At 39.3% G+C, this 1,035,064-nt stretch overlaps 8 protein-coding genes across 15 annotated transcripts; 2 read left to right on the forward strand and 6 right to left on the reverse strand.

Moving 5' to 3' along the window:
• Positions 1–153,058: 153,058 nt before the first annotated feature.
• On the reverse strand, positions 153,059–670,217 carry CDH13 (cadherin 13). Of its 2 annotated transcripts, XM_030026184.2 has the most exons (14): positions 670,058–670,217; positions 570,829–570,940; positions 494,695–494,903; positions 462,434–462,550; positions 427,788–427,940; positions 372,157–372,301; positions 310,895–311,073; positions 251,285–251,425; positions 218,769–218,951; positions 217,527–217,780; positions 189,143–189,285; positions 175,650–175,883; positions 174,117–174,332; positions 153,059–158,843 (listed from the first exon to the last, which is right to left on the reverse strand). In XM_030026184.2, the coding sequence occupies exons 1-14, from the start codon at positions 670,100–670,102 to the stop codon at positions 158,836–158,838; spliced, it is 2,139 nt and encodes a 712-aa protein (XP_029882044.1). In that variant the 5' UTR covers positions 670,103–670,217; the 3' UTR covers positions 153,059–158,835. The 2 variants fall into 2 exon arrangements, with proteins under 2 accessions (XP_029882044.1, XP_029882043.1); XM_030026183.2 differs by lacking the exon at positions 153,059–158,843 and having other exon boundaries at positions 174,094–174,332.
• Positions 670,218–850,638: 180,421 nt separating this feature from the next.
• Positions 850,639–861,676, forward strand: MPHOSPH6 (M-phase phosphoprotein 6). Its single transcript, XM_030024852.2, has 5 exons — positions 850,639–850,795; positions 855,227–855,339; positions 856,916–857,006; positions 858,038–858,135; positions 858,591–861,676. Exons 1-5 carry the CDS (start codon positions 850,745–850,747, stop codon positions 858,733–858,735), a joined length of 498 nt encoding a protein of 165 aa, XP_029880712.1. The 5' UTR covers positions 850,639–850,744; the 3' UTR covers positions 858,736–861,676.
• Positions 861,677–863,705: 2,029 nt separating this feature from the next.
• Positions 863,706–868,610, reverse strand: LOC115345665 (arylamine N-acetyltransferase, pineal gland isozyme NAT-10). Its single transcript, XM_030024851.2, has 2 exons — positions 868,378–868,610; positions 863,706–865,897 (listed from the first exon to the last, which is right to left on the reverse strand). Exon 2 carries the CDS (start codon positions 865,890–865,892, stop codon positions 865,020–865,022), a length of 873 nt encoding a protein of 290 aa, XP_029880711.1. The 5' UTR covers positions 865,893–865,897; positions 868,378–868,610; the 3' UTR covers positions 863,706–865,019.
• A 635-nt stretch (positions 868,611–869,245) lies between these two features.
• Positions 869,246–881,762, reverse strand: LOC115345664 (arylamine N-acetyltransferase, liver isozyme-like). Of its 4 annotated transcripts, none has more exons than XM_030024848.2 (2): positions 881,652–881,762; positions 869,246–871,193 (listed from the first exon to the last, which is right to left on the reverse strand). In XM_030024848.2, exon 2 carries the CDS (start codon positions 871,186–871,188, stop codon positions 870,298–870,300), a length of 891 nt encoding a protein of 296 aa, XP_029880708.1. In that variant the 5' UTR covers positions 871,189–871,193; positions 881,652–881,762; the 3' UTR covers positions 869,246–870,297. The 4 variants fall into 4 exon arrangements, with proteins under 4 accessions (XP_029880708.1, XP_029880709.1, XP_029880707.1 ...); XM_030024849.2 differs by lacking the exon at positions 881,652–881,762 and adding an exon at positions 874,683–874,752; XM_030024847.2 differs by lacking the exon at positions 881,652–881,762 and adding an exon at positions 873,967–874,002.
• Positions 876,448–881,837, reverse strand: LOC115345663 (arylamine N-acetyltransferase, pineal gland isozyme NAT-3-like). The gene is made up of 2 exons (XM_030024845.2): positions 881,652–881,837; positions 876,448–878,560 (listed from the first exon to the last, which is right to left on the reverse strand). The coding sequence occupies exon 2, from the start codon at positions 878,551–878,553 to the stop codon at positions 877,669–877,671; it is 885 nt and encodes a 294-aa protein (XP_029880705.1). The 5' UTR covers positions 878,554–878,560; positions 881,652–881,837; the 3' UTR covers positions 876,448–877,668.
• A 35,247-nt stretch (positions 881,838–917,084) lies between these two features.
• On the reverse strand, positions 917,085–929,558 carry HSD17B2 (hydroxysteroid 17-beta dehydrogenase 2). The gene is made up of 5 exons (XM_030026782.2): positions 929,253–929,558; positions 924,469–924,681; positions 923,960–924,145; positions 920,704–920,841; positions 917,085–919,063 (listed from the first exon to the last, which is right to left on the reverse strand). The coding sequence occupies exons 1-5, from the start codon at positions 929,527–929,529 to the stop codon at positions 918,705–918,707; spliced, it is 1,173 nt and encodes a 390-aa protein (XP_029882642.1). The 5' UTR covers positions 929,530–929,558; the 3' UTR covers positions 917,085–918,704.
• A 20,654-nt stretch (positions 929,559–950,212) lies between these two features.
• Positions 950,213–955,119, forward strand: SDR42E1 (short chain dehydrogenase/reductase family 42E, member 1). Of its 3 annotated transcripts, none has more exons than XM_030025589.2 (3): positions 950,213–950,598; positions 951,074–951,175; positions 952,555–955,119. In XM_030025589.2, the coding sequence occupies exons 2-3, from the start codon at positions 951,108–951,110 to the stop codon at positions 953,660–953,662; spliced, it is 1,176 nt and encodes a 391-aa protein (XP_029881449.1). In that variant the 5' UTR covers positions 950,213–950,598; positions 951,074–951,107; the 3' UTR covers positions 953,663–955,119. The 3 variants fall into 3 exon arrangements, with proteins under 3 accessions (XP_029881449.1, XP_029881451.1, XP_029881448.1); XM_030025591.1 differs by lacking the exon at positions 950,213–950,598 and adding an exon at positions 950,710–950,860; XM_030025588.2 differs by lacking the exon at positions 950,213–950,598 and having other exon boundaries at positions 950,710–951,175.
• A 3,109-nt stretch (positions 955,120–958,228) lies between these two features.
• On the reverse strand, positions 958,229–1,025,684 carry PLCG2 (phospholipase C gamma 2). 2 transcript variants are annotated; one of them, XM_030025587.2, is made up of 33 exons: positions 1,025,567–1,025,684; positions 1,019,619–1,019,864; positions 1,003,854–1,003,994; positions 1,001,099–1,001,192; positions 999,541–999,588; positions 995,182–995,266; positions 994,349–994,432; positions 992,848–992,891; positions 991,602–991,674; positions 990,463–990,564; positions 990,197–990,315; positions 988,700–988,785; positions 987,617–987,737; positions 985,945–986,113; positions 984,142–984,246; positions 983,832–983,921; positions 982,646–982,824; positions 981,601–981,801; positions 980,182–980,301; positions 978,682–978,862; positions 977,264–977,332; positions 975,902–976,011; positions 975,000–975,096; positions 974,023–974,089; positions 973,609–973,766; positions 970,834–970,936; positions 969,670–969,879; positions 968,915–969,060; positions 967,780–967,894; positions 966,336–966,503; positions 965,629–965,717; positions 961,989–962,173; positions 958,229–961,168 (listed from the first exon to the last, which is right to left on the reverse strand). In XM_030025587.2, exons 2-33 carry the CDS (start codon positions 1,019,812–1,019,814, stop codon positions 961,126–961,128), a joined length of 3,798 nt encoding a protein of 1,265 aa, XP_029881447.1. In that variant the 5' UTR covers positions 1,019,815–1,019,864; positions 1,025,567–1,025,684; the 3' UTR covers positions 958,229–961,125. The 2 variants fall into 2 exon arrangements, with proteins under 2 accessions (XP_029881447.1, XP_040981819.1); XM_041125885.1 differs by lacking the exons at positions 1,001,099–1,001,192; positions 1,003,854–1,003,994; positions 1,019,619–1,019,864; positions 1,025,567–1,025,684 and adding an exon at positions 995,746–995,993.
• Between the last annotated feature and the right edge of the window lie 9,380 nt (positions 1,025,685–1,035,064).

Here is a 1,035,064-nt window from a genome sequence, read left to right on the forward strand (position 1 = left end):
GGTCTGTGCAGATATTCTGTGTCCCCTTGGACAGAAGCTTGGAGGGACAGAGGGACAACGCCGACTACCCCATCCTTCTAAGCCTTTAGGAGTGAGTCCAGGTGGATAATGCAGTCACAGAGCGCAATTCGTCCTCATTCCGGGCTGAAGTGGCACTCAGGTGTGAGACTGATGCTTTGGGCTCTGTGTCAGTAGCACAGGAAACACCTCACTGGCCTTTATCTCCTGCTAGACACCCAAACCATGCCACCATGCTGCTGAGATCTAGGCTTACCTCTTGCCCAGTCTGGTAAATGTCGAAACACAGAGGAGATTTTTTAATGTATGTTAAAGAAAACAGGGTTTGCGGGAATATAAATTATCTTTTGCGAGCTCTCTCAGAGCTCTTAAAAGTAAAAAAAAAAAAAAAAAGGTAAATAACATTAAAATGTTGGTTTAAAAAGTCTTTTCAGTGTCTCTTTAGATCTGAAGAAAATATATCTGTTGTCATTTTCTTTTCTGCTCCTTTGGGTTTTTTGAAAATGTACAGCTGCTTACTCAACAGAGGTAATGGATTTGAGGACAGTTATTCTTGATTATGCTGCAAATAATTGAAGACCTTTCTTCTCATGGTATTCTTACAGGTTCAGTTTTACAGAATCACTATAAATACAGAATCACTGCTTGGGCATTTCATCCAGCAAACAGGAACTCCCATTTCATGGACATATTAAGCAGCAAAATGTAGTTTTAGGAGCATAAGCATGGGAATGATGACTGCTGAGTTCTTTGGCTTACAGGGGCAGGTTGGCATGGGGGTGTTTGTTTCCTCAATTCTTTCAGGCTAATATGTGCTGAGTGATTTTTCAGAAATAATTGAATCTCTTTTGGCTCCTTTGCAAAATGGGTAGCATTCTGTTCTTACTCATATAAATGCTATTTGATGGTACACTGAGATCCTGGAATGAAAGCTGCTACATAACTTCAAAACATTGTTGTTAAGCTAAAAGTGAAGCAGCACCATGAAGTATGGATTCAGCTACTAAAGCTGGAGGCTGAAAAAATACAAAGGACTTTTACTCTGGTATTCTAGATCTAGATGAGTTGTTAGGGCCCTAGCAGATTGTTCCAAACCAGACAATATTCCGGTGCCTTATCCCAGCAGATCCCCAACAAAGCAGGGCAACAGTTTAAGCAGGAGAATTTGAGGTCTTCATCTGCAGCATAGTATTTAGTAGAGATGGTAATTTATTTCTTTTTCTTTGGCTTTCATTCCAGATGGGAAAGTTTTGCCCAGCCAGCTCAGTTTGGCTTTCCAGGTAGTTCTCGCATTGCATTCTTTTGATGGCGGTAAATTGTAGTGCAATTGTAGCTTACACTATATGAGATTACTATTATATTTTGCAATCTTTTGATTTCTAAATTTCATCTCATAGCTGCAAACCAAAAAAATACTGTATTTCTTTTCTTGGGAAGAATTAAACATGCATTTTACTGTATTGTTATTGAATGCCGCTTCTGTTATTCCACTTGTACTAAGCAAAGAATAGACCCTTTTAAAAATAATAATAATAAAAACTAACTTACCCTTGCATCCAACCTATGGGTAATCTATCCTTTACATTACCAAAAATATTTGTAATAATCTTTAAAAAATTTACACATCCCACCAGTATTCTCTTCTGAACCCAAGCTACACTTTTTTCTTGTCACCTATACTTATTTAATACACTTTGGGACTTACAAAACAATATGTCTTAGGCCAACAAGCACACAGCTGTTCAAAGCAGGTTTTAAATTATGTTCTTGGCCTGTAGCTAACAGTACACTTATAATATACAAAAGTAACAGTAAATAAAAGGCAAAGAAATAACCCGGAAATATAATCAAGAAAGAAGAAACTAATCTTCCTTAATAAAAAGGAGATTGTATTACATAGCCATGACTCCAAGTGCCATTAGGATGTTGGGTCTCTGTTATCTATAATACCTGAAATATTTAATTTGCAGCTATGAGCCATCTTTAACACACAAAAAGGCAGGGCTCATGCAAAAGTAATTTGGAAGTAGTCAAATGCCCCAACTTTCAGCCTCTCTTTATTGTCTGAGATATGATTGCTGTATTTTAGAATATATTTTTCACACTGTCAGATCCCTTATTGGCTTTGTTGTGCAACTTTAACTATGTCTTCTTTCCTCCTCCTTCTTTTTTTTGGGTCTATAACAAATTCAGGGCTGGTGAGTTGCCATTAAGGGAAAGACTGCAGTGTCATAAAGAAAACCACTGTGAAGTCAGGGACTCTGTCACAAGATATTAATGACAAGGGTAGGTATAAAATCAGGAGATTCAAATCAATGAAGCCATCTTATAGGATGAATATTGGTACTGTATTTTCCAAGGATGTGTTATCAAGCCCTTCATTTGCACAGCCACGAAAAGCTGCATGCTTACTGAAGTGCTTCATTAAATTCCCACCTGTGGCATCAATATACATGTATTCATCGGCAAGATACAGCTCTGAACAGTAAAACATTCTCACGGGGACCTGGAATTTCTATTGTACTATGATATTCCAGATTTTACAAGCTTAAGTAAATTTGAAGTTAGACATCTTTTGCAGAACTGATAAAGAACACATGCGTGGGAAATAAAGAATAGAATTTCATGCTGCAACACTGAGGCAGACTTACATGATTTGGTGCAACAACTGTGCTAGTTTGTCCTGAGGATCCACAGGCTGGCCTCTAAACTGACATAATACGCCTCATTTCTGTTGATGTCACTTGAATTACGATGGCTTACTCAAGCTGAGGATCTGATCCTGTAAGTTAGAGGAAAGATTATTCCCCTTTGGTGACTTAGAGCCAAAACAGAATAGAACTGTGACAGTGGGAAACTGAATTAGTCATAGGTGATAATTCAGGAGCACCGGCCTGAAGCTCTGCTCAGGGCGCAAGAGGGGATTAGGCGAGATGCTCCCTAGTTCAGGGCATGAACATAAGTCTTTATGCAAGTTACGCTGCTGGGAAATAAAGCTATGCTAGCAATGTTGTATGCTTTTAACCTTCAGAACATTTATGTGAGAAAGCAGGGGGAATGAAAACGTGTAAATGTACCTGTCAGAAACCTTGATCAGTTGGGGAGGTTTATAATATGCTTGTAAAAATATACTATGGTCTATGGCTTTTATGTGGTAGTTTTTGGGACGGAATCACAATTTTTTAAATAACTGATACTTAAGTCATAGGAGAGCGAGTCATAAAGAAAATTGTACTGAGATATTTTTCTCATGTTAAAAGGCTTTGTAACTTTAACAAATGAAATGTTTCAGCCTCCATCAGGCAGCCTCTTATTCTGTACATATTTATTCATATGCTTAACCTTGGACTCTGTGAATTGTCCCATTAACGGCCCCCCGATGCCCTGCCTTAATATCCCTTAGTTAAACTGGGTAACAGCAAGGAACCCTGGAAAGAGATCAGGATGCTATTGCACTAAGTGCTGTACAGACACACAATAAAAAAGACAGTCTCTGCCCCAAAAGTCTTCCAGGTAAAGCCAAGAGAAAACAGATGGATACAGAGAAGCAGGCTCAGAGAGAGTAGAGAAAGAGCCAAGATGTTTTGGTCAGTCTGAAATTCAAAAGTCTAGCCAGGCCTGACTTTTGGCAGGCTTAATGTTATTGAAGGGTTTAAAAGAAGACAAATAAATTGTTTCAGAGTACGTGCCTTAGGGGTGAATCAGGGAGAGGATAAATGAAAGTTCCCCCTGGAAAACTTAAGCCAGTGGGATGAAAATTATGCATATCCACAAATCTTTGCAGGACCGGTGCCTATGTGTTCAGGGTGATTTTTCACACATTTCTTGTTATGCATTTGGATTGTACAGTCAAATCTTATATGCTTAGCTCTGTGGAGCAAAATAATTAAAGATTAATAAACAGATTCAGCACAAGAAAATTCTGATTTTGAATAGGCTGAGTTCTTCAGCTTGGAAAAATGTAAGAACAGATATATAGGAGCTATGTGTGAATAATATCCATAAGACTGGTATTGCTTAAAGGCAAATATAGCTTTCACTATTTATGACTCTTGGATGGTTGCTTTGGTTTTTTAAAAAAAATTGGTATTTCCTTAATTTCTTTCTTTTTCTTCATATTCTCCCTATGCTTGGTTGAGGAATTGCCACCATTAATATTTCATAACCTCCAGAGGACGTGCTAAAAACATGGAAATGTAGAAACAAATCACCCTTTGGTATTCATGCAATATTGCAGAGTGTAGTTCTCAAGGCTGTGCAAAGAAAGGATTATACTTTACGGGGGAAAAACCTAGCAGTAAAAATGTGTCTAGCAAAACACATTGAGAGTTTTTAAACAGTTTAAACAATTTTATCACATCCTGTAGTGACTTATTAACAGTGTCTTCAACCTTTATATATTCCAATAACAACCCGATGTCTTCATCTTATCTTATGGAACTATAATTGGCTGAATCCAGGTACCAGTGCCTGGAGGCCATACAGTCTTATAGACTTTAATGGCTCATTAGGTATTTATTCACTTTAACTTAAACAGCTCAGCCATTTGTGGAAAATGAGCCTTTAAAATAGAACTAGTTTTTTTTTTACCTAAGTGTAGTGTATAACCTGAACTGCCACTGAATTTAAATTTCCAAATCTGCCAGTTTAATTTGGCCTTGCTGTCTTCCCTTTTCAAAATGGGTTATAGCTTTGTAATAACTTCTTATGCTGAAGAAGTATGCTGATGGTACTTATAACTGCTTGAATTAAACAGAATGATTCCTTTAGTTAAAAAACAAACCAAACCCCACTAAATGTGTGGTTAATGTATTTCAATAACTCATGCTGACAGGTGTCATCTCTACAGGCTATCTCTAGCCTTTAATCATCAGAAAGCAGAGACTGGAGGGGTCCTAATTAGTCTGAATTTTAGCCAGGGTGGTGGGTGGTTCTACTTCACTGTTCAAAATAGCACAAGCCTCAACACACATGGTGCACCTTGGGTTATGTCCAAAAAACATAAGCCTGTGAGAGAGAGAGACTGTAAAAGATCACCGAGGATGGGGAGAACGTGATGGTGAGTTGCCTTTGGCAGTTCCAGCTAAAGCCTGCACTTTGCCTGTTGGACAGTTGTCACACAACAGGCAAACCTCGTCTCCTCTTTTGCTTACGGATCTGGAAGGCCTGACACAGAGAAAAATGTGGTTCGTGGGCAGGATTTCATAGCTTTGTGCAGGAGATCACAGAAGGATGCTGGGCTCATGGCACTCCGTGCCTGATGAACCACAGTTCTCTCTGTGAAAATGTAACTGTCGTACAGCAGGTAGGGGCGGGCTGGCTTGCTAAAACTGAACCCGTCCCTATCCAGGAGTGGTTTGGCAGAACAACTCTGCTGGATACACGCTCTCTGTTTTCTCCCCATTCGTGCAGACTCTCTCTGCACATGGTGAAGGTGACTGAGAGTCAGATCCTTCCGTACTGTTTGGAGTCTCTGGGTTTTTCCTGAAAAAATATAGTTAGTTCAATGAAAATGTACCATAGCCATAATGTTGTTGAATGGGTTTGTTGCAAATTACTGTGCAAGGACACATGCTCCTGGGCTTAAAGAAAGTTCATTTCTGTAATGTGGTTAGCTTTATGTAGCAGTCGCTGATTGTTTCTCGGTGCGTGCAAGTTTTGCTGAAGTAGACTCTTGTCCTTCACTGCCCAATGCTGCCATGCTAGGGGCAATGACAACGTGGAAAAAGAGAGAATTATGGGAAGTACACCATGGAATTTATTGCTGCATTAGGCTCTTTGGATCATCAGGGTCTCTGTAGGAAGGATGAGGAAGGCTACGGAGAGTTCTTGCCCCCTAAGATGTTGGCTCTGGTAGATTAGTGATAACAACACGCGAAAATTCTGTTCTAGAGGCAAGCTACCCAATTTTCCATTCTAGTAGGTCTATTTCCTTCAGACACCTATATCATTAGGCTCAGGCTTCACAACCTAAGAGAAATTTTATGAATGCATAACATAATCATATCTGGAAATTGCTTTTAAGCGGCCATTTTTTCATGTTTCCTTTGTTTGTTCATTTCCATCATTTATATGGTTTGAAAATTTCCATATTTGCTCTATTTTGTTGAGAAAGATGCTATATATTTTGCTGGGGGAGGGTTTGGATTGGTTTTGTAAAGGGGAAAATATAAAGCTCTTAAAATGCTTAGGAATCAAAATGGTATCTTTAATATGAACAGATTGTGATGGACTATGCATGCTTCAGACTCATGCAGGCGTGGAGGTGGGGGCTAAAATACAGCATTGTCAGAGTTGTGGTCTAAGGAGCGAACAGGATGAAATCGAGGAAAAGCAGGTGTTGCTTGTTCCTCCGTTTAGAATTAAAGGAGCAGTAAAATACTGAAGGATTCTGTCTCTTCCAAAGCGATCATTAAGGTTAGTTAGTTACTTTAATTCACTTAGAGTGCTGCTTAAGGACAATTTGTTCCTGATTCCCCCCTGCCAGCTGAAGCAAATGGTTTTCTTTTCTTTTCCTGCCTTTTTACCTGGTGAGACCACAAAAGGCATTGTGAAGAGGGACTGGCCGGAGACAGGAGCCTGTTTACTCATGCCATGTCCGCTTTTCATTATCCCGTGCCTGTTTTCTGTATGCTGAACAGTATCTACAACTTTTAATACCCAATTTAAATTGATTGCAAATAAGTGGCACAGGAATGCATAAGCAGTGAACTCTGTTTCATGGCAGGGGAACAGCAGAGATGGTAGCTTGGTGACCCTTTCTTTTAAGCTTCTATAACCTCTGCTGCTCTGAGGCTACCTCCATTGATCAGCACCTTTGACAAATGAGTCCATTATTGTCTATACGAACGGTTTCTATGAATCATTTTTTAAAAAGCAGTATATCTACAAAATTATCCCCTGAACAGCTTTTAAGACAGTCCCTCTCCCCCAATAACATGGTTACACTTAGAAAAGGTGCCTTGATGTTTAATTACTGCAGACAACTGGGATGATGTCCGTTACCTATGCTCTTGGAAAGATGACAGTGCTAGCATCGTCAGGACTGAACGTAGCTATGATGCACAGAAAATGCTGCTATATCCTCTACCCTATCAGAAATTCTGTACCCCACGTCACACAGTGAAAAGAGGGGCCACAGTCCCTCAACCTCTTCTCTTTCCCTCCCAGTACATGCGTCCCAAGAAACATTATTAGGTTAATGGTTCTTCTGGGGCAAGATAGTTACTACTAAATCAACATTACTTCCTAATGAATCGCAGTTTTCCGGGGAGCTCTTGAGCTGGGCCTAGCTCCGCTTAATTTAAAGTAGCTGTGTTGACATAATATATTTAGACTTCTGTAATGTGTTTGACTTAGTACTGCACAACATTCTGATTAAAAACAATTATCGCTATACAAAATCGGTGTTGTACATATTAAACGGCTCCCAAACTGTCTCGACGATAGCTTGCGGAAGGGAGCTCTAAAGCAGGAATTGGCACTCAGGGGAAGTTTCCAGTTCCTCTGGGGTCTCGCCGCGGGTTTGGCACAGAAACTCCAACAAAGGTCTGCCGGCGTAAATGAGGCAAAGGGCTGATTTCAGTACCGAGTCGGGGTCGTGTGGTGGGTGGAAGTCCACCAACGTCTGCTTTCAATATAGCAAGACCCAGGCTCATCATTTAGGCTACGCTTCCCCGGTAAGGGCTGCATAATAGAAGTGGATTAACCTGAGAAGCTGTGGAGGACATCGCGCCTACACAACCGCTTGTGACCGCTCAGAGTGACGCGGTAACCGGGGAGGCTGACGCCTGACTGTGGAGACAAGCAGGATGCGGCAGGTTGTACTGCCAGAGGAACGCCATGTCAGCTTTTGGAAACTGCGCCTCTTTTTTTTTTTTTTTTTTTTGTTTTTTTTTTTAAAGCTCCTGTACAGGGTGTCAGTGTGCGGGTGCTGGCAGCGGGGGCCGGAGGGGCTCTGTGAGGAGAGCTGGGGCTGCCCCACGCTGGCCAGAGCCGGTTCCGGCTGGTTCCAGCCGGTTCCGGCCGGTTCCGGGCGGTTCCGCAGCTGCCTCAGCGCAGGGCACAGCTGAGCTCGTCAGCGAGGCTGGTGGGGCCTCTGTGGAAGCTCGTTTAAGAAAGGGGCAAAACTCTGCCTGGGGGTGAGGGGAAAAAAGCGTGAGAGAGCAGTGTGAACCCCAGGGGCGGAGGAGGAGGAGGAGGAGGAGGAAGGGCCACAGGCGCCACAGCGGCAATTCCCTGCGGCCCCTGGAGGACCCCACACGGAGCAGGGGGATGTCCTGAAGGAACCTGCAGCCCGTGGAGAGGACTCACGCTGGAGCAGGGGAAAGTGCGAGGAGGAAGGAAGCTCGGAGAGCAGCCGTTAGGTACTGACCGTAACCCCCTGTTCCCATCCCGCCGTGCCGCTCGGGGAGAGGAGGCCGGAGGAGTTGGGAAGGAAGGGGTGAAGCTGAGCCTGGGGAAAAGCGGGAGGGAGGGAAGGCGTGGTTTTCATTTTGTCTTTTTCTCACCATCCAAATCTGTTTTAATTGGCAATTGATTAAATTAATTTTCCCCCAGTCACATCTGCTTTGCCTGTGATGGTAATCGGTAAGTGATCTCCCTGTCTTTATCTTGACCCACGAGCTTTTTCATCTTATTTTCCCCCCCAGTAGTGTTGAGGTGGGGGAGTGAGAGAGTGGCTGGGTGGGTGTCGGGATGCAGCCCAAGGTCAACCCACCACAACTTCCTTTCTGAAAAGGTTCAGAATACACATACAAGAATCTGATGTGGAAAACTCAGGGTAATCAACGTATTAATCTGGTTGAAATGAAGGTTTTGATGTACTTTGATTAAAACCTATGTGAGGGAACAGCTTGTATGAGGCACAGCAGACATTTCCTTAATTTAACAAGCAAAGTCAGGATAAGATTCGGTTAACTTTGCTTAAACTATAGTGACTTATTCAAATTGAAGATCTGGCCCTATAGGTCAGTGGAAAAATAACTGACCTGTGTTGACTTTGAGCCAAAATACAGTAACTTAGCAACTGAAAGCAGGATGGGACCCAGTGGCAGACAAGTGGAGCCAGCAGAAATTCAGGTCAGACTTCAGGTGCTAAAATTTCACACAGAAAGTAACCAAACATTGGGATGATTTGCAGAGAGCTATAGAAGAGTTTTCATTATTTCATTTTATTATCTTTCTAAAAATCTGTTCTAACTCCTACCACAAAATGTGATCAGGATGCAGGAGTTACCAAGTGACATATTTTGACCTGGATTATACTGGAAGTCAAACAGATAAACGTAGTATTCCCTTCTGGTATAAAAATTCCATGAGGCTGAGTGAGATCACAGCCTGCAATGATAGTGTTCGCTGTCTCCTAGCACCACAAATGATTAGAAGCAGAATTATAGCATGGTGATTTCATGTCAGAGGACAATGCTTTATTACTGTTTGATTTACTTAGTAATGTAAGTACATTGAATCAGAGCAGGGGAAACTGCTTTAGAATTAATTTTTTCGTTAGCTCAGTTATTTTTGTTTTGTTCTATCTTTCTGGTGACCTTCATCTGAGTGTAAGGAATCCTATAAAACAGGTATGTGACGGATTTCTTTAAGTTATGATTCACCCAAATATGGCATTAGTGAAACAGCAATCTGCCAAGGGGACAAAACAGATTCAAAGGACTTGGCAACAAACTGATGATGTAAATATTAACATAGAATGGATTCTTTTTGTAATTTCCATGAAGATGGTAATAGCTACTGTTGATTATTAGGTAGCCACTGTTGAGTCACATTCATGTACTCAAGTGGGAATTTATACCATTTAATTTTCCAAAGTATAAGGGAAATCTGGTCTAATTTAGGAATAGAGGTTCTCTCTACAGTCCAATGGAAAGAATTAAGCCTCTCCAAAGATGATCATCCCATCATAAGATAAGTTCCTGAGATAGGTGGGCTAGCATAACTTCTAGAAATATCTGTATTACTGCATATCATTAGAAGTATTCTAAACAGGTGCCTAACTTTTAGACTCCAACAGAAAAAATGTTCAGTGCTGGCTTGAACAGCCCTGTCTCGCTACCTATGGTTTCTTATTCCATGCTGCCCATTTAGTAGTGCCAGCTGTTTGTGGAGCTGTGACATGTATCACTGGGGAACTGTCCTACTCCCTGCTGCAAGGGCATGACAGGAGGATGGTGAGATGGTGGGAAATAATTAGAGCAAGAAGACGAGTAGGCGGGAGTTGCTGCCCAGGAAATATTTAACTTTCCATTAAGGCTAAATCATTATTTTTCATGGGCACTTAAATTCACATAAAAATACATTCTTTGTTATTGTATGGTTTCTGTCAAATTAACCCCTGAGTACCCCACCCTCAAAGGTAACACTATTGTATTCCATGCAGCAATATGACATACCACATCTTCAGTGAATGCGTTGCCCTTGGGTACACCAGAGGTTAGTTGAGCAGTATTTCTGGATGTTTGATTACCATGTTGAGTTAATTAATGGGCTGCATGCGATCTCTATTAATTAGACCATGCTCGAGCCTTGATAAAGTGTATGTCCTTATAGTACAGCATAATAGTTTCACAAATCCCCTACAAACTGTGGTTAATTACAAGCTCATCATGAGTTCAGGATTTAAGGGAAGAAAAAAAAGACAAAATACTTTTTTTTTAATGGTTGTAAAATGGTTCTAAGAAAAATCTTCCATGAAGAGAAAGTGAGGATGCTTTTTTGAAGATGAAATGATTTGGTGGAAAGAAACATTTTTTTCTTTTAGAAAGATAGCTTAACAGCTTTCCTCTAACTGCATCATATGTGGGAGGAACAAGCTTAAGAAGGAAAAAAAGACAGGGGGGACACGTTGCTTCAGTGGAGGGGAGGAAAGAAAGTAACCTATAGTTACTGTTTCTTTAAATTTGGTAGTCAGCTCTACTCAGCAGCGTAAACTCCCGGTTCGAAATGCTGTGAGAGCACACCTGCAATTCTCACATCACAAGCTCCCATCATAGAAAACCTTGCTTCACTCCTACAATTAAGATTTCATCCTAGCTGTCCTTGGTTTCAACCCATTTGGCTGCTACACTCTCATGGCTGCTCAGAGGCAAAAACATAAGACCACGCTTGACAGCAGTCTACTGCCTACACTCTCCAGGCAGAAGATCACATATATAGGTTTGGTAAGGCAGCTACTGCTTCTCTGCCAGCTCTAAAGGGTCAAATTCAAGAGTAAGTAAGCAAATTAAACAGAGCTAATTGACTGCCTGCAGTAGGCAATCAGTAGCTGCCGAGCGATTTGTATGTACAATTCTAATGCACTATTGACACATTTCTGAAAATGCACCTTCAAAAAACCCCAACTAATTAACTTTTCACTGATAGTGTGTGTTCCTTTATTTTGATGTACCTACCATTTGAGCTGTAAAGCAGGATTATCAGTTCAATCTCCAGTGTGTGCCAATTTGGCTTTTGGATTTGTGCGCTCCCACAAAGTCCTTATGATTGGTGTGGGGTCCAAAGAGCAGCTTCCTAGCGAACATAATTATTTATGTTGCATCTATAGAAACTTCCACATTTTTTCTGTTTGTATTGATCCAAACCCTGCAGTTCTTTGCCCTTATTTTAGCACAGCTGCCCTTACAGTCTACAAGAGTTTAGGTTGAGCGCAGAGAAGGACTTTGTCCCACTGAGCTCTGTAAAATTCTTTAAAAAAAAGGTAATACTAAATATAATACTTAATATATTTATTATATGCACATATGTATGTTATATAGAATAATTAATAAAATTAGAATTGAAATTTGATGAGCTATGTAGAACTTACTGTGTTTAAATTACAGTTTTGCTCTTTCCTCAGTTATCTGAAGAACAGAGTCCTTCTGCAACATTAATAATTGCATGTTTACACTGATTCACTGCAGCATCATTTGACCTCTTCAACTATTCCTCTCCATAGGATGAAAGCTTATTGCATGGAAACACCAATGCAATGGTAAACTCAAATATAAACTTTAAAATATTGTCAAAGCAGATTAGTGAGTATTTATTCAGTTATTGTCTATCCAAGTCATTTTGCAGGACATGAAAAGCAATCAGCTTCATTTTAGGAGTGCTGTTTCACTTATCAAGCACCTTGATTAAGATAGATGCAAATGCAACTCTGGCTGTCTTTCAAATGGTGGTTGATCATAACTCTTTTAATCTAAGACCTCATTTAAAATTACTACAGGAAATGTAATAGTTGCTGGGGAAAAAGTAGCATGTGCTACCCAGACAAAGCACTTGTCTGGGTAGACAAACAGCTTTCAAAAAGAAAAAGAGGAGAAACCCAGAAAGAAAAGCAGAAAAAAGGAAGAATAAGAAAAAAAACCCCACCTCAGTAGGAGCTGAGATTACTCTATATTTCTTATAACAAAGCAGGAAGAATGATTCTCAGCACTGTTGAATCAAACCATCATAAAAGAAGTTTTAGTGCATTGTAAAAGCAAGATAAACTTTTCCATTTCCCTGTAGAAACAAGCGACAGTCTTGCAGCACAACAAATTTCTCTGGCTTTAACTTCCTTTTCTTAAACTTAAGTGGAGTGTGGCCAGCGGCAGGACATATACCTAAGTAAACTACCCGCTCACAAAAGACAGGGGACTTTATTCCTCTGTAAACCCCGCTGGAACACAGAGATTTCTTACTTTTTCCCGTGCTAGATAGGTGGCAACTAACAACAGAGATTTAGTATTCACCTGTACCTTGCAGCACAAGGAAGGACAGCGAAAAAGAGATGGATGTAAATGTTGAGGGGTTAATTCTGAGGCGGCTGAAAGCAGGTGAGGGAGGTGGAGAAGAGGAGCACACACCGGTAGATGGCTCTGTTAGACACCAGACTGTCCTGCAGCTCCTGCACCTCTCCCCACTGAACCTGCCTTTTGTCTCCAGCAAACCTTGTAGCTCAAAACGGATGCATAGACCTTTGCCTTTTCGTTTGGGCACCAGTGGCAAGCGTAGGTGTCTTTTTTATTATTACTGGTTTCCCCCCCTGGCCCCCCCGATCACAACATGTAATTATGAAACTACCATGACAACAGAAACTTTCACAGTTAAACCCCAGGACGCAGAATAAAACAGCCCTTGGTAAAGCTGATTGATAGGCTGAGTGAGGACTAATAGCTGATGTAGAGAGTTCTACTGAATTATTGGTTGCACATCTATTCAGATAAAATTTAACAAGGCCAATTAAAGCCTTTTGTTTAACGCAAGGTTACTTCACAAATGGTATTTCCAATTTCGGAATTTTTGTTGTTTTGTTTTTTTGCAAAGAGCACAATATGGGATTGATGAGTCTTGTTATTTTGCCTATAAAGAGAGGTCTTAAATGCTTACAAATGCCTGCCAAGTGAGGCCATTCAGTTCTACACCACAGAACTAGATGAGTTTTGCTTGAGTTATAAAATGCATTAATTTAAGATTATACCCCTGTATGCTGTGGAACATATGTAGGTACAGCACAAAGCTGACAATTTGTCAGGCCCTTCTCCAAGCCCTTTTCATGAAGAATGAGATCCCATTTGGATCAATTACAGGCAAATAGACATTATACACTCAAAATCATGCCTTTGTTGCTTAACAGTGCAAAATATTGTTGGTATAATTATTTTTGTGCAGTCCTCTTGCCCTGTGGCATCGATCCAAATGTGATTCCAACTCTACCTGGCTGTAACCCAAGACCACTCCACATAAGGCCCTCAGGATCCTGATTCTCTCATTCAACTAACTATGACCAGTGTGTCTGTGTTTTTGATTCAATGTATAATGGTACGTGCAGGGAAATCCAAACATTTTTCTGGTTGTCAGTGGCCTTCTGCAAAAATTGCTACAACCTTCTTGTACAATACAAGTTCTTCATAGATTTCTCCTATGTATTTGATACACTTTTAAGTTCTATATTCCTGAATGTCTTTATGTGACACTATTTCTCCACTTTGGCCCCTGATATTTTTGGAGCCATTATATCATTCCGATTTTAAACTCCTGATACATCAGTTGCATTACACACAAGCAGCCATGCATACAAATAAAGTAGGTTCCCAAACCACCTTTATTAACTGGGGCACCAAATCCATTTTGAGTAGCACAATTCAGAAGGGAGATGGAGCATATGACATATAAGCAGAGGGTGGGAGAACTGGGTTTGTTTAGCCTGGAGAGGAGAAGGCTGAGGGCATTCCAGCCTTCCAATGCATAAAGGAGGGTTATAAACAAGTCAGAGTCGATTCTTCTCAGAAGTGTACAATAGAACAGCAAGACACAACAGTTACAAATTTTAACATGAAAATTTCCAACTAGATATGAGGAAAAAACCTCTTAACAGTGAGGATTTTTAAGCACTGGGAGAGGGGCCAAAAGAGTCAAAAAGAGAGGGGGCAACATTTCCATTTTGGACATTTTCAGAATTTGGCTGGACAAAGCCCTTGGCAGCCTTACACAACTCCAGACCAAAACCTGCTTGGAGCAGGAGCTTGGATTAGATGACCTCCTGAGGTCCCTTTCATAGAATTTCTCCACAATTCCATGACCAACATCTCTCCTGGCTTGTTTTTTTCACTTCACTTCATAATGAAGGGGTTCCTAATTGATTTTTCTAGAAGTTTTGGGTGAAGAAACCCAGGACAAAACTCCTTGGATTAGAAGGACTTGGAATTTTTGATGCTATTTAGATCTTTGGGAGGGAGGAGGAAGGGAGGCAAAATCTAGGTCTAGGGCTTAGAATAGTTCATTTTTCTACAAAGCTGTGTGTTATCATTATAAAAAATTTTCTTTATGCCAGAGAAGCAATGATGTTTAACTGTGGCAGTCATTCTCATGTCCTCATGTTGGACACAAGCTATTGAATGTGTTGTAGATACTTCCAGTCTAACAAGACTCCATTCTTGCTTCCTGGAATTCTCAAACCCTTATCCATACTTTTATGCCCTTAAAAATCGAGTGGAAAACAAGTCTGATGTCTTATGCTAGACCATGCTACTGAGCTGGGGGGTACAGCTTTCTGTATCCTGAAGTCTGGTAATGGGTTCCTTCCATTCCTGTCCTAGCAAGATCAACTCTGGACCCCTCAGATGGTGCAAACTGACAAATCAGTCTTTGACTAAAGCTAAGGCTAACAGACTAAAGCTAAGGCTAACAGACCCCTCATTCAGGGTCATGTCCTGTACTTTGGTGTGTGTAACAGATCCCACAGAGCTTCTCTGATGTTTTCTAAAGAGTTGGAGAGAGGTGGAGTTGGGCACTGTGGTCGTAGGAAACCCAGAGGTTTGGAGATTTATGCTTCAGTATATATCTTTAGAGGACACAGAGGAAGTACTTTTTACATTTACCTGCAACCTGTTACAGCAACATGGAGGATACTTTCTCTCTTATCAGACATTACGAATAGATAATCGAGTCCAAATTTCCTCAGAAATAACTTGCAAGAAACAGCTCTTCATGCTACATAACATAAACAATTGCTAAAATATGCAGATCAGGAAAACTAATGATGTGTAATACTATAATGTTTTAAATGTCTTCATTTAGTTTATAAGCACTCCAAAAAAAAGCCTCTTAAGGAGCCAAACATCAATAATGTGAGCCTGTGCTAGCTGAGTAATTACCTCTCGGTGCTGAATTCTTAAATATTAATTTGCTATATGCTATTCATCATGTGCAACACTGTAATCTGTGAAGGCAAGGCACAATCAAAGCTCCAAAGTAAAAGGAGACAGTAGCTTTTTCAGCCAAGGTTCAGAGTTGCCAGTTCTCCAGACTTGCACCTCTCACACTTCTTGCCAGACATGCATATGACATAGTTTCCAGTGCCTGTTTTCATGGCAAATACAAATACTGAGATGACATCATTACATACACTTCAAAGCACTGCTGTAGCTTAGTTGCAGAAACCAGCTTGATGTGATGGTTGGTACGGAGAAGGTGTGAATGTCGGAGACTTTTACAAGTTTACCAATTTGCTCCTAAATTACTGCAGCATTACTTTTATTTCCATGTGAGGTGGCCAAAGAAACACTCATGGCTTTATTTTTGCCCTTAGCAAAGAAGTGCAGTTCCTGTTGTTAGTGGGGTCAGTGAATATCTTTGCAGAACAACTTCTATGTAATCAAATCAGGGTATATTTGCATTGCAAAGTGCAGTGTAGTAAAGACACCCAAGCTAAGTTCAAATGAATGAGGTCAGATACTAAAGGCACTTCAGCTGCAGTAGTATACAACAACTAATTTACTCTGTCTTATAGACTGTAAGGAAAAAACCCAAGTATTTAACTTTGAATCCTGAAATGTCATATTTAAAATGGATCTAACATTATATCTCATGCTTTTCCACTAGGAAAACTTCACTTCTTGGACTTCAGCTCTTCCTCGTCCTATGAGAGAGGAGGTCTGTACCTAAAACAGGTAAACAGAGGGAAAATTGATGTACTTCATACACCTTGAAAATAGATAAAATTGATTTGGAGAATTTTCTCCTAGGTTGAACAGGCTGTATTGGTTGAGTAGGCAGTCTTTTCGTGCAAAGCTACGTTCTGCTCCTATGGTTATGGTCATGCTGTGGTCATGCTGTAGTCACGCTTTGTTATGGTTATGCTGTGGTCACTACTGCTAGCTGTAGCACCAGGTTAACAGATTTCTGACTTGAAAGAGCGGGAAACTTCAGCACTGATGGAAGTCTCTAGTTCTACTATTAAGAAGATTGCTACAAGTACACCAGTGTGCCTAACAGACAATGCCAATAAACACTGGGGTGGAAAAAAAAAATATTCTGCTTTTCCTACTTATTTGGTGTAGGATTCTTGATAAGTGACTTCAACCACTTGGGGCCTCCAGGGCCTAATTTAAGTGGCAAGTCTCCAAAGAGCCTGTGAAGTTACAATACTTAGTTGCAGAAATAGGAATAAAAATCACTCATTTTTCATTGTGCTTCATGTTAAAATGTGTTCATTTCACAGGAGAGATCCATCAGGGTGGGTGTTTTCCCTCATTTGGAAAGCAATGGACACCCAAAATTTGGCAGAGAGAACGTTGTCTCCTTTTTTCTCTTTCACAATGGTTTATCCAGTAGTAAAATAAGGATAATTCCACTTACACTCTCACAGGAGTGCTGTGGAGCACAGGAGTTTTCCAAGGTCCTTCATAAATTTCCTGCAGAGTTTTACACTGGGTCTATAAGCCAAGCTATAAAATCCGTGGGCGAGTATTATATGTTTGCAACTGTCTGAAAGGCTATGCCTTGCTTCCCCTTCCAGGTATTATGAAGTTGAGGGTGTTTTTAATCCTATGAGAGGACAAAACTCTAGGTAAAATATACTGGAAAAAAATATCTCTACATGGGTTCAGTTTTAACATCTGTGGACTTTCAGCCAAAAATCAGAACATGTCTGTCCACCTTTGCTTGTGCTTTCCCTGTCTGCTCACGCTTCCTATCACAGCCGCCTTCAACCCGAGCCAGGGAGAGTATCCCAAGAGCATGTACGTGTGTGTGTGCTACACATACATACTCTTATTAAGGAGCAGCTAGTGGAGAAGTAATCATGTTCTAGTTCATCAGTTCCTCAAAGAGCAAAGTCTCTTGGGAACGAAGATTGCGAAGTGAGACAGGGTACTCAGACCTGACCTTTCACTGGCTGATCACAGAGAGACACACGACGTGCTCCTTGGGCTGATCCTTCAGGGAAGCACATTTTACAATCCTGCATTATCCAGTTTGGAAGTTGTTTACCTTTTTTAACATAAAATTCTTAAATGATACTTAATCACACCAAAGAGCTTTCTTTTCCTCAGACAAATTATGTATTTACATACAATTCTCTAATTGCTTACAACATGTTGTCTTCCAAATGTAACACCTGCTTGGGGATGCTGCTAATTTAGATATAACAAGATAAACAGTAGAGTTCTGCATTTTATAAGGCAGGAGAAAAGTAATTTTAAAAATATAATTAATTAAGGTTATATAATGATAGGGATAAAAAGAATGATTTTTTCATATTTCATAGCAGCTTCTATAGAAAGTGATTTATTTTTCTATCGATTAAGGGCATCTTTCTAGGAAAATTTGGCTTCAGTATATGACAGAAATGAAAAGAAAAATCATGCTTCTTATTTAAAAATTAGGATATTTTAAAGACATGCAGCTTTGTAGCAAAAAAGAGTATATTATTTGGCATATGCAAATCAAGGAGGAAGAACTCTTACTCTGAGAAATTGGCTGCAGTTCAGTGCAGGTGCATTACCTTTCTGCAGAGTGGCATCTGCACTTCAGAATCCCACTTCAGAGGTGAGATTTTGTCCTGGGCTTTGCAAAGGCACTGCGTGAAGTTGTTGATTTAGGGCTGGAAGGGTCTTTGCATCCTGCTTCAATGCTCTTGTAGAAGCAGACATCTATGTCTTTGCTGAGTGACAGTGCTGTGATGATTCCCTCAGCATATGCTTGATTTCTGCGTCTGCCACTGTCATTTCACATCCTTGAGTCTTTCTTTATAGCTGCCACTATGCCCACCAGAGCTAAGATGGAACATACTGAGTGTTCTTTGTCTCTTCTTTTTGCTTTCTTTTGCTTTCCCGGGTCTTACTGCAGAGACCTCTCCAAAACCTTTTTCTTCCATTTGCGGCCGCCTGCACAGTACAGTGGGGACTAAATGTTCTTTGACCATGGGGGCTTCAAAGGCAAGGTTAGGTAATTGTTGATAGGTAGAGCTGTGTCTGTCCTAGTGGAAGTCTTGCCGTTCATAGCTGCTTCCTATATTGACAAAAATGAGTTTGTGTTACATTTAGTCTGCTTGTCTTGTTCTGCTCTGTGCGTCATAAACTAAAAGGCCTGTTTGGTTGTGGCTGCAAAAATGTTGGTTGAGATAGAGCACAGGGAAATGACCTGGCCTGAGAAAAGCATTTTGATTTTCACTAACCATGTCTTGAATATTGTCCGAGACCATTCATAGAAAATAATTGTATAGGGATTTTGTGTCATTTTTTTATTCCTACCACTCAGTTTCATTTGCTGTTTTTTATTCCTCACTAGGACATAGCATTTCTTTTCGGAAGATCTGAAAGTGCTTCACGAATTACTGTTTCCTCAAACTTATACGTAGTTAAACATAGTTTGTTTCCTTTTTAAAAATGGAGGCAAAATAGGATGCCTCCTTTGTCCACTGTGTCTAGGCAGATGGGTTCTTGCCTACAAGCTTGGTTTTGGTTCATTCAGTGAGTTTCTGAGTTGCAGCAAGCCCAGTTCCCTATGGCTTCAGAAATGTTTTTCCTTTTTCTCTGTCGCCTGATTAACTGCTCTTCACATTCTTACCATGAGCCGCAGGTTCTCAGCTGTGCTGCAAATCTCCTGCCTACCACCCCTGAAACCCCAAAGAATTCTCAGTTGCCCATCAGAATCCAGCTATGTCCATTCCCTCCCACGCCCCATACTTCACCTGAATTGTTTTTAAAACAAATATAACACAACCTGATAACCAAACAAATCCATCACAGAAAGGCGTTTAACTGATCTTTGTGGACTCGCATATGAGTCCGAACCAGAACTCAGGTCCTGTCCATGCTTTTAGCATTTCGTTTCACTATGGAGCATTCCTGCTTCTGTAAAGATGGCTCTATTAATTTAGTGCAGTGCCTTTGATAACTGTGCTGTGACAAATTGTAACCATGCCACACAATGCAGTGCTCTCTGATTTCTATGGCCTGAGAATATTTACAGAATTGTATAAATTCACTTCAGAATTTTTTTCCTGAGGAACATATTTCATTTTACATTTCAGTCTTACTAAATCCTAAATGAGCATGTATGGAAGGGACAGGAGGGGGGTGTGAAATAATAGAACCTTTTCCTTCATACTTGAAGTCCATTCTGTCCTGCAAGCGCGCAAATAGCTTTGCCACCTGCAGCTGTTTGCAAGCCAAAATGAAATGAGCTGATGTCCTCTATCCTATTCCAAGCATACAGGTGTCCACTGTATGAAAAGTGTTATTGCCATTGGCATCGTTGTTAATTCTGTCAGCACAGAAACCAAATGGCTCTGTTTGGAAATTGCCCTTTACACTGAACTGGAGCATGCTGGCTGGCAGTATGGAAGAGCTTTGTCACAAGGCTGTACCTCGTTAGCAAGGAAACAGGATTTCAGTCTTTAATGTTTGTAGTCCAACACTGGCACCCAGAATATGATTCGAAGTTTGTTAAATCACTGTGGTCTCTTTAGTGAATGCAAAGACCTTTAAACAAGGTCTTGAAGTCCTGTTTAGAAAGGATACAGAGCTTAAATTGCAAGGTAGACCAGACTTCCTCTATCCTCACCCATCTTGTCTCTGATAGCACTGTTACCCACATTTTCTTAGAATCATAGAATGGTTTGGGTTGGAAGGGACCTTTAAAAGTCATCCAGTCCAACCCCCCTGCCATAAGCAGGGACATCTTCAACCAGGTCAGGTTGCTCAGGGCCCCATCCAACCTGACGGTGAATGTTTCCAGGGATGGGGCACCTACCACCTCTCTGGGCAACCTGCTCCAGTGGTTCACCACCCTCATCGTAAAAAATTTCTTCCTTACATCTAGTCAGCAGAACCTGTTGGAGTTTTGCTGTGGCAAAAATGTAGTGCTGTGGAAACAAGTTTTCATGGGAATGTATTTGCTAGTTTTGACAGGAAGGATATCTCAAATCTAAGGTAGAATTTCATTAGTGTATTAGCCTAGTCACAAAAGGAAACAAGGCAGCAATCGGGGCACTCCTTTGCCTGCTTCATCCATCAATCAGGATTCCTCTAATTGTGAGGGCAGGAGGTTACTGTATTGACAGAACACAAAGCTCTATTCATATGTGCTTAATTCATGAGCATATTCACATACCCAGACAACTTGCTTTGCCTCTCTTTTGTTGTATGCAAGAATCTAAGCATTTTCAAAATTTGAAACATTTTCAAAGGGCAATGAAACTGTTCCCCTCAGCATTCCTGCCCCCTGCCCCACCCCAAAAGTCTTGGACTTTTTTACTACTGTTACTATTTTTTTTGAAACCTAAGGGTAATTACTGATTTCAGCTCTAAAAGCCAGGTTTTTAGAAGTCTTATTCTTGTAACTCTTCTAATACTGTTATTAAATCTGTTGAATGGTGACCATAATTTTAGCTTCTGTGTCAAAGTATTGGCTATTTTAGTCTTATTATTGGCTTCTGAGCAACACTGGAGAGCCAATACAGACTCAGCCGAGAGTCAGCTGAGATCCCCTCCACCTGATTTTTGGTCCAGGTCAGAGGTGAGCGTGAGAGAACTGGAAAGTAAAGGCTGTGCAACAGCAAGGGAGTCAGCAAAATAAGAAAGCCTGGCTGAAGCCAGAGGGAAAAAATAACAGCGATGCAAATCAAAGCAGATAGGCAGGTGAAAAACACACACTGAGGCAGTCAAGTTAATAGGGACTCAGAAAAATCATGTTACCATTTGGTTGGAAACCCCATCAAATGTACTTGGCAGAAGAAATTTATTTAGATATAACTTCAGAAAATCCCACAAAGGATCCATTCTGACATGTGAATGCTTCGCATTATCTACGAACACACAGGTGGCTTTTGGATGCAACATGCTGCATAACAGATGCCTTTTCCTGTGTCTCAGGAGCCGCTCTTTGTGCATTCATTTTGAGCCAAAACACTTTGACAATGCAAAAGATTTGAGAAAGGCTGCTTGGCTGGTGCTTATGTTGTGAAGCGAGCATTTGAAACAGAAAATCTGGATTGTTTTCATTGGTCATTAGAGGATAGTTTAACTAGCTTACTGCTTACTGCTTTTATTCCCATAAAACTGCTTAAAATAATTGTGGAGACTGAACCATTGCAAAATAACCCTTGTTTATATGTATGTATATTGACATCACTGTCCAATTTGGTCTTTGGTACAAATTTCATTAGCACAGAATGCATAAACACAAGGCTCAAACAGCAGTCAATACTTCACTAATATGCCATAAAGTGCTATATCATACATTTACATAAATGATTAAAACTTCTGCTTTGCTAATGCATGCAAACTTGGTGCAGTGCAGATAACAATGCTATACACACAGCATTTATTAGCACTGTCTTTGGCATTACTAAAGTTCAGAGATAGGGCTCAAGAAACTGCAGAACTACGGAGCCGTTGAGTAAGAACTCTTGCCTGCGATGAGGGAGTTCTACTCAAAGAAATGCAGTCGGGTTTTTTCCCTCTTAGGGATGACAGTGATTGTGAAAACAAGTCAACCCCCTTGTCAGCTGTTATCAGTTTCTGGGCTCTAAGACTGCTAGGTTTTAGTTACTTGTAACAATTCTTTTGGAAGAACACTTCTGTGGTTATTTCAGTGCTTTAAATGTGTAACGGAAATGACTGTTGTGCTCCTGGCCCACAGAGATGTCTGTAACTTAAACTTTCCCATCTATGATATGGAAATATTGTAGTGATTATTATGGCCTCATGGTCCTATAGTTTGGGTGACACAGGTGGGAATAGATCACATGGGACATTATCAAATGTACCCAGAACTACAGTTCTTTGCATGTATTTCATCAGGATGTGCATTAGCTCCTCAAAAGAAAAGGAGTTTTTCCATCTGTTTGCAGGGTCCCCATCCCCCAAAATTCACAACGTCCCTCTGAAGTATTTGTAAACACTTCAATATTTTCATAGCTATGCTACTGCTTGTCCAGTCTTTTGCAGAAATACATTCTTATTTCCCATTTCTGGAGGGATGTTTGCTTATTTTCTTTCAACTGTCCTGGCCTTCAGGAAATTGAAACAGAAGGGCTAAGACCCTCTGCAAGAGATTTTGTTTCACACTGCTATGGTACTCTTTATTGCTGAATGATGAATACCAATTTAATTATACTTGGGAGCCCTGGTTGTGTTTTCTTTTGTTATGTCAGAAGTGTGGAAATTAGTTTCAGCTACTGTTAAAAAATTGCTGCAATACTACTATAAAATACAGAATTTCCACTGTATCTGGCTTGTTCTACAGGCCTTCTAAATTGAACTCAATTAGGCTGCATGTCTCCTTTATTGTCAAAGATATAAAACTGCTACAGTCACATGTGGGATGTGGGAATGCATTAAATCAGGAGATTTGTCAGTATCTCTAAACCGTTTCCTAAGGTGCCCTTTGCCGAAACTCCTTTTGAATCAGTGCGAATGACTGCAGGTATAATAAATACATCTTCATCTATATTTAAGTTATTTATTATGGAATGGAAGCAAGGGTATGCCATAAGATGAAGAAGAGTTTTGCCACTCTAAGACTTGGGAGCAGTGTTTGTGTGCATAGATGGATAAATGAGTATGATCACTATTAAGTTTCTTCTGTGACATGGGTGAGGAACCTTCATATAGACACATTTTGCTTGAGTTTGGTCTTTCTGTAGAAGTATTATAGACATATTCTTCTGGCTTCAGCTGGTGCATTTCCAGAGATTTCAGTGAAGCTTCATCACTTGAGATTGGCAGAAAATTTGACCTTGTTTTGGAGAAAACAAAACAAAGCAAAACATGGAAGAACCTAATGCAAAATTCCTTTAAGTTTTCAGGAGGTCTCAGTGACCTCCATGGGCACTTCATGAAGCACTAAAATTATTCATAATATCTGCTTTTGAGTAATTTTATCTCTGTTATTGCTGGTTCTTTCCCCACCCCCCTTAAACTTTACTAAGCAACAGTGGTATTGAAGTAATATTTCCTAAAATACGTGCTCTAACTGACAAAATGTCAGCATACTGTTAAACAAAAAAGAAGAAAAAGAAAATGTATTTATTTTTTCCTGAAGTGGAATGAGATGAAAAGCCCCATTGTCAGACACCTATCAGAGAAGGCAATTAAGAAGCAGCAGTATACTATTCACATTCAGAGCATAATTCAATAAATACATACTGCATATTCACATTCCACAACTAGTAATTACAAACAGATGCAATCAACAGGTCTTTTTCAACATTTTTACAAACCTATTCGAACTGTTAAGAAACCTCAAACAAGAGTTAATTCAAAAGTACGCCCACACCACACCCTCTCTGCTCAAATGTGTGTGCTTTTAGCACTCTCGCCCTCCCCTGCCCCCCCCATAAATAAATAAATAAACAAACAAATGTGTGGGCAGGAAGGATTTATATAAGGAGAGAATTGAAAATTCAGTATGATTTCAATTCTAGGAGAGTAATAGATAGAGAAATAGAAATGTGTGGGCAGGAAGGATTTATATAAGGAAAGAATTGAAAATTCAGTATGATTTCAATTCTAGGAAAGTGCCCCAAATGTCAGCTTTTAAAACAGACTGGGCCTAGATTCTCAGTCCCCATCGCTTCCCCTTGTGATATGTAAACTGCAGCACAGGGGTTGCCTTTAGGGAGGATGTAGTTACTGTGTGATGTAAAGGTGGCAAGTCAGAAGCAGTCCCTGCAGCTGAGATGCTCTTTAGCCAAAATACCCAGGAAGAAAGTGTTGAGGAAGAAGATACATGTGAAAGGAGGTTTCCTTCTTCTTCCTCTTGGGTCTAAAGATGTCATTCAGAAATGCCACCTTTGCTTGATGTGGGGGAGTGGCAATGCCTATTCAAAACTAAGTATTATTTTCATACATTTTAACAGCTGTTGAAACACAACTAACACTTGCAGTTCCACCTGCAGTTTGCCTTCTGCACCCTTGGACGACATCAAACAAGAAACTGTGATTACCAGACATGGTGTTTGTTCTTCTGAGTGGTGTAGCAGTTTATGTTGCAAGAGGTATAATCTAAAACACGGGGGAAGTTTTGGAATGAACAGCAAATATTTCCGTAAGTAAGCTCAAAGCATTACATTAATGGATTGTATATACTTCAAATAGAGGACATGGTATGAAAATGCCCTGCACAATATCAACATAGTTATCACTTAACGTTCCAAATATAAAGCAATCACGTACCCTGTAATGCCATTCTGTTTTCCTGCCTTAAGAATAGGATGTCATAGCATTGTCTATCAGCACAGTGAGCAGATCTCTCATGGAGAGTGAGAAATCTCAGATTCCTCATTATGAGAAGAAGGTGAAAGGTGTCCTGGTGACCCTGAGCACACCGGGATGGAATGATCTGGAGGGATTCAGATTTTGTTACAGTTTTCCATGACCTAGTTCTGAAAGTTTGTAACTTCCTTATTGCTTTCTTGGTTCCAAAAAGAGCAGGGAATTTTCCTCCCCTCTACGACTTCATTTGCTGCAGAACTGATAAAACTTTGTAGCTAATAGAAGAGAGGTCTATGGAACATAGATGGATAAGGCACTAGTAGAGCCATCAGGAGCTCTAACACTGATTTATGGGACAAGTGACTTGGGGCCACGTGCAGTAAACAGCTTGAGCATTGTTCGCAATCTTTAAATTACATCCCCAAACTATACCAGCTGAATACTGTAATCACCAGGCTATGTTTTCTAGTGCTCCCGTTTCTGGCTTAATGAATCTTGAATTCCTCTCTGCACAGGGGCCAGCTTTAACAGGACAGTTGGAGGGTAGTGTTCATTTTGTGACAGTCTTTCCTCCTCTCGAATCTCCTCTTTCAGATCCTTTCCCAGTCTAGGATATAGCTGTTCTGGGAAAAATCATTGGACTAAATCTCTGAGAGAAATGGCTAGGGGAGAGCACACCAATACAATCAAAGGGATTGTTGGTGGACATCTAAGTTCTGCATCTGATCATGCTTAGTTGCAAGTGGGAGCTGTTCCTAGGACAGGGGCTGGAAATCTTTCACGGTAACATGCAAGACTATCTTTTTATTTTTCCCAAATTATAGGTAAGGATGGTGTTAGAAACTTACAGGAGCTGGCACATAACGTATCTCAAAGGGATAAGCCACTACCAATCAAGTGATGGGCAGTATCATCACCCTCTCTGCAAGGCAGAAGCTGTCTTGTTGCCAGGTTTCACCGAATTAAAAATTTTGCTGAATGCTGTGTTTGTAATCATATGTGTAAGTTGTTCAGCCTGAACTAGGAGCAAGAAATACATTCCTCTTAAAAAAAAGATGATTCTGCATCATATGCTATGAAATATAATCTTTAGGTAGTCAAGGAAATTTTGAGTATTGTATTACCTCTGGGAAGGATGGTCCTAAAGGACAGGGACAGGGAGCATGAGTATACTTTGTACTTAGGTACCTATATTCTGATTCAGCCTTATTTCATAATCTTCAATAATTGGATATAGTTTTTCTCCATGTCTTGAATGCTCATTTACCTTTGGAAAGGATTTTGCGATCAATGGGTAGAACGTGTTTATTAAACACGAATTATCACTTTATTTAGTTGATGATTGAGCTGAGGGCCTCCTACAGGTTTATAGCAGAGCATAAACCAAGGCAAAGAGAAAGAAACAATCATTCAGCTGAATTACAAATAAAAAGAGGCATGATTTACTCTAGCTGTATGAAATGCACATAATTTTCATTATTTCTGATAACAGAGAAAGGACACTTGCTTTCTTCACATTTTTAAAATATACCAGTCCCAGGGTCTCCTGTAGCCTTCTTCACCCCAACCATCCCAAAGTGCTTTCCATATTAAGACTGTGCAGAGGAATCATTTTCCTGAGAGGAAATTCCCCATAAGACAGAAGGTGGGAATTGCTCATCATGAGCAGGACCGTTCTGGAGCGTGGGAAGCAGGTGGGATGGCCCTGAATCCCAGAGCTACCCAAGGGCAAAACTGGGCCTATTTTAAAAAAGGAACAGTTCGGGAGTTCTTCGATCTTCTCTAAAGAGACCATTGCAGGTTTGATACTGATTTCTTTCTGGGTGATATTCACCAGACCAGCTAGAAGGATGAGAGAGCCTCCAGGGTGCCCGTGGTGATGGCACATGGTCTGATTTCAAAATGGAGCACCAAATCAGCTATATAGCAAGCAAAATTCCCACTGATTTGAATTGTGACAGGACAGGTCCCAAAGGCTTTTTATATAACATGTTTCTGAAATGAGCATCAATCCTCTTCTCCTCACGCTGGCTGTGTGGCCACTGAACCGTCAGCCTTTAATTTGCTGTAGCTCATCTTTTCTCGTCAGATCTGCACATTCATCCAGCGCACTGAAGTTTTCTCATTTCACTTTGTTTCCCTAAATACAGCCAGTCATAAGCTTATAGATTCAGACATACTTTTTTAAGGAACCCCCTACCTATGCTGCTTCTGTATTCAGCTAGACACAAGGGTCAGTAGTTTTCCACACCACCATTTCTTTCTCATCTCTTGCTCTGCTTCTTCAAGCCTGGACCAATTTTTCATTAAGGAGAGCTCAGCAGTACAATGAACACATGTGGCAGCAAAAGCAGAGTGGCTTTTTCCATTTCCTACTGCCATATGATTTTTTATTTTGAAATCTAAGCACAACATGCGGCATGCTGTTCTTCAACTCAATGAATTGGTAACTTGCTTCTCTGTATGTTGTCACTAGCAATCATGAACTGGGGAAAGGCAATCTTTCCCAGTACTGTTCCTTCCTAGGCAAGGGTAATAGAAGCTTTGCCTTCTAGATGAAAGATTATTCATACCCTGCTACTCAGACAGTCTCATATGGTGGTTTTCTTTGGAGAATACAAAAAAAAAGTTAAAATTTGCACCATCAGGATCCTGTCTAAACACTGCAGCTTATTTCATGCCTCTAAGTCAGAACTGTGTTAATCAAAATACTTGCCATAGAATTTCTAACTACCGCTTTACTGGCTAATCTGGGTTGCTCCCTGAAATGTCCACGTGAGGGTTAAATGAAAGAGCAACAGGGCTTAATTTGTCTTTGCAGGTTTTATTTTTCCTTGTGTGAGGATGGTGAATGCTACATTCTTAATTGGGGATGTTTCTTTCAAGTAATCAAGTGCCTCATTTGCAATCAGAGGGACCGGAGTTTGAAGAGGCTCTACAGGTATGGCCAGATGATCAGAAGCACTCGCATTCACAAGCAATGCTGCCCATCTGCTGAGGGTGGTAATTTTCAGCTAATGATTGGTTAGGTCTTAACACACGCTAACTTGGTCTCTTGTGATCATCTGTCCAAATTATTCCTCTTGTTGGAGGTCCAGTGTTGAAGGCTTAATTAAGTCTTAAGTCTCTTAAATATTAGGGAAGGAGTTCTGCTTCCTTCTACAGTCTTTCTACTTCACAGCCCCCAGCGCTGTAGACAGAGAACAAGGCGTCCTTAGTGCAAGTACGACACCGGGTTATGGTAAATGGCCACGTTCAAATTCTAGCATAAGAGGGAGACACGTCAAGAGGTGATCTACAATGGGATGAAGCATAGAATTAATAGTACTATGGAAATGCCAAGCTGTACCAGGCTAGGAGGCAGCCCACAGGCAGAGCCTGAAAATCTTAACAGGAAGAATAGTGATTTCAAAGCACCTCTCATGTACTTTGCTCAGGCCTCCTGGAGAATCCTCTCCCAGAAGTAGATGCTGCCATGGGAACGGAAAGAAAGAGCCCTTTAATATTCTGTGCATTAAGTAGACTTGCTATCAATATGCTTTTAGGATGGTAGCATTTCTGAGTTTAATGATTAAAGATGCAAAAGTACGGTTTGGTTTTGTACTTCCCAATGAAAATTAGACCCTCCAGAGATTATGGATAAATGACTAGATATCCCAGAACGTAATTTGAGCAAGTTCCAGACCACTGACCAGAAGAAAATTCAACTACTGAACACAAAGACATGTTTGCAGTCATGAACACTATCTGACAGGGTAACTAGATTATGTCAGATTTTGCTTACAGGCAGCTGAAAGTAAATAAACCTGAAAAATTACTTTACAGTGTATGACTGTAGGTGGTGAAAAATACCACTCATGAAGAATTATGATCCAAGCCAGAATTACCTTTATGTCCCTAATCTGCTCTCAAGGCTTCCTTTTTGTCTTTAAAATAAAAAAAAGCTACAACCTTAATATTTCTTACATGTCAGCTCAGACCCCCTTGGGTTAATGCATTCCACAGTCTTGTTGTTTACTTCTCATTAAGCTAAATGTTTTATGCAAATCATCTGACATAAAGCCAGACGACCAATCTAGAAAGGCTGTAATTCCATCTGATGAGTTCATTCAACTGAAATCTGTACTTAATTTCCATAATTATACTACCCTATTCTCATAATGTGAACTGATTGCTGCAAAAACACAAAATAACTAAAATGCATTCAGATTTAAAATATGAAAATGATATGTCCCTTTGGGCACAAGAGTTATGTTTTACAAACAGTTTTTCTATGTTCTTTTTTTTCTCCCACAAAATATCTCTTTATTTAAGGCTGTGCCAGCCTAATTTAAAGACTATTAAAATGATAAGAGCTATTTCTAATGCAGTTTTGTCTTGATAGTGAAAAAACATGGAAAAGAAGAAAGGAGGAGGGGAAAAGAAAAATGAGAAAAAAACCTACACCAGGGCATTAACAATTATATTAATGTATTATGCTCAGAAGCCTGAAGATTGCTATCTTCCTTGTCATGGAGCTTAAACTTAGAACAAACTGGCTGTGTTGTTGCTGACAAGTCTAAGTATCTTCTTAATTATAGAATCAGCCAAATTAAGTTACTACCGCACCAATCAGGCTGTAAAAGAGATAGTGTAGCTGCTTTTCACATGGCTTGAAGAAGCTGACAAGGGTCTGAGCTTTCTTCTGGGAAACTCATGCCTTTCAAAACTCATGCCCAAACATCTTGTTTGGTTGCTCAGAACTAGAAAGGAAAGCTGTGCTGCTAACTTTGAATTGGATTTATTGTGGTATTTAAAGGAATCTAGTCTAACAAACAGTGATATCTATTCAGCATGCTTCATCCAACAGGTTCCTAAAGTATTCCAAGGTTTGAGCTCAGCATAACTCCCCTAAAAACTAAGTCACTGAGTAACCAGAAGGCCAGGCTTTTTATCTTTTTTCTGTCTGGTTCTATAACCACAGTCGGCTTATTGAGAGCAACAGTTACAAAAAGTTGTACTTAAAAAAGTGGAGCAATACTCAGAAAACCTGGTTCAAAGGGCAGGGTGCAAAAGAGGCACTTAAAGATGTTGAATGGCATTAACCAGATGGTGTTACCAACCTCTTATGCTGCACAGCCTTCACCATTAGCGATTCAGGAACAGCCTGCAAAATGAAACTTGTGGCTGCTACCCATAGAATAAGAGCAAACGAATTACTCCATCTCACACATGCTGTGTAGAAAGGTACTCTGATATTCAGAAATGTATGCTTCTGTTCAATACAAATCATCTTCTTATCTTTCCGTCTCCTGCGTAGAACTAAATAATTTTTTCCTTGGATTACTCAGAAAGGTAGTGGCTAGAGTCACTGACTCCCTCTCTCAGGTTCTGCCAGTTACCCATGTACTGTGTAGTCTTCCTTCTCCAGTGTCAACTGAGGGTCCTTGAGTATATCATGATTTGTGACTGCCCATTTGTCTGTCATCTAGGATTTGTGTTACCAAGTCAATTTTTTTTTATCTAGGTAGACATCCTTGACTGGTAATCTCTCATTAGGAAGCAACGCTACAGCAATTCAACTCTACTAATGATAATTGTAATACTGTGCTTTGAAACCTAGCCTCCTTCTCTGTGGGGGGAAAAGTGGAAATTGCAGCAGTCTTATTTCTATTATGTTTTTAATCACTCTTGTCTCAGATATTTCTTCTTCATCTAAACTTCTTTTGTGCGTGGTAGCTGGTTTTAGGATTTGCTTGAACTCTGTGTGCTCTTAATTTGCAAGGAGCTGAAAAATGTAGTTCAGTTTTTTGAAATCTTCTGGAGGCTTGAGTGTGAAGTAGACAGTTATATATGATGGATGGTGAAACCAGTTAAATATGCCACACCGCTGTGAGTCTGTGCAATAATATTGCTGCAGGAATTCTATGGAATGCAGATAATTCTGCTGTTACCATGATGACCTTTCTGGGGAAAAAAAGAGAGAGAATCACATTATAGCTTTCTAATAAAAATAAGAAGTAATCCTGTTAAATTCAAGCTCATCCAGCTAAATCACTTTAGCTTTCTCATATCCCTAGTTTAAATATCTTCAGCTGCCTTTCTTGAAATGAGAAACACTTGCAGATAAACAGCATCAGCCATTGCTACGTGGGGAGATGGATGGCAGCCCATCTGTCATCCTTGCCCAATGACGTTGAAATATGCAGACTTACATCCTTTGGTCAGAGAGAAGTTCATAGGGCACCTGCATTTGGGAAGTGATTAAAGAACTGGGGCAAACACGGTACTTCTGTGAAGTTGCCTGAGCCTCCATTTAATGATGTGTTCTAAGAAGATACGTGTAGTTCAACAGAGCTCCTTGCTGGGACACTTGCTGTTTATGCTTCAGAAGAAAGAGTGTCACTTACTTAATTGTCAGCATCACTTCCTGGAGCAACCGGTTATTCTGGAAGAATGAATTCTCGCTTATTCAATTAGTTTAATGGACTGGAAGTGTCTAAACCCAAATGCTCACTCCAGCTAACTGAAAAGCTTTCTGTACTGAATACAAAGGTTGTTCATAGCCTTATGGATTATTAAATTTATACTTTTTAATCAGAACTCAGAAGAAAATATTGTTCCATAAGCCAAGTCTTATGAATTTTACAGTTGAGAGAAGTCCCTTTAAGAAACTAAATTGCATTTTACTTATATGCAGGAAAGGCTAATGAAGCCAATTTGAAAAGGGTGTCATTTGTTCTGAAAAGTGTCGGCCATTGTAGATTCCTTCATCTATTGGAGAGAATGACCTAATTTTACACAAGATGAGCCTAGTTCTGGATCTAGCAGTTTGGATTTGCATGCACTGAATGAATCTACTTTTACTGGGCTTATTTGCATGAAGCAATTTGGATGCAGTTTGGTCATAAAAAGACTCTTGTCTGTATTTCACTGGAGTTTTCTAAGTGGTAAAGCATAGTAATTACTTAATGAGGAATATAAGAATATTTTTTTAGTGTCTGTGGCTCCCAGGAATTTACCTTGGATTGATCTCAGTATGTTACTGCAACAGTGTTCACCAAATACATGTTTTGCTCATTTCTCTCCTCCCTTCCTTATCTTGCCACTCAAAATTACATTAAAACAAATAGATCGGGTTTATATTACATAAAATTTCCATGGGTTGCAGCACTGATTTGCATACCAGTTGAGCAGACTTAACAATTAATAGTATTTTTATTGTAGTTATAAGCACTACCACTTTAATTGACTACACAAATATCACCGCTTTTATTTTTATCTTGAATTCTCTTTTAATGAGATACCTGTGTGCATCACAGAACTTGTTGGTTTGCGCATCTGAGGAATGGAGTAAACTAACCTGCTGTGAGCACTCTATTGCCATTGCTATTCTCCTTCAAGTATCTTGTAACTTGTTTACAGCTACCTTCTCTGTACACTGTTCTACAGGCTATAACACAGGCACACCCAAGGTTGTTTCGCTAGTACAACTTCTCAGCATATTGATACAAAATCTAGCAGACAGAGCATTATAGCTGCAGATGGCTGTTGCTGGAAATACCTTTTCCTTGTTCAGCCAATTTGCAAAGCACCCAGTTAAAGTAATATCCAACAATTAATAACAGAAAATGTGGTTCTTAAGGCTTAGCTGCAGATCTTCTAAGTATCACACCTTGGGAGCAGGGGGAGTTGAAGAGTCATCAAGAAAATGACTCAGAAAAGGATTTTCAGAATGACTGTTCACTGCCTTCAAGACAGCAGTTCCCTAAGCAGAGCCTTCCCACTGAGGATGCCTTGAGCTATTCTCAACCCAGTATTAACCTACGATGATAAAAGACCCAAACTCAATTGGCTTATGGAGACATGCAAGCAAGTTACTTCATTTTCTTGGCCCCAATTCAGCAAAGCAGTTAAGCATGTGCTTCTGCCTCATTAGAGTCCAATGGTGCTTTAAACCCATCCCTTAAAAAGGAGTTTTAATGTTGTTTGCACCAGGTGGAACGAAAATAGTTTGGTTGAAATAAGCAACTAAAGAGAGACTTGAGGGATAGCAGGGGAACACTCTATATAGAGAAAACGTTTAGTATGAAAATAAGTATTTATGAACATGTGCAAATATTATTGCATTGTACATGAAGCACCTCTTGTAACAGCTTAATATTTTTCCAGGCTAAAGGGAAATTCAATAGTAGAATCCTCCCATTGCTAGAAGATCTTTCCGGGAGAAGTGGATAAGGGTGCAGAAGGAGGGGGAAAATAGACCTGCCTCTGGGGAAAGGAATTAAATTGAGGGGTGTGGATGAAAATCTGCTTTGCAGACTCACACCAATTTTACAGACCCCCAAATTAATTGAAGCAATTCAGGGAAGCTTAAACTATTGGAAGTCTTTACTCACTCTTGGTCTAAAAGTTTTAATTGAAAATATACTCCCTGAATACTGGATGAATAATTGGAGTTCATATACTGGCTACCAATTGAATGGCTAATCAAAATCTATGACTGCAGCTCCTCCTAACAAAAAATATGTTCTGGAGCGTGATTCAACTCCAATTATCTACCACGTCCATAGATTCAGCCCTCCTAATCTTCAGAGAAACAATTGTGCAGAACAAATATTGACACATCGTGTACATGTTGCCATCTCCATTGCTCTGTTTTTTTGCATTCCATTTAAAAAATAAACTTGATTTTAATTTTTCTCTAAACCTCATATGATAATCCATGCATGTTTACTTTACAAAGAAGCTGTCTAATTAGTAGACTTCTAATTAAGTTCATATACAAAATGGTTATATTAGGTCAACATTTCAAGCAATAGGCTCTTTGGAGCTCCCAGAATTACCAGTGGCCCTGAGTGGCATCTCCATTTGCATGAAGCAAACAGGTTTTAAAGTACTGACTAAGTTCATGTGCCTTTGCCTAATAGATTTAATAACAAATCTTGCACTGTTGTAACAAGTTTAGCCCAAAGAATCGTGGTCAGGTTAAGCTGCCCAAGATCTTTGGGATGGTTATGAGACATCAAGATCATCGATGGGGTCTCAATCTGGCTGTAACTCACCAAACTAACCCCGTGCATATGATCTTGCAAGCTTATGTAGGTGAAGTTAAACAGCTGCCCACAAGTCATAATCATGGATGCTCTCCTACTAGCTCAAGAATAAAATTAGAATTAGTAATTATTTTTATACTACTAGTACAGCACAAAGAGTGGTACCCTGAGTACTACGCTTTCTTGGTAGAGCACAGCACCAAGTGGATATGGTAGATTAGGTCTTGAAAAAGCACTGTTGACACATCCTTGTGGTGCAATCCCTGTGTTAATACCTAATCTTGCCTATTCACCCTGCTTGAGTGAAATACCTTGCTAGCAGTTTCCTAGTGTCAGAACTTACTCAGTCTCCGCTGCCTGGAGCTGTACATTATGCTGCATTGTGCAGAGTAAAGAAATAAATCCGTTATCTACCTAGTCTCAGTGTTGACAGTATGGACATACATAGTGAGTGCTGAATTTGGTTGTTAATCCTTCATATGCAATTAATTTCTCTTCCAAGTATATGTCCGGTTTCTCCTTGAGTTTATGTAAATTCCTGGCATCTGTAGCATCCTTTTGCAAAGATTTTCCCAGATCTGCTACCTGTAGTGGTAGAAATTACCTCTTTTCAGTAGTTTTGAACATGCCCCCACCTTACTTCACTTGATGCCCCCACTCTTGCATGAATGAGATAGTGAACAGTTAATAAAATGTTACTCCCTCTCCATCCTTTCAGAATTTTGTACACTTCTCTCATATCCCACCAAATGATTCTTTTCCTAGGTTGAATAGTCCCAATTTACTGTATTATTGCTTTTATGGAGAGTTATTGCACAGTCTGGTTTCCACTTTCTGAAATTTTTCCACCGCTAATATATTCCTTTTGAGATGAGAGAACCAGCCCTATGCACCGTATTCAAGGTCTTTTTATAATGCCTCTTTATATGGTGCATCTGATTGTGTCCTCCCTTTTCTCTAGGCCTGAGACGTTCAGGTCACTTAGACCTCCCCTTCAATGGCTTTTAGACTAGCTTTGTGAGAGTTTGGCTTTATTGAGTAATCTTTTTGTTTCCTCCTTTTTTTCTTTGACTTTTATAGGCATCTCAAGAATATTCCAGAAATATGGTTATGTCTCTTTAAAAAATCTGTCTGTATGCTTTTTGTGTTGTGTACCCTTTAACAAATCAACAGGAACCATAAAATAATCACTTGTCCACCATTCAGAGGAGCCAGCAATTCACCTCTTCTCTGTGAATTGCTAAGGAGCACAGTTACTTGGAAACCAGCTGTGTCTCTGGGGCTTTTCCTATTGTTTATATTCACTGAAGGGCAAAAAATTCATGAAAATATGAAACTTATTTTGTTATCAGCCTGAATCTTGGATCTCCTCCTGCTAGTCAGTCCTTGTCATGGATGCAATCCAATGCCATCTAAATTCCAGCTCATCTAAATTTGCAACACCAGCAATGGCAGATGCATTGTGGGAACATCCACCTTCATCTTAATTGGTCGTTTCTGGAGATTTGGCTGCCAGGAGGGCCAACAGTTGTGCCCCAAAAGGTAAAACAAAAATGCATTACTCACTTTTCAGGAGTAGTGTCCAGATTACCTTTGTTATGGTTCTCTGTGATGCTTCATTCACTTTTTGTGAAAGAATGTTCACCTGTGAGACCGTAATGAGCAGGTTATTAGAAGCCAGAAATATTTTACTTTGATTCTTTGGAGAGATGACAAGCTCCCTGCGTAATCAGAATGGCTTGAGCAATCAGCCTCAGCAGGAGCTTATTTTCTAGTTCTAGTCCATTTGTAATCCATATAATATTTCACTGTACTTTCACTAAAGACATATATTCACTTTTATATATATTTTATAGGGACTTTACATTATGGTTTCTTAGATGAGAGTCTTAATGTGAGATCATGCATACATTACCCACATACAAATAAATTATACATGTTCTATTAATTCTACTTTTTCTTTATCACCTATCATGTATGAACCGAGATACCAAAAATATACATTAAATGGCTTGCAGTGCTGCCTAGGATATTCTCACTTTTCTGATATGTTACTTATTTCTATTTATTGGACTAGAATGAAGATTAAAATTGGAAAAGATATTTTCATAGTTTTTCTACTTGGGAAGAGAAATCAGAATGAACTGATTACTGCATCAATGGATACATAGATTTAGTGTTAGCTTGTAGGAGACAGTGGTTGGAATGAGAAATGATTTTGATTGGTAGCTTACATTTATGATGGATTATAAAATACAATGATTTGCTATTTAATGCAGGGGGAAGAACTGTGGCATTCTTAAGCTTTGATTCAGGGAGGGAATAAAATATTCACAAAAATTTCAGCACACAAGTGGTCCATGTTATTCTAAGAAAAGTCCTCATAGGTTGTAAGTCAGGCACCAGTCTTAGTTGTAGGTAAGCCTTTGTAGTAACCATGGTATCACTGACTTTTTAATAGCAGCTGCTGGAGTAAGGACAATCAGGAATTAAAGATGCTAAAGTGAATCATCTGTTGAATGACTGGATAATTAAGCACCCCTTTTCCGAACATAACCTTCTAGAGGACTTTGAAACATTAGAAGGACTTGCTGCAAAAAGGTGAACCGCAGAAAGAGCTTGCAGTTGTGATGAACAGCCTGTAGTAGTTTTCCCTGTAAACACAAATGAGAATCTTGTTTTTCCAATGCTTAGGTTAAAAAAAAAAAAAAAAAAAAAGGTAGATGTCCATAGATTTCAGGTCAGCATTTCCTCCCGGAGCAATGCTCTCATACCAGTAGTTGTAGCCATCTATGAAATGTGACAAGTGCAGAATGACTGTCTCTTCCCAGTAAATGCATTTCAAGATGTTAATTAGAATTCATTAGTGAAGAGCAGTTACACTGCAAATATATATCCTCTCAGTGTGTGTTCTGGGGTTTGGATCAAGAACATTGAGGAAAAATGGCATGATTTTGATGCCTGACTATTCTGCATACTGCACTGAAGGCTGGTAGAATACTTTTCATTTTCCACTCCCGCCATCCCTCTTGAATACTTATTTAAGTTCTGAAAAGAACTTTCATTAAAATTGAGTTCAGTCCTTTTTCAGACTTCATTTCTTGTGAATCTTCCACCAAGCAATTTTAATCAAAATAGCCAACCTAAGAGTAATTTTAACAGAAGGCACATTTGTAACTGTCAGTGTTCATTCCAGAAACCTTGATCTAAATGTTAAATTTTGGGAAACACAAATATACCACAAATTTTATGTATGCAGCTGAAACAATTTATATTCTTAATACTGAATATTTGTAAATGAGCACCCAGCCAATAACTATTCAAGTAAATTTATTGGCACTGAAATAATGTCAGAAACTTATGAGCTGTTCATGTACAATTCAGCAGAAAGAAAGAGGTGAAATAACTTACAACTGTAGCTTGAATTTTCTGTACCAAGACATTCTCTCTTGCTCCCTCTTTTTCCCTCTATCTTGTTCTCTCTCTCCCCCGCCTCCCTCCCCCATTAGTAGCAAAATGATGAATCCTTTTTGGAGAGATTTTCTCAATGCCAGGGTGCTGAATATGTGTGATAATATGCTGAGACATTACTAATAAGAAACCAAGCTGACTCCTTAGATCTGATTCCTTAGTGTTGCAACCAATTTGGGTTGTGTGTCTGGTGTAAAGTAGCTTATTTTCACCCTCTCCCTCTAGAGATGAGTTAGATTATGATGGGAAGGGAAATCCAACTCAGAAGGGGCTTCCTCCAGGGAGATGCTTCATGTTTGCCACTTCATTTTCAACATGGCTTAGAGAAATAGGACTGTGGTTTAGAAAAATATGGTGTGGTCAAACCTCTCCTTCAGGCCAGTTGCCCAGATAAGCTCTAGGTAGCGTGGAGCCAGCACGGTGCTGGCAGACTTAAAACCAGCCAAAGTTCAGGGAATTTCAAACACAACTTAAAACCACCTTTACTCGTCACCTCCTGTGCTGCAGTGTGTTTTTCTCAGCAACAGCTGAGGCTCACATTTCTTCATAAGTTACTTCCAATAAGAGACATTTTGATCTGAATTGATTGTCATCAGTTCCCAAAGCAGTCCTTGAAATAAAGGCCCTCCTCATGCATTCATTCGTGGTTGGCAGCACCCACGCAAGCCCAGCAGCACTCCTCTCCTATTCATCTGCTCTGTGGCATGGCACTGTGGATCTAATCCAAATGCACTGCCACAATTGTTTTCAGGAATAAGCTCATACAATAGTCAAGTAAATAGGAAAAAATGCATTTCTAAGATGGGTTAAAATGCTGTAGATATAAAGTGCATTCCCTTCCTGTAATACCATTCAATAAGAAAACAGTCTTCCAATATATTCCATTGTACTGGATGCAGTACAATGTAGTCGTATACACTGCAGTCCTCATGCACCTACATCCTTTTCCCTGACCTCATTATCTGGATGGCAGCATTCTAGAATTAAATTTTCAGCCTTACAGAAATAGACTGTACTTCTTACAGTGAGCATTCCTTTCCAGTAGAATTGTTGAACACCTTTTCTTTCTTTTTTTGTGCAGTAGTAGCTACGATCAGTCTATTCACATCTGTTCATCCAATGGCCCTAATTTAAAAGGGCTCATCTCCTTGTCAGTAGATAGTATTCCCCTTAAATACTCAAGTCTTTTAAAAGAATAACTGTGTCAATAAGGCCCATAAAATAAACTGGTGTCAAATGCAACATGGAATCTAATGACTTTATTCCAAGCTGCAGGGCAAGGTCAATCGCAGATGAGTGGATTAGTCACACCAAGGTGCAAGCAAACCTACATATTTTCTTAAATTTCTATAAAACCCATGCATAAATCAATTTTTAAATACTCCACTTTTTCCCCAAAGGGTGAAGATAGATGTCATTCAGCCCTGATGCGATTTTTGGATGTTCTACTTCCCCTATTTGTTAGCACAAATAGAAAAGCAGATCAACTGTGAGTGGAGAAAAGCTATTGTGTTGTGTCCCTTTTGAAGGAAGCAAGCTGAAAGAAAGAAATGAATGGCACCTATGATAGTCTCCTATTGGACTCAAGTGTCTAAGAGCAAGGTTTGAATAGTGTCTGCAGGGAGAAGGATTCTTGTCTCCCCAAACTTTAGCCCTGCCACTCAGCCAAAGAGAGAGCATCTGAAAGCAGTTAACATTTAACGCAGCAGGAGTGGAAGCTAGCTTCTTATAGCAGACAAGAAGATCTTTAATAGGAAAACAAGACTTTTCTGAGAGGAGAAGGTTGCAGAAGACCTTGTATAGTGTCTAAAGGTGAAGAAAAAGATACAGCTTTTGACGTTTATGTCAAAATAGGTGTTTGGTTGAAAAATTTATTCTTGGAAAAATATGGCATGATGGCACTAAACCATCACACTTGTTACATACTCCACTTTCAAGTAGAGATATTGCAGATATTTTAAAAGAACATGGAAGTTAACATAGCCTTGGAAACTGTCATACTGCAAGAAGTCATGAGGCAAAGAAAAGTTGCCTGGTTTTGACTCATTTGCAGAGCGTTTGCAGGGGATGCAGTGTAATATCGAGAACACAGGTGCCAATCCCAGTGTAGGGTGACTGACTTCCTCTTCTTAATGCATCTATGGAAGCAGAAGAGGCATCCGAAATACCCAGGTATAACCCAAGAGGTTTTGGCTGCTAGAGCAGTGTCCACTACCTAAAGGAACCTATGTTTACAACCTTTGGAAAAAAGAAGGTAGGCTGGATGGAAGTACCTTGTTAGTTAGATCTGACCTGTGACTGCACCTGGCCTATACTGATTTAAATTTTCCATCTCTAGTATGAAACATCATGGATTTCTCCCATGCTGCTTTTTCTGAGGAGTGTTTTACTAAAACACTCTCTGTAAAGAAACATCCAGACTGAATCTGAAAAAAATTATTTTAATTTTTTGGGCCTCTATTCCATTCTCTTATCTTCCTGTCTTTCACTCCACCAGATTAAAAAACTACAGGACATGGCATTTTTATCTTCTTCTTCGTCCTCAAGACACCTTTTTTCTTTTTTTATGATAAGCTAAATGGAGTGAGCTTTTAAGCACCTTATTGTAAAGCATCTATTTGAATGCAAGAATTTCTCTATCAGACTCTTGAGTGTTCAGTGAGGAGATAAAAATCACATTTCTGTTTCTACTCACATTGCCTCTGTTTATATAAAGATTTCATTAGTTCTTTTTGGTACCGCGTCATCCTCGAAACTCATCCATTCAGCTCCATATCCACTCTGAGCAGCAAATCTTTTTGGAGTAATTTCTTTCCAGGCTATAAATCCTTTGTATGATAGGCATGGCCAGCATTCCTTGTGTTTAGCTATGTCCAGTTGCATTTGGCTGTGTGTAAGTGTCCTTTGCTTGAATTCCCCCAATTTACCAAGCAGTTCTGTTCAGGTTTCTTACCAATTTTTCTCTCAAGCAATAGTTACAGCAGCCACCAATTTTCTCAATAGTGATTTTATATTTAATTCTGGATCACCGATGAAAAGATTGAATTTTAGTAGGCAGTGATGCACTAAAAGTCCATTTTTCCATGACAACTTTCCTTGAAGACAGGTTTGTAAAATCTGCCATATGGCTGGTTATTAATCCAATTAATGTTTAGCTTAAGAAGGTACAATGCTAAATTTAAACAGAATATTGTGCATTACAATACTCTAACATTACATTTATAGGAATATAAGTGCATTACCACCATAAACTGCACTTGTAATTTTACCAGGGTATGAAATTAGGTTAGTTTGGCAAAACTTTCTTCCACAGAACCATGGTGACTCGCAGTCCCTTTCAATTCTGTATCAGATTAGTTCCTTTTCAGATTTTTTTATGATAAGCTAACAAGTCTTTGCTAAGTCATTTCACATTTCACACTTTTACACATTTCCAAAATTTTTCAGTGGTTTACTTGAGAACAGTCCTAAGCCTGTTCTTATCGAACTCTTGAAAGATATCCATGCTTTCTGATCTTTGATTTTCTGATAGACTCTATTGAACACGCTCTTGGAAAGAATTTAATAATCCTTATGACTAGAAAGCACTTCCATGTTTCTTTCACTATGGCATAAAAAACTTACAAAAGTAGAATTTAGGTAGAAAGCCAGTCACTTGCTGTTGAACCCTGCTTGCACTTGTGGGTTTTGTTTTCTTTCTTTTTCAGGACCAACTAAAATGCAAATATAAGAATTTGTTTTGCTGAAAGAACCCTTCTGTCTCTCAGGCTTTCTTCCTGCATGTAAAATTCCACAATACTTGGTTTAGAAAGACTTTTGGGGTATGCTAATTTCAGTAAATTCAGTATATATGTAGTGTTTGAGCTGAAGTCAGCTGGGCACTGGGAATTTAAGAGAGAAGCCACAGGAACCAAACAGTTTGGGAAGGAGAGAAAAAAAATCTCCTTTGAAAAGCAGAAAATTCTTTTCCTGGTTTTCCCTGGATACATTTAATAAGAGGAAAAAGACTCTTGCAGTGACACCTAATTGCTTTTGTTCCTGTATATTCCCTCTGCAAAACATTAAAAGTTGCAGATCTTTTTCTTGATTTGAGGACAGTTGTGAACCACATTTCACTGGCAAAAAGACAAAGGATCACAGGCCCCACTATGCAAAAAAAAAAAATTCATATATTTTCTGTATTTCCTGGCACAGTATTTTTTCATATTTCTGGACATATACTCATTTCATACATCATGTTACCTCCATCATCTGTAGGACTTGCGCCACTGGGTCAAAAAATGCCCCATATTGGATGGTCGCCCTTCAGGTGACAAGATGTGGCAGAAGACGGACTCGCCAGGTGCAATAGTCATCTCATTTGAGCAAATTGATAAGAAAATACTCACAGTTCCCCTGATAACAGGATGCATTTCTTCCTAAAGTTGAATATGATCTTGTTATTAAAGTCTTCTTTACACCTTGGTCTACATGACAATTTTTTCAAGCTTTAATATTGGTCTAGAATTGAAAGGAAAACAATGTTTACTTTCTAATTGCCCTACTTATTTTTAGTTTGATCTCATTTATTTAGCATTAAAATGAAATCTTTCCAAAGCAACCGCTCCATAAACCAAAGTGACAGCACTTAACACTGCTCCAGCACATATGTCTGTCACTCAAATAGACAGCCGTCTGTAAACACATATAAGCAACTTCATTCTTCCATCAGAAACCTTGCTGTTCCTAAGTCAAAACAGAAACATGGGTAGAATATAATTGTTTTGAGAACTTGTTCCACAGTTTCTGTGCTGCGATACTGGCCTAATTTCACTGGGGAAGAATAGAAGTTTTATGGAGCTGGGAAAACCAGTGTTCAAAAATTACTTATAATTTATATGTGCCAAATGGTACTTCTGGCACCTTAATTATTCCTTGTTTCATTATCCCTGGATTCATGATAGCAGACTGAATCATAGCTTTCACTTTTTCTCACTCTAAGATAATATAGGGAGAGGCAAAGCAGCTGCTGTTTGCAGCAGTATCTGTCACGGGGGAGACTCCTGAGCAGTGCCTAGGGGAGTCCTTTGAAGAAGGTCTGTATGATGTGCTGGTCTCTTTGAGGAGTTGTGGAATACTTTGAAAGTCAGTTTAATGATGCTCACTATTTTGTGGGAATGAATCACCTGAAATTCAGCAGCAATAATACCTATATTCATAATGATGTCATTCTGCAATATGTCTCAGAAAATGGACTGCAGGCAAAAGGCAAGGCATACAGGAACACTCTGCCAAAGCCAAGCAAACAAAACACACAGGACCATCACTTTTACCAGCCATTGCTTTTTTTTTCTGGTAGTGAGTGAGCATCATCCATGTGGGCTCAGAGTTCCTCTCTAGTTTGTAATCATATTCTGCGTACAGTGACTCTACATTTTACATATTTGGGAGGAGAGGGACACAGCCACTACAATTACAAAATCATCAGCCTGATGTGATCTCTGTCCCATTTTTCTGACATGTCAGTGCTTTATGAGTCAAACCGCAAGGTTCGGTTTTAAAAGCCAGAGCCTGGGGTAGACACAACCACCCTGTGCATAACAGGAATGGGAGCAAGACAAGATCTCGGTGTGTGGGTCCCTCATGGTGCCAAGGTACTTGCATCAAATCTTCCCCTTGCATTGGTCCAGGAACTCAGAAGATAGTTCATTAGACTGGAATGACTGTGCTTTGGAAAAAAAAAAAAAAGTTCATTTTGAAATTCAGAGTTAGTGAACGACTTCGTCCACCAGATTCTGTTCCGATTCAACAAGATGTGTTAGGTATGCTCCAGGAACTGTGAAGTGTGGTTCCTTAGATCATCATGGCCTTGCCCAGCTTCCACATGTATTAGTCTGCTGTGCTACTTTGTAGGTAGATGAGTGAGAGTTTTCTGGAGGCTCATTATATTTCTGTGGCACTATATAAAAAATTCCACTCATGGCTGTCATAACTCAGCTCAATTTAAACTGAATAACACCTAACTATAGACAGAGTGGCATACTGTACTTAACCAGATCTGGCATTGCATGATGGCATTTGTAATGAATGCCTCTTTTCCTTCATCGCTCACTCCTAAATTCTTTCCTTCTCTAAACATTCTTTTTATTTGCAAAATTGAGTTGAAATGTCAGTGCTTCATGCTGACATGCTTCAGTTTCTGATGGATTCATTTCTTCTGTGCTTCTCTGTGTTTCTTTTCATTTGTTCTATATAAGAAAAAGGGAATAACTAAATTAGATTTCCAGGGTTACCATCTTGTGTGTAATTTATATTTTGAAGGACCTTACATAGTGCTAAATGGGAATAACTCTTTGTGCTGTTTGAAAAGGTTCTCTCATACAACTTTTTATGATTGTTTCCTTTGGTTGTTGTTGGGATTTCTTTGGCAATTACTTTTTCTTTTTTTTTTTAAAAAGCACGTTAGCCAAATATACTAATTTTTGTTGAATACTTTCACTTTCCTGTTAATAAAACACATTCCACCTTTTTAAAAGGAGCCCAAAACCCAGTTAGAATAATGAGAAACAAGAAAAAGTCATTTTTAAAAAAGAACTTCTTAACTGCCTGCCTTACAGCATAGGCATAGCTATGCAGTCTCATTTCAATAATGGTCCTTGAAACCATCCAATGAAAGGTGCTCTAAGAGGGCAGATTATAAAGAAGTTGCAGTTTGCAAGGCCATATTGACACCAAGTATTAATTCACTGTGTGAAGAGTTGGGACCTCAGTAAAACGAGATGAAAGCCAGTCCTTATAATTTCCCTTGTACTTTCTTAGTTATGTCCAGATTCTAGCATTTATTTTTCAATAGCATCTTATATACATCTTGGAGTGTATTGCCAATATCATTCTTTCGCTATCAGAAATTATCCAGGCTTTCTTCTATCCACAATTTAGTTTCATGTTGCAGTTTCAGGAGGCATTGATTCTATGTGATTTACATAAGACGGTTTGTTTTTTTTTTTTCCAGCCTGTACTCAAAATTCTCCCATTTTTAATCAATAGGTAATAGCAAGGACAAAGCATGCTAGGTATTCCTCAAGTTCCTTTAGTAGTCTTAAGTGATTCTGCCCTCCATTTTCATTAATGCATTTAAAAACTGTAAATTTTAGACATAATAGGTAGAAGAGAATATTTTTCTCATTTGCTCTGGTCTGTCACATACAAATGATTTATTTGTAGTTGGACAGTTCCATTTCTAACAGGGTAAAAAATATCGATTACATTATGCATTTCCCTTTTAAGTAGAGGGACAATTTAGATTACAGAAATCCCCAAGACTTTGTATTATGGATGTGTGACCTGGTGAAGAAGATAAAATATGAACCAGACTTTTCCTGGAATGTGAGATGAATCTGGAAGAACAGGTTTAAAACTGCTCAGAGATCTTGCAAGTACTCACTCTTTACAATCCTCTATTTCCTCCTTCTGTGAAGGGCAATGGACCTATTTTTGGGAGCTGCTTAGCACTTGCAACCTTCTTTGTATTCCCTGGGTTTTGAAGTGAAAGGTGAAATTCACCTATATACTGAAAGTCAGCACTTTTTTCATCCTATTTAATGGGAAAAAAAAGGAAAAAAAAAAAAGTCAGATTAACTTTTCAGTAATGTGTATTAGAAATACCACAAGGAAATATGCTTCTTGGTATTAAGGTAGAAAGCAACAATTTAAAAATCTTTTTATGAGCTTTCCAGCCAAGCTGAGTATCCCCAAGATGTCTGCCTAGTTTATACACAGTCTAAACTTTTATAAACAGTAATTATAAGGATTTCATTTATATAATACCATATATGCCCATCTCACTTTGCAGAGACTAAAGACAAGGCACCCTTGCTAATAAACTTACTGCCCAAACGAGCAGGTAACAAGGTTGGATGCAGCTTGTTGATGAAAGGTAGTAGCAGTTTCTCCCATTGCATGACATTTTGCATGCACCTTTTTAAGGCTATGCCAGTTACAGGAATTACATTTCCCTTAATCCCCTGGATAGATTCAGGTCTGAATAACCCATAATATGTAGATGCTCCTGCAAACTGACTCCTGTCTTTCCATGAAATTTGTCCTTCATTAGGCTATGTGCTGTTGTTATACCCAGCAACCAAGTAAACTGACACACAGCCAACTTGTCATGATTTTTAAATTATAATTACTCTCTTCTTGTGTTAACTGAGCCCTACAATATTCACTCACATCAGTAGTCTTCCTCCTTGTACCCAGGAGCAGTGTCAAGCATTTCACTGTCCTAGCAGAAAAATGCTGGAGAATCTGACTTGTGCCTGCTAAAAAATGACACTTTCACTATTCTTTCCTACACAAGAAGAACACAAAGATATGTCATTTTCACTTGCTGCTTAAATTACTTAAAATTTCATTTAGACAATTTAAAAAGGTGCAAAAATGTAATCAAGAGCTGCCAACCCATACTAAATTATTCAGATTCTCGATTGGAAGGGGGATGTGAAAAAATAAGATTTGTTAATGTTTCTAGTTTGTGTTGTCTTGCTGTGGCAATTATACTTTCAAATATGATGTGCCTGGATACGCAAGGACTATGTGCATAACTGATTGATTAGAGAAGCTGTGAATGTGCTACCTGTGCTGTGCTAATTTGAGACAGACAGAAGGCTCCAGAATTGCCCCAGGCTGGGGTTCTCATGGCACGTGCTTGGGCCTGGGGGGCAAATCAGCTCTGACAGATTTGCATATATTTTTATTAGCTTATACTAAGGAGCTTGTGACAGGAAGGAAGTTCTTGCTGGTAGTAAACCAGTTGTACTTCTTGGGACAATTTTTAAAATTTTATTTCATGACTTGTCATGAAGGGATGGGCTCTGCCTTGGATCTCTTTGCCTCTTGTCCTTCAAGCAAGCATACCAAGAACACCAAAAGGGCTTTACAAATTCTAGAGCTAGGTCTGATTAGAAGAGAGCCTAGAATCACGAGCTTTTAAAAACAGAAAATTGCCAAGTGAGACAGAGTAGCAATGTAAACAACTCTTCCCCCTGCATACATACCCTGTGGCTTTGCAGCAGCTGCCCTTCTTTTCAGGTTTGCTGTCAGCCCAGCAATCTCAAGTAGCTTCCTGGTCTGCCACAATCTCAATACACTTTCATACCCTGAGAATTTTTTTCCTTTCCACTGCATCTAAAGCTTGTTTTGAGTCTCCTCTCTCCTTTTCTCAGACATCTGCTTCGGCATACGTTGCAGGCTGCTGGCTGTAACTCTTATTCCCTGCCCACAACATCCTGCACTGCCGTATATTGTTTCCCTGGGCATCGTGGTTTCCTCTCAAAGAAGATGCAGTGGTCTCCCCATGCTGTGTGCAGTAGCCATCACAAGGTAAAAAACAAGGCCTTCTTTTCTGTGGTCCAACCACAAACCCTTTAAAAGAATATTGCACACAGTATAAGCAGTTGCTGTGAGCAGATGCATTAAATCATGACACAGTGTTCTGCGAGCCATGTTCAACGTCAAGATCAAAAGTTCATGTGTTACACAATCAAAAGGAAATGATGGGGTTTAGAGGACTTCCAGCACAGCAATTGAAATTTGGCTCAGTGGTCACCAATAATTTGAGATGCAGTTTGCCAGGAAGAGAAGGAAGGAAGAAAGGAAGAAGCTGTTTTTCTAATAAAGCTCCAGAAAAGGTGACACAGTGAAGTACGGCTTAGAAATGGCCTTGCTTAAAAGTAGCTGGGAAAAGGTACTGGGTGGGGATGGTTTCTGTCTACCCTTCTACCTATTCTGAGGCTTTCGCTCCCCTTCACTGATGGGGAGCTGCACTTGCTTTCCTTTTCTCCGTCATGCAATCACTGCATACATTTCTTTTCTCATGGGTACCATTTCAGTGCCAGGCCTACCTCATATTTTATTCTTAAAAAGGTGTATAAATCCTGGCTAAATATCACAGGTTACATCCCTCTCAAGCTTGGTGAGAATGTGAAACTGGAATACACGCTCTCACATTAAAAGTGTCTTCCTCTTCTTTTATATGTATTCCAGGATGCGTTGCAAGGAGCAGACACGTGTGCTTCTGCCCAAACTAATCAACACATAGGGACAGAGTTTCTTGGACGCTGAGGGGAGCTAAACACCCAGGTCCTCCACAGTGATTTACCTATTTAACACCACTGCTACAGCTCAGGCTGTCTCCGTTTAGTCTTTTCATAATTGTTCCTCAGAATGTTCTTCCAAATGAATATCTCCTGTGGCTTGCATTGAAGACAAGTAACACCTGATTATTTGGCTTTCTATTTGTGAAGGGCCAAATTCAGCTGTTTTGCAAGTGGGTACAATTCTGGAGGTGTTGCTACAGTTCCATTCACCGTCACAAAAAGGAAATTTAGCCCATCATCTCTTTCCTTAGAGAGAAATCACATCCTGGCTTTTGTTCCTCCTTGATGGATTTATTTCCTTTCCTGCCATGTGTCCTGGCAGGTGAGAAGCAGGATTAGGTTATAATGAATACAAATGGATTTACATATTGAGGCTGCTGGACACAGATAGACTCTGCTTTTCCACCTGGCTTTTCAAGCTGCCAAAGGGACTGCAAATGCTGGTTCTGGTTTGTCTCACCACTTTGACCATCCATCCTGGAGGCAGCAGTCATTGAAGGGGTGATGCCACACTTTCAGCTGCCTTGGTTCTGCCAGAGAACTGTGGCTTGTCCCTTATCATTACTGTTAATGTCTGTTTGGGGGGATTTAGCATATCATTTTACACTGTGTTTTTTCCCTTCTCTCAAACTGTCAGGGATCCTCTTAATAGAAATGGAAAGTTAATTTCTGCTTCAGAAGTTGCTTTGAAATAGACAATATACTGCAGTCTGACTTTTGGTATAGCATCTTTCCTACATACTGACTCCACATCTCTTCAGTGATTTCAATATTATAAAAAACAATGGATAATATAGTTTATCCATCCCCCTTTCCCCCCTCCCCAAATCTTTTTAAAACTTAGAAAATAGCCTAAGGAGTTCGTTCCTCATACCCACCATTTAGAATCATTATCATCAAATCTTTTACAGCCTGGACATTATCTCGTCTTAGCATCACTTACCAAGATGTAAACCACTGGGGGGTTAATAGTGTAGAAGAATGTCTTGCCTACCAGAGCTCATGGACAGACTAGTTAAATGACTCAGTTATATTCTCCGTAAAAAGAGATTTTCATGCATTACTCCCAGCACACTGAAACATGAATGTGTCTCACTGTCTACATCTTAAGGTGTCCTTGAGAAAGTTACCTATGACAGGAATGATTTGTTCTATGAGCTTCAAAAATTCACATCCAGGAAAAAAGACAGAAGCAATGGCAACAACGAATACGCACTTGGTATTGAGACAGCAGATACAGCAAATGAGGCTTGTAGTTTCACAGATGCACTATTTTCAAGTAGGTAAAGCTGAGAACTCAGAAATGGAGAGTTGCCCTTTCTAATATTACTATTTCTTTCTTAGCCCTTAGTACTTCAATGCCTAGCCTCAGTTTCTCTGCCAGATGGCAGCAACAGCACTTGCAATTTTTAAAGGTGAACTTGGAAATGGGTCCTTCACAAGACTCCTTAAGAGTACTTGATGGTATGTCCATAAGGAGCATCTTTGCTGGTACTTCTCAGTACCCAGTACTTAGCTGGTTCTAACTAATTTAAAAGACCCAGAAACACTGTGATAGTTCCTGGCACTTCTCTTTCCTTGCAATGTAAGTGAGGATTTTTAAGGTGGCTGTTTATGTATAGGAGAGACAGAAGTGATGGGGAAAGCAAAAGGAACAAAACAAATCCAAGAATTCAAATTCTGCTTGATGTAAAATCATTGTGGATTGGGAGAGCAATAGAAAAAGATGTCCTGAAATCAGAGCTGGCTTTTAGGCATGCAGGAATGAGGATATATTGTAGTATGCATATCTAAAGTGAGACAAATGAAAGAGCAAATCAAATACTTGGCTGAATCATGGGGGAAATTCTGTAGTGTGTGTGACTGTCATTGCACAATGGGTGGGCAGCCCTCAATCAAAGCAGTCAATTCCAGTCAATGCATTGGAAAGAATATTATGGCACTTGAAAAAAGAGGAACATGAGAGTAAAGCGTTGACATTGTTGCCTTCAGCTTTAAAAGAATGAGTTATGAGGACTAGTTTAAAACCTTAACCTCAGAAAAAAAGTTGAATAAGGGAATCTAATTAAAGAGCTCAAACTCTATAATGGTAGAGCTAATGTCAGCATTATTCATAACTCAATGCAGAAAATTTGACAAAAGAGCACAAATGGAATTTAAATTGAAATAAAGACACGAGGGAGCATCTTCTCTGTCTGAAAGTAATAAATGTTTGGAGCAAACTATCTGGCAAGGTTTAGGAGGTGATGACACCAAGGGCATTTTCAAGAAGCACCTAAATTTTGCTCTGTGGAAACAAGGTATTAATATGGATGAGCTCAGATAAGCCAAATAGCCAATTCTCATTCTCATATATTTGCTGCCAGCACCAGCAGCTGCTTGATCTCTAATGAGCAGGAGATTGGCAATGGCAAATGGTGTCCTCTTGCAGGCTGATGGCATGAGCAAGACCCTATAAAGGATAAAGACATGTTTACCTTGGATTCATGTTTGATGGCTTCTTTACTGTAATCTTTATGAAAATGCTTTTCTTCCTGGGGATATACTGTTGTCATGTCCATATGTACGCCCCTGAAATATTTTACAGCCAAGGAAAAAAATTGTTAATTTCTTTCACTTGCCACACAGCTAAAATAAGCCATTTGTTGCTATTTGTTCATAAAATGTAATAAAAATGAAGAAGGAAAAGGGAGGACAATGGTTTGGAGTCAGCTTTACGAAAAGATATTTTAAAGATCAGATTTTACCTTTTGCTGGCCCTTACTAACACCTTTTCTCACACATCAGAGTTCATCATTGATCCCAGATGAAATGCTGCTCATATTGGCATTTGAGCTGTCTCTTGAAATGCATGCCTCTTTCATGGTTTAGTATTTCCCTGCTGTCTCTAGCCTGATGAATCCTGTTCTGGTTTTGATTTTTTTTCTTTTTTTTCCCCAAACTCAGGCCACAGCTAAAATTTTCTCACAGAGGAGTTTAATTCCATATAATGACATGATAGCAGTTGTTTTGACAGCTCTTTGAAGATTCAGTATAAACACATGTGTTCTGAAGGAATTGCACAGTTTCATTTTCATCCATAAATCCAGTGGAAAATAAAAAACTTTAATCAACTGTCACTGGTCATTATGAGTTTCCAAGAGAAAAGGACTGTGTGGACCACAAGCAGATCTCCTTTGTATTTTAAGGTGCACATTGCTGCTTCTAGTTATACCTTGAGAAGATATTTCTGGTGACTCTGATGACTATTTCTGGGTATAGAGTCTGAATTGTGTTCACTGAAAGTGTAAACCTATGTCTTTATGCAAATTTCTATAGAAATGCTCCCAAAAGTCAGCTGTTATTGATATGAAGAAAGGCTATCTACTGATTAGCACAATGCAGCATGAAACAGGTTTTGGGGGTTCCATTCTTGATTTTGCCACCTAACTGTTTTGTAACTGTGGATTGTTTGTGGATTTAGGGACAAACGTCAAAGCCTGGTAAATTCACTTGATGTCTTTCAGTCTATTTCAGAAGGCTCTGAGAATGGGACCTGTTTCCATTTGGTTCAATTGATCTTTTTTACACAGATCCAGATTAATCAAATTCTTTCTATAAACTTATTCTGGATTTCATGCAAAAGCATGAATTCAATGCCTTGAATTTCTCATCTTTTTTTAAAGCACCTTGCATGCTTCATTAAATATTAGACTGTCTAGAGGAAGTTTCATAAGAATCAACAAAATACTTATTTTTGGGGAATTTAGGCATTTACAATGGTAGTTTTTCTGACAAAAATTAACATGCAAGTAGAATACACGTGGTTGTTTTCTCAGCTGCCATAAAAATCATCATTACATCCATCTCTGTGTGTACCAACATTATTTGTTTCAAATAGGCCAATTCTGAACCTATTTTCAAGTCCAGACTCATCTGACATCCATATTGTTTGCATGCAACACATGGACTAGCATACTGCATGCACTTTATGACCAAGCTGCAGCCAGACTAACATGCTGCCACAAAGCCGAATTGCTGCAGGCCACAGTGTCCTGTGCTTAAGTCTTTTCATGAGCCCGTTCCTAATCTTCTAGTATAGAAACAGCCACGAATCTGTAGATACCAAATACATGATCTCCCACAACTCCTGTAAGAAATTAAGGTAGATTTTAATTGGGTCCTCGAGAAGCTTTATATAATTGCATGTCTTGTCGGTATCAGCTAAATTGCATTTATTATGGTGCTTTCAAATTATGTTCTACAGTTCTGCTCTTTTTGGAAAAATTCCCCACAGCCCTAAACACCAAGTTAAATTGTATCTTTGTCATCCAAGTCCTTAGAGGTTGTATGCAATTTCACTACTTTTATAAATTTGGTCCTTTATGAAATACTTTATGTTGCTCAATAGAGTGGGAGACAAGATTGTGTAAGAAACAACTATGTTTTTTAAAAATTGCTCTTTTAAAGTAATTAACTCCCTGCAAGCTGTCTTTGCTGGGCAGGCAAAATGTGTAGAAGTCTAGCTTTCAAAGAAAACAAATTAAGGTCCTGCAGAAAATAAAATATTGCTAAGGGAAGCTCCAAACACAATAGAAGAACAACTTCCTATGACTGATTTCTACTTCTAACAGATTTCTACTTTCAGTTTGCAAGAGTGGAACTGTCAGTTCAACTAGTGCAATACTTTCAATTTAATCACCTCAATTTATTCACATTGACCAGAAACAGAAGTACAGGGTTCTTTAATTAAATAATAGTCCCACAGAATGCAGAAAAAAAGTGATATCCATAGGGGATTATTATTCCACCTTTCCTTCTTTCAATAAGGACTTTCAAAACCCTCAAGAGTCACTTATGGTCCTTTCCTATTAATGAAATGATTAATAGAACATCCTAATTACTCTTTAACAAGGCAAGACATACTTTCCTCTGAGCCAAGGGGAAGAGCAAAGCAAGGATTATTCTAAAAAATTTGGTCAAACAACTGAGAGGTAAAGAGAGGAAGATTAAAAAAAAAAACAACAAAACCCCAGATTGCATTAAACTCAGGTATCAGACCCTTTAAACTGTTCCTTTGCAAATGCCACATGAAGGCAATGATTTCATGCAACCACTTGTATTTCTGCAGGATGACATGAATTATATTGAGGAATTAAATTTTAGCATTTACTGGAAATTATGAAATTTCCCTGTTCTTTCACCTCCATTTTATTTGTTCATTTTCTTATTAAAGTCAGACTATATGACTACTCAAACCTGCGAGCAGTGAATTTGAGCTTTAAAATGATGTTCTGACAACCTTAGAGAACATTTACCTACCATATTGTAGAGCCAAAAGTTTGACCTCTAGAAGTTGTAAGAAGACATAAGCTTGCTCTACCTCACCTACCAGAAGTTGTTACTGCATTAACATAACACTGAGTCCAAGCTAATAAACCTGCCACGTGCTCAGGTATTAAATGTGCCTTTAGTCATGTCAAAGGGTTCCATACTCTGCAAATGCTTTCACTACAGCCAGTGGATCTAATTGCTGCAGCTGTAAATCAGCCCAGCTTCAGGGCAGTCACTGGTACTCTGGCAATTTATATCAGCTGAGGCTTTGATTCATTATATCAGGAAATCACAAGCTTGGTAACAGAGGGCTGTGTAAGAGTTCTTGCAAAGTACCTTTTGCTGCTTGAAGCCTGGAGATCTCCAAGCACAGTCCTGTCCATCCCATGGGTAGCAAAACTCATGCCATGCTACCATTAGCCTCCTCAGAGTTCATAGTGCGGGATCACCCTGTGCCGTGATCTTGCAATATTAGCTATGATGGGCTGTGCTGGATCAATTGTCGAAACTTAATACCAAGATTTTGAAAAGCACCTAACTCTCCTGAGTGCCTCAGAGACTGAGTGTTCTGTGATATACAAGGTAGGACTGCACAGATCTGTAGATCCAAGAAAGTTATAGAGACACCTAGAAGCTGTGATGTGCTAGGCTGAGTGTAGAAATTAGGAGACTTAAGGAATCAGGCAAATTCTCTCGCTGACTCGCTGTGTAATTTTGGGGCAAGTCACTTAACCCCTTCTACCTACTTTTGTCATCCATTGACTGGTAGTTAATAGCATTAAATAAAAAATTCTGGTACAAAGAGTATTATTTAAAATAACACAAGGGAAGAGCAAGTTAGCTCATGCATTTCATGTATTTTATTCCTGGGTGGTGCCCTACAAAAATATCATGTCTAATAGGCAGTCTGTCTCCAGCAGTCACAAATTACTACAGTTAGAATGGATTATAAATCTCAAGTAAAGCCTAGTCAATTCTACAAGTGATATATTTCTTTTATTACTGACCCTTTATTGCTTCTCTCTCTCACATACATCCATCTTTTTTTCTTGGGCAGAGGGGGTGTCATGCTGCATTAATATTCTTCTCAGCAGCATTTCTAGTCAGCCCCATTTTCTTTCCTTCTTGCATCAAGAAACTTGAATCTCTCTCTCTCTCTTTTTTTTTCCCTGCTAGTGCTTGCTTGGCTATGTAACAAAATATAGGGATATGAAAGGTATTTAAAAAGGCAAGCTGGGAAATTCTGACATTTAGAAACCCCACCTTTTCCCAGAACACAAGGATTAATTTACTATCACTATTTTTTAAGGGGGAGGGAGGGGATAGAAGGTCCATTCATTTAATTTTGCATCAGAAAGACAAACCTTTTAAATTAGGGAACACTGATTTAATTGGTCTGGGTTGAAATTACAAGAATGAAATAATTTGCTGTTTCTAAATAAACATTCCTAGAAACACTTAATTCCCTGAAAAGTTTTCCTTTTCCAGTTTTCATCTTGACTCACCTTGGGGAAAAAGAATTGAATCATGTCTAGGTGTTGCAGAGCAGTACCAGTGTCCAAGTCTATTAGCTGCTCATAATGCTTGAAGGAGTGAGTTTCAAGGGAGCTGAGTATGAGTCCAAATCTAAGCATTGAGGATCTAGGATGTGATGGCCTCTCTGGTAACTGTGGTCATGAACAATAAGCTCCGAGTCAGTTACGCATAGTTGTTTAACAGCCAGGTTGGACACTACACCTTCAAGCCTGAGCAATCAGAAAACTGCTAAATTAAATCCACTTAGACACTGAAAAAATGTGTGGAGTCCAATCTCTACCACATAGCAGAGAAATGGGATAGATAAAGCCCCTCATGCCAGGTGCAAGATGTCAAGGGACAATATAGACGCTTTATACTACACAAGGAAAATTTGATCCGCTCCTAGTAACAGACAGGGAAGTTCTGCAGATCTCTAAGTCCACGCTATTTTGATGTCTCAATGTAAAAATCTCTTGAAACAAATATATGAAACATGCTACGCTGGAGAGAGACAAATCTCTCTTCCACCCTCAGGGACTGAATGCAACTTACAACTGCTGAGTGAATAATTAGTGGTAATTAGCACTAGAAATTGATGCCTTTGGAGATAGTCTGCCAAGTTTTTAAGCACTTTAATACTAATGGATTTTTTTTTTTCCCTGGGATAAATCTTTATAGAGGAAGCAAGTGCAAATTGATTTTTAAAGAGCCTGTCCAATGTTGAATTTATCTTACAAAAACATTGGGTTTAAAAACAATTACATTTACCTTCACTGTATTTTAATGCTTTTTCCGGGGGGTTAATTTCTCCTTAAATATTTTTGCTGTCACTTTTTGTCTAGTTTCTTGGAAAATGAGTAGATGGAGTACATTTGCATCTTTAGAAGGTGTTAGGATAAAATATGACACCATGCCAAGCTATTTAGTTCCTAAATCATTCTTCAGTTATGAAATAGTATTCTGCTTTAGTGATAATGGCAATATAATGACACTTTGAATCGTAAGAGTAAAGTTCGCTGAGCAGAGTAGAAGCAAAGACCTAAGTGTTAAGAAAATTGTGCATGCAATTTCATGCCTTCTCTGTCCAAACAGTTGTTGACTGAACTCAGAATCCTTATTTTGATTTCTTTTCAGATCCTTCCAGCTAAAATCAAGTAGTAAGGCAATAGGAGTTGGAACAAGGACTTGAAACCATCCCTCTAACTCATATAGCATATGGGATTTGGGCATTTCCATGGGGAAATAAACATTAAACAAGTAACCAGGGCTTTAGAGTTAGCACACCGACAGGGCAAGGAGTGGCAGATCAGGCTCTTATTGCACTGCCGGCTTTGTGCAGGGATAGGGATGCGGTTAGGTGCAGAGTCTGGTTCCAGTTGCTTACCCAATGAATTAGACTGAAAAGTCAAAGATAAATACAATATCTTGATTTCCAGAAGTTTTGGGCACCTTGACTTCTCCCTGAAGTTTCTGAGAAAGATGTATATTAAAGACCTCAAAACTCTGATCGGAGAAAGCTTAGAGATTTTTGCAGGCACTTGATATGAAAAACTCTAAAATAGCATAGAAAGCAAGCTGTCTTCTTATATTATATGGTAGCCAGGAGTCAGAGCATTGAATCAGTACAGTAGTTTCTTTGTTGTTATTACAAGCAAGGAAGGTTTGAAACATATACATGCTAAATATTAAGTACATTAATTACTGCAAAAGTGTGTAACTTTTATAACAGGTGGTATATGGATGCCAGGTTCAGTGAAGCAGTCTGCTGTAGTTTTTTAACGCTGCTCAAATTGTGCAGACAACATACAAATCAAATTAATTTCCTACAGCAAGAAAGAAGGACCAATTTTTATTTACAGGGGAAAATGGTTCTTTTTCACTGCCATCTTGAGACATCAGAATATTTGTTTACGGCAGTATAAATATGAGAGTTACAAAATGAACAAAGGCAGACAACAGCCTCTTTGCTACTCCCTCCCTTCCACTTTTAGAATAGACATATTTTCTTATAGGTCATGATCCAAAAGCAGCTCAAATCCATTAAATACCACCAGTGATTTCCATAGCCTTTGGATAAAGCTCTCTTTGCAAATGACTGCTTACTCCACAGGAGTAGATAATTCTCTGACCCCGCAGGGGACCTGTGTGGACAGGTTACATTTGCAATTGCTTTAATGACAAATCGAACTTTTGTTCATGAAGTGCATAAAAGGGAGACAACCCACAGAATTTACCTTGTGGACTATAGCAATGTCAGATTAAAACCTGTCACCAAAGTCCAGAGACCATGCTTTACAACCTAGTTTCTAAGCCCACTGCATTTATAAATTGGAGTTTCTTTGGATAAACACGTGTTTTGGTGTTTGTCTTCTAGATGAATATATTGTGCACCACAGTCTGGGTTTCCATCCCAAATCACAAGCATGTGGACCATAATGTGCCTGTGACAGAACAATGAGACAGGGCAAGTAGGTGAGGCATGGAGGAAATATAAATGATGTATAGCTGGCCCAGGCTGTGTGTCATCACTAGGCAAAAGCTAGCGTCGGAAAATTCCATTCAGAACCCTCTGTGCACATTTTCACCCAGAAACACAAACATTTCTCAAGTGGAGAGGCCTTTGAAAGTCTTCAGATTTACAAAAAGGTTTAATTCTGAGATACATTGAGATTCTGTATATTTTTAAATCCTGGAACACCATAATCCTTTGTAAGAATGCGTGTAGTTTTGAGTTGTGTGTATACTTCAGAATAGCACTTGGGCAACTTAGGCAAATAATGCCTTCCTTTCCTGTCTTATTTATTTTCCCTCTTAAGACCTGCGTACAAACAGAAATGACTTGCTTTTACTGTGAATAAAAATTAATTAATGTAAAAGATGTTTTACCCAAATAATCCCTACTTCAGACTGTACACAGTAACAATACGAAGCCTCTGCATACATACCTTGTTCATCTTCACTGTTTATTATCAGGAGATATTTCAGACATACAGTTGTGAAGATGTCCATTTACATTTGTTTGGGCCCAGGTTCTGTAAGTTGTTTAGTTGTGAACAAAACATCGAAGGAGACAAAGAGCAGATATTGAATTATTTTTGTTTATGCCAGCTAACACCAGAGGCTTTTAGGATCACAAATATGTTGTATGTCGATATTAGGAAATTCACTACTTTATCAAAATTTTGAGTTTACAGTCTTCTTGAGAGTATCAGTTTTCCCTATTTTCCAGTGAAAAATTGTACTGAGATCCAATACTCTTTGCTCACACCTTTCCCGCTGCCGCACCCCTCCTTCCCCATTCAGTAATGCCCTTTGCTCTCCAGGTATATTAAGTACAGCATGATTTCTCTAGAGATTATTTTCTCCTTTTTTTATTGCTTTTGACTCTTTATTACTGCTCATTAGAATGTTATTAACTTGGCCTCAGTTATGGCAATATTCAACACCTGCTTCATATAACAAGCACATTTCCTTTCCCTTCCCTAGTATTGCACACCTGGGCCTTGAATTATTCCCTTTGGCTGAGTTGAAAGAAGGAGCGTGTGAGAGTAGGTCCTTGATTTTTCTGAGGTAAGAGGCTTTTAATTTGTGGCTCAACATGGATCCTGTTATTATTGATTCTGCAGTATGTTTTTCATCCTGACTGTATGTAGTGACTGACACTGACGATTATTTTGGAAGAGCAGTGACTTGAGTGGTATTTCAGTGGGAAAGAAAGAGGCAGGATTTAGTCTGTTTTTAACAGAACTGGATTGTTTGCTGAAAAATCTCCATGGTGAGAGCATAGACATGTACAGACCTGGCTGTGGCTTGACTGGAGTATGCAATGTACCAGAGGCCGGCAGTCCTCTGGAGCTCTAGCTATGTTTTACTTCCAGCACTGTTATCAGCAGGTCAGAAACAGAGGGTCACCAACTTTTTTTACTCAGAGAAGGCTAAGCAAAAGCCAGGCTTTCCCTCCTTATGGGTAATGTTTCTGAACCTGAGGCTATTAAATGCTAGTGAAGCAGAGACCTATAAGAGAAAAGAAAAAGCGTGGAAGAAAGGGAAAGCATCAGATAAGATTATCCTCTGATAACATATTTTATCTGAAAACTGAGGAAAGCTGCATTGTTTGGGACTGTATGGCAGAGAAATTCTTCCCCACCTCTCTGGTGATGGTTACAGTTTACAAATAAAAACCACAGGTGTTTTCTCTTCAGGGTTCATGTTTTTCCCTTTATTTAGTCTGGGTTTTTCAGTTTTCAAAAATGGAATGAAATCACAGCAATATCCCACGGAGGGGAGAGCGAGGGCAAGGAACAGGGACAGGATATAAATGTATCCATAGAATTTAAATTTTGTTTTTACCAAATCATGAAGTACCAGAGCTTCTGCACCTCATGCACTGATAATTCTGAACCAGTGCTGTGGGAATAGTCAGCATCTGCAAGGAAATAAGAATAAGAAATTCTATTTTTACCAGTGTGAGACACAAGGCAATTGGAGAGTGAAGGTGTAATAAAGAATAAGTTTCATAGCCCCTTTTATCCATTAAAATTAGCCATTTACTTAAATAGATTTTGGATCAGGTCTGAACTCCAGTATGTAGGAAACTCATATGTCTTTCTTTTTCAAATACAGTTCTTATGTGCCAAAATTCTTTAAATCTGAAAAAAGCTGTACTTCTTCCCAGGCTTTCTGCTATTTTTTTTTGAAAGAAAAAATTGAATCAAATTCAAATATGCAAATAATGGATTGCTAAATGTACGGTTTGATATTGTAAAAGTAGAAAAATAAATGTATTTGGCTGTCTTCTAAAAGGGCCCTGTTGTCAAAAGAAATTTGACAGTTCCTTGGTAAACTGGAAAAGTATCATTTGAAGTCACTGTAGTTTATCTGCTATGAATTAGGTTACCTTTAAGTAATTATAAGAATCTTAACTAATTAACTTTTCTAATTGAAAAATTATTTTGAATTGAAAAATAAAGCATATTTTCAGGGAAATATAGCCACCAAACATGTATATATTTTAGCATTCAGAGTAGAATTGTTGAGGTTGATTCAAGAAGAATTAGCAAAAGGTAATTGTTGTCAGATGTCTTTGTGCCAGTTTGTACCCAACTGCAGAATTTCTCTTAATAGTAAAAGGATATGAAATGTGATCTGTTTCTAAAGTTGAAATAGGGAAAAGCCCAGAGATTCCAAAATGAAGTGCCACTGTGGAATGATTCAGGCAATCTGACTTTGCTTGCGTCAAGAACTCCGTGAAATGTTGAACTTAACCTCATCACTTCTTTTAAAGCCTTTACCAAGTAGGCAGAGTGCCTTTACAACAAACAGCAATACCATATCTTGATGTCCTTACAAAGACCTTAAGTAGAACCCATACATCTTTTGTGGTTATAACAAGCCTTTGAAATCAAGGGGATGGTCCTTTTGTTTGTCCCATTTTCGGAAGAGTTGAGTTTTCAGAACTCAGCTGAATCTACTGATGATTAGGTAACTCTGAAAGTCAGCATCCTGGAAAAACTGCTATAAGGAGGAGGACTACCTAATCTCCTTTTGCTGATATATGGCTTGTTTTCTGGAAGGGGAGTTAGTGGAGTTTACTGCTTGTCTGTTGATGTCATAGAAATGGAAACACCGTGTGTTAAAATACATGATCTCTTTGCGTATATATGAATGTGAATATAGGAATTGATTGAAAGTAGTGAACATGTATACATGGTATCCAGTAGACAGAATTGTAAATTTTATAGCAAGTTACTAGGCAGCTTTTAAACATTCCACTATTTGTGGATGCGTTCATTTTCTAGACACTATAAGATGATAAAAAGATCAGGATTTTTCTTTATAGCCTCAACTCTTTGACCCAATCTGGCTGTATATCTTGATGTCTGGAAGTGTGCAAAGATTCAAGGCAGAATATTTTCATCCTAGGTCAACTTTCCCCAGTACCTAATGCATACAAAGGAGGCCTTTAGGAGATTTCGCACACACTGGAGAGTGATATTGGAAAGTATATGCTTATGACAGCTCTAAATGTAACATTTGTCACTGAGAATCCTTCCCAGCTGTACACTATTTTCTGTTGCATTTCAAAGGAAAAGAAGGAAAGGAAATTCTCAAATGACCAGCCCGAGATGGCACTAATGGTTTCCTCTCCCCTGGGTTTCATGAGAGCAACCGCTGTTGAAGTTACCTATGTAACTGCGTTAGCCATAAGTATTAATCAATATTTGTCCATCTGAACTAAAAAGGAATTAATAGCAGCCTTTAAAATAGAAATCTGTCTCCCATTAAATGCCTTTTTTTATTTTATTTTTGTCATCCCCTGATAGTAATGGGTATTTAAGTACACAGTTTTCTTTGCTTTTCTTACCACCCATCTTTTGCCCCTATTCATTCGCAATAACGTGATTAGTCACAACAATAGCTGGAGTAACTGATTGTGCTGCTGGAATTGAGGCTATACCAATTCTTCTGTAATGAGCTTTTTTTTTTTTTTTTTTTTTTTTCCTCAAGGCTATAAGTCAGCCATGAAATAGCTAAGAATGAGGCAGCAGAAGGTCACAATTCGGGAAAACTTTTTATTTTTAAAGAAAGATTGATACAATGGAATTGATTGTTTTGAAGTTAAAATGAGGCAACAGGCAGATTTTTGTTTGTTTCTTCTTTTGGACGAATTTTGTATCTCAGCCTAATAATGGCTTTTTTCTCCTCAGAAAAAAAAAAGTTACTTTTTCAGCCTGAAGTGCTGTAATGCAGATTGCTTTAAAAATAAAATGGATGTCTGTGGAAGTAAATCTTTTTGGGAGTGATGAATGGAATTATAATGTGATATTATTAAAAAGTACATTTGGAAGCAGGAGAGATGTCTGTATTTAAACATAGTTACACAGCCAGCAATTTGGCAGGGCAAGGCTCTGAAACTCTGGAAGCCTTAGGAATGTGTTTCAGCATGTTTAGAAACCTCTGATTCCCATGCTCTCCCTTTAGAGAGGAAATGCAAAGTTTACTCATTTAGACCTTGGTAGAGCAGCCGCAGGTGTACGATGCTGGGTTGGTTTTGTACTTTCATGATGCAAGGGAGGTTACCCGAATCTCTAAACCCTGGTCCTGATCAGTAGGGCTGGAGTGTGTGAGGTGGGTTACTGTTAGCGGTTACAGCCACATCTGGTGCTCTGTGGTATTACAGCCTTTGTCTTTTTGTCCGTCTTCTTTAAATGCAACTTTTGTAATGCTTTAGTGAAGCCTATAGCTGTAAAAGTTACCAGCTGTTTGCACCAGCTACGTATTCATGGGCAAGCAGAGGAATTGCAGGGGCAGAGCAAGCATGTTACGAGCCGGTCAGTTCTCAACAACGCATACCGAGAGGTTCATGAAGGGAAGGGTAAGGATAATCGTGTGTCTCAGCATGGGTGAATCCTGCTCAGGTGCCCAGTAAAACAGGATTGATGATTTTTTACTCTCTTGAGCATGAACAAAATTCTTGAAGGAGCAAAAATATCAAAGGCAACTTTCAATTTGGAATCAGGCTTTTCTCCATGACTAAACTTGCCAACAATGTGATGATAATTAGACGAAGAATAAGTTGCACTTAAAAAGTTGCTTGGTATCTCCTTTAGCAAAAGAACCTGTCATGGACACATTGTGAAAGTAAAGGATCTGATCTGATAAGTATCATCTATGTTCGTCATAGGAAAAATACAGCAATTGGACAGTAAAACACGTGTCCACACCATGAAATTTGCCTGATTGGTACATGAAAGGCTGAATTTACCTAAATATTTGTTAAGAAAAAAGAAAGAACATTAAATTTGTGTTTTGTAATGCTTGCAGTCCAGGCTGAATAATAAACAGCTGTCATTCTAAAATACGTCTAGGACATGAAAGGCATATTTTATATCCATTCAGTTAGAATTGTATTAGCACTTTTAACTGTGTGCTTGGATCACATATTGACAGATGGATTTGTATTTGATTGGGATAGTTATTCCTGATTTTCATGAAGACACTTTCTGTACCTTATGTCACGTCACATCAGAGGAACAAAAGGACAACCAACTGACTGCTGTTTATTATTTTTTTATTGCTCTTGATGCATAACCCACTTCTTTTTTTGGGGAGTGTGTATGATAAAGTGGTATGTATAATTTTTAATTGGTTTCAGTAATTAATGTATATCATAAAATCATCCTGTTTTTCCTTGCTGTCCTATTATGAAATCCTAGTTTAGGGGAAGCCTTTGGGAGTGATGCTCACTGAAAGGAGATGGGAATTTTATCTAAGGCATCCTGAACTGAATATCTTGCCTAGAGATGCAGCAAGCCTCTCGCCTTCAATTTAAACACCAGTGAACATCTCCCAAGCCTGTCAGACCCAAATAGCCAAGTACTCCAGAGCTGCTGGTTAGATTCCACATTAGGCAATGCATGTACTATGGGGCTAATTACAAAATCTGCAGACTAAAGTGAATGACAGTTATGTGTCATGGGAAAGAGAAAAGAACATGACATATGCAAAAAATTAACTTAAAAAACCAAAAAGGGGGGTAAAATATGAAATAAAATATACTGGAGACACGACTGTTCAGAAATTTCCCAAAAGTGAATCGTTTCTTTTTGCAAAAAGTGTTATCTGATATTTTTTTTTTACTCTTGGAAGATTTTTTCTGTGAGCCAGTTATCTGCCTTTTTTGAAATCCATATGAAAACTGTTTTCCACATATAAACTTTAACCTTTAATACCATGATGTGAATCTGTGTTACCACTACTGACACATCCTAATACAGAGATCAACTTCCAACTTAAGAAAATGGAGAAGTGATTTAGAGAGAGCTGAGCTACCCAGTACACTGAGCTTTGTGCCTCTGTGCTACTGAGGAGCTCCTGGTTTCTTAAGACCTATTGATTTAGACATTGTTCTAAGTTGTGATGTGCTGGATATGTCCCACAAATGGGAATATTTTGCAGTCCCACTTAGTTTTATCACATCCAGGTGTGTTTTTTTAGAAGGCCCAGCTGAAATATTTGAGGTAAAAAGGATGGTTTGCTGTAGGTTGGAATACTGAAGATTTTCTGTTTTTCCTTAGAAAGGACTTAGTACCTTTTAGGACAGCTGGTTTGTTGGCTGGTGCATTGATGCCAAAATATAAAAGTAAATAACAATCTATCCATCTTCAGTTTAAGATGCATTTTTGCTTTCTCACTTGTATTAGTTATGGTGTTTTCCCAAACAACAGGAGATCTCCAGAAGACCACATCCTTCTAACTACTGCCCCTGCGCCTGATGGTGTCTGAATTTCCTTGTTCTTATCTTGAAAATACTTACTTTCAAAGATCATTTTTATATCAGAGATGGGTCATGCAGAAAGCCCTAACGATCTTTTCTGAGGTCAGACTTTAGTCCACCCCATCCTCTGCTTTGTGGGTATTCCGGACTATAGAAATGACTCTTCAGACTTCTGGGTGTTGAGAGCATCAGGTGACATACAGCTGATCCATTTTTCCATTCAGAAAACGTGTTTTGTCTGTGTAGGGTCCCTCCCCGCCCCCCCCCCCCCAATAATTCAGTGGGAAATAATTGGTTTTCTGCATAAAATACCTGCGTATTTCTGAAACAAGCAAAAAATACTTTACAGACCAGAAGGCTTTGCTAATCAGTGTGTAATGTGCAATATAAAAGCATTTGCCAGCTTTTGCTCCTGGAAAACCTGAAGGCTGACAGAATTATGCCATAACTATAGGGCCTGAACAATTTTCTTTATTTTTTCTCTTTTTTAATATATTTCCTTAAGTTTCACGTTATACAGACATGCAGAACAAACCAGGGAAAATGGCTGGAAGCCTAAATCACCAATGGAGAGAAATATTAGTTCTATTTATTCTGTAAAAAAAAAAAAAATAGATGAAGAAGGAACACCTTAAAGATTACATTTTGTTAACGTCTTATTTTTCTCACCGTTCTTCTGTTTCCCTTCTGATTCCACAGAGAAATCTGTTCATTGGTTTTGGTTTTTTTTTTTTTGGTTGGTTTTGTTTTTTAACCTGGAATGTATATCTGTACATAGCTTCACGTACTGTTCACACACAGACAAATCCCACCCCTCCTCCCAGGTACCATTTCTATATCCTTAACTGCATAGTTCATAAAATTAATTTCTACTGCTATATGTGTATTTTCTAATGCTATTTACTGCAGTGATCATAGTACAATAATGCTTTCCCAATAGAAATGTTTATGGCAAACTATATTATTGTTACAGAAACAATCACTCTGTTTTGATTTGTATGAAGAATTGACACATTTCCTGCAGACTTTATTTTCATTTCCCTTAGATATCATGAAAGTCAAATCAAATCAAATCACCCCCAATTTATTACAGCATTTAACACCAACACAGCAGCAACACCCGCTACTCACTTGTTTGAAACTGCTTTTTAAAAAGACAGTAACGTCTCTCCCCCCACCCCCCACCCCTTCCTCCTTTGAATAAAGCAGCAACCATAAAAGAAACAAGGATTCTAGTACAGGAGGCTGATTTGAACAGCTCCTTAGTCTGCTGCCTGAAAATTGGATCCCCAGCCCATTAAAGGGAATTGGAGTCTTCCCAATGCCATTGTGTGCTCTGGGTCAGACCTGAATTTTCTGGAATATGCTGTCTCTGGCAAGCAGGCAGGCTAGATTTGCATGGGAGAGTTTCATTTACTGTGCCTTAACCATATTGTTTGTCAAGCTTAATATTTTTTCCTACATTTTGATATGTTTGAAGTGCTTATCAGACAAACTTACAAATTAAATTTTATCAGTCTTTCAAATGCCAAGACCTTTTGTGTTTTCTCTGCACATGTATACAGAATAAAATTACTGCAGCAAGCAATGCTGGGAGACTAGCCAGAATATAGCTCTGATTAATACTTTGAACCTATTCCTAGATTAAATATATATATATATGAAAACATTTAATAATAACCTTTTTCTGGGCTGAGATGATGTGCTTAGCATTTTACTCTCATCTGTTTGGGGGCTACAGGTTTGATTTCTGAGGTTAGTTTTTGAATGCTGCATTTCTCAAGCCACACAGATACGGACATTATTTTAGTTGATGAGCTATAGGAAAATGTATTTGCAGCTGTACTAGAATGGTTATAGCAGTAACACGGGTTATTATTCACGTGGTCAGGTGTTGATGTGGTAAACATGACTATAAGTTACCGTGCAGTAATCCTTTTTGTCAATGCAGTTAGCTTGGAGACATTAAAGACTCCCTGCAAAAATAATACGTAGCATTTCACAGCAACTAATCTAACTTGCGTGACTTGTATCAGCACTACAGCTCATCTTAGCTTGCTTTCTAGCTGAAATGCTTAGTTGTATTATGACTTTATAGTAAGGCAACCAAGAGAGGAAAGCTCATGATCTGTATGTACTTTACAAACAGCATGTAGCTGGTTGAGGGAACTTGCTGGCACAGGAAATCACGTGTCATTGGATGGATTTAAACGGAAGATTATGTTATCATATGAGAACGTCTTTATAGCAGAAAAGATAGCATTTCATGTAGCATAGTTTAAGCAGGGAACCTGCAAGTACAGTGGATTACCGAGGTGAGCAAGCATTGTCTCAACACAAGGCCACGGTGGAGAGACTTTCCATCTCTGCATCATGAATCAGAGGCCATTTTTGGAGCTGGAATATTCAATGTGACAGACTGTTATCAGAATGACAGGGCAGCAAGGCCATCACTTGGAATATACTACTGCACAACAGGGTTTCTTTTATTAGATATTCTGGCTAAGCAGTGTTGTTATCCTTTAATAAAGCATGCTGATTAATGTCACATAGTAGGAATGTTTGTGCATAACTGTCTGTACATCCAGCTGTAACCCAGGTGACTTGGAGATGCCTAGTGCTGGCAGCATGCAAACTTTACAACTTCTATTCTGCAACTTTTGAAATGTTAAAATATTAGACAAATCCAACTAACACAAGGAGCTCACGGATTTAATATGAAACCTGAAACACTTGCAAGAAAGAAACCTTAACAATATTACTTCTTCACTGATAAGATCCCCAAATCCCTTTCAGTTGAAAAATTACAGAGGATTTAAAAGGCTTCATGCTCCAGGTTATAAATTGACAGTGAGCCAGTCACAGTGAGTTCTGTCTTACAGGGACACTGAACCACTATTACTTCAAGCTTTCTAATTCTCTGCAACCTAAGTCTTGACAGATGACTGCAAAGAGAAGCCAGAAATGTCACTCGTTCCACCCCCTATCATGGTTTAGTTATTTACTTAAATGCTTCCTACACCATCCTCCCAGAGAGATGGCAGAATAATGAAAATGGAAAGGAAATCTGTCTTGAAAACCCAGTGAGCTCCTCCTGAGAATCTTCTCCACTGAAGTGCAAGGGTGATTCCTAAGGGAGAAAACCCATCTGGTTGCTACATTGCTTGGGAAACCACAGAAAAGAGGGTGTTCTGCCTGCTGGGCTGGAGTAGCACAGGCTTTGGGATAGGCAGGCAGAGAGTATAGTCAATGCTATAGGCTGAAGTCAGTCTAAAACTCAGCAGCCACTAAAGGACACAGTCCCACTAAGAGTTTCTGGTGGACCTCTTCCGCCCATTTGATCTTGTGCATTTATGTGGCGATGTCATTTCATTGAAAACCAACCCTGATCTGTTGTGGTGGTGGTTTTATGAGTGCTAGTGCCAGCAAAAGGGGGAAAACAAGAACGCATGGCCAGCGCAGGGAACGGAACACTTCTGCTGGGGGTTGCACAGATGGAGATCAGGTTCCTTTGTACAAGTGCACCCACTGACTGCTCCGGCAGAATTGCCTTAGAGAAGGTATTTTCTCCCTGTTGCTTAGACTGTGCCATTCAGTTACACTGCACAGAACCCAAAGGGCTTTGAGCTAACAATAAACAAATTTCATTGGGATTTTCATATTAATGGGCAAAATCTGTAGTAAAGGCAGAGGACGTTTCTAGGAATAAATAGTTGCTGTAGCTAACTTTCATGCAAGTCTCCTTTTCAGCTCATTCATTTCAGGTCCCAACAGGTTTAATAACAGAGCAGGTCTCTTAAAAGAATTTTTGCAGATATGTAGACTTTTAAAATTCTTTTCAGGCCCTTTATTCCCTGAAATAACATCATCCCCCAACCAGATTAAATGAGTCCATCAGCTGCAGACCCTAAGCAAGAGCTCAGGTGGAGGTAAGCTGTAGTCATTACACTGAAATGAAAGCAGCTGTGCTGACTTGCACCAGCTGAGAATCTAGTGAGGTGCGTTGAAATGGTTTCTTTAATTTAAGCAGTATCTGGGATAGAAAAAAAATCAGTTCCCTGGAGACAGCCTAGAAACTCATGCTAGCATCATTTCTCGCTGTAAGTGCAGGGAGCTGTTCTATACTGCATCCCAGCTGCAGTCCCTAAAGCACAGCAAGATCTTCAGGCAAGGTCTCTGGTGTGTTGAGTCAACACATCAGAACTCATGGATATCTTCAAGAAAGCATAACTTAATGATGCAAAACTCCTAAGTTCTGCTTTTATGAAAAAGGGAATGCTATTTTAATGAGCGCATGTGTCTCATATACCTAGTTTCTGCCATGTTTTTTTTTTTTTTTTCCTATTGATATTAGTTACACTCTAACTGCCTTCTTAAGCTCATTCTTATTGTAAGTCCATCAGGATGGTTTTATTCACAAATGTTTTGCATTTAGCTATTTTGTATGTATATAAAAAACAAACGTAGGCCTCCCCTAAGGAAAATAAGAGCATTATTTTGTCTAACATTCTTTTTCCACATGGCTTACTACCCACATGTAACAGCGCAGCTGACTCATGGTTTCAATACTTTCATAAGGATTTTCAGCACAGCCCACATGTGTAAGTGCTTTCCAGACCTTAATCAAAGCCTCTTAAGAAGTGTTTTCCCCTAATGGAAAAGAGAAAACACATGGATCAGCCACCTGAAATCTATTAATATTTTCTGGAGGGTAATGCTTCTGGTGTAGTTAACAGGCTGCATATGAGACAGGAGGTTATGGGTGTTGTAGCAGGATGGAAGTACTACAAACCTAGAGTGAAATGCTTAGCTAGCAATTCTTCTCCTAAAGACACAATTTCTTTAAGAAGTGTCTGTGCTGTTCTTGGACTTAACACTTCTGTTTCCTGCTACTGGAGGAGGTATCAGATGAAAAAGCAGGTGTTTAGGGAACGGATTTCCTACCTAGCTCTCCATTAGAGGTGAGTGAGATGCTAACTCATAACCTTTACAGATTGTCAGGTCTGTAGTTAATACCAAAATCAGAAAACTGAAACTGGGAGTGAGTGGCAAAATACAGATTAGCCCTTTAACTGTCTGGGTTTTTTCCTTCTCATTTCCCTCAGCTTTTCTGATTTTTTTTTTTTTTTTTTAACTTGGGAGTACAGAAGATAAAGTTATTTATGGATAATTCATGAACTAGAGACTGAATGTTTGGATTAAAGGTTAAGATTTTTCTAAACAATTTAATGAAATGAGCAAATAATATATAAGTATTTTTCTTCCACATGCCAATCATTCTCAAACTGTGTTAGCATCTTAAGGTTTTTTACATGTTAATGACATCTCATTATTCTGTTAATGGTCTGCAGCAGGATTATCTGTATTTATTTTCTATTAGGGCTTATGCATCTTGGTATGCCTGAACAAGTATTGGAAAGTTAAACTTCATCTTTTCTTGGAAACATGGGAGAACTGAAGCTTCTTACAGACGTTTTCTCAATATGCATATTTAAATGTTAAATTCTAATTTTTATTTGCTTTCTACTCCTGTAAGCTTTATTCTTTTAATTTTCCAATCACTTCAGAAGTTAGTGGGAATAAGAGCTGCCCTGGTATCTAACAGCAATTTCCAGGACAGAGTTTTTAAAGTGACATGAATGGTTACACCTCCACTGATGAGTAGAGCTCTGCTTGCTTATACTGGTTGAGAATCTGGCTCCACAGCTTCAGTGAAGCTGTAAATATCCTGCAAGTCCTTAGAATCTGCTGAAGTAGGTTATCTTTATTAGTTATGTCTGTATTATTATGTAATATTATGTTATTTCTATTAGGAAAAGGTGGAATAAAGTCACTAAGTTTGACTTGGGCAGTAAAAAATGGAGCATTTTTCAGTTGTCTTTTGCATTTATTGCTGAAGAAGGCTCTGGAATCCTAGCTTGGCAACTTTGTGGTGTTTTCCCTCCTGATCTCCTGAAAGAGCCCTTTCCTGACTCGGTGCAAGATTTGACAAGATCAAAAAGCTTCTGGAATAGGTGTGTGGATTGAAGTCAGTGTAATCCACTTGAAAATATTTTCTAAGTTGTGAATGAATATCTATTCAGAAACAATTGTGCTAACACATCTGTCACGTGGAGGTATTGAATATATCAAGTGTGACCACTTCAACTTGGCAATACTAATTAATGCTTAAAGATTGTCACGCAAGGAAATCTGAGCCAGGCAGTGACCTGATCTGTCCTGTTGTCACTAAAGCAAAGTAACTTGTCGCTTTAGAAAATAAGGGGCTGGTGGTTTTTCCAAGACTTTAAAGTAATAATGGAATATGACATTTGATAAATGGTTCCCCTGCACGTTGTTTCTGTTTCTTTCATGCTTTTATCACTGTTACTTGCTGTCTTAGTTGTTTTTCCATTCCATAAGGATAAATCTTTTTGTGTAATACAAATTAAAACCTGTGCAATAATTTAAACTTCTCTTAAGCAAGTGGAGACGTAGTCCAGAGAAAAGTTTTTTTTCTCTTGGCTGTTTCTATGTTTGGAGGAGGGTACTACCTCTTGGTTCATGAGGAAATCTTTTGCTTGAGGCAGGAACTGAAGCCAGTGTTGGATGCGTTGTCTAGTCCAAAGCAGTGCATTTCAGTAGTACCTTCTTCATCTTTACTGATTACAAATTGTTTGTTGGATTAAATAGAAATTGCTGCTTTTGATATATAGACTCTTGTATGGGTCGAGACTGCACTACTAAAAACTTCTCTCTTGTGTTGTATTGCAAGCATTGCAATAGGTAGAGAGATTTGCATTGGTTCACTACTGGTTTTGCCTGAAGTGGAGGAAAGGTGGTGTTCTACACTAAGAAGCTTCAGCTGTTAAGTAGGCTTTCACCTTGATTTGCAAAAGCCCAAGCCTGGTGATGTCCCTGTTTGTACTGGATCCTATGTGCTAGGTCTTTGAAAGAATACTAATATATGTGGTCAAGATGAGCTGTATGTCCCGCAGGTGAATTAAATTATTGACCTTGAGCAAGAACACAGACTTTCAGGTAAAGGTTTCTTCAGTAAATTGTTCACATATGACTTATTTTTAGGCTTTTATAAGAATAGGTTCATGACTGGTATGATTCAGTGGTACTGTTACAGGAAATCAGTAGAACACAATATTTTCAATTCCTTTAAAATATTTCTCAGATTGACCTTCTTTCCCTTCCCTGTGTTACACAGTACACTTCCTACAAGCTAACTAGATAGTCATTTACTTTGGCCCAGCTGATTTGTGGTATTTCTACTTTGCGTGTTAGCTGTGAGGTTCCTGTGATGCCTTGGAAAAGCGCACACCTTATTTCTTCTATACATTTATCAAATTAAGCCTGACATGAAGTCATTGGCTTTGACAAAAGGTTTATGGTGGTTTCAGTTGGCTTTGCATGAGCCCCGTGATATTCTTTGACAATGTGTTGAAAAGAATTGGTTAAAGAGACTTTTTTTTTTTTTTAAGGCCTTCTGTCCCATCAGGTTTGTAAACCAGTTCATAGAATATTTGCAGTCCAACCCATCTAACCCGTATTAAATTTATGAATGTAGTATAATACTTTATTGGCTTTCTTTCCAACTTCTGTAAAGCAAGTTCTATAGTTTTTTTACCTACTGCTATTCCTGCTCCCCACCTTGGCACTTGACTACATGAGTTGCTGTTCCCCCGCCTTCACTTTCCTGCTTCTGCTCACGTTTGTCTCCAAAAATGGTTTGAAGCCTTGGAGAAATGCATTTAAAGTAGGATTTTGGCCATAATGAAAAGGAACAAGAAGTTGTAGAGAGAGGGATGGAAAAGAGACAAATATAACAGACGTGGAGAAGAATATGCTTGTTCATATTTAAGTCCTTAACCTTTGGTGACCCTTCTGAAGGAGTGGTCAGCATCATTGTTCTGAGAAAAGATTCACCATGATTCTGATTCTGACCTATGAGACCTTTAAAGCTAAAGTTTGTCTAAGAATAAAATCAGAGATATTAATATTAAACTTCTTTTTAAAGTGTAATCCAAGATGCTTTGACCTTTAGCTTAGAGTAGCCAGATTGGGCCAGTTAATAGGTGATTGTAATAATGCAGCAGTCAGGAGAAAAAAACCCAAAAAACAAAACCCCCAAAATCACCAAAACCCACCATCCCAAAACCAAAAACCCACAAACCACCAACAAAAAACCCCAAACAAACCAAAAACCTTTGGATCTTGAATGTAGACTTTGGGTGCAAAAACTACCCATCAGTGAACTGTTAATATTGACTGCAGTGCTTACAAAATTTCTGTGGTATAAAACTACCTCTGTAACCCCATAGAACATCAAGACTCAGTCTGATGGAGAAGTCATTCTTTCACTAGTGCTTGGGCTAAAGAAGGTCTAAATTTGCTTTCTATATAAGAATGTCAGAGTTGGATCAAGGCAAGCTGATGTATTGTCTGGTGTCTGTCATATTTCTGATAATGTTTCGATCCAGTCTGTCGCTAATTTACCTCCAAGTAAATACTTCCTTCCCTGTAGCATTATATCATATCAGAAAATACTAGGGCTTGCGTTTTCATGTGACCTCGACTTGTACCATAGTTGTGTCCAGTATCTGATTAGGAGGATAGATAATTTGGTTTGGTGGCGACTAAGAGCTACCTCTCCATCATGAGGGTTAGGTGATGTTTTACTGGGTCTCAGTAGAAATTTTGACAGAATGGAAATAAATGTTACTCTGGAGGTGTTGGCTGTGCCAGAATTTACAATGCAAATCTAGTAGTCTAACTAGCCAACTGTTCTCCATGTCTAGTTTTTTCCCCAGTTTTGTTTCCTTCGTCTGCCTACTTACCTATAGGTGTTTTGCTGCAGCATCAGGAACACGTCAAAAAAGAAGCTGCATCAAACCAAAACAAATTCTGCCATGAAAATTTGCAAAACTTTTGGTTTATGCTGAGTCAGATTATAAAGTCATCTTCTGAATGTTGATTTCTTTATTTTCAAAATGATAGAACTGCAAACTATGTCCTACAAGTGAGCACCTTCTGTATCTAAGAATGGTTTCAAAGAGAGATGGCAAAATAGAAATGCACGACAGAGCTACCTAAGGTGGTTCTTTGTGATACAGTAACAGAGCAGGAATACATATGTAGTCAATATAGAAATTAAGAAAAATGATTTCCTGGGGAAAAAAAAAAAAAGTTGCCACTGTCACTACACCACACATGCATCAGCCAAGCCACTGTTTTCAAGAATATCTAGAGGATCTAATGTTAGACTCACCCCTCTCCCAGCTGAATTCATAAGGCAGACTTCCTTCCTCACAATCCCCGTATAGGAAAGCATACTAGAAAATACACAGGAAAATACCTGTAACTCTGTTCCCTTGGTGCAACATTTGAGTAACTCTTCTTGACTACAGTGGAAAACAATCTCAGATTTATTGTACGTTTCAAAAGCACTCACCACATAGCTTTGCAGCATTCACCTTTTCGGTATCAGTAATCAGTTGCACCACAAATTTATTGGTCCATTTTACGTTTCTCTTTCTTTGGCTCTGTTTTACATTACCGCATTGCATTTACTGAGAAATGATTTTTACCCATCAGTTTGCAGAAGGTCCCACACAAGTTGTAAATAAAGAGCAGGCCATAGGGCACTGTGGAATAATTCTACCTTTACCTCCTGAGTAAGGAAGCCAACCTAATTAATGACTTCCCTCCAACTGGGGAGGTTCGGAATAGTAATTTGGATACTGGCAAACCAGGGATTTATTGTCAATTCAGAAGACCATGAGTGCCAACTCTGCAGTTCTCTACATCTCAACTTACAACTGGGATCAATACTGCACTTGCAGCTTCCACTTGTATATTTTATTTATGGAGCACATATTTTGAAACTTTTTTCCCCTGTTGTTTTTAAAGAGTTACTGCCACTACCTACTTTGATTTAGGCTAGCCAGAATTTATTTTGCTTTCTTTTGAAAGTGAGACAACAACTGCTAGTGATAATGGGATGTGTGTTTGAGTATATGTGCATGTTTACTTGTGTGTAGTTAGAGGTAACAGTATATATAAATCTGTCAATATGTCAATTTGAATTTCATTTAACTTAATTTCTCCTTCAACCTCCCCTGGCAGTGCTATTGTCATGAACACATATCATGGCCAGCAGAATGGAATAAAGTCTTTGGTACATGTGCTAATTATGCTTTGGATATATCTGGAAAATTCCAGTGAGCTTTCTATGGGTAACTGCAATCAATGGTATAGAGGTACATTTAAGCCAAGGTCGCAGATCTGAATATCCCTTTCCTCTGGAGCTGAGGTCAGCATCTCTGTTCAAATGCTCCAGCTCTTTCTGTCATGTGCTGACACTTACAGGTTATGCTTGATGTTATATTTACTGAGGAAGTATATGTTAAATGATCCCTAAAATGGGAAGCACTACTTCCAAATCCTCCATGTGCATTTTGTGTGTATGTAATATATATATATAGTGTGCAGAGATATGCTTTGGGTAGACGCTGGAGGTATCTAGGTTCACGGTGCTCTTTTTGAGTTACAGATGCAGTATCACAGTAAAAAGATAACGTAGTTAGTCTAATGGGCAAGGGGATGAGATAATGCATTTTTTTTTTTTTTTTTTTTTTTGGTCTAGCATAAAAATCCCTGGTTAACTATATATAAGCAATGGGAAAACCAGGGAATTTTAATATAGAAGCCAAATGATGTAAACTGTCCAGTCAAATAGCAGAATGACACTTTGAATAAAAGAGGGAAAATACTTTAAATTTTGTCTCGCTTATATTACCTAGCTGTACTTTCTCAATAGTGTCACTGATGCCCAAGTATGTGAGTAGGGATCAAGCTGGAATCATCTACCAGTTTGTCTTTATAGGGACGACTCTTCCTGTTTTGTGGGTAGAGGGTGCTTTGGAGTCCATCTTTAATAGCTGTCACACACCAAGCAGTAAACCTTAGCATTCTGTCTGTCTGCTCAGCTGCCTTCTCTGATGGTTTGCCAACGTAAGATGAAAATTAAAGTGTGTACCGTATACAGAAAGATTAGATAACTCTAAGTATTCACCGTAACAACTTCTCAGGACAGATAAGGCTTGGCTGTAGTCTTCCAGTAAATCACAGGAGCCTATTCGCTCAGGAGCAGGAGTCCCAACTACTAAACTCATTTCATATTTACTGCTGAACAGACACAAAAAAGAATCAACGTAGGCTAGATTTCAAGCAGTAAGACGGAAATGAACCTGTAAACGACTCCATATTCGTCCCCTTTAGTCTCCCATGGGAATCATTTGGAGGACCTAAAATTATTTAACAGTATCTCTGTTTTCCACTTCTCAACCTTAATTTTGCCTTTAAAAAAAAGATTATGCAATTAAAAATTATCTAGTTAACCCTTTTGCAGAAGGGTTTCTTGCATTTTAAGTTAGTTGCATTACCATAGTGTATCTGTGTGAGAGCTTGTATTCCCCGGTTATTGTTCTGTATTAAAAACCTGTGAATTTTGGGGGGTTTTCTTGACCAGGCAGAAAGTACTAACAAGTGAACAAAATGGAAAGCAGGCAGTTTCATTTTTCGTCCTTTGCAGTTAATGCATTCACATTCTCTGGATTTCGTGCTTTACTTGTGACAATGACTGTGTTCAGGCTAGTCACAATATCCTTAGATCTCAGGCCTTCAAGAAAAACAGCTAGAAAACTTTAATTAAATCCCTCTTTTTACCACCAGACAAAGTAGTCTGCATCCCCCCCCCAGCCCCAGTATTTTTGGTTTTCTGTTCTATAAACCACAGACTATCAGCTTAGCTGTTGCCTAAAAGGTAATGTGATGGAAGCCTGGCTATAGATTTGATATATTGTAGGAAGGCTGCATTCATGAATTGTGAATAAGAGCAACAATTTTTAAAATATATATTGTCAAAGCCGTTTTCTCTCCAATAACATTGCACATAAAATGTTACAAGTGTAATGGCTATTTTACTTGCAGTTAAAAAGTGCATGCAATTGTAATATATCAGCTGTTGTTAAAATGACATCTGGGAATATATGAGGGTTTTTTCTTGTCCTGTTTCAGACTTTACGACCGGTATTTCCTGTTAAAGGTATTAGTATTAAAGAATTACTAGAGATAGGACAGCACCTACATACATGCGTGTGTATATATATATATATATGCACACACACACATATATATACATGTGAGTGTATATATCTATATTTGTTCTTGGCAGATCTTAGTACCTGCGTTTAATGTACATCACTGTCTATTGAATGACACAGTAATTTCTCTGTAGTTCAAATAATGGACTTCACTGTATACTTTCATTTGCATCTGTCAAATACTGAGTGACCATAGTTGGCCTATGGTTATCCTGAATAGCTGTTTGTTTACAAATCTCATTGAATTAAATAGTTGATACTTGTTACTGCTCCAAAGATTGCAAAACTGTAGGGATGATCTTGATTCAACTCTTCCAGTAAAGTCAGTTGCAGTAAAATTAATTCTTCAACTGCACTTCAAAGGTATTCTAATACAGGTTGTTAAAAGCTCTAAAGGATCTGACAAAGAAATTCAAAGTGACTTATAAAGAAGGATTTCTCAATTATAAGCAGACAGCATGCAATCCTTGATCAGTTGAGGACAAATGCAAAGCTTTCCTTTTGCTGAGGCCAGGATTTCATCCACAATATGGGATTTTTGAAAAGTTCTCGTCATAGATGTTTGAAGTCTTTAGTAGGAATACCAATGTTGAAAATCCCTCTTAATATGCTGTGCATATGGCACACACAGCATCATGTTCCTTCTACCCATCCTTGAATAAGTCATTGCTTAAAGTTAATGCCTTATTTCTACAGTTTCTTCTTGATCCTACATAGGAGTCTGTACTTGCAGTATACACACCAGAGTTTCTGAAAGGATCTATGTTAGCTACTTCTACTTTGGACCAAGGTTTTAGAAGGCAAATCCTTGAGAGTAGGAAAGTGCATTTGTTCATTTAGAAATCTGTAAAGCTCCTCACTTTAGTTTTAGGACTAGTGTCTGACACTAAGAGATGTGGTCTGGGACTATTGGATTATCTGGAAGATGTTTCTCCAAACTTTCCCTGCTTGACCGGCAATCCTGGACTAGCAAACACAGGTTCTTGCATAAGATGACTGCAACTCCTTTCTGTGATCTGGGATGGAAATGCAACTGAGCTTCCATAATCAACCTTATTTCAAACCCTAGAAATGAGGAAGCTAAAAGCAAGAGTCTGTTAGGGAAGTTAATACAGTTGAATATTCCTGCTTACTCTGAAGTGGCTGCTTTGTCCTTCTGCCTGCATTGCCTAAATGCTTTGATGCTGCAGCATGCACTTTATCAAGCTCTATTCTGAACTGATTACCTCATTAGGTTTAACGTTTGATTAGTGAGTCATTAAATACTATGTAAGTCAGAACAGAAACTGTATCCAGTTCTCCTTTTTTTCCCAGTAATAATCTAAAAACCACTCAGAGTACACGTGATATACCTTTGTCGTGGGCAGGACAGAGGGAATGATAGTTTCTAAAAATCAATTCAAGCCAAATATTTTATAACACGATATGTCATCCAGTATTTGTGGACTGAAATTGCTAATCTAAGGACGTTGTTATTGAATTTCTAATATGATATTTGACAATAAGTTGTAAGTAGACCTTTATACTTTTAGTCTCTGGTGAGTGCCTTTTCTGGTTGTGTCAAACTGAAAAAGTCGACTTTCATAGGATTCAGTCCTAAGAGAGAAGCAGCAGAGTTTGACATAATACCGAGTCAGGGATATGCCTCAAGACAGTTTATCATTGACAGCATTCTTGAGGTTTAATTGTTCTTCACCCTCTTCTTCAGCACCCCCCCCCCCCCCCCAACTGGTTTTCCTCAAAATAGTTTAATACCAGCCATTTCTAATATAATCATGCTGAAATGATGGAAAAATTGAGCAAAGCTATGATCAAAGTCCTGTGAGATTTTTTTTTTTTTTCTCCGAAGCAGACTGTAGGCTACTTCTGATAATATAATTACATGTGCTTCTGTCAAAAGGAGAAGTTGCTATTGTTTTGTGTGATGTTATTCTAATGGTGCCACTTAAAAATTAAATTCTGTTGCTGAAACACTAGCTGTGAATAGTATTTCCTATGCTCCAATATGTCTACCAAAGGTGTACCTCTTGGGAAGTGAGCAGCGGTTAACCTTGAACAGTATGCTTGTTTAAACTGCAGATGGCAAGCTCAAGAAAAATGATCCACTAAATCCAAATGTAATAAAAACAAATGTGTGCTGATGCCAACTAATGTGCATGGTGGCATGTAACTGTATGCATATATATTGTGGATGGGTAAAGGTTCCTCTGCCCCTGCTTTCTGCGGTGAAGGAAAAGCAAGGAGCCTCTGACAGGATCAAAGGTGCTGTGTGCCTGATTTCATCTTGTTGAGCAGCAGTGGCATCTTGTGCTGGGCTATCTTTCACTAGCGGGGCAGCCCTTTAGAGCAGGGGAGAGATTAAACACTCTAACAAATGTGACTAATCCATAAGGTGAGAGAGAAGGGTATATGCCGTCCCATTATTCAAATGCTATTTCCTCTTCCTAAATAGCCACAGTGGCTTTTTCTGGATCATTTGCGGTCGCTTCCCTGTCCACAGTGTTGTCCATTTCTGTCACTATGTTACAGTCGGTGCATGTTTCTCCACAAGCAGTCCAACCAAAATTGTTTGTACCCACCCACTTGGTTTTCTTACTTCAGTGGGAATAGGAACAGCAAAATCTGGATGCTAGTGGGTTGGATAGTGAGTCTCAGTATGAGCATTAATAAAACATGTGCAAAGTGCTAGCTCAGGTCACAGAAAACTCTGGCAATGAAAAGAGTATATTGCCTTGCTGTAGGGGTAGTTGCTGGCTCGGAGAGAAAATTCCATACAGTAATAAACATTCTGAAAAGTTGTTATTGTGTTACTTGCATAAAAGCGAAGCCTGCGAACTACTCTTGTTTGTCATTGCATTGAGAAAAAGAATAGAAGACTCTTGTTCCTGGGCAATTGGGAGGCAATAGGTAATTTGTGGAGGTGACAGAAGAGTTGATGCAGATGAAGCTATGCAGGAGGGGAGCAGGGAAGAAGCATGCCTCAAATTCACAAACAGCAGAGGATCTGAAGAAAAGTGTTATAGCTGGACGTGACAGGATGTCTGTTGGCTTTGTAATTCTGCATAGCAGTCTTTTTCTCTGACTACCCTCTAGCATTTAGTACTGATTCGTTGGCTACCCTCAGAAGTGTCTTACTTATAGGATCAGTGCTCTCCAGCATTTAGTAATGAAGTAAAAACCCCAATCTATGTATTTAACTATGTGTCCTAGAGCAGCTGAAGATAAATGTCAGAAGTTCAAAGGTTCCTATCAAAGGCTCAGTCATAGTGATGGCAATGACAGATTCAGCAAGTATCACACTAGGCTGGTAAAGGGGGAAACCCAAAGCTATGGCTTTGCAGTATATCCTAAAATGAGGCATGAGAGTTGTGAGTGAGGGAAGCAGAGAAAGAATCTTTGTTTAAAAGGAATTTGGCCTAAACCAGTATTTTGCCACTGACTCAGTTTCACTTGGAAAAAAACACATTGAAGTCTCTTGAGAGTTATTCTTAGAGTTTTAATTTGTTGTTAAAAATAGCAGTAAATCCCTTGCTGCTATGGTTGTAAGAAATATTTTCAAAAATGATATGACCAAAGCTGAGGTGTTTCTGAACGTCTGATGAGTATGAATGGCTTCATGTGTTTTGGTCAAAATACCAGGTAATAGTCAACTTTCCCCTGGTTTCAACTTTTTTAGTCTTTACAGAAAAGCATATACTGAGTTATCTTTGTAGTTACCTGAAACTTCTGAATTTTAAGAAAACATGAGGAATCACAGAACTTTACAGTTTTACTATGAATACAACCTCATTTTGGTATGTGTTTGTCCTTCCTTTAGTCTGCTGTTTCTCCAAAGAAAGAGATTTTCCAAGTCTCATGGCATTGTCCAGTCTCACTCACTTGAAAAATTCCAGGTGTTCACGGGGTCTTATGTAGCATGCACTATCTTTTGTTAAACATCTGAGAATTTACTGTGATTATGCTTTCGTGCTGTTGCCTTGCACGGCCACAGGTCTCATCTTAAAGGTCAGCTATACTCCCTTGCTTCAGTCCTTTCCCCCAGTCGAAGCTCTGATTGCATGCTCATCTTTTTCTCATGAAAACTGTTGTTTGTTTATTCCAGATCACTAAAAGATGAAAGCTACAGGTAAAAAAAGGAATAATTCAGTATCCTTCTTAATGTTGTGCTCATGGTGACAGAAGGTCCAGGCAATGGAGGGCAGGGGGGTGAAATTGGTGATAATTTAATCCTCTCTTTTCACTGTAGGAAAGATGTTTTAATTTTATAAGAACTGGCTTCATAAAAAGGAGGAAAAAGTTTGAGTAGGTAAGGGACACAAAATTGCTCTACCTACCACCAGGAGGCAAAGCAGAGATGAGTAGAACATTTCTATGGGGAATCCTTCCAGCAGTAGCAAGTAATGCCAGAAAAAAATAGCCACAACAAATTCAAAAGTAGGTTCTGGTCAAAAAGGAGTAAACACATACTTATGATTGAATGCACGTCCCCAGGAAGATGTGGTTGGGAAAGCATATGAATTGCAGATAAATACTAGAAGAGGATGTAAGGTATATAAGAAAATTGTGATGCTGAGCTAGTAGAAAAGATATTACTAAATATAACTGGGTACAAATATGATGCTGATGCTCTTATTTTACATATTTCATAGACATCACATGGGGAAATGACATGCAGTGGGATAACTGCTGGGTATTTGACAGTCTTATGTTGCATCTTGCTTAAACAAAAAATCCTGTTACAGTCTGCAGGTAAAGGCTGTGCAAAGGGAGTAAGAATTGCAGGAGACATAGCTTGTAATTATGCACCTGGCCCATAAACAGCTGCTTCCTTAGAGGGAAAGAAGAGAGTCATAAACCCAAACTATCTTTCCTTCGCTTTTTTTAAGTTTTGCTGAGGTCTGAATCAAAACTTACTCTTGCTTCCCTATAAATCCCAATGACTTCAGTTTAGTATGCATAGCTGAAAGAGAGAGTAGGTCCACCAGTACCCCCGTTTGTCTTCTGTTCTCTAACTTCCCTCAGGTGGTAATTTTTAATATTTGGAACAACTGCTACTGCTTAACCTGTGCTGCTCTTGATGGATCTAGATGGCGGGTAAGACAACTTCATCTTGATGGAGCCAGAGGAGCTTTAAAGTCCACTGTAATAGCCCTCTGGGGTTGGCAGGAAAGATGCTCTGGGGCTTGGAGTCTGCGTGTGGTGACCGTGAAGGACATGGGTAGATAACTGTTCTGTTCTGTCCTGGTTTCAGCCAGGCGGATGGAGTAGCTAGGGTTGGTAAGGAACTTTCTGAATCGATTCCGTTATGGCAGAGCCCTTCTGGACATAAAAAGTGAAGTAGCAAGAGCAGGGAGGGTGGAGAACTGCCTTGCTCTGTGGGAGGAGAGGGCAGGGTGAAGATCAAAGAGCATCTTGAGACCCTTGTAGCTGTGCATGAGGCCCTGTGACAGATGAACAGTCTTAGGGCTGTCCAGCAGAAAGTAATGTTGGCTCTTGCAGGCTTTCAGGGGGGAGGACTTCCTTATTCTGAGGGACTTCTTGGAGGGATGCTAATTAATTAAAAGGTGAGTTTGCCAGCAATCCACCAAAGGAGCTGTTAATGTTGTTTGTAACTGATTAGGTCTATTTGTACTGTTTCTGCTCTCCCTATGTGTTTATTTTTTTCTGCTAGATTTCTGCAGGCTTCCTGAGCATTAAAGTAGCAGTTTGGTAGGGATATGTTATGGTGCCTGAGCTAGAGAGCAGCAAACTGGCAGCACCAACATTCTTACTCCCTAGCTGAGGCTGCTGTACAGAGTAGGTGAAGTCAACATTAATGTCATAAAAATATTACAAATGCACGTTTGTTGGAACCATCCTGTTGCCTTGATACTAACTTTTTTCTTGCTCTAATGACAGGTGGCTGCACGGCAGCACTCAAATATTCATTTTGATATCATCTTTCTCATGAAGCCTTTTTTAACATCAAAGATTCTTTTTCAGACGCATGCTCAGATTCCAGATTACTACCTTAATCCTTTCCTTTATCATTCTTGAGTGCTAGGGAGTAAGAGCCACTCTTAAGAGACTTGGCCACAAGGGACTGGGATTAATAGAGTCATACTGGTAGGAAGTTCTACTGAGCTCTGGAGGCTGAATATTTCTCATAGTCCTTCTGGTACTGTGTGGCAAACACAACCTAAAGCAGGGGCTGTCTCTTAATTGAGATTGATTTTGATTTTTTTTTTCACCTTCACTTGTTCCTTTTTTAACATTGGTAACTACAATGGAGCAAAGGCATTTCAAGATAAATTCTTCTTGAACTTCCTTTAAGTTCTTGCTTGATGGGAAGTTTGGGCTCTGGGAAAAAGCCAGGGAGATGAGTGAAAGAATCTAAATTGGACTGAAAACACTGCTGATGGGAAAAGAGAGCTAAGAGCCTTTAATTAAGGAAAGGACTTATATTTTGAAAATTTATAATGACAGCTGAATAAGCAATTCTTTCATATCTACCTTAAGTTGAGTGGTAAAGGAAGACACAGGTATTGTGTTGAACAGTGACTTAATAGTACATGGTCTTTTAATATGAATGGTTCTGCATTGTTAGTATTGTGATGTCACATTACAGCTTTCCACTCCAGAAAAACAGAACTTCTGGTGCCTGACAATGCAAATTGTATTCTCAAAAAAAACCCAAAACAACTTTTAGGAGTAATCAGAAAGAAATATAAGCCCAGACTTTTTTTCTTAACGCCCCCCCAAATAACAAAACCAACCAACCAAAAGAAAACAAAGAAAAAGGCTGGACAATATAAACAGAGAAGTACATCTAAAACACCTGCACTGGAAATCTCTGCCTTATTTTTTCTATTACCATAGGTTATGGTTTAAAAAAATCCCCAAAATAAATTTGTGGAAAAAGACCAGTATTTTCACACAGATTTCCATATGAGTGGACTGCTTTTCTTCAAAAATAATCTGATGGCTAACAAGACATTTTGGCTGTCTTACTACCTGAAGTTAAGACTGTTTTATCAAGGCTGTTTTCTCTTTTGATTTTACTATTGATCTTTCTTTTATACAAAGTTTATAACTAACATGATGTTGCTCTTACATTAAACAGTAGCTGAATTTTTTGTGTGGATTGCTGTGCAATCGGTAATGCAGGCTAATGCAGCTACATTCTGGTTCTGAAAAATGATGAGGTCAAGCAGCACGCAAGGGAATCCTCCTTTTAAAATTCTGAATTGCAATACTAACTGGTCAGGTCTGCAAGAGAATATAGAGCAAGTACTGTTAAAGGTGGGGGTTTGGTTGCTTGTTTTCAGGACTCTACAAATTCTGCTGCAGAGATGTTTGCTTAAGGTCAGCTGGGGGAAGGGAAGGACAGGGAACAATATTTCAAATCTCTCTCGCATTGCAGGGAGCATTGATAAGAATACTGAGTGTGAACTTGATAATCTTGGTAGATTTCCGAATGGGACATTACACATGGAAAGGCTTTTCAGTCTCCTAGTTTGATGGATGACTGAGAAGTACTTGTATGAGACTGAGCATACTGGTAGTGCACAAAGATGAGGACAGACAAAGAGGAAGAAATTGTGTTCTTCAGTTTTTTTTCTTTTTGGAAAAAAAAAGAAAAAAATCTAGCACTTCAGTTAAATTATATTTGAAATATTATTTTGAATTGGTCCTGGCTTTGGCAAGAAATACAGGCTGCAGCTAACTGACACTTAAAATACAGATTGGTAAAAGTTTGGATGCTACAGGAGGAAGGATGATCCAACTTACTTTCTTACCCACTTTTCCAAAGCATCTACCATTTGCTGGTAACAGAAAGAAGTTCCTGGGTTATTTGAATCTTCTAAGCAGCTATACAAGAGAAGACCCATCTCATAAAATTGGAAAAAAAATTATTTTTCTGCAACTTTTTTCTTCTTTTGGGTGTGTGGGTGGGTTCATGCCATCCTCTTTCCCCTTTTTCATTTTGATGCCTTGGAGGAGAAATAAAGGGCAAGGAAAATAACACAAATATTGAAAAATCAAACACTTCAAAGGCTTTCCATGGAAAAATAGTTCTTTTTTCATCTTGCTGTAAGTAAGGGACTGAGCTGGTATGAAGTTGGCTCATTCTTGCTTTACTCTGAATCCCTGTCATGGGATCAGGAGCTAATGGCTCTTCTTTACCTGTTGAGATAGTGGCATATTCTATTTACTGTTGTCCCTTGTACAGCTAGGGCAGAAGGGAATGAGAGAGGATGGGATAATCTCTTGGAAGGCAGCGTTTAACACCTGTCTGGTAGGAGATAATTGCTGCATTCCTGGGGGATTAGTGCAGTGGAACTTTATTATACTGTAGTGAAACTGTACCCAGCTATCTCTTACCAGATGGATGCCAGACTATTTTGTTGCAGAAGACACGGAGTACAGAATGAGAGATGCATGAATAAAGCATGTTTGTGCAGATGAAATGTGGTTTGTGCCATCCTCTCTGCTTCAAAACGGATAGAGATTTTTCTTGCTGCTGTCCTACTTCAGAACTGTTTGAGGAGCACTTGGGAATGACTAAAGCGATGTCTATATTGCAGTCGGAGGAGTGATTGTATAGGAGGCACAACTATCTGTCATCTAGCCTGCTGAGCAACAAAAGCAGTGTTTCATAGCAGTGTGGCTTTTGGATAGGTAGCCCAAAAAAGGAACCTCAATTAGAAGTCTGGGTCATTGTGCTTGTGTTGCTTTCCACTGAGCAAGCAAAGTTAAAGATAGCTTGGGAAACATTCACTGCTTCTCTGGCCAGTTCCTGCCGACATCCTTGGGGATTTGTTGATACAGTGAGCTACAGGCCAGTGTACCTGATCCACTTGGGGAAAAATGACTACTCATCATCCGTACCCAAAGTAGTATCCTGGGGGTGTCTCTTCTGCTATGTAGACATAGCTTGGCATTTTTCCACTGACTGTCCTACTTTTCAGTGGTACCTTTTAATGTCTATTGATCTTGTGGTTTACAAATAAAAATAATTATTTTCAAATGCATACCAAGAAACGGGAGCTTTCCTATAAGAAGGAAAGGCCCTTGACATCTGATGCTGTAAATTGGAGGGTGCTTGTGCATTTTCAGTAATTGTAGTTTGCTTATAGTTGGATCCTCAGCATGGAGTTTGAATTGTGTTAGATAATATACTAAGAAGCAAATAAAACATGCAAAAGAGAAAGGGAAAGAAGATGAAAATTTAGCAAAGGGAAATTCAGGAATTGGCATATGCTCTGTAACCTACAAATATGCTCTGCTAGTTGGTCTGAATGCCAGTTCCTTGCATCAGCAGGAAGGACAAGTTGATAGCTTCCTAATTCTGCTGTTCATTTGCTTTTTATTTGAGTCTGTGCTGCACATGGATTATAAAATACTGCATTGCTTTTTCTGTAAGTCTGAATGTAGAATTGCATCACTTGTTACTACACAGCACGCAGGGTATAAGTCTCCCAGGGAATGCTGAGCCCTTAGTCTGATTATTTAATCATACTGTGATATAAAGGAAAACATTTTGTAATTTTACTGTCTGCCCTGTAACACCTCCATGCTTTAAAATTGGGTGCCCAAAATGAGAAACTTCTTAAGACCTTGCTTTGCAGTTCTCTTATTGTCATACTTAATGACCTTCACTATATATAACAGTCTGCGAACTGAAAGTTAGAGAGGTTTGTGATAGCAGCAAATTCCAGGGGAGAGGAAAAATTGTTTACTAGTTTTCTGAAGAATAAACCCAGAGCAACACAATACTTGGTGTGTAGCATTTTAATTTAGCAGTGAAACAAAACTCTGGTAAGATTTACAATTTCCAGTGTAGCTGTGTGACTATTGTCAATATAGAGCACTAATAGTACTGTGTAAGAGTAGTCGTCTTTACCTGCTAAAAGAAACACAGGAATTAAACTTCTGTGTTAATTTGTCCTGTGAGGAGCAGGGAGTTGGACTTGATGATCCTTACAGGTCCCTTCCAACTTGAGATATTCTGTGGTGTTGACTGGCTAATTGCAATAAAAGATAGTCTAGTCTTGTGGACTTTGTCCTGAACTTGATCTGCTATTTATTTTTTATTAGACACAGACTTGTATCATTTTGCAGTGATCCTTGTTGGATGAAGTTATGGCCTTTGAAACATAACGAAAAATCTGAATGCAAATCTCTTACTGTAATAACATCTCGAGTTGAAAAATCTTTAGATATTGGGTAATATGTACATATCATTTCTAATGCCATCTCAAATGAAACTGCAAATAATTGTTGAAAATGTCTCAAGAATAATAATTCTAAATCATCTTCATCCTGGGATCTTTTGAAAATTGTCTTTTATCTTGCTGATGTGTCAGGAATTACCTTGTGTTTAGCAGGCAAGGTAAGTCATGACCCAACGTACTGTCATGGCCTGAAAACACCTGACGTTAGAATAAAGATTTAATCACAGTGGGGAGGCGAAAAAATGAACTGTTTATGTTACAGTTGCTTTACTGTCACACAGTGTGAATGGTGTTAATAGAGAGGGGACCATAACTATCAAAGGTGTTTTCAGCTAATGTGTCCTACTTTGCATTTGTAATAGGCAAGGAATATGCAATAAAAAATGCTTATTGCATCATGACTAAATATAGCTTCTTTAAGTGCTTCAACTTAGTTTCTCATTATCACATGGGCATAAATGGAGAAAAGCCTTATGCCTTTACATGCTTTGAATATGTTGGCTTTTTTTTTTAAACATACCTTCTATCATGTTGGAAACATTCAGGACTAACACTAATTTTCCATGAAACCAAATGATCAGAAAATAGTGAATGATCTAGTAATCAGAATCAGCAAGTGGAGTTTAATTCATTTGCCTGTAGAGTGCTTGCCAACACTGTCATGTAGAGCTCACTGCTGTTCCAAGAGCCACTTGTGCTTATAATAATTAGAGTTCCAATGATCTGGAACTGCTTGATTCAGCTAAAGTTTTGGCAGGTGGTTGACACACTGAAGCATATTTAAACACTGTGCTAGCCTTGAAAAAGTCACTTCAAATTATTTGCATGCCTGTAATACTGTTACAGTCATGAAAAAAAAGGGGGGGGGGCAATCTATCAGCTATGGATGTGTAGTTATCATCTTCTGTCACATAAAACACACCGATTTCTGATTTTGGGGGGATAAATGGATTGGGAAAGCTCAATTGATTAGTTGGATTAAAATTTTTACTATTATAAATTAAATTGTTCCTCTATTTATTTTGATATATGATAGCTCATGTGCATTTAGCACTATTAGTAAGCCTTCATAACTGCAATAGTGCCTGATGAGCAGGTCTAGATGTGGAATTACCAGAAAATGGATGAAATGTCTATACTTCCTCTTCTAATACCAAAAAAGCCATGACAAGCTCATAATAAATCCTCAATTTCTTTTTTGAACCTTCTCAAATTTGCAAAGCCTTATTTATCAGAAAATGTCAAATTTGCCACCAGATGTCAGTTAAGACTTAAGGAGCTACTGTTTTCCTAGACTGCTAAACCCAAAGGTACTAATGAGATAATTTAGTCTGTATCCATTCCAAACAAATGCTAATGGAATTTTCAGAATTATTTTTTGCCTGAATGTTAGAATATCTTTTAGATGAAGTCTGGGATAACACATTTTTTCACATGGTCACTGACCATTAGCTGACTATGCCACTGTGTCTGTGTGAGGTGCTCTCACACAAGCTTTGAGGATTTGCTTGATCTTTTACTTTTTTTTTTTTTTTTTGTGCTAGTTTGGGGAAAAGATGAATGCAGAGCTAATGCTCTGAATGTGTAGCTTGGAACCCATCGAAGTTTTACCTAGGGAAGTTAGATAGGCTCTGAGCATGATGAATTTCACATAGAGTCTAGGAGTTTAATACACATGAACTCACTATCTGCTCAAAGTTCCTGGAAGTTTGTGTTCAGATAATATTGTTTGGGCTCTTTGTGTTCAAATTCCATATTCCAGGGTTAATAAAATATTCGCTACATGGGAAACCATTGCGATGAGCTAAATGAAACAGTGTGTTTCTTTTAAGATAGAAATGTTCGTGCCGGTTATGGAGGGGTAGTTGGCATAAGATGTGGAAAGGGGAGGAAACAGTTGGAAAGGAGCTGAGATGAATTGAGGACTGATGGCTTTTTACTGATCGTTTACTGGCTCTTTTGACACGATCATAAACTTTCTTTTGTTATCACATGGAGTACCTGCATAAAAATGGCTGCTAACAACTCCTATTGACTTAAGAATTGGGGTTTGCAGCCTTAAAGGATCTACCTCCTCCTTGTCAAATTATGTACACCATTCCCTGTGATCAATTCTACTACGTCAAATCATGGTACTGTTTCATTTGCTGTCAACAGCCTTTTGTGATATGTTGCTTATTTGTCGCATGTTCTCTGGGGGGAGAGAACTCCAAGTGCTTTTCGTTTCTCATCTGATTCATTTGTTAGCAGCAGTAGATACTTGTTTAGGAGAAAGATGGGCAGAAAAGAAAATGAAATAAGCTGGCTTGTTTTGTTTTAGGGAGTTTTTTTGTATGTTGTTTTTTTGGTTGGATTTTTTGTTGTTGTTTTGGTTTAAACTCTCAAAACTCAATACTAAGCCAATGTGAAAGCAACTCACATTACTATGTTTCCACCAAGAAAAAAAAAAAAATTACAGGCAGTTTTTCATAACAAATGTTGAACTGCTGAAAGCCAAAAAGCAGTACAAATAAGAACTTGCTATGCAAAGATGCCTGTTTTGTGGCTTTTTGATATTTGAGTCATGACATTATGTCTGCTTTGTGAACTGGTACTGTCCACACTCATTTTATTAAGTTCCAGTAGGAATGTTTCTTGCACCCATTAGCAATATATCTTTAGTAAAATCTGTCCTGATCTACTAATCACAACCTGTCACCATGTAGAAGTCCTCACCACTGAAAACATCATATTGCATTGTGCAGGTGACACTTGTTAAATACGAATTGGCAGCAGCATATAAACACCTTCTGGCCATGTGAGAAGTCTGCACCCAATTTTGCTGCAATGCAAAGCTTTGCAAAACAACATGTCTTGCTCCTATCAATAACCAGGACAAGTCAAAGAGTAGATGTAGATCATAACAAGAGGTACTGCTTTTCATGAATTAACTGCATGGAAAAATTAAAAGTTCAGAAAAGAGCCCCGTGAATGAGACTCTGGGACTCTAGTCCTAATGTTCAGTCTTTCATTTATGAGAAGACGTATGGGGAAGAGACATCTGACAGTAGCCAGTTTGTTAATCTTTGCTGCAAAAGGTATAATGAGATCCAGTGACTGGGGCTGGAAGTAGATAAAGTCAGACATACTTCAGAATGGATGACTTTCTAAAGGGTGTGTTAAAGCTCCAGCTTGGAGTAAATCAATTCAATGTTTTAAGGAGCAATAACTGTGGTTCTGCGGTGGAGAAGCTCAAGGCTCTAGGCTCCTGGATACAGTTCCTATTTTGCTGCAGACCTTCTGGTGATGTTGGACAGATTCTCCATTGAGCTGCACTTCAGGCTTTTCTCTGTAAACTGAGCATAGCATCATCTCTTGGATGTCAGGCTGTGGATTAACTGCTGAAGTTGGATACAGAAATGCCAATGCTGACTCTTTAGGAACCAGTTTTCCTTGGAAAGTAACGCAGCCTCCTATGTGCAGCATGTTATTTGCCATATAAACTTAGATGCTCAAGTCAGTGGTGATGTAGGAATTGCACTTTGCCAGACTCGGCAGTGATGCCGATCTCTATCTTTTTCCTTTTCCTCACTATGTCTTTCCTGCGTGTCTTTCTACTCAAATTTTTGCATTGTCGATGTTTTCCCTTTGTCTAACCCTTTGTCCTAACCCTTCCCTCCCTCACTGGCCTGGATAATAGAGAGTTGACAGAGATGTGAAGTTAACTACAGTAAAGGTCGTGAAGTACTTACACAGCTTCTATTGTGATAGTGTGTAAGTACCTGAGAGTGATAGATAGATACACACAGGCACAAGACCTCATGACATACATACTTATTCTTAGTATCAGTAACATCTAAGCTTCATTCTTTACAAAGCCTGGTTGTATAACACAGTAGTTTCCTCAGTCTTTTATCCATTTTGACTCTAGTACTCTCTGAAAAAGAAGTCGCTTATTCTCTGTCGGTGTCATACCCCCAAAGGAAGAAAATGTAAATCGTGTTTCAGTCTTTTCAGTAATAACATAGAAGTTGCCTAGTAAGACCCGGAAACGAAGTTTGAAAATGGATTCTTTGTAGATGTGTGCGATGATTTTTGTGCACATAAATGTCAGGTTCCACATTACATGAACTGATTTGTGATTTTGCAAATAAAGCACCAATGGGCTTTTCAATGTGCAGAAAGAGGGCTGAAATATCATCTTCTGCAATGATTCATCTCAGCCTTAATATTCAAATGTGAATGCATACAAACCATTCCATGCACTCAGTGCAACAAAATTGGAAGTCAAATGTGCATATAGAAAGCTGCACATGCACAAATAGTCTGAACCAGATCTCTGAATATTCAGCCCTTAATGTGTAACATTTAATCACTAAATACTGAGTTTAAATAGAGCTCTTTTGATGATGAAATGATTAATAAAGTGGTCTGAAATGTAGTTCAGAGCCTCTCTCCAGGGAGTCTTGCTTTGCCAATTTTGGCAAGATGGCCTCCTACAGCAACAGAATCAGAAATGCCAATTGCAATTGAAGTCTTTAATTACATTTCCTGCTTTATTTCAAGGTAAAAAGCGTTTAGGTTTTTTTCCTCCTCTTTGAATTTTGGTAGTGCTGCAAATGTGTATAGGCTTCCCATGAACCCTTGGCTTTCTGAAAATAATGATAACAGATGAATACAAAGAAAAAATAAGTCCCTTCCAGAAACAACTATAGTGTTTTGCAAGCCTTTTCAAAGTTCTGTCAGGCCTTGTCAGGCATGCTACAAGTTTACTGAAATATAATCTTCAAATTTCACTTCATGTTAAAGGAAGATTTGAGCAAGTAGAATGGTACAGCAGAGAAGAATAGTATGTGCACGGGCTCTTCAACCCTCACAGCATGATCCACGTCTTAAATCATAAATCATGAAGAAAGGGCAGGAGGAGACAAACAGCTAAGCCATTTCTTAGCAAGATAACTTCTTTACTTCTTGTAAAAGGTTAATGCTACCATCATCCTTGTCGACACAAAGGAACACAGAAGGGGCACTGAAAGGATGGGTGATGTTACCAGGAACAGACCAGAAGAGTAGAGAAAATAACTAATACTGAGCATCAGGAAAACATTGCAGCCTGGTCACCAGATGCTGAGTGTACGCTGCTTTTAGTACTGCCTGCAGATAGTATTCTGGCCTGGTATCTAGACTATGCTTTGACGCACTTAGTCATAATGTCATGTTTATGCCAAATCATTCCGATGAAGCTATTTGGGATTTGTGCAGCCCTGGAAAAAAAATAGTACAGTAAAAGGCAAGAGACATCTCCCTAAATTGTTTTTCCTTCTGTTGCCTGTTTAAGCAATACATAATTAAATTAGTTACAGTTGCTTTTTGCAGTGATGTTTTTTGCACATCTAACCGTTTTTTTTTTTTTAATGTCCTAATGATTTAAAAAGATCAGTGGGGAAAAATAAAGCAAGTTGTAGTTTTGACATTGAGTAGACTTTCAATATGGAATGTCTCCTCCTCAGCGGACCATCAGTTGGCTTGATGGATGTCAATGGTGCTTACATATGGACATGCTTTATAGATTGCAGCAAGGACCACACTAGCCTCTGCTTGGTATTAAAATCCTGCGAGTTGCATCCTTTTGTTTCCTTTGTGGACAACTGAAGAGGAAGAAAGCAGAAATAAGCCTTTGTTCTGACCTTGCTTTCCCCTGTTTTCTTCCGGTGTATATGAGCTTCCACAGAATCTCTCTACTTCGGAGACATCTGTCATATCTTGTCTTCAGCAGTGGATTTGCTAGTGTTTGTAAGTAGTTGCTCTTCTCCTTCAGATCTGCTTCTGGTCATACTGTTTCTTCTGGAGATTAATATGATTCACTACGGGCATTACCAAGTATAGACCACAATATCTGTAACTGGCTACTGTGATGATTAGCCTTTCAGATGGGTTTATTTCTACTTTTCCTGCTGAAATAAAGCAAGTGAGGCTGAGGCTTTGGCCTGAAGACCTACTGTTTGACACTTTTTGCATTTTATTTTTAAACACGGTTTATTATTATGCTAGATGTCATTCTGACAGATTGTTGGTACATAAAGCTAATGTATGTCTTCCTGAAGAACTCCTGTTAACTTTTGTATTCCAGTTGGCCATGGCTCTCAAACTGAAGATGTGAATTGTTTCCTTAAGGAAATGCAGTGAAAAGAATCACTTCTGTGACGGTTTTGTTTGTTTGCAATAAAGCTGATGGCAATATTTCTTATACATAGCAGGGTCAAATTCCTCCTTCATGTGTCTCCACCTCAGAGATGTTACAGCAGAATTCTCCTTCAGGCTGTGTTGTCAAAAGATCTCCTCTCCTATTGGAGAACCAAAGTTGCCCAATTTTCAGAATATATCAACACAGCAAGGACACTTTGGACACGAAGTATCTGTGAAAACATCTGGAGTTTCTAAAAGTTTGTTAATTTTTGAATCCATAAATCATAGCTTATCCTTTTAGAAAATCTTGTCTTGGCAACGGTGCTGACTGTTAAAGTCCATGTTTGAACATCATAAAAATTAAGCTCTAACTTTAGTCTAATGAAGTTGATAACTGGTTTTTACATCAGAGATTCCTGTAAGTATATGCTCATTTTAAACATCTAATTTAGAAACAGAAATTAGGAATTTCAATAAACTATAAGTGTTCTTTTGCAGGATTCTCATAATGTAATATTTTTGCTTTTAAAATAATTTTTCATTTCCAATTTCCTGCTCTTCTTTAATTTTTACTTTTCAAGAAACTATCTTTAAAGTTTAAACAATTTTTTAGGTAGAACTTAAACTTCTTGATTTTTTTAGATCATGGGGACAAAAAGTGCAAATCTATTTTCAAAAGAAAATTCTAACGTGGAGGGAAAATTAATTTTTGAGTCCTTAACAGGCTTTTAAAACTCCTTTTAAACTCTACCATGTCTGAAAACAACTGTGAAAAATTACTTAGTGCCCCTTTAAGCATGAATTTGTATAACCAGTCTTTTAGCAGGTGATATGGAGAATGTGTTTTCTTCTGTGGACTTGAAATATAAAAACATTTCTATCCTTTTTTTGAGCAGGATTCTAGCTTTTTATTTATTTATTTTTTATGCATTGGTTTATGCTTTGGTTTTGGCTTCATTGAGATGCCAACTGCAGCAGAGGCCCTGGAGTGCTTTGTCTGTGTTTTGTTGGTGCTTGTTTTACAAAAACTGCCTCTTGCATGACAAAGATGATTTGGGTTAAGGCTATGGAAATTCTGTCCCTGGAGAGGTGGTCACTGGAGAAAGTCTTTCTTTATTCTAAGCATATGTGTTTGCTATACATGGCTTCATGTGGATAAACCACATTACCGACTTTAACACTTCCCCTGAAAAACCCTCTTTGCATTCTCACCAGGGAAATAATTAGTGACTGCAGGGGGACATGGTAGTACCTGAAGTACTACATCCAGCAATATCTAAGTTGCTGCTTTCTCATCCTCGCTTTATTCTGCCAAAGGGTGATGCAGCACTTCAGTGTCAGAATAATCCTTGACATGCCTCGCCGCTGCTGTTTCTTTTGCAGCTGTGAGAGGGAGTGTGGGGTGGTTGGAAAGCTAGAGCCCAGGCAGCACACAGCGTTGTCCTTGCTGTGCCGTCAGTGGCCAGGTGCCCAGCAGGTGACTTGGCTGGGTTGTCTGAATTGTGTTAATGAAATCTTCTCCCTACTCTCTTGTGCACACGTGCTACTCTTTTGTGTGTGGGAACATTGCTTACTGCCTCTTTAACATCTAATAAGGAATTTCTCATTTTCAAATGGGAATTTCCTTTGGAGATGAATGAAAACATAGCTACCAGCTTCTTTCTTTCTTGATGATGCAGTAAAGAAATATTCATCAGACAGCAAGAGCTATTTTTATTTGCTCGTGTTCTCCTTTCCCTAGAGTTTGTTGTGCCTCACTTGTGCTGTATACGTAATTATTCTTCAAACTGAAATGAAAAACCAACTTTATTTAAGGAAGTTTCTTCATGTGAACACAATACTCCATCCCAAGGCAACAGTTACAGATTCAGATGTAACTGTGACTTAATGGAAAATGGAAAGAAAGAGGCTGTAGGTTGTAAGATAAACTTATAGTGCTGGTTGCAAAAATGAATGTTTTATAGCTTTTTTTCATAATTTTCCTAAATTCTTATTTTCATACTTAGCTTGAATGCTCACATGCTTTCTCTGTAATGTCTCTGGAACATACAGCCTTTCCTAACCATCCTTGCAGCTAATGCTCTCAAGAAAGTTTGTATATAAGCTGCAGCACCGTCCCTTTCTTTTCCCTTAGTGCTCATGCCTGAATCCATTCTTTTGCAAAGATCTCTTTCCTTATCTGTCCCTTGGACCATGTCACTGCTCTCTTTACATTCCTTCTTTGCCTCTTTCTTTATCACATCAAATCAAATCTCTCAGGTTCACTTTTAAAGCTATTTGCAGCCTCTCATTGCCTTAACCCTTATCTCAAGGCTGGTATCAAAAGTCAGCTCCCCTATCTGATCACCCTTGGATGCCAGCCCTTATATCCCAGCTGTCAAATATTATGAGCAAACAGCTTTGTGCTTCTTCCTCATCTCCCTCATCCTTGGGAAAAGATTCCCATGCCTGCAGCAAAGCCACATCTTGGTTCACTTTCCAATTCCTCTTTTAAAACAAATCTGTCTTCTAAAACTCTATTTTGTTACAATGCCTTCAAAACTCCTGAGTGGTTAGCTGCTGCTGCTGGGACAGACTGTTGGCATATGATGTGGGTTTAGTACTGGCTTGCTGTTTATTTCTGTTTCTATATCTGTCTAAATTCATCTGTTTTCTCATGTGTTAGATTCTTGGCATGGGCCATCTTTTTCTTTTGTCTGTATAGACTCTAATTGGCCCTAAGCTATACAGAAATGCAAATAATGTATGCATGTAATACAAACAGAAAGGTTTATCCTTTTCATGTTATCCTTAAACTCATGTTCCTTAAATATCTGTAACCTTAGAAGGTAAGGATGTTCTTTCCAGCATGAAATTTCTCATGTTTCTTATACAGAGATGTTGAATTTCACTGTTTCAAGTACTTAATTGCTTTTAGCTCCATTTGAAAACACGAGTAGAAAACAATTCATCCACACTGTGTTGGGAAGTTAAATTTGAGCAGCTTTTCTTGGTTTTGCTTTGTTTATTTTCGGGGTGTATAGAGGCAGACAGAAACTGTTAGACAAGTACAGGGGTGAGAAAAGCTGCCTCCTTCCTTTCACCATCACAGGCCATGTGGTTGCGCACAAATAATGGAAATGATCTGGCTGAACACTGACCCAATGACAACAAAAAATAGCAAGTAAAATGAGCAATGGCTACGTAAGCTCTCTGCTGTGACTTGCCAGGAGGTTGTGTGACTGGCACAGGGATGGGGTGGAAGCAGAGCACCAGCCAGAAGGCAGGGGCTAGCTATCTCTCAGCACCAGCCAGCCCTTGGGTTACAGCTATCGTGGATTGCAGCCGCAAACCACAATGCTAAAAATTAGAGAAAATGGAAACAGCGGAGGTACAACAAACAAAAATAGTGGGGTTACGATCTGGATGGTATATCCACCATTGCAGCGCTCCCACAGTGAAAACTAGCTGGAAATGTCCGTCAGCATTTCATTGTCACTTCTGTCTTTTTGACAGAGCAAGGTTACTTGAGAAAGAGCCATATTTCCAGAATTTGTACGTGTGCATGGTCACGGCCTAAGAACATGCTCAGTACAGTATGAGTTTTGATACCAAAACAAAAAAGATTGTACAAACAGGACTGGGTTAATCTCAAATGGGAAACCATTTTAACAGATGAGCAACAACACTTGTGAGAGCTTGAGAAGGTGGAAAGAAAGAATGTTTGAACAGAGGTTGTTGCAGCCTTTTTTTATGTGAGAAACTGTTGTGGTTTTTTTATTTTGGTTGCATATGGAGGTCATCCAAAACAAATCATAAATTAATATCGAGTCTGTAAAAGTGTCTCAGTCTTGATAGGAAAAAGGTTGAGAACAATTCTGAAACATTGAGAAATGTTTAGTTTGACGCTATTTAAAATTTTTATTCTTCTGAATGACAGCTCATGTAATATTTATTTTTTTTTAATGAAACTGTAACAACTGGAAAACAAAATCAATTCATATTTCAAACAGAATAGTGTGAGTTTGGAACCGAACGCTGTGAGTTTGGAGGCTAATGGAAGTATAAGAAAAAATGTTTGGCCTTCATTAGGAGATGTTAAGAAGAACCTTTCTTCTGATCACAGTGGAACACTTCTGGGGAATTGTACAAAGCTGATACAAAACCAGTGCCTATCAGACCTCAGACTACTGCAAAGAAGAGGGAAATTAGGATGCCCCTATGTAACTTTAGACTTAGACTAGCTCTCAAAAGGTCATCCTGTCCATAGTCTTTCCCCATTAGGGTCAAGTATGCTTTCAAGATCTGTCAGACTCTGCCTCTTCCAGAGGCAGATTGTTTCAGTACATTGCTTAGTCTGAGAAGGTATTTATTACCTCATGTGACTTTTCCTTTTTTTCAGTTTAAATCTACTACTTTGTCATAGATGTGGATAGAACATTTCCCTCCCCAGCTTTTATATATTTAAAGATCACCATCAGTTTCCTCTTCTGTGTTGTGTTTTTGGTTTTGTTTTGGTTTTTTTCTTCTTTGGGCTTCACAGCCACGTTTGTCCTCTGAGGAAAGATGGGATGTATTTTTGAGACCTCTGAGCCTCATTGGAAGTTAGTATAGATGATTGTTCTGGTCTTTCTTCATCTTCTGAGCTTGTATAAGACTTCACTCCCTCTTTTCTACTCTGAAGACATACACATACTTAATATGCAGCTTCACAGAAAACTTTTGTGTCTTTACTGAAATCTAAAGCTTTAATGAGGTAAAAAAAAAAAAAGAGAGAGACAAGAAAGTTTGATTTCCATATGCAAAATCAAGAACTTTTCCAAGTCCTGCAATCCTAGATGGAAAAGGATTTCATTGAGGAGAAGAGCTTCTGCAGCAGAGGGACAAATGGGTGATTGAATATTTAGTTAGGAATTCAATCACTGTATAGATTCTCAGTAGGCCTTAATTATACTCTTCCATGCATGATCCTGCAAGCCTTATGCAAGCAAATTTTCATTAAAGTTGAAGAGAGATTTTCTTATTGCTTGAGAATTACAAATTTAGTCTGTTGGCATGCATTGATTTGCTTGTTTAATTTTTGTGTGGTTTAGGTGTATATCTAATACTTAACTTTTTTAAGCTCTGTGTTTCAAACACCCAGACCTGCCCAACTTCTGTGAGGTAAATAAGGACAAAACTGTGCTTTTCAGAGCAGTGAGGTAGAAAAAATTAATATCTGGCTATTGCTGCTGATCGTTAGACTTCGTGCCTTCAGAAAAAAATGCTTGAAAGTATATGACTTTCTAGTTTTGCCAGAAAATTCCTCTGATAGAAGGAGGCAGTAAAGCAGATACAGAAAAATAGTGGGCAAGATTCTGCATAGGTATAAAGGCAACAAAATCTTAACAGAAAGGTAAATCAGATTGCAGAAATGGAACAGTATGTTGTATGCTGTTGGAAAGTTCTTGCTGGTCTTCATACAGGAAGTATGAAGTAGTGGCAAATCTTGCTAAATATTCGACCTCATAGGGGACCCCAAGCCAAGTGCACAAGTTTCCTGACATGAATATCTGCATGAAGCTAGTTGACAAGCTTTCCTTTGCATTCTTATATAAGGCTGGGAAAAAGTATTTGGAAAATATCTTTTCAAAGCTAGAATACTAAAACTCCTGAATATTCTGTATTTTAGCATAGCTTCATTCCCTCCCATCCCCAATATAGAGGTGGCCTTATTTTCTGAAAATGCTGGGGAAAAAATGATAAAAATTCACTGTCTCTACTTTCCATACTGGTGGAAGGGAATATTTTTGCTAATCTGTATACAAATAGGAAAGTTTAGCTTGTATGAGAGAGATGACATTTTTAGACTGAATTTTCAAATCTTCACTCTCAGTGAGTTGGCTATAGAGGATGGCAGGGTGTGCATTCAGGACTCGAGATGAAGTGTTGGGTTTGAATGAGATGATTCTGTTTCTGGTTTCTGATTTGGATATTGCATTTGACTACAGGAGAAGCAGTAACAAATGATATTGAAGTTTGTGGTGGTCTGGTTAAAATTCACTGCCTGTGCTATGGAACGAGTTACACATCCTGTAGCATTTGCAATTGAAATAATTTGGAAATTATTCACCTAAGTAATATCCAAATAATTGTGTATAATTGAATGTATTCAGTAAGGTTGTGATTAGAACTGGGTAATTTGCAAAGGATGAAGAACAGGAAGACGGATAAAGGTTTATCTGTGAGATGCGTGATCCTCTTACAGCATTCACTTCAGAGAAATGAACCTAAGGATGGGGCAAGGGAAGAAAAGTACCTGGTCAGGCAAAGTACATGTCTGGCTGCCCTTGGGTAACAAGTGTGGGTCAAATAACTCTGTGGCTCTGGCACCTTGATTCTGCATTGCTAGCCAGATATGATTCTGCTTTTGTGCCAGCACTTGGGGCTTGTGAAGAACACTTTTATTCCCCCAAGTTTGTGAGGTGCCCCATCGCTTGCCTTACCTGGATATTGTCCGCTCCAAGGAAACCTGTTAGTTTAATTAGCATTGAATCGGCAACTGGTGGTTCTTTCCTGGGACTGGGACTTGAACCAATTAGAGCTAATTGCTATTCTGCCCTATGGAAGCAGAAACACTGCCTGTGAGTCCCTGGTTTATTAAATCAAGCTTCCAGATACTGTTTGATTAGGAGACATACATATGTTTGCTAACTACTAAGAGACATACTGTAAAGTTTGCTATCTCCTATATTCTTTTTTTCCCCTTGGTTGTTAACTTCTGTTCATTGCATTGTTTTTCTTTTCTTGAAATAGATGTTTTCACAAGCATTAAAAAAAATTAGACATTTAAAAAATGAAATGCACCAATTATATATCTAGAGAGAGAACTGCTTGTTTGTTCACCGGTCCCGAGTTTGCGGTTTTTACTAATATTTTACAGCTTAATTCTACTGATTCATCCCCTCTGAGAACAAAAGTATCCTGTGAAGGAAAAAAAATTTCCTGTGTTTGTTTTTAATTGGTTGTAGGTTTAGATCTTTAAGGACAACAGAACAAATGTTTCTTATATACCAAGAAGGAAATACTTTTACTTTTTTACCATTAGGTCAAACCTCAAAGGGCAGGATAAAAACTTGATGTTTCCTTGTGGTTTCTTTTCCCATTGTTTCTTACGTTACCTTTCTAATCTCTGGTAAGCTTTTTGTAGGGCCAACAGCTAACTCTATCACAAAACAACATGACATTTCCTAGGCTCTCATGAGAGCTTGTGTGTAGAGATTTAAACCACGGTATGGGGCTTCAGGCACAAATGGGCATGCAAAATGGTACATAGAAACACCTGACTTCTTTCAAATATCTTCAATATTGCTTAGGTCAGAACTGTTTGGTGCGCTGCGTAGAAAGTCACGGCTACTTAACCTGTATTTTAATATTTTATGCATTTTCATTTGGAATAAGTCAGAGTCTGTTATACATTCTCAAAAGATCCTACGTCTCCAGGTTGGGCAGCAAAAGACTTAATGGTATAAATTTCTTGCAAGATTCAGTCACTGTAAGGTGTATGTGCCTGTGCAATAGGAAAAAGGACATTCAGTCACCACTTGGGTTGGAGTAGAAAGGGAGGAGCAGCTGAGGGGGGAAATGGGAGGAGATAAGAGGTGAAGCCCTGTGGTGTTCAGGCTGGTGTATTCCCTCATGCCCAAAGCAGAGCAGCATGCATCCTACACGCACTATAATACAGCCTGCACGTATAGTAACTAACCTAGGAAGCCCAGCCTAGCAGGGGGCTGCTCACAGAAGTGGTCTTGATTTAGTGCATCACTATAACTCAGTCTTTACAGTACCTTTTTGTTCTAACTACTACTTGAAAGGCACTGGAAATAGGTGTCTGATTTTTCTCACTGGTCTTTCTTGAGGGCTGTTTATTAATCCAACTCTTACTCTCAAACCTCGGGAGACATTAGGCTCTGACTGAAACCTTGTGTTTACTCATTCCTCAGAAAAGGTCCTGATCGACTGTAAGATCAGGCTAGCTCTGACAGATCTGCTTTATTTATGGTTATAGTCATTGACAATTACTTTGGTAACTATAACTACAGACTAATTAGGAAGAAGCACTATTAAAATGCTAAATTGATAAGGGAACTAGAATTCTTTTAGCTTGTCAAATTGGTCCATTAAATCTGTGTGTGTTGTACCTGTAATTGCAAAGCTCCAATTATCATACACTTAGTGAAAGGAGTGATAAGGTTTTCTGGAGTGGGAAGCGATAAGAGATAAAAGTGAAAAGTTGCCTAATAATAAGTTTTACTAAAAGCTATCAATGGCAAATGTATACTTTTGATAAGAACCAGAAGCCAAGAGTTTTAAATCCTGGTATCTCCAAGCAAACGAAATGAGGGAAAGTAGAAGTTGGAAGGAAATGTCATCACCTCGTTCGTACAGGCATTTTAAATGATGTAAGATCCTCTAGTCTTCATGGCCTACTCATGTTTCCTCCTGGTAAGTGCTGTGTTGGTGTCCATGCAGCACTGACATCAAGAGACCGTGGCCTTTGGAGAAGTTTAGTGCTTAATGTTATCTAGGATAGAGTCATCTTCCCTAAAACCATTGGAGAATGAAGGATCTGACTGAAGATGACGTACTTATTCCTTGCTGGGGATCGTTTTTGACTGTAATCATCCCTGGGAGACAGCTAGCTCATAGGGATGGTTATAGTTTGTTTTGAAAATGGTGCTGCCTTACAGGTTCTCTTGAAAGTCTTTGGGGTAAGATGGAGAGGAATCACCAAAATACAGGTATGAATTCAGGCAGCGACAAAGGCTGGAGCTTATGTAGACAAGGGAATTAGAGGTGCTTCTATTTCTGCCATAATTCACAATGGTGGAAAGTTGAATAAAGGTATAGCCTGTCTCAGTACCTTTCTGTTGATCTGAATCTTTGAAGTAGGAGCTGGAGAGGTTTTAGAAAGCCTGGAATCAATTTGTGAAGCGGTATAAAGGTGAAAGATTGTGTGAGGGACCCATAATTTTGGGAAATACATAAAAGGAGGGGAAGGGTGGCCTTAAGAGCAGGCAAGATAGAAAGGATTGTTGTTGTTAAGCAGAACTTACTTCACAGAAAAACAATACTGAACTGACTGCTATTTGTAAGAAGGGGGCAAGAAAAAGAATCATTATTTTCTGAGAACCCAAGAGGCTTTACCCATTTTAAAACCAATTCTGTGCAAAATAAAGGCAAGCGAGCATATGTATTCTAAATGGTACTTCAACCTCTCTCCAAAAAAAGTCATCAGTGTTAAAATAGGTGTCATTACTCTGTGGTGTTGCTTTCTTTCTTTTATTTTCTGTTGGCGGATTGAAAATGACAAGCCTGACTTCTAATTGGTTTTAGAGATATTGTTTGCAAAGTTTTGCATATAAAGGGAAGGAAGCTGAATTTTTCTGCTTCTGTCAAAAGAGAAAAAATGAGGAACTATACAGACAAGACAAGAAAAGGGTGATCGTTTCTGCACTTAGAGTGGCTTTGGAAATTTGACTTTAAATGAAGGAATGTTTTCTTTTGAATGGTTGAGATAAAACCATAAAAAGGTTTTGCCTCTGAGAAATCAAAATGTTTGTTCCAAGTGAAGGAAGGCTGACAGTCAGGTGGTTAAAATTACACTTCTAATGATTTCTTAAGCTGAATTGTATCCATTCAACCAGTGGCAGTCATGCATGATACTGGGGGTTTATAGGCAGTTGGAAGGAGGAGCAGCAGCGAGCTGGGGAAGAAGAAAGGAAAAACATGCAGTCAGATTCTTGTGTTTTCAAGATGTAAAAAGAAATCAGTGTACCATTTCTCCAAGTTTTGTTTTACAGAACCTTGTTCTGAAAGGGATTTATTTTTTGGAAACTTTTAAATTTTGTAATAAGGCTTAAGAAGGAGGAAGAAAGCAACGGTGGCCTCATGCAGAAGGTGTAGTAGATGGCAACAAATGAGTCTGCTGTGTCAGAGAAGGAGGAACGTTCACGCTAACGTTGTCAATTACGGTAATTGCCTTAGACTTTGGTCTTGAAAACCATGTTTGTTAAAATGTAGGGTCTATCTACGAGCTGCAGAGCTGAGGATTTTAAGGGGACAGTCTCTCTCCCAGCTCTTCTGTACTTGAGCCCGTTGGTGTGCTGCCTGGGTCTCCTTGTGACTGCTTTCCCTCTTCAGTGTCAAATGCTGAGAGATGTAAAGCCCTTTATCCGTTTCCTGCAGAAACTGGTGCAAAGGAGAAAGAATAATTAGTTGAATTCACTCTGGAGTATGCATGTTTGAACTGGTACTGACCATCACTGCTGTGGTAGCAGATGTAAGCAGTTTGAGAGGAGGTTTAACAAGACAATCACCATTTAGTTGTTTCAGAGTGATTTTTTGATTGGCACATCAGAACAGTCATTTAGAAAGTAATCTGGCTTCATAATAGGACCGCTTCAATAGCAGTGGTCCTAAAATTATAGTTCAGCTGTCACAATATTTGTCTCCCTGTTCTTGTAAATATATACCATCTTTTCAAAGGTTATTAGTAACAAAACGGGTTAAGAATTATTAGATGGTGAAAACAGTGAAACCTTAAATTTAATTATATTTCCTTAAATGGTGGGAAGATCTGGTCATGTTGTGATTTATGTTTGACAGACTGCTAACATCCTATCTGACAGGACAAAGGGGAAGGCAATTACTCAAATTTAAAAATTTTATGATACCTTTTCTGTATCTTGGAGCATAGCAAATGATTCTTGGGACAATCTAATACCAAATTAATAAATGAAGAACTTAGGCACTGACAGAAGGGATGGGTGGGTGGTAAGAACTGGCTGAAGATTTTTGGCTGTGTGGACATGATCTGAAAAGACACACTTTCCAACACCAAAGACTGTGTCCAGATCCATGCTCCCCAAGAAGCAAATTGGTATTGGAGAAAGGTACAGGCTATAGCTGTTCCAATATTGTCTTGATAGGAAGCTTTCCACATGAAACAAGCTTGCTGAACTTCAATGTGAACAGAAATAACTAAGCAATATCCTTCTGTAAAGGAAAGCAGCAGCTTTCACTCTGGTTACATCAGGAATGTGCTAGCACTTTTGGCTTATGCAAGTATATCTGCTGAAACAGCCCAAGTAATTTCTATGAGGTATTGTAAAATAAGATGTCTCGTTATTCCCTTCCTCACTGTGGTGCCTCAATGCCTCAAAAGCTTTTGGGATCTATGAATGCTGGCTGCTCACCCACTTCTCTTTCATAGTGGGAAGCAATTTGTTTATTTATGTGTTTATATGTTTGGAGATTCTGTGGGATAAAATACAAGAACTTCATAATAAAAATAATAATACCTGAGAGGCCACAAGTATCACTGGGGACTTTGATTTTTATTAGCTAACGTTTATTAAGTGTGAATTAAAAACTAAGCACTGCATCAAACAAAAGTCTGCAGTGACACTTGCAACAAACACTTCTATGGGATAAACTAATCTGTCTTGGCCAATTTTAAAATTAAAAAAGCTTACGTTTAAATCCAGGCACTTTGTTTGTACTTTTTTGAACAATACTTTTTTGCTTGGGAAGTGAAAGATGACTTTTGATCACGTAAAGAGGTTTCTTCAGGGAAATCAAACATTCTTGGAAGACTACAAAATCCCTTCTCTGAAGTGCAGCTGCAAAAGGAGAGCTTCAGACTCCTGTGTCATGTTAAATGTTCACAGCAGGAAGAGAGCCAGGTACTTGAACTGACATGATGGATTCCCCCTTCACCTGCTGCCTCTATCTCATTAAACTGCAGTGATTAAAGAGTTATCAAAATTTAATACTTCAAAATGACTGCACAAAAGCAACTTCTCCTTATGAGAAGCTGACTTTATATACTGTCACCCACATACACAGAATTTCTTCTACAAATTTCTTCCTCTGAACACCCCCCCCCCCCCCACACACACACATTCAGTCCTTAAATTTATGAGGAAGTGGTGAAACCTTTAGCCAGCAAGAGCCACTCCTGAGAACAAATATGGGCTCTAAATTATTTGAGCCCATCAGGCATATTGGTTATTAAACCTCATCTGGTGCAAGAGGGCAGATGGATGTGCTGTGTCATTGCCAGCTGTATTAATTGCATGCTAAAGATTTTCAATTTTTTAGGTAGAAATATAGATCGGAATTATACCAGGATTATTCAGGTGACTCTGACAAGCTGTAGCTTGAGAGATGTATTGAAACAAATTAGGAGCAGCTTAGTTTGATCAGGCATTGAACGTTGTCACCTTGCTGCTTTTTTTCTTTCTCCCTTCTGTGCAGACCATGCGCAGTTAAGATTAGTCCAACAGAATACAGACATTAGAATTTGGTGCTAAACCAAGTAATTCTTAGCATTTTTCCATCAGTAGATCCCAGTGAAGTAGATCTGCCCCCACCCTCGCTGCTCAAGAGGAAATGCTAAGAAGCCAAGTGACTTGCCCAAAGCCACTTGGAGAGAAGTGGTAGTGTTACATACGGAGTCTGTTTATCTTGAATCCCAACACATTGTAATGTTTACTAAGCTATGCTGCTTCCCCGTATATAACCCACTGACATGAAAAAGTACCTTAAGAGAATGGTGCCTGGCCTCAGGATCAGTGCAGATCGTGCCAGCTAGTGGCACGGCCCCTGGACAATATTGTTTGCTCATGCCAATGAGGGCAGCTTGGAGCTCTCTCTGCATCAAGCTGCAGAAGCAAGGGGATGAAAATTTGGGGGGGAAAAAGCTTCGGAGCCTCCAATTCGTCAAGTCTGCCTGCAGCTGACATACTGTGAATTTTTTCCTGGATAGCAATAGAGCCTGTGAATTATGATCTAGCGTCTGGCAAAATTCAGCTATACAACATGGGTACTGATAAAGCTGAGAGTCAGTGTAGGATGGGGTCCCTCAGTGCTGCTCCTTGTGCATTGCGGTTTCACCCTTTTGAGGTTGGATGCCTTCTGTGTTTAGGTATATAGCGTTTTCATTAACTAAGTTCCTGGTGGCAAATAATAAAAGAACAACCTTTGTGTAAGAAGAAAAACTTCCTGCAGAAACCCAAAAGTAAAAAATATTAGAGTACTGCTGTTTTAGGCAGCAAAAGCATCAGTATTCAGCAATTCACGATATTAGTAATGGATGTAAAATATTCAGGGAAATATTTTAAGGTGCAATTTAACAAGGTCTATGTTATATTGCAGGAATTACTGTAAAGGAGACCCATATTTAAATGAAGTTTTTAAAATTAGTGCTCTTCAAGCTACTAGCACCACAATATACTTCTTTGTTTTGTGAGTGTGCTAGGAACCTCACTCAGGCAGTGGGTGGGGGGGGGTGTGCAAAGATCTCTGGCCTTAAAAGCTTGTAGCCTGCGTATAGGAAAAGAAACAACACATCAGTACAGGCAAGCGATGGGGACGAGGGAACAAGGCAGCAGCGTGGGTTAGCCTGATGGACAGTGGTGTCAGTATGTGGCTGCTCAGCTACTTGCAAACTGTCTGAGGCATTACAGAAAGGAAACTCCAGAGAAAGGGTGGTAGTGCTACACTTTCGCTTTGATCGGGGCTGATCCGGCTATCAGAAGTGATGTTAAATACAGAAAAGTCTGAACCATGTCAATCAGCTTAAAGTTGCGTTAATGCCTGTATTAACTACCTGATATGGGTCTGCTTATACTCTAGTTTATACCCCAGTGTAACAAATCCAAATTTATATGCACATTTTCATGTATGTACTGACTATATATTCTCACAGCTTAGTTTTAAGGAGAAGGAAACAATTGCACAATACATTTTAGTTTCTTGAGTGTTGGGGGAAGGAAGGTTATTTAATAAAACTTAGTCAATCTGTGTTCCATCCTCCATCACAGACTTTGTTTAGCAACTCGCTCTTATGTCAGACAAGGAGGATCATACCTCTGCTTTTATATAGGTCATTTACTTACTGAAAGGTTATGTTTAGTTCTTAATTTCCTTTCAGTTTATTAGCATGTCCCCTTGGCTGCCTCTTTGTGTTACATATGCCAAAATGTTATGGCCAGAGCAAATAAAGGTTAATTTAGGAGGGGTAGTGACTGTTGCAGCACTGAGCTTGCTGGTCAAAAGTTCCTAATATAATTTTCAGAGCATAAGAGTGTGTGAAAGACAAAGTAGTTAACTACGATGCTGGTCAGAGACAGCACAGGAGAGCAATGGCTGGGGGATAACTCTAGGACATATGTATCATACAAAAGCTGGTGATATGGTATTTTTTTGACCTGGTGGAGATGGAAACCCTCCCCACCTTCATTACCATATGTCAGCTTACATTAGAAAGTGCCGATGATAGCAGAGACACAAACAGTGGGAATGGAGTTCATTCTATTATTCCTCTCGTGCAAGCTGTTTAGACCCGTGTTATTTGTATAAGTATTAGTAAGCAGCGGAAGGCAAGAAACTTTGGGGAAGCAATAGTTACATCTATAATAAGAATATGAGAGATGACAAGTTTATTTCCAGGTAAGGTCTACAACCGTTTTCAGGATCTGCTATCTCTCTGTGTCACATGGTGGTTTATTATTCTTTTTCGAATTGATTGCACTTATTTGTGGTGCAGGCTTAAATGGCCGCTAGGACAACATGCCCATCCCCTGGAGCTCATAGTCAAGGGGCCTGACCTTGTGTACGCTCAGTCCAATTCAGTTCACTTGCTGCAACTGCAAAGATGAAGAGTTTGATTTGTTTATGCATAGACATCTTTAACACTACTCTGGAAGCATAGAGGACTTTGAATATGAATATAAAGGACCTTGTACACCACATTACACCAATATGCAGATTCTTTTACCCTTGGAGAGATGTAGCTAGTGACAGCTTGTGAAGCTTCTAAAGGCCAACGTTTTCTTCTGTAGTGTGACTGAAAGATGATTACAAATGGCGGCCAAGATGGTTACCCAGAGGTTTGTGTAGATGCAATGCTCCAGTTGCTAAGGATGTTGCCTGCTTGTGTTGTAATTTGTTTTACTCTGACCCAAACTGAAGATGCTGCTGTTAACTGGATATCCCAATGATCTCAGAGCTGTTGACTCTAGATATGAGAGTTGTAGCTCTTCTGTGCAATAAGGAGCTGCACAGAAGCAGGAGTGATAATGATGACATGAATATGCAAGTAGTTCTCAATGCCAGCATCATCATCACAGATGTTCTCATACATCTGGGGTCCATGCACAATTCATTCATTTTGCACATGTTCCCACTCAACCAGCTACTCTGAATATTTTCACCCAATGGGGGATGGCTGATTGTTCAGCCTTTATGATATTTTCCTCAAGTTTACTCTAGTAACATCTGTGTACAGTCATTATAGACCTGGCACTTGTTCTGAGTCAGTACTAATTTTCTCTTCTGGTGACAGGCAATGCTCTCTTTTTCTATCCCATTGAACACGTAGAATAAAGCAACCAATGCTATCAGATACTGTCAGGCTACGTTCATTCCACCGCAACCCTGAAGTGTTAAGTTGTCTTACCGCTTCTGTGATAAGCTGTGGAGCACTGGCAAAGCTGATGACGGCACCTATTCTACCAAGAGTTCTAGGCTGTACTTTGGCTGGTGTTGCCCTCCCACTTGGTTGGCCAGTTGGACATAACACTACGATGTCAGAGCATTTTCTTAGCTCTGAGCATGTGAGACACTCCACCAATATACCAGTCAGAGTTTGCACCGCTTCCTCCATTTCTAGCATAGCGAAAAAAGATGAAAACAGCCTATTAGTCAAACGGTTACAGAAATCTTCTGGGCTGTCTGGTGGAATCAATCCCATTTTGGGTAAGGAAGGCCTAGAACCCTGTTTCCCTTTTTTGATAGTTGATGAGTGATTTACCTGTAAGGTAGTTGTCCAAAAATTGTCTGTTGCTTCTACCACACTATGTGGAGAAGTGAACGTAATAGCTGTCCGCTCAGCGTGACCTTATCCTGCCCATATTTAAGTTTTGAAGTACCTCCAATCATGTTACAGGAGCCTATGACATCTTGCAGTTGAGAAGTCAGGTGCCAAACAAACTGCGATGTTTGTAAGCTCTGACAATGACTGTAAGTAAAAGATTTGCAGCATTTACTTGGATGGTTACTAAGGTACCTGTCTTGCTCTTGGGCAACATAGAAATAGTTTAAATGAAGGAGCTGAACAGCTTTGAGAATTCCCTCTTCCTAGGAGCAGGATTGGGGTGAAGTTATTGAGTATATAGTGCAGTTTAGTTATCAAAATACATTTGCAGTAGTTCGGGTGTTTGGAAAGGAGATTGTTCTTGGCTTGCTTGTTAGTGGTGTGTGCTTTCCATGAGCAATAATTGAGATTAAACATTCTCTAGGGAAGTAAGTAATTTATTTTGTAGTAAACTGATATCTGTTGATATTTTAATGTTGCTTACATTATTTATATGTAGATTTGCATCCATGAACTGGAAAATATAATCTTTTATTTTATAAGAAAAGTAATTTAATGTTAAAAATGTAATAAAATATTAATTACATATGAAAAGGCTTATGTAGCACAGAACACGTACTGTATATTATTACAAATTGTTCATGCCGAATAAATTGCTTTGCAAAGGAAATGGGACTACATTAGCACAAAATAAAAGCAACAGAAGTTGGCTGTTCTGTTTGGTAGATTGGCAGGTATGGTTAAGCAAGTTGCACATCTGGACGTGTCTCCTGTACCTGAAGAGAGCAAAGCAGGAGAGAAATTGGTGTATTGCAGCTACCTATCCTTGTTTCTGAACAGGATCTCCTGGCTAAAAGCTTCCCAACTGCAATGCATTGTATTACTGCAATACATAATAATTTTATGTCTTTTTTTTTTTTCCTCTCCTGTTGGGAGATTTTGGGCTTCCACAGTGCAGTTTTCCAGTTCATCAGAACCCTAATGATTCAAGCAACAGTGTAATTGGGCGAAGAGTTGGATTAATGTTGTGACAATTAATTTAAGACTGTAATTCTTCTCAGGCAAAGGACAAGCTCGGTGGGCGTTGGGGAGAATGGTTAAATCGTGTTGGGGAGATCATTTTGTTTCATTGACAATACCAATATTCTCTATTAGCAACAGATTTCATTGCAAGCACATGATTACCCCTGGATTGTACATTAATTTCTGCGTTGAGTCTTGGCCTCACTTAATGTTTTATGTGCTGAACCAAATGACATCTGAAACAAGGAACTGCTTGCTTAGGTGGATAATCTCCTGGTAGTAAATGCAATACATCTGAAAGTTGTTTGAATAATGTGCATGCTCTCTCAGACAGAAAAACCTACCTGACTTACATATGGTTGAGAAAACTCATGCCTTTTAACTTTGCATTGCTTTTGGTCAAGATGATTTATTCTGAGGAAATACTCTTACGTCATGCACTCTAACCTTTGCGAAGCTCCTTCCGTTACACGTTCGTAGCCTCTTCTACAGGAATGGTAGTTCTTCTAATGTGCTCTGTGGCTTTATAAACGGTAAGGTCACATCTTTGCAGGATTTGCAACAAAGATGAAAGTTCTCTCCAAGCCTCTTTCCTGAGAGCTAAATCCACCACAAAACCAGGGCTTTCAAGATTTTTCTAAGCTGAGAAATGTTGAGCATTCCGATAAAGATCATATATTTTTCATTGCAGCAACGGCAAAAAGACACATGTATTTAATTCACAGACATTCTGCATACATTTGGGACTGTCCTGCAACTCCCATCACTTCTCTCTAACCACTGTAATACTGAGCTAATTTAGAGTAGTTTTTGTTCTTCTTGGGTAAGCTACGTGTTTCTGTGGGCTGGTTGTTGAGTGATTAATAATTAATACTGTGTACATTTCCTCTGAATATCTCAAAGCTGATGATTTTTGCAACATCCATGAGTGCTTTAAATTATCAATTGTCAGTTAAAGCTTGTGCATACAAAGCAATTGTAAAAATTATGGAATGAGGCCCGAATGCTTGGGCTGTAGCTGACTATATTGTAATAATATCCTCCACCAAGTAATACAATAATATATATATTCGGTATGTGTAGCTGTCATTGCATGCCCATTCCTCATGTTTTCCTTATCTTTCAAAGGGCCTTTATGTCAAAGACCCTCTTCGGTGCACGCAGTGATGCATACAATTAAATTCACCGTAGTGAAATGATTTGCCTGGTATTTCTTTGTACACTTGATGGTAAAATCATAGTGCACTACTTAGTATGATTCAGGATGATTCCTGCTTTGTTGTCTCTCAAAACTATCGATATATTTCATCTATATTTCCTCCTTGTCTCTCTGAGCATCCAAGAACAGTGGTGAATTCCACTCTTAAAAATACCCTGTCATCTGGCAACACAAACACACAAAAAACCCCTTTAACTACATAGAACATTATGAGTTTGAGGAGAGTGCTGTTACATGTCACTTGCTGCCCACAAACTATGTGCAGGGCAGCTGTGATGGAAACAGCATATGCCCTTTTAGAGCTGAAGTTCAGCTTCTGTATGGCTACAATGATACTGAGTCACTGCAGACGGAAACAGAAATTCCTTCGTTCTAACATGTGTTCTCATGAACATATTAAATTAATACATACCTCTGAATCAAGATGTTCAGATATTTTCTCACAGGAATGCTATTGGGACTCTATGTGCCTGTCATAACATTGATCCAGGCAGTCTGCTCCAATGGATTTGTTAAACAGGTTTTTACATCAGCACATAAAATCAGGAATTTATGGCTTGCCATAAGGCATACAAAGTGAGATTTCAAATCCCTGTGGTGCACAGCACATCAAGCATCAGGAATGTCACTATTCCTTGTAGCATCTATTACTCCAACCTGCTGCTAAAATGCAATTCTAGGCTGTGCTTCATGTACTTCAGGAGCTAGGATCAGACAGGAAGATGGATAAATTGCTGTGGGGTGATGGCACAGAGGTGGTAAAGCCTGTCATTCGCCAAAACTTTTTGTAATTTTATCTCTGAACATGACCCTTTCTAAAACCACTTTTGATAACTCTGACTGTTCAGATGCCCCAAACCAGGACAAATTAAGTAGAAGTGAAAAGTCAAAGCACGCTTAACACATTATGAAAATCAAAGTGATGGATTTTATAAAGCACAACATGTAAATGATTGATTATCAGTCTGAAATGAACTTTTTCATGCCAACAAACTTCTGCAAGCTCCATTTGGTATATAGTGCCTGATGTTAATTGCTGCTAGGAATACTACTTGGGCTCTCCTCCAGTACCTCTCTGCTGAAGGGCCCATTTCAGTTCTGAAGAGCATTTTTTGTCCCCTGTATAGCCAGCAGCAGTTATCTAGCAAGTCTTTGCAGGGTTTCAAAAGCTTCCACCAAGACTTTACAATTTCCTTTCATCTACTCGTGATCTCTAATCCTAGTGTTCTCAGTGACTATAGCAATTATCAGCAAAGAGCCACGGAGTATGGTTGTGCTTTAACTGTCATACAAAAATACCCAAACTTTAAAACCAGCGATGTGCTGCACAGCAGGTAGTGTTAACACAAGCTTTCAACACAATAGGCACTGCTCCAAGTGGGTTGTACTCTAAGTGAACCTTTTGTTCTCTTCAAAGAGGTAGAGAATCTAGTGGTAGCGATACTTCAGGGTTGATAGGCATAAAGTTACTTTTTAATTTGCAGATTTTAATTACATGTGATCTGTGTTTCTCTGTGAGTCAAAGCACCAAATCCACCTTCACATGTATCCAATGAGCCCTTGAGTTGACTCCTGTTTTGCTGGATGAATTTCAGCCTTGTTTCATTTTCATTTCATGCACCGGTGTACAAATTTCCTATCAGCTTCTTGCCAGAGTAATGCATGTGTTGTGCTAGGAAACTGGATGTCAGGGTAGTAAAAAAACAAAATAGTTTTTCATTGGCTGGGCTTTGGGAATGGATAGGGAACTGAAAAGTCTGTTACATCCTGGCCTCCATTTCATACCCTTCTCATGTAAATAGTGACCTCAATCAAATAGTTGCCTGCTGGCTGCTTGATACCTGGTATGAGGAGGAATAATAGCACTTACTACACTGACAGTTGACAAGTCCTGTGCCTTTTACAGATATGATCATCACTGTCCTTGTAACCACTTATCAATACAAGATGCCAGGGATACTGGTATATATAGTATGCTATGTGTGCTTATACAGTCAGACTGCTCAAGGAAATTGCTACTCAGTCTCTCTCCCGTTGCAACCCATCTCAAGCTTTCAGTCTCCAATTCTTCCACGTGATCCAGTGTAACTCTGGACTGGGGTGGTGGACAGCAATAGGGATGCTGGTTGGGTGCTGTCTGAACTTCATCTAGCCGCCGCCTTCTCAGCCTTCTGGGCTCTTGCAATAACAGAAATTTTCTTGCTTTCAAGATGCCCGCCCCCTCCCTTCTACACTGACAACCCATCTTTCAAGTGGAGGAGAACAGACCTTGAATGGAGTGAGCGCTGGATTTTGTGCTATCTTCTTAAGTGAGTGATGGTCAGTGATTGCAACGGTTGGCTTCCTTTAGATCAGGGCTTCTATCCAAGTGTTAGCAGCCATCCTGCTGAACAGAGAGAGCAGGATCTACCCACACTCCAGACTGGGAATACGTTTTCCCCGCTATATTTATTCTTCCAACTGCATTTGCTAAAAAGGCACAAGGAATTGCAGCTTTGTCCCCTGAACTTTAGCTCCAGCCTCCCACATTAATGGAGAACATGGATTAAAAATGTTTGGGTTTTTTTTTTGTTTTTTTCACCATTGTGTAACTTCTCTCTCCCTCTCATTTATTTTGGCGTTGATAAAAACTCAGGAAAGGCTGCTGTATCACTGTGTTATTAGTTGGCTCAGTTTCAAGAGCAACCTAGTTGATTGAGGTTTCTGTGCTAAAGGCAGCTGGTCTGCCCTGCTCAGAGGAATTTCAGAATAGCCTGCCAGCTTTTGCATGGGTCTATGCTCTGCCTCCCAGACTCCAAGGCCATATTCCAATTGCTCCTTCAGAAGGGCTGATTTAAGAATGAGGATAGGCATGTCAAAAAGGCATTTTTGGCAAAAGGCAAAAAGGCATTTTTTTAGCTTGCTAGCTAAAATCAGCAGGTCTGATGCTGCTTTAGGGCTTTCTGACTATGTGTCACAGAGTAGCTTGCTCCAAGAAGTATCAAATATTTCCTTAGTGCAGCTAACAGGCTGTTTTGTACAAGGCAGGGAATAAAGAGGACTGAGTTCAAGCAGGAATACAGGAGACAGAGAAGAGGGTAAGGTTACCAGTTAGGCTGAATCCTATCAGCCTTGCCTATTCCTATAGTGTAAGCTGCAACATATAGCCAGAATGACCAAAGTCCAGGGCTATAAGCAACAACTAGTTATGCTATATGCTGCTGGTTACTGTTGGCTGCTGCCAGCTGCATACTACTACTAGCTTTTGCAGTGCAACTCATCCTTTTTTTGTTGAACCGATGGTTTTGTATAACTTTTTTAATATTTATACCTTGAGATGGAGCAAGAGTGTAGGACAGAACTGACATAATGAAAGATCAATCAGAACTTTACTGAGCCGCATTTAAATGTCTAAGAGAGCTTGTGAGGGATTGGTGGCTTTCATGTGTCTAGTGCAGCTGCATAAAATCAAAACTTTGTCCAAGATACCATCCATTTGAAAAATGGGAATTCATCCACTTCTCAATCTGTTGGAGCAGTCACTTCAATGCTGCTTTCAGTAAACAGACAGGAGGAGAGAAAGAGAAACTCTGGGAAGTAATGTGCTGGCAGAGGCTGAGAGCCAACATTCCACACTTTATTCCTCAAATTGCTGTTTGCAAAAGTTTGGTCCAAATAACTTCAACAGGTAGCCCTAAGGGTAGAGAAATTAATGAAACCTGCTAACCTGCTTTCCCATGTATTTGCATCGATGGTTCATTGATCTAGACCCCCCCCCCCTTTTTTTTTTTTTTTTAACCACCGCCCTTTAAAGGTTGCAGTGTGGCCACACCCCTGATCAGACATCAGAGCCCACTTGGAGCAAATTCTTGGGGTGCTTTAAATGGTACTGTCAAGGTTTCGCTCTCATTGGAGGTGAGAGAAGCCTTAAGAGTGGATGACCTAGTGTCCAATAAAGGTGTGGCTCACAGTGCAGCATTTTTCTCAGTGGATAACCTATATAACCTCTCTCTTCTCTATGTGCTTCCTCTTTTCATAAAGCTTGCAGGAATTTTGTATCTTTGAGACCTTTCTCCCATCAAATTTGATTGAAACTTGATGGACAGGCTTAAAAGCTGTTTGGTGGAAGAAAGACAAAGTTGTACATGCACTCATATATCTTATTCCCTGATAAGATACCGGGCTAAAATCTATAAATCATAAAAAAGCCACCCTAACTTTTGCAAGTTAGGCTTTGTCACAAGGGGGAAGAAGGGATGAATTTATTTGTTTATTTTCTGGATAATGTTTCAGACATCATTATTCTTGGAACCCTGTAGTTTGCCACATCAAGTGAAGCATCAGTTTCTAGACACCCTGCTGACCACACAAGGAAGAATGCCAAGTCCTTCCCAAACCCAGGACCTTCACGCAGCAAACAGATGTGCTGCCTGCAGTTCTGAGCCACTGAGTATAAAGGTTGGATCAGTTTCTAGGAAATTAACATTATTTAGCTTTTAGCAGAGAAATCCCATCCCTGGTACTCTTTTAATAATTTTTCTAGTAGTCTCTGTTTCATTTGAATACATTCCACAGTGTCACATCTAATTTTTGTATCTGTATAGAATCCATTGCAGAGGATCAAACAGCAGAGGCTGAAAAAGCAAACATGTGAGCATGGGTGATATGGCACAGAAGTGTAGTCTCCTTACTCCACTGGCTACTGCTCTGAGCACAACAAAGAAAATCACTTTCAAAATACAATACAATGATTGTCTGAAGCCTATTCAAACCAATGCAGGACAAACTTCAGAAGGGCCTGAGGTTCTGTTTGGCTCAGATAAGCTTCAGAAAGCATCCAACTGTTTTGATGATTATCGGAAACTCTTGCATCTGTCAGACTATGCTGGAAAACTTGTAAGAAGCTTCCAGCTTTCTTATGAGATTTTTGCTACTACCTGCTTTGGGCCAGATGTGCCTCTGGAAAGGCCTCAGTAGTAAAGAAAAATGGCACACTAGAAAGAACTAAAATGAACAGAAGCATTTGGTCTCCAAGGAATATGGCCCTTCGTTTTCTGATTCCAGCTGGGAAGAGATGATAGAAAACTATGTAGAAAGAGGAACAGCCATTGCCTTTTAGATCTCGGTAACAGCAATAATATCTCCACTCTTCCTTCTGGTTGCAAGACTCTTCATCTTTTTGGGTCAGTTGTATATCTCATGCAGACCAGAGCAGAGAGTACAATCTCCTCCTGCCATCTCTATAAATATAGGTGGAACAAAACACAGATGCTGGCTAGCATTCTTACAAAATACTGCAATATAAGTATGTGGCGTTAATTTAATTGCTCTCTGTTTCTTCCCTTGACTCTGGTCATCTTCATGAGATTCTTAGTCCCATGCAGCTGACTGCTTTTGTGTTGATCCTGCCCTTTTGCTATTTACCACCACCCTTTTCCCTGGTAGCATACGGAGGAATTGACAAGGCAGTAGAAGTCTAAGTGTTAGAAAGGAACATCCTTTTAAGAAAGTACACACAAATATCCTTATCTCATCATGAAGATTCTGAACCTCAGGCAGCATTTGTCTGTGGGAATTGGACATACGCACATTCTTGAGTCAGTGGGAGAGAGAAAGTGTTCTCCAAAGAAATTGTAAACATTTGAAAGTAGCTTTTATCTTTCAAGGCTTTTCTATTCACTGAATTCCAAAACAGTTCTTTCATTAGTTAAGTTTGTTACTAGGCTTCCTAGCTTAGTGAAGTTAGATACTTAAGAAAAAAGGAAAACAGTGAGTTGTCCCTACTGTCTTTCACACGGCATCTCTGTGCTTTATGAAACAGTTCTGATGACTGGATTATCTTTATCTTGTATGTAGCACATCACGTGTGTGGTAATGTATTTTATAGCTGTAAGGCTACCACGGTAAGTCCTGGCCTTCTGCTGTACAACTTGGGTGTAAGACCTATCCAAATGCCTCATGCTGCTCTCTCTGAAGTTGATAACCAAACTACCCTAGGAATTTTGGTGTTACACTGTGAAACTGGAAGATTTACCAAAACTTGGCCTGCTCTGAATAATAACAGACCTTTGTTCCCCATTTCTGAAAGATCCACAAGATCTGAGTTGCGGATCCACAGGTGGCGAGAATGTTCTTTTAAAACAAATACATCTAAATGGGGAGTTTGGGATGCTGACATCCTAAAAACCTTTAGAACAACTTGCTTTCTTAAATGGTTTGAAAAAAATTTGCGAGGATCCATTAACGTTAAAAACTTTATGCTAAAGCTCAAACATTTTGCTTTAAAAAAAAAAAAAAAATAATCAGCAGTTAGCATATTATATTATATTATATGTGGTGAAACTTTAAACAAGCCTAGATCTGAGAAAGAAGTTAGTTATATGCAGGTATGAAACTGAGATGGGTTTGCATTTGGGAGTTTCTCTAGCCTTGCTTGACAGGGACCTGATTCTAGAGGCAGCATTTGCACTGTAGGCTGAAAAATGCATTTTGAGACCCAAATCCCTAAAACATAATGGTCATCAGACCACAAAAACAGTACAAGAGCTATGTGAGTGAATTCTGAAGGAAGCACTCAGTGGATAAACCCCTAGTTTTCATCAAAAGTCATTCGTTATGGTTACTTTCATGTTTCCATTGTATCAATCCTTACTCCAGAGAGAAACCGCTTCCATATTCACATCTAGGTTTGACTGCAGTGAAGTCAAGGTGGTTCTTTCTTTGAGCGGTTCTTTCTTTGAGCTGTCGAAATTGGGGTCCGGTTCCCTATATCCTGTTGTTCTTCTGGTGCCAGCTGAACTGCAGCAAGGGCTATAAGTTTGCAATCTCTCCTTGGTTGTCATCAGTTTAAAATTTTCAGTTTCTTTTTGCAAAGAAAAGACTGTAAGACTGTCAAGTATCTTTAGATTCAAAATGATAAATTGTATTTCTTCTGGTTTTATTCTTTCTAAATCTGAAGGGCCCTTGGCCACAGCTTCATCCTGTGTTTCCCACAAGACCCACTGATTAAGTCAGTGGGAATAGTCAGGGTTCAAAGAAAAAAATGCCATTTCTAGGTAAAAAAGAATGACTCGAGTAGGAGGATTCCACGTTAATGCTTTTCTATCACTATTTGGATATATTTTGGGTACGTGAATTTCTGTATCTTATTCTCTTTGGTGATCTGCAATAATGTATTGCATTTTTAAAAAGAAGCTTTTTTGCCCCCCCCCCCCCCTTTTTTTTTTTTTTAAATTACATGCTTGCTTCAGAGCTGTGGCTGAATTAATTCTTAATATTATCAGGGTTAAAGCATCATCTTTATTTGAATGGCAAGGGAAAACCTCAGGGTTATTCTTTTTATATACAAAAAATATCTCCAGCAATAACATTCACCAGTGGTTTCCATGTTATCTGTGATACTTTAAGTAACTTTTGTGCAAAGGGATATGTTGCTATACCTCTAATTTTGTACCACACAATGGAATTTTATTCCTTATTACTTCCATTGTCTGCATTGCATTACTGGAAGATGACAAACAGATCTGGTTTTTACTCTGTTGTATTCTGGGCAAACACATGATAAGTCACTTGGAGACTTTACAGTGTAAAAGTGATAAGAAGAGGTAGATTAATAAAGAGGAAGGCTAAGGTGAAGAATGGTAACATGAACGGACACATGCTTGTGAGTAATAATTGCATTTTTAGCGTTGCTAATGCTAAAGCTGACTGTTTCTTCTTTTTTATTTTTAGCAACTGTAATAGGGATTTCTGTAGAAGTTACAGTAATGCCATCCTCAAAAATTCAGTTAGGGATTTTCTGCTAGCTCGCTCACAAGGACTGTTTATTTTATTTTTTATTTTTAGCTCTGCAACACATCCTTTATCAACTCGGACTGGAATTAACTGCCAGAAATAAAAATTCTAATTTAGATTCTTAATTACCTGCCTTCAGGTATGCTCATGGATCATTGCAGGTTTTCCTTAGCCTCTGATGATTGTGTCATAATTTTGGACTGGCAGTACGTTAAACAACTGTATTCAGCCACAGAGGTTTACCGAAGCAGTTACCTTGGGGACACGTCCCCAAGCTGCCACCTATGTCTGTAGCCTCAAAGGCACTTGAATTGTTGCAGATCTGTGGACAAGAACAGATATGTGCCCACATAAGAATTTAGTCAAGGGGATACCCTAAACAGGATGCTTGAATGAAGAAGTGCTTTGTAGGTTTTGTTCTGTTAGTGCAGAAGAGAGGCTTTTTCATAACTAGCACATCGCCATGTTCAATTATATCAACCCACTAACCAGTTATGCCCATTCATAACTCTGCTGATAGGTAGATAACATTCTACGCTGCTGTCCCTCAAGGGAAAGCTATTTAATCAGCCTGTCATTTGGGAGACAAATCCGGCTAATTTTGTCCATGCTGATAGCCTCCTTATCTTTAATGGGACAATTTGTGTTGATAATAATCTGGAAGGTTTTTTTGTTTCACCAAGAGAAAGATTGCAATAGCTATTCAGACCTTAGTCCATTTAGTTAACTACAGTAGTACAGTATGTTACAGTTTCTCTTTCATTTTACTGGCAAACTTCTGTTTTGATATATTTAATTTACACACTAATTCTAGTAATTAATTTTCAGCAATCCAGCAAAACTGTGGAATTAAGAGGATCTTAAATCTATTGCTGCAAGCTAGCTGGTAATGCTAGTCACCTGGCAACAAGAACAAATAGTGTGAGAGAAAGCACTGTGCCAGTGGTGGTGCAGCTGAAGAAGGGTCCTTTCTACAGACCAGTGAATTCTCTTTTTGTTTTTCCTAAGAACCAGTCAGATTTGGTGCATGATGTTGGATGAAGGGTTTATGTGTATTTTATGTCTTTTCAAATTTGGCAAAATATTTGAGATACTGCTTTTTGTGGTTTGCTTTATCAAAACAAATCCAACAAATTTTTTTTCTTTCTTTTTTTTTTTTTTCTTTAGAGTTGACTCATTAGCCAGTATATCTCTGCTTCTAGACTACTGTGGTTTGTGCTGGGTCAAATAAGAGTATCTGAAAAGTAAAAGGTTGGGGTGCAGGTTTGCTTTGTTGAGAAATTAAATGAAGCTACAGTGAGATGGGTTACTGTATTTCCTTGTATCTTACATACCCCGCAAGTGCTAAGTTATATGGGGTAATCGGTGAAGATGATGTTCCTGTTTCATAATTGCTGTATGGCACTTCATGAAACTGTAATAGGCTACACAGGATTTTTGTACTGATTTAGTGAAGTACCTTGTAAAACAAGACAGCTGATTAAACCATGTCAGCTTAAATGAAAGCTCATAATGAGGGTCCAAGGTTTAGGATGTACTATTGGATGGTGATTAAATACAATCCAGCCTTGTAGCCCAACCAGGAGTGGGGCAGCCCTGAGGAAATAACGCTCACAAGGACAGATTTCCTCCGAGTCTCTACAGAAAGTCGGCATCCAACGTGCCGAGATGGCTACCCATCATGCTGAACAGCACTCTCTGCTTTTGCTCTGACTCAGCTGTAAGATAACTACATGATGTCTGATTGAATTGTTGTCGGGGTGGGCGAGTTTAGTTTGGCACGGAATAGGAGCAGAGTGAGGTCGCGTGTTGTGCAATGACTATATGTATACCTCTAATCTCTTTGTTCAGCTGTTGTCTTTTTAAAAACTCTCTAGGACTGGAATTAGTGTACTGGGGAGCTGTTTATGATGAGGCTTCCTGACCTTGCTACAATACAGTAATTGTATAGAATAATATTTTACTTGCAAATGCTTCCCCATTGAATCACTTGGCTAAGTTCAAATTAAGCCACTGTTCAGTGTGAACGAGAATGACAGAATTTAACCATCAGAGAATAAAAAAATCCACCACAATTTAAATTGTACTCCCTACCACTTTCCCACTTTTTCTGCAGGAAAATCAGCTTCCCTTGTTGCCAAGAATAGCATGCTCTGTGATATTCCAGCTGAAGCACGTACTGTATGAGTCAGCCTGAGTTTGCCTTTGAACGAAAAGGTTCATTAAAGTGTACAAAGGGGTGCTAAATTTCAAACAAAACCCAAGGAATGAAACAGGGCAAATCTTCAGTTTTGATGAGTTCCACTTTGAATTTTGGGTGCATCTGTAGAGCCTTGGGTATAGGAAACCAGGCAAAAATGAAGGGTACCAGATTAATATGAATCCATTCTTTAATAAGCTTCCCTTAGAGAAGTAATCTTAAAGAAACGTCACCTAATTTAAAAGTTTATCCAAAGGCCATTGGAGTTGATTGGTGTTTTTTCCATTGACTTTAGCAGGCTGAAGTGTCTGAGTGTCTCGGTTTAATCTGAAAATGTGCTTCAGTGAAGCAAGCCATGTCTGCTAATACATGCCAAGTAGCTTTTACCTTGTTAATATAATGAAATATTCAATTTGAACAATAGTTTTGTTTAATTGAGCAGTTATCTGATAATCTGCACTTGCTTAATGGGGTAAATGTGTGAGGCAGGTGCAAAAAAACCCTTCAGTAAATTAAACTAATACAACATTCAATGAACTAATGAGGTGCTGTGGGAGTTGCATTTCAACTAAAAATCTATGAGGATAGAAGCAACTTATGAAAGTTGTTTGTTAGTTTTTCCTGCTTTTGATGGAAGTGAGAATCAGTCAAACGCTCCTTAAACACATGACTGAGTTGGAAATGAAAGCTGAAAATATGTTTTAATGAAGATATAACACTTTCCCTTCCAACTGCATTTGGCAGTCCTACTTCTTAACAACCTGCCTGGCCTCACTTACGTTCCACATAGAGCGACTTGGATTTTCTCATAACACTTTATGAAAGGGCCAACTGTAGAGAATGACCAACATACGTCTCAATTCCTACAGGCACAGTAGAGACTAGCTTTGTGTCTGAGAAAACCATTAGGTTTATAGACCTTAAGAATGAATAACTCCTGATATGCTTGCAATAAGCTAAGGGGGATCGATCTTTAATGGTTTTCCAGATACGTTGAGAGTTATTCAGCAATTTGAAACTCCAGAGGCTGCAGCTGAAGCAGCCAAGAACAGATTTGATTGTCAGCTTTGCGGAGGTCCAATGAGGATATAGATCATTTGTGAGAGTAGCATGTTACAAATGGGCTATTTGAAGAGAAGCAAAGCAATAGAGAGTAGATGTACCAAAGGGAGTGCCATCGGCAGGACTTCTGTGAGCCTGGAACAAAGTTTTTTGATGTTTTTGAGACTCTCTCCTATTAATTTAATGAATGTTAAACCAGCTGTCATCTCTCTTTCGTGGTGGTCTAACAATGCTTTAATGAATTGTAATTGAACCTCTTGAATTGCAATTACAATAACATTAGTTTATCACCAATGTCTATCTCTTTCTGCATCTTCCACAGGAACAGCCAAGGTGAGGCAGAATTTCTCTTGGGCCTTCTGTTTTCCTTATTTTGTAAAATGGGGAAAAATTGTTCCGTTTTGTTAAAATTTGTGACGTGGTGTTGTATGTGCTAAAACATCACAGAGAGCAAAGGGACCCTGATTCAGCCCAGAGATCTAACAAACAATAAACAGAATTAACAAAATTAACGACAATAAACCCCCTTCAGATAGGAAGGCCTTACTAAGAGAGAGGGATGGCCTAGTAGTATCGTAGAACTCAGATTACTGATTTTGATTGCTCTGGTGTTTTGCTAGGGAACAGATCCCCAAATAGTAGTAAAATAATATTCCTGTCTGGTCTCGTCATCTTGGTATGCCTCCAGATATCAAGCCTGTAAGTTTTGATTACAGGTTTGTTCCCAAAATAAAGTAGAATTAATCTTTTACAGGGAATCTAATGAGGGGCTTTCCTCAAAAAGGTTACAAATGTCTTCTAAACCCTCAAAATGATAGGGGCATCATTCTTTACTAGAGTAATTACCAATCATGGGATTAATGAGTTAGGAATTTGCTGTTATTTTGTTAACCTGAATGTTTATACATGACATAGGATTATTCTTGACAGGTGAACCTGTAATTTAGCATATCACTTTCTTTTTCTTGTTATAAAAATAATGCTTTATACCAGGAGGAAATTATTTGTCATACTCAATGTGTCAAAATATTTGGAAAGTTGCCCAGAACATGACTTAACCAAACACCATACAACATTAGTTTTAATGTAAATTACATTAGTTGCTCTACAAATTACACAGTGATTTTATTTCCCATATCTCTACTGGTTTGTCCCAAGGAGCATGTCAGCATGAAGATTGTGTTTTGATGATGCAGTAGACAAGCTGTACAGAGGTACGCAAAAGCTGTGCTTTTGAAGAGGATCAGATTTTGGGCTGCAAATGGTTCCCACCCCATGTTGTGCATAAGCCTATCTCCAAACTCACTGAAATTAAAGGAGAAACTTCTGCTGACTTGTGGCCATTGAATCCACATAACTTTCTGAAAATAGCTCAAACCCCTACTTTTTTTCTGAAATCCAGGGCAGAACTCCCAAAGTCTTCATTATGGCTATTGTTTTAGACTCTGGAGGTTTTTTTCAGCTTGCATGTAGATACAAACTCAAGAATGAATGAGAAGTTCATGTAGCCATCAACATCTCACAGCATATGCTGTTCTGTTTAAAGATTCAGTGTTGCATTTTATTGTAGTCTTTTGTTATTTCTACAAGTGCAGCTATTTCTCTCACCAATTTTTTAATGTCAGATGGGCGTTTGTATTGTTATGCTTAGAATCAACATTTAGTCTTTCTTAATATGTTACATGACAAAAATAGAGTTTAAAATATCGATCGGTTTTGGCATAGTCATTGTCGCAAAGTATTTTAGAGGTACCTGCAAACAGTCTATGAAAATAGGTATTTCAGATAAAGCATAATTCTCTTTGATGAAGTGCTTATTTTAAAGCAAAGACATTATCTGTATTGCAACCTTGTATGCTTTGGAGTTTTGCATAATTTCTAGCAATCTCAGTGTCTGAATTCTTCTCCATTATGTATTCTGCTGGTTAATTTATGAAGTGTGAGGAATAAAGCTGGTTAAAAATAAATTTACTTTGGTGATACTTAATCTTTTTCCACAATACGTGCTGTAATTAACATATTAATCTGTAACAAATGCTAAAAGTTTCTTCTTAATCGCTTTGCCATACATTTCATTTGACATTTCAGTTATAATTCACTGGCTTGCCCTGTGAGTATAAAGCAACAAAAAATTTCAATGAAATCAGACATATTCATACAAAGAATCTGATTTTTGTATAAGATTAATTTGATTTTTGTGAAAAGACTCTGTAGTCGGGAAGAATGTGACTTACATGCACAAAAATACCATTTGCTAAATGCCAAGAGGAGGGAACAGAATAAGAACTTGGAAATGATTATGTAACATTTTAGATACACTCCGAGCTATCTCAGTATAAGTTAAGTGAAAAGCATTACAGAGGCACGTTAAGTTGCATCTTTATGGGGAATAAAAAGCTTACAAATCACAAAACCTGCTACACTCTGGAAATGAATGTATAAATATGCTGGCATCATACCGTGCTGTGGGTCAAATTCCTCTCTCAGCACAACAGCCCTACTCAGTTTAACTTTGGGAATAGTTTGAAGAACTTTAATAAGATTGATTGAGTGATTTGTTTTGTTTCAGTGACAGCAATATTTGGGATTTTAGTTTTTCCTTTCAGCGTTGGGAATTAAATACGGCAGTACTGAGCTTAATCTGTAAGAGTTATAGAAGCAAGGTGATTACAAAAATGTCTCATTTAGTTTCATCAGTGTTGTGTTGTATCAGCTCTTCTCTCTAACGGCTGAGAGCATTTTGGTAGACAAATTATTATGGTTATTTTATTGTTTGTATTGGAGTAGCAACTTAATGTGCTAGTCATGGACAGTGTTCCACAGTGATAGACACAGCAATATAAGATCATGAGGTGGGCCCTGCCTCAAGTAGTTTATAATCTACTATAAAGCAGCAGTAGGAAAACTTACGTTAGAGTACTGAGGTGGTACCTATGGCATAACATTCAACATGTTATACCTAACTAAGCAAACTAATTAATCTATTTATTAATTTTGAACCGATTTCCCCAAAGCCTCTATAGTAGATGTTCCAATTATCGCAGAAGCAAAACCCCTTTTTCCTGGGTTCGCAGGAAAAGTGTTTCATTAAATAGGAGCAACTGAGGGCTAAGGTGCCAAATTCCCTATTGCTGTTTCTGCAGGAAAGTAAGTCCCAAACTCCAGATTCTTGAAATTACTGTTCATCTGTGATCGCATCCTGGCAGCCAGCAATTACGTTTTCATCAGTAAATGATCCATAAGTAAAAGTTGTGATCCTGGGCTGGAGGAGTAGGGTTATGTAGGAAAAGAGTGTGGTTCCAGATCCTGTCAGACCATTGACCTGAGAAGTGAAAACTACAGCACAATATGAATTTGTTCTGTTTGTGGCTCCTCTGTCATCCTTCTCTCTACTTCTCCTGCCTACTCAACTTCTCTTCATGTTGTATTTGTGTGTTTGAATTTTCCTTCCCAAATGAAGCCATTTGTGTTTGTCTTTTTACCAAACTTGATAAACTTTGGAGTATTTCTGTATTTTATTAGCTCGCTGATAACCCTTTTTTCCAAAGTGCTTATTAGTTACCTGTCTTACTTGGTGTCATTTTTACAGTTTATGCCCAGACAAGCCCTTTATGGCCCACTTAACATATGACTGCACTTGGAGCAGGTTTATTCAGCTAATGTCCTCCCTTCTTACTGTAATTGAATGCTGCATGGGAAAATGCACATGGGCTGTCCGTGGCCCACCAGAAGAGTTTGGTGGTCTGTGTGTTCTCCTGAAGCGCTCTTCCCTGAGGAGCTCTACTTGCGGACGCCTGGTGAAGGTGGCACCTGAATGCCAGATAGTGGCATGTCCAGGTGGACATCAAGCAGTATCTGCAGCATAAACCCTTCAACAACAGCTTCAATAATCTATGCTGCTGTGTAGGAATTATTAATCAGAAGCCTTGCTAAATTTAAGATGTGTGACACCTACCGCTCTATCCATTAGGCAAGTTACCTTGCCAGAGATGGAAACCAGACAAGTTTGACATGATAGGTTCTTGAAAAATGTCAGCCATCTCTTGTCAATTATTTATTCCCCAGGCACTGACAAATTAATTCTCTAATAATTTGTTCTAGTATTTTTCTGGGCACTGAAGTTAAACTAGCTTGTCTCCAGTTGTCTGTATCTTCCTTTCCACCTCTTTGTGAAGTTAGGTATGGTATTTGCCCTTCTTATTCTTCTGGGGCCTCCCCTCTTCTTTGAAAGCAAGCCTGCTTATGGGAACAGAGTTAATCATCCCATTTTGGCTTAGAGTTACTGCTGTGGCATGACTGGCATTTGATTCAGCACTTCTCTGATATTAGCATTTGAGAGCATACAGAAGAAACTGCTTGCTCTCTTTTCCTAGTTAGTATTCAAGGAATGACTGGAGCAGAATAGACAGAGATGTCCAGGCTTAGCAGGATTATAATTAGAAGAGAACAAAGAAACTGAGAACAAAGGTGAAAAATAAAAGGGAGGGGTGAGAAAGAAAAAAAGACCTACAGTGTCAAAGAGTAATAAGAACTGGATCTCTTGATTTAAATCACTGATGTGTTTTTAGGTCATTTTTAGCTTAAAGTCTTACTGTCTCTCCCCCTTTTTTGTCTTAAACAGAAAAAGGAAGTTTTACTGTGTGAAGTTGCTAAAAAATACTAACATTGGGATTTCCTTCTGCCAGGACATCAAGGTATGTTGCATATGCCTGTATATATGTGTATTTTATAAATAAATAAATATGTGCGTGTATATATATATATATATATACACACTCACCAAAATGTGACAGTTGCTTATGATAGCGCTAAGCCTCCAACCTATGTAGCAATAGATTTTACTTGGGATACTGGCTGTAGCTCATGGCAGTGACTGCACGTGAGATCCCAATGTTCCTGAATTGTAGTTTAGTCGCTGAAAGAAAAATTCATTGCAGCTTAGCACTGGACAGCTGGTACAACCCTTCTTTGGCAGTATGTTGTTACAAATCTCCTCTAATATTCTGGTTGGAAGATGGCTGCCAATGTACTCGGCATCAGACCAGAGACCAGAAAAAGCTAGGTTTTTAAGTCCTCATCTCTTATGTAATATAACACTTTGTGATAAGTGATTTGGCTCTCTGTGCTTCTGAGGAAGAAAGTTATTCTGTAACTGGTGTATTTGTAACCCAAATGCATTCTAGTGGATTCACCGCTGAAATTCTGCTTTGTTCTTACACTAAGAACACTAAACTGCTGGTTTGGATGGGTTTTGTTTTGATTTTTCTTTTTTGTTTAATGACCCATTTTCTAGACAAAATGAAGTAAATAGCTGCTTCCTATTTTCCAACCTGTTTCATGTGGGTGCAGTAGACAGACTCATTCTTCTAAAACATAGCTGTTGTGGTGGTTTGTTTTTTTTTTTTAATATTTGTTAAGAATTCTAAGACCTTTGCTGTTCTCCCTTTTTTCACTTACAGTACACTGCATTTATCAGTTGAAGGCCACTTGTTCACTATGGTTTAGAGGGAATATGCTGTACGTTTTCAAAAATCCCTATTAAAAAGAAAAAGGGTAACCTTCAAAAGGATTTTGGAAGAGGAGAGTAATGTATATATATAAATTATCCACTTATTCTCTCATCTATGGTCTGCTATTGATTTCTGTTTGAATGCAGAAGGGGTAAATTTAGTTATGTCAAGTATTTCTGTTCTTCTACTTAATGACATCACATGATTTTACTGTAAGCAGTGTAGAGGACCATCTAAGAGCATCCTCCCAGATTTACTTTTGAAATATGCATCATACATCTTCTAACAAGAGATGCTCAAACAGCTTTGGAGACCTGCAATGCCTGAACTCTGCTCTGGCATTTGCATGATGCTTTTGGGTTATTGGCAGAGACGTTTTTGTCAGGCTGATAACATGCCCTTTCGTGTTTGGCAGGGATGAACCCCACTGAAAGAGCAGGAGTGGTTATGGCGAATTTTTAGGAAAGGTGGCTAATCTGAGATGAGCACAGGAAGGAAAGACGTCATGCCAAAAGTCTGTATGTTTAGGAATATGTTATCTGGTGGATAGAGCACGGCACCAGGCAGAGTTGAAGGCAGGTCGCAAGTCATAGAAATGAAGCCTCAAACAGCAACCTCCCACTGGGGATTGGTGCTAGGGTCTGCGAGAAGGGCTGTTCCTTTCTAGGTAGAGCAGGGCTGTAAAGTAAAAAATGCAAAGGTGGAAGCGTGTCACTTGCCACACAAAAGGGAGAGGCTGGAGGTGCTGCTGGCCCAAATCAGAGACTGATATCTAGTCCAAGGTGTGCTCTGCCTGCACAGCCATGCAACGAGTGGCCCTTCCCCAGCAGCGGGGGCCCGCTGTCCAGGGCAGGGTGATGTTTGGGGCCTGAGCAGCGTGTTTGTTTGGGTTCCCTCTGCTCCTTGGTGTCCCAGAAAGAGCAATTGTTTTGCATTCAACTGTCCTGAACCATCTGCTTTTCTGTGTACTCCTGTCACATCCTTTATTACTAAATTGTAGAGTCCTCCCTTATTTAACCATTGTCAGTACAGAAGACAATCTGTGCCTCTGTAGTAGGTGCCCTTCTTTGTACATGTCTTATTCTGCTAAATCCCTCTGGTGGAAAACAAAGCAGGGAACCAACCTGCAAATCAAAGAGGAGAAGATAAAGGATTGATGACAGAATGTCACACTATGGGAATAGATATGAATTATGAGATTATGGCCGTAAAGACAAAAATACCTGAAGGAATGAGGTCTGGTTATTGAATAATGGGGTAGTGCCAAAGGTTTTCATGTAGCTGGAGCAACTCGTACCCTTGGGGGGGGAAGTGCTATAGTGTCTCCTGGGTGGAGAAAGAAAATGAATAAAAATTCTAATGTGATCTGGTTCACAAAAAAAAAAGATGAAAGTTGCACATTACACAGAAATACAGTGAAAACTGGATGTCATTGAAGGTACGGAGAGGAGAAATATCATTATGTAACTCCTGGGAGGGAATAAACAAAAAGCCATTATCCTATTGGATGTGTTCAACAGCTGCTAAAATATATACCAGATGATCAGAGATGAGTATATTATAGTATTGCATATGCTTTCAGATGCTGGTGATAGACTAGGGAATTTATGAAAAGGTTGCTCTATCATCAACAAAAAGAAGCTATAATAAAAGCCAGAGAACTGAATGGACAAGCTTTTAAGGAAATTAGGTGCAAATTTATCAGCATATCTGTGTAATGAGTTTGGAGTGAGGGGAGAATAAAATGAAGTAACCGAAATCTGGAGCAGGGGGAGGATTTACCAGCATCAAGGCATGGTCTGCCCTTTTACATGGTTATACTCTGCACAGTACCTGTGTCACTAGGCAACATTATCACGGCGCTTCGGGCAAGTTAATTCTCATCACCCTCTTAATTCTCATCTCAAAGACATTGCAGAAAGCCTTCAGGCTGTTTGTGAGAACGTTTTTACTTTATTAGGAACTTGAACCAGGGGTGGCAGGATTCTCTAAAATAGTGAATCTCGATATGAGGGTGCTCTGCAGGGATTGCTAAAAGGCAGCTCTCAAGTGGAATCAACAGTTTAAAAAACCCACCCGTCTATCTGACTATACCAAACTGGAGGATGGTGGACAAATGAAAAGCCAACATGTCACTATAAAAATCAGAGTTCTGAAGGCAGAGGAAGATGAAACAAACAAAATATTCTTGCAGGTGATGCAGCATTTGTATGTGGTCTTTGAAGGATATTTTTTATACACCGAGTAATATAAACATAGTTCTACGTTATCTCTTTGATGCATCTGGAAAGCATACACATGAAACTCAACAATTTGTCACACATATATTTATATTGAAGCAGGCCACAGATTTGTAGGTTGCTTAATGTAATAGAAGAAAGTGAAAATGTAGCAAGAGCAGAATTTTATAACAGAGAATTACATCAACAAAGAGTGTAGTTACTAGTAGAAAATAGGCATTTATAGGTGAAGACAAGTAAATGTCCAAGGTAATTTGAAAAAATACTGATGTGAGGATTGTAATATCTAATATATTTTTCTTAGAGAAAGCTCTTAAATGTGAAAAAACTGATGTCTGGGGCAATTTCATATCTAACGTAAATTGCTATACCTCCAATGTTTCAGAAGAACTATGACATCCTATACCAGCTAAAGAATCTGTCTACGTTTGTACTGAAAGTAGCATCTGAAAAGAAAAATAAGACACCCTGATATTCAAACACACTGAAATCAAAGAACTGTTATGATCAAATATTTAGAAATTTAAACTTGCTGCCAAAGTATAGCTCATTAAAACAGTGATTAAAAAACTCTTTCATAGACACTGTTGTAGGATCTGAAATTGATCTGATTTCCTAATTTTGCACAAATTTTTGTTAACTTTTATTACTTTAACCAAACACTTTTATTAGAGTGCATTAAAAATGAAAAAACCACCTTAACTACCCATTTTTTCCCAGAAAAATGAAATTATAATCAATGTTATCAGCGACTGAAAAAATACACGCATACTCATGTATAAGCCCTAATGTCACTGTACTGTATTTTGCAATGTTAAAAATCTGGCAAAAGTTTCTGGCAGCACTGCAAAACTATCAAAGATGTTGCCATTTTCACAAAACATTCAGTATTCAAGGAAAAGCCGTTTATCATAGAAAACACATTGTATAACAAAGTTGCAACCTCTAATTAATACAGGAGATTTTCACTGTGCATTGAATCCCAAATTTGGAATTATCAGAGAGAAAGGTAATTAAGGATAAAGCTGCTGGAGATAAGTAACTCTTCAGCCATCTTCTGGGTGACATATGAAAGCGTCTAAAAACTACTGTGAGCAATTAATCTTCTATAACTCACATAATATGCAGATTAAGAACAGATCTAGTACTGAGCTACGCAACACATCCTGAAGTTTTGAATCTGTACATATAGTCAGCACCACATTTCAAGTTTTGCCTTAGTGGGTCTTCCATAAAAGGTTAGTTCTGTAGACAAGAAAAATAACATATGCTGTTAAATTGTTTATTAGCAGAAGAACTTCACACAGTGGAAGAAATGATTGTTTATTGAAACAAGACCTTCAAGGGACTCTTTAATTATAAAACAGCTTGATATTTTAAAGAAAATGACACAGACAACACAAAGAACAATTTACTGTGGGTAGCAGGTTGAGTATAGCTTGGGGCCTATTAATCAGTCGTGCATAACAAGTATCCTATAAAGAAATTGGAATAAACATACAGAAAACACTGCTTCTGCAAGGGGATTCAAAGAAACATTGTTAGGTTTTAAAATGTACTGAACAGTTGCATCATATTACATTAAGGGGAGCAAAAGCAGTATCCGTCTCACAACAATAGATGAATAAAATGAAGACGTCAGTTCGCCAGCTTTCGAATGCTCTAACAGCAAAATAATTGCAAGTTTGGAAGAAATTTGAGCATGTTAGCTACATCCCATCACCAGCTGCAGGCATTGGTACTGAGACACCAAGCGAAGCTTTGAAGCAGATGGGTTTTTTGCTGGGCATCTCCAATTTCAAAGCCAGAGAGATAGGAACAGAGAATTTTGTCTTGAAGTTTTCTAGGAAGTAAACACAGACCATAGCTGTTATCTTAAAAACCATACACCTGTCAATATGCATAAATGCTTAGTGGAAAGAGGATGTTTTCCCATCAAAATTGCACACCGTGATGTAACAAAAAGAAACGTGGAGGATGGCGGAGTTTTCCAGGTGTGAGCTATTGGTGTGGATTATCTAAATTGCTGTTAGTGCAGGGCCCAACAAGGTTATTCAGCGGGCTGTGGTAAACTCTGGGGTCAGCCTGGCAGAAGCATGAGGTAACTCTTTGCTACTTTTGGGAGACATCAGAGGAGCTTTCCTTTACTCCAGAAAACTATACTGAAAAATCAAAGTCTTCTGAAAAGCATTATCTGCCTGATAATCTTGCCCAAACACAAGACATTGGGCTACACATTGAAAAAAGGGCAGTAAAATTCAGTGCTTTCTTTTTTTAGCGAAGGAGACAAACAGAACAGTGAGGAGGTATGATGACAAGCATATTATTGGACGGATTAGATTAGGTGAGGTAACTGGCATGAGGCCTCTCAAGATATTCAAGGAAATCAAGAGCTACAAATATTTCAGATGTTTTTCAATCTAGTTTTACAGCATTGAAGTTGGTTTCTTTCGTCCCTTGAATTGTAGCTTAGCTATGATTATTTTTGTACCTTGCATGTAATTGTGTCTAGTTTGGCTGTGTTAACACTTAGGTTTTCCTGCCCTTCTATCTTCCCACTGGCTGAGTGGCAGGGCACCTATTATTTACACCAGCAGAACTGGGGTCTGGTTCACTTGTGATTCCCAGCTAGGTAGATAATATTCCAATTAGTATCCTTAAGGGTATAGCGTTTGGTGGCCAACATTAACACAAGAGGTTAGATGGTACATTGAAGTCTCTCCACAAAGTATATAGACAACGCTAAAGAGATTTCCCACGTTGCAGTGGGTGGTAATGGATGCAGAAAGCAATGATCTAACATTTTGCAGTAGTAGGATACATTTCTTCTGGAAATATTTTTGCTATAGCCATCAATAAGCTGGGCAGATAGTCTAACATAGTCAACAGTAAGAAATTGGCCACTGCAAAGGGCAGTTTGTCCTATCCTAAAATAAATTAGATGAAGTGACTCATACTGACTGCAAAAGAAGGCTAGATAATTAGGTTAGATTCAATTCTTGGTTTTTAGTTGTCTGAGTTAAGCTGGGCTGAAAGCCTCAGATATTTTTCTGAAAGGGAACAGAGGCATAGAAAAGCTTCTAACAACAGCTCTCTGTTGATTATCCATGTTCACTGGAAAACAGTGCTAACACGTTGAGCAAGTTGTGAGATTCTGTGGCTTAAGTGTTTAAGTGCTGGCAGGTAAATGCTAAAAATACTATTTCTGCCTGCAATTATACATCCTTCAATAAATCAAACCAGACTAATGCACGCATCAACATGTGTAAAATGTGTAACTGTAGGGGATAATAGCATGCATAGTAAGTTATGTGGCCAAATGTAGAAATAAGGAAGCAGTCATCTTGGTCTCTCCAGATGCAACAGTTGGTCCTTTTTCAAGGCCTTGCAGAATTTTGGAGGTAGAGACCAGACTGCTGGCAGTGGTGCTTACCCTCTGTCAGGCTAGAATTTTAGCCACTCTTGTTTGCAGCATCTCCAAATTAGATGCATTTTACCTCATTAATCACTGCTAGGAAATACCACATTTTATTCACCCTGAACCCAGAGTCTGATCCCCATCGTTAACTGCCATCTGCTACTTTGTGATAAAGTTATCCTCAGGCTTCCCCTATCTGAGTCAGGTAAGAATGTCAAAATGGCATTATTAGAATTGGAAAGACTGTTTTGTCATTAGCATGCCTACAATAAGAGACGGTATGTAAAATTAGGTGGGTTAGGCTGTTTGCAATCTGCAGTTCGGTTTTGTTAGTCAGAGACTGCACTGACAGACGCCCCTGACTTTCAGTCTTTTGCAGACCTGTTGCTGAGGCCAAATCCATGTACAGAACTGCCAGGAAGGGTGATGCTAGGCCTTGTAGTCTGAGGTCTAGACAGACAAAACAAACCAAAGAGGCTGGTAGCACCGTGCTGTGTATCCTTGTAGCCTATTATATACGGTGTTATCATTGGTAGTGACAGACCATATGCCACATTGCTTCATTTCAGCCCAAGGAATTTTCTTGACTCCTCTTGCCTTAGCTGCAGAGCAGTTGGGTAGCTAAGACTAGTAGCAAAAAAAAAAAAGGTTACGTGGTTATTGCTTAATGATGGGTCTCGTTCACTAACCTTTGTCCTTGCAGTTATTTGGACTTGTTTCATTGAATTTTGCGATCTAATGCCTACCTACAGCATATCTGGTAACGTTGAGTGATACCTACGTGGCAAAAGCCTAGCAAAGAGCCTCCAGTGAGCAAAAAATTGTAGTATAACATGAAATTGCTGACCATCAGGAAAGAAAAATGTCGACAGGCAACAAAATAAAAATTACCATAAGCCAACCCCAAAGCAGCACCATCGACACTGATCTCCTGGCAGGAGCGTGGGGTGCTACTAGCATGCCTCAACCCCAAATTCTTCCCTGAGGCATGCATGGCTAACAGCATCAGGAAACCATGGGTGGTGACCCCTCGGGGGGAGAAACCTCAAATAACAGGGACAGGTACTAGGTATCGTACTCTCTATAATAGAGTTTTAATTGCATTATTAATTCTTTGTCCTTTAATCAAACAACTTGTTTTGTTGTGCAGGTGACGTTTTAACTGGGCTAGTAATGTCTTTTGCTTGATTTTATTTGGAGTAGCAATAAATTCTTGCATTCTTGTATAAGCTGGTTTTCCTTTTTGCCTATAGAAAGTTTTTGAATATAACAGCTAGGAGGGCCTTCCTGAGTCCTTTTTTTTAATGTCTCCTGCTACTGCAAACATGTACCATCTCTTTTTAATAAGCTTGCACAATCTCACCTAGAAGTAGTTAGGGTTTATGAGGTTTTTCTGAGCATCTTAGTAAAGAGAGGTTATATTTTCTTTTTTTTTTTTTTTTTTTTTTTTTTTTTTTTTTCCCAAAATGTTCATTTGTAACCATGAGCTGTCTTCTGACAGGAGTGGGATACAGCTTGTCCCTGAAAGGCCTGAGTATGTCCACTGAGCTTCTGAGGTCTCTCCTCAGTTGTCAGAAGTTAGGCACCAACATATGTGGGAGGATCAGGTCCCTGGGCGAGGTAAGTGAACACGTGTAGTGAGTCTACGCAGTGCTTTGAGGGTTTAGCATCGATGCTCTCTTGCAGCTATGCCTCCTGAGAGTTAATGAAGATTAGATCTCATCTAGATATATAGCTCCAACACACTGAAACTTCCTTAATAAATTTTAGGACAGACTTTAGTGCGGAATTACAGTGTAGGTCTCCAGCCATTAAAAAATGAATTATTGTTACTGACGTAACTTAGCAGCAAAGCACCCTGACAGCAATGGCCTGAGCTAATTCCCCCAAAGATTAGTCTCTGTTCCTGGAAGATAAGTGCTCTAGCCTTGTTTCCTTATGTTGGATTTTTATATAGTACCTTGTGTAGCACTGCACCATTTTCATTTGCATGTACTGTACAGGACTGTATCGACAATATCAGAGAAGGTATTATATCATGCCTAATTTGGAAAGACTTGGTGAAGGTTATCTCTGCCTGAAGCAAAGATACTACTAGGCTGAATATAAAGCTGTTAGAGTAATTTCTAATGAATAATGTATTAAACAATTTTACTTCCCCTCCCCCTCTCTCTGTGCATGAATTGTTTGAGATTTCTTTTAAGAAAAAAGGAACTATTTAATAATGAAACTAGAATAATGTTGAATACATAAGTTAGTTATAGGTGGCAGATCCGTAGACAGACTTTAGTCCGGTTAGATACTTTAAATACTTAAACTATTAGCTACTATTCTTTGCTGGTAAGTTTTGATTTTTAGGTCATTGATGAGTGAGATGTTACAGGTATCTGGCACTCCAGTTTCAAGCTATTTTGACTGGATGCTCAATCACCTGTTGTTATTTTTCCTCCCAAAATAGCTAAAGGTGATTCATAGAATCTCATGTTTTGTACCCTTTACTTTTCAGCTTGAAGATGAAATTAAGTTTTTACCAACAAGCTGAAGGTGCTCATTGCTCTGATAGCCATTCCCTTTTTATTGTTTGTACTTTTTAAAGCTGACAGAACCAAAACACAAAATGGGCAAGAGGTGAATTTTTTCCAGAATATGACCCTTTGTGTATGATGATCTTTGTAACACTCAGCTACCTGTTTTCAGGAAGATAAATACAAGAGGTTCAAAGAGAGAAAATGTCTATGGAGAATATTTGTGAAAGTCCTCAAGAATGCGCTACCTTTGGAGAAATTCAATGACATGTAGGAGTAGTCTCTAACGTTCCTGTTTTTATGGTAAGTCTTTTCTTTATCTTTTCATTATGCCATTTTACCATCAATGATGATGTGGTCACCTGAGGTTTTGGTGTCCTGGCAAGTGACAGCTGTGGACTGACTGGTCAGCCAGATCTCTTTCATGCTTAGGTACAGGCTGAGCTGGGTGGCATTGAATCTGCAAGGCAACACGTTCCCTTTCCAGAATTCAGTTCTCTGGAAATGTTTTAGATTCTCTGAATTTCTTTTTGAGGAAAAAATAATAAAAAATAAAAAAGAGAGAAAAGAACTTCATCTGTGAAAAGGGAGAAGCTTATCTCTGCTCATTATTTTGTCAAGCTTGTTCAGATGTAACAACCTCATTGATAGCAAGTTGCTGTAATTTTCTTGAGGAAAGCCAGGAAGGTAACTGCCTTCAAAGAAGTAGGTAAATATATTTTTGTGATATCTTCCAATTCTAGTAGTCTCACCTTTGTTTCATTAGTGGCAGTTTCACAGCAGTCTTTCCTCCTTTACGTTGTTTTTCTTTTCTTTTTTAAAAAAGCAAATTCAAAATTGCTAATGGCACCTCTCCTTGGATGTGTGTGGTATATTTCATAAAGATCAGGTAGATTCAATTAACATAATATGCAGACAAAGCCATAATGTTTGAGCCCCACACACACAGGGGATGCATGCTAAAACTTCTGGCGTTTTTTTAATAAACAGAAAGGCGAATCATTTGTGCAGGGCTGATATCAAAAGAGAAGGACTTAATGCACAATTTAATTGAACGTTTGTTCTTAACTTTACTTAGGGACATTTGACATGACATTCTTACCATATTTGGCAGGAAATCCCACTGATTTCACAGATGCAACCAGTTGCGTGTATCCAGAACTAGATGGTTTAGGGAGCGAGTGGAAGATGATTGCATATTGTACAATCTCCCAGGCTCTCAGGGGCAATTAGAAATGCAAACCTGTTACCCTGGCAACTGCAAAATTTGACAGGACTTGAAACCTCTGATCTCTTTGGGTAAGGCAGCAACATTTATAAATTTTCCTCGTTCACCTTACTATAGTTGTGATGTTGAATTGCATCAGATAGCTTCTTTTCTGCTGAAAAGACCTCATATTACTGTAGAGCTAATATATAACAGCAATTGCACAGAATAGAGGTTCCAAAATTTCACTCCATGGACCACTGGTGAACTGTTGAGTGCCAACTGGCTGCAAGATGGCGGTTCACTCCCTGAGTTTCCAGCTGTTGATATTTCACCAAAAGGCAGCTAAACACATTGTATGTTCTCCTAATAGCTCCAGAGAAAAATAAAACCAATGGCAAACATCTAAACTGCTAATACCAAGCTTGTTCTCTCATAGGTTCTCTCTTCCCCATCCTCTCTTTTGTTGTGGTCACACACTCTCAATTTTATTGAATTTGGAGGCTTGGCTGCACTCGACCACAATAAAGTCATCTTTGCATAGCTGCGCATTTTTGTTGTAAAATTGGAAGTGGGGAATTCTGCCTTGGATGGAGCTGGATTCTCTCTGGAATTCAACACTGCTGAGATTAATACCAAAGAACCCGTTTTAGTTCTGGTGTCTGTATTTTTTCTTTAGGTTTATGGCAAGTTTAGAGACAGCAGCAGAAAAAAAGAGTCCCTAAAACGATTTTTGAGGACTGGAGAGAAATAAAGGTGATAAGTAACATGTAAAGATGACTGACAACGAGCTCAGTTACTACGTAGAAATAATTTAGTGGGGGAAAAGCACAGCAGGTACAAAAAGGTGCTTTTGCTAAGAAAAGAGATAACAGGAACCAAGGTCTATTTAAACACAGAGAAATTGGTTGTAAAATAAAAAAAAATTAACCATAAGACAACCACTGTGCATAGGGAAGCTCTAGGTTCCCGGTCTTTTTGAACCGTTCAAGGAAATCTGAATTTCCTTTTTTGTGGATGGTTGACATTAGTTATTTAAGTCAATACAGGAGTGATATTACAGGGGTTTTCTTATAAAAAGATCTGACAAGATGAATTTATATTCAAAACCTTAGTATGAAAATGTACTTCGCTCTTCCTCTATTTAAAAAAAAATTTAAAAAATTATTCCCAGTTAATACTCAACATCTCTGTAATATTTTTATACAGTTGATTGGCCTACTTTAGAGTATATTTTTGAGGCTGATATGGAAGAGTTCACTGAAAAAAATTGAAATGTTGACTTTTTTGCATATCCCTGAGCTTGAAAAGGGCCTGTGTTCTCTTTGCTTCCTTGAAGCAGCTCCTGTATTAAGAAGCAGTTTCTTAAACATCAGCTAACCTTTGAGTATCCTAGGTGAGATTTCAGAAATGTCAGAATCATTCACCACCACTTAACTAGAGTCTATCTCAGATTGTTAGTCTTGGCTTACCCTCCAATAACTATTAAAAACTCAGCCAGCTGTAAAACACTTATTCTCCTAATTAGTGTTTTGGATTCTACTCATCCTCTTTTCCTTTCAACTTTCAGCAAATTTGGCATTTGTGCCCAGCACTGGTTCATAGCATTAGGAATAAATGCTTCTATGCAGGGAACTGCCCTATTGCCTAATTTTTCCTCCCTGATGGGGAAAGTATTGCCTCCAAACTAAGGTGCCAGTTACGTCATTGGCTCTGTGATACAGCTGCTGACTTCACTTACTCTTCTTAATAACTAGCGCTAACTAATGACTTGGCTGCTATTAAGCTCTGGCTGGCATTAAATGGCAAACTCAGTGAAACGGCTCCACATGCCTGCAGCTATCTAAACCCCTGTAATCTTAAAACTAGATTATACTTTTATCTTCAGAAAGAATTTTCATGTAATGACGTTTACTCTTCTTGCAGATGTCAGTGAAAGAGCTAAAGGATTTCATCCCAGCTGCATCATGGTTTCATTTACTCTTTAGAAAAATACACTTTGGGGATTTAATCTAGTAGCTTTTTCCAGAAGCATTAAGCTTTCTTGTATATAGATTTAGAGATGGAAAATTCTGTTTTAAGGTTTGGTTTTGGTTTGGTTTTGTTTTTTTCATTTGGGGTTCTGTGCTTGTGGTATATCAGCTAATTAGTTTTTAGGCAAATTAATCTTCAAGTGACACTAGGAGGTGGGAAGTTAATTCTCACTCATTCCTTGTTTCTTTATGACTATCTAATTATTCATGAATGTTGTAGGGGTTATGTTCTAGAAAGGCAGCTCAGCATGGGGTTAAGCAGTGCCCAAACAGAGGAAGAAGGGTAAAAAATTTACATATTTGACAGGCATACAGCTGCTTTGAGATTGTCATTCTCCAATTTTCATTTCTGTCCTGTTGGTGTTGTGAATTATTAATCAAACAATGATTACCTGTACAATCCTCTGAATTTCCAAAGAGCTTTATTAATGTGAACTAAGACACCTGTCATGTGCTCAAGAGAAGTTATGATCTCAGAACCAAATTTTTCCTTGCATTATGCTTATGCAACTTGCTTATGAATCAAGGAGTTCAGCATGCAGGAAGAAGCATAATTTTGTTGTGAATTAAATAGGACAAGGAAAGACTTGTGATACAGGTTGGGATAAGGCCTTTTGAGAATAGAGGAAGAAATGCTGGCTCAGGTGGTCATAAAGAATCTGTACAACGCAGAAAAAAAGTGAAAAGAAAATTCTGCAGGTACCATGGTTTAAAGGACAAAACTGAAAGTGGATAAAAATAAGAAGAAAAGAATTTAAAATAAAGTCTTGGGAAGAGCTAGGAGGTATAGAAAAAGTTGGGGAAGAAATAAAGTAAATGAGGCAAAAAAATTGTAAAGTCTTACAAAAGTACAGTTGAATTTCAGGGATATCAGTAAATACAAGAAGTAAACATTTGTGGAGGATAAGTGATGTCATCAGATCATGAAAAAAGGAAGATAGGCTTAGCTGAAATGTCTGAAGGGTCTCTGGAAAGAAGAAAGATGAAGCCAGGCAGGTAGGATTGGGAAAGGTTTGCATTATTTTATCTTTTTCATTTGCGGTTGCTAGAGTTGTATTTGATCTGTGAGGAGTAGAGATGGTCAAATGTGTGCAGCGACTAGCAGAAATAAGGCCCACAACAACACAGGTTCAATATTTACAGTCAGAATGGGGAGGGGAGAAATGCCTCAATATAAAATAACATTTCCCCCAAAGGTAACAGTAAAATAACCTTACTAATTTAAGCAAAAATATGTGATTTATTTGGTTTCTTTGAACTTTTCCAGGGAAATCTTTTACTTTTCTAAAACCAAAATGTATTTTTTAAATTTTGTTCCACGTCAGCCCTGGAGTTCTTCAACACTGAAAGAGCAAATGTAAAAAATGTTTTCCCCTCTCTTCTTCCCTTTTGACCTTTTTGGAGAAGAAAAGGAATCTGTGGCCAGTGATGAGATACCAAAGAGATGAGATGTGTAAGAAAGAGACACCAAGGTTAGCAAAAGGGTTCTAAAACTCAAAAACCAGCTTTTATCTGAATGCAAACCAGAACAGAGCAACATTTGAAACAGAGAAAACTCAGCAAGACAGATTAAAATGACAGATCTCTCACCATTTTCATGCAGGGCCCTTGAGGTCTTTCTCAGTCCAATAAATTTGAGTGCATTTCTTGTTTGCAGCATGTTCTACTTTAACTCCCTCCAGGACATGGCGCTTTCTTCTTTCCATCACTTCTAAAGCTTGACTCTGCATCTGCTCCCTACCAAGATCAACAGACTTGCGTTGCAGGTTTCTTGTTTTCTGCCTGTTTTTTCCACCTTTTACTCCAGAATCTGCATTGATTTCTGCACTTTCAGTTGCTTTACAAGACGTAACAACTTCTGTTTGTGCCAGAGGGTCTCACCTCGGCCTGGGCCACATGGATGTAAATACAAAGCCTTCCTTCCGTCTGCCCCCACGGCAGCCTTTTTAGCAGAACATAGCATACAAACCAAACAGATGCCATCCATCTCAGAAACATTTCCCCTTCCACTACCTCCCACTTCCCTCCTGCCCTCATTTTTACACTACTATGGAAGAAGTTAGAATATTTTGTTAAGGGGGGGGGGGGGGGGGGGGGAAGGACCCAATTAATAAAACTTTCCATTCTTGCTTGGTCAAAAAGCCACTGTTCATTAAATGATTTATACTGTGATAGTTTTGAAGCTGGTTTTAACTGTAAAGATACTGAAGAATAGCCATGTACTGATCACTGTAAAGAAGCAGATGAGTTTGCCCATCTCGGTTTCAAACAAAGGATGTAGGCATTAACAACATATTTGGCTGTTGGTTCAGAGAACAGAGAAGACAACTGGATTTTCAGTGATGACAGAAGAAAAGTTGAGGATCCAGACACAGGAGCTAGGATTAACTAAAATAGGTAAGGAGGTAATTAGCCTTCAAACTTGTCAATATTTCTAAGAACTGTAGATAAGACTACAGAAACAATAAGTACTAGCTTTCTCTGTGTAATTTTATTACGATCCATCCCAGGCAGAATTCAGTTTTCAAATGGTGTGTATCCAGCCAATTTCACTACATCCTCCTCCTCTTGTTAAAATCAAAGCAATATAGCTTTCTCAAAAAAAAGAAGCATAATATCTTGATGATTTCTTAAGAGATCTCTTTTCACAGTTATAGGTATGTTAGAAAGGAAATTGATGTATCTTCCTTTCTTCTTTGCGTGTTCTTGGTACCACAAGCTGTGCACAGCATGCTTTCAATTAATTTAAACTAACTTTCCATCTGCTCCAACAAATGTAGGATTTGAGTGAAAGACAGTATGATGGAGTGACATGAAATACGCTAATAGCAAACACTAATGTGAAAGCCAGTCTTCTGTGGAAAATGTAATATCCATAGTGCACTCTTTCTACTCCATATTAAAGGCTCACTTTAGTGAAAAATGATTATTGTTTTCAATATTTGCCTAATCAAGATGGGAAACGAAAGCTGTAGAGATGGAGATAGAGATTTACATTTTACAGAGCATGGTAATGTGAAGAACAGGATGTATCAGATCGATTCCTTTTTAATTGCCACTTTCATCAAGCTTTATGTTATAGAATTATTTCATTATGTTTCTACACTTAAAACAAAAGAACACAAATGTTGAATACGATTAGAACTTGGAAGGCTTTGGCTTTTTTATCAGTTTGATCAGAATACTGTGTATTTTGCAAATACTCTATTTTTCCCCAACAAATTAATGTTCCAACAAAGGTATTTAAATTACAAATGCCAAGTCCACAGCGAACCAGCTACAATGGCTACATTCAAGTAATGAAACAGACTAAATTATAGTAACTATGTACAACAAAAGCCTCTTGCCACTAAATGTATGCACTTTACAGACATTACTGTAGTCCTTTGTGTGTGGGTTTTGGTGGGAGGTTTTTGTGTTCTTGGGGTTTTGAGGGGGGGGCAGGGTTTGGTGGTTTTTTTTTTTTTTTTTTAGTATAATGTAGGAACCTAACTGTGATTCTGGCACCAGCCTTTCAAGCAATAACCGTTTAAAGCCATGTGGTAATTAAATTCTACCTGCAGCCCAATCTTGTTCCCAATTGAACCCTTGAGAATATGGTTATGGCCTTTTTCCCCAATTTAAATTAGCATGTGAATTTGCAAAGTGGAATTTATTTTGGACCCTGGTTCCTCCTCCCCATATTTCTTCTATTAAGTACTGTACTTTTAAGCCTGGTTTGACCACTTCAACTGATCAAATAAACGCAAATCAAAATTCTAGACTTGGTGAGATGCACAGGGAAGCCTGATGGCAACATTACTGTGAACAATAGCAAATACAATATAATAAGCTTATTCTTGATAATTTGTACCTCAAACTCAATGCCACTTACACTTAAAAGTAGAGTTCCATAGAGGATAATTCTCCATAATCTTGTGCAGATCCATGGAAAGTGATGTCATATTTTCATGACAATTATATACCCAAGTCCAAACTTGCAGTAAAGACAGATACTTCTCAACTGCTGCAGTCTGTACTGCAGTCTATAGCTGCCACCTCTTTCTAGGTTAAAATTCCTCAAGCACTGACAGTTTTTTGGTTTGTGGGGATTTTTTTTGTTTGGTTGGTTGGGTTTTTTTAAGACATGCTTGGGAGGCCTTCATTCTTGGCAAGGCTGAGCGAAAGCTGAATTGCAGGTGTCCTCATAACCTACCCGTAGATCAAACAGTATAAATGTTACCCAGTGGATGTAGGAGAGGGTCCTTCAAAGTGAGAAAATAAACACTGCGTTTCTTTCTTTCCCTGGGACTATATAAGCATTTAGTACCTAATGTCTAGCTTTTCACAGCAGTGCGCCCCCATCACCAATTTATGGGAATTTTGGGGGAGACATCGCTTGCCAGAGCTGTTCTATTCCATTCTGCAGAAAAGAATTAAAGATTTCCCAGGGCACGATATGTGAGTAGAAGCTGTTTAACTTCCTTTAGTTTCTTTTTAGTTTGCCACCAACAGACCCAACCAAAGAGAAGTCTGTTGATCAGATAGCTACTTTTCTTCATTGGATATGCTTTAGATGTAGCAGCAGTTTCAAAGATAGAAGGATATGAGTCAGGAAAGGTTTATAATACTTTTATCTGACCAGCTGAGACAGGTGAGTAAGAAAAAATGGTCATTCTTTTAGACATACAGTAAAATCATTCTTCATTGATATTTAGCAAGGGCTCTGCGTGTCCAAAAGCTTGTCTGTTTTCCCAATTATGTCATACGGTCTAATAAAAAGCATTAACTTCCCCTACAGACCTTTCCTCCCTACTATTCCACAGGACATTTATACACCTACAGCAGATAATGTCCTCAAGAATTTATATGCTCAACCTGAAACCCTTGTAAGAGATGTAATTAGACAGGCTTAATTAGAGCTGGCATGACAAAATATATGTCAGTAAACCTGCACAATTCTGCCCAGAAAGGCATTTTCAAAGGGCTCTGACTGCTGTGTTAGTCATGCTCATTTTTCAGGTAGCTTATACAACAGTATAATATTTAACCACCATTAAATGTTTTTTCCAGTTGGGACTGTTTCATGCGTAACTCGGCCATTTAATCAATCTATCTCATTCATTGTTAGATTACAACTGGTGTGACTGCAGAGAAGTGAGGAGAAAGGAGAAAATGAGATGCTCCATTAGAAAACACCATCCGGAAGTGACAGATTAAGCTATTTGAAATGAAGGCAATCATGAATGATTTTGGGGATATTTTACTTTGCGCGTAAATTGGATCATTGGCTGAAAAATAATCACTCGGTCCATCAAAGATATAACCCAGAAATGAGGTGGAGATAGAAGTTAACAGAGGATGAGTAATAGAGGTAAGAGATCAAGCATGCAGCAAGGCAGGGATGATAATACAAGTTATTTAACATAGGAAACAATGGTAACTAATGGTAATTAGCAGTAAAGCAAACACATTTTCCCCTCATAAATCTGGTGTTGGTGTCAGTGTGACTTGGCTGAATGCAGATTCAGGAGAGAACGTGGATCTGAAATGCTAAGAAGAAAGCAGGAAAGAATTATTAGAGTATCACTTGTTGGGGAAGAGGGGGAAGTCCAAGAAGATTAGGGGAAGAAAAATCAGAGAGAAATGTATCAGGAAAAATGTGCAGTCTACTGGTATATGTGTTTCTAGGTCTTTCCTGTGCCCAGCAGAATAAAAGTCCCTTATGAATATAACTTTAAAGATCAAGCTATGTATTTTTAGTCCGTAGGTTCCAAATTACACATTGATAGTCACTGTTGAAGGAAAGATGTCTCTGTTCTAGGACTAATTGCACTCCCAAATACAATCCCTTACATCTCTTACAAGATGAAAATCATGTCCTTAAAACTATTCCTGTTTTTTTATATGTGTCAGCCAGAACTTCTTATCATGTTATACACAATGTGGTATCTGCAGACATTCACTGTAACATGTGGGTAAGCGTTAAGCTGACAGAGATGAAGCAGTATTTTATTAAAAAATCTCCCTCTTAGAAGCACAGGAAAAAAGATTTCTTCTCTCTCGCGTATGAACATGTATGCCTGTACGTGCAACGGCTATACCTAAGGCCTAACATCAGCAGAGGAGAACTCTTCTAGATTATCCTCATGTTTCATAGCCATAACAGCTCCCTGCTGAACGTTGTTTCTAGCTGTGATGGAAGAAAGACTTTACTTAAGTGCGGTTTCAGCATTTCTTGCATTGTTAATGCAATGATATAGTTTTTCTCTGGAATAGGAGAAAACATCCTGAGTAATAGCTCAGATGTTACTTTCAATTGTATTTTGGGGCATGATAAAGAATAACATATATTTATAATTTAACCTGTCTGTTTATAAGGCAAATTACCTGGATCCATTATCTGGCTTTTCTGCTTGTTTCTTAGAAGCCTAATTTGAAATAAACCATACATATATGGTGTATATACATTTATATATGGGGGGCGTGTGCATACCTGTCAATTATTATTTGAGCAATCTCTGTAAGTGGAAAATATTTTCAGACACAAATTATTCTGTGTAGCATACAAGAGAAAATAATTCAGCTATCAAGTATTCAATATTATTCATTCAGTCATGTGGTGGCAAATTATCTCTCTCACCTCCCCATCCTTAGGAATGCTCATTACTTGAAATAATTTTGTGTCCCAGTCCTGAAGGATAGGATTTAAGATTAAGTACAGCTGTTTGTGACTAGAAAGACATGTCAATCTTGAAGCTTCTAGATTCAATTCAGAAGTTAAATTTGTCTAGTATTATCATAAAATGGAAATACACCATCCTACTGTCAAAGTAGTTAAATATTCAGGAGTAAGTCCATGGCTAATAGGACATTAATCATTAACCATTATTCAGAGACAGTTTGGATTAGGCTGGAGGAATTCTAAAAAGTATAAATGAGCTCTGAAAAAGCCAGCTGAGTTTGGGTGGCCAAGCTATCAAGTGGACAGGAAGAAAAAACGAATCCGTAGCTAGAGAAGACTTGTACAAGTGACAAACCCATGGACTATAATGAATGAACAACTCTCTGGCTGACTGATTTACTCGGCTGTTAATAAAGAGTTCGCTCTCTAGACTTGTCCACCGTTGCAGCACACCACTGGTCTCCTGGGAGTCATTCATTGACAGATTTTGGTCTGTCCTTACGGGAGCAGGCTGGCTGGAGAGGCCACTGTATTTCAGCACAATTCCTTCTTCTGTTTGAGAATGCCTTCTTGAATGGCTTCTTACAGGGAGAATACACTGCCTTACAAGATGATTGCAGGGGCTGCACGGATTTTGTGAAGGTATATATAAAAGCACTCAAATCACAGACCTTGCGTCAGCTCCTGATGAGTGCATGGAACTTCTCCAGAGTAGGAGAGAGAGTTGTTCTGCATTAACGCAATCCAGAAAATGTGTTCCTTCAGAGCTGCCATAGTGTATATAAGAATAAGAGCTGGGTTGGTTTTTTGTTTTTTTTTTTTTTGGGCTGCACATCGTTCCTGGGCCACTAAATGAATATAGATGTCTTTTAGTTTTGTAGTAGGCTATTGATAATACAAATTTATTTATAATGCAGGTAATGGTTTAAAACATGTAACACTCTAAATACTTTTAGATGTTATGTTTTATCTTCACAGACTAAAAATATTGACTATAATTATTAAATGTTTAAGGTATTCCACTCTTACAAGAAAGGCTTGTACTATTTACCATTTTCTTTGTTCAGCTTAATTTCATGGGTTTTTTTTTTTGTTTGTTTGTTTTGTTAAAAAGCAAATCTTTCTTACATGATTATAATACCTTAGAGGCTTATATAAATTGTCATCTCAATTCACATTCAAGGAAACCAGAACTGAGGTTTTTCTAGAATCCTTTTAAAATGCTAAGTTATTTGTGTACTCCAGTTCTTCACATTCTCATTTTTGTCTTGGTTTGTGACGACTGGTTTTAAATTCGTAAACAGGCTTCCAAGGCTCATGGTAGGTCTTAGATAAGGTGCAAAAATGATGCTAAAATATGCAGTGATAATTGAGTGTCGATTCAAAAACATGTTCCCCATTGAACAGGTGCCTGTTGTTTCCTGTGAACTTGAGGTTATTGTTAATACACTGTTAACAGGTTCCCAGGAGTTTCCATGCAGTTCATTTCACACTTGGACGTTGCAATATTTGCAACAATTCACGGAGTTCAGAAATGTCCAGGAGACTTTGGCAGGGACAGCCAAGCAAAATGCTAATAAGGAAAACAGAACAGAAGCCTGAGCCAGGATTCAAGTGTTGCCAGACTCCATCAGCACTACACAATGTTGACATGAAAAAAAAGAGTTCTTTCATCTCTTACAGCCATAAACCAAGGGGGATTTTATTTATTTATTAACAGAGAAATAACAGAATGAAATACAAGGGAAGGCTTGAAAGAAGCCCATTGTGTTAGGCCAGTGACATCTCTCTCAAATGAATGAGTATCTGTGAATGGGTTTTGCTTCATAACACAGCTATATAACATAATGATCTAACAGTCAGATCAGTGTTTGTCATCCTGCAGAGTAATTTACAATTCTACAAAGTGCAAGGAAAATACCAGTGAATCAAAGCTGATCTGATTTATAGTCTTATGCTTTGGTGTAAATGCACCAGTTGTATAAATGCATACAAGGTGGAAAGCAATAGAGAGTCAGCCAACTGGACTTCCAAGACCTTAGGTCAGTCAAACATCAGATGCTAAGAATGTCTCAGACCTACGCTTTTCTTCTGGTTGGAACAGTAAACAGTACCGTTGTGTTACGTAATGAAAGACTGACCTCCAAAGGGCAGAAACCAGAGTAGGCTGGCTTGTGAAGTTCCTACCGAGATAGATACGTAACAAGACCAAGGCTTCTAAGAACACAGCTCATAAGCACCAACACCACCATCAAATTTTAGTTTGGCTTTTAATCTGAAGCCCATCCTGTGTTTGGCTGTAAACAACTATTTTTAGCAAATCTCTGCAACAGGGCCCTCTGCTACTTTACTGTTTGTGTGATGCTAGTACTATCAAAAGTGAGTGGCAAGTTTTCACAGTCTTGACTCATGTGACCTCCTACTTCTAAAAAGGTTAACTTTTGGATCAAGTGCTTAAAAAAAAAAAAAAAAAAAAAAGAGGCCAGCGGGCTCCTTCAATGATGTTTCCTTAGAGATTTGGCATCCTTCTTTCATCTCAATTATAAGAAAGGCAGCAAAGTACTTTCCATGAAAGTCTGGTTTATAACTGGTAAATGTCTTCTGACTCACATGAAATTGGACAGCTTGTAAGAACGGTTCTTGACACAGCGGCCTTTGGTAAGAACAAACTAACGGGGATCTCCCACAGGGGAAAAATGCTACATGACTGAGGAGCTAAGCAGGCTGAGAATTTTATGTTATTAAGTCTTAGGGTATTTGAAATTTATTTGTGTAAAGGAAAGATGCAGAGTGCCAAGAGTGGGCCTCTATAGAAACAAAGTAGGGTTGACTGTGTTGTGGGGGGGTAAGTAATATATGAATCTATTCTCTCATTGTATTTTTTTTTTTTAAAGAGTGTTTTTCCAGACTTTTGTGAAGACCAACATTAGAAAACATTTTTTCCCCCCAGATTTCTTTGAAACTAAAATAAAAAAATAGAACCCTCAGCAAAACCCTATAGTAGCAGAAAATCCATCTGCCAGGCTAATGAAGATGACTGGTACAAGTCCGTGCTGCCTACTGTCCCCACTTCCATCTCTTTAAAGGTATTTGAATTGCCCCAATTCCCATATTAATTAGTCTGTAGTAGAGTTTAATTGCATCGTACTATTTTTTCCCAATGAACTGAGGTTTTAATGAGTATTCACTCTTTAATAACCAATTAAAAAAAAATAGCCTATTATTTTGTGTGTGATAATGAAACTCGTCACCTTAGCTGCTTATATTTATATATACACACACATATTTTAATACTTTGATTTGAACAATAAATCTATTACTTCCACATGTCTATCTTTGCTATAAGTGAGTTATACCTTCACTAAATAACGGCATTTAAATGCACATACTGCCTCCCTCTCTTATTTAGCCTAAGCAGGACAAGAGATGAAAAACTGCTGTAGTAGCAAGAGGACTTTTGTTTAAAATTCAAGAAAGAACAAACTGAGAAATCAAGCCTTGGATTGCGTCCACTCAACTTCAGAAGGCAGAGTTGTGTACAGCACACATTTTCATTGGCTTCAGGTACTCAGGGCCCATTTGCTACAGAACAAAGTAAACGGTGCCAAGGAACAGAAATTAAGAGTGTGAGAAAGTACTGCAGCTCACAAGTTGTACAAATGATGACAGACAACTACAATTAAAAGTAGGTTTATCATGGAACTGATAAAAGAGTAAGCCCTGATGGCTCTTTAATAAGGTGCCAAGCCAGAGCATCAGTGCAAGAATGATGACTGGATGTCAATGGCACAGAAACCAGATGATGAGAACTGTCTTAATTTGAGTGAGAAAGAGGGGGGAAAAAAACAACCAACAAAAAAACCCCAACCCTTCCACATAATACTTGTTTCATTCGCTTGGGCGGGTGGTCTACTCATCTTGTACAAATGCCGACTGGCAGCCCAGCAGTACGTGGAGCCTGGCGTGCCCATCAGGACTGGTAAAAGGTATCACGTCTGGCAGGAGTCTGGGGCAGAGTCTGACAATTGCTCAGCTGCCACGTACCCCCAGGGCTACCTAACCTCCCCGGCCCCGGGTCCGGGTGGCCGAGGTGGTGGTCCCTCCTCTGGGAAGGGTTCAGCTCTCAGGCTGGTGCCTGCCTGAGGTTCTGGCATGAGGTACCTCTGCACCCCGGCTCTTTGGTCGTCATGCCGAGGTGGCTGCGCTTGCCAGGAGGGTAAGTCTCCAACTGGCTGTGCTGCTAGGATGGTTTCGAACCGTGCCCTCTGACTCCGTATTTCTGTCGTTCTATTGCAGTTCCCCCCCTAGCACTGAAACAGAGTGAGAGGAGGGCGCTTTGAGGGCTGATGGGACCAAAGACACGAGAGAACACAGCTTGACGGGTACACATAGGTCAAAATCCTGCAGTCAGCTCTGCCAGTGTGATGGCGAGCAGCTGCACTAAGCCCTTGGCAGGGCTGAGGATATAGGGTTTTTTGCCCAGCTCAAAGAATTTCTCTCTAGAGCCGTTACTGTTTCGACTTTTCTGTGCGGGATCCAAGAGCAAGCCATTTTTGTATGGATTAATGCAGTTTTTGCCATTAGTAACAATGGCAAAACTTGCCAGGCACCGTGACTGGGCTTTCCAACGCTGATCTAGTTCTTACATGATGTAGCTAACAGTCACAGCTTCCACATGTGAATTTTATTGCACCAAAAAAATCTAAATCTTTCCTTTCGACTTACTGTCTCGTAACGAGGGTTATTTGAATTACTACAATATATCGTTTCTACTTTGCTTTATCTGTGGATTCTGTCATGTTCTTTATGATCCCCATATGAATTAAATATCCCCCATCTTGTTGTTTTTTTTTTTTTTTTTCAGCAATCCAGTATATGAAAGGCTGAGTATCTGTTAATTGGGGCACCTGTTCTCTAGAGGTTTTGCTGGTTTTGCTCAATATGAAAGATGATAACAATTAAGTTACCTTGGAGATACAGGAAACATTTCAGTGTGTATTAGCTCATGATGACTTTTAAAAAAAGAAATAGTTTATAGGTATATAATTATTTTATCAGCTGGGGGAAATTTCAGGTCTTAGTCTTCTGGCTTTTTAGTGATGCCAGTGGGAATTAGGTATTCAAATCCCACCAAAGGCTAACTCCCTTGGTACTAGCCAAGTCAATAATACATGCTGTAACCCCAAGGCATGTTATAATCCCTGTTTTATTATAATCCCTGTTTTATGGCTACTTGGAAGGTGTCTTACAGCACCGTTGCTTTACTGCAGCTGATCAAATAGCACAAAGAATGAGACACAGCTGATGTGATTATTTATTTATTTAAGTTTTTTGTGTACAAAGAGGCACTATTTGATTTGCTGTCATTTCCAAGTGCAGACTAGACTTGTTATCTTACCACTGAACCCAGCAGATCAGTTACAGCAGGGGTGAAGTTGGCAAGATAACAGGAATGGCAAAATTAGCCCAGTATAAAATTTGTTCCCAAGTGGCTGCTGGCATGAAGCAAGGTAACAGGTGTAAACAACAATGGACACCTTTATAAAATCTACAATATAAAAAACCCGTTAGTGACATGAAGATTTAATCCAGTCCATAAGCACTGTCTACTTATGTTCCATTACCCTTCTGTTAAAAAAATGTGGGGTCAGTTTGAAAAGACAGCCCTGTGAGAGTTTTATTTTGTTTTTTTGTTTTTTTTTCTTTAAATGTACCACAAAGAGCTGTTTATGAACATCCCCCTTCCCAAATCAATTACTCCAGTATTGTAACTGTATTTCAGAGAACTGTTTGCAAGCAATTCATTAATTATACGTGTCCAGCTATATTTTACATTCTGATTTTTCAGTATGCCTTGCAGGAAACAAGTAAACACTTTTGCTTTTCTTGTTTTGGACAGTTAATCATAAAAAGTACATCCAGCCACAGCAATGATGGTGAGTATCCCACAATTGCATGTGGAAAACAGTAAGTTGCAAAATGAGTCATAAGTAATAAAATAATATTGACGTGTACCAGACTGGAGTAACTTACTTGCTGCTGTAACTACAGGAGCAGCGAAAGGTCATCAGGCACGGGGAGGTGGATGAGTAGAGTCCGGCCAGAGGTGTGGTGGTTGAGGAAGAGCATCCCAATAGTTTTACAGCAGGAGCAATGACCCTTGCTTTGTTTCTGCAGGTAAGGAGGTTGTACTGAAGCCAGAAGGGACTGTTCTGATTTACTATTGCTGGAGAAAAAAACGTAACTGGATTGAACTGTGCAAAGTTACCAAGTAAGAGTAGACTGCAATCCAGAATGTGTGGTGTTAGATGAGACAGAAGAAGGTTGAAAGGGCAACAGAAAACTTCTACCCGACTAAAAAACATTCAGCGTTTTCTCTCTCTGTTAACATTTCCTTGCTTATGATTTAACTTTGTACTGTTTCAAACACCTCTTTTAAGGTACAAGGCACAGCATTAGTTTAGGACAATGTTCTCAACTGAGACGAAAGGAGGTGACGCTTTTTTGCTGTGGCTTTCAGGTAATGACCTTCTGCCCAATTACACCAGAAGTTTCACGTATGCTCTTTCATCCTCTACTTATTACGGACCACATTAAAAAGCCCCCTTTAGATTCAAAGTCTGATAAAGCATCAGCAACAGGCAAAAGCTGGAGGTGGGTCTCGGTGAAAGCAAGTTGCTGTGGCTTGTACTCAAATGTTTCCTTCAAGTGCTGCCCTCCCTCTCCCAGCTTTCTCTATTCTCAGATGTAGTAAAAGGCTATTTTCAGAGATATTCTATCTTTATGTGTCTCTGTCACTTTAGATAACTTCCTAGAAGATCTAAAAAAATAACTTGCAGGAATGTCAGAAAGCCAACAGGCTCAAGCTTTGTGCTGGAAAAAGAATTCCCCGGTAAAGAGGCAATAATGCCATAGTGCTATGGTGCAAATTTGCTGCAGGATTTTCATTCTGCCTAGCCTATTCTTTTTTTTTTCTGCCCTGGATTCTGGGCCAGAATTATTATTTATTTATTTATGTCACCTACCGGGCCCTTCTGCAATGTCTGGGAACAGCTGGCAGCACAGGGAAAGCATACCCCACTTCCTTTCTCCTCATAATCACAGATTATGAGAGCTCAGTAAAAAAAGAAAATAGTATCTTACAAACCTGAATTCCAGCATGCTAAAGCGATAAGCCTTGTCAGTGAAGTCTGCAGTTCCTGGTACAGAAGGGCATTAAAGCAGTGGAAACTTTTTTGGGGTAACCTGGCCCGGAGCAGTTTGGGCTTGAAGGCAAGAAGGGCTCTAAATTTTGGAGTAAGATTTTTCTGAATCAGGGCAACAAGCAGACCGCATCTGCCTACGTATCTTAAGGAGGAGTTAAGCACAGGGAGGGAGCGCATCAGACGTGACTACAGACTATGGCAGTACTAGCTGTTAAAAGCCATCTCGTAATCGGCCGTGACAGCAGGGACAGAAACGCAGTCCTGTAGCATCCCACGGTGGTCCTTGCTGATCGACGTTTGTTCAGCCTGTTTCTGCGTCGTTCACAACGTTCGCTTTTTGTGGCCGTCTGATCTATATAAGCTGAGCTGATGGTGGTAGGTGAGGAAGGTGGCCAGGTGAAGGAGAAAGAAAGTGCAACAAAAATCCATTAAAGCTCCTGCACCCAGTCCAGCCCAGAGACATCTGAGCCAGGTTTGGCTCAATGCAACTCTTTGTAAGGAAAGTGGGGCTTTAGAAGGCAAATCGTTGCTGCCACGTGAAGGGGTGCTAAATAATCTGCTACTGCTTTCTTGTGTGGTCGAACCTTATTTGCCTCTCTAACTTACAGATTCTCATTCTATAACCGTGGCACGGTGATGATGAAGGCTGCAATTTATCTCTTAGAGCAACGTGGGAGTTTCTTGTATTTAGCTCAGGCTATTCCAGCCCTTTGGCAGTCTCAAGGTCATTTTGTGGTCTTCTGCTCCTGCTGTATTGCATCAGGAAGGTCTACACCCAGACAAAAGGTAAAAGCCCATACATCCTTTATTTGAGCATTTCACAAATAAATTACAAGTTTCTTTGCAACCACGTCATAAATCAAAACGTTTATTTACACCTCAGAAACAGCAAGCAATTCAGCAACTAGGGCCCAAAGGAACGATTAACTGGAAAAGTAGCTGAATTAAGTATCTTTAAAATCAAACAAAATATTTTCCTCCTTGCTTGAACTTTAGAAAAAGAACGAAAATCATAAAAAAATATCTTGGTGGTAACTTAAAGAGACAGAGTCTGTTATGGGGCAAATGTGATTTTACAGGAGGGTTCTGTCTGAAATGGCAGTAACACCACAGCTTGTTTGTACTGAATTCACCATCACAGTCCACCAGACGTGCTCTTATCCTACAATCCCAGGCAGCGTGTGTACATACGCATGTACATACACTTAGTCTGTTTTTAGGCTACATTCATTAACCCCAAGCCATCAAATACAGTCATTTGCTGATGCGGAGGAGGAGTGTAATGTTCAAAGGGTGGATGAAACTCCCAAAAAGCTGTCCCACTGAAAGCACAGTAATGCAGAATTCTGGCTATAAACCCTTCCTTTTCCACTACTGGTGACCTGCTGACACATAGACAACTAAAAATGAGTCAGTAGATAATTATGCATATCTTCAAATGATATAATTGTGTTAAGAGGGGACAGCTAAAGGTAGCATAAATACAACATGAGAGTTGGGATAAGCCTGGATTTTAGTGTGTGGGTTTTTTGCCTTTTTTCTTCTATGTAAATCAGACTAGTTTGGCATACGTAACCCATGCTGTCCCTTAACTCATGTGTTCATCCATAATTCATGGAATTAAACTGCTTATTCTAAGTCCCCATGTTGTATTAGTCTCCCTCCACCTGCATATATTATATACATATATATTTATATGTGTATGTGTATATCTCTATATATCTACATATATACACACACATAGCAATTGTGCAACTAGTAACTTTCCACTGAGAGCATATGAGTGTATCCATTTCATTTGGACAAATATAAATCAACTAGCATATCTTGATGTGAGGCAAGAGAACAGTGTAGTCAATGGGTTATGTGTTTTACACAGTAAATTAGTCAGCTATATCTGCTTTAAATAGAATAGTTATGATAATTACTAATGTATTTTGCATGTTAATTCTACAAATTCTAGATCACAGAGTTAATTGAAAGAAAATAATTGCTATTTTAGTTATTTTTCTTTTTGTTAGCATTGGACAGTGTACCTCTCGGACAACAGAGTTTCTAGAGATGCAATAAAGGGAAGATAGGATCAGAGTTTTTTCCTTAGACTTGGTGTTCTCAAGCTGATGTGACTTTAATATGATTTATCTTGTGGGTTTGGTTTTTTTTTTTTTTTAATTAAGACATTATTAAATCCATTCAGAAAGAAACTTATCATTTAGACAAAGAGTGATGTAAAATTATTTGTGTACAAAATTCTGCTATGTTTCAAGTGGCTGAGTGTATTCATAGCAATTGAGAAGAAAATTGGCAGCTTTCTCAGTATTTCAGACAGGAGGTCTTTGCAAAGGAAAGACCAATGATGTAAAAGTTGTTAATGTAAGATATGTCTTTCTTTTTGTAGTGATAAAACATTTAAGCTAGGGCCCTACAAACTGATTGTAAGTCCATAATTTAATAAATGAGGTTTGTATTATGGTAATCCTTAACTTAAATGACTATGCATGAGACCAGGACGAATTATTTGACTACAGGCCACAGCCATTTCAAATAAAGACTAAACCAAATTATGCTGGGTGCCTTAGAGACATGTTAAAGTGGTCAGTGAAGGAAGTCAGTCATCTGTGGGAGGCACCTAAGCTGTAGGTTTCTCTGTATGTCACAGAAGACAGACTTTTGATAACATATAAGCACTCAACAATCCTGTGACAAATATTGCTGCTTTACTGTTCACAGCAGACCAGTAAAAGCAAAATGTGGAGAGGTTTAGATGAAAAATTTCATCTAAATATGATTAACTGAATCTCAAACAATTCTAGTAATGGAGTTGCTTTTCGATTTACACCAGTGTAAATGTGATGAGAACAGGGCTCAGAAAGTGTATTAGCCAGTGTTCCACCCTTACCTAATTTTCCTCGATACCCAGTAGGAAATTCAGCTCATTTCCCTTTGTTTTAATCTTCAGACCTACAGTTACTGAACAAAAAGTACATTAATAAATGCACATAGGCATATTGTAAAAGCACACACATGAGGTGTACAGACAAGAGCTCAATTAGCAAGTACACCACAAATGAGACCTTGGTCTTGCTAATAAACTCCTCTCACTGATTGTTATACCTAATTTGTGTTTGTTTTAACAGCAGATACTTTTTTCAAGTGAAATGACTTTTGCACAAGAAGAAGTTTTGTGCATGTCACAAAATGAAAATCAACAAGTTCACTGCCTTTCTGACTCTAGACAGCTTTATATATCTATAAACATAGACTGAAATAAACGGTTTGTAGTGACCAAAATAGCTAGGTAGAAGTAAGTGCTATGTTATAAAAACAGCAAGCTTGGCTGAACAAATGTTAAACATAATTAACTATTAAAAAAATGACAACCAATTTTGTAACTTCTCTACTTTTTTCATGATATTGTAGAAAAACTAACAAATGATTGTTGCTCCTTTGTTTCAGGAAATGGGCATCGTTTTTTGAGCCAGAGCCGACAATCTTATTCAGGTAGGAAAACTCAGATTCTAACGTGGTTCCTCACTTGTATAACGCTACAGAAAGTGCCACAATCTCGTGTTAAATGGGGTTTGTTCTCAGGTACAGAGAGGGAGAAACATTAACATGGCAGCTTCATCTTCTCTTTGCATGCTTAGGTTGGGCCAGTGATTAGCTCCGTCTGAAGCCTAGAGACACGCAGTAAAGGCTGGGAGGCTGTAATCTAGGTGCAGAAGTAAAGTGATAATGGTGAATGAAGGCTTTGATGCGTCTTGATTCAGAGTTTCAGCCACGATGCTGACCTCTCTACATGTCAAAAGGTTGCAGTATTATCCAAGAAGGTCTCTTGTCCTTGGGCACTAAGTGGTAGAAAGAGTCTTCCCATTGTTAGTGTAGTTCCAGGGAGAAAAGATTTTTCTTTGTTCCTCATTTTGGATGCCCTTGGAATGATCCACCAAGTGCTATGTGAGCCTTGGTTTAAATGAGAAAAGGGTAGCTTTATCTGGTACTTGATAGAAATGACACTAATGTCAGTGGGTATCTTTCCAGAGGTGGGTTTTGCTGGACAGAGAGAGGAAGAAAGTAAGTAGAAAAAGAGTATTTGTTGGGGAGGATATTATAATTTCTTTTATTCATGATAGAGGCTTTGTAGATCAAAGCATAGGGTGCGGTTTATCTTTGGGTGCATTTGGATGCGTTCATTAAATATACATGTTGAAAATCCAGTGGTGTTATGCATTTGTTGATTTTTTTTTTTTTCCTTTTGAAAAATTTGCCTGAAAATTATATATTTTTTTTTTAAAGACATGATTGTTGATGATAAAGCAGCAGCATATGATTTTTACAAGGCATGGGCAGAGAAAGAGAACTAGAAGCATGCCCATGTTAATGTTTGAGATCAGGCACTTTCCTGCTGAAATGCCTGCAGCTGCCTAACAGCCCACTCCTGAAGCCCTTGCTCAACAGAAACTCCCACTAACCTCAAAGTACCACTTTGGTAATTGAAATACCTAGAGCGTGCTGCGAGAGAAAGAAGGGCAGTGGGAGATTTTACTTGGTCAGGACTGCAGGAGTTAAGCTGGAAGAGAAAAACGGGTTCCTGTCTGAAGGCAGCTTGTATCTTATCAAGAAATCTACAACATTAGGAAAGTTCACTACACTAACTAATTTTTCCTCTGTTGCTGTTGTTATTACTCCTTTTGATTAAAAAAAAAAAAAAAAAAAAAAAGACCTGTTTCATATTTGGTACAATACAGGAAGTCAGAGAAAAGCTATTGTACAGCAATTTTTAACTACCAACACACATTTAATATCTAGTGTAGTATTATGGAAAACTAAATGTATGTTTGGACTTTTTAATGCTTCCAAAAAGCTTTACCATTGAAACATATATGTGGCGTGGAAGATATGCTCATAATCTCACTGTAGACATACAGACGTACGGTATGACTCATAAGTACTGTAAAAATGCTAACTAAAGAATGCAGCTGCAAAGTTCTATTGCATAAGGAAGCTTTCTTGTTTAAACTTTAAATAAGCAAGTTTATTAAAATATTCTAAGACACTTACCTTACCCTAGTTACTGGCAAGCTCTAATAAAAGCCACAGTCTGTCACTAGTATACTTTTGTGTCACTTTTATAAAAATTTGGTGTGAGCTTTGATGGATCATTTACAATTTATTAACAAGATGATCATCTCGAAACAGTTAGAAAGGTTTTTTTTTTAACCTTACATGCTCACAGAATAAAAAAGGATTGATATTGATATGTAACGAACACCCTTTTTTTCCATGTCTGCAAACAAGTGTGGTAAGTTTACACACACAAAGAAATGCTCTTGTTACTCTTAACTGGAAACTCTGTGTACATGTGTATGTATGTATATATATATTCAAAACTATATATATGTGTGTGTGAATATATTTATAGAACAGGGCATCTGTTTTCCTCCTAGCGCTTACGTATGTCATGACAACTGCAGAGAGGCTGAGAGAGAGACCAGTGCTTCCAAGAAATACTTTGCTTTTGCTGTTCTAATCAGCTTCTCCTGCGCAGACCTCTACCTACTTAACTGTGTCTGCAGAGCTGACGAAAGACTGAAATTCTGCAGACTGCCCCAGCAAATAATTATCTGCAGGAACATAAAGGAAGCTGACTTGAGCCCCTTTGAAATCAGGCCCAGCGCTCCCACTGCTGGAAATGGTGACCCATGCAGTGTCGGTCGCAGCTGGCTGCTCCCGGCTTTCTCGCAAATCCGAGCTTTGCGGAACCTCCCGGCGCTGCTCCCGCTGAAATGGGGAGCCAAGCGCCGGGCTCCTGCTGGATCGTAAATTCCATTTGGGGCATAAGGAAAGCAGTTCGGATCAGAAACGAGCCGGGGGGACTTGCATTTCTTGTTTGCCGAACCTGAGGTACAAGAAGTGACGCCGCAGAGCCCCGGGCCTGCTTTATTTGTGTCGACAAAGCGGCTGTTGTAGTGGTATGTTTGCAATAGGCTCTCTCCTTCTGGCCACGCTATAAACAGCAAATACAGTAGGTTTAGCCGTGGTAGAATAGTTACGATTCATCTGTGGCTGTATTATTCTGCTTTGTCCCTTGCCCACTCCAGATGAATATTTTATAAAAGCTAAACCTGTTGTATAACTCTTCTCTCTATATAAATATATATATATACATACACTCATACATATACAAATACTAACCCACAGACAAAATATTTTCTGAACAGTTGAATAGCAACAAGTCAACAGATAGAAAAAAATGGAGTCAATCTGTTTTCTGCTCCCCCAAGGTCCAGTTTAGATGTCGTGGTCTTTTGACATTCAGAGCTAATTCGCATAAACCTTGCGTCTTGCAAGAGGAATCCATTAATAAACGGGAGTTAGGGTAGAGGCTGTCAAACACCAATGTATAGTCGGACAGATTAAGTGAGGTTGCAAATTAAACTGAATCTGGAGCAACTGAGGCCTAGTAGTGAAGAACAGTAACTGTAAACTGCAATCTTCAGATCTGACGTTTTCTTTTTTCTCGTTGCCATGGCAACTCGGTAGTACAGCTTCAAATGTCAGGAGCTCTTACAGACCTAAATGATGGGAAATGTGTGTCATTATTACTATGCAGATCACAGTATCTTTTAACTTTTTGGTTTTTTTCCTAATCAAATTACTGATTGAGTGCATGCACATTTGTCAGTAATTAAATATAAATTATCCAGGTTCAGAAGCAATTATTTGTGGAGACAGAAATCTCCAAGAGGAAACCCCAAAATGTCACCTAGGGTATTCAGAGACCTTTGTAGTGCAATTCAGGAGGATGTAGTGCGGAGGTCTGAGCATAAATCTCGAGCCAGGACCTGACTGTCTCCATTTGACACCTTGATCATTTGTGTTAGTGCAAGAGTGCAAGTAAAATTCCAATGAGTCACTCCCTCGCATGCACACACACTGACAAGCTAAGAGCAAACAAACAGTATATTTTTAAAAATAACACATTTACAGTGCCTTATAGTTTGCGACTATACCAGGGAATAAAAGAGCTGGCATATCATATTAATGTTGTTACAGAAACATAAATCTTATGCAGACTAACATCTAACATTGGTTTTGGTTTTTTTTTTTTTATAAAATAAAAGTGAAGGTGGCACAACTTGACTGATTTTACCTATTTTAACCCTGCCTTCCTGGAGATGGCTGAACACCTGCCTGCCGATGGGAAGTAAGTGGTGAATGAATTCTTTATTTTGCTTTGCTTGTGCGTGCAGCTTTTGCTTTACCTATTAAACTGCCTTTATCTCAACCCACGAGTTTTTTCCCTTTTCCCCTTCCGATTCTCCTCCCCATCCCACTGGGGGAGGGAGTGAGTGAGCAGTGGTGTGGTGCTCACCGGCCTACCGGGGTTAAGCTTCAACGATGCATTGAAGGAGTCAAGCTCTCTGCCCTGGGAGGAGACAACTGCTGTATCAAAACCCAAAAATGCAAGTTGAACGTACGCATCAAAACTCACAAACACTCAGGAAATGTTTGTTTAATATATATTGCATTTGTGCAGCTACATGATGCAATATATCAATAGTTTTGTCACAACCACAGACACGTGCAGCGTAAACAGTAACGTAGTGGTCGTTATTAGATGCTGGCTTGTGTTCTTTACTCATTTGTAATTATCTGCTTTTCTTTTGGGGCAAATCAAGTTTAATATAACTATTGATAAGGCTCTTTCCTTTACTTTATCTGTTTCTTTCTTGTTATTATCTTGGTATTATTTGAATTGACTTCAATATTAAACTCTTCCAGCTAGAGGCCTGTCCAGATGGGCTATGCAGCAAGGCAGGCACCCGGATAGCACGCAACAGCCCGTCCTTCCCCCTGCAGCACGACCTCAGTTCTGTTAAACAAAGGTAAGTAAAGCCAATTAAGGAAGTGTAAGAATCCATAGAGGGACCAATGGATGGGCCTTACAGAAGTGAGAAGTATCACTGAGATTTCCACATAAGATAAAATCGGGAATTGCTTGCATGTGGATTCTTAGCATGCTGTTTAAAGAAAAGGTCTGGCCACAAAATTAGGATCCAGACTTACATATAGGAACGCTGTGATCATGACTGCCAAAGTCTGGCTATAGTTGGATTAGGGATTCCAGCTAGGACTACATTCTCTTAAGCAACTTGATCTCCCGGGGTAGTGAAAAGCAAGAGTTCAGGACTCTGATCTCAGACCATCTGAAGAATAGCATTTCCAGATCACAATGAAGCTTAGTATCATTAAAGCACATTTGTTCAATCCTGACTCAAAGGAAACAAGCTTTTGAATTGGCAAAGCTACTCTGAATCTTGAGGAGATCCCTGGAGATCTTCCTGCTAAGGACAGGCACTTGTACATGATGAATGAACAGCAGCTGTAGCACTGAATTTCTGTACAATCCATAGGCTGAAACTTCACCAGAGGAATCTGTCAGCACAAAATTTATAAATATCACACAAATTCAAGCAGCTAGTGACTGCTTCACGAACAGCTTGTAAATAAAGGGCAATATATGTTGATTTGTGTGCAGACCTAGCGAAAAGCTTGTATATTTTACGTTGTATTGACAGATATAATGAATGTTACTACCTTATCATACACCTTGCCTTTTCTGAGCAAACTATATAACTAGTTAGCTCAGCTTTAATTATGAATATGCTTTTTCCTATGCTAGTTTTTATCTATCAAAGGCTAGCTTCTCTCTCTCACAATATAAGCGTGCTTTCTGATTCTCCCTGTTACCCCATCTGCTTCTTCAAGCACCACCGCAGCTCTTCTCCCTTTCATCTTAAAGCTCTACAGTACCTGCCTAGACTTTCTTTCTACTGAAATTGCTTCTCAACTTCAACCTATCAGCTGCCTTCGACCCATTTAATCACATGGCTGGAAATCTGGTGCTTTCCTTGGCTCCCGTGACTCCTCCTGTCATTTTACTATGATTTCTCTAATCACTTATCCAGCATGCCCTTCTGTCTCATTCCCTCCATCCCAGGTTTCTGGGGAAACATTTTTTTCCCCACTTTAATTTCTTCCCCTCCTCCGTGACACCATTCATACATGTTCAGCAATCACTTCAGTGCTGACAGTTCAGAGATCTTATTCCCTTTACCTGCTTTTCCATTTAGACTGAAATGTCGACCTCTAGCTCTGATACCTTCTTCGATGTTTAGCTGACAGCTCTGCCCGGCTAAAACTGAGTTCTTAAATCTTTCCCGTAAAGCACTCCCTTCTAGTTCTTCCTTTGATTGCTCAGGACGGCACTATCATCCTGCCTCTTATTCAAGCCTAAAACCAGAAACAAACTGGAGAAGGTTTTTGTCATAGAATCTTCTTTCTAGGTCTGTATATTTAGGTTATATCTTTAGAAGATTCTTTTTCACACATCATCCCAAAGGGCTTTTTCTAGCCATTCAAACAGCTAAATCTCCTGCCCAGGCTCTCCTCAGTTAACAGTTTTGCAACATCTTTTCACAGCCCTTGACAAATTCAAGCTACTGTGCTCATATCCTGCCAGTCTTTTGCTGTACGGAGAGTTTTCCTAGTCTGCCAGTTTGACAAAACCTCTGTTACTCTGACTCCTTCATGGCCCCTTCCCTACTGCACATATTTTTCTGCATTATCTCTACATGATCTGTTTTTCCTGTCATTCATAGCCCATGATGGCAGCTTTCATTGACATGTTTTCAAAGAAACCTGTTTGGGCTTTTTCCCAGGCTTTCCCATGTAATAGGAGGAGCTCCCTGCAAGGATCCGTAAAATGCTGTCTCCTTAACATCTGCTTTTGCTGACACATCTACAAAACTCTTGGCATTGGCAAAGGGTGCCAAGACTACTATGAATTCAGCTCAGCCCTTTCACCAGCCTTCACCGAAGTTGTGTTAAAAGAATGATCTTATTCCAAACATTGTTTGGAAGGATAGTATATACCCCTCTGCTCATTAATGATGACTTGACCCTTTTGTAAAGGTGGATTTCCAAAGGAGTAGTTTTTGGCTTTTAAAATCAGATTCAACATTCAAAATTATGTGCCGTAAAATTTCAGTAGATGATAATAATCTTTGGTATTTCTAGCAAGAATACTCGCGTTTGTATCTGTCTTTGTTCTTTCTATTGCACACAAAGCTGGTACAAAATCACTTATGTCCAGTAGAGAAGTTAGTCTAACTTTTAGTTTCTATGGTTAATATCAAAGTTTATTAGTTACAAATTTACTTTCTAAAAATACTCTGATATAGTCATATAAGGTGTTATCGGACAAGCATTCTGGCCAGTAACTCCCTTAATACAAAATCTACAGAAATCAAGAACAACCAAAGTATTGTGCAGAAAACTCAATGATGAATGTAAGCGGATCTGCTGCAATCAACAGAACTGCTCTATTATAAATTCTCCGGGGATCTGATAAGCATCTGGCCCATATTTAAAATCTCTCTGTTCTCCCAGCTGGATTTCCAATGTTCATTGTTGTTTTCTGTATAGGATTTGTAGTTTTCTTGTTTGCATTTTTTTTTCTTCTTTATTCTCCCCATAAAGAAGGACCAAATGAAAGTTCCAGAAACACACACACACTGCTAAATTATTAGGGTCTACTTGAGTCCCACCTCTAAACAGCTAACCTAAAGACTACTGACTCCTAGTGTTTACCCACTGACTTCAACGGGGTTGTGTTGATATATTGGGGTTTTTTTGGACCAATTCTTATGTATTTTATATCATGCATGATTTAGAGTTTGCAGCTGGCAACAGCACATAAAAGATGTTAGTATTTAAGGAATAATGTGAGCATAAAATGTGCAAATAATGTGTGTAGGGAGCACATTTGCTGATCCATGCTAACTATCTCTTTTAGGAACTTAACCCCCTGGTAAGCCTGTGCCTGGCAGGTTTAGATCTGTACACTAATGATCATTATGCCTAGTAATTATTTTATTTTCTTTGTATTGGCTGTTAAGAACAACACTGTCTCTATAGCTGGTCTCAGCACTCAAGAATTATTGCACACCATGTGTTGTTCTAAACGTGATTCCTGTCTACCTACAATAAGTAATTTGCTGCATACGGCTCCAGGCACGAAAGCCACGAAGGCGGTGTGTGCATCCTTGTTCTTACGTGGTCACTCCCTACCTTTCCCTTAAGGTATCTGGGGAATGCAGAAGCAGCGTAAAGCTAGCATAGCTATATATAACTTCTTTCTCCAGAAATCACTCTTACTGAAGTCTCTAATGTGATCTTCACCATTTTTATCTCGCAGTTCTTCTCTGCTCTACCTCTTCGCCACTCGAGAGATACATTCAGCCACATTCCTTTTAAGATAACAGTCAAATAGTGAGATAACAGTGAAATAGGCAGGGCTATTTTTATGTGCTTGCGGTCTGAATTATTACTATTAAGGTTAATGGGTCTCAGATAAGAAAGCACAGCCCGTTATCATAAACAGATGGTGTCTGTTGGCATTAGTACTTTGGAGTTGGAAGATGATGTTTGCTTTTGCTGGTCAAGAAAACTGACAACCACTGTACATGTTTATCTGGATCTAATGTACTAATAGTATGGAGTGTAATAACTCTATAGGAATATAGGTCTAATATGCAGTTTAGGGTAGGGAGATTTATGATGTAGAAACTTAAATGGAGCAAAACCCCCGTTCTACTCCCACCAAAGTCTATTGATGTTGACTGTATTTGGAAGGTCAAAAGAGTTGATGTTGGTGGCAAACTCCACAGGACAGATCTGAATTGTCATCTAGTCATGGGGGTTTGGATGCTGAATTGGTTCAGAAAAGGAGCAAGCCACCTAATGCACACTAAATGTTTATAATATTGACTTCTTCAATTACTATATCTACCTGTCTATTTCACAGTGGAGTAATTTAAGGCTTATTCCTTATGCTGATTCATGTGATATTAGAAAATGGAGAAAAAAATGCACATAACTCTTTAAGACAAAGATTTCATAATGCCCTATCCTAGGAAAAAGACAACTGATAGCACGTAGCCTCATTCACTACGGTTCAGGTTGCCAAAAGCTTATATTCCAGCAGAACCCTTCTAATCAGCCAATAAACAGTCTTGTTTGCAAAATGACTTCTGATCTCAGAAAATGTTTTGGCATTTCCCAGGCACTTTAGCTTTCCCTGTTGCAGCCTTAGCTTTCTCTGAACATATTTACATATTGGTGACTCAATTCCCTGCTTATTTTAAAGAAACAAGTCTAAGCTGAGTAATTCAAAGCCTTTGAATGATGTGTTCCTTATGAGACCAAACTCACCCCCCATTACACAGACTCTGCTTCCTCTAGTGCAGTTAAAATCTCATAAAAATTAAAGGCATTTAAGTTTCATGCTGACCCTCTGTACAGGAATGAACTTTACCCAAGATGCATTCATCCTCTAATTCCCATTTAACAGAGAAGAGAGTTAACACAGCTGGAGTTTGGAGTTCAACTCATGCATGCTCCATTTCTTTCAGATTTCTTTCAATTACCCTCTCATCAGAAATATTACATTAATCTTTGCATAATTAAAAGTCTACATGACATCATGGACTTTTTCAAAACCTCAGTAACGTTAAAGAGGTAACATGAAAATGGTAGAAGAGATCAGAACGATGTTTCTGATTAGGCAGCTAATCAACATCCAGGTACTTCTTTCCTGGATTTACCATCTATAAAAGGACATTAATTAGATACACAGTTATTAGTTTAACCTTCACGCAGAACTTAGAAAAACATAAATGGTTTTCGTGTACATCACTGGCTGATTTGTCATGGGTAAGTTTTCAACACCAAAAGTGTCACAGTGTTTGCACTATATGCCTATATTATAATATTTTGCACTTTTGTATAAAATAATCATTTAATAGCTATGCTCTTCTGTGACCTCTTCAGTGGTCCAAAGCACTGGCTAGGCTTTGCTGCAAGTGCCAAAATCTAGCGGTCAATGTTTTTTGACTACCCTGGTATTATTGTTTTCTCAAAAAAAGAAGGGAATCTTTTCACCCCAAATCTCACTGAATTTGAAAGACTGAAACAGCTATTCCCAGACAGATATGTGTCCTTATTCCTGCAATTAAGAAATTCAGTTTTAGCATCAGGAATAGCAGTAGGTATGCTTGTGACTGGAGCAAATTAGTGATCTCACTGAACTTATAAACTTTTCCACATTGTGGAAAAGTTTATAAGGAAGAGAGAAGTAAATGACTTTATCCTGAAAATTTTCAGCTTACAACATCATGTATAATTTGCTTCCCATTTATGTGAGGAAATGATTTCAAAGTTCTTAATGATAGGAAAAACACAGCATGCATTAGTAGTCTGTTTGTGAAATGAGTATCTCATAACTCTACTTGAAGCTCCAGTAGGGTCTCATATACCAATATCAATATTTAACTTCAGGAGCTAAAATGCCAGCATGTACTATGTAATTGGCCAAAATTGGCAAGACAGTGGAGAAAGATGCCAGTCCAAACTAATCAGCTTGCACAGGGGAATAAGTTACTCAGGCTGAAGTCATTTTCAAAGGGTCTCTGTTTGACACCAGCAGATGATATTTCCAAGAGTGTCTCTCACACTGCTAACTTATTTATTATAAGACTTTACTGGCAGATCTGAAACAGTGCTGATTTATGTCAAAGTGCTCTTACTCTTCTGACTCCTGGCAGGGGCTTTGCTCATCGTTGAATCCTTGTTTCTGCTTCACCTCTTCCTTGTCATGTACCCACATATACTCACTATGTAATGGGCTGGTTTTACAAAGTGCAAAACATACATGCATATACGCAGCACCATCTGAGAGAAAAGTTCCTCGGATCAACTGAAAGACTAGCTGTGTCTGCCTAGAAATTCAGAAACATGTACTACCCATTCCAGTGTGCTGCTACATTTATCAAATAAAGCATCTTCTAATAAAATTCCTGTTTACTAGGGACATGAAGTGTCTTACTGGGGGGTGGTGGTGGTAGTTTCTAGGGTAAAGCAGCTAAGATGTCCTAGATTTTTATTTTTGTTTAAGTGATATGAATTTTAGCTGGATACTTTGCCAAAGCAATGTCACCTTCATTCGACCAATAGGAAATAAATGCTTCCTTTCTATTCCAGTTCTTTCAAAACAATTGCAGAGGTGACTGCCTGCAATCTTGAGGTATATTTTCTCATGCTCTAATCTGATAAATTTAGCTGAATAGTTGAAAATATTCAGCAAGTGAAATGAATAAGTACAGTTTTGAAATAGTAGCATTGAACAAGTCTCCTAATTTTTCATATTTATGCTGAAAATGAAATGCATCAACTGTAGCAGCTAGCCAACCTTTTAAAGCAATGTATAACTGCTTAAGCAGTCAGATCTCATCTTCCACAGCAGTACAGTACAGTTTACTATCAGTTTACAGTAAGTAAAACATGAATATAAGTAGTCCAGACACATTCAGATCTGTAGGTATACACTAATCCCAGCTTGAAATACTGAAAGAATCATCTGAAAAAACTCTTATTAAGTAAGAATAAAAATGAGAAGCAAGTATTATGCTTAGAAGCCACGGAAAAGGAAAAACTCAAATTAGAAAATTGCCAGGTTTGGCTATGTTGATATCAACCTGACTATTTCAATATTTTTCAAGAACTCCTCAACAAGCATGGCAGCTTACATAAATAATGACCGACGATGTATACAAATTAAGTGTATGGGTAAAGTAAGGCTTTAAGATGTAGTCTGAAATACTCCAAACGTCAATGGCATTTTAAAGGACTTCATAACTATCAGCTGTCTAGTAGAGCAGCTAAAGCAACATCATCTAACCTTTAGGCACAACAAATCTCCCCCATTCATCTTTAATGTCACATATCACATCTGAAGCCGAATAGCAAGCTGTCTGCATGGAGAGCACATTTTGAGGGGTTTCAATGTTACAGAGTGGGGAAATACCCAAGGACAGAGACAGTTAAAAGAAACAAAAATCCCATGGTGTATAGTGGCCATTAATGACAGAAAAAATATTTGAACTGGTCATCTATTCGGTTCTAGTTTTTAGTTATAGTCCACTCCAGAACAATTCAGATGATAACTATCTGAAGTAATACATTTATGTGATTTTAAGAGGTTGTTCAGAAAAGAAATACAAAATATTATATATCAACAGTTACTGTTGAGAACTGTTGAGAAAATGAAAATATAAAATGTTCATTTGAATTCACAACACCGAATGGTCTATCAAACCAATCTCTTTAAATGTTCATTTCATGTCTACAGAATGACCATCAGGAACAATATTACAGCTCTTAGGGAAGGAGCTGTATTTGCTAGTAACGTTTTTCTCTTTTGCATTCCAAACACGCATCTTCTAAACTGTCGTATTTTTTCATGTCTATACTTCTGGAACATGTTTGGATGGTTTAAAATGTGCGTAAAATGCCATTTCCCACCTAATTGACTCAATAAAATGTAATGTCATTAAGTACATTTTAAATATGCTGATGTACAATTTGAGGGTATTTCTATTTGTCATGTCTATATGACTAGGTATATAAACATCCTGTCTCTAATTATGTACATACATATGGACTTCTGTGCCATTTCAAGCCCCATTAACTTTAGGTGGGCTCCCAAAGCCAACTGCACAACAAATTGCAGACTGAATACACCTGCAGAGAAATTAGAAGACTGGACACAGAGGTCTGTGTTAAAAGCGAGATTCAAATCAAGACTGTCTCAATTTGAATGCAATCGCTTAACCCCCAAACCATTCTTTCCTTACTAGAGTCTAATCAACCAAAATCTTTGAGGAGACAAATAACAATGGTATTTTTCTCATACACACATTTGAGAAAGCATCTATATTCACTGATGATTTAGCAGTAACAACAATAATGTTAATATGGACAAAAGCATCTGTAACAAAGGTAAGTATTAGAAGTAATAGTGGATATTGCTGCTGTTATTATTGGTTTTAGGAAGTGAGATGATTTATATCACCAGAACTCACTAAATGTCAGTAATTTCCATTTACTTGGGTAGCATCATTTAGCTGCCACTTTAAGAACCCACATGGTACGTGCTCTAATGCAAGAATGTAACTTAAATTAGAATAGTGCAAAAAAAACCCCCAACAGACCACCTTTCACTGCGAAACTCTCCCCATCTTAGTAGTTTTTGAAATTCTAGCCAATATTGATTTAATTAGCCACTGCTCTGAAAAGTAGAAAATTGCTATAGAAGATTAAAATATGCTAAGACAACCTAAAAGGTAAAAAAAAAAAAAAAAAAAAAAAAAAAAAAAGGTATTGTTTTTAGCAAATTCACCTATTGGGAATGGTTCCTCTGAAGCATCCTCTTTGGAACTATATGGAACAGGGATGAATTTTTTCTTTTTTTCTTGGCAAAACCAAAAATCCTACTGTAAAAACTAAAGAGTAGTTGAACCCTGAAAAAAATATACTATCTGATTGTCTAAAACTAAGCCAAGTAACTCACATAAAGGCTGAAAACTGTGAATCTGCAGGTAACAAATCTGTACTTGTAATGGAAAGAGCAATGACCTTAAAGGTCTTTTCCATTTGAAACCTGCTATGATTTGTTTTAGTCTTACGCCATTCAAGAATGCATTGCTTCAGTCTTCAGACATTTGATGTTCCTGCACAAATAACATGGGATATACAAGAGACACAGATGCTTCTGTTGCTTTGAAAAATGAACTAGGCAAAAGATAACACTGCAGCTTTAACTCTGGCTGTCTATATTCAGGCACATTCAAATCCACCAATTTATTATAATTTGAATTTTTGTAGTAGTTTAATACCAAACACATAATTTTCAAGGGAAAAAGAAAAGGCATTTTGTCTATTGACCCTGTAGCTTCTTTCCTCAAATCAGAAAAACATCATGGTGGGGGACAGCAGGCATTAAACCAGGAAAAGTTAGTGGAAATTAACAGGAAGTTAAATTCAAGGGTATCTCTAAGGCTTCTTTGCAATCGCAGTACAGACATCTGTGTGCGTCTCTGTTTTTCAACACACCTGAGGCCTTTCACCCTCAGTTTAACAAATTAATTTCAATGTAGAGACCTCCAGCTTATTTAATTTCTTCAGAGCAGTATTTCCTCTCAGTCTTTCACCTTACTTTCTGTTCATAATAATGGAATAGTTTACTTATTGAAGCTCAAGTCAACTTACAACTTTGTAGTCCACTGGCCAGGTTAATAAAAAAAAAGTTTATCAATGTTTTACAGTCAAGTAAGATATCATTATTTTTTTTCCCAACATGAAATGTTTAAAGTCCAGTCTTTTTCTGACAAGGAAATTTAACTAAAATATTACTGCTAGTGTGACTGAGCTACTAATGGAATTGCTCTGAATTCTGCTTGTTCAGGATATGACTACTGTGCCTTTGGTTCTTCTTTTAGTCCCTTGATTCAACACATTTGAATCTAACTTGTTTTTTATGTTGGTAGAATATAAAAGGAAATATGAAATGCAATTATCATTGTATGATTATGCAATTAAGTGAAATAATTATTGTCAAAAGTCCAGAATTCAAATACTCCTTTAAATAATAATAATATAAATAATTTGTAATTGATATAAAGCCTAGTTCTGCCAGCTAAAGTAGTTCTTTCTCAGTCTCCCATAGGGCCTGGGGCAGGTTTTATTGCCAACTTCATTATGACAATATACACAAATTTGTTTTTATCTTGATCTTTTACTTTTTTAGCTTGTTTTGTTTTTTCAGTCACCTGTATGTAACTTAGGAATTAAAAGTTCTTTGATGTATGCCTTTGATTTGGCTTGTTCTGACCAAGTTCCTTATGGAAACTTACTCTGCCATGTCATTGCCAGTGGGCAAAAAGAACGGCTTTACCGACCTCAGTATATCTTAAGAAGAGATCGCTGTTAAATGTTTGTTAAACATATATGTACAATAATTTGTTGTGAAATTGATGATACTTAAGCAAAATTTTCAAGGACAGCTATTCTCCCTTTTAGGTATTGGTTCTCCCTTTTAGGTATTGTTCAACCGATACCTAAATGAAATACCAGCTACCAATTTGTGGGTTGCAAGACAGGGGGCATTTTTTCCCTCTCTCTCCGTCCCTCATCATTATGCAATGTTGTAGATACTCTCTTACGAAAAATGTTCAGAAGCCTTCCAGAGAGAACTTGTTTAAAATTCTAGTGTTGTTGAGCATATCACTTTGGTTATATTCATTCTGAACAGAGCTATTATAGCTGTGTCAGTCGAAAACATGAGATGACTGAGACAATACAGCAGTAAGGGACAACATGGACAATCAACCCAGCACCAGACATGCTGCATGACACGCCTTCTCTTTCTCCCACTTTCTCTCTTCCTCAAGTAACTGATTTCTGTAGTCCTTCTCCCTGACGAGGAACACAGATCTATCTTACGTTCTGTTCTTTTTCCTCAATCTGAATTCCTAAATTCTAAATTATATCTGAAACATTTTGGTCCTATCTTGTCTCCAGGAGTGGCTAGGAAAAGCTGACAGAGGAGAAGATGCCACTACACTAGGTCTCATCTTGAACATGGTGGTGTCTGCCTTAATGACAGATAAGAATATTCTTTCCAATATTTGTTAGCATTAACTATTACAACTTTGGAAAGTCCTCTACCTGTCTGCTATGCATCTTTCCGGCTTGACTTCAGCCGTTCCCGGTGGTAATGAGTTAGGTTAAGTACAAAATATGCAGAGACGCTCCTTTTTTCAATCAACTCTATATTTACCGTCTTTCAATTCCACCGAACACCTTACTGTTTTGTTGTGGAAAACCAGCAATCTGCCCATATACATTGGCATGTTACATTTTCTATTTCTGGCTGACAAGAACTCCTAAATTTTTCTTGTTCCAAGTATATCTACCTTTCCAAAGGCTTCTGGGCAACTCTGTAGTCTGTATCTCATTATCCCTCAATATACTGAACACAGTAGGGCAGCTACAAAATAGGCGAAACTGCTGCTTTTTGCATGCATTACAGTTTTAATCAGGCTCTTCAGTTCTTTGCTCAGATACTTCAGAAATCTACCACATATGACTTCTTCCATGATTTGCAAAGGAGGCACATATTCTAAGTATAGATAATAATTGCACCATTTAAATGATAATACCAAGATGTTTTGTATGGGGAGGAGGTTCATGCAGGGCATTTTTACCACGAACAGCTCTTTCATAGGGCTATCTATCCTCACGCCAGATGTCAAATACAAAAAGAAATACTTTGGCATGAATAACAAAGTTCATTTGACTGAAGGATTTACCTCCTAGGAACAAGAGCCTCATAAAACATAAACATTGGGAGCAAAGTGAGCCACGTAAGGGCTTTTGCAAAAATTAAACCCATAACTTGCCACTAGAAATGGGATATTTCATCTGTTCAATAAGCACTAAAGTTCTCTTTGTTTTTATGGCATCGTAATCTTTGATTACTCTGATAAATATTTGGACTATACAAAACATTGCAATGAAACTAATCGCAGTTATAAAAAAACTGTGAAAATGAATTGGGAATGCAATGATACCAGCACATTTTAGAGAAGTTCAAATACAGAACCACATTATTTTAACTGGCTGCCAGCCTCATTCTTTTATGTCTCCATGTAGTCATTTATACCTGAGGAAAACGGTTATGAAAGTTGTTATGCTTGCTGGCTTTGCAGAAGCACGATTAGGTATCTGTACCAGACATGGAATACCAGCCTCACTCTGTGTGACTGGGTGAACCCAAACCACAGAACTAAAGAGTAGCAAATGTTAGCAAAAACCGCGGTCCTTTGTTGAGGATTAGGTCTCTCTCTGCTGAAGTCTATTTGTGGAAATCGTGCTCTCACTCACAACAACTGTATATAAACCAGCCTCTATCCCAAGAGGGAGATCTTTCCTTCCCCTTCCTTTCAACTCACCCACTACTTCCCTTTGCTTTGGTTTTATTGCTCAGACAACAGACAAGAACATCATACTGCTGGTGGATTATGTGCGTAGTAATCTTACTCCACTCTTTGTTTAAAATTACAACTCTCTCCATACTTATTACAGTACTCTGAATGAATGTAAGGTTGCAGGAAGGCTCTAGGCATGTCTCTATTGTTTCACAGTGTAAAAGACTATTCAGTGCTATTTATTCTTTTACAGTAGGAGAGGGAATCCCTCTGTCATTCAGACCACCATGCACCATTCAGATGCCAGGGGCCTATATTCTGCCCACAGCTGAGCTGGGGAAGATCTGTAGTCAAGAAGAGCAACTCAAGAAGAGCTTTCCAATACCTAGAACTGCTTTTTATAATTCAGTGCAAGGAAAATGATTGGACTCCTTTGGGGGCTAGAAAAAAGCAACATGATTACTTTCAAAAGCAAAAAAGCTTTTCTCTACCTCATTGTATTCTGAGCAGGTGCATTAATGTAAATAAAGTTCAAGTGCAAATCATGTCAGATAAGAAAGTAATTCCAGTGGTGAAAGTCATGCTTAGTATAGCACTAGCAACATTTATGAAGTGGTAACAAGAATATATTTGAATCAGTGGGCTGCATATTTATATCACTGATGCGATAGTGTCACGTACTGTCAAATATTTTTAACATATTACTTCTAACAGATGAAGTCTGCGTTTGGTTCCAGCAGACTAAACCCAGAATAACTGAACCAAAGCCAATGGACATACTTCAGATGTCACTGATTGGAACAAAGAACGTGAATTTCCACTTAGCATTTATATAGTCCTTTTCATCTTCAAAGAGCATCACAAACATTAGCTAGTTCTAATTCTCTCACAATGACCTTCATGCTAACCTTTTGGGATGAAAGTAATATACTATAAGAAAAAACTTGACAAGATGTGTAATCAAGCATACACCAAGCCTCAGATGTGTAAACTAGTCTCTGCCTTGACCTCTATCTCTGCCTCATGGTAGATTTTATCTCATCAAGAATATAAGGCCTTTCACCATGGCTCAAGTATTAATTCACCATACAGTGTATTTTACTAACAGAAGATGACGGTAATAATCCTTGAATAACAGATTTACTATCAAAGTTATAGGATACAGCTATTCCTCTCTAACAGATAAGGAACAATAATAATACTGCATCAAAAAATTTGCTGGAAGCTGTCCCAGGACAAGCCAGGGACACATCTAGGTTAGATGGTGGGATTCCATGGCTTTGAATTCCTACTCTTCAGTCATACTCGGATGTTTTTTTACTCATTCAAATTAGGAATTTTGTAAGTCTCTCTTAGAAAGCTTTCTCAGAAGCAGCAGAACCTTCCTTTATATATCAGGTCTCTCTTCCCTCCTACCCAGACTTGCAATTTCATTATCAATTCTGGGTGGCTCTAAGCCCAGAATCTTGAATAAGTTCCTCACGTTCCAGTTGCTTGTGCACTTTATACAGAGGAATAGATTGAAGCAGACAGTACTCATTTTCATGGTGACCCAGAACAGCTATTGTTACAAGAACACCTTTAATCTCCTGTTTCTGTTTTTGAATTGAATTCAAGTGGGGAGAGATGAAAGAAAGCGTCTCACAAATCTGCTACTACAGCTGGTACTTCTTAGTTTATCATATGCTAGCTCTAATTCTCTTTGATCCTTCTTAAAATTATTGCTTCTATTTCTTAATTTGACAACCAGGCATTTGTTGCTATTTTTTGACTATGGAAAAAAACCTCCCCTCCCTCTTTCTTCTAGCTACTTCCTCAGGAAAAAAGAACCCCAAACTTACTGCATTATGATATCAGTGTATGAATTTAACTTCTCCCTTGGTAGGTTTTCTTATGCAGCGTACAAACGAGCAGCTAAATAATACTTCATTACTTAGAGTTCAGGAAAAGACTTACAAAATAAACTGAAGAGTGAAAGAAGGATAAGGGTCATGCTGATATGAAGGGCATCAGTTGCACTGCAGTCCATTTTGGATTTCTTGCAGGAACACACTTGTAATTTCAGTTCTGTGTTGTTAGTCAGAGGCGGTTTTCCAGAATCTGTCACTGAGATTGGGATGTTGTAATTGGCCTTTTTCAGGTTTTGAAGCAGGACAACCTGGGCATGAGTATCTGCAAAAGATAAGGTGAGAATTAGCCAAATAGCGGTGGTTTGGAAGGAAAGAGGAATCTGCAAACAATATTAGACATGCCACAGTTACTCATGGCAATAAGAAGAAAATGAGAACACTCTAAGGAAAAGATTAAAGAATTGAACTGGAGGTAAGAAGAGACATTACAGAAATTCTTTCATGGGCTGAAAGCTAATTGCAAACTTATTCCAAACCCCACCAAAAGAAAGACTTTTAAGAGCCCCTTTTATTTAAATACATGACTTGTTCTGCAAATTATTGGCAGAATTTGCTTGTGTAAACTAATGTACTAATGAAATGCTAAGACATCATCCGCAAAGCAACACAAGAAGGAAGAATATAGCTATTTACCAAAGGCAAAAAACCCTTCTTGCAAGGAATACAGAAAAAGCTGCTTAACTGCTTCCCCAGTTTGACTGAGAAGGCAGGGAGGGGAAGTAATGCCCCTTCAAATCCACAGATCTCCTCCACCTGAGCAACAGTGGGTCATAACACCTATTGGTACCCAGGTGAGTGTGCTAACTCTTTTAGGGGGTTTAACAGAGTGGTGGTTTGATGTTTGGAGAACAGCAAAGAGAATGATGACTCCATTTTGTCCTGCAGGCGGCTACAGACACCACATCCATCTTTAGTTTTTCTAAGGGGAATATGAAATGAACTGCTAAAAGATTTGATAGTGACAGAGATAAATAATACGTGCTAGAAAACAAATAGAAATAATCTACATTAAAAGGAAATTGAGTACTTTGTGCCCACAGTTTGCCATACAAACCTTCTGCAATTGCATAGCATGTGCTTTGATCCTCTTACCAATAGTGTTTGGTCCCAGTGCATTTGGGTATTTTATTTGTGAAGAGTTCAAATACTTAAAATCAGGAAGTTTTTCAAGTACGTTGCTAAAGCCCATGCAAAAGTTTCATGCTGTCCTATAGCAAAGCCTTGTGCATCTCATGCAAACAAATTCCACGTCATGAAATGTGGTAATCTTTACAGAACTATAAGTCATTAGTAGCTTTTCTTTAATGCAAAGCTAAAAGAGAAAAGTTTGGTCAATGTAATAAGAGGAGGAAAAAAGTTCAGGTTTCAGAGAAAATGAAAACAGAATATTAGTATGTCCCACCAGGCAGCTGGTCCGAGCAAAACCAGCACAGTGTAAAGCAGCAGCAATGGGTCCATCCTGCAAGAATTTAATGCACAACTGCTCCTGAATTCACGTAATGGACAGCCTCAGGGTGAGCGTACTGGGATCTAGAGGCGGGAGGACTCAATGCATAAGAAAAAAAAGTAATAGACTTACTGTTAAGTTTGGTGATTCTCCACAATTTTTCTGGGCCAGATTGCTTACTCAGTTCAAACTTGAATGGGTCTGTGTTGGGGTGAAGGTCTTTGTCTGACGCTCCTAGTACCACTACCCTGAGATCTTTTGCATCGTCACAAACTTTGGCCAGTGTTGGATAAAGGGATGGGACGTTGTCATTGACATCCTCCAAGGTGATGTGTAAAGTTCCTGTACCTGTAGCGGGAGGGTTACCTATATGAAAAAAACCAAACACATGTTTATTAAATCATACTTCCACAAACACTCGCTCTTATCTGTACCTGCATGCTTGCAAAGGGAAATAATTTTTATAGTTCTTACCTCTGTTATATGAAAATTATTCCTTTAAAAAAACTGATGAGTCACTATTATAAATTCATTGCTGTATTTTCAGAATGCGGCCTGTCTGATTCTATACAGAATGCATAATTATTCTAAGGAAACCTCTGGGAGAGGAATATTTTGAAGTTAAAATGAGATTAGGACATGAACAGATATCTGGAGAAGAATCTGTTCATAAACACATACTGAGAGAAACATAGTAGGAAACATCCCCTAGATAGACAGCATGGTATTAAAAGAATCAAGAGCAAGACAAGTAAGAGGAAAAATGACAGCAGAGAGGAATCAATTTGTATAGCGGGTGCCCATAAACAGAACAGGACCAGATCATTCCTTAACAACCCTTAGGGCCACATTTAGTTATGTCAGCAGGAGTGAAACCTGTCAACGGGCAACTCTGGAAAATGAGATCTTTTATTTACCCAGAGCCACCCTGTGTTAGCGGTGGAGTTTCAAGCTTTCTCCAATTATTTGCCAGCCTGCCTGAGCCCTGACCCGAAAGAACCAGCTTCAGAGGTGAGGATGTTGTTTATTCACCGTGGTACCGCTACAAGCCTTTGCGCCAAGGCTGTGACTGACAAACCAGCCGTGGCGTGGGAAGTCTTTGTAATGGAGACGTCTGCCCACTGGGAGCCGGACTGAGACTAGCACCTCATTTCACAGAGGTCAGAGAGGAGCTGACAAGTGGTAATAATTTTCAGTCACTACAGATGTGCGCCATGGATGAGCCAGTACCTACTGCTTTCAGTCCGAAGCTCAATATCTTAGTACAGATCCTTTTGCCATCCCATTTTAACTGATCTCAAAGTTTTCTAAATGCTCGTTACTTCCTTCGTTGCATCGTGTACTTAATAATTTCTCATTTGAAATGCTGCACTTCTGGGTTGTTTGGGTTACTCGTTTTTCTGGTTTAGTACACAAGATCTACGATCTCTGCACTTCCCTTAGCTATAAACCCTTAGCGGGTAGAAAGGATTCAAGAGGTTGCACTTAACCTGTAAAGCACTAGCGCAATGTGTCATGGTAGTTTTAAGTTTAGCACTGAAAGAGGTACACTTTAGCATAATCACCCTGCCTATAGCAGCCCAATAAACTATGGAATTATTGCTACACTGTGAGTGCATCCTAAGGGAGAAGTAAATACCCTGTGGTCTGGATCTGATAAACTACTAACTGTAGCAGAATGCAATTAGTCCTTTCAATAACAAATGTTACTAATGGTGACACTTCATCTGTTTCATGCACACATAAATGCGTAACAAAGGCAGAATTTTATTGGTTCTTTAGCATCCCCTCCCCTCCTCATCTTGCACTTTGTCATCAGAAGGGTTAGGGTTGAGTTCTTTTTAATGAAAAAGAAATTATTTTTCACTTTTTATTGGACTAATTGAATTTGCAGAAAGACTCCAATACATTTTTTGTTCTTGATATATTATTAAGTAAAGTCATACGGCAGAATGGATGAAAAGACATTCGAGTATTTGAAATATGATCATAAAAGCCAGCCTTTCATGCACTTAATTAAACTGCTGTCTTTAATTTTGAATGCATTATTTCCACACTGGACTGATAATGTCTTATGCACTGCCCTTCTTATCTTTCTCTGAAGTCAGTAATATTAAAATCTGCCTTTTGAAATTAAGAAGCCAACAGCATTATGAATGTACTGTTATTTTGTCAAACGCAGATACGGTTGCATTTTCTCTGCCATGCAAATGTTTCACTCTCTTTGTATGGCTTATGGGCCAGTCAACTATTATGCACAAACAGAGAGAAAGGAAATTGCTTCTGTCCATTTCAATGACTTACTTATTCTCTGGTTGGTTTATTTATAATGATTTAAACAAAATCTTTTGGTGATTTATGAAGACCTCCAAAAGAAAAGAAAGGAAATGTCAAGGTCATAAAATGAAGCTTGTTAACTAACACACATGTCATTAAAAAAATACATCAAAAAAATGAATCAAGGGAAAATGGCCACAACATATCCATTGGAAATATATGACTTTCATAAAGTTGACAATATGATGCCTTTGAAATAATTCAGAATTCTCATGATCTCCAGGCAGCTTTGGTTTTGAAATGAAAGATTTCCATAGCATATTTTAATTCTGAAATAAAACTTCTCTTAATTTGTATTGTAAAACCTTGCAGCTGAAAACAGAATTAATGCATAAACCAAGACATAAAGGGCTCTGTCCAACAACCCTTGGGAGCAGCTTTTCAAAAGAGCTCCACTCCCATTTTTGTCACTGAACTGAACTGGCCATTCCTCTGGAGGCTGAATAATTTAAACCTTTAGGTGCATTTAGAGCCATTTGGGATAGAGATAATTTCAAATTCCTGCTAAGGCTCCCACAAGCAGCATAGCTGTGAATATACTAGGACAAACTTATGAACGAAACAGCAGTACTCACGTGTGTAAAAGCTACTAAAACAGAGACTGAAGGATGGCTAATTTTATATGGAAAGAAAGTGAAAGCTTGGTATTGAATCCTGATTTTAATAGGGCAAGACTGAGAACCTTAACAAGTAATCTTCAATGAGACAGATCTTTCAAGTTAGTTAAGGTCTGTGGGACTGGAACTTTGATCAGCAACACTAAAAAAAGTACAGGTTCATTTTAGAACATGCTGCAATTGGAAATGTGTGATACACTTATCTGAATTGGATCAGGACTGGTAATGTCTTCGTATCCTGGCATTAGACTGCATACAAAGCTTCTAATAGCAGTCATCAGTTAGGCAATAGCTACTGCTGTTGTAAGATGCAACAAGTGAAAAATAGACTAACAAAAGTAGTTCTTTGTTCTGAGTTAGAGTGCCATAGAAAGAATAGGATGAGGTCTATTGTCTGGGAACAAGAACCTGTAATGCGAGGGACTGTTACCGCAAGATGTAGAAGTTAAATTGGATTTTAGTGCTATCAGCATAAATGACAATGTTGCTACCTTTAGTTAAAAAAAATACTTCCAAAAGAAATATTATAGAAATAGATATTTTGTATACTTCTGTATACTTGAATTTTAATGAAAAGCCATGCAGAATCACCTTAGAATTATTAGCATAAAGTCTTAAATTATAAGCCCTCTGTAGAAACACACAGCCAAGAAACTTGAAAACTGGCATTCGGTTATGGCCCAAAAAGTTCCTGTAGGAACAATGATGGGATTTAGACATCTAACTACTCAAATAAGACTGCCAATCAGGTAGTTAGTTTCTTAAAAGATACCAATTATGCACGATGATGGCCATGGACTAAGATGACATTTCTCTTAAGTATCAAGACTTGCATAAAATGGCATATCTAACAAGCAATCATACGGTTGAATGGCTGATGATGCATTTAATCTGAGCATAATACTTTTATGGACATGAAGAGCCATTTCATGTTCCACTTTCTAGTTTTTCTACAGAAATGTGATGCTGTTGTGTACAGATTTCTAATATGGCTGAGCTGTGCTCCGTGAAATTAAAGACAGTATCTGAACTGCTTTGAAACTGAATTAAGACCTTCCTAATCAGTTCACATTGAAATAGCAACAGCTTTCATTTATTTGACACGAGAGCAAAAATACAGGGTTAGGAATCCCCACACAGCAGGTGAGATTTTCTGATATGTCTCACACAATAGGCTGCCAAACACCCCTAAAAAGTCAGTGAAAGTCGAGAACTTAAGTTTTAGGGGTATCCAAAGAAAAACTCATAATGTGACTGAGGCTTGCCTACACAGCATCCTATTTCTTTGCATGATGTAAACACACCTGCGCTTCTATCTTGTCTTCCTGCTGTTTGTTAGCATCATAAAAGACTGACAGAAAGATCCACGCTGCATGAATAAGTCCACAGTCACGTCTCAATATCTCACCATACCTTGTGCAGGCATATCTACAGAAGCTTTAAAATAGACAGTGCAGATGCTAATAGCAATGTATCCTCAAATTATTAATATGGAAGTTGTTTTGTTATGTTTTAACTCAAAGTGTGATTTTCATGGAGCATTTTGAGTTCATATATTTTTTTCACTTAATGCTAAGGAAGCCTTGGGGAACACAACGCTGGCTACACTGGTATCTGGGCCATGTCAATCTGCTATTTTCACATTCAGTAGTGTTTTTCTCCACTAACTGAGCTCTGTCAACAACAGCAATAGTAGGAGGAACAATTTAGGCACTTCATTGTTGGAATCACAACAGTTATCATGTTTAGACACTCTATTCTCTTCTAGGAGTACAGCTGAGCATAAGCCTAGTTAAAAGTAGCCATCCATCTACACTAAATTGCCAGTGTGTACTTACAGAAGCTGGTCAGAAACATTGTTCTAAACTGGTAGAACATTTTCAAGATAGAAGAGTCATTTAAATGCGTCTCAAAGTGAAAAAAAAGTCATGAAGATTTAATCCTTTTCTTCCAGCTTTCCCTTTCCAATTTGCAGCAAATCTCAAGAATAAGCTAAGTGACCGTCATTACATTTTCCAAGCATTCAAAAACATACTCAGATCTTAGAAAATGAACAGATTTGGACATTTGAGATTACAGTGAGTTTAGCTTGTCCTTGAAAAATGAAGATGCATGTTCCTTAAAGCAGTGGAAAGGTTCTTAAGAACATATCCAAGTAAAACAATTGCTTGAACATTGCTGCTTAAAACATAAAACCATATTCATTGGTCAACACACCACCCAAGATCAAAAAATTAAACTGATATTGTCCATCCTACCTTGAGCTTTCCGAGTTCTGAAATTTTTAAATCCCTTTTTGGAATAACTGAGGTGTATTTATTTTTTTTTCTTTTAGAATTGGGTATTTAAAATATTTTTATTTAAAGATTCAAAGGATATTATAAACTAAACAAATTGCATATAATAAGAATATTCATTCACGTAAATAAAATTTAATTCAATTTGTGAAAACCAACAGGAAAATCCTCAAGAAATATTTTTCCTTCTAGTTTGATTCTTTTTTTTGTAGTTCAACACCAAACTTGACTTGATCTAAAATAGAACAAGTTGCACAAGGGAGAACAAGCATTATCAAACACAAAAAAGTACATTTCCACATGCTGTGTGAAAATGGGCCTTAAATAAATCAGATGAAAGTCAGTTTACTTGTAAATAATATAATTTTTTTAGTGGCACGGCTAAGGAACAAAGCATTGATAATCAACTAACAAGAAAAATGCCAGACACGCAAATAAAAAAGTGTTAAGAGTGGGAGGCAATGAGACTACGTGTTTTCACTTATATTTAGAAAGTTCACCTAATAGTATCTAAAGCTAAACATAGGAAATCTCCTCTATTTAGAACTCTAATGGTTTTTATCTTGGTCATTACAGCAAAGGAATATTTATGTAAATGCCTTTACATAACAAAATCTAATTAGAAACAAATATGAAAAATGGGAATTTAATTTGAACTGTTATACTTTTTTTTTTTTTTTTTTTTTTTGTAAAGAACATCAGAGACCTTGGATTCTGGCAATAGTTATCAAATTTCCAAAGAAGAAAAGTCAGCCATTCTAGAGAATCCAGCTGCCGCACAGATCTGAGCCACAGTATTGCTGGAAGCCAGAACGGTTTTTAGGAAGAGTGGAGCACGAACCGTCCCTTTTCACATGCTCATTATGAATGGTAAAAAGACTTCTGTAGTCATTTCTTCTTATTAAATTAAGCTCCCAGCACCATCAAATTAATACATATTATCTATGCCCTTCTATGCCATGATGCAGAAATTACAAGGCCATTTAATCCCTAGAGCAAGCAATAGGGTATCCATTGCTGTAGAGATTCCCTTCTCAAGCTGACAGAGTGACAATTAATTTCTTCTAAATTTTACTAGAATATTTATGGTTTACCATTTAGCAGCAGTTTTTAATCTACTTCCGCTATCACTTACGTAACCCAGAAAGCTCAATTCCAACTTTTTTTCCTCGCTTCTACTTTTTTGCTGGCTAACAAAGTTACACAGATACAAAATGAGTGAGCAATTACAGTAAGAACAATTTTTCTTCATATTTGAGCAGGGAAAAAAAAGCCTTTGAGAATGTGCATTTCTTAATTTCTGGCACAATTACCCTTCCTCTGAGCCATCATGAATAAAGCCTTCTCTCTTAAACTTCTATAACCTACGTCTGAATCATAGTCATATTGAGGTCAATTGGGAACTGCAGTGACGACGACAGAATGTCCTGCATTTTATTCCCATGTAACTAACTGTAAAATGTAGGACCGCCTAGGATCTCTCCTTGGATATGGATTTTTCACCAATTTCTCTATTTTCAGCTTTGTATTTGCCTGAAAGAGAATACAGCAAGAAAGGAGGAGAATAAAGAATGAAAAGAGCGTTGCAGAAGTTCCCAAATTGTTTGGAGGGAGCTATGCAGCCGGACTCTGCAGTACGTGGTTAGGCTTAGTAACGTGTTGTCTCTTTAAATTACTATACTTCAAATATGGACCGTGAGAAATAATGCTTCATGCTTTCTAACGATACTGCTAGGGAAATCTAAACACAAATGTCTGTCTCCTCCCTCATGGTTCTTTTTTCTCCCTCCATATGCTGTTTTTCTGATCAGAAAATGTGTGCACACTAGGTGATTCGGCAGCAGGTACCCTCACGGCAGGCATAAATCCCATTCAGACAGGCATATTCTATTACGTTTTGTAAGCTGAACTCTATTAATGGTTCACCCAAAGTAAATGGAACCAGTAGAGTGGGAAGATACCCAGATTTGAGTGTGCTGCTCAGAATGTGACATATTTGAAAACTGGTTTCATAAATGCCATATGCTGACATTTTGTATAAAAGAGGTCCCGAGTTTCCCATGAGCTGAAATTTCCTATGCATTTTCTGTATGTATTGGCATACAGATATTTTTCAAAATTTAGAAAATAAATAGTCTTAAAAAGTTACAATCCTTCATTCATTCACTCAAATAATATATGCAGATCCTATTTTTGAGTAATTACATTTCAAAAGAGCACAGCTCTTTCAGCGTATCAAATTGCTACTGACATATGCCATCCATCTTAAATACTGTTTTCAGCATTCTAATTTCTTTTTCTAATCATGAGTCTGTGATGACAAATTAAAACAATATTTTGTGTGCAATTCATATTTTACTGAAATTTAAAATGGCGAGAAAAGGATGAGTATTCAATTTATTTTCTCTTCTCAATTAATACAGCAATTAAGATAAGGGGTATAAAACTGGCTTAATTGGGTTGCCATGGCAACTAATTGCTGGATTTCTTCAAAAATAGCATGTTTTAGGTGGAATCAATCTGTGGTAATTTAATTATGTACATCATGAAGCAAGAAGACAGGTTAGATACATGTAAGGAAAAGTTCTAATTGCAAATTGTTACACATCTCTTTGTTACTCCAGTTTTTTCTAGATGTTGTCTGTTACTGTTCATTACGCATAGTACAGAATGATAGTTTTTCTTTTTAATGATTAGGAGTATTGAGACTTGCACAATAAATGAGATTTGGAATTGCTTGGGTGTAGTTCAGCTGGTCCTTGGAAACAAGGAAAAAAGTGAAAATTAGACTTTGTCTCACTTCTTCCTCATTTTGCTTTGCATGTGCAACAGGGAAATTGAAATAGTGCCACTCAGTAAGCTAATTTATCCTTATTCAACTGGCCACAGTCATAGAAGCAATATCCAACTTGATTTTTTTTTTTTTTTTTTAAATTGGCCAGTGTAGCTCAAGGCAAACACTGAAATCACCCCAATCTAGAATCACACCTTTTTATAGTCCTCCCTATCTCTTAACCTTTATCTTGCTCAAATACATATGCTCCATTAAATAGAGGTTACTGCTCCTGATGATCATTTCCTGCAGCTCAGCCCTCCTGTTGGACAACCTGCCTGTGACAGTGGATGGCTGCCACGCAAATGCTTATAATGTCGGACACCGGGGAGGGTGATGTCAGGTAGGGAGCAAACCACTTTCAGAAAAGAAAACCAGTTGTTTTCACTCGCGCAGTATTGCTGTAAGAAACAGTGCTTACTGTGATTTAGGGCATTTAAAGCTACGTCAGTTAAAATTTTGAACCCGTAACTCCATCTCTGAGTATCTTTAACATCTGGAAGAGATGCCACATTTTTAATGACATTTTTCCTCCTCTATGTTTAATGTAGTAGAAGTACTTACAGTCCCGATTTTTGTCTCGGTAGTTCCCTGGTGATGAGAAGAGCAGGGGAGGAAGGTGACACACTTACACTAGATGAGAGTATCTGTCTCAGCGAGAGAACATTGCTACCTGGCTTTGTGTGGGTGGTACTCCGCCAGGGTGGCATGAGAAAAGTGAAGTCGATGATAACTACTTTTAACCAAATCAGCAAGACTGGGTATTAGTATTTCATCACTTGTCACCAGGAGCTGACAAACTTGAACAGCATAGGTGGTTTTTCCATGTATCAGCCAAACAAAGGTAACCAAAGTTTTTCTTCTCGAGATAGAAAAAGTTATGCAATGGGGACATTAACTAGGGTATCATGCCCCTCCGCAATGACATGAGCGATTATTGCATAACTAAGGTAAATTTGGATATATTTTATTATTCATCCCTCCTAAAGGAAAGGGAGAAACCAATTTTTAGCTTTTTTAGATTTCACACATTTTCTAGATATTCTTTAGCTTCACCTCAAAAATATTCATGTTTTTCTCCTCCCTTACTTTTTCTAAATTATGACTCAAACTCTCAGAATACAGGGGAAAAAAGACCCTTCCTGGAGAGTTTTTAGCATGACTGACCTTATGAGAAAAACATGCAGGTATTCTTCTTTACAATAGTCATCCCAAATACTCCAGTGTATAGTAGAATCTGTAGGATGACACTACAACATGGTCACGCAGCAAATTTGGAAGGTCTATTCCAAGCAGATTTCTCAAACTCAAATGATTTCTTGTCTGTATTTAACTTATGTGTGTTTTACAGATATATTCCAAATAATTGCACCGTATGCTGTTGATATTGCATTGGTTTTAGTAATTAGAATGTTAAATTCAGGAAATAAAATGATCACAATTATTGGCACTTTTGTTATTTGAATGAAATCTCTGATGTTCCCCAAGTTTGCATACACCAGACTTTGTCCCATTATGAGCTCATTCTCAGATTAAACACAGTTCATGTCACTTTAATGTGTTAACTCTGCTTTATGGTATTTCCTACCAGTGTTTAATTCCTTCTTTAACAGACCATGGACTCTATGTCCACACAAGTCTTTAATAAAAAGTTTTCAAATTCTAAAGACACTATCTTGACGTTTACTGAAATCAAAAGTACAGAGACAATTAGGATATTCATTCAAAAAAGTAATTTTTAAAGTGAAATTTCCCCTAATAAAAGGTCAAACTTTATAAATTTAATACTGTGTCCACCAAATTTGCTCTTACACATTGTTTCAATTATATTTGGGAAGGTACAGGAGCTGTTTAGATTAGAAATAACATAATTCATACTTAACTACCTTCCTCTGCAGTTAATTTGATAATGCTGAAAAAATAATATCATAAAGTTCAAAAAGGATATCATAAACTAAATTGTTTCCTGAAGTGGAATGACTCCATTTTCTATGGTCCATTCATGGTTACTGTCCTACTGGTAAAGAACAGTTTTGTGATTTACTGAAAAAAGATTAAGATGTGATGGATTTATATAAAGAACTACCAAGCATGAAGCTCCTGGTTTTCCTTCTGACAGAAATTTTCAACATTTTACAAATAAGAAAAATGCCCTGGCACTTGTCCCCAGCACTGAAGCGTAATAACAAGAAGCCAGTGCCTGCTGAATCCAATGACAGATTCTCTATTGACATCAGTGAAAGGGTATGAAAAAAGCATCACTGCGAGTTTTGTTTTCAGCTGTCTCCGCTCTCCACCCAAGATAGCACATGAACGTAAGGTCGTTTTAAAAAGAGGTGATCATGGAATATGACGGGACAACAGTAGCTTTTCTGTAATTACATAAATTCTATATGCTATGAATACTAATAGAAGATACAAGTATTTACGGTTTTAGTGTGTGTCTAAGGTCCTTTAGCAAGGTCTAAGGTCCAAGATTTTATTTGATTTGAGAACCTCGCCTTACTATAAATACTATTAAAAATTAACGCACAACTCACATACACCCTTCTACAGTAAGCATCATCTTTGCAGTCCCTTATACTGACAATTAACAACGTTAACACTGCTGAAACTCCTGCTAGTGCTGTCAGAAACTGAACTTGGGGGAAGATGGGTCAGGTGGTGTTGACGTGGCCCCACGGACACGCAGACCTCTAACTGAGCTGGCTTGTCTAGGAAGCCTCGCAAGCACCGCTGTGGTGCTGGGCCTGGACTGAGGTGCTCTGCGTTATGGCTGGAGCCGCGCTGGGTACCAATTCACGCTGCTCTACTGTGCAGTGGACGTTAGCTGAGCTCTTCTCTATTCCCCAGTTAAGAAAAGGAGAGTGTATGGCAGCTCGGACTTCCTCAGCGCATATGCCAACACATCTCAGATTTGACTTAGAGATAAGATGATAGGCCAAAGGAAATAACAACCTACATTGAATGCTTTTGAAAAAGTATCTCTGATTAAGTATGGGGTTTTTTTTCCCCTCTCTGTTTTCGCCCCAAGTCTGTTAGCCCAAGCAAATGACTTGCTCTATCAGAAATGCCTCTGAATTTTCAATTTACCAGCCTATCTCATTTGGCAATTCTTAATCCTGCCTTTGGCTGCCCTCTCATGAAGAAGTCCTAACCGTATTCACTGGTATTAGATAGGCTACACTTACTAACCTGAAAAAGGATTTTGCAGTTTGTGGACCGTGCTGTTTTAAAAAGAACGCCCTGATTTTTTTTCCTTTTTAAGTAAACAGAACCTTCTTTTAAAGTCCTGAAAGAATTCTGCATTCATTTCATACTATTCCGCCGCAATTTGCTTGTCACCTAACATCATGTCCGTTTTCAAGATAGACATTAGCTATGATGGCTAGAAAAATGAAGTGGGTTTCACAGCCTTGCTAGTTAGCATTATCAGTGGCCTGGAAATAAGTCGGGGAACCACTTCCAGGGATATTATCAGTCCCGGTCCTAACTGCAAGGGACAAGGCAGACCCCCAAACCTACCTGTTGAAATCAGTTCTAAAACTTCCTTGGCTGCTTTAGCCACAGGGTCTAGACCGAGACTTCAGACTGGCAGCACCTATGCGCAAAGACAGCTTTGTCCCCTCTGCGGATGGAAGCAATCGAACCGCAGGTGAACTGAAGCTTGCCTGCCTTCTGGCAGGCCTGCCCAAAGCGAAGCGATGCTCTCCAGCAGACGCCGGCACCGCTCTCCCGGCCAGGCGCGACCAGAGGCGAGTACCGGCGTGTGACCGAGGTTGAGGTTGGGGCTCCAGAGGAGCTCCTGCTCCTCTCAGCTCCCACAAATTCCACTCAAACATATTTATACAGACCAGCAGATAATTTTTCCAGTTACCAACCTGCCTCTAAGTTTAATGTGTTTCACAAGCTGTTTGGTAATTAATCCAGGGGTGATACGGACCACAAGGTTAATATCGGCTATTTAAGTTCCGCTATTTATTGCCACTTCCACATGTGGCTGAGCTACATACAGTGAAGTAGTACAATACTCCTGAATGATCATTATTAACACCTTAGCATGACAGTACTAAATGCACACATGTGGTTTCTAATTACTTCATTCAAAGAAGTCAATAATGTTGGAGTAGATTAGCTCCCATGCTAACAGTACTGCAGAATTACAAATAAACACAGTAACAGCCACTTGAATTAGATGCTCAGTACCTCAACTGAACAGGATTCCTTTTCTCTAACCCACATTAAATATCTTCTCTTGCTCTGCTCTTCAGCGCACAGACACCTTTCCCTTGTTTTTCCAGAATGGAAAAAAATCTGGGAATTAAGAGGGGTCACCCAGGAGTGAGATTCTTGGCTTAGAATAGATGAGCAACGCGTGTTACTGCCCTAAGTGCAACGTAAAGGTATATACCCCCAAATCCACTTTCATTCAGACTGGTTTCCACAGCTGGAAATATTCGGCTTCTTGTTCCATCTATTCACTTTGAGGATATTTGACTCCACCTTTAAAACATATGCAACTTTATCCTTTTTGTAATCCCTCAATAATATTATCCTGACTTTTTACTTTCATTGTAAGATGACATTTCCCAGTGTACCAGATTTTAAGATGCAGTTAAAAAAATCTTTATCCAATAGCAAGTAAAAGACAGAAACAAGTTTAGTGCTACATTTTCCCATGGAAATTTCCTAAGAAAAATACATATATGAATATATAAGTAAATCATCACCTCAGCAGAATTTTTTTTCTTCTACACTTAAGGCAATATTTTCTTTTTCCTGTCAGGCCCTGCAAATGTTCCCTGAGTCATGTGGTTACAAAAATGTAGAATTACCCTCCTAAAAAGAACGTTTTACAATTCATCACCAGGACTAAACCAGCTGCAGCTATGAAAAAGTGTTAGCATATTAGCTGTTATATTACAGACAAATCTTTTATTTATTTTGTGCCTTTAGCTCTGGAGATTTGGAATATTCAGGATTTTCTCTTTCTTTCTCTGCTCCAAAGTCACTCACTGAATTTTCACTAGACAGTTTAATTTTGATTATATTTGACAGAAGGAACTTTAATCCACACACTATGTAGAAAATATTGCATTTTAACAAGGGGTTTTACTTATGTTTTTATTGCCATTGTTTTGAATAGAATAGATTTCAGCATATCAGGGATGAGTTGTTATTAGTATTTAGGTGTCTTAGGCTTACTAACTGCTCAAACATTATGGAGAAATTACCTCTGATAAAGATGATTTATTACTTTCCAAGAATGTTCATAGACTATTTGCACCTACCATTAAGATCGCAGTGTAGGAACAAATGTGTGAGATACAACCTTAAATCAAAGCTGTTCCAAGTTTGAAGTTTTAAGCTAATTCCTCTATTTTCTGTTTGTCGCAATGATCTCTAATAGCTTTAGGTGGCCACCTCACAAATTGCTGAAGCATATGCTTAACTTCACACGTGCACATCTCTGAACAGAAGATTTCAAGCATGAAAAAAAGTCATATACTTTAATGAATATGATCCATAATAGTTACTCACCGCTGTCTATTGCCAGAAAGAGAGCAGTGTATATGTTATTCTGAACATAAGGAGATTCCCGATCCAGGATAGCCGTGGTGCCAATGGTACCATTGGTAGGGTTTATTTCTAGCCAGCCTGCTGGATCCTTGTAAACCGAATACCTAAATCAAAAGATAGAAGTTGTTAACAAATTATATATCTAGACATAAAACGATGACATTACTACAAAAGAATATGTCTTTGCACTGACTGGCTTTCATGGGGTGAATCTCTTAATACTTAAAAACCACAATGTAAACCTTGTGCCTTCCCTTTGAGATAGTTCATTATGGTTAGGTTTATTTGACAGATGGAGAAAGAGAGAGAGGTTTGAGGCAATTTCTTTGGATACATATGTCCCAAAGCTGAGCATGGAAATCAATATTTAAAACATTATGTAGGACCCATTTCCTGCTGCTGTGTTATGCAGCCAGAGCACCTGAACCCTTTCAATTATTGCATTGTTGATGCAATGTTTCTGCATCAACACCGGTATTTACAGACTTCATGAACCCTCTCAACAAGCCTCCCGACTCAAAATTCTGGTAGGAGTAAGTGTTATATTTTTTTATTTATTTTCTGACGGTTTTTCCTTTTTTTTTTTCCCTTACAATTAGTTATTTTGGGTGAGGCTGGAAATGTAGTAAATTGTAGGGTATGGTAGCAAAAAGAGAGTTAGACCATGGATTCATTAGGTCTAATGGGAGCTGGTTACATACGGACCAGGTTTGCAAACTTTTGTTCTGCAGTCTGTGATCCGTAGTTTCCTGCTTCTAATGATTTCAAATAGAGGCTCAGAATCTTGGAACAATTCAACCACATACATATTCTCTAAACAAGGATTCAAAATGCTGTCTGTCAAGATCCCTCAATACAAAATTCGCTGTTGTGCTTTCTTTGCGTTAATTAGCACAAATATTTAGACCTTGATACTGGAAACATTTAGGGAGATTGTGGAGTTTATGCACTAAGAAGTAGCCTATTTGACTGAAGTAATAAATATAAGAATGTTCATGATTAGGGCCTACTTCTATACTCAGTTAAATATATTAAGTAATATAACAACACAGAGCTGAATTAACTGGCACCAATTCCTTCTCAAATGAAATGTGTTAAATTTTAAACCAGAACTTCAATCATATATAATCAATACTTAGTATAATAACCCGCTTATCTTTTTTTTGTAGTGAATTGTTATAGGTCATAAACAGCCATACAATCTTCTATAGACATTCTAAATTATAAGTAATTGAATGAAACCTGTTATTGTTTAATGAGTATGCACCTAGCCAGTGCCTCACAGTGGCATTCATCTGAAAGGTGTCCTATGTGATAACGCTGCTAAAAATAATTTATCAGTGCAACTATTTCCTGAGGGAATAATCAAAAATAACAGCTTGTAAGTAAAATGAAATAAAAGGGCAGTTGCTAGAAGAGGAAAGAAGAAATTGCAAGCCAACAAAGAAAGACATGGTCTCATTGAATGCTTATTTCAGAGGCTCGCTTCGGTGTCTTGTGCCCTCTGGGAAGCAGAAAAATAACTTGTGGTTAGTCGCTAGATCCCTCTAGCAGACTGTTAAGGGATGTCCGTTACCATAGCTAACACCGAGGGGACAACGTGCGGCTGTTCTACCCAGCTGCCTCTGACCCCCCAACTCCTTGGTTCAGACCCCTCAGTCCCATATAACTTGTGCTTTTTCCCTGTCCGGTTATTCTGATCAGGCAGAGTTTGAGAACTTTGGACTTTTGCTGGGATCTCAGAAAAGCTAGGCAGAGCCACAGCTCTGAGCTGTTAGATGTCCGAGATGTCTGACATTAGCATAATTCATTATTCATGCAGCAAATTTTATTGTGTTTGAGCAGTGGGTCTGATCATTGGCCAAAGGTAAAAGAAAAACAAAAGCAAGTAACATAGTGCATGGCTGAAGCTTAAATTCAGTCATTAAGACGGCACTGTAAAAAACATTGAATGAACTGAAGAATGGATCTCTTCTGTCCCTCACCCCAGGAACTTCCCCTCCGACATTTGAAATAATGCCATAGGAAGGTGTCATTAAGCAAAGATTTTTTTTTCCCCATGTAAATTAGGATTAGAACAGATTTGACTTATAATAGCCTTTGAATAATAAATTTTGGGTAGGGACACCATGCTATTCAGCAGGAAGAAAACTTAATTGTTAAAAAGGGAAAAGTTCTGGGCAAATTGGTTTCCTCGTGCATAAATGAGGCAGTGCACATACAGGTACCCAAGCCTGAGAAATACAGGACAGAAACACAGACATATTTTTACAGCCCACAGATCAGATATCCATTATAACTGGATTAGCTGGAGACAGAGCAAGACTTGGATTCATGCCTTAGAAAGCACAGGGTTCCTGAATTCCTATGAATTTGCCATGTGACCCGCAGGTACATTTAAATAAACTATTCTATAGATTGACATTATACTTCGAAGACTGATAAAGTACTCTTATTACAAGTTCTTATTACAAAAGAACGAGAGTCCAAGGAAAAAATACTGAGTTTTGTCTTTGAAAAACACGATCACTTTTAGCAGAAAGCCTTCTCTTAATTCATCAGAGAAATACCTCTCACCAAAAAAATCATCTGTTTCCTCAAAATTTCTTTGGGGTACCTCCAGGGGAAATGATATTATCCTACAGACGATGAACGTGGCTAATTTCAGAGGTGGTAACAGACGACACTGTCCACATGACTGCTGTTCTTTACCAAGACTTTGCTTCAGGCTTGAAAAATGCAACCTCCTCAGGGCTGCTGAACCAGATTGACTTTTCCATGGTACACAGGAACACACAGGTGTTCAGGCAGCCAGTTTCAGGATCAAAACTTCAATAGATACAGCCATGAAAAATTCCACAGTTTTATGAGCTATTACTGTGTTAAAATAAAGGACAAATTTGGAAACCAGAACCTTTTGGAATTTATGAGAAAAAGGGACAAACACTGAAAACACTTGGCTTATTCATGCTCCCACAAAAGTCACTCAGAGTTTCGCCACCGGCTTCCCCAGGAGAAGAAATTATCCCTTAGAAATAGGTGGAAGAGAAACAAAGGCAAAAGCTAGCCCATAGTGAGACATTCCATCAACCCAACATGTCCTTCCACTTAATAACCATTTAAACATTAATCAATACTTGAGCTTTATCTCCCGTAAAAATGATTTACTAGAATAGTAACAATGCAGATCATTATTTCATTTCACTTCTTTGTTTCTTTTTTTATTGTTGTTTTTATAACTTTGCAACAAAGGTATGCAGAAAAATATGAAACAAGGGCAGCCTAAACAATTCCTAGTCTATTGTTAAACTGCAAATTCTCAATTAACCCTGAAACAATTTAAGAAGATTCAACACTTCTAAAGTAATGAGAATTTAAAATGGATTGTATTATCTTCCCTGATTGCTCTACAAAGCACTGTTGGCTGTGCAAATAAAAAACTGAATTGTATAACCTGTGATTTGGCACAGGATATTGTAAAAGTAGTACTTTGTCTTTCCCACCACATTTTTTACTTATTGTAAGAGTATATTGCAGTACAGTTAAGATGATTGTTCTTTGTTCATTTTTTTGAGGGCTCTGCTAGCAAACGGTTTAGAATAGACTCATTAAGAAAAGCACTATAAAAAAAATAGAAGTACAGAATACAAAGCTTCACTTCCTACTTTTGACTTTAGTGGGATCTGCTGATTGCACAGCAGTTTTGAAAATCAGACCATTTTTTTAGGTGGTTAAACATGAACTTATGTGCCTGTGTGTACCTACTCAGTTTTGAAAATCATAAGCACGTTGATATATCTGTATGGATGTATACAGGACTACGTTCTCTGGTGTGCCAATTACTGTTTATTTTGGGCTTATTCTACATTGCAGTAGTGAAATTTACAGCTGCTTTGTGGGGATTATTTACCTCATTGGGTTTTTTAAAATTTTAAACCGTGCCACCAGCTTACAGTTCCCAAGGGCTTATATGACAACACGGCATAGGCAAGTGGGTGTAAGCTATTTTGATTGTGACCTCCTTGCATTAGGTTCACGTCCTTGCACTATCTATAAGCCAGGTATTGCAAAGGAAATAGAAAAAACCAATTCCCTTAGACTGGAAATCATCTGCTGCGAAGTTTAAGTATACGCCTTAAATACAGACGTACAAACAGATGCAGAGAGGCTATAGATGCAGTACAAGAGAACACAAATCAAAATGTGCACTTGGCCTATTTGGTGCAGAACTAAAATAAAGTAGCAAATATACAGAAATAGTTTAAAATTTACAAATGGTATCTTTCCCTTCCTGTAACAAAGGAAAATCATTCAGAGAATACCTCCTGGGGTTGCTAGCAGACCTACATGGTGCCAGCGGCTGGCAGCTTGATTAGCACAGAAGATCATTACACAGAACAGTGGTGATAACATGGACATAGAAATCTAATCAGAGCCACAACCTTGCACTAGCCACAAAAAGAATTTCACAGCCGACAGTGCAATAGCCCAGGGTGTCATAGGAGAGCAGCCAGGCATCTAGGCACAGAGTCAGACGCTGCTCTTGGCAAGGACTTCCAGAGCTTGGTAGCTGCCAGCCTTTTCCCATGTGGAGTCAAGGGGTCTCGGCTCTTATGCTTTAACAGAAAGAGAAGGAAGGCAAAATGAAGCGGTGCCAAATCTGTGCTGAATGACACATCTGCGCCCGTTTGCTGTGCAGCATTGACGGGAGTGAAGGGGAGCAATCTAGATAGGCTTGTCAGGGTTGCGGTTCTCAGCCTTGCGCGCCCGGAGACTGCTCAAGTCGTGTTGTAAGAGACCGCGTGACCAGAAAGATGCAACAGAAAAGAAGTGGTACAGTGGCATTGGCTCCGTGAAATATCTGTCTGATTCTGCAGTTAGGCTTTGCTATGATAATGCATGACAGGGTTAGAGACTGTAGGCAGCAAGTTGACGCTGGGGTGGACTAGTGAGCAAGGCTGGTCTGGCTGAATTAGGACCTGGAGAACTGGACTTGGAGTCCCAGCTCTGTCACAATGGAATCTGGGAGGCCTTTTAATTCATGCTATGCCCCCAACTCAGCGTTAAAATGGTGAGGATGTATTTCTGCCTTGAAAAGCTGTTAAAAGGATAAAATCTGTAAATCGTTGCAAAAGGACTGAGAACACATAGCAAAGCAATGAGGGACATCAAAAGTACCGAGATAGACAGAATAGAAAAGAATAATTTGTATAGCTTTCTAAAGATACAGGAGATATTTACTGACATTTTCAAACTGTATGGTTGCTCATCGCCTTAATTTTTTTTAACTATGTTTGAAATAGACTTAAACCCTGATGAGTAAAAATTCATATTCTCTGTGATGCATGCATACGTATGTGTGCGTGTGTACACTTACTGGTCTTGGGTGAAACTGAAAGTGTCAAAATATTGACAGTAACTATTTTCATAGTGTTTCAATCTGACTGTCAGGAGTCAGCATCAGAAATACAACAAAGCTTATTCATACATTAGATTTCCAAATCATATTTGCTGCTTTTATGGATCCTGGTCCCACTGACATAAGTCAAAAACCATCAGTTGAATAGACCCAATATTTCACCTAAGAAGTATAGCCACACATTTGTATTTTGAATGAAAACCATTCACGTTATCCACATTTCTGAATCCATAGCAGTTCACCTAAAATTAGGTAACATATTGAAGTTACCATACCTGTCTTCCACCTGCTGGGACTGCACCATATAATGGCAGTCTCTGAAATTTTTCTATGAGCTCTTCATGAACTATTCAAGTAAAATGATCAGTGGGGAAGGTAACTTTGTATTGTCTGTGCCTAAGAGCCCAGCATGAGAACTCCCTTTTGCCTCTGAGTGAAAAAAATCTCTAAATACAGACATACGTAATCTTTAAATCAAGCCCAGATGAATTTCATCTCATTATATCAAGTCCACCTGAAAAATCAAGAGCGACTACCTCTGGAAAAGATTCACAGGTATTTGGGAGAGACCGGTGTAGCAATTACAGCATAAATATCCGCGCCTATGCAAACAATGGTGGTTCTGAGGGAAAGACAAAAACTCTTCCCAAAATATAAGTGTAACATTAAAAATCTCAATTAGAACTTCATTGTGCTTCATATACTTTATGTAAGGATGACATAATGTAGAGCTTTAGAGATCAACCTGCTTCCCATCATGCTCCATCTTTTCCACTGTGCTATCATTACGTTTTGCCTGCACTAATTATGGCAGCATATGGCACCCGAAAGAGTAGAAAGGAAACCTTATTGCAACGCAGCAATTCTCCAGCTGAAATATACTCCAGACTCATTAATGATGTCACACCGCAATTTTTCTGCTATTTGACTATATGATAACAAAGGTATTCCTGCTCCCATACTGTTCTAGGTTATAAGCTTTGGGAGAGCAACTTACGTTTCACATAGGTATATTCACAGCCTTGCACAGCAGTCTCTAATTGCCAACCCATGCTGAATGCAAACAGTAATAGTAATACTCTAACATATACTGCATCTAACGTTCTGTAATTATATTTGGTTTTGTAAAGATATTTTTAATGCAAGCTCTAAGCTTGTTTTTTTTTATTTTAAAATGTTTGTGTCATTAAAGCCATTGGAAGAATGTCTTTGGAGCAGTTGTGGGTTTTCACTTTTTTCAGATATTGAAAAACAATGTTGATGAATAAAATGTATTAATTTCAAGGTGCAAGTGAATATACAGGTTTGCTTTCTGTTTTATACCCAGATATAAAGCTACTGCCTAAAATCTGCTGCTGCAGGCCCTAAACACTGTGTTGTACAGGTCAGTAACACGTAATCCACGGGCCTTGTGTTTAGTGTGACAAAGCATGTCCTAACAACAGAAAGGAGGCATTATTAGGGATAACTGAAGTCACCATATTAACAAAAAATTCTGGCAATGACATAGAGAGCCAGTAAGACTCGTATTTACCTTATCACATTAGCTTAAAGTATAGTACCAGTAGGCAGTTCTGTGGAAAATCAGTTATTCAAAAGGGCTTTTCATACCTCCTTTCAATACTAATTCCTCACATGCTTTCCCATTTGGACACCCAAATACAGTTTTCTTTTTTCACGACCCTTGAAGAGCTCTGCAATTTCTACTGAGATCCATATGACAGGATGTCTTCACACCCTTCTGTATGAGGTAAGCCGGTAGCTGGCCGTTCAATTTGGAAATGCCTGGATCTGAGCCTGCACGCGAGCATTACGCTGTTGCACATCCATTTCAACAGCCAGCGATGGTCTGTAGTCCGACAAAGTGCCGATGCCCACCGCTCACCGCCGGTGCAGTTGGCACCGGTTTGCCCTGGCAGCCGCGTGCCTTCTTTGCAACTCCTTTTAAATGAGCGCATGCAGTTAGCACGACACCGTTGTCAGAACTATAAAATTACTATTGCGGGCACAAGATCATGACAATTTCAACATAAGTCTGCTGTTGCTTAGAGTGTTCTGTTATGCAGGCATAACCGAGTAATAATTCAAAGCTAAGCCTTTTTTTCGTCATTTATTAGCAATTCAAATATCACTGCCTGAAATAACAAAAGCATGTCAACGGGTAAACGGCTGTGTTAGGAGAGAGGGGCAAAAACTGGTCGGTACTGTTTTTCATACATACACAAGCTACGTTGCCGTTGGCACGCGGGTATGCAACACTACCCTGGCACTTGCTAAATCCCCTATTCCACATTGCTTTCAACACACTGCTGTGTACCTGAGCGTGTGGGCCTTGTGCTTCCTGAGGGAATGCATCAGGCAATTTCACTCTATTTATAGACATATTGACTGCTCAATGTGCTGTTTGCAATAGGTCTATGGTCTGCACGCAGGAGACTTGGCTACTAGGCGATTCAGGTATACATGTGACATTTGAGGATTCAGAAAAATAGTTTGGCAGTTTGGGGGAACTGGGATTATTCGGTATTCATAACAGAGCTAATGAAGATCCCTGTTGCATAATGGCAATAGGTTTGACATCCAACGTACAGGACACTCATAAGATGATATAACAACACATGCAGCCCTACCAAGTCAGCCAGTTGAACTGGTTCTTTAGTTGTAGCATTTTTCTTTTCACCCCTGTAATATGAATCAACAGAAAAAAAAAAATCCTGCGTTAAGCTCAGTGCTATCAATAACAGCCTGTTACTAGTACTAGCTAATTTAAAGCAAGCCCAGATATCTATCCACCGTGCTGCGGACACAACCTAAAAAAACATTTCCATTGCAGGTAAGGATTAAAAAGGAACCGGAGGATTTCATATCACAGGGAAAAGAGAAGCATAACTGCTTCATCACAGAATGTTATTGAGACAAAATGTAAGCATTTATTCATCAAAAAAGCTACAGGTTTTAAGAGAAATGGTAAAGAACAGTAAAGGCAACAGTACTGATAGCTCATTAAAGGGCTTTTTCAGATCTTTTCCGGTCACTTGTGTAAGCGTACATGTTAATTACCGATCCTCAAGGCTTTCGGAAACTGCCTTCCCTATGTCTAACTTTGTGATTTCACAAAATGATCACTGACAGTTTTAAAGACCTGTTTTGAATCTTAAACCTAACTACATCTGGCCAAAACCTTGGCGTACACATATCCCTCGTAAACATGTTCTATTAACACAGAGTTAAGAAGCCCCCAACAGTCTTCAAAAGACACTCTTAAAAAGTCAGAAAGGAAATCTAAACTGTCATCTGTTTGTACTTTCCATTCCCCATATTTGACTTATACACCACAGTTGGCAAACTAAGCGTAGTTAGCCATCTTCTCCCGTTAAATATATGATCATACAAAATGCATGGTTTTGAATTTGGATTGAAATGCCGTTACTAAAAGTGTGGCTATATGCTAAATGTGCAGCAGGCTATAAAATATCTCCTGCAGTGCTATCCTGCAGAGATTTGGACATGCTCAAATTACTTTGGCTAGATTCTTTAAAATAAAAGAATTTAAAATACATAAAGGAAATTTAACTGAAATATACTACTATCAGTCGGAATAAACATACCATTAACAAAATCTAAAACCTGAAATAAATCACATTTTCTGGTGACATTATTGAGAAAGGTATTAGGTCAGATGCATTTTTAAACTTACTGAAGATAGAGGATTTATGCAATAGCCATTTTTCAGCTTCATGGAACAGATTTATGGGCTTGCAGACTGTCTGTATTTTCACAGGCTGGAAATGTCAACTTAGAGTACAATTTAAAAAAATAAATTAAAATCCCCATCAGTGTTCTGCCACAAGTCACTCTGTGCATTTTTGGTCACTGAAAATTCATGTTTCTTTTTGATAAACTGGACATATTCCAGGGTGAATTCATCAGCTACGCGCTAGTGCATAGCTTAGCTCTGCAGGTCGGGCATGACAATCTTTGTAGTAACTCACTGCAGCAGGTTGGGGTTTTTTTTTCCTGTGTGATTCTGAAGCGTCTCTCAAGCTTCTAGGAGTTTATGTACGAACATAAGCATGCACATACTTTATTCTAACCCTATCTGAATAGGCATCATACTTCTCTGGCTTTAATGCCAATCTGGCACATGAAATAATGTAAAAATCCCCTCCCAAGTGCACGCGTATCTGTTAGGATGTACAGTGGACAGGATATATACACTACTAAATTCAGTGGAGCTGCACAAGACTGATATACGTTGCTTTTTAAGGCTTAAGGTTTATACACATTCATGTTTTGGTCAGACGTTTGTTGTTAATATCAGTTTTCCATTGATTCGGTCTCAAGAAAAACTCATTCCAGCTTGTTCTAAAGAAATGTGTACTTACAGAGATCAGAGCAGGAATGCTGTGGTACAACAGGGCTGAGCATACGACTGAAGAAGCTCAGCAATTTTTACTAGAACTCCTCTGTGCTGTATAAACACAGAATATTCTCTAGAACAAGCTTCCATTTGAGCTGCCTTCTTTCAGCCACACTTTCAGTTTATGAGTAATATATAGATATTTACGGCAAGAAAAGGAGCCTGCCCAATCCTTTGGAGGACAACTTGTCTCTGCAACAGCCTTTCCTGGTCAGTATCTGTTTTATATCAAGAAGTCACAGGAAAGTCTGCTGAAAAAGTAAACCAGATTTTTCAAAAATATTTCAGCTTTTTTTCTTTTTACGATTCAAAGTATACTTTTTTGATACGACATATTTAAAAAGGCAGACAAAATAATAAAATGGAAACTCTAGACACTACTTGGTCTATACCAATATGGCATTATACTTAGAAACTTAGTAACATTCTATTTCCAGTTTACAAAAGTGAAATTCCAATTTAAAGTTATAATTAAAAAAAAAAATTCAGCTAGAAAAAAAAAAAATTAAATCCCCCTCCCCCTAAAGTATATTACCTACAAGCAACGAATCTTGGCAGGAACGTTTTTACTTAAACCCAAACCAAACAAACAAAAAGAACAAAAAACTTGCTGACTTCAATCTGTTTTGCAGTTAACCTGGTTGCAATGTAAATATTGTTTTATATGGGTGGGAGGAGATTATAATGCTGAGATATCTCTATTTGTGGAATTTTCTCTTGGCTTCACTCAGAGCCAAGCGCAGACCCAGCAGACAGAATTAAGTAGCACGCCTCTCACAGAAATGGGTTTTGTCTCATTCAAGTAAAAACGAAGCTTTGCCAATACAGGCAAATTGGAGCATGTGGGCCGGCATAAAAGGTCAAACGAGAGCGCTTCAGCTGCTCATCCTTACCGCTGAAGACAGATCGATATATACCCAACGGCGTCTCCTGCTACTCACGGCATCAGAGGGAGCACAGCGGAAATTAGGGGCAGTGTTATCACAAGAAATGTCGGTGCGATTCTGCATCAGACTTAGAAGGCAAAGAGCTCCTTTCTTTGCTCAGCCACTAGTGACCAAGCATTTTTCAGGCTGGGGCTCTAATCTCGTAGATTTTAGCCCTGGAAGTGGTTCCCGTGCCCCGAGGCCCTGAGTGTGCAGGGCTGCGGCCACACCACAGACGGTATTTGCTTCTGTTTCCATCTGCAGGGCACTTTTGAAATTATGCACCCCACCTCCCCATCTGAGCAAAAAGATTCATCGTTTCAGCTTTATTTTGCTTGTCACATCAGTGATTTAGCAGGTTGGCTTTCATCGCAATTCTCTATCTGCAATGATATGATCAAAACAGAATGAAAAATTAGATGAAATTCTATTTCTAGTCCCCTGCCACTGAAAAATATCAGATGAGAAAATGGTTGACAAATTAGTTATTTGTGTGGAGAAACAATAGGAGTAAAACCCTTGGTAAACACGAAGAAAGTAAGAGGAGAGTCATTGCAACTAGAATAATTAAAAAGCCAAACACAAAACCTGCAGCAATTAATCAAATGAAAATACTACAATTGTAATAATGAGGCAGTTAAATAAAATGTTATGAAAAGGAAAATATTTTTTGGTATTATTGTACAGTCTTTCAAACATTTCTGTGTACCAAGATCTAATTTTCTTTTTTTTTTCCTTCAAGGCAAAAACATTCTAGAAGCTGAGGTGTAACAAAAAAAAAAAAAAAAAAAAAAAAAAGCACAAACTCATTTATGTATTTTTTAATCAGAAGTGATTTGGGCTATGGTTAAATGAACCCAGAGGCTATAACTATCTGAATTATTCCTAAAGCTAGGGAATAATACACCATATCTGGGACTAACACACTAGTATAATCAGGTTGTTACTGTTAGAATAATTGTCGACACATGCAAATCAGTAAAAGTTTTTTCATTGTAGCAATTGTGCCTCAAAAGCTAATCAAGGTGAGATGAGCTGGAGGTTCTTTTATAAGCTACCTAGAGAAGGTTTTGGCAGTAAAACTCTATCAAGTTTCTGCACATGCCAGTTCTTTGCAACTGTGCTTCCAGCAAAAGCAGCTTCTCCCCCTGCAAATCCCTTTGCTGCTTCTCTTTCAAGCAGAGGTCCTGGTAGCTCTTGAAAAGATAGGAAATTTTTTATAAGAGCCCAGCAGATTCACTACTAAAATGTCACCGTTGAACACAGCCACGAAAGAACACATTTCTACAGATTCAGTAGACTCATTCTTTTTTTCTAAGGGATGGGCAAAAAAGAGGTGAGAAGTAGCTCACTACTGTGAAGCCTTAGTCTATCCGGATCAATACAAATCCTGTTGGACTGCGGGTCCTACCGCCAGGAACCGGCTGATCTCAGCCAGGGATTACTTCTGCCGGCTGCCACAAAACCTCAGTTTTGCCCTGGCTAATACTAAAATCACAAAGACAACCCCTCACGTGGAAGCGCTCCCCCCAAAAAGCAGGGCAGGGGAGCTGCGAGTCTCGAGTCTCGGCTCCAGCGCAGGTTTGCGACCTGAGCCTGCGCGGTACAACCGTCGTCACGCGATCCAGTCCTGGCCCCTATTAACATCTATTAACTTTGGGACTCGTCTCAGAAGGAAGGAAGGGAATTAACGTTTCTGCAAATTAATTTCCAAAAGGAAACTGTAACAAATTGGTGAACATGCTGAATAATCGTTTCAGCAGTTTATGTCCTGTGCCAATCTAAGGCCTTTGCAATACTGATGCCTTTCAAAGCAGAGGTTAGTGCAGCAGGCATCCCCGGTGCTCTACTTTATCTGTTTCCTTCACACTCATTTGCCTCTTTTGTTGCCTTTTTCTCATCAAAGCTTTTCAAAGAATTACAGTGCAGTATAAATCTAGAAGACACTGGGACTAGGTTATCCCAGAGATGGGGAATTAACTCCTTGTCACTCTGAAAATAATTAAAAAGAAAGTCTAGAACTATCATAGGCCATTCCTCCTCTTGCCAGAGGAGCAAGAAATACCAAGGAGGACGTTTTTTGAATTGGTTCCTGCAGATTTAGCAGAATGACTTTCTTTGATACTAAACATGCACAATTTTCCCATTAATTACCGATGTTCATGGGGAAGTGAAGAATGTTCTCAAATGACACAAATGGAAAGAACGGTGTCTAAATCTGAACGTACACGTGTGGGATCTCTGGGACCACAGCTTCCAGCTATCCTGAAGGCATTCCAAATTATTAATAGCATGACTTTCCTCTATGTTATCCCTTACTACATGTAGCAATTTTTACCTCTTCGCTGCTAGTGAAAACGCTAGGAAAGAATGCTGAAACTATGAATTTCATATGAATTAAAACTGAAATGCTCCCTTGATTTATGCGGAGGATCTACACCGGCATTTGAAAGAGGGAAAAAAATGTGACGTATTTTTGTCATACTCGCTAGTGAAGAAAATAATTACCTCTAGCAGAAGATTAAATTATGATCCTCAAGGTGAAAGATGATGCTTTTGTCAGTGTTTTTCTTTTTTTAAAGACTGCAACTTTTACTAGGGAAAAATGTGCCCAGTATTTATGAACTATAGGCTTGGGTTTTTTTTTTTAATTAATACCTGGAAAAAATAAGGGGCAGGGGGAAGAACTACAGCAGAAGTCAGGAAGTACGTATTAGCCAAAACAGTGCAATTCCAAGTAAAGGAATCTTATGAATTGTTAGCAGAGTTGAAAGAGACTATAAACGTTGCTGAATGGACAGTTACTTAAAAGTTAATGAGACCTTGAAAATGTAGCAGCTCAGTGAAATCTGTTCTACCACAGAAATCTGGATTACAGCCACAAACAGCAAAAATATTAACCAGACAGACATTTTGTTAGAAAATAAGTTCCAGACTCATAAACCTCAACCTTGAAATCACCAGACAACATTAGTTAAAGTTGTAAAAGAGATGCCACGAAGTAAATGTCTACTCAGTATGTCAAGTCAAGGTCAGAAAAGATAAAGTGAAAGGTTCCGAGCAATGAAGAACAAGAGGCTGAGTCTCTGTCTTGGATAAAGTAGGAAATACTCATCCCTTAAACAGGAAAGTGAAGTATCTGCTATGAATAACACATAACTACAGTAAAGGACAGACCCAGTGATTCACAGAAAAGATACCACATCAATCATGTGGCATTTTTCTTATTCCTAAGTAACACAAGTTTCATTATAAAGGCCAAATACTTCAAACAAAGTTACTCGAGACCTGGGTCCTAATTCCATGAAATTTTTCTTCAAGAAAAAAAAAAAAAGTAATTAGGGCTTCCCTGGCTATATCAGGTATTTCAGCCAAAAAATTAACATAAAAGTATATTTACTGTGATGAATCAGCATAAATGTTTTCACTACCTTTTTTCTTAGCTTAGCAACAAAAGACAAAAAAGGGACTAGCATAAGAAAGCACAAAATTTAACACACAATAAATTGACCGTGCAATAAGGAGCAATTCGGAAAGAAAATCTGTAAAGAAGCTGATACTGCCAGAAAAGTAATCGAAGCAGTTTCCTGTGCTGACAGAGCTGGGGCATTCCTGAGTTGGCTGAACTCGCACAGGACTTATTTCTAAGATTCAGCTATTTCTAAGGCGAGCGCCGTAACACAAGAGATGATAGGAGAGCAATAACATTCTGCTGACTTCGAAAAGCCTCTGAGTTTCTTGGCAGGTTGGAGTTAGGGGCCTGGCAGGACAAGCAGTCCCGTTCCTGCTCGTTCCCTCTCCTTTCCCCATCGAGCACGCAACGCTTTCCCCCCAGCTCTGTTTAAACTGCACGTATGTGACAGTTAGCATAAAATATGCAGCTGGGGCAGGTTTCCCTCTCCAGAAGCTCACTTTGGTGAGATATCGGTTGCTAATCCTACGATTATAAGAGTGTATTTTCACTTATTTGACAGGCATAATCTTGAGTGGCAAAGATCCACGCTGGAACCCAGATTTCACAGAAGGAAATCACTGATCCTGGGAGTTGAGCTGAACCTCGTCCAGGCAAAAAAACAGGCTTGAATCTTGTTTTTTCTCACATTAGAGCACTGCCTGAGCCATTATTTGTAGTCTTCGCCGAACGTGGAGCGCATCCCCAGAAGTATATTTCATGTTACCCGTTCACAGTGACAACTGAATTAATAACTGACATCTCTTAGAGAGGATTTGCTCAAGAGGGAGAGCTGTGCGAAGCGCAGCAGTCTGCAGCATCACCCCTCGGCCGCTCCTGCCACCCTAGAGAGCCACGTGCTGCTATCGCTGCCACAGCCTGCGGGCTCCCATCAACCCCGGCCGGCCCCTCGTCCCCGTTCCGCCGACCCGAGCGTACACGTGGACGCGTTGCCCATTCCGTCTGTGTTTCTGTACCTCTGGGACGGGTGCCTTGTGGGTAGAGCTTTATCGGCAAGACCGGACGGTTTCACTGACCGGGCTCCTGTACCCACCGCGGCATCGATGCCGGTTCTTAACGCCACCACATCCCTGAAGCAGGGAGCTCGGCAGAAACAGCAGCGGTGGGCTGGAAATTCAAGTTCCTGCTGGTGCGTGGCACTGGGAGGAGGAGATGGGGAATGAAAGGCTTATCCTGGCTCAAGCCCTTCATATGCACTTCCCAAACGCTACCTCTAGGGAGGAGATATTTGAAGCTCCACACCTAGTCAAAGTATTTTAGAATGAAAGAGAATCAAATCGGAATGATTTTGGTCACAGTTGGGTGCCAACCGACGTGTGAGTTAGAAGTTAGTTAACTCCTTGTTCCCTATTTAATCTACTAAGCACCTATTATGAAGGCTGAATTCTCTAAAGGTCGGTGCAAGAGCAGGAAATAAAGATGTGGGTTTTTTAAAAGAAAAGAGTTAGATTTTTATTACCTTTTTTTAAGTACCCTACATTTTCCTATATTTCCTCTAAATTTCTAGTGTTTCTTCATGAAAAATACTTTATCCACACACAAGTGCATGCAAATAAATTTGTCCAAGAAGGATTTCTCAAGGAAATTCTACGAGTTATTCACACAGGTGAGAGAATTACTCTGTGCAGACATTACTTTTGGAAAATCAGAGGCACTTATGTAAAAACTTGCACTGAATTGATGTCCTAGTAAAAAACATACCCTTACCGTTGCACAGCATCAGATCATGTTTTCAGTTGCATATTACAATACGTGAACATGACAATGTTAATTTTGTGTCAATGTCTATGTGAAAAATACATGCAAGGCTGTCTAATGTTTGATTAATAATCTGACTTTATCCAGAAGAACTGGAAATTCTCATAGGGTTTTATAAATCAGTGAAGAGCCAACAAATTACTAACTTTTTTTCCATAGAAATAGAACTCAACTAATTCCATAAAACATGTCACTCTGGTATTATTATTGCAGCAATTAAGATGCTTTTCCTTTTAGTTCTTTAGTTTAGCTTTGTTTAAAAATAGCTGTATTCATAGTAGCAAAATAGACTGTCTCGATGCTTTTGTATAGTTATGTAGCCCAGAGGAATTAATACCCACTGAGTAAAAATACTTGCCAACCTTCTAGCATTCAATAACAAAGAAGGAAAGGGTAGGTAAGAAATTCAGTGGCATGTGTGATAACGTGAGTATGTAACATTCAAGAAAAATTCACACTACAATCCAATCCGATAATATGAAGAAAAAGGCACATTTATTCCTGGCTAATAATAACACAAATTAAGTTTTCATTTTTTCCAGCTGATTTTGAATACACTATGCACTTCATGGGTGCAGTTCATACAGAAGAAACTTAATTAATTCTCTTTCTTTTTGTAATAATAGGCAATCTCTTATCTGAGGTTTATTTGACTGAGTACACTGAACTATACAAAAGACATGCAACCACTTTCTGTCCTAAATGTTGGACCTATGCGTGATATCATGTCACATCTTTTTCTTTATTTCAGGCCAGTTTCTTTTGTTTGCCTAACTCAGTATCTTTAGTGACCATGACAAATGAAAAGGGAAGTGTGATTTACCTTTCCCAATCTCTATGAATCAGATTCTCAGGCATTCAAGCTGTCCAAATGCACTTTAAAACCCATGGACTTCCCTCTCACTTGTCTGGCCCTTATCACTTTTCAAGATTGTGTACAACCATGTCTTAGTTGTTTTATTTATAATGTCATCAAGTCTAGGTTGTTACATTTGTTACAGGTTGCTGTGCTGAATTTCTACCCCCCCTTCCCCTCTCTCTGCCTGTGCCTTCGAGGGATGTTAGAAAAATGAAATACTACTTTTCACTTGTTGAACAAAAACATTAAAAGTCAGATTCCACACTCAGTTATATTCACTCAGGGAATATTCATTGTAACATCCCTCATCTGACTGATGTTACTGCAAAACAAATCTGGTCCTGTACATGTAAATATTAATAGAGAATGCTGATGGAAATTAAAGTCTGCTAGATATTCTGAAAAGCATGTCACAAGGTATAGCAGGATTGAGAAAATGGCCCTTTCATATATATTTCTAACGTATAATATACGACCTATGAAAAAAACCTGTGTTTTTCAAAGAGATAGAAAATTAAAGGATATTCTTTACAGAGAAAATTATCCTTTATTTGCTGAAAGGCGAGTCCGTGGTGCACACTTCTCAGTAGTATTCCTTTGGAGGTTAGAAAGCATCTTTTTTTTGTTAGGGTACATATCCTGTGTGCATCTGAATGCTTGCTCTGATATACTGCCTACCACAAATCTACTCTATACAGCACAATTTTTGTATCATGTTCATCATCTTAATAGCCAAGCCCCTTTCAGATGTACATTAAGCAACATGACAAATGTGTGTCATTTAAGAAATCTGCTGGCCAATGATGGAAAATGTGAAGAAGTTAGAGGAAAAAGCTCCACATAAGTATTCGTTTATGACACAAGAAGAGCTTTTATTAGATGTTATGGGATTAAGTACTGAAAAGACAGGAAATGGAGGAATTACAGTTGTTTGCTTAACCTTAATTTGCCACACTGACACTTGCTGATAAACTTTGTATCTAGGTCTTGCTTGACTGCAGTGTGGTACCAATGAGGCAAATACTTTACCAACAGTCTTCCACTATTGGGTCATATATAGTTTTATTTCCTGCTTGATATCTATCGCATTCAGTGCACACAATATATAGTGCTCTGTAAATCAAAGGAATTTAATCTTCTCCTAAGCTTCTTACTAACTATTATGTCCTACTTACGCTATGCTATTTAACCCTGGATTGGATGCCCAAGAGTTAAACTTCTCACGCACTTTTCCCTTGTCATTAGGGATCTGAATGTTTTGCCAGCCACCTTCAATGCGTGTCCATAGTATCACTGTGGGATGAATTTTAATGTTTCAATTTGACAGGCAAAAAATGGAAAACTAAAAGTATCTGCTGTTTTTTTCCTGAAATGACAGAAGCTGAAATGAAAATCTCACCTAATGGCACAAAGAAGGACTCATTCAAAGGATTACGGTTATACAATGATTAAAGCCATTATGGGCTTTTTCTTCTTTTTTTCCTTGTACTTAAAAACCTAAACTCTGTAACAGTTTCCATGAGTCAAACTAACTTAACACAATTGACAAGGAGATATGCAAAACTGAGACAGTGTTGTTTTCTTTCTCTACTAAAATGTGTTTTAAGCACTAGTTAATAACTTTAGAAGCTTCCAGGGCCAGAAGCAACTTTTGAGTGCTTCATTTTGAAGATGCAAACCTTGTGCCCTACCAATACAAAAATTTCTTCGTTTAGCCCTGAAGCATTATCAGATAAACTCTGTGGCTGCATTTGTTTTTTTATGTATAAAATGCTACCAATGACCCAGGGCTGAATCTCCAGAGAGGTTGGGCCTTAGGCAGGTACAATTCTATTGGAAATTTCCCATTTGAAAGCAAAAAGAGGAAAAGTTATCCTGACAGGCCCATTAAAATAGGTAAATGTGTAAAAATTCTCCAGGGTTTGGACTATTCAATGAAATCTGGGTGAGACAGGTTAGTATCTCCAAGGCGATGCTATGCTAAGTACTGCCCAATGGAGCTGCCCCAAGGGATCACATGGATACTAATTATCTAGCTATATGTAGAGTAGGCATGCATGTCTCTGTAGGCATATTTACCTAGAGCATAATGGTCATAAAATTAGGAAGAAGTCAGTCCCTAGCAATTCACATTTGAACCAAGAATGAATCTGCAGGCTTACTGCTGCTTAACAAAGTGCATAATTTCACTCTTACTCAGAAACTATTCTACAGAAATTGGCATCCTTATTACTAAGTTAATAGAAAAATCCCAATTGAACTCCACAAGACTTTTTTCCTATTATAGTAACATTGCAGAGCTCCATTTAGTAAAAATGAGTGCTTAAACCTTCTGACAATTTCTTCAGTGAACTTAAATTCCACTCCAAGAATAACCGTCTGCGAGTCTGAAAGAAGATGGGCTTCTTTATGCCTTGCAATGCACAGACTAGGAAAGTCTTGTGGTTGAGCGGTGGCTGTAAACATACAACAGAAATTCTGTGTATTTGGGAGAGCTTCTGCTCTGAGATGAAATCCTACACCCAGTTTCAGTGGGAATTTTGCCACTGAACTTAGTGTGTCCATGGTTTATTCTGTCCTTATTCGGGACATGGCAAATTAATGAAATATAGCCACAACATTAGCACCTCATATCTTCACAGCAGGGCAAAAAACTATGAAAGAATTACAGCAATTCCCTTTTCCAATCAGGACATGAATGCCAGACAACATCTGCTCTAGTGTCATCCAAGATCTATACCTGCTTTAAAGACGTAAGTGCTGAACTCCACAAGAACAACAAGAACGGCTTAATTATATACTTCCACTCGATGAGAGGATTCTGACCTAGATGCATTACCAGTCTTCCTGGAAAACGTTTGAGTGCTTGTTTTTCCAGCTTTTGCCTTCGTGTAAAATAACACCGGTCACTGGACCTACAATCTTACATACTACCAGTCCAAATAAAGTTCTGTCAAAGCACGGCTGAAAGTTGTAATTACATACAGATGTGCACGCGCAATCTAACTTGGCTGAGTGGGACTCAAGAATTCAATGGCTTTAAAATATTAACAGAAATTCATACCACCCCCTTCCCTGTCAACTTGCCTCCTCACACAGTGTCCTCAAACTTGATAGCTAACTTATTATAATCAAGATACTCTTTACTTCTTCCAGAGGCAAAATCCTGCCTTTTCTGAAACTAGAAGAGAACAGTAATGACAAAGTGAGTTATTGTCAAGATGTGACTTCCACTGCAAGCATAACTTGTGACTGATATATCCTATTGTTATATTTCTCAAGAAGATCTGCAATATTGTTTAGTCAGTGACATGAAAAATGTGCCCTATAATTTCACAGTTCACAGCCTTTCATTCTGGGTGCTGACATGGTTGAAATCATAATGTGGCATAATATTGTTATGCAGGATAAAGACAGAGGGTCTAATTAAACTCCCCTTAAATGTTACATTCATCCTTATTAATCAAGAATTTAGGAGTCTTAAGGTAATATCAAGGGAAGTTAAAATTGGTTTCTATGGCTTATTTGATTACATGGAAACAGAGATTCTCAGTTCTATCATCTATAGCTTTAATATCAACATATTAAGTATGATTTGTGCCAACAGATGGAAAATTTTAGGAATATGATCTTCTGACAAGTATTGTCAGGAGTGATAAAGTCTGGCTTCAGGTAGCTGGGTTCCCTGCAAAACTGTGAATCACTGGATTGAGAATTCCTGGGACCCCTGCTTCAGGTAGTCTTTAATAATTTAATTCAGACACTCCTGCTATTTCAGAGACTAATCAAAGAGAAAGGGATTAATCTTTTTTCCTCAGGAAAGAGACACTGTTCTTCAGCAGAACTGCCTCATTCTGTCTGGGTGAAAATTTGCTTTCTGCTCTATCTTCTTTTCTACTAGGGGAGGATAAGGAAAAAATAGGTGCTACAGCTACCTGCTTACGTACATTAATCTTTCCCCCAAACCTTGGCAACTGCTAGGAGTAAAACAAGCAGTAAAACAAGATGTTAGCATAGATAAGACAAAGTAAGTATGGGAGTTCCCGCACGTCCCTACAAGGCAAAAGCCGGCATAGCAAAGTTTAGCACCAACTGCTTAGGTGGGATTGCCCTTAAGCACTAAAAATTAAGATATACAAAAGCAGACAAGGAGACAAGAGGCCTAACATCTGCCCCAACACAGAAACAGAGACTATCAGTAAGAAGAGGGCAAAAAGAAACAAGGGGGGAAACTTAAAGGTGTTCACCATTAGGAAAAACACTAGAAGCAACTGAGAAATCAAAGACTCCTAGGGACTCTTCGAGGTGCTAAAAGGGAGGTGTTGACAGGTTGGCTGTAAATTAAGCAAGCCAGGAAAAGTCTATGAGTAATAACAGGACTGAATAACAGATTTGAGCAAGCAGACTAGCAACATCTGTTCACTACTCTGAGGAAAAGAAGGTCCTGTAATAGTATAGGTCTGATATTGAGGCTGACAGAGTTGAAAGCGGCTTTCCTGAACGGTCAGCGTTAGATACTGTCCACAGCTTTTTTAGGACCTGGCTTCCAGATTTGGCAGATGTTTTAATTCTCTCAGCACTGGGATTTTACTCCAGTCATTTATTCTCTTCAGTCTCATCTCAGTAGTTCCCACCAGAGACTTTTTTTTACCAGCTGCTTCCTCCACATTAATTCAGACTCAGTGATATATCTGCACAGTGCTGGCCAGCTACAAATCATCTTCTGAACACGAAAAATGGGGCCTGATTTTACTCTTAAGCCATTATCACACTTCCAGAGTTACATCAGCGTGGTCATGGGTATGAGAGGAGAATAAAGGAGGTACAGTACCACTCCAGAAACAATTTTCCTTCTTTCCCATCTTGCTGTAGGCCTAAAGAGTTTGCTGTATGGGGAAAGAGGGATTTGTTTACTTTCTTCAGTGAACAAAAAGTGGAAGTCAGTTTGGTCAAACAATGACCAAAACCAAAAAAAGACAATGCATTTTTTCATTATTTTTTCCCTTCGGATATTAATATTATGATAGTAACATATATATGTGTATATATATATATATCTATCTCACAGTGATTACCTACACAGACAGTATTAACACATTCAAGAAACAGTTTCAGTAAAAAGACTGTTGTGTAGAATACTGTTGAGCTAATGGTTGACTAGCGAGTACCTCCAGTTATAGGTGGTAGTTGTGTAGCATAAGGGAATTGGCCGAGTTCATTCTTTCAGAAGTGATTAAATCTCTCCTTTTCTGGCATTGCCTGCTGGATACACCAATAGACTCAGCCCTCTGGAGTTCGGTTTCTGTGTTTCAAAATTTTGCAGGAAAGACAGAAGAGGAAAAACTTTTTGCTTCGAGCAGATTCCCTCTCTACCTGACTTTCCTTCTAACTTAAAAGAGAGAAAGGAAAAGAAAAACAATGTGCACTGTCCAATATACAGCAACTTCAGATCTAGAGATGCGCTACAAATTCCCAGTGGCTGGGTTCAGGCAGGCTGTAAATAAAACTGCAGAGCCAACTTGAGATGCTCTTGGGTGTAACTTACAGTGAAAAACTCTGGCGCCGCATGCTGAGAGCATGGCTCAGCCATTCATTTATAACAATACAACTATTCTTCTGTCTGCACAAGGAAAACAAATCTCCTGTTGTTAGGAATCAAAGACAAGTACTTCAGACTCTAGGAGACATAGTTAACAATGACTAAGTGTGTTACTTCATAAGCATTCACTCTTTAAGACTTTCTATCCCTCTCATTATACAATACCTCTGTAAGTGATTGTAGTGTAACCCAAAAAGCAAGTTTATTGACCTCCACCTGCAACAAAAGTGCTTTAAAACGGCTTGACGTGCAACAAAGTATGCAAAATTGATTCCTTAAGTGTTTGTGAGGAATGTGATTTGAAGCCTTATCCTTGTTCAGAGGGGGTTCAGGATCTCTGAAAAAATCCTGGCAAGAGACATGAAAAAGGCTTTTTGAATTGTCTTTGCAATTCATGGCTTATATATTCACTGCATGTGAGGGTGGTGACTGGCAGCAAAGAGAAGTAACAGAAGTAAACTTGCTTTTTTCCAGTGAATTCTCCTTAGTTTTCTCAAGTATTTGAGATTTGGAAGAAACTCACTGAACCATAAATCCCACTTCAGTGCAATCTCAGCACTACTTTACAGAATTTTAGGCAGTCCTCTTTTTTTGACAAAGAGTATGCAGATCATGGTTGCCACCGGTAAGAGTTTGGAACATTTCCACTGACTTCCACCAACTCCAGAGGCACCAACCCTAAAGTTATGATGATGTAATCTAAAGCAAAACGTGGCCCAGTAGGGAAAGTTCCCATTCCCAGAGTCAATGGCCAGTCCATTGTCCAGTGGCTCTTGGTAAAATGACAAATAAACAAACAGGATCGCTTTTAATTCAGTGTCAGGTTCAGCCTTATCATCCCCGTGGCCTGATGGTCAAGGATGAAGCTTCATTAATAGATTCACTTAGTTTGCAGTATAGAAAAATGCACTTTATGTAAAGAGAAACAGAGTCTATCCACCTTTCAGATAGACCAGTAGCTGTTATTTGGAAATGATGATGATAATAAATATGACTTTGCTCCCATTTCCAGACTAGCAGAGCTGTCAAACACACAGCCAGTACGATGGCAGTGCTCTAGCAGTTGAATGTCCACACTGTGGGTTAACAGGCAGATGGGTAGCTGGATCCATCACAGGCTATTCTAATCTGAAATGATTGATCTCAAATGGAGATTGACTGGTTTCATATTTGTGTAATTCCACTAAATTAATGATACGGGGATATAAGGAGACCAGAATCAAATAAAAGGATGCCAACTTCCAAGCAAGAAATTGGCTTTCAAATTTCTACAGTTGAGACTTCACCACTAAGACAATATACCTGTGCCTCCAAAAGCCACTTATACTATGTGGGGTCAGCTGGATTCACGTGCAGATAATAAAATTACACACACAGAGACACACACACACAAATATACATCTTATTTACGTATATTGCTTCAGATATTTTTGGCAGTCTTTCATATTCCCATGAAACTCGCTGCAGTTTGGGTTCTAAGTTCTCCAGCTTCAAATACTGCATTTTAATTCTACTTAATGAATTAGATATGCTTTAGAGCTATAATAAACTTTTCTTGTGAAGATATTTCTGAAGCATTGAGTCACATTGCTTACTGCGAATAAATACCGCAATAATATATTTACATAAATAATTTAAAATCCAAGAGCACAGTAGGTAATAAAAATATATTGCCATGATAAGCCATGAAACCAGAGAACAATGTTGCTTTAATTAAAAATTACAAATACACTGCAGTAAACAACTTATTTACACGTAGTTAAAAGTCTAACTATTGAATATCCTGGACTTGTTGAACCCAAAAAAGGGAAAAATACTGAAACCAATCTCTTCACGCAGACAAATATTGAGGACCGTAACTGTGTTTAATTAAGATCTACTGTTAATAATGGATTTCAGAGAGTGAGGTGGTTCTTTTAATTTCCCAAGGTAGAAAATGTTATTAAATTTGGCCTTTAACTTCTCATTGACATGTACACTTGAAACTTCTGATTAAAATTTCAGAGGTTGGGAAGAAGCACCCAAAATTAAACTCTTAAATCTGGCACAAAAATAACAATGATCCCTGATTAAGAAATCAAATTTCAGAAACTTCATTACTGTTCTATTAATAAATTGTTGGGTTATAATTAAAATGGGGCCTGCTGGATTTCTTTCATTTTTTAATTCTAAAAAAGTTGGAAACTGTAGAGGGAATTAAATACTTTAAAAAAAAGAAAAATAGGTTAATGAATCTAAGAAATGGGATCCAACTTGAACAGCTTCCTTTTCTTTCTGGGAGTGATCACAGCCGAACAAATATCTTACACCCAAAGGTATGTGTTCAGGAAAAACCACTGGTTCTGTCTGCTCCTTCCTTTCTACAACATCCATAGTCCAAAGCTCACTACGCTCACTGCGGACTTTTCATAAGAAATCACAGATCTGGGTATAGTTGTGAAAGTCAGTGTTAACCTAGTTTTAAACAGGTACAATTTAGAGTAAGATTAAACTTGATGACCACATTATTTAGCTGCTCAATATGAGCATTCGGTTCTTATTTCCAGGATGATGTTTCTACCTCTACCTTGAGTTTCTTTGAAACGTGAACACCGGTAGATCAGAGAAGAGCTGACACCATGAAAGTTCACCGCTAATCGTGTGCAGACAAATAGCTAGAGCTCAAGGTACGTGCTTTTGAGTCTCATGAACACTTGGAGTCATATTTTTTTCAGTGTAATACATTTTTGCCAGCTTGTTTGAGCTTTTAAATGAAATTCTCAGCCTGCAAAAACACTTCAAGCTGAAGAATAAGAAAGAAAATTGCTTCGAAAGTACAGCTGTCTTCAGGAATTTTTACAAAGTAAGCCACGTTTTTCAAAGAGATAAGTAATTTGAATCTGATTCAGATATGCAATGTTCAAAGAATAAATTCAGCCTAGATGTGGACAATGGCACAAATGGTTTCTATACACTATTCATGGTTCTTGAAATGCATTTATGATGCTATATCTAGTAGAGTAACTAAATTTCCTGATTACAAATAATCATCAGCCCCTCCTACAAGATTTATATAGAAAACTATCTAAAAATATCCCTACAGTTAGACATATCTCAGTTGTTATAGGTTGAAAATAAAAGAAAGTAACATTACTAATTCTCTGTTATTCTTTTGTTTGTATCCGTCTGCACATTTTGAACAGATACATACTTTGTTGGGGGTGATGTACATTGATCATACAGCACACACAATACAAATCTGGCATTCACTGCTTCTTGCAGACACAAAACGTTGCTTGCTTGTGGTCATTGATATTTAGTGTAGTATCTTGCTTAAAATTCTGTATTGTGCCTGCTTGGCCTTTATTCTACCAGTATAATCAGAGTAAGGACTCTGATAATATAATTTATAGCAGCTTAGCCTGAGAACCATGTAGTTTGGTATGTATTCTCTATAAAAGTCCTGGACCTAGGCCCAAACTCTAAATACACACCTGACTGTAGGAACTTAGGAGAAAACATTTCGGCCAGACCCAGACTAGTGAGTAGCTTTGGTCTTTATACATGCCATTTTACACTATCCTTAATTGCAGATGCTGTTCTCATAATACTAGTCTTCCTTTTTCACTGCTAGTAGCTATATGTTTCAATAATACCTGTCAGTGTTAAAAGCATCTTTTGAAAATGCTATTTTATACTTCCCTGTTATTTTAGCAAAAGGACATACAGGTAGTCAGATTAACCTTTCTTGAATCATTCCACCATTTCTCAGACTTCCATTACCTTTGCATTATTTTCTTCTAACTTACACAGCCACCGCCTTTTACATAGTTTCCATATATGATCACGCTTCATTCCCAACCCAATCTAGCTTATTTCTGCTCTTCTTTTCTGCACATGCAGGGTAAGAAGAGAAAAATCTTGCTTTCGGCTACAAACCTTCCAGGTTTTGGCCATGCAGATATGGTAAAACTTCTGGGAAAATTCTATTTAGATTATAAGCTAGTTATAGTCAAGATTTGAGAGTTCCTTTGCAGCCAGCTGTGAGATGTGGTGGACTGCAAAAAGCATTTATGTTACTTAACTGGTTACACACAAACCTTAAAGCTAACTTATGGTTTTCAGTGACTCATTGGTACGTCCTATAATTTCCGTGTCAATACGGTTAGGAAAAATTCACCAAAATCAGTAGGTCAAGGGGAAAAATTCAGATAATATTTTCTGGGTTGCTGGTTTTGATAACCAAATCCTTCTATTTTCTTGGCTTTTCTCTTTTAGCATCACAAAATCAACTGTTACATTAATTAATATGACTTTTCTTATCTCTCATGAAAATACATAAAGTTATGGAGAACTTCAATAATTATGTTTCTTAAACTCAGTCCCAATCCCAAAGGGAATAAATATATTTTCCCTACACAAGCCAGGTTCTGAATAATGCTGCTGAGGGTCATGTTGCTGTATCTCACAAGCAATAGAAACTCCATAGGTTTTCCAGCCATAGACACAAATTTGTGTGACCACAGAGAATGAAATAAGGAGTCTTTGGAGCAAAAACAAAAATTCAGAATAAAAATGCATTCTGTAAATAAATACATTTAGAAAACAAGGGGAATGACCTATGCTAAGAATCATCCTTCAGATAAACTGATATTTCAATGGCAGAACTGAAAGGCATTTTTGATAAAGAAAAACTGAAATATTTTTATTCCATTAACTAGGTATTTTTGAGGTGATGCAGAGAATTGGAAGTTTTAATTATCTGCCTTGCCTTTTTCCTCCTTCCTTGGAGATCAGCACGCTCACCTGCTTAAATTCACCTTCTCACTATTCGAATCCAAGGCTGTCAGTGCAGTCCTTTGCAATGGCATGCTTACTAACATTTGTTACCGACAAGAGAACGTCTTCAAGATCAGTAGCTTGCTTTTTTTGTAGAACAGTACGTATGTCAAACCTTCCTTAAAAAGAGCACAATCACTGCTAAACAACCCTGTGATAGTAGAGAAATCTACATCTATGGTATAGATTGACAGCGCACATTGTTCAGGCAAAGCTTTGAAGTCATTCTCACAAAGGTGTTTATGCCCTTTTATATATATACATTGATATCTATAGGAAATTAGACTCACAAGTAAGAACAAAAAATTAAACACAGATGTAGATTTTAGTTGTAGTGCCTAACCTGCAATTCTCAAATGCTGAGAAAAGCTGTCTGGAAAGTCAATTTACTATTAGAGAAGAAAGTAGTTGATCTTTCATTTTTCAAAAACTCTAAAACCAAAGCACCAGATCAGGTGGATCAAAATATAAGATGATGGCACCACTTAATACCTAGGTTTGCTCTTTGCGACATGGCACGCGTGGGGGATTATATTATCATAGTGCAGGAATAATAATTTACTTCCATCTCTCTAGGCAAGGCCAAGTCTTAGCTTACGGTAGCTTCAGTGTTTCACTGGGAAATATTTTCTCACCCCTTGAACATGGATGTATGGTCATTATTTCACTAAGGGACATTATAAGCGATCATAAACTGACTTAAACCGTATGTAAAACAGATAAATTATTTCTACACACATTTTAAATTTTTACACGTTTTCTCTGGCTCTACATGAAAGAAGAGGAATAAGCGAGCAGGTTAAAAGTAATTTTGAAACGCTATGCAAAGCTATGTCTATTGCTTGTCAATTGTTCTACTGCAGTAATTTCATAGCCTGGAAAACTACTGCCCACTGTCCAATGCAGTTCTTTGTCTTCATCAGACTGAATCTCTTCATTGCAGGAAAAAGAAAATGGCCACTTCTTATTATGTAGAGCCCAGACTAATTTAATTCTGTACTGGCAGGCAAATTCTCAGGCACGAAAGACACGCTCACTTTCTGATGGATGAAAATTAGAGGGTACTGCACTCACCTGATAGTCTGATGTTGCAGAGTATCTGGATCAGTGGCATTTACCGTTAACACAACACTGCCAATAGGGATGTTTTCTTGTTTTGTCACTGTCATTGGGTTTGGGTGGAAAACTGGGCCTTCATTCACATCCTCAACAGTGATCTGAACCGTCGCCGTGGAACTGGGGCCATAGGCTATGTCTGGAATCAACGGGTCTTCGTTTTCTACTTTGATCAGCAGCGTGTGAAACGCTGAAATCTCATAGTCTAAAGGCTGTAAAACATATCATAAAATCAGAGTGCAAGGTGCAAAGACAGTACCTAACACTTTTTCCTTGTACCCCACTGCAAACTAGCAGAAGATAGAATTAGCCAGAAAGGCACAACAGCATTCATTGCGTTTGATACGTGGTCAGAGTTTAGCATTAGACACAACGGTAGTTATAAAATGCATTGAAGATAATGAACATAATGGAGTTAATGAAAGATGGAGATGTCCCTCTATCCAAGAGCATACACTTTTTTGTCATAGCTCATACGTATAATTTAATTCTCATATATACATGTTTATTTATGATGTAACATGCATTTGGCTAAAAAATCAGTCATACTTAATAGCTACTTATGATAAGTAACATAAGGCTAATTTCTCAACTCCTACTTGAAATCAAAAGCACCGCCATGGAAATACATGCCATTTGTCTTAAGAATTGAAAATGCCTCTTCTGAAGTCAATCAGAGAAAATTCTGGTACAGGCAGAAACCAGGGCTATTTTTTTTTTAAAGTGTGAGATATAGGATTATCTTCATACAAAGACAGGCAATAAATTTTTTCATGAGTCTTTAGAAATGTGGGACCAAAGACGCCTCTCCAGTTCAGTCTGAAGCCACGTCCCTTACTTCCCTGGTATTTGCATCTGTGCTCTCTAACCGAGAACAAAATGTGGCCCTTGAATTCTAATCGTACCCTCAGTCACAAACAAAACTTTGTTGTAAAGTCTCATTATTAATTGTGATGCTTTCTGCAAAACTAGCTGTTATTTAAGCACAATGGCAATGTAGTTAGCAACAGGCAGGTCCTTATGACTAAAGAAGCAAGGTTACTGAGACAGAAGAAGGGGTTATGCATATTATTTGGACAAGAGCTGGTAGCCAACTATATATTTTTGAGTAACTTATCCTTGCTGTGCCGCCTTTTATGCAGTAAATCCAGTGGGTGCACCTTACAGTACTAATACAGTACAACAGCAAATTGTTCTTACTTTGACAACAGAGAGCATTCCCTCGTTAGTCTGGGGATTGGTATGGATTTCAAAACTCTGCCCTGGATTTCCGTTAATAATGGTGTAGACAGCTCTCCATGCTCCGGTTGCTGGGTCATCTCGGTCACCAACGGTTAAGTTTACTATTACACCTGTGACTCCCTCCTTTACTGTGGCTTGAAACTAGAAAAAAAAAAGTAGAGGAAATTGTTACTATTTTCAATTAATGACCACACACACACATGCAATATCCAAGCCTACATTAATTATTTACCACAACAGGAGAAAGATGTAATCCTTGACTGAAACTGAATGTTATAGGCTCTAAATAATACATTCTCACTCATGAAATATAAGGTAGCACATTACAGCTGCTCTCATTTAATAGATGGCAGATAAGCAGCGATGTGATAGGAACCAAGCTCTGGATGGTTCTGATCACAAGACGACAGTTCATCTCGTGTTACTGGAAAAGTGAATCCTGAAAGAATATGCATGTAGTGTTCCATAGGTGCATATGCTATCAGAAAGGGAACTATACTCATAGCTAAGCAGAAGAGGAAGCTGACTACTATAGCCCATTCTTGCCCTCCAATATACTGTTATTTACAAATAATCCAGTTTTGCATTTCAGACCAGTATTTTCATAAATTACCCCACCCATATTAATTTTTCACTACACTGTCATCAATACATAAAACATTTTTCACAAAAAGTGTTCCCATACCGTTTTTTGGAGGGGTTGCTCTAAAAGACTTAAAAATAATTGGACCTCATGCTACCACTTTGTCTGCGTAACTAAAAGTCAGTGTTACTTTCTTTTTTCAGTGGAAGAATTTTTTATGACCTTGTGAAGTTTATTGCACTGCTGTACTATTCAGCTAGCCAAGCCCTATGAGAAAATTCTAATTTACTACCCAGACAAACAGTGTATAACATCATTCTCATTTATGTAGGAAAAACATTAAGCAAACCATTGAAAAAGCTTGTAAGGGTCAGACTTAATAATACTCCTCACCTTTCAAGTACTTGAAGCTGATGTGCTAAAAGCACCGTATATAAGAGTGATAAGATAATACCTGCTTTATAGGTGGATAAACCAGGATGATAACATACCTAATCCTGAGAAGTGCTGAACATCAGCAGTACCATTATAGATCATTAGGAAATCTTAGCATTTCTAGGGATTAAGCCTTCAAAAGTCCAAAATTACAAACTTTAATGACACAAACAGGGTTTGCCATACGTGCACTGCTTAAAAGCTACATTGTCAGTGACAATATATCACTCAAGGGCAAAAATCCCTCAAGTGACTTCAAGACCTGAATAGACTAAATGTCTTTTGCTCTGTCTTATAGTCATAACACTACAGAAGATTTTGTGAGAATATTGAATCCAGAAAATGGCATTTTATTAATATATAGATTTCACAATCTGGACAAATAGTAGGTAAAATGGATTTCCTCATAGTAAAATACAGAGGAGACAACTATGTCTTTTCTAGTGTTCAAGTATCTTTTTTTCCATTTCATCCAATAGATTTGACTTATGTTTCTAAACCCTTTTTCAATTTAGCTGTATAATTTGAGTGAATGCATTCGGTTCAAGCTTTCCAGCCTCAAACCTGATTTTATAAAAGGATGACATTAATGATTGGCTATTTCTATCTTCTTCGGTATATTTAACAAAGAATTTAAAGATTCTTTTGATTTTGATAGTTAATATGTAACAGGTTGTGATTGAGCTCTGTTTCAGACAGATCATTAAGCTCATTTGCAGTTTAATTAACTCTAAACGATAATATAACAATATTTTTGCTTGCTTTGAAACCAATCAAAAGAAAAGCTCTATTAAGAATCTTGGAAATAACAGAGGAATAATTACCAAGATTGTATTCCTTCCTGCTCAGCAAAATGCTGTCACTGGAAAGCACACTTGGACATCTCTTATTCCAACTGAAAATAAGCGATTAGCCTGATTGATACTTTTGTGTTATTTCATTTGTCTCAGCTTGAGCATGTATGAAATGAGACGTCGGAACCATAAGAGCCAGAATTTTTCCAACAAGTCTCCAGTACCAAACAATTCCTATTTAGCTATGTAAAAAGGTGACCAGACTTCAAGGAACCTAATCCTAAAGAATCTAACCCTTAGATTTGACTGGGCATTTGCTCCTAATTCATATTGATCCTTCTGAAAAATCTTTCCCTTAATCCACTAGTCTGATTCAATTAAGTGTTCAATACTCCCTGGATCACCTTGGGAACAGTAAGACCTGTTAGGGTAAAATATGTAAAGATCTGGCTATTTTATTCAGATACATAATTGTGAAGCCAGTGAGATAAATTCATTATGCTTCCCCCATCAGTGCCAGACTATGAAAGAAAAGGTTGCCATGATGTGCCAGCTAGTTCAAAAAATATTGCATGTCAGTTTAAGGATATCTAATTCAAGGATATCTCAGCTAGGGTTGGCTTTCTTCTGCATTCCTATTTTGTCCTTATTTAGGAAGGGCTCTCAGTAGCTTCGATTGCAGCGAGTTAGTAGTGCAGAAGGGGCACACAGACTTGCTGGGGGCATAAAACTGCAGAGCTTCCGACACCAGCACATCAAGGAAATGACGTCTACGGGCAAAGGCTGTGCCGAGCCAAATAATTCCAAGCATAGTGGTACACTCACTCCTAGCATTTTCTGCATTTTAGAAATGACCATATAAACACAGAGGGTATTTGAAGCTGTCTAGAACATTGGACTAAAATCCGTTCAAGATGGATGAAAAAGCAGAATGATCAAATCACAGAAGTTGTCACATGGGTCTACTCTAAATTTATAATGTGAAAAGTATAATAAATCACAGATTTGTGATTGCAAAAGACAAACATCTACTGTGAAATAGAGAGGCCCAGAAAAATATAACATATATTATCTAGAAGGTGAACTCTTTTGCCTGTCGAGCCACCTTTATATAAAGAATAGACTTCCTAGTATTTGGAAAAATCTGTTATATTTATACTGGGTCTCTTTCAAAAACAAAAGTAAAGAAGGGAATTTAAAAACTATGAAAAGACAAAAATAGGAATTACATTTGGAAATAGAGAAAAGATAACCACAGATTAATCATATTTCAAAATGAAAGGTTTGCATTCTCAAAGCACGGTGCTTAACTGGGAGAGTCTGATCCAGTGCTCTAAAATAAAACCCCATAGTGGCTAACATAAATAATTGGATCACAAGTTAATTGATTTTACTCTTTTTAAATATCTGCACATCCCCTAAGCACCACTATAAATTAAGAATAAAATAGATGAGTTCAGTACTTTATTTAAACTGCTATCATCTAGACCCATATTAAAAAGAATAACTTGGAAGACAAATACCCTGGCCCAGAGTTGCATTTGGCTGGAAGGAGCTATGTTCATTTACTACTACTGAGCATTTGAAATACGTAAGGTTAACTTGCTCCGTGGAGTGATATGCCATATTGTCATTTATTGTGCTTATCATGCATACAGCCTAGAAATTTTAGTAATTTTGTCAAATTTAGAGTTTATAAACATAGTGAAAAAAAGACCTAATGCCCCTTTTTCTGTACCCTAAAGCTTACAAAAAAATACAGAAAGACAGACAACAGACTGATAGCAACTTAGAAGGAAACGATGAGTGAACAGCAGCCAGCATTCTGTGCTTAATCATCAGGTTTTTGTAGGCAAATGAGATTTTTAATGGGGAACTGAAAGACATCAAGGAAATATAGTGATGGATGTAGATGAAGAGTTCCTCTAAGAGTGTGAGGGTAGCTTGTGAGGAAGCACAAACGGACTTGAAAAATGTAATGAGTGAGCAATGTTTGCTGTCGTGATGGACTGACGGGAAGTAGATATCGACCACTGGACATTCTCGTGAGAGATCACAAAGACGGTTCCACTAGACATGGAGGTCCCTGTGAGTGGATATATTTCTTAAAACAAAGGAGTCAGTAAAGGCATGGCAAGCAGATGAGCAACATTCACAATAGCTGCGTTAGAATACAGCCGATGTAACACCACCCAGGGTAGCTCTGAGCAGAAAAGAGAATCTCAGTTCAGCAGTCAAACTCTAGTCCTCCCTTCCCTGGATCTTGCAAGCCTGCTCCAAACTATGTGCAAAGCTTGAGAAGATAACATGAAAAATTAGGGTTCCAAGCTGGCAGGAATTTTGTCTTACCAAGTATAGGACGTTCAAGATGGCAGGTATCTACTGAGAATAATTAAGCCTGCATCAAAGGCTAGTTAAAGGGAAAAGTCAAATGGGGAAACAAATTGAACCATAGCTTAATTGTAGCAGCTGTTTCCTGGTGGAGCCACGATATAATGTAACACAGCCAAATCCCGCTCCACACTGAGCTCTGTGGCAAACTGGTGGGACGCTACAGCGACAGCTCTCACTGAATGGCAAAATGGCTCTCTACGGTCTCAAGAAAAAACAATCTTATCAGATTTCTGCCATGGGGCAGATACATGAAAAGATCACTTTGTAAAATGTTATCACCTGAGAATCCAGGCAGTAACCCCATCTCAGCCTCAAAGAAAACTGGAAATGGTACCTAACCTGTATGAAAATTGGATTCTTACCTGACAGCCTTATTTAAAGCTTCTGTAGTAAGTAAGATTTTATTTACTGGCTTCTCAGAGTACAGAGGAACAAATGAACTCAACTGCATCAGAATCACCTGAATGTCTACTGTCCAGCAACAGCATGAGCATGCAGTAATAACCTTAATACCTTTATGAAGCCACTGAAAAACTCTCTCAGAGCGGGGTACCAATATACCCAAATTAAAGAGCTGCCGCAAGCAGCAAACACGATCCAAGATAAACGTGTCTGGGGTTGGTGATCGCTACCCCATGGCTCATTAAGATTCTGCATGCTGTGATTCCCAGTCAAGAACAAACAAATTAAAACTGCACGTCAGTTTGCATTTATCAGGGCAATATTCCAGTTGAAGGTATTCTGTGCTACTATCACGTGTTTCTTTCCTCATCTGTATATCATAAATGATGAAAAATAATGGGATATATTAATTCACACACCTGTCTCAGAAATTCCCCAGGGAAACTGTATTATTGTATTTGTCCTCTTCCACTGAAGTCCACTGCATTTGCAACCATATTTTGTCTATCTGCGTTCTTGAAAATATGAAGACAAGCTTATAAAATCTCTTGTAATCTGCTTACTCTTTGTCTGTGTCTTTTACTTTGCACATTGTCATTCAGTATGTGTGCACCTGAGTGGCAAATATTTATTTGTTAAGGAAACAATGTCTTTTCCATGCCTCTGTATCTGGAATATCTCCAAGGACAAACGAATTTTTGGAGTGATCACAAAGGTCTGCATGCTCAAGCAATCGGGACTGAGAATCTCATAAATGTCAGTAATGGACATTTCTTGTGGGACACAAAGCCCAGTTTGCCAGCTAAGAATAAATCAAGTTATCTGGCACTTGGAGCTCATCAGACTTCACAAGTCTGGCGAAGTACTAGGTGGAAATACTTAGCATAGCATTTGTGCATTGAGCAAAGCGAAACTGATGGTTCTTCAGTCACCTTTCATCTCGGTACAACGACCAAATGTGCTGGCCTGCTATGGGGGCGGGGCCAGCAGGCTGAAAAACAGGACCTGACCAACTGCAGTTTATACCAAACTCTCCATATGAGCAATTTAATTGCCAATTTTGTGGTCAGGGCAAATTGTTACTTGGTATTACATTCTCCCTAATCTCTTCTACAGATTTTGAAGGTATTTTCCCTCTTAAAACTGTGCATAGCTTTTACTATATGGGCACAAATGGCTGCTGTATTTCACTACAGAGATAGCTGTATTAACGTAATGGATTAAGTTGATGTAAGCGGTACATGAAGCAACACATGAAGCACTTTGGAAGCCATTTAGATGAAAGACACTATGTAAATATAAAACATTATCGTAGTATGACAAGGATTTGATGGTGTAAACTAGATGCAAAACACAAATTAAAGCTATGAGTCACCTAAACAGTCTGTAGTAATTGTCATTGTCTTACTGCCATAATGCTGGCTCGTAGGCACTATATTATTTCTTAACTTAAAGTGTTTCTTTCAGCTTATTCTATATTTTTTTCTAAGTACCTAATATTCTTCCATCTCCCTGGTGAAATTACAGAAAGAATTCAATTGTAGCTTAAAAAAAATATCTTTCCGAATATATGAAATTGACCATAATAATTTTGGATGCATTTTCACTTTTTACTTTTGAATGACTTTCACAGGCTATGTATTGTAAATGCCCTGTGATCTTTCAAGGCACACACCAGGTACTTTACAAAATAAAAGTGCTGCTCAGTAACGAAAGACGGAATGAGTATTTTTGCCCACTATATGCTGCAGCCTGCAACAAATCCAAAAGATTAATTAGCTAAATGGAAGGCCAAATATTAACTTCTGCTCTCTGTAACACGGCTATAATTTCTGTAGGCTCTATAAATTTGTGCCTTTTTACTGAAAAACACAAAGATGCTTAATATCACTGATATTAATCACGAATGATCAAAAAAAGGCAAGTTTCGACATGACTTTATCTTGTTTTGGTGTCATCAGTGCGCTTGGAAAAAATACTTCTAAGGAATACTAGTAATGCAACAAAGAAAGAAGAAAGTATTGATCGGGTTGTTTCCCCATGCTCCAGGTGAAAGTACCTCTGTGAGCAGTTTTCCATTGTGATGAAGCCAAGCTACCTCTGGGATTCAGTAGGACCACTTCAAGAACTCTTTAGGTATTAGGATTCATGATTGAGCAGGGCAGGGACAGAGTACAAAACTGACAAGGTAAAATGGACGGATGGGTAACCTGCTGGGCGCCGCAAGAGTTGCCTGTAAAGTTGCCAGAGTGGCAATGCGCAGAGTCCTTCTATCCCTCTTGCAGACCCCATAAAACTTAGAAAACTTAGGAAGATCTACAGATTAAGATCCTCATAAGACTCACAAATGAATTTAAAGACCTTTCCTTTCTGCTGCTTTCCCACAGTAGTGCTGAAGCCCCATTAGGAGCTGATGTTGTATTCCTATCCTCTCATTTACGTGCTTGCAGAAAACTAAAAAGCCATTCAGGGACTGTAAATAAGTGATAGTGAAGGATACTTGAAAATAGCCACTTGTTTGGAACTGTTTTGAAGACTTTTGTTTACACTAGACTTTGACTCTTTCTTAGCCCAGCTCATGGCCTCACTGAGTGAAGGCAAAAAGATAATTCTAACATGTATTAATCATATGTTGAATGCCTGCTTCAACGCCTGTTACCTCCAGGGCATACATCAAATGTAGTACAGTTGTCTGAAGATTCAGAAGGAAGACAAACATACTCTCTTTTTTTCCAGAATATATAAATAATTTAGAAAAGATTAATTCTTTTTTCACTTTTCCATCTATAAATGCAAGGTGCATTCAATTATTTCTAGAATAAATCAAGTACACACAAATACAATGGACACTTCCAGAATGATGGTCGTATTGTAGAAAAACAAATACTCTTTCTCCAGGTGAACAGAGGACAGTGAAAGGTCACTATAATATTTACTACACTTAAGGTACTTTTGAGAAAAACTCAAAGAAATAATGATGTTATTTTCTTATGTATCAAAAATTCTTTCCCCCCAGGTAGAACAAACCTTATGTTTAAAACAACAGCAACATAGAAAATGACGATCTGACCAAGCCTGAAAGAGGAAGCTACACCTATTCACCTGTTACAACATCAGTGTTGCCTAGGGACCAGGGAGATATCTGCTTTTCACATTTATGAGACCACTTGCGCTGTATTCAACCAACCCAGCTACGTTATTATTTCTTCCTCAGTGCACTTCCCATCAAGAGCACTGTTAAGCCTATCTTCTTTCTAAGATGCTGGATGCTGCCTTTAAATAGAATGAACTTTAAATATAATAGACTTAGCTGGATTTTTTTTTTTTTTCTTTTCTTTTTCATCCACTGCATTTCAGGAGCGGAAAGTTTTACAGGCTTTTCCCCCCATGAATCCACAAAGTTCTCACTTATGCTAATGATGGGCACAAGGGAAGGGAAGGAGGCCTTGTTAAATGCTCCTCTTTCATTTTCAGCAGAGACTTTTTCATGCCCAAACCAACTTTTCTGATGCTGAAGATTAACTTCTGAACAGATATGGTTGAGCTTACTGATACTACCTTACCAACAGAAAAACGTGTGGAAGCCACCTACTCATATTACAAGGAATTTACGCAAACTCTCCTATGCCACTAAGACTGCTTCACATGCCAGTCCCAGTTACAGGTGGGATGCATTTGCTCCATGGGTCAGAACCATAAGCAACAAATTCCTCCTACTAGTTCCCAGACTGTCACATTTTTGAGGTTTGTCTGGACAGGGAATGTGTCTAGAAAAGATTTCCTCTTTAATTGTTGAAGTTGCTGCCTGTACCATTTAGACTTCTTAACAGCAGGACAGATGAATTCACTCCTCTCTGAACATCAGAGTGGTAGATAAAAGGGGAATTTTATCACAACAGAAAGATTGCTTTGATAGCATTAACTGTAACATGCATATGCAGAGACCAGTTAATTTGCTAGAAAGTCTGGGAGATTTAGAGGAATGAAGGAGAAACTACTCTAGTGGCTTTGGTCTCCTCCCAGGTATAAATAAATGCAATGCACCCTCTGTACTGATGGGGAGGGAGCTGGGCAGTGACAAGAGCTTCAGCAGATGAAAGCTACTAATGATTTTTAAATTATTGTCTTGTTTACATTTAGGAAGTAGAGAAGGGATTTTGTGACTTCTCTTTAGGAAGGTAACTTCCAGGATTTCTTTTCATAAGTGTATAAAAACTGTATTTTAGTGTTATACAAAAGCAAACTAATGGAAGAAGTTAAAAAAAAAAAAAAAAAAGCTTTATTCTAAATAGGTCAAAGAACAAAAATTTCCTAGATAAAATTCTAGGGGGATCTTGTTCATCTATATAACTACTACTACAGTTACGAATGAATGTTCTATGAAATCCTAATTTCATGATTTATTACATTTTTATTAACTCAAGTCTGTTCACTCCCCTATTCTATTATTTGAGGTCTTAGCAATGAATAAGATTTTCCTGAATACTTTACCAAATATATGCTTAGAACTGACATGAGCTATGACTGTGCACAGATTTGATGAAAAAATAAAATGCCAAGAAATCCATTCTGACAAGCAAGGGTTTATACATGTCTTGGTGTGGAAAAAGAAAAAGAAAAAATAAAAAGCCGTTTAAGATGATGCTCTTATTACTCAGGAAATCATTACCTAAAATGACGTAGCCTGTTCTGGAGGTGATTTTTCTGTGTGTTTCTCCTGCCTTACATGAACACCTAAGAGGAAATGCATTCAGTTTTCTTGAGTGCACATAGTCTAATTTAAGTGAATTCTGTAATGCTGTTGGCTATTTTAAGTATTTTGGATAGTCATCTCCAGTAACTGAGCATCGATGTTGTCAACTTGAAGTTGAGCACAATTTTCTGAAAAAGCACCAATTCTAGATTTAAAGAACCTAAGCGATAAGAATATTATTAACTTCATTGGCAAGCAGCTCCAATGGTTATTTGTTCTCTGTTTAAAATTATGATGGTGATTACCTCTCAACTGTGTATAAATAAGGAAATAATAAATTAGTCTATAAAGCTCTTACATATAGACACCAACTTCATAGTGACTGTCACAATGTTTTGGAACCCAGCTAGTTCAACATCAGGTTTAAAATGTAGGTTAAATACAATTTGATTATGAAATGGAAGATGGAGCTGAGTCACAATTTAGCAGTATTTCCAAATAAGATTGCACTCTCTAAGGAAATAACAGATTAACGTGGGGCTTTTCAAATCCTTTACGCGCTTTTCAGAACATCATGAAAACACTCTGTTTTGGTACCTTAATATTGCAAGACTGAACCTTACTCTTACCAGGTTGAGACGCCAACATGTCTTTGCAGAGAGGCGGAAATTACAATGTCAATGAGACTTTCTCCATGGCAGAATATTTGGGCTCTTTGATCAAAAGAAGCATATGCATCCAAATGAGAAATCTTGCTTTTTCTGCCCTGAGAGGACATTGCTTCCAAAGACAATAGTTATTCACTGTGCCAGTTTACAGCTGATCATGACCCATGCTGCCAACAACAGATGTTTTGACAGTGGTTAAGCTTCTTCGCATGGTCTTTGGTGAGCAGTGCCTAGCAGCACCATTCGAAGCATTCAAAGTAACTTGTATCTCTAGAATATTTTAGCAATGAATTTCATCAATTCCCCAAACTTCTGGCATTTTAGGTTGTGCCAACTGATGGGGATGAGATGGCCTAGATTTACAAGCCGCTCCAGCTGAGAGCTGTCTGAATTTAGCCCAGTTTGAAAACTCTTTTTTGGAAGCAGATAAGAACTCTGCAAGGTTTCACACTGTTCCAGTGGAGGCAGGAGGTACAGATGGAAGTTTACAGGCAGTATTATCTGCAGCGATACAGAATTTGTCTGAATTTTAAAAATGAAATCTCTAGCCAGCGTTTTGTTTTCTGTGGAAAACTGGGTGGGGAAAGGACAATTTGGGCTGAAGGCTCTGTATGTCAATCCATCCGAACACAGTAAGTCTTCCAAGTCTGCCGGAGAAGTGATGAATGAAGTCTACTGCATGTACTTTCTTCTACTGGATATATATGATTTTTTTCTCAAATTATCTAGCCTACATCCGCTTTGCACAACATTCATTGAGCATAAACATTACTGCTATATCAAAAAGTTATGATACAAGAAGAATCATTTAGAAATCATAGACATAGGTGAACTTTCATGATTAATGGTCGCTTTCCTTTTCTGTTTTCCTCCCATAGCAGAAAAATCTTTATCATATCCTGAACATCCAGTTAAGCACAGAGCTCTCATTACCCTGACAGGGAACAACAAGGTCCTGGGGTCTCCAACCCTATTAGCACAGAAAAATTCTTCTCCCAAGGTCAAGAAGAAAGAATAACAGAAATAAATGCAACCTAATGACTACGGGGTGATCTGAGCCTCCCCATATAGCACGGTGATGGAAGCTTTCAAAAAGGCAGTTTGAGAGGAGTTCACTTGCAGCTGGGGTAGCCTGCTTCGAAAACACATGAGATTTAAGCATATATTGAGACATACAGTGCTGAACAGTGATTGAACGTGCAGCAACAGATGTATGGTTTGGCATTGCACAGATGTGGCAAAGGTCGGGAAAAAGCAAAGCTACGCTAAATAGATTTATTGCTTTCTGCTTTCAGGATACCCATGGTCTCCCATCTCCCACTGCCCAGCTCCTTTTGCCAATGCTCGTTTCATCTTTTCTTGAAAGAAAAATATTTGTGATAAATGAAAATGAAACATTCCTTCATCCTGGTCACAGCTAATGCTATGGTATGCTTGGAAATCCTTCAGCAGCAGCTTAAGTCCTCCAATTCCAAGCAGGCCAAATTTCAAGTGCAAATAAAGGCAATTCCCAGGAAATACAGGTGACACCAATAAGATAAAGAAGCATTTGGTATTATCATTAGTTTATATCAAAAAAGCTTTTCCACAGGGTTGAATGCTTATTAAATCAGCACATGTATGAAGAAAATTAGTTTATTAAGCAGCTGTGCTATTCCTCTCTCTTAAGATTGCTTCCCCTTCTTCTGTAGCAAATCTCTACATAATATGCCAATACATCTGCATCAAAATTGCCACACTGAACTCTTCCTGAGGAGAGCAAGCAAGTACACCAGCAATTAATTGGATCCTAACACACATTACTAGATAGAGATTTTTCAACTGAGCTTGCCAGTTCTAGGGGAAATCATCTAAAGGGACAATAAATACCACTTTATTTCTATACACAGCATTATGATATACTGTAAGCAGCCACCCTTTCTCCCCTTGGAAGGGAGAAAAATGCTGTGCTTGCAGGTAGCTTGAAACATACTATTTCTTGCTTCTGAGTAAGCTCATAATTAGAGTAGAAACATGAAGAACAATTTCAGTGAAGCTGTAAACTCCAACAGGAAGGAAAAAATCTATTTGAGGTTAGAACAAAATCTTTTTTAATCTGGCTAATACTGCTTTTGTGCTGATGCTGATCATTATATTTATTACTAAACAGCAGGACGTTCCAAAGCGTTGACACCTAACTTCACTTACTAGAAAAGCAATCACTTTCAGATATTCAGCTTGATGATTAATATGTAGATACCTAATTTTTAGTGAATTAAACCATGTTGTATCAATTTAGTGGTCTTTAGGATTTATAATCAAACCCTGATGACATCTGATTAATGCCCACATAGGCTCCCTGAACCTTACAATATTCTTGTTCCTTGGGAGCTCAGATCACAGCAGGCTGATTACCCCCCTGATTATCCTGAGTAACTGGGGTCAGAGGTTAGCTAGTACCACAGAACACATTTAATTCAATCAATTCAGTTAGTGAAGCAGTTGGGAAAAAAAAATATTGCAATTGCTGTAACACTGCATTAGAAAATTTGCTCAGGATTTCTGTGCTCCAACTGATGAGCATTTTTGCTTAATTCTAATTTAATATTCTGCTGGGGTTTGCAACTTCAATTACTTGTGATATTTTCACTCATAAAGTCAGGGCATTGAGCTTGGAGGGGGAAAGGAAAACCAGAGGAAGAAGAACTGCCTGTATTAACCTGTATAATAACCTTTTCTCACAGACACACACACTTTCTTAGCTCGGTTGTGGTTTTCCTGGTTACACACTTCAGCCGTGGCTCAGAAAAGTCCTCTTAGTTCTCTCCATTTGTCCCTTTTGTCACTGCCAGATTTTAGTTCTTCTTTTACTTTTGGTAGATTTTTAATATTGTTTAGCTGAGTACCACTTCATTTGTCTTACAAGCAAAGAGACTTTGATCGCTTGTGATACGGCACAGTCCTACATTCAGACAGCCCAGCACCCTTGTGCGTGCTCGGACAGAGTTTGGGCAAGCTCATTAAAGATAACGGCACTGTACTTCAGTCACCTGAAGCACCAAGTGCTGTGTCTAGGATGAAATATAAAAAAGGACCTCTTCCTACTCCCTGAAAGCCTCAAGGCACTTCTCACGTGAATACAAATTCCCAGCAGCTCAGTTTGAGTCCTGCCGGTTAGTTTTGCATCCTATATAACAATCCCGAGTCTGCTGATACACAGCTAACTCTTTATTGGGAGTCCTGAGGCTACCACCACAGCCACTGCCTCCTGACCCAGAGATGGGTTGGTTACCACAGTTTCAGCGGACTAATGACGATGGAGAACTTTCACTGCACTTCAAAAGGAGTCAGTGCACATCACTCACTCGCTTCCACATCAGTCAAGACGTGGGGCCGCGGCTGCACAAAGTCTGCACCAGCCACAATAACTTAAACTGCTTTCTGCTACCTATGGGACCCAAGTGCTGTCCCAATCGTTAAGTGCTAACGGCAGCCTAGAAAACACAGAATGATACAGTAACTGTGTATCTCTGTCCTATGGTATTGCCACTGCTAGTAACAGGCCAGGTTTGGAGTTTGCAAGGCCTCAAACCTCAGGATGGAGGTCTGCCAGGCTTGCTCTGCCTGAACTTTCCTTGCCCTGCCTGCAGCTTTGTTTCACTTGGTTTCACTGTAACAGTATTTAGCTAATTAATTTTTACTCTTCTATCTTTGGACAGTACTACCAAAGTTTCATAACTCTCACACAGTGATATAGTACAGAGAAGTAGGGGCCTTGTATAACAAAAGAGGTTTTGAGCAGTGGTGACACGGGATGCAATACAGAGAAGTACAGTCACAGGATAACGAGATATGAAGCACAGACTGGGCACCGGAGACCCCATGGCTATAAACAACTCACTAATGTTTAGTGAAAGAAATGCAGACCTGGAGCTGGATGAAACTGATTTTAGAGGCAACAAAGAAAAAGTATCTAACAAATGTAAAAGACATCATATATAGTAAATTTGGACGTAACCTGGAGCTTCAGACCAATGAAGAAAGATCAACATGTAGAAGCATGTTAGCAAATACATAAAAATGACCCCAAATGATATCAAAGGGAGGAAGAAGAAATGACCAACAGGAGCATCACGCTTGTCCTGGCAAAGGACTCCAGGTGCTGACAACTTGCCATAACGTCCCTACCACAAACACTGGAATGAAACCACCAACTTTACAACCCAGAGGAACCAGGAAACAGTGAGAATAACAGCAGGAAAAGGGTAGAAGCCAAGAAGGATGCGTACAAAAATTTTATAACTGTCATAGTATCATTACTGAAATTTTTTCTGAATAGAAGAATTATTATTTCTGCAGTAATTCAATGTGGATTAATAATGATTCTTGGATTAGGATGCACTTGGATTAGTTTTCAATTTTACTAACAATAAATTCTTGGCTTTGTATGTATGGTAGGCTTCCTCTTTGCCCATCAACAAGATTTTGAGTGTAGCAATACAACACCAAGGTTAGCCGTTATTTGCAATGCTTCTTCAGAAATTAAAGCAACTTTCCTGAGTAGGATTCTTTAATAAAGGAAACAAAGTCTTACACCTCCATTTTCCCTGCAAGCAGCAGAAAGTTGCAATTTAATCTTCTGCTTGCCCACGGAGAGGATCCTTTTTCCATGTTCCTTTGGGGTCCTTTGGAATGAAAAATACTATATGGTTATAAAACATTCTCTTAATGAAACTCGCTCTGAACTAACTCTGGAATTGATAAAACTCCTCCTAAGCCCCTGTGTACATTTGCCCACGGCACAAAGTCTGACACAGCTGTCAGACTCCCTTACCTTAAGAGAAACCCAAAATAGGAACTGCAGGGTAATTGCATGTCAGAAGTTAGGTGTATTAGCAGAGAGATGTGGAGAAGATCACAGTGTGCCTAAATGGGACGTACAGCTCCCCATCCAGTGCTTATAGACTCTCATTTGTGTATGAAATATCCTCAGCCTGTTCTATAACAAAACCCAAAACAAATAAAAACACCCAAATGATATCATCAAATTCTCCATATTAAACACAAGCCCGCATGTATAGAAGAAAACAAACAGCGGCAAAATCCCATCATATCAAAACGCTCAAAATATATATATTCTTCTCCTCCTGTGGCGAGGGTGAAAAAAGAAGAAACCACATATAGCAGATGTTAGTTTTGTCACTTACTCTGCTACTGGAAAAGAATCGTGGACAATAAAGGCAATTTAATGTTGCGAAAACAGCAAAACTGTGTTGAGATGTGTAAGAAGTAGTACTGTGTGCAAGACAGAAGCAGGAATTCTCCCATCTGCTCAGCACTGGGGAGCCCCAGCTGTATTATAGCACCCGATTCCTGCCCACAGCGTGGAAGGCAAAGAGCAATTGGAGCGGCAGATGTCTAAAGCTCATGGTCTTGAACAAGTCTGCGCAGCAAATGCATACAGGACCGTTGCAGAGAAAAGGATTGTCTTTGCGTCACCTTCATAGTGGACAAGGCCAAGAAGTGATGGGCTTCAGCGGAGGCAAGGAAAGTTCTCATCAGAGATGAGGCAAAACTTGCTACTAGCAGGGTAGCTGAAGTACTGTAGTAGATTGACGGGAGATCACAGAGACTGTATCTTCAAAGCTCTTGAAGGAAAAATAAGCAAATACTGGAAATTATACAAATAGGAGGGAGGGACTTGAGGATATCTTGAGAACTCCTCCCCTGCAGATTTCGTGGTACGCCCAAATCCAAGAGTCTACGCAGAACAGAAAGGGGAACTAAACACTTTTGCAGAGTTTTCTAACATTTTTAAGGTCCATGGTGCTCATTAACTTCCATGAAGCTCAGTGGATTGCCAAAAAAAAAAAAAAAAAAAAAAATTCTGTGCCCAAAACCAAGTGATAGGAAGAATCTTCCTAGGCGAGACTCCAGTCTCAAACGCCCCGTCATACAAGACTCTTCATTACGCTGGATTTGGTGCTGACAGCTAGAATACGGGGTGTAACTGCAAAATCACATTTGCCCTCCCTACTGCAGATAAAAGACGAAAATTATGCCTCTGGCATTTGCTTTCCTAGCTGGTCATATTCTCTTTTGGCAACAAAAACGTAGGGAAAGGGGAGAGGAAAATAATTATCATCTCAGCTTGGGGAAGGATTAAAAGGGAACAAGAACGGCAGAACTAGATACCTAAATTTAATTGTTTTGAGACTGTCTGCAACGTGGCCACTGTAAAAAAATGCCTGCTCCAGTTACAACTCCTCCATTCTTACTAGTGAATTAACAACTCTTTCCTAGCAGTCCCACAGGGGCAAACCGCTCCTGCCACTGCAGAGAAGGTTTCTGAAGAAAAATCATGCTTTTTTACAAATCTCAACCATTACTTCATCATTTTCCTGAATTGCCTGGCAAAGAGGTATTTAACAGCCTGCATTTAAATTCCGGAGCAGCTATGAAATGAAGAAAGCAGATTGATTCACATTCTGTTTCACTACTCTCTTCGCCAAAGTGATTTTTATCAGAGAAAAAAAAAAAAAAACCTAAAAAACCACAATCTGAGCCTGAGAATTCTGTTGTCAACTTCAAACCATTGAAAATTTTTACAGCTTGCTTACAATACAAACCCTTAGAAATAGGGTTTACAGAAGAAATGCTGCCAGAACGCCTAGGGCATATTATCCACTCATTCCTCACATGGAATTAGTGCAAAATATCACCCTTACATTGCCCACAAACCTTGCCAACAAATAAGAACGGCGATAGGCTGAGCGCGCACTGTCTGGGATTTTTATACTCATTTTTTTCCATGGCAACGTGTCTGTTTCATGCGCTTTTAAGCCTCCATAATTTTATTCCATCTAATCTCGGCATTGTCTTGTTTTGTTTGTTTATCACTTCCAGGGAGCACCTGCCATGCTCCTAGGCTGCTGCAAGACAAATAAACACATATTCAGGAGTGGTTGGGGCCAGCAGATGTGTTCCTTAGCTGCAAATTTCACTACAATTACACCCAACCTTCTCACCTCTCCCACTCACCAGTCATTATTTGTCCCTTCTTTGGTTTTTCCCAACTTGTTGCTAAGAAATTGCATAGCCTCCACTAGCATCGTAAATGCCAACCAAAAAGATTAAATGCAGCTGTGTGCCACCTCATTCTGTCAGAGAGAACAGATAGTGTCCTCAGAGTCCACCTGCCAATCTTCAACATAGATGGCAAGGGAGTTTTCCAATCGGATCCTGGGTGTTCCAGTGCCTAGGTTTTGCTGAATAGCCTTGAAAAGATGGGATTTAAATTGTATTGAGGATATTAGTCTAAAGTGAATGAAGTGGAGAGTATACTTCTCGTTTATATCCCCAGAGTGATAAATGTGAGAGCGTAATTTTTTTTTTTTCTAAGGCAAAGAAAATGGGAAACCAACACGGATTTCAGACACATGAGAAATAGCTTATGAATTTAGATGATAGTTCAGCAGAAATAAATTGTACATCTGTTCATTCATTTTAATAAAGCAGGGAAATGACACACTGCTGGAGCCCTTTGAGAACGCTGGTATTTTTAAATTATGATCCTATAATAGTAGCGTTAACATTTGTAATGCTGCCCATACTTTATGAATTTAAGAAAAATAAATTTATGGAATAAGTGAGCTTCACCCTATAGTCTGGGCTCTGGACGTTTAAAAGTAAATAAGGTGCTCCCTGAATACTTACAAATTAGTCCAGGAAAGACATTACAATAGCTTTACTATGTAACACAGACAACCCTCTGTGTGTTGACAAACCATGCTTATTATTTCTGAATAAATAATTCAGATGTGCAACATGTAGCTGAATGCATTTATTTCTGCTGACTAGTACCTAGCGTTTGCATTTATAGGCAGCTACAGTCTAGTACTTCCCTTTGAAAGTAGTCCTTTAAAGAAACAAACTAGATGCTTTTCTTGGCTGTACATATGCATGGAAACACGTACTACCTTCTGCTGAATTCAGGCAGGAATATTACCTTTCTCTTGCATCTCCCGTAACACAAAAATGAGAAATGGAAAAAGTTATGAGCTGAATACAATTGCTTCGTTGCTTCTATTTTACCATTATTTACAAAGACGACATACAAATTTAAGAAATAAACAAGTGAGGCTGCTGGGGATGTCACATTTTAAAAGCTTATGTTTTGATTTTCCAAACTGATCACCATGGGAAATAATAAATTAAGAACTCAATAATAGCTGTCATGTTTCCTTTAAAAGCACAATTAGTAAGATCATTAAAATTCCCTTTTAATCGATTGCATTAAAGCAATTACTACTAAAGAGAATCTAAAACTGATTAGTTGCTCACATATTGCCTCATTGATCAGCTGAGATAATCCTCATTCAAGAAAAGGGAAAACAGGCAAACCTGACATCCTTGAAAAGTGGTGAAGTTCAGCTGAAATCAGATGTCAGAATCTGAAACCTCTTTTTGTAATCCACCCTACACTGTTTCCCACTAACGTGCCAAATGAGTCAAGAGTGCATGCTTAAATATTTAAACGTCCTAAAAGAAAGACTTCACAGAGGCTACGCTGGAACCCAATATTGCTAAAAGAGGTACCTTACTGCTAACATCTATATCTCTATCTACCAGCACGCGGGTGTGTTCCTGTGCTCTGTATTGCTCGCTCCAGTTCCAGCAGGCAGTCCAAAAACAATCTCAACAGGCAGTCTAGGTAAACAAGACTTATTGTACTTTGGTTCTCTCATGAATACAGAAGAACTGAAGAAAAGAAATACCTCTGGGACACAGAAGACCCCTAGGCGAACACTTACCATTGACAGAAACCGTACAGATTTATTGATTGGAACTGCATTTTAATCATATGGCTGGAGGAAAGAAAACACTTCCTAGAGACTGCCAGTCAGCCCCAGCATGGGGCATGATAAAACTGTTTCTGCCGTTAATATCAGGCAGTGGCTACGTTAGAGTAAAAGGACATTAAAGAGTTCAACATCTGCAGGCAAAGTTGAATTTATTTACTCATGGCTTCAATTATTATTTAAGATGGAAAACTTGAAAAGGTCAGAGCTGCTAACTTAGAAAGCATGCCCTTCATTTGTCTTCAAACATACACTTTTTTCTTAGCTTAGTTCAACACTGAATCAATTAATCAGGTGCAATGTTCTCTGTTTTCAAATGCTAGTTGTGTTATTTTCAAGTAGACAAGTAAAACCAAACCAAATTTCAGTTTTGTTTTAATCCATATTAGAAAATGCAATTTTAGGACAACAAAACATCTGGTGCTCTGTTCAGGTAGGCAAGCATCTGTGGGCCTGTGTTTCTATGTACATAGATACGCATATGTATAAAATCCAGATTTACATTATAGTCTAATCCTGCAATCACATCTCCATGGAGCACTCTGGATGGGAGCCATAGCTTGGATACAGGCAGCTAAGAATATCAATACTAGAGATAGATCTTTTTCCTTGATATTATTTCAGCAAAAGACAACTGTTGGTTTAGATTTAAGCTTATTTAGCAGGATTGATTTTTCTTATGTACCTTTTGAAAGTTTCTCACATAACTCCTTAGATTTTTCAAACTTTTTTTGAACTAAAAGATTGCTTTCAACCCTTTAAACTTGTTGAGGACAGCAGCACTCTCCGTACCATCAGTCTTCTAAATGAAGAAAAATCATTGATCTAAGAACATCTGACAGTACTACATAACGTATGGGCACTGCTGGCCTCAGTGACTGAAGGCGGTCAAAACAAATGAGCTGAGGAGGAAGATATAAAGCATAAAAAAAAAAAATAATGAGATGATGTGTGGAAGCAGACAGTGATGGTACTCGATTTATAGAAGGCAGGCAAAGAGCGTACATGGACTTTTGCGAGTCATAAGCAAACAGTCAGTTTAAGTCGTGAAAACAGAAAGCTGGTTCCCAAGGGAAGCAGGCAGTGAGGGGGTGAAGAAGAGTTCACTGGGGGACAGCATCAAGGAATGGAAAAAGGAAGATCTTCCAGAAGTAATACCGAAGGAGCCAAATCGTGGGGACAGATAGAGGATCATAAGATGACAAAGGTCAGAAACATAGCTTTTTATGAAACACTAGAAGAGTTTTCCATATAAGAAGACAGCGGGGAAAGTGACGAAAATAAGAACAGAGAGGGGACATCACGCTCGGCAAAAAGGAGTCAGTGGATACATCACTGAAATTAGTCTTGGTAGATCTGAAGCAGGAACTCGACACAGGAGCAGAGAGGCATTCAAGGGATGCTAGACGTTCAGGGTCCGAGTCAAATGGCAGACTCAAGGAGTTTGGAGAGGAAGGAAAAATGAAAGTTAATTATTAAAATTCAGAAAAGGCTCCTTACAGGCTGCTGACTAAATAGTAGGCTTGAAATGGAGAAAACCCAAAAGATAAGAGTTTTCTCTTTGGTTGGTTGGTTGGTTGGGGGGGGGGGGTGTTTGTTTTTAAAAAAAGAGAATGATGAAGCAGGCAGAAGGGATTTTGAAGGATGATGCAAAAAGACAGTGATAAATTTCAGCACTGGGCAAATTAAATATCAAGAAGACTAGACAAGTAAGTAGCTGGAAGAAATCTTCCACAATATGCAGAGAAGTGAACAAAAAGATCTCTATAAAAGCTGCACCAAGCTAAGTGGAAGAGAAGAACAGGAGTTAGAACACAAACTCAAAAGGACTGGCCATAGAGCAACAGTGTCGGAGGGAAACATAGGGCCAGGTAACCGATTGGGATTCAGGGGTTTTTCATAATGGGGTCAAAGTCTAGAATGGGAAAGTGAGGATAACGTCAATACTGTGTAGTGTTGGATTATACTTCTTCTTGTGACATATGGTCTGAGAACACAGGGGAAAACATTTGTAAAAACAAATAAATATTAAGTGACTGTTAGACAGCCGGCTAGAGAAAGGGCTACCCTTTAAGCAAATAAGCATCTGGGACTCTAAGGCAAACAAGTCCTGGAAATAAGCCAAAGTAGAAAGTACAAGGGTATGAATAAATTACACTCCTGAACCATTTTCCTCAACAGAGACTATAACTGCAAAGAGTTCTGTATGAAGCCCCTAATCTGTTTTTTTCTTAAATGTATCAACACCGTTTTCATTCCAGTAAGTTCAAGAGATGATCAGCCCTATAGAATTTTATTGCTTTCCAAATGAGTCTCTTTCATAGGCACTTACTAACAATTTTACTTGAATAAATGTACAGCTCCTTTTAGCATGTTGATTTTTATCGGTTCACTATTTTAATGTTTCAGAGCAGAAGGAAAAAAGATATTTTGTCTAAATAATCCTGGCATTTTGATTCGTATGCACAGATGGTTAGCAAATTTTGTAGTAGCCAAATCAGTTTTAGTGTTGCTGACAAAAATCTTAAAATCTCACTTGTGAGTGAAGAAATTGATAAACTGATCACAAAACTCATTCCACTCTAGTGGAATGACCTAAGCAGTCGTATAACTATTATTTTTGTATGAATACACTTCAGCTTTATAAATCCCTTCTGCACATATAAACTGCAACTATGATACCAGCTCACACATATTGTGTAATTGCTGTTAAATAGGGTTTTGTCTGGTGCAAATTGAATACGTTAAGATCTATAGTCTGTTATCTTGTTTAATCCTACTTTAAAAATAGAACTCCTACAGATGCTAGAGGCATATTAACAGTGTGGGTTTCTTAACTCATGGGATTAAAGTGATATTTTGCTACACATCTAACAATTCCTCTATTTATTACTCCTCAAATCAGCTGTGCTGTATCAGACAAGGAGATTTAGAGTTCCTGGTATTTCTGTTAAGATTCCACATTCCACATGTGAGGAACTGTAACCCTTTATGTACATAAAATGAAAGTCACTTCAAGGTACAGAAAATTTGTGCTGGCTGCACCGCGAAGGTAATACCTGGTCACCTATTCCCCACTACCTGCCCACCAATTTTCATGCTGTCTAGGCTGAATGAGATAATGAGGATTTAGGAGCCACTCTGCAATGTATGGAAACCGCAGTGTTTCCACGTAGAGTTTAGGATTCCAGTCAACTGGAGGTTACATAGTCAAATGAGGTCTCCTAATACAGAACCCAAAAGTTAATTTGAGGAAAGAGATTGATGCATTCTTTCATATCTTGATCCGAAAATAATTGTGTGAAGTTTCTCTGAAGTCTGGGTGTCACCTGCCTGCACTCAATGTTGAAGGTGGAACTCCTTGGACAGTTAATGAGGTACAACATGCTATAAACCACTCTTGGAGAAGAGTGAAATGAAAGGAAATTTCCATGGAGTGCTCGAGCAGCACATTCAGAGGAAAAAAAAAAATTAATTTCTCAGGCAAGAGACTCCAATTTTAAAATTTATGTTAAAATTGAAATCTGTAGAAAGGAGTCCTAATTTGATGTGAAGGCAAGTGCAAAATTCCAGCTGGAGAGAAAAAGTTTAATTGGAAAATCACATAGCCATTCCTAGCAATGACTCCTAATAATTATGTTTATACAGCTTCCCTGAATAAGTGGTCCAAGACTAGGTCTGGAGACATTACATTATCTTTGTTTAGCTTGTGCTTCTCTCAAGAGCCTTTGTCTGAGCCTTCCATCCTCTTTAATTTCTCCTATCTGGTTACTTACCCAAAAGTATTTGTGCTAGATGTAGTCAAAACTCTTACTGCTACTGTTTGCTTTGTAATTCAGACCTTAATATCTATGGTAAAGTTCACACTTCATAGACCACATTGAGGAAGCGTATTAACCTTCACTTCTTGTAGAAGAGAGCAATAAATTGTGGGTTTATGGCTTTTTTGTTGCTCGCAGTGTTTGGATATTTGCTGTTAGCAGAAGCAGATGGAAGAAGTCTTCAGAGGATAGTCAGCACTGGAATGGTTTTGTGGTGAGAATTTACCAGCTGTAGTGAGAATTGCTGTTATTACCACTGAGTTGCTGCTGACCTTCCAAGCATAACCAAAGGGTTACAAAAGGCAAGGACTCGCACAGAAGCTTGCATCAGGACTGCTCAGATCAGCTGATCATAACAAATCAAGGAAGCTAAACAAAGAGCAGGAAAGGAACACAGAAAATTAGGAGGAAAAAAAAAAAAAAGAAAAGAAAAGGACTGGCAAAACCACAAGTTTACTATGTGAGCTGACTTGGAGAGCAAGAATGCTGGGAAAAAATCAGATCTGGAGAAGCAGTGAAGTGCCTTTGTGTTCCTCCCCAATTTCACAGCGTTTGAATGATCATTTCTATTCATAGAACCTTTCCTGTACTTATACAAGTGTTTCTCAGCTGCTTTCAGATTATAAAGCAGGCACTCTGTTGTTTTATGTACCACTGAAATGTGTTTATCTGGAGATTAAATAGACAACTTCATGTATTTCATGACCTTGGTGGAGAGAAACAAAGCAATGAACTCACCCCTCACAAGAAAGATAAATGTAGAAGTCTGCTGCCTACCGCTATGCAGTGTATCCAGCTCTAATTATGTGATAAGTGGATGGACTCAGTGTTAAACATATTTTGCAAAAGTTCTTGAACAAAGTGCTTACACTGGTTATGCAGATAGCTTGCTGAATGCCACATGAATACAAATCATTATGCACACAGTATGAATCTGGATGCGTACAGGAAACACTGGTCTTCCAAACCCTGTTTTTTGCTGAACGGTCCTCTATTTCAGTCAACGCACAGAATAAGCATATTTGCTTTTCTTTCTCTCTCTAAAATTATTCTATTCTTGCAATGCTATAGCAGAGTATGTGTTTTTAAGGTCATTGGTAATTCAGTCCCGAGTGGTGCTGAACATTTGTCATCACATGAGAAACCTCAAACTAGCTAATTTTGTTAAGAACTGACACACAACACTGAAGAAGAAGAAAAAAAATAACAAAAAGGTGATTTCATTATCCAGATAGCCAGATTGTTTAAGTAAGTCTTCCAGATGTCCTTAGTTTGGTACCACCACAACACAACCCAGAAATATTAACAAACATTCTTCTTGATCACAGGCATTTTTCTAAGTTATTTCAAAGTGGTTAAGCTTAGAAGATAGCTAGACATTTGGGATCCTGGTTGCACTGAGAGTCAAAGCAACCTACGCTCCTAAAACCAGCTTTTTAAACTCCAGTGGGAATGAGATGTCCTTACACCTATTTTTTAAAGTCAAATAAGCTCTTCTTTTTTATCTTTGACATCTAAAATTATTGCCGGGGGGGGGGGGGGGGTGTCTAAATGCCTACGTTATTTAGATACTTAGATTCCTAAACTGCTTATGTGATTTTGAAAACCTGTTCTGCAGCTCATGACAACTAAGAAAACTCTGAATGCCTTGGACTTTAACACAACTGAGAGTAGTGACCAATTATTAACTGTGAAGAAGTGGTAGAGTTAATAGAACTTTACTGAAAATGTCAAATATTGTGTCATTTTTGCAGTGAGAACAGAATGCTCACAGCCTTCATTCAGAAATTAAAATATTCGTCACTATTTAGATGCTTGTTTCCTTTCACATGGATTTAATAAAAAGCTTTTCATTTGACTGATACTCTCTAAACTAAAATAGATACTTTGCAAATGGATTCTAGCAGAAACACATATACATCTACATCTTTGCCTCAGCTTAAACATGAAAGAACACAACTCAGTTATGGGACAACTTGATCTCTTCTGTTTTCACCAAAACTGCTAGGTTAATATTTGTGGGAAAAAACATGAGTATCACAGGTTTAACACTGGAGTTATTTGTTTCGAGAAATAGACAATATATCCTGAGTTGCAAAGTTGTCTTCTTCATGCATGGTCCTGATTATACAAGAATAAAAAAGATATTAAGGGCATCATCTGTCCTCCATATCTATGAGGATAACAGAAGATGTAATGATTTTAAGTTCTAGCAAAGGAATTTCAGATCAGGCTATGCAGAAATTTTCATTGTTAAGATTTGTTCAGGAACAGACTGAGGAGCCTTTTGATTTTCGATCTCTGAATGTTTTAAGAACAGGTGAGACAGATATTTTAAAAGGATGACATAGGAATAGCAATCCTGCCTTGATCCCGTTTCCTCTATTTTCCATGACCAGAGAAATTATCTCTGAATTCTGCCTTTCGCATGTGAAAAATATACCAGGTAATGTCTTTCATTTGTTTTCAAGGAGGCTTTTGGGCACCTGGAACTTCAGATATGTCAAGTGTGTTAGTGAACTGCTACCAGAGTATGAAGTGGAAGTAAAGCTGGGTGAAAAGGTCAGTGCAAATGTTTACCTAGCGTAGGGGTTTCTGAAGGGTAAGATATGCTTCGGGAGCCTTGCTAGCTGTATTTACAGCTCTAGAAAAAACATGGATGTCCAAAGAGCTCATCTCTGGTGATCTCTAGCCATCATGAAGCTGTATCTTTATGCCAAAGTTTACTAACAGCTGTAGAGGCTTTGTCCTGCTCTGTTGAGTTTCTGCACGAATTCTGCTTTCTCTGCATGTAAATTGTCTCACAGTCCAAGAATGGGAGCCAAATGGAAATTCCAATATGCATTTTGTTCATGTGATTTTGCTACAATGGTTTTATCCATTCCAGAAAACTATTTCTCGTGACAAAGCAGTACTGGAGACAGTTTGCTCCAATTTGAGCAGGCTGCTACAATTTAAGACTGGTTCCCATAATATTTAGGCTGTAGTACAGCTCTATTTCTTAACTATTAGCCTGGCAACGGCTTCTTCTCATCTGTCCAGATCTGCTTATCGCTGCTCAAGTACCTCAGCTCAGTCGTCTGGCCTTCCAACATCCAGCGTGAGAGAATGGTACTTGAAATGAGAAAAAGCCAACTCGGCTTGTTCTCACCAGCTTGCTGAGCTGCTTGCTGGCAGCTCCCACTGGTCTTTTGCCTCTGTTCAGTCTGATTTACACACTGACTTCCCTCCCAACAGGAACATGAAAGAGGGCTGGTACCCTGGCCGTGCTCCTGAACTGCATTAGTCAAAGGACAGCACTCTTTTGCTCGGTTTTGCGCACAACTATGGTCCTCACTAGTGATTTCTCCAAATCAGATATAAGGGTCTAGAGGAAGGAGTTGCGGGGGAACTCATCTACCATTAACAGAATTGTTAGTGTCCAAAGGTAGGGTCCAGCTCACTGGCAAGACGCACTGAGAAAGGAATAAGATTAATTAGGAGCCCCAAAGGGCAACATTTTCCCTGTAAGACAAGATAAGAAGGACTGGGGTTGACTTTCAGATCACAGAAAAAGGGGAGGTGAGATTTGTTGCTGTTTTTAAATGTGCAGACTGAATGGACAGATCTAGTCTCTGTTGGTAAGGTATGTCTAGCACGGAAAATAACAATATCACATCTAAGAGAGAAATTTTTGTAAAAGAAGTATGGAAAAGAGGGCCAGGAGGAACCTTAAAAGTGCTTTTAGCTCAGTATTTGGTCCTCAATATGATTTAGCCAATACCAAGAATCAAGACAGGGACTCTCAAAGCTACAAGCGTGTTTCTCAAAAGCCTGAGCTGAAAAATAAATCTCTCCAGATGGTGCTCTGAAAGTCTCATATCCTCTTTGAACCACGAGCAGACGGAGATACATATTGTACTCCAGGGGCTGTTTTACCCCAGTGGGTAGCACAACTGAATCAGAAGACAGTGCTGGAAGTCATCATAAATCATGGTGACAAGCAACCTATTCACTTACAGGTCTCTATAGGAATTGATGAATCATTTATTAAAGCACACATTAGTCATTTATTACTCTTTTATAAACCGTTTTTCAGTAGGTATTCAAAATGTGAGCAAATCATATTTTTCACTTAGGACTCACAGCACTAGTATATCTCAAATTTCACTGTGGTGATGTTTTGTCAAATTACACAAACTTTATTCTGTTCACAGGAGGCAAGCTTTTTTATTTAACTTGAAAATTCATTTCCAGGAACATATATTCAAAAAATCTAAACTAGGAAAAATATTTTCCCAAATCTTACTCTCCCTGATGTGACAGAATTCTTTCTATTTTACATTGCTTTGTCCCAGAAATGGATGAAATTGAAGGTGAGGATGGAAGTGGCAGAAAGAGGAATCGTCTCAAGAACGAGACTGTTCCCTGGCCAAATGAAGTCTTTTTCTTATGTGCAAGTGCGAGCACTCTGACAAGTCCCACTACTTTTCAAGTGTATGACTAGGGATGTGCTGCTGTCCCAAATCTGTGGTGAAGGACAGATGTGAGAACTAGGTGGACTGTAGAAAAATCATCCCCTTAAGTGACATCACTGCATTCTTCTCTCAAGTGCCTGACACCATTTACTAAGGAAAGACAATATATCCGATATTAAGGAAAAATAATATCTTACTAAAGAACAGCAATGAAAGCTTCTTCCTTGGGAACAGATACTTTAAAAAATCAGGGCAGAAGCCAGAAGAGGGAGGCAAATATACTGAGTGGAAACCCATTTTTGAGCATATACTCCACGTTCAGGAATGGCATAAGACCAGAAGTAGGATTTGGTGGACAATATTTTTGGAGGAGGAAGAATAGACAGGAAGGGGTCAAATACCTATCACTGTCATGTTGAAACAATGTTTTTTCCTCCACTGGGTCTTAGGGAAGATCTGGGCAGAACCATGCCTACAGGAACAGATAGAAGTATTTGCCAGCTTGTGGCTTCCAGCAGATGCAACATTGCTAATTTTTCATCACACTTCAACCACAGTGACATTAACTATAGACTAAAATTACTGTTTTGCAGGCATACAACACTGCAGCAGTCTGTCACCAATTGTTCAAGTGACACAAGAAAATAATTCTCATTTTTCTTAATGTGCTAGGTATAAAAACAATACTCAGTACCATTAGCATTCACTCAGTCTAACTCATTCCCACACAGTTTGAATATCCTGCAGGACACAAACCAGGTATCAGATTTTCCAGAATGATCAATTCCAGCTCCTTGCTTTGCTTCATTTCTTACTTTCACGTAAGTAATCCCTCGCTGCTGAACAAAATTTGAGCCTAAGGCCTTAACTTGCTCAAAAGGAAATGCCAAATTGCTCTTTGTGATACAAAATACATGCTGTATTCAGTAATAATTCACAAAATTAATTTAAAAATTCTTTCATATTATAGAAATAGGGTTGTAAATTTTAAAGAGAGGCCACTAACTTTACAAGTATCTCTATTTTCATTCTCTATAATTTAAATCCGGCACAATATCCCAGCCATTGTGACCTTTTAAAAGGTAGACCTTGTTACCTCACCTAGGATTTTTGGAGGATCTCTTAAAACATTGCTCTTTTAGGCATTAAAGATGAAATTATTTAAACCCCTGGAGGGAACAGGGTACTGTTTGCACGTCTGAAGGGATTTTTGCACTGCTCGGAGCCTGTTATGAACAGTAAGGGTAAGTATATATGTGAAATAGAACAAGGCAGATATTTTGGAGGTGTGTAGAGAGATGGGGCAGTAACAAAATAATTAACTGGGCTGAATTCCACAAAGCAGTGTCTCATACATTAACCCATCAAAGTACCTGACACATACTTATAACCTCAAGGGCTTAAACTATTCCTCTGAAGTTAATGGAAGTGCTGTGTTGGATCACAGCCAGGTTGCTCAGCTTCTTCTGTGATTATGCCCTGACACACCATCAATGATTTTTTCCCTGAGCACAAAGGCCACAACTGCATCAGAATGGCATGGGTGTGGTAAGCAGGGGAAAAAAATAACAGGTGGAAGAACAGATTCACTACCTCTTCCAGCAAGATCTACATAAGCCCAGTAGAGCCTACTGCAAAACTGTGTACAGCAACAAAAGAGCATTTAGACCTTTCTGAAAATATCAAATAAAGCCTGTTAATGAGCATTTTGAATAGGTGTGTAAGGACCTGACCTCAAAGGAATAAATATAGAGTAAATAGGAGAACACAGAAGTGTATCATTGCTTAGGGGTAGATCCATAAACTTGTTTCTGAAGGAAAAAAAAGGAAGAGATTGGTCAAGTGTCAAAAGATAAAACTCATCTTCAATGGACAGAGACATCCTCACGCATGGCTAAGATTGCCTTGAGCTGAGGAATCAAAGAAATATCTGTTAACACATGTAAGACTTCTTGGAAACAGAAATACATAGAAATATAAAAATTTTCCACTTTGGAGAAAGCTATGAAAAAATCATTAAACTTCTGTCTCGGCATTAATATTACTGAAATCATATACAACTTTATTAATATATATATATATAAAATGATGCATTCTACATTCTACAAAACACCATTTAGTGCTATCCTGGTTTTGGCTGGGATAGAGTTAATTGTCTTCCTAGTCCCTCGTATAATCCTGTGTTTTGTATTTAGTATGAGAAGAATGTTGTTAACGCACTGATGTTTTAGTTGTTGCTAAGCAGTGCTTATCCCAAGTCAAGGATTTTTCAGTTTCCCATGCTCTGCCAGCAAGGAGATGCGCAAGAAGCTGGGAGGGGACACAGCCAGGACAACCAACCCGACCTAGCCAAAGGGATATTCCATACCATAGGACATCATGCTCAGTATATAAACCGGGAGGAGCTGGCCAGGAGCCCTGGGATGGCTGCTCAGGGACCGACTGGGCATCAGTCAGTGGGTACAGTGGGTGGTGAGCAATTGCGTTGTGCATCACTTGTCTTTTCTTGGGTTTTATTTCTCTCTTTTTTTTTTTTGTTACCTTCCTTTTTATTACAATTTTTATTATTATTTTAGTTTAGTTTAGTTATTAAACTGTTCTTATCTCAACCCACAAGTTTTACTTTTTTTTTTTTCCGATTCTCCTGCCCATCCTACTGGGGGTGGGGCGGAAGGAGTGAGTGAGTGAGCGGCTGCGTGGTGCTTAGTTGCTGTCTGAGGTTAAACCATGACAAGTGCACAGTCTGGGGTACCCAGTGTTGTACTTATACAGCATCCAGACTTTTGAACAAATCCAGCTCTCACAAATTCATTGGCTTTTACTGTGTCAGATCAGGAACGAATTTGGCCCCTGTGGTTATAGATGAAGAGAACGTGTTGAAAAGTTGGCTTAACTGAGCTACATCAACAACATACAACAAATAAAGGCAGAGCTATTTTAGGTAGAAATTATACTGTCAGAAGAAAACATAGGCCAGTAAATAAGCGTTTGTTTTATAAAAGGGAAAAACGCATTGAAAAAAGTATCTTTAAAGAGAAGGAAGGTAGCTGGGAAAACATGTCAATAGCATAAGAACCTAATCCTAAAGCAGCCAATCTCAAAGAAAATAAAAGATGTACTCTGAAATCAAACCTTCAGGTTTACTGAATTTGAGCTTTCTACTTCAAAAGTTATCTTGTAGAATATGTCTCTTTCTTTCAAGTCCTACTCCAATCAATAGTATTGCAGCATGTGGTATGTGACTGGTATTTAAATACAATAACTAAGTAGTTTAAGCAGTAAGCCAAATAAAGTGGCATTAGCTCTATTAATAGCCACTCTCCCTCCTCTTACACTACTTATTTTTAATAAAGCATATGTTTCTAAAGGGGCCTGACACCATATGTCTAAAGACTGATTTTTCCTGCCTTATTCATGGAATAAGAATATCACTTAGCAAGGCAGAGAGAAGATTTCTGAGGTCATTAACTTCTCTAAATAGCGAAAGGTTCAAAACCATGTCACAATGTATTATAAAAAGAGAGATGTCTCTACGGGAAAATTTGTATGTCATATAAAGTAGAAGAAAAACCTGCAAGACCAGCCTTTTCAACAAAAGCTACATAATGTTGTCTCTTCACACCTGCTATTTTATTTCTATACTGAAACCACCAGACTTCCAAGGGTACAGAGTACCTTTCACTATCACTGACTGAACTGAATTTATAAACATTTCTGAATTTCCACACAAATAGAGACTGTCTAACAGTACATTTGGGGCTAAGCAGGCACCCAAGTTTTTTTAACATGCTTGCCTAAATTACCAAACCATTAAGTCAAACAGGACATATAATTATAGAAAGATTTTTTTTTTTTTTAAAAAGAAAGCTCAAAGTTTGGAAATTCAAGTAGGTAGGACTCTGAATGACATGAATTGCTATCAGTATTGATTAATACAATCACTTCCTATTTCTAAATACACTGACTTGTCCTTTTACATTGTTATGTTCCAGAGGGCTAAAAAAATACAATATTTTAAATATATTTCAACTATTGATTGTCGGGAAACAGCTTTCCGAGTATTAAAAGCCTGATCTAACAGGTAATTCTAAGGGAATTAATAGTTTGATCAAAGCCACTTAGTTATCACCTATGTACGTGAAAGGTTTGGAACGGGCTCTCCATGGTAATTTTTAGGTGACTGAAATGCTCTTGCCAAAGCATTTCACTTACGTAATTATAGCTATTGCCACTGATTAGTGAAAAATAATATTCCTGTTAGCAAAATTGCCATTGTTTCTTATTCTTCTTCGGTTTTCTTTAAAAAAACCACCTCCATCCTTTTTCAATCTGGTTATCCAGTTTGCATTTATAAAAGAAATAATTATTCAAGTAAAATTGCAGTAATTTGTTTCAAAATAATCTGTTGTCAAATTGTTAAAATTAGGCCAGAAAAAAAAAAATTAAAAAAGGTAAAAACATACCTTAAGGAGAAACCCAAGACTTTTATAGCAATAGGCTTTCCTTTTCTTCTTCTAAAGTTACCTTAAAATCAGCATCCCTCATGCTTACTTCGCATCTTTTGGGAATATTCCTTAAACTCTGCAGAGCCTCAGGAAACTTTTACAGCAAAATGCAAACTAGCTGTTATTAGGTAAAACTTTTGACACTCTCTAATTGTCTCCAGACACCAGTGGCAAAAATAAAAAAAAATTAAAAAAAAAAAAAAAAAATCAGACTAATAATAAACGTGGGGGGGAAGGGAGCGGTGTGAGAAGGGCAGGAAATTTGGTAGATGCTTTGCCTGAAACCAGAAACTTTGCTGTAGCACTGTTGCACTCTCCTGCAGGCAGTGAATATCTTTTGGTTTGGGTTGGGGATTTTTTGACTTTTCAGCCTTCTTCAGGGGAATTCAACTTGCAGGGAAAAAAAAACTTTCCTTGCAAATTCCACCTGCAGGTTAAATTTAAAGCTTTTAGGACTAGAGCTTTCATTACAGAACTCTCAAGCCAGGACAAAACACGTTGCTTTCATCCATGTTCCTGACCATCAAAAACCCTAAGCTAGAACACAGGCAAGAGGGAATTCTCTATTTTCCCCCATAGGAGCAAAAGGAGAAAGTTACCCCTAGCAAACTTATTTTACAGGTTTTCATCCTGCTAGCCAACCTCTGAATGATATCTCTTGACATAAATGTTTACCTTGTGGATGCATTTTGTTTTGGAAATGATGCATACAAATTTATTAACATACAAGAAGAAAAGAGCAGCTCCAGGAAAGTCTGTCACATTAAGCTAAAAAAAATGCCTTTAAGTATTTTCTTCCATTAAGGAACATTTTTATATTTAGAAACAAGCTAATTACAATTACGTGTACCATTTTGTAGAAGACAGATGGCAAACTCTTACCTCCTTCTTGGTAAATTCTGGTGGATGGTCATTTTTGTCATCAATAAGAATAGTGGCAGTTGCTGTGCCAGTTAGTCCCACATCAAGACCACCCATATCTTTAGCTTCTATAACTAGCTCGTATTTTGGGGTTTCCATAGTCTGAAAAAAATAATAGAAAAGGAAAGGTTTAAAAAAAAAAAAAGACAACAGATTACATACTACTTTTAATTCACATTAAAATAGTAAATTTAAAAAAAATCTAAACCTTAATTTGGCCTAATATAACATAGCATAGAAACAGATCTGTTATCAGTGTTTTACCAAAACAGAAGCACAGCTTTCTATAAGCTTCAGCTGCTACAATGGAAACCTCATTTGGAATACAAGTGAATATTGGTAAACAGTACATAATCTACCCTGTTATTTAAGGAGATTAGGAAAGAGGAAAGAAATTAAAATATACCTGCTCTTTAAGAGTAAGCTCTCACTTCAGTGCACCAATATTTAGCAGCTTGCTTCATCAGTGTTATGATGGGTACATAATTAAATACTAATGTCACAATCTACATATAAATTCACTTTATTTTATTAAATCACATTCATTCTGTGTATTAGCATTTAGAAAGGTAATCTAAGTTTGCTTCACTGTAAGAAACAAGAAAGCAGTTTCTAAAATGGGCAACGAATGCCAGTTATCGCACAAAGCAAATGTGTATAGTAACATTAATGATTTACCTCTATAATGTCCGATTCCTGTGTCATGATTACTTACCTGCCTGCCTACCTATTGTAGAACCAGACAGCATAGGTCCATAGCAAAACCTACCCTTAATTTCCCTCCCCCGAAAGACAGTCATAACTTGGAAAAAAAATCATGGCCACCGTTCTGCAGTGGGAATATGACAGCATTTCTAATTCACCTCTCTTGCATCAGGCATGAAAGCACATCTGTTTGCAAGCTGGACAACAGGGTAGTAACAGGTCCCATCAAAGGCAGCTATTATCAGCATCAGAACCTGCTCCCATGGAATTTGTAGAGAATTTTGACATGGATTTCACTGGAGACAAGACCGGGCACCTAATTAAAATGAGTATTTTCCCCATTTGTATGGCTGCCTTATATGGAACCATCTGCCCGAAGACCATATGTGCTGCATCATCAATGGAGGACACAGATGGGAAAGTGCTGCAGTCACCTTTAAAACTATATGGTAAGAATATCACGTGTGCTCAGGAATGTTTTTTCAAACCTTCCTTGAAAAGTAAGTCTGGATCTCAGGGGCAAAGTGACATAAAGATGCCTGAAAAGGTGGCTAGTGGGCTTTTTTAACCTCAGACCAGCTCTATCAGCCAACTGTGATTACAAGAATGAAGGCTACACATCTTTGACATCACTCATCCTATGTCCTTTATCTAACACTTTTCCAGAGAATTAACATGGAGGGAGACAACTGGTGTTATACAACTTCATATAGCAACACAGTGATCTCTGTTTACCACCCACGCACTGCCTTATAAAGCAGAATCAAGGAAGCTGAGTAGGGCTTATTCCATAGCAGAGAACATAGAATCATAGAATGGTTTGGGTTGGAAGGGACCTTGAAAGGTCATCTAGTCCAACCCCCCTGCCACGAGCAGGGACATCTCCAACCAGATCGGGTTGCTCAGAGCTCCGTCCAACCTGACGGTGAATGTTTCCAGGGATGCGGCACCTACCACCTCTCTGGGCAACCTGCTCCAGTGGTTCACCACCCTCATGGTAAAAAATTTCTTCCTTACATCTAGTCTGAATCTCCCCTCTTTTAATTTAAAACCATTAGCCCTTGTCCTATCAAAACACGCTCTATTAAAAGTTAATCTTAAGCCCCCTTTAAGTATTGAAAGGCTGCAATAAGGTCTTCCCCGGAGCTTTCTCTTCTTCAGGCTGAATAACCCCAACTCCCTCAGCTTTTCCTTATAGGAGAGGTGTTGCATCCCTTTGACCATTTTTGTGGCCCTCCTCTGGACCTGCCCCAACAGGTCCATGTCTTTCCTGTACTGGGGACCCCAGAAGTGGATGCAGTACTCCAGAGGTGGAGTAGAGGGGGAGAATCTCCTCCCTCGACCTGCTGGTCACGCTTCTTTTGATACAGCCCAGGATACAATTGGTTTTCTGGGCTGCGAGCACACATTGCCGGCTCACGTCCAGTTTTTCATCCACCAGTACCCCCAAGTCCTTCTCTGCAGGCCTGCTCCCAATCCATTCATGCCCCGGCCTGTATCTCGCCATGTAAAATTTTAAATGACTTATTTCTCATCTCTAGCTTAGCAAAGCAACCTCTCGGGTCACACAATCTTCTATGTCGCTAAGTGATTTGAAAGCGTTTACTATACAGTGCATTTTTGCATTATGCATTTTCCTGGGTACATCACAACACCTTTCTTGGAGCATGTGCAAGAAGGAGATCCCAATTCCTTAGTACTTAGATCTTGAAGCATTTTTAGGCCATGAGAGAAGCAACCATATCAGTTGCTCATCAGAAGCAATATATTTGCATGCAAAATCAATGAGTCAAGCCAGAAGATATATTTAGTTCTAAAAACATATGGACTACCAGAAAATCAGATGCCACTGCCACACAGGGAATCCTAAGAAATGTATTTCCTTCAGTCTTACAACATTATTTCATGAAATTCATCTCAGAAGGCAGCAAACCAAGAACAGTATTTCGATTTATAACATCATATAAATATACGCAAAGAAATATTACTGACATGTCTCCAACAAAAATTCAGATTACAGAGTGGAACAAAATTCACAGTTTTCATATACTTACTTTTTTAAAATTTATTCGATGTATTCAAACCTGAATGCACCTTCTCTCCCCTCCCTTAGATGCAACTTTTTCATTATTTTGATTAGGAAGTTGTTATTCTTGTATGGAAAACTTGCAAAGCCATTTATCACTTCATGTTTATAAGCCTCTTTGCTCAGAAAGAGGCCCATTTTTACTTACAAATTGGCCTTTTTTCCTTTGAAAACTGTCCCATTTTCTATTGAAAGCAAGCCCATTTATGCTAGAAATTGTGTCTACTGCAGCAGAAATTTCTGTGACAAGAGTCCAATGTTTAAGCTCGCAACGGAATGTGAAAACATTGAATTTTGAGTAGTATTTCATATCATTATGAATACTTCACACTTTCCTGCTATGCAGCACTTTCTACATCTAGTTCTGTCACCAAATATTTGCTTTGTTAGAGAAAGCAACTCCTAACAGATCCAAACCCGAGAGCAGAGGCATGTTCCCATCAGATGCTCTCTTTACACTAGGAGATTGCACGTAAAGAACTTTTTAGCATTTCTCATACTTCTAGCCCAGTTAATTCAGGCACTAGCAGCAATTATTTGCATCTGTGGGATTTATCACACCACCGTAAATCCTGAGACACGGGAGTGGGGATCTGTGGCCGGAGCGTGGGTCCCTGTGCTCTTCCTAAGCCCGTTCCTCAGCTGACGAGGCTGGGGACATCCCCCAGGAATTGCCAGTGCCAGCTGACATGGCAATTCCTCATCTTTTCCCTCTTCGCCGGGCTCAGACCTTTTACCCCAGTGCAGTCTCTCCCTGCGCTTGCTCCCATCTTGTGAGAAATGGGTGTTCCTGGAGGAGGGCAGTGAAGGAGAAAAGCAGCCTTTCTTCACCTTCTCCATCCCTGCTACACCTCGCAGGTTAGGGATAAATGCGGCCCCCACTCTTGGTAGCATTTTGGGACCCCACAGTTGCTCAGACTGGTGTCCCACTGTGACATTGCCCGTCACGAAACCCAGGACCCCCGCTTCTGGAAGCGGTGACCTAGCCCCTGAAGCATACTCTCGCAAAACCAATCCAATTAATACCGTTTGGATAGCGAGCTGCTAGCAATATAAATATGCAATGACTCTCAACAAAGTGGATCTACAGCTAAAAAGGATAATAGATGATTTTAATAAATGAACATTAAGTCGCTGTTTGTGCGGCTTATTATTTATCAACTGTGACTTTGTGGAGTGTAACACTGTTGAGAGGGTTTGTATAATTACAGCAGGAGAACCATTCCTTTCCCCATAAATTTTCACTCCAGTCATTTAGCCACGGCAGGGGTGACACTGGCAAATTGTTTGGTTTGCCAAGGAGGTGAGCTGTGTCTTGAGTGTTTTTCTTTGAAGGTCCACCCACTGCCATTCTCACCAGTGTTAACATTCCTATCAGATTTCACTCCCCTGCCGCCTCGACATAACTGGTTCAGCACTAGTGAGCAACGAGAGGCCAGAACGGCACTTTTTCAGATTTCAGATTCCTGACAAAGCCAGCAGGATCTAATCACAACAGAGGGAAATAAAACAGTTTGGTGTAGATACACACAGGTGGAACAAACCAAGTGATTACTTTTAGGAGGTGCTGAATGAAACCAGATAATGATGGTTTTCTGCTGAGTTTTAATCTTTTAATATTTCCTACAGTTACAATAAAAAACTATCAGTGACTTAAGAGAAGCAAGCCATGGCTAGTATTTCACATCACCAGCAGTAACTGTCCAAGTCTTGGCATAAGCTATCACTTGCAGGCTGTAAGGCATTCACGTGCCGTTTAAATTCAGCTGGGATTGACAGCATCCTCAGTACAGTAGGACTCAAAATGTAAGATGGAACCAAGTGGAACTACTTGCATGATTACAAGAAAGGTTTAGAAGCCTTAGGTGGACATGTTCGAGAATATCAGTGGTCAAGTCCTGAATTTCCAGTTATGTACATGGACTCTCAGAGCCTTGCTATTGCTAGAACAACAACAAATCCCCTCTCTGAAACTTCAGATGCCCAAAGCTTTTAGAAGTGTGACCAATGTGTCTCCCCTTGTTTATTTATCTGGTAAGGAAGTGCAATCACTCAGGAAGCTGAGGTTTTCGCCGCGGCCTGGCTTTTTTTTCCATCTATCTTTAGGCATCCAAATTAAGTGTCTGCTCTTCGGAGCATCACTGCCGTGAAGTCAAAGGACAGAAGCCATTTCTGTATTTGTCTGCACTGATGATCTCAAGAGCTCAGTGCTCCTTAGTGCACATACCTTGGTGCATGACTAAAGCTGGTTGAAGATCTTAATGACTTGATAAAGATTGCAAAAAGTAGCACCAAAGTGAGGAACAGAAATCCCATTCTGGCACTGTATTAAAGAAGTGTATCCAAGCAGCGAATGATTAATTGTTTATCTAGATTCAATGGCCCTGGTAACTTTACCTTTGGTTGTGGGAGGAGGGAGGGAAAAATCTACTTTTGCTTAACTTCTGAAGTTCAAAAATTTCAGTCAGACTTTTTATTTGAATATAAAGAAAAACAGAACAAGTAAAGCAGATTCACAAGAAAGAAGAGCATGAGAAAACTCCTGTAACAAAGACCTCTTTTTGCCATTGATACCTGAAGCAGTCATGACTAAATCTAATCTATAAAGTTGGCATATAGATTGCACACGTATGAAAAGCACTTCATTCTGGCTGAAAATTGAACTCCTGGTCACTGTTAGTGTCAGTCAGATACAATGTACATTGGGAAACCTATTTACTAAAATCATGCTTTCTGTTTTTTCCAATATAACTATGTAGTTATTTTCAGGAGATAATATATTTTCTGGAAGGACACACTATGGGGTATTCGTGACACTGAAGCTAAACTAAGAAGAATTTGGATCAAGGCTTAATCTTCTTTGTAACATGTGTAGATGGACTGGGTTCAGAATTTTAGGCTGCTTTAGTCTTTTAGTTAATCTGTAATTCAAAGATGTTTAAACAGGAGTTCAACATATTTTCTTGTCAATCTTTACAACACTGTTTTTACCACCAGTATTTAAACTATATGTAGGGGGGCTGAAAAAGAATAATTTTGGCAAACGTCATTTTTCCCTTTCGCATTTATTCACATAATCAGCCTGCTACCCAACGCAGTATATTTTGTAGCTTCTCTTTTAGTGAATTTTAGGATCCTGCAAAGGATTTCAGGCTGTGAAACCCTGCCTCCCATCGGCACCCAGCTAAAAGCTGCAGATAGGCACCAAAGTCTGGAAAAAAACAGGACTCTTCAGTGTTTCCTCCTGGCTGGGTGTCCCCCCTGAAGTGTCTTTAGCTAGGTTTTCACCCAGTGCTCTGCAGTCATTGTAAAACACCTATGAATTGCATGTCCAGAAAAGGGCACACTTAGTATCACAACACCCAAGCCTTCGTTTGGTGCTTCAGTGCTTCATCCAAAAAAAAAAAAAAAAAACCCCAAACTGGGGAGAATAGAAACTCCCGAGTATGTACTCAGTTGCTACGATCAAAACAAACACTGTTTAGCAAGCAAACGCTGTACAGAACGGTCAAAACTCTTGCAAGGGTTTTAAGTATCCTTTTAGACTATCTTAACATTTATTACCAATAGAGAGTTTTTTACTGTTTCGTGGATATTAGTATTTTCTACAACAATGCACCCATGCCTCAACACTTCTATTTATAATTCTGTTTATAAATTATGTATTCATGCATAATACTGTATCAGTAGTGTGCTACCATATGATAATTGTTACTAATGCCTTTATAATATAAAGCTAACCAAAAAGAAAAATTAGGATTTAAATAATTTCAGTTCACGCTAAATAAATGCTTGTGTTCATTTAAGATGATAATTGCATACAGTATGTACTGAATGTGTCCTATTAAGACATAATCAATGTTCTTGTTGAGTAACAATATCAACAGTCAATCTAACATTGTTCCAGAGCACGCTGTCAGGATTTTGACAAATGTAGAATAAAAAAAGTGAAGCAGTGTGACTATTAACAGCTCTAACAGACATAATGCTTTTATAATTATAATATCAGCATTTTTTTTAAATGCCAATTGGTGCTGTGTAAAAAGGGCAATCTACACAGAGCCTTTGCATTTGGAGCTTGAATTACAGTTTGATGAATACAAAAACCCAAACAATTTTGTAACGTAAATCCTCTTTAGCTCACCAATTTCCAATTTTTTGTATCATAAAGGAAGGTCTACAGTTTAATCACTGTAATAATGTACTTCTGTTATGAAGAAAATCAATATCTATTTACTACCCACAGGAGACATATAGTTCATAAGTATATCTGGAAGCAAAAGGAAGAGTAAATTTTCTCCTTCAGCAGTTGCTGTTAAAAAAAGGAAAGAAATTGCTCCAAAGTGCTTGTTACGAATAGCTTTCCTGGCCAAAGATATTTTTTTCCCATCAAGAGGAAATCTGTAATTATTTAATATATAGGATGTATAGGATCAAGACTTTAATTCTTCATAATGCTGACATAACTATAGGGCTGATATACATGGATACGTTTGTTATATTTTACATGGAAATACAGGAACTGTATGTGCATGTTTCCAATATTTTGTGTAAAATCAGTTTTGATTGATATGCAAATTAGGATTTAGAGTTGCCATTGAATTCGTATCATTATGGAGAAGGCTGCCAACCATGATGGGGAGACAAGCTTTCCTTCGAGAAATATTAGAAATCTGCAGAGAAAAACTATTTGTTTACTGCTCACTCACTGTACAAACGTGTGCATCTCGGCTCTTCTATATAAGCACCACAATATTTGTGCAGACATTAACTTCATTTAAGGGAGCATCCTTACATTGAGAATGTTATTAATAAGGAATTTCTCCTTGGGTAGAGATCACCAGTTTCTAGGACAGAACAGTGATCGAAGCTCCATTTAGTCTGAGATATTTCCATTTAAATTATTATTGTTAGTTAGGCTTTTTCCAAAATCAAGCCCTGGGAAGAGAGCAAATATTCAGTATTCTAAAGAAAATCCTTAATTATCATAAAAGATATAACACCATTGAAGTTAGTACCCCTACGCTGTTTTTTAGCAGCCAAAGATATTTCCCTGAGTATAATTTGTTTGGAACAGCGTGGCACGTTGATCTGCAACAGCTACTCACTAGATGCTCATGGTTTGGGAAAAGAAACATTTTTCCATGTCCGCTGTGCTAGAAGTATAAAGTACTATAATAAATTTGAATAGCAATGGAGAATAAGAATCACAATGTCCCAAGGAAAATACTTGCTGTCAAATGTCATTAAATCAAACTTTTTTTTTTTTTTTTAAAACACAAGCTATGTTTCAGCTTTCCTTCTGGACAAATGTATGTAATTTCTTTTTTTTTTTTTTCAGGAAAAAAATTCAGTTGTTCCTCATAATTAAACAGTACTGCAGAAACCTTTCATTCCAGTGTGAAAGCATCAATTATTATGTAACTTCTCTTGCTGATTTTAGAACATTTAATCACTCTATTATTATTACATACTCGGAGGTGTCAGAAATACAACTACCACACTCATCTCACGTAAACCTTCTGTCAACAGCAGACAATAGCTATAGCGAGCGTCTACTCCCCAGTCCTAGGTCTGAAGAAAGAGAACTACATTATAGTCTATATGCAACTATAGGTCCTGATATATGCAAACATTCCCTTTGCATTTACATGTCACTAAGACTGTCGTTACTGCTATGCCCTCCCAAAGATTGTCCTGAGTTTAAAGAACACGTATAATCATGCTTGCTAGATCCCAGTTCCTCCAAGCGCTGTGTTATATGGTAGTCCAGCCCGCTACCTCAGAGCTCACTGGAGTTTGCAAACCCTTCCCGCAGTCACAGCCATACCCTTTAGGAGGTGAAGCGTGTAATTCAGAAGGATGTGGGTTTGGAGGCTAAGGCAGCTGTAAGTTCTTTTTGGAATAGCTACACACAAACATAACTTGGCCATGAAGCCTGCCCAGGTTAGAGCATCCTGTCCATTATCCATAATTCTCCAGAGCTCTGACTTTTCACAAAGTGACATGCTGCCCTAACACATCTTCCCATGTGCTGCGTATTCTTAATGTTAGCAGTTCCCCTTTCACAGCGCTTCCACCAAAAAGAACCCTCAACCCTTCTTGTACATGAAGTGCCTAGTATTGTGCTAGCCTGGTCCTTTAACATAGTACCAAAAGAATGCTGAAACCATGGCGCTACATCTATTCCTTATTGACTATATACCTACCAGTGTTTATATTCCGATTTTTGATGCTGGATAGAAAACACTGTATGGTATTCACATTAATTAATTGCACCCAGATAAAAACTATTGACGGAGCAGGTGGTAAACACTTTCCCTGGTGCTTAACACTTTCCAAGCCTTAACACATTGAACACTGTAACAGTGCTAATAAGCAAAGCCTTCCAAGGACTTTTTCATTAAAATCAGAGCACATGATCAGAAATGTTAACAGTCTGACTGACGGGTGTAGGAGCCACCATTCTGCCCAGTCCTGATTAATACACTTGTAAGGGAATACTGAAACTACTATACATTCTGCCAATTTGTACTTATTTTTACAATGGTAACAGTTTGAACAGAGCATATCAGAAAAGCTTTGTCCCAGAATAAATAAAAGTCTGCATCAGCCCACCCCGCTGGGTGAGAGAAGGTAAGATTCAGTTCTCCTGCCTGAACAGGACATTCAACTTGGTTGTCTCGACTGCTTCAGAAAGTACTAAACCTCAAGCTAGCTGTCAGGAGCACAAAAGATAAGAACTCCCTTCTGGATTACAGATATTTCTTTCAGCAAAGCTTTTTTTTTCAAATCACTACGTTTCTGTAACAAATGTTCATTTCGACAAATCAATATATTTCCATAAAAACCGTTCTGTAATACCCAATCGGCTCTATTTGCAGTGTTAATTATATATTTCCTTTTAACAGTCACAATTTGCAATTCAAATAATCTGCAGACCAAAAGATATTTGCTGAAAAAATATTCAAATAATTTTCAGCCATTAACATATTAGAGTTGTACAATCTGTTTGCAGACAATTTGTGAAGAGAAAGAAGGGCAAAGTTGTTCTAATAAATTATTAGTTGCAAATTATCGAATCATTCTTAGTCCCTGCCGTACGTAGAAATGAGTCTATTTAAATCCAAAAACATAAATGGAGAAACAACTTTCTCCAAGGCAGTAACCTACCACGGTTATCAGTACAGACACCTTTCCAAATATCTCTGTATTAAAATACCTCTGCCAAGAGAATTCCCTAAGTAAATGAAGGGTGTAAAGGTCACATAATAAGGATCAGTACACAGAGATGAGTGAAGGTGTTCTCCAGCAACTTTAAGAGAGAAAAAAATCATAAGCAACCCCCAAAGTATTCAAGCCGGAAAAGATCCTCAGCCCAGCATAAATCAGCACAGACCCACTGACTTTATATGGGCTACCCAAGTTTATTTACACATTTATTAAGCTATAACTTACCATGTTTATGAATGAACATGCATCTATGCTTTCATGCCACAATATAAGATGCTTCTGTCTCTTGTAAAACTGTAGGGGTTCCCATAAATTTGCATTTAAAACAAAGCAGAACCAAGTGCCAAAGGCTGCCTTCCAAATCATCATGGCATCAAGAGCATGAGAGCCCAAACCCCACACTTTGAAAAAAAGTTCCCAAATTCTTCAAAACAGGAGGATGAAGATAATATTTCCTGCCTTGTTGCAGGTATAATCACATTAGAATTAGGGAAACCTTGTTCAGCAGTAATCGCAAGAGGGTGTCTGTGCCTGTGTTTGTACAACACAGGCTCTGGAAACTAATGAGAAGTTCTAGGCATTTAACCCAGTGGGGAGGGGGATCAATCCACGGTATAAATATTTCATACAAAAGCAGTAACATGCAGCTGGTCAGCACTCCCCTCTCTTTACTGGAAACAAATTGCTTTCCTAAATTGTGTGGACAGCAGCCAATGGCAGTTATCAGTGATCTCATTGATAAACGCTCATTATACCTGCAGCCCTGAAATGGAATCCTTCACTGAGCAAAGAAACAAAAGGCTCGGTCAACCATGCTTATCTGTGCTTGAATTTGCTCCTCCTTGAGTCTGAATCAGGCTCAACAAGCCCTGAAGTGTTTTCTGCACGCTTTGGAGGAGGATACTGAACGGTTCCAAAAGGTAAACACGGCTTTTCACGGAAGTGTGTGTCCCAGAAAAGGCATCTCCAGAGCAGAGGAGAAAAAAAAAAAAAAAAAAAAAAAAAAAAAAGCTGAGTTTTCTGTTCTTAAGCTGCCAAGAAGTGGGTCTGAACAAGGCAGAGGGAAAACCTGAAGCAGTTCAACCCGAGCTTATTCCCAACACCTCTCTTTCCTCACAAAATCAGCTCTGAACCAAGCAATAAACCAAGAACTTAGCTTAAATCCCGGACACTGTAGGCCCCTCTACTCCCAGACTGCACTTATTAGCACACATTTTTGAAGGATTGCAGGAAACAAAGTGAAACCTAATGCTGATTATTTTATTATCTGCCACCATCAAGCAATCTATCATCTTACCAGAGCTGAATTTACATCGATCAAGTTTATACCACTGAGACCTGACTGGATGCCAACGCAACACTTCTACTAATCTACCTCGTCATTCCAAGACATCACAGAGCCATATAGTGCCTTTCTTCACCTTTTCATCAAACGTCAAACCCTAGACGGACGCTCAGGCATGTCAAATTCATTTAAATGCAACCAGTTGACAGTAGCAGTCCCAGAGAAAGCTGCTTGACCACAGGCCCGTGCAGGGTTGCATATGCTGTTGCTTCCGCGCTGATCAGGAAAGTCCTTTTGAAGTGAACTTTCCCGCTGTTTACACTTACTAAGCTCCAGTTTGCATCACTGAGAGTGTGGCAACTGGATTTCTTTCAGCTGAAATTCCACTGGAGAATGTGCTCTGGGTGCCACCTAATTCTTTCCAGCCATCAGTGTGATTCAGTCTGGGGGACCAGACTAGAGCTGTCGGAAATGAAAAATTGCAGTGTACGACATGGATGTCAGGTCCTCAGCCTGAACTCTTTTGCTCTACAGATCTGCTTCTACTGGTCTACTCTATCTGCTGATGCAGAAATAGCCTTGCAGTCCACAATAAGCGAGTCAGCTATAGAGTTTACCGTCTCTAATCAGTGACACCAACCTCTTACCACAGACCAGGCAAGGAGACAACAGCAGGGACAAGAACCGATAGAACCCCTAAAGTCCCAAAGGCGCAAGACCAGGATGAACCATCTGATAAACCATCTGACAGTACCCGATGCGAAGGCTTTTCAAGTAGGTGCTTCATCCTTACCCCCAAACAGCATCTCTAGATCTACAAAAGCTTAGCATTATTCCTGTGCCCAGTTTATGCTGAAGAATGTGAACAAGGCCATTTGTTCGCCGAGGTCTGTGACTGATCACTGGGAAACAGGTTTCTCAAGGATCTTTGCACAGCAGCTGAAAATGAAAGTTTTCCTTGAGTTTCAATTTATAATCATCTAAACCAATATTCTCTGCCTAGGTAATAAAAGATAATAAGTTTTATGATACCTCCCTAATGCCAAGTCTTTACATAATCTGTTATCAGATGAATCAAAATGAAGCTTACTGGGTTAACGTCAGAAATCACATTCTCACAAATTAGGTGCACTTAGATTATATTTCCCTCCATAAACATTCCAATTCCCACAACAGAAAGCAATGTTATAAAGGTCAGGACGGAAATTGTGTTTCTGCTGTGTAATCTGCTTTGCAAATTTGTACCGGTGGTCAAAATGCCCAGAAAACTCAATTACTGACTTGCTATGACAACCAAACATCAGAAGGCCTAGGCAGACAGAGGTTATTTCTAAAATTAGTACCCTAATGCAAAAAGCATATTCTATGATTCCAGATGTACAACCTTTGCCTGATGTTTATATTGTTAAATATTAAAGGAAGCACTGTCTATTATTTCAGGCATGTTATCAGGAACACGATATTCTAGTTAAACAGGTGCATTCGAAGTTGGAGTTGGAGGGGAAAAAGACCCTCCATGTCCGTTTGAACCACTTACCGTTTAAACTTGGTACTCTAATCAAAATAGTCACCAAATGTTACTTTTAATCACTATTATAGTTTTTCCTGTAATTTTTTATGCAAATCTTATTTTAGAGTTTAGTGTTCTATTGCCAGTAATAATTCCAGGTAGCTTTTGAAATAAAGGACCCTGCTGAGAGTGTAATGAATCAGTAAATGATACTAGCTTTGCTCATGGACAAAAACAATTCTAGTGGCTGCATTTATACTCTCATTGGGTTATACCCGCAGAATATAAATTGATCTAATTCTAAATCATCCAAGGGAAAATGATGTAAAATGGATTTCAATTACACGATTGCTGTTTTACCAAAAAGCTTATCACACTATGGGGTGAAAAATCAACGCCTCCATAGGATTTACTTTCTGATAAAAGACGTAACAATGGAATTTTCCATTTAAAATTTCTCCAGTCAATTTCATTCTTTTCTTACTTAATCCGACGTATCTTTTTATCAGCTTCCTTTCATGATAAAAAATAATTAAATGCCTTATTTGGAGTTCCTATACTTTCTGCTTTGGTTAATAAGTTCTATTTTTGCTAAACTTTCATAATCCTACTTAAATCTTCTAAGAGCAACCTCCAACAAAACAGCTCCCTCCTCCCCACCCCCCTAAAGTCAGGCTTCATTTTCTTGCAACCAAACCAAGATTTCTAGGTCATTCTCACTTTTAGACTTAGTCTGTCACTGCCTTGTGCAGATTTTGCACTGTAGTACAGTTGCTTTTAGTGAACAATAAGGGATGTTAACCTGCTACAGGTTGCTCCTCTTATAAGTTTATGTCTCTGCACTAGAACTGTACACAGCTTCTTTCTGTAAATCAGTCTTCCAAAGATTTTTACATTCGCTATAAAAGAAAGAATAATTCATTTGTTTTATTAGCAGTACCAAGATAGAACCTACTAATAGTATGAATGTAGTGTGGTGACCTAGAAGAAAACCAATAGAAAATAAACATAAAAAAAGTAAGTGTGGGAAGATCATGCATGCAGAATAATTTTCCTTTCAAGGATTTTGGAAGATTCAATAAATGCATAGCTCTTTGGATAAATAGAAAATCTCACAAAAAGGCATAATCATCAGAACACTGGCAGATACTTGACATAAAATATAGGACACATTGCTCAAATAATAAGAAATAATACTGAGGTATAATCTTGACTTCTCTTCTGTACAATCCAGCAGCTGTATGTTCTTTTAAAGGTTTAGCAGCATAGTTTTCTGGCCCAAAATCTTGCTCAAGACTTCGTCTCAGTGAAATAAATCTTGCTTTATAGGAAGTACATTATATTTTTATTCATTGCAACGCCATAGTATTTGTTAAAAAAATTGCCTGAAGTAATAGCATTCTCAAAAAGTATTTAGCTAATTTTGTCTGCTTTCCCCTATGAAGCATCACCATAAAGTATTTATGTCAGGTTCCTGAGGATCTGTTATCCTGGTCTTCCTGTTCAAGGAAATACTCTGCCAGAAGGTCTGAGATGTGACAGATCTGGGAGGCGTATGACCGACCCCGCAGCAAGAGATCAGCAAAGTTAATGGGAAAGTTCTCTTCACCTTCAACAGGTTGGAGTGAAACATTCTTATGGGAAGCAGACTGTACAACTATCTCCTCAGGTAGAAACACTCAGTGATGCAGGCTTCATTTTAATCATTTGATCATTTTAATCAGGACATTGCACTAGCAAAGGTCCAAAGAAATCTTACGCGCTCTGCTTTAATAATGAAACATCAGTTAACGTTTTATAATATTGCCTTGTTGTAACTGTTTTATATCATATATGAAGTAACTTAGTAAAATGTATAGAACTAGTACAAATGAAGTGATAGTGAGCTAAGACTGCACAGCATATTTTGTAGTAAGTATGGTACCAAAATATCCTTCATTCACGCTACTCAATGTCAAAAATTTCTGGAGGCCTGTTGCTCTACAAAGTGGTTTTATATACAACTTTCCTTCGGGAGAATTCCCAAAACACACTGCAAAGAAAAAAGAGTCATTGCTAATTTTCAGACTTAAGACAGACAGAAAGATAAGAGTTAATGACTGAGAGAAATCCAGTGTTTTGTATTAAGGAAGGACAAACTGCAATTAAGTGCGTAACATCTGTCACCATGGAGAGACAGAGGGGAGGTGAATATGTGAGGCAGGATATGAGTGGATGTGGGGGTGAGCAGAGGTCAGGGAACTGTGATGGAGAGAGTCTGTAAAGAGTTTTGAAACCTTGAAGTCCCATTTCCAGGCAGTTCTTGTAGACTAAAAGCAGGAAACCCAACAATGGAGAGAATGGTATGAGAGGCACTGCTAGCAGGAAGAGAAGTGGGAGGGAAGAATACTTGATTCCCTTGAAGAACTGGGAAGAGACATCCATAACATTATTAAACAAACTTTTCAAAGCTAGAAAGTAGCCAAGTAGCACGGATGTCTGAAGGGACCCACGCATCCTTGTGTTCCCCACCATGGCATTTTTGCATAGCTCATATGGCAGAAGACAGATACAGAACTATAGTACAGACAAATTCTGGCTGTGGCCCAAATGCTTTGATAAGCAAGTTTGCCCACAAGCAAGGCAAGGGCTTTTAATAGCATGAAACAAACTGGGTCAAAATCCTTTCAGTGCAGTGCATCTTAGACACACATAAATAAATATAATTTTGTATTACTGTCTGACATCTCATAAAGATTTGCGATTATGCCAAATAAATGACTGAGGCACCTTTTCAATTCTCTACAGATTAGAATTTTCTGTGTCTAGAATGTGTACCAGGGGAATGTATGAAACTCGCAATTCGTATTTCAGGATGTCCTTCAACAGCTGTTGGACCAACAATACATTTGATACTGACCTCCCTCAGATCGAGATCTAATTCCTGACATTTCTGCAGGTCAGAGATTATGTGTCATTTTGGAATGCCCTGCAACCTTTACCAAATCTAAGAAACTCTTATTCACATAAATAATTTATACGCACATATCTCCTACTGAAACCAACAAATGAGTCAGAGTTGCAGGATCAGGTTCATGTCCTGGAACTACTTCAAAACATTTTTGTAAAAAGGAAATCAAAGTGGGCACGGCAACTGTAAATCTAATGGGATTTAAATATAATTAAAATTGAATACTAAAAATTAGGGTGTATAATCATAATGACAATTCAAGCTTAAGAAGAGTAGCACAGTAATGAACGCATTAAGAGCAATACCCTTTCTCTCTCTCTCTCAATGGAAGTGTTTGAAACTATGATTTAATACAAATCCACTATTTGAAATGAGATTAACAAATATTAGTCTCGTTAGAAATTTTAATATTATTTGGATAAACTTTATTGAGAGAGGAAGAAAAGGAACAGAGAAATTTCAAATTCACAAGAAAAGTGCAGAATAGAATTAAATTTTCTGCTGCCTTAAAAGCCTATTGAGGTCACTTGAAGTTAAACAGATTTCTAGAGGTAGAAAATGCTGAGTTAACATTACAATAAACAGAACTGATTGGAAGGGAGGCTACAAGTAAAACAATTAGCTTAATAAACAGATGGAGAAGACACTTTCAAAATTACTGCCTTTGTCAAACGTTCAGCATCTTAAGCCTGGTAAGACCCTGTTTATCGAAGCAGGAATACAATTACTGGAGAAAATGTAAAATAAAATTTACACTAGATATGTGTGAACTTATGAAAGCAGAACTACGGTACACAAAGGAAAGTAAAGCAGAATAAAAAAAATCAGCATCTATATTTCTCTCTCTGGGAATTCAAAGGCTGGCAACAGATTAGCAAGGCAAAATTCAGTTATTTCCCAGTATTCTCCCTCTCCCCGAGCTTTGCCTTCTCTGCATCTATCCCTGTTTCAAAAATATTCCAGGCACTGAATGAGAAACTTGCACATTCAGCCGTGCTTCCTGTCAGGAAGGATATCACGATGGGAGACAAAATCGAGCAAGGTTATCTCTCCATGGGAGTGAAACAGTCTGCAGTTCTCCAGGCTTGACAAGGAAATGCTGAATGAAATGCCTGACTCTCAACTAATAATGATATATACAACACGTTAAAAACTGTCTGTAAGGTCTGAATGTGCCCTGGTGCATGGCGTGTCCCAGTATGGACGTGTTACACTTTGTTGGGACTTTGAAATGCGATGAACTTGGCTATTAAGATCAAGAAAAAGAAAACCTTTCCTTAATAAACAATTAAGTCGGCAGTTTGCACAATCCCAGTGCCTCAGGGTGCGGACCACGAGAACAGTGCCATAGGACCTCACTCACACTGCGGCCAGAAGATTCCTCTAGCTGAGTCTAGTCTGGAGGCATACTAAAACATATATAGTGCCAGTGGAGCTTTCCCTGGGACAAGTTACGTTATTTGCTTAAATGTGTTTTTCTGAAGTCGGACCTACAAGAGGGTGTCAGAGGATATTGAGTTTGGACTCCACTGATTTCCCTGGACCTAAGGTATTGCCCTGATGTAGGACAGGGTAGGTAAAATGGATTTATAATACCCACAGAGTTTATCAGATGCATTCTCTTTTTCGGTGTATTCTGATTCCAGGTGGTGAAGAACAGCACCAAACAGCACCCATTTTAGTAGGCATTCAGATCATTCATCATCTTGAGTAGACTACTGAGCCGTACCCACACAGAGATAACTAACACCTCATTATTTAGTCCATGGCGCATAATTCACAATGGAAATTTTCCCTTACAATACTTAGGAGAGGAGCACTTTAAAGGAAAATACTACAGCACAAAGGAAGGAAAATATACAGTTTTTAAGGTGATTTCCAAATAATAGCAAATCACAGAGTATTTTTTGATCAGTCCTGGAAGAATGAAGGGTTATGTTCAGTTTAATCAATATTTTTGAGATATGGTTCCACAGAATCTAAGCATTTTAACCAGAATTTTATACAGCTGAGACATTCCTCCATCAATATTCAAACTAGACAGTTGATCGTATCTGTTAGATGGCATATAACTTCTTCCAAAACAGCCCTACATTAAAAGGGCATCAAATTCTGCCCTTGAAGTTTATTTACAGATGCCCTGTTTACCAGAGGTCAACATATTTGGTTCTGACAGCATCCAGAATAGCACTGGACAATTATTGGGGAGAAAAATATATCTCTCCACCTGCAGGGATTAAAAGAAATACTACGGTATCTTTGACTTCAATGTAACCGGTAGCATTTTTGGCAGCAATCCCAGAAACAATTGGCTACTAATAAAGGCACCTCTGAATATAAGCTCTCTTCAAGGGAAACTGTTGCAACGTGCAGGGAGGACTCAGCCAGGGTGGCTTCAGTTCCACTTGGGAAGCTAAATCCAGCAGGCACCGACTTCTACCTTCTCGCGTATGCACTGTTGGTAGAAACTGCTCATGGGCTGCTAGTGTAAGGTATCCAGCACCTTGTAAATTCATTCACTCATTTCCCCACGTGGACAAGTTACCAGGAAATGCAATTTGCTCATGATTATAAAATGAGATCTCTTGATTACCGGCTAAAAAGGAACAGGAGAAAGCCTATAAAGAAATCCACACTTACAGTGAACTGTACTTCAATAACGCCCATGTAGGCAGCTGTATGGGTTCATGTCAGTGAACGTATTTAGGAAATAACCAGTATTAGTTAATTAACTTTAAAAAGAGAGCAAGGGTTTCATCCTTACAAGTGCCTTTTTTAACAGGACTTCTTTATCCAAGCCTTGAACTAAAATAAGGATTCCACTATTAAACAACATACTATTTAAATCTATGACAGAGCAATATGCTACTTTTACTGTGCATAGCCTTCGATTTAGCATGCAGCGTAATAACCAGAAGTAATGAAATGTGTCTTTACATGACAATCCTGATGTCCACCACAAACATCCATTAACTGGCTTCAGCAACACCCCATAGACAGGTTAATTGAAACAGTGATAAATGACATGACTGAGGTCGTGCTGAGAATCACTCATAGACTTCGAAGTCGATTGAGAGAGTTCCAGTTCCTAGTCCGTAACTCTAACCACTTCCTCTCTCTTAGTTATAAATGAAAAAGATTAAGACTCCTTTCCTATTTTTATAATGACTTGCACAATTTCCTTGCTTCAGACGGCTGAGGTACACATCCCTCGTGTTACTCCCTTGACTTACTTATTGAGCAGCTTGCCTGTCTGGCTGAAAATCTGAACTCTGGAACTCTGTGCTCCCGACAAATATAACATTATGATAAAAGAAAACAGCATGTGTCCTCCTAGTTTCTGCTGGTCATGGTTTCTGCAATTCAATGGTTTTCTTTTTTGAATATTATAATCTTTACTGAGTGTTTCAGTAAAATCAAAGTTTAATTGCTTTAGGAGGCAGCAGGAATGGCAGGGTTTCAGATCAGGTCAGCTGCTGACTGCTTGTTACTGAGTGACTCTAATTGGTATATTTGCCTCAGAATTTTAAAGGCAATAAGCTTTGGGGATATTTGCATAGCTAGTTTGGTTTAGGTATATCCTTGCTTATTAGATCTTCTAGGGAATCAACATTCATATGCTCATTTTCCTGAGACTAACTTTAAATTCTCTAAGCCTTTGGGAAGTAGTTTGTTTCTACCATTTAATTGCTATCTTTTATTTGATGTGACAGGGCTCTCTGATGATCACATAAAGTTTGATATATAAGTGGTCACATGGATGGAACATTCTTTTTGATCTGTTGTTTTTACCTGGAGGATAATGCCTGAGCTTCACTGTACTGGGGGGGGGGGGGGGGGGGGGAATTGAAAGAAACTGAAATTCTTAGGCCACTTGCCCTAAATTTCTCAATGGCCAAGTGACACATGACTATATACTAAAGAAGTAATAAAAATACTCTAATACTGAAGAGACCATCACACACACTTGAAAAATATTGTGTGTGTCAACCTTTGAAGGCCTAAGGAAAGATCTCTGTTATTCATGCCATTGTAAGCTCTGCATACCTTCCAATTCTTTATACAGAAAGCTTAATGGCCATGGATTATTTGCCTCATTGGTTATGGTGCTAGGAAATAAAACAATGGAAAATATTCATTATAATGGTCTCCTATATTGAACTTCCACTTGGTTGAAGTATTAAAACAAGCAGCAAGGAAAATTAAACCTCAGAAAGAAATGGCAGGAGTATTTACGAATGCAAAAGACAAACTAAAGGCTCTATTTCTCTTGGTTTGCAGTGGTTATACTGTAAGTGCTCTTCACTGTTGGCTTAATCCTCTATCTACGCAACAGCTTTTCATTCACTTCCATTACTAGGTGGCAGCCTAATAACAGAAATTGGGGGCATGTGGGAGGTAGGCTCAAAAAAAGAAAAACACCACACCAAATGACTGGAGAAAATAAAAAAGGGACTCATTGTCGTAATCAGTATTTCAAGAAGAATGACACTGGGTTGCACATTATATTTTTTCATGTGTACTTACAGAATTACAATATATGTTTTACTACTAAAATTACTGGTTTATGATTAGGTTAACTTCTGTCCAGCAGTTTGTGTTGGCAAATTTGAAGGCATTAATGATCAGAAAATTCAAACCACACTGACTAAAGAGTAATCTCAGAAAAAAATATTAATGGAACAAAAGCTGTGTCTTAGGCCTATTATGTTGCAAATTTAGCTTTAATCTCTTTGGCAGTTAGCATAGATTATGAAAAGACAAGACAAGGGCAAAATTAAATGGCAAGCCTTGATTTGGAAACACTTGAAACAATGCCTCTGATGGATCTCTTCCTAGGATATTCACAGGATCTTCAGAAAGCAGACAGACTAGATCTTCTGGGGGCAGGGGGAGCACCTAGCCTTCTCCATTTCATACAGCTATATATGCCAACCACAGCCAGAGAGACATGATTACTCTTTCCTTTTGGGTAAGGCTGGTGGAAGTATAACAATTTCCCACTTTTTGCCACTGGTTTATCCCGGTAGCAACTTGTGCCAAGTTCTGCACTCTGACTGTCAACCAATGACCAGCTGCTAAGCAAGGCAGTCACCTCTCTGCCACATACGTCTGCCCTGATGAAGGGGTAAAATGTTATCTTGTGTGTGTTAGATGTGTGGACAAAGATCTGGTAAAAAAACCACCACCAACAAACATAGGAGAATCCTTATTGCTACGCTCACTTTTGCAACTACAAGTCAAAACCAGTGCAGTGGGTACCAACACCATTTTGCAGTAAGTTTCTAAATGGTGTCATTATAAAATCAGCGCAAAAGGCTTCTTTATCTATATATAGTCTTCAGTTCGGTACAGTCACATATTGAAATGAGGTAGTTTCATTAACCAGTTAGAGCCATCTTACAGGCGTGATGAGTTTTGCTTTCTTAAAAACACAGGCAAAAGGCAGGACAGTGCTCTTTTTGTCTTATCCCCGAAGAGCAATAAAATTGAGGCTCTAATACTCTGAAACAAGAAGCAAATTTTAAAGGCAAAAGTCACTTCACTCTGCAAACCTGTCACCTGCACTGTTAGGTTACCAAAAATGGTTCTACCACCTACTCAGGCCTCAAAGTGATACACACAGTAATTTTTATTCATATCTGCAATTTGTCTAGGCACTACTTTTATCTTGTTCCAATAAAAATCAGTGTAAAGCTGCATCTCATCCACCCATAAAAGGATTACAAACAGTCACAGTCTTCAATACCATGGCTTCCCATTCAAAATGAAGAAGGTGAAAGAATCAACTCCCCTACAAGTCAAAAAGAAGTGTGTTAAACAAAGCCAAGAGTGTTTGAATGTCTCAAAAAGAGTAAAGAGGGATCTCTCAAGAGCAACACACATGACTTTCTCGTGGCCCACAAGACCTTTATTCAGAACTAATCAGCCACTTGTAGACTTGAAAATGCGGCAAGCTTTCATATAGATAGGAAGAATCAAGCGTCACTAAGCAAAATGAAACTAGAGCAGATTCCCAGCAGTAATCAGCCCTGATGCTGGACCAACAACGCGCAAAAAACCATGTGAGAAGTCCACATCCTGAAATAGTTGGCTCACTACTGCTTTTTGAGCATCCTTGCTCTGCAAGGACAACTTATACAATAGGCATTAACCAGCAACATTTAGTTTCAGTATCTCAGCTGGTATGATCTTGCACAGCCTAATGGGAAGCATTGAAATGGCACTACGCCAGAGGAGGATCCAGCCCTCCTGTTCCCATCTTCGGGAGCTGCTGTTCCTCCAGGAGGCAGGAATAGCAGCTCCAATAACACCACCAGATCCAATAATCAGAGTACTCTCTGTGAGGACAAGAGCAGGCACTTGGCAGCAAGTTGTTTATATCCATTTCAAGCACCGGGGTTTATTTATGACAACCGTGGTAAATGAACTCTTTAAAAACTAGTCCACTGTGGCAGCAAACTTGCACATCTGTTTTATTACCTCCTTCAGTCTTTTCTATGTTAGTAGAGGTTTTCTTTTTTTCACTTGTACTATGTAGATTAGGTAATAAAGCCAAGCCTAAACTCCAATATAGGAAATTAAGATACATACTTTTTAGAAACATCTGCAATATATTTTGACAAAACCAATATCAACGTATCATTTAAAACAGTACAGAAATATTAATTTATGGTATTATTTTATTATGAATAAAGATCGTAGGTTTATCAGTTGATTATAGTTTGCTGTGTGGAATCAATAGTCTCAAATAGGCAGAATGATCCCTAAAAACCTTAAATTATGCTTAACTAAATAACTAAATATAGGCTTTTAATGAATGCATGTGAAAACTGTACATTCGATATAGCTGGATATTCACAGTTTATTAGCCAAATATTCACCAATTACTTCTTTTGCACCTAATGGCTAGTGCTTTCTTCTGTCAATAAGGCATGGCTGTAATTCAGAAATACTGCCGTAGGTCAACACTGAACTGAATCCTCATCACTCAGTAAAACTGATAAATAAGTCCATTGAAAATATAATACCTTAAGCCCTGGTTAGTACATTTGACGACCGCCTCATTAATAGTACAGCAAAAATGCTTCAGGGATTTACGGTGGCAAGAACCGATGATTACATCCTTTTTTTAGATTTAAGGGTGGCAAGAAAGTGCCATCAGAGATCTAGGAAGAGTGATAGGGATTTAGTCTTGCTTGCTTCTTCCGGAGGATAAGGTTACTTCTTTCCCAGCACTTTTACATTCCATCTTTAAAATAAATTAATATTTTTAAAGGCCAAACTTGTGTTTTCATTTTTCACTTTGACAGCTCCTGAAACGCAGATAGATTTTGTATCATATAGAATATTTCCCCCATGTTAGTCTAGTCTTCTTTTGTTCTAGTGCCATAGAACAAACCACTGACATTTCAAATGACCCTGCAAAAACACAAGATCGGAAAACAAAGCTATCCCAGGTGGACAGGAACATCGCTTTCTCATCTTGAGGAAGCTGCTTTTTGTTCTTATTTTCTTCCTTTCCAGCAGTCCTTTTTAATCTATTCTAGCAAGAGGTTTAACAACTCGGGATCCTTTTGCAAAATCCTGCTGAAATTTATAATAGTGAAAATTCTTAGCGCTTCTGTTCAAAGGTGACACATGAAAACAAACTGCTTGCTTCACTTAAGTCCTTTCACCTTTTCCTATTTAGTAGTTGTTTCTGAAGGTTTTGCTATGCCAAAAGGAAACACCAAACACTGAGATTTAAGTACAAATAAAATTAGCTGAATCTGGCACAATCTGCAAGTACAGATTCCAGGAGATGAACCTATCGTATAAGTCAAGACAGGTAGCCATGGGTTGTAGGTGCATACTACCTCAAAGATAACAAGTGTCCTTATGTGCATCAGCCCAGAGAAGCTTGAAAATACCGCCTAGATAATAGCTTTCATATTTTGAAGAGACCGTTATTTTATTTGCCACTGAAAAGGATATCTTGTTTTCAGTTTGTAAAAGATCATGCAGTTTTAAAAGCATTTTTGCCTTCCAACTGCCTGGATGACCCTCGTGTGCCCAGGGGAAGCTTTAAGAACTGATGAAAGATAACACAACCCTGTTGAGGTATTCCACTTGTTTTTCTAGAGCTGTAGGTAAGGATTCTGCTTCCCAAAAGATCAAAAATTCATTTATAAGAAACTTGTCTATATAGTGCACACAAAAGTGCAATAGCTGTGACAGGTTTATCTAATACATACATTAAAGCATTAGCACAAGTGTGCTGACTATGCAGAACATACAATTTCTTGGTCTAGAAACTTGCTCTAAGTACCGTAATTTTGATTTTAAATTAGCTATTAAATTATAATATGTGGTTTACTAAACAGTAATTAAAATTTAATTTTTATTAATGCTGTGAATATTAATCCATCCCAGATTCGTTTGTTTTATATAATTCTTATACAGCATGCATTACTGCTCTTCTAAAATCTTTTTGTGTAACATTTCCTCCAAGAAGGACTGGAAAAGGCCCCTGTATGTAACCAACAGTTCTCAGTGTGATTTATTTTTGAGAAACTAACACCATATGGGCTCTAACAGCATACACTATAATGGTATTGGGCAGCAGCTTATTTTTCTGTGCTGTTTTGTAGACACTGAGGACATGAGGTGAATGTAAAACCTGACTGTAAGGTATCAAAGTGATGGAGTATTAGTCAGTAAAAGAGAAAACTTCTCAAACTGATGATTGACTAGGGATGTGTTTTCCTACAGACATTTTACATTGTATAATGAAGCCATAATATGAGCATACATTATTCTGTGTCTTCATTAGAAATTTAAACAAGCTGTAACAACACAAAGTATAGGCCACAACGTGCACAGCAGAGCTCAGTGGGTGTTTTATTATCATCTTAAATAGAAGCAGAATTGGACTTGACACTGCAAACCTTGATTCACCTGCATCAGGACAACTGTATGACACTAATTCTGACATTAAGTAACTCTCAGAATATAAATTAGTAGTGGAACAGTATTTTCCAACTCTTTCAATTTATTCTAAAGCAACAGGCATGTCATGACGAGATAGAAATTAATTAAAAAATTCCAAAAATATCAGGCCAGTATCTGATGTATCAATTGCAAAGTCATTCAGTCACGTTATGTAGCTAAAAGGCTAGAATTTTATATTGCCAGATTAAACAGAAAACACAAATCAATTGCTGTAAGATGCAACACAGAAAAAATTATGCAGCAGCAGGAGAAAAATGAAGCACAAAGTATTTAAATGTTTCCCCAGGTCACAGAGCAAATTTGTGTCAGCAGATGATTCTAGTATCCTCACTCCCAGGACAAAGCTATAATTGCAAATCTATGCGTCTTGGAATAGCTTCTGATTCCTAATACAAAACAGCTTTTTATTTAGCAAAGACATTCAGTCCTTTACCCTACCCTACATGGAGATTAAAATGAGGCATGGATTTTGGCAGCCTAGGTTTATATTTGGGAATAGGAGGATGAGGAGGAAAAGAGCTTTTTAAGGTAACGTCATATATTTACTCTAGTGAACACATAGCTCAGATACTAACTTGAAACTACAAACAAAAAGAAGGAAAAGTCTCTTTTAGCAATGGGCACCTTTTCAACTGCTGTTGAACGTTGTGCTTGGAAACACAGAATTTACAATAGAGGTGACCCAGGTAGAATTCAGCAGGGAAGACTGACATGAAGCACAGATGTCAAGGTTGAAACTCTCTTGATACATGTCTGTAACTTTACAACTTCCACACAGGAAAATAAATAAAGCGAACAGGATTGCCTCTCTCATGGACTTCTTGTGTAGCTAACCTGCACATATCTGGGTAGACCTGTCCATTGCCATCGAAGTATAGTAGACACTTTTGGGTTTTTTTTAATTTCCTTTTTATTCCTCCTTCAGGAACACTTGGGTAATGAGGGGCTGTTTGGCTTAGACTAATAACAGTCTTTTTGACAAGCGATCTCATACTTTGGCACTGGCAATAAGTGAACGGGCAGTTCCAGATATATTAACATTTTTTGAGACTGGAACTGATTGAAAAGTCTGTCTACCCTGACTTCTATGACAGGCCAGATGACATTCCCCAGTTCATGCAAAGCTGAGTGCTTCGGGTTGTATTTGCTTTTCAAGTTCTTAGACTTCGATTCTGTCAACCGTCATCACATAATGTGTAACAGGCACTCTGTTTTCTTCTTGAGGAAAAAAAATCCCACATTTGTATAAAACTCAAGTATTAAGAGTTAAAGAGATTCACGAAATAGACTGAACTATAACTGAAAATATCAAACTTAAGTCCCTTATGCTTTAAAATAGCATTCCCTTTCATATTTGTGCATCTGAATTTTAAAAAACTGCCACCTCATTCCATCAATCTCCTTCCCCTATTTTCTCGCCTTCTACCTGAACTCGGTAATATCTGTCACTGTCTCCTCTGATAACAAATTCCTCTGATTTACTTTCTCTTAATTTATTCACTTTTAAAAAGGGCACAATAAACAATAATGGCCACCTAAAGACCAAAACCGAGGATAATGAAAATTCAGTCACCAGCAGTGCAAACTGCAGTCTATCACTGACCTAATGATGAAAGGCTGTTTAAATGTGGTAAACCTCTTGTTAGGAGTTAAAGTTAAGATTAAATAAATATAAAGTCTGCCTCATTTAGGTCATTTGGTCTATCATTTAGTTTAAGTTATGAGCGAAATAAATTAAACATTTAATGATCTATGCTGTCAGGGATTTCTTATACGTTATATATAACCATGCACTCCTCACGCTGCAAACACAAGTCTTAACCCTGCAGTCGTCAGATTAGTCCATATTTCTCATTAACTTTCAGGGGAAGAAGGACAGGTTCAGTTTCAGTAACATCTGCATACAGGCAAAGCGCTTTGCTTGACAGTACAGTACAGCCAGTGGCTTCCACAGCAGCACCTTTGGCACCACTACAAAAGGATGATTTTTTTATATACCACCTCAATTATAAACACTTTGCAGAAGAACTGGACAGCAAACTACCACTAAACTGCATTGGCTTACAGAGCCTTCAAGGCAGAACCTGACACTGATTATTGATCCTGGCCTGAATATTGTTCCTGTTTCTGCTGGCACTGTTGCTATTTTTGGAAAGAGCTGCTTTTCTGCTCCAAGACCTCCCAATGAGTCTGATTCACCAAAACACCCTGAGGCACACCTAACAACAATGGAGCCCAGCACAAAAAGCCGTCCCAGAGTGTGCTATTATGTGGCAAAGGGCAGCAGAGGAAGAGATGTTGGTTGGTGTCCTAAGGACCAGGGCCATTAATATAGCCCTCCATTGGAGCTAATCAGCCCTGCCTGTCAGCAGAGCTAATTAGTGGCACTCCACCGATGTGTTGATGTAGCTATGCTGTTTCCAGCCCCAGCATTAACTTGCTCGTTGCTAGCTCAAAGCTGCATGATGCTTCAGCTGAATCTCCACTACTCTGTGTTCCCCCTAAGTTGTCTATTCGACTAGAATATAACTGTCAACTCACAGAAATCAAACCGTTTTTTTTTTTTCTTTTCTCTCTCTTGCCTTTCTAAATATTTTTGGCCCAGTGAGGCTTTACAAAAGGTGACTAAACAAGTTGATTTTAAGTGGACAAAAACGTACTCAAGAAAAATAAAAGCAGCACCACTAGCAGCTTCTCAAACCCCACATACAACCACAGGCTAGAAGTTCATCTCCTGAGGCTACTATATAATGCAACCTTATCTCAGGCTGTCCTGACTTACTAAACTTCCCAGCAGAAGTCAACTTCAGCTTACTATTTTAGATCATTTATCCAACACACTTCCCACTCTGCCACTGCTCCTGCTGTGTATCTGTGACTCAATTAGGAAGTGCCACTTACCATTACTGGTGTCTTAGTGGCTCTCCAAATTAGCTGCAGCTGCACTGGGCAGTATCTAATGTCAGGGACTGTCAGTCACTACTTTATTGCTTCATGGATTCAGGATTTCTTGTTGGTAAAAGTCATCTGCTGCAATATACTTCAAACAAATAAAAATATGCTTGAACTAAGAAACAGGAAAAAGAGGTGGAAAAATAGGGAGTAGGTTAATATTTTTCCACCCTACCAGCAGATACCAATCTACCATGGTCAGATTAGCTTCCATTCTTGACTGCTGTTTATTATCACTTTGCTACTTAAACAGGGGAAAAAAACCCATCCTTGTAATATAAAGCATGGATGGAAAAACTGGCTGCTACAAGGATAAGACGACTGACTGATGTCAATGCCCATACATACACGGGGCATCCAGAACTTGTGAGAAATTATAACACCTCCAGGAAGAGAAGGGTAGTCAAAGCAAGAAATACCTTTTCTCCCTTTCTGGTTTATCCCCCTATTAGTTGGAAGAAGTTGGTAAGAAAAAAGCTAATCCTTTGTTTTCTAAGAGTTCTCTTTTAAGAACAAGACTTGGGACTAAGTGCAAAAAGCCACAGGGCTCTCTTAAAAATGGGTAATGAAGAAAAAAAAATAAAGCAGACATTACAGAGAGGTTCGAGCACTTGTGCAAATATACAAAAGAGTTCTCAGTATTACCAAAAGCACAAGACGAACACTGTGCAACCTTCCATGCAGTTTACCTGCTATAATTCTGTGCTTACAAGCAGCCATTCTGCAGATCATCGCTAAGATCTCTCCAAAGACAAACTATAAGCTTTCGCTTGGTGCTACAAGGTACTGGCTTCCTACCATAAAAAATTCTGTCAGACTGGAAGGCAATTACACATAAATTATTTTAGTGGAACGCAAGCCAAACCTGAAGCTTGACATGCAGGAAAGAGTGTTGGGGGGAGATCACAGGGGGGACAGGACTTAAAACTAGTGCATTAACTTACTGAACTTTCTACCGCTTACTCTTACGTCCCTCTCTATTTAAATGATTTTCTATTGAATTGCTCAGCAGTGCCTCCCCATTATGGTCTGAATATGTATAGACACAGCAGGTGGTTTAAAAATAGCTGCAAGTGTCTCTGAAAAAAAATATGTGGAATGTATTAGGTTGTTTAGGGAGAATTTTAATGACACCTACAGCAATTTACAGTTGACAAATTTTTATGTTTCTGTGGTGCAGAAATACCCAAAATGAATTATCTTGTTTATCGCTGGGAAAAGGACAGTAATGAAACATGCTAATTTGGGAAAGCAAAATTAAATTCCAGTCAAGGCAGTATTCAAACAGGTGCCATTCGAATTACATTTGTTACACCTTGGAATAACATTCTCCAATATTAAAGGCAGAGAGGCATCACAGGTTCATCCAAATAGATTTAAGTAAGCTCTGCACAAGACTACTGCTGCAAAAAGCCTGGATGCATGCTTCAGACTGCCTGCATTACATCTCAGTAGGCTTTGCACATTACATGGTAAAAGGAGTTTTCTCCATGGGATATCAAGGAATAGCTGTAACCCCAAATAAAAAGCCACACATTCCCCAAACTAGATCCTCTACTTAAATTGGATTCCTACAAATATATATCATAATAATAATAATGACCTCCTCCTAAAATACATTTTATGACATAAATTAAAAAAAAAAGCCTCTCCTACAATAATTTATATTCTCACAGTAGTCTTAATGCTGTTTTGGAGTATTTCTGTATGCACTTCTAATGCTACCATTTGCTAGCAGTAAATTATAAAGACTATTTTACTTCTAAGCTCTTTGATTAGGAACTCACAGGTTTAATTCCAAGGAATTGTAGTACTAAACTGTCTTATGAGAAAGTGATGTGTCACTCTGTTGAGACACATTTATTGCTTTGGATCCATAGTCCCTCCTGTGGCCACCAATCATCATTTCTAATTATCACTTCAAATCATACAAAGTATATCCCCTGCTATGCACAGAAGACAGGTGGGTGAGTGGAGATGTATTATAAAAACAGGCCTCCAGGGAATGAGAATTACACTATGCTATTTTTCTTGGTTTTCAAAAAGCAGTGCTGTTAGTTACAGCCCCTCTTCCAGAATAACTTAAAAGCTTTAGGGCCATCGCTATGACATGACTAACCACCTACCAGCAAGAGGTGGTTGTTATACCACAGAAAGAAGAAAGTATGTGTTTCAAAGTAGTAAAAAAGTAGAAGAGCGCCAATTACTACAGGATGACATACATGACAAAATGCCTCCAGGACAACAGGGTTGTATATCTATAAAGTAATCCTGAAAAAATGTTGAGACTATAACAGCTCACATAACACCTTTGGAGTCTGAAATGAGGATCTCTGTATCTAAAGGACAGAGCAGAATTCACTGTTTGGCACAAGACTAAACATATTTGACAAAGCCAAGCTAGGAAATTAGGAAATACAAGATAACTCTAGTTGAGAAACAAGCAGAAGCTTCTTCTGTATCAGGATGTATTACTGTCTATTATAATCCAATTTATTAACTCTCATTTAGTATGGAGACCAGGCTCTTATGCTTTCTCCTGGCCACATGAGGCAATACTCAGTGTATCTGGGAAGGTGTTTCAGTATCCTCTTTCAACACCCTCTTCAGCCTCCCCTAAAATCAGGCCTTCCAGGATGCTACAACTATTGTCCACCACACCGAGAAAGTACGGGGTTTCCCTTGGATCTGTATTTCCCATTGGCTTTGCTTCTCCTATATGCTTATCATAATTTCTCAAAGGAAGGATTAAGGAGTTTTTCCATCATATTCATACAATTATGTGATATATTGGGGTCCTGGTTCAAGACTGAGATTCCTACACACTAGCAGTAATAACAGTAAAGCAGTCCCAAACATGGAAGAACGACCTATGACAAGGTCCAGGTAAGGCAGGGCAATAACAACTGCAATAAAAGCACCATTTATATATGCCTCTCAGCCACGATGGAGATTTAGACTGGCCAACGTGATTTGCCTTTGCTAGTCATCAGTTAAAAGAGAGTGCCTTCTGAAGGTGTCTCCTATTGCTCAGCTGGAGACATTAGCTTGACTAATGAAGCTATGCTGCTGGTTTTGAGCCCTTTAGGAAGACGCATTTGAATACAGCACAGCTGGCTAGGATGGAGCAGCTAAGCTCCCTGCAGTAGTATGTCTGGAAAGGCTTCTTAGTTTAATAATGGTGAATAGTGCACAGAACTGAGATGAATTAAATCTTACATTGCTCTTATTTAATTTATTAATTTTTATATAAAGCCTCATCACAAAAGTGCTAGACTGTTTTTTGCCTGAAATGCTATAGTAGTGCAATACAAGAAAAGCTGCATGGATCTTTTATGTAATCAAAGCTATTCTCCCACCTACACCGAAAAGGGCAAGCAACCCAATTCTTAGTAAAGACACAGGAGGACGTATAAAGAACTGTCTCAGCTGTAGACATGATAACAACAATATTACAGGTCAATAGTATGCTATATCTTCAACAGACAGTTACAAAACCAGTCTTTTAATCTACAAGTTTTATGCTAAAAAGAAAAGGGAGGCAGATGATGAGCAGGAAAAAATGAACAAATATGGTATTCTACTTTTTATAGGTCAGGGATGGAGACAGGATAAGAAAATAATGTTATTTCAATATTTCTTTGAAAATCCTTCCTAGTCCCAGTTCCTCCACCCTTTTTTAAGGATAGAATTAAAACACCAAGACCTTCTGGGTGGGAAGCAAAAAAAAAAAAGGTAAAAGAGGAAAAGCATGCTGTTTCAGAGAGAGTTTCTACTGGACCCTCAAGGGGAAAATCACCAAACAAAATCCAGGAATCTAATCTGGAAAGCAAACTGAATCCATCAAAATGAATTTGGATAGGGGATGGATATGGTTCAGAGAAGCAGGTGCTCTTTGCACCAAGGATGCACCATCTTTACCCAAGGATGTGACAGGCTCCCAATTCAGCCAAGCATCGAGGTAGAGACAAAATCATCAATCTCTGGACTGTATCATATTAGAATACTAACTGTAGTAGCTAGGATGTGTGGTGGGTGGGTAGTTAGAGGCTTTTCATTTTTAAAAGCGAAAATTCAGCTTTTGTGGGGGAAACTAAAGCTAAAAAAAGCTCGAAAAAAGAAGTTCTACCCCTGAGCACTCTTGGTGGGGATCAATTTTTACTCTCCCTCCAGCAACTTTCACTGCCTTCTCAATCTGTAACAAACTCACACAGACCTCCTAGGAATTCTCTTTCTCTCCGTAATCACTGAGGCTTGGCTGGAGATCCGCTCCCTGCTCCTTTTGGGTGTCTCCTGTTGCTTCCTGCGCGAGAGGCTCTCAGCTTGCTGTCTTTCTCTTACTCCTGCACTCCTGATACCTCTGTTGCCAAATGAACACACTTTGTTGCTCTCCCCAGAGGAAGAAAAAACCTCCTGTCACTGCTCTCCTCCTGCAGCTGCATTTCTCCACCTCACATTCCCTGGATCACAACGTGCAGAAAACAAGACAAGGCAATCAGACGGCATCCCTTCCAGCTGCCAGCCTACCTCATTAACAAATCATACTGTTCCCACCCAAGAATAAGCAAATACAGCAGAAATACCTCCTGTCCCAAGGGGTTGCTATGAAGAACCTTAAGAATGCTGCAACAAGGAACTAAGAATGAGAGAAAAGAGGAAAAAAAAGTCAGTGTTGGGGTGAAAAGCAAAGCGTGTTAAAGCTGATCAGCAGTCATGAAGCCACCAGTGATCTTTCCGAGTTCTTTTCAAGTACAGCTTAATGTGCTGATCACGTTTACTTTCACCATGTGGTGGCAGGAAATAAGTATTCCATTCATTTCAAGAAACATTTTTCCATTTTTACTGCAGGAAACTACCAGGTCCTCCAAAGTATAAGACACAATCTTTGTTCTCATTATAACCAGTTTGTAGGTTTATTATTAAACAGACTTTTGATCAGAAAACACTTGTCTTTCAAGACTATCATTTTTAATTGGAAAGCACCAGTTTCAATGAAAAGTATCAAGGAAAATTTTCAACACCAATATGGTCTCACTAAACACAGACTGCGGTTCAAGTCCTTGTATGGAAGGTACAGAGAGAGCTTTCCAGGTGAATATTTTAACCACATCACTGTTGGCTTGCCCTTTTTAACAGTCTCTACTTCATCCTTATGCTGATTCAGATAATCATTGAAAACTAAACAGGACAGGAAAGGAGGTGTGCTCTGTCCTAGCCTAATTAAACTTTTCCTAACATTTCTAATCTAAAATTTCTTCTTTTGTCCCCAATTAAACTTCTGTCTTTAAAGCTTCCAGTAAGGTTCACAAGCTTAAAAGCTGTTGTAGGAACCCCTGCATTCTGATGAGGTTCTTTAAATCTCACACCCTATAACACATAAGAGTCCAACATAAATCACACATTAAGTCACTATACTGCCAGATGGAACCCATTTGTATAGTGCTTGGAAGACAAGGACCTTCATTTCATTTGAGCATTGCTTCTTATTAGTTACAGGTCATTCAGTCACAAGATGTTTCTAACACCTAACACAAACCAATTATGACAGCACATTCTGTGCAAGGATGAAAGTGTTACAGTCTTGCTGAGTGGCAAGCATTGCTAAAGGGGCTCTGATTAATATGCAATTCAGCCTGATTTGGTTTGTGCATAGCAGAGCAGCCCTTGTTTCGGCATGCTGAAAGTAGGATGCAGAATCTCCTGAGCAGTTCTTATTTTTGAAAGAGACACAAGTGTGCAGCGCTCCTGAAAGGGAGAACACAGACGGACTCTATTCCGTTTGATGTGCTGTCTTATGTCTGTTTTTACTGCATTTAAAAATTCCATTTCATTATGTTCATAAAAGCTGAATCTATCACACTGCTGAGTCTAACAGCTGTGTTGCATATAGATATTGATACCCACAGGCAAAACTCTTTTATAGGACATCTCGTGGGATCAGATAGAGAAGCTCCAAATGCTTCAACTAAGCAGTAGTTGGGATGACAAATAAATATTTGAGACATACAGACATGTACTCAGACTTTCCACTTTTGATTTCTAAATAAAGTCTATAAAATATGTAGCTATGCCTAGAATCAAATGCCTTGTACCACACACACTGAAACTTATTACCTGCCCTTTACAGCAATACCATCATCTGTTTAAGCAGACAACTTAATCTACATCTGTATCCGAGATACAGAAGATTAGGCTTAATATTTATTACCCCTCTTAACCCACATCTAAAGCAACCACAACTGTTGATGCCTACTGCACAAGGAACTGTTTGTGTGGGATTCCTAACCCAGCTAAAGCAGGAGCTAAAATTGCACAAAAAGCTTTCTCCTGTGAGTTTTCAAGCCTAGTTTTCTAGTTATGGAAACTCATTTTCAAAATGGTTGCCTAACTTCTGCAGGTGCAATTTTTACTGTCAGACAAATGGAAAATATACTCCAAAGTATTGAGCTTTCCATTGCAGTTGACTTATTGCATTGCCTAAGTACAAAGCTGAACTGTAAAAGTATAAAATAATGCAAGAAGTCACTAATTTCTTTCCATATTAATCATAACGTTCAATGTCTGTAAGGCATTTAAAAAAGATGAACATTCACAGGGTCTGATTTAGGAAAAACTGTGTAAGTATATCTATGTTCAGTTTTACTTGTGTATTTTTCTTTTATTTTAATAGTGCTTTAAGTAAATTTTATGAATTCAAATTTCCTAGCTGATTTTGGCCTAGACGTCCAATATTTCAATGCTCCACCCTTCATCTTCCCCATCTATGAAACTGGTGTAATAATAATTACTTCTGCTCTCAGATGCACTGAAAGGTATTCTCACTGTGGGGCAAGCACCTGGGAAATCTTGAATGAGAGGAGCCACAAACAGAATTAATTTGGAAGCAGACAGTCATCAATGTTGAAAGGTAGTTGCGATTTCAGCTTAGCTGCTCTTTTTGCCCTTTTCTGTTAGCTTTAGTGGTTATTTCTTTCATAATGGATTGCTGCAGCAAAAGACTGGAAATGAGTAATAAGAGTAATTTGCTGTTTTCATTGCAAGACAACACAAGTTATATTTTCAGTGTCTAACAGAGAGCATTGCAGGGAGAGCACACGCAGAGATCTGGCCATAAGCGAATCCAAGGGAAGGTTAAAGGAAAATGCCAAGCCTACAAGTAGCTCACTCATTCAAAAAGAGACAGGCAGCAAAGTTCAAAACCTTGTGAGGGTGAGGGCAGGGGAAAGCGTGACTCCAGGCTATGCGATTGCGTGGCGAGGGCACCGAGGTCACGGCTGGAGCAGAGGGGAGAATGACTGTACATACAAGGCTAACAAGGTTGGGTAAGGCCCCAGAGAGGGTCTAAACAACGGGGACTATTTTCAATTAAGTGCTGCTGCAGAGCACTGGAAGTTGATGAAAGTGTCACTGTCCTGCCTCCCTCGCAGTAATCAAAAAGTCAGATTTCCCTTCCCAGTCAGATCCCAATCTGGTTTCAAGATGCATTTTTAACCCGTGTAAATTTGGGCTGCTTTTCAGCCGCCACATCCCTGGCAGTTCAGTTACCACCGAAAGACAAACTTACTGGCTGGCATCCCTGGGTGACCCAGTGACACTCAGAAAGCGCAAAACCCACCAGGACAGCACGGCATAAACACTCCTTTGAATACCAACATAGCTACAGCTGACACCAACGGAAGCACCGTACGGCTTTCAGGGGAAAGAATCAACTGGATTGGGCACGTAACTGAGACCTCATACCAGAAAGTGGATCTGAATGCAGTATTTTTTAGCATTATCATCCTCAACCATCCAGAGCTTATACTGCTGTGGGGTCCCTGTTTAGAGGGTTTTTTTTTCCTCCCCCACCCCCTTCAGTGGCCAAATACCTGCAAGTGTGTTATTTCTCGCATTTCAGTTCAAGAACAGTAGCCCAGACTTATTTCTGTTGTTACTCACTCTACTCTCCTGATCCTTAACCTCTATCCTTGCGTTTTTAAAAACAGTAGCAGAATGAATCTGTGCTTTTTGTTGAGCTCACATCTAGGAATATGAGCCACTTCACAAACCAAATGTTTTGGTGTGCTTGTAACTAATGATGTGACAGTTATTTTAATTTTGTATAAAATTTTGCCTGTTGCAACTAAATACCTCTAAAATATACAGCTAATGACACAAGTATTACTGATGAAAAGAATATGCACAACTTGAGCTCAAATACAGTATTTTTACATTGTTAATACATTAAAAATCAGTATTAATGAATAAGAAATAACGTATCTAGATGAAAGTCAAATATTCTGATTCAGGCCCAGGCATCAGTTTAAAGCAAATTAGCAGTGTCTAATGTGATGAAACGTGTGCTTTGTAGAGCTAGTGACTGACTCTGCCTTCCACTTGAAATGCCTCTGTAATGTAGGGTCAGCACAGGCAATGGTCATGCAAGAAAGGTGAGCAGCATCTTATTACTCGCATTTGTGGTTCTAGGTCATGCAAATTGTTTCAAAGACATTAAAACTATTTCTAGACTACTGTATGAGAGAGTCAAAACACCCTTTGGAAAACTCTATGTTCATCATAAAATCTATCTTTAACTCATTTTCGTTCACTGTGAAACATTTCAAATTTCATTCTTGTGTTAAAAGTATTACAAAACTGGATTAATTTAACAACAGTTGAAAGATGTGGTCCATAAAAGCCTCTACATGGTCCAAACATAAATTTTGTAAATATTTTACTGAGCAGCTTAAATTGAGGTTACGCTGAAGTAATATTGGAAGTCAGACCCTCAAATGGTAAACTGGTTTTATACATTTACTAAATACCGGTAGGTAAAACAAGTACCTGTAAGTAAAACAAGTGCTATGATCATATCGTTGTATGAATAAAGTAGATTTTTTCTGTTCACAGGCTAGATTTTTATTTCATTGCACTAGTGTAAATCCAATTTAAATGGTGTTAAAAGACTCAAAAGGCTTAAAGCGCATGTGAAAACATGAATTATGTAAAATACCCCCTAGATGGAGCAAGTTAGCAAGGGCCACGTACACACAGGCACGGGCATGCAACTGTGCTGCCACACTCAGCTTCACAAACGATTACTTCATAACCAAATTTTAATGAAGGACAATCATTTTGCAGTCCTTAAGCACATGACTGATCATATTCAGTGTTGGTCATCTAGAAAAATCGTCAGTACATTTCTGCGCTGAAAATGGGATACAGATTCTTAACTCAACAGGTCTACAATCTTTGCCTAAAATAAGCTCCACACCAATATGGGGTTTTTAACTCTTGTTAGCACTGTAGAGTGTAATACAGGTAGAAGAGAGTGTGATGTTAGCTTTCCCAAATGTTCTTTTACTACAAAGCTCCAAGATGAATGAAGGTTCAAACAGATGCCCAGGTATCACTTTCAGTTATAACATTTAAAAGTTCTGAGGACAGATTATAATTTTCAACATCTATAGTGCTTAGCTCTAGGGAAACAAAAAAAAAAAATCATGGCTGTAAGGAAAGCAATTAGATTTATTTGTCAATTATAAAAATAGGTTTAGGAGCCACCAGGGAATATAAATTCTTAATGCCCCATAAAACTCTGCTAATAACTATAGATACCCATGATTTTGACCTTTCTATTATTTAGACTTATTTTTCCTTCTGTTTATATGGCCTGATAAAATTAATGATGCTTCACCCTATAGCTAAACTTCCCATGCTTAAAATGACTTCTAAAAATGATTTTGCCTCCTGTGTTTTGTTTGTTGTACAGACCAAAGTTAACAAGAAATCAAACGGCCCAGTTAAAATCAGGCCATGCAGAAAAGTTTTTGGAAGGTAGGAAGTATCTGGGACAGATCAAGAATTCTCTTTTTTAATGCAGTTAAATAAAATCCCTTCATAAGCATACCCATCTAACATTCTCGAAGAAGGAGAAGGTTTATATGAAAAGCCTCATGAGAATTTACAAGCTTGTAAAGCATTTCTTCTTAACTTGCCTCTGTTTTTTTCAAAAAATACTACAAATACAGCATACAGTCTCAGATGGCAAAAGGATTAAAAATAGTAGCTGAGTATTTTCATGAAATGGGTACTGTTTTCCAACATTTCAGTTCAGGGAATGAGCCTTTCTGACATGCTAATTAACAGAATGAAATAAGAAAAGCAGCAGTTTCCATGGGGCGGAATATTTATTTCTGAAATGAAAGATATACAGTAACCCATAAAGAAGTACGGTAGCAAATATGAATCAGCAGAACACTGGATATGAGAAAACCATTATATATAAGAATCCGCCTACACATGCCCTGGTTGTGAATGCTAAGAGCCGTGAACTAAGACCTAAAATCTGCTTCTCCGTTCCTCTGCCCAAGACCCATTAACTTCAGCAACCACGTGCATGGAAACCCTGTCACCTGCGCTCACGCAGCATCACGCTGCCTGCGCCCGAGGCTCTCGGTCAGCAAATGGAACAACTGATTACAAGCCTACTATAAATTTAATGCAAATAACCTCTGCTGAATGCCAACACCCTTATTCCTCTGGAAAGCTGTAACCTAAGCCTTGTCTTCACCAGAGAGAGAAAAATGGGGGGCTGACTTGTTTCAATTATTTAGTATAAATGGGGCAAAATTTTCCTCATGACAAGCATTTTGTGTTTTTCACCTAGGTCAGGAGTGTAAGAACAGGCTCTGCCACCACCTTTAACTAGGTATGCTCAAAACTTGCTTCTGCAAAACTTAAAGGTCTTTTCTTCTAAATTCTTCTCTTGTATTACCTACATGGGGATAACAGCACACCAGCTTTTCCTCCATTAATGCCCTAGAAAACTAGGTGTATTCCTTACATAACGAATTCTTTGTTCAGTGTAAGAATTATTCAGACTACATTGTCCAATATTTACACATTTCACCCCTTTGTTTCAGTCTTGTTTCACAAATCTGGAATCTGACTAAGATTTGAGGTACACATATGTGTGTTTTATACTGTAATAACACTAATCTTACACTAGAGGTTTGTTTGTGCAACTACCACCATCTTGAGTCCAGGCTTATACAGCCAGCTAAAAACGTCTTGGATTTGGGATTTCACTATAATTGACTTAATGGTTAGTTGTCTTGAATACATTTTCTTGTTTTACCTTAAACCACCCTGATGTGTTTTACATATTAACTTAATCTTACTGATTTAGTAAATTTGAAGGACTATTCTTATGTAACTACTGCATGAGCACACCTGATTTCCAGTATTTGCAACATTCAAAACACATTTGCGACGACCAAAACTATTCCTTTTGTAAATAACGGGGCTTTTTGAACTTGAGCAGCGATTATGATGAGCAGCATATATACAGCATAAATAAACATAATAGAAGTATATAATTATATAAAAAATAATCTAAAATCTGTGCATCTTGTTAAGTAATAGGGATCACTTTCATTGTGCATACTGTGTTTTAATTTAAGGTCACACAACCACAATGGCTCAAGTCTAGGAAGAATATAAACCCCGAATCTAGGAAGAAAATAAACCCGTACTGACAGCCAAATTACATCTCAATCTAAGATTCACAGTTCAAGACCTCAGTCCAAAATAAGACTTTCCCTGCGCAGAACAGTCCTTTTGTATATGTTCCACAGAAAATGACATTACTATCTTCCATATAAGAGCAACTCTTCATCCACTCAGATAGCTCTTCACAGTACCTGAGGATACAGAATTGCTCATTAATGTATAATAAGGGACTTAAGGAGACGCAGGTCGAAAGTACTCTTACCTGTGTGTTTAAGGCTGTAACGTAATATAGTCATAGCCTCCATATATGTTGTTTACAAAGAAATTGTATACAAAGAAATAGTAACAAAAAAGAAGGTTCTGATCTGTCAGGGCCTGGATCCATTTGATCTAAAACTATGTGCTCTTTAACAAATTTCCATTTTGTTGACGAAGCAAAGATTTGAAAGGCTTCAGCTGGTAGTAAAATAAACACACTTTACTCATGAAAGTTGTCTTTAAGCCTGTGATCTAAGTGCTCAGTCTGCTTTTTCTAGGTAAACGTTTTTCAAATCTTTTCTATTATTTCCTTATCTGCTAACATGTGTGTAAAAGGAACAGGTCAAGTGAACTCCAGGCTACCAAAGTGGGGCATCTTCAGATGAAACACCTATTTGAATTTGTGAGAACCTATCATTCTGCATATCAATAGCTGATTAGCTAAGAAAATGGATTTTCCTGTGATTAAAGGGGATGTAATGAAATGTATTGCTGTCTTCCTCTTTCTATTAGCTCATTTGCTATCCTTCATATCCTTCGTATTTGTAATGCATGTCTTTAAGGAACATTTTCATGTAAATTATATTTTAAAAATATTACTTCCCCTCTGCTGATACCTGGAATATTGATAGGATCACTCTATTGCCATTTCCTTTTCATGAGATAGCTAAGATTAAACCAATGCAATTGAATCTGACATTCTGGTTGTCCAAGACGAGGTTCTTGCATCTTTCCTTCACCAACTATGTGGGAAACAGTCTAATTTCAAAGGTGTTGCGCATTCCCACCTCTTGGCAAAGTCAATACTTTTGAATCTCTGACCCTGTTTTTTTCAATAATTAAACATGGAGGAAAAGATCTAATTTTACCCATCTTGGATTGGAAATTTTGCCTCCAGTCTCTAGTGTTCAGCATCCTATTGCCACATTGTCTCACCCACGTGAGGTACATATTCGCTATATCCATCAAGTTTCACTTTGATTGGGTTAACTTCATCTTTGCTAGGGTGGGAAAAATGAGCACTAAGCAAGGGCTTTACATGGGCCAGAAATTTTGTGTAGCTTCTGGAAGAATGTGTCTTTGGCTTACTGTCAGGCTTGGACATGCCCGCTGCGGTGATCAAACTACCAGCCCACTCTTACAACAATAATAACTGAAGGAATATTCAATGCTATTAAATAAACTAAGTACATTTTAACACAAAAAAAATGAAGATTTTTTTTTTTTTTCAATAAAAATATCAGAGACTTCCCAGCAGGGCTATCTTCTCTTGAAGCTTAAACTATGAATGTCAATGCAAATCTTTGCAGGGTGCCTTGGAACTAGAACCTCTTTGAGGATAAAGAAACACAATATTCTCTCCATCAATGAATAGGGTCAGCATGCAGCAAAGCACTTGCCAAAAGGTTTCTGTTTCCACTGAATCACTCATTATGTCCCATACATTTTTAGAAGCTTGAAATATTATTTATCTGCTGGTTTTGTTTATATAACTCGGGCAAATACCTATTCCAGGCACTAGCCTTACCAGGTTTTTACTTTCCAGTAATATCACCATCACTTTTTTCACTATACTGGGAGCTGGTTTGCTGATAATAAGAGGACGTATGGAAAGAATTCCTTAATACAAGCCTCACAAATATTTATATTAAAAAAAACATGCCTAGATTTCAGAAAAGCTTGCACCTTGATTAAGTTCAAAGTCTGGGACTAAAACCAAAGTATTTGCTAGTGTCCATTTAGAGTGAGCAAATGTGAACAAGTGTAGTAAGTCTATGAACAAATCTAGAAACATGATTTTTGAGCTAACTGCCTGGAGCAATTTCTGAAGCAATTTTCTGCAGTGAAGAAGCTTGGATGACTCACAAAACCTAAAACAATGTGGATAAAATAACATTTAAAACCCTTTCTTGTTTCTATTCTTCTGCCATGCTTATATAGGTTGATTTGCATTTTTTTGTGAAGCACTCAATTTATATCTTTTAAAAGACTTCAAAAGTCTGATGCTATCTAGAGAGAGAGAGGGAAGTTTGTGCTAACTTTAAATAGCACCTTATTGTATGAACATCTGGATATTCAGAAATGAACTGTTCTTCACAAAAGTCATCAGGGTTCTTCAGAAATAGCGCGGATGCTTTTCACCTGTTTACTTTTCCATTACATCCACTGATATTCCCCATACATCTGAGTAATGCTGCTATCTACTGATACATTTATGTCATACATTCCTTAAATGACTTATGTTAATAGGTCTTTTAAAATATATATTCCTTTTTGATTACTTGTTCTATGTTTTTGAAACCTTAAACACAAAGTTATGCATGAAGATTCAAAACTAAGTCTTTTTAATTCCATGCTGTAAAAATTGTCCATTTGCTTCAAAATACATCTTTAAGAAACACTTCTAAATGTGGGAAATGAAAGATTTTTGAACCCTGAAAATGATATTTTCTGACTGGTACATTGTTCATGAATGGCTTTTTGTTGTTGTTAAAGCACACACATGGAAGTTGTTGTTCTTTTTCTGTGCTACTTCAAAGTATACTTGTGAACATACATTTAGAAGGTAATTTCATAGTTTAATCTTTGATAGAAAATGTTCCTGGATATTTTTCTTTATCCAGTTTCATTCCATTACTCAAAAATACAATACACGCAAGTGAAGTAGCTAAAATTCTAACTCATCAGATTATTTTTTGTGCTTCATTGCCTTCTACAAATTTCCCTATCCCTGTTTCTTTTCTCTGACTGTTTTCCCCATAGTTTTGCTCTGATGTATTCCAGCGTGGTAAGTTGACCTATGTTTTATTATTGCAGTAATACATTTCTAACTCCTCTTGGATCCTTTATATTTTTTCTTTACCCTCACTGATGTTGAAAACTTTTAAAAATACATTATTTTCTTAAATATATGTTGTTCATTGAAAGAGAGAAATTCATCAGAAGGTGAGAGCCACTGAAAAGATATTATTTATCAGACTAGAACTTTAGAATAAAAAGGAAAATACATAGAAGCAGATGAGAAAATAGCTTTAAGATAAATAGTTCGAAGCCAATCTTTTTTATTCTGTCATCATCCATCCTGTTATTATTTCAAGACATAAATTTCTAATGTACCGGCTACAACAATATTCTGTTGCCAAACACACAAGGATTAGCAAAGGAATAAATCAGGGTGCCACCAACGCAGGAGTCTGGTCCTCCCAAGGAGACAATTATACATATGAAAGTGTTTCCAGAGATGGATTACCCAGGAAAAGGTAGACGTTAGACAGGCTGTTTGAGGTTTTTCCTACTGCGGGAAAGGACTGAACAAAGAGATAAATCTTAGTTGTGCTTTTCTTGGCCAGTATCTACCAACATCAGCATGCAACTTACTGTAGAATTTGGGAAAAGCAGAAATGGATGGCTCTGCATTAGCTAGGTCCCAGCCTAGCAACTTGAAAAGAGTACTCAACAGCAAAAAAAATGGAATAGGAACAGCAGCTAGACATGCTGCTCTTAATTCATGTTACTTAAGAACCAGATAGATGCAGACAGTAGCAAGAGAAGTGTTCATGAATCTTTTACAAGTAGACAAAACCCAAAGCCATGAATTATGCGACTGGTTGAGCCTCTTTGGAGATGAAGCATTGTCTTTTATCTGGCAAGGATGTTGTTATTCTTTTCTGCTACGACAGAGATTGCTATTAGATAATATAATCCGTGTACCACGGAAATAAAATCTTTGCACTCTTCAGGGTTTGATCTACACTGAGCTAAAAGCCGAAAGGAAGAAGAAACTCCTAGAACTATTTTCAGCTGAATTCATGTGACTGAGATTTGGAATGCACATAATTGTACCTCACCAGATGTTTGCACAATAGTAAAAAAGCCACACAGCTGTATTCCAGAGAGAGGAAATGACCATGGAAAAACAGAATTTGTCCTGGGGTCTTTTTTCCCCCAACATTTCCCATGCTGGTTTTTTGCAGTAGTTGGTGAAAGTAGTCACTTACTCCCCATGTCTGTGAGGAGAGGGCTCACACCACCTAATGTTTTTAAGCATAGTCTGGCTTGCCATGTGTCAGTGGAGAGAAACAAGCATTTGTAATGGACTATGCAACACGCCTAAGATCCAAACTGCCCTTTCCTCACTGAGTATACAGGAGCACACCTTGCTCAAGAGCCTAAATGAGGTACTGTGAATCCCTTCACAAATTCTTGAACAACTTGTATTTGCTACTTGTTTTTTCTCCACTCATTATTTTCTCCTAGAATTCTTACAAGACCAGCTATTCATTTCTTAACCTTTACCTTCTATATGCAACAGATTCCTTTTTGCCTACAAGTCTTAAATCAGCTATCATATCTTTGAGCGGTTACCGTTATGCCCATATATGAATAGGAAATATATTTATATGCAAAATGTTACAACACACTTTTTCAGTTTTCCCCAATATTTATAACTGAGTGAAGAATGTTTAAAATGATATAAAATATTCTAGTATGTTTTCCACAGTGCATTGTATGATTTGTTTTAAAGATACTGTCTATTATTTTCTGAGATGGGCTGTACAGAAAATAGGAAAGTATTTCAAAAGTTACCTTTCTCGCTAGTATTTATTGAAACTTAGAATATTCTGTTTGATCCATTACATTTATCAGTAATAGTCTGAATTATACTATATAATTTATCTTCCCTGGATAGGACTGGAAAAGACAGGCTTTGCTCCAACTAAAGCACAAGGCATCTTCTGCTTATCCGTTTCCTCAAAATGTCATCTAAATTCTTAATTTATATTCCAAAATCTGTGTCAGTTTTCTGTCTTCCATCTTAATGAAACAAAAATTACATACTTCTTTCCATCATTTCAGGGATGAAAAAAAGAAAAACGTATCTTGCTTTATCTATTGGAAATGAATATCCTCAGTTTAATTTAAATCTCATCTCTTCAAGTAGGAGTAACTTACCAAGTCACTAAGATCAAATCATCAAACCCCTTTGCCTCCCCAAAATAACACTGACATGTCAGATCATGTAATCAAATCCTCTTTGCTTCATATGGAGGCTGATAAACTAAATATGATATAAGAACTAGAGGGAAAAAATAACAAGCTGATACACTGATGCTAGTGGAAAGTGCCTAACAAGACAGGAATTTCTATTAAAACTTTTTGAACCCGGGTATTCGTTATTCTGCTCCTTCCACCTGGAAGGAGACAAGACCTGCTTTACAGCTGAAAAGAAATACCCCTCATTTACACAGCCTTAAATCTTGATTTTGGTTTTTAAAGATTACTTCCTCCCTCAAATCGAGTTGTGAGCGACTGTTTTTGTGGCTGCTTTAGTAAAAGCTTGGTTTAATTGTATCTACACCTTTGCGTGTGATGTGATTGGCCTAAGATATGACAGCCACAACACAATCATACAAAATTTCGTGCCCCATTTTCCAATTAAAGGCAAGCCAGTTATAAATGTCTTTCAAAGAACATTCAATGCAAAAAAAGAAAAACATATATATACATATATGTACTTATATAGATTTACATCTATCTAAATCTACATGTACTTAAGCAGTTCACAATTACTAGTTCAGGGATCCCTGTCAGCCAATAAATTTTGAGTCCTCCCTATTTCCAGTGTACCCAAAGAACTGAATTTTAAAGAATCCCTGTTACCTGAAGACAGTTCTTAGGAAAAACTCACCCACCCCTTCACAAATTAGGCAAGATGGAAAATCTACTGCAGGCTTGAGGCTATTGCTAGTGGAATTTTCTACTATATAAGAAACAAATTCCTTTTCTTATTCTCTGGGGAAGAAGGGCCATATTGGTGGTGATGACATAGTGCTGAGGGCATTTTGTAGAAGGTGGAAAGTGCCTTCAGCTGTGTCATTCTCTACTTGGGAGGAAATAATGCACTTTACAGAGCCAGAGCCATGTACAGTGAATTCAGAGAGGCAGTGCAATCTAAGATACATTACAACTGCTACCCAGTGAGGTAAAAGTGTTTTGCCAGCCTTATCTGCAGTTCTGCTGCTGGATGAAATGGAGTGTAACTCTTGAAGCTTTCTTCAGGTTGTTTGTTTGTTTGTTTGGGGGGAGGAGGGCATTGAAAATTTTGGTGCAGCGTTGTTAAATATTGAGTTTCTAAATAAGCTTCCGGGCATTACACATGCTTGAAAGAAGGACCAATTTATATCACTAAAAACTATGTACATAAGTGACAGTAAGTTGTGGAGCTAGAGGAGGGGATTACCCAAAGCAGCTGAGCTAAGGAATGGCTCACCACAGCTGAAAAAGAAAGGCTTTACTCTTCCTGTCCCTCTGCTCAGCCACATGGTTCCAGCCCAGTGACAGTCTGGGTTGGCACCAAGCATGTCTTTGAGTCGATTCAACTCAGCAGCTCAGCAAGTTTCTCTTGCTGGGTCAGCCTCTTGCCAGGTCAGTAAACTAGACACATGGACGGAGAGACCCACCATGAAAGATGGGAGTAGGAAAGCATTCCTCTTGAAGCATAAGGCTGCCATCACACAAGTGCCTGGGGAGAAGTCACGTTACCCTTTTGTAATCGGGACCCGACTGATCAGCACGCCCTGCCTCACCACTAGCTCTTGCTGCAAGCACAGCCAAAACCAAAGGAACTCAGAACAGTTTGTAAAACTTTCTGATTGAACTTAGACTTTCCCAGTTCTCATAGAAAAAACAGGCTTGAAAAAATAATCTATTTCGAAGTGCTGGAATTTTCTAACTGAACTACACTGCTCGCTTCTCTGAACCTCTTACAGCCATCTCTTTAACCACATTGCTAAAAGCAACGTTTTTGCCTATTGTTATCTGAAAGTGCTACCTTTAAAAGTGGAGTGACAACCGTGTACAGAACGTGGTGATTATTTTTCCTTTAAGGCAGGAACATGATGCCTTAATGTTACAATTAGTCTATGGTGAGAAGTCAAGAGTCCAGCAAAAAGCCCTGCTATCTCTAATTCCCCTGTTCAGCTGCACAGCTGCCTTGGACCTGCTGCAAATTCTGCTGCAAAAATCAATGGAGACAACTTTCCAGTTACCTCAAGAAAGCCTAAATCAGACCTTTATTACCATCAGCACAGATTTTACTGTCTTTCTCTTGTATTCTCAAACATTTAATCACATTAGTGGAAAGCTCTGGACTTCCACTTATTAGAGGTACACTTTTGACAAATTCCCCTGAAAACCCCTCTCATTTCAGCACTTACCATCTATCACTCATGGCTCATTTTAAAGGCAGAAATCCTCTAGGGAAACTGTGATCTCCCTTCTGTTTGTCTCTTCCATAAGTTTTGTATTTTATCAAGGATTCATTAATGAAAGTACACAGAGACCATTCAGAATTTTCTAAGACAAGAGCAATTAGGGTAAAGAAAGATAATGCAGCCAACAGGATTTCTGTCACTTCTCACGGGTGAGAGAGCATTGCATGAAAACATCTCAGCAACATTCTTCCTTAAGTCAATCTTTCTGCCAAAGATTTTCATGCATGCAGTAAATTACCAATGCTAAGGTAAATGTCAAAGTAGCAACTGCTTCAATCTTGTAATTTTTCTAATAAACCCACATATTCTTGTTACTGCTATGCAGACCTTTTTCCTCTCTAATGTGCGACTTCCACTGACTTGTTACCTTGATAGCTATTTAGAGCTGCATTCCTGTACCTTCTGGTGCTTCACTGTCTGGTGACGGCTGAATCAGGTGTCAAAAAAGCATTATGTTAAACCAGAAATAATTCAGAAGTGAGATAATAAGCCCAAACACTTATGTTTGATCCCTTGTAGGCTAGGTCACTCTGTTTCAGCACAGAAAGCCACCATCTGTGATGGCCGTGGCATGATTACCATTGTCCTCTGTGATATTTAGATTAAGATATAAATAGGAGAATCTCCTATTGTAAGCAGTCTGAAAGCTGAAAATGAAAGTATATTGGAAGAAAATTTAATTAGGATCTTTTAGTTCATCAAAGGACTGTGGAATGAGTGTGAATGAACTTCCAGGGCTACAGAGACTTGTAACCTCCCATAAGAATATGGCTCCATAACTTTCCTTCAACATTTTTAAAGGAAATTCAGCTGTAAAAAAAAAAAATTGTGATAAACCTAAATTGAACCGAAGCAGCATATCTAATTTTTACAGTCTAGTAACCGCTAATATCAAATATTCATTTCTCCCAACAAGCAGGTAACTATAGCAACAAACACAACATTGCTGTATGCAAAGATGCTGAGGAACAAAAAAAAAAAGGTTTAAATCTTTACATTTATCTCAGGTTTTTTAATTTTTTAACCTTTTTTAGGATTACCAGTACAGCTGTCAACTATTTAAAATATCTGCAAATCATTAATTTAGTAAAATATTATGGAGACACTGAACAGCTTCTATACACACACACTAGAAGAATCCCATTCCTCTCTGAAAACTGCAATCAAAAATAATTTCCAATTAAAATACTTTCTGACAAGAAGAAGAAAATTAATTTAAATTTTAGCTCTAGGACGAAAGGAGAACGAGCAACGTCATGTTTCATTTTCTTCAGCCTGTCACTTCAATTCTCTTTTGAGGAGGACTTATTTTCAGATGATATAATTACAATCCTGAAACGGCAGTTTTAAATATACATGACAGATGTTTACTAAATTGAAATACATTTGCAATAAAATTTACTTCCCCTCCTCTTCACTCCAGAAGCAAAGGCCAGATTCTAGGGCCTCTTTTCTGTTGTAGTCTCTTAAAGCTGAAATATTTTCATGAATGTCAGTGAAATTATCCCCCATTTCAAAGACTGTAACTCTCCTCCCCTACCAGCACTACCATGCATTTCATCTGTAGCGTATACATTGCGCGGCCTGCCTAAGTGTACTTCCAAACTTTATGCAAGGCAACATCCTAGTATAAATACTACAAAGAAAAATTAAGGTGGCAAGGATATTCAATTCTTACATTGAAAATAACATCTCATCTAGGGCAGGTTGTGATCCAGTATTCTAAAAACCATTAAATGAGCAGTGTCAGGCAACATGGGCTGAAGTAATCATACGCTGCATGTCAAAAAAGAAAAGTCAACATTCATAAATACTGCTCCATGGTACCATCAACCTACAAGGCAGAATTCATATTTTAGATGGAGGTATCTATTTAAAGATGGTAGTATAATATGGCAGAAACTTAAAGTGTTTACAAATCACTTTTCTGAGTGAGCAATATCTTCCCTTAAGAGTGATTTATATATGGTCTTGAAGGAGTCAACTTATACTCATTCTGTAGGGAGAATGATGCTTTATGGATTTCCTCTCAAGGAAATTGAGTTTGCCTTAAAAAAAAATAAAAAAAAATCCATGACACAAAACAGATCAAATTAAAGATGTCAAAAGCAAACTGTAAAAAGTCATCAACAAAAACTGAATTATTTGCATAAAAGGCAGCATTCTGATCACTGACAGAGAATTCAGTGATCTTCCAGAAAGGAAAAATCAATCATTTAGGGAACTTTCATAGCCATATCAAAAAAGTGTATAACATATATAAAGAAAAGGCTAGCCCTTCTGTGGTAAATTGAACTTTAATTCTACAGTAATCAACCACAGGATTGAATGACTTCATTTATGCTTTAGGTTTTGAGCTTCTGAAATGTTTATATATACATATAATAAGGATGTAATGTCCAACATTTACAAGTAAAAAAAGATTCAAAGGCTGTCACTAGTCTCTCTGGGATGTTCCAGCTATATTTTAATTACGATTTCAATTTTTACACTTTGCCCAATATATAAAAATTGAAAACAAATAGGCCAAAAGTTACATGAATGTATTACAAGTGAAACACTAGTGGATTCTCTAGGCCAAAAGAGAAGCAGAAGAGAATGTGATTAAGATGACTCTTTATATTTATACACACTTAATTCAACAATTTATGCATCTCCAGGTCTCTTCAAAGGGATATTTCTTCAGGATATTTCTGTGTATTTACCTGTGTTTATCTGTTCCAAGAACTATAAGGTATAATTCAATCAAATATACCAACATTATTCACATTCTGCCTTCTCAGATTGCCTTTTAATTGATTTACTGAGTATATAAACAGAAAACTAAAAACTAGTTATTCATGTAGTCTAAGAGGGGTTTGGGTTTTTTTTAAACCTTGAATAGAGTTTTATATAACTCAATAGTACAGACTGAGGACTATGGGGTGTTAACACAACTAAATACAGAAATGCTACCTAATGCTTTACGGAAGCCAAAAGAATACAATGACACTGAGAGTAAAAGCTGAACCCACCCCCCACACACACATTTTAATTCATGTTATTGTAATTAGATACTCCAGCACAAAGGACAGGTACAATTAGGCAGAATTTGGAGAGAAAGAATTTTCTCTTTGATGGTATTAAGATAAAATCTCCTACAAAACAGCATATTTTAAATAATTTTTGCTACATACACTCTAAAAATAGAAAGTCATTAGAAAACAAGAAAGATAAAAGAAAGTGAAAATAAATGAGAGAGATGAACCTGTTATCTGATTGGCATTTGGGGAATCAAAAGTAATATCCCATTGATGCCAGAGGAATTATCCCACAATAACAGCTCTGGGAAATCTGAATTATGCTAGTGGAACACTAAAAATAACCATATATGTATTTGACAATACCTTTTTATGTTAAAGAAAGAAGAGTTAAGCAATCTGGACCCACAGTTTTATAGCCAGATTATTTTTTCCTTTTCAGTATTAAACATCAATCCAAGGGTTTCATTTTCTTTGTTTTCTCTTGAGAAAATGACTAGTGTGTAATCCTAATTTCTGGCACTGGCTAATTCTCTCCCTTGCCAAGGTGTTAACAGAGCATACAGATGAATATATGTTTGGTGAATTTCCAACAATATTAAGGCTATGTGTTCATTACGCTCACAAGTACATAAGTATATATTTGATACTGCTCTTGACTAAAGGTAGAGTTGTTGACCACTCAGTTTCCAGAGCTTTATTGTATTTGGAGAAAAGAAAGAATAGTGATTGATTTTCATATTAAAGCACACAAAACTTTCTATCCTGAAGTATATCTGGGGGAACTCTTGTAGAGTCCCAAGTACTCTGAGCTGCAACTCTGCTGTAGCTAAGCAATTGTTCCTGTAGTGACTTTGAAGTAATTCCATTTACTTTTCAGCACTAACTCTACTTGAGTCACGCTGGTTATAAACTGGCTACTTCCAGATGTTTTCCTTTTTGCTCTCTTAAGCACTGAGCATTCTGAAAGTACTGATACTTGATGCAAAAATCAAAATTTTATGATAGAAAACTCAAAAAGTTTTTTCAAGGATTAACTGTGATACATCCTTACTACTTCTATAACAAGGAGTTAATCTTATCCAGACAGCAAAACCTGTTTGGAAACTTGGGATATTTGCAAGAAAAAGAGGACGTACTGGGATTAATCAATAGACACTTAATTCCACCTTTTACAGTCATATTCCTTGGCCCTAAAAAAGGATTGAAAAACATGGGCAGTGAGAATTTTTCAGATTTTTCTCACCTTTTGGCCCTTCCAATCCTCCTTCTCCTGAACTGAAACCATTGCCTCAGGCATCTACAAAATGCATGGTACGTCTCCAACCTGGAATTTCAAAGTTTTACTATCTTCCATTGTAGCTGAACTTTAGTGACCATTGGGCCCTTCATACTAGCAGAACGTGCCAGCATTTAGTAATTAACCAGCTCTCCCTGCAAAATCTGCCACTTGAAGGTTTTTTGTTATGAGTACACCACTTCTTTTCCCCTCTTAGACAGTCATTCGTCAGAGTGGAATTTTAACATCAAACATCCATAGACCTAATATTCCTTTCAATTTTTTTACATAAAGAAACTCTAGCCAAAAAAGATAACATTTGACTTATCAGCCTCTATTCAAAGTATACGGGCAGCTGATACCATGCTTTGTGTCACTCTTAGTAAGTGTCTTGAAGATGACATTTTTTAAATCTCTCTGCAATACATCAGTGTCAGAGAAACTCCTGATGTTTAGACGAGTGACACATCTAGAGGATCAGCAAAATATCTGCCACAGGAGCTACTGATACCAAAACTCCTAAGAGAGAGACAATATAAATATTTCTCAGTGCAGCTACAGAGAACTGCAAGTTCGAAAAATCATATTCACATCTTCTTGTGGAAAATACAGAGCTTTTCCAGAAAGTAAGCTATTACAGGAGTGTATATTTTAAAACGATGCTTAGAGTCATCAATAGTTGAGAATCATGTGGTTTTCATATTATGGTGGATAATATACTAGAGGAATGAAGAGCCAGTAACCTATCTAAGAAATAAATCCAAGATCCTCATGAAGAGCTGGCAATGCTCTTTTTCTTCTCTCAGTATCAGAAGGAAACACAGACAAAGCAAGTAGAAAAAGATTCCTTTGAGAAATGGCTTGGGATTTCATGTGGTTCAGCCACACAGACGGGGGAAACAGGTCCTTGCAGAACCTCTGCCTGTTAAGTGGTTATTATTTATCCCACCTGCAATCTACAGTTTAAAAAGCTTAAGAAGTATGTATAGCAATTATCCCGGTTTATATTGGATGAAATTGTAAGGGAGCACGCACACATAGGTGTCAGCCAGCAGAGCTGGCAGGATGATAATCTGGAGTCTGCAATGGCTAGGGGTTTCTACCTACAAAGTTGTTGTCGACAAACCAGAGTTTAGGACTGGGAAGGAAAACCTGCTGGGGGCTCAACCATCCACACAGAGGAGCCGCTGCGAGAATTTGAAGGGAGCGCCAGCAGTCCCTGAGGTTTTGCAGCTAGTCATGCTCAGTTCAGAGTGGGAAAGGTAAATGCAAGACACAGAGTATAAGCAGTAGCTTATTCAGTGAGCCTGTCATTTACAAAGAAAGCAAATGTGTTTGTGCACCCAATGGTTTTATTTTTTCCAGAGGTAGGATTGTTACATGTTGTGCTTAGTGTTTTGAAGAAAAGCCATTCAGTGATTTATCTGCCTTGTGATCTTGGTATTATATTCACTCTCCAGAAAGAGTCAGCAACATTGTGCTGAAATGGTTGCCTGTGAGGTTCCTGATGTGATATGTTCACCCTTCGCAGATTTTTATAGAAAAGAAAATCTGGTCCCTATTATTGTCAGATGATTTTTTTTTTTTTTTTTTAAACAAAACCCATCAAACTATGTGTTGAATTAAATGAAAGTAGAAACTGATAATAACAACGTAATGAAAGATTTGCAGAAATTCTGCCACTACAGCTTTATGTAGATCAGACCTTTTTTTTTTTTTTTTTTTTTTAAATGAATAATTTTTCTAATGTTCTGGCAATGGGAGTCTTCTTTACTATTCCTAACCTGTATGATACTACTTATATTTTGACATATAATTTTTACTTTCATTTACCTCTTTTGCACAGCCTCTTTCAAGATTTAAGAATGGGTTAATGAGCTTTGTCATCAAAAACATAATAGAAATCAAACGGTACATCTAGTAAAGTAAGATTCTTTCTCACTGCAGCCATTTAAGCCCAAATGCTGGGAAGTTGATCATAAACAACTTCAAATATGAGTTTACATCTCACTAACAAGCACTTTCCATCTCTCTGTCCATTTGTTCATAAGCTAGCATTATAACTGGGAGATTTCTTCTCCTCATTTTCTACTTTTCTACTATTTCAGATACAATGGACTATGGAATAAACTCTGAGAAGAGACCAAAGACCCACCACTTTTTTTCACTGGCTGAAGACCCACTGCTCCTCACATTTACAGACATCAGAAACCATAGTATAAGGAACGCATTAATCAAGGGAAAAGGATGAATGCCTTGTTTATCTTGTATTTTAAGCAGAAAAGAAATAGGAGCTATTGCCATATCTGTCACTAAAAAACCCCAAACCGTAGAAATTGTGGTCCAGCTATGGAACTTATTATATTGCAAAACAAGTTCAAGGTGTGCAAGTGGGAATTTTGTCAGAGAAGACAAGACAAAATGATACAATTATTTCAACTCAGAGCTGATATGCTCCAAGGTATACGTTTTCCCACAATCACTGTAAATATGAATATTTTAGAGGTTAATATGAAGATCAAATGTGGAATGCATTTGCTGAAAAGATTAATATCTTTTCATTAAAAATAAGAGCGCACTGTTGGTTCAGCATTTGCATTTAGATCAAGTCATAAGTATATTGACTGCTTAAGACACGTATCTCCAAAATGGAAAATAGGGATAAAGAGGGTAGTGTCTATATGCAGAAATGGACAAGCTTTTTCTATTTCCTCCTGCTATCCCTTCAGAGAACTTAAGCCCTATCAACAAGAACACTGTGATTTACTTATCACAGCAGAACTGGTTGCATACTGTAAAGAACATTTATGCAAGCATTCATTCCTTTTTGCGAACAGTGTATTGGTGAACACGTATCGGTGGGCTGCTGTTGACTTGAAAAATTGCTAGCCGCTGTGCAGACATTCATCAACATATAGACAGGAATGGGTATTTGCTAGTTGTTATACACTGCTTTTTGTTGCAGTTGTTTATAGCTTAGAGCTATGCGGTTAAGCGGGAGGCTCAGCCAGCTATTACGTTATTACAAACGGTCCACATAAACATGAGCAGGATGGGCTAATGTAACTCCAGGTTTCTCATCATTTATGGCATGAGGCTTTCAGCTCCATGTTTCCAAGTAATAAAGAGAGGGACAGGTATATATGATTCAAACAATGGTAGATTGATGCACCAAGATTGGTTCAAATGGTTACAGAATATAGCACTTGCTTACTGAAATGGTGGCATGGCTTGCGCAGGCACACAGAGCGTAAGTCTCAGTGGAGAACACGCATTTTATTTAACTGAATCTAGCCCAGGGTTTCTCAGAATCACAGAATACTTGAATTGCTTTTCTTGAGGTGTTTAAAAACATATGTGACAGCATATAGTCCAGTATGTAGCAGATACCTCAAACTGCTTGTTAACTTTAATTCAAATTAAGCACAGCAGTTCTTATCAAAAGCAAAAGCATATTACTCCTCAAACTGTGAGAAGTAAAGTAAATATTTCACTTAAGCAACTGTGGTGGCAGCTTTCTTATAGTACTTTAGTCACATAAAATTTATACAAATCATAGAGCTGCTTTCCTGCAGAGCTGAGGAGTCTGTAACACTGGCAAAACAGCATTGTGGGTAAGCAGAAAAACTGATTACTGATCCATAAAGGAAATTTAAGAGTTGATTCTACAAGAGTACAAGCATTTTCTCCTCCTATGCACATGAGGAACATTATTTTTCTTTCACTGCAGGGAAGTGTCACTTTGAAGTGGACTTTCCATCCCCGAAACACAAAATTCAGGACATTTCCTCAAGGTTTCTTTCCTCTTTTTTTCTTCTTCTCTCTCCCCCCTCTTTTTTTTTTCCCCCACTTTTTTTTTCCTTCTCTTTTCCTGTTGTGCTCTATTTCAGGTCATTTAGACCATACACTTTGATGGAGGGCATCCTTCTCCTCTGAATTTATGAATTAAAATGTATTCTCCAATGGATAGCTGGAGGTATAATTTGCCCCCTAACACTCTTCAATCTTTATTGCTGACACATTCAAGGATGCCTAACTCCCACAAGAAAAAACCCCACATTAATCTTCAAAAATACGTCCTTACCTGCCTTCTGAAAATGAAAATGGATGTTCTTTGAGAAATTATCTGAGTTTTGCTTTAAACCCTGAGGATCACACACTTTTGGAAACAATTTTGAATCTGAAAAATTTATAAATAAAAACACACTGGTATATAAATACAAATCCTGCATGGTGCTAAGTATTTCCTTGGAGGCATGAAGCACTCAACTTCTGTCAGCAGATGTCAATAGAAATCAAAAGCACTCAGCAGCTTGCTGGATATAATCTGTGGGATTCCTACATATGCTTTTTCTGCATACTGGAGAGAATGACTTTTTTGCTTAATGCTTTTGTAGGTAATACTATACTATGGAAGTAGCTCCAAAGCACACACTATCACGCATCCCTGTTTAATCAAACACACATTCAATTATTACCAAATCTAAAAAAATAAAATAGCTAGGTTGGGGATCTCAAAGTGGACAGGCAACTCAAAGGAAAGACCTAAGATGACTTTTCTGTTTCTAGACAGCGCAAGAAAGAAAAAAAACTCTAAAGAGAGCGCTATGCCTTGCACATTACACATTCCTTCTGCTGCCTTATGCACAGAAGAGCTTTGGAATAGCCTTTGAAGGAGAGGTCACTTAACACAACAGGGAGCATTCCCATCTCCATACTCTCAATTTAGCAAGACACCTAATAAATGCCAGTCACAGAAATTTTGAAGGCTTGTAGGAATTTAACAGAATTGTCTCCATTTTAAGCTGATCCTGTGTAGCTAAAAGAACAAACAGACGCACAATTGAGGTTCACCAGAAACAAGTTAATTCTTTCCTTTTTCCTTTCTTTTAAATTTTGTTTTATTTTGAAAGCATCTACTTAGAATTTACTTTTAATTGTAAAGTATTAGCATAAAAAAAAAAAGTTTTACTTGTTTTTCATCTCCTTAAAATTAACCTAGATGTTTACTTATGCATGCTAAGATTCTCCCACTTATATTCAATCGGATATAAAACCTGAGCTCTCTAGATGGCCAAACTTTATTTTACTTTAGGGTAAATGCCCGTATTTTGACCTTTGCACTGAAACAAGAATTTCTGAGCCTATGCAATAGCAACTTTTCTGAAAATGCTGAAACATGGAAAAATAATACGGACTGTACAGTATGTGCAAAACTTGCCAGATGCTTTGTATCACTACATCTCAGTATCTCCCACTGGGCAGTATCTCCCACTGGGCAATACCCCCAGTCTCCTGTTCCCTCTGATGCACAAACATGAAGTGATACCTAAAATTAAAAAACAACAAAAAAAAAAAAAAAAAAAAAAAAAAAAAACCAAAAAGACCAAAACCAAAACAATAACCCAAACTATTTATATTTTAGTAATTTGTCTTAAATGAAATGGAAAGTTTCCCAAAAGCATCAAGATCCAAGCAGTGGTAAAACTTACTAAAAGAGATGGAAAATATGACTAATTTTAATCAGTGTTTTAACATGCTTTAAAAGAGTTCATATCAACCTCCGGTGCATATACATATGATTAATGAGAAATAGTTTTCTCCCTTCTCCATATCCATCCTAGAGAATTTTTACTTTAATTTAGCTTTTTAATTGGTGTCTAGGGCTAATAGAGTTTTAAATAGTACACCTACAAGGAACAACTAAGAATAATCCACTTTTGACTGGTACTCCTTTTTAAGATTCAAATAGAAAATAAATAGAGCTAGCAAAAGACAGAAAAATCACGGGCAATTGACCCAAATTAAAGTAAAATCTAGGAGAAGCCACTGGTTTGACTTGGCAGTCAGGAATAATCAGATTCACCAGGACCAAGTTGTGCAGTTTCTGGAGCTGTGGAATTCCCCAGCAGAAATGCACTTTCCTCCCCGCCCCCCCATATATATACTGCGTGTACCTTCGTGAGCTACACCCGGTTACCTGCAAATACTGCTGACTCAAATGCCAGTCATCAAAACGGATCCGCTGAGTTGTTCAACATTCATTCTTTTCTCCAAGCAATGGAAAACATTACGAAAAAACTTGCTGTTCTCTATGCACGTCTACTATAATACATTCTCCACTGAGATGCCAACAATGAAGGGTAAGAACTGAGGAGGTAAAAGCATTCCTCTCTCCTGTTCACAAATACTCTTTTCATGTGGTCTTTGTCCAACCACCATTCGATGCCTCTATCTACATTTTTTGTCCTCTGATGTGACACAGCTACTAGCAAGGCTTTCAGGGGAAAGATTGTTTCTGTGTCTCCCATGTTTCTACAATGCACTTCATAAAAGATTGTGATAAATAGCCAAAACATTTAAGATCTACAAAGGTTCACTAGAGAAAATATAATAACAATAAGGCACTAATATCAGCTGATATCCTACAGAGGAGTGGCAAACAGTACTCCCTCCTGCCCACCACCTTTCCAGCATCCTGAAAGTCATTTCTTCAAGCCTGGTGATATGCAGGTACCTTATTCCCTAAGCAGCAGCTACACAGACTTTTCCTCCTCCGTGTGTTACTCCTGTCCCTCTCCACCCGAGGCAGACAATTCTTTTACAATAATTCAATTTCATGAGCAACACAGAAATACATAAGAGTTATTTATATAGTATCGAGATTATGTTGGGACCCAGAATTGTTCAGAAGAGGATGATTAGGCTGCTTGTCCCCAAAAGCTGCTATTACGGTTAAAAATAGAAGTTATACATCTTTGACCATGAATGGCTAACTCCACAGATCTAAAAAAAGGAGGCATGAGTAGCAGTTTCTAAACAAGACATACATAAGCAGGAGGGAGGACGAGAGGCTGAACCCACCAAGATGACAGAGAGCACAACACAGAGCACCTTGTGAAGAAATGGAAAACATACTTTTTCCCAAGCCTTTCACCTGACAAGATAATATTAGACTTGACTTTATCTGCAGATAATGCTTGTTATTAGCGTTAAAATTTTACACAGCCCTACATTTGGCTCATAAAGCATACAGCATTTGCAGCAACGCCAAAAATTACTTTGCAGTTTCAACAAGACTGCAGCTTGCCATGTCACCTTCAAAGTCAAGGTATTGAATCGACTATTATTAAAAATCATGAGGAATTCAGATCTTGCTTTCAGGATATACTACCCAGCCATAATATCCATTCGATTGAGACCAGACTTCTTGTATGGAGATAGCATCATTATTTCATGAATCACCAGTGACCTTTGGAAGATACTAGGAAAAAGCAGGCATGTTCATTCCCTTCCATTGATTTTCTAATTTTGAGTAAATCGGTTTTATCTGGGGAATGGTTATCTATTAGGAATAAAAACACCTAAACTGACTTCAGAAAACAGTATAAAGCTTTTGAACTGAAACAATGAATTTAGAAGGGAAACTTCAGGCAAAAATGTAGTGATTATAAGAATTTTAACTTGGGCGTGATTCTGTGGCCAGCCACACAAGTATGAAAAAATTGGAATCTCTTGAAACTGAAAAGACAGATCTACAGGCCCAGACTTTAGTTTAACTGGAATATGTGTCTGGTTTACCGAGTCAATGTCTACTGTTGCAAAAGCCTGCAGAAAGACTACTCACCTAAAATGGGGAGTGGTAGGGGCATAATTTTCATCTGGTTAAAATGAGAAATAACGTGGTGAATATTGAGAACACTGACCAGTCCTGAATCTAACCAACTTGGAAGACAAGTTCAGTATATCAACACATACCTGAAACAGCCTGCAGAAAAATAACTTGGTCATCTGAAGGAACCTAAGAGCACACAGGTTTATGTAATCGGAGAAAATGGTGATTTATAGAGTAACTGTTTAGGGTCATCATTGTATCGGTGCCCAGATCTCTCATATTCTGATAACTAAACCTTTGTCTTAACAGATTGGTTCTACTTTATTATCTTCTGAACATGAAATGATCGTACCTAAGGTTGCTTTGCTATCAGTTTACACTCTCAAAATGTTAATGATCTATAATAAACATAGATTTTGGCATTATGGTAATTCACCTTAAAACCACATGCAGACTACCTGTCCCTTTACTATTCCTTTTTTGTATTTTCATTTTTTGCCTGTGGGGTACCAAGTTAATTAGTCCATTAAGTCCACTAAATAAAAAGAAAATTCTAGAAAATGATTTAAAGCACCATACTGTAACAACCTCATAGCAAGGTATATGCACAATTCGGTTTGGGGTTTTTTCACTTCCAAATGGTCAGTTGGCAACTCTAAGCTGAATTCAACTTATTCCTGAGATCTTTGCTCTCACCATCCAACACTAAATGTCTTGCCCAGAAATTATGTAATATTTATCAGAGTATATAACTTCTTATGCTCAAATAAGAAATAAACAAAAATCTTAAAAGACTCCTCAAAGTTGAGCATCTGAATCCCCAGCCCTGCAATACTCTCAACCTCTTTTTACATCACAGAAGATTATAGGCACAAACACTAAAGTGTCAGACTGGCGATAGGAAAATGTTCACTTACCTCACGATCCAACAGTACAGGTGACACCACTGTAACAATATCTCCCTTTTCTGGGTCAATATAGAACATATTTGGAGATGGTTTGGTAGGCGTCTGTTTGAGGATGTTATACCGCAGAAGAGCATTGTCTGTGCTAGAGTCATCAGCATCAAACGCTGTCATACGCATCACAGTCGTTCCTAAGGGAAAGGTGGACAGACAACAGAATGCAGTTAGCAAGAACGTGTAAAATTATGCTGCCTTCACATGTGAGAACCAGGTGGGTACAATACATAATTATCTCATCAAGACCGCTAAGTGGTTTCACCTGATACTTGGTTTGTACTTGTATTTGCATTATTTTTACTTGCTACTGAGCCAAAAACAAAAGACTAGTGTATCTGGTTTGCAGCAGACATACGACTCTAGCATAAGTTCCCCGTATTTGAATGCTTTGTTGCCATCCATATTAATTACATTTCACTAAATGAACTACGGAGGTATCTTTTTCACTTAAAATTCTACAGGTAGAAAGTCTTCAGGATATTATCATGAACATGACAATTCTGAAATGAAAGAAAGATCTCTATTTTCACTTTAAAGTCTTGCACAGTTTCAGAGTTGGTTAGACATTATAATTTCTGTCAATAAGAAATTTTGTAATGATTAAAGCCTACATTATTCTAATGTCAATTTGTACAAATTTATGGGCTTATTACATCAGCCTCAATAAAAAAAAAACAAAAACACACACTCCATTGCCAGGCTATCCTTTGATTGATGAAGTTTTTTTTAACATGAAAATCCTACAGCATACAGTTCTGCTAGAGTGTGCAATAAGGTAAACACTCTTTACTGCACAGATTCCTAAAGGATGTACAGAGGAGAAACCTCACTCCTCTTCTACCTCACACTTAATAATACAGGGAGGACTGAGATGTTGCTAATTCTCTACTTAGCTAGTGGAACACATACTCCTGCAGCACAGGATCCAGTCTTTTCCTCTCCCTTAGACGGGCACACCAGAGGCTGACATAGCCTACAAAATTCTGTCATAGGATTTTTATTTGCTTTGTACAGTACATTGAGAACCCAAGAAAGGAAGTAATTTGGCACCTGGGCTGAACCGTGAGATATTCAGCACTAGACCATTATAGTTCCTTAGTCAGTTCATTTATAGGTATAAATGTAAGCATTATTTTTAAAAAATCTACTAAAAATAATACCACAGAAAACTAAAGTATTTCTGGTACTATTGACCTGAAGAACAAACAAAATCCTACCAAATAACAAGTCATGATCAAATCAACAAACTAGTTTCAATGGTGGATCAAAGTTAAGTAACAAATTAAAGCAAAGGATATTAGCAAACTTTATACAAATAAGAAATCTAGGAAGGTATCCATTCTTTTGCCTAAAAAATCCCAACTAAAACAATTTATCGGATTCCATCCATTATCAATTATATAATTTACATTACACAGCTTAGCACTGAAACCATATTATCTAATGCGTGAATCACAATGTCAAAGTTAGTTGTAATTCTTTGTTAGAGATTAATTCTTATGTGGTGGATAACCTTTTCTTTTCCCCCCACAGACTTTCAGCGGGCAAGTACTATTTTCAAATATGATGATAAAAAATATTTCAAATGCAACATTTTCATTTCTTAACAGGTCTGTAGGACCGTATGATCTGTTCTCAGTATCCACATAGCCTTTTGAGGCAAAATAACTATAAGTGATTGAAACCTGGTACAGACAAGGCCTAAGACATTACGTTGGAAGTGCCTGAAGAACAGAAATACCTATCATTGATGTACAATGATAAACAGTGAGTTTATATTCTTCATGAAGGTCTTGAAGCACAGCTCACTTAAAACATAAATAAAAATGAAATATTGTGGTAAAAGTAAAAACAAACCGAGCTTCATTTATAGCTTGACATAACAACTGCCTGGTTCACTGTTAAACAAACAGAACTGGCTTGTTTAGATATGTTTCTTTTTTTCTTTTGCTGTACTTCCCATAGTACAAAGTATTGCCTCTTGTTGTGGTGACCTTGAATATAAGCTCTCAAAGGTTTTGCTTCATTGCTACTTCAGGCAGAGTGACCCCCGTGAGAAAAATAACAGAGATCTGACAGCACGTTGGTTTTATTCACCAGTGATTAAAGGTCAGACAGCTCAAAAAGAAGCTTACCACTGGATACCATGCCGTGTTTTCCAATACTACACAAGATGATCCTAGCCCTGATACTTTCACCTACTTTGTTTGGGACTTCGTCAGGAGAAAAAAGAAAAAAAGAGCAGCTTTCTGTTTTGAAGAATGAAGATTCGCCCTCTTTTCACAAGTACAACACATTGTGCTATTTTTTAGATGTTTATCATATTTCAAGAATATTGTTTATAATCATGTTAGATAACGTGTTTCATTAAGGTCTCCTAAGTCACAAGACTTCAGTGAAATAAGTAAGAATTAAGGCAAATCTTCAAGTGATCATACAGAGTGCCCAAGTACAAGTGAAATCCAATGGGCTTTGGTACGCAACTCTTTCCTGAAAAATGCAATTTAATAAGATTCTATACTCAAGTACATTATACTATGTTTTAATGAATATACTGTTGTTACCATTATTCATCTATTAGAGGAGTTGATGCTCAGCAGAGATTTAGAAACTGATTAAAACATATACTCAGGTAGAAATCCTATTTATACAGTTGTCCCAGACAGTTCTACTCTCATATTTCTGATGATAAGAATGTGGAAGGCACTTGTAGATTTTAAGATCTGATGTAAATCCCCAAATCTCTAGTTACTCTGGCATAAAACTGGCTTAATACAATGGCTGAATCTGATTCTGATTTGCCAGCTGCAGTTTTTTAACCTTTCAACTCACTGGACATTATCTTGTTCTGTGCAATCATTCCTCTGGTGCATACAGATAAGAAATTCCAGCAACTCAGAAGAGCAGAGTTTTACACTCATTTTGCATAGAGATGCTAGCTCCAGGAGGAAAACTGTAGACATTTAGATCCATTTTTTCCCCACGTTGCTTCTGTCAAAAGTTTTGAGACACTGGTTTCTGGATACCATCAAAGTGGCATTTACGTTTAAGTAAAAGTTATTCTATCCTCACAAGTTCACGTAACAGATGTAAAAATGCACATAAAATTTGGGGTTGTCTTTAGATCTCATTATGCATTAGTACAGTCTATATAAGGTTGTACCTGTTTCCTGTTCATGAACATCAACACAGAAAACTACACCTCTTTAAGCATCACCTATATGCTTGCATCACTACAACAACCAGAGGAGCTGCTGAATACTGCAGCTGAAAAGAAGCCCTTGCACTGGTTTGAAAGTTGGTGCTAGGCTTCTGCAGCCATGCTGAGAATGGCTTGTCCTCAGAAAGATACCCTTTACGCTCTTGTGCTCACAAGCAGGCTTAAAAACTAACCATAGTTCAATGTTGTGCATTCATTTCGAAGCACAGTGGTACCTACTCTATATTCTATTCCATTAAAACAAAACAAACAAAACCCGCCACATATGCAAAAAGCTAGAATGGGCTAGCATTTGTGGTTGATGCCTCAAAAATCACAACAGCTTTAAACCAGCAGCTCAAATATATTCCAAGGACCTTTTCAAGAAGTCCTACAGCTATATTTCCAGGGAAGAAATTTCCTATCCTAGTTGAGGTGTTCACAGAGAGAACACACATGACCACAGGTTTGGGACTGGACCACCACAAAAGATTAAGTTTATAGAGATCTCTTTCCTAAAAATACAGTGACACAATTTTTTTATTTTAAAAGGCTCTACAGCATACATCCAGTCCAAAAGAGTTTAATTCAAGATGCACGCTTCCTCAGTATTACTCCTTCATCATAAAGTTTTATTCTTCATAAAAGATTCATTTCCCCAGACCCATAAACTGACTACTTCTAATTCAGTGTCATTTTATAAATACTTCCATTCCTGGCGTCAATCAAATGCAGCTGGCTTTCAAACCACAAAACAACAGCTTGCTACATTATCATGTTAAACAATATATATTAACTTATCAAGCTGAGGAAGAAATGTCTGCAAAATCAGCAACTTTATAGTTCTGCCAATGATGTGCAGATACTCATTGAGGCAGTCTCTCTCAGTAAAGGTATAGTTATGCCTTGATGTATTTCAATATTCATGGTTTATTTGTCACACCTCTCAGCAGTTTCACTATTACCGTAATCACTCAAAACCTCTACTTGCACCTCCCAGAGTTCCTCATTGATCAGACATATATCCCGCTAGCCAGGTCATTGCTCCAGAGGCTGCAGCTATCAATCTGTTGATTGCCCATTTGGCTTTAAGTTGGCTTGAAAATATTGGCAAAAAACTCCCCTTAGGCATTAAGAAGTAAAACACAATGCTTGCACAATTTTGTGGTGATTGGAGCAGATGGTTTCTTGGGAAAAAGCTATTTGGCATTTTGTTATTTACTTCTTAATAACCTTTCTATTTCCTTACTTCTTTGTTTTCCTTTTTTTTTTTTTTTTTTTTTTTTTTTGTGCCTTTTTCTCTGTCAAGATGCCAAGAGAACATCGGGAACAGTTCAGCTGATGGATGAGATTACTACTAATTCCCTATCCCTTTTATTTATTTATTAATTTATTATATTCAGCTGCCAGGTTTACAAAAAAGGACTGGAACATAGTGGAAGTGAGGCCTACTTACAGCTTGATGAAATATGAACAATCGTCTTAAGCCTGCAGCCTTAAAAGACAACTCTGATTTTGAATACTAACATTAAAATATTATCCCAGTTTAAGGACTGAACAGTTTTAACTTTGAGAGCTACAGCTCTCAAAAACTTCACAGTGGAGTTTTCTCATGTTTTCACTCTTTTTGTGAGTCTCTGCTGTACGTTGAGCATGTTAAATGTTTTCTACCTGTGCTACAGAAAGGGAAGGGTCTCCTTGCCTAATTAACGTGACTATATTGCCGAGTTTTATTTCCACCTTCTCAAGTTTAGATGTACCTCCGTACACCAATAATAATCAGTTGCACAATGGTATACTTTCAAAAAGTAAAGCTATTTTAACCCAAGAAGAAGAACAAAAATGAAAAATGGAATAAAAAAGTCATGAGGGTTACCTGTATCTCTAGAGCACATCACATTTATTGCTACAGAAAAAAAGACACCAACTTCCAGAAAATGGAGCAAAGGAGGATACCCTCCTGACTACTATAATCATCATAACTAATTACATGTTTGACTGTCTTTTTGTACTTTAAAGACAATAAGCCCCAGGGAAGCAAAACAAATATAAAAAGAAAGGTCTATTATGGTTCCAATCAAGTGCATTTGAATTGCAACTACAGTTATTAACTTATGTGTGTTATTAAAAACTTGAAGGCCTTGCTCAATAGAGAAGACATTTAGTAAGAATTAATGAGTTCAGGCTCTGAGCATGTCTTATATTTGTATAGGGCAATAATTTTCTACCCTGCAGGACTTTTTCACATTGTCTCTTTAAATGTCTGGCAAATTCAGGATATGTGTATACTTTTTTAAGCTAGAGTTTAGATGGCATCACTGATCAGTACACTGGGCATGCCAACATATTGCAGTCAGCAAGAGTGGAGAGACGCACTGGTGAACTATCAGTTGTGGAATGAATAATAAACAAACCTCTATTGATACACAAAAGAAACTTCAGTAATGTTAAGTAGAGATGAAGGACTGTTAAGAATTGTTACTATCTATAGAGACTTAATGCAGTCAGAAAGCATATAAATTGAGTAAGAAATAATAGGACATTCCTAGTTGACCATTATGACAAAACAGTAAAGATGTATGGGCAGGTTAACCTTTAGCAATATTAGTATTTAACCTTTTTTCTGAGTAACACAGCTGTTTTGGTAGAATAAATTATTCACTCCTGGGATATTTTGAGAATGAGTTATATACAGTACTGTCCCTAGCCATACTGTTGGGTAGAGTGTCACATGACTGAAACCGATGTTGAGTTTTGAGGTATCTGCTGCTCCAGGTGAGACCTTGATAAATGAAATGTTGGTAAATGAATTTGCATTAGTTGAAGTTAAGTGGCATGGATGCTACTTTGGTTTATTGTGCTTTGTCTCTAGTGCCATGAATGGTTCTTTCTTTAGGGTAAAATTGCTGGGTGAAAACACTGAAAATTGTTAGCCCCACCGAGGATTCCCAAATCATGCATATATTATCAGTACATACCAGGTTATGAAATTTTGTGGTAGCATATGTAATACTGAAACTTATGCTCTACTTTGTGCAGATACAAGAAATTATAAAGCATATAAAAAGAACATTATTTATCCTCTCATAATACTAAAATCCCCATCACAGATCTTGTGTTGTACAAAATATGACACTCGCGGTCCCCAATTGGGATAACTTACATTTTAGACACTGTGCAGTCTTCCCTCACAAAAAAAATTGCATGTAGTCTTTGCATTTGCATTTGTCTGACAGACTACAGATAGCATGAAATAGGCCATTCCATGAGGAGTAAAATCAATGAAGTCTCATTTCCTATCTGGTATTGTCCAAAGGTTCATCTCCTGGATGGATAAGATGATGTCTTAGAGGGGCTAAAGTCAGTCATTCCCTTAGCAAGACCATTAAAAGGATCTTTTTCACCTGTTTTATTTTCATGAGACTTATATGAATTTAAGATACTCCTTCAGACAACTTTATCCCTATGAGAAAATTGGTGGAAACTGAGTGATGAGTTCAAAAGTTTTGAGGGACTGACTGCCAGACAGATGGGTAGAAACACATGATAAAAGCTAACTTATTCAGATGGCTCCTTATTTTTATGTGCCAGTTTCTTTTTATCATGTATCTATATTCAAATTCAAAAATAAAAACTATTCCCAAGCAGTCAGTCTATCAATGGAAAGCAATAGGCTGGTTTTTCTCTATGCCAAGTGTACTACTTATTAAGCTTTCCCCACATCTGAACATATACAGGTATAGAACCAACAAGAGAAACCTTGATATGCGGTGACATAGCTATTAAAGGCTTTTATAAGAGGAATGGGGCTGGTTGGTGGAAATGTTCTCCTCTATTTCAGAGTACATGTCAAACTCCTCAACTTTTAAAAAGATATTAAATTTTCACATTCACATTTCACAGGGTTCCTGAGAAAGTGCTGTGATGCGTTCCTGAACCAAGTTTACCCTTTCTTAAATGTGAATCCAAACCTCCAGATAACAGGAACAAGGAAAATAGGAGAGGAATAGTGACTGCTCTGCTGCTGTTAGAAGCTCCTCACCAAATTCTACCTACGACAACTCCATCTTCCCTTAAACAGTTCCCCCAGTGCTACTCAACATCATTGTTACCCCTTCAGGAAACAAGTCTTCCTTGCTCAGACATGGGTAAGTCATCACACTTTCTGTGTTCACTTACAGCCTCTTCAGATGGACTGGGAATTACAAATTTATTGAAAGAGGACTTAGAACAATAGAGCTGTAGATGAAAAAACGATGCCTTTCCTCCAGATATGAACAGGCTGCAGATTTAAGCAAACCACCAAAGATTTTTTTCTTAACTAGGATTCTGCTTAAGTTCTGGATCTGTGGTAAAAATGTTGCTCTCTCATGTCTGCTTCCCTTTTGACCAGTGAAGTCTATTAAGAAAAGGCATGAATTACTTCTTGGATCATGACCATAAGCTATAAAAAGTCCCACTGTTCTAATATTCTAACTGCCAATTCATAACATAATCTTATATGTCAGATAACATAATTCATAAAGCAATATATAACACATTCTCTTGAAGTAAATGGTTTAATGTAAATGATGATATGCATTGAACATCGCACAGCAGGCGAATATGACAGAACAGTGATTTATGTGTGAAAGAACAGCTATTCAACATACAAAGAGTAAGATTCAGCCCTAGGCACACTCAGAAAACACAGAGGCCCCACATTCTCTCTGGAGTTTGGCTAGCACTAGAAGTCAACCAGAAAAATTACAGGAAATAAAGACTCGCTGAGACATTAAAACATCGTTAAATTCACCTCCCTAAAAACAAAGCAGAACCATTCTTGAAAAGATACAGAAGAACACTAGCTGCTTTTCTGAAAACCTCAAGTGGAGAAATTTCCACAATCCCTATGTAACTTATCACCACGACAAGTACATTTGGCAAACACCTTCCAGAAAGCTAGCTCAAATCCTGAGAAGAGATAGGTCAATGCCTAAAATCGCCAGGTAAACTCTAGACCATCACTGCACCAGTGGAGATGGAGGATGCTAAACTCTTTGCTCACCTTTTATAAAACTACCAGAGGTAAAAAGTCCAAGACTCAACACCTCTTGGCTAGTGTGACTTGCTCATTTGCTCAGCCCTTTGATCTGAGCCGTGTGACAGCTGAAACACTTTGTCAGAGATGCTTACAACTCACATGATTCACCATGCTGTTTTCCCAGTTCCCATGTAAAATTGGAATTGCCTGCAATCATTCAAATTTGATTTCAGACGTATACAAGCTGTTTAAATGCAGATGCAAACTTTATAGTCAAGAACAGCCAAGCAGAGAGCTTACTAAAAATATACATTCTGCACTTATCTCTGTTTTATAATCCAAATGTTTTCTTTTAGCTTTTCTCTACCTTTTCTTTAATAGTTTCCCATTCTTCTACTCTTCCCTGTTTATCTGGCCACAGCAATACAAATTGCTAATAGACAGCAATTTTTAAAGTAATACGAGTATATAAAGCCTGACGTAAATTTCATATCCAGAAATACCCATGAGAAATTACCTTTTGAATGTGGTAGAAAGCTTCCCCTAAACCTCAAGACAGAAAATAAACCAGACAAAATTAGATTAATCATTTAACTTTCTCCCCAAAAAGAAGTTAATATCCAGTTTCTCCTAGCCTCTAAGCAGGGAGGCATTCTCAATCAAGATAAATGAAGAAAAGAAAATAGATGTTTCAGAGACTTCACTTAGGTTAGTAAAAAAGGATTGTCAATTATTTGCATTCTGAACGTCTGGGAGAGAACTGGCCATCTTTCACTTCAAAGCCACTTTCACCTTGTCTCCATCCAGCCCTGTCAAGAAGAGTTAGTATTCTGAATATTTACAGGAACGGCAACAAGAACAAGTATAGACTCTTCTCTTAGCCCTTACTAAACAAAACATAGCTGGGAACCAAGTCCACATTCAGCTCTCCATCAAGCCATGAAAGCCTCTGAATTTGGAGACCTGGCAGCACTTACCGGCCCTTGGAGCCAGGTAAATATCCTGGCCGTATTCTAGCCCACAACTCTTTCACAGCACCGTTGCCCTTTGGAAAGGAAACTTGGGTGCAGTGGTAGAGAGGAAGCAGCAGTGTGTTTTAACTGGTCCACCAATATGGACTACTGGAGACCCTGGACTGTGAGGGCATACCTTAGCTGAGAAAGAATCAAGGTAGCACTTCAGACTGCTATTTTTATTTTTTTATTTTTCTTTAATGTAGAAATCCCATGCCAATAACAGCTCCAACGTAGAGATGTTTGTCAGTCATATTGTCTTTTTAAGCTAGGGCTGTCTGTAAGGCAGGAGCGAAACTAGTTAAATAAAATTCATGGAAATGAAAGACATCAGTGCCAAATGTAGGTTTTAAATCAGTGGTATATTAAAATCTAATAACACTTTGAGAATGAAAAGGAAATGAGAAGAATATTTTTCCTTTCACTCCACAACAAATTATTTCAAAATGAAAAAAAAAAAAAAAAAAAAAAAAAGCAATGTAATGTATTGACAGTAAGTGTCTATTTTTTAAAACACTGTAAAAATACAGTCTGTGTGGAATAGGTAATAAAAAACCCAAGCTCGGTGTGCTTACTCTGCATTAGGACCTGTTCAAGAACAACAACGAAATGCAAGAATTTTCTAAGAAGGTAATGTTTTTAAAGGTTTCAATAGTATTTTGATCAGGGCCACACTTCATAGATGGAAGATCTCATTCTTTGAATTACCCACTTTTGAAAAGGAATTGACTGGCTTCTTAAAAATATCTCATAAGAAAGGCAGCAATTATACTCCCCTGTCGCAGTGGGCCTTAATCAAAACCACGTCATTACAGAAATTACTTTAGACTATTCTTCTATGTCCAAGCAGGGTACACTGGCATCCTTCCTGATTAAAAGGTAATAATATTACATTTTAGTAAGATCTCTTGGTGCAAGCTCAATCTTCCCTGATTGGAAATGCTTTTTGAGACAGTGGGCCAGAATTTCTGTTGATCTAAATCAGCCCAGCACTACTAAAGCAAAGATTTATATTAGGTGAGGCTATGGAATACAGGAATGACCTTGAAGGCTTATATTAGGTATACACAGCATTATGTTGCCTTTATTCCCTTTTTACCTTCCTAATTTCTCACTTCAGTATATGTGAAATGAAAGAGAAAAGCAAAACAATGATCTGTGCCTTTTTTGTGTCTCTTCTGTATTAGAGCCTATTCCTTGTTGCTACCAGCAACTTATACAAGTATCAATTTTTTCACATGGATATAGGATAACAAGAATACACCAATATACACTGTATCAGTAACCGTACCTTACAAGTCCTCACCTTTATTCCGTGCCTCTTTAAATAATATGAACTGGTTGTGCATAAATCTCATGTTACAAAGTGGGGATATAATTGAAACACCGATCCTTGTTATCCATGATTCTGTCACTGTGATTCTCATCATCTACATCAAAATTAATCCATAGAAGCCAAGGGTGCTTCAATATTATAAAAGTAGCGCTAATGAAAGAAGAATCAGACCTCGTAATGAGGAGTTAAATCTTCTTACATAGTTTCTAGCTTCATCTGTAGGAACCAGAGCACACACTTATTCTAATGTATCATTTCATCTTTGTATTGATTTCATAGTCAAGTCCTAGCCATTTGATCTATTAAACATCTGAAAGTTTTTATCTGAGGGATAAGTGTTTCCATCTTAATACAGGATCTTTTTAGGTGAGTTTTGTTTTTCTTTCCTCCCTCCTGCAGATGAACTGCTGGATAAATGATTTGGTTGGTCTCCCAGCGTCTGCTCTGTTGAAGTCATTAAAATTCATCCTGCCCAGACTATATTTCATAATGAACTTCTTCACTGCTAGACCCAATAAATGAATTAGGCAACTACTGACTGTTCTTCATCCAGAGAATGGCATTAAGTCCATTGCACTTTTCTAGATAAATCACATCAAAGATGCAGTAATTCCTGTTAAAACTAAAAAGAGAAGTGGAACATTTGATTGTAAGGTCTCAAACTTAGTCTTGAACAAATCCTTACAGATGGTCACAAGGCATGTCTTGGGAAGATACCCTTTCCCTCCAAAAGGATTCATTCTTCCCCCATACGTTCCTCTGAACCAAGTTCAATAGCTTCCCACAGTAAAGGAGTCCACAGTGAGGAAGGATAAACACAATCGGTTATTCTGGAAACCTACACTTTGAACTGGTCAGCCTTTAAATCAAGTCCATAGCCTGAACTCATTCCCTAGTAGCATTCTAGAATAATAAAAGATGTAACAGTTTTCAGCCATTTCCCCATCTTGAGATTGAAATATCTGCATAGAGAAATCTTTGCAGCCCTACTCAAACTCTTCTTTTTGGTTAAATTATATTTTAAAGCCACTGATACCTGAATTTAATAAATGATTCAGGTGCTGAAAGAGTATGCTCTATGATTTTAAAGCAGGTCTTTGAAACTATCTTATAAATCACAGGTTTCAAAAACTCTATCCATATATGTAACAAGAATACAGTTTGGAGTGTGTGGTATATGTTTTCAGTAGGGGCCTTGATATTCTTTCCTGAATTAAGTCATTAATTAAGTCACTAAGTTCAGCAAGTTTGGGGTTAGACAGTGTGATTAATTTCACTCAGTTACAAGCATTTTAGGCTCAGATATCTGGTCTTTTAAGTTTCTTACTAGTCACTGGAGAGGGACTGGCAATTTTGGATGCACTTCATCCCATTCTAAGCTAAATATTTAAGAAAGGTGAGATGAAACATCTTTAGAAGTGATTCATTCTGGAGGAAATCTAACTCAGAAAAGATATCAAACTCCCAGGTGCTTAAAATAGGTGATACCACTCCTATAATTCTGTCCATCTGTACAGATGTGGAAAAGAAGGTTAGGTTAAAAAGATGCTCCTGTGCTTTTGTTCTAGTATCACACGCTCCAAAAGACTTTCTCTTTTCTGCTTCATGACTACTTACAGCTGAAGGGAAAGCACGCTTGTAGGAAGTGCATTAGAAGCCTGCCCCAGCTCTGTGCTGGACAGCTTTACAGTCTGCACTGACACTTGACCCTTGAAAAGTGGAGGTCTGCAAGGATTAACAGCAGGCCATGATATCACTGTTCTTACTCTCTTAGAATTAATGCATCATGTTAGGAAAGGACCTTAAGCAGCAAATCAAGTTATTTTAACTTTGTGCATAATTGATTTAATATTGAAAGGGCTACATTATGTCCCTGCAGAGAAAATATGGGTATGGAAAAGGCTCTGTATGTCATAAAACACCTAAATATTGACTGTGGAACTCCTTAATGTAAAATTAATAATTAAGCACAGAACAGCTCACGATAGATCACTGTCAGCAGTTGGATATTAGAGATCATAAAGATTTGTGGAGCTGTGTGCAAATATAGTGTCATTAAGTCACGGGCGTGTTCAAATATATTTATACATAGGCATATATTCTTAGGCCCAAAGAAAACAAGCATCAGCCGGTGCTATATTGTGTCAAGAAGGAAGACCCAGAAACAGATTTTAAATGGTAACACACTTCTACCTCTCCACCAAGTACTTTTACACAGCCCTCAACTTGAACACACTTAAAATTCAAGAGGGTCACGTGGCTTGCAGTGAACTGATTTCAACTGCTAAAACCTCCTAATTCACTGAGCCCTTTTTCCTTAACGTCTCTCCATCATGTCTTGGTTAGCTGAGGCCAAAAGTGGGTTTGTTCCTCCACTCTCCAAGCTAGCTGGCAGGGATCTAAATAAAGTCCAGAAGCTGTAAACCATATCTGAAGAGTGCTGATAGGCTTTCATTGCTCTCTGGTTTTGAAGCTGAGCTTCTCGTCTTACAGAGAACTTCATACGAACCGGGCAACATGGTCTTTGGTGTGGAGGTGGCTCAAGTGTGGGGCAGCTTGGAGTGCAAATGGATGAAGCTGTATCTGTCTTCGGGTATCCATTTTGACTACTTTTTTCTTATTTTCCGATATTGTGGTCCTATACATACCTGGCTGAGTCCTAAACTGTAGGAAGGCAGACTTACAGACTGCTTTCTGGGCTGAAGGCCACCAGAAATGGGCATAGCATTATACAGCTAACTAGTTCAGTCACCTCTGTACCCGTTCTTGCACAAAGTAGAAGATCATTCTCTGTCCCAAAACAAACATCTGATTTCAGTTAGGACAATTTTTGTAGGCAAGGATATCAAATATCTACTAGTAGTTCAGTCCTAGTGTATTCAATGGCATACATCAGGTGTATAAAGAATAACAACTTTTTACTTTTCAAATTCAGGACTTCAATGAAATACTGCCTCTTGGGGTAAAGGTGGGTCTGGCCTGTGTAAAGGATGTATTGAATGGAGCCATAACAGGTGAATGTCCATTCCACCCACCTTCTTTCCTTTTTAGAAGTAAATGAAAAAGCAAATGGGACTTGGGAGCAGACAGAATTGGCCCTGTCTTGGGTTCCCTGTTGACTTTCGCCCTCACAATTTCCAGTGTTGAAAATGTCAATAGCAATATACCACCAGGTTTAAAGGCAATCTGTAAATACAGTTTGTCAAATACATGCATAAATCTTCCCCCTGCCTCAGCTCTTTTATAATTTTCAGTGGACCCCTGGTGCAAGGTATATGGAAGAATGACAATTCCAAAAAATATCAACCTTCAGGATACAACCTCTAAGCGTTTGAGTGGATTTCTTCCATGGAAAACTTCAGTCAGAGAAAACAAGTAAGAAATATTTTATTTTATACCCCTTTTGCTCCTGTGATTTATTCATTTGTTTTTCCACTAACTTATATGAAATCCTACTTTCTATGGCTGTGAGCTGTAAATCTCCCTGCTAGTCAACAAAGTCAAGGTCAGTACTGAGTCATAGTTTTTGTCTCTGAGGTGTCTGCTAATATCTTTCCCTGACACTACCATACGCTTCACAATTAGATGAGATCATCAGTATATTATTACACACGATATTTATATAAACTCAAGGGAAGAGGACTGCAGAGTCCCTACTACAGCTATACTGTAAATTCCTTGACTTTTGGCAAGACCAGTGACTTCCAACCACCCCCTGCAAAAAAAAAAACCTTAACACCTGCTAAAGAAAAACCAAACCAAACCCAAAACCAAAAACACAACAAAAAAAAAAAACCACCCAAAAACTTATCAACTTTGATATCTTTAACTTATAATTATTTTATGTCTGTTTATCTACAGAAAAATACCTATGACAGTTATAAGTGAGCCACAACGATTTTTATCTATGGATTACATGTCAAATTTGAAAAATTGTAGCTTAAATCATACATTCATGACAGATCTTGAAAGTCTAAGAGGAGATAGCTATTCCAATGAAATGTACCAATGTCAAATGAAGTTATTCTGTTTTTTTTCTTACATTACCAGAAACATGCATTAGATAGCTGCAAACTCTTTTGTTCAGGGAATTCACTTAGCTTTTTATTCAAATGCACTACTTTAAAGAGAGAACAGTGTGTAATTTCATTCACTTGCATGCCACTTATGAAATAACCCATTGATACTAATCCCAGCAGCATTCTGTTAAGCATATTGTACTTTCTATGCCTATAACAACCAGATCTGATAATGATCTTCTTTGCACTAAATATATCTGTTGACACAGTGCAACTAAGAATTAAACCAAATGGGTAATTTGCTAAAGCAAATAGAAGCCAGCGTATTTTACAAGTTTCCCAGTTACACGGTAATGACGCAGAATACCAACAAAAGTTTAAAAAATAAAGAACAGTTATGTATACTCATGCAAGCATTGACTTTTAAAACTACACAACTGGTGACAAATTGGTTATGTTGTCAAAAGCACAGAAACGCAGGTGCTAATACCTCAGCTTTTTGCACTGTGCTAAGAGTGTAATGTTCTCAAAGAAATTTAGCTCCAAAGATATCAGACGTGATTTCTTCTGTATATATTTTCTGAATTCTTCAGACTTTTCCTGGTTAATAAAACTCCATTTATATTAAAATATACATAAATACTTGCCCCAAATAGAATATATTTAATAATACATATTAAGACTTTGTAGAGAAACACTTACTTCTCTATACTGAATACCAGGGATATTTTCTGTCCTTGAAGCGATCGTCGTTTGAGTCTAAGTTTCACTTGAAACTTCTAGATGCGTTCAGATCTCGTTAAAAAAATCCCAGAATGAAAAATGTCCTCTAATGTTCCATATAGTTTTTGCATTTAATAAATAAGCAACTTGTGCATTACATTACTGCCTTCGTAGAATGCCACTCTCTCAGTTTCATGTGCCATGAAACATTGTAGTCTACTAACCAGTGTTTTATTTGCTGGAATCAAAAACAGCAGCAAAAAATAAAATGGGAGTTTATATACTTCCTTCAGTGAAAGTGGAGGCTCCCAGAAACCGGTCCTATGCAAACTGCACTGTAGGCTGATTTCCTTCCACTTGGCTCCAACTTTCTCATGAATTGTTAAGTGTCCTTCAGGCTTTCAGTTCATGAAGAAAGCTGCTTTTGTTCATGAAAAATGACAATTAAGAAATGGTTATTTTGCTGCCAAGCAATAATGCTAGAGGATTTCTATCATTTACACTGACGTGTTGCATACAAAGATAACATAAAGCAGTTGCTAGCTGAATAACTAAGCTGCCTATATCCGACTGGAATAGGTTCACCCTGGTGTGTGGTTCACACAGTCTGAGCCCAAATTCTCTTTTTCCCCCTACCCTTGGCTGGGAATCTGCTGGCGGTGGTGGGGCAGGAAATAAGATAGTTTTGTTAGAAGCAACATTCACACCTGGATTCTATACTAAATAAAATGAAAAGTGCTGCCATTCTCTGTTTAGAGTTTGTCCATAAATCAATTCTTTCTATTGCAAAATTAGTAGGTAGTAGAAGCTGCAGAAAAGCACTGTTGAAGTTTTTATTCCAATTTAGCACTCTTAGCAGCAGTTCATAATATCATTCAGCTGTATCCCACTTGCAAAATGACCCAGTTACGCTCATTTCAGAGGGGTTTTATCACATTTACATGTAGAAAATAAATTGATAAATGTTCTGTTGGCATATCAGTTATGGAATCTGCTGCGTATACTACTTGAGCTCCACATATAACCACTTCCTGCTGCTTTCAAAACAATAATATTCCTGCGTACAGGACAAAAGTTATATCATGAATAATTCAATGTAATTGAATGCACTCTTACAGTTTGTTTCAAAAAATCTTCTCTTTAAACTAATGCTTTGTTCACCAATTGCCAAGGTCTGGGCACTGGAAAAAAATGCCCCTGAGCTGTTCTATGCAGGACATCATGAAGGCATCGCTTCATCGGGATTTGAATGGAAAAGCTATAAAGTGGCAGCGGTACAGTAGTTGGAAAGCAATTAGCAAGAAGTAGTTAAAATTTTTCATTCGCTATTTGTGTGCATGTTTCTAAAGCAGTGAGATCTATGTATATATCTACAAATTAGATTATAAATTAAGCATGCTACAGATGTTTATAAACCATAATTAAAATCAACCCACTGACCCTCAATTAAACATTTATGAAAGATTTATTCAAAACTGGTTAACCATTTATAAGGCATTTCTATAGAAGCAGAGTATAAATGATGACTTTCAATTTTCCAGGCAAACTTTACAAAGTACTTTCATTTTATCTTCTGTCCTAGTTACTGCATGTGGAGACACTGCAATACTGGATATGTGGTAATTTCTTGCAAGTTTGGACTTTGCGATATTGGAATGACACTATGAATAATAGCATAGGAGCATTACAGGCTCATAAAAGCAAATGAATGCTTTAAGAACTGACAGTACATATATTCTTAAAACTGCAATCTATTTAAATGTACTGCTCTGAAGCAAAGGTATATTTTAATATATGTATAATTATAACTGCCTGTGTGTTTTTCTTTGACATAATTTCATTTTGAATAGTACTATTTAAATATGTAACGTAGCTAATTTTATCTATTATATACACACATATACTCGGTATCACACAATAGATGTGTAGATATAGGAAAAAGTAATAAATAGACTTTAATGAAGTTACTTTTAGTTTATATCAGTGCAAATGAATTTCAAACTCGGCTTCTTTTCATTGACATTTTCATCTGCTGAATTATCCACGTTGATTTGGCTTGACTCAAATACCAAAAGAACCCCTCATGAAATAAGAAGCCTAGCATCATCTCTTAGCTGCTGTAGCCAATGTCCCTCCCGTATACCTTGCCTCCTGTGCATCTCTAAGGTGCTCAGCAGCTAACTGATCCCATGAACTCATACAGCCCCACAGAAGAATGTACCTCCCCAGTGCTCATTTTTCCTACAAAGTGCAATATGCTTCCTTTTCTGTTTTTCACACTTCAGACACTCACTTATTTAGTACTCTATCATCAATAACAGCAAATATAACTGCCCAGTGATGGAAAAAGCAGTTACAGAATTTGAAGGTAACGCTGTAAGATCTCCTTTCATGCTCTTTTGATGCATGCTGATAGCGCTCTGGACATGTTGCAGTAATGGTATCACCCATGGTATACATAATCCTCAACTAGTCTGGTGAATGCCAACTCCAAATGACTTTTTTTTTATTATTCCTTCTGATGCAGACTCTGGGAACAAGACTGGGACCTCAAATTAATTTCACATTGGTTACCAGTAAGGCATCAAAGCTTTTCACTATTGACACATTGAACTATTGATATGGTTTTGCACCAGTGAGCTTAAAGATGGAAGATTACACCATCCATCCCATTTCCGAGAAGTTCAGGTCCTTGTGATCTTGTTTTCTGAAGTAGAAATATTATCTTCACCCAAAGGCACTGGTCAAGACCTGAACTCTTACCTCATCAGCCAACTATGGTGACTAAAAATACATATGCTTTTTATAAGTAATTAATGGAGATATAGCATTCATATAGTTTGTGTTTTGCTGCATGCATCAAAAGCAATTAGTGTTAATGAAAAATGATATATGTTGAGAAATACACCATAATTATTATACAGGAGGAACAAAATATCATTTGTGCTCCTGCTCTGAAGAGATTTTCATTAAAATCCCTGGAAACTGAAAAGTGACATTACAATAAATATATCTGTTATTGAAAAAGCCTGTATTTTTGCAACTCTACTGTACGAAACTGGTTATATTGATTCTTTACAAGGTTTATTCAATTAGAATATTTGAAAAATATACAAACGTGTAAGGCAAACTACCATAAATAATTACAAAATAGAAGACATTGACTTTTATCTTCAGAGGCACCTTAGAAAGTATCACAAGTAAAATTTCCATTGAATGTTTCAATTCCCAAACATAGTAACAGAGAAGTAATTACAGAATACTAACCAGCGCTAGAATTTAAAGAGAGATAAAAAAATTCTGATTTCCCCAATTTGTTTCATGTAGGCAAACATACAAAACCTAAACAAAACAAGATTTAAAGATCCCTCTCCCTCTGTAAGAAAACAGCTTCATTTGCATAATCTCCTACAAGTCTAATTTTCGTTTATGATATTTTGGAATGTTTTCCTGATCAGTGAATTCCCTACAGCAATATAAAAAGTTCTACACTCAGTAATGAAACACTTTTTTAAACCACAAAATGAGGACTTGCAGTACAAATATCCCTGGCATCCTGCCGTAAGATAAAACTATTTAATTCCTTCCTTTAAACAGAATCTCTATAATCAGTAACAGATTTATCCTTTTGTAATAGAGCAAGTGAGAGTTTTCATGAGAGGAGGATACTTGTGCTTACAACTAACCACCTTAAAAAGTTGTTTAGACTGGCTGAAACCGTGAAAGCAACTCGTTTGCAATCTCTATGCTTCCTGTCCTTAATGGAACAGACAAAAGGACTTGGGACAGAAATCAAAGAAAAGACAAAGGTGGCCAATTAATTTCATCCTGAGCAGCAGTGTATGTGAAGCACGACCCCAGTAACTACTTCACTAACTTGTGCTGCTAACAAAATCTATTACCCATCTGGCTCCAGTGGTAGATTCTTGCGTAGCGTTGTGACGTTCAGGCTTGGGCGATTCATAAGGGGGCACGGCATCAGACCTGCTGCTAGAAGACGACTTAAGATTTGCCCATTATCCTTCCCTCCTCCATACTAGATATTATTTACTCACTGACAAGGGAGGGAATCATGCGGAAAAGGGCTATTTGAAGGGCCCTAGAGTTATGGTAGAAGTGAGTGACCTCTGAGTCTACCAAGAATCCTTGTGATGGCAGTGTCACAGGAAAAGATGCTGACACGGAGATGTCGTTCAGATTCAGTACCCTAACAGCTTCAGCACTGCCCTTAAAGAAAGACTGTCAGTAAAGCAAGTACAGTTAGTACAGCAAGAAGAGCTCTTGTACTTATGCCCAACCCCTCCTATTGTTAGAGTCTGAGGGTACTACAGAAATATGCTCAAGACAGATAAAACTAAATGGAAATATGAGCAGGCAAACTTAAAAAGACAATCTAGGAAATCTATTACTGTTGATTCTGAAAGCCAAAATTATTTATCTTTGCATAATTTTCAGAGGCTGTTTCATCACTCAGAAAATGAGCGAATGAAAAGCTGTTGATGGTGATCAATTCAAGGGGCATGCACAGAGTCATACTGCTTTATAAACCGCTGCACCTTAATGTACTGCGCAACTGGTTAGTGCTCTCTTATTGTACTGCTGGAGAGTTACATAAAATGAAAAACGTTTATTTTGCTATGTACAACCTATGCAGAGAGGGTAAGCCAGAGGTTTTAGAAGGAAATACAGACCTCTTGAAATATAACAGCACAAGACCAACATAAAATAAAACTGTCATCATTTTTCCTGCCCTTGGATATACTGAAAGGGTATTGCTTTGGCAGGTTTCAACCTTCTTCAAATATTAAGTAACCATAGAATTTTAAGCTCCTAAATTTAAATCCACATTAGCAAGCAAGCTGGTTCCCAAGTACTGTCCACATAAATATTTCCAGGATAGTGACACTTCTCCTGTTAGGTATAAGTCTTTCCCTGAATGGAGGATGACTTAGGAGAGGTGCTGACATAGGATCAGTTCTTTGAAAGATGGGCTATATTTTATTATACATACAATCCTATTAATGCAGAAGAATTATTAAATAAATGTTACTACTGCTGACAGCAGTAATATTAACACGATGAGCAGATCATTATTTATTTAGTTTCTACATTTCCAATTTGTTCTATTTATTTCACAACTACACAAGCTTGAAAAGACATCTTAAAATGAATCATAGAAATGAGAGCATCAGAAAACCAATTAGATCATCAAGTTCAAGTCTATATCGTTATGTTGTTACTTTCTTGTTCTCTCCAGGTTACGTATGTGGGAACATTAGCATTTCCTTTTAAAGGCATTTCCAATAAACTTTTTTTGCTGACATTAAGCCTAGATTTTCCTTTCCTTCCTTCAATCCCTCTACAGCGTGCAGCGGTGACCAATAGGTAGTGCACTTATAAATAGTCTGAGACTCACTAGAAATGTGGCAGCCCCACAGCACAGTATAGATTATGCTTTATTCTCAGCTTCTACTTGAAACCATAAGCAATGTTTCTTTTTCTCTGTACTGTTCTTTTTCAGATCAATGATTTTCAGCTGCATTTTAATTACAAAACCGTAAAACAATCTATTCTCCTTATGTATACACAATGCAAACTGCTCCAAGAAACTTGTATGAGAAATGAGGCTCATTCTGAACATATCAACTGAAAAGGCTGATTCAGCTTTTCTTCCAAACGCAGAAGAAATGGACGTGAATCTCATTTATATGAAACTAATGCTAAAGGTCTTTCAGGAATGAAGGCGGAGATGAAGATGCAGTATGTCTTTGGATTTCCCCAGTCAAAGGAACAAGCAAAACTTACCAAAAGCAACCTCCATGCAGGCAGGTGCCCCGTTGGTTGCTTTTGTGACATTCCACAATCTCTGTGTTGCCTGCTTATATGATTAAAACATTCCTTGTACAGATAGTAACAGTGATAGCTATTCCAGAGAGGAGTCTTTGGCTGTTAAATTCAATTAACAACTCTGAACCCAAGACCAGGTAACTCGTCTACAGTATGTGCAGGAACTGAAATTCCCATTGAATTCCAAAGCAAACAAAAGAACTTTCTTTGCAGAAAAATGGTATTGTTTTTAACTGACTAAATAACTTGAAGAAAACAGGAAAGCTTTGGGGCACATATCTCTTACTTCAAGGGTATCTTTCAAGAGGGTTTGGTGCCCCAAAGGTAGTCTGCTGTTTCCAATTCTGTTGGACGCATGAAAAAAATATTATTTTCCCGTACAAGCATATGCTACTTACGCTCTTATACCATCACAACCACAGACTACTACTATACAAAAGAGGTTTATACCGAAATCTTTAGCCAAACATGTCCTGCCCTTCAACTGGAAGCCAGGCACAATATATCATCTGTGGTCATTCAGTCCTATCGTCGAATCTCAGTAGTAAAATAATTTCTGAATGTTTCTGGTTCACGTTAAACAATTGCATGCTCGTGCTGCAGGGAAGATAGGACGGGCAGCCCAAATTCAGCCAGAAAAGAGTCTTTGACTGCAAGACTCTTCCTACCCAGCTTGTGATCCAGGCAGTTCTCTCTCAGCATGAGTCCTCCAGTCATGCAACAGCATGAAAGGAGAGGCTAATGCTCTGCCAACCAGTAGGTCATGCCAAATTGTTGATCTTCATTTCCCCTATGCAGCAAAAATTTTGGTATACACATAAGCGTCACACTGCATAGACCTCTGTGGAGTTTCTGTGGATAAAACCACTGAAGTTAAATTTTGCTGTAAATATAGAACACAAGCTGACGGAAATATTCGACTGGCTACTGCTCTTTGTACTCTTCCTGTTTAGCTCTTTTCTCGAGACTCATTTAATGGGTAAATTTAACTGCATCTGCATGAAAATCACACAGAGTTTAGGGCAGAAATAAATATTTTACTAATGTCAGCCTTTTTTGTTTGTAAACTTAAGAGGACTAGTACTGTGTGTTTCAGAGAGGAAATCTACAGAATGCCATATATGATAAATTTCTGAAGATGAAAATTGACTAATCTTTTTTGTTATATTTCCTACTTTGTCCTTGGAAAAACTGCCTCTATAATAAAACATATATAGTTTTTCTGAGGCTGATTAACTAGCTTGTTTCCAGTAAAATTACTTTGCCTTGAGAGGAACATTAAGATTTCTTTAATGCAATCTTCATCCATTACCATTGATTATGGCTTCATTAAATATGAAAATGAGGATTTACTCTGTGCAACAGATATCACTTTCTGCATAAGCGAGTAAAGATTTTCCTCTGCATGCTTCACTCAGAGAGAAGCGTGAGCAAATATTTTATTTATGTACTATTTTGAAGGAAGAAGTTGCCTGTGGCAAAAAACGAAGCACAACTCTACTGGCAAAATACTATTCTCTGGCGAGGATGGAGCAACAATGTGAAAGTCTGGGGCACAAATCACTCACAACCGAGCCACCCCCTGTGGCACCAAGAGGTTAAGTGCAATAAATATTCATTAGTGAGATAAATTGATGAATCACACAAATCCTTACTTGTGACTGAATCAATAAATTTATGAAAAGGCTGGTTGAAGACAAAAAGATATTTCAGTCAGTGCAAAGCTAACTGTCCAGTCAGCTTGATAATAAGAATAGATCTCTGGCAGGTGCAATGGTTTCATCTAAAACATACATAAAATAGCCATAATTTAAGGGAAAACAGCAGAGGAATTACGTATTAATGTGCTAATAGCACTTGAGCAGCACTAAGGATTTTTTAATTATCTTTCTTGCTAAATCTTTTTTGGAAATGTCTAACTTAATTGTGTCTTTGACAAAAAAGAAGGATTTTAAGAATCTTCTAGTACTGAGAAAACATCAGAGGTTTCTCTAATTAATACACTGCTCTAAAAATCAGTATTTAGTACATGAAGCTTTGAAATGTTAAATTCCAGGTATATAGGCAACAGTTCTGCCTTGCTATCTGTGTTGCCAAGCATCAGGTGAGCAGGTCTTGTACTGCCTTCTTTAAACCAGTTCACTCCCATGGTGTAATGAGATATTTTGAAGATCACATTCAAATTCTACCTCTACAACTTTTGCACGCATTGTAAGTAGACCAAATTCACCAAATACTTGCTGTAAAGGGTATTCCCAGTTTCCACATTTATCAAGGAGATTTTTCAAAAGGGCTGATCTGTAACCTCAGGGATCAATTTGGACAAAAGCACATCAGATCAATAAAGTAAGGAAGAAAAAGCAAAGCGAGAGAGGAAATAGAGAGAAATAGGAAGGCAATACTTTAAAGAGGCAATGCATACAACCCCTTGCAAACAAGGGCTATACTCCCGAGTAGACAATCTCACTCTTGGCTTCCCTCTAAATCAGTAAAAAGTGCATTTTTAATACTCATGCAGCTTGTTATCTTCGCATCAAAGTGCCAGACACTGGTTTCTCTCTTAGGGCCAAACACATTTCCATTGGTACACATTCAACTGCTCTCAGCAGCTTATTACGGGGAAATACACTAAAATAAATTAGAAAATGTGCCTACTTCTTACAAGAATAATCCTTTACATGATACAACATTGACGTAAACACCAACATTTGAGCAAAGACACCCAGTCACTGTACTGCAAAGACTTCAGCTCTCCCCAGCAGGGAGGCCAATTCCTTCATGCTTTGATCCAAGCCTAATCAAACCCCATGGAAATATTTCCACTGAGATCAGTGAGATCTTGCTGGGTCCATAGGAAGCAGTGGTACCAGAGTATTGTGTCCTCTGTGTCATGCATTTGTAATTAATATTCACAAATTGCCGGTGAGGGAGGTATATTCACCCATGATGCATGTCCCTGATGCAGGTAGTCCAGCAGTTGCTCAAAGGTGACTCAGTGGGAGGTAGATTGTAAATAAGAGTTTTGTCTCAATTTAAATGTCACGTACTTTGTCCTGGGCTCTCTGCAGGACTTGCTAGCATAGGCAGAGTGCATTTCAGTTTACCTCTAATGTAAAAAGCTAAAATTTTGCCCTCGGTACCTTATGGCATGAAGAAACTACAGAAACTTGAAAGCATACAGCAAGTAGTTAAATTCTAATATAAGTGCTATAATTTCAACGCCATATAATAAACTGTGCTTGAAAGAAAGTGAAATCATTCTGTCAAAAAGAATACAGATTGTCAATCAACAGCATTTCTTTGAAAACAGACTAGCATAAACAAGCATAGCAAAAAAAGCGTTCCATCAAGAGGACTGTCTGTGATTAAAAATCTTACAATGGTATCTTTTAAATTCCTCTAAATTCAGAAAAAGAGGGACCCTAGAGAACACTGAATACAAACACCAGCAGGCAAAATGTACTCACATGTTCTCAAAGCTTTAGACTAGCCCAGCTCTACTGTTTTCAAAGGAATTACAATAAGAGTGAAGAAAGACTGTAAGAATCAAGCTCCAGAGCACTGTGTAAAGATTTAAGAAGTGATAATCAGAAGCCCTCCATCTATAATTGTGCATGGGAAACACTTCTCTTTGTTAGCCATTTGACATCTTAAACCACATGGAAGGCCCCTATTCTTTTTCCTTAAAGTATTCCACTAGAAAGGTGAAAAACAGACAGAAAAAAGTAGAAAGAATTTTTCTTGTGGTAAGCTTATACTCTCTTAGAGCGGTCTACGTTTTCTGTATAAGTTTTGATCAGTACAAAGCAAGAGCCAAATAATCAACAGCTTACAACAGCATCAATATTAAAGTCAGAGCAGGGCACGCCTGCATTTACTACAGTGGAAACAGAACCCTAATGAGAGACATGTAACATTGAAATGTGCTACCTAAAACACACAATAAAAACAAAAGACATTTCATCACAAAAGTGCAATGCCAAATAAGTTATCAATTTACTGAACTATCCAAAATTCTGCTTTTGCTGTATCAAAGAAATCAGACGGATACAGAATGAGGGATGGATTTACTGGGTTCATTGATGTAAGATTCTCTCTTTGTATTTCTTATGCGGATTCACAAAAGCTAGTTTCTTTGAATACAGTGTAAACTTGGCAAAACATACAAGCACATTCTTAATTTATAATAGCTTTAGTGGAGCATTGAAAAGAAGCTGCTTAAGTATTTATTTGTTTATGATGATTTTTAATACTTTTTGTTTATTATCATCAGGGATATCCTTTTACAACTTGCTCGTATCTACCATGAATCAACAATGATTAGCATTAAAAGCTGTACAATATTTATCACAGCAATGTGTTGACTGCCTAAGGGAAGAAGCTAAAGAAAATAAGGATTTCAATCTTAAGAGCAGATAACACAAGATTTAAATATATTTGGCCAAATATTTTTTCTCCATAAAGGTACACTTCTGCGAAGTTCTCTTCATAGTGACTATGATCAGAGCAGCTCTTATCTGACAAATAAAGACAGAACAAATGTAAAAACGATAGTCCTGAGCTAAATATAGCATTGAAATGGGAACAAAGGGATCTTTGCAACTCTGCTAAACATCCAGTGTGACCTCAAAAAAAGTATAATCTTTTTCATTATTGATATGGTTCCCTATTTGTAAAATATGGTCAACACATATGAGGACAATATAGATGGTAGGCTGTGAACCAGCATGTAGACTTAATTAAGTAATTTTTAAAAATACTTTTGATAATCAACTCAAAAGGTAAATAAACTAAAAATAACTACAGATCCGCATTTTGAATACTATGGCAAAAAATGCATGTAGTTGCATAGTATCCAGTATAATTGGCTGAATTATTTATTTAAAAGATTTTTTTTTCTATTAGTATTACTTACTATTTCAGTAAGAAATCTGAAGGAGGAAGTAACAATACTTTTACTTGCAAATTGGCCCATCTGAAATAATTTCAAAGAGCTGGATTTTCACACCATACTGAAATCTTCCCTTAGAAAGGCAAACTCTCTAAAGCATGTTGTATTGGGTCTCCCAACTTTGCTGCTTTTGCAAACATGCCCAGTTCTAAAGGTGGTCAGTGGGACTAGTTCTATACAGTAAGACTTTACAGGAAGAATTTTCACTGACATCAAATGAGGTTCCCAGGACGGTGTGTTAATATGAATGAGGCTTTGGTTACAAAACCTATTAAAGATGAAAACAGTCAAGAACATATTTTCCTTTAATGTCACATTTTATTTTGAGGTTCTTCTGATTTTTCTAAGGTAGTATACTTCAATAACCACATAAACTCTACAAGCTTTTCCTTAAAACTTTTCAAATACCACTTAGAAATTCTATCAATATATTTACATTTATTGTATACCAAAAATAAAACCTGTTTATACTATGAAGATGCAGAGGTAGATGAAGATGACCTGAGGGAGATCCTGTATTAACTGTCAGAAATCAAGACCCGATTCAGAAATACAACTATAGTAGACCTAAACGCTCTTTGTAATAAACACACTGAAAGCATAAATAGCTTATACATAAGCATGAGATAACTTTAACACTTACTTTACCGAAAGAACTCAAGACCAAAATAAAATAAATGTACATGCATTTTAAAGATCACAGTCTGAGAGTATCTCTTATCTCCACTTCTTCAGCTAAAGCAGGAGAAATAACAGCAATGAACAAGTACACATTAAGTGTATCATAACTTATCATCAACTGAAAGAAACCACAAAGGTTTCAAGAAAATTTACTGATCAGCTGGAGACTTGAGAGATCAAGGTAACGATGAATTTTAAGTGAAAACAACATAGTTGGATTTGAGCTTCATTTTCTCATTTGCACTTCAATAAAAGTACAGTTTTCTTAAGAATACTTTTTCTTAACAAAGAAAAAACAAAAAACAAAAGGTATGTACAGTTATATAATCCTGCTAGATGCTGCATTCTTAATGAAATATTGAGATGCTCAGGACTATACGTCAGATGTCAGTAACTGGGGGTCTGAAATAGCGCTAACAGTAAGTACATAAAAAGGAGCATTTAATCATGCAGTCACCATTGAAGTGCTCATGACACATCACTACTTCAAAATTAGAAGTCTCCAAATGTGGTAAAACACCTCTTTTGGCAGGTTTAGTTTGACTGAAAGAGCAGTCAGATAACGTGGTGGAAGTTGGGTGCCATGATCACCAAAGCTTCCAAAATCAAAGGTAAAATTCAAATGTTTCAGTGTTACCAGCCACTCTTTCATAAGAGATTTTAGCCAGTTTCCTGTAGAATACCTATCTCTGATCAGAAAAGTCATGAACAATTACCATATCAATCAAGTGTAATAAAACACATTTTTTATGAAGTCTCAAGATCTCTCTTCAAAACACTTAGCTTGTGCCTGTTCACCTCTTGTGCTTTGTGTCTCTCACCTGACCAAAGAACAACTAAGTGAACACAACACTGATAGAAAATCCATATCCTTTCTCAGCTTTAATTAGGGTCCACTACTAGAAAACTGTCACTCATGGTGATCTGTTGTCTTCAAACCTCCATGGTGAATGCTTTGCTTCTGGTGCTCTCCTCCTGGGCACAAATTCCCCAAGATTATCCCCAACTATCAGAAAAGGAACCCACAGAAAGGAAAATCATTTTGTATTAAAGCAGCTTGAGAAACCAATGGAGAAAAATGAGAAAGAGTTATTGGAATGACTAATAGCACAGCAGGTGTTATATTAAAAAAGGTGTAGTATAAAATGAGATAATAAAAAACAGGTTAGTAGAAATTCATCCCCAGTGAATCATAATTTTAAAATATTTGTAGAAACAAATGGAATTACAATATAAAATTCCAATTATTTAGAATTGAGGTGAGTATCTTCCTGCCTTATATATTTACCAAAGAACTATAGAGATGCTGAAAAAGCTTTTTAAAAATATAAAGTAATGAGAAAATTATTTTTCTGATAATAAAATCCTTGACAAACAAGTTATAACTGCATATATAAAAAACCACCTATTAAAACTTCCTAACTGGCAAAACTTCATGCAAATGCACTGAAAGCTAACCTTGTAAGAGGTATAGAAAATCTCATTGCTGCTAGGAGATTCCAGTTAGAAATTTGTGCAGAAAAGCTAGTAATAAGAAAGTGTTGACTTCATGCTTTGTTCTTAACAGTTCGCACACTCTCACATACCGACTAACATTTGAACACATAGTTTCATGTTTCTTTTATTTTTATGGGAGTAAACATTTTGTGGCAGCTTTTTCAGTATTTCATACGACTGCAAGTTTATTTGGGGTATTGCTGAATTTTGAATTGATAGCAGAACTTACATTGCTAGACACAATGTACATTTGGGAATGAAACTTTCTTAATTCTTTTGAGTTACTGGTTGTTGCAGAAGATCACAATATCAGGAAGCAATGGTTCATTTATCCTAGTACAGTAAGAAATGGAGAAAAAGCCTTTTTGTTCCTGGTATGTACTATCTGTATCTTCTTCTCAAAGGCTGCAAGTATTTGTTGTGAAACCTATCCTAGAGTTCAAGGCTGCTAATTAAGACGTGAATAGTTAGGTAGCTCAAATCAGTAACAGTTCTTATGGCCTTTTTGCAGCCTTTCACTCTACTATAACAGGTTCTCCTGTGTCCTTTTTAAAACCGTTATCAATTGGTCAACACAGAGTCAAAATTTCCAATTTGCTGCCATCTTCCATGGCCTCTTGCCATCAGCGATTAGCACATTATTCTTAAAATGACGGTTCCCTATTACTCTTTATACAGTCCATGTGATTGTCAGCTGGCTAAATGTGATGAAGAATTTATTCCTGAATGCATTGCTTGTATGCAATCATTTATGTTATTGGCATATCACCTGGCTATATGTCATTAAAAAATGGCAGGTGTGAATGGCTGTAATTTATTAATTCTTTCTGCAACTCAGCTGTCAAAATATCAACCTAAAATTATATTGTTAAAAATAAAAAATATATATCCAATAAGAGAGAATTACTTTTTTTCCCTAAGGACTAGAGGCAGCAACCACATTTAGCCTTAAACAATTTATCCGGTGTTAAAATTGTTGTTGAAGTGACACTAAGAAAGCCCTAGGAAAGCATGAAGTGAAACATCAGTCTCAAGACAATGATTTTATCCAATGAACTCCATATATCAGTCTGATTCTGTATCGCACCAGGTAACAGCTGCTGAGTCAGAGAGGGACCTAAAGAATATAGCATTGGTCCCCACTCACACATCCACAAAGTTCTGCTGTTAGAGTGCTATAGAAGCAGGGCTCTTAACTCATTTGGCAAGTACTGTAAAAATGATTAAAGATCACAGGAAAATGTCAAGAAGGAATGTCTCTTGGCAAAGCATCTAGCGTAAACTCAACATAACCCTAAGAGTCATCTTGAAATGCCAGAGAAAGATCTGGATATGAACCCTTTGTTTGAGATCCATGTCTCTATTTTGGCACAGTGGCTACATCCCAGCTTAGTAATGACTGAATTAATCTAATCAAATTGTAGCCATGGAAAAGTTAAACATACAATCTAACATAATAACCCATACTCCTGTTAAAGTCAAGGAGAGCAAGACGCCCTTTCATAGTGTAGTTCATCTGCTGCCCTAAAACCTCTTTGAGGATAAAATGAGTAGTCCTCAAGAGCAGATAGTAACTAATTTTTTTATTTAGCTGGAATTCAGGGACATTAGTGTCGTAATAATTCTGAGTCAGGTTTCCACCATCCACAATGCCAGGCAAGCCCGACCTTCACAGCACCTGCCCTCGCTTAATTTGATCCCCATGCCTAGGACCGACCATCCTGATTCCCTCTAATCGCTTGCTAGATCACCTCTATTTCTCTCTCACATAACAATGAAGTCAATCTTGTGAGGTGCAAGGCAACCTCAGCAAAAAGCTGAGCTCCTTTCCTTCCACGGAGTGAAATGGACGCACTTCAGCATCTTGAAGGATCTCAGCCTTCCGAGGAAAATGAGAAAATTGGAGGAAAATAAATTGCTGGGATTTGAGACCATAAAGCCTCCTCAGTGGCAAAAGCAATGAAAAGATGTCACTCAACAGCAGGACATGGCTTTAGACTTTGCTGATAATTTAGATATCAGTGAACTTTGTCTGTTTACAAATCCCTAGAGAAATAGACACTAAATTCCATTAGCAATGTGGCAGCTTGAGGTTTAGTTTCAATTGAGAAAAAAACAAAATTAAAACAAACAGGGAAAAAAAGGGGGGGGGGGGGGGGGGACACACACCCCCCCCCCCAAAAATACAACCCCTAAGGACAAAAGCCCTGAAATTGTGATCAAAATTTAAACCCAGAAATCAGACTGCTCCTTAACGAGATCTGCATATACAGCACCAAAGGACTGATTTATTAAGGGACCTGTGTCTTGTTGAAGGTGTGGCCCATAGCTAGATCTTCTAAACGGAATAAAAAGATCTCTTCCTAACCCTGCAGTGTCCTTCAGCTGTGTCTGTCTTATTGTTTTGATATATCACAATTACTTAGAAAGGTAGCAGAGGCTGTGCCAAAACCAAAATAACATCTGTACAGTAAGTCGTGAAAGTTATACACCAAAAGCCACACAAACCTCCAGTACTCATAGAAAGAAAGCACAGCATGAGACAAGCTACAAAACCTTTACAAAAATCAGTCAGCACTGGGTTCTGCAGGAATACTGAAGTAAAGAAATGAAACTACACTTGGTCTCTACTCAAAGAATGAAAGTGAGATTCAAACTGTTTGGCAAATGGTATTCTGAGTGAAAAAAAGCACCAGAAACTGACAATCTTACTACAAGGGGGAGAAAAAAGCAATGACTCATTTTTATACAAACAGTCATTCTGCACTTAAAATTTATCTTTGCATACATTATATAAAGCTACATATGCATCTTCCACTCCAAAAAGATTTGATCTTTCCACAATCATCCACTGTGATCGCTGGAAGGTTTTTTACTCCCATTCTTAATACCTGGAGCAGGGCATTGTCACTAACTGATGCCTGCAACTACTTCTTGTAGCATCAGACAAACGTGGATTTGTTCTTGAAAGTCCTACTTCAGAAGGTGAGTGGTACCTCTACTGCAAGCACACTGCGTGAAGGGTTTGCACTAAGCTCACAGAGTAAAATAGCTCCTATTGTATGTAAGGGGTTCATATCCCTGCCTAGTAATCTTACCCAAACTAGATAAAGGCATAAGATTCCCTAAAATCAATAAGAGATGCATCTGAGAAAACAGTACGGACATTTGTATATTGTACATATTTCATTACTATACTCAACTCACATTGCTTTACTTGTTTGTCAGGACATCATTAGCATCAAGTTCTGAATATTATAATTAAAACTGGTTCAGAGAGTGACAGCTCTCCCTGAAGAAGAAATCTGAAAGCAATTCTGAAAAGCCAGAGTCCATAAGCATGTATAATGAAGCATAGAAAGTTTCAATGCCATAGCTGCTACAAACTTTTCAGCAAAGTTTTAACTAGTTTGCACGCAGCAAGCTGTTGTGAGCTTGATTAAAATATAAGTGAAGTGCAAGTTTGCCATCTCTTTGAGTTGTCTTTACAATGATTATACTGTGCAACCAATCCTCCAAAGAAAACATAAGTTGTTTAGACAAGGTTGCTGCTTCAAGAGACATTAATGTTGTCCAAAAAGTTGACTAAGTCAATCACAGATATCTCGTGATCAACAGGCTAATGAAAACTGGAGGAAAACATAGCTTAGACCACACAAAGGACCACTGAGATACACAGGTACAGGATTTAACCAGCTGACTTCAAGTGAGAGTCGAAACATCAGTGTTATAGCACATGTGTTTTTTCCCTTGCTAAACTAACACAGAATGCAAACAGAGAAAGAACTATTAAAATAAGTTTTATTATTTGACCACACTATTTTAAGGTACGTTAAATGCATGACTTGGGAAGAAAGCTGTTACAGTAAAACTGAAATAGTTTAGCAGTAATTTCAGCATCTCAAATCATGCATCCTAAGCAGACCGTGGAAAATTATCATTGTACTATTAAAAATAAAACATGCTCCAAAATGATTTGAGCACTATGGATGAAATGCAGCTTTCAAAATAAACATACATCCTGAAACGATATCCTTAAATCTGAAAAGCTGTAAAAAGCTCTGACAATCCTTGTTATTAAAGGTGTTTCTTGTGAGTCTAGATGATTTTGTGATTTATCTTTATTTTCCTACTGCAGTTCCAAGTCCAACCTACAATTTCATGCCAAAATATTAAGTAATTAAGAAATGATTACACCACACTGCTGCTGAATTTCTCTGTCCTTCAGATAACTACTAATTTAGCACCAAAAAGAGCACTGGTCCTAAAGGCTGTGGTTTCATCTTGATTTACAAAGTCTTGGAAGGAAAGTACAGTATGGTGCTGTGACAGAGCATGATGGTTCACTGTTTTTCCCTGCTACTAACACTGAACAAAGAACATTTCTATAGGATCGGAAATAAGGGCAAAATATTTTAGGAGCTGTGCTTCCTTCAAACAACATCTATGCACTCTCCTTGGCATAAATGGTAACTCATATTGTAACTTGGCAATCGGGGTATTACAGCTGTAGTTTGCAGAAAAAAATACAGACTCTTCCTGTGCTGGAGGAATACAAGTGGAAGGCACTCCATGGTTGGACTGCTGATGGTGTTGGGGGAGAAAAGGCTTGTAATACCTGCTGAACTGAGAGAACATTCCAAACAGGGAATGGACCATAGTTGTCTCTCTTGTTTCTATCAAAAACAGCAAAATAATGGATCCAGCCTGCTGTTGGAGACAATGTGGACTCAAAGCATGGACTTGGAGCACTCTACTAGCTCTAATGAACATAATCCATAGAGTGAGTGATATTGCTTTGGAAAAAAAACTTGTTATGATCATAAATTTTCTGTAAGTTCTCTACTGTAGCATTTGGCAATTGCCTAAGTGTTTCAATTACTCCCCAATTAACGTGTTTGCAGGGAACTACCAGCCAGTATTTTCTGTCATTTAATAGTTTCTCCTCTTAGTCCCTTTCTTTTTTTCATACTCTCCAACATACAGTTGTGTTTATGTTTAACTTGATACGTAACTTTTTAACTTTTATTTAATTGCTTTTTGACTCTCAGTTACCACAGTGCCCTTTTTCATGTAATAACAGACAGCAAGGAATGACAGAAAAACTGTGAATTTTCAAGGGTTACTGCAATTTTTTTCTCTTGTAAATCTATTCGTTATGATAAAACAAGCAGTATACATCTGTTCTGCAATAGAGTACTCATTATCTTTTCGGGCTTCTATTAGCTACAAGCTGTGCAACATATCTTTTTTTAAAAAGGATGGTCATTTGCAAGTGAAGTAGGGGATCTGTTGTATACATCTAGCAAGAGATTTCCTTTGTCATTTATACAGTTGGAATGTAACCCTAAAGTTAAGAAATTAAGGAAAACCAAGAAACATAATGAAACTTTAAAGCTTGTTGACTAAGGGGAAAATGTTGCAAGAATACTGGAAAAAGACTAGCATATCCTTTTGAATACATAGTTTCCAAGGGAGGGAAAAACCCCAAAACCAAAATAAACTAGCACGGCTGGGTCAATTCCTATGAGCATGGAAATCACATACCATCACAGCAGCAATCTACCAAACTCCACTGGCAATGTATAGTGCTATGCCAGCAGTCCAGAAGGTAAAGCATTTCTTCTACTTTATGAGACATCTTAACAACTCAAAGTCTATATTAGATTAATAAATGCATTTGGCATCCAAGATCCTCTGCAGAAAATAAAAGCAGAGAATGTACTAGATTTAAATATATATGTTAAAAAAAAAAAAAAAAAAAAAAAACCCACAACAAAAACCAAACAGCTAAAAAGCTTATAGAAAGCTTTAGTTGTCTGCAATTCACTAGCTACCATCAAGAAAAAAAGGGTTAATGAGACACAGGAATTAAAAGGATGTTTGTATAGGGGAATCCCATAACCGTAAATGTATAGACATCCCTCTTTTTTGCTATTCTTTTTCATTTCTCACTTATAGTTTAAGTGAGGCATTAAAAAACATATAAAGTTTTAAGACTAGGGCTTTTCAGTATATTTAAAGTACTAGAATGATGTCACCTTCAGTAGTTCTTGAAAATCATTAGTAGGTGTCTCCCAGCCTCTCTAGAGGTCTATTTCACAAGATGTTTTAATTATTCCTAAACTATTCTTAACAGAAATTAGCACATCAAAGCAATGAGAAACCAATGAGAAAAAATTCCCTTTGTAGAAGTCCTCAAGTTCATGTATTGAGCCTGTGCGATTATAAAAGGTACCATTTCTGTGAAAGTGTTGTAAAAAGAGGACATAGAGAGAGAGTGATAAAGTAATTTTTTTTCCTAGCTCCTAAAAATTCAATTAAATGAAAGATTTCTTTAAAACTCTCAATGTTTTACAGATTGGTTGCTGCAATGTAGTTTTTCAAAGTACATACTTATTCAAAAGCAACATCAAACTGGCTTGTTAGCTTAATCCAGCTTCTGTTCAAGTCAACGGTTAAGCTACAAAAAAAAAAACCAACAAAACCAACAAAAAAAAAACCAAAACCAAAACTCACTTAGGAAGTCCTAAGCAGCAGCCTGAATTTGGTTCTCTCAGTGCCTGGCTCTGTTCTTTATAGCAATGGACCAAATCAATCCCCACTCATAATTAGTGTCATCAGGTTTGAATTCAATCTTTAACAAGAGTTTTGTCCATGCCACAGCAGAAGAACTTGGACCCCCGGTATATTGATTTTAAAAAGAATTCCGGGATGAGTCAACATATTAAAACCAAGAAATGAGAAATAGTCAATTATAATCAACCATTTGATAATTCCATTCCATAAAATAGAGCTCCCAATAACTCCTCTTATCCAATGCCATAGCTGAAAGTCTTATTAACAGAGATCTCAAGGAAAAGGAGTTCCAGATCATTGGGCATTTTATGTCACTTTAATGTTTAGGGAGGCAGCTGAGGAAATATATTAGCTTATGCTTATGTTCCTGTATTCATAATAGACAGAGTTTATGAAGGACCAAGTTTCTTTTCTAATAGATGCCTGCAATATTATTTCCATGGTATAACATATAATTAAATTCAAATATTCATTCTATTATGCATTTTAACTTTAGGTTGAATCAACTACAGAGGTACGTTTGCTGACTTGTTTTGCCAAGCTAACTGTCTGCAGGAAAGATTAACAAGGGAGACAGGCTGTGAAACAGCTTCATTCCGGGACTTGTGGATTTTAAGATTAGATTGGTGATTTCTTTTTATGCAAAATGTAAACATATTTGCAATTATTTCTGAGAAAGCTAAGTACCCATAAGATATGATTAATATGGCATGCTACTATATGGAGACATATAGTTGCATTTTTCCTTTTACTTGACACTCAAATTAGTCCATGGTAAAAACTGTCACTAATCACGTCATCTGAATGAACTGAGATTAGCAGGACTGGTAAATGACTGCATCCTTACTCACACTCTTTTGAAAGACAAAAAACCCAAACGGTTAAACCATAATGTTTTTCCTCTCATGAGAAGGAACATGAGTTTGATGGCTGATGGCTATTTAGCAATCATCATTGCTTTTAAGTCTGACATACACATTAATGAAAGAAATTTGTGTGTTTAGAATTACTTTTACTCCGTGGCTCTTGATTGAGACTGATAGATAAAAATGACAGCAGTATCAACAACAAAATAATATCATCATATAATGGACTTGTAGGAAGATTTGTTATTGTCTGCTGTTAAATTCACTAACTTACAGTTGAGCAATCTCCTCCGAGAAGACTGCATAAAGTTCCACCTTCCCAATTTGTGCAAACTGTCACAGCCCAGTGTGCAACAAAGTTGGGAAGGCTGCCCAGCTGCTTCCTGGGTAGGACAGAACATCAGCTGGGACAATGCCTGGGACAACACAGACCACAACAAGGACAACTCCTACGAGTGCACTTTCTCTTGAGTAGCGAAGGGAAAAAAATAATCTATGCTGGTTAGGCTATGGGGTTTTCACCTACCAACTTTTGCTAGCACCATAATAAATGCACTTAGAATAACAATCAGAATTACAGTATCAAACCCCACAAGCATTGCAAAGCTACGTTTAAAATTCCATCCTGGGACAGCAATTGTAACCTCACAGAAAAACTCATAGTGAGGGCTCTTGAGGGAAGAAATGTCCTTTAAGTTTCCTTCCATTCCATTTCCCATTATTCAGTGCTGGATTAGTGTTAAAGACGATCAAGACTGCTTTCAAAACTAGTAATGCTGCAAAATAATAAGAAAGAAAATCTGTTTCTTTTTAAGTCTCTTGGACCTGATAGTCCTTCTATCTGGAGTAGCCAGATGAGAACGCCCTTCCGGAAAGCCCTTTCATCTTATCTTCCTGAAAATGAACTTCCCTGGCCAAGTGTCACCAGAGGATTCTGCTGCAGCAGTGCTGCATAGAGAGAGAACAAGGCTTTGCCGGGGCAATCTTGTGTCTCCTGTCCACAAGATCAGATATTTCTTCCATCCCCTATAACTTCTCTGGTTTTTTTCCATTTAATAGCCTATCCAACCACAGCTACCCTCTTCTATTCCAGACTTAGACTTCTGTAGAATCAAAAAGAGAATAGCCTTTGGAAAGCAAATTGAAGAGGACAGGCAGAGCAGATTAAGTCACAAATGTTAAGTTAGAGAACTTTAAGAATCTTGGTTTGAATCTTATGTGAGTGTAAAGGATAGCATTAGCAACACAGTTTTTTAAGAGGCTGATCCAGAAACAGTGCCAAACTGCCCTCAGATTACTAATTATCATCACAAAATTTTAACACACTGGCAATGATAGTGCAAAGCTATCAAAGAACTCCTGAATTTAAGCTAGCCACCAACATCCAAACCAAAACTATCTTTATTCTAAGATAGTACACCAGCATGCAGCATATGCCAACCCATGGTACTTTATCTCTGTCCACTTTCCAATTTCTACTGCATGTCTGAATCTTTCCCAAATATCCAGTATCCATCAGATCCATACTCTGGCTCCTTCTTCAGCCCCCTCTGCTCCCCCCAGCTTTAGATCTTTGCTTACCTCCTTAGAGTTATACAAAATGGAAACTGTTTGGAGAGTCCTGGACCTACAAATTACACTGTGAGTTAAGAAACTGTTACACTGCATTGCTTTCAATATTCTGCTGGGTTACAGTTCTGGGTGAAAATGAATGAATGAATAGGTATCACGTTAACAGTTCTTTGAGCTTTCTTGTTGGAAGAAATTGGGACAGCTAATTTTATAGGGTACTTTGCCTTGTTGTCCATAGAACTCCCAAATAACCAAGTATACAAGGAGAAGCCTGTTACTCAATATAAATTAATTACATTATCAACTCAGTTCTTATTGAGTGCTTTTATTGTGCGACCTCTAGAGAATTGTTATTTGTAAAAAGGTATTGTTGATAGAGAAGACAACTTGGGTTAGTACTTAAGTTACATTTCCAGCCTGCTATGAACTCACCTGTGGCAAATAACAGAAAAAGGTTTGTAAAAAGCAAGAACTATGTGCTTAACTTAAAGCAAATGAATAATGTGTGCCACTGGCTTTAGTAGGGCTATAGCCCTTAATGCTAAGCAGTAAACTCAACTAATGTTAAACAGTAAAAGAAAAGTTGTTTGGTTTGGTTTTTTTTTTTTCTAAATCCACTCTCAGTCCCTGGTTTATTCACTGTTCATCCTCTTTCCCTTCACATCACCTGCCTTTTGCAATAAATGAGATGTGTCCTACAGGACACAATTTGCAACCACATAAACAGAAAAGGAAATGAGGTAATGTGTCTATGGAATGAAGACAGCTCACGCTGAACTACCAACCTTCATTGTGGCATTTCCTAGCTTTTCTTTTGAACTGTGATAATAAAAACCTTCAATACCTAATTCAGACAGACTTTGTGAGATTAATTAATATATGCAAAAGAAACAGAACAGACTCGAACCTTTCTAATTTCACGGTATATAAAACAGAAGTAATACAGATGATTATCTCACAGGAAGAAAATCAAGACCTGTTCTGCAAAAATGTTAGTAATTCTGCAATATTTCTACTAGAGACATACATATTGAAGGTTACAACACCAAGAAAAATAGAAGCTACATGCTCATCTGGAAACTGGATCTCTATGCTGTGTTATATATTCCGCTTATTTTCTTAATATTTACCATTTCTTTTAATTTTCTTTCACCTTCCTTTGCTCTGCATAACAGGTGGGTATAATGTCAACAACTATCAAAAAATGGAGTGAAATCACCAATTTAGTTGTACTGCATTTGACATATTGGGATACTTATATAAAGGTAATTTTACAGAAAGAAAAACCTTAATTTTGACTTTTAGCTTTTCATTGCAGAATTGGGTGATTTTTTTTATGGTATGAACATTCATGCCTTTTACCATAGTTTTGTATTTAAAGTAAAAGAAGAATATCTGTCAAAACCAAACTTAAACTGAAAGCATACACAAGTTCACAGTAAGTGGAAAAAGATCAAATCAAAACCAAATCTAATCTGCTTGAAGACAGACAGACTGTTAAGTACATGCAATTACGGAATGTTTTTTCATTGGTGAAACAAAAAAATAGTAGTCACGATTATAAGATCAATTATCTTAATGACATGAAAGAATTAAAAGAAATTTATAGGTGAATAGAAATATTTCTCACAGTTGAGCCAACACTGGCTTTTTTCCCATTTAAACTTAAAAAAAAAATTTATAAATGTAACATTCTAAACCCAAACCTGTCATTCAACATCGAAACAAAAATATTTGTTTCTCTTTTTTTCCCGTTTTAAGTTAAAATTAGTCCTCAAATTTGATATAAAAAAAAAAGTGCAAAGTTTCAGTGTGCCAAAACTGCAAATTTGAGATCCTGCCTGCTGTGTACACAGATAGTGCGTCATGATTGATCACAGCTTCCAGTAAACAAGCAAATAAGTTAGCAAACCAAAGATGAATGAAGAGCAAATAGAGAGAATTTGAACTTTTACTTTCCATTTCTTTGTTTCACTTTTCTGTAGCCTAATATGATCGTTACTAGAATTAGGTATCTACGATGTAGTAGCACATTATTTAAACGTCTGCATAACCAACTGAATGTTTACCCTTACTAAACATGTATATGACTGACATCCATACAGTGAAAACCAATTTCACGACAAACGTTGATTTGACTTAAGGAGTTGCCTGCTTTTAGCCCGATGACATCCAGCTTAAAGACATTTAGTTATCTAGGGTGACATTTAGTTCATTGATGACTAGACATTTAATGTAGTTTTCACGGATCCCACTAGCTCACTAGGGGATTAATCACCCTTTAGAGACACCTACTTCTTCCCACTGACTCTAGAGGGAAGTAGAGGACCAAGCTATAATACACATCTCATTCATTAGACGAATCCTCTCGCTTTACAGCTACGTCTATTTTTCTGCCTTATTTTGAAGCTGGTTGCAGAGGTGTGTTGATGCATGACCCAGGATCTTCCACATTTTAAATTCTTGTGCTTTTTTTTGGTGGATATTAACTGTACTTGGAAGTGTGATGCAACTTTTTAAACATTTTTAAGATTGAAATTTAGAGGTTTGAGTTTGACAGAAAAGCTACCAATGTATTCACCAGAAGCAGTATTTCACCTTGGAGTAAAAGATATTTTTAAAGAAAAATAAACCCCAAACGTCTCTGAGCAGCCTTTATATCTCAACATTGCTTCTATTAAAACAATAATGTGTGCCAACATGATCATTTGGGTTTTGGCTACTATTTTAAAAAAACAAAAAGCATTAGTAACTCATATAATAGCACATATAAAGTATTACATCTTTCTCCCATAATTAAAGGGAATTAATTCCCTGTATCTTTTTGCAAAATTCTGCATGCTCCATATATTAAAAATTATAAAGATAATACTAGATTCAACATTATCCGGCATTTAACAAACAATTTACGGAATGTAAATATTAATCTAGCCTTTAGTATTTTAGGACTAAGGAATTCTGAATGCTATGCATTTCATTACTTCTAATATTGCAGCTAGTTACTTACTGCATGATACTAGGGAGATTCTTAGCTGGGTTGATAGTATGTATTAGTAAAATAAAATATAACATTAACTTTTTAAAACTCTGAACATTCTTCTAGAACTACTTAAGTATCCCTCAATGATCCTTTTTTCTATAGACCTTATTTTCATTGTTAAAAGATTTGGACTATTCTTCATTGCAGCTCTCCCAACTGCGTTTTGGTTTATAAATCTCAAGGGTTTATGACTTCTGTCAATAGGGTAACATGATTGATAGCAGAGAAACAATGAAAATTTTCCCCCCCCCTGTACTGAGCACTGCTTTTTAGACACAAATAGCAATGGTAAAGCATGAGTTTAATATGTAAGTATTCTCTTGAAGACTGCAGTGTTAAATATTTTTGTTTCCAGTGTTGGGTTCATAAAGTTATTCATAACAGAAAACTGTATTTGAAGCAAATACAACACACTGACTTCTTTCAGCTTTGAAATACACAATTTTCAAAAAAAAAAATCAGTATATGTGCATGGGTGTCAAAAAAGAAAATGAGGTTTTAGTGTCAATCTCATTAGCTTCCATCATCTTACTGGCATTTTCCATTCCTAGCATGGCCCTGAGGCAGCTTTTCTGTCCCTATGTGAACCCTTGCTTCAAACACAGCTGACCATCCTGCCAAACAGTTGCACATGATGTTTGAACTCTTAGGCACCAAGAGAAACTGCAGTATCTAAAAGGTTTCACACAGGTTTCTTGCATTTCCTTAATGAACATAAAGAATATGCCCAAGAAATTTCATGACTGAGCGTTACACAGTTAACTTTATGATTTGCCTAGTATGTGAAATCATCAGGCAGCATTACTTATCACACTTAGCTTTGTATATCCAGAGTTTGACCTCAAAACCAGGAGATTAAAATGAATTAATAAACAGGGGTATTAAAATCAATTTAATTCTTTAGTCTCTTGGGCAAATTAGGGTTGTATTTTTAAGCTTTTCCCTGCAACTTAGAAGTGTGGAAAGTTTTTATTCTGATGTATTCTCTTCCTTATAGAACTAAGCTTATAAGAAAAATATGGATTAACTTGCAGCTCTCTATTATATCATAAATTTTAGCAATATATGTGCTTCCTGACAGTGCACTGAATTTCCGAGATGACTAAATAGGAAGTAATGAATAACAACTGAATAACAGTCATCTTAAAACATAAGGGAGGAGATTATGGTTGCTTCATCTCACCGCAAAGTAGAAACTTCAGAGCTCATTTAATCTTTTAAAAGGAAACTGCTCCAGGAGTTTAAATAGCGCATAGGCTCTTTGCTGACCTGGGGCAGAAGGATAGATTTCATCAATGAAAAGCATCTGCCTCCCAACTCTATTAACTGGAGCAAACTGTTAACAACTTTTATAAGCAAAGGAGCCCATGAGTATGGTCAAATCAAACATTCATTCAGAATGTGAATAATAATAATAATAATAGTAAGAATCCTTCTGGCATTTGTGTGGCCTTTATTCCATCCAAATAAGCTGTATTCTATCTAAAACCAAGTCTGCCTTTTAGAAACTGTTCAGGGAATCTGATTTAAACTGTTTCTATGTCGTGAAGGAGTTCTCCATGACAGTCTTTACAATCATCTAACTATAAAGTTGGCCCTGCTTTGAGAGAGGGACTGGACCAGACAACGTCCAGAGGTCCTTCGTCCTTCATTATTCTGTGACTCTATATGGACTAAACCATCCTTTACAGTTATTCGTTCCAAATGACACGTCACAGCTTGACCTCACTTACAAACTCCTCCCTAAGTGTTTTTCCAATCTACACCAGCAAGTGCTTGTTCTCAAATATATACTACTTCACTATATAATGTACATATAAAGTAGTCAATATTTTCTCATTAACAGAAAATATACTCCAAACTCCAGTGGGGTCAAATTTCCCTACCTGTTTTCTATTAAACCTACACACAGCCAGTGCTCTTTTCGTCAACCATCTCTGTTAACATCCCAAATAGTAAATGAATTTGTGTGACCTATAAAGAAGTAACTTCCATGCTTCATAATAATTTTAAAAAATGACGCAGATAATGCAGAGTTACTTGTCTAACTGTGAAAGGAATCTTCAAAATTTGGAATATAAGCCATTTTATTTAACTATAATAAATATTACATCTCAACCACACAGCGGGAATTTATGAATTAAGACGTAAATATATATTTACATACTCCAGGTACATGATGAATACATCCGAGCATCATCATTCACCTTTTAAAGCCTACAAAAACCATCTCCATAGCAACTTGCAGTTGCCAACTGTGGCAGTCTTTTTGAACCATGAAAAAAATTAATTAGCAAGCAAGAGTTTATGTTCTTGAAAATTAACTCGAAAAGTCAAAAGTAGGGAGTAACAAGTTCTGTATCCTATGCCAGTGGTCTCCCAGATTGGTCCGAAAATCTCAAGTGATATGCTTAAAAGTAAAATTATAAAGCTATAGGTGCTTAGCATACTTCAGAAAAATTAGGAACCAGTATCTCAGACCACCTTTCATAGGACCCATTCCCAATGGTGATTTGCAATAAAAGAAACTGCATATGTGTATACATGAGTAAGAATGCATTTCAAAAAGCGCCATCTACCAACACATAGAAATATACATTGCTTGGCAGCTTATGGGCAATAAAATTCTTACCGTGTCATAGATATTACCGATAAAGTTACAATTCCCATCAAAGCTGAGACTTTCAAAGCCACTTAATATATCCAAGATGCTCACTTGCAAAACTCATTACACATATTTTAAAAACAGCCCCAATTTGTACCCTTTAAGAAATTAGACAAAACTAAAGTTAAAAAATACATCTTCTGGGTTTTGCAGTTTAACACATGAGAAAATATATAGCATATGCGATGCAAAAGAGATCCACAGCGCTGCAAGGCAAAATTGTTTCAATTCCTGACTTACACACATTTAAGCCTCTACCCTTATAACTCAGAAAAACTTTGTGACTGTTCCTCAACAAGGACCATGACAGAAGCAATGCAGGGTCAGAGAGAGGAGGAAACATGCTGCTCTGGTAGGTATAAGGCATCCCGGATTTGCTACAGCCAAGGGAAGAAAAGATACTACACAGAGGTCAGAAAGAAGCCACAAAACAAAGTCTGCTTGGAACGGTACAAACATAGCAACTATAAGAAGCCCCATCAACAACTCCTCGCAGCAATCAATCATTACAAGCATTTAAGTAATAGTCCCTCCACAGCTGTGGTGAGTGGAGAGTGTTTATTTTTTCAGTTTTTGCTTTTTATTGCCCCCAGGAAAAAAAAAAATCAGCAAAAATAACACAACATTTTTTTCCAGTCATCTTTCCTTCAGCAGCTATTTTCAACTGGAAAATTTTTCAGTTGCAATTTTTGACCAGGACTCTCATTTTTTAAAAACATCTCCACCTTTGCACTATAAAGCAATCGTATCCTTGGGAAAGATGTTAAATTTTTAGCTACTGGATAAGAGCAAATGCCAACTAAATGGCAGAAGTTGTACCAAGTCTGCAGGGGATCTGTAAATGCATCTATGGATGAATCCTAAATGGATCCACAGACTAAATCCTGCCATTTGCCCTGAAGTTATTTAGAAGTAAACCAACCAGTTCTAGTTTTCTTAGAAATTTGACATAAATTAGAATTTGGGGGATACAGCATGCAGAGTTGGAAAGCAAGCACAATTCTCCACTGGCACATTACCTTCAGTTTACAGTTGTCTTTGGCCCAGGATTATAAAGAATGAAGCACAAAAGCTTGTAATTAATTTGCACACCTTTAAACCAAAAGTGAGCAGAAACGAGGATTCCCCACCCCTGAAAAGCTTTGTACCCCTTCCTTTCATGCACTAATAAAAACAAAGACGACAGTCTCAGCTGCAAATTGACATATTCCACCAGGAAAATTGTCAAGGAGAGGACACTTTAAGGACATCCAATGGCAATCACAACAACTACATCTGCTACCAAGACTCTATCAAGCATCCATGTTCCGCTATCTCTTGTACTCTGAAGACCTGTCAGATCAGTCTGGGGAAAAAGTGTGCTTTAGTGCAGACTTAAGAAAACAAACTAAACTGAGCAAACATCTGTGAACAAAACTGCAAAAAGTTTTAATGGAGCACAAGTCTTTGCTTCTTAGCATCAAGCCATTAAAATTCCTGGCAGCAGCACACACTCTCCTGGCTTGCCAATGGCCCACTTTCATGCAGCCTATTTTTGTTTAGAAAAAACTTCAGAAAATCCTGAATATTAAATCTTTCTTGAAGCTATAATGATCATGGAGATTAGCTCTGATCAGCAGTTTTAGGCCATATGTAAATTTGGTATCCCTAGGCAGAGTAGCAAACCATGAAATACCCTTCTTTTTCCCTTTGGCTAGCAGTAATAAGGAGACTGCTCTACAGACCCTCATTAAATATTGGTCCACACCATCTACTTAGCATTCAACAGGTTGTAATTCCTGGACCATGCCAGGGACTAGCCTACAGCTAAGGTATACCAGATTTGCAAGAGAAAACATAATTTAAGCATTGAAATCAGCTACAATAACAAAGAAACCTTTACCTCATTCAGTTTCTCTTAATTAACGCTTTATGTTTTCCACCTCTTTGGCTGCCGCAGTCCAAGCAAATTTAGTAGTATTTAAGCAGCCTCACCACTACCCATAGACATGCTTATGAAAATGCTAAAATACATGAGTTAAGGAAGATATTTTTCCTCTACTCTAGCACACATTGTTTAAAACCCTCAGGACAGGCCAAAGTAATAAAAGGAAGTACCAGTCACGAGAAAATATAACACCACTTTTTATGCAACATTATATTTAATATACAGCCGTGGTGGGAATGAACAAACTCCCTGTTACAGCCCGTGCAGTACAGCATGTCTCCCTGGATGAGGTCTGAGAAAACAATCCTTGCCTTTATCAAAAAATTTTATTGAGTTTCATTTAGGAAAGAGATATCTACATTCAGCAGCAAATCATAAAGGTTCCTCAACAAATGGTTCCCAAACTGTAGTGCTTTGCAGGAGGTGGTAGAATCAGCGGCTCTGAATGGCTCCGTGCAGGGGCTTCTTTGAGCATAGCATGGACTTACCTGGTCACACTGGTCTGAAGTGTTTGCTGATAATACTGTAACTGATTTTTTAATCTATAAAGTGATTGAGGAAAACATTCTGAATTTTGATGTCCTTCCCCTACACTTTCCAGTTATGAGTAACTACTTGTAAAGGAACTGACGGACAAATTGTAATCTAGAAACCAGGAAGAGGGGAAAACTAACACATTTGCTTGCTTGCTTCCAAAAGGGTTCTTCAGTTTGAAGAAAAGAAGAAAAAAAAAAGGATAAAAAAGAGAAATGAGTTAAAACTTTATTCAATAGCAATGAAGCCTGAAGCTGATAATTTCAACCTTCTTGGATACAGCTGTAGCAATGAGAAAATAAGAGCCTGAAGGATGGATAAACCATATTATCTTAACTAGCAAAGGCAAACTTTCAAAATATGAAATCAGAAAGGAAAAGCTATACTATTAACTTTTTTCCCTGGCTAAGAAAATATGTTCAAATTTTCAATTCTTTAGTTCTTATTTAGTAAGCCTGCAGCATATACCAAGCCTGCTGAAAGTGTAACCTCCCAAAATTAAACTGCCAAATAAGCAAGATTACAATGAACCCAAGAGGCATGTCTATCTTTTTGTCTTACAATTATTTTGAGTACTGTAGGTTTTTGTTAAAAGAAACTATGACAAAGTTCAGCTTAAAATCAAGAAGGCAAAACTGTTTAAATTAAAAACCAAGAAGTTTGCAAAACAATGCTTGCAAGTGTGTCCAAACAGTAATATACGCAATTTCATGATCCATTACACTGTCTGTTAAAAAATGCTGATGTGCCTCTATTGATTTTGTTTTCCATAGCTGTGACCCTTCTCTGCTACAGTTGGAAACGGAGCTCCTGTGCCAAGTCCTGGCCGACCAGATATCTGGGGATCACTTATCCCATCCGCACAAAAAGTCGACATAACAAGAACTGTACTGCCCATCGCATCTTTGTTAAATCTATTATAAATTTTGCTTCCTAAACTAACTTTTTTTTTCACTAACATTGTTTAGCTTGCTCCTACACAGCAGTGATTATAGGCAGTGCAAAATCCATAGACATTTCAGTATCTCAGTATACCTCCTTTAACGTAATTACATTCTTTTAGCATCATTTATATTTTTGGTTTATATGACTATTTATTCAATGTCTGGCCACTCTTTGATTACCAGAAATTCTCATAGTGGTTTTAGGGCATGAGCTTTCTCTCCAATAGAATTTGTCTGAGTAGTCCTCAAACTTATTCATATAACTATTCCAGAATTTGTCAGATGAAAACCTTAAACCACTTTTATTTACTTGCTGCTTGTACTAGCATTGTTATATCTGAGTGTAAGGTAGATCCTGGATACCAAATATCTAGATACCATTTTTCTGGCTTAAAACAATGAACTGATGTCTCTTAGTGGAAGAATCCAAAGCAAGTTCAACTGAAACAGATCAGCAGGATGCTTCCTCATCTTACATTCACCCTGGCTTCATTCCAGGGCTTGATCAAAACCACCCCAATCCTGCAAACTTTTACAATCCTTCTGACTGTAGCACTTAAATAGCCTGTGGGAGTAAGAACCTAATCTTGCATATAGAAAGGAACTCTATATTGTTTAACAGTTTGATTTGCTATTATATGCTACTGCATAAGTTTTATTTTAATATCATGCAACTGCTGTGATTGCATTTTTATAATTGGTGCTCTACCCCAGAGGAGAACTTTTTGAAGAGTAAAAAATGCTACCTAGGTGCTGAATCAGAGAATTTACTGAGAGCACTTCGGGTAGTAGTACTTAGCTACGAAGCTTCCCAGCAAAGGTGCTGCAGGTGCTAAAGAATTCAAACTACAAGATCAATGATGTTAATTAATGGTTCATGCAACATAACATAAAAGAAAATTAAAGTAGTGAATTAAGTTTTGAAAGAAAAGTCCTGGACGGAATCCAGCTGAGATGCTGATGCCCTTCTGAAATTTGTGCGTATTCTACCAACAGATTCAGACCTACATTATCTCCATATTCTGAATAAGAGGTGTGGTGATGTAGCGAGAATGATTTTTGCTATGCTAAATAGTAATGGTTGCAAATCTCATCTCCAAAGTCTCAGATTTGGAGTACATGGGTTTTTAGCAATAACAAGCTTGCATGAATTTCACTGACATTCATACACCCATTGATTTCACAACATGCCAATCTCAGGTGACACAACGAATTGTCATTTAACAGGAAAACACAAAGAGATCTTTCATTAACACTCCCTTTAACTTAAATGTTTCAGATGCCTTCCAAACTTCTCAGATACACCACAGGAGCACAGGTTTGATGGCAAGAAATGACAGATGAAAAACTTTTAAATAACTACCTCTTTAGAAATTAAAAACTGCTTTAAAGAAAGATATAACCATATTTATAATTGCCAATGGTAAAAGAGAATAATGATTCAACAGGATTTTTTTTAATCAAGCATCATGGAATTCAGATTGTAAAAACATACAGAGACACTGGCAATGTTTTCAAAGCCCAAAGGAGCTGTATGTCACTATAGATGAGAGACTACAGCTTGGAGCACCAAAGAGAAAAGTAAAAAAGGTTTGACCTACTGATTTTGTAGTTGGAGGTTTTTTTGGTTGTTTTGTTTTGGGGTTTTTTTTGCCCCTGCCCAATCTGGGAAAAACATGTATCTTACTTCCCTCTGCAAGATCAAGTGTAATCTGTCCTTTTAAAGCCTAAAGCAGCGAGGCCAAGAAATACTGTTTGCCTGTATACTTAAAATTACACCCTCAAGTAGGCTGGAAGAAAATTCATAATGTAAATTCATTGAAGGAGTAATCATATGACCCCATAGACAAACCCTGCAGTGTACCGCAAATTATTTCATTAATTAAAGTAGCTCTGTCTTAAGGAGTATCTCTCAATTTCAAAGCCACGTTAAAAATAAATTTCCCTGCCAACATTGCAAACAATGCTTCTGACAATTAAAATGAAAAGATATTAAAAGTAGAATGTGCTTTTTACTTTTAAAGTAAACATCATATTCTGCTTTCCTCTTAGAGATTCCACAGAGGAAGATGATAAATTTCACCCAGTAACGTCCATCTCATTTCTTTGTGGTACTACATGCACTGTCATAACGTTTGCATGGCAAATATTGCTACAGAAGCTTATTTTATTCAAAACTGCTTTTTTTAATAACATTTCTATTTCTTAAAACTATTTTTAAATGTTTCTACTACTCTTAAGATCGTATTTTACCAACACTAAACTTTAGAATAGAACATTCTGCATAAGCATACTGTGAAAGAGCAGATTTGGAGCTGGGACAGAACTGTCCAAGAAAACATACATTAACTTCACCAACATAATTCTTCGCACAAACATACAGTACTACCCATTTTTAAAGTACAAGTAGTTTGTAACCATAATAAGTAAGGATTGGGGGAAAATCAGTTAAAATGTTTTAACCAAATTATTTTCTACTTTTAGTTTTAAATCAAAATTTATTTTGCTTTCATAGTGTTGATTTGTTGTACAAAACTAAAAACCTGAAACTGAAGTCATAGTTTCCATCTGAAAATTGCAATATCCCTCAAGTTTTGGTTTTCCTTTTTACTGGAAAACCATCGAGAAAATATTTTCCATTCATTTTTGTCTACATTGCTGGGAGACAAAGGGGCAGTCCAACTACTCCTAACACAATACAGTCAATGGAATTTTTTCCCAAACTTGAACTACAGAAAATCAAGTCCCAAACCCCCGATACTGCAGTTTGATGAAAGTCAGAGGTGCCTCTACTAATGCTGTGAAAACTGAGATGCCTAACCTTCCAGGCCACAAACAGCAAGAAATCATGTTGTCCCTGAATGACAGCATTCCCATTTTCTACATGGAGAATGTATGCACTGCAATTAAATGAAAAGAATATTCTCGTTCCTGTCAGAAAACATAAGATCCTGGCTCCACGTTTTTTGTTCTCAACTATTCACCTGTAAAAGAAGGAAGGCCATTCATTTGTCCTGATACTAGATTAAGGTGGTGATGATAATAATAAAGGCTTTATTTGATGAACAGCCATGAAAGTTAGTGATAGGGAAACATCTATATTCAAATATTTCATTAGCTATATGAGAAAAGTGAGATTATCAGTCATGATTATTTTTACTCTTATTAGCTACAAACCATCACTGCTGAAAAGAATTTGGAAGCTGATTTGGTGTTATGAACTAAAAGGGAGCTGATAGCTATTTCTGAAAGCTATTTGGAAAGTAGGCGCTACACCTTGGTGTACTGACATGGGCAGTTAGTTGAAAACTTGAGAAGTGAGAGAATATTGTAGTGACACTTATGCATCAGTGTATATCATACATTGTCTTTGACTGACTGACGATGGTGGCATATGCAATTCCAGGTAATAAAGGCACTTATACTTTTGGTCAATAGTAGGGACGGAGTCGACAATTCTGGAATCAGATTCAGACACAACTGTGGTAGTCACCCAAAACAAGAGCTGAAATACTTAAGGAAGGAACAGTTATATGTATCACAGTGCTGCCAGGTAAGTTCATACTTTTGCAGACTACATTAACCATTCCCTAACTCTTACTCTTCTTACACTGTGACTTGACCTACAGTGGTTTAGAGATATAAAAGTAATAAGAATCAAAACAAATATTCTTAGCAGAAAAATGTAAGAAAACTTATTACAGCTATTACGGTACTGAAATATGTAGTTCTGTTGCACTTCTGTTACTACTGAAACATTTTGAAAGATTAGGTGAATTTCTCCAGAATTTTTATATAAAGTCAAAATAACAATTCATAATGTTAAAAGTCAACCACAGAAAACAGCTGCACTTTGACTTTTTCTTATCAATTGCTTTGAAATTACTTTAAAGTTGAATTAATTGAGATTAATTCCATTTTCTTCAAGGACAATTTTGCTTTTACTGTAATTGAAAAACAGAGCCAAATTTCAAACTCTCAAAATATTTTTCCAATAGACCTTCATTATCTGTTATCCCAGTCTTTCATAATTAGAAAACAGACACAAATATCTATTATGCAGCAGCTTCAGATGTTTTATTTCTGGCATCTGTTTAACATGTTTTTATTTCTGGCATCTGTTTAATATATACATTTGGTGTTCAATAGAATCCCCTTTGCAGCAGCAGTTGCTACAAGTGAATGGTTTCTAAATTCTACCACACTATCTTTTGCACATTTTTCCTTTTTTTTTAAGAAAAAGTATTCCTGAAAAACATTGGAAACCACTGGTGAATGTATTCAGAATTAGAACACAGTGCTCTTATCCAACTGGTTCTCAGCTATTTCAAGTGAATATAATTGTGGTTTTTAGCCATGAGACACCTTCAAAGTAATCCTCTGTGTTTTGGCCAACACAGTGGTCATCATGTATTAAACCTTGGAGAAATTACAGTGCTTCTTGAAACAGCAAAGGGAATTAAAACTCACGTTCTTGACTGGTAAGTGATCCTTAAAGGTTTTGTTATTGTTGTTATTGTTTTTGTTTGTTTGTTTGTTTTCCCCTTCTAGGTTTAGAGTTTTATAAAATAGTCTTAGAACCATGTAAAAATTGTAGGCTATCCTTTTGATAACAATTGCAATAATGATAACCATGTTTTAGTGCTGTATGCTTAAATCATAATACTGATGAGCTATATTTGTATTCCAAAAAAATCACTGTCTTGAATATGTATCTGTTAATATTTTCTCAGCTCCACATTTAAAAGACATTTCTACTGGGAGTTTCCAACATATACCTGCAGAAGATGGATGGAAAGTAAGAAAACTGTACCACTCTGAGATTTCGCCTTCAAACTATCACATCTCTCCTGTGTGATTCTAACTCAGTCATGCCATCTTTGCATATCTTGTACACAAGCTGACAGCAACTTTTTTTTTCCCTTGCAAGAAACCCAATAATAAGCCTTTTAACTTTACCAGAATATTCTTGGGGTACAAACGTGTCATTTAAAAAAAAAAAAAAGTCTTTCTTGCTTTCAAGCATGTTAGTGGTGCTCACTAGCAGGCTTGATTTCTAAAAAGAAATGTAATTTCCCATCTATTTTTGGTGGACAGCCATGGAAAACTGCTACACAGAAATAAGCTTGCACTTAGTGCAACTATACGTGCAAGTGAATAGCTGCATGCAAAGGTAGACATTTTCTGTACTTAAAAGACATAATCTGAATGAAGAAGTCAAGGATTTACTTTTTCTAGAAGTTTTGCTCAGCATATGTAAGCCAAGTGAACTATTTTGAATATTTCTATACAGAAAAAAAACCTTATCATACTATAAAAAATAGATTACCTATCATTATTTCTTCTGTTTACTTTTTACTGTTCAGTCATTTTCACTAAGGTTTTCTTTCCTATTGCAATTGCTTTCAGTCTTCCAAATGTAACGCACAACTATCCTTTGACTTCACGGGACTAGAGACTGCAATTTAAACCCCAGGCGCTATATTTAATGGTGGGAAAAGGAAGACTGTGAAGGCATGAAATAAAAGGAGAAATGGGAGAAAAAAGCAAAGAAAAACATGAACCTACAGTTTAAAAATAACATCTCTTTTCTCTTTCTCTTTGTTTTTAAAGACGTTATCTATGTGATGATATCTTTCAAATAATATTGGGAAAAATAATTAACCTGCAAGGGAATAAACAAACCTGCCATTCTGCAATGATGAGGTTTTTATTCAGCTACGTATCTCTTTCACAATAAAGATAGTATGGATTTGTCTATTGACTGATCCTGGCATTGCATACTAAGGCAAACAAATCCTGTCTGCCCTGACAATTTATAGGCTTTTTTCTGCTTAGCACTTGGAGTAGTGGCCACACCATAGCATTACTGTCAAAGGAAATGATGTCCCATTGTTATAATACCTGGTAGCACAACTCGGGATTTACGTCCAGTTGAGTGTGAGGACAAGGAAGGGGGTGTAGGGCTTCAACTACTGTATCTACTGCCATCAGTCTCCAAATCATATAATAAATTTATGGCACATGATTGCAGGTTGTGAGGATTTATCACCCTTTTCATGCACTTTAAAGGGCTTGAATGAAATATAGCAGTGTGGATGCTGACAGTCCACTGACTTAAAGCACAACTCGCCATCTAGCCTGCAGGGCTGCTGGCCTGCAAATAGGCGATGGGAAGGCAATATCCAGAAATGGTAGCATAGAAGTATATCAATACACACTGAGGTTTTATACCACTAATAAAGCCTATCAAGGGGGCTGCAGCATCCTCTTCCTCTGCAGTACGGCACACAGCGATGCATGTTTTCCTGGCACTACAGTATCTTTCAATTAATTGATTATATGGATAAGGTTGCCTCATGTGTCCAAACTACTTGAACTTTTAAAGCTCATCCCTCTCTTTTCTGAGAGGACAGAAGTGGATGCATAAAACAGGTGCAAAAGCCCAGGAGCAAAAGCCACTAGTAAATTTATTAATGCATAAATTTCCCTTTGCAAAGAATTACATACCAAATTACTCAAACTCACTTGAGACCTTGTTTTTCAGTAGCCAGCAAGGACTCCAATATTTTTTTTTTAAATTGATTTGTTCTTTAATTAAGAAACATGCTTATTTTTATTTAATGAACCTGGGCTATAATGTAAAAAGAGCCAAAAGAGCTAACCATGATCGTTTTCACTGTTCTGTGCGTGGAAGTATGAATACTTTACTACATGAAATGTCCAAGGCAGAAAGACCATACTGCTTTTATAACCTTTAACATTACGCATGAATGCTGATCCAGCCATAAGACTAATTTTTGGTATATCATTGTGTGTAACTACAGAAAAGCAGATGAAAGCTCATTTTAGCAGGAGGGACAGTGAGCAAACAAATCAGTTGTGCAGTAAAAAGAAGAAAGTGAAAGGGAATTTTCTGTCTGGGGATGAAGAAGAGGGTGGCTCATCATTTCTGGTCCTCACAAACAGGCCAGTAATTCTGACCTGTGCACCTAAGCTGATCTGGAGCCTTTTCTGAGTCTAACCTATTTCTGCTGAAAATCAAGAATTGAACCCTGGAGTGAACTGCAGACTCCTGCTTCCAGACACTCATATCACATACTCAGTTTGAGTGAACTGCTAATTGCTACACATAAGATTATTTTAATTTGCTCAAAATGTACTGGTTTAACCACACTTGCATGGCTGGGCACCTGCTAATTACTGGATAATACTTCAATAGGTTATTCATCTCAAACTTATTCCAAAAAACACAGGCAGATTAGCTGGATGTACATCTTTGTCTGCCATAATACAATACATTATTAATAAATACGTATCTTTTCTTTTCATCATGTACATACAGAGGAACTAGAACATACCAGGATCCCTAGGCCCTACTAAAGGATCAGATAAGTATTTGTGTGTCTCTATATGTTCACCTCTGTAATATATACATATCATATATATGTAATATATATATATATGCATAAAATACACATATATACATACACACAATACCCATATACATATACAGCTATATTTTATCCCACACAGATTTGAGAACAAATTCCTACTGGGATATACAAAGCAGCTGTACATAATCAGCCAACTGGCTTCTGCTTGGCTTCTGTTTGAAAATTAAAATATTGACATTGCAGATGTCTCTACCTAGTTCACATCCATTACATTTACAGGGTAGATTACAAAAAACTTCAAGGCAGCAAGTACATTTTTGCTGAAATGCAGATGATTAATTGCAAGAAAAGATTGCTGAAAGCTTGCCATCAACAATTTTTAAAGTATGCACAAACTACACACACTCGTACCCAGGGAACATAAAAAGTGCTCTGCTGAGTTATACCCAAAGCCTAGCATCCCATCTCCGGCAGTGGAGGACTAGGGAAAAGGTATGTGAAAAAAGGCTTGTTTTTCCAAAGATAGACTTTTCTGTATTCTTTAGCTTCCTTTAACGCAGGGGCTTCCTAGGCCACAGTCAAGTACTATTATGCTGAATAACCATAAGTCACCTATGAATTTTTCTCCCTGGATTTATCAAATTCCTTGGACCAATTTATACTTTTGTTTTCCACAACAGCTCATAGCAATAAGTTTCATAATTAAACGTGTAACATTTGACATTTCAAACCTCCTCTAAAATCAAAGTATTGCTTCGAGAGACATCGCTCTGAATCAAAAAAGCTCAGGTTCAAACATTTAATTTTGAGATAGTTTTGAGGTGGATTTACGGAGACATTTCAGCTTTGCAGTTCAGATCTATATATACTTCTAAGTTTTCTACTGCTGATTTTAAAAAAATATGAATATTTTAATATGAAATAATGAGCACACTCATTACATACCTTTAGCAGCCAACAGGCAGAAACTGAAAATGAATTGATAGGTCTTCAAAAACTGCTAAAGCACCATCCGCAAGAGAGGTTGTAATAAGCACTTAAATTTTCAGCAATTCTTTTAGTCAGAGCTCTGGTTTACACACAGGATATAAAGCTAAACCATATCTTTACAAGTTGTTTGCTTGTTTTTAAACAAAAAGAACAAATTAAAAAAATCAGGATGAAATCTTCTTTTGCTTAGCTTGAGAGAGAAAAAAAAAAAAAAAAGTAATTTGGATCATACCAGTATAATGAATACAAGATGGGAGAAATACATTCCTCAGAGTTAGCAGATCATGCCCACCCAACTGGGACCAAGACAGGGTCTAGCAGGCAGGCTATGAAGGATTTAATTTATGATGTAGTGAGAGTCCTATAATTAAAATTCACAACCAAGTGCAATATTTTACTTTCTAGTATTAAAAATGCATCAGTATTCCCATATCATACAAAGCATTTCTACAATGCATGTATGCAAGCTTCCATCATACGAAAATTAAATCTTTGTTTCTTATTTTCCTTGGTAAACCCAGTGGTAATATTAATTTTTTTAAAGCTGAATACCCCAAAGAGTTCATCATAATTACCTTATTACAAGAAATGTCAAAAAAACATTCATAAGTATTTGGGTTTCCTTATACATTGTAAGCAGAAAACCATTTCTGCTACTGTCCTGAATTCATTTTTTTTCATTGTTTTAAGACCATCATTAGTGTCAGCAGTATTTCAGTCATGTGCTTTTACTTAAAAGTACACTTTGAGACCCATCAAAATGTACCTCTCTGCTTCGATTACATTTTTCTGCAATTCTTATTCAAACATTCCACGTTTTATTCTCATTATGGTCATGAACTCTATCTACACTCAAACTGTTTTCCAAGTATCTGCCCTAGACTACTTTGATTAGGAAGCATTTTGCTTGGTGAAATAGTTTTACACAGTGGTTGCATTCCACTAAAGCAATTGCAGATTTTCTGTGTGGAAGTCCCAAAAGCTTTGTAAATTTGGTTTTCATGCTATTTAGGATTTGATATCCTGAATGACCCCTCCAATTTAATCTTCCAAGAATTGTATTCTTATTTTTAAAATATGTGCAATGCATTAAAAAAAACCCATGAACACATGTATGTATATGCAGAACGCAGTAACTTCTGAGACAGAAAAGATTGAAGTATCATCTTAACATTGATGCAGGCAGAATCAGAAGCCACTGGGAAGTTTCAGATGCTACTTTTACCTAGATAAAAAGAAACTATATCTTTTCTTATCTCTTCTGATGGTTCTTTGTAATTTTTTTTTAAATTTTATTTTTTTTATTTTAATCCTTTGGTTAAAAGAAAACTCCTAAAAGCACCCCTGTATTTTCCTCCATGTTATTGAATTTATAGGTCAAAAGGAAAAAGTAGGCCTAGAGAGTTCACCAAAGTCAATGCAATTTTATTCATTTTACAGATTTGGTCACCTTCTTATTCCATAAACTAGCAGGGATTACAACTAACAAAACAACAAAAAAAGCACAGTCCAGAAAATACTACCATAATATTTGAAATGTATCAAAGATGACAACAAGTGCATATCAGACCAAGATGCCTTATCTATCCTTGCCACTTTGCTAGGCCAGCCTGCCCACAGTTTACCTTTCCTGGTATCTTTTGATTCTCATCTATCATATCCAATCTCATTTCTATTAATTCATGTACTAATCTTCTTGTTGTTGTTAGATTAAGTATAAAACAAACCCCTGTCCTGGCAGGTTGGTCTTGATAAGAAGCCGCCATCTTTAGAACCAGTTTTCATTTCTCTGAATCATATCCATGCACTATTATACAATGCATAGCTATCAATAACACTTAGTGCTTCAGACCCTTCCTCATGCTTTATCTATTTTTACAAATTATTATTTTATGATACTGAACAACCCTGTAGGCTACTCTTCTTAATTCCTTCTGTTTCCCCTCTAAATGTCTTCAAATGTCCTTTTATTTCTAGCAATTATTTATAGACATTTATCAGTCCTGGTTTGGGGCTCCTTGGCTGGAATGCAATGTATTCAGGCTATTGTGCATCATGGAAAACAAGTTCCTTTTTTTAAATGCAATTCTCAAGCAATTTTCCCAACCATTGCAGTTAAGATTTTACCCCACTGGGCTTGCAGCACATTGTTACAAGTCACATAATGTCAAATGTGTTTAAAATAATTTCTGTTAAATGCCTCCAGCAACTGAAATGAGATGGTTGCCAAGTTCATTTAACCAGCCTTCACTTTCCAACCTTCAAGGAGTGAGACACCCGAATGTTTCTGCCTACCTATGTAAACCATGAGATTACAGTCACTCCCATTAATGTACTCAGGCAAGTCTGCAGCAGGACACAGATCCTAAACCCTGGAGTTGGCAGCTGGATAGATCAGAAATCAATAGGAAATAAACTGGGTCATAACTTAGAAAACAAAAACGTGAGAAATCAGCAGTACAGTTAACACAAAACCCATTACAGTCCGTAGAAAAACTGCCATAGGTGTCACTGAATCAGGCTCAACTATCATTTTTCTGGTGTGTATATATGCTGACTTCAGTCTCATACAGAAATTAGAGACTTTATAAATAAAAAACATGCAAACTATTTCTCTACTGGTCTTTTTTTTTTTTTTTTTTTAAATAAATAGCCTCCAAATGTGCAGTTTGTCCAGGAAAAGACCTCCTAATAGAAATCTGAAAACATCTGTGGTCACCTTCACACACACACAAAAGGTGAATAGCCTTAGTAACACAGAAAATGTATTAAAACATGACCAAAACACATCCTCACTGGGACTATGCACAAGAGATTCCTTAATTAGTCATAGACGGATTAAATAAATAAAAAAAATTACACGCCATCTCCATGTTTTCTTTCGTTTTCTTCTACTTGTTCCTATCTCCAATGGCAGAGAAAAGAGGGTCCTTAAAAGGGGCTTAGCACAACATTTCACTGTAATTTCTGTGTGTTTCCCCAATTAAGGAACTAAACCTTCAAATCATTAAGGAAAAAAGTCATTTTGGAAAGCAATAAAAAGCTGGAACACGTGCCTTACAGCAACGTCAAGGAAGCCCAAGATAAACATTCACTTAAATATTAAAATTAAGATTTATATATTTAAATTTGTGATGCTGTCGTCAAGATTTATTTATTAGTAAACCTCTGATATTTCTGATGAATAATAGACAACGTGCGAGTGCAATGTTAGAGTCAATAAATAAGTGGAAAGTCACTAGAAAATTCCATTGGGTTTGTGACTACTAAAATTACGGCCCCAGAGGAAAACACACAGGAACCCAGCAATGAATGATTTAAAGCAAGATAATATCATCTGAATCCCTTAACAAGGCCTCAAAATCCTTCAGGCAAGCTTCACAGTCCAGTATATCTATATCTTTCTCTACATAATTATCCATCTCTCATCATTGAATTACTGTAATCCATGGACATTTACACTTTGACCCAGTGATCATGAAGACAGATCCAAGATACCTATAAGACCATTTTTTATTTTTCAGCAGAAGACTATTTCACTGAATGGGTTTGATTCAGAGCTTGAATGAAGACGAAGGTGGTTGTGGTAGGGAACAAGGTTATGCATATCATGCAAAACTTTTCTTTTGGAACTTCAAAAAAAGAAATACAACAATACAGTTTTAATACAAAAAGAAGGAACCAGGAATCATACATGCAAACACACGCACATAAACCTTTCTATCCAGCTGTGCAGTGCAACTATTGATTGGGAGCAGCAAGACAGCAAAACCTGATGAATAATTTCAAGATATATGCCATAAAATTTGAAGAACTATGGAAAAGAGATGTAAACAACGTGAAATCTTGGTTGACTGGAAGCCATCTGCATACAGAACTGTGACAGTTTCTAGCTAACATTGATTCTACAGGTTCACTTTTGCACAAAATAATTTTGCAAGTATTGGTGTTCTTGACACCAGGAAAAATGAGGTTATGAAGTTTAATGGGATGAATACCTGGGGGAAAGAGGGAAAGGATAAGAAAAAGATGAAGTTGAGAAAAATTATTCAAACTTTGATTAACAGGTAAGACAATCAAAATGCCAAACGCTACATGGATAAATACCAAAGTGCAGCAAAAGAAAATGGATGAAAACAATTACAGAAGAATTCACTGGAAGTTGGACTGAGAAACACATCCACTGAATCAGAAGCACAAACTTGAATATAAGTAGTGAAAAAAATGAAAAGCAATGATAGTTTATAGATGAGGAAAAATAGGGAACCGCCAGTTAAAAAAAAAAAAAAAAAAAAAAAATCCTTGCAGAGAAAAGAAACTTGGTATAGAGATTGAGTAAAGAACATATAGCAGATAACAGTTAAATATTGTCCCATAGCCTGGAATTAACAAAGCTAAACATTAGACTAAATATTTTGGGGGAAGGGCATGTGGTACATAAGAAGTGTAAACTTCTGCTTGGATGGAGAGAGACAAGGCCACTGAAAGACTTGCATGAACTCCAGCTCATATCCAGAGTTCCTATACTACCAGCAGGATTAAAGCTTAAACACTGCAGAGTTTGAGCTGTTTGACACCACTTTCTTTTACTGAAATACTGGATTTAGGGGCTTTGAATCTACTAAACCTACACCATCCTACTCAGTGGTCTAGGAATGTGTATCTAAATGGGCATGACAAGAACATGCGGTAGTTTAAATGAAAATGTAATAAAGTCGGTCCCTTGAGCCGATCAGATAGTCACACTGCTACATACTATTGACCGCACAAAGGAATCTCTGACTTTTGTTAGCAATATATTCTTAGTTAATTATGAAACTGGTTACAACACAGGGGGAATGGGAAGTGGGGCAGTCTGAGGAAGTTTCTTTTGAATTCTGAATAAACGATCAATATCTGAAATAATTTAAGAATGCACTAGAGACCTACAACAGGAAAAGAGTTAGTGTTCCACTTGCAGCCATACTCACAAATATGAAACACATTTCTCATCTGAATGAAAAGATTGTCAATTGGTTCATTACATGCTTGTCACAAGTAAGGTAAACGAACATTTACCTGAAAACTCCTTTTAATCTGATGAAGGAGCAGCTCATAATGCATTTCATACCTACAGCTTTTCAAACAATAGCAACTATATGTAAAAATGCAAAACTCACTAAAAAGGTTACATGATTTCTAGAAACTACATAAATAATAAAATAAGGACAAAGAATAACTTCTAGTCCTATCAATATGTAATACAAGGAAGCGAAAGGTAATGTCTATCCTTGTTCAGAGTAAACAAAGCACATGTCACCACATTAAGCTTCAATGAATATTAAATATTCATAAAAATATACTTGATTCCAGCTTTCATCTCAAAATATTTCAGTATGCCTATACAGCCAAAACCTTATGTCTGTACTCACAGCTTCAACTGTATAAGGAGGATAAGGCCTTGTGTTCAATGATGTATAGAAAGACATACAAATATATAACGCACAACTCTGATCTCAATTAAATCACTGTCACTCCACTGATATTAATAGGAGCTTCTACTGTTTTAGATTTCTTTCACCAAGATCCAGGTTAACTCCATAATGTAATCTGATCATACAATTACCACTTACAAATGCAGTCGATACCTCTCAAGTGGAATGCAGCAAAAGTTTAATAACTCACAACAAAATTGCACAACAGCTGATGACAACAGTTGAAGAAAACTAATTCAGCCTTCACCTGCGGAAGAGTTTAGCTAGGATGGTTGTACCCAAACGGAAATTTGGAACAATATCTTATTCTTATAGAATTTCATCATTAGACAAAGTCAACAGTGAATTTAATCAGAACATTTTCATTACTAACTTTAATTCTCAAAGTGTGTTTTTATTTTGCTGCAATTGCTGTATCTGCATTTACACAAGTAACATTGTTCAGTATTTCAATCTGCCCTACAAGATTAGCATATTCATAATGCACTTTCCATTTATTCCTATTATTTACCTAGCCTTATGCTATATAAAGATATAAAAATGAGCCTTCCAGCAGCTAACCTTACAGGCAAAAAGGTGGAATTCCAACTCTGAACAGAATCTGTACATGTTATTTGGTCTGAATCCTAATCATATCCTAGGGGTTGTCTTCGTTGATTCCAGGTATGAATAAAAAAAAGTGTAAACCTAAATCGAAGCTTTCATTCCAAACTATGTTATTTTACTTTTTCTTTTTTTCTTTTTAACTGCAGAGACTTGACTGTTTTTCAGAAATCAGCACCTGCTGTCCTAAAGGGCTGCTCCCACATCTTTATGCAGGGGAAGGATTCAGTGAGCCACAAAATCAGCAAGAAAAGTTGTACAATATGATAACAATGCATTTATCGACACAGAATTTGTTCAGACGTTATTTATAGAGATACGACTGGCATGGACTTACCTGTAGGGGATCCCTCCATGACATGACCAACGTAGGGTCCTTCTTTGAACATCGGCCTGTTATCATTTTGATCAATAACAGAAATGTCTAGGCGGACTGGACCATCAATGGTTTTTCCACTTATATCTGTGACCTCAACTTCAAGCTGTATGAACAAAAAGAGAGGAGTAAACTCATTAGCTCACTATCAGAGTGAGCAAAGAGTAAGAAAAAAATAGCTCAGATCAGCGCTGCTGCAAACACACTCTGCCAAGGATACCACTTGCAGCCCATTCTTTTGGACTAGGCTCAGAGCAGATTTTCAATCCAAGCAAAAGAGACAGACAGATGTACATTCAAATCAAGATACCCCCTGGCAGCTTGAAAATGCCATATTTTCTGAAGAATGAAATATCTAGAGTATAAGAAAAAAAGACCCTCTGTAAATCTGATACTAAACATTTAAAGATTTGGTTAGAATTTGTTCCTTTACTTTTTTCAAGCATATTTAAAGTGGACACATATAGAACTATCATAATATAATTGACATATCTCCTAATGCTCAGTTAAAAGCCTTTTTTTTTTTTTTTCCAAAAAATAAAGGCAAGAATGCATTAGACATATTAAATATATTTTCTCAATGATGATGGCATGAAATTATGTTAGGTAATTTTGACAGTTCTCCAGCTTTTCTAATAAGGTATGGAAGGACAGAACAACATATGCAGTCTTATATAAGCAGGTATATATATACACGCACGCTCACATCCCAGTGTATGAAAGCACCTGTTAGACATAAAGCCGACATATGCAGCTGAAGATTTGTTTGGACTTCCTTTACTTCCCAAAACTGGAAAGAAAGATCATACTGTATATCTCAGTCCTCCAATCCACTTGCAATGGAAAGTCACGAGTTACCAAAACTTAATCAGTCATTAGGGTAAACGATGCCAAAACTTCTCAGATAACGGAAAAGGTCAATTTACATTGCAACTGCATGTTATACCTGCAGTACTCTCCCCTCACCAAGATATCAGTGAAATACAGCAATAAACATATTGGAGACACAGCTATCATTTTCACCTACCCTACCCATCCCGGGACTCAACTCTTTAATGGAGTTAAGCCAGCCAGAAAATGAAACTGAGCACAGACATTAATATCACTCTCTTCCAGTTTTTCCCCAAGAAAGTGGTAACAGAAGGGGCTGGAAGTCTCTCAGCATTTTGTTTATTCTGTTAATTTATTCTTCATTGCCATGTCTTATACCTATAAGTTATTTAAAAGTTAGTGATAAATCCTGCTGGGAAAGAATTAGGTCAGAATTCTAATTCCTTATTAAAATGGATGGCTTATTATCACATCTCTCTGTACTTTGTTATGCTTATAAATACATTCCACTGTTATAATTCAATGTGCTAGGTGTGAGTAGGAGTATTTGTTATGAGTAAACTATCTACTCACATACACGATTTGTAAATAGTGTCACAGTCCATTTTAACATCTACTCACTGCTTATCCTCGCTTGTCTAGCACTTGCTCTTGCAAGCCTTTCCCAATCCTTTTTTTTTACTATATATAGAGAGAGATAAGATATATAGCTCAACAGCTTAAAAGCAGACAAATACTCTGATGCGAAGACAACTGATTCATGTGCCATTGGCACAGCTGAAGCTTTATGGGGGCACATGCCCCAGGGCTTGTTTAACTCTGTACTCTAAAGTCAATGTAGTAATCTTAGGATTGCATATGATGTGATGGGGACTAGCAAGGAAAATGCAGTCTTATTACTGAACGACAATAAAGCTAGATACAGTTTTAGATACAGTTGGAAACTGCTGACAAAAAGAATCACAGAATGGTTTGGGTTGGAAGGGACCTTTAAAGGTCATCCAGTCCAACCCCCCTGCCACGAGCAGGGACATCTCCAACCAGATCAGGTTGCTCAGAGCTCCGTCCAACCTGACCTCGAATGTTTCCAGGGATGGGGCATCTACCACCTCTCTGGGCAACCTGCTCCAGTGGTTCACCACCCTCATCGTAAAAAATTTCTCCCTTATATCTAGTCTGAATGTCCCCTCTTTTAGTTTAAAACCGTTAGCCCTTGTCCTATCACAACAGGCCCTGCTAAAGTTTGTTGCCATCTTTCTTATCAGTCCCCCTTAAGTACTGGAAGGCTGCAATAAGGTCTCCCCGGAGCCTTCTCTTCTCCAGGCTGAACAACCCCAACTCTCTCAGCCTTTCCTCATAGGAGAGGTGCTCCAGCCCTCCGATCATTTTTGTGGCCCTCCTCTGGACCTGCTCCAACAGGTCCATGTCTTTCCTGTGCTGAGGGCTCCAGAGCTGGACTCTTTATCTTAGTAAATGTTGACTCATCAAAAGTATGTTAATTGCTTTGGGAAATGGAAGAATAGCAATATTGCTCTGTGAAATTCCAGCAAATTCATTTTCAAATTCAAGATAATTTTTTCTTAATCTATCTCTCAATATTAAGTTATTATATTGCTCACTGGAAAGAACAAAGGTTTTACTAAATTTAAAAAAACTACTTCAGCTGCTTTATCAAAATTGTAAGTCATCTAAAGCAAAGGCTGATGTAAAACTAGGGGTTTTTTTTCCCAGACTTGCACAAATTAAGGAAGAGAATAGGAGATTCTTATTAATGACTGAAATAGATTTACTTTATCATTGCCAAGTCCACTGCATCTGAGACCAACTGGTCAAAAAAGTAGGCATGACAGGTCTGTAGGAACACTTACACAATCTCTGCTTCATTTTATTAAGACGACAGAGGACTTTATTTTATTAGTCTTTGTACAATAATTTCCAGGCTTGTCCTAAGCATTATGGGTTAACTCACCAGCTCCTTTTAAGCCCACTCTTCTACAATGTTTTAAAAATAAAAGCCTGCAGCACCAAAATTATGACCATCTATCTTTACATGATTAGTTTATGAAAGAAACTGCCTTATATCTTCTCTTGCCCAACCAAAAAAAACCCCACAAAAAAAATCCATAAAGCCCCACTGCCCACAAAACAAAAAAATCCAACAAAGCCAAGAAGCAACAAAACAGCAACAAAAGTATAATGTTACTTAAAAAAACCTGAATGCATGCAAGAGAAAGCATTCAAGTAAAAGAGAGTATTGGCACAAAAAAAAACCCCGAATTACTTTGAACAGGCTGTAAATAAAAACAGGTGGAAAATTAGATTGTGCCTAACTATCAGAAGAGTGAGACTTCAGTCTTTCAGTAAAGAAGAAAGGCAGGAAAACCTATCTGGTTTTAATGTAAAACTTGACTGATGTATGAAAGATACTGCATTCATTCTTTTGATAGCAAGAAATTGTAATTGAACATTCAGAAACTATCGAAGTTCCCACCTGATTATGACAACATAGCTCTAAGAAAAAGCAGTGAGCATAAAGACAGATTTGGACAAATTGACAAAAAAAAAAAATCTTCAGAGCTCTGTAGCTATTTATTATGTGAAAACCTGGTAAGATTGACTATGCTTTCAAGGTTGCAACGTAAAAGTTATGGAATTATGCTCGTAATGATGAAGTTATGTTCATCATAATCTAACCAATCATATTTTCAGGAACACTTGAGGCTAATTCCTAATTTCATTTTTGACAAAAGTATACATGCAAACTACGAAGGATAATCAAGGGTTTATGAGAACTGTTATATTTCACAACACAAGTCTCCATGATAGGATACAAGGCAGACTTTGGCTATTGCTTCTAATACAGCTGAGAAACACTGATAAAATTAAGCACACCAATAAAACAGGGAAAAGCAATATAAAACTGAAAACGGCAGGCAGTAATAGATTTTAGCCTGTTTGTCTAGACTAACTCTTGTTCAATACTCTCTCTTCTCAAAAGGGACTTCTTGACATCCCATCCAATTTCCCTCACCATATCTGCAGTGAGGATCTTTCCTGTCACCCCAAATATAATGATATTACGAGAAGTTTAGTAAGCTTATTCAAAGCTGCACAAACCTGTTTTAAGCACTCTGCTTTATTTTATATAGTCTTGATTCCCTTCCACGCTGCAGTCAGCAACAACATTTACAGGAAAAGATAACCAGTCTCATTCTTACCATTACTTAAAGAAATTTCAAAGGTTTCTCTTCACAGAACAGTTGTTTTCATTCAATTATTGTGTTTGGTGAAACGATTCTGGATAGCCACCTTCTTTCTCTGCATATAAATGTCTATTTTTACTTTGCAGCCAGCCAGCCAATTGCCCACACAAAATTACGTCATAAATTTAAAGTTTTTTCAGAAGTAAATCTGGATTATCTTTTAAGTCCTTAATTATCAGCGAAGACTAATACAGGTTCTTTAGTCATTAACTGCCTTCTAATTTTAATTTCCAATTTGTTGCTGATAAGAATGTTTCTGAGCCCAGCAGTGATACTGGTGGAACCTTTGAGAAACCATGTATAAGAAATGGCAAAACGCTGCATGGGCGGTTTGTCTTCATCTCCACCCATGAGCTTTTCATCCCGTTGATCCAATCCCCCCGAGGTCAACCCACCCACGGCAGGAAAAGCAGAGAAGTAAAATGTGACCAAGACAGAGGAAAGCTGCATCATCCTGGAACTGGGGTACACTCAAGTGTCTGAAAGGAGCACTGTACCATTACAAAAAACTGCTATACCACTACCTGCCCCGATCTCAGTTATTTTGGGGCATGTATAGGTACAGACCACTGCTGGCTTGCTTTATTCCTAGCTGGATTAGAATTATTATTGCGAACACTTGTTAGGTTTATTTATCATCAATTTTTAAGTGCGGATTGACAATAAAGGCAGGCAACGGACTTACAGATCTTTCATGTAGGCAATTTCCTGGTAAGAAAAAAAAACATTTGGCCATCTCTGGGTCATTAAAAGTAGTAAAGAAATTCTCTTTATAGTGAAAGGTTTTAGTAAAAATTTGATGCGATTACCTAAAACAACTCAGAGAAGACAATAATTCAGACTCACAGAAATAAATTAAATTTTCCTGGTTTAATAATGTGAATAAAACATTAGCTAATTTTTATATGGCAAAAGAAGAGGTGGAGGGAGAGGATATAAACCCCAAATAAACTGTTTCTAATAGGTATGCATAATTCTGTCTCAAACTACTTGATGACAGGGTATCGATTACCACAGCAAGGTTGTACAGATGATGGCAAAAAATGGCACCATTACCTGCAATGGGAGAATTTAGCCTCACATTCAGAGTTAGAGTCTAGGTGGGAAGGGATTAATTAGCCATTCCAAGTACTTCTATGAACATCTTACAGAGGTTTTATCTTGCTAATGCATCCACTTCAAAAATTAGATACTGATTCCTTAAAAAGTTATAAAATTTATTACTCTAATTTATTGGTTTCTTACCTAGCAATAGCCATGTAACCTTTTATTAATGTGTCATTTCGCAATACTTTCACAAGCAAAATATAAGCAGTTTCCATCTGAAAGGATTGTTGCGGTATGAAGACAGCGAACGTCTCCTTTCAGTTAATGTTCAGTACATGGACTTTTGAAAGCCTAAAGCACTACCTTGGTGATTACAGGTATCGTTGTATTCTTCTGTACATTTCATACCTATGAAGACTAGAGGTAAAGCAGTAGTGTCTTGGCTTTTATTTTAAGAATGGTGTCTGTCCTTATTAGACGTGTTTTATCTCTAACACTTTTTGTTGGAAAAACACTATTGGAAGAAAATGTAGAGCATTAGAGAGTTTCCTGAATGCAGACTTTCTTTTACCATAAGCTGTAAAACATTTTACATACTATACAACTGCTATAGGTCTTCTGATTCATTCTTCTCCTAACAAGGATCTATACAATGTCTGGAAAGCCATTAGATTTAGAAATGAAAGGATTATTTTGAATTCCTCCTGGATCTTTGTAATCATCAGCTTATCATGAGGAAGTCCTCACTCCAAGTGTTCCTAAACTCTGTCCTACTTCTTTTCTTCGCAAAATGTAATCTTATTTTTTAAACAACCTTCAAATGCTAGTTATCTCATGCCTTTCTTCAGAAAGGATTCATTTGTAAAGTGATGCGATTCATAGAAAAGCACGACATAGTGATCCAGTCTTGCGATGGGCTTATATAAAACCAGGCAATTTTTTAGGCAATGTTCCTAGTTAAAATAACCAAAATGTAGTTCATTAAAATAACCAGAAAGTTTCATACTATTACTACAGTACAGATGGCTAGACCTAGCATAAATATATATAAGCCTGCCCTACTACACAAAAAGCACTGAAGTTCCTGTGACAAAAAATACAGATTTAATTCCAAAACAGTAACCTCTATGAAGCCTTTAAAGAATTTCAGGACTCTATAGATTTCACTAAGAAAACTAACTAAAACAGCAACTGAACCTTCTGTGAATGCTTAAATTTTTCTCTGTAAACCATGGTAAGTTGGGCAACACATAGGCTGTAACTGTATATGGTCTACAACTGAAGAAAGCAATACTGTAGGAATTAACAGTGGGCAAAGATACCAAACCAAAGATTCAAGTGATTTCATTCTTTTTAGCCATTTTTTTTAACCTCAGTTAACAAAAGAAGATTAAAGATCAAAACCAATATACGAAAAAGCATTTTCTTTCACTACAAGTGTAGGGGATCCTTCTGCATATACAATATATGACTTAAATACTGCTCACTTTAGTCCATTCTCCAAATTAAGCATCAGGTTTTACAACATCAGATGATTTCTATGGTTGCGCTGTTATCCAATTCTACTCAGCAAGTGTGAACCACTGAAATCCAAATTAAAAAGGGAAAGCTATATTAAAAAATAAGGCTTATATGTGAGTGGGACATTCCCCAAGCTAGCTTTAAGTAGTACTCACCTAGGTAGCAGCATATATTTTGCAATGGCCCATCAAACTACAAATGTTCTGCACCCCAAATTAGGTGAAAGACTGAAGAGCTTTAGCAAAGACCTCACTAAAATAAAGGTTTGCACTGACCTATCTTATCCTATACTAGAATTACCCTGCAATTATTTCATAGTTCCTATTTTCTTAGCACAACTACCTCTTAACTGTATGCATTAATTGAACAAAAATTTCAAAATCCCCAAGATTTCTATCTCCCAAAAGAATGACAAAGGATGAATTCTTCATTAGGTAAGAATCACTTCGTCGTCTTTGATCACCTCAAGTGCACAGCTTTGTAGACACATTAACAGAAGTTTTGTGAAAAGGAAGAGGAATTTAATATTATAAACAAAGATGTTCTTTTCTCACTAGTTTTAAAGGTAGCGGTCTTAATATTTTTAATCATTAGTCACATAAGTAGACTGAAAGGTCAGTGTCAACTTCATAATATTCTGGTTTGTGAAGTGAAACATAGCAAGTTCTTCCAAGCAAGTAGCAAGGAATAAATATTTAACTGGTACTTTTTATATGATTTAACTTTTTTAAATTTCCTGGAACTTAAGCCTAATTAAGAAAAAAAAAACCAGTAACAGTATGAATGTATAATTACTGATCCTACTAGACTTGGAAGAAAGGGGGATTTAATTTATGCACTCACACTAGTACAGACCCCTTATTGGGGAAGTAAGAGGAAAACAAGCTGGAGTGACTGGTCTGATGCTTGATAACAAGACCATACATCAAAACAAGAGCAAGATAAAATGTGTTTAATGAAACTAATTGTGCTGTAATTTATGTTTGAAGCTAAATGTCATTGGACAGCAAAACTGGGGTATTTTGGGGAATGGGAGAGAGTGAAGGAGTGGAGAGAGAAGCCATAAGAGCAAAGTAATAGAAAAAGATAACGTGAGGGAAGAGGGAATGATGATGAAAAGCCTTAACCCTTCCTAGAAGGCCTTGGCTAAGCTGAGTCAAATTCAGTAATACTCTACAGAACCGACCTGACTGTTGTCCCATGGTCTAACAGGAGGCTGTCCAGTAGCGCCCTGGTGGCAGGAGGTGTCTCATGCCCACCTAATGCAGTTCTGACTGGTCCCTGCAACCGCATCCTTCCCAGCTGCAGCTGCCATGAGATCCTTCCTAAATAGACCTGCCAAGTCTAACAACTCTATTCTTTCTTTTTGAGAGAAAGAAGTACAAACCACACAGGAACCTTTACCTTTTCAAAGCTGAATTTTCATTTGAAACTGTCGAGAGAGGGGTTTATCTATATGTGGCTATAAGTCATAACAAGATTCCCATGTTATTTCAAATGTTTTTTCTTTAAACAAAACCAGCTCATGTCAAGAAGGTTGCCTTAATTAAATTACAACTCTCTGTATATTTTCCACATTAATTTTTGTGCAGTAAATCTTTCTATTGTGAATATCTACTGTCCATCCTTCCTTTGAACTGGGAAACGCAAGAAAATTTTCTTTGCCAGTTTACATTCAGTAAGCGCCAACCTCCAAAAGCACATTGCACCTGCACCTCTTGTTGGCTTGAGATAACATCAGAAATTGTCCATCTCTCTGAAAAACCTGGCACTGGCAATCCAGAAAAGCCATTACATCTTGGGGGAAGGATCTCCCTCAGTGTAAGTATGAAAACAAATCTTAAATGATTAAACTAGTGATAACAGTACTTGGAGTTTTCCAGGTTCTTTATCCTGTACTGGCAGTACTACAGTCTGTCTTCTAGCATCATCATGCCTCTTGATTTGCAGTTTACTTTACAGAACATGCCTAGAAGATGCCATCAGTGAAATACGCTCATTGCTGCAAAATGAAGCAAAAATACTATACATTTAATATTTTTTATTTTAATATATGAAATTCCTCCATAGCACTAAACTAAGCAATTATGAATTCACTATCTAATTGAATGTATATACTGTAATGCTATTAGTGTCACAGTGAACATATTTTCTTCCACAGCTGCGTGTCTCTGAATCACAATATTGCTAAAAAGGCGCTGTTTTCCTGAAGAGCTTAAGTCCTGAAAATTTTTCTCTGCTGTGAGTGTAAAATGGTCCCTTTCCTGTGAACAAGATCACAGAGCAGGAAAACAAAAAAATTTTAGAGAATGGTGGCATAAGCCTCAGAGGAAAGAATACATTAAATACATACTCATAGAAAGCTTATACCAAAATGAACTCTGCCTTTTCTGCAGGACAAGACTAAATCTAATTCCAAAAATTATTTTAAGATTTTGAACTCATTAAAAAAAACAAAACAAATAATTTGGGATTTTGTAGAAGCTTTCTTGTGTCAACAGAAAAAATAAACCTGCAAAATAGGTAACTTAATCTCATATTTTTTACCACTTATTCCTGAGGGTAGTTTTTAAACATTAAAAGCTAAGCTGGTCATCAAGCTGTAAATGGTATTTTCAGTTATTTGTGTCAGTTTGGAGCAGACAAGATTTACTCTTGTGAGTTCTTGTGACTATTATTTTAAGATGTCATATTTTTAAGATTTAAATATTTGTAAGAAGTAATTCTTTGCACAGAATATTTAGTTTTATATATAAAATCAAACACCAGTAACTAGCAATTTTTCTAAGCTTCAAGTCCATCTTATACCCTAGATCCACCCCTCATAAAATCCAGTCCCTCTGATAAATGTCACTGTCTGGGGACACTATACTCCGAACAATCAGGTTGCACAGGAGAAAAGTGGGTTTAACCGGTTAGTTATATGAAAGCCACAGCGAACAAAGGAATTGGGAGCAGAGAATGGAAGACACTTGCGTTATGACAAAACTCTCTCTCCTGTTGTGCAGGAAACCTCCGGCGCACTGCACGCAGCAGGACGTGTCAGGGTGGGCAGGCGGTAGGTGCTCGAGGTCCTGCCGCCCTGGCAGAGCTTCCCCGTGGGCGCTGGGTGCACGCGCAACTGCTGCTGCACCTGCGGACTACGGAAACGCGAGCAATATAAGGACTTTCGAAAAAATCACCATCCCCATTTTAGAGGTAGACATAAAGGAGGTATGAGGTACTCGAACTGATCGTAACGATCCCGATTAATTACGATAGAACTCGTGGAACCAACTGACACAATACAGCAGACTGTTTCAAACGAAAATCCATTACATAAATAAGATAGGCAAAAGATGGGAGAAGAAACAGAGATGAAATGACTTCACCAAAGCCGTACACCAGACAAATTTTAAATCAAGCTTGAATCTAGGTTTTTTGATCTCCCAATACAAGACTGATAGCTAAATTCCAGCTCTTGCTGAGCAAGTGATGTAAAATTAGATTTACAAAGGTTATGAAGCTACCAACATGCACACAGTGTGATTTTTCAAAGTGCCTTACAAGACTGGATAATATATCCTATTAAAATCAAAACACCTTCAAAAGAGCTTTGAAAACCTGATTGTCCTCAGCGTCTCATTTTTCCCCCCATTAAGCACTATTCTACAGCTGTAGACACACAAAACCACAACTGAAAATAATTTTCTGCATCCTCACAACAGAAAGCTGCATATTTCTAAGGCTCTTTCATACGGCTACAAAAATAGAATTAAAATTACTTCTGAAGCGTACTTCCTGTTAAATATTATCTATGAGTTTTGAAATTAGAATGCCCATTCCAAGAATAACCTCAGTGAAGAAATGAGAAGTAAAGGACATCCCTCAAATCTGTGGAGCAATACAGCTCTTCAGATGCAGCCACGTGTACTTCACACAGACCAAAAGTATTATGCATGATCATATAAATACTAATTAAAATCTTCCCATATCACAAGAGAACACATGTTGTGCCCCTCAGAAAGAGAGGGGGAGTTGGGGAGAGAGAGAAGATATCAGGATTCACCAAAGCAATCAAGACTAATCACCACCAAAAAAATTAAATTAAAGAAAATCAAAAAGAGAGGAACTAGGACTGAAATAAAGGAGTAAGACATAAGCTGTGCCAGAATTCTTAGGCTCTATGCTGCACCACAAAAAAAACAACAAAGACACTTACAAAAGAAAAAAATGAAAAATGGCTTTGCACTTTTAAATAGCTCCTAGCAGTATTCAAGCACTGCTCACTGCTCTTACTGCTTGAAAATAACTCCAAATGGCATGTAGAAAGTGGCAAGAGTTTAACAAATTTCAACTCACAGAAGGATTCAAGAAGCAACAGGGTCAGAGAGAGCCCATAACTAATCAGACCAACAACAAAAATCCAAGATCTAAAAATGCATCGGTGACAAGAAAACTGACTTATTTAGGCATAAGAAATAAAGGTCAGTGTAAATGTCAGGTATATATCACACACATGCATATTTTCCTTTGTTATTATTGCTTAACATATCTGTTCCTACAAATGAGTAGGAAAAGGTCTTAGAAGTCAAGGATCACTTCAAGCTTATACCAGTCTAGCACAGATGTAACCAACCAGGTTCCTCTATTTTAAAGCAACGAAACAAGCAATTACAAGAGCACTTGTACAGAGGACATTACAAGCTGTACTGGAGGGTATGCAGCATACTGCTGCCTTGCTGCCCAAGTTTCTGGCTCTGTCAGCATTCCTGGGATGACATCTCATCCTCTTTACACTGTCAGTTTTCGAGCAATGAGCTGCAGCCAGGAGTCTTTCAAAGCCCCATCCAAGACGGGAGTTAGCACGCTTGGGATCTAAGTGTTGATGAAGAGAACTAGTTGATAATCTGGAAGCCAGCTTTTCCTAGTGGACTTTCTCTTTCTGAGAAGATTGTTTATTCTGTTAATAAATTGCTTTCCTCTTCAAAATCTGAAATAATATCAGCATAATTTCTATACTGTATTTGCCACACCCTCAGAAGATGCAGTTCTATTGTCTTTTTAAATTTCACCTTTTTAAAGGTTAGTCTGTAGAAGTCAGATAGAGAACTAGATGAGATTTATTTGTATCTGCTTTATAGGATTTAGATGACCGTACTGCAAATCATAAGGGCTGCCTGTTAAGAAACCCATTCAAACTGCAGAGCTGCAAACCCCCCATCGCTGAGAGTCTTTGCTGTGAAGCATTGTGTTATGGTACAAAACGTCTGTCATTCCCTTTTCCCAGCACATAGCATACCATCATGATAAAATTCTTGCATCCTGTTTATGTACCTATACAGTCACTTTCAGATTTATTTAGTTATTTTTCTTCTGTTGCTAAACCTAATTCTAACTTCTTTCTCAATCTCTGGCAGCCTCTCATATATACCCTGTGCACCTGCATTACTAACCAGAAGCTGCCTGTTTGACCACAGAGCTGAACTACCTTCCACAGAGCAACCCCTCCTTCCTCAACATATTCTTCTCTAGTAAAGGTTTTACACTTTGTTGACTCTGTTTGCTAAGCCAAAGATAACGTATTTCAATGCTGATGATAAAAGGTTTGGGTGCCGGAAATGCCATCTACATGATTCGCTACCTACTGTGTGTTCGGTTATATATGTCAGTAAAAGTGAGTTTATCAATCTTCCTCAAAATTGTCATAAGAGGTTGTAAACTGTTAGATTACGAAGGCTGAATTTTGACATCTGATTGGCTAAATATATCATGGAAGTATTCACAGTTAGCACTTTGCTTTCATTTCCCTCCTGTATTCTTTGCCCGGCCTTAGCAGTTACAATGATATACGAGCACTGGAGGTAACAAAGCACTGTTTATCTTTCCCTGTTACTCTGAACTAAATGAGTTTTTGCTGATTTTGTCTACAGTCAGCTTTATTGAATTTTACATTATGCCTGGCTGTTTTTTTCCAAGAGGATGTCTATGGCAAATACTTTTATAATTCAGACAACTGATCTTCCTGGTAACAACATCTAAATGGATTAGCACATCCCAGATCGCAAACATTTAGCAGCTTCTCTGTTTCAGTGTAACAGTGTAGCTTTTTCTACTTTGCCAACAATGGCAAGGTATATATTTCCTACGTAGATAAAAGGAAATATCTGAATGGTTTCTGTGTAATTGCAGTGGAAAAAGTTTGCACACATGTATAGAATGGAAAGATATGCCAAGAGCAGCCTGATCTCAAATAAAATGTTGTTTCTAATTACCTGTTTTCTCTCTCTAAAACTAATCTTTGTAACTCTTAACATGTTGGACCATCTCTCTACATTAATTGTCAATAAAGAAAGATTTAGTCAATGAGCCTCAAATTAGCTAAATTAACACAGTAATAGTCTCTTCTGAGTAGTCAAACAGTTCTAACGAAGCTCCCAAAGGATTAACAAGGGTCTGCTACATAGTGACACATCAAAAGACAGAATTTATTTCATGTTCTTTTATTTTTATTGCTTACATTTAGCCCAGGAACTTTCTGAAATGCTTCACTGGTCTTCAGCTCTGATGACAGCATTGCCTGTTAAAACTATCAATCTTAAGGTATAATTAGCAGTTCTAGTGTGTCTCACTGGATATTTTTTTTTTTTTTTTTTTTTTTTAGAGAGAGATATCAGTCAGCTCTAAATTACCACATTAAGCATGTTACTAAAGACATCTCCTCAGTATACTGTATGGTCCATCACCACTTTCCCTTAATTCTGAACTCTCACTTGATGTTTTACAACATACAACAGCAGCAGTTCCTGTGCTTCTTTTTCATAAAGTTACATCAACCCAACTCTACAGACTTCTGACTTACTGACTTTTCACTATCTTTCAGGACTTTATCTGTCCTACATTTCTACACCTATTTTGTTTCTGGAGATAAAGCAGACCTCTCTTTTTCTCTCCCTCATGCTTCTGCTAAACTGCAAATTATGACAACCCCATGTGAGCAATTTCCTGATTTCCAAGACTCACAACATAACTGTCATCTTTTGTCTTTTTTTTTACCCTTTTCAAAGCCTTTGATAATTTACAAGTCTTAACAAAAATGATTTTGAGTCCAAAAATACAACTAAAACTTTTTTTGCAAGGAAAATTATTACGTTGCAGATCTCTACTTTTTGACTGCTTGCATCAAGTTGTATCAGTTGCATCAACTGGAAAAAAAATGCACAGAAAAAGAAAACTTTACGTATTTGGCAACAAAGGAAGAATTGGAAACTCAAAGTTATTGCAGCAAAAATAAAGTCTGGATATAGTCAGTCACAAAATGCATTAAATGTCATTTGCACCAAAAATTGCAAATGAAAGAGGCCTTTTTGAACTCCAACAATCATCGAGACTCTTCTTCATGTACCTGCAAAATAAATGATCATAAAAGGAATAACTTCCAGAACTCATCACAGCAAGCTGTTGCAGTAAAATTTGCTTCTCCCATTGCAAAGCTGTAACTGAAAAAATGAGAAAAACATCTTTGTAATCACAGAGATAATCACTACCAGAACACCAGGAGTGAATTAAAGTCATAACAGAAATAAAATATGCCCTATTACAAACTAATAGTAATTAAAGAAAGGCAACTGTAATTTCAAACAGGTTTACCACGATAAGACAGAAAATTTAACATAGAGTAGAAACAAATAGGGAAAGCAGGGGAAATCTTGCATCGTTTTGACCTGTTTAAATCTCCGGAGGCATAGCATTTTTTTTTTTTTCAAACCTTAAATGACCTAGAACAGGAAGTCCTTGAACAGACCCTCTGAAGTTTATGCTCCAAAGCATCACAGTGACTTCTTGAATAGACTAGACTATTCAACCTTCACGTATCTAGTCCCAAAGTGGCATTGCACTCACAAGTAATGGAAATTCATCCTGTGGTATTTTACTCCATTATACTTCCCTTGAGCCTAGCTGTGTCAATTAAGGGACTTCACATCACAGCACAGATCTTTTCTAAAAATAATAGGCCTGCGTATATTAAAATCTGAACTTTCATTAAGAAACAGGGAGGTATTTTAACAATGCAGTATGATTTTCATGAAATGTATTTAATTATAGCTTGAAGTGTCACTATTGTTACCAACGTAATTCCTAGTAGCCCCAGTGAGTACAAAGAGTATCTTGTTGCACAGGTTCCTGCCTAAAAAGAGAAAAACAAGATTGCACCTAGTGTTTATTCTTCACCAAATTCTGGTGTCATCCGTGACAAGGTCTAGTCCTGTCTCCATTCCATTGCTCCTGTCTCCTCCTAGTTTTTAAGTTAATATATGCAGCGCGCATAAAGATTGGACTTTACCGTTCAGTAAAACAACAATTAGTTGCAAATTGCATAAAAGTTCTTCTTCACTCAGTTCTGCTACATCACCAAAAAGTGTTGTTCTCCTTCAACTTGGCAAGGTCACTTTTCATCAATATATTGCTGCTTCAAATATAAGGTAATTTCTTTTATTTGGAGTAACCTATTTATAAATCCATCACTATTAAGTAACTTGCTAGCTCAATGCAAAACACACACAGAAACTCAGTCCAGTCGATACCAAGAGTTTGATTTTTGAGCTGAAATCAGTAGCAATCCATCAACCATAGAGAGCCTATCAAAAAGAGTAAAACTATTCTGTTTGTAACTGAGGTGTCTTACAGAACTAAAGGTTTGTTACTATGACACCAAGTAAATTCTATGGTATCTGAGTAACAAAAAGCACCTAAAACTGTATAGCAACCATATTTATTAGTAGTACAGTACCTTAAGAAATATGGAAGCAACAAACAATAGATCACTGTAATATGATCACTTGCCATATAAAAATTGTTCAGTGAACACAGATGCTGAAGACACAAATGAAAAAAAATGTTGCATGAACTGATATCATAGAGCTAAGTTTATCATTTGGGAGAAACCCCTTCATAAGGAATGCAGAGTCAGCTACAAAAAAACAACTTAAAATCATTAGGTCTACTTATGAAAGCAGAAAGATACCCAAACATTTTCTCAAATGTAAAGTAGGCCAAGAATAATTATTTTAGAGGCTCTGTGTTGGTTTCATTTTATATCAAAGGAGGAAGTGAAAATGAAAGGAAACATACTAAAATCTCTAGTAGGCTGTAAATTTTTCTGTATGTTGAATGTTTTACAAATATGATTGTGTCTCACCTTCTTTCAAAACCAGGGCTGCAGTATCACATAACTGTTCAATAGATGGCACTCTATGTTCTTCTACAAATAGCTTATACACACCATTAAATGGAGACAGCTGAGAGTGAGAGAGATGAGTGGACCGAGTTTAGTCACCTGCCCTAATTTTACTACAGACACCACTTAAAAAGAATTACTCTTTATCAGAAGATAAATGAGCTTCACACTAGAGCAATTCAAAGAAAGTGGAAGTTTTAACCACAGAAAACATGCCTGACAGAAACGCATTTTAAGTAATCAGACCTTCATCTTTCTCACTAAAAGGTCAAAAAAATAACCATGTCTGTGGATTGCCTCTTCAGCAAGGAACCAAAATTGTACAACAGCAACATTTTCCTGCAGAAAAAAGGACATTCAGAGATGGATGCACTGTCTGTTTAGTAGAATGTTGGGAAAAACCTTATAAAAATGCATACTAAACACAATATTCATAGCTCATCAAATCCTGACGTGTTCTGGAATATGCTAGTAACAAACTATGTCACTTCAACTGGGTTTGACAGCAGGTAAATTATATCGTGTAAGAGTTTAACTAAAATGAAGTTGCTCACCAAAAATATCGTGATGTAGATAGGGTTTTCAACTTTAGAAAAGTGTTCCATTACTAATGAAACAAGAGAGAAGAAAAGGGACATTGAGATTATTTTTCTGCTTTATGTTCTGCTTTACCTAGCAGATCAGAGACAACAGAACTGAATAAATGTATGAAAACTTTTTTTTTTAACCTTCTGTCTGAAGAGGTTCATTTTCAGAACCACATTTATCTTTTAAAATTATCCATCAAGTGCTGTAATTAAACACTTTTCAGCTTTCAGATTTTGAATACAGTGTTGAATAGCTGTGCTAACTGATCACTTCACTCACATAACATTGCTGGTACACTCTGACTCGACCTCCCTTACAAACATTTATAGGGCTGGAAAAAGTAATTTCCAGCTCAAAGCTTCATGGCAGCATATAGTAGTATGATTATCCTTCCAATAGCATGAGTACTATTTTAATCTAGAAATATTCATATCAATACCAAATTTCTTAAACTCATATTATTAGAAAACAGATGCATGAGCAGCCACTACTGCCATCACAGCAAACCTTGTGGTCGCTGTACAAATAAGTGTTTGATTTGTTGTATTTCAAGATTCACATCATACAGCTAGTTTGGGCTTCTTTATACTATTTAATACTTGTTTAATAATATTTAGTAAGTAATAGATGTAGTTAGATAATTTAATAGAAACAACCCAGTAACCTAGAAATGGGCTTACAGTGAAACCTATAGCGCAAAAACCTATTTGCAGTTGCCAACAGTTGCGAAGGCCTAATTTTTACCCAAAAATGGTTTTATCAGTGACTTTGTTGCTGAAGTGTCTTAAACCTTCAGTCTTTTCTGGAAGAATGCAAACTATTTTTCTGTGATCTTGCTTTTATATCTGCTGTAGTTTTGTAAGCTGTTCACAAGAAATAAGATTAGTGAATAATATCATACTTGGTCAGCCTGCAGGTATGGAGCTAAGTATTTTTTAAAAAAGTCCTTCGCACAGAGAGAAACCTAGTATCAGTGTTCATTTTTGTCAAGTCACACAGTATACATGGCTGTTTTCCTTCTTGTCATAATGAAATTGTTATTTGTATAAGTTAACATCTGAAGATCAAAAGACCAAATAAAAAATGTATCATAATCCAAGAATGAAAAAAATAGGGGAATTCTCCATTTACCAAGGTGACAATCAATACAATAGCCTAAGAAATATTTCTCTAATTGTCATTCAACCTTCACATCACCTATTCTGTGACTTCCAAGAAATTTCTCTGTTCTCTTACCAAGACAGGTTTCTGTACATACATGTTCCCTCAAGTAAATTTTACTCCAAATCTGTGTATAATTATCGGTAACATTTCTTAGACTTATTTTTTGTTCCTTCCACCAACAACCACAAAAGCTCATTTACCTTATGCAGAATGTAATTAGTAGGTATCGTATTTATTTGACAGTTTTCTCATTTTCTCAATTCTGTGTAATTTGACAGGGACCATTACAGATCCGTAACTAGTCTTTCAGAATGACTTTCACAAGGTTAGTTCACTTATTAATTGACCCTTGGTAATGGTAATTTAAGAAGCATATTAATCTCATCTGTCAGTTCTAACACATACTAGATGTATAAAATAATTTGTCTTTTGCAAGGAGCCTTGCAACAGAAATGAAGTGTCTAAATTTTTAATTAATATGCATTTTCTTTCAACAAATGAGATTGGAGTGGAAGGAGACTTCTTTTCAGTGGTTTTCTTTATTCTGCTTTAAAGCTTCTGCATTTTATTATGAAGATAAACAGTATTTCACCAGTCAATAAAGCCTATGATCTAAATAATCTTCTACAAAGGACATTCTGGTATTCTCAACACAGATCCCTGAAACTTAAAAATGTGTGAACAAAGCATTCGGAACTTCAACAGCAGTGTCTTATTATTACATTTTCAGATTAAAGGTTTCTGGAATTCAAGGAGATTTAATTCACTAAGAATATTAAACAAAAGATTACTATTCAGAAATTGAAAAACTTCAACCAGTATCAGATGCTTGAAGTTGTAATCTTTTAAAATCTGGTTTTCTAATGCATCATAGGTTGAGCAGAGCCTACAGTTTATGTCTAAAAAAGAGGTATACAAAATTCTTAATCCAAAGTACTAGTAAGGGCCATGTGTAAGTTCTCCTCCTTTATTCCATTCATTAACTAAATAACAGGACCAGTTACCAGCACGGGGAAGAGTGCGAGCTGTGTAAAGAAGAAGTTGTGCCCTTAGTTTGTGATCATCTGTACTTCATACACACAGCCCCCCGCATAAACACTCCAAAAGGACGTCAGCATTTACTGATGAATGCGCACAGTTCTCATTAAGGTTAGCACAGGTTTGAGGTGGAACAGAAATCCTCTGGTCTGTATTTAAAAGCAGAGGAGTCAAGAGAGTACAAGGTAAAAGCTGAGGTCCTCCTCCACCCCCCTTTCTACTTTTCCTTTTCTGTTCAAAGAATGAAGAGACCTTCTGAAAGGTAACTTCACAAAGAATAGACCCTTATGCTGTTAACCCAGGGAGGCTATACTAAGAAAGTAGATCAGGCCAATATTTCTGTATTACCCTACAACCTCTTACAGACTCAGCTATCTTTTACTTCATGCTGGCAGCAGACTTCTACTGTTAACATATGGCAACAATGCAAAATCCCACTAGCTCTACAGGGTATAAAGCCCTTACTAGCATCAGAGATTCTACTATGTAGACACCTTGCAAAATTAACCATGCAGAACAGCCTGCCATATGATGATTACAGTGGGTCCACAACACACTCGTGGAGGGTCTTCAGGAAAAAGGAAAGTCTGGAGACTGCTGAGGGGGGGTAACTGCCCTGGATGACTTCATTCAGCCCTCTGGATGAGGGTGGGAGACCAAATGCTACGCGAATCCATCTCACAGTGCTTGTGTTTTCTACCACGGAAAGCTCCTGTGGATGAGGAATGGGAAGTAAATGTAGAGAACACTATACTAATTCCTCATATCACTCCACATGTGACTTATTCCCCACTAATGACAAATATCTGTTATTTAGATTAATCCAGCTCTAAAGTGGAGTGACAGATATAAGACCAAAATGCTACCAACCGTATTGACAAATGCTACCTTGCTTAAACTCCCACAAGTTCCACGTGCATTCAGATCAGGACAACAATTTGTTAAGAAGTAACTGTTCATGAAATGAAACAAATATCTTATATAAATGCATTATAGAAGATATAAGCAGTAATACGATGATCCTCTGTTTGCTGAAGCTTATCCCACTGGAATATTCAAGCTACTAATAACTTTGATGATTAAAAACTAGAGGCAGCTAGACCAAAACCATGGCTTTGTCTTTACAGAATTTTACAGGTATGTGAATATCCATTTCCTCATAGCCATCATGCCAGATTTTGTTGGCATGTATTTCAGCTACTTAAAAAAATGGTAACCATCTTATTTATTGGCTATAACGTCAATGTCTCCCCCGCTGTTATAGTCTACCACGTAAACAGGTATTCAAGCAATTTTTTAAAAACACAAATTACCCACTTGACAGACTACAGTGTCTCCTTCAGAATTATTAATGTCAATCATGTGAGTACAAGTTTTAAGTGCTGTTGAAATGCATGCTACTTAAACAATTGATCGTCGTATGGAACCACTTCAAGCTTAATACAGCCCATGAGCATACCCAGTATTAGCAACTCAGTTACTACAATAGAGTAAGAACTTACTATAAAAAAAAATGCCTGCTTTTTCACTCACTATTAATACAAGTAACTCAGTTTCTTAATTTTTAACCTTCTGACTTTTGAAAAGCTGTGATTTTTAAGAAGATCACAGATGTTAGTGTACACAAGGAATGATCCTTCAAGAAAGCATATGGACCCTGTATGCAGATGTCAGAAGTCAGGGAAATCACATCAGACTGTAAAATTGGTAATAAAATTATGTTGTCTTACTGCTTGTGATTCCTAGAATTCAGTGACATCATGCATTGATTTTTGCCAGCTGAATATGTGCATTTCATTTGAGGATCTGAATCTAAAATGATTCTGAAGACTTGCTAGTGTCAAAGAACTCTGTACAGAGACGACAAGCTTTCCACTCTGTCACAGTGTATGCTCCTACCGGTTTATAATACAGCAGCAAAGATCAGAGATGACCTGGACCGAGTATTACACTTTGCCACCGTTATTACAAGATTGGCAAACTACACTGTAATCAGCAACAACTCTGTTGCTGAAAGAGTTATTGACAGCTGGAGAATCCCGACTGTTATTCACTGTTTTCAATAGCAAGTAGAGAAACTAACCAAATTGTCAAACCAAATACATTCTTAAAGCTTTACTTTATAACTTCTCAGTCCCTAACTTCCATCCAATATCTTCACCTAAGTTACTCTAGATCAATGTCTGCAACAAAGAAATGAAAAATTGACAAGTGGAAGGAAATGAGGACTCTTGGACTTTCTGTGAAACCACTTTCATACATTGCAAGGTTTCTGAATAACAAAACCCCATATTTTGCTGTTTGTTCATTTTTATACTCTGTTGTGGCCTATTTTCTGATGATCACTTGTCTTGCATATTTGACAGGAAACCCGTATGCCCAAACGACTTTCTTCACTTCCTATTAGGGAGAACAGCAAAAATATTCTCACACACACACATAAAAAGAACATAAACAGCAATACATTAAGTGTTTAATTTCTGGTTTGGATAAAGTATGAACCTTTTAATACCAGAAGCAAAATCTCTTTCTTGAAAATAGGCTGCTTCTGAAACTCAGAAGAGATGAATGCCCTATTTAATACTTTTTAAAAAGCTGAACTACTTCATGGGTGGTCATCATCTTGGCAGTTCTCACATAATTGTATGAAAACTTCACACAGTTCTGCAGACCTATGGGGATTTTATTCCATTTTATGGAACGCTTCAATAATATGAAAGGAATCCATGTTTGCAAACTAGTATGTATCTTTAATAAGAGAACAAATAATTATTCATAGTGGTGTGACACATGGTGTTAGAATCCAAGCAACGGGAGCACAGTGACCAGGATGGGCCAACAGGAGACCCATGGAGCCAAAAGCGAGTGATGAGGACCTGACATCCGCGCTCTGCACCTCTTGCACTAGCTCCCCTCTGATGATGAGCTCCAGTATGATAAGTGTGCTCCCAAGCATAACTTTCGGTTTGCTTTCATTCAAAAGGAGTCCAGATCATACCTCCAAGCCTACTGCACAATCTGAAGCAAAACACAGTAAGAGGGGACAACTGAAGGATTCATTTCAAAAGGTCCCTCCCAATCTAAAACCAAAAGCTCATGTAGAGGCACCCTCAGATCAACTTCGCAGTCTCACCTACTTAGCCACTCTGCAACCTGTGCGCTTCAAAGTCTCGTGCAACTTGTCACCAGATGTACCTTCAAAATCAATTCAGTTCTGGATGATGCCTATTGCTGACCTCGCTTACTTATATTAAAAACACACTTATGGTATGAAACATTTGCATCCTGTCTGAACAGCAGGTATGCAGGAACCCTCATACATAAAGTTGTTTGTCCTTCATGGAGATGAAACTCCAATCGAAAATAGGCTGTTATGTAGAGAGGGCTTAATTTATGCCTCCCTATACGAGATGGAATGAAGGCAGCCCACAGAAGAATTTGAATATTGAGCTTTATCTGTGTGCAAGTCAGATTTCAAGCTTTTAATGTTCATTTTGCTTTCCTGTTTTTCAAATTGTCCAGGAGAAAAAAAAGTAATAATTGAGCACTTTTTCATGTAAAATATGCATTCTGAATAGCCATTAGCTGACAAAAAAAAAAAAAAAAGAAAGAAAGAGGAAAAAGCAGGTAACACAACCAACACAACTGTGTAAATCTTTGATGAGAATGGAAGCTTCAGGAAGATGTAAAAGTCAGCATGGAATATACCTAGATTAAATGGAATACTCAATTATGCTGTTTGAAAATGAAGTGGGCATAAATTTGATATGTCTGCCGCTGCAATCCTGCAGGTTGTTTGGTAATGGACATTGACAAATAAGTCTAAAAATCAGTGAAATCTTTTCCACAGGTTGCAGGATAAGGCTGTTTCAAGATAGCTGTGTAATGAAGAGTTTAAGAGCAGTTCTTCCTTTTAAAGGAAGATGGGAATGCTATGCATATATGCAGAGATTAAACACGAATAGGGCAGAGGATAGGATAAGCAGGGGGAAGGGACAGATTTGTAAAAACCCAACCATGACTTTCTAATGAGCCAAGCCAATTTTGTAAACTAAGCTTTAAAATGTAAATTGCCCTCATTCCTTCAGTAAACTGTCAGCACAGAATTTAAAAATGTGAAAGGCAACATTTCTAAAGGCTGCTGACTAAAATCCATGCTCTCTATTTTCACATTATTTCACTTTATTGCTGCTTATTATTTCTATTATGGTAATAGTGGGAATAAATCAGGATCCTTACTGGGATGAGCAGCATATAAACTAAACTACATGGTTAGAGACAGGCCCTGCTCCAATAAGCTTGAAATCTAAATTTAAAGATACCCTTGTGACTGCAAGGAAGACATCACAGAGCTATTCTTTCAAATTAAAATACAATCTCTGTGCCTAATTTTGTAGTAATGTCTCAGAAACAACCTATGCTGTACTGCCTGGACACTGTGCCATGATCTAAGCTGAGAGGAACGGATGTTAAAGTCTTAATACTATCAACTAAGTCCTTTGTAAAACTCATGGATAGGTTTTCCTAGACCTTGAAAGATCCTTACTTAAGTATTTCAACATCCACACAGAAAGCACTAAAGGCGAGTTAGCCAAAAGTGAACCATCCACGTAATAAGAGAGACATACTGACAGGTCATCAGTTATTGAAAGAGCTGAAGAGAACTTGGAAGTAGCATCACTACCATGGCTTCAGAAAGCCAAAGCTAGCACAAAGCTCAAAATCCAAAGATTACTTCACCTAGAACAATATCTGTGAGGTTAGCTGTAAATGTACCAGTGGCCAGACGTCACAAAAGCAAAACAATAATTAAAGGCACAGGATGATAGCACAAGAACAAATAATTAAACACAAGTACATTTAGGATGGACATACTGGGAAATTTCCAGTCAGAGCAATGAGAGTCTGGATGAGTTGTTCAATGGGAATTTGAGTGTACAAAAATCAGATTGAAGATGGAGCTGGATCAGTTTATGCAATGAATTGTAATGACATAGATCATCATGTATAAGACCCTTTCCAGTTCCTTTTCTAAGACTCGTGGATCAATCTGGTGGTGTTCTCACTCTTTCTGTACTTCCCCTTCCCTTTGGCAGAGAGGTGCTAAAACACAGCAAAACGCGAAGTGACATTGTTTTCCTTTCCATTAATAAAAATATGATGTTTTTATTCATGTTACGTTTGAAGAAAAAAAAAAAAAAAACACACTATTTTTCAACACATTCTGGCCACTGTGGCCAATGAATTTCTGCAGTCTTTGCTCTAGACACCTCTGCTCTTTTTACCACTGTCAATCTTTGTGAATTTCTGCTCTATCGCTGTGAACGGCTAGATTTTGCAAATACAGAGAACTTGTTAAAAGTGATAAAGGTAGCTAAAATGCAAATGTCATAAGTCTTCTCAAAATTAAGGAAAATGAATAGCTAAGACAACAAACTGACAATTGTACTCACTGAAAGCAGTAACGAATCTGGCTTGGACTGCAGTAAAGCCAGGATTTCACCTTATGTATGCAATCTGAAAATACTCAGTTTACCACATTTTGCTTGTACCATATGGAACGTAAATATAAAAACTTCACTCCCACTCCAGAGCAATCAGCCTTGACTACAGCCACACCTAACATCTTTGCACAAACAGATGGCAAGTGCCTTAATATTTCATGGCACTGCCCCTCATAATTACAGGTTTTGCACAAATAAACAAAACACACATTACACAGCAATTTGCATCTTGCAATAAAATAAATCAGTGGTAACATTTAACAGAAGTTTAGAAGATAGAACAGAAGAGCAGAAAATAAGGATTTAATTTTAATATTTTTACCATTTTTATAATTATAATTATTACTGTAGTAACTATGACTAATGCACTACTTGCTAACTGTTCGTAGTTGACCCCTTTGTTTAGCACTCTTACTTCACTAGGGTTATTTAAATACTAAGTAACAATCCATTTGTAATATCCACCACATCAAGTATTATTATCTGACTAGTGAAGAGTAATTAATTACAAAAAATTATTAGATAGTATTTCCAATGAACAAGATAAATATTTAAGGCACATATGTACATTTGGCAAACCAAGCTTAAGCAAAGCTAAAGGTCTATCCAAATAGTCACAAGTAATGCGACAATAAAAAAGTAAATCACTTACTGATTCTGATAACTTCTCCCTTTCAGCTGACTTAAAAGACATTAAGCAATTTTCAAATCAAAAGCTGTTTTTCTGTAGTTTTAAGATTTTGACATGAATTGAGGAAATGAAACTCAAGATGAAGTATCACATTCGTATCTGAACATTAATTATGTATGGGTTCATCTCTCTCGGCTACAAATTACATGTTTAGAATATAATCCAAAGAACATAAAGGCCAAGGGAAGTCTCCCTTATTCCTTTTGTATTATTTTGCTACACTATTTGCTAATCTAAATTCCATTGTAAACATGGGAATATGCCTAGCAATATGCTGAATATAGTCTTGCCACAAGAACAAGCAGCCACAGGAACCGCACAGGGTTCTCGAGGTAAGAACTGAAGAATTTTATCATCTATGCCATTGCCATTTGCACCTGCAAAAGTCAATTAACCTAAACAGCCATTTCACATCATTTCATATACCCTTCTGTTCTATAGAAAACCGATATGGAAGGACACTTTATATGACTTAGGTTTAATTTCCTAAAGCTCTTTACATAGGCTCGGTATATTCTGATCTGTGATGAATGCCATTGATTTTAAAAGCGTTTATTCAAGCAGTAAGGAACACTGCAGAAAGAGCAAAATCTGGATCCAGGATGGAAATTTCTACACGGGGAGAGCTATAAGACTGGGCTAATTTATCTTTTTCAGTGTTTTTTCCCCACGTTGCCTTTCCTTTACTAGCCACAGAGCAAAAATAGGAGTCCATGAAATTGCAACTTGTCAGAAAGTGCTCAACTACCTTTAAAGTTCTTTAGTACCAGTAGCACTCAAAGCTATTGTTACAATATGACACATGCACACATTTTCTTTTCAAAGTGAAAGAAAGTAGGTCTCTCTAAAACAAGCTGTAAGTAATTACTTCTTGAGGTTCTATTCATAAAAAACATCTGTTTTATAGTCAGGTCACATTTATTCCACATATGTGTTTGTGTGCAATTCAAGTTGATTTATTTTATTCACTAAGTGGGAAAAGAGTATTTTTTTCCTAGTGAAGACCAGTATTTTGCTGGGGTCAGATGAGTGCTCCTTTACTCTCCTAAGTAAAAAAAAAAAAAAAAAAAAAAAAAAAAAAAAAATCGCTGAGAGAAATTTGGTGTCAGAATACCTTTGTTTCCTCTGTGAGCTACCTGCTAATTGAAGCACTATGGTTCACAAGCACATGCACATGTTTCACCCCTATTCAATGGCTCACGTCAGGATCACCAGCTACTGAGCTCTTGTTGCTAAGAAACAGTACCCAGTTATATTTGAAATATATATTATGAAAAGGTGTTGCTTTTCTTTGTGAAATAAATATGTTGCCAGACTGACAGCCATGGAAACAGGCTGAGCGGTATGTAGTGTTTCTTTCAGTGTTTCACAATATAGCCAACCATGCTACCTGATTAAAACATTTTAAAATGTGAAATGCCTGTTTAGCTGTTGTCAGTATGCTAAAACAGCTAAAAAAGCGTATTGTGCCAATTCGATTCAGCCTTTATTATAAAAGAGATTTGTTTACATTAAGCTAGAAATGGAAACTTGGAATACTCATTATCTGAGAAAACATGGAATTGATAAGACACAAATAGTATACACACGTATGCGTATCTCATCTCTGTGTCTACGTGTGTATATATACACATATGTATATGTGATATCAGTAAGATATGCTACTGCTGTTCCGGAGCAGACTTATACCCATGATGCTGTCCTCACAGAAAAAAATTATTTCAACAGGACCATGCTGTTGCTCCTAAAGATGAAGAATTTAAATGCTACGTTCACACATTCCTCTCCACTCAAGCAGACCCCTTTAACCTTTATTAGTAAATAAAGTATGCATAACTCGAGAAGACTATTAGACAAGAAGCAAAAGCATGGTTAGTTGAAAGACATTATTTTCTCCTAGGTATAAATAAGCAAATAAATGAATACATAAATTCATAATATCTTAAAAGTGCTTCTCTTGACCCTAAGATTTTAAGACTATTTTGCATTTCATGCTTTAATAAGATTATTTTTTGCATTAATAGTAGTCATAAAACACACATATTAGGAAGGGTTAATTAATCTTAGAGAGAGACATAAGATGCATCTCTTTTTAACAATGCATTAAATTACCACTCATTGAAATACAATTTAAAAAGAGACTACCACCTTTTCAGTTCCATTGAATCCCACTAATTTTTTTTTTTTAAAGTATTCATCATCTTAAAGATTATCAAATCTCTTGTCCCTTAGTTATAATAAAAGTTAGGAGTTCAACAATCATAATTTACCAGATTGTGGATTTCTCCTAAGGTATTAGCATTTATAAGAAGCCTTTTCCAATGGAAAGTTATTCAGCATGTTACCTCTAATTAATTAGGGCTGAATTGCCACCCCCATGAGCTGGCGATGACTTTGGTAATTCAGAAGACATAACTGCAAGATCCTGTTACGCTTAGTGTTACTGCACTAGTCCTACACCCAACATACTCAATTCAATTTTCAGTTCATAGGAAGGCTGCTTCGTATTATATAGTAACAGTGCAATAAGGTCTGTCAAAGAGTTGCATATATTTACTTGTTTAAATCAGGAACATTCATTGGCACTGTATAATAGAACATCTGTGATTCTCTTACTTCAAATAATGGGAGTTTAAACAAATGGATGTTCTGAAGAACATTAATGGTAGTGGAAAACTGAGTGAGGATTTGCTGACATAAGCAAATTTTAACAGAAATAAACAAATTTTCAGTTGATGCAAAGAGTCATCCTGACTTCCTTACTCTTTTCTCATGAAACTCTGGTTCTGATTCTGTCTTGCATCAATGACCCTTTAGAGCACTTTTACAATTTGAGATAAGATGTGAAATAAAAGTGGTCATGACAATAATTTAGACCTAATTTAGGAATACTTAACATTACCCTGTCATGTGAAGGGCCTTCATTTTAAGTTATGGTGTATATTTAATTCCTTGCTGATATGTTACAAGGCCACAAAAAATATTCTGCAAATTCTTATTTAATAAAAACCTCACAAACTTCCATTCTAAAACATGTATGTGTTCATACAAATATATATGTATGTATTTTTTTTTTTTTTAATGCAAGGATGTAAAGGTGATCATCAACAAAATAACTGTTTAAAAGAAAATTAAGTAAACCCCACTCAAAAAGGCAAATAATTCAAATGCTTTCAAATCAGTTGATGCAACTAAATTCTGAATGATTTGTTATTTCAAAATTTGATCATTGTTGTATAACTTTTTATTTATTCAAATAAGATTACACAAGGTGAAAAAGCAGAACCCACAGAAAATTCCCAGCTTGTTTTCTGCTCAAAACTTAAAAAAAATATTAGGACGTGAATAAAGTCCCAATAGCAGAACTGATTCTAGATCCTGTAAATAGAGCTTTTACGTTTTTCAGATAGACAAAATTTGAAATAAAACTATTCCTCTAAAAATACAATATAATTTTAAGCTTTAAAATTAACACATGATCTTGTCTGAGCTTTCCTTCAACCAATAGATAAGACATAAATAGGCATTTCTGGGGCAGTAGTTGATACGTAAATGTTATTAATATTGTCAACAATCTTGAACATGCCATAAATGCTCTCTTAGGTAGTTGCTGATAACTCAACCAGAGTGGGGTGACTCATGTCATGAAAGAATCATCAACTTCAAATGATTCTATCTAGAACCACAAAAATAATTCAAACAACAAAAATCACTTAACTAGATTACAAATAATTTGGTGCTGTTAGACAAGGAGTATCTGATTCAAGGTTAAACTTTTATTTTAAATATTTAAGTTAATCAAATATTGACTACAGAAATATACATAACTACAGTTATGTTGAGTTGAAAAGAGAAGAATCTTCTACTGTCTGTTGGGCTAACTCTCCTTTAACGTCCCTCTCATCACTAACACACACTAATACATATTTCTTCATCAAATTCTCCTTTCTTCAATTCTCCAATTCACCCATTAATAATACATCATGTGACTAGAACTATCAATTTCTTCACCATATAAAGTGTGTATATAATTCTAGCTGTTTACTCCTCAATATACTAAGAAATAACATAAAGAAATACATTAACTCTTCTAAATCAGTCTGGCTTCTCAGATGTTGGGAAACTTCAAAACAAAACCTAACCCTTACAGGTAATAACACCACCACCGCCGCCACATTGGCTCCTGGGGGGTGGTGGGGGGGTGGTACAGATGATATTTACTGAGAAGGGATGAAAAGTTTACAGTTTTAAACCTGGAGATTCTTTTCAGTGGGCATAAAATTACTTTAAATAGATAAAAGTGAAATGGTCTTAAATGGTAGCTTCCCCCCCCCCCCCCCGCCGCCCCCATTGGATAGGACAAATCACAAAGTTGAAATGTCATCAACCGTTGGACATATTGGAATTAAGGTATTAGTTCACATCATTGCTTACTCCAAGCCGCGCTCTGGGGACCTAATTCTCCCTTTCAATGACAAAGCCTCATCTGATTCAACAGAACAGGTGCAAACCTCAAGGAAAACGATGACATGGCACTGAGGCAACAGTAGCGTAGTAGGAAGGATTTTAAGTAGGGCATGAATATAGAGAAAAGAGAGTGATACCAAATGTATCCCATGGCTTTCCCTAAAGAAGTCTGGACACAATGACTTAAGGGATAAAGAAAAAAAGTAAAGAAATATATAGTACTTCCTGGGACAATTTTGCACTTAACAGGAATCATTCTGTTCTTCATATTTTTTTTATGACTCTGCTATCCATCTACCTATCTACGTGGTTTCTAACACCAATGGAATTGGCTTCCTACAGTGCCAACAGTTCATTCAAACTGTTGTACCCTCAAGATCATTCCCAACATAGAAGTGTGATACTAGAGACAAAAAGATGAGGTTGCTTGCTAAAAATCCAATAAGAACTTAGAAACAGAACAACATAAAACATACAGCCTTATAGTTTATCATAACTACAAAATAAAATTATGTCCCTCTACAGCCTGTCATACGTAAAAATACGTGAATTGCGAAATACCCATTTTAAACTGTGGTCATTAAGAAGCTTACAATCTCAGAATAATACTATAAATTACTTGTCTCAACTTCTTATCTCTATCCATTTTATAAGGATACACAGATTTCTTATGCCAATGACTCAATCCACACTTTAAACTTTGATTCCCTTTTCCTAAGGTACAAGCACCCTTCCTAAAATATCTCAAAGTTTCTTTAATCACTCTTTATTTACGTTTGAACCAAATTCCCTTCCAATAAAAGATATCCAGCATGCAGCTTCAACGAAAGCTCAGCATGTTAATGAGGTTACTTAATGAGCTTAAAACTGTTAGCTTTGGTACAAAGGATAAGACTAGCTGAGATGTGTCTCAGCACATGTACTAAATAAGTGATTTCATATCACAGTACAGTTTATTTTCAAGATGGAAAAAAAAAATATACATTAAGACAGAAAGAGAGCTCACCAGGACTTCTAAACAAGAGCACAACAAAAAGAAATCCCCATGCTGAAAGAATAAACTGATTACTGTCAAAGTCTATGTTCTTACAAGCTACAAAGTTATAACCTGGGATTTCAATAGTGGTTGAAACATTGGGACTTCAGTCCTCAGCCACCTTACAGGCTGCAGGCAAAACAAATATGTGATGCCTTAGTATGAGACTTGCCATTGTAATACTCTGCTATAAAGATAAAACATAAATATGGAGCTGCAATAAATGTAGGCGATAAAAACAAAACAGTGCAGAGATAGTAGCTCTCTTCTGTAGAAGATTTGGGAATTTTGACATTTTTTTGACTGGAAATGAAAACTGAAACTGAATTTCAATTCTGTGAAAGATAATTAAAATAAATTATTAAGGAAATTGCTTAGTTTGCTTTAAGACACACAAAAAAAGGATTTTTTTGAAGTTTGGAAGAAGGAGCTGAACTGGATCTTCGGAGCCTTTTGACCCTTGGCTCCAACACATCAATCAGGATGAACTTAATCCTGAAATCAAAAGCGTGTGTGCACTTTCTGAACAAGATCACGTTTCAGACAGTGATCCACAGTGAATTTTGAAAGTTTAGATTTTCATTTAAACTTGCCCTTAAGAAAGCAACAATACATCTTCTCTTCAAAGAATATCTGATGTTCTGCAGACAATACTGCTACAGTGACATCAATTGTCAGCAATAGATTAGTTTTGCAGTGTGCGTGGGACAAATGTCCCAGTTCAGTTTCCCTTGACACATTCTATTAACGCTATGGTATTAATTCAGTGGTAAAGTTGTTGGTCAGGACACTCAGAAAACAACTACAGAAACTACCTCCTACCTTCAAGAGGTAAATGTCTAGACTTCAGTCTATTAATGACATTGAAATTTAGTTCCCCAAGGGTGAAAAACTGGGCCATAAGAAAAGCTATAGGGTTTTCTTGGAGGGGTTTTATTGGGCGGGGGGGGGGGGGGGGGGGGGGGGGGGGGGGGTTGGTTTTGTAAGTATTTAACCAACAAGAGGAAAGACTATTCAGGTAAGTTACTACCCATTCCTACTTCAAGACTCGCTGAAGACCATTTTTTCTTAGCCCGTTTGGACTAAAACAAAGGCTTTTTGAACCCAGAAAGTATTTCATTTTTTGAAGAAATTCCAACACATAGAATAGAAGCAGAAGACACCAATATTTTTAACTTGTCAGCATTAGGAAATAATGTTGCCATCACCTGGGTTTACTCCATCACTTTGCATAGAGAGAGAGACTCCTGCAAAGACTTCTTGCTAGTGGCAGAAGAATCTAAGTGGTAGAAGTGTCTAAGAATTCATGGATAATAATTTTCTTCTGGCAATTATAGAGACAAGGAGAAAGACTGTTCTCCAGCAAAATGCAAAACAATGCAAGCACACTCTTTATACATATCTTTTTCTACTAAAAAGGACTTCCAAGGGGAAGCTTTATTTTTAAGCACACCTCACCAAATCCATAAACTACACCATTCCAGTGGAATTCAGAAGAAAACCAATGGTAACTATTGCCAGGTTTGACATGACTATGGAAAACTAACATAACATATACTCTAAAAAATTCTTTCATCTCTCCTTTATTGCTTCTGCTTTGAGACCATGAACAAAGAAAGCAGCTAACTTCAGCTCAAGTATTAATATTTGTATTACTAAATATCTTATAAAGGACCTGGAATGGGTGGGACAAAAAAAGAACAATCCAATTCAATTTCAAAAAGACAATTTTGTTTTCATGCTGCTGTATATTTCTTCTGAGTGAATAATAATACACAAGATTGCAAGGAGAGGTTTGCTGTGGCTGAGACTATAACTAAATAAGTATGCAAAAAGCAGACAAATAAGAGCAAAAAGACTGTTTCCTAAGCCACAGGATCCTGATGGTTGGCTGTCACAGCAGGAGCCACTCCGCATTACTAAGACTATTAGTCTCTCTCACAATCCGAGACATAAACGATCCATAAGAGAATTCCTTGCCTTTCTACCCAATTAAAAAAAAAGTTACTACTTCTGTTAAAGTTTCTGAGAAAGGAAGGTAGAGCTAGGGGAGCTGAAAAGCATCAGGACTTCTCGGAGTCCCAAAGTGTGGCAAAAAGGAAACTTTTACTGCTTGGCGGAAGCAGATGGCAAAACATGAGAACTTCTTAGCAACTGCTTCTTATACCACACTGCTTCATCAGATGTGAGTCGAGAAATTGGCTCATTCTCTTGAAGTTCACTGAAGATCTTCCCATACGGGATTTATTGGCAGCTTGGATATTACTTCAAGCTTGTTGTAAACCACCTGGTTTAATCTTAACATCAAAGAGCTGGGGATTTAATTTATGAAACTTTTTAAAGTTTTTCTGAGCCCATAGCAGCTAAGTATATTTCACATCCCATCTGCTTTCATTCTTGTTTCCTCCTCACAAGAAACTATTCTTGTAACAATCACACTTGGGCAGAAGTTGAAACCGGGAAATGCAATAAATGAATATTCTGGAAAATACAGAAATGAGGAGCATGGTCTTATCTATTTCACTGCAAAAAAGCCCAAGAGAATTACACTCGAAAATTTTTTCTACAAAAATACTATAGAATTGTTTTATAACCATAAAAAATGAAAAATACTTGATCAAGTAGTTCTAAGGGTGACGGAAGAAAGAGAAAAAAACAAATACCTGTTAATACAGCTAGTTTAGAATAGCAGAATTCCACTTCAAGCGTTATCAAGTATTTCCACTTTTTCATTAATAAAAGCAGAATAGTATATTTTGTTACATGTTATATTTTTTTGGTGGTCCATTATGCCATCTTTTTGACAGTTACTTCCATTTATAGTGTTGTACAAAGTCATGTTAATATTCTACAATGTTGTAATGAATTAAAAAGTAGCAAACACTTTCCTTTATTTAATAAGAGATCTTCTATTTTCAACAGCACTCAGAACCTCTGGAGATACCTTTCTTCCTAGTCAGATTCCTTGATATTTTTCTGGAAATGGCTTGTTAAAGACATGCATTTTCTATAATGATTCATTATTTAAGTCAAAGCTGAACTAAATTTTAGAGTAGACAGAGAAATTCTAGAACATGCACTATACTGTAACTGTCCTACTTTGGCATAAAATTGGATCAGCCTTTTCTGCCTTTAGTATCTTAGGTATTTTTTTTTTCCCCCCTCACAGGTATATAAACAAAAGCATTAATAATTAATTCCTCCCCACAAGACTGGATGTTAAGTTGTACAGTATAATCAATCTCAGTATAATTTCAAATCTACGGACTTTAAAGCATCACAAGAATTCTTCTATTATCAGTATCATTTTCCTTAGGCCTCCCACAAGCTTCACAATGTGATCACAACATTTCCATTTCAATGGTCTCTACTGGGTTCCACCACTGCTGCTCCTAACACAAAATATTTGCAGCATTAATTTTACTGCCACTGACAGAAATTTCTGTTTTCTTAGGTGTTTTTTCTATAGATTTTAACTACTGATCTCCTTACTTAAATTCCCAAAATACAATCCTTCAAACCCCCAATGATCATAAAATATTTCAGCTTCAATTGTTTATTGGGCTTTACCTAAAAGCTATCTCACACATCCATATATTCTAAGAAATCAGAATTGGACTTCTTGTATTTCAGACAATTTTGCCGATATTAGAGATGCTTACAAATACTTAGTGGAAAGCTCCATCTCTCTTCCACAGTAGCTGATTTGTTTCTACTGCAGCTTAGCTGCTCATATATACTGGTCCTAATCAACCCATATATGCTTTATTTGTTTACAAGCAGCATATAAAAAAATACACAGTTTTCACTGGCTGTCCCTTCAGATGAGATTACAATCTAAAACAAAGCCTGTATTATTCCCAAGAGATTGTTTACATGCAGGGGCCTGAGGAAGTTAGTCATTCCACACTCACCCAAAGCACAATTTTAAATACAAGGAGAGTCACAGAGTATAAATTAGAATGGGCTTTAATCAAAGCCTAATGCAGATGGAATGAAACTGAGCCTCTCACCTTCAAATGAGGCTTTTAAAAACATATCTATTACCATATAGACATCAACTCACTCTACAGAGAAGGTCAGTTGTTTCATTACCCCACATGTTGAATCCAGCATCATCAAGAGATTTGAAGTAAAACTGCCCTACTTTTTCTTTGAATTGAGCATACAGAAAATACTTGGAGCCTGACAAGGACAAAAGCTATCTTTTATTAGATGCACCTATGACCCAGTAAAACATCTCTCTAAAGAAAAAAAAAAAAAAAAACAAATCCAAACAAAACCAGATCTGCTGGTTGTGATAAATTAAACAAAATGATTTGAATGCAAATCTACTCCCTGCCTACCGTGTCCAGTTTTAGTACTGTGACCTGGTTTTGGCTGGAATAGAGTTGATCATCTTTCTAGTAGCTGGTACAGTGTTATGTTTTGGATTCAGTATGAGAAGAATGTTGATAACACACTCATGTTTTCAGTTGTTGCTAAGTAGTGTTTATACCAAGTCAAGGATTTTTCAGCTTCTCATGCCCAGCCAGCAAGAAGGCTGGAGGGGCGCAAGGAGTTGGGAAGGGACACAGCCAGCACAGCTGACCCCAACTGGCCAAAGGGGTATTCCAGACCATGTGACATCATGGCCAGTATATAAACTGGGGGGAGTTGGCCGGGGTGGGGCGGGAATCAACTGCTTGGGAACTAACTGGGCATCCGTTGGCGAGTGGTGAGCAATAGCATTGTGCATCAATTGTTTTGTACATTCTAATTCTTATATTATTAGTATTATTATTATTTTCTTCCTTTCTGGCCTATTAAACTGTCTTTATCTCAACCCACAAATTTTACTTTTTTTTCCCCAATTCTCTCCCCATTCCACTGTGGGGGAGGAGGAAGTGAGCGGCTGCGTGGTGCTTAGTTGCTGGCTGGGCTTAAACCACGACATATCCAGAGAAGGAGAACCTCATTGTACATTTTGAGCTATGACAGATTTTTCGCCTTGGTCCTTACTCAGTTCTTTGGGTCAGTTTTTAATGTTAAGCAAAATCATACAATGAAAGGACTTCTCAGCTTTAGGCAAATCTGCAAGTGTATTTGTTACCAGGTTTTTTTTTTTTCCTGTTGCTTATTTTAGCTTATTGCCCTGCTGTGTGATAGTGTCTAAAGAAACAGTACCTGTCACTGGTGTTTTCTGAAAATTAAAATTCCTGATACCATGCTAATCAATTTCCACAGGGAAAACTGTTTACTTCAGCAAAAAGATTAATGAAAAATATTGCAAAAGACAAAATTCTGTTAGGCAGCTGCAATGCCAAATTTCCTCTCATTGGAATTGTTTTAAGTGACTATGTGATCTGTTACAGAAACATTCTGCCTTTTTCAGGCTATTCAGCTTAACAGAATAAAGGATTGAGGAAACTGCTGGCCCACAATAGATAAAGATAATAGAAGAAAGTGTTAGCCTACTTAAAACTGATGAAAAGCAGTAATTTTACTGCATTACTTTCTCAGCACAAGGAGACTTTTCAAATACAGCATTATTTGTTCATCTCTATATTTAGAATAACGCTTACCTGTCTTGCATTAACCTGGTCATACCAAAATGCCAGATTTGTACGTGGAACCGTAGTTCCTGGAAACAAGCTTTTCATATCATTGCATTTGTTGTATTTGGACAGTTCTAAACAAGCCATATGAAGGAAAAAATACATGAGGAAATGAAGAAAATGCTAAAGCAGCCCATTTATACTCCCGTATATATGTAACAACTTCACCATGTTGTAGAAAAGAACCATCTAGAAAACTTCTGGGACATGGAACAACATGACAATTTTTATTATCTTTAATGCAAAGTTCCTTATGCTTTTTAAGGTGAAAGAATATATTTTTAGTATTTGAGTAATATAAGTCAGACCTTTCTTCTATCTAAAGCTATAAACTCTTTTAATCACAAAGTAAGCTAGACAACTTGCCGCTTTATTGCTTGACAAAGTAACTCATTGCTTTCCCATTGAATGCAAAGATCCTATGTTTTAACCACAAATACACGTTTGTGGCTCCATATGTTTATCAAAGTGTGGATGCTAAATTTCAAACTAGTCCTCGATCAGATTTAAAAGCATTCTGGATCAAAGGGTAAAATAAGGGAGTTGTTACATTTCATGTCAGTCAAATGTGAAAACTTCGGAAACTCTGTTATAGACTGTATGGATAAGGGGAAGTTTAGACTAATTTCCAGACATAATAAAGAGAAATATTTCATTTTTAAAAGGTACTAGATCACATATATATGCTTCCTGCTCAGCGTGAGGTCAACGCCATTTATCTTTCCCTATATACCCATCATTCCTGTTAATGTCAGAGAGAGTTTGGGCATGATCGGGGAGAAGAAAACAGTGTCATGGCTGCTAGTAAGTAACCACAAAACTAAATTTAAGAGGGACCTGAGTTCAGGTATCACACCACAGTATCCCCTGTAGTCAGTCAGTTTTAAAGGTCTTGTATTAGAATACAATATCAATGAAAAACTCAGTGCAAGAAATAGAAAAACACAGGAAGATTAATTGAATTAGAAGCTGACTGTATGACATTAGAGGTTCCCGAGTGTTTCACATTTCATAAAAATGCACTAAGCAATAAATAACAAAACTAGCATTTGAAAACAGAAGTTCAGCAGTGGGAGCAGTGGAGACCCCAAACAACTGATTTTTTGTGGACCGTTCAGTACCAGACTGATGCCATCCTTTCTGCAGTAAGGATGACTCATGAGCAAGTGGCTATCCTCTGACTTAGTTGAAGCTTTCTGTAACATCCCATTGACAGTGCTAGAATAATAAAGTCAGAGTGCTTGTCCTTGAAACAATCCTGAAATAATCTTTGTTACTCAGTAGGATAAAATGCTTGTAATGATCCAATATATGAGCTGGGAAAGCTCAAAATTTATATAATCTTGCCTCCAAATACCAACATTTACATCCGGCTTCTTCTGAAAACAAACACTTTGCTGGCCTTCCTCAAGAAACACATTGGTAATTTCTAACATCTTACAAAAAGATTTTAAAAGCAACATGACACAAACCTGTATTAAGTCATTCTGTGTAAGTTTTCCTCTGAACTAAAAACTATACATTTCTTTTGACAGTTCCTCTTAATAAATATTGAAAAATGTATTAGAATATAGGACTTAGACCAGTGGACTCCAATACATATTTTTATCTTCTGCATGTATTAAAGAAGCACCACCGGGGTTTTGCACCTCGCACCACTCAGAGCACAATACTAGCGTAAGCCTCAACACAAGGTGCAGGTCTGGTGTGTTTCCAAAAGAAGTGAGAAGCAAAGCCGAGTGATGGCTAAACAACTCGTAAGAGCTGAAGATAAGTAAGTGTTGACCAAGGGGAGAGCAATAGCCAGGAAAGACAAACCTGTCCAAAGTTTCAGTGTAGGAATACCTTGAATTTAATCCAATGGGAAGAAATATGTGGGTAGAACACTGGTAGCATGGTACAAGTACCTAGTAGTAGAGATAATGGCTTCATTTACAATGAACAGGAGGTACAATGCATTTGTGCTGCAGAAAAGCTGGAACAGGTGTTAAGACTGAGGGATATAGTATGCAAGAAGCAAATCAGCTTGTAGTTTACTAATAGAGGAAGATCTGAAAGGCTTGGACATTGCAAGAGTATGTGGAGCAAGCAGAAAAGATGACAGTATTGGGTTGATTGACAGGAGGATGGGTGGGTTGCCTATATTGACAGAAAAGGGGTAAGATGCAAAGATTATTTCTGAATTGGCAGTGAGGCATCCAGGAGGACAGAAAGGTTTTGATATAAAACTTCATTAAGAGAGAGGTCAGGATAGAGATGGAGCTGTCAGCATATGCACAGTTGGAAGCTAAAGGAGCAGACAAGGGGTGCAGAGACAGAAGGAGGTGGAGATAGCCCAGGGGAAATCCCACAGGAAGGAGATTCATTGGAAGACATGCTGACAGGACAGCCAGAAACAAGACAATTAGAAAGAGTTGGATTCATGAAAGATGAGGAAACTGAGATTTCCTTATCAAAGTACGATGGACAATGTCAAAAATAGCATCCTTCTCTTAGGGTGAACTAGAATTTTCTTCTATTTTACTAGCACTCTTGTAAAGTCAACCTTTTCCTTAGCCAGGTGGTTGGGAACATCACATGTGACATTTACATTGTGATATAATGAACCACCCTAAACTTTGTCAAGCTTTTTAAAACTAAACACATTTCTACATGCCTACTCAGAACAAAAACTTTCAGTGATGTGAAAACAATTACAGTACATTTCTAAAGTGCCAATATGAGGCACAGTAATTGAAAGCACCATTTAAATAACAATAATATGGATATGAAACATGTACCCATGGTTTATAACAACATGATGTGCTCTATACCATTAACTTTTAATTAACTCCAATTTTGCCACAATTAAACTCAATTAGAGCAGAATGTCTGACATTGCAATTAGCTGTATATAAACACCCCAGTTGGTGTCACATTGAATTAATGTCTCCTGATGGTGGACTCTCTTTCCAAGGATAATGGATTTACCACCATCAGACTGTTAATTGGACCTGGCACCTCATGTGTTGTATGTATTTAAGACATAACACCAGAACTTAGTTTCCTGAACAACTGTGCTTGTCAGAGCTACACAGATTTCAAATGCAACTAGCCAAATTCTTTACTGCACTGTAAATTCTGTAATCATTCCCATATAGAAAAGCTCTTAACAATCTGAACATCCCATTTTTTACATCAGAAATTTTACATTCACTTCTCTACTCACTTGCTTGTCAACAATTAAAATTATTATAGAGCAAAAAATACCATAACATATGTAGAAAATCATGTCTATTAGTAAGCACTACATTTAATGCAATAAATCATTGCTTGTTAGCAGAGTTTATTTTGAATTATCTATTTCTTCTGTGCTTTTTCATATTAGAAGTTCAATCTTGTGAACAGTCCTACTGAAATTATTGGGGTTTGACTTAATATAAGACAGTCTCAATGAGTAGCAGTTAGACAATGACTAGTCTTAGTTCAGTATCAGAATGTTGATGCAATTATGCTACCCCAAATATAGATATTAAGACAACACCACCTATTGCTTCATTGCCAACCTCACCACTGTTGAGCAATGCGTGCATGACTTAAACCACTTGGCATTAGTCACAGAGTAAGTCAGCATTTACTGCTAGCAAGTGCACTAGTATCCAACTTTAAGCAGAAAATATGTGAGATTAAGGTGACAGTTAGCATAAGTAAAGAAAGAAAATTCATCCTAACACCTTTAAGAAAATGGTTATTTAAATCCTCTGAATTCCCTAACAACTGTTCGAAAAAAGTTACAACCAAATCTAACACAACAGACAAGTGAAACAGAAATACTGGCTTCACAAGGAAAAAATGAGCATTTACATCCCTGCATATTTAACCCTAAAAAAGCTGTAGAAAAAAAAATTACACAAAGTCATATAAAATACAGAAAATTGGAAGATAATCTAGCACATCTTTTAAAGAGCTAAATCTTGGTTTAAGAGATTTTTTAGTATTTAAAAAATCTAACACTGAGTCAAAGCGATGGGCAGTAGAGTTACTTAAATACTAAGTGCTTTGGGGGTTTTGTGATATATTTCAGCTCCAATTTGTAAAGAACGTCTGGCTTCCTTTCCTACCATCGTAATTCCTCCATTTCACTCCTGTTTAGGATAAAGCAAGTAGCCTGTGCAGAAGCTGGTAAATTTTCCATGCTACTCACATAGGAAAAGTTTTTTGTTATGAAAAGGAAAACATTCTCATTAATAAGAAGCTTTAATAAGTCTAGCTTAAAATGATGCTTATAAGCTTCATGCGTATGTCCTAGAGTTCTTTGTGAAAAGATAAAAGAAAATTGACTTTGTGGATATGACTTACCATAATTATATGCTTCTCAAAAGTTTTGGGATTCAGAGCAGAATGCATAATTGCTTCAAATCATACCTTTTACATTTGTCATAAAATACCATAATTTATGGTGCTGAATAGCAAAAATTAAAACTGAGTAGCTAATATCAGCACATTAGCTTCTCACATAATCCGAATGACAGTATCAACAGGAGCAAAGGATCCTTCAACATAGGTGCAGCTTTGAGTCACTACTGATGCTACGTGAGGAGTAGCATCGACTAAATCACTAAAACTACTTCTTTGGGGATTAGAATGCGCTCTTGAAGTTTGCAGGGTAAGGTGATTAAAATGTGCATATCTTGCAAGAGCTGCTGAGATCAGAAGGTCAGGTTCTGTGGTCATTTCCAATAACATTGGACAATCACTTATACGGACTGAAAACGGAGGAAATAGAATAAACGATGAAAATGTGTTCAGAAAGACATTAATGAATATTCTAACAAAGCCCAGAACAAAACGTAATGAAGGAAGAAGGGAGGAAACCTTATAATAGGGTAGAAAATACTGACAGTATTAGGAATAAAGCTGCTCATAAAATTCTTGGCATTTTATCTGTAATTGGGGAAGGTTCTGGTTAAGTCTCAAATGCACATGTGTATGTCTGAAGTATGCCCTGAGACTGCTACAGCAAAGCATACACTGCAAATATTAATTGCAATTGAATATACAATGCTCACACTGTCATTTTAAATACTTTGAGCAGAATCTATTGGAAAAAAAATCACTATATGCTACTGATGGCATTTATTTGTAATTATTTTCACTGAATCGCATCTTCAGTATTTTCAAAAATCAACGGCATTTCCTCTGTAAGCTGAAAAACTGAAAAAAATACATCACATCTTTTTTGCTTACTAATTGTTACTATTCTAAGAGTTTGATTTACGAACAGGAAAAAAGGTGATTGAAAACAGTTTTTATTCACAATACAAACCTTTGTCAAAAGCCTGTAATCTCACTGCTATACTTTGGGGAGATGCCTTGAAGCCTTTCTAAGAGATACAATTTTGCCTTTAATTGCAACTTTAATTCAGAATTCAACTAATCAATTCAGTAATCCCACTCACTAGAATTTAGGGGACAACTTGCTTTTCATATTTCGTCTTGGGTAGATCAGCCAAGAGTTGACATGGGAAATTATTTATGTGCTTGCATCTACAAGTTCAAAGCATGTGGTAGAGGTTGTAAGCACAGCATTGATCAAAGCTACCAATAAACAAATGGAGTGAAATTAAATGCATACCCTCAATTCATTTAAAGCATTTTCTTTAATAAATACATTGCAAATAGGTTTAACAGGGACTGAATATCGGTATCATTAGATGACTTAATACCTTAAAATTAATAGTAAATGTTAATTTTGCGATTTAAAATCTGACAAAATGCAGTGTATTTTTCAAATTGATGTATTGTTAATATATTAAAGGTTACAAACACAGTTAGTCTCCTACTTCTGTACTGCCACATATGTGTTCTGCAAAGCTGAATGACAAGCAAATTACATGTTTGGAGAATCAGTTTGCTGGCTCTTAAAGCCCATAAACATAGCAGATTGTGCTTTAATTTGCTGGTTTCATGTACAGCAGATCCACGATTCAATAAGGTCAGTGTCATTAGATATACCCTGCAGAGCATAGCAAACACACAGCACACATTTTCCCATCCCAAGATTTGAACTTAGAAACACTTTAGGCCTGACAAGCACCAAAATTGCTGGTTTTTCTCCAAGTCTCTCTTGGAAGCTCTAGATTTCTGACTGAGACAAAGATTGCAGCCCTCTCTGAGGAAAACTGCAGTTGCTGGGAATAAGACCTTCAGACCTGCGAATCCCAAGACTGTTGAATGAAACTCGGGCTCTCTGTATACAGTGGGGGATAACTGTCACACTGACCATGGGGAAACTAGAAGCTCATATGAAATTGTTAGCCAGTAGGGTATTCTTCCATATCAAAGGTTTTCTTTCCTCTTTAGAGGGGAAAATGTAAAATACAGTAAAGTTGCAAAGCATTTAGGGAATAAATGTTATTTTTAGAACAATTTCTTTACTCTTTTTTTGTCCTTTCCACTAGGTTTCCCTAGCAGCAAGGAAAAAAAAAAAAAAAAAAAAAGGAAGTTTTTTTACAAATTGTTTTCAATAACAAGAAAAATTGGTAGTTTAAAACTGTCATGATTTTCCTCCCTCTTAGTAATTTCTAAGTAGTAAATCATAATCCTGTTATGATTACTCTATTAAATCTTCTAAAACTAACAGAAATATAACAGCAGTACATTGCTTTATTTGTTCCCATCCACAAATAAAATCTGTAATCTCTATTCATATCACCTGTGTATTATGTACACACAATACATTTAAGAAATACATATAATAACAGAGCCTTAAATAGATAATAGGTATTTTCAATGCACTGCATTCAGATATCTGAATTACTATTACGTAAAATAAATATTAAGAATAATGTCAGAGCAGAGTTTGGGAAGAATTCTGCAAAGATGAACTATCTCTATTTTGCAAATTTAAACTGCAAGTACAACTGCATAGCAGGGTGCATTATAACACATGTGCAAATGACGAAAATGAGAAGAAATTATAATTACTATTTCTCCAAGCCTCTCATGCACGTAACCATTTCAGATAGAGGTTTTCTGGCTCCATGCCACCTTCTCCGGTATTTTACCCCTGTGCTTTCCCACTCAGAAGCCTTCAGTCCCAACTGGATTGTTTTATGATCCTCTACATCTTAGTGTTGGACTTCAGGAGAGATGGAAGCAGAACATTTACCAGCCCCTGTTCCTGCTGCCAGCAGCCTAACAAGTTTAGACAAGATATGACAGAAATGCTCTCAGACAAAAAATGTCCTTATAGGGTAACTTCAAAAGGATCAGGATTACAGTTAACGTACCTGCCCTTACAAACTTTTAGTCACACACCTGCACAATGAGTTTTGCCAGTAGCCATGAGACCTGTTCTATCCTCTAAAGAAAAATTACAAACAGAGCACCTCAAAATAAAAAGATCCATCATGTGAGTCTAAACATATGGTGTTTTACATGAACTGATAGAAACAAAATATCTGTTGAAAAATCTTAAACTAAAGTCACATCTCTTGTTAATGAGCTACTAGAAAATAAAAATAAATCAAGACATTCACATAAATATAGCTTCATTTTAAGGAATGAGTCTAATTAAGAAATAATTAGTAATGACCTGAATAAACCAGGACAAATACAGCAAGACTTTTATCATTAACATGTTAACAAAATAATGCCAAGAAAAATTTCCATAATATTAGAAGTCTCTTCACACAACACTCTCTAAATATTTATAACTGTAGTCCCCTACACGTCTCTCACTCATTTGCTATCATGCATTGAAAAAGATCTAAAGAAGGAAAAATGCAAACCCAGAAGAATCACCGGTTTCCATTAATGTCTTCGCCACAAAAGACTAATAAAGGCAAAAACAGAGATTCTCGCAGCTCTGCTTGCAAAGTGTAGCGTTACCAACTCTTACATTTTTATGAGTTTCATTACAGTTCGTGGTTTTCTTGAAGTTCCACCTATCCAGTCCTGTCATATTTTCATTTTAAAGAGATAAATATATAACTGCCAAAAAGAACTCGAAAGTTCAGATGATGTGGATCAAAAAAAGCCCAGAAGCCAGATTAAAAGGAACTTAATGCATCACTCAAACTCTCATGCAAGTTTTGGGGCTCTGACATATTCTAAATTCTTGGGACAGGTAACATTTCAGATGGTGAGAGTAGGATGCCTAAGGTTCAGCGTGACTGAAGTCTCCACAAATAACTTGGAAATATTGTAATTAAGAAATAATGACAGTGCACTAGCAATTTCATGCTGTCAAGTATGGAAACAGGATTTCCATCTGACTGCAATAGAAGCGAGATTTGAGTGGAACAAAGTAGTTGTATATAAACATTAGGATATGCTAAGGTTTATGATATCATACAGTTATGTTTATGCACTGACACATACTCTTGGACATATTTGTAGTTATTTAATCATAGTATAGCAGAAAAGCAACCTGTACGCACACATATATGCAACAGACTGAAGAGCAGCTGTATTATTTTGAAGTGAATTGGTATATGAATTAGTCTTTTATTGTCGGTAAATGTTATCAGTCAGAACTATATCACAAAACATGCATTTTCTTACATTGTATTTCTTATAAACACTACAGAGTTCACCTATGATACAAGAGGAAAATGGATTCTATTTATGCTCATGCAGCATCAGTCAATTTGTTAACTTAGGGCTAGCTGCAGGGCCAAATTATGCTGCTAGCTATACCCATGGCCCACTACTCAAGAACAGGTAATTGCCATCAACGTGGTAACAGAGAGACAGTTGATATATTTCAGGGTCGGGGGGAGACGACCCACAAAGGGTTCTTATTTCATTTCCACAGATCAAAATATAAGATGTTACTATCACCCACCCACAACCGGTCATCTGCCTCATCTGTGGGCCTGAGAAATAGGTGAATCCTGCAGTGGACTTTAAATATAGCAGTCAAAAAGAGTTGAAGATGACACCAGCAAGTGGATCCTGGACTCCATTTTTTATTTTTTTTTTTTAATTTTCTTTTTACAGCACACAGTTATTTTTGTATCATTTCAATAATGGAGACTTCATGGTCCATACTGCCATTTTTCCTCAAAGTCTCTTACAGACATGGAAAAAATACATAACAAAGAACATGCCATAGTAGGGGCCCAATGAAACAATTGCATCATATTTACGGCTCCTAAAGAAAGAGCAGATGCAGAAAGATTGGATTTTGAAAGTAACCTAACTGCACATTCAACTGGACCATGATATTTAAATAATGAGATTCGTTGAAGCCTAATTCCCTCTAATGATGTTAGAGAAACATGCATAATGGAACATAGAATGCACAGACTGGATCATTGAAGCATGCTTATTTCTTAATTTTATACAAATTCTTTTCACACATTTTGCAAAAATATCATGCCACTCCACGTTAATTAAAACTTACTTTTGCATAAAAATTACAAACCTGTTTAGTATTTTTGCCACAAACACAGGCATATACAGCTTTAAAATTATGGCCCATTATCCTACAATAATTTTACAGAGATCAAGTATTAAAACCACAGTTCTGAAGTGATAGAACTAATTCTTATATCAGGTGTCCTATGATAGAGCTCCCTTTTTGAGGCTGAGCATTTTTGAGCGGACCACAAATCCAGTGTTGACAGAATTAAGTATTAGAATTATTTGTAATAAACTAAATGCTAGGAATTTCCAGCCAATCACATACTACTTAAATTAATATCCATAATTTGATGGAAGAGAGATACAGTCTAAAAAGCATTAAAATGGAAACAAAACTCAATTTTCCACCAGAATTTCTTAGCATCACATATTAACTATCTAGGCTGTTTCACAAAACTTGAAGAAAAGGTAGGGTCATGTAGTAAGTAATCCAAAGTCAAGGGTTTCCAGAACACAGGTTTCTAAAGGGATTTACTTATGAACACTGAGGATTAGAATGGATAAAGCAGTACAGCTTTTGCAAAGACAGTGGAAGGGTTCCATACAATAACGAAAAAAATTTATGCTTAGATGATGGTTATGCATACCCTTAGCAAAACTATTTATAAAGAGCATAAAACAGGTCAGTATGTCTGAATAAGGAAATGCAGAGAGTGTAGTAAAAGTGTAAGTGAATGACATAAAACATCAAGACAGACAGGGGGAGCAGAAAGGTTATGGAATGAAGTTAAAAGCACAAGGGAAAAAACGAAGCAAGAAGGTGGAAAATGAAAAGAAGATTGCAGGAGAGGATAAGACAGGTAATATGATTTTCTTCAGGTACATAAAGAACAAGAGGTCAGAAAGGAGATGGCAGGTCCTCTAACTGCAGACAGGAAATTATTGACAAAAAAAATATAATTAATTCATTGCCTTCGTTCTCAAAAAAAAAAAAAGTTATTATTACGGACCTTACCTCAGTTTTCATTAATAAAAAAAGAAGCTATAGATCGTTATGGACCCGCATTTCCAAGATGAAGAAATAGCTGTAGAAATCAAGGTTTTTCCAGCAATTAGAACATTAAGATTCTGAATTTTGACCAAATATCTAAATAAGACAGACTTCTTTCTTTATTGGAAGGAACAAGAGATATGGAGATTTGACCAACCAAATTTCAAAAATTTCTGTATTATATTCTGACTGTTACTAATGGACTAGGAAAAGCTTAAAGTAGTGCTGCAAAATAACAAGTAAGGCCAGACCTTCAAGACTTTGAGTTGAGCCACAAGAAAAGCACTCTACTTCAATAATACACACTGCAAGATTTTTACATGCTTAGCGAAGGATCAAGAAGCTCAGAACTTGTGTACTTTTTCCAGAAAAAAAAACAAACCAATCAAAAAATATATACCTAATAAGAGGCAAAATAGGACCATCCTTGCCATTCATAAAGACAAAATTGGTAGTTTCTACTTAATCTGTGGTTAGTTGGCAGAATGCCAATGTATCAAAATGGGTTCAAGAACAGTTTTTGAGCAGAAAAAGATTTCCTAACCAAGTTGTTTGACTTGCACCAACCAAAAAACCTCCGATGTTCCCATCTTTCCTCTAAACTTCTAAGCTGCACCTTTGCATACATAAGCATAATCAGGCACATCTGAGGACACAGCAGGCAAAAAATGTGACAAATCGTACAGAAATGGGATACGCAAAGTAACGGTAGTAGAGACATAAGCTGTAGGACCTCACCTAGTCTTTCCCTCCCCTCCATTCAGACCTGACATGCCCTTGCTAGAGGCGCGACACATCCCAGTCTCTGTGAAACTGCTGTCATGTCCATCACTGCATAAAGCTTGGAACAATTACAAACGTTTGCAAGGCAAGACTCTTCCTTTTCACTGTAGGAAAACATAAGGGCTGGGGAAAGGGCAAAGTGTCTTCCTAGGTATTTATGCTGCACCTAGAACAGTGAGCCTTCAGCAAGATATTTTGAGGGTTGCTATAATACAAATAGACAAGGAAAGTAAACAAACTGATCATCCTGAAGAGTGAAGAAGTATCATGATGACATTTAAATGCCTTAAAATGCAATTAATATGTAATAGCAAAAGTAGTTTCACAGACTATTAACATAATATGACAAAAATGTTATTAGTCTCCTCTTGTTTTACTGAACACATCATTATTCTTTCCAGGAGTGGTGTTTGATTAGAAAATAATAATAATAAAAAACAAACAAACAAAACAACCTTGAAACCAAATTTTGTGCTATTTGTTACTGTCTCAGTAAACTCCAATTTTTCTTTATTTCTTACTGCTGTGCATTTCCACCTCCCACTCTTCAATGAGAAAATACTAATTTTGCCTGGTGTTTGGAGTCTGCATTATTTTTAGCATGGAAATCCAAGCCCACTACCTTGTCTTGACAGTTATAGGTTATAAACAAATCTTTGCTGATTTTTCCCTTTAATGAAACTTCACTCTGTTCCTCCTACAAATGACACAACAGTGCTGTTGAACAGCAGGAATGTCAAAGCCATGCAAGCAGTTAGATCTAAGAATAAAGCATATGCCCTCCAACAAAACTAACTGTTGACTTTTGTATGCTTTTCACATAAATGATATGAGGATGCTAGTGGATTCTGAAATGAATCACAGTACCCTGCTGGTATCTCATAACATTAAGATCTACAGTATGTATTGAATAGACTATTTACAGTAAAAATGAACAAGAGATGGTAAATTAGAGAGTTTATATAAAATAGATATCTTGTTCCCCCAAGACAGAATGGGAGAATATACATAAAAATAACATGAATTTTAACTTCATTTCCTGTCAGGTTTTCTTTTTATCCCATAAACCAACCTTGGGGGAGAGAGAGAGATTTTCCAGGAGCTGGAAATCCCATTTATATCCCAGCTGTGCAAGCAATTATTTAAATCGTACTTTTAAGAAATGTGACTCTACATAAAATTTGTATGCTCAAATATTTGATTTATGCACACAGTTACGGTGACGACCTTGGTTTTGACCTTGGTAAACAATCAATGCCAAAAAGTTCCCCACGAATTCAGGAGTCTGCCCATACGGATTTCATCGAAGGATCTAGACCTTTGCTTCTGCTGGGTTTGTGCCTGTTGTCGCATTTCTGCTTCCAGGTTTGACAAAATATCTGTTAATACTTAATCTTGCCATTTCCTAATCTCATTTAAAAAATATTAAATAAATCCAAATTATCTTTTAAGAAACAAAACCTGTTTTTCTCCAATTTATGGCATCCTAAAAAAAAAAAATGCCTTCTATGTCTAAATCCATTTGTTACAGAACAGGAAGCAACAATATTTTGAGTAATCCATCACTCTTAGTTTTTAGAAAAAAAGTGGGTTTTTTAGGTTGACAGATTCATTTACTTCCCTCTTTCCCCACACAAGTAAAAGCAGTGCTAGCTAAGTCGTGAACAATCACGTCAGAACCAAAGTTTGGTACCAAACCGGTATTGACAGAGCAAAGAACCAGTTCCCATAGGATTCAGAGTCCTCTGTAGCATAATGCTATTTTATCAACAGAATGCTTTATTGGAGATTACAGACACCAACAGTTGCTTGTTAATGAGAGACAGAGACACATACAGAGCCTCATATCAAGCACCTTAAATTCATTCAAGGCATCTCAGCCAGGCTACACTGAGAAGTTGCACTGGAATAAAGGCGTTGCTGAGGGATGAGATTTGTATAACCAATGGAGCTCTCTATCAGTAACAGAACTTGCGTGGTCACATGCACACTACGTCAACCTAACACACCATCAACGGTAGTGAAACTTCACTGCTCCAAAGCTTTTGGCCGCAGTGAAAGTTTCGGAAAGGAGTGTAATGACAGAGTAACGTTAACCCCAGAGCAGACTATCTGAACTTCCTGCAGTTTGCATCTTCAAGACTTGTTGAAGTAGAAGAGATTCAGATATAAAAGTAGAGTTGATTTCTTCTTCCTATATGAAAATGCCAATATTGGAATAATACCAGTATAAATGAGTTCTGATGCTAAGCCTGATGCTGTGCTAACATAGGTTTATAGAAATTATAGTCTGTGACTATTATACAAACAGGAGTGCAACTGCTGAGACATAAGTCTCAGTGCTAGGTTAAGATTATAATGCCTACCTCAGGATATGGAGCAGCCTGCAGTTCCTTCACATGCAGCTATGACAGAGAGAATTCAATTTTTTTTTCAAGAGGCTGCCCATGGTTTTTTGAGATGCTACCTATAGCAATTCATTATTTTTAGCATTCACAGTGATGAATTTTCCTCTCTTCCATAGGCATTACCATCAGCTTGCTTACTGAACAGTCCATGTAGGGATAGCTAAATTTCAAGTAATGCTGCCAGGCAACAACCTAATGGCACTTTCTCAGTCAGAGTTCATTTCTCTCTCTGTAGTCAAAATATGAAATTAATTCAAAACAGTCCTCTCTGAATTTACCTGGTGCCCCAACACATGAACACATTAATGAATATGTATGTAAACATATAAATATAAAGCAAAAAAACATAGAAAATATCTCATGCATCCTCTACATATACATGTGTAACGCAAGCTACAGAGATCTTTTTCACTGCCAGAATTTTCAGCTGTATGTCAGTTGATCTAACTACAGCACATTTATATCAGTAAGTTTCTAGCTCATTAATAATCATATGCAATAGCTGCACAATAACTTTTTTTTCTCCCTCAGTGATATTTTTTTCCTTTTCTCCTTGCTAAATAATCAGAATTCCTCCCTGAAATTTCGTACTCTGCCATTATTCCAAGCTTTTTTGATGTAACAGTCACAGTTTGGAAGCAGCAGTATTTTAACAGGTTTTCTCTGTGTATTACTGATGCTTTAATTAAATCAAGCACATTATAATGAAATTTGCATCTCTACAAGACCAAACCCCTACTTCCCATGGAAGGCTGAGTGCCACCTTTTTTTCAGGGTATTAGTGGGAGATGACGGAGGTCTGACATTCCCCATCAACAGGTTTCAGCTCAAGACAGAGCAGATCACTTACACTTCAGACAATTCTGCCAGTTCAGATAACCAAGATTAAATTACAGTTTAGACCAGTCTTGAAGTTAGAAGCATGTTCGTGTTTTATCCTTCTCAAAGAGAAGCAGGCTTCTGTGTGCTGCCTATATATCTCCACACTGCATATTGCAGACATTCAAGATCAGAGTATGATAAATCATTCTGAAAAGGATGTGGCTGCACTAAAATGGACTTACACAGAAGACAAATTCATTCTTCTGTACAGGATAAATTACAGCTGTTCACTTCTAGTTTTTTGCTACAGTAATACTTTCAGTACCTGCAAAAACGCGTTCAAGTACTTAAAAATCTCTCACAAAATACTCCTTGGCACATGACCAAGCTAGGTTCCCCCATGATTGTGAAGCATTTCCATTATTTGTTCCATATTAAACACAGAAATAGAATCCATTAGGACTCCAGCATCACCCTAAATGTTTGGCTCAGTCACAGAAACAACAGTCTCATGTAACCTAAACTGAAGCAGTTCACAGTAGGATTTGGTTGCTGTTGATTGGTCTGAGTTCTTTAGCCTGTTCTCAGTCTACTTGTTATCCAACATATAGAAACAATACTACACAGAGCAAATACTCCCAATTTGCTTTTCAGTCCTGTTAACGTAAGTTTTCTAAATATCTCAGTCTGTTACTACCAGTTGCAAGGCATCCTTTCACAGAAGTGTGATCTGTCATTATAAAAAAAGCTGAAAGCTGATTTCACACCTCTGCTTGTTAAGTATTTTCTAAAGCAAATTAAGCTCTTTACTTAAAAAATAATTAAAACTAACTCTTCATTAACAGTTCAAATTGCCTAGGTAAATTTGGTCACAGCTCTAATTTGCACACTGTCGCTGAATAGTTTTATCAAGCTTCTTCATTTCATGCTTGCAAAGGATCACTTTCTGATTATTTCTCTCCCACATGTATTTACACTTGGCATGAATGAAATGGCAGTTATGAAATAGCCCATCAACAATGGCAACATCCTTTAAAATCTTGAGACCCAACTGGAAGCCCCCCCATTGACGGGTTGGCACTTTGCCACTGATGCTTCAGAGGTTACAGAACTGGATTTTACTGCTGCAGGGATTACATGCAGTGGTAAGTGATGGGAAACAAGTTTATACAACTTCAGGTTTTGTCCTGTACCTAAGGAATGCCTAACCAAAATCTCATGCATTAACTGTAAAAAGTTAATGGATAATTGTTCCCATTTCTTCTGAGCCTACCTAGCTTTGAGCAAAGAACAAAACAGAGTTCTAACTGAGCAATTTTTGTCATCTTGGTCATGGTAATCAACATATGCAACTCTTCCTGCTTTCAGTTGCATGAAAGCATTCTGCCTATGAATACATTATCTATGTAAACGTGAGGTTTTGAAAATGAGCTCAGTGTTTTTAATTAACAGATTACCCCATAACCACCGTTTCTCAGCCAGTCTTCGCTGGCCCTCTATTTGAACCTTTGTTTCCCAATTCACTAGTCTTTTATCAACACTTGGCACAACGACTTCCAGCTTCATTGGAATCAAATCCTTTAGTTCTGTTATTGCAGGTCTTTTTAGAAGCACTTGATTGTTTTGCTAAAAGATATAACTGAAAAGTCACTAATAATTCTGCTCTGCTGGAATCAGAAAAGACTAAGAATCTGAAGTGAACTCAGAATTGCAGAGATTAGCAGCAATTTTTGGATGGTGGGTACCTCACTGATTTGGACTAGAAAATCCATCTTAAGTCTCCCCACCAAGTTCCTTCATCTGTTTTTACACATCTGCACTTTTCAATACTAAATAAATAAATGATTTGCCATTGTCTGGAATTTCCAACTAGTCTTATTTATTCAAATCTTGAGAGAAAACAAAAAGCATTATTTTTGAGAGTGTATTTGTACAACTGAACACCTTGTGCTCCCACTAAACAGGGGCTCTAGGCTACCTGCTTATCTCACCAACCCAGAAGCAATTCAATTATATGCCCATATTCTGCTTAAGCCCCTTCTTCAGAGCATCATTTAGTAGTTTCATCAACAGGCTGTAGCAAGCCCCAAAATGAAACCATTCAGTGTAAATCCACTGGTTTACTCTGACCCAGGGAATTCCTATCAGGTTGCTCTTCATCAAACCTCTTCAGAAGAAAAAAGGAATTACTACACACTCTTCTAAAACAGTCTGTCTTTGCTGGGCTTAATAACATCCTTACATCCTCTTGCTCTTCTTCATAAACAGCTTTCACTTAAAATCAAAGCTGACTGACATTCTCTGACCTTTAAGGAGGCACCCCACAAAGTTACAGGTACAAACACACCAGAAGTGTCTACCTTTTCCCATTGGCAAACATGATTTCATTAGCATAGTTCCAAACACATTAGAAAAAAAATAATTACTAATGGCTAATTTCAGTGTAGTGGCTTTTGGACTTTTGCTGTCTTACCTAGCCTCCTCTGGCACAGTTTCATTTTCTCACTAGAAACCATCATATTTTCAAATGTGTGTAGGTGATGAGGTCAGAATTACTATGGCAATTAATCACCCCGACATTAATATTTTGGTGGAATTTCACATACTTGGCCATTTTGGAACAATTTAATGGATTTCATAAAAAATAAACTCATAAATCAATCAGATAAATAAGTCTGTTTCAGGGGGATTGGCTATCATTAATGTAGCTGCCTTACATTCCTCTTGCCAGCTTGAGTTTCTTTTGCTAACAAACAAAATCTAAACTCATTTGAAAACACAACTGACATGCAAATGGGCTGCACCAAATAGACTGGCAGGCCCTGACCCTCAGATTGATTTTTTTTTTCATTCTCTCATAAATATTTTCTATCTTTTACTAAAAATAAAATATTTAAAAATAAACAGTAGAAAGAGGAGATTAACTCAGACAATCGAAAGTTGTCTGAGAAGAATTCAGTACTCCTCTAATTTAATCATGTTTCTCTTGTAATGAATATACAGAAAAACTCCTGCAGGTTTTTCACTATTCCTCCAGGAGAAAGAGGGTGGCAAAAAGCAAAATTTCAAACATTCAATGAAAGAAACGTCAACAAATTTTTATAATAGGTTAAATATTCTTAGCTAATTTAAAACATTTTGAGGTACACGGATAGTAAAATCTGCAAAGTTCTATGAAACACTGTGATCACTAAAGCTCTATTTTGTGCCCTATTAACATTTTTTTAATTCTCATCCCTTGAGTATATATGCACTAAGCATCGGAAATAAATCAGTGCTTATGCACAGCAGCCCGCTGTGTAGCTGGAAGGATTCAAACAGATTTCATCTTTTTTCCTTGCTCCACCACTGATTATATACTTGATAGTATGATGGCTTGCAAAGAACTTGTATTTTTTCATGGAGATCTATTCTTTCCTTGTTTGCCCTTTGCATTGAACTTTTTCTTACAGAACATCAATACTGGGTAGGGGGGCTCAAACAGAAAAACAGAAAACAAAAACACTTTTGAGAGAAATTTAAGGGTCTTTCAGGTAATTCATCTTTCGGTGTACCAAGGAAATCAGGGAGAAAATCCTGCTGCCTTCCTGACACCATGATACATCTTTATTGGAAAACAATGGGCTGGATTCAAAGACAGACTAATCAAGTTGAGGGTTCTCCTACAGAACTTTTCAACTACATTTTGCACAACAGGATGCCAGCGAGCATGCTGAGCAGAGTGCTATATAACAGGTTAGAAAGCACTACAGCCTATTAGGATATACATTCACATTGCTCTGGATAATCTACTACACTGCACTATTTGTATGTAACTTGCATTGCTTCAAAAAGCTCCTCTAGGGAAATGTTTTCATCTTAAATTAAGTGTATACTTTTGCCAGATCAGATAGGAGGGCCATTTGCGGTTTGCTGCATTAGGCTGAAAAGACTACTATGGTTTTTCAGTTAAAAAAAAAAAAAAAAAAAAAAAATTAAAAAAAAATCAAGGTTTATACTGAACACATTAAGGTAGAAAACCACTGATAAAATAAGAAACAGCTGGTAAATGAAGACAAGGAACAGTGTTAAAAAGAGTAACTGCAATGTTTTTCTTTAAGAAGGATATCACAAATGTCTACCATAATGTAACTACCATAAATCCTATGCGAATGGTTAACATACACTGCACCGTAGACCCGGATGAGAAATAGATGTTTAAGTGTTGAAAACCAACATATGGTAAGTTTTAACGGTGCTGTTTGAGCAAGTATGACTAGTCATCTAACTGCCAAACTCTTCCAGAGGAGGAGAGAAACAGCACTGAAAGTACAAGCATGAATTACTACAAAGCAGAAGACAAAACGAAGAGGTCAGGGATGGAAGTCAGAACTGTCACCAGAGCCTGTGCCCCACATGGGCTGGAGTATCGCACGCTCCCTGTTGCATGAGGATACAGAGGTTAGTCCCCCATGCTGTGGTAGAAGTGACAACATGCAAATGTACTAACCATTTAGCATTTTGAATTCTGCTGCTCATCTGTGTTGAAGTGGCCAGACACAATTTATCTGACTGCACATTTCAAGAGCTAGATAGAAAACATGAATTGACAGGTCCTGTATTTATACTGTGCATTTCAGGACATTGTGGTGCAGTTACTTTGCAGATTTCAGAGATCATTTGTTAGAATTTCAGTGGTGAGAAACATAACACTTATTGAAAAGGAAAGGAACCTTCAGTAAAATCTTTGTAGGAGACATACCTCTGACAGAGATGTATCTGCTAACATTTTCATATTAACAGAATCTTCTTTATTTCTATTAAAAGATATCCATTACTAAAAATGGAGTTGAATAGTATATCCCATTGACAGCTTGACAATAAAAAAGAAAAAGTATAACCACGTAGTACCTTAGTGGCAACTTCCTGAAAAGATCTCCTTTTGTCCAAACATAATTTTGTATTCACAAATCAAATGCACACACAATGTTCAGACAGTATTTCTACTAAAGATAAATGACAAATTACATGCAGAAAGCAGAGTAGAGTTCCGACTGCATGTAAAAATAAACCATTTACCATTTCCAAAGGACAAACGCTTCTTCTGGAAATTTTATAGGACAGTAGCCGCAATTTAGTCTTCAATAACTGCAGCCCTTTCAAAAGCAAATACACATTCAAAAAATATATATTACAAACATAGAGGCAGAGATCCTATTGCTATGAGTACTCACTTCATAATTGGCAATTGCTTCTCTATCAAGGGTTCGGGTCACGGAGACTTCCCCACTGATCTCATTGATTCTAAAAATTCCTTTTGGGTCTTGATCTACTCCCTTACCAGAGAGTCGAAACTTTGCTCCCTCTGTCCCTTCACGGCTGATGACCTGCATGGCAGAAAACAAGAAGTTACAGGTCATATTATAAAAACTTCTAAAATCATTCTATTTCGATCTTTTACCTAATTTCGTGGTATGTTCCCTGCCAATAATACATAACTATAAAATATGGTTCGTGGTGATATATAACTGTAAAATATGGTTTCAATCATTCAGAAAACTCTGTGTGATTCTTGTGTAAAACCCTGGAAAACCTACTCATGTCCTTAGACAGTTCCTATCTTATCTTTACTGTCTTCTATTTCACTACTTAAAGTTTCTATTATTCCATTGCTACTGTATTCGCTCTATGTCTAGAATTTGACATTTTATTTAATTCTGTATCTTTTTTCAGTTAAATTGATAAAACAGCTACAAACTTACAAAAAAAAAAAAAAGAAAGAAAAAAGACATATTCCATTGAATAGCATAAAGCATACTTATTTCACAACAACCCTTACAATACCCGATAGCCATCACACATTACTTTCCGATTAGTCAGTCCTTTTTATTAGTCATCATAAAGTCATTACAAAATAGACTACTTTCAGGTTGTTTTTTTCCCCCCATTCCCTTCTACAGTCCTCCTTTCCCAGGATTTTAAACCAAGGGAAAAATCTCCTCATGAAAACATCTGGATATCCTGCCCAGAACTCTGCTTAGTCACACTGTTGGAATTCCTCCACTTTCCAAATTTATATTTATATATACACACATGTGTGTATGGAAACTCCTTGTTACTATCGCTACCTTATTTCCCCATAAGAAAAAAATCCCTAAAAATCCAATTTCAAGGCTGTCTCACATTAGTGACAGTAGCATATGTAAACTTGCAGAGCTACACAATGTTTGTTATAAGCTACATGCTTTGCAAATTTGTATTTGTACACCAGAATCTGGAAGGATTATAAATTAATCTTGCCCTTTAAGGCTGATAATCTTGCCAAACCATTCCTTCCCTCTGCTGTTTCATGTTCTTTTGTTTCAAGCAATTTTATATCGTTAATATTTCCGCAGAAACATTAAGTCAAATATTTATATGCTGGTCTGAATTACAGCTCAGGAAGAGGAAGGGAAAAAGTGGCCTTAGAAATCTGGACCTGTTCCCATTTTGGGATAATAAATATGCAGGGTGTTTAATAATGTCCCTGAGGAAATACATGTTTGTTGCTCTGTTGCTGTGGGTTCAGCAACGCTGGTTTGCAGATTACTGGGCAGTGAGATTTTGACTAAACTCCATAATCGTTATTCTTTTATTTTAATTGAGAAAAAATTGCCACAAGTTATGAAATAGGAAATCAGCATTTTGAGAGATAAAGTTTCAATTCTCAAACCCTTTGGGGAAGGGAGAAATTTCAAAGTAAAAACCTGTTTCAGCTATTTTTTCTTCCTCCTTCCGAGTCAGAAACCCTAATGGATGAAGTTTTCTTCTCATGTATTTTTGAGTATGTCATGCCAAAACACAGAGGCAGGCAATAGTGCAGGTGACAAAAGGGCAAAGTAACTTTGTAACTTCAGGTTTTGTGATGAAACTGAAACTTAATGGTTCCTACTGAAAAGTTACCTGCTGTTCAATTCATTTTTTGACCAATCTCTGGTATTTATTACATCAAGCCTAAAAATATGTGTTTTTTTTTAACATAAAGCTATGCTTACAATTTTGCAATGTCATGACCATTGCTCACTTTTGTAGGGAAAAGATGAGTTGACCATCTTCTGCCCTAATTTCTGAGACTTATTACAAGATAAGTGCACCTTCCCATCCAATATAAGAACAGTGGTTTGAAAGGCCTGAAGTCAGCCACAGGCCAGCATAAAAATCTGATTCAGAGATGTCTACACAACAGCCATCTCCACCATAGCCATCAAACATTACCTAACCATTTATGACAAATTTAAGATGTACTATAGGTGCAATGCCCTAGTTGTAAGAAGCCACAGAAAGAAAGCAAAACAAATCATGGGCTGCACAAGGGAATTTATCAGAAAAATATACAGATCTTTCTCCACACTAGATGGAAAGGGAGGAGTGTAATAATAATAGTAATAAGGGACCCTGCAAACCTGACTGGAGGGAAAATTTCATCTCAACTCCAAATCTGGCAAAGATCTTAACCTTGAGTTTGATGGCAAGACATCCCAAAGTGGTACCGGAAAGATTTGTACTCCTTGGAGCTACGACACATCTCATATCTCATCCCCAATTTAGCTGTAAACCATTCTTCAGCATATAATGTATAGGACCAACAGAGTTACCAGACAGCAGAGTTTTTTTCTAAATGACTGAATGTGCCCATTCAGCTTTTTTAAAGCTTCAGGAAGCAGTCACATTCACGGTGCAAGTATGTGCAGACCCTTCTCTCCCATCTATTTATCCATCTATGCATCTAGTTATTGCACAGCGACTTATGCTTGATCTAGTAAGAAGCAGCACAGGTTAGAGATGCTCCACATACCATTGCATCATTTGTTCAAGAACAAGGGTGGTCACCCAAAAAGCAATTTTCCGAAGTACTGTTCTTTAAAATGTTTAATTAGCCACAAGAGGGAGCTACAGACTCCCAGGAATGTAAGGAAGTCCATTAACATCTCCTAATTAAGATGCTTATATAATGGCTGCATAGTTCAAAGAAAGTGCATTTCCTAGTTCACACTAAGCTCAATACAATGAAAAGTTTAATAAAAATCAGGCTTAATTTGCCATATGGTTTGGTGCTTCGAACAAGAGCAAGGAAGAAAGAACAGGAGGGTTGTCTGACATCTCCTCTGGCAAAACTGCTATTCTGAATACTGTCATAAACACAGCACTGTTCATATGAAAATTTCCTAGCTTACAATGTATTTATACAACTAAGCTTTCCCAATTTACTGGCTGAGAAAAAACAAGGCCAGATTATTTCTGCTGGAATGTTTACTTTGGGATGCCGTTTTTACATTTCTGAAATACGTAAATTATTTTCCCACAGTTCCTACTACCTGAAGACCAGACAGAAACACTTATTTCCATAATTTGTTCATGGCTTTAGGAACTTCAGTGCAGGTTCTAATACTGAAAATATCTGCTTTATATGACAGCGGCTGTGTTGCATATAAAGACTCTTCATTCTAAGGAAACGGTCCAGTTAAGGTAGCACAGGCAGACTCAAGCCCCTACCTCCTGAGAATATGGATAAAGCAGGCATACTTTATCTGGCCTCCCAATTTCTACATCTTTTCCCTTGTTCTGATCTCACAATTCAGAAGGGCCTTGACATTGTATGGGCAGATAGCATAGACAAAATAGATGCCAGCTGAGCATCCCACAATAATATAGACTCTTGAAGGCTATTTTCTCACCCAGAACCCAAAGGACAATATTAGGTATACACTTAGACATTACTCACTTCCCCACAACTGTAACACTTTCGCATGTCAAGGGTACATCAGAGAATAAATGTGTTGAAAACTGAAGTGATCCATACTAGCCTTGTCAGGACCACATATCTAGCACCCAAGACAAACCAGTATTTTTTTTTTTTCTTTTTCAAAAGACAGAGACTGTACAATTCTTCTCAACTAAGACACACTTTCAAGAAAACAGAATGTTACTTAGCTGACAGGATCTGCTTTTTGCTGAACCATGGCCAAAACATATTTACCAAGTGCTAATTTTTCAGCTGACATTATGTATCCCTTCCAGCTAAACTCATTTGGGCAATGTGATCCCCCTGTTGTTACGGGTTTATCGCAAAAGTGAATCAGTGTTCTCAAGAGAAGAAGAAAAATAGAAGTACAGAAAAACCACGCTACCCCCAGAGAGAGACTTTACAGTTCTGCAACCCCAGCAAATCTGTCCTTAACAGCACCATCCTAGTTTAAGTTTATCAGTTTCATTCTTTAAGAAGTATTTGCCCCAACCGCTTGCATAATTTCTTAGTTCTTGATACTATCTGAATTAGAGATGCATCATAGTAGTTTCACTTTTTAATTAGAAAACAAATCCCTCCCTCAAACAGGAATATTTGGTTCATACCCCAGTACTTTTCATTTCAGAGCATTACACTGTCTCTCGTCTTTTTTTTTTTGGGGGGGGGGGGGGGGGGGGTTGTTTTTGGTGTTTCCTCCCTCTCCTAGGAAGCAAATTTATCCCTGGAATATTTAGAGGTGAACTATTTTTTCCTTTAATCACTATGCTCCACAAAAGCAAAACAATGGTTTAGGCCCATTGTTTAGATACCATATAAATATTTAAACAGACACTTCCTGTCCTGCCATACTGAAAATCATTCTTTACAGTCAGAGGCTCCATCTGCTCTGTACTGACTCAAATAATCTTTCAACCAAAACAAATGCAAAACATTCCCATCATTATTCAAAAGCACTAACCAAGAGAAACTGTTACATTACTATAAGCTAAACATACAAAAACTGTGCTTAGAAAGCAATTTATATAATTTGCTGAGTTTAATAACTTATTAAATCTATTGGTTCTCAATACCTCTATCTTCATTAATTAAATACTAGATGAACTAGTTAAGCAAAGGAACCAAATTCTGCTCCTTGACAAAGGGAGACATGTTGGCCAAATCTGACCTTTGCTTTCTCTCTGACTAGGACTTCAGAAGTCATTCAATATATGGGTGATAGCCAAGAACATCCAGGTGATTTATTCACATAAGTAATGGTAACAGTCACTTAGAGAAGCTTTATAATGTCTATGTCCTTTGTTCATGATAATTAGGGATAAAACCAACATGCTATATATGACAGTATATATTTTAGGTAACAATTTTTTTCTTGTTCACATAGTGAGCCTTGCTATTAGCTTCATTATATTACTGTATTGGCTCTGTGTGGCAAGGTTTTGGTAGCAGGGGGGTTACAGGGGTGGCTTCTGTGAGAAACTGCTGGAAGTTTCCCCTGTGTCTGACAGAGCCAATACCAACGGGCTCCGAGACGGACCCACCGCCGGCCAAGGCCAAGCCAATCAGCGATAGTGGTAACGCCTCTGTGATAACATTTTTAAGGAGGAAAAAAGTTGCGGGAGAGACAGAAACGGCAGCCAGAGAGAGGAGTGAGAACATGTAAGAGAAACAACTCTGCAGACACCAACGTCAGTGAAGGAGGAGGGGGAGGAGATGCGCTGGAGCAGGTTCCCCTGCAGCCCGTGGTGATGAAGACCCTGGTGAGGCAGGCTGTCCCCCTGCAGTCCATGGAGGTCCACGGTGGAGCAGATCTCCACCTGCAGCCCGGGGAGGACCCCACAGTGGAGCAGGTGGGTGTCCAAAGGAGGCAGTGACCCCGTGGGAAGGCTGCGCTGGAGCAGGCTCCCGGCAGAACCTGCAGCCCCATGGAGAGAGGAGCCCACGCTGGAGCAGGTTTTCTGGCAGGACTTGTGACCCCGTGGGGGACCCACGCTGGAGCAGTGTGCTCCTGAAGGACTGCAGCCCGTGGAAGGGACCCACGCTGGAGCAGTTCGTGAAGAACTGCAGCCCGTGGGAAGGACCCACGTTGGAGAAGTTCATGGAGGACTGTCTCCTGTGGGTGGGACCCCACACTGGAGCAGGGGAAGAGTGTGGCGAGTCCTGCCCCTGAGGAGGATGAAGCAGCAGAAATAACGTGTGATGAACTGACCGTAAACCCCATTCCCCGTCCCCCTGCGCTGCTGGGGGGGGTAGGTAGAGAATCCGGGAGTGAAGTTGTGCCCGGGAAGAAGGGAGGGGTGGAGGGAAGGTGTTCTGAGATTTGGTTTTATTTCTCATTACCCTTCTCTGGTTGATTGGTAATAAATTGAGTTAATTCTCCCCAAGCTGAGTCTGTTTTGCCCATGACAGTAATTGGTGAGTGATCTCTCCCTGTCCTTATCTCCACTCACAAGCCCTTCGTTATATTTTTTCTCCCCTGTCCAGCTGAGGAGGGGGGAGTGATAGAACGGCTTTGGTGGGCACCTGGCGTCCAGCCAGGGTCAACCCACCACACACCTGGACAAATGCCCATTCAGTATGTTATCCAAAACACAAGCTAAGTTAATATAGTCAAGTATGAACAATATTTGCAAAATTGAAGTAAACAACAGAACAAAACCTCAGCAATTAAAGATGCTTATGCAATACAATAATGCAGGCAATATCACGGTCCTAAATTTCAGAATATTTCCAGATCAGTTTTCAATCTCCAGTCTATGTATGAGGTTTTCAAAGCTGTATAAATCTCCTAGACCATGTGCTTTCACTGCAAAGCTTAAACCAGCTAGTCAATCAATCACTCAAATTCTAATATTTGTGCTTTCACCGGAACAGCACTCCAGAAACCACAAGCACAGAATGAAAAGGGGTATGTGCCCAGCAATAGGAATATACAACACTGACCCAACCTCCTCTGACAGCTGAGGTAAAGGAACACAAAGTCAAGGTGAAGAGTTTGGTTTCTGGGCAAACCAAAGCTGGAGAAAACTATATTTAGTACAGCAGACATTGCTTCTGGGTCATCAATTACAAATATTTTGCTTGATGTTATTGACAGTCCTTGTAAGAATACACATGTATATATTTCCCAGAGAAAGAAGAATGTATGCGGACAACAGACTTAACTCAGCAAAGAAAGCCATAATTCAGTTATTTTAAACTTTAAAAATCTATTTTCTATGTTAGATCCCCAAGATTCAGTTTTAACTGGGTGATACACATGACTGGAAAATGTTTGAATTTTGCACTTTTGACGTACACACTAAGAACTCAGTGGCCACTGGGCAAAACTACTATTACAGGATTAGCCATTACTTCTTATTTGCATTGGTTGTCTTAAGACTTATGAATTACAGAAAAACATTCCTCAAACAGGAACACATGTATTATTACAATAGTGCATCTGTAAACTGAAGCCTTTTTAATAGCTGTATAAAATTTTTGAAGTATTGAGTACTGGGTCTACTAATATCTTGAATGTGGAAACTTTTATGCCAGCTGTCAGAGATGTAACATGAGAATGAAAAAAATCAGGAGCTGAAAATAAATTAATTATGAAAATGAAAAATCATACACTGATATTCTCAAGAGGGGGTTTTTTTTAGCATCTTAACTGTGAGCTTTGTCATGGAAAACATTTCAGTAAGTGTCAAATTCAGGAACAACATCGTGAGAATTAAAGCACATAGTTTTAGCATATTTTTGATGCACGTTTGCAAGGCTGATTGGGGGCTGCAAATGGTACAAATGTTCCTTGCCTGAAGCAATCCAAACAAAACTGCATGAATACTCTTATCAGGTATCATATTCAGAACTTTACATACTTGAAGGAAATAGAACTCGTATTGCTTGAAACGCAGATGGTATATTTAAGTATTTTGTTGGACTGGGGCTCTGCTTCCTATAGAAGTTACTATACCAGCCATTACACCAGTGCAAATACAATGTTTTAGTAATTATAATAAAAACAACTCTAAATCTGAAAATTGCCAAGGTTAATAAATTCCATAGACAAATATTGCAACAAAAGATCTTTATGTATAAAAATGACACAATATATTAAAACCCGGTGAGGTTGTTTCACCACCAGTGCTCATTTTTTGAGGTCTTTTTAGAATAATCAACGCAAATAGGATATTTGATATTCGACAACAACAACAACAAAATCTTCTCAACATAATGGCTTTTTATCACAATTATGCATAAACTCTTACAAAATTCAGATCAGCTTTGTAGTAGAATGCACAGGTGTCCAAATGAAACAAAATGAATTTATGCATGTGGAAGCCCCGTGCACCAGTGGATCCCTTCAGTCTGAGGTTCATTATCTTAGCTGCACACGGATGCAACAATTCCCCTTGAAGAATCAGTTGCAGCACCGGGGCCTGCAGGCTTCATCTACAATTGCACCAAATTTGAGGATTTAACCAATATAAATAGTGAACAGTGAGCCTTTGCTCATAGATCAAAGTAATGCAATGAACACATCAAGATGTGCATTACCTTTTGTAACAGGAAATCCTTCAGCTTCCTTTTACTCGTGATTTATTAAGAGCAAGAAGATTCATTACAAATATTTTTCACTTCCCCTTTTCCTAAGTAATAGTTGATTTCCCATATATACCTGCAAACTCTGGATTCAGTACACAGCAATTTCCTCCTAGCGAGAGCACAGAATTTATAAACACAGTTTTTTTGCAATCTCAAAGGAAAATGACCTAGAAGTATTACTTGTCACAGAAGGCCTGGGTATTTCACTGGCTGATTTGGGTTTTCAGTAGCCATTTAATCACCATATTTTAATTGCTGCTTAAGTTACTAACTTGCAACAAACCCTGTTAGTTGAAGAAATTTGAGGACCACTGCCTTTTGAATGACAGCTAGATGGAGTAGCTTAAAAGCTATGGTTAGTTGTTAGGAAAAATCTGAACGTGAATGACAATATTAAATGAAGAACAACTCAAAACATGTCCTTAAAAAAAAAAAAAAGATTATTTGGATTTATAGAGGTGCTTTATTGCAAACTTATCACTGATCTAAAAAGGCAGAAATGCAGGGACAACTTTCAACACTTAATGTTTTCTAATTGCAGAAATTCAGTACGTAGGAGAGAATACATAATGTGTAATCACCACACATGTAGCTCAATCTACAACAAGTGGGAGAAAAGAGAACAGAGCCAATTTACAGTACCTTTTCCCAGGTATTTCACACTCCTATCTATTCCAAATAAGATCAACGTCTTAATTTATTACTCAAGGCCACTTTTACAGCATCCAAGAAAGCATAAGGCACCTGATCTAGCACCAGACTGGAAGCAACACAGCAGAATCTCAGCAGCACTGTGCCCAGGCTAAAAAAAATCTGCTGCTAAGGTCTAGAGAAGTCTGCCCTGGGTTGTCTGGGGAATATAAAAAATGTAGTTGCTTTGTCTCCCTGCAGCTACAATTACTGCCCACGGGATTTAGCTACAAATGTTATCTTTAGATCCATGCATGCAGCAAAGAAAGAAATCAAGATCTGGATTAAGCTGGAACTTCCAGCCGGGTAGAGTAATTGGAATTGCAGAGTAAGACATTGAAGTTGCAGAGCCAACCTGGGGAACTGAATAGGAGTAATAAAGCGAGAAAAATGGAGCTGGTAAGAATGATTCACCTAAAACCATTCTTGAAAATTAAGATTCAGTTTAATTCGAAGAAATTTATTGGAAGATTGTGTCTAATTTTATTTTTGCTTTAACTAGCAACCTGCCAAGTCTTGACTTTTGAAAATATTTTGCAGTTAAAGTTAACCTAGAGGAATAAGTACTCTATCAAAAGTATTTAAAAACTTTAATTGAAGATATTAAAAAGGAAATATCATGATGAAAGACATTTTTTTAAATTTGGTTCCATTACGTGAAGTCAATGTAATACTTCTGGATACTTTAAGAACCTGCTTAGCACCCAATTCCCATTTGTAGCAAACAACCCACAGATCTAATTATAGATTTTCCTCAGTCACTAGTTCCCTAGGAAACAAATCCATGGCTCATGTCTTGTGCATGGAAGGTCATAGTAGGAAGATAAATATTTTTCTGTGTATAGAAACTTATCTAGAGGTCACAGGTCTGCATCTCAGCAGATGTTGGCACTTCTGTCAAGGACAGATGGCAGCTATATTTGACAGCTATCTTGGATATTTAGAACTTTAAACATTTTAATCTGATGAAGTACTTAATACTTCTATTAGTAACAATACTCCATGATGCTTTACGCTGTAAACAAAGGATTTAATTTTCGTTCTCTAAACTAATTTCAGTTTTTAACAATGGGTCTACCTCACTTTTCATCTTAAATGGTTAACCATCAGAGGTCAATTCAAAACAGCTGTAAGTAGCTACAACTTATTAGAAATGATAGGCAGAAATTTAACTTGAAGTCACGAATGGTAAATATAATTTGTGTTTTCTGATATCGGCCCTTAAAGTTAACAATATAATCACAAACCAGATCAATAATTTTACCTCGATGCACGTAACTGCAATAGCCTTGAAAAGAAAAAGAGTATAATTGAATAATTATATATTGTAAAACAATATAATAATTGTTACTCCTGATTTCATTCTAATTGGTTGCTGAAGAAATAGACAAAATATAGCTAATTGGAAACTCAGATACATGTGAATACATAACTTGAACAGGGGTGAATTAGAATGAATTCAAGGGTGGCAGAGGGAAGCTTTGTCAGAGTTGTCCTTCTCATTTGTAACACAAAACCACTATTCAGCTCTATCCTGACCCATCCACAATGACAGCTTAAAAGGTATGCAGTTAGGCAACAATCCTACTCACACTTAGTACAATATTCAGCCTGACTTAAGATCAAATAAAGGATTTAAGCTAAGTCAGAGTGCCTTTAATTTGTGGGAAGCGAGAAGGAAGCCTACATTGTCAGCACATCTCGAGGAACATGCAGCGACTCAGGATGACTGACCCCCAAGCCCTAGCCCAAGTCTTGAGCCCAAGTCTTGTTCCACTTGTCTCCGTTGAAAGGCAACCATCCAGATCCCAGCCCACAACTAATACCACGAATCTGGACTGCTTTCCTCCCTACATCACTGGGTGGGTACATAAATGGATGCAAAAATACTTGATTCTCAGAAATGTTTTTGGCTCCTTACTTTGTTCTGTTAAATCTACATTCTTTTCCCATGTGCTTTTTTTTTTTTTTTAAATTCTCTCCATCTTTCTTCCTTTCTTCCATCTTTTGCAGATACTACCAATTGTGCTACACTGCCTTTGTTTCTGTAGCTCTAATGGATTGAATTCTCATTAGCTAGAGGTGAAAAAAAAAAAAAAATCCACACGGTTGGTGAAATTGCTACCACTAGAGAGCATTTCAAATCTCTTAATGAATCCTAGTCTCAAATCGGTATTTCTTTGCTGAGTGAAATGTTACTGAGTTTATTGCAGAGTGTCACAGCCATGATTACCTAGCCAGGGAACATTTATAGGAATCTGGGATCTCCACACACATCACGTTCACTCAAAAACCAGGATGTGCAAGTTTTCACAACAGCAAAGCAGCTACTTCACTCACCAAGGCTCAGGCAGCCCCAGGCAACATTTGCTCCACTCTTCTGGGAACTTCACCCCTTCATGCTCTCTTCTATTTCCAAAGGACTTACTAGCTTGCTTTAGTTGTTAATTTCCAGATGCAGCTGATAAGCATTTTAACACCACCATTCTTTGACTAGCCTATTTTTGAATAATAAAAGCATTAATTGAAAATGTTTCTGTTGGTGTCCTAGTTTCAGCTGGGATAGAGTTAATTTTATTCCTAGTAGCTGGTTTAGTATGTTCTGGATTTAGTGTGAGAATAATGTTGATAACACATTGATGTTTTAGTTGCTGCTAAGTAGTGCTTATCCTAAGTGAAGGATTTTTGAGTTTCCCATGCTTTGCCAGCAAGGAGATGCGCAAGAAGCTGGGAGGGAGCATAGCTGGTATAGCTGACCCAAACTAGCTAAAGGGATATTCCATACCATAGAACATCATGCTCAGTATATAAACTGGGGGAGTTGGCCAGGAGGGGCAGATCGCTGCTCAGGCATCAGTCAGTGGGTGGTGAGCAATTGCATTGTGCATCCTTGGTTTTTCTTGGTGTTTTATTATTATTATTATTATTATTTCATTATATTCCTTTTCATTACAATTATTATTATTATTATTGTTAGTATTACATTTTATTTTACTTTATTTATTAAATCATTCTTATCTCAACCCACGAGTTTTACTTTTTCTCTGATCCTCCTCCCATCCCACTGGGAGAGGGGGAGTCAGCGAGCAGCTGTGTGGTGCCTAGTTGCTGGCTGGGCTTAAACCAATTCCATAAGTGACTTTGCCTCCCTTAACAAAGCTTCAGATTCCAAGTTTATCCAGACGTGGGGTTCTGAAATAGTTTGGTTTTGTCAGTGATAGCATCACCAACAAACCATGTGAAACATGCCTTCGGTCTTCTAATATGATCTTTTCAAAAAACAGTTTGCTCTTTTTCTCTTCTTCCTTCTTTCCCCCCATTTTCCCTAAAGATAAAGCTTTAAAATCCATAGCGTATTTCACGAATATCACCTTACAGTTAAAAAGCTAGCACTAACTTGGATTCACTTTTTCACTTTAAAAAGGTCAGGTTTTAACCTTACTGAATGATTGAGGCTTGCTAGAATTAGAAATGTAATGTATCAAAGTACATGTTCCAATGTGCAAACATCTTGATACAGTTGCAATTAGTGACAGTTATATAAGTCTCTTCAGAAGCTTTCAGGTGACTATATAATTGCAATACAGTCTTACATGTATATCACTTCATGGAATCATGATGGGGAATTATGGAATCAATCAAGATGAAATTAGCTGAAAAGAACACACAATTTCCAAACTAGTCATTGTCAAAATGCAGAACTTAAAACTTGGATTTAAATTTCTAAAAGCTGGAAGATCTCTGGAGTAATGGAACAATTAAGCTTCAACAATACATACAGTACACTGTTGTCCAGCATGTCAGTTATTGTCTTACAGGTATATTAGTACTGTCTTCAAGAAGTCAGCATTAAAATTTATCTAAATTTAATATTAATTCACTGTGCTACAAAACTGTACACTTACATTTTCAGTTAATAATAGTACCTGAAACAGCCTGCCAAGACAAGATCTGTATTTGACAAAACTGGACTAAGAGGAACTCTTTAAACAGATTAAAAGTGGAAGTATAAGGCTCTGTAATAACTTAAAAAAAAAAAAAAAAGGAAACAGCTATACATTGTGAAAAGCTGCCTAGCATGAAGCCAGAAAGGCAACTCTAGCCTGGGAATTAGATACCCAGAAAAACCTACTGTATCTAAGTAACCTGTCCTACCACCACAGGTCTGCACAAATGACTTTCCCAAATCTTTTAAGATTGAAACAAAAATGCTAATAAGATTGAATGAGATTGAAAAAAATTACAACTCTGAAATAATGGTGAAAAATAAGCATTGTTTATAACCTGCACTCTTGTATAGCTGAGTCTGACATCCTATTCAAATTCTTCAGTGCTGAACTTTCTACTGCCTAGCTGAGAGTTTTGAGCTATCATAGGACATGAAACCATTAGTACACACCACTCTGTTTTATCAAACATCTCTTAAGTAATTTTGTCAATGGTTAGAAAATATATCTTTTAACAAACAGACATAACAGGAGCTATTTTTGCTGCATTTACAGACATACAAAAACCAGTAAGTCCTAAACCTGTGAAAGGAATATTGAAATTCAAAAAACAGATACCCATGAACACTCTTTAAGGTTATTTTCCCCTCTCTTTCTTTTCCTTTACCTACTTTGTGTTACTGCAGTACATTTTGAAGTTAGTTTCAGCAAACGGTTTCAATTTGACATTACAGGACACACTGTGACCATCCTCAACTCCAAGTCTGTTTTAGAGTCAATAGAAAATCTCCCGTAACTTCTGTTTATTCAGGCCCTCATTGCTTAGGCTGTGTTTGGAGATCTAACACAAAGACAACGTGACAGTAGCTAGTGATAATGTTATATACTCAAAAGAAAGCTATAACTACACTTTGATAAATTTGACTGCTGCTAATTTGAAACAAAAGCAGTCTATCGTAACTAAATTATAGAATTAATGACTTTAACAACCTAAAAACAGGTAGTTTCAAAAATATTACATTAAGCTATCATATTAGGACAAAACCCATTCACACTAACATTGAAAAGAGCTGTACATATTTAAAAACCTCAGATGAGGTATCTACCAGACTGACGTTAGCTTGGTTTGTGCAAAGCCAGTAATCAGTTCACAAAATTGAATCATTACTCAAGTAGGTAGAAAAATTGAAAGGTGAATGTCCGATTCTAACATTTCACTGGAGGTTTTGCCATTTATTCCATGGGAGTTTTATTTCTACCTAACAGTTTTCAATACAACTGTGTTGTATCTCAGGATACAACATGCTAAACACACAGTAATTTAAGGTCTTTGTGGAGCCCCAGAAAATGGAACGTCTGTTCTTTCCAAGGTACTTGACAAAAAGTCTTTAGAGTATACTTTTAAAACCTACTGCTAAATTTCTAAAAACCCACAAACGAATCAAGTGTAATCACAAATTGCTGGTAGCTATCATGAAATCAATATGGTTCTTTTTCTTGGTGCCTACCAAGAACTTACTCTATCTCCATGTATACACCATAAAAAGGTCTTCACCTGTTTGTAGCTTTTATAAGGGCTCTCTCCAACAAAATCATAGAAAAATAAAGCATTATTCATGTTTATTTGCATCAAGATGCCTCGGTATACCTAATTCTGAACTTGCAAAACTATTTAATTCAATTTTGCAACAACACCAATTACCCAAACTTAATTTGTGCAGAAAATAGTCACTCTAGCTTAGTGTGATAATTCATTCAAATTTTCTCATTTCCTTCCTCAAAAAACTAGAAGCTGAGCCATAAAATTTAACTATGCATAACATCTACATTTTCTGACTCGGCAAGCCAAAAGTTGTCTTCATTCCAAGTGAGGGTGTCTGTTTTAGTCTTTTCTCCTATTGACACAGATATTTAACTAAATATGTATGCATAAACATACGTACGTTTGTACCAAAACTGGCATCCATATATTAAGATAGAGTTTAATGTATGTGCACGCAAACATTAATGTGGTTTCAGAAGTTTCACTTCAGTCTACATCAGTGAGCAAGAGAAGTATCAGATGCCTAAAGGCTCGCAGGTAACAAGTCAAATACATGCTCATCATTCGCAGTTCCTGATACGAATCCCTACTTCAGTTCACTGCACTAAACCAAACCGCACATCGAAACTTGCAGTACTGCTGGAACAAATGCTTTACTAAGGAAGTAAAGCACAAAGCAGTAATAACATACACCTCAGTTTCCCAGAGCTTTTGCACTGTGGAAAAAGGCCAAATTTGTAACAGAAAATAGAGGTGCTATTAACTATCCTTTTAACATAGGGAGATCTATTATAACGACAGTACTTATCAAGTATTATCTTAAGTATCCCAGTTGCCACTGATTTTCTCTACTGGCAAACAAACATTAACCTGATATAATCTAATGGCTCATTTCGAAAAAGAACTTCATATGTTTCCAAAAATCTCCTACAGAAATCATCTAAAACACAGAGGTGATTTCAAGGATATTGGAAAGAACGGCACAACTGCTTGGTTTTAGCTCTAACAGACGATCGTAAGATTATAAAGAAGGTTTATTGATATGTCTTTGAGAATAAATATCAAATAATCCACAGAAGTGAACACAGAATGTTAACTTTGTTGAGTGATTAATTACACTGTATTTAAAGTTTTATGTAATCAACTTGATTAAGAAGCCTTATGCAAGAATTTAGCCAAATCAGTATGCTGTTGCCCATCACAAGCAAAAAATGGCTTTATGTCAGGTGACACGGATTCTTCAAAATGTTTTCCCAATTTTCAAAGTGCATTGACAGATAAAGACCTTTCCCTCAACTTCCACTATGTTACAAACAGAACTACTATATAATAATATGAAGCTATAATTCTCACAGTCAGCATTGCCTACTTTAGCAAAAGACTCCGACAAGAAAAAAATTAAATCTACAAACTCATGATTTAGTAAAAGCTTGAGTAATAGCTTCTTTTCCTTAAAGATTACACACGGTAACCTTTGGATGTTTTAACCAATAATTATTAGAGATGGGCTTAAATAGTAAGTGCTCTGTCTAGATATGATGAAACATTCCCAAAGATTAAGATGACCTTTATAGGAAGCTCTAGATTGAACCCAGAAATATACTACCCATACTGTATTCTTTTTAGAAATTGCTACCTATCAGGCTTTACTGTTATCGTATACATCACCATGAAAAAAAAAAAAAATTTAGCTTCAAAAACATTTTTCTTGATCACTTATCTGTTTTTATCCCATATACAACTGAGCTTTTCTATTTTCTGTGAAACCTAGTCCATAGCTTATGTCTTTTCATAACAAATATACCTTCAAAAAACCCCAATATTTCATGACATTGAAGCCTGCAGGAAAAAATTTTTCATATCATAATACATTAATATAACAATTATATTTTCAGGGTCCCATCACCAGCTATTAAGAATTAAAATTTTAACATTCAAGAACCCATATAATACAAACAACCAGAAATTCTGTTCCTGAAGTTGAATGAAATTTACTTTTTAGAAGAACAAACTGGAGGGTAAATACACACAAAGTCCTATAATTAAAGGTTTGATTTTGCCCAACAGTTACGTGAAGCCAAGAAAACATTGTAGGCAATAGAAATAGAAATAGGCAATAGAATCTTTTCCTTTTTTTTTTTTTAAAGCAACAGTACATATTGTAAACTTGCTAATTAGTATCAGCCTGTGCATTTATCAATTATCAATACATAAATCTTAATTACAGTCATTATACAATTAAAACCACTTATTTTTTCCAAAAGAAACAAACAAATAAAACATTTTCAGGCTTTCTAATCCACTTGTGACTAAATACAAGATTTTTTCCCCTATCTGTGGCAGCATTATCTTTTCTAACTCTGAAAAATCAGATGATTTCCAGTCTCATACAATTACTTTACCATAACATTTTTCTATGTCAAAAAATACAATTTAAAGCTAATGGTAATATTTTGTGAAAGTTTAAGCTGTTAAATTATTAAACTGTTACATACATAAGTTTGGTGGGTAATGGCTATGCATTCTATATCTTGCAGAACATAAATGTAGCTATTAGTGTGGAAAAAAAATCAATTTAACACTTTAGTTGAGATGGAAAACGAATAAAGACATTCAAGAAGCAAAAGTCTTCATACTGAATAAACCGGGGGGGGGGAAAAAAAAAAAAAAGAAAAGAAAAAAAGTGGGATATTTGTATAAAGCATTCTAAATGTTTGAAAGAAATTCACTCTCTTGTAGCAACGAGCACTTGCTTCTAGATGAGCTGAGGAGTCAAGGAGGTTCTGTTGCATCTACCAGAATGAGCTAAAGCAATTTCAAACCTGTTTAGTACAGATGAATCTGATACAGCCTGGCCCTGCTACTCTAAGAGACACATTAGGATCCAACAGAAAAAGCTGTGCTCTGGTAACGTCTGGCACAACGGGGCCTCAGAGACCCATTCATACCCAGAGTTATATGGATGCCAGAGCAAGCCTTTGAGTGACTCCCATCTGCACACGTGGCTTTCCACTCCCCGTTGGTCAGAAACATGGAGCTGATGTTAGTCTCGAAGATTGTCTGCTCCGAGTAAATGGGCTTTTTGGTGGTTCCCTTAATTAATTGATATCAGGGTTTTATCCTATTACTCTTAACAAACATGTAATCCATCCTGTAATGATGGAGTTAAACTAGAAATCAAATAGAATCATAGGTCTCTAGTGCCATTTTAAACTGGCAAAATATAAATACCCAACCACTACCTGCTCCACCTGTACTGTGCAGAGAGAAGATTCAGCTATATTGTGCAATTACTGTAAGTAGCCACAACTATTCTGGGTCTTGGTTTTATACCTTGTTCAAAACAGCCCATGCTGAAGCCCTGGATTTACAGCCATAACAAGGTACTGGCTCACTGCTAATACAGAGAACACACCTCTGAAAAGGAAAACTTAACTTAATTTCACAGCTGTTTCCACTTCATACCAACCACTTCTTAGTGATACTAACTGACATTATGAAGTGATAATCTATAATCACCTATGGCCATATTTGACTTCAACTACATAGGTGTAAATCCAAAATATACCTAGTTCTCAGACATTTCTTCAAGTCAGTGTTAACAAATAGCACAATCCATACTTCATCACCTTATATAGATTCAGATTATTACTCTAGTTACATGATTTAGAACTAATGAAAAGACTTAACCACTATTTCTTATGTAATTACTTGCTATCTCCCTCTATTTAACTGCAATTATAGAATGACTAAAACATCTAATGATAACAAATATAAAGCATGTTACTTATAATAGTGTACGTGTTTTAATCTTACTACATATTGACATAGGAACATTCATATTGCACTTTCAGGGAAAAATGGCTGGACTTATCCAGAATATTAGTGAGTCTCATATGAAAACAGAATTGAAATATTTGGAGATCCTCTGAATAATATGCTGACACATACAATGATGAAAGCAGAAGAGCGCGCACATCTTCACAAAGAATTCAGCAAAATACTTCAAATGTATGTGTTTTTCTCTTCTAATTTAAGGGAAATGCAGGTCTGAAACAGTAGGGATAATTAACGAGGTAAAACAAACCTTTAGATTAATGAAGCAAGTTGGTTTTCCCAGGATCAGTCTTTGTTGTTTAATTTTTACTGAAAACTAAGGCTGCAGGCATATGATCACAATTCTCAAATAAAAATAAAAAATTATTTAATGGTATTAGTAACTATTTATTTTTTGGAAATTAGTCAACAACACGTCATGGGGTTAGAAAAATAATTTAACAAGGTCTACTAATTTTATTAATAACACAAATCAACTTAATATGTATGTTACTATGGCTACACTTATTGTGTCTAGAATACAGAAAAATCTTAAAACAGTCCCAGGATTACAAGCTAATATGAAAAGCAGAGATGGTTTTGAAATTGATATTTAGAAAGAACAGTCAAGTCTTTTCAATTACAAATCATTAATTTCAGTTTCAGCCAAAGAAATCAATAGGCAAGAAAACAGATCCCTTGTCAATTAGGACTACTCTAGATCTATCACTTTGGCATATCTCAGAAATCTTCAATTGACAACACAGTATATCAGCCTTAAACTAAATCTACAGAGCAGTGCAACAATTTAAACATGACATGTTCAAAAATTTAAACCTACGAAACCTTCAATTTATATGGTTAAGACTAGTGATATACTCCCATTACAACCACAGGTCTGAGGAGTGATCTGTCATTTGATTCCACTACTGTCTTTTTACATTCTTGATATTTCACTCCAAAACAAAGGAACCATAAGCATCTTATAGCACATGTCTGTCTACCATATGCTATCAAAAACATTGCTAGTGTACAGTGGTACTTAGTGGATCTCAGACATATTCTGTACACTTAAATTCTGTTACCTATCACAGGATTATTTTTTACTGAAATCTAGATATTACAGTTTTCTCACTCATAACACACAGCATCCTTGCCTCTCACTTCCTTGAGTAATAGGAAATACATATATCTAGAAAATAAATATTAGAAAATTTAGTTGCTAAACTTAGCCCTTCTCCAGTGCCTTGTAGAGGAAGAAGTAGGCCTGAAGCCTTAAATCACCCAATTAAAAAGGCCAACTTCAAATGACCCTAACCTCCAGGGACAACTTCTGCACAGTTAACACATTAGGACAATTTTACCTGAAAACAGCGTATATGTCAGGCCTTTATCACAGGTGTGAATAGCAGTAAGGAACCAAATTAAATTACAGTAGCCCTTTAAAAAACAAGATGGCACTTTTCTCCAAATGAAGTCCCACTAAAGACAAGGGACTTCTTTCTGAGCAACTCTAGGAACTACACACTATTCAGGAACATCCAGAACTTCTCCAGAGGCTTTGGGGGGGGTCTACTCAGGGAGTTGTACTCAGTGCAAGACAGAATGGCTCCTATTGACCACTGTATTTTTCTACCTATTTCAATAATCAGACATTATAATATTACCTTTTACATTACAGGATAACGGGAGGCGCCCCAAACACTCGTAAGTGTCAGAAGAAATAACTGTTTAACTCCACTTTCTAACCATGGATTACACATTGTCATGCTGCAGGAAACGAGGCACCTAAAAACCCCTGAAAATGTGGGCCTTAAGTAACTTAAATCTCACTGCTTTCAGAAATAGCTTTTTATTTCTAACATTGCCTACATGCTTTTGAAATGCAGGATGACTCTATAAATAATAAAGCAATCTCTGAATACAAATAATGAGTCAGACACTCCTCACCCTTTCTCTCTACTTTCCAGATACATTTGCATGATATAAATTGTATTTAGAAGAACAAATGTTAAACTTGAGATGGTTTGTGGGAACACAGAGCTGCAAAGGAATTATATGCACAGCCACCCTGAGATCCTTTTGCAGTTTGTTATCTTTGCAAAGAGCAGTAAAAATAACATGCAATTCACAGATGAACCATGCACAGCAAATTACACAAGGATTGTCATGGGTCAGTCCCAGGATACATCTGCCCCTATATCCTACCTGTAATGATGACTGATACTGTCCCGTACTAGTATCAGACCCCAGACCATCAGGTGTAATAGCAAGAAGTATACCCTTTACTTTTGGCCCCTACATCTTGTGACAATGTGTAGAGTATCACAGTGCTTGACAAAAATATTTTTTTTCTTTCAATCCACCACCTGGTAGTCAATGGAAGTTCCTTAGTTCTTCAGTAGGAAAAAGAGTGGAAAATTGTTCCCTATGTTTCCTCCATGTAATCAACAATTTTCTAGAGCACTATCATATCCATCCTTAGTTGTTTCTTTTCCAAAACCAAATTTTCTCTTTAAACTCTCCATTTCTTACCTCTGGTTATCTACACTGGCCTTCTCTGAAGCTTCTCTAAGTCTACTGCGTCCTTTTTAAAATGGCGTGACAAGAACACAAAATTCAACTTTCTATTTGACATCTGGTAACTGTTAAGGGTTGAGTTGACTTTTTTTCAGAGACCAATCCACAATGGTTCCAGAACTGCTCCTGAATTTTATACATGATTAATCTGCAGTTATGAACAAACTCAATCATTCAGTACTGTTAAATTCTTCTGCAACACCATAATCTTTTCATTATTTGTCATTCTCTTGAATCATTTTGGATGATCTGCAAACTCTCGTCGCCTCACTTTCTCCTTTTTCAGATAATTTTTTATTGCATTAAACATCACAAATCACTGCATAGATCCTTGAAAATATCCATCAGTAAAACATTCCCTACGAAAATCTATTTCCATACCAATGTTTCAATCTTTTTTAGCCAAAAGAAGGCATTCCTTCCGAGTAGAGAAATCCAAGTATGGTTTATTGATCAGATTTATCTACCCCTTTGACTCCTCCATAGAACTTAATGCATTTATGAGATATGAGTTGCCTTCTAAAGAGCCGTGTTAACTTTTCACTTCATGATCATCCAAAAGTGTATCTATTCCAGTGACTGTTACGGCTTGGCTTTGACTGATTCACCTGGTGTGGGATTCAGTGGGCTGTAGTTCCTAATGCATTTCAAGGCTTCCTAGGGTCATTTTTAAAAAGGATGGGCAGTATATGACACCCACATTCCACTGCAAGTGAAGCCAATGCTTGTGAGTAGTTACACACCACAGTTAGGAGTTCAGCAGTTCCCTGTTTGAGCTGGCTTCAAACTTGGTCTTTGCTATTTTATAATATTCATTCTTCTGGTTTGCTCTGCACCCATTTCTTTTGACACTTCAGTTTGAGATGCTCCTTCAGACTCCTGTCCCCTTCCTTCATTGAGAACACCTGCAGTCCCTTGCAGGGAACACGCTAGTTTCCAAAATACTTGAAAAACTTTTACTGGTAGTTTATAGTTTACTCTTCCATTTCGACAGGACTTTCACTTTTTAAGGGAGATTGGGGATTTCTGAACCTCCAATGGAAGTAAAACTGTTTATGTTAACTGTTTGTCAGCTATTTGCTTGTCACACAGATTTACGAAACCCAAAACCTCCTGACAGTAAATTCATGACTGAAACCAATGGCAGATCCTGCTACTAAATTATTTGCAATGAGATAATTTCCCTAGCTCTTCAACACAATAATTTCTTACTTTGAAAGCTACTGTATAAGGCTCCGCATGGTTCATTACACAAGCAGCAGGGAGTCCCTCCTTGAGAAAATGAAGGACAAAAAATGGCAACCTAGCTGTATTTTGCCTCTAGTCCTTGATTTAAAAAGCTGATGGGAAAATTTCAGTCTAATTCTAAAAATTTAATTAACTCTGACAGTCTAATAAGTATTTTAGAAAATTGTTCTTTTGAAAAGCATGTGAAGAAAAAATTATTTTTTGTTCTTACCTGTGCTGTAAGTAAAAAATATGGCACTAGAATGCATTGTACCTATCTTCATCTGCTATAAATTATATACATATAGGTGTACACATAAGTTATGACCAGTGAACATGTGCTTAATTTGTTCCCAGAATTAAAAGGCTGTTCAGGATGGGAAAGTTTTCAACATAATGAAATGTGGTCAAAGCTTATTTTCCTGTAAACGAGAAAAAGAACTGGAGGTTACATTCAGCAGCTAGCATGTTCAGAGCTCATAGCAGGTGACTGTAAACTACATCTGTACCTGTTTACCTGAAGAGTTTGAAATCACCAATCTTTGTGGAATCTTGGGGGGAAAAAAAATACAACCAATTTTCTACTACTTAAAGAACATCCTTCATCAGTCATCCCCTAAAGAACACAACATGCCTGGCTTTTTAAGATTTCTCATTAACAGATGATTACACTTTTTTCCAAAGCGTTATTGACTGTATCACGATTATGTTGTTTGGTTTTTTTTTTTAAGAGATAATTTATTAAATAATAGTTACTCTTTAAGATTCTTACAAGAAAATAAATTAATAAAATTCAGTAATGGTACTACTATATGACTTTTTTTAAAAAAAATTAATCCATGTATAATAGTTTCTATTACTACAAATTAATTTTTGTGTTCCAGTGACCCTTAACAAATTCAGATTAGAAAGCCCAACAGCACAGCAATAATGGATGAAGTTGATTTATTATGTTTTCCTATTTACACAATTTCAGCATGCTCTGTATTGTTCATTAATTTTTATTGGTAATAAAATTCATATAGATCCTTATAGTTTTTCCCTTACATAATTAGCAAGTTTCCCATTGCAGACATTGCACTTTGAATACGCCTGATTTAACCATTATTCCAACCTTACAATGTACAATAACTAATTCAGTAACATTTAAGGGCTTGTTTGTCAAGTATAAAAGAATCTGTTGAGGAAAGGCTGTTATGCTAAACACCTGCTTCTTTAGTGTGGTCTCCTAAAAAAAATAAATAACATTTAAGTGATTATGCTGTCTGATCCATTTTAAGCCTATTGGCTAGTTTCAAGCAAATTTGACCAAAAAAAAATCCAAGATACAAAATTCACCTACTAACCCCTGCAGAGACAGAAAGGTTGGAAGTTTCCATTTTGCACATGTATATTCGTTGCCCAGTCAGGCTAGGTGTAGCTCCAGGATGTGCTCCCTCTTATCCCACTTTGAAATACCAGAAAGTAGTAAATAAACCTAGTGGTGCTGAAGGCACTGTGGAATGATTTAGGGTCATTGTGCTTGACGTGTTATCACAGATAAGAGGACCTGGGTTTGTTGCAAGAAATTAATATTTGTAGGAAACCAGCCTTCATCACTTCAATTGCTCATGAAAATACTTGCAATGTTTTGTAAGTCAGGTTGAAACACAAATTTCTCTTAAATTAATATAGCCCCTGAATTCAAGTTGTAGCCACACTCAGCTACATCCACATTTCCTGGTTTGTTTGGGGGTTTTTTGCAATTAACCTGATATATATAACCTGATATATTAACCTGATATAAGTATAACCTGATATATACACGATCTGCTTAGTTCATGCTTCCTTCAAGCACCCTTTTTTCTCCCTACAGTCTCCCAAGATGGTTGGCCTGATCAAAAGTCCTTTCCCACTTTAATGGGAGAATTTCTGTTAGCTTCAATGTGCTTAAGATCAGACATCGTTGTACAATGATACAGTGAAATGCTTTAGTATGTGCTTAACAAACAGACTGCCACTCCATGGAAGTGCTGAGCGATGAGGACAAGCTTATAAAGACTGTTATATCTCAGCTTAAACTGCAACTCGAGCTAAATAAAAATGCTAAAATAATGTGCGGGCAAAAATGTGCAAATATGTCAACAGTCATTTCAATTCTTAGATAGCATTTGTATAAATATTTATTCCATGTTATTCACCTGTTCTTCAGAATTATGAGACAAATAGTAACATGGCAGGAAAATAAGATACGGAAGAACAACAGTGCAACTGATACTTGTTGACATAAGAGCAAATGAAATTGGGAGACTTTCCAATAGAAGCAATATGTACTCATAGCAGCATCTTACAGATTAAAATGGGAGAAAAAGCACATACAAAGTCAATAGCATCAACCAAGAAGAGAATACATGAAAGTCTGGGTATGTGTGTACAAGCCTGTACTCATTTATTGTTATGCATCTCTGAGTATGTATATACATACAGTATGGAGGGCATGATTCCCGTATTTAAATTCCAAATATATAAATTCCAATAATTAGCATGACTTCATAAACAGCGGATGGATTCACCAAAGGGAAGTCATACTTGACCAACTCGATAAACTTCCACGATTAAGTGACTCGCCTGGTAGATGAGAAGAAAGCAGTGGATACTGTCTACCTGGACTTCAGTAAGGCCTTTGACACTGTGTCCCATAAGACCCTCATAGGGAAGCTGTTGATGTACGGACTGGATGAACAGACAGTGAAGTGGACTGAAAACTGGCTGAACAGTTGGACCCAAAGGTTGGTGATCAGTGGCACAAAATCTAGTAGGAGGCCAGTAACTATCAGTGTACCCCGTGGGCCAGTACTAGGTCTACTCTTGTTTAACATCATCATTAATGATCTGGATGATGAGGCAGAGCGTACCCTCAGCAAGTTTACTGATGACACAAAACTGGGAGGAGTGGCTGATACATCAGAGGATCATACTGCCAGAGGGACCTCGACAGGCTGGAGAAATGGGCTCCATGGAACCTCATGAAGTTCAACAAGGGGAACTACAAAGTCCTGCACCTGTGGAGGAACAACTCCATGCACCAATATATGCTGGGGGCCACCCAGCTGGAAAGGTCCTTTGAAGAAAAGGACCTGGGGGTCCTGGTGGACACCAAGTTAAACATGAGCCAGCAATGTGCCCTTGCTGCAAAGGCGGCTAATGGGTATCCTGGGCTGCATTAGGCAAAGTATTGCCAGCAGGTCAAGGGAGACGATCTTTCCCCTCTACTCAGCTCTGGTGAGGCTACATCTGGAGTACTGTGTCCAGTTCTGGGCTCTTCAGTACAAGAGAGGCATGGACATTTGGTAGACCAATGAAGGGCCACAAGATGATTAAGGGACTGGAGCATCTCTTCTATGAGGAAAGGCTAAGAGAGCTGGGATTGTTTAGCCTAGAGAACGCTCAGGGTGGATCTCATGAATGTATATAAATACCCAAAGGAAGGGAGCAAAGCTCACTGAATCAGGCTGTTTTCAGTGGTGCCCAGTGATGGGACAAGTGGCAACAGACACAAACTGAAACACAGAAGGTTCCGTCTGAACATCAGGAAATCCTTTTTTAGTGTGACTGTGACTGAGCACTGGAACAGGTTGCCCAGAGAGGTTGTGGAGTCTCCCACCTTGGAGATACTGAAAAGCCATCTGGACACAGTCCTGGGCAACTGGCTCTAGGTGGCCCTGCTTGAACAGTGGGCTTGGACACGATGACGTCCAAAAATCCCTTCCAACCTCAACCTTTATGTGATTCTGCCCTATAGGCTACAAATGACTTAATCCACTTCTGTATTTGACAAACAGGGTTGCAAACTAGGTGGGTAAAGGTGATTAACCAGAAATGTTAAAAAAAGAAACTTTCTTTTAAAGGGCAACTGGGAAAGAGCAACAGATGTTTTGGAAAGGAGAAGGAAAAATTTTTATTGAATTAAAACACAGCTGCCATTAGAGATATTAATATCATACTCCCTCACCTACCCTATTGATCTGTTACTATACATCACTCTAAAATGCAAGAGAAAAAAATTCAAAAGAAGAATCATCCATGTATGATAAAAACCAAGAGCAAAACACAAAAAGGTTAAAATTAGTTCATAATCATTGAAGAGATCCAGCAGTTAGTCAGAAGGAAGAAAATTACTATTGTTCCCTGAGTGACAGCTATTTACTCCACCTTACAGATGAGCCATATATACACATACCATTTTTCCTTCTGGAAATACTCTGCCAACCATCTTTTCTTAATACCACTTTAACAAGCCAGAGCTACTAATATCAAATTTGTCACCAGTCCAGTCTGCAAAATGCCTTTAATAAAGTCTTTCAGTAATGGAAGTACCAAGGTTGACAGTATGACAGTATTTATTTGGTAAATTGGCAGGGATAAGTTATTTTTCTTCCTAAAATGTCATTCATTTGGGTATTGCTTTATATTACACTATACACTTGCTAACAACTGAGTTTGCATAATAGGAAACCAAATGAATAAATTTGGAATGAACCTGGAAAGTGCTCGGGTGGAGAAGGTATAGTATTCAGATAACAAACAGATCACATCCAAAGCAGTATGAATCAATTCATAACTATCAAATAAATATCTTAATTGATTTAAAGGAAGCTCTATGGTCCTCTTCTCTCCACTGACTTCTGTATTCTGCAGATCTCATCTTCTTGCTAGTAACATATTAACACAGCACACTGCTTAGTAATGCTGAATAATTCTGTTGCATTTGTCATCCTACTTAAAATAAAGTGTTACTGTAAGTAGATTTGTAGGAAGAAATTTTACAAATCAAAGGTACCAAGCAAACAGAAATCCTGGATCCAAATATCCTGTTTTACCAATCTGAGATTGCAGAATTAGGCCCTACATCTTGCTAAGCTTAAAATTTGGACCTGCTAAGAATGCAAAGATCAAGGTTTTGCTCAAAAGTATGTATTCAATAAGAAAACAGCTTTTTCAAGCTGGCAGGATTGAGTGGTTATTTCAAACAACTGAATTAAACCAAGACAGAGAAAAGCCACAGTGGATAACAAAAAACTTTCCATTAGTCAATTCAGGATATAGAATCATCTTGGAAGATTGTAAAGATTAAAGTTAACGAAAAATCAGTATGGTTTCATGAAAACCACAGAGAACCGAGTTACGGAATGGCAATTTAATCACTATTATTCTGCATCACTAGAAGGGGCTTTCTGGCTGCTGCTGTTGATGGCAGTCTCCACTCATAGTATGTTCAGTAAGACCAGGTACAGAATCACACTCCACATGTGATTCTTAAAACATGAGCCTGGGGGTTTATTTGGGTCAAGGAAGCTGGAACAGGCCTGGAGTTTGGGGGAGATTCTTTGGGTTTGTTTTTGCAAAGATGACTATATTAACCATTTAAGAAAAAAAATTATGGAAGGGCATCTAACATCAGGCACCATTAGATGAAATAGCTTTTGGATCTAAAAATAATCCAAACGTTTTCCTTAAACTTGAGTCTAAAATTCAATTAGTGTGTCAATGAAAAATTAGTTGCCAGGGTCTTATTTCATCTTAGTTACTTTACATCAGTAATTTTCTGGCACAGACAGACTGTGTTTTACCTCTACCTTAATCTGCAACACAGTTTAAGATATCAACTTCCGAGATCAAAGTTAACAGAAACAATGTGACAGTTAAACTGTGGTGTATTTTGCTGAACAGCTTCAGAGCATAAAATCTCTTCTGTTTGGTGCTCTTCATAAGGTCATTAGCATGATTTATTATGAAGCAGGAAATTAGGTACTGGATATTTCAATATTGGGCAGAAACTTTAATTCCATCTTCGCCATAGAACTGCTTTATCTCCAACAAACTTGTAACCATAGTAACTAGATTAGAAAGTATTCGTCAAATGTTTAAAAATTCTTTTATTCTTATTAATGACACCAAACACTGAAAAAATGGTAAATTCTTATTATTTTCCAGTTTTCCAAGGCATCTGCTGCTCAAGTATGATTCTTCTGAAAGATCTTAAGTAAACAGGAGTATTTTAACAAGGCTTTCCATTAAAATTCTGTTAGCTTAAAGAGAACAAATGTATCCTGTTGGAATTGTTTATGTGACTATCAATATTTTTTACAAAAGGCAAGTTTGAGGAGAGACCTCTCAGAAAAAGAGATAAATTTGAAGTGCTGTTTTCACTTAATGGTTTGTTAGGACATCAAATACATATCCTTTAATGAAAATTAATATGCTGTAGTTTAATAATTCATGTACTTGCATTGAAAGGCCTTTAATTTAATGGAGTGCTGTTCATTTCATTACATTCATTGCTGAGGTAGGTTGGTATTTTTCCATGAAGGTCAAAAGTGTGCCATCCCTTCATGCAAGCCATGAATTTGATCAGATGTTAAACTCTGACATCTCCAACAATCCGTTCAGGTCCAACTCGGCAGGGTATTACACATTTTCAAGAACACTAGAATAGCAGGAAACCTCTAGGTGTCTGTTCTTACACGATCAGAAGCAGCTGTATCATGCAGCTGTGATCGTATATTTATCAAACTTTGTATTCCCTCCTCAGTACTTCTGTGGAAATTAATTCCTCTTCTCTGGGGACTAGAAACTTTTCTTCTAAGCTTACGCCAAAATTTATATCCATTAGCTATTACACCAGTGTATTCCTTTCACTTAAATCATTACACTCACTCTGGATTTACAGAAAATACTGTGCTAGGCTGAACAAATGGAGCTCATATATATTTCTGCCCAATCTTACTGTACTAGTACCATAACTTGATTTTTCTCTAATCCCAATCACTTTTTCTTGCTGGATTAGAAAGAACTTTATTTATTAAGACTGTCTTTATTGCCCAAGTGCTATTCATCAATAAGACTCCTTCCCCCCCAGACCCCTTTTCTGTACATCTTTCTACCACACTTTGTTTGCTGCTTGTTTATATATCCTCATCTGTGGATGTGTCTTTTCCTGCATAGAATGATAGACACATACTTTAGCAGAGTGCTGTCCTTATATGCCATGAGACTTTGATGCAAGAAACCAGAATTCCTTGTACCTGAGTAATTCCACCTACTCTCTGAAAAAGGTCCTCACCCTGCAACGCTTCCCAGGAGCCAATCATTCCAACACCTCCCTGATGACACCACTTTTTCAGCTGTCACTGAAATATTCTTGCCTTCTGGACAAGTCAGAATTCTTGCTGATGACCACCTCCTTTTTTCTGAGCATACTCTTTGGAACAGCATGATTATTACATTTGATGTGGTGCTGATTTGAAAACAACCAAATGGACATTAAAAAATAATTTTTAAAAATCCAGTGGATTTTTCCTGTAGACCTCAGACCCACTTCTAGTTTCATAATAAGAAATACATTCTCTTGCTTCTGCATCATTTTCAGTAACTGACATGAAGATTCAGACCAAGAACTGAGATTCAGACCTTTACCAACTGAGAAGTTGGTAAGGAGTCACACGGATCTCTCTCGTGGTGTTGGAAAGGCTTTTAGGTATAGCTCCTCTGTTCTGCGCATCATTCTGTTCTCTGTTAGCACACACCATTATCTTCCACACTTGGACACCCATCCTAGCTAGGTCCTTTTCCTCCTCCACTTCTCTTTAGACTCTCACTCCCCACCCCCTCATCTTCTGCCTAATTTTCCAGTAGAACAAAGGCACTTCTTAATTCAGCTTTTATTTCACTGTTGTTCTTGTTCCTCTGTTGTCTTTCACATATCCTCCTCTAATCTACAATCCTTCTCTCTAGGTTCTCTTCACAGGTTGGTGGATCACAATCATTTCTCTTGACACTTCTGTCACCTTTTCAAAATTTTGCCTGAAGTTTGGCATTTTTTTCCAGCTGCATCTTTAGTACTTAACGCTTCTCTTCTGTGAAGCATATAATTTATCATATATAAATAGCCTCAATCAGATAGCCACTCAAACATAATAAGCTTCCAGCAGCTTTTCCATCCAGTTATCTTCAGTTTCCTCCCCTCTTCAGGTTTTTTTTCTATTGCTGCATTAACAGACAAGCTGTGTTTTCTCTTTGCCTTAAATTCACAACTCAGAGGAGGAAAAAAACCACCTCCTCATAGATCTTAAAGATTTCTACCCCATTTGCTAGCCTGCACCACTTTTACTCCTGAGCTTTTGTTTAGGTCAGTCCTGCCATCTAATTGTCATTTGGCAGCTAACTGTCCATCAGCCCAGATCAGAGGCAGGGAGTATATATATAGTATCTGATGCAAAATATCTGAACAAACACCCCCTCCTTCCAACAGGACAAAACAGCCAAGTAACAAAGAAAAAATTCTCTTACCAGCAAAAAAATAAGGTTTTGCTTTTTCCTCATTCAGCAGCTTCCTACAAAGTCTCCTGTGTACCTCTCTGTCTTCTGGCCTTCACTGAGCATAAAAGTCCTGCCAATTTTTACCAGGCCAGATCTTATGTGTCAACAATTAAAATATTCATTCTTACAAAGGACAATTCCTTTAAATTAAAGAATAGAATCATGGATTCATCATATGTCCATCAATGAAATCCATATCAAAACCTTTCACAGTCTATATTAAAATACTCTCACTTTGCAGATGTCCTTGTCTCCTAATATCTGGAAGAAGAGCTGGAACTTGTTGGCCATCTCTACAATTACCTTCCTGCACTTTGAGCTCTGCATCAGTGTAAGGATTAAACTTCAAAAAGTACCATCATGCAGTTGTTCACCACAGTTAAGGTGTGTCTGGAGATTGTCATCAAATAGGCGCATAGAACCACCACTCTTAAATTAGTCTTAGGAAACGTTTCCGTAGTTTAGTGGTGAATAACCTATCACCATAATTACACGATAATCCTGCATCCCACTGTTTTGTACTTCATTTGACTTGATGTGGACAAATAAACCAGAAAAGTAACATATGGAGAGAGACTAAAAATTGAATATCATATCCCTGTGCTATATCAGCAAGAGCTAAACAAAACACATCAATAACAGTCAACAGTTGTAGCCTGGGCCATCTGGTCACAAAGGCCCATATTACCAAGATGGTATTAAAATATTTTAATCTCAATATTTTCCCTCAGGAATGAAGGATAATATGCAAAAGCTTAAATTCTGCTATAAGGTGAGATTCCTCTACCTACAAGCACAGCACATCTATGATAGTTATTTAATTAAGAGATACCCTAATGAAGGGTGTGCAAATGGCAAGGCAATAACCTAATTCCTAAGTGGGTATGCTGGAAAGCCAGTAAAAGCACAGAGAACAGCCTCTACACATGTATTTCCTTGTTAGGCTAAATACTAATTTGAATTTTTGTAGTTAATTAAAACAAACCATTTTTTTCACTCGTCCAGTGCAATTTCTCCCTCCTGATTTATATTACCAAACTTTAATGAATAAAGTCCCCTAAAATCCACTTTTTTTGTTGTTTCTGCTGTTGTTTCCTAATTGTGAAATAAAACCTAAGTAATTGTTCTCCTCTGCTCTCCTATTTTTGCACATCTGCCCTGCTCCCAGCTAAGCGCTAATAAGCAGTTCAACTGTTGGTGGATGCTGCAATCACTTCCAAACAACCTTGTGCATTTCCAGGCAACATAGAACGGGCTGGAAAGCAAGAGGCAGTCAGGACAGATGAATAAAATACACCAGTAATTTGCTAGAGCAGGTGAAAGGGGAAATAACACACTCAAGGTGCAACTGGAAACCTAGCTTTTATGTGGACATCCAAACCGGACCACATGAAGGTATCAAACAGAACTAGTCATGTCTGAAGTTATCACTATCCTATATTTCACTCAGGGAAGCTTCACATTCCTGATGAGCAGAAAATGTAACATTGCAGTAACAAAGATGAAAGCAAAACAAAAGTTGGAATTATTTTTCACACTGGAAAACGTGTGGTTATTCACACACACACATTATTGTATTGGAATTCCTTGTTCCTCAATTAGTTTACTGCTATGTCTGAATAAAATCTAAACTGCCCCGGCAGTTCAATCTCACGGAGATTTGACTGGGAATGCCCATTACAGAGGAGCTCAGAAGGACACTGCTCACCGTGTTGGGCAGACAGGGCGAGTCCTTGCAAGCCCCCGCAGCATGAGAAACTCTGCTGTTCCCATCACAGCAAACCTACACGAGTCCTCAGCCCTGACTGCTGGCAGTTACACGACAGAATTTTGATCCAGAATCTGCTTTCCTTTCTTCTTCTGTCTCATTTTTAAAATTCTATTATAACATGCAAATTATCCATTGTCTCTATGATTTCTCTCTTCCCCAAAACACTTTAGAAACCACTAAATAACCAGCTACTAAGTACATCTGCAATGTCCCTTCACAATGATTACAACAGACCAGAGATGGCAAAGTTTAAGTTAAAGAGAAATTCATACACATCAGAAGTTGTAACTCATCAGTCCATGCAGTGTCCTCTTGAGGCTTCTGAAGATAAACCCCAAAATATTATGGAAAAGAAAATAAATGTGTTTCTTGTGCCTCACAGAAGTGGGCAACTAAATGAAATTTTGCAAAAACATGAAGCTACATACAGTTCACAATAAACATCTAAAGCTAAACGAGACAGATGATCAACAACTTCTACAGTTTGTGCAGGATCTGAAACAAGTACACGAATTGGGTGTCTAAGGCTCTCTAGATTAGTACAGACTATTCTATTTCTGAAGACTTCAAGGACTATTTTATGAAGATCTGTGACATGTCAAAAAGACCTAAAAGAACTGCTTTTATTTTCAGCATTGACTCCTACTGATTTTTTTAGTTAGGGAACAATAGACCCTCTTCCCTACCATCAGTATGTCTGAGGCTTCAAACCATTTTATTTATGCTTTGTTAAGCATTCAGTTGCAAATTACTGCAGTTGACCTAGAATATTTCATTCCATTATTTTAAATATCTCTAAAATTTTTGTCTCACATGACACATATACACTCCATGTTACTACTTGCAATACACTATAGCCAAAATACTCATGTCTAGATACCTAAATTAGAAATATACTGAAAAAAGATTATATTTAAAGACTTTTAAAACTGATGACAGCTCAAAGTATTTCAAGATGCTGATCATTTGCAGTTCCTATAATTTAAACATTAATTAAAGATAGGTATCTTAGAGCCTTTGAAAAACAGACCACTGGATGTTTTTGCACTCCTGTGTTTGTACATCATCTAATGCACTTGTGATCCCTGACTAGCATTTCAGGAACGATAACAAATCAAGATGACAAAATGCTAGGAAAATGTTTAAGTACAAATAGGACCCGATTCACCTCACTCTGTTTAAGGAACCTCAGTTATCAGGACTAGCATTCTAAACTTCCAATAAAAATTCTTAATGAAAGCACTTCTCGAGAGCAACTCAGACTACCTCAGATCCAAAAATTCAGTGTTCACAAGCAGTAGGGGTGGAATAGGGCAGGGAGAAATAAATCAATAACAAAAAAAATAAAGGCTATAGATCTGCAGATAAATAACCTTTTTAATTCTCTGACTGCTTTAAAATGGCACAACTGAAGTCTTAAAAATTAACTATCACTAACATATTAACCAACAATATTTACTTTAGTTATTGATCGTTAATTCTCAGACACTGAAACTTGAAGGAAAAACCAGAAACGTCTTTAGAAAGTTTAGGACACATTAAAAATATTTCAGAAAGATAGAAAAACTTATGGAACTTTATGAGATCAGTACAAATTATTGATGGGGAAAGGGGAGAAAATTAAATCTTCATAGATTATTCTTTTTACTGATAGGAAAACGAACTTTCCTAATTATTAAAGTAACCAATTAGGTGCCAGCTGGCTAAATGACACATCAATTGTAGAGTAAAATTCTGCCCTCGGGCTGCGCATTTAGGTCCAGCGATCATATCTGTGGGAATTAGGAACAGTCCACAGCTGGGTAGGCCATCATGCCATTAACACACCTACTAAAGTCAGAGCAATGCATAGGAGTCCCTGTTTCAAAACTGCCAACATGCAAAATATATTCTTGTAATTACAACTTCTGATGCCTAAATGGTCATTTGAACGATTATTGGTATTTTAGTTTTAATGATTTTGTATATACAAGCTGTATTTCTGAAGTTCTGGAAAAGTGGCTCTTAGAACTCTCGTCTATCTGGTTGCCTGCAGACACAAGAAAAACTTTCCACTTTGTCAGACCTTTGCAAATAACAAAAAAATAAAACTGAAAACATCTGCAAAGACTTATTTCATCTTTGGACACTAGAAATTTATTAAGGAATGAACAAAAGACATGTTTACATGTAATACCTTATGAATTCCTTCTAGGTCTTGAGAATAGAAACAATATAATCCACACTGTGCAGGAGAATATTCATCATAACATTCCTGGCCCAGATTTCAGCCCCAGTCTAACACACAGATACACAGGTAGGCAGCAACCTCTACTGAAGGCAGCAGATACATGAAAACATACGTCGCCGATTAATGCTTTTTACCAGAAGGTATGCTGTTAAAGTCTGCCATGAATACAAAGCCATTTTCATCTGTCTACATACTATAGACAGAAAAACAATCTTCTCTATTCAGTTTTACGTTTCTTAATTTTTTTCTGAGATATTACTACCAACATGACAGGTATTACAAAATTTTAAGATAAATAGATCAATTATTTAATATCAAAATCTAATACAGTTCTTTCTTGACTTACTTTGCCAACAGATCTGGGGAACGGTGGTCTTTGATTTTCAGGAATTAATATTGGAGTTGCCAAAATAGCCCTTTTTTGTCTTGGAATTCCAAGGTTGCCTTCTATCTTTAAGATTTCCTAAAAAAGAAAAAGACCGATTACAAAGATTTTCAAAACAATATTCAGTTGTTATTTCCATTCCCTGCATCTTTAGGCAAAATTAACATGAACTACCAGAATCTAAGTTTTGTATTATATGTTTTCCAGAAATTACTGATAACATATCAAACTATTTATTTAAATCTGTCAGGTTACTGGACTTACTACAGTGACAGTAGACAGGCTGTATTCATTTTGTGTTCCTGTAGACTGATTTTAAACCTAAGCAAGTATGTCTACCATCCTAACCTGATGACTGCTTAAATCATAAATCTTAAACAAGGTCTGGCTTACCTCAAATACTTGCATGAGACCTGTAAAAAGCCACACTTTAAATGTCTTACATAATTTTCACCTCTCAAATTGCATTTATATTTGGTCGCTTCTCAGTGCGGGCTTTTTAATCAGACAGAACTTACAGATGAATTTGCTGAGACTGTCCCCAGCTAATGAACTCTTAACAAACACCAAAAGCTTGTAACTTAAAAATAGACACCAAAACCCAGGCATAACTCAGAACACCAGCTAGTAGGGGTTTTTTTTATTGGGTGTTTTAGGTTGTTTGTTTGGGTTTGTTGTGGGATTGGTTTTGGTTTTTTTCCTTAGAGAAAACTTCATGCTACTATATCAGAAAGAACAAAAGTAGAAATGGTTTATACACCAGCCTTACTTTTCCTGCTGCATATTCTGGAGTATTTAGTTCTAGCTGAGCTTCAGGCAACTCAGCACTTCATGAGCTACAGCAAACTCTTCACAGTGGCCTCTGGCCCCTAGAAAACTCTGCCTGTCACACCTTTGCCTTCCTTCCCCGTCTGCTCTCTGATCCTCTGTGCTCTCTCTGCATGAGCTGCAGTTTCCCAGAGACCACCCTCTTCCTTTTGCTTCCTCCTACGGTCTCTGCAACTCTCTTCTCCAAGCACAGTTACTACCAAGGTCAAAACCAGCCTCTCCCCACCTCCCAAAGCTCTCCCCTTGATCCAGGCCCCTTTCTGAAAACAAAACAAACCAAAAAAACCCACAAAAAAACCCAAACCAAAATAACGCACACATTTGTACTGTGTTGGGAACTGTGAAACTGAAAAAGATTTAGATCACCACTATTCATTCAAGTTGTTGTGACAGTTTTACAAAAGAAATCATAGGTTGAAAATAAAAGTCTAATTCCAATAAGGTAGTTACATCCTACAGATGACACTTTTCTCTGCTCTCTTAATGCAGAAACTCCAAAACGCTAAGTTTCTCAGTTCTGGAATCCATGTTGTTGTTTTAATAGCTGCTGCTTTATTACATAAGGAGTTTTCTTGGTGGCACAATCTGGTTATCCATCAGTCAAGAACTCCACAGGCTGCTCCTGCTGCCATCTGTAGAGGTGCCTCCCATCTAATGAGTCTATCATCACCAAAACACTGCTCCACCTCTGCTAACTTTAGCATCACTTTTCAAATTTGACAACAAACAGCAGCAAGGGAAACTCAAGTCTTCAACAGTTAGCTTTAGTCACGATAAAGTCAAAGAGCAGCGGGAACCACGCAGAGAATCCCTTCTCACAATTTTGCCAATTTTCTTAACTTTTTGAGGCTCACCCTGATACAGCATTCCCATCTCTCCCAAAGGCTTTGCCACTTCTCTCTAATCTTTCAGTCTGCAGGCCACTTGGGTCCCTATTTTTGTCTTTCAATTCCTCTCCCAAAAGAATTTTCCTTAATAAAAATTCATGAGAAAGTTCAAGATAAAAACATCTGAAGTGTCAAATAAAAAGGAAAGAGCTGAATTCTGTCCAAAGGCAAATGCACAGAGCAGTAAGCTTTCAAAATCACTTACACTGTAAACACAGCAGACAGTTTGGCTGGCATGTATCTGTGACATTTCTAAGGAGAGTAAAAGTGACTACCAGTACGTCTAAAAGGAAATATCAGTTCTTTACCTCAGCAGCAGCAGTGCTCAACTGATCACAATTTTCACTTGGGCTAACTCCTATCTTCATGGTTGCCCTTCAGCTCATGAAAATGTAAGGAAGAACTCCCAGATGCATGCTCTCTGGGAATGAGCAAGACATTTTTTCAGATTTACATCTCTTTGTATCACAGAATCATTGAATGGTTTGGGTTGGAAGGGACCTTTAAAGGTCATCTAGTCCAACCCCTCTGCAATGACCACAGACAACTAGATCAGGTTGCTCAGAGCCCTATCCAACCCTGAATGTTTCATATTTCTTTCTATGCTAGTTTGAGAAGTAAAAGGAATTTTCAGATTGTTCAATATCTAGATCTCCCAATTTTGGTACTCATAGATCCATAAGCAATTAATTCATCACTTTCTCATGACAGGTTATCCTTACACTTTCCCAGAAGGTCCACACATGGAAGAAGCAGCCAAACTATATTCAATGAGCCAACACTGCAGTCATTAATACAAAACAATGAAATTCTAAAGGAAAGCAGGAGGGCGGTAAGACTTAAGGCCTTCAAGTCCAGATTTCCAAGCAGGACTTTGGAACAAAAAAAGGAAGAAATAGTATTATTGGTTTGTTTCTAAGCACAATTAGTCTGCTGCATGGAGAAGAAAGCTTCTGCAGATTGGGCAAATGTAAGCACTTCTCTGAGTATGCTTCACACTGTTTATTCTTTAAATCTCAGTGTTGGTTTTTAAATAGTGATTTCTTCATGATTATTTCTTTCTCATCATCCCCTGGTGTCTAACAGCAACATGACTGATTAAATGAGTAGCCAAAAGCATCACTATGGAATGCAGGTAAACAGAAGGGAAGAAAAGGTCAAGAGTACTTCACCAACACGTTTAATAATTCATTGCTGTTTGTGGTTACCATAATGATTTCCCCATTTGTAAAGAACAGGGAAAAAGAAAGAACATCTTGCTTAATGCCAAGCAGCTGCAACTGACAGTTTGATCCTCAACCAGTATATAAGACAGAAACCAAGGAATCTGAAATTATATGTGCACTTAGCACCTGATTCAACAGTTAAAACACTGAAAAGATTCTCATTCATGGGTGGATATACTGCATATATAATATTTTTTACTGAATTCACCTATTTAATTTCTTGAAGAAGCAACTCACAAGGGATATGAAACCACTCCAGATAGAGTTGGTACTTTTACTCCAAATTTTCTTGTAATATCAGGTTAACATTATAACAGGAGCCTTCTTTTGCCCCTTGACATAAGTGAAGCCCACAAAGGAGTTTTCCGTCATCGTTGCTGGAACCAGCTGATCAAAGACTATACTACCTACCATGACTTTGTGGCAGCCATGACTCCAGACAAGTATTTATGTGCCAGAAGTCTGGAGAGCTTAGAATGGCATTTCCCAGATGTGTGGTGTTCAACCAGCATCCAGAGAGCCAATGGCTATGATTACCATCTGCTTCTCCCATGCCTGCTGCTTTGTACAACAAAGAGAAACCTAAGGTGTATGTCCAGAAACATCCATCCACAAGCAAAATTTTAAATATATATGTATTATAATAAATATATGCCTTCCTAAGAAAAGTGCACCAAAAATAAAAATTCTTGTTTTCTGAGTGGTTTTGGGGTTTTTTTGTTTGTTTGTTTCAAACCAAGATGGTAGGACAGAAATCCCACCAGGTTCTTTATTTTTACTATTTAACTGCAATATCATATTTGTGATCACTATCTTTCAGCTGCTGGTTTTCAGTGGATTACCTGATCAGAATCCACCTATCATTTCAATGTCCACCATTCATAACCAGCTTTTACACCCTATTTTTTACGTCATTAGACGTGGAGTCAGTACAGCAATAGTTCAGCACCCAATATGCCGACTCACTGGCAACAAAGCTTGATTCCCTATTCACATTAAGCAAGCAACAAACACAGCCTCCTTATTTTTCCAGCATTTAGGTTAGGCTTTTATTGAAAGATACCAGCCTGCCCAAACTATGATGCTACGCAAATTGCAATTTCCCTAGATCCCTTGAGAACTCTCCACTCTGTTTTGTTTTTCTTTCTTTTTACCAGGGGTTCTTGGGAGCATTGCAGTACTTGAATATTTGAATGAATGGCCTAGTCACTATCCAGTAGCAGGCACCATTACTCTTGGCAAAGAAAATTTCATTAGAACTTGTCATGGGAATAAGGTGGCTGAATACTGATATCGATTTGTCACAATAAGGGTTGGAAACATCACTGGAGTGGCAATCTGTAATCCACTATGGTGACCAGAAAAGTGGTTGAGTTTCTTACCATTTAGTTGTTTTTATATACTAAGCCTGATGGTATAAAATGAGGTCAGTCCCAAACACAAAAAAATAAACAAAATTAATTGGATGCTTGTTGCAAGCAAAATTCCTCTGAAGTAGCAAATAGGATGTGGTATTCAGTGGTATATCAGTCTTCCTACAAAATAACATGACTAGATAAGACTGAAAAACTAAAACTGCATGCAGACCAACTTAAGAAGAAATAATCTTTATATAATTCTCAGCTGAAATTTCACAAGTAGTTGCTTTATGTGTCTTATTTCTATCATCAGAATATTGTTATTACCAGCAGTATTAATAGTTAACGATTTCTAAAACATGTGCCGAAGCAGAAAAATATTTTCTCGTGCTGTTAATAATATGAAAATCTAAGAAATGTGCTGGAACTTCCTTGGTAAGTTAAAGAATAACTGTGGAAACAAATAATTAACTCAATGAATAAAGTTAAGAATTGCAAAGGTCAATGGCATACACACAAACATCTGCTCAAAAGTAGTCTGTCCTCAATGCCTGTAAATGTCACCCTAAGAATCACATTGTATACTTCAGAAGAGCAAACCCAGCTAAAATCTAGCATGCTAAGGGGAGTCAGTTATGTCAGAGCACATAAGCTTCCAGGCTTCTGAAGCATGGTCAGATATAACATCTGGGTAATGGAAATTGCTGGTGGAACTTGATTTAATTACGCTGGGTGTTTCTACTATTATAATTGTTACATAAACAGAGAGGCAGATCCTTACACTGCCTAACCAGTATACCTGTTAACTTCACAGATACTTGGTAATCTCAGACTACAGCTTTGCTACTGTGCCATTCATCTAGCTGTGCTATATGTATTTTTATAGGATGGAGGTTCCTTTTATCTTTAGAAGAGTCAAGAACATATTAGGGAAAATTTCATTCTTGTTCAAGTCATTCCGTCATGTATAAATCATAACTACTTTAATGCTAATTTATTCTAAAGTGTTTTTGTAATGCATATGTGACAAAATGTCAACTATCGTGGAGACAAATATGAACTTTTGCTTTGTGAAATTATACTTTCCATTATTGCCCTGAACCTCTGCAGTACCTTTTCTGATGGAAAAGTCCTGTTTCTATTCAAGTATAAGTTTCGTTTATCTTCACACCTGCCTTATTCTGTGTCAGGGAGAAGTTTTTCTATGATAATGGACTAAATGCCATTAACTTTTCTTTTTTACACATTAACCATGGGAGTTACCTGTTCTGACAATAATACAGAAATGACAACCAAGTGCCTTTTCTTTTTTTAATTAACATTTCAGACTTTTCTTATCATCATTTAGTGAGTGTTGTTTTCATTTTGAACCATATGTGAATCACCCCCTTTCAGGAAATCTCGTATTGGTTCCACACTGCTCATTAAATATAATGAGGTATCCCATATACACAAACAACCAAATATGCTCCGACTGACTGCATCTGTCAAACAGCATTGCAAATATGGGCTTAAGGAAAAATACAACAGCTGACCTTATGCCTCTGTCTTCACTAGGATACACTAACACATCACTTATCACCATTAAAAATACCCTTCTCCCCATCTCCACCATGCTTACACTGGTTGCAAAGCAAACAAAACCAGACTGCTTTTACAACATGCCAGAAAAAAATTCAAAATTGTTAAAGATGTCCCAAAACCTTCAGCACCTTAAGTAAATGTAGCATAAATAAGGAAAGCACTTCCTGATGCAATTGCCAAAGCATATGAGCCTTAAGAATAGTGTCCTATAAAAAAAATTTACCTTGAAAACAGTTTTTTTTGGCTTTGGTTTTCTTTTTGCTTTTAATGAAAGCATCTCCCATTGGGTTAGATACCAAACCGATATTGAAATTAGTACTAGACACATAGTGGAGTTCTGAAACAACTAAAAACTTTCACAAATCTGATCCTTTTGAGACTTAACCAAAGCCACATGGAAAATTCCTTGCACAGCATGGACACAAAGCCTTAACTTCTTACTCTTAATATTCCTACTGAGTCCACTGAGTGGACTCCTTTATTCACTTCTATTAGAGGAACTCAAAATGTGAGAGCTTCCCTTTAACCCCCAGCAAGCTTCACACACACTGAAAACATCCTGATCTCCAGAGTGAGAAGGAGAAAGAACACACAGAACACATATCTCAATTCTAGGGAACGATAAATGAATCAAAGATGAAACTTTTTTGGTGGGGCAGTAACCTATATAAAGCCACAAAATCTGTGGATCAGTAGCAGACAATTGACAACTCCAAACATGGAATAACACAAGCAGCCATGAACAAGCTGTTCCATGTTTCACTTCTGGGATACAAGGACAATTTCTAATAACGAAATGTATTTCTTATGCAAAACAAACCCTTTAAATAAATAGCAGAAGTTGTCCTACCTTGGAAAAACAGCTTTCTGTGCCTTGCTGCAGGGCAACCAGCTATAAGTATAGGGAAGAAAACTAACACATTTTATATCCATGTTCTGGATTGCTCAAGTGCTATGGAATTCATTGCATTATAACAGTGCTGCACAAAAGCAATTTCATGATACCCTAAAGCAATAATACTGTAAGTTAAAGTCATGTATGCTGTTTAATAGATATAGTGGCTGCAGTCCCAGTCCCATGTCTGAATGGATGCATAAAATGCACTTCTTCCTACCTCCTACAAGGCTCCAAGCTGTGATTACAATTAAAACCTTCTCAGTCCTACTCCCCAACCATTTTTTAAAGGTCTATTGCCACATATTCCTTGTTATCCCTCAACTTCATCATCATCTTCATTCCCTCAACAAAACAACCCCTCATCTAATTCTAAACAATTATTATTTACCTTGCTATTCTTTTCTAAATTCTGCATGATCCTTCTGTTCTTCCTGTGCACCTCCTGCATTCTCAAGTAACACCTCACTTGCTCTTGGCTCCAGGTCTCAGTGTAATTCTGCAAGTCCTGTTTTTCTTTGTAAAACATTCATTTCTTAACATTTATTTTGAATTTGTTTCTCTTGAACACTGATGCTACAACTCAACCCAAACAGAAGTCATCTCAAATTTGCATTTTTTTTTTCCAGAAATACCTTTTTTTTTTTTTTTAAATATGTTTATGCTTTTTTTTTGAGCAACATCTGTCTTGGCATTACCACTCCAAAGCTTCCCTATTTCACCCATCTTTATCAGATAACCCATTCCATTCCCCCACCAAAAGCACAGCCAGTGTCAAAATTTCTGAAATCCTGGTAGATTTAGGAACACTTCTGGTACAGGTGCTTCAACTCATTCAAGACAAGAAAAGTAACAGCAGCTCCTCACAATGCCATATTTTAACCCCTGGCTTTCTCATTAGAAGCTAACATGACATTCATGAAGTACTGCAGCAAATAGATTTGTATATGCCACAGATCTGTCTACAACTGGTGAAATCCCACCTTAACACATTCAGGACCCTGTTCTCTCCTCCCCTGCCATTTTCCCAATGCACAGCCACCCAAGCCAATTCAAGGAATCTATAAATTCTGTCAAATCACAACAGTGGCATTTTAAACTCAGTGTGCATGGTGTAAGCAGCAATTCAAGGAGGAGGAGAGCAGAAAGAGAAGGCCCTTGTTAAGCTACCAGCAGACCCATGGATTCCAAAGCTTCCAGGTCATTGTTTCTCACTTTAAATAAAAGCAGATCTTTATTTAAAATGAGAAGTAACTCATGTCATGTTGGACAGATACACACATTAAATGTTATCCATTCCTTCTCTCACAATATATCACTCATCCTGACTGTCCAGAAAAACATCTTATTTTCCCATGCCATAAAATTCACAGAGCCGGGGGCGGGGGGGAAGGAACAAGGAATTCAGCCTTTGGCCTGACATTTCACAAAACTCAGTTAAAAAAAAAAAACAAAAAACAAACAAACAAACAAACAAAAAAAAAAAAAAAACAATGCAGACACTCACTGTATGTCCTACAACCCTACCCTGTACATTTTGGCAACCTGAGCTGCGCATGTGCAGCCAGTTGGGCACACCCAGATGAATCATACTCTGCACAGCACACATTACATATAGGAGACCTGGTCATGGGTGTTGCAAAAAAGTTGCCAGTTACCTCATGCTGAAAAACAAGACCCTTTTTATTGAGACTCTGAGAAGTCTGTTTCTTGCTGCAGTAAATCAAGGACAGTTAACTGGGAGGGAGTTTCAATACTTTTCTTTCCATTAGTACTGGTACACCCTTGCACGTAATGTAATGTTGCAGTCACGTGCCTGCACCACTTCCTTCCTCCTTTCCATTAGATCAGAGCTGTTTTGACACCTAGCAAAAACAATATGTTACATAAGACTGCAGAGCAGGAATGCATTATATTTAGATCATAGATCTGCACAACAAACATCTGGATATATACTATTAGACTTGACCATGCATAGTGCTCTACAGCGCTGGCATTCTTGTGCTTTCCCATACAGGAGCTGCCAGACTGACAAATGAAGTGGTAGTCTGTGATGAAGACAAAATGCCCACTTAGATCTAGGCTATGGCAAAACTCCTCATTCACCAAGCTAGATTTGAAATTTGGTCGAAAGAGCCGAAATGTTAGTGCATTAATCCACTTCACCGCTTGGTCCAGCTACTCAGAACAAATTAATTAACAGGCATTAACTGAGTCCAAAGAGCTGAAATCATGGTGTATTAATCCATTTCACAACTTGGGCTGTCTTTTCACTCTTCAATACAGACAAATTAACTGACAGTAACTGCCTGATACCAGAAGCTTAATTCTATTCTGTGATACAAATAAAAAGACGGTGTTGTACTGTCTTGTGAACAGCTTCTTATTACTGAGTAGTACTCAACTTTGTACTGGACTTTGACTGCATTTGTCAAAGATGAAAATACAAGACCTGAACATGCCCTGTGTTATTTGTTCCCACATAGTGATCCAATTAAATTCACAGGACAATGCCCCATTAGTTCTAAACCTTTCATTAGTCTGGACATTCTTAAAGACCCACATAGTATTACTGAAGAAGAGAGTATTCAGGTGAAGTTCTGAGTGAGATGAGAGGTATCTAAAAATTCACATGGCAATAAAACAACTTTTTAAAAAGTATGACTATCAAGACAAAAAAAAAAAAAGTCATTCACTCAAATTTTACTTCTAGATCTAACTTCTGTAGAACTTGTAAAATACACTAGTTAGAAATAGCAACATTGTTTTGCTTTTGCCATATCCATTTTGGGGTGGGAAATCAAAGCTCAGCTTTTTTGCGGAACATTTCCAAAAGAAAAGTGAAACATGCAAGATGGAGACCCAGACATAGGGTTGGAGATCTCAGTGGATTCTCACATTTCTCCTTAATCACATGCTGGCAATTAAGTCTAATTCAGGAAATTCAAAGAGTGTACCTGTCAGGAATCAGGAGCAAATTAATTGCTATACTGGAACAGATCAATGATTCATGAGCAGTAACATCAAGCTGCTAGCAATATTAATTGCCACATACTTCAGGAAATAGAGCCTAAAATGGCAGGAGTTATAGTTTACAATAGTTTGAAGGGGTTTTTTTTCCTGGATTATAACTGCTGAAACTAAAGCCGAGTACAGCTTTACAATACATGAAATGTGACACTGATAGTTCAATACTGTATACCATTAAAATTCATATGTTTGGATCTGAGCATTTTGCCCTAACAACCTGCAGCCATAGTAGCATAGAAATATTTGTATTCCCTACTTCACACCTGTTGACTTTTAACTGCGTGTCTCCATGGGATGAGAACAGTCACCACCTACACAAACACCAAGTAAAGAGGTTTTATTAAAGTTTCCTGGCCAAGAGAAGACAGATCCAACCTTACTCCCAGCCTGCATCCCAACTGTTCGGCAACTCCACTGCTACTCCTACAGCCTTGTTTTTGTAACACTGGCCATGGGCTACCTACTCCGGGTTTCCGGTCAGTGGGAAGCAGCATCCGAGATTAATAAAAAGAAATAATAGTCTCAAAACTGTCAGAGCAGGGTTGGAGCACTCCATAGCTCCTTACTGACTACAATGGAGTGACTGAAGCGGGACAGATAGTCCAGTGGTCAAAGCATTCACAGGGGATAGAGAAGATACAGACTCCTTATAGTTCTAATGTAATTGCCTCCAGAGACTTTCCAGCAAACCACATTATTTTAGCACTTACACCCCACAGATCTAAAAAGTCTACTCAAGTCTCTTGATTTCTAATCCAGTGTCTTTCTGAGAAAGAAGTAATGCGTTCAAATGCATTCAAAAACCTGAGCTCCAACCAAAACAGAGTATCATCCACCCCTTAGTTTCCACTTTACTTTTTTGTTCGTATTTCATATTTGTTCAGTTCTGACAGATGAGTTTTATTTTTATCTATACGCATTGTCTTGCTCCCAAAGTCACTGAAGTCATTAAAGTCAGACCTGGGATGTCTGCTGCCTTTACTGACACATTAGAATTTAAACAGGAGAATCCTAGAATTAAAAACCTGAGTTCTCACAGCTTGAGCTAAATCAGCAAAATCTCTCTTCTGCTCATAATTATCCATCATGCAGCTAGCCCCAGAAGAATCTCGACTGGACTGTATTTAAATGGCATTATGAATTCAAAAGATGAATTCTTCAATTCTCGTGGCACATGCCAAGTACAAATGTTCTGCTTCAAAATGTGACCAAAGACCCATTGCGTATATCAGATTATTCACAGCATGTTGCTTCTATGAAATGCAGAATTTCCAAGGAATATAAGAAAATTAATTCTACTCTGCGTTATTCAACTTTCTTTGTATCTGAATGTAGCACTGCAACAAAATCGACCTATCAGCTTAGTGCTTAAGGTTCTGGTTGCTATTGCCTGACCGTTTCAGAGTGAAGCACTGTATCAGTTTCTTAGCTTAAAATAGCTTTATTTTGCTGAATTTATCTCATAGAGACAGGTTAATAAATTGCAGCATTCATAATTTGATACATTTTTGGCTCTGTTTCAGTTTACAAACTGTCCATTAACAGACCTTGAAATCTGTGAACAAATACATTATCTACCATTATAAGCAAGTTTCTCAGATGAGTAATTTTTGATCTTCAGATTGCTCAGGCAGTTGCTTAGAAACATTTGTCTGTATTAGTTACACAAGTCATGTGGTATTATTTTTCTTTCCAGATTGGATGGCTTCTGTGAATAAGCAACAGAGCATGAAATGCAAATTTCATGATATAAAATTCAAAACTTGCTTTTAGCAAGGATTTGATTTATTACATTTACAGCACAAGATGAAAACAAAAAGGTTATCTCTGTAATCTGAATGACTTGACAGGGTAAGTAATGCCTGTGCCACTTGGAGAACTAGTGGCATAAATTGCAAAATCAAACAACAACAACAACAACAAAAAAAAAAAAAAAAAAAAAAAGGAATTGCATGGAATCAGTGGAGACTGTGGCCTAGGGAGCTTATTTGGCTGAAAAGATCATTCACAGAAACATGAAGATGATAAATAAGATGGAAGTTTGGAATAATCTTGCTACAGAATGAAATGGAACCTGTGCAATAATTCATTTTACTAGTTATCTAGACAGAAATTATGGGTTTCTTTTCTACTGATAAGTACTTTGCAGGGATTAGTACTTTCTTAGATTAATGCATAGGTAGTTAGGTCAGAAAAAAAATCATAGAGATTCAAGTAAATTATTATTTGCCTTTTTCAGAGTTTTGAGCAAGCAAAGAAAGAGAAGCAAGTAGTCTTGTTGATATTGATAGTAACAACCATGTCTCATTCAATAATTTTGAAGAAGTATTCACTAGTATTTCATTGTAGATTATATAGAAATACAGTAGAATCTTTTTTCTGCTGATGCTATCAGTATGAGAAACACTGAAACGCACACCTTTTTGCTTCTTTTGAATTTGTAAAAGAATGACTTGAATTTGCCTAAGTGTTTCTCAACTGACAGTAGTGATCTTTCTTCTCTATTGGATGCAATAATTTATAGCAGCAAAATCATTGGCTCAAAATTAAACATAGAATTTTACTAGCAGAGGGTACTTTCAGTTGAAGAGAACCAAATATGGTAAAACTATGTTGCTGAGCATGCTCTCAGACTATGATCCAGGCTACTTCTACAAACTGTAAAGCCTACATTCAAAATATAGCCAAAGTCATGACGACCAAACCAAACAAACCCTGAAGGAGGAAATACTGTTAAAACAATGGAGAGAAACTTAAAAAACAAAACAAAACAAAACACAGTACTTTTTTTCCCCCCAGTAAATATTTAAATCCAGGCTGCAAGGACTGATCAACAATAAAACCATTTGCAAAGACGAAAATATATCTGACTTTTTGCTGAATTGTAATGTCACATTGGAATATAAAGGTATTGGGTCTGATTTTCAGTGACACTTGTGATAGCCAACAGAGATGCATCTCATCCCACTACTAATTAGGTAAAGTCTCTAACTTCCCTGGTACTCCCTTTTCAAGTCAGCAGCAATGCTAGAAACTAGTGCCAGTGGGTCCCAAATGACAGCAAGTGTGCCTAGCAGCTGAAGCCTGACTTCAGTGCAAAATATTTGTGCCACCTATGATTTAAAACAGGCTTAGTTTTCGGTGGACTATGACTAACCCATGATTAAGATAAAATCCTTCTGCTAGCAGAAACAGCATTGAGCGAATGTGAAATATGTATGCACAGTCCTTGCTTACTGTTTAACAGCCTATCTCATAAATCCTAGTAAAGGCATTCCACAAAACCAACCAGAAGTAGTGTCACACTCTGAGTACTTCTTTCAATATTCAGTTAAATGCCAAAGTGTTATGAATGAAGTATTAAAACACTGAATATGAATTTGATTTTAAAAAAGGGTATAAATTTTTATTTTTTAGCAAAACCAAAGTCTTCAATAACCCCAAATTTCTTCACTGCATACTTTCAATGTTTGTATAAAAACTTACACATTTCTTAAATACCAAAGAAACACTTTTTTTCCTCCGTCTTTTCTCTATCGTGCATCTCAGTCAGATTGTGCTCATACACTTTAAATACTATGTAACTCCCTTCATAGCTGCATACAGAAACTTGGTTTAAGGAATATGAACTTATAAATTGCCAACCTTTGCCTTTTAAATAAGGCAGGAAAAAAAAAAACCACCAACATCCTGAGCTAAGATTAAAAGCTGCATTCATATTAAAGAATGGTGTCTTTTTACCATTGAAACTGAAGCTGTAGATTTTTCTGTGCTGATAAAGTACTACAGTGGGCAAAGAACTTTCTCATAATGAACACTGCTGTAAAACAATTTATCTACAAGAAAGGAAACAAGTTTGCATAATCCATTTATGGTTGATTCAGCTTTAGAGGAATTTGTTATATAAATATATCTTGCCCCGGGGATTTTTTTTGCCAAAATAACTAATGAAAGTGTTTGAGCAACTTAACACTGATAATTAATAGGATTTTGCAGTATCGCAATGGACAACGACATCTTCCCGTGTACATTAACCATTTCACAAGTGAAAAAAAAAAAAACTTATAGACTCCAAGAGCCAATACATCAGAAAGTGGAAAATGAGTTAACTTAGCACTTGCAAAAATGTTAAGTAGGTGACGTGTTTTAAATGATCATCAAAAGGTTTTTTATAGTACTTTCTAAAAAAAACATTCCATAGCTCAGTAATTATCACTTTAAAAATCTTAATTAATAGTTCATCAATTGTTCAACTGACATTTCTAATATTCTGCTATCATGCTGGAATGTTTCACTAAACATAATCAAGAACCATTATGTTGTTATATACTTAGCTAGCAATCACAAGTTATGTTTTAAGTTTAGGTGTCAATACTAAATCATCAAGAAGGATTACCACAGGTAAGTCTCTCACAATCTCATCAATAATGCCTTGCCAACTACAATTCTGTAGAGACTTAAAATTTACAGTGAACCTTACCTGATTTTGTGGTCACATAATTATTTTTATTATGCTTTGTGGCAATGTTGGCTGCCAGAAAAGGTTGTCCTAAAATCCCAGTGTGACAAAAATCAATTTTCAGATGCAAATGAGGGTGCCATAGGTGACATTTTTCATACCCAATAAATTGCCTGTCTGTGGCTTTGAACTAATGGACACATAAACAAGAGAGACTGGTGCCAAGGTATTGCATTATAATCTTAGCAAAGTTTTATGACACTCAGCTACAAGCTGCAAAGAGAAACTAAAACAGAGGGAGGGGGCATGAACAATTTGAGGAAACCTTTAAGAACAGATATAGCTATTTTTTTTCTTTTTTTTACATTCTTTTCTTTTATTTTTTTCTGTGCTCCAATCTCTGATCTATCTACTTCCCCCCCCCCTTTTTTTTTGTTAATTTCAGTGCTCTTCATGACCCCTTCTGTCTGCCACTTCTACCTCGTTATTATTCTCCACCTCTCCTCTTTGTCCCTTAAATGTCTTCCCAGTTTCTCTCCTAGAAAATTTATACAAACAGGATTCCTTCCTGTTAGTATTTTTTAATTCTAGCAACATGGTTTCCATTTATTTCCACCTCCTTGAGGTGATAGGCATTCCCTGGCAGTGAAATTATTCAAAGCCACCTCTCTGTAGCTGACTCTGCAAAACCAGTGTGAAGAGCCACTAAGGAAGACCTCAAAACTTTGGCATGTACTTCCAAAGCAAGATGTCCAGAGGACAGCATGGAAACACAATTTATCAATGCTATTAGGAATCTTTACAGCAGTTAAGTACAGGGAAGACCTCAGATTAAAGCTGCTGATCTGAACATCTGGGTAATGAAGCAGAACTAGCAGGCAGGCATCTCGGTGATGTCTCACCAACATCTCAAGGAGCCATGTCCCTCCTCAGGCCCTGGGTCCACATAATACTTCAGTTGAAGTCTGCAATGTCAGACTGCTTTGTTTACTACACAGATACAGGGATTTCAAACAGATCACTCTCAGACAGGTCTCTCTTCTTTTTTTTCCCCTTGCTTTTTCTCTGAATCACAAGCACTTCAAATTTTTTATTAAATAATGAAGGGATATAGATTAGTTCTGAGTTACTAAATCTGTGCACTTACACCACAACTACATTTAAACTCCCTGAGAAAATACGAGAAATATACTGGAAATAGCATTACCTTTAAAAACAACAAAGATTTTAAGTGACCCCACTGCTCATGTCAGATATGGCTACACTTCAAAAACATGAGGAGGTCTGCATTTGCACAAAACAAATAGCGGGGTTTTTATAGGCTTGCCTGAAGCTTATCTTGAATAACCACAAACTTCTCGAGCCTGTAAATTTAGGTTAGAAGTCCTGAGAGATATTTACACTTGTAATACAAACATGATAAAAACAATATTTTTATGCTATGTTGATAGTATTGTTTCCAACTATAGCTAAAATGAAAGATATGATTACATAATAGCTTTTCAAACCCCTTCAAAAGATTTAAGTAAAGTTCAAATCTTAAGCTTTTGAAACTTTAATCTTGACATAAAGATCAATCTTTTTGTTATTTCACCTTTTTCTCACGTTAGGAAAATATGAACAGTACTAAAATGACAAAGAAATGAATCCTGCATCAGACTTATCCCCATGCATATCCAGTTGCAAGACTGGGATAATAATTTGGGAAAAAAAAATTTAAAACACACCCTTTTCAACCTTTCATCTTGGCATCCTCAATAAATAATAGAATCGCTGCTGGTGCTCCTTAGTTGTGTTTTGAGGTAGGAGGGAGAAAAAGGTATTTTCTTCTGCTGCACAGCTAGCTCCCTCCTGAAAAATCAGAGCTCGCTCTAAAGTCAGTAAACCTTGACTTTGCCTGTCAGCATCATCAGCACGACAGGGAAGCAGAATAGGCTTCTAATACTGTGCAGGCATAACTTTGAAAATACAGTTTTAAACTTCTGTTTATGCCACTTGTCTGGTTGGCCAAATACTACTAGTGTATTCCTCAGAGGCAACAGTTTATTCCCATTGCCAGAGCAACGCCTGGCAAGGCGTGCACATGGAATTCAGGGCAGTGTGCCACAACCATCTCCACCCTGTTTTTCTGAAAAGAGAAATCATGATGGAAAGTATGAAACATACTGTTCCCTGCCTTTTAAGGTTACCACAGAAGTTTACTTCGCAAGCTAGCTGATACATACAGCTTTTCTTTCTTCCATCACTCCATTTCTGCATGGTCTTGTAACCCATGCAAACATTTGGAAAGCAAGTCTTTAATTCCAAAAGCCCACAAGTTACTTTGGTGGCCAAATTCCCTGATCGGATTAACTATCTGTATCACTGCTGGTAATCTACACCACAGAAGAGTACCATGGTCTGTTCATCCTCTACAAGCATAGCAAGTACTACAGGCTTGCACACACTATAGATTGGCATGGGTTAATGTAGAGCTCAATTTTACTCTGTTTTACAGTTCTTCCTTTCTGGAAGCAGCTTCAAATTGTATGGACAAAAAAACCTACCCGTAAGACTAAGAACGAGACCCTAGGATTTTCAGCTTTTTCTGATGCTGAACTGGATTTGACCAGATCAGAACTCCCAGCAGCAGAAGATACCAGCCAAAAGATCAATTGCAACAGATTCACCAGTTTATCTGTCTTAAACAGCAAAACAGAAATTGGAATTATATATATATAAATATATATATAAAAATAAAAATAACCCATCCAAAACACAAAGGAAAAACTTCCCAGATGCCAGATATATTCATTGACAGTATACCAGGACCAAAAGATTAACAAACAACTTTAGTGAAAAATTTGCTGAGAGGTAGTTCTACAGTTCTGATCTCTGCTACTACTGTCTAAAGCTATTAATTTATACAAGAAGTTAATTTAAAAATAGAAGATATAATGCAGCATAGTTTTATGAACCCTTACTAAATGTAGAGCCCTAGGGCTCAGTGTACTTTCATTTTAAGTAATTGTATGCCACATGTAAATATTAAAGACTTAAATATACTGGGATAAATGAATTTAGACTTGCTAAAAGGTTTCTATAAATAGCCCGATATTATGTCACTTCTCCAGATAGTCTGCTTTGTTGACAGTTATTATAAGAACAGAGCATTCCGGTTTCCCTGTAGTGAACATGAAACAGTCACCTAAGGAAAACCTTTCATAATTAGAACAAGGCAGGTACTAAACCTATCCCTTGGCTTATCTATGTATTTGTAGCTGGAGTTCATTAACTTGTCAGCATTGATTCCTTTCGAATAGGAAAGCGAAATGAAAAAATGACATGCAAATCAGTATCAACTGTTAAGTCACGTTCTCATTTAGCACAGCGTCAGTTATGAAATATTGAGAATTAAAAAGAAACTTTCTGGTGGAAAAACATGCTTAGTATGCCATTTTTTTAACAACAGAATTACTACAGTGAATTAAGCTAGTTGTCCCATGATGAAAGTTAGAGCATGTTAGAAGTTAAAGAAAATCTTCTAAACCCTATTTTTATTTTCAGGTATTTTTAAAAATTATAGTAAGCTTAATAACTGCAAAAAGCATTTAAGAATATATAATTCATGCTCCTTAGGTGGCACAAAAGCTGTGTGGCACATCCATATCTATCTAGAGACATCTTCTAAAAGGACTTCCCCATAACTCAGCATTGCACAAGTCCACAGACATCATTTTGGAAAATACATTTCACACATGTGAATCGCACTATTATCAGAAAGGACTACAAATTATTCTTCATGGACATGTGAAATGATAATAATGGAGTGTCAAAGGCCAGAGGAAATTTGTTGGAGATGAGCAGAAGGTAAAGACAAAGATTTGTTTGTATATCCTGATAGATGCTGAATTGCTTATTACCTTTCTAGAGAGAAACAGTCAAAGTCAGCAAGCTCTACCTAGTAAACTGCAGGCCACATCAAGACCTCCAAGACGCCACTGCGCGTGCCCCCTGAAGTTGAACTCAGTTGTAACCCACCAAGCAGACGACTTGGAATAGAGTTAAATCAAACAACCAAGCGTAACAGTCTTAATTTCAAAATTGCTAGGTCTCCACCAGCAAAAGGTAAAACGTCCCTATTACCCTGTATCTGAATACCTTACCTTTAGTATACTTATCAAGCATCTCCATTTTATACACAGAAATCTGAGGCGGAGAGGTATTAAAGCGAAGATTGTCAGCATTATAATACTTTGTCCTTTTGTCCAGCCTCTGTTTTGTCTGGAAGCTCTTTAGGCGGATACTGTCTTTTCTATATGTATGAACAAGGTCTCAAAAGCCACAATCTTTGTCAGTGCTTCTATACTACTACAGTAAAATGAAGGAGAAATAACGCAAATGCAGAATGTTTTTGCTCTCCCCCTTGATTCTCCTAAACACATACCCTTACACTGGAAACCAGTCTTACCTTCCTATTGTCTAGAGTCAAGATTAAGTTCTCTCACCTTATTTTCTTATTTTATAGTTTTAAAGACCGAATCTCAATCAAATCACTTATCTAATTCACAATTGTTCTGAAACACATTTTCAATTAATAAAATGATCCTAAATACAGCCTAATGCACTGAGTGCCAACTAAAAGAAAAGACACGATAATTACCAGCAGTGACAAGGAATTGGGAAAGCCATTAAACAAACCCAAAACTTCTCCCCCCGCCAACCCTCTAACTATCCCATATTTTTGTACCACTAGAAGATACAGTAATTATGTCCCTCAAGTAAATTAGCTACTTTTCTGTTTAGTGGACAAATATTAAAGGAACTCTTTCCCTTTTATACTTCTAACATATTTCCCATATTTTTCCTCTAATTGAATTAAATATGACATGTTAAAGCAGAAAACAGTCCATTTGGGACACAGATGATTGAACTTTTCTGGCAGATGTTAAATTTATTAAACATAGGACTGAACAGAATCTGCCTTATGGTATTTACAAATTTGAGATATAATTTTAAAGTAATTATAGTCAATACACAAAATCTGGGATTAAAAGCCACTGCATAAGTGTGAAACTTCTGAGATCCTCTAAAGAGCTACTTGATCAAAAAAGCATTAATTCTGCAGTGATTCAGCTGAAGACACAAACGACATTAAAAATAACTGAAGAATTTTTTTTTTCCCTGTTTTACAGACACAAAGTATAATTGGGATACTGCAACTGCCCACTAACATTATGCACAATTAATATTATATATATCAACTTGATGCTAATAGTATCCAATAGAAAAGACTATACCATATGATAGTCTCACTAATACATTCAGTTTTCCTGGCAATTAAACAACATGGAAGCACTAACAATTAACATCAAGGTCACCCTCAAATAAATTTTTATTTGGACACTCCTCACAGCAGATTTATGAGTAGATTCAAAGCTCATTAAAGTGAGTGGAACGACTCCTGTTGACTTAATGGAGATTGTATTTGGTGTACTGCTTTCTGTGTTTTCCTATGACAGATTAATTACACGGTTTTCTGAATAATCATGCCTAAAATCAACCCTGTAACTTAAAGCTTCAAGCCTTCCCTCACATATACATGTAACTGTCAGCAATGAGTTTGAGTGTTATAGATATGAGCCAAATTCAGAGCCAAATCTTCCCCAACTTTGACTTTTAATCTTTAAACTGAAGTCTTAACATCCCCTCCCCTTAATTCCTCCTTAATTCCTGATTTGAGGGTCAATATAAAGCATGACATGCTATTCTGACTTTAATGACCACATCAGCTTCAAAAGGATGGCTGTTGGGAGTTGGGGGGAAAGAGAGCAAGCCACATAAGGACAACAAAATACAGCAGCACAGAGAAAATAAAGTTGTCTGCAGATAAAGTCAGAAAGATACTTAACCTGCCCTGCACAGCTACATAAGCGATAAGGACACACAATTTGTACTATCCATAGCTCTTTTGACGTAGATGGGAGAAATCTTTCCCCTACACTAATTCGCATGGCAATAGAATAACCAAAAAGGACAAGAAATGGGTAGAACTTTGCATCATAGTAAGTTGATCACACAGAAGAGTTGACAATTTTTCCCTTGACCTGCTACTGAAACAATTCACCTCTGTTGAATACCAGAAGAGGGGCAAACAAATAAAAATTGCTCAGGATCAGATTGCAGGCATTATTGAAACAGAGTGGATGGAACAACCAATTGTATTAATTTTAAGATTATGATTTTAATTAAGTAGCAGGAATATGACTTTTTTGAAAAAATGTCACATATTGTTCCTCTTTTTTATTGAAGAAACCCAACCTATACATATTCCTATATTTTCTCAACATAAAACTACAAGGCATGCATTGAAAAGAACACATTTGAAAGTCTCTCTTGCAAGATATCCCACACTAAATATATTAGTAATGTTTCTACAGACATAGCTGGATATTAAATACATGTGAACAGTTCCAATGAACCTCTCAGTATGGAGGTTCAGTTTTAGATATAATTAACGACAGTAAATGAATGAGTCTATAACTGATGACTGTTGACTGAGCCAATACCAAAACAAATAACGAAATCCCCATTTCCTAAATCAGGAATTCAGTCTAAGTGTTTTTATTTCTAGTGGGCAATTCTGCTGCAAAGGGCTGGTAGGATTAACGCATACTAAATCAAATACAGACCACTAGTGTAATAATCACCTTAATCTAAGGCACGAGTTTATGGTTTGCAGCAAGAACAGCAATAAGAACAGAAGATCTAGTCTGAATATTCTTGTTGCCAGATGCTGCCATGCTGGAGCACAATGACTGAGTACACCTGGTCCTGCCAGGCGTTTTGTCTACCAACATATTCTTTCAGCAGTCATGAATTTCCTATCAAACAGAAGTGGCTGACTTTTTATTTCATCTTCAGGGAAAAGAAAAAAAAGTCACAGGTATGAAAATATTCTTCCTGTGCAGAGAAGAAACTGCAAAGTGTAGTATTTGTCAGCCAATCAGGAATTTTGAATTTACTGCAATTCTTGTTTCTGAGTTCAACAATATCCAAATCAAAATGATGTGCCTCGTGAGAGCACTCAAGTGCCCTATTTCATAGGGGCTGACATGCTATTTTATCACCACACTGCTGTGCTTGAAGGAAACCCTCTGCATTTTGATATAGCTTTTTAAACAATTAGTAGTGCAAACATGAACAGCTTTCTTACTAGCATTTTTGACCTCCCCAAAAATGAAAAGTCAGGTGATACTAATGTGTGCTAATGTCAGTGCATGTATAAAGTTTTCAACACCTCCTATGATAGTCCAGTACTTCACAGGATCATACCCTTGAAATCCCTGTACAAAAAATTTCTGTGGCAATATCTGAGCATGAAAGTTTGGTACAGTCTTCCAGATTTTAAAACACTTGTACTGTCACCTTTCTTCCAGGTGATTAAAGAATAAATCTTTTTACAGTATTGAACACTGCTATGCTGTATAAAAAGCCACAGAGGGGAAAAAAAAAAAAAAAAAACCCACAAACATTCAACATATTAACATACAGCATCAAATGGGATCTAGAAGAATCTAAAAAAAAAAACAAATTGGATTTTCTTTTTTTTTTTAATAGCTTGTAGATTATCATCAAGTCTGCAAAGCATCTAAATCTTCATCTGATGGATATATTTTGCATGCTTGTTCTAGTAACTCTGAAAAGACATTGGGCATCAGGAGGATATGAAAATGCTTAACTCTGTGTTGTTTCTTATTAGCAAAGTTCTTAAAGTTCCAGAAAATCTTGTCATTTATACTCATACGATATGCTTTGTCTGAAGACAAAGTTCACAAACACACAAAAAACAAAGACTCCAAATTTCCGTTTGTGAATACACAGGTCACGTCACAACATGTTTGACAGAGGCCATTTAAACAAACAAACAAAAAAACCCCACTACAATTCATCCATACTGCCTTGACATTAAATGTAGAACAGGCTGCTTGGCTACATAAAATATTCAGTAGTTCTCCAGTGTGATTATTACCATTATAGAGAGAAATGTACTTTAAATAAAGTTAAGCATTTAACCCATTTCTGATTGATGATGCAAAAAAGGACCCTCTTAAGCAGTAGAAGCTACAGTATTGTACTAAGATCATACAATTTAGTCCACAAGAAGGCTGGTACACCAAGAGCTAGATCCAGCTCTCATTTTAAAAGGATTATAGTCTATTCCTTATCTTAAAAAGCTGCATATACTAGACCCATGATTCATTTATCTCAAAACCACATGGTAATTCTAGAGATAGCAAAGAAATGAAAGACAAAAGTATTTAAAGATAATTTCCTGCTGAGTTCAAATATATGCCAAATGGTTCAACAAGTATTGAACACCATCAACCACAAGGGTGTTTGCTGACTTGCAGGTAAGTAAAGTGTATCTGTTCATAGTAGTTTGAACAGTTGCTGACTAAATGACTTTGTGTTGCTAGAACTTGAATCAAACCAATTACCAGAACAATTACTAAAAAGATTTTAATAAATCTATTCTTACTCACCAGGAAACTTTTTGTTTACTGCTACACACCAAACTGCAGTCATAGTGAGGTTGTTAAGAAACTAGATGCAAAATTCAGTCTCTCCTTTCCTACTAGTACATCTGTTTGCCAGTTACCTTAAACAAGCTTCTATCTTTTCCATGGTAATGAAGGACACTGAGGAATTTTAGTGGTGCCAAAACTATTAGCAGCAGCTAATTACCGTACATAGCAGGACTACTGGCCAGTTCAAATCGACCTGCTGCCCCTCCACTCTCTTCCTGTGTAATCACTACCTCTAGGTGCCCTCTCAGTAAAAGGGGGAGATAGATAACCAACTAGTAAAACTATTTTTTCTAAGATGGATCAACTGCTTAATGCAAAGGTTATTCAGTTTGATTTGGTGTTGAAATAAGTAGTGAGGAGCTGGATGATTAATAACTCCAACATGACTGTAAATGTTAGCAGAGTTGTTTATTATGGAGATACCAAATTATATTAAGCTTTAACTCTGTCATTCTTATGCTGAATATTTCTTCAACTTGCCTATTTCCTCTAGGTACTTAAGAAAACTAGCTGTAAAATAAGACGCAAAGGAATGTTCTTAAAAGCAACAGAATTGGTATGATCAACAAATAAGGAATTTTAGGTCCAGAAGGAGCCATCTGTCCTTGCAGTGGCAGAATCAATTCTTGGGGGAGGACAAATGTAGATTTTTATCCTGTGATGCTCCATTAAATGCTTAAGATGTGTGCTGAGATAGGTGTTACTGTAATAACCATAATAAATGTTCCTTCAGGTTTGTGAAAACCAGCATGGAACTATTGGGGCAATCATTAGGGATGATTATTGATGTCTCTGATGGAGAGAAATGACTAAACTCTTACTCAGGAAATCATCTTTTCATGTGAATAATTTCTCCTATTACAGCTCTCTCTCAAATCCACCCTGTTTCTGGAAGCTGATGGAAAAAGCTTATAGTGGGAAAACATGAGCAATATTTTGTGTTTCTGACACAAAAAAGAACCTTGAGTTTAGTTCTGAACACAACTTAGTTTGCTCTCCTCCTGGAATTGTTTCTGTTCCTTAATAAATCTGAGGTATCGCTGGTGAAACCGTGGTAGTTGTCATACACCGACTGCACCATTCCTGCATGCCAGATGAGAGAACAACCATGGAATTTTTATTCTGTACTAGAAGTCTCACAGGTTCTTCTGGTTTCTGTAACATCTCTTGTTCATTATGGATTTGAGGACATTAAGGATGTCATGGCAATTTTAATATCATATAGAAATCACCAAGTCTTTTTCCCAACTGCCTTATTTAAAAAAATCACTTCATTCCTATCCTGATGTGAAAAAGTATTATGAAATAAATATCAACAATAAAGATATCTATGCAAATACCTCTTTTTACAGATGTGTATATATATAGACATGCACACACATATATTCTTTCTCTGTGTACTTAATAGTTACACTTTAAGGATCTTACAGGATGAAAGCCACTTTATAAATGAAAGATATTACATATCCTAAGAGACATCTACTTATCCTTTATGATCTTGCTTAATGTTCTACTAAATCATGCTTAGCCTGTTGCGTTCCCACTTATATCCTCATTTACTACAATGAATTTTAAATTTAAACCTTTTCCAAATGGTTCTTTTAAATGTCCCCCACACCTCTGGCACAAATTTCCTCACAACTTCATCAGACTCCAGAGATTAACACATAGGATTAGCATAGTTTTCTCTGTGTCAGAATACTTCTAGGCTGGACTCAGAACAATAACAATTTAAAAAAAAATTATATGTCAGTGCATGATGGTTTATCACTCATCCGCAAAATTTAGTGGATTTTTTTTTTTAATGGATAAAGGACAGTCAGCATCCCAGATCATAAAAAGAAGCTAATTCAATTCAAAATGTCTTCACACAACTCATCTACCATTCAAACTCTCATAAAAATATTTTAGGGGCAAGAGGTAAATAGGTATTTTCTTGGCACTCTGTGCCAGGGTGAATTTTAGTTCAGATAAAAGACTTCAGCAATCTTTGAATAATCTCTCTCACAAAGATTTATGGAAGCTTTGCCATTAAGTTTTATGGATGAAGGATAAGACCTAAGTGTGTTTTAAAAGAAAATAGAATAAAATTGGTTGCATTCCAGAACTGCATTTGGTTCTAAGCTTCCACAAAAACCTTAAGTTTGCACCAGAAGCACACCAAACAATAATGAAAGTGTCCTGTGGATGATACCTGTTACTGCAGGGAAAACTGAGAAGTCTAAATGCAGTTCAGGGCTTGAAGGAATTATGATTTTTATATGTTTTCTAAAAAAATGTGTTCATTTAGAGTATTTTTGCCTGTCATTTTTCATTAGTCTGTTAATAATTTGGAATAAGTAACGAGGTTTGTTTTGCATTTGTTTCAAAAATCACCTCATTTCACCTTTGAATCACTGTTAAATGTATTCTATACTTGTCTTAGCTCTGCTTGCTACCAAAAAGCACAAAGTCCCTTTTCCTGGATAAATACATCCCTAGCTCACATAAAATCTGAATGTAGATTACTCATAGAGAAAAGCACTGAACATTCATGGAAGCTAACACCTTCTTGTTTCACAGTCAATTATTCATGTTTCCAGTCTATAAGACCATTTTTCTCTCCTTAAATAACCAAGTACTTCTCATTTACATGCTGAAGTTGTGCACTGAGGGAAATAGAAGAAAAGCTAGCCCACACGTTTGATCTAAGCATTTTTACATACAGTGAATAAACTTACAAGACACACTTTGCCCAAAAAAGGAACATTAAATTAATGAAAACCACCAGTGGCTCATGTTCTTTATAGTATTTACTCTGGTATTCAACACAATATGTAATTGTTGCTATGGCAACTGCCACATCTCTTGGCACCATAATAATTCCTAGATAAATGGATCTTTGTCAGAGCAAACTCCAAAGCCAGTGTATATGAAACCTGCATTTCTTTGGTGGTGGGAATCTGCAGAGTTAAGTTGGAAGTATAAATTCAGTCCAGGCCTGAGGGAAAGCACAAGCCTATCAATAGAGGTGAGGCTCTGCTGCAGAGCTGAGTAAAAGCAGGGAGCATGGCTATATGTGAAAAATCATAACCGCTGTGTACTGCCATGGGACTTGCAGGGTCACTCAGAAACAGTCCAGCAAAGAGGTACGGGAGTCACGTCCGTACGGCACTGTCAGACAAAACTCCTGCTTCGAGGGTTTGATCTAAAGTCTGCTAGAATCTGATTATTTCAGCAGGTTCTGGATCAGGCTGAAGGATAAAAAGGGAAAGTAGGTGACTGGAATTTCTATGGAAAATAGCTTATTTCAGTGGTTGAGGGGATTTCTTATTTAAAAGGAACTCTTTGTTGTTCCCCCAACAGCAAGTGGTCTGCACAGAGGATTTTTATAAAAATATAGCCAAAAAGGCAGCTAAATGATACTACAGAATGACCCATTGATGAGAACAAGCTCTTGCTTTCATTGACATTAATTAAGATGTATTCTGTGAAACCTGCAATGTAGCATTGCAGATTTCAAAAAAAAAAAAAAAAAAAAAAAAATTGCATCCTTTCACTGGTGATTAAAGCAGGAAAAAGTAACTTACCAAAATATCGTCAACATACAGGTATTAAGTTCTAAAATGACTTATACCTCAGCTTTTTATGCATGAATTCCAAGTCAATAGGTGTTTGCAGTTTGATAACGAACACAAGTAAAAGAAGTAATAACAACTTAATCATTTAACAGCTAGTAGAACATTACTATGTTAAGCTTTCTGCCAAACTAAATGCAAAAGTGAAAAGATGAATTTTCTTTTGTTTCCTCTTTAAGAAAACGCATCTTTATATGCCTGAAGAACATCTTCATATCCAAAGGCAAAATATCTCCACAGCTTTTCTGAAAATGGTATTCTATAAACTGTTTTGATCAGTGTAATAACTCAGAAGCATATCGTACATATTGATGTACCTCTGTGACTTACTCTATTTTGTGCCTTAAAATCAAATGCAAAACATGGCATTTTATTTATGCAGTGCATTACTTTCTGCAGCAACTGCTATATGCAAAATCTAATAATATGAAACTCTTCTAGCCTGTTTGTCAATATCTCATACGAGAGTCCAACTTCATACTTTTGCACAGTCATTCTCAGCCTATTTGGAACTCTATTCTAAACTGAAAAAATGCTAATATACGTTAATGGGAACGATTGCTTGCTATATCAGAGAGACTGGTTCTTGATCTTATTTTCCAAATATATTATTGAACTGCCAGATGACTAAACTCAACTATTCACTTCCTTGCGTGAATATTTTTTCTGTGAGAGAATCCTGATTCATAGTAAGATTATTGATCCTTTATCATCTGTTTTAAGGCAGAAAGCCATACATATGGGATTTAAGGCTCAAGGCACTTTTTATCTCATATCAATAAAATTTGCAATCTCTATCCTGCAGGGATAAAGTAGAGAGTAAGACACAAACAAGGAATGCTAACATTTAAATCCAAGGAGCTTAGTTTCATTATTTCTGTTTGATACTTTAGGAAACAGAGGCACATACGTAAAGCAACTTGCACAAACACATACGTCCAGGCAGTGACTTAGTAGGAAACAGAATTCAGGTCTGCAAGGCAGCTGGGGAAGTTTTCGGCCAGGATGCCTGTCCTGTCCCCGCTATAATAAACACAGCAGGGTACCGATATTGGGAAAAGCAATGGTTTGACAAAGGGTAAAGTAGAAGCAGCATATCTGACTAGCCCTCTAGCTGTTACAAAGGGGACCGGACAGAGTAGCAGGACTAGAGCAACTTCATTTCCTTCAATCTGAGCTACTGCTGGAAATTATTTTAAACTTTCATTGTCTACAACATGCTGTCTCAGGGTGTGCTCCTCCCTCTTATCTCTTCTTTTCTTTCTCTTATTCCTTTTCCATCTAGTGCCTGAAAAGTGTCCTGAGGGTTTGACAATTTTATATTTAATCATTTCATCCTCCTGTACAGAAGACTGCTGAGCACCATACAGTGAAGTTACCACCAGCCTGGAATTTCTGAATATCTGCCTGCCCTCTTATCTGCTTTGGTGCCAGACTCTTGATATCTCACTCCCCCCGCCCCATGTCTGTGATGCTGTTAACAATTAAAAGTTCTAAATAACTCCCTTTGCTGGGAGGAGGGGTGCTGCGTTTTGCCAAAAAAAAAAAAAAAAAAGAAAAGAAAAAAAGAGAGAGAGAGAGAGAGGAAAAAAAGGGAGAGAAAGATTGTTTCCCAAGGTTTTCTTTTAGCTCCCAGTGTACTAAGAGTATATTCATTAAAACCAGCATTAGATTACAGAGGGGGAGAAGGACTAGCAGACAACCATTTTATTTAGGCTTGGAGGACACAGTTCAATTCCCAGCTTGCTGCCTTTTGCAACTTACAGTCTGTTATGAGACTCTACAAAAAATTGGCTATACCTTCTGCCTTCCACAAAACCACTCTTTAATAAATAAATAAATCCACTAATGTCTGGTCAAATGCTCAGAGCTGATGAAAATTCCAACTTTCAGTTGTCCTACTATTTCCATAAAACAAAGCAGGGACCAAGAATTGGACAAGACATGAATTAAAAAAAATAATTATTGCAACTCATCAGCTCGGTCAGTTTTTTCCCAGCTAGGGCTTGCGAGTGATTTATTTTTCCATCAGGAATCTGAACCTTAGCAATTCTATGAATTATTCAGAATGAACCCAAAGTTCATTGTGGGAATCCCGGGTAAATCAAAACATTTCCTTGTCTTTTTTTAATATCAGCAAGCACTCAAGTCCTGACTGTGTAAAAGGGTATTAAACGAACATCGGGCAAAGCAGAGCACAAGCACAGATGTGTGTGCCTCACCAGCACTACCCCATGGTCAATGCAAATGAACTTAATTTCTTTCCTTGAGTGCTCTGACTGCCTGAGGGTACAAGTGTGTACGCACATATAACTATTAAAAAGATGACACACAGTAATGTTACACCTTCCATAGGCCCATGGCAACTCTTCTGTGCACCCATATTCCACATGCCTCTCAAAAACGACAGTAGCTTTTTTGAGAATACTGCCCTCTGTCAAGGCAGACAGAAACCAATATATCTAGCAAAACCATAGGAGGAAAGGGGCACTAATAGCAGGTTGTAGAAAGCAATCTAACTGTAAATCTGATGGACAGATTTTTGCTCTCAATAGCAGGTATGCATCTCTGTAGGTATAGACATTCATGGGGTTTAGGGTATTTTGCAAAAACATCCAGACATCTGGAAAAGCAGCAGCGCTGTATCTGCTCTTCTGTCACCAGACCCTGCAAAAGATTCTGTGATCAGAGCGCAACAGCCAAGCTGGCTGATGAAGTTGAGGAACCATCCATCTTCTCATATTGTAGTCATGGCCACCCTTTGATAGAAAGCTGCAGGCTCTGCAGATCTAATAGGCTTCTGGCAGAAGATTATAAAAACATGCCCTTCAGACTCAGAAAGAAGAGTTAAATAGTAAGTGGTATTCTAACAGCCACTGACTATGCTATGGCCATGAAGTTAGTTTAAGTTAATCACGCAGGACTGATCAGTGAGGCCAGCTGGAATCTTCCCACCTCTTCAGCAGGAAAGAACCACACCCCTCCACCACTAGAATACCAAAAGCTTTTCTGCACACTCCAGATTGCACCTCTAAATATTTTCAATATTCATCTAAAGAATGATTGGTAGCAATCAGAAAGTTTTAGGAATTATGCTATCTCTTCCTAGGCTCAGACTGCCAGTCAGCACATTAGAGATCATCGTTGTCAGTCATTTCCAAACATGTTGGGAATCTGCAATTAGAAACGTTAACAATGGGATTTCACAGATGTAGGTTACATGCTTTCAGAAAAGAAACGGCAGTTGCTGGCAGTGGGGAAATACTTAAGAACTACTTATCCCCTAATTAAACAAGGTACTGTACTCTAAGTACTGAATGCTTCGCAGTGCTCTAGCATGTGCTCATCTTAACCCTACAGAATTATGCTGAATTACTAAGGCTCCATCTGAGCATTTCTTAGCCAAGACTCCTTGCATAAACAGATGGAGCCGTTCTGCTGTTTCCACGCTGACACATTTAGACTGCAAAAGTACAGGATTAAGTTCAAATTTATCATAAAATCACTTTAGATAGGACGCTGTAATCTTTATATCCTTCTCAAGTATGACAAACAGACAAGACTGTCTGCGTTGTGTTTAAAATAGGCAAACAATAGCTGAAACGGCTGGTAAAAAAATATTGATTTAACAGCTACAGAGTGCTGGCTGAGGCCAGAGTAGGACAGCCAGCCCCCCAAAGATCTTTATATTCCCTTGAAGAAGGGGATGATCCTCACTAGATGGATTTCCCAGGACACATTAATGCATCATGTAACTCCCAACAGCACTGCAGACACCAAGGATCACCATACTAAAAGGGTAATCTTCTAGTTATGAGCTGAATATCAAAATCCATAAAGAAGTGATGAATGCAGGTAGAGACGATGCAGTGATATTGCTTTGAGTCACCTATACGGGAAGACTGGCAAGTGGCAGAATATGCCAGATTTGGACTGGTTTTCTCTCTCTGAAGCAACACGAAGTGATTGGAACAGAATCCAGGAGTGGGGCCAAATTGGACTTGGCTTTTGAATATAGCCTGGTAATAGATTTCAACATTAGGCATCAATTAATATTGCTGGAACATTTTGAGGGGAGACTACCCAGAACCCAAGTAGGACATAAAGAGAAAAGGTCACCGACAAAGCTACATCATAGTCTGCACAAATACACATCTGTTAATTCCTACTCATGAGAGAAGATTTCCCCTGATTGTAACTTCCATAGAATATCTCCCCTCAAAGACATTGAAGGGCTGCTTCTCTCAGAAAACCAGAATAAAACTTCAGAATATGATTCTTAGAGAGTGAGATCTTTACACATAAACCAATCCCCTGAAGCTTAACTCCAGAGCTCCTGTCAGAGACGTCTCAAACGCCTCTGTGGTTTCAGAAACTTTTAACTGTAGAATGAGAATCCCCATTTTGAAACTACTCCTAAGATTTCAAAACCTGGAGTGAAAACAAAATCATTTGAACATTCTTGTGAATGCACAAGAAGGAGCATGCCTTGCTAATTTGAGACACAAGACATCCAAGTGCCCAGCTCCCCCAAGTGTAGCTTTCCAACTCTGAATTTGGCAGTGCATGGTCCTAAATCCACATCTCCACCACGTAAGAGACTCTCTTGAGTATGACGTTGTTAAAATTTAACTTTGTGAAAAAACAGCATATTTAAATAACATTAAATTCCTTTTAAGTGTTTTGATCGGCTCTCTGCAGTTACACATTCTGGTAATTCCTCTCCTGCTGGCAATCCATATTCACATCACGCGCTGGTTAAAGTGCGGATCAAAACCTTTCCTCAGCCATGGACTTTCAGAAGTTTGTTCAATCTTTCTCCTAAAGCTTTTTTTTTTTTTTTTTTTTTTTAAAGTGGAAGACTTAAGTTATACTAAGCTACTGTTGAAAATACAATGAGAATGCTAGCAGCCCAAAGTCTAAATATCAAAACAAGACAATAGATGAGTCATTTTTATCAAAACTTCTTTATACTTGAAATTATAGGTCTTTAAAGGTACCAGGCTTAATTGCCTAATAAGCCACTGTCTTGCCTGCCTCTCTCCTAAATGCCATGACACAGAAGTGAAGGCTATCTCACATTTCCTTTTGTTACTTTTATGGGTGTGAAGTGAACAACCAATTTGTGAAGCAATTTTCCCCCACAGTATGTGGTTAGTATTATTCAGAAATTATTCAGAAATTCAGAAGTGGAAAAGAAAGAACACTGTCCACTTCAGTGGACAGAGTGGAACAAAAATCACTAGTGTATAGAGACAGAATGTAAATATGTGTTGCTGTTTGTGTGCAGATGTTTATATAGTTTAACACATAGCAATATCAGATAAGCAGACCTATATGAAAATTTAAACTCCACAGCATAGAATTCCTTCGCACCTACTTAGACTTGGAATGAATGTGAAGGTTCTGTAAATTCCAAATTACACATTTAGACTATGATTTTCCATTTTCAGTTATGGCCAAACTGTGGTTATCTGGCATAACGTACGCCAGAACCACCAGTCAATTTTGATACCTGGGCTATTTCTTTTGAATCGATTCTTTATGAACGCTTAGCATTTACACCTGAAGATGTAATACATCTTTCAAAACCTGGAAAATTTGTATTTTAAGTTAAACTAAGTGCTAAAAAGTTACAGCAATATCTGAATCGAAGACTGATTTTCACCTCTGCTAACATTAAAACTGCTTACAGTCCTACATGGCACATGTAAGTATCTAGCAGCACCTTCTTGGCACTTTGTTCTAGTCTTCTGTATTTATCTTACCTTTAATGCACCATGTTTTTCATTTGCTCCAACAATCAAAATTTCTGCCATATCCTCAGCATGCTCAGACCGCGCGTGGACAAACAAGGCTCTGCCAGCTTCTGATATATTCTTTAGCGCAACTAAAGACCCGTCACGTTCCACCTTAAAGTCTGGGTTAGAAACTTCGAAGTTCAATTTGTTATTCCCCTTGCAGTCATCAAATTCCACTGGGGGGACAAAAAAAGAAAAAAGAAAAAACACAATTATAAGTATCCACTTTGGAAGATAGACTTCAAACATCTTTATGTTATTGGCTTGTCTACAGATCTCAGGAAGAAACGTCTCCCAATGTAAGGGGAAAAACTTTCAAAGAAGCTTTATATTTGTGTGACTAATTCATAGACAAATCTTAGGAACACACGCTTTCGGAAGGATGAGGAGATTTTGACCATACTAATTGGGGAGGTAGGAGATAAACAAAATACTTTGGACACAAACATTTTGTGATCACTCAAATCAAATGCACAAAATACACACATAGTTCTACAAATCAGGCAGTAGCAGTAAAGACCTTGTTATCTTCCTCATCGTAACCTGGGATCTCTAAAGGCTCTTCTGCTGACAAAGTGGTTTCAGATATCCAGTAAATCTTTATGCTTGGAATTCGTTGTTTACAGAATATTCAACCTCATAGACTACTTCAAAAGTGTTACATAACAGAAAAACCAAACTATAACATTTTTCTTACTACCTACCAGGATTGCGCTATAGTGCACAAGCTGCACTATCAGTATAGCTAAGGATTATGAGAACTTTTAATTAAACAGTAGCTGTCAATAATCCTGTTTCACTTTACATGAAAGATTTAAAATATTTAGGAAGGCTGACAAATAGAAAACTGTCTGTAAAGTACAAAGGTTTGAGACTTTGCCTCAAGTTCCTTCCCTGAGTCCAGTAGATAAGAAAGAACTTTGCACAAATACTGGGAAAAACACTAGTGATGTAACTACCAGCTATATGATTAAGAGGTCTTCACCACACACTTGTAATTGCTAAGTAAACTTTTCAAGTTTTGACATCTCTGAACAATATATTTGCATGTGAAGGGGTTTTTTTTGCAGACAACCTGTTCTATATTCCCTACCTGCTCCTTGAGCTGCTGTAGACTTTTCACTTATCTGTATGCTCTCGCTATTTTGATTCTATATTTCAGTTCTATTGGATCTTTAAAAACTGCATTACACTTTCAGAAATTAATACAGACAGGGATACAGACCACAGAAGATCAAAGAATGGAGTTTTACTGAAAATAAAGCACTTTGCATAATTGTTTAAATTCACATTATAGACTTCTTTTATTGGGTCATTTTTTTAAAAGGAAAAAAAAAAAAAAAAATCCCAAATTCTCTCACAACCTGGCCAATACCTAAGCTTTTCCTGACTATGTAATCTCTGTAACTGGTCTTAAAGCACAGACAATCTCATAGTGGATGGCCACAAAACAGTCCTGGGAAGTTACACAGAAATCCTCTTCATCAAATTTTGCATCTCTTTCCAGACATACCAACTTGAAGACAGGGCTGCCAGAGGACCTTATGGAGATCCTTCCTCTCTGGGCATTCACTGGGATTGTATCCCAAAGTAAAACCACCACAGGGAAAAAGAACTGTTGCTTGTTCCAGAATTAGAATACAGCTTCATTTTATGACAAATATTGATGAGAAAGTTTAAATTAATTAACCAAATGCAAAATTATCAAATGTCCAAACTTCAGAATAAAGCAAAGACTATGAGACATGGGACACTATTTGCCAAATCGACAGTGGTAGGTTGACCTTGGGCTGCATCCCGACACCCACCCAGCCACTCTCTCACTCCCCCACCTCAACACTACTGGGGGGGAAAATAAGATGAAAAAGCTCGTGGGTCAAGATAAAGACAGGGAGATCACTTACCGATTACTGTCACTAGCAAAGCAGATGTGACTGGGGGAAAATTAATTTAATTAATTGCCAATTAAAACAGATTTGGATGGTGAGAAAAAGACAAAATGAAAACCACGCCTTCCCTCCCTCCCGCTTTTCCCCAGGCTCAGCTTCACCCCTTCCTTCCCAACTCCTCCGCCTCCTCTCCCCGAGCGGCACGGCGGGATGGGAACGGGGTTACGGTCAGTACCTAACGGCTGCTCTCCGAGCTTCCTTCCTCCTCGCACTTTCCCCTGCTCCAGCGTGAGTCCTCTCCACGGGCTGCAGGTTCCTTCAGGACATCCCCCTGCTCCATGTGGGGTCCTCCAGGGGCCGCAGGGAATTGCCGCTGTGGCGCCTGCGGCCCTTCCTCCTCCTCCTCCGCCCCTGGGGTTCACACTGCTCTCTCACGCTTTTTTCCCCTCACCCCCAGGCAGAGTTTTGCCCCTTTCTTAAACGAGCTTCCACAGAGGCCCCACCAGCCTCGCTGACGAGCTCAGCTGTGCCCTGCGCTGAGGCAGCTGCGGAACCGCCCGGAACCGGCCGGAACCGGCTCTGGCCAGCGTGGGGCAGCCCCAGCTCTCCTCACAGAGCCCCTCCGGCCCCCGCTGCCAGCACCCGCACACCCTGCACATTGACAAGGGCATTAGGAGCCTGAGGTGGGATTTTAAAAGGATAAAGTTGTGATTCTGTGAATTTGTGCCTGACTATCCTCTCACCGAGACGAGTCCAAACTCTATAGTCACCAGAGTCTCTTGCATAAAAATTATCCCAGCACCTGTGGGATCTCCTTCTGCACAAGTTTTAGTCTTGCTTACATATTTTTAACTAAAAGCTGCTCCCGTTTCCTCTGTTTTACTTGAAGGCAAGTGAACTATCCTTGGATTCACACTGGGATAACAGACAAGAATTTCATCACCCCGTTTTCCATTTCTTTGAATTTTGCAGAGAGCAAGGGGGATTTATAAATAAAAAAAGAAACAAAAAGCTCTTCCCCTCAGATACTCCAATCCCTCCAGACGAACCTATCTCAGTCTGCCATGTCACAGACCCCTGCTTGCAAAGTCTTACACTGCAGTATAATCAGGAGGGAAAAACCACACAGAATTTGGGAGCAGTAGCAGTTTAAAACAATTTCGCGGTGCTCAGACTGTGCTGGTGTCCATGCTGCTCTCCAAGGCCAGGAACCGCTTGGAGAAAGGGTCTTGTGCTAATGGTAGGATTTTGATGGAAGTGTCTCTGTTAGCAAGGCCTCCCTGGTGTAAAACCACCTGTTGCAATTTATGTTGGTGATCTGACAGGCATTTTAACAGATTCACTACAATCTCCTAAAGCTATCAAGCCACAAAAAAGACAAAATTTTCCTGTCACCACAAATGTGAGAAGTTGAAATTCTCTATTGTGATCACTGTACACACCGCAGCCTTGATGAATTATGAGAAGATTCTCTTTTAACGTATTCTTTTCCTCTCTTAAAACAAAACACCCCCCCCCCCCCCCCCCCCAAAAAAAAAACCCCACCCAAACCAAACCAATGAAACAGGGTCTTAGGAAGGTACCTTGTTATACTGAATAAATATGTACTTCTCATATTCAAAAACTGCTGGTAATCTACTGTCTATTAATAGCTTACAACTGGAACAATTTGGCATCACTCTCTGAGAAATTAATTGTCAGGAGTAAAAGGTGAAAAAAATTAAAAGAAAAGCCTAACAAAACTATGATAAATAATCACTGGAAAACAAACGAAGTTCAGAGCTATAGCATCACCCAGCCAAACACTACAGGTCACATTCAAAAAGACTCCGCGCTGTGTTGTGCTTCAAAAAGAGGGGAGAAGCTGGCTGGGAGTACACTTCTCCCACCTTGCTGCTCAGCATTCACAAACCTTGAGATTCCTGCATTGCTGCTGCGTGCATTGCAGAAATTCAAAGGCCACATGCAGATTCGACACATGGAATCAGGAGAAGTACTTGGATCTATATTCTATATTCCCTTGGAGGTACAAATTTGACACTTTTAGACCTTTTATATTTTGCTCATCTATTGACCTTGCTTTATGAAACCCTGCAACTTTTTCTAACAAGGGCAGAAGCAGAGTTCTTTGAAAGCGGGAAACTGTTTTCTTACCATATCTCATCCAAAAGCACTGATGCTTTCAATTCCCAATTCTACCACAGAAACAAGAGTATTTGATGAGGTTAATAGCAAGGAGAGGGAAAGAAAATGAAAAGGCTCTGAGAAGTACTGATATGTAGGAGAGAAGTTAGAAGCGGGTGGAAGTAGATGAAGTGCTCATAAGGATAGAGAACATTGAAGATTATTCGGACCAAGGGCCAACAGAGATGAAACTGAAGCCAATTGTTAAGAGACCTGAAGAGAACTGTAGCCTTAGATAAAATCCCTGGTCTGAAGTTAGGGGCAAATGTGAACTTTGTCAGAATGATGATGTTTCCTGGACTGGGATGACCAGGGAACGTCGCACGAGATTGCATTGCATTCCCAGTCGTTCTCACGATGCCCCTCACTGGGAACATTTTCTTCCTTAAAACTCATGTGGCTTCTGGGGAAAAGCCAATGCAGATACCCAAAATTTGCAGTACTTGAGCTGCCTGTACCAGGCTCTAGTAGCAGCTACATAGCCTAAGGAGCTGGCCTTGGCCACACTTTCCTGCCCTGCCAGGCACTCAGTAGAGATCTGAGGAGTTTCAGCTTCATCAGCTTACTCAGATTTCCCACCTGTGGCACTACACCTATCTCTTAAACCTACACATTGTTGATGATCTAAAAAAGCATAGCCTGTTAAATATAGGGCAAATAGGATTTTTAGTTTTTATTCTCCAGTGAAGAAAACTTGCTTTGTACACAAAGCCTGTGTACAAATCTCTACGTAAAATCTATAAAGAGTGATTAATGAATTCCTCCTCATGTCCTCCAAGTACTAACCAGTATAACAAGAAACTAGACAGGGCTTTGTGGATATCAGTTGTAGGAAGGTTCAGATGGATATTGAAGAAGCTTTCCAGCTAACCATTAAAAGAGGGTGCTGAGGACATGCTGCATACCTACCATTGCAAGGTTTTAACACAAGGTTAATCAAATACCAGCTTAATCCCAAATCCCTCAAAACCAATCTCAGTACCTGATCCTGCTTCAAACTGAGAGGATGGACTAGCTGGCACCTTAACGTCTTTTCCACACATAAAAGTTCTAGATTCAATTAATTTCCCTGTCCTTTCAGGTTTACATTAGGTCTACCTATGTGGAGTTCATTCAAGAAAATTAAAACTACAAAAACGCAGTGAGCTAACCACTATGTCTTACTAGACAGCTTACTCATCTAGCTGACTCCTGGACACTGAACTCTGTCCCAAGACTGAAGGAAATTTGGGCATGGGACTGAGAACTTCTGAGTACAAAATGAGCAAGCACACACAAGAAAACAGAAAACAGCTCAGCTTCTCAGTGGAGCAATCTAAATGATCAAAAGTGCCAGGTTTCAAGAAGAAGGTATGGATGTCTCTTTTCAGAAATAAAACATCCCATTACAAAGAGTTCTTCCAATAAGATCTTTTTTGATTAATATTTAAACAATCCCCAGGTACCGAAAAAATAAAAGTAGTTACCAAAATCTGTCAATTGGATGGATAGCGCATGCTCCAGGGAGTCTGCCAAGGGTCATGCAAAGAAGAGACCAAACCATCTGGCAGTCTGCCTAAAATGAAAAAGTGATCTCCCAACATATAACACTGCTGCGTGGCAACCATGATGACGTATGATCATTATGACATACGATGATGTTTACGATGCTCATGCATTTGTCGCAGATATGAGGTGTGAGGAAAGCCATGAGGTGGATAACTGACATTATTCATACTACCCACCTGCGTTATAACAGATTGGACAAATGACAGCCCGATGAGAGTGGCCACACACACTACAACCTCCCATGTCCTCCTGCACACTCACTTAGTGTTAGAGCTTAAGGAGTTTAACTAGATTGTGAGGTCTTCAGAGCAGAGGCCACTCGTTCACTCTGTATCTGTACAGCACTTGCAACAAAATGATTCACTTTTGGTGCTCAAGGTGCTACAGCAGTGCAAAAAATTAATAATAGTAACTGTTCAGCTATAGCCCTAAACTAAAATTTTGATAATGCTACACCAGACATGACTAGTGATTGTGTCTCGTTGTCAAGAACTCAAAGGGCAATTAAAACAGTGATCCAATATTTATTTACATGAAGGTGGAGTTCTTCATTGATTGATGCATATACAACTCTTTTGATGTTCCTAGTCATGCTCCAGCTGCCAAATGAGCATCTTTATTGTGCTTAATATGCCACATGGTATGAGACAGGCTCCAAAACTCCTTGCAAGCAAAATGAAAATACCGCCAAGCGTCTCCCAATGAAAAACAACATGCACGTCACTCATCGCCCTTCGTTCATTTCTCAGCCTCCTTTATTAGACTTTTACTCCTTTCTGTAGGAGAGCTTATTCAGATCTGAATTGTACAGAATATTTCTGTCCACCAAGCAATATTTATTAGTAGTAATACCTGCATGAATCCCAAGGCTTTAATTGCTGACTTTGAGCTTATTGTCATCAAAAGACCTGTTGGAAAAATTATTCTTGTGCAAGATCCCAAGTCCATTACTCTAATGATGGGAAACTGAAGTTGCGATTGGAAATATTACCCTTTATAGATCTCAGCAAAAAATCTCAAGTTCCTGTGATTCATCATTTCAGTGCATCCCATTCTCACTTTATGATATACCACATATGTGAGGTTTCTATACAACTGTGATATTTATGATAATGAACCACAGATGTTTTAAAAAATACCATTTTAAAACATTGAAAGGTTAGCAGTTGGATTTCTCATTAACTATGTAAAAAGAAAACAACCCAAAAAAGATTTCTTATATTCAAAAGCATATATTAGGCTGATATATTCCTCTTCCAAAGTATTTTTTTTCAAGTTTAATTCTCAGAAGTTTAATTTGTTTTGAACAGAAATATGGAATCCATAATTTTCTCTCTGACGAAATCTCAACAGAGTTATTCTGAATAATTAAAATACATATTTATCTATAAGCACACAAAAACTTACTCTGTATGTCTCTGTGTACAGGTATTCATATTTTCATGTTAGCTAATGATAGCTAGCAACAAAATGGCTTCTCAGTGAGGAAATTTCATACTGAAAATACACACCAAACACACACACAGGCAGACTTAATTACTCTATCAATGAAGGTTAGGATCCTTTTTGTAAATACAACCTAGCCTTGTTCATACTAGTGGGAATTATAGCATCAAGCAAATATTATTCTGTGTATTTTTTTCTTACCCTTTTTAACAAATAACTTTAGATCATACTGAAACCACAAGTCGGAAGCTGTACCTGTGAGTGGTCTAGAGATGCAAGAAAAGTCCATTACAGCTGCACAAAGGCAACTTAAGGTCCCAGCCCAGCAAGGATTCCTCAGCTCTGCTAAAACATCCTCCCTGCTCAACGATGTTAGCAAAATAGAGAAGTTAGACAGAAACTGGCAAAGCTAAGCTTCATTAACTACAAAGAGAGGAAAGTGATGGTTAAAGCAAACAGAAATGCTTCTGAGTGCTGCTGTTGTATATAAAAATTCATAAAATACCATGACCTAGCAAAGCTCTCGTTAGCAATAAACGTTGACGCTGACTGAAAAAAGCAGGCAAGTAACTAAGGAGATGGTAACAGGCCACCACATGAGAGCGTTTGTCGCACTGCTGAATGCCTGACTGTGGTACAGGGTGTCACGCAGCAGCCCAACACAAACTGATAGAAATGCAGAGCATTATGAGTCTTCAAGAGATTAATTATCCCATCAATGTGGAGAGGATGAAATCTACCTGGAACCAACACATCTGGACAACCTAAATCTATCCAAGAACAAAAAAGGAAACTGTTACAACAGCTAATGACAAAGGCAGCTCAGAAACAAAAGAAATCCTGCTTTTCAAGCCAACAATATTGTCAATTAGGAGAAAGAGCTTCTCTCCCTTCCTTTGAGATGCCTTCAAAACCATATCTGGAACATGGGTTCTGGCAGGGAGCCCACAGTGTGTTTACTTCTACTGTTTTTTCTGCAAGAATACCTGAAGAGCAGAAGGAAAAAGAATAGAAAGAGAACAATGCTGCCCCATGACTCTTTTGGAGGCAGACTAAAGTCCAGACAAGACACTGTCAACAGTTATGTCCTTAAGTTATGAGTTTATCATTATTTCATATCTAAAAGTGCTGTAGAAATAATGGATTTGTGGCTTAGAAGAGCTACAAGCATGACTAAAATATTCCTTTACACAAATAAATCTTATTGAACATTTAAGAAAATGAACAAAGTTAATTTTATGAAAATCCTTTTTGAAGGTTTTTTGATCAGTTCAATGTTAAATTCTAGCTCGTTACAGAATGTTTTTTTTTTAAATCTGACAAGCAATAGTAAGTTATTATCTCCCACTGCATGTTTATGATTCTCTTGTATCTATGTAATTTCTTTATGTGCCCCTGAAGTAAATTAGAATGACGACTTATTTAGCATCCAGATAGTCAAAAACTGAGGAAACATGAGCAACAGTACAATGTTCATCAAAATATAACAAGAATTGCTTAATACAAACAAATACACATCTATATTTGACTTCTTTGGAAGAATAAGTACTAAATAACAGACTTGATCCTTGCACACACTTATAATGTCAACAAAACCAAACTGATTACCTAAATAAACCTAGCGAACATCCCCATGCAGTTTGTGTGTGATTAGCAGATTTGTGCATAGCCCTCTTAAAATGCAAAAATTAGGCCAACGGGTCATCCAGTGAGCGCTAGGGTGTACGTATCTGCCCTTCAGAGAATACCCTTTCCACAGTACAAATGGTACCTATTAATAGTCACAGTTTTTTTCTGTGCTGTCAAAATGCATAGCAAGAATATATCACAGGTAAGAGAGAAGTTTCCCATAGATCAAGATGAGGGATTTCACCCAGAACCCACCTGCAGCCAATAAAAGATGCGACATTTTCACTGGAAGAATCACACTGGTCCCCCTCCTGCATTACCTGGCTGCCACCAATAGTCCCAGCAGAGCTGGAAAAATTGCTAACAATTTGAAATTCTGTAGTGCAATTCACCTGAGCCATAAGCGATACTAGACTGAAGGCTCCCTCTGCCTTTGTGTAATGGGGATGATGTGCAATTCCAGAACGAGTGACTCCCTTCCCATTGAAGACCCACGTTAGCGATGCTCTGCTCTCTCTCCTCGCCTTCTGCTGTACCCAACACTGTACTCTGGCATCTTTTCACATCTCGCCAAGCTCTGCCTCTCTTCTCCCAGCACATGACAACACTACTTGGCTAGATATGAGTATTGCATCAGGTGCCCTGAACTAGAGCTGAACAACCCTGCCCTAAAGCCAGAAGCAGCACAACTTGTATTAGCCCTGCAGTACTGGGGCTGCTCTTTGGCATTCCAGCGAGTATTTTCACAGAGCACAGAGTACTATATGAGCAAAACAGCTCCATCAGCACCAAACTCAAGGATTCCTGCCTTTTTCAGCACAGATATGTCACTGCAGCTTCTTGCCTTTTTCCACCATGCTCCCTCTTTCCTTTCTCCTAGAAAGGAAGATCCCTCAATGGCATCTCATGTTCTTCAGCAAATTTATTCTACAAACAGGGCTCCATCAGCAGTCTCTTGACTGCTGCAGGCTCAAGCAGGCTGCTTGAAATTACAGGAAAATACAAACACTACAATCAAAACTGAAGGCATTCCCTCCTCCCCCCAGCAGAATTCACCAGCTCACATTACATGATACCTTCACACATCATTTTGCTGCCCATTGTCTCATTTAGGGCAAAAATCTAATCAAGTGGAAGGAGTTGTAATGAGTTGTTCTCAGCTGGAAGTTATCTTGACTTATTCATTACAATGTAGACACATTATTGACTGATCTCCTGGGTCAGCGGCTGCATTACAAGGCATGGTAATACTATAGCTTCTGCTCTAAGCCCTAGAGAAAAATTACTATTTCAACAAAAAATATGATGTCAGTGAGTATGTCTGAAGAAAAATACAAAAATCAAAACTTTAGATGTTATATCACAGTCATTGATCTTCTGAGCACAACACATAGTTCAATCTAAATGGACCTCGTGTCTCTTTGTAAATGCAGAGGACACAAACTGATACTACATTTGTGGAGCTACAGTCTCAAAGGAACTGTCACATCTGTGGAGAAATATGACATTTCACTATTAAAACTGCATTGATTCTGAACAGTCCAAATGATCCCAAACCCAGAAGCAATATGTAGGAAAGACTCTTTTTAACTCTGTTAGTTTCAGTGAAAGGGTTTCCCATTACAATGCAAATGATCAATATTATTCCATTTTAGCAGATTTACACAACATTTTGCCAAGAACCCCAGGAGAACATAAGATGAAATTAACTTTAGATTCTTACAAAATCTTCACTGGCTGAGTGTGAGATACAAGCAGACAGAATCAAAGACATTCAAATGTATTCAATACGTTGTGGCTCTGCAAATTGCTGCGAGAAGTTTGTCGATATGAAATTAATTGTATCTTATCGTGGAGGAAGATGGGACAGAAGTGTGAGTTTGTACAAGAATCCCCAGTGGAATACAATGGGTATTTTCCTTTGAATGCTGGCTGAATAAAGCATTAAGAGGCAATATACTGCTGACCATGAATTTTCTTGGCTTCTGCACAAGCACACATCTGATCTTTAAGCAGTCACCTTAAGTGCTACCCAAACCAAATTTCTTGATATATGTAATTTATTGAAAACTAATCAGTTGAGGTTGTATTCAGGAGAAGAAACAGTGTCCCAGGAGATTTAACTATGTAAATAAATTGCTGCCAGCAGATGTCAAAAAGTAACAACAAGCAATCACTCACAGGAAATAACTACAGTGCAGCCAGCACAGAAAGTACCTTATTTATGTCAGTATGTGTTTAAAATGTCTCCAAAGCCACAAATTTATTTAGTAAGGGTTTTCAGTTAACTAGACAATTAGCCACAGGTCATGGGTATTTTTTCCCTCAAGTTCACAATTAAAACTGTTTGTCTTCAAGGTCGGTTTGTTATAATTACAGTGATCTGTCATTTCTTAATGTGATCTGTCATAACTTCTTGTTTCCTTTTTTTCTATTTTTTTTTCTTTTTTTTTTTTAATGGCATAAGCTCCCATCAATGGTCAAATAAGCCTACTTTTCTACAAGTCTTAATTTAACTGAAATTATGATATACTATTAGATGAACAGAAGATTCACTAAATCATGCACACATTTACATTTGTCTGAAGTTTGGGCCATTAGTAAAGAAAGCTTACTAAATGACAGAAATGAAGCATCGGGCCTCACTGGAGGAATGGATGCTTTGTCCACTCCTTCAATGGGAAGTACAAATAACTCAGTGATTTGACAATGAAGAAGAAATTACTACTCTAAAAAAAAAAATCTTTTGTCCTACACCAAATCCATGGCAGCCACTCACACCCTTATACCCTTATTTTTTTCAGAGATAGAAGAAAAAAATATTGCTTGATATATCTCTCTTGCTCTAGCAGTACATTGAGACAAGAAGTCAAAGTGGACAAGCTTTTCATTAAATGAGCTATCAACACAAAGTGCTTTTTTACACATTACCCACAGATACTGTGCAGAGGCAATGTTGCCTCCATCTTCCCTATCTTGGGTCCTGGTTTCACCTTCTGTGTGAAATTACAACTAATCTGTAATTCAACAGTGAGTTGCATAGACTGCTTCCTAACCACAACACTCTGGTAAGCAGCAAAACTATTGGTCAGTACATGCTAGGAAAAGTTAAAAAAAAAAAAAGAAAAAAAAAAAAAAAGACCAAATACATGGATATCTACATACAGCTGCCCTTCTGCTGGATTCATAATCATTATAAAAGTCTTTCCTGATGTACAATAATGTTTTCTTAAAAGGCATCCCCAGGAATAAAGCTTTCAGCTTGTGCCATGTGCAACTAATTTCCAAATAGCACTCAGTGGTAGGAGTTTGTTTCAGAAATAGAGAATGACGCATCGTTTACAATACATAAAAGGAAATGAGAGTGAGTAATAAATCCACTGTGTAATATTTTCCTTTCAAAATGGATACTGTAGGTTGCTGGCCTATTTTCCCAGCTGCTGAATGAGTAATACCATGCCTGAAAATCTGTTCAAACCATTTATTCAGTGGATTGTTCAACCTTCCCAGTGAAAAACTGAAGCAAAGTTCCTCCTCTTTCCAGGGGAATTCTTTTGCCTTCTCATCTTCTCCATCAATGAATCTGACAGAGAAATAACAATTTCTCTTAGTGCTTTTTACCAAGTTCTCTCAAGTGAGTTCCCTCAACCTTTTTTTAAGAGTCACCAGTAGAAAGCTGATTTTTCTAGAGATCTCCGATAAATGCACAAATAACAGACCTACACTCCTTTTCAGTCCTCAGTCTAAAAATTGGGTTATTAAAATACAGCCCTTGGACACAGTTTATGAATAGCTTTTCAGAATGCCTTCAAAAAATCTAAATTGCATTTAAATTTTCAAAATTAGTTGGTAGTTAAGCTTTTGTTTTACTCAAGTATCAAGCCAATTCTAACACAGAGATCATTCTATAAACCATGGAAAATCAACCACTCAATTGCAGACTGCTAAAATACAAAACTTGAGATTAATGAGGAAAGCCACCTCTCAAAACTCTGCTGGATTTTAAACTTGCTCAACTTATCGTCATCTCTTTCAAACAATATCAGCGCTTGACTAACAGTTACAGAACCAAATAACCTTGGTTTGAATTTTGACTCTACACTAAGATCAGACAAGTAGCACTGCTGAGAACAATGTAATTAAAATTGCACCATGTAATCTTGCTCTGCACAGTCATTCCCAGAACAGTTTCTATTCACATCAAACACAGTCTTTTATACTTTAAAGAAAGACAGGCTTTGGCATCTTCCACAAAAGAACTGACCTAAGGGAAAGTATATTCTGTCAATCAGGATCATTTATAAGCAACCTGAAATTTGTTTACATAGATAAACCAAGGAAAGAACATCAGGCTACTGAAGTTTCTGCCTCTTTTTAATAACTAAGAAACAATGAGAAAAAAAAAAACAAAAAAACAAACCAGGTAACATGCACAGGCCAATAGTGACTATTTGACAAGCCAGGTGACACTGCTATTCAGGTTTGCTACTTAAACAGGTGGCATTGCTACACATGCTCACATTTAAACAAACAGCATTGCATATGAAGCAAATGCCAAGGAAAAGTTGTGTCAACTACTTAACACAATCTACATTTCAAATACATGCTATGATTGGTAGTGCCATTTGGCTGCTTGCTGGTTTCCAAAGGTGGATATCCACTTCCATTTAGCACGGCATACGTAATGCTACCAGCCTATAACTTGCATCAATGCAACCACAAGCTAAGGTTGAGATCAATGCGGTGTTTGATTCTAAGCCTTTCTGTCAGCTTCAGGAATACAGATCAGGCTGATAACTGACAGTTTCTGCAGAAAGCTGTGACCAACAAATAGAATTTTTCCTTATATTAAACCCCATAGTCAACAAAAGGGTGCAATGAAAAGCTATCTGAGCCAACATGCCAGGTATGAAGAGCCACAACAGGGACTCTTTGTAGAAAAAAGCTTTACACAAAAAACGAAAACAGAACATCTCTAGTGTGGAGATTAAGGACACCAGTATACCCCTAGTGAATAATAGTTCTTTAAAGTAATATAGTTTTATATTATTTCCTACCTTTCTTATAAACGTCGTATTTATTTTTATATGGTGATCACACTGGAGACAGATCAGACAAGATGTTGGCCTGCCACATAGTAATTACAATACTAACTTGGTAATCAATACATAACTAAATTTTTATTACCAAGTACTCTCTTAGATTTAATAAATTAGTTATCCCTAAAACTATGTGAATTCCATATACCATCATAGTTGCCAACACAACAAAATTTGCCAGTCATTCAGTGGCAGATCTACATCCACTAAATTAATTTATTTTTAAAAATCTAATATTTATTTTTTCCAAGTCAAATAGATGAGAAAAGTGTGATTTCTCAGCTTCCCTTCTCTTTCCTTAAACTTGCTATAGGTACCATCAATTGCAAATGCTGTGATGACTGTACTGAGGATTAGTGATATACATTTCCTACACTATCACCTGACTTTGCAGTATTAGAATGCAGAAACCTTAGCATATCTATTTGAATAACTGTCTCCCTTCTTTCACATTAAAATAACCATAATGATTACAATGCTTATGAAGTTTAAAGAGGTAAGATAATAATCAATCTTTACTTTGCTTCTGGTTATAAACCCATTAAATAATAAGAAAAATAAATAAATAAAAAAAAAACCAACACTAAATCTGTGCATTTTTCCAGCTCATGTCCCCTTCCAAAGCATTAGTCTCTTGTGACAAATAAAGCACCATCCTTCTGTACACTGATACACCTCATTTGTGTTGCACTTTGCTAATGGTTACAATCATGACAAACTGAGAATTCATTTGGTAAATGTGATTTGCCAAAAAAGTTTTCAAGTGACACAATGTTATATATTCATACACATGGCTGCTTAGCAACTTTGTAGTAGTTCTATCCAGGAATTGAGGTGTAAATAAAGAATTATGCTATATCAGAGAGTGCATGAGACATTTATAGATTTAGGAACAGAAAGGTTATCAGAATTCATCACCTAGCAACAAATATAATATCATCAGCTCCCCTGTCTAGCAAGCATCTAGCAAGAAATAGATTATAAACTCCGCTGACTAGTGAGTTAACTTGGTAGTTTGAAGTTTAAATGAACTCTACAGCTAATTAAACTTAGCTCAGTGCTTCTGTAGGCTGTATGTTTGCATTTTAGCACATGCTTTATTCTAGAATAAACAGTTGCCATTCACTCATCAACAGATGGGTCACATTCAAAAGCTGACAGATTCCGAGGAAATGAGAATACAGAAATGCCATACGCTTTCTTACGGTTCTCAAGAAAATGAGAATGGTTACATAATGCATGTAAATACAATGCACAGAAGCAATTCTGAGAACACGCTGAGAGCCCTGCAGACTCTGAGAATATGATCAAACTGTAGTGTCAACATGGTTTCCACAATGCAACTTTGGTGATGATTCCAGTACAAAAGATTGGTTTTACAACTCCACACTTGTCTTTAACATTTCAAAGTGATGGATGCAATTATTCACTAGAATCATTTAACAATAGACTAGAACTTGCATCAATGAATATTAACTAAAAATACAATTAGTTTTCAAGTACCAAAGGCTTTGTGTATTCAGCCTGCCAGACAACTTTCATTCCCTCCCTCCCTTTCTCTCTCCCCTCACTGTTTTGCATAAATACTCTATGATTATAAACTCCTGCTGTCTTGAAACTGATGATACATATTATTGCATAGGCAATGCCTGCTATTGTATTTCAATGTAGAGTGATATAGGTGCAGAGTTACCATCATACTTTAAAGTTGCTCATCTTGTATTATTTTAGGAAAGCAAACTCTTAATCATCACCTCCGAGACCTTTGTTTTGCAAACCTCTTTATTAAAATTTCCTTGCAAAGCTGAAGGCTAAACAAAACCCAATTTCATTACAACCCTGACAGATGTCCATTAATGTTTTGAAGTTCTGCCAGAGTCAAGTCTAGAATGAGTGCATTCTTCATCATGGAAGCTTTCATAGAAGACTAAATTACAGAGCTGGATCCTGAATTGTCATAAACAGCACAGCCCTACTATCCATTTCCTACACATCTTAGATGTGTCCCAGTCCCAACATATGAGAATATTTCCTTGCAGAAGGAATCAGAGCCCAGCAGCCCTGGCTTAGTGAAATTTGGTTACATGGCCAATCATGACAAGCAATCAAGAAATAAAACATAAACTCTTGACGTTCACCCACATCTTTGACTGTCTTTGCAGACCAAGCCTTTACACTGTTTGTGTACTCAGTCTCTAGGCTACTCTGCATGGCTCTCATCTTGAGAGCACGTGACTGAACAAGCACCAAGGATGAACGTGCTCCGTTCTTCAAGGAAATGTTTCTCTTACAGTGATTTACAATTTACGTGCCTATCTTCCATCAGCTCTTCTGCTGACACTATCTTTCCACAGAAGGCTCCTATGCAGTAACTGACAATAAATTGTACCGCTCAACTTAGTTACCTTTCCAGGGTTGCTTCCCGATTCTACATTCCTCCTCCAGCTTTCCAAACCACCAGAGGAGTAAACACTATTTTACTATTGCATTCACTTGCTGTTCCAGAAGGAGACTGCATATTTCCTTCTTTCTCTTTTAAAGTATCTAGAATACCTTCCTTTACAGTTGTGGAAAATAAGCCAACTTTTATCCCGACTTAAAATACTGGGAGTTCCAGGTTCTGTAACTGTAAATTGCTCATTTGAGGTCACACAACCAGTCAGTTCCAGAGCAAGGGCGAGAACTCAGGCTGGCACTCTCCACTGCGGGGACCTGCCAACTGGCCATAGGTCTGTAGGGCACTACTCATAAATAATGGTCTGAATCAGTACACCATGTGAAGTTGCACGTACCCCAGAAGAACAGCAGGCATTTTGACATAATAATCAACGCTTGCATGGGAAGAAATCTGGAACTGCAAGGATAGTTGATCAGCACTCTTAAAATAGGCACAGAAAGGTAACTACCACCTGAAAGCACCATTTGACAATAGACAGTGTTACAAAGACTGCCACTCTCAGAAACAGCAAAGCTTTTCATAGGCAGAGGCATGTTAAATTTATTTCATTGTCTCCTTGTACAGAAGCTGTCAGTTTTTTATTTGCATTGAAATGGGTTTTGGCTACTAGTACTGAAAAGTCATTTGTTCAAAAATGCATACTATGACCTACAGAAATCAGGCACAGCCACAGAAACTACCTGAGAAAGTTCATCTCAAGGGCAAGCACATATATAAGTGTTGAAAATGTTAGACAGAGGTGCTCAAATTGGTATTTAGGATTAAATAAGGATATTTAAAAATTCAGTAGTACCAACATGAGCACCCAAATGTTGAATATGGAGAATAACTAGGCACTAATATTTGGAAACTCTACCTAGTGCATTTAATTGTTAATAGGAATGGAATAAAATGCACCAAAGCAGCTTCAAATACCATAGTCTATTCCCATTCCCAGCTAGGCTTTATTTATACAACATGGACCAGACTCTTAAACAGGCAGACACCAGTTCTTCTCCAGTTAATAGAAATGATACAACATGGAATAACATCAGCAGGAAAAATCAAGAACCGGCAATTAGATTCCATAATGTGATAAAACATTATGGTTAAGAGACAAATGGAAAAGGAATTCACGTATTCAAAAGTAGAACGTTACTGGTTGTTTGAGTGAATTCTTTAATTCCTAGGCCATAGGACAGATGGAGGTTTCATTAATGTTGAGAGTGTTTGATTCTACACGACAGAAATAGTGCATCCAAAATGAGTGCTCCTATTGCTGAGCTCCTGGAGAAAGATAACACTAGCACTATACTTTCGGTAAAAGCAACCCAACTTTTTTTTTTTTTTTTTTTTTTTTTTTTAATTCTGCCTCCACCATTTATTCCAAACACGATTTTTCACTCTAGGTCAAACAAAATAATCTCTTAATATTAAGAGGATTTTTATTTTTAATTTAAGCAAGTGAAAAAAAAAAAAAACCCACAAAAAAGAAAATGCAGGTTTTCAAATTCAAAAGAATTTCTGGGCCAAAAAGCAATTGTTCTCACAGGTCCGTAAGGTGCATTATGAGACATTACCCCAATGAACTAATGTGAAATACTACTGAAGAGTTACGTCAGAAACAGAATTTTAGTATTTTAAAATAAACAATGAGATTAAATAGATTTACACAAAATACAAAACCATCAGTGCCCCAGTAAAAACAACACCACATTTCAACCAGTAAAACTATTTAGTGTTTTTTATCTTGTTTGAAGTATTGTGTGAGGCAAACCAGATAAACAATTCTTCTATTACTTTTTTACACAAACCCAATATCCATTCTATGTGGAAACAAATACTAGTACTGTGTAAATTAATTTCTCGCTTATTAAAATAATATCACATTCCCAAAGGCACAGAAGGGAATTAGGGATTTCTCTTTTCACGTGTTACCTCCTCCATAAATCTTAAAACTTTATACATAATTAATTAAAAAAGGATGCAGTGTATAACTCATCATTATATATATCAGCTAACATTTCTCATTAAGGCTACAGATTTTGCAAATGCAGCTGCTGCATGGCAAATAAGGTCTTTTTATATGCACTTCTCATAAAACAACCTATGTTACAGGTTTGTATTGTTTTGTTGGTGGTTTGTTGGTTTGTTTTTTTTTTTTTTTCCCTGGCAGATATGTACACTTCTATTCCTTTAAGACAGCATTTACCTGAGAAGCAGGAGTTCAAATCCAGCATTTTAAGAAAGCCCAAAAAAAGACACTTCTTAGCAAACATCAGAGCAGAGCAAATAATTCAGAATAATCATTTATTTATTGGATTTGCCATTTATTTTTCCATTCACCACCAATTGCTAAATTCTTAACATGTAAATTATTCATGAATTTCTGCCAATGCTTCTTCCATTTAAATTACTATGAAAATGTAGTTGCAATTATTCAGATTTCAACATTGGCTCTGTCAGTTTTTTGGAGCCCTGGTTCTGTTCCATGATTGGCTGCAACTTGCCAATTTGGAATACGTTTCAAGCATTACACTTGAGTACACAGTTCAGAATTTACTTTGTCAGTTCTGTACTTGCAATTTGTGCTCTGAATATAATGTTTTCTGACATTTCCATACTGACAAAAGCGCTAGTGTAGACACAGCTATATCTTGGTTCAATGGACATTTCAGTGGCATTATTTCAGTTATTTTCAGTGCCAAAGCCATTACCAAAATACATAAGACAGACAGAAGAGTTCTTTGACATTAACTGCCTCTGTGTTTTCTACTATTTATAAAGGTGCTGCCTGTGCCTGAGCCAGTAGGGCTCTTGCTAACAATCCCAGCTGGTTGCTGCTCAAACTGTCCTTAAGCTGTATACCCAGCACTTGAGGGAGTAACACAACAGATCACATCACAAGAGCCCAAAAGAGAAGTAAAGGGATAGCAAGTAACAGCCCTTCTAAACAGTAGGTTCAGACCTTGGCTCATCAGCCGATTTCCTCCGCCCAGGAGGGAGTACTCTGCCATATAGAGCTGTTAATCACTTTAGATAAAGCATCCTGGCATCCCATCAGGCCACCCCAGCCAGAAATCCCTGTTCTTCTCCTGCACCTGAAGCTCATGCGTGTGCACAGTGGGAAGCCATCCCTACTGCCCCTACAAATCTTCTCTGCCAAAAAAAGAGGTGGTGAAACTTAAGGACACAGATACAGTTCGCTACCAAAGCAAAAACAGAGCTCCCCTAATGTAAGGTGAGTCCTAAGGGTTCTTGTTCTTCAGTTCCCTTGTTGTGTTTTGTTTCTGGGTTTTCTCCCGAGTGTTTCGCTGCACCTGCTTCAAACTCAAGTGGAAGGATGAACGTAAAAAGTTTTTCACCTTGATATTGATACTGAAGATCATCGCATTTTCATCTCTAAACCTACCTGTGACTCCACATTTGCACCTTTATTATTGAAACATTGTTTTATACCCAGTGTGTCTTATGCACACCGACAGTCAAATGACCTGACTGCCATGTGGTTAATCACAGATCAGAAGGAGGGACAGGCAGAAAAAAAACCACAGAGCTACAGAAAATATTGCAAGTTGCAAAATGGTAATTCACCATTCTTTCAAACTTTCGACAGTTTACTTTTTCCCATCACTTTTTCAGAAGATGTGTCTTGGAAGAGAAAGATTATAATTGAATCTCCCAGTGTTAGCAGTAATGCATTTTACATTAGAGAGCCTGATCTTGCTTCACAAGATTGAACAATGTTTGCAAGCCAGTAAAGCCACATTTCTTACTGTAATACATTCCTCTTTCCTCAAAACAGTAAGCTCCAGCAGTGATGGAGAAGGCACTCGATTGAAAAGTTCCAAATAAGAAAGTATCATCATGTGAAATAAGGATAGATTATGTACTATATTCAGACTGTTTGAGAAGTGAAGTTTACATAAGAAATGCACCTTCATAATGGTTCAGATAAAAAACAGTCAAGAAATAGTAATATAATCTAAAATTAAATCTAATGTAATCTAAATAGTCAACCTAAAATTACATTAGTAATTTTAACTGGGATTTATAAACAAAGCAGTTTTTAAGAGGATGTATTTTGTATAAGTTTTTCTTTGAAGTCCCTGGGCAGCACATCAAAGAAGGGAATATAGCATGCTTTTTCTCTAGGGATGATTCTTAAAAAAAAATCATCCTGCCACAGAACAGGGACCCATAAAAACTGTATTGGAGACACATTTTGTCACTTCTCTCAGCAGAACAAATGCACATAGGCAGGTTCTGTCTATTGCCTTCAATGAAGATTTGATCAAATCACAGCTGTCTGACAGTTACCTTTTGGTACAAAGAACAGCATACATGCTCCCGAGCTGGGGAATTAGTCATTTCTCTTCAAAAACACACACAGGAACACCGTATGTCGCTCAGAGAATTACCCAGTGAGCCTTCTTACTGGGACCATTTGGAGTAGGTGGAGATTCTCTAATCACCGCATCCTGATTTTTAGTGGAAAGGCTTGACCCATAATGTACGAAGGCAAAAGAGAGGAAGAAACGTGCGTTTCTTGCAACTTCTTTCAGCAGCACCAAGCTTTTATTTTTTATTTTCAAACAAGTATTTCAATGTACTTGAAGGATCAACCTGAATGCTTTTGCAGCCCAGACACTAGATAGAGGAGCAGAAGTAAATCAGTTAAATTAAAAAAAAAAAAAAAAAAAAAAAAAATCTAGATGGTGCACTGCAAAATTTTGTGCAAGCCACCGATGCTGCAGAAAATTGATTTTCCCACAGGTTCTGCAGCTTTGCACTGCCTTTTGAAGTACAGAAGCTAGATATATTTTGCTACGTATATTTCTCTGAACTAGAGCCCGTAACGGTTTTATATTTTGCTGAACATTTTCCAGCTGATTAATGTTATGTTTACCAAACTATAAATATGGGATGATGCCTCCTTGAAGAAGTAATTTAAGTTTCCTCCTCTATTTTTGTAAATTGTTTTTGCTGTATTTTTAAATAAATGGTGTAAACATAAAACTAAAAATAGATCCCCACACTACATTTTATATGCAGATTTTCTTTTTAATAATAAGCAGTATCAAAATAGCTGTAACCATCCTATGTACAAACATGACTCGGTTATTAACCGTACACCATGTGCTGGAATTTAATAAATTAACTAGTTATTCAATAAAATAGAAAATTATTGTTTCATTAATCAGATGACATCATAAGAGGTTTTTTAAGTAGAGTCTAAGTTTAGCGGCTTCTCCCTGTCTTTTCTAGGAAACCTTTTCTTTGCTGTCATAAACACAGCCTGGCTTTTTTGTTTACTTGTTGGCTTCAGAGGGGAGATTCAAGACATATGGTTCTTTGTGTGGCTTTATCTGTTAACCTGATTATTTCTGCTTTTACTTCCTCACATGAAGAAGATACTAATTCTTGCCTGCTGTAAGTTCTTTTGTACCCACTGACAGAGCTGATTAATAGACTTGAGCTCAGATCCCTAATGTCAAAGGGGTTTTTGCATTGGTCTCAGAAGGTTTTGATTAGGCTGTAATTAGAAAATATTCTCTTGAATTGATATGTAACTGTACCAACATACCAGTCTTCACAAAAATATTTTTCCTTCTCACCTTTCTTCATTTTCACAATTATATATTGGTAGTGCCCAGAGTTGCTGGAGAAAATGGGGATATTTTCAGTACCCGGTGCAAGACACATAGTAGGCGACGTTTCCCCCTTGTCCACAATGTCATATAGATTCCTCAGCACTTTGTGAAGCACTGGAAATGCCATTCTTCAAACTTAGACTACATCATCCCAGTGTAAGGAAATGTCTTTGCTAATGATTTTACCGATTCAAACAAGGGCTTCTTTCCAAAACTCATTACATAACAACTAATTTATCATATCTCATTTTGACTTTTTTTTACAGAGCCTAGTGCTTTTCCCCTGTGCTAAGCATTCCATATTTTGTGTAGCGTACAGATTATAAACAATGCTAAAATTAATTTGTATCTCATGCATTCAGCTTCACCCCGACTTAATCATTCTGCTGTGTGTTTACTTAGATAAATGCCTGACAATGTTATTGACACTTCAAAGAAAACAAGCCATTTTCTTTATGCACGTACATCAGCACTGCTTACATTCACATACACCCCCCCGCCCCCAAAAAAAAAAAAAAGCAGAGGGATAAGATCAAAAATAATCCTGGCTTAATCCAAATTCCATTCCCCCAAATTTGCAAGCATTGTAGTGCAAATATTTCACTAAAATATACTATTCTGTCCTCCAAACAGCAAGGAGCCATGAACAACACACTGATTAGTCAAGCCCTGTTCTGAATGGCATTAAAATGATTTGTTTTTCTCGCACCTCTCAACTATCTCTCATTTGAGAGTGCCATTCATTTTAGTCCTAGAATAAACTCCATTCCAAATACACTGATGACTCCTGACACTTATTGGTGAAAACAAATTATTTCCATCAGAAATAAAGAATCTAGCAAGGTAATAGAAAATAATACTTTTTTTTCCACTGAATGAATTGATTTTCCTGCATCAACACATTTGGATCTTATATTGGACTTAGCAGGGTAAAGGAAATATTCATGTTTCTATAAAACTAATAAGGCAATGTTTCCTTACCTGACTTACCTAAAGCTCCATAATATAATTGAAAAGAAAACTAAAATAAAATCCAAGATTTTTATTTTCTTTTAATATCAGACTACAAACACTTCACAGAAGCACATTATGTTTATTTTGAAAATTTGGAATAAAAGAGTGTTTTGTTTCCCTCTTTTTTGATTGCACAGCTTCATTTCAATCTCCTCTTCAATTCATTTCAACAAGCTCTTTGGGGTCCTAGATATAGCTTTCATAAACTTATCCAATACTGGTGTTACTCAGAATCTGTTAAATATGCAAACAAAATGTTTTGTCATTAGAACTATTAAATGTTTTGCTGTGTTTACACTGATGTTTCTACTTCAACATTTTTCCATTATTATTTCACAGCTTTGAATTTTTGTCCAGATCTAAAATAAATTAGTTTGTTGTTGTTTTGGGGTTTTTTTGTTGTTGTTTTTACAAAATGTGCAAATTTCTATCGGAAAAAGATTTTTTCAATACCAGATTCAGTTTGTGTTATGGCTTCTTAGAGTACTGCAAGGCTGTAACAGGGTGAAACGTGAAGAATAAGCACTGATGTGTGCAGAAAAAGTGACAAAAATTAAAGTTACACAACAAAGCAGTTTCTTAGCCTTTAAATCTGACATCCATAATAGCACCGACAACATTATAAAAGCTAACTTTGTAATACAACTCAGGTTGACATCTTAGGTAAAGAAAATATTATTTTGCTAATGCTGATGTATAGACATACATTGTTCTGGCCATTAACAAATATATTCACTAAATAGTACAACTACTGGATTCCCTAAAAAAAATTAGGGGCACTGCAGCTATGTCCATTTACGTATTTGATGTGATACTGAAGGCATTAGCAATAAAACTGGGGGAACTCAAAATCAGAGTTTATCATATTTGGTTCTGCAGTTTCACACATTTGCCTTAATGGGACCTGACCTACTGTTTCTAAATTATGCATTACACTTTCTACAATGTTACACGGAGTATTATTTCAGTTGGTAGGAGTAAGATCCCAGGAACCATACCCAGATTCACAAGAACATCTGCAAAGATGTTAGATCCAGATTTAACATCTAACCTTTCATGCAAAGACTACAGTGAAGCTATCTCATTCCAGATTTTCAGTATCACTCACTAGTTCTAGGGATCCAGATAAGGGCATCAGAGGTGAAATTCTCTCAGCTTAACCCAGTGAATTAGTGAAACTGGGATTTCTCCCTCGTTATCGCAGCTTGCTCTTTCAAAACAAGTGGCTGCTATCGAAGCAGTTGCAGGCCTATCTCCAGTAGGCATATTTTTTCCCATTAACAGATGCTTACAATTACACATAAATACTTCCTTCACATGAAGGAACTCCATTTCCTTTGGTATTTGCTTAAAAATGCTTTGTGATTTAAAGATGAAAAATTGGTACAAACACAGAGTTGTCAGCAGCCATCCCAACTTGACTATACATCCCACCTACATTGCGCATTTGATTGCGGCAAGGCTTTGCATAACATCAAGATCTGCATCTATGGCGAACACTTAAGGAATATGTTATTAATATGTACTTTTCAGGTCAGATTCTGCTCACTTTATTTAGCTGAGTAGTCATTTTGAAAAAACCTTGTCAATATTAAGAGTATGATTTTTGAACTACGCTTTTATAACAGCTTGTTGGAAATTGTAGGTGGAAGTCCCATCGGCAGAGCATTAAGCACACTTCTAAGATAATATGTAAACCACTTAACCAATAATGAATATCAATAATCGCAAGAAGTTTCTAAAACATTTTTCCATCTTCCTGTGTTTGTATCACTTTGAAATCTCTTCTGCATAAACATTCAGATGTATAATTTTTAAAGCTAGCTTACACTAGTTATTCTATGTTCTGCCACTAAGTAGTTATGTTACCTCATATAACTTTGCAGAAAAAAAAATTATTCAATAGAGATGATGCCAAATGGGGAGTGTTTCTGCAAATATCTCCTTTATTAACAATGTAGGCTCTGCTTGAAAGTTTTCCCCACGCTTATTAAATATTTAATAAATTTTGAGTGAAGAGTTTGTGATGTTCCCATGAATCTGTGGTCAGAAAGACTGGCAGTCACATCTTGCTTGTCTAGTGTCTCCATGACTAACCCAGTCACCACTGTCTGAATGCATAAACATGAGTCACGCTACACGCTTTGATTACCAATTGCAAAAAGTGATAGTTATCGTTCCCCAGTCTGAGCGCTCTTACAAAATACACGTCCTCCACGGTTCCTCTGGCACTCACTGGAAAAACTTGAGCCAACTGATAAGGTCTTGTGTAAAGTCCTAATATATTTAAGTAATACTGAAGCAGTTATGCACGCACTCCCCTCAGTCACAGGTACAGATGTATATTTGCATACCTAATAGATCATCTGTGTATTTACTTACCATAATTACTTGTGTACTTTTGAGAATTGCATGCCCTTAGGAGTGTGTGAAGTTCTGAAAACCCAGGCCTTTTTTGTTTTTAACTAAGAGACCTTCTTCTCCCTCCCCTAGTTTAATGGTAGTGTTGCATGCAAACAACTAGGACTTCAGAAAAGGCTTAAAGATATTTATCTTCCAAGAATGCTGCTGTGTTTAATTTGGGGAGTTAAAACACACACACACACATATTTATGTAACACTTTCAACAGTTGATCAGGTGTTATTAAAACCTAGGAAACAGACCCAATTTGGATTTTAAGGACCAGGTAAAAAGATTTATACAAATCCACCTAATTAATGATAACTAAAGAAAATACCTTGTATTAATTTCTATCTCAGATCACAAAAGAAGCAGCAAACACTTATGGACTTTTATCACAGATTCTGCAAAACTGAAGCAAAACAAAAAATCCCAAACTCTGAGCTGTCAATTAGTTATTGTGCTCTTCCATTGTGAACTTTTCTGTAAGTTACGCATTAAGAAAGTGTGATAGCTTCATGACTATATTTTCTATAAACTTGATGGCTGCTTTCAACAGTGTTGTTAACTTGAACTTGCATTTAATAAAGTCTCCTTTCTATATTATCGTGAGCAGCACATTATAGCCCATCTTTGTTTAGCACCCTTCTTTCCTTGCTGACTGTTCTTCACTGATAGTTTAGGCTTTATCAGCTAATACTTGTTTTTTTGTGTTCCTGATACCTAGTAAGCTGACTGAAGAATCATGGTTGGTGACTGTAGAAAATACTCTGCCAAAGCAACATGATTTTGGTCTCAGCAGCAGAAGTGTGCTTCAAAATTCAAAACCAGCTTGCCACACATGGAATAAAGCTAAGTATCTCAATAACTGTGCTGAAAAGTACAAGAGATTTATTTGTCATGCAGCATTCAACAAAACACTCCTAATGCTCCATATAGTCAGCAAGTCACCCATCCACAGCATCATTCTTCCAGAAAGAGGCAATCCTTGCAAAGAAGCAGTGAAAAGGAAAGCTCTCGTCAAAATACCTCCAATGGGACTGAGAGAGCGGCACTTCAATACATACAAAAATGGATCAGCCTGCTCAGCAAGCTTTTTCCCTGACCATCCTTCAAGGAAAGTTTGAAAGTGAATTCATGGGCTCTTCCACTCCTCCAGCCCTCTGAGACATGAAAGGAGGGCTGTTAAAGGCTGCCTCGGTAACTGCTGTCTGCCATGCTTGTTTTTATTCTCATGGAAAATTTTGTGTAAAGGGGAGGAATGTCTTGGCAAATACCAATGAATGGAAAACAAAGGAGACTTTTGAGGAATAACTCTTTTCCAGTGAGGTACAGGGCACACAGAATTTTATACAGCACCGCATACTTTATCACAAATGAAGAAAAAAACCTACGAGTTCAGAAACAAGACATTTTACGTGTTAAGAACACATTATATGTGTTATAGCATCATTTCACTGATTCTGCTACTATCAAGGTCACACGTATGTGAAATTCCTGAGTAACACCAAGGCCGTTTTTCCCTTGAACTAATATCGCAACTGAACAATAAATTATTCAATGCAGTTTTCGAAAATGTCTAAAAAGACATTATAACTTTCCTTCTGTTCCTTATAGACTGTGAATAACGGTTTAAAGACACAGGAGAACAGAACAGAACTTTGAGAGTCAATTTATGCAAAACAGAGGGAAAAGAGAGAAACGTAAGGATTATGAAAACAGAAGCTAAGTCAAAGGAATAAAACCAGAAGCTCATAATGAATTATAGTATCAGGCTTGAGCACTCACAAACCCTCCCCTCAGCACCAGCTATAGACTACAAAATAGCAGGATAGTTTTGAAGTGATAGAAGCTATTAGAAGAAAGAATAGGAAATAAAATAAACTTTTACCCCTTGAGAAATAACCTTAGGGTCAAATCCTCCTGTCCTTTGTAAGGCAAATCCTTCTCTTAACATCAAGGACATGAAGGTTAGGATTCTCAGCTCCTCTCTTCCTCCAGCCTACAAAATGATACAACTAGGAAAATAAATCCCTCCATCTGACTTTCATAATCTTGGAGGAAGAACAATTCTATCTTTTAGGAATTCATGATGGGAAAGAATGCAAGGCCATGCATTATAAAGTAGAGCAAGAAAACAAAATCAAATATTTGAACAGTTAATTTCATTCTGCCCCAAGCAATTATTCCATAAAATATATTGCTATAGAAGAGCATAAAATGTCAACGTTCTTCTGCAAAAAGTAGTACAAAATGTCTATAAATAAGCCCGTAACAACTAACAGGTCTCTTTATTAGCATTATTATTTTTGCTGTAGATATTTAAGTTTAAAGTGGACTGACTAGAAGATGCTGCCAAATGAAGAGAGAAGGTAGTGAGGAAGCTCATAAATGTACTGTTTTGTGCATTTTTTAGTAGGGAAAAGCTGCTCTTTAGTTTTAGAAAACAGTTGCCTTGGTGACTAACTCACCTTTGAAAGAGACTATAAACATATAATGGCCGGTTTCTGTGCCATTTCATCAATTGGACTCTTCCCATTGGCTTTGTTATCAGGCTCCACATTGGATTCACTAACAAAAGCATATCCCTTTAGTACAGTAATCAGCATACGAGTGCAGGAAGAGATCAAGATTTTAATTAACTGTAGCATTACACAATTTAACTGATTTCATTTGCCAGTTCCTTGTACATTCACTTCTGCAAACTACCTAGTCCTACCTGCATCTGCAGATCACAGCCTTCTCACCATCCAGTGCTTTCATCTGCTAGATACACCTGACCAAATGAATTTTTGCTCAGTAGCTTCTTAACTAGCCTTACACTAATGTACCAACAGACATCTTGTACTTGGGTGAGTCCCCTAGAAGTTCGGCAAGAGTCAATATTTCCCTAGACCTGAACCAGAAAAGGTGAGAGAGCCTCTAACTGTGCATCTTGAAGGCACTGTAATGTGAGGCTAAAAGCACAAGTCATGGTTTTCTCTCTGAAAATTTAGTTGTCAGCTTTGACCAAATCAGTCACTACCACACACAATTTAAGACATGCTTTTGTGAAACAGGCAGAAAGACACACATTTAAAAACTTCCTCCCACCACCCCGTCACTTATATTAGCTTGTAATTCTACTGCCTTCTATCAAAGCCCTCCTCATTCACAGTAAATATATAAAGTGACTTGAAATAGAAGAGAGTGGGGGTTTGTTTGTTTAAGTCTATGGGACAACACAGTTGAACCATCCTAACAAAAGGACCGAAAGGAAGGATACAGTGGGTGTTGTGGATTCAGCCTGGAGACAGAGGACTAAAAGCAAGAGAACAGCTGGAGGAGCTGTCCTCCCCCCCAGCTTCCTACCTAGCATTTTCCATTAAATTAAGGTCTTCATACCTATGTGAGATTAAAAACAAAACCAAAAAAAAACTCATAAGCACAAAACCCAACAAAAAACCCCCTATGATTTCCATCAATGTTTCTCTCCTTGAATGCTTCATTTCATCAAGCAAAATTGACCCTATCTGCCCAGACTTTTCCTTTTTTTAAGCCTTGAAATTATTTTACATCTAAATAAGAAAAAAAAAAAAAAAAAGGTCATTTTCTCAGTGCAAGAAACTCTAACAATAAAAAGGCTGGTCTGTTTGTATGATCAACCACAAGGCTTACAGTAACATGAAATCTTATCTTATTTCTCTAGATCAGTCTAAAGAACCAATACGAAGGTATATCTGTTCTCAACTTTTACTTCTTATTTAATAAACCTTTAAGTTAATGCAAACAATTCAATTTAATTCCAAGTAGATTTCCTTTCAAAATACTTTGGGTTTTGTTTGGGTGGGTTTGTTTGGGGTTTTTTTCCCATTTGAAGAACAACTTTAACATAAATAAATAAGAAAGCAGATTTATAATCACATGAGCATCCAGAAGGGTAAAAAGCACCATTCGCAGTAAATTTTGGTGTTAAAGGAGCAGAACAACTAGTGTTTTAAGGAGTTGCATGTAGTATTGTGATGGTCTTCTACTCTTGGCTACTAGATAGCGCCAAGGACAAAGTTTTGAGGTACTTCTCAGACTTGAAACATCTTTCATTTTGGGTTCCAGAACAACTATTCCAAACAAACTCATTAAAACCCCTTAGATTCTGGCAAAGCAAGTGTAAGTACATGCCATTCAGGTCTATTAAAATCTCTGGAGTAGAACAAAATTAAAAGAAAACAGTGAAAGTAATTTAAAAGAAAAAGACTAATTTAACTCATCCTCTTTCATAAAGAAGTCCACAGCTTCAGCTGAAGTTAGGCATAACTGTCGTATCTGTAGTCTTCTGAAGAAAAATCTTTAATAACCAGGATTTAGAAGTACAGGACTAGATTCCAAAAGAATAGTTACACATGCAGCACAGCTACATTGAGGTACTGCATCAGCTCTGTAACCTAGTCCACAAGTCATCAGAAACTCTGCAAAAGTTAACACGTAAATGACTTAAAATGCTTCAGAACCCCAAACAAATCCCACCCTGTAGCTCAAAAAAAAAAAAAAAAAAAAAAGAATTGCTGGAATTGATATGAGAGTACTTGAATGCAGCCATTACCCCATTCAGTATTTTGCAAAGTACAGTTCCCAGGGCTGCAATCCTAAAACAGACAGTGCTAAGCAGAAAGAGCATTGAAGGTATTCTATTAAAATGAGATTGCTCCAGTGGCCAGACTTTAAAGCCTCCCACGTTTATATTAGACAAAATACAGCTAGCTCAATGTTTTAGAGATATTTAAATTTAAACCAGGATATGCCTGAACTACACCACTTGCTGAGGCAAAGTATTTCTTCTACAAGAGAGTGTATCAAGGCAGTTAATCTTTGAAATCCTGATAATTGCTTATACATTTGCTAGATACTTCAGGACCTTTTAAAACTAAAGGCAAAATATAGGTACAAGAAATTCTGTACAGACCTACACTCCAAGATGATGACACAATGATTCACAAAGTTCCATTAAGCATGTTCTCTGCCCTGCTCACCCTATAAGGTCCTAAATAATGGGCGTCGGATAAAACAGTCTAGATTAATAGCTTTTTTCAGTAAAGAAATTATTTTATATCCATAGTTAGGTTGGGAACCAAGTGACAAAAGATATGTTATACGTCAGGAAGCATTCTCACCCCTTGCTTCAAGCCTGACTAACACCTCATCTACACAGTGATGCAAGTGTTGCAGTTGACAGTGATTTCCTTAAAAAGCAGCCTATTAGCATGGATTCAATGATGCCTGACATTATACTTTCCCCATAAGTTTTACACAGCAGCTGTACCATTTAACCGTACAAGTCTAAAACAAAGAAAGCAAAAGCAATACAAAAGCTTCAAAGGCTTTGCTCATTTTCTGGTCATACTTTCAAAACCGTTTGATGTTATCATGGCCTTTACCTATACCTTCCTGCAAAAAGAACTATATATCAAGTATAGCTTCCAAGGTAACTGTGGAATATCCTTGCTAACCTTTCATCGAGGCGCATTCACCAAGGAGCAGCTCTTACCTTACTCTCACTGATGTTCTTTGGGGACTTTGGATAACAAAAGTCAGAAAGTTCCTTGGCAAAGGTAGCAGGGTACAGGACGACCCGCAAGCTGGGAGCAGAACTCTGCAGGGCCATGTTCTTTGGAGCTCTATAGGGGTAATGGGACCTGGGGCAACAGGTCACCTACTGGTGGGACAAGTGGAACGACTACTGCTTTCACCAGACAAACCCCTTCTGCCATCCAGCATGAAACAGAGTGCTAGATTTCACCACTACTGACCTGTGTGTTGAGTTACAGATTTCATCAAGAACCTCAATTTCCTTAATGCTTTGTACAACCAAACAGGACTTTCTCCAATCTGCATAAATGCAGAAGAAAACAAACACCTAGTTTTACAAATCACACATGAAAGTGGTTACAACATCAGAAGATACACAAGAAGAACACATTACTGCACTCAAATCAAGAACATATTAGGAAAATCATTGCCTACGGTAATGTTGTATCTTCAGCATCCACAACCTATGTCTAACAGCCTCTCCGTAGCTGAGAGCCCATCACAGCTTCCAAACCTTCCTGCAACTCTGAAGGAAGACCCAGGCACAACAGCAGCTTGCTGCAACTCCATCGCAGCAAGCTGAAGCAGCGTGACTGAGGAACAATGGTTAATGCAGCTGTTCAGCAGTTGGCCCTTTTATCACTAGCCAGGGAACACTAAAAACACCACAGCTGAGACCAGAGCATGAAGCATCTTTACTCTAACACAAACAACCTGCCCTGGTAGGCATTAATCAGACCATACAAGTATAGAGAGCTGATTAGACTAACAATTCCTCTCTAAGGCTCCATGATTAAAGCAGAATGAAAATACATATACAGTCAAAGACACACAAGAGGATACTGAATACAATGTAGGTGTCAGCACTGTTAAGACTATATTTTGTAGCAGCCATAACAGCCAGTTATTGAGCTGCTTTTTAACACTGGGCAGTTGCATGATACAAACATAAGGCTCTGAAGCCCCCAAAGTATTTCATATGAGGCTTAAAGGAAACTGTATAGACCTCATATGTGTTATCAGTGAAGCCATATTCAAACTGATTTCCTGCCAATACACCCAAGAACAGCCTTGTTCTGAGAATGTAGTAAATACTATTTTCTGAAAGTAAAGCGATCTTCTGGTGTTCACCTCTATTAAATGGAGCTTCAACCAGCACTTGTTCCCTTTTCATCCAGTTGTCCCAACTGAATTTCCCTAGAGATCTCTATCATCTAGGAACTGTTAATTCGTGATTCTGAGAATTAATAAGTAGCAAAGCAAACATCAGCTCACAAGATGCTTTCAACCACTGTCTCCCATTTGGCAGATGTTAAAATGCATCTCAAATAGTGAAAACCTCACGAAACTGTTGGCTTGTGTAGCTCCAATTTTGTGTTACAATTTTGCTGCATCTCCCATAACTGTTAACATAGGCATAATAATAGAGCCTTCCGTACAGATGGAGAATATTACCTTGGTATTATTTAGCACTATGTATTGTTCTGGTTTATTCTGCAGTGGAGAGAAAAGAAAAAAAAAAATTCACACCCTGGTCTATCGTTTCTTCTGGTTAATCCCATTTTCCTATTTGGTTCTTGTGCTCTAGCAGACTGTCCAAATGACAGAACAGCCAGAAGGAGGTGAAAAACCACAGTAGCCTTTAAGTTCCATAAGTGCCTTTGCATATAATGTGATGATATTCTTGCCTCATCAAATTCAGGATGCATGCATACTTTTCTCGTGCTTCTACATATTGTAATGGATGTAAATCTCATCCCATGGACAGAGCCTTTGTTCTTTTCTAGCTTCCTTCTGACAGTCTCCTGTTATATCTCTCTGACCTCTTCCAAAAACATTTGTTCCAAAGCCTCATTTCCCCACAGTTGGAGCTACTCTCATCCTGCACCACTTTTCCTCTCTCTTGCATTAAGCACTCTTTCCCCCTACACCAAATCTTTTTTAAAAATTTCCTTTTCTCAGCTCCTTTTAAAGTTTTCTCTCCTGCTGTTACTAGCCAAATGATAGACTCTTAAAATTCATTCACCATTGAATATCTTTAAATTACAATAACCTGTAATTTCTATTGTGTTGCGTTTCCCTTGTACCACTTAATTCCAAAATGTGTTCTGGGATACAGACAATGCATTAGGCAAGTGGAACTCGAAACAGCAAATGGCAAATATACGGTTTGGAATTTTGTGTTTGCATTGAAATATGTATATGTGAGATATAGTTAACGGATGTTGCGGTATTGTCATCTTCAACTAAAACAATACTAGCAAAAAGATAAGTACATGAACATGATTTTTTTAACATACATAAGCCAATGAAATATCACTGTATAAAAGTCATTTTAGGTATTTTAGAAACTAGAATAAGTTTGCAAAACATGACATCTTTTCCTGGTTTTGTTATGATGCGGGAAAGATACCATTTCACGGGGACTAGAAATTAAATTAGCCTTACTATCATGTACAAGTTGTGCCTATTTCAAGTGTTTTTCTCTCACTGGCTTTGATTATATAATCCTAGCAAAAATAATTATTTTCTTAAAAATGCCTGGTGTGTGCTTTAAACTATTGTAGGGCTCATTTTCAAATGGGGAAGAGAGGTTTGTGACCAAATTATCTGTTTAAAAGTTTCCTGATTGGCCTACAATTTAGAAAAAGCCCTGGCTCTTTTTCCTGCTCTTAAATATAATTTCTTCTCAATTCAGAAGAAACAAATTATCAGAATGCAACAGAATTGGCAACATCAACATGTAATATATTAACTTTCAGGCAAGTGTAACCTGACTGAAAATGAAAACGGCAGGTTTTGTGTGCAGCTCTGCTCTGCAGACTTTGGGCATAGAAGTTTTTATCTGTCAAAATGTGCACGACAGGAGAAGCTCAAAGAATCAACATCAAAATCACCTAAGATTTGGAGTTGATAAAACAAACAGATGATCTATCTTTCTAGAGAAACACAAGTTTTTCAAGAAGACATTTTGTTCATGTTTATGTTGTTCCCATATACCCGAATATTTCTTCGGAAGTCCTCAGAATTTTGATGCAAGCTTCAAGTACATCCAAGTGGAAACTGTACTTGACCAGGAAGAAACTCAGTCTTACTGGACCTCAGCTAAACATCCAACACTGAGGATCAAGGTCTTCTTTCTATTAAATTCTTGAAATCTGTGTGTTTCTGCATGGTATTAAGTACAAGAAGCTCCCAGTGAGAAGCCTCAAGATCCTTTAGAATACACAGCTCGAATGTATCAGTGTAAATTTAACTTAATTCACCTTATTGGCACATGAGAAAGTTTACACAGGATTTCAGAACTGTTCTCAAAAGATGAAATCCTACCTGTTTTTTTCCTAGTAAATGGCGTATATTAGTTGATCTTGTTTATTTTAGATTAACCTAATCAAACCAATCCATGTGAAAGAAAACCATCACTAGCTGTCTTCTTTCATCTTGGTCATAAATTCAATACCTGGAGCCGGTTCTCAACAGTAAATTCAATGGACTCAAAGCAGTTCCACATGCAAAGAACTATGTCAATGGACATTTTCTAAAATGTTTTTCTTAGGAGGGACACAGTGATCACCTATATAGGCTAGGATTTTATCAGTGGTCCAATGAATGCTGTATTTAAGGCCAATTAACAGAAAAAAAATGTTTCTTAGTATACATTTTAAATAAAACAGTTTTGTAAATGATAAATCATCTTCTGTCCTATACAGACTACATCACACCTACATGAATTTTGAATTTGCAAAATAAGTGCAGTGCATGTAGATACATAAGTATTCTATGGTTTGCTAAATCTAACTGAAAAGAACCTAGCCTAAACTTCTATTTGAATATGTGATATATTGCAGCACATCTGAAAAACCTTTAAAGATTTTATCATAACTGTGCTTTTACCATGTCCTGTTAAGCAACCAAGAAGCAACAAAAACATGCTACAGAACTTCAAGTTTAACTCTTGCAAATGGAGGTGGAGATGCACTCCAACACATTTATGTAAATACAGCATCACTAATGCTATGAGTAAGTGGGAAAAAATGCAAAGGAAATCTATTTTGGTATATAGATTTAGAACTAAAAATCATTTGTGTTTTAAAATAATGTCAGTGAGGTCGGCTGTGCCATTGATTTTTTTAGCAGAAGTCTCCATTTAATTCAACAGGGGAGTTCTGCTTGAAAATAAAAGGCTACAGCATGCCTGCTGTATTTAGGGCCAGCTGATGTAAATCAGAACAACACTGATTATAATAGACATATCCTGATTTACTTCAGCTGAAAATTTGGCTTTTAAAAGCTGATGGAAGTCATTTGTATGTGCTACAGAAGTATCATGTAGAACAGAAACAAATTCTGAGATTGCATTATTCAAATGTCAGCTGGTAAACCATTGCTGTAGAATAGAATTGCTTCTAAGCTAAATTAACAACAAATGGAAGTTGCCTTTTCAAAAAAACTTTACATAAAGCTGCCACTGTGGTTGCTTGCTTACATGTTGATTTTATCTGACATGATTTTACCAGTCTGTTTGTGATCAGAACTGCAGAGGAACATATGTTCAGTTTCCTATTTTTCATCTTTATCTGCTGCTAATACAGTGATGAAAAAAATTATGACTCAAGTACCTTTAATAGAATTTAACTGAAGCAGAATAAACTAGGCTTAATTTAGATCTTGTTTAGTAAGAAAAATAAGTAACATGCATATATTCTGATAATAAAGAAGTGCTTTGTTTGGTCTCAATGCAAAAGAATATGTGCATTGAAGGAAAATAATGAAAATGACAAACGACGACTATACTGTGTGTGTCACACACTGTAGTTAAATCCCGCAATGGACATTTTCCCATCACATTCAGTTCATCCTGAAGAGGTTCTGTCCAGCACAGACTCCACTTTAGCTTTCTGCTTCTATGACCATTTTACTTCCAGGAAGATATTGGTAAAATGAAGTAGTCAGTGAGGAGCAAAAGAATGAGTAAAGGATTGCAAGGCATGCCTTGTAATGACAGACTCAAGAAGAGCAATCAGTTTAGCTAATAGAGTTTGCCAGAGAAATGTTTACAGGTTAACTTGATCACAAGCTGTAAGCAAGCAATACAGGGAGTACAATGGACACTCCACTTTCCTTTAAAAGACAAAATAAAGGAAGATGCTATGTGCAAAGGTTGAAATTTAATTGCTTCTCAGGTCTCCAATACTGGTAATATTTTTTTAATTAATTTTTTTCTCTTAACAGAAATGCTTAGGGTCAAACAAGGACCAGTTCAGGGAAATCGCCCGATCTGTGAATATTGGGGGTCAAGGTAAGTGATCTTAGGGGTCCTCTATGGATATGCAATTTTTGAGTTTCCTCCAGAGTAAGATGTTAATTAGTAAAAACCAGAAACATGTTTGTTGACCTCACAATGTAATGAAAGACATTAACTTCTAATTATAAATTAGAAATACTAGTCTCATTAAAACATGAGAGGTAAGCAGAATTCCACCAAAAAAAAAAAAACCAACTATTTCCTTCACCTTAACGTTTATTTAAACAAAGGCAAAAGTGCTATTATCAATATACATTTTATTTTAAAACACAACAAAACATGAAGTTTAAGATTAACCCAAACCTGAAATTTCCACTTTAACATAATTTTATCTTATTTTGCAAGGAGTATGTCGATGTAACAAGAGAACTTGCCCTCCCCAGGCAAAATGTAAAATAGGAATTAAATGGTTCATCAAGAACTATAACAGCAATGTTGGTCCATTTGATAAAAGTTTGGTAAGAACTCTCTCATGTAAAAAAGCACTTTAAAATGAACCTTCACAAAAACTTCCTAGCATCACGTTCCACAGTTCATTGCAGTCCCACCCCCCCCCCCCCAATAATATTTCACTGAGTCTTCACTGAAATCTCAAATATAATAGCCAGATACTTGTTCTCTGATCACCATTCAAACTCGCCATAAATCCCTACCACTTCACTGCAACAAGAATGAACATTATTTCTCAGCAGGGTTTGATAAACTCAACAGTTGAGTACCATGGTCTTGGAAAATGAATGGTTGCTACTTTGAAGCAAAAAAGAGTTTGATAGATTGATCAAGACAAAACCTTTAATCTCTAATCAAGAATCTAATGCCTTGCATGAGTCTAGTAGTCAAGCTCACCCGTTTTTATGACCTTCAGCAATAGCTCTCTTGTTTTTTACATTGCAGGGGGACTACAACAGACATTCATCTTCAGCAACTCACAGAAGTTCAGGGCATCTCAAAAGACAGAAGGTGAAGCACAAAACCAGTTGTGAGTTTACTGCTACAGTAAAGATGTGAATCTCACTGGAATTAAATACCTGCTACTAAACTACCTAATGAGTGTTCTGATTTCATAGCTTAATGGAATTTTCAGGTTGGTTGTAAAGAAAGGTACAGGGTAAGCTTCTTGCCAAGAACTCACCTTTGCTTCAGAGTGAAGGCAGTGGCAGAAACAACTAATTTCAATCAGGGTAAAAAACCACGATGGTATTTTCAAAATCATACTAACACTCTTAGTAAAAGCTTGTATCATAATCCACTTTAAGTCACAAAATTCTCTATATTAAAGCTAAGATAGAGAGAAAATAAAAGAAATGTGTTTATTATCTACAGCAATTTTAACATACTTGATACACTTATGTTCATCTTCTAAAAGTACATTTTCCAAATGTATTAAGTTATGCTATACTTTGACTTAGCATTTTCTGTCTCAATAAAGTAGGGGTACATATTTAGTAAGCACAATCCATGCTGTGCAGAAACATGTAAGATACCTTCTCATATACAGTTGAATGACACAAGGACAACAACAATTCTGCCAGAGACTGATTAGTCTTCAAGAAAATTCCCATATTGAAAAGGTCAACATCTTACAGAAAATTATATATAACCCAAATAAGTGACTAATCCATATCAGTTTTTAATATCACAATCAACTCAATTCCAGCAGATGAATTCATAGCTACATGAGAAAAGAACTTGGGTACAAATGGAAATCCAAGTTAATAAAGTACATAGGCAGGGCTTTTTCCTTTTGTTTTTAAAGGCAGTCAATATATGTGAAAGGAAAATTGAATTTAGAATTAATATTAGCATTATTTCAGAAAATTAATTATATTAGAAAATATTGCAATTTTCTACTTCTCCAGGGAAGCCTCACAACTGTCCCAACAGCTTTTTATGACACTTTTTAAATGCATTCTGTGACATTACAACGCACAGTTTGAAAGAGATAGTGGAGTCTTTTCTAGGCTAAACAGTTTTACAGTATATTATACAACGATTAGAACTGATTGGCAGTTAATTATGGAGTGTTACTGATTGATTATTGATTCACCATTGGGAGACTGCACATCTCTGTTTCTTATTTTAATGTTACATTTCACCCTTGAACAAGGTTATCAGCACTACCTAATCTCATATCTCAGATACAAAAATAGATTTTAATTAAAATTAACTAGTCAATATAATGTTATATTGAAAGAATTCAACAGCAGCATATCCCTGCTTCTTTTATATTCTGATTCAGAGGTGATTCAGATATCTATTGAGATAACAGATTTTTCTGAGCTTCTGAATCAGAGAGAAAGATAAAAATCAAATGGAAAAAAGCAATTAACACGATTCATGGTTTTGCTATTTTATTTGATTTTGTCCATCTACTTCCATGACTTTGCTGTATCCAGCATCTAGAGTTCTTTAACAGGATATTTACCCACATGCATAATTTAAAACATATTGACAAAAAGTCCAAGCAATTGGTGAATAGGGACTTGGACTTTAAATTAATCTGAGAAGGGATCAAATCTGCTTCTACTTTTATTTGGAACACAAAGCGTGGTCTTTGCTTCGGTATATCCACATTATTGTCATGTAAATAATAAGTATTGATTGTCTGAACAGAGGCCGCAGAAACACAAATACATACACAGTTAAGTGAAAATGATAATGTTGTTCTTGAACCATTCCACTAAAACCATGATCCCTTGCTATTTATCTAGCTAAATAGATAAAGGGTAACACAATTTAAGGTGAGCTAATTATCTCCTGCACAATCATGGCATATCAGATGCACAATATGCATCTTTAGTCACCCTAAAATTACTTTATTTATTGAGAACGACAATTATAGCACTAAATCAAATTATATCCAAGAAGTGTTCTTTCCACTAGGGTGATGTACAAGTGACACTGGTAGCTAGATGCCCCCTCCCATTCCTTCTGTGCCATGTATAACAAAACCCAGTTTTCAGAGCTGAGCATAAGGACCAAATGCCACCTGGTTTGGAGGTGGTGTTGATGAGGAGATATAGGGAAAAGCTACAAAAGGTAATACCCTTCCCTTAGGAAAAGGCTATGCAATTTTAAACCTATCATCAAATTTGCATAATTTAAAAAAAATAAATAAATAAAAAAAGAGGAAAAGAAACATCTTGCCCTTACATAAAAGGCTGATTTCCTCTGTCAGAGCATGGTCACCTGATAATAACCAATTTGTTCAGTACTTTCTTACGGAGAATCCTGCAACTAAATACTGAACTATTGCACCTTATTTCTGCGTATGTAACAAGTGTAATCATCAAATATTCATTTAAATAAATTAGAAAACAAAAAGCCCTCTTTCTCATTAGGAAATTCCTCATAAATGGAGGAAAAATGATAACAAATCATTTTAACCAAATTATCCTCCAGCATAAAATGAACTAGCTCTATTGTTGCAACTAAAAAGTTCTCAGAGTATAAACCTGTCCAGAAATGAGGGATACGTCTTGGACTCAGTGAAGTATCATGTGCTACTTGCAAAAATGATATTTAGCAAGTGAAGTGCTAGATTTGAACCTGGACCTCTAAAAGGCTATCAAGCATTATTTGCCCAATTTAACAGAATGCTCAAATCCACATATTATGTAAGTACCCTAATAATCCTTCTGAAGTCAAAGGATCTATCCATGCATTGAATATTTAACATCAAGTGAGGCACTCAAGTACATATTTAACATTAAATTCGTGGGTCCTCACAGAATCTCATTAGCTCAGTTATTTAGGTAAATTGAATGGTGGTTTAAGCACTCATTCCAAGCCAAGTATCCAGCCTTCCAATTTTATTGTCCCAATCTTTTACAGACACTAATTTATGAAAACAGATGTAAAATTATGCTTAGTTTGGCTTGTTGTGCATACTATCATCGTTAGTTGACTTTTCAAACAATATCATGTTTTCTCTTATTTAAAAAGTAGTACTTCTGGCATGTCATGATTCCACTCACTTTTACTTACTCAATTACAACCCTACTTCCTTTGCAATTTTCTATTGGATTTCATCATCTACTCACAATAATAAACAATATTAACTAGGTCATCATCATATACTGCTTTAATTAAAATCGTGCATTCTTTAGGATCATTACAGTTAGTTAAAAAATTATTTCAAGACTGACTTTGGCAAAAAAAGGGTGGATGCTAGATCAAATGAAATTTGACACAAGTCAAAATAATACCGGATCCTATGTGTGGAGGTCACTAATCACTTTCTCTTAATGATATATCCTAAGATCACTTTTTAGTAATTCTTTTTCTCTCTCCAGTCTTTCAAAATAAAATCTACATTTTGATTTAAAAAAATTGCCTTCACTCTTCCTCAAAGTTTTCCATGCCTTTGATCTTTGAAGAGCCCCGAAATAATGATTTGTTTTGTCTAGAAATACTTCTTCCCCAAGGATAGAGTGTAAATTTATTTTTCTGACTATAATATATTCAATAACACAAATAAAAGTCAAAAATAGATGTAACTTCTGTACATGTCATTTTTGAAAGTTTAACACGTAAGACCCAAAATATGCATCTTAATCCAAGATGAAAGAGCAATTGTTATCAAGAGAAAGACAACAATTTACCAAACAATTACTTGATAATAGTATCTGAAACGTTGCAGTAAGGGCCTGACTGAAAAACTTCTGAAGTCAAAGGGAATATCTTCCATTATTCCAAGCAGAATTTGAGCTAGGTTTTTGCTTTGTTTTCCAAAGAATCCTGCTTAGGCATGACTTGTAACGATGAACAATACATACAAATAAAATACTCTCATAATACAGCTGCTCAGTGTGTTTGGGGTTGCAGGGAATAGCGTCCCGACTTCAACCAACACAGGGGCAAAACACATGCACCACGACACGGCAAAGGGAGAGATTATATGCATTTAGGCAATAGTTACAGCACTATCACACTCTTGACGCAGGAAAACAGCAATCATGCTTTTTATAGCTCTGACACGGTGGCATCTGGAATATTGCACTCCCCTGCACAAAAATATTGACAAGTCACTGAAGTGAAATACAAATAATCAAGGGGCTAGAAATATTGATCTAAGGTAATGATTGAGAGCACCAAACATATCAAGCATGGCTAAGAGAAAACAAAAGGTGGGATCTGATAACTCTGTACAAACATTAGGAAAGGGCAGCTTTCAGAAAGAGAAAAGAATTGTTTAAAAAAGAAAGAAATTATTTAAAAGAGAAAGAAGTATTTAGGGTCTTTCACAGCAGAAAGAGGAGCAGTAATGGGGAAAAGAAGTGGGGTGGCACCCTCATCTCATTCCTTTCAAAGACAGATGTACTCCTCTTTGATTAGCAGAAGTTTGTGCACAGAGAATGCAGGGGAAAACTCATGGTAGCTAACAAATAACTGACTCAGAACTGACTGGGCCATGCACAGAGCTGCCCTGTGGCTTTTCCCTTGTTTGCAAAAACCACTTGACTTTGTTATCAGGCTGAAAACTCTACTAGGCAGGGCACAGCGTAGTGGAGTTTATCTTAACTGATGTTCTGGTTATAAATAATGCACTAAGCTAGTTAACAACAAACTTAACTGGCTGGAAAGCTTTAGGCTGGCAGCGTGTAACTGCAGTGGAGTTTCGGCTGTATACAAGTGCAAACTCCAACAGAGCAGAGCTGTAACATTAGGGATCTAGCATGGAGAAAGTCTAATTTGGAGACTTTTTGAAATCTATATGAACATCTGTTTTATTACTGTACTAGCAATCTGTAAACGCTCCAGTTGTGCAAATTCCCTTGCAGCAAGAACATTAGTGGAAGAAAAGCAATAACAAAAAGAGTTCACCAAATAGCCTTCTTCAAGGAAACCAATGTGCTTCTTCATATTTCTAAACTAGGAATGGAGTATAAGTTATGAAATCATGGCAATATTAAATAGTATGAAGTAAATTCTCCAGTATTCATCTAAGGTATACATTTTAAGTTACTAAAAAAGAAAAAGGTTAGTATGAACTGAACATGAGCAATGCTAATACAATAAACACCACTAGAATCACAACACAGAAAATTGCTGTTTTCCTGTTGCACTCCAAAATTTCATTGTGTTGCTGTGAATATCCACTTATTTCCAAGCTTGTTTTTAGCTACATATAGTGACAGATGGGCTTTAGGCCTGAGTTCTGGGAGTTAAGTTAGGGAAAAAACTTGTCAGATAGAACATTTATACTTTTTCTAGATTCTCAAATATTTCAGAACTTGTTTATTTTCAAATCATAAGAATAAAGTATGACCAAAGAGCTCCTGCAGCTCAGGGGGAAAAAGAGTATTTTAAACATGTATTTACAAAAACTCAAATTCCTTGAATTTGACAGAAATTTGGTGCTCTGGATGTCACAAGACCAAGTCATAGGTCTACTTAAAAAAAAACTATTAAGATTGCAAATTCCCCATGGACAAGAAAACATCATCCATGTAGATTGCTCATTGTCTAAAGAGAATAATTTTCAAATAGATCAAAAATGGAACTGTGAGTTTTTAGGTTGAGTGACTGAGAACAATGAAAACCCAATGTCACAGCTCCAGGTGAGACATAGACCATTCTTGTTTGAGATTCACCCTCCTGCTTAATCTGATGCTGAAAAAAAAAAAAAAAAAAAAAAAATTTCAGACCAAAGCAGAAACTTCAGTCAATATACAGATTTTGCCTTTGAGGTGACTAATCCTGATTTAAAGCAATACAAATGATAATCCCATATGTCCTTCATACGCTACCCAAATCCTTGCAGGCCTCCTGGGACACATGACTCTACGCAAAAGCCCTACAGGCATATATCAAGTTTATTTGTGCCCTCAATAAGGAAATGAAAAAAAATAGAAAACAGTAAGACCTATAAATCCTCTATATCCCCTCAAAATTAGCCCTATATTTCCACAAGACCCAAGTAAATAGCTTGAGTACACTAGCATAATTCACCTCACTAACACTTATTTACATAAAATCCAGCTCACGTTATCTTTTTAGTGTAATGATTAAATACAGAAAGAGGGGGGGGAAAAATAATCCTTCCAATCCAGACAAGTGCTTTCTGCAACCTGAACATGGTCTTCAGCCAAGGCAAAGAATAAAGGGCCCAAATGAACAGAAAGTGTCCAACCTTGACTCCTCAGCCACATGCTATTCTCATAGGCTTGGTGTGTTTCCTATTACGAGCTCAATATATTACCTGTAATACATAAACCCTATGTACTTCATCTTGAAAGCTTATTTTCTTGAAGTATGAGGTTTAGTTCTAAAAAAGGACTGTGTTTAATTGTATGACAATGGAAGGATTTGAAGCAAAGCTCTGAATAATGGAACTTTATCCTCCTGCAAACAAGAGAGCTGACACAATGTATTCAATATTATAAATCCTGCTGTGCTGCCAAAGTTATAATACAGCATTCTTAGAGGAGAACCTAATGATGGGGGAAAATACAACATTTTTTTTTCCTTACATGAATTCATAAATTTTCTCAGAATCACATCTAAACAGAAAGGTACTACCTGCAGGAAAATAAATTAACATAAAGCTGTTATGTTGGTTTTGGGGCTTTTTTTGTAACCTGTTACAGATTACACCTTCTTCCCGAATGTTGCATTAAATGTAAGTGTTATAGCAGAGCTTTTAACACAAGCAGTCTGAAATGTATGGAAAACAACTTTGGTGAAAGAGATTTGTGTCAGCCTCCTATCGAATTTGTTGAAAAACCTCAAAATAAGTTCATATCTGGTTAACTCTGAAGTCTACAAAGAGATAATGTTACTTCTGTTGTGCAGTTTTGAGGATTAAGATGCATCTGCCAGGAATAACCCCAGAGCATTAGGAAAACATCCCTTTCTAGACGCAAGAGAGGGTTTTTTTGACCAGAGTGGGGGAGGATTGTACAAAGGCCTTTGGACACCAACCAGTGGAACAATTGAGCAAGGAGCAAGTGCTCCAGAGCAACAAAAAAATGAACTTTTTCCCCATTATTTTTACTTTGTAGTACACAGACTATCCCCTTTTGTTGGTCATCCAGTAGGAAAGAAACACAAGGATTTGCAATATATTCAATATTCACTAGATACAGGAATATTTGTAAGTCCCTCAACTTCATTTTTCAGTTTAATTATGCACAAAAGATGTTTATTGACTAATATACTTCTCTGTTACGAGCAATTAATTAACATGAATATTCCAGCTAGGGCTCAGCATGCACAAAAACATAACTGTGCATTGACATGCAAAGAAAATAAATATTTCAGGTAGCTCCATGTGGAAGCTAAAGCTAACTTTGGCTTTATCTTATATTATTATTGTTAGGCCATATAATTGAATGACCAACATTTTGTTTCCAGAAAAAAACAAAATTCACGAGAGCATGAGGCTTTCAAAACCATGTGTAAAAAAGCACCGGTCTGCATGTTGCACAGCAATCCTCCATTCGTCACTGAAAGCTACACAGAAAGATATCTTATGCAGCGGCAGGAGTCAGATAAAGTAGTACTCATTATCTTAGTATACAGTAACAGGCTCACCACTCTGTATTGGGGAAAAAAGGTGAGGATTGTCGTTGCTTCCATGAGATCTAATAAGCATATTATCCTTTGCTCTAATAATAGTAATGAATTAAATCATGGTTAGATAATGAATTGCTTCCTTCTAGGTCTAAGGGATAAATCATACTTGATCACGATTCCAATGCCATAGATATTTACATCCAAGCTTCCATGGGTCAAAAGACTGAAGGCTGCAGAATTGCACATAGCTGGAGTACTTGTTTCGTGGTGAGGAATTTGCTTTTTGTTCATGCCTTCATTTAAAAACACCTACTCCAACCCATAATAGAGATTTTAGTGGTTAATTCTGGCTTAGGAAGAGCTAAACCTTTCACACTCAACCAAAGCTAAAAATAGATCCCTCGCAAGCTGGGTTTATTGGAAGTTAATTCTGAACTCAGCACGTATTGAAATGCTCTCTCCAAAAGGCCATCTGCTCCCTCTGGCTTCATTGGAGCTGCCCAAACACTAAGCCATGTGGGATGTGGCCCCCGGTCAGCGAGGTTGGACTTGCTGCCAAATTACAGTAAGAAACTTTGTAAAAGTCCAACGCCGACAGACATAGGAAATCCCTTTTCATTTAGTGATCTTCCAAACAAGTTTGGGGACAGCTCAAATTTGAAGTAATAACTATGAAAACAATAACTTGCACTTTTTTAGTGCATCTTTTCGGAGATGAATGTCTGCAAGACATCACATTAAAGGAATTGTGACACAAAGCGCCAGCGTTATTCTTGTTACCCAATTCTGAGCTGTCACCTTATTCTTCACTTTACAGACTTTAACTGGACTTTTGCCATTTTTTTTTCAAGGGGAACAGGATTAGAGTTTTAGAAACACAATTACTAATGAAACTCTGTGTAAGAATTATCCAAGACCTCTAAAATGAGAGGTCAAGCACCACGGTTATAAGCCAGCATAATGCCACCACTTTATAACAGCTAGGGATATGCCTTACAAAACATATGTTTTGGTAGGGATTCGGGAGGGCTGGGAGCTGCAGAATGTGAAATGAGTTCATCGCTATGAAAAGGAAACAATAATTAAAGCAGTGACTAATTCTGTCCTGAACCTTTGTATGGGCAGAAATAAAAATACTGAATAAAAAGCAAAAAATATTTTAAGAAAACATTCTAATCCTGATTCTTTTGAGACACATAGCCTTAAAATAGTATTTCTGCAGCAGTGACAAAAATAATTTTCAATAATTATTAAAAAAATCATGATTCTGAATAATTTGTTAGAGCAGATTAACAGAAGAGTGTAACTTCATAAATACTGGTAGAGTTTGCATCCCAGAGCAATATGTTTCACTTATACCCTCTGAACAGGATCAGGGGTTTTTCTTCTACCAACTGGCGTGTACAGCTTCTCTGTGAAAAAGGACTGGAATAGGGTGGTAAATATTGCATGTTTGAGCTATTTTGCAATAGACACATTAAAGTTTTATTAGTTCCCTGACACATCGGACTATTAACTTAATTCTATAATTATATGGTTTAAAACACATGGGTAAACAACAGCTACAATCATTTAACAAATACATGCCATGTTATTATTCCGAAACACCAAGTCTAACATGCATTTGACTCCTAAATGAAAAAACTTTTATCAATTATATTAGGTATTAAAGTAAGCAGCAGCATCAGGAATATCAAAGGATTTAATTAAACCATAACCAGTTCGATAAACTGTTTTTTACACTATCACAAAGCATTTGTGTCTGATAAATTTAACTTTGACATTTTAGATAAATGCAGAGATAAAAAAATGGAGACCCCATTTTGTATAAAACCACCTTTTACCTAATCTCACTTCATGAACTGATACGGGAGACAAAAAAGCACCCATCTATCATGTACTTCTTTAGAATGGTGTCTAATTTGGAGATCTGGAATTGAATGTCTGCGGACAGACACTTGCGAAATGTTGCCAGTGAAAGATAAGGAAATACAGTATACTTCACAAACGAGTTTGTGAGAAGCTGTGAGGGGAACTTCTGAAGCACAGACGTAATAAAGGTGAAAGCCCCAGTGGAGTACATCTCAAACAGCCACATTCCATATGCTAATCTTGTTGTAAAGAATTACTCTAATTAAATAAATAAATAAACAAACTAGACAAAACCCAGAATTCTAAAGTTCAAAACATGTTTCCTTGTCATTAGATATAGTCCATTGAGAAATACTGAATGCTTCTGTAGCATATTCAAGAAGAAAGCCCTCAATAACTAAATTATGCTCTGAAGAAGCCTTGTAAGCATGTCTGTCTCAAAGAGATCAATCCCACAAAATCTACTGCTTTATGGACCTGAAGTAGGAGAGTTTTCTAGCATCAAAAGCTTTTCTTCCTGAAGCTTTCCAGGTTTGTCTTAGCTTTCTCATTTTTAGTGGACAAGAGACCTTGATAGATAGTAGGGAGCAGCATAAGAAAAACACCACATTATCTGGCAGCTGTAAACAGTTGAATCAGGAGCTGCCTTTATATTTATCTTCATATTGCATCCAACACACAGAAGCTTTAGCCTATTTCTATGTATTACCATATACTACACCAAATCATAATCTAGGTCGCTAGGGTGTAACAAATACAGATGGTACAAGAGATGGATAAACTTTTGTGATTAGTCAGCTCTTTACAAAGGTAATGAAGGTAACTGAACTGAAAACAACTGTTCGTACATCTACTTGAGCAGGAATCTTGCTCCCTCTGCTTCAGAGCTCAAGACTAGCTGGTAAAGCCAGAAGCTTATCTGTTTCTTCTAATTATATCAATTATTATAACATAATTCTACCTGAAAATGTCATCCTACTAATATTCCAAAAGCACCATGGCTATAAAATAATATTTGTCATAAAACTTCTGAACGATACGTAGCCAATATGATTTAATGGAAGCAGGACTCAGATTAAATTAGAACATTTGTATGTAAAAGCAACTACTTCTGTAAGATCTGGCTTTAAACATCCACATACCTTTCAGAACTATTTTGAACTGACAACACAGTCACAACTTTTGTGACCAAAAGGTGGTCAAAAGTGCTCAGTGCTTTGAGAATACTCCTCACTAATGGAGACAGTTGCATGAACTGGGTTTGTTTACGTGGATTAATAAAACGTTGCAAATTTAACATGGAAACTTAGCTTGGTAGCCTAATGTTGTGCCTCATTACAGCAAAGCTCGCTTTGTCCCGGCATCTATCATTAAAATTCTGGATACTGAAGTATTAACACTGATGCTGCATCAAAAATAAAATCAAACCCTATCAAATCTAGCTTCTTTCACATTAACCACTTCTAAAAGAATATCTGATTAGATTTAAAAAATCCCACATTTTAAAATTCTGTTGTTCTTTTGTAGCAGGTTTGAAACATTTATAAACTCAGCCTGTGTGTGTTCTAATCCCAGTGGCTGGCATAACAACGGCCTGAGGATCTTAGGCTGTCAGGAACAACAAATTGCCAACAAGAAACACATCCTGTAAAACACTGCCTGGGTAGTTTATTTAAATTTGAATCTGTATCTCTGTTGTTGGCACATAGCATTAGTCATGACTTAAACCATTAGTAACAGAACGCTCTCTCCCACCTAACACACAATGCAATAACAAATGCGACTACCATATCAGCAGGGAGCAGGCTTTTTATCAGTTTATTTTAAAATGCTAGTTATTTGTAAAAATAAAATAAAATCACAAAACCCAAATACAGTGTGTAGCAATTTTCAACTGGTTATCTAGCTCACAGAGCAACTACAGAAATCAGAGTATTAAAGGTTGTGGTGTGCCTGTTGCATTGATTTTCATGCCAGCATACTTGGCATGGTGCAAGAGCATCAGTACATGATAAACTACAATGTATTTCATAATGGGATGGTTTGCATTAAAAAGGGAAAACAATGGAGGCTTGCTGGGTGTAGGCCATGGCATGCAATTTTTACTGTCTTGGGGGCAGCATGATTTATGGTACACTAGCAGACACCAGTTTATATCTAGCTCTACCAGCTGTGTTTAATAACCTTAACTCTCCCTTTTGCCAAGAAAAAAGCACCCACAAGCCAGTGGTACAGTCAGCAGGGGATTACTGTGTTCATACCTATGAGAAACCGATGCAATCCAGCTTGAAACGCTAGGAGAATCCACTCTCCTAATAAGACTTGAATAAACAACCAAAAAAAAAAAAAATTGCACAAAAATGAAGACTTTTTCCACTCAATTCAGGCTTATAAAAAACCTCCAACAGGGACTGAGTCAGCTTAAGGTCACTCCACAGTCAATGGATGGATGGGTCACCCCCAGAAATGATGACTATGCAGATCTCAGGAAGGTTAAAATCACCCTCCGACGGTACCCGTCTTCTCTCCATTGATAACACAGTCACTTACTAGTATCGTGGTACATCTCACTTTTGTATCTCAAATAAGTGCTAGAGAAAGGTGGGATGAATCTATGCATCTGTACACTTTTTTTGTTCGCTCTTTATTTCCCCAGTGCCAATGGCTAAAGTCTAGCCACGCTTCCAGGTGCAGAAATTAAGCAGAGAGAGAACTAGCAGCACCTGGGAAGCTTAGGTCTCAACTAGAAGACATTTAGCAGACTTCTAAAAAGATATAACTTCTCATGATTTATCACAATTTTAGTGACTGTGATGTAATATCTTACAAAAGGATACAACATAATGTCTGGCAATTTAGCCTACCACAAACAGTAGGGCTGATCATAAAAGAGCATTAACATGAAACTATGGCAAGCTGCAACATGGAGTTGGATTTAAACCACAACTTTCAATTTCATCAAAGGCTGAACATAAACTGCATTTTTAACATCTTTTGCTCCTTTTAAGCAAGTACTCCAGAGTCTGGTGCTTGGGCAGTAACAAGACAACCAACTGATTTGAGGATTCATAGCAATTCTCCATTCAGAAAGTCATGACTGCCTATGTTCATGGAAGTCACAAAAATAAATTCTTCAAGGAAAGAAAACTTGTTACTCTTCCATCCAAAGAGAAAGCTAAAATTTACAGAAGTTTGAGTTTATTTTTTTCCTCCTTTCACTCAGTCTTTTTCCTGCATTTGGAATGCATTTCTCCTAATCCAATTACCTCCGTCTCTGGCTTACAAGACTGCTAACCACAGTATACATGCTGCTTTGACACTGTAACCTTGCATGTTTGTCAGGTTTTTTACCACCCCTGAACAAAACTACTTCGCTCACATAAACTCCTTCTCCCTTTCTCTCCCTCAGAGTCCAGTTTTGGTTTAATGTTCTCTTTTGAACCAGGCCTTAGCCTTGCAAAAAGCAAACCCTTGTAGCCCGAGTGCAACCATGAATACGGCTCTTCTACAATAAATAGTTTCTCTGCTCTTTTCTCAAGGATTCCAGCTGTCATGCTTTTGTCTCTTCTGCTTACATCTTTCAATAAACACCTTTGATTTAGAAAAATCCACTCAGAAAAGATAATAACATACCAGAACAACTAAAAGGCATAATACTGTACAAATCATTCATGAGGATAGAATTTGGCCAGTTGTTTGTGAGCAGTTTGGTTATTGCGTGGAAATTCATTAAGTTTTTTACCTCTACTCAAATGTTTACAAGCAAAACAAATTAAAATAGAGACAGAATTAAGATATTACAACTTTAATTATTTGGGATTGAGAAAAGCAGATATTTGAAGCTTAAAGTATTTTATAAATTAAGAGTTGATAAAGAATAACAATTTTCCCCTAAAGTGCAATAGTCTGTTGAAAGATAACAAGCAAAGGAGAATTAGAAAACAAATAACAAATAAATTTGATCACAACAGAACTGTTAATTTGGAATGGACTCAAATACATAGATAAATACACATTTATTTTCAGTCTGAATTTTCTTGTAAGTGTCCTGAGATTTTTATTAATCACTCTGCAGGAAATATATATGTCCCCTAAGGTCTTTCATGTACTTCCCACTATGTTTATTAGAGAATAATTACCAGCTGCCTTTTACTGGCTTACATTTGCAGCTTTGAAGAAACTTACACTTTCATATAGTATCAAAATGAAAACTGCAACTGTGTCTTCCAAAAGCAGTTGTTATAATTGCTTCAGAAACCTTGATCAATTTAAAATATGTAGCTCTGCTTTGAACTAGTAAGAGTCAGGCTAAGCAGAAATATTAAAAGTGTGGTTCAAATATCCAGTAAAGGTGACAGGCAGAGAAACCAGAAAAAAATGCAAAAAGTAAAATCTTTAACTCCATGAAAATGGGATTAAAGAATAAATCTTAAAATAAACATAAAAAGAAAAGACATTAAGCTCCTAATCCAACACAAGTGAGCTGAAAAACATGTTGTACTACGTTCGTAATCATCTGTTTTGACAAAAACGTGCTGTGGTGACTGTTTAATATGCACAGTGTATATTCAAATCCTTTTTGCAAATAAAAAAGTAAATCTGTGAATATAATTGCCTTAAGTATACACTGGAAACAACAATTAAGGATTAAAAAAAACACCAAACAAGGTAGGAATCACTGTTAAAACAAAGATACACCAATCTGAAACTTATGAGCTTGGTTCTCAACTTTACAATTTTTCAGTTCTGCTAGCCCCCGCCTTAAATATTTTATAAATACCTATCCTGCAAAGGTCTGTACACGTCACATACTGTTTAATGAACCTTCATATTCTTTATGTATCATTGCAGGCTGAACTCTTTCCTCCAGAAAGCTGGCTACTCCCCTCTGGTACTCTGAAATATAGGACATTTCCCATTTAAGTCTCAGAAGTTTTCCAACTTTGCTTACCCTGGAGAATCACTTGGGCTTTTTTAATAACTATGCTTTATCTATGCACTGGCCTTGGAATGATTTTGCCATGCATTCCTAAGAGATCATGTTTCTCAAGCCTAATAATTCTGCATACAAGTGCTGCTGGGCTCTCTCTGCAATCACAGCCCAGAGGCCAGCTGGCAGCAGATCGGTATTTGAACCAGTGGCCCGGTTGCAGATAGGGCAGCTGGAAGTTTGGCATCTTTTTTGCGATACATGGTCATTTGAATGTTTGGGATATGACAAAACATTTGTCATCATCCTCCTCCTCTACCAAAAACCTCTGTCAATTACTGCATGTTAGAGCTGCTTTTCTTCCTTCTATGGCAAAAATAAGATTGACCCCTGACAAGTTCACCCAGAACTGGGCATTTCAATCTCTCCTGTGCTTGATGGCTGGATTCCCATGTTTCTGTCACATTTGTCTTTAGCTTGGTCCTATAGAATTCCTCTATAATAATTAGCCATCACTGGTTTTATCTGTTCGCCAAATTGCTGAGACAGTACCCCTGAATTTGTTACCTGTTCTAATGATTTGAGGTACTCCAGGCAATATTGTTTCTTTGACTCCTCCTTTCCCTTCAGAGACAAAAGGAAAGAGCATGCTATTTGCATCACCTTCCTTTCCTTTCCAGGTCTGGATGAGTGCATGATCTAGCAGCAGTTCCACTGCTTTTGCAGTTTGTCAGTTGTCTTGCAATCCAATAACCTCAAAGATCCATAAGTCAGCACACAGCTTGTTTGGTTTCCTTCTACATGTTGTTTTATTTGCACGTTCAACCCATCCCTTCTCGGCAGTGGACTGTGCTGGACTGATTTCTGTCACTATGTTTGACATGCTGCATGGGCAGAAGGCTCCCTGTTTCTAACACAGAATGATTTATCAAGAAAATTAGTCAAAAAAGTACTGTATTTCAGCCTGATTTCTCAGCGCTTCCATAGTCTGTTCTCCTTCTGGAGTCCCCATGTAGATTGCTCCGCTAGTATGTATATGCCTTCTTTCTCAGTAATCCAGGTGAAAGTCTAAAGCACTCATCACAACAAATTTCAACATGTGCTGGAAAAACTACAAATAGACAAATGATGTGCCAAGAAAGGTACTGGTCCAGTCAGGAGCAAATCATTCAGAATCAGTTTCAAAAGCAATTTCAAAGATATACTACGTCTCTCAATTAGTACATATTGCAGTGTTTCCTTTTATTATATTCCATTCCACTCCCCAGGTAAATCAGTCATATGAGGGACAGTCTCTCTAGACAAACTACCATTAGAAGTATGACTTGGAATAAGCAGTCAAAACGATGTTATTCACCCTCCAACTATTCCATTGCAAAAAGATGCCTTTCAGTTGACTGTGCAATGTCAGATTGCCTCACTTGAATTGCAGAGAAGAAATTATATATGACCTTTATCCTTATGCTCAGTCTTCTCTATCCTGGAGCTTTTTAATACAATTTAGCACAATTATTTAGAATGATTTCACAGCAATACGAAGGCAACATTTTTTCTACAACCTTCTAAAAGGTGTCTAAGATATGAATTAATTTCATGGATGCTAATTTTGCTGAGCTCTCAAAAGAAAACATAACTAAGAAAGTTCCACTGACAAATAGGATGCATCTATGCAATTACAGAACATTTTTACAGGGGAAAAAAAGCTGAGTTTTCATGTAAACTTACCTTTGGCATTTTCAGCCTTTATTGGAATAATTTACTCTTTGTTTAATATACAGAATTTTCTAGCATTTTGGAATCATACTTTATTGAAAGAGAAGAATTTAACAACCAACACTTTTGGGGCAGACATGACGTGACGCCCCATACAAAGAAAATAAGCTGGTTTTACCTGAGCCTGGATCTTTAAGTACAGAAGCCTCTAGAAGGCTATATCTACACTGCCCAACAAAGCAAGTCACAAACACATACTATATACTATTTTATTTATTTAAACAAAGTCCTCTACCTCTGCCAAATCAAAACCAGCTTTCACCCAAATAAAATATTTCTTAACAATAAGTAATACTGCGTTACTGAATTTCAGCTGTCCTCCTACACGAGTTGAACTGTACACTGCAGAAGATCTGTTTTTACAGAAAGAAAATGGGCACTTTTTTTTCTGCTGCATATAAAAATACCTGTTTTCCTTTTTGAGTTGAAGAGTGGTTTGCTCTTTTTGGTTTGGGGTTTGTTTTTTTAAGATAAAATAAAATGCAAACTCAGTAAAAGTTTGTCTGTCTTTGACAGACTGAGGAATTCACTAATTCACAACTGAGGAAAAATGTCTCAGATGTGACAAGTTAAGAAAACTATTAAGTTGAACACAAATGCTTAGGCAACCTTAACTGTACCTACACTTATTTTTCCACCTATACTAAGTCCATTAAGGTACATTAACTTTAATAATTACAAGCTATAATCATAAAGCATTTAGGAATAATTTACACAATTGTTTGCCAACAAAACTTCAAATGTTGATGTTTGGTTTGGGTTTGGTTTTTTTTTGGGGGGGGGGGGTGTTTGGCAGGGGCTGTTTGTTTTTAAACCAATCCTATTCACAAACTTTGGGGGGCAGGTATCGTGATCTGAAATTTAGAAATGTACAATTCAGGATTCTCATAAGTGTGATCAACATCCCAGTATACAAGGAAGGTAGAGGAAAGTAATTGACTCTTCTCCAGAAGAAACTAATTCTTGAAAGGTTTACAGTATACATAAAAATAAAATTTCCTAATATACAGTAATAACTTCTGTAACCAGCTGAGTATTTTAAATGAGGATAAATAATTAAATAATTGAGTAGGTGCACAAGAGAGACAGTATTGATAGAAAAAAAAACCCTCTGGACTAAAAACACATCTATGAGCTTCTGCTTAGTGTAATTTTTCTCCCTCAAAATGGCCAGCACTCTCAACGTTAGGCTTTAGAATAGAACTCGAGTTTAGCCTGACAGATTACAACAACTCTTCTTCAAAATAAAAGAAAAATAGATAAAAACATTCTTGGAGGCTTTGAAATTTTATAACATGTTCCATGACTTCCAACAATGTCAGCAGTTCTTCCCTACGTATTTTGAAATAAAGTGCCAATTTAGACTGGAAAGTCTTACAAAATCTTCGTCTTCAATTTAGCTGACCTTGAGTCTGTATCTTCACACCCGCAGACGCCCAGCATTACCACAGATGGCAAACATCTAGCAGAAGTCATAAAACAAATGGACATTTTGAAACTTGATTTAGTTCTTCTAAGCTTCAAATGGAGATTAAAAAAAATACCAAACATTTTTCTAGTCAATTTGCAAACATGTTCCAAACAGGCTTTTTGATAAAAAAAGTCAAAACAGCAATAGCAGTTTATCTTGTATTTAGATTTCTAAAAGTAAGTTATCAGAAGACAGTTGTACGCCCTGAATTAACCAAGAATGCACAGATACAAACAATATAGTCATCCACAAAAGATGCCTTTCATTTACAAGGATTACAAATTAAACACTAGTTTAGAGACTGATACTGCTGACTTTATACAGTGTAATAATAGAGAATTCTCCAGGAAAAGATTGACTTTTGAGAAATTCAGAACAGACCCGTGAAAGGGTAAAGGACACTTAAACTTTGTCCACTCGTAATTATTAAACAAGTAGTTTTTGTCAGCATATTCAGCTTATTGACAGATCACAAATTACACAGTGTTTAACTGTGTTCATTATATTGGTTCTATACTGTTGCTAATTCAAATTGAGTAGCCTTAACCTTACAAATACAGATCAGTTTAAAAAAATTGCTACAAGCATTTAAACTTATTCATTACATAGGTAAGGACCTGCTGTGCATGCACTGTAGCCCAGGCAAGCTAAGTTAACTAGTTCTTCAGTAAGGCCACTCACATGCAAAATATTCTTGCCAGGCAGAGATCAACTGCCTTGCACATCTACAGTAGCTCAGACTGTTGAGAGCATGAATATTATTGCTTGTCACATTAGAAACCTGCCAGACGTGCCTGGCATATGCTGGCATTGCCATACTTGCTCAGATGAACTGCCAGGCACACAGACAATAGCTTGGACGTAAACTGTTGCTAATAAAACTGGTAAATTTGGTCTTGCTACCAGCCCAACGAGATCTAAACGATGCTGGGATGCTTCATTTGTATTTTAAAATTAAGAGTTCACTCAGGAGTCTTGGGAGGTCTGAGGGCTGTGAATTTGAAAAGGGCTCTGGAGAACAGTCATTTCAAATTAGGTCTCCTCCAGGCAGGCTGAGCTGGAAGAGAGATTGGGAGCCTTTTTTAAGGAGCAGCCCGAGAAATGGGCCCCATTCTCAAAGGAGCAAATTCAACATCTCCTGCTGACAAAGCACTGCTGCTAATTAGTGTGTGTTGGGAGGGAGGAACAAATAATATTTTAAGCATGACTTTGGTCTAAGTCTTCAAACACAGAACGAGTCATATTCAGCTATACTCAGCAATATATTTCACACAATGTTGTCCATTACTCATAAATTAATGTTTTCCTCTGCAGAGTCTGGTGGATTTTAACAGACAGTCAACAAGAATGGCAATTAAAGTGAAACAAAGTATGCAGTGATCGGTACACATTACAAAATGCTCTCTTTGATCCTCCAGGTTGAAAGGCCTTCTGAAAAACCTTAACCTTGGGAGGAGATAAACACAATGTTTTAGAACCTTTTGACTTATTGGACGTCAGCCTCGAAACTTTTTTTAGTCAGTTTTTAATGATTCTTTATGTAAGTAGTAGCACCAAAGTAAAAGCTGACTGACAAGCTACCAGCAAGCTGTTTATATAGCGGGAAAACAAGGAAAATTATAACAGCATGAGACATTTATTTAACTCCCTATGCAAACACAACACAATCTCACATTACCTACACTGTCTCAGAGCCACCTTGCAAAGAGTGTGGCAATGAAAGACGTGCTGCTCACAGTTAGCAAGTCCGCCTTCTCGCTGGCTCTGCACAGAGCATCCCACCACACGCACAACCAAGGCATAGGAAATTACTGTCAGCCTCCACAAGTGCAGAATAATATGCATCTGTTCCTTGTTTTAATCACCGCACAGAGTCTAACCCGGCACTGAGATTCACTGGGATCAAACCTCAAAATTAGCATTAGGAGAAGCAGTCATATCAAACACCTAAAGTCTTCCCCCCCCGCCCCGCAAAGTACACTAAAATAGTTCACAGTTATGTCATCTCCATGCCAAGTAGCATAGCCTTCTTGTCAAATATAGCTTCTTAAAGCTCACAAATGTTTTAGACTAGGTCTGTTTCTCTGCACCCACCCTAGTAGGAGACAGATAGCCAAATAGAAGGAAGATTCTTGTTTTATTCTAGAGATACAAAAAAATGAAGAAAAAAAAAATTATCCAAATGAATAAACTGGTAGAAAAGGCATCAGAACAATGGCCCTAGAAATTAAGTCCTACTACTCCAGCAAATATCTAGAGCATGACTGGAATCTACTCAGTACCTGCAGGTATTTAATATTCTTCTTTAGCCTTCCCATCATAGCCCCCAAATAACTCGCAAACATGAGTTTAATCACATAACACGCTTGCAAAGGAAGAAAGAGGTCTGATTCCACATTTATGTGATGGACAGAGATGAATACCTAGGCACAGATCATCAGAAGTACTTTAACACCTTTTGAGGATCTTGGCTCAAATGACCTGCCCACATGAAATCTGTGACTGCTGGGGAATAAACAGAAGTCTCCTTAGTTCTGAGCAAGTACCTGGTCTCTAGATTGGCATTTATTCCTCGTTTCCTAATCCTCTGACCATGAGGAGTTTGGACAAGGACCCTGCTTATCTTCCTCTGAAGTTCTGCTCATTTTTGCTATTGAACAATAGCTTTTGGTCATCGGGATTTTGATCCAACTCATCAAAACTCAGTAGGACTTGACTTCCCAAAATGTTACCCTGTATTTGATCTATCTCTATGCTTTATAATTTCAAGAAGAGCATGACTTAATATGGGAAAAGAGAAGAATGTACCTATCAGAACAGCAATATCAGACAAAGGCAAAACACATTATTTTCACTCCATTTCTCCCACTGTTTAATAGCTTGACTTTTGTATACCAGCATTCCACAGTTATAATATGAAGACAGCTACAGCATAATGTGTTTTCTTTTAAAAGGTCATCATTATATTAGCAGTATTTGATGCATTATGACCACAGCACACATTTTTTTTAGAGATAAGAGCGTGTCTAACATTTTTCTATAATTTATTAGCATCAAGAAAGTCTATTTAATTTTTGCTTTCAGAAGAACATCTGCAAATGATTGGCATAACTCAAGGAACCTTTGCAGCTGCAACTTCCTCTAAGAGTAGAGCAGAAAGCCATGTTTGTCAATATGCCTGAGTAGGATTAAAAAAGAACAAAGAAACAAAAAATAAAAAAACCAAAAACTACAAAACAGTTAATTATTGGAAGTAAATGTTTCATGATCTGTGTATGGCACCCAGAGCTGAATAGATCATTAGCTAAACTTCCAGTCAGCATTCCATATAAGCATATGTTTTTCTCATAAGTGCTTGCATAAGTTTGCAGGCAGTCTCAGTGACTTAACTGGAAGTACTTATGTACATTGTGCAATAAGCAAGGCCAAGGAAAAGCAGTGATTTTTCTAGGGTCTTAACTTCATAATCATATGCATTTCCACAGGCCTATGCATTTTTTCCAGCTCTTACTGCTCTTAAGTTTTCCCTCCATATTGAATCCTCAATAGAAAACCACTACATTAGGCAAACGCTGTTAAGAGCTACACCCAAACTCATAATGCCATTTAGTACAGCTCCTTCTGTTTTCTGTTTGTACTTCCCTGCTGCAGACTAATTGCATATATTCTCAGACCTAGTTTGAGAGCATGCATGGGTCAAGGATCACGCACGGTAGACAGTTTGCATGCAGCCACCTGGGTTTTGAAAATAAGAGAATTTAACGGTATGGATACAGGCAGTTCAGTGCCAACTGCCCCTAGCGCCATTGAGCAGTCCCAGGCATGTTCAATTTACTATTATAGATGTAGCTGTAGTGCATTAATGAGCAACACGGACAAGGCTTTGTGAATTCCTGTCTCCTACCCTCACAATGTACACACTGTGCTGCATGAATGCTGCCCGTAAATTAGCTGACAGCTGAAGATCAATACACAGAGAAACCAGCTAAATCAAAGCAAGTCCAAGTAGAAAACACAGCAAAGATCTTGAGGGAGCCCATAAAAGAGTAGGACAACAGATATTGACAGTGAGTTCAGATCTGACCCATAACTATTCAGGCCAATTTTAGTATGATGGGCTCAAAGTGGCCATCTGGGTGTAAAGGTCCCTTCAGCACCGAGCTCCCAGCTTTGCAGCAACACCCTGTGCACAAGACAAAGGGCCCCCAAACAACCCTGAGAAACATCCCAACTCAAAAGTCCCAAGCCTTGAATGCTCTATTTGTGTTTCTCTTTCAATAATATATTGAATTATTTTAATATTTTCAACATTTTATAAACTACTGCAAAAGCCACGAAAATGTACTAATCTCTATTTATTTCCAGCAGTGATCTACTAAGATTCTCACTAACTGAAAACAGATGTAGGAAGATATTTCCTGCCTCAGAGGTCATATTACTTCTAGCAGTTAGAATTATTTACCAGCTACAGGATGCTTCTGTGTGGTGTAAATAGGATGCAATTTCAATAATGGACCTCCTCTCTCTATTCCCCCCAAAGAGGCTGTTTTGAGTTAGGTTCTGCATCTCATTTAATTTTAGAACAAGAGAGACATGCTGTTTGCTGAAACCTTCTGGTCAGATCTGTTTGTTTGCTTACTTCTGGTCTGTAGGTGGGCTGGTGCTCGGAGCATTTGAGCTCAAGGAAGCAGGTGGGTGGCAGGGACCTCTCTTTCCCCACTGTACTAATTTCTGAAGACTGAAATAAATATAAAAGAAAAAAAGTGCAGCTTACGAAAGGTGTTCAAGCACATGAAACAAATTCAGAAGCCTCCTAGGGGTAGAGTCTTCCGTGAACAGAGAAGCTACAGTAAACTAAAGGAGCAATATTAATTAAATACATCTTAGTATCTGCTGGAAGACACTTAAGAGGAACCTGGCTTTTCCTGGAATTCTCAAAACGTGGCCATGGATGGAGACTGGGTAAGGAGTGACAAATGCTGGAATTTCTTTCATAGGAAAGAGTTAAAAAAAAAAAAGTCATTTTCATGGATATAGCACATAAGGCATATATTAAGAAAGAAATGCTTTCCACTGAGCTTTGTTACAGTGGGAGTCATACGCCTCCCAGAAAACACGATTCCTCTAGAATAAAATCAAGAGAGCCGACACAAGGTGCTGAATTTCATCCTAAAAAGCCCAGTGTCTTCCTTGCTGATCCCATTTTTCATAAGCATCATTACAATATTAATTATTGGTATTGATCACACATTGTATTGATTGTGATCTAAGCTCACTTTTCATTGCTATATAGCCCATATGTGGTTGCTGCATCATATTCTTATGAAAATCTAATACCAGCTACTGATTTTGGTATTTTGATTACTGGGCATCCCAGTCCAAAGTATCTTCAGATACGCATAGTATTCAGAGTGCTATATAACTCTCTCCCCCTATGCTGAAAAAATTTTTGCGTCTACCTAAGAAACCTTCCCCAAACTAGCCCAAAACTGAAGCAATTGAGTTTATTAGTGAGTCCACATTAGTGAAAAACAGTGCTGGACTGTTGGGACTCCAAACCCCTGCTCCAGGCCAGCAGAGGTGCACGAGTGACCAGCCTGCATCCAGGCTGTTGTCTGCTCGCAAAAGCAACAGGCAGAAATGCAGCTGTACGTGAAGCTGAAACACAGCAATAGGTTTTCAAATCACAGCGTGGGGTTAAAGGAACTAAATACATTATATGTGAAATGAGTAAATAAATCCCAAGAAATAGAATTAAGACAAGCATTAATCAGGAGAGGGGTTTGAGCATGGCACATGTATGGACCAGTTCATAGGAATCTTGCTAATTACCTTTCAAAGGCCACTTTATCCTATTAAGATTATCCTCAGGAGGCTCAAGACTTTGGGGGCGTTGGGGAAGACTGGAAAACCTACCTACATTTATCATGTTTAGAAACAAACAGAAATGGATTTTTATTTATCTTATGAAGCAAAACCTCTGTTATCTTTCTCTCCTGGTATTTAATCCTTTTTTTTTTTTTTTTCCTAGCAATATAAATAATGAGACACACCAATTAAGCTGAGAGTAACCTTCTAAGCAGTGAGAGATAAATACCACGACACCAACTTTAGTAAGCAGTACATGTAATTTCTCTTGTGCACAAGAGTTGATGCAGATTACATGACAGTTTTAGACTTACTGCTGTGACCAAGCAAGGTATAAATTATGACAGGTCCACATGGATTACAGATGATTTGAAGCAAATCAAAGGCATTAACTTTAATAAGGTACTTTGTCTCTCTTAAATGCCACTCTTACTTTCTGTAACAGAGCCACTAAAAATCAATGATCAGAGACCTCTGCATGCAACAGAGCTGTTAACCTCTGGAACTTCAGCCAAAGGAGCCCGTGCAACCAGAGCCACAAACCCATCTTCCAGATTCCTCCTCCATAATACATAGCATCTGCAACAGCTCCATCAACAAAATTTACAATTAAAAAAGCGTAACTAATTTTTACTTTTAAAGTCAATTCTACAAGTGTCTCCCTGAAAGCTACAGCCAGGGATTGCAGTACCCTACACATTACTAGACGTAGCAGGACCGCATGCATAGCAGAGCTAAAATAGAAGACTATGAAAAAGATTGGAAATTGAATCAAAATGCTTGTTATACTTTCAATAACATGGCGATAGTTCAATCTGAGTCTCAGCCAGCTCTCAGTAAAGTCAATGAGAGTTGTTTCATTGAAATCAAATGATGTATGATTAGGTCTTCACAGAATTATATGTAATAGTATATTCAAAATTGTCAAGAATTTCGAGTTGACATCTAAAAGCCTATTTTCTGTCTGGAATTCTGCAATGAAGCTACTGTAAAAAAAAAAAATCGATACATAATTCAGTATAGCAGAAAGATTATTATAAAGGGTTATTAAATATAGCTCAAAGATTGTGGATAAAAAGAATGAAATCCCTCATTACTTCAATCATGCTGTACTGACTTATACCAAAAACACTGTTTCAGGCTACAAATAACGTGTTCCAGATTTCACAATGGAACCTCTAACACAGTAAAAGCAATAACAGCATTATTTTGCAAAAGGGAGGCAAGGGCAGGGGAAAAGCTCCTAAAACTCAAGATAATTTTTGATTTTGTACACCGATATTAACTTAAAATTCAGTTTTTCATTAAGTGTGCCAGGACAAGGCAAGAAAGTGTTTAACTTAGTTTGCCAATTTTACTGTCAGGCTAGCACTGATAATGGATAATATCCATCACAATTCTTTGTCTTCCCAACTGGCTGGCAGAAATATCTGAGTAAGTGCTGATCCACACACCTCAACACCTCCCTGTCAAAGTTAATCTGAAATTGATTTTACTTTCCAAAGGTAGAACAGAACTGCATGAAGTCAGCTACAAATGGCATTCACAGATCAGTGTTCAGCACTTCTTATAATTCCTGTAAGATTTCATGAGTAGACTACAGGAGTTTTCTACCAAACCTTTGGAAGCTTCAGATCAAAATAATCAATTATATTTCTATCTTTCTTCAGCAGAAAAAGATTAATATATATTTCCCCCCATTTTATTTCAGTTCCTGTAATCCTTCTAATTAGATTTTTTTTTTTAGCACAAAATTGGGAAGGAAGTACACAGAACAGTATTTCCATTCTTTACTGAGCATCAGACTTTGCAGACTTTAGTTTTGACAGTAGAAGAACTGGCAAACACCATTGCTAGTTTCAGCATGGCAGAAAAGGAGCGGTAAGATCAGGTTAATTTATTAGAAGCAAGTGAAATACTGCTATTTAAAATTTCTTCTTTAAAGATAATTTGTTCATCCTTTTTTGATTCCCTTGTTTCAAGGGAAGATTTTGCCATTGTTTTCCCATCTGAAGCCTCTGAAATAAATCTAGCTGAGGAAGTACATGCTTGCTAAATCCACTGATCTCATGGAAATCAACCATTATCTCTTCAAGTTGAGGTCTTTAGCTTTGTTCCAAAAAAACCAAGTGAAACGCCAACCATTTATGTCTCCTGCTGGCATGCAAGACAGCAGGCCCAGGTAACACAGCTACATAATCTCCTTTGCTTTTGATAACACTGCTCTTAATAGAGTAAGCCAGATGGCAAATAAATCAGAGCATGGCTTTCCTATACTCTATTCATGAACAAGAAGCAGATGATGCACAAAGGGAGAGATGTTCAGGATCCTTCAAGGGCATCCATGTTGCTTTTCTCATTTCATAGCAACATCTAAGTTATTAATTTCTCTGCAAAATTTCTGTTGTCATTTATCATTAATAATGATCACTTTAGGGCATTCCAGAGAGGAAATGCAGTCTTGTGTTCTATGGAAATCAATTTACTGACACCATTTTTGCTGTGCAAATAATTTATTTTTGGTTCAGCTGCCAAGCAGAAGGTGTTGAGAGAAAGGGTTCCACCAGAATCAAATTCAAAAGAAAAACAATTTTCTTGCCAAAATGAAAAAGAAAAAAAAAAAGTTTTTCAATGCAACAGAAAGCATTTCTCTTGACAAACAAAGGTTGGATTCCTAACAAATGCAGGAAAGATAAGTAAGGTTCCAGAATTACAAAGTTATAAGGTAGAAGAGGAAGAGCCATGATGTTCTTCATGTACCCAGTGGCTCCAGTATTCCACCAGGATCTGGAAGGCTCCAGTTCAGCTGCTCTGCTTGCTCAAAGCTACTGGAGCCTGTACTATCCCCCCTACTTTTCTAAAAAGTCTCCTAACCAGCAAAGTTGTGTCAGCCCCTTTTGTTGGAGCCATTTCAGTTGTATCCAATTAATCATTGCAGGAAAAAAGAAAAAAGCAAATCACAGGAATGATACTCTAGCATGTGGCTTGAAAATCCACAGAACAAGGCACTTTTTCCTCCGCTTCCTGCTGAAACTGATGTTTAAATGTTTCTACATACTTTGAAATCATTATATCAAAATATTCTCCTGCACACATCACAAGCAAGTTCCAGTTCCAGCTCCCTGAACGCTTATTAAAATACCTATAAAAATACTTATTTTAAAATCACTAATGCTTCTCATGGTTTTAATTTAATTTTATTTTTTTTTAAAGCATTAAAAAAGTATAAGCACTCAGGTGAGCGGGGACCAAAACAACAACCTTTGCTCATGTGGAAATGGGCAAACTACCAGGCTATGGAGTCACTCATTTAATCCACACATAATTAATCCCTTTAAAGCATAACATTTTCAACAGAAGGAAGAGGCAACAGAAGGGTAAAGTGGGGGCATACGTGCATAGTTAAAAGATTTCCCTTTCCTGGGTATGCGGCACACGTAGATCCAAGTAAAACTGCTCCTCAGGAAAGCCTAGACGAGAAAACTGTGGCACATAAGATCTCAAAGACTGCCACAAAAACTTTCTGAAGACTGTCACAGATAGATGAAGTGACAGGAAGAAGAAAAGCAGAGGTTTGCTGTCTACTGTGTTAAGTTTGCCTGAATCTTGCTTTGAAGGTTCTATTCAGTTTTTGTTGGGGGTTTTTTTGTTTGTTTTGGTGGGGTTTTGGTTGATTTTTGGTTTGGGGGGGTGCTGTTGGTTTTGTTGTGCGGTTTTTTTGTGTTTTTTTTTAAACAACCCAGAAAGGCAGGCAGTACCATTCTTGCTTCTACATAGCACTACCCAACTACCCAGTTGGATCCCATCTGCAGCTGGCTCAGTGTGTGCCATCACACTCGCTACATCTCACATCGACCCAATTCCAGTAGGCTGCTGTGCGCAGGCCATGCAAAGCATGCAATGCCTGGGTACCTTCCAACGTCCTTTTGGTCTAAATAGGCTCTTTAATTGATCTTTGTGGGCACTATCTATTTCTGTTGTCTTGATGGAAATAAGCACTCAAGATTTCATCTTGAGTGAAACTAGCTCTCTCCCACCGTTACTAAACTGGCAATACTTAATTAAACTCCTGCAGATACTTTCACAGAGGACAAACTAAAAGCAGAGATTGCTACTGGGTTTTCTAAACCCCCAGCTCTAGCAGGAAGACTGTATTATAGACCTGGCATTAGAGACCAGTATAAATAATAAAGCTAGACAGAGAACAATTCTATGACCTTTACCTGTAATCTACCATTTCCAATCTGGTCGCATTAAGCCTGGCCTTTAATCTTACTTAACAAATATTTATATCTTTATTAAACTTTTAAATCTGTCAGTCCTCTTGGGGGCAGTTCCAGATGTTCTAGCAAGGGCTATTCCCTACCCCGACGTTCCTCAGCAGCAGCCCTGCTTCCTGAGGCTCTCACCTATGTACCGCAGGCAGCAGGGGTCCGCCACCAGCCTTCTATTTTCAGTGTTCATCCCTATCCAGGGCTCCGTTATGTTTAAGAGATCATTAAGAGAACATAAAAAAGGACCAGTCTAGATTTGTTTGCTCAGTTACCTAAAATCCAGTAGCACTCGCAGCTAGGAAGAATGAGAGTTTGGGCACAAAGTTATGCTGGAAAACCAAACTTCAGCAGAAACAGCGCTCATCTGTGGAAGTTGAACTTCTTGCTGTATTTATGGTTCTGAGCACAATCACGCCAAATCACCTGTTTCAGCACAGAAAACACACGCGCTAGGAAACTTGTATGACTTTTCTTTTGCATGGCTGCATAGGTAACAGTCACCTTACAGTTCTGCCACTGCCAAGCCTTTCCCAAAGGGCAAATATTTTGCCTAAGCAGAAACTTGTGCTGAAGCTAATAGAATTTAGGTCTATGGTACACTGAAGTAAAGTCAAATTTCTATATAGAGTGTGGAGGGAACTTAAATTAAGGTGCTGCTTAAATACCATGCTAAATCAGGATCTAAAGCATAGCCATGGTGCCAGAAAGAGTTAAGTCAAACATGTCCAGCAGTCATTCATCGTACAAGTAATTTCATTTCAATTAATTATCAGCACTAACTGTAGTTAGTATCATACAATTCTGGGAAATGATGCTGACTTATAAAAACAGTAGTAAGTAGTCAATGCCTAATATTTCCAGAAGCATTAAGATTAATAGATTTATTATGTAAGTGTTAAAGCTTCTATATTTCAGTTTCTTCTAACTTTATTGGAGAAGCTATTAAAGACAGCGTCTCAAAGAATAAAAGTGCCAGAAGTAATATAATTTTTAATAAAGTTTCTTATTTTGATTTACAGTTGACAGAAGCTGCTATTCTATTATGCCAAAAAGCTTCTGCCTACCTGTGTAAGATTTGGTGTTTCTTCTGAGAAATGTCAGATCTTACAGAACACTTAGAGCATTGCATTTTCTTATTAATCAGAAGAGTGAACTGATCAGCTCCATTATTAAAGATAATTTTAGACTATTTCCTATGTCACAAACCTAACTTTTAAAAATTTAAATGAAACGAGCTCTTTGGTTGCAAATTACACTGTATAACTCCCACAATACTGCTTTCATTTCTCTAGGAAATAGTGATTTTACAATATTTTTTTATTTTCTTCTATGTCACACTTGAGTTGTTTCTCCACAAATACAAGCCAGGCTGAATACCACTACTACCTAGAAGAGCCGAGATTAAAAACAAAGAAAAACATCCAAAAAACCCCCAAAGCAATAGTAACTAGACAACCAAGCACAGATTCTTAGGCAACTGAGTTCATGACCTTTCTTTCAGCTGCAATGAATCCCTGGGAAGCTCCCTGACCACAATACTTAATAGCTGCCTTCCTACACCCTGCATCATGTGTTTGCATCCAGGATCACGTTTGAACACAAACCCGTACAGAAGAATTAAACTCCCTTATGCTTCTGTCAGGCCTGCCTGGCCTTCAGGTCTAAGGAAACTCTTTGGTCAACAGGGATGTGGCCGAGCATTGCACACTGAAAGAGAGGAGCCATTCTGCTGTAAATATTTAATCCCCTCCTTCCTCAAGCAACAAGACAGCAGAGGAAGCCTCTCCTTGAATGCAAACAGAACAATTATTAGAACTGTGCTGTTCCCCACAGCAATACAAACATAGCACTCCATGTGTAACAGCTCTTCAAGACAACTTTTAACCTTAAATGGGCCTGTGAACCATTAAGATGCTGAAAGTTTGAGTCCTGAAATGTTCCATTCCCAGAAACTGATAGACACTCTTACTCTTTATTTCTCTTCCCCAGTATATCTGGCATATAGCATTATCCATCACAGAAATAGGTGCATCTTACTAACAGCAGCTATCCATAATATAATGTGTCATGAAACATAATATCAGGAGTACAATTAAAGAACAATAGACTTAGGCAGTTAATGCTTCACCTGTCCAGCAAACTAAAGGTGACATAGGCAATGAAAACAAAAATGTTTTAGGTCACTTAATAGCAACTTATAACCTTGGCATTCAAACATTTTCAAATTTGATTTTTATTATGGGGCATAAAAAACAATTTGTTTAAAGTATCCTTATGTTTACAGCTTCAATTCAGTTTCACAAAAAAAGGGTAAAACTGATTAAGGTATGCTTTGACTGATATTAAGGACAATGGAAGACATGGAGCACGCTCTTAATCACCTTTCCATGATGACTGAACTACTAAATAGTGTGAGCTGCCACACCACAACTTAGGGACTATTTTAGCCAGAATTAACCAAAAATACATTCATATTTGTGACCATTTATGGTGCTGTATACAGCTGGGAGCCAGTACTGTTACCCATTTCATGTTCCAATAGTGCTGTTGCATTGACATTCCCATGCAACTCTGGCATAGACTGTCTTTCTCCATTCCTTCTTTTCAGCCCCACCTCATTCTTTTGTGACACTCAGCAGAAAAAAGAAGCACTTGGCCCAGGGTGCAATTCACAACAGCTGACTGTCATGAATACTTCCCCCTCCAGGGAACACAGCAAGAGAGAGGAGACAGTAGAGTAACAAGAAGAGATTCAGAGGGAACAAGCAAGCACCTGAAGTTTCCTGATTTGACTCTTCTGGGGAAAGAAACAGGCTCTGTTTTTTTTATACATCAACATTTCCCTCATGGTTTGTGCGGTATCCTTTATTCTAAGCCTCGAAGGAAGACTGCTTTCCCTGAGGCATGATTAAACCACAAAAAGATTCTTCTGCCAACTATGCAGCATTTTTGTATGAGGACCAGAAGATGGATACAGGGAACCAAACACACCAACTTCACTTTGGTGTCCACACTAATGCATTTTTATGTTTTTCCCAAAAGTAAAAATATTACATGCACACTTTATTTTCATAATTCCTTGAATTCTGCCTCCCACTGTATTTATTCTTCAAAGTTGAAGTTATGTTTTTGTATAGGTTGGTGTTAATGTTTTATAAAGGTCAAATTATAGTGGTTGCCCTACTGTTTTATTGTAGGAGTTGAGAGCTGGCACTGTAATTAAAATTCCAGCTAAATAAAGTCTGCAGGAGTCCTACTTGTAACCAGGCAATTTGGTTTTCTAGCAAACCAGAGCACATTTTCTGTTGCCACTAGTTCACTGCCGTACAAAATAAGGTAAAACCCACATGCCTGAATGCATTTACGCAAACAATGTTTCTTATCAGTATGGTTAGTAAAGAACGTAAGTTTATTCTAGTCATAGAGTATAATATAAATAAAATTAAAATAAAAAAATGCACCCATTTTCTACAACCTACTTTACAGTATTTTGGCAAAAATTGCAAGACAGGACAACTCAGTTTATACATAAACCTAGGTCTAGCCAAAGTGTTCACACCACTGTTGATAAGGGAATAAGAGATTTGCGCAATTTACCCTCCAGTAAAACAAACCTGAATCCCTGACTGCAGAATGGTCCTGTGCATAAATTAAATTATCGTTTACTTCAGTCTAACCTGCATTTAAGTTCTAGCACTTGCTTGCAAGTGTTTCAAAAGTATCATAGATACACCAAAGCTGGCTACAATTTCAGCATTGAATTTCTCTCCTGCTATCGGCTACCTGTAAACTGCTCCAGGACTGTCTCCATTTTGTTGCCGCCTTTAAAGGCCCCTCAGCTCTGCTTCAGTTTTCTCCACAGCCAAGACAGAGAAGGTTGCACTGATTTTCTTTTCTTTTCTTTTTTTTTTTTTTTTTTTTTTTTTTTTTTAAAGAAAGAAAACAAATCAAAGCTAGTATTGAAAGTAGAGCTCCTGTCTGAAAAGCAACATCCCAGATCACTATAGGAATCATCTTTTAGGCCTTCCCAGGGCTTCCAATTTTACTTTCACCTTGTTTAAAAAGAAGTCTTTGGTAAAGGTATTTCAGATTTTTGTTAAAGATAACCCCTTTCAGGCAGGCTTTCTTTACCTAATTTCTTACTTCAGCAAATCCTACCACTCACCAGGGTTGATATTTTTTCAGGGATTTAAAAAACCAAACCAAAACAAAAAAAACCACCCACACACAACAAAAAACTACAACACAAACATTTTCGTTAGCATTCACGTCACAGAACACAACGTGCACTTACTCCACTATCTACAGCTTCACTCGTCTGACCAAGAAGCAGCAGTAGGTACAAGGCATAAAAGTATGCACAAAGTCATTCCAAAATGACCAGGGGTTTTGGTATCAATCCATAAAAAGTTGCTTTTACTTTCCCTTCTCTAGAGGAAAGAGTTTGGGTGGATAAGCTGAACAGAGACATAAGACAAAATCAGGAACAATAGCCTCCAGCTAGAAAAAAAAGCAGTCAATCTAATAAATTTCTGAAAGACTTTGTGAGTTCACTGCTAGTGTTACTTATTCTCAGAGTGAGACTGAGAGATCACATGCCACAAGAAAGCTATGTAAAAGGGAGATGTGTCCATTAAAGCAGACAATAGCGGATGCATACAGATTGCTCTGTCCAGGAAAGACTGCTTTAAAAAAAGCAAAGTGAAAGAAAAACTGCAAGTTGAAGCATGAGCATAACAACATTAGAAAAGTTATAATTTGATTTGGATTAGCAGAAAGAAATCCTAAAAGCTAAGAATTAATTGTGAACTACACCTACAATTATTTTCAAGAATACTTGCATGCTTTAAAGATATCATTAATTTAAATGAGATTCTATGTTTAAAGGAAGATTTAACCTCACATACTCCCATTAATTCTTGCTAAATGTCCACACTGCACTTTTCCATTACATTTCAAAGGTTGGCTAGCCATGATTCTTTTGAATGGTGCTTTCCTAAGATTCTTGAATTAAAAGTTCTGTCAGAAATGCGGTCTGTGAAAATAGAAAGCTATGTACTACAGAAATGCATTAACGTCTCAGCATGTAGTAATTTGTCTTGCATCTGTTTGTCAGAAATGAACAGCAGCTTCCTCCTGACAAAGCTGGGCTGATGCTGTAGCCTCTTCAGCATGACCCCAGCTCTAAACTATAACCAGAAATCATATGCCCCTACCCTTCATTTCCTCGGGAAGATAACCCTGTTAAATTTTGTCAACCATAAGCAATTAGCATCAGACTATTTGCTTGCTGAGTTTGACCAAAGCTAAGGTACCTACATTTTCCTAAAAGACAGATTTTGGCCCTCCAACGTGTTTATACACCTGCAGAGAATGAGGCTGCCTCTTGGCCTGCATTGTTAGTCAGCTAGGGAAGAATAGCTTAGTTAATCTGATTTTTTGTTTTGGAATTGCCAACTGGAAATGAGCAGAGAAGTCTTCCACTGAAGCACCTGGGGACATTATTAATACAAGGTTTGCACTGTACTGAGCAAGAGACCCATCCTGCTAATACTGAGCAGTTGGTCATTGATTTAGACTATTAGAAGAACAGCTGGCATGCTTCAGTCAACCAAAGCCTATAAGAATTTCAAAAAAGTATTCTCTACAAAACATTATGGCTCTTGGAAAGTCTCCAGAAACAAATCAAATCTCAAACCAAGTAATCTGCTCCTTTTATCTTCCTAAATCTAGACCAACCCATTCACTGTCACTGCAAAGATCCTTGCCCAATTTTTTTTTTTTTTTTTTTTTTTTTAAACCAGAGTTGCATGGCTTTTCTCAACAGACAAGACACTTTCTGAGTTTAGATCTTCATTTCCTCTACCTTAGAATTATAATGTCAAGAGGAGGTTTCACCAACACATATGGCTTTCCCTCCATTACTCTACAAGAGCTGATTACCTCCCTCAGAGATTTTGACTTAGCCCTGAAGATGCTTTTCAGAGACTAATTGTTTAGTCTAATGTCCTACCTTTTCAAAAACTAGTTTAATTAAATGTATATGCATTTAAAAAAAAAAAAAACCAAAACAAATCAAAGTCTATTTTAAACTCATTTCCCCTCAGGTGCTGTTAATAAGCTGACACACACTGTTTGGAAGGCAACTGTCTGACCACCTGGCACTCAACCATTTTTTCCTGTTTTGCTTTGCTTTAATCAAGTGTGAAAGCAATTTAACAGATGATATATGATATGATATTCTGTTATGTTACAACATCAAACTGCATACACCTATTCAGAGACACATCTGAGATGTTCTATATTGCTTAATTGCAATACATACACGTACAACTTTCTTCCTCTGTGTAAGAGTTAGGCATCAAGCTTCAATTGAAAAGCAGCGCCTTACGTATTTAAGTGCAAAAGGATCTTCTGTTTGAAGCTCCTCCTCGCTCTGCCTCCATGAAAACGTTGTAAAGTTCGCCACTTTAAAAATTACTTCCACAACGTTGCAACCATTTTGCACACCCCCAGATAGATCCTGGAATTTCAGTAACACGAGTTTGGCTTCCTACAGCCATTTAAATGGGAATAGTGTGATTAAGAGATGTCCCTAATGTCTGGTTTCAAATCCTGACCAATATTTCTGTTCACGTGGCATAACAGAGTCCCAGATACCCGGTCTTAATCATGTATCCAAGTGTCAGAAGTGAAGCTCTGGTATTCAAGTTCTATACGTGGGTACATGCACATTAAGATATATTTTAGAGAATAAAAAGCATTCCGCTATCTGGGTAGAAAAGTTGAGACGCATTGCTGTAGAACCTGCTACCACATGCCAAATACAGGAACCAAGTAATTTTTCAACATTTTCTAAAGGAGTACATTTCTTAACATAGTGAGTGATTTATGTGAAATAAAAATAGTTTTAAGATGTTTGTAGAATTCAAAATGCATTAAAGACTTTTTATTTTGAAAAGCCACAATTAAGTTTCAACAAGATGCACTACATATATGTATACCTGAATAGGTGAAAAAAAAAAATCCATAGTTATCTAGCTATTACCCAAAAGTCTAGACAGTTTTCCCTGCAAGAAATTACTAAGCCAAAAATCTTACCTCACTTTGCAAGCTACAACTACCACCTGTAGTTCCAATCATCTAAAATCTGTAATATTCAGCATGAAAAGTTAACACTAGCATATAAACCTCATGTTATAAACTCTGTAGAAGGTTTAGCATATTATAGTGTGTTGAATTAGGCTGCCACGTTGGCTCTATGCAAGCTGCAGAAAAAGTGAGGCAGGGGGGAGATGAATCAAGTTTGTCTGATAACACACACTGTATGGATCAGAATAATGAAGAGAGTAAGAGCAGTAATGTTGATAGCATGAAGAAGTCACAGAAAGAGGCCATCTGTACAGTCAAATGGCATGGTAATCAGTGGGAAGAATGGATGTGATAAATCACAAATCTCACATGGCATCATTTCAGAATCAATAGGAACTGTTTTGATGTGAGCATGATTGGCACTGTGATCCATGTACACACATGATACTGTAGTAGTAGGAATAGTCTTCTCTGATCTTTCCACAGGCTTTATTCAGTTTGAACAAAGGAAATCTTGTTGGAAGCTACGGCTTTGCGAACAACAGAAGAACTGCCTTTAAGCATTAATGATAAGCAGACTAATATATTTCCCATCATATGAGTAAACAAAGATTTTCAATATGGTTGAACAGAATAGTCTTTGTTAAAATCCACAGAATAAAAAAAGTACCCAAATGTGGACAGACAAAGCCCTGATCTTGAAGCAGCCCAAGCTCTGAAACATGCAATCGATCACGTAAGAGACAGAAGAGGTCAGCCATTAATTAACATCCAAATTAAAGCTTTTCAAGTAAGGGTCAAAACTTCCTTTGTTTTGACATTTAAATCACTGGCAATGCATTCCCCAGTTTAGTATGCACAACGCATCACCTAACGCCTTTACGTTAATTGCCTCAATTTTTCAAGTGCACTATTTGATTCATTGACAATTAAAAATACCCCCAAAAGCCAAGACTCATGTATGTTAAGTATAAACATGATTAATGTAACACAATTACATTTCCACATTTGATGAGTCTGATTAGGAACTTTCTATCAGCTTAGCGTGTTGGAACATTGTCACTACCAGTGATCTGTCAGCATTGCCAAAGACAAGCTTTCTGATGGGGAAGCATTTCATGGCCACAAATGTTCCAGAAAGGTGTAAAACCTGTAATTAAACACTGTCAATTATCACTTTACCAAGAATGTAGCAATCTTTATGATCTTCTCTATTTGATTGCAGAAGATGGTCCTAGGTCTAAACTAAAAAAAGCTATAAGGAAGAAGAATCCAGTAACACAATTGCTTGTTAAAACAATTATGTGGACAGACCCTCTAGTAATTCCAGAAAGTGACTCTATGAATCCTCTCCCACTACCTCAAGGGAACATCTGGTTTAAGAAAACTGCACTCAGAGAAAAGAACTGGGCAGACAAAAAGTAGGAGAGCAATGCCTGATTTTGTTTGTGGTCACAGAAAACAGAAGGAGATAAAAGGGTCTGATGAGAAAAAAAGAACGTCAAAATTAGGAAAAATAAATTACAAAATTAGGAAAATAAAATGGTCCACATCTGGAGGTTGCTGTTTAGTGAGATGCAATAGTAAATAAGAAAAGGAGTTCAGCCTAAGCACAATGAGATAAAAGCTAAAAAATAGCAACAGAATTCCAGTGAAACTAGCAGGAAGGAGGGTATGCATACACAACTGGACTGGTGTAATTGTTATGGCCAACTTATAAGAATTGGTACAAATCAGAAGCAAGATAAAATTCTGTACCCTCAGTTTGGGCTGCTCCTCCTTCTTCCTCTCAGCAAATGTAAAATATAATTAACATTGCCATATGTAGAAGCAATAAATACATAAGAACCAGCCATAACCTATATTTAATTACAAGGGAGATACTAGCAATGAAATGTACAGTAGGTCCTTGTTTAAATTGAAAAATAAAAAAAGAAAAAGACTGTTTTATTGCACTTAAGAATTAAGGAGCTCCTTGGCTTATCGAGGACTACAAAAACAATCACTGCTATAGGCCTGCTTTGCATATTCGGTCTATTAATTTACATAGCCCTAGTAAGCCTCACATTGCAATGCAACTGCTAAATTACACCACTCTTGGGTAATGGGTATAAAAAGATGCAAGAGCATGCAAAGTGTATTCAAACAGACAATTAAAAATATCAATTCTGTTGACAGCTAAAATGAAGAAACTGTGCAGAGGTTTAAAGCTGCTGCATGAAGGACATACCATTTATGAGTGATTGAATTAACTAGAATCATGCATCGACAGTCTGCCTTTGTCGAACATTACATATTAGGCCAATTTAGTGTCTGCTTATTAAAATAATTTAATTCCGAAGATTGTTTCCAGGCATTTCTAAATCTCCTGCTGCTCTTCCCTCCTCCTCATACTAATGATGTTGTCTTAATTATTGTGCTAGTTTCATACCAGTGCAATTTGCTGGGTCACCACAGAGCAGTCCTGTCAACTTTGGCTTAACCAACTCATCCTTTAGGTATTTGGGAGAACAAGCACAAATCAGCAGGAGATCTGGCCAGACACACTACAGCCTCACAGTTGCAAAGCAGCCAAAGAATACAAAAAAGGTTATTTTTATTCAACTTAACACTAACTTGTTAATATTGCTTTTCTTTACATAGATCTTCAACTTTGTATGCTTATTAAATCTATTAATCTATTATACTTCCTATAATCTAAGAATTTCTACTCTTAACTATCTAGGAATGATGTGTTAGTCAACTTTAAAGTAAGAATTTCAAGGAAAACTAAATTGCCTAAAGAAATCAGAAGTTTGAAATCTGTCTTCCAAACTGAATAATGATCTCGCATCTCTGTGAATAGCACTACTACTTATGATCTAAATTTCTTCTGAAAATACAACTCGGACTAACTTACTTATCAAAACGCTTAGACTAAAAATGTTATCCTATGGGTTTATTTTAGCACCCTGAATGACTTAAGTTTAAGAGAGTCATTTCAATAGATTCTGGCAACTAATTCTGACAATTCATTGTGAAAAGTTAGTGCTATTTTAAAACAAGTGTGCACAGATTATACGTTCATCCAAACATGCATAACAGTGAAAATACCTCACATGTAGTAGTAATATCTGGAGGGAACTGAGAACAGAAATGTGTGCATTTAATGAGTAATATTGCTTTACACTTCTTGATTTCACCAAACTGTCGCTATATATCACATTGTAGGATCTAGGTATCATACACAGATGCCAAGCACTACTGTCTCCTGCTGTGTACCTAGGAGAATTCCTGGTTCAACAGCAAGCAACCAAGCACGACAAAGAAACTAGTAATATGTATCGCATGTAAATTGCTGGTGTGTTTGGAAGTTATGAAAATGGCAGCGCTTAATTTCTCTTTTAAGCCTTCAAAATCATTGACCGTTGGATAAGGTACTACCTTAGTTTGACAGTCTTGAAGTCCCAAAGCCACAGAACTGAGCGACCAATTTGTAAGACTTGCTCACCAAAGTAGTTGAATGAACTAACACCAGGACTGAAAGACAGTTAAATCTCCTTCAGCTTAATGCTTTGAATATACAGTACCAGATTGGATTTTATAATGTGACACCTGGTCATGGGAAATATTACTGAATATCCCAGTTGTACGACACACGTGGTAACAATTTGCTACCACTGGTTATCACAAGCTTCTTCCAGCCTCCTCCGAATTTCATGTGAAGACTTGGACTTCCACCTGCTTTGAATGAAACTTCTAAGATATAAGCTTCTAAATCTGAGTTGCAGAGATGAATTAATAGTGAAATGTTGATAGGCAAGCCCTGATTTCCAAGATTATAGGAAAGACTATAAAAAAATTCAGAGTAAATCTTCTTTTTAAAAAGTGGATGATTCTAAGTTTTCACAATATTCATTTTGTCCTAAATGATTATATATAGTCTTTTGCCATCTCTAATACATGGAACAGAGTAAAGCCTCTAGAGATACAGGATTAATACAGGGGAACCCAGACAGAATCATGGCAATATTTCAAACCCTATGTACAAAAAAAAAAAAAAAAAAAAAAGCTTTCTGATAAATGGCAGGAGTGGTATGAATACATAAGCAATTCTGATTTTTGCACAATAGTAATATATGAAAATAACATACGGTTCAGAACTGGTTGGTCCTCTGTGAATTCAAATGGCTGTTCAATATAAAAAACCTTTTGCTGGAATCCAGGGACACATTCTAAATCTTCTGCACATGCGAGCAGCAGAACCTGAGGAAAAAAGGGAAATGGACTTTTAACATCCACTCATTCATCCATCAAGTTGGCTTCTGGGAATGACACTGGGTTTAGGGTCAGCGCTCATAAAACAAAACATTGGGATCCATGCTCATAAAACAAAAATATCCATCGCATCACACTTCCCCTTCAAATCTTGCTAAACAATTTTTTATCTAGGGTTTTTGCTTTTATATATGTGGGCTAGCATGGAAGTTACAAAATAGTAGCTTTCAGAGTTAAGTTCAGTTCAGATTATCAATAAAGGATATTATTGGTCTTCATGAAAACATAGGATGTAATGTTGCTCCTAAAACTCACAGGTGAATACAGCTAGGCTTAAATATATGCTTAAATTAAGCGGTTTTTAGGTGATTTAAATAATTGATAAATTAGGGCCTGCAAACCTAGTTTCACAAAGTTGATCACCAACTTACAGAAGGAATTCTTTATTCAAGGGTGAAGTTTCACATCACAGATGTTTCCTTTATAAAAGAACTTCTTTGCTAACAAATGTAAACTGTTGCCTTCCCCCCCTTCCCCCCTCAAGCCACAGTTTGTCCATTTTCCCTGTAACCAAAAGCTTATTTACACCAATGGAAGACTGAAAATGAAACGTGTGCATCATAGTGGAGGTGGATCTGAAGGTTAAAGTTGAATACAGTTTATGTCACCAAAGTTCCCTGTCACCACAGGAACACCTTAGCAAAGGAGGAAGCTTAAAAGCAAAATAAAATTGACTTGAAATAGGTACAATGCTAATCTCAGTCTCTGAATGTTTGTGTTCTATCCCTGAATAGAGACAACAGCCTGAAAGGCTATTTTTCTTAGCAGCTTTTAAATGAGAGCATGGGGGTAAGAATGTCCAAGAAAGAGACAGCAAGAAAAAAAAAAATGTCTAAGAAGTTTAAAACCTTAAAGAGAGGTTAAAGTGAGACAAAAGGAGGCAAGTTCAAGAGTAGGAAAAGCCAAATCTGTATTTTTCAACCTATATATCTGTAACCACATTTTCAAAAGTATCTTCTGCTTCAGAACCTCCAAAGGTGTTTTTCAAAACCTGACTTTCAGCTGGTGTACAGAGTACTCTGATCTCAAAGTTATTATGGCCAATCTGCTGTTTGTTGGAAGCCAAAGAAAAAAAATCAAATAGAGAGGGCACACATAGTGACCAAGAAGAAGATAGTCAAACGCAGTGGTTCTGAATGACCAATGCTCTAAAATTCAAGTGGCCCTGCAAAAATGGGTCTGTTTACTCAAGGCATCCTCAACACATGATTACAATTTTACAAATAAAGCTCTTCAGCTGTAAAGTGAGGACAATTTCTGCCCTACACCACACAGGTGAACACCAAGGGCTCCTTTCTCCTTCACCAGCTCAGGTGACAAACTGCACTCTCACTTCTCCCAACCCAAGAGCAGGATCTCACATCTCTCAGTTCTACCTCCACCACATTATCACCTAAGTATGCCAATCCTGATCCTAGAGAAATGTCCTGCAAAATTTTAACATCTGCATGTGTCCCTCTTAACCACCACTTACAGGCCATTCGCTAAATCAGTGCAATACATTATCTGCTCTCTTCCTTCATGCACTTCACACTCACTGTAAGTTTTATGTGATCCCATTTATAAAAACCAAAAGCAGCAATATCCCACCTGGTCTGCACTAGTTCTTATTGAAGCCAACTGCTGGATCATTTGTTTCATGTCACTGACATTTGCTATAAAAGCTTGGCTAGAAGTGCCAGCAGGCTGTGAGAAACAGCCACAGTATTTCATGACAATTAAGGTGGTGGTAGTCAAATGCAGCAGATGGACACCTTTGCCTTCCATCCTGACCTGCTCTGTGTTGGTCCTTTTGAAGGGTTAACCAAGAGAGAAAGGTTTAAAGTAATACACCAAGCAAGGTGAAATACACTTGACTACTCTTCACTTCTATATATTGACATAACTGCTGCCTTTCTTACAAAAGCTTAAAAACACAGTGCCTAATCCCTCATTCGATTATTGATATATTGATTTTATTGGAGATTCTGGACTCTATAGGGGTTGAGAATTGGACATGTTCCCTTCAGGCTTCCAGTACGAGACATCTGCAAATGTGAACTGACATATCCAGAGCCTGCCCTCAAAATTGTGCATAAAACTTGATTACTGATTATAAAGGGAGACTTATATGCATTTAAATGGTCACATGCACAGACACACATGCATTTTCTGCACACTTTTTCAGTGTGCACAGGTGCATTTTTAAAGTACCTGTTTTTCTGACTCATAGTGTTACTGAATTAATATGCATAAAAATGCAATCACAGCAGAAGGAAAATTCTTCTGATCTCAACACGCAAGCAACAACTGAAGCAAGGTTATATAACAAGTCCACACCTGAAAAATAGCCCAAGCAATATATGCCGAAAATTTAACTACAAACAAGTCTTTCCCCTAAAGGATTAACACAGCAAGTAAGAGGTAAATCATGTTCTGCTATCCCAGCTGCTGGCATCTTAAAGTTGAAACTCTTGTCTTAGAGCTATAAATAAAAAGCCTGCTTTGAACATCATCTATGTCAGTACTTAGAGAAGGGAATATGTCTACTTTATCAGATTTGCGACAGTATAAGTTGACTTTGAAATCTGGGCAATCTAAATAGGTCACGAGTTAACTTCTGTAAGCCTGGTACAGAAGCCTCACATAATACAGATGTAGCAAATAGAAAATGACCTTTACTCCCTTTGAAATAATTACAAGACTCAGGCTTGGCCTTGCTGTGAAATGGAACATTTTATTCTACTTGTGCAATTCCAGGCACTTTCTTCTTCTCAACATGTCAGACAAGATGTTAAATTTGTCACCACACCAAGAGTTTTTAATTAATTATCTTCTAAAAGCACAATTATTCTTTTAATTTATTTTTTCTCGTGAAGAAACTTCTTTTGTTGAACTAAATGTCTATCTCATTAAAATAATTTTTGTTGAGGTTCTTCACTTTGGGGAAAAAAGTCTTTAAACACACCTTGAAAAAGTAAGGCAAGCAGATATATATTGAAGGCAAAGAGAATATTGTTCAAAGCAGAATACACTCTGAATTTAAGCACCAGGTAGATTTCATATTTTTAGATATAATAAGAGGGCTTAAGGGCTGATAGCTGTTTAAAGAAAGACTTCAGGTAAATACACTGAAAATAAAGTTTAAATGTCATGTATGTAGAATTCAGAATATATAAATATTGTTCACACACCTAGCCAAGTCAGTACTGGGCAATTAGTACAAAAAGATCTTTCAGCCACTACTAAGAAAAAAGCCGTGTTCTTGAAAGACTATGACAATTACGCAGCAAACATCATTTGCTCATGAAAATCTAAAGGGACAGAATTCTGAAAAGCAAGCCAGGGAGTCGTGACTACTCAGACCTACAGATCCTGTGTTCACTGACAAGCAGAATCAAACTTTTTCATAACCTACTGCTTTTCAGAAATGCATAGAGTGAAGACTCATTTTTAATATCCTGACAATTTGTCTTTCTGAATTTATTACCAGTCACTATAAGGAAATGTCATTAGCTCAGATAACTCCTGTGCTAGTTTGGTCACTGGGCTAGAACTATACTTCTGATGAGGCATCGAGCCTATGAAACACCTTTTTTTTGTTGTTGTTAATAAAACAGCACACACATGCTGGTGACCTTGACCAACCCCAACATTTGCACTGAGAGCCACTCCCACAGAACACAGATTGGAAAGCAAAAGAGGATGGCAATTTTATACCATACTGCTGAGGAAATTAATAAAGCCCCTGATGTTAAAGTACCTTTGGGTATTACCACATCTCAAAAACTGGAGTTCTTCTACCATCTCTGCTGGTGACTGAAAGTTAGTCTCTGAAATGACCTTCCAAAGAATTTCAAAATCTTTACATCCTTTTTGACTCACCCAATTTCAGCACATGAAGCAACTCCATTCAGGTTTGATTGGCCACATCCTCACTCTGGAAATGAGTTTTCTCACCTTTTACTGTAAACACTCTCATATCTTCATTAGCCCTACCTGTATGAGATCAACTATCACAAAAATGCAAGCTTCAGAATATTAATTGCATTTCACACACATTCTTATGGTGTGAAAGTCATCCTTGTGCAAGGCTTTATTTAATTAGAGATGAAAATGGTGCAGACACCTGTGAAAACCATCTGCCCAGACATGAATTTTGCACACAATAAATGCTAACACATCTCATTTCAGAGGGCAATGTTCTGTAGGACCACAATCTGCCTTTGACTTCAGGAGAGTAATTTGAAACACAAACAAACCAACATAAAACCCCCCAAAAGAAGAGCTAAAACATAAATCACACTCATTTTTAGTAATAATCTCAAAAGTTCAAAAATTATGAGTCACTGAGAAATGAGGGGGTTGGTTGGGTTTTTTTGTTTGTTTGGAGATTGGGGTGGGGCGTGGGGCTTGGAAGTATGGTTTGGGGGTTTCTTTCTTATTTGACTCATTTACTTGGAAGTCAATACTGAAAATGTATGCCTCCGAGCTTCTGGAAACATGAGAACTAGAAATTTGCTTTTTGCATATGAAAACTTCAGATTTTCATATAAAATACGGTGATCCTAAAAGCTGAGAACCAAGAGGAAAAAAAGTAATCAGAATAATGAGAACTGCCAACACTGAATTAAATTGCACATGACAAAATATTTTTATCATGCAGATCAAGATCTTTGAATCTTAAAACCCTTTCTATCTTCAGGTGCTGCAACACTAGACCCACAAAAATGGATAGGGAGGAAGCCATCAGAGAAGAAAAACAAGTAATAAGCAGTACACAGTCACAACGATTTGCAGAGAGATGATGAAATCTTTCCTTCACTGAAGTCAGTAAGAACTATTCATTGATTTTAGGTTTTTCCTCAAGATTTAAATGAGTTATTTAAATGAAATTAACAGAGGAATACTTAAGCAGAATAAAGACAGCACTGCTTTAAGTAAGGTTCTTCTTCTGCATTATGCAGACTCCAATTAGAGCGTCAGCAAATCCTAAGCCAATTTTGTCATCAAATCACATACAGACTGGACACGAAGTTCTCCTTGTCTTCTGTATTTTTTTTAACATCAATTGGAACAGAAAAAAAACCTCAAAAGCCTGAATAAATTATCCTCTGATTGGCATAATTAACAAGGGTATTTTAACATTGCATAAAGGTATGTTGAATTATTTATCTCTGAAAGTGACTAAATTAAATAAAACACACAGTTTTTTTGCATTAATTTCATTTCTAGAGCACTATAATTTGGGGAATTTTTTATTCAATATTTTAATTTTGGAGGGAAAGTTTTCACTATTTTAGGCTTTAATGTCTCTTCTTTTTTATCAGGAAAGAGGTTCAGAAAAAGAGTATTTACAATCTCTACAGCTCTACCTCTAAATCTGATAGTGAATTCCAGTCATTTTTGTAAGAAATGCTATTAAGATTTGGCACTAAGATTCTTCAAGGATGACAAATATTCTTTTAAAAGGGCCTACATATCCATTTACTGCAGAGCTCTGTCCTAAAAGTGAAAGTCACACTTGGAGTACTGAAGAGTGGGCTATGAAAATGCAAATTAGAATGACTTTATTGGCTCAAATGAATTCAGTTCTCCTGTCACTAAGCGGTGTGACTGCAGTAGGCATCCATTAACTGGAAACAAAATATGACAAACTCTTTTGTGGGACTACCTAGCACAGGAGCTTTCTTTTTATGAGCACTTTCCTTGTGAATGTATGTTTATTATAAGAATTTTATCACATATTCAGTAAAAAGTGTGCATCTTCCATGACACTGGGAATGTTAAGTTATTCAAGAAGCAATTTGCCAGCACTAGTGTCTGAACAGACAGCTACTTTCCTTCTGAAATTCAGGATGTCTGGAAGAGGCACTAACAGTTTGTTAAGATATAACCCCAAGGTCAGTTCAGAGCCCAAAGCGACTCTAGAGTCCACACTGCTTAGGGCGAAGAAGGATAATATGAGAAGCGTACTAGAAAGCATGGGAGCACTTCCACAGCACACCCATTTGAAGCCAGAGTTGTGATGATTCTTCTCACCCCAGGCGCTGACCTGCCTGGAAACCAGTCACTTCTGCTCTTCTTCCAGTCACATCAGCTCCCTGAATGAAGTCACAGGGTAGCTCTGCGAAAACCAATACTCACAGAATAGTGTAGCTAGAAAAACACGGTCAAATGCAGGACCGTCCCAGTCTGCATCAGTCTGATTAAGCTGCCGTGAAACTGAACCCTAAAATTAAGGTTTTTTTAATAAACTCTTACTAACACATATCTTCCATGCATCAGAGCTTGAGCTAGCTTAACGTTCCCTTGACTTAGGAACCCAGAAAAACCTTATACAGGCCTCAAAGGAACCACCTCTGGTGTCACAAGCAGGCACAACATACAGTCTCCTGGCCTGATCACTTGATCCTGATCATAAATAATTCTTCCTGCACTCCACAATTCTGGACCCTTATTCTGATGGTCATTTCATAGCTTTCAGAATAAATGTGTTCATGGTCAATTTACAGCCATTTATTCTTGTACAAGTCTTGTCTCATAACTTAATTAACCTTTCTCCTCTCTAAGTCTTCAATTTATTAGGCTAGACAAACCAAGCTCTTTCAATCTCCTTCTGTAAGGACACATTCCTTTGATCATCTCAGTAACCTTTCATTGTGCCTGCTTAAGTTTGCACATGTGCAAAATACACAAAGAATTCCAGATAAGCATTCTCCAGGGCCTGGTAAGTGATATTAATATTTCCTTAAGCCCAAAATCTGTTGCCTAATGCTTCCTAAATTCCACTTTTTTTTTTTTTTAAAGTCTTGTCATACTGATGGATCACAATCATTCTAAAATTAAGTAACACACAAAGAGCTGAAAAATTTGACATCAATGGAGATACTGCCTCCATTTAGCTACAACAATGTTAAGCAGCTTTTGCAAACAGAGTCAGGATTAATCTTTATCAAATACAAACACAGATGCAAACCCTCATGCATTGCTAAATCTATGCCCTTTCTGACCAGACGGGAACCAACTCTGCTCACAAGTGGCAGACATCTTACAGCACAGAGCCCAAGCTTAACCTTTCCACTCAATAGAGCTTATTAGCTGACACTCAGGATTTGCCAATAGACAACAGCTTCCAGGCTCAAGATGGCTTGTACCCATATGGCTCAGAGTGCAGGATCTGAACATAGTTCAGATTTTTGTAATCCAGACAATAACGATCGTCTTGGTTCATTAATCATAGAATGGTGTGGGTTGGAAGGGACCTTAAAGATCACCTGGTTCCAACCCCCTGCCATGGGCAGGGACACCTTCTGCTAGACCAGGTTGCTCAAAGCCCCATCCGACCTGGCCTTGAACACTGCCAGGGATGGGGCATCCACAGCCTCTCTGGGCGACCTGTGCCAGTGCCTCACCACCCTCACAGTGAAGAACTTCCTTATATCTAATCTAAATCTACCCTCTTTCAGTTTAAAACCGTTACCCATTGTCCTATCACTACAGTCCCTAATAAAGAGTCCCTCCCCATCTTTCCTGGAGGCCCCCTTTAAGTACTGGAAGGCCACTACAAGGTCTCCCTTCTCTTCTCCAGGCTGAACAACCCCAACTCTCTCAGCCTGCCTTCCTAGGAGACGTGCTCCAGCCCTCTGATCATTTTCATGGCCCTCCTCTGGACTCACTCCAACAGGTCCATGTCCTTCTTATTTTGGGGGTCCCAGAGCTGAACACAGTACTGCAGGTGGGGTCTCACCGGAGCAGAGTAAAGGGGGAGAATCACCTCCCTCGACCTGCTGGTCACAGCAGTATTTTAATGATTAATAACAGAGGCCAAAGTGTGTTACTTGTGCTCAAAGTAAGTAATATTTTAAATTACTCAACTATTTAACAAGTAAATACCTACCCGTCATGATTAATAACGCTATATAACAAACAAGATACATTAGACAAAAGGACCAGTTGGGCTCCAAGGTTGTTTGGGGGTTTTTTTTGTTTATTTTTAGGCATTATGAAAAAAGTAATCATATTTTGCTGAAACCCATACACCACTAAAATGAGATTACAACTGGTTAGCCTATTTAGAGAAGGTGTATAATAAATTCATTTTACAGGGCACAGAATAATGCAAATGAGCCATTCAATAGCACTCCTGTACTAGTGAAAGAGGCATAAAGAAGAAACATTGAAAATCAGAGTTCTGATCTGGTTATGCTGCAAGGTATGGAATTACCAAAACCTAAACTGCATTACAACAATAACCTGTTCAAAGATCTGCTTATACCAAACATTTTAGTTATTTATCACCTATTGAAATAAACAGGTTGATCCTATTTTCCAGCAGTAATGACTTCATGAAACACTTAGATGAATGAAAATATGGATCTCTCTTTTTTTAAAACAGAGGAAATAAATCAAGAATTGTTTAAACTTATTTATTACCCTTCACATGCAGTTGCATGGGGCAAAGTCATTATTCCACACAGGAAAACACTGATGTGACAAAAGCCATTAGAGAAAAAATTAAAATCATATTTCTCACAGCAGATAGTGGGCTTTGGATAGGAGGCCTGGAAACTATAAGGAATATGATACATGTTTAATTTCCCAACAGCGTGGTCATTATCAAAAAAAGTACAACCTTCTACCTAACGTTTTCTTGATATTCCACAAAGTTATAGTATAAAGCAATTATTACTGCACCACAAAACTGAACTTAGCGTAACACTAAACATCTGTCTTTTGCACTGGCAAGCTAAAATCAAAAATGAGCTTACTGAAAACAATCTTTCAAATAGCATAGGTTTGAGTATTAAACACATACACAGTGCTATCACCTTGAAATGTTACAAAAACAGGAACCAGCCCCCAGAACTCGAAAGTATAAGGACAAGTGAAAATGTCTGTTTCTCAACTTCAAGAAAACATTTGTTGAACATTTTTCTGACCTTCTCCTAAACAGTCACGAATGCAAGATTTTTAAAAAATGAATACAAGTAAATCCCTCAATTCCAGCAAGGGTATTAGGGGGAAAAAAGAAAAAAAAAAGCCTAACATCCAAAGACTCATAATAAAAATTGAGAAATTGCTGCAAGGCAAGAAGCCCAATGCAAACCTGTCTACCGATTTTGACATGCTTTTATTTGACTTTAACCGTGTATTGGCTTTGTGTGGTGGGATTTTGGTAGCAAAGGAGATGGCTACAGGGGTGGCTCCTGTGAGAAGCTGCTAGAAGCTTCCGCAGCTCCAATTCAGACCTGCCTCTGGCCAAGGCCGAGCCCATCAGCAACAGTGGTAGTGCCTCTGCAATAACATATTTAAGGGAAAAAACCTGCAGCGGAGAGGGGAGTGGAATGTGAGAGAAATCCCTATGCAGACAGCAAGGTCAGCGAAGGAGGAGGAGGTGCGCCGAAGGAGGGGATGCCCCTACAGCCCGTGGTGAGACGGCAGGCTGTCCTACTGCAGCCCGGGGAGGTCCACGGTGGAGCAGATCTCCACCTGCAGCCTGGGGAGGTCCACGGTGGAGCAGATCTCCACCTGCAGCCCGGGGAGGTCCCCATGCCGGAGCAGTTGGATGCCCCCGAAGATGGCCTTGACTCCATGGGAAAGCCCATGCTGGAGCAGTCTGTGCCTGAGGGACTGCAGCCCGTGGAAGGACCCACATTGGAGAAGTTCATGGAGGACTGTCTCCCGTGGGAGGGACCCCACGCTGGAGCAGGGGAAGAGTGTGAGGAGTCCTGCCCCTGAGGAGGAAGGAGCAGCAGAGACAACGTGTGATGAACCGACCCCAACCTCCATTCCCCGTCCTCCTGCGCTGCTGGGCAGGACGAGGGAGAGAACTCCAGGAGTGGAGGTGTGCCCAGGGTGGGCGGAAGGTGTTTTAAGATTTGGTTTTACTTCTCATTATCCTGTTTTGATTGGTAACAAATTAAATTGATTAGGGTTTTTCTTCCCCCAAGTCAAGTCTGTTTTGCCCATGACCATAACTGGCAAGTGATCCCTCCTTGTCCTTGTCTCGACCCACGAGCTTCCCATTATATTTTCTCCTGTCTATTCCACAGGGGTAGAGAAGTGAGCAAGTGGTCTCATGGTGCTTTGTTGCCAGCTGGGCTTAAACCACAACAAACAGGAAGAGGATAATATATTCTGTAGAACAAGCTATAGACTATTTTTTGTGCAAAGTTATCTGCACATCACATGGTTTTGGGTTGGGTTTTTTGGTTTTTTTTTTTTTGCAAAAGAAAAAATTTACAAATTGTACTGAGCAATAGTAGTATGATGGTGTTAAAATAAATAGTTCTGAAGACTGGCTTTCTAGTGATTTCTGTTTAAAAAACCAAGCTCACAGGTGGATTCTTTTAGTAAGGACAAGGCCTGTTAATCACATCAATCTTTCTTTCAGTGGGTAATGTCAGCTTCCCATTTTCATGAAACTGCTATGAACTTGACACTTACAGCTCAGCCTACCGACTATAACTGAAACTACCCAGTGGTTTCAAGTGTTACAAGAGGGAATCATGAAAAACATGGTTAAGCAGTAAGAGAAGAAGGCTTATACAATCTCAGAAAACCAGACAAAAAAAACTATGTAAGTGATACATGGTGGCATACAGTACTACTTCTGCTTGTCCTATTTAATAGTTCCTGGAAATAGAGGTATAAGCCAGTTTTCACTCCAGTTGGTAAAGTTTAGGGTCATAAATAATTTCAGGATGTAAAATAAGTCTAAGAAATCTCTTTTTAACTAACTAAGATGACAGAATATTGTTATATCATGCACATAATATGCCTATAGGAGAGGGAACTGAGCTTAGAAACCAGCAAAGTATCAAACAAAATACAAAGCAGAAACTGCTCACCTATATGCTGACTTTTGCACACAGGATAGAGAAGAGCCTTAAAACATAGTGTAGTGAATAAATAGATAGTCCACCAAAAAAAAAAAAAAAAAGGAGGTAATTTAAGCCTTTATTAAATGTACAGACTGAAGTCATTGGAATTGCAGTCAGTTATCCTACACAGTACACCACACTTAGACATAGGTAATTTATTTTACCTTTATCTCACAACCAATAGAACAGAAATTCCAGGAATGAAAATGGAAGTAGATTAGCTGTTACCTGCCTGGTCAACCTTCTTAAAAGGACATGCTTCTATAGATCATAGATGATCGACCTGTTAAACTGAGCTACATAATTACGCTGCAGAAAATTCATTGAAGTTCTTTTGTGCACACACCCCCTCCCCGTCATGTACGCCTGTCAAAATAAAGCACCACTATCCCCAGTTAACCTTGATGGGTGATCAACTACTGCAAGAAGTTATCAGAGTTTTAATAGACAATAACTGATCAACTTGGAAATAACTACAACAGTGGAAGAAAGACTTGAATGAAATGGAGAAAAATATATGCAATATATACATATTCCTATATATATTTAAATATATGTATAACTAAGTTGTTTTAACAGGGACTGTTCGATAGATACAGAACATTTACAGTATAATTTAACATTATTTCAGCCTAGAATTCAATTCCAAAACTGATTATTAAAATTATTTACACACTTTTATATTTCCTTGTTCAATGATGGTTTTCAAGTGATTTTACTTTCTCTTACTAAAGAGCATTAACTGTACCTTATTATTAGTAGGCTAGTTACCATACATATTTTTAATTCATTTAACTCATACGACCCAAATTGTTGTATCGCTGCTCGTATTACCAGTCAAAAGCTTGTGCATTTATTTCCAATAGGCAGTAGTTTTCAAGCTCCTAGAGTCATCCAGAAATAAATAGAAAAGGATTAAAAAAAAAAAAAAAAAAAAAAAAAAAAAAAGAGACAGGTCTTTTTGGCAGTGCCAGCTGCTACTTGAGGAGTATTTTTAATGAATTGCAAGAACACAGTCAAAAATTTAAAAGAACTTGTGTACTAACTCTTCTGAGTTTAGAGAAAGCATGCCCGAGGGGAAAGACAGCAAGTAGTTGAACACTTTTGAGCACATCACAATAAAGCAAAATCTCTAAAGCTTACAAGTTACCTTGTGTTAACAGTGACATTACATCAGGAATGACCTTTCCAAAGAAATAAAACCCATTAATGCTAGGAACATGATAACTATTAAAGATCAACACTTAGTAGCCAAAGTGTGTGTATGTGGCAGGGATGGGGGGGGGCAGAATCAGTCTGGTAAATTAATTAGAACATAAATAATATGAAACCAAGACCTTGGTCTATAACCCTCTCTCTTATAATTGCTTGCCATTTAAAAGCTGAATGAAATCTTTTACATAAAAGATACAGCTATTGACCCCACACGTATTAGAAAGTCAAAGAAAATCCTGACATGTTGAGAATGAGATCTCATGAGTACTAGAAAATGCCTTAGTAACATCCTATTGAATACCTATTTCTTGTTTCCTTACAGTAGAACTTTCTTTCAACCATCAAGGAATGATGCTGCTGGGAAATATTGCAAGTTAATCGTTAAATATTTCAGGGCTTTTTCTTTTTGGTTGTTTGTAGAAACAATCACCACAGTTATCTGTACCCATGAGAACATAAATGATTTCTTTTTTTCTTACATGACGGGACAGCTGTCAGCCCTGAGGCATAAAGACATACATATGGTTGTATCCCACAAAATCCATGATGAATCCTCTACGAAAAAACCCAAACATTTGCTTTTGAAATCCATAGTTTAAATCAGGTTAGGTTTCTGTGGTGGTTAGGAAACTCAGTGTGTTATTGTAGCCTCCCCACTTAACACTGTAAACAGCACTTTCAGTATATTTATTAGTTCTATAATTACCCGTATTTACCAAGTCTATCCTCTGTCCCACATGAGATTCAACAGGCAACAGACACAAGCAATAAACACATGAAAAGTTGTGAAAAATGTGAATCTCTGCCTTGGATCTTGCAACCTGTATCTGCATCTAAACATTAATATTATCACTATAGTTGAAAGAGGTCAGAGGCACATCTTTGTTTAAAATTCCTGGACAGAAAGCATGTAAGGACATACTTTTGCATCTGTCTAGACTGACCAGGTAAAAAGGTCTAACATAATTCAGATTTGGGGGATCTGAAGAAGTCTATTTTTTTATATCCAAGAGACAGGAAGAAGAATTCTAGCATTTAAGCCATTTCCTTTATGATGTTATATTTTATTTTTGTCTGAGCTGACAGCTCAACAAAAGTGCTGAGAATGCGTACACCAGGTTATATGCATTTGATCATGGAATGTCCTACCATTACTGTTTGTAAGATGGGTTAATTTATTTTTTTGGAAGTTTATAGAATCAGATTTTTTGGTTCATTTTGACAAAAGTAAAGCTGCTTGAGTTGTACATAAAAATAAGAAATCTTAAAGAAAAAAACTGAAGTATCCAATAATTTAAAGGCCCTTTTCCTTGTACACAGCAATTTAAATTTACTGGAATTTTTTTTTTTTTTTTTTTTTTTAAGTGCTTCAGCCTGGAAGTGATTGGGGTTCTGTGCTTGCAGAGTATAAAGCAATTTAAAATTATTCAACTGCTTCAATTTTTTATAGGTACTTTTATTTGAAAATGATTGGGGTTCTAATCATGCTCAACATTGAACAATTTTAAATTATTTAAATGCCTTTTTTTAATCAATGCTTCATGTTTGGGACTGAATTCTGGGAGGCTATAGTACATTATCAGGCAGCTTAAATTATACAAGAATTTTATACTTTACAGAATCTTTCATCTCCTAAATAAGAAACAGTTTGCAAGGCTGAAAGCATAAAGCATTACACTTCAAAATAAATCAGCATTATACAAAATCAGAAGCCTAGTTTTTCTTTTTTAAATATTGTAAGAGAACCTTTTCCATAATCAAATTCTCATGTCTTCCTACATTCTATAAAGCATGAGCATTGCAGAAGCTACATACTTATACTTCGGTAAATTGAAATAAATTATTATTTCAAAGAAGGAGAACAAATTCTAAAAGGTTTCTGAGTCCATGAAAAATAAGGATTTATTCCCACAGCATTTGACTTATCAAACTTCATGTCGAGCAAGCATTCAAGTCCTCTGTAGCATGGATACAGTGTGCTCAACAGCTTCTGGTTCAAGTTCACTGTAAATATTAAGTATATCAAATATATCAATTCAGGTTGGCCTTCAGGGACATCATTCCTGATTTAAACAGAAGTGATACACAGAAACCTGTTTGTTTTGGTTTTTTTAATTTGATTAATGGAGTTATCGTTCTCAATAGTCAAGAACATGCTCTGCTCTTAAGCATTTCCATATGAAAGGAGAAGAAATTAAGGTGTGACATTTGAAAATAGCACTGGACACGTACAGATGGAGAACTGAGAAATACAGCTGACAGGTCATATTACTAGTGAGTCCTCCACTTTATTCTTACCCCGTATCATTCATTAATACTCTACCAATATGCTTACATTTACTACCAAAAGTCCAATGCAAGTGCAATGGCACTTTCCACCAAGATATTCAACAAATACGAATGCAATCTAACCTCTGTTTTAAAATGTGACATTCTGGAAAGAAAAAATTAGTGACTAATTTCTTTAAAAGGCTTGTCTTCATATTTCACCTTTTTCTTTTTAACACAAATGACATAGAAGAAATAGGATAATTTGTCACCAAGAACAACAACCCAGTGTTCCTCTGCACGTTCATTTGAAAAGACAGTAGCTAGTCCTTAAAGATATTGGCATGCCTTACTAATCATAAGCTTTTAATTCTGTCTCTCCAATTTCAATTAGTAAGTAAACACTAACATCCTCAGTTGCACTACATAGAGCTCCCCTTTATCCAGTTAATCATGTTCACTGCAGCTATTCCCTAGGCTGAGGTTTCAGAGTTCCTAGCTTCTGTAAATCCTCCGTATTACATCTTTTGATTCAGAAACAAAAATGCTAACATATCTTATCATTCAAAAACATGTGTCCTGGGTTCAGGAAGGACTGTGTTTTCCTCCCTCCCAACAGTCAGCTGCTGTGCTCCATGTACAGAATTAAGTTGCAAAGCATCGCTAAACTCATCTGAAATATTTTAAGTTAAACCTCATATTATAGCAATTAAAGAAGCTGTGAGAAACCATAATTAGACTAAGTGTCCAACAAATATTAATCAGTAAAGTAGTATTCTATTATTAAGAAGCAGCCATTCACAGGAGGAGTTTCTCTTGTGAGAAACAAGATTAGGAACTGAGCCAAAAGCAGACCAAAAGGCACAGCAAATTGGGTTATTTGGTGCCTCATTTTAATTTATGAATGCTTTCACCTGTATTTCACTTATTTTGTATTGCCATTTTAGTGGAGAACACGTAAGCAGGCTCCAGCCTGTGATCCTAGATGTGTTGGTTAGTCCCAGTGTTCCCAGTCACTGTGATAAGGATTTCCCTCCCTCGATTCTAATCCAAGCCAAGAGGCAAATTTGGACCACACACCATGGGCAAACACTTAACCTCCCTATGTTTCCCCCATCTGTAAGTGAAAACAATACAATTAACATCCATAGCAGGGAGGCTCTGTGATTTACTTAAGTGTTTTGAAGAGATTTGAAATCTTGAATAAGTACTGTATAAATGCTGACAAATAATTCCTGTTTGAGGCACCATCAGTAACCATTTTGAGCACACAAGAAATAAGATCATGTCAGAAGCATCAAAGTTTCTAAAATACTAGGCCTGTTTTAGCTTCTTATTTTCTTGTTACACCCTCTCCCTACATATCAATTAAAATCTAATTAATAATAGCAGTCTCGTAACAAGTTTCCTTTTCTGAGATCAATTTTAGAGCTTTCCTCCTTTAAGTCTATTTCTCTGTAGTGGGAAAATACTAAGTGACTCAGACTAGAATCTAATAGGAAGAAGTGTCAAGGATTTAATGTAAGAGACTTGGTTTTTTAGTAAAATATTATTTCTAAGTTACCCTATTAAATACAGATACACAACAACACGGTGCAAAACCACAAATTTATTTGGTGGAGGAATCTCTAACGCAATGACTTGTAGGAAAACAAGTATCAATCAAATATCTGTTCTTTCCACTTCTGAGTTATTTTACATAGATTCTAATAAAGCAATAAACTGTGCTAATAGTCAAGTTTTCCACTGCTGTCCAGAAGAATTATTTTCTAAACAGCATGTTAAATCACAGATTGTTACCTGAGCTGTTACAAAATAGATATAGCTTAGATGAATTCTCAATTTAAAATCTATATGCTATATCTGTAATGCACCAGTAACTTCCTTATATATTATTGCTCTTACATGTATTCATTACCCCTGAAGACATGCTTTCTTTAAAGGACAGAAGGAAGAAATATCTGAAAAAATACAAGATTTAAAAATTTGGAACTCCAGATTGTATTTTGTTTTCTAATTAGACTAAATAAGTGTATTTATGTGGAGATACTCAAGGCAAAAATCCAGGCATTATGATCTTTTCAGCACTGTTGAAAATTATAACCAAGCCCAATTTTTAGTTCTGTAATTTCTAGCACCTATAGAAGGTTCTTTATTACTGAAGAAGCAGCAAGCAAACCGAGCCTACCATCCACAGTTTCCAGAAGAATTGCCTTTTATACATGATGAAATGCAACTCATCAATTAAAAGAGTCATTCCAGTAAGTTCATGTATACTACCATGTTACCTTTTCCCTTTTGCACTCGTTAGTGCCTTGACAACAGCAAAGGCTTCATTAGTAACTAACATAAAATCAATCTTAATATACAAAATTGAGCAATAAAACCCTTGCAAGAGGTTTATGCTCAATGTGATGCTAGGTTCCAAATCCACACAGGACATAATTTAAAAATTCTAATTTAAAGTTGTGATGTACATTGTAAGACACAAAAGAAATTTTGAAAAACAAAGCTATAATGCAAATGAGATGGTTATGTTGCTTCAGCCAACAATAAAATTACAATCCCTTATTGTATCCATTGGCCACAGAAGTGAAAGACAAGTAGCAACAGGAACAAATATTATATGGAGCAGATGGAGAATGAGAGTCTTTGATCAGATGTCAGGGAAACCACTATTTTATTACTTTTATTTAAATAAATTAAAAAAAAAACAAAACAAAAACACAAAAACCAAACCAAACAAAATACAACCAATACCCAGAAAAAAATGGCACAGTAGATTTGGCAATAGGTATCTACTAGTAGAAAAGTTCCTGTAAAGCAAGAGTTTGCTGCTATAATTTATTCCCAAGTAGTGAGGCAAGAAGGCACTTGCAGGGTTGTTTGGGGGTTTTTTTGTTGTTGTTTGTTTGTTTTTTTAATCAACTGGTAAAGAGCTAGAGGAAGAACTCAGTGAAATCGATTAGCCCAAGGGGGAAGCACACCACAATGGAAAGGACTGGAAGGAGAAGTGGGAGTTGGGAGAGGAGGGAGGACAAAAATCTCATGCTTGCTCCGAAAGCTCACAGATGATGTTACACAACAGTGTTGTGTGTCTGATGGTTCTATATTCGGCACCCCCAAATAGCTCATAGACAACATGCTTTTGTATCCAACAAACACATCAGTGTTTTTTGGCATTTACTTTGTTTCACTAACATAGTTCATATTGTTTCCATGCTCACCAAAAAACTGTTAAAAGAGAGTAAAGAAGGAATAATTGCTCTTTTTTCATAGCTTGCTCTAGTCAGCTTAGAGGATGGAGAATTCTCGTGCCAACCTACAAGGGCAAAATCCTAACCCCTCATGAAAGTGTCATCTGTGACAGAGCCAGAATCCCATCCCACTCATTTTTACTTAAACTCCATGGCTTTTCACTTGGCAATTTACTTCTGTCATTAGCTAGCTTCTATGTCCTAGATTTGGTTTCTCTCTTTTTTGGCTTTCATTTCTGCTCCCTTATCCCACATCCCAGAGGCTGCCAGGATTATTGGACAGTTGAAAGGGGCACATGTGCATGAATTGCCTTCACAGCTATGACAAAGACAAGAGCATCCATTTCGAAGTAGTGTTCAGTTGCCAGCTATAAAAACGCAGGTGGTCTGTGTGCTTATAGCAAGTAGCTTCAGGGAGGATTTCATACAAATACATACATCACCATATTTAACTCAAGTTTCCACTGGAAATTGCACTACAGCTGACAGACTACAACAAGACTAATATACTTTATAACCTTTACCTCCACAACATTAACTCATTCTAAAACTTAGTGCAGTAACACATTAAGACTTGAAGAGCTAGAAATTATTAGCTTAGTTAACTCATTAGTAGACACCCATTTTTAACTAAGTTGAAGGATAAATGAAGCAAGAAATCAGTATGTTGAAAGGTCTGTCTTCAGTTAAGATAAAGAAAAATTTTGTCAGGGAGAAAAATTCTATTCATCTTTCTGCCTGTGAAAAGCCTAGGGAAAAAACAATAAAGTCAATATCTTTAAGGTAGGTCAATATTAAAGCACTGTGATGGGAGAGCAGAAGACCATCTGAGACTAGCAAAGATTAAATTGGGACCAGAAATTACATTAAACTGCCTTTTTCCCCCCAGAGCCAAGCATGGCGATAAGACTTCACAAAGCAGAAATGAAATAAAACTATCCAATTCTGTTAATATTAATGAAATTTGTTGTCATCTGTTATGCATAACTTAGATAAAATATTCTATAAAAATAATTGAAATGTCATTTTTTTTTGCCTCCCCTGGGCAATATTAGTGGTTAAGGGGGGTACACTGGAACAGTAAAAAAAAAACAACAAAACTTTTTTTTAAGTTTAGAAGTGTGGGGTGGTGGTGGTGGGAATGTTCTGGAAGTGTTGAATCATTTTGTTTTACCATTTTTGAGAAAAAACAAGCAGTTAAAAGCCTCCCAAATCAGAGTGTTTCATTTTCAGTTTAAGACCCAGATTGTATGGTTTCATTCATGTTAGCTCAACATTATACTTCAACTGCTGCTGTACAGCCTGGAAGCCAGTAATTTTGTCTCTTGTCCTGTGTGATAGGGTCTCTATCTGAATGACAACTCTAGATACATTTCTGCCATTCAACCATACAAGAAAATTGGGTCCACAAATGAGGTACCTAAGCTGTAGCCTTAGTGGCCACATACCTCACCAAGGAAACACAAATCACTATTAAACTGGCACAAAAGAAAGGGTTTCTGTTCACTAATCTGTCAATACTGAAGTGTATCAACTAGAAATGACACAGTCTAAAAAATATTCCATTTCTGATTTCCAAGTGGAAGAGGAAAAAGGTAAAATTCTTTACAAGATATCAGAGAGAAGTTTCAGATAAGATATTTTGAGTTGCCTGTATGGCTTGACTTCACTGGCTCACTGAACCACCAGTTCTTACTTATTTCTGTCATTGTTTAGAATCATTTCAGTATGCCATTATAGTGGCAATTAAACACCTTCATTAGTTCAGCACAGCATTTTATAGACATACCAAGCTGGCACAAGCAACAAAACAAGATGTTAGTGAGGCATCCCAACACAGGCTGAACAACTCTGGTAGGCAGAAGGATGAAACTTTAGCCCACAAGGAAAATTGCACAAATGTGACAGATTTGTTTCTAGTGACCAAACTACACCTACGTAATGTAGACAAAGCCCAGCACTGCCTAGTTGTGGACACACTTTTCCAACCCCCAGCCAAGGTTGTAAAACTGGTAATATTTTTTCCTGCAGCATAATCCAAAACAAACCAAAAAAATAAATGTTTGGAGAAGAAATGGTAACATTAAGGAGTAGAGACAGGCATTTCCAAATCAGAACCACATTTTGAAGTAAAGTATCAACCAAGCTGCCTACATATAACTTTCTAAAGTATTGAAAACCAGACTTGTCACCTTTGCCTAGTTTCAATGTACTGAATCACATGATAGTTTTGTAATGGCTACTAATGAAAAAGACCCTTTTAAAAATTTTTTATTTGAACTTTAGATCTACAGATGAGGAGTGAGTAAAGCTACAATAGCATCTCCAATTTACCTGACCTAGTTTCTATATAGCTATATTATAAGCTACGCTTTCATTACGTTTAAGCGAATGCTCACCAAAGCAGATTCTGGCAAACAGGAATAATGCATGAACTCTAAAGGTATTGCAGGATGCCTTCCTTCTCTATTATCCTCCTTAGTTTGTATTCCCCATTATATTTAGGGTCCCCCGTTGTGCCATAAAGAACAGCGAATCTATCTTGAGCATAAATTAATGTGAAGCTATTGCAGCGGTTTCTTGCTTCCCCTATGAATTCTTTCTACAACACAGCTGTTTCAAACATGCAGTAATTATTTTGCTGTTACCTACTACTAGAAGAAAGGAAGCTTGATAGCAATGAATTGAACCTGCCCTTTGTCCCCTTTCATTGTATCTACCTACAGCAGACGGCACCAAAATGCGACTCAATTAAACATAGCCCTCTTGTCATAATATAAACAGAAGTTCTCCTCACTGCAGAAGCAGGAAAGTTTTGCCATGACACTCCTTGTTGCATTTGACAAGTTTATTCAAAACCAAATATTTCAGTGGGGAGGTCTGTCATTCTAATCCTGTTCTTTATGCGAGAGCAGCTAATGCAATTTCAGCTACCTGAATAGAAGGGCTCTTGCTTCCAGATGTTCCATTGTGCCTTGCAGACAACAACTGCTATAGGACTGCCACCAAAAGACAGGTATTATGAGTATTTTTTCCATCATTAGCTTCCTCTTAGCACAGGGTTTACAGTTTCCTTGTTGATTCCTGTAATTGTGATAGTCATAGTAGAAGCCAGTGTAATGCTATCCTTCTATAGGTCTGCCATGATAGCAACAGAAAGAGGGCAATTGTACTGAACAAGGTGGTGAACTTAAGTTACTCCTGAGCTATTGAAAGACTGTTTAAAAGATAAAAAAGAAAAAAAAAAAAAGATTGAGTCAATGAATCAAGGCTTGAAGAAAATTGTAGACTGTTTGTACTTCCATACTTGCACTGATTGGAGATACAGCAAACATGCAAGAACACCTCTGCAGGGGACACCAGGGCACGGAGAAAGACAAGGAGCTACAGTAGCCAAAGCCAGCATGAATATTACAGCCAACCGAGGAAAAGACCTGGAAAGAGGCTCTACTAACTTTTGGCAGCAGCCTAAGAGGGTATACAGGCATCTCCATTACCTGCCAGGTTGCAGTAAGGCTAAGTGAAAGAAAATACACACAAAAAACCCTACTAACAAACCAGGCATTAGCTTCTCCTTTTGCATGTATTAACATTGGCTAACCAATAAGCTGGTTTTATTTCATTAATAATGTATTAGTGTTTATAATCAGCATAATGTGTTTTTTTTCCATCCTGCCTCTACAAGTATTAATAGAATAAGCCTTGTCATGAAACTGTTGAAGTTTTTCTTAATCCCATTGAAAAATAGCAAACAAATGCAAATAAAGCCATGCAGGAAGAAGAATAGTAAAGAACAAGGGTGTTTAAGTCTACATGCAGAAATCCTTTCAACAGATTGAGATTTACATTTGTCTTTGCTTCTTAATATCAATTAACATTATTTGACATGTTGTTTATTGTCCAATAGCAACATGTTTTCTTCCCCCTACCTGTCATTTGCCATGTATAAGCAGTATTTATCTAGATATTAGGGGTTTTTAACCATGAGCTTCTGCTAGGAAAAGAGCAGCTTTCCTTATAATATGTAATGTAACTAATAAGCTGCTCCACTTGACTGCCAAGCATTTGCAGTTCTCTCTGAAGTCAATGGAGGCTGTTGGTGCCCAGTTGTTTTCCATGGTTAAGACACACAGAGGTTGGAGAATAAGCATTGCCCCAGAACAAGTCTACCATCCATACCAACCACATTGTGCTTTGCCCAGAGCAACTGTGAGTAGACACTTGCAATGTAAGTAATGCAGTTACTGAGTGTGACAATCCAGAATTTCATTCTACATACAGTTACTCAGACATGAGCAATCACTATTTAACAACCTCACAAATGTGTTTTCTAGTTGCCAAAACCTTGTGGAAAACAATCTGTTCTACTGATTTTCTCCTTCAGAATAGAGGATGTGTTATAAAGATAAAAATGAAAATCTGATCCAACTGGATCAGGAGTCAATGATATTTAGGAAGTGGCATCACTACAACTTATCCAATTCAACAGCAGCAATATATTTCTTAAGTGCAGAGATGCATTCATACACCACAAATGGCTCACACTCACTGAGATGGAAAGAAATGGTAGCGTCTCAACTTACATAGAGAATGATTATTATTCTCTAGGCCATTGAAAAAAAAAAATCTTATTTTGAAGTACTGTAAGCGATCCCCTTTTTCTCTGAAAGAAAAAAGTAATTGCTTCTGATTTGCTTGTTATCAAAGCATGATGATGCATCCTTTTCTTCTGTACCAATTCATGTACTAGACATACATAGCCATTCAGATATGCCACTTCTCATCCATATACTATTTTCTTTGCTTAGTGTTTTGGGAAAAAGGCTATAGCACAAAGGAAAGTGGGCAAAAGTGCTAAGCTGCATAGTGATGCTAAATAGCAATAGAGATGTTCTTCCAGAAACTTAACTGCAGACTGCACCCTCCCTTGTTAAACATACTAACTAATGTGAGCAAATTAACCACCTGGTCTATACTCAAATTCCTTTTCAAACATCAATTCTCTTGCAATTCCTTCCCCTGTTAATCTAGTGTTGAAATAAGAGAAAGATCTGTACAACCTTAGAATTTAAATTGTTATTAGATGGTAATGTGATGCTCCATCTACATGAAGTATATTGTTTTTCTACCTGCAGAAAAATAGGAGGACTGGCTTGTAATTAAGGCACTGTACTCTAACTTAGAAAAGCGGGTCAAGTTTCTAGCATTTGTTATCAAATGTCTTTCAGAGGCGCTGGCAGACTTCTGACTGACATCCATGAGGTTTGGTTCAGGTCCTTCACAACTTTGAGGAAATGTGGATAACAGCTGCCTTCTCTGCCTGCCTGATCCCCATCTCCTTTATTTACTCAGTAATTTGGGGGGACAGATTATCAGTTACATCTCTTGGCAGCACATAGCCTCATGCTTCCCAATCTCAGTCAAGCAAGACATAAGAAATCCTTGAGGCCATGTCTAGATTTTCTCCCTTTTCTACAGCACACAGCACAGCTCCCATTATAATAAATCATTCCCTGAAATGGTAACTGACAGAGTAAAAACACTTTGAATAGTAGCATATTTACACCAGATGTGAACATAGGTCACCAGAAAGATGTTCAGATTAAAACAGATGGAGAATCAATGAGGCAGAGAGCTATAGGAAAGCACTTCTGCATGGCAGAAGCAGCAAAGGCGGCTGTGACTTGACTCTGGAAAGGGAGAGACTCTGAGGGAATAAGGGGAGAAAGCTGCCAAGGTCCCTATGATCTTCCTTTTTCTATACTGACACAGGATCTTTCAGTTCAAAAGTAGCTTAAGAACATTTCCAAAACTTACGGAAATCAATGGGACGCTGTCCAGAAACTATAGTGAGTTTTGGATCAGACAAACAATGAAATATTTCCTCATAATGAAAAAAGACCACATTTATAAAGATCATGAAGTGAGACCAATAAGTATCCTAACATCTGTCATAGCGTTTGCCAGGGGAGAACAGTACATACATAACATAGGCTATTCAATTTTACACCAATGCACAAAGGGAAAGTTTTCACGATACCTTCTACATAGAGAGAGAAAAAAAAGTATAAATGGATAGAAAAGGATAAAATATTGTAGGATCTGACAATAGAAAAATAAAACAGAAACAAAGGCAGAGTATCTTAAAATGAGTCATAGATGATATGCTGAAAAGACTATTTAATATAGACATTAATTTTTTATACTCGTATGAACATTCATTTCCTATAGAAAATATTTCTTGCTATCTCATGTTTCATCCCAGCAAGTCAGGGCCTACAGAAAAAAAGATTGTATAATCACGTTCTTTCTCTGATACTTTGAAAACTTCGTTGAATAAGTGACATTGGTTTGCATCCTTCCTTTTCCTCTTTGCTGTTCTGTTTTACTTACCTACTCCCTAAATCAACAGTAGATGGTTCAAAATGCCTACTTCATCATGGAACAGGTTTTAATATTGTTGGTACAATTTTACAAGAGACAGGAAGGGTGCAAAGTATGAGAACTAGATGACCTGATTGATACTTTTTATATCTAGAATATATTTGCACACTGGTGTTGCTTAGGCACACCGATGATCCAGGCCATATTAGTCCTTGAAATTATCTTCTTTTACAGAGCATTTATGCCAAAGCAACATTAACCATATCTGACTTCATCCAAAGTCCAGTAACATTAATGGAAATCTCTCCTTGGATCAGATCACTAGTTTCCAGGGCACAGAGAAGAACCCTGGGTATTATTCCCATTGCCAGCACGTTCACATCCAACAATTTTATTCTTAAGAGTCCCTTAAGCTCTCTTCTGTCCCAGTCCTCTCAAGTTACTTTTCATAGCCTTAAAACAGGGTTTGAGAGAAAGTCTCTACTTATTTCCTTGCACCAGCAGCATGATAGTAATCTACACAAAGAGAAGCCATAGCATGCAAGGAATAAAGCAATGATGCCAGAGATGTGTTTGCTACTATATTCAGTGTTAAAAAAAAAAACAACGCACTTACTGGCTTTTTGACTTTTAAATGATGTGGCTCAGTAAGGGCCCCCCAAGTGTGGGGACAGGCTGACAGAAGGAGAGAATAATCATTTGCAAGAACAGTCTTTGAAACAAGGTACTGTACTCAACTGAATAAAGAAACACCAGCAGCTCCACAGGCAATATTTTTCACTTCTATAAAGAACAAAGTTATAGGACTTTTTCATTTAGAGGGCTTTAAAAAACAAGCAAGCAATAGATGCCACCTTTACTTAGGTTCTAAATACTTTCTTCCCACCAACCCCACCTTTCTGCTAACTCCTTTCAGCACTCCCTGTTATGAAAATGTTCTATACCGATGTAATTTGATGATAACTTCCTTCATTTCCTCACTGCCTTAAAAATGTTGCCTAGACAGACACAGCGATCGCATTACAAAGATTTCCAGTTGCCCAAAGCTTTCTTTTTCACTTAGAGCATACCTACCCATCTATCCACTACCAGAGATGACAATCTGCTGAGCTGAAACGGAGTGAGCACACACATTAAATAGCAACCATCAAATACATACATCCTTTTTTATGCTACTATACTTGTTACCAAGATACTTTAGCCAGGCTTGTTCACTAATTCACAACTTCTCCTCCTGTTGCCCACCTGCTATACAGCAAGGGAGTTTCCTTTTCCTCGCTCACTTTCATAAGACCATTTCAATATAAAGTCTACCTACGTGGCAAACAAAAGCCATCTGTCAAAGGGAAGAGCTGACTTAGCTAGCAGAGATTTCAGTCCCATGTATCGGGCACTGCTGCAATCCCATTGCGCTACCTCTGTCTTTAAGAGAAGCTAGAAAATGTAGATGAAAAAATTCATCAGACTGGTAACTTCACTCCTGAGGCAGCTTCCCCAGCCTTTCAAAAGAGAATCCCATCCAACAGCGCTTCTTCTGTACTTTGGATTCATGATCACAATAAGAAGACATAATAGGTAGGTGGGAATTGGGTAGCACTAAAGAGGAACTCCTTGAAGGGCTGTGATAAATGAGAAAGATAGAGCAAAAGAAGGTATACTTAGAAGTCCTGTTGCTTCTGCAAACTCTGTGGCAAGTCACTAGAGTATTACAGCTGAAAACCCAAATTTCAGATTGCATTTTTAATTTCCCTCCCCCAACATTGCTATATAGGGGGCTCTTCAATAGACTGAAGTCCTATGTGACATAAGGCTCGTGGCTTCCGAGACTACTTTGGATCCCTTTTAATATTATAGTGATACTATCACTGGGAATATTTCCAAAGAAGCATTTATAAATCTTCTTAGAATTCTACAGTTCTCAAGGTGACACAGGTTTTAAAGTAAAAAAGAAACACAATGATCATCCAGGTCCAAATTACTACAAAACAAAAGACATATTTTTCCTCAGTAATTCCTTCTCTAGTTTAATGACTTCAGCTGCATGCCAAGGATGAGAAGGTGTTTTTGCTCATTGAGACAGCCTACTTAGGGACTTAATTTCAGCAAGGGATGTAGAAGTATTAGATGAGAGTCCTCGTGTGATAGAAATCCTAAATATGAAGGGGAGACAGTATCAGAGTAGTGAAACTCCCAGCAGCTGCTAAAATATTAACACCTTCTTCTCACCCACTGGAAGATGAGACATACCTGCCTCAGCCCAGAGGAGCTTTCCATAGTGCGGGATTCAGGTAATGGCCCACGATAAATCAAAAGTAGTCCATATGATAATTTTAACAGTAAACCTATACTACATTGAGTTGCTGATATAACAATACCAACGGAGGAAGTAACAGAGCCCATAGTGGATGATATCTATTATTATTTCTTCTTACACAGCGTGCATAAACATATGCATGCCAAAACCTAACTTCTACCCACTCTGCAGATAAGAAAATAGAAATCAAGGGTCTGGTAGAAGAATCTGCTTGGAAGAGAGCCAACAATACACAAATGGGATAATCCTTCCTGAAATACAGAGCTGACCAATTAGTTTTCAACATAGTAACTTTTTATCAGAAAAGGCAGTTTTACAAAGAATAAAATATTTCAAGGGCATGTATTTCTATTCAAACCAGATTTCAATGATGCCAAAAGAAATTAATGATGTTCTGACCTGCATAATATTGAATTACATAATGGCAACGTATTTAGTATTTAAAAATCAAAACACAGTGTTTCAGTAATGAGAAAATACAGCACTTCAACAATTCCAGAGGATTTTTTGTTTGCTTTTGCATTTAAGTTCTGTAGTAATTTTAACTGAGAAAAATTCAGAACACAGTTTTCTCGAAGTGTTTTCCTTTCCCTCAGAATATCAGTTCTGCTTCCCAGCCAGTGCTAATCCAATGCGCTTAACTGAAATTTTGTTTCACTCAATCTCAAAAATCCCAACCCAGATGCTCTAAACTTGACTGTCTCCTAGGGGTGTCATCTATAATCGTAACCTTGAGAAGAAGCATGCATTCCTTCTGTTAATTCAATAAGCAGGGGAAGGTTCCTCAGCTTGTAGCATCATGGACAGCAAAACAAACCTTGGTTATAAACCTCACTAATACTTTCTAAATGTACATACCTGTACCTGAAATGCTTTTCATGCTCGCTACACAGCTCTCAGGCATATTGACTTTTGATTTTCAAAAGCAGCCACCCCATTCCTCTAAAGACATTGGGACTTTTGTAATCAACTGTAAACGGAGGCATGCTGATAAATCCTCCCATCATTTAAACACATTTATACAACTATAGCTTATTCCCCCAAATTAACTAGAGTTTTCAACACTGACTACATTGGTTTCTACTCAATGGAGCTACATGGGTAAAAAAAAAAAAAAAGCTAAATGCAGATCAGCCTGCTTTGAATAGGCAATGCTAGAATGCACAGGTATAGTTTAATCCTATAGGGCTGTATCTGCCCCAGGAGAGAGATGTTGTGCTGATATAGCCAAACTGGCACAACTTTTGTTGTATTGGCAAGGCATTAAATGAAAGCAGAATTAGGGCAAGAATTAACACTTCTGAAAAAAATCCACTTATCACTCTTAAGGCGGGAGCCCAAACAATAGAACTCAAAGTTAATACAAGGCAACAATAGAAAATGGCAGCACACATCACCCAGCCTTCACTGCACTACACAGGGAAGCGTATAATCAAATGAAAAGCAGCACAATGCACGTGCAATCACACGCGTCTTAAAGGCAGGAGAACTACTCTGTCCCTCCTGCTGCTGCAGTTGTGGAAATTGTAGGCTCACCTCTTCCTACAAGAGTTCACCTGAACTCTTAATTGAAATATACAGGTGTCCTGGTTTCAACTGGGATAGAGTTGATTGTCTTCCTAGTAGCTGGTACAGTGCTATGTTTTGAGTTCAGTATGAGAAGAATGTTGATAACACACTGATGTTTTCAGTTGTTGCTAAGTAGTGTTTATACTAAGTCAGGGATTTTTCAGCTTCTCATGCCCAGCCAGCGAGAAAGCTGGAGGGGCACAAGAAGTTGGGAGGGGACACAGCCAGGGCAGCTGACCCCAACTGGCCGAAGGGGTATTCCAGACCATGGACATCACATCTAGTATATAAACTGGGGGGAGTGGGAGCAGGGAAATCGCCGCTCAGGGACTAACTGGGCATCGATCGGCAGGTGTTGAGCAATTGCACTGCGCATCATTTGTATATTCCAATCCTTTTATTATTACTGTTGTCATTTTATTAGCGTTATCATTATTAGTTTCCTCTTTTCTGTTCTATTAAACTGTCTTTATCTCAACCCAGAGTTTTACTTCTTTTCCCGATTTTCTCCCCCATCCCACTGGGTAGGGGGGAGTGAGTGAGCAGCTGCGTGGTGCTTAGTTGCTGGCTGGGGTTAAACCACAACAATAGAGCATCAGAAGTGATGCATGTGAGTATCATCTTTGACACCATTTCACTAATTTGATACAGACAATGACACCTGGGTGCCATATCTGAAAATCAGCATGATTTCTCTCAATCCTTAATTGTCATGCAGCATATAATGCACCTTACTCTGATATTCCTGGCAGGAGACAACATATTAGCTATGAAATCTGTAGGCTTGAGCCAAATTTACAAATACCGGCAGCAAAACTTATGGAAGGGGCAGACAGGGCTAGGAAAATGAGGAGTAATTTAATGCAAGTGTTCTGTAGTGCTCCCCAGGCTCCATGATTAGGGATGTCAAAAAATTTAAGTGCTCCTTCTGGTTAATATTATGGAGAACTGATTATTACTCACTGTATATAAGGTTTTCTAAAATGATTGTATTTTTCATAAGCAGTCTCATTATTTTGTTCACTAAAGTGTATTTTGCATTGTGCTCAATAATTTCCCCCCCCCAAAGTGAAAGCTAATTGTTAAGTTCTGATTTTAACCATTATTTCCTTTTACTTAACTTATTTTTACTCCCTGGTGTGGTAGATAATGGTATATGTTTTTAAAAAAATAAAAGAGGGGAAAAAAAATACATTTGCTAATGCAAGTAGGCATAACTTATGTTGAGGGCTAGACTTTCAAATGCATACCATCTAATTTTCTCAGAGAAGTTTTTAAAAAGCCCATTTAGAGATTGCTTTTGAAGGTGAAAGTATCCATATGTACAAGGTGAGTGCAAGTTGTATTTGTATATTTGCCCATACATCCAAATGCTGAAAAGTATGTTTGTACAAGTCACTTTGATTCATTGAGCTGGATACACCTTACAGACACATTTACATAACAGAAATAATCCTGATTAATTACTGAAGATTGCTGGATTAACAGCTATGCTTTCATGCACAGCTGAATAGTTCATTAGAGAATTTAACCTAACTGCAATATGTCTAAAGAAGAATACATTGAGAAAGAACTGTAATGAGATAAGCATAGTCAGCAGTCACCTGTTAAAACAAATGAAGCAGACTTTCACTTTTTTTTTTTCAAGGAGGGGTTGAAGGAAGAGGTAGTTTCCTAAATCAATATAGAAAAATCTGCTAGTGAAAATTCCTTATCCTATTCCTAGTGAGTAAAGACTTTAGTAGCATCCAAGAGCTAATTCTCCACAGAAATAATAATCTGCTATCTTCAAAACCAAAGATTTTCATGGAAATATAGCCTGAACTTCTTCAGAAAGGTCTTTGGTGTAATTTTGATGTTCAAACTGTGTTCAACGTTTGGTAGAAGCTGCATTCCTGAAATAGAGTTCAGTCTCACACAGTGGTAAAGTGATGCAACTCTACAGATAAACCATTGTGGTAAAACTCTGAAGAGATCCGGTATGAAATGGCGTGGATGCTTCCTGTAACATACCACTGTTTTTCAGTACCTAATCTTTGTATGTGCTAATCTCATCATTGAGCTAATGTCAAGCAGCAGTTTGATATTCCATTATCCATTAGTTGTCCTCAATTTCACATCCAAGAATGCGATTCACCCATGTTAGTCTTCTGATCCACAGAGAGATGTTTCTTTAATATGACTATTCAGACCTATTTTAGGACCGTACATCAGGTAAAGATTAACCACACTACAAAAAATACCTAATCATCTTCACTGACTTAAAATAAACAGGAGAACTATGTCAGATACAGACATACACAGTCAAAGTCTAAAATAAGTATGTAATGGAGCACCCAAAGAAGGGTTGTTTATGAGAATCTGGTTATCTTTCTTTCTACATACATGAATGTACTTGTCTGATCCAACTGCTCCCGTAGTTGATAAAAAGCCACCTTCTTTCATTGTAGGGAAACCTGATTCCTCAGTTCCTATTACAGCCACAAAACTATCTTCAACTGCTTTTAAAAGGTATGTATTTTTAGCCTTCCTTATTTACTGAAAACAGTCATAACAAAACTCGACTGGTTTCTTTATTTCTAACAACAACCTAGTTGAGACAGTCACTGCTGGAAAGCTGATGGAATGAAAGCGTTCATTAATCACTAGTGCGTAAGTGCATAGGAGATGCAAGTCTGTATTTTGGTTGAGAAAGGGGTAATTTACAGTTGCCCACATTCCTCAGAATCAATCCAAATTCTGTAAGAGAGGCATAGCAAATCAGTCTATAATCAAACGTTCTCTAATAAGATTAAAACTTTAAGTCAATCCACAGGCAACGGGAGGTTTGCTTGTTACCCAAACTCTAGAACTGAATGTTAAATTAAGGATATGGTATTTGCTACATAAAGACAGTCTCTGTTATTGGAATTCAAAGCACAATTGATTAGGCACTTACTCCGAGTGATTTATCCTACCCCTGTCTCCACTGGTGTTGCAAAAATGCCTGCTGCGGACATCAGGTGTGTTACTCTGCTTTACATATGAATCTGATTCTAGAGCTGCGCATTAAACACTGTTCTCAAGATTTACTAAAATTCTCCAGTATTTCAAAGTTCCTAAGATTTCCAGCCAAAGAAACTAATATATACAGATATACCCAAACTCAAGACTGTTACTATACCCCACAGAAAAGTAAAGAACCAGAGGATAAACACAGTCACCTAGCTGCAGAGTTCAGCACTTCTGTTTTCACATGTTATTTTCAGATTTTTTTCAACCTGCAATAGTCACACATACAGGTTTGGCAAAAATATACGTGTACTTTCTTAATACATTTTGCTGATTAAGGTTTGGTGTAAGAATACACTTCAATGCTTCAGCCAACAACTTCAGCCCATGTGGGACTAATAGGAACCAGCTACCTATCTATCCCAAATAAAACAGCAAAACTTCCAGAATCTTGACTCTCTTGTTACTATGTTGTTTCCTTATAAGAGTTACAAAACTAGTTCATTTTGTAACTGAAGCAGAAAGCCATTTACTGCAAGAGCCTGCGTGAATTTTTTCCTGCGCTGTTTTTAATCAAACTGAAAACATGTCCATCATTTGTGGGAGTCTTAGAATTTACTGAATTGCTGGTTATTAAGCAGCAGTAAACAACATGGTTCATATGTGCAGCATCTTCTGTAGCTGAAAGTTCTTCCTTGCATCAGAAACCCAGGAAGAAATTCTGCTGACATGTGTGCAGAGCTGGCAGGATCCACAGAGCCACCTGCATTCTGCTGTCCTCTTAGTGATGTGCCAGTGTCTCTTGCCTATACCCTCAGAAACTTTTAAAAAAAAAAAAAAAAAAAAAATCAGGAATCCCAAGCGTCAATGAAAAGAGGCAGGGGAAGTTTTTCTTTATTCTCCATGCAGCACTTCGCTTCACCTGATAACAGAAGGCTCATTCCACACAGGTGTAGAATATGCAGTGGTTATTTATTTGCACAAATAAATCTTGGCAAGTTACATGCATCTACTTTTGCAGAACCTCCTGAGATCACAAAATGACACAACTAGATGGGGGGGGGGGGGGTGAACCCCACCAAATTTGAATGCTCAGAGATCACGTTTCTTGCACATACTACCCAACTGTCTAAACTGATGCCTGCATAAATAGGAGGTACTACAATGGTTCACAGCAAGGACCACTATGCCTTAGGACAATACTGGTGCATGCTAGGCTTGAGTAACCCAAGTGCTAGCATTTCTAACAGAGAAGCATAGTTTCCCAGCTGGAAAGGCTCTGCAGAAGTCATTGATTTTATGGCTTTAAACCACCACTTAATCTGACTTTCTCTCTCTCTTCTATGCCAAGAATAAGCTGTAGTTTCTTATGTTTGGATGCTCATCTGTTGTCATTTGTCTAGTCAATAAAAGTGGAAAAGATAAGAAAGGGTAACACGAAATTTTGACAAACATCTGGCAGTTAAAGGTACTAAGCTGCAATACAAAAGATACAGTTGAAAAGATCAAATAAAAATAAAGAATAAAAATAAGTGAAAATAAATAAAAACTAGTCTTTTTCTATGACACCAGCTCTGGAGCAGAGAATCACCAAAAGATAAAAAAGAAAAAAAAAAAAAATAAAAAAAAAAAAAAAAAAAAAAAAAAAAAAAAAAAAAAAAAAAAAAAAAAAAAAAAAGAAAAAAATTTAAATATCAACCTATTAGACCCAGAACACCTACACTTCATTCTGCTGGATTTACAAACATGTATCATTCTGACTCAAGACCCAAAAGAACAGAAAACTTTCTTGCTTAGTAGTAAAGATGTTCAGAATGTTGTTTTACATTTCATTTTTGCTTCATCAACTTCCCAGACCTCAGGGGACTCAACCTGAATTGCATAAGCATAGAAAATGAGTTATCCACCTTGCAATGTCCACATTGCGTATAAATGCACATTCTTCCAACCATTTTTGACTGGTGTCTGGATAAGCCCATTCAAGAGAAGAATATTCAGGTAAAACAGCATAAACACCTCTAAGGTTAGCAACCCCCTGCAAAAGCATCAGTGTGTCTAAACAGACCTACTCTCCTATATATAAAAGTCTCAGGCTAATCAATTTTCATATCTGTACCATATAAAGTAATAAGGTTGCTTTGCATCTTTTGCACTAGTGCAGGCAGTTAGAAAGCAAAGTCAGATCTTTACAGGAACTGATCAAAAAAGGACTTTGATTTCTGAACCAAACCAAGCAGTCAAAATACACGGTCTTTGCTCGGCTGACAAAACTGTAACATCCAGATTTGTGTCCAAATAGAACCCATCGTAATGTAATCATTAATCAGTCTGATTTGGAATAACGTTTGCAACAACTGATTACCACTGCACATAACCATTTATCCTTTGAAATCTGAAAATGCTTCCCCTACCATTCAAGACAATGCAACTAATTCTGCCAGTATGCTGGGGCTGGGCAGAAATGCCAGTGACTCATCTCAAAATGATGGAGTCTTGCCTAAAATAAATAGCGCATACTTTCAGTATATTCAAAGGCTAAAAGCCACCGTTGGTCTCCAAACACCCATGACAGACATCTGTACCCAGTTATACTGTGACCTGGGACTTTAAACTTGATTGCTCCTGAATCATGTGCTGCAAGTATACAGAGTTTTGTTGCTCTGATTATCAGATCAAGTTTCCATACGTTGACATTCAAGGTAAGAGAAAGAGCTTCACACCACAAAATAGCAGGAACTATGGAAGTAACTGTCATACATGTAAAACAGTTAGAATCATACTTAGTGAGTGTCATTTGAAATAAGAACTGATCAGGCTTGGTAAAAGGTTGATCCAAGACAAATTTTTGTTTATTCCTTCACGATGTATACAAATTAACTGTTGTTGTTCAGGTTCACAGCTCACGAGGAGGTTTCCATCTGGGGATATCCCATTTAACGTGGGAAAAACCAGCCCTGACAAATCCAAAGTGAACATCTGAACTGAGAGGAGAAGGGGAAGAAAGCAGCAGAGCAGATGGGGAGAATTAGAGTATTTTTTTTCTGTGAGGGTGCCTGTTCCAGATACAGGTAGAATTGGGACAGGCATAGGCAACAGCTCAGCACACACAGCAGGGCACCAACACTAACACAATGGCAAATGACATACTCTTAGACCCTGTGAGCATCTTTGTGCTTTTATCTCATTACTGTCACACCAGCAGGCAGCAGAGCTGCCAGCAGCAGAGGCTAATCTCCCTCACAGTTTGTTCCCACTGGATTGAGAAGGGGCCAAAATGTGACAGGGCATTGAAGAGGTAGAAGGCAAAACAGAAGTCGAAAGGACTGCGAGAAGTTCAATCCAGGGGTAACAGGACAATATTTATATACAGCTGCCCACTAGCTACAACCTTTTTCCTGTCACAAGCATCCTACCTAAAAGAAGAGACATAAATAAATAATGGGTGAAGGACAGACATTAGAAGAAACAGAATTAATCCGTGTTTGGGAAGAAGAGGCTCTGCCCATCTAATCTTTCTGCTTTTCCAGAGCATAAGGAACAGGGAACATTTCTCTTGCACTGCTGATTGCTAAACACTTTGTTAAAAGGAAAAGTTTTAAATAATTCTGTAACTGGGCATAATTCCACCTAATTGAAAACTGAACATTTCACTGTTAGCGTCATTGAAGGACTGAGCCAAACTACTTTCATATGAACAAATTGTTTTGTCTGCCTTTAACGTACAGCCTGGCATGTAAGTGGCAACACAGAAGCAATGTTGGAAGACATCATAACAAAGTGCCTACACAGCACTGCTCAGCAACTGCAGTGTCCCTATTTGTCTCTAGAATTAGATACACTTTCCTCCAGACTTGTCTAACCACTTGATTGGTGTTTTGGCACTCAAACAGTAAATGAAAACCTTTCCCCACCAAATTTGAATAATGCTGAAGTTGCAATAGGAGACAATGAAGCCAACACTCAACATTAATAGTGGAATTCATTCCTCATTACTACAGGCTGGTTTCAAAGGAGAAGAGAATATTTTTATCAAAACATTCTCACTACTTTTCAAAGTGTTCCATCTTCCATAGGGATCCAGAGTTACTTATGTTTTTGCATAAAATACCCAGTTATTTATACTTTTGCACTCACTCTAACTCAAATCTAAAATAAAGATCTGTGAGAGGGTCTCTGCCACAGGAAGCTTGCAGCATAGCTCTATCTTTCGGGGAACAGAAGAAAGTTTTAGTTGGGGGGAGAGGGAAAGGTTTTTTATTAGGGGGGGGACGGAACCAAACAAACATGTTGAGGATCACATGGTGGTTCCTTTCAGAGAAATTCTAAGAGGGCCTTTTAACATGTTAACAGCAGACCCCACCTCCAAAATATCCACAACCACTGGAACAAAATCAGTGGAGATCCTTATCACCAGTCTCTGCAAGGACCCCATGAGAAAACTCCCAATACAGCTGACTATAAGCAACTAACTTGGAAAACCCTCTAAGGAGGTGTTCTAGCTGCTTAGCATCACATTTAGCATGATAGGGTCTCAGGGAAAGATTAAGACACAACCACAGTGTAATTAAATAATTATTTTAAAAGCTCAAGAGCCTTCATTCATCTTACTTCAGGAAAAGGCCACCTTCTACCAAAACAAATCCCCAGTAAAAAAGGGGAAGCAAAAGACTCTCAAAGATGCCATATAGCAGAGAGCTAATGAGAAAATGAATGAAAATGGAATTTTCTTGTAGAACGACAGATAGATTTGAGAAGCACAAGAATGTCTTCACTGAGTAAATTCCCACTGGGTGGGCAGCATGGCATCCTGAAAAGCTGCTTATGAGCCACATGCATAAAGCTGGGACTTGATGGAAGTTTATTTATTGGCTGGTCCTATGTTGCTACATTGCTTTCCTGAAATCCTGCTGCTAAATTCTTTAACAAAAAGCTAAAAATCCATTAATTTTTATCCTGTTGCTCCTTCCCATTCAACTGATTACCTAGTTACAAGCAGGAATGCTACGGTGTTGAGAAAAGGCAAAAGGAAAAGGTGGGGTTGAAAATTAAAGACAATACAGTCTTCAAACCAAGGCATACACCACACCTTTCTGGTTTGAAAGGCAAGGTCTAGATCACTCTCCCCCAAATAAAATGATATCGCACGTTTCCAAGCTACAAAGACACATAACCTGAGTAACAGAATCTGTGTACGCAGCCTTGTGGTCACACTTTGACCAGGAAGACCATTCTTATGTGGTACACACATGATTTGCAGGACAAAATCTGGCCTTTTTCCTACATACCTGGCTGGTTCATGAAAAAAGTGCAAGTGATCAGGTTTTTTTCTGTCTCCCATTTTAGAGACTTCTTTTGTAAACTAGTATTCTTCTGTTACTAGGAAAAATAAAATCAAAGCCTCTCCTTAGATTCTGAATTAAAACTAAATAGATCACTCTATAGCTGTAAGTATTGATTTGATAAAACTGAAGCCACAGATTTACTGGTAAGGAAACTTAATCACTTTCTATAAGGAAAAAGTAAACTCCTACCAAATGGGGCAGGGTTGGCACATGCAATGTGTGTGTCTATGTTCTACAGCAATTAACTTTGATGAAGAATTATGTATTAGCAGCTGTACTGCCAAAGTGATGAAAGACATCAAAGCAATACAAACATACATAAATACAAGAGGATCCTGATACTTAGTACGAAATATACACATATCGCATTTCAATTATTATCAGTCATAAAAATGAGATTCAGCTATATAAAAGTCTAATTACATTCTTAATCAAATTAAGAGATATTAAAAAAGGTTACTGGAATACCTTTGAAGTTATGTCAGGAAGAAGAAATAGCATGAGCCCTTTGGTATTGCTCTGGTTAAACACCAAAAAAATTAATACTTTTAGTTAGTCAAGAAATAACCTTCCTTTAAGGCCACACTAACATCAAGCAAAAATATAGCCTGCGCTTCTCTTTATACAGATCATCATGAAGGCTTAAATTCTGCCCCCAAACTTTTCCCAAGCAGCTAAAGTTTGGGCACAAAGGTGAAATTAGATGCAGAATTTGTTCCTGCAGTGCAGTCTTTTGCTCAGTTACCAGCTCAGCAGTAATGCCTCTATGCCACCAATAGACATCAGTGCTCCTTTGTTTTAAGCAGAACAAACATCCAAGGAGACATGCTCCTTGCCCTCAGGAGTTTAAAGTTCTGAAAGACAAGAGACAGGGGACAGAAGAATGACAGGATCACAACTAAGAGCTGTTCCCCCTCCACACATCATCTTTGCAAGTCTATAAAAGTTCAGAAGGCTTAAGTAATTTTGTATTAAGGAAAAAAGTAAACAAAGAACAGCAATTTAAATAAGTTCATAATAAAAGCAGGACACAGCTATATTGCACCTGCAGCTTCTTCATGGATCCATATTGGTCATTAACTGTCAGTGTTCAAACACCTATGACAGCTCAGACATTGCCTAAGTTATTTTCAGAGCTGGTGCAGTCTAAAGAGCATTTTAAATCATTCTTTCACATCACATTTCCTGACTCAATGGCACAGGTAAAAAGAAACCATCTGTCTCTGTCTTTTTTGCATAACCTCATTTGCATGCCATTAATACAATTAATATTATATAGGCATTTATATCAAAGTATTTCCGGTTCTTCTAGCTAGCTGCACTCCAGTTTGTAGACTGCAAGATAATTTCAAACATAAGTGAACCTAAGGTCACTTTAGAAACCAACTAAATTGGGGAAAAAAAAAAACAACCCAAAACAACATGTTTGTTGTGAAGTGACAGGTCACCTGAATCCTAACAAGATTATATCAACAGCCAGTTACATTTTTTGTCTGAATATAAGAATCAAATCATTCAAGGGAACATTACAACACTAATGAAAAAAAGATACTATTGAGAATGAAGCGGGTTCTTTTTAATCATGTTTCTACTTTTGGTAACACCACACATTGAGAGGCAATTAAGTAGCTATAATGTTGTTAGGATTTTTGTTTTGTTTTTGCAATAACACACTTTGCTCCAGAAGCAAATCCAATAAGCCATCTGAAATTATCATTGAAATTGTGTTCGTAACAGTTACTTAAAACTACAGAAACATAATAGTTTCACTAACATCATTTATTTTTTTTGACATCTAGAGGGAACCTTTATTTTCTGCACTTGCACAAGGAGATTGATGTTAGCCTCCAATTAATTCAGAGCATCAGGTTCTCACCCATGCTTGTTAAATATGCTGCTTCATACACTAGAAAGCAACTCCCCATAAACCTATACTATCCCTTTTCCCATGATAGTTATGTTGATTTAGCAACAAATATGAGACCAATTTATTGCCTGGGCCATATATACCTACAATACACAGTAGAAATGCGCTGTGATACGTCCCACAGTTCTGGTCTCCTCAGTGTCCTTATCAGGTCTCCTGGAGTGCATAACAGCTCCCATTGAACTCACGTGCCCAAATTTCCTTAAGGAGGAATCCCAAACACACAGAGGGAAGCACAGAGCAGGATTACACCAGGAACCCTCTGGGAACACAGCTACCAGGCAGCACCAGATGACTGTACATCCCCTAGGGTATAGGCTTAACCAGAATTCATTCAGTTTGTTGCACGTTTCAGATGTTTATTTGGTACTTGCAGACTTTCATCTGCAGTTAACAGATAATCGCCTCCTTCAAGTATTAAATGGACCAGTCACAGGTTAGCTTTCAAACATCAATGGATTTAGTCCAACAGTGCTAAAACCAAGCCTCACCATTCCATTCAACTTCCTCCACTTCTCTCTTTATAGCCCTCCCCGACACCACCATGATGCTAAAAAATACAACCCAACCCAGAGATCACCAGTGTACTGAAACTATTACCTGTTCTAATTAGTGAATTTAATTCCTTTTTATTTTCCTTCTCTGCATTCCTTACCTTACAGTTACACTGAAAGCTGCTTTGAGAAAGGACCATCTCATTCCATTTGAGCACTATGGTTTTAGCCCATTCAATAACACACACAGCCCATGACACGTAGCAGGCATCAACCTAGCAAACAGCTTCTGCTGTGCAACCGCTTACTCTCAAGAACAGGGAAAACATCTCACCAGAACAGAACTGAGACTCGCAGCTGATGTGGCAATCAGTGATTCCATGGTGAGAGCTTATATCAACCTCAAACCTTTTTCCACTATCAGTTATTTGTAAAAAATTTACTTTTTCCCTAATCACTTTCATAGACCAAACATTCCTTTCATATTTCTGATAACTATACTCACTTTGGGGGCAGGGTTCAGGGTTTTGATGGTCATCCATCATCATTTTTAACATAAAAATATTAACCAGAGATGAGCAAGAGGAAAACAGCTAACATTTTGCCATCATAACTTGCTCAGGGACATGCACCCAGACAAGTTGCAGAAGTATCAGCCACTGCATAGAACTGGAGGCATGGCAGAGCAAAGACAAGTTCACAGCTATGCTGGAGCCATAAACATTTAATGTGGAAGGGTGACAAAATGGAGCGCATGAAGCGGTGTTAGTATTAGCCAATGGCAAACGTATTGCCAGAGATGTGATAATTTTGCAAGCCATTGAGCTACAAGTGGCTTTTTAAAAATTACTATTCTACTGAGAGAATTGCTCAGCTCGGTGAAATTGCCAGAAAAGTTCTAGTTTAAGAAATAAAGTCATATTACTTTTTAGATCATTTAAATTGCTCTAAAGTGAATAACCTACTAAGGAAGAAAGAACAGTATACGCTGGTCTTAGTGGAACCTGCTGTCAGTTGAAACACCACCTGTGCTACAGTGATAAGCCATTAAGAAGAGAGAACATATCTGCTTGCTGTTTAACCTGACAAATTAATTGAGAAGGTCTATAGTGGACGTACCAATACATCGAGTCAGACTAGTTGCTTTATCAGCAACACTACATCCCTCTCGTATCAGCTATTTCCAATTGTGGAAGGGGTAGAGCCAGGTGAACTGTTTGACTAGGATCCAGGCCACTGCCTGCACTACCCTCATTTTAATAAGCCTGAAAAAGATTAACTGGGTGGATGACATCAGCATGGGCAGGTTCTGTAACCTTCAGAGACAGCAGTTACTGGATGGACTTACAAATCAGGGCATGCTATCACTGTAGGAGAGTCAGGAGTAAGAGCTGCACAGTCCCAGCCCCAAACTCCTGAGCTGGAATCAGTTTGGGACATTAGGAAGTATCATTTGGAGTCTATTAAAGAACCTCTTTTAATCACATTTATCATTGGCAGACATTTTAAGCCTTCATAGTTAGCCCAACAACTAAAAAAAAATGGCATGTATTAAGGAATCCTATTTTAGGTGAAACAAGGTTAAATCTGGTGACAAAAAGAAGGAGAAAGAGCACTTTCCCTTTCATGAACAGTAGATAACATTTAGAGGCAACCAATTTAACTCTGAGCCCTCAAAATCTTGCTCAAGTAACTGTGGTTGGGATAGGAAGTGTCCTTCTGCACATCAGGCTGAAAAGTTCAAATCAGCCTTCTGATGAATAAACTAATCTCTTCAGGTATCAGCAGTTTTTATTGATGTTCATTCCACTTTCTTCTACTGTTTGGACTTAAAGGTAATCAGAGTTCATCTTCCTGACTTTCTCATGAGGACTTTTTCCCCAAAAGCTGTTTGTTGTCCCGCCTTTGTTTACATTAATGGCCCTGGCTTTGTCCAAAGTACTTAAAAATAACATATAAAGGAGTCTTTGCATAACCGAGGGTTGAATGCTTGGAAAAGGGTGACATGTGCAGCTGGACTGCTAGAGAGAGAAATCTGAAAGGAGGGAGAGTTGATGGCCAGCATCTCCACAGTTAATTACATAGCCTAAGGCCAATATATCCCATCTTCCCATCATTCAGTCTCCCACATAAAAATTTTTTTTATTCATTTATTTTAAAGATAAATCTACTATTCAAGTCGGTCAGGAATATTTGAGTTATAAATGCTGTGAAGTAGCAACTCTGTGTTAGACTGTCTAAGCACAGAAGAAGAATTAAGACTGCCATCTGAGGTAGAACTGAAGGAGAAGTTCTCTAAATGCAAATCAATTACAACAACTGCGAGAAGAAATAAGTCTTCAGTCTGCTTGATTTCCTTTTCCTGAATGTTAGGATGACCTATATATAAATGCGTCCAGCGAAGTGGGTACTGTATCCTTGAGGGACATTTTGCCTCTGTCCCAGATCTTTGAGATTACATTTAGCACTCCAGAATAGCTCACAAAGGCATGCACTACTGACTACAAACTGCAAGGCATTCTCTCTTCATTAGCAACGTGATCCTCTCCAGATAGTCAGAGGGGACTACGTTAGTGCACATAGCAATGATCATTTCAGCTAATTAATTTTAGCTGAGATGCTAAACCTGACAATTTCTAAAGTTGTGCATCTGTGAGTTGGGATGCGCTTCCCCAGCAGAGATTCATTTATTCTGAGAAGGCTTAACCCAAAGAGTAAATATCTATTACTTTGCTCCCCCTCCTTCCACTAGTACTGTTAAGAGGCATTAAGGTATCACATCACCCATCTCTAGACCCACAGTTATCTCTTGGGTAGTCCCTTGCAATACAGCAACTCCCATCTCCTTACCAAACCTATCAAAAGCATGCCTGCAGCCATTCTGTGTCAACAAGGATTTTTTTTTTTTTTTTTTTAGCTCAGGATCAGCCTGCTCAGATGGGATAATTTAAAAACTCATTCATTATTTTGTGTTTTACTTATCCATGTGAAACATTTCAATCAGCAAGTTAAGTTTTAATGGAAAAGGAAGAGATGGTTCTTATTCACACAGTTGTATATGTTTACTGCTTTATGTATTTTTCCATTGCTCCTGTAAGAGAGCTAGGGATAAAAATAAGTAATTTGTAACACTAAAGTTGATTATAAATTTCATATCCACATAACTGAAAATTGCTGAATTGTGGCCAGTTCACTACCAGAAGAAAACATGCCTTCCAATACTACAGAGCTCAACCCAATTATTCTTTGTTGGAAGACCAAGCTAAGCAACTGCTTCTATAGCAAGTACTTTCTGACAGTGTTGTTTAGCTATACGTTACACTTCTCACTACAAACACTAGTTCTACAAGGCTCCCTCTAGCCACCTTTTTGCCTTGGACAATCTCTGGCTTTTCCAGGATTTCTCTGCATGCTGCTATAGGAAGTATCTCCCCTTCCAAAGGCCCTTTCGCAGCCTTCTTTTATTACTCACTTGAAACATTTGGGGATACATTTATTTTTTACTTCTAAGACTGATACAGAAAAATGGAAATGCTATGTTTGACTTATGAAATTGTAGTCAAAATGATTACAGCTATCTGTCCTGCCTCCAAAATACTTTAAAAAGCATCAAAAATTGTGCTGGGTTTAGCTGGGATAGAGTTAATTTTCTTCACAGTAGCTAGTATGGGGCTATATTTTGGATTTGTGCTAGAAACAGTGTTGATAATTCAGGGATGTTTTAGTTACTGCTGAGCAGCGCTCACACAGAGCCAAGGCTTTTCCTGCTACTCACCCCACCCCACCAGCGAGGAGGCTGGGGTGCACAAGGAGCTGGGAGGGGACACAGCTGGGACAACTGACCCCAACTGGCCAAAGGGATATTCCAGACCATATGATGTCATGCTCAGCATAGAAAGCTGGGGGAAGGAGGAAGGTGATGGCGTTTGTCTTCCCAAGTAACCGTTAACACGTGATGGAGCCCTGCTTTCCTGGAGATGGCTGAACACCTGCCTGCCCATGGGAAGTGGGGAATGAATTCTTTATTTTGCTTGTGTGTACAGCTTTTTCTTTACCTTTAAACTGTCTTGATCTCAACCCATGAGTTTTCCCACATCTTATTCTTCCAACCCTTATCCTGCCATGGGGAGAGTGAGCAAACAGCTGTGTGGTGCTTAGTTGCCAGCTGAGGTTAAACCATGACAAAGACACACTTTTTTTAATATTGTGGCTGTTCCCTGCTCCAGAGCCTTGTTCATCTTCAGTCCTCATCTCAAACTTAATGCAACTAACTCAGATACTTTGAGGTAGCAGTTCAACAAAACACACAAGATGATCACATTTAGACTATAGCCCTTCTCAGATTAACAGAAGGCAAGGAAAGTGACATGCATAACTATGCAGAATCAGTAGGGAATAGGTTAAAGATTAATTCAGTAGATAACTCACTTGTTTGATACATACCCCACCTTCACCATCAATATTTAAATAAAATGGATTACTGCATGTGAAGGTAACAGATAAAATACACTGCCCTGTAAAAGGAAAGTTCTGATCTATAACCATATCTCAGCCTGTTCAAAAACCCGCAAGACAAACCAATCGCTTACAATTTTAAATGACACCCTCACTACCAAGTAACTTCCTGACCATGACAAAAGATCCACAACCTCAGGTTTATTACAGCTTTCTCCAGGAATCATCCTGTGATGCAAAATAGAGACAATTTTTACACTGCTGAGGCACATTTATATGCCTTATTTGTGCATGGAATAACCGTGATTGCATTTGTAATTTGGGTAATTGTGCATGCACAACTGGCCAGCTGCATGCAGAATCACCCAATTTGCACATGTTGCCTTAATTGCCACTTGAATTACAACATTTTACAGTTATGTGCATGCAAATATGAGCAGAAAAAGACTCATTTGATAAACAAAGCACTTTGCACTGGTTTTCAGTCCTTCCTAATCAGTCAGAGTACTTGAGGCTGTTTCTGCTGACACTTGAAAAAGTAGATGTATGCTGAATTTGGTAGTGAAGAACCTTCTCCCAACCTTGTGTAAGCGTGGTTAAGTATTGGAAAACAGAGTAATGCAACATCGCTAGAACTTCAAAGCAAGTCACTTGTCACAGTAGGTAGAGGTAGACCTCTAACACATATCACTTCCAGCCACCCTGGATGCTGAATATTCACTGATAATGAAAGTATGTTTATTCCTTTGTAGTTCTATGAAATTTCATCCACTGGTCTCCAAGTAAAACAAATACTAGAGGTCAAAGCAATGAAGAAGCACCCAGGAATACCACAGAAGTGAAGTTACTCTAGTTTGCTAAAATTGTCTGGTTTGGTGGATCTCCATTATGCTGAAGACTAAACAAGCAGAGCTGGATCTCCTGCTACAGCAAAGAGGTTTGCAACTCAAGAGAAAGATGTGAAGAGTCTTAAGCTTAGCACTTTGAGGCTGTGCCAGTAACACGCAGACTCGATGAGCTACAGCACCCTTAAGACCACCTGTTAAGAGGCATTTCATCAGGATTCACTTCATCTAGCAAAATTAGCTCTAAGATATACTGCACCTGGAATAGGAAATACCAGAATTCAAAAAGATTTCCTGCACAGAACAGAAATGGCCACAAGGAATTAAGGAAAAAAAAAGATAATAAAATCAGGCATATGACCTGGTCTTTACAATGGAAATAAGCTATTTCATTGGCTAAACTACCAAAAAATCAAGCAATTACTATGGTTGCTAATTATTCAGTCAGCAACTGTGGAGAAATAGGAAAGGAAAGAGTAAGTGAAGAACTATTGATCAGTATTCCAAACTAGATTAACAAATATACTCCAGGGATTATTTCTTATGCCAATAGCTGGAAAGCAACCTTAAAGCACTAATCAGGGACCACCTTGCTGTAATGCAAGATTAAAAGAGTTGGGTTCAGAGGTTCTTCCCTGCCAAGAACTGCAGGTAATAATAAATAACAAAGCTTCTGTTTATCGAGTCATTCATGACTAAGTCATGTATATACACCTGAGAACAGAATATACAAATATGGCTTTTAGCATGTTGTACATGAGAATTAGTCAAATTCGTTAGGGAAAAACCTATAGTTATCTGAACACAAATTTGAGGTAGTAACCACGTGTCATAGTAATCTTCAGTCATCTTCTCTGTGCTATAAAATATTCCTGTATTCCATTAATACACCCAACGTGAATTATACAAACACCTAAGTAGTCACATTTTGAGCTTTTGAAAGACTTTTACATACAAGAGATAACATTGGTTTATTTGATGGGGCTTGTTTAAAAGCACTATCTGTCAAGCATCAAAACAGCTTTGTAAACCTCCCCAAGTTGTCATTCTCCACAGTTCATCTTGCATTCATCTATACTATGTGATGAGGCTGATGAGGTCTGTTTCTTCAAATACAAAAGTATGACTGGACAGAAGCACCCTGGAGATTACACCATCCTATCTTCAATAAAGTCACACTTTCTTTTTCATGAAGCAGTCATCTTCCCTGCTTAGAAAAAAGTAAGCCTTCCTGTTTCCAATTTGTTGAAAGACAAATATAGAAAAAAAAAGCTATCAGCATAGGAAGATGCTCAGTCTTGGGAGCACGGAGTGAATAAGATAGTTCCCCACCTTGCCAAAGCAGAAAGATTACAGCAGCAGAGCCATTTTTTTGCAAAGGTAGCTTCATATCAAATGTAGGGAGTGGATACTCTTGCCCATCTCCATGCACTGCACACCTCTGCTTTATATCAGATTCACAGAAGCCTGCGTACAAAGGGCTCTATTTTTGTCACATCCCTTAAAAAAATACTGCCTGATGCAGCATTAAATGCTGACTTCCACCATACTGGAAGTGCAAGAACTGAACTTCCTAGACTTCCTGGACTGTGTGGTTCTCCACGTAGATGTTCTCATCCCCAATTGCTTTGCTAAGATGAAAATTTATCTTCCCCTCCCAAAATTCAAGCTCTGAATTGTTTCTATGCGTTTTTATCTGACCCCAAATGTAGGGTTGGAAGCTTTCTTTATATTTTTTACTTATCTGAAAAAATAAATGACTTTCCAATAAACAGTATTGAATTTATTTAGAAAATACATTTCAAGTATCAGTACAGGTAGGGCAAGAAACAATGCTGGAAACAAGAGTCACATTCTGAAATTAGGTCCAGCCAGACCATCTGTCTCCATAACACATTGTTAATAATGTTTAAAATTATGAGGATCATCTAGTTTTTCATTCAGGTCTTTCTTTTTCCACATAGGCTAAGTCACTGCAGAATCTGGAACTCTTCTCAATTTATGAATTTATTCTCATAATATTTCATTGCAGCTAGGAAGTAGATTTGACACTTTGTTTAAAAGAGAAGGAAAATAGGAAAACAGGAACACAGATCTTCATGGCCTAGTCTAGACTGACAGAGGAAGTCCATAACAGATGCAACACATTTCTGTCACAAGTAACAGTATGAATAAACTTGGGTTGTCAACCCAATAACCTCAAAGTAGACTATTCCTTAAAAAAAGCTCTTCACTCTGTGGCAAATGATACAGACTGTCTTCACAGAACTAGTCTTACCTCTCACTTGGTTACATCTCTCCTAAATCATTCACATTACATTAATGCTGCTTACCACCGTAATTACAATAGCAAACCTGAACTCCCTTCTGCATATGCTTTCCAGGAAAACATGAGGCACATAATAGGTGCTAATTGATAAGCTAGTGAGGTCAGATATATGAAGGCTGTCATTGCTAATTCACATCTAGTAACGCAAATTCTCAACACATTAAGGAAAGAAGGATGAAACTTTGATTTCCTCAATACCATTGGACATAAACTACACTTTCCACTTTCCTACACTCTACAAGCAATTAATAGACACTGACAGATTTAAGCAAGTATAAAGATATTACACAGTATATGAATTTTAAAATAATCATTTTATAGAGCCATATAGTTTAGTCCCCATGAGACACATAATTCTATCTTTATTCCTTATGTATTACACACAGGTAGTTGAAGAACAAAGTTTCAGGCTCTGGCAGTCATCTACCAAAAAATATGGGATACTCAGCCAAACACATATTATTCAATTCTAAACAAAAAAATGTTTCGTGCTTAAGACTTCCCACACGAAAAAAAAATTAAACCGAGATTCCATACACTTGAAATAATCTCATCCAAACTGTGGTTTCTTCCTGTCTCTTGCATTTCTCAGGTTTTGTTTAGCCTTGTTTTAAACACAAGTTTTTTCCTACTGAGTCATGGTACATTGATGCATTTCATTAGTGTTACTAATAACCATCTGAACAAATAACCCTCTTTATTGTTTTGTAAAGCTAGGGGCCAATAGGGATACAGCAAGTTTCAGCCCATGATAGGGTTGGGTGTGTATCTCTGAAGGCTATAGCTACACTCTCCAGCTTTTGAATAAAAATACTTAAGTCAGATGCAGTTCCAGGAAGCTTAGGAAATTCCTTGTGGCATGGGTAAAAAACCCATAGACAAAGATTGTTTCTTATTAAATATACAAATCTTAGTTTAAAATTATAAACTACATTCTAGTTATCCATGCAGACAAGGAGTAAGCGAGCAAGGGTTCTTGATAAAACAAAGTGAGCTTGTCAAACACACCACTTACCATATTGCAGCATACTACTGTGGGGGTGAAGCACAAAATTTCCCACATTTTTATATTCAAGCACATCTATAGATAAAGGGAGAACTATCAAACTACCATTTATGAATAAGAATAATCCAGCAGTACCAAATGGAATTCTTCATCAATCATTGCAAATAGGTGAGAAAAATAATAATTTGACCAAAACCCACAGTGTCTTAATTATATCAGTCACAGAACTAAAGCTCCTGTAAACTCCAGAATGCCACTATTCATAACGCCAATACTTCCTTCTCAAAAAGTGCAGAGACCTCTACAAATTTTCAACTATTCCAAAGAATTGCAGTAAGAAACAAAAAGGCCCTTTAGTTGAAAAACAACATTTAGATGGGGACAGACCCTTTATTTCCTTGAGTTTCAATGCTTCCAAAGTGAGATAACCCACCAGTGCACGCTGCAGACCTCCAAAACACTCACCACCTCTGGTGACGTGCATCAGTCTAAGTTAATGTCAGTAGGATGCCGACCACCCTTCCTCTAGGATACCGCACCATTTTATACAAAAAAACACTACAAAAAAAAAGTTCTTCTGCTCTTCAGGAGGTCTTCATTTAAAGCCATAAAATATACATGTATATTTTTGAATTATCTATGTGTGAAAAAGGATTTCATAAGTGTACTTTCTGATTTCTATTTTTAGAAAACCACTACAAAGCCTAGGTACATATAAGTTTCCTACTACCACTTTCCACAATTTGGCTTTCACTGTTAAAACTTACTGTGCTGCTACAAATCTGACACCCACAGGAATAAAAATCTAAATTAAATATTAGGCATTTTTACCAAGGTGATTTAGAAGTGCACTAATAATTTCCTAAAAGGAAGGCTTTATCCTGTATAGAATACGAGCCACTTTTGATTATGCTGTACAATTGCTGTCCACTAAGTTTGCAATTACTAGCTTTACACATGGTGAGGAGGGGACACGCATGTAACTGTCACTTAGAATTTATTACAATGTCCTGAAATTAAGTCGATCAATTTATTTTTAATGGACTCCTAAAAGAATTTTTAAGTACATTCCTTAGACTTATTGTAGTTCACCAACACTTTCTTTCAACATATGATGGATAGTTTCCATTTTAAAATATGACATTTGTTGTAATATAGTTTAAATTACTTTTCTTCCTAGAGCATGTGTTATTCAGAGTTACCATTATGCAGTAGGAAATTGTACATTATGTTGCTGCTTTATCTCCTTTTATGGCTCGTGTTACAGTTGCATCCATTCAGGTACAATTACATTGGGGGAAAATGATTTAACATTTATATTAAGAACAGTCCTGTTCAGCAAATTTATTTTAGCTTTTGGTTAATTACTAAAGAGTAGTGAGAATAACCCAAGCCAGCTACAGTATGTAGACTTTTTAATTAAGTAAATAAAACATATTTGCCCCAATACATGTACTCACAGTAAAACAGATTCATGGCACTGTATTTATAGGCAAAGTTATAGTAACCTTCGTGTATTACATAACTTAATTGTAACATAGGTTAAAGAAATTTTTCCCTAAAGGCTTAGCTTTTAGAATTAGTTTACTTTGTGTCTCAATTCTCTCAAGTTTCATCAAGGAGAGTTTCACAAGCTACGTTTTGTTGGAAAAAAAATAATCATGGTATATGTATGCAAGTAACATATGAATAAAGAGCACCAAGTTCCTCAGATTCTAGGCACTGTGTTATCATATAGGACTCCAAATAGCATAATTAATATCTGCTCAGAATTAAACTGTTTCTCTTTTCTGCTTCCAATGTAAATCCAAGGCATTCCCCCCCATCAGTTATTGTATCTATGGATACAAACAATAAAAAGTTATGCTGTAAATTAGAATCTGTTTTGTTCCCATTGCCAGTAAGACAGTGAAACAATATTTTTATATATACAGAGTGTAACCTGTTGGATAAGTACAAAGACATTTTAATCAGGATATAATAGGTATTCTTATTCTGTTCATTAAGATAAAGAAGTGTTTGGCAGGCAAATGTTTCATTAGGTTGTAATTTGCTTTGATATGCAAATTAAGATGTAATTAGTTTTGAATTTCTGAAGAGGTAAAAAATACATCTAGCACACAGCCTCATGTGTTGAACAATGAAAGTTCAAGTAGCTACCTTTCTTCCCCCCCAAATTAAACCTCCAAAACCCTACTTCATCCTCTCGTATATACTCTTAAAACCAAGACCCTTCCACACCTTTCCCTCAGATGTTTTAGGTTCTTAAAAATTTACTTAACATAGTTACCTAGGAGGATGCCTGTTGAAGTTGCAATTTTTTTTTCCTGTTTCAACTCTATTCGGCAATATTAGAAATTGTGAGACACAGTGAAAAGCTGTTGTAAATAAACATGGCTGCAGTATCAGTAGGACAGCTATATCAATTTACACCAGCTGTGAACCTGACGTACATACTGTGAAAAGAGCTTGAGGTTAAGTAGGGTTGTGTATTTGAAATGAGAGAATTAAGCATAAGACACAGAGGTATCTAGAGTTATTAACAAGCAGCTAAGGAAAGCACCATTAATTCTATACTTGCCTTGTTAAAAATACAAGTTAAAGTATGGAGTTAAAATTTAAAATAATCTGTTTGGCTCAGCTCACTACAATAGATCAGTATAAATTAGCATGCTAAACTATGAAACAAGCCAAAACAGTACAGGTCTTGGGAGTTTCTGCTCATCTTAAACTGTCAAACTTGACATCAAGTGCTCAGTCCATGGCAATGTCAGGAACTAAAAATAGAGCTTGATCCAGTGATAACATCACCCAACAACAGCAGTACCACATAGCAACCCCTCCTTGTAGCAACACTCTTACAGAGACTAAGCAGTGCTGTTTGATAAATCAGTCTCTTTGGCACTCTGGTGGGTCAGGACAGCCACAATCAAATCCCTGGCAATGTTTCTCAGTACAAATATGCCTAAGGATTGGAAGTCACCCTGGAGTCTGCCAGGCTGCACACATTCCATACAACAGCTGCTTATCCCTCTAATACATCACAAATTACAAGCAGCCACTTAGCTACAATTAGGGCCTGTTAGCGTTTCATCTTTTGAAAGACATTTTGGTAGAATAAACTAACTTTTTCTGTTCATTTAGCCAGAAGCTTGGAAACACGATCGCTATGAAAGGTTAAAATATTTGAGTTAAAGATCTCTGGCCCACTATAGAAGATACCCAACAGCGATTGAACTGTTCCCAGTTTCATCAATATTGTTGAGGGTTTCCTGATTTTAAGAAAACCCACCTATTTGGTCAGTGTTTTTACAAAAGTATCATTAAGAAAGTTTTAATTTTTTATGTAAGAACTTTGTCAAAAAGTTGGGAGGGAATACTCCTTTTTACTTTTTTTTATTCAGTTCTGCACCAATTAAGTGTCTCAATCATTTCAGTGTCTCAATGCATCAATTTTCAACAATGGATAGGAAAAAAAAAATAACTAAAAAGTTGGCTATAATGCCAGTAGAAACATGGCTCAAAACCTCCAAATTTCATATAAGTTTAAGATACATATTACTAGATGGATTTATTTTCATTCCAAGCCAGACTGAAAGTCATCTAAAATACTTCACACAGAGAAATGAAGAGTTTGACCAGCTCCATCCTTATTATTTGTGGAAGTGAGGGGACTGACTGCTTTTCTTCTGTCCTCAGAAAGGTTTACATAACTGAATAACATTGTGGAATGAACGTATAACTCTGCATTCTCATTCAAATACTCCTAGCCAGCGTAAAGGTTGCCGATGCTGTCCTGCTAAGCCATCTATGTGCCACTCCAGCAAAGCAATCATTTTACTTCAGCATGAGTTGTCCCTGCAGGACTTTTGGGCATTTACAGTAACACACTTGCTATTTGTTAAGGTCGGCAACAGTATTAAAAAGTTAAGCCTGTACATCAGATGAGCTCTATCAGGCTGCCAGATGACAGACATGCATTTGTGATTTTTGACTCGGAGGACTTTAACATTGCCCTTGCTCAAACAGGTTGATTGGACAGCACCACGAGCGGAATGCAATTATCAAGAACAACATAGTTTACCACATAACCACCAGTGGCATTAGCATGTATTTAATCAACTTTATCCACAGTTCCTACTTCATGATCTGTTAAAACAGGGAACTTCAGAGATCACAAAAATAGCCCAAGCTAGATAGGAAACATCCAGAAATCCAGAGGAAGTGAGGAAGGACAGAACAAGGAGGAACCCTCCCAGAGGCCAGGCTTCTGCTCAGGTTTTGCTGCTAGGCTAGATCTGTTGATCTTTCAAGAGTTAAGAAGGGAGTAGAAAATTATTTAGTAGTGAAACAGCAAGTCTGAATTTGAAAAAGGTGAAGAAGCATGATAAAAGAGGATATTAGTCCATAAGATTGAGGAGTGCCTGTTAATTCCAGATGAGAATTTTGGCTTAACACACTCAGAAAGAGTAATTGCAAGCATGCAGGAACACCAGTTCAGACTGTGCATTCCAAGTTGTTTGAGATGTGTATGTGCTTAGCCCATCATGACTGCAGTTTAGTTCTTAGCTGATGCATTAACATTTAGAAGAAGTTTCTTGCATTCACTTCCACCTGAAAAGCAGAACCTGCCATAAGTCTGCCTAGTATACTTGTATACTTTCACATGACAGCTTCAAACAGATGTCACTGGAGAGTAACAAAAATGTTCTTTGGATATAATCAGTACAATAATGGCTTTCAAATGCATTAGTAGCACTTACAGATCATCTACAGCTTTTTGTCTTTAAGATAAATCATTCTTCAGAATACATGCATCTTTTATCCCACAAGTATAAAGTGTTGAGATCTATCGTACTAAGAATTTACTATATACTTGCAAACAAGAGTACAACACTCCAAAAACAAGAGTTTACAGGGATTTTCATCCTGACACTACATACTGTGTAGCATAGCATTCGGTTCCCACTGTCGTTATTTTCACTATCTGAAATAGGAAGATGACATGGATTTAATGAATTTACATATGGTTTTTTTCAAGACACAACCCAAGAGAAGGCAGCTGAAATAGAAAAACTTCAAGTTTTGACAATGGAAATGAGGAGACATTCACAGGAGATAAGGAATGATTGATACTGATCTACCAAGATTTACAAGTGTGATTTGTCATGTTCTGAACAGGTCTGATTTTATGCCTGTCAAACTCAAGAGAAATACTCCCCTGAACTCCACTATGCTTAGGTGCAAGCCCTTAATCTATAATCTTAACAAGATCTACAGGCTAGAATTTCAAGCTAGAAGTGCCTGACTGGAAATGGGATCACAGTTTGAGTGAGTTGCTCCCCAGCTTTCTAAAATATACAGTGGCTAGACCATCAGTGCAGTCTTTAGAAAGACATTGAATATTGATTTAAAGATAAGCTGTATTTCAGTCACAAGATTTTTGAGACAAACTGCCATTCAGATCTGTAGACATATGACGGAGGGTCCCCAACTGCAACAGTTCATTCTACTCTGAAAACCCCTTGAGGCCACGACTAAAATAAAAAGCTTGATTGAACTTCTCTAGCTGTTACACAAGAAAAAAAAAAAAATCAAATCAGCATTGTCGTTAGGTGTTTGGTTTGGTGTAAGGGAGCACAGATGAATCTCTCATTTGCAAGGGGAAGAACTGCAGGAAACCAGTGGGCAGGTACTAGTAGCGCGCATGCAGGATGACATCTGAGGTGTTATGCTTAAAACAAACAGCACCAAAGCTCCATCACAGTGACATCTTACAAGCTATGCCAACAGTTCTAGAATAAAAATAAAATTGTTTCTTCTGTGGCACTTTCCCTTTGATAATCTTCAAGTGCATTGCAAACATGAATTAATCAGTTCTTAAATCACTTGGAGCACGAAAAAATGGCTTTGACTGTCTTACAGACAATGGAAACAAGATAAGAGTTATGACTGTGCTGTGGAAGTCATAAGCAGCTAATGTAACACTATATTATCCCATGTTTGAATGGAAGAGCTTTGTGATAGTCTACAAGAAATTAAGAAACAACATATTAAAGGATGCCATTTAAAAGGTCATTCTGCATTAGCCTACATCTTGTATTTATTATCAGCCTAATTCTGCTACAACAGAAACATTTAGGAGCTTTATTATAGGCTTACACAGTTGCACAGGAAGACCAGTAATGCATGCTTTCTGCAATGTCACCCTCAGTCTTTTGCTCAAGTTTAACATAAACTGCTGGATGGAGATTCTCATTCTCTGGTCACTAGTTTTATTATCATTTCAAAGTACCCATACAACAGTAAGGCTTTACAACAGTATAGCTTTAAACTAATTTCTGTAGAGCAAGTGATCTACTTAACTATGTGATGAATTCTTAGTTTCATAGCTCTAATGTCAGTAGCAATAATGTTATTTTTTGCTGTGTAACCTTGGCAAACAAGTTTTAGCTTTAATGCAGCTGGTCAAGCCCATGAACTTTTTTCATACACAGATTCATTTTAGTATGTATTCACAAAAGAGTATGTCAGACATTTAATTGATAACAATTTAGCTTTCCTTTTAAGAGTTTTTGTAACAGAAGCTGTACTGCAGACAGTTGTAGACAAGGTCTTGAAGGGTAATTCAAACAACCACGATTAGTGATATGCAACTGCACAATTTAAGTTACTGATGTGATCCGCTTAGCATAGCAATGTTAACTGCTGTTAAGAGAATTTAAAAAAAAAAATCTTTGCAGTATTAGCTTTCAATAACCCCACAGATAATATTCCTATTGGCATATTCTTATTACTAAACTACTTTTGAATATGTGCACTAAAGCATGAATTTATACTTTTTTTTTTAAAGTCAGGTTTCTCATTTCTACTGAAAATATGTATCTTAATTGTTTTTGTTGTTCATAATAATAGGAGGAATAAAGCTTCGTTTTATATAATAAGCAGAAAAGGCACATCTGAAAAGGAGAAGCATACAAATTTAATAGTGTGCTCTAATTTACTTTAAACTTGCAGCATAACATAATTCTAAAGGAAAACAGATCCCAATGAGTTTTCAAGCATCCTCAGTCAGCAGGTGAGTATGGGCAGATGCGATAGTTTCTACCTCATCCCCTGAGGTCTTTAAAGGAAGGCTCAATGTCTTTATAAAAAATCTAGACAAGACAGCAACTTGACACCAAGATGAAAATATGGAACTCCCAGGGTCATTTAACTTCAGAAGTTTACCTCTATGCAATTGTTCGCAGAAACTCCTTTACATACACATCTTTAACACCTCACCATCAGTCTCCCATGAGTGTACATTAGAAAGTGTTTCAGCTGGTTGCTGGGACAACAGAAAGATGCAACAAGCCCCTCTTTATTCTTTTCTAGGCTGCTATGAAAAAAGGTTTATAAATATCATTGACCTGAAAGTTTTAACTACATGCAAACTGATGAACTGAAATTTTAACTGTACTCACCTTGACAAAGTAGAAAAATATGTATATGCAACAGTCATATGATGCTAGTAGTTACTATGTTTTCTGCTCACACAGTATTAATATATAATGAAAAGAATGTTCTGCCTTATTGATCTTCAGACCACAGCTAAGAACTCTAATGCTTGAGGCATACCAAAGATGTTTCACTCTTTTCCTCATTCTCTCTTTTTTTGGTTACATTATGCTAACCCCTGCAAAGTGTTTTTTATTACTTGATATGTTGTTGGGCTTTTCACCTTGAAATTGTTGACAGGAGAATAGAATGCTCTGTGTTGTATTTTTAATCTCTATTCAAATATACATCTTGCTGTTTTTCACCCTGTCACGTTAATCCCTTGGAAGTATCATAAAATAACAGCGAGGTATAAAACTGTAGAACCGCTCAGTATGGGACAGAGCTCAAACGTGCTGAGCATCTGCACAGAAGGTTTGTCTCTCCCTCAGAATGGGGAAAGAATTCCTTTGGGCTTTTTGTTTGTCATCTTAAACTGAAAGCTGTCTCAACGATAAGGTAGCTTGAATTAGAAAGCCTTGCAAATGAAGCAGCCTGCCTTTGTGCTTTCTAGGATCAAGTGGTGTTTTTTGTTTGCTTGCTTTTATTGTGTTTCTCTACTCACTTCACAGCTATTGCTCGCTAGGATTTTAATTATAAGCTGTACAGAGTCTAATATTCCTTTTTCTCCCCTTTTGCTACCTCTCTGTCATGTTCTGAAATGTTCATAACCATCTTATTACAAAAGATACGACAAAAAAGCCTTTGAAAGTGCTGGCACATAGAACAGATTATATCACAGGGCAGCAATCAGCTGTTCTATTCCCACAAGCATACATTCAGAAGATCAAAGGAAGCGTTAAGATTGTGATCCCTCCATGGATCCATAGAAAGGAGAAGATGAAGGTCACTCTTTCACAAAAGATGTACAGGACACTACCACCCTAATTCATTCAAATCACATATACAATTCACTGTCAGGACTTCCTCGCTGCAAAGCAAGGAGATTCTTCTAAGATTTGTGAGGGGCGTTGCGCCTTTTGATACACCAGGTTTGAAGGGCAACTAAAGTAACTCCTGTAGAAGAAAAGTAATTGCTCAGGTTTCCACAGCCACTTTCGCCCTTCTATAAAATACAGAGAGCATGCTTAGATGTTTCAAAGACGTATTAATCAAGGTTTCAGAAAGTATAAATCAGGAAACACAGAACGATACTTTAGTTTCTTGTTTAAGATTGTTCACCACTGATACTACATTATTTATTTATTTTTTGTTCATGTTATTTTAAGTTAGATGCAATCTATGCCAAAAATATAACCTGTAACTTCAAAACAATATACATTAAAAGGGACTCTTGAAATTGTAATGAACTTCCCCTCTCTCTTCTGGACACTCTACCGCAGCCAGGTTCACAGGAAAAAGGGAACAAGCCACAGATTTCTCTGCCACATAACAGCCACGGCAGAGAACCAGATGAAGCAGCCATATGACGCAAAAAAAAAAAAAAAAAAAAAAAAAAAAATTCCTCCTCTAGAAATATCAGAATTCCTGTCACACAGTCTCAGCCTTGACCTGAGGCTTTGTGACAATGAGATGTCATACATCACCTGGACTTAAATTCCACTGGAACAGTTTCCTATTGACTAACATGAAAGCTTCAGTAAAACCAGTTTTAACACAATACTAATTTCAATGTCCTTTGAATCAGGACCTAGATTTTGTAATGGTTGAATGAATCCTGGAGCTATTGTCTCTATTTGAAGCTGATGCTAACAAAAGACAGAAGTTGAACTATTCAAACAGATTCTCTACTTGATTTTCACTACAGGCAGTCACTCTGTTCCTCTCCAAGGAAGAGCAGTAGGATAAAATTGAAATTGAATTAATAGCAGGTATTATGTGCTAATGCCATCACACTGATATTAACTGGACACTGAGTATAGGAATACATTTTATGTTAGGTTTTAATCCATTCCCATGAGACATTTTAATGCTTTATTCTGTCATTTGCTGGCATAATATTTGCATGTATTCATATTCAGTATAATACAGTCAAACACTGAAATCCTCTATAGAGAACATGACAGTCTAAGGGTTAAAATATATAATTGGGGTACAAGCACTAAACTTCTCTTTCTTGCATTTAAATTTTTCTACAGGAGATAATTAGCTGGGTTTCTGGAATAAAAGCATGTTAGTGTTTCTACTGACACTTAACAATTGGCTTACAACATGAAAAATGATAGACCGAGTTTGGCTCGATTTGGCTCCAATTCCTCAGTGAACCAAGCAATATTAGCATTTTTCTATAGCATCTAAGTTCAGGGAAGAAATGTTTTGGAGTACATGTTTTGAGTGAACCCACAGGCAAGATCATGGGGATGCTCCAGGTAGGTTATACCCATCTGAGCAACCATTCATGTCTATCACATAACATGCCTTTTGCATGATTTACAGCTTTTAAAACTCAACTTTTCTATGCAAATATGCTGATTTGATTAAGGTTTTGTCAGAAAAACATTCCTCAGCTGTACATCTTAAGCAGGTACAGATAGGCACTCTCCCAGCCAACAAATCAATGGTTAGAGCAGACCAGTTAAAGCTCTTCTAGTTTTCTTTTCCTACTGGCTATTCAAGAGTGCCTATATTGATTGTTTAAGAAACAAATCCAAAAAGCTTTATAAGAACTTAGGGTCATAACAGTATGCTAAAGGAAAACCATTAAAATCTCAAGCATTTTCATGAGAAAATTATTTTCATGAAAACACATGTTAACAGTATTTTGACCTGAACTTTACAACTTGTGATCAAGTGCTTTTGCTGAATCTTGTGAGAAGTTACACTTCCCACTGCTAGCCCTTATGGGAAGATCTTAAAATATGCTTGTTTTATTTAAACCTTCAGGTTAAACATGCATCACAAACAGAAATTGAAGATTAGGACTCCATTTAAATCTGCCATCTCTTCTGTTTAGTAAATAAAATATTCATTGCTGTCTTAGTTATAACTACGTTCCCATTCCCATGCAGATAAAAATATTTATGGTTTTACAAAATATGTTGTACTGTCAGTTCTGTTTATTGCTATATCAAGCGTGGACAATGCATTAAGATTGTATAGGATGAACACCTACAGAAATTTAAAAAGACAAATTCAGGCAATACAACAGAATTCAAGTTGCATTCAGAATAGCATTTAAAAGGCTCAGTTCCCCACCCCAGATAAATATTTCAGTTACCAAAGGACCTATGATCTTCCTAAAGCTGGAATCTTAATTTGAAATGCTGGTGGTTGGTCAAGAACAAGCTTTGTTCTAATTGTCCATTAAAATTATTACTTCTATTTTGTTACAATATCTCTACCATAAGAGAACCTTTAATTCCAGGTAGCCAGTCTGAATGATCTGAGGAATATTTTCTGTTGAAAGCGTGCCCTAGTGAATCGTCATTCACTTATGTTCTTCTGTTCTCAAGCATTAATGTTACTTTGCAGTTGTCTTATACCCATAGTCTCTTTTGGGAAAAAGAGAAAAAATGGATGAAGATAACACTAGAGCAAAGAATGTGCATTCAGGAGGTTATGGAAGAGTTTTAGGAGGAAAACAAAAGTTGCTAGACTGGTTTTCATTGCCGCAAGAGTCAGAGAGGCTTATTTACTTATCCCAGTATGTACCTGAAGCAAGAAAAAAGTGTAACAGTTCTTTGTTCATCTTCTATGATGCAAACCACCTTTGGTCTTCTATTTGGTGAGAGTGATTTGCTTTTTAAGTGTGGTTTCCATTGTCCTTTTATTTTAGCACTCTACAAAGATACAGTAGTTTCTGAGGAGAAGGACACAGAGTAAACTCCAGTAGAATACCAGGTTAGGACTATGCTATGCAATGGTGCTACTGTGTCTTCTCACAGAAAGAAAGGTTTGTTGTCCACAGTCTCCACATTTCCAAAACCTTCTGGGCATTTCAGATTCTTCCTAATTTAAGTAAGGAAGCCTCAGTTTCCTATCTAGAAAGACCTAATTACATTTTGAGTGTTCATCACTAAAAATAGCTGACAGCTTTTAACATGAGTCCAAGTCAGTCAATTTCAGCAAGTTTTTTTCACCCTCCCATTCTCACCACCCAAACCTAAGGCAACTCAGCTAGCCAACAAAGCAAAGCAAACACTATTTCCATAGGACCAGGGGCAAACTGGGAATGAAATGAAGTATTCATAATTTTTTTCCTCTATTTCACACACAGCTGCTTCAAAGCTTCTGAGCAGTGTAGGCTGATCTGAACCTTGGCATCCCAAAGATGGATTATCAACCTACCTGGAATAACAAGCCTGGAGAAGAGCTCTGCAGAGCTGCAGTTTCAAACCCTGCTCCAGGCAGGGGAAGAGAGGGGGCCGGAGGAAGAAGGAACCAGTCCCTACAAAACAAGGTGGCACTGCACATGTCCCTGCCTGCCTCTCAGGGGTAGTAGCTGTGAGAGCCACTAGCAGCTCTGCAGAAAGCAGATCGGGCTCTTCAGAGAGCTCAGGAACCCTGTTCTCACCTGCCCTAGCTCAAAGCAGGAGCAAAGCCTGAGTCATCCCTTTGCATAGTCTTTTTTCCACCACCAGTCCTCTAACATTATAGTCAATTGCCTACTTATTCTCAAGAGTAGCTCCAATTCTGGCCCTAAGCAGAGGGTCACACCTTATGCAGGAGGGACTGCGAAGAAACTATCCAAACCTGAGACAAAGTGTTTGGAAAAAGATATCTTTGTTCATCTATTTCATTAAAGGTGTTTCTCACTCTTCACAATTATTTTGTACTCAGTGATGCATCTTTTAACGTAGAGCAGCAATGGACATCAATTCTTGCAGCTCTATAGAACAAGATTTGTCTGTGTCCCCCCAAGACTGATTTGTACAATAGTGGGTAAAAAGCTCTTCAGAATGAACATGGGTGCCTATAGTGTAAAAGGCAACTCAAAAAGTGAGCCTTGAATTGGTATTCAGGCTTACTGTAGAAAGCGTTGCCAAGAATAGACAAAACAGCATCTATGCTAAGAATACATGACACAAAGAATATTATATTAAAAAGTCTTTTAAAATAAAATTCAGTTTAACCATTTCTGACTGAAAAGAATGAAAACTACAAAGTTTTCTGGAATTATAGGTAAAGAACACATTCCAGGTAGTTGTAGTTTTTTGTCAGTTGCAATCCTAGGTAAATTTACTGTAGTATAAAACTAACATACTCTATTCCTGTCCTTCAACCAAAAGCTTAGAGCTTTTTGTGTCATATACCACATGTGACAAAGGCTCATATTGCTAGCTTCAAGTGATCAAATAAGTTTAACAACACAAGTTTTCTATTGTCATAATGTGCTCTTCCAGTCATCGTAAACTTGAGATTTTTGCTTAACTGCTGAAGGAATATAGAGAATAGAGAAACTAGCAACACACCATGAAAACGGAAGTTAGGAAACCTAGCTAAAGGGGTGCCACAATGCATAGGGATCTAAAAAAATGTACTGATGTACAGGAAATTCATAGGACTAACTCCCATTAGCACTAATTGAATTTACACATTCCAACTCCCATTAGCATTAGTACAAGTCATCCCCTGACTCTGGAAGGCAAGTAGACCCTATGAAGTGGAGAGCAGAAATAAAACTTGAGGCAGAGACAACAGTGAGAAAACTGAAAGCCTATCTCAACTCCAAATTCATCTGCTGAACAAAAGCAGAAAATGAGAACGAGAGAGGGTGCAAACAGAAGTTTCATGTTAGCACATAAAATCTCAACTACTTTTTCCTACTCAACTGTTTGACAAGCTTTGAAATAGGCTGGGTAACTACAAACATGAGAATCAATGAAAATGTAGCCAAAGAGAAAACACACCACTATGTTATCTTTTTCAAGAGGCATCTAAACACTTCCGATCTATTCATACTCCAAAAAGAAAGGACTGTGGATGTATGTTTTGATTTTCAAAAGCACCACAGTGATACATGCACGAACTGCATTACATTTTACATTGCTGAATACCATAAGCATGTAAAATTCCTGATTGCTCTAAACTGAGTACAGGCACAGGCAGGTCAAAGCTATACATTTCTCTGAAGTTCACCTTTGTTATTTTTAATAAGGCTAAGCCTGGAGAGCTGCTCTTACTCTTATTTCCCTTCATACCTGTCCTAGTTTCAGCTGGGATAGAGTTAATTTTTTTTCTAGTACCCGGTATACTGTTATGGTTTGGATTTAGTACTAGAAGAATGTTGACAACAGACTGATGTTTTCAGTCGTTGCCAAGTAGTGTTTCTACCAAGTCAAGGATTTTTCAGCTTCTCATGCCCAGCCCGCAAGAAGGCTGGAGGGGCTCAAGGAGTTGGGAGGGGACACAGCCAGCACAGCTGACCCAAACTGGCCAAAGGGGTATTCCAGACCATGTGACATCATGCCCAGTATATAAACTGGGGGGACTTGGCCAGGGTGGGGGGAGTGGGGGCAGATCACTGCTTGGGAACTAAATGGGCATTGGTCAGCAAGTGGTGAGCAATTGCATTGTGCATCACTTGGTTTGTATATCCCAATTCTTTCATTATTATTATTGTCATTTTATTATTATCATTATTATTTTCTTTTCCATCCTATTAAACTGTCTTTATCTCAACCCCCGAGTTTTACTTTTTTCCCCAATTCTCTCCCCCATCCCACTTGGGGCACAGGGGAGTGAGCAAGCAGCTGTGTGGTGCTTAGTTGCTGCCTGAGGTTAAACCATGACAACACCTAAGAAATATTAGCACCATGAATAACAGTGACGAGAACAAATAAAACTCTGCTAATTCAAAATTAGAGTAAGTCAGCAAAAGAAACCCTGTGTGTCTGTAAAACTCTAGTATGTCATTACTGATGACTCAGCAGAAAATGTATGCTTTCACTGTAAAGCCCTAAGATTTTGCAAGTTAGTCCATATGGAGGCTTTACAGAAACAGTTTCACATTACTTATTACAAACAGGGATGAAGAGAAGAAGGTAAGAGACCACACAATAGCAAAGATGCTGGTAGAATTTGTTTATAACAGCTATAAACTACATGGGGAAAAATATTTTCCCTTCTACATCAGCAAAAGGCAATTTTCAAGCAAGATAATGTAGATGTCATAATAAATCACATGGTGCTATTCACATATTAATCATTTCACAGAACATGCCCTAGCATCCTGCTTTGCCTGTTGTAATGGTAGGAATAACCTTCTGAGGGTGACTGTGCCTCTCTTTGCAAGAGATTCAGTAGACTGCCAAATTGACAAACATTTCGCTCTACGTACTGATGGTCACGGTATGATAACTGCTGAATATACACTTTAATAATGTGCCCAAAGCAGAGCATAGGTGGTAACAATGGCCAGATCAAAAGCAATTCCTAGCTTGTTGAAAATATGAAAGTAATTTTTGCATTCAGCCCTTGGGAATGGCGATCAGGATGCTCTACCACCTTTCAGAGAAAGGTGGATCCCATTTAGAATTTGATAATATGGCTGTTGCAGTTGAACTGAAATACCAAAGTCCAGTAGCAAGTGACATACTCATGCTTTGAAGAGAAAACCTACTCAAGGTTCATTTCCCAATGCTAGAAAGAAAAACTTCACGCGCACTGCCTATACTCTAATCATAACAAAAATAGCTTTAGGTTTACCCCTTTTGGCACATTCCCTCTGGCTTTGCATGACATCTTTATGCAGGATTTCAGTGAGATTTCCAGAAGACTGTACGTGCTAATGGGAAAAGGGCCAGTATTCTGCATGCATAAAACTCAATTCCTGCAAGCACATAACTGCCTAGGCCCAAAGAAACAGCTTGCTTTCTGCGTTGGGGGTATTTGCCCAGTGCAACAGCACATGGGAAGATATCATGTTATAAAACCTGCCATCCCCTTCTCATGCTCTTTCCTCCTTGACCACACATTAATAAAAGGCTTATTTGAGCCCTAGGGATGCTTCTTCGTTTCTCAAGTGTGTTCCACCTAAAACACCTTCAGTTTATATTTTAACAAAACATCCACTCCTGTTAGGCAATAGACATCTTCTGCAAGGTGTTCAGGGTCTACCAAAGGCACAAGCAACTATACATCACGAGCCTTTCCAAAAGCATGCTCTTAATTGCACACTTAGTGACTGGTAAAAATACAGATTTGATGCATAAACAAGCAGCTGCTTCATCTATCTGGAACACATTAGATTACAGCTATCAGAGAAGTAATCTGCCCCGCAAATCCTTATGCAGAAAGCACAAAACTACAAGTACAAGCTAATAGTACCAAAGTTCACAGACAAGAAACATCAGGAGAGGTTATGAATGGAAAAATTTTGGCCATATTTCAGTAATTGCTGTTCAAATAGAACTGTTCTGTCTCACAAGCTGAATCCAAGGGGCTTTTCCTTCAGGTCCATAGTAATGAACTTTGTACGTTTTAGCAAGAACGCATTTAATTGAAGATCGGCAGAGAGAAGTCTCTAGGATAAAGATTCACATACAACCAATTAGCTAAGTTAATATAATAAAAAATTAATATTGAAGAGGGAAAAATTAATAGTCACCATGTCTCAGGTGAGTGGCCTGCTATGATGCCAAAATGGCTCTAACTCTTAACCTTACCATAGCAGTCTAATCCTCAGCAAGATTGCACAGATCATGTTTCCTGGCTTTTAAACAGGGCCCAAATTAGCATAGCATCAGTATGTGGTCCAGGTATGATGAAATATGCGCACAGAGAGAACCAAGCTACAATGTCTGAGAGCAATTGCTTATCTCTATTTTTAAAAGAAATTTGTTAATGCTATAGTGAATTCCACAGCTAGGTACTGATAATTTGGACATAATCTACCTCAGGCAATAGCAGGGCAGAGAACTGATCTTCTCCATCCCACTCAACCCCAATTAGGTATTGTGCGAAGATACCTTCTCGTATCTGCTGAAATAAGGATACATTCATTTTTGCAGTGTTTGCTATAAAACCAGTGGGGAGGGTAGAATCAAGTCCTGATGCCAAGGGACAATTCAAAACAGATCCTCAAAGTCAGAAAAGTGGAAAGATGCAAATAAGTAGTTTGATTAAATGTTCAGTAAGTAACTCTAGAAGGACAAGAAAGGGAAAAAGCTCATTTGTTTCCATATTAGATGAAGGGGGAAAAATTCATAATCTGTCGTCATCAGAATAAGTATCATACAGACAAAGGAACTGTACTTGCATGGGCTAAAGCACACTAGTCTTTCCACAGAAAGTATCCATTTATCATATCTAATCCAATTTTTGCTTCTGACAAAGACAGTCAAGAGGGCACTGTCAAGGTATTTTGGCACAATGATTGATATATCCTGACAGCAGCTGCTCAACGTGGAAGATCTGGCCACCTAGAATACAAGGATTTAGCTTTCCTACCCGCTGCCACATGCTTCGTTCTCATATGCTAGAGCTTTGCATTAGTGTAAATAAGCCAATCTGTTGTTAACCTGGCAGAGTCAAGTGCCTCCTTTTTACTTAAGTTTCACAGGAAATATCGTCAGGTTGGAAGCAATAAGGACATCCTAGAGTTCCTGTTGAGGGCCAAAGTCAAGGCTGGTCAGGGTTTAAGACATTGGAAGCAGAGCATTGCTTTGATGAAGCTGTAAGTTACACATCTTTCTTCCACGCATAAAGTGCCTGTTCACCATGTAAGCATCAATCCTTAGCAATAAATATTAAAGATTTATGTACATGAGTACTGACCAAATCCCAAATGCCTCATTCCAGCAAAATCCTATTGACTTTTTGGTCAGCATTTAACAGAACACTAGAAGAAAGGCACTTATGGGCTTTTTTAGATGAATGCACAGGCAGCCTGGAATGAATCCTGTATGAACATTTCATTAACAAATTTTCATTCAGTTCATAAATATACATAAATATTTGGGGCTCATTCTTTGCCATTTAGAGCCTGATCTAAAGTCCTCTAAAGTCAATACAGAGATTTCCATTAACTTCTCTGGAAGCTGGGCCTGCCACCTAAGCTGAAAGAATAATGAACATGAAAATAAATTGTGTGCACTGAATATTTTTAAGATATGATAAAATTAACAGGGAAAAATGTTATTCTGTCAGCTCTAATCTTTATCTTCAACTATGTACATTTTTTCCTTGGGAAATCTCTAATGCTAGTTACAATCTGTATTTATTTTTTTTTTTAATTCAAATCCACTGGTTCCCATTACACATTACAAGGTCGCAAATGAAACAGGCTGTTTGCTGCAAGGTCCTGTACATTTTGTTGATATGCTCTTCTTGATATGTCAATCAAGAAGTTAGCACTGAATAAATTCAGCTCTGTTGGAAAAACAGCTTAAGTGCACTTAAAGGCTAAGGGTAGTAAAATAAACAGTCTGCTAATCTTCTAAATGCAAATAAAGGCTCAATATCCAAAACAGCCTATATCTTCAGGCAATTATATGGCAAATGCATGCACAGGCCTTTGAAGTGCCAACACTTATGACATTTTATTTGCATAATAAATCTCTCAAACTTTTCTTTGCATAGACTACAATAAAGCATGACGTACGGCTGTATGATTTGTACTCTAGTGCCCTGACAATCCTATACTTTCACTCATCTTGTAGCCCACTCGGCATTCATTTATTCCAGCTCTGCTTCATTTTCCTGGAGCTTCAGAATGGCATCCATAAGACTTACCCATAGCTGAAACATTGCTGCTCCTAACTTGTGAGTTATGAAATCTGTCACATTTTACAAGCAGTTAGACAAAACATTTCAATTTCAATCATCCAATACAGCAGTCAAGGAACCAGTCAACTACTTCAGTTGTAAGCAAGTATTAAAAAGACTAATCCTGGTAGGTTTCTGTACATACATACAAATGTATTACCCAGCCTATTAAAAGATACAAATCATACCACTTCAAAAGTTGTAAGTGGTATTACCCATAAGTTATACTTGGCTAAATCAAGCTTGCTTTATTAAAGTCTTCTTTCCATGAGGAAGGTGGGCTTTAATTAAATGAACAGAAAAGCCTTTCCAAATCATCTCCAGTACTTTCAATTATTTCAAATTTGTTATATGACAAGTTTTCCTTTTAATTATTTTTTTAGATAACAAAAATAGATGTTTGCCATGGTTGATGATTTATGGGATTGCAGCTAAAATAAAAATGTCACAGTTGATTTGGTCTGGTGTAACCTTAAGTCTTTCATAACTACCTAATGAAAATATAACCACTATGCAAAGAATACTATGCACACCACACTGAAGACAACAGAAAGACTATAAGTGATTCAGTTAGTCTTTTTATAAACACATACCAAATTGACTCATGCTGTGTGTATACTGAGTGACTCCATTGTTTTGAGTCAGAAGCTGTCACAGAGCAAGGTTTGACATGGTCTGTCAGTTCCTGCTGTGGAAGAAGCTGAATGTCTCCCTGATGATTATGAAAAACTTCATTTCATAGTATTGCTGGACTCCTTAAAGATGTTAAAGTATCTTATTTTTAAATTGCTACATGTCTATCTCATCATGTCTCAATTCGGTAAGAAATACAAAAGCACTGTGTAGCTGATACAAACTTCTTCTGGGGAGTAAAAAGGAAACTATTACTTTAATTAATTCCATTCAATCTGGGTAAATTGCAACTGAAGAACTTCCTATCATTTTATACCAATGGTGCTTTTTCACTTCAGTTACGTTGGTATTGAATGCAGATGTAGGAACGATACTTGCATTTTATAGTAGCAGAAGTTGAAATTTCATTTTCATGCCAAGAAGGGGAAGCCTTTTTTCAGTATACAACCAGGTGGCCTGCATATATCAGAGTAGGATGGAAATAATGGTGTCAAGAGTAAGCAAGGAAAGAAAAAGGGGCAAAACCAGACTTATCCTCTCTGAAAACAGACATTTAAAATAGAAAAAGAAGAGAAAGCAGAAGAGAGAGCTTTCAACTTTTGATTGTCTTTCAAAAGGAGCATATTAGAGGTTTCCCAAATCTTCATCCTGATTTTTTTTTTTTTTTTTTTTTTTTTTTTAAAGATCAGGCTTAGCTGCTTTGAGGTCACTCTTCACAAGTCCTGCTAAATTCTTAGCACAGCTAAAATTGGGCAGCCTTAATCAAAAGGTTTCCATTTTACCTCATCTCACAAAAATCAGCAAGTCCCACCAGCATCAGTGGAGATAGTAACTTACACAAAGAAAGAATGGGGTCCAATATTCCCTAAACACTTCATTTATCTAATTAGGACAGATCTAAAAATCCTAGAATTCTTTTCCTTGAATTGCTATTTCAGAACTCCCCAGCTGCCTCTCCCATCTGCTCACACAGAGCAAGGGAATTTGATTTTTCTGTTTGTAAGATCTCTTATGGACTGTTTGGTAAGGAATTCTCTTTGTTAGAGAGTTTCTTTACTTGGTTCATGCTTAGCTGCTTCATCATTTGTCAAATAACCCTTTAGCCTGTTCCATACATTTTCACTACTTGCTTAGTTTATCCAAGCACATTCTGACCATCTCCTTTCAACATGCTGGGCAAAATATTATCCGACTGCTAGTAAGACATTTGTGAAACATATCATAGTGGATTCTCAGATAGGATAAACCTCTTGCGAGTTTACAGAGAGCTTCCCACCAGCTGCTTAAAAAAAAATAATAAAAAAAATTTAAACAGGGCATCTGTTAGGCACATGAAATTCAAATATTTCCTGGATAACTCTGCAACAGTTTGGGGTTTTGGGGGGGGGGGGGGGAGTGTTGGTTTGTTTTTTACAGTAGCTGTAGCATCATGAAGACCAGACAAATGATACTGCACATATGTGTTCCCCTGTTTTCACTGATTCTTGAACATCATCACCTGATGCTGCCCATGTGGTAGGATCAGGATTTAGGGAAAGTCACATACACTCATCTCTGGCTTTACACACTCTTCCTACATGAAACATTGGATCCAGATAAATTTCTTCATCTTCTCATCTAGGTTTGTACTCCATATTATGAAAACTGACAGTCAAAACTTCCCTCATCAGTTAATATAAACTACCATAAACTGCTGGGACTAGCATCACAGCTACTACAAGCAGCAAGGAAGACAACAGTCTCCCATTCTTACTCACAGCTTTCCCTTACCAACACAAGTATGTCCATGACAGGGAAAGGTCAATTTGCCCAACATTTCATTATGAGAATATAGGAAGTCAGCAAATAGGAAAGTGCTGACCTTCCCAGAACAGGCAGATAGATGAAAAGAGAATGTCTCAGGTTCTCCCATACTCCATTCCCTATGTTACCACCAGGAGTTGGCTCCTAGACCTCACTGCAAAGTTAGAGGAGCTCAACACTTCTTGCTGTTCCCTTCTCCCTAGAGGCTTCAAGTTTTACATTTCCAGATTCAACATGGCACACTTGTATTTATGGATTCCGGGAGAAAGATTTACAACTTAAAACTACAGATGATTACAGCAAGAAGAAATATAACAGTGGTTTCAAATGAATTGCACAGATTTAAGATTAAAAGTTAACAAAACCTGACAGACACCTTTCCAAGCTGTAGAAAAGTTTGGCAATACATATATAAAGTTTTAAGAAGAAACAAATTATGGTTTCTACAGAGCATGAAGTTATTAGAGGAGTAATATTAGATAATGGGATGGACTACAAACTGCTTGAATGGGGAACAGACAGGCCAGACTAACATGCTCAGCACTGAAGAAAACTTCACAGATAACTAGATAAAAAGATGCTTCTGTCAATGCTTTCAACAGTCATGTTAGTCTGCGAATGACTGCTGATCTTCCTCTACCCTTCAGATTCCCTTTCTCTCATTAAAAGAAATCTTAGATATAAAGAAATATTTTTCAGAGGGCAAAACTGCCAAGAACATGCAGCAAGTGATCGGTGCCATGCACAGAGACAAAGAAGAAGCAGAAAGTAAACTTGTTACAACAACAGATTTTACAAAATTAAATGACAAAAATAAGGACTAATTTTGCACTACGCTAATTCCAACTGGTCACATCTGTTAGAACCTATATTGAAATTAATCATTCACACGTAACACTGCATGTAAAACCCAGGAAAAAGAACAGATATTTCTCAAGGAATCTGAACAAGTTTCCTGTGGATGTACCCAGCCTAAAGTGGAAGCATTTTGGAATCATATGGAAGGCTGGAATAATTTCCACTTCTCTATCATAGCCAAGCCCTGAAGCTAATGGATTTGTAATTTTCTTATTTAGAAGTGTCATAGCTGGATGTTTCCAGGTAGCTCTATTTGTAGAAGCCTTTTACTATAAAACACTGTAAATAGTTAACTAATTTGAGAGCAACTATTACCCTGTCACCCAACCTAGTAACAGCAACATCCCAGATGTTTTGTTTTTACAGTTAAGGTTATAAAACAGTAATAGCGAGCTGTTATATAGAGTTTCAATAGTGCATTGCTAGAGCTTAATGTGATTTACAAGAGATCTCAGTATCATTTTCCACATCTTGAGATGTGGAATATGAAGTAACAGAGCCTGCAAGCAAACACCAGAGGCAGTCACCCCTAAACTCCTAGGGCAAACCCTATACCAGGTTATATCAACTTCTAAAGACAGTTTAACAAAACTGCTAATTAAAACCAAGTACAAGAATGCCATTTCCCTTTAAAGCTTTTAAAGAAAACATCTCAAAACTTTAACAACAGGGAGCACTGCCTGTACCTTTTTTTATTCAGACTTCAGTTTTTAAACCAGCTGATGCTTATACCAGCAACATCTTGCTCCATCTCAGTCAAGCAAGCAAAACAGAAAACAGCAACCTATCCTCCCTAGCTACCATACCCCCTTACTTTTCCATCCATGACAAGCAAAATTATACCGGCTTGACTGCCACAGACTCACTGTAGCATACACTGACATTCACACCTGGTATCCAGCATTCAATTAGTCATTCATAGATGCTGAATTTGTGGCACCAAGGTCAAAAGCCAAGTCTGAGCAGGTATTAGTTGATTTGGCATGTGAACAAATACTGAGCAAAGATGCCAAGAAACCATTGAGATAAATTGTCAAATGAGCAGTTAGACAAGGGAAAAAAAGCCTATTAAAGTTCTTGCTAGTGAGAGCACAGCAGAGCCAAATATTCCTAGTGTGAGCATCAGAAGCAAGCCTGTAAAAGGATTTGCAAAGCATGTGGTTTGTCAACATTTGTTAATAGATGCCATCCTGTTACCACACGCAGAGGCACACACTTGTGGCTATGCTATGAGGAGCTTGTGCCTCAGCAGAAGAATTCACCTGTACCTCTAGGTCCCCAGAGCTTGTACTGGGGGACAGCAGTCACCACTTCTGCTGGAGTAAGTGGGTGATGTAAAAGCAGAGAGGGCTCTTTCCTCTATTCAGTGTGCCAGCTAGCAAACCAAGTAGATATGGAAGAGGTCAGCTGCATGGTATTAATCTCTGTATTGTAAGAAAGCATTGGAAGAAACCCTTGACTGAGATGCCTCTCAATCTGTATTCATTCTAGCATTAGCCCCTTCTTACTGTATAGTTTTTCTTTTTCACAATTATCAACATTATTTGTACTGCATATATCCTCTCCTCACTCCTCTTTCCTACATTCTCATCTCTTTCACACCAGTTCCTGACTATTCAGACAACTTTTGTCCAAATGTACCTCTAGCACAACACCAGGAATTTAAAGTGCATCCTCTTTCCCTTGTTAGTGGGACAAGTTTCGAGAAGCACTTCTCCTCAAAAACCTCTTCTAACCAAGTAATCAAGAGAAGATGGTTCAAAGATTGCAAGACCTGGAATAGGGCTATGACAGATAGGTCTCCCAGCATTGCAGAATGCTCTAAATGCTCAATAAAATAAATAAGTCTACAGATTGTATAATCACCGATTTTTTTTTCATCTAGCATCTGGCTGCACAGTAGAGGAGACACCACCATCACTACGGCTGAAGTCCAGTCCAATTTGTTTCTGCAGAGCATGTACACATGGTATATTTAGTTTTTTTCACAAGCATGAAGTGACTGGAACCACCTTTTTACTTGGCAATTTTAGTGTTTGCTTAGCCACAGGTGCTGTTTCCAGCTATGTCTCACCATTATTGTGCACATGCCTGAATACACTGTTGTTATCATTCTCTATAAGAATAAACTGCATTGCAGCCTACAATCCTTGCCTAACTACCGCATTAAGTGGGCAAAAGCTGTTGCGTTCCCACTGTACCAAAGCAGTCATATAGTAAACCTATGGGGGGGAAAAAAAAAAAATAAAAATCTGTTAACAGATGGAAAACAAGGAGTAGATCACATGCCAAATCAAGCTAAGAGGTCACATTCATTTATGTATATTGAATCAACTTAGGACCTTCTTAGCGCTCTCACAAGACCAATACAGCAACTGCCATGACCAACTGGGTATTGTGATACATTACACTATTCCCTAAACACTTTGTTTTCCCTCCTTTCACACGCGCCTTCTGATATAGGTTTGCATCCAGTATCAAAGCTCCCTACAGCATCTGCCAGCACTCACCATCCCAAGGGTCCTGTGCCTTTGACCCAGCCCATTATTTTCCAGGTGCTAGCATTAGTTTTCTTCCTGCTGGTATAACAGACATCTTGCTAGAGGAAGACAGACCAATAAAGACTTAAGATGGAAGAGGCTTTTGGACTAATAGAAAAATCTTGCGTTTTGTATGGCAAGAAAAAGACATTTGAATATCAAAATTTAATCAGTATAAATTAAGATTATTCTGAGAAAGCAAGACCCTTTCATAAGCCAGGTTCTAAAGCATATTGTTGCCCTGTTCTTTCACTGCAGAAAGGATGTTGGAAGCATAACTGCAATAAGGATGGTGGTGATCACATTTTGCTTAACAGCTCTCTGCATAAACATAGCAACTCACCTAAGCACTAGAAGCTGCCAAATCATGGTGCTGATTACAAACATTTAAGCTGATGACCCAAGCCAAACACAGCAATAAGACTGCTGCCACAATTACAGACCTCTACAAGCTCACCCATAGCTTGCATTTCATTTGCTTATTTCAGCAGTTCTTTCCTAGCAAGAACCATCTGAACACTCTGAAAGATTTCATAGGCGTTCCCACAGAAGTTATCCTTACAAAGACACAAACTTTTGTTTTGTAAGAAAAGCTCTCCAGCAAAGAATAAACAGCAGTTGTTTCCACTTTCCTTGTTCACAAAGCATATTGTCGCTTCTGAATAACAAATCTGGATCTGATTTGTTAATAAATAACTACAGCTTATAGCAGACAAGCTGCGGAATTCTATGTCATTTTGCCACTCGAGAGAGTTATTTATATGATGTCTTCACTTGGCCTGTATTCATTTAAGTTACAAGCTAATGGAGGCTGACAGCACTAAAGCAGTCTGACCTCAAGTATATCAGCCAGAGATGCATTCTATGTCATACAACAGAATAAAGGGTCATGCCTTTAAGTGCCATAGTATAACATGTAAATGGCAAAAAACCCTCACGCCACATTTTTACACCAGATTTAAAATGTTATATCAAAAGCTTGTTTATCTGAGCCATGAGATGACACAAGGTCTGACAAGAAAACATTGGAAAAGTATACATAGTGAAAACATGAAAATGCATAGGACATTTTTGTAATGATTGTAACAAGGATAAAAAAAAGTTTAATTATACTTGCTTGGTGTCTCCTCAGACAGTTCAGATGCCTACAAAACATCGTAAACCAATTAGCTAGACTCTTTACTTCTTTTCTAGTCATCCACTGTATCATTCCAGTTAGGTATTTGCCTAGTTCTCAAAAAAAGGGAAACAAAGTGCAGAGAGAGCTTCTAGCAACATTCTCATCCAGCTTAACCAGTCTCTTGGGTCTTGCAGTAGAGCACAATTCCCTCTCTTTCACAACTCGCATGCAGAAAGGGGCACTCTAAAGCTCCCAGTGAAGGAGTTCAGAGGTCCATCTCCACAGCTCAATCTCCCCTTTTCATGCTCATAGGGCCTTCAAATACATAAATAAAAAAAAAAAGACTGTATCAGATTATTCATGCTACACAACTTGTCAAAATTAGGCACACAGCTTCATGAATGACACTGTCAGAAGAAAGAAGCAGGCTCCTAATTTAGATGCTTTCATTTGCCTACTGAAGGCTTTCTGATGGTAATTGAGCCTAGGTATCTTGCTTAGGCTCTTAAATCTGGATGGCATGAATAAATCTCCTTCTCCTATCTCGCTCTCAAAGCTGCCTTTTATTCACTAATTGGTAAGTGCCAGAAGGGAGCAAAACAGGAAACGCCATTAGCAAATCTCCCTGTGAATTAATACGAGAAGTGTCATGAGCATGTTCAAGAGATTCAGGTGCAGAGTCAATATCATGAATGTTTCATACTAAGCTTGCTTGGATTGATCTAATGCCTCAACAGGCTCTCTGGAATTTGCATTAATGTTTGTTATTTATACAGATAGTGGTAGGGTTCCCTGGGTCAGGGCCTGTCCACACACAAATTCGGAAGAAAAAAAAAAAAAAAATTAAAAAAAAAAAATCACATGCGTCAGGCATCCAGCCTAGGATACAACAAATAATTCAGAGAGGAATGTAAGATAGTACTGATTAGTGTTACTTGCCAATGACTCCACAGAGCAGTTACTGATTCATTACACCAGAGAATTTTAAAGAACAGTTGAACGAGGACAGTAAAGTGGTCTTGCAAATGTTTGCAGATAGCTCATCCCAGGTCACAGTAGCAGCATGGAAGAAAGTATTAGCATCACTGTTCATATCACTGGTAGCAGAGATAACTGACATTTCAATAAATAGGAGCAGAGATTGTAAAGGGCCATAGAAGTGCCCATATTCAGTGAAGTTTGATGCTGCCCCTCCTAAAAAAACAACCAGAAAATAAAAGTGTACAAAGTCACTTACATTATTCAATCAAAATCTCTTCAAAATTCACTTATGCTTGCGGCAACAGGCAACTATCAAGGGCTGCTAAGAAGCTGAAAAGGCTGTGTTACACTCATAACAGTACTTGCATTGTGCTCTCCTCATCGATATCTTGCCTTTTCCTCTCAATGAGGAATACAAGAACTGTTTTAAAAAGATAAGCAATATACTCAGTCTCTGATACAGAATCTCTAGATTCTGCTGCAATGCAAGAAAAGAAGATAACCAAATGCTGGAATTATAAAAATCTCCACACCTGACTTAGTAATATTAAAACTTTTATTTAACAAAGCCACTGAACCTCATCAGAACACAGACAGCACAATCCAAGCCCAACTCGCTTGCTACAACCAACTTCAAGAAATTTAGAATTTGTTTAATAATGAGATCAAACAGGTCCCCTTCCCTGTTATACTTAAACATTGAAAGGACTTTTTTCTTTCAAAAAATAAATCTCATGACAAATATCAGCACAGTAGAGTGTCCTCCGCAATACCAACCCACTTACTGGAGGCACAGATGCAGCAAAATAGGAAGCCTGTATTAGCTTGCTAGGAACAGAAAGTCAAATTCAAAGCCTATCAACTGTAAATTGCTATTACATCATGACACAAGCTACCAACAGCACTTGGGAAATTACTGAAGTTGCAGTTGGTACATTTTGTCATCAAAAAGCCAGAATGAATTATAGGGAATGAAAGACATAAGCAGAAATGCTGACAGTATTAGAAGTTTTTCCTCCTGTTTATCAGATATCAAAAACCTACTTTCAGTTTGCAGTTCTACCAGGGAACCATTTCCCTTGCAATATATAGGTTTTACTCTTCCCATTTGTAAAAGGTACAGTAAGACCACAAGCCAATTTCAGTTTGTAAGATAAATATGTCCATAAGGAGAAAGGAGAGCATTTTGCAAGTAGACTATTACAAATAATGAGATCAGCACAGAGTCACAGAATACTCGAGGCTGGAAGAGGCCTCTGGAGGTCAGCTAGTCCAGCCTCCTGCTCAAAGCTTCAAAGTCAGACCACATTGTTCAGGGCCTCCTCCAGCTGAGTTTTGAAGTCTCCAAAAATCTCCTCCTCCCTCTCTAACACAGAAGTACTGTAATACCTTCACCAAAGCTCTCCAGGATGAAGTGAATTAAAACAATACAAGGAGAGTTTTGCTTCCTTTGGCTAAAATAAATTAGAAAAGCAGCCATAAAATGTTCTTCATATGATGACATTTGGCATGCATCTTCTACACAAAATAAATCTCTGCCATCTTAACCAGCTTCTCTTGCAGGTTTGAGATTAAATAACAGAAGGTGAAGCAACTGTTGCCTTTTATGGGCTTACTGGCTACAAGGAACTGAAAAGGTCAGAGTCCTATTAATTTTCAGATTCACAACCCCAGAACCCAGGAGGCCCAGAGACGTCTATGGCCTCTATTCCCTACACAGGGAGCATCAGGCACAACTGCAGTCCAGAAGACCCAACACAAAGAAGAGGAAATAAAAAGTCTGCACAGCGTGCAAATGTTTAGAGGCAGCTGGTGCTATGCAAAAGCTCCTGGGCTATACCAGCTAGCTCCCATTAACAGTACCCCGGCACATTTGGGAATTAACACAGGGCAGAAACCATTTCTAACAGGCATTTTACATACAGAGGAAGACAATTTAATAGCATAGACAGACAACAGCAAGGTAGTTGGCTAGTACTAGATCAGTCCTAAGCATGTATGAGAACAGCTAATGTCACCTTAAGAGCTGTAGGATGAAGTTCCTTCTATTTGAGACACCGAAGACTTAATTTTGTCCTTTCATTGTGACCCTACTCCTCATTCAGGGCATGAGTTTTTTCAAGTGACAGAGGAAGATGACAAGGTAATGGTTTTGCATACTCTTCATTTTCTTGTCTAGTGCCAAGAGCATTCACTCCCTTCATCCTCCATCCAAAAACAACTCAAATCCACACTTTCCTATTTCATAGGAGAGGAACCCAATTTGTTAATACAGACTGAAAACTCTCCTGTTTAAGCTGCAGTAGCTGTAACCTGGTGATGATTTGTTGCATTTGCTGTTTCAAAGAGCATCATATTTGAGACAGCAACAGCTACAGTTTAGTTGCAAGGGAATACACTGTACACACAATCAAGCCAAGATCCTGTCAGCACTTAGAAAGAATGTAAGTATCCTGTGTATGCACATACAAGAACTTATTTCATAAACAAGTTAAAAACTACAGGATTTAGGTCACGGTTTGTGGTGCACTTCCAAGCCTTTAGAATAAGATTACATACAAAGTTATTATGAAATTAAGATTAGATTAAGAATTGAAAACGCCATAATTTTATTTTTTAGGTAACACTTATGGTGAAACCTTGACATTACCAAGGCCAAGGGATTTTTTACAATCAGCCCACTGGGAGCCAGAATGTCATCTGTAATGAATTATAATACAAAATTACTGATATTTAGCATCCTCCAGGATGACGCTGTGATTATAAAATTATTTACATTTGAACATCCATACCACATAATGTTTTTAAAATCAACTTATAAGTAAAGCACCTAAATCATCCATTAAAAGTTTCATTTCACTGTAACAGAAAATAAGGATTTTTTCTGGTTAAATGTGCCTAGAATGAATCAAAAATTGTGCCTACACAGCCAGATCTACTTGTTCTGCAACACATATATTCAGATTCATGGTAGGCACAGATCAAGATGCCGGATGGGTGACTTTTAATCACTGCTGGAAATAAACAAACATCAAAAGAAAACCAATGCCCCAGACAGAAATAAACTTCATTGTGCTCATGTTCTTAAAGAGTCCTCTTGTGTCCTTACTAGGAAGTGAAAAGGAAAAACAGACAGCCAGTATCAGAGTTAACCATTTGCCCTCATCAGGGATCTTTATCATAAATACAGAGTGAGAAAATCATTCATGTGTCAAATATCAACGTTATTCTATCCTTGAAGTGATATCATTCTGTACAGGCTGTTTAAACACCACTGGATAAATGGAATGCTAGAATATTGGTGCCCTAAATAGAATTCACACCCCAGAGGAATCAGGAAAGGGGCATCAAAAGAGAAGGAAGAGTTGCTAGTGCCACATGTACTTTTTCTGGTGCTCTGCAATATTCTGAGATCTTAACCTGCTTCTGTATAAACCCATTGAATCCAGAATGACCAAAATCTGCTACAAGTAACACTAAAGTCAGATTATTTGGCTAACGTCTCTGCTTCTTACAGTGGCAAGATTTAAAAGGAACAGTTTATAGGAACATGCCACATGAACAGCTACTTGATTGTGCACATTCAGTTCTACCATACACCACATTCCCATTTCTAGGGGTGTCTGAAATACACTTGACAAGCGACACTCATGTGAAAAAAAAAAAAAAAAGTTAAATTCCCCATGTTGATGAAAGCCTCAGCAGGTGCATCTGATGCTACATGATCTTCACACCCTCAATGAACAAATATATCTGATGCCCTGGGACAGAGAGAGAAAGCCTGAAACATGGAACTTCAGAATGGGCATCTGGGTGGTATTACAGGTTGCACTACAAACTGCAGCAGTCCAAAGGCAGATTATCGGTCTACTCTCCCGTCCGTGTGACAATGCAGCCTACACATTTCCTTTGAATCCCAAGTTAGAACAAGACAGTAAAAGCAGCAAGTGAACTGCGGAAGGGAAAAACACTGCTGTCTCCTCATTTTTACTTTGTTTTCAGTTTTGTTTGTGGGGTTATCATTTGGGGTGGGGTTTTTTTTCCTCCTAGTGCTGAAGGGACAGTAATGCAATTATATGTATATCAACATAGTGAAAGCACTGGGTAATTTCCCCTATAGGAGTAGGGATTGAAAAAAACAATATGAAAAGTTTGTGATCTGTTAAAATTGTGTTACTAGGATGTACTTCAGTACCACAGCACAGTGATATTTAAGGACTAGAATTCATTTTAGGATTTTTTCTGAAGTTTTTTCTTTTATTTCAGTAGAAAAAAAAAAAAATTTTATAAATGCACCACCATTCCTATTCCAGATTTTAGGCAATCCTCTGTTCCATTTGCTCAAGTTTTGAACAATATCTTCTTTTCCACCCACTCTTTCTTCTGACCAGACCTATTTCCTAGTGCCCCTCCTCCAAAACTAGTACTTCCAGGAAAATTAACTGTGACAACTATGGATAAAATCATGTTTTGTTTATATTTCAGGTACTAAACAGCTGCTACTAGATATTGCTACCAGATGTTGCAGAATTATATGCAACATTATGCTCAATTTTAACTTTTACAAAATTACAAGCTAATAAAAGATGACATTGCTGTAGTCAAATGATTTATTAAAGGAAAAGCCATTAAGTTCCTTTTAAGCTTCACACCCTACTATCCCAAATAACTCGTCATTATATACATCAGTGAACAGATGCAAACGTCTGTACCATTTTGAGATTTCAGTACTATCCCATATACCAATTATATATCCAGATGCCTTTTGCTTTAACAGCCTCATGCACATCTGTCCACCTTAACCTGAACGCGTGATGACTGTTCATTTCATGGTTAAACTACTTGCAAGATGATACAAATCTAGGTTTCACACAGTTCACATAAGGATCATCTTTTTCTGCCACACAAATGAGCTTGTACACAGCTAAGGTGACATTTTACACATTGAAAACACTTGGAATCTAAACACTGAGATTATTGAGTAACAGAACATACAAAAATTTGCTGTGTTACATTCAATTTCTTTTAGACACCTCACTTTCCAAATAATTTAAAAAGCTGGAACATTTGTTGTGGGATTGGGGGGGGCTGGAGGTGTTAAATGAAGTCTTATACCCTGCTGATAATCAAAGTACAGGCTTTATTTTGTACAAGCTCCCCAATTAAAGTCACCGAGCAGCATGCAGTAGCCAACGTAGCTAACAGCCTTTCCCATCCTCAAGCACAATAAACATAAGTAACATCAAACAGGAGTGACAGCCAGTAATTACAGAACTGAAAACTGTTGTGGATTCTTATGTACTAATGAAGCCAGGCACAAATATAGTAAATCTGAATAGCTCCTTTCAATCTTCTAACAGGAAAATACACACATTAACTGGTCCACAGAGTACTTTAAAAGTTTGTATAAATCCGTGTCTAGGCAAGCAAATAAAATATTCCACCTAATTCTACCCTTGCATGTAGCAGCAGCAGGTCCTCACCAAGTAAAGCAAATTACAACAACTTAAAGCTTGTAACAGAGCCCATTAGAGTTGAAGGCACTGTGAAAAGGTCCTCGAACTGTGTTCTAAATCAGGAGCAAGTTCACTTAAGTCAGTGAAATCCCCCTGGGATAACATGGGGAAAAAGAAATACGAGTGCAGAGTGGCTCCAGCTTAATTTCAGCAGTTAAACAGCTTACACGGGAGACAAGAATATATATGTATTCCTTCATGAACTTATTCTACCATAAGTACATCATTCAGGGAAAAAACGAGCAAACACTGGAAAGGAAAAGAAAAGGTGAAATAGTGAGGGAGATCAGCCAGAAATGATTGTTTATAACTTTAGATATCAAACCCTTGGTTAATGTATACTAGTCTAGCTCCACTGAGGTTGCAGTAACCACACAATTTACACAGCTGAGCATCTGGCTCTAAGTATTTAACTGTTCAAAATTCTAGTGTGCATCCTTGCGTAGCAGAGCTTCTCCGTCTAATCACACTAGAGGTAACCACATCTTAAGTGTGCAGTTCTAAATTGAGTAATATTACCATTAATAACAGTGCCTAATTAAGACATCTATAATGTTTTTAATGAGAAAAATTGAAAGTCCTTCTGGAATTTTTCCAGTCAAATTAATTCCGAGGACTTTAGACATTATTACAAGTAATGTTACAGGAATGAAAATTAAGTCTAAATTAGGACATGTCACTGTATTTAAAAGCAAGAGAAAAAAGGAAACACATTCCATTTCTTCCATTATACACAATTCTCTGCTATAACATCGCACCACAGGGGAAAATAAAAACACCATTTTGTAGTCTGCTCTAAGTTGCTCTGCATATAGTTATACCTGATGCATCTCCAAGGTCTGCACATATTTTGACACTTTGCTTTCAGGCTCGTTTTAAACATCACATCAGTATTCTCTCGTGAACAAGTATTTCCAGAATCTTAAATTGACAACTCCTATGGCTTATACAAGCCCAAATTCTTTTGGCTATAGCTCACGTGAGTTTTGCTTGTCCAAATAAGAAATCCCTCTGTGAGGCACACATTTAGTCAGGAAGCACTTGTGGTTCAAGATGATCAGATCCAGCCTGCTAAAACTGTACAGGAAGGAAAGAATCCACATGGTCCCAAACAAAGCTCTTTTAGAATAACCACCAGACATTTGAAAGGTTATCAAACCTGGCAAGTCTTTATTTGTACTTCTCATAGACCAGTCCTTCAAACTACTCCATGCACATTTCTGGTCCACAGTTGCTGTTTCTTTATCACTGCTTTCATTGTACAAATTTAGCAAGCATAAAACCACAACTCTGCTATACAGCTGGACTAAGGTTACTTTGAAGATGAAGACACTCGGTCCTTGCTCTTCAAAACAGCGTATTTGAGCATTTGCTTTCATACCAGCAGCGCAAGTTTGAGTGTGTTCAAAAACACACACAGGTTCAAAACTTAAGAGCCAGAGTCATGACTCTGTTCTGACTGGATTTTATATGAGCGTCTCAAATTCCATTTAGAGGAACTTGAAGTGAAGCCCAAATTGAGCCCATTTTGGGGTTTGTTCCCCCCCCCCCCCCCCCCCCCCCCCAAAGTTCAGAAGCTTCAATTTTAAAGCTTGAATATTAGTTAAGAGAATAAGTTACAAACCAAGTATCACCTTTGGGAGTAAAAAAAGCCCTTGTAGCCTGACAAAACCCACAAAGCTTACCTTTGCTTTTGCCTGGCCTATGTTGTGTATACGATCCTACATATACTCATACATACCTTTGTGTGCGTGTATATATACACACGCCATGCGTATATGCATACGCATAGCATTCTCCTGATTGCAGTACCTAAAGTCTTCACATTTCATCTCCCCTCTCTACCATGAAATGCATCTTTCTCCAGATCTTTCAGATTCCAAAAAAACAAATTTCAATTCAGCAGTTTGTTGTGTCTTAATAAAGAGAAACACGATAGTGTGTGTTTCAGGCAGGTCAGCTAATTAGGTGGTTTGTCCTTGAGAGCAGAGATTGCACAAAAGACTTTTTTTAATGCATTTTACTAACACTGAAAATGTTGTCAGTGCTTAGATAATATTTTGAATGGGCTTACAGTTTACAATGATTAGTTATGAGAATAGCAAGAACATTCAGACATATGTATGTTCCCTAAAAGCTCAGGGAGGTTTAGCCTCTTTCAAATCATAGTTTTGTTTACAAAATCCTAGCTTAGGAGTCCTTACAATTCAATTAAGAGAAAGAAAATCTGATTTTTATCTTCTGTTAATACCATAAATATTAAAAGCAGAAAATAAACAAAATGCTTAACTGTTACTGATACTTGACAGATACACATCTTGGATTTTTAGAAAGAACATCACAATCATTGCTCCCAAGTATAATGCCAAAATGATGACCAAGTTTGAAAAGAAATGTTTGATTTTTAAGGCCTTGCAATTCAAATGCTGCACGCCACCTATAATATGGAAGTCCAAGAAAAAAGTGCCAGTACTGAATATACACATATGGCTGCCATAAATGCAAATTCCTATTGAAATTGTATCACTCATATTGGCTAATATTACTTTGTTTCCTTCCAAGTGTTTCACATACAGGAGTCTGATGAAATATTATTCAAATAAGTAATTCTTCACTATTAGGTTTAATCTCTAGTTTGAATTGTGCTATAAAGAAACAAAAACAACCCCATTTGCAGTAGTCAGCTGCAAATTATTTGATGTAAGACTTCTAGCTAATATTCCACTGAGGATACTAAAGATTGTTATATTGTATTTCTGGGCTGCACAGGATACTACACATAGAAAGGAGACCACCAACTTGGTCATGTGAGGAAGTTTGGCCAGATAACACTTCTCACCTCCTTCCTCAGACCATCTCAGAGTAAGACTGCACACAATGGGAAAGAGTAACTTACATGGCAGTTTGAGCCATCTGAGAAGACTTTAGTGTCTGCACCAATACTTCACTAAAAGAGTTGTTGACTGAGCTCAGAAGTACATAGATGAACACATTATTCCAATGAAGGAGAAAACTGTAGTAATTTGTTCTTTCATGCAGAAGCAGAGAAGCATTCCTAGTAGACCACCTCTACTCTTTTCTTTGATCACAGCTAACTACAGACAGCAAACGGAGAGAATAGGAACCTAATTCTTTCAACAAGTTTAAAGCATGACAGAAACATGGATCCAGCAATTGTCACACATGCTACTGACTTGTTTGACATTGCATCTCTAAGAATACCTACAATTTCATTTCCTAATTCCCTGAATGCCTTTGCACATTAACGCCTATCAGGATGACAAAGGAGGATGAACTTGAAATGAAGGACAGCCTAACAACTTCCCTGAGTCTGTGCAAGATGGGGTTTAACTAGCAATGGTGAAGAGCAGCTGAGAGGACATCTGCCAGGACTCACATGGATCTTCACATAAAATATATTTTTTTCAGTGTCCAATTATCATGATTTAGAGGGCAGAGGGAATGAGGTATAGTAAATATAGGAGGAATAAGAACTTATTTTCTGCTTTTATTCTCAGATTTGTAAGCACACAACATGCTTTAAATGCTCACATGCTAGATTAAAGTTGCCAAGCAAAGAAAATGACAGAGTACTCCTGAAGAAAAAAAAAAATTCAGATGGGAAAAAGGAAAATATTCTTAAAAACCCATTGATCCTAATCTTATTTTAATTTTAGTAAAGCATTGATGTTCAATAATCTGAAATACATCATTGACAAGAACAAAATGACAACAGTCAAGCCTCCCCTTCAGGTGAAGTCATTCTTTTAACCGCAATTCCCCAAGAGCACTAAAAATACATCTTCATTGTCACAAGAAGACTGCAACATACCTTTAGGACAAGGATTAAATGCTGGCAGTTAGATGCACTGCAGAAATAGAGGGACAGATTTTTCATTAAGACACAAACTAGTGAGTGTAATTAAAATTTTAGTTCTAATAAATAGAAAGAGTGTAAGACACTTTCCAGGATTCCCCCCCAAAGCAGCACGTTGCTCTGCATTCTCAGGACCAGGGACAACGTGTACTGATGGATAATTTGGGGCTCCTGAGCTATGATTGCATCCTACTTGTTAAAGACTTCCTATAGGACTTTGCACAAGCTACTTTCTTGCTTTGTGCTTTAGTTTTCCCTGCTCTTAAGTGGTATTATCATCTAACTTCTCACAGAAGTCAGGAAAATAAAAATTAGAGATATAGTAGCATACAGAAAAAGTGAGGTCCCTTCATTATGTAACATTATTCATAGCCCCCAGTAATGCAATTCTGCCTTGAAAGATACATCTACCAGGTGTTCTTAACTATAATAAATAACTATAAAAGGCAATTGAGAAGAGGCACTCTGAATATAGGTCATCTGTCTTTCCCTTGTATTTGCATTGCTCTCCAATTAAGGGCTTGGCTTCATGCAAATCCCATGCAGCTCTGTATTCGCAAGTGGCAAGTGCCCCAACTTTAGCCAAATCACAAGAAACAAGTGTCCAGCATCTCTTGAAACTTGGCTCATCTGCCTCAGAGCTATGCTTTTAGTTACATCCTCAAAAGGACACAAAAGCTCATGGCTTAATTTCTCACTCTTCTAAACACTAGCATCTTTTGACTAAGAACTTGTTGTTCTAGGGTTTTGGGGTTTTTTTTGTTTGGTTGGTTTGGGGGGGGGGGGGGGGGGGGGTTATATATCAGTTTCTGTCACTCTGGAGCCAACATACCAAAATCCCTTACTGATTGGCCTGCAGCAGTCCGTAAAAATTTTACAGTAAATCCTGCAGCTGGAGACATACTGCTGGTACCTTGCTGGATGCACTAGACAGCAAAAGAAATAAACAGCTAGTGTAAGAAAGAGTATTAACTTAGTTCCACAGAGCATTTAGAGACTTTTTATTTTTGGTTTCACTTGGTTCATAAAGCAATTAAACTTTGGAAGTTCTCTGCAAAGCAGAGCTATTGTTCCCTGCCAGAAGACCCAGCTCTAGAGCAATTGGTCAGGGAGATAGAAACTCCAGAAACCCTGGAGACCTGACTCTGGACAGTCTGTCAGACAGTAACTGACCCCTCTCAAAGAAAACAGAGTTGCTTCTTTATGTTAGCATACTTTTTTTTTTTTTAATAGTACCCTAGAGAAATCTCACTATTAGGTTTCAAAGCTCTTTACAGATAGGGAAAATGAGGCAGAGGCACGCTCATTAGATCTTAGAAGCTCTGGATAGCAGAAGCTCATCTTTCTAGTCACTGTACACACACAGGACACAGTCACGGGTCCCCACACTGATGCTGCAACTCCCGGATCTTGACGCTAGTCAATTAGCAGACAGAATATATTAAGACACCTGGTTTCCAATATACTTCCTTTATGTATTACTAGCACAATGCAGCATTAAACATGTCAGGGACTACTCTTGGTAGCAAACAAAAGGTTAATGCTTTCCAAAGTGCAGTTACCCACAAGACCATTCTGACATTTCAGAAGTCAAGAGGAACTATTATTAGCTGTGTCTAATAATATTGCAAGTTCCCACCCATGGAATCTGTGTGCAATCCTCCATTGAATTGGCAGCCTTTGGCAGTATCACTGCCACATGATTTGAACCAGGCAAGTCTCAAAAACACTGCCACAGCACTGTGTAGCCAGCTTGAAAATATCTTCACTGCTCTAGGGAGATGAGTGATCCCTTTGGAATTGGTTTTTGGAACTGTAAACTAATGAATCACTAACAGCTTTAAAGTAGACAAAATGTATTGCAACAGAGCACGTAGTGCCGCACAACTGAAGGAAATCTGTTTACAGTGCTTCAACAGACACTTGAAATCAAGAAGCTGAAGAAGGATGAGGCTGTTAAGAGAGAATCAAAGCTCCAAGCGCTGTGAGCACAGTTATCCCTACCAGGGCCAGCAGCTATTCCCTGGTGCCAGGGGTGGGCTCTGACCCCCAGGCATGCTAGCCAAGCACAGCAAGGCAAGCCACAGCTCAAGGGAGGGTGTCCACATGGAAACAGGGCAAGGGACAGCAAGAAACAATACTCCTCTGGGCCTGTTAGCAAATGTGCTTCAGTGCTAAGTACAGAGATCAGAAATTACTTCTGTCATTGAGACACATTCACTGCCTACATCACCACAGCTGCCTGGAGACCTTGTCAGTAAGATTTACGCTATATTTGGCAGTGGGACAAGGCTGACACCAAACTTTGTGTTCAAGTCAAAGGTCAGCCTTCTGCATGTGACTGGTGGAAAAAGACACTGCTTTACAGTTCAGATTCTTAATGAAGCAGCACAGTCTGAAGAGAGAAGCTAAAAAAAAAATAAGAAAAAATGAATCAAATTCCACAAAGACTTTGCTGGACAAGGGGAAGGCCAAAGCTCAAAACCCTCCTCAACCTAAGGATGCTCAAAGCCACAGCTATTGCTTAAGAAAGCTCCGTGCCCTACTTTTGTCCAGCCAAAGCTAGGCTGTTACACAAATAAGATGCCTTGGGCCAGAAGGAGACCAAGCAAAAAAAAGAGCATAACTTTGAATGGAACAGTTAAAACCTTGTCTGGGAAAGATGGTAAGTTTGATGTACTAGTGCTGCTTATCCAGAGACTAATTACATCTTTTACAGCAAAGAGTTACTAAATAAGACAGAATACCAAAGAATCCCTTCCTTGAAGGATGTTCTCTACCCATAAAACTGCAGACACACTTTCTTGTCTCCCTCGCTTTTCAGGCTCCATGAGTACTACACACCTTCCAGTCCAGCAGCCTTGCTTCAGCAAGAAGCCTTGCCAATAGCACTAACAAAACCAGAGATTTACAGGTGCCAAGGTAGCTAGGTGATCAAATAGGTCACCGATTCACAACAAATATATGGAAGAAGGACAAATTAAAAGACACAGCAATTATTATTTAAACAGATAGCTCAAGATTTGCTATCAATGAAATTCATATAGCCACAGCCACAGGAGGCAACTGCATGGTGAACCAGGAAATAAAGTGGTATGTGAAGGGAAAAATATCTCTCCCTGCTGCACTGGACTTTACCAGCATGTGACAAGCAGCAGGGTAGTACAAATAAATCAAGGAGGGGCTCTTGTTTACAGTTAAGCAGCTTCAGACCCCAAAATCATCCAAATTTCAGTGCACCAACTGCAAAGTAGTTTTAGAAATACCAAAAATAGTTGTAGCAATACCAGATCAGAGCCCTACCCCAGGTGCTGCATAGCCTTCCCTCCCTTCCCTAAAGAGGCTTAAGAGAAAAGTTTACCCCGATGACTGCATTCAAAGCCTATCCCTACCCCCAGAGCTTGGCACAAAATTCTGTGCACCATGTACATCTCTAGCTTGTAAGCTGGGAGAGATGTACTGCATGTACTTCCTACACTTTTAAAGCAAAGGAATGCGGTCACAAATCAACAACAGTTTTACAAGGAAAATGAGGGAAGATCTTCAGTTCCCATCATATTTGGAGTCATATTCAGAGCTACACATATTCCCCAAGAGCAGTCATGACATGAGGAGTGGCAGCATAACAGGCCTGGCATGTCCCTAACTCAGACACACTGTTATTTAAAAACCCCAGCCCTTCTCAGAGGGGTTAACTCAGGGCAAGACTGAACCCTGCAGGGAGCGCACTGAAGCCGTAACTGAACAGGGGTATTTACACCACAAAGCACCCATGGAATTACTCTCTTTTTAAAGTTGCTCACAGCAGTATTAAGAGGTGGCTGCATCCAAGCTAACTAAGGCTGTAGCTAGCTGAGGATTTTGGCAGAAACTTTCCACAGGTACCCAAGCCTTACTTCTGTATTGGTACTGCTGATTTAAAGTGACAGTTGCAATGATACTTTACACTTGAAATAGACTCCTGCCCATCAGGCAAGTGAACCAAGACCAGCATGCCAATTATACAAGCACAGCTTATCAAACAGTAAAGATTTGGGGATGCAGCAGACCTGAACTACAGGCCAATCCCCAAACTGGAGAAAACAAAGTTGACTTGTACCTCTACTCCAGCATCAGGCCAACTCACACACTGTCCCAAGAACAGCAGGTATGAACAGTGGATCTCAGGTCTAGAAGCCTCTGTTCTACCCAGGCTCCGAAGGCAGAAATAAGAATGCTAGTTTGCTTGCAGTCATTACACACGTACAAGGAAAAACCTGCAAATTAACTATTTTTCCATTTTTGTTTTCTTTTCAATGTTTTGAAAGGTCAAATGTATTTACATTCTGCTGTGTTCTCTTTACCAGTGCTTTAACTCAAGCACTGCCAGATAAATCACAAGTTGTGCAAACACCCCAGAAATACAGTGTCAGAAGTAGATCCATTGTGCATGAATTGTATGTTCAGTTTTCATGGGAGGGTTGTTTCCATTTTAAGCACAGAAGAACCTGCAGAAAACTAACAGCTAGTTTGCAAATGTGCCTGAAGTCAGGTTCTCTGCCCTTTAATCTTTGTGCTTCATCTGGCCTCTAAGAGATGTCAGAAAATAAGAGAAAGGGGATAAGTCTGTCAAATTATATATAAGCAAAAGTGGTAGGGGGAGGGAAATCACACAACATCTGACAAAACTTTGGAGAATTTATCTTTCATAACAGCTGCCCCATAATACTCATTTCAGCAAGACATTACCCAGCTTTTCCTGGTATCTGGCTTGCTTCATGTTTATTGCTAGAAGGCTGTAAGCATTGTATTTCCCCTCCCCAGCTCTCTGGCCCTTTCCTACCTTTCCATTTTCTCTGGGACATACTCATTTCCATCAGTATGCAGTTAAAAAGTATGCTTGTGTTACACAGAGGACATGTGGGAAACAACCTTTCTGATATACGTAAAATCCTGTCTGAAAGGATTTTACAAGTGACACGCAAACAGTTTCAAAAGAAACTGCAATGTGTTTTCCTGCAAGGAAGGTTGGCTTGGCCTCACACCTTATACCCAGTTTGTCCTCTGTTCTCTCCTTTCCCATTCCCTCCCCAGCCAACTAGTTAATTAGAGGAAGGTATCTCCTAAGTTTTATTTCATCTGTGTGGTAACAAGTCTCACAAAGCATCAGTAGAATGGATTTAATGATCACGAACACAACAATGTCAAAGCAGCAGAGATAAATATTGTCCATTAAGACATACAGCAAATGATAATAAAAAAGTCACACCAAAACACAAAATGTAGAAGAGAGGAGAGTTCTGTGGCTGGGGAGCTAATGAGTGCTGGAAACAGAGTTTTACAAAGGATTACATTTCCTGCCTCTTGTAAACCAGCACGCTGATACACAAATGTGCATAAAACAGAGTAGAGTACTGCTGTTTCCTGTGCCAATGACTTCAGATCCATGTATGAGCAGGGCTCTGGATATGGGTGTCAGCCTAAACTATCAGGTAAGATTGCACCTAAACGAAGACATGGAAATCAAGCAGAATCAGACTAGATGCTGCACTCCATTCCTGTATACACCTGTTAACTGTATCACAAATATAAAATGCTGCTTTCCAAATCCTAACAGCTGCAAAAAGTTACAGGACATTGAATACCACTTTGTTTTTCTCCCCCACCCCCAGTTTTGTTTATCCTTCCATTTTTGTGTGTTAAGGTTTGATCTTTCCTGTATTTCTCAGTCAGCCAAGGAAAGGGACAAGAAATTCAGCAGCTATATCAGCATGTTTATTACTAAATAACTATCCCAGCACTTCTGGCTCTAAGAGATCACCAACTTAAAACCGTTAATGGGGCAGTTAAATTCAATTCTCTTTTGCACACATGCAGATAGAACTAGACTGCCTTAGGGGACTGAGGGAGAAAGGAGTAGAATAATACAAACATACCGAGAAATGCACAAGATTTGGGCCAGATACACAAGTACTAAAGTACAATGCTTATAGTTGCCTACCACATTAGCTAGAGGTTACACTTTAACACTGCACTAACTCTAGGCAATCTGCAGATTACATAGGTCCTGGTTATTATCACTGGGTAAAACGCTAAAGGAAAGTGACTCCTTAAGTGTGTCTGGTTTTCCTCATGCTGCAGGAAAATCCCCATCATCTTCTTATCTATCACCAAAAGACAGACATCTATAAGCACCAAAACCAGGTATGGACTTTCCAAAAGGGCCTGTTCAAGCCCATCTAAGAGAAGTTAAACCACAGTAGCAAGAAATATTCACCCTTTCCCCCAATACTAGAAGTTCTGGAAGAAAGTTCGAGTAGAAAAACTAAAAGCACTCAGACTACCTGAATTTTTTTGAGCAGATAAAGTAGAACAGAGAAAAAAGTAATTTGAACAAGGAAATTACAGGAATGCTGATGCTTCCAGTCAGCCTGGAGGTAAGGCAGGGAGAACCACTCATGCTGTGCATGATTGCTTTTTCTTTCTTCATATCCCAGCTAGACTCCAAAAACAGAGAGCATGCAGAAATCAGAAGTCAAGAACAAGCTGGAAAAACGATTTTGTTCAGGTACAACATGAGTTATGGCAGACAACCAAGTCAGTTTCTGTTTTAGTCAAGCTCCTTCAGCCACCCATAATCAACATTTAGCTCCCACGCACAGCAAGAAACAGGTTCTGTGCTTGTGTCCCTTTGACTCATGAAGGAACAAAAGCTTTGAAAACTGTATTCTTGGGAAGCAAGTGTAAGAAGATTGAATCCTCATTTCAGAGGGACACAGCCATACAGGTAGAGGCAGCTGTTCCACAAAGTCAGAGATTAGCTTTCAATAGCCCATACAAGTCTACAGATTCTCATGTTTCAGGCTTGTAACAAATGGTCCATCCATGTATCATTGTCCCCCCAGGAGTTCAAACATTTAGGTGCATCTCACTAACAATGACACTTTAGGACAGCAACATCACGCTTCCAGAAACTGGACATAGGAGTAGAACAGCCATGATGGGACAGCTCACCTCCTACTAGAGAAACCCAAGCTTTTGGTAGCTCTGGCTCCTCCAATCTGAAGAAAGGAAGGAAGATGGGAACCTTTATCAGTGAACAGACAGTGGGGGAAATATTCTGCTATTGAGACTACATCTCACATTGCAGTAGAAATATCCAGCACCTCTCCCATACCCAAGCACTGGAAGCATAGTTGGTTGTACATTATCTGCCCGTCTTCTACACGAAACTGGTTTGGTCTCAAATGCTTTAAGTATATATAGCACTGCCAGCCTCATCCTCTGCTCCAGCTGATCATTTTGCCAGCAGCCATTACATCAACACCAGTTATAAGCAAGTACACTCCTTTTTCCTCTTATGCACAAGAAAACTCTTTGCAGTTATGATTAGCTAAACATTTTCTCTTCTTAGTTTCCTCTATATGCAAAATACTAGCTGTAGAGAGATAGGCAGTTCTTTGGCAAATCATAACCAATTACATTCTTGAAAGTTGAGTGGCATTATTAAAATAGTACTACATACACCAGCAGCTTCTGATTGGCCTAAAGACTGAATTTATTCTGGGCTCCCTCCAATCAGAATTAATCTTTCTATAGTACAATGAACTGTCACTACTGAATCAACACCAGCAGCAAAAGTGACAGCAGCCTACATCATTACTCAGCTAAGATAATAGAACTAAAGTCACTGAAACAGGCAGATGTTGGAGGCTGTCTCCCATTTCAGAATAATGTTCCTGTCGTAACTCAGCACTTATTTTAGGGAAGCAAGGATAAATTCATTACCATTTGCAGGGCGCTCAGATATAATAGTAATAGAAGCCATGTAAGCCTCCCAGTACATACACAGTGGAAATGCACATGGCATTGATACTAACCATCCTTCAACTAGATAACACAAAGCAGGGCAATGCAATCAATCCATGTCCGCTGGAGACCTGCTCCCATATTAGTGCAAGTGTTTCGCTATTGTAAACTCAGAAAACTGAAGTTGAGACACATGCAAGATCAGAAGTAATTGCCACAAGTTTCATGATTTATTCCCAGCATCCTTACTTTATTTCCAAAGGTAATCCTTACCTCATATACAAAACTATCATCTAAAGAGCTGCTGTTTTGTCAGATTGCAATAATCAATATCTTCACTGCACAAAAAGCTATACTTCTGCATTGATAACTAAACTGCATAGATACAACAATTACAGAAAACTACTAATGACATTTAAAACTGGAGGTTGTATCTTCTTTATCATTTTTAAATAAGATCTTTTCATTAAAAGCATTAGAGGAAAATAACAATTCCAAGAACAGAAGCAAATGTCAGATCCTTATCTATTTCCAAACAGAAGCATAAGGAGGTGCAAAAAGGTGTGCTTCCCATTACTGCTAGGCTTTAATGACCATCCTTACATCTTTGTCCCACTGAATGTCTCCTGCAATGATATTGACACATATTAAGAAAAGGTGATCAAATATGGGCCTAACTACTTTAGTGTTCAGGTCAGAGCTGTATATCAGTAAATTGATAGCATTATCTATATTCATAAATCAAGATTTATAGAGTTGAGAGTCCAGTTAGTTCAATCAGATCATGAATTATGAAAGCAAAAGACATTTTGGAAGAGAATAAAACCACTTAGCCTGACACAGAATACAACCTTTACATAGCAGGCTAATACAAATGCCCAGAAATCAAAACTGATTTTTATGTATTGTTCTATTTTAATTCCATTCTCATTTATCTTTACCCACTGGTTTTTCATTTTGCATTTCACCTGAATAAGGATGGTAGATAATATCCATGACTTCCTGGCACTTACAAGACCAGTTATCTTATCATGGCAGAAGGTCAAACTGAACACCTTTTAATTTGGCCAGTTATCTAACTGTCCTGAACAGCTCAAACCTGCAGCTGAGATATCCATTCCTGCTGCGTAGCACAGTTGGAGTTGCTCAGCTTCCTCTGACAGAGCTCTGAAACAATGGGTTTAACAGGGAAGGAAATGCCCATTCGATTCTACTGGCTAATTCCATCTCCTTTCACTTAGCAAAGTACCAGATGCTCTGGATTTCCTGCTTTGTCAAATGTAGAGCAGTGCTATGTTCAGCTCTCACATTTTAATATAGTTGTTTGTTGTCTGATAAAACCTGGTTCCTCAGGGAAAACAGGGCCATCTCTAGAGAAATGTATAAATACACCTTATTTGGCAGTAGGGGAACTCAAAGCCAGCAAGTTTGTCTGTGGGAAAATGCGAGATCTTGGGAACACTGTTCCCAGCGTTTTCTCTGTTCCCAAGCAGTTACCAACAGTTGGTTCAAAGTTAAAATGTAATGGAGTCTTCAAAGACCATCTTACATCAAGAAAACCAAAATAGGCTGGGGAAGGGGCAACTTTACATGATTTCCCCCCTGCCTCTGTCCTTGTACGCCATCTATACAAGCTATGGATCATACTCCTAATTCATGCATGCTGGGATAGCTCCCTAGTGGATCCAGACAAATTTACAGCAGTTTAGAATTTCTACCTTTATCCAGTGACTCCACAGACAGCTGGCAGCTTTTATTTTACTCTTACAGGTTCAAAATCCCCTATGTTTGACTCCAAGACTCTTCTTTAAAGACAGTTTGCACAGAAACCCTTCTTGCAATTCCAAGTTATGCCAAGACAATGAAAAGAAATAGATTAAGTGTCTATAAAGTAGATGAGCCGATTATCAGCGTGATAAGTATGTTGTAACATGGTTTTTTGCTCCATAGCAATTCAAACAAAACTCAATGTGGTAACAGTTTTATGGATTGATTTGAAGCAATGAGAAGTTATTAATCCTCTTTCTACCTCTGCCACAGATGTGTTACTGTCCATGTGGCAGACAACCATTAATGTATGGAATCAGTACTCTCCCAGCTGTGTTCCTAGCCAAGCTTGCCAGCTTTGCCCCAGAGCAGATAAAGAGCACTCACGCTCAACATAGCTCAGGGGAGGAAAAAGGGGTAACCTTCAGCACACAAGTAGTCATAGCTGAGAAAAGCTTACAGGTATGGATATTTGCAAGTGAGCGTCTTTTATCCTGAGTTGTGTGTTTACATATTTCTTCACATACAGCCATATTAACAGTGCTGTGACAGCTTAACAGCCTAGAACCCATGGTTTTCAGCATTCTGAGTCCTTGTTACATACAAGTACAAGGTCCATCTGCCATGATTACTCATTTGCCAAAAACTTCCTCAAACTTTTAGAAACCCACTTTCTATCTATACTCCTATTAAACACAGCCTTCATACACACAAGAATTATTTGCTCTTCATTACATACCAGACTGCAAAGTCCTAGGGAATTAAATATTAGCTTTTAGAAATATATACATTGCTGTTACCAATAATGAATTAAACATTAGTTGTTCACAGCAAGAGAACAAAAGAGTTTATAGATAGCTATTATTAGGGTTTGTTTTTTTTTTTAAATGATAGTTTGGGGAGTAGAACCTTTAATAAATTGAGTCTGAGGAACCTTAGGCAATAAAAACTTATTAATTTCAGAGAACTGCATATGGGTGCCCAATTTTGGGACACTTCAAAAGCTTGAAGGTAGATGTTCAGCTCCCTAAAAACAAGGCCCATAACAATACCAAATTAGACATCCATACATGGATATTCATAGATATCAGAAGTTATTTAAACACCTTAATCAGCCTTTCCAAGTGGTTAGAGATACTGCTAACTGCTATGTGCTGAAAAGATTCACCCCACCCCACTCTTAATAGCTCATATTTATTTTAGCTTGTTCTTAGAACTGTTTTAAACAGCTCCATCAAACCAAATCTTAAATTCCTCCTTTTTTTCTTTAGCCAAGAAAATTAATGGTGCAAAACAGCAGAATATTGGATAAGTTAGTAGTGGAATGAGTTTCCTTCATACAAAGCAGTAAGGCTTTTAAAGAATTAGATTCTTCCATTTGACAGAGAATACAGTCCACATCACAACACTAGAAATAAAAAAGCAGTGGGCAAATTTCCAAGACCTTTGCATAATGAAACAGTGGTTAATAAAGCAAGCCTTATTTTTCACTCCTCTTTGGCATTTAATATCCTACTGATTTGTATATACTAACATTGTGCTAGCTGCAGGACACATGAAGTGACAAAAAAACCACAGTCTCCCATCTGGGCTGATCCCATCCATCTGGTGATTAGGGCAGGGCACAGTACAACCATATGGCCATGATCAAGAACCCACTAATATCATCCACAGTTAACTGGGAAGAGCTATAGCCCACTTAGTCTCCTAAGGATGATAAATCCCTCTCATTCTGTCTCTCCTCCCCAGTGGACATGGTAGATTTGTCTTTTTGCCTGCACAGATGAAGCTTTGCTGGTTAGAATGCTAGCAATACACAAAAAAGAATTTTGTGCTTGTACCTGTCAAAGACAGAATGAAGACATTATTTCCACGAAACAATTAAAAAACCCACTAACCTCACATTTCTGCCTCAAGTCCCAGATGAAGCCCCCCTCCTCACAAAAGGCTTATGCTGGCATAGGAATTCTGAAAACTGAGGCCAAAAACCTGACACAGCACCTTGGTACAGCCCAGCAGCTGAAGGCTAGAGATAGAACTCCAGCAGTGATGCAGGAAGAATATAAGTCCTGTTATCTAGCTTGCCCTTGCATATTAATAAAATGGGAAGAGCCTACTCACCTAACAACAAACAAGAAGAAAATGCAAGCCAGAACTTCTTGTCTTCTTGAACAGGCACCACTGTTGCTATCTATATAGTTCTAATAGTATCTCAACAAACCAGTGCAACAGGAACCTTTTAGAAATACTAGTTTCTTAGCTGACAAGTCACTAAAAATCAAGTCAATAACCCCCAACAAATCACAGCACAAAGATATTACATGTGCTAGAATAACCTTTTTCAATTTTTGGTCTTCAGAAACAGAAACCAGGTCCCAACATATTGCCTGAGCTACACCTTAAATTGCAGAGTCTCAAGTGAGTTTAATTGTAACACCATAACTCTAGGAGCATTTCCATGACTAGTTTCCACTCATCTATTGCAACAAATCTCCCTTGCTTAGCAATAAGGAGTGTGGGTCAGGTCCTATGTAAGAATATCTTTAAATTATTAGAGCCGTTATCTAAAGTCATACTAATTCACCAGGGCCAACCTTCCCTCCAAGGCAATATTTGACAAATAGCACAGCATGACTGCTGGAATGGCTCTGTGTTTTGGGAGACACCATCTTTTGAATGAGATATGTAAGCGGAATATCTTTTTGACTACATAAGCAAAAACGATGGCCTGAAACTGTCAGGAGTAAGTGTCAGCCTACTCACAAAACGCTCTTCAGTACAAATAATTATATATAATAATTGGCAACTGAGTTTCTCTAACATTTTTAAAGCATTTTTACAACCCTGATATAGCACAAGAGACATAGGACTTCTCTAGAACTCTCAAATAATAAGCAGTCTTAAGCAAAATAAGACCTACAGCAATACGATACAACTGGGAAATGCTTGGTCAGAATTTGAGCATAATCTTTAATGTTATATCAACAGACTTTGTGTGAGCAAGATTTTTCTTTTTTCCTGAAGCTGATAAATTTCTTTTGCATTTAGTACATAGGTACTGACTTTCAAGCTGTGCATGGAGCCCTCTTCTGGAGAATTTGAAGAAATAAAAGCTTAAGAATGCAGCAGCGTGGGCTATGCATTTGGGCAAAGTGTTTTAGGACTAATTTTCTCGAATCACTATAATGACAAGCTTATAAAATCTGTACATTTTTCCAATTGACTTAGTTGCAACCCAGTGGAACATGACAGTTACTGTTGAAGCTATCAAAAAGAGATTTTTTTTTTCTCATCTCATAAGCTTTATTTACAAATTTTATGTTGATTCATCTGTCTGCATGAAATGCACAACATACAAAAGCAAGCCTGTAAACAACTTTTGTTTTAAAAAAATATTTTGCATATAGGCCCTAGAACATATCCTTTGGGAAAAAGGTAAAAAAACACTCTGATCTGATAGATTTAAAAATCTGTATGTATTTGCTGCATACTGTACACTGTATGGTGAACTGCAGAAGCTACCAGAGTACACTTTGGTTTTATTGTCAGCTTCAGATCAGTAAAGCTGTATATTATAGATATGCTTTGTAGTTTTAAAGGTGATCCTGAATTAAAGGATTACTTGAAACATCTTCCTCAGCTACTCCAGCTAATGTTCAGCTTTCTTCTTGGTGAAAACAGGACAAACAGTTGGTAGTAGTGTAGACTAAATCTTTGCAAAACAAAAAATTCATTTATCATGCACCTGTTTACCACAATTTTTACAAACATACTTAATAGGCTGCTTTGTGGAGATGAAAAAGTGATTCCCCATCCTCATCCTCTTAATGCCTCCAAAGGCAATTCTTTTATATTTAACAAGAACAGTTGAATTGGATGCAGACCAAGAAAACTCAAACCCAAAGTTAGTAATTTTAGAAGTGATCTTTTAATAAAACACACACTTATGTTCTTATGAACGTTAAGAATTTCCTCAAACTTTTTTTCTACACTGTAAACTTTGCTATCATTACTTTGAAATTAAGTTATTCCTATCTTCTACTTCCACAGAAAGTATTGCATTACTAGATTGCTATTGCTTAGAAATCATTTTATCAAAATTGAGCTTTGCTGGTTCCACTAGGCATCATTGCTACTGCTAATACAATGCTCACATAAGGGAGGGAAAAAAAGAAAACTTACAAAAAAATCCCAAAATGTGTTACAACCACTACACAGCCAGATGGCTGCATTTGTTTAATATGTTGTTTCTCACATTCTTCTGTTTACTTTTCCTGTCACATGAAAGTTGTGCATGTGCTGTCAAAGAAAAGCCAAACAGCATTTCAGTAATTCCTTTTTCTTTCCCTAGCATGCTACCACCTTCAGTTCATACTTTAACCTACCGAGACTCAACCACCTTATACCTGAAGACAGAATTACATACACTTCCTTATTATAGTCTAATTCATTCCCGAATTCATTAACTCTTAGACACGATCTCCAAGTTTACTTCATAGATGTATTAAATCACCAGGTAGAGACATTGCCACATAAAGCTACATGTGCCAATAAAGAAGGTACAGTTTAAGCACTTAAATACAAAGAAAAGATAAAGCACCACAAGCTCAGCCCTGCAGTATACTAGAACTCATCTCAGCCCAGCAAGAGAAAAAACTCTGAAGTATTGCTGAAAGTTATCAATAAAGTTCAGTTTTCAAAATCAGGTGTTCTACACCTTGTAAGATTCTAAGTAGACACTGATGTTAAAAAAAAAAAAAAGCCCGCTATGTGGTTTAATAGGCCTTAGAAGTCTGTCCTTCTCTATCATACACATACTGCTTTTCCTACAACGGACCACTAAAAAAAAATCCAAACTCATGCTGATTAATTCAGTACTGTGCTAGAGAAGATGGACCAAAAAAAAATAAAAAAAGGACTGACAGCACAGAAAAAGCCAAGCAAACCGCAGTCCAGATGGCAGGTCTCAAACCCAAGGTGAGGGAGCACAGCTCAGTATATCCACAGGTTAACTTTACACTGTCTGTGCCCTCTCCCCCCCCCCCCCCCCCCAGCCCCTCTGCTCCCTAAGCATTGCCTCCCACTGGCAGCTTTGCCAGCCCAGCTGCCTGCCCAGGCTGGATCTCAGCCCACTTTGACAACTTCTCCCCCCTCAGGAGCCCTTTGGGTATCCCCAGCCCACCAGAGCCATTCAGCCCTCCCCAGGAGCAGCAGCTTGCCCACCGGCCAGCCCTTCTACACAGTCCACAGAGCCTCAGCCAGAGCTGTTAGGGAGGCCCTGCAAGAAACTGCATATATCACCAGCACACGCTGCTCTGGCTCCTCAAACTCATCCTTCACCAGTACATTCAGGCACCATACCTATGGCCCAAAGCAGCTGCTTTCATTTGTTACAGTCCCTGAAGCAGGATTGTTATCCTGAACCCACCCAAATGCCTATGTGCTTGCTCACATGAGTGCCCAGTCGCTGAGTCTCCCACTGTCCCATAACTTCAGCCACCCACATTCATGCTTTTTTACTCCTCATCAGGACCCAAATATCCTAGCCTTGATCCACAGCATATATACATTCAGTTCACCCTGCTGCTCCCTATGTACGCACTCTTGGTGTACCTCCTCTCAGCAGTAAAGCTCTCCCAACAGTGATCCCTCACCATTTTGCTCCTTATCATCCTATTTTGAAAAAGCAGACTAAATGCCTGCTGGAGATTGCAGTTACACAAACACGAGTGCACAGACTCAGCGTCCCGAGCACTAGTTCAATGCTCTAAAACCCAGCAAACCCCTAAGGGTTAACAAAACCACTCGATCGCAAGTCAAAAAGGAATTAACTTTTATTTCTACTCAGTGCACAGGATGCCAGTACCACTGTCACTAAATGCAAGAGTTTACAGAGCTCCTAAGACAAAAGAAGGAAGGATGCATTCAAGCTGGACAACAACAAAGGATTTTCAAACCTCCCCAGAGCTTCCAAAAAGTGAGCCCTGTAACAGCAGCAAGAGGAAAAGAGAGCAACCAGAAGGTATTGAGAAGTCAAAACCCAGAGAGTCCCTTTGCTTTGACAGACAGCAGCAGCAGGGCTTTAGCAGCTCCGTGTTTGTAAGGCTGGGTGTTTTTTCCTCTGCTTTCTGGCAGAGGGGGATCTATTACATTTAATAAGAGAAAGGCTACATAGCAAGTCACTAACAGAGTATTACACATCTATCAAGAGAGTACGAGAAAGGGAACCTTTTGCAAGGTCTGATTTTATTTTTCCTCCATATTCCCCCTCCTCTTTTTTTTTTTTTTTTAAAAAAAGGCAATAAATAACATGAACTGCCTATAAGCCTACTACCCAGCAAAAGCCACAGAGGAAAGAGGCAAATCAAAGTTGCAGCATTTGATATGACAGAAAATACTGCTGCTGCAGCTGCAACCGAGACACTTGAAAGATTTCCCCCCACCACCCTTCCTGAAGGGAAACCAAAAAATGCTATATATCACACAGCAAATTTGTTGTAATTCTAAATCAAGGAACTATGAGATTCTACATTCCTAGCAACTGGCTTATAACAGAGATCTTGCATCTTTCAACAGTAATTCAAGCAACATATAATTACTCAGAAATCAGACCTGAATTACAAATACTTTCAAATCCAAATGCACAAGAGAAGGCAGATGAAAGAAAGCAAGGAAAAAAACACACATTTCTTACCTGGGACAGCAGAAAGGACAGAGTAAGTTGAGTTTTGTGCTGCATTTTGCCAGACTAAAAGGTACCAGAGGCTTTTTCATTCATGCACTCGGCTGCACTGAGCATATTTTCACTGTGAAACAGCCTTTGAGAAGAGACTCTGCCTTGAGAGCCAGCCAACTTCCCAAATAGATCAGCAGCATCATCACTAAAGCATTGGATAGAGTCTGATGACCAGAACCAATGGCTTTACAAGGATGATTTCTTCACAAAGCATCCCCATTTTGCATCACACATATTGGGCAAGCACCTCTCACAAACACAGCACCTTTAGAAAGCATTTTGCTTTGGTGTATTTGTGTGTTTAGTTTCAGCCTAACAAATCATGCCTTACAGATCTCAATAGTATTTTCCCTTTTAGAGAATGGAATTGCACAGAGAGAAAATAAGAGCAACTCTGAGCACCGCTGCAAAGAGATTCGCTTTATTAAAATGTTAATAAGGTATGCTTTATTTTCAATAAATCAAAAAAATGACCACTGCAGTTTTAGTTACTTCCAAGCCTTAGAAGAAGAACACAGTGAAATTTTTCAGTGCAGCAGAAATACAGATTATATTTTGTGTTTTCCCCTCAATCTCACAAATCACAACGAAGACAGATCAATTCTAGCCTGCAGAAAAAATCCATCATAAGGCAATAGATTTTATTAACTGCTCAGGTAATGGCAGAACTGGCTTTTGATTCAATGAATTTGAATCTAGGACAAAGTTTCAAAGACGCATGCCCTTCAATTACAAAAACTTTTCCTGTTTGGAAGAGGGGACCTGATGTTTCAAGAACCTGCTTTCTCCAGATTGGTTATGTTGCAACCCAGCAAGTAACACCAGGCAGATGGACCAAAGATTAAAAATTAATTTCCCTATCTGCATTTCCAGCTCCACCTCTCTTGCCACTCCCCATTAGCACAACAGTCCAGTCCTTTTTTGACTTGTCTTCTTGCAGTCGCCAGGGTTACTTAGCAGTGCCCTTCCCCCATTTTCAGTAGGGTCAAAAGTCTCCTCAGCTCTCATGACTGATACTTTTCCCTTGCTTGATCAACCAGCAGAGCCAGCTGCCACCACTTTCTGCTCTGTCCCACCACAGGTGACTGCTGCACCAGTGAAGATGAGCAGAAACACGGGGAGCAGAAGGCAGGTAGGCAGATTTGAAGGGATATGTATTCAAAGGAGCTGCCAACCACTTTGAATTCCTCAGCATCAGTAGGAGCTTCCTGCTGTGAATAATGTTGTTTGACAGCTTCCCCAACCACTGCTAGTCTCCTGCTCACAGCTCACATATTCCTTTACTTACACACTGGACCAAAACTGAGGGAAAACACTGTCCTTCCAAGTCTAAGCCCTCACATGGAGCAACAACTCTGCTCCAGTACCTCCATCACACCTGAGTATAAATTAATACTCAAGATGGATCAGAATTCAAACCAAACCCAGCAGGAACTACCAGTAGGAATTACAATGCTCTATATAACTGCAAAAGTTTCACCACTTACACATATACACTTATAAAAAAAAAAGCAGGTAAGTTGCTTTCTTTTTCACCCTTTTTTTCAGGCAGAAAGCCAGTTTAGCAGGGTAAAAAAGAAAATTTTTAATCCTAAAGAGCTCCAAGATAAGCAAGTGACCATCTCCCATTGCTCCTTCAGGGTCCCAGCTTTCCACCAAGTGCAAGTCCCAGCATCAAGAGAAGCACCTCAGAAGTTTATAAACAAGGGGGGGCGTTCATAGGGCATAGCCCGCAGACAACAGCACCAGCTGTACCACAGTATGCACAGCCTTTGTAAGGGAGTACTGGGATTTGGACAGTCTTTTAAACCCCACAAATGAAGGCCAAACAGCTGGGCAAGTTACCAGACCAACCAGAAGTAGGTGGTGGCTGAAAAAAACAAAGGCATAACAGCATCCTGTTTCACAGGAAAGGGACTCATTAAAAAAAAAAACCCACCAACAAAAAACCCATGTTAAAAAAAAAACCAAGAAGTCATGGGGTAGATGATTCACTCCAAGATAATGCTTGCAGTAACACGAGATTTGAGCCAACATGTGCAGTTAGTTTCTGCACAAGACACAGCACGGCTCTGCAGCCAGCCCACAAAGGGTGCAGAGAGGGGGAACAAGGAGTTTGAGGTCTTCCCTGGGCTGCCGCAGGCACAAAAATTAGAGCTGGGCCTCCTGCCATGGTCTCCCTCCTCACCACAGAGGAGCCAGGCACCACAGCAAGGCCCGGAGCAGGGTCTTCCCCCCCAAGAGACCCAGCCCAGACCTCCAGCCCTTCACAGCCAAAGGGAGCCACCTACCACAGCCCTTTGCCTCCAGAAACTGCAACAACCCTCTAATAATGATGTGAAAGAACACTGTTTCAGAAAAAAAAAAAAAATAAATTCACTAACCTTTTCCCTTCAGTCCCACACAGCCTGTCCCTCCTGCTACAGCCTGTCCTTCTTGCCTTAACCTTCTGCTTTCAGCTGCTCCTATTTGTGCTCTGGAGGGGTAATTAACCACTCCTGGAGCAGTAATTAACAGCTCCAGGGGTTAACCGTTCGCAGGTTGCTGCCAACCCCAGGCCCAACATGGAGCACCAGTACGAGGTCAGCTTCGTCCTTCCCCAGCACTCACCCACACAGGGTCTAGCTGCCCTTGGGAAATGGCCTTTTTGGTGTTGCTCAGGTGAGGTAAAATCCAGCACGCAGCAGCCCTGGGTGCTGAGGGGGGGTTCACTGGGGCCGTGGGAGGTGGGAGGTGGGCAGCTGCTGCAAATCAGCCCCTGAGGCCCAGGACAAGGGCTTGGCCCCTTGCAGGTGGGCTCCCAGCCGGGCTGTATCTTCTGGGGTCAGGAACAGTCTTCTCTGCTAATTAGATTATTAATGAAAAGCTGTTAGGTTATTAATTAGAAATTAAGAGCTGGTTCCTCAGTTCTTCTCAGCCTTAGGTGACAGGAGGAGGTTCAAACTCTGTAAAATACCTCTGAGGAGCAGGCCGGGAGGCAAAGCTCCAGGTGATGGAGGATGGTTGCTCTCTAATCCTCCCCTTGAAGCAATTTTGCTTCACAAATGAAACGTGGAGTTGTGAGGCCATGGAGCGACAGCAACAGAATTAACAGCCTCAGGTTTAGAGCATGGTCTGAGGAGAAGCTCCAGGGTTCAGGCCTTCCCTTTTGGAGCAAGCTGTGCTCCTCTTAGACACTGCCTGCTGATGTAAGGTGTGTAGTAAGTTCGGGCAATGGCTGAGAGGGGCCTTGGTTTGTGAGCAAAGAAAGCTCCCGATGAGACCTTCTCTACATCCAAGCCTACATTAACTGATAGATGTAACACATTCTGCAGTCTTTAGATGCAAGATGCCATCATTTTCACTTATAAAATCTTGAGCAACTTGACACCTCAACTCATTCTCTCTCCGTGACGTACTCTGGCAGTAGAGGCCAGTGCTGAGCTGAGGCTACTATGAACAGTATTAATTGCCTGCAACACATAAGGTGTTGTCAGAGACGCTTCCATTAGCGGACAAGGGAGTGACTGTATGCTGCCAGAAATGCCTTCTGACCTTTGGAAGATTTGCCCTGACTATTTTGTAAAAGCTGAGGATTAGCTGCTATGAATCTATCAGAACAAGGGAAGTTTAATTTCACATTAAAGTGAGTCACATAAGAAACATGGATGTGAGAGAGAAGGACTTATTTCCCCTGCCATAGTACTGGCAATCTATATACTACTGGCTGCTACACCACACTGTGGTTTCTGACTCCTTCAAGCCTGGAAAAAGGTTTTAGCACTAGGCAGCAACTGGGGGGGTGTAAGCTTGAGTGGCATGTCTCTAGGACAGAAGGAATAAAAAGGGCACACCCCCAATATGGGAGCATAATACAGTCCAAGACAATTCAAACCTCATCAGATCAGCATCTGCCCTTAAAGGACAGGCATAGTTTAATTTCTTTTAGGGCAGATGGGCCAAGTACATAGTAAAACAGAAATTCAGTCAAGGAAACTAAATCAAAGAGTAAGCTTAGCTGCAGCGTATTTGACATTGCCCTTGTTATTAGGAAAAAACACGCTGGTTAGGGCTTTCTGAAATCCTACTGGGTTCACTCCAAGAACGACCAGAGTACAGGAGAAAGTGATCGTGACCTGCTGTGTCCATCAGGTTTGGCATGTCACCCTCCTGTAATGCCTGCAGAGCCACCACCACTTCCTGAGGATAAGAAGTTGTAGTAAATGTACCTGTCTAGAGCTGGAATCCGTAGCAAAAGTGAAATCCCCTCTTCCTGCCTGAGGTTCTCCAGCAGGAAGAAATGAAGCAACTGGCTGCAGTAATGTTTTATTCTGGAGGATGGAGATTTGGAAGTCTGCAGCTGAGTTGATTTAGTGAAGAGTTAAGGAATGTGTTTCCAGGCACTGTGGTTTTCTGCTTGGCAGTTCTGCCAAAATAGGTTCGGGTAGGGATTCTCAGTCTTAGCGCAGCTGAAGTTTCTTTAAGAAAGATTCACAAAAACACCAAAAGAAGAGTTTTGCAGTTTGAAAGGAGCCCGCAGCTTTTCATTATGTACCCAACCCAGTACCTCCATAATACCTCAAACTCCTACCAGTATTTCTTACACTAGGGGCTTATTGGCAACAGAAAGTTTGGCATTAGTGCAGCTTTCTCTAAAACCTGTGGGACTGCTGAATGCTTTGTCTACTGTTTCTCTACATCCCAGCCCAAGCTCTAGGATAGTAAATGGGGTTTGTTTTTTTACTTGCTAACAGGCAAGTCACAGGCAACTGGAACAAACTGATACTTCAGTGGAAAGAAATAGGGTGTGTTTCAATTGTCAGAAGAGGACTAAAACCGGTGAGTCAAACAGGAATCTTACATGTTAGAAAAACCCTTAAGAGACCATCACACCCTTTTCTCTCCTAATAATAATAATGCCTGTTTATCATGACCACAGGAGCCATTTCTTCAATTCTTAAAGCAAAAAACCCTATTACTTTTTGGTTTTGCATTCCTGAGCCCTTTAAGCATAAACAAAATGTATGTTCCACTTTTAAAATTCAGCTATTATAAAGCATTCTAGAGTGACAATTGGCAATGCTGTACATCTAATCTTCTAATCCTTACTTGGACCAGAAGCAAGCTGTTCCTTAATTCAACCTTCATCTGAGCTAAGCTGGGGAAGGAGTGAGAAGAGCCTTAGGTATGTAGTGGGTGGGGTGCTCCATCCACAGCATCTGCTTCATGGAAACAAGTTTGTTTCTATCCCCTTCTCCCAGTGGGCCCCTGTGCGGAAGGGGCTCCTGCTCTCCAGCTGACCTCCAGCATCTAACTGTTTTCTGGAGGGGTGGCAGGTATTTTCGCATATCTGTTATGGACTTGTGCCTTTCAGCTGGATCATAGCAATTGAGTTTGCACTGTGAGCTTGCCCCAACTGCGAAGATCCCAGGCACTTTGGTTTAGCGGTAGTCTGCAGTAATTCAACCACTTGCAATCCTACACGTACCCATGGGCAGGTAGTTGAATTCGGGCCCTCTATTTACACACTTTTCAGTAATACAAAGTTACCTCACATGCATTAGCATATTTGTCTTCCCCAAAGCATAGGGATATAGCAAAATATTCCTGCGATGTTACAGAAGGAGGAAAAGTGAGGCACAGGATGCAAAAGGACCTGATTAAGATCATAAAGGTGGTCAAGCATAGAGCTAAATGCCTTAGGCACTGGCCCTTCCGTCTATTGAAAGACCCCATCAGCCTTCCTGGGGGACCTGGGAGCTTCCTCTGTTATTGTGCAAAACCGAAGCTGAAATGCAGTTTAAATTAAAAAGTCTTCATTGGCTGGGCTATCTGTTTCCGTTCCTCACATGTGCCTCTCCCTGCTCGTTTTAACACCACTACTGCTTTGCCCTCCCCCCATATATATGATTGTATCTGGCCTAAATACAGGTGTTCTGGAAGCAATTACAGCTCTGTTGGAGCAGAATATGATGCATGGTAGCTCATTAGTGGTTTGCCCATATTAAGGGAATGACTCCTTGTTTCCCTTCTGACCTCACCTATTGTCTAGGAAATGAATGGATCTAGGACTGAGAAAATTTGTTTTGGCAATGGGATGTGTATTTTCCAAGGCTCTGTTATACTGAATTCTGCCCAGAAATACATATCAGAATAATTAACCAAATAAATGCACAAAAGAGCTTATCGCTCCCTATTTTGGTAGCAACTATACAAAGTCAAAGTCATTATTTAAAAATTCACTGTGCAAGTTTATTAGAAAAGTTACTCTTTTATACATTAAAAAAAAAAAAAAATCCACAGGAAATGGGAGGAAAAGCAAGTTATCACTGTCAGAAGTTCTTCTAAGACATATCCAAACTCAAGATATTCATCATGAGTTATGGGAAAGTTAATACTGCAGGAATAAATTAACCACAGAATTTTAATGGCTTTATTGTGTGACAGTTTCTAAAGCCCAACCAAATACCAGCTAGGAAATTCAAATGTGAGAGATATGCTCTTAATTCCCACAGTTATGGATTTTTTTAAAAATCCCTTCTTATGATATAGGGGTCATTTAAAATATTCTACCATGAATATACAGCTTACTTATGGGTAGCACATTTCACCATTCTTACCCAGCCAGAAGCCAGCTTAATCTTTCATCTTTTCACAGAGGAACAGCAGATGCATAAGTATATTTTAAGGGGAATAAAATAGTTGAAAGAGAGAGGGAGAATGTGTCAGTGTTTGAATATCTCTGTGCACAGGACTTCAGCTGACACATAGGCCCAGAGCTGTTAAACCTCCTGACTTTGGACATAGCCACTTGCACTGTATGTGTTAAGAGAGTGGTGCACTGCTCTGTTTTGTGTTATTTTCAGCTACTGTTTGCCCTGGCCAGTGCAGCTCTGTATTTCACATATCATTATCATAAAGACATGGTTGCAAAGCCCCTCCATCAGAATCACAATTGTATCTGCCCTGGGCATGGCAGCAACCAAACTGTCTTGGGTTAAAAATGGGGTCAGATACTAGGGAGTTGTGTCCTAACAGCTGCTCCAGCAGGAAGACATGGTTGTAGGAAAAGAGACCTGAGCAAAACCTCCCTTATAAAATGAGAAGGCATATTTATGACCTGACTTGGAAGAACAGGCTGGGCAGCCTGAGATCTGTAATGGGGGCAAGCTTAGGGTGAGGTAAGGGATATCCTTGTCCCGCTGAACTCAAAATGCCATAGATTTCAGCAGCATCAAGATTTCACCCTCCATCCTTAAACTTTCTTCCCCATTTATATTCACAACCTTTTCTCTATGCAACTGTCATGGCTTTCAGGCAGATAAATATCTTACATGCTTCTCAGGGGTGTCATACGCTATTTAGTGTTTTCCCTCTGGTATCAGCACCTGTTAAGCATGGAAATAAAGTGATTAGTCTTACATATTTGGCTTCAAAAATTGATTTTAGGATACATCTCCTTATCATTGCCAGATTTGCCAACTCAAAATAATGATATCCTCTTCAATGATAAGTTTTCTCAGTCTTGAAAAGTAGGAATTACATTGGGAAATTTCATGGATTTCCCTTTCTCATGGAATTTTCTATACCTATCAAACCATTTGTGACAAAGCTGTCTGATATTACGTAGCCTTAGAGGAAATTTGTCTCTGCAGATCTAGACATGACTTAAGAAAAAAAGTCCTTGTGATGCAGAGGAAAAAAATTAATGTGTGAAAATTGAATGTCCTTTAAATAACCAGAAAGCTATTTTGTTTGTTTTTTTAAGTCTGGTACTTTAATCAACATAAATAGGCTTGATGATCAGGTTGGATAAAAAGTGGCACTATACTACTATGCAATTATTTTAGACCTAAGCTAGTGGCATCTCAAAGAGCAGCTAAAACCAGCTAGGTTCAGTTTTAATAGGTCATTAATTACCTTTAAATTAGCTGAGTATTCCGTTGCAACAATGTATGCAAGTATTTCTAGAGACAATTATTAGGGAGCATATTGAAATGCTCCTCAAAAATATACATCCATACAGAACTCAACCTAAACCACAGGATCCTTTCTGCCCTCCTGCATCCAGAAGGTGCATTGTGCCTGATGCATCTTCAAGTTTCGGCTCCTTAAGGAGATATACCTCTCAAACAAACTACTCTGTATATACCAAAAACCTCTGATTCTTACACTGCTTCTTTACATGCCTTTGAAATATTGTATATTATGCATGAATTCTCGGTTCATCATGTATCTTGAGATCTCTTTGTATTTCATTGTTTGTCTTCAATTTTGTATCTTTCTTATGTAAAATTCATTAAGCCTTTGTAAATATGAGGAAAAAACCTGTTCCTTTTGCTTTCTCCCTTGGGATTCTAGAAGGTTACCTTGCCTCATGCTCATCTGTAATGTCTCTCTTGGGCTTAGTTTTTAATGCACAGAGTACTCCAAGAAAGAGACAGTCTGGGGTGTTTTACTAGGCTTAGCCTCGAAGTGAAACAAACACTATCTTTTGAATTGATGGAATTAGATCCTCTAGCACTAGAACAAAATATTCTCATATTATCTTGCCTCGGTCAGGTTGTGACCACAAAATTATCTGGTTTTTCCTGAGTGGCCCTCTCAGAGAAGGTAAAACCAGATTGCAGTGGGTCATTCTGGGGCTCTGAGGCATCACATAGCTCTTGTACTGAGGTCCCTTGTCAGCTGCTCATGTGATAGAGTGTGGGTTGGAAATTTGCTTTCGTTGATGCAGGAAGAAAGCACTTAACTTGGAGGAATGGAATGCTGTGAGAATGACCCACATCTGGGTATTTAACTCCCTATTTTTTCCTATGTTTTAAATCAAAATAGGACTTCAGTAAATCTAAGAAACCCTACTGGCCATGCTTGATAAACACTAGTGCTACATATTCTCGTGCATGCCATACAGCCAGTATCAGCAGGTTGTCAGTCTCCTGGGAGCGGCAATCAACTAGTATATATTAGAGCAGCTTTGGGCATGTTCTGCTTTAAGCTGAACCCAGCACAGACAAGCCAGTAGATCAAAGAAGCCACAGTCAGCTCCACAATACCTTTTTTCCTTACGCTGCGGTTAACAACATCAGATCAGGAAATCCCCTGAGCTGCAAATAGTTGGAAGCTGGAAAAGCACTCAGGGGAAAGATTATACGAGAGTGGCTTATTCCTGCTCTTTCTTAGGCATCTGTTTATGGCCGGAGTTGCTGTTGATCTCCTCTGAGATGCAAGTGTAGATGCATTCCTAAAAAACTGTAAAAGAATGTCTAAGAAGGTGAGGGGGCAGAGCAAAAGGAAGTGAGGTGGTGGGGCTATTGGTGTAGTGGTACCAGTATAGCAATGGTGATGGTGGCAGAGGTTGTCATCTCAGATGAGAAGGCAGGATCAACTCTTGCAGGTAGAAGTCCCTCCCCATGGAAGAGCAGGAGGTGGATAGGCTGACCCTTCTCACTCTGCTGGTGGTCATCATTTTGCTCTATTCCTTTTTTTTTTAATCAGGGAAAGGGTCTTTTTGTCACCTCCCATTAGTGCAGCTAACACTGGTAGCTTCCTGCACAGGGGAGAAATGAAAGGGTCTGCGCAGCTGCAGGGCAGGGACTGTGCCTTCCCAAGAGAAAGCCATGTTCCTGTCAGGGTGCTGTTAGCACAAGTAATGCAGGTGAGATGGATGGAGCCAGTACAGCCGTTCTTGTGTTAGGTACTGAACAGATCTTAGTAAGGAAAAAAATCCCAAGAAATAAGAATTATTCTGCAGTACTAGAAGTATTCTATCAAAATAGAGGTATTTTCTATGAAGCAATTTTTTCCTTGTTTAGAGAATAAAAGAAACATTTTTTCTGACAGCAGTTTAAATCTGGTGAAACTAAAACCATTTTCTGAGAGATTCCTCACAGTAATCAATGTCTGGTTCCAAAAAATGGCCAACATGAGATCCTAAAACCCATGTACCACAATCTGTGTAGCAAGACTGTCCAGCTTCAGCCCTAGGGAAAGCAGCTTCTATGCACCACAGCTTGGGGATGCAGCAAAGGTATTAAGATGCTGAGAGAGGCCAGTTTTCCACCTTTCAGCAGATCTCAAAAAGACTCAATAGCATCAAGGCAACAAGAGCTCTTATTAGAAAGCTCAGGTGAAGGTGTCTTGAGTATAGTCCTGGAATGTCCTGGATGGGTGGCACAGCATGGGGACAGTCCCTGGGTCTCTTCCTGAGGTTTAAACTACTCTGGGAGCAAAGGGAGTGAGGTGTTTGTCAAGTCTGTTCCACCCTTCCTGGGAGCTCAGCACAGGCAGGGTGCTGCAAGAAGGACATTTCATAATAAAACATATAGCTTAAGGTATTGGCTCCGTGCCTGAAACCCAGCCTTCTCAAGAGAGATGCTAAGATTTTGTGCCATGGCAAAGGACAAACTATTTTTTCAATCTTTTTGTGTCTTTTTATAACTTATTTGTATTTCTTTGCTTTAAGTAAAGAGAGATTAAAATAAAACTCCAGACCAGAATGTACAAACTAAAATACTGCTTTATTTTTGGAAGAGAGATTGCAGGAATGCTGACTCAGCGCTTCCCTGATTTCCCTCGCTTTGAGACCAGAATTTAAGTAGTTAAGTGAGATACACTGAAATGAAGGGGCACAGATGAGTTTGCTAGCCAGTGGGTAGGAGGTGCATCTGGGATAGGAAAGGTGATTCAGTGGAAGCAATTAAGGTGATTAACTCTTTCAGTCTATTGAACCCTGAAAGCCAGAGATATAAAGTAATAGCAATCAAATGTTATTAAACATACCAAGTGTCTTAACAGATAATCATATACAATCAAGCTCCAATAATAAGAAATAAAGTTTACTTATGATTAGATCCAAGTCAAAACAGATGCAAAAGGAGCTAGTAAACTGAGCAGAAAAAACCTTCAGGATACCTACTTATGTCAGGATCTAATGGAGTTTTCTAAGTAAGTAAGTTGACTAAAAAGTGATAAAAGCTGGTCTCTGAAGTAAGCAATCAGATAGTGTGCTCCTTGGGAAATATCATTATATATCTATATAACACCATTTCAAAGCATGTAGTTATAATGTTGCCAGGGTGCCGTCAGCCTTAAAATAGAAAACAATAGTTGTTGAAGAACTTCCTGAAAAACAGCTTTTAAGCCTGGAAAGCTGAGAAGAGATAGGTTTAATCATAGATCAAGTTAAGAAGGAAGAAAATAACAAAACAGAATTCCAGTGTAGACAGAATGCTGTTTCAACATTTAAAAACAGTTGCAAAGAATAGCTGCAGACAATGTTTCAACTTTATTCAAAAGATGTCAGCACATAAATTAGGAGCCCTAGTCTACCATGACAGGATATTGGATCACTAATCCAGAAAAGGAAAATAGTATTAATACTCTCTGCTTAATAAACAGGAGTGAATAAAGGGGTATTTGTTGATCAGTAACTCTCAGGCAACTTTAGATAGGTGTTGTCTTGGTGCAGGTATGCAGCCAGCTAACATGGGAGTTGATCTGGGTTTTTGTAGCTTTGAGCTGAAGTGGAAGAGAGAAAGCTATGCACTGACCAAGGCAGTATTGAAAGTAGAACTGAACCCAGGCTCCTTAGAGCCTGTTTTTCCAACTGCTTAAAAAAAAAAAGTATAATTTCTCCCTAAAAATTCTGCCTCACTGTGAACTCTTTTGCACAGTGTCATTACTTGGATGATGATGCAAAAACAGAAACAGGAAAATGTGTAATATTGTTCTCTTTCAACCAAAGCCTTCAGTTCTGACCTACTATTGCTGGCGTATTGGACAGATTTAAAATACTGGGGCTGGGGAGTCAATTTTCCAATGGAGTATTGGAGTAAGCTGCCAACTCTGTGTAAGCTAATGTGACAGTGTCCAGAACCATCATCTCCTTCAGCCATCCCTTCCCAGCATAATCCAAACCTGCAGCAGAAAGCAACCTGGCTTCAGACTGCCTGCCGCTGCTTTTATGCAAAACAATTGCAGACCGTAAACCTCATAACAAGAATAGACAAAACTGACTTGTACGCTGAGGAAAAAGCCCTGGAGGTCTAACTGTGCCTGCTGGTGACACTTGCCCTAACTGGAAACTGCATTTCTATTGATTAACCACAGAGGAGTAAGGAGGCAGAGCGCTAATACATCCTGAGGGCATTGATTAAAGAAATCAATGCTGTCACATATTTATGCCAGATTTTGTTTCTTGGCATACCTCTTATTTTATGGTTCTGTGGTTACACGAAAGCCTGGTGAGACATTGCTGCTTCAAACACCCACTGCTGAACACAAATTTTGCCTGAGTTCTTGTGGTTTCATGGGTTTTAGCACCAGTGAGTTCAGTCAAGCTTAGCTCCTTGCTCTTCCAGTTTGTAGGGAATTTATCCCAAACCATTTCTTCCACACCAAGAAATATATTAACCTTAGTCAGCAAGTAAGATGCTGTCAGAGACGACAGGTTGCCTTGTTCCTTACTCTTTGCTACGAAACAAGCAGCATGAAAACACATTTAGGCTGATACATTTTTCAGGCCTTTTACAATATGTACACAGCTGCTTCAGTTGACAGAACTATCCAAGTGTTATAAAGCATCTAAACATCGTATCTTTATCTCCATCCTGGACTAGCAGGCAAAAATATTTTTATTTCCCACCAGAGAACTCCAGCAGGTGCTATTTGTCTACAGTTATGTCTTCTACAGAAGTTCTCCTTACTTTCTGAATTTGCTTTAGGCAATTCATAACATCAACGTAAATGGTCAATTCATAGCGTTGACCGTTACTCATGTGAGTAATGCAGATGACCTGGTTTCACAGAATATTTTGTTTCCTTTTACACAGAAGCTAAAGGGCTCATGGATTTCATACCTATGAGCATAATTCTTCATCAGGGAAGTTCAGGCAAGAGACAAGCTTTACTAGTGATTTTGGTAGGAACTGCACCACAGCTGACGCTTTGCATTTCATGAGAGGAGATTCCCTTGATATCCAGAGGAACAGAACCAGACAGACAATGTACAATAGCACCATCTGGTGACTCCCAATAATCTTAACTGTTGCCCCCAATTCCCAAAGACAGGATCCATTACAGAAATAAAGAAAAATAAGAATATACATATTCGTAAAAAGGAGCAGGATTCAGAAAGAAATTATTTTAAGTTAAAGAGCCAGTCACCTCCATATGTGTGCAATTTTCATACTGCATGAAGCAGTAACAGCAAAGGAGGTGGTTCATAAAGGATTTGAGGAGTCTATTTTTACTTAAATACTGTGTGATTTTCCATCCCTATTCTAGCAGATTCCAACATTTAACAAAATATGCAAAAATCGACCCAAGCCCCAAGAAAAACATACTTGGCTAGTATTTAATAATCAAGTATTCTGCACCTATGCAATTCAAGTTAATTGGATCATGTTTGTGCTTTCATTGTAATTTATTGGGCTGAAGATTGTTTCCTGTAGATGAATCTGCACCCTCTGGGTGGAAGGGGAAGATCTGGGAACACAGTTTTATGGGGTCTCTGAGAGACAGTGATGCAATCATAAATACTTGTGAAATAATTACAGAACTATTTCCTTCTGAGTATCACCAGGAAGGATATCCTTAATGGGTTTAATAGATCTTCCAAATTTTTTAGTTTCATTTATGTCCTTGCTGGCCTAGCCCAATCTATAGGCTGAATTTTGTAAACACCGAAAACCTAGTTATCCACTGTGAATGGAGGGTGCATGTGATTGGAGACATCTAGGCAATAAGCTGATGCTTGGGTAACAGTCTATCTTCTGAAATGGGAAAGACTGAAAGGTTTTCTGTAGAGCACAGGAGAAACACGAAAAAGCCAAGGAGCTTCTTTGCATAGTTATGTGGTTGGTTATCATTTTAAAAAGAGTTGCAGAAGAAATATTGAAGAAAAAGGTTCATCTTGCTGTGACTGCAGCTGTGTTTATCTTTTTCTAACAAAAATCTGGAATAGTTGAGCACAATAAAAATTTCTGCAGAGCTAAAGCCAAAGGAGAAGGCTTGGGAATTTAAGTAGCGGTCCTGGAGCTGATGAGAAGTCACTGGAGAGTGAAGCCAGTAATTACAGGGTCATTGTAAGTCTCATGGGTCTGAACGATACCCTTAATGCATTTTTCTGCTGCACATGGATCCCAAAAGATTTCCATTTCTCCATTCAAGTCAGCTTGGACGTGAGTTTGGTGCTGTGCCCTGAATCCTTCACTGACAGCACTGCATGATTTTATGTTGTCTAGAAACAGTCTCTTCAGGTGCTCTTTTCTGTATTCAGTCTTGTTGAAAGATGCATATGAAGGGACAATCTTGCTGCAGAAGATTTTCCATTTAGGTATGTCTCAAAACTGTAAAGAAACCATTTTGAGCTGTCTTCTGTGGTTAAGAATAAATTATTGTCCTTTTGATTTATTTTATATGTACCTAGTATTGCAATGACCTGCAGCCTGCAGGAGCTGAGGCTTTTGCTATAACATAACATGGACCACTTTCATTTATTCATGAAGAGTGAACAATCTGCTCTTCTGCTATATGTATACATATTTTTTTTTTAATAAGGATATAAATTGGAAATGTCCAGAGCAGGGATAGGAAACTATTGACTGAATGCCAAACATCTTTCCAAATCAAAACAAATAAGAACTAATAATCCTTGTTGTGCTTGTCAGCTGTAGCCAAGTTAATGATATGATGATAAAAATAAACAAGCTGTTTCACAAATTGGCTGTAGCACACTATGGAACTTATAATGCTCCACTTGTGATTGGCCTTTCCTGCTGATTTTTCCATTTCTTGGGCAACAGAACTTCTTCCATGTTGTTTGCCATCTGAAATACAAATTCCAGAGACTGACTGTGGCTTAGTGTGCTCTGTATGACTGATAGAGGTGTATGTGTGTGAAAGAAGCTTTGCACATCATTACATCCTCGGAGGGTTTGAGCCATCCAAATCTTTTGGGCTGTGCCAGTTCCCTCTTTTGCAGAGAAAGGCAGACAGAAAATGCTTGTGCAGATGGAGAAGATTTCTTCAAGGAGACAGAACTTTGGTTTTGTTCTGTAATGTCATCCTCAGGTGAGCTCTTGACTTCTTGTCTGGGATCCATGAAACATCATTTTGAATACAGAGAGCCATTTCAGGATGATTTATTGCATCAAAACAATCGGCACAAGCAGAGGAATATATTCTGGTTACCACTTTTTTCTGGTCCCACGTGTGCTCCTAGCCCTCATGTTCCTTTGCTAAATACACAGGGGAATAAGTATGTAGGTGTAAATATGTATTATTTATTTGTTAAGCTGAGAGTGAGGTCTGACACATAGATGATTTGCAGCATTTCCCACATCTTACTATGGGGAATGCATGCAATGAGAGAATAAACATTATTTAGTTCTCTTTAACAAAATGTAAGATTTTAGGAGAAAGTACAGTAAGTACTTGTAAATACAAAGCACCAGCCCCTTATATTGCCTACCTCCCCCAAGACACATTCACAGTGTCACATTAGCACCCAGAGCATTGGGATGTTGGAATAGAGATTCACAGCCAGCAAATTACTGCTCCTCACATACAGTGTACAAGACAGGCCTGGCAGTGCCGCAGTCGTTATTTCTGCTGCCATTTTTATCTTTTTTCTGCTAGAAGTCTTTTGCAAAACCCCTCCTGAATCAGCTTGCATCTTTAGATAGTTAAATACTTAAACAGACACAGGATACGGTTCCCAAGAGAGTTTTGTTCCCTCCACTTGTGAACGTCATCATTGTATTTTCTGTCATTTTTAAGTAGCATATCGATGTCCTTGGAAATCCTAACCATGCTTATGATTGGAAGGAGAAGCCACCTCACTGCTTTGAACATCAGGACAGAAAGCTGTGCCTGGTAAGACACTCGTATGGAGAACTCTAATAAGCTCCAGCATCAACATGTAGCTGCTCTGCTGCATGGGCTGCACAGTGCCCTCAAATGTGCACAGGCATGTCAAATGCCTTGTTCCAATGATTCATGGAAGGTGTTAACATCTACTGCGTCTTCCAGTGAGCGCTAATGTAACCCCTTATATTTCTATAATGACTTAACTCCAGAGCAGTTCTTAATGTTTTAGTATAATTCTTCTCATCAATTCAGACCTGCTTTTCAGATGTTCTTTCTTTATGTCCCACTTTCTGCACCTAGTAACTAGGTTGGGAGTTAAGGAAATTCCTGTTTGCATGGGGAAAGGACTGCTTAGGAATTCAGCCTGTTACAATTAAAAACAGGGCCCTCAATTAATATATGCTCCAGCTCATTTTAGTTTTGCAGTCTTCAAATTGTAAATTATTTTTGTGAGGTGTTTTTTAAAGAACAGAATTTTAAATGTTGGGAAAAAGAGTAAAGAAGCAGAGATCAATTTATTCTTGGTATAGTTTTCTTGTCATGTCCTAAACCCTTAAAAATGAGGGTTTCAGTGTGGCCGGAGATAGAAACATATCACGCACTGAATTTCGCAGGCTTATAAGCCATTCACTGAAAGTCAAAAGTTTATTGTGCAATTTAAAGTTGTTTCCTCTAAAGTATTATTAGCATTTGATGGACACTGATAGATGTTACTAAAACATCTTTGAAAGGCAAAGGAATAATTCAGCCAACAGTTCCACTGATTTTGCTTTCTGATATATCCCCTCATAAAAATAATATCCCTTTGATGGATTTTTTCCAGAATAAAGTGCTGTATCTGAAAAAGAGAAGCAAAATATTTCCTGCAGTATTTTCTCATTGATGAAGAGCTTGCAAGAAGGAAAAAGTCACTGCATTGGGATGCAATGAAATAATTAATACCTAAGACACAATAGGGCAGAAATAATGGACGGGCTCTGCCTGAAATACCCAGTGCCATGACATGGATTGCTTTCCTCATATAAACAGGAAAATTTGTGAGTTGCTTCTTGGGGAAATCCCTAGCTGTTTTAAAATTGTTTCTTACTAATGAAAAGCTATTAAGTAGAAAAATTGGTCTCTCTTTTTCCTTTGTGTAGCATCACTTTCTAACTCTCACTTCTGCTGATGACTTTGGGCAGCTAAAGTTTTGTATGAGGCTGTTCTAAAACTACTTTTGCATGAGCATTTCCCCTAGCTCCAATCCCTGCCCTCTTTCTCTTGAATTATTTAGTAGTGCAGATAACTTATTGGCATGAATCTGTCACCTTTGTCAAGAGTTTATCTACCTCTTTTCTATGATAATCCCCCATGACTAGCTAATCTTTCCTTTTGACTCACGTTCTACAAACCTTTGAACCCTTATTTTTTTGTTGTTGCTTCAGCACTATCAATTCAATCTCTGCTGAGTGTCTTATATTTCAAGCACCAAAATTGCTCATAAAATGTTAATGGTGTCTATCTTATTTCCCCATAATGCTAAAATAACTGTAATGTTCTGTGGGCTTGTCTACCCCAAGAAACTAGCGCACGGTAAAGCAAGGTTTGAATTTATAGCTCCTCACTTCTCACATAGACATTTTAAGCGCACACTGAGTAGCGGATGACTTCTTCCACTATTAACCGTGGAGTAAGCCACCGTGAACTTAAATGTGCATGGGGCTTTAGAAACTAGTAACTAGGGCAGAGAAAATCCATAACAGCTCTCTACCTCCTGTAGTAGACAAGTCCTATATTCTTAAGCGGCTTCTTCCCTGTCTCTAAGAAGGATTTTCTTGCAGTTATAGTAGCATGGAAGAGAGTTTTGTTCAAGTACTCCATGCACCTCTTGTTGGGTAGACATCAAATAACTTAATATAGGCGGGTTGAAAATTTTCTTTCAAATTAGTGTTCCTTTAAATTGGATGCTTGGTTTGCAGAGAACTAATGTGCATATTAATGAATTCATGCTTGTGCTTCCTTTGAAAAGGCTTTTCCTGGGAGGGCCGTAAAGGAAAAGACATGCAAGAATATTTTCATTGTTTTTTGTTGTAAACCAAAACACTGAGGTTTTTCACTGCAACTCAAAATTTCCCATGAGAATTGTGAAAAATTTAAATATTTTTCATTTTCAGCTGTATTTTTAATTAAAAGGTCACATTTTACAAACGGCTCAAGCTTTACCATCTCTATGCCTCAGTTCTCTGTCTGTCATTTGGGATTATAATTCTTTTCTGCCTTTTTGTTTCTCCTGTCTATTTAGATTATAAAATGTCTCTTACTGTATGTTGATACAGTGCCTAGCAGAATGGGATCCTGAACTTGGCTGGTATATAAAGTTGCTACTATAATGCAAATCAATATTAATAAATGAGCATCAACCTACTTTCCTTTTCGCCTTTTACGTTTCACATGTTTCAGTCAATATGCTCTTGAAATTATTGCTGGATGTTCTCTACTCTTATAAATAACACAGTATTTTACTATATCATCCACAATCATCTTTAAGCCCCCACCACGATCAATGTCTCCTAAGAGTATAGCCTTATAATTATTTTCTGTCCCCTGCTGCATTACCTTACACTTCCCTACTGGAAAGTATATCACACGTTTGCTTGCACATAAGCCTAATTAATTTCATCGAATTATTTTTAATTTGTTGGCTTTGTTCCATCACATTTGTTGCCCTTCTTCCCTGATACCAATAAATTTGTTCTTTTTTCAAAATACACCTGCTGCCAAGTTTACATATGTAATATAAAAAGTAGTCCCTAAATCATCTTTGATGGGACCAATCCTATTGCCTCACTTACCCTTTTGAAACATTGCCTGTGACTTATTTCTTGTCACTCAGGAGCCTTTTTTGGAGCAAAATGAATAGAGTTTTCCCCACTTACCAGGTACACTGACATTGTAGATTAACCTTTTGTGTGGTATGGCTTTTAAATTTGCATAATTTATATCATCTACTTCACCTCTGTCTGCTAATTCGCTAACGTACTCAGCAATGTCACACACATCCCTCACGGAAGCACGGGGGGAGAATTGCCGTGCACGCTGAGTTCAGCTAGACATCCCCATGACTGTCCTGTGGGGCAGCCCTTAATTCCACCTGGAGGTAGCAAATGCTAAGAACATCACTGCACCTCATTACTAGAGAAAGCAAAAAAATAAATCCAGAATAGGGATACAAAATATTTAGGGAAAGGTTTGCTTTCCTTTGTTTTCAGAGGGAGAGGAAAAGGGAGGATTAACAATGCTGTGATGGATTAAATGAAAGCAAGCAAGACGTGGCACAAACCATGCTCCAAAGCTAAGCAGACTTTCAAATGGAGTATTTTAAAGATAATTTGAGAGGAATCTCATCATTGCAGTAGCTGCACATTTGTCAAGATGCCACTGCAGATTGACCTTCCCATGCTGCCTAAGAGATCTGAACCAGAAGGGCCTGATATCTCATGAGGTCAGCAGATATCTCAGGTAGCTCTTGAGACTGACAGGCCTTTTTTGCATCCATATAATTAAGCTGGAGCGTCTTTATTCTTTGGTGCTATCAGGTCTGGCTTTCTGAGCTTCTTCCAACAGAAATACAGGGTTTTCACAGGGGGAAACTGGAACAAAGATAGGTGGTAATCTTTCGAAAAGAGAGAATCAATTAATAAACTCTCCTGGATTTGCTCCAGGTCTAGCTTTGTGGTAGTATCTTTGGAAGCACTGCCATCTACGAGCAGTCAGGACTCCCCAGACACCACAAGATCGTTCAGTGTGTAAATTATAGACTTCAGCCTTGAAAGTATAAATGATGGTCAGGAACAAGAGGGCAGATACAGAGTGAAAATCATTCCAACTTCAAAGTTAACTCAGTACGATATTGCTTCATTACGGTGCAGCAAATCAGCAAAGAGATCTGATTAATCCTTGATGTAACTTCCTTGACATGCCCTGGTTGTTAAAACATACTGTCTTTCTCTAGCACCTTCATGCTGTTTCAACAATAAACATTTGAACAGCTACCACAGCACATGGACATCAGGAAAGCTGAGCGATCTATATTACAAGCTCATCCTTAGAAAGCGATGAGTCAAGATGACAAAATGTCCTGACACACTAGGAAAATGCACTTACCTAATCAGTTCATCACCCTTTATTAATAAACTGATATAGTGCTAGCCTATAACACAGAAGGCAACATTTGGTCTGAATTTAGTGATTGATAACTTTTTAATGGCAACCATTAAAATGCAACTAGCTAGGTGTAGTTGTTCCTGCCTGGAACTACAGGGGAGACAGGGTAGGATCTATTCTGTTGTATCTGATAGTGTTGTGAAATCTCTAAAAGCTAATACAAGGAGAACACCTGCACAGAAGTTTCCAAGATCAGAGCAAAATCTGCATGTGCAGTAAATACAAATCACAAATGACATAAATATTTCTGACAGATTAGTAGACAAGTGGACAGCCTCACCAATCACCCCTGTATAAGAACTGATATGTGTGCAGCTATAGCTATATAGATATATATATAAAGAATGCATTAAATGTGCGGTTTAATTCCTATAAATCTGGAAGAGTAGTCAAGTATGAGGGGTAATTGTAGTCTACTGAGCTATAGCCCCTGCAGCTAGTCACAAAAGCACAGAGCTGATTTTTTCTCAGAAACGCTCTCTGGGGTTGTAAAATATATTTTGCTTAATACAGCGATGGTGGAGCTTGAGGTCATGGGGAGAGTGAATAGCGGGCTTTGCAATGAACCTTAAAAAGAGAAGTGTTCTCAGAGCTTCATCTTTGTACGTCCTGCCACACAGATCGGTGTTTTCCCTCCATGCATTTCAACGCTAGCTGTCAAACTGAAGCAGGAACACATGCACCCATGTGCACACACACATACACAAAAAACAGCTCACACTAAAAATCCCTTTTAACACTGTTTATCCCTCTTAATAATCTCTCCTCTTTGTGAAAAGTCTCACTTTGGGATAATCTCATTGCGGGGTATCTCCTTGACAGTTTAATCTTCTCAGTTACCTCCTGAAGATTTTGTCATCTTTTAATCTGGAATACAATCGGATAACATCTACAGATCAATATCTTCTTTGTAGTCATGTTCCAAAGGCTATGAAAGCTGTTGTCCCATGCAGTTCAAATGCCTCATTAAAGATTTCTCAAACTGTAAAACCCTTCCAGAGATATCATGCCTTCATTTGCTATACATTCAGTATAATGTTCCTTAATTCACTCATGTTTTAATATCTGTTACAGTGACTGTTGCTTCCTTAAAGCAAATATATTTCCTTAAAATAAACTTAACAGCTCCTACACATTTTCAACAAGTAGTATATTAATTTGAACAAGCTTTAAGTGAATTATATCAGAACATTTCTTATGATGCACTGTCATATTTACTGCACATTTCAACACGAATATGGTATCTTCTCATTTGTTAGCTTTATGTCTCTTGTGACAGTAAATTAAAATGATCCGTTGAACTCTGATTTTCTCTTTTTGCATTCACTTTTTAACATAATTACTTTCCAACATTTTATTGACTTTTTTTCTGTAGTAGGATGATTCACATTTATTAAGATCTTTGAAATTATATGAAGAAAAAAATGTAAGGTTACCTGTTGAACATTCTTTATTTTGTGCATATTGTTAATCACTAACAAGATTTCTGATGCATTCACAGAAATTTGAATGTGTTTCTTTTCTAAACAGCACTGATAAGGGGATTATAAAGACCAAGAGATTCATAACCCTTACCATTGCCAAATGTGGGGGGTTTTTATATTGATGAATTCTGCTCACCAAGAAGCAGTGAATAAATGAACTAGACATTTCCTTCTGGGGGCAAATATCCTGATGACAAAAAGAAAGAATGGATAATATTAGGAAGACATATGGAAAAAGCTAGCCAAAGGTATATGGAGAAGTAAGACTAACACTGAATGAGTGTTTCACTCACAAAGGAGAAAAAAATAATGATTTGCCATTTCACTCTTTTGTAAGCTTCAGTGATTAAGAGTCTGAAAATATACCCGGTCTCAATTTACACAGCAAGGTGTTTATTAGTTTGTCAGATCTCACATAGGCAGAAGCTAATTTGCTCATAGGGTATGCTGTAATTATATCACTGAATAGTTGTTTTAAAGGATCTGGTTTTAATTTCTTCGTCTTTGATATAGTCATTTAATTACAAAACAGTGCGATTGATTAATTGCAATTACAATATTTTCTTTCCGAGAATTCACCTACAAAGTACAGTAGGGTATTAGAGAGTGCAAGGGAAAGAGCTGTGGGATTTAGTTTATGGGGCCAACAGAATATATACCTGTTTTCCTTAGGTAGAAATACAGCATGTGCTATACTGGTGAGATGATTCTGTGTTCAGTTCCCCCCTTCCATCTCTATTTAATACGGGGGCGGGGGGAATCTCTAATGTCTCTGTGTGCCCACTTGTCAAAGCTCTCTTAATGGCCCTGATGCACAACTCACTAAATTCAACGAAAAGATTTCTCTTGACTTCAGAAGCCTTTGGACTTGGCTGGTTACGTGTTCATCTTTCTTTCTGATCTGCAAGTTACCTCAAACCTTTGAGGGCAGTACAGATAGTCATAATAATTGAATCAGCATGGACTCCTCACCGCTGCTCACCACTTGGGTTACGCCGACTCTGCCCAGAAGAGCTCATGGAAATCAGAACCTGTCAGATGATGCCCAAATTGCCTTGCTACCTTTCTCTCAATAATTTTTCCAATAAACACAAAGGTTAAAGACAGGCTAATAGCTGGTGAGACAATCAGTGTCAACCAAAAGCTTCTTCAGTGAGGGTCTAAATAGCAGTTAACTAAGCAAAAGAGAGACAAAAGGATATAGGTGTTGTAATGCTAACACAAAACCTGGCTTTTGGGGACCCTCAAGAATCTACACAGCCTTGTATTAGGTCAGAGGCTGCCAGTAGTAAGAGCAGGTTAGCTTCTGTGCAGCTCTGTATTAATGCAACATTTCCCATCACCATAGAGGTGGTGGTGGGGTCCTGAACTGCACTCCAAGCCCTCAAGCGACCATGCCATAAGCCCAACCACACAAGGCTCTTTTTGGTTGTGGATTTCCCCCAAAGGAGGGGGATTGCAGAGCCAGAGTAACTCCAGGTCACGCCTATGGGGTTATGCTGAGGGGGAGATACAGCTCTTTGTCCTCTCCTCCTATGCATCTATACCAGTGCACCTAAGGAGAGAGGTAGGAGGATGGGGAGCTGCAGTCTCAAACCCAAACACATGAATTCTGCCAGAGACCCTTTTAGGTCTCAATACCCTTTTGAGGATCTTGGCCTTCAAGCCTTAGTTTCTCAAGCAATTTACTACAATGATCAGTAAAACAATATAGGAGTGGTCTTTAACTCACCATGAAAAAGCTGAGCTTTAAATCTAATGAAATTTAATTACAGCATTAACATTGTACAGGTACTGATTTCAATTCAGTAGGCCAGAGTCATAGGGAGCATCTCAAGAATTAACTCTGTCCTAACTTACCCTGCTTTATATGGTGGATTTTCTCCATAGACAAGAGGGAAATATTCTAGTACTAAATTCACAGTTAAGATGCTGCTTTGACATATCCCTGAATAGTGCACTCAGCAGAGTTCAAACAGCCTGACATTCAAAATTAATACTATAAAGATGGCCCTAAAAACGTCTGGAGTTCTAAAGTAGTGGGCCATTAACTTTTATGGTGTAGACCTATTCACTCTTACATCAGTTTAATTAGTGTACAACATAAGACATAAGAGTAAATATCACATGGACAAGCACAATAATCATTGTTGGCTTCAAACAGATAAACTTTTTGATGAGCTGCAAAGCATTAAAAAAGCCACCTACACATTGCCCACACATACCCATGGCAACAAATATACATCAACATAAAGCAGAAAAAAGCTGCAACCTATCAAAGTTTTAATATTCATCATCTGAGGCTAGCGTGATTGCATTTGCATGCCTTTGCTGCCTTTTTTCCCCCCCCAGGGACGAAATGAGGGAAAAAAAGTGTAAAAATGTAAGAGAAAGTGCTTTGAAGCTTCCAAACGCTTTTGATCATATGTCCAAAATGAATCAATGGTTACTTAGCGCAAGTCTGTGTTATAGGATGTTGCCTATGCCCTCTGAAAATAAATCAAGATGGACATTAATCAATATGTGCATGTGCACAGAAAAGCAACTGGTGGCATTACAGCCCTGCCTGTTAGCTTCTTGGACAAGTGATCTGCCACCAAATGGACAACAAGTGTCATAAGTTCAATGCAATTAAGAATCTTTTTTACTCTCTTGAAAGAGGAAGGTCTTTGCTATTCGCATATCTATTATTTTTCAGTGGTAAAACAAAACATCTTATAAATGATTACTCTAAATTGCGCTAAAACATAGCATACATTCCTTTCCATACATGTGTATTGACATTCTTTTCCTGGCATGGGCTTAAATCCACTTCTTTGATGCAGTGAGTTTTATATTTCCTTCTGCTTTTTCTATTCTATTTACGGGGCATTTACCCAACACTCTGGACATTCTCTTCAAATTGTTTTTACAGCAGCAGAAAGGGGCTCAAACTTCCAAGAAGCCCAACCCTCCCTGCAAAACACCAAATGATTTCTGCTCAGTGAGATGAGAACATCCAATATCCTGCAGAACCTGTCTGTGTGAATGGGTCTCAGGGCAACATCCAAAGGGTTATGAGCTTCTGTTGTTCTGTGGTTTTTCTTTTGTAATAGGTTGTGAAATGGGTCCTGACATTGTTTCAGCTGTGACATTGTAGCTTGAATTGGAACCACTGGCCTATGAGATTCTTCATTAATGTCAGTTCCACAACATCCTTTCCTGCTCTTCTCTGCAAAATTTTATGAACTCGACCACCCTATCTCAGAGAAGACACAATGTGTAGATATAAGCAATAAAAGTGATTAGCAGTCTGGAGAGGCTTCCATTTAAAGGGAGGCAGAAAAAGAATAGACTGTTTAACCCGGAGGCAAGAGAAACCCCATGGAAGGGACAGAGGGAGACAAGTAAATTCAGTGGGATAGGAAGAAACGCATCTGTTACTAATATTTATCCTCTCGCTTAATGAAGTCACAATCAATTGATCTGAAAGGCAACAAATTAAAAGCTGATAAAAAATAAAACACAGCATGATCCATAGTGGCACTAACCAAAATGAAATATCATTGAGGACAAAAACTAAATTCAATCCAAAACCAGATTAGATATGCAAATAATGGGAAAGTGGATGGTTACACTACAGAGAAACACAATTGATTTTATTCATATCAAGTAAAAATTACTGTGATATAGGTCATAAGTCAACTGCCACTAATAAGGTTTAGAAGAATTTTCCCTAGGATCATTTTCCTCTGGACTAGGCAGACTAAAGAGCCAATAACTCCTGTGTTCTTCCAGCAATTACAGACACGCTTTTCACTGTAGATATATAGTTATGTTGGAGGGTGGAACAAAGTTTGCATATATACTCAGTATACAAGACAATGTCTGGGAACAAATATCTCTGTGCACAGTGGAACCAAGGAAGCTTCGTGCAACTGTCTTAAATCAGAGCTGCTGAGTAAATTCTCTTTTAATACCACTTTTCTCATCAAGTACAAAAGGATTTTTTCCTTCTGTTTCTCCAAAAAGCTAAACATCCCAGGAAAAATATTCTTGGTCACTGATCGCACGTGGTAACCCTTATCTCAGTGGGAATATTAATAGTCTCTCTATTCTCCCTGTTTACCTATAGAAAACTTACAGGACCTTAACACCTATCAGATTAGCCAATGGGTATAAAATGGATATAAAAACATTTAAAAGAGACCTACACATCAAAATGCACACAGAGTGTAATTGCATAAGCATTAAAATGAGAAACCAGAAACATTAATATGGGAAGGGCACTCCAGCCCAGCCACTTACCTCCCCCACACTCCCCGAAAAAAAAAGCATTCAGGAACAGCAGATTGCAGAGAGCAATCACGCCAGCCACAGGTTGGCAATCACATCTTCTCCAAACAGCAATCATGGCTCCTACTGATGGACAACAACATGTGAGAAACTGTCATTTTGATATTTAAAATCTGTGGTGTGTAAAACACTGACTGTCAGTCTCAGCTGGTGGGATCTGAGTTACTGGAGGAGGAACTACAGAAATTACTGGATCTGAAATGGACCCTACAAGTCAAAATGTTTATTTTTTGCAACTTTTCAACATTATTTGTCTGTGCTGCAGACTGTACAGCTCATTTATTTACCTGACACTGTACTGCAGTGAAAAACATTTAGTCTTAGGACTTCAGAATTGTATTTTTTCTCCCAAGCTCTTCTTACCAGGTATTTCTTAACTGTGTAGGGTCAAAAAGGTGTATTCTTGCCTTCAGCTCTAAGAGCTGAAAGCAAAGCTGTCTAAGGCCACTTGTCAGGAGAGAAAGACTATGTTAGCACCATCTTTCCTGTCCTCTGCCTATATATAGTACGGCTATAATGGTGGTAATGTGATCGGTGATGCTGAAGAGGGATTAAGGTCTTGACCTAGTCAAACTTTATGGTTTCCCAGCTGGCAGTGAGAAATTACTTCCTGTGTTCCCAGTGCCAAAGAATGACTTAACTGGAGGAATTGGATTTTTTTTTTTCTTTTTCTTTAATATAGACAGAAGGAGGGAGCCCTGATGTTTTTATGAAAAGAACAGAACAGCAAAAATCTTAATGGATTGTCCAGCACAAAATGTCCATGGGACGAATGAGGCCCTTAAAACATCACGGCTCAGGCTGAAATATTGCCAGGCTTTTGAGTAGTTTCAAGACTTTGCTTTCAATTTGAACTTTAAATCAATTGTCCCATTCATTTCAAAATCAAATTCAAAGCATGGGGGATACTGTAACCTTTTGACTTCAGGTATGTTTATAAGGGAGGAGAAGGGAATTATATGAAATTTTTTTTTTAAAGCACAACTTTTAAATTAATAGACATCTTGAGAGACCAAAACCTGCCCACACAATGACATATCTAGTAGGGTTTCCTTCTGAACAAAACTGGGGTGCACTGCTAGTACTGAGAAGCAAGTTTCTTTCCTGTCCAGAAACCAGTAAGTTTTCTGTGTTCTACTGTATGCTACTCCAAAGAAACTAAACTGATGCTTATACAGAGAATGGGAAAGAAAGTCAGAGAAGCTGTCATGAAACAAAACACCAATGTTAAAATACAGGTGGGGCCAAAATCCAAAGATGCAGCACATTGTTGCAACAGACCAAATTCTGTTTTCTTCATCATCTAAGAGAAGTGTCTGAGAACTGACCTGATATGTCTAATGATGGAGGAGCTACAATCATTACGTGAATTGATAAAAACCTGATTCAGCAATTAACAGATTTAGAATGGGCTGATGGAAAGATCATAAAATGAGGAAAGGTGTTTCTTGTTAAGTGACACCTACTTATTCCAACTGGAGCTTCTCCATTAATGTCCACAAGCTTTGGAACAGGACCTAAGTGTGTTTCTGCATAGTCCTCTCTGAAGCAGGTATAAAGCCATCTGTCTCAAGGGATATCATTTGCCATATTTCATTGCAAAGACTTTAGTCAATTTGAAGCCAAAAGATTTTTTTGGATAACCAACATCTAGGAGAACTCAGAGAACCTGCACCTTTTCTCTGATTTTAGTGTTGGTTAACGGTGATGCAACACAGCTTACGATAGGCTCAGCACTACTTTAAGTTATGCTGCATCAGCGCAACAACCATGGTCTGGGATACCTGGCTACATGCTTTCCTCCTTCAGCGTGCCATGTGTAACCAGCTGTAGGTAATGCAAAGCAAAACCAGCCTTTGCCTTCTCTGCCAGGGCAAGCATATCTGAGAGACATGCCAGTCGTGCTACGGAGCCACAGCTGAAACTTCTGCAAAACTGCCAACTACAACAGTTGTTGTTGCTCTTGTTTGTATGTTATTGCTGCTGACTAAGTCAGTGTCCTTTAGCTGTCACAAACCTGAACTGATTTGGCTCTCCTTTAGAGAAATAAGTAAGCTTTCTAACTGTATTTTCATGCTACTATCAAAAAAAATTTGGCTGGGTGGCTTTTCAGGACCATTATTTGGGTTTTTGTTTTATTTCTTGGAGATCTACTGACAAAGCCCTTTCCTGAGCAGAGCACTGGTTAGTAATGCACAAGTTTCAAGCAAATGTTCAGTGTTTCAATGATGAAGAGCATTGCTGCTATTGGAAGGAAAGCTGATCTGGAGTAGAGACCCATCTGTTCCTTAATAAAGTTTAGAGGCAATATTCCATTTCTACCTGGAAGGCAAGCCTAGAGACAGACAATAATCATGTTTGATGAGATATTTAGATAACTGTCAGAGACTCCTGCTTCTTACAATCAGCAGTATCAGCTACTGCTATTCCTTGTGCTTTAGTGGTTTGGACTTGTGACAGAAAATTCATCTCTGGGAGGATACATCTGTGAGTGCCACAGCATATAAGATTGATCAACTTCTGCTATTGCTTTGCTGTGTTCAGTTCTTTTTCTGGATATATATAGTCAGTGAGACGGGCGGTCAATTTTTCCCTTTTTTCTAGACCACTGATTACTTCCTGCTTTTAAGGCATAAAAAGATGATGGTAATTTACAAAGACATTGGACACTATCCAGAATTTGTATTGGACAAGATGGTGGAGTGCCTCCATGCATCCATTCGAGCATCTAGAAGAAAAGCGGGCTGCCTACTCTGCAGAGTGTTCTGCATAGTAAATCTGAATTTTCAGGTCCTAAATAAATATGAAGTTCATTCCACTGAATGACAGGAATGGAAAAGTAATCACTGCAAGAAAGGGAAAAGATAAAATTCTGTCGCTCTATGGTGCCTTTCACGAGAGGATTTTACTCATGTTAATGAGGCCTTGTAACATAATAGTGATATTGAATTTCTTATGGAGGATGAATTCAGGCTTCCCAGAGATGTGTGGCATAAAGTCATAGTGCTGAGAGCAAAAGTGGAGCTTGGGTAACAGTCTGGCAGTCCGGAGTAGTGGTCTTTTAAACTAGCCATTAAATTATCTTGATTTAAGGGAAGAAAAAGAGCAGCTTCCTGAGGCTCTATCGCACTGCTGTGCATGCCAGCCTCCCCTCTGCAGTGAGGATTATGCAAAGTTAGCCAATGTGGGGAAGGGACCACGTCTGTTTAACCTCACTCTAACTAATCTTCTGAAGGGGCTCAGAAGTTTGGGCTGCACCTGGTTTAGGGTCTGTGCTCCGTGGTACATGAGGAATGGTCAGCACCATCCGTGACAGTTACCAGAATTAACGCATACAAGAAACAAGTGCTACGCTGCTTGGGGTGAGGCTGTGTGAGGTCCTTCTAGTACAAAAGCAATGCCAAAAGGAAAGGAGTAATCACAGGCAACGTGTCCCAGTGCTCCTGAGAGCTCCTTTGCATTCCTGTGAGCTGGGCTGATCGGTTTTCAGCAACGTCTTCATTACAAGAAGGTATATTAACAGTTTATTTGATTTTCCCTTTTCCACCACACTGTTAGCTGAGGGACACTGCAAAATGTGATTGCTCATGCCAGTATCTCTTTTGCCTGCGGATTTCATTCACACAATTTCATTCTGCTCTTCCTCCTCCTCCTCCCCAGCTGACAAAGCCAGGACACCCTCGCTGCACTTCACAAACAGTATGAGCGTAATTATAGATTTTTTCAGACTGGATCTTAGCAAGTTTAAGTGGAAGACAAAATATTTAGTTTCTACAAATTAATGAGGACAACAGAGCACACATCCTTTGTATGTCAATTAGCAACATATGGTGTAAGGCTTGCAAAACAATCAAATGATCAAACAATAAAGAAATGAAAGAATGTAGCAGTTTCTCCCTCTCTTATTAGCTAAATATAACATGTGATACTTGTTTTACAGATTTTCCAAGCAGATTGTGGAGCACCTGCAAGCACATAGGTATTGTTTTATAGGGGTAAGCAGCAGGCAGATTTTCTCTATACACCATTATGTCTAATTTCTTTTAAACAGTTAGAATTGTATTTAGAAAAAAATAAAGATGTCAGCTTGCAATTTTTTTTCAAAAAATGATAGGGGAGACAGTGGAACAGATTTCTTAAAACCTTTCCACCTTCTTTTGGGTTTTTTGTGCACCAACCAAGCACTGGGTTCTTTATATACACAGGAGCAGCAAAGGGAAATAGGAAGGAGTCAGGGTAGTCTTCTTGCCTGTTGCAGCCCCCCTGTGGGGCTACTCCTGCAAGCAAGCTCTCCATCCGAGGCAACGTGGATCTCTTTCCTATTCTCACTTCTGAACCTGGCTCAGGAGCCCAAAAGAGGCAAACTTTTTCATTAACACTTCTGACAACCTGGCCATTTATTTAAATGTGAAATATAAATTAGGACGTGTATTGAAATCTAGCTCTAAAGCCTTGCACAGCTTTGTTATATGAAACCTTTATTAGTCTCACACTATGAGCTATCTGTAGAAAAATCTCCCTATTACTACAGATGGCTATGCTCTTTGTAGATAATATATGTACATCCTCAGATCCTGATTTTCTAAGGTTATAAATCCAATACTCTGAAGCACAGTAGCAAATCTAGTACTTGAAAACACACTTTACTGTTGATGATGATGAAAAATGGTATTCGCTGGTTTCAGCAGCAAAACTGCTTCTTGATCCACTTTACCTAGATGCCTAAATTGTAAAGTGAGTTTATTTGCCTGCAGAAATACCTGCGGTGTGATGCCAAGGGACTGAACAGAAGGACAGATGGGGGTTACTGGTCCATGGAGATCAGGAGGAACAAAAGAAACCTGGCATATAAAAGAAGGATATGGGTGCAAATGGCCTTCTTCAGCTGTGGCAGTTCGTGGCATGGGGGTAAATGATGGGAAGGTATCACCATGTAGTGCATAAAACCATTCCCACAAGAAAGGGATAATTGGGGGGGTTGGGTACCAGACAGATCATAATGGAAGTTTTACATCTAAACTTTCACAGGTCTTAAAAGTAAAGAAAAAGGTAGGAGGGAGGAGCATCATTGCAATAAATAAAGCTCAAGATGGCTAATTTCCCCCCACAAACCCCAGGACTGTGTATCTCACCATGCCTCTTTTCTCAAGCCATCTCCACAGCCCACTGGTCCCTGATCTGTCGTCCTTCAACTGAATCCCATTCGGCAGGGGCAAGAGAGGAGTTCAGAGGAACCCAGGGTATTCCCAGAAGTACATGAGAGCGAAGGAAAGCAGAAAAGTGTAGGAAAACAATAGAACAACTTAGCATCCTGGAAAAGTGTCAGATTATACAAATAATAAAGTGATAAACCAACTGTTGTTCTTTGGGGTCAGTCATGAGAAGCTGTGGGCTGAAGATTAGATTACCTGGAGTGGCAAATACTAATAACTTCAGTTATGGCTTCTGTAAAATGAACCAGGACATTATCTCCTCTCTTTTCATATTGCATGGACAGATTCTGAGGTGGGGCAGAGCAAGTGCAAGAAGGAAAAAAGACCCAGCCACGGAGCTATAATATGGTACGGGCCTTAAATTACAGAGGAGGCCGGCAATGTGGCAATCGGAGGAATGGCACGGCAAGGAGAGACAGAGGAGAAGAGGTGGTGGTGCCACGCAGCCGCTGCCGTGGGCTCCAGGGACAGTCTCAGCACAGACGGGGAAGGTCAGCATCTGTGATCTGAAGAGATGTCAGGAACAAGGGAAACATGACCAGTGACGCCGTGCCTCTGTGGCAAGAGTGAGCTATGTTTCCCATGCAAAGATATCCATCATAGAATAACTTCTTAGGGGAGAGAAAACCAGCTAGCTTTCTCAGCTGCTCAAGGTCAAGTCCAGATAGGGAATATAATGCTGTCCTTGACTATACTGTAAAGGAAAAATTACTTTGGTGCCTTGTCACAGAGTTCAGCCATTTCCAATAAGTAATCATAGTGTAAAATCATGCCTGGTTTGTGTAGTAAGGGGTGAGCCCAAGTGGATTTTTGGGGCCTATCCATTGAAAACTAAATGGAAAACAACTCATTTATACCAGCCACCAATTAGCTATTTAATTATAATAGCTTTCACTCTCCACGTACAGAGCTGGATTTGAACCAGTGATCAAAGAATCTATAACTCATACCAATAACATAAAGCAAATATTCTGGATTGTTTTAACTCATACAAGAGATTAAACATTCCTCTTTAAGCTTTGTGATTTCTTCTTTCTTTCTTGTAGACTCAGAAATAAAAAATTCTTTTCCTCTTTGTTGTACCGTGAAATCTCCCTTTTCTAATGAGTATATGAACCAGTCATTTCTCTCTTAATAGGCCACTTACTGAATTTGATGGAGGAGATAATTAAATGTGACAGATATTCGCATACATCTATCTTAAAACTAGCACTCAAAGATTATAAAAGCCATAACATTCTCTTAATGAAATATAGCTGAACATGAGAAAAACACATTACAATGTATCTGAAAACAATTGCAAAACTTAGAGATAAACACTGTTAACACTTGATAAGCCTTTACAGTGTTGGTATGTACAGCAGACATAACAGTAGCAAACAAAAAACCCTTTTTGAAGTAGATGAAAGCTGGAGATAAATTTGTTTGGCATCCAAACAAGAAAGAATAAGTTTGTAGGTTCAAGAGAATATATGCATTATAACTACTGAAGCAAGAGAGAGGCTTTTTATAACTTGGAAAGAAAATGCCAAGGAAAATTCATTTAAATAACACTTTCGAAACCTCAGTGCTGAATTTCAGTGGCAGTCAGAGTCAGGCTTCATGTTCCTGGGTGGTATTAAAAGGCTGGGCTGCACAGTGAAATACATTGGGAAATCAACTGGATCAATAGCTCCCAGAATTTTCTCCATTCAATCTCAGTCCTGCTCTATTCACCCAGCTGGGTTCTTGGCACTTACACTTAGCCCATTTAACTAAGGGACAAGGAGATGTTATGGAAGGTGGAGAACTAATTATAAAAGCATTCAGAAGCCATGAAAATGGGATGATTCTTAGGGCTTATGAGCTGACAGATACAATCAAGTGTGCTGCCAGAAAATCACTGGTGTGCAGCTGCGACCCAAACCCAGTGCAATGGGAAGAGAGCACCAGGGAAGGGTGATGCTCCCACTTCTCACTTGGGAGAGCACCGGTGCCACATGAATCCAGGTACTTGTTGAGTAGCAGCTCTGGAAAAGTTTAAGCAGTTAAACCCTTGTGACAGGTGGAAGATACCAGAAAAGAAAATAATAATGGAAAAAAAAAAAAATCTTTGAAAAAAACCCAGTAAAAGAGATGCGAAGAGGAAGGCTTCCTTACCAGGAGTGAAAATGTTGAGAACTGAAGAACCCCCAGCCACCTAGATTTGACTTTGTAGCATCCCATGATGCTAAGCAGGTCTAATTTAGTCTGTTTGTAGTCTTTATTATGATGAACAGCTAAAACATTTCAGAGCTTGATGAGTTTTTGTGTCTTTGTTCTGAAAGTGGGAAGCATTCCTGAGTCTGAAGCTGCTCAGTTTAGGCATCATTCCCTGGATAGGTGAGGACGACAGATGCCCGTGAGACACAACAAGTGAAAGTGTGGGAATAACTGAAGCAGAGAAAGGGCAAAGGCAATAGCTATTTATTGTGGCTGGGCACTTTATGCCGACTTTAAAAGAACGGTAGTGTTATTGATGATTGTTTATTTATATTTCTGCAATATTTCCTATCTATCTGCCTGTCTTGACTGCCATTCAGAGTTCCCTGCTTTCTCCTGAGACCTACTGTGGGGAAGATGGGCGAGCAGGCAAGGGCACGTGGTAGCCTTGCTATGAGGTCTCAGACATGGAAAGCAGGGATTTCGGGCAATAGTGATCCATGTGTGTCAACAGTATTTCAGCTGGATAGGGTGATGCTGTGGGCTCATCTGAGACGCCTCTCCAAGGCTGATGATGGGTTTCTACTTTAAATTTTATGCTCTTTGAAAAGTACATGCTTGCCTTCCTGTGGGGAAGGAACTGGTTTAAGTATTGCTAAGACTGCTGTCTTGTCCGACTGCATTTCATGTTGCTGTGGTTTGACTGCCTGAATTCAGAAACCATACCAGGATCCAAATGATCTGGAGGGGAATAACCTCCTTTTCCTGCTTAGGGACAATTCTCTCTCAGATATCTGCAGAATCACTACCCATTCCTTAAATTTATTTACAAGGGATCCCTTGTTTACACAGTATTTAGACTTTAAATTCTCCTCAGGGGAAAAAAATCCATATCATTTCAGGGCTGCAAAACCTGTTTCTAGCCCAGGTAAACTCTCCTGTTCCTCCTCTACCTCTAAGGATGTCGCTCCTTTTAGGAACCTCGCTTGGGTTAAATGGTTTGAGCAGCTTCTGACGGAGAAAAGTACTTATCCCGCAGTTTTGCATCAAGAGCTGAATACAAGGTTCCAAGGCAACGGTTGAGCTCTGTCATGCAAGTGGTTGGTACATGCCCTCTCAGATGATTACTGCCATTAGAACCCAAAACTCGGCCTCATAAACAGAAATAGGTATTACAGAGCGGAGCTATGCCTGGCGGTTGCAGGCCTTGTTCCAAGAGCAGAGTTTGCAGAGCTGAGCGAGGTGCCTGAATTCCCTCTGGGGTGAATGAAGAGGATTAAATGCCTCAGAATGAGATTCAAAGCAGGCGGTGAGCAAAGCAGGGAACACTTAAGCCTGCCTTAGGAAATACTAAAGAGAGGGGTGTATTTGAAATCCTCCATATATCCTGGGTTTAGCATTGACCCACATCCATGAGATAGGAGATGCTGTGAAAATGGGATTCAGAGCCCATAACCCCTTTCCAGAATTAATTTGTCACTTTGAGTAAAAGATTTCTGCTTGCTGTTGATGCCAAGGTCAGAAGCCAGATGGAGCGGGAAGTGGAGGCAGTAACCACAGCCACCTTTTATAGTAGCTTAATAGCTAAAAAACATGCCTGGGAAGCTGGAAACCTGTGTCTGATTTCCTCCTCAGGTCTGAAGAGGCAAAACCACATCTTTCCCTTTCCAGGAGGGTACACAGTAACCTCGGGGCCACTTTCCTTTTCTCCTTTTGGAGTAACAGTACAGCAAAGATTCATGTGGCCAGAAGTGGAGGAGGGAAACAAGGCAAGGGGTGGCAAATAGAAATGTGTCGTGATCCCTTCTTCAGTGACCTGCAAAGTGAGGAGCCTTAGCTGCTTGTAAGGACATGCGGCTTTATGGTTCACTCCCCTCTGTCATGTCAGGAGGGATACAGCAGGTCTAATGGTAAGAGGAAACTGTGCTTTGATCATGAAGAAAATTTATTTCAGGCCACATGAGAGGAGAGAGGCTATGGGGAGAGAGGGAGAAGGTGGTGGAGAGGAGCCAGACATGGCAGCTGCAGGCACCGTGAATGCGCTCTCATTACCAAGTTCTCATCTTGCACTAGGAAAGCCTTTGGATGAAACACTTAAAACAGCAGCCTCTAGCTATTAGCTGAAGATTTTATTAATTTCCATGTATGTGCCCTAGGAGAAGGTTGCATTTCTTTCCGTCTATCTCCTTCAGCTGCAGTGTCCTCCAGCCCTTTCCCTATATTCTGTGTTAGCAGCGCTTCCCAACATGTGTCTTTAGGGAATATAATCCACACACTTCTCCTCCTTGTGTCTGTATCATTAATGGGAAAATTCAGCAGGACCCATGGCAGGCATGATATTTAGTCTCCCACCTCCTCTCATGACTGCCTTTAGTCAGACAAATCAGTGCCACTTCAAAGCTTCCCACTTTCTCCAGCATCCAGAACACCTTATACTGGCTGCTTTATAGACACTGAGATAAACAAGATCAGCTGCATTTCCTCTCCTTACTTAATCTGTTGCTTTCGGGGCTTTGTTTTGGAACAAAATATCAGGATAGTTTGGCATGAGCTATTTTTAGTAAATCTTAGTTGCATTTTCTGTTTTCCAGTCACCAAAAAGGTTTCTTTCCACCATGATTAGTTCTGAACCTCACACAGAGGCTGTACCAGTAACGGGGAATCTTTCTGGTATGCTGTGACAAATACACATAATTTTTAAGCATAGTCATTCTTTCTCCCTGGTGTTATCCCAAATCACTCTGCATGCCAAACTTGACTGAAGAACCAACGGTTTGCCATCCTGGCTTAAATAAAAATGCTTACTGTTGCCCCCATGATATTTTATTTCCTATTCTCCAGTCACACGGGTCTTGTACCAGTATGAGCAGTTTATTGCCGGACTTGCAGTTTGTTTTGCCAGTTCCCTCAGAAGTCTGGGATAGAAATTATCTAGTCCCCTCCCCTGGGTGCATTAAGCTTTTTTCTTTAAAGGAATCTTAAAAATGCAAACAAACAGCAATGGGCAAAAATAAAGCTTTTTGGTCTTCTTGAGTGAAGGGATTTTTTTCCTTTCAACATACTGATATGAGGAGGTTAATGTGTCACTATAAAAGAAATGTGGCACTCTGCTGTTCTCTCACAGAATACATTACTTAAATTCTCACTATGAATTTACATCTTTTTTTTCCTGAAATGTAGTTTGGCACTTAGTAAGAAATGAATCTTAAATATTTTCAAAGTATAATTTAACATCTCAGCAAAACCCTGAATTGTGCTTTATAGAAACTTTAGGGGCTAGCTGAAGCTGACTTTAAAAAGAATAGAGAATTACATCTTTAGGTGGTGCTTTAGCTGCAGAGGAGCCTCCTACAGTTTTTAGATACCTTGTTTATCCAATTGTATACTTGGGATATACTCTTTATAGATTTCTTTTTGGGTGATTTCTATTTTGAATGACTTCTCATTCTTTGTTTAAATATCATATATACGTATACATATATACATGTAAAAAGTTCTATACTACCAAAACCTAATTTTTAACTAAGCCACAGCAAAAAATCCAGAAAAAAAACCCCAACATGATACTCTAGAAAAACAGAGAGAGATGTATGATTTATAATTGTTCATGTATATGATTTATAATTTCTGAAGTCACATCTAAACCACGCAGGTGAACTCTACAAGACTTGAGACAGAACTGGTGTCGAACTTATCGTTCTCTGCTTCTCCCATCCAATCTGTTAGGAATAATCTGCCCTTCTGCTTATATCAATTTTACATCAGTGTAAATTGATGCTCACATCAATCGATTCTGTTTTACGTGGATTTAAGTCAGAAATTAGGGATGCTCTGAGTATACAGGTGGGAAGCCCAAAACATTCACAGGGACAAAAAAGTAGTTTTAATCTGTATACAGCCATTACTGGATGTCCTCAAGCCATTGTTCACATGCACAAAAAAATTCCCCCGCAAAACCACTCATTCATCTTTTATTTCTTTTTACAGTGAAACAATATCAGCTCGTCCTAGGACTTGACGGCTTCTGATGGACTTAAATGCAGTGAAAAAGTACACCTCTTGCAAGCACTTCAGGATCCCAGGGAAGTGGGCGCACTGGGGCACATTGAACTTGGCAGGCTTACCTGAATAGAGTGCTCTCCCGCACTTGGTACTTGCTTGATGGTTGGTGCTTGGCATTAAATGTGATCATTATGTTTCCTCCTGAAGGCCTGATCCAATACCCATTAAGTCAATGGAAATCTTTCTTCCAGCCTCAGTGAACGTCGTTTCAGTTCTTGGAGGTGTGCCTATTTTAAACTCTGGTTTTGATAGTGTATTGAGCATGCACTGGAAGGGGTTGTATTTTAGAAACCTTCCCTCTGGACTAATTCATTGTTTTACATTGCAATTCATTAACATCTTAACAGTCATCCAGGTCTTGTTTGCAAGCAAGAAAAAAAAAGCCTGAACACTTACAAGAATGCTCATTTTGTAAGACTGAAGTCGATGTGTGCATGTAACTCCTGGTAATGGTGTTGGCTCATACCAACGTGCATTTGCCCTTAAACCCAGTTAGAATATGTTATATAGATTAATGACACATTATACAAAGGATCCTATTTTTTTTCATTATTGTCAATATCATCTTGTTATGGGAAATGGTGAATAGGATCATCTGACTGGCCTACACTGTAGCTTCTTTTATCCAATATGATAGCCTCCTCTTGCTTTTCTTTTCCTGTTATAAAAATGAATAAATCTTGAATGCCTCCTTTACCGAAGCTCCATCTATTTTCATCTTTTTCCTTTTTTTGGCATTTCCCTGGATTCTGTATATTTTTGTGGTTTCTTTTTTTGAAACAAGAATGCCCAAATTAAGCACATGGCATATACAAGGTTACTGAGAGTCTTGTACTTCTCTTTCATAGTCTCTTTCATGGTCTGTGTATGCTGACTCAGGAAGTTTTCCTTTCACAGGATGCCTGCACCTCTATTTATTTCTTCTAATCAGGCTGAGTCAAGCTTATGCTCCCTTCTGCTGGAACTCTCTCCTCTCTAAAATTGTTTTGGCTGAGGCTTTATTAGGTTTTTAGATCTATGCTGCTCGCCCTCTTGTTCAAATCTACTTCTGGGCTTTTGTTTTTTATGCTTGTCTCCCATCAGTCCTTTTAAAATGAGTAAGTGACAGAGCTACGTGATTTATTTTTATTCTTGCCATCAGTTTCTGCTAAGAGAATGACCTATTCGAGAGCATGTTCCTTTGCTTGACTTTCTTTTCTTTCCCACCATAAGAAATAAATGCTTACAAGAAAGTTTGGGGATTTGACACTAGGAGCAAGAGGGAAGTAGGGGATCCAAGAGACCCCAGATCAGAAGAGGAGACACATCCAAAAGAATTGCGTTTCAGCTGCAGACTGATTTCTGAGGCTCCTATTCTGCAGCTAAAGAAACAAAAGAAAAGCTGGGGGTGGAGGGAAGGGAAGGGCGTGGAGGGAAATGAGAGCATTGTAGAGAGCAAGAAAAGTCTTTGTGTTTGGGATACAGTTTTCAGTTTAATTTAAATGATAATCAGAAGCAAGATGCAATGGGAAAAAAGCAGACAATGAGAATACAACAAAACAAAAGACTGACCAGGCCAAATGTGAAGAGACATGAATATGTTCTTTTAAAAATCAAAGGCAGAGATGGTGTAAGCTTGGAAAAGCCCTTCCTCTGGCCATTCTGGTAGTTCAAAAAAGTTTTGTTCAAAATCAGAACGAAACCAATGAGCATATGAGAATTCCTATCAGAAGGAAAATCCTGGAGAAATTAATTTGGATAAATCAAACTGTGTTAGCTTGATGATCCAGCGCAATGGGGAGCAGCCGGCTGCCCAGCTGTAGGAACCAATCTGGGCTGGCAGGGGAGGGATGGACCTCGAAGTCTGACAACCCTGGACTGAGTCAAGACACCCAGGATTTGGAGGCTCGAAATTTCAGGCTCCTTCAGGGCCTGTGTTACAGGTATTCTTCTGCAGATGAGACCTCCAGGCTGCCAGGCGAGCTGCTCCCACGTTGCCGAACTGGGCACATCGGCACATCAGCAGTCAGCCAAAATCTGGCAGAAAGGAACCAAACCCCCATGCATTTATATGAAACCTGGTTCATTTTGGCAAATGGACATTTTCTGATGGGGGAAAAAAATGGCCTGATTAATTTCCAGCCAAAATCTTTCCTTGTCCTATTTTATTTCATTCTGACCAGAGTACTGCTGCAGCAGAAAACAGGAATGTGAGAAAGGATGTGGTGATATGGGCTGCTGCTCCTCACTGTCTCCAGACCGTGACAATTATTTAACTGCATTTTCTTATGCCATGAAAAGATAATGAGTTAAATTTGATGAATTTGAGCTCAAAACATCAAGTAGTAGAGAATTAGTTTATTGCAAACCCAGGACTCAGACATCTCAGTCCTCCCTACCTAACTTTAGTAAGCTGTGTGCACCTGTGATCTGGAAGAATTTTATTTTACTAAAGGGGCAGTTGTCAAAGATGGGAGCTTAATTTGCCTCTCCATCTGCATGAGCAAATGTCTGTGCATGGTCTTTGATATCCATATGCAAGTAGTAACTATTCACATGCGAGAAATCTGAGTAAAATTCTCCAAAATACTAACAAATTACAGCTGTAATTCAGTTTATCATGTCCATGCTATGGGCAGCTTTGATGATTTCTCTATTGATACTGGTGGAAGTACTCACTAGCTGAGTACTCACCAATGTGAGCTGAGGTTATGCACTCAGCCTAATAGAGAGCAAGCATATCAAAAAGCTGTTTTCCTTCCCTAGAGTTTAATTTTGATGTCCTGGATGTCCTGCCTTCTGAAGCACATCAGAGCATGTTGAGAAACAGCAAAGGGAGAAGTACAGAACCCAGGTAGACAGCAATACGCTGGACTGCTGTTTTCATATGCAGCGCCTGAGCCAAATCTGGCCACCTGCATTTTGCTCAGCATTTTGGCTTGTGAATAGAGAATATTTGCAGCTGGGTAATTAAATCTATTTGTACTTATCTGCATATGCATATTTTTCAGGTAGAAGTTAAGCATCCATCTTGCAAAATGTAAACTTTGATGTATAGAGGAGATAGCAGTAGTTATTAAAATAAACATTATTTCCATACCTAAATGCAGTTTTCTTCCAAGTTTTCTCTTGGATTTTTGAAAATTTTTAATGGAAATTTGGCCTCAGATATTTTCAGTAAAAGCATAAGCAACCAGTGGCTAGAAGGAAACACATCTCTTAAATGTGTACATGCAGACACACGGCAACTTATCACACATCTAGTGTTCCCACGGTACTGGGGTCTTAACACTTGGGAACAGACAAACTGTGATGTTCCCTTGCCATTTTCTTTTGAACCCCTAGCCAATTACATTTTTTATTCCTTTCTTTTTTTTCTTTTTTTTGTAAATGCAATGGACATAAAATTTAGACAGTATTCACAACTGCACAACTACAAAGAAGCTATTCTGTAAAGTGACTCTAAGATGTGTAGTACATAGGAAATCAGCTACGATGATCTAATGAAACGAAAATCTGTAAATCTATTAAACTGCGAACAACAGAAAACTCAGCACTGGGCAGCTGTTTGCATGAGCTGTTATATAAAAGTATCTCTGTTAATGGGCATCATTCTCAAACGGGAAACAGACTTGTTAGCAATGCAGGAAATTCAATTCTGAAACTAGTCACGGTATATTATACAATATATAACAACTGCAGCAAGCAGAAGAGCCATTTTATCCCATGTTTTGACAGAGTTTTAATTCACAGTTGATTTATAACATGATCATGAAGACCTGAAAGTCCATGCACTGGGTTTTAGCCTGGGGAGAACTTTACTTCTAATACTTTACATTAAATATAGTTTATTGTTGGCCCATTCTAAAGGTATAGAGCACCAAGGACAAAATAAAACAAAAGTTGGTGTCTTCTGGCAGTTTTGTGGCAGTTCTGAGCATCTTCTGAGCAGGGATCACAAATTACATCCTGCTGACAAGCTGAACTATTGTAAAATATAAACAAAGTGAGGGAAGTTTTGGGGTTGGCGTTGTCTTTGTTTTTCAAGGATTTTTTTTTTTTTAAGGATTTACAGTTTAAACCCATGAGTAGTGCTTATGCTTCTTTTGAAGCTTGAAATGTGTCAACTGAACACAGGCAATAATTTATAAAGCAATCTCACCACTTCTGTACTTCTCCACCCCTTTCTCCCCAAGAGCCCAGATGTTGGCATCACCTTGGCGCAGTCCTCAGTGCCTCTCAGGCTGCCCCGGGCCCACTCGGAGCACAATGTGGATGATTAGAAATACTGTGGGCATACCATATAAGCATATATAGCATCCAGGAAGCCCCCAGAAATTAGACCCTGCTGAGTGGGTCCTCTGCACACCTCATTAATGTCTCTCCTTTCTTTATCCCACCAGCCCTATAGCAGCGCGCTGGCTGTGGGCTGCCCTCCTGCTACCCTTTGGCTCTTAAGAGTCACCTCCCATCACCAGCTGGAGCACGATGACAGCCCCTTGCTCAGGAGCTGGAATTGCAAACAAATCTTTTCACAGATGCTTCTCCTGATGTCTGGGAGGAGCTCGATATCGGGTCCATGGAGCACACAGATTAACCCGTGTATCTGCCAGAAAGGCATCAGATGCCATCTCAGATGTGTAGCTTCCAGCTGGAAACGGGCTGGTTACAGGGAGGGCAAGATAATTGATGACTGTTTTCATGCAGGTAATCTAGGAAAAGTGACTGAAGCAGTATTGTCCATCACGTGCCCTGCTTTACTACACTCCCTTTACTGTCTTATTAGAAGCAAAAACTTCTAGGAGTTAAAACCCTCCAGTACGTCAACGCCATTTACATCCCTGGTGATCCACGGGGCTCTGATTTTTATATTTATGACCAACTGTTTAAAGTCCATTGCTGTTTTGTTTTTAGTGCCTGACCATGGCTTGATTGCTCATTACTGAGGCAATCACTTAGTTCTTTGCATTCAGTGAGCAACACAGGTTAGAGGATGAAGAGATTCCTTTTGGCATTTACCCGTTGTGAAGTTTCTCCACGTTAAATACTTGATTCTAAAGTAAATTTAGGATCTTCATTCTTTTGCCACCGCAAATAAAAGCTCTACAGATTTTTTTCCATTAATTACTATTTTTCATTTTTAGATGTGGATCTAAACATTTAGAATGTTGCTTATGAAATCCCAAGGAATGAATATGGATGGATGACTAATCCTAGTGAACATGCAATTCGCAGCATAGGAGTTGTATCAGCAAATGCAAGTTAGGCAGCCTCTTAGTACCTGTGCCAGAAAAACGCTGCCATTGTACCCTCCAGGCACGGTGGTGAGCAAATAGTAGTCACAGATCCAAAAAGCTGACACAGGAGCTTCAGCAGTATGGAAAGGCTCAGGATTTGAAAGGTTTTCCAGCGCCCTGTGAAAAGCGTAAGCTCACCCCACAGGTCGTACCCTTCATGTAAGGTGTAATGGGAGCTGCAGGGAAGACCCCAAGCACTGAATTTTAGCTGTTTGCCTCTTGCTATACCCACATTTTCTTCTAGCCTTTTACCACCGATGTAGAGGTGCATCCATTTATCAACTGTGGGAGAGGATTTGGTTTTAAACCCCAACATAGCGGTCACAACAGTGTAGCTCGTAAGGAGGGGAAAGCTGCTATTATTTGTGGAGCCCCGACTCCAAGCTGCAGCTCTGCCTTGGTCTGTTCTAGGATTGCCAGAGCTACCCACAGCCAAATGGTAAAAGATGGGACCCCTGCTGTCCCCCGACAAGTAACCAGGGGATGAAAGGCAGCATTGCCCCTTTCTCTGCAATAGCCTTCAGCTGGAGCACACTGCAGGAAACCAGGGATCCATTCTCCTCTCCCACCAGCATTCAGGAGTCAAGGTAGGTAAGAGGGCGAGATGTCCCAATCCGAGAATATTTCTGCATTTCACATGAAATCAGCTGAAATAAGAAGCTACATCTGAGGCAGGAACAGGAGTCTGGCAGCCTGGAGGAGGGGGAGAGCATCATAGGTTTGGTCCTTAGCTGCATGACCAAAAAGTGGCTTCTCACTTTTGCTTATGTTTCACTCCTGAAAGCTGCGTAGAAGGATTTAGAGCTGCCTGAGTAGCCTGTGATATTCTCACTGTAGCTTGAAATTCATCTAAATATTGATTCTTTCAGAGGAGGTTTGATGGAGAAAGGCAGTATCTTGGACCAGAGTATTTGCACTAAAACCCTTGAAGATCAATGAGCCAGAGTCATCAGACAATTCCAGTTGCTTTTGGGGACTGCATTTATCTTACAAGCCAACCTTAAAATTTGGATTTTGTACTTTATTCAAAGCCCAGATGCACCCAGTCTTTATGTATTTCTTTCTGCTTGTAAAGTCTCTTCATAGCTTTTATTGCCACTGTAATAATAAAGCTAGCTTTTTAATATGCACAGTAGGACAGCCAAAGCTGTATGTATTAAGCAAACGTTTTGGATCAAGTCAGTTTTGCATAAAACAGATACTGACAATTCCAAATGGAAACGTCTCTCCTGCAGCAGCTCCCAGGAGTTAGGAAACTACGTGTAAATGCTGCCATATTGCATAACACAGAGGAGCCTTGTAACCCGGGGAAAATGCTTCTGTGGTGATGTTCCTATCTATGTTGCAACAAGTCTTTTTCTCTAACTTAAAATGGTGGTTTGCAAACTGTCAGGATGTGTATACACACAGCACAGGGCTACGTGATTTTTTACCCTCTGCTCAGCTGCTCTGTTGGATCAAGGCTTTAGGGCAAATATAAGAAATTATTAGCCTACACAGGCATATGATGCATTTATGTATATGTTTGCATATATAAATACACATATATACACACATACACATATTTTGGTTAGTATTCAATGCCCATAATTCACATTTATAAGCTGTGAGGAGCTCCCTAAGCTGGTCACAAGTTTGAGGGTATCTGCCTGCTTGTGAGCATACAGCAGTCACCAAAAGATCCTCAACTATTGGAGCAAAAAAATTCAGAAGGATCCAGCGTGGAAACGAGAGACGTTTGTAAACCCCTCTCCCCTCTGCATCCTCCAAAAGTGGGACCTATCCTCCAGGTTTCTCTCACTGCAGCCAGTTTTGGTGCCATTGGGGCTGGATCAGATCTACCGCTTAAGGGAAAGGTGTGTGATTGCTGCAGCCTGTGTGACTGCTCTCAGCGGTGTCCCCAGCTGTGTCCCCAGCTGTGTCCCCAGCTGTACCTCAGCCCCTCGTTGGCTCTGGCCACCTCCTCTACCCGCAGCTTCCCCTGCCCCAGCACATATAGCTGCTCTCCCAGGGAAGCGGTTTTCCTCCCTCTGACCGAGGTGGGACACGCAGCCTTCCTCTCTCCAATTAGTCGCATCCTTCTTTCGGAGGAAAATTTGCAATGCCCGGGCTGATGTTGGCAAAGCAGTTCAGAGGTAATGATGGCTACGCAGGGGTGCTGGGATGGGAGGTGCTACGAGGGTCTGGCTTTTCTCCTTTTTTGATGGCAGTGACTGTGCTTTGGTCTGTTTTCTGCAATAAATACATAGCCCTTGTGTTCCTCGTGCTGCTGCTGCTTTAATTTTGTATTCCTTCTGGAGTAATGCGGTCCCAAAGGTTTTGAAAGCTTGAGCCTGAACTATCAATATCAGTGCTACATGTAATCAGAAAAAGGAGGAGATAGATGGGAAGAGCAGTTATGCTGGCTTTCAGACGTGGTTTTGTGAGCTCAGGCTTTCAGTAGAGCTTCTCTGGATTTATGCTGGTGTAATTAAGAATGGCATGTGGTCCACTGTGGTAAGCAGGCTAGGAAGACATGACCCATTAAAAGAGGCTCCTGAATTTCTACTGTGCAATTTTGGCTGTGTTTTATTTATTTGCTGTTATCTTGCAACCGTTCTTTTTTGTGTTTTCTTTGTTTTCTCCCTGCAGCTTGTTTATTTGCCAACACTTGGGAATTTTGCTTTTACAAAGTGTTTACAGTGTTTGCTTTAAGGCACATATTTAAGTATCTGAAACACTTTGGGTTTTTAATGTTTGAGGTAAATATAGTATTACTCTGCCGTGTACAACTTCTAAATATCTACAGTATAAGCATTTCAAAGTACTCGGAGCTGAAGTCCCATTCCCCCAAACGTGCTGTTTTCAATACAGGTAGATTAGGATTAAGTATAAAATGTCTGCATAAATGAACATGGGGAAGTGAAAATTCCCTTTTCCCAAGGCAGCAGCTTAAGTCTGTCCAGAGTTCATTAATGCCCAGGTGGGCTGTGTTCAGGTGCTGTGCCACTTAGCTGTGGTGGGTATTTGTTGGGTATGGTGTGAGCGAGAGGCTCAGGAGACTTGGACTAAATTCTTCGCTCTGCTACAATCCGCTTTAATTCTGTGTGCCTCTGTTCAGCTGAAAGGACTTCACCCTTCCTGATGAGAGTTGAGATAAATGCGCTGAAAACTGTGAAAGTCTGAAATAGGAGGTAGCAGGGCTGTGTCGGGAGAGGTGTGTTCTGTTCTGCTAATCGTCTGCTGCTGAAGTCCGCAGAGAGGAGGGAGGCTTTATGCTGAACGAGTGTGACAGGGTCACGCAGGACTTCATGCACCTCAGGAGCAAAGTTTCAGAAAAGAGTTTCAGGGGTTTTTATCAACAGTCTCTGCAGCTGAAATTCAAACAAAATTGTTTAAAGAGCTCCAACAGTGCCATACAGATGACCGTCTTGGGGGAGCAGGGTGGTTGTTAGACTATCGCCCGTGTAAGCTTATTGACCACAAAGTTGTGTAGACAATAAGCACAGAAAATGTAAGTGTGAAACTGAAAAACCTTTGGAAAATGTCTTTGTGAACATGTAGGTTCTCAGAGGACGTTTCCCACCTCTCTATCGATCTGTTGATGTAAGTCACAATGACCATCCCGCTCAGAAGAAAAAGATTGCTTCCCTCGGAACGCGTATTTGATAAAGATTGTAATCATTGCTCCCTAACAGCAGCAAAATCCATCCTCAACTTTGGTGTATGCAGTAAATCTGAAAGTCTTGTATGGGAAGGGTGCGTCCTTAGTTAATTGTTGCCGTCTGGCTTCTTAAGGTGTTATCTATACGTCAAACTTCATTTTGTTTAAGGGCCCCAGTTTGCCTTTTAGACAGAATTTGACATAGGCAGGAACAGAGGGTGCTCAGCATCTCGGGGGAGACAGCAGCCTTCAAAGAGGCACTCGTTATGGTGGGAGATGCTGAACCACAGCCTGCGTTTCCCATACTGCTCCTTACCACTGTATTTATAGCAGCAGTCTGTATTATGTGGTTGTTGCATTCTGCTGAGAATTACTTCGGCGGAGGAATGAGCCTCTGCCCCCGATGGGCATCAGCGCTCTGTTCCGGCTCACGTCGCGGCTCCAGGAGGGCGAGAACCCAATTGCAAAACCATCCGGGCTTCATTATTTATTAAAGCTGGGAAAAACAAGTTACCCAAGTCATAAATACATGGGTAACATCGGTTAATCCTGCAAAGGCAGTGCTCTTATCACAAAAAGTTCAAGCACAAATAAATTGTTTCTGAGACAAAGAACACATTTACAAATGTGACTGAAGCTGCTGGCAGTATTAAGATGAAGATGCAGTGGGGTTTAGATCATGAAATAAGTGGTACTGAGAATAGTCCTGAAATAGGCACTATTATTATTAGTGCTAAGTATGCTTATCAGAAGTAACGTGCCACAGATTTAACATAATGGCGTGAATAAGAACCAGAACAAAGTGTATGTTGCTTGGTAGTGACGTATTACATGTAATGAGTTGAACGCATCTTTTGCACTGCAGTTGTGCAATTGCTTGCCTGATTCGGGGGATTGTTTTCCCAGCTCCTGGTTGGAAATGATGATCATCTTGAAATTGGGAGTTTGTATTCCCTTTTGTAGATGGTTGTGCTGAACTAAGTCTGTTTTGCTTCTGTGCAGGCATATTATTAAGATCATTGGTATAAGAGCAGAAATTCAGATTACTCAAAACCAGGATTGTGTTCTAAAATTAATGTACTGCTCTTCTAATGACTGTATGCAGTGGGCATATGTTAGTATATCGCCCTCCTGTTACAGTCACTGTAATCGCTGTTTGATGGATTATCACCTGTCTACTACATGCTGCAAGACAGTGAGAAACACAAGTTTGTATAAATTCGAGTTTAATTGCTTCTTATGCTGGTGGGCTTATTTTATTTTATTTCTAAGGGATGAGGGTCTGGAAAGGGTCTGGTAGGCAGGTTTCAAACCCTTTTGAAAAAAATCTAATCTGCATCTCTTCTTTTAGATCACGCTTTAATCCCTTTGACTGTTATGATTACAGCAGACTTTGGAAGGTTTTCCACCAATTACAGTCTTATATCTCGATGTCATCGGTAGAGCTTAGAAGGGTGCTTTTTTGTCTTCCTCTCTCCCCACGATAAAGCAGCTGCACAGAAAGCAGATGGTGCAGAGTCAATCCAGTGGAAATTAATGGAGTCAGGCTATCCACACAAATCTTTGCAAAGAAAAAGGAGAGATTCTTTTTTTCAGTGAGTTGCGTACAAGATGTATGTTGTTTGTAAAGGAATTTAGTTCACGTAAGGGATAAAAAGCTGTAACCAGTGAAGAGGAAAGCCTGCTTTTTAAATCAAAACTCAAATGTAAGTACACAGGAGCAGCCGCGCTGTCTCAGTGGAAGCCTCCGCGTTTGTAGTTGAAGGATGGAGTAATATTTCTCTTCTGGCAGAGTTCTGTTTAAACCATAACTATGCATGCAATGATACCACACACAGCCAAGTTTCACATGCAGATTAGTAACGAATTTGTAACTGGACTGGACTTGTTTGAACCCACGTGTGGCAAGGACCACGTAAACCTCTAACAATGCAAATAGTCCTTAAAAAACTGATCAAAATTGTGTGACTGCATGAATAGGCATTTGTACATTGATGTTTATAGTCTGTGTCCATAAAAATCTGCTTGCACAGGGGAGCAGATTTACAAAGGTCTTTGATGTCTACCGGGAGTTTCAAAAACACTTAAGCAATTAAGCTCTGAATACCTTTACGACTGGTACAAATTAAGTGACTAACTTATGCAGGTGCTTTTGTGAATCCCACCAGGCTCATATATGCATAAATAGGTGCCTAAACAATGTTTATATGTTTGCTCCGTGGTCCTTAAACCTTCTGGTGACGTATTTTGTTCCTTCCTCTGAGTAATAGAATTGTCTTCTTGCAGTGAGTAATCCACTTGTCAGGAGCTAATGCCACGTCTTGCAGGTGGGGTCGTGGCTGGTGTGGAGCCAAGTGAGCTAATTCTCCTTCTTCTGCTGCTTGGAAGAAGTCCAAAAGTGCTTTGCACGTACAGAGGGAACAAGCACGTTTGCTGGAGCACACCTGTGTTTGGCACCAGGGAATAGTAGCCCGGGTTTCTAAGAATGGTTCATTAAATACGCGATTGTAGAGCGTGGTAGATGTGTACTAGCCAGCTCGGTTAACGTGGGGCTGTGTCAGGAAAAGTGCTGGGTGGATGTGTTAGAGACTTCTTTCTGAAAGAATGTGTCACAGTCTGGATGTATTAAATATATCTGTGTTGGGGCTGGAGTCTTACACTGTTGTGATAAGACAAAATGACAAGTGTACTCTAAGCAACAATCTTACATATTTTCAGCAAAAATGTAAAAGCTTTTTTTCTTTTTTACTCACGATAATCAGGGAGTTAGAAGAAGAAAAGGCAGATGTAGTATAATGAGGGTGAAAAAGCATTTCAAGAGGAATATCAGAAGATACTGATTAGCCATGAAATGTCGCAGGTTATGTACAAACAGAAAAAGCTGCCTCAGGATTGCAGCGGGATCCTGCTGCCAAAGGTGTAAGCTCTTTACAAACAAAGCATCAGGAAACCTAACGCAAGCCCTCACTTCGGGAATGACAGAGAGAAACACTGGAGGCCACAAGGCAGCAATCAGGGATTCATATTTTCTGCCTCTTTGACACAAGTGGCATTACATGGTGCGTGGCCTTTATTTGTGTTACATTTGGGCTTATGCACTGACATTTTTGTTTCAGCGAAAGGCACATCTAGTTAAGCATTGCCATTTCACGTGTGAGTGTTGGCTGCAGAGGAGGGAGAAAAGGAAAACTTTCTAAAAGTGAGCCTGTTAGCTGAAAAGGGAAAACTACTACCAGCTGACATTAGGGTGAAGTTTTACAATTGTCAGCCAAACCATCAGGCGTTCTACCCATATGCTTTCCTGCTTGAAACATTTTATTCTCTTCTACTTCAACACTCAAACAGCCTTCAGGGATTTATAGCATTTACTTAAAAACAGCAAACATTTTCAATTATTTCCACATTGTTCAGGGACCATAATTTACTTAATGCTATGAACAATCGCATTTCTTGGGGACTGCTGTGAAATGTCACCTCTGAAGGATGTCTCCCTTGTTGGTAGCAGTGAAAGCCCCATTTGTAGTTTTCATTTTTTATTTTGATTTAATTTTCAGACAATTCAACTTTCACACCATGCATGAGTGACTAAATTCATTTCACTTGTCAGGAGAGAAAAATTTTCATAATTAAAATCTAAAACAAGGGTGGCCTTTTGCCTGCCGACCACATATTTCACATCTGCTTTATTTTCTTCTCTCGTGGTTGGCTTTTCTTCTGGCCATAGTCTGGGGTTGGGTTTTGAGGGGTGTTTTTTTCATTATCAGTGGGCGACCTTCCGTAATTCGTCTGAACTTTGGAAGAACTTCAATGAACCAGCCAGCTGAGCTGTGGATGAAAATCCTCCCTGTCTACATGGAGACAACCCACTCTTGTTTTTTAGGCTACTGCAATACAAGTTGATATCACATGTAATTGAGCTTTTTGCATGCAGGAATTCCCCCAGGAGTACCCTGGTGTGAAAAGCTGTGTGAACTTGCTTGTTGCTCTGTCCAAAACCAGACATGTTCCCACCAGGTGGTCCTGATGCATTTATCTCATCCCTCTTTGGTTGATCTCTTGTAGCTACGAGTGACCATCGGTTGTGCAGGAGGTCTCTGTTTGTTGTCCACATCTGTCCCCTAATTGAGCTATTGAGTTGTTTTGCACAAGCTGGGAGTCAGCTATCGCATGGGAATAACCTGAATTTCTTTCCTGTGATGTGGACGGTCACCACGCAGAGAAGCTGAAGGTGAAGAATCCCATTCCCACCAACCAGCTAGCGAGTAAAGCCTAATTTAGTTACAGTTTGAACTGGCTTTAGGTCCAAGGCCAGTGCAAGGCAGTGGACAAAGCTGATAGCAAAATGGTTGTAACTCCACTACCTGCTTTGCCCATGGAAAGCTGGGTTGGCTGCCTGCCTGCTTGGTCCAGGCACGCAGGCAAATTTCTGGCTGTTGGGGAGAGTCTGTCATCTCAAAACACACCTGGAAAAAGCACACTGAGTTCTTCTCCCAAAAGCCAGGCTTGTTTTCATCAAGAATCCATGCACTATTCTCTAAAGGCACTTGCCACTAAAACCTTATGCAAATAATTATTACAGCTAAGCCATGGTCGTAATTTCCATTTCACTAAGGTCAGTTGCGTTACATTTTTAGGATTAGTTGCTGGTGGTATAAATGGCTTATGTTCCTCTTTGAGGGTGCTGGTTTTAAATTAAATATAGAGCTGGGTTGTGTGCATCTGCTTGAGGCTTGCAAGCTGCTAATGTGCTCTCTTTAATCAAATTCCATTACCTTTCGTAAGATGCAAAGGATTAACCCTTAAGTGACTCTAGGGACACTGTTCAGTTAAAGTTGCACTGATAAAGTCAGTGCTACACAGTATTTATGTTCTCCTATTGAGATAAATAGTCCCTGGGAAGTGCTGAACTGAGCAAGCCAACAAGCATAGAATTTCAGAGGTTAATTGCATTCACAGTCTTTTCCAAACATGGCTTTAAAAGGATTATTTCTCTGCCTTTTTTTTTTTTTTTTTTTTATGTAAGCTGGTTAAATTTTTTCTAAATGCTATATACATCCTTCATACAACCTGGTAATGTTTTCCCTGCTGCCAGGAACATGCTTTTTAAAGATATGGAAACACAGATGCGCATGCACTTATGTTAACAAAAGTTTATCTTTCAGTTAGCCAAGGTAGAAAAAAGTGAGAAAATCAGACGTTTCAGTTGCTACAAAAAAGTGAAGGAGAAACGAGATTTAATTTTAAGCTGTGTAGAGTGAATACTGGAAATGAATTGTATTTTTAATTAAGTTTGTCAGCATGTTATGCATGGCTGAAGCTTAAGGAAATATTATGGAAGTGTGGAAATGTAGGGCTAGAGAAGGTAGTATTTTATCTGGGACATTCTCGAGGACAGTCATGCTACATGTGAAAGATCAACCACTCTGCAGCGAATCTGAGTCATCAAAATAATGGTCTAAAGAGAGATCTCCCCACTAACCTTTCCTCACTAATATCCATTGGCATCTGAACTGGGGGGGCTGCTGTAATAAAACCAAAGGTTTCTCGATGCTGAAAAGGTATTATTTGTTTAGCACAAGTATAGTTGCAAATTTACTAACAAACTTACAAATTTAACCAACATAATGGATTTACCCCTGCTAGTAGTAATCTAAATATTTCAGTACTAGGAAGGAAATGAAAAACCCACTATTGTACCTTCCTCAGCCTTGGAGAAGTTCCAGTCCACGTCCCCAAAGAAAGCTCCCAGTACAGCAGGCTATGAGCTAGTCTGGGCAAAGGGCAGCTGCTACCCTGCTTTCGGGTGCTGAATGGCTGCTTGTCCTTCCTGACCCAAAAAGGTCACATTTTTACCGAGCTCTAATTTAAGGATGTTTATTTACACGCTCTAAACTTGAGCATGTTATTTCACCTTTGTGCATGAACAAATGGAAATGTCCGTGTTGATCTTGGTAAATCTACTCAAGCGTTGATTCTTCTCCATCAAAGGGAATTGAAGCAATTTGTTGTCCTTACAAGTATCTTTTTACCAGTTTTTCAAGGAGTTTCCCACTTGTTCTTAAACTCTGGGGAGGAGGGTAATCTTTCTTCAATCATGATTCATTTTTTTGCCCTCCTCTGCAGAAATTAGCAAATAGGGTCCTGTGTGTGTCCCCTCTTCGTATCATCTCATCCAAGTAATCCTCTGAGGTTGGGGTGGATGGAATTGTTCTCTGGGTCATCTTTGGGACACGAGCATCAGGTGTAACTAATCCTGTTGGAGTGGGACAGGAGATGGGGAGATCAGGAGGTCTCGTTGCCCCCCGCCTTGGGCTTCTATGTCAGAGAGCTTTGCTTTGGCAACACCGGTTCCTTTGTGAAACGCGCATATGTCCAACCTGAAAAGGGGTGGAATTCTGGTGCTCCTGCAAGCAAGGGAGGTTTGTTATAGTTTCTCCCCAGGAGGAGGATTTCTTCTGAGATTTTTACTGCCACTGAGAATTGACAGAATCCTGAAGTCTCAATTTATTTGATGCGAGTCAGCTTGCAAACTCTTATTTATTTGCCATGCAGCATCCTCAATATGCCACAGGAATCATTAACCTACGTAAATTAACTGCATCCTCAAAATGTACAAACAAGCTAATTTTAAGCATCCTCTAGATCTGAGCGAAATGTATCTTGTGTGCTAAAACATTGAAAATTAGAATACATGATGGTGAGAAGAATAGTGTTTAACACTGTGTGCTTTTAATCTTCAAAAAGCTTAACAAACACTAGTTGATTGATAATTTAATAAGTGATGTATATTGAAATGTAAATAGTGTAAATACAAGCCTCACTTTATATTTTGATTTGGCTTCCATGACTAAGGATTTTTTTCCAGATAATGTTGGTGTAAAATTAATTGAGCAGCTAAAGGAGCTTGTCCGTTCACTTAGCTTTTGAAACTCCAATTTTAAAAGGTATTGCAGTAATATAAAACCTTAACATATTTCAAATTAAAGAATTCCATTTACTTTCTTTTAAATTTCTGCATTGAATGGTCAATAAATAAGATGGCTGATAAGTAAACAATTGTTAGAAAAGTCCTGTGCTGGACTGTCACACTGGCTGTCATGCTAAATTGCATTTCCAAATGACACATCTTCCATTTGATACTTACAGAAGAAATTAGGCAGAAAAGCACCTCATATTCCTAAATACTTTTAGCCAGTGGGCTTTTCAAGGTTAAATAGACAACATACATGATCTCTGAAGTAGCAAATGGTGCTACTAAAAATCCATTAATATGCACATTAGCAAAAATTTGACAGGCACTCGTGGCAGTTGTTGGAGACAACTAACAAGGGATGTTTCACAGGACCAGCCAGACTTCCATGAGGTTCGCTTTGTTAATTATTTGTTACTCAGAGTGCAGTGATAAAAGCATGCTAATATGCCATAGACATCTTTTCTTTCCCCTGGCCTAATTAAGGGCAAACTCATCATTTGGGCAAGACAATACAGTGGCATGTCTTCAAAAACATTCTTTTAACTTCTTTTTCTTTTCACTGTGTTTCTGATTCTCCTATAATTATTATCAGGGAAGCAGCAATCCACTAACTGCAGCTAGGTGAATAGCATTAGCTGTCAAATTAGTAAATATTATCTGTATTTGCAAGAGCCAGCAAAAATACAGCAGTATGGTAAGAATCCTAACCGAATGTCTAGGAAATAGATCTCCATCTGCTACAAGTTGTTATTGGACCACTGGCCTCCTTGGCCTGTGGAAACTTGTACCAGCAACGGATTTGCCCACTGATTACGCGGTCCAAGCATGCAGTGAGTGCTCCTGCATCATCATCCTTTTGTAAAATCTAGCTATTTATATAGAGCTCTTATGATTGACAGTTTTAGCTTAAGGCTGGGCTGGTATGTTGTGCCTCCTGTGTAAGCAGACTGGATGCTTGCTAAGGTTGGATGTTTCTCTAAGCTCTGCTTCTGTTCAGCAAAAGCACTTCAACATATGCTCAGCTTTAAGCCTGAGGATAATGACATTCCTGTCCAGCAAAGCACTTAAGCAAATGCTTAAATTTTAGGGTAACAGCAGCCTTGCATTAAGTAGATGCTTGCCTTTAAAGAGGCAAGCTAATATTCTTTGTCAATATCTTTTTAGCTACTCATTGTAGATCACCCAACTCCTGCATTTCACTTGCAAGCAGGATTGGTACCGTTTCAACCTTTTGCAAGATCCTCAAAGATTTATACCATTGCTGTCCTTCCCATGAGATTTCCTTGAAAAAATAGTCTAGAGGTGGCTCCCCATGAGGGTCTAGAATTGAATATGAGGATTGTGCAGATGTAAGGCAAAAGGCTTCTATTTCCAGTGTGTGTTTAGGACTTGCGGTTTTACCAGTCCTGAAGCAGTACGTAATGGTTCACACTGGATCAGCATAATCTACCTCTAAGCTGTCTCCTCCTTAATCAGGCTGATGCTCAGGACACTTGGGGATATTCTTCTTGTTTCTCCGGTTCTTTGTACAACATTGCCATCCACCCTCAAGCATCCCCAGATGAATATTTTTAGTATGCATAAGGAAACTTCAATCACTGAAATCCCTGGGGCGTTTCGAATGCTCTCAAAGTTAGATTTTGCAGCGTCAGAAGTGGTTGCGCTACTCTTATCTTCATAAGTGCTATGGCTGTTGAAAAGTAGTGCCACTGCCCATTTCTCAGATGTGCTCTCCCCCTTCACTGTCTTACCAAGAAGGTGTCAGAAGTTCTTTGTTGCGTTTAGCTCTGCAGCACCGTCCCCGTAGAGATCTTGTCTTGTGTATTTGACCATCATATTGCTTGGGAAGGTGGGAACAGGCTTCTTAGTCCGTGCATCTCTCGCAAGGCTTTCGGGGGCATGGTGTTACCTCCCCCTTTTCATATCAGCTCAGCCTCTGCTCTTCTCTCGTTAAACACTGCATCACCATGTCTTCACTTAAGAACATAATAGCTCTTTTAAGCTGTTCTGTTTCTCTCTCCTTCAGAATTACACAGTTAAATCCATTTGGCTTCTTGTCAGTTTACTCTCCCTGAATACTGAATTTTTTTTTTTTTTCCCTTTAAATAGGTAGTCACTATGGAGCACCATTAACAATTTCAGCATTGCTTAAGCCTAAAAAATAAATAAAAATGAGAGCAAAGTGATTCATGATTGTGCTCCTGCACAACAGGCCACAACGTTCTACGTAATCAGCCTCTTTCAATATGTACGAAAAAATTTATTTCCATTGTGTCTTAAAAATAGCACCTCGTTGAACCAAATTGAGACAGTAAAATTATTATAAATGGAAAGATGATATTAAATGTATGGAAACCACCTTCACAGGCTATTCAGGTACCAAGGAGAGAAAAATAAGAGGAACAATGGAGTATTGATGAAGAAATTATTACTAATGGCTTGAAAATTTAACAGTCCCCAGGTAGAGCTTGGCTTGAAATAGGGAAGTGTCGATGCGTGGCTCGGAGTGAGTTGAGCGTGGATTGGCTGGGCACACAAAGGACTAGAAGTGCTGGGTTTGTGCCAACTTCTGTCACCAACCCGCTGTCTGAGTTTAGCAGACCTTTGCCTCATTTTTCCCTGGTGCAAGGAGATGAGACGCAGAACCCTGGGTTCATGGGGATGATGCTTAATCAATTTATGCCGGTATTAGCAAATTTGCAGCATAGTGTGCAAAAACCTCAGAGCCTTAAGTGTGTTTTTCTTGAAATAAGCTGCTCTTTGCACCCACCTTTTTGTGTTGGTGGGCAGCTAAGGTGGAGCACCCAAAAAGTCTTCAGCAGAGCAAGGAGCGAAACCTGCATCACAACATGTCCCAGCGTTATACCATTCTGCCTCCCATCATGTCTGCTGTTTTAGCAAGGGAAAAGGGTTTCAAAGAGGAAAGTCTGCATTTGCTGAAAATGGCAGACTGGTTGTTTGAGCCATTCCTTGCCCCTACCCATGTAATCAGAGCTGGATTCCTTCTCTCTTTGAAGCTGACTAATGTAGTTTATCATATAAAACCCATTTACTCAGGCTATATGCGGGAGGAAGAAGGGTGAACTTCCCCATAATGCTCATGAAACACTTTGATATCTTAGCCTGGAAGGCACCATAGAAATGCAATGGATTATTATTAATGAATTAACTAAATGATTAATTTAGTTAAAAGCTAAATTATTTAATTATTCATTAAATTAGCCCCAAACGTGATAGCAGCAATGAGACAAGCATTCGGTCTGCAAAGCAGTAACACAACTCGCATTAAAAAGTTGTTTTCTCCATTATTTAATGAATTAAAGCTTTGGTTATAAACAAGTCATCCAACAGCCTTTTCAGTCATGGTACGACTGATGCCTCTCTGGTGTGTCGTTACAGATGATAGCAGTGTGAGATTGGAGACAAGATGAGGTCGTTCCTAATGAAGAAGAACTTAACCTTTTTGGTAGTGGGATGTCTAAAACTAATTAATCCTATTCTTAGAAACTCTAACTGAGGTGAATAAAGATACATCGTTTAACAGAAACTTCCCTCAGGAGAACAATTGGGGGTTTACCAAAACTGCAGAGGTATTCCAGAACTTAAGCAAATTTTCTAAGTAAGACCACGTGTGTGAGAGAGAAAGTGAGGCCAGATTAATTTCTGATACGTGGCTTCACTGAAACCAATTAAACGCACCCAAAAGGAATTTTGGCTTGCTTATTTTTCAGCTGCACAGCTAAGCCAGCCTTTTAGCATGTCCCTCTTCCTCCAAACAAAACTATTTGAAAGCAAAAACGAAGGTGGGGTATTTCTTACCATGTTCTGGTTTACCTTCTCTGCAATAAGAGAAACTTTTGAAATAATCGCTTGCCAAACAAACGGCTTGAGCATGTGTGGAGGTTGGACTGCACAGTAGATCCAGCAGTGAGGTGAGGCTGTAGTGCATTCAGAGCCTGGTGACACCCTGTACAGGCAGGAGGAGGAAAGACCTTTGAGAAGACCATAATTTGAATACATAGGGCAGACTTCTGCAGAGGAAAAACGGCCTCTGCAGGAGTTGTTGAACATAAGTTCAAGGACAGGTGTTCAGGTAATAGCTGTATGTGCAGTGGACGTGGTGAGAAATAATTTCCCTGGTCCTTCCAGGGTTTATGGATTTTATTTGTTAGTGGAACTGCTATAGTACGTTCCTGAGTTTTTCCCCAAAATAAGAGCTGAAAGAATGTGACTGTAAAAGGAGCATTTCTGTGATGGTAGGCACTCATCCAAGACGTGGGAGATCAGAGTTGAAGCCAGGCTTGGGCTGAGCTACCGTGTGCTCATTCAACTGCCTCTCCACGTGGAGCAGTCCCAGCAGAGAGACTGGAGAAGCTCACCTACAGGGCAGTGGCAGGGAAACGCCTCTGGATGTGGGAGAACGGCTTTCTGCTTCCAAGATCTTAGGAGCGTGTATTTCCCGCTTCTCAGGCGTGAGGTCCAATTAGCTGTTTACCTCTTTCTCTCAAGATACTTCATCCTGGAGGATACAGACCTTCCCCAACAAACATTCATTTTGATGAATTTGCTGTAAGAGGTGTTTTCTTTTCTGGCAAACTAATGTTTCTGAACAGAAAGATGCTCCATCAAAAATCCTCAGCCAGCTTTAGTGAGCACTTACTGGAACTGGTCTACCTACATCCTTAAACTTCCAGAGAACCTCTGGTCTGTCCTTAAGCACTGCCCTTTCTTCCTGGAGACTGCAAGGACTGGCCCAGGAGGACATCTCAGGTTGACCTGGACAGTCAGAAATGTCGAGGCAGCCAGTCCTGGTAGGGAAACATATCCTCAGCCTCTTTGCAATACAGTGAATTTTCTTTTCTGCTCAGCCCTGCGTTCCTTTTCCTTTCCAATTCTCTTTTGCAGACACATGAATGCTAACTGACACTGCCATTATCATCTTACAAGGCAGAAGTCAAGCTGCATTTGGGAAGAGCTATTTAGCCAGTTCCGTGAAGTCTCACAATTTAGATCATCTATCAACCACTGCAGTCTAGGCCTTGATTCTGCATCATCCCAGACATACAATTAAATCTATCATCCTAACTTGTCCTGTTGAAGTCTGCTGGCAGGCAGAAGGCTTAAGTTATGTATGTCCTTGAAAGATTAGACCCCTTTTTCTTCTCTAGCACTTCAAATAGAATAGTTGCAAGCCAATTTCTTGTAAAGTTCACTGTACCTCCACCTGCAGAGCAGCTGTGGGCAAAGGGCCCTGTGTTTTATGACTATTAATAATTCTAGCCTGTGCTACAAAAATATATGAGAAACTTCAGCAATTTTTTTAGCTCAGTACTTGAATTCTAGAATTAGACTTTGAGACATCTTGTTTCACACATACTGCAGAGGCGGAGAATGGAGACAAGTTGTCATGCATGAATGAAGATGCTGGGAATTAGATGAAAGATATTTTCCCACCTCCTAATAAAAGTCAAAAGTGACTCATCTGAAATAGAGGAGATTAACAGTGGCCAATAATTTGAGTACTGCTTTGCTCATGTTTGATGTTGGATATTCTTATGAAAAACATGACCCAAGAAAATCTGTGTGAAGCACCCGCGAGCCAGAGACTTGATGGCTTCATTTGAGAGCCATTTTTAGGCCAAAATTTTGGAACAGGAGTCTCTCTGCTCTTTTCTTCCTCGAATCCACAGTTCCTTAAACCTGAAAAAGCTTTTAGAAGGATTTTTTGGTCCGTTCCTAAAACAAGAGTTGACAGGTTTCAGAACCACTATTTCATGAAATAAAGAAAAATGGTCTCAGGTTAGTGGCCGTTAACATGTCAGCTAGATAAATCAGATGTCTTCTACCCTGGATCTTAATAACAATAATAATAAAAAAGTCCACTTGCGACAATGAAAAGTAGGAAAATAATCACCAGTAGACCTTTATTTCCCCCAGGTTCCAGGGGGGAACTATGAAAATGTTAATTCATAGAGGCACTTAAAAAGGCATTGCTTAAATTTATCTATATCATGAATTCTGGCTGACAAAAAGTTACTTTAAACTAATTTACACTATCCATCATGAAGTATCTCTTCAAATGAAATGATTTCGATTTTAACATAAGACGGTAAACTCCCAAGGACTTTCGGACACTGAACAATGAGATCAACCATCCTCTTGAGAAGCTGGTGTGATCTATAGCCTCCAGGGGCTCTGTGTCTCGCTATTGCTGCAGGGAGATCTTTCAAGACCTGTGTGCTTGACAACATACGGATCTCAAATGCTGACTGGGGTTCAGCCTGGATTCTTACTACCTGTAACTTCTAGCTGTGCAACCAGGTGGGAGGGGATTTGCCTCTGATGTAATCCTTGCAAAGAGGAATTTGGCTTGGTAGCAACAGGAGTTGACTTGGGACCAGCAGACAGACAGATTCTGCAAAGGTTGTGTTAGTGTGTTGTGGAAGAGAATGATCTGTTTCTTTTCCATTTCAAGAGGGAAGAGGCCGTAAGGTTTGTGGTTTTGAGGCTGCAGCAGGGTAGGTTTCCAGGCTTATTCAGGCACAATTGTCAGTGAAGCTCCAGTGAAGAAAGCGATGACTTTAAAACAAATATTGCCTAAACCACTGTCTTTCTGTAGATCAAGAGGAGAGCACATGTGGCAGTGGGGTCTCTTCCCTTGTTTTGTGTGAAGATAAATTATGTGCTGGAGAATTCCTGTTCTGAAACCTTTTAAACAGGATTCCTGCAAAAGAGTCACAGCACCTTTTCCCTGTGAATCTCCATTCAGCTCATCTTACCATTGAGCTACTTTACAAACGGGAAAAGAAATCCCCCAGCTTTGTTTCAAGTTAGGGATTTTCAGACACATAGGCTTCAGTCTCTTTTAATGGGAGAGAGCTAGGAGAGATGACATAATCATATATTAATGACACAATAAGCTACTTACTATCCTCTCTGACACTGGAACTTGGCTCTGGGGAGGCAGTCAAAGTATCGTCTATTTGAAGGAGCAAAGGTGAGGCATCGCGCCGGTGTTTCTATGAATATTTCATAGCTTAGAGCAGTAACCTGTCTATTCCCCTTACAGTTGCCTACTTATGTTTTAAACAAAATGCAGAGCGTAGCTATAAGCAGATGTATGTTTGTTTAAATTTCCCTTTGTACATCAGTAAGTTGACTGAAATTGCATGGGCAGAGTGTGAAAAAACATTGTACGGTGTAGAGGAAGAAGGGAGGAAAAGAGACCTTGAGGGTTTAACAGCAATTTTCTCATACTCCTCTCAAAAAAGAAAAGCACGTAATCAAAAAACTGATAACAAACCTCATCTGTTGCCTATGCCTTGCACCTGGAGTGCGCTCGCTGTGGCAGTGGGACTCATCCTGTGACGTCCCGCTGCAGGACGCACGGTTGCCGTGTGGTGCTGGAGGAGAAGAGGTGTCCTCATGTGCTGTTTTTGATACACAAACAAGCAGCTTTGCCTTTGATGTGGTGTTATCAATGGTAACATGTATGTCTGTAACAGTGATTGCCCCTTCTGTGACTCTTGCTGTTTCATTTACTCAGCAGATTCAAGGCCAAGCTGTTTCTTTGGAAGGTATTACTAGAATAAAATAAAATAAAAAAATCCCAAAGTCTTTCTCCATAGCATTTTATGTCTCATATACTGGTGGTAAACTCTAGCAGAGTTCCCCAGAATTATCATTGATGGTGGCCTATGGATCAACTCTAAATTTTGTTTCCTGGTATTTTCTGGACTTCTTCACAGTCTAAAGTACTGGTGGCTCTGCAATAAAAAGTGAAAATTGCGTGTAGTTTTTTGGTGTTAAGGTAACGACAACTTTCAGCAATTTTTTTATTTCACAAACTTTCACAGCTAACAACCTTCAAAAGTAACATTATCCTGGTGTATTTTTCTATGTGCTTGTACTGCAAGAGGAAAGTAGGTAGCTCAGAGGACTAGCATCTAAATGCCACGTGTAGTAATTTGACACACAGCTGCCATTAACAATAATGGGAATTGTATGTCTGATGAACCATCATGCAGACGAAAGAAAATTCAACCCTGGGGGTTTACTGTGCAGCGTTCAAAAGTGCAAGGCAAAATATGGAGACAAGTAAAGACTAAGAAGCTTGTTTCTCCTTTCGTGCCCATAAAGAACAGCTTTTTTAAGTCTCATGAATAATCCACATCCCTGTTTTGTTGTTTGGGTTTTTTTAATGGATACAGTAAAATAAAGAACTTCTAAGCCTGACTATTTAAGTTCAGACTTTGAACCCAGCTGCTTGTAACCAGATGATTAAGAACCCAACTTGCTCTCAACCTCAGGGCTAGGCACTTCCAGGGTCAAGAGCTTTGCTCACTGGCTCGCTTCCCTCTTGAAATAAGCAGGCTAAGCTGTGTAAATGGCAAGGCGGCCCAGGAAAGCCTTGGCTGTGCTTCTCTCCCTGGTGTTATTTGATGATGAGCTACCTTGGCATCAGAGATGATTTTAAAAATAAAATAAAAACACAGTTTTCATCTGAGTTCTTCCAGCTATTTTTAATTATTCATTTCTTGAAATCACAAACAGAAAAATGTTCTGGGATAATTTTGATGTTTGTTTAGTCTCTTTTTATGGAATTTTTTTTTTCTTTTTTTCAAGAAGAATATTCAGTTTCCTAACCAAATCTGGTTGGGACACAGCCTGCAATATTTGTCCCACACATATCTGAACGAGGAGGCAATGAGTTTCCCATGAGAAGAGATCTCACGGGGGAAACGAGACACTGCCTTGTGCAGAAGGACAAAATCTGGGCCAAAGCAATTCATTAGATTTCTAAAACTAAATGGACTACTGGATCAACTTCTCTGACTTGCCATGTGGCACAGCCTGTAGAAGTTCAGCCTATTCTTGTCTACTGACCCAAAAGGCCATTGCATGGTGAAATTTTTTTCCTCATTGATATTTTTACTTAAGGCACAGTCTTCCTCTGAAAAGGCAAAAGGTCAACTTCTCTTTGTTCTCTGGGCCCTGTCCATCCATGTCAGCAACAAAATATATTTTCCCTTCTTATTGCTTCATCAATGATGGAAACCAGGTATGAGTACAAGGTAAGTGTTGGCCCTCAGCTTTAGCACACATGTTCTCTCTTTCTTGTACACACAAGCTCAAATGAGTAACGTTTGTAGGAGTCTGCTAAAAAAATGGTGAATTGGTGATTTGGGAGCCAAATTTGACTTAGAATTCCTTTGCTATTTGTGAGTAAGCGTGAAAAGAGAGGAAATGGGAGAAGAAAGCCATGTGAGCTTCAGATCCAAAGTGGAGTCTGCAGATCTGGCACACAAAGATGCTTTTGAGTTGGACGCAGGGCACCTCTGATATTGAGGTTTGAGAGAATTAATACTGGTCTCCTGTGTGTCGCTTCTATCTTCATGTTTTGTACTAAGTTGAAGTTCACCTTCCCTGAAGTTGGTTTTTTTTTTTTCCCTGCAAGCTTTCATTTCTTGTCTTGCCACTACCTGGAAAAATAAGTTACATGGAAGATAAGCTAAAGGATTGTTCTTGGGTATAAGTTTTTTTTACAGTTTGTTGTACTTCCTCACCGTGTCCCTTTGAAGGCATCTCTGCAGTGGGACATTTCAGAAGGAATAGAAGAGCAGCCACGGGTTGCTGGCAGGAGAAGGGATTTGGTTCGTTTAAATTCCTTCTGTGGGTAATTTTTTTATTTTTTTTTTTTTCCTGGAGAGTGGAATTGCCTCCTGAAGTGGGAAAAGGTCCATCATCTGAAACATTTAAGAACAGTGAAGAAAGCATTAAAAATGAATGATCTGGCTCAGCACTAAGGGGTTTTGTTGGGTTAGAGGCAGAGTATGGACAAAGTGGCATAATAGCTTTTTTCAGCTGTGGTTTTCATGGTCCTAAAATACACTTCACTTAAATAATTCATTGCCCTGTGTTCCCAGTAAGCTCCCACCTGTCCCTTTCACAGCATGCACTTGTACTGTATTAATAAGTGACGTTACATTTGTTAAGTCATTTTACCACCAACTCTCTCTTCTATATTTTTGTATGTTTTGTGACCGAAGAAGTCCTGTGGAAAATATCTTGCTTAATCTTTTATGCATGTCCCAGTGTTATAGCCACACCAAACAATAGAAGGATGAATATTTTTTAGCAGTATAAATGCAGAATCATGCACTTGGTGATATACCCAATTTAATTGTGGAATGTTGGAGTCTGCACGCAAATGACACAATTACAGCTTATGCAATTAAGAAGTCATTTTTCCATACAAGTTCCTCACTTGCATGCACAGTGGTCCATGTGAAATATTATAGACAGTTGTTTATGCTCTGGCTAGAACAAATAGAGTTTAGGTGTTAATATTCGAGATCTGCATTTATTTCTTACTTTTTTTTTATTGCCACTTTCTGATTGACAGCTATTCAAAAAGCGTTTCTCTGGGCTATGTTTGTTTGTATTTTCTGGATAAAAGTGTATACTGTATCTATTAAGACCTTGTGTTGTCTGTCACTTTCATTTTATTCAATCACGTACCTGTCGTTTTTGCTAAAACATGACTCCCATTTTTTATGTGAGCTGGTTTTTCTCTTTCTTCCAACATCCCTTGAAAGCTAACTTTTCTGAAATCATAGACTGCATCTTCAGAACCAGCCCTTAAATCTGCTCCAGCAATCAACTGCAGGTGCAATTTTGTGAGTACAACCAATTGCAGGAGGAAATTATAGAACTTAAAGATCAAGCATCTCCCTGATTTGTAAGCACAAATAGCAAGTATAAATGAAGTCGATGGGAACTGTAAGTGCTCCGAGCTTCTTGGTGTAAGGCTGTTGTTTGCACCCACAAATTAGACGATAAGAAATCAAATCCTACTATTCGCAGTGTCAGTTGATTGCAGGATTGATGTGGGAGCCTGAGATGAAGTCCCTCAAAAAATGTGACCCTTGAAGCTTACTTGTGCTTTACCAATAAACGCAGGCTTTGTCAGGCACTGTTGGCTAATCTGTCCGATTTGCCATCTCCAGTGGTGGATGGTATCCCTTGCTTCATACCTTAAAAAATGGGGAAACAAAATGTAAGGCTGTGGGGATGCAGAGGAGTTGTTAGCAGGAAGCTAAGGGGTGATTTTATGGGATTCAGCCCCGTACATGCTGTTGCCCTACGGTAAATATCAGCTATGAGAGTTAGCTCACAGGTCCTGGGACAAGAACTGGGCAAGAAACTGGCCCCGTCCCATTCCCCTTCCTTTCCTTAGCGTGCTGGGGTCTCTGGATTACACATTCCTCAGGCAAAGGCTGTCTCCCACTACATCGCTGTACATTTATGGTCCCCGTCTCAGTGCGGCCAGGTGGTGACAAGAAATCGCGGTGGATAAATCGCTGCATAATCCCTGTGCCTTCTTGTGTGCTGCTTAAAAAAATAAGTGTGAAATGTTTTATGTAGTGCCACTGTTGGGTTATAGGTTAAACTCAAATCCAGCCATATTTTTTGTATTGTTTGAGCCTCTTACACTTTGGACTAAAAGGTAATCACTTACTACTGGCTATCCAGAATTTTATATCTATATATATCTCAGGGGTTTCCTAACATACATTTAGTAGTTTGAACTCAACCATAATTACACCCTTATTATCTCCATAAGCTTTACTTATCTCATTATCAACTCCTTCCTATGTTGGAGGTCAGTAGTGTATCCCTTTTATTAGCCATTTAATCCTTTTACCCAGTAGCTCTATTCTCATTGATTCACTTATTATATTTCTCCGCAGCTAATATTTCTGACATTTCAGACTAACCTCTCCCCTTGCCTTTTACTCTGTCCAAAGTAATCTCTACCCCTATAGATTCTGAGTTCATTACCGCCTGCTTTAGGAGTACTGGAGGTCGCCATTAAAATCTTTATGATTTTGCCTTTAGAGCTGTACACTGTCACGTCACTGCAGTTTGCTGGGACTGCATGTCCTTAGCGCAGGGTGTCACTGGGGGAGACTATCATAATGCGTATTATTTGCAAAGAGATAGGTAAAGACTGCCGTGGTGATGACAATAAATAGAAGGAATCCATTCCCCTAACAGTAGGAAGACTACTCTGAAATTACCATTCTTATAACACAGTATTTTTGCTCATTTATTTTATATCAGATATCTTTGCTGCTGGATACTATGGTTTTTTTAGAAATAGCATTTATTGATTTTACTCTCCCTTTGAGATATAATTAACATTTTGGAGGCTTTGTTTTCTTATTCCCTTTCCATCATGTTGTCGTTCACACGTGATCCCTTTCAATGTGAGTTCTTGTTTATATTTCTGAACAGGGTTGTCCCTGCAGACAGGAACTTCCATGGGGAAAAGAGAGTTTTGTTTTGAAAAATCTTCCAAGTACATTCCAAAATAAATTATTTCCTGCACGCTAACTTGAAGTATCATTAAATTATGATTATTTTTTTTAATGACCCTCCTTTTTTTAATAAGGTGGCAGTTACTTAGGCATTCTGAGTATACTTCAGCTCTTGGCAGTCTTAGCATACAGCTGAAAAAGCATGCTAAGTCTAGCAAGGATAATTACACCAGCTGTGACCTTTTTGAACACCTATTTGGACCGAAGCAGTTTTCAGTCACTTCTGATTGACTTGGAGCTTACTTGAATTTGCTTTCTGTAAACTTCAAATATTAACTTCCTAGTGCTGCGGCTAAACTTGGTAGGATGTGTGTGTGCGTGTCAGGAGAGGTTTTATCATTTGATATTTGTTCCTCTTTATCATTTCTGGTGGCTTTGGGGAAGTTTTATAGCAGATTGGGCCACGTGTTCGTTGCCGCTTTGGGCTCAGGTGGCCGTAACAGGCTGTGAAAGGTGTCCCCAGTGGTGGGCGCTGGGTTCCTGCCCTTGGGCCAAGAAGCGATGAAGTCAACTTTTGGTGCTTCAGCAGCTCAGCGATTCCTGTTTGAATGCTGTGTGCCAATGACTCGGCTCTTACGACAATAAAGGGGAGATGAAAATGAATAGAGATGACAAATTACTGGCTTGGCCATTGGAAAGTGCTCTTTTTTTGTTTGTTTGTTTAAATCGGGACATTACTGGTGTTGCTGAGAGTCTCCTTGGATCCAGAGTGGAGTTTTGGATCAACTTAATGGGTTTTACATCTGTAATGCTACGTGTTTGATCTTGAAGGTCTTTTCCAACCTAAATGATTCTATGATTCTATGTTTGCCTCTCATTTATTATTACAGGGCAGCTGCTCAATTAAGGTAGCTTCAGTCAAGAATGAATGTCTTGCAATGTATTTAACAGAATTTTTACTTCTGTTTTTGAGGTACACTCCTAGTCTGCATGCTGGATAGTACGATCATTTAATGTAGCGTTATTATTAATTAAATCTAGTGAGCGAGAGATCAGTGCAGACTTACCAGAAAGTGCATGAGAACAATTTTTAGTTTTTTATGAGTACTTCTTTTTTATAATTCTTATGCTCACAAGAGATATAGTTATATTTTATTATTTTCACCTTTAGAGTTCCTTCCTTGCACTAGATAACCTTTTTTGGCTTCTGTGCTACAGGGCAGGCAGAGTTGGCAGCATTCTTTTACTGGAGTTGGTTGCTTTCCACCAAACAATTTCACCATCGACCCAACAATATGCTTGTTTATATCAGAAGGGTAGTCCTACTGTGAAATCCATGTAATTCTCATAGTGGAGACACATAACTTTAGGCTGCTGAAAAGATCCTGGGCTTCAAAGGGCTCTGTAGCCTCTCAGTAGCCTTCCTAGAAAGCTACGGTTGAGCCCACACCATGGTTTCCATCACTGTTGCTCTTGCGTTGAATAGAGGTAGGGTTTGTAGGAGTGAGTTTCTTCCAAAAAAAAGGTAAGCAGGGGTAATCCTGTTGTTGGGTAAACTATACCTCAGGATTAAAGAGGTGACACTTGTATCCTCTCTTGATCGTTCACCTCTGGTTAAGACTAGAGAGAGGGTTATATTACTCTGAATGCACCAGTTTTATGTTGTGCCTAACTGGGACTGGGCAAGTGAGCTGCTTCCCTTCAGAAGTCCATTTTGGGGACATTCGTGACCGCCAAATGGACTCTTGTAACATCTGTATGGCTTGGATACATCAGGAAACAGTGCAGCCTAAACGGAGCAGACTTATAGAGTAAAGCAATTGCTGCTGAGGACCCACCATCCACACCGTACTAATTTCAAGGGATTTTGCTCCCGGATAGCTCTAATCTGGCCCTGTTGACTGCGTGTCTATTAGTGCTGGAAGTACACTGCATGCACATCTTCCACTGTCGTTTCGTCCTCACATTTACATCCTCGGGGACCGCTCTGTGATGTAAACCAAACCAGTGGGGACGATCAAGAGGCGTAGTCCTACACTGCACTGCTGATCTGCAATAAAACAGAGAGGCACCCTCTATATTTTGCAGCAGGAACAAAGCTCAGATAGTGCTTTTAAATCAACCCACAGTCTATACGTATCAGTCTCACCTAAAACCTTCTCTCTGTCTCAGATAAGTCAATTGTGTTCGGATCCAACTCATCTAATACCAGGGCCACCTGTCTCCTGTTAAGCCTTGCTGATATTTTTTTGTCTCCGAGTTCCCTGGCTGTGAGCTTGGCCAGAGCTCGTTCTGCCGCTCAGCGGGGGCTTGAGGCGGAGCCTGCGATCCAATTACCCAGGCCTTGTCTCCGAGCAGCGCTTAAGTGGTTGCTGAAGGATGGTTCATCTTAAATCATTCTTTCTGTCAGCTTTTTTGCTCTACACCACACTCTTGTTTGTTTAAACCAGTATAGTCACATATAAAACGCTGACAGCACATGCTCACCATACTGGTAATAAAGAGGGCATGCTTTCAACAGCTTGTCCTCTTCAGCAATCCTTATTTTTGTGTATTGCTGTTTCCACTGAAATCTTGCAGGTAGGGATTTTGCTTGCAGGGAAACATTAGGCTGAACGTTCCTGTAAATCCCACCCTAACTATGCATTTGGCATAATCATGTTGTTTTAAAAGATGGTAAAAGCAAGTAGATGGGATGCAATATCCCATTAGCTAATAATGCATGCTCCATTGAGCTGGATTCATTTTCCACGCAGGTTATATACAGTGCTATAGATATTGTGGCCAAATTCTTCCCTGGTCCTACCATTTTAACACAGAGATGGACTTTGCTGGATCCTGTACGTGAAAGTGGGACATGAAGACACAGCAATGCCCAGAAGATCTGTAACCTCTGCAGCAGCCACACTGCTGTAGGCAGTTTGACCCAGCAATGCCACACATAAAATAGTATCATGGTAAAGGCTCCAAGCAAAATTGCTTTTCCCATTTGAGCAAAACAAATGCCCAGCATGAAGCAAATTACTTCAGGAACATGGATGCAGGCAGGTTTGTCCCCAAGAGACTGCAGTACAAAGGCCAAATGCTGCATTGATTTAGAGGACCTGGAAACAAAGGTGAGTGGGTTTTTTGGTTGGTTTTGGGGGGTTGGGTTTTTTTTTTTTTTTTTTCCTTTTAGGAGCATTTTAAGCATCTGTACTGAGTGATGAGTGTGACCCAATGTGTGGCGTGTTTCAGGGTCCCTGAACCCTGATGGGTCTCTGACCCATCTCCTGCTGAGAAGATACAGAGAAGAAAGCCCCAAAACTTCAGCGCTGGCTTCCACATACAACACTTTAAAACACTGTTGAAACTTAGAAAGTAAGCTGTACGTTTCTCCCCTACATAATCTCACCTGCAAAGTCTCTGCTGCAGGGCTGTCACAAGGTGAGCGCCAGGAGCGGCATCACCCTGCACCCAGATGATGTGGTGGGAGCTTGAGAGTTTCCTAAATGTTAGTGTTATGAGACATAATATCCTGAAAATCTTTCTTGCAAATACATCTTGGGATATATTCCCAAGAGTTGCATTGGTTTTTTTTTCCCTTGGAGAGAATCCAGGGCTCATTCTTTTAGGCTATAAATTCTTCAGTGCAAGGATTTTTGTTTTCTTTTATGTCTCAAATGCACCTCGTGCCACTGTACACTCAGTCCAAGCCAAGTAATATATTACCATATGAAAACATCATTTACATTCAATCATGGTTCCTCTTATTCTCTCTCAGAAAACTCAGGCAACTGAAGACCAGATGGGGTAAATCACACAATACTGACTATCTCAAGTCCACCAGCTATAGAGTAGCTGAAACCCAGCACTCTGCTCCGTGACACCCCACCTACCTACAATTCATGATCCTTCAGTGGTACAAAAGTGCTACAGAGTTGGCCCATATCAGAGTTAGAGTTTAGCTGGGGTATACGGCCCCATGTGAAAAAAGTCAAGGCAAAACCACACAGAACATCCCCTGAGGAAAAAAATACAGTGAGGAAATTTCTAAGGTACAAGACCTGATGATCTTGTGAATTCCTGTAGTCTGCATAGTATTAGGGATCATTAAAATGAAAACACTCTGCCATTACAGCCAGGAAAGGAATCTATACCACTTATATGATAATACTACGAAGCTACATAGAAGTTCATGAAATATGGATGTGCTTATATGCAACATACTCTAACTTAAATTTGTAATGCTAAGTAAAGTAACTACCTGCAAAACACACATTCATTTAAAAACATTCAAGTGGTGAAGGTTTAATTTGATTTACCATAGGTTAGCACTTTATTATTTTCCTGTTATTGTGGCATTGTGTTGTGCTTGTTATGCAGAAATTCTGGCATTGAGTCTCCTAATATTTATATTGATAGATGGGCGGTCACTGAGGTTCAGCTCTGGGTCATTTTCTGCTTCTCCCTTTTCTTGACAGGTATCTCTTGTGTTATATTCCTGCTTAAATCTTGGATTCTGTACTTTAGAAACCCCAACTAAATTATGCATGCATATTCTATATTTGAACATGCACCACACATGCTGATTATGTGGGATTATTGCTATTTGATAATTATATTTTTACCGTTTAACGATTTTACACGTTCGTAGATGTCAACAGCCACGTATACAACACAGTGTCTAAATACACAGAAAATTAATTTCTCTTGCAAAGAGTTTACAAACTAAGGCTACACACATGTTTAGCTTTGCATACTGTAGACTTGGGTGAAACTGTTTCCAGCATGTGAAGGTTAGCATGGGTATAAACCTTTATGGGTCTGCAGCCTAGAGACTAAATGAAAGAAAGAGGTGATCGTAATGAGAGAATAAAAAAATACATCCTGAACTCACAGAGGTTTAGGGCAAAGATTAAGAAACTCTGGATTTATCATTTTAATATGAGTTTATATGGCTGAATTATGGCTTCAGGTTGCAACTGTTGTGAATTGTCAAGTAAGCATACAAATTCACTGAAACAACCCAGAGTAAAATGTACTTTATTAGAAAATGAACTGTAGGAGATTTAATAAAAATAATGGTGCCTTAGCTATAAAAGACTTCTCTATTGCTCGTTGGTACTATATAATTGCTTTAAAGTGTCATGTTTTTAGAAAGGAAAGAAATACTATTTGAACGATCAAGAGAGAACCGGACAGATCCTGCTGTGTCGGTGGACCCGACCCAAGGCACACCAAGCACTGCTGCTGGCATCCCCGCTTTTTGGCTCGCTTCCCTCGGCAGCAGAAGCTGCAGCTCTAGGATGAATTTGCATTCCAGCCCCTGCTTAGTTAAACGGGCCGACATTATAAATGTTTAACACAAAATGCTGCTTGTCCACCTGCACGTCCTGAATACCGGGTGTTACGCAGGCTGAAAGGTCAGTCTTGTGGAGAATCGATGCATCCTTAGGAATTAAACTTCCGTACTATTTCAAGATACTTCCCCTAGCACGGGTTCCCTGAAGCACAGCTTGCAGTCGTTGGGCTGCCCCGTGGATTTGGGGATGCTTGAAAAAGTTATGGCGAAGCCTCTGGCCCTTCCAGTTGCCCAGGGGATTTGGTGTATGGGGAGTTGGGACTAGATGGACCACATGGGATGCTCAGCCTTGCTTTTGGTGATGCTTCTTTTCATTGCCGATAGGTGACACATTAAAGCTTTCAAATATTGTATCTCATTCTCAGTGGGGAGATTTTGTCGGGGGGTGTCTGCTGGAGGACTGACTTGCTCCACCAGGACCCTGGGGCCAAGCCTTGCCTGGCAGAGGGTGGCGTGTAATTGCACAGCCAAGAACCAACAAGGGCAAATCAAAAGATAAACTCTGTTCCTGCAGTTGGATTCATTTATAAACACTTTTTTCTTTTCTTGCAGCATTTAGGACAAGTCTCTAACAGTGTATTTTTTCTTTGGTTTATTTTTTGAAGTCTGTTTCTCCCCAGGAAGTTGAATGGATGAGCAAGAGTTTGATATTATCTGCCCCTTGCTGTGGAAAATGTCAAAGGCATGCCATGACAAATGCCACTGCTCTCCTGTTTCATAGGCAAAAGCATCAGTTGCCAGTCACACACAAACTGGTGGTGTATATTACCAGGGAAGTAAAGCTGGCTTTTACCCAAATCCGCATTTGTGGAAGAAAAAATGCCTGTGCATTCCTTTGTGGCAGAAATGAAAACCAAGATCAATGACTTACTCTTTTTAAGTCTTATGTGCAAGGTAAAACTACTCTTTCACTCTGTGATAATGTCAAGTGGAGAGAAATATACACCTAGAGAGGTCATGGTCAGTTCAGGAAAAATATGTTAAAGAATAAATCGCCTGCCTTTTGTCTCTGTGTGTGGTGGTAGGGGGTGGTCTTTTTTTGTAAAGAAAAAGAAATTAAATGGATGATTACCGTATCTGGATTAAATATAATGAAAATGAGAAATTATGGGAAATTTTATATGTTTATTTCTAGTCAATGTGATATTTCTACTCTTTGCTTCCTGGCTGTTCCAGCCCTTTGGTGAAGGTAAACTGCTAGTGGCTTGCTTGACACATTGATTTAAATGTTGTCGGCTGCATTTTGCAGCACGGCCCCATAGGTTTCCTAGTATTTACGGCAGTGCGAGGGCGAGAGACATTCATGGAGCCACTATGGAGAAACTGGAAACCAGGGGACACTGCGCTCTGGGAGGGTAGGAGGGGGATTTCCCGGCTCAGATACCTGCCAGGAGATGAGTGCCGTTGCCCTACAGGTTATGAATGGTAGTTTCGTATCAGGAAAATCAAGAAGTCATCCTGAAGGTGCTAACTGGGTGAGAACCAGATCCGTATCCAGATCTTCCAGACCTTTAACCACAGCAAAGAGCTGATGGAGAACCACGAGGTTCACCTCCTCGCTCCAGAGCCAAGGCCAGGGAAGAGTCAGCCGCTGCCTTTGCCCTCTGTGTTACAGAGATGACTACGGCATAGGGCATGGAGCTGCCTTGGGCAACGTTTGCCACCTGGAATGGCCCCGTCAAGAAACGGTGGGAGGTAGCGAGGATGCTGCTGGACCCTGCTGACCCCATACACGCACAGCACGTGCAGCTCGAGGTGGCAGCTGCTCCAAAAGCTCCCTGAGGGCTGACTTGCCCACCACTGGCTATTCTTTTAGTTCATGAAGAATGGGGAAATATGAGAACGAATGAGGTAAAAATGTTTTGAATAAGTAGATAACAGTAACCAGTAATCCTGCACCTTCAGTCCCTCACGAAGTAATGTAAGAAATGTTGAGATGATAAAATTTGTAAGTACCTTGAAACCCATATAAAGGGTAGAAGACCTAAACTCTCATATTTATGATAGCTTTTACAAGTCTCGGATTCAGAGCCTGCATTTCTAATTTTTGCCGCCTTTTCGCTTGACTACCTGGTAGGGCAACTGCAAAATAACTCATAATACCGACTCCAGAGGTACCAGCTGACTTTCTAATGTTCTGCAGTAACTTTCTGTATGGACAGTTCTTCTGCACCGAGCACCTTTTTTGTTTAAATCAGTCTGTTTCCAGAGTGAACTAAAAGTCAGAAGCTAATTCAGAAAAAAAATAAAATCAAAACTTGGAATATCCACAGCTGAGGATTTTCCCAGGAACAGCTTTTCTGCTTTGACTTCACATCTGTCCATAATCTGAAGTTACTGTCCCATGGAAACAAGCACTGCTTCTGAATAAGAGTTTCCATATTAAGTCATATTGGGTGATAAGTATTCCAAGTCCTTTTTCCTTTATAGATAAACCCTGATCTTGCCTTTAGTTTGCCTATCCCTGTGTTTAATTTAGACTTTTAAGTAATTTATTAAAATTACCATTGGGCAAGATCTCCCTTCTTGGTCCTGGCACATAGCACAATATTCCAGTTTGGGGATCCTAACTGCTGCTAACATATATATAATAGGTAATAGGTGGCTGAAATGAACACTTTGCTTTCTGCATGTAGATCTGCTCTTCCAGCCTTGTGCACCCAAGGTTGAAATTTGGATCCCTTAGAGAGGAGGTTTGCCAAACCATTGTTAGCTTGATTGCCTCTTTATTAAAATTACGAAAGTGGCCATTAGAGGAAAGGCAGTACTTATAATCCATCTACATTTTATAACAGGCCGGCTCTAGAGCCTCACAAAATCCTACTTGGAAAAGAAGTGCAAAGGAAGCTGGCTGTGAGCATGATCACACGGAGTCTGTACTGGCTGAAGGACAAACAGTGGTGTATCAATTTGGAGAGAAATAGTCATTAGGGGTATTTTGGGGATTGCTGTTAAGCCTCGTTTTATTTAATGACTGAAAGATGTGGTAAACAGCAGGTTAATGCAAGGTTTCTCTTAATTGTGAAGGGTTGCATCACTCTGGGGGGAAAAAAAGAATAAATGGAGGGGGGAAAAAAGGGGAGGAGGGAGAAGCCTGGCCAACATAATAAAATTCAGGTTGTCATCCTATGCAGTTAAAACAACTGCAAAAGGAATAATCTAAGAGGTAGATAATCAGTTGGGGGAGGAAAAAGGATTTAGGAAGCCATAATGACTTCAGGCAATTGTGGAAAGCAAAATGAGAATAAAGTTGCCATGCGGAGCAGGAGCACAGAAAAGGCACCCCGGTTTTAGTGCTCTATGTGTAAGTGTCACAGGTAGATGTGTCTTTAATGCCGCAGAGGAGGGCACGGTTAAAATATATTGAGGACATTTTGTCCTGAAGGCTGGAATTTTCATAAATGCTCTGTACTTGCCAAAACCTGCTTCCAGTGAGGATCCCGGGAGTTTTGCCATTGATTTCAATGGGAGTAGATTTGGGCCATTGCTGAGTCCTTTCTAAAATTGACCCTTAAAATATAAAAGACACTGACAAGTTAATTTGGCCTCAGAGGTAGACAGCCAGAATGATTAGAGTGATTCATTTAAAAGACAATATTAAGATAATTGACTACATGTTGGCTGTGCGGATGTTTGGCTAGATAATTGCCTAAGCATCAGTTATCTGTGGGTAGCACCAAAACCTGCGGTGCTAAACACGGATCAGGAAGGTCTAAGGGGGGAACATCTGGAGTGAAAAAAACACTAAGCGAAATAAAGGTTGAAATTCAAAGTCCTTCCCCAGGATGAAGGTCAGCCAAGGACTGGTTCTTCAAAAGGAAATGCTAGGTTTTAAAATACAGTGAACACAGCACATGACATTATAATATGGCAGTGTCTAAGTGGACTCTTTCTTTTCTGGTCTCAATTATTCCATAGAAACTAATTGGATATATATTTGTGAACAGGAGTTAAAATGTCTTTTGGTTGACTGACAGCAAGCATTTCTCATCCCAGACGCAAAGCAATAATTTCACTTTTTCTTGCATCTTTCTGAGTGTTTACACTTCTCTAAATCCCTGCTGTTCTTCTGCCATGATAGGGATATGTGAAGACACTAGAGGCTCAGTTTCTTTTATGAATTGGTGACGTTCAGGGACAGGAATGTGCAAAGACACCGCCAAGTCTGCGAAGAGCAGTCGGTTGGTAGCTCTGTATTACCGTTCACGGGTGGAGAACATTGGGCTGATCTCTCTTTGACACATTTCCTCTAAAGAGATAATATACTTCATGGAAAATAACTAGGTATGATTTGTCAGCACACCTGGAAACACTGTTTAGGAGAACCTGAATGCAGGTGTTTAATTTAGCTTTCATCTGGGGTCCGCTAATGGACACGTTGTTAAATATGGCATTTTACATTTCACTGCAAACCACGCTGTACTGCTGAAAACTTTTCAGGGCTGATTGCCATTAATGCCGACCGGTATGAAAGGGGTCTGCAGAAAATGATGCTCTTCCTGACATCAGATGAATGGTGTAAGAGTATGTCAGGTATTGCTTCCATCAAACCCATCATGCAGAGGTTATCTGAGGACATCAGAGGGTAAATTCCTGGGTTTCATTAAGAACCAAACTAGGGTGGTGTGATACTGAAACATTGAAAATTGTTAAATCCCAGTCAAGGGGAATTTCAGATGTCTTGCTCCTCAGATATCTACTTTTGGTTTATTATATATCCTTATTTGATGTTACATATTTCATACCCTCACCCCAACCCAAATATAGTGAAATTTGCAATGCAAAAAAGGTCACTGTGTTACTACAAATGAAAAAATCGCTACTGCATTTGTTAGCCTTAATCTATGATGTCGCCTGCAAAATATTTTATTCATAAATGTGTATCTGCAAATCTAAAGGTAGCATCCACATAAAATATAATAATAAACAGCTATACAGAAATATTGGAGGATAAAGAGGTGAAATAAATCTTTTCACTGATATTCTGAATTAAAAAAACATTTTTCAATCAGCTCTTATAAATAAATGTCTTGGCAGTGAGGTGAGCAACAGATTTAATGGGCTTGATGTATTTCAGGGGAGATGCAGCAAGTTTGGGTATGCAGAAGGAGGCATCTGACTATGATTCAGTATTGCCATCCTCAAGCACTCAAAGATTTTGATTTCACTCTAAAAAAAAAAAAAAAAACAAACAATTGCAACTTAACTCTTTTTAAAAAGAAGTAGAGGATGTTATTTACCTAATGGGTTTTGACACTTCAGGGTTACATTCAACACCACCTATCATCTTTCTGTGATACTAACCAAATGCCAATATCTCTTCCTAATTCTTATGTTCTTTCCTAATTTTTCTCAGTATTGGACAGCGGAGAGGAAAAAAGCTCAAATATTGTCAGATGTATGCTATCGCCAGAAAACTGACAAAATGGAAGACTGATAGGAAAATGTGAAAATTGCAACTAGGGAAAAATCATTCACAAACCATGAAAGACAGAGCAGGGGCAGACCGCAGGCCATGGAGACATTGACACGGGGACTGGTTTGTGCCGTTTGGGAATGGAGGGATTTATGTGCTCTGGGTGAAATCCCTGTTGTGTCTGGGTCACGGAGGACTAGAGCTATGGTGCCAACGCTGTGTCACCACCATGCGTTGGTCTAGAAGGCGAATGGCAAATGCACAATTATTTTTACAAGCATTTTGGCGCAGCACTATAGCAGTACGTACTTCTCTTGGTAAGAACTGGTGTCTAAATACCACAAGAGATTTCCATTCTTTGCAGTCTTTGAGTAATGTTTAGCACTGACTTGTGCAAAAGTTACACTTTATTATAAGTCCTAAGCATTTGGAAATTAGTTAAACCTACTATAGAGTAGATTTTAAAATTAATATAACTCTAAACAGTTTTCTCTGAACTATTAAAAATCATGCATTTCTGTGCAGTAATAAAATCGTAAACTGGCAAGATTAAGCTATAATCCCATGACTCCAAGAGCAAAGACTTCATAAAAAAGCTTCAGCTATCACAAGGCTCAAAATAAAGTCCCAAAAGCTGAACAAAGCAGTTGGGCAGCACTAGTTAGAGGTAATAATCTTTTCTTTTCAATTAAACTTACCCTAAATTTTTAAAAGTGTGATCCCATGTAAATTTGCGAGCAGTGGCAAGATCCCTCAGTGGACACAAGCTCCATTCTTCACGTTCCAGGATGACTACAAGTTAGGAGATAGCATTAGCCTAGGGCCAACCCAAGCTAATAATACCCCTTTGGGGGCAAAATATGGATTTATACTCATGGAATTGCTTATATCCTGTATAGGAGATGTCTTACATGCTGTGTGATCAAAGCAGAACTCTACTGTATACTCCTGCGATATTCCATGTATGTACATATATGTATAGATAAATACATGAACAGTGATGGAATCGATATGAACAGTCAGTGGAACATTTTAAAAATAATAAAATGGTTTAAATATAGCTCAAAAATATTTTTGAGAGATTCCAGTGCTGATGTACGAGAAGCAGCTCCCCTGTCTCCTCCCCTACCCCGTTCCCACCAGAAACCTTTAAAATGCAATGCATTTATTCCAAAATCAAATTTACAGCTTGCTAAACTTTTTTTCTGTTGTTGTTCAGAATGCACCCGGAGAATGAATTTATCAGAAATAATTAATGTTTTTATAGCCGACACTGATTGCTGCAGCATCACATTTCAGCACTGGTGTATATAATTGCAAATCATTTCCTAGAGGTGTCATGCAAAAGCAGAAGATGCCTTTTGGAGTAGTGTAGTGCCTATGGAATATAAGATTAATGCTTGTATAGTACAAGAATACATGTAAAGACTCACTATCTTTTTTTTTTTTTCCTTTCTAACCTTGTTGATGTCATGAATATCAATTTACATCTTTTTTTTTTTTTTTGAGATAATTTAACACTCCATTTAGTCATCCTTGGTAATGCAAATCATATCAATTCTGCTGCCAGACTACAAGGTGATCTCCATTGTATCCCTTGGAAATGAGAGATCCATTTTTCTTCATTTATTTTTATTAAAAGAAAAATCTTCCTTTTTAAGTCTTTTGATAAGAAACAATTGAGAATTCCAGGAATTTCAGTCAGGGAGTGAAGTTGTAACCATCCAAAAGTATTACCCTTTATTCCCCAGTTTTTTCTGTCTGCCTCCCCTCCCTCCTTCCCTCTCAGCCTATTTGCATAACGTGATTAAGAGAGCAGTAACAATTACAGCAGCACCCGAGGAACGTGGTGGATTCCTTGTAAGAAGCAGCAACGCTGCCCTGCGCCTTTTCAAAAACGTGTGAAAGAGCATCTGGTGTCTTGGTGAACTCCCAGGTCTACCTGAAATGTTCTAAAGTCTCCTTCTCGGGGTACTGGGGGTCACACGTGGGCAGCCCTCTCCCACCCCCCGTGGAGCTGCCTGGTCTCTTGGATCATCATCAAAACCGACAAAGGCGTCGATCTCCTCCAAGGCAACGTGGTCCCCTCAGTCTTTCGTTCTTCTGAACCGCGGTTCATGTTAATACAAAGCCATAAGGTGTTAAACATTTTTCAAATAGAAATCAATGGAAAAGGGTTAAGAAGCTATGCAGAGAATTTGTTCTTTTAGTTTGGTTGTTTTTACAATTTTTTTATCATACGCTTTTTCATACTTGTGATTCTTGCTGATGACATTAGTTGCAGATATTTTGTGTGCTTGTGTGTATTCAGTTCATGCCTCAGGCTTGCCCTACAATTAAAAGCTACTGAGGCACATAATATCTTAGAATGAGGAAATTCAATATGGAGTTTCAATATTGTATTATATCTCTGTTAATCAGGATCAGTTAATTCAATAATCACCATCGCTCAAAGCCTCTGCGGTCCTTTCCAGCCTCACAGCAGCTCCACGAGATGGGAGGTGCCGGGGCAGGGCTCGCTAATCAAAGCGCCAGAATAAACTCCTCCTGCCCTATAGAGCTGTAGTGGGACAGCAGCACATGTTGATTAGTGCCTTCCCATCCTTCTGAGTATATACCTGGTCATACTAACAGTGCAAAAAATATATTTTCTATTTATTTTTATTTTCATTGCACAAATAAAAAAATGAGAGCTGAATACGTGCTGTAAATGAGGAAAGACCTCAAGGACTTGTACCTTTACAGCATACATCTGATAAGAATATATTCAATGTTTCAAAGGGGGGAAGACATCATATCCATGAGAAAGTAGGATTTTTTCATACTGTATATGTCCATGTGCTAGAAGAACCACAAAACCATTTGACTGTGCCTTCAAGCCAAATATAGATGATGGGGTTTTTTCTTCTAAAAAAGGTTATCTAGTTCAGTTGATCTGGGATGGGCTTGCACCCAGATACAGGTTAAGGACCGACACACGTGGTACCTGATAACATACCGGTATTTCTGCCTGGCATGCAACGCAGGTTGCCACAAAGCGGAGAGGTGCTGCGAACGCGAAAATAAACACGGAAAATCCAAAAGGAAAATAGAGCACGTCAGAGCTAAGCAACAAACCGCAAACAAAAAACATTCTCCCGCCTCTGCAGGAAGGCTCGGAGGAGATGAGCTCCTGGGGACCATCCAAAAACTCTTCCTTCCTGGTCAGGTCGTGTCGGGGATGCAGGCTGGGCTGGGTCAGGCTGCAGCGACCGCCCAGGGCTCTTGAGCGATGCACCAGGGCTGTAGGGACGAGGAGGAGGAGGAAAGCAAGGCCAAAGACCTATTGCATAAAGCATAACGGGTTCTTGGCTTCTTATGGTGAATACTGGGGTTTTTTTTTTTAACGCAAATGAGTCAACGATTTCTTTTTCAATTTATTTTTGGTAGGTGTTTTTTATTCTTTAGCAATTCACTGGTTGAGCACTATTGCATAAAGACAGGTCAGTTTAGTCTGCTGAATGAAATGCTTACAATGGGAAATTGGCTTTCCTGGAGAATGAATATCCTTTGATTCCCGTGCGAGCATCTTACTGAGAAAATCATTGTGAAGAGCTGTACATCCAATTGTTTCCCTCTGAAGTGAAGTGAAGTTTTATGGGGACTTAGACACGGGAGCCCCTATCTGCATAAGAAATGGAGTGTGCAGAGAGAGGGGGCAGCTGCCATCTCCCCCCGCCTGTGAGTCAATATTGTCTGTGTCTAAAGGAGAATGCCTCGCCAGGGCTTCACGTGAAAGCAGTATGTGGAAAACCATCCATTTCTTAATAAAAAATAAAAAGTCTAATTGCGCACCGAGATATTAGCAGAAATCACTTTCTTGGGCCGTTTCTGGAGGGTTAATTTGAGGACACCTTTGTCACAAATCTTCGGCAGAAAGCTTTTGCTTTTATAAAGTAATGACACTGGTGAATTCTGATTTCGCTAAGGAGGAAATGGTTGAGAAATTTTCACTCTAGAGGAAAACATACCAAAAATACTTTTAAAATTCTTGTTTCCATGGTTTAAAAGCTGTCATTACTTTAAATGCTTAATGGTAACTGAGTATCTGTATTGGTGACTGCTCACTTCTGTTTACCCTGCAAATTTATCGTATTAGTATACATGTGTGAGCGTGTGCATTTATGTATGTTTAAAATACATATGGTATGGAAAAAAATATATATTTATCCATTGGAAGTCACTTGTTCTTCTGTCTTTTCAAATGTCTTGCTGCCAGCTGCCTGTATCAAAGGAAGTGAACAGCTGAAACATTACAGCAGTCTAATTTTATGTCTGTTTATCAGGCACTGCTGCTTTGCTGTATATTTTCTAAAAGAGTTTATTGTCCACTAGGGCTCTTTTAAAGGGAGTCTTGGATACTGGGGACCTTAAAAGTGATGAAACTTAAATGCAAATCCATTTACCTTTTCTTCCATGCAGTATATTCTACTACCTGCACTCGGAAATGCAGAAGATAACTGTTATGGTACCCTATTTTTTAATCCGATGTTGACTCTCTTGTGCTAACTTTCTTATATTTACTGTTTCCAAATAAGATGCAAATCGCAGGATACAGAAGTCACCTGAAGGCGGTTGTTTGTTCCAGGTAGAGTAGGATTTAACATGCTTGGTCAGTGCTGTGCTGGTAATTTTACTTTCATTTCATCTTTGCTAGAGGGCTTATTCCTGAATAATGGTGATGTCCCTGGATTTGAAAACATAGCTAGAGGAGAGGAGGTGCTGATAGGGAAAAGTGAAGATGGGTGTGAAATACCACGGGAAAAATATTTCTTCTTCAGACCAGCAGAGTAACAAATGTGTTTCTGGTCTGTCTTTTGACTTTTCATGACTAATCTCTACAATTAGAAATAAACACTGCATCCTCGAGAAGAGATTCAATCCTTGATTCAGAAATGCCTTTAACAGTCTCTGCTTAGCCCTAAGCAACTGCTTAGCTCCAAGCTTGCCCTCACTGCTGCTGGGATCATGGCAAGCCACCTTCTGAAGTGTTTTGACTGATGGCAGAAATAATCATTCTGTGATGCTCAGTTTTGTTGGAAAAAAACTTCTACCCGTCTGAGGAATTTACATAATCAATTCCTAGGGCCATCTTTTCAGTTCTAACAACTTTAATTAGGAAAAAGCGCATCAATAGCAGAGCTTATCTGTGTTCATGGTGCTTGGTGGGGCCTTTTGCATAGAGGGTGCTCTTTAGGCTCAGGCAGGGTGAGCAGGTAGATGGCAACATCTGCTCAGCTCTTCAACGGTGCGTTGTGCAAATGGTTTTCCATCTCTCGCGTCACCTCCGTGGTGCTTTTAATAACCAGCCTCACCACAGGCAACCTTTTTGCACGGTCATGGGAACATGCTGAGGCAAGCAAAACACTGTATATCTACCCGAAGTGCCATTCTTTTCATACCAGGTAGCTGCAAGTGTAGAGTTGATGCTTCATAAAATTCTGACATCCTGGAAGGGGAGTCCTAGATCTGTTTTATACGCTGCAGTAAAGGTGATCTTTGGAAACTGTTTGTTGAATAACTCCACAGTCTGCTGTACATCATTTTTATTGATGATAAGGAAGATGTCATCAGTATGGCTGGCCTTGGAGAGGAAGGTGGCGAGACATTGAGTTGGCTGAAAACATTGTATTCTGCGTTAAAGACTTCAGTGGCTATTGTAGAAAGAAAACGTTCCCGCTGGTACTCCTGGGTGTATTGGCTGCAAAGTTTATCAACATCCCCCAGTGCTGTACAGGCCAGCGGCACATAACTCTGCAACTTCCAGGAGGTCCTTTGCTCTTGTATTAGGGCTTCTTATTTTTCGGTGCCATTTGGTGGTCGTTTGCTGTGAATTACTGACTTCTGTTAGCAGTCCAGCCATGGGGATGGACATGTGCAGGTCTTTAACCTTCAAGCTCAGAACTGCGCCCCTGCCTGCTAAATATGGTTAGGGTGTTTTTATGATAGCTGCAAATTGTAGACTATTAGGGGAGAATGATTGGTTTTACGAGCGAAGCAGGATCTCTCTCGTCTACTGTGTGTGCTGGGTCATAAAGGGGTCACCTATCTCATGTGGGATTTACGTGGGCAACTGCCCTCTATGCTACTGAGAGCAGAAAACCATTACAGGATATTATGAAAAGTAGTTTACAGATTAAATTGTAAAGCATACACTGCTACTAAGCAAGAGTACTTTGCAAATTGCCTCTCTCCTAAATCACTTTGTGTCCATTGAAATCACACAAAACTATTAAAAACAAATCATTGTCAAGGCAAATGCCTTCTTTCCCCTTCAGATGGGTCTTTAAACTTCTTTATAGCGCTTTTTCTCCTGGAGTTTTCCACCTTCAGAAGAGAAGTATTCTTTTAGCCCTGGGCATAAGGGATATACAAACGTACCAGATTTGTCATGTTTCTATAGATCTCTGGTGTTACAACCTCAGTACCAAGACTTGAACACAGCTGTTTTATGCGTGTGAAAGGAATTGTAAGACAAGATCATCTGCAACTAGGAAAATAAGGACTTAATGACTCCACAGATCACCATTCTGTCTTATTATTTAGTACTTGGGCTCGTAACTGCAATTCCTGTCTTTCCCAGACGGTTTTGTATGTTCTGTACTTTTAAATCCTGTAAGTTTTCTCCCTTTAGATATGCAATAGAGGTGTCCCTGAGACCGGAGCCTTTTAGAAGCTCCTGTTAGAGGGCAGCTGCCATAACCTCGCTTCTAACACATCTCAGCTATTTTCATCTTTTCCTTTGGGTAACTCTGCAAAGAGAGCATACTTGAATCTTGAGAGCCCACAGCATTTGTCATACCTGCATTTCATTTAATACCTAGTACTTTCTCGAGACATTCACTTTCAGAGGCGTTTTCCTGCTATTTGTAGTTTTGATGGATTTTCAGCTTTTCCCATCCATTACTGAAAATGGGAATTAACCTTGAGTTTGAAGATTCATAGTCTGGTCATTACAATATCCACAGCTTAGAGATCAGTCTTGTGTGAGCAGGTGAATGCAACTGCTTGCATCCCAATTCATGGCAGCGTTTTCCTGTACCTGTTGCCACTGGCTGCAAAAATAGTTTGATTGACATGTGCCCTATACGTCTTTTCCTTCCAATGTAAGGACTGAATTGAGGGTACCTTTCATGAGATTTGGGGTTTCTTGGTGCCGTCTGTTTTGTGACACTGGCTCGTCTTTCCTTGGATGTTGGCTTTACTATGGCCATGAGTAAATGGTGAACCACGGTTAGAACACACGGTGCCCTTCCACATCTGTCCATAGAGCGAGCCGCAGCACTGTACAAAAATACATCTTCCAAATTTTCTCCTTAACGCCCTGCCCAACGAAGCCTGGTATTTCTTCCCACTCACACCCTGGCCGCTGATGCCCACCATGTCAGAAAATCAGAGAGGATGAAGGAACCTTCTGCTGTCGGTATTCAAAACTTCTAAAATCCGGAGAAGCAGCAATTACCACTTGGGTGGGACAACCAGGGATTTCTTGAGGTCCAGCATGTGAGAGCCCTGGCTAGACAGCAGTCTCCAAAAACGGGAGTTATTCCCCATTGTGGGAAGAGATGATGTCCTATGTCAGTGTAGCAGGAGCCTCCTCCAAGCTGCTGATGGACCTGCTGCAGTCGAAGAGACGCAGACTGGGCAGAGCTGCCACAGAAGGCTGCCCACTGCTGTCAGCAGTGATTAAAAGAATTAAAAAGGTGAAAACTTATGGCAGTGCTTAGTAAGTCCCAGGTTATTTGCTGGGTGTATTAGGAGACCTGTGTGTCAGATTTTATATCGGTGCGTGCACCAGAAGCATATTTAATGTGCTGCACACAAAGCGGTGATATTCTGTATTTAATAAATGTGTGTGCGTGTGAGTATTGATGTATGGCAGTCGGTGGTGCGAGGAGCAGCCTTTTTTTTTGCAAATGAGGCCACCTGTTCCTCCTTCCCTGATTTGACAGGTTTTAGTCTCTTCTCTGCAAGTGGGCGGACAGTTGGATTTGATTTACTGGATACTCTCATCTAGTGCGATTGCAGCGTAATTATATCGATAATCAGCTCCGTTTGTGGTCAAAATGTTCTCCGTCATACACACACTGACACACACATATATCCCAGATCGTAACACGTTTAGAAAATGTGTCCTGCTTTTTGTTCAGAATGGTTAGGTTACGTGATAAATATAGATTGATTTTTAAGAGTTCATAGCTGTTACTCAATCGACCAAGTGTGTGTGGTACACGATAAAATTTACAGTTACGCTTTGTAGGTATTTCATCAGGTAAGACTGGTCCTTGTTAGAGAAGTGCAAAAAATTGGATAATTGATTTTTTTTTTCTTCTTCTTATTTTGATTTGCAGGTTCACCTGGAAAATGGGAAAGAGACTAAAGCCGGGGGGGGGGGGGGGGGGGGGGGTGTCATGCTACACAGGCAAAGAATATACATTTTTCCACCAAAAAGACTGATCAAAAATCATTTTGGAGAACATACAGTTTTTCACTCGTCTGAAAAAAAAAAAAAGTTCTATTTGTTTAGGCTTTGGCTGGTTTTGTTATTTTTGAGCTTCAAAAATGTATGAAGGCAGATATAATTAGAAACACCATTTCATTTTTAATAAGTACTGTTGAAAAGATTTTTTTTTAAGATTTTTTTTTTAAGTTAGGGTTGGTTTTTGCTTTTATTATTTTTAAACGGTTGCTACGTTTGCACACTCATGGATTATCAACTGACCAAGTATTTCACCATGGGAAAAATTGTTCCAAGCACTTAGTCTAGCTTTGAAACACACGTAACAGTTTGCCATCAATGTCCATGCGATGTGTGTATTTTAAAGTATATTTAAATACAACACAAGTGCTTAATGCATTGGAAATTGTGAGGAATCTGGAATGGGTGTGTGCTGGATTGGTTATACCCTTAACATAAGCAAAAAAGCAGACACACAAACGTGCACTGGGATGCAAAGCTGAGCAGCCGGTGAGGCATGGAGTGTCACCCACAGTCAGTGGCACCATGAACTAACATTTAGCATTTTTTTCTGCACTTCTTTTGATGCCGCTTCAGCTGCTCCAAAAAAGTAGCTTGTGGATGAAGCTGAGGATGAGTAGTGGCTCCCATAGAAGCCTCTAGGCAGGGATAACCTGGCCCCATCCCTACTGGAGGCAGCCCTTCTCATCCCGCAGGCACAGCTGTCGGCGATGGAGGCAGCAAATTTCCTACCTTCTCCTTGTGCTCAGCTTTGGGCTAACACCTTTGAACCTCCACCAATGCTCGTACAAAACTTTTCTGCTGAAAATTTTTTTTTTTTTTTTTTTTTTTTTTTTTTACCAAAAAAGCCATTCTTGTTGAACGTTTGAATAGTCAAAGCAGGGCACCCCCACTGCCCACGCTGGGCCTGCTATGGATAAACAGGCAGTGGCAGGACTGTAGGTCCCATCCCGTCCCACATGCATGAAGTTAAATAGACCCTCTCCAACTTGCACATATATTGTAACTTCATCAGGACTGACGGTTTCTCAGTGATTATAATATTTCTTTTCCTATCCAGCTGCTACAAAAGCTTATTACTGCAAAGTATCCCTCGCAATGTTTTACGATGACCAAGCTGTGCGGAGCCAAGTGGCCAGAGGTTACCCCAGTGCTTGGTGCGATGCACGCCAGTCTGCGAGAGCAGGACAGACCAGCGGTCGTTTCATTTTTGACGCCACCAAAAAAGGGAATCTCTCAACCTTAATTAATTGTTGTAGCAAAGGCTCCCTCTGCCTTCAGCTCTGCAGTTCTCTCTGTAAGGAAACGCCAGGCAGAAGGGGAGGGGATGTCTTTCTCACCAAGAAAGTCTTCGTGAGCCTCTTCGGCTCACTCCCACAGCCTGGCAGATCTGGAGCCAAGGCAAGTTACGATTGCCTTGATTTTTGGGGGGGCTGAAATGCATGGCCTGAGGTAAAAATGAGCAGAAGGAAGTAGCAAGGAACAATGTTACTGGTTTTAGTGGCTGGCCAAAGCCAGGGTGGCAGAAGATGCTCCGGAGAAGGTTGTGGCTTTGCCCTGTCCTTTATTGGGCAAGGTGTGGAAAATCAGTCCTGGGCAAATTCCCTGCACGGTGCCTCGGGTTTGAAAGTCTTTAGTACAGAAAATAAACCCCAGCTAGCTGGAGTTTATACTGTCTTTCTACTCTCTTCTCCCAACCCTCATCCTTCCTGCTTCATGGGTGATATCCCAAAATATCTCCCTTGGTGAGGTGATGGCATCGAAGTCTGTGACACTTCTGAGGCTTGTGACATCACCACCCAGAACATTTCCAGTAACGGAGGCAGGACTAGGTTGGTTTGCCAAAGTGGAAAATTTAATTTTATTGTTGACTACACTGAAACCTGGATGTTATAGAGTTCAACTTTTGCCTTTGTGTTCTTCCTCTTGAAGGTAATTGTACGTTGTGCATCGCAGTCCATCAGCAAACACCACTAACAATAACAAATCTGACATCTGTAATTAATGTTCTTACTGGTACCATCCTGTATGCGATCACACATTGCGTATGGCAGAGGAATAATTCATCAGAGCAGTTGGGAAAAGCTAGTTTCTTTATTTACACGCTGGAGGGAAAGGGTAGAAAGGAAACTTGGCAGAGAGGAACACCTAGAATCTTGCTCAGAAGTGATCTCAAAGATGACACATGTCATTAATAAAATAAAAACCCATTTCTTATCGATTTTCTGGCAGTTGTGTATTCTCAAATAGGCCAAGGAAAAATTATAATATTTGTTTTGTTCTGTGAACAGAAAGGTTAAAAAAAAATTCATTTCAGCTCAGAAAAAAACACAAAAGAATTCTTCCCCTATCCACATGGAAAATTTCTCGAGATCTTAAAAGCATCTTTAAATAAAATGCATTGTGAAAGACAGCAGTTCAAATAAGCTCAACTCTTTTTACATATAAAAAGCTAGAAATTATTTGCAGAGACAGATTTGTCTGACTTGAAGTCACATTTTTGGTGGTGAGGGGACCAAAATTCATCAGAGTCTCGTTATAAGTCAAGTCTTCAATTAGTCTTTTGTTATCCTAAAAATAATGGCAAACTGGGAAGGCAGGAAGGTATTCAGTGTGTGCATGCATGTGTGTGTATTTATGTGGGTATTTAATAGGGGTGGGTCTTTATCTTTAAAATTCCTATTTGAGCAGAGATTTAACTAGACCTTTGGCTTCTTCATGCTGTGAAAAAGGAGTGTGTTAGCATTTTATTGGTGAAACGTGTGCATTCAAAGCAGAGCATGGCATTTAAAGTCCCTTGGGAGCCTTGTTTGATCACTTTCTCCCTGATAATGTTTGTGTTGCTCTTGTGTGGCTCTCTTGTTGTTGTTTCCTTACTTTAACTGTGATTTTATCGACTCGCCAAACAAATTGTTTTATCTCTTTTTATGAACCTGTGCCAGAGAATTTATTTATTAAGATAATTGGTCCACAGAAAGGAAGAGCAGGAGATTTCCCCTCTGGATAATTGAACTTTAGTTAAAATTAAATGAAATTATGGAAAGGAACAGGCTTCCTTCTGCTTTTTCTTCCATGTGAGCTGGAGGTGGGCATCAATTCTTGCCCCCTCCAGCCTTGCTGCTGCATGTGTCATCCTTCCTCACGCCACCCAACTGATGCAGTGTAGGGTACACCTCCGGGAAGAAGCGAGTGGCTGCAACGGGTGGAAGCGGATGGACCCTGGGGATGGTTAAACTACAAAAGTAGACCAGATCCATGGTCCATGCCGTTTCGTTTGATTTTAGCAGCAATAAATGAATGACTAAAAGTGTTTGCTTCACTTCTCATAAAGAAGGATAACTGTAGCCCATCCACCTCACCTACAGAGATTCATCCATCATTGATGACTTCTGCTGGATTTGACCAATTGTATCCAAGATTCAAATTGTGTGGCCTTGGAGAGGTGTGTTTTTTTAAAATAAGGGCAGATTCTTCCAGTTTTTCCTATGTTGTCCCACTTAGAATCACTATTTCTGCACCTGAGACTCTCTGGCATTGATGTCCATGTGATATAGTCCAGCCTGAAACAAGAACTCAAGACAAACCCTACTTCTAGCTTCAACACTTAGCTTCTAACATACAGCCAGAAGTGCCTTTCATTCCAACCTTCCCCCTCTCCTTCCTGGTAGCTATTGTGGCTGTTATGATCCTCTCTAAGAAGAGTCTGTCTCACATGCAGTACCACGTGAAGTGTAATATCTAAGCACAATAGGATCAGCTAAGAAAAGAGCTGCAGAACTTAAATGTTTTCCTGTCACTTGTTTTAGAGTGTTATATTGTTACTGTTGTGCCATGTGTAAAGCAAATCAGAAGAACAGACTGTGGGAAACTTTTTCTTCGTAGTATACTTCCAGCCGTAACACAGCGAACAAATTGCCAAAAGCAATATCCATGCTCTGAGCTTAATATTAAAGAGGAGGTTATTTTTAGAAGTTTTACCTAGAAAGTGCAAACTTTAGCAGCACAGTGGTGCACTAGTGAATTGACTGTGTACTCTGGAAAGCCCTTTTTGTGAGAAGTGCAGATGAACGTGTCCTTGCTGAACCTCTGTGCTCAGCCAAAGCCTCTGCAGCTGGAGTCGGGCAGCAATGAGCAGCTCTGTTCCGCTTACAAATCATGTATGGTTTTAAAGAAACCGTGGACTTTCTGAAGAAAACATATGGGGATGTTATCCTGTCTGGTGATCATGCTAATTTTTCCATTTGCATTGGGTTTTGACTCAACGCTTGCCAGCATTCCCCAAGCAGCGGTGCCAGGCGCTGACTGGCACAAGGCTGCCCCAGGGACCGCGACACGGATGGTGACGTGATGCTTCTCTCAGCACAGCGCAGATGGAGCAATCTGAATTTTCCCCAAGGCATGGACAGCCCAACAAGCCGCAGCAGCAGTGCAGGGGGAACCCCGGCCACAGCACCTCCGTGTGTCCTTAGCTCAGGTTGTATTCAGAAGTCCATGTATAAATGGTATAAACCATCATTTTGGGTTCTGCAGCTGGGATGCAGCTGTGGAAGGCAAGTTGGGATTGGGGGGAAAGCACTAGCAATAAGGAGGTAGCAAAGCTAGGGTTATGGTCTATGCATTTCTGTAATGCCCATCAGCACAACAGTCAGCAAACTGATAAGTAGCTCGGGAGAAAAACAAGAAACATCAAAGAGCGTGTGTCCATGCAGGATCCGCTTCTTCCCACTGTAGCAGCCGGTCTAATAGAAGCTGATACCTCTGCTTCCACCTTTGTCTCTCTAGCAAGAAAACGTGGGTGTTAGCTGTGCTGAAATGCTGCATCCTCATCTTGCTTCAGTGGCAGCCGCTGTTGCGTGACGTTGGCCTTTGCAGGCTGAATGCCAGTGAAAACCAGTCTGGCATTTAGCAGATGTTGGGTCCAAAAACTCTAAGCGTTGCTGACTACTTCAGAATTTAAGTTTGTCTTCACAGCCATACTGATGGAGCCAGCGCTGACCAAGCAATCTTCCCTAGCAAGAAATAGATTGTACAAAAGAAAAGAAAAAGTTCTTTACTGATAAATTAAACCAGATTTCCAAGTGATTTTGGCAAAAGATATCTAAGGATTTTTGTACGTTGCTGTTACATCAGTTAGAAGGTGTAGTTTTCTTTTTTTTTTTAATTTTCTTTTTTTTCTTTCACGCTCATGTGTCAGAGCTGGGCTAGCAAAAATTCGAATACAGACCAAGCTTAAGAATGCAAGTCGTATTTTACTATTACTACTCAGACTGGGAGTATGGCATGTACAAGAGAGCACTTCACTTCCACGTGTAGCAGATGAAATGAAACACCCATTTACTTTTCATGCACAGAAATGGTAATAGCAGCTGGAGAAAGGAGGCAACAATTTCTTTTGAACAGCAGTCATTGCGGCATGGTTATAGCAGGGTTAGGACTGGTCCACGGCTATGTTGCAGCCAGCAGGTTTTAGAGTGGTATTTTTGCCTCTCTGCCTGTCTGTAGGTTTGTGAAATGCATCTGTATCAAAAAATGGTCTTGGGACAGGTCCTCAAGCCTGTAATGCCTTCCCTCTAAGACACTAGTGTTCCCATCTGGAGCTGTAGGTTACACAAGCTGTGCTCTCTCACTTGCTATCTGGAACCAGTTCAGGGTTAAATTGTTAATCCTGACTGTCCAGCAGGTTTCTCTTCTTTGTTTTTACAGGTCCTGATTCAGCAAGATATTAGCATATATTTGAATTCAACCATGTGACTATTTCCACTGAAATAAAATAATAATAAAATTTAAAAACCTGTTTTCAGGCCTAAAAGTGAAGCTTATGCTTTATTGCCATATCCGATCCCAACCTGAACGCTGGTGTCTGAGGCATACAGCAAAAGGTTTTAATGGAGCCATAAGCTTAATCTTAACTATTTAGCACTCTTAATGAGTCAGACCTTGAGTTTCTTGTTTAGTCTTGAGTTAGGCAAAGCTGCCCCTGAGCTCTGCTGGAGCTTTGTCAAAACATCAGGATCTTGCTTATAAGGGTTTTCCTTTTTTCTCCCTCTCATCTGCCCGCTGTAACGCACCATCCCGGCGCGCTCACCGTCCACCCCATCTTCACAATCCCTTCTCAGTTCACACTGCTGCTAGGAAGCTCATCAGCTTTAACCCACCCCTGCGGATTGAGGGGAAAAAGAGAGAAAAAAAGGAAAGGAGGCAAGGCAGAGCTATATATCAAATCATCTTTGGGAGCCCTGGGGTGTTTGTCTCCTTGTACGGAAGGTGCTTTGGGCAGGGACTCAGTCTCCCTCCCCGGTCCACCCCAGCGGGCACGCTCGCAGCAAGGAACAATACGAATTCCAGATGGCATCCTGTCTCCGGAGAGACTTCCAAGGCTTTTTGTTTTGTTGCTAAACGAGCTGCAGCCTTAACCCCTGGCAAAGGGGTTCGTTCCAGACAGGCAGTGGGAGAAGGCTCAGAGCGATCCAACTTTAAATGGCAATGCTGCTAAAGCAGCCGCTCTGTGCACCAACTCTAGTAATGTGCACTCAAAAAATGCATCAAATAGGTAAAAAATAGACTTTGGTGACTTCATGCTTTTATTTGAGGAAGGTGAGAGGGAATTAAAAATCATTAAAAGGCAAAAACCAATTCAACTTATAAAGATATAAACCAATCGAGGGGGAAAGGTAACTGAACAGAGACTTTATTCAAAAGGTGCAGGAATCTGAACAGCAGGCGAGGTCCCCAGGCTGCCGCAGAGACGTGGATGACCTTGGCCAAGACTCTTTGCTTTTGCTGGGCTTATGTTTTACCTGGAGTGTCTTAGGTATTCAGGCTGCAACCTCTTCCCAGCTGGGACTGTCACTGTGGATTCACATGGTGCCAAGCGGGAAAGGTCCTGAGTCGTTCTGCATTTCTGGGCACTTGGTAGAAAATAGCTAATAAGGTCTGGCGTTAAGGCATGAAGATCAGGTATTACAGTTGATGCAAAAAGAGAATACAGCCTGCGCAGAATATTTCTACTTAGAATTTCTATTTTATTTATTTTTCACATCTGCAAGGAGCCCTAAGCCACAGCTGAAAAAGTCACTTCTGGGAAAAAAATGAAATAGCTATTTTTACAGCACACAGTTGTTCTGGACAGGATATGAAGAATATTGCATCTGATTGAAAGTATAACAGCAGCAGAGGTGGGCAGGATGTAATTACTCAAATTGTAGTTTGGCCAGGACACCAAAAATATCTAGTATAAAATGCCACCATGTTGTCAATTCTTTTCAGTGTCCAGGACATATATCTAACAGCTCCTCCAGAGATGGCACCTCCCCCAGCACAGTTAATTCTCCATCGAAGGACAAGTATAATCAACTCAATTGCTCAGCCCGTTTTGTGCAATACTTTCTGTTTTGCTTAACCACCTCCTTTTCTGAAGCTGTCTAAACCCAAGCCTATTATCTTGCAAAAGCTGCCCAAAACAGTGTGGCTGCAGGGATCCGTGACATCCTTAAATTTGTGTAACAGATATGGGTTTTAAATCCTCACTTGTTCCATGGGATGGAAACGTGCTCTTTGGATGGCTTAGCCAAAAGAGGTGGGGGTAGTGATGCGAATGCATTAATTTTATGAAGTGCCTTGCGGGCGCTGCCTAGGCTTTCCTCTCCCCCCCCCGCCGTGGGGGGACAGGGGAACTCATCTATTTGGGGGTTAGTTAGGAGCTCTTGCTTCAGTCAAAGAACCGGTTCCGAAGCCATGAACTGTAATCAGAGCAGGATGAGTGAAGGAAATCAAGGGGAAAAAAAAGGAAGGTAGTAAATTTCAGGTTTTTACAGCCATCGCACATCCCTTTCATCACACAGAACCTGCAGGGGTAACCTATGGCGGGTCCAAAGCCCTTCTCATCTCTCCCTGAATCACAGGCTGGTTGCTCCTCCTTTTCTCCCTTAGAGAATGGAAGGGCTTCTGCAATAAAAAATTTATTCCTAGAACTTTGTAGGCTGGTTTTCATGCATATAGTCTTTAGACAGCTCATTCTCACTGATTTCTACTTCTGGTGGGTGCTATTCATGTAAACAGACTCTCTTTAAGAGAGTAAGGGTTTGCAAGAGTAAGTTGACAAACCCTTTCGTGGGGAAGAAAAAAAATATCTTTTTTTCCTTACTAGAAGTAATTTGTGGCTCTATATTTGAAAGCTGCTTTTTACTGGATATAAAATTACTGTAATCCCGAAATGGTCTCTAAAGTGCCAGAAAGTTGTATTTAAAATGTATGTTAATCTTTACATCGCATATGGCCTTCTTGTTTCCTGCTTTTACAATTCCTTTCACTTCTAAGAATTGTTTTTTATTTACACCTCTGTGAAAACAGAATCAATTCCCCCATACACACTGTTGCATATTCTTGAGAGAGAATATATTGATTGAAAAGCCTTCTACTAGTCTTATTAATCTTAAGCAGTATTGACTATGTACGGTTGTATGTACCAGTTATACATGTGGAAAGCTCACAAAATAACAATATCAATAATGTTCTGCAACAGAAACAATCATTTTATAAATAATGAATGTGCCATATTGAATTCTACAGGTATTTGGGGCACTTTTTAAATTTTACAGGCCCTGTGTCCAGCTTCGGTGACACCAATATAAATAAAAAATAAATCCGTTGCATTCAATGCAGTCACATTTGTGCAAGAGCCAATATAAGAGAGTCTTAGAGCAGTCGTTTGTCAAACAAGAAAGTAGGACATGGCATAAGTACCATCTGTGGAGAGTGATTCATAAGACAAGAATGCAGCATAATCAGTTAAATAAATACTACCCTTGTGTTTTGTAGTCTAAATGGACCTTACTCCAGCACAAATCATAGTGCAAGGTCAAAGCAATTGCAGGGACACGTGGAATTTGTTATTCCAATTCCTAGAACTATGAGGAATTAACTCCGCTTTAAACTGGAGAAGAGCCAGAGACCTGCAACTATTTCTTTCCACGTAGAGCGGGATCTTAATTTCTGCCTGGAGGCACACGACTCGAGAAGCTGGAGCAGGTCTTAACAAATCAACTGACCTGAAGATGTGAGTTTTTGAGAGAAGACATCTAGCAGCTAGTGCCAACCTGTACCTTGGCCATGCTGGGTCACCACGGGGTCCGGGTGAGCAGACAACCAGCATGGAGAGGTTGGCTCCCTTTTTATGGCTTACTGGATAATTCCCCATGATTGGGGAATGATGATGAACAGCGATGGTGTATAAAGGTTTCTATGCAAGAGCAGCTTAAACCCAGTCCGAGCTCTCGGGGCGTAGGCAGGTTTGTTAGATGCATGGATTTGCTGGTGATTTTGGGAGGCTGCAGGAGTGTCTGAGGTCTTGGAGGTAGAGGTGAGGGGACTCCAGGAGCCGAGGTGTGGAACGAAGGCACCTCTCGGGCTGGTTTCGCGCCTGCTGGGGAGGGTGTGACCGCAGCATACGTGTTCAGTCAAGGAGATGAGAGGTGGGCAAACATAAAAGCAGCGCTCAGATGTCATCTGGCAAATGAAGAGGGTGACTTGTGGGCAAAAGTATTTCACCCGTGTCCTCTTTTTTCTCTCAGACTTGGATTTTGCAGAGTTTTCTTTGTGTGTCCTCTGTTTAGGAGGAGGAGCCTGTGCTTTTCATAATTTTGACTCCATCGGAATCGTGATATCCTTCAAAGCCAGAACAAAGACTAACATAATAAATAGTTTAGCAATGAGTAAGCCATTTAAACAGTTACTTTAAAAGGTATGAGATTGTTACGTTGAAAGACGCCACGTTTTATTTTTTCTTCACTGTACTATCATTATTTGAATCATCATAGGTCCTAAAGGCTACTAGCAAGATTAGTATTTGGTATCACCAAACTCTAGTGAAACAAAGATCCTGCTCAGAAGGGGTCTGAAATGTCAAGTGATGGGAATGAGAAAAGAATTAGAAGGAAAAAGGTGACGTGACTTGTCCCACGGTTACGCTGTGAGCAGGCAGCAGACCGAGGAATAGACCTCAGGTCCTGTGGCTGATAGCAGTGATTTTTCTTCCAGATTACATGGCCTCTCAGTTATCTTTTCTGCTCAGATCTGTTTCTTCACCCTTTAGCTATTGTCACCCTCAAACCCAGCACCGTTTTGGACTGCAGTGGACTTGCGCCAGCAGGAAAGTGCCCTTTAGTAATCAAGTGTCAGATAGGTATCTGAAGACTGGGTGCTTTGGTATAGCACCCCCGAGCTTTAAATTCTTATTTCAACAGTGCTTGGGATAGGGTGTGCTACTTTGGACCAACTCCCTCATCATTCTGATCTGGTTAATCACGGCTAAAATGACTCAGGCGCATACGTGCAAACAGGGCTGGGACCCAAGGAGTATGTGTCTCCCTCTGACTTTCTAGAACTTCTTGTTCTTGCTTGTTCCAATAATAAAAAAGGAAAAGCCTTTCTTTGGTGGCATTTTGGCATTTCTGCTGCTGTGAATCATTGAGAGGTATGCAACAACTAGAGGAAACTTTTCAAAACTTGTTGGCATTGGAAGGAGGCAAATGTTTATTTTAATCCAGCTTGCTTACATTTTCTCCTCACTTTTACAATTCCATTCGTAAAAGGGAATGCAAATTACTGACATAATCTTAAACATGCAAAGAAGATGAGCTTTTAGAAACTGTATGGAATATACAATTTTAAATCTCTACGAAAGTGCAAAACATTAAACTCAACCAAATTCTAGTATTTGGGCACTGTCTGAAGGACAAAGGATGCTAAAAACATTACAAATGCACTAGCTTAATTTTTCAGTTTGTGATGGATTAGCTTTAACATGCATTTTAATTTGTAGTTGGATTTTATCAGCTGTAGACAAAGTTTGATAATCTCTTCTTGTTTAATTAGCACAATCCTCTTAGGAGGGAGAAATGCACAGACAATAATAATTTACGTTCTATGACAATTTCATACTGACAACCTGAAATATCTTCTTTCTTCAAAACATACCTACGTGTGGTTCTTTTAAGCATCTTTATCCTACCTTCTCCGTTTGGCGTGCGTGCATGTGTGTACATGTAAGGGTAAAAAAAAAGAGAGGGAGCTTACACTATAAAATGTTTCCTCTGCCTAAAGAGCCAAGAGAACGTGTAAATAGACTGCATAAATAACAGCCGGCTCCTTAGAAACCAAGAGGCACACTCATATAGAGGCTCAGCTCCGTTATGCTGCTTGGAATGTGAATTGACTCATTAACACTGAAGCTTTACTCCGGCTTTTTTTTTTTTTTTTTGCACGGATGAGGTCTGAATCTGGCCCTTTGTTTCCATGTAGAGCTAAGCATTTGTTGTTTTTCTGGAGACTTGGATCCTTTCTCTGAGACGGAGGCATTGGTATTTTCTCCTGGTATAAAGCAAAGAAACTTTCTCGCCTTTGTTAAAGTTTCACCCAGTAGATCCACCCTTTTCACGCAGACAGCGGGCTGGTTTGACGTGCTGGGCGCAGGGCCCTTCGCGTGCGGGAATAAGGGGCTGCTCACGGAGGGGCGTGGGAATGCTTTCAGCAGGACCCGGGGGAGACGAGTTAGCACTGAACCAGTAACCTGTCCGTCTGGTTTGGGGTTAAGCCTACATCACCAGGTTCGCAAGGTTAGTTCTGGCCTCTAGAAACACGGGTTCTTGTAGGGGAAGGGAAGGCGCTGAACCATCCCACCCCGAGAGGTGTTGGTGAGCAACACCTCTGCAGCTCGGATGCTCAGGCAGCCTGGGGTAGAGCTTCCCAGCACCCCCAGGGCGTGCTGGAGAGCAGAAGAGATGCCCTGACCTCTCTTCTCCATGCCAGCAAAATCTTGCCGAGGCAAGGGGCAATGATCTGGTAGCTGTACCGTGCCATTCGGCGCATCTGCCCAGCTAACGCAGCCGTCTCCGCTGACCGCAGTCGGGCTTTGCCCTTCCGCTGGGCAGAGCTCTTTGAGTTTCACGGCGCACAAGGCCAGTAGGAGCGAGGCTGAGTTTGCTTTATATCGTATACGTACACACTCATATAACCATAGAAACCTGACATAAATATTTTAGTGCATATTTTACACTGCAAGGTTTTTTAGGTCAGACTTTAAAAGGACTGAATATATTTTTTTTCACTTATGCCTTTTTTTGACTCTGTTTTTAAAAACCAAAATCTTCCTTTCCGATTCCAGCAAGCCCTAATGGCAAATTAATGCTGTTGTAATAACTTGGGCTGTGCCTTCGGAAGGCATCAGAATATTCTTTTATTGCAGCTGTATCCAAAAAGGTCTCTCCAGTCCCCAGCCCTTTGTGAGGCTGTTTTCCCATCCTTCCCTGCCAGTTTCCAGGCTGGAACAGATGAGCGTTGCTACATAACCACTGATGGCTGGAACAGCACTGTCAGAGGTATCGTTCTCAGGCACGGTTTCAGTATGCTTGCTCTAACCTTTAGGGGACGCAACAGTGCCCTGACATTTATGTTGGTTTATATCCCCTGCAATCCCTTTTCAATTAAAACTCATTTCTATAGGGCTCCCTCTGAGTATCCCACAGCCATTTATGACAAATCCTTGATGAACCAGCGCTGAACGGACCGGATTGTGCTTTCACCTGGCTTCCAGGCAGCCCTGAGCATCAGGAATCTCCTTGATTTGACCCTCTCTGGATGTCTTATTTTGGTCATGAAAATCCCAGAGCTGCCTTAGAAAACTGTGGTGTTTCAGAGAGAGGTTATGTGGGAACATTGAAGACTTCAGTGATGCAAAGCAAGAGGGCTGCTATCCATGTCGATGAGACCGGTGGTGTTCTCCGTGGGGAGCTTGGCTCTTAATGATGTGTAAGAGTGGCTGCTGGATTGGGGAGAGGCTTGAGAGCAGCCAGCCACGGAGATGACTCCATCGTCTGTCTTGCAGCGGGCTGCCCTGCGTCATTGTGAGCTGCTATATTGGAAATACTGTGAAGAAATGCACTTAATTAATGAGCTGTTAAAGCCTGGTTCCCCTATATTATCTGGTTCACACCGATGCCTCTACCTTTTGTTCCCCAGAATTTTGCCTTTGAAGTAGCTTCTTTGAAAACACATATTCTGCACGCTTAGGCTCAGTGGACTAAGATCACGCTTCTTAAATTCCTCACATGTCCTGATTATTCTTCTCAAAATAAATATATGCAGATATTGTTGCATTTCCTTGCTTAATCTCAGCAGGCAACTTCACTTTAAAGTATATTCAGGTAATTACTACCCAGCCCTTCCCACAGCAGCTTTTCTGACATAGGACACAGCTTCCCGCATGACAATACCCAGATCAAAGAGCGCTTGAGTATTGTTTTATCTTTTGCACTAATGCTGCATCGGGCCAATGCGTAAAGGAAGATCTCACCCCGTGTTCAGAGACCCCAAAACAGAGCATAATTCAGCATTTGAAGCGGTCATTTATCGCTGCCTATGGGTGACTGGGTGGCCAAGGAAAGGGTCTCCCAACAGGAATCTCAGCTGAATGGGCTAAAGCTCAGGATAGAGGATTGCAGTAAAATATAAATGATAGCAAGCGTACTCATTTGGGGGGGGGGCATATACCAAACAAAAGAGTTTGTCCTCTTTTTTTTATTCATCTCTATTCTGCTGCTTTCCTGGTTTGTGCAGGGTATTTGCAATATTGACTTGTTAAGACTCCCTGGGCTGTTTTTAGGCACGTTGCTGCTGGTTTACCTGTTTTGCTGCTGGCTATAGTAGGCAAAAGGAGTTAAGTGCTTTATTTATAGAGGCAGTGTGAACCTGTGTGCAAGCTAGACAGAAAACCCAAGAATTCTGCTTGCAGTAAATCACATCCTGCCTTTGCCTATCAGTAAATATTTTTACTATTATTATTGTTATTAAAATGTTAAGACTATCAAGCAGTGTTTTGCAGTGCAAGCATTAGGAGGCACAGCTGAGCTTGTCTGACTTGATCCAGCAGAGGCAATGCATGCATACTAATGATTTCACTGCCTTATTTGTCTCCTGATATATTTTAAAAGGTAAGTTAACGTTCTTCTACCTGGTCTTTAATGAATACCTTACATCCTGCATTAGGAACTCACTCATTTTCCTAAAATATTGCCAGCATCGGTCATAAGGAACAGTCAGAAAATTGCTGGCGCAGGAAGCGGTAGTCTTCAGAGCTGAGGATTACTTTGATAAGGGGAATTCTTCCTTTTTCACACCTATGCTTGCAGCTAGGATAGTGTTTATATCCAGAAGATGAGCTGTATTTAAAACATTTCTGGAATAATTAAGAATTCAAACAAAAATAGTTGCACACTTCCTTTTTTTTTAAATCAACATGTATATAGGAGGCTACGTCTTTTACCAGTGTAAATAAAGAGAATGATTGATGCTCCATTGATATTTAGGGGCTGTCTTAAATGCGGTGCTATCATTTTCTCAATATAACAACTTTTCGGAGAGAGTTTTTATTTTACACAACAAAAATGTTTTTTCTGCTTTGCCTTGTGCACCCTGCCATCTCCACAGGCACTGTAACCACCTTCCCCCACCAGTAACAGCCAGCTGCAGCTCTCAGACACAGCTGTGAGAGTACCCAATCTACACAGTTCATAATAATGATTTCTCTTTTCGTGGATGGTAAAACATAAGGAAACACCAGATGGGGTGTTTTCCCCGCTCCCGGTGTAAGTTTCTGGAGCTTGGGGGTCCTTTGAATCTGCTCTGGCAGTGGCCATCACCAGATGAAGCTAAGAGTCCTCCTGATGTGAGGTCCTGTAGCACATCTCCTCCAAGAAGTTGCTCTTCCCTGTCACTCTCACGGTCTTACCACGGTTATGGTCCTTTTCATGCCGTGGTCCATGTCTTGTGCCACGAGCAGGTTAGTCTCTGTGCCAGCTACTAAATGCTGGACTACTTTACATGCACTGATGCACCCCTGGGCTGTCAAATCACAGCCATTGCCTAGATAAATAGGGGATGCATGTTTTTAGCAGAAAAGTCTTGCCCTGTCTGTCTTTGCTTTCACGTCCCCACTCAGAAAATGACGATAAGAATCCTCAATTCCCTCCTGAGAGAAAAGGTGTTTGTTTATGTGTGTCGAGTACCGGGAAACATAGAATGGCAAATGTTTATTTTAATGGTGCTCTGGAGGAAGGGAGTGGACTTGAGGTGGTGACAAGAGGAAAGTCTGGCTAATGAATGACAAAGTCCAGGTCTCTGTCAGTCGCTGCTGCTCCACAGTAAGTTTTACTGCTCCTTTATTTCATGTTCCAGTAATCCCAGCATCGCAAGCCCAGAGGAAGAGATGGCCCACGTCTGAGAAAGCTTTGAGTTTAACTGAGCAAGAGATGAAAAAGCCAAGGAGAAAAAGAAGGCAGAGGCAGGCCCAGGTGGACCAGCACGCCGCAGCGCACGGCGAGGGGCAAAGCCCACGTCTCCTGCGCTCTTCCCCACTGCTCTCTGCATTGGCCCGGGCTCTTCCCCCAGAAACACGTTGTGCCAATGAAGCGATGGCCAGAGACACGTGGTGCGGGATGGTCCCTGTCCATGCGTTGAGGGTGATGCATAAAACGGGCAACTACACGCGACGGGGTGTAGCAAAACCCTACTGCAGGGGCTTGGATTTTTATCTAAGGATTTTTTCTTGGATTTCTGGTAGGAATGCAGCCCAAGCAGCACCTGCATAAGTGTGTGCTGTGGGAATGCCCTCCCGCAGCCTCCTGGTCCAGCAGCCACCAGGGAGGGGGTCTGCCGTCGACACTGCTGTGCTACTGCATCATCCCGGCTGCTGAACCGTTCTTAGGACTTTGGATCACCAAAGCCCTTTGGTGCCAATGAGAGTTTCCACACAGGTTTTAACTGGCACTATATCCAGCCCTCACTGGATAATTTCTTTGACTAATTTAGTCATTTAACATTTTCAAATTAAGAATAATTTAAAAAAAAAAAAGGTGAAGGAGGAGGAAAAAAAATGGTTGGTTGTCTACTACCAATTTTAGAGTGTAATATTTCTGACAGTATGTGTAAGTTTCTCCATGGATAAAAGATCTCATGATTTATCGAGCCATTTATTAATTAGAAGATTACAGCAAGACTGCTTCCCAGTAGCAAAAAAAATAGACTTAGAGTTAATTATAAATGCCGTAAAAGAGTATAAGAAGATTCATAATCCAGTTCACCCTTTCTTCCTGCTTCAAGTTATCCACAAAAACACTTAAAATATGTTGAACTTTAAACCTGCTAAATCCTCTTCAGCAAAAAGACCTTAAACTTAGGTAGATGCCGTTATGCCCATTCTTAGCCAGGTCAGGTCTAAATGTTTAAAAGATGATTTCAGCATTAAAACCTGCCTGCATCTTAGTTATTCTCCTCCTCCTTTGCCGGACCTGAGCTGTGCACCTCGTGGAGGACTTTGTGTTCCAGTGACTGCAGAAGTTCTTCTGTCCTTTCCCTGTGACATCTACTCCATGATTTACATCTCTTTGCTCTTTAAGGACCGGCTCCCTCCCCCTAAAGCACTGTTAGAAGACTACAGTTCCTGATACCTGTCCTTCCAACGTCTTCACTTTTGTGAAACAAGAAAATCTGATTCTTATCTTTTGCTAGGAGTTTTGTTCCTATTTCCCATAGGATTTTTTTTTTTGTCAGCTTAATAGCCACAAGCTCTCTCTTTGCACTTGATAATCCCTTTGATCTTCTTCACTCGTTGCTCAGCAGAGTGCCATAAGGATGTTACTACCTTTAATCTTTTTTGCTATTGATCAGTAATATTCCCATCTGCTGCTTCTCTGTGATTCTTTTGCTGAAATTGCCACTACATCCTCTCTATGTTTTCATGGAGGAAGTGTCATAACATGGGTAGCGCTTCAGGAGAAGACCACAGTTTTTGGAATGAGCAAAGAGTTTGAGGAGAAAGTTTAGGACCAGGAACGGTAAATTTATCGGATGTTTTACATATGTGTACTGTAGTATTTTTTCTAGATAGGGAAAAAAAATTACATTCAATCCCAATTTCTGGTCTTTCAAGCTGTCTCTGCTGCCTTTCTCTACAAGGTATGAAGAAAGAATTCTGTAAACTCTATGAGCTCCCATTTCTAGTGTCTCTCAGTGGTTTGTGGATGGAATTATATCCTTTTACTAGGCAAATATGATATTTCCAAGAGCGAATCATAACAAATCCAACTCGAGATCTTAGAACACCTAGCACTCCTTCCGCTTCTTGAAGTAGGTCATTGCCAAGAGCAGACTAGCTGATGATGTCACTGGTGATAACAGGGGATGCAAAGTAAAACCTAACCTTCTTTCACAGTAATTTTGCCTAACAGCAATAGTAATAATTTAAAAAAAAAAAATATGCTGTGAAGAAAGTGAGGCCAGCATGACTCAGAGATTCACAAAGGGTAGGCACTGGATCAAGTAGGAATCTTTTGCATATGTTCATTATTCTGGATATAATTACACTTCACTGCAAATGTTCTTCACCTGCCACATTTTGTACATAGATTTTTAATTGTCTAGATTGTGAGGCGGGAGAGGAAGAATACAGATTTGATTTTGCCCATTATATCTGGCAAAACTGTAATTCAAATATGAATCAGAATTTTGAGTGCTCCAAGGAGCGAACCACAATTACAGACTTTTATGAAACTAAGATTGTAATGCATCAGTGGGACAGATGACTTTATGTTAATCTGTTAATCATTTTAAAAGGCCGGAGTTTGGGGTGGTAGATTCAGCTCACACTTTGTTACAAAGGTGTGCTCTGCTCTGCCACAGGTAAGGAGATGGAAAAGGGGGATCTCCAAGACCCCATTTTTTCTAAGCCCTCCCAGATGGAAGGTGGCTGTGTTGGGCCGGGGGAGGTCAGATGAGCTTTGTTGTATGTTTATTCTGGTAGTGCCATCTCCATCCGCTATGGCTGGAGATAGTGCCATCTGACAAGCTTATATCTTTTTTTTTTTTTTTTAGTTGATTAAATAAATTAAATAAAGGACTTTCTGCTTGTTTGAATCCTAAGCAAGCAAGAGATGTTGCTGCTCCACTTACATGACTGAAGGTCTTGCATTCCCAGAGGAAGGAGTCTCTTTCTCACAGCCCTGTGTTCAGACTTATTTTATAACCAGAAGCGAAGCCAAGTTCCTCTACTAGACCAGAGTCTGCCGGTGCTGAAGTGTCAGGGTTTGTGATATATAGCAGAGTGTCACCTGTACAGAGAGAAATTCTCCTCCCCTCTCCCTCTGTATTTATACCTTGTATCTGTGAGATATTGCATATTTTCCTTGCCAAGGTCTTGATTGCCTGAGAAAAGAGTAATGGGCATAAGGGAAAATTCCAGTCTGGCTTCACCCTGGAATCTGGAAGGTGGCTATTTCAAAACCTCCGCCCAGGCTGTGCATGAGAGAACTGAACATAGGGCTTAATTCACTACATAAATTCACCTCTTAATCCCATATGGTGCAATTCTGTGAAGCTGTGAAGCCACCTTACTCTTTCTGACCCTCTCCCCAGTATAATTACCACTGCTGTCCCTTGTGTCACTATCAGACCTAACAGCCCCTCCTCAGATTGGGGTCTCCGTACCACAGACACTGGTCATGGGCTGTTCATGCCCTGAAGACTTTTATAAGTGAGACAGATCTAGCATAAAGGGAAAGGGGAGGGGATTTGCCAAGGTCACACAACTCAAAAGTAGCAAAACTGGAAACCTGCTGATAGCCACTGTAGCACCCTCACTGCTGGTTTACCTAATAGTTCTGTATTTGCACATAATATTGCATAATATCAAACGCCCAATTGCATAAAAATGTGAGAAGGTAGACGAGAGCTGGTTATAGGCACCTGAAATGTGTTTGCCACGAAGCAGCAGTGGAGCACAGCCAGAAATGGTTGCGAGGAACCAGCAAAGCAAACCAAGGGGGACCAACATCCTTCCATCCTGCTAAGTTTCGTTTAACATCTTCTGATCTCACGGCTCATCTTCACTGGTCTGGGGCGCTGCAAGGAGTTATAACTGGTGGTATTTTAGAGACCACATATCAGGGGACTTATCAGGAAGGGGCTGGAGGCAGAGGTGGTGCAAGGGCAACTCTGGTTTTCTAGATGTTCCTCAGTTTGGGGAAAATTGTGAGTTTTAAGGGAATTGGAGAGCCCATCTGGGACCCAAAGACTACAATCACATATTTACAGGCTAAAGCCAGGCTGCCAGAGGGACTGGCTGTCCATCTGCAGCCCCATTTGATCGCTGTCAGTCCCGTGGGGACCCGCTGTGTTCCCCAGTGCCTGCTACCCACCCTGGCAGGCATCCCCGCTGCAGGCGAGAGCACGGTCAGCTGTTTCGCAAAGCTGGAGGGTTCACTTTTAGCATCGTTTGCTGTTTCTTGAATTATTTATTGCAATTATGCTGCTGATCCACAGAAGCATTGCTGCTGTGCATCATATCCAGATGTCTGCAAATGCAGTCCCAGGGCCACATCCTAATTTTAGCTGCCTCTGCAAAATACTCTTCTCTGGACTGAGGCCCTATTTCTGTTCCTGTTGAACTCTACAGCTAAGCAGACTGCTGGCTTGCGGAGCTAAATACTGTTCCTCTGAATGAAACGGATCAGTGAATGGCCCAGATTTTACCTGTGCAAGATGATAATAAGACAGGCTTCCTTTGCATCATTTAAAAATACAGGTGGAAGCATGGAGACCTCTTGCATGGTCAAGAAGAAGAGAGTTGGAGCCAGGACAGAGTAAGGGCGAAGACCATTCGCACTAAGGACATTGCAACTGTGCAGCTCTACCCCATCCTTCCCCTGTGCACGGCAAAGCCCCGAGACTGCAAATCCCGATCAAGCCTTTGGTAGCACGCGGGAGCTGCAAATGGGGTTCTGGAGCTTTAGTAAAGTCAGAGCGGTGATATTCATAAAAACTAACCTGTCGTCAGGAGGTACTGTAATCCAACCTGCAGGTCCTCATCTAAATGAATTACTAAGCGTATGCAATAAGATGCATCTATTTAGCAACAAATATAAGTTGTTTATCAGGAACTTGGTGTCAGGATTACTTTTGCTTTGTTTAATGACACACCAGGCCAGCCCGGGAGATGGAGCTGTCTCCCATTAGCTGAAAGCAACTCCCCAGGGAAAATGACCACCCAACATATGCCAGAGTTGGGCCTTTATTTATTTGGGCAGTTCTGAGTTGTTCATATACTGGTTTTGTTAGGATTTTTAGGCTGAAGTTTATTTCCCTGTTCTTCTGATCAATCGGCTCATAGGCCAATCTGAACAATGGGTAGGAAAGGAGTAAATATCAGAAAATCCATGTGAGATGGGGAATCAGTACTGCTTCCCTCTTTGCTTACCAAATTAAGCAACTGATGTGTTATGAAGCTGTGCATGTACAAGCACACTAGGTTGTCCCAGCATGAGGGAGTTTTTGCAGTGGACTCACATCTCTATTTATTGCTGGCGTTATTATTGATACCGGTAGTAAGTTTATGTATACAACACCTCCTGGCTGAGTATTTGGGGCAATGGTGCAACTTGTTTTCAGAGAGGTCCAGGAGGCTTAACAACATGGGATTCAAATCCATGCTGCTTGTAAAAGGTATAGTTATTGTATGGTGTGTTTATTAAGAATAAAAGTCATGGTGGTTAGCTTTCTGGCTGAACTGCTGTGAGAAACGGGATGCTTCCACCATCTCTCAGTGGGCCTTCCCATCCCAGACAGCAATACTCTAATTAACTCTTGTCAAGTGGTTCATTGAATCTAGCAAAATGGAGTGACCCAGAGGTACCCACAGATCTGTCAGCTGCAACCTGAAAAATGACTTTCTATTCTCCACAAGGAAAGGGGGAAAATAACCACGTGCTAATGATCAGTTCTCTAAATGTGGTGTGTCCTGGGACAACAGATGTACACGAACTGAAGGGACACTTGGGAGAATGGAGGAAAAACCAAAAGTGGCAGGATACGTAAATGAAAGGACCAGAGGGGAGGAAGAAAAAAAGGAAAATCTTTCCCAAATTGCATGGCTCGGTAAGGAACATTTATACAAAGGGTGGTAATAGCATTTCTCTTAAGATGGAAAATAATGATGAACTACTGGGACTGAAATATTTAGTGTCCATTTGAGGAAGAGTTAAAAAGCAGCAGTACAGCTTTCCTGGAGTCTGCATGCATGTGTAAAATCAAAAGCCTGAATCGTAAATTCTTATCTCCCTCATCTTTCCCGTCTCCCAAATTCATAGATTTTAATACAAGAAGAGACTATTATGATCATTTTTTCTGACTTGGAGCAGTATCTGAAAGGAGCTTATTTCCATACAAGGGTCCTGCTGTGCCTTTCCCATCCCTATGGTTTTCTCCCCACACTTGGATTTTACATTTTTCTGGTGTCTCGCAGCCCACCGCACCCCTCCAATGGCACTGCTGTATTCCCATTGCGGTCTGCCTGCGTACACAAAATTGCAAGATTGGCACTTTGATTGCAAGCTTGTCGGGACAGGAGGCATGTCTTCTGTTCCATGAACTGCCTAGCGCATTTTTAGCACAGTAATGATAATAATCACGCTTCTTAAATATATTCTTTAGGCATAAAATTACTTTGGTGCCTAAAGTAGGTCTTAGCTGCTTCAATCCACACTTTAGGTCTTGAAGACCCTATAAGAAGCCCAGGGGGGTAGTTTTTCATCCTTAAAGGTGCTGGAAATACTCAAGACTTATCCAACACTAAAGCCACAGCAGGAGCCAGAAACTTGGCATTTCTCTGCTGAGACTAAACCCCATAAATGTCCTCAGAGTCTCCCCTTTTGGGTCCAAACACACCCCAACATCTGTTATTGCTTCCCTTCACTGCATTCCTACGTGCTTTTCTATAATACAGCACCTCTCCGGTATGAAAGAGGTAAGATTTTAGCTCCCCTCTGTTTGAACCCCAAATCTTCTGTTTTCCAGGGAAGAGCGAGGTCTCCATCAGCCCTGTTTCCATGCAGTGGAAGCCTTCCACATCCTTGCACACAAATTCATTTTTGGCATTGGTAGTCTTCCAGCTGTTTATACATGCATATATATGTGTATAACTATTGAAAAAACCCTACGTTTCTTTGTATCTGTGTGTATATGAAACGTAGATTCCTTTCAACTCTCAATCTTGTTATTAGTTCCACAAAATACACCCCTAATAGCATATGTAAAGCTGCGTGTAATTTTACAGTGCTGAATACTTTTGACTTCATTTCAAGAAGGGAATCTTCACCATGATGTGGAAGTTCATGAGATCATAAAAACTAACTTCTAAAATTGTGCCAGACAGGGAAACTACCAACTACTCCCTTCACACATGCAATTTTAATGATGGGTTTTATAAGGTAAATTTGAACATAAATGCTTGCTTACATTTTAAATGTAAAGACATGTAAAATAAAAGATAGCCAATTAATTTCTTAACTTACAAACTCCAGGGGTAGATTTGGAAAGTCCCACTTTTGAGGCTGCCTAACAATTTGAGCTGCTGTTGACATAATGTATTTTTTGCTACATATTGTATTTTCTGGCGATAACATAATAGGCATAAATTTGATCCACTGTGAATGTAACACTGAAGATAGAATTTAAAATTGTTGGCTGTTCAGGAGGCTGCACACGATATTTTATTGTTGGACAGTATTTCATGTAAAGCTTAGAAGAAGTCTTTCTGACTGTAGATGCTTTTTTTGTTTAATTTAAGTCTTTGAACAGTATTTCAAGAATCATTGTTGACTTTTAAACTATATTGCCTTGTGGAATCATAATATTAATTTATACAGACTGTAAACCTGTGTCATTTCCAAATTTGCAATTCACCATCCAGCTCTGCTTGAATAAATCATATGCTTTTCTAAATGTAAAAATGCTTTTTGCTGTCAATGCTCCATTGCAACTTCTTGTTTCACCTGGTTATTTCTCAGGGTGGATTTTTGCTCCTGCCATAATTATTTCTAATTGAATGCGATTAGCTGCCACGCTGTTTTGCACAAAAGCGGCTGCCCATCAGTACAACTTTTAAATGTTTCATTGGTGACCTGGACAATGAGGCTGCATTTGACGTATCAGTGCAACAGAGGCGTGAGGATTTGCGCACCCCTGAATCATGGGGCAACACAAATGTGATCCCGCTCAGACGTGTGAAGACGACTGTCCCACCTGGTCTTCGCCACGGTTGGAGCGAGACCCATGAGCCCATCCCTTGGAGCTGGGAAAGCTGTTGCCTTTCCAAGCTGCGAGTTCCCTGCTCTTCCTTGTGCATATTTCCTATATTTGTGGGAGTTGGCCAGAGTTTGTTGCTAGAAACTGAAGGCTTCCTCTTTTAGATAGCCTGTCTTCAGACGATCTCCAAGCAGTTCAGGTGCCCTCAAGTATGCAGGAATGGATGCACCGTGGTGGCAAAGTGCGGCTCCCCCTCCCCGTGGAGGCACTGCCATCGTCAACTCTAAGTTCAGCCAGATCACACTTGTCTAATGCCACGAGTACGAGTCCGAGAAGAAGGAACAAAGGCTCCGAAGGTGCTTTATCAGGCCCCTGCTCCCTCCGCATGGACGGGCAACGCAGCACCTCGTGCAGCTCCCGTGGATAAGCTGCCGCTCCGCCCTGCCAGGCGTTGGCTCTGTTAGATCCGCGGTCCAAAGCCGGGACCGGTGGAGGAAAATGAAGTACTAATGCTGCATTATCAAACTGCTGGGTTTGCTTTTCCCCGTGTAGAACTGGAATTCTTCAGGGGGAGAAGGCTCGGCATTTCTAGCAGGGTTTTCGGAGGTGTCCCGCAGGCTGCTCTGTCTCTTGGGACGTGACCTCTGCCAGCCCGGCTGGAGAGCCACGGACCACTGAGCTCCCCCCCAGCACTGCTGGAGCAGGAGGGTTTGAACTGCTCAGCTTCCAAAATTTGCCCTTCTTTCATCCGTTGCTTTGTGGGGTGTTCTCACGCTGGTTTGGAGAGCTGGAGCATTACCCCTGTGCTGCCAGCAGCCTCTGCGCCCGCGGTATGTAAATTTGTCGTCTCCAGAACTGTTCCTATGTGAAGTTGTGGCTCAGGCCTATTATCATTATTTAATGTCACTTTTGCAGCAGCGTAATAGGAAAGGTTTTTATAAAATATATTATCATTCTGAACTTTGTTGTTAGAAAGACAAAGCAGAAATAACAGTATGCTGGGTTCAGCCATCAATATAGAGGGTATATCATCAATCAAATCCATAAAGCTTTTAAGCTGTCTTGTTTTAAATTAAGGTTTACAATGCATTACAATGGGATATTTAAAACTGTGTACACATTTTATCAGCTCCTCGTGACTCCGTAAATGCTTTCTGATTAGTACGTCTGAATACAGCAGACTTGATTCAAAGCTGACTTTTACAATTAATTCTATTTATTTTGCAGGACATTACCTCTATTGTATGGGGGGACTCAGGGCTCTGTTTTCATTTCTTGTCAAAGGCAAAATTAAATTGGAGCCAACTTTGACATTCACTGAAATCTAACAAGACTTGGCAAAACTGATGAATTAAAAGTTTGCCATTATATGAAGACTTTGAACATGATGTGGCATTGTGGTAGTGAAAGTGAAATATGTAAAAAGGGGCAATATTTATAAGTGAATTCATGTCTAGTATATCTGTCATCCATTACAATAGTGCCTACGTGTCTCAAACAGTGTCATGGCTGCGCAGTGTTAAATGCCATTTGGGTACATCAGGGAGACATTAATGTGCTGTAAAGATCTTGCATTCATATAGACAACACAGAAAAGGATGGAAAGGGAAACAGATGTGAAACGACTTGTCTGCAGTCAGACAGCCATTCAGCAGGAGAACTGTGATTACAACCAAGTCTCCTCATTTACAGTCTGGTGCTCTGAATTCAACCAGCCGAAATCCCCATTCTTTCCTTTATCATACCTGCGTGCCCTGGCTGACAGCTGTGTAAGAGAAGCCCTGCTTAATGTGTAAGAGTAGATGCATCATTGTCAGTGGCGGGAGAGGCTTCATCTGCAGTGGGAGAAGGTCCCACCTAATCCTGCTCCTGCACCGCTAAGCACTGGTCTGGAGCTAGGTGTTTAAAATGGTGGGAGGTAGGTTTGATAGGTAAGAATAGTTTGGTGTCTAGCCCTAGGCTTCTCCAGTAAATCTGCCAAGAAGGCAGTTCACTTGCAAAGTTTGGTGATCCACGCAGAGACAAAGAATGGAGAGATGAATTGGGATATAGAGGCTGTAGATGCAAACATAGGTGGCAAGGAAATTCGATTTGGTGCTTGAAAACGGCTCGCTTCTTCCCTTTTCCATTTAGAAATTTGACACCCCATTGGCAAGCATCTTTCGGATTCAGCAGAAGGGCTGCGGACAGACAGGAGTGGAGGAGTGAAGAGGAATACACGGAGGGGTGAGGATGGAAGAAGGCCTCAATGTGGAGAAGATGAGCGTACACGAACAGGTGAGGTGAGCAAAGTCCTGATGGGAATGGAGTAGATCAGCAGTTTCAGGTTGAATCATAACTGTATTGCCAGCTCTCTGAAATCTTGATTGGCACTGTTAGACTAAAAAGAATAAGCTTCTAAGTTTCAGATTCAACCCACATTATATTAATGGTTATTTGAGTCATGCCCACAATCTGTGCAAGGCAGAAGAAATCAGAGACATAGATCAAAAGCTCAGATCAAACCTAAATATTCTCTTCACAATGTTAATAAAGGTTGCGGTCAAGGCAGGAGCTGGCTTTTAACTGTAACTATACAAGACTGACAACTAAATGAACGGGAAATGAAAAGCCAGTTTAATTGTTGCCTGTTGTTATTGTCAAAATGACCGGCTAATTAAATATTTATTGTTTACTGGTTTCAAGCATACATTTGGCATGTTGGGATACTGTGTAATCAGTAGATCATACATTTCCCCAGAACAAAATAGTAGCCTCACAAAAGCCTGTTGTGAGGATTAGCCGGCTAATGGGCTTGACTCACCCCCCTGAGCACCAAGGGTGCAATTTGCAATCGAGGTTTCGAGTTCCCAGCTGGAAGTGCTTCATGCTCCCATTGCATCTCCCAGCGGGGGGGTGCAGCTCTGCGCCTCCCGCCTGGGCTCTCTCGGAGCCCTGCCAGCAAAAGCTGCCCACGAGAAGCAGTGATTTAGTACAGCTGGCTCCGTCCTCCTCTCCCTTTCCTGCCCTCACCTCCTGTCTGGCCACGTCCAACTCCTGTGCTTGACGGCTCATCAACCGCCCTGAGGAATGAGGTCGTCCTCTGCTCCCCTTCCCAAAGGGAAGCTTCCCAGCAAGCAGGGACATCTGAGAGTCCAGAAATCGGGATGCTTTCTGCTTGGGCTACAAATTATTGGCTTTTTCCATCAGCAGCAAAAAGAGAGATCCTATGGGATCTCACGCTCCTGCCGAGTCTCAGATGAATGGTGGTCCTTCGGGGTACAACGGTGACATGCAAGAAATGAGGATGGTGCAAAGACCTGCAAAGATGCACAAAGGCTTAAGATGTTCCTTGTGCTCCCAGCTGCAACCGCAACTTCCCAGGAATGGTATTTTAGGGCGGGGGAGAAAGAACATCTGCACCACACCATGGCCCAAATGGATGGCAGCGGTCGGGTGTCGAACCTGAGAGATGCTCCTCTGAGCCCCTCCATGGATGCCACGCCGCCAGCTGCTCTGGGGAGGGGGAAATCACGCGCACAGATTGCACAGCAAAAACCCACTTCATGACAAGGCTCTCAACAGAGCCTTTTTTTCTGATTTCCACCCCGGGGTGACAAGGCTGGGTCTCAGCAGACTGGCAGCCTCACTTGCACCTGCCTAACGGCAAGGAGGGAAGGGGCAGCAGGGCAAAGGGAGAGCCAGACCACCCGCTTTCAGCCGGCAAATGTTGCAGGGGAAGATTGCCAAGCTGTGAGCAAGCAAGGCTCGGGAACGCTCGCGGGCCTGGAGACATCTTTATTAGGAAGGAGGAGGAGAATCCAGGCAAGCAAAGCCAGAAGGAAGGAGGGAAAGTTTGCAAAAATGAGAGCGGGCTCATTGCAGGGAGCTTCACTCAGAGCTATCCCCAGTAACAATCAGTCCTTTTTAGTAACAAAATAAAAACAAAAAAAGGCAAAAGCTGGCATTTGCAATTTCTCAATTAAAATGTAATTTACACCCTGTGCTGTCTCTCAGATAAAAGCATGCTTTGTTCACCCAAGTGTGAAACAATATTTACAGAAACATTTTGTGGCTTAATATGCTGCTCTGACGTTACAGCCGTCTGCACGTGTACGGACACACACACCAGCTCTCTTGGCCAAAGGCAGCTCCCCTTCCGCGGCCCAAGGCTGGTATCTGGGGACTTTGGGAGTGGAATTTCTCCAGAGCTGAGCCGGGCTGCCCAGGGCTCCCTTTGTGGCCAAGGAATAAAAGCATACTGCTATCAAGTGCAACCCATCAAAGCCTGTGCTAGCTGGGTAGGCTGAGACCTTCCCTAGGAGCCATCCCTTCCTACAGCAGCTTCTGGGCCTCAGCAGAGGGTGTTTACCCCTGCCAGCTCCTGATTTGGGGGGATTTTTTCTGAGTGCATAGGGAGCCTTGACCATGAAATGGAGTTTTACTGGGCTGGTAGGACTGAACAGGGCTGGGAGCAGGGATGCTCTTGTAGTTGGAGTTGAACTGCTGAAGGATGCTTTCCTCTCCAGCAGCTACTCAGAGATGAGAGATGTGCGGAGAAGGGGTTGCACTTTGCTACATCATTTCTGATCTTTTTGATTTGCTTGTGAAGGCTATCGCCTTCCAACTCTGTCAATCCCAGATTGCTCTGAAGAGCTTTTGGCATAAATAGGATTGGAACAGCTTTCTGGTACTTACCTTTTTGGTATGAGGCCTTGGCATGAGGTCTTTCAATGCAAGGATTTAATTTCCTGTACAGAATCACATACTCGATGCAATACCTTCATTAGAAGATTCTGGTTATATCAACCCTCTTATTTTTTTTTTCCAAGCTACCTAGAATGCATTCAAGGGCAATGAATATGCAGTTGGTGTTCAGGAAAAAATCTGCGTGAAAGTTAATGGAAATCTTATAACAAGCACCCCACTTCCATTAATTGATTCCCTAATCCAGTGAAGCATTAGTCATATAATTAATTTCAAGCATTCGATCTCTACAATCAAAATTGCTGGCTCTGATCCGAAGCCAATCAAACCATCAGCAGCCTTGCCATTGATTTCCATGGATGAGATCCAAAGGAACTATGCACATGTTAAATTTAAACACGTCCTTAACTGACTTGCTGGGGGCCATATTTAGACCTCCTTAAATCACCTGTGCCAAACAGGGCCCTACAAATACTTACAACAAAAATGAGAACAAAAATGTAGCGACCTCCCCAAAAATGGTGCCTATCCCTGAACATATAAACTTACCCAATGTATCGTTGTGTCTTCCTGGGGTTTGGCTCATGTCCCTAATCCACTTGTTAAATTAGAAAACTCTAGCCACGATGACATAGGCCGTCTCAGACTGAGAAATATTTGGGACCAAAACCTTCCCTTAGCACCCGACCTGGTCATGGGACGTCAACCACCTCTCCTTAGCACAGTGACAAAGTGACCACGTGGCAGTGAATGTCCGCAAAATCAACCTCAAAAAAGTGTCCCTGGGGGATTCGGAGGGATTTGGGGGTGGTTTTGTACACAGAGCCTGCTGGCATAATACTTCTGTCTGGTACGCCTGTTAAAATCAGAATTTAGGAACTCGAGATTGAACCCATCTCTTCTTATTTCTAAGTAGTTAACCTGTAGTTACTGTAAGACCTTTGCTAGGAGTACATGCACCCGTCTTAGTCTGGGCCCAGGGGACAGCAGGGTTTCCTCAGGACCTGCAGCAGGGAATTCAGTCCTGACCCAGAATATCTCTACCTCCTCAAGAGCCCAGTGTTGCAACAGCTGCCTAAAAAATTATTCTAGGCTAGAAAAACGTCAAATTAGGCAATTAAACTGGCAAAATACTTCCAGTTGTGAAGAAATCTAGTAATTCCTGGGTTGGGGGCTTTTAGTGCTTTTTTCCCCATTATTATTATTATTATCATTATTATTATTATTATTATTATTATTATTATTATTATTACAGATTAGCTCTACACACTCTTACCTTATTTGCAAGCCAAAGAATTATAGATAGTAATTGGATAATCTCTCAATTATCCCCAGTGACTTAATTATCATCATTAACTGTATTTATTTCACTAGTTTGGAGGATTTCTTTTGGGGGTTTCATTCTCCAGACCTATTAGTTTGACTGATAATGGGGCACACTGGCAATAGCAAGGCAGAATTACACAATTATTTAAAAAGTGATGGGTCATATATTACAAAACACAAGCAAAAAGAAAACCCCGTTCTATTTTAGGTATCTGTCTAAAATCAGAACTTTCAGCTCAGAACTGGATTATGTAAATTATGAAATTTCATCCCTATTGCATTGAGTTTCTGAATGTACAGTGAAATTTGTTGTGTTATGCTACAACAAGAAATGACTACTGTAAATTGAAAGTCAATGCAAACAGCAAACATAATGCCTTAAGGAGAGAGTGTCATGATCTGAAATTTCAGAGGCAATGCAACTTCTTTGTCTGACTGGTGCACTTCTATTTGAGCATAATTAAAAATCCCTGGAAGTGAAACTAATTCCTGCGGCTTTATAGTAGGAGATGGATCGCCTGACTAATGAAAAAGATCTCATCCACATAGTCTCCATAGCGATGTCAAGTACGGGTGGACTTTGAGCCCCATCTTGCTGCTGTCGAATTACAGAAGATGGCTTGGTCTTGCTATCCAGCACTGCTAGCTTTAATATTTAGGAATACACATGATAGCTGGTCCGGTACTGGGAAGCAATAGATGACATTTCTTATTTCTTTCCACCCCAATTTTCTGTGTGTGTGTGGTTTTTTGGTTTTTTTTTTCCAAGAGCCTGAAGCAGAAAAATATAACTGTTGGAAATTGCTTTACATTAGTTGATTATCTCTGGCTAAGTTGAGAGCATTTGGCCTTGCTTATTGGAAACAATTTAACATGAGAACCCCGTGGAGGGCGGTAATTTACAGGGTATAGTCTCAACTGGGGTATGTACATATTGCAAGGCAAAGGGCGGGGGAACTGCCAAACATATTTAGATAAATCTTTGAACTGCAGCTTATTATTCTAGGCCATGTCTTGCTTCAGTAGACCAAGTGCTGTTAAAATCACCAACATGGTCATATTAGAAGCAAAATCATTTGATGCTGTCTGTCCAGAGCCATGAAACCTAATTTTTCAATGTAACCTCTAAGTTCATTTAAACGTGCTGTATACACATACGTATTTGCATAGTTTATGTGAGGTGCTCTGTTGTAGGTGGAGGGTTGCTTTTTTTTCCTCCCCAAATTCTCCAGGTTATTACCTCATACTCCTTTAGGCTAAACTACCCTGTCAGTCATCACACTGTCATCTCCCGTCTTCAGCCGTCAGAGCTTTGTGGTACCTTGGGTAGCCGTCCGGCAAAGCCACAGCTCGTTACTAGCACTTGCTACTTGATGCAGCTTTCGATTACCTGAAGGATTATCCTGAGTTCTGATTGTTATTTTTTTAATTACAATCGGTGAATTGCAATGCTGTTTCAGTAACCAGATATCCATTTTATACATAAATATTGGCTTTTTGGTCTGACGTGGCAGGAGCATACTCACACCTCTGCCAATAGCTTCCTCGTATGTAAGTAATTGGTTTTCTCAAGGTTATTTATTTAGATGACTATTTGATACCGGACTGCAATTTTGTTGTCTTCAATACACGTAAAACTAGTTTTTCTCTATTAATTGTCCTCTGAACTTTATTCTTTCACTCACATTAGAGCCAAAAGACCAAGACCAGTCATAGATCAAATGCCAATATCAGGTGTAAATCCATGTAAGCCAATGGATTATACCAGCAGAGAATCTGGGTCTGTATATATCAGAGAAAGAGAGAAATAAATCTTACCTGCGCTGAGAGACTGCATTAGCTTATTGTGCTTGTAAGACTTTGAAAAACCTAATATAGATTCCTGTAGTGGATGAGCACGGAGGGCTCCATCATTTCCTACGTGTGTTTGGCAAGCCCGACCGCTACAAAGTCGAGCTGCTTTGTGCTTTTAGTTTTCTGCCTTGTTAAGACTAGGCAGTGAGTTTGCTCACATGGAGAAGTTAACTAGTTAAACTGGATTTCATCTCGCACCAAAGGGAGCTCAAGTGAAAGCAGCCCAATTTCAATGTAGAGCGGTGATGTTAAAATTTAATGTGGTTTAGCTAGGGCGCTTTTAAATCACATCTCTCTTTAACCCAGATACCTTTCCTGAGTGTCCCCCGAATAGCTAAAGCACAAATTTAGCCAAGATTTGCTGTATTTTCACAAGGTGTGGGAAACAAGGTGGAATTTAGTCTGGGGGCACTAGGAAGGTGCCCACCCATGCAGGATCTCATCCCTTTGGCTCATTTCAATGTTTCCAGAACAAATTTTTCCCCAAAGGCAGACCTGGAGATATCTCTGCTCAGTCTCGTGACACCGAGTTTCTCGCTCAGACCTGGAGCAATTTGATAAGGTGAGAAGCTCAGCTCTCAGTTAAGATACTTGAAGCTTTCCTCATTGCGGAGAAAAGCCTGAAGGCATGAAGTGGGGATATCTGGGAGGCTCAAAAGCCAAATAGCAAAATAAACCTCTTGCCTCCAATATTAACACTTCAAGCCTTTTCTTACAATCCTGAGGAATGAGGGCGGTGCTGTAATTTGGGGAGACCTGAGCGCTTGTGATTAACCATGCTGCTCATCCTGGAGCAGGAGCCGCTGAATCCCGTGAGGTTTAGTGGTCTCAGTGGGAAATCAGAGGTACAAATGACTAGGAACAAGGGTAGCATATTCTAGCCGTTTCCTTGCTGTTGCTGTTACATGGGGTTACAGCACCGAAGGATTGTCTTTAAATCCCCCAAAAGGTTTTCAATTTTAAAAAAATAAAAATATTCAGGTTTTGTAAAGTTCACCCTTCAGTGTAATCTTCCAGTGATTTAGAAATGTAATTATAAAGCCAATTGACAGTGCCCTTTAAAATATGTCATGTAGGAAAATTAATTTTAGGATTTCTTTCCTTTTTTTTTTTTTTCTTAGCTTCACTGTCACATCTTGGGCTAGAGAGAAGGATTTGAAGGTCCAGTGGACCCTTCTCATAGGGACAGAGAATAGTGGGGCAATAATACGCAATCCCATCACGTTCTTCTTGCACCTCATTTTCACATTTTTCTGTATCACAGGCCGGATGTTCTTTCTTCTCAGGACTTTCAGCCAGCATCGAACACGGAATGGGACTAACCTGCTTAATTTTTTCAAAAACCTTAGACAGCGTCTAGATGGCAGTACATAAACACTTTGGGATGAGAGCATGCTCACGGTCGAGCCGGGGAGGTGGAGTGGGATGGAGCCAGCAGGGAAGCTCAGGTCTCCTTCCCGCACCTCCCTGCGTGTGGACAGGACCTCTTTAGCCTGGTTTCCACGACCTAAGCACAGCCTGAATTAAGTTGCTGCAACGCGAGTTGCACAAATACAGACTAATATAATTTGTCACAATTAGGGGCTGATTGGATGTTTTCATTCAGGGTGATCCAGGCCAAACTGTTACAAATGACCTCTTAGCCTTGGAGCATAAAACAGATTTGCTAAATCGAGGGTGAGACTGGAAGGAAGACAACGGGAGCGGCCGTCTCTCGTGGCCACGCACCTCTGTTGCACAGCACCTGCGAGGGCAAAGAGGGACTTGCAAACGCTTGAAAGCAGGGAAACTATCCGGCGCATACAATTTAGGAACATTCCTAACTTAGGAGGAGTATTTTAATCTCTCTGAGTTATTTTCATCTCTGTGAAAGCGTAATCCACGCGCCTCGTGCTTGGCATTCATTTCCATTTGGCCGGAAAGGTGGGAAGGGAGGGGAAATGGGAATTTTGTCTGCAGCACCCTCCAGGTCTGCAGCAAGGTCAGAGGGAGCGGCGCGTGCGTGTCGGGCAGCAGGGGGGGTCTCGCCGAAAGCGGGGACGGTCACTCGCAGCCTGCGGGAGCTGCCCAGTTTGGGGCTTGGGAGGAGAAAGGGGCTTTAGGCTGGGCTCCTCCAGCCTCTGCCGGAAAATCGTTCCACTTTGCAGGGAATCCTGCTATAAATACTAAAAAATGCTCACCGGGTCATGGGTAGGAATAGTCACCTCCACCCTGGGAAGTGCCTTAAGGCACCTTTCCCCTTCAAACCTCCCATGCAGAAAAATAGAACCCAGCCCTTGGTTTCCAGCTGGGAAGCTGGTGGAAGAGCTGCCAATCCCCAAAACGCGAGTCCATGCCACAACCAGCATCTGAGGCCCTCAAAGCTCATCAGAGGACGGTGAGGGACTGGAGTTGGAGGCAGGGTGAGGTGCTACTGAATGTAAATAAAAGTTTGAGGCTGTCAGCTTGGCTTGCTTTTTCAGTGGCCGGAGCACAAAGCATCCGCTTCACCTTGGCACTCTGCATCACTCATGAAACAAGTGCTGATAATGATGGGATGACCGCTCTGCTTTCCTCCACGTGCAAGCAGTTGGTGGTAATGATGTTCATTATGCATTCAATAGGCTATTTTACAATATGAAGTCATTTAGAAAAGGATAATTAGTCCACAGTTTGCTTTTCATTTTATTTAATTTTCTTTACTTCTGTTCGAAAAAAAAAAAAAGGAAAAAAACAAAAAGTATGTAGGGATTGTGTTATTTTTGCAGCAAGCAAAATGGAGCTGTTTGATTATCCTCACAAGAGATATCGTGAAAATGGTGCCCCATTTTTTGCTGAATGATTTCTTGCAATTGAGCATCCAAAAGAGCATTTTAATCTCAATGTATGCTCTGCTATTGTATCAAATTAAGAAGAGCAGGCACGGGGGGCTGCTCAGTGAAGAATCCTCTTTTCCATTAATTTGGATGTGTTAAGTGCACTTTCAGAAGCCAAAAATATTCTTGTAAAAACACGATTGCACAATGGGATTTCTTCCTAGGGCTTCAGTCATCTATCTACCAGCATTCATCATTGCTAAAATTAAAGCGGGGGTGAAAGAGTAACATCTCCAATTAACAGAGGCACATCACTTATCTGTTTGTTTTGATTGGGTCTGTTAGTTTGATCCTGTGGGGTAGGCATCCTACCGACCTACCGGACCAGAGGAATTGGGGCTCTGAATCCTTCCTTGCGTTTCCAAATTCCTTTTGCTTTTCTTACAACAGCCCAAAACAAAGCAGTCCCTGTTAAAAAGGCATTCAGGCGCAAACTGATTTTTCAGCCCACGAAATGGCAATCGTTACACTCCAGGACGATATAAATATATTAATTTATATATTGGCAGCTGCAGTGCAATGAATTGATAGCTCAGAGAAGATGGTTCCCAATGGTTTCCAGAAGCTGAGGAATAAGCTTGGTACGGGTACCCTCGTTGCTTCAAGCGAGGAAGCCCGTTGTCACGTCCCCGGAGATGCCTCTGCTCCCCGCACGGCTGCAGCCTCCCTCCGGAGCCAGAGAAACCCCCTGGATCGGGTCCCTCACCCCGCCTGAGCTTAACGTCTAGTTAAGGGGAGCTTCCCCACCCCGGTTTTGCGTGATGCGCTGCACAGCCGGGCAGCGTAGCCAACTGAAGTCAAAAGGTTTCCCGTGTCTGTCAAAGGGAAATGAAATTCATAGGTTTGGGGGAAAATACGTGGAACTGCACTGGTGCATGGAGGCACTTTTAGGTGACTGACCTATTTATTGAGAGCTCAAGTACGATTTTAGGTAAGTAGTCCCTTGAGTCTCTGGCCAACCGCTATACTAGGAATTTCCTAGAGGTGATGTCTCCTGTACAGTTAGAGTCAATAAGGCATGAAAGAAATAAGATCTGAAACAGGGTAATGGATGAAATATGAATTGCACAGCAGCCTTGGATTACAGCAAGTGCAACTGAAATGCCTGGTGCTCCCCTTTACTTTTATTTCTATTAATATTCCTCAAGCAACAGCAAAGATCGATTTGAAGCAGAGAGCACAGAGAGTCATGGGAGCTTCATTAGCATGCAAATCTGAGTGAATTCATTAGCCCTGCAACTGATGCTGATGCTCCTGGAAACTAGTAAAAGAGTAAAGTCTGCAGAAGTAAATCAGGCCGTGCTAATGAGCCTGTTAATAAAGCTTTTGTAAGCCTTTTCCAGAGCCAAAGTGACAAAGCACACTGTCAACGTTAAACCTCTGGTACTGTGCCTTAGATGAGGGACTCATATTTATTTCCTTTTTTTTTTTTTCGGTGCTGGGGAAGAAAGCAGAGAACCGTAGCAAAGGTAGAGAATGAGACAAAGGCAGTTACAATATTTCCTCATCAGAGATAAAAGTATTGTGTGGTAGCAGAAAAGAGACAGAATGACAAATGCAACTGTGCAAATAAGATCCATTTGACTGAAATTATATTTAGAAAAAAAACAGGAGACCAAATTTTTCATAATGGGGCTTTCACCTTCTGGCTGTATGTTCTCCTTTTCCCTTTGCCTTATTAGGCACAAGTTCAGGATTGCGGGTTTTTTTTTTTTTTTTTCATCTCCTCCTAAAGTTGCAGAAATGCTTATGGCACTGATGCGGTGCCCGGCTCGCTGGGGGCTACCGCAGCCCACGCACCTCCTCACCGCGTGGGCTGGCTCGTGGTGAAGGGGAAACACGCGACTGGTCAGCCCTGGGGCTCTGACCCCTTTATTATAGGGCCTGGGAAGACCCGTACCAGGGCGGTCTCTGGTCCTGGCCCCTCACCTGTGGGATACACTGGTCTGGGGGAAATCTGGTGGGCTCTGACAGACGCAGCCCCCCCCCCAGTCAGGGGCTCTGTGGTGCAGGGAAGGGCTCTGCTGGGGGCAATTTGGCCCAGCTGGGTCCGTGGCTGCTGGTGCAGAAGGGTGAGGGAGCTGATGGCACGCGTGTTAGGAGCAGCAAGTGGTCTCCAGATGGTGCTCTGATTTCTTCTGGTAGAGGCAACGCTGAGGAGGGGAGCACATTGTATTTAACAGATTGCAAACTGCATTTCAGTCCATACCGCCTTAAAGTGGAGCCATTCGCTGCACACATATTGCCATTTTTGGACCCCCATGGTCACAGGTAGGAGGGCGGGTACCTAAGAGACTGGGCGATGTCTAGTCTGAAGATCAAAGCTTACTTTTAGTACTGAAGAATTTCCTCCTTTACCTTCCATTTTGCCACCGTTTCAGGTGTTGCAAAGTTAGAGGTCTGCTTTCCCTGCTATCGCACCAAGGCTTTAAGTTTTCCAGGTGGGAAATAAATCGCAGCGCCCAATCCGCAAGCCCTGCCAAGATCGGCCGCGCACCCGCACTGACGAGCCGTGATTTTGCTCATCCCCCTCAACCTTGTGTCTGCTTCACGTGGCAGCAGCAGCCACAGCAAATGAAAAGGCTGCAGGGTTCACCGGGCTCCAAGGCAGGGATAAGGGGGAAGCCGGTTAGAAATCTATTTGGTTTCTTTTTGCAGCAACCTCTTTGTGTAAAAGAGCTTGATGCAGGGGGAAACTGATTACTGCTTTCTCATCAAGTGGAAAAAGAAGTGCTTTATACGCAGGCTGATGGAAAACTACTGGAATGCTTTTCAGTTTCCCTCTCTAACCTTTAGTGCTTTCTGGTGCCTTAAAGGGAACAAAACGCTGGACTGGAAAAAGGGGGAAAATATATCAAAATATTTTTGGAGATAATGGCAAGTAATACAATAGACAATGCAGCTGGGCAGCAAAAAGAGAGGCAAGGGGAAGGCATCAAAAATACCATCAGAGAGTGGAAGGAAAGAAAGAAGACAGAGAGAAAAGGTAAAAGCAAGGAAATGAAGAAAAAAAGCCACTTGTATGATGGGGTGGCAAAGGACAAAGAGGAGACGAAGGGAAGGCAGAGCGAGAGCAGTGGGAGAAAAATGAAGAAGAGGCACTGGGTGAATGATGGAGCAGAGTCACGGGCAGGCACAAGCAGGGAGGAGAAATGGAGTGGAAATGAAGCAAAGGGAAGTGTGGAGTGGCGGTGATGTTGCTGACCTGTTTTTCTTTCAGCTGCAGAGTGATGGCAAGTGTTGACGTTAATAATGCTAATGCTTGGTTACCCGAGGGGAGAGGGAGCCATGGCTAGCTGGTGTCAGGGATGTCGTTTGGTCAGTGCTATGGGTTGAGCTATGCTGAGCCTTTTTCACAGCCTCCTTGGACTAAAAGGGGAGGGAAAGCACTGAGACGTAAACGGTGCCAAGGTCTGGGCTAAGACCCATCAGTCTGACAACCCACCTATAGATTGCACTTTTTCCTCTGGTGCTGGTAACCTCCCCACCTGCCAGAGGACATTTGGCTCACTGCCCTTCACCTCTGGCTAGCTGAATTTAGTTTGATATAATATCAGAGGTCTTCCTGCCCTGTTTTCATACACAAGTTCACCCAGGTAGCTCATCCAGCCTACAACCTCACAAGCACAGTGTCATAATGCTTATGCTCAGCTGCATTTCTCATAGCCTGCTGCATATTTACATTGCGCAGTGATCGCAGCACTCAACATGCCACACTTTAGGTGCAATCGCACTGGCGCCTTACATACCAACTGCACCATCTGTTTTGATTCCTCTTTCTTTTGTATTACATCGCAGCATCGCGGGTTTTTTTTTTTTTTCTTTTTTTCTTTTTTTTTTCTGCAGCTGCAAAAGCTTTGGGAGCATTCCTATAATAACTCCCATACAGCTTGGTTTAGCAGATATTTGGGCTCTTTCATTCTTCTTAGCTGCCGAATTACATTTGGTTATCAACATGCATTATATCTGCTGTCAATTAGCTGTTATCTAACACCATGAAATGACTTAACTCCTTCAGCCTGTTCGGAGATCTGTCCGCTACCAGCACACCGCACAGCTTGTATCAGCTTGCAAAGATCCAGGCAATTTTGTCACACTTATTTTTTTACTAGTGCTCATTACAGCTAAAGGTCAGTTGTGTTTCCATTGTAAGCCTAGGGATAATGGCATGATCCAGCAAACTCCTTCTTGTGTAAAGTTAACAGGACTATTTGCATAAAAATCCTTACTCGGGGACTAATTTGCAGGATCGCACCTTTAAAACCTTAGCCTCAGGAGCAAGGCAAAAGCTGGAACCTGGAACAGCAATCTTCCAAAGCCATATTTTATCAGAGAAAATGATCAAAATTTAATGAGGAGAAAAAGGTACTTAATGGCTGTAGATAGTGTAATTTCACCCATAAAAATGGGATCATCTTGTGAGGCATCTTGCTGCGGCCTTTCAGATCAACGGTACCGCTGGCAGCGGCCTCAGCGGCAGCAGGGTGAAACCCTACAAGGTGTCCGGCAAAAGTCCTAACCCACTGCAAAACGCGTGTGGTGGGTCCGTAACTTTTAGCCAGACGGACAACTTGGATGAGTGACTGGGGCTTTGTCCTCCGCAAAAACCTGTGCTTGGCCGCAAAGTCGTCGCACGACCACCTTATAAGCAAGCGCAGCGAAACCCGGCGGGATGGCCTTGCTACCATGGCCGAAGCTGCTCGCATCTCAGGAGGGTTTTCATCTGCTCTCACAGCAAATGTTTCAAGTGTTTCACCAGCTCAGTTGTTTATAATACTGGAGACTCCCCGAGGCACAAAGCTAGCCTTGAAAATCTGTTTACATTTTTAAATATATGCCAAAGCGTAAGCCCTGGGACAATTAAGAGAAGTTAGGTAGGCAAAGCAACCAAAATAGAATCAAAAAAGACCTTCAGTAAGCCTTGGGTGGATATCTCTGCAATATATTCTTCAACAGCCCACATAACAAAAGCTAGCCTTCATACCCCAGGTCACATCTAAGAAAGGCAGCGGATGGGTTTGGCCGTTGGTGAGCAAATATTAGTCCTGGACAAAGGCAATGCTTTATTTTCACAGTGTACCAAAATTAGAGAACCCCCTAGTGCTAAATAATTTTGTTCTGCCTCACTGTGAAAATTCCCGGTGTTCAATAGCCCTCCACAAGTTCTCATTTTATCCCTGTAGTGCAGTGCTCCTGTGGTTATATGTCAGCTGCAGTAGTGGTAAACATGTACACACTACTCATTTAAGAGCTTTTAAAAGACTTCTTACTGTGCCCAGAAATTACACCTGTGCTTTCTTACTTACCCATGCTGTTGTCTTTGTTTCTCAGGCTATATTAAGCCTTTTTTTTTCCCCCCTCTCTGAAAGAGTGGGAAAGTATAAGCACCTTTAAGTCCTGGCTTTCTCTCTGGCAAACAAGTTGTGCAGAGGGACAGAGACAGTTAATCTGAAGAGAGGGAAAAAATACGGGTACGTTGCAGTAGGGATGGCAGAAGATGTCTGCCCCTCCTGAAGACACTTGACTTTTCAGGAGCTGCGTGGTGTTAGCTGAAATCCCTGGCAGCTGCAGTGCTTGACTTCCCCGAGACGGGGACCTGTGATATTCTGACTGTGTTTTCTACATCTAGAAATGATGAAGAGAGACAGAGCACGTAGTACCCGGAGGAGCTGCCTCAGCGGAGGGGAAGGTAGATGCAAGGGTGCAACGAGGCATTGGCTTCTAATAAACTTTTCCATTGTAGGAGAATCTTTCAATGTTAAAGATGATTCGATAGAAACAAGAATAAGAGGAGATGTAGTAAGTAACGTAAATTACCATATCTAAAAGGCTGTTTGTTCTGTTACCATTATACTGCTAAAAAAAGGGAATCGAAATAGAGGTCCTGGTAACGTCAGTGGTCAAATTCTACATCGGGCTCATTTGCCCAATATTTTATGTGGGAACTTTCGCTCAAACAAGAAGACCAGAAAACCCAAAGAAACAAAAAAAGGAATCAACTTCAACTGCTTAAATATCTCTGATAACGCAATGGTGGTTTGGATGGTGTGAAGTTGATCTGTGAAGTGCTCTGATGCGGGATATGACTAAGAAAAATAACTCAAAGACTTTTGAAATAAAGGGCTGGTATAGGACATGTTTGGTACCTCCTCTCTGATAGTGACAGAAGTGCTAACAGTGAACCTTCACTGAATTTATCTGATCCAGCCCGCCCCAGTGACTCTCCTGTAAGAGTCCCAGCATGTACACGGTAGTGGTGGCTGCTGTCAGGTCCGGACCCAAGTCTCAGCAGGCTGCCACCTTCCATAGCTTTTCATGTGGTTTTTTATGGGGCCAGACCCGACTTTTTCCCAACACATGCCCAATTTGCAATGCCAACATTGGGTTTTACTGTTAAATAGCTGCTGATGCACCTCTGCTGACAGCTTAGTCTTTGTGTTTTATCCAATACATTTAAAAATAATAAAGCTCTTGCTCTGTATTTCACAAATACTAGAACCAAGCCTCGGAGGCATCTGCATTAATTATGTTTAAATCTTAAGAAACGCCTTCTGAACTTCCCCCTTGATTCATTGCAGCTCTTGAACCTCTGGCTGACCACGTCGGGAGTGATCAGCATGTCTCCCCCCGAGCTCAGATCCTGCCTCTCTGCTCTGCAAGTGAAATTATCTCTGTACGTCTGTACCCATAAAGTGAAGTGCACTTGTGCTTCCAACTTCCACAGAGCACCAGACATTTAGCTGTGCTAGGGCTCCTATTAACGCCTGCGATTAGCACTGACAAAAGTGCTGTTCTCCCCACTCCTTGAAACCACCCTTCCTTGATTGGTTTTTTTAGAAAATCCCAGTGCAGTGTAATATCTCCCTGGTAGTCATGTTTCAACAGAACAGCAAAGTTAGTGAGGCGTGACAGTGCTCTTTTTTCTAAACCTATACTGAACATCCTTAATCAAGTTTTGCTTTTTTAAAAATAATGGGTCTAATTCTCTTTTGGCTTACAGTATATTCATGCTTGTGTAATTCCATCAGGCCGTATCCTGTAAACTGGCAGAGCTCTTTCGACTTCATTTAAACCCAGGAAGATTGGTAATAGCTGAAGATATGGGCTGCTGATTTCCAAGCTATTCCTGATTTATGCCAAAAGGATAATGGGTTCAAGGCTTTTTTCTTTTTTTTTTTTACCATTCGATCCACACTCTTTACTTCATTTACATCAAACAATACACAAAGTACATCCAAGCAACTGCTTTTTTCCTGAGGTCTTGATCCTTTTCCATTCCTGCTGACCCTATTATAAAGCTCACACAACCAGGAGCTCCTGAAAACATCCACCAATCTCCCTAAATGCACTCAGAAGGATCAGGCCAAACTATCAGGGAAAGTTGCCTTGTACCACTACATCGCATTTTTTTTGTGTTGTCTAAATTAGGTGTTGTCCTCCCATACGCAGACATATGATGACATATTGCCATGGCTAGACTATGCTGTCTCCAGAGATCTCCCAGGAGGAAAGCTAATGGATTCTTCAGAGCGTCTCTGCCACAACCCAACAGAGACAACATGTCCTCAGCCATTGCGCTCAGCAGGTCCTGCAGAGAAGCCGTCTTTTGTTCTCTCTCCCTTCTTTCATTCCTGTGTTCACTAGCCATATGCCTGCTGGTAGTGGCCAGCATCCACAGCTCTGGGGACAGCAACAGGCAGGTAACGAAAGTCAAGAGGGCAGAGAGAGCATATTTCTTCTTGGTGGTGTCAGATTTGTCTTTGGTAAGATCCTGGCCAATTTGAAATGCAAGAAAGGTGTGAACCAAGAACGAAATGTGCTGAAGGGCTGCTGGTTGCAAGTCCATTCCCACGATCAGAGAGCACATATTTATACTGGCAGTACTGTGGCTTGTCTGATATTAGACTGACGTTTAAATTAGGTACAGACTTGGCGATAACTCTGATTGCACCTGGGACTTCTGAGTGCAGCACAGGGCAAATAAATAATGATGTCTGTAGCAGTAGATAGAGATGCTGTTACTAACTTTGATACAGAATGTGAAACACTGGGCGAAACATCACACAGGCTGACAGATTAGAGATTTCATAGGCTTCTGGTACAAGAATAAAGAAAATAAAACTTGAAATTAACTTTCTTTTATCAAAGTAGCCATGGAAGAGGCTTCCAAACACCTCTAAAACCACTACATGCTTCCCACCAGTGACTGCACCCAGTACTTCAATGTAGAAACATGAACTGTAGCAACTGAGCTGTAGTTCTTCTATAAACTTTTGGTAAGCTTGGTTTTTTTATGGATCTGGAACACTACAGAATATAGAGCATGCAAGTTTTTTTCGAGGGAAAGTGCCTAATTGTTGGGTTTGCACTGACTCACTGCATTCAGAGATATAACTTGTGTTGTACATTGTACCATACTGGCCGTACGTACCTGCAAAAAGAGTCAGACTTGTTAATTCAGTTCTGAGCTATCAGTTGTTCAGTCCTTCCTCATCTCCTTTCCCAAGAAGGGCCTCTCTGCAAGGACAGAAGGGGGAGAGCCACGGTGAGGCAGGTACCAGAAAACTAGCGGAGTGTTTGCACAAGCTTCCACGACATATTACACTGTATAAAATACTAAGATGCCTGCCAATACCTGTTTGGGGCTTCCACATAATGATCTCCCATAGAGGGAATCACTTCAGTACTCTGGCAGTCTCAAAGTTGTAAAGTCAGTTGCCCACAAAATGCTTCACTCCTCCCAATTATGCTTTGATGTCTTCATCGTTCCGAGCCTCCAGGAACAGGACAGGTCTCCCAGATTCAATTAAAACACACTCAGCTTTCCAGAGTGCTTCATTTCTGTTTTGTGTTTGGGGCTCGGCTGCACAAGTCAGAAGAATTTGGTATCATCTTTTTGGGGGGACAAACTCTGGCATTTCAAATGTTTCCCTTCCTGTAGGATTATTGTCATCATTTATCATCCTGTATATGCAGTACATTTGATGGTATGAATCCTTGCTCCTGACCCCACCAATGACATTAATAGAGAGAACACCACACTTATGTGCAATTGTTTCCTCTCAACTGCTGCTCAGCTTTTGATAGTGATTCAGATGAGTAAATCAGCACAATTTTATGGAGTTCTGCCTGTTGTGACTCACTGATTTTTCCAGCACTTATGATACCAATGTTTTTGTCCCCCCAGCAAGAAGCCTTTCCCAGCTTCACTCCAACCCCGGAGAGAGCAGCTGAGTCCCTGCTGACACTGAGCAAGTCCCCCACCCTGCCGTGCCCACCACGTACAAGAGAGGTAAGGTGCGGGGTAAGCACTCAAACCAACACTTACTAATAGTGCTAATTATTAAAAGCTAATGCAGTGTCCTCCCTCCATCCTCTTCCCAAAGCTTTGGTTTCCCCATGATGTAAAGAAATGGGATTTGATGTTGTTTTCAATTTTGATGTGTTTTTAAACCTGCGTAAGAGCAGGACTAACCATGACTATAAGCTCATGACCATTTTTTTGTTAGCTTCAGCCTGATTCAGATACCACAACCTGAGATGTAAATCAACTCTGAGATATGCTGGAAAAAAGCTGGCTTATGTTAGAGGGAAAAAACAGGCTCAGTTTGGTCTAAATTACCCTTCTGCTTGCTGAAGCGCCCATCAGTACTCCTCTCCAGGAGGGCAGGGATTCTCCAGGGCATTAGCTGTTTTATGTTCTGGATAAGATATTGTCCTGGTTTCAGCTGGGATAGAGTTAATTGTCTTCCTAGTAACTGGTACAGTGCTATGTTTTTGAGTTCAGTATGAGAAGAATGTTGACAACAGACTGATGTTTTCAGTTGTTGCTAAGTAGTGTTTAGTCTAAAGTCAAGGATTTTTCAGCTTCTCACGCCCAGCCAGCAAGAAGGCTGGAGGGGCGCAAGGAGTTGGGAGGGGACACAGCCAGGGCACCTGACCCAAACTGGCCAAAGGGGTATTCCACACCATGTGACGTCACGTCCAGTATATAAACTGGGGGGAGTGGGGGTGGGGAGATCGCCGCTCGGGGACTAACTGGGCGTTGGTTAGTGAGTGGTGAGCAATTGCATTGTGCATCACTTGTTTTGTATATTCCAATCCTTTTATTATTACTATTGTCATTTTATTAGCGTTATCATTATCATTATTAGTTTCTTCTTTTCTGTTCTATTAAACTGTTCTTATCTCAACCCACGAGTTTTACTTTTTTTTCCCGATTCTCTCCCCCATCCCAGTGGGTGGGAGCGAAGCCAGTGAGCGGCTGCGTGGTGCTTAGTTGCTGGCTGGGGTTAAACCACGACAGATATATTTGCTGAAACTTGCTGCATGTTTGGAGGCCTCCTTCAAGATGCTGGTTTGTGAAATCAAGTGTAGGACAGTGCCCTCCCTCTCCCCACAGTACGTTATGGTTGAACTCATAGAAATAAAACAGTTCTTGAAAAACACTTGGTGAATCTGCATAATTAAAAATCTTTCCTGCTGGGGGTTAATGGTTTGGGTAGATTAACTTGATAATGTAATGTAAAATGTCGAAATCAAGACTGTGCATCCGGAAATACTGGTGCAGCTTTGCAATGGGAGACAATTTTAAGTAAATAACCAGAGAAAGTATTTTGCAATTAAATTAAAGATGTTTCCAAACTACTGTACTTTGCTATAAAAAACCATCATCTTGAAAAGTCAAGTTTCATTTATTTTAATTAGCACTGTCATGAAGTATTCCGTTCGGCAAACACTGACTAACAAGCCCTTTTCCAGACACCAATTTGAAACGTGTGCATCAGAAAAATGATCACAGATCCTTCACGTGGTATTTTCTGGGCCCAGTTCTCAGGCAGTCGAGATCAGCTTCACTCCACCAAAGTCAGTGTGGCATCCTGATTTACATCAGGTGAAAACGGAGGCTTTAAACTCCCTGATAAGCCCTTCAGGAGGTGACGCAAAGTCTACCAATATCAGTCGGTAGATTCCTGTTGCCTTCAGAGAAATTCAGGTTCAAAGCTGTGTGCACTGGGATGAATCTCCAGTCCCTTTCACTGTTCTCGCACTCGAGTTATTTAACTGGAGAGGCATCAGTATCAAATTGATGGAAAGCCAAAGTGATCTTGATCCTCCTTTGAGACTTATTGTTGAATTGCATTATATATAAGCAGAGAAGCTTTTTTATTATTAATGGGATAGAAAATCAGAACCATCAAGGAAAAAGATGTAAGTCCTATTAAGATGGATGAGTTGGAATTAAGTCCATGGATTCATAACAAGATTGCTCCCTGTGACTCCTGTAAAAGTGTATTGTCCTCTCAAGGGAAGACCTCACCGGGGTGGAAAAATGCTGGGGGAAATGCCATGAGCTTCTCCTGGGGCAGCTGCCCAGCCTGGCGGGCAGCTCTGCAGTCAGTGCCCGCACGTGTCCGGGCACGAGGCTGCTTTGGGAGATGGTCTGCTCCAGGGCGGTAAATCCGGGGCTGCCACCCCAGGAGCCGACCTTCCTTAGGATCTCTTGCTTAAATCCCTTTCTCTGTCATCCAACTTGTTTTCACATCTGCCAAGTATTGCGGCTCATTCTGCATGTCCAATGAGGGGATTATTTCGCAGGCTTAAATCTCACTACTAAAAAAAGAAAGTTACACTGATAAATACTTGTTGTCTACACAGGGAGGCTAGCGAGGAATAAACTGAAGTGAGTGTGAAGGGCACTGACAATTCTGTAGAAATGCCTCTTATTTCACATGGCTAGTGTCACGTCCAGAGTGCTCAAAGCAGCCTTTGTGCAGCACAAGGTATCCTCCAGGGAGCGAGTGAGGAGCAGCTATTCTGGGCTGCCCCCTTATTTAGGTAAGCCCACATATATAAAATCTGAGTATTCCCTTTTAATTTCATCCTGCTGCTCATAGCTAAAACCCCTTGTTCCGCCTTAATTTATCCCTTCTCTCCGGTAACACCCTTCAAATACTTATAGACTCTTCCCCCTTCCATTTAGCCACGCTTTAATCTTACCTCTTTATTCATTCTTCATAAATCAATCTCTCCTGCCCCCTAATCAGTGCCGTGCAGCAGCTCTGCTGGGAGCTCCCTCCAGCCCGCGTGCCACTAACGAGCAGGACCGAGGGCTGGGAGCCTCACGGGTGGCACAGCATCATGCCAGGAGGGATCCCTAACACCCGACCCTGGGGTGTCATGTTTTCCACATGTTGCCCCCACCTGCCCCCCTGCCACCTCCTAATGCAAAATCGAGGTCTGTTTTCCTCCTGCTGGCAGCCCTACATATCTTGTCCCCATTACTATCATTTTGGGAGGAATGACTTTGTCCAGATAATAATAATTTTCATTTCCCCATTCAGAATCTTCCCTTTTCTTCTACCTGTGCGTAACTGATGGGGCGATAAGGACCTTCCCTCTTTCCTTCTTACCTTATAATAAGCACCAGCAAATCTCTGCTGGTTTTGAACTCAGCAAGTGTGCACTCTGCGCCTTCAAGTGGATCCTAATCCAAACACTATATGGCTGAAAGCATTCGAGTGCTTAAAGGATCCACAGCTTTTCTCCCCACTCCCCAGGGGTAATACGCACAAACCTACCTGGCAGCAGGTCCCTCCCCAAACCTTTACAGCAGCAGCATGACCTCTGAACAGCCTCCATCTACGCAGACTCCCGCATCTGATTTCCTCTCCACTGTTAATCTGTGATCTTCATAAAAATTACTACTGTTGGGTTGTCTTTCACTATGTTATTCCCATGCTGAATGCTTCTAACGCTCTCAGCAACTTTTATCTTAGCACCCCAGAGTCAGCTCTGTAGCACCTTTACTTTGAATTATACCGGTCTACAAAATCCTCCCTTGAAGAATATCTTTATCTTTTTTAGTGTTTGCGTTCAGTACAGTTGATGGACGAGCTGGTCCCTGGCTGGTGTGTCTTTGGGCACTCAGGAGCAAGCTGAGTGCTAGGTTTGGAGCCAAGAGGAAAGTTGGCCCCCAGACCAGGGTGGCAGGATTTCGCTCTGGTTTATTTTCTTGCCTACTCCTTAAGAAAACAGTGCAATCTCTTTCTGATGTTGCATGGTCTTAGCATTGAGACAAGTGATCTTTCCTGCCCTGTCTGCGGTACTTTACAGTTGTGTCTTTCCATCTTTCACTTCAAGTCTGCATTTCTTACACGGTCGGGGGAACGCTCAGCTGGAGGTACAGGGTATACGTTGCATGGTCTCCTCTGAATTGAACATTGAGCTCACGAGCACCTGTGGTGGTGGCAAGCTGGACTGGATGATTGCTCTGATCTCTCCTACTCTTGTGTTTCTACCCTTTCTCAGTTTGTTTCGCTTATGTTTCACCATCCCTGGGCTATTCTGAGCATCTTTTGTTCTGGACCTGACCTTCCCCTTGAATATCTCCTGCCAGTGACTGCAACTACCTATGCCTTCTCCTTTCTCATCACGATGCAGCTTCCAGTCATTTACAAACGCAGCGCTATTTCTGTTCTCCATCTCCTCCTCATCTGTTGGGAACCTTTGACACCCTTGCTTACCATGTATGCCTGCTCTTTTACCAGGAAACCTGCTCTTTTACTCTTCCAGTTGGCTCTCCTGGAGTGACTGCCCGCTCCTCCGAGCCCACGGAGCACGGACGGGGCTTTGCCTGCTCCCTGCCTGGTGTCCCCCAGGCAAACCACCCTGTTTTCCCATCTCATCCCGGTTTTCAAGGCAGCCCAGCCAGTGCAACTAGCTCGCTCCCTAGTTCGTCTCACATTCAGTTTGGTTTAATGGAGTGAAATTCAGATGAAGTCAGAAACAATTACTGCAGCTGATGTCTCCCGGTTTCTCACACAAATCTGGAAAACGTACTGGATCAGATACTCGTACCCTACACTTAAAATGAGCCGTTTCTCAGTACGTTAGTAATTCTGCTGCTTTCAATGCCCAAACAGCACGAGATGATTTTATTTTCCTTCCTCAGCACGATGGACTGAATTATTCACAGCAATGTCAGAGATCAGAGAGAGAAGGAGAAGGCTGAAACAACCAGGGGAGCAGAGCCGGGGCAGCGGGAAGGAGGCTTGGCGATAAAGGAAATTGGTGAGATGACAGTGAGATGAGCTGCAATCTAAGCCCTCCTCCTACCTTGTGTTTTTATACATACACTCAAAACATATTTCAGGGCTTGAGAGTGTTTTCTCCTTTCTGAAGATCTATTTTGTCATTACGTTAGCTGACAGCCGTTGGGGAGAATGAAACACTTTGGTTAGCCTCAAACACCTTGCTAAGTTCTCCTTAGATTGAAGCACAGTGATGTTTTATTACAGCTGACACCAATCAAGGCAAATAGACAAAAGTGAGAATTTTGGTTTGGGACCTATGAAACGAAGGGAATAAGTGAAGTGAATTTGGACTCACAGTTCAAAGGAAGGGGTAAGTAAGTCCCAGGAAAAGGTTTATCTTATCAACACCTTGTGCTTTGGGAGGAATGGGCTGTTTTACAAGGGATTCTGCAGCCTCCGCAAAGCTGTTGTGGCAGGATGAGTGCTTGGTACCATCTCTGTTCCTGCAAATTCGTGATGCAGCCAAGGTCATGGGAAACTGGTGTTAGGGAGGAAAAAAAGAAAAAGAAGCCGTGACCTTGTCCATCATAAAAGACTGAGCACTTACGAGTCTGGTCCCAAAAGGTTTATTGTGTGCTCGTTCTGAGGTGGCACTTATGGTTCACAGCAAGTCATTACACCCCTGTACTAACTAGTATCCAACGAGAGAGAGCTGTCACAACGATGCTATCCAAAAATAAGAGCAGCTTTCAGCGGCTCTGATCCCAGCCCCTACCACTCTAAATTACGTCTGAATATCCTGGTGGGACATTAAGCAAAAGAAAACATTACAAGGCATCGGGGATTGACCTCGATGGATAGCCAGAATGGGGTCATGACACACCAGTTCTCAGCCATCAAGGTGTCACCGGGCAGGGGAATTTTAAAGCAAGATGTGAAGGGTTGGAGGTTGAACTTGGTTATACGGCGGTGAAGCCCCTGCCATCAGGGGAGCTCCCCTGGGTTGGCATCGGTGGGAACGGCGCAGGAACCGGCCCCATAGCGCTGACGGGGAGTTAGAATGGGGCTGGAGCAAACTTCTACGCTGACTTGCTCATGTGAAGAAAGGCGAGAAATTCTTGCAACGGAATGTGGAACTGTTTGAAATTCACAGTTTGTCGTGGCCCATTGTGAATTCAAGAACAGGCCTTCTTTCAAAGGAGATTTCTGCGATGGCATATTAAGGAAAAACAGGCCACTTTCTAGTAAAAATGGCCAGCAAGCAGGCCTGTTCCTGAGTGAGGCTTTGATAATACGAGCCCGTTTTCCAGGGCTTTGGCATTAAAAATACAGAGAAGTGCACTCTGTCCAAAGTTTGTCCAGAAAACAGACTTGTCAAAGCTGTGAATGAAGAGAAATAGGAGACACCGGGAGAAAGGCATTTCTATCCCTTCTTAGGAGAACACTACCTAAACACCTGCTTAATATTGATTGTGTGTTTAAGATATGGAAGGAACTTATCCATATATCCATGCACCGGGGAGGAAAAGTCCTGAGGACTGCACCTAGGTCGCAGCAGGATTCATTGCTCTGATTTAGTATTAAGCCCATTTGTTTGTGCCAATGAATTACAGCACCTTTCTTTTTCACTCCTGCGGCATTAATAGCAGCAAAATCAAGTCGCCTACAAATCCCCACACCTTGTATATCCAAACAAACACGCGTCCTAGGCATTGCTCTGCTAGAGTGATTTGGGTATGGAGATTTGTTTGAAAGAAAGGATAAAGCCAAATCTCGCTTTGTTTTCCTGCTGCCCTAAATTTCACCCCGCCTTTGAATAGCTTTGCCTCAGCGCTTTGAACTTTGCATAACTCTTAAAAATAACGAGAAAACAACCACCACCAAAAAAAAAAAAAAAAAAAAAAAGAAAAGAGCAGTTTTTTTGTCCCCAAGCCAGGAGCAGCCCTTACTGCTGCTGCTGCTGAGCCCCCCCCCGGCAGCCTGGGGGGCAAGGGGAGCAGAGAGCCCAGGGACAGGGACACTGCTCGGGGCCTTTGTGTGACTTAACAGTGACATCCAGCGGTCACCGAGGTCCTTCTGACATCGGCCTGACCCGGAAAACTCGCGGAGTCCCTTTTCTTATTTAAATGTAGGGATATTTGTGCGTCAGCTGTAGCTGACCTGGGTGCGAGCTGTTCCCTCTTGCTTGGGATGCCCTAATGCAAGCTCAGCTGCCTTCTGAGTGACAGCTACATTAGAGTGTGCCTTCGACTTTTGTTTTAAACCTCGGAGTATAAAGATTATTTTATGATTTTCTTGGTTTTCCTCAATTTTCTAACCCCCGTGTGTTTGCAGCATCATGAATATTATTCATAATTAAGCCGCTATAAATGTAAAAATAAATCAAAACTATTAAACGTTAAATCACAGAAACTTTTCCTTCTAGTAGTTATTACACTAAACACAAAAATAAGCAGTTTTCATCTCAAGTTTAACATTACAGGCATATTTTTACATGATAATTTGGTTTTCAAAAAAAGTCTAACTGTGAAGTTTAATGATACCACATGAAGCAGCTTGTCAGTTCGTATTTATATTCAAATCTGAGCTTTCACAGTTCCCAGTGTGTTTCTTTAGTATTTTGTTGAAGATATTCTCACAGCCTTTCTCAAAAGTGTCTCTAGGAAAAGCAGCATGAAAACCTGCAAAGAAACAAAAAGCTTCCTACACTTCTGGCTCGGGGTTTGGATGCTTGAGGAGAAGACTTTTATTTCCTACATGCTCACGAGGCTGATGCTCGAAGGCTCAAACGTTGGGTTGCCGCAACGCAGCCCTTCTGGCTGCGCTTGTCTTTTCCTATGAGCAATGGGTGGTTGCACCAAAGTCCTGGAGGAGTCCCCAGAGGTTAAAAATATAGAAATATGAAGCATGGAAAGCTGCGACCACCACAGCATCGCTCAATCCGCCCACGGCGGTCACGTACCGGTTTTGGGGCTCCCCTCTGCCTTTTCTGTCCCGCAGCCAGGCCGGCTATGCGTATCCAGGACAAGAGGTATTTGGCTCGTGGTTTCTGAGTGCCGTTCTCGGCGCCGAGACGGATGCAGCCTGCCAAGCACAGCTTCGACCTCCCGGGTTACAGGACCTGCTTTACCACAGGTAGCAAAACCTGAGCCATTATTCATTATCTGTTGCTATACAGTAAAATATAGGGGTCACTTCCCTGCTGACAGGGGTTTGCGAGAGAAGGTCTTACTCTTGCCCTCATCCTCGGTGAGGACACATCACCGAGCCCAGCCTGGCTGCTTTATTTAAAGGAAGATTTTGGTCTGCAGTTCCCACAAAAGCCACATGCACTCTGAACGAGTCTCCTGTTGCTCCCCAAATCCCTTCTCCTCCTCAGCCGGTGTGGCAAAGAAAAGAGCAGAGTGGAAGGAGAGGATGTGCCTGAAATCACAGGCGCATCCCAACACACGGCTGCGCAAGATGCTCATGAGGGTCGGGAAGGAAAAACTTAGGGCTGAACCCTGCCTCTTGTAAGTGGAACCTCCTACCGCTTTGCACTAGAAATTCAGTGCGAAACCCTCGGCTTGTCGGAGAGCTCGGATGCCTCCTCAACCCGCCCCGCTCTCGGAGAAGGTCACCCCATGTCACAGGCAGCGCAAGCAACGGCCCCACTGTCAGGAGCCAGAAGATGTATTTCTTTTTAATGTAAGATGTGGAGGGTCTAAAATGACTGCAGCTGCCGTTGCATTAAAAAATATACGTCTGCTGCCTTCAGGTTTTTGACATGAGATGTTCCTTTCAGTCTCTCCTTAGCTGACGGCTGCATTTCATGGTCTCATGTCCATTCCAGGAACAAAAGCAACCTTTTAATCCCAGCAAACCAGGGTGAACGACCTCTCTTGCAGCACCTCCCGATTCATGAGTGTTCATTTGTCCTGGTTTTCCTCTTCTCTCTCAGCTACACTGCAGGAGCCGGGGGACAAGGTGACCGGAGCTTGGGTCCATCCCTCTGTGTGACCTTGGGTGAGTCACTTTGCTCCCTCCCGTGCTTTGCTGGGTAACGCTGGGGTGGGAGTCGCAGGGATGGAGGAGGTGAAGCGATGGGCACTGTGCACGGGGGTCTCGGCAGCGATCCCCCCACGTCCCCCCGGGTCCCCTCGTGTCTGCCAGGGCTGCCCACCACCGGGCTGCGCGAGCGCAACCACCACATCCCGCGGCCCCGACCGCAGGAGGCACGTGCTAATTCCTGATCGGCTTTTAATGATCCCAAACCCCTCTACTGACTCAGGCGACAGCTAAATTTATCCCAAGGTTAGGGTGACTCTGCTGTACTGAAATCTATTTAAAGTCGAAGCAAGCACTTCGGAATAACAAGTTGTTATACAACTCTAGAGACCAGGCAGCTTCCCATTCTTTTTTTAATGTAAAAGGTAACATATTTCCGTATTTTGTACGTGCTAATTGTTGGGAACACTGTCAGATGGTTCGGGAAATTGAAAATGACAACATCAACCTGTTCAATCCATTAAAATCTCTCCAGGATCGTAAGGGACATTGTCAGCCAAGTAATGCTGGCATCCCTGTGGTAAAGCCATCTTGCTTCTTATTAATGACTGGCTTTACAAATGAACAGATTTTCTTAGCGTGCACCACTCCATCACGTTATCCAGGAGGGACGTGGGCACAATGTAAGGAAACCCAGAGGTTAAAAGAGAAGACTTTCACCCCAATGCAGACTTCATGAAGAGAATGGATGAAGAAAATTTAAATAGGTCCCAGGCCACACAGCCAAGGTAAAAAGTTGGGAATAGCTTTCTCCTTGTCCAAGGACCACTGCGGAAGTTTAGAGGGAATGCGGTGCAGATTCTGGACCAGTCTTTTACGAGAGAAGTGGTACCATTTTGAAAAACTCCCAAGTCCCATCTTCAGGAGAAGCTAAGGAAAACAGCAACCCAAAACCCACTGTAATTCAGCTCTGGATAGTCATTTGGGGGGAGTCAGGTTTTTAATACCTTGACCCGGACCTTAGCTCCTTTGTGCAGAAACACAAGCCGGCTCCAGTCCAAGCAGCAGTAGAGATAAGTTAGTGCAGTGCTATGCCCAAGCCAATATACCATGGTATTTATTTCCACTACTATTTATTACCTTGGCCGTAGTATTTCCCAAAAGCAGAAAGCAGCTGTGTATAACTTCCACACCAGAATTTCCAACTAGCCGTGACCGAACACAGACAAAACTTGCATCTGTTTTCATCCATCCTGATAGACACATTCAAAATCATTTTGCTTTTGAAAATGTTGCCATAAAGCTGTTAATTCATTGTAGCCGTGAGCCTTTCAACCCATCCACAAGCTGAATGTGAGGATCCTGTGATTGTGAGCAGGGTCCGCTCCTCCTCAAAGGACAGTAGCACCGGCTTTGCTGGAGACTGTCATAAAAACAAACAATAGCTCATTGTCCTAATACTGTCGGATCTCTAATACTAAAATAGTAATTTTTTTTTTTTTTACTTTCCTAGTATTTTCTGCACTCTCTTTGTCTCTGCGATGTTCTCACGGGTATAAAAATCTACTGGGATGGATCGCAGATGGAGAGACAGCATTAATTTAAAACAGTGATGGAATAATGGCTACAACACAAGGGAGAAACACAGGGCCGTTATTTAAGTTAAGAGCAAAATTCCCATTGTTTTGTGTTTTAGGGCTGTGGAACATGTTCCAGGGATAGCACTATTTCTCCTTCAGTATCCCCAGCTGCTTCATGGTAGTGTCTCACAAGCCAAGCTGTTGTTCTGGGAATGTCGCAGACTATTAGTATTTCTTTATCTTTCATTTATGCCATCTTGTTTGCTCTCCTGGGCTGCTCTAAAGCAGGCTGACATTGCCAAAGAGATTTACTGCGTGTACTTTGTATACACTTTAATTAGGTCTCCATTCATGTCTCTCACCTGACACTTACATAAGAAATCACTCATAAAGTACTAGCACGGTACGGAAATCAATACATGTCTTAAACGCACAGTGACTTTCAGGCTGAAATTAAGTGCCTTCACTTACTCAGGTTGCGTCCACCTCTGCTTCATGGCATGGAGACATATGGATTTGCTCCGAGGGCTGTACTCCAGCCAGGCTCAACGTCTTTTGGTCAAGTGGAGGCAGGAGTTGCCCCAAGCGCAAGGGTCTCAGCACAGCTGGGACGCTGTATTTCCCATCTCCACTCATTTTGACACACAGCAGCTACAGCCAAGGAGGTGTACAGAAATTAAAGCTTTAAAAAGGAATTGTTTCTTTTTGTCACTTCAATTTCATTTTATTAGACTTCCTGACAGCTTCAAGCTTCAGACATCAGTGGCAATGGTGGCTGAAACATAGTACTATTATATTATTGTCACTTCAAATTTTGTTCGTGTTTCTAATAGAAATCTAAATGATTAGGTGTTTAACTTTCACGCTCCATCAATGTGAGGCAGAAAAAAATACAACTGCTTATATTAAGGTCTAGCACTCTGGAAATGGTGTTTTTCGAGAGGGGATTTTCTTTCAACTGTTGCGTTATACGACTTTACTTGTCCCTCCCTGGCTGAGAGGGGCCTCCCATTCACTGGGCAGATTACCTCCAGAGAGGGAAGGATGGATTATTATTTTGTTTAGGGGTGAATACTCAGCTTGTGGCAGCACTGTAGCTGTTTGCCCTTGCGCATCCCAGCCAAGACCATTGCTGTCAGCAAGGCTAAGCTGTAAGCAAGCCTCTGAGTGAGTTTACATCCTAAAGCCTGCTTTGTTACTCATCCTGCAGGCTTGCGAGTACAGAATCTATAAGAAAAGGGGCTTCTCATACTTAACCCCCAAGTTACATGGAGGAGAGCCCATTGCAGTCTTTATTTCCAGGCAACGGGGAGACGGAGGTGAGAACCTTACAGTTGCCTGGGCTGCTTCACTTCTGCAGAAACAGGGTGCCACCAAGTGTGCAAGACACACACGTATCTACGGAGAAAACCAGCATCTGAAGTGTCGTCACCTCCAGAAAAATAATTTCTTCTATATGACATTCATACGGAAAATTTTTACTAAATCCTGAAAAAAGATACGGCCTATCTAAACACGTACTTGCAAAAATACAGGACTGTACATGACAGCTGCAGGGTTTTTTTTCTTCTTTAATAACAAATGCATAGTAGAACTCTATTTACTCTTTTTTTTGTTTGGTTTTAAAAAGAAGATTAACTGGGTGTCTGCATCTGAACATGCTAAGCAGGCATCATCAGTCATTTACTGAGTTTTCCTTCATACTCTTAGTTTCATTTTCATGTGTCCTTTTCTTCGTGGCTGTGACATTCAACTCCAGAGCTGTTTGTCCTTCTGCTTCCTGGCACCTTGGTAAAGTCACCTACAACTTTCACTGCAAAAGTTTCCTTTTGAGAAGGGGGGAAAACTCATCAGGGGCAACAATTTTGACAACTGGGGACTTCATGGAGACTTACAGCGCAGCCCATTTATGGAGGTGGCTAAATTGGGGTTGGAAGCTTAACTTTTCGCTCCCATTTGGACTTCCTTTTCTTGGACTAAAAACCAAAACTCGTTTTTGGCTTCAATGAATGGTCCCACAGGCTGTTTTCCCCTTCTCAGAAACACCAGGCTATAAAACCTTTCCACCGAGCAGCACTATTTCATTTAATCTGAAATAATCACACTGTAATTAACGGGATTGCTCCCAATACAACATGCTGTGTGATACAAGCAGCAGCACTGTTTTAAAGAGCAGAAATGAAAGACTACAATTCCTGTATCTGGACATTCAAAATCTACCTTCAAAGCCTCAACATCAGGGTCAACTTGGAAGTGTAAATCTTCAAATCTGGAGAACTTTGGGGGGATTCTTCCAGTTCAGAGGAAAGAAATCCCTCTGCACACAAGCACATCCAGTAGGTAATCTCACGGTGGAAATTAATTTGTAGGCAGTGTAATAGTTCCATTAATAAGATTAATGCCAGGTACAGCTCTATAGATTATTGAAAAGACAAAGCGCCTGATCCATGCAATTAGAATGAGATACCTGCATTAATTAGGATGCTCACCTGACAGTAATGGTTACATCAAACAGCTCAAGGAACTCAATCTCCTCCTCTGGTCTCATAATTCTTCCTGGTTTGTGCTGTCAATAGCTTTATCAGATTTCTTATATCATACATATTCAGGAAGAATAATAGTGTTGTTCTGACATGCAAGTGTAAAATCCTTTCATTCTCCGTCTTGGTTCTGATCTAAGTGATAATCAAATATTCTGCATCAGTTTTTGAGTTGGCTTATTTGAATTATGGAAAAATCCAGAGGTCTGGTTGGTGTGAAATAGGGCAGTGTTGACTCACCTTGTTCGGACCCCAGCCACTTTTCCCCTTCAGATGAAAGCAGAAACCACCACAGCAGATTTCATCATGGTGTCCGCACGTTACCCTCCATTACGTAAATGGAGGAGGTCAAATACCAACGAAGGCAGGACATAACATACTTCCATAATCTGGAAATTCTCCTAAATATTATAAACCAAAACCAAATAACACACTGTTCAAGCAGAGAATGCAGCTCAGGCCCACGGTGTGCTGATGCTTAGGGCTTTACCTCTACAGCGGGGCTCCCTGCCTGCCCCACAGCAGCCACGTGGTCCCCGACTTTGTGCAAGGGCCGTGCAAATTTCTGGATCCTGATGATGCCGAGCCCCACGCATGAGTATGGATGAGGCCACTGGCAGCCGGTCAGTGTTACCTCGCTTGTACACCTCCAGGGCACGTCCCCTTTTTTCCGGGGAGTTTACAATCACGCGTGAGTCTTTGCTTGCCCTATTCTGCAGCGTTACTGGGAGGGTTTCTATCGTGCGGTGAGTTAAGCACCAGAGTGCCACATCACCCTAATAACCATCCTTGGGAAAGGAAATCACTCTGTTCTGCTCTGTTGTACTCATTCCCAATTACAAGCCAAGTATCTCAGTCATGAATGTCAAAACAGATACTATCTGGTTAAATGATACAAGATAGGAGCAGTTAAGTCATAAGCTGTCATGCACCCAGAAGTGATTGACAGGAAAGCTGTCTCCTGATGGTATGGGCAAATTAGCTTAATACTTAAGGTGAAGTGATGCCTGCTTAGCAGAGCCCCTGTTGTTCCACATTAGACGTAATGCTGGCAGTGTTACTGTTACCACATGCTATTTGGGGTTTTTTTTTTTTAGAAAGATTACCATGCTTTTGTATCTTTCTAAAAATGTGTTGGGCCCTCTAACCTGCTGTGATTAATTTTCAAAAACCAAAGCTACAATTCAGACTAAAGAAATGCTCCGGTTTTTATCTCTGCATCACATGAACCATGTTGTGTTCAAAAGCACTGGTCCCCTTTGGGGGACTGGTACCCTGGGTTCCCTTGAACGGCACGACCTATAAACGGTGCAACGCTCCTTTGATTTCTGTCTGCACAGTTTTGGCCATCGCTAGTTATGCCCAGCTGTGAAATTAATGTGTCATTCTTGTTATGTCAGAATTACTGGCACGCTGTTCTGCTTGTTTTGCCGAGCTACAGGAGCTGCTGGGCAGCGCTGGACGCTCTCCAACAGAGACAAAAGGAGGTATCGGGTGAGCTAGAATTGGGGAATCTGTGCTTGAGATTTCGCCACTGAAGCTCTCAGAGTCACTTGCTTCGTTTTGCCAGGCGCTAGAATCATTTCTGCCTCATCCTCTATTGTGAAGGTATTTGCTGAGAGCTTACAGATGAGAGGGAATGGCCAGGTCAGCCAAAATCAGTTTACCCCCGCGGTCACCCCAAGCCCTGACCTGTCCTAAGAGGCTGCTGAGCCCATCTTTTTTCCCTCTACCCATCAAGCCGTTGAGCAGGTGAGGGCTGACACAGGTCTGTGCTCCGAACAAGGGGCTCCATCCACACCCTGTGTGCGGGTCACAAGCACGTGCCACAGAAATAAATGTGTGTGATAGCACAGCAGCATGAAAAAGGCATCCCTGTGACGGATGGGGAGATGTGAATTTCCGCTGGTATAATGACTTCTAGAATATGAGCAGAAGAAATAACTAAAAACACCCCAAACCAGAGTAGCCGGGTGTTGAGTCCTTCATTCAGCTTTGAAACCCCTATGATCAGCTATGCTGAGAAGCGTCCTCCTTCCAGCCCACGTACCTGCGGTTTGTAATGCCCCCCCTGGAAATTCAGAAACTATTTACTTAGTGGAGGGAAAATTGTAAAGATCTCTGGATGGTTTTCTGCCTAATTAGAAAAAAAAAATCTTACAAAACAATCAGGGGGGCTGTCAGCACATTTTTACAAACCCGAACTGCCATTTCTTGTGTTTTTATGCCCAAGCGCTTACAACATATTGGAGTCACAAATCTGAACCCCTTGTGTATCTAATGCACAATTGGCCAATAAGGCTGGAATATCAATTCTAATCCCAGATACACTGAATTTTGTAGAGACCTTGCTCTAACCTAGCTTTATGAGAGTTAAATCCTGCTGTGGATAATTCCAGATCAGCAAGCATTTGGGGGCAATTAGCACCTTTCAGACGGAAAGTGAAATTTGGCCTTTTGCTGAGAGTGCTTTCCCTCAGGCACGCGGGTACCCCAGTAAGTGCCTCAGCAAAGGGGGTTGCTGGAAGGAGCATGAACTTCTTTATCCTGCTCTTCAACCACATTTTCATGATACCTGGACGCTCCAAGCAGTCGCAGAAGCTTCCCACGTCAGTGCAGGCATGCACCAGGGACCTGCGGTACAAGCTCAGGTGTCTGCGACGCTCAAACTTCTATGTTTCTCCAAGATATATTTGAACTCTGTCCATGATGTTTGTCGAACAGCGAGGTATTTGGATAGCATTCGAGTTTGCTATGTTTGAAATGTTCTCACTCTGCATAAATTTGTCAGGACTGAAGATTATATTAAACATAAACTCGCACAGGGAAATCATGCAGCCAGCCTTCCCTCCCCCATGCACACTTGAATAGACTTGCTAAGTGCACAGGCAAGGAACCCTTTCAGCCCAAGTTCATGATTCAGTGAACCAACCCTGAAATGCAATTCCAGTCCCAAAAGTGAGATATGCTCTCATTTTACTCTCATATCTGCACAGTTTTACTTCTTTATTTTTTTCTTTTTCTACCCCAGTGTTTTGCCCTGATGGGGCTTGTTCTTCATTGCAAAGAATTATATACTTGATAAAAGAAAATCTGGGGGCAGTCTGAAAGATATCTAGGAAGTCTTGAATGTTGCCAGAAGGCCTGAGGAGGAACAATTTAGCTGGGAGATAAATTGTTGTAATAAGAGGTGACCTGACATTTCTTTCGTGTTTGACCATGTTGCACAGTGAAAATTGACAAAATCCTATTCCAACTGAAAATATTTTCTCCTGGTTGTGTAGCTGGTTAATCCTTTAAAAGACTCAGATTTTCCATCCCATAGCAGAAGAGCTCAGCTGTAGCTGTGTGCTCGTTATTCCCAGCTGGCTGGCGTTATTATTCAGCTGTTCTCATTCCGGGCAATAGTTCTAGTTCACCTTAAACCAGTTACACTAAAAACATCTTCGAGAACGGCAGTGGCACCATTTTCTGGGCAGTTGAGGACTCGAAAGCATGAAAGCCAAATAGGCAGACGGAGTCAATCTGCAAAAGTCAGCTCAAAATCAATAAGATGATACATTTCAGGTGAGAAGATGCTGAATAGTTATTTTAAAATGCCTTGGGATTAGACAAAATGTACTTCCCATCCCATTCATCTATAATAAGTTGTTGGCGCTTTCTGCATGATTGAATTTCATTTCACATCTATGTTGTATATTAAGGTTCACCTGCACTTGTATTTTTTTTTTATTTTTTTTTTTAGTCCACAGACTATTTTGGAAAGTCTTGCGGTTTTTTTAAATAAAACAGTATCAGCACAGACGGCAACTGGAGCAAATAGTTCTCTGGGATGTGCCTCCTGTTAAAGAGCTTCGCTTGTGAAGAGAATTGTCCTTTTGGGGAGGGTGGCTGAAATGCACTACGCGAGAGGGAAGCCAGAGCAGTTTGCTGAGGGATGTAAGTGGTCCGCAATCCTGACAGCTTACCTGAGGGTGCAGGAGGGAGCTTCAGCTAGTGCCATCACTGGATACTCCGGCAATGTGTGGGTACCTGCGCAAAACAGCATTATTTGGGGGGAAAAAAAATAATACAAGCTCACTCCCACGGTAACTTAATTAGCTCCAAGATTAATGATTGATGAAGAAAAGGTTAACAAGCTAAGTAGAGAGAAAATGCACGGACTTCTTTATTCAATTTCCTTCCAGTTCGTTTGGGCAGTATATGCACGCTGGAGGCAAGCAGACTGAATTTAAGGGTTTTTTTTTTCCTTTGGCTTTGCCAGACCTTGAATTGAACCTGGTGTATTCAAGATGTCCTTTAAGAACTAAGTGCAATAGCGTGAACGAGAAGGGCTGCCGCAGCGGTCCAGGCTTGGAGGGCTCAGCGTCAGAGCATCACGAGGATAACGACAGGCTTCGTGTCCTCCAGAAAGGGCACGGACTGTGCGTGACGTCCCTGCAATTTCCACGCCTCGTCCTCCCCACCCAGCACGTGGGGCCGACTGCTCTCGGCTGAACTCCAGAGACGGGGGAGAGCTCAGGTCGCATGGCGCGCGGCGTGCCCAACCGCATATCTGCAATCCAAACACCTTCGTATTTTCCAAACTCTCTGCTCGTTGGGGTGCAAACCTGATTTCCTTGTTTACCATCAGCTTTTAAGTTTCCCGCAACAAAAGTCAGCCCATGCTGGGAAAACCTCTACCTCTGTTAGTCCCACGCTTTTCCAGGGGCACCCTCTGCTGCAAATAAATCTGTCAGTCTCTGAGGTTACTAATAATTTCAATACATGATTAGTATAATGATGGGGAGAAAAAAAAGTAGCATAAAGATATACATTTTCCTCCAGTAATTCCTCCATCTGTTGATAGGCCTAGCAGGGTGTGATGCTCAGCCTCTACAGATTTCAAATTAAAGGTTTGCCAAGATACTTAACTGAGTTAAAGGCAAATCAAATACAGCAGCTTTAGTAAATTACAGCAACCGCCCCATTGTTTGACTTCCACAGTCTCTATTTCAAGCTTTCCGATTCTTAAGCAAAGCAAGATTCAGCTTAGTATTTTAACCGTATGAGATTCAGAGCACCAGTTACGGGTGGGACAACTGGTCTTTTGAGGTCAGAGGGACTACGCTGCAGCTTGTTGATGCCCAGCATACTCTCACAAAGTCAGTTAGGTGTCTTCAAGTACTTTTTAATCAGCACTTGGATCCTAGTTATCGAAATCACTTACAAAACTTTTCTTGAATCTTCCAATTGATATGAGTAAATAGTAATAATGTATTTTTTACATTAATTGATATAGGGATGGTATAAGTTGTCCAAGAGTGATAAAGAGAAAGTAATGCCTTTTCCTACATAGTTAATGAGTCATGAAATGGCATATGGATGAATTAGCAGTCACAAACATACAGGTAGGTGAGCAATTTCCTAAATGCAATATTGATTTTAAAGATTAGCAACATTTTCAGAGCTTGTGTATGCCCAAGAGTTTTCGGCAGATGTCCAAATACCTAGCTGTGTAGCTAGAATGAAGACTTAAATAAGAATCTGAGTTGAAATAAATGTCCTATTTCTTACTCTCTAATCTTGTTTGAAGCTCTGGGAGTCCCGCCGTTCTCAACACCAGTTGGTAGTCAACAAGCAAATAAAGCCTATGTTGGATTAGTGGATTTTATTCCCCCCTTAGGACCTGAACATTTTTTCTTTTCTTTAATGTTCAGACTGAAACACTTACTGCATAATAACAACAACCTGAGTCAGATGCAAGATGCATAACTGTGAAAAATATGTTCATTGCTTCCCATGCAGCCTGCCAGTTTGGGAAAGAGAGCCTGGCTTACGTTCAAGGTTTGGGGATTGTATCATAATTTTGAATGGAGCCCAGGATGTATCTGAAATGGGAAAGTCAAAGAGCCGGGGGGCTTTATAATATTAAAAGCACTACTGGAATAATATGAAATGGACAAAGAAAAAATCAATCAGATGAAAGCTGTAATTAGTCCATGTGAGCTCCTTGCAAGAAGGACCATGCTGTACGCTTGGTGTACACGGTACTGAGCCGGTGCCAGCTCTGCTCGCTTTCCTCGTGCTGCCTCACTCGGCAGCCCATCAGAGAGGACCGCAGGGACTGGCTTCCTTGTTCTAGAGGAATAGAATTGGTGCAATCAAGCCTATAGCCAATCCTTTGCTTTAATCTTCTCTCTTTTGAATGACAGACCTCCAACTCGCATCAGTACATCCAAAGACATTGGTTTGGTTTTACTTAGGAGACGGCTGACAGGAGAAAACACTTCATTTCTGGGCTCTGTGGGTGTTCCAGCCAAGCTCATCTTGATGGCAAGCAATATGCAATTCTGAAATATACGTCCCTTCATTCATTTATATAGGAAATAATTACAGATGTATACAACCATATAATGGAGACATGCAGAGATCAGCACATATTAATGCAAACTGTGTCTTTATTCTGACATAGGAAGAAAGTTCATCTAAGCTCCACTTAGAAGAAGTGAGTATCGTCAGTATCTTAGTATCGTCATCTTGATTCTACCTGTGCCCAAAAGCCTGTGTCCCAGACAGAGTGCAAACGGGCAAGAATTGGTGATGTTTTCCAGATGTAAACTCACGATCCCCAGCGGTCTGTCATCACGTTTAGGGATGGAGCCAGTCAACACAGGCTCTCAACTGAAAGGCTGGCAAGCTCAGAGTCTTCTCTTAGGGGTTTCTTTCTGTGGGTCTTGCTTACTGATTGAGTGTTCTCTGGACTTCCCATGTTTTTTCTTGATGAGGAAAGACCTTCAGTGACTTTTCCTACTGGTTGTGAAAAGCCAAAATTCAGCTGTTTGTGCTAATATGGCATCACAACTTCTTTGGCAACTGTCATCATAGAAAACCTCGACACTGGTTTTGGTGAGCTCAATAAAAATAAAAATGGAATGAACTCTTGAAGGGTAAGTCTGTAGGAATGCATTTCCCTCTCTGGCTATAGCAATGACCTTATAGCACTGCAGATTGCCGTTCAGGCAGAGCACCTCTTTTTTCACATGACACATGAATCTTACATTCTCATTTCTTCTGTGAGAGCCGAACCTCAATTTATTACCCAGGAGCTGGTATCTGAGCCCGCAGCCCGCACGCAGACACTTCACTTCAGCATTGGTACCTGTTTCAGTATTGTACAACTTGCAGATGCCAAGCTCCCCCCGTGACATGTCACCGTTCCCAAGAATGCTGGCCCCGGGTACCACCACCCCTGCAGTCCTGCTGGGATGGGAACAACATCTCTCTCGTGGTTTTGTACCCTGGAGCCAGTGCCAAATCTCATACTGCTGAAGGAGTAAGGATTTCCTTCAGCTATGTTTGAAGCAAGAAATGAAGTCTGAGCCCTGGCTGTTCTCTGACCAGGCTCTGGTCCCTACCAGTAGTCAGAGGTTCAGACCTTCAATATGGCCTTCACTCAGCGATCCTGTTTGTATGGTTTGTGCTACTTTGCTCCTCTGGTTTGTGTTTCTTCCCAGTGGTCTCCTAGCTAGATATTGAGACCATTTATGATAGAAGCCAGGCAAATTTGGCACAATAAGCTACCTATTTTTAATTTTTCCGAAGACAACTAACCCTATTCCATATGCACCGCCTGCTGACACCTCCTCCCTTTTTTTCTCTTTGTTAAACCATCTTGAACAGCATCTGTCTCATTCCAAGAAAGCCGTGAAGCAGCCTCTTCCCTGGGTAACACTTCTTTGGTCTGGCTCAACTTCTAGAAGTTATTTTGATATCCTGCATGTGCTAATTCTCCACTTGGAGGAAAAGACTCTGATAAATGAAGAGTTTTAAGCTTACATATTTTACCTTACACATACAGTACCCAAAAAGGATGGTTGGCCAGCTCTTTCTGCTGGTGCACAGTAGCACCTGTTGAGCCATGGTAAATTAATTGTGTTTCTAACTGCTCAGTCTGGTGCTTCAACTGCCTTTGAAGGTGTAGTCTTCCTTCTTTGCATAGCCTTGTATCTTGTTTCATCAATGTGTAAGTGAACTTTTCCCGAGGACTTTCAGCTCTCCACATGAACACTGGGCATCTTGGAAGTCCCAGTGGAACAGCTATGCATAGATGAGATGCCCTATCAGTCAAGGCCAGGCCCTTTTCCACCTTTTAGAGATGATGAAATGAAGGCATCTCCTTAATTTGGCTCATAAAAGAGATGTTCTGCTTCCGTTTTCTCCTGCTTTCACCAAAGAGAGGGGTTGAGCTTGGTATCACACAGCAGTCTATTCACCTATTCCATTGTCGGTGTGGAGAAAATGGTCAAAAGGGGGAAAACGTAGAAGAGAGAATCCATGGAGGAATTTCTGCTCTAGCATAGGCAGTGGAATAGCTTACAGTGACAACAAGAAACAGATTCACTCCTCATCTTTACCACTAGCAGGAGGGAACACAGAAAGTTTCCCAAATTTTGTTATCTTTTCTGCAAAGCTGTTTTGAGAGTCCCTGCCCTCCATGGGGCCACCGAAGGAACAAAGCCAGAAGCCACAGATCAGAGAGGTCCAAACCCATGATCCCCACGGAGTCTTGGGTTTGATCCCTGGTTTAATTCTGAGGATACATCAGCTGAGATATCTAAGACACTCTCCAGTTTTCTTCCTGTATGCTGTCACTTGGGGATTGTCTGCATGTCATCTAAAACCATGAAACTGCAGCTGTGTCACCTACGCAAAGGGACTGAAGTGCTCCTGATGACCAGGCAATGATTGTTGATTTACACCTACCTGCCTGTTATATTTTCCATGGGACTGGTTTATTTTACCTCAGTTATTCCAGCTGTGCAGATTTTTCACCATTATGCTCCTTTTCTTCCTCGCTTTTGATGGGTCAGCAGCACTTCAACATGGTAATGCTGGCCTGTCACCGAGTTTACAAAGTGCTGCAGTCAGCAGGTTGCTCCAGCAGAAACCTCTTCGGCTCCCCACCGAGCAGCACTGCCCAAAGCTTGATCCAGCCTTTGAATATCAGAGATATGAGAATCCTAAGGCTGGATGCTAGCCCAAGTTCCCTCAATAACAGCCCAGCATGAGCCCAGATGAGCTGTCAAGCTGGCTGATGATACTGTTTTAAATTCACGATAATACATTTTTCTAATTTAATCTCTAAAATGGAAGTGCACATTTCAGCTCATGATTTCTAACTTATCTTCTATTTCCTTTCAGCTTTTCAATGTTTCTGAAATGCCTTATGCTACAGGCAAAACACACTGATTATGATGGGGCTTCTCTTTTAGCAGCTGCCACTGTGCAATGTCACACATGGAGAAAATGGAAAGTCGACTCTGCCCAGTTGTGTCAAGCATTTGAAAAGAAGAGAGGAAAAAAAATGCATGGTAAAAAGCAGGTGGCAACTGTTGCTGTTGAATCCTGCTTTAAGGAAGAGTACAGGAGGGATTTTTTTAAGAATTTATACATGGTGAAGCTCTACAACGTGAGTAATCTAATAAAAATCAGCCCATCAAAAATGCATGATATGTTAGGCACAATGATTAATTGAGCTTTGGCTTTATGGTGTCAAGACAAATGCATGTGTGTATCTTCAAGAAGGAAGGGGAAGATAGGAAGAAATTAATTTCCATAATGTGTCTGAAAGAAGTGTGGCCAAAACCTTGTTTATACCAACGTAGCAAAGTCCACCCCCTCCACAATAGGGATGATATTTTTTCTGGTCCAAGGGGCGAGTGGCACACTGGAATTTCAATTCTGAAATTAAAGTGAGTACGTGTACCCCCCCACTCGCACATTGTAGCTTTCCAAAAATACTACTGATGTATGTTTGCTGATCCCATCTTCATCATTAACACCCAGACAGACAATTGCAATTAGTCTGAGAGCTGGGGGGGCTTAATAACGATGTAAAGTGTATCGTGCAGCACTGTGGGATGCAAGGTTTTCTGTTCAAGTGTGTCCTCTGCCTACAGACGCAGAAGATACTGTACTTGTATCCAAACTGGGAAAAATGCAGCAAGACATATAGTTACTTGTTGCCTTCAAATAACAGCTGTTCTGAAGCAGCGCATCTCTCTGCCTTTTTGCTATCAAGAGACATTGCACTCTAAGAGGGCAACCTCGATTAGAAGCAGCTTGTTGTGACAGCCCAGGGAGAAGTCTACATCGGATCAAAAACCCTCTTTGTCTTTGGAGAAGAAGGTTCTCCCTCTCTTTTTCAAGGTAACCTTCTCTGAACTGTCACTTTGTGCTCTCACCTCCATTTCGGATAAAACTGTTCCCCCTTAGTGAGAAACTGAGCCCTGCAGGTGAACGGCCAGGAAAGAGGGACTCATCAAACCCAGTAGCTGTGAGTGAGTGTCTTCTTGCAACAACAATTTTGCTGCTGATAGGGGGCATTGATTTTCAACGGATTCATTACCCTCAACCTGTTTGGGAGTGGGGAGCTGGAATTTCTTGGTCTAATTACGTGGCCAGACGTTTGACATTTCTCTGCTGTGAAAGAAGGGGCAGGGAATATCATGTAAGAAAAAGTTGCCAGAGAAAGCAAAGCCAGGGGGAAGCTCTAAACACAGGTTCTCCTTGGGGCTGTGTGTTCGAGCTGGGCACTGCAGTCGGTCACCACGCAGACTCGGATGGCACCGAACCATGGGCGAGGGCTGCTGGCTCCGCTCGTGGCCAGGAGGGTGGGAGCCAGGCTGGCACACCTGCAAACGGCGCCGGCGTACGAGGCAGCCTGGCAAGCCCTGCTCCGCTGAATCGGTGGCTTTCCAGCTCGCTCCCGTCCTCCGCAAGGGCACCTACCGCCTGGCAAAGCCGGGATGCAGCTGCTTTTTGCAGTCATGTCTCTATCTCTTGGCCGCCGCTCTCCCAGAGCCACGGCAGACCCTGCCTCTTTGGTCCTTTGAGCCCATAAACGCCGCTGGCTCAAAGGCAAGAGCACCGAGAGGCAAATTTCAACCCAGCACAGCTGCACTCTTTGCCCACGCGACACATTCTGGAGGAGCGAGAGGCGGTGCGTACTCCCGAAACATCACATCGTGCAGATTTTTTTTTCCCCCCCTGTAAACCTTTTTCACAACAGCTTGGACGTTTCCAGTTGGGGGATTGGAAAAAAAAAAACTTTCCCCAAAGCGATAGCGGGAGGATGGATCCCGCAGGGTGGCCGTCTGCCACCCCCGGCCCGCGGCGCTGAACACGGCAGAGCCGTGCCGTGCGTCGTGCCGGGGCTCGGTGGGAATTAAACCCGGCGGACTCCGTCTCCTCTCCCCTGCTTTAACCGCTGTGGGAGCTGAAGTTCAAATCTGTGCCATGCACTTTGAAAATGTGAGGGATTAATTTAGTCCCTCGAAATATTCCTGCCTCCCAAAGTACACAGAGTGAGCACGGCTCTCATTTAATGCTCATGCTCTGTGAAGAGGTTTTCATGCTCGCTGCGGGGATGTGGGGATTGTTTTTATTCAGAGCAAGAAAGAAAGGTGCAACTGATGTAGAGCCGACAAAAGATGCGATGAAGATGTAGTGCTGGGGAGGGAGGGGGACGGAGAAGCACTCGTAGTGAGTGTGGCTTTCAATTAGGTGCCCTATTTTGTTCACAGGGGTGGGGAGACATTTTAATCTGAACTGTTTTGTAGGCAGACAGTGATTGCACAGGACCAGTGCCTTCTGTGAGGATGCTCATATCTCTGCACGAGATTGGAAGAGAGAGGTACTTTCAAACAAACGTTAAATAATGAAAGCAGCCACACATGCCTATTAACGGCTGATGGAGCACCGTCACATCTGCTTTACTGACAGATAGCTGCACTTTCAACTTCGTTTCACAATACAGGAGATGTTCATCACGTGCGTGGCTCAGCCGTTCCCCCGGACTCCTCTTATATTAGCAAGACCTGGATCCGAGGCTTGTTTGCCATTAGCAGGTAGTTTTCAGAGATTTAGACTGGATTTGGCCTAGAGGGTGGGATTTAAGAGTCTGTTCTCACAAACTTGGTAGAAATCCTAATAGCACGTTCCCTCATAGACTTCATGTATTTTCTGAGTTGTGGAAGACAGCTCTTGAGACGTCCAAATTTATTCCTTATGCGCTTCTATTCCCAGTTTCTTTAATACAGTATTTCTTTGGATTAAATGTCTACCACGGGATGTCCGTGGACACTGCGGTTGAACCGTTTGTTGGGATATACTGTGGGCTTTGTCACTCACATTGCTTTGGCAGTGCATCTCCTTCTGGATCACAGAGGTCCATTAGAGCAATTTACCCCCACCACATGCCACGAGGAAAGGCTTCAGGATGAGGAACTGTTAAAAGCAGCTTTTTGGGCACGGTTGAGAGCTCCAACCCAGCAGGGGAGAAGGTCAGGCAGCTGCTGGAGGGAGCTGGAAGGGCTGGTGGGGTGACAGGCACTGGGAAGTGGCCGTTCAGCAAAACCAAGCCCCAGTTCCAGTCTCTGCACCCAGCGCCGTGGCAGGGTCAGGGCAGCACTGTCTGCCGGTTGCTATCTGAGATTTCTTTCTTTTTTTTCTGGAGAAAAAGCTTTGCCTTGAAGGAAGTCACTTCAGCTCTGCCTTTAGGCCTTCTTGGGTGATGGGAACGGTCCAACTGTGTTATGCAAAAATATAGAAATGACAAGTAGCTCATAACCTCCAATGATAAAAAGCAATTGAAACTTGCAGAATTTGCAAGTGGTGTCCCAAGAGAAGCGGCAGGTATCCCGGTATGTTATACAATCCTCTGTGTTTCCTCACAAGATAAATTGTAGCATTAATTCACCCTGTGAATTTAACTTGTCCTTAATTTCTCTTTGCTTCAGGTTCCTGGCTGTAAAAGGTTATACGTTAGGAAATGTAATCATAAGGATAACTCATGAAATTCACAATTTAGGGGAGGTTGCGGAACCTCCATCTCTGAGGGACTGATGAGGAAGGTTTTCAGCATCGCTGATCTTGCCCTGGTGCACAGGGGTGGAGGAGTCGTCATCTTGAATTCTTTTTCTACCCTATTTTTCTCGGTGGCCAACCATGCACCAGCCTGACAGGGGACTTCCCAGGAATACGTAATATGTATTTAAAGAGCACCAGGAGATTCTCAGTAAAGAGAATATGTCCCAGGAGCCGTTATATTTTTCTCATCCAATTCTTGGATTTGACCTACCGCATGTCATTGGAGCTTGTTTTTTCCTTACAAACAGCAGAGGAAAAGGCAGAGAGAGTAGCGGCAGGCGGGGGAGCAGAACTGGACCCATTGAGAGGCAGACACCCCTCCGGCAGAGCCCGCTGCTTCTCGTACCCGACACTTATATTGGTTCCACTGCAATGCCGCACTCCAAGGATGATATTGACCATTCCTAACTCTAAATGCCTACAGTGATTTGTCTCTACCCAAAGTTGCTCAGATGAGTTATACCTTAGAAGAAAACCCTTCTCCCTGTTAACCGTGGAGGGATTATAGCCAAGGACTCTGCGACAGAGCACTGGAAGACACACTAAATCAGGCAGGATGAGTCCCTGCTGCCCGGTTCTGCCTGGGAACGCTCTGCCTGTATGGTAAGTTCCACTGAATAAAATTAGGTTTTCGTAAGGCATAGCCTCATGGCAAAACCATCTAACTTTAAGGATGCACAAACCACTTTGGAGCAGCAGAACTCATAAAAACTAGTTACCAGTGTCATGCTGTCTTCAAATTGAGCCCTGGCATGAATTTTCTGATGCCTAATGAGAGCTAAACTAACACTGCAATGGTTTTGCCAGCAGGCTTGTATAAAACCTGCAGAAACTAAATACCTCTAAGACTGTCCCCCCGCAGCCTAATTTGACTGAAGTCAGCCCCTAGGTTCAAAATGTGCACAAGTACACAAAGCACAGTGGTGTTGGTTTGATTTCTGGTAAGACCAAACTGAAATGAGATTCTGACTCTGCTGAAGTCAATCATGTCTCTGTGTCCAGGAGCTTCCTCAGAGCAAACCTGAAATTATTTCTTTCCAACAAGGGGATGTTGCCAGATGAGCTCTTTGAAAATGCAGATACTTCCCCATCATGCTTTATTTTCCCATTATCCTGAGTGCTCATAAACCTATTGCCTTAATTTTAATAAGATTTCATAGAGTTCGGCATAAATACCTTCTATCAATCACCATATTAGAAGAAAGAGAAACAATAATAACTTAATTATCTCATATGCAGAAACTAATTATAATTCTCTGGATTCATAATCAATACTTTAAAGCTGTTCTATCTCAGAGAACAGTTTGTCAATATTTTATATACTGTTAATAATTCATGGGTTTATTACATAATCAAACAGGAATCTAACTGCAGAAGGCCTCAGCACAGGAGGAAACAGCACAGGAAAAAATGAAGTGGAAGAATGCAAAACCTCGGGGTATTAAGTGATGGGGAGATCGACAGCTGCTCATACGCACATCGTGCCACCAGCCTGCTATTCACCTCTGATCTGCGAGGGTAAGGCTGCGTTCATAAGGCAGAAGAGTTGGTTAGAGGAAAGAAATATGCCAAAAATCCACATTGAAAGAAGCGGTTAGAAGGGAGACTGACATTTTTCAAGCGTGATGTCAAAATTTAGTATTTCCACTGGGAGTGTGCATCTGGGAGCGGAGGAGAGAAGGGATGAGGACTGCCCCTTTTGAGAGGAAACCAGCATTGTAACGGCTCAGGTGTATGATCAGCTCTGTCCTAAAAATGCAGAGAGACATAAATCACAGTCTCCTTTCTTAATATCCCTAAAGTCTTAAGTCAAACACTTGTCAAACACTTGTCCTTCATTACCGCAATGCCACAAGTATTGACTCCATTGTCCATATGGCTGAACCCAAGTAACCCAGGATGACGCCGTTTATGAATAACCCCTGCAGTGATCATCTCAGGAGATACAAAAACTGCCTAAAACCAACGGGACACACAGAAGCATAGCCTCTATGACGTGAAAAAAAAGTGATAGATGATTTATGATGATCTAATTGGCATTTGAAAGAGCTCATCGAAACCTTTTGAAGAGGAGAGAAACCAAGGGAAACGTAGAAAAAGAGTGCTCCTCAGGTCAGCCTGACATTTGTTGTCCCAGGCGTGGGAAAACACTTTTGCTGAAAATAAGATGTTACAGTCATGAGGACTTGGAAGCAAAATGGGGAAACTGTTGGCTGTGATCCTGACAATTAGGGACAGCTGCCTCTGCTAGCGTGCTAGCACGTGTGTCGTAGGAGAACGTACAGCCCACAGCAGAGACGCAGTTCTTCTGGACCCTGCACAGAGATGTGATAAAACATGACTTCTGCCTTCAAAAGTGTAGAGTCTAAGCAGGTGCAGCAGTGAAATCAAGGCTTAGCATCGCCTCCTTACCAAAAAGAAACCCAGCAGTGAAGCAGCGAGCGCTCTCGTTGGCACAGGGAGTGCGCAGCTCTCATCTTCTAAGTGCTGCTGCAGCGTCTTGCACACAAACCCATCCTCTCTGTCAGTTTGTTTTATTTTAACGAGTGCAGAATGGGTGTATTGGATTGGCATGGCAAGGTTTTGGTAATGGGGGGCTGCCACAGGGGTGGCTTCTGTGAGAAGCTGCTAGAAGCTTCCCCTGTGTCCAACAGAGCAAATGTCAGCCGGTTCCAAGACGGATCCACCGCTGGCCAAGGTCGAGCCCATCAGCGACAGTGGTAGCGCCTCTGGGATAACAGGTTTAAGAAGGGGAAAAAAACGTTGTTGGGGCACAGAAACTGCAGCCAGAGAGAGGAGTGAGAACATGTGAGAGAAACAGCCCTGCAGACCCCCAGGTCAGTGAAGAAAGAGGGGCAGGAGGTGCTCCAGGCGCCAGAGCAGAGATTCCCAGGCAGCCCGTGGGGAAGACCATGGTGAGGCAGGCTGTCCCCCTGCAGCCCGTGGAGGTCCACAGTGGAGCAGATCTCCACCTGCAGCCCGTGGAGGACCCCACGCCGGAGCAGGGGGATGCCCGAAGGAGGCTGTGACCCCGTGGGAAGCCCACGCTGGAGCAGGCTCCCGGCAGGACTTGTGACCCCGCGGGTGACCCACGCTGGAGAGGTCTGTGCCTGAAGGACTGCAGCCCGTGGGAAGGACCCACGTTGGAGAAGTTCATGGAAGACTGTCTCCCATGGAAGGGACCCCACGCTGGAGCAGGGGAAGAGCGTGAGGAGTCCTGCCCCTGAGGAGGAAGGAGTGGCAGAGACAAGGTGTGATGAACTGACCCCAACCCCCATTCCTCGACCCCCTGCCCTGCTGGGGGGGAGGAGGGAGAGAAAATCGGGACTGAAGCTGTGCCTGGGAAGAAGGGAGGGGTGGGGGGAAGGTGTTTTAAGATTTAGTTTTTATTTCTCATTATCCTACTCTGATTTGATTGGTAATAAATTAAACTAATTTCCCCAAGTTGAGCCTGTTTTACCCGTGACAGTAATTGGTGAATGATCTCTCCCCGCCCTTATCTTGACCCACAAGCCTTTCATTATATTTTCTCTCCCCTGTCCAACTGAGGAAGGGAGTGACAGAGCAGTTTTGGTGGGCACCTGGCATCCAGCCAGGGTCAACCCACCACAATGGGAGTGCTCTCTATTTTTTTTCTCTCCTAGCATTTGTATTGCACTTCATTAGGAGTAGGTTTGGTATGTCTGTAGTAGTCCTGGACAGAGTAGTTCTCACTGCACACTTGTCATTTTTTTTTGATTACGTTATTCTTTTTATATCATTATCAACTTTTTATAAGTGTCTATAAAATAGGTGCAGGATAGTAAAAGTCTTCAGAGTAAGTAAATGGACATTGTGCTAAATGAGTTATGTCTTTGATGCTATTATCTCTAAATCAGCATAGATTATTCAGGCTAGGGGCTTTTAGAATCATAAGTGGCTGAGATCATTTCTCAGTTCATCATCCTATTACCCGTAATGAGAAAATACTTCTAAATATGAAGATTACTCTTCCAAAAGATCCCTTGTGAACAACTCCCCAGGCATTAACAATATTTATTAACTCTTTTCTTTCTGCATGAAAGGGACTGAGAGAAACTCAAAGTCCTCAAGGATTATCCTGAAACATTCAGCAACTCTGAATTTGCTATCACTCTCCTGGGACCCCTTTGGCTCTGCACTCCCATCTCTAACAGCATTTTCTGAGTTTCCACCTCTGCGGCTGTTTTTCTGCAGTATGTAAATTCAGCTGCTGGTGCTGAACCTGGAATGCGATAAAGCCTTTTAAAAGTTCATTTCATTATTTTTGAGTGGCTCTGTTTATGCTGGTTTTAAGTTTCCATTTCATCAAGCATAAGTTTTAGTGTTTCTCCAGCCGATGATTTCTACCTGCAAGCTTGACAAAATGACGAGTCCCCTTCCCTGCCCAAAGTGGGGAAGACCCTCAGCATACCTGTGATGAAGCTTCCCTATCATTCCTTTATTTTTTCACACCATCACTGATTCACTTCCTTATTGTATGGGTAGAAATACCAGTTTTATTTATTGGGCTGCACATTTCTAAGAACCCATTTAATGCACAGTTTCATGAGACAGTTTTCATGGAATATAAACTTCATATTCCAGCTCTCGAGTAAAGGATTTCTTTTACCTTCCACCGAGTAACACACAGGTCTGTAAAAAAAAATCTTCTTTTTCTGCTGGGCAAGGTGAGATTTCAACATACCACACCTATGAGCTGATCCCATCTGAGGTATGCTGCTGCTCTTGCTGAGTTCAGTCCCACTGTATTTCCAGGGAAGAAGTTCAGGTCTGTGATTAAAGAGCTGATTAGATGTCAAAAGCGTCCATACAGTCCTCCTGCATGTCCCTTGCAACACCACTTTACATCACCTTCTGCTAACTGCATTATACAATTCCCCTACAATGTCCATTTAGTCGGGTAGTAAAAGTCAAAACAGCTACAATAAGGTCAACTTCTGACTTACCTATGAATGATTGAGCGCGCAGAGGAGGCTTCATAAAAACTTACGTGCTGTAAATATGGTCTTCTCCACCTTTTCTTTTTTATTGCAAAAATTACCATGGTTAGGTTTGCCAAATTAGTGCCGTATTTTCATTTGTGTAAAACCATACTTTTGTAAATCACACATATAATATCTTTTACAACAGAGGATGAAGCAAATGCAAATGTGGGTTTTGCTCTAGGTTAACTGGTACACTTTGCATGTTACACAAAGAGCAACTGCTACTTCCAACTTCTGCCCTGCTTTGCTATTGTTTTCTTATTCTCTTTTCACAAAGAACTACCTGCACTGGTCTAATTATTTACTGTAATTTGTGTGGGGGTGAGGGTTTTTTCAGAGATCTGTATCTGCAAACAGCACATGATGTTTGCAAATGTTTTATTTCAGAATTGTTTGAACTGCTTTATGGGCAAACGCCAGCCTGGTTGTTGACAAGCAGCAATTTTGTAGCAGTTTGTGACAGACTTTTTTTGTATCATCACAAAAGTTGAAAGAGTCTCTTGTTAACACCATGTCACACCAGAAGCCTGAGGTTTACTTGCTGTAATCATTTACTCATATAAAACTTGGGTAGCAAGAATTTAAAAAAAAAAAGGAACACCGAGACCTAGTGTGAATGGCGAATTATTTTACAATTGCTTCCTGCATGATCTTTACACTTTCATCTGCTGTATTTCATGTTGGCTGCTGGCAGAGGCAACATACTGGATTAGAAGGACCCCACATCCAAGCCAGAATGACAGCCAACTGATCCACATTCATAAAAAATACATACCAGCTATTTGTCCAGTCTTTCATCATGAGATAATTTTCCATTATTCTCTACATGTAGCTCCGTAATTACAACCAGAGTACACTGTAAATGTCAAAATTTAGAAAAACATCACTGGAACGATCAGTGTCTCCCAGAAGATGTGTTCCCCCATAGTTCTGCACACACATGTACATATGATGATGAGAGGTTTATACGTTACAAAATACAGTTTTTAAATTAAATGTGGGGGGTTTAACACATCTGTTTTACTTCATGCTGTCTTGTTGAACCGAGTCTTTGAAATTCTGTGTAATATTATGCCTTTTTTTTTTTTTTGCTTAGGCAGGGATGGATAAAGCAACAGAGCCACATATCTCCGCTTCCTTGACGTAGGGTCAGAGCTCAAGCCATGCCCATGATACCCTAAGTGCTGTTGCTATTATTAACCACTGTGGGAGCAGAAACAACCACACTGACTTTGCATTAGTCAGAACAGCTAACGAAGTAATGCTGTGCTATGAAGCTATGCTCATTTAAATAGTTAATGCCGTGGCATGTGCCTCAGGTCCCATGGCTTTAAGCAGCTGAAAGCCCTTGGTGAGCCCCACAGCTGCTGCGCTTTTGACTAAACTGCTCTTCTTTTCAGGGTCTTTAAAAACTTGCCTTAGCGGAGAGCTTTGCTCTAATGAAATGCAGTTGCAGTGCGGAGGGCAGCAGGTCAGAGGCGTGGGATGGTTGGGGGAAAATGTGCAGCCAGGTAAGATCCAGGACAAACCCTGGAGCTTTGCTCATGTATTGGGTCTGGCTGAGATGGAGTTAATAGTCCCCATAGCAGCCCTCATAGAACTGTGCTCTGCATTAGTAGCTAGAGAGGTGTTGATAACACACCAGTGTTTTGGCTACTGCTGAGCAGCACTGGCACAGCATCAAGGCTGTCTCCCCAACATTTTTGCCCCCTCCCTCAATGGCAGGCTGGGGCAGGGCAAGATCTTGGGAGGGGACATAACCAGGACAGCTGACCTAAACTAACCAAACAGATATTCCATACCATATGACGTCAGCCCAGATATAAAAGCTAAGTAAAGGGAGGCGGAAGGGAAGGCATTTTTTGTCTTCCCGAGCAACCACCACGCGTACTGAAGCCCTGCTTCCCAGGAAGTGGCCAGACATCGCCTGCTGATGGGAAGTAGAGAATAATATCATTTGTTTTTCTTTGCTTTCGCGCGCGACCTTTGCTTTCATTTTATTAAACTGTCCTTATCTTGACCCACGAGCCTTTGTTATATTTTCTCCCCCCTGTCCAGCTAAGAAGGGGGAGTGATAGAGCGGCTTTGGTGGGCACCTGGCACCCAGCCAGGGTCAACCCACCACAGTCCTTTTTGGCGCCCAACGTGGGGCAAGACAACGGCAGTTTTGCATTAAGCGTGCCTTAGCTAGTTATTAAGTGGCAAGCTCCTGTGCAGGTCACGGAGCTTGTTGGCTGCTTGCTTATCTCTATCTTGCTGAGTTTGGGAACATGGTAATGCAAATAATGGCTGTGTGCTTTGCCTTGGCACTGATGGTTTTTTTGTGCTGCGGGAGCTATCTTGTGGGGAGAATGAAGGAACTCGGGAACATGCTAATACAAATAATATCTATGTGCTTTGTCCTGGCACTGATGGCTTTGCTGTATTGTGGAAGCTATCTTGTGGAGGAGATGAGGGAACACATCTCCCTCTCCCTACCAGGCATTGATGTGAATGGTTTTATTATGCAGGCTCCTGAGGTCCTTGTTCACCCTTATGTGAGTTGTTCAATACTAATAATTAATACTGGTGGTGTATTATGGGTATTGTGGAATCTGGTCTTATCCTGGTATAAGAGAAGACAAGTTTCGGGTGAGGCAATACTGAAATGTGCCCTCAAGCGACCGGTCCCTGGGTGGCAGGGTATATGGAAGGATTTGGGCAGATTCCTAGGACGGTTATCACCTCCCATAATCTGGGACTTTACACCTGAACAGGCAAGTAACCCTGGCAAACTGGCGCGCCACCTGATAGAAGGGTGCCTTGCCTATCCCAATGAAAACCAGCAGCTTCTGGCACTGTACTGGGGCTTGGCCTATGCCTACCGAGCCATAGTTCAACACTCTCAGAGGACCATGGTTGAGGCAGGGACCCAGACTGCATCTGAGGACACCATGCTTGAGATAGGGACCCAAACAACAACAACCACCACAGTAATTGCCCCAGTAGTGAAAAGGAAACAATGGATAAGGAGATCAACAGGTCCATACCATCGATTAGTAAGGGAAGAAGAAGAAGAGGAAAGCCTTAATTTAGAACCTGGTCCTTCAATAAAGAAATTGGAGGAAGGAGTGAAGGAACTTAAACAGGAAGCGGAAACTACCCGGTCCCTGACATCCTCAGAACTTCGGGACTTGCGGAAAGACTACAGCCGCCAGCCAGGTGAGCGGATCCCTGCTTGGCTGCTCCGATGCTGGGATAATGGGGCCGACAGTCAGCTACTGGAAGGCAAGGAAGCCCAACAGCTGGGATCCCTCGCTAGAAACCGGGGAATTGAAAGAGGAATTGGAAAAGAAGGAGCAATTTGTAGTCTCTGGAGCCGGCTCCTCTCAAGTGTGAGGGCAAGATATCCATTCAAGGAAGATCTTGTGAATTCCTCAGAAAAGTGGACTACCGCAGATGAAGGCATCCAGTACCTGAGAGAGTTAGCAGTGGTGGAAGTCATCTACAGTGATCTAGATGATGAGGAAGTCTCAAAAGATCCAGAGGATGTCCTGTGCACACGGGCCATGTGGAGAAAGGTGATTCAAGGTGCCCCAGCGTCGTATTCTAACAGCTTGGCAGCAATGTATTGCCCAGATATGGAAACACCAACTGTGGAGAAAGTGTCATCTTGGCTCCAAAACTTTGAAGAAAATCTCTGTGTCTCCTCATCCCTACAGGACAGTGCTTTGGCTGTTAGGGATGCTCCAAGAACTCAGTCCTCTCCTGCTCCGGTCAGAGGGAAAGGGAGCCCAGGGCGTATGCCACGTGGTATGCTCTGGTTCTTCCTGCGTGACCAAGGGGAGGACATGAGGAAGTGGGATGGTGAACCCACCTTTAAGTTGGAAGCCCGCGTACGTGAACTGAGAGGGAAGACAGCTGTTAAGAAGGGGTCACCCAAGAAGAAGGCTGTCAGTGTTGTTGCTGTAGAGGCCCAAGAAAGCAATCAGCGATCCTCCAGGCATAAAAGAACTGAAACCACCTCCCTTGATTCTGGTGAGGGGACTTCTGGTCTGGCACCGCAAGGGTCAGACAGTGAATACTCTGATGAGGAACAGCAATAGAGGGTCCCTGCCTTCGGCCAGGAGGAGGAAAGGGATGACCGGATATACTGGACTGTGTGGATTCGATGGCCTGGCACATCAGACCCACAGAAGTATAAGGCTTTGGTAGACACTGGTGCACAGTGTACGCTGGTGCCGTCAGGGTACAGGGGCACAGAACCCATCTGGATCTCTGGAGTGACAGGGGGATGCCAAGAATTGACTGTATTGGAGGCTGAAGTGAGCTTGACAGGGGACAAGTGGGAAAAGCACCCCATTGTGACCGGCCCAGAGGCCCCTTGTATCCTTGGCATAGACTACCTCAAGAGAGGGTACTTCAAGGACCCAAAGGGGTACCGATGGGCTTTTGGTGTAGCCACTGTAAACACAGAGAAGATCAAACAGCTATCTACCCTGCCTGGCCTCTCGGAAGATCCCTTCATTGTGGGATTGCTGCGAGTTGAAGAACAGCAGGTGCCAATCGCTACCAGGACGGTGCACCGCCGGCAATATCGGACAAACCGAGACTCCCTGGCTCCCATCCATGAGCTGATTCATCAACTAGAGAGCCAAGGAGTCATCAGCAAGACTCATTCACCTTTTAATAGTCCTATATGGCCAGTGCAAAAGTCTGATGGAGGGTGGAGGTTAACAGTAGATTATCGCGGCCTGAATGAAGTGACACCGCCACTGAGTGCTGCTGTACCAGACATGTTAGAGCTCCAATATGAACTGGCATCAAAGGCAGCCACGTGGTATGCTACAATTGATATTGCCAATGCATTTTTCTCCATTCCTTTGGCAGCAGAGTGCAGGCCACAGTTTGCTTTCACGTGGAGAGGTGTCCAATACACCTGGAATCGACTGCCCCAGGGGTGGAAGCACAGCCCTACCATTTGTCACGGACTAATCCAAACGGCACTGGAACAAGGCGATGCCCCTGAACATTTACAATACATAGATGACATCATCGTGTGGGGCAACGAGGCAGAAGAAGTGTTTGAGAAGGGAAAAAGAATAATTCAGATTCTTCTGAAAGCTGGTTTCACCATAAAGAAAAGCAAGGTCAAGGGACCTGCACAGGAGATTCAGTTCTTGGGAATAAAATGGCAGGATGGACGCCGTCATGTCCCTATGGATGTGGTCAACAAGATAGCAACTATGTCTCCACCAGCTAACAAGAAGGAAACACAAGCTTTCCTAGGCCTTGTGGGGTTCTGGAGAATGCATATTCCAGGTTATAGTCAGCTTGTGAGCCCTCTCTATCGAGTAACGCGGAAAAAGAACTATTTTGAATGGGGCCCTGAACAACAACAAGCCTTTGAGCATATCAGACAGGAAATAGCTCGTGCAGTAGCTCTTGGGCCTGTCCGGACAGGACCAGATGTACAAAATGTACTCTACACTGCAGCTGGGGAGCATGGTCTCAACTGGAGCCTCTGGCAGAAAACTCCAGGAGAAACCCGAGGTCGACCATTAGGGTTTTGGAGCCGGGGGTACCGAGGATCAGAAGCCCACTACACCCCGACTGAAAAAGAAATACTAGCAGCATACGAGGGGGTTCGAGCCGCTTCCGAAGTTGTTGGTACAGAAGCGTATCTCCTCTTGGCACCACGATTGCCTGTGCTACACTGGATGTTCAAAGGAAACATCCCCTCTGCACATCATGCAACCAGCGCTACATGGAGTAAGGGGATAGCATTGATTACGCAACGGGCTCGACTGGGAAAATCTAACCGCCCAGGAATTCTGGAAGAGATCATGGACTGGCCAGAAGGCAGAGATTTTGGAGCAACGCCTGAGGAGGTACCTCGTGCCCAAGAGGCACCACCATATAATGAGTTATCAGAAAACGAAAGGCGTTATGCTTTGTTTACTGATGGATCCTGTCGTGTGGTAGGGAACCATCGAAAGTGGAAAGCTGCTGTGTGGAGTCCCACACGACAAGTCGTTGAGGCCACTGAAGGAGAAGGCGAGTCAAGTCAGTTTGCAGAAGTGAAAGCCATCCAACTAGCCCTAGACATTGCTGAACGAGAAAAGTGGCCAGTACTCTACCTCTATACCGACTCTTGGATGGTGGCTAATGCCCTATGGGGGTGGCTACAGCAATGGAAGAAGACCAATTGGCAACGCAGGGGTAAACCCATCTGGGCAGCAGCATTGTGGCAGGACATTGCTGCCCGTGTAGAACACATGACTTTAAAGGTACGTCATGTAGATGCTCACATGCCCAAAAGCCGTGCCACTGAAGAACATCGAAATAATGAACAGGTAGACAAGGCTGCCAAAATAGAAGTAGCTCAGGTGGACCTGGACTGGGAGCGTAAGGGTGAGCTATTTGTAGCTCGATGGGCCCATGAGACATCGGGACATCTAGGGAGAGATGCAACATATAGGTGGGCTCGTGATCGAGGGGTGGACCTGACCATGGAAGCCATCACACAGGTCACTCATGAATGTGAAACATGTGCTGCAATCAAACGAGCCACCAGAGTAAAGTCTCCCTGGAACAGAGGGCGCTGGCTGGGTTTTCGATATGGCGAGGCCTGGCAAATTGACTACATTGGACCACTGCCACGAACACGCCAAGGCAAGCGCTACATACTCACGATGGTGGAAGCAACTACTGGTTGGCTAGAAACGTACCCTGTAAACCATGCCACTGCCCGAAACACCATCTTAGGCCTCGAAAGGCAAATTTTATGGCGACATGGCACCCCAGAAAGAATTGAATCAGACAATGGGACTCATTTCCGAAATAACCTCATAAGCTCCTGGGCAAAGAAACATGGCATTGAGTGGGTGTACCACATACCCTATCACCCGCAAGCATCTGGAAAAATTGAGAGATATAATGGACTGTTGAAGACTATGTTGAGAGCGCTAGGCAACGGGACATGGAAGCATTGGGATACAAATTTAGCAGAAGCCACTTGGCTAGTTAACACCAGAGGATCTGCTAACCGTCCTGGTCCTGCCCAAACAAAACCCCTACATACTGTGGGAGGAGATAAAGTCCCTGTAGTGCACATGGGGAAGTGGCTGGGGAAGGCAGTGTGGATTTCTCCCATGGGAAAAGGCAAACCCATTCGTGGGATTGTCTTTGCTCAGGGACCTGGGTGTACTTGGTGGGTAATGCGGAAGGATGGGGAGACCCAATGTGTGCCTCAAGGACATTTAACCTTGAGGGAAAAATAATCTGTGATGTGAGTTGTATGTTGTAGGACGTAATGTAGCAGGAATGACCTGAACTGCAAAGGAGTGAACTTCGCAAGGAACCAGACAAGTGCATCGGTGACCCAAACCAAGCCGGTGTTGGTGCCCAACGATCGAACATACTGCTTCTCCTGCCCTGACCACTCATCTTGATGGATGGGGCCCAAGTCATAACCTGTGTGTGAACATCTGGAGGAGTGGAAGATCTATCTCTTAAAGGACAGGGGATAGTAATTAATAAGAATGTATAAATCTGTATGTTGGGTATAAAAGTGGTTTAAGTATGTAGTTACAGTTGTAAGTGTTGGTAAGAAGGGATTTCAGTAATGAGAATTAAATACAATGGCATGGTTAGAAGACATCTGTATTAAATTATGTGGGACCTGAGCATGACGCAAATGGTATGGAATAAGGGGTGGAGATTGTATTGGGTCTGGCTGAGATGGAGTTAATAGTCCCCATAGCAGCCCTCATAGAACTGTGCTCTGCATTAGTAGCTAGAGAGGTGTTGATAACACACCAGTGTTTTGGCTACTGCTGAGCAGCACTGGCACAGCATCAAGGCTGTCTCCCCAACATTTTTGCCCCCTCCCTCAATGGCAGGCTGGGGCAGGGCAAGATCTTGGGAGGGGACATAACCAGGACAGCTGACCTAAACTAACCAAACAGATATTCCATACCATATGACGTCAGCCCAGATATAAAAGCTAAGTAAAGGGAGGCGGAAGGGAAGGCATTTTTTGTCTTCCCGAGCAACCACCACGCGTACTGAAGCCCTGCTTCCCAGGAAGTGGCCAGACATCGCCTGCTGATGGGAAGTAGAGAATAATATCATTTGTTTTTCTTTGCTTTCGCGCGCGACCTTTGCTTTCATTTTATTAAACTGTCCTTATCTTGACCCACGAGCCTTTGTTATATTTTCTCCCCCCTGTCCAGCTAAGAAGGGGGAGTGATAGAGCGGCTTTGGTGGGCACCTGGCACCCAGCCAGGGTCAACCCACCACAGCTCAGCACCAAATTGGTCTTTGCAGGGACATGTCTGAGCAGGTAACTCATCAGCTGGAGGTTCCAGAGGGGTTCGGAGAGAGTGCCAGATCAGACCTGAAACAAATTGTGCCACTGCATGAACATTATTTCAGTGAGTATTGTGTGTCGCGTGCAATACCGGAGCTTGGCTTTTTCTTCTTGTGTAAAAAAGCACCTTCCTAAATTGTAAAAGTCCATTTTTTAATGCTGTACAGGCATATTAGATGACAGTTGCCATAGAGGAGATCACCGGGTGGGACTGAACAGAATATAGTCCTGTTACAACACTTCAAAGGATCCTTTCAAACACATTAACCTTGTCTTGAGATTATTTTTTTCTGAACCACATTAGTGTTGGTTTCTGAATTTATTGTGATATATAAATCAGTCAATTTCTGCTGCATTTAAAAGCCAGCACTATTTCACTTTTCCTGTGTCTCGAAGCCCCCCATAAAGCACACTAATTTTTCTTAAAATAAAAAAAAAAGCCTCTCTGTTTTCCACAAGAAGTGTATTTTATAATTTCAGTATGTCTTGTTTAATGATCATTACCTAGCCATTTAAAATAAAGTATTTCAGGAAAGATGTCTTCATCCTAAAGAAGATTTTTAAATTGATTTTTCTATTTTTCATTGTTTAAGATTCAGTTCAAGAAAAGCAAAGACTGCTTTTCAGTACAGACAGGCTCCCAACATGTGCTGCGAAAGTCTGTACTTGTCAATTCTTTCGGTGGGAATAGCTGTTTTAGAAATGTTTGCATATTATCAAAATTAGGTTCCAAAATGAGCTGCAGTATCTATAAAAAAGGGGGATAATATTATTTTAGAGAAACTAATTGGAAACTTGTTTTTGGCTAAAGTAGTTATTATTTCCATTATGACAAGCTGGAAGCAGATGAAATTCACCTTTATCTTCCCTAGCCTGGTGTCTCTTGCTATTTATTCAAACTGAAATTAAAACCTGACAAAATCCCAGTGAGGCATTTCACACCAGTTAAAGATTATTCTTCTGGAACAGAACTTTTGTTCAACAATTTCATTATGTTGTTACAAACGTATTTATTATAAAAGGGTGATACATGAATCAAAAGCTATCTGTTCTTACATATCTCCCCCCATCCCCAACAACAAAAAAAAGCTTAAGATTGTACTTTTCCCAGGAAACTGAAGTTTTAAGAAAAAATTACCAGCATTGTTCATACAGTAGAGAGGGTGTGCTACAGTGCAAGGAAAACTGCCGTGCTCTGCGAGGTTTTGGCACCGACTGGACCCTTGCTAGCCCTATGCAAGGGCAGAGTCTGGCCAGCACATGCAAAAGAAGAGCAGAAAATAACGCAGAAAACTCTGGTTGCTTTATGCTGCCTTTATTCTGCCATGCCAACCTGTAGCTCTGTGCCCAGGGAAAACCAGAGCATCCTCCTTAGATTTGCATGGGAGAAGGAAAAGGGGGAATTTTGAGCCTGCACATCGCATGGTTAAAACCAGCACAAAATAGCAGCTGGTTGTAATATTTGCCGAGGGCTACGCACACAGGTGTTATCCTTGGATGAATTTAAAGCTTTGAGTCCGTTCCCCCTGTGAGAAGTGGCCAGCCTTAGGCCAATACAAAGCAAAGCGAATCGGCGGAGTGCGCAGCACAGCAGTGGCGTCGGGCAAGCATCGCTTGCATATGGAAGCAATGGGGTGAAAAATTGTTTCCTGCTCTAATAACTAAAGGATATTAAGAGGCATAGGTTCACAGGGGTGCGGGCTACTTTTCATATTTAGGAGAAATTTTCCCGAAGTGTAAAATGATAATTGCATGAGGAAAGGGTGGTTAATAATTTTCCCTGTTAATTCAAACGCACAAAAGTTAATTGCAGTTTGGCAGTCTGAGATATACAAATTAGGAGAGTTTAATTCTGCTAATCCTCACTTTAAGTTGCAGGGTATTGAATATAAATACGATCATCTCACAAAGGGATGAATCCTGCTTCCACTGAAGCCAGTAGAAGCTTTGCCATTGACTTCAGAAGGAGCTGGGTTCAGTCCCAGTTGCCTGCGTTAGCTGTGCATGTGTGAGTGAACTGGCTCAGAGAAAGGGAGACTAACATGATTTTTCTCAGAATCTGGGCCAAAAATTCCTCGGAGATTCTGAAAAACTTTGGAAAACTTCCCCAGCCCCACTATTCAATTCATGCAGCTATTTTTGTCTACCCACATGCCCTGCAGGAGAGGTTGAGTTTTCTGTGGTTTTCCATTTCCCACTTCATTGTCTGACTGATTAAATAACCAATGCCAAGAATCCCTAAAAAAATCAAGGGCTGTAATACAAACTGCGCCATTTCACATTCAACAGCCTGCAACGGTCTGTCTGTTTTACCAAACTCTCCTCCCTTCCCTGTACGCTGTTGCCACCACTTGTCTTACACGTCTCACTTGAGACTGTGTTAGATTTTAGCCCCTTCCTCCTGTGGGTAAACCCAGGGAGATCAGAAGCCAAGCAAGCTTGCTGCCAGAGGCTGGATATTCTGCTTTGACGTAGGTGAAAATTTTGCTGTTGGCTTCAGTGGGTGTAGGATGAGGCTACGCATTACGGTGGAGGAAGGCTGCAGTTTTGACCTCTGCCTCTGAGCTAGTATGTGCTTTGGGGCTAACTGTTGTCTTTGAACACCTCTAAAATGATGATAAAGCTATTTATCCATCTTTGTAAAGTATCTGCATACCTGTATAGCTGAGAAGTGTAATTTAAGGTTGATCAAGTGAGCAGGACTTAATCTATTATGGTGCAATATATCTGGGCCAAGCACCTTGCCATCATCTAATTTGAACTCATGTGTACAAATGACATGAGATAAATAGTACAAAGATCAGTCCAATCAGAAATGGATATTGCTTGAAAATACTCATTTGGCTTGAAATATTGCAAGAAAATCAATCCAGGACCTCCACAGAACTGAATAAGAACATAAGTCACCAAACACATCTGATACGAGCCAAACCTCCTCATCTTGAGTTCAGTTATCGCTGACATTTCAGCTATTATTCATCAATTTAGGAGGAAAAGCTGAACCCAGATCATTTGCAAAACCTGTATGGTATTTCCAAACGCTTCTCCTGCCTTCCTGGTGATGATTATTATATGCTGTTCTAATTAAACAGATTAATTTACATCTCCCATCATGAGAGGATACGAGTACCAGCGCAGATTTATCTCTCTGGATTGCTTCCCTCAGTCACTGCTCATAGCTGTGAGGCTGCAGCAGTATTTTCTCCTTGGACCTTCAAAAATGCAGAAGCAGATGCTCTGTGATTCCATAATTTTGATGTCACAAGAAATGTCATTAAAACTACTGCAGTCTTTTAATAAGCTCCTTCTTGGGAGAATGGATTTTCAGCCTCTTCGCATCAGCGCTTGGCAGAGTAACTACAGCGAAGCTTTGTGCCAGTGTCCCCGTTACAAAATCCGTTTCTCAAGGGTTTATAATTACAACATGCCTATAAAAATTTACTTTAGTCTGAAACCCAGGATATAGTTTCTCAGACGGGGAGGAAATATTGCCGGCTGAACTTGGTTTAAATCAATTTTGAGTTTCAAGAATCCAAAAATAATAAGGTTTGTGAGTTTTATATGCTTTTTCTGTGGTTGTATAACAGAAAGAAATCACTTTCTAGAATAAAGTGTCATGTTTGTTTATAAAGCAGAGCAGGAGAAAAACTAACACAGATAAAAGTTCAGACTTTTTATAGTGGCTACTGAAAATTCTAAGAAAATAATTTTCTCAAAGAATTTCCCTACAGTGTCCTCACACACAAGCCTTGCCCTGAATAGATATGATAATGCATATTGCAGGAACTCAGCGGGGTTGTGCTTCATATACTTGAACTGGAGAGCTATTTTAAGCAGCTGGAGAAATAAGGGATGGTAGCTTCTACATCAGATTTTGTTCACTGAGGCTGCTTCAATGAAGATTAGTCTGCTCCGTCCCCGTAGCCAGGACATAAGAGTCGTCGATGGGCAAAGACGCAAAAAGCCACATTGCTGAGGCACCCTGCCTCTGTGCTTGAACATATTTACATTATACTTGTGGCTAGTCACAGGACAGAGGTGTGTTAAGTCAAAACTGTCTTACAGTTAGCTAAGTGCAACAGGCATTTTCCCATTTTCCTCATTTCCACATTATGGCAGTGAGAAGGAAGACAGAATGTGCCCTTATATGGATTGCTAATAAAAACATCAATAACTGGACCGCACACAACTGAGAGTTCCCATTTATATTGGCATTGCCAAATGTCTTGCAATATTTAGCCTTTGGCTTTTATCAATAAAGAAAATAATGCTGCTGCTAAACTGAAATATTGATAACACAAGCAAAGGCCAGCAAACAGAGGCAGAAAAAAGGACAGAAAACAAACCCTATAAATCTTAGTGCAATATTTTTAATTTCGTTTGGAATTCACAATCAAGTCAGTTTTATCCAATTAAGCATTATTCAGTCTGTCTTTGTCAGCTCTTCCCTATTAGACAAAATGTTCCACTTCTCAATATTCTACTTCTGTATCAAATTGACAGGGTCATTTTTCACATGGCAAGCTGGGATTAAGGTGATATTAAACCATTTTGCATACAACAACCAAAAGCATGCTGCAACAAAAAACCTAGGCTCTTTTCTTTTGTTGGTGTCATTAAGGATGCCCTTCCTAGCAGTTTTGGTGGGTTCCTCAATACCTACAGTTTTGCTAGCCCCATGGCATACTGATATGATATTGCAGGTTTGGAAATTATGTTTGGACCCATAATTGTAACACTTTTTCCCATTAGCAGCTTTCGGCATAAAGAAGGAAGACGTAGCTAGTCTTAGGGTAACCTTAGGGCCCACTAACGGGCAGTACAGGTGTACCCGCAAAGTCTTGCAGAAATACACATTTGCCACAGGTGAGCTTCTCCCTTCCATTTCAAGGGAAGGAGGGGAAGTATTTTCAATTACTTCAGTTAAATTATTAATTTTATGCCTAGCACTATGTCTTCTTTAAAGTCAACCTATATAAGGAGAATTACCTCTTTTGGGGTGTGTTATTTCCACCTTGCAATGTATCAGGTATTTCACTCTCACAAAATGATTAAATAAATGATTTTTAAAAAAAAACCTTATCAAGGAACACAGTTATAAATGCATTTTGTTCTTTCTTCAACTTCAGGCTTTTAGTATTACTGATCCAGATCCCATATGAAAAGAAAATATATTGAGTACGTGCGTGGGCATAAGAGGAAGTAGGTATATTTTCCACAACTGGCTGAAATCCAAATGTATTCCTAAATCCTAGAGAAATTCTGCCTGTGAGTCATCCTGGTAGTGCAGTGTAGGAGTGTGTGACCGTGTGGGAAAGGGTGGGCTCTAATGAAGAGCATATAGCGCTATGCAGAGAGACTTGGTAATAAACTTGATTATGATGGTTTACACCAATCTAATGGTTGCCCAGGACTTTAAAAGCTTCGTTTCTATAGCAGTCCTGAAAATCCTAGAGGAGATGTTGAACATAAGACAGATGTTTGGCTAATATAGTCTCAGCTTTCTGGTTTTGTACCGTGTTTGGTTTCCTAACTAGCCCTGCAACTCAGTTCAGTCACGGCTCTAGGAAGAGGTGCTCTCTGGTACTAAAAGCCATTAGAGAGCAGATTTTACTGTAAATTGGGACTGGAAAAATCAGGGCTTTACCATGCAACCATGGTTTCTGCAACCATGCAGAAAAAAAGACACGGGAGCAATGCCACCAAACTAATCACCTGGTATAGTCCCATGGCATGATGCAATCGATATACCATGAAACTTCACTGTTTATCTACCACCTCTTTTCCATCTTTTCTTTTTAAATGTCATGGAAAGCTAAGCAGTCTGATTTTTCTGAGCAAGCTTTTAAAAATACATTATTCTTCCCTAATAGGAAATTCCTCATGATCACTTCTGTGCTTCCTTTCTTCTACTGTTTAGTTGGCAAAACAAAACAGGTATTCACCTATATTAAAACAGTGCTGTGCAATGGCCCGTCGCAGGAGAATTCAGGAAGAAAATTAGAAAAACAACTTGTGAGAAGGGTAACCAGATAACAGATACGCTTCCCAAATGTGAAAAAGAAAAAGTGAGATTCTCACTGGCCTTTTTCCCAGGGCAGCCCTAAGCCTACAGCTCTTCCCATTGTTTTACATTATTACTCCATTGCTTTTATACTCCTTTTAGACCCTGCAGTTTCTTAGCTGGTACTGCAAAAGGTCAAGGAGGTTCATCCACTCATCTCTCCTCTGTTGTACAAGACTTTCAGACAGGGATTTTTTTCCTTTCTCATCCTCATGTAGCTTTGTAATGAAACGCTAACTTGGAACACATAAATCCAGTTACTTTCAAATATGTTGCAGATAGGCATTGGGACTTTAAGGGACATATTAAAAAAGAAATGGGGTTTTTTTCTGGGTTTGTCCAGGAGCATCTAGGACTCATAAAACTTTATGTTAAATATCAGCCTCACTTTTCACAATATTGCAGTGATGAAGAACTAGCTCGAAATTGATTTATTGATCCCTAAAAAGACAGATATATAAGGTTATTAAAGTTAACACTTCAATATGTGCAAAATCTATTATTTGATCTTGTTAACATTCATGTGTTGGTTAACAGTGGCTATAAAAAGGACAAGGCAGACACCTCCCTTCTGAAACAACTGCTCATGGACAAGAATTCAGCACTATGCCTCTTCTGGTAAGTATCCACATCCAGGCTGGAGTCACTGAGAAGCATCAGTTGATGTTTAGTTCCTTCAAAAAATAAGCCATGTACTTAGTCCACATTCCAAAATCTGTACTCAGTTTTTCCAACTTTGGTGTCTATAGTCATACCAGGATCTTGCATATGTGTCTGAATTATCTGGCTAATTGTTTTTCCTATCCAGTTACTTGCAAGAAGAAGTGAATGTTCACTGTGTTTGAAAACCAGCCGTGAGTCAAAGTATGAATTTAAGGACTGTTGAGTGTGCAGCTATACGTATTCAGAGAAAAGCGTTTTGTTTTACACAGGTAAACAAAATACTTTTTCAGTCAGAGAAAGCAAGGTTCTTGTGGTCCTTCGTTTCGAATCCATTAGAGTTTTCAATAATTCATTCACATGCAGAGTTTCTGTCGCAGTGGGTTTGCGTTTTTCACATCACCTCAATTTTTCTAATGAGTTGCTAATGAGAGGTCAATTACTTATGGAAATTAGAAAAACATTCACTGAGGAACTGTGCTGAGGTAAAGTGTGCTACCTCATAATGTTATGATATAAATCATTACAGCTTTAATGAATATTTTGTTCTTTTTCATGTTACAGCTTATTTCCCACCCTATAAAATGGCCTCAAGATGATTTTGAAATGAACACGAGCAACTCTCCTAAAAATGTTATCATATTGTGTTTACAATAATTGCAGAAGAATACCTTACTTTTTGCTTTTTGTCATTAAAAGTTTGCTCATGCATCAACATCTTCCTGTGAAATCTTCAGCTGATTAAAACAGCGGTGTTAGGAACACCAGATTTGCCGTGCTGAATCAGAGCACTAATCTGTCATCTACCCTGGCTCCGCTTCCAGCAGTCACCTTTCGTTTGGCACTATGGGGGGGGGAAATGGACACCCTGTAAAGCACCTGGCTGGTTGGATTGTATCTAAACTGGTGCTTGCAAGGGGTCCTCCTGACCCCTCTTTCAGGTAATCAGCACTAGCAGCACCGCAAGAAAACAGCCAGAGCCTGCAGCACTTCATCCTGACCCCAGTGTTGGTGAACTCTACCCCCATCTTTTTATTGAAAGACCTTCAGGAATTGGTGGCAGGTAAGACGTTTAAATGTTCGTTTCACAATTTGCCTTCTTCCCGGGCACCTATTTTGCACTTTTTAAAGGTCTTGAATGAATGGTATAGAAACAGAGGAAAAGAGGCAAAAAGAATTCAAGGGACCAAGATGGATAGCGGGTTAGTTGCACTATCATGCAATTAAATTTAGAGGCCAGGGATATAATTCACTGCTGAAATTCAGCTTTGTGCTGTCATAAGTTATTATTTCAGAGCAGAAGCTGAAATGGCCAGAGAGGGGGAAGTGTACAAGCAGAAGTATAATTGGACTTCAGTATTTCATATTGATACCCTGAGACTCCCACTGCTAAGCACTGTTTCAGAGTCTGACCAGGGTAACACTGCAGTGAACAAACGTAAGATCTCCCATATTCAGACCATTAGATTATTCCATTTCCCCTGCAGGCGCAGTAAATCAAAAGCAAAAGACACCCTGTTATGTGCTACAAGACAGTTTTGTTGGCCGTTCTTTCCAAACACATTCTGAACACACATGTTTTTTATGTGAGTCTCGTTCACTTTAGCTTTACTGTCTCGAAAACAGACTTAAATTGGGGGAGAAGGAAAGAAAAAAAAATCAGACCTTGAAACCAAGCAGCTATCCTCACAGAAGGAATGTGGCAGCTGGTTAAATAAAAAAAATGCATCATCACATGGACATGATTGTCTCAGTTTCTAAAGAATGACCAGGTCTTTGTCCCTTTTAACCAGGCCCAGTATGGGTTTAGGTGAAAATTTGCAGTTATTGACTTAGGTGTGTTCAGAGCCCATCATTTGGGTGCAAAGAAATCCATTGTGCATATTAAGGGATAAGTCAGTTGATCTGAAGTACAGTTCTGCCACTTACTCTTAATATCACCTTGAGTAGCACTCGCATTTATGTCTCTAATTCTGCCTCCCTTCCCTTCTCCTTGGAAAGATAAACATGTTAACAACAATGAGGTGTCCGACTACTAATCAAAAGCAATATAATACTGCACAGATCAGCTCCATGATGGAATAAAGAAGAAGTGAGTGTGAATCTAAGTACCTTCTCCTCATATCATAGCCTCTACATTGTTTTCAGGAGCATTTTTGTCAGGCAGTGATGAAAGGCTGAGAACAAAGTGAGTAAAATCTCCTTTTACTGCTTAAAAATTCTCAGCTGGTTTGCTATATCAAAAAGCTGTCTCTTTAAACAAATCACACGGTTAAAAATGCCAAGTTATAATTCAGCAACTAACTCAGAAAATGACAATTTAATCAATCAGAACCAACCCTCCTGAAAAAAAAAAAAAAAAAAAAGAAAAAAAATCTTCAAGCTTTCATGCAATGTGAGTGGTTGAAACTATAAAAAGGTTCAATCACTGTAGAACAAGCCTGCAGCATCAATGTTTATTAAAGTCAGGGGAGCCATTTATTGACCTGGGAAATAGCAAAGCACCAGCAGCACTGCTGGATTGCATTTTTATAGTTAACAAACGGAAGGTGATATTTTCCTTTTCTCTTTTAATTGTGATTCCATCAAATCCAAAAAGTTAAAAGCCTCTTGATTTTTAAAGGAAAGCAGAGAGAAGGATGCTCCACACTGTTCTTCAGTAATTCTCTTGCTCTGACTCCTAGCACCGGGATATATCAAATCATTGCAACACAGGATCAAATTTTTAGGCTTATCTGCATGCCAGCAGAATGACAGACCGGTGTGTGTTCCCCCCGCCACTTTAGGTGACGGCAGAAGATAGGGAGCTACCATTATGAAGTTGGTTCTTTCTGTAATCAAAAAGGAATTACTGTATTTATTCACATAAAGGTCACCCTGCCACCGGGAGAGCCAAAAGCACTCAGAATGAATTGTCTTCTCCAAAACTGACAACAGGCACTTTCTCCAAAGACACGCCTTGGTTCTTCTGGAGATTTTGTAACTCTATTTTTCTACAAGCACATTTTTAAGGCACACCTTTTCACGCTGTATAAATTGCGAACCACATAAGGCTATTAAAAGGAAAGCATCAGCAACGTGAACTGTGCTTATGGATCTGTGTTACCCAAATTATAGGAGTTTGGCTTCTGCTTCGTTCTTTCTACGTCGTTCCCGACCACGGGAAACCTTGGGGTCAACCGAGGAACACGGGGCAGGGATTTAAAATACTCTGCGTGTGTCAGCTGCCAGCTAAACCAGTGCCAATGCCAGAAAAGGGGACTTCAAAAGCTAAGAGGATGAGTCAGTGCAGTCTGAGCTGACATGCCACATGCTGAAGCCAAGAGCTGTAGCTAACCCATATCCTCCGTGGATTAGGTACAAAGCAGGCTGAGCAACGCACACGGGCCAGCGGGTTATACGTGCGTGCATCAAAGGGTAATGAATATTGTAACAAATCCCCCGCCACCTAGGACCTTAGCAGTTGTCAATACACTGCATGCATTAGTGGCTCAGACCTTGGTGGGAGCAAGGGAGATAAAAAACGGAGTCCTCCACTTCAAAACCGCGCCTTTCTACCACTTAGAGAATTTCACACTATTTCTGTGTGGAGCATAGGGTACAAAACTGCCTTTCTGATCCCACCCAGTTGTACACAGCACTTCACACCTTCCTTTCAGGTTTGCAAACAGACCTCCGGCAGCTCTACTTCTCATTTTCTTCTCCTCATTCATAGAGAAAAACACATAATATCCTCACTTAAAACATAGTGGAGGAGTTTGACACAAATTAATGACTCACCTGTCATACTATAAGAATTTTGATATTTGCAGGGGGAAAAAAAAAAAGGCTTCAGGTATTTTGAGAGCTGTAAAAAACTGCTTCAGATTTCAAAGCTCACAAAAAATCAAGTCAACTGATAAGTTGGTGTAAGGTTTGAGATACCCCTTTTGTGCTAAAATCACAATACTATGAGAATATGAATAAATAAAAGGTTAGGGAAAAAGTAACCCACGAGTTCCCTCAAATTAGATCCCATTGGCATGAAATTAGTTCACAGCTGTCATTTGTGTTGCTCCAAGAGAGACTACTTCTTAAATAATGTTAATGACAACTTTGATTTGACTGCTGTAATTACAAGAGGGAGAAGGGACCGCATTTCGTAGGAAGAAAAATCTTTTATCTGCTTGTTTAATGCACAAACTTTGATGAGATGGAGCTCCTTTCCCCTGACTTATTTCCCTGAGCATTTTTGTTTTGAAAAAGAAATGGATTTCCAGGTTGAAAGCGGAGCTGCCGTGCAGCTGTCAGAGCTGTGGGAGAGGTGTTTAATTGTCATTTACAATGACCCTTCATTCTTCTCTAAACAGAGCATCTCTCCTACCTTGTCTCCTCACCCTCGCTCCACCTCAGAAGCAGGCATATTCACAGGGCTGGATTCTTCTCTGGGCTACCTCCACCACCACCAGTAAATCATAAAAATTTCTCCTATAATCAATGGACTGTCTTCAGATTTACCAGACAGTATAATCTGGTCCACGAGACAGCTGATTGTTATCTATAACCTCCCCATCAAATTCAAGCAATGGGAGATGTAATCCAAAAATTTCCTTCGGACTTTTTTACTGCCAAAATAGATCAAATTCTGTGGCAGCCTTTTTACAATCTCCACTTTTCTAAATAAACATCACAGAGCCTGTAGTGCCTTTACTGCAAAACACTTCTCCCTGCCTCTATCGAAGGGGGTTGTTAGCTGATGTGCCGACACACGAGACAAACAGTTGCAGCAGCTCCGTGCAAGCCCACGGTGCAGCACCAAGACGTGGGGTGCAATGGGGCTTAGGCTGAGGATCCTGAGTTCTCGCTTACCAGGGAGCACCAGGAATAATCCTCGTGGTTAGATGAGTTGAAAACCCCTTGCGCTGTCCCCCTCGCAGTTAGACACCGCATGGCGTTGTAAATTATTAGACTCAGTTCCCAAAGATTAAAGGGTTGGCGGCATCAATGCTCCTTTACATCAAAGGTGTCAGGCAGCTGGTGTGTGCAGGGACTGTATGCAAAAAAGGCTGCAAGCACAGTCTGCTGAAGGAGGGGGCTGCAGGAACTGATGAGCCAGGTTGCTCCACGGGCAGGGCAGGGGGGACGGGAACAGCTCTTGCAAAGGGCACCAAGCAAAGCCAGGCACTGCCGTAGCTCAGCGGCTGGACAAGTGCTGATGGGCGCGCAGTAATGCATTTAGAAGGAATCATTTGAAGTACGTTCCTGGATTGTAAATTAACTGAAACTGCTCAGAAAAAGCCCTGAGTGACATTGAAGGCCGTGCAATTAAGCGCAGGGCTTTGATTTGCAATGATCAACAAAAAGCAAACACATTATTAGAATGCACAGCAAATAGAAAATAACATCAAAAATGGTGAGATTATGGCTGCATCATATTAAGTAACAGCTTTCCCCTATTGGTTTCTTCACTAAGATTCAAACATATTCATTCTCTGATGAGCATTCATATTCACAACACTGCAAATTTCCTACCAGCCTTCTTTTGTTGGGAAGGGTTGATAGCTGTTAATGAGAAAGTGAACAGAGAAGGAGCTAAACACGATGGGGCCAAAGTGGGACAGCTCCCACACTCTACAAAGAGACTTTCTCGCTGGGGCCTTGAATTTCAGAGCAGCTTCAACTCATTTACAGAGCCTGGAAATGAAGGTGCCTTGCCTATATGAAAATAAAATATTTCCATGCAGTGTTATGACTTTGCCTTCAAGTGGTTGTGGCTCCGTGTCTCATTCACGTTTGTGGCCATTTTAACTCACTGAGCTTAACTGTGTAATAAGGATGCCTAGATGTGGAAAATTCTTCCTCCTCCTTTCCCACTGCAATCAGGTGCCCTTCATTATACGTTTTTGTGGACTCTATTAGAGCATAAATCTTTACAGAGTTCTTCAAGCTTTGACCTACATCTTGCATATACGGGAACTTTTCTCCCTAGATTGTCTTTTGGAGCACACCAGTTCATTAAAGTTTTGAACACTGAACTCTCACTCTTATTGCTTTATTGCCTGGTTTATGTGCCCAATGTTGAAACAGGTGTCAGAAATCTGATTTATGAGGATATATACAGAAATTGTGGTACCTGCTTGTGACTGAGAGTCAGCTGACAATTTCACATCAGGATTTCCTCCTCAGCCACCAGTGCCCAGCCTGGCAGCCCGAAGACAGCACTGCCAAGATTGAATTCAAAGATCATGATTCGGGACTAACAAAGCGTTGAAGCTTTTTGTAATATCTGAATTTATGTGCTCTCCATAATTACAATTTTAATTACATTTGACGGTTTTGTGGTTGGGGTTTTTTGGGTGGGTTTTTTTTTGCTGATTTTCAAAAATGAAAGCTAAACAAGTCAAGCAGTCTCCAAATGCCAATATGAGATAGATTTTATACTCCCTTTCCTTCCCCCTTTGAAACATCAGAAAATTATGGATGAAAGCGTAAGCCGGCAGCACTACGGAACACACAAGCGCTGATAAGAAATCTCAGGTTCCCCTACTAATTACCACTTCATACCCAGTCGGATTTCTCTCCTGCCCACACCCCCCACCTCCCTCACCCCCCACCACCGGCTCTGTAGAGGAAAAGTTGTTTTAAACGTTGTTTTTGCACCCACCCCCCGCACGCCCCGCCGTTACTCCGGGCTGTGGGCAGGGGCCTGTCCCTGCGGCCGCGCCCCGGACGCGGAGGGTGGAGCCGCGCCGCCGCCGCCGCCGCCTCCTCCTCCCGCTCCTCCTCCGGCGTTGTGCGGCCTCGGCTCCTACGCGAGCGCGGGGATCGAGCGCGGCCTGCGGGCAGCGCCGGCCGCCATGGCCGGGGAGGTGAAGACGAAGCTGTCCAAGAACCTGCTGCGCATGAAGGTGAGGCGGGGGGGGGCGGCGGCGGGAAGGAGCGGAGAGGGGTGCCTGAGGCCCGCTCCGCGGTGGGGTGAGGAGAGGGCGGCCCGGCCCAGCCCGGCCCGGCCCGGCCCGGGAGCGGTGCCCCGCTGGTGCCGGGGAGCTGCCCGCCGCGGAGCCCGGAGCCGTGAGGCGGCCCCGGGGGCGGGAGGATGGGGCCGCCGGCGTGGGCTTGGGCCGCGCCGGCACCCGAGGCGTGTGGAGCGGCCGGGGAGGGACCGAGCCGCGCCGTGAAGCGGCGGGGGCGTCCGCCGGGTGAAGCGGGCCACGGCGGGAGCCCCTGTGGCCGCCCCTGTGGCCTGGCTTGGGGCGTTTTGCGTGTCCGCCCTCGTCTGGCACACGGGCGTGAGCGACCGTCTGCTACGTCCCGTAAGGCTCGTTTTAAAAGAGGTATCTGCTGTATCTTCAGCGTCGCTTGCCCTTTCACTCGGGCCTGCAGCTTTCTGGGGTGCTCCCCTCCAACTCGGCCGGCAAGAGGCGATTTCAGAGAGCTGCCACCGACTACCGGGCTGCTTAAACGCTGGCGAGAGGTCTCAGAGGGGTTATAAACTGGAGGGTGTGATCCAGGTTTCTTTTTCTTTATGGTGTCCATTTCTTTGTCTGTTTACATTAATGGCTAATAAAATACCCCACCTGAACGGCGGTGTTAACCGCCTTTCCCAACTCATAAATGCTTGCATTTGTAACTTGGCTGTTAGTAACATCATGACGTGCCTGTTACCTTGGAATTGTGAATCTTGTGTCAAGACCCATGTGAAACTAGTCTCCGCTTACTGGCTAATGGATTCTGCTTCACGTCGTGCACTACAACACCTAATTTGGTAGAGTACATTCTCCTGTGATTGATGTTTCTTTATTGCTGGAACACAACCAGTAGAAGTTGAGGTCCCATTACTTTTTTTTTTAATGTTAATATCCATTAAAGTTTTATAACTGATTATGACGGGGCCTTTGTGGCTTCTTGCTTGTGGTGTTTTATTTAACCATTTTTTCCCCCACATATTTATATGGGACTATATTTCAGACACTGGCTGAAAGGAGTTTAGCTGACTTCAGTTCAGTCTTTCACGCAAAGCGTACTCTGCTACAGTAAGATGGTGGAATATTTACCCCAATTAACAGATGTTGCTAACGAAAGACTGAAACTCGTGGATAGAGGGAATGGAACACATCTTGCCTCACTCTCAAAAGGGGGTAGATGTTGAGCTTAGTTAGCCAGCAGTGTATGACAGAGTAAGACTCCCATAACCTGGATTGCAACATCATTATTTTTTCTTATTTTTATGTAATACTCTCTTTTAAAGTGAAATTTCTGCTCCTGTTGTTTGCCAGTTTATTAACCCCCTGGAGATTTCAAAAGACAGTTTTTACATTTTCTTCTTTGGAAGGCTGTGGAGAACCAGCCTATGAATGTGCTGCCTTGACATTTGCAGATTTACAGTCCGCGCAGTAGTAACCAACCAGCTTTGAAGAGATGAGTAGGTTTTGAAAAGGTCACACACAGAGCTTGAATTTAGCACTTTCCTTCTGCAGATCATCTTGTTTATAAATGTTTTAATTAATCCTTCAGCAGCTGCCTCCGCAGGTACTGATAAGATGCATTATCACAATTCAGCAGGCGGGTGAAGTGGCACCCAAAGGTGACGCGTGGTCAGTGGTAGCGTTTTGAAGACCATTTGCGCCAAGTACTGAGCCACGTGTGCTCACTGCTTGATGTCGAAGGATGGCTCATGCGTTTAGATCTTGCATCATTTGATCCAGGTCCCATTGCTTGGGGAAACTAATCCAAATAACCACTCAGCTACTGACTTACATACTCTGTGTCTATTACAATGGGTATATTTTTAATTCATCCATGTGTGTTTACATTTTAGATAAATGTGATCCCATATTTTTTATCTAGTTATTCCTGTAGTCATCTTTAGGAACAAAAATCTTTAAAATGTAATGTGAAATGATTATTTAATTGGATGCTTGTAGCAGAATTTCTCCTGTTGAGATTTCTGACTGGCTAACCAATTTCCTTGAGCAATATGGTTTTCCACATGATAGATTCACTTATTTTCCTGTAGAAGATACTGTAATTTTAATTGGAAAGCTTTGACATATTTTGGAGCGACTCAGAAAACAAAAAGTCAATTTTTCTTTCATTAAAGATCTTGTACAATGGATGCAAATAGAACTATAAATGGAAAATGAGACAGTAGCACTATATTGGCTTTTACTTCGGAGTTTGGTTTGGTTTGCTTGGGCATTTTGTAAAGACTGAAGAGCTGTGGGGGGTGTATGTAATACACGTAGTACGCATCTGTGTTACCTATATATTTTAAATAAGCTCAGTAATGCAGTTTTTTTTTGCTGGAGGGAAGTGTTTTGTGATGCCTTCTTGGGCTTTATCCCAACCAAGCCCATTTTAGCTGGGACCCAAACTATGTCCAGGTTTAGTGTTCCCCACTGGCATGTTACCTGTCAGCCTGCAGGCTTATCTAAACACATAAATGATGCTGCTCTAAATGAGAGGGGTAAAATTAGTTGATACAAAATTCCTCTGCAGTGTTCCACACTGTCCTGGTTTCAGCTGGGATAGAGTTGATTGTCTTCCTAGTAGCTGGTACAGTGCTATGTTTTGAGTTCAGTATGCGAAGAATGTTGATAACACACTGATGTTTTCAGTTGTTGCTAAGTAATGTTTAGTCTCAAGTCAAGGATTTTTCAGCTTCTCATGCCCAGCCAGCGAGAAAGCTGGAGGGGCCCAAGAAGTTGGCACAGGACAGAGCCAGGGCAGCTGACCCAAACTGGTTGAAGGGGTATTCCATACCATGGACATCACATCTAGTATATAAACTGGGGGGAGTGGGGCAGGGGATCGCCGCTCGGGGACTAACTGGGTGTCGATCGGCGTGGGGTGAGCAATTGCACTGCGCATCATTTGTACATTCCAATCCTTTTATTATTACTGTTGTCATTTTATTAGTGTTATCATTCTCATTATTAGTTTCCTCTTTTCTGTTCTATTAAACCATTCTTATCTCAACCCATGAGTTTTACTACTTTTCCTGATTTTCTCCCCCATCCCACTGGGTGGGGGGGTGTGAGTGAGCGGCTGCGTGGTGCTTAGTTGCTGGCTGGGGTTAAACCACAACACACATACAGGTATGCTTTGATAGCCACAAAGCAGTTTTTGTACTGGAGTGCATATAAACTGTACTGGTAGACTTGCCTGTAGCTGGGAATTACATTGGTTTAATAAATGTACACCTCTGACAGATAGTTATTCGAACACTTTCTGTAGACCCTAAGGGAGGTCCCAGCTCCTAGGGATGTGAGAATATTATGATTATTACCATAAAGTTGTAAAGAGTTGTTTTTTCCAGCATGTTTTTTTAACATTGTTGATACTTAAATTGTCACTCAGTTCAGGCACCTGACTTGAGACAAATGGAAGTAAAAGGGATATTTCACATGTCTCAGGTCTGTAGTTTTGCAGTGTCACCAATTTTTCATAGGCTGTGACAGATGTCCTCTTTTACTCCCAGCTGTGAGAGAGGTTACTCTTTCTATCTGCCTGTTGCTGTCCTCTGCCAAAGATTATCACAACAAAGGAAGCAATTTACAGGAATGTCCTTGTATTAGGCAAAAATAGCAGTCTTACCCTAAACTAGATTATTGGTCTTAACTAATTTGGCAGACTGTTCCTGCAGTGAGGTAACAGGTGCTTACCCATGCTGCTTGACTGGTACTTTGGTGGGTCATCAATGAGAAGGTAAGAGCTGGTAACATCTTCCTTTAGCACAGCTGGACACAGAAGACTTCTTTTTGTAGCCTCAGTTACTTTTTTCCACTTCCAAAGGCAGGTTCCAGCCTTCAGAGCTACAAACGCAAGCCAGTTCATTAAATTAAATCTGAGAAAAGAGGATGGTTGAAAGTATAGATGTTTCAAAAAATCGCCAACCTGGTATGACCTACCTGTAGCTCAGAGCTCCAATGCTGTTTGCATGGGTGGTGGTGGTTTCTGATACGCAGCAATAACTAACACCATTACGTTCTCTCTGGCCTTTCTTGAAACATTAGACAAATCTTAGCAAAGTTATGGAGTCGTAACATCTCAGGTCCATCAAAACTAACCAGGAAAGGTCTGTTCCTTTGTGTGTAAGTACAGATGTGGCTGACTGTTGACTTCCCGTAGATAGCTGTGATCAGCAGTTATTTACTTTTCCATTACCTGTTTGCCCAAACTTAGACCAAACCCAGAGAAAAATCATAAAGAGCATTTACTTTTTATCAACTGCTAAATGTTATGTAGTGGATAATTGTCATCATGCAGTTACTGCATGTTCAGAACATACTCATGATGCAAAAAACTGAAGTTGTGTCTTTATGTGTCTTTCTTTTTAGTTCATGCAAAGGGGTTTGGATTCACAAACTAAAAAACAGCTAGAAGAGGAAGAAAAGAAGATAATTAGTGAAGAACACTGGTATCTTGATTTACCAGATCTAAAGGAGAAAGAGTAAGCTTGTACCCTTTTGTACTTTTTATCATCAGTGGATTGTTGTGGAGTGGGAATAGAATATACATATTTTTTTCCTATAAAAGAAGTATTACTAATAACCAATTAACAGAAGCAAAAATAATGACAGAGTGGCATTACAGCTTTTTTATTATTTATTTTCAGGGACATTCTCAAGGTTGCCTAGTGCAGTTTAACCTACTTTAATTTCTTGTGCGTGTTGTTTTCTTTCACTCACACATTCTTCTAGATGCATGTAATTAGTTTTTCAGGCAGTGACCAGTTCATTCATTGCTGTTTTTTCCCTTCATTTGAAAAAAGAAGTTTGAAGCCTTGTGTTAGTAAATTCAGCTTCAGTCACAGAGTTAGGTCCACTCAGGACAGCTCTGTCTTTTTGAGTCCAGTTGGCTTCAAATCCTGTTTCTAAAGTAGGAGAGAGAACGGCAAAAATAAAGGAAGGCTTAGCTAATAAGAAATAAAATGTCCCTTCCTGCTATTTAGAAAGGTGCTTTAAATAGCAGGAGAACTACTTTTAAAATTGCTTGATTTTTGTCCTTTCAAAAGAGGATGAAAATTCCATCGAGGGAGAACACACATAGTTTTTAAAAAGCTGGGATCCAAGGAATTAGCTGTAGTCGAATAAAGTCATTGATAAACTATTTTCCATTACTGTTGTTGGGTATGACAAAAAGGTATTTGAGCTTCAGTTGCAGCAAGGAAGGTTCAAGCTGGACATTAGGAGAATTTTTCTAACAATAAGGCTATTGAAGCACTGGAATAGATTGCCTAAGGAGACACTGGATTCTTCATCATTGGAAGTCTTTTCAGGACACGTTAGATGGACCTCTGCTGTTCGTGGTACATGTTTAATTGATCCTGCCTTGAGGTAGGAGAATGAGCTTGATCTCTTCAGCCTGACTTCCTATGACTGTAGGAGTTTGTTTTACGTGGAAGATGAAGAGGATGAGGGAAGAGGTGCATATGTGTGCGAGGAAAAGAAGGATGGAACAATTCACGGAAGTACTTTTATCTAACGCGTGTCTTATGAACACCTCAGGGTCATGTTTCTTTTCTCGCTCCATGCTCATTAAAAGAGGAAAAAAGGAGGGAGACGGTGAAATCTTTCTCTGCTGAACAGAGAATTAGACAGTGTTTTGTATCCTGACAGACTCAACTAATGCCAGGTGTAACATCACAATGAAAAATTAATTAGAAGTTTTTGCTGGTATAGTAATGCCACCTGGAGAGTGATATTTATGTGGTATTTTTATTCTGGCAAAAGCATTAATGTAGGTGGAATCATACCAGTAAAGAGGGCTTTTTGTCAGGAGAGTTAATTTTGCTTGTGGAACTGGCACAGCTTTACTGGCAAAAAGTATTCCTTTGCACTCCAAGCTCCTTGTATTGGAAGATTTATCAGAGCTATTAAGCTTCAGAAAGTAGTTGATGGTTTAAAATACACTGTGGTTTTGTTTATTTGTGTGGGGGGAAGACAGCAGATGCTTTTTGCATTTGTTTAATTTGATTATTTTATAGTGCACCGTTTGACAAAATGCTGGGTTTGGGTTTCATGCAGGAGCTTTATAATAGAAGAGAGGAGCTTTATGCCATGTGAGGATCTACTGTATGGCAGAATGTCCTTCAAAGGATTCAATCCAGAAATTGAGGTACCCTTTAAATGTTCTGTTTTGAGGTGGTCTCGCATTAGGATTGAAGCCCTTGGGGACAGGGATTTGAGTGTTGACACTGCATGCTGTTTGGCCTTTGCAGCACCTTCCATAAATCCTCCCGTGTACAGGAAGTCTGTGATTCAAACCAAAATGTTGGTTAGTGCAGCATCTGGTAAATAGAAGTTTTTTATCATGTTGTGTTGATGGTCGGTAATTGCACAACTCCTGCAGGTTGTCCCTCGCTGAAGTGCGGAAACTGTCCCACATGCTGCTCACCAAAACGATAGCTTGCTTTTCCTCCTGCCATTTAATTTAGAGTCCAATCCTATAAACATTCAACCCTATTTATTCAACACTTACTCGTGTAAGTAAGGGCTTCAAGTTCCAAAGTAAAAATTCTGGGCAAGAGAGTCTAATTTCCTTCTGGCATGATTCATGCTGATAGAACTACACTGAGATAGTAATACAAATGTTACCACTGAACTGAAGCAGGAGGATGAAGGTGTAAAGACTAAGAGATACGCAAAAGGCTATGCAAGGTGATTTACTAGGGGATTCTTCTAGTTGTTTTGAACTTGCTCTCACTGTGACTTGGCATATTATTCCTTCATGGTTTTTGCTAGTAGTTTATTGTAAATCCTTGCAGATACTTTTCCTTCTTAACAAAACCATTTCAAGGACTATGTGCTAACATCACAATGAAAAATTAATTATGATCTAATTCTCTCATCTCCTGAAGATGTCTGGCATGCTCTTGAGGATGTTTGAATAGTACAATTCACTGAAAACCCTGTCTCTGTGTTGCCCCTTTTCCCAAAGGCAATCTCTAAGCTCAGCTTAGCAACAGGCAGGCATGTTGCCTTTTCTTCATGAGTTTTCGTGACAATATACACTAGCCTGACCGGGAACAGCAAATAATTATTAAATTTGGTTCTTACCTTTTATGTGTTTCTCCTACCAGTGAATTTCAGCATAGTTGCCATTGTGTCAGGCTTACATGTTTAAGCTACGTCTTATTTCATTTTCAGAAGTTAATGATCCAAATGAACTCTAGGTGCAAGGAAGAAGAAATTGAAGTGGATGATAAAATGGAGGCTGATGTGTCAGATGAAGAAATGGCCAGAAGGTGAGTTATATTTTACAACATGATCTATATTAGCTAGGAATATGGTATGTTACTGCATTGTGTGTGGGAAAGTAAACACAAAAACCAAACAAACAAAATAAATGAAGAAAAAAACCCAAAAGTTACGGTACTTTACTGAACTGATTTTCCAGGAATTCTGGTGTGTATTCAGTGGAATCTCCATCACTTTTGGGGATAATATATCTTTAGGGGTTTTCTGTCCTTTGATATCCAGGTATTCCATGCTAATTCCCTCCTTGTTCCAGATTGCTGACAAACCCAAACTATCAGAATAAATAATATTGTAATGAGTGATCACATAGTACTTGTGCTTCTCAAGCTTCTGATAACCAGCTTTTTTACACCACTTAAATTGTTAATTAGATTTATGATTTGCTCCATTGACGTTTTCTCTGATTTTAGTAAAAGCTGTAAATTTTTTGCTATCTTTACAGATATGAAACATTAGTGGGAACAATAGGGAAGAAATTCTTGAGAAAAAGAGACCAGCGTGTACTCCAGGATGAAGATGAAGATGGGAATAGTAACACAAGACCTAGCAAAAAAGCTAAGAAAAAGTTCTTAAAACCTCAGGATTAATGTCAACTACACAACTGGAGCTAATAGAAATGTTGTCTACCAAATATAGTATCAGGAACTGGAGATTGTTTGGAGTTCTTGCTGTTTAATGTAAAGAACAGATTTGTAAATCTGAGTCTGTTCTCACTGAAATTTCTACCATCCACGTGACAAACATTTTTTCAAAGTGGATGTGTATATAATGGATGTCATACATCCTTTCCCCTCTCAGCAGCTTTTAATGTGTGGGGCACTAATCCCATCAGTCTTTTTAAATGTTGTGCATAACTAGATTGAGTGTCATATGCAATCGAGAGCAACATTGTTTACAATTTGTGCTAACATCTGAAAGAAGTGTTTGGAGTAAAGACGAACTTTGTCCAATCCAGTAAGGCAGTTCCACTTTCACTGCTTTTTTTATTATGAAAGTGAAAACCTTTGCTGTCTTCAAATTGAAAAAAGTCAGCAGAAACATGTTTGGGTTTTGGGGGTTGTTTTTTTTTTTACTGTGCTAAAAATAAGATGGGAAAAGAATAGAGAAATAAAATCCATTTTGTTGAATTTTATTTTTTATAAAGCTCATTTAAAAATAGAGGGGTTTGTAGTAAAACTTTTTTTTTTATAGAGCAAGCCAAATATTTGGCAACGTTTACAGTTTGACACTTGAGCAGATTGTGAGTCTTAATTTCTGTGTTCCAAAAGAAGTTTGCTAATCTTGCCTCCTTTTCAGCAAAAAAAAAAAAAATCCAATCTTACAGTTATTTAGGTCTTGTCATAGAAGTATAATAAATAACGGCTTCAGAAACCTATTTGAACACTGAATAAAAACTGATTTTCTTATGTGGTTAATGATTGCGGTTTAGCTAATTTGATGTAAAAAATGTTGCTTACTACAATCTGATACAAGAAGTAATCCTGGTTTGTGCTGGCCACAGATGTCCCCAGATATTAGTTGACTGCACTGATTTTTTCTGTGTAGTGTGCAGTGAAGGCGTCTGAAGTACTGTTAGGACGCAAACACGCTCTTTGGTCAGTCAGCGCTCTGGGCCCATTGAAAAATGTCAGTTGTCGTGTCTAAAACCGTAGCAGTTCTCTGTATCCTGTCTTTCAACAAGAAATATTTCTTTCTATTACTTCATTTCCCCAGCTAGATGTCTAAGTTATTCATCCTTTATGCTGACTTCCTGGAGAAAGAGGAATTTGTTAAATTTAAGCAAGTAGTGGCCATTCTGTCATGGACACAAGAGGCTTTTTTTTTTTTTTTTTTTTTTTTTTCTTTAACAACTGGGTGAAGCAAGACATGAAACTCAATTATATAAAGAAAGAGACTGTGTGTCTGCTGTATTTTGCGTGTGATATATGAACTATAACCCATATATCAAGAGCACCTCATTAGCTATTCAAGATGGATCACACATGGAAAGAGAAATATACTTTTAAGCTAGTAAGGGGACCTCATACAGGTGGAAAGTCAGTGATTCATGATCTGAGATAGTTTTTCAGAGCTAATTAAATGCTACTGGTTCAATTACTTAAAACCTGATCATATATTATTGCTAGCTGAAAAGAAGTTAATGACGGCAAGACATTTTTCTTCCCATGGAAGATGTGACCTGAGCTAAGAAATGATTTATTGTTGGTCATCACAAGAAAAACTCAGAATATATCCCATTATTCTTTCTTGCTTATTAGTAGGAAAATGATTCTCCTCTATCTGAACACATTTTGTCAATGGAGAGAGAATTTCTGCATAGCTATGCTGGATAGTTGAGGGGGGAAAGTGTGTTCTAGTGAACCACCAGCAACCAGGAGATGTCACTGCAATTGCACACCCTGAGAGACAGTAAATTGGAGAAGGTTCCGGTGGTGTCACGTAAAGGAGCTTTTGGGTAATTTTGATAACAGTTAGTGGCTCAGATGAACTCTGCATGAAGTCTTTCTTTGCCAATGCTCTATGCAGAGAGCTCTCTTGCATTGCAGAGTTCTCTTCAGTCCAATGGGGGGTAATTTTGCGTAGTTAAAGGGTGTTCTGCCATACGCTGGTCCTTAATTTTATGTCATTTCTTGACGGATGGCTGGAAATGTGGGTAAGAGCGTGAGTGAACTCTAAACACCTTCCTAGAAAATCCATGATTTTGGAATCTGGGAGGGCGGAGGAGAGGGGAAGGGGTGGTTCTTCTGTTTCCTAAACATGCCCAACACCACCTGTGAAGAAATGATGGATTTTGGTTTATTATCTTCAAAGCTGGTTGCTCTGCTGTTCGTGTTAGGTGGTGGCTAGGTGAGCTATTGAAATGCTACAGTAAGACCAGCTACTAAATTTTAGCACAATCTCTTATTCATGGGGAGTTTGTAAAATGCACCTTTAAAAGCGCCATTCGTAGTGCATGAGCAAGACAAAACTAAAAATTAGCCCTGTGTGACTTTTTAAATGCACTTTAAGTGCCCAGAATTACAAGCGGGCATTTTGTGATGGCATCTTCTGAAATACCCATCTATATTTCCAACCTTATAAATATATATATATATATATAGAAGAGAGAGAGAGAGAGAGATGCATGTATGTATTTTAAGTCTGGCTCTAGCGTCCTAGCCAGGGTAGAAACATTCTGCTGTATAAAATCTGTGCTTGAACTACTCTTTGACAGAGATGCAAGTGTAGCAGTGAAATATTCATAATGCGAACCTATATTAATTCAAGCTTTCTTGGCTCTGACAGTCTCAAATGCAGATACATTTTCATGTGCAACTTCCTAAGCTGTAGAACTTTCCCACGTGGTCGCGTTTCTAAATTAAAAGCATTTCTTCTTTGAGAGCAAAAGCAAGTTGGGATAGGTAGTAAGCATTTTTGTTGAAGAAAATGGCTACTTGCAAAATGTGATTGGTAAAGAGTTACCAGACACCAGAAGTGTTTGTGCCTGTTACGCTAAGGTACCTATTAAAGCGAACAAAGCAAAGTGTACGTTGTAGTTTGTGCTCACTGACAGCTCACAGTGTTAAGTTTAAGCAAGTCCCTTGTCAGGTGAAGTTTTGTCCCTCCCTTTGACAGGCTGACTGTTTATTTCTGTAATAACTGCTGGTGTTGGAAACATGTAAGTATTGAATATCTTTCTTGCTGATGTTTCTTGTTTTGTTACTTTTATTCTGCTTAGTATTGGATCTTAAAATGTCCAGGACCAGAGTCCAACTGAAGTGAGCCATCCTGTATCCTCCCTTTAGTAATGCATGAGCTGATTAAACTTTGATTCTTTGGGGAGGGGGGAGGATGTTCAGTGGTGCCATGGAGTTTGAACTGTGTTTCTTCTGTTATGTGTCTTGTTTTCTAATAAGACACTCCATTATACAATTCTACAGTCGCGGATGGCTGTTGTTGCCATTGGGCATTGAGTGTGTGTATAATGGGCAGCTGGGCTGGGATTCTGGGACTTCATCCAGCATTCAGACTTAAAAAGAAATTCTCTCGTCTTTCTGTTAATTGGAATACCATACTTCTAAATTGTATGTGGAATTAGACAAGTCCTGGGTGGGGGGTTATATGTGTTTTTTCTGCTTCATTTCAACAACAGTCAACGACAAAAAACTGCACAATAGCTTAGGCTCTCATTAAACTTTTCTGAGACAGTGTTAATAAAGCATAGTGGTGGGTGAAGGATGTCAAACATCCCGTTTCTCTTCTGTGTGTGAATCCAAGTTTCTCTGAGAGCTGACGCTTTAAGGACTCGGGTTTTTTTTCTTTTGAGTCTGGGAGAGCATCTGCCTGCTACAATAATGCCTTGCTAATGGAACCCCAGCATGAGACCTCTGGGTTTGTTTGGGTTGGTTTGTTTTTACACCATTCTCGCCTCAAACCTTTGAGACGTTTTGGGTCTGGCATTCACACCTCAATAACCTGCTCTCGTCAGCTTTTGGGGAGCTTCAGCTAAACTGTGAAACTGTTCCTCAGCTGTACGTGTTGACATTCCTTCGCGTGATCTGATGTTGCACAGTGAGGACCTGGTTATAATTGTCACATTGAGAGGAAAAATCCCACTCAGAGAGTGGTTATCAACAGATGGAGTCAGAGAGAGGGTTGAAGCTTTAGTCATTGGCAGCCCTGTAGATCTTTAGTAAGAACTGAACAGTAGAAGGGGATATCTGGGTTAAGTCCCATCATTGCAGGCACAGTTAAAAATACCAATATGAGTCTGTAGACTTCTGCCCAAGAAACCCTTGCATACCATAACCTGAGCAATTACCTGGGAGCAACAGCAGGAACATCTCTAGAGAAGTATGGAGTCAAAATCACCAGTCTGTTAATAGCTGTCCTCTAGACAAGAGGCAGCAGCACCAGAAAACAACTAGTTCATTGCATAGAGAAGTACGGTTTGGTGACCTGGGTGAATGCAGATGGGAATTTCTGTCAGCTAGAATGGAGGTGGTGAGTGTTTTAAAGCTCATAATGTTCCTTGGGGTCTCGGGGAACACCTCAGTTTGATCAATCATTTAGAAAGGAGTAAAAAACCTTAATGGGACCTTAGTGTGAGAGAATAATATGAACACAAATTAGAGAACAAAAGTCCTTAGTTCCATTATTTATAGAAAAAACTCCGTTCCCACCTCAGGAAGATCTTTCAAGCCTCCTGCTTGGCCCTTGGTTCCTTGTGCCTGTGCAAGTACACGTGCATCCCGGTCACCAGCTGCCACCACGGCCGGTCGGCAGGGAAGAGCCGGCTCGCACCGTGGCAGCCCCGAGCTGTTGACTACTGGGCCTCCTCTTCGGTGATCGTCTTCTTCCTCAGCCTACAACCTCTTTGTCCAGGAACCTGTAGGAACTTACCGTCTCCAACACTGCTGTCAAATTTGGTCAATATTGGCCGGTTTGGTTCAAAATGTTTGTGGTGGGGAGGGTTGGCCAGCAGATCGGTAGCATGATTGAACAGACCTCGTTTACTTTGCAAATGGTGTGTGCAGGAGTCATGCATTTGGGGTGGAGGCTGTATTTACAGCAACTCTTTATGGTTTTATTTTCCTTTATTTATTTTCAGGTATACATTTACAGCATTTATGAGATTTATGGTCAGATGATGTCTCTGAGCAAAAAGACACGCTATCGGTGAGAGGAATCAACATTTGCCCAATACTCAGGATTGGGGAGAAAGGGTGTTTTTCAGTGTTACTGCTATTTTTTCAATGCATTTAAGAATGTTTCCCCTTTCTCAGTAGTTTCCTTGTTTGGGCTTTTTGAAAAAAAAAAAAGTAAAATTAAAAAAATGGGGACACGTGATTGTGAAATAATACTAAAGAAAGGGTTTCCTTTCGATTTGACTGACTCCTTGATTTTTTCACTTTGATACAGATGAATGAACTCACTTGTGACACTAAAGCTCCTGTGCTAAGTGGTACTTATTCAGGACAGCCATATGGACTCCCGTATTTGCTATATACAAAGAGGGCAATATTAAGGGTATAGTGGGATTAGCTTTATTGTTCTACCTTTGTTATACCTGCAATGCTAAAAATATAAAATTTCCACCCCTTTTGAGATATAAGTAAATCTAAGCCAGTTGTGACATTTAAGCACCATTCACCCTTTATAGGATGATTACTTATCAGAAGCAAAGCTTGTAGGTATCTCCTTAGAGCCCATCAGCCACAGTAATGCTGCAATATATACAACTTGCTTCACCAGAAAATAACGTACATACCAAAAATTACTTTGGGCAGTTTACTGCAGCAATGACAAAAGGGATGCACATGATGATGATTTTCATTTTGTACTATGTTTTGTCTAAGGATGACAGTGGGAGAATTATGCCTCCTAATGCTCCTTTCAAAGGTGACATTGTTTTACTTACATTAAAGGTAGAGAAATGAGATGAGCTGCAAGTGGTTAGATCTTGTGAAAAATGAAGTTCTAAATGTTCACTTCATTGTCTAAATGCTCATAGGTGACTTTTCTCCCTATAATAACCATAGAAAATGTGTTGGCAGCATATCACAATTAATAATCCATACTCCTATTTATGTGCTATAGGCACTCCAAAATTTCCCAGACATATTTATTACCCAAGTTTATAACCAGATTCAAATCGGATCCTACATTTGTGCCAAAAATTGAACTGCAGTCATCTCACAGCAAATAATTCTACTTGACAGAAGAGTCTTAAATTCCTGATTTTTCCCAGAGTGAATTTCACTTTAATCTGGTATTAATGTATTTTTCCTTCAATCGCCTGCAAGAGAATCCCATAATCTTACAGTAGTGGTTGTGCAGACAGTGGAAGGTACTGCACATATGTAGCATTATTGTAGGTTTTTCTGGTCATCTAGATTGTATAAAATCCTTTGACGTTAATTGGGACAAGTTTTCTATCTAGGGTTATGTTGAATTTCTCTTTGAGTGTTTTTTCCACCTCTTCATCTTCGAGAGTTATGAATTCCACCAGATCCATATTTTCCTTGTAGTTGTATGTGGTCTCAGTGAGTGTCCACCCAATTAGCGCTCGAAAGCCATCGGTGGTCTGGAGGGTGCAGATGGACTTCTTTGTAAAGAGGGAATCTGGAGATGTCTGAAGGTACGTGCACTGGAAACGGAACTCTTCCACTGTCCGTGGCTCAAGACTGAACATATAAACTTTCCGACACTCTTTTTTCTCCAGAAGATCAGAATTAGAGAAATTTTGGTTGGGAATGTATTGTTTCCGTCTCATTTTCTCAAGGTACCAGATGGCATTTTTTTCCGTGAAGCGAAAGACACCGGGAGCCTGGGGCTGGTCTTTCCCCGACACAAGCTCCATCGGTTGCCACATCTGATAGGATACACCAAAGCCTCCATCAACGATATAGGCTTTGCCATCAATAACTACCTTTACAAGGAGATGGGTCATGATGGTAGCATACGCGTTTTGATGTGGATTGAACACATACGCTCCCAGAAAGCTGGTGTCGTACCCCAGGCGTTTCAGGACCCAACCCAACAGCTGGTTGTTTTCCATGCACCAGCCACCCCGCTTCCTCCGCACGATTTTGTTATAAACGTGCTCGAACTCCAAAGTAATTTTCTCCCCGCAATGGATGCTGAGGTTTTCGAAGGGAACAGCACGGATGTGGTGCTGGAATATATCGGTTAAGGTTTCCAAATCTTGTTTTTCAAGGGAACCTTTGTAGCCAGTTCTTGCAAAATACTCTTCAAGGTTCATGTCACCTGTAAAGGAAGGAATTGCATTTTGGTTTTGTTTTGTTTCTTTACATCAATGATTTATGATGCTGTGAGAAACTGCCCAGGCTGCTGCTAGCAAAGATGCTTTAATCTACTGAACCTCATCAGAACAGCTTTTGAAGGTAACAAGTATTAATATCAAATGGTTCCCCGAGCAAAGAAGAGCAGTGCACGTGAGGGTTTGCTTTTTGTCTTAGAGTGATCCCTGTGGCAAACAGCTGATGCAATTTCAGCTTGATATGCGGTGGCTGGGAAACGGGGATTTGCTGTATTTGCATTGTAACAGTGGGGTTAAGAAGAAATGTAAGATCACGCTAGGGAGTGTTCAGGAGCGTTCATGAAAACCGGTCTAAATCCACTGTTCAGTGAAAGGAGTGTCAGTGGGGAAAGCAATGTCGTCTGCCAGTTGGAAGGAGGATAATTTGAGCCAGGATTCACATGTTCTTTTCATGAGTCTGCCACTGATCTACGTGACGGTAAATGAATCGCTCATGCGGTACACATCGCTCTTTCGCCACTTAGAAAAAGTGAAAATGATACTCCCTGCGCATTTTGTAAAGTGTCAAGTTTTATTCAGATAATTATGACTGAAAAAAACCCCTGACCTTTGCAAGAGTTGCAGACCACCGAGTCTCTTGTCTGCTCTGCGTGTTGCACAAACTCATTTTGGTGTTGGAATAATGAATCTGAATGGAGGCGAGTGACCTAAAAGACAAAGAGCAGATCTCTACTCCCTGCTGTACCCTGCATCTCGCAGGGTGCCCTGAAAATGGACAGGGGCTGCTTTACACCTCTCTAGTCCCGGCCTTTCTCAAAACTCACTTTATTCCTTCCAGAGGAGGCATAACTGAGGATTACTGAAGCCTCCAGCAATGCATCCCTGGTCTGTCTGGCCTCCAACAGTGCCCACCTCCTGGCCTGCCTTGGTAGGACTCCTCACGAGCAAGATTGCTGGGTGAGGAACTACTCGACTTATTTTCCGCCTTCTAGTACCGTGGAAAGCCACGCACAGTCATCTGGCTTTCGCAATGGCCCATCACAGTCTGCTGGCCACCGTTACAAGCTGGATGCCCATAGGTATCCAATAGATACTGTTTGTAAAATACACTGTAGATCGTCTGCTTGGGTATGGAGCTGGGCACAAAATGTTTTGAAGGCTTGAACCTTTGCAAAGAAAGCATTAAGGGTTTGAGCAGTCTAGAGTTACTACAAATATTTAGCTTCTTGACAACCCACAAAGCTACTCAGAAATCTTTTGTGCATACAGTAAGCTGAGGTTTAGACACTTTATATTAGCGACTCAGGAAGACTATTGTATTCAGATAAATTCAGTGGTGAACCGTTGAATGTTTACTGCAAACTAGAATTTCTCAAGATGATTTTCAGTGACAGATTCATGATGTGCATATGCATGGTATAGAAGCAGCTGTCCAAAGTGAATGGAGAGCCCCGTCAAAAACTGCGTGTTATCTTCTACAGAAAGAAATTTAACTTCCAGTGATATCTAAGCGTATTGTTGGAGGATATTCTCAATGTAATATTTGTTAAGTATAACATAAGACTTCTGGGACTTTTGATTTGCAGAATCCAAGTCTATCCGATCCTACCCACTCAAATTGTAAATGCTAAATAGATCACACCAGCATAAAGCTGGTTCTCGAGTTTATATTATTTGTAGTTTCTCTCTGCAGCTCCATAATATGATTGATCAGCGTTAGATCTCGACTGTAGGAGATGAAAGCTACCGTTCTTTTGAATTGTGAGCAGATGAGATGAAAAGCTAGATACTGAACAGGTACTCCCACAAATGTGGCTATGATTTATGCAGAGAAAAATATCAGCAGAAGAACTTTAAAGAACTATTTCTAAATGCGCAAATGAAGGTGCTCATACAAAAATATTCTTTATCAGGATTATACACGCTATCAGAAATTCCACTGTTAAAATACATCATCTACCTTTATCTTAATACATCAGCACACGGACTTTCTGAGATATGCAAACCACAGTTTGTAATTTTTTTTTTTAATTTGTTTTTAAAGGGCTGTAATTTTATTCCCATAAAGCAGAATCTATTGATTATTAGATTGCTCTTTTGCTTCCTTTACATTTGCAATATATTTAAAGTTAAAAATCTAACAGAATAACTTCCAACACAAGGTTGTAGTTCTAAATTTTTATCTACTATTGTATCTACTATTGTAACAAAAGCATCTCTCTCATAGTCAAGTGGATCTTCTCCTGAAGAGCTAAAGATAGAAGAATGGAAATTGCATTATCACTGTTTTGCCCTCTTTAAAAGCCCATATTTAGCAGGCGATGTTTTAGCTCTATATCCATACATTTTTATAACATCTTTCTTAAAGAGAATATTCCTTATGTTATTGCCATGACCTTTACCATCATAAAGAAACCAGGGGTTTTGTTTCTTTGTTTGGAGGGTTTTTTTGAGAAAATAAACTTACCTCTTAAAAAAGCCTTATTTATTTATTGATGTATTCAGCTTCTGGGTTTTTTATTACTGGGGCAGCAGTCAGTAAAGCCAGGAGTGGATACAAATCGTGAGGGCTGTCTTCCTCTCTAAGCTCCACTGGCCCTCACTCCTGAATCTTAAATGCCGAGAAAGGGCAGAGTCCACCCAAAATGAATGCACATTTTTGGACTTCACTGATCCATGAGCAAATTAAACTTTGTTTCTTCTCTATTAGTAGATGTTTATGTTTTTCCCTGGTTAAGACCAGACTGAACTTGTTTTCCATGTAAAATAATTACAGTAGACAGCTGGGCAAACAGCTCCGTAACTTTTTTTAAATGAAATTACTGTTATCTTGCAAGCCAGCACTTTGCGATGGAGGATAGTCATCTGTTTCCTTGCGGGTACATCAAATTGCCAAGGTATTGCAGGCTGCGTGTTCCCGTGCTCCACAGAAGCACAAAATGACCTTTCTTTGCCCACAAAGGAACTTTTTCAATCTATTTGAAGCTTCAACTGCAGCAGGTAGTTATTCTGGAGATGCCACACCTAACGAATACAATGACAAATATTTATTGGCACAATGTTGTGTGTGAGAACAAAGTAATGCATTTCCTCTCTAAAACTTGGCCTTCTGCATCTTCACAGTGTTGCAGGGCTGTTTATTAAATTCTGTCCCTGTCGAGCATGTCTCCTCTTCATTTGACAGAGGTGGAAAGTTGGAGGTCCCTTTCGAGAAGGCAAAGAGCCATTAGACGGCATCTGGGAAAGCACATGAGTTTTAAGCACTTCAGGTACGCCGTGAGTCTGTGGTTGACTAATACAAGGGTCAAAGTCTTCTCCTTGGGCGAGGACGGGTGCTCTCCTTCATGACACACCCTGTACAGTACCTGCCACAGGTATCATAAAGTGAAAAGGCTGTTGAGTTACATGTAACGTGATGTGAAACCACACCAGTGGCGTGTCCTAACTTCCCAGCGTTTTCTTTCACATCTGCAGTTTTACTTATTTAAGGTAGCTGTTGTGCAGAATACTGTTTGTAATTAATATGAAGAGTTTTGTCTATAATACTGTCACATCCACTTGACATCATGGGAAGGTTAGGTCCCAGAAGTTTAGATTATAGTTTGCCAAGGTTGATCTAACTTTGATTGTTTCCATTTTTTAATACCAAAAGCCTGATTTTTAAGAACTGTTGAATTGTCTCAGCTTCTATTGATTTTGTTCGATTTCAAAGACACAGAAAAATCAGACTCAGAAAAATTGGACACTCAAAATTAGAGAGCTTTTGGGCTTTTTAAGTGCCCTTGCATAAATAGCTCACTTTAAGTCAATTTCTGGTAAGGAAATAGGACTCAAGTCTTTCAACTTATTTCATCATAAGCTAATCACCACCTAACAGTGGCTTGTTTTGAGAAAGTCTTAACCTTTCTCTTTTTTTATGAGGTCTTTGAAAGCCAAATTCAGCTCAACTTTCTATTTCAGACTGTTAAAGGAAGTGAATAATTTTTCAAACTCTGTTGAGAAGACTGGAAATAATACCTAAAAAGGTTAGAGGTCTTTTGTGTAAAACGGTAACACAGCTTCTCCTTCTGTATCATTTTGGTCTCCTTCACCACAAAATATATCTGAAATAAAATCAGATCCAGAGAGGTGGAACAAAACGTTATGGAGTCAAAAAGCAATTTCCATATGAGCAAATTAGAGGTAGTAAGATGTCTCAGTTTCTAAAGAATGAGAAGCTCAAGAAAAAATATGCAATTGATATGTGCAGTTAATTGGCAATGTACTTGAATTTACCAAGCTTAGTTCATCTGACTAGCTCAACTTTAGAATCAGATTAATGTTATTAATGTTAATTTTAGAACTTTTTATATTGGATATTTAAAGACCATCTAGCACAGCGTTAGAATTAGATTTTATCCACTAAATTAGGTGGCAAGCCACGAACGTTTACTGGTACGAGTTTGTTCTCCAGCACTATATTGAATTTGTCTTTCAGTGTTTTCTCAACCTCTTCATCTGTAAGAGTTGTGATCTGCACCAGGTCCACGTCCTCCATGTAGTTATACTTCACCTCAGTGAAGGTCCATCCAACTAAGGCATAAAGCCCTTCAGTGGTTTGGAGACTGCAGATCGACTTCTTCCTAAGTATGTTATCTGGAGACACTTGCAGGTATGTGTTTAGCTCCTGGAAGTCATTTATATGTCGCGGCTTGAGAGTGAACATATACATTTTTCTGATATTCCCCAGTTCTGGATTATCAGTGAAAGGGACACTTTGCTGCTCAGGAATATAATGCTTCCTTTTCACTTTCTCAAAGTACCAGGTGCCGTTGTCTTCCATGAAGCGGAAGACGCCAGGGATCTGGGCTTGATCCTTCCCAGAAATCAACATCAATGGCTGCCACGCCTGGTAGGCACCGCCAAAAGCCGCATCCACTATGTAGGAATTTCCCTTGATCACCACCTTCAGTAGGATGTGACTTATCTCAGAAGTGTATGTCTTCGTGGCAGGTTCATAACTGTTTCCTCCAAGAATACAGATGTCATACCCTAATTCTTGCAAGGCCCAAAACAGAAGGTAGTTGCTTTCCAGGCACCATCCACCACGTTTCTTTCTCACAATCTTATTGTAAATAGATTGTAAATCCAGTTCGATGGTCTCCCCACAATGCATGCTGAGGTTTTCAAAAGGAATTGCCTGGATGTGATGCTGGAAGATGACTGTTAAGGTTTGCAAGTCTGCATCCTGATGGGACTCATTGTAAGAAATTCTTGCTAAATACTCTTGAATGTTCATTTTGCCTGTGTGAGCAGAAAAATAGCCAGTTACTGTTGTGCAGCTCTCAAGGGGTTTACTCCTATTTCTGTAGCACAGGTTAACCAGCCTGCAAATGTAGCCTAGGCCATTTCATTGAGGATTTGAAAGAAACCTGTGCCCTTGATAGGAGATGAATGCAGGCTAGACCTGCCTGTGTCATCTCTATTTCTTAAAAAAGAGATGAGGATAGGAGCAGGTGACAATAATGCTTTCTTTCTCTCAGATGTTGCCTTCGAGCCAGGTGGATGTCTTTCCTATGGGAAGACACGGCACATGGCACAACAGAGTCTCTGGCCCTGGATGAGGGTCCCATGTGACAAAAAAATTATCAAACTGACAAACGGGTTTGCAGAAAAGCTGCTACACCATACCAGCAGAAAATTCAAAGCAATTTCTTACTGTTTCTTTTACTGTAACAGGTAAGCAATTCTTTATTTATCCCACAGGTAATTTAACTGGAAAGTTTTACATTCATGGCTTTAGTTAACTGGGATTAACATCTCTGTGTGCCACCATTTTAGACAAGCATCTACGTGAAGTAGATATTGTTGTTTTCTTAATCACTTTAGTTTCCCTGTGGAGTTCAGACAGAGCTTTGACCCTGGCTGTTAAAAGGAAGGAACTGTTAATTTTTCTAACCTAAGGGTCAGAGAAATTGATAATTACTAAGGATACATTCACGGCATATTCAGCGGCTTTTGGTTTCTTTTACCATCTTTTACAAAACAAAGGCCTTAGTTTCAGCTCAAATTATCGGATATATTTTGTGTGTTCATGTCTCTGATCCCTATTCCTTTCATTAGCTGAAAGAGACCGTCATTGGTACTGGCTGCGTGGCCAAGGTGCAAAAGGTTCCCTGTAACACTTCTAATCCACTGACTCATCTGGTATCTGCAAGGATTTCTTTTGCCTTTAATTTAGATTTAATTTGGCTTTTTTCCACGCAAGGATGTTTGTTTTCCGGAACAATTCACAATCTGCTAAGGACTGTATTAATTTCCAAAAGGTCTCAGGATTTCTTGCTCCTTGAAATCGGTCACACGTTCCCTGGGAGGATTTTCCAAAAATCATTTGTTGTAGATGAGATGGGAGAGATTACCTTCCCGTGACTATTCTCAGCTTTGGTCCAACTGCTCCCCTAGAAGCAACCAGCAGTTTGACCCAATATCCATGCCAGCACTCAAGTGAATGCTGGGAGCTTTTGAAAATCCCACCTAAAATACGTAGGTGGAAATAGCCCCACCCCAGTAGGTGAGCACATCAGATGACCCAATCTCTAGACTTTAACCCCAATTTTGATGCCAGCAGCACAACTCACTTGACTTAGTTGTGTTGCTCCTGATCTGCACCGGTACCAGGATTCAGACTGGCTGATGCGAAAACACAGGAAAATGTAATAAAATAGAGGACTATCCCAATAAGGGAATAAGAAATAAACATTTTCACTTCAAAAGGACCCAAAGAAGCTACATGAAAAAACAGTAATGTGTCTTTGATACTGCATTTTATGGGTTTTTTCCATCCCTTTTTTAGGACAAGGGCATTCATGTCTGGCAGGATCTCCTTGGAAACGCTGGTTGTAGAAAGCCATTCCCTCCCCAACAGACAGCACACGTGAACACTGGCAAGCTCATCCTGCGGTCCTCTGCCTCATTTTTCTTTCTATTCCCACTTTTAGCCATTTTGCGTAGCCAGATAGAAGCAGCACCTTTTCCCTGTGACGGTGTCAAGCTGAACCTCTGTGACAAGGAGAGGCCCAAGCGAGTCCATTAATTAGCCTGGTGGATCTGATATGCTTGAAATTTGCTTTCAAGAAAAAAACAATCATTCCCTGCTCTGGGTCAGCAGCAGAAGACCTGATGCCCTCCCTGTAACCTGTCTCCTGGGGCTGGGTGTCCCCATCGCCCCGGCGAGACTGCAGCATATACCCAGGTCCCCTCTTCCAGCCATGAGCAACCTCCCCATCGAGAGCTTCCATGGGATGCTGGCAATGAGGCTTCAGGAAAACATGTTTTTGGAAATTCGCAGCCCGTGCCTCAGTTTCCCCGGCCGCGCGTTCTCTGCCCTCATCAATTTAAAGTCTGTATAGTAAAGACAGCCTCGTGGTGGCTGACAAAACGGGCTCTGATCTTAATGAATACTTAGAGAGGTTTTAGTATAATAAAGCTGCGGTACAAAATCATTGGCGTTAGGGAGCGTTCATGTAAACCAGTGTTTACTCCCTCGCCTTCCCAGACGCAGCTTTGCTTCTTGGCACAACCATTCCCACCTTGCTAGCGACGGGGCTGCAGCAGCAAGCTAGCCCTCGCCCCAGGGGACAGTTTGCATTCTAAAACTGAGTTGCCAAGTATCTCAAGCCTCAGTTGGGATCTCAGCCTTGTTTACTTTTGCTCCTGCAGCAGCCGAGCTTCATTCAGCATTCGCGCAGCTTGGTGGGTAGTTGTCATGGTTTAACCCCAGCCAGCAACTAGGCACCACGCAGCCGCTCACTCACTTCCCCCTCGCCCAGTGGGATGGGGGAGAGAATTGGAAGGGAAAAGGTAAAACTCATGGGTTGAGGTAAGAACAGTTTAGTAGAACACAAAGGAAGAAGTTAATAATGATAGTAATAGCAATACTAAAATGACAATAATAATAAAAGGATTGGACTATACAAAACAAGTGATGCACAATGCAATTGCTCACCACTCACCGACCGATGCCCAGTCAGTTCCCGAGCAGCGATCCCCCCAGACCAACTCCCCCGCAATAATATACTGGGCATGATGTCACATGGTCTGGAATACCCCTTCGGCCAGTTTGGGTCAGCTCCCCTGGCTGTGTCCCCTCCCAACTTCTTGTGCCCCTCCAGCCTTCTTGCTGGCTGGGCATGAGAAGCTGAAAAATCCCTGACTTAGTATAAACACTACTTGGCAACAACTGAAAACATCAGCGTGTTATCAACATTCTTCTCATACTGAATCCAAGACATAACACTGTACCAGCTACTAGAAAGAAAATGAACTCTATCCCAGCTGAAACGAGGACAGCAGTGAAATTCAGACATTGGTTCTGCCTGTCTGCAAGCATCCCTGGGGATCACTGTGTCCTTTCATAATTAGGCTGAATATTAGGAACCGTTCTTCTCTGCTAAAATTCATGAGAGGCTTCCAGGTTTGGATCCTCTTGCACATGCCTACACCATTTGTTTGATTTTAAGCTACACTGTGAGTCAGTAGCTGGGGTTTTCATACACTCTGGCTCAGCATAAAAGGGTTAGTTTAAATCTCGAGCGCTTGATCTTTGTACTTGGACAACGTCCTTGCAATGCAACGTGTGCTGTTGGCCCCAGGGCTGCTGTAATTTATACTTTGCTAATATGCCTACAGTGCTAAGCGCATGGTATGCGGACCCACAGGGGTGGGCTTTTCCAAACAGGCTGACCCGCAGCTGCAGGACGAAGTTAAAGGTCAGACACTTGGGTGCTTGCTTACCTCTCAGCCAGCGAGCTCAGGCTTTCTGCCCTAGTTTGCTCCAAAGTTCCCAGGAAGCGTTGTACTGGGAACTGCTGCTCTTAAAGGTCCAGGCTACCTTTACTGCCTGGCAGGGACAGCGTTCTCCTCCAGCAGAAGAGGAAAAGAGGGGAGAGAATTTCTTCTTTTATAATATTTTATGTTCTGATGGTTTTATTGGTTTATTTGTATTGACATATGCCTAGAAAGCCCTGTCATGCAATTCATTGTGTTAGGTGCTGTACAGAGAGCCTGAAAATGATCCAGTCCTCAAATTTCTTACCACACTGAGTAGATTTTAACCTCCTGCATTACTGATTGAGAACTGAAGCCCTCCAGGAGTGCAAAGGAGAAATACAGTATGGGTATCTCAAGCAACTTTTGTAAGTGGTTATAACCCCATCCTCAACCCCGCAGGTCACCCAGGTGCTTCAGTCTCTGGGGCACCTTCACGGCTGCACCCACGCTGAAGCAGCAAAGCAATAGTGCAAATTTTGATACAGATTTTACATTGTTGACACTCGTGTGGCCTGGATCCCTGTAGGAAGTGACTTACGATAGATAGTAATCCAAGCCAAGAAGCCACTGATTTACTGGTGGGGGATGACAACTGTTGAATGAATCACACCGCACTGAGCTATTCTTTGTGGCTGATACCAGACCCCCAAAGCAACAAGGTCAGATTTGCCAAGTCATTTAGCTGTTTAAATCCCCTTAGGTTCAAAGAGAAGCCCTGTCCTTTGGCAGCGAGGTTGCTGCTCCCAGAGAGCGCTGCGCTCCCCGAGCCTGCTATGCCTTTAAGGATTTGCCTCCAAAGTTAGTGATAAGGAAAAAGCAAACTAGTGCAATCTGAGATTAAGAGCCTCTGTTGGTTTTTTTTTCTCCTTCCAACAGAGAGCTTCATTCGATTGTTCAGCAATAAAATCTGCTCTCGTGGGTGGGCTGAGCGGGAGGTCCAGAAGCGCTGAGCTGTGCCACAAAGCGGGCAGCAGCCAGAGCGGCGGACGGGGCACACGCTCGAGGAGATGAGTCAGCTGAAAAGAAAGTGGGTTTTCCTATTATTGCTTGCCCTTCACTTGCTGAATCTGTGGGGCAATGGACATAACACCCTACTTCTTCCCCTGAGCCTATGAAACAGCCCAAAGCACGAGAAACATCCAGGCTCGGGGAGAGGAACGGGCGCAGACTTTCCTAGGTGTTTCCCACGTCTGTTCCCACAAATGTTGGAGCTTCTTGGCTCCGCATGGACCTTGTCCTGCCCCACACCTCTGCGAGACCTGGCTGGGCTTTTACCTCCATCCCGATGCTTTGCCCCAGCTGCCAGGCTGCTGCAAGGATAAAGCCACCGAGTTTAGCTCCTTTAGCTCTTCCACTAACGCGGGGACCAAAGAAGGATACAGCTTGCAAACAAGCCAGATCCTTGGACAGTTTCTTCTGACAATCTGTGTTGCAAGCTGCTGGTCCACGCTGGAAGAAGCCCCTTTTCCTTCTGCAATCCACTACAGGGTCAGTGATTAACATTTCATTTCCCTATAGGATGGGGGAGCCTCATGTGCTATAAGGGACTGTTGCACCCGTGCAGTCAAGCGCATACGGATGCATTTGACTCTGGGAAGACGGGGATTTGGGGAACTCAGTGTCTTTATGAAATACGTTGTGAATGTGCAGAATAGCTTTTATTAACTAGAAACTGCTAGTTATAGAAAGCTGCACATATCACATAACAAATAAAAAGGGGTCAGCGAGTTACTGTATTTTTAAAAGCCTTAGCTGCAAAATACTAGCACATACAAATAATCAAGACAACTGCAGTGATTAATGAAATGTTTTACTTTGGGGATACACATTGTAATTGGGGGAAAAAACAGTTGAATAGTTTTACTTCACAATTCTTGATTTTTTTATTTAATTGTTATTCACTTATATAATTTACTTAATTGTGAGTGCATAGTTGTAATGCTTCCAAGATTTGTACATAAAGGAACATCAAGCATCTTCTCAGAGGGCAAAGTGATCACATTTGAGTAATTTCTCATACTAAGGATCTTAGCCTTTAGGTATCTGATTAAGATTCGTCGTTTCTCCTTATATCAATATAATTAGTATCACTGCAAACACATCCTCAGTAGAACGGAAACGTTTCAGAAAAATGATTCTGCGCATGTGTTTGAGTTCAGCCACAATAATTAATGTGCAATAACACTCAGAGTAGAGTCTTACTAGAGGAGCGTGTATTCCCAGCAGTCTGCTGCTGGGTGGTAGCAAACAAAATGCATGGGAGATGCTTTCAGTTCAAAGAAATCCTGCTTTTTGATTATGGCACTGAGAGAACAGGAGTCATGTAAACTCTGGACCAAGACAGAATTGTCCACTAATATTTCTCGTCATCAGTTTTAGGCCATAAATAGCCCATCCGTAAGTATTCTCACAGTGTGGCACAGGCATGGGACTGTCCGACTGTCGCACGGGAGGGTGTTGCGAATGCAAGAGCAAAAAAGGACAGGCTTATGGCTTAACTGTAGCAAACTCAGCAATGGATGTCTTTGTTTTTCTGGCTATTAAAGTCCAAAAATAATATGGTATTCATTTAAGAGGTGGGTACGATTTTCCCCAGGTGGCAGCACAAAGTAATAAAGAGACATACAGCTCCATCGCTCTACCCTGCTACTCTGGGTGTATTTAGAAAAGCTTTTAAGAGATGAAAGGAGTAGGGAATGGGCAGAGTCTGCTTCCAGCTAAGCACAAAGAGAAGGGTAGTGATTTGATTGAGCTAGGAAGAAATTATTTGTACCCAAACCAAAGAGAGATGGAGGAGCAGTTGTGAAAATCAATTTCTTTTTCCAGATTCATACTAATATGGTCTGCCTTACACTGGTATAGACGGCAAGAGAAAGCTTAACCTTTAGATGCTTGTCAGAAATAGGGGGAAGGATTGCATGTAATGCCACTGGATTGAATTATATATAATTCAGGCAAAGAGTTCAGATGGATGAGGCCTGCTTCTATTGATGGGTACAAGTTTGTTGTCTAGTGTTATACTGAATTTCTCTTTCAGTGTTTTCTCTATTTCTTCATCTGCAAGGATTCTGATTTCCACCAGATCCATATTATCCTTATAATTGTACTTCATCTCGGTGAATTTCCACCCCACCAGAGCCCGGATGCCGTTGGTGGTCTGCAGGCTGCAGATAGACTTGGACACAAACAGCGAAGCCTGCTTTGTCTGCAGACGGGTGTTGCAGGCTCTGAACTCTTCGATGTCTCGTGGCTGAAGGGTAAAGAGATAAATTGGACGGCAACCTTCTTCTTCCAAGTTATGGGAAGCGGAGACGCTTTGGTCGGGAGTGTACTGCTTCCTTTTCACCTTCTCGAGGTACCAGACCCCGCTCTTCTCCAGGAAGCGAAAGATCCCAGGAGTCTGCGGCTGGTCTGTCCCAGAAATCAGCTCCATTGGCTCCCACATCTGGCAGGCCATCCCAAACGCGCCATCCACGATGTAGGATTTGCCGCCAAGCACCACTTTCAGCAGCAGATGATCCATTGCAGGTGCATACATGTCATACTCCGGGACATAAACTTTTGCTCCCAGAAGGGTGACATCATAGCCAACAGTTTTCAGGACCCAAGATAAAAGATGGTTGTTTTCCATGCACCAGCCCCCGCGTTTCTTCCTCACTATCTTGTTGTAAGCCGCTTCCAGGTCTAGCTCAACGCATTCCCCGCAGTGGATGCTGAGATTTTCAAAAGGGACTGCTCGGATGTGGTGCTGCAATATATCCGTCAAGGTAGCCAGGTCCAGCTTATTGTAGGAGCCCTGGTAAGAAGTTCTGGCAAAATATTCCTTGATGTCCATGCCGCCTCTGAGAGAAGGGTGGAAAAAAATAATAGATTGTGTAAGAAGTGGCGGAAGGATCGTCCCCATCCCTTATAACAGGGTGCTCATCAGTATGGGCAGCCTGCTCAGAAGAGGAGCAGGATTTGACTAACAACGGCCCTACCAAAGGCAGCTGAGCGTGAGTATTAGCACCAAGGGAAGCCAATGGGACACTGCTGATGAGCACAAATGTTATTTTTAATTGTTTCTTTACAGCTGTGATGAGAGGCTCCAGCCGTGCTAAGCACATTTCAGTAGAGAGTTCCTGCCCGGCAAAGCTACAAATCTCCATAGGAAGGAAGAAAAACAGTAGCAGCGCTGTTTCCCTGCTAAAAATTATAGGAACTGAGACTCTCCAGATCTGAACCGCTTTACTTGCGGTTTGACTCAGCAAAGCGGAAGCAGAAAACAAACCTCCCACTCTTGCGGAGCAATCCAGAGCCTCCTCTGAAACCAAATCTGAAATAAATATGCCCTGCCGTGGTATTTCCTTCATTATTTAGGCAGCCTGGCACGAGCTGGCCTCACCTGCTCCTGCTCTCCATGCTGGCAGTAGCAGATGTGACCTGGAGCGCGGAAAGGTTTTTTTTTTAGGGCAGAAAAGGCCGTGGGAGTTTTTTTCCTGCAGCTGCTGTGAGCCGCCTCCCCGCAGCACAGCTTAGCTTTCCAGCTCTGCTGATCACAGCCCTACGCCAGCAGCAGGAGAAAACTAAGGTTTGGGCCAAAACTACAAGTTTCAGGAGATTTCACATTTTCTGGCATCATTTCGGGGGATGCATTTGCTTCTTCAACTCAGTCTCCCCAGCAGCGGGTGGCTGCCCGTGAGTAAGGGACCGGGCATCACCCCCCGTCCACGGCAGAAGGGCTCAGCCGGAGGCTGTGTTTCACGAGCACGGGGGTGGAAAGCAGCTCGAGCCGTCGCAGCCCTCGATGGTAAGGAAACAACAAAGGGATTTTGATGTAGCCAAGTACTTTTGTTATTCCTGCGCAGGCACTACTAAATTTCAGACATCTCTGAGTACGGAGCAATGTTGTTCAGATTACTCACCCGAGAGGTCCCAAAATGTTCTCAAGTTCCTGTATACGATTCTTAAGGTAAAATCATAAAAGAAAAGTCCTAACTGTTCCTACAGGGCTAAATTCTCAGTTTGATGAAAAACAGCACACCCCAGATTGTATGGGAACTTTGGAAAGATATTTTCAGTATATAAACAAAGGAATGAAAATGAAAAATTTCCATCTGGCACGATATCCTGGCAGAAGCAGAGGGTGACACAGTGTTGTGGTTTAACCCCAGCTAGCAACTACGCACCATGCAGCTGCTCTATCACTCTCCCTCCTCAACTGGGCAGGGGAGAGAAAATATAACAAAAGGCTTGTGGGTCGAGATAAGGACAAGGAGAGATCACTCAACGAATTACCGTCACGGGCAAAACAGACTCAACTTGGGGAAAATTAACTTACTTTATTACCAATCAGACCAGAATAGGGTAATGAGAAATAAAACCAAATCTTAAAACACCTCCCCTCCACCCCTCCCTTCTTCTCGGGTTCAACTTTACTCTCGGTTTTCTCTCCCTCCTCCCCTCCCAACGGCGCAGGGGGACGGGGAATGGGATTTACGGTCAGTTCATCACACGTTGTTTCTGCCGCTCCTTCCTCGTCAGGGAGAGGACTCCTCACTCTTCCCCTGCTCCAGCGTGGGGTCCCTCCCGTGGGAGACAGTCCTCCACCAGCTTCTCCAGCGTGAGTCCTTTCTGCGAGCTGCAGTCCTTCAGGAACAGACTGCTCCAGCACGGGCTTTCCCATGGAGTCACGGCCATCTTCGGGGGCATCCAACTGCTCCGGCGTGGGTCCCTTCCACGGGGCGCAGTCCTTCAGGAGCACACTGCTCCAGCGTGGGTCCTCCGTGGGGTCACAAGTCCTGCCGGAAAAACCTGCTCCAGCGCGGGCTTCCCACGGGGTCACAGCCTCCTTCAGGCACCCACCCGCTCTGGCGTGGGGTCCTGCCCGGGCTGCAGGTGGAGATCTGCTCCACTGTGGACCTCCACGGGCTGCAGGGGGACAGCCTGCCTCACCATGGTCTTCATCACCACGGGCTGCAGGGGAATCTCTGCTCCGGCGCCTGGAGCACCTCCTCCCCCTTCTTCTTCACTGACCTGGGGGTCTGCAAAGTTGTTTCTCTCCCATCTTCTCACTCCTCTCTCTGGCTGCAGTTTCTGTGCCCCAGCAACTTTTTTCCCTTCTTAAATCTGCTCTCTCAGAAGCGCTACCACCGTCGCTGATGGGCTCAGCCTTGGCCAGCGGCGGGTCCGTCTTGGAGCCGGCTGGCGTTGGCTCTGTCGGACACAGGGGAAGCTTCTAGGAGTTTCTTGCAGAAGCCACCCCTGTAGCCCCACCCCCCCCAAACCTTGCCACACAAGCCCAATACACCCAGTTTGGCTACCCACATTTCCTAGGTCAGAAGCATAACAGAAATCCGTAACTATTGCATCATGGCCACTGCCACATCTCTGACATCCAACAAGCAGGTCTGAATGATCCACCATCAGGTTAAGAGCATCAGTTGATTATTTGGGAGATTCTATTTGTTCGGCTTTCGGCTCATTCCCAAACTTTTCCCCAAAGCCCCAGAACTACAACTCTATTCATTTTTGAAAACTTGGCAGAAACATCGTTCTTGCCGTGTGAACTTTAAACCGGCGTCACCAGCTGTTTTTCCCTTTCTTTCTCCCTTTCTTTCACTTTATCACAGCAGGCAAAACACTTACAGTAACTTTTACTTAAAGGGAAAACCTTGGTGTGGGGTTTTCCTGTCTGTCTGTCCATCTCTTGTGGGAGTTTATAAGGCTCTTTCAAGTGTGGTATCTGAAATAAGTCAGACAGCACGAATGCCCCAGCTGCTCGAGACTGCTGAGTAAATAAACCAGTGTATCTATTACACCGAGCAGCTGAGCATTCATTCCCCACTCTGTCATTACACCATTTTTTTGCCGTGTTTTGTGTTCAAAGAGATTTAACTTCCTGGTTAGGGTGCGCTCCGCCACCAAGATTCAGGGTTTCAAAAAAAGGCTTACCTGGAAAATCAGTTCAACCACTAGTGTATCTCGGCGTCTTGGGGGGGGTGGGTTTAGGCTAAAGCCAGTGGCGTGGCTGGCTGGCCGTCCTTCACCTAGTGCAAACAGGGCTTGAGGGCTGTTCTCCAGCTCCTTTTCAGGGGAACGTCTTTTCACTTGACTTGCTTTCACCCGCGTCTGTCAGATTGCAAAAGCTGGAAGAAAAAAAAAAAAAAAAACACAAATAAACCAGAAGGGTGGAGCACGAGAGCTGTAGTGAGCAAGCAAAACCAATAGTACTGATTCAACACGCATGCAAAACCTGGTCGTTATTAGAGCAGAGGCTGCTTCTCATTTGCATTTGTTTCATGCTTTTTGCAAGGGCTAGCTTGGGCTCTGACAAAAAGGGTATTTTTTTATTTCTGTAGCTAGCCGAATGCACTCGGTTACTATATATATTTATTTTTCCTAGGTATTAGGTAAGTTTTTGTTTGGAAATGTGTGGAAGAAGTCTTGCATGCATTCAATCTGAGAAGGTTTTTGCACTGTTTCTGAAAAGCACCAAGATTTCGGCACAGTTATTTGCACCTGCAACCCCCTTGCCCCAATCAGCACACACAAGAGCTTCAGTGCTGCCTTTGCTGAATTTGCTTTCTATGATTTACGTGCTTTTTTTTTATTACAGTAAATTTCATAGAATGTAAGAAAGCACTGGGACAGCAGTGTGTCTTCTTTGGTCTTTGCCCACAAGTAGCACCTGAGAATGTTGTGGTGGTGAAAATGCTATTGGCAAAGTGATGACTATGGAGTGCTAACACATAGGGAGCTCCATCCTTCCAGTATGTTTCATACTGCTTTTGTATATACAAATTTTGCTTGCATTTTGCCAAGCTAAGTCTTATTAATTCTTTCATATATACAGCTGGATTCTTTCCTGCTAGTTCCCCAAGAGTAGTTCCAGTCCTTCACATTTAGTGTCAACCGCAAGTTTCATTCAAACACTGATTTATTGGAATAATTAGCAAAGACAATAAATCAGACCAGACAGAGATGTCTGTGGTAACCCATTACACAGCTCCGCTCCCATATCAAAATTTGGCTCTTTATCATCCAATCAGTGGCCAGTGTTTGACCCCGCAAGTGAGAACCGATGCCCAAGCCAAGAGGCGCTGAAGGGAATGGATTACCTGTCCTCATCGGGCTCCTCTGGGCGGACCCGATTTGGTACAAAGAGAAAGCTCATATTCCTGGGTGGATCTTGCTCTATGTGGAATAATCCCTTCTCTTCCTACAGGGAAGCTGTGTTGCCTTTTTGACAAAGAGAAGCCAAAAGCTGAGCAGGCAGACCCACAGTCCTGGTGGGAACTGTACTGAAAAGAAGCCCAAGGACCCGTCGCTGTGCGATGTGTGAGCAGACCCAGCCCTGCTCCTTGCCCAGAGTCAATTGGAACCAGAGATGGTGCCAGAAGTGGACACTTGCCGCGCTCCCTGGGGCTAACATGTGAAGTGGTTGAGCATCTGTTCCAGCTAACTTTGGGGTCCCGTTAAGACACAAGTGTTTTCTAACCAAGTAGGACCAAAACCCATTTCTCCTGCTCCTTTGATACTCAGCTTTTCTCAACTCCTCTCCCTATAACGTAGCTCTGATATTGAGCATTTTCTTCCCGTGTCTTTCAAACTCTCATCCCAACTCACTATCCTATGCCGTCATTCCTGCATCACTCTCCTTTTTCTTGCCATCCTGCACATTTTCCTCCTCAAGCCATTAAAACCATGAGGTGTCATTCTCCCGAGGCGTGCCCAAGGCCATCAGAGGGCAAAGCTCACTCAATGAGCGCTAAAGGTAAGAAAAGGCTGATCTTGACCCAGGAGCCTTGCCGGAGTCCGTTTGCATTTCAGCTCTGTGCCAGACCATTGAGGCTAATTTCAGGCTTGGTGGGGCAATAAACTGCAATCACGGCTGCTGGGTAATGCGGCCATGACATGCCTGCATCCGTCCCCAAAGATAAGACAGGGCAAAGCCCAGCTTGGGCTGGCTGGCTTGCGGGAAGCATGACCACGAGGTGGAGGTGCAAGTGGGAATATCATTGGAGAGGTTATTGCTGTCCACCTGGACACTGTAACGCAGTTTCCCAACCTTGGCAGGAGCTGAAGCTGGTTGAGCTTTTTCCAGAAGACCCTCAATGTAATTGCACTCACTTTTATTTATTTACAAATTTAAACTGCCGGCAGCATTTAATTTATTACTGAAAGCCTTCTCTCATCCTAACTCTCCTGAGAGGCTGCATCAAATATCCCTCCCTCCCTGTTTTAAGAGAGTATTATATGCTGTGATATTTGCCTGGTGAAATAAAAGCATAGGGTGCCCTGTTTGGGGCAATAGTCAAGTGTCTGCTCACCGTTAAACGGCTCCCCTCTATAATGACCTCTGTCGTGGGCTGTATAACAAAGCAAGGTATATTCTATTCTATTCTATTCTATTCTATTCTATTCTATTCTATTCTATTTTCTGGATGCTTAATATACAAACTATATGGTATTCTACTTAACTATCTGGTTTTGGGGGGGAGGAGAGAAGATAGTCTTTTAAAGTAATAAAACAATCAAGGTGTTTTAAATGGAATTAACATAAAATCATAAATTCTTACACAAGGTCAGATTCTCCCACCCTGCAGAGCTCTGAGTGACTGGAAAAGGAAATGCTGCACACCCTGAGCGGAGTGGCTGGCTCTAGCCTTTCATTTCCGAAGGGAATTTAATAGATGTAGGCTGCCCTAATGCAAGACTTGTAAATAATATTCACGGCCTATAAACATATTCATAATGGCAGAACTCCCTCATGCTTTATATTCATTGCCTTCCTTATGTAATTACAGGTCTCAAATACCTGTGGCTACATATCTTTCCGGATTTGTATCCGCAGCATCCATCACATGCAGTTTTGGTGGTGTCCACCCCACCGGCCAAAGGATGAGCCTGCAACTACAGCAGCAACTTTTGCTCATGGGACTACAGAAGGGAGTAGCTGTGCTGGACATTGCACGGCTTTTTCTCGGTGAGGAAGAGACCAAATCTCAATTTTAGTGTTTCCACTACCTAAGGCATCTTTCTGAGGGCTGGTGAGTGTCAAAAATTATCTCCTCTGCTTATCTTTACCCTACCAATATGAGGTTTTTCACACAAGCTAACTCCAAGGGTGTTAATGCAGACTTAGGAGACCACGTTGGTTTGTAGGGCCTTCCAGTCCTGAGGGTTTCAGCGTAAATCTCTTACATGTAAGTGGTCGTAATTCAGTTAAATTCCATTACAAGGGGAACAATCGGCTTTTCTACATGAATGGCTTTATCTCATAGAGGGTTTGAAGCAAAAAAAAAGAAACCATTTTAAGTAACTGCTTTGATGAAAAACATGCTCACACATCTAGCTGTTATTTTCCCGTGAATCCTGACAGCTGCGGTGGGACACGTCAGGGTGGGATCCTCGTTGAAGTGTGGTCACAGTGCCGTGGGGACACCCTATAGCTCCTTCTGCCACCCCAGCGCGAGGCTCCAAGGTGCGTGTTAGGAAGGAGAAGCTGTCTGTGCTGTTACTGCCTCCGTCTTGTGGGCCACCTCTCCTGGAGATGCCAGCAGTGTTGTCAAACTACGAAAATGTTGAGGAGAAAGTCCTGCAGATCGGAAAGCGGAGAGTCGCGCCGGTTTCTCTGAACGTGCCGGTAGCTGGGGCCGCGAGGGCTGGCGAGCAGCTGGGGAGGCTCTGAGCCGTGGTAGCAGTGGCTTTGCTGGCATCTGGAGATGAGGAGTGATGGAGAGCACTGACGAGGAAGATGAAGAAGACAAGGAGAGCGAGATGGTGTGTATACACAAACGCTGCTTGTCCTGGTAGCTGGAGAAGGGGCTGGAGGAGAAGCCAGCAGCCTGGTTAACAGTCTGGGAGTGTGCCGTATCCGACTGCCCACCTTACCCAGGGCTGCTGCAGCCAGTGAACCAGTTACCAAACATTTCGGGTAACAGCTCTTTGGCCAGCTTTGCCGCATCCCCACTAGCTCCTTCATGAGAGCGATGCCGTGCTACCTGGGCTCACATACTTTTCCCGTTGCCCGCCTGGTGTACATCCAGAATCCCCATGGCCACAGACTCCTCTGAAGGATCTGGTTCAGGACGGGCTGATCCCGAGCAGCTGGCAGCGTGACCCTCTGGGGTCTGGGGTGCGCAGGTACTGATCCTCGAAGCAAAATAAACCAAAACTCACTCTGCCACACTCGGACACACTTTTCTCATTGCAGGACTCAGACGTGCTGATAAGGCAGCACTGGGAGGCCAACTTGTATGGGCAGGCAAGGAGGGGGTCCCCCTGTCCTGGGCAGGGAAGGATGCTCATGCAAAGGATCGGCAGACCCCAGACCTTTCCGTGCTGAGTATTTGGATCAATTCACGCCTGCAAGACACAGCTGCAATTTGCACTCCTTTCTTCCGCATCTGATTTTTCTCCCTCCCCGGCTCCCACAAACGCTGCCCAAAATGACTCTTATCGGACCGGAGGGAAGACAGCACCAGCGGGGTCACATGTAAGTGGTTTCAAACAAGAAATTTGGCCCAGCAGGAACAGGATGAGAAACAACTCTCCTCCCCAGGGCCCAGGGGCAGAGCCAGCGGCTCCCTCCCCAACCCCGGGGTACCTCTGGCTGCAGCCACCCCCCAGCAGCCGTGGGGCTGTCCCTGGTCAGGGCACCCTCCTGGAGAGCTGGAAGTGGCTGCATGATCCGTCCCGGCCATGAATATCAGCGAATGGTGGTGTTTTTTTTTTTTTTCCCCCTCCTTCCTGAAAGTTCAAACCACCACATTATCATGCAACGCCACTGCTTCCTGCAACGGTTGGCAGAGCAGGTCCACCCCACCGCGGGGCACAGGGCTTTGGCTCCCTCCCAAAAATCAACTGGGAGGTAGGGATTGCCTCTCAGCACCCTCCCAGGGAGCTCAGACACCCAGCATTTGCTTGTGCCTGGGATTTTATTTTTGCAGCTTAACTTTGCAAGAAGTGCACAACCTCCCTCCCTCGCTCTGCACCTGACCGTTGCACACACTGCCGCAAAAATATTCCGGCGCTTCCCAAATCAGTATGTAATGTGCACCCAGAGCACCTCTGGAGACCCAGGACTTTAATCTTTCCCTCTTCATTTCAATGTCCTATCTAGAAATTGGATATATTCTGTTTTACTGGCTTTTTGTGCGGATAAATGCTCCCATGATCAACCAGTTAATAATTGCCATCAGGTTACGCTGTCATTGCCGAAGGGAAGTACGACAGAGTAATATGTAATGGGGTATCGTCATTGCTGGCTGGACCCTGAGACTGTTTCATTTCACGCTTTCTAATGAGAGCTGTCCATCACACTGTCAAAAGCCTACTTTGGACATTTTCCAAATGGGAAAATTTGGAAATTTGGAAAAATTTGGGGCTGAAATGCTGTTACAGAGATGCAGCTGGGCAAAGTGGGCATCCATGGTAAAGCCCACAAACAAAGCAGATGGTCTATGGGGAAATACTCAGTTGCTAAAGACCAATTTATAATTCTCCTTAATTTCACCACATTTTCACCGTTGTCGCTAGCTGCTTGGTAATTGCAGGGCAATGCATTTTCCTGTGTGGGGACAGAAAGGCCTCACTTGAAAATAAAGATTTTATGTTGTTCAAGTCCAAAAGTCAGCATAAGACATTCTGTTAAAATTAATTAGCTGACCGTCTGCAAAAATTCTGTACAGTTCCTAAACAAATACGTAAAATAGTTTGTGACGTGGGCACATGTAATTCCACCCATTCAAGTGTGACCTGCCTGCACAAAGCGGATTCACAAGTCAACAGTCTCTGTCTTTACCAGGCACATAAATGGCTGGGTATTCAAACTTGTCTACGATATGCAAAAAAATACTGTTGCAAGATATTTTAAGAGGAAAATATTCCCAGCAAGTCAACAGGAACACTGACTAAAGGACAGTTATAGATGTGTATGAATACAGGGGGAAGAAATGAGAGTTCACTCAGCCCCCTGAAATTCCTTTGGTGAGCTCACATTTAGGATAGCAGAGAGGTGAAACTGGTGAAACACTTGCAATATTTCTGGGACTGGGATATGAAGCAACAGCAAGAACATCTCAAAGGGAAATATTCCTTAATTTTCCTAAATGGAAAATATCTTGGCTTTATAATTCATATGTTCTTCATATATTGCTGGACAATTTATGTATATATACATATATATATACACATATATATTAGCTCTGAAAAAAAAAATCTTTGTACCTGTGCCTAAATGCAGCAGCAGTCATCTTTTATGAGCAGTGAAACTACCAAGCCCCATCCTCAGCAGGGTTACATTGTCCTTATTCCACCGAAGCCACGGAGCAATGCTACTGGCACTCACCTGGCTTCGAGCCTGCTCCTCCAAAAAGCTCCTCCAAAACCAAACTGTTGTTTCAGTGAAAAGGCTCTCATGGGCTTCAGTGGGAATTTGGATCAGCCCTAATTCAGGCAATCAACCTGGAAACATGCAAAGCGGGAATAATTACACGAGTTCTGTCATTCCTATTACTCAGATTATTTTTTTTCTGGAGGTAGGTGGGAGGGAAACCTTTTATCTCAGTGAAGAGTAGGAAACAGCGTTACAGTGACAGCAAAGGAAAAAAAACAACTGCGCCTTCGGGAAACACATATTCATTACAGTGCACTAACACGCATCACAGAAATAATATATGTTTGCGATGACAGTGTATTGCCTCCACCCCATTGCTGAATCAGAAGTGCAATTGGGGAAAAGAAAGGAGACATGTTCTTGATTCAAAGTGCTCCCCCAGACTTACCTTTATTGAGGTTTTTTGGCCATGTCAAGGAGAGTCTGGAAGTTGTGGGAAGATTCAGACGCAACGCAACGGTTGTGCGTGCTCTTCATTGATTCTTGGCAGTAATTAGCCCCGCCACAAATATTATCAGTGTCAGGCATGTCCACGGAGCTGGGTGTTTACAGAGAGTGAAAGGTTTTTCGTGGAGTAAAAGCCAAAGGCAGTAGAGCAAGGGTTACTGTGGCAACCTGGACTCCGGAGCTCTTGGCTCTCCTCCCTGCTACACACTCGTGGGGGACACTGGTGTGACTTCTAAGTGGCACTGCAGGGACTCGCGGACACGTAAAGACCCTTTTCACGTGTTTCTTCCACCTCCCCACGCACCCACAGCTGGTATATACAGCACAAGGTAATGCGCACCCCATAGAGGTGTATGGAAAAGAAGAGAGAGACAAAGTATTCACACCTGCAACAGGAGGGGAGCAAACGGAGCTGGGAGAAATCGCCCGCGGTTTTGCCGGCTGACACCCTGCGCGCTGCCGTGCCCGAGGAGGGATGGATGGAGGAACGCAGCCCTCGGGGGGTTTGGGAGGGACTGAAAGCTGGCAAGCGGGTTTTAGATACGGTCGGTGCAGGGAGAGCAGTGGGGAAAGACATTCACTATCGACAAGGGAAATTGTCATAGCGGGTGGGATCTAAAATCACATCCACTTCTGCCTTGCTCGGCTGGGAACTGAGTGAATCTTGTAAAAAAATTTTTCAAGTTACTGAATCTAATCGTCTTCCAGGAATCAAGCTATGCCAAGCAGCAGGCCTTTCCTAAAAACCAGCTCCACGCCTGCTGTGCTGCCCCATGGCTGATACCCACAATATTTTTTTTTTTTTTTCCCAGCAAGGACCAGTTTGATCCCTGATCATTTGAACTGCTGAATGGCCTTTGCTGTGGGATGATGAACCTGATTAAAGTGACATCGACCCTGTGCATTTTCATCCCATAAGGTAAAAGGCAATTAATTTCCATGCAACGGCAATGGTAGTTTCTTTTCCTCATCACACCATTGCAAATTGATGCTACATCCAGGTCAGTGTTTCCTCTCAGGCAGATGCTGAAGATGCTGTCATGCTGGAAGATTGTCATCCGCCTTTCCAAACCTTTATTTAATAGGAGGTGTGGTATGAAATTCTGGTGAAATAGTCCTTCAAAAGTAACCACCTGCTTTTTAAGCGGCTGGAGGCACATCTCTGCTGCTCCCCTATTTAAAATAAATAGACCTATCATGGAGAAAAGCCTACGGTTCAGCCGCACACCGTGAAGTCCCACTGAGACCAAACCCAATGCTAAATTTGTAGATTCACACTAATGTTACTTTTAATTGCTTTCTTGGCAGTTATGCTCAGAGCCTGCCTCGTGCCGGGCGCTGCGCCTCGCGTTTCATCGCAGCTCCAGCCCCGCGCAGCTCGCGATTCCCCCAGGCCAGAGCAAATGCAGACAAATATAACGTTGACAAAAAAAAATGTTGTCACTGGGGCTGAAGACCAGGACCCTGAACCCTGGCAGGCGATGGAGGAAAGTGCCTTCAACTCAGGATAGTTTTCTGCTAAAATACCGGAGCTTTTTCCTCCGATTTCCAGCTTTCATGAGAGGCACCAGGTGCTCCCCAGCCCTGCAGGGAAGATGGGGTGAGCAGGTCTGTAAACCCTTCAGCGAGCAAACCCTGTCCCTTTCATCACCCATGAAAGCGCTAAGCAACCTCACCAAAAGCAATCGCCGGTCCTCTCTCGGCTGGCTTTTGCCAGGTCCTTACCCACTTTGCAATTATTCTTCTAATTCCTGCCTGTGCCAGCGTAGCTAATCATTTTCCAAATAGTATTTATCGAAAGCTTTACTGAAATGCGGCACCTGAAGTCCCACTACACATTTCTTCCTTCTAGAAGATCGAATTCATAGAAACCCAGTAGTTAATTTGGGCTACAATTTTTAATAAACTTCCGTTCTGTTGTTATTGCTCACAACAGTCAGAGGCCACCATAGCATCTGATGTGCTTGAATCTCTCTCCCTTATGCAAGTATCTGAGGCATATTCTCCAGCGGCATCTGAAATCAGTCAGTGGGAATGTATATTCTGCTTTCAGCTAATAATTGAGAGACTAAACCTGCCTGGCTGCTAGGGACTCAAGGGAAGGGCTTGGAAATTGGCTGGGAGCTTCCTTCTCAACTTTTATCGAAGCAGCTCCTGAATGTTTCATCGTAAGAAAATTTGACTGCATATTTATATGGCCGCAAAGATACCCGGTTTAAAACCGCAAAATCAATTCACCAACTGCATCAGTTATCTCTCTCTGTTTTTACTCCGGCTAACGCAGCCGATTCGGTTTTCATCACTTTGCACAATGAAGCCATGAATAGGCAATGCCCTGCCCCATCCTCGTCAGAGAAAGTTTCTCTTAATCGTTTGCTCAGTAACACACCATTTGCTCATACCTAAGGCTTCAGCTACAGCAGGAGCAGGGTACTTCAGGAGGACAGCAAAATTTAAGCCAAGCCTGAGCAAGTGGGCATGACTGTGGTCAGACTGCCCATTTGATATGCAAAACCAGAAGAAAAATGCTTTTTTTTTTTTTTTAATTGTGTCATCGATCAATCAGTAACCTGGAGTAGGAAACACTCGATCTAAACATCACAAAACCTCTGAGTTCCTACTGCTGCCGAATGCAAACCCAAATCCTGCTTTGATTCAAGATGCAAACCTGAATTGTAGCTTTGATGCCCAATTGGTATTCCCTCTTTATTTGATTTTCCTTCAGTGTTGGTCCGGCACTCAGGCAGAGCTGCTGCAGCACCACATATTCCTACCATGGAATAGGGTTCATTTTGCTTTTCTCTCCCTGGGGACTAGCACGTACTTTTTGAAGCTGCACATCATTTTATTAGTTCTATTCCCAGTCTCCAAAACGTCAAGCTGCTTTTATATAAATGTGCTGCAATTCAGTACCATCAGCAAACTCTGCTGAAACAGTGAGAAATACAGACCTAGCAAAGATCCCTGCAGAAACCCACCCACGGCCCTTTCCCCAACGCCGCCACTTTGCTCCGTGTCATCCCCGCAGCACTTTAATTCACATAATCTACCCTCATTTGTAACCCACCTCATTCCCTGGCCTCGGTTAATGAGCTGATTTTGTGTGTTATGTGTTTAAAATGCTGTCTAACAATAAATGTTTTATTTTTTCACTGGCAGCACCTTTGTGAAATATTTATGATCACTAGATGTCACTGTAATTTTACTCTGTCTCCAGCCCTACTGAACCAACGTGATTCCTGGGCTCTAGTAAGCTGACTTTAAAATCCTTTTGAAGAATTTATTAGTGATCAGAAAAATACCCAGCTGCTATCCTGATGGAGGGTTTCCTAGGGTGGGAAGGGAGAACCGGCCTCGCTCCGGGCTTTGGCTGAATTTTTAGGGGCAGTTGTTAGGCTGTGGCAGCGTGAATAATGCAAAACCATGCAACTTTGGAGCCAAGCACTCACACACGTGTGTGTGTACATATCATGCGTGGCTGCACACACAGGTTTCTGCTTGACACATGAAAGTCCTGTTAATTTTATGCTGAGTTATTAAATCCCTCCGGTGCACGGATGCAGCAAAATGTGTGTGCAGGCACGCACTGCCCTGGGCTGTGCGCGGTTCACCGGGGCTGGCACACCTATAAGACCACTGTTTGACTGCAGATTTCCCTGTACTTTTAACGACCAAACGCCCTTAAATTTTTTTGTTTTTCTTTAATAATGCCCCCACTTCTCTCCCAAACACGCCGCCCAAATTCCTTCACTGTCATCTGAGCACTCCCATCTCCTTCCTTTTCATCTCATCATCCCATTCCTACTGTAACTTCAGTTAATCACACAGGTTTTAGGACTCGGAAAATAGAAATAGCTTGCCTCTTTCACTTGCCTTAAAAGATTTTGCAGAATATATTTCTTCAAGGCCAACTCCCTATTTATTCCCAATCCACACTCCCTATTTCATGAATTGTTGATTTCTCCATTGTACTCAGCCTTTGGGATATGACAATTTAAATATTATAGACCACACTCCTGCAGAGGCACACATGGGATTTATTTTTTTTTAATTGGAAAAAATTCACCACTGAAACGCCTGCTTAAAAATCATTTGTCTCCGTCCGACGACATTATCCAGATCAGCAGAATATGTCTTCACTCTGTACTCCGGGTCCCGCTGGGGAATATGCCAAAAGCAGGTCTTTCAAGAAAAATAAGTTATCGGGTGTGCAGCGTGGAGGCTCCTAACGCAGCACCGGCAGCTGAGCCCGAGGAACCGAAGCTCTTTGCTGGCATCTTTTGGCGAGCAAGGAGAAAGGACGGAGGGCCACTGCTGTCTCCATGCCCCTGCAGTGGCAAGGGATGGATGGCAGAGCCTGGCCACATCCAAGGGAGCTTCGCAGCCGGGGAAAATAAGATTTGCTAGAAAACAGTTCCACGGAGCCACGAGGGTACAAGGGATGCTGCGGTGATGTGCGCTGGGTAGAAGCTAGTTGCAATGTCTGCAGCAGCAGATTTCCCTTTGAACTACTCTACGTTGACTTTGTAGTGGTCTAGTCTGGCGGCAGCAGGTTTTTAAAGGCTCATGGGTGCCCGCCGCTCCTGCGAGCGGTAGCAAGAGATGGGCTGTCTGAGCAGGGGGTAACGCCACAAATGAAAGGCACCTTCAGGCTTGCTACTTTCACCCAAATTATACAGCCTGTCCACCTCTATAAATGCCAACATCTCAGGTGCTTTAATACTTTACATTCTGGTATCAACACCATCTCGCTTTTGATGAGCCTTTCTATTCAGGATTCATTAAAAAGAGCCTAAATAAGCAATAAGGCTTCTGGACAAGCATTTTATTTTTCTGTGGAGCCACCAGGGGACCTTTGTTAGTTCCCATGAGGTCAAACGCCTTTCATCTTCTGTGCCAGCCATGGCCTAAAAAGTCCTAAATTTCCTTTGAATTCTGTTGATTAGTTGAAGCAATACAGTCCTCGCTTTAGAAACTGTCCTCCACATCTTGCCCAACAGGACACACCACATTTTGCCTAATGAGTAACAGCAACACAGAAATCAGAAGCTAAAGAGACTTTTAAAAGTTTTGCCATTGAATTTAGACAAATGTTAGGGCTATGCTGCTAATCCTAAAAAACGACTGGGAACCTTGTTAGTACAACCACATCTCTGTCAGATTAGTGGCAAGTAGACAGAAGTATCTCCTTGTTAATTGGAGACGCATGAGTCCTGGTTTAAAGCTGATATAGAGTCACCGGTGCTTTGCCGGGGGCAGGAGGAGTGGGTTTGGGGTGTTTTGGGTGCAGTACCCCAGCTTTGCATGCACCCACTTGTCAAGCTTGGTGCCCCAAGAGCTGATGTCCATGATGGACACTTGCAGTCACGCCAGCTCTCTCGTTGGGTTCCTCTGCCAGGAACAGCACTGAAAGGTCTTTTGTCAAGATAACTGGTAGAAAAGGTAAGGAGGGACAGAGAAACCGAAGGACTAAAGCAACTAACTAATGAAAATGACAGCCTGGTTCTATTTTCGTCTATATAGCAGACTTTTCTTAAGGCATCGCATGCATTTTCGTATTTGTTTTGAAAGGTTATAAATTACCTAGGAGCCTGATTGTGCATACATAAAAAGGGTTGAAAAAGTACAATTACAGATTTAACAACTTTAAGCCCCATTTAAACGACGGCAACTCCCTATACATAGAATCGCTCTCCAGGTCATTGACTTATTTCAACATAATTCAACTCAATCAGGAACCCTTTCAACGAAACCCAACATGAACTATTGTCAATCCAAAGTGAGGGTTTTCATATCGAGTTAGCACACGTTTCATTTCATCAGTTGACAAACAGATTAATATTACACAGAAAACAGTTTAAAATGAGACTAAAGTTATGTGGAACACCCTTACATAAACATTACTGTAAATCATATTTTTAAACAGATTTAATCTTTGTTTACCCAGAAATACCCCAGAAGAGTAATTTGAACAATACAGGGCTATGAATTCATAGCACAGATTAGTTAAAGCAGATGGCGAGCCTGTGTGGATGCGCTCCGTCAGAGAAAATGTGGGCATAATTGGATTTATTTTAATTCACTTATACTTTGACTGCAGGAGAAATGCTGGTAAAGTTCCTCATGCAGACAAGCCCCGAGGTTAGAGCTTTCAGGGAGCTGCTAGTTTCCTTGCTCTCAACTCTCTTTTGAAAATTGGACTTAAATGCAAAAATAACATTAGGTGCTTATAAATGAAAGTGAATCCCCGGTCTTAAAACCTTTATTCATGGTCAGATCTTGCCTCCTTAATTCACTCTGACTAGCACTTTATGCAAGCGGCCCTGAATGAAATGATACTCCCCATAAATAACATCTCACTTATCAAAGTGTTTTGCACAGACTAGGCTAAAGCTGGGCGCGGGAGGGCATATCACTCACCTCCAGCAGTTTCAATTTTCACATGCTTTGCAGCAGAGGAAGGAGACCGGTTCCCGTTGGGAGGTGCCACCCCATCGCGGAGCCGGAGGAAGGCAGGTGACAGTCTTCTCCAGCCCCATCTTCTGCTGCTGCCTTGGATGTTCTGCATTCCCACCTCCGCAGCCTGCCTCCCTTCGGGGATTTTCTTTCCCCCTCTGGATTTGTAGGCTTCTTGTATTCCCACGCAGCCTGGCTGCTACCTGGATGGTACCTAATCATCGCTTTTAACCTGGGTTCTTGTTAAAAAGAAGAGGGTTTGGTTTTTCCTCCTAGAAAGGCGCTGGTGGTCTGAGTCCTGACTTGCCGGAGGATGCGTGCAGCGGCTGTGAGCGCTGTGCCCCAGCCAGAAAGGGGGAAGGGGTTCACTTCTCTCTGTACTGAGCTGTAACCGGTGTAAATATATCCAGCAAGTACAGGCATATTGCTGTGTAAACACATAATAAACGCAACCCTCATTTCCTTATGAATTATACGTAATAGGCCACCCGCATTACTAGCTGGACCACATGTTGCGTTGACCGGCCATGCTGAAACCTGCCAACCGCATCAACCCAAGCCTCGGTTTCCCTTATAATCTCCCAAACGGTCTCGCTTTCAAACTGCCCCAGCAAATCGTGAGCGCGGGATGCGGGCAAGCTGCTGAGCAGCTGCCAGCGACCCGCAGCCAAGCCGGCCGGGTGGCCATGGGAGCACGTGGAGATGTGCAGAGGCAGGTGGTGCATGGGAAGGAACGACCTGCCTGTAGATACACCTCTCATATCTGTTTATTTCACCACATTAAATTCATGCTAGCTCTTTTTTGTGTGTGCTTGTTCTGTGTTTTAATCTGAGAAATACTGGCTGGGTGAAGCAGCGCCCAGTTAACGAAGCTGAAGTATGGAGAGCACACCGTCAGAAAAACAGTGCTGCCACGCATGCCAGCCTTGTCCCCAGATTAGTCACTCTGAAATTATTGCTGATTTGTTTGAGCAGAACCCAAATACAATTTCACTCATTCGTCACCACAAAAATCAAAGCATGTTTCCCCATTCAAGGCACAGAGTGGAGAGCAATGGGAAAAGACCAACCCAGCATCTGTGCTCAGCCTTACGGTGCGGGTAGCCCTTCCCTGAGCCTGCCCTGGGGGAAAAACAGCTGCCAAGAGCCCTCCAATACACAGACATTGCTTCCTTTCTGCATTTCTTTTTTTCAAACTCTTCCTCAGACATACTTACCTACGTACCTCTCATATATATTGGCAGTAGCCTGTTCTTCCAGGCTGAACAACCTATACTTAAACTCAAATCACATCAATGTTTCCTGTCTAAGTACCAGTTCTACTTGGCACGAAAGCAGTCTATATTCTAGCACCCCACACCAAACCTTCCAGCTTCACAGAATATTTCTTTTTCTATTTGCTAATTAACACGTAATGCCATATTACTTTCCTTGCAATTGGCTTCTCAGAATATTTCTGTAATTGCCCTAAATTTCTCTCACTAGACATCTGCAAACTAATCTTCTTGTGTTACGTTTCGGCAAACAGCCGGTCCACGGGTGCTGGTGAGCGCATCACCCACGGAGAATGGGGCGGTGGGCCACGGGGGGGCTGTCCTAAAGGAAAGCAGGATTTGGGGGACAAAAGGCCTCTTTGGTGACATTAGCTGGTTTTGGTGTCTCCAAAGCATCCCAGGTGCTGGGTATGACCAGGAACATGGGAATGGCAGGGGAACATGACGGGACTGCTTGGACAGCTGCATTATCCAAAGAAATTCCAGCAATACTGCCCTTGAGCAAGACGGGAGGTCTCTAAATTCAGGTTGTGTAAGTCTGTTGGTCTTGAAAGGCTCAATATTTCCATCTCTGGCTTGTACACAGCATGGTTAAACATCCGGAGCGAAGGTATTCTCACCTCTAATACCACTGTGAATTCCCAGCAACCACTAGATGTCACCACGATTTTACTTGCTTTCCAGTCTGTACCCACCCGGGGACCATAAGAACATGGGAAAATAATTAATCGTTAATAATAAAAAAATTATTCACCTATTACAATGAACACAGAGCTCAAAGAAGGGGGAAAAGTGACCCAGACTCCTGCTTTTGTGTGTGTCATTTCTGAGAGTATTTAGACAGAGCACCTGTACGCATGGATACGACTTAGTTTTAATTTGTCTCTTGATGGCAGGAGGATAGTTTGACATCATAATGCTCGAGTTTGTCCATCAGGCTAAAACTTACTTTTGTTAATGCATTTATCAGACCCCTATTTAATTCTCCAACCTTGCTAGCTTTAAAGTTATACCCCCACTTGGTAATCCTGCCCAGAGAGAAGCGGCTAAAGGAGAGCAGCATCACGTGGGCAGTAAAGCGGACAAAGAAAGATTTGGGGATGAGATGAACCAAACGGCTCCACGTGCAAACAAATCAGCAAAGCCATTTCTGGGAATACATCTGTCTCCAAAATGTGTGAAGCTGTAGGAAAACAAAAGGCTCCAGTGATCAGTGCAGCTGACACATTCATTTTCTTTAACTTTCACCGGTTAATTATTAACCTGTAACCATGCCATTCATAATCTGGAGGATAAAGATTAGAAATTGTGTTCATAATCCCAGGAGGCTCCACTTTATCTTTCACCTCACAGGCACCAAGTCACGTAAACACAGCCCCAGGCCAAGGTGGGATTTTGGCAGCCCACCGCAGGCTCGGTGAGCGCTGGAGCCTGATCGCAGTGTCCCAACTTCTACATCTGTGCCAGCGTAAAAAGCAGGAAACTTCCCCGCATACCTGTTCAAACACATGATGCACAAAGCAAGTTGTATGTGCAAATCCTACCAGGTACATGCTGCAGCCTCCCAGTCGTGCAAATCGGGATCGTGCTTGCGATCGTGCAAATCGATCTTTGCTTTTGGTGATTCTCTCTCTCTCTAACCCAAAGGAACCGGTGCTAGTTTGTGCGTCTGTCCATTAGACATTGAACTTCAGGTCTGGCTTTTAAGATATTTAGATATTGAATTGAGCAGACTTCTTTGCTTTCTCTTAAAATCCCTGGTCTCCCACTGTTGGGTTTTTTTAACACAGATATTTTCAGAGTCCTACCCCACTGGCCTAATACTAGCACAAGCCCTAATGCTTGCCCATTCCTCTTTGGCTGTTAAATTCTCCATCCAGCTCTTCTCTTTAATCAGACCATCCTTGTCCTGTTTTTCTGCTTCTTTGGATCCAAGAAGATGTTTGTGCAAGTTCATCCCCCTCACTTACACAAAAGCCCAGCAACAGGAAAACGTCCTTCAAAAAGAACTGAGGTCAATACCTCATTTCCTAAATCATGCAGTAATTCAGCAGATCCCTGTGAGACTGTTTGGCTTTGGATAAGCCCTGAATGGCGTAAATTACTGTAAACAGGGGTTCCTCTCTGAATACATCTCCTTCAAGATTTCCATAGACAACCCTTAGCGGGACGAAAGTGTCCATCCCCCCGTCGGTCCCAGTTACATCCCATTTCTCTGCTCAGAGCTAAAGGTATATACCCCACAGCAATAACTACTCGAGACACCTATGTCTGCTTAAAGGATCATTCTGGGTCTCCTACAGCACATATTCGTTCAATCTGAAGTCCTCTTTCTTCCAAGAAAAGTCAAACAAAACAGACTTTACAGCTCTGTCTGAAGACAGCTTTTTAAATTAAGTCTGGGGTTATTTTCGGTTTTGCTTCATGACACATAATATATTTAATACAAAAGAAAATACGCCTGGCTCAGAACTTCAGCCAAAGATGACAAGTCCAAAATTATCTCAACTTAGAAATATTACTACCCAGGTTATTAGTCTTAGGTTTGGTTTAGGATCACTTCTTCCAGCAGTGCTGCTACACTCGGAATTAATTGCAGCTTGTGTACTTTCTGTAGAGAAGAAGGTGAAACAGAGTATGCATTTTATCACTACTTCTTGTACAAATACAAAAAGAGCAAAGCTTGCTTATTTTAATTTCTTTCATGCAAGTATATCTGTAACTTTGTCACTTTGTAGCCTGCTACTTGTTACGAAGTTGATGTAGGTTATCTTTCATTTTGCAGTTTTCCTTAGGAAGCAAGTATCCCTCTTTTAGGATTAAGAAATTCATTTAAATTTCAAATTACCTTTTTTGACAAAATATCTTCAGTTTGCTCTGATAGTAAAACATGTATAATACCCAGCGGGACTGGCCAGATCTCACTGCCGTAAGAAAGACGAAAAGAAGTGCATGTCTATCTTTCATGCCTCATTTCCTGGAATCCTCTCTTCTCTTTTCTTGCTTCCCACACCACCCTGCTCAACATATAAAAGATCTCCCTGACAGGCAGGGAAGGCGATCCTATACCCTGTGCCTTCCCACCCAGACACACAGCTCCCACCTGTGATAACCCCTCACAGAAACAGGCATAAGGTCTCTGCTCAGAAATCAGATGTTGCTCAAAATCCTCAGATTTGGGCACTGAGATTTGCTTGGGGTTTTTTTTTTGACCAGACAGATATATTATTCCAGGTCTATGGTTTCTTCAGAGCTAGGAAAAAAACCCTACCATTTTATTCCTTATCTAACAAGAGGTGATGGATCCTCCCTATATGTTGATCACACTATCGGGGTAACCTCTGCCTCAAGCAGTGACACTGCCAGCACCACCAGAAGCCCCAGGAGATGGTCACCTCAGCAATCTGCCATGAACTCTAATTCACAACCCACGCTTCAAAAAAAAAAAAAAAAAAAAACAACTGCAATGGCCACAGGTGGGTAATTCCTTCACCTGATTCCTTCAGCCTAGCGTCTCAGTGCCAGGTGGATGATAAAAGCATTTGGGGGCCAAACTTCCCCAAACTCCCCAGTCCCTTTAACAGTTTGCCCCTGCTAAAGCAAGAGTCAGAGCGAGTGATGGATGCTGGGGAGGTAGCCGGTGTAGAGGACTTAGCACTGCCATGAATAATGCAATGGAGCAAGGGCATCTTGCTATTTCTCAGCCATGTTAGTTTAATACCACTTAGTTAACTTGTCTATTTGCATTAAGCCCAACGCTTTGGATGCCCTGATGTATTTTATGATACTTACTTGCTGTTGCTTTTGATGGGCCTATTTGTGATTCAGCAAATAGTACCTAAGTAATCAATATTCTGTCTAGGTGGACATTTTATTTATCTACAGAGCCACCATATGAATTCAGTTGGTTTACTGGAGGTCAAACACTTTTCATCTTCTCCATGAGCCAAAGAAAATTGAAAGATTTAAACTCCCTTTGAATTCCTTTGATTAACTCAGGGAAAATATCTCACTTTTTTTTTTTAAAGTCAGAAGCAGAATTGTCTTCACTATAAATCTACCTCATTTTGACACATTGATCTCTCCATAATGGGTAACATCAAATGTTGAGGCATAAACTGGAAGATGAAGGAAGCTGTAGAAGAGTTACGAATGGTGCTGTTATCAGTTATCATCCATACATACACACCTCCTTTGGGTCAGATTTAAAAAAATAAACCACATAGAATTGATAAGAGCTGTATAATTAGCTGGGGGGGAACGAGGGCTGGGATCCACACATTTGGGAACTGCACCCTTGTGGCACAAAGCACCCACACTGTATCAGCAAATGGTACATCAATGTTACGTACTTACATCAGCATCATCCCCCCAGTTGGACCAAATTCAGGCCATACAAGTGCGTGCAATGCCACAGCTTTCATCACGCTGTTTTAAAAAGCAAGAAGAAACCCATTATGTTTCAGACACATGGAGGAAAACAGAAGCTGAAGACCAGATTTCAGCTCCTTCGCACCTCCCTTGCACAATTCTGTCGTGCCCCAGCTTGCAGGGGTGACAGGGACAGAGAAACCCAATGACTAAACCAACTGAATAATGAAAATAACATCCTGGATCTCTCTCATATGCTTTTTCTCCTGGCTTCTATGATTATTTTTTTTCATTTGTAAGGTTTTAGAGTCAAATTTTTAAAAGTTCCATCATTTTAAATAAAAGCATGACTTAAAACCCATTCAGTTAAACAGGGAAATCCCTATACAGACACACTTATATCAGTTATGGTGACTCGATCCTAGTTACTGCACTTGATCTGGAACTGGTTTAAGATTAATTAAAATAAGTCACTCTTTCTATACACTGCAACTCACATTCATTTAACTAAATTAATGTGAAAAGTGGAGTCAGGTTCAGCAAGTGCAGATTCTTCATGTTGACAGGACTTAAAGGTGATTCTCAGTGTGATTTAGACACTACTGCCCAGGATCACAGAAACTTCAAATACACTTAGCTTAATCAGCTTATACTTTATGCAAGCAAGAACTGACGTCTTCCAGTACAATGGTGGCCTGAGCACCTGGACAAATCATCCAAGAGTTTGCCTTGGATGGTTTTCAGAGATTCAGGTCTGAGATTATGAGAGTCCCAGGGATGCAGGATGCGAAGGGACAGCAAGAGCTGCGGGGGTCCCCCCCCCCACACTAGGGCAGATTCGAGTAGACTACGCCTGCACGGTACAGAGGAAGAATTAAAGAAATCTTTCACATTGCGACACTAAATCCCAGGTTTGGCACGCAGAGCCAGTGAGCTGCCTCACCCCCGTATCTCCCACCCCATCAGCCCCAGCTGCTGCCGCGCCAGCTCCCCGTCGGCTCACCGCTCGCCTCCGGTCATCTCAGACAAAAAAGTTTGTTATCCCTCCTCAGCTGTCTCCCTTGAGGACTAAACAAACCCTGTTCTAGCCACAGTTTCTGATAAGGGAATTTTTTTTTAGAAAGCATGAATTATTTTTGTTGCTTTTCCTCTGGGGTCCTTTCTCCCCCTCAGTGAACCTCTTCGTTCATGATGTGCAACAAAACTGGACACATCTTTGCCTCTAAATCACTGCAGCGCTTGGATCATTGCTCGCTGCTTTTTGTAAAGAGTCTTTCAGTTTTAATACATCCACCTTGTTGCAAAATTTTTTAGCCTGTATTTCCGCTGCTAGTTTAAAGGAATGTCACAGGCACAGCGTCAAAAGTCCTGTGAAGACACAAAGATCAACATATACTGCAGCTCCATCTTAGAAATGAAGTAGATTGACCTGAAATTATTTGTTCTCAAAAATCTGTTTAGTAATGTATTTTCCTGTAGACATTTATGTATTTTTCAATAAGGCTTTCCGGTAACATGCTTGATACCAATGAGACAGAAAGAAGGAATACATGGGAATAAAAGTCACGCAGGTGAACCAATGGAGCCGGGAGCTGAAGGGTGAGGAAACCATGCTGGACAACCCTCTGTGGTTCCCTGTGTGGTTTCAATGGTGTTCTTCAGTTCTTGCTTCATTCAGACACGAGCGATGCTTTTATGCACCTTGGGAGTACTTTTCTAGAGCACTGACATGTGTTTCAACCTTTGGCTCGAACCGGCAGGTAGGTGCATGCACATCCCCGAAACACTATCCCACGGAGCTCCACCTTCGGGTTCCTTTCTCCTGTCTCCTCATTCAAACTTTCTTACGCTTCATTAGCGTCGCTAAATATTTACGCGAGGCAGCGGTGCTTTTGGCTGTGGTTAATTGGGAGTTATGCATTCGCAGTATCTGTCAGGGTGTTTGTTTTTATTCCTGCGCGGCTGGCTGAGCAAGCACCCACACTGCCTCCCACGCTGGTGGAGAACGAACCATTTCCTCACGGCCATCGCAAACAGTTTTTATAACAAATTACACCTAAGCAAATAAGGGTGTTGAATCCTTATTGGGCTTCCCCTCGGTGGGAAAGCAAAATCAGCTCTTGGTTTTCATGTCTCCGTTGCGACACTGTGTGACCCTGCTGCCCGTGCAAACATCTCTGGTTCGTGTAGCGGTGATGGAGAGGTGTCTCGCCGGAGCGCAGAAGTTGTAGATATGAAATGCATTTGTCAACACCGCAGCAGTAACAGGAGGTTGCCACAAGGTCAAGATAAGTGTCCAAAACTGGTGTAACAAGCCGGCAGCGAGCAGCAAGGGAGGCCGCTGCAGCCAGCAGGAACGGTTGGGGCCGTGCAGGATGTGGCCCCCGGCTCTCTGTGAATGGCACCGCTTCACGGGGCTTTTTTATGTCCCTAGAAAACTTGAGCGAATGAGTCTCCATTTCCAACCAACTGCCAGGTAATAACAATTTCTTTACTACCAGCCATCTGACACAGAGGTGCTTGGCAGCGCCATACAAGAATACCAGGGCTTTTCCTTCTGTCAGACCCCGAGCTAAAAAGAGACAATCTGCCTCAATCCAATTTGGCCGTGAAAATGCTTGTGAGGCATTCACAGCAGCCCTGGCCTGCGAGCGATTTGGCTCTGAAGACCTTCAATAGTGTTTCTGGCCACCTGATTTTCTGCAACTGGGATAAGATGACTGGCTGGCAATCAAGGAAGGGAAAAGCTAGAGAGGATTGAAGCAACTTGTGGGTAGCGATGAGTCTCGTCTGAGCGAGCAGAACAAGGTGACCTTCATCTTAGTAGCCTGAATGACGTTCTGACAATGTTTGTTTGGGTTTTTTTAAGGGATGATCCTTCACCATGTTGAAATAGTCTTCCACTGAACCCTTAAAAAACACCTCCTGGTGAGCTGACTCATGGCTCCGTGAATCATCAGACGTTCAATCAATCATCGACTTTTGTTTTTTGTAAAGTAGCTATTGATGTTGTATGTTATTAGTTCCTTGGCACCTTCTACTAGGCTTTCATCAAAGCAAAATGCTGATGCAATTAGCAAAGGATATCAATTTATGCAGCAATTCACATTATCCCTCAAAGCTTCATTAGCCTCAGAAGCTAAGGCACTGGAGAGAAAATTTGGGGAAGTGCTCTGTTACCTTCTGCAGCTCAGCCCATCTGCGCTGCTGCAGCGCTTCCGCATTACGTTGCCCTTCGCGGCCGGGAAAGGGAGATTTGGCAGCACCCGGCTCCGCAGCGCAGGGAGAGGACAAGGACTGCCTCCATCCGCCCCAGGTCGGCCTGAGGACCTACTCCCACATTTTGTATGGGTCAAAGCTATCGCGTGGGACTGAGGGTGTTTCGACAGCCAGAGGCGTTATTTGCAAGGGAAAAAATAAAAATAAAATTCAGGTTTCCTGTCCCAGAGACACCCTGGAGCTCCTGCCGGGCAGGTGATGTTCTGCTGCCGTGGCGGTGCGCCCTGACCGACTCGCGCTTCTCCTCTTGTTCCCTACAAACACTCCTGAGGTCGACAAGGTGTAATTGCCCCATTATTTCACAGAAAAGCCACTGACATTCAGCGGGAAGCAGCTGCTGGTGGGATGGAAACCTCACTTAGCGGCCCTTTTGCTGGGAAGATAATTTGGTCTTTACAACTCTGAACACAATCATCTCTTTATACCTGTTTCACTGCACTTACCAGCAAATATTTGGTCTCCGGGTTTTTCGTGTAATTTTTTTCTTTTTCTTTCAGCTGAATAATTTTTATTATGTTGATCCACATTGTCGTCTACCTCTCCGCAGTTCTGAATACAAGCCTTGCTCTTGACTGCACAACACAATGAAAGCCTTCAGGTCACAGCTTTTAGAACACTTGATATTGTTTTTTCTTTCTGGAAGGAACACATAATGTTAATTTCTCTGTTAGTGTAGAGGAAAAATGAAAAGGAAAAGGCTATCTATCCACATGAGGCATGTCAAACAGACTGGTATGGGGCTTGGGTGATCCGAAATCCATTGACTAGTTTGCACAGCTTGACACAAAAATTAACTCATCTCCCAATTAGCTGAATAATTAAAGTGCATCATCAGATTTCCAGTTACATCCTGTAGACAGATTTACTGGGGCAGCCATGGCCAGGTTAAGCAATATTTTCCTTTTTCCTGCACATCAAGGCTGGTGCCGGTTTGTACAAAACACAAGTACTGCCCCAGTGCCGTACCTGGAGGCTAAGGCTCGGGCTGGGGCAGCAGAGTAGGCTCCATCTCTAGACATCTTCACGTCGGGAGCGGTGAATATGTTTTAGTCACGCACAAATTGTTTGGCTCAACAAAAAGGAACTGATGAATGCCGCTGCCAGCAGGACACATTACACTATTTAGTGATCTGTAGCAAGCTTAAGTATCTATGGATTTATAGAAAGTTACAAAAAGCGACAGAATTGAAGGGACTCGTTCATGTCTGGTATGAATGCAACACTGGAGCGTACCGGAGAGAGATTTGGCTGAACGCGTTCTTGTACAAATCCAGTCCCAAAGACCATCAGCAGCTCCCCTACCTCGCAGGGATCCCGAGCCCAGCAGCAAAATGCATTTGTGCGAGGTCGGCTCGCTCTCTGTAAGCACCTCTGTCCTTCTGAGTTAGGATCATTTGCATTTTAGACAAACGACTGTAGAGCTGGCGGTAAGAAAGAGCGCAAACACAGGAAACGCGTTACAGCCCTCTTCTCCAGCTGCGTTCTGCTGGAGCTGCCGCCCGCGTGGCCAAAAGCAGGTAACGTTTTTCATTTGAAGAACGCCTTATCGAAGGGATGGGGATGGCAAGAGCGCTCCTTCGAGAAGGTGTCGTCTCATTTCCTGGAGCTCACGTCATGGTTTGCAGGAGCAGGAGGAACTTCTCATGCCTTGCTGGGGTGGTACATCCAATTCCCAGATGGCAAAAACCTGTAACAGCCCTGAGCAGAAGAAATTGTACAGCTGAGAATAACTTTGTTTTCTTACTCCCTCTTTGCCGAGTGGGCTTCCCTTTCAACAGATCCTAGACAAGCAAAAAGAAAATGGTATATATGTTCCTACATGGAGATGTCTGATATGTCCCACTAAAACAATAAACCTGTTCTGAGGCAAATCCTACCTCTTATTATTCTTAATTATTCTCTTTCACATCCTTTCATCTCGTTTTAAACTGTCTTGCAATATGAAAGAGGTTCAAAAAATTAAAATGCAATTAATTGTGTTATGTTACTTGTCTACAACAGCACAAACTAGTCTTTTTCTTTTTTTTTTTTAGCATCTTGGAAAACAGCAGGAATTAGCAGAGGTTTTTTTTAAGTGAACCAGTCCATTTAAATTGGCCACATTATCCAGCTTCCTTCTGGCTTCATGCTTGAAAATGCAGGCAAGCCCAACTGCTAAAAGAACAGTGTTATTGCTATGCTGGAGGTGAGAACAGTCTGGTGGTAGAGACGTTGGCATGGGACTTTGAAGAAGTGCACCCAGTTCCAGCTCGCATGACAGGCATATGATGTGAGCTCAGGTACATCTCGTACAGCCAAACTTTTAGAAGGAGTCACGTGGTGATGATGTAGATCAGCACCCTTGGGACTCGTGGGCAGGAACCGCTCTCAGGCGCTGAATTGCAGGCTCCCAGGTCGCATCATTAATGTATTTCAAAATTTTGGCATGCACAGACATTTAAATTAATTGGATCCTAAATTTAACTAGAAGACCGCTTCAGAAGATCAGGTAGGAAGAGCCTGGTGTGCCCCAGTGCAAACGGTGCACACCACGAAGCCTTAATGTCCGTGGCACCGTCAGATCATCCCTTCAGCTGCCTCGGATTCAAAGTCCCAGAAAGAAAATAGATCCCACTCTCAGCACCTTGCAGGGGAAATGCTGGACCTGCTATTCACTTTTCTGAATCTCAGAGCCAGGATAGGGGACATAGCTTAGCTCTGCCAGGAATTCTAGGAGCTTTCCCATTTCTGGTTTTTCTAAGTAGGTGTTTCAGCAGTGTCTATTGGCACCCAAAATTTACGCCTAATTCACTCTCCTGATCCAGCTGAGGGCCTCTGTCTGAGATAAAGCAAAGATTACTTTGCTCTGAAGTCCAAGACGCTTCCTCAAACCAGTAGCTAGGCTGGCTTTGCAGGAATTACTATGTCCGATAAGATTATTTTGGTGCTATCTCCAGTCCTCCCTTCCCTTCGCACCCTGCCCGTTCGATCCATGACAGGATCCTGCAGGATCCTGTACATCCAGACACAGAAGGGCCGAGCCTCTCCCGCTGCCATCTGGGGACTAACTTCAGGAAAAGCCCATATCGTTCGTTAGCACGCAGATGGCCAGCCATCCATCGCTGACCACCATATGGCCGTCTTCACAGACATCCATCGCTCTTGGCCAACCACAATTTTACCTTGTGGAAGGCGAGAGGTATTTCTGCAGGATGAAGAGGACACCGGGCCCTGCAAGGAGGCAATCATGCTGTAAATTCTACCCTTTCTGCCTTTTCAGCTGTATTGTCATGACAGATGGCAGATTGTGACACAACTATAGCATCTCCCGCTTAACTGCCGAACAACTTGCCCTTCTGGCTGCATAAACTCCGTCATCATACAAGCCCTCAGTGGCAGCTGCTGCAAAATCATAGAATATTAAGAGGCTGTCATTCATGTTTCCCTGAGTCTCTGCAGAATTGATAAAAATTGTATTTCTGGATAAGATTTGAAAGAATAAAAGTCAGTCATCTAATTAAGAAGCACAGCCAGGCAGTCACGTAGATAAAGAAGAAGCAAAAGAAGTTTCAAGGTGAAAAATTGAATCTGCCTAGATGGACCTGAGAGAGGGGTGCAAGGGCTCTGGAGAGAGAGATGCACTTTAATTAATGCTGTCTGATGGGGACCTCTACCCAGATACAGCCTGAGGGGTATTATGGGCACAAAGAAGAAACCAAGAGCCCACTGTCAGAAAAGGATTAGGTGAGAAGGAGGAGAGAGCTCTCTCCAGTTTAACCTTAGTGTCAGAGAGCTGAGACAGTTTTTCTCATTCCTTCATGTTTTGGTTTTGTTTAATTCATACCTATGTTATCTGTTCAGACATTATGAACAAAGAGTTAAGTCCTGCAGAGGGGTTGAGAGGCTTCAAAGCTTTTGTACTTACTTCCCAGGTGAACATTAGATGACCACAAGAAAAGAGGCTGCTGGTGTTGGGGTTTGGCTTCCTCCCCTTAAAATGTCTTTTGCTTCGAATAAACAAACGAGGAGCCCTGACGAGACTCTGGATAGCCAGCTGCATGCGCATGAAACTGCAGTGGTTCTCATGCCTGGGAAGATTTCATAATTTCTTCTGAACTGTGCATGAAATATTATTTCATTTGCAAAGTCAAGCCCTGTATTTTTTTTCCCTTGGCTTTTGTTGTTTGTAAGGATCTAGATTTTAATCAGAACATCCTGTGAATCCCATTCTAAGTATTTCTGGCAATAAGTATTTAATTAGGACGAGAATATCGGTTGCCTCAGCTCAGTGAGTTTAGCTAAAGGAGAGGAGGCTGTGTGACTGCAAGGAGGCTGAATGGTTGGCACTTCTCTCTTTCCTTAGCCCGGAAAGAAAATTTGCAGTTAATTTCTGTTCAAACTAATTAAGGCTTTAATTTGGGACAGCATGTACCGTGCACCTGATTGCAAACCACCTCCATAGTTCATTCAGATTGGCTCCCACTGGTTTTGTCAATAATTTTTTTGAAGACAAAAAGAAGCCCAGACTTGCTCATTGCAAACAGCTTCCTACAGACCTAGGCAGACGGTGAGAATTACCTGCTGCAGGTCTAATGCTGTAATACCAGCAACTAGACACATGTCCAGTCCCAAAAATGCATATGAGGGCAACGATGCTGTTTTTATAAAGACAGCAAAATCTTTCTATAAAATGCATGACCTCGAAGCTGCCAAGTCAGAGACCTTCCTCTGCTTTCTAGAGCCGTAGGATTATTGCACCAGTAAGAACTAGTCCGGTCTGGGGGTTGGGTGCAGGTCAGTATTAGCAAGTTAAGCCCTGGCTACGTCCCTGCCCACGTGGGTCGTGCTCACCAGGCCAAGGCCATCTCCTTGGAAAGGCAACGTTAGGTTCGATGGGAGATGTCCTGCAGCTAACTCTGAATTTACTGCGCCTGGTGTTCAGGATGCCTCATTAGCTCGCTCCTGCTGGCTCCTCGCAACACACCAGGATGCATTCCCTTGCTTCTCATCATTTTCACCTCTGTCATTCAGAGATGGGAACCGTTTCGCCTGTCCCTCTCGGCAGCGCGCGTCGAGGTGATGCATCCTCAAAACACCGGTCTCCCCAGATGCAGCTCAGCCATGGAAATCCCTGCTTTTCTTCAAATTCCCCAGGCAGTTACCTCAACTTCACTCCAGCCTGATTTTCCTCTTCATCTACCTATACAACAGAATAACAGCTAAATCATCTGCTTGTCTCCCTGTTAAATCTCACAACAATTAGATCGTTGGAGTTAAAGAGACCATAGCTCAACTGCAGAGGAGATATTTATGTTGGGTAAAACTAGCGTGACTTTTAGAGATTCTTGGGATTATGTCTTTCAGTATGTTGCATCTTTCCTCACAGCCCAAAGCATCTCTGTATGCGAGAGGATTCGTTGCTAAAATTTAGGTGTAAATATGCTGTAAATATTTAGGAAAGTGTAGTAAATTGTCTAGTTAATACTCTGGCAAAGAGCTGCTGGCTCTGATTGCTGTCTAAACAGTTATCTGCGTGGTCGCAGCCGAGCAGGCAGCGGCATGTTTTGCTGTCCGAAGGGGGATTTTTACCAAGGAGTGGTGGCCAGCAAGGTCCTACCCCCAGGTCTCTGTGAGCACCAGCACAGAAGTGCCAGCAACATTCCTCCATGTGTCCAAACAAGAGACAGGTTGTGCCCCAGCAACACCTACTTGTCACTTTTACCACCGGTTCCCAAGTTATACTGCAATCTCTGAATAAATCGGATCAGGGAGAAAGCGGAGCTTCGGCTGGTTTAGGGTGGAAGTGGGTAGAAAGCTGCTCATGGGAAAAATCAGCGACCGGCTCTGCTGCCTAAAGGGAATTGGGCTGTCAAAGTCACCCCTGCCACAAGCGGAGCACAAACAGCTCGATGGTACGGCGGGGTCACAGGAGAAACAAACCGCTGCCACTGCTGCTTCCCAAAGGACACCAGCGGTATTTGGCATGGAGAGATTTCTGTGATGCTGAAACAGCTTGTGTGACGACCCATGGGGAATCCCAGTTCATTAGTGTAAAAATTAAGACACTTGACTTAAATGCTTCAGCATTGAAAACCTAATTACCGCACCAGGAATTTGCGACATGTAGAAACATCCGTTAAGAACCAGGAATAACCCAGGTTACAACAAGGCTTCAAAAGGCTCAAGAAACCAAGCCTGGAGAGCTTTCGTTTCTCTACGGAAGCATTTGCTTTATCTCTAGGGGGTCCTGCAATAGCGGCAGGCGCTGGACGCTGCCCTCGGCCGTCCTGGTGCAGATGCCCAGGGACCCCGCAGGCATTGCTGGTGCTCTGGGAGCGTTCCCGCCAAGCTGCGTGTGTGCCAGCGACAGACTGACGGATGTAATCCAACTGCCCGTTCCCCAAAGGAGAGCCAACATTTATCTTCACTCCCGGTGACTCCACTCCTAGAGATAAATACGCTCAGGAGCTGTCAGACGGAGGCAGCTGTAACATAGCTCTGACGTGCAAGTGTTGTCCTGCTTGAGCAAACAGTAGTGGTGTCACTCTGGAAAGAAAAAAGGCCTGTGTGGGCATATCACACGTTCAGGTAGGACCCTGCCAGGTACCTCACAGCTGCCACAAGCTGTAGCGGAGCCAGGATCAGTCTTACAGTGGCTGTCTTTTCACCTTAGCCATAGCAATACTGCTTCCACTAGATGTATTACCGCACGCCAAACAGCAAAGGAGCGAGGACTTTTCAAGACCAGTCCGAATCAAGACCAAGCAGAGGCTCTGGGGAACCAGCTTCCATGGTGGCATATGTGATGGCAGGAATATGAGACCTCAACAGAGGGGCAACCACAGGCAAACCCTATTTCATCAGTCCTATTTTCCCTCCTTACCTAGAGACACACACTTCCAGAACAGAATGTCCTCTCGAGCTGATCAAGCACTATAGAGTAAGAAGAGAAAACCAAAAGCAATGCCTACTTTCAGTGGATACCAGGAGGTTGTGCAAATGTTTACATGGAAGATTAACTCTTCCAGAGGCATCTGGCACTTCTAAGCCAATTCCCGCAAAATGGTTGGGACCGAATAGTTTCTGCAGGCACTGGGTATTTTTATTGCAGTAAGATACACAAAAGGTCGCAAGAGCTGCCTCTCAGCTCACACAGTCAGGAAACATCCCCGTAATCTTTTCCTCATAGATAGAAAAACTCACCTTTTAAGTCGTTAATCCCCTAAAAGACAGACAGTGGGGTGCTGACACCACATATTGCAATTAAAAGTCTCAGATAACTCTAGGGTGAAAGCCCACATTTCCTCCCTTCCTCACAGAGGAAATCTCTGATGCTTAGCAATGCTTTCAAGAGACTTCAAACCAAAGAAACAAACAAACAAAACCAAAAAACCCACTTCAGGCAGCCTCCTGCCCCTTGATGCAGCACTCCCCCGCTGCTGCATCTCAGCACCGGCGAGGACACAACCTCTCCCAGACCAGGAACTCCCTTTATCTCCATAGCACAAAGCCAGTTTGCTAGATTTTTAGCTTTAAGCTCTACCTGGTACGTAGCACATCCGTCACGTTGCCCTCGTTCACGCTTAGGCACTTTGCTGACACCCAAATTCAGCTGACACCGCTGGATTTGGGCTGCTCTGCCGCTACCCCTTGGACACAGCCACCCATTACGGTGCACGTGGGTCTGCCACCACATCCCAGTTGCTTCTCCACACCATATGTTAAACCAGTAGGCTGTGCAGAATAATTTATCTTCTTGTTTTTAACATCTATCCTTTTTTTATTATTACTGTAAGCCCTTCCCTATCCTTAAGAACACTCGAAAAATGCAGAGGGAGCAATGGCGTGGCCCAAAGGCATGTTTTCGGGTCACTGCTGGTGAGTGGGTGCCTTTTGGGGGATGTTTCTGTGGTTTGGGTTTTTGTTTTAAGAACAGTGCTTCCCACTCTAACATCTAAGGCAACACGTTTGCAACCGTAGTGGCGACATTTGGCGTGAAGGGATATAAACAGCACTATATTATTGCATAAACATGTAATTCAAATGAGACTATGAAACAACCAGCTCCCAATATGAACTTTTAACACAATTCTACATGATAAAACATTTTCAAAAATGCTAAGTTTTTAAGCCTCTTATTCCCTTAATTCATCTATGCCAAGCACGCTACATGATTACGTTGCCGTATATACATTGAAACACAGTAATTGTAGCTTGTTTGCTCTGTTTTCCCCCATTCATCTTTTTAATTAAATTAGCCCTTTAGGATTTTGTCCTTCAGGCAGCGAATTGAGTTTGTTTGAGAAATTAAAGGCATTAAGATGCTTTCGGAGATACGCAGACGCCATAACAGTGATTTCTAACCCTTTTTCTGAAAAGGTAGGATTCGCCCACAGAGCAGAGGAATAAATCACCCTCGGGCCGCTCTCAGATGCACATCGTCTTCTCCATCTTGTTTGCTTTGTTCGCTGTCATACACGCTTCAGAGGTTTCCACATACGCTGGTGGATTGGTGTCAGCGCTTGTTGCTGACAGTGCATGCCCACGGGAAACCCGGGACAGACAACGACGCCTACTCTCACAGATTGCTGCTATGGAAATTACTATGGCTAAAGGGCAATAAATTTTATTTTTTTTCCCCATTATGAAACAAAGTACAGTGTGATATTCTCCCCCCCCCCAAAGAAAGAGAGCAAAGAAGTCAGCACTGCCAGACTTGTGCAGGCTTAGTGTGGGAGCGCTGATGCGCATTGTCCCACTGCCAACATCTTCTCCCCAGTCCCAGGGACGTGGAATTAAAAGACCTGCTTCTCCCATTACCACCCAAAGCCACCGAGAGCAGGTCAAGCTTGGAGCACCCATCCCTGTCCTCACCACAACACCCCATGTCAGAACAGGTCACCCCCACCCCAGGGTTTGGTGGGATGGGATGCTACAAAACCAAGTAACACGAGTAAGGCTTCAAAGTGAGTAATTTTATCACAGCTCACAGTCTCTTAAATAGCACTTTTTAAAGGCGGGTGTTGAAGGAGGTGGTGGAGGAGGTGTGGAAGACAGCTGGTAGGTTACCATGACCAAGAGCACGACTTGCCAGCAGAGCTGAATCTGCTCAAACCCATTCCTGAGCACCACCGTGCCTCCTTCCTCTGCCTCCTTCGCCGGCTGCCATTTATACCAATGGCTGTCATTTTGTTTTCTTTAGATCTTTCATTCTCACACCCCTCGATCTTTGCTTCATCTTTCAGCTCTTATTTTGAAGTTTGAAACGTGTCCTTTTATACCACAAGGGGAAAGTCCCAAATCCGGCTGGGCTGGGCGGAAACATGGCTGGAATGTGAAACTCTCGGAAGAAAAATAGTCTAATTAAGAGGTCACTTCTGAAATGCTCTGTAGAAAGAGCTACAAAACTCTGCACCTTCCAGAGCAATCCTGATTTATCAGACTAGTAGCAAAGGCTGAGCTGGCTCCGTTAGGATTTGAGAGCCATCCTTTGACCACTGAGCCGTCCTTACTTTTCTCACTCATGGCAGTTGGCAAGATGCAAATTCTTAGCTCACAGGATTAGTTTCCAGCTTGTTCAGCGCTCTTTCCAAAGCTAAAGGCAACAAGATGAACAGGGATATAAACTTGGATTGTTTAACCTACTTATTCCAGGCATTAAACGTGTGGAGACTGTTTATATCACTGTAATTACTTTCATACAGGTTATTAAAGCCAGATTCATTAGTCTAGGTTACAATGACCTATACAACATGCTTAAAACCCATTTATCCTATTAAAGAGATTTAAAACTCACCTCCTTTCATGAGATGTCAGTGATTCTTGATTTATGATTTGGTCATGCTTTAAAAATAAAAGCAATTACCTCTTTTACTATGGTAAAAGCCCACTGCCTCAAGGTTGCCACAATACATCTATAATTGAACAGCAACAGCTCTGATGTTCAGCTTGGATGACAAAAGCATTGGCTATTGAAATACTGCCTGCGATGGTGTCTGCATACCAGGGAGTGCTACATCAGCTGACAAGTTTCAGCAGGAACTATTGCACCTCAGGCATCTCAGGACCCAATGTGCTGGGTGTTTCCTGGCAGTGGCAGTACCTTCCATTTATGTATCCTAACACTTTTAAGAAAAGAAGGAAAAAAAAAAAAAAAAAAAAAAAAAAAAAACACCACCCTCCTGTTAATTTTCCTACAAGAGCCAAGATCTTTTGTCTGAATGCTTTTCCTTTGAAGCCTGCCTGAATTTTATTTCAAAGGAATTTTCTTTGAGCATTCCTAGAAATATGACGACTCCATGATGCACAATATGCTTAGGTGTTGCATCATTTGGGGAATCCAGCTAGTTTCCAAAACGTAGACATAAAAACGCTAAACCAGGCAACATTTTGTCCCAGAAAGGATCCCAGAACCAATCTCTTTAGAAAAAATGACAAAACTCATGTATTTGTCCCAAACTTGCTGTAAATATTATTGGTGCACAGATGGGTGCTGATGGCCAGATGTGTACTCTGTGATTCAAGGAAATGAAATATGACCCATTTTAGTTGTATCTGTGCAACGCTGTGCCCAGACTAGTTAATTTACAGCAAAGCCAGTGTTTTGACATCACTGAGATCTGAAAGTTCCCTGGAAGCATCCTCTCGGTACAAAGAATACATACAAAAATTACAATGACTTTTCTTATGCAACTATAAACAACAACAACAAAATCTCATACATGCCAGGGCATGCACTCATAGGAGCACGGAATTTATTTCCTCTCTTCTCAGGATAGCAGGCACTTAAACTGGCAAAATCTGGAGATTCTCTAATATTCATTTAAATCTTAACAGTAAGAAGTCATTTTAACCGTCACAAAGTCGAACTTTAAATACTTTCGTTCAGAAATTACTAAGCTTCTGTTCGTGCTCATTAAATTAGAAAAAGCAACTATTCCCTTTCTCCCCATCCCCATATTTGGTCTCTACTAGTGAAAAATGGGCTTTAAGATTACTGTATGTATTTGATGCTATATTGATGGCTTTGGCTTGAACAGCAAAGCTGTGCACAAACATTACCAAGGCAGCCAGCATAAAATGGCCTGACACAGAAAGGGCTGCTCAGCCTCCTACAAAGCTTGAAAGCAGCTTTAGGATTAATCCCTGTCCCCACATGTGTCCATAACCCTCAGTGACCCAGCTCTCCCCACTCTCCTACGCCACCGGTTTTATCCAAAACTCGCTGCCAGAGCCCTCTTTTGAACACACTTTAAACTTTCACAGCCCTTTTCCTTACCTCCAGCCACATGGACAGTCCCACACGTTAACGCTTCTTGAAATGCAGAGCTGATCCTTCGACAGGTGGCCAACAAAACTTCCCCACCATGGCCAGCCAGCGACATAACCACAAAAGCGCCCGATATTTTACTTCCCTTCCCCAGTTTGCAGTGCTGGAAGCACGCATTAGCTATGGTTGTCATCAGGGGTCCCATAAAGAGGGTAAATGGATCCAGAATAAAAAAAAAAGTTGTAAAAACAAATGACTTTATAACTCACCTTTTGTCTCACCAAAGCTACATATCTTAAAATCAATTGTTCACATGAACTAAGAACAGATGTCAGCCAGAGCAATAAACGCAGAGCAGGAGAGTGGGAGCCCCAGGACACCAGCCAGGGATTTGCTTGGTAAAAAGCATCCGACCGCATTTACTTCTTGGTCACAACCTGCATTCCAGAGGCTGGATCAGAGGGATGTGTAAAAAAATCTACTCTTTAATCATGATTTCTGCAGCTTATAACCCCTTTTAAGCTATACACGTGTGGTTTTAATATAGACACGCTTGATTAGTGTGGGGCATTAAGCGACACTTTAGAGTATTATTTATTAGCCTTTTTTAGGGCTACAGCCAATTCCTTCAATTCCTCAGCTGTTTTTCTTCATGCCGTATGCTTTTTGTTAGAAATGTTATCTTTGAAAATAGACCCAAATCATGGTGGCTAGTTTGGGTTTTTTTAATACAATGGTTTCCACTGCTAGAATTAAACATCCTCTCTTCCCACCCCTAAAAGAGCTTTGCATCAGATCAGCGTTTACAGTAAGCAAAGGAGTTTAACACCTAGACACTGGTCCTTGAGAGCACAAGCTAGCATCAGCGTTATCATCCACGTGGGTGTCTTGGCCACAGACACCCACGATTTATTTTGCAGTTCTCCTAGCCTCACAGTTTGGATTCCTTGCAATGCAAGCTATTAGCAAAAGAAAAGAAATTTACCTCTAATACTACAGCCCATTAAATGACACATAATTTGATAAAGTGTTACAACAGAATTGTCTTTAAAACACAAAGTAAGATGCCTGTAGGAACAAAATAATAACAGTCTTTGATACCACGCTTATTTGAGACTTGCTAAAATATCTTTGTAGTTAGGTGATGTAAAATGACTATTTAGAACACAAATTTCCTGCAAAATAAAAGTGAAAAATAATAAAATGGAATCAAATCTTCCATGTAGATGCCTAGTTTAATATGTCTGCAATGTGCAAAATAATATTCCCATTAAGAAAGTGAAGGGGAGAAAAAAAAAAAAAAAAATCACATTTTATAACCACAGCCAAATAACAAAGCAACAATTAAAGATCGTTATGAAGATTGCTATGCAAAAGAGCTAACTGGCTGCTAAGAGGAATTTTGGTTGTATGATGTATAACGCGCCTAAGGGCAAAATTCCAGCCCACCTAAGTTACACCTAAATTGGGTGTTAAGTGAAAAAACAACCACCTCCATCCAAGATGGAGATGAGCTGACAGGCAGCAAGCTCCCTCACCCTGAAGATAGCCAAAATTCAAAGGTTGCCACCCAGTGCGCCCCTCGGCTCTGCACCCGCCTTTCCTTTCAGCTCGCAAGCTGCCTTTGAGCCATTTGGGATCGCGTCGTGCCCAAAACAAGGCACCGACTGCCGTTTTGTCCTAGAGAAGGTCCCCGCCACCTTCCTCCTTGGTGCTCCCCTAGTCTGGGAAAAAGGCCAGCCCAGGAAGGGAGGGGCTGTAGCACCGGTCCCCAAAAGCACAAAGGGTCAGATGAGACAGAAAGAGTCACAACAATCCAGTTACTAAATGTATTTTTTTTTTATTATGCACTTTTGCTGACAAATGAAAAATCGGGGAAATAGATTAAGGAAGAAATGGGCCGAGAGATTGAAATAATCCCAGATTTTCTGAGTGAAAAACAGTTTTGGCCAGACTTTCTCAAAGGAAAGCAAAAGTCTGTAATCAGGGGACTGATATAAACCCACAAGGAGATAAGCCTCGGCAGCAAAAGCAGTAATCATGACAAAATGTACAGGACAGGAGGATTTCCACACTGCTGCACAAACTAAAATGGTGGGCCAAGTCTGCTGAGCATCCTTTGTGCATTTACAGGGGTCTTGCATTGATGTAAAAAGTTGCAGGAGATGGAAGAAATACTACAGATGCAAATTAAATTGTGATTTTGTTCAGTTGACTGCAAGAGTACATCGCACGAGTAGGATTATGACAGAAGACTAGCAGTTGCTCAGAAAGGAAAGGAAAAAAGTACATCTACATTTAAAGCCCAGAATGTAATGACTTTTAATTTTTCATCATGGGAAAAGAAATGCCTCTTGTCAAAGCAAGGCCCAGGACAGATGGCCAAACCAGGGAACACAGGAGAATGAGGCTTTCTTTCAAAATATCACAGCCTTTCAGGGAAAAATATAGGTGAGCTGCCCAACCTCTTGGCATTGGTGGGAGTTTGATGGTATAGGGCACAGGGACAACCAGCAGCAGGGAGGGCATCTCGTGTTCCTAGAATGAATTTAGGGAAGGGGAGCGACCAAAATCTATCAGAAGGTGGACACTGGACTCCAGTAAAGCCAGCTTGAAGACTGACTGATCTTAGAGGAGTGAGCACAAACTGTCCCCAAAGCAGAAGGAGGCACAGGAAGGTGTCAGGAGAAATAGGCAAAAATGCGAGTACTTCATAAACCCAGAACCGAGTAAGGAATTGTACAAAAAGCAGAAGTGAGATCAGAGTTTACTAATAATTAAAGCAGCACAGGCATATACAGGCAATACACAGAATGACCAAGACAGCCGTATCACATTAGCAGCTGATATACTTACTATTACTTTTTCTAATATTGTAGGAAGGAGACTGTTTTCTTCTTCATGAAGGTCTTGATCTGTCTTTGTTCCCCCAACTAATTTATGTTGCTTAGTCTAGCAAAGAGGACACATTATAGACATCACAACTATACTTCACAAAACTCAGGGGAAAAAAGGTCAATCATTTCTCAGGTCCAACAGCAACAGAACCAAAAAAAACCCCAAACATATTAGGCTGAAGCTGCAGTGAGAAAGACTTGCATTAGACATTTCTAAATCTCTCCAATGATAGGAATATATGCAACTCCTTATAATGTTTAAGAAGGTTGTTGGCTCTCAAGGATTTTTTTGGTTTGTTTCTTTCTAAAAAACAGGTTATACATCTGTCTGTGTGTTGGTGGTGCCTTTTGAAGCAGACAGGAACTATATAACTTCATGAAATACATTACACAGAAGGCAGGATACAAAGACATCAGGAAAACATTGAAATTCCTCCAAAAATGCCCCATCTGGGGATAGCTTTCTATTTCTGTTTATCCACTGCTTTTCCTGAACATTACTCTTAACAGAAAGATTTACCTCTGTTTGCAAGGCGGCGTAAATGCAATTTAATAAAGACAGTACAATAAATAGCAGTGTCTTAAAATAGAGTTTTTCCCAGTTATCAAGTAAGAAAAACGCTGCTGGATACCTTAGAGATTCTTGCTTTCAGCTTCTGATGTTCTCAGCACCCTTGGGACAGACTCAGTACTCAGCATCTTACCAATGAAAAAGTCATAGAACCAGAGAGGAAAGTAGCAGAAGATGCAGAGGGGCACGTAAGCCCCTCTGCCAGGGGTGTACAAGCCCTGTGGTCTCTTGGCCAGCAAAGCGTGCAGGATAGCGCTCAGCACGGGCGAGAGGTCGGCGTCGCAGTACGCGGGCATGTGCAGGAGGTAGTCCTTCAGCCCCAGGAGGTAGTCCTCACCGTAGTCTTGCCTTGTGTCTGCTGGGAGGTTCTCCATCAGCTCCTTTTCTTGTTTATCCCACAGGTCGGATGTGCCTTGTATACCTGCAGTAGCGACATCACAGCATGGCAAGTGGTTTGGGGGCTGAATGAAAAGAATTCATCTATAATTAATAGTCAATGAGTTGTTCTCCACCACCAGCCTGAGTCGCAGTTGTTCTAAACTGGGCCAGGGAAGAACAGACAAAACAACTGGTTAGCTGCGAGTGCTTTTACCTGGAAGAGAAGGGAAAGCACAAAGCACAGACTACACAAAAAGCGTGGGGTTCATGCACCATTTGGTTACCAGCTCTACCTAAAAAGGCTCTCTCACAGCCAAGCCAGCATTTTTTCCTCCCCCCCGCCTCCTTCCCATTCTGTCCTTATTCATTTTGTGGCTGTTTCTAATCAGTATTTATCAACTGATGTGAGCGACTGAGGAAAGACAGGCGAACTAGGATGAACAGGATTCACTTGGGCTGGCCAAGTGCTAAGCTCATCTTTCACGAGTGACATTGGTATTTCAATAACTAGTTTCATTAAGGATAAGGCTTGTATGAGGCCAGATTTAAAAAAAAAAAAACAAACAAAACCAAAAACCTATTTCCCCCCCCCCCCCCGCCATCTGCATCATGTACAAATGAAAGCAGTGGCTCTTCCAATGCATTTATTGTCTAACTCTCATGAATTAAGCACTGCAGATAAAGAAAAATCTTTAAATAAATATTTAAATCTCCAATACCAGGACATGTTTTCATGCATGACGTTTTCATCCAGCAGTCTGACGACAGCTAAGCAGGGACCTGAAGGTAAAACCTCAGGCAGGTACCGCTGACCACGCAGGCGCTGCCAGAGCCCAGTGCCCCGCAGCACCCTTCCCCAGGAGGGGAGGCGTTCAAGGGAGCGGAGTTTTATGAAAAAAGACCATTTTGCTTTTCATCGGCATAAAAATCATCTCCATTAAGTCACCAGGACTTGCTGAGTAGGCAGCAGTGGGATTTGACGTTGTCCTCAGGTAGCTGCCAGGCATGCCCACGGAGGGGGGACCTGCGTGACACCCACCCTGCTCCCGGATGGGCACGGGGTGCAGCGAGGGTGCGCGGAGCGGGAGGTGAGTCTGAAACCCGGACGGGCTCTGCAGAAAGTGCTCAGAGCAGCGGAAGAAGGTTCGGAACAGAAAGCAGCAGGAGCGCAGCGGAGGGAAGGAGCGGAGAGGAAAGATCAGAGACTACGTAGAGTAATATTGACAGCAAGTAAGCGGGATGACAGGTATTGCTGCAGATACTTTGATGGAAGACTGAGCAATAAAGAGAGCTCTGATGTTGAGAAAGGTAGGACCGAGTCCTGAAGCTCTCATGCAGGACAAGCAAGCTGTAACACTCAAACACACCGTGACGCTCGGTTTGTTAACTTCAACCAAGCTAGGGCAAAAGCAAGGCACCAACTGCCCGAACCCTGCCCTGTCTCAAAGCAAAGGGAGAGCTCCGCCCAGGAGGATGGCTACACTCGCGAGGCAGAGGCAGGCGGCGTGCAGAACTAGAGGGAACATCTCTCGCACAAAACGTGAATCTTAATTTCCATTACCAACGTGAAGAATGGGGAAAAAAGTCCGACTGCTGAGAATCACTCAGGACTCTGCTTGAGGATGCTGGACTAGAGGGAAAGAGGCGAGGCAGAAAGAACTACCTGAAATGTCAAATACCAACCTGTTCGGAAGCCTGACGGATGAATTGCAGCAACTTTAATTCCCCATTTGGAAAGCTCTTGCCTCATTACTCCAGAAAACATGGACAGAGCTGCTTTTGATGCACCGTATGCAGCATACCTCGGTAGTGGAATGCCTCCTGCAGGAGCAATATAAACATGATAAAGCTCGGCAGTGGCTTTTTGCAGCCTTTATTTTCATGATTTAGAAGGAAGATTATAGCGCAACCAAAATTATGCGGCTCTCACTGAGGTTAAAGACAAGTCAGTGAGGGAATAATTTCTTTCTAGAGGTTAAAAAAAAGTGAAAGTTGTAAATTAGCAGTTGCTTATAGCAGTTATGCTCAGTAACACTTGATAAGACACCTTGTATGGCAGAAAAAATAAACTGTATTGCATTTAAAGGTAAAAACTGCTGAAAATTATGATTGTTAGTTTCAGAAACACAGATAATGTTTTAGTTCATATAAATAGTGAAGCAACAGTTTAACGCCGCTGTTCTTGTCACTGTAACACGAATTTCAAGCTCCTACTATAAACCACAGTTACAACAGGGTAAGTAATCTCGATTCTAGCTTTATAAAGCCAACTTATCTTCCAGTTCTCTCCAGCTAGTTTCAGCAAGACCAGAGGCAACGGGGCAAGAGTGGAGAAAACCTCTGTGGAGAAACCAAAGCTGGAATCACAGCCCCCAGGCGACAGGACTCCCTGAGACCCATCACAGAAGCAGATCCCCTGCCTATATTTATATCCCGTCTTCTCCAATCCCAGCAGCAGTTGTTCCGATGGAGAAGATAGAAAACAGTCAGTATTTTAGATTAATTTAAAATAAATCCCTATGTTTACAAAACAAAAGCTTCCAGAAGATAACATCTTCCAAATACAGAGCTTTCCTCTGTTCCAAAAATTGGCAGACTGTCACTTCTTCAGCTTTAGAAAAATCCAAAGACACTTTGATGTGAGCATCTTCCCCTTCTTCAGCCCCCCCAACTTTCTCCACAAGGTCGGTGTTATCACCGCACAGAGCATCGCTGCCAGATTTAGGGGTCATCACAGCCACCACGGGCTGTGTTGGCACAGCGGGGAGGAGAGAACAGAATGGGCAACCCTTCTCCTTGGGGCACATCACTCCTCCTGCCTGCATGGGCAGTTGGGCACATCCTCCGGTATGGCCTCCATTTCAAACATTACATATTTATCTCCATGTATTTGAATCTTTTAAAAGAAAATACTTTGATACAGGGGAATTTTCAGGTAAGCCACCGGTGCCATTTATTGGGTTTTGTCCTGTAATGACCAAGGTGTCACAGGCGCTTCTTACACTGAGTCATTCCTTTGAAGAAGTCAGGCCAGTTATATGTTAATTATTCTTCTGTATGCATCTGAATAAGTTTGAGTTTCAATTGGTTTGAGCCAATTGAATCACATACATTTTTCCTCTGAGGTCAGGCTAACCTCGAGTCCAGTTAAATTAGCTCTACAGAGACAGGAATAGATTCAGCACAATGAGTCCTCGCTAACTTTTCTGCTAATGTTTTACCAAAGGACCCTCAGCCCCTGCATTAAGAGGAAGCTATTTACTCAAACTGGTCCGCATGCAAGAACATCTGTGCGAACAGCTACAGTTTAAGCAGGGTCATTATCAAGTCCTGTAAGGGCAAATTACCACAGGGAAGCTCTCCATCTATCCCTGCAAGGCAGCTTGGGGATTCATGCCAAGAATTAAGACATCTGCCCCAAAAAACCAAAAGCGCAAGCTTCACTTGGGTGCTCAGAGAAAACAGAGGTCTGTCCTCTGGCTCTGTGCTTGCAAGGGCTGGTGGGCAGAGCAGCACCAGAAAGGTCTTTCTGATAATTCAGTCCTGATTTCTTTAAGTGTCAGCAACAAGCCATAAACACAGGCGTGCAGATACAAAACATACTTGGGATTATAAAAAGAAAACAGAAGACGACAGTGTCAAAGCCAGGCTGAAGCCGCATCCTCAACATAAGCTGTGAATGCAAGGTAACACCTTCACAAGCCACCCCAGCAAGACAGCGGGATTCGGGTGGACACCAACTGCACAGAAGTGAGGGTCCAAGCAGACAGGGCAAAGGAAAATTTGGGAAGCAGACGATATGGTAAATCCTTAATAGGTCTTAAACCAAAACACTTTCTGGCATCGTGACATCCTGCTTCTAGCAGCTCTCATTTTCAAAGGAGCATTCTTGCTCCTCAACTGTTGGCTACCAGATACTGTATTACTTTGGTTCCTACATCTTAGCATCTCAGCTGTCCTCCTAGAATAGAAGGTCATCTTATAAAGACATATATATAATTAAGCACAGGATCCAATTTATGGGACAAAACTGGAAAGCATATTATATGCTGTTAATAATTTTTTTAAAGTTATTTTATTCTTGAAAAAATACCACTTTGCTAATAAGTTAGGCTAAAGTATTTTTAAGAAGATATCCAAAATATTTTTAAAAAAATATAAACTCACACTCTCTTCAGGTCCCAGATTATTAGCAGACCATGCTCTAGGACTGTGCACTCAGGAAAGAACCGTAGGATGCAGCAAAAAATAAAACTCGCTTCTGCTCTTGAAGAATTAAATGTTACTTTTCAGCAGGTGTTTTATCATTGTCCTTTCTCACCCTAACTACACCACTTGAGCCCTATGAGGGTGGAGAGGTGGAGCTGCCCAAGTGAAATATCTAACATTTATTACAGAGTGTTAAAAAATGGCAAGTATCATGAACTTACCCAAAAGATATTTATGCTCCAATTTTAACCCACAGTACTACAAAAAGGTTGAAACTTGAGGTGTAACCAGCCCAAATGGAAGAGAGCCTGTCTCTGCGAAAGGCAGACAGCTTTTGGGCATCTCCACAGTGTGGTTCAATGACACACAAACTGCAGTGGTCAGAGACTTCTGCTGGAACACGTTATAAAAACATCTGTGATTTACCACCCATCTTTCTGGAAGCTCACAAAGCTATCACTCATAGCATCTATAACACAAGATCTGAATTTTACTGTCTTTTACATAACAACGTATTTTTAGCCATATTAAACTCTTCTTTTTTTAAGGGCTGTTTTCTGGAAATAGTCTCCCAAACAAAAGAAAAACCTGCACTTATTACCTAAATATTGATTCCCTAGGTGTATTGACAAGCAAGACCAACTGACGCCTTCCTCGGAATTTTCGCCAAGGAAGTTAGGCGGTTTTTATGTTGCACCAGAAACGTATTTGGTGCTTTAGTTCAGCTCACCTGCCATGCTGGACATGTTAACCAGCCTCCCCTGGGATTTCCGAAGTAACGGTAAGAAGGTCTTGGACACCTCTACAGCCCCGAAGAAATTCACCTCCATGCACCGCCGGTACGTGCTCATGGGCAGCAGCTCGCCGTCGGCAGGGAAGCCCAGGACGCCTGCGTTGTTCACAACGCCCCAGAGCCCTGGGAAGAGGAGAAAGCACAGGGCTGCTATACAGCAGGAAATCAACTCCATAAAGATTAAACCGATGAGCTGGATGGTGCCTCCGGATCAAAGCGGAGAGGATCTGCAGCGACAGATACACAGTACCCACTCCGTGAACAGCCATCACCATTTTTTGTGTGTCCCAGAAAGCAGGAGTCATCAATATAAATACCCTGACTGCCCACAGACTGTGGTGTGGAAATAACCTACACGCAGAAGCCACGATGCAGCCAACAGTTAAGACGTGCACCTTGTAAGCAGCTACATTAGTACTCCCATTAGAATGGAAAAAAAGCTGTACCTGTATTTTGCACCTTCTCTGAGACCTTTAGATAGGCTTCCTTGACTTGGGTGGCATTGGTTATATCCAGCTGCAGGAGAGAGAGTCTCCGAGAACAGGTTCGTCTCAGTTCCTCAGCTCCAGGTCCATCCTTATTCAAAACTCCAGCAAACACAACAAAACCTAAGTTGTCCAGGTATTTAGCCAGTGCATGTCCAATCCCAGTGTCGCTTCCTGAAAGCATCAAAAAGACAATTGAAAAGTGGGTCTGTCCTAAAACATCATTTAAAAAAAAAAAAAAAAAAAGAGAGAGGCATGCATTGGAAATACATGGAAATCTAACCAAAAAGATGATGAAATAAAGTCACTGAAATATATATGACAGTAGGCAGAAAGGTTCAGATCTGAAGGTTCGAGGAGCTGGACCTTTGCATGTTCCACAAAGATTGATAGACCATGTCCTCTTGGCTCAGAGCTGATGGCATCACCTCATGCTCTACCACTGACAGATTCTAAGACTTACTTCGTACATACAGAGGAAATAAAACCCTAGACTGGGTTCATACAGATATTCAGACTGAAACCTGATAACAAAAGTAGCTAGGAAAAGAAAGAAAAAAAGAGAAAAACTACAAATATTTTAATTTCAAATCTCAGACGGACAAAGCAATTATATGGCATTGGAAATCAAATTGTTGGGTTCTGTTTCTTAATTCAAAGAAGTAGCTTTATTTTATTCAAGCACCTACCATCCAGATTCTTCTGATAATCACTTTTTTGTCACAGGCTGCAACCAAGCCAAAGCTAAGCAACTGTTTACCTGCAAAGGAGTTCAATGCTTTCAAACCCTAAGAAAGCTTCAGGCATTTTTAGGCTAAGCCAGATAGCACCAGCTATTTAATTCATGCAAACTTGCATCAGAATTTCTTTTATCCTCTCTATCCTCTTCCAGACTTACTCCCCATAAAGCAATGAACCACCAAATGCAGGAAGCACTATCAGAGCAAACACACAACAACGATCTCTGCGATCACAGCTGTGCAGTTCCTTCCACCAGGTAACAATGATGAATATTTAACAAATAATTTGATTGAATCTCAAGTGTCTCCCTTTGACACAGTATTTTGCTGCTGCTATCTTAAGACACTTTTAAGTGTTTTCTCTCCTGGTGTCTTTTTTAATTCCAGTTTCCATTCTTCCCATCTACAGAGAAACTTCTTAGCGAGGGAAGAAACATCTCACCCATCTGCCCACCAAGACTCCCAGCGAAGGAACACAGGGCTCTGCTAGAGACAGGGAAGGAGCTTATAGGGACTGTGCTGCAGGAGTTTTGCAAAGGACAATATCAGGAGGAAAATGAGGAGTTTAAGAAATTAATGCAGTTTTTACACTGGAAAGCAGAGATACATCAGCATGTCCCACAATATTGCACCGCACCCTCCGGCGTATTGCGGCAAAGAACGCTCCTGGATGCTGATGTGCACCAAGATCCGTGGAGCTACCCCAGGGCTCGGTTATCTCCTGCAACAGCAATTTATTACATAAATGCTCAGCTTCCAAGCCCACCTGCGTGGCTGGAAACCTGAATGCAGGACAAAGGACTGGAACTCCTGCCAGGTTTTTTGCTATCTCCTCATCTATGAATGAGCTGCAATACTCCTTACTTAACCCTACCAGAAAGTCATAAGGGTTAATCTGGGATTTTGGCACACCAAGGCGGATATTAACATAGTTATTCACAGGCCTGCTCCTGCACTCAAAATCCATAGTCAATAGAACTTGACTGCCAAAGACACTCATCTTAATCATGCTAGATCTTCATTTCTGGGTTCTGTCTTTTAACCAGGGCTTTAGTCATGAAAGGTGAAAAAAATTAATTCCAGGTGACCTGAAAGAAAGACATACTAAATGCCTGGATCAATCAGTGCAAGATGTTGAAAAGAATTACTCAAGATGTTGAAAAGAATTACTCATGCACTACTTAATCTTTAAAAAAAAAAAAAAAAAAAAAAAAAAAAGGCTTTTCGGCATTTTTATAGTCTGCAGTTTGTTGAAGATGCACCAGAGCACCACATATATCACACTTTATTTCTCACAGCCCTGGCCCGAAAGAGGAGAACAAACCTGCATTCTTGGAATTCCCTAAAGAGACATGAAAAGGCCTGCATATATCCCAAAGACGTGACAGATTTCTGGGTTTTGGGGTGGGGTGTCTTTCCTTCTTTTTCTTTTAGTGAAAAACCCTATTTTTGGAGCAAATCCTTCCCCTTTCATCCTTCCCAGCAAGCACACAGCCACAGAGCTACACACTAAGTTTCATAATGCAGCTTTAACTTGGGAAGGGCAGAGTGCTCAACAACTAGGGATGGGTGTAGCAACCCTGAGAAGGAAATAAAAAGCAGTGTTTATCTGTGCCTGCCACTGGGTTTGTCCCCAGCTTTTATCAAAACAAGTCTGATTTGAGTTTCAGACCTGGTACTGAAGTCCAGAGAAACTCTACCCTTCAACTCAAAATTCAAACAGTAATTAGGTCTCCATAGGGAAGAATTCCACTCCCCGCCCTTTGCTTTTATGTAAAAAAAAAAGCAATTTGTGAATGATTAGAAGATATATTATAAGAAATGCAGTCACTACAGACTGTAACTGAATTGTTACTGAGAATTTATCATCAACTCACACTGACCATCAGAAACGCCAAGTCACACATCAAGAACGAAAAGACCAAGTTAACTGGAGAAATTCATGCAGCTGCACACAGAATAACAGAGTTTTACAATTCCTGCTACTTCGGATCTTCACGGTAATTTAATTTGTAGGGAAGCTGGCTATTGGGTCTACCAAACTAAAGTGTTGGCATGCCCACGAGCTTCTGTTTAAGGACACTGAAGCTACTCACTCCCAGCAAGACGTTCAATAAGAAATGTTTCACCAGTGAGTTTAAGGCTGCTCATACGCCCACAGTTATTCATGTGAAAAAGCATTTTGACAACTGGGCACAGTTTTCCCCTGTCATGGTACTCCGGTGAAGTGCCAGCTTAAATAAATAATGCACAGCAGCACCCATACAAGGGACATCCAAAGGGGACCAGATCAATATTTGACAAAACCCAGGGAGAGAAGCACAGATTACTCCATCCTCTGGCCAAGGGCAGCTGTCTCACAAGTGATATGTGGCAGCTGCCCAGAGCACAGCAGCATTCCTCAACCTTGTGGGGCTAAAAGGGAGGGGCGGGTGTTAAAAAAAAGAAGATTAAAAAAAAAAAATTTAAAAAATCACCATTTCCCATGCAGTGCCTGCCTCAGGTCTTGTCTAAATAGGAGAAAATGACACAAAAATTGATTTAAAGGCACCTTGCACATGCCCACAGACACACATCCTACAGTGGGTATGGGGAGAAGCACTACAATCAGAGCAATTCAACCAAGAAATGCGTTAAGTAAAACTTTTGTTTCAGTTGATGGAGGGTTTGATTGATTGCATACCAGTCTGGACTCACATAAAGGCCAAGAAGAGCCTCCTCTGATGCATCGGCTGTCAGAGGTGTCCAAACTTGCATTTCTTCAGGACAGTTGCAACACAGGTACAAAGAAAGTACATTCGCTCGCTGGAATATGCCTAAACGTTCTTCGCTCCCCTACATTGCTCTAATTCAAATTCTCTGGAGCAGGTAAGCTCTGAGAGAGTGCTTTTTCCTGAAGAACTGCAGTCTTATAAAAAGCAAGGGTATGCCCAAGTGCAAGCACAACCCCTGTCTGCAGGGGTGGGAGAGGAGTGCTCCCTATTCCCCCCTGCCTCATATCCACCTTCATCTGATACACCTGCAGGGAGAAAGCCAGCTGGCAGATAAACCCCGAGGGGAGAACTTGCTGCTCATCTCGTCCTCTCTTAACATTTGTATTTAACCCCCGTATTAATGCTTGCTAGGCAAATCTAAATTATTTCCGGGTGCCCCTATAAAACAAAATGAAATTCTGCAAGAAATAGCTATATAAACCAAAGCAACTTAATGTAGCTTTCCAGAGGGGAAAAATAGAAGATAAAACAAAAAAGAGCAAGTTAACAGTGCAAGAAGCAGTTGGCAGGCACGCCGGTTTAAAGGTTTGATTAACACAAATAAACAACATTTAAAGTTTTAGAAGAAACAGGAGAAAAGCCATAAAACTACAAAAATGCCATCCCTGCAAACTAAAAGTGGGTGTCGAGTAGGTCAGAGTGTTAACAGAGACTGAATTGATTAGCTCTGAACTTTCACTGCTAGTGAAGGAAATTTCTCACTCCCAAATGATTTCATACATCGTTTCAAAGAGATGGCACCAAACCAGTGTCTTGAAACATATGCATGATATACGCAGCGTGCACCGCGTAAACGCGCACACCAAAAGATAACCGTACATCCGTAACCAGTGCGATAAATTCAAGCAAACAAAAGTAATGTACGAAGGTAGTGTTCTGACGGCTTCCAGAAATTAATGTCTCTCCTACAAAATTAGACCATCGTAAGTATTCTTATGCTTTTTGCATCAGTTAATTTCACAAGTATGTCTAAAAAGCTACTTGTAAAGATTAAATGAGACACTAAAAAATAACAGCATCTATTAAGATGCTTTTCTGCTTAATTTCAGAACACTTATTTACCTGGAAAAAACATCTCCGGCAAAGCAAATAAAACGAGCAAAAAAAAAAAAGGAAACCTTACAAGCACGCATTTCATACATACCTCACCCGAGGACACAAAGTTTTCCAGCCCGCTTGTGAGAAAAGCCAGGGTTTTTTTGCTTCCCGGAGCGCGTCTGCGGCACCTTACCTGTGACGAGCACGGCTTTGTCGCCCACGGGCAGCAGCGCCCTGCTGCCCAGGTACGCGGAGGAGACGAGGCACGTGCCGCAAAACACCGCCAGCCCCCCGCCGGCCCCCAGCGCGGCCACGCACAGCAGCCCCAGCGAGGCGGGCAGGAGCCTCCAGACCAGCACGTTCGCTTTCTCCGCCGGGCTCCTCTTGGCCACGCAGAGGACGGTCACCCCAAAAAGCACGGTGACGCCCGCGCAGAACCATCCGAAGGGGCCGCCGGCGAGAGCATCCATCGGCAGGGGCGAGGAGCGGGCGCGCGCACCCCAGCACCGGCCGGGTAAAAGCAGGTATTGCTAAATGCAGCCTGTGTTATATAGGAGCAGGGGGTGGGGCAGAGAAAGGGGACTCTGTTTAAAGGTTTGCCATAATCTCACTTACCCTTGACATCAGCAAGAAGTAGAAGCTTTCCTTTTCTTACCTTTTATTCCTTCTGCCTGACAGCTCCACCCTCTGAACAATATGCTGGCTGGATAATGATTGACAGCACTGGGAATGGACACGACGTAGCAAGCGCTTGCTTCGGGAAAAAATTAACCGCTATATGTTTTATATGTTTAAAGTACATTTTCCTAGCCAGTGAAAAAAAGAACGGTTTCCTTTATGGGAAATAGGTGGAATTTCCTGCCTAAAAACTTAGGGTGTCAATTCAGTGGAACTGATTTTTGATGGGCAGTGACAAAAATGAGTCAGGACAGGGTTATTTACTCTCTGCGTGGTCAGCTTTGGGCTGTATCACACACGGGCCACCCTCCTCTTTCAACAAAAAGCCCAAAACGCCCTTCCCTGCTTTAGTGCACACCTTTGGCTATTTACCCACTCCACGTTCTGCAAATACCTACGGTTAATTGACTTTCAAGGGGCTCCGGGAGGCTGGGAAGGGGTGATTGCTGGTTTGCCATTAAGGGCACTTTGTTAACTGAACACATGTAACGCACCTGAGACTGAGTCTTCAGTTGACCTGAGTGACGACGTTCACCTTAGCTTTGACAGCAATCACTGGTTCAATACCCACAGCAAGTTGGGGAAAAAAAGGTAATCCATTAAATATATTTGAGAGATTTTACACCTGCTGTGTTGTACTCCAAAGGCTATTAATCAATAAGAAAATTTTAAAATCCATCCAGCTAAAAGGATTGAAATACAACTTAGGCGTATTTAACCCTGTTTAAAAATCCCTACTAACTGGTTTGAGAGATGAGCCCAAGTTATCACACAACCAGCTAACACGATGTAACTGGTTTTCTGAAAGAAAATGTAGTGCTGACCTATTTTATTTTAGACACAAGAACATTTTCATTCCACTATTCCTTTGGGGTTTTACGGGATGAAAAATCTGTTGAATGTAAATTTTTACAGCCAGTGAAAATGTTTACATACCTCTATAGGTAGTTTACATTACAGATGAGGTCACTGTCTTAAAGGAACATTACCCTCCAGGTCTGCTTGTCTTTCATCACTATTGTGAACACCCACTCATTCATCCATCCTCCCACTAGTGCACAAAGTGTACACTATTTTCACTCCTCTCTGCCATTTGCTTCTTCTGCTTTTAGTAGCATGCTGGTCTCGAGGTCAATTATACCTTGCCCTCCGTTAAGGCATCTTAAAGATTTCCTTGGATAGTTTTGCTTTCTCTCCCCAATTGGTCTTCATGGCATGATTTAGATGATCACAACTGTGCTGGCATTCAAAGCATCTGCCCTCACACTTGAGGATACAGCGAGCTGGAGTTTTTGCCCAGCGGGATGAGGGGCAGAAGCGACCACCTCCAGCCTGGTGTCCTCCCTGGCTCCCCTCAGCCTGTGGGGAGGGGACAGAGGTGGGCGAGGGGCCAAGCCGTGGTGGCCACCACGCCTGGTCCCTGCAGAGCAATCTCCATTTGAGTCTTCCCCTCCGCTCCACGCTGCCCTGCCACGTCCCCCACTGAAATGCATACGTGCACATGCACATCCTCTCCCTCACGCACTGAATCGGAGAGTGGGGGGATATACGGACTCCCGGGAATACCTTATGCATGCATTGCACGCACGCCTGCTGCTGTGCGCTGACACAACACCCGTCTGCACCCACAACGCTGCAGAATGACTGCGGGAAGGGCTGGGGGGGACAGATCTCTCTCTGAATTAACATTGAATTTGTATTTTTAATATACAATATAACCACTGAAGGCTTCTTTTAATGAGAAGCTGACCATGTGTTCACCCTGGTGTGTGAATAAAATGATATGTAAGTGCATAGATCATACACACTGAGACAGGCTGCTATCAGAAAGGAGGGTATGATCTAAAACTGGCTGAGAAACGTTAACTTGGAGTACCCACCTCATGAACCTTCTGCACTTTCTCCGACACCAGCAGAGACAGATTGCTGCTTGAGGATTTTTCAGCACAATTTTGCAACGAGATAAGTTTTATTGTCCCATGCCCACTATCCGTCTTAAGAAAGCATCTACCTTCCTCTCTGCCACTTTGGTATGCCTTCAGTTCTCACAGCTGTACATTAACACAAGACTGCAATCGAGTTTGCATTATTTCCTATTTCTCTATGCCATACCTACTCATGCTATGAATAAACACCCTTATTTCACCTCCTTCTTGATAGTTTTGCTGGAAAAGATATGACTCCTCCAAATTATCAGGTTGTTGCATCAACGTGACATCTGTGTTACAAGGAGGATGAATTTGAGCTCATTGATTTTGAGCTAAGCTTGACCTACTTTTGCCAGGACATTCGTCTTTCTTCCCAGCTTTTCAGAGCCATCGCACAATAACTCGGTGCCCTGTCCCTTTACGCCCTGGCAATCTACATTTTCTATACCGAAGCCTGAACGCTGCTTCCATAGTCAGCCCATGCCAATGCCAAACGGCAGCAGAGAAACAATTCAGACCAGCCTCCTGGCTGAACTGTTCTGTTGTGTGATTACTTACCCTCACCCAGCACTTTGATCTCTGTGCATGTTTCTGATGTTTCTAACTGCGACTTTGCAGATCTCAAGTGTGCCCCACCATGTAAGTCTCTTCATGCTAAGTGATAACTTTTGAAGGTCAATAAAAGCAATGGCAAAAGAAGATGACTTTCACGGAGAACGATCCTTCCATGGTAACCTGCAACATGAACAGCCAGTCTCTACAGAATTTCTTGAGTGCAAATCCAGCTTGTTTTTCTCTGAATTCTACGGTCGCAGCATCTTTCACCCTGTGTAGTGTCACTGCAGAAGACTTTCCTCAGGACAAAGCAAGGACACCTCTCCAACGTGTGGGATGTTTATCATAGGCACCCACTCATTGACTCCACGTTCTCATTCTTTAGGCACAACCGCTTCTTCCCAGATATTAATTTACTTCCTTCCCATTTCTTTAAGCTTTTCTCCTGTCATCCTTTGCTGGCTCTCTATTTTCAGCATGATGGCTGCAGCCTGTGTTTTCGATATCTGTTCTTAACACAAAAAAGGGCAAAATGTTCATGTTCCCCTGTTCCTCTGAAATGTGGTGAAGCTGAGCCTGTTCAAACCTTCTTTGAAATGCACCACCAAGATCTTTTTCTGTTCTACTTTGGTAACGAGCACTCTTCAGTCTTTGCTTTTCAAGGCTCAACTTCTGGTTCAGAAGTTTTCCTGCTGTTTATTTTTTTAAAGCCTCTGTGACTTTCCAGCATAGTAGAAGCTTCCAGTTCAACCACGAGGCCTTCAGCGTGTCTCTGTTACCTTTCCCTGCATCATTTTTCACTTCTTTGGCCACATTTCTCATGTACTTTCTTTGCACTTTTCAGTAATTTACTAGTCAACATTTTTCTTCTCAGCACTTTCCCCTCGTCCAGAAGTACCATGTGTCATATCCAATAGTTGCTGTCTGTTGATACTCCTCTGTCCCAGTGCAACATGAATTACATTGTCTAGAAGCATGAACCATTTTTTCGACACGTCCAATCTCTATCTCAGCTTCCTCTGCCTTTGCCAGCCACAGATTTGTTTTTCAGTTCAGGCTGGAATTTCTCACAGAACTCTTCAGTTTTCCATTTTGCTCTCTTTTGTTTTCTGATTCAGGTTTTTTCAGCTGTGTAACGCAACGACTGTTGGTCCCGAGGGCTCCTGCTCCATGTGCTTTTGTGGCTTGGGTAGGGGATCTGCATTTGAAGTTCTGTAGGGAGGTTCTTGGCTACAAGGCTTTTCTTGGAAAATAATTTCATCAGAAAATAGGTTGGAATCTGTTTCACCAAATAAGTCATTAACCAAGATAGAAAAATGATTCTCATAAGTAAATACATATATATGAGCAGAAAAAATATGAAATTATTTACTTTGATAGGCTGCAGCTTCTGAGAGTACATAAACACCTTCATACATTTGGATTTTGGTGGACTTCTTAATGGCTACACAAGCACTCATCAGGCTATAAGTCCTGGATGCAGAAGCTATTGAACTTGCATACACAAAATACATTTGGGCAAAGAGACTGAACTCCTATACAAAGGTTGAGATAATCCTCTGCCTTCAGCCAGTTATCTATTCATGCACTCAACTTGAAGCACATGAATTGTCCCAGTAAAGACAACAAATCTATTAGTCTGCCTAAAGCTAGGAAAGTAGCCAAGTACCTTTGTGAATTAAGACCTCTGAACTCACAGGCATGTACTGAATAAGGGCAAAAAAGATCATGTGCAACTGAAAATAAGGCTGTGTAAACTCTCCTTTGTCTTCAAGCTATTTCTTTAGTAGACCCTTAGGGAAAATAATTCCTGTCAAATAAAGCATGTATCCATTAAAGTAAGAAATATATTTTACCTCTAAGTTACTGGAGATTTTGTTTTCAGAAATACAGTGATTGTAAAGATTCTAAATTCAGAGATAGACAGTAATTCCTGAAGATCACTTGGCACTGAAGAAACAGCTGTAGCTCACCATTTCTCAATATTCAGTTCTAACAAAAGCTAATAATAATAGCAATAATAATTACTTTCTCAGCTAAATCTCCTGTACTTTCTCAAGTGTAAGAACCTCAGAGCGAGGAACTTCTGTACTGATGGCCAAACTGGAACTGTAAATCCTTTTGGCAGGTACCCATGCAACACACACCTTAGCATTATACAATCTTCAAAAGAAATAATTGCAGCCTGCATTTCCCATGTCAGCCCAATGCCTGCAGCAGTTCTATCTTTGCTTTGAAGCAGTAGGTCTCATAATAACATGCCATATGAAATGAAGCCATGGGCTGTAAGTTCTGCCTTGGTATTTACATGAACTCTAATCACCCTTTGCAAATTTTCCGCAATAGACAAAACATCTTAAATCAGAGAAATCATTAAGATTATGAGCAGTCCTTCGTATTTGCAAGGGAGGTTTTCTTCTCTAACTCTCCAGACATCTATGGATCTCTAGGCTTTCAGGAACAGCTAAAAGTGGATTGCACTCTTTCCAAAATAAGTCATTTTTTATCAACCCAATTGTCATTCTTTTCCAAAAAGAGGACAGAATCAGAAAACATAAAGGCAATTAGGTACTCTTCAGGAAGTTAGCCAGGAATCATCTCTAGGTTATCGTCATGAGAAATAACACTTGCCTGCCTTTCTCCTGTCATCCAATAACATGAAATGGCTTTCACAGAACCATCAGTGTTAGCGAGGAAAACATATCAGTTTATCTTAGTCCACTTCTCTGACAGCAACAGACTGTTCCCTAAAATTTCCTTTGGTACATTCAGAGTAAAATTCCAGCCCTGCCTAGGACAGGGAACAGCATAATGGTGCCTCAATGCATGAGAAATAAAGATGTAAGCTATACTCTGGACTGGAAGATTAGTTTGTTTCTCCAACTAGACATTTGTTATATCTCTCTATTCCCTTGCCTTTCCTACAGCTTTGCCTATCTGAAGTTAATGGTAGCATCTATGTGCCCAGAACACAAAGGATTTCCATGTTTTCCTAGCCCACACTCTGCTCATTTCATTGCAGGTGCTTCCTGAAATGCAACTGCAGTTTTGCCTGCCTTACTTCTAGATGGTTTCTCCTAACCACAAGTCATATAGGCCGTATCTACATCAGAAAAGAAATACACTTCTGCACCTTCTTTCTGTAACTTTTCCTCTTGCATGTCTCCAAACAATGGCAGGTTGGAGAAACATCTGTTTTACATCTGACCTTTTCCACACATGTGAATAGTAGACCACAAAAGGTTTTCAAATATTTAGGTATTATCTATGCAAAAGTCACATAATTTTTATCATAGTTAAATTCATAAATAGCAATGTGAATACGGAGTCAAACAGAAAATTAGGCACACATGGTAATCAAAAGTCTGATTAAAGCACGGGTAGACAAACTGAGTAGCTAAGACACGTAACAGTAGTGATGAAGATGCCAACTTCAGCAATCCCAGCTCACCAGGGACTCCAGGTACACATGGTAGATTATTAGTTCCCATTGAAATCTGGGCCCTATAGCACATTCATAAATATTTAACCAAGTAGTGCTAACGTGCAGCTAGCATAAACACATATCTTTAATCAGACCTTTACGTGCAATCTAGACATGGACCAATATTGTCCAAAGCAAGACTTTGACAAAAAAAATCCTCAACTCCAAGTCTGTCTGCACTTCCCTCTTTTGCTGCCAGAAAAGAGTCCCTTCAAAGTGGGGGGTTTACTACATCAACATGACTTGCCATTCATGGTAGATAGGGACAACATTAAAAATAAATCACATAGAACTTGGAGCCCCAGAATATGTCTCCGAGTTTTGAGGAGCATGGATTCTGCAAAGGGGGTGAAAGAAAATGGGTGGTAACATCTCCCCATCGTCACTTAGGTTATTAACTATGCACATCTGCGACATGCCTTCCCTCCCATCTGCAAACTCTTAAAAACATCTCTGCCTCTCATAAACGGAATTCACTTATTTTTAGATTTTCCTCACAGTTACATCAGCTAGTCTTTGAAATGAAAGCCGAAGCAAAATGAGATGAAAAATGAGCGATAATTCAAAAAGCATTAAGTGATCAACCATGACAAAGTGTCACCTGCCCTAAACGCATTCTGTTTTCTGTCACTTGAAGGACAAGTCCCTCGCTTCCGAATGGTGAAGCCATGTATTCTTCCTGTTGAGGAATCGTGACCTCACTATGTATGTAATCAATGACTTACATCATTATTTTGATTGAATGTGTTTGCTACATACTGAAAGTCACCGATTTCTCCTTTCATGCTGCTGATCTGAAGGGCATTCCCGTTGCTTTTCAGCGATGTTTGTGCTGCTTGCAAACTGCTGCAATCGTGTTCGAATGTTGTCAGCGAGACCAGCTCTCTGTCAGGAACGACTTAGTGATAGATGATCCTCCCGTGGAGCAGGGGGACAAACTAGATGACCTCTCAAGGTCCCTTTCAGGATCTGGGGCGGGGGGGTTGATGGTTCTATGGCAGGTAGCATTTTAGTTAAATGGTATTTTTTCTTTAGGCAATCCAACAACTATGGAAAAATCTGTATACTCAGTGTCATTTTTTGTTGTTTTGTTTCCCTTTATTATATTGTCCATCTTAGACATTTTATATCATGCAGTAACCTTAACCCCTGACTCAAAAATTGTTTAGATGTAAGCATATCTAATCCCATTAAAATCACCATGACTACCCACACATAAAACTAGACAGATGATTTAATAGGTTGCTGAATGACAATCCCAATACCCATTAGGTCTAAATGTTCCCTGAGAGCCCAAACCCACAGACACTTACGTACACTCTTAAAAATAAACACAGATATTCATACACAGGTAAAGGACAGAAATATTCATACCCATGTATTTAACCATGTGCACACCTGCAGAATTAGACCCTGTCTTAAAGACCTCCTCCACCTGGATTTGAGGCTTGTTAACAGGTTCATGCAAATGAACCAACACCATGAAACTGTTTATTTGGCTTCCCAGGTGACGCAACTATCAAGTGCAACTTTAATGAACTTCTTCAAGTTTTAAAGTCGGTATTAAAATATTGTCAAGCCCCAGGTGGAGGTCATAGCCAAACAGGCACAGACTCTGTGGGGATAAGTCTGCACAGGCACTTCACACTAATCATCCCTTGCAGGGGATTCCTTCCTGAGCTGTACATAGTTTGTAACTTGTTTTATTAATACTGTAAACTATCACTTGACTTTTAGTTTTCATTTCAAAACTGCTTTTTAACAACATATACAACAGCCTTAGGGCAAACCTCTCTCTCGCATGCATGCAAACTTTGCTAGAATCACTAAGGGCTATGCAGGCGTAGCTTCAAAGGCAGATTTGGGACCTATAACTTTAATTCATCCACCAAATGGAGCTCCAAAATCCATTAAGGAAAAATAACTAGTAACCATCTGTCTTTATTCATCAGGCTGAAAGCAGTTAATCAAACCTAGTGGACATTTTTACTTTCTTCTTTCTCTCTCAACAGCTTTGAACACAGATGCAGCCTTTCCATAATTAAGCTGAGCATAGTAGCTCCTAGACAGATTAATCCTGGAGAGCTTGTCAAAAATGTCAGATGGCATACAGGTTCTGTGTCTTGTCCCTGGGATTTCTGGGATTTTTATATTTATTTTTATATATATATATATGTATGTATATATATGGGCAGATTCAAGACACAATTACTAAAATTAACAGCTATCTATAGCCCATGCTCTTAAACCATCACAATGAAAGCAGTGTTAGGAGAACCCATTCTCTATGATAAGGTATATTTTTTCTCTCTCTGTTAGGGATGCAAGTCAGGATATCACCTCCGCAGTGAACAAATATCTACAGGAACTGAACTGAAACACGGGATGCAAATGGCCACCAGAAGGCAGCTACTTTTACTCACTGCTGAACCAGATTTTTACTAGTAACTGAAGGGCAAAAATTTTTGTAAACTCGTTGACAGTGTTCTGAATCAACCTAAAGATGTTCCAACTTACAGGAGTTATATTCTAACAAGCTGGAATATAATTAGATAGTCCGTGCCTAAAAACTATTGCAGACGTGTTTTTAGGAAAGTTCTCAGATATATGATATGGTTTCTATTAACTTTAAAAGGATATATACAAGTATCCAAGTGGCTTTTAGATCTCGATTACTATTAATAATGAGCTCATATGTGTTTTCAATTTCCCCTTTTCTGAGTTCTAAAATTTTAAAGCAGAGAGCATCTCCAGTTCTTGAGGATTTTATGTTACTTGTTAAATATTCTGGTTTTTCAATTTAACTCTACAATCAAATTTATGGACTGAAACGAGGATTTAAAAGTACCAGCCAAGGAGCAATTTTTGCTTCCTTTAAACTGGGTTTTTATTTTATTTTTAAATAAAGTAAAAGCTCGTGTCAAATATATCTTTGTGCTGTTAAAATTAGAATTTCAATGTCGTATGAAAGTTTAAAAGTTCTTACCTTTCTACCTGGTTACAAAGAAGAGTTGATTACTATTACTTCTGATTAAACAACACAGTTTGAAAATGAGTTGTGCAAAATAAGGAGGCTGTCCCAGAGAAAGCCATTCAATGACTCTAGAAAAGAGATGGGTCGTGGGCTTTCATAGTAGTCAGGAAAACTGGACCACAGGAAGTACCGGTAGAAATCAGCAGATACTGGCCAAACTTCACGAGTGGAATTCAAATGAAATTTAAAAAATTCCAGGAGTCTAAAACATGGAATCTGTTTGTATACTTAGGAGTATAATTTTGCCTCCATATGTTTAATTGCTGATAACTGGTTCATCTACCAGTCTTCTATCCCCACAGATATATTCAAAATGGCAAATGGAAATGAGGCACCCAACCACACTTGGAAAACTGGGCAAGAATTAAGTAGCTTTAGTACCTCTAGATATCGGACTCTACAGCAGAAAATAGAAAGGAAAGAGGTATTTTGAAGAAAAGCTATGCTGGCATGATCTCTCTTTAAATGGTGCTCCTTTCCCTCGGGAATATTTAAGCACTTAGCTATCATAAAAGCTCCAAGAGGCAAGACAGAATTACTGTTCCCACAGTACACATGAATGAAGTGAAGCAAAGAGAGGTCATGTTCTAATTAGTCAAAAAATCATAGATGAAAACTCCTGTAACATGGCACTAAGTCCTGGACCCTGCTGCTTGAATATGCTGTCGGTAGCAATCAACTTGATAGGAAGTGCTCTTTGAGTACAAGTAAGCTAAAGACCATCAAATAATGTTTTCTAGACATCGTAACAGTTTAAAAGTCAGCAGAGAATCACGCTGTAGATGCTTATACAGAATTCCTCTGGAAAATGGGAGAAACATGAGAAAAAGTAGGAAGGTGCCTAGCTGAAAAAGTAAGTGGGCAGTGGAGACTGGAATTGCGGGCTTATCAGAAGTGGGTGTTACCATCTCTCTGCTGAATCAGAGAGAAGTGTGGAAGATAAAGACATACATATGTAAATGGACAGACAGACAGAAGTGGAAAAAAAAATTGCTTTTACAAAGGCGGCCAAGGAAAAAAGATATTACTAATCCAAGGGAATTATGCCAAAATCCTGAATAAAAAATGTTATTGTACGAAGATATTGCCCATGGGCAATTGCTAACTATGACACACCTGGCCTCACTTTTCCACACACAATATATTCCTCTTCTCCTATTTACTTTTTCTGATGTTATCATCCCACTTGGTTCTTGTCTGTTATCATAAACTAAATTCCAGTATTGCTAAATCCAAGCATAATTACTGAAAATAAATAAATCAAATTTAAAAAAAGACAGGAGTCTAAAAATTCTAAATGTGAGGCTCTTCCTACTTACTCTTCCGGTTTTGAAGGCACAGAGTGTTCAGACTTGAACCAACTTGCCAGCAGAACAAATCTCAAATCCCAGATCTTCATTCAGGCACAAATTGTATCTACACTGCAGTAGAGCCACGTTCAGCTAGAATTTGTGGAAAAAGTACCAGTCAGATGCTAAGCCAGGTGAAGTTCTTTACAGGATGCTGTTTTACAGAACTGCTACGGGTTTGGTCCTGAGCACTGCCTCAATTTCACGATTCTGGCAGGAATTGTTTGCACCCCGCTCCTACCTTTTCTATTCATCTTTCATGCATCTTCCTGGAATCTAAGTCCAGTTAGAAGAAGCTGAGTGAGACTCTTGGCACCCACAGTGTCCCTTTTGAGAAAGGATGCTCCATGCGAATCTCTTGGGATTTAACCAACAGAGGTCAAAGAGGAGTTATCTCACGGAATGGAAAAAGTACAAAGCTGAGCCTCAGCTCAGGAAGATGAGCATCTTTAGGGGCTAAGAATCACAGAACCATTTCGGTCAGAAAAGACCCTTAAGATCATCGGACACATGACAGAAATGAGTAATACTGGAATCTTTAAAACTGGAACTTTAGACTCTGTGAAACTTTGTCAGCATGTTAAACAGCTACTGCAACCCCATGGGGCTAAACTACAGCCCAGCATTGTACAGTAACACACCTGCACAAAACCCCATTTGATACATTCAACAAATTATCCATTAAAATGAAAGTTCAAGTTTACAGTAACACAAGCCAGAATATTAAGAGGAAAATACAAAGACTTTTAATGACAAAGTGAGAAGTGGCAACAATTATTTTCATCCATTCTTTTGAAGGCCACTGCATACTTGTGTGTTGTGCTCTTATAAAGAAGTCTCTGTAATTTCTAAAGTCTCAAATGCCAGAGAACACATAAAGCTTTTATAAAATCAGTACTTACAGTAAAGGAACATGAAGACTTAGCTGAATGGTATTAAAGGTTTACATTTAGTAGCTCACCTGCAAGAGTACAGTTCAACTACTAAAAGAGTCAAATTTGGACAGCTCCATCTCCCAGAGACTTCAGAAAGTGCAACTGAAATATGACAGTTGTAACTCAAAGGCTGCAAATGCAGCCACAGAACACATGCACCAGAGGAAAAAAACCATTACTCCAACAACCTTTCTTGGGGTGCTGTTTCGCAGCCCTCCAGCATGATGCGCTAAACTAGCTATAGCCACTATGCATTAAGCATATTCTGTAGTATTTACATATCTATATTTAGTTTAGCCATAATTTTTGTACTAAATATTCCTCTCTTTATTCCATAAAAGGAGAAAGTAAATTAAAAGTTCATAACCCTTCATCCCAAGGTATCAGGCCATGATATTAACTTCAGCTATTATGGCCAGAAGCACCCAGTGGTCAACCTGTTAAAGAAATTTAATAACTCAAATAATCTAATAATTCTAATTCTAAGAAGTCTAAATTATGGAACACATTAATGATGTAATATTGCACTAAGATTACCTATAAAAGCTGGATTCAGTGGCAGCAGATGTTAACTGAGACCCCTTCTTAAAGTATGATCTACAGGAATTGGAGGCTTGCCTCCTTATTCAGTCCTGGTTGGACTCCTTCATTTCTTAGCATAGGTAAAAAGGGGAATAGGTTTCCTACCTAAATGGGAGGAATGCTTGTAACCTATTCTCACAAGGGTCACTCCAACTTTGAAATTCTCTCCAAGTTAATAAACTTCAGGACACGATGAGAAGTCCATCACTGACAAAAAGCATACTGAAAAGGCAAAAGCAGTGCGACCCCTTTGCAAACAAGACACAAGGAGGGTTTGGCTGCATAATATATTCTCATTAACGCTTACAAACTGTGAGTAACTTTAGTTTGTCGATTACAATTATGGAAGGCATTTTCTTCATAAACAGAAAAAACATCATGGGAGGTGGGATGATTCTGCCTGGTAAGCTAATAATGTGCATGTTGCCTAAGTGTGATTAACTGCCTGCTTTAGTTGATGCTTGTTCCTAGCAGAGATTACCTCTATTTATGACAGTAAGGAAAGGAGCCAGGACCAAAACTACATGAGAAACACAAATGGTGAAGTCTGTTTGGCTTTACTATTAACAATATGGCACTCGGGGGATTCTCACAGGCCACTCAAACAGCTTTCCCAGGCTTTCCCGGTATATTTTTTAAAAGGGCAAAGGATCTCAGGCAGTGTCAGTGACAGACTTGGGGAAAGAATTGTACTAGATAATGCTTTCTCTTGGAAAGTGTTAAAATGACAACTGCTAAAACAGGCATTCTTGTGATAATAATTATTATTATTACTATAAATTCTTAAAGCTGAATATCTAAATTGATTAAGAAAGTAATTTTCCTCTATATCATTTTATTCAGCTAATGTATAAAGAACTCCTTAGGTACAAATTTTTATTTTTTTTTTGGTAACATGAAGATTATGTATTAGACCTGAGAAACTTTCATTAAACAAGAAATCCAGTTACTAGAACATATCGTTCTTCTAAGTCAGTCATTTAGAAGAACATTTCAGTTTATACAGCTTGTCCATAATGCGTTTGATGTTTAATTCTTCCATGTTCCCAGGATGAACGAAGAATTCAGGTGATGTATGTCCTGGAATTAATCCAGCATTTTCAACTGGTACAAATTCTGTTTCAATGGGCTGCATACTCTCTGAAATATAAAGAAGCAGCACTTTAAATGCAAAGTTCAGTCAGGATTCTTTCACTGCAAGAGTGTCGTGGTTTAACCCCACAAACAAAAAATCATATACTTGAATCCCCCAGTTATTCAGATCTTGCTTCTACCTCAAAAGTAGCAAAAATTCAAAATTGGTTATAACCAGATGCTGCACCCACAACTTCTGTTGGAATGAAAATTAACAGCAAGAACACCTTGCAGTAAATTACCTGAAGTTACAGCACACTCTCACTCCCAGGTGAATAGCTCCCACTTTGAACATGTTCTTCATGTTACCGTTCCAGGACAAGACATGTCCAAATAAGGCTTTTGAACAGAAGATAAATGCGTGTTATAACGTTGCGGTTTAACCGCAGCCAGCAACTAAGCACCACGCAGCTGCCTGCTCACTCCCCCCGGTTGGGATGGGAGAGAGAATCGGAAGAGTAAAAGTGAGAAAACTCGTGAGTTGAGATAAAGGCAGTTTAATAGGTAAAGCAGAAGCCACTTGCACAAGCAAAGCAAAACAAGGAATTCATTCACCACTTCCCATCAGCAGGCAGGTGTTCAGCCATCTCCAGGAAAGCAGGGCTCCATCACACCTAACTTGGGAAGACAAACGCCATAATTACGAACATCCACCCCCCCTTCCTTCTTCTTCTCCCAGATTTATATGCTGAGTGTGACATCATATGGTCTGGGATATCCCTTTGGTCAGTTGGGGTCAGTTGTCCCAGCTGTGTCCCCTCCCAGCTCCTTGTGCCTCCTCGCTGGTGGGGTGAGGTGAGAAACAGAAAAGGCCTTGGCTCTGTGTGAGCGCTGCTCAGCAGTAACAAAACCATCTCTGTATTACCAACACTGTTGTCAGCACAAATCCAAACTGGAGCCTCACACTAGCTAATATGAAGAAAATTAACTCTATCCCAGCCAAAACCAGCACATGTAACTATCTCATCTTTGTAACTTTAGTATCTTTACCCCATTGTAGAGTTAGGGGATTTATTTTGTTTTGACCAAGTGCCTTCAACCTTCAAAATTTTTGGTTCTGAACAAATCCGTTTCAAAGGAAAGCTCAGGTTTATGCCAGAACCACTTGATTTGAAATAGCTCAGAATTAAGTCACACATCAGGCCATGATAAAATGCTTATGAATTCTGAATTCTATAATCATTAGTTTCATGGAACAGAATAAATAGCATCACAGATACATAAGAACGCTGTGCCATTTTAAATACCAAGATGCCATTAAGTAAGCCCTGTAGAGGTTATCTAATTTAAACACAGCTGAAGCAAGAAAGAGATTGCATGCTTTTTTTGAGGTTGTTTTCCCCTACTTACATGTTCAAACTCTTACCTAATCTTTCCTCTGCAAAATTATGTAATTTTTGCAATGTTTTCAAGGTAATTACAGAACTCAAATGGGTAGTACCATTTTTAAGCCAGTGTCTGTCCTGTTTTCTTGCTGTTCTAAGTGCCTGAAAATGGGAGAACACTGCCTAGACCTTGAACACAGTATCATGAATATGAAAACACTAGAACTAGGTGTGAAGATGGATAATATTTGCTCAGCAAATATATTTCCCTTCCCCCTCAGCAAATACAGCTTCCACTGAGAAACCCACAGAAATGCTACAAAAAATTCAGGCTTTGGTGTTCTTGCTGGCATATCTCTTCTCATCCTCACCGCCAGTACCTGCAGACTTCTTATTCACAGACAGAAAATTAACACAGTACAAAATACAGACTAAAGAACACATTTTGCCTCGAGTTTGTTCTACATATGGTATAGCACACGATCAGCCGCCTGTGAAGCCGAAAGATCCTTTAGATCCTTCCAAAAGATCAAAGTAGCACATCTCCAACCATCAACTGGATGTTCAATTATTAGTGTCAATGATTCACAGCAGACCAGCCTCACCTTGGTTTTGCTCACTAAGAGGGTAAGATTTCTGTAAACCTATGGATAGCTGAACTAAATTATAAATTACTACAACAGGGAAGCCATTCCTCCTTATCAGTGTGGTAAATAAGGGCAGCTGGATGCACATCAATCACACTTGAAACTGAATCAGACTATTACTGAAACGTAAGTATATAATTACCTTCTGAAATAGTTGCCTATTTAAACTTACGAGAAGACCCTCTTTAAGTAAGTGAATCAAAGACATTCAGCATTGCACTCCAAATCCTGTCCTCCCTCACTTTGAGACCAAAAAGATCTGTGCAAGTCTTTTCAAGAGTATTTTGCTAGTCTTTTCATAAGATGTTTCTTAATGTACTAACTTTTAAAGCATATAATCCTTTCAGGTATAAAGAGGCTCCATCCTTTAGCCCTTGCAGTCCTGTGTGCTTCCTCTGCATTATTGAAATTATTCATGAAGTTACAGGATAGGCTAAAATTTGGCTTTTTACCTCTAAGGTGCCGCAATTATATTGGATAACATCCTTTTATACTGTTAAGTACTAATATGTTTGCAACATATTTTGCAAACAGGTATTAGCGCCTCAGAACTTCAGGTAATACATCAGGTCAAATTACAACTTAAAAAAACCCACTAGGCTTAAGGGAGCTTAAGATCAATATTGTTGGACCAACCACTTACTTCAGACATCTAGACTGAAGTGCTTAGGAGTGGCTTTTAAGAGTCCCTTGAGACTCTTTTTAGCTCCATGGAGATTATGAAGATTAACATCCACTCATTCTGAAAACTGGGTTATCGATGTGCTCTGCAGAGTACCCAGAGAGACACACAGACCATAAACAGCTATTTGTTATGAAAGTAAAAAGGGAGAACACAGGTTATTATTCTCAGCCCTGTGCTCTAACCATTCACTTACCCTAAAATATGTAAACTTTCTTTCTTCCCTTCCTTTTAGGATAAATAACTAAATGTTACTTTTGAAAATATGATAATCTACATTTTTTAAGCATTACAGAATGGAAAAGAAGTTAATTTCTGATGAATTCACAGAATGCATGCATCACTTCATATTGCTGAATAGACATCTCAGAATCAAGCTTGTTCTTTAAGAATCCTTGCAAAAATAATTCAAAGCATTTTCAGAGTCTTTTATAGTAATGATTTTTCATAACTAATGCACTAAAGATGACCACAGTGAAACCCACCCATAAAATTCAAGATAGTCACAGCATGACTACCTAGCATAGGTTGCTCTGATCTGTGAACAGCTACCTGGAAAGAAAGCTGACTTGCATAATCCTGTTGTTTACCAGACACAGTACACATACGTTGCATGAAAAACCTAGCTGGTAACTAAGCCGTAAGATCTGGTACCATGACATCAAATACAACGCTGATATTAATAAAGTCAGATAGCTGTGCTACATCAGCACTATGGTACAACAGCACCCTCTCTCAGGTCACACTGAAGAATACATAACTGCAAAAGGAATCACCTGGACTCTTTAAGAAGCTGTTTCAACTGCCAACTGCTCGATATTTCCACCCAACCTGAGCTTAAGCAGCTGGTTCAACTAGCAACTGCTTGACATGTCCACCCAACCTGATCTTTTGGGGTGAAAACAGCCAAAGTTTGAGCGGTTTGTACCTTCTGAAGAGCTGACTGCACCCTTCTACACCCAACATCACAGGCCAGGGCTGCTGCCGTCGCCTGGTGATAGGAGGCTATGAAAGGCTCCTGACTGCACAGCTTTGAGCAGAGCTGCCTTGACCGAAAGAAGCGGGACAGAAAGCTGAGAGCAGGGCCCTGCACTGCTGCTGCCAACATCACGTCTGAGTCCCTCCTGGGGTTCTTTGCCGGATCTTGCTTCTGGATGTGTATGAAAAGGAACTTCCTAGCTACAGGTTAACATTCGCCCCAAAATCTGCATCCACATTCAAGATGATCCCAAAACTAAAATAAAATGGATTATTTTTTTTTTTGACAGTATAGGAAGAATTATATAACAAAGGCCACACATCCTCAGTGCAACATATACCAAACCTCTTCCTTCACCTAAGGATCTCAAAATACTCTGCAAACAGTCTGACACTTTCAAGAGCTCTGTTGAGTAGAAACTACCTGCCATTTTGTGAATTCCTATTTTGATAAAGAATCCACTAGTCCCTGCACCTCTTTCTAGCCAGGACTAGAAATGTTTATAAAGTCGTATCTCCTAAAATGAGAGGACACAGAAGAATTAGATTAGGAAAATGATATCAAGCAACTGTTCATCTGAACAACTTTAACCAGCCTTAGTGACCGGTGTTCACTAAACAGTGAATACAATTAATGTTGAAATCCTTTTCCTTTCTCAATGGGGAAGAGACAGGCTAAGTTTTTTCCATTACTGGAACTTACAGGAAAAAGAAACTGTACGTACTTTGGTTTGTTGTCTCTGCATCACCAAACGTATGACACTTTCCACAAGCAATACTGTACAATGAACAGGTCTCCTAAGAAGAAGTCAATGTTAACGTTTTCAGAGGGTCTAACGTGCATACTTGCCTAAACTCTTTAAGCCCCATACAATTGATTTCCTGGTTTGTTAATATTTGTACAGCACCTCCAATTTCAGCTTCAGAAACACAAATGAAACAAGCGCCACCGCAACCTCAGGCAATGAAGAAGTGCAATGCCACCTTTGTTACAGAACAGATAGCGATTTTCTGAAGGTCACTCAGGAAACCTGTCAGAACTAAGAATAAAACTCAGACTAGTGTTTTTATCCATAACCCTGTCCTCCTTTAAAAATACTCCAGTCTAATCTAGATTGAATGTTTGATACTAATTTTGAACATCACAATTCTACTTCTATTCCCAATGTAGATGCTGTTTTCACCTTTTTGGTACTATTCTAACCAATTGGTTTTATATGTTTTAGTAAGACCATTAATGTGCTTGGTTCTGACCTAGTTTTAAGTCTTGTTCTCATCTCTCATCCCATTGTTCAATAAAAAAAGCACAATTAAGTAATACCAAAAAGAAATCAATCAAATAATACAAAAACAGTAGACTAAGGTTTATTTCCCCAGATGAAATATTGCCCTGCTTCCTGAGACAATACTATTGGCATGCTCTGTATTTTGATGACAAAAATAATTTTACTAGCTAAGTATTTTAAATTGCAAAGGGAACCAGATGAACTAACATACTATGAAAGAATAAGTAATTATTTCATTGCTCATTCTTTCTAAATTGCATTGTTCACTACAGCTGCTTATTTAGCTCTGTTTAGTTGCTGATTTAAGGATTCCTTTGCAGCCTATTTCAGGTTCATTGCAACTCAGGTTGTGGCAGATAACCCCCCATTTACACTGCAAATGCTTCTATCCTGACACATCTTGCCCTAGCATGCAATTCCACATAACAATGCGATCTCTTCAAGTGACTGTAACGTAGTCTGATTCTCTGCATGCTGGGATATATGCAAGGCATGCTCCAAAATGCCTGGTTCTTTAAAGTGAAAATTGGTAGTGGAGACAAGGTTTACATGTTTTTGAAAAAAAGAAACAATCCCAGGACAAACATTCTGTTATATATAAACTAAAACTGGAAGTCCATTTATTTGATGGCAATACAGAATTTATTATACATTCAGAAAGTCCATAAAGTCTTAGGAAAAGCAGGTCTCATTAGGAAATGAAAGAGCATGAACAAACGGGTTGTGCAAAATGATGAGACCTGAGAGTGTCAAGTCTGAACATCAAATCTGTCAATCTAAAATGAGGACAGTATTTACCCACAGCTTTCACAGATGTCACTATTTTGAAGGAACGAATGTTCCTTACTATTCTTTGAAGCCAAAAAGGACTATTTACTACAATAAGAAATAAAACTGATAGTGGTTTAAGGGCAGAAGCTTTACAGTATCTTAACTACAGCTTTACTATATTCATAGTATTTACTCTAATTATGAGATAATCGGACAAAATTTGCTCACTGTAGATAACATACCAGGCAGAAAGCAAGAAAAAGCGGAAAGTAGAAAGAGAAGTCTCAATCCTGCAAACTGTCCTGCATGGACGTATCACAAAGCCCAGAGGAAAAAAACATCATCCTGAGGTTAACAGCTGCCTATTCAAATAGAAGGATTTACCTACACAACATGGAGTGCAAGGTCAGAGACACCATTCAGATAGTACAAAGCTCTATAAGCTATCAGGAGAAAGTGGGGGTTCAACTGGGTGATATCCAGCATTTCCTTCCAACCTCAACTATTCTGCAATTCCGCAATATTCCATTCAAACCCAATCTGTTTGATCGGAAGACAGACATCAACTGTTATAAGCTACTGTGAGACTCCTAAAAGATAAAACACTTTGTGTTAGCAGATCTCAGGGAAAATTCAGGACTCCTTTGTGCTTTGCAGGTGATTAAACACTTGGGCAAATTTTCTAAAAATCTTCACTGAGTAGATTGTGGTATTATACATAAATCCAGAAGGTATATGCACAGCTACAGAATTCTTATATTTAGTATTTAGAGATACATAAGTGATTTTTCTGATTCTGAGCTAGAATTCTCATGCCTCTGTGAACACACCACTGATTATATGTCTGTATGGCATTTTAATGGATGCTTCAAGGCTGCCTCAAACCCACTCACCTGCCCATACAGACAGCAGACAGGGAAATCAGCTATGATTGAAGGACGTCCTCCAAACCATACACTCCGCATATCTACATATATGCAGCAGCTCTGCATAGTCAGGTTGTACAGCACAAGCTCAATGCTTGAGATTGCTATTTAAGAGTCCCAGAGGTTCACCAGCAAGAAATAATTGCTAAAAAAATTCTTTAATGCTTACACAATTCTTTTTAGAATCTGCTTAGTTTTAATTCTTGCCAGCCATCAATCAAAATAAAAACACAGCATACTGAGTCTGCTTCTGTCAAGGTTTTGCACAACAGAAACCTGCGTGCTTTAAGTAGTTTTGACACTGAATCCACATTTTGAGTTCTTTCTAACATTCCCCAAGTGACTCACACTTCTGCAGAAGAAAAGGGAAAAATACCACAAAAAAGACTTTGTTAGTGTAATTCTTCGTTGTTTCCTGTTATGGCTCTCTCTTGCAGACAGCTTGCAGTGGCTTGCTGATGCTTAACACGGGAGCAATTCTGCTGCAGTCAGTCAGCACTGTGCATTGTTTTCCCGCTGCCAAAAACATCTGGGCCTCTGCGCGAGGCGCAGCAGACTTCTGTTAGCACGTTACGTGGTACAGGCTAACCATGGACGTACCGCGATGCGGGACAGCCACATTCATGGCCCCGAGACGCTGCGAGGGCACAGCTCTCCCAGGCATGGCGGGTTATTCAAAGGCAGCTGCGATATCTTCGCACTAGCGTGTCCCACTGCGAGGCCAGATTCCCCCCTGCCCACCCAAACCACCCGAGACTAAAGGGCTCTTGAGCCACAAGGACGCTCTCTCTAACGTCCCAGATCTCCGCAGAGCCTCACGCCACTGGGCTGATGCTTGCAGGCAATCACTGAGGGAAAAGTACAAACATCGGGATGTAGCACAGCTGGAAACGGCTCAGATTCCAAAGGCAACAGGAGATTCACCATTTTAAAGTGCCTCACGGGGAGCCAAGCTCTGGTCGAGTGTGGCTGGGGAAAGGAAGGGGAAAAGCAACACCTTCCGGGCACACAAATTGACACAACACGGCGAACTCCAACTAACCGACTTTCCCCGGATAAAATTCAACGCCTACCGAGTGACTTGTCGCCAGACGGCGCTTCCCGCCCAAACCGCCCCGCCGCCATCTTGTCGCCCTGCACCGGCCCACCGCCCCCGCGAAACTCCATTTCCCGTGAAGCCCAGCGGCGCCGTCACAGCGGCGGCGCGGCGCTCCGACAAGGCGGCGGCGGCGGCGGGCAGAGCAGGTACGGGCGGGACCCCGCCGAGCCTCGGGCGGGCAGCTCCCCCGAGCCCCCTTCCCGCTCCGCGGGGGCTCCTCAGCGCGGCCCGAGCTCCCTGCAGGTCGTTTCTGAGGGGGCCCGGGCCGTGCCCCGTGCGGGGTGGCCGTGCTGAGGGGGGCCCGGGCCCGCCCGTACGGCTCCGCCTGCAGTCGGTCTGCACGGAATAGCCGCAGAACAAAGCCCGGAGAGGGAAGTGGAAGACCCCTAGCTTCTCATAGCGACAGCTGTAGGTTTGCTTTTTCAATGGCAGTCATCTTTTCTCTGACTGTAACCTCTTTTTTGAGGAATACCAGGGCAGAGTGCGGTTCTGCCTCGCCTAGCAGATGGTGAAATGAAGAGCTTCAATTAAAACATGAAATAGATCTGTGAATAACTGAATGTGTAGTAATACTAAAACTCAGATTGCTTTTAATGTGCGTTTTTACAATGTGTTTTATAGGTCAATTTCCTTAAATAGTGCCAGAGGAAAGAGGATGGAACCAGAAAATACTGCCAAGGAAACAGTCCTCATTACTGGAGGAGGTGGTTACTTTGGCTTCCGGTTAGTGCATTAAATAGTTATTACATACGAGAATAAAGGTAATAGATTGTGGCTGGTGAGGCAACAAAATCCATCTGTAAAAGAGAAAACTGTGGGCGTGAGATGCCCAGCCCAGTTCACCCCATCTTCTGATTCATCTTGGGTCTCAGTTTTGAACAAACATGTTATTCTGTTTCTGAATGTTTTAAGCAAATATGATACTGTGTTTCCAAATGTCAAGCATCTACTGACTTGTCAGGTCACCTTTGTAATGGGGATCTGGATAATCATCTTTCAGCCTACTCTCAAGAGCAAGCCTACGCTTGTATGCACATCTTTCTTTTGACAGTAGACCATGGCCTGCAAATAGTTACACACATGCTTAGCTATATAGATTAAATACTCCAGCTGCTCTCTACTCTCAAAAGTGTATTTATTTTTATGGACATTGATGTTTTAGGATTACAGTTGTTAATAAGGTACATATTTCAGTGAAATCTATTTCCTCTTACCGTAGATGGCTCTACAAGCTAAACCATGTAAAGAAAAAAAACCCTATTTTCGGCCCTGGACTATCCTCTAGAGTACCTTCAGAGTTATAATTGCTTACATAGGTGAGAGAGATTACAGTCATGACCAAAAAGTAAATTTCAAGTGGGGAAAAAAAAAAAAATCTCAAAAGATACCTATCTGAATTCTGCTTGTTTTTTTTTCTTCAACTGTCTCCCCCTTTAAATACTATAGAAATATAACAGTTATAGGAAAGGGGGAGAGGAATACCAGATTTATACTTAGTGTCAATACCTGTGTTTATATCTGTGACTTGGAGTAAAATGTATGCGTGTGGAAAAGTATTCAGTTTAGAAGCATCTCAGTCATTCCTCTTCATAAATTTCAGACACAATGGCAAACACCAACCTATTGTCCTGACAGAATTGGGATGGCACAAAAGCAATGGAAAAAAAACCAATAAGTTTTGTTGTTTGTTTTTTTTTTAAATATTTGGCTACAGGTTTACATGTGAGAGGTTTGCTATTGCTGATCTGTAGGGGACAGAAGCAGGGAAATAGCTGGTTTCTTCCAAAAGGCTGTTGAAAACACTCCAGTTATTTCTGTTCTGAATTGTCCTCTACAGCAGTTCTGCCTCTTTTTTCCCTTTTTTTTTTCCTCCAAAGTACTGATGGAGCCTAAGAAATTAGTTCAGTACCTAAAGCATCACAGTTTAATCTTCCCCATAGTAGATGGCTGAATATTTAAAAGACTCCCATCAGAAAAAAAAAAAAAAAAAAAGAAAAAAAATCAGTATTAAAATAGTTAATAGTATTCTCTTACCTCCAGGTGAAATGTTTCATGCATCACTATGCTATGTGTACTAACATACGGTTTCCATCATGTTTTAGTTTAGGTTGTGCCATATACCAAAAGGGAGTTGATGTGATTCTCTTTGATGTCATGAAGCCACTTCAAACCATGCCAGAGGGAATAAAATTCGTGCAGGGGGATGTCTGTTGCCTGTCTGAAGTGGAAGAGGCTCTTAGAGATGTAATCTGCGTTTTCCATATCGCTTCCTATGGAATGTCTGGGCGGGAGCAGCTGAACCGAAAGCTTATAGAAGATGTTAATGTGAAAGGAACAGAAAATGTCATCCAAGCCTGCAAGAGCACAGGAGTGTCAAGTCTGGTTTATACAAGTACATATAATGTAATATTTGGAGGCCAGATAATAGAAAATGGGGATGAATCTCTGCCTTATCTACCTCTTCACCTTCATCCAGATCACTACTCCCGGACCAAGTCTTTGGCTGAAATGAAGGTGCTGGAGGCAAATGGTGCTGAACTTGGAAATGGGAAAGGTGTATTAAGGACCTGTGCTCTCCGACCAGCAGGCATCTATGGGCCTGGAGAACAAAGACATCTTCCAAGAATAGTTAGTTACATTGAAAGGGGACTGTTTAAATTTGTATATGGAGATCCTCTTAGTTTAGTAGAATTTGTACATGTAGACAATCTAGTTCAGGCTCATATCCTTGCCTCTCAGGCCCTCAAAGCCAACAAAAAGCACATAGCTGCAGGCCAAGCCTATTTTATTTCAGATGGCAAGCCTGTAAATAACTTTGAATTTTTCCGACCGTTAGTGGAAGGTTTGGGTTACAAGTTCCCAACCTGTCGTCTTCCTCTCTCCCTTGTCTATTTTTTCGCATTCCTTACTGAACTAGTTCATTTTCTTGTAGGTCACGTTTATAATTTTCAGCCTCTCCTCACTCGCACAGAGGTTTACAAAACTGGTGTCACGCATTATTTCAGTATGGCGAAGGCCAGAAAAGAGCTGGGGTATGAGCCTCAGCAATATAGCCTGAATGAAGTGGTTGAGTGGTTTAGATCTCAGGGACGTGGACTAAAGCCAAGAAAGTATACCATTATGCATCGTGTTAGGGATGGAGGACTGCTTTTGCTGCTGATTGCTGTGATGGTCTCATGGTTTCCATCTGCAGTTACATTTTCACTCTGAAAGATGAAATGCTGAGTATGGAGGACAGAATTTAGTTATGTTCTCTGAGTGAGTACCCTTGGTTTTGACAGGTAATAAAAAAAATAAAAAAAACCAAGAAAATACACATTTGTGTCATTCGGGTAAATAAGAGTTTTATCCCCAAGGAACGGAACTGCTGAGTAAAAAGGTGTAATTTTTGTACATAGTTCCCCTTCAAAGTAAAATTGATCAGATCACTAACAAGATGAAGTTCAGTATTACTGCAAGCAGCATTTTATTTTCAGGTACAACAGCACACTACAGTGAACGGAACAAATGTCCTTAGACTGACCCTTCTTCTTCCCTGATGGGATTACACTCTTGATCCCTGCCCTTTATTCCTAAAAAGTTTGTGCTACGCAATCCAGAGGAGAGTAAACTTACTCTTTGATCACATTCCAAAACCAAATTCTGCTTTCCAGCTTGGACGTATATATGCCTAACCAAGATTAACTGATAAACTGCTAGACAATAAATAAATGAGCTTTTTTTTTTTTTTGATTAATACATTCTGGTATGCTTTTCTGAGTTAACTCTGTGATATCTGATGACATTTCTGGAAAATGCACAATGGTTAATCTGAGTTATAGCAAAGTGCTTGAAGCAGCACAGATTTGTAGATTTTTCTAACAGTAAAATATGCCTGTTTAAAATGAATGAGCTAGCTAAAGTGCATTCATAAATAAGACCTATGATTTTTCCGAGCATTATTGAATGGTTAAACAAATAATCCATCAAAGACATTTGGTAAGTGATTACATTCATGTTCCACTGTTTATAAAACACTGTTAGCCTTTAATAATATTTCTTTAACACCTGACAACATTTGAATAGAACTTCACCTTTGTAGTAGGATGATAAATGCTTGATACAATGAAACTCATAATTTTGTGGAGTTTTAAGAATAGAAAATAAGACCTTGTTAAGTACAGGTCACTACTGTCTCTAGCAACTCCCTCATCTCTGTCAGTTTAATGTAGGAAGAGATACTGAGAAACTTCACATCAAAATGTTAAATCACAAAGTTGTTTTTCCTTAACCCATCAGCATTACAGTTTCAGTACTCTTGATAAAAGGACAGTCCTTTAAGAAGTTCACACTTCTCTTTAAAGTTTAGTCTTTCCATTTTAATAGCTGAAACTACACTGATCTTAAATTAATTTTGTGCAAGTTACAGTTACTTCAGTTCTGTTAAACTCCACTGTGATTTAAATGGGGAAGAGGAAAAGACAGTAGTTCTACTGCATTGTTAAAGCAGTCTCAGAAAACAAAAATGCCTAGAGAAACCAAGGTAAAAGTCTACTGCCACCCGTGTTTAGAAGATGGAGATTTTTGTAGTTAATGATGACTGAAGACAACATTATTTTTTGAATGTTGAGTTCTTTTCCTGAGAAGTTTACCTTTAAAAAAAAAATAAAAGTCACTATTGATAACTACATGTTTTGTTTTGCTTGAAATCTGACTTTCCTCCTCCTTCGTTCCCCTACCAGTGTGTACACCATGAAAGAAACTAAATTTAATACTTAGCTTAAGGACAGCTCAAGAGAGAACTCTCCCCCTTCCCCCCCATAACAGCAAATAAATTGAGGGGGCCTGGGGCAGCAGTGTTTGTGTAGCAGGAGTGTTGCACTCCTTTATAAAGAGCTTATGTGCCTCCAACAGAGTGCTGATGGCAGAAGGGCCACTTTCCAGAAGTCATTAATATACATCATCATAGTCTGCACAAAGAAGAAACCTTTTTAATAAAACAGAAAAAAGACAGTTGTTACCTCATGAAAGCATTGGACCGCTGTTCTCTTTCCAACAGGCCCTGTTTTTTCAAGTGAAAACCACTTGGTTATTTTCCCCTTTAAGTTCTCTGATTTTGACACAATATTATCAGAAATAGATTAAGAAATTTTAATGACAGCACAAGCTATAGACAAAAGCAAAATGTACAAGAAATTGCACAAGCCTGTTGCACAGAACCATAGCATCGGTATTTCATGCTAAGACTTGTAAAAAGATCTTTTTAAGATATGGAACATAACTCCTGTGCCCCAGAGGAATTTCTTCTGCTATTTGTGATCTTTTTATTAGCAAAACTCAGCTACTGCCATTCATAATTATCTCAGTGGTGGGGTTGGTGGAAAAATCTATGAAAGGGTCCTAAACTCATGAAGCCTAAGCCCACGCTGTTGATACTGGCTGAGGTTAAAGCCCTAGGTAGCTTTTTAGGTACAACAGAAAAGGAAGCTCCTGAGAAGACCGAAAAAACCCACAAATACCAAAACTCCTGCAGAAGCTGGGCTCAGCATGTGAACCTTTTCAATTGTCTGGAGTCAAGGACAGAACTTGTCACTGATAACAGAGTAGGAGGCATTATTTTGTCCTAAGGGCCGATGACTTCTGCTTGAGCACAGGGTACTAAATCAGGTACTTGTTAGGAGAAATAGGCAGTGGCTTGGCAATGGCTACCTCAGACCACATCAACAGTGTGTCAGTATATTCATTAATTCCCTGTCATTCAGCTCCATCTAGTAAAAAAAGCAAACTCCTGACTACAGAAGAGGTGAAGGCTACTTTTCCTCTTTCCACAATGAAAACAGGAAATCTGTGGCTTAAGGAGATACTTCAAAATTTCTTGAAAATTACATATGTATAAAGCCAGTCACAGCTGCTCTATTTTAAGTATTTTACAATGAGAATTCTCTCTCCTTCTTCCTGTTTTTTATTTGTTATTACTGCTCTTGCATGAATAGCTAAGTATATTAAGGTAATTAATTCAAGTGGTGTGTCTGTTTCCAAATTTTAATCTATTACCTGTTTTCCTGAAAGTGAATTACCAGAAATGCATCTAAAAACTGAAAAAGCAGAACTGAAAATACAGCACTAGCTTCAATTTTTCCTAGTCCTCAAAATGATTTCACAACTGATAGGTGCCTCACTATAAAGAATGATGCTGATGTTTTAAATGAATAGTTTACAAATCTTTGGTCAGCTGCTAACCTCGCATACATAGCACGTCAAGGTAAAATTTTGCCAGACATACCCGAACAACTTATACTTCTAATACATATATATTAATTTTAGAAGATTAAATATCAATCATTCTTAAAGTAGACCAGTCTCCTAGGTGACCCAACCAAAATTTTCTTTCATTACTATTTATTACTAATTTGCACATATTTTCAACAATATAGTGGCATATTTAATAATTAGTGATGTGATCTTCACAGAAAAGTGTCCTGAACACTAATAATTTACACATATTGTAAAATATCTGGGGATTAAATTGCAATTCAGGAGTACACAAGTGTTAAGAGAACTACTGCTGTATTTTAGTCAAGCTCACCATGCCCTATTTTCATGGAGTAACACCTAAGAACATAGACTGGCAATGAATGAAACTGCACTTTAAATTCTTTTAAAACTAGTAGCTGGGCATGTTTATAAATACTGTTATGGATCAGAAGATAAATTTGGCTCCCAACTGATTCTGAAGGTTAATTTTCATTATATGTAACTTCTATTTCTAATGATATAAATGGAATTTCACGCTGGAACAATATCAACTGGTTGGACTGCACTTGGAAATGCTGACACAAGACTATAGCAGAATTCAACAACCGTGCTTCAGCTTCCATGCCGCATTCAGATTTTTACAACTAGCTTGGAGAATTCAAAGATAATCTTTGGTACATAGCTAATGCCATCTCATCATCTAGAAGGTTAGTTTGAGAACTGCAAAACTAAAAAATACATTTGCAACAGGGAAACTTATAGATGCATTGGGGTGGAAAAAAGTGAGAACATAGGTAACAAAACACCTGAATGAAGCAATTTTTTGGACTTCAGAACTCGTGCATACCAATATTCACAAATTAAAAGGTGATAAAGACCACGTGGCTCATCTAATGACCTCCTAGAAGACCTAGGCCGCAGATACGTCATATTGATTCCTGCTCAATATATATATAATTTTTATCAAAAGACTGAGAAAAGTTTTGTTCCCAAGACACCCAACAATGAAAAAAATCACAACATAAAAGACAGCGCGCACTCACTCAGCAGCACTACTGCCCGTGCAATTAAAGCAACCTTACGGGCAGAAATAAAGCTGATACAATTTTATGGTGAACATCAAGATTACTGTGCTTCCAAATTAATACAAACTCATCTTTGCCTTGTTCAGACCTTATTGTTTGAGTGGATCCAAATCTGATGCTCACTAGGGCTGAAGTTTATATCTACCTATCACTGAAAAAGGTCGGTTAGGAGTTGCAAGTTAAACATGATCTTTGACCTTTTCCTTCTGCCCTGCTTGTTTGCAGCCAGATGAAGTGCAACAATAACCATGTCTATGGAAACAATCAATAAGTCAGTTCATCTTAAAAAACACAGAAATGCCCTTCCTCCAACCTCTAGCAGAACACACCACAACACACCAGCAGACCACTTTTCAATAAGAACTCACTCATACTGCCTCAAATGACTGGCAAAATTCATGAAATTCAATAAGCAATGCTTAAACAAAGAAGCATCTGGCATCATTCCCATCGCTGCTGAGATATCACAAATTATTTATTAAAAATAAGTTATTTTAAGGATTTAAAACAGTTTCTATAAGAATATAACAATTTAACAGATATTGTTAACTTCAAAAAAAATTTATAAATGTTTTTCCTCCTAGATTACAAAATTAGCACACACATACAAACCTACTTTCATACTAAGACAGTTGCAACTGTGAAAAAGTTGCTACAGAGTCTGCCCTGACCAAGAACTGAGAGGTGAGGTTTTGGAGTTAAAACACAGAATGCAAGAAACAAAAGAGGAGTTAGTACATAGCCTTGCCCATCACTTGCAAGTCAACAAAACAGTCAATGCAGTATTTTCCTTCTGAATACAGTGTAACATTATACTCTGGGGAAAAGTCTTACTGTAAAATGAAATGCATTTTCATAAATACTGAGGGAGTGCCTCATAACTTTTGACATCACATATGTGTGGAGAATGTGCACAGGACTTTTGCAAGGACTATAAAATGTGCCAATTCCTAAATATTTGCACAGCAGCAGCACAAGGAACTCCTGTGTTCATCACACAATGGCTGTCCCATGTCAGGAATATACATACCAACGAAAGAAGCCAGGACAAATGGACAATTTGGTTATGTCTGCTCTGGAACTGAGCTTAAAAAAAAAAAAAAAAAAAAAAAAATCCCCACAAAATGAAACAAAAAGCCCACCACAGCAACAGCCTCAAACTTTAGGGTTTGATCTCCCTAAGCCCTAGCATCTTGTAGCCTCCTATTTTTTGTGATCAGTCCGAACCTAGCTGCTACTCAGCTGTCTATAAATCCTGTCCCTCCTGTAGCAACAACTTCGGGACCTTCCAGACAAGACTTTGGGCCACCTTGTCTCATCAACACTGACAATACAGTGTTCTCACAACATTAAATGGAATCATGGAGGCTGGTGAATGAAATATATAGCACAGGGACTGATCGTATGACAAATGAAGCATGTCCTGGAACATGCTACAAAATCCATGCACACCAAAGGTCCCCCGCCTCTAGGAACAGCAACTGGATCATCCCATTACACCTGGATACTGCAGATAAGCCCAGCTTTATACAGCAGTCTAGGTTACAGCTCCACCTCCCAAATCCACAGTTGCCGTGGTTTTTTCTTTGTTTGAGGTGGGTTTGCACCCATCTAATCCTTGAACAGGTCAATCACAACTGGGTACTGAAGAGATTTCAGGCAGGAGGAAGAAAAGCAGAGAATTGCCTTTAACTTTGCTCTCTTCTCTTTTTCAGTTGGGTGATTAGTAATTAATTTCTTTATAATAAAAAAATTTACAGAAGCCACCCCATTGTGGGACACACTATCATAGCACTTTTATCTTCGAGACAAGACTGTCTTTACAGAATAACTAAAACCTCAAGGGGGTTCCTCAAACCATCATCTGTGAATGCACAATGGCATCAATTAAGTGCCTCTTGAAACAACAGAAGTCATAGCATGGGGAGCAAGAGAAACTGAAAATTGCTGAGGCAGCTTCATCAGGCCATGAATCCCAAATCCATGCAAGTTTTCTGTGATCAGAAATAAAGCACTATGTATGCAGCATTTTATGCCTCAGGCAGTCACTTAGACAGAAAAACTTAACACCTCTGCACACATTTGAAAGTTAAAGTCAAGCTTACAGATGGCAAAACTCCACCCATGTAGAGATAAAGGAACTAGGAATTTCATAGTAATAACATAGTGCTAGCACAAAGAACCAACACATACACAAATTATGACAACTGGTGTTAAATATGCCATCGAAGGACTTTGATTCTGCTCTGGCAGGAAAACACACTTGCTAATCTAACAAGTTTTCTCATCTGTAGCTCCATGTTCTTCATTTGATTAAAGCCATTAGAACGATGTACCTCTATATTTGTGCATACTATCATTCTTGGATTACATATGTTTTGGGAAAACGGCCTACATTTACAGAACACTATCATTTGACGCTATCATCTAAGTAGGACTGCAAGATTAAAAAATGGACAGTTCATTAAAAAATTCATTTCTAAGCACATTAGCAGCTGAAAGGATTTGAAAAATAATACTATACCAAAGTAAATGCTTTTCAGAATTTGAAATATGCTTCCTTTCCGCAAACAAACAGATATTTCCTACTGCATATCTTAAAACTGCTCCTTCCAGTGCCTTGAGGTTGTGAACACAGGTTCACAGGGGCTATGAATACAGGTTCACACATCGTTCCTTTCTTAAACCTTTACAAAGAGTTCAACAGGAAAAACACAACTACAGTCGCAGAGGATATTTGGTTTCAACAAAATTAACATATTATCTAGTTGTCAAAAATGTAACAGAAAACTTTTAACAAGAGACAATACAGTATGAGCTATCAGCTGCCCAAAATATTTTATACAGTATCAGAAGTACAATCTGCTGCCTTGGGCACTGTAACATACATGATGTGACAGTGCTGGTGTAGGAGTGCTTTTACAGCATTTAATAAATTAAAAACTCACTACCAGTTAATCTTAAGGAGCCAGGTTGTTAAAGTGGTGTGATTCCATGCATGCAAATTGTTGTGAATGTCTTATCTATAGCCTGCATACATAAATATAGTAGATGATTTATACTTGTACTTCAGGTATTGATAATGAGAAGTGAGGTCTATCCAACTACATGCCCTCAAATTTTAAAAATCCTGGATACACAGAAGGTCTGGCCTGCACAGAGGGTATGCTTTGTACAGAATATAAATTAAACCAGTTTTTCTTATAACAAGAAATTAAGGAAACCCATCTTTCCTCCTCCTCCTCTTCTTCCAGTCATTCAGTCTGATGAGACCGTCATTGAGTAGGATGGCCAAGATAAATTAATATCTCTTCCTGAATTGCACCATAAAGCACGCATCAAAGAATGATTGCTTTAAGAGTAGAATTTGCTGTTACTGACTTTCTTCTCCTTTAATCTTAAGGGAAAAGAAAAAGAAAAAGTCAAGTCTACTAAGAATTTCTCAGAGGAAAACAGTCTACCAAGTTCAATTTACTTAGATATGAACAGCCAGTAATGTATCAGCAACAAGCATTGCAATTTTTTTCTTCAATAAATGGGATTAAACCAGCGATTCATGCAGCTGTTCAGCACACATAAAAAAGGGTAAAAGTATTTAAAGAAAAGTCTTCCTCCCATCCCATCTTGAGGTCTACTCAAGACTTCCTCCTGGTACATGAAGCCTCTGTGTCTATCTCCCTCACACCCAGCCCAAAGGTGGCAGCAAAGGAGAAGGATCCTTCCCCTAAGCTTTGGATAACATACTGACACTTAACCAACAATTCTATGCTGTTACAACTCAATACTGCTTTTGTCTTTTTGTGGTTTGTGTATCTGGAAGCGTCTTCTGTTCCCACATATCTAATATGCTAACGACATTTCCAGGGACATAACTTTGATAGTGTAGAAGGAGTGAGGCGGTTTATTTATTTGGCTGTATATACTTCCAGGCTTTCCTCCTGGAAAGCAGAAGAAGAGAGGAATATAAACTCACAGAATTACATGTTTCACTGAGATCACTGAAACTGAGATTTCACTGAGCAGACATTTCACAGCATCTGCTGGCCTCTAGCGGCTTGCAGCCCAACCTTGTTTCACTGCAGCCCTTCCTTGCTTCAGATATGCTCATTCTACGCTCGCCACTCTTTAAATGCTCGTCTTGATAAATCTGAGATTTCCTTACCATAAATCCTGTCTAGGTAAAGCTGCTTGGGAAAGGAGAATGATTACCAACCCACCTGCGGTTGCATGTCTCTTGATATATCTGTAGTTTGTGCTCATTCACATTGAATTCTTTTAATATAGCATCTCTGTTAGGATTCCTTAAATTCATATGCGTGTCATAAAGAAACAGCTGGTTATTAAGCTCCTCCTGGCGCTTCCGAAGTTGCCGACATGAGGAATAAAGCTCTTCTTCACTTTCCTTCAAAAGAATATTGGAAATCAACATAATTTGTAAGACACATACCCAAAATGACACAGAATCAACATAGTTTAGGGGATTGTTTTCCTAAACACATTCCATTAGCTTTACAGAATATTTTATACAATTATTTTTATAAGATGTTTCTGGAATGTTTACAGAAACAAACAAACTAACTAAGAAAGCACTTTAAAACCCCTTCAGACCCACAGTATGACCAGCCATAGCCCCTAATGGGGGCATCAGGGGACATTCCAGCATAAGTCATGAAATGTGTATATCTAAAACACTTCTACTGGAGTATTTTTCCCTAATAAAGCATGTCAGTCTGTCGAAGAAAGGAAAGCAAATGGTGTATCATGATGGGTTATCAGATTATAACAGTTTTTAAAATACTTTTTTAGAAGTTCAATTTTTGACTCTTCCATCATATTTGTGTATTACGCGACATACTACCAATCTTGGTGCTTTTCTGTTGAAATCTAGACTCAAGTTTGAAATACTACCTAGTAAATAGGACCCTAATAGCAGCAAGTACTCAGATGATCAAGAAAGAAGGACAGATCCTGTGTTTCTATGTAGCTATGGCAATTCAATACTTGCAGAGGAACTGACTATTTGAAGAATAATTTGCAGCAGTCTGAGTTTCTGTTGTTGTATGCGGCCCACAGTAGAAAGTCACAGCATATTCCACAAGCATAAAATAATCACCATGCCTCCCTTCATGACTTCAAATTATTTTAATACTTCAAAACTTTGGATGCAAAAGCTGTCTCGTTTATAGAGTTACTAGTGCGGAATAGTACTGGCAGGACTGAAGTCTTAATTTTCACATCAGCAGCAAAACAAGATACTCATCCTACAAGAAATGACATGCAATCAATAAATGTAATAAATCCAAACATTTTCAGAGGCGGCATACTAATAAGAATGCCTATTTCTGCACTCAGTCCGGATCTAGGAAAATTGATAGGTTAGCAACATACTCAAGGGGTTTCAGCACAACAAGATCCTTTCCTAAACCTTCTTTTTCCTCCTAGGAAACACATTCCTACCCAGGTATGGGTTGAAGCAACTGAAACAGTCTCAGTACTATGCTACTGATGAAGATTTTTAAAGTAATTTTTTAATTTTTTTTTTTTTTTTTTTTAAGGGGAAGGAAACTTTCTATTCCCAAATCGCAAAGGGAAAAGCAGATTGCCAATTAGCAATTTGCAGGTGTAATCATCAAGATGCCATGTACTACTATTTGTTCTTGTAAATAAACGTATCCACAAAGCTAGACTTTCAAGCCCCGTTTAAGAATGTCCACTTCAATCTTTATGTTAAAAAACATATATACCATTGAGGCTGATTGTAGTCAGAAAATGCTGAAGAGATACACACATTTTCTCAAGTAAATATATCAATTTTCAAGCAAATAAGAGGTACTTCTAAATGTAACAACCACCTCAGAATAGTACAATTTCTACACTATCAAGAAAACCAGTTAACTTCAACAGAAACTGCATAAGGCCTCACATAATAATTCACAAATGTGCATGCTTACGTCTACAATATTCTTGCCTCTCTATTCCTGAGAAATTCCACAGCCATCTGTAATTCCCCTTTATAATTTTGTATTTCATCTCCAAGAGTATGCAGATGGGCTCTGTATATAAACAGGCCTGTTACTAAATTATATCATTTTATAGAGGGTCATCGTTTAAAGAAAAAAAGGGCAGAAGAACAGATGGAGACAGCCTTGATCTTTTCTGATGCTTCTTGAATGATCTGGCAAAAGTTCTAGAAGTTGATTAACTATGGCAAGTCTTGGTTTGTTGCAGACTGCCAAACAAAAGGGAAAATTTTTGAAAGTTCTCCTGCCACCACATTACCACCCAGAAACATCAGACATTGTAAAAATACAGAGCTATGCTGCATCTTCATTTGGCTTAACAAGCAGAAGGGGCTCCAAAAGTGTGAAATGTGCTACTGTCAAAGGACTCGGTGCTGACAGATTGGGAGACATACTGCTGCTATGAACAACACTTAAAGAACTACTCCTGCCCCAGGCAAATAATGAACTGAATTTCTGAGGAGAAACCACAGCAGGAGGAATTTGCAATATATCTACAAGTGATGTCCATGCTCAACGTATTAGGCAGCGGTGAGCTGCTGTCAGTTTTCTCAAGGGCAGCAAGCCAAAAAAATAGCAGTTTATCAGGCCTCCTCTATCAGACTTGTGCCCATGAAATACAAGCATTTTAAACATTATCTTCAAAGGACATAGGTCTCTCTTGTTTACACACACACAGAGACACACACACACACACGCTTGGTCTCAGCTTCTAGCCCTCTCCTGCTCTCGTGACTCTGCTAGCCAACAGAAGGAACCTACCACGGCTGCCAAACACGGTCATTACACACCGTCATTTTACATCATGTGTTATAGGGTGGCTTTCTAAAAACCTTGACAAAGGATGTTTGGAAAACGGTCGCCACTCCTTTGTGAAGAAGAGCATGACAGAATTCAGTAATTTCCATTTCAGTGTATGCAACTCCAGGTGCAAATCCCTCCAGAGGCGTAATGATTTACAGTTAGCAGAAGTTGGTGTTTTAATCAGTAAAAATAATGTATGCTGGTGTGAACTGCAGTGTAAGCCTGAATGGTTGTAAAAGACTACAAATAAGAAGTTGGACCCTTTTTTTTTTTCCTGAATCTGAAGGGTATTGGAAAGCACCCTGAAATACCCACTTTCCAGAAGCATCTTTAAACTTTCATCACATGGCCTCTACACCAGTGTATTTAAATTACATGAAATATTATTGCGATAGAGTCTGAGAATAATCCTGCTTCAAATCAATGTATACAGCAGCACCTTTGGAACACCAACAAATGCTGTTCACAGATCAGCCACTTTAATGCCTGGCTTCATGAGCAAGGACTCATCATTATTTTTTCCCCTGTATGTTTAAAAATACTAGTACTTCAATCAGGTGTTTTAGAGGCTTAAAAGAAACAGATCAGCACTTCTATAGGAACCAGAATATGTCTTCCACATGATGGGTTGTTTATTTTAATGAAATACTGGGAGAAATTACTATCTTCTCTTCCTAAAGTGATTTCTTTTTTTGTAGGACCTTTAAAAAAAGATTATTCTATGAAGTCAAAGCTGAATTTAGCTAGCTTTGTGGCATCAGTTAGTTAACAGGGGAAGACAACAACCATGCTGTTACACCAAAAACTAGTGGAGGTAATGAGGCTTTGTTAGTGCATTATTTCTTTTAACAACTATGTAATCTGTCCACCCAGAGGGAGAGTAACTCAATTTGGTCTTCCCCAGAACCTGCAGAAGAAATGCCTGAAAATAGCACATCAGATGCAGAACAGAAAACTAAATCCTCATTTCCTGGTTTCCACAAAGAACTGATAACATATACTAAGTGCACAAAAAACCCCCAGTGGTTCTCACCAGAACTTGTTGCATTTCACAGTGAACTAGAAGTGAAGCCAGCTCTATATCTTCACTATAGCCGTTCTTGAGAGGAACTGATCTAAAACCTGGGGTGGGGAGAACATATACAAAGGACAATTAGAGTCAAGGCAAAGGGTTATCTGCTGTCACAAAAATGGTGCCTACAGTCCTGAGGGCTAACAGATTCTTCATTGCTCAAATGTTCTGCTGCTGAGAGCAGACTTTGCTGTGACAATTACAGGGAAGCAAAAGGCAAGAATGGTAAAATTGAGAAACACATGATTTCACATGCTCTTGAAAACTAAAGGCAGAAGCAGAGGAAAGCAGAAAACTTACTCTACACACATCCACATCTAAGGTAATTAGCAAAACAAATGCACTGATATCAAACCAGAAGAAGAATCTTCCCAGATTTTACTCAGAGCACATAACCCTGTTGCTGAGATGGAGTATGTGGTAAAGAGAGTGCAAACTATTCTACATAATGCTTTCCTATCTCAATTAAAAATTTCCAAGAGGGTGAGAGGATTATTGTAAATACCTATATGCTACACACCCAGTATCATAATAAACAATGGATTAAAGAAACTCCTATCAAGAGAGCACTTGTCCTTTGGCACACTGTAGCTGCTACTGAGAGCAAATACAACAATGCTGAACAGCATCTTTCTGACTTAGCCCCTTACTATACCCACTGGTCTTACCTGATTTGATTCCTTTGATGGGAAAAGTGGCGTGTGCTAAGAAATTGGGATCACTGAACATATCCTCCTCATAAACAACAAAGCGCAGAAACGCTAGATTTGGATCATAAATTTCAAACTTCACTTGCTCCGGACAGGGTGCCCAAACTGGATTAAGGCCATTGTCATCTGTAATGAAAAGGAAACATTTGCAGTATGAAGCAATAATTTCACCTCATTCACATATGGGTATGTATCCCAGGACATTTTCTGGGGATACAAAGGCCCAAAAATCTATTTACCATCTGTCTCCTGTTGTAACCTTCTTTCAGAAGGTTTGTATTTGTTTATTTGGGGGAGGAGATAGGAGGAGACTTGGCAGGGATGGAAATCCATAAAGAAAAGCCATTTGTATTTAAACATATAAAACCTCCTTGGATGTGTATTTGTAAAAAAAAAAAAAAAAAGAGCTAATTCATTGCTCATATTCATGAGCCTCATGCTCTGTATCAGAGTAAAAGCATGAAAAGCACTCAGAAGACTAATGTACAAAGGCCCAATTCTTATAGTCATTTATAGAGCACTGAATAATTTGGTATGTGTGACACAGTCAGGAGGTTTGCTCTCTAAAGTCTTGGCACTTCCCACAAAAAGTTAAAATCATTATCCTCTTCTCTGAAGTGCTGAAAAGCCACAATGCACATTCTGGTCCCAGTTCTGTATTTATTTTCCACTGGTATCAGTAGTTTGGATAATTAAAACCAAAGCCTCTTGTCTGCTAGAGGAACACTGCTGCATCCAAAAATATTAAACGGTGAAATATTAAGTGGCTGAGATACTGTCCCATTTCAGTGCACTTAAATGAAGCTTGTGTACACACAAATGCACATGCACACAAACACAAACACACATCCCTTATCCAGAACTCACCAGGACTGAGCTTTGATCAAACTTCCATTGCATTGCAAGTTATACTACTTTACAGCCCTATATACCCAAGCTGTCTCCAAGGGGATGCCAGTCGTAGAACCCAAGTTTAAATAAACACAGTCTGGATCTCACAGTAGTAACTCCCCATTTGGGCCAGACTTTTGGGAACTGACTAGCACTGTTGGAGGCACTTTCAAGACAGCAATTTTTTAAAATATGCAAATGCACAAACTTATACATATGCAAAAACATAACAGAATTGTGACTTTTTTTTTTTTTTTTTTTTACAAACTGCAACAGTACTTTTTTTTCTAAATTTGAATACATTGAAATTTCTCAAATTAGCTGGCCCTGAGGCAAGCAAGAGAATAATATTGCATGACTCATCAGTTCAGAGCAACAGTTAACTTATTCCTCACTGTATAGGTTGCTGGCCAATTACAGAAGACATGAACTCATGGTTATCCTCTACTCTATTTAAGCACACTGGAAGTATAACCATGTCCCTACAACACAGAAAACCACAGATACTCACTCACAACTGTTGTCTTGAATTTGTTGTTATCATATTCAGCCCCACAAATTTCTACCTCTACAAAGGGACAAGCGATGCTTCTACCAGGTTTAGGGAGATGACGAGCACCTAAAACCTGCAAAAGCAACTGTGAATTATAACCACCTCCAAATGAAACTTGGCACCATTATTTCTGTACAGAAGGTAGCCTACAGAAGTAGAGGGAGGGGGAAAAAAATCCAGAAGAACGTGCAAAAATACACACTCCCTCTCTTGAATATGTTTGCATGTATTAAATATAGTATCTGTCCCCCCAATAATAATATCTTGCATTGTTTGAGTAACCCAATGATTTTAATTGTAAGATACTGCAGCTGACATTCATTTCACACAGTATGCAGTTCCAGACCAGGCCTGTAACGTAAGTTTTGTTATCTTTCCTCAGTCTTTATTACATATCTATTTTAAGACATTCCTGCTTTACATTCACAGCCCCTGTTTACCTCTTCTCTAAACTGTAGTGAAAAGCAGTTAATGTGTTTCTTCTTTCTCAGAAAACGTACTTTTAAAGGACATTTCTTACTGTATAGCAACTGAGAACAGAAAGAAGTTGAATTCCTGCTTGGCACCAGAAGACAACATGGCATAATTTTCAAATGATAAACCCATCTCTCCATGAAAAATGAGAATGACATTCTGATTAAGTCACAGGGTATTAAATATGAGGGGGCGGGGGGGGGAACAGCTTATTATTTTTTCTGCTTAGTTTCTGTATTTCATTACAAATATCTTTCTTCCCCACTGGAAATCTGTGAACTAGTTACCCTGTTGCATAACCAATCTCCGATAGGACCCTTCTATTGAGAAGTCATTAGACTGGTAATGCAAGTTAGTTCATTTGGAATTTTTATTAGCAATTACATAAAATTATCCCAGGATTGTGTTTTCAGTCCTATAGCATGTGCTTCATTAGCATGATAAAGATATATATTTCTTTTCAGGAGCCAGTGGAATTAGTTTTATTCTCAAACACATTGACATTTAAAAACAGTATTTTGACAATCTGTCAGATCTTGCTCTGAAACATAATAGCTTTATTTTTAGTTTTATAGATATTTATGACTTGTAAAAAGGATAATTTACAAAAGAGATTTACCCTCACTGTCATAATCATCTGCAATTTCCTCTTCGAGTCATTTGGCATTGGGTCATATTCTTCATTTCGCATGCTTTCTGGCTGCAGAACATAGCCCGTGCGTCCATTAAGTGAAAACAAGGCATGGTTCAATTGCATGTATTTATCTAGGGAGAGAGTTAAACAGTCATAACAGAAGATCCCCATTTGAATAAAGCTAAGAAAGTACCAGACTAATGGCTCCTCTCTGCAATTCTTTCTGGTCACCACTTTATCAGAAGAGCTGGAAAGGTAAGTTGGAAGACTTGGTTCCTCTCAGTAACTGAACCTGACAGGCCATTTCTCACCAATTTTAATCCCGATAAAACCATCTCCATTCACAATTAGTTTCCTATCAACGTGTCATAAGCTAGCTGGCCCTTACCAGAAAGTGGAGTACAGCCTTCCCTGTGGCTGAACAACTGTTCATCCACCTGAAACTTAGTGTAAATATCTCTGCTTGCTTATCACAAAGAGATCAAGGCGAAATAAACCTTTTAGAGTTTGGGGCTAGTTAGGCTCAGAGACAGGGCTTTTGGAGACTGACTTTTGGGGACCAGCTCTGTCAGGCAATCCACACATTCAAAACCAAACTTTAGTTCTTGCACATATCTTCTTGCAGGGAAGTACAAATATATAGGACAGCCACAGTGACTAGAATGGCAGAGGAGCCAGAAAGGGACTCGTTTATGGCGAAATGGAAGGTGGAATAGATTCTTTTTCAAAGAGATTATTACCTGGAGTTTGGAAGTTAAGAGCCACCATCTGGGAGCCACAAAGCCAGAGGCGAAATGGGTCGTAGTTGGATGAGTCGACCCTCTGTCCTTTAGGATAAACACGTGTCAGTCCCTTCAAGTTGTATTTCAACAACTCAACTGGCTTTTGCTTAACAATGCTCTCTGCCTTGGTTTCCACAAAAGAACGGATTTCTTTGAAATCAGGATTTTCTACAAAGCGCAGGGAGGAAAAAGAGCAGTTACTAAACGAAGAAAGAAGTTGACGTTTATACTGCATTTCTACTAACACTTTGTTTTACTCTGTTTTGCTTCGTCCTTTAATGCAATAATTGGCACAGTTTTCATGCAGACATGGCAAATTGGTTGAGCATCAAGGCTGAAAGTTAAAATTGCCTGCTTGCCACATGCTTTGCAGCGGGGCAGATAAGAGTCTACAGTCATGTTCTCATCTCATCATTGCTAATAATGTACTTCTGACCACTACAACACATATTTAAATGAGACATCTTTTCCTGGGTTTAAATGGGGAGAAGAAAGGCTGAGCCAGGGTCAGCCAATGCCTCAAACAATGACTATAATTATAATGTCTTAACCACACTGACAGCTTATTAAAAACGTTTGCAAAGAAACTTAAAGAAAAAGGGCACATTTCCTGGCTTGTCCAGCAGCAACGACAAAAACTGGAATAAGTAGTACATACTTCAGTGTCAGATTCCACACCTGCACTTATACAGACCCCAGTTCTCATTTATATTATGAAACCATATACCATTCCAATAGCTTACATAAATGGCAAACAGGTTCTTACAGTAAAATTATATAATGCACAACAAATACATTTTGAAGGTTTTTACAAACAAACCACAAGTGTTTAGCCAGAGTTTTTCCATCTCAAAAAAAGTCACTTGACACGTAACTAGTGAGCTTCCCCATGAAAGACACCTACAAGAGGGTGTCTCTGGTTAACTAGTTAGAAATTTGTGACGGTTGAATAGCAGCAAGTTCCCTAGTGTACAATTTTGAAGTGCCACTGAAAACTGCATGGGTGAGACAGAAATTTGTTTTCCAGTAGAGATAGATTTTATCTTCAGTTCTAAAATTTCAACTAACATCTGTAAAGACAGTAGAAAGGGTAAAATTCAGATGTAATATTAAAGGAAATACCTAAATTGTCCTTGGTTTTGCTTGTTGGCTTGCAGTAGATTACCAGATCAGATAATTCAATAGCAATCAATTGATTCTTTTCCCAGTATTTTCTCCTGTTCTCCTGTAAAACATAACAAAGTTTTAGATTACAGATACACTGAGTACCATGGTACAGTAACTCCAGGGTATACTCTAATGAAAAAAAAGTTGATGCATTCTTTGTTGCCCAGATTCCTATCGGATACTTTAGACACTTGCACAGATGTAATGTACTTTAAGACCCAATTCAGAGAACAGGCTAACCAAGTGGTTTTGGGTTTTAGTTGGGGCTGCATTTTTGGGGAGGTGGTGTGTTCTGTTAGGGTTTTTTGGTTGGTTTTTTTTTTAAGCAATTGTTTCAGTGCTCCCCTGATCAGTCCTACTCAGAATCCTGGCAAAATATTTTTTTGTTTGTTTTAATGTGGCTCTACTCAATTTTAGTTACATTCTCAACTCTATACCTTATATAAATGCAAATGTATGCAGAAAAAATGCAAAGGGTAGTGAAGTGTCTCTCTACTTACTTACAATCCTGAGCAGGACTTAAGTCTTGTTAGTAATTCCCACACAGCTAAATTCAAACCCTATGAGCATCATTCCTGTAGTTTTCTATTTGACCACCAAACCAGTAATGTTATGTATGGAAAATAACATGCAATCTTGTTGTCATCATCAGTAATAAACCCACTATCTACTTCCATGTTTGCAAGCACCTGCTCTGTGGAAGCTGAGCAACAGTCCCTGCAACCAGAGATTGGGAACTACTGAAATCAGTAAGACTTGTCCTGAGTGGAGACATTTGAGCGGGAGGCTTTTCAGACATAAGAAGCAATTACAGGATAAAACATGTTAGAAGAGTCCCGTACTGAACAGCAATTAGCTTTGGTACAAGAGGTTATGAAGCAGCAGCAATTAGGAAGTCTTCCAAAAGAATTCCCTCAACAACACAAACTGAAGAGGAATGAAAATCAGAGCTAGGGAGCCATGGGTTTCCAGAATGTTTCACTGAACCAGAGATGACACAGTGAAGTCTAAGAAAAGCAGAGCAATACAGCATTTAGACTCGAAAATAACCTTGGGAAAAAGCTGTACAAACCTCATTGTACTTAGTGATCCACCAGAGTTTCCCAGACATTGCTCAACAGTAATCAGAGCTCCAAATAGCAAAGGACCACTTCTACATGCCATGAGCTCATCTTTAGACATAACCCTCTAGTGATAACCAAGCAGGAGAAGTAACAATGAACAACCATTCCTAGGAGTATGGCAAGTGTCAGTATTAAACAGAGATGACAAGATACGTGAAGCTTAGTTTTACTTTTTGTGTAAAATGGGCACAGCCCAAAAATGAACTCACAAAAAACCTGTATCATATTGTAGCATAGTGTTGACTCACTATGCTTTTTCCTTCCCCAAAATTCAGCCTGTTAACTGTACTGGCAAAAAGGGCCTCTCCTCATCTTTTTACCCTCCCAATGCAGCAGTCTATCATATGAACCTTCTACTGGCCACACTGTGAGAAAAGCCTCCTGATGGACAGAAATGAGTTTTAAAGCATCTTTGAACACAGAGTGTTTAATACATCTCTAACCGTACAGAGGGAGAAAAAGCTGCCAAGCTCCTGAAGAGCCATTGATGTCCCATAAAAAACATTCCATTTGGAGACACTTCTTCTGGGTCACGTTTCTCTTTTTCTCATTTTTATTTCTAAATGAAAGCCTGGCATAAGAACCGTATCTCTCCTCCCCCAACAATAGGTCAACAGCTCCTGTTGCTTCTTCCCTTGCTGAATTTGCAGTCCTCTGCTTGAGACACCAACTTGCCTGCTATAAATAGGATTATGATGACCCTCAGACCATTTACCACTCCAGATGACAGATAAATAGCATGAGCCAACACGATGCTGAAACACGTTTTCCATCGCTCATATCACCCACTTAACAATAAAAAAGTGAATAAAAGCAACAAAGGAAAGAGTACACTTAAGTATAGTCATTGTAAGGGCTTTTTGGTCATGTCAGAGACTTCTTAAATACTACAAAAGATGAAAGGGAGGTAAAATAATACATCAGAACAGGAGAAGCAAGTCCTGAAGAATGTCTTTAAGGGGCAGTACTCGTAGCGAGATGTAGAAGCTAAACTTAGGCAGAATCTTTTAATCTTTAGGCAAGGATTTTGAAATACTACTATTGAAGATCTGGTAAATCCAGAATGTGCCTATTAGTTACAATATATAAAGCATTAGCCAAACAATTCCCTATCAGTGCCACTGCATTCACTGGAAAGCAGAGTTAGTAAACAGGATTAAGAAGCATTTAGGCAAAGGCAGCTCAAATTCCACATACACTTACTAGTGGATTCACAACTGAACAGAATAGTCCGATATCAGAGTTTCTTCTGCTTAACACTACAACTGAACCAGTGTAACCAGATATAAAATTTTAATGGCATCTACTTTGTACTACTAAGCACATTTCACTGAGGTGCAGGGTGCAAAATAGACAGTACTCTACTGGAAAACTCCTGTTAACATAAATTTACATAAAATGCTAATTTACATACCATTCCCAAAAGAGTTCAGGGAACAAGATTCATAGCATCAATAAAATGAACAGAAAAACAGCAACATGCAAGAGAGTGAAGGACCATGTGTTAGCAAGGTTTAGCAGTGTATGGCAGCTAAAGACAAATCCCACTGTAAATTTATAGCAGTACATTATAAAAAAACAACAACAGATAGATTTTAATCAATACCTCTTCTGTAGTTTTCCAGGTGATTTCACGGATACTTTGGTACCATTCAAAGAGTTCTTCTACTTTATCAGTTGCAAACTCAACAGATGGATCTTCTGGATTCTTAGGTTCCAGAATGAAGACAAAAGGCTTTTTGTGTTTCCCTTGTGGCATTTTCACTGTTAGGCAACACAGTAGCAAGATATTTATACTAAAATCCAACAGTTCTTCTTCTAAGCTGTCATTGTTGATTTATTGCAACAGTTACTATCATAAAGTTTCATCATATTAATGGTATTAGCTATATTAATACAAGTAAGGTGTTTTGGGTTTTGTTTTTTGGTTTTTTTAAAAATAATCTTTCCTGCTAAACATAAGAGTCTACTCAACACAGAAAGCTCAGGAGTCCACATGTAAGTATCAGAAAATACATACCAACATTGTACGTATTGAGTACCAGTATACCGCGACATAGAGAGCCTAATGGATTGTCCTCAATAATCTGAAAAACACAAGTTAAATCTGACTCTAAATCTCCTCTTGAGTAAATATGCACAGGACATTAACAAATAATAAACACGCACCATTAAATCTAACCTCAGTTTCACTGAAAGCATGCCCACTATAATGTTTAAAAGCCTGTTTCCATATCAAGAATTTCTCATTTTGAGAAACACAGGAGGATCTCTACAGTGAGATTAGTCAAAACGAGGAGTGCAGCTTCTGTCCTAACACAAGTGCTCATTTTTCAAGTCTGCTTAAGGCTGCAATGACAGGGGAGGGGGAAATCCAATACATGTGTTTTCCTCCAAAGACTCCTGGAAAATCATTGGAAATGCTTCAGAACAACAAAAGAATTCAATGTTTTATTTTTAAAACTCAAAAATGTCAAAACTGCTTACTATCGAGTTTTGTTTTGTTGAAGACATCTTTGTCCAAGACTCGAGACTAGATTTTTAGACAATTGTGACAAACAGTATAGGGTTAGTTATGCATAAAAACTTAATAATGGAGCGTGAAATGGCTAGTAAGATGTGTTTGGACACATAGTGTTCTTATTTGCAAATATTAAGGCAGTAATTATATAGGCAAACTAGTTAAAAGTTTCAGGCACATTATCGTTTAGCCAAACTATCTGAAAAATCTAAACTGGTATGATTTTCATTAGCAGGAAACCATTATAATCTCATAAAACCCCACCAAATCAACTACCTCCTTAACTAGTTTTCTATAAGGTATGTCCTGAGAAAAACGTTCAGCAGCAGTGAACAGTGAAGAATGCATTCATTTCTCTATTCTGTGTTCTCTCAAACAAACAAGAGCATGCAGAGTCGTAATTCTATAAACCAGACTTCCACTTCCAGTAGGCAGCATCTTCTAGGGAAATGTAGCAGACAAACCTTAACCCTCACCTGGTTTTCAAGCTCAGCAGAGTTATCAGATGACAGGTCTTCAACATAATTAGATGGAAAATAGTGTTGGACTTTTTCTCCATAATCCCCCTTCCACCTGAATTTAAAAAGAAAAGTACATATACAGAAAAAAAAATAGTTGAAGAGCTTCAATAAGTCATTAATGAAGCAATAATCCTCAAGAAATTGGTCATTAGAACCCCATACTAGCTTATATTTTGGCGATAGCCAGCTAGACAAGTGACAAAGTAGCTAAAAGCTCTAACAAAGTGATCATTAACTGTAGTAACAGATGATTTCAGAGGGATTACTGTTACTGTAAACTGCAATTAGTGACTTAAGAGGCTTTTTCCCCCTCCAGCACTAAAAATACTATTATGTGGTTGATTACCCTGCAGAAACTACAGGGAAACATTAGATTCCCAAGCTTTCCAAACAATTTACAAGCCAGCTAAGAAAGAAAACCTCTTATGAAAGGAGACTGTACAGATAACTAAAAAAGGTAGGTTTGATTCCTGAGATGTGCTTAGCAGAGCAAGGAAAGAAACAGAGCAATGATGACAATGGTAATAGATGCATGACTTCTCAGAATACACAAGTGTTCGGTAAAGATGAATGTAGTAAAGGGAAAATACTGGACACACTGGGCTATGGAGGTTCTGCAGGCTGAGGTTATTGCTGTAGGATAGAAAAATGGAAAAGACATGAAAGGAGACTTGAGGATGAGGCGGTTTGGGTTTGTTTTTTTTTAAATACACTGGCATTAAGATTTGTACAGGCACAGTTAATAAGCAGCAATCAGACAATAGGCAAAGTTTTTAAAAACTGCTACTCAAAGCTCAATTTTTTCCTCCATCTAGTAAGTCACCAGAAGTTCTCCTATGAGGAACCTTTGTCCTTACCAGCCTCCAGTTTCCTTTGTGACATTATGAATTAAAGCTCCTCGAGAAAAGCTCAATTCATCACTTCTTTTGGCTCTGTAGTCATACAAGGCTTTCACTGTTCTCTGAGGCTTTAAGAGAAACAGAGCAAAAGGGTCATATCTAGGGGGATGGGTCATAAAATAATCAATAATGCAATCTTAAAAAATAAATAAATAAAAGGAAGTGGGATTGGATCCTTTTTTTGTTGTGTTGTTATGAAGCTTAGAAAACATAATACTAAAGTTCCAGAGTGACATCTATTGGTGGAAGCAAGTGATGCTACTTAACTGCTATTCTTCAAGTACCAGCTTGGAAAAAAGAAAAAAAGAATCTTTCTTTTATGGGTGCTGCAACATAATTACGGGGGGGGGGGGGGGGGGGGGGGGGGAGAAAGAGAAAACCACACAGTGAAAGATCAATCCTTTATCTTCATTACATGTATTCATATGCAGTTGGAGTTTGTAGGCTTAGGTGCCTACAAAGCCTCCACTTCAAAACACATCAGCTATCCTGCTGGTCACATCTCCTTTAGGAAGTCAACCAGTTTTAGCAGGACAAGCGATTTCTTTATCTTGAATTTACCACTACCCAAATTCTTCAGCAGCAATGCAAATTCATTGGCCAAAAAGACTAAAAAGAATTACAGCCAAAAAATTTACAAGCAGGTGAACTTTTATGAGAATTTACAAGTAGGCAGGCCCTAACAAGAATTAGAGATAAGTAGATGTTTGCTGTCCCACTTGTTTTTAAAACATTATATATGTATCTTAAAAGACGACAAACTTTAATAACTCATTAATAAACCAAAAGACGCCATTTTTATATAGAAAGTACATAAATAAACTCTGCACCTATTTGTGCGTGCAGGCCATGTTTGCTAATGGAACTGCAATAGTTTTGTGCACAGATAAGTAACAGTGCTCATAAACACACACACACAGACACGCACACTTGGGGTTTACATGTTGTACTTTCTTTTCATGAAGATTTGGCCTTCTCAAATTGAATCTTCTTATAAGTTATTTAATTTGGGGGCATACCTGCATAAGCACGCATGCCAAATCAAATCGCCTTCACAGACTCAATAACAAAAAGTGTCCACATTCCCGGTATGGATGAATCAATACAGGACTTGCACACAAGAAAATGTGTGGGTACAAATTTTAAAGAGATGCTAGAAAAAAGTCACACCCTTTAAACTCCTGCTGTCCAGTCCCCTATAACTCAAGCAGGCTAATGCTTTCAATTATCCTTTTCATTACTGCTAACAGGAAATCAACAAACAAGTCTCATAATTTTCAGAAGTCTACAGTAAGTGTGAATATCTCTCTTTAAGCATACCACTGTAGGGGTGATTTCACTGGGTTCCACATACATCTTGACATCATAGAGGGAGTTAATATCTTTTTCCTAAAAACAGGAAGAAGAAAAAAACAAATAATGAAGTTACAGGAGTAAAAATTATAAAATTACTTAATGTTAATAGAACATCTATTGCTGAAACCACCTTTCTAACAATACATAGGCAGACAGAAGAGGAGGGAAGCCAGACACCCATGTTATGCTCGTTTCTATAGTTGAACATAGCTGAACACGAGTTTGTTATTTAACCTGTCTATGCCTCAGTTTAATCAACAGTAAAACACAATGAAACAGCAATACCTCACAAAGGTATCTCTTAATCAGTCAAATAGCTTTGAGATTGCGAGTACCCTTCTGTGTGCAGCCAGGGAAGACAATAGCTACACTTATGATTTCTGTGTTACAGTACTTTAGTTCCAGTATTGGTTTCACTATTAGATAAAAATTCTAAAAAAATATACACAGTCATATTTTTAATTTTAGTCTCTCCTTGTGTTCCCATTTGGACCTGGTCCTAGGATACAGAACCTTAGCTACAGGCAACATTATAAAAAATCCTGAGGCCTAAAATGTTTTCAGTCCCTTTTAGTCTTCCCGGAAGAAACAAAAAACCCAGACTTTGATTTCCTCAAACATGCCAGACATGTTTTTCCTGCAGCTTCTAACGGACATATATTTGAAAACAGAAGACAGCATCTCAGGCTTTTCAAAGGCCAGTTACCTCAGCAAAGCTCTCTCGTCACGGAACACATCCATCCAGAAAGTTAGCCTCTATCCTAAGGTAATTATCCAGGCTCCCAGTTTAGTCAATGGACAGAGACAAGTATCTCTTGGGGAGATTTTCTCATGCTTATCTCACAGAGTGAGCCTTCAGAGGTACCTCTCACTTTCTACCACAGAAGGCAGTTGGACACCATCCCTGAGTTGGCTCCAGTACGGTGAAGTGAATGCCACTGCCTGTCCAGAGCGAGAGGCACAGCAGAATATTTCATTTTTTCTGAAAGGCTTAGCAACTGGCATCTGCATGATCATTTTAAGATCTCTGCCCACTCCACCAATAGAAGACAGGGCCAAATGCAGGCGAGGCTATTGTCAAAAACTTGTGTTAGCAGAGCAACAATCCCCCGCTTCACAGAGCAGCTTTTCTAATCAAATCATGAGGAAGTTGATCATGAGTTGACCGGTAATCAAAGATGAAGCTCTTTCCTTCACGTATCTCAAAACCTTCGTGACAGAAGTCAGTATAACCATCTCAGTTTCACAGATAAGAAAACTACCTGCTTAACCTCCCCCAAAGATCATCTACCACCGCCAGAATCAAACCCAGCAGCCCCAGGTCTAGATCTGGGACTCCATCTGCTACAGCAACTGGCACTTGTACAAAGACCATTGCTTACCGTGCTGTAGCGCTCCAGCAGCTCCTCAGTCACCGGGTAACGCAATTTCATTTTCCTGTACAGCGGATGCTTCTCATAGTATGTTACCAGCTCCACTAAACTCTCAAAATAGGCTGAGGTTCCAAGCACAAAATGGCGACCTTCTTGCTGAATTCGGAAGTGCTTCACTTTCCCCTCCGCTCTGTGAAACAAGTGCAGGTGCTGTAAAAGGCATTGGTACTTGCAGTGAGAGCACCAGTGCTGTAAACTGGACCAAAGCTGCTTTGTGCATCTTAATCATGTGAAATAATTTCTCCCTCTTCCAAAACCTCTTTTATTCAAATTGAATTCCAGTTGCCTGATTAAATTCACAAAAAGACATTCTAACTTTTCTGCAATGTAGAGGGCCTTGGGACAAATCCACGTTTTTGCTTAGATAAAATTTCCTTATATTTTTCCCCTGCAGATAGTATGAAGGTGACAGAATACCTAACACAAATGTCTCTGATCAGACTGAGAGTCCCTCTGGAATCCACTGATGATGATCTGCCACTGTCCCTGAGCGATAGACACACTCCCCTCAAAATGAGTAGCTGTCTCTTCCCTATAATCATTTTGATAACTACAGCAATCAATTTTGAAAGAAAAAAAAAAAAATCTCTTGTGCTTGAACACAGCTTTTGTGCTTGCACTGATAACAGTAAAACCATCCACTGACAACCATTCCACCCACAGAAGACCCCTGCATCCTTTTCAAGCTGCTGAAGGTTTGATACTTGTTGTTTTCCCCACTGTGAAACGGTTTTACTGAGATGCTGCAGCACAAGTTACTTCAATATCCACCTTAGTAACAGCAGAAAGCTTCAAACCAAAGTACACAGGGGACTGGGGAATTCTGGACATCTTCAATACACAGTAAAGCATGTAAATAAGAGGAAAACAAGTATTTGTTTTTCCAAAGCAATTTTATATGTTGCAGAAACAGGCATTTTTGGAGAAATGCGATTTGATTTGAAGGCACAATGGAGAACACCACAATTCTATACATTTTATTAATGTTGATGCAAGAACCGCAGTTTCAAAAATATTTTCCCTGGCAAGAAAAGCCAACAATTTCATTTTGACATTTCATTTCGGTCACTTATGTGACAGGGCAGGATTTCGAGGGGATAAGGACCTAGAATGACTGCTGAACCAGCACCAAAGAAAACTTCAAAATAACACCCTGTAGTAAGGAGTGTCAAGGAAGTGAAGAAGGGCCATGCACAGTTCTGTATGGGAACAAAAGGACAGTCAGTGCCCCAATATTCTTTTAAAAACATAAAGGTTTATTCCAGTCACAAATTAACTCTTGTACACATTCTCATACATGGACCTGCTGCACAAATCAACCATGCTAATTACTCAAAGTTCAAAAGCAAGAATTTTATGACTTTAAAAAGACCACAGTATTTTTTAAATAAGAAAAAACAGAACATTGTTGGGCTAGCAGGCAATGTAGTCATATCTGTCTTTTCTTACCTGAAAGTCATGGCAAACGAATCAGGCTCATCTCTCTTTCTAATCAGAAAGGCTCCATCTCGAGGAATTCGCATCAGCATGTCTTCTGCCTCTCCCCGACTCAAGTTGCTATAGTACCAACTATAAGTTAAAAATCAAAATGGACAAAGGATTGCAAAGCTTGTCAAACGTCATTCAGTAAGAATAACAGGCAGCGTTATTAACAACAGAGTTTCAAACATTACAAGAAAAATTATGCATTAGATTTTCCCCATCTTGCCACCTAAGACAGCAGCTTATTACAAAACACTGTAACACAGCACCTTATATTGGATGAAAGCATCAAGAATATATCAGAACACCTTGTCTGTCTGAAATCATAAAACATAAATCTGCATTTCTTCCTGAAACAAAGGCACTGGATCCTGCTTTTAGTCTGCCATTCAGTTTTCAGTAGTTTATTAAGTTTTGGCATAGTAAATTTAAGGAAAAGCCCAAAACACAGACAAAATAAACACACGTGGCATTTGAATTCTTTTATTCAGAGCTTGATTTTATCTTTCACTGTAGGGATGGACCTATCTTGGATCTAATGTGCCTTCAGTGAAGCTGTGGCCACGTATACTGGCAGTACATCTCCACCTTATACAGAAAGGCAGGAAAGCCTAACCCTTAAACTCTACCCTCTCCACTGGCTTCCAAAGTTATCTACAGGTGGTCAGTGACTCCCAGATCCCGGGTAGGGTGGGGGGCGGCAAAAAAAGAAGTTTAAAGTCACAGATCAATATTTCACATGCAAAGGAGATTTACTTTTTCTCACTGCAAAGAAAACAGAACAAAGGGCAGTGATTACAGTGTTCTGTCAGCAAACAAGAGCAAGCTCTGCCCAGGATCTGCATTAGGCAAACACCAGCTGGAAATAAACACCAAGCTATACTACTTCCTATCAGCATGGGGCGAAGTCAGCCTAACCAACTCTGACAGGGGTGAGGTGGAGGGTGGGATTAGGAAAATGTAACTGTTTGGGCTCACTGCCCCTGTAATAGAGTTTCCAGATGGCACAGACCATGACCACTTAGTTGCCAGGCCAAAGCCAACTACTAAATATCTAATCCAACCCACTGGGTGTTATAAAACACTAAGCAGAGACAGAAGGAACTGGCACACTTCCACAGCATTACAGTTCTCACTGATTTTCCTAGTTGCTGCTAGTAAATTGCTTTCCCAGTGACTGCTCTGTGTTGTACCAGGTTCTCACGAAGTCAGTGATCTTACTCAGCATCTTTCAGGGAAGCCTACTCCTATGACAACTGTGGACAAGCAACACTCAGCTGTGCTTCTGAATCCAGGAAATTTTCTATGCAAAAATCCAAGACCATCTAAAACAATGCAAAGGACACTGTCATAACAACCCTGGTGCTTGCCTTCTGCTGTACGTACTCTTTAGTCTCATGAGGGCTGGGATTAGGCACAGCATCAGTCAGACGCAGCTCAAATTCAGCACATCGCAAGTGGGCCTCCTTGTAGTGTTGAATGAGATCATAGATGCTATCAAAAGTGAGGTTGTCTGTCAGGTAGTATTTCACAGTGTCCCCATCACTTGAAGAACGGATCCGGCAATGCTGGACTCTACCTGACCTCCTGAAGAAATGAAGAGGTGCATAAGGAAAAGAAAGGCTTTATAATAGGTCTTCTTTTGAAGTGTTTCCTCACCCATTCCTGGTCAACTACTTGGTGAGCTTGCAAAGAGGCAAAAAATCTGTATCATCTCATAAAACAACCAAAGTAAGAACAAGCAACAAAAATCCCGACAAGTAAGATTACAGGACCAAAAATAATAATTTTCAGCCCACAGTGGTTTAAAATCTGGCATACACTTACTCCCTGTAAAATTTGCTCTGACAGCTCTCTGGGTCAGAAATCCACCTGATACACTATTCCTCATAATGTCCCAACCAGAAGAAAAAGACCCCAGACTACCAAAAAACCAAACATATCCCCCCACGCCCGAAAATTCTTTATTGTTTTCCTTCTAGAGTATCCTTTCATTGAAAAGACCAATTTCTGCTAATAAAGGTACGCTCATGAGACTACCTTTTCGGTGTAGAAACCAGTAATTTATCCCTAAATTAAAAGATCAAATTTTGGCCCACTCATTGAGGAAATAACAAATCCTATATCCTATCCTGCCAGAGCACTAGAAAAGTTTGGGGGGGGGGGGGGGGGGGTCAAACCAGTCAGTCCTCTCTTGACAACTGTAGCACTTTGAATAAAGCCTACTCTGCCAAAATGCACTATGCTACACTGAAGTTTAATTTAGAGAGTAGCCTTTCACAATCCCATCAATAACATTCTAGTAATTATAGCAGTTCTTCACTCTTATTTCCTCTCAGCTATAAACGCATACTTGAAAAATACACACATTTTTGTGCATTGCCATAAACCAAACAAAACCCACATAAAATTTTTATGACAATCACCATACCAGAATGACAAGGTGCAATCATTAGGGAAAGCCTCACTTTCCCTAACTAGGAATGTCCCATCCTTGCCACCCATTTCAGCACAATATTCCTGGAGCAGTTTCTCAGCAGTTGTTCTCCCCTCTTTCATTTTCCCATGGAACCATTTCTCTTTTAAGTGCAGTTCAGTACGTTTCACCTCCTACACCAGAAAATAAGAATTTTTATAGTGCATTTCTAATTTTATGATTTTGAAACAAAGTACTTGTTATTGATATAACAATCTACTATTTCAGGATTTCAGCTCTTCCTAGCCCTGAATTCTGCTTCCATAAGCAAGCCAATCAGGTTTACAGTCACCCTTGACTCTCCTCCCCAGTCAAGCCATTTCTTTGGAGCAGTGATCCACTTCAGCCTTATTCAAATACGTAATCAACAGAAAGTGAACGAATACAGCAATACAAACACTGATTCATATTTTCAAGGCAAAACACAGTACTGCTAATTCACAGTTTCTAATCAGGAATTTCCAGGATTCATCTGTGTTCTTCATTACACATTAATTATTTTACTAATATTAACGTCTAGGTGAATGGGTAAAATGTTCTGTATGTGCAGAGATCTCTGAACCATGCACATACACGTTAGCAATGAAAGAGCGTGCAGGGAAACCCGAAAGGTCAGAACAAGAAACCATGCTGAACATCACTGCTATTGCAACCCTTACTGAGCCTCATGTTTCTGCTTTACCATGCACAACAGCCAAGTAATACATGCTCACCTGTGACAAACACTTGGCAAATGTGAAATGAACAACATGCTCTGTGTAAGAGGTGTGCCGTATTACTAACACAAAAAACCTTAGTTCATCATACTGTCTCATTTGAGAATAGCAATAATACTTAGCCAGAGGCATATAAAGACTTTGCCTGTCCGTGCATGCCTCAGCATTAGCATTTAACTACCAAAATTATATTTTGTTGTCCTTGTACTCCTCTTTGCAAGTCCTCAATCAGCCAAGGGAAAAAATTATTTTATTAAAAATAGGGTTAACTGGAGTACCTTGGCAAAGATCCTTTTTAAAATTTTATATCTCCAGATACACTTGTTATCTGACATGGATCCTCTACAATTTCAACATCAGCATAAAAAATACACATCTGTAGACACTGAAATAATCTGAGAGAATAAAAAGAACATAGCCATCACCTTTGATGAATCTTCATCAGCATTCTGTTCTATATCATCGCTGAATGAAAGCTTTTCATCAGCAATAGCACAGTAGTGCCGAGTCCATTTCTAAAAGTTGAGAGATATTAAAACCATTAACAAGACAGCGGGAAACTCACTAACTACAATTTCAAAACAAGGTATAACAATAAACAAAATACCTTCTGCCCCTCATTCACATCTGTTCAACTGACAATGTTACTTATATAAATATTGAGAAAATTCATGTAAATTTCCAGTTATTACACAACCTAGTAACAAACTGTAGCAAATATTACATAAATAATACCTGTTCTATTGTGTCCCACATGTAAAGTTCTCCTTGTTGCTTCTTTTCTTCCTTCTTGTCTTCCAAGTTCACATCAATGTCTCCCTTTGGCCCCAGTTTTTTGTGCTTAAAAACAAAAAGCACCACCACACTCATACACTCACAATTTAGTAGAGGTATCATTCAAGCAATGAAGAAACAACTAGTTTGATAAGAGCTCACTGTTCTTTAGAGGACAGAAAACATGAAGTGACACACACCGAGAAATATGGATAAAACAATAACCCCTCTGCAGAGAGCAGAACATAAGGAACAAAACCCAAAACAAAACAAAAAGATAAGGAATTAAAATGAATGGGGAATTCATTCTTCCACAAGAAAAATGAGCAGAAGGGAAATTTTTTATGAAATGAGGGGTAAATTCTACTTTCTTGAGAGTGCTCACAAAAAACAGTGGCTCAAGGGGCTAAGGGTAACATCAAATACTTAACTGCAGTTAATGATGGGATTAATGGTCTCCTATCTAGCAGCTCTCAACTACATTCAGTTCTGCGTAGCCTACTGTAGGTAGATTTCAATTTGACAGGCTTATCTGAAAAATGCCACAGGCTCCTAAAGTAGGAGCTGCCTCTGACTGTTTACTGACAACATTTTCCAAACAAAAGCCAAATAACACAACTAGCTCACTGGCAGGTGATCTATTTAAAGACTGATCTATTTAAAGACTCTTTAATGCTCTTTTAGACAGGACAGAGCGATACGGATGTTCTCTTGTGCAGACTCATAGTAGTTTGTAATTCCTTTTCAATCAGATCTGTCGTGTTATTATTCATGTGCCTATGCATCTCCCCCTCTAGGCTCTGCAAGGTAACAATAGACAGTTTGGAGGGAAAAAACCCCAAAAACTTAAGCACAGAGCTTTTACACCTTATAATGGGGTGCTATTATTTCCAGTCTTACATTCAAGAGCTGTATGCTTGTATCTGTCTACCCTTATTTCTTCTGTTCACGAGTTTAATACATACAAAGCAGTACTGTTAGAAGAGCTGGAAAACTGAAGCATGGACAAAAGTAATTATTATTTTACTAAAGAGATCGTGAGCAGCCCTCAGATTCTCCACCTAATTATGCCTTTCAAAAAGTTCTACTTTAGTTTCAATCTGAGAAGTCTTCTTTTGGTTATCTGCCTCATGTTGTTGCACAACAGTACTGAGTAAAGCATCTGTACTGCCCAGAAGGTAAGACACTCTAATAGGAGCACCTCCGTTTTTTTACAAGTGGCTCACTAAATTGCATATTGAAATCACATTGAGTTAGTAAACACCCATCGATTTTTGAAGTTTCCAAGCAATCTTGACAACTCAAGTGTGCAGCCTGCAAGTGCTTTGGGTTTCACTTGAATTAGAGGAATTCTTCAGGAAAAAAAGTTAATAACACTAATCTAACTTTCTATTCAAGAACATACTTTTGTAATTTTTAAGCAGGCCACGTTGTGTAAGAAGTCTATGATAAGCATCTGCAGCAGTGAGTGATAAGCACAATTTAGCAGTGACATTTCAGGAGCTGGAAGACCTTTAGAAAAGAGCTGACATTCAATCTGACACTTGTACTAGCAACACTTATTGCAAAGAAAAACCAATAGCAAGCACTTTAATACATAGTTTTACAGAACTCCGAACAATATTGCAAAATGTTACTACTACACTCTTTAAGCATGGGGTTTCTTGTCTCTCAACAGAAACTAAGCTGTGAAGCCCAAAGTAGTATTTCTGGCTCCTGCTCTTGCTTTCCTATTTTACCTACCAGCGCACAAAGCAAGCCTACCTTGATGATGATTTTTTCTTTCAGCTGGGTTGGTGATGGTAGCTGATCTGCACTGGCTTCAATAGGCTTCATTAAAAGCTGATCTCCAAATACCTCCTTGAACACTTTGGCCATGTGTCGCTGCTGCTCCACACTACAATGCTCTTCAATTGACAGAATGACTGGGTATCTTTGACGGAGAAAACAAAGGTGAATGAAGACAATTTCTTTTTGCTACGACTGGCAAGGCAAGGAAAACAGCACCCTCTCTCACCCCCCCAGATCAAAGAAAATATTTAAAGCAAACAAGAAGACAAAAGGAATAGACACACAACAGACAATAATAGATGTGCAATCATAGAATCGTTAAGGTCACAACGGACCTCTGGAGGCCATCTAGCCCAAACCCCTTCTTTGGGAAGGCCCAATTCCTGAATTGAATCAGGTTGCTCAGAGCTTTGTCCAGCCAAGATTCGAATACCTGCAAGGACAAAGATTTTTTCCAAGCTCTTTGGGCACAGTTTCAGTGCTAAAGCACCATTATGTGAAAATTTGTTCCTCCTCTCCTCAAAATTGTGTCTGTTTTCCTTCACATGCACTCTGAGAAGAGTCTGGGTCTATCTTCTCTATAATCATCCACTAGGTAGTGGAAGACAGCAACCAGACTCCCTCATTAACCTCTTCTTGGAGCTAAACAAACTTAGTTCTGCGAGCTTCCCCTTGAATATCGTGTGCTCCAGCCACAGCACTGAAAACTGAGGCAAAGAAAGCATTGAGTACTTCAGCCTTCTCCAGTCACTGTCCAGTTCAGCAGCACGCTCACATTTTTCTTAATCTTCCTTTTGTTGCAATTGTACCTGTAGAAGTCTTCCTTGCTGTCCTTCACATCTCTCAGCAATTTCATCTCCAGATGAGCTTTGACTTTTCTAATTTTGTCCCTGCATATCCAGGAAATACTTCAATACTCCTTCAGGGTAGCCTATCCCTTAATGCAAGTAGGGAAAGCATCACACTGCATTCACGGTACTGATGGTCTGAAACCATAATGCACCACGAATTATGGTTGTCATTAACACAGTATGCCCATGCAGACACTATCCCACATGAGAAAATAATGCTTCTTTATGTCCAGCTGGTAAAGTGGAAAAACAGGACACTGGCAGCCCTATCTCTTTCCCAATTTTGGGGCAATATTTTTCATGTCAAGGACATCTCAGCACAAGTTATAGGAGGGCAGAGCAGAGATGCAGATTTAAACCCATGTTATCAGTCCAGGAGGCATGCTATGAATTCTACATCTTCTCAGCTAAGACCTCCCCTAAAACATGAACATCACCTGATAGACATATTGCTTGTCACTTGTAGTATTTGATTACTTTTAAAAAAAAAAAAAAAAAATTAAAGACAAACTATTCAGCATTTGAAGTTTCACACTTCAATTTAAAAAAAGAAGACCCAAGCGAGAAGATGGGAACCATTTTAGGGTACTCACTATCTTCCTTAGGAGCAAATTGTTATATAATGGGACTTTACCTCAAAACTGAATCTATTAAAGACCCACATTTGGCAACAATGAAGACTACTGGAATGTCATTATTCTCCTGTTACTTTTTGCTCTAGATAACAGTGAAAGTAAGTTCAGGAAGGTCTAAGCATATGAAAACAGGCTTAAGGAAAATAAATCAAAGCTTACTCAGATGCAACAAAGGCATGATCTTTGATTGCCTGTACTACATCATCAAATTTGATCTTTGTTGTCCGTGTCCATCCGTGGTAAATGATGGGTTTCCCATCAGGACCATCCCAGCAATCCACTAGGAAAGACAAGCAGCGGAAAAAGGAAGAGACCAAGCAGTTACTTAAATAACTCTAGTAGAAGGCATACATCCAAATCTTCAGTGTTCCACATACCGAGTCATAGACTTTAATGTTCTAATAAAATATTCTATTAGGTGAATTTATATCTCTCACAGAGGAAATTAAGTTCACTTAAGTAAGAGCAATACAAATAAAATACAATATAAAATTTTCCCAAAGCATTATCATGTGGGAATCTAGAAATAAGGCATTCAGGCAGCTATATTGTCAGTCTACTCATTTACAATAATTTTCCAGGGATAAATATACTCCAACAAGTGGCAAGTTGACAGCTTATCTCTTTTGTTGATTTTAACCCTAAAACTCTAATTGAGATACATTTTGCGTTAGCCAAATTGAACAGGCAGTAGCAACTAGTTTTATGAAGTAACTGGTGAAATAACATGAAATTAAAGTCAAATTTCTCAATAAGGTACACAAGCACAGGGATGAAGACACATACACAGTTAGTGGAAAACAAATGCACAGAGACATCAACTGATTTACAAGCAAGTTAAACACAATGACAAATGGCACCAAATTACAAAAATCTCTCTCCATTAGGCTTGTCTGTATTACAATGAAGGCAAATAAACTATCTATCTACACTACACAAGTAATTCCAGTTTAAATCCTATGCTTTCATATAGTAGATCCAAGATTGAATTTTTGGTGTACAGTGAGATTAGATTTAGAAAGACCTTTTTAAATTTCCAAGGGAACAAGAATCAGAGCAAGTGAACAGGGCAATAGTGAGGCATAAGAAAAACAATTTCAGGAATCAGTGTTTTTTATATGACTAACTTCAGAAAAAAAACTAGTTCTTGGTTTCGGTTCTTTTTTCTTTCATGGTAAACAGGGGAAACTCTATTCATATGGACAGCATATTACAAACCACTCAACGAAACTCTTTACTTACACTCAATACATCGACATCCCATTCTAAGGCACCTAATGTAAGCTTCTGTGGAGGATTCACTTCGAAGCTGGTCTCCTGTCAGATATCTAAGGAGTAGAAAGAAATTGTAAAAGACAGGCAGTCAGTTTCAACCATTTCCTGCTCGCTCACTGGGCAACATTTTTTCCCCTGTCATAGAGAATGTATGTTGGTTTTGGGTTTTTTTTTTTACTTGCAATGGAAGAACTGGACTCTGCTGAACCTGAAGCCATCGGATTTTTGAATGGACCAGATTATAGGAGGTTAAAGGCTCAATCTAAACGTCAACCAACTCTGACACATTTCTGGAGAGCAAATCGTGAGCTCTGAAACATACCTAAACCTCATCATGCTGAAGCATAATCGTGTTGGAGGGGTGTGGAGGGTATTTAGAGTGATACCACACCCTAGACTTCAAAATACCAATAAGCTATATCCATATCCACTTTATTTCATTCCCTGCAGTATTTTATTTGTTCATCTCTCCTCCCTCTCTTTACACCTTCTTTCTTTTCATTACAATGCTAGATGCGCAAATCCCCTTCATTTGAAGACAGTTCAAACTCATCATCACATAGGTTTGTACTTGGGCTAAAGAGCTTGCATACCACAGACTGTTAAGGAAAAGGGCTGGGATACCTTAATGCCTTAAACACAAACTACAGAAATCAGCAGGTAAGTTACTAAGCATAAAATTCTAAAAACAGTAACAACAAAAATAGGACCTTTTGAAGGTCCCCAGGCCTTCAAAGTTCCGGCTGTAAAATAAACTCAAAGTAACAAAGAAGAGCATGAATAGCAAACTGCAGTCTTCCTCTGCCTCAAGCACCTCTGCCTGCTCTAATCCTTGTCACCCAGGCAAAGACCATGAGTAGCCAAATCCTGATCAGTAGATGTGCTAATTTAAGGTCTCCATATTCCTTTCCCACTCAGGACCAAATCTTTTCCACTTTGTGACACTGTAAACTGTCAGAGTATCTATCTACAGTGCACATTGCTGCCTCCTTTCCAAAGGCAACAAATCCACTGCCCTTCAGATCACAGTAACTGTATGGGATTTTCCCACAGGGCAAGTGGTGTCCTTACAGCATTCTTATGTTCAGGTACAGTTAATGCTGACACTAGCTCAACGAGGCTATTGGTGCATGGAAAAATGGAAGCTCCCTCCATAGCTTTAATTTCTGAAAGCAGAGAGGCTGGAACAGTCTCCACTCAAGACTTCTTTTTAATTTTCTAGCAGGATTCAGGGTTTGGATTTTCTGGCAGCTGAGCTCAGTTGTATCTCAAAACCTCTAAGATCTTAAGAGAAGGGGAAAAAGGAGTCCCACAAACTGTATTTGCCACGTTTACATCACATTTTAGGAAGGTTTCACACGTCCATGCAGTATACTTCTGGCATAATTTTGAAGTATTACTTTCTCCTAACAGGTGCTAGGTCTGTTTGAACAGGGATAGACAATGTGACTTTTGGTAACTTACGTGTTATGAGAGGAAGAAATCCAGTAGTGGGACAAAGGATTATTCATGTCCTGCGCATCTATTGAATCATATTTCTCATCCCAAATACTGTTTTCTTTTGCAAAAAGGTAAGTGAGGAACTACAATACAAAGAGAGAGACTGAATTTAAATGCTTTTACCATACAAGACTAAAACCCAGAGGATCTGCCATCCAATTAACAAACTAGGAACTAGCGCTGAAAGAAAAAAGTCCACAAGGAACTATTGAAAAGTATCATTATCTTACCTCATCAACAAAGAGGAATGGTTCAGCAGTTTCTCTCATAGTGTCATCAATAAACTTTGTCATTCGTTCTCGGACTTTACTGAGATCTTGTGCCCAAGATTCCTTCAGATAATAATAATACAGTAGAAAAAAAAAAAAAAAAAAACTTTAGAAGTGGTGTTATTCTATATAAAATCAAATAAGGAACAGAGACACCTACAAATGTGATTTACTTCTCTCCCATATGGCTAGTTTACTGTCAATATATTTTATTGTATCCATATATCTTAAGAGTTTCCTCTATGATGTCTAAGGGGGAAAAAGAAGATCTCCATCTCAGTACCTTCATATAGATTGGAGGCCCACAAGATACATACTACGTATGTACATATATGCACAGAAAAAAGCTGGCCTCCTTGAAGGACATGCCTTAACTATAATCTCTCTCATTTCTAAGTGCAATCTGAACATCCTTTTAACAGAGTGAAATAGGGAGAAAAAGAAAGTAGCAAGCTTATACAGGAAGTGTAGGTCTCACTTTTCAATCATATTTGCAAACCTGGAGCTTAGCAGCACCTAGCAAATGTCGCACAATTTTTTCCCATGGTGTCTGTGCTAAATAACATTATAGAAGACCATGAAGACACGGTTCCAATCCCTGCCTCTATCCTTATCTGCTTGCTGGTATGGGACATTGAACTGCCTTCATTCAACAGAAAATTACCTTTGACTTGAATGCACGCAGTCAGCTCAGCTTTTTATGTAAGAGCTGCTAAAATGGGGGCATGGCCAAGGCATTACCCCCAGATGTACCTATGATGACAGCTGTAACTAGGCCAGGCTATCATCTCTGACATACATCCAGTGTTTATTTCTAACCTTGTCTGTTTATCTACATGACTAAAGGGAGACCTGTTAAAACCTTATTTACTTCGTCCCCCTTCTTGTCCTCTGGTGCACCTTCAGAGTCTTTATATAGATGAAAAATACTAGTTCTTGTGAACTTCAATGGCAACAAAGGAGGAGAAATCTTTCCAAGGCCTAGTATCACAGCTGACATCAACCATATTCTATGACACATCACTTTTCTTCTTAATGAGCATAGAATTCTGTGACACAACCTCAAGAAAAAGAACTCAGAATTTCTGCAACCTTCCCACCTGCTGCTCATGTAGCAGGAATCTCTGAAAGTCATGGAGATGAACTGCTGAAGCATCTGGACGGTCAGTATTTCTTAAAAAAAAGAAAGGGAAAGTGAAGCTAAAGAAATAAGAGAGCAAGTGTCACCAGATATTATAGCAGAAAATGACATGGATTTGTATCTTGGATTTACAGTATAAATGTGCTGCCACCACCAAGAAACGTTTTAGAACTTCAATGGAATTTAGATTAGGCTTGTAATAATGTATTATCTAATTAATGTACTTTGAGCCTTTAAATAAAGCTTCCTGGATCCCTGATGTACTTTTGATAGTGATTCATTGGGAAAAGTACCAAATCTGTGCTCATTGCTTTATAGCAGATGAGCAGCATTCACTTGACAGGGGTGTTGTTAAGTTTAGTTGAGGCATACAGAGACACTGTTCTTTTACATTATCATAGAGCCACACTTCCACAAATAACTCCTTCCATGTATTATTCAGATGATCTACTGTGATAGATCAAAACCTCCTGAAAAAGGAGGCAAGATGCAGCTGCACCAAGAAAAAGCAGCCCAACTGCTTTCCCCTTTGTAGGGCACAAATGCCGCATCATCTGGTACCAATAAGGTATTTATAAGCTACCCACCTTTGATAAATCTGTGCTTTTAAGCAGTCTCATGAAGTTAAATTCATATGACATGATCAAGGGCTAAGGAAGTACACAGTACACCCAGAGCAAACTTTTTAAGTAACTTCCTTAACCTGTTAGTGTAATATTCAAAACCAAGATAAACTGGTTTAATTCACAGTCAAAATGTTAGTAATGCCTGTGACCTCCTTTTTCATGCTATACACATCTTATTTAGATTTTCAAGTCCACCAAGCAAAAGATGCAGAAACTGTCACTATCAGCACTCTGCTCAAGACTAGGCAAAACCTGTGCACCACACCACCCTCTAGACTGAAGTTAAAATTTCTCCACCAAATTGTCCTTCCATAGCTCTGTTCAGCTCTTAGTAAAATCAGAGGATAGGTGACTTTGTTCAAGTCCATACCATTTTTGTAGGCAGAAAGTAAAAAACATTTATAAAATTATATTCAGGACTTATTTCCATGGTAAGTTCACCTTTCTGAATGCAAAAAGACGTATCATTTCACTTACTAAAGCATCAGAACAAAAGAACAGTGATGTAATTAAAAAACAATCCTATAGCAATACAACTATACAGAAATGTGGAAAAATAATACAAATTAAGAGTCTCACCCAAGAATGAACACAGAGGAATCCTTTTTGAATTCATCAAGAATCTTAAAACAAACAAAAAAACAAACACAAAAAAGGGGAAAAAGATGAATAATAAAAGAATACGCAATTTTCTATCTAATTCCATCTAATAATGTTCATTGGTTTGGGAAGGGGAAATATATGCCTGTCTGCTCTAGAGAAGCTGCATACAAGTTGGTAAGACACATTTTTAATTAAATGCCTAAGAAAAAACATACTGCCAAGCCTGGCAACACTACTTCAGGCCTTTCAGTGTGAACACACGCAATTCTCAGGCAAAAAACTTGCTATTGATAATGCACGTTATACACACAATCAGTCGAGTTTCTGGGGAGCTTTTACTGTTTGATATCCCAGAAAAACTGGAATTACGTATCATCCATCACATATATTCATGCGAATATAATACCTAAATTGCTTCCAGCTTGGCACAGCATAGTTACAGATCACAGGAAACTTATCAACTGACACAAAGCAGTTGTTGAGCAAACTGAGGAGTTTCTTTGAAATGATCCACAAGGGGCGATAACAAGAGTTTAAGGAAGTCAGATAGCCTCCTTATTCTGTGTTTTACTCTTCAGCTTTCTGCTCAAGCTACTTAACTAGACCCTCACAGCCAAAACTAAAACCCTGTCAATAGATGGAGATTCTTTATTACTTCACAATAATTTCAGCATCACTTTTAAACAGCACAAGAAAGCTCCGTTGCCAAAAGAAACAGCACTGACTTTGACTATCAAAGCTTCTATTTTAGCAACTGCAAGTTGAATCAACAATAAGCATGTCATCAACAAAAACACGCAACTTATTTCATATTATGTGTTTTCACGCAGTTTTCAAGGGTTCCTAACTTTCAGAGTCACTAAATGTATGCAGTTTCCACCAGCTTCATGAATCTGTGCAATGAATACATGGAAACAGTAGTCAGGCAGCTGCCCATATAAATTAGCTAAAATGTAATTCCACTGCATTCATGCCTCCCAAGGACTGTCTGACACATGTCTTGTAGTGGAATCACCACTGGTAATCTCCAAGCATGAGAGACCATGAGAACAATAACTGTTATTTGATGCTCAGGATACATCCTTGTGATTTACAGAATGTTCTTAGCCATAAAAGATTAATACATGGAAAAACCTTGCTCCTATCACTAAAAAGATCAGCCAAGCCTAATGAAAAGACATTCTACAGCCTGAACAAACTCACAAGAAAAGTTCTTCCTAGGAACCCCATTATATCTGTGCACATCTCTACTACTAACACACAAGCAGCAACATTAATGACTTATTTATCTTCTCAAGCCAATTGCTGATGGTAACTGTCATCTACACATCAAATAAAGTACTATACCCTTTTTCTGTTACAAGAATGGGGAAAAAAGAAAATTAGTAGCAAACAGAAACAAAAAAATAATCAGCATTCACTCTTTATTCTGATCAAGCAGTTTAACAGTATGAAGACTAATTATGAAAAAGCTTACCGATTTCTGTTGTTCAAACATGATTTTCTTGTAGAACAAATGAAATTGTTCAAAACTAAGCTCTTCCTTGTGAGCGCCTATTTCCTACAATAGAAAGTAGCAATTTAGAATTCCCTGAACTGCATTTGCACAGCAAACAAGTTACTCTTACTCCAGCTGCCCCCTTCTCAGCCATTCTGTTCTCCCCAACTTCATTTGTTCTAACCACTTCGAATTTTGAAAATTTATTTATTTAAGAATACAAACAAGTAAATACGTTCTTGGTTTGTGACATAGTGCTCCCAGTCCACATCTTTGGCCTTGCATTTTGTACACTGACTCCATTTCCACTATGTTACTGAGAGTGAAGTAGTGCCTCATTTAGTCATTGTTAGCTGGAGCAACAGAAGCAAGAATGTATGCTTTAAGGGTGGAGAGTTGGAAAGCAGGAAAAGGTGGGGATATTTAAAATTCCTGTAGGAATGGAAATGACCTTCAGAAGTTATTAATGTTAGCACAAGCTGGCATGAAGAGGCTATTACTTGATCATATTGCAAAAAAATCCTTTTTCTTATATGTTATCTTAAAGATAAAAGAGTTTCCTATGCACTTGCACAGTGTCAGCAGTGGAGCTCAAAACCCAATGTTGGCTTTGGTCAATTGTACAATGAAAGGAAGGAACATTTATGTCTATATTTTCTTATAGCCTTAGATACAGGCAAAGCCAAGCTGAGGAATTAACCAATATAATTTATTTAACTGTACATGGTAAGAAGCAAAAATATAGGCAGTATCCTGAAAAGAAATAAGAACACCTATCAGATAATACCAAACGTAAGTTATCAGATAATTACCGCAAATTTATCCTTCAAGAACTTCATGCTGCTCACTTTGAAGTTTACTTGGGGAAGGACGGTTTTCAGCTCTCTAAGACTGATACTGGGAAAAAAAGAAGGAAAAAAAAAAAAAAACAAGATATCAAAAACTCCATGGTTCTGCTATATCTAGTCAGCTACTAATATATTTTCTATCAACACAAAAATGTGACTATTGAAACATTTTGGGAAGGGCTCATCTTGCCTAACTGTAAACTTCTATAAACCTAACACCTACATGTGAGCAAGCTAGACATGCTTCCTAGTTAGTGGGGAGAAACAGGCATTTCAACTAATTTGGGCATCCATATTAGGATGAAAAGAACCATGCTGCAGAGACACCCATTTCTCTCCATCAACAATTAATCAGATCTAGACGATCAGCTCAAATGTAGATGTTTATACATGGTCAGATGAACTGCAGCCTTTCTTCCATTGTTCCAGTCCCACTGAAACTAGAATATAGACACAGAACATATTATACAAAGGATATACCAAACAGATGAGCAGAAACAGAAAATAAAAAGCTCCCATTTTCATTACCATTATAACCTTTTTCTCCAGCTGTTATTTACTTGGATGGTAAAATTGATTTGCAGCAGCAAGACTGTCCCCTTCTGCAACATCTGAACATGACCTCATCCTCCTCTCATAACCAAGTCTTCCCAGAGGGGATTGCCTCCCAGATCCATTTACAGAGACCTGCTGACCCTTTTTTACAGAGTTTCAGCATGTCCGGTGATATACCAGCAACAGTTCAAAAAACAAAGTTTTCCAGGTAACAGCAAGACCTTTCAAATAAGACATACTTTTTTTCAGATTTTAAGCAACACAGTCCTTACATACACCAACTATTTAAGCAATACTTATATACACAACTAAATTTATTAATCACTGCAATGCTTTCTGGCCACAAATACTTTGTGGCCATACATCAAATCATGTATGATGTATACATCAAAATTCTTTTGTTGAAGGAAGATCTTGTATTAGAAAAACCTGTGAATAGCTTATTTTGAAAACCTCAATTTCCTTCCCATCTTCCAGTTTTCTCATCAACCTCAAATTTTATTCCAGCGTCCTAGGTGCCGCTGTCATAGCATCCTTCACTGCAAGCTCAGAGCAGCTCACAATATTTACTATACTTATCATCAAAACAGAAATAGGAGGTAAGGGAATGCTACTATAACTCCTGTATGAACAGATAGACGGGCAATTTCTAAAAGAGCTGGGTGTCCAAATGCTTAAATGTGCCATAGGTACGGGTGAGCCAATGTAAAGCTCACTACTGTTACAAGAAGCAATCCCAACTCGTCTCCTTGTGCCCCACTCCGTTCTCCTGTTGCTATGGTCCCACTGCTTCCATAGGCCAGCTGTGATGATCAAACCTTCTGCCAACCTGATTCAACTTGCTAGGCAAGCAGAAAACTACATGGCTGAGAGAGAGCGAGAACATTTTTTCCACTGGCTTGATGAAGTTACCCAGCTCACCTCATGCCCAGATCAGTGTCACAGACAGAGTAAGGAAAAGGGGCTGGAGTGCCCGATTACCAGCATGTAGAGATTGCAGAGGAAAAGGAAAGAGTGAGACTTCATCCATTCAGCAGCACCAAGCCAGTACACCAACTCATCTGTCTCCTGCAGCCCCATTTCAGTCACCTGCTCTTCAACTTGTCTTTGGATAGCAAAGAATGGAAATTAGGTCACATGTTCTAGGACAGAGTCTCAAACTCTGGGTACTCTGGGTAGGCACTGACATGAGGTCTCGACGAGAAAGACACAGCATTACAGTGGGACATGTGAAGGGAACAGGGACAAGTCCTAGAGTGGAAGATGAGGGGAATCTATGGCAGCAAAAGGAAGCAGGGAAGAGTCAAGAGAATGCAGACACAAGATCCATGGTTCCTACTGCCAATGCCCACAAAACATTAATGCAACACCAACAGTACCCAAGAAAACAAGGCTAAGGTACTCTGTCTTGACCTACAGTGCAATTCATAAGCCATTAACTCTCTGCAAAGACAGGGTCAGAACAGAGTCACTTGAAAGCAACAAAAACAATTAGCACCTAGAAGAAAGTAACACTTCTATTCTACAGTGTCCATACAAGCAGCTACCCTGTGAGATATTCTCATCTCCATTGTGTAGAGAGGGAAAGAGGCAAAGCAAGAAGGAACTTAGCCAAAGTCCATGCCAAAGCCAGATTAGAACTCAGGAAATTCCTGGCTTTCCGCCTTGTCGCCAGACCTCTGGAAAAAAATACTACTTTTAGGAGCAAGAACGAGCACTCCATTTGTACCCTAAACACCAAGCACAAGCAATTTCCTCTGACCAGACAAGTGCAAGCCAAAACAAAGAGCTGGGACTTCATTACCACTGGAAAAAACTCAGCCTGTGAAACAGGACTTGCCTGGAAGCCTAACCTTTACAATTAACCTCCCTAGAAACTGCAACACTAAACACAATGAAACTCAGTCCAAACTCCTTTCCTGAATTTTTCTAAAAGCATGAATCATCTATCAAGAGAATGAAAAACTGCCCTCTCCACAGTGCAAGTCCCGTTGATCTTAACCAGCCTGCCTCGTAGTGAAAGAACCCTAAAGCAACAAATGAAATCCCTTCAGCAGACACATACCGTCAGCCACAGCTTCTCCATCCTAACATTTGCTTTTGCTTCATGATACCTGCCAACATATCCCCATTGCAGGGCTAGTTTTGCAAAATACATCACGAGGTATAAGCCAATATCCAGTAAAGGATGGTACTTTCCCCTTCACCACTCCAGCCAGCTTAGGAAACACCGTTTTGAAATGGCGTCTCAGCTCACACTGAAGCCAGCTGCACAATGCCACAGGCTGTTGGCAGAATGGCGTTATTTCCTGCAATAACACAGCCCCATTCACACAATGAAACACCACACTTTATTTTGCTTTTAGGAAAAGGCCTAAATGAGAGGAAACGCATGTACTTTTCTACACTGAATTACACCTTAGAATAAAATGCATGTTCCAGACAAAGAGCAAAACCATAGTAAAGCAATAGACATGGGGGAGGAAGGGTTAACATTCTTCTCAGTGTCACATGATTTCTGGCAACTCTAAGGAGAGGCATGCAGCTGAATTAATTTTTAAAAAAAAAAAAAAAGTCCTCTTTGCTGTGCAAAAGTTACAAACCCACATCACACATGAACCTGAAATGAACTACTGAAACTCAAACATACGAAGCCACACAGCACACTGAGAGCTACAACCCATGGGACTTCTTTCACATGAGAAGCACCAGGTCAGAGGTGATTATTTGGCTTTGGCCTATTCGAGTATGTGGCAAAGAGACAAGCCCATGTAGCTAGGCGAATTGCTAAAAAAAAAAAAAAAAAAAAAATTTGCCCTTACTCCAAACCATTAACTTGGCTTCCTTCTCTATCCTCAAGAGTATCTTCTGTTTCCCACTGTTAAAGTAACTGTTTCACGTGGTACTACCCTATCATACCAGTAGTCGTCCTCCTCCTCTCCCCTAATATCCGCAGGTATCTCTGTTATCTCCTCTTCCTCTCAATATTCTGTTCTGTTCTCCTCATAGCTCTGACTCCTGCAGGAAAGAATTCATGTTATTGCTGGGACAACCCTATCTCTGGATATATCTGACACTGCTGCTGTGACTAGTTTCAAACTAGATACCACACATACTAGCCACGTTCAGGCCCCATCAGGACAGAAACAAGGGAAGGCTAATCACTTAAACATCTGCCCTGGATCTTCAGCGGCCCATGTTGAACTCTGCTTATGAGCTTCACTGTTACAAATGCCCAAACAAGTTTTTAAAAGCTGCTTCTGGTCTGTCTACTTTAGAGTGTAGTTACTCCAATGCGAACATGCTTCAGCAATGAAGGAAGAACTGGTGGCATAACTGCACAGGAAAGCTCACAGTGGGTTATACAGTCCAAGCTGCTGGGCTCCAACTTGGCTATGAAAGGGTAAAGACCTTTATAAAGCAAGCAACCTAACATACCTGCACAGCTGAGCTGAATTTTTACAGTAAGACTGGAAGAAGACAACTCCCTTTTCTCATTCTGGCAGGGTAATTCCAGGCTAAAAGCAAAACTATTTATTTTTCATCATTTGCTTCCTCATTATACCACAAACACAAACATGCGTGAGTGCTATGAACACGTTGTGTTTAGCAAAAGGCAAAACTGAAGTTGTTAAAGCAAGAGCAAATGCCATTTCCAGGGGTCTCATATTTCACATCTTGGACCAAGATTTATTTATTTCCATTCCATGTTAGAATCTCCAACAAAAGTTCACTAAAAACAAACTGAACAAAGAGAGAGCTTCTTACCTATTTCTTCTAGTTTGATCAACAGAGTAGATCTGCTTTCTCAGCCAGCTTGTGGAAAAGTAGGAAAAAGAAAAAAAAAAGGTTTAATCTAAGAATTATAAAGAAAACACGGCCAATGAAATATCGAAATCCACATGTGAAATTCAATAAAAATATTTAAAAGTCACAAGATACATCTCTTTTAATAAAGCAAAAACATTTCCAGTGCAGCATCTAAGGATTCAGCCAATTTAATAACTGTATTTGTAAATATTTACTTTTCTGCTGCTTAATACTGCATTTTAAAGCCACATAAACAACACAGGAAGGGGAAGGGCGGGTGGGCAGGACAGAAAAGAATGAGCAACCAGAAGCTGTAAAAATATAAGTCAATAAAGCGAGCCAAAACTTCAGCTAATCTAAACGAGAGTAACTCCATCAAGTCAATGATTTACGCCAGCTGAGGCTGCTGGCTCAAAGATCTGTTAGATGCATAACAATGAAAAATTACGGGGGAGGGAGAGGAGTTTAGAGAATTTTAAAGAAAATCCTCGTTAGAGTGCATGTCAGTTTTAGGTGCACAGCAAAATACTATTAGCAGCATTAATAGTAAATATACACACATGCAATTTTGTACATCTAAAGGATGAACACAGCATGTCATTATAAAGCTTATCCTCAGTCTCTGTGGGAATCACTCTGCTGCACAAACATAGCCTGGAACCCAGCAGCACTTTGTATAGCAGCTCACTGCAATACCATAGAATAGATAAGAATATATAAGAATACTTTGTCCCCAACTGGAGCGGCAAGTAGGTAAAGACAACATCAATGTCAAAACCACAATTTGGTCAGGTAGCAAGTGAGGACAGGGTATATCCTCACAACAGGTAAGAGCACTGACCGGAAACAAAACTGTCAGCAGCGATGAAAAGCAATCAGGTACGGAGACAGCGTTAAAAGCTTGTCAACAAAACTGGCATTCTGAGCATGAGTAGTTTCGCGTGCAACATCCTCAGAAGCATTAAGGGCACAGTTTCACCATCATATGGCTGGCTGCTAAAAAGTAAACCTTAAAAATGTTCATTTTCAGCCTGGCTCTTCGAGACAGCTGATCGCATGGCCATATAATGCAATCCAATAAAAAGGAGAAACCACAAAAGCGCACCTCAGAATTATTGGGACACAGGGCACATGGACATCTACGAGAGCAAGCCTACTGTGATTGCGTAAGACATTTGACTTTTTCAAGAAGTCAATGCACACTTACACCAAATGTTCTTGTAATCTCATTAAGATTAACATTTTTGGTTTGGTTTCATTTTGGTATACAGAGCAAGGTAAACTGCAAGTCCATGTTAGTGGATGCAGCAGAGTGCGATTCCAGAACACGTATACAGAAAAACAGACATGGAGAATTTCCACATGAGCGTTCTGTATCATACACTAACTTGAGAGTAGATGTTCTTAAGGTAACTGGCAGGCACCACTTGTTGCACCTTAAAAATTCCTTTCAGGTTTTCCACTTTCAATTCCAAAGAAACATCAAGTCTCACAAAGCGAAAGTATGTCCACATACCTCTCTGTGATTGCAGGTGTGGGAGCACTCATAACCTCTTGATACAAGATACTCAAGCCACACAACCATTTATCAGCATCATCTTTAGAGTCAGCTGAAAAAAATAATATGCCATGAGAAACATCAGAAAAAAAGCAACACAAAACTAAGACATAACTTGTGATGTTTAGATAAACCCTACTATACAAAGCTGCTGATTAACATTTCTCTTTGCATAGCTTCATGTTCCTAGTAGTAAAACTAATAAAAAACAGCATAAATTTGGGGCTGGAAGGGTTAATTCTGGAAGCGCTGTCAAAAAATAGCTCCTTTTAGAAGTCTGCTTATCAGGGTAGGCAAGTTTCAGTATCTCAGCAGAAAGACTATGATACTACTGCTGAGTTCTTGTAGTAACACAACTAAAATTCTTTTTCTTATCTTCTATCTCCAAAGTAGCAAAACTCCAGGGTCCTACATCTAGAGCAACTTGAAGCACACAGACAAAAGAACTCAGTGTGATACAGCATAAAGCTAGTTCCTTATATTCCAACCAACCTACAAGAAAATTGTGAAGTACTGGCTTTTGATGGACATAACCACCTCCTGTCTGTCCTAACCATGCCTCTGAACACAGATTGTTCCAGACTAGACTTAGGCAAGAGGAACAGGAAGGGAGTAATGTACAAAACTGATGTAGCTTTTATAGAACACATTTCAATACAAGTTAAAACAAGGTCTAAAATTCCTTACGTGGCTTAACACTAAAAGCCAGGTACACCTTCCTCCCAACCTTACAAATTGGTTTATCACTGTCCTGTTTTGTTTTAAATGTAGTTTCCCTTTCCATTTCCCAAACCAGAAGAGTCCTCCACATCATCTAACATGATCGTATTTGGTAATGCTTCAGCCCAACAGAAGCAAGATGATGAACTGCGTGCTGGGTGTAGCCTTCCCTAGGGAATACTGGTTAAGCTGAAACCAACTTTTTGGGCCTTAGATGAAATGCTACCATTACAGCCTTCAGTTGGGCAAAGTCCATTTGCTTTAGCACGCTGGTTCTGAAATTTCATGAAGGCATTCTTCAATTAAACCAGTTCTGAAAAATTATTTTCACACAGGAGCTGTAGTCTGTGCAAATTCTTTTAACTGCCTTCAAAGAAAAACAGTTTCTCAAAAGATGAAGATTACATTTTATTTAAACATACTTTCAAACAATGCTTTATCTCCCCAAGGATGCAGCTAGAGCCCAGCCTCAGCTCCCCACGGAAATGTTTTTCAATTAGTTACAATTTCGGAAAGAACACCCACTACCACTGCCAAACCAATTCTTCTCCCAAGACAATTCTGCCCTTTATGACAGCTACCATTCCCTTTAAGTAACAATTATTTTATATTGTTTTAAGAAACCACAACAAAGCATTTTAACAAGGAAAAGGATTTTCCCTTTAATTTAAAGTTGTATCATGTTGTTCTACAGTTCAGCATTATGGCAATGTATCTCATGGTACCAAGTGTTTTCAAAGTATTGGCAGAGGCCTGGTTTTGAGAACTGCCATGGAGGAGGGATGGGGGGGTTGTCAGAAGAAATCAATCAGAAGTACCTGGCACAGCTGCACTTAAGCACAGACACTTACTCAAAATTTTCACAGGCTTCAGCCAACAATGGTAAAACTTATTTAAAGTTAAAAGCCTACAAACAATGGATTAGTCACAAGCAGTCTTTAATTTCCAGTGCATCAGACTGCAAAAAACCTGGTTTTTAGTACTGCAATCTATAAGTAATTAATTCCATTTTAAAAAAAAGCTACTGTTAGCATTAAAATGCTTACAAAGCATTCCCCTTTTCTCCCATTAAGATTTTGCAATGAATTTAATGATTTAAATGGACAAGCGTGTTCCTGCACAGGACAGAGAGAACTAGCACTCCAAATAAATCATCTGTATGATTCTAAACCAAGTATCCATCACAAACTTTTTAGAACTGAAATTTCTTTGTAAACTTGACTAGTTAGAAACTGTATTCAGCCTGCACTGTAAAAATTTATATCCCTTTTCATTTCAGAATCTTTAGTTTTGCGACCCTGGATAATCTCACCTGAAATAAGACGTGCCCCAACCCTTTCCACAGATACAGGATACAACATCCCTCTGTTTCACATGGATCTCTTAATTTTCAATTTACCACCTTCCAATTTTATTTACGGTCCCCTAGTACTTCTTTAGAAGAGGTTTAGTATTATCAGGTGACACGCACACTTATAACTCAAACTAGAACTTCATTTTTAGACAAATTAGTCTGCAATTGCTTATAGGTGATAGGAAAGTTTCTGTGATACAGCTGTAGTCTAACACTTCATGGCTGTTGTTTCCAGAATCATTTTGCCCAGACTAAAAATGCCAGGGCAATATTCTGGCCACACTGAAGACATTAGCAAATCCTTTGCTGACTTTAAAGAGGACAATGTCACCTCTGCTCTTCTGTGTTGAAAACCTTACTAGAGATATTTAGCCAGCAAAAGTCTACCTTGCTAGAAATGATTGAGCAAATCAGAAACTACATTCACACGATACACTATTTGAAAGCAAAACATTACAAATGCAGCAGTTCACAGACACAAATGGGCAAGTAAAAGGCCTATCTCCAGATTTTAAACATCTGGTGCACTCCTGAACTGCGGAAGGCAAAACCACAGTATTCTTTGCATTACTGTTCCATCAATGTATTTGATTTGTTCAATCGGTATGTTTAAAGAAGAAACAAAGAAGAAAAAAGTACCTGCTAAGCTTAAGGTGTTGAGGACAAACTGGGTACCATAAAAAATAGTAAAGCAGTGTTCTTCTCTTTGTTTTGCTTTGCAACGCTCAAAGTCCTTTGAATTCTTTCCTGGGCGAATTTCTTTTATTTCCATCAGATCCACTGAAAGGAAAAAACATTCAGTCAGTACAACTGCACTTATGTTCCAGCAGAGCCTGAAACAATAAGATGAACAACTCCATGCATATGTACGTAAAATATCTATATATATAAACTTAGAGATCTTTATTAGGCAAGACATGCAAATTGCACCAGCTTGCAACCCACGAATCCACAACTAAATATATTACTAACTAACAGACAACAGTAGAGAAGAAGAAAGAAGAAGAAAAATAACTTGTCATATTTTTATCATTTCACTATCACTGATTATCCATGGACAAAGTGTATACACATAGCCCCTTTAGGTTACAGAAGACATGATTTCACAAACGGCATTTACTCTAAGCAAGAAATTTCCAATTGCCATGACAACGTTCAGAGACAAAAAAGAAAAGATACAACTTCTAACTTACCCATCTAAAAATTATGCATGGGATCTTAGATAGTCAGCTAACCTTGTCAGCTAGTATAGTCACTGGCACTTGTAAGAAAAATATTTAAAGAATATAAAGAGAAAATCCAGCCTAATAATTAAAATGTTTGTGAGTTTTTTCCTGGTCAACTCCAAAGAGATCTCTGTCATTTAACATAAACTGTTTTATCACTTTCAACTTGCTGCTTTCTACAGAACACAGGTACATATTAGAGCATAGCAGAATAGGAACACGCACAAGCACACATTTTCTCAAGTCGGCTCCCTTTTTATCAAACCCTTGCTACATGGCCTGCATAACTGTAGTGAGACAGCACTGAAATAGAAATATGTGCACTCTCAAGATAAGATACTTATTAGAAAACTGAGGAAGTGGTTTTGTTCTGCCTGTGGACCAGACAAATAAACAGCTCTTCCCACTTCTGGACAGTCTTGACTTACGAGCTACAGGATGAAGAGTGAAGAAAAACATTTCATGCCTGCTCTTGAAATGTGTTTATCAGACCTAGCAAGATCCAAGGAAAATAGCTGAGGGTTTCTGTCCATGCATTTAAGAACGCCACAATATAAAAAAAAACTGGTTTAAATAAGCACCTCATCAGTAACAGAAGACAGTTAATAACATAATGAAAAAGCAACTCTGCTGCCAATGGAGGGGAGCTGAACACTGGTTAAAGCTTCTGCCTCTGTAACGCTGGGTTTCTACAATGCCAATACGGAAAGGGAGGAGAGACAAGCAAGGAAGTTCATCAATAAAATCCTGACAATGAAACATTAATTCACCTTGGAATTTCTTATTCTCTGCAAAGTATCCCAGCCCAAACTTTCCACCTGACACTCCTTTCTCCCAGTCATTAAACAACTTACCTTGGAAAATGGGACCTCAAAGGTTAACCTGAACTAATCGTAGGACACAAGCATCTTTCTTAAACTAATTCGTCCAAGTGTAATTATCCTCAAAATAGAGCTTTTAATGTCTCAACCTCCGTGTCTCAGCCACCCTCTCAAACCATAAAAACATCTCATAAGATCTGCACACCTGATTGGCCAAGGCCCCTAAATTTAGATGCAAACTTCTAAAATAAATTTATGACTTGACCATAAATGACCAGCAACCAAAAGCTCCTACTGATGACTCTGACCCCTTACCATCCAGAGTCTCACTTAGATCCCTAGCAGTGTATCCGAATATCCATCTCAAAATGCTACCATCTGAAAAAGATGATCTAAGCCCACCAATTCATGTTAATATCAACAGAGAAGAATCAGATGCAAATGGAGAGGGAAGGAGGTTGCATGGCTGCAATAAACAGCACAGGACTGCGCACCATGCTGGCTCATTCTAATCATGGGCAAGAGCAACCCCAGTCACCTCTTCTGCCTTCCCTTCACCCAACAAATTCCTGCTGAAAAACAGTTTTAACTTCAAAGTGAAGCACACCTTTCACTTCAGACTCCTATAAATCCATGCATATGAACACCACATCACAAAGACCCCCTCAAAGTATAAACTATAAGCAGCGATAAAACAGATTTCACAACCTGCATTGCTGTTGTCATTTCAAGTGGCTCTTACCTCACACTGACCTCTGAAACAAACACACAAACTTACTCAATGTCTCCCCTCAGTTACATATACTCACTACAGTTCTTTTCCTTGCATTACAACCTTTCAGTCTACCATCCCATTCTCCTGTGTTAACGTATGTGTATGTACATATAGCCACAAAGATTTTTGTATGCACAAGTAACCATATTATTGTTTCTCTGACTGGTCTTTGAAAAAGAGATTACTATACCCTAATTGCTGAACATTCAGTAAAAGGAGGAACGGTTCAGCAAGAGAACAAAATTAGAAGGAGAGAGAGAGAGAGAGAATACTTATATAAGAACCCTCAAATTCAGAATTTTACATTCCTGTACTTTTCAGGCAACATATACGTCCTACAAAAATTCTGGGAAGATATCATTACATTCACTTAAGTAATATATGAAAAAGATGTACAAACCTCAAGTTTTATTAAACATTATTTAGATTTTTACAGAAAGACATAATACATGCTATAGTTTCAGAAAATGAATAGAAACTACCTGCATATATTTTAATGACATTTTATGGTGTCATTTAGGATGTATTATTCTATATTACTGAACGAAAAGCCAAGGCAGAAAATCAAAGGGGGAAAAGAGAGACATGCACAGCAAGCATAAATTTTGGTCTTGCACTAAGCTCTGCTGTCTCCCCAGGTAGTCTGGAGTCACCCAGCACACTCCACACGATGCCCACTAAGTCCAGAATGGCTGATTCCAACTGAATCAAGAAAGGAACAGGCCAGGAAAAGCTGCAACATGTTTCACACTCAGATTAGTAAATCAGCTGTACCAATTTAGCTGTTACGCAGTTACTGTGAACTTTTTATAGCACAATCTGTCACTGAACAATTAAAATGTTACTTCATGCCTGTGCCAGAACTACAAGCACAGCGCCTTGGACACTCTGTCTTCTTACTGCTTTGAAGTACTGGAGCCTTCCTCCTTCTCAATCCCACGTGCAAATTGCAGAGCTTCACAGATATTCCTGGGGCCTGATACACCTGAAAAAAAGCACAGACCTGGACGCTTGCAGTGTCAGATCAAATCCAATACACTTGCAGGTACGACTTCCATAAAGTAGTGCAAGATTAATGCATTTCCCGAGGAAACATAAATCAAAGTATGCCCTGTAGAGAAGCTGACTCACACCCAGCAAGACAAGGAGGACACTCCCAACGCATTTGATCCCCAGCCCCAGTCTAGTGCCACTCTAAAAACCCTACAATACTAGTTTACATTTCATCTGTTCTTTTATGTGGTTATTTCCACGGGTTAAAAGGATCTCCTTGGCAGCCTCATCAGTCACCCTTTGATTCTGATGATTCCCTCAAGTGGCTCTTTAACAAGATCGGACTCCAAGGCACCTTCAATTACCATCCTGTTTCAGGCTCTGATCTGGACATGCAGTACTCGTGGCAGTTCAGAGCCTGAAGGTGCTAAACTTCAGCTCCTGCTGTTGTGTGTTGTTCAGCAAATCAGTTAATTCAATGGATCATTACACTACTACATAGCTACTTTCCAAAGACTGCACAAATTAATTGCTCAGTGCCTTCCAGAGCGCCTGCTAGAGCTCTTTACTGCCATAAACTTAACAATAAACTTTTGATCCTCAACATCTCTACTGATCTCCATTAAAATAACCTGGCAGTAGTGATCACATTTAGTCACACACTTATAGGTATGAATTGCTGTTACCTTTCCTTCAGTGACACTTAGAGGCAGATGGTAAAACAGAACTTGGATTCCACTACAGTAGGTACTGTGCAAGATGAGCAGAAGACAAGACATAAGGTAAGCACAGGTGGAGAACAACGTGAACAGAACTGCAAACATTACATGGTTGTACACAACAACACTGTGCTCCTCACACAACAACACTGTCCTTCCTCCCAGAAGGAGAGAAGAAACCAGCACTACTATTCAAAGGGAGAAGTTCTGCCTCTGTCCACCCCCGTCCTCACGCAACACCCACCTCTGGTTGGGAGCACAACCATTCAGCGCCCAAACAGACAACTGGGTTAGGGAATGGACCCTGCTTAAAAACAGCTGATGCCAACAGCAGAACACCTTATGTTAGCTGGAAGTGCCCATGTAAGTTCACTGAAGGAAGGCATGTTTGCGCTGATCAGCTTCGGGCAAGTCAGGTAATTTTAGGCTGGAAAGTCAGGCAAATTGTATATACATGGGTAAGTCAAAAAACCTTAGAGGCTGTCAACCTAGCAAGGTATCCTTGACAGAAAAGTCTAGATAAGCAGCGTAAGAGTTCAACTGAGACTGGTATTATGGACTACAGAGTCTTATAAGATAAGGCTCCTGATGCGAAGTCCAAAGTCCCCAGGACTCTCTCAGTGTCTGTAGCCACAAACAATGCTTGGATCAGAGCTCAGAGTTATGTACTCAATGAATGAGAAAAAGCCTACAGAGAGATTCAAAGGAGGCTTACAGAGTCAGAAATCAGGCCATGAGCATTATTTACTTCAGCAGGTATTTTCAGTAAGTCTCAAGAAGGCTAAAGGGAAACTACTGGCAATGTTTCGGAGAGGAGAATAAGGGACTCTGATCACCTAAGTGCCGTGGACCGAGACATGGGGTGGGCATTCTCTCTATGAATATATTAGCATTTTCATGTGTGTACATATATAGCAACATTCTGCACTTAAGAACCAGTTTTCAGAATCCATATTTTTTTCAACAATTTGCATTACAAAATATTCCAAAGAAGGTTTCACTTCGAAAGGCAGAAACTGTCCCCTGCAACATAGCCTATATGCAAAAGAGCACCCAGTGAATGAAGAAAGCCTTTAGTATCCTTTTGCAAATGTACTTCACGGTGGTTAGTGAGAACAATGGCTTTGTTCTCACTTTTGCAAAATTAAAGATTAACTATACGAGGTGTGTCTTAGCAGCCTGTTTTATTCAGAGCAGCAATGAAACGCAGATCTTGTGCAACTAAAAGGAACAAGGTGAGGCTTCTCTCAGGGAAGGACAAAGTCACATGAAAGCAGAAATCTCCTGCAGCATGACAGTACCGATGTGGCATGGAAAGTAATTCAGCTCATACAAACAGCGAAATTTAGTGAGACATTCAGTGGCCCAGGGAAGTCATTACAGGTAAACCACAAAATTATCTGAAAACTCAGTTACAAGGATAGAACATGAGAAATGGCACAGTGCATCTTGAGAAAGCACACATGACTACCTTTCCAAGGGGTCCTCCGGGGATTTAGCTGTGTGACTGACGTAAGCTTTAGAGAAGTGCACATTTTAAACCCACAGATTTTTAAGTAATCAGGTCACACAGAGCTGTCGTGTACAGTAACAACAAATTACCATTAAATTAATAACTTCTCCCCGGACTGCTCAGTAGAGCAACAACATACAGCCCTTCCCAGTTTGAGCTCTGAATTCAAGGGCCCATACATCTCAAACGGCTATTGGTTTCATATTAAAAATTAAAAGGCACCTTCACAAAATGAGATAAAAATAGGGTAAAATTTACATATGTGTCCATAAAAGTTTACATTCTACTCCATGCAACAAAACAAAACAAGAATGTTGCCATGTAAAACTTTGACTTTGGGGAAAGTGTACTGGAGTACCTACATCTCACACTCACTTTGATCAATTACATTAGGGGTACTCAGGTCTATGAAGTTCATTCCATCCCCATTTTGCTGGCTAGCCATGACAGGAAGTCTGGTCATTTTAAGTTAGCATCAAACACTGCAGAACTGAGCTGCTAAAGGGAAGAAATTACTTGAGAACAGCTAAAGGCTACACACATTTATTTTTTTCATTTGACCACAGAAACCAAGCTCTAAATACTCAGCTGAAGACTTACACCAAGATCCCCTGGGTAACAACTGAAATACAGCAATTTCAAAACAGAAAAAAGGTGGATTTTAATGTTCCTTTGAAAAGATACTCCGCAAAGAGCAAGAAGTGGATTCGCTTTTGCAATGACATACTGGTTTTTAACAGTATCCAGAATACAGAAAGAAAATGACAGAATATGGACTTGAGGTTTTCAATGTGACTTAAGTTTACTTATTACTTTATGTCTGAAAAAGTAAGGAAATTCAGGCAGAAAGAAGTTCTGCTATAAAAAAAAAAAAAAAAGTCACTACTAGAAACTAGCAAGGTCAACTCTAACATTCAAGCCAAAAGAAGCACTCATTTCACACTCCTCAGCAGAATACGTAGGTACTCATCACTTCTCCCAGAAAGTTACAGATGCTATAAATGTTTATAACATCTTCTCCAAAGGAAGAAAAAATAAGTTTTCCACCACAGAGGAAGTTCACATTGGCATTAACAATTCTACTAATTAAATGACTTAGCTATTTAACCTATGGAAAAAAAAAAAATTCCCCATCTACGTTTAAGAATGTAAGCCACTTGCATAAACGGCCTCTTAGGTGTTAGTTTTTTAAGTTTCCCAACGTATCTGACAGCCAAAAGGATGCACGGAACCAGGTCATTTTAGCAAAGATTTTAAAAGCAAAATTAGTGAAATTTAATTTCAGGGAAAACATGCTGCAGGATCAAATTCACAAAAGACAACAATAAAGATTAAAAAAAAAAAAACAACCCTTGTTAGCTAGAACAGCAGCACCTGTGGCAACATACGTAAGACTGCCTTTACATTAAATTATACATACCTGCATTTCACCTCACCCTGTAAATCATATATGGCCTGATCTGGTCCTGTTATCTACATGACTGTATTACAGATGCACTGCTTCTCCAGTGAGTTTTGATCACTAAATATCCAGGTGCAACACTCTGCAGAAACTAGTGATTTCTGCTTGGCAATGTAAGACAATTTGAAAACACAAACACAGTGCAATCTTGCAGATCGAGAAAAAACAGAGCAGCTCCCACAGGTTCTAATTCTACATATAATGTGAATTTACTTAGTTCTTTGTTTCCATTCAACCCATTTCTTAATATACCTGTGAAACATGAAAATTCAACTTGGTTTAATTTTTTTTTTTAAATAATATTCTAGAGAACAAATTCTGTAAAATCTCCTCTTTTCAGCAGGAAGAAAATCTCAAGTGAACTTAATCTTTGATAATTCCTTTTCACAGGTTAGATGAAAGATCAGTAACACTAAATGAATTTGAGATGGCAAATGTATTCAAAAAAAGTGGGCCACAGTCATTTTGTTCTACAAACTCTGGAAAAATATTACAGAAAAAACAGGAGAAGAGAGACAATGTGAAATTAGCAGTCCATGTTAATCCTAAAGTAAAATGTTATGCATTGTCAGTCACAGCTTTCTATTAAAAATGAAAAACGGTATAAGACAGTCCTACAGCATTAAAAAGGTCTGGACTGAAGAAAAAAGAAATGGTTACTATGCTTTATAATTAGGCATATCACTAGCATCAAAAGCCTCAATATAAGTAGCCTTTATTCCTCTGCTTCATAATTTTGCAATTACATTGACAAGAGGTCTGCATCTCTGCCATTCCCAAACACAGGTATTTCATCCTCTGAGAAACAGAGAGTTTTCAGAATAAATTTATACTAACACATTTATTCCCTTTTCTCTTTCAACCTTACCTATACCCTAACCTCTTGGTCTACATACAGAAGGAGCATTTTAACAGCTGATATATTATATGACCTTTTCTTAAGCATGGCCATCCAATGCTTTAAACCTACTTTTTGGTGTGTGCTTGCACAACTAAATGGTCACTAGATTTTTTTTCTTGAGTATTTTGCAATAAATCAAGAACATCAAAAAAGATAGGTGATCTTTCTTTTCCAAAGATTAAGGGATTAAAATATGGTTTAAATCATTTCACAAAAGCAGGCCACCTCTTCACATGAAAAAAAAATTCCTAGGTAATCAAAAACAGAGAAATCATCTTATGTTCTCAACAGAATCTTCCTTGAAACGTGCATCCTTGTATTACAGAGAAACACACACTTGCACATTCAAGGAAGGCACCACAGATTTCTCGGAGCATAAATTTTCCTGGCTGTGAATCATCACTTAACACAAGGATTCATGGAAGAGTATGCAGAAACTCACATATTTTCCAGTGACTAATCAAACTCTAGTCACCACAAACTTTCGTTTAATAATTATCCTTAAAGCACTTTGCATCTGATAAAGAATGAAATATCCATTACGGATCAGCTTCCTGGAGATTTACGCCTCGCCACCTACTTGCTCTACAAGCTTAAATACCATAACCTCTTCGGGTCTCAATTTATTTATGTGCATATAAATGTGTATACCATAATACGAGGAAATTTAGGAGGCCTTATTTAGTAGTATTGAAATGTACTTTCAGTCAGCGAACCCCAGGTGCCAGTCGCACAGACATGCCTCTTAGCAGAGCAGTGACAAGCACTTCTCACTCTCAGTCACCCCTTCCTTCCCCTCTGCTTTTCACTGCTGTCCGGTAGTTCCCTCCACCACTATCTCAGCTATGACAGTACACTTGTTTGTGGGCCATTTGGTATCCTAGCAAAGAAACAGCGCAGCAGAGTAGCTGATGTGGAGGCAGAAGTGACCCCCAGATACCATGAGGATTGTACAACACACATCCACTGTGTGGCCACCTTATGACAGTTTTAAGCAGGGAGAAACAACACAGGGTACGTGTGACCCAAGGGCCACCACGCGGACCCACGCACAGTTGTAAAGGGTAAACATGCAATAAAAACACACAGCAGAACCATAAGGAAGTGACACGCTGAGCAACACGCTGCAATAAATCATGCTAGTAAGTCACAGCTTCACAGTCATGTATCTAGTATGCATAAATTAGTTTCTGCAAGAAAAGGGCCTATTACAAATTAAACAAGCAAATTCCTTCTGTACAAGGAAACTGAAGTTTCCTTCTCTTATGTGTTGGTAAAGAAAAAGTTAGTTTAGCACTACTATAGTTATCAAGATCTGTAGTTCTTAAATTGCCAACCCACAAATGTACAATGGTCAATAAAACCTATGGGTAAATGATCCATAGCCAAGTCATACTGGGTCCCACTTGCACAAGGTATCACTCGATGAAAAACACATTACACACACACACACACTTTCCCCTGCTACATAAAGTTGCCAGGCAGATTCTAAGTCAGGCTATGCTACAGCAAGTAAAAGTGGGAGGGGGAAGACTGCGGTCCACCCTAGCCTTCTAAGAGATTTGCTTATTTTTCCTGGCAATAATATCTGATACCAGCTGCATATCTAGTGCCATGGGTTTTAGACCCACGGTCCTGCAAAAAGTGTTCCTTTATTTCTGTGCTGTCTTTTACACTCCAAATTCCTCTCAAAGTTCCAATTACATTTTTACATTTACAATGCTTTGCAACAGAACTCACATACTTAAACCAACTGTATAGATGAAAGAAACAAAGCACAAAAAAACCCACAGTGCCTCAGAGTTAGGAAGCTGGTGTTACTATGCTTTTTATATATTCAATGGCCAGAGCAAGACACTCCAGCAGACAGTAATTCGGAGCAGGAACTAAACTTTGCTCTGGAGGAGCCTTTCATTCTCTCAGCTGACTATCTGGGCAGACAGGTGAGACCAGCCTTGTAAGTTATCAGCTTAATATCACTTCAAAGTTATTTCACACACAGTCAGAAATATCATTCCTATTTGTAACTCTCACTCCCCAAGACCCCACGCACTCTGCATCAGAGTCACTAACCATTCGCCAGGTCAGTCTATCCATGGGGCAGTACCATTGCAATGCTCACCAAAACTTACTTCTCATCCAAGAAATGGATCAAATTTCTCCTAATGAAATCAGTGACAGGGGCTCCACTGAAACCGTAGTGTGCATACCAAGAAATATAAATGGGGGGAGGGGGGAGGGAACACCACAATGGCTTCAAAGCATGGGTGATCTGATGAAGTATTAATACCACACTGCAACATACAAAGCATATGGGAGGGGGGAACAAATCGCAACTCCTCAAGGGAAAAACATTTGTCATCAGAAGTTAAACTAATCTTTTGGCAGTGATCACCTAAGTAACTTAGTGCTGAGTCAACAGTGCTGAGATTCTGAGCCCCACAAACAGTCCCATAGCCCACCTAGCAAACTTTAGGTTATCTTTAACAGCTTAAAATGAGGACAATGCAGAATACAAAGAAATGTCATTAATAAATAAGAAGCAGAAGAAAAAGCTCCGACATTTTGTAGCATCTACAAGTATTTCCCTCGGATGCTCTTAGAGCTATTAGGGCATCTAAAATGTCTCTATGTATAGAACAATAGCAAGATGACTAAAAGAAGCCCAAGCATGGGTGAACACAGTCACATCTAGCTCAGACCTGCTTCCTTCAGCTATTTGCATAGCTCTCTGCAGGAAGCACATGTTGCTGGCATTCATTTTAATACACTAATGGAACCCTGCATGTCAAACATCCTCAATAAAAACATTTCTCAAAGGTGCATTGCTCCCTTCTATCCATTCTTGTTTTGACAATGGGTTGTGTTGGACCCAGCTGATGTAGGAAGGGCATACGTAAGATATTCTACAGTCTTAGCAAGTGACTGAAAGAGCAGCAGCACTAAAAACCTTCCTGACCTCCACTAAACCTGAAAAATACTCCAGGACGGGCAGGCCCTCTCCATTGCTAATCTTTCTCCTTTCATCTACAAGGAAACTTGAAGCTGCCACAAAATGGAAAACATGGATAAATTTTATTTAACTTTTCTTTAAAGGTGCTCGTTTACCAGTCTCTCCTAACTTTACAGGCAAAAAAGAAAGGAAAGGGACCCCACAGTCACTTAATCTTTATTTGGGCCTACAAAGCATTACATTTTACAACAGCAGAATCACAGTAAACCCAAGAAACGCAGATTGTATGAGAGGATCAGAGCTTCCTTACAAACAGCAAAATATACTGTCTTCAGCAAGTTTGATTAGCTTGGACAAGTTCAACAGCTAGCTTGACCTCATGAAGATTGAAATACCATCCAAGAACTCACTTGACTAAAACAACTATTGCCTGCACAGCTCTACAGGAAAGAAAGACTGTTCACGCACAGGTTACCAACACCGTTAGGACAACTCAGGAAGGGTGTGAGCAGACACTGATGGGTTGCGCCTTCCTCTCTCTTGCAGGTGGGCAGGGAGGACTAGCAGTAGTAGAAGAGCTGGTACATAATGGTCTCTCTCTGATTTGTAAAGCTAGAACTTACCAGAAGCCAAAATAAAACCCTGTATTTGAAGAATTAAGAAATTGTGTAGCACCATTCTCAGCACTGCACTAACTCCCAAGCTAAAAAAGTGACGAAAAACCTCAGTTGCTCTGTTAAAGTGAGAGGACTTACTTGATACGTATCAGCTTAAAATTTGGCCTTTTGATCTACTGTTGAAATAGCATATCCTTCCCTAAAGGACCCTAACAACCTGTATTCTTTCATTTAGAGGAAAATATGGAGGTTTTTCCCCAGTTAATTTTTGTTAGAAAATTCCTTTTGTGGCGACTCAAGTCTTTCAGAAGGTCGATGTAAAATCTCCAGTACTTAGACATTGTGTGGTCTGAGCCACACAATGAAGACAGAGACTGTTTAAACCAGACTTCCCAGCCTTTGTATATCCTCACTTCTTACCACACCAAAGGCCTGGGTCTAGAAAGAGCTTTCTAAAGAAAGGTATTACCATTTTACTTACTCATCCAGAGAAAAACACCTGCACTGAGCAGGAAACTGCCATAATTTCAGCAACTCTTTTGCTCTATTCTAAATAGAAATGCTGACAGGTTTTTAATGAACTAGACCTTTTCAAGAGTAATGCAATTTAAAATACACAGTACTGCCACATTCGGGGCCATGGGGTCGTCTAAACATTTATCTTAGTATAGCTAATCCTACATCTCCCTTGCACAGGTCAATTCATTCCAGAATAAGAGTAGCTGCATTTTTGTTATTGTAAGGCTTAACTTAAATCAATTCCAAAATAATATTAACCAAACTTGAAAAAGGCTCTTGTAATAATTATGAACAACTCTGGCTTAGAGGAATTTGAGCGTCCTTCACACATTTACGGTTCACCACCAAGAAAATCAGCACCATGACATCCAAAATTCCCAACACTAGGGCAGTTAGAGAGAGGAAGAGACCTTTTTTCCTTAATTTCCAAAGGAAGGGTATTAAAATAAAGTATAACAGTTGGTCTCCATCTTCTCTATTAGCAGCCTATTTTTGTGTCCCAAAGCTTAAGAACTCTCCTCACTATCTGATTTAGAAACACAAACCCCATAGGACATGCAAACATTCAGTTTTCTGCCTTCTGTAAAGAGCAGCTGCCAAACTTGAGTTAAAATGGCACACACACGACAGGAAGCCATCTTAACTTTCCCACCCATACTGAATATTAATTCTTATTGGACTGTAGCACATGCAAATGGCAACCATTAAGATCGCATCACAAATATTATTTATTGTACAGCCCAAGCATATTAAATAATATAATACTTGAGATTATAATTCTATGTCCTCAGCCACTAAAAAAAAAAAAAAACACCTACCCAAAAATGTGGGGTTTATTTTTCACAAAGTCAACACAATCCATCAGTGAATACTTGGGGTCATTCATATATACATTTATATATACAAGCCCAAATAACTTTTCTCCTACCACAAAGTTGGTACCATCTCCTCAGTACAGCTCCAGAGAAATAAAAATGTTAATTCCCCTGTCATCGGTATTCAAGAAGCCCATCCATTCAATTATCAAATACGAAAGCTTCAAATCCATAATTTTTCCACTTTTCAAGCAAAAGAAAGCCTGAGTCTCAGTCAAAAGAAGTAATAGCAACATTTAACTAACTAAACAAATAAAATATTTCCTTCCTCTTCAGCAAAAACACTGTCAGCAAGTTAAAGCTGCAGTGACTTTCATTTCAAATAGATCAGATACAGTTCACTGCAAATTGTAACAACTGTTCACATCATATTTTGAAACAATGCCTGCAAAATACGTCCTGGTTTTGGGCAGATTCGTTGCTTTTTAAGACAACAAAACATTATTTTGCATATTTGTGCTTTAGAGTATGACATATTCTCAGACCTGAAGTTTCCATCATTATAAAGGTCACCTAAATGTTGCTCAATTAAAAAAACTGCTGCAGTACTACAATTTTCGGGGAGAGAAGCAGATGGCCTTTGGGTAAGTCACAGGTCTGTAGCTATATTCCCTGTTCTAGTAATGACTGCCTGTGTAACTGGAAGCAAGTCATTACCCTGCTGGATTATCCAGGTGTAAGAGTCAAATTACAATATTCACCTTCTTTTAAAAGTGTTAAAATCTATGCATAGAGTGAACTATTTAATTATCAGGATGTATTACCACAAACACACACCACCCCCAGAAAGCTCTGATAAAAGATTACAAGTCAAGCACTGAAAAAGTTGACCCCAAAATCTGGAATGCATAGTCTGCACAGCTTTAAATTCAGCCCCTCTGTGCAAATGGCTAAGATAAGTCTTCAACTACATGATTGCATATTGTTTTTGCCAGAGGACTCTAATGGCTTGTTCACCCACTAAGTGGTCATCTTCTGTTTTGGTTTAATCTCACTGCTCTGTGCATAACCCCAGGCTTCATTTGCTAAGCATATTCAAGCCATGCACTCATAACTGAATTATTCATCTCCTCTCAGGACTTTTTTTTTTGGCACACCTCAGTTTGGCATCTGGGCATATCAGAACCAGTAATGTATTTGCATTCACACACATCATTACGGGAAGGGATAATTGCCCTCATTTTCCACATGAGAAACTGGGGCACTGCAAGATCATGATCCAGAGTAGCCGTTAAATAGGGTGCCCAGACCTGTTTCCTTTTTCCCAGAACACTGCATATGACCATATTTTCACCACCAATGATAAAAACATCCTCCAGACAATTGGTCTTTCATTCCACTACATTATATTTCCAGTTGCAGGTCCAGTCTGCACAAGGAATGAGACAGGAATCAATGGAAAGAGTAGCAAACAGAGATTTAATACTTCTAAGTAAGGAGCATGAAGGGAAGCTGCACAGACAATTAAAAAATCATACAACTTCTCAGTGCCTGTCTTTGCAACCTTACAGATCAATGCATTTTTAACTTACCGTGTATTTATGAAAAAAAACCAACTTCTAAAAATCCACAACTCAACAGACAAACTCCATTCTCCTCCTTCCTGGTTTTTCTCATATTAGCGTGTACTCACATCCAGGAAGAATACCAGGAGCACGGCTCCTGTCTGGTACACTATTGGAGTAACTGGTGCTAGTCACAGCCACTCTATGTATGGAGTAGCACTGAAACAGTATCAGGTAGATTTTTTTCCCCACTGGAATTCGCATATGTGTAGTCAAGCCCCCAAAACAGTAAGATGCTATAGGGAGAAACATCTGCTTTAGTCTCAATATCTATGGGGTTTTTTTTTTTCCCTTTCCCCTCCTTAATTATGCCTCAGTCTCTTTCTCACATTGATAAACCCTTTTTCTTCTCTGAGACCTTAACTTGTTTCTCACTGAAATCCCTGTCTCCACTGAGTAAGTTCAGTTCTCGCCTCTGTACATTCTCCATGCTGTATTTATTCTCTCACTCCAATATACCTGCTCAGCCGTCCCAGCTCTCCAAACTCCAACATCTTATCACAACTTCTTTTCCCAAACAGCCCCAGTTCCTCAACTCCAAGCTTCTCATATAAGCTGAGGCTGACCAATAAATGATTCTGGCAATTCAGGCAAACAATTCAATTCCTTTATTGAAGACAAATGCCATTTAGCAGTTGCATAGTAAAATCGTGCCCGTAATAAATAGAAAGAGTTACCATATAGTCATATGCAAGCACTGTAATTACATTATACTAACAGGAGCTGTACAAGTCCCAAAAAGCACAGACTGAGCTTGGCTGACATCAGCCGAGTTCAGTAAGAACTGAAGATTAGTCTCACTTTATTCTTCTACCATAGTTTTTACAGTCCTACATAGCTTTACACTCCCTTTCTATTTCCCGACCTCGTTATAAATAGTGCGTTTAGTCAGTTCAGGTATCAACTAAAGAGACAGTATCAACTCAGGACCTTGAAACCACCTCTTATATCTCACAGCTTCATCCTCGTAAGTCATTGGTACTTTCCAATAATGGTCCTAAATAATGATTTCTATCCTGAAACAGGAAACTCCTTAAGACAACAGAAATTTGAATTCAGTTTCCTTGTATTTGAAGGTTTTTTCTTTTTGGAGAGCGAAGAGGTAAAGAAGTACTACTTGCTTGAATTTACAAGGTATCTTGACGCTTAATGATGGAAAACAGTTGTCACTCAGTAACTCAATTCAGAGAACACAAGCACCATCATATTCAAAGCTGAAAACTTTGAGAACAGGGCTTAGGGTAAAAGCACATTAATCATATTTAAGTAGTGTTAGATACCTAAATAACAAGCTGCAGAAGATTCCTCACCTACAATGCAACAATTCAGAATATTCTCAGCAAATTACCAAACTCTTCTCAGCCAAAAAATTCATTAGGTTAACAAAGGCTCATTAAATCAGTGTTTGACAATTACATCAATTTATTAGTAACTCCAAGTTCAGGTACACTTTGCAAATACTCACAGAAACCTTCAATCTTGTCAGCTGTCTTGCTCCATGCTACCTGCCTGGTTTCCATTATGACTTGAATAGTCCTCCTTTCTGGACTACTCTTCTTAAGACTGAATACAGTCATAACAGTTCCCAACTCCAAGGTCCTTTTGATCTGGCTTTTCTCATACTCCGGCAGCACTCCATAGTCTATACTTTTTCTGGGCATTTTTTTTTTTTTTTTTTTTTTTAAATCAAACTTTTACAGTTTTCAGTGTCCTGAAAAGAAAAAAAGAAATAAAAGGGAGAAAAATCAATATTTAAAACAGCATTTTTATTTCTTTAAAAATCACATTTGTGTAAATTAAAGCTACCTAATAGAGACTCCCGCCCATTCAAATACAAGGCAGATACATGGCTAACATTAACAACATCCTTGCTGTTTTATCCTGAAATAAAGTACAAACAGTCTTCGCAGAGGGCGGCACCAGTGACGCTTTGGTAGACGTGCTGCTGCAAAATCTATTAAAAATGAAAAGCTGGGTGGAGCAGCTACTGCACGCAATGAATTGTGATCTAAATTTCTCAGCAAGACCAATGCCTCTCTTCGAGCTGCACCATACCACTAACTGCTTCCTCAGTCTTCTAACACAGAAGTATGCAGTGTTCCAAACCAAAACAAAGTCAGCCAAGGTCTGTTTAGCCCAAATACACAAAAATTATGTTAAGGGGCATAACTTCCCCTATGCTTTCATGCATGCACATCTTCAACTGCATGTGCACTCCCATCAAATGCAGATTTACATCTCTAAAGTCTCAGCATTATGACAGAAAAGAAGCAGGAAAAAACCCCAAGAAAGATGACCTGGAAGAAAGACCAAATATAAGCATACCTGAGTAATAAGGACAAAAGAGCAAAACACAAAGAATGCAAACCATTGAAATGCCAGAGAAAATAATACTCAGGTCATAACAAAGAAAGCATTTAAGCCGAAATAAAACTAAAGAACACACCAGTAACATGAAAAAAAAGCGTTCAAACTAAAGCAGAACTACATTAAAAACCTATTCTAAAGGAATAATTATTTGGTATCTCTGTAGCATTTTCTGCCGCATTTTCTATAACCTCTTGTAACCAAAAAATAGCGTAAATGCAATTATACTGCACAAATTGCTTTGACCATGACAGTTTATTTCACTCACCAAGCCTCCAACTTTTTTGCCAGTATGACAGGCAACCAAGGAAGGTTGAAACGGTTACATAAGCAACTCTTGATTAAATAGCCAAAAATGGTACCTAGTACAGTTACAAATAGAATCCTTTTCTGCAATATCTAGCAGATTTTCTGTAGTAAGTATATCACTTACATTTTACATTTGATGTGCATGTATAATTTCTAAGCATAACTAACACACCACATATTCTGTCCAAATGCACTTTTACCAAAACAGCACCTCATAGCACTAAGAAATAAGAATGCACCACTGAAGCCTTCAAGTAGCAATACTGTTTTTTCCCCAGAAAATGGCAACTGCTACTGGTAGGTCCAAAGTAAGACAGACTTCCTTAAACAAAGTTCCAACCTTGACTGTATTTTAGCTTGGTTTGATGACTTCAAGAGTCTTCTAAGACATCAAAAAAACGTGCACTTTGACCCTACCAAATTCCTCTCAAGCATCAGATCTGCTTTTATTTATTTTACACGGAGTGAGATACCTTTGCTCACGGAGATTTTCTCTAAGTGACATAGAGACAGGAGTAGCTCATAACAGAGATCACCATTCCTATAGGAATTTCTTTACTGTTTTAGGGTATTTGTAGAATTATGTTCCATAAAAACCTCATGAGTTCTGCGCAAACTGGAAGTTAAGCTTTTCATTCTTGAAACTGAGGATAATTTAATTTCTACTATTGTAAGCAATATCTGGAAATTCATTTTGTCCTAAGTATTGACAATCTAGATATCAACACGAGAAGAGAGATATTTGCAACAGATTTGAATCATACTCAAAATCTTTCTACTCTCCCAGGATTATTTTTTTTTCATATTCCCAATGCTATCTCAGATAACCAAAATGCTGTCCCCATGGTGAACCGCAGCAGGTTTGTTCTTCTTCTTCTTGCCCTGTATTACTATAGAAGTATCAGTTTGCTGCCCGAAGAGACCTCTGAAATCTGAGAAATCTCACAGGCTCTGCAGCCAGTGTTGCTGTCATCTTGATACTACATCAGGAGGAGCGAAGTGCTCATGATTGAAGCCTAGCAATCCAATGACAAGATAACACAAGAAATAATGACATCAGCTTGCGTAAACTCTTGCACTATATGAGAACTTAAACCTATATGAGACCTACATGAGAATTTAAACCAGCTAATTGTCTCTCTGAGAGCTGTACAGAAAGTGAGGGGAAAATATGAGTAAATACAAATACTGAAACAAATGTTGGCTATGTCTAAAAAGTCTCAGTTTATGCACCTTTAAAACTTCATGGCTGTGTTTCTCCTACACAGTCTACTTTCCCTCTACTCACATGTCAGGTGGCGAGTATTTTTGTGCATACACTTGGGGGACATCCTGGCACAAAACAGGTAAAAGATGCGTATGCAGCAGCTCTCATAAATATTAGCAAGTTTCTGTGCTTTTGTCTCCCACACATCATTGCATCGAACAGCTAATTACAAGCCTGATTACTCCTCAGCGAGATCATTTACAAACAGTATGCCCTGGAACCTGCTCTCTCATCCATGCACAAAGAAGGAAGTGTATCATTTTCACACAAGTAGCAGGAGCTGCTGCCACACAGTTCCCAACCATCCCCCTTAACCACATCCCTGAGCAGGACAGGTTTAAAGAATCTCTGTGCGCACGCAGCCACCAGCCACAGCATCTCCTCTGGTTCTCTTCCTCTCTCCTCAGTCCACTACTCTCCATCACAAGCAGTTTCAGTTTCCGTGTTGATAGCTAATTCAACTATGCCACTTCTCGCTTCCCCTTCGTAACTTCTTCCAACCCTCCTCCCCCTCACCCCATGTCACTATCTCCTGACCTGCTCTTCACTAAAGAGCGCTCTTTTCTGCTCTCTCTCATTAATACCACAAAACTGTGTTTCAACATCATGTCACTAGCTGCTTTCGGTGCAATCTGTCTGACTTTGAAGATGTCTGGTGCAATCTTTCCAATCCCTTTTTAAATTCTACCACTTCAAGAAACACTTATTTTTTCGTAAGCTAACAGAGAAGCGAACAACAATCCCTTCTTACCTGCAGGGTGGCCTCTTCTGCATTGCCCACAGTGAACCTGAAGTGCTCTCCAACAAGAACCATGTCTCACTCCGTGTTTTGCAAAACGTTATACAGGTTATTTGGTATTTATTATCTATAAGCTTGTTACTGTAATAAGAAAATAGAGTACTCTTTCCTTACAATACTGAAAAAAATACGTATACCCCAATCCTACAACTGAGAGGGAGCGGACAACTTTTAAGGGTGCTCAGCGACAGCAGATTTTAGCCAGAATGTAACTTATCCTTTTTGACTCCCCGGAACTAAGCAGATAATCATTTAAATTATCATGGGCTTGCATCTAACAAGATAGCCATAGTCATCTTGTCTTGCTTCAATGACTTGTAAGAACAGAAGTTAAAGGAAGGGAAAATAAAAAATTAAATTAAATTAAAATCTTTGTACAGTGTCTGGTTTTCTGACAAAAAAAAAGAAATCCTGTCTTCTCACTTTGCTCTTTTCATTAAGAATTGTAATAAAACAAATATGCCGTAATTTGGAACAAGGTTTAACCACTTTAGTAACACTTCACTGCAATAATAAAAACCTCAGCTTTTAAATGACTATAGTTTTTCAGGAGACTATAACAAAACACACATCTGCTCCGCCTTTTACAGTACAAGGTGTAGCTGTAAAATGAAACATGAGTTAGACCATCAAGAAAAGGAGTTGCTAAATATAGCTATTTAATAAAAGGCAATGCAGCAGGTTTTTTGAGAGATTAGGCCCTTAGTACAAAGGAACTGCCTCTCAGAGGTGGCTTCTTAAACAGCTTCCGCTGAATATAATATACTGGACTTCCCCTTTTAAAGTAGCTCTTTCTTCCAAAAAACAGAGCGAATGGTGGTTTTAGTCTAACTTAAATCCTAAGTCATAAGCCAAGTTTCTAACTTACTATGAAACAATACTGTAGCTGAGGATATCTACTTCATCAGAAAAGGTGGAAAGAATATCATAATATTTGATCAATCTAACTGACCACTTCTATACTGTTTTGGCTACCTGCTCCAGTTTAAGAATAACGTCACAAAGAGCTTCCTAACAGTAAAACACATTAGACCTCCCAAAAGTACTAATGGAAGCCCTTGATATCAGACCTAACCTTTTAAATATTAAGAGTCTTCTTACACTCACCCACAGGTGCCCCTCAGCTTTCTTACACCCATCGCTGCACAACTATTTGAATCAACAATATTTCTACCCATTCACGCAGCAGAACTCCATAATGACCCTCATCACCCCATTATCTGGATACCTCTAAACCAGCAGGGTATAAACTACAACTTATGTGCAATAGAAACATCACTGTTCTTCTGCCGAAGAGTTATTGAAGCCTGAAGTAGGAAGGTCCAGCACCACTTACAAGATTCAACAAGTGAGCTAATAATCACAGAAACAGATCATAAGCTCTAGTTTAGACACAGACACCAATACATGACTCTTGCCCTTTGACTGTGGGCACTACAGGAGCTAAACTTGGATGGTGTCCTGTACCACATGCAGAATTCGGACCACTTGTTACTGTTTGTGTAAGAGTAGTTTTAATACTGTTTTTTATTGAAAAGCCTGACTGATTTGGACTAAAAAGTCAGAAAGGCTCACTGTAAGTAACCAAGTGAACATGGACACAGAAAAAAAACCAAACCACCTACTTAGTCTATCCCAAAACCTGTATATTTAGTTTTACTTCAGTACAGTACTTCAGAGTTTCAGAAACAAACCGTTCTTATCCGAAGATCTGTCTACAACTCTTAACTCTCTTTGATAAGAGAGTGGTAACACACAGAAAGAGAGGAAAAAACGTAGTAAAGGCAAACTATAAACATACAGGCTAGCAAAGAACACCTCAGATAAGCACTGATGAATCCATGCTCTGTTATAACTTCACCCATACGACACAGCAGGTGCTTTCCAGGCACACAAGGTCAACCACGAAGTGCAATCCAAAGTTCTACTCTAGTCCTCAATTTCTAAATTTTCCCATGTGCTCTGGGCACCGCAAAAGGGTGGCCGCATCCTCTGCCTCTAGCTTTGCCTTTGGATCCATTTCAGATGTCACCTCACCCCAGCAGGCGCTGCCTCGGCGCAGCACCGCCAGTACGGGTATCCACCAGCGACACCAGTTCAGTACCACGGCGCTAATAATTAACAACAAACAACGCACGGCTCGTTGCGCGGAGCCTTGCGACGCAGCTGCCGCCCTCAGAGGCGAAAAGCCGGGCAGGGGAACCGCAGCGAGGCGGTTGCCCACCTGCCACGGCCTGGCGGGGACTGAAGCCCTGGCCCCAAGCTGGGGCCCTCACCCCTGGGCAGAGCCCTGCCCGCCGCGGGGCTGCCGTCAGGCACACGCCGACCCTCCGACGGTTTCCCTCCTTCTTCTTCAGCGGGCTGGCCCGCGGCGGAGAACGGCCAGCCGCGAGGTGCGGGGCTGCAGGGTTCCCCTCAGGGAACCCCCGCGCTCCCTCCTCCGCTTACAGGCCAGGCGCCCTCCCTCACACCCCGCCTGCCGCCCAGCCCTCTCACGCCGACGGCCCTCGCCTCCCCTCACAGGACCCTCCCGCTCGTCCACCGTCCCCGCGCGGGACGCGGCTGCCCCGGCCCAGCTCCCCGCGGCACCTGCTGCCCACGGGGGGGGGGGGGCCGAGCAGAGCCGGTGTGGCGGAGAGGCGGCCGCTCCTCACCGCCGCGACGCCCTCACCTGCGCAGGGGCGGGGAGCTATACCTCCCGCGGCGGCGGCGGCGCCGTGCCCGGTACCCGGTGCCCCAACTCCCCGCGTCCCGCCGCGCCTCTCCGGGACTCCCACTTCTGCTTCTGCCGTAACCGGGAAGGGGCGGGGTCACGTGACCCCCCCCGCGGCCACCCACTGGTGCGCGGGGCCGGACGGGCCGGGGCGGCGGATGATGGCGCGGGCTCCCCCTCAGCCCGCCGCCGGTCGCCGCCTCAGCCCCCCCCCCCCCAACAACCCCCGGGGGCTCTGCCCTTGCCCTGCCTCCCTGAGAGGGGAAGCCGGGCCGGGACACGTCCTCGCCGCCGTCCCTCCAACCTCCCCCCGGGGCTGGTTCGAGGAGAGCTCCCTGCTGTCACTGTCCCCTCAGGGCTCCGGGCGCGACCACGTCCCCCCCGCCCCGTCCCTCACAGCCTTCCCCGGAGGCGGGAAGGAGAGGGGCCGGGTCCCCCCCTCTCGCCAGGGCGGGCGGTTTGGCCGCTGCCCAGCCGTTTGAGGTTGATGCGTTCTCCTGCTCATCTGAAGAGGAAATTTCACTCGTTCGGCTGAGAACCGCCAAAGGATTGAACGGTAGCTTGAGGGAGCGAGTTCGGGAAAAGGCTTTAAAACTTTTCTGTCACTGGAGTTACGTTTTCAAGTTAACATTGACTCGCTTTGTGGGATCCACTACAGAGTGCGTTACATCACAACCACCTCAGGTTACGACTGGCAATACTAAAAATATTCCCCAGTTTGGGATTCAGAAGAGTAGTGATAGGACATGACATGCTGGTTTCAGGTCAAGCCCAGATACTGCCATGAAATTTGAGGTATCGGTCTTGTCCCAGACCTACTTGATAAAGCTGAGGAAAATCCCTACATCCATAGGCGGAATACCAAAGTCATCTCGGGGAACAAGTCATGCCATTTCAGAAGACTACAAAACAAATGCCTAGAAACCAAAGCTAGGGATGGGACAGTGTCTGCAAGGAACAGATTTCCCCATGCAGAGGAAGGTCTTGACCATTTCTGCAAAGGCCACTCCACGTTACAACAGCAGAACCCATGTTCCAAATACTGGTTCCCAAACACTGAGGCTAAGTCTGGTGGAGACAGCTCTTCACCTCCCCTCCTTCCAACACTGGTAGCTGGCACAAAGGAGTGAAAAGGACATGTCTTTTAACAGACTAGAATCTAATCTGTTGAGAGGAAAAAAGTTTTCCGTCATTTCAGTCGGCTTTATAAATGGTTGAACAGTAGTCAAACATTATTTTTTTATTAATACTTTCACCCTTATACATGCAGAAACTACTGAAACAAAGTGATACCTGGAATGGGGTAGCGACAAGAAATACTGCAACAAACACTAACAGCAATACTTACCTAGATGCTTAGGTCAGAAAGAGAAGAAAATGTCTATTGTATCCACCAAAAGTTGTAGGAGCAATCTGGGAAACTCTTCCCAAAAGCAAACTAACGAGCTTTTATCATAGTTAAAAGCATCAGAGGGTTTCAAATGAGTATGACTTACCAGGAACAGCACTGAAGAGTGCATGCAAAATACACCACCACAAAAGGAAAAAAGCCTAAAACCCAATACCTGTGAAAGGTGTGGATCATTTTAAATGCAAAATAAAAAGATGACAATTACAGTCTTGTCTTTGTTCACTATTTCATGAACCATCTTGCTAAAGACTCGTCACATTTTTCCAGATGCCAAGCCTGGGAAAAGTTTCCCTCTTTGTAACATGTGTGATGCAGTTACAAATTCACAGAACAACATCCTACAGGAGACATGATACTAAAAGAATGAGAATAGCAGAACACGTATCGAACACACCAAAGTGTCTCTCCCATACTTTATTTTTAGCTCTTTGTCATTAAAACCTTCCATGTTTCATGTTGAAGCTGCCTTTGACATTATATGAACGGCAACAGAATACTAGCGCCAAGCGGCCAACTTCCTCAGCTGCAAAAGCTAATACCAAAACATTCATATGGTCAAAGCCAGCCACACAGCACACACCATACATGACGGACAGCTGAAGGGTGCAGGTGATCCCAGGCGTTTTACAAGCCAGAGATAACAGTATTCTCTAAATCCCAGCTGTCAGATCCGGGATTCATCTGGGTGTGCTGGCAGTGAATCTAAGTTCTAGCAAATACCAGCCTCAGCAGCCCCTCCTGGTTCTGCTTCACTAGGCCAGGTACCAACAGGCTCCTCACCAGTCATATGGCATAGCTTCAGCACAGGAACCACCCTTGAACAACCCGCAAGCCACACAGGCACAAAGTTGGCTATCTTTATGATATTCAGAGACTTTGCTGCAGAAGTTAAGCACTGCTGCAAAGTATACCAGACTTTGGTCTAGACAGTACTTCAATGTGGTTGTGCCTCAGTGTTGTCCTGGAAGGAAGACTAAAACCTACCAACTTCCCACATTTCTTGCACAACCTTAGGCTTACCCGATAAACCTCTCTCTCTCTTAAAGATGGAGACTCATTATATAGTCAAAGAAAACATGTACGTGGAAGAAAATCATAGCTGCAGTGGGAATCATAACATTGAATTCCATAAATTGCTGGATGTAACAAAATCTCAGATATAGAGATGGAGTAAGCAATCCTTAAAAACAAACCAATAAAATAGTAACTTTTAGAAACACCAGCTGTTACTCAGCACATCCACTACACCAGAAGAGTACTCAGACGCCCTCACAGTCACAATAGAAGATTCAAAGTTATTGTCAGCATCAGCAACTCCTGCCATCCAACTTTCAAACCTCGAAAGCCAGACATTCCATGCAGACAACAGAATTTCCTGTAAAGAGTATGGACCTCAGAGTCACAGATAATTATCAGGTGACATGTTCAGTTTTTCTTTTTTGTAGAAAAAAAGCCTGTGTATGTGTGCTGAGGAGAGATGTGGGAAAATTAGTTCTCTGACTTGAAGAATCTGGCCCCAGCAAAGCCTGTGTGTTTAAAGAGGAGAAGGTCAGCCACTAGAATAAAATCTTCCTTCCTTTTTTCTTTTTTTCTTTTTTCCTTTTTTTTTTCCAGTTTAACTTTCTTCTTATAATTTTAAAATGTTTCTTGAACTGTTAAAAAATATAATCACAATTTATACTATAAGATCTGAAAAGAGAGGGTTTTTTCAGCTGGGAGTACATCTTTACATTTCAGTCATAAATCCCTCATAAAGGGAATTTATACTGTTGACACTGACACTTTCCTAATTACAGCATTGGAAACTTCAACCCTGTCTTATTGCTGTATTTGGTAATGAAGTGTTGATTACTTCCCCTGAAGAATAAAGCAAGGCATGCAAGAGAATCACAGGACTGGCGAGGCGGCCTCATGTATGTAATAAATAATGGTCACAAAACTGGTGCCACTTCCTCACAGGAGCTACAAAGAAAATACGGCTTTTGTGTAGAAGATAGAAGTTGAATAGCTTTATCCCGTCAATTGTAAGAAATATCAAACAGTCATTAGGCAGGAGGAACAAATATTTTAGAGACTGTCACTGACAGATTATCTAGCCTAAGTATTTACGCACCATCATAGTATTTATACTGCTTAGCAGGATGTAGGTTAGCTCAGCTAGATTTTCTGGTTAGAGCTGCAAAAACTATAAGTAGAAGTTTCACAGAGAAAACTTCATTTTCAAGCTTTTCTTTTATGAACTTCTCATCTGCAGGACTCTGAAGCAGATGTTACACCCGTCATCAAGAGAACCACCATCTCAGGATTAGGTGTCAATCCAGTTTCCTATCAGAAAGCAAGCGCCAATTTGTGAGGGAGAAGTCTGTGATCATTCAGGACTAGCTGAAGACAGTTCATTTAAGTGGAGTGGTATTACTTCTGCAGAACTGTTTACTGCTTCTTGGATGGATTTATGAGAGGGCACTCGCACACACATCCACACGAACTGTTTGGCTGCTGGGATTCTAGGGGCCAGTGAACGCAAAGGGCATGTTACTTTTTTATAGCTTTTATTCAAAACCTCATTTATTTTGTCAAAGTTTTTCCGTGCCAAAGAAAATGAAATTGCTTATGTACAGGACATAGTAATCAGGGCTAGTCCTAGGCGTGAGGTTGCTTGCAGTGGCCCAGCAGCCATTGCCCAGCTGCCCTGTTCCAGAGTTGAATGGATCCAGAGATGGCAGCAACTGCTGCAGTCTGGAGGGAGGAGGGGAAGGACATCCCTTCCAGTGACTGTTGTCACTGGCAAAGCAGTCCTGTACCATCCCAGCTCCTCATGGCAATAGCTTCAGCTTCGCTGGGAAGCCTTGATCAAGTTGTAATGGTCACCTTTAGTGTCTCAAAGGGCCTTCGTAGCGTGAAGCTGACCTCTAAGAATATTGTCTGGCTCTAGCAGCACAACTCAAGTAATGAACTTCTTTACAGGGGACCCACCTTCAAACACGGTCACACTGTGTGACAGGTCCAGCACCCTCAGCACATCTTCTCAGCATAACGGAGTTCAGGCTCCTTGCAAAGTGTATTTCTTGCAAAAAGTGTTCTAGTGTATACTTGGCTCCATTCTTATCAGAGTTTCATTTTAATCTCGGTAAATTATTGTCACTTAATCATAATACTTAAAGTAAATATTTATTTAAAGTAAACTACTTAAGTCACTAGCGGAAAAGCTGACATGAAGGAAGGGAGGTTGTACTTTTAAGTGGTTGGCCTGTTGCCTGCTGCAATGTTTGAGCCCTAAAATGCTCAGCTACTCCTCAGTTCAATCACCCTGTCCCTTGTTATTCACAAGCACTGCGTTTAAAAAAACTTCTGAGGAATTACTGCCCTCTGTCCTCATACACAAAATACAGTACTATCCCTTACAATTTCTGTAACAATTTTCATTTGTAGATGTCAAAACAATTTAAAAAAAAGAATGGTAATCATTATTTCACATTTTCAAAGGCATCAGGCCCAGAGAGTGAGGAGGTTTGCCAGAGATCTCACAGCAGTAACTTGCTTCGAGCAGAACATGGCTTCCAGGTTTTACACTAGTGTCCTGACTTAGGAATGGATTTCCTTATAGCAAAGCTAGCTATGCCAGAAGAAAACTTTTCATTTGTCAGAATTATTTTTTTAAAAGTTTCAGTTGAGCAGAAACTCTGCTATGTGATTTGAGATGATCAATAAAAACCTAGAAATACATGCGAGAACATTTGAAGTAAGTGTCAAAGTGTGTTTTTATACACATACTAACTAGCTATTCACTCGGTGTCTTGAGCTGGTTTTGCTGGCTGCACAAATCACCAGTATATTTAAAGGGCCTGCAATCACACCTTCAGATGAAATGTAAAATACTACAGCCACTGCATCCACAGTGATAAAATGCCAGCAGCTTGTTACCAGTACTATCAACAGTGAGAAATTCAATGTTACCAAGGGCTCAGCAGAACAAGAAAACTGCAGGAGGCTCTGCAGGGAACCAGGAAAACTTTTCTCCTGTGCTTTTTAAGCCAATAAAATGAAAATCTTTTATAAAAACAATGTGATTGCAAGTGGGAAGCACTGGAAAAACCCAGCATTTGACAATAGTTTTGAATGAAGTGAGTTGCAACACCACAAGAAAAAGTCCAGATCTTTCCCCTAGTTACCTTTCAGCCTTTCATTTCTTTCCCACTACAGAGTAGCACCACGGGCGACTTTAGGAGCGAAAAGCGCTCTGTTACCCTCTGCTTTAGCCGCCCACTCTCACTCATTATCCCTGAGAGCTCTGAAAGCCATAAAGAAGGGTAACTTAAGGCAAGCTAGGCACAGCGATGAGCAAGGCTGAGCTGGAGTGTTTGAGCAAGGCTGAACTAGAGTGTTTAGTCACTGCGCTGAACTCGTCACGGGGAGCCATGGTGGGATCTTACGGTGTGCTGCACTGACAGGAAGGAGACGTGCCAAGCGCTGCTGCAATGTGCTCTCTTGCTAGTCATTTCCCATTTTCCTTCCGTTCTGCTGAAGTCTTCTGAACGTTGACTTTGCTACTGCTGGTGGAAGCTCTTCTGGGACTATTAAACAGACATAGCCCAGGTCTTTCTCTACTTTATACATGGCTGATTGCAGGGATTTATTATTGTCTAAGGCCTTCCCTCAGGGCACACAGGAAGGGAGGAGAAGTTCCTTGCATCTGTGCTCATTCATGCAAAGATCAGCTTTAATCCGACATACTACATCAAAAAAGTTTAGAAAAGCCCTCTAGCTAATCAAAGCACTAGAATTACCTGGGGATGGAGAGACCGCACTGCTCCTAATACAGATAAGCATGTAATCATGTAAAAACATGTCAAAATCTCACTAAAATCAAAATATGATTGAAAAATTAATGATGTGCTTGAGTGATAATTTCTGAATAGGGGTAGAATGAGAGATACTCTTCTGGGATACGCATTGCAGACGCCTGTGCCTTGGAAGAGCGTCCATCTGGTGTATCTCTAGGATCAGCATATTTGTATAGAATGCAAATCGTTATTGCAACTGCTGTTATCTTTATGCACTGTAGTCATAACTGAATGAGTCACATTAAAGGGTCAAAACCTTCTGTTCTACTTTTTATGATAAGCATCTTTTTAACATACAGTGTTGGAGAGCCTGTGCGTCAACAGATCCAGGTAGGAGTTGGTATTGGGTGAGGTACAACAGACCCTGGCATAGGAACCCAATCTTATTAACGTATTTGTAATAAATTAGATATTCGGGATAGGCTGCTTAAGTTTTCTGGTCTCTCAAACTGCCTTCTAGCTTGCAAAACAAATCAGAGTAGCTGTGTTGGAGTCTATTGGGTACTCTGCTCCAGGGCTGGCATGTGGAGAAGATGTGATACTGCAACCTCTGCAAATTTGCTGAGGCCCGTGGTCTGTAATAATGGTCTTCTGAGTACCATGCAGAGCAAATTTAACTTTGCAGCTCCAGAAGAGCCTCTGCTGGCAAAGGACCATTTGTCAGAAATTCCGGCAGATATCAATATGACATGCTCTATTTCGCAAATACATGTGTTCACATATAGGTAGAGTCGTATTATTTCACTTATATTAAAAACCATATATAAGAAGCCTTTTGCATCTCCCAACAGATTTTATTTGTGCTACAAAATTCAGAAAGTTTGCAAGATGTTTGTAAGTACCATCTACCAACACCTTCTCAATCAGTAACATCTGACTGAAAATCTGAACGTATACACTGTATGTGCTGTTTTAAAAACAAACACTAAATCTGAACTTTACCAACAGAGTGAAAGACATGAAAAAACAACCAACCTTCTTTCAATGGAAAATTTCTAACATGTCTCTCATTTAACAGGAGACAATGTCTAGAATAAAGAACCTAGCAATGTGAATTTGCAAATGGTTATTTAGCCTGATCTCCAAATTGGAATGAATTAAAAATAGCTCAGTTATCTTCAGCTGAGCATCCAGGACTTATCTGTATGTGTTTGTAATGATATTAAAAATTTCACACACAGACACAAAAATTGTTTCCTCCACTTTTTTTTCTTAGACCGGACTAGTAATTTTAAGATACCGTCCCTTCTTTCAAGGAAAATGCTTTTTAGATTTCCTTGATGATTAAGAAAGTCCTTTTATTCTGGAGCTAAGCTACAGAATACTTTATTTTACAGGAGAGAAGACAAAAGCTACAACACAGAAGGCTCTGCCAGGTAATTTAAACCCAACTGTCTTCTCTCCAGAACCTTTCTGCCACACATCAGGAATTATTTAACCCTATTTCTGCAGAGGATAGCTGCCCTGCTGAGTCTCAAAGGCAGTAATACAGAGTTTACCTTTAATCCTGTGCAGAATAATGAATGATATACTGCTGAGATTAGCGAGGCAGTGTCAAACAGAGGTTTCTTCCTCTTTGTACTCTGATTCCACCTGGGTAAAAGCACACTGTTAAGACCCCTTAAGCATACAAAATCTCTAATCAAGTTTTCAGCAGCCTCGGCCTTTTAGTTAATTTAGAATTTTAAAAAAAGCTGTCACCTTTGATGACACTCTCTTCTTCACAAGGACAGATTTTTGTTTCGGCCGTTGCTAAGAGGGGAAAAAAAAAAAAAAAAGGAAGTTATAAGAAAGAAAGTGGAACACTAATTCTGAAATATGTCATTTCCAACCAGCAAGACTCTCTCTTCTTCTACCATTTTCATGGGCTGAGCTCTTTTCATGCTGTGTCACTTGCATCACGCATTAATAATGCAGTGATGCATTAATAATGCCCCCACGTGAGATCAACGCAACAATTGTTACAGTTTCTGGTTTGTCTTAGGCAAATTTTGAATTCTTTGCTTTTTGGTTTCTAAACCTTTGGGATGCCCTCTCTTCCTGTTTTTAAGTTTTCTCTGTAATCAAAGGAGTTCATAATTTACTTTTTTAACGAACACTAAAAGTCTCAAGAACTCTGCCAATTCCAACACCTGGGCTTTAAGGAAGATGTCTAATATCTTTAATCCTTAGGAAAAAAAAAAAAAAACATGAGAATTGAAAGCACTCGTTTCTGTTTTGAGATATGTATTTATAACATATATATGCAGCCTGTGTTCAGCCACGTGCTGTGAGAACAAAAATGGCTTACACGTGGAACTGAGGATTTAAAAGTTAGACCAGAAGACAACTCCTGGTTTATTACCCCAGTGGGGAATAGATTAAAAGAAGGTTCCCTTTGTCAACACCTGATAATTTGCAGCAATTTTAATTCTTATTTTAAAAATAATGAAAAAGTTGAAGCTGGATAATACCAGCTTTCTATTAATTTATACTCAAATAATAGTCATAATTTGTAAATAGACCTAAAGATAAATCTATTTATAAATAAATATAATTTTTAACAGATTAAACCAAAATCCAAATATTCATATCAGAACAGTTCATTTTTTAAGGTATTTTATGAAAACAAAACAAAACTTGACACCATTTGACCAGAAAGAAAACATACGAAACTCAAAAAAAAAGAAAAATCTTGCAGCAATATAACTGGAGATGTGGTTCCTTATAGGACCTCTAAAGAAAAGTAAGAAAAACCTGCTCCCTGTACATGAGAGACACCAGCTTCCACTGGTCTGGCAGCACAGATGGAGGTAACACGCAGAGCTGCTGACTCGATGACAGAAGCCTTCAGCGGGAGGAGGAGACCTTGGCTACTCCTGTGGAAGGAAAGCCTCAGTTACAAAGCAAAGACAAGAGCTAAAGTTGCTTTTTGATGATTTCTGCAGTCTAACAATAGCCAGACTTTAGCACTTGGCATTGCAATAGCAGTATTGTTGCAGAAAGGATATATTTTGCTAAGAAAATAGCCAAAGTAAAAAAGCAGCAAAAGAAAATCCTTGCTAATACAGACAGAGAAAAACAAAAGGTTTTCAGCCTCGTCCTACAGTGGACATCAGCAAGGTACTTTGTTGTCAGTGGGGAGACCAGTCAACAGAAATGGAAAAGATCAAGGCTGGAGAAGCGGATGTCTCAAAGCCTTCTTATCATGCATCACACATATGC

This window comes from Aquila chrysaetos, chromosome 9, assembly GCF_900496995.4.
Source record: "Aquila chrysaetos chrysaetos chromosome 9, bAquChr1.4, whole genome shotgun sequence".
In the NCBI taxonomy this organism is placed as follows: Eukaryota; Metazoa; Chordata; class Aves; order Accipitriformes; family Accipitridae; genus Aquila; species Aquila chrysaetos.

Bases quoted from the DNA above. Each gene is read 5' to 3' on its own strand.
- CDH13 (XM_030026183.2), bottom strand. From the start codon at position 670,102: ATGCAGCACAAAACTCAACTTACTCTGTCCTTTCTGCTGTCCCAG. The intron at 570,941-670,057 runs GTAAGAAATGTG...TTTTTTCCTCAG, and splicing joins TGTCCTTTCTGCTGTCCCAG to GTTCTGCTGCTCGCATGTGC. The intron at 189,286-217,526 runs GTGAGTGCAGTA...CTTTTGATTTAG, and splicing joins CTGCAACATCAGACTATCAG to GTATTCGGTTTACAAGGATC.
- MPHOSPH6 (XM_030024852.2), top strand. From the start codon at position 850,745: ATGGCCGGGGAGGTGAAGACGAAGCTGTCCAAGAACCTGCTGCGCATG. The intron at 855,340-856,915 runs GTAAGCTTGTAC...GGTTTCATGCAG, and splicing joins CCAGATCTAAAGGAGAAAGA to GAGCTTTATAATAGAAGAGA. The intron at 857,007-858,037 runs GTACCCTTTAAA...TTTCATTTTCAG, and splicing joins GATTCAATCCAGAAATTGAG to AAGTTAATGATCCAAATGAA.
- LOC115345665 (XM_030024851.2), bottom strand. From the start codon at position 865,892: ATGAACCTTGAAGAGTATTTTGCAAGAACTGGCTACAAAGGTTCCCTT.
- LOC115345663 (XM_030024845.2), bottom strand. From the start codon at position 878,553: ATGGACATCAAGGAATATTTTGCCAGAACTTCTTACCAGGGCTCCTAC.
- HSD17B2 (XM_030026782.2), bottom strand. From the start codon at position 929,529: ATGGATGCTCTCGCCGGCGGCCCCTTCGGATGGTTCTGCGCGGGCGTC. The intron at 924,682-929,252 runs GTAAGGTGCCGC...TGATGCTTTCAG, and splicing joins CAAAGCCGTGCTCGTCACAG to GAAGCGACACTGGGATTGGA. The intron at 919,064-920,703 runs GTTGGTATTTGA...TCGCTACTGCAG, and splicing joins TCCGTCAGGCTTCCGAACAG to GTATACAAGGCACATCCGAC.
- SDR42E1 (XM_030025588.2), top strand. From the start codon at position 951,012: ATGTGTAGTAATACTAAAACTCAGATTGCTTTTAATGTGCGTTTTTAC. The intron at 951,176-952,554 runs GTTAGTGCATTA...ATCATGTTTTAG, and splicing joins GGTGGTTACTTTGGCTTCCG to TTTAGGTTGTGCCATATACC.
- PLCG2 (XM_030025587.2), bottom strand. From the start codon at position 1,019,814: ATGCCCAGAAAAAGTATAGACTATGGAGTGCTGCCGGAGTATGAGAAA. The intron at 990,316-990,462 runs GTAAGATAATGA...TTTGTATTGTAG, and splicing joins CATTCCTCTTTGTTGATGAG to TTCCTCACTTACCTTTTTGC. The intron at 962,174-965,628 runs GTGAGAACCACT...ATTCTTTTGAAG, and splicing joins GTGAAATGCAACAAGTTCTG to GAAAGTGAAGAAGAGCTTTA.